Source organism: Mustela lutreola, chromosome 7, assembly GCF_030435805.1.
Source record: "Mustela lutreola isolate mMusLut2 chromosome 7, mMusLut2.pri, whole genome shotgun sequence".
Taxonomy (NCBI): Eukaryota; Metazoa; Chordata; class Mammalia; order Carnivora; family Mustelidae; genus Mustela; species Mustela lutreola.
In genome coordinates, this window is record NC_081296.1 from 140243037 (window position 1) to 141396469 (window position 1153433).

The 1153433-nt window shown below is 42.5% G+C and overlaps 2 protein-coding genes and 2 long non-coding RNA genes across 10 annotated transcripts; 2 read left to right on the forward strand and 2 right to left on the reverse strand.

Annotated features, from left to right (window-relative positions):
* The first annotated feature begins 22295 nt into the window (after positions 1–22295).
* Positions 22296–42088, forward strand: LOC131836911 (uncharacterized). Its single transcript, XR_009355846.1, has 3 exons — positions 22296–22388; positions 40620–40990; positions 41700–42088. It is a non-coding gene; the product is annotated as an uncharacterized LOC131836911 (long non-coding RNA).
* On the reverse strand, positions 40455–586959 carry RGS6 (regulator of G protein signaling 6). Of its 4 annotated transcripts, XM_059182922.1 has the most exons (19): positions 586537–586959; positions 561331–561434; positions 203845–203944; positions 132111–132161; positions 128434–128540; positions 127171–127222; positions 121585–121649; positions 118000–118076; positions 115536–115617; positions 113559–113633; positions 111784–111882; positions 110653–110714; positions 93541–93651; positions 87170–87295; positions 79493–79679; positions 65589–65678; positions 61809–61862; positions 49183–49249; positions 40455–40766 (listed from the first exon to the last, which is right to left on the reverse strand). In XM_059182922.1, exons 2-19 carry the CDS (start codon positions 561415–561417, stop codon positions 40600–40602), a joined length of 1659 nt encoding a protein of 552 aa, XP_059038905.1. In that variant the 5' UTR covers positions 561418–561434; positions 586537–586959; the 3' UTR covers positions 40455–40599. The 4 variants fall into 4 exon arrangements, with proteins under 4 accessions (XP_059038905.1, XP_059038906.1, XP_059038908.1 ...); XM_059182923.1 differs by lacking the exon at positions 61809–61862 and having other exon boundaries at positions 586537–586958; XM_059182925.1 differs by lacking the exon at positions 49183–49249 and having other exon boundaries at positions 40633–40766; positions 586537–586953.
* On the forward strand, positions 57312–59967 carry LOC131836912 (uncharacterized). Its single transcript, XR_009355847.1, has 3 exons — positions 57312–57390; positions 57542–57660; positions 59740–59967. It is a non-coding gene; the product is annotated as an uncharacterized LOC131836912 (long non-coding RNA).
* A 177543-nt stretch (positions 586960–764502) lies between the features above and the next one.
* Positions 764503–1126673, reverse strand: SIPA1L1 (signal induced proliferation associated 1 like 1). Of its 4 annotated transcripts, none has more exons than XM_059182928.1 (24): positions 1126348–1126673; positions 1093290–1093372; positions 947656–947717; positions 897206–899006; positions 877195–877325; positions 872137–872325; positions 859227–859401; positions 849908–850011; positions 846671–846828; positions 836673–837246; positions 835766–836040; positions 827936–828205; positions 812423–812572; positions 808121–808245; positions 805769–805831; positions 805213–805331; positions 802054–802496; positions 787833–788072; positions 786963–787128; positions 782323–782569; positions 769376–769522; positions 767850–767964; positions 765503–765584; positions 764503–764906 (listed from the first exon to the last, which is right to left on the reverse strand). In XM_059182928.1, the coding sequence occupies exons 4-24, from the start codon at positions 898701–898703 to the stop codon at positions 764763–764765; spliced, it is 5415 nt and encodes a 1804-aa protein (XP_059038911.1). In that variant the 5' UTR covers positions 898704–899006; positions 947656–947717; positions 1093290–1093372; positions 1126348–1126673; the 3' UTR covers positions 764503–764762. The 4 variants fall into 4 exon arrangements, with proteins under 4 accessions (XP_059038911.1, XP_059038910.1, XP_059038913.1 ...); XM_059182927.1 differs by lacking the exon at positions 947656–947717 and adding an exon at positions 1049077–1049143 and having other exon boundaries at positions 765503–765587; XM_059182930.1 differs by lacking the exons at positions 805769–805831; positions 947656–947717; positions 1093290–1093372; positions 1126348–1126673 and having other exon boundaries at positions 897206–898980.
* Positions 1126674–1153433: the final 26760 nt, after the last annotated feature.

Consider the following 1153433-nt stretch of genomic DNA (forward strand, 5'->3'; position numbering starts at 1 on the left):
GACACACAGGCAGGGCCAAGGTCAGATGCCAAGTGGGGGCAGGTGCGCTGTGGACTGTAGTTCCCAGGCCAGGGTTCTGGGGTCTGAGAAGGAGGGACCAGAGGCTGTGCTCCCTCTGCTCTCTGCCCTGTCTGCTGAGTGGCCCACTCCCCTCTCCGCCTGTTTCCCAGGGGTCTGGAGGAGTGTTAAAGACAGCAGGGGCAAGCTGCTGTCCCTGGATGGGGGCCCTACCCCCCTGTGAGTCCCTCTGGCATTTCCAGTCCAGGGCACCAGGAGGTTCAGCTAGCATGGTGTGGAGGGGCTGGGCCCAGGGTCCGAGACTCAGAACTCGAGCACGGACAAGACCCCTGGATAGTCTTTCTCTAGTTCGTGGATGGACTTCCAACCTGTCTGTAAAATTTTATGCGGGGTGTATGTGTATGTGATGTGTATGGATGCATGGTTTTCCTCGGATTCTCAAAGGGATCTATGACATCCCCCAAGTTGAAGCACGCCTTGTCAGCGTGATGCCTACTTTCTCCAAATGAAGAAACTAAGGCCTAGAGAGGGAGACTGACTCCGGATGGCTAGGGAACCGCCATCGGCAAACTATGTCTGTCAGGAGAGTAGGGGTACCGGGAGCTGGACCAGGAGTGGAAACAGAGGGGAGAGAGGGGCTGGGGTGGGGGGAGGAAAGGAAAGCCCAGAACCGCCCAGGGATTAACCATCTGGGTGTTTTGTAGGGGCCAGTCCCCCCCGGGATACCTGATCCCCTTCTCCAGCTATTGTTCAAATGCTTTCCCAGGGATGGACTGGGCCGGGCTGGCAGGTGGGGGGGGGAGGGGGAGGGGAGCGATTGAAGGCCGAGGCAAGCTGGGGGTGGAAAGAGAGAGAGAGAGAGAGAGAGAGGAAGTGAGCGCGCATGCTTGAGGACTTACAAGGTCGGCAAGCCCTCCTCAGCTGCCCTCAGAGGGGAGTTCACTAGACTCAGGCCATCCAGGACCAGGATGGATGTGGAGGGAGGCTGAGAGCCTCCCGCAGGATTTTCCAGAAGGCAGTTCCGCAAATACAAACTTAAGGGCTGAGTGTGTTTCACAGGTTTGCTGGCTGCACTTGAGTCTTGCCATCAGTTTAAAATCCTTTTTCAGGGGCGCCTGGGTGGCTCAGTGGGTTGGGCCTCTGCCTTCGGCTCAGGTCGTGGTCTTGAGGTTCTGGGATCGAGCCCCGCATCGGGAATCTCTGCTCAGTGGGGAGTCTGCTTCCCCCAACCCCCTGCCTGCCTCTCTGCCTACTTGTGATCTCTGTCTGTCAAATAAATAAATCAAATCTTAAAAAAAAATTCTTTTTCATTCCCCCTTAGCCTCACTTACCCACTTCTCAGGCTGCCATTACTGGCCTTGAAACCACAGACTCTGGCAGCAGGAAGTGATCTTAGGGACCATTGAGCCCAGTGGTTTTCACACTGTGCTCTGATGGGCCTCAGGGGCCCCATGAGGTCAGCAGGTGGGGGAGAGCCTGACTGATCTTTTCTTCCCAGAGCTGTGGCAACCAGGCAGCACAGCTCTACGGAATCGGAGGTCCCTCTAAGATTTCATTGGGGGAAGGAGTTCCTTGGCTAAAAACACGATTCTAAGCTCCCTGCCCCACCCTCAGATTTAGAGAAGGGGAAACTGAGGCTGAGACTTGTTAGGGGTGATAGGGAATCTAGGGGCTGAGCTGGGTTTCAGGTCAGGCCTCTCCTTTCCCAGGCCAATTGCCTGGTCTCTTTTTTCTCCCCGGGCTCAGCAAGGGAGGGGAAGGCCTTGCAGAGAGGGACGGGCCTGGGGGACGGGCCTGGGTGGTGTTGAGGCCAGGGAAAGGGGATGTGGGAACCCCAGAAAAGTGCAGCTCTTCTTATGCTAAGGCATGGGGAAATCCTCCCCCCAGCGCCTTGGCTAGAATCCTGGACCTTGGACCTGGCCTTCTGTTCCTGCCCAGCAGGGGAAGAGGAGCAGAGTGGAGGTGAGGAGTGGGCCGTGGGACGGCGAGAGAGACCCCAATTTCATACTCCAGAGATTTAAGCTCTTTACGCCTCCAGTGCAGGGGTGTTGGGATGACTCTGTGTCCCTGTCAGCTTGGTGGGAGGCTCTGGCAAGTGCCTCTCTCTCTTTCTTCCAAGGCTCAGTAGACAGATGAAAGCAGGCCCCAGCCGCTGAGCGCTGAGCGGGGGTGCTCCAGCAGAGGTGGCTTCTGGACAGCTGTGGAAGGCCTCGTTTGCATATATGCAAATGAGTGCCTGGTTCCTTTCTTTCCCAGCATCATCTAGGCAGACCCAGGTGCTGTTGGAAGAGTCCCAGATCCTGCATCAAAATTAGCCTCTTGAATGGGTTTTTGGTCTGCCAATGTGAGATTTCCTTTGAACTCCTTCCCAAACTCTGGGAACCTTCCCAGTCCCCAGCTCTGCCTCCCTTCCAGTCACGGTAGCTCCTCAAACCCTAAGAATGAGAGCTGAAGAAAAGGATTTGGAGACAGCCAGGGGCAGAGGGCAGGGCAATCAAGAGGTCCTAGACGCTGGTCCTGGCTCTGCCACGGGTTCCGTGTTGCCTGGGGTCAACCGCCTAACCTCTTGGCACCGCAGTGTCCCCAGTGGGTAAACAGAGAGAGGGGCTGGAGGTCCCTTCCAGCTCCAAGAGTCTGCAAATGTTAGTGAACACCTGTGCCTTAGAGCTCCGTGGGGGTCACTAACAGAATTCAAGGCCACCAAACTGAAGCAGAAGGAGGAGGACACAAGGCTGTCTCAGGAGGGGCGACACGACATGGCTGGTTCAGAAGGGAGAGCTGTCCGGCCCTGCCCTGCCTCTCTTCCCTCAGTTCTTTCTTGGCAACTACTGTAATCCCCTTTCTCTCTCTCTCTCTCTCTCTCTCTCTCTCTCTTTCTCTCTCCCTTTTTAGAGAGAGAGAGAGGACAGCAGAGGGGCAGTGGGAGAGGGAGAGAGAGAATGCTAAGCAGGCTTCACGCCAGCACAGAGCCCCACGGGGCCTCAGTCTCACAACCCTGAGATCATGACCTGAGCTGAAATCAAGGGTCCACACCCAACCAACTGAGCCACCAGGCGCGCCTACCCCCCTTCTGCTCTTAAGACCGACCTTTCTCTCTTCTTCAGTGCATGTGGTGAAAAATGAATGCCCTCCAAAGCCAGGTCCAGGGAAAGTGACCCCCAGAGACGGAGTCAGGTGTCTGGCGGGGGTCTGATTCCAGATTCCCTGTAGAGAACGCCTGTTGGCTTGGCTCAGGGGAGCACCAGGGGACCCATCAGCTGGGGCCAGGAGGTCAGGGACAACAGAAGAGAAACAGGACCGCCTGAGGCCCAGAGCCGGATGCTGGGAGAAGGTATCTGGGTGTTGAGCAGACACCGAAGGACTGTCTACTACATCCTGTGTGGTGTGAGGTCCCGAGACTTACACTGGGTTAACTGTATTTTATACAAGATTGAACAGACCAGTGAACGAGATGCTACTCTTATCACATTTAATCCTCACACCTTATCGCTATCCCTTGAGGTGGGTCACTCTACCCACTTTACGGATGGGGAGTCTGAGTCTCTCACAGCACCAGATTTCTCTTCTCTAAAATAGTAACTTCTATTTAGTAGGACTCTTGTAAGGAATAAGTGATGAGAAGTCAGGCAAGTGGTTAGTAGAGTGCTTGGCACATAGGAACCGCTTCTTTAGGATGAAGTGGCCCTTTGGCCTTTACCTGAAGCCCTGTAGGAATGGGGAATTTGATGGAAGGCAGTTCTACTTCCAGGCACCTCTGACTATTGAAAAGATCTTTGTTTCCTGAACTTTTAGACTGGACTGAAAGCGGACACTCAGTAACTTCTATCTGCTGATCTTAACCATCCCAGTTAGGGGCTGCGGCAGACAAAAGCGTGGCGCCTCAAAGATGTCCACGTCCTTGTCCTCAGAATATGTTACGTTGCACGACAAGGGGGCATTAAGGTTGCAGATGGAATCAAGGTTGTTCATCAGCTGATCTTAAAATAGGGAGAGTCATCTGGATTACACAGATGGGTCCAACATAAAAGGGTCTTTAATTTTATATATATACATATACATATACATATACATACGTATATATATACATATATATGTATGGCATATATGTATATATACATATATGTATATATATATATACACATATATATATATTTTTTAAAGATTGTATTTATTTATTTGACAGAGAGAGATCACAAATAGGCAGAGAGACAGGACGCAGAGAGTGAGAGGAGGAAGCAAGCTCCCTGCTGAGTAGAGAGCCTGATGTGGGGCTCGATTCCAGGATCCTGGGATCATGACCTGAGCCGAAGGCAAAGGCTTCAAACCCCTGAGCCACCCAGGTATCCCTAAAAGGGTCTTTAAACATAGAGGAAGGAGACAGAAGAGTCCGCTTCAGGTCAGGTGATGTGAGGATTAGAGCCGCCACTGCTGGCTTCTAGGACAGAGGAAGGGCCCTTGAGTCAAGGCATGTGGGCGGCCTCTAGAAACTGGAAAAGGTGAGACAGCAGATTCTCCCCTAGGGCGTCCAGAAAGAATCCAGCCTTGCTGGCACCTTGATTTTAGGACCTCTGAACCAAAAGATAATGAATTTGTGTTATTTTAAGGCACTGGCTTCTGATAGCAATGATAAAACAAAGACAAAAACAAAAAATAAAACCAATAGAGGGGCATTCCAAGCAAACCAGATCCTTGAAACCAGTACCTTCTTCATCTGAGTGTCTTCTCCAGGCTGTAAACCCTGGTCCTTCGAGTGCTCCTCACATGCATGTTTCAAAGAGGGCGAACCATGTCAGAACCAAATGGAGAGATATACGGTTAGCAATTACCGGGTTGCTGGTGACTTTCCATGGAGGCGAGCCCCCCGGGCGGCATAGACTGGGCGGAGTGTAGACCGCCTGGGTTCACGGTGATGGCCTTGGTGATGGAGAAGAGTAAATGCAGGCATAATTTATCACGTCTCGGCCCCTCTCAACCCCCTGCTAAATATCAGAGTAACCTTTAAAGAAGGCAGAGACCATCAATTAAATAAACAGATGCCTTGATGGAGAATAGAAGTGTAAACACAGGCACCCTTTCATAATTTACTGATGGTAAATCAGCCTTGTTCTCTCAGTGGGCTGTTCTCCATCTGCACGAAAGAAAAAGAAGGCAATCCATCAGGACAGGGCGAGGACCTTCGTGAGACCCGCTAACCAACAGAACAGATTACCGAGAAAGCTTTGATATCTTCCTGGGGTTGAGATTTTTTTTTTTAAACAAGACTTTGCATATGAGTTTGTTTGGAATGATTGAGGAGGTGCCTTTGGCAGTGTGGGAGGGTGGTTGAGATGACTTTTGGATGGTTCATACCGTCTTTTAATTCTAGTATCCAAAGGTTGGGATTTGCTCTTGCACGTTCACGCTCATGATTAAACCACATACACAGGTTGCTTAATACCGCTAGAAAAACGCACCGAACCATAGTTCTGGTGGCTTGAGGATGCGTATGACATATTCAGCAAAAACTGGGCCGGGAATTAATATTGCTAAGGTCAGTTGGTCATTTGGGGCACACGAGGGGAAATCTTTCATGAGGGTTCACCACTCCTCGGTATCTTAGTTCATCTGTAATGGACTGGCAGAGAGAGATGGTTATTAGAAAATCAAATGCACTTAGAGTCCCCCCATGAATCATTTATGGAAGATACCATGTTTCCAGAGACCATGAAAACATGGCTGTTAAGGGCAACTCAGTCACTATTTCTGGATGGCTTTCAAGCATGACTGCAGACTTGAGAAATGGGCCTGCAAGAAACTGGGAAGATCTAAACTTTCAGGTGGAAGAACAGAAGCATAGACAGAGGGGAGCTCAGGGGGGCAGCCTTCACCAGCCACCACTTGGTGATACCCATCCTGGGAGGGGTCCCTCGCAGGAGAAAGTGCCCGTGGCCTTCCTCTCCTTCCCGGTCCCACTATAGTCCAGAGGAAGAGAGGTCAGCCGAAGCGGCAATTAATTCAACAGAACAGAGGTTTGGGCAATTAACTTCTAAACATGCAAGCAGTCCAGGAGGGGGAGGAAGTGGTTTCCTCCTAGCATGGCTGGTGAAAGATGGTGCGATGTTATCAAGACTCTTGGGTAACCAGCAGAAGTGTTTTAATCCCCACTCTGCCCACACTCAGAATATCGGAGCCACGAAAGCCGAATGATGGGGGCCTCAGGAGCCGAAGAAGGAAAGAATCGGCGCTCTGTGGGTCAACTATAAATAGAGCTTAAGATCTTTCTAGAAGGCTGGGGGAAGCAATCAGCTAACCAAAGAACTGTGCAGGAGTTTGCCCAAGGGTGCTGTTTGACCTCGGCTTTTTGTTTCCTTTACAGTCGGTAGGTGAGGGGAAATGTCTTTGCTTCTTGCAGGTGTGTCTGATCACAGCGGACCTCCTGCTGGAGAGGGAGTGGAGGCTGCACCTTCCTTTGAATACTGGCTCCACCGTGTTTGAGTTGTGGGATCCTCAATAAGTCACTGAACCTGCTCTGGGCCCCCCTGTAAAGCAGGGGTCAGAATACTCATAAAATCTCACCCTGTTATGAGGATTAACAGATGGTTAATAAACATGCACTACTTTCTAGGGCAAGAGGGAGGCAAACTACTGGCCCAGGCGGTTAGATTTTGGTTCTTCTAACTTCCACCACCTGCCCACTCCCTTATCATAGAACAGGGGGGCACACCGGGTGCCTCCACAGTCTCTGGGTGACTCAGCTGCCCCGGCCCCTCTCCTGGAGGTTCTGGTTCAGAAGAGGTAGGTTGGGCCTAGCAATTTGTTTCTTAGCCCTGGAGATGTTTGAGAAACCTGGATGAGATTATTTTCTTCTTCGAATATCTCAGATCGTAAGGGTTATAGCGTACAGAGAAAGATGCAGAATTCCAGCACCTCTAGCAAGGAGGGCTAGAAAGTTGCATTTTAATTTTTTTAAACATTTCATTTGTTTGTTTGTTTTAGGGAGATTGAGAGAGAAAGAGCGTGCAAGAGTGAGCTCGAGGAGGGGAGGAGGAGCAGAGCGGGAGGGAGGGGAGAAGAACCTCTTGGAGACTCCCCTGTGGAGCATGGAGCCGGACATGGGGCTCGATCTCCTGACCCAAAGATCATGACCAGAGCTGAAACCCAGAGTCAGACACCCAACGGACTGAGCTACACAGGCACCCCTGGAAAGTTGTATTTCTTTTTTTTAAAGATTTATTTTCTTATTTTAGAGAGAGAGAATGCATGAGTTGGGGCAGAAGGAGAGAGAGAATCCCGAAGCAGACTTTGCATTAAGCATGGAGCCCAATGCAGGGCTCGATTCCAGGACCCTAAGATCATGACCTGAGCAGAAACTAAGAGCTGGCCCCTTAACTGACTGCGCTGCCCAGGCACCCCAGAAAGTTGCATTTTTAGCCAGCATATCAGGTGACTCATGCGAACAGGAATATTTGGCAAAGCTAATCGAAATGATCTTTAGGGTAGACGTCTATGGTCAGCTAAGGCGCATGGATCTGGCCATATCGTGTGTCAAAACAGGAGCTCTTCCTTCCAGTTGGTAAGTGGCTGCTGGCCCCATTTCTCTGTAGTGTCTGGACGTAGGACCCTCTTCTCTGAGGACCTTCTTCCACCTCTGCACAACCCAGTCACTAAAGGGTAAACACCGACATGGCGTGGACCAGCATCTCTTCTGACGGATGGGTACCTGGGCTACAACACTGTTAACCATCTCAGCATCATTCCTGCTTACCCTCCTTAAAGCAGTCATCAATCCCGGGCTGATAAACATTTTGGGAGGAGGCAGAAACCAAGAACAACTCACGGATTTCCTAACTTTTCCCAGCTTTGATAAAGCTTTTGTAGCTAACTCTTTTTCTTTCTTTCTTTCTTTCTTTCTTTTTTTTGATGCTGGTGCCTCTTCTCCCTTCCAGGAAGGTCTGTGCTAGACTCTTGATTGCAAGGAGTGGCCCTCCTCAGCTCATCTCAACATGGCAAAAGATTACTTACTGGCATTGATGTTCCTACCAGTGATCACAGCCTCTGAGAAGTCCCCAGGACTGTTGAGTGCCCTCGGTTCAGCTCTGCCCACATCTTGGGGACTGGAGTGTCAGCAAGTCACCCACTGCGGTCACAGCCAGGAGGTCCAGCCCATCGCATGCATGCCACCCCATTGCAAACGCTTCTTGGATGTTATTTTGGGTAAAAATGTGAAAAAAAAATCCTTTAGGACTACCTTAAAAAAAAAAAAAAAAGGTCTCGGGCATACAAATGCTTGTGCTCTAACCAGGTGTTGATGGTGAAGGGACATGGAGTACATGGTGGTGGGATGACTGCAGAGCTTCGGAAGTTAAAAACAGACTCCAAAGTCAGGCTGCTGGGTTTGAATTCTCCTTTAGCACTCATGACCTGGAGCAAATTGTTCCTTATCCTTTCTAAGCATCTGTTTCCTCATCTGTAAAATTTGAGTAATGAGAGGACTGGATTCATCTCACAGGGGCTTTGTGAGGGCTAAGTGAGATCTTGCAAGCAAAGCATTAAGAACAGTGTCTGGCATACAGAAGGAGCTCAATAATAAATGTTACCTGAAGGCAATCTTGTCCTGTAAAGAACCAGACAATAAATATTCCAGGCTTTATGAGTTATAAGGCCTCTGTCTGACTACTCAGCATTCTGTGATATGAAAGCAGCCCTAGATAATATTGTAAGGAATAGGCATGGCTGGGTTGCAATAAAGCTTTATTTACAATAACAAATGGCAGGCCAGATGGACCCACGGGCCATACTTTGTTGATGCCTGTGTTAAAGGAAGGTGGGTATACTACAGGAAAGCAAGAACCACTAAATCACCAGACCACCTGGACATTAGAACAGAGCTTGGGTACAGGGAGGCTCTCCAGTTCCCGTGAGTCCCTCCATAATTGTGTGAGCCAATTTCTTAAGTAAATCTCTCCCTCTCTCCATACGTACATATGAAATCTCCTGCTGGTTCTTTCTGTGGGAACTCTGACTGAGACAAAATGCCTTCCTGAATCTGTGGTCATAGACAGGCTGGAGCCTTGGGTCAGTCAGCACAGTGGGTGGGGATGAGGTGTGGGGTGTTGAGGATCTGCTTCTCTTAGCGAAGGGCCATGGGAGGGGAGTCCCCTTGGAAGGGCCTGGATTCTGGGGCATGGCCCACCTAGCACACTGGCTTCCTGTACTGGTTTTGTGCTGTCACTCACAGAGCTGTCCACAAGCCTCCCATAGCTCTTGGTATTACATTGCCCCTTCGAGTCCCAATCTAAGTATGTGTCGTGTAGAGAGGCAGCCTGGTACAGTGGAAGGTGGATGGGCTCTACAGACAACGACTAAGAGCAATTCACTTAACTTCTGTAAGTCCTCGTGTCCCTTCTGCAAAATGGGGATAATGATGTGTCCTTGCAGGACAGTCACAAAAATTAAATGAGATGACCTGTGTAAAAGTGAAGAGTGTGTCACTTCTATCCTTCTCCTCCCCATACCTCTGCCCCGAGTCATAATTCTATCCATGGTTATTTCCTTTTGGTGCTGCTGGTAGAGCTGGTAGAACCTTCTAGACTTCCTACCTTGATACAGCAGAATATCCAGGTCTGGAGAACAGTAATGGTGGTTTGAGCAGCCTTATCCCTTCCTTTGCAGGGTTTCCTGCATTCACGATGCTCCTCACTTTCCTTAGGATCGCCTCTCCCATCCTTTTGAACATTTTCATGAGCCAAGCTATAGTTCCATCTGAAGGACTGGAACTGAGTTCAGCTGTGCGGAGAGAGCACTCTTTGGTTGCAGACTGCAGTGGATTCCACAGCAGAGGGAATGATATGTACTTTAAACAATCAGAACCCTTGAGAGGTAAGTATAAAGCAATGCTATTTTCTTTCTTTCTTTTTTAAAGATTTATTTATTTATTTTAGAGAGAGAGAGAGACAGAGAGAAAGAGAAAGAGCATGCACACGTGAGTAGTGGGGAGATGCAGAGGAAGAGAATCTTTAAGCAGACTCCGCTTGGAGCCTTCAGCCCACTGTGGGGCTCATCTCATGATCCATGAGATCATGAGCTGAGCCAAAACCAAGACTGAGCCACCCAGGTGTCCTAGTAATGCTATTTTCATTTCTATTGTTTTGTCAATATATTCATGAAGGAAAGTTCTTCCTTCCCATTGGAAGGAAACTCATGCCGTTTTATGTCTTTTCAGCTTCCTCCTAGAGAATAAAAGTCCTGCAGTCTTGCTAAGTCACCAGACACTGTCTCAGCCCAGAAATCAGAATCCTCAGGCCCATGTAACACCAGCACTACAACTCATCGATATGGCTATTTGCTGGCAGGAAGCCTGTGGTTGGTGAAGGGGTGGGGACAGTAGGTTTCTTTTTCCTCTCAGTTCCACCTCCTGGGCAGTCATTATCCTCTAGCTCATCACAACACTTCCCACACTCAAAGGAACTGGAGACCATTTCAGCTTCTCCTTACAGGAGTGTTAACCCCTCAAGAAGGCCCTTCTTGAACAGTGCCCAGCCTGACCACATCTGCTCTCTCTTGCATCATTGGCTTTCATCCCATTCAGGGAAACACCCAGTTATCCCTGCCCGGTCATACATCAGGATTTATAGGTCCTTCTTCTAAGCTGCAGAAATAGCTCCTTCCATCCATGTTGGGGGAAGCCAACCAGCCCATCTCTTCCTGCTCTTTAGATGTCCAGCCTGGAATCCATCATGGGTCCACTGTGTCCCTCCAGTCCCATGAGACATGTACCAAGCTTTCTGAAGTCCCTTTCATGAGATTTGAGATGGGATATAGGCACCTCCCACTCTCCCTCTTGGAAGGGTTGAAGCTTACAGCACATCAATATGTTTTTTTTCCAAAGAAATCTCTACAGACCCTCTCCCTTAATCTCTAAAAGCCAGACCATTTCAGGCCCTCAGTGTGAGTGTCAATGAGAAGCTTGAGTTTGGTAACAAATTTTTGGATCTTACCTTGAAAATGTGCATCTTCTCTAGCACCACGTTAGAATGTTACGGCTATCATGATGCCTTAGACAAAACTTAACATCTTGCTATATTTACTTTGGTCTTGATGCAGTTGCAGGTGAAGATGGTGTAGCCAAGGGAGTTCTGATGCTTGAAACAGAGATCACTGCGCATCCATGCTCATGCCACGTGTTTCTTGTTGTCTTGTTGTTGACAGTCTCTTGGGAATCAGCAAATTTGGCAGAGAGTCTTGTGGATGCCCTTGGCCAGGAAACACACTGGGTACTTCTTAGCCTTCCCTTGGAGAGCATTTTTAGAGAGAGTTCAGTGAACTTTAGAGAGAGTTCAGTGAATTTTTGCTTCTTTTAGACTTCTTTGCTTCTCCATACGAAGACTGATTAAGCCTAGCTCCCCTGGAGTCAAGTGTGGTTGGGTGGTAAAGAATCCCAGGTGTTTGTTGCTTTCCATTCTTGTCTCAGACATTTGGAGGACTCTTGCCTCTGGGGCTGGGGAGGAGGAGGGAGAAGGGGTCCCAGAGCCTCTCTTGGTTTAGGTGGCAGAAGGGGAAGTGGGCATTGGGAGGAGAAGAAGGAGGGGAGAGGAGAGCCTGCCTTTGAGGATTCTACCACCAAGGATTTCCAACTGGGGACTGGCCTAGAAAGGATACCCACCCCTTCAGCCTAGATGTACCCATTCACTGTAGCTACGGGCAAATTTTGCATCTGCTTTACATGTGGGTGTTTCTTCTCTTCTGCAGACTAGTCTGCTCCTTGGCAAGATGAGAGTTGGCCGGCACCTCCGGCCAGCACCCACACAGCCTCTCCCCTGCAGGTCATTGGACACAGTAGGCACCAGGTAAATGTGGAGGTGCTGAGGCCCACTGGCTAAGATAGAAGTAGAAACCAGAGAACCTCCTTTCCACTTAGTTCCGTTAATGCCACAAGTGCTCATTCAGGGCCATCTAGGTGTCAGCACCACACAGAGGCATTGCATAATTGTTTTGGTCTGAAGCCAACGGAAAGATGAAATTTACTTGTCCAGCCAAACCTGGCTTAATATGCTTATTATGAAAAATATATATTGGGGAAAAAAAGGAACGTTAGGATGACAAATTTTACCCATAACGCTACCACCATGATAATTACAGTCAATATTTTCTTAAATCTTTCTATTTCGTGCCTATTGTTTTAAATAACTGAATTCACTTTTATATTCAATTTTGTTTCCTTCATTTCCAGTATCATGTAAAACTGGTTTCTAAATTTGGGAAAATGGAAAAGTAGGGAGAAGAAGCTAAATAGCATAGCACAACTTAGCTCAGATATAGCTACTATATTTCCTCCAAGTCTTTTTTTCTATGAATTTATTTGTGCATATTGTGGAATATAATATAAAACTGTATGCTGTTTATGGTTCTTTTAAGTGTTTTTTAAAAATCAGGGAAGTAATATGTACACATGTAAGAGTGGCAAGTGTAGGAGAGTTTAGGCTGAAGAGCAGTTCTGCTTTTGACCTCCTCCATCCCCAGTCCTGATCCTCAGAGGCAGCTGCTTTGAGCCCTTCTGGTATTTCTGTCTGGTGGTTATGTCAGCCTGTGTCTCCAGTTGACATGGGTCTACCACGATTTCCTGCTTATCAGTGTTAGACATTATCCCCTAGACTTCCTGCTCTCATGATGTGGCTTCACCGGCCCCATCTCCTCGACGGTGATAATTCCCCCACTGGTTCCTTTTCACTACAAGCAACAAACTCACATCTTCTTAACCTTGTTCTGTCAACTCTACAGTTATTTTGACTCTCCGTGTTCTACAGGGAGGAAAGCAACTCTCCCCAGGTGCCTGCCCTTTCTCAGGTCCCCTTCCCAGATTCCATGGACCAATGGCACAGTGGGCAATAGGTTAGCTTTTCCATAGTGTTCCACATGCCACCATTAAGTTTTCCGTCTTTCCTAAAGGTTCTTCTGGAAAGCTGAGAATCGGTAAACAGTGTTTATGACATGGTGGCTGTGTCATCATGGTTCCTACAGAGCCGAGCAGTAACCCAACCCTGCATTTGCCCTTTCAATGGCTCTGGTTTTGCCTAGGTTTTCCTTGTCTATTTACTTTCTCTTCAACAAATTTTCTCTCTTACCCCAACTTTTTCATCCATCCAGGTATGTATGTTACTTTCCACAGGCTCTTCTCATGGCTTTTCTGTCTTGCTCTGACCTATACTGACTGTAGATAAATATCTTCTAGGTTTCTGTTCAGTTACAGTCCATTAAGTAACTTCCAGAAATTTGGTGTGAAGAAGGTAAATTTTTGGAGTCTTCAAATATTCCCTATAACACCTGATTTGTGCTTTTGTCAGGTGTGGAATTCTAAATTCTAAATTGCTCTCAGAACATCGAAATCATCACCCCCTCACCACTTATGAGAAACCTAAGGCCAGCCTAATTCTGATTCCCTTGCAGATGACTTCTTTTTACGCCCTGGAAACTTTCAATATTTTAACTTCATCCCTAGGATTCTTAAATTTTCAACCATGTACCAAGGACACGTAGTTTTCCAGTCATTGTGTTAGGCATTTGAGAGTCCCTTTTATTCCGGAGACTCACGTCCTTCAGTTCTGGAAAGTTTTGTTGTATTATTATTATTTTTTATAATTTCTTCTTTGTATTTTCTCTATTGTCCCTTGGAGCCCTGCTATTAGAATACGGAGTTTTTGGATTGAGTCTTGGTTTCCTTATCTTTTCTGTCCTCTATAATTTTGATTTACTTTCTTGAAGGGTTCCTATAATCTGGGACTTCTATATCAATACATCTGTGTGTATATGTGTGTGCGTGTGTGGGTACGTGTTTAAGAGTAGAACACACTGATGTCTTATTGCAGATGAGGGGGCGGGGCACTTGACTGCACCGTGTGCCCAGCACAGCAGAGTACGGGAACAGACTGTCCCATCTACAGATATTCAATGAGTCCTTCTGCAGTCACTCTGTGGTCTCACTCCTGCCCTGATTCACACTGACATTTCTGAGGGCCCAGCCTTCTTCCTTTGGCCGAATCAACCAGAAATGTGTTCTACCCTGAGGGACTCATCACCCCACTGGGTCAGTTAACCCCCTGTCCATCCAATTTCCAACCTGGTCACGTCTTTTGAAGTTGAGCCCCTCTACTTGCTCTTTTTCCCCTTCACTGTCATTTAGTGGGGTCTCAAAGACAGATGCATGCAGTTAACCTGCTATTTTTTTTTTTAAACTGGAAATCTCTATAACATATTTTTTAACAAAAAAACTTTATTGAGAGAAAATAAAATAAAATGCACCCCTTTTAGGTGTATAGTTAGTGGAGTTTGAACAAGCACATCGCAGTCAAGATGTAGTACATTTCCATCTCCAAGACATTCCTTTGTTCCCCTCCTGTCAATCCTTCCATCTCCTTCCTCACCCAGCCCCAAGGAACTCCTGGTGTTGCCTGCCCTAGGATTTTACCCACATGGAACATACAGTATGTCCACTTTGTGTCTGGCTTCTTTTTCCTGGAATAATGTTTTTGAGATTCTTTTAGAACGTTGTATAAATCACCAGTTCTTTTTATGGCCAAGTAATATTCTGTTATTTATAGGATCCACAGTTTGCTTATTCATTCATTCACCTGTTGGTGAGCATTTGGGTTGCTGCCCATTCTGATGAAAGTGATGATGAGTGTTCATACCCAAATATTTTTTGTGGACACACACTTTTGTTTTTCTTGGTTAAATACCTAGGAGTAGGCCTGCTGGATTGTGTGGTGACAGTATGTTTAACTTTATGAGAACCTGCCAAACCATTCTCTAAAGTTGTTGAACTATTTTCAACCCTCACCAGCAGTTCCATTTGCTCTGAATCTTTGCAATACTTAGTCTTTATTTCCCCTTTCTGACTGTAGACATTCTGGTAAGTGTGTAGTGCTAGCTAATTGGTTTCCTTCGGATTTCTCTGATGGCTACTGATGTGGACCATCTTTTCATGGGGTTTGGTGACTGGCATGCTACTTTGGGTGAAGTGTCTTTAAATCTTTAGCTCACTTTTTAACCCCTGGTTATCATCTTATTTTGTTGGAGAGTTGTTTTACATTTTAGAGTCAGGTCTTTTGGTCAGATAGTCCCTATGTGTCTTTAAGCCTTGTGCTTCCCCCACTATTACTGTATTATAAGAAGTGCTTCATGTAATTACTTTATTTGAAAACAAGATATTTAACAATTCTTAATATCCTGCCATACGCATGTGCCATTATTTATTTACTAGGTTTTGCCATTGAACACTTATGTTTCCACTTTTGTTTTGTGGTTGCTCTAATAACAGTACAGTGCACATCCTCTTGCAGAAATCTCATTTGTTCCTTCAGGTAGATTCCTAGAAGCAGAGTAACAAAGTCAAAGGGTAGAACATATGAAGGGCTTTTTGATATGTGCCACCAGGTGGCTTCGCAAAAAGTGTGTACCAATTTAAAGCATCACCAGTAGAAGATAACCTCCCCACCCCACCTTTATACACTGTTGCCAGCTTTGGGTACCCTTATTTGAAAATTTCTTTTTGCTAATTTAATGGGTGGACATGGTAGCTGGTTTTAAGCAGCATTACTTAAATTATTAGTGTGGTTGGACGCCTTTCCAAGTGTTCAGTCATCATTTGCTTTTCTTCCTCTGTGAACGGTTTATTCATATCTTTTGTTCTCAGATGACTTTCTGAGGCACGTTTCCCAACTCTGCAAAGAAGTTTCAGTGGGCGGAAGTGTTCAGCGTTGGAGGTAGGGGAGTGAAGAATCGGGCTGGCAGCTGACTAAGGAAGCAGGGGGCTGGCTTGAAGAGGCACCCCAGGCATTCGGGCACCCTGCACACTCCTTTCTCCTGTTCCTTTCTGTGACTAGCAAGAGGGTAACACGGAGGGGGTCCTGAAGAAGGAGGGGCAAAACTTGCCTTCGGGGAATTGAATGGTAACTTTCTTGCCTCCTGGAGTAGTTGATAAGCAAGGTCACCAGACAGGGGCAGAATGGCTCCCAGGCCTACAAGTTTTGGTAGTGACCTCGACAAAAGAATTGTCAGACCTAAATAATCAGTTTGTCTCTCAGGAGTGGGAAAGGTTGCAATGCTCAGTAACCAAAATGAATGTGAAGTTGCCCCCAGGCCTGTGGGGAAAAGAAGGTCACATGAGTTGTAATCCTTAAATTTCCCTGGATTTTGACTCAATCTGGTCATGCAGAATGCTCCTGGAATATTTTGAGCCCAGGAGTGCCTCATTCATTCTTCCAGTAAGTGCTCCAGTATAGAGGTGAGAGATATTCATTAACCATGTGTCTCTCAGATATTCATCAACCATGGTCTTTGCCTGGTCCTTCTAGGAGTCCTAAGGACGTGTCTCCCATGTGTTCTTGATAACATTTATGGGGATGCCTGAGAAACACTACACATAAGCCCACCAACAAGTCTTCCCCACATATCTCTGGGAACTCCCAGGGGCTCCCAGATGAGGGTTCCCCCAGTATTGCTGGGGTCCCCAAATAGTGTCTCACACCTGTACTTCCACATGCTCCCCTGCCCAGATATCCTGGGAGAACCCAGGGAGAGATCACAAACAAGACCTCCCCTTTCTAGTGTAACCAGTGTTCCAGCTGGGGGCTCCCCAGGTTCTAGTGCCTCCCACTGGTCATCTAAACAGGCACTGCTAGCTCTTGGGGGTGATGATGTCTTCCTCTCATGGAAGCCTTTGGGATGCCATAGCTGCGGAATAATTTGAAGCCAAGTGGGACAGAATCTATCTTTTTACTCTGTTGGAGAGGGAGTGGCCAAGCAGGGGTGGCCATGACTCAATGTTTTACATAGTGTTAGTTGACAGGTCTTTCTATTTTTACTGACAGTTCTCCTGTTCTTAATGGGATTCTGATTGGAGCCTCTGTGGGCTGGGCCAGGAGATGCATGTGAATGACAGAATTATCCTTCTGATGATGACAGAGGCTCTGCTGCTGGGTTAAGTTCACCACAGATGGCTGCTTGTTCCCCCCAGAACATACCCTTTCCAATCCATAAGCCTTCTTATAAATGGGCATACTGTTCAAATTCTAGTTTAAGGATGAGATAAAGGGATTTATTATAAGATATTGGGTTGATGTGACCAAAGGTCAGGAGACCAGCCAGGAGATACGCCTGACTGTTGGAGCAGAAGCTCACTGCTGGGCCCACCTGCATCTATGTCATGATTTCTGAGGCAAGGCCTGAGCAGTAGAATTTCTACCACAATTCCTACCAAGAACCAAACACCTCTGTCCCCAATTCTGATCTGGTGGCACATGACTGCCAACTCACATTACTCATTTCCACTTTCTATCTGATGGGTGTGTCTGCTTGGTAGAAAGTAGGTCACAGGAGGTCTGGAAATGGATGTGGTTTTCTGTTCTCTGTCTCTATAGGGCAGGGAGGCCTATGAGAAGGGGTTTAGCATGAATATCAGGTGAGTCATAGTGGGCTTCTTGTGGACACGTTTACCAGCTTACCAGAAATACACCGACATGGCGGACCCTCAGCTTACGTTAGAACCATGATCGGGGATACAGTGTTGTCATGGCTGCACAGTCCTTACATTCTGTGGAGGCTGTTGCTCTGGTATGAGGATTCACTCTCTCTATTCCTTGTGGCTATTGCTCCCTATTGGGTAAATGAGCTACTTAGAGTACCTCATTTTGGTATTAAATAGTCAGACATGGGTGCCTGAGTGGCTTAGCTGGATAAGCATCTGCCTTTGGCTCAGGTCATGATCCCAGGGTCCTGGGATGGAGTCCCATGTTGGGCTCAGTGGGGAGCCTGCTTTTCCCTCTCTTCCCTGCTTATGCTCTCTCTCACTATGTCTGTCTCTGTCTCTGTCTCTCTCAATTAAATAAATAAATAAAATCTTTTAAAAAAACAATGTTACTAACTTCTCTTATTCTCATTGGTTGACTAAATTGATTAATTCATCAAATATTTACTGAGTGCCTATTATGTGTCATGCACTGTGATAGTATTTGGGATATTATAAAGAATATGATATAGTCTCTTTTTTTAGGGATCTTGCTGAATCACAGGCAAGAGGGACAAGGCACCAGGTTATTATGAGAGAGCTGTGAATGCTGGGATAGAGGCCAGGCCAAGATGACATGGTGGGGCTGGTGTAGTGGGATGGATGTTTATATTGTTTTAGGATTGAACACTGCCGTAAGTCCCAAAAGTCAGAGAGGATGGAGATTGGAAAGGCTTTCCTGGCCAAAGAGCCACATGTGCAAAGGAGAACTTAGGGAACACAGGACTCACGCAGGAGGCCAAAGCACAGAGTCTGGGGTGGGAGTAGGGACAGACAAGGACAAAGGCATCGACAGGGTCAGGTCATGAAGGATCTGAAATTCTGGGATCTGAAATTTAGATTTCATCCTGAAGAGAATTCAGATTTTATTCTGGAGATAGCTTCCAAAGAGTTTTAAGGAGTAGAGCAGTGGACTTAGATTTATGTCTTAGAAAAATAAGACAGCTATGTGGCAACCATGTGGAGTATGGACTGGAGGGGCCCAGGGAGAGCAGGTTGAAGAGCTAGTACGATGAGCAGTGTTGAGACTTGAACGAGTGCAGGGTGGAAGGGGAGGTCAGGAGAGGTGGAAGAGATGTATAAAAGTTAGACTCCCCGCCACCCCAAAACCCAGGACAGGTCTCATCTCCATAGGATGGTGGGAATGAAGCAAAGGGACAAGTAGATGTTTTCAGAAGTAGATGTTGGAGGTGTTACCTGGAATCCCTCAAGACTAAAGGACTTAAACCTCCAGCCCCAGGGAGAATTGTCCTCAGCTAAAGACTGTTATCGTGTCCAAGGCCACACCACCCTCATGGATAGCTTACATTCAGTGTTGGGTTGACATCAGAGTACAAAATCTACATCCCAGGCCCCCTGTCCTGCCTTGATACAACTCTGAGGCTGCTTGGGGTAGCTGAAGCCTTGGTTGGCTCTTCACCGCAGCTCAACATCTTCTTTTTCCAATCCTGCTTTCCTCCTTTTCTTTCCACAGGTGGGCATCCCAAGAACCTTTTCTAGCACCTTACGCTACACTTCATCTAAAAGGCTGCTTCATGGGAAACCCAAACCTGGGTGACGTCCAACCTCTTGGTTTGTGAGCAGCATGGATAGTGACATCATTCACAGATCCGTAGACTACAGAAAGAGGAGGTGGCTTGGGAGGGACACCAGGAGTTCACCTGTGGAAAAGTTGAGCTTGAACTTCCTGAGACTTCAGGGATGAGACTACATTTCAAGGTCAGTGTGTAGGCTGCAGGTATAAATCTGGAAGTGTTCTGAGCATCAGTCTGTCTCACCTCGGGCTTTTGCATTTGTTATTCCCTTGATGCCTGTGTGGTTAGTTGGTTCTTCCTTGTCATTCAGACTGTAGCTTCAGATGTCAGCTTTTCCAAAAGGACCTCGTAGTCACCCAATCTAAAGTGCCACCCACTTCTTTGTTATCACGTCACTCTACTTTACCTTTCTGCATAGCACTTTGTGCTATCTGATGTATTCTTATTTGTATCTCTGTCCTCCCCCAAATGGAATGTAAGTCTCTAAAACAGAGGGTCCTTATGGAAATTGCTCACCCTTCTGTCCCTAGCATCCAGAAGAGTGCTGGCTCATGATAGGTGTGCAATAAACATTGAACAATCCGCTGAATGAATCAGTTCTTTGTCTGCTGTGGGCACTTATTAGATGGTTTGTTAGACTGAGCACCCCCTACATAATACATCAACTGAAATTACATATGAGGTTCCCAAACCCTTTGTCTCCAAGTTTCTGGCATTCTCTGAAACAAAGCCTTCCTGAAATATGGCCATTTATGCTATGTGAGCCCAGACCATCCCTTCCTTGGTCACCAGTCATTTCACCTCTTGGGTGATGATTATTTCTCATTTTGTTTCCTCCTGCACCACTGGCTTGATTGGTGGTGATTAGCAGAGGGTAGTCCATTTATGTGAAACACCTGCTTCCCACCTGTGTCCTCATGAGCCGTCAGCTTTGGACCTAGTGCAGGAAGCTGGTGGGTGTCCTTCATAGCTGAGTGGGCTTCCAGAATTTTCTCCAGGAGTCAGATCCAAACTGGCACCATATGGGTAACCATCTGTATGTCATTGTGCCAGCATTGCATCAAACACATCTGCCGGCTTGTGAAAGAGACCAGGGGAGGGCTGGGGCACCAAGGAGGATTGACAGAAAACCTGGCCCAAGAAGAAGGCTGAGCCAGACAGAGCAGTTTCCACTTTGTGAATCGGGATGTCATTCAATTAGACCCCCTTCACTTGTTCATGAAACCAGCAAACATCGGCCCAGAAGGGTGTGTTCTTTCATTGCTCTTTTTATCAACCCACTCTGAAGAGAGCAGATAAGTGTGTCAAAAGTTACTTTATCTAACCCAGGATGAAAAAGCACCTCCTGGGGCATCAGGGTTTGCAGGGTAGGGGAACTAGACAAGATGGCGGCTGTGCTTATGCCTAGTCCCTGCATTATAGCCCAGTCATTCGTCCAGCATCTAGACAGGCTACGCGATGGGCCAATTACAAACGTTGTTCCTTGGGTCACTGATAAGACGTACAGAACCAAAAGTCAGCACATCTGATTGGATGGGACTGGGCGGATCACACCAGTCCAAAGTGCAGGGAAATCTCTGAGGGGAAGCTGAGGGTACTCTGCTTGAAAACACTCTGTAGTTCTGCGTGTGTGATTTGCACACATGGTTCTGCTATCTCCACCAGTCACTCAACAAGCTATTGTCCCGTGGGGTCATTGGGTGCTTTGTGACCTCCTCCCTTATGTTATTTGTTCTTTCGTGAATCCAACCATGTGATCCTTTTGAAACTCTTTTTGAACTGTTCCGTGCTGTAGTAGGCACAGAGGATCCAGGGTTGACTGCAACAGCATCCCTGCCTGGAAGGAGCCCAGATGGCCAGAGAAGATAGATGTGCAGATAATATACTGTACCAAGCCCCTAAGAAGGGCATCCTTACCGCAGACTTGGGGGCAAGAGGGATCCGAGGAGGCTTCTGGAGAGAGGGAGGACTTGAGCCAAGCTCCGAAGGAGGAATGGGGTTCAGTGAGGAGGGAGGAGAAGGGGAAGCATTCCAGGCAGAGGCAGCCGCCTGTGTGAAGCCGCCGGTGAGAGAAAGCAGAGCTCCCAGACGCCGTGAGCTGGCTCAGTCTGGCCGCGACGCTGGCGCCAAGAAGCCGAGGGGCAGATGTGGCGTTGGGACACCGCCCGGAGCGCAAGGAGAGCTCTGAAAGGATGGATGGGAGGCGGCGGACGGTCAGACCTGAACTCTGTGGGCCGTGATTCCTGCTGACTTGCACACGGAGGGCCCTGCTAGGCTGTGGCTGTGGGAAACCGGAATGGAGTGGGAGGGAGGAGGGTGGCCCAAGAGATCCGAAGGCAGAATTTGTCACCGATTGGTTGTGGAGGGGCTGAAGGAAAGGGCAAGGGTCCTGCTTTAGGCTTGGATGGCTTTGGATGGCCGAAGGGATGCCACGAACAAGCATGAGGCACCTCAGGGAGGAGCAGGTGGGAACACCCTTTCCTCTTCTTCAGCCTCGGAAGGAGGCGTGGGTCCGCTCCATGGCTAAGAAGGAGCTGGGCAAGAGGCTTCATCTACAGGGACTCCGAGGGCCCTTCTGTCAGCAAGAAGCTGCTCTTAGAAAGGAGACTGCTGTTGAATCCCCTTGGGAAGCCCGAAGGGGCGGGGATGGCCACACGTAGCACTGGCCAGTAGACACTGCCCGCACTAGGGAGCAGAAGGAGGCCACTGCCTGTGAACTAAAGGAAGTATTTATGCTCTGGACGCGGACTGCGAGTGTGAGAAGGGGGCGCACGGCCCACACCTGCTCACACGGCGGGGCAGGTGGAGCAGGTAGAGGGCAGGGCTCTGGCTGGCATGCTCTGGAACACCCTGATCCCTTTGGAGGCCAAAGGGGTGGCCAGTTCTGACCGTGGTTAGCCGGAGACCCGAGTCCTAGCTCCTGGGTCATGTAGGCAGCGGAAGAGCCACTTGAAAGAGATCACGTGCATAGATTATACCAACACGGACCCCGCTTTCTCTGGAAAGCAATTTCAAAACCACTTCATCTCCACCTGCATTTGGCTAATGGCCTGATTATAGCCACACTAATAACCTTCAAACACTCTCAGGAGCGGCTTTGGCTCTGAAAGTTCCGCCTCCCTTCCTCCTTGCCCTATTTCATGCTTCTCTAGGACTGCAGTGACAACAGCTGTTTATTTCTCCCAGGGCCCGAGTTCCTTGGAGGAGAGGCAGATGGCTGTGCGCTAATTCCTGAAGTATCCTTCTGGGGACCATTCGCCCCCGCTCCCCCGCCGACATCCCACACAGGACCACAGGTCAGAACGCGAATGGTTGCCATGAATATGCATGCCGTGGATGGAGACTGATTGCTTCTGTCCTGTAGGGCAAAACTGTCGCCCTGGGTGGGGATGACATTTTTGCTGAGATACAGGGTCTGGCTGGGGGAGGAGTGTTGTCTCCTGAGTCCCAGGGCAAACTGTTTTAAGATTTAGGAGACCGGCCTCTCCGAGAAAGGTGTTACAGTTCGGAGAGGGAACGCGGAGAGGGGATCGTGTCTGCCGGACCGTCTTTCCATTCAGTTCTTTTCTCTTACCTTGACAGCACCCAACTGGTGACGGGCCTGGATGGTTGGGGCTGCAAGAGGGTTTTTAGGACGGGTGAGAGTCTGGATGGGTGAGCAGCAAGTTGTTGTTTTCTGGTGATAAGGACCCAGGTGTCCTGGTTCCAGGAGTTGGCAGACAGTGCTCCCTCAGCTCGATCCTTGCCCCCTCTCTTAGAGTCCGGATCCCACCCAAGCTCCATGGTTCAGCTCATGCCCTACCTGCCTGCTCTTTGGATCCATCTCTGATGAGTCCAGTCCCCATGGAGCTGACTTTTACTCTCTGCTACTGACCATGGCTGGCCACGTCATTGCAGGCTGCTTGCTGGCTCTGCATGGGTCTCACCTGGGCCCTGAGACCGTGAGCACTGTGTGGTCAGAGACAGTGGCCTTGACTGTAGTTGGTCTCAGGTCACCCTCGGTTAGTGCTGAGCAACCAGCATTCTAAGGGACGAGTCTCTAGGACCTCAGTGGGGCTGGTCACTATCACTGGATATTGTTATCCTGGGGCTGTCGGACAGCTTCCCCAGGAGAGACGCCACTGAAGACGAATCCATCTGCTTCCCTGGGCAGTGTCTCTGGGCATGGGGGCTGGACATTTCCTCCTCCTCCTGCCCTTCTGTAGCTGCTTAGTGGGTCTGTAGGATGCATTCTGAATTGGGTTTGTTACTAGGATGACTGACTTCCCACCTGGTGCGGCAGCCAGCCAGAGTGCTGCCCTCTGGCCTAATTTCGATGGTCTGCTAGAGATGGTGCATGTAGCACATGACAGTGATGGCCAGGGACAGTGATTACCTGTTCAAGGGCCCTGTCCACTCAGAGACCTCTATAGTCCTGTGCTTTTGCCCATGTCATTCCTTTCCTGAAAGATCCCTCCAGCATCTCTTTCATTAGTGTCCCGCTTGACAAATGCCTACGTACCCCGTAAGCCTCCGTCCAAATATCACCAATCCTCTGTAGTTTCTCCCAACCTCTGGCCTCCAGAATTCCAAAATAGTTTATACTTCCTTTCACTTTAGCGCTTTTCACATGAAGCCGTATTCATCCATGCGCCTATGCCCCCCGGCAGACTCCTGGGAACTATTCAAGGGCACAGACTGCACCTTGGACGCCTTTCCATCCTTGACACTAGCCTGATATATCATGAGTGCGTAATACACACCGTGCGATGGGCCGGAGTGAATTCTGATGCAGCAGGGAGACCCTGGGATGTTTTAAGCAGGAAATGAGTGTATGTTGATGGCGCTTTTTGACCGAAGACAGGGATGTTACTGCAAACAGCCAAGGTCAAGCTCTTATCTCAGCTAAGGCAGAGGCAGTACAGATGGAGTGAAGCAGAACTGACAGGATTCGATGTGCAGTGGGACTGAAGGCTGAAGGAGAGGCAGTCAAGGTCGGCTGCAGGCTGTTGGACAGTGGGGCTGTGGAGTATCACCAAGGGAGGCAGTCATTTGGGAAGATGAAGAGAAGGACATGGCTGTGTCCCAGAAGCTCATGAAGGACTTCCCAAACCAAAGAAAAACTCAGAGCATTTTTTTTTTCCCCCAAACAAGTAAAACGAGGATCTCTCCAATGAGCAGAATCAAGTTGTAATGGTCAGCGCAGGTAGATTGGCTATTTGTGTCCTGGGTGGAAGGGAGAAGTATGCAAACCCCAAGTCTGTGTCCAGGCACAAGTTGTAGCTAATTTCAACTGCTCGGTGTGAGGGCCAAGGCAGTGAGGAGGGCAAGAGCTCCAGCCCCTGGAGGGACAGGACAGGTGTACATAAAGCCTCTGTGTGCACCTTGAAGGTGACACACTCGAACTTCTTCCTCTATAGAAAGTGAAATGTGATTTGGGTTTTGAAAGCAATGTCTATCTGTTACCAGGGATGATGGCCTGGGTTAGATAGACACTAAACTGAGCTGTTTGCTTGTCCCTCAGATCTGGAAATAGCAGCTGAGTGACACGAGGAAGCAGCTTTCTGTGGTGGGGGCTGTGCTGGGCTTCTTCCAAGGACACTGGGAAACGTAAGTCACCTTTCAGACTTGAGTGGGAGGTGGTATTTCAAGTTGGTATGTATACCCGGGACTCTAGCATCACGGTTCAGACAGGTGTGTGGCATGGAAACGCATCTCCTTGGGTATGTTTTTATTACATTCATGGCCAAATGAACCCAGTTTTCTTCAAAGTGTAATGTTTCCTGGTAACATTTCAATAATTGCTTTGACATGAGGAGAAACGGGGCTGTGCTAAATGTGTGTGCTTTTCAGAGGCAGGGTTGAAAGGGGTCCACGATGGAGGTAAGAGAAGTGAGAGAGAGAGGCGAGAGGTGAGTGCTGAGAGCTGGTGAATGCTACAGGAATGTAGAACCCGGGCCATGTTTCCTCATAGGGAACTCTGTTTCTTCTCTAGGAGATTGTGCTCAGATGCCCAGCATCTAGGCACCCTGGACCTCCCTTAACAGATGACGTTGTAAATTTTCAATGAATTTGTTCTGTTCATAGAGGGATGAATTTCATATGGATATGAATTTAGAATTCTGGGCAAGAAAAATTTCTTCATCGCTTAGGTACCACCCCTGAGTTAGAGACAGTGTAGGGGTCTGTCATTGGTATCAATAATATCCTTGTCTGTTACAGCCCCCCTTTGGGAACATCAGTGCAGGTATGCCTGACGGTAACTTTAATAAACAAAATGAGGGGTTCAGCCTTGTGAGCTTGGGGACCCTCTGCCAGCAGCCTGACTCTTCTGATGGCACCAACAGTTCCAGAAAGAAGAGGGAAGTGATCTCTGCAACAGAGGTCAATACTGTCACAAAGCCCTTGTATTTATTTCACCTGGAAGACCTGCAGAAGGCACCTCAGTCGTGGGCTCTCACCGGACCTCAGATGTAGAATTTGGTATAAATTAATATTACTAATGAAACCTGCATGATTTTAGAGCTCCTCTGAAGATCATTTATCCTTCCCAAGGGATAGTGGAGCAGGTTAGGAGCACTGAGGACCTGGAAGAGGGCAGCCTTGGGTCCATCGTGCTGAGAACCCCCAACTGACAGATTCCTACATTCCAAGGCTGCACGTGTCCTGGGACCACCGCATGGCTTTCGCGACCTCCCTGTATCACATATCACAAAGCTGTGTCATTAAGAATACTCGTGTTGATGACATTTCTGCAAATAATTCCGTTGCACCTGTTTAAAACCAACAAAAGCATTTATGCTTCAAGGTGCAGGAAACATTCTATGAAATTATGGATCGGTCCTAACCCGTCTGCTTCTTTAATGGTACACTAAAGGAATGACCTCACTGTATTGGGGACCTGGGTCCGTCTGCTATAAATCGTCATCTTTTATTTTATTTCTATTGTAGATTCCAGGATGATCCTGTTTGATGAAGGCTCAGTATGCACTTTTTGGGGAAGAGAACAACAGGATCTCTCTTTGTTCTTGGGAACTCCATAGGTGGCAGGCCAGTGTGTATATAGGTGCCCACCGTTCTGCGGCCAAACGGGGACTATCTAAATGGGTTTTATGGGACTTGGAGGATATGTCCTAAATAGAAAAACAGGGAGAATAAAATCTGTATTGCTTTTGTGAAAAGGAAAGCAAAAAGGTGACAGGAAAGCCACAGACAAAGGCAAGCTGTCCTTAGCTGTGTTCAGTGGAGACTGGAATTTGGTAAGAGCCCCGTTCACCTTGAGCCCCACAGAGGGGGGTCTGATGACTAAAAAATTAAAGGCATATGTGCACAGACTGCTTCCCAGTGAGGCGGTCCCACCAGATGGCCCTTGAAGACCAGGAGGGGGCGCTTCCAGCCATCTTGGACCCCTTCCCACCGTGGAACAGGGCAGATGAGAAGGAGATGTGAGCAGAAGTCATCCAGCCTAGGGTTCAGGTCTGTGCAGAGCACCACACACACGTCGGCTTCCAAATGGGACTGGCTTTTATTTCTAGAGGTGGTGGAGGTGGTGGAGGATGTTTCATTCCAGCCGCACTTCTGAGGACAATCTGGATGAAGCTGGAGACTGGCATGCCCACTCCCTCTCACTGTTGTCTTTAGGCCACTGAAGAGTGAACTCTGCTCAGGAGCCCTTCTCCATCCCGAGGAATGTTGGCTGGTGGTCTGTCCTCTCCTCATCCTCAGTCCCTCATCTGTGGACCTCCAGGTCACCTCTCCAGAGTCCCCTGGGATAAGGACTTTAGTCCCCACCTCCTATGCTCTTCCTCCATTCTGACACCCCCCCCAGTCATCCTAAGTGGCCTCAATATCCACTGGGACGACCCTTCCCTCCTCCACTCTGGCCTGCCTCCTCCTCTCCAGTTCCACTACTCCCATGGCCAGATCCCAAACTGCTCCACCTCTGAAACAATAGTCTGAAATGCCCTCTCAAACATCACCTCCTATCGTTCCCCCTCCCACTGCCTTTATTCTCAGGAAGCCTGCTCCTCGCCTGCCAGCTCTGTTCTCATGCCCCTTGGACCAGGTCTTAGGTGTTCTGACCCCACAGCCTTCTTCGATCCTGATCTGATCCCTCTGAAACATCCTTATCTCTTCTCTCCCTGTCCAACCCCCATGTTCGTTGAGTTACGGTGGCGCTTTATCATCTCCCCCAGCATGTTGTGAGTCTGTCCCGTCTCTCGCTCTTTACTGCCAGGCCCTGCCCTGGTTTGAGACATCATGATACCTCTTTGGTCTGTAGCTCTGACCTTTCTTCTTCCTTCACCCACATTGCAGGCCTCCATATATGGCATGCTCCAGTCTGGGGTCCACTCACGGCTTCCTAAATAGGCCAGAAAATTTCATGCCACCTTCTTCCTCTCTTCCTCCTACATTGAATGAGTTGCATTTTATGTGTAGCTGTGCCCCTCTGCCCTGTGTCCCAGTTGGTTGGTGACATGTCTGTATCTTCTACTGGAAGGTGTGGTCTTTGAAGACAAGGACCATTTTTACTCAACTGGATAAGCTTAGCAGCTAGCTCAATGCCTGTCACATGGCCAATGTCAATAAATATTTATAGACTTAAATGTCCCAGGATGTGCCTTCCATTAGAACTGCCCCCTGGGTTATTTATCAGGTCAGCTACCAAATCCTGCCTCATTCCCATCTATCTTCTTTGGGAGGGGGGAATGCTCTCCTGCTGTCTGCCAATTCCTCCTTCCTCTGTGGGGCCAATTGCTGGGTGGTCCTTCCCATTCTGCCATAACATGAGGCTGGGTTGTGGACAGGGTGGGAGGGGCAGCAGGGAACAGGGGAGTGGCCTGGAACACTGCGTGAGTGAACTGGCAGAAGTTCTGTGGGCTTTGCCAGATGGTACCATGTGGGAGAGCCCAAAGGAAAGTTGGTTTTCTCCAGCCCAAGGCTCAGACTCCTGAGTGCAGTCACAAGCCTTAGTGCTACAGGCTTAGGAGGGAGAAGTATCAAGGTCCCCTCTGCCTTATGCCTGACCAGGAAGGGGCCTGGTGGATGTTGTGTGTGTTCATATATGTGGATGTTGCCAACCACTGAGCATGTCCAAAGAGCTCATGACATGATCTACAGTGGGACAAGAGGAGCAGCCATTGATTCAATTTGTAATTTATTGTTTGGTTTGATCTCAGTGTTTTCCCTTTGTTTCTGACCTGATAGATTTGTCTGCGGGCTCTTTGGGTTCAAGCTGGCAACGTTTTGCATACACAGCATTTAATTACTCAATAGATTGGCCCATGGTCATGCGCATGATTGTTTGCAGGCATACATGGAGTCTCCTCGACCCCCAGGTGAGGGGCCTTTCTTCCAGAAGACGAACCCAGGATTGGTTGCTTTGTGAGAGTGACAAGCAGAGAACCAGTGGAGGGGGATGAAATTGGTTTAAAGAAATTCTGGGTGTAGCCAGGCTGCAACACATAGGCCTTTACCCTCCATCTTTGGTTGGAGAAGGAGACAGGAATTACATGTCTTTTCTGAACTTCAATCAAACCCTCTTCCCATACAGTTCTCAGGATGAAAGACCCATAGGAAGCATCTAGTCCAATGGCTCACATCTGACTGTGTTATCAGGATCACCTAAGATGACATTTTCTCCAGTTTTACTGAGATTTAATTAACATATCACATTGTATTATCTTTAGGTGTACAACATAATGATTTGATATATGTATATATTGTGAAGTGACTATTACAATAAGTATAGTTCTTTCTTAGCAAATTCCAAATATATAGTATAGTATTGTTAACTGTAGTAGATTCCCCAGAATTTATTTTTCTTATAACTGGAACTTTGTACCTTTTGATCACCTTCATCCATTTCTCCCATCTCCCATTCCTGCCTCTGGCAATCACCCATCTGTTCTCTGTTTTTGTGAGTTTCTTTGTTTTTTTTTTTTAGATTCCACATATAAGTGAGATAATATAGTCTTTGTCCTTTCTGTTGAATTATTCCACTTAGCATAGTATCCTCAAGGTCCATCCGTGTTGTCTCATATGGCAAGATTTTCTTCTTTTTTATGGCCTAATAATATTTTATATGTGTTTTCTTTTTATATTATTACTTATTATATATATTTCCTTTCTTTCCACATTTTCTTTATCTGTTCATCCACTTAATGGCCACATAGGTTGTTTCCTTGTCCTGGGTATTGTCAATAATGCTGTACTGAACATGGTAGTGCAGATGGCTCTTCCAGACAATGATTTCATTTCTTTTGGATATATACTCTGAAGTGGGTATATATTGCTGGATCATATAGGAGTTCTGTTTTCAATTTCTTGAGGTAGATCTATCCTGTTTTCATAGTGACTGCACCAGTTTACATTCCCACCAACAGTGCTCAAGGGTTCCTTTTTCTCCACACCCTCACTAACTTCCGTTATCTCTTATCTTTTTGATAATAGCAATCCCCTGCTGTGAGTAGCGATCTTGAGCCGGTTTTTCATGTGTTTGTTGCCCATTTGTACATCTTCCTTGGAAAAATGCCTATTGAGTTTCTCTGTCCATTTTTAAATTGGATTTTGTTGTTGTTGTTGATACTAAGTTGTTTGAGTTCTTTATATATTTTGGATACTAACCACTTATGGTTGGCAAATATTTTCTCCCATTCACTACGTTGCCTTTTCATTTTGTTGATGACTTCCTTTGCAGTGCAGATAGGATACTCACTAAAAATGGAAATTCCTGGGGTTTTGCTCAAACCTCCTGATTTGGAACCTCTGGAGGTGGGGCTTGGCATTCTTTATTTTCAACGTTTGCCTCAGGTGGCCTGAGGTACCATGAGCTGCCTAAGGCCACACAGCTATTGGTGGCAAGATCCAAGACCAGAACCAGAGTCTTGTGACTCCATCAAGGGCATTTCTCTTACAGTTTGAATGTCCTTAGGGCTTAACGCTTTGGGAAACAAGGCTTATATTGGATGCAGGAGAGTGGGTTGAGTGGATTTCTTATCCAACAGACTAGTAATTCACCTAATTTAATTAGTTCCTTACAAGGCAGAGCTCAAGGGCTTGAATTATTGACATAGACATAGACCACTTGCTCTGACATAGTTGACGTAGACCACTTGCTCTGGGATGACCTGTTACCTGCTGACCCTGTCCTTGCAACTACGTAGGATTTCAAAGTCCTCTGCGCCTACCTCCACCCACGCTCTCTGGGGACCAGCCCTGCTCTCTTGGTGACTTAGAAAAGCAGGCTTGGATTTCTTTCTGATCTAGAGCTGTCTCATCTCCCAGCCTTCCTCCCTCCCTCCTCTCCCCTCCTCCTCTCCCATTCTCTTTCTCTCTCTTCTTTACTGGAATGTGATCCAGATATCATACAGTTTACTCATTTATTTTATTATTTTTTAAAGATTTTATTTATTTATTTGACAGAGAGAAAGATCATAAGTTGGCAGAAAGATAGGCAGAGAGAGGAGGGGAAGCAGGCTCCCCGCTGAGTGGAGAGCCCGATGCAGGTCTCGATCCCAGGACCCTGAGACCAGGGCCTGAGAAATTTACTCATTTAAAGTGTACAAGTCAATGTTTTTTAATATATTCATAGAGTGGTGCAACATCACCACAATCAATTTTAAAATATTTTCATCACCCCTGAAAGAAATCTTGTAGCTATTAGCAATGACTTTTCTGCCCCTCTTCTGGCCTACCCTACCTAGCTCTAGGCAATCACTAATCCACTTCCTGTATCTATAGATTGGTTTCTTCTGCACATTGCAAATAAATGGAATCATGTAATATATGGTCCTTTGTGACTAGCTTCTTTCACTTAGTATGTTTTCAAGGCTCATCTATGTTATACTATGTATCAGTACTTCATTCCTCTTTATGGCCAAATAATATTCCATTACATGGATATATCACATTTTGCTTATGCATTTATTAGTTGACAGACATTTGGATATTTCCATTTTTGGTTATTATGAATAATGCTATAAATATTAGTGTCTAATTTTTGTATGGTCAGATGTTTTCATTTTTTCTGGGTGTATACTGAGGAGTGGAATAGCTGGGTCATACAGCAATTCCATGTTTAGCCTTTTGAAGAAATGCCAAAATGTTTTCCCAAGGGGCTGCATGACTTTACATCCCCACCAGCAGTGTATGAGAACTCCAGTTTCTCCACGTCCTCACCAACACTTGTTATTATCTGTCTCTTTCATTATAGCCTACCCAGTGGGTGTGAAGTGGTATCACACTGTGTTTTTGATTTTCATTTCCCTGACGATTTATGGTGTTGAACATCTTTTCATGGGTTTGTTGAACATATTTTCTTTGAAGAACATCTATATCAATCCTTTGTCCACCTTTTAATTGTGTTGTCTTTTTATTACTGAGTTTTAAGAGATATATACTATAGATATAAGCATCTGTCCGTTGTATAATTCTCAAGTATTTTCTCCCAATCTAGGGATTGTCTTTTCTCTTACTTGATGGCATCCTTTGAAGTACAAATGTTTTTAATTTTGATGAAGCTCAATTTCCTAATTGTTGTTGTTATTTGCATTTCTGGTGTTACATAAGAAACGATTGCTTATTCCAAGGTCATGAAGATTTGTCTCCATATTTTCTTCTAAGAATTTTACAGTATTAATGTCTTTGATTGATGTTGAATTCATTTTTATATGGTGTGACGCACGGGTCCAACTTCATTCTTCAACTTTATTTAGTTGTTCCAGCACCAGTTTTTGAAAAGTTCTTTCCCCCACTGAATTGTTTTGGTACTCCATATATGGACCTATTTTTAGACTCTTGACTCTATCCCATTGACCTACATGTCTATCTTTACACCAGTACCACACTGTATTGATTACTGTAGCTTTATAGTTAAGTTTTGAAATTGGGTACATTGACTTTCTGCATCTCCTTTTCAGCGCACACAGTAAAGGCTGGGATGTGGTCCAAGTGGAAGGGCCTGAGTAGGTCAGTTGAGGGTGTGTAAGGAGAGGTAGGTCTCTGGGAAGCAGAAGGGATCGAGATTCTGGAGGCCTAGTTTTTTAATCCATAGGTCTGTGTAACCTTATATAAGTTGGTTCATATTTCTGGGCCTCTGTTTCCTGTTCTGTAGAATGAAGACTCCAGGCTAGTTGATTGTTAAGGGAATTTTAAATTCTAATAGTCAGGAGGCACGGGAGACTCAGTTTCCATAGGCAAAGTCTACCACAAGACCCCCTGATGTTATGGCCAAGCATTTGTTAGACATTCACTCACATGGAACTTAGGTATGAGTCAGGAATTGTACAAGATGATTCTGGGTTATTTTGCCATATCATATAGTAACAAAGCTATCAAAGACCTTCCAGGTTATATGTAAAGGACTCAGGAGCCAACATGAAGAGGCTCTTACCCCACATGGGACACTTTGGATATCGATATTGATATCAATAAAGAAAATAAATGAGATTGAAATAATTAAATATGTTTAAATTCATGAATTCATAATGATATTTATAAACCTTCAATTATTTGGAACTTTTGGATTTTGAGGTCTCTAACCAAGAGAACCCCAGGTCATCTCTTCCTCATGGCTTGGGTTTCACGGCTGTACCGTTCTACCCTAGATCCCTATGTCCCTGGGGTCTGTCCCACACTTTGCTTCAGGTATAGTTTATCACTTCATTATTCTGTGTTAATCTATTTGCAAAAAGACTGGGAAATCTCCAGAGGTATTGGTAGTGGTCTACAAAGCACTACTTGTTAACTGAATAAATAAAGATTCACTCTGATATGCACCATTGCTTCCCTTGGCTTCCGAGTGAGTAGCTTCTGGTAGATGAATAATTGTGCATTCTCTTCAGTGTACATGTTTTCTCATCATGTGCTCTCTCAGACGAGCCCGGGGATTTGGGGGACTTAAGAATGACTGTTTACTGAAGAAGTTGTGGTCAACAAGCCTGTGGCCTGGCTGGGAATAGGGACCTGGACTCTAGGCCCTTTTCCTAAACCTCCTCTCTGCCTTCTGCCTCAGGACCCATTTCTTTATGCTTAAAAACAAAACATCAGGAACGTCCTACTGATATATGCAACAGTGTGCTTTGTGCTAAGTGAGGGAAGCTGGACTCAGAAGGGCACATACTGTATGATTCCCATTCTGTGACTCTCAGAAAAAGGCACAGCTTTGGGGTCAGAAAACAGATACATAGTTGTCAGAAGCAGGTGAATGAAGAGAGGGGATTAGCTACAAAGAATCATAGGGAACTTTTGCGGGTGAGAGAATTACTCCTTATCTTGGTTTTTGATGGTGGTTACATCACTGTGTCAGTTCGCCAAAATTTATAATGCTGTATCTAAAAAGAGTGAATTTTACTGTATGTAAATTATACTTTAATAAACACAAAAATGCAGGGCACCTGGGTGGCTCAGTCAGTTAAACGCCTGCTTTTGGCTCAGGTCTTGATCCCAGAGTCTGGGGATCAAGCCTGAGTGGGGAGCCTGCTTCTCCTTCTCCCTCAGTCTCTTTCCTGTTCCCCACATGCACTCTCTCGTGCATACTCTCTTTCTCTCTCAAATAAATCATCTTTAAAAAAAAAAAAACCCACAGGGGCGCTTGGGTGGCTCAGTGGGTTCAGCCTCTGCCTTCAGCTCAGGTCATGATCTCAGGGTCCTGGGATCCAGCCGCACATCGGGCTCTCTGCTCAGCAGGGAGCTTGCTTCCCCCTCTCTCTCTGCCTGCCTCTCTGCCTACTTGTGATCTCTCTCTGTCAAATAAATAAATAAAATATTTTTTAAAAATTCATGAAAATGTAAGCCATGTGCACACACACCTTCACTATGTGATTTGAAAATCTCTAAGGTCCCCCTCAGGGTCAGGATTCACTGGTTCTCCACTGAAGGTCCACTCACGGACAGGGCCACAGGAAGAGATGCCCAGGCCTCATCTCATTTTAAAACTTCCTTCTTCCCCAACTCAAAAAGATCTTCCTGAGAGGTAATGGGCAAAGGAGGAAAAACAGGCTTCTTTCGTTCGGTTGGACATTTTAGGAACAAGGCCGGTCCCTCCACGGACATACATGCTGACCGTTCTCAGAGGACAGGCCTCACCCAGCCGTGTGTCCTAGACCTGAGCTCTGAATCACCGGCCTGAAATGGCATATTTCTGAGCAAGAGCTCAGAATCCCCAAACCCTAATGAAACAGCCATGGAGCCCTGTCCGGTGGGTAAGGATCTAGATGGAGAAAGAGGGCTTCTGCTTCCATTTTCCATCCAGGGTCTGAGGGAGGAGCTCCTAGAAGTCTGGGATCACTGAAGCCATCCAAGCAACACATGGCAAGGGAACCGGTTCTGGCAGGAAAAGGAGAGCCAGGGGCTGGACCCCGGCAGAGTTACACTGCTACCTGCACGGGCTGAGAAACCACAGCCACCCTGCCGGCAAGAAGAGCCAACTGTCTGTCTGTCCGGGACCTGTCTTCAGGGAAAGCTGCCTCGGAGGGATCTACAAATGTGTTCGCCCGCCTCTCAGTGCCTTTCTCAGATGCAGCGATAGCTAACGCCAGCTTCTGTTTCATGGGCACCTACTACGTGCAGGGCACATCTCATTCACGACAGTCGTAAGATTTTAAAATTCCCTTTTTTATTTTTTTTAAGATTTTATTTATGTATTTGTCAGAGGGAGAGCGCATCCGCATAAGCAGGGAGAGTGGCAGGTAGAGGGAGAAGCAGGCTCCCTGCTGAGCAGGGCATCCGATCTGGGCTCGATCCTGGGACCCTGGGATCATGGCCTAAGCTAAAGGCAGATGCTTAACTGATGGAGCCACCCAGTTGTCCCAGGACTTTAAAGTTCTTATCCCTGTTTTACAAATGAGGGAACGGACCCTCAAGCCGAGGATGTGTGGCTCAGCCTTGGCAATCAGGGGCTGTCTCTCTCTTTCGTCTGTTGAAATAATCCAGACCTGACCAGGCTAGCTCAAGGGCCCTGGGGGGATAGAAGCCACGCTTGAAGGGAGCAGGAGCGTAACAGAGAGCTCTGGTCCTGATGGAGCTCATGTCAAGCTACATCCCCCACTCTGAGCCCCTTTAGAACAAGTCACCCCCTGTAGCTTCTCCTTGGCCAGGGAGCCCTGCCCCTCGGTGTATGGGGTCAGGGACAGGCCCGGTAACCCCATGGTGGGTGCCGAAGGGCTGGGTACAGTGATAGGGGTCCAGCTTCATGCACAGGAAGTCCAAGTATGGGAAGCCAGGAGATCAGGTCACGTGGACGCTTCTGCTCAGGAAGGCAGACTGAGGGGAAAGCACGCCACGAGAACTCTGAGGCCCAGTGGCAGACATGCCCCTCAGAGGGCCTCCTGGTTGCTTCTCTAAGCCACAGAGTTTGGAGGCTGCCACATCCCAGAAAAGGTCCTAAGAGATGGGTGTTGACCCCCTGGAAGCTGGGACCAATGAGCAAGTGGAGGCTGGCACCAAGGGAAGGGATAGCCTCATGGCCTTTGCATCCGGGTCCCCAAGAGGGAGTGGGGGCAAGAGGATTGCAGGGTGGAGCACAGACATCGCTGGTGGGCACAGCTTTTCGTGTTCTAACTGGTAGCCCCAATCTCCCCGCCGCCCTGTCCCTGAGCAGACCTCTGTTCTTGGTGGCCCGAAGGATACCTAGACGGTGGTCGCTTGTTAAAGGAAGGTTCTGTAAATAAGCCAGATTGCTTTGCTGGGTAGGAGGAGTTCTGGGTTCCCTGGAGGTGGTGGCCTTGATCCAGGAGGACAGGGAAGCAAGGTTTTCTTGTGGTGGGCCAAGACCTGACAGCGGGATACCCTATAGACTTGACGATTCAGGCGCTGTGGCTGGGTGGACGTGGTCTTGACTGTGTGAGGCAGGAAGTCCCACTCTGGGAGGTGGCCCAGGGGTTTGGAGACGAGTTGGTTCCCTTGCAGGTGTGACTGAGGACCCATTCCTATGCCTTCAGAAGCAAGGTTTCTGCCACTGAAGCAAGCTGCTAGGTACCAGCCTTGTTGTTAATGGAGAGACTGCAGGCGTGTGTGGCTCCTTCTCCCCCTCACTCTCGTCCTCTTCTTGTCAACCTGACTTCCAGGCTCTCAGAACCCTGCTGCTTCAATATCAGGGGGAGAAGGGATTGTCTGTCGCTTAGGAAACCAAGGCTCCCTGTAAGCAGCGCCATCTGTATGCAGCAGACCTCAATCTTGGGACTTTATTTGAGGGCATCAGAGTGTTCGTCAGGCCACTGAGTTTTGTGGCTGAGTACAAACCAGGGGGCACAGAGGCCATGCAGCCAAGGAGAACTTGGCAGAGGGGGAGGCCCCAGCCTCCCGGGAACACCATTGTCCCAACCTGCCAGGATGAGTCCCATACCCCAGAGATCTGGCTTTCCTGAGCTTTCTGCTAGGGAGTGAGGCGGCGGGGGTTGGGGGGGGGGTGGGACAGATGGTGTGTGTGTGTGTGTGTGTGTGTGTGTGTGTGTGTGTGATTAATGGGGCTGGGTGGGGAGTGGGGAAGGAAGAGAGGTTGTACATTTTTGTTTTCCTAGCAGCAAATCCTGACCAATAAACCTCACACCAAGGAGCCACACAGACTTAGCTGGATTAGAGTGGGTTCAAGTCATTTATTTTTAGACTGTACCAGCATGTTGGGTTCTGGGGTCCAATCCCCAAATTCCAGAAAAATAAACTAATGAGAACCACATGCACTATGAGAAGGCCATTCCAACGTGTCCGTGATCATGCTGTGAGTGGGCATAGTATACAGACCAGGAGCCCTCCCTAGACAGCTGACAGCAGCTGGCTCTGAGCCCTCCTTGGGACTGGGGAGAGGGCCAAGACCGGATCATTTGAACCCTGTCCCTTTAAGGCCCCGAGCCCCTTATTGCTACATTTGCTACTTTGCTACTTGATGGCCCCTGGGTCGTGCCCAGGGGAGGCCTTATCACTGGGTGGTACTAATGAGGAGGCTGCTGGCCTTTGTCCTTGCCATTGTGACCACAGCATAGAACTCTTTTCCGAGGGTCCTGGGCTGAGTGGTTATGGGGGATTCATTTGACTACTATTTAACTGTGCCACATAGGGTCTTTGCTACATACTCAGCTTGGCCATCCCTGCTGGAGGCCAGTGGCCCATTATCTACCCCCAACGCCAGGACTTTTCAGCCCAGCAGCCCCGCAGCCCAACGAGGAATACCTCCCTCCAACATATTCTGCAAGGTCCAAACACCAACAGCCTGCTATTCTTTCCAGCGTGGGGTAAGGCTTCTTAGTGGTGGCTTTTGAAGCCCATGCATTTGGAGCACAAGGGCAAGGGTACATTTTAGGAGAAACATCAACTTCCACCAAGAGCCAAAAGGCCGGCTGGGTGGCAGGCTCCTGGTTCAGTGTCCTGTTGGTGAGGTAGTTTGAACACACCAGCCATCCTGCCAGGAAGAGCACGCCTGGAGCATGTCCCCATACGTTCACCGGTCTCAGCAACAACTCGGAGTGGTGAGCGGGGCCCCGGGGGGGCTGGCCTGGACCTGACTCCTCGGCCCTCGTGGGCCAGGGGCACCACCCAGATGACTGCCCTGGTGGGCTGGGCCCCACCGTGCTCCTGGGGGATAGCCACACCTGACAGCAGAACGAAGCATCACTTTTTGAAAGAGAAGGAGCCCTCTCCCCAGCGAGAGCATTCCTGCTGCTTGGGCTGAGCCCTCTGGCTGCTGCTGGGAACTTTGCATATGCCATCCTCCAAGTTTTCTTCTTTCCACGAGGCAAAGGTGATTTCAGTCCGATGTCCGGTGCCTGGCATCCTTACGTCTGACTTGCTGGCTGGGTGGTCGCTTCTGCGGCTGCCCTGTGGGGCTGCTAACATGATTTGTATCCTGGGAGCTGTCAATGGGAAGAGTCCCAGGTCCGGAGACAGTGCCCAGTCGGGGGGGGCTAAGGAAGCTTCCGGAGGAAGGGGAACCTACTTTGCTCTGGAACTGCCTTCAAAAGTCTACTCTGGTTTGACGTTTTGGCTGTGTAGACCAGGCCAATGGGAAACTGGCCAAGAACATATTTTTTGAAGTGTGTTTGCATTCTAAGGTCTGCACAGTAGACGGACCTTGGACTGGCCAACTGGGCAGAGCAATGGCACCCCCACCCCCTGCATTGCTTGGCTTGATCTACTGGGGAGAACGTGGTGGTCACAGGACTGAGCATGCCTGGTTGGGAGACGAGGTGACGATGGGGTTTATTGCTCTGGATCTGAATGCGTCTGGAGCACCCTTACTTCTATTGAGCCTACAGGCCCGTCCTTTCCTCCGGATGTCCCCAGGGGTGTTTGGAAACCTTCAGCTTTCGCCATCTCAGAGGTACAGTCCACCTGGCTCTGGGTGGGCCCTCTGGGGGCCTCCAGGGCTGGTCAAGTCAGCCAGCGCTGCTCAGGAGTAGAGGCCAGGAGGATTGGGGAAGCCAACCCTGTCCTGTCCACAGCCCGTGGGGAAGGACAGGAGGCAGCAAGGAATTTGCCCTGGTAACTGAGGGCACAGAGGCACTGGCTGTTCTAGAACATGCTCTGTCCACACACCCTGTGCCTCAATGTCAACACAGCTCGGGGACCCTTAACAGGGAGGGGCTTCTTTGGGGCAATGTTGGGTGCAGAAAAGCTTAGGTGGCATTTTGGTTCTGAGAAAGAAGCCCTGTGTGAAAAGCAAGGAGATAAAAATGGGTGGAGCCAGGAGAGGAGGTCCAAAGACCCCATTACAACAGGGTTTCCTTTCACTCACTTACTCATCAAGTAGTTACTAAGGATCTACAAGGGCCAGGACCCATGCTGAGGTGGTGTGGAACCAGGGTGTGGGAGTGCCTGACGGGAATCTACGTCTGTACTGCCACCACTGGAGACAACCTCAGGACCCAACCCGTGTCATCTCTCTACTGTCTACTGGCAGAGACAGCAACTACAGCCAGTGGGGGAAACTGAGGCATGGTGGTCAAGAACTCACAAGGGCACAACTGTAGCCAAGACTCCTAATGCCCATAGCAGTCCTGCTGTGAGGGATGGAAGCCCTGGGGACAGGGCCCTGCGGACAGGGCCCCATGGAATCAGACATACGATGGCACGGACTTGGGGGCTACAAAGATGGTCACGGAAGCACTCAGGAGGCAAGGTCTGCAAATAAGCTTATAAACCTTTGGTCACCAGCTGGTGAATTTGCCTACATGAGTAAAGAAATACCAGTGATCACTTTTTTTTTTGCTTCTGTGTTTGCTGTTTTTTATACTCCCCAGGGAAAATTTTCACCTATGGCCAAAAATAGATTGAGGGAGGCTAGTTCTAGCAGGTGGAGTGAGTGTCTGAATTAAAAAGCATGTTGCTTAATAGCGCTCCATCTGAGGGCTTGCGGGTGTCACAATGGTGACAGTGAAAACGAAGACAGTAATAGCTACCGTTTGCTGAGCACCTACTTTGTGCCAAGCACCTGACTCAGTGCTTTCCATATATTGCCTCCCAGCCCATTGGCAGATAGTCATCTTGACACACACGAAGGGAGTACAAGTGGGTTTTTTGCAGGTTTCTGCAGGTCTGCTTTGTGTCAGCTTTTTCCCTTGAGGACCTACTCTGTTTAGCAGGTGACCCTGCTGGGCTGTCAGAGGAGTGTCTGGCCCTGGCCTAGGCCCTCCGTCACAGGCTCAGCCCCAGCTTCAGCCCCAGCTGAGACCTGGCCCAGCAGGGGCCCAGCCATGCCCATTAGGATGCCACAGTGTCGGGCCTGCCAGCTGTGTGACCCAGCCACCTCCCCCCTACCCAGGGCCGGGAACACTCCCAGCTTCCACAGGGGCTGCCGGAGGGGAGGAGCCCAGTGGCCCCTGAGTTCACGGCTATGTTTATTTTGAGTCAAACAGGAGGGAACAAGCCAAGGAGAAGGGGCAACACCAGAATAAGTTAGGAAATAATAAATGTTTTAAAAGATGGCCAGAACCTCCACAGCTGTCAAACCACGAGCTCTTTTGTGGACACCGGTGCTTCCTCTGGTGAGGGACCCTTGAGGCGTGTGACAGGACCCGAGGGCAGCCCCACGCCCGTGGGGGCCTCTTGCAGAGCGGGCCTGGGGGGGCCGAAAGAACTGGTGGTGGGGCAAGCCGTGAGTTTGCTCACCATTGTAGCCACGGCGGGGACGTGTCGCACTGGGGAGCCTTACACAGACATGGGGTGAGGCAGGGGGCCATCAGGACACAGTGGCTGTCACTACAGGGGGTGCGGGGCGTAATACTGGATGTGCTCAGGGCCAGCCGGTCCCCCTTGCAGGTGCCGGAAGGCGCGCTCCCCCAGACAGAGGGAAGAGTGACGGTAATAAGAATATAATCTCAAGTGATATGTCATGGCAGGAGCCCCACGAGGTGACGCGCCCCGAACGAGTTAGGGCCCGGGACCTCCTCGAGAACGGGGCGTCGGCGCACAACTGTACAAGGAAGAGAGGGTTGTAAACGGGGGTCTCTGCAGGGCCGAGCCCAGGCTCTGTGGACTCGTTCTCTACGGTGTCCCCAGTCACCCACCGAGTCTCCCCTCTGCTGCCCGTCCTCGCCCTCACTCCTTCTCTTTCACAGTGACCAGGTCCCCTCGGAGGGAGACTCTGTCCGCGGAGGTGGAGCGCCGCCGCCTGCCCGCGGGGTCGTCGGGCCCGGGCCCCGCGGTGGGCACCGTCAGGAGGACTGCATCAGGCCGGTGAGCCGCTTGCCCGCCAGCGACTTTCCCTGCAGAGACAGGCGACAGAGTTGGCACGCACAGGCGCGCAGGTGCACACACACACACACACAGACGGGGACAGAGACAGAGAGCCAGACAGGTGAATTAATTGCTGCAAGAGCCACAGAGGCCAAAGGACTTCGCTACCTGACCCTGTTGATCTCTGGGTTTGGGAGCCCTGACTGCAGACAGCCGGAACCACAGGCCTCTGGGAGGCAGGTGAGGTGTGAAGGTGTGTTGCTGGTACTCTTTTTGGGGTGTGGGAATTTTACGTACCCCAAGAGAAGGCACTTTCACTCATAAGTAAAGTGTCTCCTACTGCTTGTGGGCTGACCCTGCCCTTAATTTGATTCAAGGGAGGAAGGAGCGTGGACTGGGCAGTGAGCTCGGGGAGGGGTTGGTTGGGTCTGGGTGACTAGAAGCTATGAGAGACCCAGTCTTAAGGATGCAGGAGATGTGTGAACGCAGAAGAATACAGACAATCTGGGACCCTGTCTGAAAGGCAGGATGGAGACCTTTTTGGGAGAGACACACAGGCTTGCCCCCTCTTAACGACCGGTTCTGGGACTAAGGAAATACAGGGGCCTGCGCCAAGGCTGGGAGTCGGGGCTGGGGATCGGGGGTTCCCACAGGCCCCAGGGCAACACACTCCTGCTGTGGCCTGTGTTCCTGGCTCCCTGTGCAAGGAAGGAGTTTGATGACTTCCCACAGAGACCTCTATCAGCCCTTCACTTGCCAACCGCACAGAAGGTCTTGAAAAGGAAAAAAACTAAATGGGACCATATCCTGGCGCCTGAGGCACTGAGATCCTGGCAGGGGCCAGTGACTTGTGTGCGTGGGAGAAAGTGGCCGAGGAGCCTCTGAAGTGGGATTGGGCACCACAAGGATGGATGAGGAGGATGACCGAGTCTCCATCGTTCTGCTTGTTCCCTTTGACGCAGCCTGTGCCGGTTCCCTGCTCACCCTCTAAAGGAAGCCAGAACATCGGACAGGGGTCTAGAGGAGAGCCTGGCTAGATCCGAGCAGACGGATCACTATGCCTGAGAAAATACTCAAAACCCATGCTGTTACTGACAGCCGGTCGGCGACACTGTCGCCATCTGTGAAGGGGAGCACGTGTCCTCATCGGCATGGGCTGCGGTGTTTGGTACTGAGAGGCCGCAAGGGCCAGCGGTCCCTCGTGTTCATTTCCAAGTGGGGTGTGAGGGCTCATCTTGTTTACTGGGCTTGGCTGCGTGCAAGCTGGATGTAATTAAAAGAAATTGATCAGGTTTGAGAAGCCTGGTAGAGTACTCAATAAACTGGCTGATTGATGAATTGATGGATAATGGGTAGATCTAGTAAATGAACAAGGGTTGTGAGTTTGCTGGATGCAAGACAACGTGTCATCTGGCTTAGCTCTCCACAGAGGGACACGCCAGCTTGACTTTGAGAATTCCAGTGGCATGCGCGGGAGCTTGTCCAGAAATGGAACTGCCCCCGGGAGCTGTCGGAAGGTCTGTGTCGACGTCCTCTTGCTCTATTTCCCCTAGTATTTCACTCCTCATTTTCACAAATAAGACCAAACTTCCTTTTTTCTCCCCTATTTTAAACACACACACACACACACACACACACCCATCACACACACATCTCCCCAATAGCAACCTTATCTGCATCTTCAAATACACTAAACTTAGCCAGCAGCAGGGTACATGTATATCAGGCTAAGGATTTTTTAATCAGATTTTTTTAATCCTAGAGGGTTACAGTGCCAGTCTTTGCAAGTCACTAAAAGCTAGGTGGCTATTCCTCTGTGGAGAGTGGGTTAGATAGGACAAGAGCTTGCAGCTGGCAGAGGCTGACCTTCAAGGACTTTGTCCAGCCCTGGATGCTAAGGCACAGACATGGCTGGTGCTCTCCTTGACTGCCCTTTCTTAGATGGAGCTCGAGGCATTTGTCATCCTGTTGGTTCACCTGCCTCCTTGGTGCAGCCCCGAAGGCAGGAAGCGCCGGGATGTGTGTGTGAGGTCCTCTCGGGGGAAATGTGGAGCTGATTAGTCTAGGGGCCTCCTGGTCCAAGAGTTCTAACAAACCTCCCCCGACCCCCTTCACCCATGTCCATCCCTGCTCATGTGAAAGGCACTGCGGGATTCCGCTCGCCTCTCGGTGCCCCGTATTTCTGCAGTTACCGCGCACCAAATACTGGCCCCTCCCCTTCTCCTTCTGTCTGTTTTCCATCAGGGCAACAAATGACATCTTGTGTCACTAAATGTATATCTTTTGGCTTGACCACCCATGGTATTCGGGTTTGACTGAGCTGGCGGATGTGGAAAAAAAAAAAAAATCACTCCAGCCCCCAGATAGCAGTCTATTGTGAGTGTGTATGTGAAGAGCCCAGAAACAAAGCAGGTGACGTTTACCAGGCATCCAAACCCTCATTGCGGCTTCTTCCTCATTAGTGAGATCATTTTGGCTGGAGAGGGGGCTGTAGGGTGAGCAAGGCTGCAGTTTCTATATCTGGATTATTATGGGACTGCCTATCTGTTTTAGTGCCTTTGGTCCTGAGGTGCCCCACCTTCCACCCCTCCCTGTTCTGTAGAAGGAGCTGTGTTGGGCTTGGGGGCGCTAATTAATGTCCTCCCGCTTGAGTCCTGGAGCTCAGCCTCCCAGCTCTGCGGCCGCTGTCAATGCCTTCCCCTCCCCTCCCCCCCAGCTGCTTCCATCTCTCAGGACTTCAGAGGCCAGCCTAGATCACTTGCCCTGAGATTGTTCCCAGCCTCTCAGCAATCCAGGTGGTGTTCCTTGGCATTTCTGTCTCCCTCCCCCCACCCCTGCACACACACATTTTTCAAATGCCAGTTCTGCTGCTGAAGGAGGTCGTGAGGTTTCAGGTCCGCTCAGGGGGCAGCTCAGTCCAACTGCAATCTGTCTGCTACTCAGTGACCTCCCGCGTGGGGCTGGAAGGTGGTTATTCATGCAGGACGCAGGCATGGCTAGATGCCTGGCCTCGGGCTTTGGGGAAGAAATCCTGCAATCACACTGGCTCAGCAGCTGCTTCTCTTCTGAAGAGCTGAGGCTCTTGGAATGTTCAGGGATCAAAGAGAAATCTGACAGCAGAGGCTACCTGTGTTCGGAGATGAGCTACCCCAGGGTCTGTGCTGCTAGGTCTTGCTGGGGGCCCCTGAGCTCCCTGCTCTGTCCAGAGAGGAGAGCTCCTGCCCTGCACCCTCTTGGGCTCTTTCCTCCCTCTCCTTAACCCCCTCCCCTGCCTCATTGGATGATCCTGTAGGAAACAGGAAGGGCAGGGGAAATTCTACTTCCACCAGGCATCTTGCACAGTTACAGGGGAAGCCATTGTCTCAGGGTCTGAATGTGTGATGTTCCCCAGTGCCAGTCAGTTGGGAACGGATCATGGTACCAGGGAGCTGCAGCCAGCTCCGCCTGAGGCCTTGGCGTAGCTGAGTGAGGCGGCTGAAGGTGGCTGAAAATGCTATTAGCAGGCAGCCTTTGTCCCAGTGAAAAAATACACAGTGATTAAGAACTGAGCTGCAGAAGGTACATTCCAGAGACACCAAAGCTTTGCATACAGACAAAGTGCTTTTCACCTTTGAGACGTTTGGGAAAGTTGATCCAAGAGAATCAGGATCCTTCAATTTCATGGCCTGGGTTCACACACACCCACCCTCCACCCTGACTAATCACTTCAGCTCTGTGGCCATCTTGATGGCTAGAAGCCTGGAAAGAAGGTGGTCATGGAATCCTTTGTTTCTAAAAGGAAATGCACAAAAGGAATGGCTCCCTTTTGTGCAGTGCTTTAAGAGAAATCGACATGCTGCTTGACATGCTGTGGCTCTGTGCGTCGCACTTCCAGATATTAATCAACAAAGCATGCACGACCCGGGGTACCAAGAGCTTTCGCCACTTACTTACCTGGGTCACTGATGCTACACTCTTTGGCTGGGAGGAGGGCTGTGGCTCAGAGAGTAACCTTGGGGGTTAGGTGGCATTTTGGGGGCAGCAGAGCCAAGCGCTAGGGACTCAGGCAGGACTCTTTCCAATTCTAAGGGAGTAAAGATATCTGAGCTGCTGATGGGACTCTCAGGCTGATTTGCCCAGGTGATCTAAGACCAAAGGTACAGATCTCAGGTCCACCCAGTCTAAGTCCAAGTTACTATGGGGATAGAGATCAACTGTGGTTGCCTCTGGAGGAGAAGGAGGGAACTGATCAGAAAGCGGCATGAGGCTACTTTCCAGAGTCATGGGGATTAGGTGACACTGGTGCATAGATTTGTTAAATTCACTGAACCACACACTTCAGATCTGTTCCTTCTGCTATCTGGAATTACCATCAGAAGAAAAAGAAAAGATTAGGGGAAAAAAATCCATCATATCTCTCCTTTGAAGTTTCCCACTCCTTACTCTCTGTCAGTGGCCGGTCCCATGAATTTGCCTTTTGGCTCAATCGGATGCTTCCTCCTCCAGCGTAGGGGAAATCTGACTCCTCTGCGAGAGGAACTGGAACTTGCAATAGGACCAGTTTGGAACCCTGTGCCTAGTGCGTTGATCCAAACGGATCACCTTGTCGTGATACGGGCATTTTTCATCCTTATTAATGAAAATCGGGTTTTGCTGAATGGGGCTCGCCAAATGACCTCAGTGGGCAAGAAGTGGAGGCTCCAGAGATGAGCCTTCCTCTCAAGGAGACGGAAGGACACCCATGAGGAGATGATGCTCGGGTTCATAAATGATGGGTGAGCTTGTGATCACAAGCCCGGGTGACCTTGCTGAGGAGAGCAGCCAGGAGCCTAAGAGCCAGGGGGGGAAGGTAAGGGTCCTGGCTTGGGAAAAGTCAAGAACCTGAGTTCATCGGGGGACTTCTCTGGAGGTTGTTGACCCCTGGCACTCCTTCTCCACAGAGCAAAACAAAAGGAATGATTTCAAAAGGGCCTATAAGGAATTCTGTGACATCCTCTTTCTCAGTGGTGTTTTAAGCTGGGGAGAGGGTGCCTACTTGCTTGGGGTGTAGAGCTTTTCAAAGTTGGCAGAGGATTGGCAGGAAAATCCATCCTGAATACAGAAGAGTTTCAAAAATCTTCTCAACTCTCCGTCTCTCATCCACTCGCCCTCTGTTGAGCTTCAGGCAAGGTGGGGCCGATGAGAGGGGGAAAACCTGGTCTTGGGACTAGCCAAAGCTCACACACTGCTAATCCACAGCAGAGCTAGGCCAGAGCTGCACAGGGAGGAGGGGAGGGTGCTTCTGGCTTCCTCACTCCTCAGTAGTGTGGGGGCTGGGGCCGGTGGCAAAATCCATTCCTGGGGTCTGTATGACTCCTGGGTCCTTGCAAAGCTTTCTGATCTCTCTCAGGAGCTGAAGGGCATTTTATCTGGCTTTAAAATATTCTATTTGACTTTCAAAAATAAGATGCCACAAACATAAAACAAACACTCAAAAAAAGTCAAGGAACAGGTGAAAATTGAATAATAAAAAAAAAATCCACTGGCTGAAGAATTAATATTCATCCCTGTACATGTAAACCTGTTAAAAAATAATGAAAATCATCATAATAAAAATAACGGATTCTTTTCACACAGGTCGCTACCTTAGGTCCAGTGGTATAAACCACTGAATTTTGCCAAGGAAACGGCGGGCCTATGGAATCTACCAGTAGTCGTATCTTCTGAAAACAATTCCCATAAACGGTCACTGGGACTGTTAGCAGAAAACTTACTCTAGCCTATATTGGCAGCTACCAGTGATTTTAATTTTTCCTTAAAAAATGTTTATTTTTTAATTTAGAAATGTGAGTTTCTAGCACTCCTAACTATACTAAATGTGAAAGGACCAACCTATCCTATATCTATCTCCTAGGGACCTTCTCTGTGAATTTCTTATCCCTGCTTGGTGGGCTGGCGTCAGGATCCCAGGTGCACTCCTTTCTCTTCAATTAGCGCAGACCTTGATGGTGACAGGGTAGGGATAGGCCCATTATCAGGGGTGCAGGTTAGCTACTGAGGACTGTTATTAACAGCCACCTGTTGACTGAACATTGAACAACTATTGGATCAAACACACTAGGCATTGCCTAAACACTTGTGTTAATGTCCCCACTCTTCTTGCCAATCTAAAGTCTTGAGACACCTTAGGTTAAAGTCTTAGGATATATTATGTCAGGACAGATGAAGAAACAGGCTCAAACAGAGTTTGAGTCCCTTGCCTGAGAGCATACAGCTAGCTAGTGGCAGAGCGTAGTGGGTCGGCCTTCATGAGCCACACACTTTCTACTTTGTATGCGGCCCTCACTCTCAAGGAAGGAGGCACATGGAAACGCTCAGAGACTAGCGACTCCTCCATGCCCATCTCCACTAGGCAATCTCTTTGGGCAGCCCAGGGAGATTTTCTCAACCTCACTGCGAAAGAAGCTTCCACCCCAGGGCATGCCTGAGACCATCTCAAGCATTTCTGCTCTGCCTGACTTTCTTCCCTTCCTCACATTTGGGACTCCTGAGAGAGAAGGCGCCACCTTCTGGCCTGCAAGCCTGGCAAAGCGAGCCTGGCCGCTGCACCGAGCTGGGGCACCCAACACCACTGCCTGGGGAACGGAGGAGAGAAGCAGGTGTAATGTTTACCTTTCTAAGGAGGGGCAGCCAGAGCTGCCTTTCTCCATTTAGAACCAATTCCATTCGAACCAAGTGCCTAAATCAGGGGGCTGGAGAAGTCCTCTGTGGGTGGTGTTCCTAGCCCTCTGACTCCTGCCCTCCATCCGGCTCATCACTTCTGGGGCTCTTTGCAATGGCCAACCTCTGCCTGTTAGTTTTGGTGGGTGGTGGGACAGCTTCCTCCACGTCCCCCAGCTATGCAGGGACAAATCTAGAACCAGGCAGGCATGCCAGAAATGACAAGGGAAGAGCAGCGGTGCCCTATGCTGGTGGCCCACTGCCCAGGCCATGTTCCCCCAGCTTCCTTCCCAAGCCGTGCATTTCCACCTTGCCTGTGTTCTTCCTGTGCTGGGGAAATGCCTCCCACTTTTCATATCAGACCTCCATCCGTCCTTCCTCTGGTTCTGACTGAAAACCACAGTGCTCTCTGTATACTCAGCCTGCAGGGAAGCTTTTTGGGGGTTCAGGAGTGGAGTGGAGGTGGGCATTTCACATGTGAGATCCCTCAGTAGTATGTCTCCCTTTAGCCCATGCAGTGCCTTCCTCTTCCCTGTTCCTCCATCTCCTCCCGGATGCACTTTAGGATCTTAGTTCTGGTTCACTCCAAATTAGGCAATGGTCAAAAAGACTGGAGGAAACAGGGACATGGCTGTGTTGCTACTAGCAACGACATGATGCTTTTTTCCAAGTAGGACATTCAAGTGACCCTTGGCCATGGCTCCAGGGGAGAGTGCCACTGAAGTTTAGTGGAAGAGACAGCAGGAAGAATCATTTGCTTGGCAGCATGTGACTCTCCTGCAGAACCATGGGACTCTAACTCCGCCTCCCAAGGGCACCTCTTCTCTCCTACACACACGGTTACCCAAAACTCATCCATAGGTTGGGGTCCATGGTTAAGCCAGCTGCCAAAGCAGAGCCTAGAAGGCACAGGCAGTCAACTTGATGACCGCCTCCCTCCACCCCAAAGCATAATCTTTCCATGAATGTCCATGTCCATTTGGACACAAAGGCAGGGGAGAACTACTTAGTTCTTTTTCTTCCCTACCACCAGGAACACGCCACAACAGGCATTTATCACACATGTATTTCTGACCTGAAAAAGTGCATCAGGGGATTGGTAAAGCAGCATTTTCAGAGATCTCTTGATAGAAACTTGGATCAATGGATGGGAACCTTCTTCCCCAAGGACCCTTTTTATCGGTTGTTGTAAAACTTTTTGCACCTGTGGAACAGAGGATAGGTGCTCGCCCAGCTTCCTTCTCCCCTGATGGTCTAGTATGTAGAAATGTGAGATTTGCAAGTTTCCTGCAGGACTTGGCCCTGGGCCACAGAGGAAGGGTTATGGGACCACAGAGGAAGGGTTATGGGAACCGTAAGCCTAAGGATGCTGCTGTTGGATTTAAAAGCATCGTGGAAGGTAGTGAGCATTTCTCTCCCGTTTTGCTAGGGGCCCAGGAGAAGCGATCAGTACCTAAAGACATTATTTGCACATTGCCTCTGGGACAAGGGACTTAACATCTTAGCATCATTTTGGAACCCCTGGCTCCTTGCCTCTTATGAAGAAAAAACTATGGATGCAAAAAAAAAAAAAAAAAAAGGCAGAAAATATGGGGACACCAAAAACTAGGTGCTGCTGACTGTCCGTGGAATGAGGGTACGGGAACGGGAGTGATGGGCAGACACAAGGCCACGGACGAACAGATCATCTCTTCCGGATTTTGGAGCACCTTCTGTGCAGAAGGATCCCCAAAAAGGTTAGAGAGTGCGGACGCCGGGATCACTCACCCACTGCTGGAAGGAAGCCACCTCGGGGGTGAAATGCAGCGGCCATTCTGACTCTGCGCCAGCAGCACTAGGCAATTGTGTTTTTAGGAAGGGAAGTGAAGAATAACTTATCCAGCTGAAACCATGAATACCTGCGGCTTTCGGGGTGGCCCCTGCCCAGACATGCGCACGGCTGCAGCGGGCATGCAACGCATGCGCAGAGGCACATGCAAGGCGGCAGCGTATGTTACTCACGTCCCATACACTGAATGCAGAGGCCCGGGCCAGGCAGGCCGCGCAGGCACCTGTGCGGACAGCGGGGGGGGGGGGGGGGGGGCAGGCTCGTGTGCGTGTTTGCGGCACAGGCGCTCACAGAAGCATCTCGTGCAAGCTGCACAAGCAACCATGTGATTGGCTGCAGAGCTTTCCATCAGGCTCCTAAAATGCCAATCTTTGACAAACACTGCAAACTTCGAGCAGTTACTTAAAGATACATATGTAAAACCCGGATTCTCCCCCGAAAGAAGCCATTCGTGTCCGTGGAAATGGCCTCGCTTCGGTGTCTGTCGATACTACAAGCAGGAGAAGCATATACCCCGGGGATCTGGTTTAGGAGGGATTTCAAAGCATCCCCTGCCACTTGCTTCTGACTCCTCCGACAACCCCACTTTGTAGTGTGTGGCTGAAAAAAATCCAAGCCTTTGTTTATCTGGCAGACGGAGCGGCCAGACTCGGTGAGGTTGGGCCGCTCAGGGCGGCTGCAGACGGGCAGACAGCGGAGAGGTGAGGGTTTCTGGGAACGAGGCTTCTGTTGAGTGGAATGCTACATCTGGAGGGCTGCATTTCACGCTCTTATGGGAAGGACCACTCCTGATCCGTTTCTGGAAGCAGGAGGTGTCTCAGGGGTTGTACGCTTCGGTGGCGGGGTGGGGGTGGGGGGTGGTAAATGCCAGGTCCTGACAATGGATGCAACAATTTCTAGGTTGTACCCCGTACCACACAGCTCCCATGGCCTCCTGGGAAGTGCTGAGGGGGCCCCCAAGAAACTGACTACAGGGCAGAAGCTGGTTTGCCAGTCACCTCGGTCCCTCTGTTCTCAGGGAAAGCAGAGAAACTGGCTCTGGACTTTAAAAACAAGCCAATAATAAGAGCTACCAAATATCAAGTCATTCTATGAGCTGGTCACTGTGGCAACTGGATGCATCTAGCATACACTGTCATATATGAGATACATACGTAGCCGCCCTTGACTGTAAAAGAAATAGAACGATACCTACTCAGAGAATACTCTGGGAAATTAAGTAAAGTAGTAGGAGCTAAGCAGGGGGTGGGGGTGGTGGGGACAAACAAAAATGTAACAATGAAAATAGTAATGGGAAGAGCTCCACTTGAGCACATATGCTGCCAACACTCTGCTAAGCACCCAGTGTATTTTTCCCCCACTTAATTATTTACTCTTATCTCCCCTCTACAGATGAGGAAACCGAGCCTTAGAGAAGCTGCCAAGCAGTAGAGCTGACATAGAACCAAAGTCCTTGCTGGCCAAGCTCAGCATGGTGCAGATACCCACAGTAGAGCCCTGTGAGCCCCCGAGAAATGTCAGGGACTACTCTTACGCCCTCATTCAGTGCCAGCATCCACTGTGTGCAGTAGGCTGGGGCTGTGTTACACCCGCCGGCCAAGTGAGCGGCTTCCCTGGGGTCTTACGCCAATCTCAGGCAGACAGACAAGGGGCAGCCGGGACTGTCCATCTCTAACCCAGCCTGCCTTTCTGCATTCCGAGCGGCACCGAAGGGACATTGTTCTCGGGACAAGGTGAACAGGTGGTCGCAGTTGGAAATGTTGCTGCCAAGTTTTAACAGCATTTGGCTCTGGATGGCTGGCACTGCTCAGGCACAGCCCAGATGTGACTATCTGCTACAGCCAGGGTCAGGAGTGGTCTGGACAGCTCTGGGCAGTAGCCATGAGGAGCCTCTCAGAGCAGGCAGGGACAAGGGACACCTTGCTGTGCTTCCTCATACGGTCCTGGGGAAGGTGGAGAGGAAGAGGGCCCTGACACGAAACCTGAGCAAAGCTGCCGAAGGGCAGGCTGGGAGTTCCAGTGGCCACCAACCCACCTGCACTTCTTCCTGGTGATCCTTCCCATAACGTCCTACAAATCTAGAAACAATTTGGGAAAAGCTACCTTTGAGAGCTACCAAATGATGGGCTCTGGAGCTGTGTCATTATCAAGGAAACCACCATCAAGTATAGGATCCCTGAGTGGCTATCACTCACAAATGCCAATGGTTGACTCCTCTACATATTTAGAAAAATGGATGCCCCAGAACCTTCCAGTATCATCCAGGAGAGAAAACCCATCAGGACTTCCTCTCTACTTTTTGCTGCAGATGACAAGTTTGGGTTGGGTTTTGTACTGATTGCTCTAGCTCTATGTTCCAACTTAATCTGTTATGATCTAAAGGCCAGGCCTTCTACCCTTGTTTGACGGTCCCATTGGGCATGAGGGTTCAGTTGCATCCTGCTCTTGGTGCAAATGAGAAAGGCCAGGGGTGTGGCATGGAATGTTCTCCAACCCCATGAAAAAGCATGGGTACCTTCCGGATCCCCCTACCTTTCCCTCTCCACCTATTCTATTTGGGTCCCAATGGTGTCTGACAGAGTTTTAAAGGACTGTCTGAGGGAACCTAGTACCAATCAACCCTAAGTGGGTTTTCTTTAGCTTTAAAAGATGTCTTATTAAAACTTTGCTGACTTTACGGGGATCGCCATGTTTAATGAGAGACCTCAAAGAATCTGAAAGCGAGAGATGAAGAGAGGAAAAAAGCCATAAGCTGTAATCACCATAATTATACAATCCCATGATGAGTTGAAAGCAGCCCCGATAAAGCCTGGGAGAAGAGGGAGTGTCATCTGCAATCGTGCTGGTCTTTAGGACAGCTGGAAAGAATGTGACATGAGAGCCCTTCCTTCCCCGGAGTTGGGCTGAAGAGAAGTCCTCCAGGCAGAGCCCAGGAGGAGGGGCCCCAGAAGGGGAGTTTCTCCCTGGTCTGAGGCCTTGGGGAGCGCGTTCTGCTCACGGCCACGTGGAGAGGGGGCTGGAACCAGCTCGCCCACCTGAAATCTACTATTAGCATTGGGTGAAAGGCACCTGGCTTTCTCATCTTTGCTGTTTTCAGAAAAGCACCCTTTCTGGGTGGGAAGGAGGACAGGCCAAGCTCTCTCCAACTCAGAGCCAGGGTCCCTCATGCGCAAGCCCACCCCGGCTGTGCTCGGCCTGACTGTACCATTGTCGCTCAGCTGCCCTGGGCCAGCAGGTGCCTGTGTCCTCTGCTCGCTGACCTCCTTTTAGGCATTTAGGGAGAGAGCCCTCTTGCCAGAGCTCAGCTGCAGCAGCCTTGATTGACTTAAAAAAACAAAACAAAACAAAACAAAAAACCACCCAACAAAACAAAACGCAAGGAGGACATGTGAAAGGCAGTAATTCTACTCCTTGACAGTTTCCCTTGCTTGGCCTGGGCCATCATCTGGCTTTTTCTCCCTCAAGGCCTCCAGAGGCGAATCTGACTCTTGGATCCTTCTCCTCCAATCTCAGCAAACTCCCTCCGTATGATCCACTTTCCTTTTCTAAGGCTTATTTAGAAACTATAGAATAATAGTAGTAGGATCCTTTTAACAAATACTCAAGGCACCAGAGGATTCCAGCTAAAATAGAGGCTCAAGGGGCACCTGGGTGGCTCCGTCAGCTGAGAAGCCGACTCTTGATTTCTGCTTAGGTCTTGATCTCGGGGTTGTGAGCTCTAGCCCAGCACCGGGCTTTGACACTCTGGGCATGGAGGCTGCATAAGATTCTCTCCTTCCAGGCACCTGGGTGGCTCAGTGGGTTAAGCCGCTGCCTTCGGCTCAGGTCATGATCTTGGGGTCCCGGGATTGAGTCCCGCATCGGGCTCTCTGCTTGGCAGGGAGCCTGCTTCCTCCTCCTCTCTCTCTCTGCCTGCCTCTCTGCCTACTTGTGATTTCTCTCTGTCAAATAAATAAATAAAATCTTAAAAAAAAAAACAAAACTCACAACCCTCTTCATAGGGAGCTAGCTCACTACTTAAAAAAAAAAAAAAAATTCTCTCCTTCCCTCTCCTTCTGCTCCTCCCCCACATTTCTTGAAGAAGCCCGCTTTACGATACCTTTGGCTTCTCCATTTTTCCAGGGAGCTTGGTGATCCTCCTGGTGACATACCCCTCTGCTGGGAAGTTGCTACTCTTCTTCTCCAGCAGGGTGGCCCTCCCTGTATCTTCTACTCATTTCTCCTAGCTTTGCCTGAAACTGCCCAGAAAGGCCCACTTACCGTGGAAGACAGACACAAATAGATCTCCTGTTGGGCAGCTAGTCTCCTGAGGGGCTAGGCATCTCTATCCCACCTGACATGGCTTCCCCAGCTACTCTCTTCCCAATTTTCCCTGGATTGTCCAAGTTCCTTGGGGGAGGGGAGCTTAGAACCAAGATTCAACACAGTCCAGAACAACACAAAAGCAGTGCGACACTTTTCTCTTTTGGTCATGCCACTTTGGTTATTATAACTTAAAGCAGCAGCAGCTGCTTCTTCTTCTTCTTTTAAGGCAATTGCATCTTGCTTTTGCTTCTATGAAACTCGTAGGCAACTATAACCCCAGAATTTCTTTTACTTGAATTACAGCAAAGGCTATGAATGCCATACTATAGTTATGAGGCTGACTTTTTTTAAACATAAATTTTATCTTATGAAATTTTATGTGGTTGTTTTGGACCCACCATCCCACCTGAAGGAGATACTCTTCCAATAGAATTCCACTGTCTACCAAATGAACAACACCTTGCAGGTGCAGATCTGTGAACAGGACCGATATGTTTTCTCTTCATCTGAGTCCTCCAAAGTGATGTTGATAGGGTAGAGCTACGTGATCTACCACCAGAAACTGCCTTTCTGGTTGACACAGATCTATGAATTCACCCTCTTACTTGCTTTACTCAATTCTGGGCAAACACAGAGAGTAGAGGTGGGGGCGGGGAGGGACAGGAATGGCTATTGGTTTCAACCTTAGGGCAGCTCCCGAATAAATATTCTCGACAGCAGGGGGCTGTAGTGATGACTTCTATCCTTCCACCATCCTCCACGCTGACAAGGGGGTTGTGGAAAGTTCCTGCCAAATAGAATCCCAATAAGAACCCTTCCTGTTGGGACTGAGGTGCTCAGGTGGAAAGGATTCAGCGGTGATAATGGAGAGTGGAAGGATCCCTCATTTCGGGGCCCTGCCACTGCTGGGGAGGGTCTCCGCTCCCAGCCCTGCCTCACCTTCCTATCTGCTGGGGAGCCACCGAAGGGTCCTTCTCTCATGGGCCTTCAGGTAACATCAAACTGACAGCCCCCTCCTTTCAGGGGTTGAGCCTTTCTCAACCCCCTCCCCCGCAGCAGTGTCCAGTGAGAATTTGGCTACATGGCCACATTTCACAGATTGTTCCTATGGAAGATTTTATATCCTGCTCTCCTTCCAGAATGCTGAGATTCCCAAACTGGACTCGAACCGAAGACATTCACTTGCTGCTGTACAAAAGGGGAGACCCCTGAGTCATTTTTCACTAGGAGCTCATTTGGGGGGAACTCCAAGGTGGTTTTACTTCTTAGCCTTTAAGGTCCTTAGACCTTGAACTCTCTGACTTTTAACTTTCCCGTCTGGACACAGGCAGACTTGGGTCTCTTCTCCTTGACTCTGCCATTGGCAGCTTTGTCCCCTTCTTAGGTTCCTGCTATTCCAAAGCCTGACTAACCCCTGGGGGTTTCTCTCTCCAGCCCCTTTGTCCTCGGCGCAGGATAGAACTGGATTCCCTCCTTTGCAGAAGTGGGTATCCTGCCCTACTGAGCCATCTGTATTTCCCACTCTGCCTCCCACTGAGGGCCCCACGGTCACCTTCACCCTCTACCTTCTCACTGGACAGATGGGAGCCCGCGGCTGTTCCGATGTGGCTGCCTGGGGACAGGTGCCAAGCGTCTGACTATGTAAGTGACAAGGAACAGGATGAAATCCCACAAACCCACCAGCCGCTATTAAAGTGAGAGCTCCTTCTAGAAGGACGTCTTTCCTGAGTTGGGGGGTGAGGAAGGCTCTGATGTGGCAAAGGGCTGCAGGTCACTTCCCAAAATAGACTCCCGCCTGGCACAGTTTGCCCCCAGCCTGCCTTGCGGGAGACTGGCAGGGTCTGCGATTTGGATCTGAATCAGTGGCTGTAAACACACAGCTGTGCCTTTCTGCCTCAGAGGAGTTCCATTTGCACTTGACTGCTCCTCACACTGGGGTCTAGGGAAGGCGAAAGAGGGCCTGGGTGGTGGGGAGGGAGGGCTGGCGAGAGGAAGCGGGGGCGGCTTTGCAGAGCCTGGCTCCGTGTGCCCCACATGCCCCCTGTGTGGGGACACCGAGTCACCGCTAGGTTTTCTCTCTGGTGGGTGGGGGTGGGGGGACTCCGTGCGGGAGACGGGGTTTGGCTGCTTTGGGTTGACAGGTTGAGTCCTCAGCTGCAACAGCTGGGGGTTCCTCCTTCTGAAAGGAGCAGCAGGACGTAGGGCTGAGCTTCTCCAAACTGACAACATCTGACCCTTTGTGATACACAAAAATCACACTCCTGCCCAAAGTTTCGGAAGACCCATGCCCGTCCCCTGCCATCAGGAATCCCCGGACCATGTTTCCTTTTCTGCCTCCCAGCAGCCCTGCTGATTTGGTTGTCCGACACGATATAGCATGTGCATAAAAAATAGACTTTTACATTTGCCTTTTCCAGCTACAACCCTCTACTATTAAGTAAGCTTTGGGGAGCTTTACTTGGAGCCAAGATGGAGAGAGACGGAGAGAGGAGGCTTCGCTGACCACCAGCTATGACCAGGATAGCACACACTTGGGTAACCTCCTTTTGCCCATCTCTGAGAGAGGACAGTGGCCAGCTGGCCCAGAGTTCTCCAGGGACCCAGAAAGTGTGGGAGCAGGTGAGCCACAGAGTGATGCTGAGGTCCCCAGATGCTCACCTTGTGTTCCTTCCCAAGCCCTACAAGGCACGGGGTGGGTGGGGCGCCGCGGCACCCACTCTGGAGCCTGCCCTTCTGCCCAGTGGACCTCACCCCTTACCCCCCTACACACCCAGCTGGGCGTCCCTCTGGAAGGGCGGGGACTGCAGAACTGGCAGGCATGTTGCTGACTGCGTTTCTGGGGACCTCTCCTCCCTGCCCTTCAAGGGTCACAGGGTGTGTGAGCCTGGGGATCTGAGCAGGCCTATGGCTTAGGGAGCCCGTGGCCCTCTTAGTTCTGTTGCTGCTTTATCCTTACAGCCTTGCCCAGGGCTTTTAAATACAGATCCAACTCAGTGCTATCCATGGTTTCAGTCCTGCCATCCAAGGCTGGCAGCTGCCTTCCCATCAGGAAGGCAGCTAGCTCTTTGTTCATTCTGAGAGATGATTCACACATTTCAGGAATCTTAGCCTAGAAAGAAGCACAGACCTATGGGCACTCCCAGCTGGAAAAGTCTGTAGAGATTATTTAGTCCAAGCCATTGTATTTAGGAAGAAACCAGGGCTCAGAGAGGGCTAGCGGTTTGCCTGAGGTTGCCCACCTAGCAAGCTGCGGCTAGAAGCAGGAGCCATTCTGCGTGGTCCCAGAAGTCCTCACTGCTTGAGAGAGGCAGGAGTCTACGCTCCCCCTCCCGGATACTACCACGGAAGTCCTCCTCCATCCCTAGGCCACCACAGTTTCACTACTGCTGGGCCTCCGGGCTCTGATGCTCTGACGTGGGAGAGCCTAGAATGACAGTCCGACCCAGTGGCTCCAGAGGGGACCAAAAATTGTCTGCAATCAAGACCAACCCTATATAAAGATTTTTAGCCAAGAGTTCTTTGCTGGAGGCCCAAAAGGATTTTTTTTTTTTTTTTTTTGGCTGAGGTCAAAGCCCTTTGGGGGCTCTGCTGAGTCTAGGTATTTGAGAACTCATTGCATCCGAGTGGGTGGCTGTCTGCCAGGATGCTGCGGGGGAGGGGAAACCGCCTCCTGGGGGAAGGAGCTGTTACTGCTGGGCTGGTGGGCCGCCCTGCCTGTCTGCCCGCTGCCCCCCCCCCCCCCCCCCCCCGCCTGCCTGCAGCCTCAGACTTCTTCTTCCTGTTCAGCGTCTGGGCCTGGAGCTGGGGTTTCTTCCTGCAGAGCTGACTGGAAAGGAGAGGAGGTGAGCTGCTGACTTCTCCTCTCTCATTAGCTTCCCTTTTGGCCGGGGAGGGAGGAGGGTAGAGGGAGGAGCGAGGGCGGGCGGGTGACAGCTGGCTCCCAGAGCTTCCTGGTCTCTGCCTGGCTTTCCCTCCGCATTCCTTGGCTGGCAGGATGGAAACGCCTGTGGTGGAGAAGCTCCTGGGAACAGGCCAGGCCCCCTCAGCTTCCGGGCCTGTGGTTTCAGTTCCAAGGAGCACCTGGATGAAGCTCCATTGCCGAGTTCTCTCAGGTGGGTGAACCTGGTCCTCAACTCAGCTCCCCTCTGGGGGCCTCTTGTGCTTGCTCAGGCACCTCAGTCCCATTTCCCATCTTTGGAGCCTGAGGCTCTGGCTGATGAAGCTCTCAAGGGGGCCGCTGGGGCTTTAGCCAAACCCCTAGGCCCAGGTGTCAAGGGAGGCTGCTGCCCGCCGCCACCTGCCTCAAGAGCATCACCCCCAAGGCTGTTCGCACCTACAGAACTGTTCGCAAGGAGAAGAGGACGTTCCCTGCTTCTCCTCCCTAGGGAGCTTCAGCCACTGCTCGGAAAGGGACAGCCAAATGGCCGCTGCTGAGCCTTGGCAGCAGGAGCTTTGCTTCCTGTCCCCTCCTCCTATGCCTCCTGGGTCCTCTGTGTCAGAGTCAGCCCATGGCGAGTAGGTGGTGGCTCGCAGGAGACCCTGAGGGAAGGAGCATGCATAAGAGAAGGCAAGGTGGCCACAAGCCTTTCTGCTCTGGCCACCCTCACACCTGCCTCGTCGCCAGGAGAGTGGCAGAGAACGAACAGCAGACTGCTGGGCGCTGATGGGCAGGGAGCAGTCTGGAGTTTGAGAAGTCCCCTGCTCCACCAGGTGGTCACAACAGGACCCCCACCAAGCAGTCAGAGGAGGGGGACAGGGAGGCAAAGATGAGCCACAGTGGTGGCCCTCACACTCCCTGCGGTGGCTCTCCCGTTTCACAGCCATGGTGGGAGGAAGCCTCCCAGTGCACAGGACTCAGGGGGCATAGGCTGGGTTCTTATAATCCGAAACCACGTGGGGGTCCATCCTCCCCCTTGTGAGGCTGCTGTAGGTTAGAGTTCTTGGACTGGGCCTCCTTGGAGCAGACCCCCACCATGTGCAGTGGTGTGGGTCATTCACTGCCCAAGGGCAGCTGAAGGTCAAGTAGGGGCTGAAATCCAGCCTGCACCATGCTTGGTCAACTGGCCCTCTCTGGGACTGGGGCCCATCGGGGGTGTCCTGTCTCCTGTTCTGAATGAAGGTTGCACCTTCATTCAAGGTGCATGGTTGAACCATGCCATAGACTTTTAGTTACCTTTGGTCTTAGACATGAGCCTTCCTACCAAATTAGCAGGGCTTTGTGCATCCCCTGGGGCTTGAGCGCCCCGCAACTGCAGTTGTTTGGCATAGCATATCCCCCTAAAAAATGCATTGTATACTCAAGTTCTGGGTGACTCAGAGTGAAGTTTCCACTGGAAGGAGAATTTCACAGAGCTGCCTCTACTGGGCATTGCAAGGCTTGTTCTGCACCCAAACTACCATGGCCCCAGTAGCTTCCATGAAGCACATGGAATGACTCCTTAGCATCTCCTAGGAAAGAGGCCATTGCTGGTCTTTAACAGATAAGCCCTCCATGTCATAAGACCTCTTAAGACTTGGAAACAACAATTTGCTACCTCCAAAGTTTTCTCTTTTACCAAGAAAAGAAAGGACACTGGCATAGGAGGACAGCTGAGGGAGCTCTCTGACCACCTGGAGCCAGGCCTCTTGCCATCATTTAGTCCTAGCTGGCAGCTGGCCACATCCTCGGTGCACAAACTTTGTAGCTTCACTCCTTCGTTTTTTCATTGTTAGTCCATGACATGGGTGGTCTTCATATCCACCTTTCCCAGTGACATGGGAATGCTATTCAACTAGTCTCCATTGAGTTTTATAGTTTGCAGGAGAGAGCAGATGACTTAGTCATACAGATCTCCCTTTAGAGAGATCTAGCACGTTATGGACAGTATATCCGGAAAATGGCTACCAGATTGCAAAGCATATTGGTTGGTGGGTTAATTCCATTTGGTTAGAACACTGGGATGTTTTAGACCAAGTTCTGGGGTCCCAGCCTCAAATCCTCTGAGAGTTGCCACTGTCCTACAGTCACAGACCATTTCCTCAGACACAGCCACATCTTGTGGGGATGTGGTGTTGCCCCCAGGGCACAGGAAGTGTGGCGGCATCAATGCAAATCCATTTCCACCACCAGAACTGTAAACTTGGAATGCACCGCCCATCAGGGTCATCACAAAAAGAACAGCAGGGAATTTATAACCTTTTTTTTTTTTCAGTTTGGACCTTTTATCATATAGATGCCAAAATTCTCAGAAGCTTGGAAGATTTTTCTCCTCCAGCTAGCCCTGAAAACATCTCTGTAATTTGTCCCACATGCACACTTGAGACGCCTGGAAGGTGTCTGCTATTTTCTCGTTCCAAATGCTTTGTTAACGGACTTCACAAAATCACTGACCCAACACTACTTCTGGGAGGAAGGGACATGATTAAAAGCTCTTCACAGAGCTTCACCGAGATCCTTCTTGCCTTTCCTGATACCCACTTCTTGTGAAAAGCAGCCTGGAGATGTTTGAACCTCTTGTCTGGGGACCAGCCTTTCTCTCTCACACCCTCAGCCCACATGGTCAAGCTGAAGGGTTTCCACGGGGCTCTGGGAGCTCTCCTCTCTTGAAGTTTGCACCCAGTGGTCCAGCTGGGCCTCACAGGACACTCTGGGTTTGTCGACAGAATCCTTAAATTTCCTCTACCCACAGTGTGCACCTCAAAAGCAAGAGGGAAGCCTGGGTTCCCACCACTCTGCATAGGGCCGCAGGGGTGGGGAAACTCCATAGGCCTTGCCTCTGACAGCCTCTGGCAGCTTCTATGTGTGGGAAGCCACACAGCCATGGCAAACCAGCCACGAAGACACACCAGGGACTGCAGGCCTTCTATTCAGCAAATTCTGATTTCTCATGAGGAAAGGCCACAGAGAGAGAGAGAGAGAGGACCAAAGAAGCAAAGGGGTAAACACTCATATCTTAAATCGTCTCCTACCACAGCTATTGTGATGTTTACATCTATAACAAATTCAAAATCATGTTTAAATTCCGTAAAAATGCATCCAGCTATGCTAAAAAGATGAACGAGATATACGGATCACACAAGGGTCAGGTTTATAAGGACTCTCACCTTCAACAGAGGGGGAAGAAAAGGGCAAGTCAGCATCAGTGGGTTGCTGTCTTTTGGGAAGGGAAATGGGACATGGGCGTCCCGTTCTCTGGCTGCCATTTTGCTTCCCCCTAGTCTGACATTAACAGTGCTGGTTGGGCTCCATGGACTCAGCAGCTTGTTTTTGATTGAGTGAGGGGCTCGGTGAGCCCAAATCCTTCCTAAACACTGAGGCCTATGCTCGAATCTTGGAGAGAATGTCATAAAGAGGAGAGATGGGTCTGTGGTGTTCTACAGGCCTCAGGACAGAAGAACCTGCACCGTGCGCCATGGGGAAGGTCCACGAATTCAGAGGTCTCGCCTCTTAACCATGGGGTCTCCTATCTGCCACCGTGTTGCTCTCCAGCCCCCTCGAAGCTGGATGTGCATGAGAAACAGGCCACTTCCCTACAAGAAGAGTCAACCCGGAGCCCACCTTCACTCCCTTGGTCACAGTCAAGGCCCCAGGGAACTTGATCAGGTCTTGACCCTGGGAGCACAGGGGAGAGCACAGGGACTTCCTCCGCTTCACGCCTGCTGCCCCTCCTCTCCCTGTCCCGCTACATGGATGAGGCTGACAGGGACCGTAAGGGACGTCGGAACTCATGCAGAGGCCACTAACACACGGCAGCTAGACGGCATCGCCAGGACCCATGCAGCACGGCACCTTCTGCCCCCGCAAAAGCCGCTACGTGGCAGCATCAGCTCGCGACCTGCACCTGTGTGATGGCTAGAGCTCACGGATGGAAATTTGGATTTTTTTTTTTTTTTTTTTTTAGATGAGCTATGGTTCTGAGCCAATCTAGTTCATGGTACAGTTCGATGGCCTTCTCCCTGGGCTGCCGCAGAAGATGCATTCGCCGTGCAGCCCCAAGGGCAGCAGGATCCTTCCAATTCAAAGCCCTGAACAGAAGATCAAACGCACGGCCCGAGGCTGGGCGGCGGTGTGCACCTTCTGCAGAGGGAGGTGCTCAGGGTCTGCACCCCCACCCCTAGAAGAGCAGCGGCAGACGCTCGCAAAAGAAAAAGGGTGTATCGAGTCGGGGAAAGCCTTGGACTCCCTCCCGCCCCGAAGGAAACGACAACCAACAACAAAAAAATTGAAGAAACAAAGAAAAACCAGAAGAAACGTTGAGGGAAGAAAACCAGCTGAACTTACCACACTGCGAGTGAACTTTTCTAAGGAAGTTCTACGACCTTGCTCACTTTCTGGCTTTAGGGGGGGGAAAAAAAAGGTAGGGAGAAAAATACAGAAAAAAAAACCTCTTCAGCTTACATGTGGTTTCCAAACAGCAGCAGCGGCAGCTAATGAACAAAAACAACAGCAAAACGGGGGGGGGGGGGGGAACGGGAGAAGAGAAGCAGCCAGCACCGTAGGTGAGAGGCAGCGGGAGAGACAGCAAACAGAAGCCTGCCGGAGATGGTGCTGCCTCATTAGGAAAGGGGGTGTTTGCTTTTAAGGGCACCGCCCGTGGCGCTGTGGGGCTCGGAGTCCAAGCCTCTGTGCCTTTGCACGAGATTCCGCCTGCTCCCTGCGTCCCACGGTCTGTGCTCCTGGGCTGGCGCCCCCCATTTGTCCCCATTTGCAGGCAGATGCCTGGGGGCCTCACATGGGGACCCAGAACAGACTACCCCTGAAGGCTGGGGATCCTGATGGGACGTCAGGACGTGGCTGTAGGCAAGGTGAGGTCACCAACGCCTCTGGAAGTCGGGCTTAGGACTCTGGGATTTTTTTTCCCCACCCAGATGCAGCCAGAAATTTCACTCACTTCAGGGACTTCCTACTGGTCTCCTGTTGAATTTCATTCTGTGTCTTTAGAGCAAGGAGGGTCTGCCCACGCCTACTCTGTTGACAAAATGTTTTGGGCCTCAGAAAAAGTGTTTTGAACAGAAAGTGCCCTCTTGGTGTGTAGACAGGTGACCCCTTCTGAGGTTTACGCGGGGCAGGTGACAGGAGGCTCAGGGACCTCTGTGGAGAACTCTTAGCTAAGGAGCCCCTGCCAGGGGCACGAAGAGGCAAAGCCCTTGACACCTCCTCCCAGGCCTAGTCACTCACTACCACACAGTACCACAAGAAGAGAGGAGGGTGTGGCATGCTCCTGGCCCTCTCCCTAAGTTTCCTGCTTTCCAAGAGGTTTGGGAGAGAATGACATGAATTATATTCCAAATACTGGCTAGTTGATCCTAGAGCCATCCTAGAGCCCTGTTCTAAGCTCTTGAGCCCGAGACTGGGAAATCTGGAGAGTATAGTCACTCACATGGAAACACACACACACTCTCTCTCTCTCTCAGCAAAAATGGAAAGTGGAGAGCTGAAGGAGCAGCCAGGTGCCTGTGGGTCTGCAGGGTGCCGGAAGCAGGGGGTGGGGTGCGTGTGGGGGGCAAGGGCAGCCATCTGACTGTGCGGTCAAGGTCAGAGGGCTTCTTTGGTGGTGGTCATGCCCCTATCCCCTCTGCTGGCTGCCAGGAGACAGGACGTCGCAGAAGGAAAACAACACAACACACACATACACACACGACACACCATGGCAGAGCCAGGCTGGTCCTTTTCCTCCCACAAGAAGCCAAAGGTTACCGTACCAAGTCTTGGCTCTGGGGACGGCAGAACTCAGCTTCCATCCTGTGCGCGGCATAGGCGGCACACACTCGGCTGGGGTCAGGCTGGTCCTGGGCCCTGCAGCTAGCACGATGTGCCTGTCATTCTTGTCCTCTGGCTACTGTGTTGCTGTTCACAGATGGGCACCATTGTCTGACTCATTCGGGTTCCTGCCTTGCGTATCCTGGAGGAGCCCTAGATACCCAGCTCACCTGCTCCTTGAGAACCTGCTTTGCTAGAGCAGCTAACCTTATCTTTGACAATATTGGGAAACAGGATGACCTAGGGAGGAAGGCTTGGGAGGCTGTGGCTCCAGACTCCATCACAAGATGGAAAGGCAATAAAGTGAGGTCGGATGAGATTCCCTCTTGCAGCTGGAGCGTGGGACCTCTCACGTACCTTTACGACCTGGACATTGATATCACACGGCAAGCCCATCTCTGACATCAGGGTACTTCTAGGCCTACCTGAAAATGCCGAGTTACAACTCCAGTCCATACCTGGAAACTCTCAGGGAGAAATGGAAGAAAAAGTAGGTTTTGTCACTGTTTTTGGAAACGATTAACCCCTGGATACTGCAAGGGCATTGGCATCTGCAAGAGCTTTTCTGCCAGAGAACATCCCTTCATTTGGGGGCTGGGACGATAACTCTAATCAGTTTCACATGTAACATTTCACAGGCAAGCTGTGGTGGGTCCCTTCCTCACGTGAGGGATCTCCTCTGAGAAGTTCTCCTCTTACGGGAGGACCTGTGGGCACAGGTGTATCGGCTCCACCTCCTGAGCTGGAGTGTGTTACCCCTTTGTGTTCAGACCTCTAAGAGGACTGCATGGACTCTGGCTTCTCCTGGGTATGTGGCTGGGCCCAGATGAGCCAGACGGCTAGAAACTCAGAATTTCTCCAAACTGGGATCAGTTCAGGGTCTTGAGACAGGAGAAACTGGAACATTCATTTTGGCCTTCCCCCATGAGATCTGGGCTAGAGATACCAGAAGTGTCTGTAGCTTTTCTTGAGAAAATGGGCATCTGGTGTTCCCCTCTATCTCCACCCTCCTGTAAGGCCAACAGCATGAGGCCAGGCTTCCCGTTTTCCATTGAAGAGTGACACTTGTTGGAAGGGGTGCAGGCAACCAATAAAGCTGGGTTTCTGACAGCTTGGGCATTCTAGAATTCCCTTTCCCTTCCTCAGACTATCAGGAATGTTTTCAGGGCTCCCTAATGTCAGAAGAACGGGAAACAAAGGCTGTTCTAGACCCTGGAGTTCAATGGTACCAACCAGATACGCAGACAGGATCCCGGCACACGAGGGAGACAGACAGTACACAGAGAGGAGGACTGTGTGGCCTGGAGAGGCAGCCTGCCAGAGGACGCATGGGTGGACAGCCGTAAGCTCAGGGACTGGGGTTGGCTGCGAGGGGAGCCGAGGGGATACCCATGGTCCTGAGTGGCGTGGCACGGAAGCTGTGGATTTGGGTGCAAGGAGAGCCACACGTAACCACACGTGGGCCTCGGAGCAGAGCTGCAAAGCGCAGAGGGTTTGCAGGCATACCGGAGTCCCCAACCATCTCTCCTGCCTCCCCTTTTCCAGACCCCAGGCCCCTCCCGGCTCTGCCTGCCTTCCTCCCAGAAACCCAGCAGAGTTCTTCTTGTTTCAGCTGCCCCTTGTCACCTACATGCTGTGGGTCCCTGGGCCCCCCCCAGTCCAGATGCCAAGGGCTACAGGGAACCATGACTTGATTCCAAGGAGAGGAGAATTACAAAGCTAGCGAGCAGTTATTTCGTGGCTGAAAGAAAGGGCAAGCACTGTGGGGCATCGGGGAAGGGACAATTCCAGGAGTTACTTCTGGGGCCAGAGTGGTGTCTGGGGGGAGGACTTGAAATCTGTAAGGTTTCCTACTCAGTGAGGGGGTCGCCCGATCCTTGCCTCGTCCTCAGCTCTGAGCAGGTCAGATTTTACCTAAAGTCTGTGGTAAGGGTGTCGGACGTTGCAGTGGAGGGGCTCTTTCCGGTTTCCTAAGTGATTTGCGGATGTCACCGCCAGTCCTGAAATCTTATGTTGAGCCACCGTGGCCTTGATATTTAGTCACCTGCTGTGGGCAGAACGCCCAAGGCCAAGGTAATGGGGCCATGGAGACAGGATGCTACACCCTGGACCTGGGGGGTGGGCTGAGGTGGTGACTATTCTACTTGTCTTCCCTTAGAGGGGGAGCGGATAGAGAGGGGAAAGAGGAAAAGAGAAAATAAATAAAACCCAAGGGATGATAATCTCTTTTGACGCCAGCAGCAAGCAGCAGGCAAGGGTTAACAGTGCTAAGAAAGGCAGGCCTGCCCTTCCCAAAGATACCTTCTTCTTGGCCAGCAGCAAGTCCTGGTAAGCGTTCGACCGGAGGAAGCGGGCATAGCTGTCACTCTTCATCAGCTTGTAGATGTGTTCCTGGGAAGGAAGGAGGAGGGAAAACACAAGAGAGAGCTGTCAACCACTGCTAAGGAAAGGGGACCATTTGGGTTCCTGTTTGAAGAAAGAGACCAACCGGGGTACGCTGTGCGCATCTAGAAACACTTGCGGTATGTTTGTTTTGTTCTTTTCCCACTCAGAAACACCAAACAACACAAATCTTCTCCCTTAGAATGATATCTCCTTGAGGATCAGGTCCCAAAGGCTTTGTAATTGGGCCTTGGTGCCACGTGGAGATGCAATATTGCTTAATGATTAAAACCACAAGCACAGCCGTGAGCAGGAACCAACTAGTGGTACACCCAGCCACTTGGATGAATCTCCAGGGATTTATGGAGGGAAAAAGCCAATCCCCAGAAGGTTACACACTGTATGATTCCATTTGTGTAACATTCTCAAAATGACAAATTACAGACACGGACAACAGATGAGTGGTAGCCAAGGGGTAAGGATGCGAGGGGGTAGGGAAAGGTGTGGTTATAAAAGACAGTATGAAGGATTCTTGGGGTGACGGAGTTGTACAGAACCACACACACACACACACACGCACCAGTACAGGTAAAATTGGGAAACTGGATACACTTGGTGGACATAGCAATGTCAACATCATGGTTGTGATATCATGCTACGGTTTGTAGATGTTACCATTATGGGAAACTGGTCGCTGGTACATTTCTGTATTAGGTCTTGCAGCTGCATGTGAACTGAGAAGTATCTCAAATTAAAAAAAAAAAAAAAAGAAAGAAAACAAAACAAAACCAGGGCGCCTGGGTGGCTCAGTGGGTTAAGCCTCTGCCTTCAGCTCAGGTCATGATCTCAGGGTCCTGGAATCGAGTTCTGTATCGGGCTCTCTGTTCAGCAGGGACCCTGATTCCTCCTCTTTCTCTCTCTCTGCCTGCCTCTCTGCCTACTTGTGATGTCTCTCTGTCAAATAAGTAGATAAAATCTTAAAACCCCAAAAAACCCAACTCCATAGGCAACGGTGCAAGTAGGTCAGTTGTGCCTGTTAGAGCCACTCTCCGGTCCTGGAAGGGTGCCCTTGGAAACCATCTACGGGGCATGTGAGCAAATACGCCAGGCCTAAGGCTTACATCCAGGAGGGGCAGATGCTGTGGCGTGGTGCCCTCTCCTCGCCCGGGCTTCTAGAGGCATTTGCATTCTGGCCTTGTTGCTGAATTTCACCCTTGACTTCCAGCTAATTCCTATAGTCTGTGGGCCCTTCCTCACAGATCTGTCCTCACCAAGGGCAGGGTAAGCTGGGAGTCTTAAAAGAGGGCATTTGTTGATTGGAAAAAGATTATTTATCAGTTGTGATGGAATAGATGTGGCTCAGCTGTCCAGGAAAACCTGGCTGTCCCAAGAGAGGACCTGTTAAGAGGAGTGGTGGGCTTTCCCTAGGGAGGATGGGCTTGCTGGCAGAGGCTGGCTTGGTAGAGGAAGCATCTTCTCTTACATACACGCACTGTTCATCCCATGAATGTGGACGAGGGCTTCGGGGCTCGGGGCAATGAAGAGCCCGTCCGTGAGGAGATGGTGCTCAGCTGAGAGGAGGGATTGGTCATGAAGGGCCTTCTCCCTTGGGACTTGCCTTCCAGGGGAGGGTAGAGGAAGGGAAGTCTCCCCTCAGCAGGGGGGGCACATTTTAGAGATGCCTGGCCAGGAGCCAAGCAAAATTCATGGAGGCAAGCAAAATTCAACAGTGGCTTGGATCTAAACCGACTTTGATAATCTAGATGTGGTGCATTTCGTAAACTCAGTGAGAACACGCTTCCCCTAGTGTTTTCCTGCAATTTTCAGACAGAAATCCAGCCCACTTTAGTGTAAGTTCCGTAAAGGTAGAAACAATATGTCTTTATCTCTTACATGTACAACGTGAAGCACAGGATTCAGTATTAGTGACCTTGTTTCCAGGTTCACGGCTGGGCTGGCCTGAGTAACATTCTGTGAGTTTATAGGCGCCATACTTGTGATTTCTGCTCCCCTCAGCTCCTGCCTTCTGCTTGGAAGGGGAGTGGGGCTCACACGCAGCTTGAAGGAATCCCATATGTGAACATCTTGGATCATCTCTAATGGCCTCAGAGCCTAGGCTGAGGCGCTCTATGTGTGGTCTCTTTAAATTGTTCTACCATTTAAATCATAGGTCATGTTAATGACTCACTGTCTCTTTCTTCCTGTCTCCGGCATTGCTTGTGTCTGGCTGACAGAGCCAGGTGGCTCCTGATTTCATCTGGAGAGACCTTCCATTCATACCTGGACCCTCTCCAAACCTTCTCCAAGGTAACAGGCTCCTGCTTCTCATCCCGGCTTCTCGGAGGAATCCAAATCCCAGGTCTAGCTCACACCTCTCACCCCGCACCGTACTGCCCCAAGAGAAGTAAGGAGATCCCTCCTAGTCCAGCACTTCCGGCCGTGGCAACAAACTTCGCCCCCGATCTAGCTAATTCCTCCAGCCTCAGTGTAGGACGGAAAAGCCTGGTCCATTAGAAGGATGAACTTGTCAGTTAAAAAAGAACAGGATAAAGCACATGTCTAAACATTTCGTCACAGAAACAGTCAGCAAATATTTAATGAGCATCTACTACGGACGAGCACCCTGTCAAGCACTGAGGTGACAAAGTCCCTGCTGTCATAAAGCTTAGAGACTATGAAGCACGATCGAAACACAAAGTCATAGACTACAACTCCCAGAGCAGTTTCAGGTCCCAGCCACTCGTGAATTTTACGTGGCCCCTTGTGGTGGGCTCACTCCCGTCAGCAACTTCTGTAGACCTTGGGGCGTATTGGAGCTAAGGGCTCCAAGGTAGCCATGTAAGCACAGGGTGTTGAGAATGGGTGTGTATGGGATGACCCACTCTGTCAGAGTAGGGTACGGCCTCTCCCCCTCCGGGCCTGTACACAGTGCAGTGTACACAGTGCAGTGGTCCATGGCTGCCTCCTACTCTCCTCTGCTCCCCCAAGCCAAGAAATGGGGCCTTTGATAGACCCAGTTACAGAACTCTGTTCTTTCCTCCTTGCCAGCTTTGTCTAAGAAGCACAAAGACAGTAAACAGGGGGTGGGTGAACGGAGCGCCGAGGTTTTTCTGGGAATGAGAATTAAGATGGGACTCAGGGTCTTTGGCCAATTCCCAAATGCAATGAGTTGATCACTGGCAGGGACAGCAAGTGTACAAAGCTCTTGGCAGTGACCTCTACTGATTTATGGGAGGTTCTGGTTTGTTTCCCCTGCTCTGAAGGCAACCAGTCTTAAGGGAAATGTACATCCAGAATCTGCAAAGAGCCGCTGGCAAAACCAGGAAGCCTCACTGACAGAGTTCCTCTGGGGCAAGAGAAAAAGTAGTTTGGTCTTCTCTTTTCTCCTTCTTCATTTCTATCCTCCCTTCCTCCCTCTCTCTCTCTCTTCCTCCTCCTCCTTATTCCTTCGCCCCCTCAAGGAGAGATAGCTGAGTTGACTATGAACAAGTAGAACGAGCAGAGTCCCCCTCTGGCTTCCTGACCCATGGGGGAGTGAGGGCGGTCCTCCACAGCCTGAGCAACGGGCTCTCTAGGGCCCTAAATCCTCCCGAACATCTTCGCCGCAGTGGTCAGCGTGGGGAGGGCATCACACCCCTGTGGGAGCTGACAGCCATAGCACAGGGATGTCATCCGGACGAGACACTCCACCTGCCTGTCCCTCTTTGGGCCCGGGCCTTGGATGGGAGGTTCTGCTCGCCTGGGATGCTAAGGTGAAAGCAACGACGGGAGCCCGGAGGGCGCGCGATCCATGCGGGCGCTGGAAGGAGCAGGAAGTGCAAGCTGTCTCACAACCACACCTGCTTCAAATCAATGCTTTGCCATGATGGTCCTCATTTGGGAATCTCCTGTATTTTTAGGCAAAACACAGGGATCCTCACAAGCCCTGGGGAGGGTCATCAGACAAATACCTGGAGCCTTGGGCCCCAAGCAGGCTGGAGCGGCTGACTTGCTTAAGAGCACCCTCATGGCCTCCTCTTTGCGGTGGGTCCCTAAGACAGCGACCATCTCATTTCCCAGCGTTCGCACATCCTCCTGGAGTGGGACACCACTCAGCTGGAGCATTGCGCAGCTGCCGAGAGCCCTTCTTGTGAGTTTTGAGTGCACTGTTTTTCTTTTCGCAGAGACATGGGCCTCATCGCTACTCTCCACCAGACTTTGGGGACTGCTGGGTCCATCGTAAAAGGTGAGGCTGTAGGGTAGAAGGGGGTGTTGCTGAGCAGAGAGGTGGAAGCGAGCCTGGGCTGGGCGCCAAAGGCTTGGATTCAGGTCCTGACTCTTGCCCCTCTCCGGCCCTGCCTATCACACAATTCAATGAGGACACTGAAGTGAGGGCACGATAGAAACTATATACATGTAATGTAGTAATAACAATCAGCCTTCATGCTGTGGCCGTCCTTGCTAGGGAGGGCGTGGGGGTGAGCCCAAAGATGGCAGGATCCCTGGGGCGGGAGGTAGGTCGAAGCAGAGCCATAATTTAGTTGCTGTTGTGTGCTCTGAATCAGTGCTTCAAGTTAAACAACCCCATTTTATAGATGAGGATTCTGAAACTCTGAAAGGTTAAGGGATTGGTCCACATACAGAGCTAGATTTGAACCCAGAACTGTGTGACCCTCCCCCCAATGCTTGTACTCTTCCCTAGCATGTTGGTTTTCACCGTCCTTGAACTGGAGTTTTGGGGGGAGTCAGTGTTGCGTGACTGGGACAAGAGGTTCTCAGTGTGTCCTTGGCAGAAACATTAGGGGTTTCTGCTTGAGTCCTAAACCGAGTCATCCTGGTGGTAGATGAGCTGCCTTTTGGGACCCATTTACTACCTCTGCCATCAGTGATGGGGATGCCTGGGTCACTCAGGGCAACAGGTGCAGGCTTCTTACCTCACAGACCGTGTACAACTTGCCTCCCATGCCAGAAGAGAGGTCCTGACCTGGCAAAACTCTGGGGTCTGACTGGACCCTTGGGAAGCCGTAAGCAGCTGGTCTGTATCAAAGCAAGTCACCCAGGAGATCCCTTTCAAGAGACTCTCAAATATCGTAAACCAGAGGTCTTTAGACCCTAGGCACGGTTAGCTGAGGGTTAGGGGAAATTAGCACTTGTTTCAACCTGGGTCCTGCAGGAGGACGCAAGATGGGACTGCACAGTGTTGAGAACATGATGTGAGGCCTAAATCAGCACCTGCTGAGTAGACGTAGGCGAGGCAACAGAAGCGATGTCATGGCAGTGTGGACACCCACTTGTTGTCCTCATGGAGCAGCTTTGGATGACCTCCTAGGATCATGCGGATCTTAAATGAGAAGCCCCCATTTGGATTTCTTCGTCCTTCCAAGCAGAGCTCGGGGACACTTGTTTCCATGTCATGCAGCATTCCAATCATAAGAGAGCGTAAGAATATGTCCTCAGATGCCTTTACCCTGCAAAGCCTCTGTATCAACACGTTCAATGTAACTGACCAAAGGGTGCAGTCCCTTGAGGCTCTTCAATCCCTATTCTGTGCACAAGAGTAGCTTTCAAGACAGCTCTGTGTATTACCTTTTACCTACCCAAATGCCATGGGCATTAACTCAGACTGGTGTTTTCCTTTTCCTCTTCAAGGTCATGGGGTTTCGTGCAGGCAAGATATTCTCTGAAGCATCAACAAAGAAATTTTGGAATTTAGCTCTCTGGCGCCTTCTCTCTAGGAACTACTAGTCTGCGTGGTAATAAACAGAACCAGATCACAAACAACAGGTCTGTTCTTTTGGAGAACGCATCCCTCCCTCTGCTGTTCATCTCCCTAAAATAAAACCACCCACAGAATAAAATGAGTAACTCCTGGAGCTAGCAATGCTATGGCATTCTTTATTACACTATGTTGGGCATGGGAAGTCTACCAGGAAACGCCCTCCAATAGAGGATTAATATCAGGAAACTTGGGGGCAGTCTTGTGATAAAGACACACAATGCCAGCATGGCCACCACCAGAGCAAAGGTGACCAGCCTTCAGCAGGCTGTGAAGGCTTCTACTTCTGAGTAATCTGGGACAAACATAGATGTGTACTCCATATAAAAGCTTTGCCTTTTAAACAAAGCACATGTTTGACGCCTTGCGTTCCTTAATCAAGTTGCTTTTAAACATCTTAGTTGAGATAATAATAGAAATCCTTGACTAGAGGCTTCTTGTGTATTTAAAGGAGGTGGAGACTTGCTGATATCTTTCTCATCTCTTTCATCACCCATCCCCACTTTGTTGAACTTTGATCATGCCATGCATGGACCATGGCCAAGTAGAGTTTCAGGAACTTAGATGGAGGTCTACTCCTATATATCTGTATATTCCCAGAGTCTAGAACACCTGGCTGTTAGTGGGTATTCCAAGTTTTGCTGAATTGGTATGTTGTAGAAATTTAATCTAACTGGCATTTATTGATCACCTACTATATGTGTTCCCCAAGGTTGCTTGGCAAGATTTTTCAAAGTGGAAAGCCAAGGGACAGATTGTCCTATTTTCTAATGACAGGTGCAGCTGAGAGTGTTAGTGATTTCCGACTGAGTTGTCAAAGAAATTTTTCAAAAAATTTGAACCACAGGCAGAGCATTACTTTAGTGTTGTGGGGACTTATGGAAGGTAAAGAAGACCAAATTCTCATCAAAGAACTTTTAAGTCCAGAGGTGCTAAAAGGCCCAAAGGAGTCTCAATGGGGCATTTTAGCAGCTCAGGTAGGAAAGGAGTCAGGGGTTGGGGGGGAATGGGGGGTTGGGACTCAGACTTCTGGGAAGCCAACATAAGATCCTACAGGAACTGGAGCCAAAGGCTGGGTTGGTCTGCCTAGTTCAAGTGTCAGTCCATTTGATGGACATATTTCCAATCCAATCCAATCCCAATGAAGTGTTTTCTCAGGCCTGCTTTGTTTTGTTTGTGAAGAAGGGTATGCTCTTAGACAAGCTCTGCCTGATGGCCAAGAGTCACGGAGGCCTCCCACTTCCTTTGCAATTTCCCGCACTATAGAATGTCACAGCTCACAGGTCAAGGTCTCCCAACTGGAATGGGAGAACGAGCGTCCATGAAATGGATGGATGGGGAGGTGGCTGAATGACTGAATGGGCCCAGCGATACAATCCTGGCAACACCCGGGACTTTTCAAATTGAAGCCAGGCAGCCACTGTGCATCCAGCTGACTTCCATCTCCCTCCCGCAGACTGCAGAGGCTCTGGGCAGAGGGGACGGTCCTAAGAGGAAGCCTTAGGTTCTCAATAATTCCTGTGGTTTCATTTTCTCCTCCAAAAACCACCAGCAAAGCTTTAGATTACATGCTCTGAGATGCAGATCTCTCTTGCTCCAGCTCACCCTGCCCACCACCCTCTGATACCCTCTCTTAGCTCAAAGCCTTCCATGCCTTGTTACCATCTTCACAGTGAGAAAGTTTGAATTCCTCAGGATGACATGTGAGGCTCCCAGCATTTGGCTCCTACATACTTTTCCTGCATTTTTCTCCTAAGAAAACTCCTTAGAGGAGCAGACAATTGGGAGAATTATTTTTTGGTCTAGCTTGGAATTATAAGACCTTGGGAATACTAGAGCCATTCACTTTTGTGAATTCACACACATAAATATGTAGCACTTTTTACTCAAAAAAACTGTCAGGCCATTAGCTCATCTGGTTTCTCAAAAACCCTTAGAGGGCTCTATGGAAGCCATCACCCTCATTTTCTAGATAAGAAAACCAAGGCATGAAAGGTCAAGGTGCTTTCCCGGGACCACATAACAGGTGAGTGGCAATGCAGGTCGTCCGATGCCCCATGGTTGAGAAATAGAGAATTTAATCCATAGCATAAAGAACTGAGTCCTTAAAACAACAACAACAAAAAAATTCATGGCCCATTTTCTTTTTTTCTCCCCTTACAAAGCTAAATCTGTGAAATTGGAACAACACAGCAAACAGCTGAGGGCTATGGTCACAGCCCACAGACCTTTATGGAAGATTTGGTCTTGGCCCAAATTTTCAAAAAAGCCAAATGGATCAGCAAAACACAAGTTGCAAATGCAGGGTCCGTGCTGACGGGGTGTCTCGTGAAATATTTCCACAGGAAGCAAACATTGGTAATTAACTTTGTAACAATGCATGCGGTCAGATAAAAAACAAAATGCTGGGAGAGAGCGGCCACCGCACCCCAGTCCTCATTTCAAAGGAACCCATAAATCTAGCTGACCTTTCTGGCTACTGACCCTAATAGTAGGGCACACAGTCACGGGTCTATGGCACTCTGAGCCCGCCAGTGGGGGCTTCTGAGAAACACTTATGACCATCTGAAGAAGCCACTCACACCTCCTGATCCCATAAAGGAGGATTTCCAAGGGTTTGGGAGTTGTTATTCCCACTTTGCAGATGGGCAGAATGAGGAAAGCAAACTTAAGGCTTAAATGTGCTATCCTAGACAGAGCAGGTAGCAGAAGCAGTTTCAGAGCCTGCTTCCTGGCTGGACCCTTCTGTAGAGAAGGGAGGTTCCCCAGCTCTCAGCACAAAAACCCAGCCCTCAACAGCTAGCTATCCAGGGACAGTGTGATCTGAGGAGCTGACCCTTGGCCCAGGGTCAGGAGATCAGTGCAAGTCTAGACTGGTCTTGGGCTGCTAAGGAATTGAAGCAGTTTTCCTTACCTGGAAGCTTTGGAATCACACCTGTGTGTCTGGGGCGGGCGGCTGTGTGGACCAGAAAGGGAAAGTAGTGGGAGCATTGTGGCACCAGCTGACTTCTCAATCTGTTCTGTGAACTCCAGTCCTTACTCAGACTGATTCGCTACCACACCAAGAGAGAGCCCCTCTGACCTTCTCTCCCAAAGAAATGGAAGATTAACCCCTCCCAACCTGCTAACGTCTACCTTTCTGGTATCCTGAAGCATTTCAGTGATTTTTATGGTTTAGCACAAGGGTCTCAAGCAACAGGCCTCAAACTCACATCTGGCCCCTTATTTCTTTATGGGTTGTGAGCTAAGAATGGTTTTTACATTTTTAAATGGCTGAAAAAATTTAAAAAAGAATATTTCATGAAAAAGTATATGAAATTGAGCTTTCAGTAACTATAAATAAAGATTTTTTTTGGAACACAGCCATATCCCCTCCTTTATGCTGTTTATATTGTAATGTTGTTACAGTGTAGCTGTTCTTACATCACAGAACTGAGTAGTGGTGACACAGACCATATGACCCACAAAGCCTAAAATTTATACTGTCTTGCCCTTTACAGAAAAAGTTTCGTTTTTAAAAATTGAACCCTGGCTTGGTGTAAAAGGCAGGCTACAGAATCACCCTATTTGCATGATCACCCTGTACACATAAATTGAGGAGGAAAATACACTAAAATGGGCATTGTCTCTGGGTGCTAACATTACATGAAATTATTTGAATTTTTTCACCAAACATGTTAAACATAAAGGTATAAAAATATTAATCACATTAGGAAAATACAATAGTAAGCATTTATTCTATTTTAGTATAGGCCCAATCATTTTAGTTGTTGATGTGCTTCATTTCACCTGGTCCCCTTTCCATCCCCATGTGTGGGGACCCTGGTACCTTTGTTACACAAATGAGGAAAGGAAGACCCAGGGAATTCAAGTAACTTGTCCAAGGTTACACTGCTAGTTAGAAACACATTGTATGTGGGCCTTCTTTTCACTACATATGTATCGTGCACCCCAATGTTCATAGCAGCAATGTCCACGATAGCCATATTGTGGGAGGAGCTGAGATGCCCTTCCACAGATGAATGGATAAAGATGTGGTCCATATATACAATGGAGTATTATGCAGCCATCAGAAAGGATGAATACCCAACATTTGCATCAACAGGGATGGAACTGGAGGAGATTATGCTAAGTGAAATAAGTCAAGCAGAGAAAGATAATTATCAGATGGTTTCACTTATTTGTGGAACATAAGGAATAGCATAGAGGACATTAAGAGAAGGAAGGGAAAAATGAAGGGATGGGGAAATCAGAGGGGGAGATGAACCATGAGAGACCATGGACTCCAGGAAACAATCCGAGGGTTTTAGAGGGGAGAGGGATGGGGGATGGGTTAGTCTGATGATGGGTATTAAGGAGGGCACGCATTGCATGGAGCACTGGTTGTTATACACAAACAATGAATAATAGAACACTACCTCAAAAACTAATGATGTGGGGCACCTGGGTGGCTCAGTCAGTTAAGAGTCTGCCTTGGGCTCAGGACATGATCCCAGGATCTTGGTATCAAGCCCTGCATTGGACTCTTTGCTCAGTGGGGAGTCTGCTTCTCCCTCTCCCTCTGCCACTCCTCCTTCTTGTGCTCTCTCTTGCTCTCGCTCAAATAAATAAATAAAATCTTTTTTAAAAAAACAAAATAAAACAGAAAAATCCCCAAAACACCAATGATGTACCATATGGTGACTGACATAACATAATAATAATAAAAAAAGAATCACATTGTATGTTTACAGTGGAAACACACTTAAGAACAAAAGGGAACAGGTTGAAACAAGTTTGCTTAGAAAGTGTTTTATTTGAAATCCAGGATATTGACCCTAACATAATGAGGAACTTAGAGAGGCTCTGAGTAGCCTCTCTGAGTCTACTCTGCCTCAACAATGAGGTATCCTTTTTGTGGAAGTACCTGAAAAACCACAGAGCACTGTACTAATGTTTATTTAGAAACTTGTCAAGGCACAATCTGCTGACTTCCTAAGATTTCCTATCCCACCTTTCTCAAATGAAAAACAATATAAATGTCAAGAAGCGAGGACTGGTTTACTAAACCATGGCAGTTCCACACAATGGAATACTATGCAACAATTAAAGAACCAGGCGACAATCATCTTGTTACTGCTAGTGTGGGCGCTGTAGCTCCAAAGCTGCTCTGTGATCAGGCAGGAGAAAGTGAATGAGTAATGACGTGAGGTACTAGGGCCATCATCTGTGGCATCCTTGAGAACCGAGATTCTCAGTATAGGGAAAGGGGGTACAATATAGAAAGAAGAGGTTAAATAAAATCCCCTGTAATTTTCAATTTGAATAGAAAGTATAAGTAAGAACTTATGACATATTTTTAATCACCACCAAAACCCACTAATTTCCTAACTCTGTCCATTGAAAAGGTCTAGAGAGGATGACCAACCCAGGAACAATGAGCACCTCCAAGTGCCTAGATTATTGTCTCTAAGAACCATTTCCCACCAAGAGAAACCAGGTCTGGGACAAGGTCTGGAAGATCTTAGCTTCCTTGTTATGTGGATGACATCAAAGGTTACCAGGACCATGTAAAAAAGAGCCAATGACTGAGATGGCACAATCCAAGCACCAATAAAAATAATAAGCAAAATGGACTAAAACACACCAAATGTGTTTAAACCTATGAGTTTACAAAGATACTAAAAACATAACAGGAAACCCTGATTGGTCATTGGAAGATGATAGTAAACTACTCATTATTTTGAAAACTAAAAAATAAAGGGAAAAAGCCAAACACTTATCCTATCTTTCCTATATAAATTGTATTATTGGATGCTCTAATAGGAGCTATATTTGATTATTTGTATTTTGGCTATTAAATGAAGTAATTAACTAATGGATCTAAGCAATAAACATCAACAGCTGCTAAAATCACTAAAAGAGAAAACTATACCTTATGTGCCTTCTGACAAGAGAGTACAACATGGTTTATGAAGCAGTTTTGCCCACAGACATCAAATGTAAATCCAACTAAATATCTAAATCAAACTAATTTGTAGGAAATACGGAGGATAGAAGGACATGTTAAACAGCACCACAGGGCTGCCATAAAAGAAATAAAAATCCAGGCTGTGGGACTCTCTACAGGGACTCTCTTGTTATGAGAGAGAAAGAGAGAGAGAGAGACCGACCAAACAAGCAGGGCAAGTGGCAGGCAGAGGGAGAAGCAGACTCTTGTTGAGCAGGGAACCCAACATAGAGCTCAACCCCAGGACCCTGGGATCATGACCTGAGCTAAACACCTACGCTTAACTGACTGAGCCACCCAGGCACCCCTGGATTCTGATTTTAAATTAAAGGTTAAAAAATGGCATTTATACCACCGCCATAAATTTGAACATTTGCATATAACATATATATGTTATAAAGAAAATGTTGCTAATTTTTAAGGTGTGACGGTGGTGTTAGTAATGCTACATACTAGGTATTCACAGGGAAATGATGTAATGTCACAGAGTTGCTTTAAAATAACCTAATGGAAGCTGAAAAAGTAGGTGGGGACACAGATAAAATGAGATCGGTCCTGTACTGGTGATTGCTCAGGTTGGATGTTGTTCTGCTCTTTCTACTTTATCACATGTTTACAGGTTCCCATAATAAAAGATTCAAATAAATCCTTCCTTCCAACATCTGGCTCGTCGGCTGGTTCTGACGAGTATCTCAGGTCTTGTATTTCATGAACGATGGAGAACTGAGCTGTGTGTTCAGATCATTCATCTGAGGGGCCTCTCTATGACCCAGGGAGCTCCTACATCACTTTCCTCTCCAGAATACATCAGTATGCGCTTGGGAGCACATACACAGACACATACAAAAAAAGATTTCTCATGATTTAAATATTTTGCTTTGAAGCTGCAAAGAGTTATGAGAGGGTTGAGTTTTCATCAAGTAACAACATGGAACTCTGTAGAACCAAATTTGCCTGGCACCAGCATTCAGTGGAGCTCACGGCCAGAGGAAAGGAAAGACAGTTATGGGGTTGAGCTTGGGCGGTGCTTTCGTTTAGAAGTTCTGAGAAAATAACCAGGCAGATCCGGATGACAAGGGACATTGGTTCTGTTCCCATGCTATTATTTGCATCAGTGCCACTGAGTTTCCTAAATTGGATAATAATGTCTGTAGGAAAGCGATGGAGGCCAATTCTCTATTTGGGGACCCCACAGGTGAGAGAAATGAAGAGGGTTGAAGAGACAAGCCTGAAGCTTGAAGCCCCATCACTCCAGGTGTAGGATGGGTGAGAGGGAATCCCAGTTAGGGCCTGGAAAGTGGACAACAGACTGGATGGTTATCTTTAGAAATGTACTTCTCAGCCCTCAAGGTAAAGCATGTTTAGAGTGGCTTATGTGGCTTCTGCTTCTTTTGCCAGCCTCCCCAGCATCTGCGCCCAGTTGTAGCATCCAGGCTTAGGAGTCCCTCCCGTGGCCTTTCTTAAACCTTAAACCTTAAACCTGAGACTGACCCCAGCTCTCCAACTGGTAAAATTCCCCGTTCTTTTGTCTTTCTCCCCAGTGAGCCCATAACCTCCTTGAGGGCAGGGGTTCCGTCCTTCTTAGTGGTATCTCATCACATAGCACAAAGCCTGGGATAGAGAGGTGCCCCCCAAAGAGTAACTGCAGAGTTGAACGTCACGATGGAAGTAGAGTAAGGAGTGGTTATGAGCTGGGCTTCACGGTGAGGTGAGACTCACGGCCCTGCCCGCTCCCTATACCCACTTTGCTGATGTGGTGTTAGGGTTTCTGGATTCTACTACTGACTTATTACAGGACCTCAGATTTTGTAAAACACTTTGAGATTCTCCTGGAAAGGATAACACCTATAACTAAATGTCTATCTCTCTGCAACAATGTAACTGATCCAGGAAGACAATACTAGGAAGAATTTCACTTTCCACTTACCTGGAATGGTTTCCCCTGATGGCTTTACAATAATAAAACCTGAAATTCTAGCTACACACAATGACTTGGACCTATATGAAAGGGTGAGGTGGTGAAGTGGACAAATGAACACTTTTTGAGTAGATAAGAACTAATCGAGTAGATAAGCAAACCTGGGCATCTTCGAATGTGTATCTCCCTCCATCTTTGACGTTTTGACTGGTTATCTCGTAGCTGTGAGAATCCAGGTTGATTGCGCTTGGGGCCCCTGGAGCCAGGAACTCTTGCCAGATTTCTTCTACCCTCTTGGCCACATCCTGGAGGGGTTGTTTCTTGAGGTCTTGGACAGCCAACCAGAACCTGGGAAGCATAAAGAAAGTCATTTCCACGGCTCTCAGCCTCTGGACTCTGCTGGATGTGGTCCCAGAACACACAGCCCATAAAACTCGTTCTGCTGCATCTCCAGACTCCCCTGCTGCCGCTACCTAAGAGCAAAGATGGTAGGGACTGCTGGAAATTCACAGGGTGCTACATTATTGTGGAGAATTGAAAGGAAGCGCCCATTAGAGAAATCATTGTACTTCTGGTTACCAAGAGATTTCTTTCCTTTACATCAAGGTTTCTCAAGCTCTGCACTATTTCCATGTTGGGCTCAACGATTCTCTTTTGTGAGGCTGCCCTGTGCATTGTAAGATGTTGAACAGCATGCCTGGCCTCTACCCACCAGATGCCAGTGGGGACCCCTCCCCAAGTTGTGTGATAACCAAAAATGTTTCTAGGTACTACTGAATGACCCCTAGGAGGTGAAATCCCCTCTTGGTTGAGAGCCAGTGCTCTCCACAGGTGCCCTGACACAGAGAGTATGAATTCGTTTGTCATATCTGGTTGGGATCAGTTTGCAGCATCAAAATGAAGGAAATCACAGAGGCGGAGAGAAGCTTGGAATCGTAATGAATATCTGAGCTGGAAGGACCCAGCTATTCATGTTGCTGATGGAAAAGCAGTCAATTTGCAAGGTCGGTGTCCAGCATGATGCTTAGCATATAGTAGGTGCTCAATAAATGGCTGCTGGCTTGAAGATGGGCTCCTGAGGAATAAAGCTAGAGAGGCACTCATGGGCAACCTCTATGCCAAAAGATTCTCCAGAGAGCACTGGAGAGAAAACCTCTAGCTCACATCCATATGTGCTTTTCATGAATTCCTCAGCATCAGCATGGCAGCGGCTGTTGGAAGAGCTGGGTGTGAGCTCTTTTCTGCTGAGGGCAGCAGCAAACAGGGCTAAGCTTGGACAACAGTTCCCTGGTCGTGAGGATGATTCCTGAGGCAGCCCTGGGGAGGGCTTGCAGCAAGACCCAGATCTGGGTAGCACACTTTGTGCCTTGTGAACAAGACAGGCCAGTGTCCCCATCAATGAGACATGAGGACAGGCCCCAGGCTATGTGGTTGCCACAGCCATAGCATTCACACGTACGCCAGTCAATGAAAGGGCAGGGACAAGAGAAGCTGGACCACAACACGGTGGAAAGTGCGTTCAATCTGTCATCGAATTGCACCCAAAGTAAGACGTACTTGTTTTTTCCTTTTCCTTTTCTTTCTTTCTTTTTTTTTTTTTTTTAAAAGGTTAAGCATGTTTTTCTGTTGCTGTTCTTAGAACTGTCTTTGGAGTCAAGTGCATGGCCCAAAGGCGCCACTCAGTGGCCAACTGTGGTAATACAGCTCCATTTCCACCAGGAGAGAGGTGTGTGTGCCGGGGCTTCTGGAATCCCAACTCTTGTCATGCTTTGCCATTTGGGATTCTAATAATCCCTTTAAAGAAAATCCTCATGGTTCCCTTGTTGGTCCTGATCAGCCAGAGTCCAGGAAGGAGATTTAATGACCTCACTTGACCAGAAGACCCGGAAACACAGTTCAGTCCTCATCTTGACTATGCTGCTGTCTTGGAATTGTACCTTTCTGGGCATTCCTTCCCCCATTGGTAAAATGGGTATGAAGTGGGTGGCGGGATATGTGACGTGGGTCTCCAGAAGTTCCCATCCAGGTGTAACAGAAATGCTTTCAGTTCCCGTGGGTGAGAGCTGTGGGGAGGTCAAAGGGGACAGCCACATGGTCAGTACCGGGCTTCCTCCTTGGGTGGCTGGGCGTTCTCTCTGTGGGGAGTGGGGTTCTTCCACCTCCCAACCCCATGTCTCAGGGTCCTTAGGCCTCTCCGTCCCACCCTCGACGTCTGCTGTGGAATGAAGGAGGTGACCAGGACACAAAGATGAACATGGTCATCTGGTGATGTCTTTGTCAGAAAGGCAGGGTGTGATGGGCAGGTGAGAATTAGGAAACCCAGCTCTGAAGAAGCAAGCTGCTGTGGGTTTTTCAAAGGACCGGAAGGAGTGCTTGTGGGCAACTCACCGAAGATGGAGTCAGTGAGTCTTTGGCAGCCACGTGCTGGGGCTGACATGAGAAGGGCCCTCCCTCAGGGAGTTGTCTCTGGGGTGAGTCCCCTGGGGCTGGAAGCAGCTCCTCTGGGCCAGCATCCTTCCCGAGCCTACCCAACCCTGCAGTTTCTCACACACAGGGATGGTTCCTGGGCAATTTCCTGCTCCCTCAATCAATGTCATATGGGGGTCACCTTCTGTCACTTTCTGTCCCTTGTTTCGGGCTGCTCTGAGGAGAAGCTCTCAAGCTCCGGGAAGGCCCAGCAGCTTCTGAGCTCTGCAGACTCCTGCGGTTCCCAAGGCCTCAGAGTCCCTTTGGCAGAATGTCTGGGAGCCGCAGTCATGCCCATCACCTCAGCGGGGTATAAAGAAGGTCTGAAGTGGATGTCCACGGAGATTCCAGAATCCCATGTAACAAACTTGTACATAAAAATTAAAAGGTTCCTTTTGCCACAAACCAAGAATTTTTCAAAATAAAAGTACAAGAAGAAACCACGGGCCTGTTCGAAGACGAGGAGGAGACGACATTCCTCAGACAGCCATCTTTCCTCCCTGCCCTCACAGGGACCCTCTCAGCCTTCTGTCAGCCTTGCAGATGACCTGCCTTATCCTTCTCAGGTGACAGCAAAAATGCTGTCACAACAGCATCCTGACATCCTGTATGTGTTTACCGTCCCCGGCTTCGGTGAACCTCTGTGTCAATTTGAAATTCAGAGCAGGCTCCAGTCTGCATTTGCCATCTGTGAGCCCACTGGCCTGAGGCAGGAGCGTGGCGCTCGGAGCCCCTGGGCCCCAGTGGCCCAGCCACACGCCCCTCTCTGGGGCCACGGAGCTCCCCGCCACACACCCCGGGCGGGCTTGAGGCCCGTGGAGGCTGGGGCAGCTTCTGCCTTCTTGAAGCCTGCAGGTACAGGTACCGCTCCTCCCTGAGGACGCCAGCCAGAGCAGGGGGACGATGCCAGCAGCGGCATCAAACCTGCCCGTCCTGCACTAAGCCTCTGTGGCTTGCAGCAGAAGGGCTGTCATGACTGGCAGCCCACAAGGACTCGCGGTATCAGGGAGACCATCTGTCCCGCTCCGCTGGAGTCGTCAGAGCGTGGGGAGGCAGCCCGCGCCGGCATGGGGTGTGTGGCGATGGCTCAGGAATGCAGGCCTGGCTCCGGCCTGGGTAGGGAGCCCATGGGGGCTCTGGCGCCCCCGGGCCCAGCAGCAGCCGTAGTGGGAGGGCGGTTCCAGGGGTGGGTGGTCCCCGGACTGCCCCGGGTAGCCCCCTCTGTCCCCAGGACCTCAGTGCTGGCAGGGAGTGGGATTTTCTCCTGGAGGCTGGCTGGAAGCAGGAACAGCAACACAGCCACTGTCCCTCTCTTGCCAGGGCTTCTGGGAAGCCCCTCAGTTCTTATTTTCCCTATTTTTTTTTTTTTTTTTTCCACAAACTAGGATTTTCATGGCTTGGAAAAATCTAGCTTTTAGTTCATTCCCAAAGAAAAAGCAAACTCGATGCTGAAGGAAGGCTTTCTGTGCCCTCTGCTGGTCAGCAGAGACTCAGGAAGGACAGAGGCAACTTGACGGGGTCCCTGGTGGGGCGGAAATCCTCCAGGGGGGCTACCGCAGCCGCCAGCCCCAGCCCCGCGGCCGCTGAGTTCTGTGTCTTCCAGGGGCAGTGGCTGAGCTACCACAGATTGTCACGGCAGCGCGTGAGCCACCTCTGCTCCGATTAATCATGTGTTTGGTTAGTGGTGAGTCCTGCTGGGCCTCATGAACCTTCGCAGGTCCTCCCAGGACCCGGGGCAACTCTCGGAGCCGGGAGCTTTCCAAGCAAACCCGGCAGCTCCCCTGTGCTCTCTTTAATTGCTTCTCCCTTCAGCTGACACTGTGTGGAACTGGGATAATCAATCTGCAGGTTAGAAGAACAACCACGTTCTCTCAGGAGACGTTACAGCTCATAAAAAATGTACGGGCAACGCTCTTTGCTGTGGGTTTTGAGTTTTAACTCGTGCCCTGCCGTGCAGAAGGGGGTGTCGCGCCAGGGAGGGAGCAAGATGGGCATAGGGGTGATGGGGAGGGGACAAAGGTGGACAAGGGACTCCTGTCACCATTCTGGGAAAGCACACAGGGAAGGGAGGACGAAGTCAGATAATGCACTCGACGTCCCTGCTTCTCGCCTTCTGGGTGACAGTCCGTGGGCATTGTACAGGCCCCCAGCAAACGGTTACCTTGGGGCCCCAGGCCATCAGAATGGAGCCCTGGGCTCAGGTTGGGGTGCCACAGAGAGCGCGGGTTCTCACGCCCTGCAAGGCGCTGGGCCCCCAAAGATGAGGCCCCTCCCTTCTCAGCTCACCATGAAGGGGGACTTGAACTTATGTCTTATTATCACAGACACCTTCCCTTAAAGGATCCAGGGTGATGCTTTGCTGTTGTGAGAGTGACTTCTACGTCTCTTTGGGGCTCCTCTGGGCTGCCCTCTCAAGCTCTGGTACATGTTCAACCACGTGGCTACTTCACCAGGGCCGTGCAAAAATGTTACCATCTAAGTACCCCTTTTGCTCTTCAAGTGATGCAAAGGCATCTGGGGGACGAGATGGAGATGCCCTTTGAAATGGATGCGGCTGAGTTCTGGTTGGTCTCTTTTTTCCATCCCCGAATGCCAGTTGCCTGGGCTGCTGATCCGTCCTGGGGAGAAGGGAAAACTCCCAGCGTGCCCAAAGCCAACACGAGCAGGACCCCTGGGTTATGCCACGTTCTTCAGCTCCAGGGGGCACCATTCACAGGGAGCTTGCTGAAGGCCCATCTGCGGGGCGCCCATGGCCGCCCTGCTCAGGGGAGTCCTTGGGCCCTGGGTCACGGTGGCTGCTAAGCCACTCTCTGTGGCTGGAGGACTGACTGCAAAGGGGAGGAGAGAAACCACCTGGTTAGGGATGACCGAAGAGTCCTAAGTAGTTGTGTGATTTCAAACTGAACTTTCCCCCACGTATCCAATTATGCTGAATATCATAAAAGTGGAACTTGGGTCCCCAGAGAGGATTTTATAAGTTCGTGGGCTGTACTTTTTAATCTCTGGCTGTTCTATTTTCTTTATCCTCTCTCCCGTCATGGATCAGAGGGGTCCCTCTCTAAGTGTGGATTTATGCATTCATGCTGGGGGTATAGATGAGTCACTGACACACTCCCGAGTGCCCCTCCCCCACGCCTCTTCCACTCAAGATTGAGTGTAGCCTCCTGCCACAGGAGGAAGGAGCTGGTGGAGGCATGGGGGGTTGGGGAGTGGGTAGCGAGCAGGGGATGGCAGGATGAGGTGCCCAACACCTGCCAGGGACAGACTCCTCCCTGCCCTCTTAGCCTTACAAGTAATGCATTTTCGCTGAACACGTGTGGCTCTGGCTGCACTCAGACTGGGCGCGGAGAAGGGGCTGAGCCCGCAGATGTTCCGGCTAGAATGACCCTCAAAATGACCAGGACCCGGTCTCTGTAATGGTGCAGGTGGCAGGAGGGTCATAAGGCCACGCATAGTCTGAGAAATAACCAGGTGAAGTCGCTTCTAGACGGCTCTCTTAGACCGCTTTCTTTGTGTGTGTGTGGGGGGGGGGTCCCGCAGGGAACAGAGATAAAAAGGAGAATTTGGAAAGACTCCTCACGGGGGTCTTTGGGCTCCGTGTGGGTCCCAGGGCTGAGCCTGTGCACAGAGAGGCCCCGGAATGCAGCACTTGGGACCAGGAGGGCGTGGCTTCCGAAACCCCACCCACCTCCTCTAAGAGCAGCCTGGGGAAGGAGGCTGGTCTGACCACCACCCTGAGGGAGAGTCTGAGAGCCCAGGCCTTCGGTTACAAATGCCTGCCTAGGAATTGAAGCAGAGCTCTCAGGTGTGTTCAGGACAGTGCCGCTGCGTCAGGAAGGAACTCCTGTGTCCCGACTGGGCCTCAGGTGTGCAGCCTTATCTGCTGTACCGTGGCCTCCAGGTTGCCTAGAAAGGCATCGGGTGCATAGGGTTAACCGGGACCCACACATCCTGCTGGAGTCGTGTGATGTGGGAGAGCCCGCGGCCACGCTGTGGCTGGTAGGGTCTTCTCGCTGAGAACATTCTCCCTCCTTCCAGTTTGTCTATCGGTATCCTGTGTATTCTTCCAAGTCCGGCTTAGGACTGGCTACTCCGGCTCACATTCATCCCTCCCTTTTATTCAACGTTTCCAAAACAGTTCCTAAGTTTATACTCATTGATAGTCATTTAACGATGCAATTGTTTCTTGTGTTTTTTTCCTCAAGCGCCTACAAGATCACTGGAGACAAGGATCATGCAGTTTGCCTTTCTTGCATCCCTCAGCCGACTTCTGCGAAACTTGATGCAGCATATGTGTGGGAAAAACGGCGCCTGACCGATGAATGGGACCGATGTGGTTCCTGCTGCCAAAGAAACAACACGGTCTTTGCATGGTAACATCGGAGTGGACAGTCCTTTGCCCACAGTATATGCTCTGACTTTTTAAAGTTAAAAAACGTTTAAAAAAATGGAATAAAACCACCCTTTCTGAGAAAGACACCACTGGATGATGGGAATTAACTTTGCATGCAAAAAAAGAACCTGATGCCAAGAAAAAGGTCCTGAGCTTTCCATCTGAGAAGTCACCAGTTAGCTTGGATCACTCGGGAGCTCAGACCCATAGGTCTCTGTTGATTCGAATACAATGGAAGCCTGAATAACCCACAAGTTCCCTAGCCTTTCCTGACAAGGACCCCTCCCTCTGAATGCTTTCCTTTTCCTCGCTCTCTCCCAATGGGCCTCCTGTTTTGAAGGTTTTGTTTTTTTCTTCAACTGAACAGTAATTATTAATACATCAATGCATTTCCCCCATCTTGATTAGCTGGAGACCAAGAGCGATGATCGGGTGTTCTCATTGGCAGCAGGTGACCAGAGCAACTGTGACACGGTGTTGATTGAATCCCCCCCAAAAAGGAAAAGCATGTTTTTGTTAGCTTTTACGGATATGTCTCCAGACATTGAACCATATCTACTCTGGCTTTTTGAAATTCTGAAATGAGCTCAGGGATCCCTCTTTTTTCTAGTTAGCTTGTCAAGTGTTGGGGACCCCTGCCCGAGACGTTTTGAAGGAGAGGGTATCTGAGCTACCTTCCCACTCCACAGCTCCCTGGTTCTCTGTCATCAGACCCACTGGATCATTTGCTTATCACCGGAGACATGTTCCCAACAACTTGAACAACTGTCATCTGGACTTACGGGACAGAAAATGCTGGTCTGGGGAAGTGGTGATGCGGGGATACCGGAACTGGGCATCAAGTTCATCCTCCACTTCTGTCTTGGCCAGATTAGCGGGGGTGTGAGTTTTATTGAGAAAGGGAGGTGGAAGGGGAGACTGAAGGTGCACATCTCCTCATACACACTCTGCACACGGAGGCAGCCTTGGAGAAGGTTACCTGAGGTTTTCTGAGCTGAACTCGGACTCCAGGAATCTCCGGAACTGGTCCTGCCCCACCTGGTCCTTTAATACCTCGTCGAAAGAGAAGCCCCACCTCTTGACTCGCTGCTGGCTGGGCTCTTTGCTTTTGGGGAGAACAAAGGTTATAAAAAATGATCAGTGCTAAGCAAAAAACACTGTGTCTTATTCCCTCTGCCAACTCGAATCTATTTTGCTGCCGCATGCCGAAGGGCAAGGTCTCAGATCTAAGTGATGGATTCGATAAAACCTGCACAAACTCCAGTTGCCGACTCGGCACAACCTCAGCCAATGGTAAAGTGTCTCTTTAGACAAGGCATTTTGAAGGGTCCACATTTAGGCGAGGGTTCCCCCGGAGACCTGCCAAGTGGCTGCTGTCTACAGGGAGGGAAACAACCCTGTTCACTTGGCTTCGCTGGACCCTGCCTGTCCACTACCGCCCAACTCTCGACTCTACAGCTTCTCATCTTGCTTAGATCCAAGTGGCATCTGAGCAGTCAGAAACGCATCAGCTCCTCCAGGATGAACCCTACCAATTGCGTAGAGGCAGACTGTTGTGTCCATGGAACAACCGTCTGGTCAGCCTCTCTGATGTTCTGGGTGTTGTTCTGAGCATCTTATCTCTGCTAACTCACTGGGTCCTCACAACTGCTCTGTAAAACAATGTACTAGTATTGGCCTCATTTTACAGATAGGGAAGCTGAGGGCTGTGATCGCCTGCCCAGAGACACACTGGGAAGTGTTGAGTCAAGACGAGTCCAGACAAATGTGGCTCCAGAGTGCAGCCCTTAGCCTGATAGTGCTGTCCCACACCCATGTGACCCTCCTCAGACCAAAGCAGGGGTCGGTCTTATTCTTTTGCTCTGGGAGGATGAGACTAGTTCCTTCAGCTCTGCCTTTCCGTTTGCAGTTCACTCATGTACTTAATCCCCTGACCCTTCAGGTAGCTTTGGGTCTAGGTCACAAACCGCACTCTATAACTGCCATATGCAAAGAGTGGTCTGGGGACCAGCAGTGGACTCTTAAGCTTGGTCTCAGACATGGGGAATCAGAATTCACAGCCATTGAGATCCCTGGGTGAGTTAAATGCTCACTAAACTTTGAGGAGCATGGGTCTGGCAATACTTATTTTCCTTCTTTTTAAAAAACTGACACATAGTTCTTATTATCTCTAACAGGCATTAAGTGAATAAAATCATGGAGTTGATATATTCTCGTGTTTGTCTTAGACAATGACACTTAGTGAGGAGGGGGAAGAGGGCGTATGTGTTCAAAGGTTTGGAAAAACAAATAGGCCCAGCCAAGTGTGGCCCAATGGAAGTTTCTGCTACGATAAGAGTATTCTGTATCTCTTCCTTCTGTCTGGAAGCCCCTAGACCCATGTGGCTCTTGAGCACTTGAAATATGGCTAGTGTGACCGAGGAACTGATTTTTATTCTTATATTTATTTATTTATTATGTTATGTTAGTCACCATACAGTACATCATTAGTTTTTGATGTAGTGTTCCATGATTAATTGTTTGGGTATAACACCCAGTGCTCTGTGCAATCCATGCCCTCCTTAATACCCATCACTGGACTAACCTATCTTCACTTCCCTCCCCTCTGAAACCCTCAGTTTGTTTCTCCAAGTCATAGTCTCTCAAGTTTCTTCCCCCCCCCCCGATTCCCCCCTTCATTTTTCCCTTCCTTCTCCCAATGTCCTCCGTGTTATTCCTTGTGCTCCACAAGTAAGTGAAACCATATAGTAATTGACTCTCTCTGCTTGACTTATTTCTCTCAGCATAATCTCCTCCAGTCCCATCCATGTTGATGGAAAAGCTGGGTATTCATCCTTTCTGATGGCTGAGTAATATTCCATTGTATATATGGACCATATCTTCTTTATCCATTCGTCTGTTGAAGGACATCTTGGCTCCTTCCACAGTCTGGTTATCATGGACATTCACTTACACCATACATGATGATTTTTAAATTTTATTTCATTTTAAATCATGGAAGTTTATCCGTTTGTTTGTCTGACAAACCAAACCCTCACTGCCAGAACTTCTGATTTAATCATCCTAGGGAGGGGACTGGGAATTGTTTTTCTTGTTGTTTGTTTTTTATTTTATTTTTTAAAGATTTTATTTATTTATTTGACAGATGGAGATCACAAGTAGGCAGAGAAGCGGGCAGAGAGAGAGGAGGAAGAAGGCTCCCTGCTGAGCAGAGAGCCCTATATAGGGCTCAATCCCAGGACTCTGGGATCGTGACCTGAGCCGAAGGCAGAGGCTTGAACCCACTGAGCCAGCCTGTTGTTTTTTTTTTTTTTTTTTTTTTTTTTAAAGATTTTTTTTTTTTTTTAAAGATTATTTATTTATTTGCCAGTGATAGAGGGAGAGAAAGCAAGCAAGCACAGGCAGACAGAGAGGCAGGCAGAGGCAGAGGGAGAAGCAGGCTCCCTGCCGAGCAAGGAGCCCGATGTGGGACTCGATCCCAGGATGCTGGGATCATGACCTGAGCCGAAGGCAGCCGCTTAACCAACTGAGCCACCCAGGCGTCCCCTGTTGTTTGTTTTTTAATAAACTCTCCAGGTGCTACTAATGTATGGCCAGAGTTGTTGGCCAAGAACTTCACTTATGAAAACCAACAGTCCCTCAAATTGCTGGGTATATGAGAAGATGGACGTATCTGCTCTGAACGGTGATTAGTCACAGTGACAGATTATGTGATAAATGGCCCCCAATGAAACCCACTATGTCAGAAATAGAGGGGAAGTACGAAACCCAAACCAAACCAAACCTGTATCACACCCTCAGAGGAATTTAAGAGGGTAAATATCAAAAGAACAGGGCAGGCTGCTAAGAAGAAGGGGTCCAAGAAATATTAAGAATTCCTGGAAGTGAAAAGCATGACTGTCACCCAGCCCTCCCAAAACTCAGTAGGAAAAAGAAAAACTCATAAAGTATAAAATCACAGAATGGACATTACTGAACACCAAGCTGAAGGCTCTGAAGAGGAAGTCAAGGAATTCTATCCTTGAATATAGAATAAAAAGACGAAGAGAAAAGATAAAGAGAGATGGCTGTTCGATCCCAGAGGCTCAGAGTTTCTACAAAAGGATTTCCTGAAAAGAGAGGATAAAACAGAAAAAAGAATATTACTGATTAAAAAAAGGGGTGGGGGGAGAGAGCAAGAGAGAGAAAATACCTTGAGTTAAGGAAAGATTTAAATTCTTGGATCAGATTAGAAGGGATGACATAGGGCCCATCTAAACTATTAGAAAGCACTGGGTGTGATGCATAAACAATGAATCTTGGAACACTAAAAAAATAAAATAAAGTTAAAAAAAAGAAAAAAAGAACTCCTAGAAATAAGATACTCTTCTACCAACTATTTTTCTTTTAACGTTGATGGAGAAACGTAAGTCCCAAAATGTTGGTTTAAAATGTATCAGTCTTGGGGTGCCTGGGTGGCTAAAAGGGTTAAGCCTCTGCCTTCAGCTCAGGTCATGACCTCAGTGTCCTGGGATCGAGCCCTGCATCAGGCTCTCTGCTCAGCAGGGAACCCGCTCCCCCTACCCCTCCCCGCCCCGCGCGCCTCCCTCTCTGCCTATTTGGGATCGCTCTGTCAAAGCGATAAGTATGATATCAGGCTAACATACCTATCAAGAAGAATGGGACTTGGAGGAAGCAAAGGGAAATTCCTATTTTTTATTTTACATACTTTATTATTATTTGTATGGTTGATGCCATTAATTAAAAATGAAAACATTTATAGCAAATATAAATAGAATAGAAACTAGAGTAAGGAAAGCTAATACAAAACTTGATAAATAAAGCAAAAATCAGGGAAGAGGAAAAAAAACAAAAAGAATGAGATTTGGAAACCATGAAATATCAGGAAAAAGATAAAATACATAATCCAAGTAAATATAACTGTTTTTTATCTCAATGTCTAAGGCAAAACACGCCGCTAGAAAAGTGGGTGAAGAACACAAAACAATCTAGTTCACGAGAGAAAAATGAATATCAACCATGAGAAAAGATTCTCAAGTCTTTTAGCAAAGTGAAAAACAAGAGATTTTTATTTTAACTTATCACATATGTGAAAATGACAAAGACTGATAATGCTTGAAGATAATACTTGAGTCGGTGAGGAATGTGGAGAAATGGACACTTTTAAACTGTGGGCAGGAAATAAAATGATATTATTTCGCTTAAGAGAATCTAGTCATATGAGCTAAAATAAAAATAAACATGTCAGTCTTATCAATTCCACTCTTGGAAGTTTATCCTATCCTATGTGTTTATATGTGTTTACAGAGAGAGATTCCCATGATAAATTAATTAAAAAATTACGGGACAATGTATATATAATGAATCCCTTTATGCAAAAGAATATGATACTGCATATACATGAGAACCTAAAAGGAGAGACTCTGAATCAAAGTTTCCCAAACTTCCTGAGTTCATGGCACCCTTAGAGTCTCAGTTACTTTTTCATGGGACCCCTGGGCAAAAAAACCCACGTAATAGCTTTGTTTTTTCAATAGGTCCAAAGGACTTAATATGTATTTATGTCCTAAAACTTAGTAGCTATAAAGTATATATAAATGGAAAGAAAAAACAATGTCTACTTCATTCTTAAATAACCACAACGTGTCCCTGCTGAGCACTGTACCTCTTCTCAAACTTTGGAATCAGGCTCGACCCCAACACGCTCGTTTTCTGTTCCATTTTGACTTTTGTACAATACTTGCCTTTTATCAGCAACTGCGCTGAAAACCCAGATTTGCAAAAAAGGAATATAATGTGAAATGTTGAAAATGGTGAAGTACTTCAAGCTAGTACTTTACACTGTATCAGATGCACGGCAGCCATCGCCATGCTTCCCTCGAGGATACAGAATATGCCGGGGTGACCCTGTGAATTCCCTGCAGGGGCCCAGGGTGCACTGGCTCCGTTTGGGAACCATGACATTAGACTGTAAGCAAAGATTCTTTCTGGAAAGTAAGATTAGATGGGAGGGAGAGAAACTTTTCTCTATTATGCACATCTGAATAGTTTGAACTTTTATTATAATAAGCAAAATATAAAAATAGTAAAAGACTTTCATTATTTTCTTAAACGATTTTTAATTGTTTTTAAGACTCAATTTATTTATTTGAAGGAGAGAGAGAAAGCACGCAAAGAAACGAGTAGGGGAGAGGAGCAGAAGGAGAGGGAGCAGCAGGCTCCCCAACGAGCAGGGAGCCCAATGTGGGGCTCAACCCCAGGGTCCTGGGATCATGACCTGAGCCAAAGGCAGACGGTTAACTGAGCCATGTAGATGCCCCAGACTTTTATGACTTTTTACAAGTTTTTTTTTTTTTTCATTTCCAGAAAAGAAACCAGAAAAAGAGCAAGAGTGAAGGGGAATGAGGGAGATACAGAGAAATGAAAAATGAAATAAAAAGGCTTCTAGCCGAGGGGCAGAGGGTGCCGAGGCACACCACACCAGGTGTGTCTGTGCACTTCCCTTGGTGACTGTGAGTCTGATCCCAGACCTTCTGGGCTTTGGCTCCTGGGCTGGTAAATGAACGCCCTACCTTCCCTCATAGGCGAAGAGCTACTTTTAGTCACTCCCCAAGAGCGGAGTGATGAAAACCACAGCTCTGGAACCTGTTGTCGGGGTTCCGACCCTAACTCTGCTACCCACTCGCTGAGGGACCTCGAGCAAGCTCATTAACTCCTCTGTACCTCAGTTTTCCCATCTGTTCAGTGATGAGAACTCTGTTTACCTATTGCAAACACTCTTATTGTTGCTGCTGATGCTATATACAAGCAAATTGGTCAACAGATTTTTTTTTGTCCCTCCAGCAATCAGAGCTAGGATGTGTGGGGGGTGCCTGGGTGGCTATCAGTTGAGAGCCCGACTCTTGGTTCCAGCTGGGGTTCTGACCTCAGGGTCATGGGATCGAGCCCTGCATCTGTCGAGCTCTGCGCTCAGCAGGAAATCTGATTCTCTCTCTCTGCCTCTGCCCACCGTCCACTCTCTCTCTCTCTTCTCAAAATAAATAAAATATTAGAAAAAAAAATTAAGACTGTCCCTGTTCTCACGATAGCCAGTGGTCAGAGAGAGGTCAGAGGAAGGCACTGGGGATCCATGTACACACCAAAGCTACGGAGAGGTAGAACCCTATGTGAGCAGAACTTACTTAGGAGGTAACTAGAGGGGTTTCTGTTCTAGTGATAAAAACAGTCAAACTGAGATAGGAAATAATGTAATCTCACTATCATGTGATTTTTTTCCCCACATCTCTTTCCTTCTCAAACATTAAAACTTTTTTTTTTTTTTTTTTTTTTTTTTTTTTTTTTTTTTTTTACCTCATCTCTATGTCCCATAAAGTGATATCATCACTGATCCAGGGATTGGATGGCTCGGCCGGCGTGATCAAAGGATCATATTCCACATACTGTTCTGTGTAAGCAATTAAGCTGCAGGAAGAAAGCAAAGAATGCTGCTGAATTCCTGTAAAAATGTTTTCTTTTTTACACAAACATTCTAATGGTCTTTATAGAATTCTAAGTTAAAGGGAATCACCTTTACTCCCACTTCTGATGAATCCAATTGTTTCCACTTGTGCTTATTCCCTTTTCATGACGAATGTATCATTTTTGCATTATGCAGTCATAGTACCTGTAGGCATTTTTTATCTTTTCCCCACTTTACTCTGGACCTGGACCCTGGCTGCACTAGCCTGACTGATACACAGGTCCAAACCTGCTTGCGTATCACCTCTCCCAGAGACCACGGCTCTCAGGGCATCTGGGTCATAACGAGGACACTAGAGTCCCTCCAGGCTGTCAGGCAAGTGTTCCCAGCTGGGAGATTTCCTTATTACAAAGACTAAAATCCTGATAGACCAAAAGGAGGTAATGCATTATAAGCATTATTCCACAAAACAACTTAGTTTTTCCAGTTATAATTCAAGCAGCTGCATTATCTTTCTAAAACAATAAAATAGTACTAAATTATTTCACACACACACACACACACAAATAGCAATTTTAGCAAAACAAAAAAAAAAAGGGATTTTTTTCTCCTATCCCTTTACACAGACTTATACTTTCTACCCTTCTGTTTCCTTTAGCAGTTAGCTGTATATTTCTAAATTTGGTTGTTATAGTTGTTCTTGATTATCAATTTTAGATGAGGATTTAACTTTCCCTTCAGGAGTCCCCAACTCCCCCACCACCTCCCCCCACGATCCTCCTAAGAGACATATAATACTTTGGTAAATCAATATTTATTATTGTCCACATTATTAAACTAGATACAAATTGTATTTTGCTACGCTGAGACTCTTCAAGGGTTCTAACAAATCTGTAAAACATCTCTAGCAATAGTTTTTCCACATCTTAAACACATCACAGGATCGTGGTTAGTTCTGTCTCCCCCGCCTCCTAGAGGATTTCTCTTCGAAGTCTCGAGTCCTTTCTCTCCAGTCTGGACCGTTGGCTCTACACGCCTGATGCAAAGTCACCGTCCTGGGAAGTCCTTTACTTTCTCGTGGAACCCTTGCTTTTCCAGACTTCACGTCTGTTTACTGGCTTTCCTTCCTGTTGTGTTGAAATCCTCCTCGAGTAGTTTCCTAAGAAAGGATGCACAAAGGCTAACTATTTCAAGTCCTTGCGGGTCTAAACATATTTTTGTTTTATCTTTACACTTGGCGGATGGTCCTGGGCGCAGAACCCTAGGTTAAAAATCATCTTCCTTCAGGGTTCTGAGGGCGGCGCTCTACTGTGCTTTCTGGCGTCCAGTGCTACTGCTGAGAAGTCTGGATCCAGCTGCTTTTGCTACTGTCTTTCCTCGCTGGAAACAGAGCCTTCTCTTCTTGTTGCACTGCCCTGAGATTTCACCCCGGCCCTTGCTGGTTGTTTTTATTTACTGTGCTGGGTATAAGGTGCAAGAGATTAAAAAAAAATTTCCCAGAAGTAATATTTCTTGACTAATTTCATTCCATTCATTTCCTTGGTCTTCTCTTGCTGCAATTCTTTCTAGGAGAACATTGGACCTTCTGGATTGGTAATCTAATTTTCTTAAATTTGCCTTACCGTTTTTCATCTTTTTGTCTTTTTGCTTGAGAGTCCTTTCCATCTTGTTATTTATTTATTTGCTTTGAATCTGGGCTATCACTTGAACTTTCCAGAGTTCACTCTTGTCTATCATAGATCTAGTTCTTGATGTATGGATGAAATATCTTCTGATATCTGATATTAATATTTCTTCTTTTTTTTAAAAAAAATATCTGTTTATTTTAGAGACAGAGAGAAAATGTGAGTGGAGGGGGAGGGGCAGAAGGAGAGGGAGAGAGAGAATTTCAAGCAGACTCCTTGTTGAACACAGAGCCCGTGGTAGGGCTCAATCCCACAACCCTGAGATCATGACCTGAGTCGAAATCAAGAGTTGGACCCTCAACCGACTAAGCCACCCAGGTGCCCCGATATTAATATTTCTGAGGATCTGAATTCTATATTTTTATTTTCTGGGTTTTTAAAAATAGTTTTTGGTCCCTCCAAGTCCCATTTGCTCTTTGTTTTTATCATACACTATCACACTGGGGTTTCCCTTGAGTGTCGGGAAAATCTCTGGACATCCACTTGTGTGTAAGAGTAAGATACAAAAACCTGCTTGGAGATTCAGTGTGTATGGTGTGTATGTGGACAAGGGTTCATTGTCAGATCATGGGTAACTCACTAGACTTTTCACTAGAGCTCCAATGAGGGATGTGGGGACTTTCCCTGGAGGACATTGATTTTTCTCTAGAGCAAGTATAAGTAAACATTGTCAGCAAGACTCCGTAAATATTTCAGATTTTACAGGCCAGATGGTATCTGTTGCAACTACTCAGCTCTTCTATTGCAGCAAAACTCAGTCATAGATAATTCATGAATCAATGTGTGTGATTGGGTTCCAATAAAACTTTATTTGCAAAAACAGTAGGGTGGAGAAGACTTGGCCCATGGTTTGTAGTTTCCTAGTCTCTTGCCTGTGGGCATATACATTGAGTTCCTGGAGGGCTAAGAGCCAGGCAGAGACAGGAGGGAGGGTCCCACTGTTCACTAAGTTGATTCTCAATTAATTTTCTGTTTTCACCTGGCTATTTATGATGTGAGGCGCCTGAATTCTGAACTGATGTTGACTCAATTTCTCTGGAGAATAAACTGTTCATCTTCTATGATGGTAGAAACTAAGGAGAGATAGTTTCCTGGTGGGGCAGTTACCTAGGGATCCAAAGATCCAGAGACAGACTTTGCCCATTCCTCTGGGTTAGCCCCAGGTTTTATTCTTGCTCTCCATGGTACCTTCAAAAGCCAAGACCAAATTTTGTTGGGCAATCTGGCTCACTTTGTTACAATACTGACACTTAACACACAGGTTATAATGTTCTTCGCTCTGTCCTCAACCATCTTGTTTTCCTTTTTTTTTTTTTTTAATTAAATTTTGAAATATTTCAGGAATACAGAAAGGCGTAAGAATTGTAAGGACATCATCCTTGTTCTCGCCACCCTATTAAAAAAATAATACAATAGAGACAGGGGCCCATGGTTATGCCCTAATTCCATAGACTCTCAAACTTGGAAAAATTTGTTGAATTTGTTAATCCATTAATTTGTGGACCATGTCACTCGTATCATTTTTATTCCTTTACTGACACATTGCTTTTGAGGAGGGAGAGAAGAGAAACATATGTCCACAATATTGTCTTGAGTGAACTTGTTATAATTAATATGATCATTTCCTTTATTGCAGACACAGATTAAAAATTTTTTTTTTTTTTAGTATACATAATACTGTAGTAGAACACCGTTGTTCACATAGGTTTTTCCATCTTCTGGGTTATTTATTTAGAATTAATACCCGCAGGTGCAATTATTGGGCCAAAAGGTATGAATATTTTTATGGTTATCGATCCACCATAAAACTTTTCTCCAAGCACTGCCAACTTGAGTGTCATCAATCTCTCCTGAAATGATAAATTCAGAACCACAGTTCTTACTACTGAATTGCAGAGGGTAAGCATGGTCAATTACTGCAGAAAGTGTGAAGAAATTAGCCAACAGCTGTAACTCACTGCCAATCAGAAAGTGTGGTCCACAAACCAGCAGCATAGTGATCACCTGAGAGCTTGTAAGAAATGGAGAATCTCAAGTCCTACCCCAGACCTACAGAGTCAGAAACTGCATTTAAACCAGATTCCCCAGGTGATTCATATGCACAGCAAAGGCTGAGAAGCACCACATCTTATTTGATATTCTGAGGGGTTCCGGTCATTTTATTCATCCAATCAAAATGGAGGAGCCTGGGATACTTTCAGTTTTAAACAGGGCTCCAGATTTTCCCATCATCTCACAGCCTCCTCACTTTTCCAGGTGTGGTCTGTTGCCCAGCAGGGGTGTAGGAGGAGCATTGGTCCAAGCTGGAAAACCTTGGTTCTCATTCTCGGGTGAACCATTTGAGTGATCTTTGTCAAGTTCGCCATGTTACATAATGGCCTTGTGGAGCACTCAGGACCATTTGAGGAAAAAAATGGAAAGGTATTTCAAAAGAATCTTCCAAATCTTCTATACACGTAAAATATGTGATTGCAACCACCATGTGCAGTGGAGGCATGCTATCCTCATAAGAGCATAAGGTAGGCAGTGTGCCCAGATGAAACTTCATCCCTAAGAACTCTGTGGCCTCTCAAGGCTCTGGGGCAGCACTGTGGCAGGAAGGGTGCTGTGACATCTCCATAGGGAGCCATCCCTTTGCCACTTGGGAGAATTCCATTCTTTTTGAAAGAAATGGATTGTACATTAAGGTACATAATAGTTTCCTAGGGCTGCTCTAACAAATGACCACTTACTTGGTGGCTTAAAATGACAGAAATCTACTCTCTCTTACTTCTGGAGGCTAGAATTTCTGAAATCAAGGTGTCAGGAGGCCTGCGCTCCCTCTGGGACTTGAGGGGAAGAATCTGTCCATCCTCGCCTCTTCCAGCTTCTGGTGGCTCCAGGAAGTTCTTGGCTTGTGGATGTGTAACTCCAATCTCTGCCTTTGTCTTCACATGACTTCTCCTCTGGGCCTTGTCTTCTTCCCTTCTCTCTCTTACTTGTTATTGGATTTGGGGTGCCCCAGAATAATCCAGGATGATTTCATCTCAACATCCTTAATTCACATTCACAGAGAGTCTTCCCAGATAAGGTCACATTCATAGGTCCCAGGGATTAGGACTTGCACATACCCTTTTGGGGGCCACTATTCCACCCATTGTAGGGAACATGAAAGAATCCAGGCATGAAGCTGGAGAGGACGCACTTGACCACCTGACTCCTTCCCTCAGATCGGCACAAAAAACTAACCAGCAGATGGTAACCTCAACCCTTTTCCAGGGACAATGGGTCATGTGAGATGTGTCTGAGTCATGATGAGGTGTTGGGGCTTTCCTGATTATTATGTACTTGGGCATCCACAGAATTCTCAGAATTTGAGATAGTGGGTGTAGTCCATGGGGCTCTCCTTAGCCGTGACACTTTTATCACTCAGAATGTCTGCCCCTAGCCATTCCAATGACCTCAGCCTCCGGTGGCCCCAATCTCCAATCAAAGATGTCTACCCGAGCAGATGTCTACCAAGACAAATGGTGTGTGTGCACGTGTGTGCGCATGTGTGTGCGTGCGTGTGTGTGTGTGTGTGTGTGTGTGTGTAGGCGGGTGTCTGTCTTATAACTAATTAATTTCAAGTTATGTTTTTTTTTAAAAACCAGAAATTTATATCCCTCAAGTAATACATAGGGATGGAAAGACACAATTTCCTCCCCTGCCGTCCTTACCTCTCCTCAGATTTCCATGAGACGGGCTGGAGTTTGTACCAGCTGCCTCTCCAGGTTGTTGCATGAGCTCTTCCACGTGGCCACACCCGCACCCAGTGAAGGCAGGTCTGACCGGCCATGCCAAACCTAGGTTCCTGGATGGAACCCAGCAGGAGTGCTTGGGATGAGAGGGGGCAGGGGAGGCTCAGGAGAGGCTGGGTAAGAATACTGAGTACTTGGGTACTTGGGGGACCCTGCCTATTTGTGGCCTGGTTGCTTGCCAGTGAAGATAGCTGTCGTGTTGACCAGCCCAAGGCACCTGAAACTTAGAGGGCCAAAGAGCAGCGAGGAGGATGTAAGCTGTAATGAAACATGGGCTTACAGCCAGGTCTCCTTTAGAGAAATCTGGGGATACCTCCAAAGGGTGGAGGAGAGGTGGTGAGATGAATGGGGATGTTGGTTCAAGAGAAGTAGTTGAGAAGTAGTTGAGAAGTAGTTGAGAACCTAAGGAAGATTTTGTAACCACTGAAGTTAAGGGTGCAGGATTGGACTATGTAACCTGCTTTAAGTGTTGGAGCTGCTCCTATGGCCTCACCCCACATCGTGCCTTCTTAGACTAGGGTTTAGATGGGATCCTAGATATGCAGGGAAGAACATGTGAAGAGAGGGGTAAGAACTTCCCACAGAAATGCCCAGCAAGCTATACCAAAGCAACAGAGCTCCAATTAGGATGATCACTATCTGTCCCCCAAAGCCAATGATGGGCAGCATTGGTCAGCAGGGAAGTTTGTTGTATTGGAAGAGGTAAAGCTATTTTGTTAGAGTTTAGGTACATGAATAAAGTTGGTTAGAGGCTTTGTAAAGGAAACAGTAAAAATTTTATGGACAGGTGCACTTTGAATGTAATATTTTATTGATAGGAGTGGGATGTACTGACTAATCACTGAATTAGACTGAGCTATACCAGGACCTTCTAATCAAGCAAGAGACTTGATTTTTTTTTTTTTTTTAAGACAGGAAGGGAGGGGGGGTGGGCAGAAGGGAGGGGAGAGAGAGAATCACAAGCAGACTCCCCGCTGAGCGAAGAGTCCAGTGTAGGGCTTGAGCTCATGACCCTGAGATCATGACCTGAGCTGAAATCAAGAGTTGGATGCTTAGCCAACTGAGCCACCCAGGTGCCCTGAGATCTGGAAATTTTTAAAGGTATTTTAGAAAGGAAGATCTTGAGATTCTAAGAGGATGAGAGAGATTAGATGGTATATTAGTCTCTTACAGCTGCTATACTTAGTGACTTAAAAACACAAATGTATTATCTTATAGTTCTAAGGGTCAAAAGTCTGAAATGAACACTGTGGGACTAAAATCAAGGTATCAGCGGGACTGAGTTCCTTCTGGAGGCTCAAGGGGAGAATCCATTTCATTGCCTTTTCTTCCTGATAGTGGTGTCCCACATTCCTTGGGTCCTGACTCCCTTCCCTCTTCAAATCCAGCAATGCCTGCCCAAGGCTGGATCACATTGTGTCATTCTGACATTGACCCTTCTGCCTCCCTTATCTACAACAAGAACTCTCCTGGTTACACAGGGCCCACCTGGATAATCCAGGTAAACCCCTATGTTAGACTAACTGACTAGTAATCTTAATTCCATCTGCAAATGTAACTCCCCTTTGCCATATTTTACAGATTCTGGGGATTAGGTCCTGGGCATTGCTGAGGGACAATTATTCTGTCTTCCACAGGTGTCATTTGAGAGGCATTTGTGCAGAAGGTAGAGAATGAAGTCACTTAACAGAGGGTGTGGTGGTTGGCAAAAGGTGTACACCAGGCCTGCAGGGACTTTTTGGGAATGGCACCAACATGTTTTATTTCATTGTCGTGGTTACGACCTCTGCAAATAAGCTCAGCGTTCATGAATCTATGCCCACCCGTGTCCTCTTTGCCATCACTGCATGCGAAACACAGGAGACAGCAAAGTGCCTTCTCTTGGAGGTTCCTGTGAGTGGCTTTGGCTGTCTGGAGTCTGTTGTCTTAACCCCTCTCCTAGCTTTTGCGGGGTTGGTTCTTAGAGAGAGGGGCCGAGAAGGTTAACTCCATAGTCAAGGTGGCAGAGGGCTGAGAGAAGGTGAAAGAATGCCCCACCCCAGAAAGAGATGGAGGAGGATCTCCTCTTCCCTCATCTTCTCAACTCCATGAGACTGGCCAGTAACAGCATGAAGGGTGGAGTGCAAGCAAGCACTGCTCGCCTTGTCCCCGCTCATCTGGGCCAGAGGTGTCTTACTTACGAGCTAACACTTTCAAAGTGGGTTACGGAGGCAAGGAACAAAGGGTTGGTTGCCTAGGATAAGACCTAAGCTTCATGCAGAGAGTACAAGGCTTTCGTGTCTGCATTTGGGCTGTGCAATGCCATTTCTTAGGTGTCAAAAGAGGTACAAATGGAGACAGAAATGTCATCTAGGGATATAGTGAGTGTACTTGGTTGGGTTGACCCTTGTGCTGCATCTCTTGGGGTCCAAGTGAAGCAGTTAGGGATCCTGGGAAGTGAGAAGCCCTCCAGAATGGGTAAACAAGGCAAGAAAATGGGGGTTCCTGCTCAGTCTTCACCATCTCCTGGGAATTGCACCCAACATGTACCTAGGGCTACTTTAGGTGCTGCCAAGTGTTTATAAGCCCTGCTCCCAGCCACAGTAGATCTGTCCAGGAATGGATACCTTACTGACCCAAGCAGGGTTGCTACCCTCTTTCTCTAGCTTCAGGTATAGAAACTGCAGTTACAATGTTCAGGGGTTGGAGGCAGTCCTGTTTCTTAACACCTGTCTGTGATTAAAGAGGCTGAGGCCAACAAGGAAAGTGGAGCAGGACAAGAGGTGAAGAAGGAGCCTTGGGAGTGTTTGGGGCCCTGGCTCCAGATTTTTTTTTTCTTTTAAAGTGTGGAGCCCAGCATGGGGCTCAAACTCATGACCCTGAGATCAAGACCCAAAGCTGAGATCAAGAGTCGCTCACTCAACCAATGGAGCCACCCAGGCATCCCCTGGCTCCAGCTATACCAATACTTAGGGGTGTGGCTGGCCTTCCCCAAGCTCAACTCTGCAACTCCTCCTTGTAGGGTATGGCCAGCACATGCTCCTTTCATTGGAACTGGGTTCAAGCTGGGGTTCTATTTCCTGGCAACAAAGCAATAGTATTGAAAGAAGGATGAAGGCGATGGGAATGTGATGGCAAGTTCATGGAGTCACCCTTTGTAGCCAGAGAGGCTTCCTCTCCCCCAGAACATGCACTTCCTTGCAGTGCACAGACAAGTTATCAGAGTCTCCTGGAGACACACTAAGACAATGAAACGGGCCAGCAGGCAATGTGGGAGGCAGCAGCACTGTTGGAGTCCAGAGTCAACATCAATGGCTGCAGGAAGACTTGAGAAAGGACAGGAAAAACGCAGAGAGAGAACAGAGAGGCATGGAAAGAGCTTTGCAGACAGCAGGCACATAACAGCATACAAACAAAAATGTCCACAGACCATTTGGGTGGCACCAAAGCAGAATTGAGAGGTGTTACAGACTGAATTGTGTCCCCCCAAATTTCATATGTTAAAGCTCTAACCCTGCAATGTGACTGTTCTTGAAGATAGGGCCTTTAAGGAGGTCACTAAGGTTAAGTGAGGTATGGGTTGGGGCTCAGATTTGATAAGACTTTGGTCATAAAGAGAGGAAGAGACACCAGATCTCTCTCTCTCTCTCTCTCTCTCTCTCTCTGTACAGAGGAAAGGACATGTGATGACACAGAAGCAGGAGGTCATCTGCAAGCCAGGAAGAGAGGTCCCACCAGAAACCAGCCTGGCAGGCACCTCAATTGTAGACTTCCAACCTTCGGAACTGTGAGAAAAATAAATATTTGTTGTTTATGTCTCCCAGTCTTGGTATTTTGCTATGGCCACCTGAGCTGACTATTATAGGAGGAAATGGAAAAGATAGACTAAATACAGGAAATCCAGAGGAGGTACATTAAGAGCTCGATTTCTCATTGAGAAGTTTTAACATCCTTGTCTCCTTATCTCTGCCTCCTTCTCATTAGCATATGGCGTTGTTATTATCAAAGGTGAAATTCTCACACCATTAGAAGGTGCGGACACAGCAACCATCCACCAAATGTGCCGCCAGCATCAGGGGTTTGAACTGGTTCTTGGGGGAGTCTGCAGCCGGCTGAATTATCCCCATAGTCCCTTCCATTTCATTGTAGAAAGGGGTAGAAGCTCATCTCCTGGCTGCCAGGGGTAGGGCCCATGGTCAGTCATTCAGTCAACATTATTCAGTACCTACTAGTGCCATGAAATAATGAACAGCCTTCTGGACCGCAGGGTGATGCTCACACCGAGCTAATAGCAAGGTCATGGCTTCTAACAACTTTGACCAGTAGTCATGGGTTATTACACACACACACACACACACATACACACACACACTTTATATGTGGGGCCTCATATACGATATATATAGGTTATATATATTATAGTTGACCCTTGAACAACATGAACAACATGGGGATGGAGCACTGAATCCCGGTGCAGTCAGAAATCCATACAACTTCACTGCCCCAAACTTCACTGCCAATAGCCTGCTGTTGATCAAAGCCTTACTGATAATATGCACAATGCATATTTTGTATGTCGTATATATGATGTGTTGTATTCTTACAATAAAGTAGACAGAGAAAAGAAAATGTTATTAAGAAAATCATGATTATGATTAAGAAATTAAGAAATTATGATTAAGAAAATCATAAGAGAAAATACATTTATAGTACTGTACTATTTTATTGAAAAAAATCTGTGTATAAGTGGCATTCAAACTCATGTTGTTCAAGGCCCAACTAACCCCTGTATATATATATATATATATATATATATATATATATATATATATATATAATGGGGGGGTCTATATATGTATATATACATACATATTAATGGATTATATATACATGTATATATACATATGTATATATACATACTACATAGTACATATGTATATATACATGTATATATAATCCATTAATATGGATTGTTAAATCTAATGAGGAGAGAAATAACAAAAGTGAATTTAGAAAACTTTTAGGCCAATCACTTAAAAAATTCTGAGAGAAAAGTTTTAGAATTCATCCTCTTTCCCTTAACAAAAAATTGAGACACAGTTTTATTACAAATTGTAGAGAATATGACAAGAAACGTAAAACAGGTGAGTTGGAGGAAGAAGCGATGGGTTGAGGAGTGTCTGGAGGGACCCCTAGAGCTTTGCACACATAAGTAAGGAGTGTGGTCCACAGAGCATGTGTGGGTGAAGATGGAGACACAGAGTCTGGGGAGATGGACAGAGAGGAATGGTTCACAGCCGTGGGATGTGGGACGGCGAGGCATGGAGTGCAAAGTATTATGGGACAGTGACGATCATTTCTACTTTAGAAATGAAATACAAATATGCTACAGCACTCATTAGAAATCGGGGCCTCTAAACGGGGAGGAAACCTGGGAACTCTATGTGGGAAAGGTGAGTAGGAGAGTGTGTTTGCAGTCCCTTGCACTGTATGTGTGGTTTTCTAGACCTGATGCACTAAAGAGAAACAAGACATGAGGAGGTTCTGGCTAGAGAGGGAAAAGACTACAGTACTACAAAGAGGGAAGAGGAACTTCTGGTTCCCATTCATTCATTCACTCATTCATCCAGCTTTTTCATGTTGGGGAAAGGTGAGGAAAAGAGAGACTATAGTCTCTTATAAAGAACTCCTGAATTGTGGGTCACCAAGAGAAAATACTTTCCATGGAGACATGTGAGATGAGCGAAGGGACATGAGGGTGAATTTAGCCTCTCAGAAGGAAGACTACATGCCAGGCCAGGTACCTCAGCCCTTCCAGGTTTTGGTTTGGACACAGTGGCCCTGGCTATCACGTTACCTCTGAGCTTTCCTTCCCTGTCACCTGAGGTGGGCTGGGAAAAAGAAGACACAAAGATCCCACGGTGTCTGGAATCACATAAAAGCAACGTTGTAATGACCTCTTCGGCCCCATTTCTTCCTTCCCCCAAACTTTCATTAAACATTAAGTTCATGGACTTCCATCACCCTAGCTGGTTTTTTAATAACCCTCAGGGTATTCAGGCCCTTGCTGTCTTATCTCATTTCGTTAATTACATTTCAGGATCATGGAGGGTTGGGAGGCAGAGGAGGAACCAGCATCCAATTTCAGAGAGCAGCGCGATCCCGAGATGGGCAAGCAAGATGATGTAAAAAATCAATTCAGCAGTCGGCTGTGATGCACAAATGGCTCCCAGGGATAGGGTAAGGACAGCCAAGTGCACAGGCAGATAGGGAATGAGACAACTCGATCTCTCTGTGCGGGGCAGTGTGATGTGACTTCTGCAGGGGCGAGGCATGGCTCAGTGCCTAGTGAGTGGGGAGAGATCTCTGCAGATACCCTGCAAAATGCAGGGGCTTTTTGGACCCCTTGGAACTGAAATGTATACTGTTTTGCATTCCCAGATTGGTTTGTTAAGTGCTGTAGGGCTTGGGTGAATAAAAACGGGGCTCTGATGAGGACCCTGGCAAAGGACGGTAAGACCTCCATTGTTTGGCGATCTCACACAGGTGAGCTATACAACCGAAACGGCCTCTGAGCAGAGTCTACAATGACACAAACCCTAGGCCTCAAGGCTCATCGCCTGAATTCAGAAGAGCACGCCCCTCGGAAAAGACTCTTTACTCTTGCTTCAGGACCAAGGCTAAGGGACTTGGTCGTTTGATTTCCTGGTATGGTAGATTGATTTAAAAATGAGTCTATTTCTCCAGCCCTTGAATCTGGTCTGGGCTTGTGACATGCGTTGACCGATAAAAGACAACAGAAGTGCCAGAGTGTCAGTTCCAAGCCTCAAGAGGCTTCGCCTGCTTGTACCCTCTCTCCTGGAATTCTACTATTCCCACGTGAACAAGGTCAAACTTGCCGGAGGATGAGAGACTATGTGAGGGAGAGCTCAGCATCCCAGCTGAGGTCATGCTAAACCACCTGGAGCCAAGCACATGAGAGAGCCTAGCCAAGAGCACAGAGCTGTCCGTGGCTGCACATGTATACCAGCCTGCGCCCCTGGGAGCCAGCTGGCACATAATCACGCGAACCGTAGCAAATGCCTACTGTTGGAAGCCACTAGGGTTTGAGGTCGCTTATTACTCAGCGATATCTAACAGAAACACCTGGTCTGCCTGCAGACTGTTGACCAGGAACAAGAAAACAAACCAACAATCAAACAGCTAAAAAGCAGAAACACAGACTCGAAGGTTGTAATGGTCTGAGGCTCTTTAGGGAAAGGGAAGAAGTTTGTGGCACTTCATAAGACGCTGATCATTGGCAGTTGCAAAGCACAGTATAAAAGTCACCCAGGAAAATTAACTGAAATATAGTCTCCTTTCTTTAAGAAGGCAAGTGCATAAACCATGCCTAAGAAAGATTCTCATTTGGGGGCATCTGGGTGGTGCAGTCAGTTGGCCATGCAACCCTTGGTTTGTTTGGTTCAGGTAGTGATCTCAGGGTGGTGAGATGGAGGCCTGTGTCGGGCTCCGTGCTCAGCGCAGAGTCTGCTTGGAGCTTCTGTCTCCCTTCCTCTCTGCCCCTCCCCCTTTCTCTCTCTCTCTCTCTACTAAATAAATCAATCTCAAAAAAAAAAAAAAAAAGAAAGTAAAGGAAAATATTTTCATTTAAAATACTTAAGGGGCGCCTGGGTGGCTCAGTGGGTTAGGCCTCTGCCTTCGGCTCGGGTCGTGGTCCCAGGGTCCTGGGATCGAGCCCCACATTGGGCTCTCTGCTGAGCGGTAGCCTGCTTCCCCCTTTCTCTCTGCCTGCCTCTCCGCCTACTTGTGATCTCTGTCTGTTAAATAAATAAATAATTAAAAAAAAAAAAAAAAACTTAAGATAACAGGCTTAAGGTGTTAAACACTGTTTATCTGGGAGATTCATTTATGTGTGCAGGGACCATACTACCTGAAGCAAAAATCGGGGGTGCCTGGGTGGCTCAGTTGGTTAGGTGAATGCCTTCGGCTGAGGTCATGATCCCAGAGTCCCAGGATTGAGTCCTGCATTGGGCTCCCTGCTCAGCAGGAAATCTGCTTCTGCCTCTGACCCTCCCCCCATCATGCTCTCTCTTTCTCTCTCAAATAAATAAATAAATAAATAAAATCTTAAAAAAAATCAGGTAGCATCTTAGATAGAACTTTTTGTTGCTTCCAGGTGCAAAAGGCAGCGTATGCTGGGAAGTGGAGTTTGGTTGTCATGATGTTGGCCCTTAGCCACGCATGGTGACAATGGGACAGTGCGGTTGAAACCAAGATGACCCCAGAAGATCTGCACAGAAGAACCAAGCTCTTCCCATATGGCCTTTCCTTCCTCACAGGTGCCAGAATAGCGGTGCCATAGGAGGCTGCCGGGGCAGAAAAACAGATGTGGGCTGCAGGGCCAGCCTTCCTGGGCAGCCTGTGGGCAGCAGATAGGAAAGAGACAGGGAGGAAGAACTGCATTTGCAGAAAGCCGCTGTCTGCAAGACCAGCTTCACTTCGTGGCTTGCCCTTTATGGCTTCCTCTGAACACCAAACGCCCAGTTCTTTCTGTTCCACGTACCTGAATTCTGCTCCTTTCCAAGACACCATTCAGCACCATAGGGTGCTTAATGATAAATAAATCATTAAAAATGATAAAAATAATGGTTCATATTTATTGCCTGTGTAATACATGCCAAGGACTGGATGAACTCATTAACCCTGTAAGTTAGTGCTACTGTTCTCTCTCCTTTAAAGAAACAGAACGGAGGCACAGAAAGATAAAGCAGCCTACCTAAGGTTGCACAGTTAGAAAATGGGCAGAGGCAGGACCCCAGCCCTGACGCCTGGCTCCACACCCATCCCCTGATTCGTCCTGCTGGGCTCCTTCAGTAGGCAAGTGTCCCTATTCCCTTCCCGGCTGGGTGTGCTCACAACCTTTGACCACAGCCCTGACCCAACCCATCACCAGCCCCAGAGCCTCTCCCCAGCATCAGTTCCCAGGGAACTGCATGGCATGCACCTGTTCTCTGGGGGACGAGGTCCTTTGCTTGGCGGCTGATTACCACCCATCACCTGCCGGAGGCCCAGGGAGAGCAGCGCCGGCTCGGGGATGTGTGCGCCCACCTGAGACAACTCAGCTTTCAGCTTCGGTGAGCAGAGCAGTCGCACCCAGGGCCAGCTGCCAGCGCCTCCTCCCCGTCCCCGCCCCCGCCGCTGCAGACGGGCCCGAGGCTCTGGACTGCTTTATCTCCTGCTCACACCCGTCTCCTCTCCCTCCTCCTCTCTATCTGGGAGTTTCCTCGTGGTTCTAATGAAAAACCCGTGTGTCACATTGAAAAGTTGCCAGTTATTGCTGCTGGGAATAAAATCTGGTCTCTGCTGGGCGGAGACTCCGGAAGCTTCGAGCTGGGAGTGAGGACAGGCTGGTTGGAATCATCTCTCCGGTGCCAGTTGAGCAGCCTCAAGCATAATGAGATGCTGCCAGGTGGGGCCCTCCCTGACAGCGCTAAACAAACACACACCAGGCCCTGCCAGGCTCCCCGCCCCACCCAGACCGTCTCCGGGCCCCGCCTCAGCCCCGCACACCTGCCAGGAGTCAGTGGGCTTCCCTCAGGCTGACTGGTTCAGGCTCTTTCCCCACATCCCCCAGAAATCAAAGCAGGGTGCCCCTTCTTCTGTGAGCTCTCAGGTCACACAGCTCCAGGCTGAGCACAGAGCCTCAGGGCTACACAGTGGCTTCCCCAAGGAGACCTGGTCAGTGCACCTGCAGATTATTCAAAATGCAGGCTCCTCTGGATCTACCTGGAGTCACTGAATCCAAATCCCCACAGCTAGGGTTTGGGAAACCCCATTCTGAACCCCTCCCTGCCTGGACAGTCCTGCTCAAAACCACTGGACCCGAATGAACTGACCCAAGGGAAGATGCTTCACCCCATCCCCCGAAACCGCCGCCACACACACACATGCTCTCCTAGGACTGCAAAGTCTCATGTGCCCTTTAAAGGCCAGGTGTGACTCGCGCTGATCCTCCCAGCACATGGGGACAGTCATTCCTGCCCCTCTTTCACAGAGATGGAAGCCCAGAGCCCCTTACAGGCTACGGCACCAACGCACGCAATGTCACCCCACCACCTCCCTCATGGCCACTCTCTGGGACAAAGGCAACCACAGTGAGATCAGAAAGCAATTTTAGAAGCTGGTACTTGGGGAGACCCCCAACATGACAGCTGGGGGTGGGCAGTGGCTCTGTGGCTAGCAGAGGCAGCAGCAGACCTGACTCCACAGAAATCCACGTCCAAGTGCAAGCTGAGCTCCAGCCTCCGGCCACCTTGCGGAATGCTTTCTTTGGAGAAAACGGGAATCTCAGTGATTCTCACAAGGGGCGATTCTGCCTCCCTCCTGGCTCTGCCCTGGGAACGTTGGATGATGCCTGAAGAGATTTTTGGTTCTCATGATTGTGAGGTGGGTTTTGGCATCTAGTAAGTAGGCAGAAGTCGGGAAGGCTGCTAATTATCCTAAAATGCAGAGGACCGCCCAGGATGTCAATAGCGACATGATCAGTGAGTCCCGGGATAGACGGAGATGCTGGCTCCAAGCCAGGGATGTTCTTGGTCCCCTGAACACAGGGTGCTCACTTAGCGTTTTGGATTTGGGAGAGGAATTTTTCTTAGCCTCAATTTCTTGTTTTTCATCTAGAAAGGGGAGGGAGATCAACCTGGGGGCCAGCAGAGACAGGCTCATAGGTTGAACACACAGCCAGCCCTCTGTGTGAGCTGGATTTAAAGGATCCACTTTATGCCAATATCCAGTAAATGCTAAGACCCAGCTTAAAACCTTGTTCCCTCAGATACTGGTCATCGCTTAAACAGTAGCATATGGAGGGACAATCGTTCGGTGTGAGAATGTCTGATCAGATTTATTCCATCACGGATTCCCCAGGGGGTCTCTCCTCTTCACCGAGGATTCGAAAAACAGACCATTTAGTTGACAAAATTGAGTTTCCCCTGCGTTAACAGAGTGGGAGTGGAACCAGCTCCGGGTGCAGACTGTAGCACGAACGTTCCTGAGGAAGCCGGGCTGGAGGTGCCAAATATTTTCTTTACGGTTGATTTGATGCGGTTCTGGGATTGATGGTGTGTGGAGGTGGAACGCCTCCTGATGGCTTGGCCCCCTCCGACGAGCGCGGCCAACACCTCAAAGGGCACACATCATTTTCCTCCCCCGTAAAGGAATCTGGGCATTTTATAGCTGAAAAGGGACCAATTCTATTTGAATTAATCAAGAGGCTGAAGGTTAAAGTGCATTACGTAGCTTTTAAGGACATTCTTCCTGGATTGACAAGGTCCCGTGGCCACCCCCTGGAAAGCTTCAACAATGGAATGTTTCTTGACATCACTCAAGGGAGGTCTGCTGTCTTAGCGGTACTTGTGTGGGGTCTGTGTTTTTTCACTCATCAGTTTAAGAGATGACTATGGTCTGCCTCTTGGTGTGGTACATACTTGTTAGCTGTGACCCCGTAACATTTTTCTTTTGTTAAATTAGAGGAAAACAGTAATATTATTGAGGGGAAACATACCTTTCAGCCACTTTGGACATTTTTAAACAATGTCTGTCAATCTGTGCATTCAAAAATGTTATCTGGGGAAAGATAGAACAAAGGTATTAAGATCAAACTTGATTTTTTCCCCCTTCTCCCTATGAACCCAAACCTTGTATTTCCATCCATAACCAAACAGCTCTTCTGGCCAGCCTTTGCCAATGCACCAGCTTTGCATTCCAACAATCATTGGCCCATCTGGAAGTTCCCACCATATTCGGGAATCACACTCCACAATTTAGCCTATGCTAATATTCTGTACTGTGTTGTAGCCTAAGTCTTGACTCCCAAAAGTGATTGCAAGCTTAAAGGCAGTGGTAGACATCCTAGGAAGCTTAGCAGCACTTAGACGCACTGTAAATATCTGGTTGGACTGATTTCCAGTGATTTCCCTCTGCACACCTTTCACAACTACATTACACCCACCATATGCTTGGTGTACTTGACTAGATCATCAAATAGCGACTTCACATATGTTTCCTCTTGCCCACCCCAAATAAACTTGTCAGGAGTGGGCACCTTTGGGTTTCCCCCTCAGAAGCTAGTAAAACATAACATAAAGATCTTTAAGTCACTTCATTGTCAGTGAACCCTAGAAAGGAGTCATGTAATTAGCCATTGTCTGCTGTCCCTGGTTGACCAGTTAGCTTCTCATCATGAAGGAAGGCAACATTGAACCAAATAAAGCTGAAGTGGCACAGAGAGTGGGGCTTTCTTTATTTGTAAACTTGCCTTTTGAATCACAGCAATAAAGTCTGGTGGTTCTGAGCTGCCTTACTCTGCAAGTTCATTACAATCTTAAGGACTATGTGACATCTGTCCCCCCCACCCCCATCAGTCTCCACGGCATTCTGTGGGAACCCCAAGAGACTGGGATCACTCCTCTACGTCTGTCTCTAATAACTGCTGGGGGAACTCGGTAGAGATTTTGTCCTCTCGAGCTTCGGTGGGTTGTTCGCACACAGCACTCAGAGGTTCAGGTCATCCACAGCTGGGTTCCACTGTGGTTTCCAGGAACTCAAAGCTCACTCAGCCTTCAGAGGTGAACATTCAAAGGGTTTTCAACCTGGCCACGTCTCCTCCTGGGAGTGCAGTAGTCAATTCATTCACCTGTTTCCGGATGTCCTCTTTTGTAGTTTTCCTGATTGGCTGACTGGGTATGTGTACGGGGCTTTGCGACTGGGACTCTTCTGTCACGCCATACACTGACTAGAGAAGAAGCAAGAAGATAGAATCATGCATCCTCAGAGGAGCAGGGCGCCTTAGGGGTGGGCACTGCAAGAGCTCTTTTGATGCTTCCAATCCCCTCTGTAATGTCCTGACAATAAGTGACCAGCCCCTGCCAATTTCTACAGTGAGGGGACCTCTTCCTCTTCAGGCAGCTTGTCCCATCTTTGGGCTACCACTGTTAGATGATCTTTCCTTTCACTAAGCAGCAACCATCTCTTGACTATCAGCGTGTCTCCAAATATGGCCCTAGACCATCTGCAAAGAATCATCTGGGGGTTCTTGGTAAAGGTGCACATTGCTGAGCTCCAACCCCAGACCTACTGAGTCTTTGTGGGCAGGGTGTGGGAGCCTACACTTTTATCAACTGGCCCAGGTGATTTTGAGGCACAAGAAAGTTCAAGAACAACTGTTGAAAGTTATGCATGGAGGAGCTTCTCTAGACTTTCTGTTCCCTGGTAGATGACATGCTCCTCTGGTAGAAACTGGTGAGTGTCGGGTTTCAGACTCTTTCCTTTTCAGCCAAACAGCTTATGGCCTCAGTTTCTCCCTATGCTATGGCTGCTTATTAAGCAGTTTCCTTGTGCTGGAGACAGAGGAAAGATAATCTTTGCTCTGGGTATGAAATGAAACCCCAAAGGCTATGCAATGTATAGCTGAAATTTATAAAATCAAGAAGGGGTCAGATAGAGAGGATGTGAGGTCCATGAAATTCTGGAAGATTAAAACTAGGGGGCCCTTAATGATTAAATGAGGATGTTTTAAGACTAATATCATAAGGTCTAAAACCTACAAGGGCATAACTCATCTCAGTAAAGAATAAAATATGTAAGTGGATTCAAGAAGTTGAAATATATGTCATGTCTTATGTGAGTGTGTGTGTGTGTGTGTGTCTGAGAAAATGAGAGGATTGGCCATCACAAGAAACAGCAATGCCTTGGGGTACAACTCTAGCTTCTTGAAATTAACATCATGAGGGACAGATATGTCCTCCAACAATATGGCCCTTGGTGCCATGGTGAAGTTGGGGTATACCAGTTGTGGGGCAGGTTGAGGGGGGCAGCCTCGAGTATGTCATGGCCACTGCCACTTCCAGGAGAGTGAAACACGGATAAATGATGGTTGGCCCATTCACAGCTGGGCACAATGGTGATTTGAATTTGGACGATCTAGCTACATAAAAGACTTTCAAAGTACTAAGCTCACCTTCACCTGTGGGACTTGGATAATTTTTGTTCCTTTAGTTTCTTTTCCTTCCCAGAGCCAATTGCTACTCACCTTCCACACCTCAGCACACTTGAGCCTACTTTGGAAGCCCTCAGGGAGCCCCGGGTCTGGTGTCCCCTCCCGGCTCCCTGGCACCATCCAGCATGTCCCTGCCACAGCTCTCTGGACTGCCTGGGGGTTCACCCCCTGCCCCCGCACCCTCTCTCCCAGGCTGTGGGTTTTGTGACAACTTGTGTCACCGTATTTCAGCAGCAAGAAGGACGCCAAGTACACACCAGCCACTCCACAAATATTTGTAGAATGAATGAATGAAATGGTTTCAAAGGACAAAATGGGGTAGAATTAACAAATAGAAAACGACTGTTTGAACAGTACTAGAAACAGAAGGGCTATTTGCATCAAGAATTTTTAATTTAGCTAAACTAGCGAACCTTTTTAACCTTTTGTGGGTTCTTCAGACGTCGGCATTTCCTGATATCCATTTCTGTTGTGTTCACACAGCCTGGCTGAGAAAAAAAAATCATATAAATTACCAAATGAAAATCACATCTTCCATTGTGACCCTAGCAACACCATGAGACCCAGTCTCTGTCTTTCCCATTACAGGTATTACATGATTAACTCCACTTGGCTGTTCACCGTTCCTTTTACAAAGACGTTTCGTCTTCAGCATGTGTTCCTGCACAGAGCCTACCCCTCACTATCTAGGGGTAACAATGCAGAGGGTAGAATGAAGAGTTTATAAGCAGAAAAGTCCTTTTTTTTTTTTTTTTTTTAAAGATTTTTATTTTTTTGCCAGAGAGACAGAGAGTGAGAGAGGGAGTACAAGTCGGGGGAAGAGGAGAAAGAGAAGCAGGCTCCCCGATGAGCAAAGAGCCCGATGCAGGACTTGATCCCAGGACTCTGGGATCATGACCTGAGCTGAAGGCAGATGCTTAACCCACTGAGTCACTCAGGTGTCCCCAGAGTAAACTTCTTATTCAGAGTGGCCAGATCGTTTCAACCACAGCCTTTGTTACTAAACATTATCTGACCATCTACAACAATCCAATATCATGATGGGGAAATAGTTTGTGGTTTGCTTTTAACCAGCTTTTAGACATAGTTTGAGGACATAGTTTCCTCATTCCAGTTCCATTTCATGAGGAAAATGCAAGATTTGTCTTAATCATGGGAAATTAGAAATCCAATCGCACCTCATTATGCATGGAATTTGTCTTTGTGAATTCACCTACGAGCTAAACTTTATTCATAACCCCCGAGTCCCTCTTTGTGCTGCTTCGTGATCACTTGTGGATACAGACAGAGCAGCAAAGGCTGTGCGGAGCCCAATGTGTGTGTTCCCGGTGAGGCAAAGGTGAGGCTCTGCCTTTCTGTTTCATCTCTTACTATGAACAAATGTTCTTTTGACGATCTATTTAGGACCACCTTTTCCACATTTCTGTGCTTTTTGTTGGTGATTTTGCTGTTTAACACAGCCCCGGAGCACAGTGTGATGTGACCTCTTGTGTTCCTACTCGCAAGAGGGCCATGGGGTGTGTGACAGGGAACACAGGTGTGTCAGTTAGAGAACACTGGTGGTCCCGAATTCAGTATTCATGAATCAACAACATACATTAAATAAGACGTCTTTAAACAGAAGCAGGCTGTGGACATGGTTACCTACCGATCAACTGAAGAAAAGATTGGGACCAGAGGAACCAAGCCCTGCATGTCTCCTGGGATAGTGGCTCAGCCCTGACTAATTCAGCGTGCACAGTTACTTTGCAGAATGTAACTACCGTGAATACTGACAATGGACCACATTTGAGGAAGATTATTCTAAGATATAGAGTTGAATGACAGCAGAAATGGAAACTGCTTGTTCAAAGCGAGGGGAGGGAGAAACATCTATCATGCAAATGGATGTCAAAAGAAAGCTGGAGCTAGCTGTGCTTATATCAGACTTAAAAACCAAAGACAAACGAGAGGAGAAGGGCACTGTATCATAATAAGGGGACAATCCAACAAGAAGTTCTAACAACTGTAACTACTGATGCACCCAATTTGGGAGCACCCAAATATACTAAAAAAACCCTCCAAAAACAAAAAAACAAAAAAACTCAGAAACTGCTTATTTTGGGGCTGTAAACTTCTGGGGCCCAGAGGTCCCAGGGGAGCCCCTACAGTTCTCCTGTTCCAAGTCTGTATTTCATGGATGAATAACTCTTAAAAGCTGAAACTGTCATACATTCCAGACAACCCACCCACATTATATTGACGGAATGGCAAAACCAGTTTCACAAAGTTCAGCAATGCTCTTTAATTTTAAGAATGAGACACGTGGTGGCTAAAGAGAGTCTTTTCTTTCAAGTGAAGGAAGAGGGAGACAAAACAAAAACACAGAGAAGCAAGGGGAGCTTTCTCACCACTGGCCGGTGCACATCCCAAAAGGCCCGTTCTTGACTATCCAAAATTTTCCTTTCCGTCTTGTCCTTTTTCCGATCTATCCTGGAAGAGCGAAGGAAGGAAATCAGAGGCTCCTGTTTCTAGGGGCTTAGTGCACACGGGGCTCTTGGCATCTGTGCGGTCCCTGCTCTCTGCAGGGCTGTGACATAGGGGCGGACCCTTCCCTCAAAGGAACCTACAGAAGTCCACACGTGGGATGAGTATTTTTCTTAGGCTGGACTGCAAGTCATCACAGATGTGGACTGAATGTGGTGGGCCTAAGGAGAGAACCAGAATCCAACTGTCCAAGTGAATGATTAAGATTGAGATTATTCAGTATTGAATTATCCCTGGACACACCCCCACCCCCCATCAAAGTGGATACTGCGTATTCAAATTATAGGAAAGAATGTAACAATAGGCCTGCCGTGTTTCATCCTCAAGTTTGAGAATTTGCTTTAGATTCAGAGTCAATAGAAATGTCTTCAAAATACTGCAATTGCATGTTTTAAAAGTCACTTAAAGCCTCTAGCTTTCTAAAAGCAGAGTAATAGCCCTAGAACAAGAACAAGAACGTGACAAGAACCAGAAGGCAAATATGGCTGGCTTCAGCTGGGGGAGGCACAAATTGCAGAAGGGAAATTACAGGTGACAAAGACAGATTCATTATGTTCTGATCAGTAAATAGATAAGAGTTTTTTTTTTTTCTTTTAAGCCTGTATTACATCATATTACCTCTCTAAGTAAAAAGTAACAGAATAATTGTGTAACTTCTGGTTCTTGGCTCTCTTGGGAGCACTTTAGTTTACAGCCCTGAAATAAACCATAATCACCCTGAGATTTCTGTGATAATTACTGTGTACTTCAACGGCCCACAATTATAATATAATCACAGACTTAATCAAAAAAGTTAATTGAGAAATACTGTGTATGTACAAAGTAACAATTTCCCCGCCTTTTTCAACATACGATGCTGGGTGATCCTTAATGTGAAAATTAGCTCTCCTCTTTGCTTCGCAGCGGCTTCTGAGTACACAGGTTGGATTCTGCCTCCTCCTCCCCTCTCAACCCTGCTCCCACTTTCTCTTTCCTCGGGGCCCACAGCTCCTCCAGCTCAGCTCAGCTTCCAGTGCCCACCTCACTCCTGGCTACTGGCAACACCAGGTAGGCTCTGCATGTGGAATTGTGGGCTGAGGGGAAAGTAGAGACTGCAGAGGGAGGGGGAGGGCCATTGTACTACATCAGCCACTGGACCCGAAGTCCTTGGGTCATTTCCATCAATGACCACACACCTGTGAGAGATGCCCAACCGTATGGCCTGAGACCCAGCCCTGGGTGACAGGCTGCAAAGCTGCCCAAAGAGTGCAGAGGGGCCCTGCTCCGGGACAAGTGGCATCCAGAGAAAAGATGCTTGCCTTTGCCTAGCTCAGCGTCCTTTTCTGACGCCCTCCTCTGCCCCATTTCTTCTGTGAACACTTCTGGTTAAATCAGAGATCGTTGCTGGGGAGGGCGAAAGAGACCCCAACCCGAGCTAGTTCTTTTCCTAGAACTGAAAGGACCTGGTTGACAACTGTGCTTGTGGACAGGGGGCCACAAGCCTCCTGTCCACAGGGAGGTAGGAATTTCCAGTATACCCCCCTGGGGAGGGAAAATTATGGGGGAAACATTCCAGCTAGTCTTTTATCTCTTAGACTCCGGGGGAGAAAAAGGGCCTTTACTTGGTTGGTGGCTCTGAAAGAAGGAATTGAGAAAGCTCAGGTCCATCCTTTCTGGGTCCCGTGCATGGGCCAGCCTATTCTTGGGACACCTGCCCTCTACATGCAGTGAACTTACAGGGCTCACATCTGCCCTGGGCTATGAGCTTCTCAGATATTTAGGTCTGCTCAGCATGGGCAAGTTGAATTCCAGGGTAAAGATCTGTGGTCACAGATCCAAAGTAATGCCCTAGAACCTGGATTTTTTCAGCAATAATCATAACACACTGGACTCCAACGTCCGACTTCTGTGCCTTATTTCTGATGTTCTCAGCCCCTCCTCTGGGGGCAAAGGGAGAGGGACTGGCCTCCCTAAAGCTCCAGCATGTTTTTCTATGCAGAGAGAATCTCCAGAAAAGTGGGTCTGATGTTTTTTTCAGCCCCTGAGCCCAGAAGAATACTTGGAAATCTCTTTAGGAAATAGAAACTTCTTCTAACCAGATTTCTACGTTGGGGAGCAAGCCCATTGCCTGCTAAGACACATGCTTTTGAAGTTATTTCAGAGTGCCATTGATTACAAAGATGAAACTTCTCCATCTTGACCTTGATTTCTACTCTGCTGCTCTCGTGCAAGACGACAGCATTTGACCAGCCGTGGCCGGCCGGCCGTGGAAGGAAACCACTCTCACACCACCTCCACTTTCCCGACAGTCTTTCTCTCTTTTCCAGGGTCTCTGTCAAGTTCACCTACTTCACTTGAGCTTCTGCTTGCATAAAGATGAATTCCCACTTCCTTGCAAAGGCCCTCTGGAGTCTTGCTAAGTTTTCCTAATGAGAAATCAAAATCAACGAGAAGGCATTAATCCTTGTAAGTCTGCACATTGACACCTATGCTTATTACAAAGCGGTCATCTATTTTGGTTACTCCCAGCGGAATAGCGGCGCCCCACTTTAAATCCACTGGATATGAACCCAGTGTGATTCGGCCCCAGACCCTGCTGTACAGAGCAGAACTATTAATATTCATTTACACGCCCATTAAATCTGAAATCTCTGTGGTTCACCTGATTCCTCTTTTCTCGTGTGTTTTACACGAATGCAACTCACATGGCACTTTCCATCACTACCACGCAAAAAAGGAAGAAGGGTTTGTGGCTATTCATGTGGGATTTGGGGAAGGGACGGGGGCTGGGGCGCTTTTTGCCACCTATTGGACATCCCCGAGAGCAAAAGCAAGAAGGGATTTCTCAAGATGCATCTTCCAGCAAGCTGGGGCCCGGGAGGGCGGCAGGAAAGAGAAACACAGATGACCTAGCATTCGTGCCTTTGAAAGTTTGGATTCAAAAGCAGGAGAAAAGGGAAAGTCTATATTTGTGATGTTCATGAAAGGAAAACCCAAAAACAGAAAGAAAGAAAGGGCATCCAGGGTTGCCTTTAGAGAAAGAGGGCAGAAGCTTTTCTCTAAGTCTGTAGTCTTACCTGATGGCGCAAGGGGACAGCGAAGGGGGTGTTTGACAGGTCCCCTAATGATCCACCTAATTCTGATGGAATGCAAGGACAGAGCCCACATTATGCTATGTATTTTCATAGAGCTCATGCCAGCACTAATTGATTACCCTCATTAGGGGATTATTAATATAAAAGGAGCTTCAGTTGAAGATCAACCCACATAAACTCAGTTATTATCAAGGCTCAGTGTATGAGTACCTCAAAAAAAAAAAAAACAAAAAAAAAAACCCAAAACCTATTCCTTTCATTCTTCTACTGTTCATGGGAAGCAGAGTTGGTGATGCTTACGTATCAGTCAATTAGGGAGCAGTTACATAAATTATGAACAGACATGCCATGGAATACTAGGCAGCCATCAAAACCAATAATGTGGATTATTATTACTGACAAGGAAAGATTCTCAATATGCTTACAGCATATGATCAGGGAAAGAATCAGCTTACAAAGTAATGTTCAGGCTATGATTCAAGGTTTTTTTGTTTTGTTTTTGTAAAGGAAAAAAATGTATGTACAGAAGAAATGTTAGGGGAGAAGGACTGCAGGCTTTCTCCTTTCTTTGCTGTTTGAATTTTAAAAAATTTATTTTTATTTTTTTATAAACATATAATGTATTATTAGCCCCAGGGGTACAGGTCTGTCAATTGCCAGGTTGAATTTTTTTTTTTTTTACAAAGAGATTATGTCATCAGAAAAAAATTAATAAAATCACTGAATTTTGAAAACAAAATACTTTTTAAATTTTCTAACCTACTTTTAGGCAGAGGTCAACTTCAAAGAACATCTTGAAGCTGTATTCTTTACAAATACCAAAGCAGAACAGTATAGGGCAAGAGAGAAGAAAATGGAATAAAATCTATCTGGAGTTGATGCTATCTTTTCTAAAAGACAGGACCTTTTCTAAAACATGGAAAATGTGGGGAAGAGAGACACAGTGGGGACAGGCCACCTGCTTCTGCAGGCTGGGTCTTTCGGATGGGTCACACTAGGGGAGGGATGCAGCACCTTGTACGGGGTACACAGAGGTAGGAGAATGGATTCTGAATGAGGGGCGATGGCTGGTAAGTGAGGGCTGATGGGGACAGGAACTAGGTGTCCAGATACTCAAATTCACAGAACAGCCATGCTAGGGTTTGCTTGGGAAGATCATAGTATTCCAATATATTTATGTGTAATGGCTCCCATTGATAAGCACACTTTGGCCAGGTCCTGAGGCCCTGGGTCAAAGGTACCATGTCCTCCAGAACTGTTTCCCCACTGGCTTGTGCCCAGGTTCCCAAGAGCAAAGAAGTCTGATGCAATGGGCCTCACACTTATTGTGGGAAACTGGGGCAGCATGAGAGGGAGATTTGGAAGGAAGGAGCCGGAAGTCCTGTTAATGTTGTTGGTTGACCGGGGAAGGACTCCTCGCTGCCCCCAGGGCTGCCCCTCCCCCTCGCTGCCAGCCTTTCAGTCGTTTCTTGGCTCAGCAGCTTCTGTGCCTTCTGGAGGGTGTGTGACAATTTGGTCAGTTTCCCAGATTCTCTTTGACCCATATAAAGTTTGGTTTAGGGGAAAGAATCTGCAACCATAAATCTGAAATATTTCAAAAATTATCTGAGCTTCAAGTCCTCTGTGCCATGGCTCTGTTAAACGGGAATAGGTCTGAGTGTGGTGGGACCTCCAAGTTTTGCAGGAACCCCCTTTTTGAAAGAAGGTGGTGCAGGGGGAGAAGTGGGCATGTCTGTTCATCGGACACATATCTTCTGGATTGAATTTGGTCCTTAGATTCGACTGCCAAGAATGGGGGAGTTGGGTTAAAAAATGCAATTAAAAACTATCATAGAATAAGTTTAAAAAATTCTCATATTGTCTCCGTTTTCTCCTTTTGGTGCAGCCGTATGCACTGAAACACAGGTATCAATTAGATTCCTGGAACGACCACCACAATCAGGATACAGAATAGTTCCATCATTCCCAAAAAACTCCCTGTGCTGTCTCTTTACAGCCAAATCATGCTCTGACCTGTAACTCCCAGCAACCAGTGATCTGTTCTCCCTCATGACGGTTTTGTATTTACGAGAGTGTCATGGAAATGGAATCACACAGCGTGTCATCTTTGGAGACTGGCTTCTTTCATTTCATGTAACCTCTGGAGTATTCATCTAAGTGCTTGTGTGGAACAACAGTTTACTCCTTCTCAACCACAGAGGAGAGTTTATTTCCCTGAATGGACATACCAATGTTTATTTCACCCTTCACCTCCTAAAGCACATCAGGGTCGTTTCAGCTTTTGCTTATCACAAGCAGAGCTGTTATACCCAGGTTTTTGTGTGAACAGGAGTTCTGATTTCTTGGGGGTGTGTACACAGGAGCGGGACTGCTCAGTTAGATGGGAAGTATATGCTTAACTTTGTAAGAAACTGCCCGTCCATTTTCCAGAGTGGTTCTGCCATTTCGCATTCCCACTAGGCATTCCCAGGACTCTTTACTTTGGCCACTCTGATAGGTCTGCGGTGGCATCTCACCCTGGATTTAATCTTAATTTCCCTAACGGCTGCTGTTGTTGAACATCTCTTAATGGGTTTATTTGTCATCCATAATGTCCTCTCCGGTGAAGAGTCTGTTCAAGTCCTTTGCCCATTTTTGAGCGATTTGTTTTTTTACTGCTGAGTTTGGAGCGCTCTTGTATAAAGATGCAATTTTATTGGGTGTTAAGAAGACTTGAGAACAAAGGAGCCCAGATAAAAGGGACTAGGGAGAGAAAAAAGGAAAAACCGAAGAAGAACCAGAGCCAAAGATACGGTTTTACTCTCCTCCCACACTTAAGCCGAGAAAGAACCGCACTTACCGCTTCATAATCTGCCAGTTCCAGTCTTGCTTTGTTCTGCATTGTCCTCTTACAGAGATAGATGGCTGAGGGAAGAAGAGGAATTACATGTGCAAAACCGGCCGTGCGGTGGCGTCACAAATCTGTCCACCCGTCTGTCCGTCTGCTCATCCAGCCAGCCCTCCCTGTGTCCAGGGCTGCGCGGTGCAGAAGATGCTTCCGTGATTCCTAACCTCCAGGAATCGTCCTGATGCTCAGGATCGGAAGAGGACTCCATTGCCCACGTCTTGACTGCTCCCTTTAGTTCTCCTCACTCTGTTTCACCACAAGCATCCCCGGCCAGGATCATCTTTGACATACATGATCATGTTCCCTTCCTGCCTCCACTCCCTGCCCTGCTTCCTCAGTGACCTCAGAGCACGGTGGGGCTCCTTAGGGTGGCATGCTTGGTTCTTTAAGACCCAGTCTGCTTAGCTTGTCAACCTCTTCCTTCCCTGCCTCACTGGCATGAGAGGTTCCCAAACCCCTTTCAGCTCCACGCTTCTGCCTATGTGTCTCTGCACAGGTCTTTCCACTTCCCTCTTCTTTTCCTCTCTCTGGCAACCTCCTCCTAACCTTGAAAGACCCAGCTCTGTGTTCCAGATAGCATCTCCCTACCCTCACCCATGAAACTTGATTCCAGTGCACCATAATTATGGGTTTATTAGACTGTCCCCAGCTCTAGGCTGAGGGCTCTTCAGGGGCAGAGGTTGTGTCCTACAAATCTTGAATCCCTACACCTAGCACCAGCACCGGCCACCGATGGAGTGGATGAACAGTGGAAAGGGTGGACAGCTTGGGTCTCTCTTCCCAGGGTAAGGAAGGGTTACTGGCCCTCAGTTCCAGAGGATTCTTTCCAAAGCCTGCTTTTATCACTTCTTCTCCCTGCCTCTGCTTCTTCAGTATCTCCCTCCTTCTCCAGGGTCAAGTCAAATGATCCAAGGATGATAGATGAGCGGTACAAATGACCTATAGGATGAACAGGAGAGAAGGTCGGAGAGGACCTGTGGCTGACCTGTAGTTTGGCAACTTAGTTAAACTAGGAGATCTAGTCAGCTCCTTGCTGGATCAACCAGCCTCCTCCATGCGATCTGAGAAACGTGCTCATGGCAGCTTACGATACGCTGGGAGATCATGACTGGCAGCCTACTCTGGTGTGCTCATGCCCGTTGAGCTGTATGTGAGAGTGAGTCAGTGCGTGTGCTCTCAGATCTGTTGATGTCAGGCATACCTGTTATTTTCATAATGCAAGTTCCCTCAATATGACATTTCACTGATGAAATTAATGTGAAAAGAGAGAGTTGTGGTTTCCAGGAAGACCCAGGTGAATGGTTCAGGACAACTTGGGGAAGAAGAGTTGGCCGACACAATTGTTCATGAGTTTGGTAGAAGTGAAATAACTGAGAAAATGGGGAGAAACAATAAAAATCTGAGAGAAGTCAACATGCAGGTTGTTTCAAAAGTATGTTTGAATTCTTGATGCACTTTAAAGATGCCCACACTGGATGGTTTATCTTCAGCGTTTAGTTAAGAAAGAAACTCCAATGATTGGGGCTTTTAATCTAAGAGAGTCTTTGGTCCTATCTCAAAATGCTGTCAAATGATTGTTCCTTTGTATAGCTTATGTTGGTACAAAGTGATTACGGTACGAATGTATCTCTTCTGCATAATCCTCCACTTACCAGCTTTTCCAGAGAACCAGGTAGCCATAGCTCTCCATAATGTATGCCAAAGAGGCATCTGCTTTATTACAAGGTACCTTCTTCACTCTTTTGGACCACCATTTAGGCAGCCTATGGAATTGGGGGCCACTAAAGAGAAGCCTGTCACCAGCTCTGCTATGCTGTTCTCATTGACCCAGGGGCAGAGCTGCTCAGTGGAGGTGGAAGCTACTTGGCCAATGCTGTCCCAAGCAGTACTTTGTACTGGATAAATGGAAAATGCAGGAAAGTCCAACCCAAGTTGGGCTCTGGACTTTACTTAAGCAGAATCATCCTGAGAAATTTTTAACCCATCTGGGTCAGAATGGGCTAGCTGGATTAGAAAGTAAAATACCATGTCCAGAATGCAAAGTGGGCACCATTCCTGGTGGCCATGAGCTACTTGGTCACATGCTTTCAGCTTGCTTTCCCTGTGGCTAATGTTACATGTGAGGGAGCCTGCTCACTACAACCAGGGAGGTAGGGTGTGGCTGTTGAATCGACCTTTTCTTGATATAGATTTTGGGGCTTGTCTCTGCCACTGTAGTACTTTCAATGGTGGTTGCTCTAATACCTAACCAATCAAATGGCCATTGGCAATGGCAGCCAGCCCTATTACAAGGCATCTGGGGGATGTGCTATAAGCTCAGAGGTTGGTTTTTCTTCGATATTTAAGTTCTTATTGTTAAATCTTTGTCTCCTTGCCCTCACACCTTCCCTCTTACCTCCTGGCATCTCACTGGGATGAATCACTACCATCTCAAGCTTACCACATCTCACCACGATAAAATAAGAAAACATTAAAAACCTTATGAAGTGAACTGACTCATATGCTACACGTGCGATTAAAAGATAAGAAACTATTGCCCTCGTCCTATTTCGATATACTTGAAGAACAGATTCCCTTCCCCAACTTTGTCTTCATGAGTGACATATTTACCTCAATCTCTTAAATCAGGAACCCTGTATAACATGTATTTCTCTGTGTTCCTCATACCCTCAGATCACTTTGTAGTACAATGGGCTTTTAGCATTGGAAGTAACCTTGGTGACCATCAAACACAGGCCCCTCGTTGCCAGATGGGAAAACCAAAGGCCCAGAGAGGTGACGGAATTTACCCACAAGTCAATTGGTGCTGGAGGGGGAATTAGAACTGATGGCTGCTTTGGAGTTTTTTTCATAATGACATTCGCCGCTCATTCATTTATTCATTCATCCACCCATTTAAATATTTAGCAAGGGCCTCTTGTGTGCCAAGCACTGTTGTTATGGTCTTGAGGCATCACCATAATAACCTCTACCGCCTGTACGAAGCTCACTGATATCAGATGCTGTTCTAGAGACTTTCCAAATGTTCACTTATGTCCCCATAATAACCTATGAAGTGGGTTCTGTGATTATCTTCATTTTACAGCCGAGGGATGTTTTTCAGGTCATTCCCCATTGTTGACAGTCACTAGAGCTGCTACCTCCATTCTAAATGTCTCTCCTTGACGCTGATGGCTTTTTGATAAACGTGCCCCTCCCAAATGATTTGACCTTCTCAGTCATTCTTCATGGACATGAAACCTCTGAATACTCAGGTTGGCCTCCTCACCACCCTCTTCCTCCCCATCAGGCTGCCTCCCCCAGCCTGGAATGTTTGGATGGTAAGGCTGTGATTTATTCAAATCTGTGCCCTAGCAACTGACACAGAGTAGGTGATCAGTAAAGGTTTGTTGAATGAGCGAAAGTTTTTGGGTTCTTCATCAGTCCGAATCACACCTATTCTGATTTCTCACTTTGCTTTCACCTCCTCTCTGCAAGAGGGCCACCACGGGACGCACACTGTCGAACACGACCTTAGTCATAAGAATACTAACAACCACCAGGGTTTCCACTGAATCCTTGCTATAGGTCACACACCAAACCTTACAAGCACTGCATTTCATCGTAACAAAACAACACTAGAAAACAAGGGAAATTATTATTATTCTGATCTGCACATGAAGTTTTTGAGGCACAGAGAAGTTAAGTAACTTGCCAAGATCACACAGCCAGTGGAGTCAGTTGATCTTGGAGCCGCTGCCCTAACTTCTCTTTTGGTAAATACTTTGATTTTTGGACTGAACTGCTTTGGAAGTGCTGGTGAGTACTTTGGATCCGTACCTTGACTTCTCCACCTGATTTGCCCAAGTCAAGGCATAGGAAGTCAAAATAATTTTGTTTTAATGAGAGCCTGATATAAATTGTTATTTCTAGCCTTGTTCATGCTGTGCATAAAATCATGTTGTGGAGAAGCTCTGTAGGGACGGGGGACTAATGGCCTGGTGTATGCAGTACCCAACAGCTGAAGCTTGTGGGTCCATATTTAGGTGGGTATTCTCATCTCACTAGGGTCTAGTTATCTGGTCCTGCCATGTTCTCCCCCGCCCCTTCACTGCCTGTAAGGATATTGGTTTTTAGATTCACCAGGGCACATGGCTGCTGCATGAATCTGAGCTACAATGACTCAAATTTCCAATTGGGCTTTCACGAGCAGTATTCCAGCCCTGGAAGGACTTGTTTTTTGATGAGCCAAATGTAGCTCTGATTTTCAGTTGGAAGCCTTGCCTCTCCACTTATCACATCACTTAGAGCACAGCCCAGTTCCAGAGGGACCCAGAGTGGTGCCTGCAGACAGCTGTGAGGTCCATCAGAAGGCCTCCCCCACCGCCCCATGTAAGGACCATCCTTCAGACCTGAAAACAAAAGAACTGTGCGATTGGTGGGCAATGACTTGTCCGCACCCCACCCTCAAATTTGCTCCCACCTGCTGGCTGGGGTTGGGAGGGAGCCAGTCTAGTGCACTGCCAGGTCTCCTGGACAGGCTTCCCTGAACACTGCCCAGCTGCACAGCTCCCCCTAGTCTCTGCAGCTGCCTCTGCCTTCCTGAGCAAGCCATCCTGCAAAGAACCTAGAGAGAAGCTTTGGGTCTCACCAAGTACTCCAGTCCCAAGGAGAGTCACTGCAGCCAAGTCAGTGACAAGGACGCTGTATAAAGGGACAGACCATGAAAGAAGCATTGGCCTGGAAGGCTTTTGGATCTGAGTTCCAATTTTGATGCTTGTACTGAGTGTCTGTGAATCACCTTTAATAAAGAATCAGGACTATCTGCAACTATTTACTGAGTTCCAACCATGCCTCAACCCTGCACGGGGCACTGGGGAACATGAGAGTGAACAGGTAGGACCAGCCCCTGAGCTTATGACTGAGCATCTAGATAAAGAGAATGCAAGGTGAAAAGTGTGAGGGTGTGTCCTCTCTGAGGCTCAGGTTTTTCATCTGGAGTATGGGGATAATATAGCTTCTTCAGAGGAAGTCTCATAGAGAGGATATGGCCAGAGTCTAACAGATCCCTGCCTACTCCCTTATGGCCAAGCTCCCAAGTTCATCCACTCTTATTTTCCTCGACCAGGGTACCTTCGGTACATTCCTCCCTGGTCTGTCTCCCTTTCCCACTAACGTCTAACTATCAAAACCACCAATGAATTATTAATAAGTCTTGACAAGATGGTGAGAATGGAAAGAACTAGGGGGAGGTGGCCCCTGGAACCAGCCCTCCCTGAAACCCTGCTCCAGAAAGGACTGGTCAGCAGCTGTTGTCTTGGCTCTGCATGACTCCACAGCTTGATAGAACTTTTCTTCCCTTCCCCCATTCTCTTCCAAAGGCTGCACCTTTCAGTGTGCTCTGCCTTTCTTCATTATGTGGAACAGGGAGCTTATTACATGTCAATGGTATGAAAAAGATTAAGCAGGAAAACGACCCCTCCTCCCTGCGTGGCTGTCACCCAGACACCAGGCATTTGTCTTCCACACTCCCAAGAGTGACACTTCTTTACTGCTCACCGTAGTCGGTGTTTTCAGGCTCCCAGCAGTTGGAAGGCCAAAAGTACGGGGCCTGCAAAAGAGCACAGGTGTCAGGACTCAGAGGAATGCTGGCACCTGCTCTCCTCTGCCCGGAGGCAGGGTCCACCTTCTCTAGCACCCAGTGACGACCCTCCCGGGGACATGCTCTGCCCTGTGTCTTTTGTGCCGATACCACATCCCCAACTTTCTCCTGTTCTTAATTCAGTTGAGGCTGTCAACATTTTAACCCAGGTATTGAGAAATGAAAGCAAAGGTGAGTAAAATAAATGCAAAAATGAGAAACTTAGTTTAGAGGACAAACATATCTTCTCCCAAGACAAGAGAAGTCAGACCCGCACAGTTTACTGGGCAAGCAAGCTCCAAGTTCCTTTTATCCCTTTGAATTGTGTGCCCCTAAAACTGATATGTGGAAGCCCTAGCCTGGAGGGTGGCTGTATTTGGAGTAAGGAAGTAATTAAAGTTAAAAGAGGTCACAAGGGTGGGGCCCTGATCCCATAGGATTAGTGTCCTTATTGGAGGAACTGCCAGGGAGCTTGCTTTCTCTCTGTCTCTGCTATATGAGGAGGATAGTGAGAAGCGGCTGTCGGAAAGCCTGAATGACAGCTCTCACCACAGACTTCACCTGCTGGAAATTTGACCCTGGGCATCTGGCCTGCAGAACGGCAGGAAATAAATTTCTGTTGTTTAAGCCCCCCAGTCTGTGCTATTTTGCTATAGTAGCCAGAGCAGACTGAGATACCCTTTGACTCTGAAAAACTCCACTCCAAACCCCTTGGTGTTGACCTTGAAACAGCCCCTTATCATCTGCCCCGTTTCCCTCTAGGACAGGATCTGAGAAAAGGAGAGGAAAATGGATGGGAGGGGTTAGGCTGTGGATAGAAACTTCACACCAGGAAGGCAGCATGACAGAGCAGAAAGATCAAGGACTTTGCCCTGAGGCTGACCCATGCTCAAATCAAGGCCACCTCCCAGATCTACTAAACCTCAGAGCGCCTCAGTATTCTCATCTGTCAAATGAGTAATATTTACCTCCCCAAGTTTGTTCTTCAGAATGAATGGGGAAATATGTGGAAACCCCACTCCCTCAACAACAAATGGCCCAAATAAAAGCTTGTTTGGCCTTCCCAGTGCTAGGGGGAGGTCAGGGTTACTCCCTTAAATGACCTTGGTTTTGCAGGTCATTCTAAACTGAGATCGGATGATAGGAGACAGTTCTTCAGAGCAAGGGGCTGGCAGGCCTACCTGGAAACGGTAAAAGGTGCCATCATCCTTCATGGTGAGAACGTGGTCTGAGATCGGAAAGACGTAGCCCTGGGCAGCTATAAGGCTTCCCAAGTGTATTGCTTCAACTGCTTGGACAGGACGGGAGAGAGAGAGAGAGAGAGGAGTATTTAGCAAGCCGTCAGAGTGCAGGACTCCTTACGTGGAATGTAAGTCAGGAGGGTAGAAGGGCAACTGGAAGTCAACTGCCCTCACCCTCAGATAACTGCATGATTCATTGATTGATAACTTTTGATATCAATGCACTGGTCTGGATGGGGTGGGTGTCAGGGTTGGAAAAGGCCAACATGGGTCTGGGTCTCATCTGGATGCCAGCTCTGAGACACTGACATTGCTTGACTTCCCCCAAGACCTCCAGAAGAAAGTAGCTTCATGGTGAAGAGCAGGGCTCCGGCACATAGACACCTGTCCTCCATCAAGGGGGATGTTTCAGGTAAGTGCTTAGCAGGGCCTGGAGCTCAGTAGGTGCGGGGAGCCCAGATTCATGCTGCTACTTTCATCATTTTTATCATCCCCAGCAGTGAGCATGCAGCCTCACTGCCCAGAGAGACTCTGGACTCCCGTGGCATTCCCCGATATGACAGTCCCACTGGAGAACAGGAGAGCATTTCCGTTCTCTTGTGGACGCAGAGTAAAACCTCACTTTCTTAAGGGCACTGCAGTGGGGAGTGGCAAAGGGAGGCCGACCTGACAGAAATATGCCCATTTTTGCCACAATCAACCCATTGTTTTGTGACTTAGTGCCAGCCCTAAGTAGATCCACGTAGTTAAGAATTTATATTTATTCTGAGGAGAGCTAAGGAAAAAAATAACAAATCTAAATGGTTCTGATGAGGGAACAGGAGGCTGGCTGAGGACAAAGCAAAAGCTGGCGCCTTGCACCCCCCCCCTTCATCCGCTCCCCTCCATAGGTGTAGCATTCCTTAGGCACCCCTGACTGCCATAAAATGATAAATAGTTAACTTGCTAAGATCACAATCCTACAAGACAGGAGTCTCCCCTGGTTTGCAAATATCCTTGAGATTTACAAACAAAGAAGTTACCTTATCAATAGCCCAAATTCCAAAGACACAGAACTCAGTTTCTCAAGCCTAATGTCATCCTCCCCTCCATAAAAACGGAAGGAGGCGGAGGTAGAAGGAAAAGCAAATAAAGTTAAATTTATTCTAAACCTAAATCTCATTAACAAGGATGTTTGATGGCAGGAATGTAACATTCCACCAGGAGACTCTCAATTGTCTTTACTTAATAGTAACTAAGCCTTCAATATCCTGATAGTATTCTTTGCCCCAATAACCCTTTGTCCTCACCTACCCAACTCCTGCGTATATAACCAACCACCCCTCACAACCTGGGGCAGCCGCATCTCCGCCTGCCCACGGGTCCTGTCCCCGTGCTTTAATAAACCACCATTTTGCACCAATGACGTCTTAAGAATTCTTTCTTTAGTCGTCGGCTCCGAACCTCCTCACCCCACCGAACCTGACTTAGGTTCTGGGACTTCATCATTTTTACCATGCATGATAATCTTCCACAAATATAAAAGCACGCTTACTGGTAGAAACTTAATTTTTGGATGTGGAAATTACGGCTATGCCTAAGGACGCTAAGGAATTATTAATTTTGTAAGCGCTGAATTTTTTAAAGCAACTTGTTTTGTCTTTACTCACAAACTTCTCAAGAGGTTGGATATAATCCAAGTGTTTTGCTTATTTAGAATCAACTATCCTTTGGAAATAACTGGTGGAGTCAGAACAAAGTTGTATCTTATTTGCTTAGTGATGCCCAGTGTGCTTTTTAAAGTCTGCATGCTTCAAGAATCATGGGTCCAGCAAAAAAAGAAGGATTTCGTCCCTGGCAGCTGCTCCTTCCCCAGGGAAGAGAGAACAACATCCAGTAAGAAGGTGATTTCCATGTTGCCAATGTAGGAGCAAGAACTCACCATCCTCTGTGGTTTTGCTTAGATATATGGCCGATGGGGAGTAAGACGGGAGGGAGGGGCAGATATTGGATGAACCTGGCTTCCCAGGGCCTTGATTTGCCTCATTTCCACTCTTCTATTCCCAGCTGGTGAATTATTAACTCCTCCTTATCTGTTTCTCAGAAGCCCAAACAGTTCCCAATACCTTGACGTCCTCCCAAGGCCATTCAAGTATAAGAGACCTTCACAGATATGAGCCTTATTATTCACGACCTTTCAGGGAAGCTTCTCAGAAGAGGGCGGGAGGCCTCCTGAAGCCTATTCCCCTGCCCCTAGCTGGCTCCGGGCTCTCGCAATACTGCCATTGATACTAATAATCATAATAAAGTATGTGTCAGAAATAACAAGGGTTATTGTGGAAAGGGGAAAGAGACTGTTGCTGGAAGAGAAGCACCGTGAAGAAAGGTGGTCCTTGGGCTTAGCATTATAAATGCTAAATGCAAAGAAACATTGACTTTAAATACATGGAACTAAACTGGTAGAAATGTATTGCATCCAGTGGACAATGGCAAAGCCAGGCTGCATGAGGGAAACATGGGTCATAGTTAATTTGAGTTCTTTCCTGAAAAGGATTTGAATTCAGTTTCCCCCTATGGATTAAGAGCTTGACTAGAATTAAGAATTTTCACTAGTCATGGAAGTGGCCATTAATCCTGGTGGTGAAAAAGGCTAGTGTCACTTCCATCAGTGATCTGCTTTTGTGGCATTCAGATTTCTGGCAACTATATTTCATTGAACTCCATGTAAATTGTATTGTTTCATAACCAATAGTATATTAAGGGTATCAGATTAAAATAGAGGAATTCCGAAGGTAACGCTGTGACTGCTGGCAAGGAATCACAGACATCTAGAAGGGGCATTAAAAAAAAAAAATCTTTAGAAAGCTCAGCCATTGGAAGCCATTTAATTTGGGACAAAGAGGTCTAATCCCCAAGAACACAAGAATACATTAATGGATATTTATAAATATGACCTTTGGGCATTGAGGATACTCAGTTAAAACAGGAAGTAGATAATAAATTCTGAAAAGTATTAACTGACACATGGATAGTAAGTTTCACTTATCTGCAATTTTTATTTTTCTGAAACTCCTCATTTTCTAATTATGCTGTGAAAATAAATTTTGCTACTTATTTTCTGGTGGGAGGACAGATTTGGAAACTGTTTTATTGGCCAGAGTTTTGTTGTTTTTCTAGTAAGATTTTCTTAACTGAAATGCACAATTAAGGTTGAAAAAAAGAATCATTCTTTCACTTCTTGAGGAAGCAGAAAACAGAAGGAGTCTCAGCAAATAATTAAACATCTTAATTGTGGATCAGGCAATCTAATTTTAAGAGCTGGTTCTAGAAGGCTGTTTCATGATAGCTCTACAACTTATCTTTAATTGCTGTGGCTAACGAGAATTCATCTCATTTCACACGTTATTGTATTGGGCTCTTTGGCACTCTAAATAATTGCTCATTTCCTCAAAGGGTGATTTAGATTTAAAGATAGATATTCAGTTGAGAAAAGAAATTAATTTTATTTGCAAACAGAGTGATTCCAACTTGGGATTCACATTTATAAACCCAGCTCTCTGGAGGCTAGCAAATCTGGTCTGGAACTTGTTTATGGGATGTTTCTCAGTGCCATGGAGGATAAAGTCAGGGTCAAGTACCTGGGTCCTCGATGGAAAGGTTCTTCATAAGCCACTGTACAATGTCAGTACCTGAAACGATAAAGAAATTTGAACTGAAGACATCATGGATGCTTGCCCTGTGGTGGAGAAACATGTTTATCTAAGGAAGTCCTAATTCCAACTAGCACACACCCAGAGAGCTGGGTAATATTGACAATTTTCCATCCTAACTAAACACTTCTATCCATTAGGACACTTGCATAGTTATAGTCCTATTTGTTTCCAAAAAAAAAAAAAAAAAAAAAAAAATCCTCTTCCAATGACTCAGGATGATCTTGCGTCCACACTTCTGGGTAATATCTACAGGAGACTTCCCCGAGACAGGCTTGGTGAAGTTTTACCACACCTGGCTCCCAGGACATTTCCTGAGGGAGGAGGCCTCTTCAGCTCCCTACCCTGACAAGGCCTGACCAACACAGCTGCTCTTACATGTTCCTAAAACAACAACAACAACAACAACAACAACAAACAAAACTCTTTTTTTTTTTTTTTCCCCTGGCATGGACCCATTTTAAAAGAAAATGCCCCTGTTTCTGGGGAGAAACTTCTTTGTGTTCACCCAAACCTATTTCCCCTATTTTTTGGATCACTAGATTACATTTCGAGACTCGTCTGCCATTGGGTATAGATTGAGTTCTTACAATGGAAAATGGCTAGAAGTGATGTATACCACTTCGAGGCTTGGACCATAAAAACTCCCATGTGACCCTACACAGCCTTCATTCCCTATCTGCTGGCTGAATGGAGAGAACCCCAAGAACCCAAAGGAGGGCAGAGCTGCAAGGCGGAAGGAGCCTGGGATCCTGAACAACCATGAAAATTGATGCCCATTTTGGGCTCTGATTTGATTGAAAAATAAACTCTGTTGTGTTACGCCCCAGAAGTTGGGATTTATCTGTTTTGATATTGAGTACTACCTTAACTAATATAAAATTATAAGAGTTGGAAAGGACTTTTAAAGCTTATCTACTCCAACCCTAGCCCATACTGGAACCACATCTCTAATCCCTGGATAGGAAGTACCATAATCCTACTGGGAAAAACCCTAGTACTTGGGAATCACAGATTCTCCCCTAGGCAGCGTGGCCTAGTTAAATCATCTTTGATTTCTCTGAACAGAAATTTGACCCTTTCTGAATTCCTCTCTTTGGACTAAGTTTTGCCCTCTGATGACAGAAAAACAAATCCAGACCTTCTTGCTCTGGAGAAAGTCCATCCTATATACTATCAACATTCTTCCTGAGTTTTCCTCCCTTGAGATGAAACACGCCTGGGTCCCTCAGCTATTTCCTCCCATGACATGACTTAGAGCCCCTCCCATTTTGGTCATAGGTCTCTGAATATGTTTCCTTTTGTTTGCCTCCCTTTGAAGATGTCACACCTGGAGCCAATGGAGGAGTAGAGGAGTTCAAACTTCTGGAAAGTTCTGTACTTCCGGTTAATTCACCTTTGTCTCTCAACAATTGCACTTGGAACTAGTGCAGATCTTCAAATGCGGCTTTGTCACCTCAGGATGGAATGTCTGATGGAAAGCAGCCTGAAAAGGGCAACCTTTCTAGATGTCTGAATCCTGTCATGTGTGGGTCTGAGGGTTGGTGTGAGAGACTAGGTCTCCCCATAGCTTTCCCAGAACAGAGTCCTAACTGAAAACCTTTAGTGAGCTTGCCCTTTTTCCCAGAAATAAAGTTTCCCAGACACTTGAATGGTTTCCAGAGGTGAGAGCAGCACAGGCCTGTTTCTCTCCAGCTCTCTGGAGGGGGAATGAGCTTTGTGCAGTAGACAACCAGGGCCCCATCCTGTGTGACCAGCCGCCATTGACACAGCCCTGCAAGATCCCCCATTTCAACCTCTGAAGCAGAACCTGTAAGCTTTTCCCCACTCTTGCTCCCAGATACCATCTATGAGCTAAACTTTGGATCAAAACCCCTCCTAGTCATTCACATTCTTTGAGCGAAAGGAGAGTATGTCTGTGTGTGCTGGTGTGTGTGTGTGTGTGTGTGTGTGTGTGTCCATCTCCTCCGAATTATACAAGTTCAACATTTGTCCTAGGAAATGAAGAACAAAGCAGAAATCAAATAAGAACTGTAATCCCAAGTTGGGGGTGGGGGAGAGACTCTAACCTGTTTTTTCCTCAAAAGAAAAATAGTTCTTTTTTGTGGGTTGCCTGGAAACGGATAGGTTTCCAGCATCAGCAACAGCTCTCCCCCGGGCAGGCGGATTATCTTTCTGCTGAGCTTGCTGAACCATTATTTATCACCTGCCAAGATTGATTACTCACCCTGGGACAATGACAGCCCTTCCTTTCCCCTGTTAATTACTGTCATCATTAATATCCATGTCACTAATTAGTATTCATTCACATTGAAACTCCTTCCTTGCTATCATATCCGTTCCCCCCTCCACTCCACCCGAGACTTCAGCACCATTGTCTAGATTTCTACCCCCTTTTGGTTTTTTTTGCACTCCGTGTTTGGCCTAATTGCTCTCCCCAGTCCACTAGGCCCTGGTTTGCATTCACAGAGCTGAAGCATCACATTTAAGACCTCCTCCTGCTACCTCTTTTTTTTTTTTTTGGTCAAGAAGGGAAAGTCACAAAAGCCTCTTGCCTTTTTACCTAGTGACGTGGGGACCACAGACCTGGATTTCTTGTCCCTGATGCGACCACTGCAACACTCAGCGTTTTTGTCTGGGGACAGGTGTGAGTGTCCTCGAGCCCCAGTGAGGGCCGAGCCAGATGCCCTGGCCGTCCTGGGTCACGGCCCTCAGTCTGCAGCCGTCACCACCTCGCCGCTGTTCCTCACCCACCGTGGCCCTGCAGGGTGGGTGTCAGCAAACACAACAACGCCTCTCGTGGCGGACATTCTTGTTCTCCTGGGTGTGGGGTATTTCAGGCTTAACCCAGGAGCCTCCAGCCTCGTGGCAGGAAGTCAATGTTGCATGTTCAACCCCGGGAACAAGTAAGGGAGGGAAATCTGTCATAATATTATGTCCTTTAAAAGACCTACAATTATTACTGCCAAATCAGGAGAGAATAGTGCAGCCGACGGCCGGCAGAAAGCATGTTTCTTCTTTTTTTCTCTTTCCTTTCTTCCTTTTCCCCCTCTGGCCCCCAGTCATTCCTTCCCGCCTATTCTAAAAAGAATTTGAAGCAGATTATTTTTCTGTTCTCTCTCAAATGAACTGTTGTTGCCCTTTGTTACCACTGTTGGATTCCGTTCTTATCGGAGTCAAGCTGCCCTGCTCAGGACTTAAAATCAGTATAGAAGCATTGGGGGCATTATGGACATTGCGGAGAATATGTGCTATGGTGAGCACTGTGAATTGTGCAAAACTGACGATTCACAGACCTGTACCCATATCATATAATATGATACATTATACATTACTAAAAAATGAAAAGAAAAGAAAAGAAAAGAAAAGAAAGAAACACGAGGGACAAATGCAGAATAGCTACCCTTTATCCCCAGAGGTTCTAAAGACACTTGGCTGAAAGTTTTCTTTTTGAGGCTAACACATCCACATCTACTCCAGGGATATCCATGAACTATACCAGAGGGCGCCTGAAACTCCTCCCAAGAACACATGGTTTGTTATACATTAAAGGTGCACTTTCTGTTTCCGTATGTGTTGTATGTACGTATTCCCATTGTGTCTCTTACATGTAACTGTGTCTCTGGGCAGGTTGTTCAGACACAACTCAGAAGTTCTCAAGTAGGGGACTGAATAATTAATTATGGCTCATCGATACAATATGTGTAAATATTTAAATATATATATATATATATATATATACACATATATATAATGCCTACTGTATTAAATGAAAAAGTAGATCAAGCACAGCGTGTATTGTAAAATGACATTTAAAAAATTTTAAGTGACCTTTTTACAGTAGGAAACACGTATTTACTTTTGTATCGCATTAAATACGTATGTGTAGGTATGTACAGGTACTGGGAAGAAAAGTTTTGGAAGAATATTTAAACTGTTGAAGTGATCTTGGAGAGGTAGGAGGGTCAAAATATGGGAAGTTTCTATTCTTTCCATGCCCTTATTATTTGGAGCTCAAGAACATTAATATGTTGTTCTTGAGAACACATGCTGTATTTGAGAAAAACACTTTTCACTTTTAAGAACAGAGAGGGGTGCCCAGGCCTCTGAGACTGCTGTGGACAGGCTGTGGGGAGCCAGGTTGCAGACACACAGTGGAGAGAGTGAGGGGAACCCTTGGCTGCTGGTCCTAGGCCCTGGGCATGTCCTGCTCCCCAGGGAAAGAGCAGAGAAGAATGAAGTCATGACTCCCAAAGCTGCCTTTTCCCTGAGGAGTAAAGAGTGGGAGACTCACTCCTAAGCCTCAAGTTGTCACTCTCTCTGGCCATTGGGCCAGCTCTAGAGCCTTGTGTAGACATTAACGGGGCAGCTCACCGTAGTCCTGGACTAAGGGTGACTATCTGCATCCCTTGGTATAAACTGGATTTGAGTAAGCTGGTAAGATCTTCTCATACTTTAGGGAGTTCTCTTTCTGGTTTGGGGGAGACCCTTACTATCTTGTCCTCGGGTGTTTTAAGTACCCCCCCCCCTCAAAGATTAAGGGATACCTGGAACTTCCAGGTACAAATAAGTTACAACCTAAGGGCCTCCTCCCCTGAAATACTTTCCCCATTGTCTCCAAAGTATTATATCAACCTGAGCCAAAATCTGATTATGTAAACTTGAGAAAAGACCGGTTGGAGGCCCCTATAAATTTCAAGTCATGTGCAACTTGGTAGCTTATAAATCAGAGTTCTGGTAATTGAAGCAATGGAGAATTTACTTGTCAATCCTCACCACTGGGGAAAGACACCTTCACTTGAGTGAACTCTTTCTGGAGCCCAACAAAACTCAAGATTGTTCCTGCCATGAGTGACTTTCTGGTACTCCTCAGTCAAGGTTATGATCCAGGCCACCCTGGGCTTCTCACATATCTGCCAAGGTCTCTGCTATACCTGTGGGTGAAGAGGGCAGCTCTGTGTCACTTATCGCATGGGTGCCTGTGCAGGCCAGTACTCGTGAAGGAGGGAGTCATTCCCATATGCCCACTGGGTACTAGGCCAGAGTCAGGCACCTGACACCGAAATCGCATATCGTCTCGACAATAATTGTGCGAAATATAATAACTAGCATAGTCATTTTACAGATGGTGCCCAGAAAGGCCTGAGGCCACATACCTGTAAGAGCCAAGTCTGGAATCCAGGAAAAACTCATACCAGATAGCATGTCCACTACATGTTTTACCTCTCTTATTCTCAGTAACTTCCAAACAGTACTCAGAACAATAATTAGAAAAGGGATGCTCTGTACTCATTTTCTTTCCTGAAGCAGAGACATTCATTTAGTGGTAATAATAATTACTACTAATATTAGCTATTGAGCTAATGATTCATTAAGCACTTTCTGTATTCCGGGCTTTGAAATGACCCTACTATAGTAATCTCATGATGTAAATACATTATTACCATCTCCACTTTGCAGGTGAAGGGAAGGACATGTTAGAGTTTTAAACCTTTACTTTTATGCCTTAGTTAAAGCGCACACACACACACACACACACACACACACAGAGGTGCCTGGGTGGCTCAGTCAGTTAAGTGTCCAACTCTTGATTTCAGCTCAGGTCATGATCTCAGGGTCCTGAAATCGAGCCCTGTGTCAGGTTTCATGCTCAGGTTTCATGTCAGGTCTGCTTGAGGTTCTCTCTTTCCCTCTCCTTCTGTCCCTCCCCCTTCAAATAAATAAATAAATACATAAATAAATACGTAAATCTTTAAAACACACACACATACACACAACGCAACAGCCAGCCAGCAGGGAAAGCTGAACTTACATCAGAGATGTTAAACTGTAGGACTGCGGGCATGGTGTATGGCCGGCACAAAGACAGGAGAGTCACGAGGCAGAACCCTGTGCCATGACAAGTCTAGTGGCATTCTGAAGAGTAGCGTTTGGTCAAGGCGCTTGAGTTTCTCCAAGGGAAAGCGTGATAAACGTCACAGACATGCTTGTTTCCCGAGCATATGAAGCAATAAAGCACGGTATTTATAAAGTCAGACTTGAGTTCAATGCATGCTGCGTCGCTTACGGACTGTGTGACTCTGGGCTGGTCCCTGAACCACGTCCCACCCCAACCTCCATTTCTTCATGGGTTGATTGGGGGGGGGGGGTTCTGCCTCCTTCAAGGGCACAGTGAGATCATGAATTCAAGGAAGTGCTGTATGGGCCATGCGGGGTAAGCATTAGTACACATCGGCTATAGACAGGGTCTGTGTCTTCAGGATCTTGTCTTGGAGCCAAGTGTCCAATCAAGTCATTGCATGCCCCTGGGAAAGCAGCAGCCGCTGGGAACTTGAGAGGGTGAAGGCAGAGCGCGTGCCCTTACCCCATGGCAATTCAGTCCAAAATAATGAACTGAGCTCATTCTTGTTCTGGGTGCACTGGTCCCGCACACATCCCCCCACTGGCACCCTCTGCCTTCTCTCCTCTTCTGCCGCACCGACCGCCTTTCCATTCCCAGAATGCGCCATGACCTGCGGCAGGGCCTTTGCCTCAGCGGTTCCCTGGGCCGGTCACGTGCTCCCCTTTCTCCACCTCTGCCCTTAGCTGACTCCTGCCCTGACTGGCTCAGGAAGCCTTCACCGCTCTTCACACCAGGCCAAGCCCTTAGGCTTTCACTTGCAGACAATGGGATTCCTTCTCCATCTGGAAGTAGACATCCGCGCTGTGATTACGTGATCCACACCTGCCTTCCCCTCCCCATGAGCTTTCTGGGGCTTCTGTAAGACAGTACCAGCAACCAAGCGGCCCAAACAGCAGAAATGGGTTGGTTCACCGTTCTGGAGGCCAGACCCTGCAATCGGGGTGTTGACTGGGTTGGCTCCTTTGAGGGTGGAGAGGGAGAATCTGCTCTGTTCCAGGCCTTTCTCCTTGCTTCTCTGGGTTTGCTGGCAGTCCTGGTGTCGGCTGGCTGGCCCGCACATCACCCTGATCTCTGTCTTCCTCTTCTCATGGGCCTCTCCCTGCGGTGTGCCTCGGGTCCAACTTTTCCTTTTAGGGGGGCATCAGTCTCAAGGGACCAGGGCCCACCCTCACTAGCTCATGTTAACTCATTTCATCTGAAATAACCCTCTGGCCAAATGAGGTCACGCTCTGAGATAATGGAGGTTAGGACTTCATGTGAACTTTTGGGACGACACCATTCAACTCCAGCCCTCGCTGAAACTCTCACTCTGAGACAGCAGGACTCGGTCATACTGTCCTCTCTTTGGCGTGGAGCTGGGGTTTCCTCTATGCTCACTGAGCAACAGTTATCTTCCAATAGACATCACACAACCTGTGTTCATTACAAATCAATGCACATATTCATTACATTTAAAAAATTTCTCTCAATTTTCATGACCCCTGAAAACCTCCTCCCAAACCAGTACCAACTGCGGATTGGTGTTTTGTGACCGCTGCTTTCAAGGACAGTTTCGGGGGTTTTCTGTTAAAATTCACCTCTTTCCTCGTATAAAGAAAGCTTCACAAATGAACGCTTGAAAAAATACGAAGCAGCAAGCCCAAGCCTCCTTCTTTTCTTTGTGCAACCCTGGCTGTCACCTGAAGAGGACGGTGAGCACAGGAAAGGCGGTCTTCGACTCTCTCCTTTGGGGCTGACAGCCACCGTCGCCCTCCTGCCTCTTCGCCTGTCCCTCTGCTCACTCCGCCGGCTTCTAGACTGCAGAGTTCAAACTGCCTTTGACTGGCTTTGATCCACTGTGTGATTTTCTCTTCTTCACAGGCTTCCGCAGAGTCTGACTTGGTTTTGAACAGGTTGGAGGAATGAAATCCAGACACGCCAAATATAATTTTGAACCCAGTGGGACCCATGCATCACCACTGCATCCACTCCTAAACCGGGGCCTGGCAGGGCCGCTTCCCTGGGGTTTTCTTCCAGGCCCCGCAAACGGGCTTGCCGGCCTCCATGGGCATGTGGCCACTGCGCCCCTCAGCGACCCAGGGCCCACACCCCGGGAAGGAGGGCTGGCTGCCAGGGACCCCCTAGTGGGCCTCTCCCCAAGTCCAGCCTCCCCGGCTCAGATCCTGCGTTTCCCCATTCTCTGAAATTTAAAGCTTCCCTGTGCATTATGAAAAATAATAGGGGGCAGGAGACCAGGCGAGGTTATTACCAACTCATAAATCAACCAGGAGGCTCTGAGGGTTGCAGCGAGGTGTCTGAGACGGGCCCCCCGGTTTGTTATCTCACCCAAGCCCCCACGATTGATTCATAACCTCATAACCCTCCTGCGTCCCAATCCCAGGCCTTCTATCTAATTGTCAGCAGCCGAGTACATGATTTGCAAGAGGATGGGGTGGCGGCAGGCGTGGGGGCAGAGGAGAGATTAGTTTTGTCAATCATTAGCTTCTGGGGAGGCTGGGGAGCACTCAGGATTTAGCTTCGCAATCAGCTTATTAAAGAGAAGGCTGAGCACCGTTATGCTGATTGGGCCTTGGTGCAGGGGGACGGGGGGCGTGGCCTCTGTTCCCAGAGGGTGGTGGCCACGAAGGCCCGCCTTCGGCTCAATCCAAAGGCAGGAATGATGGGCTAGCAGACTGGGGGCTCCTGGGGAGAAGGGAGCTAATGCCAGGTCTCCAGCAGCACCCATCAGAGAGCATTAATAATGTTCTGAGGGCGGCTAAGCGATCTGGGGAGGTTCCGGGGAGGCCCGGAGGGGACTCTGTCAGGGGCGGGCATCAGGGCTACATTGCCTCCCAGTATTGTCTAATGGCCATCTCCTTTGTGAAAATTCTGCATCTGAAACGTGGTTCATGAGCAGAGGCATGTACACTGAAGTTAATCTGTCGGGCTAAGGCTTTCTTGAGGGGAGCAGGAGGGAAGAGCCTTTATGATACCCAGGTCTGTGGGCTGTGGTCCCTTCTCTGGAACGTGACGCATCCGTCTGCACTAGCACGCGGTTATACTCATCCAGTTCCACCGCACGCTTTAATGCTTCAAGACTGCCAAGTGCGCCGGACATCTGCCACCAGCGTGGGATGGGCGAGGCTTGCCCAGCAGGACGTGTGAGCAAGCCAGGGTTCAAGCAGAGTCTGGCACACCCAGGTTCGTGAGCAAAGATTTGATTGGTTTTGCACTGATTCCAGCTCCAGTCCCCGGGAGCCTGCCTCTGGGCTTTGTCAGGAACAGCTCCAGCGTGATGCCGCGAATTTTGGCCATCAGACGGACTAGGGTTCAAGGCCTGGCTCTGCTCCTTGCCAGAGCATCCCCTTGGATGAGTTCCTCTGCCACACAGAGCCCCAGCTGACCTACCTGCGAAGTGGGGTCCATCACAGAAGCTCCCTCGCATTCTGTTATGATTGCTAGAAATGAGGTTAGAGACATGACCTAAGTCTACTTTCCACCTACACCCCGTGTGGACCCCTGCTTCTGTCCGAACTGGAATCTGGAGCTGCTCTCCCAGGGAAAGGCCCCCCACCTGGAATCCAGCTTCTCTCTCCACTCCTGTCCAGGCCCATGCCACAGGCCTTCCGGGGAGCTCACTGCCATTCTGATGCGGCTCTTCCCAGCTTCTCTGTTTCCTTCTGTTCCGATGGATAAGTTCATCATTTTTTTTTAAAGAATATTTATTTATTTATAAATAGACATATTAGCAACTTCATAAATGTCTGCATGGTCATCTGGACACCGTGTCAGTGAGGTCCTGGAGGGGAGCAGGGAGCCCCCCATAAACACCACAGTTGGGGACCACAGACAGAGCTGTGGTCTGGTTAAGGGATGATGAAGCCATCTAGAGCTGGAGCATCAGCGAGAGACGTTTCTAGCACTAGGTCCAACAGGATCAGATGCTGTGACCTCTCCTTTACACTGACGTCCTGCTGGTGTCATTCGGGCCTGGATCTGCTACAAGTAGCCAGGGAGCAAGGGGATCTGTTAGGGCAGCCCACAGTGGGAACCTCTGAGCATGCAGAGCGGGGTGGGAATGATGGAGGGGGCTCTGGAGGGACACAGGGAGAGGATCCAGCTCAGAAGGGGAGGGGAGAAAGCATTTATTATAAGGCCTATCCTTAAATCGTGGTTCAGGCGTCCTAATTCTGTAGCACGCTTTACTTCAACAGAACGCAGGGCTGGAGGATTTTGCTCTGATGTCCTGGTTCTCTTGAGAAAGAAACTTTACAGTTCTAAGGGGTTGTAGGGCTTAAAGGGGCTGCACACATGCCAGCGCTAAGTCATCGTCCTAATACCCCTGAGCCTTTACCAGGTGCTCCCACTTTACAGCTGGGGAAACGGAGGCTCAGAGCCTAATGGCGTCTTCATTCGTTCATTTGGTTGAGCTCCTGCTCTGCCCCCTGCTGTTCCTCATCTGGAGGTGTGATGGCCTCTCCAAGCTCACGACTTCATGGACAAGTCTGGCAATTAGGGAGCAAGCCACACAAAGACAACAACAGCAGCCAGCCAGCGCAACAGTGAGAATGGGGTGACAGGAGAGAGGGAGACTGCGGACTGCAGAGGCTGGGAGGTGAGCGGATGGCATTTCCCCGCGGGCCTGAGCAGTAGGAAGGACGGGTTGTGTGATATTTGGAGGAAGAGCAGGGGATGCAAAGATCCCCAGTGGGACTGGGGATGCAGGCCAGGCTGGCTGAGACTGAAGAGGGAGGGGCCACAGCACCCAGGGAAGCGTCTGGAGGGCTCTGAGAAGGGGAGGGGTCTGGGGTGGGCTTTCATTCCTTTTATGGATTTATTTTAAAGTTTTTATCTGAGTGTAGTTGATACACAATGCAAGGTTAGTTTCAGGCATACAACACAGTGATCGCACAAGTCCATATGTGACACTGGGCTCATCCCAAGTGTAGCCATTACTGCCACCATCCAATACCATCGACTGTATTCCTTACGCTGTGCCTTACGACCCTGTGTCCTCTTCCTCCCATAACTGTAAGCTGGACCTCCCACAAACCGTATAGCGCTTCTTCAAAACATTACAAATAGAAATACCCTGTGATCCGATAATTCTACTGTTGAGTACTTACCCAACGAAAATGAAAACACTAATTTGGAAAGATACACACACGCTATATATTTATCGCAGTGTTATTTACAACAGCCAAGACATGGGAGTGTCTGTCCATAAACAGATAAGGAAGCTGTAGTATGTACACAAAATGGACTCTTATGCAGCTGAAAAAAGGAATGAGCTCTTGCCATGGGGCACGGTTTTCAAAGATGGCTTTGGCTACGAGGAGAACAGATTGTAAAAGAATGGGAGCAGAAGACGGGAGACCATGCAGCTGTTATTTTCAGTGGGTTGGGGGAATCTGATGCTGGTTGGGGTCCATGGTGGTGGTGGATTGAGAGAAGCAGGTGGGGTCCAGGCTACCTTGGAGTCAGGGCTCCTGGTCCTATCTAATGGACGCAACATGGTCTCAGAACAAGAGAAGTCAGGATTAACTCCCAGGTTTCTAGCTTAACTAATCACATGCCTGGGGGAACTTCAACTAACTGAGCAACAGAAGCAGGTTGGAGGGGAAGCCTGGGTTCCTTTGTTGGCCACGCCTTCTCTGAGATTTATACATAGTAGTCATCGGAGTGGAGGTGTCAAGTTGGCCATTGGACAAATGAGTGTGGGGTTTTTGGGGGAGAGCAGGTTGGCGATGCTATTTGGGAGTGACTAATGTGTAGGAATGAACACAAGCAGGGGCACTGGTTGAGGTCAGCCATGGAGAAAATGTAGATGAGAAGACAACCGTTATGGAAGGAAGGTTTGGCATGGGGACACAAGGTTGTCCTTCCTCAGTCTGAAATGCCTTCCATTATTCTGAATGCCTGGGCTTCTCTCTTCTGTGATTTCTCCTGTGATCGTGGCAATCCAGCATGAGAAATGAAGCTTCCACACTGGATCTTCTCTGCCAGACTCCACCAGAACCAGACATTAGAGCTGTTAGAGCTCTTGCTCAGGTCTCCACTGGGGGGAGAAATCCATACTACCACCATTTATGGCCCCTGACAGCGCCGCCCAGTGACCCAGCCAAAGAGACAGTTAGGATTTTGGTATTTTCTTCTGATTTATGATAAGTTAAAACATGTTTGCTGGCCTTCCTAACGCTAAAAGATAGCCGACTCCCTGAAAGCATCTTGTGTGACTCTGGAGCCGTCCTGTCACCTGGCACGGCTGTGTGAACGCTGGACACAGTCACGCAGCCTGGGAGGTGACTTCAAGTTCCAGATCCCACCCGTGTTAGAAGACTTTGGGGTGGAAAGGTGTCAGGAGACAGGCATCATTCTGATGTGCGAGCCTCATTTCATACCAATCAAGACAGAGAGAAGCTGGCTTTTGTCTAGGGAAGATGCTGAGAATATTCTCAAATGAAGAAACCTTTGATAACTAGGAAAGAGTAAGTATAAAACCCAACATGAGTTTATTCTTTCCTGCCTCATTGTCTCATCACCACTCCTGTCCCAAGTGCTAGATACTTCCAAAATGGAATAGGGTTATGGTGGTGAATAATTAAGGATATTGTTAGAATTAATAAAGAGAATACAATAGGATCCAAATGACAAATGAGAAGAGCTATGTGAGGAACCCCAAGTCAAGGCGAGCTGCTGTAAGTGATCACATAATTTAGTTTAAGATCCATGGAAATAATAAAATAATAAAGTCAATTGCACTCATTTCTTGGTCTGTCTTCTCCACTGGGTCCCTAAGGGGAGTGACCCCCACCTTCCAAGCTCTACCTCCCTGACTCATTGCGCAGAGAGCATCACGGATTTTCAATAAACATCTGATGAATATATTACAGAGTGTGGGCCAAAATCAATGATTTGCATTTTGGAGTAGCTAAGAACTATGCCGTCTTTTTCTTCCAGATGCTGGTTTCGATAGGATTGGTTACTCCTTAGGGCCACTACTGAATCTCGATAGAAAGACAGCCCAGGTCTTTGGTATGGAAAGTTACCTTGCTATTAGCCAATGCAGTTTATTTGTGTGTATGTTAAAGGGTAGGGGGCAGCCCAAGGTCTTATTTTAAGTTATTTAGGACTAGCCCATGCTTGCCCACCCTGATTCTCCTGGTGCTATTATAGTAAAATATGGTTGAAGCTCTGAAAGAATTGTTAAAGCCAAAATTAATTTTGAGGTTGCACAGCTCAGCCTACAGGCAGAACTAAAGGCTGGTGTCTGATCAATACGTGATTAAAAACCCTGCCCATTTTTCTAAAGCTTTTTCTCAGTAGTCGTCAGACCCATGCTGGTAGAGGGCAGTGGATCAAGAGAGCCAGGCTTGGAGTTTATTAAGTAGGGACTTGTGTATCGTTTTGAGGGATTGAGGTGAGGTTCCGCTGAGACATTCCACAAAAACAAAACAAACCAAAACACACTAACAAAAACCAAGAAAAAACCCAAACAAAATGACAGTGACTTAACCAAGACAGAACTATATTTGGTAAAGGAAGTCTAGAGGTGGTGGTTCCATAGGTCCTCAGGAATCCATGCCTTGATGTTTCTCTTCCACCCTCCTGGTGCTTGGCTTCTACCCCCAAGGTCACTTGTTGGCTCGAAAAGTCTGCCAAAGCATCAGGCACCACCTCCCAGCTTCAGGGAGGAGGAAGAAGGAAAGGCACAAGAGCTAAATGCCTTTCCCCGTTGACATACTTTCCTTCAGGTACATTTTCCTGGAGTTCCTGACTCCATTTACACACCGTGAAACACAGAATAATGCTTCCCCAAAGATGCCCATGTTCTAATTCCTGGAACTGTGATGTCTACCCTACATGGCAAGAAGGATTTTGTAGATACGATTAAGGCATTGAAGATGGAGAGATTCCTGGACTATCCAGGTGGATCCAATGTAATGGCAAGGATCTTTATAAGAGAGGTAAGGTGTGTCAGAGAGAAGAGATATGATGACAGAGCAGAAGAGTGTGTGTGGGTGAGAGAGAAAGAGAGAGAAGGAGAGAACGAGAGGGCATAAGAGTAAGTGAGGAGAGAGATGAGGGAGGGAAGGAGAGGCAGAGAGAGAGGGAGCAATGGAAGCTAGCTGCCGACTTTGAGGACAGAGGAAGCTTATGGACAAAGGAATGCAGGCAGCCCCTGGAAACTGGGAAAGACAAGGAAACACACTTTCCCTCAGAGCTTCCAGAAGGGATGCAGTTTTGCCAATAGCTGGGTTTTAGCTCTCGAAGACCCATGTCAGACTCCTACCCTCCAGAACGGCAAGATAACACATCTGTATTGTATTAAACCACTGAATTTGCAGTGATTTGTTACAGCTGCAATAGGAATCCATACATGTCTTTGGCCAGAACTCAGTCACTGACCACATCTCCCTGCAAGGCAAGCCGGAAAATAGTCTTCTACCATGGGCAACACTGTGCTCAGCCAAAAATGAGGCTTTCTTACTAAAGAGGGAAGGAGAAAGAGGTGCTGGGGTCAGTCCCATCAGACTTCCAGGTGGGGCTTTCACGCAAACAAAAAGGTTTCTATATTTATGAGGGAAGAAAAGCATTTTTCTCGAAATAGAACTGTCAGCACTTTGAATCTACATTGAGGAAATATACCTAAGAAGGCAGCATAAAAACTTGAGAAGTATTGTGGCAACTGATTAAAAAAGGGGGTTTGGGGAGGGTATGTGCTTTGGTGAGTGCTGTGAAGTGTGTAAACCTGGTGATTCACAGACCTGTACCCCTGGGGATAAAAATATATGTTTATAAAAAATAAAAAATTTAAAAAAAGGGGGGGTTTGAGTAGTTCTTTTGGCAGAATATTTTCTATTATGCCTGTTTATTTTTATTTTTTTACTTTTACTTTAATTTTATTTTTTCAGTGTTCCAAGATTCATTGTTTATGTACAACACCCAGTGCTCCATGCAATACGTGCCCTCCTTAATACCCACCCCCAGGCTCACCCATCCACCACCCTCCACCGCCCTCCCCTCCAAAACCCTCAGTTTGTTTCTCGGGGTCCACAGTCTCTCAAGCTTTGTCTCCCCCTCCAATTTACCCCAATTCACTTTTCCTTTCCTTCTGCTAATGTCCTCCATGTTATTCCTTATGCTTCACAGGTAAGTTAAACCATATGATCATTGACTTGCTCTGCCTGACTTATTTCACTCAGCATAATCTCCTCCAGTCCCATCCATGTTGATACAAAAGTTGGATATTCACCCTTTCTGATGACTGTGTAATATTCCATTGTATATATGGACCATATCTTTCTTATCCATTCACCTGTTGAAGGGCATCTTGGTTCTTTCCATAGTTTGGCAATTGTGGCCATTGCTGCTATGAACATTATGGTACAGATGGACCTTCCTTTCACTACATCTGTATCTCTGGGGTAAATACCCAGTAGTGCAATTGCAGGGTCATTGAGAAGTTTTATTTTTAATTTCTTAAGGAATCTCCACACTGTTTTCCAAAGTTGCTGCACCAACTTGCATTCCCATCAACAATGCAAGAGGGTTCCCCTTTCTCCACATCCTTTCTAACACTTGTTTCTTGTCTTGTTAATTTTGGCCATTCTAACTGGTGTAAGGTGGTGTCTCAGTGTGGTTTTGATTTGAATCTCCCTGATGGCTAGTGATGATGAACATTTTTTCATGTGTCTGATAGCCATTTGTATGTTTTCTTTGGAGAAGTGTCTGTTCATGTCTTCTGCCCTTTTTTGACATGATTATCTGTTTTGGGGGTATTGAGTTTGAGGAGTTCTTTATAGATCTTGGATATCAGCCCTTTGTCTGTAGTGTCATTGGTGAATATCTTCTCACATTCCTTGGGTTGCCTCTCTGTTCCATTGAGTGTTTTAGCTGAAATAATCCAATACACTGTGTCCTGCAGCCTTGTCTGAGCCCAGCTGGGAAGTCTGGAGCTTACAACAGGGCTTTGAATTTGAGAGAAATAACTCACTCAGTTATCTGTAAGACTTCTGGTCTCCAAAATTTCTCTTTTTAAAGTCAGGCTATGAGTAACTATAGCTCAAAATCTACTTCCTCTCTTGTCCCAGCTAGCTGCAAGGGCTGACACAGAAATTATAGGTAGATCATCCAAAAGTACATGGAAAATATAGTTGGTACATCACAGATGCTCAGTAATTTCTTCTTTGAATAGATGAAGGAGTAAGTGAGCAGGTGAACAAACGTATTAACTTAATGGATTTCAGGATGGTTTCATCCTCTCCGTCAACAGGAGAATCTCTTATGTCTTAGGATTGCATTAACTGCTGTGTTCAAAGCCTGCTAAGATGCTGTTCCTATGCTCAAGGGGTCACAATCCCAGAGCGATGATGGGCAAGTAAACAAATGATGTTCTTCAACACATTGAGTGCAGTGACAGCTATATTTGCAGGATGCTAAGAACACAAAAAGGACATTTACAGCAGCCCTGGCTACCAGGAGTACTTTGCTGGAGGAGGTGATGCTTGAGTTGAATCTTAAAGAATGAATTGGAATTAACTAATAGGGGGATGACATCCCAGCACGAGAAAGCAACATGTGCAAAGCCACAGAATCAGCAAACATTGATAAAGTGCTCACCATATGTCAGGCCCTGTTCCAAACACTTCACACAAATTAACTCATTTACATGCACAGAAACCCAATGAAGCAGGTACTGTCATTATCCCCATTTTACAGGTGGAGAAAGAGAGGCAGAGCAAGGTTAGGTACCTTACCTGAGGTCACATGGTCTGTGAAGCTGGGATTTGAACCTAGGCATGTTGGCTCCAGGATCCAGGCTCGGAGTCATTCATTTTCATGGCTCCAGGGAAGGGTGGCAGGGTAGTGGAGGGTGTGAGTAAGGAAGCAAGCAAAGCCAGAGCTCAGAAAGCTATAGACACCATTAAGGATGAGTTCCTTCTAAATCCTACCGCAGAAGCAGGGGTCCTTTAACTGGGGTGAGATCAATTATTCTGTTCTGCCCAGGTGGAGAAGGGGGGGGGAAGGGGCAGGAGCAAGGACCAGGTGGGATCCTCAGGGATGTGTGCTAAAGCTATGGCACTGAGGGGGGAATAGTGATTTCTGATATAGACTGAAGAATATAAGTAGATTTGGTTAAGACAATGATGCCAGGTCTCTCCCAGGACCTTTATTCTTGGATGTCTTATCTTCTCCATGAACTTTTCTCTTATGTGTTGCAGTCAGGAAGCTAGCTCACAGGGCCCATTGCTTGTGACATGTCTTTACCCCCCAAAGGGGAGAGACAAAGGCAGAGGCTTCCCCTCTCTCTTTAAACAACACCTCTCACTCCCTCGGACCATATAGTTGCCAGAAGAGAACCTGCCATTGATGAACTAGGAAACCAAACTTGAGACAGGAACAGTGGATAATGTCTACCAGGATTACTAAGGCCAAGTTCAAAGGCAAACCCGAGGCAGGCAGAACAGATAATCCCAAACCACAGATGATCCACGGTCCACTCTGAGGATTCTGGCTGCTGAAAACTCAGGCACCTTCTCTACGTAAAAGATCCTTGTTTCCATGCTTTCCAACTAGACTGCAAAATCTTAACACATATGGACTTTCCCCTCTAATTCCTATCTATAGTACCCTGGTAGCAATGTATCACATGAGTACTTAAAAATGTTGGCCACATGCATGATCCAACACTTGCATATACATCATTCAGACTGTCATAGAGCTTCTGAACCCCTTGCCTCTGATCAGATGAAAGAGGACAACCAGCAGGGCAAGAATTAAGTGGAGCAGAACAAAGGAATGTGTCTCTTGATTAAATACTATCTTCTGGGACCTGCAGACCACCGACAGTAGGTGTTGTAGGGGTTTAAAGTGTTGGTTCCAACACTCAGAAGGCATAACCATGAGGAACCAGCATGTGAGAGACAAAACAAAGGACATAGAAGACCACAAAGGAAGTTACTGTATATGACATGCCAAACTGTACACTGAGCCCTGGTCAGGGGAGAAGAAGATTCTAGCCTTCAGAGTAATTTGAGAAATTACTCTATAATTTGAGAAATAGTGAGGGAGGTTTTGGAGGTGCCAGATGCAGGCTGGGGCTCTTGGAGGGGACCAGGTGGTTCAGAGAAGATGGCAGTAAGGTTGAAAGCATCTCAGCTGGAGACCTGGTTTGGGGGGGAAAAGCCAAGATCTGTGCAGAAAACCCAAGTGAGAGCATGCCTTTCCCAAACTTCTGCCTCGCCTGCTTGCCCAAAACGATTCTAGTTTGACCCCTCTGTCTCCCTGCCCAACCCCACCCTCTGCCTTGATCCTCAAAGGAGGGTCCTTGTAAACCTGGGTTTTAGCCACTACGCGGGGGAAGGAAGTGGGAGGGAGACACAAGGAGGCCAAGTTCAGTAATACTGGAAGGCTTTCCTGTTTGGCTCTGTTTAGGGTGGAGGTGATGGAGAAGAAACAGCATGGAAAGGCTCCAGTGGGTGAGAGAAACAGAAAGGAGAAAAGAGAGGGCTCTTTGAAAGAGATGTTATCTGGGTCCATGGAGCCCCTTCCTGAAGTTTGGGAATGACACATACTTTGCATTTCCTTTAGGTTATGTGGACGATTGCCTTTTAACACTGCCCTAATCTGTTTTATTTCGTATTATGTGCTGTGTTATCTGAATATGACAGGCCCTCCCCAGGCTACCTCGGCCTTGTGTTGCAGTACAAGCCTGGAGGTCTGGAGCCCCCTGTCCTACCTTCCCTAAAAACACGTATCCAAGTGCTGCATGATAGGCGATGTTTCCCCTCCGAGTCCCATGCCTCCCCATCCCGAATTTCTCTCTTTCAGGGCCAGCTTCAGCCTGTCTTTCTTTCTTTCTTTGACAGGCAGAGATCACAAGGAGGCAGAGAAGCAGGCAGAGAGAGAGGAGGAAGCAGGTTCCCTGCTGAGCAGAGAGCCTGATGGGGGGCTTGATCCCAGGACCCTGGGATCATGACCTGAGCCGAAGGCAGAGGCCTCAACCCACTGAGCCACCCAGGTGTCCCTCAGCCTGTCATTCTGTCTTTCTAGTACTCTCCTTCACAGACTTCTCCAAATCCCCCAGCTGGCAATTGGCACCACTCTCAAAAGCCAGACAGCAACCTCAACAGAAGGCAGGAATTGGTTAACCCATCACTGCCTCCCTTTTATTTCTCAAGGACACACCTGGTGCCTTCCACATCTACTTACCTGTCCCACTCAGTGTCATCCTGCACACGTAAGAATCCCCACCTTCAACTAACCACGCAGGAGGTGTTTCTCAACGTGTGGTCCCAGCATGAGTCTCACCTGGGAGCTTGTTAGAAATGCACATTCTCGGGACCATGGCTATCTTCTGGAATCATAATCTCCAGCTATTGGTGTTTAAATAAGCCCTCATCAAGCTGACAACCCCTGATCTTGGAAAAAGTTGGACAAGAGTGGACTCCTTTTTACAAATACCTTTACTATCCTATTTCTAAAGGGTTGAAAGTGGTAGATGTCATGCCCACTGGGTTTTCTGCTTCTGAGTCAGAGACGAGGTCTTGCTGCAGCAAGAGGGGGGCCCTTCAATGGTCACATGCTGTTTAATGAGAGGGTCCAGGACCCATCACAGGTGGGCAATGAGAGGTACCTGGCCAGAGAGAGAGAGAAGACCTGCAGGCCTCAGTAAGAGACTGGTCCTGAGAGAGCCAAGAATGCTCAGGGGGCCTCCCCTTCACCATCCATTGCTTCCAATATGAGGGGAGGGCTGGGAGCTAACGAATCCTCCTAGGGTTCTCTCAGAAAGAGCATCATTTCAAGTGAGGCTGACTCTTCCAGAGAGAAATAAAACTTCCTATCTGTCTGTCTGTCTGTCCATCCATCCATCGCAACCACCCACCCATCCATCTACCTATCAATTCATCCATCCATCCATCCATCCACCTATCCATCCATCCACCCATTTACCCTTTTATCCAGATAACCCACAAATATGTATATGATGAGACCTTAACTTGAGCTAGAAATGTTGGGAGCAGGTACTTCTCCTCCATCCTTAGTGAATAAAACCCAAATGCCTCTGATTCCCCATTACTTATGTCCCATTTTTTGTTGCTTTGAGCTTCTTCCCTTGGTCAGCCTCTTTGCCCTTCGCCATGCACACATCTGGAACCCCTGTTCTCCAGCTCCATTGGTGTAAAAGCCCTCAGCTAAGCACAGAAGGACCCCCAACCTCCTGGTCTTCACTGCTCACTCCCCTAGAGTTGTTTCCAGGGCCTTTTTTGTTTGTTTGTTTGTTTGTTTGTTTTTTAGAGGGAGGGAGGGAGAAGGAGAGAGAGGACAATGGGGAGGCACAGGGAGAGAAGGAGAGACTCTTAAGCAGATTCCTGGATGAGCTCAGAGCCTGATGTGGGTCTTGATCTCACCACCCTGAGATCATGACTTGAGCCGAAACCAGGAGTCAGAGGCTTACTTCTTCACTGACTGACTGAGCCCCTAGGCACCCCTCCCCGACCCCACCACCTCAACTGGGGTGAGGAGGGGAAAGTAGGCATCTTCCTTGCCCTCTGATGCCCTTCAGGACATTTCTTCTTTTTCTTGTGTAAAAATTCCTGAGGACTTGAGGCTTCTCTCAACTCCTCCTGTGGCCTCTCATCTCTACTTTTTTTCATCCTTCCTCATACGTGAAAGACTTGACACGATTTTATTCTCCACCCCAAATCCTGCTGTTGTCCTTGGTGATCACGCTGTCCATGTTGAGGACCCATTGAATACATTGGCTTGACAGTTCTCTGCTCTTCACTCCAGGGACTGTCAACGGCAAACTGTATCCCTCTTCCTGACTGTAGATCCCGTGGAGATTCTGGAGTCGGAAGGGAGTAAGAGTGACCAGGGTTCTGGTCCAGAGCACCAGAATTTAGAAAGCACCACAGAATGATTTTCAAAGGTTATGCAAACACTTAAACATTCTGGATCTCCAAACACATTGCAGCTCTCCAGCCGTGTCCTGTTTTGAATGGTAAAGTTCAGGTCTCTCAGCAGGTTGTTGAAAGTAGAAAGGCAGGTTGTAGAAAGTCCATCCCCCAGCCTCTCCCTGCTTACTCCCTGGGTCTTTTGTATGTGCTATTCCTTCGCTCATCACACCTGGCCTATCACCAAGTCTCCTTCAGGGGCCCTTTCCCGTCTCCAGACTCCACGTGCTCCCACAGCCCACACCCCTGCATCTCCATCCAGCTGCTGACTGGACACCATCTCCTCCTGGGTTCCTCACTGCTCTCCCTGCGGTCACCCTTCCTTCCTGTGGCTGCGTCCCCACGTGGCAGAAAGAGCCGCCACACGTGCCTGTCAGGTCAGATCTGCTCAGAACCCTGAAGTGGCCAACGTCCTTACAAGGCCCCATGAGACTCTCCGTCTTCGAAGCACACTCCCTACTCAGCTGCTTCCCCAGAACCCACGGGCCAAACCCTCCGTCACCCTCTCACCGAGGCTTCTCTGACCACACAAGGAGCGCAGTGTACGTCCCCATGCTGTGCTCCCGACTCCTTCCCCGTTCTACTTGTTAACCTTTTAGAAGCATTTATCCCCTTTCACCTACTAGATGCCTTTTTTTTTTTTTAAGATTATTTATTTGTCAGAAAGAGAGAGAGAGAGAGAGAGAGAGTTCGCACAAGCAGGGGGAGCGAGTGGCAGGCAGAAGGAGAGGGTGAAGCAGGCTCCCCGCTAAGCAGGGGCTGATGAGCGATGCGGGGCACCATCCCAGGACCCTGGGATCATGACGTGAGCTGAAAGCAGACACTTAACTGACTGAGCCACCCGGGCTTCCCAACTAGATGGTTTACTTACTACCTAGCGTCTGTGCCCCTGGCTGAACTACAAGCTTCTTCACGGCAAGGACCTTATCGATTCTGTTTGCGGACACATCCCAAGCCCCTGGGAACATGTCTGGCCCATAGTAGGTACTTAGCCAAATGAATATGATTTTCATGCAGACTTATTTTTAAAAGAATGATGAGATTCCCAGATGTGTCAGCTACGGTTGCTGCAGAAACAAAACAAAACAAAACAAGAAGCCCCCCCCCAGCTCCACCCCCCCAGAAAAAACCTGCCCCCAAACAACATTGTTTATCTTGCTCAGCAATCTGCCATCCAGGCAGAGCCAGATGGGCTCACCTCACTTGGACCTGTACAGTCTCAGCTGAGGTGGGTCCCCTGGGGACAGGAGGCTTTCCTTTCCAGATGCTCCCCAGGGCTCGCAAGTTAGCTATGGCTGGTGGTCGGGAGCTCAGCTGGGGTAGGGGCCAGGGCCTCTCTGTGGGCTGCCTGGGCTTCAGCTTGGAGGTGGGATTCCGAGAGCAAGCATCCCAAGAGAGCAAGGCAGAAGGGCACGGAATATTTATGACTTCGCCTCGGCTACCATGAAGTAACCTAAGTTATAAAGCCTTCCTTGGGCAGTACTGCATTGGCACCACCTCTGGGGCGGGAAGAGTGACAGACTTCTAGAAGAGCACGCAGGACAGGAGATAGCATTCCACATGTCTCCTGAAATACAATTTGCCATGCAGGGTTAGCGCCCAAGTCTTGTGAACGGGGTCAGCCATGTTGAAAGGGCACTTAGGAAGGACTTCTGCAAATGATAAACCTCTGACAGGGAAAATTAGGAGGTATTGATCAAGTGACTATCATGTCATACTGAAGTAGACCAAGCAGGGAATTCGGACTAAAAGTGTGTTTAAACAAACCCCAATTTTACTTACTGTGCAACCTTGAAAAAGTCACTTAAGGTCTCTGAGCCTTAGCGTCCCTGCTTATAAAATGGGAATAACAAATTTATCTTGACTGCTTGACCCTAATAATCTAATAGGACCCTGCCTGGATAAGTGTTCCCCAAACCATGGAACAGTTTGCTCTGTACCCTTGCAGGCCAATCATGGTCTAATGGTTGTCTGGATTTTTATTCTGAAGCCACAGGCCACAGGGAAAGGAACACCTACTGAGCTGTGGGGCTGATGCCCCCAGACTTTACGAGCAGGCTTGCTACTGATTAACTGTGAGATGCTGACATGTCATCACCTTTCCTGAGCTTCAGTTTTTGTCACAACGTGGAGGGATAATGCCACCTCCCTGCTTAACTCAGAATTACGGTAAGGACTTGATATAGATGAACTCAGGGGCATATAGTAAAGACTTAAGACTATGAGAGAGGCCACTTAGTAATAATTATCTTATTACCTAAGCACCCATGATTTTCTATTCCTGAAGAATGAATTTTTCGTTAATACCGAAGTAAGAGATTTTATTTTAATAAAAATAAAATAAAATTCAGAAAAATACATGAAGCAAAAAGGAGACATTCAAAATCACACCTGGTGCAGCCACTCTGGAAAACAGTATGGGAGTTCCTCAAGAAGCTAAAAAGGGAACTATCCTATGACCCAGCAATTGCACTACTAGGTATTTGTCCAAAGGTTATAAAAATAGTGATCTAAAGGGCACGTGCACTCCAATGTTTACTGTCTAGCAATGTCCACAATAGCCAAACTATGGAAGAAGCCCAAACCTTCATCAACAGATGCATGGATAAAGAAGACGTGGTGTGTACATGTACGTAAGTACACACACGTATATATATACTTACACGTAACCACATACATGATGCGACAGTACTCAGCCATCAAAGGAACGAAATCTCGCCATTTTCAACGCCATGGATGGAACTAAAGGTATTATGCTTTCCGTCAAAGAAAGCCAAATATCATATGATTTCACTCATATGTGGAACTTAAGAAACAAAACAGAGGAACGTAAGGGAAGGAAAAATAAAATAAGATGAAAACAGAGGGAGGCAAACTATAAGAGATTCTTAAGTCCAGCAAAGAAACCGAGGGTTGCTGGAAGGAAGGCGGGTGGGGGATGGGGTAACCGGTGACGGGCAGTAAGGAGGGTCCTTGATCTTATGAGCACTGGGTGTGACATGCGACAGATGAATCACTGACCTCTACCTCTGAAACTAATGAGACACTCTATGTTAACTAATTTGAATTTAGATTTTTTTTTAAAATCACATAATTTCCCCCCTGAGATTCTCCCTCTTTCTCCTCTTTTTTTTTTTTAAAGATTTTATTTATTTGACAGACTGAGATCACAAGTAGGCAGAGGCAGGCAGAGAGATAGGAGGAAGCAGGCTCCCCACTGAGCAGAGAGCCCCATGCGGGGCTTGATCCCAGGACCCTGGGATCATGACCTGAGCCGAAGGCAGAGGCTTTAACCCACTGAGCCACCCAGGCGCCCCTCTTTCTCCTCTTTTTATGAAAATAAATACTTATATTTTTATATGTAGCTCCCTGCAGTTAAAAAACAGTTTTCCACTTTGTTTTTGCAACGATACTACAGCAATCAACAGGTTTTTTTTTTTTTTTTCTATCTTCTATAATTTCCTTCAGATAAAACTCTGTCAGTGCAATTTCTGGCTTACTTCCAAGGCTTCTGAACCTGCTACACCAACTTCTCCTTCATTTGCTCATGCTTGTCTCCTCGTGTCCAACACAGCACTAGAAATCGGCATTCTTGGTTATCATTGTCAATCTGATGGGGAGAAAATGGTCCCCCATTTCAGAAAATAACTCTGTTTTTATTTATTTATTTATTTATTTTTAAAGATTTTATTTATTTATCAGAGGGAGAGAGGAGGAGAGAGCAAGCACAGGCAGACAGAATGGCAGGCAGAGGCAGAGGGAGAAGCAGGCTCCCTGCTGAGCAAGGAGCCCAATGTGGGACTCGATCCCAGGACGCTGGGATCACGACCTGAGCCGAAGGCATCTGCTTAAACAACTGAGCCACCCAGGCATCCCTAACTCTGTTTTTATCAGTGAGATGCCAGTATTTCTGATACACTTCTTGGCTATTTGTATTTCTACTACTGGGGTACCTATCTTTGTATATTGATTAATAGGGACTAATGAAGTATTAAGGGTAAAGTACTTTATCTGAAATTTGTGCTAATGCTCCCCTTCAATTTGTTATTTATAAGATGCCTTTGGAGATAGGGTTTTTAAATATTTTATGTTCCAATCCATCAACTCTTTCTTCTATGGCTTCCACCTTTGTTGCTGGGCCTACGATATTGTCAAGGCTTTTTAAGGGACAAGCCCTTATGAGTTTTTGTTGAATTCATGTATTCATTCATTCAACAAATACTTCCTGCATGCCTGGTCCTATTCTTAGCACCGGAGTATTATCTAAAGCCCAGAACTGAGCTCAGAATGAGAACGTTTATTCCCGAAGGGTTTAGAAACTGAACTGAGCACAGACCCCAAGCACATTCCAGTCTGTTGAAGGACCAGCGGCACAGAAGACTTCAGCCCCTGGCGGGCATTCTAGCGATGCCGTTCAGAACTCAGATTCTGGGATCTTGGGGCATTTGACAATGACTCAGATCTATACGGGCATGACAATACTCCAGAAGGGGCAACAGGAACCACCATGAACGGGAAGGCTTGAAATGATGCTGAAGAAAGTAGTTAATATTCATTCCATGTTAGCCCAAAGGGAGTCGCCATCAATGACATAACGTTTCATTTCGCTAGTCAGTTAAAGGCAGATATTATCGAACCCTTACGACTCCTTCTAGAATCCTTCTGAATCACAGAATTTCAGCAAGGGAAGAACGACCTCTCCTTTAAGGGTTTTACACTGAGAAAAGCCAATGTGCGAGGAAAGAGCGTCTTGGGGTTATTGTCCCTTGGCTGGACCTCATCGACTCTAGGGAAATTGCAGTGTCTTCTGGTTTCCAACCCCAACCTAGACAAACCTCTGCTTATTTCTCTGTTATACTTTTTAATCCCACATTTTTCTTTTGAAGTGAAACAATAAATCCCCAGAAAACTCCCCCGCAAATGAAGTGTTCCACGAGAGGCACAAAAGCCCAGCCCATAACACAGAGGACATTCTAGCAAAGACTGGAACAGGGCAGGATATGTGGCCTGCTCTCCTTACCTTGGAAGAGGAGACATGGGTCCATGCGGAGCACCAGGCCTTACCAAGAAAAGCCCCAAGCAGGTGGCCGCCCCAGGAAACCCTCCCTTCTCCGTTTACTGGAACCAACTTGAGCCTGAAATACCACCTGTATGACTTCACCACCCGAGTAAATGTCCCCAGGAGACTGGAAGCCACACGAGGAGAGGAATACATCTGCTTTTGTTGATCATAACCGTAGCCTAGCACTGAAGGCATGCGTGGGACGGTGGGCGGGCTCCCTGACTTAGGACTTGTATGTGATACATGAGTTTATGATGGGTACCTTGCTAGTAGTTAGTTCCATCTCATCTTACATCTTAGAATTAGGTGCCCGCTGTTTGATTTTTGACGGGAACAAGCCAGCCTGAGGCTGTCCAGGGTGTGAAGGAGGGACAGATAGAGATACATGGAGGAAATACGGGTGGAAAAAAAAAAAAAGGCCCCATCCGTGGGACCCATTTCTGATTATTTCATGATCTTGACTACAGCCAGCTCTGACACAGATGGTTCCTAAATGAATCTGTCCAAAGTTGTGTTCCTGATTCAACACCTTATTAATGGACCATCTTCTGAAGGCCAGAAGTTCAAAATCAACATGTCAGCAGAGCTGGTCAGCAAAGCTGAGGCTCTGAGAAGCTGCCTGGTGCCTCTCTCCTGGCTTCTGGTGACTCCTGCCTCTCCGTGGCTGGGAGACCCATCATTCCAATATTCCAATATCCACCTATTGAATGTTAATTTCCTCCACATGTGACACAACCTTATTTGTTCATTTCTCTCTCTGACTCAGCTCCAGCCAGGGTCACCTCTCCATCTCAGACTTCCCATTTCTCTTGATTTGGTTTCCGCAAGGACGTAGACACTAATAAGAATGACTAAGCTACCTCAGCCCTTTATTATAATAAATAAGGATGCTGTGCATACCCACAAAGATGATTCTAGATTGATTTATGTTCTCTTGCAGAGATAAAGCTGCATGTTATAGTCACGGTGATTCAAGAATTCCATCCGCACATCCAGTGTAACCCCCAGACAGGTCCGTGAGGTCGGCAGGTGGCATTACTGCCACTGGTCAGATGAGGACCCTGGCGTCCCTGCCGCATGCCGCAGGTCAAGGGTGCAGCGGCCGCCAGGAAAGGAGGTGGTGGGAGCTGCAGGCGGGGTGGGGGCACCAGGGGTGTGCCGTCCATAGAGAACTGAAAAACCACCAAAGGCATCGGTGATGAAAACACTCCCCCACTCAACACCCCACGGACAGAGGTCAGGGCCTGGTGGTTCCCGAGGCATCCTAGACACTGGGCTCACAGTTAGGAGAAACTAGGTCCTTCTTTCTCAAGAGAGCACGGAGGGTCAGGGAGGCAGCCACTGAAGGCATGATGTCATAGCTAGGAATTCTGAATTTGGGTGATACCAATTTACATCTCTGTTCCGTGTGCAAGACACGTCTATGCAGCATTTGGTTTTGTTGAAAATACAAGCTATTCCATTTCCCATCATTTTTATTTTTATTTTTTTTAAACATTTAATTTATTTATTTGACCGAGAGAGACAGCCAGAGAGGGAACACAAACAGGGGGAGTGGGAGAGGGAGAAGCAGGCTTCCTGCCGAGCAGGGAGCCCGATGTGGGGCTCGATCCCAAGACCCCGGGATCATGACTTGAGCTGAAGGCAGACGCTTAGCGACTGAGCTACCCAGGCACCGCCCCGCCCCGCATCATTTTTATTAACTGACAAATCTTAGCCTACCTCCCTCGACTCCCTGGCTCGCAGCCCTTCCGGCCACTCTTCCTCCCTCCTGATCTTCACTCCGTCTCTCCAGTCCCACGCTTTCCCTTTCCCCTCCGCACACTTTCAAACCCTGGAAATGCTTCAACAAACCCATGCTGCGGGCTCTCCTTTTCCTTGTTTCACAGAGAACAAGAGATCCTTGGTAAATTTTAGGACAGAAACCAGTACAATAAAACTGAACTGTGCTCATCTTTTTGGCAGAAACAGCCTGTTAGTTTCAAGCGGAAATTATTTTGGGGTGAATGGATGTCCCCGCCTGAGGCCGGGATTCCTTCCAGGCAATGCACAGGATCACCACACGGGGGCGCTGTTGCACCTGAAAGCCACAACGCTTTCCGCGAGCAGCGTCTCCAGTTAGGAAAAGAATGCCAGGATGCAGGATTGTGATATCGATTGATTTCTTCTAAATGTATAAGCATGGGTACTCTGAAATGATTGCTTAGTTTCTTAGTTCTAGAGGTGGTATCTGAAGTCTGTCTGATGCCATGGCATTTTCCAGAGACAGATAATAAAGGCTAAGGGAACGGTGCTTTCTGCTGAAGTTACTTATGAAAGTTGTTCCCGAGTTTAATAAAAGTGTTCTGGGCTCCCAGGTTATACGGATCAGATGAATGTGTGAACTGCAGCGGTCCAGGAGATAGAAGGGGAGCAAATGAGTAGGCGGTCAAGAAGAGGTTTAGATTTCTCTAAGGATGGTCGAGCAGAGCGGGGTCGAGTTAGCCTTGTAAATTGCACAGTGGCGTTGGCTGCTTGTGGCTGCTTGTGACACGACTGTCCTTAAGACCTGCGTCCAGAATTTAGGAGACTATGGATTGGAGCCCTCGCTTCTCCCAGGTGTCTGCAGCCACCTTGGTTCCTCAAATCCCGAGTTTCTCCTGGCTTAGAGAGCGTGCTGAGCCTTGCCTACAGACAGGGGCAGTCTTGAGCTGATGCTCACTCCAAAGCAGGCTCTGTATTTGGAGAACCTCACAGAGAACAGGGGATTAAAAAGTGAAGGTTTTCTGGCACTGTGAACCCTTGACACGCACCCGTTTGCACCTGGGGAGGAGTAGAAAGGAAGCTGGGACAAGCCCTAGGTCTGAGACATGGTTCTGTCATGAATTAACGATTGCACGGTGCCGGTTACTTAATCCAAAGATCTTGGGTCTGTAATCTGTAAAGTGAGGGGCTTGGCCAAGCTGCCTTGTAAGTCCTTGTGTCCTTGTAAGACACATACTTTTCCTCCCCCTACCCTGCTCACTGGTAACAGCTTTCCTGGTCCTTCAGGACATCTCACTCTCTCACACCCTCTGGCAAATTGAATTATTTACCGCACCCTAAACCAACCTCTTTTTCCTATTTGTCCTTCCTACCTTCTGCTCCATTCTCACGTTTTACTATTTCAAGCCCTAGCACAAAGGCCGTCTCCTCTGAGAAGCCTTCCATGACTCCACAGGTGCAGAGAGTATCCCTGTCCTTTATGAATTTGCTATGCTTTGTCTATACTTCCCTTCTAGCATCTACCATTTTCCTCTTGTGTTATAGTGATTTTTGGAAACTTTTTGTACCCACTGGGTCTTGAGGGCCAGAGTTTGCATCGGATTTGTTGACCCCACAGGATCCAGCCCAGGGTCTGGCACACACAAGGACCTGGGAGTTGTCCGAAGGAATTACTAATCACGTGCCCACACACATTGTACTTTGTGTAATGGACCCGAGTTTGACTTAAATACTCTGATGTTCACTGGACAGGATGTGGCCGCTGGTGCCCTCACACCATCTCTCTCCTGCAGCATAGGCAGGCTTGCTGGTGGTCAGGGCTGGGACCCTGGGGCCAGACTGCCCAAGTTCCTAGCCCAACTCTGCCACTGGCAAGATGCGTGAACGCAGGCAAGCTATAAGGTTTCTCTGGGCATCTGTTGCCCCACCTATATGGTGAAGGTCATGAGAGCAGCCACTTCCCACGGGGGCTAGGAGGATAAAAATGCCTTGTGACTTAAACTCAGGTCAGGGAAAATCCACGGCACCACTTCTGGGTTCTAATGCGAGAAGGCATTTCCCTGTGGGAGCCTTATTTCCAGCTTCCCAAACCCACCAGATAACGGAGCCCCTAGTAAGCTCTCATGGGCTGCCCTTCATAACATAACACTGTAATGACTCCCAGCCCTGGCCTCCTGCCCTATCCCTCCCCAGTAACCCAAACTGATGGATCCCCTGATCCCCACCTGGGTCACCCAACTTCTTGTGTTGATCTCTATGCCTGTTCACGTCTCTGGTTAGTTTCCCTGGCATCCTTTGCGGCGAGCTGGGAAAAGCCACCTAAGACAGCCTGCTCCCTGGGTGGGTTCCAGCCTTGCATCTTCAGAGTGCAGCAAAACAGAGTAACTGGCTCTCACCCCAGCCTGCCACTGGCCACTTGCTAAATTGCACAATTTGATAATGGTGAGTATCCCGTGTCCCCCTCCTAAGCCCGCCCAGGCGCCAGTCTCGCTTCTTATCTCTGGGGTGTTATGGCTGTAATTCACCTGACCACTCGGGACTTGCAGCCTCTCAGCGTATTTGAGCTTTTATCTGCTGGGCTTCGAGGGGAGAGGAAGACAGGACAGGGGATAAAGAGAGCTGAGAAAGGACAGTGCAGCAGAATAAATGTGCTTCGAGTCACCTTCGTGAGGGGAGGTCTGGAACATTTTCTTGGGCCTAGAGCTCAGCCCTGGGTGTGCCTCCCTATCTGCAGGTCCACTCTGGCGGCTTTCAAAAAAAGACAAAAGCAAAATGCAAAAACCAAAAACCCTACAAAAAACAAAAACCCAAACACCTTTTCCTATCTTCATGATCCTGTTCTAATTTTTTTCTACCTACTTCCAATTCCATCGCCTGGCATGGAATTGCCATGGTTATTTGGGACATAGACCCCGGCAATCGATGAGGAGGTCTGGTTGCCACTTTGACTTCTCGCACACTGCCTGGATTCAGTGACCGGGCGCCGTGGCTCCTGCGTGGACGTGCAGGCTGTGGTGGGGTGTGGAGGCAGGGAGGAAGAGTAGTGGAAACAGGCATAGCCTAACCCGTGCTCCTGCCTCCAAGGTCCCGCACATCCCCTGAGCTTCACTATAAACCACTGCCCCGTGAAGCCAAAAGCACAGTCTTGGATCTGCCCATCAAAACCCCGAGTACGGAAGGATGTGATATCACACGGTCCAATTTCTTCTCGTCTCAGATGCAGAAACTACAGCCCAAAGAGGCAGGCAGCAAGGCTGACCATCCACATAGACCTGAGAAGGTGCCGGGTGCTGTTCCAAGTGTCTTACTTCTGTGCTGTTCTGTTTTATGTCTATTTCTTGTCTATTTTGTGGGTGAGCCAATGAGACACAGATCTGCTAAGTAATTTATCTGAGATCATCCAGCCAGGGGATGGCAGCAGCAGGATCACCCCCAGAACCAGCCCCGGCGTCTGTGTTGTATCTCCCCTGCACGATCACTGTTATTTATAGCCGCACTGTTAATCTCAAGTGCCACAGGGTCTAGAAGTGCTTCTTGTCTCCAAACACAGGTTCCCCGTTGTCTGGGGCGAACACACACACAGACACACACCCAAGATCTTAAGCCTGGGTTTCTCCCTCTTGCCAGCTTACTGCCAAAACACCTTTTCCACTTAGCGGCCACCTTTTCCCCAATGCACTGGCTCCTGTCAACTGCTGGCCACAGGAAGGCATAGATGCGCGAGAAGACATGAAGCACCGAACCCTCCCTGGATGGCATCACCAATGTCTCAGTAGATCTCTCCAGGTCTTCCCGGGCCTGGTGCTGATCACGCCACTTCACTGGCGGGGAGCATTCCTGAGACCAGAACCCTGGCTGCCCACAATCCACGTCTTGTCTGTATGCAGATGTCACGGTCAGGGCGCCACACTGCCATCCCTGAAGGATCAGGTCCCTGGGCCTTCCCTGGAGGCAGCAGTAGTAACAACAGTATCTGCAGAAGAAAGAACGCTGGCGGCTGACATTTCTTGGATGCCTAGCAAGGGCCAGGCACGGTTCTGGGCATTTCCTCTGTCCCCTTTAAGCTGTCTGACCCTCACACCGCCACCACGTGGGTCCTTACACTAGTATCAGACCCATTTTGTGGTGGAAGGACTGAGAAATTAAACATCCACATAGCTGATGTCAGGGGTGGGATTTGAACCTAGGTGGTCTGCTATCAAAGTTCCTACTTACCAGCACACTCTAGCCGGCTCAGAAAGCTCAACGAGAGAAATGCTTGTTTCCTCCTGAGCCTGGGCTGGAGGATCAGCTTCCTGTGAGCGGCAGGGAGCTACTGACTTGGGTTATGCTGGTGTGGAGCCGAAGGTCAGGTGTCAAATGCTACCTACTTCCAGCATGCACGGAGCTCCACCAAAAGGCCTGAACAGAATGACTCCGCTTGAATTTCTTTTTTGGGGGGAGGGATGGGAGTGTCCCTTTATATATTAGGACTAACTTGAGCTGGAAACACTTTGGGGAATTTAAGTTAAGAGAACTCAGTTACAAATCTTTATGAGTTTAAGGCTTAATATGCAGTTTGGGACTATTTGCAAAATATTCTTATTCAGAGCTGAGAGCAGGTACTCAGAAGAGATGAAAACCAGCCTGCATGTCTGTGGCCAGGGTTTAGGGTTTGCCAGGGATAGGGACATTCACACCAACGTTTCTTGAAAGTGAGGAATGATACAGACCTCTGCTAAAAAACATGTTTTCGTAGTGTTCCAGTGTTTACATTCTTTCTATTTCAATGTTATAAACATCAAGTGAGGAATAAACTCTTCATGCTTTTAGTTCTTACGTAAGTCATACAGCCAATGAATGTACAATAAATACAGAGATACAGCAGAGTAAGACTCAAATTCAGAAGCATTAATCCTTGTGATGGGTGTCGCTTTGCTGACCCAGAATTGCCACTCTTCGGTCAAACAATACGCACTCACCATTTTTGTAGGTCAGGAATACCAGTGGCAAAAAAAAAAAAAAAATTTACATGTTGCGTTTTTTGTTAACTTCAGTCTTTGGATGATGAAGAAGGCGGACCCCCTCACTGGAGTCTCTGTTTTTATTCTTGTCATCATTACTATTTTTAAAATAATGTACTTTCTTTTACAGAATCAGCCCAAGTGTACCCTGAGATACATGACTTTAAAACTTGAAAAAAACCGCAAAACTTAGTGCCATCGAAATCAGAGTTATTTTATATTTTCCACTGAGTTGTTTGAACCAAGAAAGGAACCAAGGAAAAGTCTGCGACCACAGTACACCAGGGGCGATGCGACAGGGTGGGACCCCGTGATGACTCTATGCGACCACAGTACACCAGGGGCGATGCGACAGGGCGGGACCCCGTGATGACTCTATTCTACCATCATTTTTTATCTTTCCAAATTACTGTGAAACCTCTGTTTGTACAGACTGCCACAACTTTATTTAGCAGAAATGTATCAATTACCTAATACGCCCTCTCTGTCCTTTATCATTAGACTGTGGCACTTCAAGTAATGTGTGACTCTGATGTACTATGCCACTTCTGTGATGCCAAATCGATTTATTAACAACCCCAAGAAACTAAAATCCCGGTCTAGAAAAATGTTATTCCACTGTGAACCCTCATGACAAAAGAGAAGTTTTGCTTTTGGATCTGATGATAGATTTCAACACAGCACAAAATGAGTACAACAGACATTGTCGACCAAATGACAGCCCGTTATGCCTTGCAAACATTTAAAAATTAAATGATGGTATTTACAGGTACTGGTAACAGGCACTGCTATCTCGAGGCAGTTGTTAATCAAATGGTGATCGTTTAACATGATATATACGTATAACTATCATCAGCATTGAAAAGGTGACCACAAACATTGAAAGCAGTGCTCATTTAAAAAATCAAATGACAAAATCAGAAACAGTGGGAGAATCTGCAAATTCTCAGGTCATCTGAGAACCATTAGGAGTCTACAGATCTTGGTGCAAAGCCAGTCTTGTGTTGGCACAAAGAAAAAGACCCTCAGCCTTTCCTTTAAGGAGTAAGAGTTATTCATGCAGTAATAAACATGAGTCCGCTTGTTACAACTTGATTAAAATCCAGCTTTTTGGGGAGCATGTCTTCTGCAGAAAGCAAGAGCAAAGTATTCCAATACTCTACTTGGCGTGGAGTAGAGAGGAAGACTGCCTGAGAGCAGAAGGCAAGGCAAACCCTGAGATTTAATCTCTGGCTGGGCTTTCGAGAGGGTAGGGCTCCTTCTCTTATTACACCGGTCACTTTCCCCATGCCATGCAGATCACAACAAACATGATAAAAGTAGAGCACAGGGGCACCTGGGTGGCTCAGTCGGTGAAGCACCCGACTCTTGGTTTCGGCTCAGGTCCTGCTCTCAGGGTCCTGGGACCCAGCCCTCTGTCATGCTTCTGTGCTCAGTGGGGAGTCCACCTAAGATTCCCCCTCTCCCTCTAGCCCTCTCCCTACTTGCTCACTTGTTCACTCTCTAAATAAATAAATAAATGAAATCTTTACAAAAAAAAAAAAAAGAATAAAGGACGACTTAAGAAAACAAGATGGTCATGGTGTTCTTGATCAGTTAGGAGGCCAAGGGATGGTCCCTCCATCGCAGCAATGAGCCTTTTCCCCAGAGCCTCGACAACAGGACGACGGCGGGATTTTACTATCATTGCATCAGAAAGGTCATGGGATCTGGGTTTCACCCAAGGTCAGATTCTAAAAGGAAGAAATGTTTCCTGAACAAAGGGACTGTAAAAAGGGGCTGTTCCCAGCTCACTGCCTGGGCTAGCACTGACCTTGCTGGGGTGAAAGTGTCAGCGAAGGAAGACAGCATGTATCTGAGGGACAGGGAACAGCAGTACCAGAGAGTCCTGGAGGGAAGCAATGCTTTCCGTAGAATCAGCCAATACAGACTCATTACTGCAAGATGGGGCTCTGAACAAGTACACAAGCAAAGGCTCAGGGTTTTGGAGGGGAAAAAACATTGGCACCCTAACACAGGCATCTTGGGGTGATGCTGCATGGGATGTACAGGAGAGAACCCAGAGCCTTCTGGAATGATCTAGGCTCTGCCACAGGAGTTATAGGTGGTTACGGTTTTGTTTTTGATTTTTTTTTTTTAAGATTTTATTTTTAAGTAATCTTTACACCCAAGGTGGGGCTTGAACTCACAATCCAGAGATTGAAAGTCACATGCTCTACTAACTGAGTCAACCAGGTGCCCCATAAGGGTTATCAGTTTTCAAGAGAGGAGGACCTTGGGGCTTGGCATTAGATTGCACAATATAATATCACATGATACAGGGATGCCTGGGTGGCTTAGTCAGTTAAGTGGCTGCCTTTGCTCAAGTCATTATCCTAGGGTCCTGGGTTTGAGCCCCGCAAGGGGATCCTTGCCCAGCAGGAAGTCTGCTTCTCCCTCTCCCTCTGACACTCTGCCTGCTTGTGCTCTCTCTCTCTGACAAATAAATAAAATCTTTTAAAAAAATGACATGATACAATACAAATCAATATAATTAATTATGAACAGTAGGTAAAATGTCAAGGTAACTAAAGAAAATTGTGCTGTTGGACCTTGAACAACATAGGTTTGTACTTCTCTGGTCCACTTACATGTAGATTTCTTTCAATAAATACAATTCTGTACTGTAAATATATTTTCTCAACATTTTCTTTTCTCTAGCTTACTTTATTCTAAAATACAGTATGTAATACATATGATGTACAAAATAGGCATTGACTCTTAAGATTCTTATTTATTTATTTGTGTGTGTGTGAGAGAGAGAGAGCACGTAAGCACAAGCGTGGGGAGCAGCCGGGAGAAGGAGAAAACAGCTTTCTCCTGAGCAAGAAGCCTGATGTGGGACTCGATCCCAAGACCCTGGGATCATGACCTGAGCTGAAGGCAGAGGCTTAAACATCTGAGCCACCCAGGCGTCCGTAGGTGTTGACTCTATATTCTCAGTAAGGCTTCCAGTCAACAGTAGGCTATTAAGTTTTGGGGGATTCAAGGGTATATGCAGATTTTCAAGTGCGCAGGGATGAAGGGTAGGGGGGTTGGTGCCCCCACCCCTGCATGGTTCAAGGGTCAAGTATATGTCATTTTCATCACCAAATGTGGCCTTAGGCATTCTCATGAGTTACATTCATAAAGTCTGAGTTAACGCTACATGCAATACTTTAACAGCGTGTACCAACTCAACTATAAAATCAAGCCTGGATGCCCACAGTGAGCAAAACCAAAAGCCCACAGCAGGCTGAGGCCCTCCCTCCACCCTTCTTACCAAACACAGCCTTCAGGAGGCCGGGTTCCCTGCGTCTATTACCTGTAACCATCCTTGACGGAATGGTTGCCTCATCAGTCTGGGCTCTGAACTCCCCAGACGGACACACCTGCCTAGGTGCACCGTAACTGCAGACATTGCCAAGCACAAAGACGATACCAGACCAGAGCTTGTCACTACGGATGGGCTTCTCTCATCTCTGGGATAAGTCTGAGAGCCCATGATGGAAATTAGCACTCCCTTCTGCCGCCCAGCCTGTACTCCCCTCCCGCACACTTGACAGGCTCTGTGACTTCCCCAGGGCCGTCACCTCTACCCGCACACGGCTGCCTCTACCTTCCATTCACAGCATTCCTCATGCAGATGGCACGAGTGCTTGGGGGATGTTTTGCTAAGTAGCATTTTCCTTTATAGTTGAGAACCACCTGGCCAGGCTCTTGGGTGACATTTAAACACCCTCTTACATTCCCTCCCATTTATTGTCTACAGTAACGTCAACGTCTGGATTCGGACATCCCCAGCAGCCCGAGGACGCCTTGCAAAGGAGAGGGCCACGTTCCATACAGAAAACAGCAGCCCCGAGAAGCTGAAGCGGCATTCTGATTTTCCAAAGAAGGCAGGGACCACAGTTGCTGATTACCGTTCAGGAAGCGGAAGATGACATCCCGGTCACCAGAGGAAGTCCCCGGCAGTGGCTCCTTCAGCTGAGAGGGGGCAAGCCCAGGGAGGGATCCTGGGGCAGGGGTGACCCACGGAGACCCAGTCCTAGACTCTGACTTCCGGGCACCACATGACAGATGTGGTGATGGGAGGCTGCGGGGGTGACAGGTGGCAGCCGCTCGCACACATACACACATTTGTGCGCGTGCCAGTATAAACACCATCTACGCCATCACGTCTAAGCTTCCCACAAGAAGCTTGGGTGGGCAGCAGAGCTTTACTGGGAAGGTAGTTGAGGCTCAGGGGACTACTCAGCCGTCTCCTCACCTTCTTGCTTGAGGGTCCCCGTCTCAAAATGTGGCTGATTCCGTTTGAAACACCTCTGACTGTCAAGGAATTTCCCCCCAGTTACACCGATCTTTAAATCAGTTTCCTGCAACTTCCTCTCACCCAGTTCTGCCTTCTGTAACTTCTTTGGCATCCCTTTGAGTTTTTTCTCTTCTCCGGGGTCCCTACTCCCTTGCGCGGTCCTTCCTGCTGATGGATTTTCCAGCCTCATCACCCTGCGGGTCACCGTCCGAGTGAGAAACTGAGATTTGTCATCGCTCCCTTAAAATGGGTGCTGCACCATGTAGCTGGCACTTCTGGGGTTGTCGTGCTATGCCACGCCTCTTAATGCAGACACTCTAATTCCACCGGTGGCAGCAACGGCAGTAGTGGGCCTGTCACTCAGCCTTTGTTTTGGCCCGTCTTCAGTATATGACAAATCCCATTATAGAACATTTCATTTCATTTGTTCCATCAGTTGAGATCCTTTAAAATACTGTCCTTCAGCCTATTCGTCACGCTGGCTCTGTGGGGTCACACACAAGGCATGCAGATTCTCTGCGTTCCTGGGGACAGCTCACACAGCGTGCTGGTTGGCCGTGGAAGGGCTGGTGACAGGAATTCCCCTGAGGGGCGAGGGAGAAGAGAAAGACAGTGGGGTCAGCTCACCCCTGCGTGATTCCCTGGGTTGGCTGGCGGCATCCAGGGCTGGGAGCCTTCTGTCCTGTGAGCCTTCCCGAAGAATCACTCTCCTCGTGTCCTGACTGGCTTCATCTCTTGTTACTTTCTGTTCTCTTCCCCCACGTGTCAAAGTCTTATTAGAATATCTGCAAATGCTATTGGAGAGTCATCTGCTTCCTCTGAGACCTTCCCTCATCCTACTTGTGACTCCAAACCTCTCTTTCTGTTGTTGTGGTTGACCTCTGAAAGTTTCACAAGACTGCAACCTTTCTCAGTGTTAGCCTATTTGAATAGGATTCGTTCAGCTTGGGATAATTTATGTTTTTCTCCTCCGCTTTCTTGCTTTGGTACATGTATCCTTTTATAACCTAAGCCCTACAGAAAGCCTCCTATGTTGCTTTTAAAATTTTATTTAGATCCTTCCTTTTCCTCACTCATTCAGAGTCACTGGGAAATCCCAAACTGCCACAGAATTGCAAAGTTGGAAGGGACCCCGGAGGTCCCGCCGTCCGAGCCTCCCCATCGAACATCCCTCACTTGAGCAACATCTCACAGATCTGAAACCATTTGTGAATTCTGCTCTTTATTTCTAGTAACAAAGCAGTTGTGATGCCTCACAAGTCATGGAATGTGTTGCAACAGTGAATCTTGTGAGCCCAGCCAATTGTCGGAGATTCTCCCATCTGCTTTGAAGCCCTTCAGGGGAATAAGCCAGGGCTGGGAAGGCTTAAAAGAGACAGAGTAGAAATTATTCTTTAGGAACTGATCCAACCTGAGGAGGCAGACGAGGATAATCCAGTTAACATACCTCTCTACCCCTACTCCAGGAAACACATGGTGGTTTGATTTCCTATCAGGGATTCGTGTTCATAATGGTACTTTCAAGTAAAGAAGATAAGATGGCAAATTCTGATCGTGACCTTTTTCTAACTTAGGGATACTCAATAAAACGAACGATTATAGCATCGAAATAGTGAAAAACAAATAAAAATGTTATCAGCGGCGACCAAAAAAGGGAAAGAGACCTAATAACCTAATACCACTCACAAGCAAAAACTGTAGTCAAGGAAATTCTGGAGAGAATCAGGGGAGGAAGGCTCAGCGTGTCACTACCGCTCTTCCCTGGGTCCAGGCTCCCCAAAATCAAACCCAGGAGGAAGCAGAATGGGGAGACTTTGCCTGGGAATCTGGCCAGGAGAGGACTCTTCCTTCTCTTAAAGAGGCAGAGTGGTTAGGGATGTGGGGTCAAATGAAGGTAAGAAGGTAAGTCGAGGCTGGGCTGACTTTCAGTGATGGAGGGCAAGTTCAAACATCCTCCCGTTTTCAATAAGTGTGTCTGGCTCTCTCTCTAGTCTGCCAGACCTCTACTTAGACATATGCATGGAACAAATTCCATTAAAGAAACAACACTGAAGAGTGGTGAGGCTTAGTCAACAGAACCAGCACAATGGTTATTTATTTATTTATGTATGTATTTATTTATTTTTCTGTTAAAATGTGAGAACCCTGACAGGTGAGAATTTCATATGTTCTGCCTACAGCCTTGTAGCATTGGGCCCAGCGTGTTGGAAGTGCCTTGCACAAACTTGACCTTCGGTTGACATTTGTTGAGTGAAAGAAGCAGAATGAACTGCTAAAATGGGGAGGTGGAGGAAAGAGAAATGGGAAGAAGTTTTAATATATATTTTTCACAGCAGGGAGTGGATTGATCTAAAACTGAACCATGTGGTCGATACAAATATTATGACTCCAATCCCTTTTATAGCCTTTTTTTTTTTTCAGACATCTTTAAGGAAACAATGTAGTTGCATAGTAAACATTTACATGGGGTTCAGAATTCCTCTAGTGTTTCTTCAGTATCTTTTACTTCTGTATATAAGTAAAATTCACTGAAATATATGTTTTTAAGTAAAAAAAAAAAAAAGGCCTAGGGTATGATCTTCATTTTACAGTTTATCTAGTCAGACTTTGAAAGAATCTAAAGTGATGTCTACCTGATACTCAACATTGTTATTTTAGGATGGTGCAATCTGGAAGATTATTTTACTTTTTTCCCTTGTATTTGCCCACAACTCTTCAATTCTTTGAAATGAGAGTGTATGATTTTCATAGAAACAATATTGCAATTTTTCCTTCAAGATTTTATAAAAATAGTCACCATCTGTCACCATGCAACATATCGTGGTGAGCACTGAATAACGTATAGACTTGTCAAATCACTGTGTTTTTACACCTGAAACTGATGAAATGATGGCGTGTCAATTATACTTGAACTGAAAAAGAAACTGCAGATGTTTACATCATACATGTGAATGGCATAAATATTCCCCACCATTGGATATTCGGCTATAACATTAACATGTAATTGATATTTAAAATTTTTTAAATAAAGTAAGAAGATAGTAACAGTAGATATTGGTATATTACGTGATCGCCACAGATTGAAAATGTCTGATCATTCGATTTCGTTTCTATTAAGAAATAATTCATGATATGGTTTGTCTCCCTGGGGGGAGGGGGGTTGGGAGAAGGGGGTGGGATTATGGACATTGGGGAGGGTATGTGCTTTGGTGAGTGCTGTGAAGTGTGTAAACCTGGTGATTCACAGACCCGTACCCCTGGGGATAAAAATATATGTTTATAAAAAATAAAAAATTTTAAAAAAAGAAATAATTCATGATAATTATGAGTAGAGACTGTAGGTTGGTGTTGCCTTGCTCATTTACAAAAGTCTTCTTAATCCAGCTCACCAGTTCCTTCTCTCTATTGTTTTTCTTTATAAAGCCGACTATCTCAGGGGCTCCTGGCTCTATGACTGAGCATATGACCATAAGCTAGTTAAGAAGGTTCCATTTGTAGGAAGCCTAATTATTGCCTATTAAGCTCTCCAGTCATTTCTAGAATCATTCTAAAGTGCCTTCCATGGAACGATACATTCTTAGACTCACCTACTTTCTTTTCTCTTTCTCGTGCTATGGACAAGATAACCCAAGGCAGACTGCTGGGAAGCATGGAAACTGCAGGGTGGCATGTGTTTGTCTACATGCTTCAGGAGTTTGAGTGAATGACTGAGTTGTCAGCCATGAGGCTGTCTTCTATAAATAACATTTTTCTACTCAGAACACATGAGCTCTAATTTATGTTTCTTCATTTCAGCAGGAGATGTTGTAGGATACACAATGGGAAGTGCCCCAGTTTAAGAGTGAGGACACTGGGATCCCATTCCTTGTAGGCACTGCTGGGCAACACAGTAGTGTTGCTTCATTATGGCTTTGCTTCATCCCCTAGAAACAAGAGGGTTAGACTGGATTTCTGGTTCTCAACCATGGTTCCACATCAGAGTTAATCTTGGGACCTTTATGAACTAGTGATGTCTTATCCTCACCCCAAGCTGTGGGGGGACTTGGAATTGGACAGACTATAAAGCTCTGCAGGTGATTCTAAGGTATAGCCAATTTGAAGGACCACTGAGCTACTTGATCACCCAACTACCCTTTTTCTCAAATCCTATCTTACATCACAGACTGTCTCATGACAGGCATGGTTCTGGTCCCCCAGCACTGAGAAAAGTGGTGGTCAAACTGGGTCGGACCCTGTTGTGTAAGGCTCAGAGATCCTCAGGTAGGAGGAGACAGAAAAGCACCTTATCTATCTAAGCAGACATACCAAAGATGTGATGACCTCAGACTCTTTGTTCCACGGACATGTCATACTGGGTTCAGCATTATCTTCAGAAGCTTGCCACTCTTTATTTCATTTGGCCATTAAGAGAGCTTCTTTTTCCTCCAATTGTCCGACTCGTGATGGTCGACATTTGTATCACTGCCAAATGGACTTATAATGTTATTAGCTGCTGCTTCTCTACCTTTGTCTGTTGGTAGCTTATCTGGGAATTCCAAATCTTTCCCCAGAACAACTTCTTGTTCAGTGGAGTGACTATGTCCTTGAAAGGGCACATTGACCCAGGAGACTAATGTGGGAGCATCCAGAGAGGCATATGTACACCCACTGTGTCCAGACTGCCTGGGTATCTTTGTAAAGCACCAGGCTAGGCTGAACCACCTTCTCCAGGTTCCCTTTCCCCAGTGTTTCCAGTTACGGTGGGCCACGAGAGACATTCCTGTGGGAATGGAGAGCAGAAGTGAACACAACTCACACCCTGTCCCTTATCAGGTGGGCTCACCTCCTTGGGGAGGGACAGCACCAGCCTTGCAACTGCCCCACCTTCCCCTGGATTTTCCTTTAGCTTCCTTTAGCATGTGCTGCAGGACAATGACATCATCAAGGGAGGCAATGAGAACTGACGTGGCTTTCAGTCAGTCTTTAGGGGTTCCAATGTGAGCCCCAGCTTGTCCTTGTGCTCCCTGCTTTACATCCATCTTCCCTGGCTGACTGCCTGTCCTCTGGACTCTGAGCTCCAACATCAGAGGACCCAAGGTGAAGATAGCAGCCTTACAGAGACTGTACAACAACCACAACTGCATAACATCCAATCCCTGTAACAAATACATACACTCATATCTATACTTGTAATGACATTCAACGCTACCTCTCAGTGGTTCTGCTTCTCTGACTGGACTGAACGACCTTTTCAATCTTCATATCCAGTGCTACCTCTATTTGATAGCTTTAGAGGCTCCCACTCCTCTGGAGACCAAAGTCCCTGTCTGCCCTTCCAGCCTCACAACACTCCATGCTCCTCAGCCTTCTCTCTGCTCCTGCCACCATGATCATTTTCCTGTACTTGATGTGCTCTGACCCATGACAGGGATTTTGCACATGGCTGTTCCCTCTGCCCACTTGTCTCTTTTTAGCCATCTCTACCTGGCTCCCACCAACCTGTCTGTCATACTTGATGTCAGCCTACTCAGATTCTGTGTTCATTTCCTACATCACGCTGTACCTCTCCTCTGAGTGTTCTCACTCACGCTTGTTCATTTATTTGTGGCATGTCTTGCTTAACATTTAAGTCCCCCCTTGAATTCTAAGCTCTGGGAGGGCAAAGAGGACTGTCTATTTTTGCTTTCCATTGTATTTTCCCTATATACCTAGTACCTTGCTTGGCACACAATGAACTTTTCTTCCTGGCACAAAAAATATCAGTGGAATAAATGAATAAATAAAAGATGCTGGACAAGTGAAGGAGACGGAGGAGGAGCAGCATGAAAACACCAAGGGGATGAGGTGTGGGGGCAGCCATGGCTTGGAGCCCCGCCAGGCTTGGGGGTCCGTCGGGACCAGCCACTGGGGCGTGGTGGGGGATGCTGATTCTGGCGGCACACAGTTAGGTGTTGTGTTTCTCTCCAACAAGAGATTAGGAATTACTTAATTGCATAAGATGAATGCTTGTTGCGAACTAGACAGATTTCCCTTTTCCATGGCCAATTTTTGCTAACAATTCTTCAAAGTCATGACAGCTGATATTCTTATCTATTGAAGCAATCACAATACAGTGTTTAACGTTTTTTTTCCCCTTGAAGTTTGAATTTCTTTAAAGTAAAAGTACAATTTGGAAAAGTATCATTCCCTTCAGAATAAATTAGTGAGTGTCTGCAGAAGAAAGAAAACAATTAATACATTCATGGGTTATGGGTAAGCTTTTACCGTTCTTTCCAACAGTAATTTATAGAAGAAAAGCTTTCTGCCCTGATTTTCATTGATTTATCCCTGTGCTTGCATTTGCCAATGAGTGTGAATTTCATAATTTCTGCTTCCAGCCTAGCACAACACCCTCCTTAACTCTGGACACAACGTTGGAACATGAAGTCTGAATGGAAGGTTCTAGAAGATCAGTACTTATCTGTGGCCCAAAAGAGGAAGTAGCCAGGAACCTGGATGGTCATGTCTCTAGATTTCAGACCCTGAATAAGAGCCAGGAAACGTGATTTTCGTTTTGGATTCCACCACTAACTAGCCATGAGAGAGCTCACTTAACCGGCATCTCTCTCTACCTCCTTGCCTGTAAAATGAGTCAGTTGGACCAGCAAATCACAAAGGACCTTTAAACTCTGGGATATTAGGATTCTAAGGTTTACCCTTTCTGACAGAAATTGTGGTAAATGGCTCTTATGAGACAGATACAATGATACAATAACTTTTGGGGAGATTGCATAATAGCAAAATTTATGAAATAGCTTAATTGTGAGCTTTGTTCTGTTTTCCCCTTAAAACATTTTACCTCTGAACGTTTCTCACATAAACATTTAAAATCTAAGTACAGCGTATTTTTGCATGAAACGTACCCCATTATTTTATTTCACGTGAAAATATTGGTTTATGATTAAAATTTTTCACAACTGTCCCAATGTTTTCCTGTTTCTTCCTCTATTAGACCTTCTCTAGCATTAGTTAGGAATTTTCCAGGCTACCACAATAGCTGATGTGAAAGGTTTCACTTTTAACTAAAACTATGACTCTTTAACACTCTTCTCTTTTATTTGGCTTTCAGCTATTTTAAGGACCCATTTATTTTTTTGAATATTTTTTTTTTGCAGTTTTCCTACATTTTGCTGTTCCTACCATCTGTTGTTGAGTCTTTAACTACACGAGTCTGTTTATTTAGCATGTGCTCTCCTTGGACTTTAACTTTAAATTCTAGTTTGACTTTTATTGTTAACTTGAGGATGTGCAATGGAATCAGAAAAATCTATGAAAATTAATTCAATAGTCTCATTTAATTAGTGTGATCCCAAGACTTTTATTCACATGGGATAGACTTCAACTTTACTAATTTACACTAAGTATTCAAACTTGAATATAAGCTATCCAAACAGTTTTATTGTGGGATTCTTTTTCTTCCTCTGAGTCTTCAAAAACAGCTTGTGTCTGAATGATGTGAAAACAAACTAACCAGCCATAGTTATTGGTGGCTCTTGGGAAGTAAACAATTATACCACTGGGGATGTTCTTGCTTATGACAATTAGTTTCCAAATATTTCCCAGGCCATGCATCAGGCCCTGGGGACTGTGATGGGACAGGTGGGTGACACAATCTCATTCTCAGATGTTGGAGGGGCCTTTCTAAAGTTTCTCTGGCATTGTTGGGGGATACTTCGGTAAGTTAATTTAAGTGATTTCCCTCCACCACACTTCCATCACCCACTTGTGTCCTGTTTTTTGCCCCAGGCAGCAACCAGGGGGATCTCCCTGTCTTGGGAGGGAGTGATCAGGCAGACCAGGAGTTAGTCCTCTGCATGTGAGTCCAAAAAGCCCATTTAAGCTTTTAGGGCCTTCCAGGAAAAGCAGTGTATGGGATGAATAGTGTTAAAGGAGAAAAGGAAAGGAAGCTGAGGGTCCAGGCACCCCTGAGAGGCATGGGTACTCGGTTGCACAGTTGATACAGCAAAGATTTGGGCATCTGGGATACAGATGATCTGCACCCCTCCACGTCCCAAGGGAAACTGAGGGAGTCTGCAAGGTCCTACACCTTTGCACCTCAGCCCCACAGCTGGTATCTGATATTCCCAGCATGATGCAGGAGCAGAAATAATGTGTCTAGCAGGTGGGCCTGAGATGCCCAGCAGAATTTCCCACAGCTAAGAGGGGTAAATTGAGTATTTTATGTGTTTCCCAAAAAAGCACTGATGAAGCACATGAAAGACAAGGACACTACAACTAATACTACTGCTAAGAAACATACCAGCCCTTTCTCTGTAATGTCCTTTGCAAATATCTTCTCCCATTCTGCGGGTTGCCTCTTAGTTTTGTGGACTGTTTCTTTTGCTGTGCAGAAGCTTTTTTATCTTGATGAAGTCCCAAAAGTTCATTTTTGCTTTTGTTTCCCTTGTCTTTGGAGACGTGTCTTGAAATAAGTTGCTGTGGCCAATATCAAAGAGGTTACTGCCTTTCTTCTAGGTTACTGCCTTTCTTCTAGGATTTTGATGATTCCTGTCTCACATTTAGGTCTTTCATACATTTTGAATTTATTTTTGTGTATGGTGTAAGAGAATGGTTCAGTTTCATTCTTCTGCATGTAGCTGTCCACTATTCCCAGAACCATTTACTCAAGAGATTGTCTCTTTTCCATTGGGTATTTTTTCCTGATTTGTTGAAGATTAGTTGACCATACAGTTGAGGGTCCATTTCTGGGATCTCTATTCTGTTCCATTGATCTATGTGTCTGTTTTGTGCCAGTACCATGCTGTCTTAATTATCACAGCTTTGTAATAGAGCTTGAAATCAGGCAATGTGATGCTCCTAGCTTTGGTTTTCTTTTTTGACATTCCAATCGTGATTCAAGGTCTTTCTGGTTCCATACAGATTTACGATTGTTTGTTCCAGCTCTGTGAAAAATGCCAGTGGTATTTGGGTAGGGATAGCATTGAAAATGTAGATTGTTCTGGGCAGCATAGAGATTTTAACAATGTTTATTCTTCCAGTCTATGAGCATGGAATATTTTTCCACCTCTTTGTGTCTTCCTCAATTTTTTTCATAAGTGTTCTGTAGTTTTTAGAGTATAGATCCTTTACCTCTTTTATTTGGTTTATTACCAAGTACCTTATGGTCTTTGGTGCTATTATAAATGGGATTGACTCTTTAATTTTTCTTTCTTCAGTTACACTGTTAGTGTACAGAAATATAGCAGATTACTGTGCATTGGTTTTGTATCCTGCCATGTTGCTGAATTGCTGTATGAGTTCTAATAATTTGGGGGTGGAGTCTTTTGGACTTTTGAATCAGTGTTTCACTTCATTGTTTGGAGTATTAAATAAGAAAACATGTATGAAGTACTTGATTAACCAGGAGCAAACAAACTTACAAAAGCACAGCTCCTTACTATGTGACTTAAGGAATGCATCCCCAATTGCCTGAACCTTTCCTTTTAAGAATTCTGAGGAAGCAACAGAGGACTCTTGCTGCTGCCTGCTGAAACCCCCCCGTGCACCCTGCCTGCTAATACTATTGCACAGCATAGTCTTCAGACACTTTTCTTCTTCATGTTATCCCCAAAAGAATACTGAAAACCTAGGAACCCTCTTACATATTTTAACATAACATCTAAACATTTAAGAGGATGTTAAAATGGCTGCAAGGATGTAATTTCAAGTGCAATGTCTATGATACTCATGCTTTAAATATATTTTTTACAAAACCTCAGAGACTCGAATCATACAGTTTATGAAAAAGGACTGCCACAGTACCAAAATGGCAGGCAAGGCCCGTTCTCCAACAGACCAAGTTTATGGAAGTATGTGGAAGTCGTCCAAAGCATGTCCTCTCCAGTGAAAAGACTCCTTTTCTGCTTGCCCTTAGCTCAGGATTTCCCACTGACCCCCTGGAGGAACTGACAGGAAAAGAGGATTCCAGGGTGCACCTATGTATCTGACACCTGGGACACCCTCTCCTTACTGACAATAACCAACAAGTGAACTTGAATAAAACAGAAATATCTGCAAAAAGCACAATTTAGGTAACTACTAAATCATACTGCTGAGTAACATATCACTTTCTTGATTTTTTCTTACTTTTAAATTCCCAAAATGACCAAAAGAATAAATTTCACTTTTAAAGCAATTTATAAAATTCAGTCAATATTTCATGCTCAGACCAAAACTTATGCTTACCACACAAAAATATTACCCCTTGCATTTTCACTGCTTTCAATTTCAAATACAAAATTTAAATTCAAGTATAAACTCCAAGTGGTTACATAGAATGACAGAATTGAAATAGCTTATGTTTCATTGTGCTATCAATGTTTATTTTAATCTATTGAGACTATTTAAATAGTGCCATAGAGATTTGAGACATGAACTGTACCTAATTCAAACTGTTATGCACTTGGTCTCAAAATGAGTGCATGTCCTGTTAATTGTATTGGGAGTCCTTGGTAACTATTGGTTCTCTGAGTTAGCTTCCATGTAGAATAGGAGGTTATTAAGGCTAGGTAATTACAATGTGCTAAGTTGAAACATACATATATAACATTATATCTCAATAGTAACTGTAGCAATTAAGAACCCTTAGGCCAACAAAATAATTTTAGGGGGAGGAATAATTTTTAAAAAGATTTCATTCATTCATTCATTAATATATTCATTCATTTTAGAGATAGAGTGCAAGTGGGGGAGGGGAAGCAGAGAGAGAGGGAGAATCTGAAGCAGACTCCACACTCAATGCAGAGCCCGACATGAGGCTTGATCTCACAACCCTGAGATCACCACCTGAGCAGAAACCAAGAGTTAGATGCTCAACCAACTGAGCTACCCAGGCACCCCAGGGAGTGGAATATGTTAATACCGATATTATTTAGACTTGTATGGTGGTAACATGAAGAATGGCTTTCATTTCCTTTTATTATTATGCTAAAATTTTCTATAGATAATGTCTCCCCTTAAGGTCTGCATTTGGAGTGGAGGCTCCCATAGCCTTGCTCTGGGGTCTCCCCTGGAGGACAGGTGAGCATCTTCAGGAAAGAGTAAACAGAAGGAATTAGGGTAGAGAACACTGCGCTGAAGATGAAGTTCTCTGCTTTTTCCCTTCACAATTTTGAAAAGAACTGGGCATGTGATCCATCAAGGGAGGGTGTCAGCTCCATGTAGGAATATAGCCTGCTTGGGGCTGTTACTAAGCAGAATGGTGATAACTGGATAATAACTGGGGAGCAGTCAGATGGATCATGTTGCAGATTTGTTTATAGAAACTTGACAGTGTGGGTTAAACACACAACACCCAAAGTAACACAGCCTGTTTGAAAATACCCAAGCTGAATTGTTTTCAATGGTCTTCTGTCTGCTAAAAGCCTGAAGTCAATTTATGAGGATGGGTATAATCCAAAAGCACAGCAATGTCAAGTTCATCTTCTAAAAGTAAATGTGTTTGTTTATTTCCACCCTATGATATTGTTTTATTCTATGTTCCTTTAAAATCTCAGCCTCAATCTTTCTTACCCATCCACACATACCAGTATATATGTAGATATGATTTTTGCATGGTATAATTGTAGTGTATATACATATACAGTTGTAAACTCCTAAAAAGTACATCAACAATATATACATAAAATAAACATCAACTGATGGATGAATGAATAAAGATATGGTAGATATACACAATGGAATATTATTTGGCCATAAAAAAGGAGGAAATAATTTCATTTGCAACAACATGAGTGGACCTAGAGGACATTATATTAAGTCAAATAAGTAAAACAGAGAATGACGAATACCATATGATCTCTCTTACAGGTGGATTCTGAAAAGCAAGAAAGTAAGCAAACAAACAAAATTGAACTCATAGATACAGACAACAGATTGGTTGTTGCCAGAGGTGGTGGGTAGGGGGTTGGTAGGGGGTCAAAAGGTATAAATTTCCAGTTATATATATGTAAGTCATGGGGTATCATGTACAGCAAGGTGACTCTAATTATAATATTGTATTATATATTTGAAAAGTTGTTGAGAGAGTAGATCTTCAAAGTTCTCATCACAAGAAAAAAAGGTTGATAATTTTGTGTGGTAATTGACATTAACTAGACTTATTGTGGTCATCATCATTTCACAATATGTGCAAAAATCAAATCATTATGTTGTCCACCTGAAACTAATATAATGTAAATAATTACATCTCAAAAATACACACACACACACACACACACACACACACGGTATAAAGTATAGATAGAGTTATAGATTTTACCCTTCTGGAGAAGATATTCACAAATGACACTACAGACAAAAGGCTGATATACAAGATCTATAAAGAACTCCTCAAACTCAACACCCCCCAAATAGATAATCATATCAAAAAATGGGCAGAAGACATGAACAAAGAAGACATACAAATGGCTAACAGACACATGAAAAAATATTCATCATCAATAGCCATCAGGGAGATTCAAATCAAAACCACATGGTGATACCACCTTACACCAGTTAGAATGGCCAAAATTAATAAGACAAGAAACAAGTGTTGGAAAGGATGTGGAGAAAGGGGAACCCTTTTGCACTGTTGGTGGAAATGCAAATTTGTGCAGCCACTTTGGAAAACAGTGTGGAGATTCCTTAAGAAATTAAAAATAGAGCTTACCTATGACCCTATAGTTGCACTACTGGGTATTTACCCCAAAGATAAGATGTGGTGAAAAGAAGGGCCATCTGTACCACAATGTTCATAGCAGCAATGGCCAAAATTGCCAAACTGTGGAAAGAGCTGAGATGCTCTTCAACTGACGAATGGATGAAGAAGATATGGTCCATATATACAATGGAATATTACATAGTCATCAGAAAGGATGAATACCCAACTTTTGTATTAACATGGATGGGACTGGAGGAGATTCTGTTGAGTGAATTAAGTCAAGCAGAGAAAGTCAATGATCATATGGTTTAACTTACCTGTGAAGCATAAGGAATAACATGGAGGACATTAGCAGAAGGAAAGGAAAAGTGAATTGGGATAAATTGGAGGGGGTGATGAAGCATGAGAGACTGTGGACTCCGAGTAACAAACTGAGAGTTTTGGAGGGGTGGGGAGTGGGGGGGGGGTGAGCCTGGTGGTACGTATTAAGGAGAGCATGTATTGCATGGAGCACTGGGTGTTATACGTAAACAATGACTCTTGGAACACTGAAAAAATAAAATAAAAATAAATGTAAGTAAGTAAGTAAATAAATAAATAAATATTTTAGAAATGCATAATGGGGGGGGGAAGTATTGAAATGGAGAAACTTTATATTTTTTGCCTGGCGTTTGTTGGTCACATGGAGTTTGGTGAAACACACTAGCAAAAGGAGACTTAGAACCTGGAATTAAGAATTATCTAGGAAGATATTTTTCTCCTTTTTTTCACTCTAACAATAACCCAGGCTAAAATGATTATTCTCATCATGTCCCTTTTTGAGGCTCTTTTTCTCTTCAAGAATCTGTGAAGAGCTTGTCTCCCTATTCAATTTTGCTCCTTGACATCTACATGCATAGCTCTTAAAATCCAGATTCTGGAATACCCAGTATTAACAGATGTCTTCTAAAAAAAAAAAAAAAGGCTAACTAAAAACTCATTAACTTGTCTGGATTCCCACTTTCCAGTTTATGTACTCTAAAGATCTCCAGTTCTGTGTTCTGCACCAAAGAGTATTCTTCTGACATAGGTTGAGTGTATGACCAGAGACAGAAGTTTTAGCTTCCTTCTGTTACTCAGTATTACATACAGTTTATTGAACAATATGAACTAAATGAGGTACAAACATCAAATGATTTTGCTTTTCCCTGATTACTGTCCTGAAATATGAAAAGTCAGATTTCCACTTCTTTTGTTCAATAACTTCTTTGTCAGAGTCTTTAGCTTTCTGGTTACTACAATCAATTCTATTTAAAATTTAAATCCCAATTGACTCTCTTCTTTCTTTTCTATGAGCCTTGTCTGGAGGATCTTCTGGAACAGGGTAAGTTCTGCTTCCCTGTTTCTTCTTTGTTATCTCTTCTTCAGTCTCCATGGAGAGCCTTCCTTGAGTCTCCAAGGGTCACAGGAATCCTGAGGGTGAGAATTCCATATTTTTCTCCTTGGCCACCATACCACATTATGATTCCTCTTTGCTTATTGGTGTGATGGGCTGACCCATACAGTGTCCCATATAGCTTCTTAGCTTCAAGAAGCAGACATTCTTGGTTCACATATAGCCACAAACTCAACAAGGTACCTGCCATGCTTCCCATGAACTTTTTCATATTTTTCTTCTTGGTGGCAGAAGCAGGAAAGAACTAGGGGTTCAACAGCTCAGGAAGAATCTAGCCAGAGAGGGAATCCAATGTGTCCCTTCTTGTGGCACCCCTTATCACTACCAGTGATTTTCTTCCTGCCCTCCTCCCTTGGTTTAGAGGAAGGAAATACTTGGATTTAGGAAGTGTTTTTTAGGAAAATCTATAAACAGTGACTCTGTAGAGTCCCCTCTTGGAACTTCCCAACTCATCCTCCACCCCAGCAGTTTGCTCATATGTATCAGGATAAAGGTGGGAGTGTTTTAGACAATACTGATAGTCAACAATGTTAGTTAGCTATGGTGAGCTCAATAAATGTTGCTGTCATTATTAATTCCCAGGAAAATAATGCTCTAGCAGCATATTACCTGAAGAATATATAAGGTAGAACTCTGTAGAAGATCCTGAGCGAATGATATTTTTCTTAGATCTAGAAAATAATGTCTTAGAACCATAAATTAGGTAAAGTATTATAATCTAATTTTATGTAAAAACAACTTCAAATTTCCTTTGGCTGTCACTTAGGGAAGAATTAGGCTTTATTTGTGCAGAACATATTAAATGACCATTAAAAAACATTAAAAAACATATTATAATGTTTATATAAAATTATATAAAATTTTTATATAAAATTTATATAATTTATATAAAATTATATAAAATATATAAAAACATATTAAATGACCATTAAATTAATGGTCTCCATGTTCACCATCTTTGCATAGACTTCTTACAAGTAACATGATTTTGCTACTCTTCCTACCAGCAACACATATGGACATCTCAGTGCCTAGAATTCTGTGCTATGACAGTCGATTCAATGAAATCAACAGTACTGTTGCTAACCCAACACCCTTCACTACACGACACAGTGTCCATGATTCTTTCTTTGGAAAAGAAACTAGTGACCCTGGATCAGTTACAATAAATCTGGACTTATTCTTTTTTTAAGTTCTATCTCACTCTGATATAGAATTTTTAATAGAAGTGTTTAAAACAATTTTTTTTAGTGAACAAATTAAAGGGTTGTGTGGTATAGTTTCACTTTTAATAAATGAGCTGTCTTTTTCTGCTTTCATTTCACTTAGCATTTCTTCTCAAAGGAAAAAAAATCAAACAAGGAAAAATGTGAAAAAGATGAATTAATGTGACATTTAGAGTAAGATTTTAATGGCACAAAAGCCAAGAATACCAGAGTTATGCCTTTTGCTTTCACAATTATAACTTGACAGGATTTCAGGATGTTGTTACTAAAATGAACTTCATCAGAAGAAAGTTAAAATGCATACATTTAAAGAAAATGTGTTAGTAGAGTTATATTTGTTAAGGCAAACACAGTATAGTCAATATTTAATTAAGCATTGTCCTTTTCCGAGTTGGCCTCTCAGAGGCTACCCTCTTATTTCAATCAGTGTTGGCTGCCCTACAGATGTTTTTTGAAATCCTCTTTGGGAAAAACCTCATGAACAAATTTGTAAGGACAACAAGAAAACCAGCTTCATTTATTCAGAGTCATACCTTATTTAAACAAAAATTACATTGGTAATTAGCATTTCCCAGACCTTCCTCACCAAAGTGACTCCAAATTACTTTTTATAATAAAAAAAGGAAAAAAGAAACTATTTTGTATTGTGAAACACTACGCACACAAAACAGTTTACATTTAAAGAAAACATTTATGTTAACATAACTGAGGCTTAAAAATTTTTTTTAGCACTCCAGATGTATTGTCTCAATCACAATACATTTCCTGCCCCTTAGAGATAAATGGTGGTCACTTCCATACTTTTCTTGTCACTTTTACTACCTATTTTATATCCCTCAATACTATCATTCGATAGTTTGTTTCTTTACATTTTATTTAAGTAAAATTGTATAGCATATATCCTTTGGCATCTGCCTTCTTTTGTTCAGTATCTTGTTCATGAGATAAAACTAAGGAAAGCATAGGCAAACTATAGCCTGACATCTATTTTTGTAAACGTAGTTACATAGGAATACAGGCATGCCTACTCATTTGCATATTATCTATGGCTGCTTTTGCATTACAATGGCAGAATGGAATAATTTCAACAGACTGTAGCTCACTAAGCCTAAAGTATTTGCCACCTGCTGTTTACAGGAAAAGTTTGCCAACCCTGACTTAGATATTTTGCTTGATTTAAATTTGCTAATATTTTGTTTTAAGATCTTGCATTTATTTTCATGAGAAACAATGGGCTGTAGTTTTCTTGTAATGTTGTGGTCTATTTTTGGTACCAGAGTAATCTTGGCTTCAGAAAATGATCTGGGACGTGTTCTCATCTTCTCAATGTAGAACTAGCATACCTTCCTTTAAATCTTTAATTCAATTTCCCTAGGAAGTCAAGCGGCCTGAAGTATTACTTGTGGGACATTTTTAACTATGAATTCAATTCTTTCAAACAGGTAATGGCTGTATAATTTTAAGATTCTCCATTTGTCAGTTTTGGTAATTTGTTTGTTAAGGAATTTTTACCTTTTATCTAAGCTGTTAAATTTGTTGGCATAAGGGTAATTTTGCTATATACAGCATTTTATATTGACAATTATTTGCTTTCAGTTTATTGTTTTCCAGCATCAACTATTTCTCAAGAAAAACTAGCTGTTGTTCTAATTATTGTTTTTGAAGTTTTTTCCTCTTGCGTCTTCAGTTTGTATCGTTGTCTTTGGTTTTCTGTAAAATTTTCCTTAATTTATCTAGGTGTATTTTTTTTTTTTTAATGGTTTATTTGGCTTTCTGAATTTGTGGGCTGGTTTTGATTTTTTTTTTTTTTTTTGCAGTTTTGGAAAGATTCTCAATTTCTCTTCAAATATTGCTTCTGCCTCATTCTCTCTTCTATATACGAGACTCCATTAAACATGTTTCATTTTCTCACATATTGTATACCTTTTACTCTTTCCTCTCAATTTCTTTTTTAAAGATTTTATTTATTTATTTGAAAGAAGGCAGAGAGGCAGCAGAGAGGAGGAAGCAGTCTCCCCGCTGAGCAGAGAGCCCAATGCCTGGCTGCATCCCAGGACCCTGAGATCATGACCTAAGCTGAAGGCAGAGGCTTTCACCCACTGAGCTACCCAGGTGCCCCTTCCTCTCAATTTTTAATCCTGTTAATTTTCTGTCATCATCCTCCTCTTCTTCCTGAACGACTTTCTAGTCCAATGATTCTCTTTACAGCCATATTTAATAGGCTATTAAACCCACACAACATTCTTAATCCTCGTTATGAAGTTTATCTAGTTCTAGAATTACCATTAACAATGTACTATGAATTTTTTTGTTTGTTTCTCATGGTTTGCAGTTTTTTGCTAAAATTTCCCTTTTTGCTCTCCGTCTCCTTGAACACAGTCATGACAATTATTTTAAAGTTAGTGTCTGATAATTTCAGTCTGGAGCTCCTTTGAGTTTATTTCTGTCATCTGCTGTTTCTACTAGCTCTCATTCATGTTAACTTGCCTCCTTATGTGCCTGGTTATCTTTGATTGCATACCAACTTTATATTTGGAAAGTCACTGGTAGAAATAATTGGAGGACTAGAATAAAGTTATCTGCTTCTTCTAAGTGCCAAGGGCCACAACCTGGAACCACTTTTCATCAAGAAGTTTAGATTTTTGTGGTCTGTGTCAATTACTGAGAGCTGGCCTTCAGTCCGTGTGGAGACGGCATATTTTTACTTCACTTTTAACCTTTCAGAGTTTCGATTCAAAGCGATGAATTTACCAGGATGCCCATCTTCCGTGGTCTTTTGACTCCAATTTTAGTTATCTTCATCCCATTACTCTCTTAAAAGCACTATGCAGCTTTGCCATTGCCTCTTTGGATTGTCAAATTTCCCCATGAAAAAAATAGTACCCCAAGACAGGATTCCATCTATAGATTTTCATATTATCTTGAATCTTGGCTCAGTAATTCTTCATTCTCTCATTAACTCTCCAGTAACATCAAGTTTATTTTTTTCCCTCAGATTTAAGAGTTGCTCTCAGACAGTTGGTCTGAATAGACCAGTTCCCTATTCCCCAAAGCAGAAAAATGAAACTCTATTTTGAAAATATATATGTACATGTCTTCATATGTATGTGGATATGGATTTATGGCTTTGCTTCTGTTGAGGATATTTCAACAAATTCTAGAAGTTTTAAAACCTCTTATAAGAAAGAAATTCTGGAAATAATGCAATGACAGCATTCTTAAAATAAATATGCCACTTCTCAAGGTGACTATATGAAGGAAATAATACATGCATACATATAAATTCTGGCATGCTAATTGAAAATAAGTTATATGTATATACCATTCACTGATTTAATATAATTAATCACAAATGCAGGAATAATAGGACTATTTAGGATATATAAAAGTTATTTACATTGAGACTTGGACAAACAAAATTTGTATTATAGCACTATGAAGTATTTAAGCTAACTACACGTTGAGTAATCATACAATATAGGTTTATGTCAGTGCAATTTGCTTTCAGGATTAATATTATAATGTGTATTTTCTAATACACTTTGAAAGAAAATTATTTATAAACTTGTGACCTTTTTTCCAATTAATAATATCTCTGTCTTCTAAGACATCCTTACTCTGTCATTTTCTTCATACTACAATGTGTTTAGTACAATTTTGGCACTGTGTTAGTTCTTTATGGCTGCTATAGCAAACCACCACAAACTTTGTAGACTAAAACAACAGAGATTTATTCTATTATATATGGAGGCCAAAGGTGTGAAACCAGTTTCACTGGGCCAAAACCAAGGGAGTCACACCACCTCTGGAGGTTCTAGGGAACTTTTGGTGGCTGGCCCATGCCTTCACTTTTGGTCACATCACTCCAACCTCTGATTCTGTGGTCATGTGGTCTCCTCTTTTGTCTGTGTCAAATCTTTCTCTGACTCTCTTCTACAAGGATACCTGTGAATGCATTCAGGGCTCAGCCAAATAAGTTGAGATAATCTCCCCATCTCAAGACCCTTAACTTAATCACTTACTAAGACCCTTTATCATCATAAGATAAAATTTACAGGATTCAATAAGTAGGGCCTGATATTCTTCTTCCTCTCAGTGATATAGGAACAGAAGGAGAGTAAAAAGATCAAGAATGTTGATGAATTTGGGAGGAACTCTCAGTTTTCCTAATCATATTCTCTTACTTTCTCATCTGGAAGTATCACGGTCTAAGAGAAAACTGGAGGTCTAGATTAACCCAGGGGTAGATTCAGTCAGAACATCAAAAGCACTAAGTGGAGGGCGCCTGGGTGGCTCAGTGGGTTAAGCCGCTGCCTTCGGCTCAGGTCATGATCTCAGGGTCCTGGGATCGAGTCCCGCATCAGGCTCTCTGCTCAGCAGGGAGCCTGCTTCCTCCTCTCTCTCTCTCTCTCTGCCTGCCTCTCTGCCTACTTGTGATCTCTCTCTCTGTCAAATAAATAAATAAAATCTTTAAAAAAAAAAAAAAAGAAGCCTAATTTCTAAAAAAAAAAAAAAAGCACTAAGTGGAAAGCAGTAACTTCAGACAGACCTTCATACACATCCAGTGAAGAATCCCAGAAGGGTAGAGCCAACATGGACCACAGATGTTGTTTAATCCAAGCTTATCAATTAACAGGTGAGGAAAATGAGGTCCAAGGAGGGTCAAAGTTCATACATTTAGCAGCTCAAGTCACTGAAGCAGTTTATAGCCCTGGACTCTTACAGCTTCCATGCAAACTGTACCACCAAGAAGTCATCAGGAAAACATTTTAAAACGTTTATGTCAACATAAAGCCGTTAAAAATAAATTTGTGGACTACAAAAAGAGACAGAAATGTATACATGAAGAAATGTGTTGAGATAAGCAGAATAAAATTACGTGTATATACCTAGCATATAATCTGAAAATTATTTATAATAAAAATTCATAAGGAAGAGCTAGCATTCCTCCATTCTTTGATTGTGATAAAGAGGTAAAAATTGGGACTAATGGATTAAAGCTATAGGGAGGTAAGTTTCCATCCATTATAAGGAAGAAGTTTCTAAAGGTTGAAGTTGTCCAAAGATGGAATGAGAGATGATGACATTCATCATTGACAGTTATTAAAGCAGAGACTGGAGAGCATTGGGTAGGAGTGTGGTGGTTGTACTGATTCCCAAATCCAGACAGGTTGTATTAGATAATCTGGGAAGATGATAAAAACGGACCCCAGGCCCCTGGGGACCTTGAGATCTGCATTTTTAATAAGTTACCAAAGTGATTCTCATATTCGGGGAGAATGCATCAGTCATCTAACTATTCCAATTCAAGAGTCTATAATTTTTTTGCAGGAAGTAATGGAAACAATATTGCAAAGGTAACATGAAATCCCGGTCCTATCTTGGTTCAGTCCCTAACAAGCTGTGCTATTTCTGGGCACATTATATCATGTCTCTGGGACTAAATTTTCCTATCTGCAAGAATAGGTGAGACTAGATGAATCTTACGGCTCTTAGATGCTAGGAAATTGTGTTTCTGAGGGTGGACTAGAAGAAACTAACAAAGTCCCTGGAAAATTCCTCATGACATTTAGGTGACAGAGAATTATCCTGGAATGACTGCCTAACGACAGCTGGGGAAGGCCCTGCAATCTGGCTGGTTTCCTGGAGTTGGCTGGCATTCGGTTCAGGATGTGTCTGTCACATGCAGGGCAAGTGAGGAGTAGATAGGACTGGCAGGCTGGAAGTTGGAAACTCAGAAGCCTTACCATATTCGCTCCAACCAGCTTTATTACCTACTTATTATTCAAAAAGGACCCAAGGAGGAGGATCTGCTGTCCTGAAAAGGAAGTGTTTAAGCTCACCATGAGGTGCCCCTTCTGTGTACACCTTGCTCAGAAATACCAAGCCTCTGGAAGGTGAGATGGGTTGGCATTTATTTTCATTTCTTATGAATAAACCTAGTCCCCCCCAAACCAAGAGCCTTGGCTTTTGATCTTGGGTTCTCTTTTCTCCTTTCTTCAATATTTTTCTCTCCTATTCTCTATCTGTGTTCCCTGAGGGTCATTTATTTCTAAGCTTCATCTCTTACAGCTCTTAATTTTTCACTTCTTAGTGGGAGGGGATTGTATTCTAATAGCTATACCCTATGTTTACTCTTTTTCTTCTAAACATATTCATTTCTTTTCTCAGGACATTTACCCTCTGGGTTGATCTTCCCAAACTGAAGATTTCTAACCCACAGAGGGGCCTGGTGACTCAGTTGGCTAGGTGTCCAACTTCTGATTTTGGCTCAGGTCATGATCTTGGGGTTGTGAAATCAAACCCTACATTGGGCATTGTGCACTAAGCATGGAACCTGCTTAAGATTCTCTCTCTCCCTCTGCCCTTCCATTCTCATGCTCTCTTTCTCTTTAAAAAAAAAAAAAAAAAGATGTATAACCCACAGGTGAACCAATGGTCATCCCTTCACTCTCTTCATCCTAGTAACATCTATGAATGTGCCCATGAGTTTTTATCTGAAAGGTAAAGATAATTTTCTCACATCAGCAGGAAAGTTTCAAACTCAAAATCATAGAATGTGATGGTGTGTTATCTCAGGCTAGAGAGGAGATAGACCGGTATATAGCTTATACAAATTTTAGGACCTCATCATGTCCCTGAAATCCCCTGTCACTTAGGATCTGATGATTCTTAAATCCATATCTCTTATAGAAAACATTCCCCAGAACTTTATTTCCTCATTTCCAACTGTCTCCTGGATAACACCACCTAAATATTTTTTCAAAACTTCTAACACAACATGACTAAGACTGATCCTGTGTCTTCTCTTTCAAACCTGAAACTTCCTCAAGTCTTTATACTGGGTAAAGTCTAATAGGGTTAGATCAATAAAAGTCTTTTATTTTTGTTAAGTCTATTTATTTTAGAAAGAGAACATCTCAATGTAATAAAGGTCATAAATGGAAAACCCACAGCTAACATCATACCCAACAGTGAAAAAATGAGATATTTTCCCCTAAGAACAGGAACAAAACAAGGATGTCCACTCTCAATATTTTTATTCAACATAGTACTGGAAGTCCTGGCTATACCAAATGGGCAAGAAAAAGTCATAATAGGCATCCAAATTGATAAGGAAGAAGTAAAGCTTCCACTATTTGCAGATGACATGATACTACAAATAGAGAACACCAAAGACTCCACTGAAGAACTATTAGAACTGATAAATGAACTTCTATATATTAATAATGAAGCCACAGAAAGAGAACTCAAAAAAAAAAAAATACCACCTACAATTGCACAAAACATAATAAAATACCTAGAAATAAAGTTAATCAAGGAGTTGAAATACCTGTACTCTGAAAACTATAAAACATTGATGAAAAAAGTGAGAACAACACAAACAAATGGAAAGACATTCCATGCCCATGGATTGGAAGAACAAGTATTGTCAAAATGTCCACACTACCCAAAGCAATTTACAGATTTAATGCAATCCCTATCAAAATACCAATAACATGTTTCATAGAACTAGGACAAACAATCTTAAAATGGGTATGGAAACACAAGAGACCCCACAAAGTCAAAGCAATCTTGAAAAAGAAAAAGCTGGAGGTAGAACAATTCCAGATTTCAAGTTATACTACAAAGCTGTAGTAATCAAAACAGTAGGGTACTAGCCTAACAATAGACACATAGATAAATAGAACAGAAGAGAGAACCCAGAAATAAATCCACAATTAGATGGTTAATCTTTGACAAAGGAGGCAGGAATATACAATGGGAAAAAGGCAGTCCCTTCAACAAATGGCATTGGAAAAACTGTGGACAGCTACATGCAAAAGAATGAAACTGGACCAATTTTTTTTTTAAAGATTTTATTTATTTATTTATTTGACAGAGAGAGAGATCACAAGTAGACAGAGAGGCAGGCAGAGAGAGAGAGAGGGAAGCAGGCTCCCTGCTGAGCAGAGAGCCCGATGTGGGACTCGATCCCAGGACCCTGGGATCATGACCTGAGCTGAAGGCAGCGGCTTAACCCACTGAGCCACCCAGGCGCCCCTGGACCAATTTTTTTACATCATGCATAAAAATAAACTCAAAATGGATTAAGGATCTAAATGTGAACACAAAACTACAAAAATCCTAGAAGAGAGCACAGGCAGTATTGTCTCTAACATCAGCCATAGCAACATTTTTCTAGGTAGGTCTCCTGAGGTGAGGGAAACAAAAGCAAAAATAAATTATTGGGACTACATCAAAATAAAAATTTCTTCACAGAAGAAAACCCAACAAAACCAAAAGACAACCTACTGAATGGTAGAAGATATTTGCCAATGACATATCCAATAAAGGGTTAATATCAAAAAATATATAAAGAACGGATACAACAAATAATCTAATTAAAACTAGGCAGAGGGGCACCTGGGTGGCTCAGTGGGTTAAAGTCTGTGCCTTCGGGTCTGGCCATGATCCCAGGGTCCTCTCTGCTTGGCAGGGAGCCTGCTTCCCCCTTTCTCTCTGCCTGCCTCTCTGCTTTCTTGTGATCTCTGTCTGTCAAATAAATAAATTAAAAAATTCTTTAAAAAAATGTAGGCAGAAAACATGAACAGACATTACTCCAAAGAAGACATGACACATGAAAAGATGCTCAACATCATGAATCATCACGGAGATGCAAATTAAAACCACAATGAGATAGAACATCACTCTTGTCAGAATGGTTAAAATAATAAACACAGGAAACAACAAGTGTTGCAAGGATATAGAGAAAAAAGAACCCTCTTGCACTCTTGATGGGAATGAAAACTAGTGCAGTCACTGTGGAAAACAGTCTGGAGGTTGCTCAAAAAATTAAGAATAGAATTAAGATATGATTCAGTAATCACACTCCTAGGTATTTACCCAACGAATAAAAAAACACTATTTTTTTTTATTATGTTCAGTTGTCCAGCATATAGTACATCGTAAGTTTTTGTTGTAGTGCTCAATGACTCAATAGTTGCATATAGCACCCAATGCTCATCCCAACATGGGCCCTCTTTGACCCATTCCTAGTCCCCCCATCCTGCCTTTCTGTAACCCTCAGTTTGTTTCCCAGAATCCAGAGTCTCTCATGATTTGTCTCCTCTGATTTCTTCCCATTCAGTTTTCCCTCCATTCCCCTATGGTCCTCCACTCTATTCCTTATGTCCTATATATGAATGAAACCATGACAGTTGTGTTTCTCTGACTTATTTCACTTAGCGTAACCTCCTCCAGTTCCACCATGTAGATGCAAATCGTGAGTATTCATCCTTTCTGATGGCTACGTAGTATTCCATTGTATATATATACACCACATCTTCTTTACCCATTCATCTGTTGAGGGGCATCTAGGTTCCCTCCACAGCAAAAACACTAATTTAAAAGGATATATGCACTCCCATGTTTATTGCAGCATTATTTACAGTAGCCAAATTGAGGAAGTAGCTCATTGATAGATAAATGAATAAAGAAGATGTGATACACACACACACACACATATGAGAATATTACTCAGCCATAAGAAGAGAATGAAATCTTACCACTGGCAAAGATGTGGATGGAAATCTAGAGAGTATAATGTTAAGCAAAATAAGTCAGAGTAAGACAAATACCATATGATTTCACTCATATGTGGAATTTAAGAAACAATACAAAAGAACAACTTAAAAAAAGAGATAGACAAACCCCTAAACAGACTCTTAACTATACAGAACAAATAGATGATAACCGGGGGAGGAGGGAGGGGTGAGTGAAATAGGTGAACGGGATTAAAATTACATTTATCTTAATGCATAGAGTTGCTGAATTACTATATTGTACACCTGAAATTAATATAATACTTCATGTTAGTGGTATTGGAATTAAAATTTTATTATTATTATATTTATTTTTATTAAATAATTATTATTAATAAAGATTTGACCAATAAAGTTAGATCAGCTATTTAAAGGACTGATATTTTAAGGAAAAAGGACAGTGTAACATGATAGGAAAGGTTTTATTTTCAGCATGAATGATCCAAATGGTACTTTCTGTTGAGGTTCTCTATGGGTCCTGCATGAATTACAAGAGAATTTTAATTTGTAGGATGAGAGGTCAAGAAATGTCTACCACCTCTTGTGTCACTAATTCCAACTGACAGGCACCAAATATGTAAAGTTGTAAACAAATGCACCATAAAGCCTGCTTCAAAGGGACTCATCTGAAAGAAATAATATCCACTCAACTCTGATCTTTTTGTGTCACTGGGCATCATCGATCCTGTTAGTGTCACCTGTGAATTCTAGAAAGCTTTCTTTATTTCAGTGTTCAGCTCTTATATCTTCCTATCACCTATACCCTTATTCCCCACAAATTCTTTTTTTCAGTCTATTTACTAGGTCTGTGTATTTTCCTTAATTTAAGTGTTCTGATATCTTAATTTTTTTTCTTTTTTTTTTTGCCAATACATTCTTTCTATGGAACCTTTTCCTCATACCATAGAACTTTCAGTTTGGAGTCTCTCACCCAGACTCACTCATCTGATCTATTACAGACACACACATCTGCATATTCCCACGTATTAGTTTATTTATTTGGTGTAGGTCACTAACAGTTGTTTCTTCTTTATCTTTGGGGTGATTTGGATAAGTTGGTAAGATTCTCAACTCATGGCCATTGCTCAGGGATAGCACAGAGATGGGCCTTCCAGCAGGGATACATTCAGATTAATGTTATTCCCATCTCTGGATTTTACTCGGCTTCTGAGGAAGTGGTGGTAGCTTTCTAGAGCTTCTCTTAGTGATGGTGTCTTGAATGCTCTGGGACACACCTTCCATGTCCCTCATCAATACAGTTTTTGGGAGGAATCTCATACTTCTCAGCTTTCGCCACAGGACAGTCATTGTGGTCTTTGTCTCCATTGTCTTGCCTTCTCCATGGAAGTCACTTTCTGTGTTATTCAGGTGGTCGGTGACATGTAGGTATGGGCAGTTTGTTGTCCACCCATAGAAGCAACAGAAACACTGTGTTGGTTACACCAGCCTGGTTTCATCCATAACTTTAAACCTTTACCTTTCAACCTTTATTGAGGAAATGGGGTCCTGACACAGAAGAGAGAAAGCTACTCCTGGCTGTTACCCATAGTGGGGAAACTCCAATGTCGGTGACAAAACTCCCAAAACGTATGAGGGGGTATCTGCTGGTTTGCAATGGGTGATTGGCTATTTCCCTAAAGGTTAGAAGGAAGGATGGAAGTGCTGAGTGGGAGAAAAGGCTGCAATGTGGACTGATTGCCATTTTGTCCACACAGTCTCCATTGGCACAGTAACAGAACGGCTGTAGATTCATGGATTTCCACCTTGGGTTTAGTACCTGAAGGTCTCTATCCAGATTTTCCCTAGATGTAGCTCTCTAGTCTGGTACCAGCAACTTGAGGACATTGAAGAGGTGTAATGTTTTCCTAAAATATCATCCCAGATTTTTCTCTAGAGGAGGTTGGTGGAGGTAAAAGCTTGGGCTTGCTGTGGTGGTGCTAGCACTCTGGCTATGGGTTTAAACATAATGCTCATGGGATTGGCTACAACTGTGACTCCATCCATCCAACAACTTTACAGCTAGATTCTGTTTCAGTCTGTGGCTGCTGAGTACCCACGGGTGCAGACTTAAGTTCTTCTGTGCTTGTTGGCATTGCCAGATGAGGTTCCTGTATTCCAACTGCTAACTGTTCCCTGTGTCACAGTAGGTGATGGCTGAATGTCATGGTTGCTACCGTGAACAGGTTGAACACGAGATTTATCTTTTGTCCTGGAGTTTGAGAGGTATTAGAGGCAATTTCAACTCCAGCCTGAGCTATGCTGCTGTGCAGGACCTGCTAGCGCTCAACAGTAGACACTGACTTAGTGACCAGCTCAGGCAATGGTGGTTAAGCAGAAGGTGAGTATGTTAGCAAAATGCATTCTAACAAGATAGAGTATCTGAGCCTTTTGAGGACTCTATCATATAAATAGAGTTGTTTTTTTAGCTTTCTGCACTGACTAGTGATGGTTACGTTGTCTCAGAGCTGTGCCAGTTACCATGAATCCATTTGCTTTTTAGACCCCTAAGTTTTGTTGTTGCTGTCTGCTGTGTTGCGACATGTGTTAGGACATATTTCTTCATGAGTATCTCACATACCTGCACATCTTTCTTTTTTTTTTTAATTTTATTTATTTATTTGACACACACAGAGAGAAATCACCAGTAGGCAGAGAGGCAGGCAGAGAGAGAGAGGGGGAAGCAGGCCCTGCTGAGCAGACAGCCCAATGCAGGACTCGATCATGACCTGAGCTGAAGGCAGAGGTTTAACCCACTGAGCCACCCAGGCACCCCACATACCTGCACATCTTGAGAGTGAGCATTGGTTGTTTTTTGTATGGACTACCTTTAAAGGATATTTCATCCAAGGCTGTTTACTTATCACATTGTATTTTTACATAATGGCATCCAACTCTGGGATTACATCTTTAAAGAATCCTTTATTATCATTTTTGTGGGGTGTCAAAAGAGAAAAAGATGAATGTATCCAATCCATCCTGTTAACTGGGATCCCATTTTGAATGAGTGCCCCTTTGCACGACATCTAGTCACCAAGTCCTATCAATCTTTTATTCCATCCTTCCCTCAGAATCTTATAGTCACTATTCTTTCACAGGGGGCACTGGAAGGGGGGGGGTGGTCCTGGGATTAAAAAGCTGTGTGACCTTGGAAAAGTAACTTATGCTCTTGAACTAGTGGGTCCCTCACCTGTACAATGGAGATAACACTTCTTACAGGACTTTTGTGAAGATTACATGAGGAGCAGCTCTAAAGCTGTGATTCCAGTTGACACTCTGGCCCCTGATTTCCTGCTTAGATTCCCTCATCTAAAAAGACTCACTAACTAGTTTTCATGTTTTCTGTCTCTTCCTGCTTCTTTAAAAATTATTTTTAAATTCAATTAGCCAACATATGGTACATCGTGAGATTCAGAGGTAGTGTTCAACAATTCATCATTTGTGTATAATACCCAGTGCTCATCATGTCACGTGCCCTCCTTAATGCCCATTGCCCAGTTGTCCCATTCCCCATCCACCTCCCCTTCCACAACCCTCAGCTTGTTTTCCAGAGTCAGGTTTGTCTCCTTTTCTGATTTCTTCCCATTCAGTTTTCCCTCCCTTCTCCTATGATCCTCTGCACTATTTCTTATATTCTACATGTGAGTGAAACCATAGGACAACTCTCTTTCTCTGACTGACTTCACTTAGCATAATACCCTACAGTTCCATCCATATCAATGTAAATAGTAGGTATTCATCCTTTCTGATGGCTGAGTAATATTCCACTGCATATTATTCATTCATCTGCTGAAGGATATCTCAGCTTCTTCCACATGTTTGGCTATTGCAGACAGTGTTGCTATGAACATTGGGATGCTTCTAACACAAGGATGTGATGTCCTTCCTATTTAAAACCATTACCTTTGGGATAAAGTCTATAAGTCAACTTCCTTTACTTTATCTGTTATCTTTTTAAAGATATTATTTATTTTATTTTTTTGACAGAGAGAAAGAGAGAGAGAGAGCACAAGCAGAGGGAGTGGCAAAAGGTGAGGGAGAAGTGGGCTCCCCACTGAGCAGGGAGCCTGATCAGGGCCTTGATCCAAGGACGCTAAGATCATGACCTGAGGCAAAGGCAGACACTTAACCAACTGAGCCACTCAGCCCCCCCCTCCCCATAGTCTGTTATTAAGGTTATTCTTCTGGATGTTCTGTCAATGTGCTCCTCTCTTCAAATACAGACACACACACATGTTTTAAAATATAACCACATAAATGTGAATGATAGGCTGAAGTCTGCATCAGTAGCATTTTGATTCTTGATGTAAAAATATAACTGGGCTTCTTGAAAAAAAATAAAATAAACGAGCTCATTTCTGCTGCAAACTGTCATACTTTTCATGCATTTGAGTCCATGAAAATTCTATTTTCTCTGCCTGGAATGACCTTCCCCGGTTTTAAACTGAGTTTAAGACCCAGTTCTAAAATTATTTCAGGTGGTAGATCATTATAATAATGGCCTCTAAAGAATCATGTCTCCCTAGGTCAGCGTGACATTCTATTCCTATACCAGAAGGTAGAGTTGGTTTCTCTATCCTCTTCAATCTAGGCTGGTTTTGTGATTAGCTTTGAAGAATAGATTGCATGCACTTAACATTGCATGAGTTCTGGAACTTAGGCCTTAAGAAAACTTGTAGTTTTTCCCTTTCCCCCTTAGAACTCTGAGAGAATCAGGCTGTGAAGAAGCCCAGTCTAACTTGCTGGGTGACACAAGGTGACACAGAGGAGAAGTGAAACCATCTGAGAGTAAGCACCACTGCTAAACAAACGAGTAAGGCCATCATAGATCTCTAGTCTCCACTGAACCATCAGATGACAAGGGCCTCAGGGGTAAGACCATCAGAAGAACTACCAGGATCACTAATTCGTGGAATCACGATCACGAGAACTAAAAAAACCATTATGATTTGTGGTGGCTGGTTATGCAGTCCAAATAGAAGACAGATATACAACCTCAGAGAACTGTTCTAGAGCTCCTCAAGAAAAACTCATGATTCTTTCTTTTGAGCTTTGTTCATTTTTTCTACCACAACACATAGCTCATATAATTTTTGGTCTACCTGTGTCTGTTTCTTTCATTAGATTAATAGCTTTCGAAAAGCAGAGACTAGGTTTTTACTTGCCTTTTCATCCCTGTGACTACTCTAGTGCCTGGTATATAGCAACCGTGGACATTTATTACCCAGGTTATATGTATACCATTTCCTCAATGGCTTTCACTTGCCTTCTGAAACTCATGGTCAGTCATACATAAAATTGTTCATATCCTCATCATTTTCAGTTAATATTCCCTTCATCTTCTTGTTCTTCCTCAACGGCCCTGGTTTCCTGCAGCCCTCTAAGGTGGTGGCTATTTTCCCTCCCATGCCTTACACATCATAGGTTTGAAGGCAGGTAAGTGACACCCTAGCTTCTCATGTCTTCTTTTAGAATATATTCATTCCCTGTCTCTTCTCCCCAAAACAATAAGTTTGACTCTCATGACATCAGATTAAACCACCCATACCTCTTGTTGTGAAAGTCACCTACTGATGCCTAGGCCTCTGTCTCTCATTCCACAAAGATTTTATCTTTATTTATTTATTTTATAAGATTTTACTTATTTATCTGACAGACAAAGATACAGCAAGAGAGGGAACAGAAGCAGAAGGAGTGGGAGAGGGAAAAGCAGGCTCCCCACTGAGCAGGAAGCCTGATATGGGACCCTGGAATCATGATCTGAGCCAAAAGGAGATGCTTAACAACTGAGCCACCCTGGCACCCTTCCATGAAGATTTTAACCACAGACTCACAATCACCCTCTTTAACTAACCCCCGATAGTGATTTCAATATCCACATAGCTCAGTCTTCCCAAATCATGGCCTCTTAGTTCCTGGACCTCCTCTCTTCTACCTCCATCCTATCTCAGCCACTTATTTTTTTTTTTTTTTTAGCCTATCTCAGTCATTTATTTTTTTGTTTTTATTTTTTAGCTTCAAAGTATTTCTCCATGAAATATTTATTAATTACAAATTAGTTACAAAGTCAGGAAGATAGAGGCCCCCAAGGGCTGGAGGAGGCCAAGCATGCTCACCAAACCCTCATTGTCCAAACTGGCGTATAGGAAGGTGGAAGCTGGAAGCTAGAGCTGGTGTGGGAACACGGAGATTCTGCCCGAGTTTTACTCCCCAGTAAACTGTCACTCTACTTATTTCACTCTAACCTATTTATCAATAAAAGCTTTTTATCTCAGTCATTTATTGCCATGGTCATACCTCATATCTGTGACCACCAATACATTGCAATTCCTCCATAATTCCAGTTTCAAATATTCCACTATCCAATCACCAGTCCCTACATTTCTAGCTCTTACTTTGGCCTCCAATTCCAAAACTCCCTTTTCACCAGACTACAAAGTTTATGGTCATCACTATGCCTCACTGTTCCTCACCCATCTCATGTTTCACTTCCATCCTACTCAGTTAAAATTTAATGGTCAATCATTTCAGTTATTCTCTTGCCTCTCTCTTGATTTATTATACTCTCATACTTGCTATAGCCTTAATTAAGTCTAGCTTTCTACCTGATACATGTCCAAATCCAGAGGGCTAAATGTGCCTGGAGAAAGAATTGCTCCTCTTTAAATTCATAAATATTAATAATCTCAAGAGGGTCCTTAATGCTACCTCACAGTCAAACTCTTTTTCCTTAGACCAGACAATCTCTTTACATCCCTAGATGACTATTCCCCAGCTTCTAATCTCTTCTTAAACCTAACATTTCCACCTTCTCTCCTTTCCATATTACTAAGAAAATAGAAACAATTAGAAGGAGACTTCTACAAGCTCCTACCACTCCAACTTGGTTATTTGCAACTCTGTGCATCTACTGTGCCTCCATTCCTCTTTCTATGAATAAATTGTACATATTTCTAACTAGAACCACCCAACTAACATGCACGAGATTCAATCTCTGACCTACTCAATGAGATCACTTCTTAAATTTTTCCTGTATCTCCTGCAGCATTTCCCCCTCTTTAGTGAGTCATTGCCATCATCATACAAGCATGTCACCTTCATATTACTTAAAAATCTACATGTCCTGACTCCATTTACCCCTCTAGATTCTACTGCATTTCTTCCTTTTAAGGAAAACTTCAAAGATTAATTAGTCTCACTACCTCCCATTCTGGCTTGAAACCACTCCAGTAAGGCTTTTTGTGGTCCCTTTCCCCAGACGCTTCATGGAATGTGCATTTATCAAGGTCAGTAGTTGAATTCAATTGTTGCTAAGTTCAAGGTTGATTCTCAGCGCTTCTTTTACTTGATTATCAGAAGCTTTTTACACAGTGGATCACTCCATTCTTCCTTGAAACACTAGAGAGTCTGGCTTCCAAGAAACCATGTCCTCCTGATTTTCCTCTCTGTCACCAGCTGCTCCTTCTGTTTCTTTTGTGGATTTTTATACGCCAGAACATGCCTGCCTTGGAGACTGAGCACTTGCTTTCTGGAATGCGCTCTCCCTCAATATCCACATAATTCAATCTTTCATCTCCCTTCCATCTTTACTCAAATATTACCTCTTCAGAGAACTTTTTGCCTCCCATTCCAAAGTTGCAACACTACTATCTCCCTTTCACATTTTATTTTTCTCTTTGGCTTTTATCTCTACCTCAAGTTCTAAAAATCTTTCTTATTTATTTTGTTGTGTCCTCCATTAGAATCTAAAATTTCATGAACAGAAATTTTGATTTTTTTTCATTTATTTCCAAATCCCCACTGCCCAGCAATATTTAGAAAATAGTAAGCACCCAATAAATATGTGTTGAATGAATGACCAAGTATACTGGGAAAAAAAAAAAAAAACAGATGAAACTTCTAAAGATAAAAAAAAAAAAAAAAACAATTGAAATGAAACACCTAAAATCTAGATTAAAGAGAAAAACATTTTTCAGAGAACAACATATTATCAACAAAAGTAATACTCCATGGTTCATCTTAGGAGTCTAGCAGAAATTTGATACCCAAACCAGCAAGAAGAGTAATAAGAAGAACAAACTAATCTTCCAAGGGAAATAGATTTAAAGATCCTAAACAACATTTTATCAAACAAAATCCAGAAATGTATGAAAAAATATATCATAGCCAATATTAAAATTCCATTTAAATAAATTTCAAGATTAGAGCAAGCTAACAATACAATTATCCTTCATTATCCAGACCTATTTGGTACCTACCTGAGTTCAAACAGTGACAGTCTGAATAATGAGTTAGGATATTTATAGGTACCTCAGTTGAATTTACTTATTTTTTAAGGTGACATATAATATTGATTCTTTTTTTTTTTTCTGCTGTTCTATGAATTTTAACCTACGTGTAAATTAATGTCACCATCACCACCACAATCAGGATACAGAATAGTTTCACTGTAACCTTATAAAATTCCTTCATGTAATCCCTTTATAGTCATATGCTCCCTCAGCTCTCAATCTTTGGCAACCACTGATCTGTCTCCCTCACTAGAGTTTTGGGCTTGTTTAGAATGTCACAAAATGGAATCATATAGAATACAATCTTTTGAGACTGGCTTCTTTCACTCAGAAAAATAACTTTGAGGTTCATATAAGTTGGTGTCTGTATCAATAGTTGACTCCTTTTTATTGATGAATATGGGTCTACCACAGTTTTTTTTATTCATTCACACATTGAAGGGAATTTAGGTTGTGTCCAGGCTTTGGAGATTATAAATAATGTTGTTCTAAAGACTCATGAGTTTTCGTCTACATGCACATTTTCATTTCTCTCAGATAAATACCATGGAATGGGATTTCTTGGTCATATGGTAAGCATTTGTCTAACATTTTCCAGAGTAGCTGCATTTTTACCTTCTACCAGCAGTGTGTGAGAGTTTCAGTTGCTCCATAACCTCAGTAGCACTTGATATTTTCAGTATTTTTTATTTTAATTATTCTATAATTTGGAAAGCGAATAACTATATTTTGATAATGAGGGAAATACCTAAAATTTTATCTTAACTTATTTGGTTATTTGTTTAGGTATAAGGGACGCATGCCTATGTGGTTAAAATTATGAAGATAAGCAACAAACTGATAAGGATAAGAGTAGATAGTGGTACTTGTGGTGGAAAGGGAGGCAGATGTCTCCATTAGGCTCACGAGGGGCTCTAAGGTACTGATGAAACATTATTTAGGAGGCAGGGTGGTGGACATGAGTGGCTTGTTTTAGTATTATATCTGAAACTATATCCATGCATTTGATATACTTCATAATTAATTAAAAAATGTCTGAGCATACAAAACACACAAAATCCTCAAAGTAATGCAGAAAAATATACTAAAACCATTTCTTTTCAGAGTTCAAGTACAGTGAGTTAGAAACCTAAAAGCATTTTGTAGAATTTGAACGTAAGACTTTCTTAAAGGTTGTTTATAACTAAAATACTTTATTTAATATATCTATGCTTGTGTACATCTCATAGGTCAAATTGCTGATGGGCTATCCAGTTCATTAATGAGCTTGTTTCTTTCCAGAAGCCTCAACCTGTACACAAAAGGGTTGGGCATGGCAAAGAGTAGCTTCTGAAAACCATGACCAGAACTTGACTTTGTTTAAGAAGCACATTGAATGTATCATCTTTACTAGTCACAAATTCTTAGACGTACCTCAGGGCACAATAAAGACTATACAACCCTTCAGCAGACTTTTCCTATTGCCACCAACATTTGTAAGGAGAATGTTTACCTGTGACAACACTGGGAATTTTGGAGAGAAAGCTCTTGACTGTTCTGATGGGCACACCACCTGTTTTGTCATCTTGCATCTTTGTAATGATGTCTTCGATCTGAAAGAGGATAAAGAAGTGTCATTTCCTCCCATAAAGTAATAGTTTATTAATAGCCAAATGAACATGTATGAACAATAGCGATAAAAAAAGGCCTCCACCTAGACAGACAATAAACAGAGTAGCAGGATCTGTAATAAACCAAGCACTGCGGGTAGGAGGGAGGACATGAGGTTATATATAACAGCATAAAGCGCAGTCTCTAGAAGAACAGACACCTAGATAAAGAAGGTAAGGAGGGAGAAATATTAGGATTCCTAATGAAATCCAACTTGTAATTCAATATGCAATGAAACTCCTCCTTCTCCTAGATTTGGTTTATACATAGGCTGAACAGTATGAAGCACCTGGCCTGTGGGACCACTGCAGGATCCAGGCAGAGTCACACAGGAGAAAAAGAAATACTATAAATTAAGACATGAAAAGTTCTAATCCAGAGAAATTAGAGGACAGGTTACAGTGGCTGATTGCGGTAGTGTGAGGGTGATCACTTTACACCAAGATTAAAGTGGGACAAGGAGAGAATCTTCCCCTTTTGGACCAAAGAAGACCACCACAGCCATGGTGGGCTGTGGCTTCAACCCAGTGAGATTTTGCTAATAAAACAAGATATTATGTATGTATGTTGAACACAGAACTGAGAGAGAAGATAGACTACTAAGGATGTAGGTGCATAAATTGGGAAACCAATTTGTAGTGAAGAATTTATAAGCCAGATGTAATTTCCCGTGCAGAAAGATTTAGAATAGGACACAGAACAATTTATGACAAGAACATAGATCTTATTGTTTGGGGAGTTGGGGGGTAGGGGGCATCGGGAAAGGGGCAAAGATGATGCTTGATTTTACCACAGATCTCACTCCCCTAAGCAACAGAATATCTGTGAAACACAAAGGTGATCCTCTGAGCACTGCCATAAAAGTTGCACATAACTTTAAGTCCAGAAAGCTAAAACTCTAGCCCATCTAGTCTAATAACATACTTGTATTGCAATTTGAGGTTGAATTTCTCAAAGTTACATGGCAACTTGTTTGATAGATATGAATAAGTCATTAGAGACTAGGTTAGGATATAGAATAACTTAATAATAAGATATAATAGCTAAAATATATTAAGAATTTACTGTGTGCTAGGTGTTATTCTAAGTACATGCACATATTATCCTATTTAATCTTCATGATTACTTCACAAGCTAGATTCCACTTGTTATCCTCATTTTTCAGATATCAAACCAGGGTGGATCGGGTCAAGTTCTTCTAAAAAATAACCTTCAAAATCACAATGGCTGAGTATAACCAATTTCTTTCTTTCTCTTGCTTCAAGTCTATCACAGGTCACCAGGGGGACTCTGCTCATTGTAATTACTCTGGGACCCAGGCTGATGGAACAGCCACCATCTTGAATGCTGCTCATCATTGTTCTAGAGGGACAAGAGAGAATTCTGGAGAATCTTGCATTGATTATTACATGTTATAGCCAAGAAGTTAGATATAACACCTTTGCTCACAATTCTTTAACGAGAACTAGTTACATGGCACCACCCAACCACAAAGGAGCCAGGGGGTCCAGTTTTCTGGGTGCTGGGAGGAAAGGGGAACTAACAATCTGTGAGTAGCACCAATGACCACCACAGAAGTTAAACGACCTTCTTAAAGTCACACAGCTACCCAGCTGAGTTTAAACACAGCCACAGACCTCAGAGCTCAGGTTTCTAACCCCTGGGCTGGGCTGCCCAGGTAAGATACCCAGAAAACCAGCCAAGCAGAAAGACTGCTTTCCTCTGGTTATTTCTAGGTTTTCCTGAGAAAGCACTGATAATGAGAAATAATCTTGAGCTCCTGGCCCTTTAAGGGGTGGATGGATATATCAGGCTGAGAAGAAAGGTTATTCTCTAAAGACCTGCATTCTGTTAAAGGACAGGATAAGAAGACTTTTCATCCACATTCATGTTAATCATCTCAGCTTGTGCCCCTACCTTACTGCCCCTAACCTTAACCCAATGATTTAGAGTAGTCTGAGTATTCCTTACTGATAGTCAAGGAGAATTATTCCTAGAAAAAAAAAATGGTCATATTTTCAAAGTAATCTACGCTTTTGATCTGGTGGGCTATCTGATACCACATATATCAGTTACATTGATGCTTTTTATAGAATGGACTCAAAATCATTGGGAATTGGAGGGAAGCCAATATTTCAATTCACTTAGACTCCTGACTTGCCATTCGATGATAATAATTTTGAGTCTCTGCTGATATGGGCTGGCTCTAAGGACTGGCTGTGCAGAGGAATGTTCCACAATTCTTTTCTTCCATGCTCTGTGTAGTCATTTCATCACACCACCGAATCTTAAAAGGGACTATTTATTAAAGAAGATCTATCTTCTCATGGGGGCTCACAATGTGTCAAGAGGTATATTATTTATCAGAGGTTACAGTCAGATCAAAAGGACAACCCCCTTAAGTGACCAGAAAGGCAATTACATTGTAGCAATAGTTTACAACAGCAGAGGTGTTGAAGAATGTTCATTGGTCCCCAATTTTTGACTCTTCCATAGTATTAATATTTACCCAATTCCATGCCCTGGCCTCAGAGTGGGCAGAAAGTCTGCCCTTGGACTTTTGGGCTAGGCCACGTGACTTGCTTGGCTAACGGGAAGACACTGAACATGATATGAGCAGAGGCTTTCAGTGTGCCTGCATGGTCATGCACACCTTCTTCTCTTGCCTTCCTGTCTCAGACAGTTGTTCCAAGGTTGGGGGGTGGGTGGTGAGAGACATCTGGAGCAGAAGGGACCCTACCTGCAGCTAGGTAGGTCAAGCCTCAGTTGACCTGCCCACTCAGGAGCTTATGGCTATATACCCCTGAGTTTGGGTGGTTCACTAGAAAAAATGTGTCTCTAGTTTGCTGATGCAATGGAGCTTTAAAATAAAGGCACCTATCAAAAATTGCTGAAGCCACACAAACCCTTAGCAGTAAGAATCAATGAGTCCTAGAGGTGGGGCGTGCTAAAATCCAATGCTATTTAAGGATGCAGAAATTCCAATTATACCATCCACCATTTACTTAAAAATTCTCAGGGCCTCTACTCTTCTGTAGTCCATTCTGTTGTTGTGTTAGGAAAATTTGTGATAGCTGAGTTTGATTCTGGAACATGGTCTTGTGCAACATCAGTTCATAATACTACCTCTGAATTATTATTATTATTATTATTATTATTATTATTGGTCCTGGTTTCTGATGAAATGCCAAGAGTACAGACCTACCTACCAAAAAATCCAAAGTGGTCTCCAAGGGGATTATATAAATTACAATGGCAAACATTTCAGAACATGTACATATGATCAACGCTGCCCTTGGTATTGTTTTAAATAAATGATCTAATGTATTTCTCAGTCTTAAAAGTTACTTAGTAAAGATGTTGAAATTAGGCTGAGAAAGGTTAGATTTCTCCATGAACAAAATGGCTAGTAAGTGGCAAAGCCCAAACTCTTGTCCAAGTCTTCCTGACTCTAAGCCCCAAGCTCCAGCAACTCCAAGATTCATCTTATTTTCAACCAGTGTCTGCTGACATGCTCTTCAGATACAAGGAACTTAATACTGTTTGCACTGAAGGGGAAGTTCAGCTCAGTCATAAGGGGGTGGAGAAGGAAACAGAGAAATCAATCCAGATAATCAGATTATCAACCATCTCAGGATTTATTTTGGTCCAACAACGGCTGATGCCTAGCAGCTCTGTGTTTTTCCCTTTTCCTGGAGACTTAATGAGATTTATCTTCTACTGGTAGATCACAGCTCCTGGGACCAGGGAGATGGGAAGGTATCTACTTATATTTTCTTGGCTACTCAGTCGCATCTAACTTTTGACACCTTTTGTTTCTGGAGAAGAACAACAGTAATTCCTGACACCCTTTAATACAGAGCTGTGTGTCATGAGGGAGAATGTTGGACCTAAGTTTCCCTGGGCCAGTCAATATGAGGTGGCCCTGATTTAGCAGCGAGTGATGCAGAAAACCTCGTTGGCCAGCTCATCAGGTTCTGCCAGGATGAGTCCCAAGAACCAGGACAACCTCCTAAAAAGGAGCTCAAAACTCAGCACTGACAGGCAGATAGAACTTTCTTCCAAACAGCAGGACAGATGGAAACCATTGCACCACAGGGTGGGTTTCCTTGGAACTGAGGAATGTCATGAGACAGTAGACGGAATTCTCTGATGGAGCTGTGGAGTGTAAGAGAGGGGTGAGGAGCAGCGACCACCTCTCCACAAAGTGAGGCCACAGTAGGGGCACAGGAAGAACACTGGTCAGAGGCCCAGGAGAAATGATAGCCTTAGCTTCACCGATTTTCTGGAGAAGTAAACTCTCTGGACTTAACTGCCTCATCTCTACAGTGAGGAGCTTGGTCACTAAAATGAGATCTCTAGTTCTAAGACATGAGAGGCTTCTCTGGCTTGACAAATGCAAAGCTGTCTGCGAGGAAAGGAAAGGACAGGACAGGCAGTCGGGCCTCTGGGTCCCCATTCTCCACGCTGCTCACCTGCCAGGTGGTTCCGTGCAGAACCCTCTCTTGGGCTGAGGCACAAGGTGGTGTGCTGAGCAGGACTAGGGAGTTTTGATGCTTTCAGAAATCATTTTGGACAAATGACATTAGAAGCCAGACAGAGACATGATCCAAAGAGGCCCTGACACTGCTCTTTATTGATCGGTCCGCGCTCGCTCATCTCTGCTGATACAGATGGCCCTCCTAACAGAAATGACTAAGGGCCAATATTAGTTTTGTGTGTGTAAATTAATTATCTGGTGAACTGATTTATTTAGCTTGTCCAATTTTTCCTCAGTGGAAGATTAAAAAACTAAGAATAGCGAAACTATATTGCCATTATTAAACCATAAGAGACTCTTAATCTCACAAAACAAACTGAGGGTTTCTGGCGGGGGAGGTGGGTAGGGAGAAGGTGGTTGGGTGATGGTCACTGGGGAGGGTATGTGCTATGATGAGTGTGCTGTGAAGTGTGTGAGCTCGATGATTCACACACCTGTATCCCTGGGGCTAATAATACATTATATGTTAATAAAAAAAATAAAATAAAAAATAAATTAAAAAAATAAAGATGCAGGAACACTTAAAAATATATATAAATATTATATATGTATGTGTATATATGTGTGTATATATATAAATTAAAAATATATATAGAATACAAAATTAAAAAGATATAAATATTATATATAAGTATGTGTATGTATTGTATGTGTATATATATCTATACATATAGATATCTATATGTATAGACATATATAAGTATATATACATAGATATAGATATATATGTATCTATAGGTATATATATCTATAAGTATATATAGGTATCTATATACATATATATATATATCTCTCTCCACTACAACATTAGCAAAAAAAGTATGCCTTAGGCATGAAGGTCTTTTTCATTGAAGCATTTCATTTTGACTTTGCAATCAATTGCCTATTTCTCACCACTAATGCCCGTCACTCCAGCTCCTGCATTTCATTCAAGACCCCCTCTGTTTTGGTGTCTGTGAATGAGTGAAAAGGACTCCTTGGACACGTCTTTTCAGCCCAGAGGCAGGACTCAGAGTTGGCAGATGATAATCATATTTCTTAACCCGGAATGTGTATGCTTCACTGAATGCTCTGTCCCATATGTGCTCCATGAGATCGGGCTATTTTTCATTTCTATTTTTAAAAACATAGCACACGGCTACTCTCACCTTATAAATGTAGTCAGCTTCCCTTACTGGGTTAGTGGACATTTACTGAGCGCCTACAAAGTGGCAGGCAGAGTTTCAATTTCTCCTGTTACAGAAGTGAGTAGGACAGTCTGTTCCCTTTCACCATGGACTAATACATTTCAGAAAGATTCAGGGTTTGAGGCTCAAAGTTCTCAAAGTTAAGGATGTGGCAGCAGAGCCAAGTATGGGCTCCAAAGATGCTTGACAGTGAAACACAAAGTAGTAAGAAATAGCACTCTCAGAGGTCATCACAAGGGGAACCCCCTCCCTTTTTCATCATCCTGTTCAAAAGACGATGATTTCAAAGGCAGGAGGGGAATTCTGAGAGTCCTTGTGGTGGCCATGACAGTTATTGAAATACTTGTTAATTTGTTTTCCCTTAAACATGCTTTTGAATCATTGTTTCAGTTTGAAATGCTTTTGATAGAAAGTAAAGAAAGAAAGAAAAAGAAAGAAAGAAAGAAAAAAGAAAAAGAAAAGAAAAAACAAAAAGAAAAGAAATTCAACCTCTAAACATGGGGGATAATTTTTCGTACGTCACAAGCAGTGTGTATGAGAGCATTACTGCAGTTAACACGAGTCTACGGTGGCCTTCCCCTCATGCTTCCCAGACAGCTGCCCTAGCTCTAGGCATCACACCCATTTAACAATAAGAAGAAAAACGGGAAGAAGGGTGGAGGGTTGGTACAGCCATACTGTTCTTTTATCCAGAAAGCATATACCCTTCCAGAAAATGCCAACAGATCTGTGCTCTAGTCTCATTGGCCAGAGCAGGGTCACATGGCAAAAGGAGCTGAGCAAAGGTTATTCAGGTTATCCAGCCTTCACATCACATGGAAGCAGGGGAAGGGGGGAATGGAAATGGGGTATATTTGGTTAATCAAATAACATTGTCTGGCAAAGATCCTGTGTGAAAGAACATTCAGAAAGGATGGTTGGGCGGGCCTGATATTTCTCTACTCTGCAACCTGTGTGATACCCTTGAAGGAAAAAATTCATCATTCAACAATCCTGCTGAAAAATCTGTCCGTGGTTCTCAGTGCTTATTCTGTTATAAGCTCTAATATGACCCTCTATCTTTTCTCTATATCAATTACCACTCTAACTTGTACTTGCATTTCCCATTAGACTGTTTTTCTCATCATTTAATTCTAATAGTAGGTGACCAATAAGTATTTATTGAAGAGTAATTGAATGAATGAGTGCTATATTCTTTTTCAATTGAAGGATAAGCCACACACAATATTACACTAGTTTCAGGTGTACAACATAGTGATTCAATATTTATGTACATTACAAAATGGTCACCACGGCAAGCCTAGTGGTTATATTCCCTGTGCTGTACACTATATCCTCTTGCTTTATTTATTTTATAACTGGAAGATTGTACCTCTTAATTCCCTTTACCTATTTTGCCCCCGCCTCTCCCTCCTCCCCTCTGGTAACCACCAGTTTGTTCTCTGTATCAATGAGCTTGTTCCTCTTTGTCTTGTTCATTCATTTGCTTTGTTTTCCACATATAAGTGAAGTCATGTGTCTTTCTCTATCTTATCTCACTTAGCATGATAGCCTCAAGGTCCATCCATGTTGTTGCAGATGGTAAAATTTTTGGTTTTTATGGGTGAGTAATATTCCACTCTGATGTATATATAGGTATATCTCATATATATAGATATATCTCATCTTTATCCATTCCTCTATTGATGGACATTGAAACTGCTTCCACGTCAGGAGTGCTGTCTTTTTTTGAGAGAGAGAAAGAGGTGGGGGAGAGGCAGGAGGAGAGGGAGAGATAGAATCTTAAGCAGGCTTCATTGCCCATGCAGAGCCCAGCATGGGGCTTGATCTCAGGACCCTGAGATTATGACTTGAGCTGAAATCAAGAGTTGGATGTTTAACAACTGAGCGACCCAGGCGCCCCCATGAGGGTTTTATTCTTAAAGGACTTTATCTTGGATTCCAGCATTAAATGGGATGCTTAATATATTAGGGTCTTCGGGATGGTAATATCTGCGCTTTAAAGTGAACTTGGTATTTGCATTTTTAAAGATCATTCTGCTTTGGAAATGGATTATATAAACAGAAATCTCAAGATTCCACGAACCTCAGCAGCAATGTTCAAAGGATTGCTCCACAGGCACTCAAGGATCAGTTGAGTTTAGCAGCTGCCCAGTGTACCCTGACATTATGCAGGGACAACGTCAGGGTAGAAGGATAAAGGAGTGTTACTTGTTTTGTCTCCTGGAGACTTATGTTTATGGCTTTAATATTACTATATGTAGTGCTACATAAATTGCTTTTATGGAAAATATTTTCCCCCATTAATTGAAGAGAAAAACAGACAAGAATGACGCTCTAGGTCAGTGAAAAATGGCTTGTTGATGATATTGTAAGGCAAATGACTTTCTCTTCCGCTTGGCTGGAACAGCAAAGCTTGAAGGCAGAGTGTCTCCTATATAAGAATCTATTTTTTCCTTGGAAATAGGAGTGGAGCAGGTCCTTTGGGTGAGCCATCGAATAAGGAATCTCTGACTGCAGAAGGCCAGCTACAATGCAAATGAGGGAAAATGGACACTGATCCATAAAACATTCTAGCAATGTGGGAGGATCTAAAATCTCTGTTATAATCTTCTCAAATTGCCCTAATTCGCATGCCATCTGCTTCTTATTCTCCTCCCTTTATAGAGAAACACACTGATACTTAGGGCAAGCAAATTGTCCAAGGCCAAATGAAGCTGTTAAATAATGGGAATACTGGTAGGAAACCTAGGCAGTCTTGCCCCAGAGCTGGCTCTCTGGACCCCTATACCAGCTGCCAGGACCGTCCCAAGCAGACCTCGGTTCACCTAAGTCTTTAGCAGAATGGAAGAAAAGGCAGAAGATGGGGTCACATCCTGTGCTTAAAAGTTTAGTACACAATGTGGAAGGCAGAAGAAATGATCCCCTTAAAAGTTGTCCACATCCTACTTGCTGGCGCCTGTGAAGTAGGTTACCTTTACCTTATGGCAAAAGAGACTTTGCAAGGTGTGATTCAGGTTAAGATCCTTGAGGTGGGTGCATGATTACCCTGGGTTATGCAAGGTGGGCTCAGTCTAATCACATGTGTCTTTGAAAGATGAAGACTCTTCCCAGCTATAGTCACTTGAAGAGAGATGTGATCATAGAAAAAAATGTCAGAGAGATGAGCCCCTGTAGGCTTTAAAGATGAAGGGAGGGACTACAAGGTAAGGAAAATGACCTCTAGAAGCTGGAAAAAGCCAGGAAACAGATTGTCCCTAGAGCCATCAAAAGATATACCGTCTGGCCCAAATCTCGATTTTAGCCCAAGGACAACTGCTTCAGACTTGTGACAACCAGTATGTGCAATAGTAAATTTATCTTGTGTTAAACCATTAAACTTGAGGCAATTTGTTACAGTAGTAATAGAAAATTAATACATACAGTGACCCCTACTCATGAATAAATGTTTGGAATATCAGTATTCTATGTTAGAATGTTGTCCTCCTGGAGAGGAAGTAGGTGGCTTTCCCCACCTTCCACTGCCCTCTGTTCCTTCTGAACGGCTTAATAGCCAAACCAAGGAACCGTAGTAGTCTGCTTGGGGGAAGGTGTCAGGGTTGAGGACAGTGAAAACATCTGTCTATAACCTGAAGTAATTGCTTCTGTGACATTTTAAATGCTTCAGTTTCTGGTCTACCTGGGACCAATTAGATGGGTGGCTCAGAGGTTACTTCCAAGGACTCCTTAAGTGGGTCGCAGTAGCCCATTAATTAATGCCAACACCACATTCTATATGTGGAAAAACAAATATCCTTTTTAAATTCCATCTCACATTTTATCTTGCCACATTCTTCAACCTGGCCCATGAAGGGAGATCTGGCCCACAGGGAACACCACAAGACAACACAGCCCAAATAATTAGGGAAGCAGGATAAAATGCTCCAAATTTGAATATCATATTTTCAAACTAAGTTTCTATAGAAAGATTCTAGTTTTAACATGTATATCACCTTTCCCTTACTGCTGGAGAGAGCCTGTCGATAGCTTTGTTTCCAAAGACAAACCGGTCCACCCAGTGTCCTGGAATATGACTACCATTGTTTTCCTCCCAGAGAGGAGCAAGGAATGTAAAACCCATCCCTCTGACCCGTCCCTCTGAAATCACCCATTCTTTCTGGCTCACTTGCTTTCTGACTCTACCTCGCCACCTTGCCCTACTCCGAACTCAACAGTTGAAATGGCAGCTGGAGCGAATTTTAAGGCTTGAAATAATTTACGTAAATTATCCCCTCCTCAAAAACCTGCTGTGATTCCCTCTTGCTGCAGAATAAACCGCCCGGTTTCCTACCAGGGAAATGAGGGTCCCCTATGATTTGATGCCGAATGACCTTTCCAGCATCAGCTCCCAGAATGCTTTGCGTCTGTGGACACACCCCTCTGCCCACAACTCCCAGCACTCTCTCCGGGCTCACGCTGTGCTTCACCTACCCACGGTCAGCCCACCTGGGTTTTAGTCATGCTTCCAGGGCCTGCTCTAGGAAATGGCCCTTGATATCGCAGTCCATGCGCACATATGCATTATAAATTGTCTATATTTTTCCAGTCCTAGGATCTGAGGCAAGAACCAGAGCTTGGCTCAGGACTGCCTGTTGCTCATGCTCGGAAGAACCCAAAGTGGTGCCATTTCTTGTGCTAACCATCTCATTGAAGTTGGCCATTGCACCACCACCATTGCCCACCTCGGGGGCCCGTCCTGCCCACCTCTCCTCAGCTCAGTGACTGTGATTTTGTATAGTGTTGTTTCATCTGACCCTCTCCCTGGTCCGTCCCGAGGGGCCCACTCTGTTTCCTCAGATCCCAGCCTCATTGTCCCCAATTGTGTCATTTTGTCTTTCCTGGGCATTTTCTTTGATTGCACCATTCTTCATGTCTGATGCCCTGAACTGCTCCAGTGAACACGAGAGTCACTCCTGAGGGAGCAGATGGAGACAAATCACAGTGTGGGGGCCCTCCCTTCCATAGGGGCAAAATCAGGCAAAGCAACCCTAAAGGAGAATCAGAAGGGGAATCATCCCTTATTCCAAATATATTTGAACACTCACGATGTGCCAGGCGCAGGAAACCAGACAGGCACGTCCTTCCCTTGGTGCTCACCTTCTAGGGTGGAGGCCCCTCTGGGATGTTTCACGAGCCTAAGGAAGAAGGGGTACACTCCCCCAGTGGGCTGTGCAGTGACACCACTGACTTCAGGCGACTCTGGCTTCTTCTCCTGAGGAAACCCCTGAGCCACTGTGCATTGCATCCTGGAGTCTTGCTGGACCCCGTGGGGCAGGACCCTGGACAAGCCTGACTAGAGCTGCCGGTGGGACCTTGGCAAGCCTGCCATCTGGCGTTTCACATCTCAAGCCTCTCTTGATGCTAATGAATGCTCTGAACATGCAGCCCCGAAGGCTGTTTTCTGGAACACATGCCTAAGCGATGCCGGACTCCCCTTCCTGGGCTGTATCTCACCGTGCAGTGGTTGTTGTCCCCTGCCAGCAGGGTGTGGGTCCTTCCCCTCACCATGTTCCCCTGCGTCTTCTCACTCCTCACATGAAGGCAGAATGTGGCAGCCCCTGGTCTTTGTGAGCTGGCTGGTCTCTCCCTTTCATTCCAGCCACCAAAGGATTAAACAGACTAGATGAAGGAACGATGGGTCATTTTATCCCCTTCTTAGGCTGGATAGTTCCCCAGATTTCTTTAAAGGAATTACTTTATTTCAAGGAGCAACAATTTCTTTCTAAAATGTAATGAGTATGGAAGCAACAGCTCTGTGCCCAGCCGATAGATAGCTGCTTCCAAGAAATGTTTATCTCTCTTCCTTCCTAATAGATTTTCTTTTCTTCTTCCATCTGAGGCAAGGGAGTAACCACAGAAGAGCTTGCTGTTCCCTTTGGAGGGCAAGGGATGGGCCCTTCTTTCGTGGTGTTGCCTCTGAGGCCAGCAGCTGCGACCAGGGAGATATGCTCCCCAAACAAGCGTCTCTAAAGTCACTTCTCGTTGGGTGGGACCCACTGTGCCTCAGTTTCCATCTGCAGAGAAAATGATGATTTCATCACCCAACTCTCCATTAGCCCAAACTCCCCAGAGCAGGGCTTATTTTGGCCTTGGATCCCAAGTCCCACCACAAGGCAGGGTAAGCAGCAGGACTTGCCGAAGGGAGGCCCAAGCCTGCCTAAAGGAAGGGCAAGCATTGCCGACCGAAGAGAAGGTGTGCTTTTTAATTTCCAATCCCTTTGCCTATTGCTCCTGAAAGCACAGACTGAATGAAAAACTTTTTCCAACTCCAAGAAAATGAGATTGAAGGCAGTATGTATCTCTCCGATTTCATTCTGATTTTACTCTCAGGAGCCGGAGCAACTCTGGGAAGCAGCTGATGGACCATCAGCTGCCCATTGAAAACCTGGGGATAAATACTGGTAACTGAAAATAAACCGGGCAAGAGAAAGGAGAAAGGCAGGGTCATTTGCCAGTGATTTCTGTTCATCACCCAGATGGTGATTTCTGTTCATCACCCAGATGGGGTGTCCTTTGCAGTTACATTTTTGTTTTGTTTTGTAGTCTCCCTGCATCCCTTCTGCAACAGGAGGGCACGTACGTGTCGGGTGGAGGCCGCGGGCAGAGCAGTGGGTTGGGCCTTGGGAGCCGTGGGTGCCCAGCCTCCACCTATGAGGGAGATAGGTGGGCTGGGGTACCCGTGGCCCTGCTGCCTGCCAGTCATGAAGTCACCCCATCTTCCCCTCACAGTCATCAGGAGGGATCATAGGTAGAACTACCTGGTGACTCTTCTCCAAGGAAAAGGAACTTCTTCCTCTACTCATGGGTTACAGAGTGATGAGGATCCAGGAGATGGAGAGGAGGGACACCTATCAAGAAGCTACTGGATTTGACACACTGACCACAACAATTTGGGGGGAATAAAACACTGTTTTATAAATAAAAACAGTGTGTTTTATTCCCCCTCCCCCAGGAGGAGCACTTTCATGGGGACTAAAACACCTGCGGAGGGGCATCGACAAGATAAATGGCTGGTGGGGGAGGGGCCAATGTCAGCGCTGACAGCAGAAAGACCAAGTCTGGGGTGTAATTTCCACAGGATGGCTCTTACTTCTCAGGAGCCCCCTGCTGCGTCCACGATATTCCTAGTATGCCTCGTTGTGAATCCCCTGGTTATAGCTGAGTGGTGTCTGCCCCAAATTCATAGAGTCTCCCAGGGCCTCAGAAGGGGACCTTGGTTGGAGAAAGGGTCTTTGTAGAGCTAATCACATTAGAATGAGGTCATTTAGCTGGGTCCTAATGCAATACGACTTCTAAAAAGGGATATTTGGACCCAGAGGTGTATAAAGGCAAGATGTGAAGACCCAGTGAGAAGACAGCATCCGCAAGCCAAGGACACAGGCCTGGGACACATCTGTCCCTCACAGCCCTTGGAAGGAACCAGCCCTATCAGGATACCTTATTCCCCAACTCGAAGACTCCAGAATTTTGAGACAAAACCTTTATGTAGCTTAGGCCACTCGCTCTGTAATATTTAGCTACAGCAGTAAACTGATACACTCTCCTAACTACAGACCACAGACCTTAGTTTTTTCCAGCTATTTCTGTTCAGCGTGCAATGAAAAAGATTTCTGACATGTTCTCTTCCTCTCCCCTCCCAGGTCCCTCTCCCCAAATGGCTCTCCACGCGTGCGCGCGCACACACACACACACACACACACACACATTCTCCCAGGAGATGATGACTAATTATTTTCAGATTAGACAGTGCTCCATGTGTGAAATGAACTAATTTGCTATCTTGTGTATTGTCTGGTCCTCAGGAAGCCACACCGCATACTACTTTGAAGCTCTGGTTTTCTTTCTTTCTTTCTTTCTTTCTTTCTTTATTTTTTAATTTTTTATTTTTTATAAACATATATTTTTATCCCCAGGGGTACAGGTCTGTGAATCACCAGGTTTACACACTTCACAGCACTCACCAAAGCACATACCCTCCCCAATGTCCATAATCCCACCCCCTTCTCCCAACCCCCCTCCCCCCAGCAACCCTCAGTTTGTTTTGTGAGATTAAGAGTCACTTATGGTTTGTCTCCCTCCCAATCCCGAAGCTCTGGTTTTCTAAAAGCTAGATTATGTCTAACATTAGGGTTGGGAATGAATGACAGATTGAGAGACCAGATTCACAACTTGGAGGGTCAAGAAAACACTATTTCCCAGAATCAGGAGTGAGGAATATCATGAGTAGAGTTGGCCTTTTATTTGTTCTAAAATGATCCATCATAAGGTATCTATAGGAACTCGTACACTTAGGGCACAGATACATAGATAAAACACCACACACAGTCTGAGAGATAAATGACTTAGCAGCCAAATGTAAGATATTCTGCTAGTGAATCAACTGAAAACTTAAAATAAAATTTGGCAGCAAACAAACAAACAAAAGCTAAAGGTTGATTGGATCTTAGGATGGATGTATTAACAGAAACATACTGCCCTTAATGAAGGAGGTAATAAGATCCTCATCTGCACTGAAGAGTCTGCACTTAAAAACGCCAGGTTCTCTTCTGGCACCAGACTTAAGAGGACAGCCATGAACCGTAGTGAACATAAAAGCCAGTGACCTAGATATTACTGAAAACATCAAATGACAGGAGTAGAAGTTGGCAGGGCAGTGATTGCTCCCTTATTTCAAGTATCTATCAACTTGAATCCACTGTCCAAGTAAAAAAGCATGCTTGCTCTCAAATGCAGCTTCCACGCAAGAACTAAAGCCCTTTCTACGATCCTTTCTATGTAAATATCCTGGAGCTGCCCCTGCCCAGCTCATGAAACATTTCCCAAGCCAAGGCATGGCCCCTAGGAGTCACTTTTGCAACTTAAAATGCACCTAGTCAGCTCGGAAGAGAAACCTGTTAGCCCATTAGCTTAGTCCTCCCCGGGGTGAGTCATTACATCCAGGGAACTCAGAGAAGAGGACCACATAGAGGACTGGGAACAGCGGGAGGTAGGGAGGCAGGAGGAGGGGGGAGTCTGAGACTAGAATTCTAAGAAGAGAAGGCCCTGGTGAGGGGCTGCAGGCAGAAGGGGTGTGGGTGGAGGTGGGACCTGATGGGTGGGGGAGGGGAGGGCAGAGTGTCCTGGAGGGAGGGGAGAATGGGGTGAAGTGTCATCTCCATAAACCCTCAGAATGGCTTTTCTGCCTGTGGGTCTCACCCTTTGTCAACAGGGAATCTCTTCCCCTCTGAGGGTCTCCGTCTGCTCAGGAATGAACCGGACTGGCGGCAACATGGAACACATTTTTGTAGAAAATGTTTAAGACAGGTAAGTCCCTTCGTTTCCCTGAAACCCCAGTGCCGCTGTGGGTGCTCTTTGGGCGTCCGTGTTTCCAGGCCCGTCCAGATCCGCCTGCATTATCCCTCCTGCCGTCATGACGGCTCCACAGGGAGGGGCGGAGAAGTGGGAAAGCAGCAGCTCTCCCTGACTTGTCTTCTCTGTGGCCTCAACCTCTGAGCCACCTGCTCTGCTTCTTCCCCAGGTCAATGTAGGGTTCAGTGAGATACACATGGAAACTCTTCCAAGAGCTGTGGGAGGGGGCACACTCAGCCCACCCCCAGGTCCCACTGTCCCCAGAGGGAGGTAGGGCTTGGCCATCAGCCTCTGGGGGTGGGTCCTGGCATGGTGGGGGCCTTTCCAGCACTGAGCCCCAGGGGGAAGGACAGCACCATCCAAAATACAAGGGGGTTCCCTCAAAACGTCCTTTTCGTGTCGAAGGGACCTCCTTTCGAACCACGGACTTGCTGGTTCAGACATTCTCCTTGGTGTCCAGGAGCCTGGGGAGTTGGGAGGCAAAGGTTCAGGAGGGGGACTGGTGAGTTGGAGGGAAGCGGTGCAACTTGCATTTGCCGTAATGGGTGTGTCATGGAGAGAAGAAACTTCCATTGGATAATAACTTCTGACGGATATAAAGCCTTTCCCAACATGTAGGTCATTTTGGGATGCAGATGAGATTTGATGGGAAGTGAAATTTGATGTGTGTGCATTTGTGTGCGCGTGTGTGTGTGTATCCATGTGTGCGTGCACGTGAGTGTGTGTGTGTTAACTTGGGACCTTGCCATGCTGGAAATAAAACTCAGCCAGTAGGCATCTAGGTTTCAGGGGCTCGGCAGGCAGTGAGGGAAGGAGAGCCCTTGGGGAGTGCAGCGGACATCACTGCAAGCTTTAGAAAGGGCCCTTTCCCAGGATTGGTGCTCCACTGGGGCCCCGGCCAAAGCACTTGGGGTTTGAGCCCCAAACACCAGCTGAGGGAAATACAGCACAAATTTAGCCCCCCAGGGAGTTGCTGGGAGAAGCAGGATTTTGACAGTATAAATGGTTGATGGGGTAAAATACAGCAGTGGGGACTGTGTCCAAAGGACAGAAAGAAGCCAAGGAGTTTTCTAGAGTTCTGAGCCTTTGCAGAAGCAGGCGTTCACTGTGACCGCCGTCTGACTGGGAGGCAACAGCCTTCTCCCAGGGACATCCCAGTTAGGACCCCTCTTCTCCCTCGTTGCTCCCCAAGCTGGCTGGACTGCCCCATGGCTGCCCCATGGCTGCCCCATGGCTCAGGCAAGAGCCGACCGCATTCCCAAGTGCGTGCTCAGAGTTGACAAACTTTGACAAAGCATCAACAAAGAACTTGACTTGACCTGATTTCATAATAGTAGTTTTTTGTCTGAATTACCATTTGCTGCAAATAGCAGCTAGATTACTGTGCATCCTCTAAGCTTGTCCCATTCCCAGGGGAACAGAGGAGGTGGGAGTGGGGCTGCGGCCTGAGACCCCCAGTGGGAGGTGCCCTCCATGGACCAAGAGGCACACAGAACTCGGCCTTGCCTCTAACAAGCCACGTTTCTATGGGTGATTCTCCAACCTCTGTGCCTCAGTTTCCTTTTGCAAATGAAAGGGTTTCAATGGTCCCTAAAATCTGTGCCAGCTCTTCCGAGTTCTATGATTTTGTCCACCAGAGATACAACTCCTCGTAGCTGCTCAGGACAGGCAGGAAATGCTGCTTTCCCTGAGGAAGGCCCCCAACCCTCTCTCCCTACCCTAACCAACGCCCCCCACCCCCCGCCGCCCCTCTCCCCTGTCTCTTGCAGCAGCTTCTCCACTTCCTCCACAGGAGAGACTGGTTTCCAGCACTGGGCAAGGAATCATGCCCCATTCCGGGGTCCCAAATCAGGACATCCCCCCACATTCTCTGTTAAGTCAATCAGTAATAAAGGTGACATTTTGATCTTCTTATGCCTCATTCTTTCCACACTCTCATTGCATCCAAACTCCGATGGGGACGGGACTCCGATGGGGGTGGGGGCTGTTATTAAATGGACTCTCTAAACCCCAGCAATAACCCCCAAGTCCACAGTGTGAGGGCAAACCTACAGCCTGGGTGCAAACACTGCCAACTCTCTCTTTTTTGGCAAAGCTTTTAAGGGTTCTGCAAAACTCTGCTCTAGTTTGGGAGCCATCTGGAGCCTGTAGGAGCTAAGTTCAAGTTGTTCTCAAGGAGACCTGGTGTTGGCAACGGCCCACAGTGTCTGGCAGACGGTTTCCGCAGCCAAGGGGAAGCTCGGGGGCTGCAAACAGCACCTCCAAAGTAACTCGGGGCTGAACCGTGTCTACCCGGACACAGAGCCAAGAGTCCTTTTGGTTAAATAATTCACGAGCCACCCCTGGGTCTGTAAACACAGCCCTGTCTAATGTGGGCCGACAGGTGATTTCATGCATCATTTAACTCTTTGCTTTGCAGAGGAATGCAACAGATTTGATCATCGGAATAATTTTCACCTTCGTAAACAGCTTTTTTCTCCAAGGGACAGAATAATGCAAACATGAACCATAAAAGAAGAGCCCATGGGGAAAAATAAAATTGAGTATTTGTTACAAAAATAAATTGGTCAAACCCCTTTCCTCTGTAGGGAGTGGTCTTAATGAGAGGTGTTCAAAGGCAGAGGGAGATACTGCTTGTGCTTGGCTCCAAAGAAATTTCAGTGAAAGAAAAGAGAATGGAAAAGAGAGAAGGAGAGGGTGTGGGAGGGAGGAGGAGAGAGACAGAGAGACAGAGAAAGGATGGAAACAAAAGAAAAAGGCAGTACACCCTTGACCTTGGAGCATCAGTCTGAAAGGAACATTGAAGCCCCAGGACAGGCAGCCCTTGCCTGACACCAAGAGGAAATGCAGCTCTGTAAGCTGTCCTCCCTGGACCATCATCTCGAGCAATATTCCATCCTAGTCAACCCTCTATAATGACAAGTTAACCGGGCAGCCCCATCTTGCAGAGCAGAGGGCGTGAACAAACTCGGCAGGAACACACAGCCTCCTATCGATGTCCAGATTGCAAACGAAGCCTGAATGCCCGGCCCCTTCTCTGACAAACTGCTACCCTTGGGCAGGAAAGTTTTCAGACTCCGTGGGCAAACAGCTCCATCTTCCTGAACAACAGGGCAGGTTTAGGTGTGGGAGTGCTTTACTGCAGCAAGCCAGTGCCGGTGCAACGCCAAAAGCTTCCGGAATCTTCCTGACCACGGTTTCCAGCCCAGGAGCCTCCTGTGCCTCGCGCAATCCCAGGCCTGTCACTTGCCTCAGTCACGTCCCTCTGCAGACCGACCCCTCCAGATGGGCTCTGCTGAAAGCCCTTGCTCGCCTGGGCTGGCAGCCCTGTCTGCATCTTCTCAGATAAATCGATTAATTGGGGGCAGAGGAAGCTGTACTCTGAGGCACCCTGCAGACCGCTGGGCTTTGGAAAGAGGGCGGACTGACAGAAACTCACATCTTGTCTGGGAAGATGGGACACACCAAAAAGTTTTCAGATGTCACCTCCATCTGGCCAGGAGTCCCTGGGTCCCATGCAAGGCTGCTGTGAGAGGGTTTGGAATTCGTTCTGACGAGCGTGCGATATTAAGCTTAGATGTGGGCCCAGTGGATCGGAAAGGAAATAAACATACACTAGCACAGACTTTAAAATCCTGCTTAGGGATGCCTGGGTGGCTCCACCGGTTAAGTGTCTGCCTTCAGCTCAGGTTATGATCTTGGGGTTCTGGGATCGAGTCCCTCCTCTGGCTCTTTGCTCAGCGGGAAGCCAGCCTCTCCCTCTGCCTGCCGCTCCCCCTGCTTATATGCTCACTCACTCTCTCTCTGATAAACAAATAAAATCTTAAAAGTCCTGCTTAGTGGAGATATAGGAGACATTAATGCCCTTGCAGACAGATCAAATTCAGGGAGAGAAGCGGCAAAAGCCTTGATTTTTCAACCTGCCGACGGGCACCCTGGCATGGGTGGGGGAGAACAGGCTCCCCGAGTGCCCTGATTCGCCCATCCGTGGGTGCTCAGGGTGCTGCTGCCCTGCGGCCCTCACGCAGGTTCTCGAGCACTTCTCCCTTGTTTACCGTCTACCCTTCAGAGTGGAGGGGTGCAGCGGGGAGCACCGGATCTCAGACACACCAATGAAAGACAGCAAGAGCTTGCAAAATGCCCTCTGCAGAAGCACTGCTCCTTCCCTGGGGCCTCCCTAACACCCACTGGCTGTGCGTCTCACACACACACACACAGGGCGGGCGTTCAGTACATGCACTTAACGTATTCGTTGTCATGGACAAAGCCCTCTAAGTGGGGGGAGAAGTGGACTGGGAAGTTTAAAGCCACCATCCTGGGCTGGAGTCCCAATGATCCTAACAGGGCTCCCGATGTCAAGGAAGCATTTTTACCTACAATGTCAGTCCCTCCCTGGCATTGTGCATCTGCTGTGTCTGGCACGGTGGAGAACAAAAAAATGTGCATGTTCCCTCAAGGGGTTCATAGCTCATCACGTGGGAGGCTTTTTTTTTTTTTAATTTTATTTATTTATTTATTTATTTGAGAGAGAGAGAGAGGAAAAAAAAAAAAGAATGAGCGGGGGAGGGGCAGAGGGAGAAGGAGATTTTCTCCTGAGACTCCTGGGGAGCCGGGCGGACTTGGGGCTGGATACCAGGAGCCTGAGCGGAAGGCGGTCGCTTAACGGACTGAGCCACCCAGGCGCCCCTATGTGGGAGTCTTTACTCCACTTAGAAGTTTGATGTGGTGGCATCTGCCCTCAAAATTTGAAGGTTTCTGAGGGGGAGGCGGTGGGGAGATGGGGTAATGGGGTGATGGGTATTAATGAGCCTGGGTGTTAAACGCAATTAACGTTTAACTACATCCCAAACTAACGATATACTATGTGTTGGCTAACTGAACATAATAAAAGAAATAAAATGATAAAATAAAATAAAATAAAATAAAATAGAATAAGATATTCTACCCAGTTAAAAGAAATTCATTACAAGGACAAGGGCAGTCAGTTGTGGTCAGAAGTGGTGAGGAGAATGGCTGCCCCGGGATGTCCTCCCCCAAACAGGCCTTAAGAGTGCATTTTGAGGAGAGCCCTGCATGCCCCTTCCTTCTCAGTCTGGCAAGTTCCCTCCTCCTTTGTACTACAGGTGCTCCTCCCCCCCGATGGTGGCCCCTACCTGCCCCACAAGATTCCTCATTTAGACGCCCTACTTGGCCTCCATTTCCCTAAAAAGCACTCGCCACACCCCAGATCTCCCAAACTGCTAGTGACATTTAAGCGAACCCATTCTGGCTCCCTAATTCCAGGACCTCAAATGGAAAAAATTGCGTGTCGTTGATTAATTGATACTTGCCTTCTTTATAAGAGGATTCCGACATGGGTTTTGTGGACACGTAACACTCGTGGAAGCCTCGTCAGGGGGGCATCTGCTTGGGGGTTGCTTCTGTGTGTCCACAAACACTTCCTCAGAGCAGGCAGTGCTGTGTCCCCAGGCATGTGGCCTTGAGTATTTGCAGGCCCGTGGGCTCAAGACACAGGGTGTGGGGGAGGGGCTGGAGGGCCCTTTAGCACTCCTCACCAAATCACCACGAGGGGTAGGAAGCACCTTGGAGCGTGTGTGTGTGTGTGTGTGTACAGGTGCACACACAACTGTAAGTGTGCATGCGTGCCTGTGCCTGTGTGTGTGCATGTAAGAGAGTGGGTGAGAGAATTTCACTGAAGCTTTCCAACACCTAAAATGACAAAGACGTGTTTGTGTGTGAGGGGAGTGCATAGCTCACATTTCCCTCAGTCGAGTCAGATTTTCATGCGTTGTGTGCAAGTCGAAAAGTTTCAAGTGTCTCTGCTTCTTGTGACTTCTCACGTCTCACCCATGTTCTTGTTCCCAGCAGCCTTGTGACCCTCCTGAACACTCTCCTGCCTTGAAGTATGGAGGACTGGCCCTCCCAAGGCTGCTGCTTCTTGTCCTTGGTACTCCGTCTACCATTAGTCAGCGGGGCTACCTGTTCACTGGTGATTCGTCTGTAGTAGTCACGCTTAGCTTCCTCTCTTCCCTTTCTGCCATGAAGTGGCTTTTGCTCGAATTACCAGAGTCATTATTTCATCTTCCAGTCTGCAAGGACTTTGAAGGTAGAAACCATCTCTTGCTCCCTGCACGAGTAAATGTTGAATACTCTTCCAGACATACTTGTCGAGCGCCTCTCACGGATTGCATGCTCGTCTAGACTGACTCCATTTCACCCAGACAGCAGCCCTGCAGGGTGTTCTATTTTAAAGCGAATCTCTGGAAGGGCAGAGAAGTACAACAGAGGACGGCCCCGTGGCAGTCAGGAAGGACGGAGGCCGGGTTTGAACACAGGTATCTGAGATCCAAGGCCAGTACCTAACAGCCCTTTGGCAGCTTTAGTCCTTTTGGTCTTAATCTAGTTGCACCAAGGACTAGTTAACACCTAGGCTTGGCTCTTGAAAGAAAAAGTGTTATTTTCTACCTAGAAAGGAGGTATGCCTGACTGGTGATGTCTACTATTTCCCCTCTTGCTTAATTATGCCTAAGGAAGCCAGATGTTTAAGTCATTCGTGTATTACAAAGAAAATTAAAAACACAGCAAAGTACAATTATGCATCTTACTAAGTGGTGATAGTTGGATAAAACTTACTTTAATTCTTGGCTAAAAGAGGTGGATGGCATTCACCAAGCAATTACATGCCACTGCTGGGCGCTGGGCAGGGTGATTTTTCACGATTGGTTCATCTAGCCCTAATGCCAGCCTGCAAGGGGCCCTAAGGACTTCCCTGCGTCACAGGGAGGGGGACTGGGGTGCAGTTTGCTCCAGGTCACCAAGATGGAAAGAGCAGATGTAGGATTTGAACAGGGATCTAAATTAATGTAAGACTGATTAATTTTTTGCTTAGGTAACACATACACGTGATAGAAAATTTAACAGATGGTAAAAGGGCTCATTAAAAAGTAAGTCTACTCTCAGTGCCCATCCCAGACTCGAGTCCCCTCTCAAGACGCATCCACTGTTATGAGTTCATGAGTATCCTGTCAGTGATATTCTGTTCATAGAAAACATGCCCTTTATATGTAATAGCCATGATTACTATCAGCATTATTTTATAGTGCTCTCAGTGCTCTGTTTTAGTAGGGGTCATATACTTAAAGGACACAGTACTCCTTCAGAAAAATTGACCAGGTCTTTGCAATGATGAGTCTATATGGACCACCATTCAGTTTGTGACCTTTTGTTCTTACAAACAATGTAGCAGTGAATATTCCTGTGCCTACATTATTTCATACAATTGCACATACCCACAATTGCACCAAAATATAATGTAGCATAAATTTCTACAGTATCTCTGAGTCCGAAGACTCAGCAAATTATATTTGGATAAATATTGGCAATTTGTTCTGAATAAATATTGTAATAATGCATAGTCCCACTTAAAATTGATGAGAATACTTGATTTCTCTACAGTGTTGCCAACAGTAAGTCACTAAACATTTTGATCCTCATCCACGTGAAGTCTGGGAACTTTTTAAAAAATCAGTAACTCTCAGTAGTCTTAATGTACAATTCTCATTTTGAGTGAGAATAGGTCTTTTATTTTCATTGTGTGCATCAAGATTATTTCTTTCAGGAACAGCCTACTTATATTCATTGTCCTTTTAAATTTCCATCATTTTATTTATTTATTTATTTTTAAAGATTTTATTTATTTATTTGACAGACAGAGATCACAAGTAGGCAGAGAGGCAGGCAGAGAGAGAGGAGGGAAAGCAGGCTCCCCGCTGGGCAGAGACCCCCGCAATGTGGGGCTCGATCCCAGGACCGTGGGATCATGACAGGGGTCGAAGGCAGAGGCTTTAACCCACTGAGCCAGCCAGGTGTCACTCCATTATTTTTAAAAAGCAGTTTTATTGAGGTATAACTGACATACAAAAAGCTAGACATATTTCATGTATATAGTCTGACAGATTTGGAGATAGGCATATATCTGTGAAATCATCCTCATTATCGTAATCAAGGTAAAACACATCCCAAACTTTCCTCCTGCTCCATTTTGTCTTTTAAGTGTGCGTGGTAAGAACACTTTCATGTGAGATCTCATTTAAAAAAAAATATTTATCTATTTAAGTAATCTCTGCACCCAGTGTGCGGCTCAAACTCATAAGCCAGAGATCCAGAGTGAAATGCTCTACGGACTGAGCCATCAGGAGCCCCTAATGTGGGGTCTCCACACAAGTGTTTAAGTGTGTAACACTGAGCAGTTAACTATCATTTTCAATATGTTAAGAAGTCCTTTGTCTGCAAATTATTTTAATCAGCATGTTATTTTTCTTTTTACTGTGTTTATGGTGCTTTTTGCAATGCAAATGTGTTATTTATAGTAAATAGGATTTATTAATATTTTAATTTATAGTTTTTGCATTTTGAGTCAAAAATAGAAAGGTCTTCCTCACATCTGACTGGTAAAAAATTTCCATTCCCCCATCCCCAGTGCCATTGTAGCTTTATTTTTTGCATTTAAATCTTTGAATCATCTGGCAAATTAATTTTGGTGTAAGTTTTGAGGATGAAATACAGGGCTCTTTGGAGTATGGAATCCTTTTTCTCCCCAAAGAGGTGTCCAATTATTTTAATAGCATTTTGAATAGACTTTTTTTCCATTGATATAGAACACTGGATTTATCGTATGTAGTCTAGTCTACTTCTAAACACTTTTCCATTGAGCTTCCTGGCTATTCAGTTAGGGTACTGTGTATCTCTTTATCTATCTATCAATCTGTTATTTGCATATCTATGTCTGTATATCTATCTATTCCCACTGAATTTGTATTTTACAAAGTGTATTAATATAATCTGCATATCACAAGTTAAACTGATTACTGGTTCTAATATCTGTGCTTATTTCTTTTTCTCTTCTATTTGGGCTGGTTAGGATCTCTGGAGTAATGTTAACATATACGGTTGATTAAGGTGTACTTTCTTGTAGCTGACATTAATGGAATTGTTTCTACTCTTTCTCCAGTAAGTATATTAGTAGCTCTGGGGAACAGATGTAATTAAGTATGTGTATGAGTCTGTGTGTGTGTGTGTGTGTGTGATATGAAGTATTTTATTATGACTTTTTCATCAAGAATGAACCATAAATTTTATCAAATGCCTGTTCAGTTACTGTAGAGATGATAAAAAATGATTCCTAATTTTGACACATTATATGAATTAAATTAACATGGTTCTGGATTTTGAAACATTCTTACACTTTAAAAGAATAAATCCAATTGGTTGTAGTGAATTCTGTCTTTGTGAGTGCTTGGGTTTTCTTCATAATATTTTAATTAGGATTTATTGCATTCATATTAATAAGCAATATTGGTTTTTATTTTGCTTTTTTGTACTCTTTTAATCAGGATGTGGCTTATGTATGCTAGCTTTAGAAAAAGGAATTTGGAAGTCTTCTTTTTAATATGTGTTCCAAAAGAGTTTTAATTTTGGGCCTACTTTTTCCTTAGAGGTTTGGTAGAAGTAATCTGTGAAACATTGTGGGTTTCTTTGGAGAGCTTTTTTGCTTTGTTTTATTTTGTTTTGTTTTGGTCTGTTTGGTCTGGTTTTTTTCTGTGTTAATTACTTTCTTTCTTTTTTTTTTCCCTGTTGGGGCCATGGTTGGTATTTACATTTTCCTAGTAGATGATTTACTTGCATCCATCTTGGTCAGTTTCAAATGATTTTTTTTCCCCCCACTAAAGAACCCATTTATTTGTTGGTTAATAAACCAACCAGTTTATTCTTTTTTTTTTTTTTTTTTTTTTACTATGTTACTGTTTTCTGACTTTATTAACATTACTATCTTTCTTATATTCTTCTTAGTTTAATTTTTTATTTTTAGCTTCATGGATGTAAGACAATGCATTCATTTCCCATCCTTTTGTTCCTTAATTTAAGTACTTCTGTCTATAAATTTTTTTTTGCGGAGCTGCTTTAGCTAATCCCAGAGGATATGCAATGCGGTTATAACCACTATCTAGTCCTTTTTCTTCAAATAGAGTATGGCTGACACACAATATTACATTAATTTCAGGTATACAGCATTGTGATTTTTTAAAAAAGATTTTATTTATTCATCAGAGAGCGATAGAGAGGGCATGCAGGCAGGGGCAGCTGTAGGCAGAGGGAGAAGCAGGCTCCCCGCTGAGCAAGGGGCCCCCTGTGGGACTCGATGGCAGGTTCCTGGGATCATGACCTGAGTGGAAGGCAGACACTTAACTGACTGAGCCACCCGGGCATCCCCAGCATTGGGATTTGATAAGCCTATCCACTATGCTATGCTTGCTAGAATTGTAGCTACCATCTGTCACCCTACAACGCTATTACAATACCACTATGTTCCCTGTGTGTAACTTTCATCCATGTGAATTATTCATTCCATAACTGGGAGCCTGTACCTCCCACTCACCATTACTTATTTTATGCATCCCCCCACCCTCTCATCAGTTTGTTCTTTGTATTTATGAGTCTGTTCCTGCTTTTTTTTTTAAGTTTTTTTCCTTTGTTTTGTTTTTTTAGATTTCACATATAAGTACATTCATATGGTATATTTCTTTCTTTTTGACTTATTTCACATAACATAGTCCATCTATCATCCATGCTGTTGCACATAGCAAAAATCTCATTCTTTTTTAATGGCCGAGTAATATTCCACTGAAGCTATATACCATATCTTTACACGTTCATCTATCAATAGACACTTAGGCTGCTTTCATACCGTGGCTACTATAAATAATGTTGCTGTAAATATAGGGCTACATATATATTTTCAAATTAGTGTTTTTATTGTCTTTGGGTAAATACACAATCTACTATTAGTCATTTTAAATATTACGTAATTTCAGAGAGCAGGGGAGGTAGGCTCCCTACTGAGCAGAGAGCCCAATGTGGGGCTTGATCCCAGGACCCTGAATCATGACCTGAGTCAAAGGCAGAAGCTTAACCCACTGAGTCACCCAGTTGCCCCTAAATATCATGTAATTTCAGATTGATTCTTTTTGACTCATAGTGATTAAAGGATAATATCTGTACCACTTTTTTTTTTTTTTTTAAAGATTTCCTTTATTTATTTGACAGAGAGAGAGAGAGATCACAAGCAGGCAGAGAGGCAGGCAGACAGAGAGGTAGAAGCAGGCTCCCCACCGAGCAGAGAGCCGGACATGGGGCTCGATCCCAGGACCAGAGACCAAGACCCTGGCTGAAGGCAGGTGCCCAACCCACTGAGCCACTCGGGTGCCCCTCTGTACCACTTCTTATTTGAAAAGCTTATTTAGGTTTTCTGTGTGGTCCAAAGTACAGTCAGTTTTGGAAATGTGTTAGGGACACCTAAAAAAAAAAAAAAAAAAAGATCTACTCTTGGTTTTTAGGGAAAGAGTTTGATATATATAACTTCACTAACTATGTTATTTAGGCCATCTATATCATTATATTCTCTGATCCACTTTATCTGTTAATTCTCCTATAACTAAAGTGTTTCTATTTTTCCTTGTATTTTCTGTAGTTCTTGCTTAATGGCTTTTCATACTATATTAGTTCGTATAGTACAGAAACACCTATAACTGTTAGATCAGTATCAGGGATCCTGGGTGGCTCAGATGGTTAAGCATCTGCCTTCAGCTCAAGTCATGCTCTCCAGGTCCTGGGATGGAGCCCATGTTGGACTCCCTGCTCAGCAGGGAGGCTGTTTCTCCTCTCGCTCTGCCTTTTTTCCTCTTATGCGCGCTCTCTCAAATGAATAAATAAAATCTTTAAAAGAAATCTATTAGATCATTGTGGAAGCCATCCTTCATCATGAAAAGGATCTTTATTTTCCTTGCTCAATGCTTTTTGCTCTAAATTTGATCTTGTTTTATACTTAAGATAATGGCCTCTGCTTTTCTTTTTGTTGGCATTTGATATTCCTTTGTTAATCCTTCTATTTTCAAGTTTCTGAGTCACTTGGCTTTAGATATATATCTGGCATATAGCATATGGTTAAGTTTTACTTTATTACTCAATTTTAGAATCATTTCCTTCTAATATGTGAGTTTAGAGCACTTATATTTATTTCTATGACAGACATATTCTTAATTCACAATATTTTGTCATGTTTTAAGTTTCTATTGCTTTATTTTTTAAAAATATAATACTCTACAATCTATATTTTCTTTATTTGTTTTTGTGAGTATTCCTCATACTGTTTGGGTAGGTTTGGATTATGAGTAATTCTTTCACTGATCTTTTATTACTAAACTTTAATTATTTAAATCCTCTATTTCTTGAAACACTGACAGCATTCACTATGAAAAATAAAAATTGTTCTGCATTTTCTGTTCTTTCCATCACCTGAATTTCATTTAAACTATATATGTAATACATGAGTAATTATATATACACACCTATATATACATACACACACATATATATACAACTATATATACATATAAAACTAACATACACATATACTCTTACAATTTTTACTTTTGTATATTTAACCAATAAATCAAGTCCTTGCTTTATCACATTTAAACGAGAGCCTTTGATCTTCAGCTAAAAGTGATGAAAAAATAAATATATACCATCTTCTGCTCTCTCTACTCTTAATATTATATTAGTTCTAATATTTATATATATTCAGAGCTTATATTTTTTTCTGTAAATAAAATTTCCATATTTATTTTAGATTGAGTCTAAATGTTAAATGGGCTCAGTGTTCACCAGTTCTTTTGCCAGGAATTTTCCATTCATCTTTTAGTTAAAGTCTTTCCTTTAAGAGTTTCCTTTTCAGAGTTTTTTAAGGGATGACTCAATGGGAGCTATCTACACTGGGTTCTTAAATGTTGAACAAGTTTTATCTATTGCCTTTATTTTTATTATTTATTTACTTGTTTATTTAAAGATTTTACTTATTTATTTGACAGACAGAGATCACAAGTAGGCAGAGAGGCAGGAAAAGAGAGAGGGGGAAGCAGGCTCCTCGCTGAGCAGAGAGCCCGATGTGGGACTCAATCCCAGGACCCTGGTATCATGACCTGAGCCGAAGGCAGAGGCTTCCCACTGAGCCACCTAGGCACCCTGATTGCCTTTATTTTTAATGACAGTTTGGCTGTACATAAAATTCTTATTAGGCCACACACTATTTTTCCCCTTTCATTGAGGGCTCCAGAGGCATTATCTCTGTTATCTTTTGATGTTTCTGTAAGTAACTCTTGGACTAAACATACTTTTAAAAATCTGTGATTTTATATAGGTTACTTGATATTTCTGCTGGGTTGACTAAATGATTATTTCTTATCTCTAAAGTTTTTAAATACTCCTAAATCTAAAATATAGCAGTGCAGATGGCTCTTTAGCAAATTTCTCTGGAACATGGTAGATCCTTTCAATTTACAAATTCAAGTCATCTTTTATTTTTTGAAAGATGTGTCATATTATAATCTTTAGCTGTTTGTGTTCTATTTGTTTCATTCTTTTCCTCAGAGATATTTCACTATGTATCTATGGAGGCTTCTGTGTCACCCAAATCTACCATTTCATCTCTAATCCCCTTTTAATCTGTTATTTCCATTTTCTTTCTTTCTTTCTTTCTTTCTTTCTTTCTTTCTTTCTTTCTTTCAAAATCCCATTCTTCAGATCCTCTATCCTATTTTCAGCAGTGTCTATTTTACTTTCTGTTGCTTTAAATCCATCTTCACTTCTTGGGTGAGCTGAAGCATTTATGTTTCTTTTCCTCTCATTTCACTGTATCATCCCGGATCACTTCATCTCTGTTTTGAGCTCTTTGGTGGTTTTTTTAAATTTTTATGGTTACCTTATTTTTTCATCTAGCTGTTAGAATCACTACAGAGTGTTCTGTTTCTATTATTTGTTTTCCCCTTCTTTTTCTCTTTTTCTACTGCAGTGTCTTTGTATTAGCATGTAGGGTGTTACAGCATCTTTGTTGGCTTATTTTTTTTATTGTCACTTTTCATTGAATGTAGAGAATTCTTTTTGATCCATATATTTGGAAAAAGTATATGTGGGCTAGGAGGCAGGATGTTGTGAGTTGGTAAAAATTTGCCTTGGTTCACTATTAAATCTTATTACAGATGCTTGTGTTGTTTATGAGTTATTTTTGTCATTGCTTCTTCTTAGCCAACAGGGTGCAGCAATGCCTTACCAACAGGCAGTTTGCTCTATACAGAGCATAACTGTGCATTTCCCTTTTCAGCATCATTGGCTACCACATGGTGTCAGGTAGAGTCCAAAAATGCTTGTGCTTCCAGGTTTGTTAATACTCTTGCCATTTGCCACAGAGTTGCTCATTTTAATTATTTAGGGTATGTCTACTTTGGACTGCCAATTTTGGGGATGTATTTTCTGCTCAGTTTGTCAAAAGCCACAACCTGGTCTCAATCATCTCTTAGCTTTTCCTGAATTTCTGTTCCACTGCATTTGGCCAGCCCTATGTCATATATTGTGTTTCATGGATACAGAACCTCCCAGTTTTTTTGAAAAGCAATTTAAGCTTTTCACTTTTGTCTGTCTTCTTTTTATCTTTTTTTCTTTCAAAGATTTTATTTAAGAGGGAGACACACACAGAGAGAGAGAGAGAGAGAGAGAGAGAACATAAATCAGGTGGAGGGGCTGAGGGAGAGGGAGAAGCAGACTCCTTGCTGAGTAGGGAGCCCTTATGGGATTTGATTCCAGGACCCTGAGACATGACCTGAGCTAAAGGCAGATGCTTAATCAACTGAGCCAGCCACCCAGGTGCCCCATCTTGTTTTTCTGTTTTATGATTTTGAATAAGAATATGGGAAGAGCTTTCTTTCTAATAACATCTTAAAATTTAAAGTATTACTATGCTGTTTTGTTACTGCAAAGTTTACAGTAGAAGCATATAGGTCTTCTTTCCAGGTTAGCATTTAGAATAGTTGTTTTACAAATCAACACAGCACCTGTCACTGGAGTCAAAAGAAACCAAATCAAGTATTGAACCTTGAGGCTCTAGATCTGTTGGAAAGCAGTTGGCTGGGATAATTAGGTAAAGTAGCTATGGCCTTTGACAATGGGAATAGAGAGAAGGGGCAAGCATACACATTATCACCATTCGGAAGGTCTCAAAGAAGCTTCTCTAGGATGAGAAATCATTGACCTTTTAGAAATAATTGATTTAATTCTGGAAGGATGGAAGTAATGTTAGATTAATTTAAAAAGGAACCATAACATGAATCTGGATAGAGAGATGGAGAGAATTAGAACAGTTTTACTTTCTTTTTTTTTTTTTTTAAACAAATGTTCCCTCAATCTGCAAGACTTGAGTAATTGTAGTAGTACTAAAATAGTAGTAGTAGTAGTAACAGTAATACCACCTACTGTGTGCTTAATTATGTGCCTAACCCAGTGTCAAATGTCCCCCATATCTCTATGAGGTAGAGCTATTTTTAGCCCCAATCATTCATGAGGCAACTGAAATGGAGCAAGCCCAACTAACTAGCTCAAGATCACACAATCAATAAGTGCTTTTACATCTTTTGCTCTAATCAACATCAGTCATCAGTCATCTAACTAATACTATCATTTTAATGGGATTGCATTCTAATTCTTAGAGCAACGTTTTGTGTGTGTGTGTTCTCAATTATCAAGGCCTAGGAAACAACTTGCCTATGCAGAGCTACCAAGTGGCCACTTGGAGGAAGCCAGGTGTACTGATCTTGCTGTGGGGATGAAGAGGCAAGCAGGGGGACAGAACACCAATAAATGGCCTCTCGAATACAGTAAGAGATTATTCTTCTTCTTAACAAGGAACCTTGCATCAGGCAGCGTAGGACTAGTGCAGCTGCTCAATATCATCAAGGAACTGGACGTCCTGCTACATCAACCTTAACTGTGCAACTTTCCTTCTCATAGTCAGGAGTGGCTGAAAGAATCTTTACCTATTCAGGAGAAGAACTGCTTTCTCCCAGGGCACTCTGCTTAGATGGTGTAGGAATTATGTCTACTGCTACCCCAAGCCAAGCCACAGAAAGGCTGAGAGTTTGAGGCTTCTGATCTTGGTAGCAGAAGCAGACAGGAGAGAAGGAGTTGTGCATAAACAATGAATTTTGGAACACTGAAAAAATAAAATTAAATTAAAAAAATATATAGAAGGAGTTGTAACAAAGGTTAAATGAGCCAATTTTTTTTTTTTTTAATAGAAAACTACTACCCATAGTGTCTTCATTTTAAATGAGCCTATCTGTTGGGTCTGCCATACTACCTGGGAAAAACTTACTTTGGTGAATAAGTAGTGGAAGCACTTGACTCCTTCCTAGCTGCTGTCTTGGATTATAAACATGGCCTCTCAGAGTCTTCATTGTTCATCTGGAAAAACGTGGCTAAGAACTGTACAGGGCTGGGTGAGAATGTAATGATCTAATGCTTGTAAAACTACCTGACCTGGTACCTAGCACATAGATGGTAGTCCTTAAACATTACCCCTAGGTTTAAAACATTCCAATCTGTCAAAACTCTTAATTAACGTAGGAGTTATCAAACACTCTTGCTAAAAGAAAAAGATTCTCTGGAAAATGCAAGGTGATTTATTTTGTCAACATTGAATTACAGTTCTCTCCAGGGCAGCTATTACTCAGTTCACCCTACACAGATTTCATGATTTATTCAATGCTTCAACTACAGCTAAACATTTAGCAGGTGCTGTATTTCCAATTTACTGCTGGGGGCATTTAAAGAAAACACAACAAAAATCCCTCAAACAACATTCCCCAGCTAAAAGGGAAGAAGCTAATGATAATGCTATTCCAAATATCTCCAACAGAAACATATTTACATCTCCAGATTCTGTTATTTCTCTACCTTGGACTGAATCACTCAGCTCAGCTTTTCTGCTGTGGGAACTGCATGTGGTGATGTCAGTGGAGAAATTCCATCTTGGCTCTTGTTTCTCATCTTTCAAGCTGATATTTATGTTTATGACTCTGGTCTTGTTTAGGAAAGTGAGTTTAACAATTTACTAAGGGCATCTAAATATCATCTTCATATGTAAATAGTTCCTACCAAAAAACAAGTTAGTTGTGATTTGAAGCATGGTGAGAGGAAGGGCAGCTGAAGCCTGGAAATTCCAGGGCATAGAGCCTAAAGTAATGTTTCGCACAATTTCTGTTATGTCTTCCAAATATACTACAACTAGTTTTCATGAAACTTCGAATGCACAGAATTTCTCACGTAAGGAAAAAATTCTCTATACACCATCTATCTCTCACTTTTACATAATTTGGAAGAGGTTCTCTGAGGAGCCCTAAGGCAAGGCATAGTAAATGTATTCCTTGTTTCCAATTTCCATAATGTGGAGGGAGTGACTTCTGTCTGCTTATCTCAGCAGGAAGTGGCCAAGCTGGATGGTGCTGAATACATTTTCAAAGGAAGAGCAATGTGGCAGTGGTAAAATCACAAAACTCAGGAATGGAGGATTTGAGTTCAGTCCCTGTTGGTGACACTTGTTATCTGTGTCACTATGGCCTACGCTGTTGTGTGCCTCACCCAAGAGGTGTCTCAACACCCTTCTCTCTCACCATCAGTGTAAAGGCTGGAAAAGCTAAACACTCTCTCAGTCTTTTTATGCAGCCAAGACTTCCACGGGACATGGTTCTGGCCAATGAGAGGTGAGCAAAGTCTGCAAGCCAGGGGATGCCCAAGAAACTTTAATGTTTCATGAGAAAAGACACCAGTATGGCTGATATTGCTCCTTCTCACATATCTTCCTTTGACCATGTCTGTGTCGTGACGCCAGGCGCCAAAGCAGCCATCTTGTGACCTTGAAGGAAAGGTCAAGAGAACAGCAGAGAGGAACCATGATGTCTGTGTGCTGCCCAACACTTGAGTCAATGGTTTGCCTCCCCGCCTCTTTTTAGGAGGACCTCTCCTCCCCAGATACAGACACAGTAATTCAGGTTTTCTGCTACTTGGAGACAAACATTCCCAACAGACACAGTAGCTACGGAAAGTAACTTTATCTCCTCCTCTATAACGTGAAGATGTAAGTAGCATACCCAAACTCATAGGTATGGTGAATTTTGTAAAGTAATGCATAAGAAAATACTCTGTTAATTACAAAGTTCAGAGACAAGAGAGCCAAGATCTCTGAAAATGTTTTGTTGTTTTGACTTCATGGGAATGGCTGAGAGTTGAGGAAGAAAGTATCAAAGGCAATTGTATAACCAGCCTGACTTGTGATTAGATGTAGCCAAATGATATCCCTTGGAAAGTGCAGGCTTTTAGCTCCTTCTAATACCATCATTTTTCTGTGTTCTTTTTTCCTTGCCTTAGTTTCCCTTCTCCATCCTTCCTCCCTTCCCCCATCCCAGATACATATAGTTTAGCTCCTTCTTTGTTTTTTGTTGTTGTCATCTGTTTCATTTTTATTTTAATTTTAGTTAACATACAGTGCAATGTATGTTATAGGGCTTGTCACAACAAGAGCGCCCCCCACTTAGTGCCCATCACCCATCTAGCTCCTCCCCCACCCACTGCCCCTCCAGCAACCCACAGTGTGTTCTCTAGAGTTAAGAGCCCCATGTTCTGCATCATGATGCTGTTAGTTCCTTGCTTGCTTGGACTGTCTTTGAAGGAGCTGGGGAAATACAGATACAGAGATGGGAGGGTTCTAGAAATAAACTTTCCTCTCTTGATCTTACCACCTGGCTCCCTGATTTCAGGGCAAAAGGGAAGAAGCAGTTTAATTGTCAGAGGGAAAACTCCTCCTAAGAGACTTGTAAGGGAAACTGCAGTAGATATAAACTAGGGATAGAGGGATATAAACTAAACTGTAAAGGAAAGAAGAGAGAAAAAGAAAGAGTTAAAGCAAGAAAAGCAACCAGTCTTTACTGAGTACCTACAAGGTGGCAGGCTGCCACTGTGCCAGGAGCTGTGGTCACCGCTGGCTTCATGGTGTGCCCTGCACATTGGCCCAAGACCTTGACCTTGGAAGGGGCTCATGCTGGTTTTAAGGCTCTGCTGTTGCCATCTTGATATTCTTAATAATGTTTGAATAAGGAACACTGCATTTTCATTTTGTACTTCACCCTGCAAGAAAAATGGTTTCTCCTGACTGGGACGTCGTGCCATTTTAACGTGTAACTTCCCTGGGAGGGAGACAGTATAATGCCATCCGCCAGATTAAGAAAGAGAAGCACAAATCACACCCAGCAAGCCAGAAGCATAGGTAGAATTCTAACTCAAGTTGCTGCAGCTCCAAGGTCATTCTGGCTCCAAGATCATTCCTTGTTGATGCCTCATCCCCTTCCAAAGAGCAGCTAAACTCTGCAAGTACCTGGGAAGCAGGAATGTGAGCCTCCAGAAGAGCAGAGTCTCCAAAGCCAGATAACAGTAGCACAGAAGAGACCTTTGAGGCTAGTTAGGTTCCTTTGCTTCATATGGGAGAAGGGTTATCAAAGTGATATGGGGGTAACACCCCCGCTGCTTGGTCCTCTAGCTGTCATCTATAGGGTGCTATTTATGTGCCATGGTCTCTGCTAAGCCCTTGACATTCGATCCTAACTGCCTTTTTGCAGCAGAGGTGTAATTCATTACTCCCTTGACATATGAGGAAACACTATCTAAACATTTTAGAATTTTGCAAACATTTTCCCATCTGCGATTTCACTTTACTCTAACTGCCATAGGATGGCTGAGGCAAGTATTATTAGCAACATTTGACAAATAAAGAAACCAATTCCTGGGAAGACTCAGACCTTTGCATGAAAAAACACATTGTTGGTGGACAGAGGGAATACTGGAACCTGCCCCTCTCATCTCCGATGGATTCTTTTCCCACTAAAACACAGTAAGATGAAAAGGCAGGAATAAAAGATGTCAAACAAAACCCACAAAAACTTCACTGGCCTCTTCGTAGCTTTCTTCCCTAATGGTTCTTGGCAAAATGATAAGTGATAGCAGAACCATATAGAAACTTATTCCCGAGTTTTCGATGGGTGCCTTGCATCTCAAAGCTATCGAACAATTTGCCAGGGAAAATTGAGGCTGGGTACCAAAACAAACAAATAAACAACAACAACAAAAAAAACCCAAAGCTCCCACCAGGCAACTAAACAACTCTACAAGCTTATGCAGAAGCTTAATAATGAACACTAGTGTGGACAACCTCTTCAGAAACTCCTCAGTGGCCATCCTTGAACAGCACAAGTTAACTGAACCCGAAACTTCAGACTACCCCCCCTACCCTTTGTGGGCATCACTCGGTATCCAAGAACTGTTCCTTCTTTTTTCAATTACCAGAAATCCTAGGGCTGGAGATTTCTGCTGGGGCCTCTTCAGAATACTGCCTAAAGAAAATGAAGAAATTGATCTTGACCCTTATAATCTTTTGATTTAGCAAGGGAACTGGGAGCACAACTCTTTGCAATTTTCTACTGCATTGCTGAAGGTCATTCTTCCTTTTCTATCAGAAGTGAAACTTCTATGACAATGGCTCTGAAACCAAACCACAATTCTGTATGCAAATGGGCTGTGTGTATCAACGATTATTATAAAACCCAACAGTGGTCTTTTGGAGGGACAATGACAGAGCACTTGGAAGAACTGGTATATCCCAGAGATGCTTTTCATCATCATCATTAGAAATGAAGAGGAAGAGGAAAGAGACAGACCACATGAACCATACAAGGGGAATTGCCAGATCACCAGGAAATGTCTATGCCAGGTTTGGCTGTAATAAGTTTATGCTAGATTCATTTGGGTGGAAGAAAAAAAAAAAAAAAGAACATCTACAATGTTTTCTCTCCTATTTATTTTTTTTAAAAAAGCTTTCTTGACCTTCAGTAGCAGGATTATCCCACTTTGATGTGAGTACATTAAACATTAATGATCTTACCATACTAGTCTTCCAGACCAAATCTTATTAGCATTTAGTTCTGACACTGGTTCTTGGTGGTGAATTATTTAAAAATTGTAAGAGTCTGAGGTTGTGTGATAAAAATCACATAGGCACATAATGGAGATTATTAAAGGCATTTGAAGATGTGAACTAGGCAGGACCAGCAGTACATGAGGCTCTTAATCTCTGTTTGGTTTTCATTAAAATATTTTGTGGAGCAAAGGACCATTCGTTTTGTGACACAATTCTGAGGCAAGGCTCAAAAAGCTTTATTTAGGTGCCTTGTCCCTTGTAGGAGTTTAGGACTCAAAAGATGATCTCCCCTTCTCTCCTCACGCCTTAGCTAGAGTGATCACATGAATCACTCCCTTACTTTCTAGAATAATTCTAAGACAGGGTTGCCCAGTGCCTAGGGCATAGCAGAATCCCTTTTTTTTTTTTTTTTCCTTAACTCTCTCAAGAAGAATACTTGGTTTAACTTTCTGGAACTGGCAAATAGACATCTGATTGTCCTTGACATTCCCCTGGTCCCTGTGAATTCTGAAGGCTCAAATACGAAATCTGACCATCATGGAAGAAGGCAAAGTCATATGAGTCCCCAGAAAGGCCTGGCTTGCTAATATTCTCTGAAGCAGTACAGCCTGTGTCATGGGAAGCCTCAGGAGAGGCTGGCTATGGATGTGTGGATGGATGCAATGTGTGTAAATTATGCATACAAATATGAAGACAGAGAGGTCCCAGTGGGGTGGCTCCAGGCTCCCCTGCAGAAGCCTCAGGCAGAGTATCTTCAGAAAGGGCACTCTGTGGAAATTAGTTACCCAGGTGTATCTTGTCAAATCTTGGTTGAATAAGATGGAGGGGGTTGGGCATGACAGAGAGAATGTTTCCTTTCCTGCAGTGCTTGTCCCTGATAACTAAGCTAATGACCCACACTAGCCTCCTCATTCCTGACCAAATGGGAAGCAAAAGGAAACCACTGTACGGAAGGGGCAGTTGATGTGTTGGAGTAAAGGTCAAGAACCTAGGAATCAGTCCATTCCAGAAGGACAAAGGTCAGTACTTTAAACCCAGGGGGTCTTTTAAAATGAAAGGCTTAACCTTTTACTTCCTTGAGAACAGGGGAGAGAAACAAACCCTCCCTGATACTGGCCGGATCCTGGCCTCTGTCCTACCTTGGGTGCCAGGGCTCCGCTCCGGCGGCCAGGAAGAGAAAGGAGCCCCAGCAGCCTTGGAGCAGCCGTCCTGGCCCCCCATAAGGCCTTGCACCTGTCTCCACTCAGCAGTGCACAAGGGCTTTGGGAACACTGGGGTGGAGAAGGGGCCGAAGGTCATCAATAATGCATGGAAGAGCCGCACCAGGAAGAGCTGGCGGAGGGGGAAGGGTGGGAGGCAGAGGCAGGAGAGAAGCTGTCTGCTGGAAGAGCCCACACAGGCAGCGTGCACCCATAATACTCAGTTCCTACCAATGGTGGGAGGGAGAGACAGAACTGATGATAGTCCTTAGAAGAAAGGTTGGGACCAACTACTGGTCACAGGACCCAGAATATGTCTCCAATCACAGAGCCATTCTTTGAATGAAATCCCGGTAATACAGTTTGGTCAATTGCAGTAGCGATGATGCAGGTGGCCCGGAGCTGCGGGCGCTCTCCTCCACAGCCTGTGACTGGAGACTTGGCAGACCAGGCATGTCGTCTCTATGACCCGTGCTTTTCCCAGAGCTTGAAAGAAATAGCCTCTTCAACAGAGCACAGAGCTTCAGAGGATTTGCTGTTGCTTTCCAGGCATGTGTTCTTTCAAATGCATGAATTAATCATAAAATTGCCTTTATCAAGTAAGCAACCTAAGCTTCACAATACCGCATGAGGACCAGTATACAGGAACTTCTCTAAACCAAGTACGAACATACCCGCTGCCGGCTTCAACCATATGAAGAATCGGAAAAGCGTCTAGTGAGTGTCAGTCCACCATCTAACTCCTCATTCACGGAACAGTCATTCACAGTCATTCACGGAACAGACATCGATGAACTAGATGTGTGCCAGCCGTACATGGGGTTTTAGGGCCTACTCCCAGGTTCTTAGACAAGATACACTTCCTTCCTCTTATGGGTTATAACCTGAGAAGTCAGGAAATTTGGGCTCCCACAGACATTTTCCTGGGCTCACCCTCACTCAGGCCTCTGAGGACGTGGTAGGGAGGTGCCAGGGGTTGATGACAGGTCCCCCCAAAACAGCTTCAGCTCTGCATTAAAGGTTTTTATGTAGACTTTCAAAGGGTGTGTGGGCAAATCACTGGTATGAGGGAAATAGAGACATGAACACAATATATGGAGAAACTAAAAATAGGAATTTAAAATCCAGAGAACGTTCCATACCAGATAAAACCAACTGCATACAGAGTAACCAAGCACTGATGCCATGGTCACTCACTCTGTTATCCTATCGAGAGAGGCCTGTAGAGGAACAGATTCTGAGGATATAAACCTAAAAAACATTAAATGACTTGGTGATTTGTACCATTCTGTTTAGATTTAAAACTGACCCACATCCAAATGTTCCAAGAGCTCTGGCTGCAAGTGGCTAGCTCCCTTCTGTTCTGTTCCCTCTGTAACAATTGCAAGGGAAATGTTGTACCCCCTGTAGCTTGTGCTGAATATGAAGGTGTGTATGTGTATGTCAGCTGGATGTATATGTCTTACTCATGGTTAAGTGCTCTGGATGAGAATCTCGCATTTGAGCAGATGTCTACCTAAAGTGTATTGGATTAGATCTTCGTACTAATGAGTAACAGCAATGTCCACAATAGCCGAACTATTGAAAGAGCCTAGATGTCCATCAACAGATGAAAGGATAAAGAAGATGTGATATATATATATATATATATATATATATATATATATATACACACACATACTTATATACACACACAATGGAATATTACGTAGCCATCAAAAATCCTGGAATCTTGCCATTTGCAATGACATGGATGGAACTAGAGGCTGTTATGCTAAGTGAAATAAGTTTATCAGAGAAAGAGAATTATCATTTGATGTCACTAATATAAGGAATTTGAGAAACAAGACAGAGGATCATAGGGGTAGGGAGGAAAGAATTAAACGAGAGGAAACCAGAGAGGGAGACAAACCATAAGAGACTCTTAATCTCAGGAAACGAACTAAGGGTTGCTGGAGTGGAGGGGGGGTGGAGGGATGGGGCGGCTGGGTGATGGACATTGGGCAGGGTATATGCTATGGTGAGTGTTGTGAAGTGTGTTAAGACTGATGAATCACAGACCTGTACCCCTGAAGCAAATAATATGTTATATGTAATTAAAATTAAAAAAAAAGAACTAAGCAGCACAGTATTGAGCGTCTACTGTTTGCAAGACAGAACTCTAAGCATGACTCAATGATTCGTCAAAGACCCTGCCTTCCCTGAGTGTATGGAATTTTAGGGGACTAAAATAACAAAGACAAGTAAGTCTAAAGTAGGATAAAAAGTAGGAATGGACATAGGGGAGGAAAACAGGAAGTTTAGAGGAGACAAAGATAATTTCTGCTTGAGTTGATTAAAAAGGGCTTTGGAAGAAGGTGGATTTGAGTTGAGTCTTGAATGACAGCTGGATTTCCTACATCCTGGTGTTGGAATATAGAGGATGCTTGGTTAATATTTGGTGTGGGAAGATGGCAGAATTTAAAGATAAAAATAGGATAAAGACACCCTTAGCTTTTATGCAGGGTTGTTCTGAAGGCCAAACCAAAACAGATGGGAAAAAGAAATAAGAACTATAAAAATAGCATTAAGAACTAAAATCATTATTATTTAGAGATATGACTATATATCTGGAAAACTATTATAAATATTAAAAAATTCAATTAGACGGCTGGGGGAGGCTCATGTCTAGAAGTCAGTGGCTTTAATATTTATAAATTATAACTAGTTAGAAATTTTCAAAGGAAGTAAAGACTACTTTACAAATACTTAGAAATAAATGTACGAGAAATGTGCAAGATCTGTATAAATTAAACTTTTAAAACACTGTTCAGGGATGTGCAGACCACTAAGGAAATAAAAGGCATACCCCATCTTTTGGCTGGAAAACTCAACATCTTAAAGATTCAATTCTCTTTAATTTAGTATAAAAAAATTTTCAAATAACCCCAACAAAAATAACAACAGAATTTTTCTATGGAGTCATACAAAAGATGATTCTAAAGTTCGTATGGAAAACAGAATTAAGAATAAGAAAAAGAAGGAAAATGCAAATTATAACAGACATTAAAACATATTTTAGATATATAAACACTCTTGTTTTATTATAGGAAGAAATAGAGCCATGGAACAGATCACATACCAAAAGCAATCTCTTATTATCTAATAAAGGTGATATTGCATGTTAGTAGAGAAAAGAAGTTATTCTCAAATAGGTAGTCAACTAAAAGAAGACAAGTTTTGGATCTTTATCTTATGCCTTACATCAGTATAGATTCTAGATGAATCAAAGATTTATTTCATTTTTTTAAAGAATTTATGTATTTGACAGAAAGATCACAAGTAGGCAGAGAGGCAGGCAGAGAGATAGGGGGAAGCAGACTCCCTGCTGAGCAAAAAGCCTGATGGGGGGCTCAATCCCAGGACCCTGAGATCATGACCCAAGCCGAAGGCAGAGGCTTTAACCCACTGAGTCACCCTGGCACCCCTGAATCAAAGATTTAAATGTAACCACTAAACCATTACAATCCAGACAAAAATACCCAGAGAATTTCTTTATACAACTACAGAGTCAGAAGAGTTTTATGTGTGTGACCCCAAAACCAGAATCCACAAAAGAAGATAATTTTGACAATGTAAAATGAAATAAAAATCTGGATAGCAAAACCTACTGTAAATTAAGTCAAATGATAAATGACAAGTTTTCACTCCTATTTACTTAAATAGGAAAACTTCCTCAAGACAATAAGAAAAAGACCAGAAATACAAATGATTCTTTAATACATGAAAAGACCCCCTCACTTCTAATACGGAGAAAGTAACTAGAGCACAGAGACTTGACATTTTTCACCCATGATCTTGGTCAAGATCAGCAAGTTTAACCTCCTCAGTTGACAAAGTTGTGTGGACTAGATTCTCAGACATGGCCTATGGGAGTCTAAATCAGTAATATTCTATAGACAGCAGTTTGGCAATGTTTATCAGAAATTTAGATTTCTGCTAAATCAAATAGTCTTTGATCCATACTTCAACTTCTTAGAATTTACTCCTTTAGATGTGAGATGACCTTTGGTCAAGAAAATTCACTATAGTATTGCTGTGAGACCAGAGTGGAAACTTAAGGTCCACCCGTAGAGAACAGCATCAGTAAATTGGTTTTTATCTGTACTGTGAAATTCTTTGCAGCTATCTAAAAGAATAAGTTATTGCTATGCATGCTAATGTAAAACTGTTGTGTAAAACTGTCCTATTCAGCCAGTCAGTGAGGGAGGGATCCCCTGCCCTAAATGGTAGAAGGGCTGAAAGATACAATGCCTGACACCAGACAAATGAGATAGGTGACAATTTATTAGTCATATATACTCACGGCCTGGGGTAGGAGGACACTGCATGTCATGCTGGGCCATGTAAGGGGTTACATTCCAAAGTGGAGTGAACCAGTAGGGGCTATAGGACACAGACTATACAGTAACCAAAGGATGCGGTATCCCCTTCTTTCTAGGGGAAACATGTGATTGGCTTGATGTGATTGGCTTGATAAACTTATTCTAAAATTTATATAGAAAAGGACCCAGAATAGACAAAACATTCTAGAAATGGAGGACTTACTACTTACTACACTTGATTCCAAAATTTACTATGAAAAGTACAGAAATCAAGGGTATGAAACTGGTGTAAGGAGGGACACCTGCGTGGCTCAGCAGGGTAAGTGCCTGCCTTCTGCTCAGGTCATGATCCCGGGATCCTGGGATAGAGTCCCACTTTAGGCTCCGTGATTGGCAGGGAGTCTGTTCCTCTCTCTCCCTCTGCCCCTCCCCCCACTTGTGCACACACATGCATGCTCTCTCCGCTCTCTTTCTAACAAAGAAATAAAATCTTAAGAAAAAAGAAAAAGAAACAGGTGGAAGGAAAGCAAAATGGAACAAGAGAATAAAATTGAAAAGCCCAAATATATACCCACGCATATTGGTCAAAGCAATTTCAGCAAAGGCAACAAAGATTTTTCAATGGAAAAAAGAAAGTCTTTTTTAACAGGTGGTGCTGGAATGACTGGATATCCAAATGGAAAAAGACTTATACCTCATATCATACATAAAAATTAATTCGAGTTGGATTATAGACATAAATGTATAAGTTAAAATGACAAATCTTCTAGAAGAAAATATAAGAGAGAATATCTTTGTGAGTTTGGGAGAGGCAAGATTTCTTAAAACCCAGAAATCAATGACCATAAAAGCAAAAAAAAAAAATTGTAAACTGAACTTAAAAATTTAAAACTGCTCATCAAAAGACACCCTCAATAAAACAGCACACCACAGATTGGGAGAAAATATTTGCAGATATTTATCTGACAAAGAACTTGTATCCCCACAGTTTAACAATAAAAAGACAACACAATTTTTTTAAAGACCAAGAAATTGGACAGGAATTTCACAAAAGACAGATACATGGCCAATAAATAAACTTGAAAAGGCAATCAACAGCCTTAGATACAGGGAAATATAAATTAAAACTATAATGAGCTACTACTATCCTCATTAAAATGGCTAAAATTGAAAAGGCTGATAGTATCAAACATTGACAAGGACATGCAGCAACCCAAGAACCCACACATTGCCACTGAGTGTGTAACACAGACCACCATTTCAGAAAACTTTTAGGGTTTTATTTTTATTTTTTAACTAATTTTTTGAGTATGGTTGATGCATTAGTTGATGCATTATTAGTTTCAGGGGTACCGCACAGCAATTCAAATTCTCCACACATTTGCTCTGCTCACCGCAAGCAGAGCTACCATCTTCTTGGACAGTTTTTTTTAAAAAGAGAACATACATTTCTTTTGTGACTCAGCAATTCTACTCCTAGGTATTATCCAACAGAAATGAAAACATATGCCTGCAAAAGGCCATGAACGAGTTTTACAGTAGCTTTTTCAGACTAACCAAATACCAGAAACATTCCAGGTGTCCATCAACAGAATGGATAAACTCTCGTAGAATCAACCACAAGCTGGAACACTACTCAGACATAAAAAGGAATGAATATTGACATACTCTGCAACATGGATGAATCTCAAAAATGTTTTTTTGATTTTTTTTGTTTTTTTAAGATTTTATCTGTAAATAATCTCTACGCCCAGTGTGGGGCTTGAACTCATGACCCCAAGATCAAGAGTCGTATGCTCTATTGACTGAGCCAGCCAGGTACCCCAGATCTCAAAACTGTTATGCTAAGAGAAAGCTGCCAGACACAAAAGAGGATGTACAGTGTGATTGCATTTATATGAAGTTCTGGAGTAGAAAAGTGGATTATGGTGATAAGAATCACATTTGTGGTTGCTTCGAAGGTGGAGGGAGGATTTGGAGAGGGGGGAAACCCACGAGAGAACTCTCTTGGGTGATAGACATCTTGTAGCTTTTTTTTTTTTTTTAAAGATTTTAACATCTTGTAGCTTTTGACAGAGCCGTGACAAAGTACATGCCTTTGTCAGCACAGATTGAACCGTGCACTTAAGAGCTATGCATTTCACTATATGTAAATATACCTCAATAGAAATAACTGAAAAAAGTTCTCTCCCGATGTTTGTAGGCACATCTGATGCGCGGTTCCATTCACATGTGAACTAACACTAACAGCAGTTTCTTTCACGTGATTATTTTTATTAATTCCGTCCTCAGTGGCCACTAAGATCCAACAGTGTGTCAAGTGCCAATATTAAGCCTTACAATGATATATTAATCTCCATAAAATATTCTAAATATATTTTATTATATATTTATATAGAAGTTTATATATAGAAGTATAAATGTATATACTTCTATATCTATATATTTATTCACATATATTTAATATATATTATATATTTATATACATTATATATATTTACATATATTATTTATATTTATATTTTATATATTTATATACATATGTATGTATTTATATATATAGAAGTATGTATTTATATAAAAGTAAAAAGAAGTTTACAGATGGGGAGTTTGAAAGGAAAAGGAGCTTACTACAACTAGAAGCTGGGAGAACATGTTACTGACCCAAATTATTTCATTTCTTTGTGCAGAGTGACATCAGCAGCTTCCACACTGGTTTCCTGGAGGAGGGTTAGCAGCCGCTCTGGGGTGGACAAGAGGCCCGGGAGGGAAATGAACAGAGAGGGGCTGTTAGTCTTCCTTTTCCGATTGTATCAGAGCTCTCGCTCTCTCCCTTCTCAGTTGCGTGTACTGGAGTTCTGTACGAGATAGCTTATTTGAGAAAAGAATTCTGGCATTAAAATTTAAAAAATCCTGCCTTCTTTTCTCCTACTTTAAAAATCTACTATTCTAAGGTAGAGATTGGTGGCCTGGAACACAATTTTTGAATGAGAACAAACTTTTTAAGTGGACTCTGGTTTTGCCATCACCCCCAAATGAGATCCCTGTCTCAGTCTGTTCAGGCTGCTATAACAAAATACCACAAACTGGGCAGCTTATAAACAACAGACATTTCTTTTGCACAATTCTGGAAGCTGGGAAGTCCAGGATTGAGGTGCTGGCAGATTTGGTGTCAGGTAAGAGCTCAGTTCCTGGTTCACTGGTGGCCATCTTTTCACTATGACTTGATGTGGCAGAAGGGGCAAGAGAGCTAGGCTAGTCCTATTGATGAGGGATCCACTCTCCTGACCTAATCATCTCCCAAAGGTCCAACTTCATATGGAGTCAACATATGAATTTGGGGAGCAGGGGGAGAGACAAATATTCAGATCATAGCATTCCCTAACCAAATGAATCACCTTCTTCAGAGTTCCCCTTGTCTGGGGTACCTGCCCAGTCTCCAGCTCCTCCATCATCTCCTTCCAGGCCTGAAGTGGGGGCCACGGAAGCCATGTTTGAGCCATGTGACTCTGTTCATTTCAGTAAGTCCACTGGATCAAAGGTTGACCCTAATCCCAATCCAGGAGAATGAGGTCCCTCTCTCTCCAATCTGGGGTTGGGACAATAGGCAGTAGATCAGTTGGATGGTTGGAGGTGAGATGCAAATGCCTAAAATGAAAGGAACTATGGAGCCAGGGCTGGGGCACAGAAATGGGCGAGAAGAGGCACCTGGGTGGCTCAGTCGGTTAAGCGTCTGCCTTTGGTTCAGGCCATGATCTTAGGATCCAGGGATGGAACCTCCAATCATGCTCCCTGTGCTCAGCGAGGGGCCTACTTCTTCCTCTGACCCTCCGCCCTGGTCGTTCTGTCTCCCTCACTCTGTTCTCTTTCAAATAAACGGATTAAAAGAAAGAAAGAAAGAAAGAAATGGGTGAGAAAATGAAGGAATAGAGAGAGGCAAGGAAAGGGGGACCATGTGTGGTTCTACGAGAGGGACTAATCCCTTCCTCCAATGTGCAGAGCCTGCTGTGCAGAATCTTCTGTTGCTCCATTCTCTGAAGACCTTCCATCAAGGTGAGGGAATGAATGGGTTTCCACTCTTTGCAGTCAAATGATTCTAAAAATGGCACCTACTCATTTACTGTTTGGCCAGTATTTGTGTCTAAGAAGAGCGATAGGGATACTAAAACAGATGTAGTAAGCTCCTACTTTTGAAAATAAAGCCACTGAAGAATGCAAAGTATTCAGCACCACGGTTAGCACCTTTGGCATCTTTTTTGCTAATTAGGTATGAGGGTTAATTTTATGGGTCAACTTGACTAGGCCATGAAGGGCCTAGAAATGTGGGGAAACATTATCCTGCGAGGGCTTGGGAGGGTGTTTCTGGTTGAGATTAACACTTGACTCAGTAAACTGAGCAAAGCAGCTTGCCTTCCCCAAGGTAGGTGGGCCTTACCCAATCAGCTGAAGGAAGGCCTGATAAACAGAAAGACTGACACCCCTGTGAGCCAGAGGGAATTTTTCCTCCATTCAAACTCAAAACAAAATATTGGCTCCTCCTAGGTCTCAGGCCTTAGACTGGAATGGAAACATCAGCTTTCCTGGCTTTTGTACTTGAATGGGAACTATACACCAGCCATCCTGGTGCACATCCTGCCCTCACATTGCAGATCCTGGGATTTGCCCACCTCTATAATCGTGTGGGCCAATTCCTTCTAATACATCTCTTTCTGCTTATAGACATTCTATCAGTTCTGTTTCTCCGTAGAGTCCTAGCTAACACATGTGGGAAGGTACTCCTCTGGACGCAGCCTAGAAGCAGATGGTTCCATTGTGTGAATTACAAGTTCCCCTTGTGGAAAGGGGAGGTGGAGAGAAGCAAAGCCTGGGCTGGATTTCAGGTCCTACTGGTTCCCTTGGGCAACGTCCTGAGGAAGCCCAGCCTGCCTATCTGCCAGTGGTGGCCCTGCTGAACAGGAGGTTGGCAAAGGAGGGTTTCTGGGTCAAATCCAGGCCACCACCTGTTTTCATCAGGAAGTTTACTGGTGCACAGCCAGGCCCATGTGTTCCCTATTGCCTGTAGCTGCAGCAGAGACTGTGGATGGCTCATAAGCTGGAAGTAGTTCCTTACCTGGCCCTTTACAGAAGAAGTTCACAGACCCTTGGCTAATTAGCCCATGTCTGACCTTCATTTTCTTTAGGTCTGCACTCCTAAATAATGAAATGTACCCCTGGGTACAGAATATACATCTCAACTGTTGAGAATATACATCTCAAATGTTGGGCCACTTGGCTGACATTGACTTATACACACAGTGCAATGCGGGATCCCAGAGGAGTTCATTTACACCCGGTAGGGTGAGCAGAGTGTGCTCTGGCAGGGTAAATCAGGTCTGTTGGTTTTAAGAATCTGTGTGATTCTGTTTCCATGTAAGGGGTGGAGGAAGAGAACAAAAGCCAGACTCTAGCCCATCAGAAGAAACGTACAAAGCCTTCCCCCAATCCCAATGTGAGGAACGCGTGCACCAGTTCCAGAGTTTCTGTAAATAGGCCTCATCTGTCGCTTGACTGCTTTTCTATGCTGCCTCAGGAATCTTCAACGTGCAGAGGGGTCGGGAATCACAAGAGGCGGTAAAAATCCAATTTTCTCAAACTTGTTTTATGATCGTGGCTTAAAATAAACCAAAATAGGTGAATGGGAGGATGGGGGTTCTGATGAAAATATCGAGTAAGGAAACACCTGTTTAGTGTAACTATATGCAGGTTTCTGTTTAGGGTCTCTTTAAGAGGAATAAAAGAAACTCACACAAGCCCAGAAGATTTTTTTTTTTTTTTTTTTTTTTTTTTTGCAAAAGATGAGTTTAAATGGGATGAAATTTTGACAGATGCAGAATAACCACAATAAAAATATCTCCAGAGAAAAACCAGTATGCTCTAAGGATATGAGGGAGCATTTCATAGAAGACTGAAAGCTGTCAGCACAGTAATGTGTTCAGAAAATGCTACACTGTTCTCAGTTCAACAGCCCATGTCAAGGTTCCTGGATCATGTCTTCTAGGACAGGTCTGGGCCTCTCTTCCCAGGTCAGGGTTTGAAGTGAGATCTTTACAAAAATATCTCCTAAGGGGGACAGTCTCTTTGTCCAGTGCAACAAGAGGGTTTGCTTATAAGCTTTTAAGAAGGTACAAATCTGTAATATATTGCTTATGGTCAAGAAAGCTTTGTCTCCTGCCCATCCTGTGGAAGAAAGCCTGAACAAGGGATGGTGGACAGAAGGCAGGCCAGCAGGGCACTGTAGTTTTAAAGATAGCCTGTAGAGGGCACTGTTAAAACGGTCTAATGGGAAAGTGTAAGTAAACCCAACATAGACAGGAAAAGAAAGGTTTGTTTCATGACAGGACCAGATCCTTCCCGTCTGGTCCATAGTTATGGATAACTCTAAGTATATAGGATTCCTCAGTCATTTTTAATTCCACTGTCCTACTTGCCCTGAGTCAGCCTTCATTCTGTGGGCCCAGACTCTCAATGTCCCCCCTTTCCCTGGCCACGAAAGATGTGGCTGTCACTCCTCTTCTGTGCCAGTGGTCAGGTAAAATGAGGTGTTGTGACATCTCAGAAGCAGCTTGCAGCCACTGTGCCAGAAGAGGGATAAGCAGAACTGATGACAGTCGGAGGCGGCTGTCCAGAGGTCAAATCTGTGCTTCTGACTCGAATGCAGATTTATTAACTACAATGCTCGAGGCCCTGGTAAGGATTAACTTCATCCCACACCGTCAGGGAAAATCAATAAACTGGGGAAAGCAGGCTCCACATCTGGTGGGAGGATCTCCACCCATAGCTTCTTTTGCCCAAGACAGTCTGACCCCTGCTGCTCAGAAGCGGGGTGGGTTTAAGCAAGTTCCTGTGCTCACGTCTCTTAGACCCAGCATCTTCTGGAATGTGCTACTTAACACTGGATTTAAAAAAACACTTTGGCCTATATATACATATATATGTATACATACATATATATATATATATATACATATAACACATACACACATGCATATATGCACATGTACCAACGTGCATGTGTGGGTGTTACACAGCTGGACATTCACGGCAACTAGTTCAGACTTAACAATAGAAGGCCCTTTGGGGCCTTAGATGAAAATCATTGAAAAGCGACCAGCTCCTAGAGTAAAAACAAAACACAAATATCTACTCTTCAGCTTTCTTTCGCGTGTGTGGTCGGCCCCGAACGCGTGGGTACTCCTCAGTACTGCTGCAATGACTCAGCAATGACTCCCCTCGGCCCCACACCTGCCACGGCGAAGGGATGAGTCCCCAAAGGGAATCTTGCTTGCAGCAAGATTTGTGTGTCTTGCCCTTCCCATCTGTGGGCCAGCTGCTCTGCTCCACCTTTCTAGCTCTTTCTAGCTCATCGGGAAGGTTGCTTGGCTGTTCTCCATTCCACAAACACGTTCCTTGGTGTATACCGGGAACTCTGTCAGTACCATGAGGTTCCAGAGATGAAGTAAGACACGAAGCAGATCTTAAGAACTTTAAATTGGGTGGGAAGAGAAGCCAGACAGTCCACTGTCACACAAAGGCGACCAAATACATGTGTGCTGGTGTTTGAGGAGTGCTGCGGCAGCGTTAGAAGAGGAACAACGAACTCTTACCCAGCAGTGTTGGAGGTGGATGTGGGCCATGAAGAATTCACGGGAGGAAGGGAGAAGGAAGAGACGGGCTGGACATGACAGGACATCACCGGCCTGTCGACAGAGTACGTGAGAGACAAGCATCTGGCTGTGGTGGCTTGCCTACCAGCCTTGAGGAAGGACACAGGGCAGAGAGCGAAACGGATGGGTCATGAGAGTGCCGTGCAAAGGGCGTGGATTTAGGAACGCAGGGAATGAGGAGTTGAAAATTGGAGCCTGGGAGATCAATGAGAAGGATCTGGCCACAGCCTGGCCCGGGCAGACCAGGACAGGGAGAGTGAGAGTTGGGGCACCCACAGGAGAGCAGAAGGCTAGAGCCAACAGGCAGGGTGGGGGTCATATGGAGAGAGGCACAAATAGGGAGCACAATGCACCCCGACTGCTTTTCTGTGTCTTCTGCTTGGAGGATGCCTGCTCCCCAGAGTCTGCAAATATGAAAGAAACTTCTGCATTTGAAAGAACCCAGATTTATACATTCCTCCCCTTTGCCAGCTGCCAACAGTTCGACCCAGCCCTGAAGGTTTCCCTGGTGGGACTAGCTGCTTTCATTAACTAGTGGGAGGATCTGCTGAGATAGGGGCCAACGGAACATTCCCCTGAGACCCCTAGGAGGACCGTTTCTAATAGGCGAATTTTCTCCCATGACCCACCCAGCATCCCCCTCGCCTCTGCAGCTACGGAAGCGACAATGATGTAGCAATCAGCAAGTCAAACCCCCCCCCCCCCACCCCCAAGCTGCCAGTTAGAAATGGGGAGCCTGGATCCTGTCAGAACAAGAAGGTTTTGAAGTCTGAGATTCGATAAAGGATCAGTTTAAAGGGGCTTCCCAAACACCTTCCACGGAAGCTGTAGAAAGGAACGGAGCTGGGCAGAGCCAGTCCTTGGAGGGTGGGAAGGAAGCCTGACCACCAGCCACCCTGGCAGGGAAGGAAGGCGCCGGGAGGCACTGGAAGGCGGCCTGAGAGTGGCCTGAACAGCTTGTGGGTACAGCAGGAGGGGGTGTGGGGATGTCTTTGTGAGAACGAACTCAAAAGCAGACCAGGGTCCCGGAGGCATACTGGGTAGAACTCTCAACTCCAAGGTCGGTCCAAGCAGCCTTCACACAGTGGCCGAATTCTTAGCCAGGAGTCACTGCTCCTTTGTCCTTTTGTTTTACGAGACATTGACCTTTCCCACATTTTCCTATCCCCACTTTCTTATCTGTGGTTCCCACAACAAAATGAAGAGTTCATTCTTTTTTGAATGAAAAGTTCTATCGGGCTGAATGGTGACGGATGAGCACACTTTAAACGCCAATTTTCTTCATGCTTATTTTTCTCATTTTGTCTCCAAACTGAGGAGTGACAGGCAAAACAACAGTCTGACAAGGAGTAACCAAAAACTTTCAGCAGCTCCATTAATGAGGGTCATGTTTATACTTCTTGTCATCGACTAAACATCTGCCTAAATAGGTTTGCTTAGTATAAAAAGTCGTAACCATCTGTCCGCACCGGATGATGCACTCTCCTTCAGTTGTGTACGTCTGTGACAACTGCAGGCTTAGCTTTTCTGTCAGAAGGGGGCCCTGGCTCTATAAAGGGTGCTGGCCGTGAAGTGGGACCACCTGGGCTGAGTCTCACTTTTGACCATTGGTGACCTCTGCTTCAGCAAGTGACCTCTGCTTCAGCATTAGTAGAAGGGAAGCACTAAGTACTTCCCAAGGAGCAAGGAAGGGTATCACTTCTATGATATTGGGCACTGAGCGATTAAACCATAATGTCCTGTGGAGTTTTTGCTATGGGGTGGGCCGTAGGGGTGGGGACTGCTACTTAGCTGGGCTGTCCAGGAAGGAGCATAACATTCATGCTTCTGTGAAAATGGCAGTTCATCGACAGGCTGGGTCCTAGGCAGGAAAGCACTCCTCCTGACAACAGGCTTTCAATACCACGGAGACAAAAGAGAAAATACTAAGGCCACAGGGAGGACATGGGAGCCAAAGCAAATACAGAGGGAGAGCATATAAGTGAAGAGATCTGGAATCAGGCATCACTTTCCAGAGCACGCTGGTGGAAAGCAATCACCAGACAGGGAAGGAGGTACAAACGTGGAGATTCACACTTGACTAAAAGCGATTCCCAGAGCTGCTGATTGAGGGTTAACACCAATTCGCTGGTAGGGAGAGTTTAAAGACTTTTATCAGAAAACTCTGTATAATCCTTCCTAATTTGTTATGTATACATTGGTTATAATCCTCGTGTCAAAACGTGGGTTTAGTGGCTCATCCGAGCCCTTTGCCATCTTCATAGTAATTGCCATTTCAAGGGCTCCCCTAGATACTGGCATTTATAAACACCTAGGCCAAGTGGATCTTGGCTTAGTCTTACAATCAAGACTCAGGTGCCCAGAGTAAGAAAAAACAGGGAAACTGTCTCCATTTAAAATGCTGACTTTACCAGACGTTGTTGTCAGAGTAAGACATCAATGACAGAAACACACTGACGTAGCCCCTTGAAGGAGCTGTCCTCCTGCCAAGCCCTCTTGTCCACATTTCTTCAACCCCCAGGCTTCTAGAGTGCCTGGTCTTCTTTCCCCCAAGCCTCACTCCATTCTCGAAATCTCCTTGGCTAGCAACCCTACCGCCATCCACCATTAAATACTAGATTTGTGCCTTCAGCTCAGCACACAAGCCAGTTTCCCTGGATTATGACCCTGGCATCTCCCACCCCACCCACCAGGCTGCAATTCCCTCTTTGTGCGTTGACTTGGCAACTCTGGCGGGTCCCTGGGGTGATTCCACTTCCACGCCAACCAGACCACTATGACCTTCTTCCCTGCTTATCACCCCCAGGGGGCAGCCCCCTCGCCAACCTCTCACTGCTACTCCTGGGCGAATATAAAGTCTATTTTTAGCAGTGGGTTCCTTTCATTTCATAGTATTATAGAATGATTCTCAGCATTATGACATTACTTAAGAAGCCAGGACATGAGAACAATGGAAGAGTATTACAAGAATAGAGTTTTCTAGTGTCTTCGGAAGGACAGTTTTTGACTTATGAAATTATACATATATAATATATCTGTTATCCTACAACCTAATGGAGAATTTTGGCTCATGTCTTCAACCGAGGGGAGCAGAGGCACATGCAGAGCAAGGGGCCTTCATGGCCCATGTTTATCGTCCTGTCTTCCAGCTCTTCTCCTAGAAACAAGCTACAGACTTAGAAATCTGACATATTAAGGGCTTTTTGAAAATTTGGGCATTTCCAATGGTTTAAGGAACCCTGTTACCTGAAAAGGGTAACACATTGACGATCTGTCACAGTGATCTGAAAAGTAATCAGTGCTAATCTACTGGTACCACATCATCAAGCCATGGAAAAGGTCATATGAAGGTCAAATACAGTTGGCAGACAGAAGTGACAATCAGGGCACTGTACTGTCCTTATAAACTCCTCTGATGTTCCCTTCCTTGTCCATCTCAAGTCTGGAATTACGTGAATGAACGAGAGCACGATAATCTTTGAAAAGAGTTCAAGGTCTAGAAGTGCCCTTAAGTCACGATACCTTTGTAGCAGTCACAGTGATTAAAAACAACAACTAACAACAACAACAACAACAAAACCCCACACAAGCAAGATCATTTCAGTCCTGCTAAAAATTTTCCAATGGTCTCCCCCACACTATGTATAAAATTCAAATCCTTCAGTGTGGGCTGTGAGGCCCTGCAGGATGAGGCTCTTCCCTACCTTTCTAGATGCATAGGTTACCATGTCCCACTTGCTCATCAACCTCCCCGCATTCTTCATCCTGTTCCTCATGTCCTGCCTCAGGGCCTTTGCATTCTCTGAATGCCCCTTGCATTCTCTGTCTTACAATGGGCTTCCTCCAGATTTTTGCATATCTACCTCTTCACAGAAGCCCTGCCTGACTGACCTGTATGAAGAGGCCTCCTCCCCCAGTCACTGGATCCTACCTCTCCCTCTTCTTTATTGCATTGATCACTCTAGCAGTGGAAACTCAATCTCTTCCAGAATTCATAAAATAAATGTGACTAGGTCCCAGTGGTTTCTCTTGTCCTAAGAATCCTGTTTAATTTCTCACTTTGAGCTAGCTATGTATGACTTGCTCTCTGCATTAATACACCACTAAACATCTTTGTACTAATAGTAACCAATAACTTCCAGCAAATCCACTAAGGTCATGGTCAAACTTATTGTCATCAACTAAACATCTGCCTAAGTAGATATTCTTAGTGTATAAAGCCATAACCATGTGTCCACATGAGGTAAGGTACCCTGCTTTTGTTTCACAAGTATGTTGAGAACTGCAGGCTTAGGTTTTCTGTTAGAGGAGAGATTTGATTACAGGAGGAGCCCAGGTCGTGGAGGCAGAATACCTGGGCTGAGTCTCGCCTTTATTAGCTGGTCCTAGGGAGGTCTCAGGCAAGTGACTTCTGTTAACATCTGTAAGAGGAAAGTAGGAACTACTTCCCAGGATGCAAGTGAATGTTTAACCTGATAATGGGCATTGAGTGATTAAATCAATTATTATTGATTTGCTTTCATCTCTCTCTTGTCACTATGCTGTGAGCTCCATGAGCACAAGGCCAGGGTCTCTCTCTTCATTACTATGTCTGCAGTGTGGGGAATGGTACTTGACCTAAACCTGGAGCTGGCTACATCTGTTGGGTAACTACATTAGCAGCTGGCTTTCACAATGGTCCTGGGAGATAAATACATCATCTTCCCTTCACATGTGGGAAATCTGAGGTTATAAATGGCTGGTCTATATGGCAAAGCTAAGACTTGAATCCCATGTGAGCATTCTTTGAACCATAACATGACAGTTCATTTTATGGATCAAGTTGACACAGGATACCCAGATGTTTGGTCAAACATTACTTGGGTATTTCTGTGAGGGTATTTTTGGGTGAGATTAATATTAAAATTGACAGATCTAGTAGAGCCCTTCACTCTCTCTAATGTGGGTGGGCCTTGTTTAACCAGTTGAAGGCCTGGATAGAACAAAAAAGCTGACGGTCTCCTAAATAAGAAGTAGTTCCTCCTGCCTGACTGCCTTTGAGATAGGACATTGTTTTTTGTTTCTTTTCTTTTTTTCTTTCTTTCTTTCTTTTTTTATTTTTTTTTTCCTGCCTTCAGACTTGAACTGAAACATTGGTTCTTCCAATGTCCTGAGCTTGGCAGTCATTGACCTGGAACTATACCATTGGCTCTCCTGAGTCTTCTGCTTGCTGACTCATACTGCAGATACAGAGACTTGTCAGATTCCAAAACTGCATATGAGCCAATCCCTTATAACCTCTCTCTCTGTCTCTGTCTCTCATTCTCACTCACTCTCTCTCTCTCTCTCTACAGACACACACACACACACACACACACACACACACACACACGAGATCTTCATGTGTGGAATTTAGAGGGAAGAATTGAAGCAGGACTTCACGAATATATTCTATATATCCCTCAATGGCAGTAAAATTCCTCCCCATGCTTCAAGGCTGATTTCCTCTTTTGCTATTTGCCAGAGAAAACTTTCCACCTTTAAAGGCTCCATGTGGTTAGATCAGGCCCACCAAAGTAACCTCCTGGTCATAAAGTCGTGCCATAGTACATACTTAATCAAAGAAGTAAAATCCGTCATATTCATCAACCCAGAGATTATGCAGGGCAGTGCAGGTGCACCCTTGGGGGCCTCTTAGGATTCTGCCTACCACAGCACCCTTATTAAACTCACAAGAGTCTGGACATCTACAGGCTACACTCATTCTTGTGCATTGGGCCTGGTCTCTGAGGTAATTGACTGTTCTCACTTACAGGATTGATCCCCCATCCCTCTTCTACCTTCTGTTTGTGCAAATGACACTGACATTCTCATTCGTGATGAGGTAATGGAGATGAAGGCACTCTAGAAATGATGGATTTCTCTTTTCCTTTAGCATTTTTTAAAATTATTTTAAAAAAATTTTTTAATAAACATATAATGTATTCTTAGCCCCAGGGGTACAGGTCTGTGAATCGCAAGGTTTACAGACTTCTCCTTTAGCATTTCTTAATAACTACATCATTTAATCACAAAATTAATGTATGTTCACTAAAGATACACTTAGAAAATTAGTATAGGGGGCACCTGGGTGGTTCAGTGAGTTAGGCCTCTGCCTTCGGCTCGGGTCGTGATCCCAGGGTCCTGGGATCGAGCCCCGCGTCGGGCTCTCTGCTCAGCGGGGAGCCTGCTTCCCTTCCTCTCTCTCTGCCTGTCTCTCTGCCTACTTGTGATCTCTGTCTGTCGAATGAATGAATGAAATTTAAAAAAGAAAGAAAGAAAGAAAGAAAATTAGTATAGCAGTAGTAATCTGACTTTCCAAACTTAACCATCACACAAGAGAAACATTTTGTTAATTGTAATAGAAAGCAAAATCCTAGAGCAGACAAGCTAACTAGTCCATGTGCTACAGTGCCCTGTTTGCTGGAACCTGGTGGTGGGTGAGGGTAAGTCTTCTGCTGAAGGAAGTGAATGTGCACCCCTAATTAACCCATAAGATGGTTAATTTGGAGGCAGAGAACAAGGCAAACTGCAGTTCCCTCTTGCTGCCATAACAAACCATCACAAACTCAGTGGCTTCAAGTTACTTAGGTTTATTCTCCTACAGGACTGGAGGTCAGAAGTCTAGCATGGGCGGCAAGGCTGTGTCCATTCTGGAGGTTCTAGACAAAAGTTCATTTCCTTCCTTCTCTCAGCTTTTAAAGGCTTTCTGCATTCCTTGGCTTGCAACTCCTTACTTTCTTCTTCAAAGCTAGCGGTAGCATCACTCTGACCTCTGACCCCCTGTCATCCCCTTATTTTTGACGTGAGGCCCAGACAGATAATCTGGGGTAATGTTCCTAATGAAATAGCTTAACTTACATATGTAAGAGCCTTTTTGCCATGTAAGGCAATACACACACAGGTTCTGGGCATTCAGACATGGACATAGTTGAAGACCATTACTCTGCCTGTCATGTAAGCCTTGGGTCTGAAGAGACCAGATGCTTGTCAGTCCTGAAGGCAGTGGAAGGTCTGGAGTGGTTCCAGCGGTGGGGGCTGAGCTGTCTTAATCACACATGGTCACCAGTGCAGGGAGAAGAACCCCCAAGCTTTGGATGCAGCTCTGAGGAGGTCTTGGTTTGAGGGTTCACAGACACGCACCTGAAATCCTTTTAAGGTTCTCCTTAAGCTGAATCAACGGTAGCTTTCCCAAATAGATGCAGCTCCATGCCCTTGTCCTACGTCATGTTGTCAGGTCTGTCTGCAGCCACCCAAAGCTGCTCAAAGATGGAGCAACCACAAAGGTGACACCCTAGGTGTTCTTTAGGGCAGGTCTCGGGGATAAAGTTCACCACGAGGGATTACTTGAAGCCAGTAAGTGAAGCAGACACCCTTGTAAGGCAGGAATGTGGATCCATTGCTGGTAACCATACTTCCTCTCATCTCTTATTACTTTAAAGCCTAATAGGGCCCTCGCGCTCTCTGACAGCTTCTCCGTGCTGGCTGTGCAGTGTCCTTTCCTCCCGGTGTCCCCACCCCTTGCTGTCCCTGCTGTCTCTCCTCATGCTGTGTTAGCTGTTGGCCTAATTTAATGCCAGGCTGGAAACTTTCCTCTCTGTTGTGATTAAAGGGAAAAAAAGGAGAGAAGAAGAGGTGATCTGATAACTTGCATATGTATGGTTCTTTGATTAAAGAAGAAAGGTAGCGGGAAGGAGGCTGTCCGCGGGAGGAGGCTATCTAATGACCCACATACATATTATTTCTTCAGGCTCAGGTTTCTTGCCCATAATACAAGCTTTGAAAGGCTGACTCAACCTTCTCAAGTCACTCTAGAATGCTCACTTTCAATTATAGGTGACCTCATACATCTCCGAGTCGATTTTCTTAATGCCGTGTCTCCATTGGAGAGCCATGATTTTATCTCTAATTCACCTAATTTGCTGGCATTGCTCTTTTGGCATAATTTCCAGTTTAGGGAAAAAAAGACTATGGATGGCTACCATGCATTCCAAGTCATCAGGGGCAGGAGGATGGGGCTGGGCCCAGGAGGGATACAGACCCCGAGTTCTATATAGACAACCGTGGCACATGTTCCAGCATTTTGATGCTGGCATGAAGGCAGTGCATTTCCAGAAGGCCAGCCTTTCTCGTGTTCAGTACCTTTCCTAGGGAAGAGCCATGGAGAGTGAGAAACTGAAGGAGGACTTGAGACTATCTGATCTATGACCTTCATTTCATAGAGGACAAAATGGAAGCCCAGAGAAGTCCAGTATCTTGCCTACAGTAAGTAGGCAGTTTGTCTTCAGAAGAGAAACCAAGGTCCAAGTCTTTTGATGATAAGGCAACAGCTGCTCCCTTCTAACATGCTGTCCATCCTTTTCGCCTTGAGGAATAACCTCGGATGTATTGGCTATGGCGAGGCCACTCTTGGCAAATGCCAAGTAACTTTCCTCTCTCCTGAGCCAGAGCATATGCCTAGCTTTTATCCCATTGACCACGATTGTTGGTTCTGGAAACTGGATGAGTTTTTTTGTTTTATGTTGGACAGAACAATGCCCCGCCCCTGCCAAACAGGTCCACATCCTAATCTCTAGAACCTGTGGATATGTTAACTCCCATAGCAAAAGGGAATAAAGGTTGCAGATGGAATTAAGATCGCTAACCAGCTGTCTTTAAAAGTTTCTTTTTTTTTTTTTTTTAAAGATTTTATCTATTTATTTGACAGGGATCACAAGTAGGCAGAGAGGCAGGCAGAGAGAGACAGAGGGTAAAGCAGGCTCCCTGCTGAGCAGAGAGCCTGATGTGGGGCTCTCAATCCCAGGACCCTGGGATCATGACCTGAGCTGAGGGAAGAGGCTTTAGTCCACTGAGCCACCCAGGTGCCCCAAATCAGCTGCCTTTAAATTAGGAAGACAATCCTGGATTATCCAGGTGAGCCCAGGGCAATTACAAGAGTATTTAAAGAGGAAAAAAAAAAAAAAAGTCAGAGTGATACCATGTGATGAGAACTCAACTCACTGCTCCTGGCTTTGAAGAGAGAAGGGGGACATGAACCAAGAAATGTGGGAAGCCTCTAGAATCTGGAAAATGCAAGAAAACAGATTCCCCTCTAAAGCCTCCAGAAAGAACAAACTTTGTCAACAACACCTGGCTCTTAACCCAGTGAGGCCCAGGCCAGACTTCTGACCTACAGAGCCGTAAGATAATACACCTGTGTTGTGTTAAGCCATAAAGCTTGTGGCAACTGGTTATAGCTTCTCTAAAAACCCAGGACAAAGTTGGAAGGACCTCACACAAATCTGTCACCTGTTAAAATGCTGTGCTCTTATGTGGAAGGTGTGACATGTGTCTCCAACCAGCTCCTTGATGTGGACCAGGTGTGAGCCTGGTGGCGTCTACAACGGAAACAAGGGCACACGCACACTAGTTTCTCACTCTCAAAAGCACCACCCCTTCGTTCCCTGACCTTCTGAACGCATCGCTGATGCTCCTTCTCCTGTACCCTTAACAACCCAAATGAAAGTCACAGGCTTCCTGGTCACAACTTTTTCATCCTTCTGCTGGCATAATGTGCGGCATACAGGAGAGGGTCTGTAAACACTTGTAGGACTGAAATATACACTTAATGGGGATGCCCTGTGTCTTTTTGCCGTTCTCAAAATATATATATATATATACACACACACACACACACACACACACGCACAGAGCACATGAATAAAAGGATTCTACTTCACCTTAGGTATCCTAATAGTTGCTTGTGGCTGATGAGGGCTGGGGGTCAGGTATGCCTGCAGGCAAGGTGAGCATCATGGCCTTGGCTGTACCCTAAAGTTCTTGAATGTCTCATCTTCCCCAACCACCTGGCAACAAATGAAGATGTATTTTGAGGCCTGGGTGACAGGCAGTGTTGGAAGTCCAAACTATTGTCGCTGCAGTGGAACAGCTTGTCACAGCCGCCTAATTTATTCTCTTTCTCTGAAATCCTGGCACAAGATCTGCCACTGAAACTGCTTTTGTTTAAGACTCAACGGTTGCCGCCAACCCAGCCAAAATGTGTAGTCACTGTGCGCGTCTGGTTGCATGCTAATTGTGGCGGTGTCCTCTGGGGACATCTGAAAGGCTGGCTGGTTGACAACGAGCACCGCGTCATCGTCTTTGCCAGTTGTCCTCTCCCACCCTTTCCCATTGGCAGTTCCTGGGATTTTGCTATTTCATTTCCTCTCTCTGTTTTTGCTTCCTGCCCGAAAGGATTCCATTTGTTCTGGCTGTCACCCAGTCTCATTCTTTTCCACGGACCAACATTGTGGGCACGAACCTGGTTACAGCTGATGGCTGAGTGCAGAAAAGTTGCGCATGAGCTGACAGCTGGCACATATGTGCATTTTGGATGCAAAGATGAGCATGTAGCAGAAGGGGACCTGATTGATCTAAACCCTCTGTGTTCTCAGTTTCCCCCTTCAAGTCCCTCCTCCAGGAAATCTCTCCCGAATGTTCCCCTTACACAGCACCTCCCTTGCAACACTTTTGGCGTGTGTATCATGCTGCTATAAATTCTAGTTTTTTGTTTTCTCCTTCCTCCAAAATGTAAACTTCCCGAGGGGAGGACATATATATGTTTTACTTTCTGCCCTCTGGTATCCCTACAGAACTGTTTACTCAGTAGAGACTAAGCCCATATTGATGCATAAAATGAAAGGTATGTAGCACTTCACAGAGATAAAATATTGGAGGAGGTGTGGAGACAGAAAGAGAAAGTTGGCGCTTGAGCAGGAGCTCTTCTCAATAGTCTATCATATAATGCCATCTATAAAATCACATTAATATAACATACATTGATTTCACATCTCATACGTAAAGGGCGATCAACCAATTCTTACTAAAATGGGCTGACTGTGACATTAAAACACACCTGAGTTTCTTATCATTAAAAATCTTAAGCAGCACAATCACAGTCATCAGAGGTCCATCAGGATTTAAAACACTTTTCAGCATTTCAAATACTTTAATCTCTCTGAGGCTGCAGACCCAAGACCCTGAGAACTGCTTCCTTTCCCATACACACTTTCCTCTGATCTTCTACAATAAACAGTAGCCCACCAATGTTGATCAAGCCATGCTGGTATCTCAGTTGTCACCCCTTCACTTCAGGGGGCTTTTGAACACAACCCACAGATCCTAAGATTTCTGGCATGAAGATTCCCAGTAGATTTCTGATATTTCTTGATGGCCTGTAATGTTGATCTCCATGTGAAATCAACTCCAAACAGGAGTGTCTATCGGTTATGGTGACTGTGGATGCAGCCATATGTGCACAGAAGGATAGTGACCTCCATTATTGGCAACAGGGACTAAGCTCTTAGAACTGATTTATTGAACAGAATTAGCTTAGCACTCAATGCAATTTTGTCTTCAGTTGTGTCAATAAAGGATACTGAATGCAACTGAGTACAGAACACGACATCTAGGAATGTGAGGAAATAAAAAATCGAGAGAAAGAAAATTTAGTTCTGGTTACCAGAGAGCTTGAGCCTTTGGTACACAATCAGAAACAGGCAACACAAACTAAGCATTGGGCTGTTTTATTTAACTCAACAGATCAAAGGATATTGCTTTTGATGTGAAAGAAGAATAATGATTGTCTGTCCAGCTTGCACATTTTGTAGACAGAAAAGCTGAGGACCAAAGAGATGACATCCATAGCCCAAGGACACCCATGTCTGGGAAACCCATCTTCTAGAACTCAGATAAGATTTTGTATCATAAGATCAGCCTTTGTAATCCTAGAATATCCAAATCTAAAAGTATTTCCAAAATCAGGGCCAATTTCCTCTCTTGTACATGCATTCTTCAGCTATTCCCTGAAATGAGGTGTTTTCTATAAACATAATCATATACGAATTAACCAGCAGCATGGTAGACTTCAAGACATGCTTGAATTTCAAGTCCCAAGACTGAATAATCCCTTTATTCACTCACTGAGGCTTATTGGGCATCTACTATGTGGCAGGCAATGGGAAAGGTACTAGGGATCCAGTAGTGAATGACACAGACAGAACTCATACCCTCATGCAGTTTACCTTCTAGTAGGAGATAGACAATAAACAAATTCAAAAGTAAAACATGCAGTATGTCAGATTATGAATAGTGCTATGAAGAAAACTCAAGCAGGTGCCAGAAACCAGGCATCCTGTGTGGAGAGGGTATAGGAAAAGTTTTCACATGGGGTAGGCTTTGAAATGGTATCGTTTCAGCAAGGACATAAAGAAGGTTAGAGAGTCAATCATGCAGTTACCTTGGATAAGAGTGTCCAGGCAGAGGGCATAGGAAGCGCAAAGACCCTGACCATTCAAGAGACAGCAAGGAAACCAGCTTAACGGCAGCAGAGTGAGCAAGTGGGAGCAACAATGGCAGATAAGGCCAAAGGGACAGTGGGGGCTAGGAGCCAGCTTGTGCACACTTCTGCTTTTATTAGGAATGCAATGGGATTTCCAGGCAAGAGTTCAGTCTGGTTCATCTGCCTCTGTGTTGGGAACTGACTCTAGGGGAGCATGGGCAGATGTGGGGAGACCTGGTAGAAGGGTAGTGAATTGGTCTTGGTGGCTTAGAAGAGGGCAGGACTGGCAGAGATGGTAGAGGCAGGGTCCACGGGGATTCAGTACTGTACTAAAGAAGGATGCAAGAGAAACACAGCAAGGTGTTTAACATGAGCAGCTGGAAAAACAGCGCTGCCATTTGCCGAAACAGCCTCGTTTGGCAGGAAGACCAGTCTCCTTACCTGCTGAATATTGCTGGGCAAGTCACTTAATCTCTCTGACCCTCAGTTTCCCTCGCTGTATTCGGTAATGTCCACTTACTTTACAGAAATGGAGAGTCCACCAAGAAACATGCAAAGCGCCATCTTTCTTGGCATAAAGCATGTAACGCCAAAGGTGGTTCCAGTCTGTGGGGAGGGATTTTGCCATAGCTGTTCTGCCTACCTGTCTTCCTTCTCCCTACCAGCCTTCCTCACCCTAAATCTTTCTCTTTCTCAGCCAACGGTACATGAATAAGTGCTGCAAAGTCTATTAGAAGTTGCAAGCAACTTAAAGGAACTGGTGAATGAAATCCTATTTCAGGTGAGGATGATTGAAAAATCATATGTTCCAGAGCCCGTGCTAATAAGCACACGAATGCAGCCTCATTCTCCCTGATTTGTAATGGAGAGTGGGAGGAGGTGAGAACAATATCACGGGGGATGCTATCCCATTTCCCTCAGGTGGAAACCACCCATGAGAGAAAGTTCATTGCCTATCAAGCTGGCGGGGAGGTTGTTAAAAATTGCTATGGAATTTAAAAGAAATAAAATAGCATGTAAGAGGAAAGAGAAGCACAGAAAACTCCCCATTCCATACCTTTGGAAAAAAACCTCACTTTTAGGTACCAGCTTGTCATTCTTAGGTTAGCAAGAGAAGGCCTCCAGAGGGACTGGTAGGGTTCCAGAAAGGTGAGCTCGCCAGGAACTGGGGGTGGGCAATTTCGACTGAGTGTCTCCTGTGATGTCTTGGGTGCAACAATAGCAGTCTACAAGGCAAGCCTAAATGCTAGCAGATCTTAGTATATAAAACGTAAATGGTTTAATAACCATTTGTAAAATAATTAGGGGGAAATTATCACTCTTGTACGTTAAGTCAGATCCTTCTGATAAATGGTTGCATGTGTGTATGTGAATGTGTGGATACGTATGTCACTGAGTCATCAGTAGTTCTGGAAACTAACATAATGACAGAAATAATCATATTCTATGCTTCAGGGTAGAAATTAATTGGCTATGGGGAGAAAAACACTTTTTTTTTTTTTTTTTTTTTTTTTGCTTATATTAAGAATCACTAATTTAAGTGGACTGAAAGAAGAGATTCAAGTGTTAGGAATAGTCTAACAACAGAAAGAAGGCTTTCATTTTTCTCCCAGTCCAGATAATTAGTTTCTTCTCTGACTTTCAGTTTGTCATTTGTACCAGGGAGTTAGAATGACAAAAAATAAATTTGTCACCATGGTTTGCATCTTTCTCCCTTGCCACATCATCACCCAGTCAGCTCATGGGTGAGCTATTTCTATTCCTAAAAATAGGAAGCACACTAGATCTGGCCTGTGGGCCAGAGTTTGCTGGCCTCTGATCTAAAGTACTCTGACAAGGGGAGGTGGAGGTCGTGGTGAAGGTGGTGGTAAATGAGCCTTCATGAGCCAGAAAGTGAGAGCTGCTCTCTGGCTCAGCCTGGATGTGGTTAAGTCTTGGGTAGAAAGAGAGATGCCTCCTATCCCCAGTGCACTATACCTGGGAAGAAATCCAGAAATGACTGTCCTCAGCTTTGTTCTGAGCCCTAAGCTTTGAGATTAAAAGAAGTATCCCCAATTGCCTCCCAAAGCCCTGACTTCTCCTTGTGAAAGTGGTTAGAGGCAGAAGTTTTCTCTCCTCTAACTCTTTTCGTTTCAATTAATATTTCTTGAATCCTGCCCTACATACCAAAAAGCTTATGAGTAAATCTGATTTGGAGAAAGCAGCACAGTACTGAAGAAGGTTGGATAATATGGAAGGCAAGTGTGGTAGATTAAAGATGGTGGCCAATTCTGCTATACCACCCAATAAGAGGTGGTTCTAGGTTCTCTTCTCTGAAAAATGGGAGGACATTGTAACTGCTTGACCCTTAGAATATGGCAGTAGCGAATCTGGGCCCAGGTTTAGGAGATGTGTAGCGTCCACTTCCTTTCTCTTGAAATGGTATCTCTTGGGAAAGCCAGTTGCCATGCAAATAGTCAGAGACAATCAAGGGTAGGTGTAGTTGTTCAAATGGATACTCCCCCTGAGCACACCTTCCAGCCATCCCCACCAAGACACCAGGCGTGTGCGTGAAGTTGTTTAGAATCCTTCAAATCACCCATCTGCCAACTGAAACAACTGACTGATCTCAATTATTGTCACAAGGTATAAAACAATCTCCTAAAGGGGCTCTGCAAGAATTCCTGATCCTCAAGACCATAAGATATGATACGATGAAATGGAAGCTGTTTTAAGCCACTGAATTTGGAGCTAGTTTGTTGCATAGCAGAGAAAAGCAGAAGGTAAGTATGACGAGATGTACTCCTCCTAGCCACCCCACCCCCCAAAAAAGGCAGTGTGACTAAAAATTCAGATAAGCAAAAAGGTCAATGTGGGCTTGACTCATTAAGGAAAGCTATAGGAAGGAAAGAGACCGGAGGCTGGATCAAACAGAGGGGAGGGAGGCTTTGTATAGGCAGGTAATTCCTAAGAGGTCTTCTCTGCCCACTAGTACCTGACCAACAGCCAGCTGGCAATGCTCCATTTGAGCCATCTGGCCTGTGGCTGAACCAGGGGGCATGTTCCCCATTAAGTGGGGACAGACACAGGGTCAGGGTGCTTGGACCAGAGAAACTGCTCTGCTGAGAGTTCCTTGGCTTGCCAGGTTTCTGATGATGCTTTCATATATGCAAAGATGCCAATTCTTATGCCGCCATCCTAACCAAGCAACACCACCAATTTTACCAGTCCCAGTGTTTTCCAGATGAGGATATCTCACATGCGTTTGGCCAGCCGCGAAGTCCTCACATAGAATATTTGAAAAGTAAATCCCCACAATTCTGCTAAGACAGCTACCCCTAATTCCAACCTCCCACATTGACGGCAGCATGTATGTGATCATTACGCGGGTTTATGAGAAGATTCTCTAAGCCCTTCCTCCAGCTCCCTCCTGGCAGGCATCGGGGAGAGGTGTGTCAAATCCATCCATGACAGTTGCCAAGAACCAGAATGCAGTGTTGAGAAGTTCTTAAAAACATGATATGTTGAAATACATCAAAGCCTCTTTGAGCGGACAGATGGGACAACTGAGATACCGTGATGGTAAATGGTTGACACAAGCTGGCAGGAACACCAGTAAAAGTGGAATTGAATCTGCCCTTTGCATCTCCCTGGTAAAGACCAAAGGTTGTAAACTTGAAAATTCTCTTGAACTTCATGGTTCCAAGTGGTAAACTCATTTATTTTGGGATGCTTGAATTGCTTTCACTCCTGATAAGAGGGCTTTCTAATTTCTCTGCTCAAAGACAAAAGGTTTGGAAAATCTTTTTGTGAAAACCCCAGAAGGGTTGAAATAGAGAGTCGGGAACTCATTTCCTGTTGACCGCATTTCACTTGGTAATAACATTTTTGGTGAGAGTGCTTTCCTTTTCCCTGGACAGTAGGATGAACTTTAAAGAAATGAATAAGCAAAAACCTTTAATTTCAGGTTTGGTGGCTTTCTAAAGCTTTGCCCACCAGGAACCTCTCAAAGTGAAGATATTGGCATAAAGTCCGTCCTTCTTTATAGTTATCTACCCACGCGGATAAACTTACATACATTAAACATTGGAAAATGCTGCCTTGAGTGCTTTAAGATAAAATGTTTCATAAGTTTTAAATTTCACAGATACCAGTCGGAGTGAGTGAGACTCCAACAAAGCTTCATGAGCACCTACTATGTACAAGCAAATGTAGGCCCAGGATCCCTTGTTTACAAATCTGAAATACAAAGATCCCTGAAAACAAGTCTCTCATAACTTCTTTGGTGGCCACGCCTGACCTGAACTTCTTGATGGAAGGCTACGATAGCTTTCCTCTATTTTCACTTACTGTAAACATTCCCATATTGCCCTACAGAAGTGTTAATGAGCTGGGTTTCTGCTGTTGCCCCAGACCCTACTAGAAGTGTCAGTATACAGTACATGTACAGTGTGACCTTTCTAAAATTAGAAATATATCTCAGCCCAAGAATTTTGGGCAAGGCATCAGACACCTGAACCCACATGAGACAGGTTACTGGGTGTGCGGAAGGGAGCAGAGGCAGAGATGAAGGCCATCTGCAGACAGCCCACAGGTAGCAGAGAAGCCACAGCCAAATCTGCCAGCACTGACAAAGCTAGGCAGCCTGAAGGGTCTGCAGAGAGCGACACCTGCAAAGGTCAACGTGATGCCAATTGGCTTTCCAAAAGAGTCTAGTGACCTTAAAATGGAATCTCTTAGAGTATGATCAGGATGAACGTGAACCTTCTCTGAACTATTAATTATGAAATTACAGAAGTTACAATGTACAAATAAATCTCAGGAACTTAGAAGGGTAAGATTTTAGCATAGCTTACAGTTTAGTCTGCCCAGAAGCTTCTCAGGTGAGAGCTGGTCCTCTCCCACCTGCTGAGTCTGGCCAGCTCATAGCTGCAGGGGTCCAGGCTGCCAGCAAGTATCCCCACCCCACACAGGGGCAATGAGAGTTGACCCTTGGGAAAAAGTGTTAAGACTTGTAAGTCTTTACAAGTCCTGTTAAGACTTGTAAACACTAAGGACTGGGCCATCCCAGAGCCGCATATCATCAAAGCCACTAAGGGAGAGGACCCTCCTGAGGAAGCCAGCACTGTGGAAAATAGGGATGGGGGAGTGGATAGAGACCTGATGATGTGAACCCCTGGATCCAGCTGTGGCTAACATATTTGACCCTCTGCCATCTGCTCTGTGAGCCAAAAAATGTCCAGCTTTGCTTCGGCTCATTTGAGCTGGGTTTCAGTCACTTGTGAAGAAAATTCCACAAGCAATTGGCTCCAAAAGTCTTCCAAATTTGGAGATTAAATGTGTTTTTTTTTTCCCCCCGAAATGTCAAGTTTAAGAAAACTTTAAAAGAATTTCTTCCTTCCTCCCTGTTAGGGACTGAATTATGTCTTCCCCCAAATTCATATGTTGAAGTCCTAATCCTCAATGTGACTGTATTTGGTAACAGGTCCTTTAGGGAGGTATTGAAGGTTAATTGAGATCATGGGGCAGAGTCTTGATCCAGTGGTACTGGTGTCCTTATAAGAAGAGGAACCCTGGAAGACCAGGGTTCTCGTGCATTCTTACCCTCCTTTCTCCTTGCACAGACAAGAGGTCATGAGGACACAGTGAGAAGGTGGCCATATACAAGCCAAGAAGTGATACTTCACCAGACACCAACCCTAATGGCACCTTGATCTTGGACCTGCAGCCTGCAGAACTGAAGGGAAACAAATGTCTGTTGTTTAAGCCATCTGGTCTGTGGTATCTTGTTATGGCTGCCAGAGTAGGCTCCCTACTTCACATTCTCTGTGAAGTTCCTGAGGGAGGCAACTGACAGCTTCTCCCACTGTGAGGGTCACCCTTCGTCCTGCATTCTCCAACACTAACACCCCTCCAAAGGAAAAGCCATGATGAGGATAAGCAGGAAACTAGAGCCTGCCTTCCAAAATTTGGAAATACTAGAAGGTACTAGTGACTCTAACATAATAGAGGAAGAAATCCAAGAGGCTTTAGGTTAATATTTTCATATGTTCTTCAAAAGTCACAGTAATTTAATAACCTCACTTGAAATCACCATGACTGGAGATCAGAATCAAAATATTGTTTTACATTTATTATGTATCATGACTCAAAAAAAATCTCTGGAATAAATTCACCTTTGACACTAATTAATAAAGACAATTGGCTCTAATTCAACTATTTTCAAGTAAAGATTATTTTCAAGTGAAGCTGAGAAGAGGATGGTTTTGATTTTTGGGCTAGAAGACTTCAGTTTTAGACAAGAAAACTCCCAAAAGAACTTGTTACAGGATACATGAGATGGTAAGAGAAGAAGTCTCCTTATTTGGAAAGATTCATATTAGAATCTCATCAAGTTTTCTATAGGGTATTCTCGTCAGGATTCCAGGGGGTTGGTAACTGGTTTACTGAATGGTAGGGAGTTAGGGATATGGTTTCGTTTTTCTCTCGTCACTTTCTGTGGCTAATTTTCTTGAATCTCCCTTCCCTATGGCCAGGCATATCTCAGAAACATGTCACAGATTTTCAATCACTTTGACTTGTAAGAAGAGTCTTATTTGTGGAAACTAAGATTCTTTCATTTTATTAAAGGTCTAGTGGTCTCATATCCAAACTTCAATCTGAGCCAACTCAAAGCTTCTCCCCTTCCACCCCATCTTCTGTGACCTGGCAGTGACCTTTCCTTTTGCTCACTGCTCCCCATCATCACCTGGCTGCTTGTAGCTCCTCGAGGGTCAACCCAAGGAGAGAATCATCAGTGGAGTAGGGTCTGACTGTCTTGGTGCATCATCAGTTTGTGCTGTTGGAGTAGGCTCTTGGCTCTCAAAGTCAGCTGTGTGAAGCAAGTGGTCACATGTTGGAACTTTCCTGGGAAAGTTTCATTTGTAGGTTCTTCAGGGTCCCATATGGAACTGCCTGTGCCTAGTTCCTTCTTGTGGTTGAGCAACCATTTAACTGGTCTTTTATGACCCACCTCCCCCATCCCTGTTTGTGCACAAGCATACGTGCCCTCGAGTGCATGCATGCAGACATACACACAAACACACACAATCTCCTGCCTCAGCATGCACATCACGGTTCGGGTCCACTGCCTGGGTTAACTCACCCCAAAAGTTCTACCTCCCAGGCAGGGAACTAGCAGTAATTGCTCGAACTCCCTACCTTTCCAGTGTTGTACATTTTTCTGCGCCAAATAGCAGAAGCGGAGTTTGCCAATATGAACACCTGCCTCTTTATTTTTAAGCCCCCCATGTCCTCACTGTGCTCCACTCTGATGGCTGGAGGCACCTCAGCAGGCAGCTGCTTGGGGAGCAAAGGGATTGTTGTCCTAGTGTTCAGATTAGAGAACTTCCCCTAAGCACTCCACATTTCTCTCCATGGCGTGTGGAAGGAAATGTCCCAGCCCTCTTTATGAAGCCCACAGCTCCTTACAGAGATGACTATCCAATATCCTTATGAGTCATTAGTCATCTATGATGCAGGCTAGAGGTGTGATGGGCTGGTAGTCACTAGACTGGTTTTGACATCTTTTATTCAACACTCTACAGCCATGTCTAGCACCCTACTTTAGAACATTCGATAATTATCATTCATTTTCAACTTTGTGGTATTAATTCCTTCTGATAATAAACTATGTCCCATTCAACATCCTCACTTCAAATTATGTTGCTGGAAAATTAGCAACTCAGTCCTGAAAACATCTTACCAAACTTAGTGAGCCAGAAGTGCACCTTGACTGAAACATCAGCCTTCCAGGGATTCTGCTCTAATAGTGATGACCATTATGACGATATAATAGAGCACAGTAATTATACTTTATACAGGTAGAGGCCCACATAAAACATGCCTTTGCCATAATACTGTTTTCTGATTAAAATATACAGCTATGTAAATATTTAAATGAAATATTCTTAAATTTTTATTTGTTTGAAAACAAATGGAGCAGATGCCCTGGGTAAGCTATTTGCTATTTGCCCAAAGTACTTTGGGGGATTTATGACTTTGTTGAAGTTCTTTTAACTAGGTATTTCAAATTCTTGTTCATTAAGTGTTTTTCTTTAACCTTCAGTGACCTGATTTCAGAGGACTAACGATGATATTGCACACTTCTATTGTAGTTAGTGTTAGTGTCAGTGTTATATGGTATGCTGATGTCTTCCCATATCTTTTCTTAATCTCAATTTCTTAACTCTCTGGGATAAAACATATTGCTGGGCCTTTAATAAGTTTGTTATAAAATAAGAGTACTAAATCAGATCTAGGTCACCAAACAGGTAATACAAAGCAGAAAGCAGGAGTACGGAAGAGCAGAGAGTGTGACAAACTTGAAATCATATGTTACATAAAAAGAAATAGCTTCCAGGGGCATTTGGGTGCTCAGTTGACTAAGCATCTAATTCTTGATTTCGGCTCAGGTCATGATCTCAGGTTGTGAGATCAAGCCCCACAGAGGGCTCCATGCTCAGTGTGGAGTCTTTTTGAGATTCTGTCTCTCACTCTGCCTCTGCATCTCACGCTGCTCAATCTCTCTCTCAAAACAAACAAGCAAGCAAGCAAGCAAACAAAATTTTTATAAAAAGAAGTAGCTGCTATTCAGAGCCAGCTAACTTGGATGCAGAGTTCAGATGGTATCTGATTGTTTGATTTTTTTTTTTTTTTTTTTTTTTTTTTAAGAAAATTGAAAGGGCACCTGGGTGGCTCTGTTGTTAATCGTCTGCCTTTGGCTCAGGTCGTGATCCTGGGTTCCTGGGATCTAGCCCCACAAGGGACTCCCTGCTTGGTAGGAAGCCTGTTTCTCTCTCTGCCTGCCTCTCCCCCTGCTTGTGTACCCTCTCTCTCTGTCAAATAAATAAATAAAATCTTTAAAAAACAATGAAGAAAATCGACAATTTTGGCTGAGAAAACTACTGATATTTTAAATTTTATTTTATATTTTCAGTGTTCCAAGATTCATTGTTTATGTACCACACCCAGTGCTCCATGCAGTATGTGTCCTCCTGAATATCCATCCCCCTCCCCTCCAAAGCCCTCAATTTGTCCCTCAGAGTCCATAGTCGCTCATGATTCATCTCCCCCTCCAATTTCCTCCAATTCACTTCTCCTTTCCTCAAAAAATAAAAAATAGAGCTACCCTATGACTCTTCAGTTGCACTACTGGACATTTATCCCAAAGATACAGATGTAGTGAAAAGAAGGGGCACATGCACCCCAATGTTCATAACAGCAACGTCCACAATAGCCAAACTGTAGAAAGATTGAGATGCCCTTCAACAGATGAATGGGTAAAGAAGATATGGCCCATATATACAATGGAATATTATTCAGCCATCAGAAAGGATGAATACCCAACTTTTTGAAATCTACTGATATCTTATTGAATCAAATTGATACTGAATCAAAACTTTTAAACATCAAGCCAAAACAAAATCCCACAAATGCGGACATTTGCAGGCTGCTAGTTTGTGACCTCTCTTTGCAGCCAATATTGTTGGTTCCAGTAAAGAGGATCTTCTCAATGCAAACCCTTTGGAGCAGTCTCCTTCAATTAAGGTATTTGGAGGGGGAATATTTTTTCTAAGTTCCTAGTTTGTTGTTGAACTTGTGGACCCTGTGATGAAAGAAAATGACTAAGCTCCTACGTTCTCCTTGACGCCTAGAGAGCACAGAAGCAAATTTGTGGCCCAATCCTACCAAGTATATAGATCTGGACAGAAGGTCCAACCTTTGGCCCTATTTTACACATTTTCCTCCCCATTTCTTTCTCATTTACTTTTAATTAGTCATCTGGCTGTATTTCATAAAAAACGCATAGGTCCATTTTAAATTATTCTTGGAACAAAGCAGGGTATAAGTGAACTTCACAACATTAAAAGAGACATTCAATGAAATAGACGTTATTTGTGTGACATAGACATTATGGGTCCTATCGGACAAGTGAAAAAACTGAGCCGGCCCAAGGGTAACTGACTTGATGATCACTGACGCTTGAGTCAGGAAGTGGGAAGTGTGAAAAGTGTGAAGACCCAAACCCATCCATTCTGGCTCCATGCCAAATGACTATTCAAAACAATGCAGTCCCATGGCAGAAGCCACAGACTCAGACATAACCCACACTTGGATTCTGTGGGATCTGGAGAAGGCCTCACCTGAGCCACTACACGTGAAGGGGAACAGTTCCCTAGAAATACAATGTGATCACAATAAAATGGCGCCCTCTGAAGTTGTTCAGTGTATGGAGCATGCCCCTATGAAAGGCATTAAAATCCACTGTGCTAACAACCACATCCAATTAATGAGCTGATCAGGAACCCCAGTTTGAGAACCAGGCTACAGAATCTGGCCAACTACAATATGTAGCTACCTCATATTGTATGAGGTAGCTACATATTGTATGAGGTAGCTACATATTGTACCTATGTGAGCCTGTGGACATAAAGTGGCCTGTCCACCAAGAGCCCTCAGGGCAAGGCAGCTTCTAAAATTGGGGCCCTGGGGCAGCTTGACCAGTGAGAGCACGCAAAGAAGTCCTTTGCACTTCTCTGTAACTGAATCCCCAGAGTGTGTTCCAAAATGAATCAGCTGTGTACCAAACTCTGTTCTTTGCCTAGAATTGAATTATAGTGTGGTTCCAATGTATTTCGATTAAATTATAACTGTATAAGAGCACAGGATGTTCCCAGGTCTTAAGGCATTTGTTGTTCAAATTCAGTATTGTTCTTGCTCTTGTTTCTTTCCTCATAAACAATGCTGAAGCGGTGGTTTTTAAACCTTTTAAGCAGCAAACCTCTTTTTCCCAAATAACACAAGCTCCTCCCGTACTTCGTGGCTGTGTGATTACTGGGAGCGAGTCTTGTGGGCTGGCCCTGGGTGGGCTGTCCTTTATGGACCAGAGCTGCTGTAAAGACAGCCTGACCCCTCCAGTCCCTCCTCCAGGGTGGCCCGCCCTCAGGGCTCCTCAGCTATTGTCTTACTAACGAGACTGCTTTAATGTGATCCAGATGCTTAGAGGAACCTCTCAAGTAATTTCAAAGAATCCTAGGGCTCTGCAGAACATAGTTCAGAAACTACCCGTTTTCAGGACAAGTTGTCGATCTAGCAATTGCCTGGATGATAACTCATGAGGGGCATGACGACATCACCAGAACAAATCCAAAATATAGTGCCAGCTAATTCTGGTTTCCACAGCAACGTCTGACAACACTGGCAAAACTCCCACTGAAGTAGAAAGAATCATGTGAATATTTTTTAAAAAGTCCTCCTCATCGCTGGTGTCAACTCATCTCTATGACATGTTTTTGGGGGTCCGTGTTTCTATTACAGGGTAGTATTAGAGTCCTTGCCCCAATCCCAGGGCCAGTAAGTTGGCAGCTGCCTGGAGTTGTTAGGGATGTTCAAATGAAATTCTAAACCTGAACAAAATGTAGTATAACATTGTTTACAAAGAACAAGCGGTTTACTATTTAAATTTAAGAATATTTAATATGGATTAAAAGATGCATGTTTTCGAAATCACAAAGAAATGCCACCCAAAGGGGGGGAAATATTTTACTGACATAAAAAACAGGAAGAAATATACATGTTTGAGTCAGATGTTCCTTGTAAAGGGTTACTTATGTCTATCCCTAGTAAATGGGAGAAACTAATTCTACTTAGTAAGGAATGGTAGAAAAGGTGAAATGGGAATGAAAGTTTTACAAATAAGCAAAGATTCTCTTATATACAGCAGATATGGTAAATAGTTATTTTGGACATAAAGAAAGAAGAACGGAATTTTTAGTGATAGAGTATCAGCTTCTCCAAGGCTTCCTAAAAACCTGTCAGCTGGCTAAGTGAGTGCGCCCTTCCTCGCCTGTCTAAGGTATCCACATGTCTCCGTCCTTCTCTGGCAACCAGTGAGGAAATAAATTCAGAACCCCCATTTAAACACAGACTTTAGTCAAATAGCCATGAAGGGCACTCCTACTAGACACAACAAAACACAGTTTATGCAGTAACTGTGGCAGGTCCCAGGACCCCAGCATGACGGTGTCTCTCCTACTTTTTTATAGTTTTTGTGGGTGCTGTCTTGACCCAGTTTTGAGGCCCCAGCTAACAACCAGTCAGTCAAAGACCACTGGCTTCTTGAGCAGCCAATGAAATCCATGTCCCCAGTCACCTCTTGTATGGGGCGTTCACACCGTGGGCCATTGTGCACCCACCCTAATCACCCTGGACCAGGTACCAGACAACCAGGATTAGCCTCTTTGCCCCGGGGTCTGCTGAAATTATTTAACTGGCGTATCTTAAACCTGTTTGCTCTGCTTCATCCTTTCCTTCCTGTGGCAACAACAACAAACACACTTGCCCACTCTTCCCCACCCCACTCTGCTTGGCAATAGACCCCCAGAGCTTCCCCCGAGTGGCCCTGTGTGGCATGCTGTGTTCTGCCCAGGGAGATAACAAAACTGTCAATCTCCACTTTCTCTCTCTTGATCTGCACCTGGCCTCACCATACCTCAGCCAAGGTAACGTGATGGAAACACTATTACCCTTCATGAAAAACTCTGAGGCTAATGGTAGGTAATGCTATCAGGAATGTCTAAAAAGCATGAGCCGCTTCGTGGTACCCACAAGCCCACACCCACTGTGAGTGATTGCTGTACAGGGACTGAGTGTTCTCTGGGCAACAAAGGGAGTCTACCTTTCATTCTATTCCTCCATCCAGGGCTTGTAGTTTGAGACACAGAGAGATTGGCTGCTTCTGTCTGATGTGTTCTCCCTTGGGCATAATGAAGGGCAGTAAAGAGCCCTTTGTGAATTGGGAATTTTCCAGAAATAACCCTGGAGATCACAGAGTAGGCGCAAAGGGGTTTCTGGCAAGCTCAAATTGGATAGCAATTTAAGGCTGCTGGTTGACACGTTGCACAGAGAAGCAATGAACCAGACCTGGGAGTGGGGCGAGGACTGTGGAAAGGACAGTTCTCCTCTATGCATGGCCAAGTTAGCAGACACAGCTCTACATGGGAAGGCATAACACAGAAGTCCAGGTCTGAGCAGACCATCACACAACTGGCCCAGACTTGACAGTGTTGAAGGAAGGTGCTTCTGGTTATATAATGTGATGACTTCTGCGAAATCACGTTTTTGTCACCAAGCACCAAGTTTGATAATTAACCTTTTCACACCAGAGAAAATATGGCTAATAGGACAGTCTCTACGTTGTGCTTTTCCAAAGACCAGCCTTGTGAATCAAACTGCTAGCAGAATTTATCTACCCCAAATTTGACTTAAAAATTATTTCAGATGAATTCATACTTTAAAAAAAAAATTCAAGAGTTCATTAAGGCCACTGGACTATTTGTAAAACATTTGTGGTTGTGTTGGTTCAATAGAAAAATCCTTCCCATATAGTGCTACCATGATCAAAATATCATCTAAGTAAATTCTGTCATTAGGATCAACAACCCAAATACTATAAATGTCAGTAATGCAGAGCATCACTTAGGATCCACTGGGATGGTAGTGAGCAGAGAGTCTCTAAAACACAACGTCAGAGAGACCTTTATCTATAAATATAGGCTACGTTATGCTGTAGTAACAAACAACCCACAAATTTTAGTGGTTTAAAACAATGAGGCTTGTTTCTTAGTCATGCTACAAATCTATCATGGGTTGGCTGGCACTCAGCTTTCTAATATTCTTTCTCAAGATTCAGCATGACAGGGAAGCTACCACTTGCACTAGTTCTTAAAATGGCTTATATTCTGCTAACCAAAGCAAGTGTCACACCCAACTTCACTGGTCATATTCAACTTCAAGGAGGTAGGGAAATTATAGCCTCCCATGTTTGTAAATAAAGTTTTATTAGAACACAGCCACACCCATTTGTTTACATATGTCTGTGGCTACTTTTGCCATAGAGTTGAGTAGCTGTGACAGAAACCATATGTGGTCCACAGCCTAGAACAGTTATTATCTGGTCTTTTAAGAAGAAAGTTGTGGATCTGTAGTCTACTGTAGTAGTTGGCTTTCACTAGGTGATGTTAGAGTAATAAATAACCTCCAAATCGCAGGGGCTTACCAAAACAAAGATTTATCTGTCGTTCACGTTACATGGCAGTTAAGGGCAGGCTGGGGCTCTGATTTGGGTCTTCCTCACAGGCTGGTAGAGCATTCCCCATTACAATGTCATTTTCATGCAGAGATAAAATAGCATGGCTTAATTCCACGATCACTCTCAAAGCTTAAGCACAGATGTGCTTAGTTCTATCAGTCTGGTTCATATTTTATTGGCTAAAGAAAGTCACATGGCACAGCGTGATGTCACTGGATGGAGAAATGTACTCCTCATCACAAGGAGGCACTGTCAGTTACCTGACTTCTTACAGGGGTATGTAACACTCCTACAAAGACACAATACATAGGAGTACTAACACAATTGACCATCCCTACATGAGCAAGTTTGGGGAGAAAGCAGCAATGGCTGTCACAAGACAGTAAGAAGTCACCCATGTGTCTTGGTACTGTGGAAAACCCAGGACCAAGAGTTAATCTGCTGTTTATCTAGAATAAGTCATTGTCTTTCTCTGAACCTCAGAGTCCTCCTCTGTAAAAGGAGGTGATTGGAGGGCATTGGTGTTTTCAAACATTTTCATGTCAATGCATTTTGAGGATCAACCCTGTGTGTGACCCCTCCCCATACCCTGCATGACTATTGCTCTACTTTGAGTAACTACAGACTGAGAAAATGAATTTGGCCAAAACCATCCTCGTCATCAATTGCAAACCATTCTTACCATATCTAAAGGTGACGTTGAGACAATTGTGAATGACAGCACTTCTCTCCTGGCATGGCAAATTCCATTTGAGCAGATTTCTATAGGCTAACAGGGAGATGAGAGCAAACATGCTGGCTTTAAAGGCAATTATTCTAGAATTACAGATAGAATCTAGAATGCAGACAGAATCTAGAATATTCTAGCATTACAGACACTTAAATTTATGCCACAGAGAGATACAGTGACACTGGTACTCAGTTCACTAGATGACACTCTGGGTCTCTGTGGCTTGGGCTATCTTATTCAATACTCAGAAGTTAGTACATAGTTGTACTCATTAAATATTTTTTAACTAATTGATAAAAAGAATCATGTGATCCCTATGCTTTTCTAATAACTTTTATCCTTTCTGTCACTCAAGCCCAAGAAGACATTTGTAAAAGAATTCTGATGTATGTGTGAATGAATCATAGGCATGTTTGCTTTAGAGATAATGCTTGACATTTATGTAGGTTTGCACGGCTTGCAACACTTCCTTAGCCTTCCAGGGATCTTTGTCCCATGAGTTGGGATCCTTGGACCAAAGAAACAGGTAAATTCATCTTGTAGTATAAAAACTAGCCTCACATCTTCCTTCTATTGTAATTCAGAGTCTTCATTCCAATGACACTGCTTATCCAGAGGGTAAACTACAACTGAGTGATTGAGTAAAATTCTCTCTACCTTCAACAAGTTTCCCATTGGTGCTAACAGATGGCCTATGTGGTCGGAGAATACTTATCTGTTAAAAAGGACTTCAGTTCAAATTTCCAGGCATGTTCTAGCCCTGAATAAAAGCTAAACGGGTAAATGATTAAATCCATACACTTGAAAATTATGATCTTTGTTTGACATCTGCTCACATATTGGGCTGTGTTATTAGTTTAAAAAAATTTTTTTTAAGATTTTATTTATTTTACAGAGAGAGATCACAAGCAGGCAGAGAGAGAGAGAGGGAAGCAGGCTCCCCACGGAGCAGGAAGCCTGATACTGGGCCCGATCCCAGGACCCTGAGATCATGACCTGAGTCGAAGGCAGAGGCTTAACCCACTGAGTCACCCAGGTGCCCCTGTGTTATTAGTTTTTAATCCTCATTATATATGAGAAACACCTCATCAAAATTTTAAAAAATATAGGAGAGGTACAAGACCCCTATGAGATTCTTTTTTTTTTTAATTTTATTTATTTATTTGACAGAGAGAGATCACAAGTCACAAGACACGTCAGTCCCTCATCGGATTTCATTAGGAGCTAAGTTTTATCAGGATACAATTTCCAAGTTAGAGCTGAAAACCCGGCTAAGGAGGGAAAGAAAGAGAGAGATGATCAGCATGATGGGTAGAAGGTAGAGGAAGGGCCTTCCAAGTTCAGGAAGGCATAGTTGAGCAGAGCTGGCCTAAGACAGCAATTCTCAAACTTTTTGGTCTTCATATTCTTATTGAGGACCCCAAAGAGCTTTTGTTTGTGTGGGTTACCTTTAGTGCTACTTGCTAGATTTAATTCAAAGAATTACAAGTATATGTACTTAAAAGTATACTTAAAAATTAACAACAGGGACGCCTGGGTGGCTCAGTTGGTTAAGCAGCTGCCTTCGGCTCAGGTCATGATCCCAGCGTCCTGGGATCGAGTCCCACATCGGGCTCCTTGCTCCGCAGGGAGCCTGCTTCTCCCTCTGACTCTGCCTTCCACTGTGTCTGCCTGTGCTCGCTCTCGCTCGCTCTCTCTCTGACAAATAAATAAATCTTAAAAAAATATATATATTAAAAAAAAATTAACAACAAACTATTACATGTTAACAAATGGAATACTTTCATGAATAATATTTCCCCCCCAAAAATAGTGAGGAGGTTAACATTGTTTTATATTCTTTGTAAATCTCTTTACTATCTGCCTAAATGGACCACACTAGATTTTCATATCTGCTTCCCCACTGAACCTGTTAAGCTACTGCATGTCATGTGGCATCCAGAAAACTCCAGTATGTACTTGTGAGCAGGGAATGAAAGAAGCAAATGATGTTCAGGTGATGTTCTGTAAAGCATTTGGCCTCGTGGAAACCCTGAAAAGGTATCTGGGACTCCTGGGGATCCCTGGGTCATACTTTGAGAACTGCTGGCCCAAGACAGGGGAAGCAAATAAGATGGTTTTCATTGACCTAGCTGAGAGTTTGCTAGGATTTCTTCAATCAGTCCTTCTTCAGTGCTGTAAAAGTACCTGCTGGGGGTGGGGGGGATAAAGCCAGAAATTAACCCCCACTATTGATTCTCTTTTTTTCGCTGTACATGCCTTTAGAATGAATGTCTGAAGGAAGCTCTGTTTCCTTGAAGATAAGCAATTGCATTTGGTCACCCAGATCAAAGTTTCAGAAAAAGATAGCAGACGATGATCATATGAAGTTGTAAGAGCTCTTACAATGATATTCTCAAGGGTGGGAGAGTTACCCTGAAAGGATCTGTTGGGGCTACAGAGCCCATAGCTCCATCAATCAGATACTTCTTGTTAGTGTGCTTAGGGCTCACAAAAGGGTAGACCTGAGGCATAACCCAGGTTTTCAGGCAGCTCACATTCTATTTCAGAAAAGAAAAATTTAGAAAGAAATCTAAACTAGCATACAGCCACATGTGACATCTTATGGAATACTATAACATGTTAGAGAAATTCAGAGAAGAAAGAAAGTAGGTAGACGAATCAGGACAAGTTCTCATGGTAGTTAAGTACTTTTAGGTGTTTACAGAGGCATGGGAATGGGGGAACAAAGAGTGGGGAGGGCGAGGGGTAGGGCTGTACCCAGAGTGGGTCACTGAAGACCTCGCTCCTCTGTACAATGAAATTGTCTTCAGAAATTATTCCAAATAAAACAAATAATAATAAAGGCCAGAAAAGAAAATATAAAAAATTGTCTTCTATTAAATTTTGTGTATCTATAATTAAGCCAGTAATTAATGATTATAATACCAAAAAAGAGAAAAACAGTAGACTAATAATTTTTAATTATAATAAAGTATTTTTTAAAGGCACATAAAAGAAGCACTTCCAAAGGAGTCTGCTCCATCAGGTTCAGAGAAAGATCTATATGTAACACTGCAGTCAGCCAATCTTCCTTTTTTATCCTTACAATTCTTGTGCTGTCATTGTTTACTTTGAATTTACTTTTAAATGCAGGAATATGTAGCATCCCAGGGCTTAGAGACACAAAGTATGTTGGAAGCAACTTCAAATGATTCCAGTCCTTATGAATTTATACTATGTATCATTCAGGGTTCTCCAGAGAAACAGAGCCAACTGGAGACATGATAGATGGATGGATGATGGACGGTAGACAGATAGATGGATAATGAGAAATTACAGAGGTGAAGAAGTCCTATGATCTGCCATCTATAAGCTGGAGGCCCAGAAAAACCAGAGATGTAATTCAGTCCAAGTCTGAAGGCCTGAGAAACAGGAGAGCTAGTGACATAAATGCCAGTCGGAGGGCACGGGATGAGATGAGATGTCCCAGCTAGGGCAGCAAGGCAGGAAGAAAGAGGGAGTTCCTTCTTCCTCTGTCTCTTTTTCTACTCGGTCAATAGATTGGATGATGCCTACCCACATTTTAGAATGGTGAACTCCTTCATTGAGTCTACTGATTCAGATGCTAATCTGATCTGGCAATATACACAGGCATACTCAGAAATAATACTTATTTTATTTTTTTGCAAATAGTGTTTAAACTGGTCAGCCCATGGCCGGTCAAGTTGACTCATAAAGTTAACCATCACATATTCGATTGTATATAACTAAGTCCATGTGTATAGAAATCAAAATGTACATCTGAGAGTTCTCCAAATTAACTTCCAAAAGGAATGCAATATTTCTTAAAGAATAAGTCATTAAGATGCTATTTGATTATTTTTTCTTTTTCTTTTAACCTTTTATTTAAATTCTAGTTAGTTAGTATATAGTGATACATTATTATTAAGACTAAATAATCATTGTACCAATTATTTAGACCTTAGACCCACAAAAGAATTTTCTGGGGAAAATTCTATATCACTGACATAATTTAGAATTGCTAGAACCTAATAATAATAAAAAGCAGATCTACTTTTAGTCCAATTTATTATTGTTTCAGCATTTTCCACAACAATGCATTCCTGATTGCCTGCACCTGGGGCTGATGGCACTCATGGCTTCACGCTGGTTCACCCTGGACATGAGAGGGCAGTGTATCAGTGTGGGATGAAGATATGGGGGGAGGTTGCTTTAAACCCCACACTAACTCTCCCTCCATCTGATAGAGGACTTTATCTACCTCCATATTGACCTCAGCCTGTTCTTCCATACTGATTAAGTTCTTCCCAACTTACCTTTTTTACTAAGGCAAAATATCTGGTGGGCAAAGCATCCCATAATGGGAATCAAAACGACTCCCTCGAGCTATAAGGACTGCCCTGACGCCAGCAAGATCCTGCATACCTGACCCCAATGCAATGACTGACCTGATCTTTACTGCCCATCTGCACTTACCCATCACTCTTTGTCCCCCATTTTCCTTATATGAACCCGGAAGAATTTCCAGCTATTTGGGGACCATCTTTGAGAAGCTAGTCCACTGACTTCCTTGTGTTGACCTCACTGGAAAAAATCCCTGTCTCGTTTCACCACCAATCATCTCTCTGCCTTTGGATTTTGTCAAGGGCAAGTGGCCAATCCTGGTGTGTTAGGGATCTCAGAGCCATGTGCTCTGGCACCCATGAGCCCAGGGTAGACATCATTTTTTCCCTTCAGAAAGAGTCAATGGCTGGTGGAGGGAGTTTGACTATTCTTGGAGCAACTTCCTAGTGGAGGTCCAAGGGATGATACTATGAGATCACGAAGAGGCAGTCGGCTTCTCCTTGAGAGAAAGGGAAAAGTGGGAGCACAGGCTAGGGAATAGATAGGATCACAAAGCAGTGGGAGCTTTTATCCCCCTGGTAGCAGTTTTCTCAGTGAAGTAGTAGGTATGGCTTGTTTGCTTGGAAAGAGGTAGGTAGGATTGACACTTGAGGACAGTAAGGAAAGTCTAAAAAAAGAAAATCTCCAAAACTAAGAAAAAAGAAATTAGACAAATAGTAAACAGAAGCATGGAATGGGGACGGAGAATTCTCCTGGAGGTCTTATTGATGACCTTCCCTGCCCAGCATTCTAGCTCTGCTATGCTCCCTGGGCTGTGGCTGTTAATTCAATATCTCTTAGGAAATACACAGGGTCTTCAGAGTCTCAGGTTGGCTCCATATGTTTCACTGCTCCTAGGGTAGGCTGCAGGGATTTTTCCAACTTGCTAAATATATCTGCTATTTCTATCTTCTATATATAATTAGAGTCCCTGATTCAGGCCAACAAAAATATTGAGGAATAAAATTCAAAGTAAAGCTCTAACAAACCTTTGGAGAGCAACATTTCTAGTCCCTGAGCTCCCAGCCTGTTATTTCTCTAACAGAGTGAATTGCATTCCCTTTATAGCTTCCTCATAGCTCTAGAAACTTAAAAGTCTCTTTGTCCCAGACTGGAGAGCTGAATCAGTCACACCAGATGCCAGGGTTATGAAGGTAAAGAGAAAAATGTACATTTCCTAGAAGAAATGTTTGAATGCGCCCTCCCCAGATAAAACCAAAGGAAGCAAGGTGGTTCACTGCAAACAACACATTTAACTTTCATATTAAATCTAAAAGAAGGGGAAGGGGGCCTGTCTAGTTGGAATAGAAACATTCTCCAACTCATGTGATTTATGCCTTGTAGGATGTGCCAAAGGATCTGGGAAGAATCGGAAGGCAATGAATATATATGGCAAATATGCAATGGAGAACCCAAAATGAATCACATTATCATGTGTAATGAGCCTTTGTTTTGAGGTATATGACCCATTTTGTGACTTGTCATGCCATTCAATTTTGTCCCTCACACCGCATTATCCACAAAGCTACTAGGGGATATTCAAGTCAAGGGTGGCTGCAGAAGTCAAGATTCAAAGAACTGAGATTTGCTTGAATAATATCTGTAGAACCAACTATTTCCTAAGGATGAGCAACACAAGGAGAAATTACTCTAGTTTTCCATCTCTGATATTTGTGACTATCCCAAAGAGTATAGCTCCGAAGTTTTAAACATATCCCATGACTATAACCTAAAATAAATGAACTCCAGGTAATACCGTATCAAAGGGTATGTTAAAAATTCTTTGAAAGCCACGACTAGTATCTCTTCCCCTCTCCCAACACATGAGAGTCAATTTCTGCCTAATTTTCTTCTGAAAGTAATGGTCAGTTCCAAGCAAGTATCATCATATCTGTGATAAAAATTATCCTTAGATAATTTCTCTCTCTCTTTTTAGATTTTATTTATTTATTTGAGAGAGAGAGCATGAGAAGACAGAAGGTCAGAGGGAGAAGCAGACCTGTCAAGCTGGGAGCCTGATACAGGACTTGATCCCAGGACACTAGGATCATGACCTGAGCCAAAGGCAGTAGCTTAACCAACTGAGCCACCCAGGGGCCCTTGGAACTTGTTTCTTTTCCACTTTTATTCTCCTGTATCATCCCTCCAGGGCATTTTTTACCAGTTAAAAATGGCAGAAAACACCATTACTACTATTATGCTTAGAATAATTCATGATAGAAAATGTACTTATCACTCAGGAAGGAAGTGTAGGGACTCACTCAGACGCCTAGTGCTGGTCTAAAGATTATTTGGAAGTGAAAATGATACAGAAAGAAATCTTATCTGAACTTACCTTTATCTAACTAAAGCAGAGCCTCCCAAACATATAACTGCCCTTGACCTTCCTCCAAGGTTTGCTGCAAATTCAACTCTCACAGAGACTGACTGCCCACTGCCATTAGCATCAAAACACCAATAGAGTCTTTCATATTTTCCCACTGAAGCCCTCACACTCCCCTCCCCTGCCTTTTGTTAAATTGATATATGCAACTTTACCTCTGGCTAAGGTAACTAATTACTGAGCAATTCTCACATGCTTGTGGAAACAACCTTTGTGTTTTCTCCTGTCAATCTGTGTATTGTTAATTTGCCGGAGGCCAAGGATTGGATCCAATTTGAAAATGGAGAGATTTTCTCTTTTCCCAACAAAAACAAGATGAAGCTTTGAAAAAAAAAAAGTCACTATTTGATATTCCAGCATATTTCCTCCATCAAGTTTCTAAATAAAAGAGGTTCTGGGTCAATATTACCCAGCTAAGTTGCTCCTGGATACCTGAACCTCAAAAAGCGTGTGAATAATAAGTGTTTGTTGTTTTAAGTTGCTAAGCTTTGGAGTAATTTGTTATGCAGCAATAGATAACAAATAAAGATAGCCAATAGAGAACAAAAAAAAAAAATTATTAAATATAGCAAGTGAATATTATTATTAGTTTTTTAGATAGAGTAAGTGGTATAGCTACAGTGGGCCAGGCACTCTGAGATGCTTCGAGTGGGCTTGAAATTGGTATAGTTCCTTGGAAAGGAATTTTTAAATATGTATCATTAGGGGTGCCTGGGTGGCTCAGTCGGTTAAGTGTCTGCCTTCAGCTCAGGTCATGATCCTGGAGTCCCAGTATCAAGCCCTATGTCTGCATCAGGCTCCCTGCTCAGCATGGAGGTGGCTTCCTTACGCTCTCTTTCACTCACTCACTCTGTTTCTCAAAAAAATAAATAAAACCTTAAAAAAAACATCTGTATCATTAATGCTCCTATCTTTAGAAAAAAATTTCATTTCTAGGCATTGAAGGAGATAATTAGAGATTCTCTCATATAGCTATTTAAAGGGCTGCTCAATATAATATATATATTTATTTTCATAAGAACAAAAATTAGAGGGGTGCCTGGGTGGCTCAGTGGGTTAAGCCTCTGCCTTCAGCTCAGGTCATGGTCTCAAGTTCCTGGGATCATGCCCCACATCGGGCTCTCTGCTCAGCAGGGGCCTGCTTCCCCCCTCCCCCTCTGCCTGCCTCTCTGCTTACTTCTGATCTCTCTCTGCCTCTGTCAAATAAATAAATAAAATCTTAAAAAAAAAAAAAGAACAAAAATTAGAAACAACTTAAATGCACAGTTAAATAAACTGAACAGTTAAATTAAAAAGAACAGTTAAATAAAAAGGGGGTAAGATAAAGTCATAGAACTGTATGATCTGAATGTATATGCTGAGAAAGGGTATCTTAGAAGGAAATACATCAAAATGCCAATAGTTTTCTACAATCTGGAGAATAACGGGTGATTTTTTTCTTGAGATAAGGGTCAAAAACAAAAACCCAAACCAAGCTGTAGGTAGAAGAACCAATGTGTACCATGATTACCAAGGGGCCTGGTTAGCAAACATCATCTGGAGAGTTGGATCAAGGAATAGGGATGGGTTTAAAGCTTTAAAAAATAAAACAAGAAAGCACACAGTACTGTTAACTAAAGGGAGGAGGGTGGTCCTTGTTAACATATACACAGACTTGTTTCCATCTGCATGTGTCCAACCTGATTTGAATTCCTACAGTCCACAAAATCCCCTGCTAGGCCTTTCCTTTTCCTTCCCTTATAAAGGCATGATTTTAATTGTTGGAATTAGCTATGAGTTATCACTGAATGGGTGAACACTGAAATACTAAACCACACAGTTAAATGTTGTAGAAATATGTTACAAACCACAAAGATAACATTCATAACAACAAGCCATCCCCCAATCTCTCAAATGTAGAAAGTTCTGGAAATAACAATCCCCACACTCTTAGTATCTTGATAAGGAAATGTACATATTCATTTTTAATTTTAACATACAACTTAAATCCCCTGAGGAAATGCCTTCCACTATAAATTGAGAGTGACATAATTAATAACAATAGCAGAGGCAGCAACTAATAATGAGGCTGTAAACTTAAGTAACAGCAATAGTCACCAAATGTGGGGACTGTAACAGTCTGAAGAGTGACTTGAAAGCAGAACACTGCTGCTCGGTTTCTGTGCCATTTGCCCTGCGTGGAACAGCTCTCTATCCAACTGAAAGTCACTTCTGATAGCCAAGAGCCTTCATCAGAGCTGCATTTAAACATTAGACTTGCATCAAAAAATTCCCCAGGAATGAATTTCAGTAAATCCTTAACTCACACGGGTTTGCCGTCAAGGAGGTGGGAGGGAAGGAGGGAGACAGCATCAGGGCTGGAGCTCTAAAATCATAATAAAGCTAGAGGCAGAACCTCATGCTAATATAAAGGATTCCCTCTGTTTACAAAGAGACAACAGGGCCTAAATGGAGTCACTGGGGCTAAGCCCGTGTCCCCGAATCTGAGACTTACTACCTAACCTAATTGCAGTTTCAGCCTCGTCCAGGGACGTAATCTTAACTAGTCAGTCTGGAATCACCTGGTCAGCACTAGTAAGGTTATTTGCCTGATAGACCCCCTGCCTTCCCCTTGTCTGAGCAATCCACTGTTTACTAATAACTTCCTTGCCCTGTTTCCTTCTGTCCATAAATATCTTCCGTTTTGTATAGCTCCTTGCTATCTGCTAGAGAGAGTGCTGTCCAATTCATGAATCACTGAATAAAGCCAGGAAGATTTTTTTGAATTGACACAGTTGAATTTTACTTTTCAACACCTCAAATGGAAAAAAAAGATCAAGATCTTACAGAAATACCAGTATCACAAGGACACTCTGGTGGGGTTGGAGAGAGGGAGGCTGAGGTTTGGGGGCTAGGCATGGACTCTTGTATCTCCCAGCATGATTTGTATTTTACATTGAAATGCTTTAACATCAATGTTGAGTTTTGCGTATGTGCATTCATGTTTAAGCCACCCCTGAGAGTAATTAGTTAACATGTGAAGTATCCTAAGAAATATAGAGACAGTGGTGTTAACAAGTGTTGGAAAGATCCCAGTTGGAGTTCATGCTCCTCGAGGTAGCTTTCCCAAAAGCTTCAAACACCCCTTTGAATCTCCACCAGAAAGTTCATTGATTGGCATAAAGGGATATTAGAAATCATTTTCCAGTTGTGAAAGGAGAGATATGAGTGATGTGTGAACTGGCTAGAAACGCCAAGCTTTACCCGAAGCTGGTGTCAAGCCTGGCTTCTCACCACATCCCACTTTCAGAGAAGGGCCAACTAGAACATCTGGTTCTCTGCCTGAATAAGTGATCTTCAGTCAGACCACTGCCTGAGAGAGGTGCTCACAGGGGTGCCTAAAAAGACAGATGGAGGAATCCTTGATGTTACAGAACAGGTTGTATGAGTGCTTTTGAATTTGCTTGTTAATAAATATGTGTGTGTTTTGTTGAATCGGGTCTGAGGCTGGTTTTCATTTTCACGAACTCATTTGTCGAGAGATGGTAGGGAGAGACTTTGGGTGTTCCTGGTTGAATTCTCTCACTGGTTGTAACTGACAGCCCCCAGCAAGAGCTACCAGATTGGCTTAGGTCACTTCTACACACCCCTCTCCACAGCAGCCCCCCACCCTCCTCACACAATGAAGGCCTTGCAGTGGGTAAACAAGATGGTGAAGAAGAGAAAAAAGTCCCTAAATTCTGGTAAGCTAGAGCTTACATGACAACAGCCATTAGTTTTCTGTTTTGTCAAAGTATAAACCAGAACTATGTAAGACCATAACCATGGAGCAGCAAGTGCTTCTGAGAAGGAAGGGTAAGATGTGAGGTTTGGTCCCATGATAGTCATCAAAAGAGCACTGGATTAGGAGTCAGGAAATCTTGGTTCTAGGTTATTTTGACAGTTAGCAAGTACCTTAACTTCCCAGCTGCCTTTTTGTGGACCTCCCTTCCCTCTTTACCAGGTAGTTGTGAAGCTTATATAAGAACAGAGGAGGAAGAAAGTTTTGGCTACACTGTAAAACCCAATACATCAGGTAAGTTTTGTGCCAGGTCAAAAAATATTAATTAACTATCAACTGTGTATAGACTCTGTGCCACGTTGACATAGTCCAAGGTTTCAGAAGTAAACAAAAGCTTATACTTAACAAAAAGACTTGGATGAGAATGTTCATAGCAACTTTATTCATAATAACTCCCAAACTAGAAACAACCTAGGGGAACTTCAATCTCGAAATGGGTAAACAAATTGTGGCACGTCCATGCAAAGAAATAGCAGTCAGCACTCAACAAGGCACTAATTACTGACATATTGAAAAAAAGATGAATTTCGAAAATGCCACATGAAAGGCTCATGCAAAATAGTATAGACTGTATCTATTTACCCCAAACAGTATATATATTATGGAATTCTAGGACTGTATGGAGTTACAGAAGAGGCTAACCTCATTTAGAGGAGAAATACCAAAACAGTGGTTACCTCTGTGCAGCGGGCATCACATAGGTATATGCACTTGCCAAAACTCATTGAATAGAAATTTAAACTTTGTGAATGTCACCAAATAAACTTTAGAAATGTATGAAATAAAATCTTTAAAAGTTTATCTTTTTAAAAATGTTTTAATTTTTTTGATTATGTTATGTTAGTCACTATACAGTACTTCATTAGTTTTTGGTGTAGTGTTCCATGATTCATTGTTTGGATATAATACCTAGTGTTCCATGCAGTATGTGTCCTCCTTAATACCTATCAGCAGGCCCACCCATCCTCCCATCCCCCTCCCCTCTAAAACTCTCCGTTTCTCAGAGTCCATAGTCTCTCATGGTTCGTCTCCCACTCCGATTTCCCCTCCTTCATTTTTCCCTTTCTTCTCCTAATGTCCTCCATGTTATTCCTTATGTTCCACAAATAAGTGAAACCATATGATAATTGACTTTCTCTGACTTATTTCCCTCAGCATAATCTCCTCCAGTCCTGTCCATGTTGATGCAAAAGTTGTGTATTCATCCTTTCTGATGGCTGAGTAATATTCCATTGTATATATGGACCACATCTTCTTTATCCATTTGTCTCTTGAAGGCCATCCCAGCTTTTCCCACAGTTTGGTTACTGTGGACATTGCTGCTATAAACATTGGGTTGCATGTGGCCCTTCTTTTCACTACAAATGTATCTTTAGGGTAAATACCCAGTTGCACAATTGCTGGGTCATAGGGTAGCTCTGATTTTAACTTTTTGAGGAACCTCCACACTGTTTTCCAAAGTGGTTGCATCAACTTGCATTCCCACCAACAGTGTAAAAGGGTTCCCCTTTCTCCACAACCTCTCCAATGTTTGTTGATTCTTGCCTTGTTAATTTTTGCCATTCTAACTGGTATAAGGTGATATCTCAATGTGGTTTTGATTTGAATTTTCCTAATGGCTAATGAATATCATTCTCAATGGTGAAAAACTGGGAGCCTTTCCCTTAAGATCAGGAACACGATGAGGATGCCCACTCGCCACTATTGTTCAACTAGCAACAGCAAAAACAACTCAAGACAACAAAAAGAAATAAAAGGCATTCAAGTTGTCAAGGAAGAAGTCAAATTTTCTCTTAGCAGATGGCAAGATACTTTATGTGGAAAATCCAAAAGACTCCACCCCTAAATTACTAGAACTCATACAGCAGTTCAGTAATGTGGCAGTATACAAAATCAGTGCAAAGAAATCAGTTCCTTTCCTACACACTAACAATGTAACTGTAGAAAGAGAAATTAGGGAATCGATTCCATTTACAATAGCACCAAAATCCATAAGATAACTTGGAATAAACCTAACCGAAGAGGTGAAAGATCTATACTCTAGAAACTACAGAACACTTATGAAAAAAATGGAAGAAGACACAAAAAAAATTGAAAAACATTCCATGCTCATGGATTGGAAGAATAAGTATTGTTAAAATGTCTATGGTGCCCAGAGCAACTTATACTTTCAAAGCCGTCCCCATCAAAATACCAATGGTATTTTTCAAAGTGCTGGAACAAACAATCCTAAAATTTGTATAGAACCAGAAAAGAGCCCAAATCACCAAGGAAATGCTGAAAAAGAAAACCAAAGCTGGGGGCATCACCTTGTCTGATTTCAAGTTATATTACAAAACTGTGCTCACCAAGACAGCATGGTACTGGCACAAAAACAGACACACAGATCAATGGAACAGAATAGAGACCCCAGAAATGGACCCTCAACTTTATGGTCAACTAACCTTTGACAAAGCAGGAAAAATGATCCAATGGAAAAAAGATAGTCTCTTCAATAAATGGTGCTGGGAAAAGTGGACAGCTATACACTGAAGAATGAAACTCAACCATTCTCTTATACCATACACAAAGATAAACTCTAAATGGATGAAAAACCTCAATATGAGATAGGAACCCACCAAAATCCTAGAGGAAAACACAGGCAGTAACCTCTTCGACATTGGTCACAGCAACTTCTTTCAAGATACCTTTCCAAAGGCAAGGGCAACAAAAGTGAAAATGAACTTTTGGGACTTCGTCAAGATAAAAAGCTTCTGCACAGCAAAGGAAACAGTCAACAAAACAAAGAGGTAATCCATGGAATGGGAGGAGATATTTGCAAATGACACTACAGACAAAGGACTAGTATCCAAGATCTATAAAGAACTTCTCAAACTTGACACCCAAAACACAAATAATCAAGTTAGAGGATGGGCAGAAGACATGAACAGACACTTCTCCAAAGAAGACACACAAATGGCTAACAGACACATGAAACAATGTTCAGCATCATTAGCCACCAGGGAAATTCAAATTAAAAAATTTTATCTTGAAAACCCATATGCAGTATTGTATTTAGTATTTAGTGGCATTTATTATTTAGTGGTAAAGTGTACTGATTTCTGCAACTTACTTTTAAAAGCATCAAAAATAGGGGCCCTAGGTTAAGTGTCTGACTCATGGTTTCGTCTCAGGTCACGATCTCAGGAGTGTGCGATCGAGCCCTGCCTCAGGCTCCGTGCTCAGTGTGGAGTTTGCTTGAGATTCTTTCCCCTTACTCTCTACTCTCTCTGTTCCTCCCCTTGCTTGCACTCTCTCTAAAAAATAAATAAATAACTTCCTTGTTAAAAAAAAAAAAGGCATCAAAAGTAAGATGGAGAGAGGGATAGACATATAGACAGTCATAAAGTAAATCAGCAAAATGCTAATTGTAAGATACAGGTGGCAGGTTTATGGGAACTCCCTGTATAATTCCTTCAGATTTTCTATTTGTTTGAAAATTATACTAATCAAATGTTAGAAAGGCCTCTGGCCACTCTCCCCTCCCTTTCATTTTTCCATGTAATTTTAAGATATTAAGAAAATGAAAGTGTGTGATAAACACAGTTGTTGTGAGAACACATTTTTCAAAGCATCAGGTAAATTCCATTGTCTATAAATTGTGCTTGCTTTCTTGAATTATTGAAGAAGGTACAGAACTCTCTCACAGTAAGTAGCTCCATTTGATTTGGAACAAGATATTTTTTTAATGGCCTTTCAGAAGACTCCAAGAAAATAACTCCACTTTCTCACACAATAAATATAGGATAATTTCTAGAATTCATGTGTCTCTGTACCAAAAGTGCATCTGATATGCAATACCAGACACAGAAATTAAAATTTGTTGGTTATTCACAGATTAAAATATGCCATATAATATGCATGTCCACCAACCATCTATTAACAACAAGTAAATTAGCAGAAGAATGGGGCCATGTAACCACATTTTGGGTTTGGGATTGCAAAAAGGCAACCCTGAGCCAATTCTTTGGTCTTAGATATTAATGTCTGATAGGTGGGGGGCTGCTACCAGGTAAATGGTGTCTCCTTTGGCTGTGACACTCTAGATAAAAATATGTGAAATAAAATTGATAAAGGAAAGATTATAAATGATCCTTCTGGATCCAGATATCATTTACAAAAATATTTAAAGCAAGATAAATTGCTTCCTTCTTTTTTTTAATTATTATGTTCAGTTAGCCAGCATATAGGACATCATTAGTTTTTGATGTAGAGTTCAATGATTCATTAGTTGTGTATAACACTCCGTGCTCCACACAACACGTGCCCTCCTTAATACCCATCAAAGGTTATTTCAATTGTCTGGAGAAAGGCCTTCAAATTCTTGTATCACTATGTCACCAGCTCTGGGCCCCGCAAGGCCAGGCAAGTTCTTTAAGAAGAGGGAGGGACACGAGTCCTCCCCAGAACATGCCCTGAATCTTCACCTGATTTTCCTTTGGGCTCAGGTAGTGTTAGATTTCTCTTCCTTCGTTTGCCTCACCAAACCGAGTCTGGGGTCTTTAGAGCCAGACAGACCTACAGTCTGATCACGCATCCATCCAACCTATATATCTTCTGCCTACCTGAACCCACATTATGCCAAGTACTGTTCCAGGGACTGGGGATATGGTAGTGAGTAGAGACCCTGCTCTCCCAAAGCTGACATCCTAATGAGAGAAGTCAACAATAAACAAACATTTAAGTGAATACTATGTTGGATGGCAATGGGAGCTGGGAAAAAACAAACAAAACAAAACAAAACAAAAAACAGCAGTGTAAACTTGTCTATCAACTATAAAATGGGGACAGTAATATCATCTCTCAGTGGGAGATGGGGTTGACAATACAGTGTCTCCCCACTTTTCCCACCTTTTCTTACCCTTCTCCCCAAATTTGGAAATGGAATGATAAGATTTCCCTGAAGAACTTACAGAAATAATGGATTATATTATTATTATGCACAATAATATTAATTATTTATAATAGTTATAATATTTATAAATGTAATATTTTAACATTACTATTATAATATAAATAATATAATATAATTACAATAATATAATATAAGATAATATATAATATTATAATATAATTATCATGCTATAAGATAATAATATAATTATCATAAAATAATAATGTAATATAATATAGTATAATAATAGTATAATAATATAATATAATAATTATAATAATATAATTATAATAATATATGTTATATGTAATATGTATTATACAGAAATATTATATATTATATATTATATATTATACTACAAAGAGGAACTTACTCTCAAAGTAAGTCTACAACTTGACCGAAGGCCTAGCATTAAAATATCTAAAGAAGTAACACAGAGAACACTGGGAGATGGGGAGGAGAGTGAGTTGGGGGAAATCGGAGGAGGAGACAAACCATGAGAGACTGTGAACTCTGGGAAACAAACTGAGGGTTTTGGAGGGAGGCAGGGGGTGTTACGTGAGCCTGGTGGTGGGTATTAAGGAGGGCACGTATTGTGTGGAGCACTGGGTATGGTGCATAAACAATGAATTTTGGAACACAGACAAAAAATTTAATTTAATTTAATTTAATTTAAAAAAAGGGGGGGGGGACATACCAGCCCAGTCAGAAGACAGTCACTTCAAGCAGAGATGGAGAAAGACTGGGATTGATGGTGTCTCTCTGTCCCTGCGGCATCCAGCCTCACAGCAGACAGGAAAATTGGAGCTTAGACGAGCCTGTGACCCGGCCAGTAAGATCTGCTACCACATCCAGCCTGCTCTGTTTCAATGCCTAAGCGACCTGATGACCCTAAATTATGTACTCATATGAACATGCCCTCAAAGAGAGTGCCCTGATCAAAGAACACACGGATCTGGTACACAGGATAGTAACTGCACAATCACGGGCTGGCATTCCTGTTTTTATATGTCAGTTCCTTCTGAGTCAGGATAGGTATGTCTCCTAAGCACACATTCATCCTGATTATACAAATCAGAATGTGAACCTACACGAGGGAGCTCCAGATCTTGGAAAATGGTTACCCCTCTGAGATCCAGTCATTGTTGGGGTCTTGCCAGGGATTAGCCTGTCTTAACTGCTTGCCTTCCTTTAATTGGTAGGACTATAATGGAATGACTGGAAAAATTAAAGGCAATGGGTGCTAATATGGAGCCTAGCAGGTACTCACTCACTCAAAGACCTAAGCCCTATAGCGTTATAAGGATTCAGCCCCACCCCTTGGATATATATGCCCTTAGCTTTTGGTCTGTCTCAAGCAAGCCTTCTACCTTGTCCCTTCAGCTAACTGTGAAACCACAGAGGTAGGCATCATGCTGGTCCTCCACTCCCACTGAAGGTTTACATATAACCAGCTCTTCCAAACACACACTGGAAAAAAAAAAAAAAGCAACTTACTGAAAATGGTGTTATAAGCATTGTGTTAATTGCAAGTACACACGAATCAACCGGGATCCTTTGATGTGGATTTAGATTTAAGTGATGTGTCACAGGCAGAAGTTGTGAAAGTTGCTGATCTCAGTTTATTTTAAATAGTTTCCACATTTATAAACAGGTTTTAAAGGCCTACAAGCCCTGTACTCCATAAACAATGTACCCACCTGTGAAATGATTCTACTCTATCCCACTGGAAGAAAATACCAAGGTGGCATTTGAGAGCCAGAAAATCCCATATGCTCAAGGTCAAATGGAAAATGAAGGTTATCCCCCAGGAAAGGCTGGAACCTCCATTCTTTACATTTCTTCTGAGTAGTTGTCCAATGCTTAGACATCATCAATGAGAGGGAATGCAACACCTCTAAAAAACCAGGGCAAAGATGCCTAGATTGAAAACGGAGCAGTCTGGCTCCTAAAGAGTGACAATCTGAAGAATTTGACTGTTGTGAACAGAGATCTCTTTGAGACGATCTCTCTCTGTCAGTTCTACCTGGTTTGGATTCAGACATTCACACCCTTCCAGGCTACAGCCCATCTGAGAATTAAGCATCCTGAGAGCTACCCAGTTCTTCCTCACACCACCACAGACAATACCCACTCGTGCCTCGTAGACACCTACACTCTGTTCGGTGCCCCAGGAAGTGTCTGACTTTAGGCTTGTCAGGACCTCTAACTTCAACTACCACTGTCTGGTCTCCTCAGCTCTCATTCCAGCACTTGTTCCTTCCAGGTCTCTGAGTACTCCCTCCCCATTGGGTTCTTTGCTCCTCTACTAACCTCCCTCAGACATGATTAATCCCACTGTTGGTGGAACTGGGTTCATGGTCAGTTAAGTCCCTGGCATTCTTACCCACACACAGGATAGTCCCTCCACCTTCAGGGTTCAGCCCAGACCTGCCTCCTTCCTGTGGACACAACTTCCATGTCAGACCTGTCAGGTGGAGCTGCCCATTCTCTCGCATTCTGGGTGATGTAGGGGTAGAGGCAGGAGAGTTATCTTAGTTCTTACTCTCCTACTTCCTGACCAGCAGTCTTCTGTCTGTTTAGACTGAAACATGAATGGTGAAAGGAAGAGAATGTTCCTTTCCCAGAGAAAGATAGCAGTGAGTACTAAGGACCTGAGGAAGGAGACTGACTTCAATCTAAATCCTTTTTATGCCCTTTTACAGCTGTCTCCTACCACCTTCTTAGTCATGCCCCCTCACTCATGAGGGACATCAGAGCCTAGGTCACTGTGCATCTTTCTATCCCTAACCCTACTTATCCTGCCCCATATTGAATCATTTCTATGTCAATGTAGACGATGCCTTCAGAAATACTGTTCTAAGGTCCTGGACCACCAAAAACATCTCAAATAAGGCCTGGCTCATAAATGGTTCATCCAACAATTGTTGGAGGAGTAAATAAATAAACTCTAATATACCACATCATACTCTTATTTCCACTAAACCTACTCTTTGACTTTATGGACAGTGTCCATTCCTTGGCAGTTAAATGAAACCCCAACAATGGTAACAAGTGAAAATTAATGTGGTTCTTAGTTCAGTGCCCAAGATAGGTCTTCTTCATGCATTATTTGTTTTAACCTATATGGCTGATATTCTCATTACTTCCACCATACAGTTTGGGAACTAGCTTCTAGTCCGGCCTCCATTCGAGGGACACTTACTCATTCTTTTTTTTTTTTTTTTCAAGATTTATTTATTTACTTGTGAGAGAGTACATATGGGAGAGAAAGTGAGGGGAGTGGATGGACAGGGAGAGAGAGTCTTTAGGCAGACTCTGAACACAGAACCTGATGTGGGGCTCAATCCCACTACCTTGAGATCACGACCTGAGCCAAAACCAAGAGTCCAATGTTCAACCAACTACACCACCCAGGCGCCCCTACACTTACCCATTCTTTAGCAACAACTTCCTATCGTCTCCCCTCAGCCTCCATTGTCCCCACCCTGAAAATCCCCTCAGTCTTTTATCAGTTTAATAGCTCATTTCTCTACTCCTACTGGTTCAAGGCTTAGCTCTGCTGAACTGAAGAGGGAAAAAAAATGCAGATTGGTTCCCAGGATTTATGGTCTCTGTGTGACACAAAATTTTACATGTCAGCTTGGTTAGGCTACAGGTACCTAGGTATATAATTGAATACTAACCTAGGTGTGGCTGTAAAGGTATTTTGCAGATGTGACTAATATCTGTAATCAGTTGACTTTAGGTAAAGATGGTTTTTATCAGTAATGTTGGTAAGTTTCATTCAATCAGTGGGAATGCTTTAAAAGCAAAGCTGAGGTTTCCCTGAAGAAGAAGAAATTCTGCCTCAGGATAACATCTATTCCTGTCTGAGAGTTTTCCTTCTTATAGGCATGCCCTACAGATTTCAGACGTGCCAATTTCCACAGCTGCATAAATCAACTCATTGAAATAAATCCGTATGTGTACACACACACATCCATGTCTATCCTACTGGTTCTAGTTCTCTGGAGAACCCTGACAGAGTTTCCAGCCTCAGTTGGGCCTCCAATATCTTTTAACAGTTCTTTTTATCATCCCTGGTCACCTACGCCTCTCATTCCTCAAACCCTCAATTAGTTAATTCTTTAAGCTCCTCACTCTGCCCTACTCTCTTTCACCAGGCCACTTTATTTTTTTACTTCATGAAGACAATGAAGGCTGATAGGTCTGAACTTCAAATTCCATCCTCACACGTATAAAAGTCTCTCTGCTTGCAGTCAGCCTGGCCCTTTTCTCTCAGCACTGACCATAATTCCCAGAAGGGACATCCACAGGTACTGTGTGACATTATTTCTCTCCTCACCACAAGAGGGGATGCCCAATCCTTGTGAAACTAAACTAGACATTAGTTATTTTTCCCAGCACAGTGTTTTTCCCTCCTTTGGAAGAATCATTTCTCCCTTTCCATTCGGATCACTCAAGGTTGCTACCTTGCTACCTCAATCCCAGGACCATGAGATGAAAAGTAGCTCAGGTTGAGTCCTTCATCATACACTGCATGTCCCTTAACAAGTGACTGGTCTACAAGATTGGCATAGGATACAAACTGGGCCAAACAGGGCCATTTTCAGTAGTGTTTTTATACTGAACGATGGACAGGAAGTCTTATTCCTCAGGCCCCACTCTGAGCTGGAAGGATGTGAGTTTAGATCTACCAGTGGCCCTATAAACCAAACCATGATGAACATAAGTTTAACAGATGGGCAAAGGGGAGGAAGGAAAGAGATTCTTGATCATATTGTTTGAGTCTCGGAAATCCCTTTGGGGAGCTCTATCCTTGGACTTCCCAGTTCAGTGAGCCAATACACATGATTCCTAATTTAATCTGTGCATCTGTCACTTGCATACCAAAGTCTTGAATACTATAGGAATAGATTTTCAAGAAATTTGGAACAAGAACTCTAAAAGACTCTACCAGTCATCTGGGGAGACCTGGGGCCAGAATCAATGACATGTCACATGTTTTAACAATATGGTAAAGAGCACTGCTGAGTCTGCAGTCCCCACAAGCAGACACCAGAGCCTAGCTCTGTAGGACCACCAGCCTGCAGTAAACAACTCTAGTCCTGAGGGGGTCAGATGGACACCAGGCATCTACTAACCACCAGGGCTGTGATTTTCCACACCAAAATCAAGACCTGTTCTACCAGAGGTGAAAGGGAACAGGGGCTGGTACTTAGAGCCATTGGAGGGGATAGGGATGGGAGCGATGGATCGGGGAATTAATTATTTAAAAATCAGCCTTTTGGGGTACCTGGACAGCTCAGTCAGTTAAGCATCTCACTCTTGATTTTAGCTCAGGTCATGATCTCAGGGTAATGGGATCGAGCCCTGAGTCAGGCTCTGTGCTCAGTGTGGAGTCTACTTGAGCCTGTCTCTCTCCTCCCTCTCCCTCTGCCCTTTCCCCAACTCATGTGGGCACGTGTGTGCGAGCACTCTCGAAATAAATAAAATCTTTTCAAAAATAAAAAATAAAAGCCAGCATTAAAACTTGTGGATATTTTATCTCAAAAATTTTCATAGATCATATAATTGTTATTTTTTTTTAAGATTTACTTATTTATTTGAGAGAGAGAGAGAGAGAGAGAGACCGACCAGTGAGATCAGGACCTGAGCTGAAATGAAAAATCAGATGCCTAATGGAATGAGTCACCCAGGTGCCCCCAGATCATAACACTTTTAGAAGAGCTTGTTTTACTATAGTTTTCTAAGATGTTACCACTGGGGGAAATCAGATTAGGGGTATAGGGATCTCTGTATTATTTCCTACGAATGTATCTACAACGATCTCCCATAGAAGGGGACATACAAACAAGAACCAGTTGTAATAGAACAAAAGTGGAAAAAGCAGGAAAACATCTTGTATTTCTATTTCATTTAATGGCACCAACTGCTATCACATGAGCCTACTTAGAATCTTCAGTCTGTCTTGTGCTCTTACTCTCCCTATCCTCTTTGCTCTGTCCCTAACCCTGTCAATTTCACTTCTAACATCTCTCTGAGCTGTCCTCCCACTACTATGGCCATATTCACTCCCTTCCTTCAAGCTCATCTTCTACCGCTCACACGGTTGTGACAATGCATTTGTGGATCCCTCCTCCCCCACCCACCCTCTCTTTCCTCTAAATACCAGAATTATCTTTCCCAAACACAATCTTATCAGGTCACACTGATTAAAGTCCCCCAGCAGCTCCCTACTGCCAAGATCACAAACACAGTTACTAATGTGTCCATCTATCTTTGTATATTTATCTACATTCTTACCAGTATTTGATGTGTTCTTTCCTCCTGGGAAAGATTATCCAGCAAGATCCAGTTCGAATGCCCATTCTACTGTTAAGCCTTCCTGGCACCCTCAGGCAAAATTAGATGCTGTCTCTAATCTCTGGACAGTTATGTTTTTATGATTATTGGTGCAGAGATTGCTTTTCCTCCATTCCCAGTGAAGTGCCTGGAATACAGTAGGTGCCATGAATAGTTTGTTGAATGGCTGGTGTCAGGAAGAAGCTCTAAAACATTTAAGAACACCATTGACCAAAATACCAAGGGTTTGCTGAGTACCCTCACTTGCTCTTTCTCGCTCGCTCGCAAAAAAATGAAAAGTGTCACTCTTTGTAAATTTCCCTTTATGTCAATTTGATTGAACACGTGCATTTTAACATTAAGGCACATGCAACAACTTCGTATTTTAAGTTCCTTTACAAACACTACTGTAAGAATCAATTCCTTTAAAAGAAATACTGCTTATCCTGTGGGGAGCCATAGAGGGAGGGTGTGTATATATTTGGTTGGCCTGATTTATTGGGTGTTTTGTCTAGCAGTGCTTCTCAAACTAATTAAACTGTATACAAATTAACTGGGGAATCTTGCTAATAGGATGATGTTGATTCAGGAGATGTGGGGTGATTTCATGGTTCTACTCATCTAACAAGCTCCTAGGTGAGGCTGATACCAGGGACCCCTGGGCCATGCTGTGAGTAGTGAGGCTCTACAGGGCCTCCATGATAGAAGTGGCAGCTCCAGGGCCCCCAAACATGAAAGCAAGGCATAGCTAGTAGGACAGTTTCTCTTTTCATCCAGAGACCCACACAGATATCTCCAGTTACATGCCATCATTTAGCTAGTTAGAAGACAGAAGAAATCATATTCTTAGCCTGGTACACTTTGATATGATCTAAATTCTAAAATTTTACCATCTGATATAAAATGCTACACAAGAATATGCCAATTAAAATGGCCCTTTCTTTAAAAATACTGGTGCTGAAGGCCAACTTATAACTTGCTTTCGGAACTGCTAAATGCCTAATTAACAATGATTTAAGTGGCATTTTCAGCTGTTTCCCTTTGAAATTTCAGAGACTGAGGTTGATTGCTTTCTTGAGGTGGGTGGGCATTGGTTATAGATTTGGATTTTTATTTATTCTTAGTTTTCCAGAATGAAGTGAAAATTACATCGAAACACCCTTGGCTCTGAGGAAATTTTCTTTTAAGCTAGAAAACTGAACACTACAAAGCCCATGTTTTTTCAGAGACTTCAAATTAGTCTTAACAGGAACAGGAGTCCCAAATGTTAACAGCTGTAAGCACAGAAAGATAATAGAAATCAAACTTACAGAATGAGCTGAAGTATCCATTCATGACACTTAGTTCAATAAAATACACACATACCAGACACCAGTAAATACGGCAACGTAGATATATTTACTGGTATAGATATTTAAGTTGTATTAAGTGAAGAAATCAGATTTGATTACATTTAGTATGATCCTATTTCTGGGAAAAAGTATAAAATGTATGCTAGAGTAACACTCTAACTTATGAACATTAGGATTTTTGGTAATGGTATTATAGAATAGGTTATACTGTATATTACATATATAATAGAATAGGTTATATTATATAATATATATTATAAAATAGGTTATATTATGTATTGTGTATCTATATAATAATAGGCTTCTTTTTTCCAAAGTCAGCATTTTTAAAAATCTTATCTATAATGGGCCTCAGTTCACATATACCTAGACTAAACAAGAATGCAAAGTTCAAATGCTAGAAAACAGCATCTTTGTTTATTGTAGAAAAATATAAATATAGGAATATATATATGTATATCTTTGCATTCTTTGAACTTTGCATATACAAATACATAGAGAGAGAACATGAGAGGACAAGATAGATTGACTATAAATATAAATATAGGTCCTAAAGCTGACCAGGGGTTTAATGTATTAGTGGAGAGTAGTAAATGCTCAACACCACTTGACATCAGGGAAATACAAATCAGAACCACAATGAAATAACACTTCACACTGGTCAGAATGGCTGAAATTAACAAGTCAGGAAACTGCAGGCATTGGCGAGGGTGTGGAGAAAGGGGAGTCCTCTTGCACTGTACAAAGCTGCTACAGCCACTCTGGAAAACAGTATGGGGTTTCCTCAAAAAATTAAAAATACAAACCACTCTACAACCTAGTGACTACACTATTAATCATTTACCCAAAGGATACAAAACTACAAAAGGATACAAATCACAAAAGTGATTCAGAGGGGCACTTCACGCCAATGTTTATAGCAGCAATGTCCCCAACAGCCCAAATATGGAAAGAGCCCCAAATGTCTGTTAACAAATGATGAATGGATCATGAAAATGTATATATCTACACATCTATATGTGTACATATAGATGTGTAGATATATGTACAGTGAAATATTACTCGGTGATCAAAAAATTGAAATCTTACCATTTGCAACAACATGATGGAACTAGAACGTATTATACTAAGTGAAATAAGTCAATCAGAGAAAGACATCATATTATCTCACTCATATGTGGAATTTAAGAAACAAAACAGAGGATCATAGGGGAAGGGAGGGAAAAAGAAAATAAGATGATATCAGGGAGGGAGACAAACCATAAGAGACTATTAATATAGGAATCAAACTGAGGGTTGCCGGAGGGGAGGTGATGGGGGAATGATTACTGGGTGATGGGCATTAAGGAGGGCATGTGATGTAATGAGCTCTGGGCGTTATATAAAACTGATGATTCACTGAAATCTACCTCTGAAATTAAGAATACACTGTATGTTAATTAATGGAATTTTAATAAAAATTTTAAAAGATTTTATTTATTGGGTGGGGCAGGGCAGAGGGAGTGGGAGAGAGAGAATCCTCAAGCAGACTCCCCAGTGAGCAGGGAGCCAGATGCAGGGCTCAATCCCAGGAACCTGAAATCATGACCTGAGCTGAAATCAAGAGTTGGCTGCTTAACCGACTGAACCACCCAGGAACCCAACATTGAACCTGTCTTTCCTTATGATCCCTGTCAGGTCCTAATGAACAAATAGAAGTTCTGAGACTTGCCACCCAAACTAGGTAAATTTTTAATGTTACAGAAAAGTAAATACTTTTGTGGCAATTCTGACAGATTTGAAGCTCTGGATCAAGGCCTTGAGGGATGTTGAATTCCTCAGGCTTGCTATCATCCATTTGTTCCACACAAACTATGGTCTTTCCCTCCTTACTTGAGTTGTGTGTTAGGTGTGGCAACTGGAGTTCATAGAGGAGCTGGTGGGTGATTTACAGGCCAGAGGCTCTTAATCTGGGCTCCATGGATCGGGTACAGAGGAGAGGTCTATGAATTGCACCAGAAATTAAATGTAAAATACTATACATCTATGTATACTTATGATTTGTAGAAATCAGAATCCACATTCTTCATCAGATTCCTGAAGTTTAAAGTGCCTTAAAAAGTATCACGAATCACTGATGTGCCACTTTTCACAAGCAGGAAAAAATTTCAGCATATCTATGTTTCTTATTTGTATAATAAGAAATATAAAATTATTTTATGTAGCCAAGTCAAACACACAAAACTAAACAAGACCTCACAGAATAGGAAAGGAAAAAACAAAACCTCTAAAGGACAAAAAATCCATTCTCTTGTTACTTGTTGCAAATCGGACCCCTGCCTTCTCAGTAACTTGCCTTAGTTGTTTAGGGAAAAAAAATCTCAATAATAAATATAAGTCGAATGGCTCCCCCAAATTTTGTTACAAAGTGCTCTGATGTATTTGCCACATCTAATTTTCTTTTCTCTCTTTTCTTGCAGGCATCTTCTGGGGTGTTTCTCAAACTTCAAGCTTGCCCGGAATAATCCACAAGGCATATTAACCACACAGATTCCTGGGTCCTACCCCCAGAGGTCTGGAGTGTGTCCCAATGAGTGACATTTTTTTTTTTTTACAAGCGTCCTAAATGATTCTGAGGCAGGTGGTCTTCCCACTATATGTGGCATAGAACAGGCTTAATATAAACCTTGCTTCCATTGCAAAAAGTCCCTTCTGGATGGACTGCAATTACCTTTCCCTCAAGTATAAGCCACCTTCCCTTCTGACTCTGGGAGGTCTGGTCTTCTAAACTGTCCTTTTCCATTACTAGATTGGGTAGTGTCACCTGTCCCAGCCAGTCCAAGCTTCCCAGGCTGTGTCTGCATGAATGGCCTTTACATGGGCTACACCAAAGTGAATCAGAAACAATATGCATCCTCATCAGAGACAGTACTTAACACATTGATTAGACATTGAACATAGACTTCTTCTTACCAGGGACAGGGACTAATGACTCTAATGAATGAGCACTTTAATTCAGTCTAATAAAGGTGACAATCAGAGGTGTGATCAAGTCCCAACTAATGAGTCTTCTAATTGAGCGTCACAGCTACATTTGGTTTGGTTTTAAATCATTACCCAGAATCTTCTTAAGAGAGTAAGTTATGTGCAGATGCTAAAATCAGAAGCCCAGGTTTCTATGTTATTCTATTACTGCCTTCCCTAGTAAAAACTGGGAAGAATAGCCCAGAATTTTTATTTCTATGGTTGATAGTCCGATCATTTGTTTCCCAAGCTCACAGTGAAGACTAATGAGAAAATTTCACCAACAAATTTGAACTCTTGAGGGGAGAGTCTGTATAGAATTCTAAGGAGTTTTAATTAGCATGCAGTTAAACCTCATTAATTTGGATTCCACAAACATAAAATTTGTTATAATTTGTTCAAAAAAAAAAAAAGACCCGCAGTAAAGTTGGTCTTTGTGGTACAAAGAGAGGCCTTTTTAAGTAAATTAATGAGATAAATAAAACTACTCAGGAAACATTTAATCATCATCATTACTGTTTTGGAGCTGAAAAGAAGCTTGGAGATCATTCAGCTGAGGTGACTGATTCTCAGTTGCATGCACAGTAAACAAAAACCAGCCCTTAAGTCTCCTCTCTTCCAGTCCAACTCTCTCATTATCCTAGTGATTATGATTGATAATATTTCTATTAGATGTATATCTTATTATACTCAATAAATATTAGCTAGCTACCAAGAACCCAGATTTTCTTCTGGAGTACTTAGTGGCATAAGGGTTACCGAATCCATTTGAGTTTTCTTTTTGCAAATTCACCCTCCCTTTCTACAATACAGGTAATAACCCTGGTTATACTAGTCACATAACCCTTAAACTTAACTGCAGCTCATCAAAGTGGTTCCATTTTATAGTAGGGAAGGTTCTTGAATCATGTTGACTCTATGAAGGTATGAACTGGATGTGTTTCACCCTGCATGGTATCTTAGGTTCTTCTGGAGATGTGGAAAACATTACTGTTGAAATCTTTCATAAGGAAAATATAACACTCTTGGCACTCATGGCATAACACTCATGGCACTCACAACAGTTTCAAGGGTTCAAGTAGATGCTAAGAAGTGTAGAAGAAGGCATTCCCCAGAAGGCAAGTGGCCTGGATACCAGGATGGCCCATAAGGTGCATTGGTCTGGAGTATTCCCTGGTCTGAGATGTGGTCCTCAGCCTTCCAGACTCAAAACCCGGGTTATTGCAGGCAGACCAGATCCCTATCTTGAAGGTGGGGATAAAGAACTCCCATCAGCTAAGTTCAGAGATGCTGAGTCATGAAATCTTGTATGTAAATATATTAACTAAAATGGCAATCAGACTCCAAGGCTCATACTGGTAGAGCCTATCACTCTATTCTAAATTATATGGGAGTCAAAACTAACCAGCAGATTGCTCAGTGATATGAAACCAGAGTAAGAGTAATTCGTAATACATTTCAATGGCATGTCCACAACAGAGATGGAGTGGATATATTACCCGCCTACTTCACATCCAACCTCTCCTCCTCCTTCTTGTCAGCACTTCTACCCTGTGGAGCTGCAAACAAATATGTTTAATGGAATTCACCCCAGTTAAAAGGCAGGGTTCTTACTGGCTTAAGCCAATTAGCACACAGCACTCCTCTTGCTCACATAATTGGACATGAGGTTGGTATGGAATCAAAACTTGCCCAATCCGTGGATCTCAAGAATTTTTACTTTTTTATGGAGAAAATACATGCTTTCCGTCTACCACATCACCTGTTCATGATGGTGTGTGGCTGAACATAAAAGTAAATTCAACTATACAATAAATTAGGTGTCTTCCTCCTATCTTTGCCCCTCCAATAAGTAATAAAAAGAAAAGTCGTTGTAGGTAACCACTGTCCTTTGTTCAGTCTTAAAAAAGTCAGAACTAATGTTTTATCAGTTGTCCTGGCCTTTCCCTCATGAGCATAAGATGACTTCTACAGATTCAGAAATGATGACCATTCTCAGACAGTAGGATGGAAGAAGGTACAAGGAAGAAGAGCACTTGGAAAGCCAGAAAACTTTTAAAGAAAGAATCAGTAGACTTACACTTGTGTCTCATTGGCTATGTCACATGGTCATCCCTAGATGCTAGGAAGTTTAGAAAATGTAGTATTTTAGCTGAGTCATTGCAAGAACAGATGTTCATGTTAGTTAGGAAGTAAATTAAAGTGTGTGATGGATAACATCATGTAGATCTTTGTGAATAAAGATTGAGAATTCTTGTAAATTCTTTTGACATGTAAATAATTACAATAGCAATAGTAATAGAAGAAACATTTTTCTTCCAAGATATGATGCTGTGATTAGCTTTGTGTGATCTACTGGGCTCTGATTTCAGATAGAAGAATGGAAGCAGTGTGTGGGGGGGAGGGGGTCATAGGAGTGGGTAATGAAGAATCAGCATCCTCTTATAAGGTCTTCAGGTATGAGTGAGCTATGAGTCATCTGAATCTTCCCAAGTGTCTCCATTTCAATTCTCAGGGATCCATTTTCCCTTCACCATGCCCTAGCTTTCACTTAAAGGACTTAGCAAGTCTGTGAATTCAGCCTATATTGTAATTCAATAAGGCATAGTACCAGAACACATGTTTGATGCCCAGTTTCATCAACTCTGTGTCCTGATACTATGGCTTGGGGTGACATTCTTTTAGGACAGCATAGAAAATTCCCTTGTCAGGCACCTGGGTGGCTCAGAGGATTAAGTCTGCCTTTGGCTCAGGACATGATCCCAGGGTCGTGGGATCAAGCCTCTGCATTGGGTTCCCTGCTGAGAGGGGAGTCTGCTGCTCCTTCTTTCTCTGCCCCTCCCCTCTATTCGTGTACATTCTCTCTCTCCAATAAATATATAAAATCTTTTTTAAAAAAAGAAAGAAAATTCCCCTGTCTTCTGAACCAAGAATTGAAATCCTTGAGCCTATTTTCTTTTTATTTAAGTTCTCTAGCATGAGTTCACATAGCCAGTGCCACCACATTTCTTTGAAATATTATATAGCAGCAGCCACTTGAGCCCACCAGTTAACCATAGCCAATATTTAAGAAAATATTTCACTGCATATTTAAATCCAACTAGATTAAATAACTAATCCCAGATTCCTATTTTCTTGACAGTCTGTTATATGAAAACATTTCAGGCACCAATTATAGACTTGGTTGCAAAAACAGAATCTACTTTAACCAGGCTAAGTAGAAAGAAATTAACAAAAGATATTAGGTAGCTCACAGAATTGCTAGAGGGCCTGGAAACCAGCGTGGATGCTGCAGATCCAGAAACATCTCAGCTAGGAAAAAAACACTCAACCACATCACACACTGACAATGGTCCTCATTACGTGACACTAACAATACTTGGTTCTAGATCCTAGAAACTCTGTCAACCACCTCAGAAGAACCACACCCATGTAGAAATATTTCTACCATGTAGAAACATGCATGTGAAAGAACATAGAGCCTCCAATATTGCTGTTGGTAAATACCTTATGAACAAACAGAAAGAAACTGAGTCTTTGAAATAACAGTGAGCTAGTAGATCAAAGCCACTGGAAAACCCATTCTACCTTAGATTTTCCAGGGAGGTGAGTGAATGGATTTGTTATTAGTTATGTCATTTTACATTGGCTGTTTAACATGGGGTCCTAATCCATTTAAGAGAAACACTTACCATGCAAACACAAAGATCATGTCTTTGAGCTAGGGCACTCTTTTCCCTGCATAGTGCTTGAATGGACACTTCTAACTTGTAGCTTACCAGGTTTCTATCTTCTCTTCCATAGGCGGGCTGATCTCAATGATACAATGTTAAATATGAAATGAAAATTTGAAGTCTAGATAATCTTGAAAATATGAGAAGATAAAAGACCTTAAGTCACAAAAGGGACATACTTGGTTATTAAAGAATATGACAAAGAGGGGCACCTGGGTGGCTCAGTGGGTTAAAGCCTCTGCCTTCGGCTCAGGTCATGATCTCGGGGTCCTGGGATCAAGCCCCGAATTGGGCTCCCTGCTCAGCGGGGTGCCTGCTTCCTCCTCTCTCTCTCTGCCTGCCTCTCTGCCTACTTGTGATCTCTGTCAGTCAAATAAATAAATAAAATCTTTAAAAAAAATGAATATGACAAAGATACTCAAACCAAAAATGAAACAAACAATAGTGAAAAACTATCTGCATAACATACGACAAAGGGTTGACATCCCTAAGATGCAATGTTTCTACAAGTTAATTAAAATAAAATAAATGAATAAATAACTTACTTAATAGTAAAAAAGGCAAAGTACATGAATAGGTAAGCAGTCAAAGACTGCACTCAAATGTACATTAAATGTCAGAGAACACTCCCAAACTCACTAGTAGTTAGCAACAAGAAGTCAGTTCTCACCAAAATTTCACGATATTTAAAAAATGAGCACATTCGGGGAAGATGAACAATCATGAACATGACCAACACATTACCGGTAGGAACACAGTCAGTCCTTTTGATTTGTGGATTTTCGTATTTACAAATTCACCTACTCCCTGAAATTTATTTGTAACCTCAAAAATCAATACTTGCAGTGATTTTTTTCAGTCACTTGTGGTCATTCATGGATATGTGCAGAATGGTGAAAGATTTGAGTCATTCACTGGGCACATTTCCAGCTGAGGTTAAATAAGGAAATCTTCCTCTTTCTCATTTCAGCCCTCACACCATAAACAAGTGTCCTTTTTGCCATCTATTTAGTGCGTGTTTTCTGCATTTTTTTAAATTGATTTTGTTGTTTTAAATGGCCTCCAAGCATGGTGCTGAAGTGCCGTCCAATGTTGCTTAGCACAAGAAGGATGTGATGTGCTTTTTTGCTAGATCAGCTTCAACGACGCTTGAATTATAGTGCTGTTGGTTGTGAGTTGAACGTCAATGAATCAATAACATAGAAAAAATATGCTGTCTTTAAACAGAAACACACATAAAATAAGCCTATGCCTTGATTGGTTGATGAAAATGTTGGAACCAGAGGCTCACAGGAACCTAACCTTGCATTTCCTCTAATGATTTAGCATTCACTACTGCAGTGTTCACGATGACTTTATAGGATATAATTAAGTGGAAAGCTAATCAACTCTAATTTGCCTCAAGCTTTTAAGAAATTAATGTTATAATACTCATAATAGTAACAGTGAATATAGTTTTGGACCCAAAAATACCGATTCCACAAATCTATTACCCCAAAATAAAGACAATGTTTAAAATGGCAATAGAACACGTAACAACATTAGGAAGTTCCCTGAATATTCACTGATGGAGAAATGCTTGAATATCTGAACATATCCATACCATGAGAAATTATACAACAAGTCTAAGGAAAAAATGAATAAAATTTTAAAAATATCTATCAATCTGTGTCTATATCTATATCTATCTTCAGAGGTTTTTTTTTTCAACTTTCCCTTATGGTATTGATTAACTATGATTAGGTGGAGTTTATCATCCATTGACCTGGATTTCTAAGCAAACTGACACATATATATTTGTGTGTGTGTGTGTGTATGTGTGTGTGTGTACTTTTTTTAAACCTGGAGAGTCTTCTATTATGACTTGAGAAATATAAATTTCAAAACGATATGTGTAATAGGACCCAGCTGATAAAAATAAACAACAGAAGCAAAAATAAAAACCCTCCAATGACTGTATATACCTTTGAACAGGTAACGCAGAGAATGAAGTGGAAGGGAGCTCACCCAGCTACTAACATTGTTACCTCAGGGTAGAAGAAACAGAAGAGTCAGGTAAGATTTGCTTTTTTCAATCATATATGCATTCTCAGTTACAATGAACACATTTTTAAAAAATATTTATTTATTTACCTGAGAGAGAGAGCACACATGTGTGTGAGTTGGGGCAGGGGAGGGAAGAGGGGGAGAGAGAATTTCCAAGCAGACTCCCCACTGAGTGCAGAACCTGATGTGAGACTTGATCCCATGACCCTGAGATCATGACCTGAGCTGAAACCAAGAGTCGGATGCTTAACTGAATAAGCCACCCAGGTGTCCCACACATTTTTTTTTTTAATTTAAGGAGAAAATATAAAAAAAGAATATTCATTGGATGTGACTAAACAATTTGCCATTTCTTTGACCCTTCCCCCAAATTTCCAGTGTTTGTGTGATATAGCTCCAGAATCTGTGTTTTCACAGGCACTTCAGGAGATTTCTAGAGGGGCTGGTGATCTTCTCACCACACCGAGAAACCCAGCTCTGGGCTAAATTTGCTCTCCTGTCCAGTATTCCCCAGGAAAGACCACTGATGAGGCCGTTTCAACTAAATGCGACCATCACCCAGTCCCATGAGGTAGCTCCCACACCACCTCACCTTGATGGGAGCTTTGGTTGCTCTCATAGTCTTCAGCCATGCATTGCTGGAAACTCTGTTTCTTTCCCGCCACAGATAGCTAAAGGCATCTGTTGTGTGTCCACTTCCCTCATTTAACCCTCCGAGAGCACCTTGATTTTCCTATCTTCAAGATGTTAGAGGGAGGGGCCTGCTACCAGCCCTTGAACCAGTAACTTTTTCATTTTTTTCACAAGATCCATAGTAGGAGAAGCCATTGCTATACAATGAAACCCGTGTCTCCCAGGTGCCCATTTTCCTATGCTGAAGGAAGGACTTGGCCATCTTTACCACAAAATCAAAGTTCTTTCTTTCTTTTCTACATTTGCAAACTGCACGTTTCTTCCCTCCAAAAACAAATATATTCTCATTTTTTATAATTACTGAAGGGAATTGTGACCTTGTTGCCCACTGTAAAAATTCAGTGTTTCATGAAAGGCACAGAAAGAGGGAAGCAAAAAGAGGAACGCATGAGATGAGGCATAACCAGAGAGGGAGAGAGAGGTGGGGGCCATGGGGGGTGTTGAAGCCTGATTAGCTCTTCAATATTATTTTTACAAATTCACTATTTCAATTCAACTGTTGCCAGTTAGCAAGTATCATGTTGAACTTACTTTAATTACTGTTTCCTTAGTATAGAATTGTGAGACCTGCAATTTAATGTGTACTTTCCTTTATGTGTTAGTGAAATGATCTTTAAATATCTTATTACATTTCATAGTTAAAGAGCCTGCAAAGAAATTTACCCTATATGGAAGAATTCTGCTCTCCCCCACAATGACCAGATTGATAACTCCTTGCGTTGGAGCCAGGTCTTACATTTGTTTTCTTGTCCCGGCAGTAGCTATTAGGAGGACTTAGGATAAATGGCAGAGCCTGCTTGCTTTGAATACATCTGTGTTCTCTTCGTAATATACATGACATCTTTGCATTTATAGAGAGCATGATCTGACAACCAAAATATTGGACAGGACCCAGTGAGGTTAGCTCAACTAAAGGCTGGCTCTATTCTGTTCGGAGTCAGGTATGTGCCTTACCTAGTGAGGCTCTGAGGTTATCACTCCATCTCTCTGAAATGAAAATGCCACCTCCATGGAACAAACTAGAATTGTAGTTCATGTGATTCTCTAAAGAGAATTTGGCTACAATGCACAAGGTAAAATGTATGCTCATCTGCACTGTTTATCCTGAGATCTTTTGATGGTAGAATGGATATTGAGGGGAATACAGTACTATTACAATACCTAAGATGCTTTCTGTCCTTCAGAAGCTAAGGAAGAGCTGGGAAGAGCTCCAGAAGATCTGGGAAGTTGACAGGATCACAGCATTCCCTTTCTATCTTAAGAAGTCTGCCTAGAGAAGGAAGAAATGATTAGCCGCCTCTGATGCTGAAAGCAGCAATGGCGGCGACAAGTTGCAGAGTCTGACAGTGAAATGAGTAACAAAGATTAAAACTGGAACTTCCCCTGGTCATTGTAATCCGGAACTCATTTGAGGGAGGGCTTAATGGTGTACTGGTGAGAGCCCTAGACTAGATGATAAAATAACTCTGCTCAGTTGGGGCTCTACCTCTTGTAAGTCAGGTGACACCATGCAAATCATTTCTCAAATCTCATTTTTTCTATCTATAAAATGGGAATAATTTTGATATATGTTCTTCATGCCTCAAGGCAGGATGGTTTTCTTCTACCCTTAACTGTTTCCTTCCCTACCTGCTTTCTGAAAAAGGACTGTACCTACATGTTCTTCTGGATACTATAGGTATAATTAAATTATTACACTATCAGTTGCTACTTAATTTCTTATTTTCTGCTAACATTTGCAAGTGTCAGAGGTAATAACAAGATGGCAGCCAGATGCTTGTGTTATTTCTCAGTAGCCTTTCAGAAAGTTAGCTCACGGGGCTCCTGGGTGTCTCAGTGGGTTAAAGCCTCTACCTTTGGCTCAGGTCATGATCCCAGGGTCCTCCTGCTTCCTCCTCTCTCTCTGCCTGCTTCTCTGCCTACTTGTGATCTCCATCTGTCAAATAAATAAATAAAATCTTAAAAAAAAAAAGAAAGCTCACATATGATCCTTATGGCTAACTTCTAAATGTAATAGTTATATTATATATGTATATAACTATTATATTACATATATAACTATTATATATTATATATAATAGAATATTAAATATATAAATATATATTAAATATAAATATAAATATAAAATATATGTAATAATATATTTATACATAAATGTTTATATATTTCTAAAATATATTTATATATTACTATTTATATATATTTTGATACTAATATGTATAAAATATATATTTCATACACATGTATAAAATATATTTTATATATAAATATAATATATATCTATAACATATAAATATATAATATATATTTATTTATATGTGTGTATATATAAAATACAAACATATTTAGGAAGTAGCCACAAGATACATAGATATAAATGTATGTATATGTGAACTTTTAAACGTGTTTTGTTTTGTTTCCAGCTAAGTGAAAGTCTCCATTATACCTTACCCAAAGGAACTCGATGTTAACTCAAAAATACATGAAAGAAAAGTAGCTGCTCCATTCTCCTAAATAAATCAGCTCCAGTGGTAGTGCCAGATGAGTCAATATTCCACCCAGAATTAGCTTTACCTTTAAGAACCACCTCCTGAGCACCATGACTTACAGTCTCAAGGAGGAAGTCAGGTCACCAGGAAAAAGTCATACATAATATACTCAGTGTTAAATAATAAAATAGTGTCAAATTAAAACAAAGCCACACTTAGACAAGGAAAGACTATTTATTTATTTTTTATAGTTTGTTTCCATTTTTATTTTGATCTGTCTTATCCCTCTTGAGACTCTTGATGCAACAAAAAGATTAAATTAAAAGATGACAGCACTTTGATCTTCTCCCTTTGAAAGCTTAACTGTACTTGGTAGTTTAATATACAGATATGTTAGGGTAGAGTTTTATAGATGCATTGTTGGAGGTATTTTCTGCCTCCCATAACTGCATTTCCATGTGTGCCTAGCTGTGTTTTGGGTGTGTCTTTTGAATAATGAAGAAAGTTGTGGAGGTAGTGCCTACAGTGCACAGTGCAAAGCCAGCCCAACTCCTGGGCAGAAGCCCCCTGCAGAGCCCAGAGCCCCTGTGGTCAGGAAGGTGCCTCTCCCCGCCCCCACCGTAATACTGCTCCAGGGGCCGGTGACCAGGATCCCTACCCAGGTGGCACCTGACCAGTGTTCTGCCCAAGATGAGCCCCGCTGCTGCCTGGGGGAGACTGTGCCATTGTGACAAGGGTTAGGCATGTGGTTCCCTCACTGCTGGCTGTGAGTCCAGAAGGACTTCCCGGTTGGCCAAGCTCGATCTTGCTTCTCCAGGGTCTTCCCAGCACTCAGCTAGCTTCTGAACCAGAGGCAGCAGGTGTGATGCAATATTGCTCACACGCCCGCTCAGTAAGTCATTCCAGTCTGAGACTTTATTTTTAAAAGGGTTCAGAAGGGGAGGGGCATTAGTGCAATAGAGGCAATGCTCGGACCGTAAGATCTCTAAGCCTCTGCCTCATCAAAAGTCAGGCAGAAAAGGCTTCCTTTTTAATCGGGAGGAATAAACAGGGCTGGGAGGAGTGGGCGTAGGGAGGTAAGCAGGTGGCATGATCTGACAGTTGGACAGGAAAGGTTTTCTTGGCAGCCAGCAGATTCTCAGGAAACATCATTAAGGAGGGATTATTCCTTATTCCAAAATTTGCAGACCTCAGGGGTGAGCAGAGGCCTCTGGGCTTAACTAAAGTTTGGTCAAGTCAAATTAGCAGGCATTTTATCCAGGCTGATCAGTGGGGCACCTTCACTAATCATTTATGAGACAAAGAATGGGAGTTTGGAGTGTCTGCATCTGGCCTTGTCACAGGTAAACACATAGGTCATTTATGAGTCTTACATGAGTCACATGGGGGAGGTGAGTCTGCAGTAAGCTGTTTCCTAGTACACAAACGGATGGAGGACATTTCTTAATCATCAGGATGAGTATATTTCTTAATCATCACTGCTTTCCAGAAGCATAGGGCTCAGGTGAAATTCGACATTGTCAATAGTCAAAGAGAAATTTCCATTTAACTCCCTACTTGCTGATGTTTATGAATAAGCCCTCACCTACCTGGAACCATTTGCCCTCTATATTCAAGACAATGGCAGCTGCCAATGTATTATGGTTTTGATATTAATCTCAGAGTCTGTCCTCACACACCATTACTCAAGATGTCGTGACAATTTGATGATGATGCAAATGTCTTTGGGAAGAAGAGCCTACTTTCCCATTAGATAGTGTTGTTTCCTGGGGTGTCTCACAGGACTCTCTGGCCAGCTTGGGTGGACAACATAACAGAGTGCAATCTGAGATGGGAAAGAGAAGTGTATGTGACTCAACCTTTAAGGGCACCTTTCTTGACCCACTCCAGAAGCTCCTGGGAGTAACATCAAAGATGCACTCATATGAAGTCTTGAGTAGCCATCCTGCCTATTTCATAGCTTCCAAGGGAACATCTACAGGAATAGTGGTAAGAATCGGGAAAGCAGCCCAAAGATGCTAAGACTATTTCTCTCCCAGGAAGAAGCCTACTTAACTACAGAGCTCACAAGTAAGCCCTTAGGGTTAACTCAAGAAATTAGAGAATAATCCAGGGGAATGCTGGTCTCACTAGCTCTGGCTTCCCGTCCACACCTACCCACTTCAGTCCTTCATCCAGGTAATGGAGTATAATGAGGCTTTACACCTGATAGTAGGGGATTTAAAAAGGAATATATGGTCAAGTACCTATGCACAAGTACTTTTGCACAAGACAAAAAAGGGGTTATATTGTGGGTTTGTGTCTGAGGAAAGGACTAGAGAATCACTCCTAGATGCCCTGTCCTAATTTGGAGGTCTTCTTGTATTTTCCAAAATTAAGAACAGCGACAAACCCATACTGAGAAATAAACATTGATAAAGCATAGAGGGAGAGATATCACAGAAAGGAAGAACACAGAACTGTAATAATTTATTAAATCTCTGATGTTTCCCTGGAGAATTTCCAAATGTAACATGCCTGCCAATTTTTTAAAAAATCTCCACCGCATAGAGCTACCCACAGCATCTATTCACAGCTCCCACTGACAAAAACACTACCTTCATGGCTCCATATAAATCACAACACAATCTGCTTCCAGTTTCCCCCTTTCCCTCCTCCCTGATGAAATTGTTGGCAGCCAACACAGGCAATCAGTGAGGTCAGCTTGGCTGAACTGAGTCTTTGATTAAGTTATTGATATGAATATAAGACCAGACAGCTAATCATGGGTACTCAGCATAATTACCATCATCATCTCCCCAAAGCAATTGCCCAGTGATTCATGTCTTAGGAGTCTTGGTGGAGAGCCCTCAAAATGGACATAAAAGGAGTGGTGTGCAGTTGAATTGTCTGGGGGTTGCTGTTCATTGGTCCCAGCTATTTTTATTTTATTTTTAAAATTCTGGCCTTTTCCAGGCACAGCAAGATTTATGGCTCTAGGTATTCTTCCCCAGCTAATGTGTTGGTTCCACATTAATTTCTTTGGAGACAGCTTCCAGTATTTCCCAGTCCAACTTGAGGTCAAACCTAGCTGTCTGACCACTCATCCCTCTCAACTTATGGCAAAGCTAGCTAGATTCATCTTTAACAAATTTAATGGCCAGGTCTAGTTTTTCATTTTAATATTAGACGTCCTTACCACCTGCCCCTTTCCTTATTTTTCAAGGCTTGATGAAACGTTTACTATAACTTTGAATTCCTCATAGTCAAGAAGAAGCAAATGTAAACTCACCCCTCCCTTCCCTTCCTTCCAAACTTCAGGCTAATTTGGTGAACCTTGGGTTTACTAAATCCAGACGCTGTCTTTAAATAGGGTCTTTTCCAGGTGAACCTGGCATATCAGGTCTATTCCAAGATGATTCTTGGGTTTGGGGTCCTTGTGGATCTCAGGAACTTAACACCATCTATTATATATTATATACTATGAATCATCTCTCTTGGCTATTCAGGCTCTCCCTTCTAGCTGAATTCTTCCCATCAGCTTTTATTCTTTCAAAGAGCTCCCTTCTAAAATAAATACTTTCTTGTTCTCAAAGCCCCATATTCCTCTAGCTACTGTTTTATTTCACCCTTCACACAGCTCCTTTGAAGGATGTGTCTATAGTTACATCTCAATTTCCTTCCCCCTCCACTCACCTTCTGATTTGACCTCAAGACCCAGAACTCCTCTAAAACAATGCTTATAAAGGTCACTGATAACTTTCAGGGCTCTCAATCCGAACTATACTTTTCAGTCCTTTTTATTCTTGGTAATTTAGTAGCACTTGACACTTCTGACCACTTCTTCCTCCTTGAAACACTATCCTTAGCTTCTGTGACACCTCAATCCCAGGGTTTCCTCTTATCTTTCTGGCCCCTGAAAACTTGCAAAATTTGTCTCTTGACATCCTATCCGAATAACTCCAGGCTGTGGCCAAGATTAGCATCAGTGGCCTCCTTGGTTCATGTATATTGGTTTTAATTTCTTGGCTGTGTTAGGCCTTTTCTTAGGAATCTAGGCTCTCCCATGTTCAAAGCCAAAAAATAGAAGAGAGAGCTCTGATCTTGAGCAGGGATGAAAAATGTGACTTTGGTCTTTTTTAATTGGTATTTTGTTATTAAGTATATGGCTTGGTAATATAAATACATACCCATAAATGTTTATTATTCTTTATCCTTATCACTCACTTAAAGACTTGTTTGGAAGCTATCCCTTTATAAGATGGTGAAAATTATAAAACAAAGTGACAAGGAAAGGAAAGTCAATAGCTTTAGGAGAGTTCTAAGATGGGATACTTGGAGAGGATTCAAGATAGGATGGGGAAAGGAAAAAGACCAAGTAGATCAATCCTAAACATCAGTTGCATTTTCTACACTATAGGATGCAGTGACTTGAAGGTACATTTCCCCTCAAGATCAATCTCACTGAGGAAGAGTTTAAATAATATTAAATCAATATCAAATATTGGCAAGGACTCAAAACTCAAATTCTTCTTTTTTTCTTAATGACATAAAAATTATTTTCCTCAAAGATTTTCCACCTCAAAGTACACATAATATGGTCTAATGTTCTTCTGTGATAAGGCAAAAATAGGTATTAAACTTAGGACAAATTTGAGGATAAAATGAAGATTTGTGAGATCTAAAACTATGCAAGAAAGGTACAGCAACCTGATCTAGAAGATTCTAGAAACTCACCTTTCTGACAATGAGCAAAAAGGAAGTAGGTGCAGTTTGTCTTTTCCCATTCTTTTCTGAATAACTTGCTTCTTTTGGTCTAAGAACAGTGTGCTTGGTCTGACCATGGTTCTCACTAATATAGAAATCTTTTAACTCACATGCAGGCCAACCACATTCTTCAACAGTTTCTTAGATGAATTTCTCCATCCACAAAATTCCCATCACAAAGGAAATGAAGCGATTCAAGGACGACTCAGCCTGATTATCAGCTCCTTGTAGATAAGAGACCCACCGTATCCTAGGTATCTTTGTATTCTATGGAATCTGGTCCACAGAAGGATGCTCTGTTTGGTCATTTGCTGAATAAATACAGCAATAATCAGTTTGAATAATTCTTAAGTAGCATTTTGCAAATAACCAGATGATTAATAACTGTATTAACTTCATCAATATACTTCTACAGATTGCTTTATAAAGAGTAATTACACAAGAAAGAGCTGGACCACACTACAGTCTTCATTCTTATACTCTGAAAAATTAACCCAAAACAATATGTAATGTACAGCCCAAGGAATAGTTAATAATGTTGTAATAACTTGGATATAACTAGATTTATCATGGGGATCATTTCATAATGTATAAAAATATCGAATCACTGTGAGGTACACCTGAAACCAATAGCATATTTTATACCAACACACACCCATGGCCTAGAGATGGAGGATGCCATTATGATTTATGTGTTCTTAATACTGCATGCTCCTTGAGCAGAAGACATCAGGGAGAAAGTCAACACAAAAAAGCTTCTGGAGTAAATGCTGTTCAGTATTTCTCTCCTGGTCACCTGTCCCCAAACTGAATGCCATCAAGTAGGGGACAAAAACTAGAAGCCTGGAGAGGGGAGAGGGTTTCCTGTGACTTGCAAATTAGTCACCTGTACATAGGCAATCACATCATGTCCCTCAGCTAATTAAGGAGTTGAGTACAAGCCCCTCATTTTCTGTATCTTTTTAAATTTTATTTTTTTAATTTATTTTTAATTAACATATAATATATTATTTGTTTTAGGGGGATGAATCTGTGATTCATCAGTCTTACACAATTCACAGCACTCACCATAGCACATACTCTCCCCAATGTCCATCACCCAGCTACCCCATCCCTCCCAACCCCCTCCCCTCCAGCAACCCTCAGTTTGTTTCCTGAGATTAAGAGTTATGGTTTGACTCCCTCTCTGGTTTCATCTTGTTTCATTTTCCCATCCCTTCCCCTATGATCCTCTGTCATTTTCTGCATCTTAAGGGAATTCTGAATTCAAATGTTTCATAATTGAAATGGCATACTTTAATGAAATTACTCCTTTCAAAAACAATGGTAATCATTTACAAAACCTAGGATCTTGAACTCAAAAGACTCAAATGATTGCTTCCTTTTAAAGTACCGAACTTGGGTATTTTTTTAATCTGCTTTTCATTTTTCTTATTAGATGCCTGAAGATAGCTCATATTTTGTTCTTAGAGCATCACTCACTTGCATAGTGATTATTTCATTATTTCATATTATTTCATTGATAGATAAAATTACTCTCCTTTCATGGGAGAGCAGGTAGGAAAGAAGAGCAATTAGGCTCCCCGATTAAGTGATATAATGTAATATAAAGTATTATACAGTATTCTCCCCTTACGTCCAGTTCGACTTGCTGTGGTATCAGTGGTCAATCTGTGATAATCCAGGACCAGTTACCTGTGGTCAGCTGTGATCCAGGAGCAGACAATCCTCCTTTTGATGTACTGTCAGAAGGGACAAGTAGCCTAATGCTGTGTCACAAAGCCTATGTCATTCCCCTCACTTCACCTCAGCATGTAGTTACTTTACCTTCTCTCATCATCACAAGAAGAGGAAAGGTACATAAAGTACAGTAAGATATTTTGAGAGAGAGAGAGAGAGACTATATCATGTAACTTGTTTACAGCATTTTGTTACAAATCTTCTATTTTATTAGTTATTGTTGCTAATCTCTTACTGTGTCTGATTTATACATTAAACTTTATCGTAAGTATGTATGTATAAGAAAAATCATAGTCTGTGTAGGGTTCAAGGATGTCTGTGGTTTCAGCATCTACTAAGGGTCTTAGAATGTATCCCCCATGGATAAGAGGGTGCCATTTACCTAGTTCCTAATGGCATTCAACAGGATTAATTCCTTCCCCCATCCTATTATGGGTTCCTAATGAATCAGTGGAATTTTAGGCTTAGATAAGTCAGCAGCACTGAACAGGCTATGTGGAAACACTCAAATGATATGTTGAAACAGCCTCTGGTGTATTTTATTCACTCAGGAAATAGCATCTAATATGCTCCAGTACTGTCTCAGGAACTGGAGGTACAAAGGTAAATAAACCCAATGAGGAGGAAAGGTCAACAGACAGAGTATTGCACTAAGGGCCAGTGTTGGTTAGACATGGGATAAATGTCTTAAAACTCTGGGTCACAGATAATAGAAAACCCAACCCTAAGTGATCTAGCCAAAAAAAGGAACATTCTGGCCCAAATGAATGGAGAGTGGAGGGAAGAGCTGGTCAAGCATGGCTTCATGAAAGGGCCCCACACAGGGTCACCAGGACATTCTTTCCTTCTCCTTGGTCTGCTCCATATTCCTTTGTGTTGGCTCCAAACTCTGAGGCCTCCTGCCTGTAACCTCTTGGCTGTAGCAGCAGTGAGCCTGGCATACATCATGCTCAATCAAGCCTAGAGAAAGAAGAGAGGTTCTCGCCCATGAAATTTAAAGTTCTCATTGTGACTCTCAAACGGTCTCAAGTTGGCTTGCACATCCTTTCCTGGACCAATCACACAATGTAAAAGGAGATTAATTTATCACTTCCATTAATCCATAATCTATCTCTAGAGCAGAAGGCAAAATCAATCTCAACCAAACCAAATGAGTAAATTAGCACCGGCAGCCACAAACACAGAGAACACTTAACCCTGCACCAGGCACTTCAAAGCCACTGAGATGCATTCATTCACTTGGTCCAATTAGCAATCTTCCAAGGTAGATACTATTATTATCCTATTCATAGAGGAGCTTGAAGTAGACACTGCTTAATAACCTTACTCTGGGTGAGGCAGAGGGCCTGATGAGTGTGGAAAACAAGAGCGGCCCAGGACTCCGGATAAGCTCAGGACACAATGGGAATCAGAGAAGTGGTTGAATCTGAAACGGCGGAATGGAAGCAGAAGCATGAAGGAGGAGTGAGAGGGAGCCAGGGTGAGGTGGGCGCTGGACAGGAACTGGATGTAAATGTGCTGACCAAAGACATGCTGGAGGATAAACGTGAGCCAGAAGATGATAGACCTTGTAATCCATATGAGGAACATAGAATTTGACCTTGAGGGTGGTCGGTGGCCATGGAGGACTTTAGTTAAGACACTGACAGAGCTTACATTGGATAATGTGGACGTAGGGATGGACCAGACTGAAGGCAAGGAACCAGGTAACAGGTTTTTACAATAAAAGTTTACCTTGACCCATTTCTAATTCCTAGTTTCCAGCAATCTCATGTACCTAAAAACTACAGTATTATAACCGTTAGACATAACTGAATACCTACTGTATTTTTATGTAACTCTTTAGGGAGTAATTATATTTATCATATTTTACATCACATATTTTTAAACTAAAAATAAGTAGCTTAAAAATAGTCTATATGAAATAATTACATTTTTAAAACAAGGCACATGTTGTTTCATTTATTCTTCTCCTACCCACTTAAGCCCCCATGTTGCATCACCACTTCCTCATATCAGGGAGATCATATGATAGTTGTCTTTCTCTGCTTGACTTATTTCGCTAAGCATGATGCGCTCTAGTTCCATCCATGTTGTTGCAAATGGCAAGATTTCATTTCTTTTGATGGCTGCATAGGGGAGGGTATGTGCTTTGGTGAGTGCTGTGAAGTGTGTAAACCTGGTGATTCACAGACCTGTACCCCTGGGGATAAAAATATATGTTTATAAAAAATAAAAAATTAATTAAAAAAAATTTAAAAAAAATTGGACCTAAAAAAAAAAAAAAAAAAAAACAAGGCACATGTAGAAAAAGATACATATAATTAATTAATGGTAATTACATATGAGTGAAGGATTGTAGGGTTTTTTTGCTTTCATTGCTTAAAAGTAAACAGAAATTACTTCCATAGTAAGTTTAAAAAGCACTGCATGCAATTATAAAAAATTCAAATGATATGCAAGTATCATACAGTAAAGTGGAAAGCAGCACTCCCATCCCTGAGAAAATTCTATTCTTTTCCCAAGAAGAAGAGTAACCACTATTAACAGTTTGGTGTTATTCTTCCAAATATATCTATGTGAGTGTACACATAATATTATACATATATATATATAATATATATGAGATATATATGATTCATATTATATAGATTTCATGTAAATTATATTTTTGTATAAAATGTCTTACAGAAGGGGTCATACTGAAATAATATTCAATAACTTGCCTTCATCCAGGTAACAAAATACCATGTCCGTCTTTCCATATCTATCTTTCCATGTTTCATATCAAAGATGGATATGTTATGTTATGCTTCACTATCTTAACTGATTCATGGTGACCCAAAACAGAGGCACACTGTGACTGATTTACGTAGTCTATTATTGACGAATACCTGATTTGTTTCTAATGTTTTCTTACTACAAACAACACTGCTGTGAAACTCCTAGTGCATGTACCTTCTTGTAGGTGAGCAAGGATGATTTAAGTTAATTTCTAAAAGTAGAATTTCTGGGTCTCAGAGTACATATATTTTAATTTCTGATAGAAACCACAAATTGCCTCCCCAGAGATGAATCCAATTTATACCCCCAGCAGCGAATAGTCAATGACAGTCTCACCATATTCTCATCAACCCTAGAGATGATCTATTTCATTTTGATCAGTGGGCAAACAAATAGCATTTCATTCCACAGAAACACTTTGGGAAACTGTTCAGTAATTACTTTTGGTTTTTGAGCATTAGCCAGGAAACTGTTTTTATTTCAAATGTCTTCAATAACCTCTCCAAAATACTCATCACCGAAACCGTTGTACAGAATATTAATTCACTTCTTTGAGTTAAAATCTGAATTAATTTTCAGCTAATTTCAGTTATGGAACAAAATTGATAGTCTCATAAAAGACTATGGAAGGAGAAGTATAACGATATGGCTAGAATCAATGGAGACCCTAGAACACATCTGTATGCTTGGGTTCAGAAAGCAACCCTGACCTGGGTAGCACTGACCTACGAAATGGGACAAGAACAGACACATATATTGTCACTTCGGAAATTTTCAAAGAACAGTTTTAAAAGCAACCTGCTTGTTTATTACATAATCCCATATGCAGAGCTCCAGGGGAACTGCTTCTTATTCACTCCAGAGGGTAGCTCATCAGGGCAGAGAGGAGATGCATTAAAGAGACATTTGGATATTTACAAGGAAGAACGAGAGTAAGCTATTGTAGAACAAGGATGGCATCTTGGTGGTGAATATGAGCAACTGAGGGAGGGGGTGGACCAATCCTTAGAGGTGGTAATGATGAGACCACAGGAGCTAAGCATCATCTAATATGGGCTTCTTCATTGGGGGAAGCTCTGCTTCCTATAAAGATTACACCGTGACTATTTAGGGATTGTATTCTGGACCTGCATGATTCTGCCTCTTCTTGTGTCCTCTCTGTTCATGCTCTCAGGGGATCCAGAGATGGGACAGTTACTAAACCATCATGTAGGATCCAAGAGGCTATGCAGGAAGATATGGCCTGGGGTCCAAGGTGCCTGAATCTCACTGCTCAGGGCCACGGACTTTATCTCATGCTGGTGAGCAGAAAGTTGGGTGGTGCTCCCTTTGGATATTAGCATAGCTCTACAGGCAGATACTATCCCTGTTTTACAAAGGGTGTAATTGAGGCTCAGTGAGGCAAGTCCCCCACCTGAGATCACCTAGCTTCTGCGGTAGTCCACTTCTAGCATTGCCCCAAGGATGCCCACCCTCCTGGTAATCTCACCTTGCGCAATCCTTTTCCCATGAGTGTAGGCTGGGCTTAGTGCCTTGCTGCCAAGAAACAGAACAGAATTACCAGAGTGTCACTTTAGACATTAGGTTGTAAAACCACTGCAGCTTCAAGTTCCGCTTGCGGTGACAAAAAAAAGGTTTGGAACCAGTGGTGGTGACAACACAGCACTGTGAATGTACTAAATGCTGCTGAATTGTATGCTTAAAATGACTAAAATAGGAAACTTTATGTCATACATATGTGTATATGTGTGTGTAGCCATAATAAACAATTAAAACAAAACAAAACAGCAAGAGGTAGCTTCTGTCTCGGGACTCCCTCTGAGATTCCTCTCTCTGGGGGGAACTGGCTGCCATGTTGTGAGTAGCCCTTTGGAGAGGCCCAGGTGGTAAGGAAGGCCAGGTCTCTGGTCAACAACCACTAAGGATCTGAGGCCGACAGTCATGTAATTCAAGTTGGTCCTCCTTTGGTCAGCCTTGAGATGACTGTGGCCTTGGGAATGACTCTGAAGCAGAGGGACCCAGAGAAGCCATAATCAGCTTGCTTGTCCACAGAAACTGAGGGAGGAGCTGAAGCTGCTCAGTTTGAGGTCATTTGTTATGTGGCCACAGAGAACCAATAGCTATGAACTGACAAAGCTGCATTTCCACCCAGTTCCACCTGCTTCAGCAGTCTGAGGTCTCAATTAATTCATTAATGTATGCCTTCACTCCCATGTATTTTTGTGCCTGTGTACCTGGTATCTACCATGCTAGAGACAACACCTGGACGGAGGTACTAAGAGTCTACTTTTTCTAAACAAACAGGATCCATTCTACATAAGCTCTGACTTTACATCATGGGACCAACTTGCCAGTTAAGTAGAGCTGGGCATTGCAATCATGAGTGTTTCCATCTACCTCCCCTGTTACCTCATGTCAGCTCCCCTTCCTTCCCCCTGTCCTTCCTTCCTTGGTTCCTTCCCTCTCTCCCTCACTTCCTCTGTCCCTCCCTCTTCCCTACTCTCCTTCCTTTTTTTCTTCCTTTCTTCCTTCCTTCCCTCCCTCCCTCCCAGAGACAGCTTCTACAGTTCCTGTGGAGAAAGGGCATCTCCAGTCCATAATAAAGCTAGAGGCAAATTCACTGCACAGGGCCACCTGGGCACTGGTCTTGCTTCAGCTCCCAGGGCAGGAGCCTTGTTCATCCAGAGTTTGGCTACAGAATCAGAAGAGTCAGTTGTTTTAAAATGTTCTGTGATTTTGGACACTAGCCCTTTATCTGATATGTCGTTTGCAAACATCTTCTCCCTTTCTGTCAGTTGTCTTTTGGTTTTATTAACTGTTTTCTTTGCTGTGCAAAAGCTTTTGATCTTGATAAAGTCCCAATAGTTCATTTTTGTTCTTGCTTCCCACGTTCCTAGGAAGAAGTTGCTGTGGCTGAGGTCAAAGATGTTGCTGTCTGTGTTCTCCTCAAGGATTTTGATGGATTCCTTTCTCACATTGAGGTCCTTCATCCATTTTGAATCTATTTTCATGTGTGGTGTAAGGAAATGGTCCAATTTCATTTTTCTGAATGTGGCTGTCCAATTTTCCCAACACCATTTGTTGAAGAGGCTGTCTTTATTCCATTGAACATTCCTTCCTGCTTTGTTGAAGATTAGTTGACCATAGAGTTGAGGGTCTATTACATATAAATGTTATGATTATTTCTTCCATTTCTTTGAAAAAAAATGGATGGGATTTTGATAGGGATTGCATTAAATGTGTAGATTGCTTTAGGTAGCATAGACATTTTAACAATATTTGTTTATCTAATCCATGAGCATGGAACATTTTTCCATTTCTTTGTGTCTTCCTCAGTTTCTTTCATGAGTACTTTATAGTTTTCTGAGTACAGATTCTTCGCCTCTTTGGTTAGGTTTATTCCTAGGTATCTTATGGTTTTGGGTGCAACTGTAAATGGGACGGACTCCTTAATTTCTCTTTCTTCTGTCTTGTTGTTGGTGTACAGAAATGCAACTGATATCTGTGCATTGATTTTATATTCTGACACTTTACTGAATTCCTGTACAAGTTCTAGCAGACTTGGAGTGGAGTCTTTTGGGTTTTCCACATATAGTATCATATCATCTGTGAAGAGTGATAGTTTGACTTCTTCTTTGCCAATTTGAATGCCTTTAATTTCCTTTTGTTGTCTGATTGATGAGGCTAGGACTTCTAATGCTATGTTGAATAGCAGTGGTGATAATGGACATCCCTGCAGTGTTCTTTTCCACTGACCTTAGCAGAAAAGCTCTTAGTTTTTCTCCATTGAGAACGATATTTGTGGTAGGTTTTTCATAGATGGCTTTGATAATATTGAGGTATGTGCCCTCTATCCCTATACTTTGGAGAGTTTTGATCAGGAAGGGATGCTGTACTTTGTCAAATGCTTTTTCAGCATCTATTGAGAGTATCATATGGTTCTTGTTCTTTCTTTTATTAATGTATTGTATCACATCGATTGATTTGCGGACGTTGAACCAACCTTGCAGCCTAGGAATAAATCCCACTTCGTTGTGGCAAACTCAACACCCAAAGAACAAATAATCCAATCAAGAAATGGGCAGAGGACATGAACAGACATTTCTGCAAAGAAGGCATCCAGATGGCCAATAGACACATGAAAAAGTGCTCCACATCACTCGGCATCAGGGAAATATAAATCAAAACCACAATGAGATACCACCTCACACCCGTCAGAATGGCTAAAATTAACAAGTCAGGAAATGACAGATGCCGGAGAGGATGTGGAGAAAGGGGAACCCTTCTACACTGTTGGTGGGAATGCAAGCTGGTGCAACCACTCTGGAAAACATCATGGAGTTTCCTCAAAAAGTTGAAAATAGATCTACCTTAATGACTCAGCAATTGCACTACTGGGTATTTACCCAAAAGATACAAACGTAGTGATCCGAAGGGTCATGTGCACCCGAATGTTTATAGCAGCAATGTCTACAATATCCAAACTATGGAAAGAGCCTAGATGTCTATCAACAGATGAATGGACAAAGAAGAAGTGGTATATATACACAATGGAATACTATGCAGCCATCAAAAGAAATGAAATCTTGCCATTTCCAACAATGTGGATGGAACTAGAGGGTATTATGCTTAGCGAAATAAGTCAATCAGAGAAAGACAACTATCATATGATCTCCCTGATATGAGGAAGTAGAGATGCAACCTGGGGGGTTTGGAGAGTAGGAAAAGAATAAATGAAACAAGATGGGATCAGGAGGCAGACAAACCGTAAGAGACTCTTAAGGTCACAAAACAAAGTGGTGGTGGTGGGGAGGGGGTTAGGGAGAGGGTGGTGAGGTTATGGACATTGGGGAGGGTATGTGATATGGTTAGTGCTGTGAAGTGTGTAAACCTGGTGATTCACAGACCTGTATCCCTGGGGTTAATGATACATTATATGTTTATTTAAAAAATTAAAAAATTAATTAAAAAAATGTTCTGTGAAACACAGGCACAGACTGATTGTGTGAGTTCTTCCCAAAGTCCTTGAGATAAAGGCCCATAGAATGGGTAAGAACTAAACTTCTCTGACCCAGAGAGAGGGCGTTTTGCAGGATGGACTATGTGCAGGCCTGCTGGAAAATCTGAAGGGCAAGGGAAATGTTACTGAAAAATACCACATGGGCTCTTACTCTGTTTAACACCTCTTTCCCAAAGAGATTTTATACCCACAACTGAGTGATTTGGCTTTTCCTTTAATTGTGTCATGGGGGTGCAGCCTGGTCTCTCTCCTCCCTACCTCAGCACTAGATTTGGTTATTATCCTTCTCCTGCTGGTGAAGATGGCTTGTTTCATAAAGTAGAGAGTAGGCTCTAATTTGTTAAAAGAGACATGCACATGAAAACAACAGAGACCTGAAGTGAGTATGTGCTGAACAGTCCTTGGAGCTATACATGCTACTGCTTGCCATAGAAGAGATAGATGCTTGATTTTGATTTAAACCCAAATCTACCTAAATTTGCAACCAATGTTAAAATATTCCATTGTGCCAGTTACTAAGATGTTTACCAGTTAGGGGTGCTCACTAGAGCTCATCTAACACTCAGAAGACAAGCAAAGCCGGTGTGATGGGGAACGACCCAATTTGGTTACGATATCTCCGGTGTCTTACATCACTTTGGTTACTCCCACAAAAATTAAATTTTTTCAGCAATGTAAACTTAACAGTAAATATCTCCTTTTAGGAACCATCCCTATCTCGCACCATACTCCCCTAATCCTTCGATGATTTCCCTAGCCGTGTCCAAGTGGGATGTCATCCCCAGCCAAGCGTCCCAAACAGCATTCGAGGCTTCTGTTTTTTGTGTTAGCCTTAGGTGGTTCTATAAAAAAGCCAACCTCACTGAGAGAATTCTTTTTGAGTCTGCTATCCTCCTGAAGATCTGGGGCTTTTGAGCTAAGAGAGGCACAGACTGTGATCTTCACAGCAAACTCTGGATTAGGTGCACTAAAACATATGGCCACAGAGGGAGACGCATGCTACTTCCAGGGACATCCCTGTCCCGCTCTTTCTCCTTGGGCCACTCCCATCCTGTCAATCTCCCCCAACACCTCTAAGTTGGTCAAATCATTAGGGGAGGCCAATGCTGCTTACTCCCTTGTAGGGGTAAAAGTTTCAGGTGCAAATACCCTAAGGGGACATGAGAGGTGGACAAAATGAATTTGAATGGAGACGAATTTGGATGGGGTACATGAATGAATTTGAATGAGGCAGCAGAGACTTCAGAGATGTGGCTGAAAGACAAGAAGGGGTCAGAGCACTGTGTCCCAGAGGTAATGAGAGTCAGGGTACAGCTGAGGGATGAAAACACAAGCATCTCCTCCCAGCTCAGCTGAGGCCAGCTCTACCAGGTAGGGGTCAAGGATTACAGCAGCATCATGCCAGCCTCCAACTTCCTATTTTAAGATGACAGACCAGATTCACTCATACAGAAATAAAAGAATATTACACAAAGCAATAATCATCTAGAATTTCCTAATTACAAAAACATAACAGATTAGATCACTTTAGATAATCAAATAACTGAAATGTCCCTAATTGGAAAGCACTGTGCCAAAATGACTATTTAGAATGCATACGCCTGGGGTCTCCCAGATAGAAAAGATTTTAGGACTTGGGGGCCACGAGTCTCTACCACAGCTAAGCGACTACGCTATTATAGTGGGAAAGCAGCCACAGGCAATCTGTAAACAAATGGCTGTGGCTAGGTTTCAATAAAATTTTATTGACAGAAATAGTCTGTGAGCCAAATTTCATCCACAGACTGTACTGTATGCTGACCTCATGTTAAATTCATTATATCATGTTAAATGGAAGATACACCTTTCCACCACTCATACTTTGTACATCATAACATCTTACAATGGATTAGGTTCTAAAACTAGCAAGACAATAGACAGAATTATCTTGTGGATTTTAGAATTGCCAGCGGGAACAGCTACCTACTGAGGGAAGAGTGCATCGTGGCTTGCATATCGAGTTCCTTCTCGGTAATTCACTCTGACAGCAGAAGAGTTCATGCCACTGGAATTATCACTCATGCCAACGGTTTCTCCTGACTTAAATGCAAATGTGACAGGAAATCAGTGTATGCAACAACCTTGAATAATGTATAGGCTCCGTTTAAAGGAAAGGTAGAAACTCCTGCACCTTGAGCATTGTTTTATACTACTTTTAGTGTACCCTTGCTTAAATATGTATAAAACTAAGCCAACCCGATGCAAAAGTGCTTTTGCTTATTGTTCTCATGTAATTCTGAAATGAAAACACATACAAAAATTAAATACAAAGTTAGTAATGGTCAATCATGTGAAAATAATGTAATGGATGAGGGTGTCCTGCAGCCGTGAAATCTTTGCTTGTAGAACGAAGTGTCCCCCAACTGCCACCACCCTGAACCACAGTGAAGCAGCACCACGCCATTGCTGGGCCTTCACTTCACGCAGGACAGTATTTGCAAATCCGTTTCCCTTCTTTCTGCTCCGTCAAGGCCAGGACGGTGTCATACCCTCCTGGAAAAACAAAGTCCCGAAGTTCAGCAGGTGATCCAAAAATACACATACACACTGTTTCCCAAGGGGACCCCAAGTGCCCCAGGAATGCACCTGAACACCCCAGTTTGGAGCCGATGCCATGGACGCTGGATAACTGACGCCTCGTTATGTGTCTGAAGGGAGTTCCACCCTCCTATAAACCTCTCTAGTGTTTCCTATTTTCACCATTTAGGAGACACTAGGCATTTACGATGTTTTTCCTTCTATATCAATGACGGGCTGCTTCAGACGACAGCCCAGGCCGGTGGACTGTTCCTTGGAGGCTCAGGTTCTAACCCACCCGAGTTATGACTGCATGACTTCAAGAAAGCTACTTCATCTTCCACATGCCTCAGTTTCCCATCTGTGGAGTAGGGGCTACCCCCAGTGGTCTTCTCCATCCCTCACTTCCTCTACTGCTAAAAGAGCTAAAAGGAGGGAACTAAGTCCAAGAAGAGCATCTGACTAAGGTGTATGTAGAGACAAACAACATTTTCCTTGTGGAAGGAATCTCATGAATGCCTATGCTTTGGAAGAAAAACATCACAATTAGGGAATATTACAACTAAGATAGACCATAGAATGGAAACTGGGGACCTGATGTGCTATATCTTCTGATTTTTTTTTAAGAGAAACAGGATTATTTGGATTTGTTAAATAAAAAATTACCAATTTTAAAAAATTTGGCACTTTAGGACACGTGGGTGGCTCAGTCAGTTGGCTTGGGTCACAATCCTGGGACCTTGGGATGGAGCCCCACGTGGGGCTCCCTGCTCAGCGGGAAGCCTGTTTCTTCCTCTCCCACACCCCCTGCTTGTGTTCCCTCTCTCACTGTGTCTCTGTCAAATAAATAAATAGAATCTTAAAAAAAAATTGGCACTTAATTTTAAAAAATATTATTAAAGAAAGCACTCACCCAGCCCTTCCATTGTCCCCTTATAGTTTCTGCTCTTTGCCCACCATTCTGCTGGGTTCTTTTTGCATTTGAAGTGCTCTGCACATGTGTCCACTGCAGGACGGGGCACCTTGGAGAGGCAGGACTCTTGCCTGGGTTTCGTATCTTTAATGAGGTCGGAGGTAGGCACTCTAGCCTGGGCTTGCACTCAGTAATCGCAGAATGTTTGGAATTTAGGGGACTAGAGAGCGGCATCTGGAACATTCCTTCCAACTCAACCACCCTTTCCTTGGTTCTCACGTGGCTCCCACAGGAGGTCAGGAGGCACTTAACTTCATAAATTAAAGCAATTTATGGCTCTGGGGGAATTTATGAATTTCAAAAGCATTTACTGAATTCAGCCTCAGGTTTCTCCCCAATACTCGGTGTTGAGCTGCTGCATCAGCCTTAGGGGATTTTCATTTTGTATGAGAATAGGCAGTTTTGAGGAGGACACCATCCAGGGCAAGGGAAGAGGGACCCAGGTGGTAGTACCAAAGTGGAAAAATCAACTTTGATGTGCACTTGACAAAGACATGAAGGTCAGACCCCAACTATTTGGAAAGGAAAGTTGCTGTGGTGTTTTTGTGAAACACTGCTACTGAGAACAATAATTTTGTGGCATATATATTGTCCCTTTCCCTGTTTTTTCCCTCCTCATTAGGCAAAGAACAACCGAAGAATTATGGGGAGACAGAATCTGACGTCCAGGATGCCCCTTCAGAGCTGGGTTTCCGGGGAAAGAGGAAGAACTGTCATGCAATGGCGGAGACTCTGGGTCCCCCTCCTCAGCACCACAGCAGCTCTGGGGGTGGCTCAGAGCCTCTCCTCCCACCCCACAGGGGGGCAGGCGATAGCATTGATCAGCCACTGTCTAATTACCAGCTAACTAATTTGTTAGGAGGGGAGCTCCCAGGTCCCTGCTGTGTCTTAATAATTAATCCATAACCTGGGTAATCTGGCAGCCCTTGATCTCCTGATAGAAATCCACAGTGGGCCCTATCCCTGAGTCACAGAAGAGAGAAACCCAAGAGAAGCCAAGAGTTGTCTTTAGTCTTCCCTCTCTCAATACCCATCTTCATCACCTACCAAATGCTGTCAAATCTGCCTTCTCGATGTCTCTTGCCTCTCTGCCACTGCGTTCTCTCTGCTTCTCCTCTGGCACAGGACCTCGCATCTCTTGCCTCCATCACTGAAAACAAGTCTCCCTGCCTATCCCCCACTTCTCCCCACCCCACCCCATCCTCCTTTCCGTTCCCAGAAAGGTCCATATGACACAGGTTAAGACACGTTACTTCCCTACCTATAAACCTTACCTAAATTCCCCCACTGCCTATAAAATTAAGTCCATGATCTTGTGCGTGGCATTCAGTCTCCCATGATCTGAACCAGGGGCACTGCCTCGGAGAACAAGCACTTATTCTTAAGTCAACCACATTGACGCTGGCTGACATGAAGGGCTCAGCCCTGTTGGGCGCACAGGGAGAGCACACCCTTCTGTGACTCTGCACACTGCAATAAAATGGTGACCCCGGGGTAACACAATGACTCGCCCTCCAAGAAGGAGCCTGTAAGAAATATCTTGTTCATTTCCCCAGCCCATCACCATCTTACTGGATGCTTTGGACGCAGTTGATTGCTCTCTCCCTCTTTAATCCAGCTTCCACTTCTCTTCTTGCAGGCTCCTTATCTTTCCCCTGCTTTTCCGACTGCTCCTTCTGGGTTTCCTTTCCTAATTCCTCTTTTCCTTCCTCCTATTGGAGGATCCAGGAGCCCTTGGACCTCTTTTCAGTCTTTATATTCATGCTCTTGGAGATCTTATCTGGTATTGTGGCTTTTTCTTCCTTTTAAAGATTTATTTATTTATTTCAGAGAGAGAGAGAGAGAGAGAGAATGAGGACACGGGGGGGGGGGGGCGCGAGGTTAGGGGGAGAGAGAACTTCAAGCAGAGTTTGCATTGAGTATGGAGACGAATGCAGGGCTTGATTTCACAACCCTGAGGTCATGACCTGAGCTGAAACCCAGTCAGATTCTCAACCAAGTCAGATGTGCCACCCAGGCACCCCTGGTGATGTAGCCCTTTAAAAGAACTTTTAGACTCTGATGACCAAAACTCTGTAGTTCTGAATTCTCCTTAAGCCCAGACTTGAATATCCAATGACCTACTTGATATCATCACTAGGAGGAAGCTCAAGGTCACTATTGAAACTAATAAGTTTATTCACTACCCTTTCAATCTGTTCCTTCCTCCAGTTTTATCTTATTCTTTCTAGACATCTCATTAAATAGCAACATTATCCATTTAACTACTCAGACCAAAAATTTGGGTGACTTCTTAAGCAGATCTGCTCAGACCACCCTAACTAAAACCCTAACTGTCCTTCTCCCAAGGGTCCCTCCTCTGCTCTATTTTCTTTCTGTCTGCCACAACACGTACCATCTTCTGAATATGCACTACAGTTGACTGTTTTTTACTTGTTTACTGTTTCTGGCTTTGCCCTGCTAGAACATAAGCTCTACAAGGGCAGAAATCTTTGACCATTTTGCTCACAGGTATATCCAAACACACAGAACAATGGCTGGTCCATAATAAGTGTTCAATAAATATTCATAAATGAACTCTGATGTTTGACTCATCTCTTTCCTTCATAGCTCACATATGACCCAACATCAATGGTGAATGAGCACCTTCAAAACACACAAGCACCTGACTTCTTCTCACCACCTCCACTAATACTCCATTCCAAGTCCCTTTCTTCTTTTACTTGGAATGTTCCAGTAGGCTCTCACTGTACCTCCCTGCTCAACTAGAATCCATTCTTTAGTGCCCAAAGCATCCAGAATGTCTTTTTAAAGCCTAAATTAGATATGTGCCTTCCATTACAGATAGTGGTCTACATAAAGTTCCTCCTACTTTGGCCCTGCCCATATCTCTGGTCTCATTTCCTGCCACGCTGCTCCTCACTCCACACTTTCCAGCTGCAGTGGCCTCTTGCTCATTGTTGGATAATCAACCTTACTCTGAACTCAGCTTTCCATGTGTTCTGTGCCTCACCTGGTAAACATCTGCCAGACCTTCATGGGGCTCCTTCTTCTGATGACTCAGGCTTCTGCTCAAATGTCCCCTCTGTGGGGAGGCCTTTCTTGACCACCCCATATGCTACCTTCCACCATCATCAAACATTATCCCTAATCAAAATTTCTCCATAGCACTTGTACAGGAAATAAGACTTATTTGGTTACTTGTCTATTGCCTGTTTCCTTCATGAGAATGTAAACTTTAAGGGGACAGGGGCTTTATGTTGTTCATTGCATATACCCAGAGTCTAGAAATGCCTCACACATAGTGGATGCTCAGTAAATATTTGCTGAATATATGAATAGAAAACCACTGAGGTAGCACCCAGTCCTCTCCAGAGCGTGTACTCTTCATGCGGGAGAGGTCTCACATTAGAGGAGGCAATTCTACTGGTGGAGTATTTCCCAGGCCTGACCTTGCACCTCACTGGGGTTCAGGCCAAAGTGCAAACAGCAGGCAAGGGCTTCCACCATGACCACAAGGGCCATTCAGAACTAGTGTTCTGTCCTTACACTGATAAACAGTTCAGTCTGTGCTTGGCTTCTGTGAAGGTCTGTCAAGGGAACAAGTCTAATAGGAGACAGCATCTCTCTGGAAGCCAGTTTAACCTGAGGGCTAATAAGAGAGACAGATCCAATTAAGTCCCTGGAGTCCAACCTGAGAGAGTGGAAAAGAGAAAGAAAATTATCTACTACCAACCAGGAAATGCCTTTCATTACTTTTTATTTATTTGTCTTGTTGCCTTTTATTTACTGTGGAGCTTATACCAAACACTCAGCCTCTAGGCACAGAGATGTGCAAATTAGATGTTTTAAGGGATTAACAGGAAAAGGAAGTCTAGAAGTTGCTAAAGCAATGACGCTAAGAAAAGGTTCCTAATCTCCTTTGTCCTTTTGCTGGAAAGTGAAAGGAGATTCTCCTTCAGTACCTCCTCTTGACAGAGCCAGCAGAGGACAAGGATGTGCACTCAGAGGCGTTACAGTAAGGTGTGAATTCTGGCCTGGGCTACAGACTCTGGGCAACTCACTTTCGCTCTCTGAGATTTCCCTCTCCTCACATGTGGAGTGATGGTTTCATTTTTCTTCTTACCATTGTACTCCCTTCTCTTGAGGATCTGTCTGAGACAGAGATAAGCAGAGATAATGGTGCAGCCTAACCTACTTGCCATCTGCTGTCAAGATGAGAAAGAACTCCACAGATGGTGGCCAACGTGTGCTGTTACTCCCACCATCAAGAAAACAACCCTTTGAAGTTCCCAGATCCAATATCATGGGGGTATGCCAGATGCACGTTAGACAAACACCCATTCATTGATTATTAATTGTCAGATGGGAGCTGCTGTGCTAAGAGAGGTCCTCTACATTCAGGGAACTTCTGGTCAGCAGGAGGAGTTAGATGTCAATAAGCAAAATGCCCCAGTGCATGTCTACCTGCTCAATGATCTCAAGGAAGGCCATTCATCTCCTTGAAGACACACAGTAGAGGCTCCTGACCCTGAAAAGGGACACTGAGTGAGTTCTAATGGGTGAGCAGAGGCTTCCCAGGCAGCGATACAGAAAGGGAACAACCCATGCAAGGGCTTAGAGGGGAGGAACCATCGTGGGTTGCAGAAAGGAAAGTGACCACAGAGGTCAGTGTGGATGGAGTTGGACACAAGAGGTAGAGAGGTGCGATGAGGCCTCTGGTGGCCTCCTGGGGACAGGGAGAGCATGCGTCAAGACCTCATTCATAAATACAGATGTGAGCCACAGTTTGCTTATTAGGTTTTTAGGAAATAGTGCATTGAACATTTTTTTATCTTGATTACTGACTTTTGGCACTGCCTTTTGTTTGCATCCTATCTCCATCCCTTAACCCTAGCATCCTTGGAGAGCCATGATAGGTTTTAAGAAAAGGAGTCAGATGATCAGTTTCCCCTCTTTAAAAGATAATGCAGAATTCACTTAGAATAATAACAATGAGATCATTTCTTAAATAGAGTAGAAGGGGCACCTGCGTGGCTCAGTTGGTTAAGCACTGGGGTAATGGTTTCAGTTCAGGTCATGATCTCAGGGTTGTGGGACTGAGCCTGTGTTGGGCTCCATGCTCAGCAGGGAGTCTGCTCGAGGATTCTCTCCTTCTCTCTCTCTGTCCCTCCCTCTACTCTCATGTTCACGCACATGCACTCTCTCTGTCCAATAAATAAATCTTTAAAAAAAATAAAAAATATAATATAATAAAATAAAGTAGCCAGGGTATGCCTGGGTAGCGCAGTTGGTTAGGTGTCCAACTTGGTCTCATCTCAGTCTTGATCTCAGGGTCATGAGTTCAAACCCTGTTTAGGCTCCTGGGTGGGTGTGGAGCCTATTAAAAAGAAAAAAAAAAGTAGAGTAGCAAGGAAGCATTCCCATGGAAAATGAACTAAGGTTATCAAACCCATTATGAAAATAAACATATTGCTAAGGAGGAGAGAGAAATCTCTTTCTTCCTGATACCTAGTAGTGGTTTGTCAAGTTCATTCAATGAGACAACCTACACTTCTTCTTTTTTTTTTTTTTTTAAGATTTTATTTGTTTATTTGACAGATAGATCATAGGTAGGCAGAGAGGCAGGCAGAGAGAGAGCGGGGGAAACAGGCTCCCTGCTGAGCAGAGAGCCCGATGTGGGGCTCAATCCCAGGACCCTGGGATCATGACCTGAGCTGAAGGCAGAGGTTTTAACCCACTGAGCCACCCAGGCACCCCACAACCTACACTTCTAATCTCAAGGATTTACAGAGATTTCAAAAGGACTAAGGTAAAGATTGAATGGCTAAAAAAGAGGCACCATCAGGAATTTCTGCTCATTAACAATGCCGTCCAGGCTTTGAAATGCTGCACAGCTTGGTGGAAAGCTGGGATCCCATTAACAGTAATAAACTATAACAAAAACTTTAAGGAGTAAAACTATATAACTCAAATTCTCAGCTGACCACACTTCATCCCCTAGAATCTGCTCCTCATACTTCTAGAAGTCTCTGGGCTTTTCCCATGTATGTGCTCCAACACTTCTCATCCCAGGAAGCTCCTTTTGGGTGCCCACCCTGCCCCAGTGCAACCAATGGAGAACTGGGGTGTGGAGCATGAACCCCAAGACTCTCCACTGGCCCTGAGGGATGAGTTGCTGGGAAGCTGTCAGGAAGCTGCTCTGGGGACCTCCTCCCCTGCCACTGTCACCCTGGGTAAAACCACAAGTGGCCATCACACGCAAGCAACAGCTGTCTCCAACTCCCTACCACGCATATGAGATCCAAGATGTCTCTCTCCTTATTCCCCACTTGCTTCACAGAATCCAACGATGGAAAGATAGTCCTTTCCTATACAGAAATAAGAGTGACTGAACACTGAAATTGCCAGTAGGGAGTAATGAAGTCGACAATTTTATTTACCAGAGTGAGAAAATAGCTGCTGCTCTTCCCAGAGAGTTCTGTGTACTGCTCTCCCCTGGGAAAGATAATCACTGAGGAGGCACAAGGCTGCTAGGCTCAGGCAGCCTCGATAGACTCCAGGTGATGGGGGGGGGGGCATGGCCAGGTGCAGGTGCAGGGACCCAGGCGTGTCCCTCCACCAGGGAAGGGAGACACAGGTTGGTTGGGTAAGGGGGACAGAGATTTGACTTAACAGAAAGTTGCCCAAGACTAAAGGTAATCTGGAATCTTGTGCATTTCTCAACCATACACTATTTGTTTCTTCCTAAATAAAACAATACACGCCCTCATACACACACATGATACTAAGGGTGTGGTCAACACTAATAAATCCAGCCCCAGGTCAGCCAATGAGGAGCTGGCAAGTAAAACCATAAGAAAAAAAGGATGTTATATAAAATAGGCAAAAAAAAAAAAAAATCCGAGTTTTAGCATAAGAATTCAGATGGCATGGTTGTTATAACCATGGGTGATCGTTAAGGGGTCATCTGAGGGCTCATTAGTTCAAGGCAGAAAGTTCCTATTTTGCCGTGGTTCAGTGACCGGCTGCACACTGCAAACTGACGGAGAGCTAGTGTCTCCTTCCCGCAAGAGCCTGCTCCTAACATTAGGTAATGAAAATCACTTATTCCACAAGGATCAAGGCCCTACCTTTTCAGTGAGCTTCTAGAGGCAGCTCAAAGTGTAGCTCCCCTTAACTTCATGCCTGAATCTCTTATAGAGTGTCTTGCTGCCCATAGCCTCTCCTTCACAGCAATTATCAGCCTAGGTAATTAAACATGAATTTGTATGATTATTCATTAAGGTCTCTCTCTTCCCCTCTAGACTGCAAACTTCACAAGACACGGAAAATCACGTCTCGTTACTCTGGCTGGTGTTCCTGGCAGCCAGTGCAACCCCTGACACACACTGGAAGTGCAGGGAACAGAGGAACAGAAAGCACTACCCACTTAGGCCTTCAGATGTACGGTTCCACCTTAATTGTAAATGAAGTTTTATTGGAATGTAGTGACACTGTTCTTTAGGTATCATCCACAGCTATGATGTGGAGTTGACTCGTTTTGACGGAGACCATATGGCCCACAACACCTAACGTGGTTACTATCTGGCCATTTATAGAAAAAGTCTGTCAATCCCTGTATTAGACCACGGCTTTCACTAAGCTTAGAATGACTCCTCCTTCGTCCTCCCAGCACCGTTTTCCTACTGAATACTGCCCCAGGCCCTCGAGCTTAAGAAAACTTTTCACTAGAGATACAAATATCCCTTGGTTGGGACGCCTGGATGGCTCAGACTGTTAAACATACAACTCCTGGTGTCAGCTCAGGTCATGATCTCAGGGTTGTGGGATTGAGTCCCGGATTGGGCTCCATGCTTGGTGGGGAGTCTGCTGAAGAGTGTCTCCCTCTGCCCCTCCCCCTACGTATGCTTGTTCTCGCTCTCTAAAATAAATAAATAAATAAATAAATAATCTTTAAAAACAAGATTGCCTAGTAAATTTCTCTGCTCAATATGAGTCTTCTCTCTATTACTGAATTCTTTTCTTTCTTTCTTTCTTTCTTATTTTTTTTTTTACAACTAATTACAATTAATTTTAAGGCTTGTTGGGATTATGAGGGATTAATCAGGCTCAAACTAGAACAAGACTGCTCCCAGGCACCACATTTCCAGCAAGACCAGGGAAATCGAGGCTGTGCTATGACACAGGAAGAAGCACATGACAGGACAGTAAGTTAAAAGAATTACTTGAAATTGTGTGCATTGTAACAAGTGGTGTAAAAATGGGAATACAGAGAAACAAAGACTGAAAGGAAGATTCAAAATGAAGCCAATTGTTGGGATAAAATAGTGGAATTATCATTAATTTTTTTTTTCTCTTCCCATGTGTTAACCTCCACGGACCATGACGCCAATGGCGGCCGTGCAGGTACCCTCCAGCAGACAGGCCTTGCATCATGTGTTCCTCATGGCAAGCCCAGAGCAAGGCACAGTCTACTCTGTTCCTTGTGATAATTATGTTCTACAAAGCATTGGTTCATACTGAACCACTGCTCCTAGAAGAAACACAAGGTTGGTTTCCTGGGAGCCTTTGCTCACATTTTTATCAATGGATCAACACTAAAAGTTGGCTTGCGTGTTTCTATTTCAGGACACCTTATTTAATATATTTTGATTTGCTAACATCGAACTCATAGGCAGAAGCCCTATAACTCATGCCTTGACAAAGTTTACCAACCACACACGTCTTTTCCCTGAGTCATGTCACAGCCTCCTTGCACTTAGGAACACAAGAGAGAGCACAGCAGCTCTGCTGATGGGGAGCCAACTTGAACAGGGACATCACTGACAAAAAGCACAAAGAATGCAAAAAATGCGGCAACAAATAGAAGGAAAAGAGGACACTTGTATGTAGCCTAAGGGGTAAAGCAAGGAGTCTGAGGATTTGGTTCAAATGTGTTATTAGTTTTCCCATTTTACTGATGGGAAATCTCAGAAGAAAAGGTTGCAGGAGGAGATGGTGGGGGAGAGAAGCAGAGGACAAGCTTCTAAGATCCCCATGTTTTTTTAAGGGAACATTAATGGGCGTTTAAAATCAGGAAGGCCGGGCGCCTGGGTGGCTCAGTGGGTTAAGCCGCTGCCTTTGGCTCAGGTCATGATCTCAGGGTCCTGGGATCGAGGCCCACGTCAGGCTCTCTGCTCAGCAGGGAGCCTGCTTCCTCCTCTCTCTCAGCCTGCCTCTCTGCCTGCTTGGGATCTCTCTCTCTCTCTCTGTCAAATAAATAAATAAAATCTTTAAAAAAAAACCAAAAAACAAAAAACAACCAGGAAGGCCTTCCTAATGTTGAACTTGTCTTTGAAATTTCAAACTTGTTCTTTGTTTTGCCTACTGCCAAGACAGCAAAAGGCTGCCAATCTGCATATTCAGGCACACGAGTCCATTGCCAAGTTGGAAAGGGTCTGATCTAAGGAACCAAGCTAGATTTTTACGGCAGAATTAATAATCAACTGGTACTAACAGACCACCCACGTGCCCTAAGCTTTTTAAGGTGGCAGACTCAGCACAACACTCTTGTAGCCACGATGACACGGACATCTCTGAAAAATGTCATCATTCTGTCAACCAAGTTTTGTGTTTTTAGGGGTGTACTGCAGTGGCGTTTCCCAAAGTATTCAAGACAAGTTCAGCAGTATTCTGCCAGGCAAAGTTCATTTATTTAGGACCAAGTTTCTTAATGTCAATCACATAGTTAAAAAAAAAAAAATTCAATACACATATTTGAATAAGGCAGGACATTTGCTTAGATGCATTAACACCATCAACCAATCATGATGGCTTTACATTTCCCAGCCCTTTTTAGAGCTTTTTGAGGGCTTTTCTATTCATTCTCTTTTTTTTATTTGAAGCATTTGCTATGTTTACGAAGCAGAAAATCCACACGGCCATTTCTTGACATTTTCCATTCAGGTAGAAACTGACCCTTCCACCTGAATGTGTTTGATCATTACATCAGCTTTTCTGCATCTGAACACAGTCCTCTCAAGGGCTCCAAAGGAGTTCTGTTGCCCTAGAGACAAACATTATTCCCATGCATTTATGCAATCAGATCCCACAACTGCTTCTACTGACTCACTGAAGCTGGGACACATGTATTCAGCGTCTATTTAAATATCACTTATTGCCATAGTAGCTAAGCACTTGGATAAGTCTGCTATTTTTGCAAGAAAATAGAAAAACAGTAGAGAAAAATAAAAAGATGTTGGCGCTAAGGCCTAGCTGCGATCATTTGCCTTGGCAAATAAAGCAAGAAGGTGAGAATCAGGTCAACCTGTCCCCAATAAAAGGCATCGGTCATCTGGAATGTTTTCGTTATCCTGGACAGAAATAGGTCACCTTAGCACACACAAAGTTGCCCAACTGAAGTTCTTGGGAAGTTAGAAATAAAGGGAGTAGACGTTTAGCAGAAGACTTGTCCCCCTCCCAAAGGAGTCCGAAGTGCTGGAGAAGATGAACAAGTCAACACCTGTTCCAGGAAATCTACCTCCTTCTACCCAGGTGACTTGCAGTCTCCCATTAGGATGCTGGTGACATGCCGCATGGTAGTCACGCAAACTCTGGTTGTGTTTCATCAGCACTGGTGCCCAATGAAATGCACTCTGGAGGAACGCGGGGCAGGATGGAGGACAGATTTTGTCTACTTTCAGGATTCTTGGGTTTCATGTGGCTCAGCGAGTTAGAAATGGGATCAGACAGTGGCATCTGCTTTGGTCCACGAAAGAGCAAGGCCAGTGGGCTTGGCCACCACCTCCAGCCACAGGCTCTGAAGGCAAAAGCACCAGACTCAGACCACCAGACGAGGCCCCACCCAATGAGCTGCCTAAAGGCCAATCCCTTCTTAGAGACTCATTTTTTGCCATCGAGAGAAGAGATTAACAACGACACTGACAGGATTATTTTGAAGATCAACCACGTAATATTTGGAGAGTAGTCAATACATCAGAACACTGGGAACAGATGCTAATTTTCACAACTTTTAATTACTACAATCTCTTTCATATAGAGCATTTATATCGAGTCGATAATCCCATCCAAATAATTCACCCTGTATGCCAGTTAGCTACACCCCGTTCCTCATATGAAGTATTGTCATCTTGTGGTGTCAAATACTGACTGAAATAAATGTGTGATGGAGAGGACTTGGGTGTAATCATGATGGTTATGAAGAGTTTTCTCTGAGGGGATTTGAATAAGATTGGACCCGGCACAAAATGAAACATGTCATTTACAGAAACGCTCAGAAAGGAATAGATAAGTACATACATTTAACAAAATATATATTTGTGCAAATAATACTTTGTGCCAGTAGGAGAAAAGTATGTATCTTCTTGTGCTTAGGCAAATGATAAGCTTTGCCAAATGACAGAAAAACAAATTTGACATTTTCATGTTGACTCCAAGATGAACCGTGTAAAGGAATGTATGCAAGTTCTCCTCTCCTGCCTGTTGTTTCAAACTAAGCATTTCTGGGCCTGGAGTTTGTGTGAATAGCCATGGAAATGGCCATAGTTTATTTGTAGCTATTACATAATGTGTACAAAATATATTCAGGGAAAGCATAACTGAACTATGACCTCAGTAACTAACAACAATATCATTTTTTTATTATAAAGCATTTTGTTTTCTTTTAAATTTAATTTTTCCAGTGTTTCAGGATTCATTGTTTATGCACCACACCCAGTGCTCCACACAATCCGTGCCCTTCTTAATACCCACCACCAGGCTCACCCAACCCCCCACCCCGCTCCCCTCCAAAACCCTCAGTTTGTTTCCCAGAGTCCACAGTCTCTCATGGTTCATCTCCCACTCCGATTTCCCCCAACTCAGTTCTCTTCTCCTCCCAGTGTCCTCCGTGTTATTCCTTAGGCTCCACAAGTAAGTGAAATCATTCTAATGGTTTCCCTTAAGAGGTTGATTGGATTGGGTTTTTTAATTTGTATGTATATAAAATAACTTTGTTGTATGAACAGGTCATGGCTAAATGCCCGTATTTTTTATTGTTTTTATTAAGTATCTTAAAGAAGTTGTTTATAGGCCTCACAGACTCTTTCTGTAAATTATATAATTTATTTAGTCAGTAAATACTTGTGGAGAGCATTGTAAAAAAAAAAAAAAAATCAATGAGGTCCAATTCCTGCCCACAAGAAACTTTTTTTCTTTTTTTTTTTTTAATTTATTTTCAGCATAACAGTATTCATTGTTTTTGCACCACACCCAGTGCTCCATGCAATCCGTGCCCTCTCTAATACCCACCACCTGGTTCCCCCAACCTCCCACCCCCCTGCCACTTCAAACCCCTCAGATTGTTTTCAGAGTCCATAGTCTCTCATGATTCACCTCCCCTTCCAATTTCCCCCAACTCCCTTCTCCTCTCTAACTCCCCTTGTCCTCCATGCTATTTGTTATGCTCCACAAATAAGTGAAACCATATGATAATTGCCTCTCTCTGCTTGACTTATTTCACTCAGCATAATCTCTTCCAGTCCCGTCCATGTTGCTACAAAAGTTGGGTATTCGTCCTTTCTGATGGAGGCATAATACTCCATAGTGATATGGACCACATTTTCTTATCCATTCTTCTGTTGAAGGGCATCTTGGTTCTTTCCACAGTTTGGCGATCGTGGCCATTGCTGCTATAAACATTGGGCCATACAGATGGCCCTTCTTTTCACTACATCTGTATCTTTGGGGTAAATACCCAGGAGTGCGATTGCAGGGTCATAGGGAAGCTCTATTTTTAATTTCTTGAGGAATCTCCACACTGTTCTCCAAAGAGGCTGCACCAACTTGCATTCCCACCAACAGTGTAAGAGGGTTCCTTTTTCTCCACATCCCCTCCAACACAGAAGAAACTTTTTGAGAGAGAAACAACATCTGACCAGTGACTCAAAGAATGTGTGAGTTGGGGATACATAGAGACAAGATACAGGGACAACAAAGTTCCTTCTAATTAGAAAATTCCTATCAAAAGCAAACCTCTGACTCAAATGTTACAGAAACGGCAGAGGCTATCAACTGGCAGGAAATTCTTTAACTGTGTAGACTGCTAGAGAACAATGCCCTAAATGGCACATTATTGGGTTTGATATATTGATCACCTAGAATATTTACCCTGAGTTGAGCCAACACAAGTAAATAGACCTTCCAAGACAAAGAGATTTGACTCCCAGCACGCACCAGACCCCTCGATCCCCGAGGCAGACCCAGTCACACAGAGGCAGCTCAGATCCACAGAGGAAGGAAAAGCATTCTCCACATTTAATTTGAAGTGTGAGCACATCTGCTGTGGTGTTTCTTTTCTTCTTTGTTTTCAAACTCCTCTGCAATCTCTTTTCCCACTTGCTGCAGGACCTCTCCCTGTTTCCAGGTTTAGTGTGTTATTTATGTCCTCTAAACTACGTTGTCCCCCCAACCCTCACCCTATTGTAAATTGCTGTACTATTTACGTACCAAATTGGAACTGTGTGTCTGGCCTTAGGGGTTGAAGGTTAATAATTGTTCTTAGTGAATGAATGGTAAAACCACTGTAGAACCAGCCAGATACAAAAATGTACCTGCAATTATGCCTATATTGTTATGGTAATTTATAGACCTAGAATATAAGGAATTGGCTGGACCCAATGTCCATTAATCACACAAATTATACCAGAGGCTACACTGGATTTTGGGTGCACACACAGCAGAGATGTATTATTACGAATGTGAAAGGTACAGAGACCTTTGTGGGCACAAGAAGCCATTCAGCTGGGTTTGAACATTACAGCACAATTACCTAAGCTGGGCTTGCTTTGTCCCAGCAGAAATGGAGCACTGCCATTGAATACTTGATATCCTGTAGTACTTAGCTTCTCATTTTAAAGTGACACAAAGTAAGGCTATCATCAGATTGAGTAGAAGAGGACTTTTAAACCTGCAATTAATAGCCCATCTGAAGGCTAGGAAGAATGCGTGTTCAAAACCACAGCCACAGAAGCATACACCTTTGCCCTCCGTGGTCTCCATCAAACGTTGCAGGGACTCTACTGTGTGGTCCAAAAAAGTACTAGCTTAGGGTGGGCCACGGGAAGTGAACTGACCTGACATTATTCTTTCTTCTCACATGTATATCATGTATAAGAGACGGTATGAAAAGCAAGTCATCAATGACAACCACACTAGATGTCTTTCTAAGAGCTTCAGAATGCATTTTGTTAAGTACTGCTAAACTTTGTCCATTCCAACATTTAACAAAAAATAGTCATTGGCAGATTTCCCAGGATGGATGGTCCTTCTTCCACACCACAGAATTGCTGCTGACCTTATCTAAAATAGTGTATGCACTCCTGCAATTTATTCTCTGCTTCTTTGAAAACATCATCCATATTTTAATTTGCTCTCATCTGGACCAGGTTTCCACTCGACTTTCAATGTGGATGGATGTTCCCGTCAGCATTTTTCCCGAATAGCCCACCCACCGTCTCTTGCTCGCTGAATTAAAAAGCCCACAGTGTTGCTGGTTTGCACCCCCAGCATCGACCTTGCATTTTAAAACTTGGGGAGTTTTCTTTTGGAGTTAATAAGCTGTACATGTTCAAAAGAAAAAAAATTAGGAAAAAAACTCAACCCTGATATCATTATGGAAAGAACAATTTTCATTTCTGAATTGTTGCAAAAATCCAAACTGAACCATAATGCAAAACAAGAAGCAGAAAGCAACAAATCTCAGTAATTTTCCTTCCCCTTTCTGTAGTAAATTGGTCACTTAGTAATCCCTGAGTATACACACATTCATCACTAACAATCACTCCTATTGCTGCCACTGTATATTTGCATAATAAAGACAAATTGTTGGTAACTCAAATTAATTGTAATGTGAGCTACCCTTACACATTGTATTAGGCACGTAAAAGGCACTCAAATGCTGTTTAGAACAAAAGAGCCTCATGCTGTTGGTGGGAATCAGCTCTCTTGCATTCAAAGTTAGCAAGAACCTGATGATTTTATCACATTGCTGAGCTATTTCCAAGAAAATACCTATCTTCCAGATCTGGTTGAAGAGTTCTCCATTCCACACAATGCAGACTGTAGACAGTATATCATGCTGAAGGAATCTGCTCGGTCCTGGTCCTGCTAAGCCCTGTTCTATGGCATACAGAGGTTTTCTGAATCCTTACACCTGGAGGCTCAAATCCCAGTGATGTCAATTCAGCCTTTCATTCTTCAAAGGCAGACGCATTTAAGTAACAAGCAATTTGCTCTCTTGCAAAGCTCTGAATGATGGCAAAAATGAGTGTCCTGTCAGCGCCTTGTGGTCAGAAAAGACCTGGCTTTGAACACTGACTGCACAGCAGTTACAAGGGCCCAGATCAAAACATCCGGTAACATCTGGTACTGATCCAGATGGCATAGTAACTACCCAGCAAAGCAAGTTATTTCATCTGCTACACAGCTAGTCACAAAGATCAAGGATGGGAAATCCCTTTCCCAATTTTCTGAACTAACAATGACTTTCTAATATGTGAATTATTATTAAATGGAGACAAATAAAGGGGGGTATTTTTAATATCAACACTGTAGAGATACCAAAGACATGCATTACAATGTCAAGTTTCCATTCTCTGACCAGGATTTTCCAGGACTAAGAGAGCACCTGAACACAGATACAGGTAGAGAATTATAGGACAGGAGGTTTCTACACTCTGGCTGTCAAGACGTGTGGGGTGAATTTTCAATTCTTAACACTGTTGATGAACCTAAATATGCCTCAGAAGAATAGGCTTTGGGGCATTTCTGAGACAGTCTTCCATGATAGCCAACTGAGTCCCTAATGACCTAAGGTTGAGACTGTCTTAAGAGAAGAAAGGTTGTGTATCATATAGACCAAGATCAAATTGCTGCTGTCTTTTATGAAGGTTGGAGAAAGCCATTCAACAACTGCATCCACTCTGTGCAATTAAACATTCAGCATCTTTCATATTCCATGGTAAGAACAGCTACTATACGGGAAGTCCCTTTGTCTAGGCCAACTCAAGAGTTTTGGTGCTAAGATGCTGGGGACACCTGTGTCACTTAAGTGCTACAACCAAGGTGGCAGCTCAAATATAAGCATAGGTGTAATGCACTGAGGTTTCAATAGACTCTAGCAGTTCTTGCCACTATAAGTTATCACATAAATAATGGAGAAGAAATGAACTTGCTTTATAATTCTCCCACCAGTAAAAGCTCAAACTTCCTTCTCAACCTCCCATTCATTTCCCACCTTTGAAAATCCAAGTAATTATCAAGAGATGATCTGCTATACCAATATAGAGAACACCTGACCCATCAGAACAAACAGGTAAAAAGTTGTGTTCTTCTGACCGTGATGTTGGATTGGTATCAACCCTTAGATAGCAGTGGTTCATGAACTTTAATGATGGTGGGCCTCTTAAAACACTGATTGCTGCCTCCCTCTACTTTTGATTCAGTAGGTCGGGGGTGGAGCCTGAGATTTTGCATTTCTAACAAATTCCCAGGTGATGTTGTCCTCCAGGCTCAGGAACCAAACTTTGAGAATCACTCTTATACCAGAGGATTCCATTCACAAAAAAAAACCTAAAAGAGCAGCCTCTTCAGGTATGCAGTTAACAGAACAGTGCAGGAAGGGGACACCTAGGTCATGCAGAATTGGTGCTGGCAGAAGCCAGTGCAAATAACTTGGCTGAATTATCCCTGCTCCTTCTATGACCAGAGACATACTTTGTGTACAGCAGGGGCTAACACAAAGGCTTGCCCTTCCTTACCAGGGGGCTATGTTACAGTAATCATCAGTGCTGTTGCCTATACTTGTAGGGAATATCTGTTAGTTCTATCAACACGGGACCCACCACGTGGCGGGCACTATTATAAACCGGGCAGGGCTTGCTAGCTCAGGGCGGCTGCGCAGAAGTTGTTGAAACATGAAAAGCTATCCTGATAGCCGTCCTTAACCAAGTCAGATGGATTTGAGGGATCCCTGCAGGCTCTCCACACCTGGGGCCAACACTCAGATGCTGGTTAAGCATACATTTTAGCCTTTGGAGAATTGCAAACAGATAACTTGCATAGCAGGAGAAAAAGATTTTTGCTTACAATTTTTGGAAAATTCTGTTCCAATGCTAGGGCTCATTTGTCCTTTTTTTTTTTTTTTTTTTTTTTTCATTTCTCAAAGCAGTACCTTATTTTTCCAAGAAAGGGTTTGGGCCAGATTTCTATTTTATAATTTTCTGATGATTTTTATGACTGAGCTTCTCTTAGTTTTCATTGGAACTCTGTGCTAGATTCCACAGGACAAAATGGGGTATATGAATGTTTAGAGACTACGCTTACTGATACTTACACTTAAGGGAGGGGCATTTGCCCAGATCAGATGATAACAATTCTTTCTTGATCTATCAGAGCACTGTTATAAGTGCAGGACTATTCTAAGTCTTAAATGCTGAACTCTTGATACTAATTATGAAGACCTTTCCCCTTTAAAATATTCTGTGGTATTACCTGAGATGTTCACTATCAATATCCTGTCTTATTGTGTATTCCTACAATTTATGTACTATGTCACTGGGTAGCAGTAATATATCAGCACTTCTCAGCCTTGAGTAGGGCTCTTGCCAAAACTTTATTCATTATGAAGAGTTTGTATATACTGGACATCAAACTAGGAACCAACAATAGGAAAGATGGATTTGTAGGGCCATTACATTACTAAAAATATAATAATGTTTTAAAAAGATAGTTAAACTTCAAGAAACAATAAACACGAATTATAAAGATATTTTGATGCAGCTCTTAACAGAAAGAAGAAACTAGAACTGGGAGAGGTCTAGAACTTCTCAGGCAGGAGGGGAATGTATTGTATCTGGTGATACGTCCATTCCAAGGACCAGGGTAGTTTAGGAGAAAAGGGGTTTCCCTCCTCAGGAGGTTAGGCTCTTTGGATGGAAGCCTCCTGAGATAGCATAAGTGTGGGCTCCATCCAGTAGGCTTGGAATTAGCAGCCCCCCAGAGCCCCATCTTATTTCTTCAGGGCCCCCTCCCGTCTTGAAAGAAGGGTCACTTCACAGCCCCTGATAAACACCAGAAAGGCTGGGGCTTCACTGTTTTTTCCAGTCTCTGAGCTGAAAGGCTGTGGAGAAGCAATAGAAATCAGGAGTGTCCTCTGGGGACTGCTGATTTGGTGGGGGGAGGGTGATTTGGTCCAAGTCACAAAAGGAGATTGAGGTCCAGGCCATGTCTGTGGGGAGGCCAGGGCTGGGCAGCCACAGCCACAGACAAACATCAAGAAAGGTGTCAGAACTCGGTGTGGCTCAGAAGCGGCTGCAGTGGCCCTAAGTGGAGTTACGTTGTGAATGACAAATGAGGGAAAAGAAAATGGTCTGCCGACCTGTCCACCCTCACACGCGGTTTTCAGTGAGTGCATCAGAACAGCCAGCAGGCCAGCCAGGAGCAGTGGCTGAATCTGTGAGACATGGGGAGGAAATGGACTGGCCCCGTGGTACAGAGCTCCCTGGTGAGATGCAAGGCAGGGCGTTGGGGTGGGGGGCCGGGGGGTGTGGCCCATAAAGGACCAAGGGCACATAGCCAGACTGACCTAACCCTAGGAAGGACAGATTCTCATGTTCTTTTAACATCCAGTGGTGGATGTTAAGACAACAGAAGGATGTGGCTTCAGGCTTTTCTCAGTAATCTCCAGGTGATTTTTCTCCTATAGTTGAGTGGATAATTTGTAACAAAGCTGCTATTCATAGAATGAGATGATGAGGGGCACTTACGTGGTTCACTCGGTTAAACGGTTAAATGTCTACCTTGGGCTCAGGTCATGATCTCGGGGTCCTGGGATCAATCCCCACATCAGGCTCCTTGCTCAGCAGAGAGCATGGTTCTCCCTCTCCTCTGCTCCCCCTGCTTGGGCACACTCTCTCCCATTTCTCTCTCAAATAAGTAAATAAATTCTTTTAAAAAATAATGAGATGAGGAGACCTCAAAGATCATTTAGGAATCACCCTGAACAGACTTTTGATTTTATAAATAAGAAAGTAGAGCCGAAAGCTCCTGCGATGGGCCCCAGGTCAATTACTTTATGTTGTGCTCGTAGACAAAACCAGAAAGACTAAAAATCTTCCAGTTTCTTAAATCTACCCCTCTGGCCCTTTACTCAGATTTCCCGGAACCCAGACGTAGTAAAAAGTGATTCCTAATGAATCTTCCTGAGTCTAAGGGCTGGACTGGCCTCAGTCTTCCTTTGAGGTTTTCCTAGTACCTGCTCCCCTGCCTGCATAAGTCATCTGCGTACCCTGCTCCCAAGAACCTTTTCATTCTCCCGTTCAGACACCCTCTTTGCTACCTTGGTCCTGGGCAGGAGAATTGAACAAACAGGTGCAAAGCTAAACCTAGACCTACCCGGCAACACATAATTCCAATCTTAAACATGTATCTAAGGGAAATGAGAGCTTTGTCCACCAAAAGGCATGCACACAGGGAGGTTCAAGGCAGTTTCATTCAAAAGTACCCCAAATTTAGAAACAACTCAAATTTTCATCAACAGGTGTATGAATAAACAAACTGTGGTTTGTTTATACTATGGAATGATACACAGGATTTAAAAATGAGGGGAAAAAACTTACTGATAGGTACAACATAGAAAAGTCAGGGCACCTGGCTCTGCACTGGGCAGTCTAGCCATCCTGCATAGGGCGGCCTCCAACAGGGGCATGTGGGGCTGAAGATGTCCCCGGGGAGAAGCCACCATGCAGGCCTCTCTCCTGCATAACCGGGGTGGGAAAGGCACCTGCGGGTCTGCTCCACCCAGAGCCAGAGACTGTGGTCCTAGAAATCTGGAATTGTATTTCCTTGCACAGGTGGCCCGAACATCCTCTCAAACTACTTTGTGGGTGAGGAATCCCAGCAGCTTTGGGCCACTTATCAAGAGGACACAAAAGGCAGCAGTCTGACATGTTTTTGCAAAGGGGACGGCTCTCTTATCTTCCTTTGGAGCCTCAGCCATAGCAAAGCGGAGGTTTCTGTGTAACTTTTCTATGGAGGGGAAGGGGCAGGAGCGGGCCATTTGGTTGTTTTAATCCCAAGAATCTGGGGGCATGGAGTATTTCTAAATAAAATCCATGAGACAGACCCGAAGCCCAGATGGCCAGCTCCTGTTGGAACCTCCAGCACCCGGTCAAGGTGGGAGGTTTCTGGAGAAGAGAGAAAGGCGTCACGTCGCGATGGCTCTCTTCTGCATGCGCATGTGCTGGGTGAGACTCTTGGCATGCGTCAGCATGAAGGCAGCATCCTGGTACCAATCTCTCTGGGGCTCCACAGAAATCAATTCTGTCCCGAGAGAGGTTATGGGTAGGCTCTCCTGGGCTAGGAAAAGGGATCCCAGACAAAAGGAGTTCAGCTTTCCATGTCCACTTCAGGAAAACGACTGGACCCCTGAGCATGGCTCTTGAGCAAGATTTCTCGGCTTTGGCACTACTGACATCCTGAGGTCAATAACTCTTCATTGGGGCAGAGGTTGTCCCACCCATAGTAGGACCTCAACGGCATGTTCAGTCTCCACCTGCTAGACATCAGCTGCACTGCCTCCCCCAGATGTGACAACGGAAATTGCCAAATGCCCCTTGGAAGCCTGCATTGCCTCTGGTTTGGAGCCACTGGCTGAGAGCAAGAAAAGCCTCAGATAAGGTGGGGTCTGGGAAAAGCTGGGGAAGTAGCCCTCTGCTGAAATGTCACTGTGGTTTAACTGGCTTCATCGTTCTTCAGAAGCACTTCCTGCCCCTGACAGAGGACCGGTTTATTTTCTCTCTGGCTCCCCCTACGAGATGGTCAGGTCCTCAGGTGGACTGACTCTGTGTGAGTCACCGCTGTCATGCTCAGGCCTCACCCGCAGCTGGCCCTTGTCAATGTCCACCAAGCACTTGGAAGGCATCCTGAGACATGGTGCTGGATCAAATGCCAAACCCATAACTTCTCATGTACTTAAAAAAACTCGTGTTTTATAGTCACAGTCGGTGGTCATTGCAAAATATCAGAAGGGGGTCGGCAGGGCACTGCCGGAATTATGTCCATAAATGCTGCCGAGTCCTGTTTTTCGGAGTGTAGGTTAGACCCCACTTGTAGGTAATACAGTCAGCTTGTGGGTTACAAGCAGCATTCTTAGTGGAGAAGAAAGGAACAGAAGGCAACACATCAGGACACATCACATATACTCAAAGTGTTTCATGAAACATTTATATCTATGTGTTTATAATATATAATATACGATACATGATATACAATATTATATACACAGCATATACATAGAAGTGTATGAGTTCTCAGTTGTATGAAAATAAACTTTAAAAACCACAACCTAATTTTTGTAGTCCCCTGAACAGTAACTAATACCACTCTCTGAGCCTCAGGGGTGCTGTAAGGATAAGATAACATTCATGAAATACATTGGCTTCCTCCCCTGGAAGGCAATACTAGCTTACACAGGAGAACTATGACATCATCTCAAAAGGACTGCTGAGTGAGGTTCTATGGAAATCTGAAAGAGTTCAAACACGTCTTAAATCATCACAGTTCTTGATTTTTGCAAACTACCAGAGCCCATCAAGAAGAGAACAAAATGGATTTCCTTGGAAGCCCCACCCTGCCCATGAGCCATTTTCACATCCCTGAGCAAATCTGAATCTTTGTGAAACTCCCAGATTTAAGTGAGTTAGCCAGAATCACGAAGTCTCAGGGAAGGACCATGAGGTATGGGCAAGCATGTCAACTCAGCAGAGGAAGGTTAATTAAGAGGCCAGCTCCCAGAGCCAGATGACCTGAGTTGAAATCCTAGGAGACACTGGGCAGGTAACTTAACTCCCTTGTTTCTGTTTCCTCCTCTGCAGCAGATACAACAGTAGTACCCAACTCATAGGGTTGTTGTAAGGATTAAATGAAAAAAAGGACCCAAAGCACTTGTTGATAATTCAGATTTCAGTATGAAAGGTCAGGCTAATTGAGCTGCCTTTTTGTGATTCTGTTTTCCTCTCCTTCTGCCAATCAGGACAGTAACAATCGGGCTATGAAGAATAGTAACGATCAGGCTGTGAGGTTTTACAATATAAACCAGAGGACATGCGTGTGTCTCCTCTTCTGCTTCAGAAAAACAAAAGCAAAAGCAAAAAATCCAGCTTCTTCTTTTAAAAAAAGAGTGGCGGGGTGGAGTAGGGGGCCACCTGGGTGGTTTGGTCCCTTGGGCAGCCGACACTTGATTTGGGCTCAGCTCATGATCTCAGGGTCCTGGGATCAGTCCCCGTGTCTGGCTCGGGGCTCAGTGGGGGACTCTGAGATTCTCTCTTCCTCCTCCTTGCCCTTCCCCCTGCTCACACTCTCTTTCTCTGTGTCTTAAATAAATAAATAAATCTTTAAGGAAAACAAAACCAAAACCACCTCAGCACATGTAACCCCCATGATACTTTAGGTAAGAAGTGATGGAAAACGAAGATTTGGTAAAACCTCTCATCATCCGGCACCTCATCTCTCCGACCCCTTTGATGGATCCCTGTGTTGGGAAACATTTGTCCGTTGCTAGTAGAGCCCGGCTGCAAAAAGCTTCAAGGAATCTCCTTTTCTCTACCACTAGGCTGGTGGTTCTTGTGTATGACACATTCCTGCTTGAATTTTTGCAATAAATGGAAGTTGTCATTCCTCCCTACAATGACGGGTGGAAGAGAAAGGAGACGTTGAAGGGATTTGTGCACATACGTGAGCACATGCATGCTTGTGCCTATGTGCCTACGTGTGTGCACACATCCTTTCAGCTTCTCTTTTTTCTTTCCTTTTTAGTGTGTGTGTGTGTGTGTGTGTGTGCACACAAGAGAGTGTATACACGCATACATGCATCTACAGGTTTAAGGAAAATGGTGAGATTTAGACATGCTGGTGCTTTCATGATTTGGTTGTATGTATAACATAAGCCAAGAAGGAAAAATTACCTGGGGCTCTTAATTTAAAATGCATAAATATAGGGAATTCTAATAAAGGCTTTAACATGTTGTTTCTGCATAATCCAACACAGACAGCTCCTTGGATATACTCAGAAACACACACGCACATCGAATAAATGAATCCATCTTGTGCATCCCTTGCATCTCCAAATCTATGGGGGTGGGGAATTGGTAAACCTCTTATTAACACCCTTGAGGCTGATTTTTGAGGGCTGCCCTATACCTGTCAGAGGTATAACAGATTATTTTTGATTGGATTATTCTCTATACCTAGAATGAATGAATAGATGAACATACAAATAATTGTGTCCCTTGTGATAATAAAGATTGAACTTATTTCAACTTGTATAATTAAGGTATAGAAATCAATGTGGCCTAAGGAAATTAAAGATAGTCAACTGAAAATAAGAGAGATGAGAATTTTTTGCTTTTTTTTTTTTTTTTTTTTTAGACCTGGCGCTAAAGGTGATTTTTTTTTTTAAGATTTTATTTATTCATTTGACAGACAGAGACCACGAGCAGGCGGAGAGGCAGGCAGAGAGAAAGAAAGGGAAGCAGGCTCCCTGCTGAGCAGAGAGCCCAATGTGGGGCTCTATCCCAGGACCCTGAGATCATGACCTGAGCCGAAGGCAGAGGCTTTAACCCACTGAGCCACCCAGGCGCCCCGAGATGAGAATTTGTATGCTTGCCTTTCCCTTTTCCTATACTTCAGCTTCCATGGGGATTTCATAAATGAGTGATCTCCTCACCGACCATGGAAGCAAAGACAATTTTCACCCCTTTGGTGCTACTGTGAAGTAAAGGAGGCAGCTGAAAAAATAAAAGTATGGAAAGATGAGGGAGAGAGGGAAATTTATGAAATATATATAGGATAAATGCAGATTTGCCAATGTTTGGTGATTTTGGTGGTTCCGAAAAATTAACTACCAGGCTTCACAAATATCACTTATAAGACCTACTTTAGTCTTTATGAAATAATTTAGATAATGAAGGTATTGAATAAGATCATCTTGGTGGGCAGAGCATATTCGTAAGAAGGGAATACATTACAGGTGCACCATTCTTCAAATACGTTGTGACTATATTAGCCAGGGAAGGCTAACTGTTGTAACAAACTAGCTTCAAATCTCAGTGACTGTGAGTAAACTTTGATTTCCATGTGGAGGGGCAGCTCTCCTGGGTGGCTCTCTTCTGCCCCAAGGAAGGGACCCGTGCTCCCTCCATGTAGGTGGTTCTGCTATCTCCTAGCCAGTGTTTTTCAAATGTTCATGTGTGTAGGTACTGGCCTGGAACTCGTTAAAATGCAGATTCTGGATCTCTCCCCTTGGTACTCTGCATCTGCCAGGCAGAGGAAGAAAAGGATAAAGAGTAAGTGACAATGTAGGCAGGAACCCATCACCGGAGCCAACATCTCAGAGCTGGTCTCAGTCATATGGCCACACCTCATTGCAAGGGAGGCTGGGTAATGTACTCTAGCTTTGTGTTCAGGAGGAAAAAACAGTTTAATTAAGAGTTAGTCACCCTACGCCACAATAAGAAAAGAAGCAATGAACTAAAGAGATTTCGAACATCTAAATTATTAATCCTTCCTCCTTGTAAACTTGAATCGGATTTATTCAGGAGCAGAAGGCACAACCCTCCTAACTAAGCCATTGTTTCTGCTAAAACCCTAAAGCCGTAGTCTAGAGCATTCATTGAAATTCCTAAAGCTGTCATAAAGCAATATACCATAAACATGAATTTCTTAAGCAAGTCCTAAGGGACTAGCTACAGTTTTCTCTAGAGATTAGATAAGTAAATTTTCTTCTTAGACAGTGTCTGTATTGTAATTTAACAGTGTATGTTAACCCCTAAGATACAGTAAAATGTTTGTCTCTTGAGTCCAAAAAGATATACCTGATCCTTATGTCATCAATCTACTAGAAGAGTCAACTCAGAATGATCAATGTGTTCTCCAGACGAAAGAGAGGGAGGGAGGGAGGAGGCTCTGCGCCTGCAGAGAACTTGTTCAGGGATTGGATTTGGTGTTATCCAAATAACAAAATGACGGCTTCTCAAACGATCTTTGTCAAAACACAATTTGATTTCCAGTGCCTGGTACATATTGATTCACGAGTAGTTGTGATGGGGTGGAGGGGGTGTGAAGGTGATCTTTTTGCCTCAGGTAGAACCACCTGTGAGCAAAGGGGAACAAGATTTGGAGGTCATTTGGCTAGGAGAGGGTGGAAAAGAGAATTAATTTTCAGCATCACCTTAAAGCAAAGCCACAAGAGACCCCAAACTTTAGAGGTCTCTCCTGTGGCTCTTTCTCCTCACAAGGCAAGAAGTCCAAGGTTCCAAGGAGATGTACACTAGCAGACCTCTGTTGCCTCCTCCTAGACCAGCAAAGCCCAATAGAAATGTTAGGGGAGCCACAAATGCAAGCTCTATACATAATTGTTAAAACGTTAGTAGTCCCGTTAAAGAGTAAAAAAGATATCAGTGAAAAAAATTTAATACTGTATTTTATTGAACCCATCATATCCAAAATATTACTATTTCAATATGTAATCATTAATATAAAATATTTACTTCCCTTTTCAATTAAGTCTTCAAAATCCAGTGCATGCTTTACATCTACAGTGCATCTCAACCAGTGTACGGTGGCCACAAAGTGGCTGCTGTGTCTCAGAGTACAGGTCTAGATAATGCTCTGTGTTTCTGATCCAGGAATGTTCTGCCAGCAGGACCCTGTGTACACTCCCAGGGCCTGTGAAAGCCTCTGCTGAGCCCCAGGCTCCAAGGTATGAGGGGAACCCAAGAGCAGGGGTTTGAGGGGCGTATGGATGGAACCTCACCAGCCCGGCTGGTGTGCACCTGCATGTGCACCAGGCACCGCACAATGAAGGACGTGGCAGGGATGGACAATGGAAGGAAGCAGGGCGCAGGACGCAGGCCAGAAGCTGGCTGTCTCCCGAGCCTACCCCCGGGGGCATAGGCCCTGAAAGTGTCTAATCCCTAATTCAAACCTGGCCTGTGGATCCATATAAAAGCACATTTGTCAAGATTGTCAGATGGAAAACATTTATTTTTTTTTTAAAGATTTTTTCTTTATTTATCTGACAGAGATGACAAGTAGGCAGAGAGGCAGGCAGAGAGAGAGGAGGAAGCAGGCTACCTGCAGAGCAGAAAGCCCGATGCGGGGCTCGATCCCAGGACCCCGGGATCATGACCCGAGCCGAAGGCAGCGGCTCAACCCACTGAGCCACCCAGGCGCCCCGGAAAACATTTATTTTGTTGACTTGATTTATGTCTTTTAAATATTTAGTCATTTGGGAATTGCTCATCTCTTTGTATTTTGGTCCAGCCTCCTAACATTAAGGGAGCAGGAGTTGCTTTAAAAATTTGATTAAACTCAAGGCACCTGGGTGGCTCAGTTGGCTAAGCATCTGCCTTTGGCTCAGGTCATGATCCCGGGTCCTGGGACACAGCACCACATTGGGCTCCCTGCTCAGAGCGGAGTCTGCTTCTCCTTCCCGCTAACGCTCTATCTCTGTCTGTCTCTCCCTCTCTCAAATAAATAAATAAAATCTTTTTAAAAATCTGATAAAACAGTAGTAGTAGCAGCCTGGATTACTAACAAAATCGGCAGTCACCCAGGACAGAGGAAAAGAGCCTCATACTTTCATTTCAGAACACGGTGGGTATAACCTGAGAGCGAGCCCCTGTATGATGATGGACAGCTCCCCGCTGACCTGCTCTTCCCTGGGTCAGAGCCGGGCTTCTGGGCTTTAGCGTCTGTAACATGTCCCAATGGGTAAATGCCAGGAGGTTTCAGATGAGTCTGTGTCCTCAAAAGTTTAGGGCTAAAGATATTGCTGGACATATTTATACTACGGAAGTAAAGCACTGCAGCTCAAACTAAGCCTCTGTTCCCTTGTTTTGTTTGCTCCTATATCCCCAGAAACTCAAACAGGACCTGGCACGTAGCAGGTGCTCAGTAACCTTTTTTTTGAATACATTGTCCTTTCTACTTTGGCTCTTTATACAAAAAGCTAGAAATCAAATCTCATGGACTGCTAGTCCCTCTGATAGAGCTTAGACCAGTGGCATGGGCAATATCGGCGGCATTCTTTTTCTGTGTATTATGAATACTCTCTATTAGCTATGAGTAAGAGCTGATAGTCAGACAGCATTGCTGGCAGGTGTATTGTTATTAAAATATGTCTCTAATGGTTAGTAAACATAATTACCCTGAGTGCCCCCAAATTCCTCTATCTCTTCCACTCAGACTCCTTCCCCAGAATGCCCACCAGATATCTGCCCATTCTTCAGCAACTGATGGCTTAATACCAGGCACAGCCAGGTCTTCCAGGCAGGGCTGCAACAGGGCCAGGGTCATCGATCAACACCCTCCCCGTGCAGGCTGTTCATTACTCTACCACCCCTAGCTGGTTCATATCAGCTACTGTGTTTTAGATGTTCTGACCCATTACTCCCAGTGATAATGTGTTAGTTTACCTACAATACACAAATGGCCCTGTCTCATGTTGGTTATTAATGGACTTTCTAGAACAAGGATTCTGTCTTACCACCAATATGCCCTAAAGTTCCATTAGTTATAATCACGGATGGGGTAAGGAATTAAAGCAAGAAGATCAAAGTTATTATCTGGCCTACAGCGGCTTTTCCCCTGGAGAGTACCGTGATGCAGCGGTACAAACGATATTAATATTCAGTGTTCAAATAGTGTGACAGACAGATGTAGCAGACAGACACTAGGATGGCCCCCAGTGATCCCCACATCTTAATATTCATGTGCTTGTGTGATTCCCTCCCCTGGGGTGTAGGTAGGACCTGTGATTTGCTTCTAACCAATGGAATATGACCCACGTGATGGGAATGTCACTCCATGATTACGTTCTGCAGAACTGTAACTTCCACCTTGCTGGCAGACTCTTTTCCTTGCTGACTTTAACAAAGTGAGCTGCCAGGATGGGGAGACCCATTTAGCAAGGAACTGAGGGGTTTTCTGGCCCGCAGCCAGTTAGAACCTGAGGGACCTCAGTCCTACAGCCCTATGGGAACTGATTCTTGCTATCAACTACATACACGAGTTTCAATATGAACCCTTCCTTAGCTGAACTTGCAGATAGGACGCAGGCCAGCACAGACCTCATGAGAGCCCCTGAAGCTGCAGATTTAGTGAAGCTGGGCCCAGATTCCTGACCTACAGACACTATCAGATAAATAATAAGCATTGCGGTAAGCCTCTACGTTTGTGGTAATTTACTACACAGAAGTAGAGAGCTAACACAGTTGGCCAGTGCTTGGGTTGAAATGTACAAATACGCATGTAGGCACATACACACATGTATAAATCTGTGTATAAATACCAGAGTTTTCAACTAATAAACGCTTACCAGATATGATCTGCTCAACTACACTCAGATCCAGCTACACTCAGCTACACTCAATTCAGGGAGAGAAGGAAGATTTTACTTTGCTTGTATCACCTTTTGCATTACCTTGCTTTGGTCGCTCTCTTCACATTTTTATAAATTGAAAAAAAATCTAGCTTAAATGTACAATAGATTTGAAACCCTTTTGTTTCAAATAGTAGAATCTATCCAAGAAAATATATTTATTTTTAGAACTTCAATCTTGTATTTCTACCTAGAATAAGATTATGAAGCCAATAAAACACGAGTACACTAGTTCTGATGCACTAGTTTGCAAGAAAGGGACCTTCAAAGGGCTTGCCTTGCTGACCTCACAGGTGGGACCTCAGGCATGCAAGGCAGGGGTGTACCTTACAGAAGATCTCAAACTGTGTTGGGGAGGGGGTGCTGTGGTTCACCTCTTGCTTTTTCAGGTGATGCTTTTAAACCCACTGTGACCCCTCGTTTTGAACTTCTTCTTTAAGAGCAAGGAGCAGAAACTGGGGGTCCACAGATCAAGGCTTAGGCCACGAGGCAGCTCCCACAGGGCATTCGTTACCAGCCCACTGGGCTGGATGCGGAACGCTGAGGACTGGGAACTCAGGGTGGGGCAGGTGGGTCCCTTTGCTCTCCTTTCCTTTTAAAAACATTTTCCTTTTAAAAAATAAAAAGGGCGTGGGAGGCACGTGGCTGACTCAGCCTATACAGCACGTGACTCTTGATCTTGAGTTCAAGGCCCACATTGGGCATAGATAGAGCTCACCAAAAACAAAACAAACAAACAAAAAACAACAAACCTCTCTCAAAAATATTCTCCCTTTAAAAGTGATTTATTCATGTGAAATGTGTTAGCGAATTGGGAAGGAATTGAAATAAATTACTGCATCTAAAGCAGCGCCCAGCAGTTAAAACAGAATCTAGCAACAACACACGCAAAATGATCCGGTGAACAAATGAATGAGCAAGGATTAAATGAGTCCAGCCGCCAGCCCTCAAAACTCTTCACCAAACACCAGGAAAGAAAACATTCAGGATAAAGTGAGAATGTCTGAGAAGGAAGAAAACAGAAGAGTGGAGTCTGGAGCCGTCCCCCCCACCCCCCGCTGTGTTCTGTCTGCCGAAATCAAGGGGTCCAAAGAGAAGCGCATTCTTTCCTTACAGCTTCTCCAGTCATGAGACGGAACCCCTCTTTTTTTTTTTTTTTTTTTAAAGATTTTATTTATTTGTCAGAGAGAGCGAGCGAGAGCGAGCACAGGCAGACAGAGTGGAAGGCAGAGTCAGACGGAGAAGCAGGCTCCCTGCGGAGCAAGGAGCCCGATATGGGACTCGATCCCAAGACGCTGGGATCATGACCTGAGCCGAAGGCAGCTGCCTAACCAACTGAGCCACCCAGGCGTCCCGAGACGGAACCCCTCTTACTGAACATTTTTTTACCTCGAGGCTTAAGAATGGCTCCCATGCTTCTTTTCTTCGGCTTTTCAAACTTCCCTCCATCTTTGGTCTGTTTCTGAGACCTATCACAGGCTCCAAAGAGACACGTGGCTAGCTGAGTGTGTGAAGCAGCTTAACCCCCTGTTCCCTCTTGCACTAAAAATCTGCTGGTCTGTATTCAGGATTACCAGTGGGAAAATAAGTACACAGAGAAAGAAGTTTGCATATACAAGGAGTGCCCTTGAATTTCTACTTTCCTGCATGTCTTTGAAAGTAAGAAACATGGCAAAAGAAACACAGAATGACAGCAGAAGGGCTGAGCTTGAGGGCAGGAAGATAATGGAAGTGGCAGAGAAGAGGAACTTTCCTAACCAATCAGTTAAAAACCAGTAAGGTATGGTGGGGTCTGTCCCTGTCTATCTGCCTCTGTCTGTCCCGCTCTGTCTCCAAAATGGGGATAGAAGGAGGGGCGGTTTGAAGGAACTTGCAGAGGGAAGGCAAATTTTCAAACATTCAGATTAGTTGCTGCAAAGCCACTCTAGGATCTCTTAGCATATGTTCCCTGTGGAGTTTCGATACACCCAGTAATACAGGGAGTTTATAGAAAGGGGTTTTCTAGAATGTGTGACAAATTTACGTCAGTGCATTATTACACGAAGCATAGCAGGGATTTCCTGAGAGGGTTCTGCCTTCCAAAATAACAGCATGTCCACGGAGAACAGGCCCTTTTTGGATCGGAGCTGGGGAACCACACGAGGCACGGGCACCGTGAAGACCGAGTGTGAGCACAGCCTTCGCCAGGCGGAGCCCGGACTGGCGGCTGGCTGCCTGGTCTCTTCACGCTCACGGCACATCCCAACACAGTTGCTCTTTTCAGCGGTATTTTCAGAAAACGGAGGGCTGGCATTGGTAAACATGTTGCTTGGGTGGAAAGATGCCCATGCGTAAAGCAAGCTGTAAAAATCCGTGCGGCACATTTTGCCAGACCACAACAAATAAAAGCAGGGCCCCCAAGGAAGCCCAGCAATACTCTAGAGCTCTCAGATGCGCAGCCAAGTACCTGCAGCTGCGGGGCGGGGGGAGAGGTCCACAGTGCTCGTGCTAGGTAAGGCGGGATCAACCCACTGCGGCCTCCCGCCACCTTTCCTCCTGTGATGCAACCCCTGGACGGTTTAGGCCTCCTTCTCAGGCTGTTTCCTACGAGTGAGTCCACCTGCGGGGTGCATGTCCCCCAGAAAGTCTTCCTTGCCTCGCCAGGCTGACGCACACGCACGCTGTGTTTCCTGGCCTGGATCTGACTCATGTTCTAGGCTTGGCGAACATCCCAAGGGGAGCCCTGGCTTCTTGGCTTTTCTCTCCCTGGCACAGCTCCTTACTGGAACTCACAGAGAAGTAGTCAAGCGGCCGCCAAAGCGGTCCCCTTAGTCAGAAGATACGGACCTATGATGCAGCCCCACGTCCCGGTCCCACCCCAGCTCTGGATGGTTGCTGGAGCCACGTCCTCTTTAGACGTTTGCAAAACTGACTCTGAACTTCGGAGCAGAAAATAAATGACAGCAGTCATAGTCAAACACCACCTTGTCAGGCCTGTTGAAAAACAGCCTGAAACATGTTACCTTTGTTAAAATGGTAGAATAAAATACGGTTACAAATTTAAGTGTCAGGGGGAGCCTGGGTGGTTCAGTCGTGAAGCCTCTGCCTTTGGCTTGGGTTATGATCCCAGGGTCCTGGGATCGAGTCCCACATCGGGCTCCCTGCTCAGCGGGGAGTCCGTTTCTCCCACTCCCTCTGCCTGCTGTTCCCCCTGCTTGTGTTGTCTTATGCACTTTCTCTCTCTCTCTCTCAAATAAATAAATAAATAAATCTTTAAAAAAATTTAATTGTGGGAGACAAACCATAAGTGACTCTTAATCTCACAAAACAAACTGAGGGTTGCTGGGGGGAGGGGGTTAGGAGAAGGGGGTGGGGTTATGGACATTGGGGAGGAGGGTATGTGCTTTGGTGAGTGCTGTGAAGTGTGTAAACCCGGTGATTCACAGACCTGTACCTCTGGGGATTAAAATATATGTTTATAAAAAATACAAAAATTAAAAAAAATATAATTGTCATTATTTATTCAGAATGTACCTATACTCCTCAAGCATGGTCACCCTGCGTGTCAAGACAGACTAAAAGGAAGGAATGAAGGTGGGGGGGTGGGAGGGGCGGAAGGGAGCAGGAAGGGAGGGCTCCACCACGAAATGTCCCACCTCTGACAGAAGGATGCTTGGCTTGTCATTGCCCTAAACCATGCCCCTGCATAGCTATGAGCTACTTGCTCAGGCTTTCTGAGGCTCAGTCTCCTCGTCTCTACACGGGAAAATCATCCCTGTATCAGGCTTGTGTTGAGGACTGGGTAAGACGATCCACTTGGGGTAGCCTGCACAGAGATGGTCTCCAACCCTGCGCTCTGGGTCCCCCCACCCCCCACAGCAGGTCAGGCAGGGGATGCAGTGCCCTCATTGAGCGGCCGGACAAAAGAGTCCCTCTGACTTCACTGGACACAGAGAGCAAAACTAACCACGTGCCGATCCAACCAGGTTTCTCTTTACTTCTGCAGAACAACATAGCTCCAAGACCCTGTGCCCAGAAGACAGATCACTGGATACCGCATTTCCCCTGCCCCACTCCTGGGCTCTTTTACTCTCCTTAGAAAATCTGCTTAAAGAAGTACAAAACATTACAAACTAAAAGACAGGCTTAGACAGGAAGGACAGGTGGACCCTGGAAGAGTAGGAGTCCAACAATCAACATGCTGCCTAGAATAGGTCATTTTTTTCTTTCCTAAAACCTTCTTAGGTGAGGAACCATCACCATATGGGACGTTCCCATCTGATTTGCCTCCCCCGTTACCCACCTTCCTCCTGCCACCCCCCTTGGGAAAGGTGAAGAGTCCCTCTTTCAATGGCATTTGAACAGGAACATTCTCTCTGTCCTCAGATAGAGATCACAAAGCTTCCACAACTGCAGAAACCAAGCTTTTGGAGCCTGGCTTTCTCCCAAGATCCCAGCTTTCTAGGTGTCACTATGAAGGTACTTAGTTATAATGGCTCAAAGCAAACCCTCACTAACTGCATTCTTGTGGGAGCCCAGTGCCCTCCTCGAAATTCCTGTGTACTCCTGGAGGGCTTCCAGTCTCTTTGTCACCTGTTGACTTCGATCGGCTGGTCCCAATGAGTGTCATTTACCTTTTACCTCCTGTTGTGACGCTCTTTTGCCCCTCATACTAACTCTAATAAGGAAACCATGAGAGTCTTCATCTCCCAGAGACGAATCTCTAGTCACATGGCAGTCTTTTGTGACGATTTTGGGGAGTGTGGGGGGCAGAGATCACACCCTTGCCAAGTCCCACAGTCCCTCTGTTGCCGCCCCCACCTTGACGAACATCTCCCAGTTGGGAGGGTCTCCTCAGTAAACCCCGCTCCACACTCTCATTCCCATCACACTTCACCTCTCCTCTCTCCACTCCCCACAACTCAGAAAATTCTCCTGATTCCACCTTGCAGAGTAATTCTGCATCATCTCTATTGAGAAGTGTTCCCTCCAAAAAATTCGGTGGGAAACAGAGGCAGGGTGGGCTCCACTGCTCTCCCAGTCTGAAAAGACCATCAAAGGTATTTTCCTCCATAAAGAGTTGAGGATAAATCCAACCCTTCCCTTGAATGGGAAACAAAAGAGCAATCATTTATTTTTTTCCATGTAGCGGTTTCCCCCTCTTTCTACTACACCCATTAGGCATTTTGTGCTAGTTAATGTAAATTAACAATGTCAAGTATGTGCCAGTGCCAAGTACGGACTATATCCCAAAGTTTTGATTCTTGAAATCTTAATAAAGAATTCACATCACTCAAATTTTCATAGCAGCATTCTGCTCTGCTATTCATCTTGCCCTTGAGTATATTATAAAAACACAGCGGGATAGATGAGAGGAAGAACAAAGGAGATGAAGGGATTTGAAGTCAAACAACCCAGCTACGTCTCTCCCTTCCCATGGGTTTCCCACAGAACTGAAAGAACAGGAAGAAAGCAAAGACACAGAAGTACCGTCATACAGTGTAAGGAAGGATTCACATTTTGCTTTTCTTATTTATTATCCAACACTTGAGTTGGTAAAGTCAAATAGTTTAATTCAAGCAAGGCTGGCCATAAACAAGATTCTACATCAAAGGCATCATTACTGGTACTCCTATAGTTCTGCTAATTGCTGAGGTTGAAGGAGAAGGATCCAGAATGATGCTCAGAAACATTATGGACATGGACTATTTCACTAATGACTTCACCACAGTGTCCGTGTTGAGCCCCCTAAGTCATGGCACTTGTGTGGAAGATCCCACTTGGTCTCCTGCAAGACTGGCTCTGGCATCAGAATTGAGAGACACAAGCATATGTGGGCACACAGCACAATACCAGGGATCTGTGTGCACAAAGGTAAGGCCACATGAGGACACAGGGAGAAGGGAGCCCTGTGGAAGCCAAGGAGAGAGGCTGTAACACTCATGGATTCTTTCATAGTCCACTGTGATACAATTCCATGAAACAAGAAAAGGTGTGTGTCCATTCACAACATCTCCCTTTTTATTTTTGACATTCTCTAATCTTTGGATCCTTCAGATGCTGAAAAGGATGTTAATATGGTCCTATTAGTTAACTACAGCTGCTATGACAAAAGACCACAGACTGGCTGGCTTAAACAATAAACATTTATTTCTCACAGTTCTGGAGGCTGGATATCCAAGACCAAATCATTGGCAGGTTTGGTTTCTTTGGAAGCTAAGGCCTCTCCTTGGCTTAAAGATGACTCCCTTCTCCCTGTGTCTTCACACAGCCTCACCTTTGTGGGCACACATCTTCTGTGTCATTCCATGTGCCTAAATCTCTTCTTAGAGGGATACCAGTCAGATTGGATTAGGGCCCAACTTAATTTAATCACTTCTCTAAGGGCCCTATCTCCAAATACTGGCACATTCTAAGGTATTGGGAGGGGAGGGGTTTACGGTTTCAACATATGAATTTGGAAGGGGAACACGAATCACCTGGTAGCAGTCATCCAGGTAAATCATTTATCAATGGAACGGAGTCTCTCTCTATTAACACCACCTCTGTCCATTTCCTGCCACATGCAACCCAACAAGAGGAATCATTTGTAAACCAGATAGTAGTTCACTTCTGTGGCATTTGATCACTCTTTAGTATGTTTATTAGCTTCCAATTTTATATGCTGCTTTGGTGGTGAGGGGAAAAATTCTGCCTCTATCCAAGCACAGTGGGTTTGTTAAAATGACTTATACTTTTGCACCTGAATTCAGTGCACGTCAATGCACTATATAGGCATTGTCCAATGCCTAGGGAGGTGGTTTAGATTCTATCTAAGCTTTGGACAACACTTACCATTTACTGAACACCTACTATTTCCCAGGCATTCCTGAGCTCTCTGGTACAAAGTTCATTAGTTCCTAGAGCTTACCCATGAGTTGGCTCATCACCTAAAGGGTAAAAGATGTATGGATAAAGAGCTACAGTGTGATAAAAAATACTTCCATAGAACAATTTATATTAATTGAAACTTTTTAAAATTAGCCAGATTGGTCAACTTTGCAAATATCTGCAAAGTTCCAAGTTGGCCATACCCAGGCATGTTAATGGTGTCCTCCTCAAACCCTGCCTCATCCCTGAGAAAATAGTGACTCCCCATTAATTTATGGTGCCCATGCCTGAGGATGCAAGGTACCCTGGTGAGGACCACACTTGAGAGAAGAGGGAGGAGCTTGTTTCGGCTCAGTACACTGAGTATACCACTGGGATTCCTGAGGGGGAAAAGGTCATAGGCTGTATGGCTAAGCACAGGAAGCATCATAAAACTCACATAGGGTAGTTGCCTAGCAGAGTAAGCGCAGGACGAGGAAATCTGAGGCAACTGAATCCAACAAATCTAATAATGGACACCATCACATCCAAAGATTGCTTTTAGCATCAAACAGCCAAGAAGGGTTCAAAGTACAACCACCTGGACAGCATCACAGATGGTGATGCTCAGATCAAGAGGCGAGGTTCTTGGGGAATGAGTTCTTTCTCATTTGCCATTTGCTCCTTCCATCACTTTTCTCCAGATGACTCTTCCCAAGGAGCATACTTCCTTGCTCTGCTCCAGAGCTGTCCTGCAGGAGCCCACACTCTGGCCTCACCTTCCTGGGAAAAAGCTTATCATTTTGGAGTACTACTTCCTTTCCAAAAGGCATCATGAATGGTGAGACAGGATTTGGGAACACTGTCATATGCCCTGGGATGGCTCACTTGATGACCTACAGCTTCAGTCTTTTCACCTGTAAAGTGGGACTAATTACTCTTACACCACAGAGTTGTTTCATGAGCAAAGAAAACAGAGGGCTGTGCTTCATAATTTATCGAACATCATAACATCAACAATCATACTAGCAGCTAACTTGAACAGAGAGCTGACTAGAGACAAGGCACTTTATACACATTAGTTCATTTGTCTTCTAAACAACCCTACAAGGCTGGTGCTACTATTATGCCCATTGTTCAGATGAAGACAAAAATCACAGAGAAAATCATTGGCTGAAGGTCGCACAGAGAAAAGGACAGAGATGGGATTCAAACTCAGCATCCAGAGTCCGCGCTATGTCCCACAATGCTACAGGGATAAACTACATATTCTATACTGTGGGCTCTTAGGCTTCCTAACTAGCATTTGTTCATTAGTATTTGTTAGCATTAGCTTGTAGCATTAGCATTTGTTCATAATTTGGTAAACAAATTCATCCAGTAAATTGGCTGCTGTTATTACTCTCATACAAAAGGAGTGTATCAGTACTGAAATTACCTTAGCAAATGTCTTTATTCAACCAAGTAATTCTAGCGATGGGCTACAAAGCACCAAGAAATGAACACAATTTTGGGCAGATGGTAGGTTGAGGAGGGGAGTTGTTGGGTCTTTAAATACCCCTTAAAATTAGCCTATAATCACCTAAGTGTAAGACCCTAAAAGAGAAAGCCTCCAAGGAGACTGGCTGTTATAGACTGAATTGTGTACCTCCAAAATAAATATGTTGAAGTCGTATCCTTCAGAGCCTCGAGATGTGACCATATTTAGAGATAAGAGCTTTATCGAAGCAATTAAATTAAAATGAGGTTAGTAGGGTGGACCTTAGTCCAATAGGACTGATATCCTTATAGGAAGAAGAAATTTGGACACAGAAACACACCGAGGGAAGGCAACGAAAAGATGGGCCGTCTGTATGCTAAGGAGAAAGACCCAAAATAGATCCTGCCCTCATGGCCCTTAGAAGAAACCAACACTGCCACCAGCTCCTTGATCTTGGGCTTCTAGCCTCCAGAACTGTGAGAAGATAAATTCCTGTTGTTGAAGACATCCTGTCACTAACGCACCCATCAAGAAAAACATTGTGTCCTTGGGGGCATAAGGCATCCGAGGAAGCACCAGAATGGACGAAAGCATAGTGGGCCTCCCTCTTCCCATTCACTTAATGTTTCATTTACTCTTCTCGACAAGCCAGCCGGTAAATAGCCTTATCCCCCACCTTCATACAACAGCCAATTGTACCTTCCTAAAGCTTTTTCAGCATGTTTGCCACCTGTCCACACACATCCAGTAGCCCCCCATTGTCTCAAGGGGAAAGTTCCAAGCCTTCCCCAGCAGTCCTAGAAATATCTTTCCTGTATAGCCACAGGATAGAAAATATAGCCTTGCAGAAGCTCGCATCCACAGCACAGTGGTTAAAAAAAACAAAAACAAAAACAAAAACAATGGAAAAAAAAAATGAAACGAAAAACACTGGGACTCTCCTCCCAGCATGAGGAAGACACTCTGCACCTACACATACCACCTGGGCTGTGAAGGGACGAGAAGCCAGATTTCCTACAGCGAGTAACAGACATATGCACCTGGGAATCCAAACATTCTCCAACTCCTAGGGCTGCCAATCCTGGGCTGCATCCCTATTTCTAGTGGCCAGCTTTCCCACATCAACTTCTTCCCTCCAGCTGCTCAGAGCCCACTTGGAGGTGAACCCTGAATGTCCTAGTGCCATGCTTAGCCCACCTGTCGCTTCTGCCCTACCTGTGCATGGTGTTCAAATGATCTTTTATCTTAAGGAACCCAGAGAAATCTTTAGCGCCAGGTGTTATCTGCATGGTTTGGGAGATGAAGTTACTTTCATAAAAAGACACAGCAAAGAGGATCTTTACCCTTCTGGTCAGTCCTAATGACTGCCCTGATAATTACAACAGACTTAGAGCAGCGATCTACACAGACCTCCTGTTCCAATTCCATCAGTTCCTGGCTGCCAATGTCTTGGTTGACTTAAGAACCTCAGCTTTTGTCTTCCTGCAGGCTCCTCTTTGAGCCTAGAGATAAATGAGGAGCCCCATCACCCAGGCAGCAGGCAGGCTCTGGAGTCAGCCTGCTGTCCTGCTATCCTGCTGTCCTGTTGTCCCTGCGAGTCACAAGCCCAGTGTGAGCATAACAATGGGGCTGCTGCCTTTTCTTTGAATCACAGCTTAGGGACAGAGCCCAGACCAGTGGCCCTTTGTCCAATTCCTTATGTGACTTCCTCCTGCTAGAACTATAGATCCCATCTGATTTCTAGGGAACTGTCGACCTGCGTGGTCCTTGCCACCTGTCTCATTCATGCAGCCACATTCTGTCCCTGCACACTCATCGACCTAATGAATAAGCATTCCCGCTACTGTCAAGTTCAATCTTGACAATTAAGGCACCATCACGCATCACAGCTCCATTTCTAAGCCCTCGTGGCTGCCACCATTTGGATGGCCCTTCTTGATGCTCTGTCCTTCCAGTCACTGGTTCACAAACCCTGCCTGCATCCTGGGATTAATCGTGGGGATTATAAAACTCCTGACACCAGGGTACATCCTAGACCAATTCCATCAGAACTTCCAGGAGTGGGATCCAAGCGTCAGAATTTTTTTTTAAAGGTCCCAGGTGATTCTTATGTGCAGTCAAGTCTGAGAACAACTACCCTCAGCCCTTCCCTGGTTGAACCTCACTTCCTCACTGGCGCAGAGCTGAGGTCCCTGCACAGCACGGGGCTGAACCTAGATAGGTAACAGCAGTCTCACACTATAATGCCAAACTGAGAAAGTGAAGATAAAGGAGTCCCCAGCCAGCTCAGTAGGTGGGATGATATCAGAAGGGGACATGGCCAATTGTTTGACTTGCTACTGGGCTATAGAAACTGGGTCAGAGCTTTATGTTACAATAAAAAAAAATGGCATGTAGTGAATCATAATTGGTAAGCAAAGAGCCCATCATAAATTTCAAGGCGTCAGGGGCACCTGGGTGGTTCTGCCAGTTAAGCATCTGCCTTTGGCTCAGGTCATGATCTTAGGATCCTAAGATCAAGCCCCCAGTCGGGCTCCCTGCTCAGCAGGAAGCCTGCTTCTCCCTCTCCCTCTGCCCCTTCCCCTGCTCTCTCTGTCACTCATTTTCACTCTCAAATAAATAAACAAAATCTTTAAAAAAATACATTTAAGGATACCAAACCACTAATAATTCAGGTTGGTAAGCAGAGCCCAGCTTACTCCATGGGTTTCTTGTGGATGGGCCCTTTCTCCTGAAATGACACAACTGCACTGAGTAACCACACAGAATATTATTAATCAGCACCATGGGTGGTTTGTTCTGGAAGGCATATCCCGGGTGGGAGGCTGAATTAGCTGACCTTTAAGATCTTCTTTAGCATTGGCAGGTCTTTGATTCCAGGTGACAAGCCCTGAGGGTTCTAGAGAAGGGTAGGGAGGAAGTGACCTGTTGCTTGCCGGGACTGAGGATCTGCACCGCAGAGCTAACCCAAGCCAGGAGGAAAAGAATGTCCTGCTGTTCAGACAATGTCAGAGGTTGGGTTTGTCACTGCTGCAAGACCTGAGCGAAAGAAAAGACAATCCTTCCAGTTCCAGAAAGCAGGGGGGTGTGACTCAACGTGACAGGCAGGACGACTGTGTGAGTAAGAGCGGCCCTGCACTCTGGAGGGAATGATCCATTTCTCTGCCTTGTTGACTGGCTTCCCAGAAAGCCAGGAATGAAACCTGTAGAGTGAAGCGTGTAGCCCTAGAGATATTTACATCGATCCAGATCACGTTCATGGATGGGGCCAAGTTCTCAGAGGTTTTGTTCCTTCCCTCTCCCTTGCAGTGCATTGCTCCTCCTAGGCTTACAGAGACGCAATAAGTGCTTTTCTTTGCATGCTGTTTTGTGACATGGTCCTGCCCTTGTAACTCATCAAGGTGTCCTGTGACAGCCAGCCTCCCTGGGGAATAGCCACAAAGAAGCGATGAGGGATCTTCCCACTCACTAGGAAATCAGAACAAACAACCTAACAGTTGGAGAGAGGCACTTACAAATAAATACATAAATAGACAGACAGACAGACAGACAGAGTAGTCAGAAAGAACAGTTAGTCTCATTTCTCTATTTAGAAAAGGAAAGTCTGGAAACTTGAATTAGCTGGGACTAACAATAAATTAAATAAAAATCACTTTTGTGTCAGTTGGCTGGAGCCTGATGCCAAGGCCAAAGTCAGACATCTCACCCCATACAGCCCGGTTAGCACCATGCACGGGGATCAAACTCAACGTAAACTATCCCCATCCCTCCATCAAGAGGTCCTTCAAAGTCCCATTAATAGCCACAGGGATAGACCAGGAAAACGGTGAACTGTGCTTCTCAAAGGTGAGTCAGCATTCAGCCCAATGTGACCCCCTTGAAAACAAGGTAAACCTCCTTCCCTCCCACCACTGTCTTTAGGCTCTGCTTTCTGCAACTGGCTCAGTCCACCTACCTCCTGAGGCTCTGCTTTGAATTCATGGTCACCAGAGAGTGCCAGGAGAGAAGGCTTAGCACCCCCATACCTGAGGTTTCCAAACTAGGCTACAAAAAGAACCCTCAGGGGCTGACTCAGGGGAACCACCTGAGTTCAACAAGATGCAAGGTTTCTCAACAGAGCACTCTTGGCAGTAGGGTGGGACAATTTCTCACTATCTGGGACTGTCTTGATCATGTCAGCACACTTTACAGCTCTAACCTCCTCCCCTAACTTCCTCCCCAATTAGAGTAGAAAGACCTAACTATGCCCCATTCTTTTATGAAAGGCCTGGGGAAGGGGTGACAACAAGTCCTTCATAGAGAACCCCTAAAAGGACATCCCTGCTCTTATAGGTCTTATTTGTATATGCTTCTGCTAAACAAGTGGTGGTGGTGGTGGTGGTTTATAAAATGACTGTATGCTGGCCATCGCTCCACAGGAAGCCAGAAAGCCCACCAGAGAGCTGACTCTGGGTGGTGGTCTCCAGCCGCTGCTCCAATATGGCAGCCGCCATCGTTGTTCTGGTGATGGGGAATGTACTGCCCTCAGGAATGAGCCGAGGTCATCCCTGGATCATTCATAAGAAAGTTCCACTTAGTATTGCATTGAAATTCATCTCCCTGTGACTTCTGACTGCTGGACCTGAGTCTGACCTCGAAGGGCCACAAAATGTGAATTTTCTACCTCTCCCCCACAGCTGCCCTTTAAATATTTGAAGAAAGCTGCCTTATCTCTCCCGATTTAGCAGGCAGCCCCATTTGACTCTTCTTATACTGTTTTATCATTTTTAGATCGCTTACTGTGTCTCAGTCCCTTTCCTGATGTGATCCTTGATCATCACAAAACCCCATCAGGTAAGCTTATTATCTCAATGTGATGGAAGCCGCTGAGCGATGGGCTTGAGTCCACACAACAGTAAAAGGCAGAGCCCATATTGACTTGTTTTCAAGGCCACACTCCTTTTACTACCAGCCTGTACTTCCCACGCCTGACCCCTAGAGCACCCTGGGAAGGCTTTTTTTTTTAAATAGAAACACACATTCTAAAAGATATAATGAACCAGAACTAGATGATTCTGATAGAATGAATTCAGAGATCGGCATTTAAAAACTGCTGCCTTGCGTAATATTTAACCTCCTCAACTTTTGGTTTCCCTTTTTGGGGGAAGAAACTTGCTTTTTTACAAATCAACTTGTAATTACAATATGTTATCCGAGTGTGTCCAAAATAGATACACTGCCTTTCTTACTCTGGGCTGCTGTGCCCAACAATAAAAATGGAGTTCAAATCTGTCACCCATGAGAATGGGAATCGCCCCCCGCAACACGCACCCCCCACCATCCTGCCAATGATGGAGATTCAACATGGCCACTCACCTCTGATTTTGTCCCTGTGGCTTCTTTCCCCATGTTAGTCTCCGTAGAATGCATCTCTTGAAGGCAATTAAAATTACACAGTGCCCTGATTTCAATCCTCCTGTAACCATGCTGAATATTTTCCACTTAAAAAAAAATTAAATTTTAATTAAGTTTTTTTCATCAAAACACCAGTCCTGCTGATAATGTCAGGAAGGTCTGAGAAAGTAATTACGTGCACAATCTGTTTTTGACACACTTCATTCTCCATTGGGACATTTCTTCTGTCTCCTTTACTTCATTAAAAATCCCCTATTGCCATAGGAAGGCTTCCTTTCTTCCCTATTTACCATAATAGAGATTAAGAAGCGGGGGGGGGGGGGGGGGGGGCTCCTTTGGTACACAGCAGGAACACTCCAGCATTGAATGAGCCCTGTTAGCCATCAGGTTACACAAGGGAGTGTTCATTCTCCATTCCCACCCCCGCTACCCCCGCACCCCCGCCCTTGAGAATCCCATGCCAGCCCAGTTACAGGAGCACACTTTGGTGGAGCCCATTACTTACTCCTCTTACCCCTTTCCCAGTCTGAAAGGTTACCCATTACATTAAGAAAAGAAATATGCTAAACTGTCTGATTTCCTGAGGAGAGACATGATAAAAATAATCCCCAATTATCAACAGCCTCAAAATTGTTTCTGTTGGGCATCTAGCAAACCAGCACCTATATTTTCTATGCCTGGCTCAATCTCCTTGTATTGGTTTCCTAGTGCTGCCATTACAAATTGCCACAAACTGAGTGGCTGAAGAAAAAGAGAAAGTAAAATGAAAATTAAAAAAAAAAAAAAAAAAAAACCCAAACAACCCCCCACCCCCCACACACAAGCTCCACCAAAAAAAAAAAAAGGAATTGATTCTCTCAGTTCTGGAGGTCAGAAGTCTGAAATTAAGATGGTCATAGGCCCGAGGGGAGGATCCTTCCTTGTCTCTTCAAGTTTCTAGTGGCTCCTGGCAACATTTGGTTAACAGAAGCCTTGGCCACCTTGGCCTCTCTGTCTCCCCTTGGCCTTCTTCCCTCTGCCTCTGTGTTCTCTTTTCCATATCCGGACAGCAGTCACTGGATTTAGGGCCCACTTTAAACCTATGATAATTCCACATTGAGATCCTTAACTAATTACAATCCACAAAGATCCTATTTCCAAATAAAAGGTAACATCCCTCGGTTCTGTGTGGAAATGAATTTGGGGGGACATTATTCAACCTATTATACTCATCCTGACCCAGGCCTTATGGGGCTATCCAATAGTGATATGGAAAAATTTGAAGCCACAACCAAGAACAGAAAGACCAAGATTCCTGAAGTGAATCCACTGAAGGATAAAGGAGAAAATGCCTACTAAAGGAACCCCCAGGCATGCTTTTGTTTGACTCACATTTCCAGCTGGAAGAAGGCAAACCACAAGGCCCAAATAAAAAGATTTGAAGATGTAAGCAGTTTAAATTTGGAGACAAGGGATCCAAAATTTGTAGACCAGAACTAATTGGCATGAATCATTTTATCAAGTATAATTATTCCTAACCTATGCCAGTCAGCCACAGAACTGTTACCTCTACTTTTGATCTTTATTTAATAAACATGAACTTGTATTCTTCTCTGACAATTTGTTCCAGGGTTCAACACAACAGAGTTCCAGAAATTGAGGCTTTCCTGTAATTTGGTCCCAAACTTTCTTTTAACCCGTATTTCCCACTATTTGCGACTTTCCATGTACTCTCTAAGTCAGTCAGCAGCACTTTCATTGAATACAATCTCTACTTTTTGCTTCAACCTCTTCCCTCCTTCTGGAATGTTCCTGGCTTTCTTTTCTCAACTTCTAACCCCATGGGGTGGTTTTAAAATGTGTTTGCAAATTATTTAATACTCCTCCTATCAAAAGGTAGACTAAATCCTCTTCTCTGGAGTATGGTCTGGTCTAGTGAGACGCCTCTAATGAACAGAATGCAGTGGAAAGTGGAAATGATACACCATGACTTCTGAGGCTAGGTCATGGAAGATGATGGAACCTCTGCCTGGCTCTCTACCCATGTGACAATCATCTTAGAACCCAGATAACCAACCTCAGCCAAGAAGCCCAACAGCCACATGGAAAGGTCATGTGTAAGTGTTCTGGCCCCAGCCCCAGCTAAGGCTCTAGCCAATAGCCAATGTCAACTGCCATAAACAGAAGTGAGCCAGCTCTCTGATGGTTCCAGTCTCCTGCATTCAGTCTACCCCAGTCGACACCAAGTGGAGCAGGGACCAGCTATTTACACCAAGACTCACCAAAATTGCAGATTCATGAGCAAAGTAAAAGTTGTTTTAAGCCATAACTGTTGGGTGTTTGCTATGCAATATTAAATAATGGGAACATTCTACCTCTAGCCATCTTGAATTTTTAAAAATCCATTCATGGGGTGCCTGTGTGGCTCAGGCAGTTAAGGGTTCAACTCTTGGTTTGGGCTCAAGTCATGTTCTCAGGGTTGAGACACCAGAGTCCCCCAGGTCAGGCTCTATGCAGGTTATGGAGCCTGCTTAAGATTCTCTCTCTCTCTCTCTTCCTCTGACCGTCCCCCACCTCTAAAAAATCCATTTTTTTAGACAATGTGACAAGAACTTACTTTACAACACCATATAACAGTTCAAACTCCATGTATCCAAAGTAAAACTCAGCTTGTCCTTCAAATCTTATTTTATCCTAGTTTTCTACCTAAGTTAATGTTAATGTTACCATCATTCATCCTACTAAGCAAGCTAGAAACATAGGGATCATGACAACACTACCAAGCTCTATTTCTTCTGCCTCTTTCACATCTCTAGAATCCATTCATGGCTCCCTTCTCCATTATGTCCACCTGAGTTACCTTCACCTTTCACCTGGACCCAATAGTACTCTCATGGATCTTGCTACAAGTCCACTCTAATGGCACCAGAGTGATCTTAGCAAACCACAAATATGTTCCCTCCATTTTTCATGTTTAAAACCCTTCAATAATTTCTCACTGTTTTTAGGATAAAACCCCCAATTCTTATGGCTATCAGGTTCTGCATGATCTGGCCCCCACCTCCCACTCCAGACTCATCTCACTCTGAGTTCTCCCTTGTTCTTTGGGTTTCACTGCCATGATGCTTACACACTCTTTCAACTGTGCTGTGCTCTCCCTCATCACCGACCCTCAGCAGTGGCTGCTGCCTCAACCTGCAATATGATTCTGCATCCCGCCACTTGCTAATTTAATCTTGCCCTGTCCTTCAGTCTTCTCTTAAAAAGTACTTCTTCACAGAAGCCCTTTGCTCCCAGATGATGTGATTCTTCCATCTTATATTTCATATTACACACCGTATTGTATATGTATACACATGTGTGATTTTTGATTTACAGGTGTCTCCTCTACTAAACTCAACTCCAAAAGGGCAGGAACAATGTCTTCTTCTGTTCTCCACTGCTCCTGGTTCTTACTCACATAGTGCGTATACAACAGTTATTTGCTGAGTGAAGGAGCCATTTCTTCTCTATCTTTAAATCTAGCACAATATCTTGCTCCAAATAGATTTTCAATAAATTATGAATGAATGAAGAGTGCTATTTCAAGTCATTGCAAAGGGTTCTTGAATCATAAAAGCCTTAGAAGAGCTTTGAGGCTCAAAAATACAACCATCTTTTGACTGTTCCTCTGTGAGTTCAAGAAAGAGAATGTTCCATGGGTATGACAAAGTCCATTGGAAGAAAGGGGATTAAAAAGAGAAGATGGGACTCTGTGAACGTTTCCTTAAGGGCCTAATAGCTTTAGTTTTTTGTCAGTTATGACTCTCAAGCTTTGTTGAGAGGGCAGTAATTGAAAATAACACTACAGAGAAAGAAATGGGAAGAAAGTAGTCTCATGATCCATGTAATTGAGACCAATTTTTTTATAGTTGTAACTTTTCTCTCATTATTTTTATTTGAGTGTAGATGACACACAATGTTACATTAGTTTTAGGTTTATGACATAGTGATTGGACAAGTTTATATACTATGCTTTGTTCCTGCAAGTATAGTTACCATCTGTCACCATACAGCACTATTACAATATTACAATATCACTGACTATATTCCTTATGCTGTGGCTTTTAAATTTTAATTTTTTTTAAAGATTTTTATTTATTTATTTGACAGAGAGAGATCACAGGAGACAGAGAGGCAGGCAGAGAGAGAGAGAGGGAAGCAGGTCCCTGCTGAGCAGAGAGCCTGATGCGGGACTCTATCCCAGGACCCCGAGATCATGACCTGAGCCGAAGGCAGAGGCTTAACCCACTGAGCCACCCAGGCGCCCTGCTGTGGCTTTTATATTAATGACTTCTTCATTCCATAACTGAAAGCTTAAATCTCACCCTCCCCTTCATCCATTTTGCTTAACCACACGCCCCCCCACCCCAAACTGGGAATCATCAGTAATTTTTCTCTAACTTTTGTGGGTAAGGGTTTTCTAGACTAAATACACAAAGAAGATTGATGGCTTTCTAAACACATAATGGCCAAGTGATCTGGTCATGGGGCATCACTGGCTCAAGATTCAGAAACAATTTCTCAGTTTTTGGCAGTGTCTTACTGATGATTTTGAGAGTCTTCAAAGATGACTGTTTCTTCCATTTCTTTTGTCTTCTCTACCTCACATCCCTAAAAGTCCTGCAATTAAGGGGCACTCTGGGTGGCTCAGTTGGTTAAGTGTTCAACTCTTGATTTTAGTTCACGTCTTGATCTCAGGGTTGTGAGTTCAAGTCCCACATGGGGCTCCAAAAGTCCTGGGACTTATATGCCATTTATTAATCTGAAATTTACTGGGTTCTAATCTAATGGCAATAAATGTTACTGACATTATACAAATATTTTATTAAGCATTATCTTTCCTGTGTTACTTTTTGTTATATATATATTATTGAGAGAAAAAGTGTGACTTAACAATCTAAATAAACCATCAAAATAAATAAGTTAGATATTTGAGATACAAAGCCAAAAATATCAGACATTGGACCTTAAAGACACGTTTTGACAGGAGAAAAGTCTATGAAAAGCTGAATTATCTCTTAGCTCAGAAACCACTTCCATTTTACTGTAGGGTTCATTGCTTTCACCTTATCATTAATTGCTCCCCCAAAGTCATTAATTGTTGGCAAATGGGTCATTTCAGAACTGATGACCTGCAATGCTCATAACCTTTCATTTCCAACTTGAACAGCAAAAGGCCAGTAGTCTCTTATGCACAATTCTGCAATAGACATGAATGTTATTTAATCAACAATCAACCAAAATAAAAGGCAAATGGAGGGCAGGGAGGAATAAACAGACCCAGAAGAAAGTTATCTTCTTTATCCAGGCTTCTCCCTCTTTTACTTCCTGGACCTCATTATGGTCTTTAAGAGCTGTTTCCCTACTACCTGCTTCTTGCCCAATGGCCACTGATGACAAGAGGAGCTTTGCTCTGAGAGGTGGGAAAGAAGGATTCCTGCAAATGCTATTAATATATATTGATTAGTATCCATCTGAGATTGTGTTTGGCTTTTATTTTAGAGTGACCATCTTCAAGGTTCCTCAATTTATGAGCCTCTCTTACTCATAAGTTAAAGGACCCCTTAGATCATTTGACCCAGCACCTGCTCTCAACTACCACTACTAAATAAAGCCTCCCCTGTTTGAAAAAAGGGAATGGAACCATCCTTGAACATTAATGGAAATTGATTCTTGAGGGAACAAAATGTGGACCAGGTTATATTATGAGACTATACTACAAAGACTAGTCTATGAAGAGCTGGACCATAGGGCCCTACCTGGCCATCAGCAACTGGCTGATAATGGCCCTGGAAGGAAGAGCATCTCTCGTCAAACTACCCAAAATGCCATTGTCCTTAATTCCCTCTGATTTACATCAGAGAAATGCATGAAACAGATGGAGGTGATCTCAGAGACCCTTGGGACTTCCTCTGAGTGATTTTCACACCAGCCTCGTGAAGCAATGACGCAGAAAAGGGGACTACATCAGTATATTTATTTTAATCACTGGAAAGGTTTCATTTATAATTCATAGGTATTCAGCCTGCTTGGGATGCCTTATTAAAAAGGATGTCTTTTTTTTTTTTTTATACTTCTTTGTGACCACAGGAAACAGAAACCTCTCAAGTATGTTTTAAGAATAAATTGTTACCAAAATAGAAGCTGGTGCCCACTAATTACAGAGCTATCCAACCGGCATTTATAAAATCATCATCATCACCGTATGAAGAGAAGAACATGCAATTTAGGTTTAAGCTAGTACAATTAACAGGTTCTTAAAAACTCAACACCATAACAGTAACTCTTTGATGACTGCTAAATATACCAATTCTTCTCTCTCAGAAAGCCCTGGCTGAGTGGTTCCTCAAAGGTGGGAAACTAATAGTAGGGATCATGAGAGGAACACTGGAGGAGAAAAAGTTACTTCAACATATACTTAATGGAGGCCACACTGCTAATAAGCATTTATTTAAGATCCAGTGTGGTCCTGAATACTTGCAGGGGGGGGGGGTGTCTTTTGGTGTAAAAAAACATAATCTAAGAGTGCAATTTGATAAGGAATCATATGGAACATGGTACTGGAACTTATTTCTGGAACTAAAGTTTACCCTGAGCCCCAAGGTCCTATGCAGGGCATGCAAAGATGTGTTCAGGGTTGGATCCACATGCTGGAGGAACCCAAGTGAGGACATAGCCCAGAAAAAATGATGGGTTTCTAGAAGTACACCTTTAGGGCATCTTTGGAGAGTACGGGATGTCACCCAGAGTTGAGAACTTTGGCCTGTGCAGTGGAGGACTGTCCTCACTGTCCAGTGGAGGACGAGCTTGAGGAGACTCACGAGGATGACAACTGAGGCTCAGCAGAGGTGCAGCTTTTGAGAGTCAACCCCTGCAAAGAGGGGTGGGGACCCAGACTTGTCCCTACAGACCCACTGGGGCGCTGTGACTGACCACTCAGAGAGAGGGTGGAGAACCATCAAAGGCCGGTGGACACAGCAGTTCCAGGGCTGCATGATGAAGACAGAGATAACCTTGGGAGGCTGAGGCACCATATTCTTAAAACCAATCCTCTGGGTGATGGAATCTTCATGAAGACTGGAGTTCCTGGATCATATATGAGTCATCAAAATGGTGATCAGAGCACCAATGACCTGTGTTAACGTTCTTTAGCTAGGTGTCGTTCCCTTCCTCTGCCATATCATGGTCTACTGAGTGCGTGAATGGCTACAGAAACTCCAGGTGAGGGCTGTGATCAATCATACAGACTCAGAGTACACCGGGTGCTTGCTTATGACGAGGATGGAGAAGGATGGGTTTTTACCTCACAGTTCTTACCATCTGCACATGACAGTAGATGGTAAAGCAATGTTCAAATAGAGTTTGTTGTCTTGACAGGAACAGCTGCACATTTTATACAATGAGAGTTAGAATGGTCAAATAACCTCTCTCAAATCAAAGGAAAGGCAGCTGGGGTTGAGTCCATGCCTATGAATGAAAGATTAAGGTGGGTCTGCCAGCAGTCCACTGCAAAGAGCCTCAAAAATCCCATGCCTGGCTCACCCCTCTCCCCAGGCTCAAGGTCCAGCCTGCTCAGAAGCCCAGCTGAAAAATCCCAGGTGAAGACAAGAAGCCGGTACAAACAGCCATTCTGGAAAGGGTCAAATCCCACTGTGATCTCAGATGCTGGTGATATGCTGGTTAATGTATCAAGGATGGTTTACTGCAGGAGTGGGTTTTGAGAAATGCTGCTTTAATTCTGAAACAGATTTCTGTTGACATTTCTAATGATGCTTCTGGAAATCATGTCTGCCCTTTTTACTAATAACAATCCCATAGTCATGAGTTCCTTCCCTCCCCCTCCTTAAACAGCCTGGCTTACCAGGCTATAGAAGAAACCCTCTGCCATCGCTCTGATGCTATCACCAGCTCACTACCAATTAGCATGTGGTGTCAATTCCATGTCATTAACTATACTTTTCTTGGAAAAGGTGCCAGTCACGTCACACCCAGAGCTTTGGTGAGAAAGCACTAATTAAAATGATTATAAAGCCCTTTTCAACTATAAAGATTTGCCGTAGAAAAGCTGAAATGGTAATAGGGGTATAGTTCCCTTTCTGTGTACAAAAGATCTTACCCAGCACTCAAGCTAAATGTGAATCTGATTTGCTTTTCAAGAAGCTGTTATGGCTGTTGGTACCCATGAAGTGTCCCTCGGTCTTGTGCAAAGGCCATGCCTATTCCAGGGGGAGCAGCTTAGCATGGAGGTCAGATGGTCACTGGTAAATGATCACATGAGTCAAATCCATCGAAAAATGTCAGGACTTTTTTAACTAGCAATCAATGAGAGAATTTCTAATCTTCCCTTTGGAATGTCTTGGTTGCATTTACAACTCTAATTGGTTTCCTTAACAAGTCTCATCCAAGTGAAATAACTGAGAGTCAAATGGGGGGAAAAAGTCTGTCCTTTTTTTTGGTATGTTTTTTAATTTATTATGTAAATATGCACGTATAAGCACAGAATATCAAGTGGAAGGAAAAAAATCTGCCCAAGAAATGTGAAATACTCTCATAATGAGTGTTAAAGATGTGTTTGGGTTTCTGATACTTTATTCAATATTTTTATCTTCTGTGATGCTTTATTTTTTTTTCCTTGCCATGAATTTTCCCACTTCCTTTTGTTGAATGGATAGGCAGAAAACTTAATAAATCTTTGGAGTTTTGCTAAAACTCTACCTATCAAGAGCTTTATTTCCTTGTATTTTAATACTCAGAGCTAAACCAGCATTTCTTTTTCTTTGTTTTCTGCTTATTAAACTCAAACCAAAATAATCATGCTTTCCCACATGAAACCAGCTTTCACCGTAAAAGTTAAATTAACAGTGATTCATATGAACCATGGATGTCTCTAACCTGGGTGTGCAGAAGGTAGTTAATGCCAGGTGACTAAGTGAAATCACAGTGTATTATGTGACTAAATTACACAGGGTCACTGGTTGTAAGCAACAGCAGTTCTGTCCAGCTACGTGAAGCAGAAAAGGAATGGACTGCCTGTCAGCACTGCTGCCTTCAAGTGTTTCTCAAGGATCCTTTGATCTCTACTACATGCCCCTCAACGCCAAAGTTCAGAAGAAGAGTACCAATGGGCCAGACCTAAGTCACTCCATACCCCTGCTCTAGCTGGCCAGGAGCAGGGAGATGGAACATATGGCCCTTCCAGGACATGAAATATAAGGACTCTTCCTTAGAAACAGAAACACAGGTAAAGACCCACTGCAGTGAAATATGTTTCCATCAGGGAGAATGTAAATGTAATTCTGCCATAGGAAGAGTGATGAGGACGCTATCCCTTCCCCTCAGTGTACTCATGAGGTCCATTTTTGTGATGCTGCTGGAAAGGCATCGAAGTTCTCCACCCCCATGGAGGTCCTTACCCATTTTGCACTTACATCCTGGTCCTCCATAACAGGTGACAGAACTCAGCTTCTCATTCAGAGCATCTATCAGGCCCCTGAATCTGAGGATTCCTTATATGTGCCTTTTTTAAAAAAGATCTCATTAATTTATTTATGGGGGGTAGAGAGAGGCAGTGAGCAAGCAGGGGGAGGGGCAGAGGGAGAGAATCTCAAGCAGACTCCACACCGTGCATGGAGCCCGACACGGGCCTCCATCTCACAACCCTGAGACCATGACGTGAGCCAAACACTTAAATGGACTGGTCAACCAGGTGCCCCCATATCTGGGTCTTCTGTTCTTAGAGTATAAATTTCGCAAAAGTGTTAATACCTACCATATTGGTTTCGCTCATATGTGGAACATAAGGAAGAGCATGGAGGACCACAGGGGAAGGGGGAGAAAACTTAGTGGGAAGAAATCAGGGAGGGAGACAAGCCATGAAAGACTCTAGACTCTGGGAACCAAACTGAGGGTTTCAGAAGGCAGGGGGAGGGTGGGCGGATGGGCTAAGTGGGTGATGAGGATTAAGGAGCGCATGTGTGGTGATGGGTACTGGGTGTTATACACAGCTAATGCATCGTTGAACACCACGTCAAAAACCAGTGATGTCCCATATGTTGGCTAATGGAACATAATAATAATAATAATAATAATAATAAAAGAAAACAGTAACAACAAAAAACCTACCATGTAGGGCTGTAGAAAGGATTAAACAAAACAAATACGTAAGGTCCCTGGCACGGATGGGCATAAAACCACCGAGGACATCCAGCTTGACACCCAGGGGTTGCAACCTAGTTTGTAGTACTTGAGAATCTGGGGGTCCTCTCAAGTTTCAGACTGCCCCTCATGAATGCCCACGAGCTCTGGCAATCCAAAGGATTCAATTTTATTGAAGAGCATTCAGGGGGTGGATATAAAAAGGGCAGTAGCGCGAGTTGGAACGTAAAAATGAGAGAAGTAAACAGCCTGAGGCATCCTCTTTCTATTTCCCTTAGAAACTGCATGGGATAATATCTTTCAAGGAACTCGGTTCTCAAGGCAGCATCTAAGGAAAGCAATTACATTACTGTAACTGAATGTTGGTAGGATAATCCACTAAAATGAGAACTTCATGGACAGCCTATTCCAATGAACCGAGCAAAAAAAAACAAAAACAAAAACAAAAAACTGTTCAAAGACTGTTATCCTAAAGAAGCCTGGCAGATCTCTTTACTTCTCAGTTCTCTTAGAGTTAATAAATATTTTATTGAACACCTGACATAAACCATATGCTTGCTTTAATTTGCGAATACAAGGTCGTTCAGTTCCTTCTTTGTAGTTATCAATACAGAGACTGCCTCTCCTTTTGGAGATAGTGGGTGCGTGAATTACATCTGCCTAGAGTACAATATAATTCCTCAGGAGAAAGACTTTGTCAATCCACCGCAGCTGTGATATGGGCAGACAGGCCGCTCGGGCAGGGAAGGAGGCAGCACCAGCAAAGCAGGATTTAGAGAAGCGGAATACATGCCAGAAAAATGGTGCAATGAATTTCCTTGCCTTCAATCTCAAACACACACCACTGTCCAAATTAAGACACTAGGGAAGAATAAGAAAGTTGAGATCATGCAAAAATGTTCTAGCTAGGTGTTTCCTTGATTCCTCCTCCTCCTCTTTCTATTTCAACAGTAGGGTGAAGCCTAAACACTCAAGACATCCTACTATTCAGGAAAGTAGATGTGTTATTTTAATAACCCTCCTAAAATGGCACCATATAACCATCTGTTATGAACCCCTGCAGTCCTGCATTCTCCACTCTTCTCTGAATATCAATATCGCAAAAGCCACCCACCCGTCCACCCACCCCCCAAAAAAAATATCGGGGGAAGAGGAAGAAAGAGAAGTTTGGCAGAAAAAAAAAGTATTAGGCTGCTCAGAATGCATTTATGTTAACTATTTCCCACCTCTTTCTCATTTCATAAACAGCTATGAAAGTGGGGACAAATTTATTATATTAAATACAAAGACATTTCAGAAAGTGGTAGATGCAGGTCAAGGGAAAAGGAGGACTCAGATAAGTTTAGAGCTGGAAGGGAGCTTGCTGATAATCCCATCCTCACACTTCACAGCTGAGAAAACTGAGGCCCACGTCCTTAGGTGAACCTCACAGTAGCATCAAATGGGAGTCTGTGCCAGGTCTAGAACCAAGCGAATTTCCTGCCCCACAGGCCAGGAAGCTCTTAAAAACACCAAAATCCCATGAAGTTTACCATAAGAAGAAATACTGAAGGCCAAAGTTTTTGTGACATTGTGCAAATGCCATAAAGAGAATTACAAGACATTGATCCCACCCTAGAGGTTGGCAAAGTCAAGGGACAAGATGGTAAGTAACTCAACTCCTGCACATGTACAAGAAACACAGGCAAGAAATTTAGACTATTTTAAAAACATCTGGAAAGCATATTAAGCGGCACATTCCTGCTTCAGTTTCTGGCCCCAGAGATCTAATTAATGACTAAGTTTATGCACACAGAACCAGGGAAAATTGAAATGTCTCTGTTGGGTTAACTCTGAGGCTCCAACAGTGAAGTATTAGCATATCATTCCAGGCAATCCCAGAACAACTATGTGGGGCTTTATGGAAAGGCAGTAATACCATTCCAAATGGATGAGGCATTGGCCATCACCTATGAAGAGACTTATGGACTAAATAGAGACAAAAACCTGAGTGGGTATGGGAGGGAGGGTCTAGAGACAGGTGATACCTATCCCTTTAGAGATGGCCAACACATTCAGAGATAACTGGGTGCAACAGGAAATCACCAGAGAGCTTCATTAAATAAGCAATCTGGGGCATCTGGATGGCTCAACCCATTAAGCATCTGCCTTTGGCTCAGGTCATGATCTCAGGGTCCTGAGTTCAAGCCCCACATTGGGCTCTCTGCTCAGTGGGGAGTCTGCTTCTCCCTCTCATTCTCCCTCTGTGATTTCTCTTTCTCTCTCTAATAAATAAATAGAATCTTTGAAAAAATAAGTAATCTAGTCAAAGCTGATAATGGAAGAAAAAGTACAGCAGCAGTATATATAAGGGGGTTGATGCAAGTTGTTAGGAAACCAGTGTAGAAGAATATCTAGGCAAGAGAAGACTAGAACCCCAAATGGGTTTCATTTTGAATTACAACTCCAATCAATTGAAAGCGATTGCTTAGAGTTCTGTTAAGAAATTGCTAAGTCTCTGCCAAGAAAGAGCATTATGATCTGCCATGGGGAAACCCACTTCCATGAAGTCTATACCATAGCTTACTGGTAAGTATAGGAAGAAAGACTGAATATAAATGATGGTCTCTATAAAGCAGAAAATGATGTGTCCAACAATCATGTAAGAGTATGTCCTTTGCTTTAAGAGATGAGTAGACTGCTTACCATAATAGGCAAGCTTGGGTCATGGCAGAAGGTGATCAGTAGGTGATCAGAAGGTGAAAGTAGAGGAGCCACACAAATTTAGGTATTTACCTGGTGGAAGAACAAGCAATAACAGTTATGTCTATCAATTCACACACTTGGGAACCCTCATATATAGTATTTTCCCATTCTCTGATTGGAGGAAACATTGGAAAAGGAACATGTATAAGGCATGGGATTTTAAAGAGTAAGGGTTATTGCAAGCCTGGGAGAGGGAAAGCCTAGCAAATTCTCTGAAGGAGAGAAGCATGAAGTATTAACAGACTTCATTGTTCAGCCTGGTCAGCATTTTCTGATCTTCCTGCTGAATTCTTAGGGTCCCATTTCCATACATACAGCAGAGGGTACCTAGTGGGAAATTCTGGACTCCCTCAGCAATTCAGTTCTAGGACTGGAGCTGAGTAGAGTACAACCTATAAATCCATAAAAGGTAAAACAGCAGATGAGAGAGGACAAAAATTGCAAGTATTGGAAGTACTGAAAGGCTAAGGTAAGTAAAGCATATGGAGGTGAAACACCATGAGAGATCTTGAAATTCAGATGAAAGAAATGCAGCCAATGTTGGAGCCATAAAGGGATTTTCAAGGTGATGTAGGAACAGATAAATGGGTACAATCATGATTCCATAAGAAAAGAACACCTTGTTTCTCCTTATGCCATATATCCTTGGTCTTCCAGGTTCCTTCTAAGAAGAAGCCATCCTGGTGCATTGAAAGTCAGTCTCATTTTAAATAAAACATGGCTTTAAAAATAAAACACAGGTATAAAAATGCCGAGTAGAGCACCTTTCCTTTAGTTCGATGCCAAACACCTTTTGACTGAATATGAGCAAAACATTGCCAAAGATACCAAGATCAGTGAAGCCAAGTCCCCGACCTAAAAGAGTGTATCAGAAGCTGATGATACATATTACATCTGGCAGAGGAAAGACTACAAACAAAATATGTCCAGCTTCTACACCTCTGACTGATGTGTTAACTAAGCTAGAGAACATTTAACCACAGTCATTGTCAAATAATTCTTCACAATGGCTGAATTTCTTAATTGTCCATAGGAAAAGTGCGTGTGAAGCATTTCTGATGCTTCATGCTTGAATGATGTACATAATAAACATACAGAATATACACAAAATGAGGACTGTCTTCATTCTCTGAAACACCAGGACCAAATAAAGTGACTAATACATATCCAATGCCTAATTAAAATAACTGAATAAACAGGGTTGCCAGAGTGGCTCAGTCAGTTAAGTGTCTGCCTTTGGCTCAGGTCATGATCCCCAGGGTCCTAAGATTGAGTCCTGCATTGGGCTCCCCACTGAGCCTGCTTCTCCCTCTTTCACTCCCCCTGCTTGTGCGTGCACGCGCGCTCTCTCTCTGTTAATAAAGAAATAATAATCTTTAAAAAAAATAACTGAATAAACAAATGAAGCCAACAGTTCCCACCACCCAGTTGCTCCACTATGGAGATGAACTGTACAAATGGTTGTAAGACAGTATCTGGAGAGCTCTAATATAGCTCTGTAGAGAGTTATGTGGGGTACGGGTGAAGGAGTGACCAAACCAAAGAAGAGTTTGGTCAGACTTCCGGAAGATGGTAGCCTCTGGGATGGATCTTGTAGGCCACCCAGGATTTTATTGCACAATTTTAAAACTTGCTTTATAATCACAACTCAAACTTCCACGGAGTCCCATTCAATGGTGAGCCCATAGTAAGCCCCCAAATTAATTAATGTTATCAAATCTATAAAACAGGTTTACTTTCTTTAATGCTCATTAAAAAAGTAGAGAGGTAAGAGCTGAAACAATGAAAAAGGGGATGCGTCAACCCTTGACACCCAAAATGCTCTTCTCTATTTTGCTCACTGAAATTGCCCCTTAAATTATTCAATCTGTCCTAATTAACTCCCCAGAGAATTATCTTCAAGGCACTGCTTGTTGCCTGAGGCCAAACTCCAAGCTAGCTCTGGGATGTGGGAGGGATACAAAAGTTTCTTTGCACTTGAGGATTGCAGTTACACAGCAAGAGAGAAGGGGATAAAATTATCTCATAAAGATTACAGTTGAACCCAAAGGGGCATATGGAACTTCATCTTATAGGCTGTCATTGGCAGCTTACCAGAAAATGTCCTTTACAAAATAAAACTGTAGATGTGGAACATAAAGATTTTTAAATATCTGAATGGAGAAAGTAAAGTTCTCCTCAGGACAAAGTGATGGTTTCTTTATGTTTCTTATGTAGACGAGGAAACCCTGAAAAGAAAAGACTCCAGCAAGAGATCCCATTAGAACCTTCAAACTAGACCCAGTGAGTTAATGATGCCCAAAAGCCAGAGTCAAACCCTAAAATAGCTTTTAGCAAGATAGGCTTGTAAAAAACATTTGAGGAGCCAGAATAAGATGACTGGGGGGGGGGGGGGGTGCGGCAGAAGGACGACTCTGGCCCAAGAGAATAGCTTGGGAGCAAAAGAAAACAAACAGACAAAAACGAAGTCTGAGTTAGGCTTGGGAGAAAGGAACACAAGGGTGAGAAGGGAAATAAATGATGGAGACAGTCCCGTTTAGGGGAACCAGCAGAGTCTGAGCTCTCCTCAAGTCAGAGCCTGCCAGGCATGAGAGCTGAGGGGTTTGGGAGCACCCAGGAAGCCATGACTGAGGACCAGAGTCCAACACGGAGGCCTGCTGGCGGGGATCTCCCACCACTGTCCTCTTCTCCGACACGTATCAATTCAGTAGCTCTTTCTGATACGTCCATGGACGTGTCCGGCATGCGCCATAAGGCGTGGCATCCGCTGTCCGGGAGCTTGCTCTAGTGGCAATGGGGATAAGACACAGGGTCGTTTTCCAAGCTGTGAAAAAGAAAACCACAGACCCAAAATGGTGTCACATAGTCCAAGTCACCAGACTGAGACTCAATACTCAACCTAACTACAGCTCCAGCCTACCCTAGAAATGTAATCTTAACTGAACAGTCAGGAATTTTCTCATCAGCATTAGGGATGCTGGTCGCAAGGGTCCTCTCCACCCCCATCCCCCAACTGAAGATAAGGTAATCCACTTGGTAAGACATCTGCCTGTTCTAAGGGAAGGAGAAAAATCCTTTCTTTTCTTTGCAAACAACTTACCCTCCCCCCCCTCCTTCCTATAAAAACCTTCGTTGGAGCTCCCCTCTACTTGCTGGATGGGATGCTGCCTGCTTCATGAACTGATTCATAAAGCCAATTAGATCTCTAAAATATGCTTAATTGAATTTTTATTATTTAACAGATTTGGTGGCAGTGCTGGGATCTAAAGTGAACATTCAGTGACATCTGGGAAACGAGAAACACAATCGTGATTCCCCATGAACTCTGCATCTCCTGTCTCTTCTGCACTTTCTGAGGGCTGAGTGAGCCCCTTTCAGCTCTGAGCTCTGCCGGTTTTGTGTTCAAGGCCTCCATCAAATTGGCTTTCCTTTACAGGGCAAGTCAGCTTGAACCAGCAGACAGTTGTGCTTGGAGCCCAACTCAGCTGGCAGAAGGATCTTCCGGAGCTCAAGCCTCTAGCCTTTCAGATCACAATTCCCCAGGGTGAAAACCCCAGCCCTTGGTTCTATCCTGGAGTCCACACTGGGAACTGTTGGCGACTGCTAGAGTTCTCCAATTTGTTTGGAACGAGTCCTCAGTCCCCGTTCCTGGGGATTTGCTGCTTTAATCCCTTCCCCAGTGCAAGGTTCCACAGGACTTGGGGGTACACACAGGGCCTTCTTGTGGCCCGCCCTCAGGAACATCTCCTGACTACTGTTGATACATTAAGGTGCACATGTTAGTCTGCCTTGTTTTTGAAGATAAAAGTTATCACTGGGACTCCTGGGGTGGGGTGGTTAAGCAATGGGCTCTTGGTTTCTACTCAGGTCATGATCTCAGAGCTGTGAAGTGGAGCCCAGCCTTGGGCTCTATGCTCAGCAGGAAGACTGCTTGAGATTCTCTCTCTCCTTCTCCCTCTGTCCTTCTGTCCCTCCCGCACTGTTCTCTCTCTCCTCTCTCTCTCTAATAAATAACTAAATCTTTTTTTAAGTTAAAAAAAAAAAATAAAAGTTATTGCTAAGGGACTCTCAGAAGCCGGGAAAGCTGCAAATATTGCTGGGCACAAGCCGAGTGTTTATAGGCTGTTAGTGCACGAAGCACCTCAAAAAGATTCTCGTGATGGGATAAATGGGTCATGGAACTTGTTAGATTGATCCTACGTCATTCACCAACCTCAAGAAAGCTTCCATGCGATGAGGTACACTGCAGAACATGAACAGCAGCACATCCCCTCCAAGTATGTTTGGCTCAGAGAAATCTGAAGCTTAGCTACTGGGATCCTTAAATTCTAAAGAGTCAAGTGTATTACCTTCAGTCACACCTGCTTATTTTATGTCTGAGAAGTTAGAACTGGAAATGGCAGTTTTCTCAAAAAAAAAAAAAATCTTAGAAAGCTTGTTTTGTGTCCTGAAGAATCTGGCTTGGTAACTGTCAGATGGGGGGCCCCAAAATAAGGCTAGACAGAAAAGTCAGTTGCACCCCGATGGCTGGAAAGAAATACGGTTTAATTCCATTTGCAGCTAGGGTCCTAGCAAACTGCTGCCAGCCCTCAGGGGAATTTCAACTCAGAAGGACTCAGAAGGACAATGGCCAGTATGGGGAATGTTCCAAATAGACAAGATTGTTCATTTAGGAAGCACACTTAAAAGTGAGGGTCCCCAAATTAAACAGTTTTAATGGGCAAGCAGCAGCCTCCAAGAGGTTTCAAAATTCCAAAGTAGTTTCATTGAAAGATTCAAGGCTGATGAAACATGAAAGATGTGAGAGTTACCTAGAATGCCAGACTGTAAGAGTGATGTAACTCCCACTGTTCCCCTCTATCCTCCTCTGAGACCCCACTCTAGGTTGGATCGGTTTTTCCACTCTGAAAAGACAACATAACCAAAAAGAAAAAAAAAAAGGTTTGCTGAATTAATGGCCTTACAGATACCCCTACACCTACCTTGAGAGGAGGGGTCCCTTCTGGACCCCTCCAAGAGTTGACAAAACTAAGGAAGGTTCTGGTAAACTGCTAGGCTAGTCCTTTCAACAGCCCAGGGGGAACTCAGATAGATAGCCCAGGGGGAACCCAGAGCCTATAGAGAAGATCCTAGAAAAACTAGCAGAAGCCACTGAAGGAGAAGATTTAGTTCTCCTATATCTGTCTGTTGAGCCCAGTCAAGAAAGGAAAATGAAATTTCACGTTGCTCCTTTCTTTCCAAATCTAGGCCCATAGGTCACTGATCCTCTCTCTCCCAGGGATACCCATGGGCTTCTTGCTTGTCTCAATGTGCATAACTAGGCTTGGCTTTCTGTCTGTCTGGGACAAGTGTGTTGTTGGTTCTTTATTTTGGCTATCTTCAGGAATGACTCTGAGTCTTGGGAAAGGAGTATCATTTATAACCCCTTTAGGATCTCTGTTACACCCAAGGCAGGCTGTTCAATACTGTCAGAAATATTTAAAATTAGAACTATGTACTCAGAGGGAAAGAAACAAATTGAGGATAATAATGTAGTTGGATGGGTGGACCAACATATGATATCATTTAAGTTACAACTCAATTCTTTGAGGAATTAAAATAACTGTTCTTATCTTACAAATCTTTGCAAAACTAGAAATGGGGCTCTAGAGGCAATTCAAAATTCACCTACTCCTTTACCAAACCCAAAACTTCTTATCTCAAACAAATTATAAACTATTGGCTCTGGGAAACCAAAGTCCTTTTTGGGCAGAACTTGCATTCTTTCTTTGCCCTTAGAGTTATAAATCTTATCTCTTTGAAATGTTGTAGGCATAGCCCAGAATCACTTGAGACTAAAGGAGAAAGAAAAAAAAAAAGGAGATCTTTTTAAAATACAAACTGCTAGGGGCTCCTGGCTGATTCAGTCAGTGGGGTGTGTAGTTCTTGATCTCAAGGTTGTGAATCTGAGCCTTACGTTGGCTATGGATATCACTTAAAAATAAAAAATCTTACAAACAAAATAAAATACAAACTTCTAGAAGAGCTCAGCCTCCTTAAGATTAATTCCAGGGACAAATACAAATCTTAAAAATCTTCTCTGCAAACATTGTTAACTACAGGGTCTTTGCATCTGTCTCTGTATATGTGCCCATATTTATATATATATATGTAGTAGGAGTGAGATATTTTTCTACCTCTGGATGGTACTGCTAAAATTAATTTGCAAAAAAGCTCTATCTAGTTAGTTTGAAGGCAAGCACTTGTAAAGCACTAGGCACTCTAGAACTCTCAGAAAGATAGAACCTAACACAATGTTTTTTTCAAGTTCTTGTGATCTGGAAAAATATTCGGTTGTTGGCTTAATTAAAATAGACATGTCTTTAGAGTTATCAGCATTAAAATTGAAACTTTTATCCTGCCTGGGTTTATTTAAGGTCAAATACATTGATGTTATCCATTACAAAATGTTTTTTTAAAATAGCTTGGGATAATGACTGACTTTGATGTCTCATTAAGTTTTTATGGGCAATTCAGGCATAATTTTTAAGAACAAGTAAACTGAATAGATGTAAACAAAACTAAAAATTTGAGGCAGACTTTTAAATAATCTCCCAAATCTTTCTGGTAACCTAAAACCTTAAGGTTTTGCCAACTTAGGTGAAATGATAAATTAAATTCATTTAATACCCAAATCAGTTCCAAATAAGATAAAATACTAAAACATTAGTTACCGAACATAGGTTTATTTACTTTGGGCTTCTTATTAGAGAGAAAGTAAAAGCTATTTGGATGTGTTTGTGCTACACTGGAAAAATTAAAAAGGAATATGCCTCTAAAAATTTTGAAATGTATTCATAAATTTGCAAATTGACAGAATGCTGGTATAACAGCTCACAATTGCTTACTCTTGGTTTTCACTAGAAAGTTAATATTTCTAAGGGTTTTAAAAAATTCTAATGCATGTAATTAAAGCCTCTAAGGATGGTGGAAAAGGAATCTCCGGGGGGGGGGGGAACAATGTGATATGTGATTAGCTGACTGATGCAAAGGGCAACAGCAACAGAATCTGTAAAGGTCAAGGCACTTATGGATGAAGTTCATTCTGCTTCTACAAAAATGACCTCTTTTTAAATTTTTGTTCTTAAATTTATCTACTTGATAGAGAGATAAGAGAGAGCCCAAGGAGCAGAGTGGCAGGCAGAGGGAGAGCGAGAGCAGGCCTCCCACGGAGCAGGGATCCTGATGCCCAGCTTTCCCAGGATCATGATCCGAGCAGAAGGCAGATGCTTAACCTACTGAGTCACCCAGGTGCCCCTACAAGAATGACCTCTTCTTGCCAGACTTCTGCTATCCCGATATCCTTCCAACATGGCAATAGTCTGCTCTCAGATTAGAAGAATCAAGATGGGTGGATAATGGTGATAAATTCAGTGAACACTCATAGTTACAGGGAACCCAAGAAGGCCCCTTGGTTCTTCCCATCTCCCCAGCAAACAAATCCCGTGTTTTGGTTTTTACATTCCTTCACCCACCACGTGGCATTTGAGAGGACTCAAATTATGAACAGACATGGGTGGAGAGATTTGTATAAAATTGCAGAAATAGTCTACTATTGCAGTGTCCGATTGGTCAAGTCCATAATCCCGGAAAAATTACTTTTGTCCCCAGAGGCCTCCAACCTTCTCCCCCTGGAGCCTTGGCATACCTGCAATTGACTGCATTTAGCTATTACTTAGGATGTGTTATCACTGTATTCTCGTTATCAGTATTATGTTTTCTGGAAGGTCTGAGACCTTCCACTGTCACAAAGCCAATGCCTCTTAGTGGCAAAGACACCATCAGAGAATGTGTTTCCCACTGGGAACCTTCCACAATTTCCGGTCACTGAGGAAACCACCTCACTGAACAAGTCATATAAGCCTTAATGAAAACCTTGCAAACTTCTTGGGATTATCACCGCCCTTATCACTTAAATCATCAGACAAGGTTGAGAGAATAAATAGGATCCTCCAACGTGAAACTTCTAAGTGTGTTGGGACTACCAGACTTCCCTGGGCTAAGGTCATAACGGCCTTTGGTCTTGCTGATTGTTCGTAGTTCCTGCTTTGAGCAACAAACTCAGTCTCTATGAGATAGTAACCAGCAGACTAATGCCAATTAGTTATACAACCTTCTGCTTGTCCTTTGTTATCTCCCGCCACTATGTCCAGCTACTTTAAGTCTTTAAGGTCTTCTACTCAAGCCTGTTATCAACAGGTTAAAGAAGGCTTTCTAGATCCTAATTCAGAAGTTTCTATTGGTCATAATCTAGAGCCTGATGACTGGGTATATGGGAAATATTACCAGAGGAAGACAGTGTTTGAGGCCTGTTGGAAGGACCTTATCAAGTGTTCCTAACCACTGACACTGCTGTAAAACAAGCAGACACCAGACCTTTGAATCCAATTGATGAGGAAGGGAAGAAGCTGACAGCAGGTTGATTGCTTCTCCCCAAGAAGACAGGTAAAAACTTCTAACTGAATATGAAACCCTTTCTCCTTCTTTTCCTTTCCTTCATCCTGGCATTAGCCTGGAAAGACAACACCCTCAATTGTATCCCCCACACCACTGCTAAGGAGTTGGTGGGTAAACTCTGGAATTTAGAACAACTTTTTATTTCATGCTAGAAGAAAACCTAATTGTGACCTAACTTTTCACAAGGAAAACAAGACATCTCATTGGTCGACTCCCCTGAATTTATATTGTTGTATTAGAAAACACCTACCAGGAGGCTTTCACGATTCAGGATTCACTCCTTTTGGTACAACTCTATCCCTTTGTTTAGGGATAAATGTAAATGAAGTATGATTAGGAATTAGGAACCTCTCCGTAATTCTCAAAATTGTTGCAGAAACCACTGCTAAAGCAAAAGCAGCTCAACAAAGATCCTTAAACTCTCCAACCAAAATTGTTCTTGATAAGAGAATAGCCATTTGTGTATCTTTTAGCCGATGAAGGGGGGTGTCTATACTGTGGTTACCACTACCTGCTGTACCGGGATCAACACATGAGGGCAAGATAAGACTCAGTTAAAATCATGGAGGAAGCCATGTATTGTAAGGGTGTCTCCTTCAACAGGGTCTTTCTTTGGTTTGGGTCATGTATCCAAAGTGTACTCCAAACACTGGGAATTATCCTGTTTATAAGAATCTTAATCATCTCCCTGGGGCACTGTATTCTCTCAAAAGCTTTCAGTGCATCTTTGTAGCCACTAACCACCAAGCAAATGATCTCCCTAAGATCAGAATGCCAAGAACGGAACAAGGAAAATGACCAACTTAATGTGAACCCAAAGTCATGACCTATGAAGACTCCAAAGGTTAAGCAAAAATATCATGACCTTTGGATACCAAAGAAAGAAAAAAACTATGAGAGCTACAGAGCAGTAACCAAGAGTGGCCCTAATGCCTTAAATTCTGATCACATCTCTCAACTAAGCTGAGAGTCTGATCAAAAAGAAGGAAAACCAGGGCCCTAAGTGGCGCCATTTAGGCCAGTTCACTGAACTAGGACTCAGTATCTAACCCTAACTGCAGCCCAAGCTCCCTCAGAAATGTAGTCTTAACTGGTCAGTCAGGAATTTTCTAATCAGCACCAGTGAGGAATCTGTCACGTGGGCCCTCTCCATCCCCTCCCCACCCAATAAGACCCCTGCCCTTCCCCCCTAAGAGAAGGTGACTCTGCCTATAACAATCTTTCTTCTTTTGTTAATAACTTCTCATCCCACCCTTGTCCTTAGAAATTTTGTACAACTCCTTGGAGCTCTCCTCTCCTTGATAGATGGGATGCTGCCCAATTGGTGAATCATGCTTAATAAAGTGACTTAGATCTTTAAAATGTATGGGTTGAATTTTTGTTATTTAACAAAGTAAATGATAGGGAAATAGTCACTCTTAAAATGCCTTTTGTTTTGTGTAAGGGAACAGGCCGGCTTGAATGTGTGGAGGACCATTATGGTGGACCTAAGGTAGCCACAAATTCTTTGTCATTATCCCTTTCATATAACAAAAAATACATTATACCTTTGTCCACATTTCTAGTTCCTGCCACAGAGCTTCCGAGACTCTTGAAATTTCCTGAGCAATAGGAGTGACTTTTGTTATTCATAATGAACCCCTTGGACTATATCTGAGTTTACACTATCATGATCACTCAAGGTAGGCCATTAGATAGTTTAAAGAGAGGCTGACCACACATGGGATTACAGGATTAGAACTTTCAACCCCATTCCCCTACCACTGGGGAGGGGAGAGGGAATGGAGATGGAGTTCAACCACCAATGACCAAATGACTTAATCAATCATTCCTAGTCAACAAAACCTCCATAAACACTCTTGAACCATGAGGTTTGCAGAGCTTCCTGATCAGTGACTATATGGACGTACCAGGAGGGTGGGACACCCTGACTCCAAGGGGACAGAGGCTCCTACACTCAGGATCCTTCTGGCCCTCTCCATGCCCCTCTTCATCCAGCTGTTTGTTTATAATCTTTATAATAGACTGTAATCCTAAATAGAGCACTTTCCTGAGTTCTTTGAGTCATCCTAGTGACTTACTAAACCCAAGGTGGGGTTGGGAGAACCCCTTAGGTGCAGTTGACTGGGCAGAAATGTGGACATCTTGGGAATACCCTCAGTTCTGGCTGGGACTGAAGTGGAGGGCACTTTCGTGGAAATGAACCCTGAACCTATGGGGTCTGTGCAAACTCTGGGTAGTTAGTGTCAGAACTGAATGGAATTATAAAATACCCAGTCAGTGTAGGGAATTGTTGGAAAACCACACTGGAGTCCCACCGAAAGGTGGGATTTCTTACCCCTCTCTTTAAATCTGAGCTGCCCCCATGACCACTTAACTAAAAGAAGGTAGAGGAAATAGCATACTGACCATTTCAGGCCTGACACTTTGAAAAACTTGGAAGCTTCCACCTTGTTTTTTATTGGTTTGTTCATTTATTTGTTTGTTTTAAGATTTTATTTATTTATTTGACAGAGAGAAAGGGAGAGGGAGAGAGGGAGCACAAGCAGGGAGAGCAACAGAAGGAGAGGGAGAAGCAAGCTCCGAGCTGAGCAAGAAGCTTGATGAGGGACTCGATCCCAGGACCCTGGGATCATGACCTGAGCAGAAGACAGATGCTTAACCGACTGAGCCACCCAGGCATTCCAAAAGCTTCCACCTTGAGAGCCCTAAGTCATCAAGTTAAAGTTCAGCTACTTTGCTGGAAAGGCCATATGAAGAGGAAAGTCTCTGAGACCACCTGGAGAGAAAGGAGGCCTAAAATCCCCATAGTCAAATGGAGGTTCCAGAAATTCCATCCCAGCTGCTATCCAATTGCAAGAGATGTGTCAAGGACAACCAGAAGAACTGTCCAGAAGCACCCAGTGAACCTCCAGAAATGAACTAAACAAATATTTCTTGAACATGTCCATTGGGTAAGACTTGAACTAGGCACGGGGAGCACAGGTGAAAGAGGATCCTTGCCTTCAGGGAGTGTCCTGCCTAATCGTCTCATTCCCTTTTGTCTTTCTTTAACAAAGCTGTCAACATGTATCCTCCCTCTTTAGAATCCCCATTTTCTAGGGTGATCTAGGGTTAGAGTCAACTCATTTCCTTATCTCCATAAAGTTTTCCCAGACCAACCCTGTCTTTATATTTCAGTGTCTCTAAGTAAAATAAGGCCCCAAATGGGCCTAACAACATTTCCAAAAGATTGTTAGGAGATCAAAGCAGAACTCGTTTTAAAAACCTTAAGCCTTTTAGGAAAAACTTACTAGGCAGATGACATTTTATTGTTAGTGCTATCATGTTTTGCCTAGAGAAATTCTGCGAATTACGTTAGAAGCAACATCAACCAATGATCATTGCCAGTAGCACCTGCCAGACAGGTAAGATGTCAGTTACTGAGTTTCTCCGCTTTGCCAGGGCTGACATGGAGCAGGAACAGATGCATGTGTATGCTTTGTGGGATCCAAGGGGGAAGGAGACAGGCTCTTTCTACATCCTACCAATATAACCACATGTTTCTGAGTGTCACTCAACTGACAGCCTACTGTCTGTCAATAAGCTGGACACTGCAGACCGTGCCTGTGCTGGCGCTTCTGCTCATAATGGAATGTTTATTTAACTAAGGCTCTTCATCAGAGACCTCCAAGTGCATAAGAGTACTCAATGTTTTTTAAACATCCAAAAGTTGGGGTTGGCAGCCAAAAAGAAACACAATCATGGACTATCACGGTGCCAGAAGCACAATGAGACATACAAGCAACAATTAATAAACGCCAATTGTTCATAGCATATGTGGAACAATCCCTCAGGTCGAAAACATGGCACAGCACAACTATTTGTAAATCCTATTGATGGACACGTGCCAAGGGTAAACTTAGGTTTGACGGAACATCAGAAATAAAATAGATTAATGAAACCAAGCGACTCTGAGCTAGACTGTCATAGTTTATAACATTTGTTTTAGTCCTACAGGACTCTCAGTCCAATAAATCTGACTCTCAGTCCAATAAATCCTCTGTAATAAGACGGGGTCGTAAGCATCTCCATAACTATGTCTTTAAAAAGTTGTCCTTGCTTTTTTATAATAGGCAAAAAGCTGGAAATAGCCCAGATGTCCTTCAGGGGATGAATGGTCCATCCGCCCCATGGAATACTGCTCAGCAGTAAACAAGGAATGGATTATCGATCCATACAACTTGGATGAATCGTGAGGGCGTTGTGCTCAGGGAAAAAAGATGACCTTACAAGGTGATACACTGTATGATTTCATTCTTGAAATGACCACTTCTAGAAACAGAAAACAGATTAGTCATTGCCAGAGGTCAGGAGAAAGGAGTGTAGCTATGTGATACAGTGATTTATAAGAAATATATATTTAGTCAGTCAGATGACTATTTAGTCTGAATGACTAAAATATATATATGGTCTTTGCCCACAGTGGCTGAAAATATTCAGGGCCATAAAGGTGGAATGATGTCCTGTTATTTATGAAGGTGACTTTTGGACCCCACCCAAGGACAGGGGCTGCTTGCCAGGAAAGCCAACCATGTGGTTCAAGGGCTAGAACTTCTAGTCCCAGCCCCACCTCCAGGGAGGGGAAACCGTCTATAAGTTGAATCAGCCAATGACCAGTGATTTAGTTAATCAAGACTCTCTCGAGAAGTCTCCAAAAAACCCCAGAGGAAGACTTTCCAGCTTTTTCTAGAGAGGTTCCATACTTGGGGACCCAGAATACTTCCCTGTGCCACAGAACCTGGCTTCAGGCTCCTTGAGGACAGAAGCTCCTTTGTTCAGGAGCTCACCCTTTGTATCCCTTATTGTATCCTTTAATAAACTGGTGAAGGCAAAGTAAGTGTTTCCCTGAGTTCTGTGAGCCACCCTAGCAAATTAATCGAACCTGAGGAGGTCACTAGAGCCTCCAGTCTGTGGCCGGACGATCAGAAGCACAAGAAACAGCCTGGGGCTTCTAAGGTGGAGGGTAGGAAACAGTCTTGTGGAATTAAACTCTTAACCTGTGCAATCTGATGCTGTTTCCAGGTAGATGGTGCCCGAACTGAGTTTTAGCACAGGGATCTGGTGTCACAGAGAATTGCCCAGTGTAGGGGGAACTTCCACAATATTTGGTGACCAAAAGTGTCGGAAGTGAAGTATTCTGTGGGAGTGGTGATGAAGACTCACAGGTTACAAACAGACAGTAGGGGAGAACTAGATTTTTCCCAATACACATAGAGAACTGAAGTCTTCCCTATTTAAGCTACAAAAGAGGGGCTCATAGGAGCCTCGGGTTAATGAAATTAACTGTATCTTGGCTGTGTCAATGTCAATAACCTGGCTGTGGTATTGTGGAAGATAAATAGATAAAATCTTTTTTAAAAATTATGACTTGTTTTTAAATCATAGTTTAAGAAAAAATTTAACAATTAAATATTAAAATGTATTCAGGCTATACTTAGATGTGATAAATCTCATAATTCTAAAAACTGAAGAAGTGTTAGGGTAATAAACAAAATGTCCTTTATATACTGATTTCAAAGTGAAGGTAACAATTCCAAACTTTTTTTTAGCAGTACTATTATTTTCACCCACCATTCTTAAGGGGGCTTAATAGGTTGACTATATATCCAAAGTAATTTTTTTTTTTCAGTTTTTATAATCACTTAATCTTTAATCACATTCTCAAGACCCTCATTTAGAAGGCCCCAAAGTTCATGCATGGCAGTCTACTTAAGTAGGAAAATGCAAAAGCATGGGACGTTCTGATAAGACAGCTGTTTAACACTGATCTTTTGACTTGGAACCTTTTTAATCACCTCCCCCTCCCAAAAAAAAGAAAAATGAAGCATCAGCTTTTTCTCTCCTGAGTAATGCATAATCCATATATGTATCCCCACTTCATGGCTCCCCTCTACCCACTGGGGGTTGGACTGAAGCTGAGAGACAAGATGAGGAAAAATGGGGTGTGGAGTCAGGGGTGGGGGCTTAAATGGGGTGATGGGTGAAATCAACACGTGCATTACTCAGTCATTCAAAAGACAAACAAGCAGAAACTGCGTTTTCCTTACCCATTCAGCCCCCTCAGTCCCGCCAAGTCAAATGTCCTCCTGACCAAAACAGCTTCATGGAATTGGCTCCCTAGAGTCAGCCCCTTCCAACAACCCTGATTAAAAGATCTCCACGTGCAAAACAGAGAATTCGGGTGTTTCTGTTTTCTGTAAGAATCACCTAAAAAACACCCACCCAAAAGGCCTGGAGGGATTCAGAGTTGTCTGCTGACCAAACGCACAATGGGATAAAAAAGCTGCCCAGGCCCAAGCACTACCCAGCAGGACGCACAGCCGTCCTCATGCCTCCTTTGTAGAAACCGAGTACCACCCCTTTATCTAAGACACTGTGTAAGGAGGGCACTGCTGAAGAAGGCACGGGATGGCTCTGACTGGACACAGCACATCTGCAAGGATTTTGCAAGGATTGCAAACTTTCCGCGCCCTGGAGACAGGAGCTGTCCTGTGTCGACCAGCCACACACCCTCTCAGGGGCCTTCTCCCTCACTTGACCAGCTGCCGGAGAGTGACCCCTTCACTGCACGGTGGTCCTCGCTGGGTCAGCCAACCCCACCAGGTAGCCCTTCTGTGGCACCCCGGCCAGGAATCTGTACTAACCGTAGATGAATGAACATGCTAGAAAAATGAGTCCTTCCTCTCTGAAGGGGCAAGTGAAAGAGAGATTCTCACCCAGAGAGATTCTCTTCCCAGAGAAGTTGATAAGAAGTAGCTGTATCCTGTTTATTGTACTTTACTGGGCAAGAGTTTACCTTGAAAGGAGGGTGAAGGGGACCCAAGGAGCTGGGAGAGGGGAGGAAGCCACTCGCCAGCGCAGCCTCCGCACGTCTCCCTGCCTTTCAGCCAACCCCAACCTCATACATGATACTGGTGACTTAGCATTTTTACCGCACAACTGAGGAGTCGTAAGGTGCCCAATTATGGCCCTGCGGTCTGGAAGAGCTCCGTTCAGCCCTGGGTGGGTGATACCATCCCCTCTGATGCCTCCCTTTGAAGCCAGGCAGCACTGGCCTTCCGCGGGAGTTACGAGTGACTCAGCATCAGGCTGCCAGCAAGGACTGTCCCCGCCGGCTATCTGGAAGGAAAAGCTGGAACTCTTTCTAACTCTGTTACAAGCTTTTGGAAATCTGAAGGAAGTTGACGTATTTTGTATTTGTTGACTAGTAAAAGAGAACCATGGAGAATGATTAACATTAAAAGTCTTTGCAAAATGTCAACAGCCTCGTTCTCGTCCCCAGGGCTCTCACCTTCCCTTGTCACATCATTTCGTCTGACTTTTGGCCTTTACATTAATTAGTATTGGATAAAAGCATTGGGGGAAAGGGTTGGGGATAAAAAGCTTCAGTCGAATTCAGTCCTTCATTTCCAACATCTGTGTCACTGAACCGTTCCAGACACTTTTATATAAACTGAACAAAAAAAAGAGCTCTTTCTATAGTGAAAGTTATTAAGGAAAGATAAACAATATATAATTCAAAAAAATTACACAAAAGAAAATCATCTTTGGATTTCTGTAGCTATAATAATGCCCAGTTACTGCAAATGCTTTTCTATTTCTATTCTAAAGAATCCAGATTTGTTTTTTTTTCACCAGCAATGAACTGCTCAGAACCTAGGGTAAGCTGTTTATAGATTAACTTCTATTCAAATGCCGAGGACAACACTTGCTGTGTGGAGGCGCCCTATGGTGATTTTTTTCTTGTACATGGAAGAATCCGATTGCAAAGCTCTTAATTTAAATATAGATTTTCATATAATAAGTCTTTACCTACAATCACAGGCTCATTTGTTGCTGTGATTTTTCTGTGGGCCACGTTCATTATGAAGAAGAAACTTTGATTAAGCCTATCCTTGCCTGTAGTGCTTTGCTGCGAACCTTACAAAGCAGGTTGAATTGATGAGATCCCTGGGAGTTGATAAGACGAAAAATGCAGCTGCAGACACAGAGACATTTTTATCACTCGTTCTGAGAGCTCACATGGAATAAACAACATAATAAAGCAAAGGCGACTGTATCAGCAGAGACATTAAATGTTTGTTTGATTACGATACAGTGGTAGGTAAAAGAACCCAGTTCTGTGCTCAGGCTCGAGGACACCACAAAGCATGTGTCACTTAACTTCCACACCCTGCCCTCATTAGTGCCTCAGCCAGCATGCAAGGAAGTTTTAAGGGTTCGCTCTATTACTGTGACTCTGTAGATTCGACTTATTGATATTTTGGGGTCATTTCAGTCATTCCCCAGAATAGTCAGGCTCTGGCCAGCTGGGGATGAAGTCAGTCCTTGAGTAGACGAGGGACAGGGGGCTTCTGTTACAGAGTCAAGAAGCGGGCATTTCCATGTTTTTCGTCTGCCACAGGCTGCAAATGTTTTTTCAAAGTTTAGAGGAATATTTATTTCTCAGTAAAGACATACCGTTCTTGCTTTACAAAGGATTTTGTGTGAAAGGTTTGCGGCAGGTCAAATTTTTGAAAATCGCATTGCTAAAAATTCAAATTTGGGTCTGTTACTTTAAGGAACCCTCTTATTAGTTTTCCAGCATTATGAATACCTTTTCATCACAGGGACAAAAGGTGGCTCCTAATTTACCTGATTCTAAGTTTGATTTTGGCCACAGGTTTCCAAAAGACTGGTCAAACCTTGCATTAGGATCATGTCATGTAGAACTATACTCTGTGTTTAGTCCACTCATTAAAGCCTGTGGAAACCGAGGCAGAGACTACCTGAGATATGGAGTCCTCTTTGAGAAATAAGAAAGAGCTTCCCAAATGTATTCACAATTTCTACCAATTACACCAAACCTTGCCTCTTCTATGTTAGAAGAGCTCTTTCTTGGGGCACCTGGGTGGCTCAGTTGTTAAGCGTCTGCCTTTGGCTCAGGTTATAATATCAGGGTCCTGGGATCGAGCCCTGCATTGGGCTTCCTTCTCAGCAGGAAGCCTGTTTCTCCCTCTCCTACTCCCCCTGCTTGTGTTCCCTCTCTTGCTGTGTCTCTCCCTGTCAAATAAATAAAATCTTAAAAAAAAAAAAAAGAACAGTTCTTTCTCAATCCCTACATGTTAAACTGTTGAATACTGCATATTTAAACTAAGAAAAAATGGATATATTATAATAAAAAAGAACCCTAACCCTATGATCATAAATTTTGAGATTTAGAATGAAGTCTTATTTGTCATAAGATGAGAAGCTTACAAGTTGCTTGCCCTCAGTCACATAGTGAATAGTAACCTAACTAGAAAATGTTTAATCTTCCATTCCATTCCATTTTTTTTTCTACATGTCAATTTCTACCATAAACAAAAGAAAGATTCTTATGAACTATACAAGTTGAACAAAAAGGTAAAATAGAACCCAAAATACTGGCCTGCTTCAACTTGGGGACAGAGAAAGTGAAACTATGGTTCATAATAAACACAGATATCTCTGTACTGACTGCAGAGCCTCAGCCCTAGACCGAGTTTCCTAGAGAACTGGTACCAAGGGGAAATCAAGTTCACCAGGGGAAGGTGGGTACATTTATTGAAACCCAAGAAAGCTAGAAAGGACGCATCCTGGATTTGAATGTGGCTCCAAAAGATACTTGTCATGTGCTCTTGGACAAGTAAATTAAATCTGAGCTCATTTCCCACCACCCCCACAGACCTCTTCCAAGCAGAGCAGGCAGATCTCCATGATCTGTGCCAAGGGCCCCTGTTGTTTTGGCTACGGATTAAGGGATGAGACATCTAAAGCTAAATTAAGGCAACATTGACTAAAAGATGGACTGGTTCAAACTCTGTCAAAGGTTATTCCCATTTGGCTAGGGACAGCCTGACTCAGTCAGATGCCTACCCTGAGCACTCAAGCAGCTCAACCTTAATGCCTAGAGAATCAGGAGGCTAACAGAATAAGCTGAGAGACCCATCATAATATTGGAAAGCACTGGTCCCAGCCCTGAGCAAGCAATGATTTTGTGATGCTGTTGATGACCACTTATCTTCCATACAATGAAGTATATTCTAGATTAGGGTTTCTCAGTCTTGGCACTATTGATATTTTGGGCTGGGTACTTTTTTTTTTTTTTAATTGTGGAGGGTTACCCTGTGCATTAGAAGATAATTAGCAGCATCCTTGGCTTCTACCCACTAAATGACAGTAACACGCTGACCCCAGGTTTTGACATTGAAAAACAGGTCCGGACATTGCAAAATGTCTGCTCGGGCCGTGGGGGCAAAAATAGCCCCCAGTTAAGATCCATCTTCCCAGAGGAAGGCACTGTTGTGGGTACTGGGAACACAAAGAGAAAGATGCAGTCTCAGTCCTTGGAAAGCTCCGGTCGTGTGAGAATTACATGTGACCCTACGATGGGCAATGCCCCCAGGGCACTCCAGGCAGAGAGATGGCGAGCAGAGCCTCAGGAGGATAAAAGAGCTCGGTTCTGCCGAAGATCAGTCAGCGACTCAAGGGGCTGCCCTGCTGCCCAGTGCTTCCATGAGGAAGAAGGTAGTAATAAACTCCTACCACTTCCCACCTTCTCCCAGAATGATACTCTTAAAGGGGCGGTGTGTGGCACGCTACAGGTGACCACTATGAACTGCACATCCATGTAGGTGAGGCTCTAGGCTATCCAACAATGGGTGTGCCTTGAAAGCTGACATTCTACCAGGGTGGACATGTTTATAATGGAAGCCACCAGAGCCTTCTCCACCCTCCTTCTGCCTAGCATTAAAGTGCCCAAGTGACCCAAGCCCCCCACGGCTACGGAGTGGAGCACCACGTATCAGTTGGTTGGCAATGCAAACAGGTGAAGCATGGTATGTGAAACGTGTCTGCAGGTTTGGTCTCACTGCAGGGAAATTTACAAAGCTGAGTCAGAGTCTCTACCGTGCTGTCATCAACTGCGACTGAAGTTTCTGAGCTAGTGAGGGGAAAAAGCTGGGGGTGGTGGTGAGTCAGCGCTGATGTTCTGTTGGTCCAGAGCATACATGGGTCTGGGGGAGGGGAATATGGTGAAACGTAGTGGACCAGGGATTCACGACACCCAACCTCCAGACCCTAGTCCTTCTCATAACTGGCTACGGGGACTGGGCAACTTGCCCTCTAAGGACTTTGGTAACTCAACGCCTGTCAGCGAAGCTATAATATATGCAGCAAAAAGCAGCAGCCATATTTGGTGTTCTGTTTGACGAGCTTTCACAGCCGAACACACACCATCACACAAAACAAGCTGCAGAACTTTTCCAACCCCCGCCCCCCCACCAAAAGTTCCCCTGTGCTCCTTGTGACTCCACCCTTTTCCCTGCCGCCCAGGTAAACATTTCCTAATTTCTTTTTCCACAGGTTAGTTTTACAAGGTCTTGGATGGCACATAAACAGAAATAGAGGATGTGTATTCTTTGATGTCACGGTTCTTTTATTTAATATTTTGAAAATTCATGCATGCTGTCTTGTGTATCCGGAGATGACTCCTTTCACTGTTGCGTTTCATTCCCCCTTGCAAGAGGATGCCACCATTCAGCCAGCTGTTATTCTCCTGTTGATAGACATCTGGGCTGGGTCCAGTTTTCAGCTATTACAAATCAGGCTGCTAGTAACACTGTCATTCATGTCTTTTCATAAACATGTTTCCATTTCTTTCAGGTAACTTTGCCTTTAAAACAGCAGGTTGTCCCACAAGAGTAGGATGGATTTCTCTGCAGGCACCTGGGGAATTGCTACAAGGGTAAAGGGAGGAGAACAGAGCAAATGCAAGACTCTTCCCATCGTGTTTCCACCAGAATTGCTCTTCCATCAAAGATGAGACGGCATTTCTCAAGATGTCATGCGAAGGGAGGGGTTCACACACAACCTTAAAGCCATCTCAGTAGGTCCTTGCTAATATCCCTTCTCGCTCTAAGAATCTATGATTCTTTAGTGGTTGCAAGGAAAATATTTCACAGCTTATACTTAAATTATGTCCTCTAAATTTTTCGTGACTATCTACTATTCAGATTCCTGCAGCGGACCTTGCACTGCATGGAAAATACAATACAAATTCACCAGCGAGTCCTTTATCATCCCTCTCCCAGTCAGTCTGGATATTTTTCAAGGATTATGTCCAATGCTTCGCTTTCCTCCTGCTCCAATCACAGAACCCCGCTGTCCTCACAAAACAGAGTGGGTAACACCAGCTGTACCTTCATCCTAGCTATTTCTGCGACCAGAATATTCTTCTCACCTGCCTCACCTGCCAAGGTCCCAACCAGATTGAAATCTACACCCTTCTATAAACTTGAGATATTTTTCTACATATGTTATGTGTGCCTATAGTGTCATAGTGACGTGTGCACGTACCCAGATCCTCGCTTCTAAATCCAAGAGCCAGGGAGCGTCTCCTTCCCTCCCTCTCTCCTTTGATTCATGTATAACACCAAGAATAGTCCTTTCTCATCCAAGGCTAAAATCAATACTGGTTGAATGTGATTTGTGAGTATGTATGACTGTTATTTTCCAAAAGCTTTAAGCCTAGTGAAAATGCAGGCTGTTCACAGAAAGAGCAAAACCTAAAGGACATCCATGGGACCTTCACTTGCAAGCTTACCTTGCTCAGTGACCTTTCAAATGCATGACCAATTTTGTAAATCTTGCCTCCCACAAAAATACTACTGACACAAATGGCCCATTGAAAACTACTGCTGATTTTCTTTCAGGACAACCGGGGTGTGATTTCCTGTCAAAGCCCAGTAATATCTCAAAAATAAAAAAATTTAAAAAAATGCTTCCCAAGCGCTTACGGTGCTCATTTCTGCCCCATGGTCTAAGGCAATGGCTATCTGGCACCGTGTTAAAAAGCTCACTTCACTCCTATTCACTCATCCTTCACCTCAAATATTTCCTCCTTAGCTTCAGATGCTGTTCCTTCGCTTCCTTTTTACATCGACTCAGGAAAACTGAAAGAAAGGCATTTGTATTCCTTAAACTATGCCGGAAAATCAATCTCATTACTCTTTGGAATTAGTTTGCATCAACCGTAAATCCTCCAACTTTTATGTGTCCTGGAAACCTTACAACATAACAGAAAAATAGATAATATCCATCAAGAAAACATGCATCAAAGCAAAAGAATGGATTAATGTCTTTTGGAAGATTCCACCAAACCCTATGCCAAATAATAAAATTTGGAAAAAGACGAAGCTGTAGAGAAGCATTTTGGAGATCGATTTTTTTCCCCCCCAAGTAACCCTTTAAGCACCAAAACCACTCCATTTTTTCCTCTATCCTTTTAAATTAAAAAGTAATAAAAAGTATAACCGTTTCTTGCATTCTAAGTAGGCTGTTTTAAAAAGAAATTCATTTTATCTCGAGGTCTCGTGATCGTCATCAGGCAATCCACTGACCTGCCGGCGGGTCCCAGGAAGAACGGCTGAGGAGGACTTGGGTAGGGCAGGGTCTGGAGCTGTTAACGCTCTGTTGACCACAGGCAGGTGTTTGGGAATCCTGGCTCGGCCGTCCTGACCGCGGGCTGGCAGACGCCACCTCTCACCTCGGCCAGTAGCCGGGCTCCTCTTGCTCTCTACTTTCCTGCTTGCACTCAGACAACCAGGTGTATTCAAAGGGTGTCCAAAAGGAAAGTAAATCATTTTTCCAGGAAAAACAGGATGTCTCTTTGATGAGTAAGGAGCATGAATATTCATGCTTGTGTAATTCAAATATAAATGGGGGCATAAAACCTGTGAAGAGTAAAACCTCGTGAGGGTATGCGGTGTGTGGGGGGTGGAAGGGAGTGAAGGGGAGGACTGACCCAGAGAGTAACGGCTTTCTGATCAAAATGAAACGATCATTGGCAGCCATCAAGCTGGAGTCTTTCCTATTTCCCCCAAACTTGTAATCTATGGAGGTCCCTCCGCTATAGCCTTAGTCAGAAGCTGATGTTCACCAAAGGCTGCAGAAAGCATGTTTTTATTTTATTTATTTTTTATTATGTTATAGGGGTTACCACACAGTAGTACTTCATTAGTCTTTGATGTAGGCATGTTTTTAAAAGGGGGGGGGTGAGGATGGGGCCTGGGACTTGTAGCAAGGACCAGAAACAGAAGTAACCACCACTGAAGAAATGCTGATGATCAAAGTGGCCATTTTCAAGTCCCTTTTCCATTGCTGGCAGGCACAGAGACTCAAAACTCTCTATCGGCAGCTGACCAGTCTGTTGGATGGAAACAGCCAGCTGTGGAGGTTATCACAGGTCCCTACAGGTCACTGGGCAGAGAAAGCAGGGTGCCCAGCCCTGCAGGACAACAGACATCTGTCCACCCACCATACAGCCACCAGCGTAGTCCTTCTAAGGAATAATTCTTACCTCTCCCCTGATCAAATCTCTGCCACGACTTCCCAGCATAACCAGAGTTAAATGCAGACTCTGCACCACGACCCCTATAACAAAGCCCCCCCCCGCCCAGGTCAAGGCCCCATGTACTCCACTGACGTTTCTGCTCTCCGTCATCCCAAGACTGCCCTCACCCATGGCCTGGGTGCTGGTTCTTCCCCCTGCTACAAGTGTTTTGACCCCAGATCTCTGAAGCATTATCTGCATCTCAAACCTCAATCCTCCATAAGGCTTTTCTTAACGACCCTGAACATGACCATGTAATACTCTCAGTGACACCCGTTAGCGCCTGAAAGGATCTCAGTGGGACTTATTATCTGTCTTTTGCTCTAAAACGGTAGTTCTCAACTGGGGGTATTTTGCCCTCCAGAGGGCATTTGGCAATGTCTAAAGACATTTTGGGTTATCTCCCCTGCGAGAGGAGGAAGGAAAGATTCCTGGCATCTAGTGGGTAGAGGCCAGCAATGCTTTCAGACCTTCTACGATGCATAGAACAATCCCACAGCCAAGAAGTGTCCAGCCAGGAACATCAACGGTGCTGTGGCTGAGTGACCCTGGAAGGGAACAGAAGCTCCTTGGGGCTGATACCAAGGACAGTCCCCTGTGACTTTAATACTACCTGACACACAGTAGGTGCTCAATCAACATTTGTAAGCCTACTAAGCTACTCTTGTTTCTGGGGTTCCCTGATAAGGACTGCGTGTGTCATTGCCAGACCATATGATATCAATAGCTGTGTTACTTGTAGCACATATATGTGTGTAGTATTCATATCCATTTATGTTTACACATCTCCGCGGCAGCTAAGCACAGCACGCTACGCTCTGCTACTGGTTATTCTCAAATCATCTTTTTGATGTCATTACAAATTTGAGAGTTGAAAGATTTCTATCAGGCGAACATCTCAACAGGAAGTGCAGACCTGATGTTTGCATCTGAGCACCTAGCACCAAAACCGGGCAAACAAGGTAAAGAGTGGCCCCTATAAAACGGCGAGCCAACAAGGATTATTGGCTTGGGCCATGGATTATGGGGTGGGCCATGTGTGAAAAATGGGCTTCATCGGTGAGAATGAACGAGATCAGTGAGATCAACGGTGGTAGGTATACGTCGTGTTAACGCAGCTAGGCAGGAACTGATTACCGTACTTGCCTCCCCTGCGATGCTCTGGGTTAGCAGGGACCCCGGGAGGTGTTCTGAGTGAGACAGGAAGAAGAGCCACAGCTGTTGTACTTCTGCATTGGGTAGGTCAGGGCTGGTGCCACGGGCCACGGCAGCACTGTTTGTCATTGTCTAAGGCTGGCCACCTCATGGTCAAGAGTCAACAAATGGGCCTTCCCACCCTCTCTGCAATGCCTCCTTCACTTGTTCTGACTCCCGGCCAGGTGCATGCTCAGTTCTGTGATGAAGGTCAGGCAGTTGCTCCTGGAGGTCAGCCCCATCATGGACATTGCTTGACGGCAGCAAGAGACCAACGTGGCTTCTAGTCCACACATGTGGATGCCAGCTCACCCTCATGGGTTCTGCTTCACCTTTGCCTCCTCTAGTTCACATCCAGCGTCCCTCCCCACTGCCTGTGCACCAACTGCAGACCCCAGGATCAGTCACAGAGGCAACAACCCTCCACTGACTGTTTAACCGGATCCCACAACTGCATAGGGAAATCCAGACAATAATCCCAGCGGCTCTGCTTTTCTGATCAAATCCTGACTGAGACACTTGAGATGATGCTTTGGTGGCCTTTCCACATCTTCCGAATTCTGAGACATGCTCCATGTCAGCAAGGTTGCGACATAGCTGGGGCCAGGTCGATGGGATCTTATTAGAGGGATGGATTTTAGCATGTGGATACACTCAGCTTTGATTCCAGATAATTAGAAAAAGACTTAATAAATCAGATAAAGTGGTCATGCTGATGCCTATGCTTAGGGTTCTCTCCATCTTTTTAAATATCATTGGAATTGATTTTGATGAAACAGACCTGATGCATGGCTTTTTGGAGCATCTGATGATTTCGTCTCCCTTTATCAAAATCCCTTGTGCCACATCATCGCCCTCCCACTCAGTGTTGGGTGAGGAGACCTCGATCAACGGGCACAGATGGCTTGCAATGTTTAATGACCGTACCCTGAGTGATTAAACTCACTGGGAACAGGAGCGGGGGGTAAGGTGGAGGCTCTGTGTGCTCCGATCCTCCACAACCGATCTTTATTCTGTGCCTGTAACTCTGTGCATTTAAATCTTTTGCCTTTGTCTTGATGACCTGCTCATGGAGTCCATTTTAATAAACATTTTGCTCAGTAACTCCTGCACCATTTTCCTGCTGATAAAATAGAACATGGCTGGCACGCTGTGTTCCAGGGCAGATCGCTCCTCATTTGGCCTCTTATCCATTTTTCTTGAACTGCATTACAAAGATGACAGAATTAAATGACCTTAGCAGAATCTGACAGTTTATGAAGGCAAATTAGCCAGCATAGGGTCAGGAAGGACAAACCACCTAGGAATGGCTTTCAGCAGGTAAAGGCTTAGAGCTCAGACAAGTGGCTGACCCTGGCAGCCCAGGACTGGTGGCAGACGAGAGCCAGATCTAGAGACCAGTCTAGTACAAATGCTGGGGACAGCAGGGATCGGCAGGTGGCAGGGAGAAGGACAGAAGGAAACCTTCAGCTACAGGAAGACGGAAACCGACGATGCTGGTAGGCAGGGGCACGTCTCTATCTTGTAGCTCTCTTACACACACACCCTCATGTACACACACTTCAACACCAGCCTACCTGAGCAAGCAACGAAAAGATGAGGACATCGGTCACCTGCCAAACTGGCCACTGCTCATAAGCAACACTCCTCGGGCCTGATTCTCTCTGTGAACCAAGCTCCCATCTTTTACTGTCCTGCCACATCTACAGGGCTTAGGGGTACCTGGGGCTTGAAGAACTTCAATAGCCTCCCAATTCAGATGGTGCAGTGATATTACACCTTTTAAAAGTAGCTGGGACAGACTTTATTACTGGCCCCAATTTTTCACCCTCTGCTTCCGTGCCTGGCCCCAGCCCCATAAATGAACAGGGAACCACCCCAGCCCATGACTCTGAGCTTGGCTCTGGGACTGGCTCTGGAAGTGACAGCATGCCAGTTCTGAGTCGAAGCCTAGGAGATGTGAAGAGCTTGCCCTGGCTGGTCCATGGGTCTAAGGAGGAGAAGAGGCCAATGGAAGAGAGCCGCACCCCACCCCCCACCCGCTGAACCACACACCTGCGATGAGACACAGGGGGCCAGCTGCTGCCACCGGAAGTACGGCAGCCTGGTACCTCCACCAACCTGCCCCCGCACAGTAATAACCAAGTCAGGGGGTGGTCACACAGGGAGAGCAAACTGTTGGAACACCAAAACCCTTTTACGAACAAAACCTACAAATCAGTCAGGTAGAGTGGATCTGTTCTATCTGAGGCAGGACGTAGGTCCTTGAGCCCCCCTGTCCCCCCTCATTATGACAGCTTCTGAGGCACCTCCACAAATCACAGTCCGAAAGCAGTTACTGTAACGGAATGTGCCCTGGATTGGGAAATAGAAGTCCTGAGTTTGAATCCACTTTGTGTCACTCAACCCCCTTTGAGATTCAGTTCCTACCTGCGTGAGGAAAGAGGGAACAATGATGTTTGACACTAGTCAACCAGTCTCTGAGGTTGATTAGATAAGGATAAGCACACACATCCAGGAACACGGATAGAAAGTATCATGGTCATCATCACCACCCCCTCCCACCGTAATCACCCACGTGGTGGGGAGACTTGCCAGAGCCATGCCTTCACCGTGACTGAAGCAAGAAGTGCATGTGTTTGGGGGGTTGACAGAGAACAGGGCTAGTAGCTTTCAATAGTCCCTCCCAAGACCCCCAATGAACTTCAGATGAAAAGTGGGAAAACACATAATTTTTTTCTACAATTTGTTTTAAGTGTATGACAAATTACAGATACGGTGTTCTTATTGCTTTGTGTGTTTTCTTATGCTCAAGGCAACAAGAAAGATCTATAGGGTTTAGGCTTTGGTAGAGCAAGAGAGGCACACACAGATGAGGGACTCTCGGGAGTTGTTCTCTGATGTCAAGGGCCCATTTGTGGCAACAGGCACTATAGCATAACACATGAGACCAGGGCTTGGGAAACACACCAGTCTGGGTGAGGCCTGGAGCTACTCACTAGCTGTACATCCCGGCTGGCAAGTCTTTTAATTTCTGTTCACCTCAGTTTCCTTATCTGAAACTGGTGGTTATATTACCTATGCATTGGATTATTGGAAGGATTAACTGACATTATATCTATAAGATGATTAGTGCAGTTTCTAAGAATCCAACACACAATTACCGTTGTAATTATCAATGGCTAAGGGACTGTTTTATGCCCATTATTCTGCCCTCAGAGGACCATTATGATTTCGGTGACATGACAGGCCTTCTAATTAAGAGCCTGGGCTTTGGCGATTGATGAATATATCTTAGCATCCTGCCAGCTGCTTGGTCACCTGGCACATAGTGCAGAACCTCTTAGCCCCTGGAGTAGAAGCCAGGTCTTTGCCCTGGAGGACTTGACAGCCGGCCTTGCAGGGAGGATGCAGATGACCAAAACCACCACTAATGGGCAACATGAAAGCAATGCAAGCACAAGAGCTCCAGGAACAAAAAAGAGGGGGCAGCTAACGAGCAGCCAGGACATGTGTTGGAGAGGGTGGACGTGAGACCGATGGACTGGCCTCCTGGCCCTTCTGTTGCTGGGAGCACAAACACTCCTCACCAATCAACATGGGAAATGCCACCATTTGCCCAGCGTGACAAACACCATCAGAATAAACCTCATGCATTTTACAGCCATATTTCTCCAAGGCCCAGAGCCCTGCCAGTGGACTCTGGCCCCTCCAGAGTGATGAGACCAAAGAGACCAACAGCATCATAGCTAAGGAGGAGGGCCACACTGAGCAATAGCCCATAGGCAGGGACCCATCCTGTTCTTTTGATGCTTGTAGTTAAGAAACATCCTGGACATGAATTAAAATCTACCAAATCATCAGCCAAAATCTGCCAGTGTTTATGGGCACACAGTGATTTAGGCAAGTGGTCTGTCTGCTCCTTTGAGGCTTCCCTTTTGAGTCTACGCTGAATGGCTATTTGAAGCTACCTTGAGCTCTACACCCTCCCTGGACACTGCTGGCCACACACATACAAAGGGGGTCCTCCTCAGGCCTCTTGATCTGCAGAGGCAGTACCCTCTGGCAGGAAAAGGCATTTTATCAAAACCCTGTTGGGGGTGCCATGCATAATACATAATAGCGATGCTCTAGAAATTTTAAAATGTTCATGTGGCTGTTACTCAAGCTCTATTTTAAAGAGATAAATGTGGACAGAGTAGATGACCCAGGCTGTCTTCCCAATTGAGATTCTATTTGATTTGTAATGTATAAGTGGAAAATTACATAGAAACACTGTGAATTCTACTGGGAGGTCTACTAATTTAGCATTAATTACCACTTCCCTTCCACATGGCATGGCCATTCACCAGTTAAATTTGTTTCCGGTCATCCTGGAAGGATAACCACAAGAATATCCCTCTACATCCGAGATGGTATCGGTCAGCACTTCTGCACCTTTTTGCCACATAAGGAAAGTTGGATGTAATTTACTTTAGCTAAAAAGGATTGATTTCTTTTTACAGTAACTGTGGAAAATAAAATGTTATTCAGTAAAAGCAAAGGGGGAGGCAGGATGGAAGGGAGACAAGAGTCACCAACCATGACAAACCGAGGCCCTCCTCGCAAAGAGTTTAGTGAGGCAAGAGTAGAGTGTCTTCAAAGTCAGGCATGAGTTTGGGCGTGACTTGGGGAGCTATGACAAGCACCAGTGGTGCCAGGTAAGAACGTGACCTAGTGAAAGAAGATTCTTCGGGCCTGGGTTGGTTAGTGTGTTCAATAGATTTGAGAAAGACAAAGGAGACAAGTGAGGAAGCTAGTGGACCTGACGAGATCCTGAAAGGATGAAGGCCTGGCAAAGAGTGGCCCTGCTTCCTGTCCCAGCAGCCTCACACAGTCCTTGTGGCGATGATCTGAGCCGACGGAGATAAAGAATCAGGGAAAAGCTCTTTTGCCTTCAGCCTTTCTGGTTTTACTTAACTGCTTATTCTACAATAGATATCCAATGCAACACGTTATGAAGAATTCAGGTAGAAATTTTACATAGAAGATGGCACAAGAATGTATAGGTTGGCGTGAGTGAGGAAGATGTGCTGGGTCTACACTCTGGTTGCCAATGAGCTGACGGCGGAGGAGGGTGGGAGATGGAAATGGGAGAGGCAGGAAAACACGCGGGGGCTCCGACAAGGCCGATTGGACAGAACAGACTCGCTCCAAAACAGTCTGTCAGGAGACCCTCTCACTTCCTGTTTGCGTGCATCTGCATGCAATGGGTCAGAGAGGGGAGGGCACTGGGACACGCAGACCATGGTGGCCACCGTGACAGAAGAGAAGGTGTTCTCTGCTGCCCAGAGTACCAAGAAGAAGAGAGGGTCTCTTCCCACAGATCCACACTTTATTAGCAGGGTAATTTGGGGCAATATACTCTTAGTTGTTTTAAGGTTTCTCATGTGTGAACTAGGGATGATGATAATACTTGGCCAAGTAGTGAGCATTAAATAAGAACATACTTGCCGGGCAGCCAACAAGGTCTGCAATATAGCAAGGCAGGTGAGTGTGTGAGCCTGAACAAAAGAATGCCACAGGGATAGCTGTAGCACTGACTTTTAAGGAAGGAGGATTCACAGTCTTCTTCAAAAAACAACACACATTCCACATCAGCAAGTCTTATTTTTGGCTAACAAATCCATCTTCTTACTCGTTGGTGACAAGGTAAAATGTGGTGGCAGAAGGAATCTCGGGTTGGAGTCAAGCAAACACAGGCTTGTAATCACTCATCTGCTCAATTCCACATTATACACACACTATTCTTAATACTGTCACCAATTATGATCACTAAAAAGACTTTAAAAATTTTTGTGCACACGTTAGTTCAATTTTCCCTATACTTTATGGTTATGTCAAATCTGTATTATCAGCTAATAGTTATTTACATGCTACATGCTATACGTTCTCTTTACCCCTCATTTAATGTGAACTCTTAGTTTTATATATTTAAAGTCTATCACCATCACTGTCAGTGGTTCTTGAGTCTCTTGGTTGCCTGAAACTCATTCTCTAGTAGATTCTCTAGGAAGAAAGGAGATATGGATTCCATAGGGAAGAAGTAAAACTCTGTAGTCCTGAATTGTAGACATTAGGTTAAATTTGTGAAGTCTTTTAACATAATTTATATTTATATTTAAATACATATTTAATTATAATGTATGTAAAGTCACGATATATGTAGGTGTAGAAAAAGACATGTAGATAGAAATATTTCCTAGCTCCACCGTGGAAAAGATGCAGGAAAAAAGGGAAGCTTCTTGGAGAAATGGCTGCTTACTGGTCGAGAATAAGCAATGTATGAGATGAACATGGAACAAAGAAGGAAGAAGTCAGGGAACTAGAGTGAGAGCCAGAAGAATCAGGAAACAAGCCAAGGAGGCTCCTATTGGCCAAAGGATAGGACAGTTTGAGCTTTAATAAGGGTAAGGTTTGCAAATGTTCGCTAGCCTTCCGGTATGTTTCAGTCTAGTAGCACATAAGGACATTAAAAAAAATAATAATAATTGGTCATTTTCTGAACATGACAAGAAAATAATTCACTGTCTTGAAAACTAGGTAAATAAAAGGAAAGCTGAGTATTTGAGTTGCTTTTCAAGTACGACTCTCACTGGGGAGCTATATGCTGACAGTCATTTACTCTACATAAACTATTCCAGCTAATAGTAAAAGCAAAGATGAAATGACAGAATATTGCCAATATATGCCTCCCAACAGGTCCAGTATTGAATAACTGTACTTGAGAACATCAAAAAACTGTAAGACTAGATATCCTATTCCCCCTAATGAAAGAACCCAATACCAGCTATAGTCTTGGCAAAAGGATCAAACTTGGGTTTGGTAAAGCCTGTATATCCGGCTGCCAATAAGCAGGAACAGCACCATGAGTAGACAATTGCAAAATCTACACTCTGGGAAGGTAAGTCAAGCAATCTAGGTTCTTTAACAGATACATTGCATGACAAAGAAAGCAACAGCAAAGAGGGGTCTGTAGAGGGAGAGACAGAAAATTACCAACAGGAAAGACTAAACTATTATATCTGGGGTTGTGTGATTCAGTAATAAAACTATAAAGAGACAATGAAGGGATTACTGTGAAACTCAAGATAGTGGCATCTTCAGAAGGAGGAAGGAACTCTGGTTGGGATGAGGGACACAGGTAGGGTTTCTGACTTGATTGTCAAAGTTCAAGTTCTTGACCTAGGTGGTAAGTTACAAAAATGTCCACCTTCCCATAGTTCACTAAGCTGAGTTCTTAAACTCTAGCATGCCTGGGAATCCTTTGAAGTGTCTATTAAAACAGAGGCCCCACCTCCACAGTTTATGATTTAAAAGTCTACACAGAAGCTCAAACATGTGTATCTTTAGCAAGTTCTAAGACAATGCTAGTGTTACTAATCTGGAGACCACACTTCAGGAATCTTTGCAGTAAGCTACCCTTGTTTTGTCTATTTCGGTTTTTGTTTTTGTTTTTGTTTTTGTTTTTGTTTTTAGCCTGTGTCTTATTTTTCAATAAAAAGGTGAAATGGATGGATAGACGGACAGATGGACAGGCAGGTGGGCTCCGGGAGTGGGTGGAAAGAGAGGCAGACTGACAAACAGAACTAGGAAAAAAAAATCATGCCCGGCCATGGGAAGATTGCCTTACCACTCATATGTTATACACCTGGTCCCTCTTTGCTCAATGATGTGCTATCCAGCGAATTCATAGGTTTGCTAGGTATCCCTCTGTAACCTCAGAAGCTTTCCTCTCCCAGTCATTATCTGAGAGTTTCTCGATCCAAAAGAGACACCAGAATATAGTTGGAGCCCAGGTCAAAGACAACTTATAATGGTTTATTGATAAGGTTGGGCACTGTTTTGTTTTTTCCCCTAGGAAAGATATTTTATGCACAAGGCTATCACCTCAGTATCTCTCTACAATCTGGAACTTTCTTATTAAAGACAAATTCGTTCTACTGGATCTTCTTTGAGAATTCCCTTCAGAAGACTGCTGTGGGACTATTTAGAAAAGATTAAACTTGGTTGCACAAATTACCAACTAAATATCTATAAGCTATTTCTTATCTTCTCAACACTTACCCTCAGACCAAAACAAAAACCAAAGTGCACTTCAGAACCAAGAACAAAAATGTGGTATGTGTTCAAATTTCAGAGGCTGAGCTTCAGACATTTAAGTTGGGGGAATGTTTCCTAGAAAGAAACAAAGTAAAAGCAGAAGTAGTAAATAAAGTAATAAGTGTCTTGAAATATAAAAGAGAGTGAAATTCCTAGAATTTTAAGAAAATCAAACCATAGTTATGCAAATAGCAAAGGGCATTCACAGGAGTTATCCTGCCAATAAATTCAATTCCGCAAGTGTTTATGTGCCTGCTGCATGAAAGTACAAACATGAATAGAACATAATCCTTGTCCTCAGGACATTAAAATTGAAAAAGGAAGCTCTATCACATTTTTAACTCTAAGGTCGGGAAAAATGTGAGTGGTGATATGAGATACAAGAAGGTTTTGCTTGGGTAAAAAGAGAGAGATTTGATTTATTAGAGGCAAAACCACAGCTGGCCTGCCCCACTGATAAAAGAGTCATCTATGAGTTCTATCCAGAATGTCCAGAGAAGGCTTCCTACAATTCACGTTCCTCATAGACTGCTGACTGACATTCAATGCATGTAGCTTCATACCTAGTGTCGCGAAGTGATTCCTACAGGGCCCATACACACTCTAATAACCTAGCTGCCTTCTAGGGTTTAGCACAGTCCTTCTTAGACTGGGGACCATGCACATATCCATAGACATGTGAATTTTCTACCAAACCACTGTTTATGTATTTCGTTTAAATAATAATCTAAAAGATATTCCTGGAGGCATAATCAGACCCTTGTACTCACAGTGGTCCCTGGGCCAACAGCGTGAGTATCAACCCGAAATTTGTTGGAAATGCCAAATCTTGGGCCCCAGCCCAGTCCGTGTTTTACCAAAATCCTCAGGTGATTCATCTGCACATTAAAATGTAGAAGGCACTAAGTTATATAACCATCGTAGAACTGAGCAATGCCAGGGGCTTCCGTGTTCCTGTTTGTGTTTATAATTAAGTCAACACCATGTAGTGCCACGTTAATTACTGTTGGCTGCAGAGAGGTGGCCAGAGGTGGAACTGATGTCTAAACGGTGCTTTCATACCAAACAAAGGATGAATAATGTCTCAGCACACTGTGAAATGGAAGGGTTCGTCGTCATCGTAACAGAGAGAACTGTGGGAAAATGAAGGCGTCAAAGGCCACGGCGGTTTTGAGTCAGGATGTCATTTCAGTAAAAATAACATCATCTGTCATGTCAGGTTCATGCTGTTACTTTGAAATTCTGAAGTTTTTCTTGCCTTTAATTTTTAAGTCTGTTCGGTTAAAACTTCATTTTCAAATTTTCGCTTTCTAGATGCATTTAGGCTATAAGCAAGTATATAATCAGTTTATACATGGCTTTATGGTTGCACATACTTAAGTAACATTATAATAAAAATGGAACAGCACACCTACATTCACAAGACTGTTTTCCTTTAAAGGGAAATAGCTCTCATATTTAGTAAACATTGTAACGGTAAAAATAAATGATAGGCAACAGTTTTGACAGAAGAAAGGAAAAAGCATGAAAACACAGGATACCTGGGAATCGCCAACAGCACCATCTAGAGAAGACTCTGAGAGGCCAAAGAAACATCTCTCCCATCTCACATATCTTTGTTTTGGATGGCGGAGGATATCGGCCTAGAAATAGCATTTTCAGGGCCCAAGAAGTCAACGCCGTTCCTCCCACATCATTTTAAAACACTAAACAAATGTAAGATTAAAGGACATTCAATAGCTCCTAGAGAAACATCTAGATATAATAATAACAACAACAAAAATAGCAACTGCTACTAGGCATTCTTCTGAGCATTTTACTTATATTAACTCATCTATCTCTATTAATAATCTATGACAAAGTCATTCCTTTGGTAGATTATAAAAAATACCATACTTTTCATTCATAGACTCTATTTCTACACTTTTGAACTGACTGGTGTTAATGACTTGCTTTCACCAACGGAAGGTGGTAGAAGTGGTGATGTGCCATTTCTGAGCCCAGGCTTCATGTGGCCTTGGATGCTTCCAGCACGTTCTTAACTCTGTGTCTGCTATGCAAATAAATCCAGGCCTACTCATTCAATCTAAGAAAAAAAATAAATGCACAATTTGATTTTCTTTCCTAGGTGGGCACAGTGCAATTATGATCTTCTGTAATTTTTTTCTTAAGGGAAAAGTTGTTTGCTACTATGATAACTTTCCCTAAATTGTTGTAAATATAGAAATATATAAGTTTGAGAAAGCAAGAAGGAGCTAGAAGTGAGCTTAATGACAGCTGCTGCTGGGAAAAAAGGAGATACGATGAAAAGGGATTGCTTTCCTCCTGTGCTTTCAAGAACTTGACTAAAATTGCATAAAAGGTATTTAGTTGCATAGATAAGCCAGGAAAACCATCAGTTTAAAAATCATGTCAAAGTGTTAAGGTTTTTGCTTTCCTTCCCAAGTCCTACTTAAATACAGCGCATGCCACATTTGACACTCACATATCCTCATACTGCAATCAGGAGATGTATTTAAAGATGATTCCTAGCGGTCAAGGACAGCGCTGGGACAGCTGGGACGCAGCTATGAGGGAGCCTCACTTATGGAGACACAAGTAGGACCACACAGGTGCCAAGAATGAACTATTTTCTAGGTCTTAAATAGTGGCACTATCAAATTCTAAAGATATTTTGTACATAGTGTGCCACCCTGAACAGCAAGCCAAATCTTTGGTTCTTCTTCTGAAACTTATAGCAATCTTGTAGTCTGGATTTTCTAGAACATGTCCAATGTCTAGAAACTAGACTGTTCTGTTCCACTGTCAAATCTCCACTGCAATTTTGGCTGAGGGCTTCCTAGACTTTGTGACTTCATGAACAAGTAAACTTTTAGGGGAAGAAAATAGTGACTGAGGGACTGACACGAGATTGCCAACTTTCAGCCAATAAAGTTACTTTTAAAACAACAAAAAAGTTTTTAAAAGTTCACAGTATTTCTGCCACTGACATGGCTGCATCATCTTGAGTAAATTATTTAACCTCTCTAAGCCTCCATGCATTCAATTGTAAAATGGGGAGAGTAATAGACGTCTCCTCCTCCAGCTCGAGAGTATTTACACTAACATCTGACACTCTATGTGCTCAACAAAGATATCCAGGACTATTACAATGATTATCACTGCCATCATTTTGAGAAAAAGTAATGGGGCCAATGACAATTAATGCTAGCCAGAGTCAAAGGCAAGAGAGCGTCCTCCCAAGACCAGTGGCAGAGCTGTCTTAATACATCTGGCCCAGTCTTTTACTAGGGCATCAACAGCTCCCAAGGAGAGCAACCCCAAACCTATTAAACCTTAGTCAACTGAAAGAAAGGGCCTCCAAAGAAAGAAAAATATCAGTATTTCCCTCAGCACCCCAGATGTGATAGGGTGGGATCCGGATGGGCAGGTCAAATAACCAAGTCCAAGCCCAACTCCCAACCCAGTGGGGCCATCACTCTCTGTCCTTTGCCCATGTCTGCAGCCTTTTTGTGTCCACCTCCTGGGCCCTTGGTCCAAGTTGCGCACCTCACTGACTCAACTATGACATTATATTCCAGATAAAACCTCCATTAACTCTGCTCACATAAACCGCTGAAGCTCCTGTGTCTGCATCCATCATGCACTCAACCATGGCGCTATTGTTAAATGTTTGAATTTATGCCATTTTCTTAGTTAAGGAGATTACAAATCCATCATACAAGCAGGCTGAGCATCATAACCGTCATGTGGAGTCCACACCCTCACATCCAACACACCACAAACAGTCACCTGGATTTCCTGCCCATCTTTTTTTCTCCCCTAGGCATGTTTACATAGTTTTGGTTCATGAAAAAAACTTGGTTTCAAGTGTGCCATTGTTGCTGCCCTTTTCAATTACCTGAGCTTTTTTCAAGTTACTTCACAGTCTTCAAAGATCATCATTGAATTGCTGTGTAACACTCTACCAAGGGAATGTTTTTAATTTACTTAAGCATGCCTCTCCTAAGGGACATGCCAAGCTTCCCCATTTTTGGCTATTATAAATAGAACTAAAATGAATAGCTTCCATGCATATGGATTTTTCCATATTCTGAAATATTTCCTAAAATGAGATGCCCGGAAATTACATTACTGGCTCAAAAGAAATGGGCCCTGAGATGGCTTTAGAGATATACTGTCAGATTGGTTTTGACAAAAATATGGATGTTTCTTGTGCCAAAGTACCTATTTGCATCTTAGCCATTTCCCAAGCAACTCATTCTGTCCACTCTTGCTGACACATCTCTTCACTCCCTCTTCCCTCTCTTCAACTCCCTGCTGTCTACACCACCTCCGCCTGTGGACAGTCTATCCTGGACATCTATCCTTGACAACCCTGATTGTCCACAGACACCCTGAACATCTTGCCTTGGTCCAGGGCTCTCTGAGTCATTCCTAACGTGTTCCTTGGGGGTCCCTTTTGCTCTTCAGGGAACTTTCCATGGATGGGATATTAAAATACGCCTAGAACTCAACAGACCAATGTGTTTTAAGTGCAAACATATTTGAAGTTCACAACAGTTTGATCTGTCCACCAGATAATGTGACAATCATAGACTTCCTTAATGCGAAAATATTTTTTAAGACTAATAACGTACAAGAGGACCCATTTCATTACAGTTCTGATCTCATTAAGAATCATTTGTTCTGTGTGTATTTTGGAACATATGATTGACGAATATTGATGTGGTCTGTAATGTGAAGTTATTCTTAAAAAGTGATTTTTTTTTTAACATGCCTCCACTAAACTTAGTCTTCTGAGAGAAGAAACTACCATATTTTTCTCTGTAGGATTCACGCTCAAAGATCTTGATAGAGATACAAAAGGGAAAAGATACAAAAGGGAAAAAGAAAAGAAGAGGGAGGAGGAGAAGGACACGAGGAAGAAGCAAGGGAAGTAGGCGAAGCTGCAGGAGGACAATCAAGAACTAGGGTTGTGAGCCTTTGGGAACTCTGCACAATCAGTAGGTGACTTCAGAGACCAGATTCAAGGTCATGATCAGGACTAAAGATATAACTAAATCTGCTCTTCTGCATGTATTTCACCACGAACTCTTCCTTTATAGTCATGCAAGAGAGAGAGAGAAAAAATGGCTTCTGAGAGCCAATTATACTGAATACTTTATCAGGACCTCCCCCTCACACCCCCCTACTAGGGGAACTTTCTTCTGAGCAGACTATTGTTAACAAGACAGCAGAAGCATCTACACGTTCTTCTACTGATGTCATGAACTAGCCCGGCAGATAGGCAACAGGAACAATCCTTCCCCCAAACCCGGTATCTATATCTGAGAGCGCATTTAAATGTCTACAAACCAGCCATGTAAAGAAGACGCTATTACTGTCCTGGAAATAAGTCTTAACGGTGTGTGACTCCCTTCGCCCATGCCTAAGTTGAAAGCCTGGCGATGGAGGCCACCTCCTTGCTGTGTGACCCTGGTCCTTGAGCTTTCAGCTTCTCGTCTGAAAAACAGGAGGTTGGCAAGAAGATCTGTGAGATGGGGATAATAACAGCCCTGATCTCATAGGCAGGGTTGCTGTGGGCTTAATGAGTTAATACATGCTCAAAACAATCACTAGTATATACTAAGTGCTCAGTAAACAGGGAAGGGTTATGGTCATTGTTACTAAGCCAACTGATGAAAAAAAACGGGCCATTCTGAGGGATGCACAGAGGTCCTGTATCTTTTCAAGTGTGTGCACTGAGAAAGAAGTCCACATACACACTGCTCGGATATGAGGTTTCTTTGGCAGCCCCGCGAGTACCAGGCCTCTATGCATTATAGAAGTATGATAGCACAGGAAATAGGCATTTTCTGGAATAATTTACCTAAGAAGCAAGAAGGTAACACAAATGAAAGGAGAGTGTGGGGGTGTGATTTTATAGGGGACAAGGAAAGGGAAGCTCATCTTCTGTCTGAACGGCACAGTCACCAATTAGTTCAAAGCAAATTACTGCTAATTAAGAATCGAGGCCCAATTTTACCGAATCTTCCAAATTTTCAAGATGAACTATAGAACTCTGTATTCTTAAGTAGTTTCTGGATCATTAAATGTTGCGAACTATTTCAGTTGTTTCTAAAAACTCTGTGCAGGTCAATCAAAATGTATTTGTGAGACAAATCTGGCCTGAACTGTGACAGTGTGTCTTCTTTAAGCTTGGAGAAAAACCACGTCCTTCAGCCAGTGTCCCCAGCCCCATACCGTCCCAAGAATCGGTTCCCACTACGTTCCCACCACATGGAGGTGTGAAGAGCATCAGCGCTCTGCAAATCCCCACACACTGCCCTGGTGCGAGGCAGTCAACAGCAACTCCAGCAAGGGCCTGTTGTATACACGACTGTTTTTAACCCATCCTCAGGGGACAGAGAAGAAGTAGGAGCGGGAGCTTCCGTCTCAGTCAAGAGGATAGACACGTGCAGGTGAAGCAACAGCCAGCGTTACCTCGTACATAACTGTTCAGTTGCGTGATGCCCATTTGAGGCACCAGAGGGCTTTGGGACAGGACAAGGGTCCTGAACCAGACCATGAGGCTAGGGGAGCCTGCAGAGAAGACCGAGGGGGACGTTCCAGGTAAAGAGTTGAAATGAGCGGCAGCCCAGCTGTCTCAGATAAATGCTGGAGAAGTTGATATGTTCTGGTTCGTTTTTAGAGTATGTTTTGTTTTGATTTGGTCAAGGAAGCATATAAGCCATCCCAACACACTACTGCTGAGGGTCATAACAAACACTTGTGTTGGGGTCATTGACTGTAACCCCAAACATTCCTGAGCCTCTGAACATGATGTGCTGCTTGGCTGGTGGCACCGGGCCACCAGCCCATAAGAAGCCACCATCCGGTGAGGGAGGAGGCTGTACGGAGACACGGGGGCAGGCTTGGGGGTCATGGCCATGGAGGGCTGTGTCCAGGGAGAGGAGGTGCCTTCGTGCAGAAGCTGCCAGCTGGGCTGCATCTGGGGTGAGTAGGAGTCTGCCAGGCAGACGAGGGGGAGAAGGCGTGTTCCAGGTAGTAGCAGCAACACATGCCAAGGCGGAGAATGGTGAAAGCTAGTAGTTTATAGCAACGAAGACGCCCGCCCTCATTTCCACCTCTTCATTCTTGGTCTGTTTCCTAATTACGGCCTTCCTGTGTCTCGGCAAGACAGGAATCTCTGAAGATCCTTAAAAATTCTTAGAACTTGCCCTAGTGTGCTGTTCATTCACGTGAAAAAGCAGCGAGGATGGAAACCCACCAAAGACCAACGTAAAGAGCATGTCTGACGGTGCCCGTGTCCCGTGCTGATGTATTGAACTGTGTCTGTGCAGTCTGGGCAAAAAGATAGGGCTGTCAATAAAATCAGCTCTGACCTTACTTATTTGGGAATAGGGTATTCTCTGCTTGGCCTTCCAATACGTGGGGATAGGTTCATATATAAAGAATAGCAATTGAACAACAAAGCTCAGAGTTGGTTTTGATATGAGCTCAAGGTCATTGTATGTTTTTTTTGTTTACATCTCTAAGTGTTAAAAAGAATTTTTTTTTTAAAGTTAGTACTTATGTTTGCTCAGAAAGGAAAAGTTATACTGGATATTTACCTTAAAGATATAGATGTAGTGAAAAGAAGGGTCATCTGTACCCCAGTATTCATTGCAGCAATGGCCATGGTCGCCGAACTATAGAAAGAGCCAAGATGTCCTTCAATAGATGAATAGATACAGAAGATTAGTCCATATATACAATGGAATATTACGCAGCCATCAGAAAGGATGAATACCCAACTTTTGTGTCAACAAGGATGGGACTGGAGATTATGCTGAGTGAAATAAGTCAAGCAGAGAAAGTCAATTATCATATGGTTTCGTTTACTTGTGGAGCACAAGGAATAACACAGAGGACATTGGGAGAAGGAGAAGAGAAGGGATTTGGGGAAAAGTGGAGGGAGATATGAACCATGAGAGACTGTGGACTCTGAGAAACAAAACTGAGCATTTTGGAGGGGAGGAAGGTGGTGGGATGGGTGAGTTTCATGTTGGATATTAAGGAGGGCATGTATTGCATGGAGCACTGGGTGTGATGCATAAAAAATGAATCATGGAAAACTGAAAAAATAAAATAACGTTTAAAGATCAAAAAAAAAAAGAAAGAAAGAAAGGGAAAATTAAAAAGGTATAAAGCTAAAGAGTTCAGCTTAGGATCACCATTGTCATGTTGCAAAAGGCCACGGCAAGGATATTCTAAGGGGATTAGGGGAGTAATTTTTAACATCCTGGCTCCATTACCCGCTGCATGGAGCAGTATTTTCACCCTTTCCTTCTCTTTCTGACTGGCTTCTGATGGCCCTCGAATCCCCAAGGGGAGAAAAGGAAGGAGACTGTAACAGCTTGCTCCAAAGATGGTCCCCAGTGGACCATGCCACCTGCCCCACTTTGTCTGGGTTCTCCTGCATAACCAGTGGAAGGTTAATGCTGCAGCACTTCTAAGGCTAAATCAGAAGAACGTTTGTAGTGTCTGCCTTGATCTCCTGAGACTTTCAGCTTCAGAACCCAACCACCAGACCAGGAGAAGAAGCCCATGCCACATGGAGAGGACACATGCCAGCCCAGTGATGAGCCATCGTGGACATGTTCAGCTCAGTGAGTGTTTAGATGACTGCAGCCCTAGTTTCCATTTGAGAGCAAGAACATGAGACATCCCCCCACCCCAGCAAGGACAACTGAGTTAAATGCAGCCAACCCCTGTAAGAGCAACTTAATACACAGCAAGATAGAACCAGAAGACAGATATTAACAGAAGAGGAAGGAAAATCTGAAATTAAACCAGACTTTTCTACCTGTAGCAACATGGCAAATAAGACTGAAATTTGTGGCCCAATTGAGCTTTTTAAATTTGAGTTTAGTTATTTATTATCCCCTCCCCCACTCCCTAGTGATCACTTAAGGAAAATCAAAGCATATGAGTGTGCATTTTCTGGGAAGAGATACAGAATTAACAAGCCTCATTTCATATGTCTATGTATTTTTCTTAATTGTCTTCAAAGTTTACTTTTTAGCCTAGAAAAACAAAAGCAAAATCTTTAGAAACAAAGCAAGATTAGTCTCCACCAACATCCTTCATGTATTAAAGTCAACAATCAAATACATTGATAGAGGCAGCGTACCAGCCTTTCCTATCTTTCCATTTTTAACTCTGAAATGGGCATGACATTGAAAATGTAACAGTTTTTTCCATTTTCATGGCGATGGCATTTGTTTTTACATTAGGTCCTTAGTAGCAAACTCTGGTGTGCCTTCTATGATAGGCTGGTGATTGGCAATTGCCTGCCCCATCGGCACTCATTCCCTATGTGTTCCTTGTTAGTGCCCACCACTTTGTCTGAAACCTTACAGGTCAGCTAAATACAGAGTGTTATCCTTGAAACTGAACACTAGTCTAGCCATTTAGAATTAAGAGCAAGACTGCAGGGGAGTTCTCACAAAACTTCTGCTGTCCTGATAAAGGGAGAGAGCTATGGCCAACACCACTGCTTCACATCTCCCTTCTAAAGTATGGACATGATAAGGGCACCTGGGTGGTTCAGCGTGTTAAGATTTGACTCTTGATTTCGGCTCAGGTCATGATTTCAGGGTCATGTGATCAAGCCCTACATTGAGTTCCACGCTCAATGGAGAGTCTGCTAGAGATTCTGTCTTTTCCTCTCCCTCTGCCTCTTGCCCTGCTCATGCCTTCTCTCTCCCTCTCTCTAATAAATAAATAAATAAATCATTAAAATGTGGACATGATGACGGCAGTCACAGAAACAGCCATTTTGCAACCATGAGGCAAAAAGTGTAAGGATGAAGGCTAACATAGTAGGAAGAGCAAGGAAGAAAACACAAAAAAATCAGGATTGCTGGTAGAACTGCCAAAGAGCTGAACAAAGCCTAACACTGCCTATCTGTAGATTTGTCACATGAGAAAAAAAAAATACCCCAGTTACTAAAACCACCAGCGAGTGCTTGTATTACCTGCTAACAAATGCATTTCTGCTTGATAGAGCTAGGTTACTCATTAAAACCTGACAAGTAATATTGAGTTCAATTATACCTGCCCAAATATAATCTTTCTTCAGACTCTACTGTGGTCCCAACGGTCAATAAGGTACATTTTGCCCACTTCATGAACACTCATTTAGATAAATGACATTTCAGCACTGAGAACTTGTCCTTTATGAAGAGCCTGCCATGAAGAGCCAACGACTCAGACTGACGATCAAAATAACATCAGATAAAAGAGCATTAGACTTTCAAAGGCACAATGTAATGAGTGGAGTGACTTGTGGGAGGCCTTTTCTTTTCTTTTTTGTTTTCTTTTTTTTTGGCGTGATTGTTGTGTAATAGCAATAATATTCCTGCCTTTGGAAAATACTTGCAGAAACAACTGTTGTGGTTATCAAACATCTCAGCTTTGCTTTAGCATTTAATCACCCACAAAACCCTATTTATTGTCTCTCTACTCCTCCATGGTTATCAGAATCCCATAATTAAGACATAATGAAAGTAAACAGTGTCACAGAAAACTAGATGTCTTCAAAAGGAGAGTAGTTAAGACAAGACAAATGTTCCTAAAGATAGCATCTGAGCCAAGGAGAATTGCTAAGACTCTGTTTGTGTGTGTGTTGGTGGCAATTAAAAAGAACCATCATCCAAGTGAAGTATTTAGGGAACAAATTGCCTCTTGATGGATAATAAATTAATCTGAGGAATTCATATTGAAATCAAATAAGCATGTCGGCACAGCAAGACCCCTACACCAACACACAAACTCCAGGAAAAGGAAGGCCGCTCATCGCTGAAAAGCTCAACTGAAGATGACTAATGGCTTATTAAGAGCTTGTCTTGTCTCCATGATTTATACCTAAGTTATTTCTGAAGTGCTTTGTTGTGCAAAAGATGGCAAGTAAAAATAGATGAAAGTCCATTCATAAAGCTGGAATGTAAATCCAGTACATGTATCGGGTAGGAACCAGACCCTGCAGCACTCACACTTAGATGTGAGATTCCTGGTAGCTAAGACAAAAAGAGAAAGCGTTTGTTTTCTGTTGCTTCCATAGATAAAAGGAAGCATAGCTATTCAATTGGAGAGAAGCTTTGTCCTGGTCGGGAATTCAGTTGGTAATTTAGGGTACAAGAAATATTAAGGTTCATCACATCTCAATCACCTTTATCTTTCTTCATGGCAAACAATTCATTGTTCCATAGGTTTAGAATACAACTGTGTAGCACATACACACCTTTAGTGACTTCTTTGACATCTGTCATCCCAAATAGACTGTAAACCCCGTGAGGAGGGAGGGATTTTTTTATTTCTTCCAGAGCCTGGCTCTGTCTCTGACCCATTTTTGATTTTTCAATCAATATTTATTGAATAAATGAATAAACGGTTTTGTCAAAGACAAAATTTGAAACCTGGAAATCCCCTTTCCCGAACCGCCACGTACAACACTTGTACCCGTGCATCAGGTGACACGTAAAGCCTGTCGCCTCAGCACTGTCTGCAGTGACCTCGGCAACAGTCAGAATGAGCCAGCCTAAATGTCCACCCGCAAGACAGTGGATTCATGTAATAGAATCTGATTTAAAAATTTAAATAAATAACCTGGAGCAATGTAGATGAAAAGAGGTTATGTGTAAAATAGGCTTACAGAGAATAAGGCTTAAAGAGGAACATGCACATGGGGCGCCTGAGTGGCTCAGTGGGTTGAGGCCTCTGCCTTCAGCTTGGGTCATGATGCCAGGGTCCTGGGATCCAGCCCCGCATCGGGCTCTCTGCTGAGCAGGGAGCCTGCTTCCCCCCTCTCTCTGCCTGTCTCTCTGTCTACTTGTGATCTCTGTCAAATAAATAAATAAAATCTTAAAAAAAAAAAAAAAGAGTAACCTGCACATCACTTTAAAATAGGCAACAGAATACTATGTATAGTTGTTCTGAAGTAGACATGGGACAAATACACCAGATTTAAGAGGTTGGTTGGTTTCTAGAAAGAGAAGGAGAATGGGACCGAGAAGGATACACACTGGGCGTCGGTCACACCTCTGCCGTTCTGCTTCTGAGGCTGACTGGTGGTTACACGGCTCTTCCCTCCCTCTCGACCCACCCATGCATGTGTACACACATGTGCCGTGCATGTGTACACACATGTGCCATGCATGTGTACACGTGCTCACACAGACATGCACACACGTACGGACACTTTCTTGCATGCCTGGAGTATTTTAAAATAAAAAACAAGAGCATTCTGAGAAGCTGTCACAGACAAGAGGACTCCAAGGAGCCTGGGAGTCATCCGGCTAAGTGTGACGTGGTCATCTGGGTGGGGTCCTGGGATAGGAAAAGGATGTTCGGTAAAAACTGACCAACTGTGAAAAAGGTCCAGACTTCAGTTGATACTAATACATCAATATGGATTCATTAACTGTAACAAATTCTTTATCCGAATGTAAGATATTAATAAGAGGAAAAACTAGATACGCCAGTATTATGAGACCTCTCTGAACTACCTTCACCATTTTTCTGTAAATCTAAAGCTGTTTCAAAATAAGTTCATTTTTTTAAAAAGTAAACACCACAAAAATATTCTTCAGGTGGACCTTTCTCATAGCAATCCTTCAAAAAAAAAGAAAAAAAAAAAAAAAAAAACATGGGCTAGAACAAACCACTCTGCTTAGGAATGGCCTTCCCGTAGTCCCAGGGCATTGGGTTTTGATCACCAGACTTGAAGAAGAGAATGCAGAGAACAGGAGGTAATACATTCCCTGTTACTTCCCTCAAAGATGAGAAGGCTCAAGCCTGCCTTTTGTAAGAGCCGGCTGACCGTCAGACGCGTACTTGCTCCCAGGAAGCCGGTTCCATCTGAGAACAGGGGCCCCGGCGAAACAGCCTCCTGCCTGGTGCGGCCACTTTCCACTCTCAACGTCTCTCCCGGCAGCATCTCTGTCCTGCTTGTGAAGGCCATTCTCATAGTCAAGTGAAGCCAAACTATTTATATCCTCTTTAGAGGAAAAAGGAGTAAAAACGATTGCATGGTGGATACGGTCATGCCATCTGGATTCTAATACATTTTAAAAGGAAATGCATTATCAAAGCCAGGTTCAGATGAGATGAAAACCACGGAAGTGTAGACCCACAAAGGAGCTTGGAGCTTAGCTCCTGGAGCCTCTTGGTTTAAGGACGAGTTAAGCAGGGTCTTGGGAGTTGAAGTGAGTTGGTCAACGGCCCCTCGCTCCGCTGGGTCCCTTCAGAAGCTAAGTGCATCTAATGCTGCCCTCCTGTGAGCAAGGGAAAATGGGACCTCGACAGTGACCAGGGCTTCTCTCAGGGAGGCAATGGGCTAAGCTCCTCCGCTTGCAGTAGAGAACAGGCCAGGGGAAGACCAGTACACCCGGGGAGAGAGGCCCACGGGCTCTGAGTGAGAGCAGGCAGGGAGAACAGGACGCGGCCCGAGAGACAGTAAGGGCAGGTGGAGATGGTCTCTGGGGAGCGGCCGTGCAAAGTTCCCTTCTTGTGCAGAGAGGCTGGAGAGCCCGTTCACACTGCTCATGAGGCTTCTGCCCTATTACATGTAAACTCCGACGTCACTCCTCTCCCGTGAACTCAGTGAAGGACACCACACTCACAAATGCTCATTTAGAGAGGTCTGCTTCGTGTAAATCACTGAAGCAGGACTTCATGATGAGGAGGAAGTAAGGCCCCTGGAAATGAGAGGTACTGGGAAGGATGGAGGACTCTCATGGAGTGTGGCAGCAGAGGTGTGAGCCAATCCTACATAGATTTCAAGGGAAATGGACTTCAGCAAGGCCAAGCTGGGTCTGCCCAATGCTCCATTCCAAGTACACGAGCCTGGAAGTCTCCAAAAAGAGAACTTCATGGAAACTGCCCTACCTTCGCGCTAACCTTCTCCAGGCAAGTCTTCACTGGTCCGTGTGTAGATTTGATTATTGAAAGGAGAGCTGCCTATAAAAATCATTTAACTTTGCCAACAAGGGAACTGTGGAGGCACCATAAATCTAAAGGGATTCAGGTTTTATGTCAAGCAACTACTGAAAGCATTTTTTAAAGATTTTATTTATTTGAGAGAGAGAGCCCAAGCAGGGGAGATGGGGAGGCGGGTAGATGGAGAGGAAAAAACAGGCTCCCTGCTGAGCAGGGACTCCCCCACGCCCCCCACCCAAGCAGGGCTCGATCCCAGGATCATGGTTTGAGCCAAAGGAAGACGCATAACAGACTGAGCCACTCTGGTGCCTTATTACTGAAGGCTTTTAAATAATTCTTATTGTGTGGTGGTAATGTAAGCAAAGGAGGACTCAAGACAGAACCAAGAGCAGTTGGAGGAAAAAAAGGCTATAAAGGAGACTAAGTGAAACTTTTAGGTTTTTAAGGGGAGAATCACGAGACATTAGTATCAGCTTCACTGAGGAAAGGAGGTTGGTCCTAGAAGGGAATTCTTAACCATTTTGAATGTCCTAAGAACTTAAGATGAAGTATGGTAAGCGTCTATTAGATTTTTTTCCAGTACGAAGGCATTGACGACCTTGCCAAAGCAGTGTTCCCTGGCCAAATATAGTTGCACAAGTTGTTGACTGAACAAGAATATCAGCCTGCCTTGTACTCATCCCCTCCTGGAAAGGGATGCATTCTTCCCTAATTGGGGGCACAGATACCTCATGTGCTTGTAAAATAACTGCCATTTCAGCAGAGTGGAGGAGGCAAAACCCTAACATAATGAGTTGAAGACTGAACAGAATAAGAGAAAGAGGGTACATTTTAGGGTCAAAGCTCAGTCCTCCTCTTGGACAGCTTCAACCCAACAGAAAGAAGGATTGTCACTAGGCAGGAAAGAGATGGATTCAAGGAGACGGGTTAGAAGACCAAAGGGAAAGAGTAGAAGGGGAAAAGGAACTATGGTGCAATATGGGTTCCGGCTTCAGTTGCTAATGAAGCTTAGCTATTTATTCTGTTAATTCTTGTAGAGCTCCACATAGTTTTCACAGGGCTGTTTTTACATAGCATTGGCCTCTTAAATCACCTTGGGAGATAGGTAATGCAGGCTTCTTATTTCCCTTCCACACATGAGAAAGCTGATATCCCAGATGTTCCATTTTAAGTGATGGAGCCAGGAGTGATGCTGTAATGGACCAAGGAGGGGTCTTGCCTGCAAATTCGGGTGCCGGCCCCAGCACGGTCACGTAGGGGACGAGTTACATCAAACAACAGAGCCTCTGTTTGCACAACTGTTCAATGGAACATGTGAGATCTGTCTCACACAGACATGGGAATGGACTGAGATGCACAAACACCGCCCAGAGAGCCTAATAGGTGAACTCTCCTTCCTTCTCTTCTCCACCTGGAACTCATTTTCAGATGATCGGACCCCAGCTCAATAGTTAGAAACGAGAACACTGTTACAGGCATTACTCAGTCACTTATTTCTAAATCTATGCCCGGTCTGGTTTAATGGGAATCCAAGAGTTATGGTGTAGAAATTAAATTCCTTGAAGTATTTTTGCTGTTAATACCATTTGATGTGTTCCCTTTACCTAACATCTTACAGCATGCCTCCCAAAAGTACCAGTTAGCTCTAAGGCTATTTCCATTCTCATCAGCCCCTCTAGGGATTCGGAGCTCAGCTGTGTGAGGGGAGATGGAAGGACAGAACCCGAGGGAGTTCACGTCATATTGAACTGTGAGTTGGTTAAACAAAGAAAAAAATGTGGTTCCTGACCTGACCAGGGAGGAGGCTGGGAGAAAAGATGAGAATCACCCTCTTCACTGCTGCCGTATGCCGTGGAGTATTCCTTAAAGGATTGAAGATGCATTAACATAAAAAAAAAAAAAAGACTTGAAATGATTTGGTTCTAGTAAATATTTTTTTCCCACTAGAACATTTCTATCAAAAGATTAGGAAGGGGCACCTGGGTGGGTGGCTCAGTGGGTTAAAGCCTCTGCCTTCGGCTCAGGTCTTAATCCTGGGGTCCTGAGATGGAGCCCCGCATCGGGCTCTCTGCTCAGCACAGAGCCTGCTTCCTCCTCTCTCTCTCTGCCTACTTGTGATCTCTGCCTGTCAAATAAATAAATGAAATCTTAAAAAAAAAAAAAAAAAAGTAGGAGAAGAATAAATGAAACAAGATGGGATTGGGAGGGAGACAAACCATAAGTGACTCTTAATCTCACAAAACAAACTGAGGGTTGCCGGGGGGAGGGGGTTTGGGAGAAGGGGGTGGGATTATGGACATTGGGGAGGGTATGTGCTTTGGTGAGTGCTGTGAAGTGTGTAAACCTGGTGATTCACAGACCTGTACCCCTGGGGATAAAAATATATGTTTATAAAATATAAAAAATTTTAAAAAAAAAGGCCAATATGTCATCGTATGTAAAAAAAAAAAAAAAAAAAAAAAAAAAAAAGATTAGGAAACAGGGCAGGGAAGTTGCTTTTCAAATCCAATAGTGATTCCTCTTCTTAGAAAACCAAATTGGATAGAGCAGATAATCTTCATATCCCTAACAGAAAAGACACAGCGTAGACTCATTAACCCAGTTTTGATCATCAGGAAACTAATGCACGATGTGTAGAATATAAACTCGGGTCATGTGATCCTGGCCTAATTCTTTTGGCAATAGTTAAATGTCTGTCGGCGGGTCACAGCATGATTTCGTGTCGTTCCAGCTGTGTGAACTTATTTTTCATCATTTGTAGTATTATTCCAGAGAAACAGGAAGGCTTCTCTCAAGCTCACATTGGGAGCAATCTGATTTGGTTCCCTATGTGGTAGACACACAGGGCAGTGGGGAAGTCTCCATTTTCAGTCCTGCTTTCATTTCCTGAATGCTTTCCATGCCCCAGGTCGTGCTCGAGGCTACAGGAACCTGTCAAAATTCCAGTTCTCCTCGTGGAAATTCATTCTCCCTGGGGCCAACAGGAGCAGAGTGAGACCAGAGAGCAACGAATGAAAGGAAGAGAACCCAAAGTCACAAGGAGACAGTATCCTTCCGGGCGGGGCTGGGGCTGCTTCAAGCCCGGTGGCCGGGGAAGGCCCACCTAGAAATGATGAGAATCTCAGAGTTGCGCGAAGATCTAGAGCAGGAACATTTCAGCAGAGGGAACGGCATGTGTGAAGGCCCTGAGCAGAGAGGGAGCTGGGGGCAACTGCAGAACGAAAGGGAGAGCAGGGCGTCGAGAACACAGAACAAGAGGAAAGCGGCAGCAGATGAGGTGAGGGACACAGGCAGTCGCTCGCTGACTGCAGTGAGTGCAAAGGCATGAGATGAAAACGCAGATGTTATTCTAAGGAAAATGTGAAGCCGCTGGAGAGGTTTTTTTTTTTTTTTTTTTTAAGCAAGAAAATGACCTGGTCTAATCTAAGTCTTCAACAGCTCACTCAGGAGGAGGACAGAATGGGCTAGGAAGGCACAGGGACGCAGGGTGGGAGCGGTGGGGAGGGGGGCAGTGCCTGAAGGGAGCAGAGACACAGAGACCCACCGGTTGTCCAGACAAAAGACAATGGTGACAGTGTCAGTAAATGTACGTGAAATTATTTTAATGAATCCTTTCAAATGAAATTCCACTTGTTTCACCAAAGAGAGCAGAAGGCTTAATGGGCATGTGGGGTTGGGTAAGGAATGCGGGGCTGACATCTGCCAGCCTCTGGAGCAGGCCAAGGAGCCCGTCACCCAGTAACACGCTTCTGTGATAACGGGCAGCAGGAATGCGTCACAGCTGGCCGCTGCCTCCCTAATTCGGGTGACTGGCACCCACACTGTGAACACATTGTGTCCCAGAGATCACCAATGAGCAGGGGAGGCCACAGATCAAAACCCCGTCACCAGCACCTGGCAACACAGAGGCATGGGGCAAGCGCCTTTATTTTTAAAAACAAGGTTTTATCTTCAATGCACAGAAAGAGATTTTTTAAAATATTTATTTATTTATTTATTTGACCGAGATTGAGAACACAAGCAGGGGGAGCTACAAGCAGAGGAGAGGGGGAAGTAGAGGAGAAGCTGGTTCTCTGCTAGGCAGGGAGCCCCATGCGGGGCTCAATCCCAGGATCCCAGGATTGTGAACTGAGCCAAAGGCAGATGCTTAACTGAATGAGGCACCCAGGTGCCCAAGAAAGAGATGTTTCAAAAAGACTCTGGAGTTCTCTTTGCTTAGCCCCCAGCACAGACTCTTGCTTGCCGGTCTTTATCTCATGGATTGCCCATTCCCACCTGGCCGCCTGGTTCTAAGATTTCTCTGACCTTTATTTCTGCCACTAGTAGCTAGAGGCCTGCTGATTCGGACAAAGACTCTCTCCCCACCAAACCTTAGTCAGATTCCTCTGAGTCCTCTTTCAGACCTGGCCTTGCCCTTGGCCTGTGTCCTTGTCCTGCTTATTCCAATCTTAGCAAGAATCTCGCTGAGACCATTTAGGGAAAATCCCCAGCCTGGCATCTGATCACCCCTGATATCTGACCCAATTCTTCATCTCCCACCTTCAAGATCCTACCAGCCAGCCTTCAGCAAGCACCCCCCTTACCCCCTGATGTTTCCCCTTACTCATTTTGTGTCCACTGACCCTCACGCTGCTCTTTGGCTCTAAGTCCCCACGTGGCCTTGCCGTGTTCAGAGCTGGGCCTGGTCTCTCTCCCCTATAGCAGAATGACCCTGTAGCAGCCCCATGAATGAAGTTCTCCTTACCATCTTTAACAAGTGACTCAGTAATCTTTTCTTTAACAGCTCCCTGAGGACTAGAGTCATAAATATAAATAGGGAAGAGAAGAAGCTTTTAAAATCCGAAATCTCAAAGGGATGAGCTCGTCCACTTGACTTGCTTGGAAAGATCTTTCATGATCAGAACTGGTTGTTTATAATCAGGAGAAAGGATTCCCCTTGGCCCACATGGAGCCTTCGAAAGAAGTTAGTTTTAATAACTTAATGAAGAGCCATGAACCTATAATTTTATCCCAAACCTAGAACAAACCCAGAGTTACTCCTGCGTTCCCCCAATCCCTGCTGTTACCCACTTTCCTGACCTGTGCGTTTCTGTTCTTCTTTAAAAAGGGGAGGAGGGTTATTATTGAAGTTCTCCTATTTCAGAATTTTATGGAAAAGTTATCGCACACATCGTGTTCTTCTGGAACGTCCTTTTCCACCCAGTCATAACTAAGATTTACCTGCGTGGGGTGTACTTATACTTGATTTGAGTTGTACTACATAATATTCTGTTGAGTTCCATTTTTTTAAAAATGCATTTCATCTGAACTGTTGAAGGAGACAAACATACAGTAAAATATTCCAAGTCTTCCTAAATTGGTATTTTATAAGCATGGTCGTAAGAGCCATAGGTATTTCCCGGTCAGGACCACTACCTGTTTGGGGGGCCTTGCTCATCAGCTGCACATTTCCAGGCACTACTGAGCTGACTGATTAGAAACTGAATCAAGAGGAAAACTTTTATTTTTAACTTCCAGTTACTAAACTTATATTTATTGTTGCATGCTTTTAGGGAGCAGTTGTTTAAGAGTTTATTCTGTCATTTAACTGCAGAGGAACAGGTCGACTTCATATACGTCAGAGCATGCCTGAAACAAGCCCCATAACTCTTCTGGTCAGTGTTCAGGTATGCATTTTTTTGAAAAGAAGAAGAATTAAATGTGTTAATCCTGATAAAGTGCAGTAGGGTGAAGATAGAAGTTGTAGGAGAACCGAAGAAAGGGAGAAGTCCTTAAGAGAAAGCAGAATAGGGGCGCCTGTGTGGCTCAGAGGGCTCAGGTCATGATCTCAAGGTCTTGGGATCAAGCCCCACATCAGGCTCTCTGCTCAGCATGGAGCCTGCTTTCCTCTCTCTCTGCCTGATTCTGCCTACTTGTGATCTCTGTCTCTCTGTCAAATAAATAAATAATATTTTAAAAAAAAAAAAAGCAAGCAGAATATTGCTGTCAGAGATGCTAAGGGGACATATGCAGTCTCAAGTAAAGTGTCCGTCCAGCTTCCTTTGGAGGTAAGGGGTTAGGCATGAATGCAAAGAGAACACCACCAACTAGCTTGTCATCAAGTAGACATAAGAGACCCAAACACTGGGAGAGAAAAACTCTGATGCCTTGAGGCCAAAGGAGGGCCCAGGTATCCACCTGCAAGCATCTCTGAGGTCTGGAGCATTCTGGGAAAACTGCTTTATCCTCCACAGTATCCTAGCCATACAGCACAGGAGGCAGAAACTGGTCAGCTCTGCTTCTCTTCTGGAGGGGCACACAGCTACAGCTTACTCAATTGGAGTCTTTTCTAAGAGAGTAATCATTTATTATGTTTTACTTCAGAGATTTAAAAAAAATGACTTTAGTATGCCTCTAAGAGGAAAGAACAGAAATCAACACCACAGTCTTGTCATTCTATGCAAGAAAAGGAGAGACAAACACAACTATAAGAGAGCCCAAGGGAGATAAACTTTTCTCATTTATTGTGCCATGAAGCAAAGATAACAGGCTTTGAGTCAGGAAAGTTCCTTCTCACAAGGATCATTTGAACCCTTCTGCTGCTTGTTCTCTTCCTAGTAAGCATAGCCCCAGTGTCCACACTCTTGGAAATAACCTGTTTGCTCAAATAAGGATGGATCAGAAGAGCCCTGGGCAGGATTCCTATCTCACAGGTGGGCCCGGTGCTCAGGGCTTCCAAACAGAGGCCAAGTTGTTCGAACCAAACAGCCCTGGGTTGGAATAGCTGCTTTACCAACTAATCCTGGAGCTGCTGGGCCAGTTAGTTACTCCATCTCTCTGGGCAACAATTTCCTCACACACAAGTTAAGGCAATGCTAATGACCTCATGGGCTTAAAATAAGATAGCATTAACTCCTTTCCCTTCTGCCTTCTTGATTCCCGCCCCTCACGCCCTACTCTTGGAACAGGAATTACTCTTACGTCTTTCTACATATCTGGAGTCTCTACCATGATCTGTGAGGAAGAAGGTTACTCCCAATAAGGCACATTACAGGTAATTAGCACAGCTCCATGCTGACAGTGAAGCTAGTGCTGCCCATGGCGGGAGGGGGGGGGATAGGCTCCTTGCATGTCAAATTAGGCCTGGAAACAGATCAGGGCTGTGACCAGGGAATCTGGAGTTAAACATCATGTGCACACATGTATGACCCCTCTGGAAAGGTTGTCCACCTGATCAAATATTTAAGTATTTTTCCATTCTGCTTATTATTTGAGAACAACTTGGACTTCAGGGAGTCGAGCAGCCACAATATCATACGCTGAGCTGGGGAAAATTAACATTGGTCTCTGTATTTTATATACGTGCAAGTTATAGCAGAAAAATCAATAAATGAGGCATGCCTGGGTGGCTCAGTGGGTTGAAGCCTCTGCCTTTGGCTCAGGTCATGATCCCAGGGCCCTGGAATCAAGCCCCACATTGGGCTCTCTGCTCAGTGGGGAGCCTGCCTCCTCTTCTCTCTTTCTCTCTGCCTGCCTCTCTGCTTACTTGTGATCTCTGTCTGTGAAATAAATAAATAAATTCTTTAAAAAAAATCAATAAATGAGCTTTGATCAGGTCTATGCAGGCTTGAGAGGTTTCAGCTGACACACTTCTCACTGACTGCTACAGACAAGAGAAGCCCAAGCAGATGCTCACCGCGGCTTCCATCACAATTGCACATTCTCTCGAATTGAGAAAAGGATCTTTTTTTTTAATTTTTTATTTTTATTTATTTATTTTTATCTGAGGCAAGGGGAATTATAGGATCTGTGTGTTTTTATAATTCAACCTTTTAATTTTACCGATGAGGGACCCACAGCTGAAAGCAGCCAAAGAACTTCTCAAAGTGGTCAAGCTAGGACTTGCAGAAGAGCCTTCACTGCTTAATCCGGAAAGTCCTGATATGTCCCCAACTCCAAAACCACTGTTTTGGGAAGGAACGAAACCACAAAGGCCCCTGCCTCATGAGACTTCGTCACATGACTATGGCTACTTTTGGCAATGAGAATTTCTGCTAATTCTCCACCCCGAGGCTTGGAGGTACAGCTACAAGCGAAAGTCTCTGCTCCCTGGGGTGACGACCTCCCCTCCGTCTCCAAGACTACCTCAGCCCCTGAGGAGACTTCCTCACTCTGAAATAAGGGATGCAAAAGGCAGATGGCGTTTCTCATTCTTGAGGACACTGTAACGCCTGGAGCTGAGGACCCAGGCGTGAGCACACCTGGAATTGTTGTTCCCTCAATGTGACTGCATGACGGCCTGGTCTGGGGACAGCTGAGCGGGCCTTGAATCCACTTGTCATTCTGAGCACTGAGTAATGCAGAGAACTGTCGAATCACTACAGTATACCCTTGAAACTAAAATAACACTGTAGGGGCACCTGCGTGGCTCAGACAGTTAAGCACCTGAGTCGATTTCAGCTCAGGTCATGATCTTAGGGCTATGAGATCAAGCCCCACATTGATCTGGAATTATATATATATATATATATATATATATATATATATATACATACATATGCACTGTGTGTTAGATATACATAACAAAAAATATAATATACATAATAATATATATTATATACATTTATATATATAAAATATAATATAACACATACACACTGTATGTTAGCTAAACATATACAAAAAAAAAAAAAAAAGCTAAGGAACCTTCTTATTGGAGTGGAACTATTTCAATTCTCTTTATGCCAACTGGAGTTGGGGTTCTCTGTAAGCTGCAGCCCAAGCTCCTGATGCAATATCCCTATTGTGTTGTGTACTAGAAGTATTGAGAAAACAATACTGAGATCCAGGACTCATTCCACTGTAACCGTAAAATATGCTCCCCCCCCCCCCACAAGACTTCTTTCTGCTGTTTCTGGCATTCCTTCTATCTCATCTCCTCCCATTCATGGGCAACAGTCTAAGTACTATGAATAGATGATTGAATAACTCCAACTCTAGTCTCCTAGATAGTATTCTAATATATACTGTACTCTAAAAAATACTTTAAAAAATATTTGAAACACATATGACAAAAGGCAAGCAGTTAACTCTTGCCTGGGCTAAATAAAAACTTACCACATTATTCTCTGTACTGTTGTCGGTTGATTTGGTGGTTGGGGGGGATTGTTTTTTGTTGTTGCTTTGGAAAAACATGTAAATAAATATAAGGGAAAAAAGCAGTCATGGTAGTAAGTTTTTAAATTAGAAGAAAGCTTCCCTGATTTTATTTTTTTTAAAGCTATTTTTTTTTTAGGTTTTATTTATTTGAGAGAGAGAGAGAGACCACGAGGAGTGAAGGAGGGACAGAGGTAGAAGCAATCTCCCCACTGAGCAGGGAGCCCAAAGTTGGGCTGGATCCCAGGACCCTGGGATCATGATCTGAGCTGAAGGCAGATGCTTAACCAACTGAGCCACCCAGGCACTCCTAAAAGCTTCCCTGATTTTAAAACTTCATCTTTCAGATTGAAAAATTTTACTGAGTCAAAGAGAGACTTGTTTTATCAGAATAATAATAATAATAGGCTTAGAAATCCTAGTAAGGCTTAATAAAAAAGGTATCGGGACATATTCCAGAGAAATTTCTTCAGAGGTAGAGGAGAAGATTCTGCAGTCTTCCTGACGACAGAGCAAGTAACTTGAAAAAGAAGATAATTCATCAAACATCAGACTTCTCGTCTCAGCAACACCAAGTGGCAGACAGCAATGAAGCAGTGTTCACATCCTACGGAGGAAAAGGGCAATCCAGGACCACACAGCGGGGGGGGGGGGAGATACTTTTAGAAACAAACGCAAAAAAGTATACCAAAGGTGGGCTTTAAGAAAGCACCCCAATCAAATAAAAATTACATGGAAGCAAAGATCTCAAGATTTAGATAGAGAAGAACGAGTGCAAAAACAGGTTAAATACATGATAATGTAGGTAAGTAGAGAATATAAATGTGTGATGTGTTTTAAAAGCTTTGATACTTTAAACAACAAGGACATGCTGTAAAACTTAGAAGTTAACAGTATCTTTTTGTTTTTCCCCCTCCAGGTAGGCTCCACACCCAATGGGGGGCTTAAACTCACAGCCCCTAGATCAAGAGTCACACACTCCACTGACTGAGCCAGCCAGGTGCCCCAAAAGTTAACAGTATCTTAAAACTAAAATTCTAGATTAATTCAATTAGCCTCAGAATTTTCAAGGAAGAAGAAAGGAGGAAAAATAAGGACACAGAAGTCTTCTAAACGCTCTACTTCAACGGCAGAAGAATGTGTGGGCTTGGAGCACAGTAATGAACACTTGAGTTGAGGGAGGACATCGAAGGGGCTCTTTCAGTTTCATATATTGGTGGAGAAATGCAGTTCGATATCCGGCTGTCAAAAACAGAAAGAGGAGAGCATTGACAAAAAAGATCCATTGAGTTAATAAATTATTAGGGGCAAAGGAGGTTTACAAATTCTGATAAATACAGTAAAAGTATAAAAGGAGAAGAGAGAAAACAGAATTTAAAATAAGAAGTAGAAGATGGAAGAAATAAAATCTAAGACATAAGCTACAACCATGATGGTGGGCAGATGAAATGGACAGTGTGGATCTAGTAGCCTGGGCACTGGGGGCCGGGGGGCCATCATTCCTTCTGGGGGAAAGGAATCCCAGTGTAGAGGGATTTGCTAATTTTGATACCATTACTGAAAATGTGAAAAAGCTTAAAGAGATAAAGACAGAAAATGCCTACGTGCTGGCTTGGATATGCTGGGAGACAGTACTACCAAGATACATGAATTAGCTAAAATTTTGATATAACCTAAACACAAGCACCAAGGGAATCCTTCTTGGAACATTACAAAATGTTTAACACTCATTTAAGAGAATACATGCTCAAGAATAGACTAGAAAAAAATTTGAAGAAGAGTAACAGGTGTGTTTGCTTTATATAGAGTGATATGGCTTTCTATGTAGATATAAATATGGATTCTGCTGTAACCACAATAGTTAGGAACAGATAGAGGAACAGATGAGCAGATAAAGCAAGGATTAAAGAGCTTCCAGGTAGACCAAATTATGCAGGAGCACTTAGTAAATATTAAACATGGCATTTCAACATCATTTCCCAATAGTCTGATAACTTTGGGGTGGGAGGGGGCTTTCTGTGCAAGCCATCAAAGCCAGAAACCATAAAGGAAAAGACTGAAAGATACGATTACATAAGATTTAACATTTCAGAAGGAAGAAAAACACTCAACTAAGGTTAAACAACTAATAGGAAACTGGGGAAACTATTTGTACTACATTAATAGGTAAAGACTAAGATTCTTACTCTATGCAGAGCCATTACATATCAATAAGAAAAACAATCCGACAGAAAAGTAAGCAAAAATATAAAGAGGAAACTCATATACAAAAGTCTAAGAACGATATGGAAAGATCCTCAATTTTACCAATCAATAATTCTAAATCGATATATTTTTATCTTAATTACAAAGCTTAAAAGGATTGTGAATAACCAGTGTTGGCAAGGCTCTGGATAATTGTAATGCCTTGTTTGCAAGAATGTAAATTAGTATGATTCTTCTGTAGGATAATTTGGATACATCTATGAATACACACATACACACACACACACACACACACACACAGAGGTATCTGTTACATTAGACATCTTTTAATCGAGCAATCCCGCACCTAGAAACAAGTCCCAAGTAAAAAGATGTTCATTGTAGTGTTAATCAGAATATTAAAAACAGTGAAAACAACTCCAATGCCACACAGTTGATTATATAAGAAATGGGATGTCCATACAATGGAATGTTACGTAACTATTAAAAACTATTTTGATGTAGCTACAATGATGTAGGGGAAAAAAAAGATGTCCATTAAGGGAGAAAAGGTAAACAGACCAAATCATCAAATATAACTTGTCCCATGGTTGATTGGTCAGTACCAATCAGTGGAAAAATTCAGACTAAAACTATACTGAAGAGGAGAAATGAAAAGAACTTAAATTACAAAATGGAAGGAAAAACTAGCAATAAGGCTGGAGTGAGGACAATAAAACAAGAACACAAGAAAAGTATGGCTACAGAATATTTAATCCTTTTTACCCTGTGGACTGAGGAACCGAACGGGAAGAGAGCCATGCAGGGTTAGGATGCCCCTGGTTGGTTGCACAGTGAACCGTCACCCCCACCCCCAAAGCTTGCTCAGGCACTGGCCATTCTCCTTCTAGTAATGGCATTGCAAAAGGAAGGAGCAAAATGCAAATGCTGGTAAGAGAGAAGTAAATTCACAAGTGATCTGGCCAAATCTCTTGAAGAGAAGGTCTAGGTTGGAGTCTGGGAGAGTGTTTTCCTTCAAAAGGGAAAAAGTCTTACAATTTGAAGAATGCACAAAATTAACCTCAGCCCTGTGTTGAGAAGAACTCCTGAGTATTCCTGACTTCTGTTCCTTCCATTGACTTTGGTTGGACTGATAAAGTCAGTTGATGAGGATTCAGCCTACATGCTCTGCTATCGGGGGACCTACATCAACTGGTGTGGGATTGTAACAATTGTAGCCACCTAGGAATGCACAGAGTAAATGCCCGGTAAGAAGAAAGTTCAGCCTGTGAATACACAGAAAAATTTATAAGCGTAAATAACAAAATGTTAACAATAGCTATTACTTCTAGGTGGGGGGGGGTCACAGGTAATTTTCTCTTTCTTTTAAATACCTTTCTCTCTCATTATGTTTATAATAAAAAGCAATCTATTCTACTTTGTGGGAAAGAAACAACCAACTAGACCATGGGAGAAACAAAATGTAAAAGAGCTTTATTTGGATTCCATCTTCGTCCTGTGTCTGTTCATAACTTCAGACATAGTATGTGTGCATATATATTTCTTTTTCCTAGACTATAAAATCCTTAAGTGCAAGATCGTATCATTATTCTGTTGAGCACACAAATAATGAATAAATACATGAATTTATGAATTAGTGAAAATGACTCTTTACAATGAGAACAAAGAAATTAAATAATATTTCATAAATGCTCTGACTAGTATGATGTCCCAAGTCCCGGTCTGCTTTTAAATTTGGTAGGAAAAGCAGCTGATTTTCTTAATGATAAGGATACCTAATTGGAGAGGTCAGACAGCGATAAATAATCAGAAATTATATTTGCACGTGCCTTTACCCAAAAAAATAAATGAAAGAGATAAAGACTTAAAGGAACATGGCAGGTTTTTCCAGAAAACCCTGAACAAAACATGAATTACATGACAAAAGATCCTTTACTAAAATATTTCTTTAAAAAGGTAGTTCACTTAAAAGTTTGTTTCCAGGGGTACCTGGGTGGGGAGTCAGTTGTGGGCTCAGGTCTGATCTCAGGGTCCTGAGATCAAGCACCTGGCTCTGTGTTCAGTGTGGCATCTGTCTGAGATTCTCTCTCTCCCTCTGCCCCTTCCCTTGCATGTGTCCTCCCTCCCCACCTCCCACTGAGATAAATAAATCTTTAAAAAATAAATGTTTGTTTCGACATTAGTTAAGAAGAGAAGCTAACTAAAGGACCTGAAAATAGGGACATTGCCAGTTGAAAACAGGAATAAAGTTTCTCGGAAATTATCCAGTAATTTAATGGGAAAATAATATGACTTTTAAATGCAGTATCTGCTGATGACTGTCTTACTATTCACTTGAGGGAGAGTAAAAATCTAAAACCTAGAACGCCAAACATTTAAACCACCTTCTATATGACAGAGACTCCACGGAGATGACACTGGAAAATAAGAAAAGGCATAGGGTATGTAGATCCTCAGGAAAACAGGCTTACACCAGTGCAACTTCAGAAAAATCAGATATTTATGTTAAGCTTTCCTCTAAAATTCTTGTATTTTTTCACCAATAATGGCATATGTTAAATCATTGTGAAGGCAAAAATCTCCAGTTTGAGGAAAAGCTCCCTACTGTACATTCTTCTCTGTTAGAGAGGGAAGGCACTTTCTTTAGGCTACCAACAAGCTGCCCATCTTTTCTCTGCAAGTACCTTGATTTAATTTTTGCAGACTTTTGGGGAAAAACATCTTAAATGATTTCCAGCAGATACTGCCTAAATTTAGAGGGTGATTACGACTAACTTTTATTTTATTTTTTATTTTTATTTTTTTTTTAGATTTTATTTATTTATTTGACAGAGAGAGATCACAAGTAGGCAGAGATTTAGGCAGAGAGAGAAGGGGAAGCAGGCTCCCTGCTGAGCAGAGAGCCCGATACGGGGCTCAATCCCAGGACACTGGGATCATGACCTGAGCCGAAGGCAGCGGCTTAATCCACTGAGCCACCCAGGCGCCCCACGACTAACTTTTAAATAAAACTATGGAATAGAAAATTAAGCAAAACCTGTTAGGTTGGTACTATTCAAAACAAGATTTGAATTTTAACACCCCAAAATGCTTTTGAGACAGAAGTGTCCAATTACAGTGATAATTTTGTATCAATAATATCTATAAAGTAGCAAGAATAACTGTTTACTTTGTGGCAGCCCCTAGTCCATACGTTTTGCACGTATGGACTAGTTTTATCTACAACAACATTTTGAGACATAGGTCCTACAATCATCATCTCCATTTTATAGATGAAGAAATTGAGCCACATTATGAAATTTGCCTAAGGTCATACACCTATCAGTGGCAGGGCCAGGATTTGAACTCAGTCAGTCTGAATGTGGCACCAGCGTAAATTAACTACTACCAAGTAATCCTCCACCTCATCTACACAGGAGAAGCACTTGGGGAGTTGTTAGAACTCTTGATGCCCCACACTGCATCCGGACCAGAGGCATCAGTTTCTGGGGGTGACTTCCAGGCTGCTTCGTTTGTAAATTTCCCCAGGTGGGGCTGATGTACAGCCTGATAAGACCTGAGGTCCGCAGCAGGACGATCGCCTGGTTACAAGGCTAACTTTACCTCTAAGGGGATGCTGCTTCATCTCTTTGACGTGAAAGTTAACATCCATTAACCTCATCAGTAAAACCCAGATTAAGTTGTTAATTGAGTGGAGGACTAGTTACTACCTAAAAGGTCTACAAACCACTGCTTTCTCAGACACAGGAAGTTTCTGCCTCCTCATTTAAAACACATCAAGCTATGGTGAGCACTGTGAGTTGTGTAAGACTGATGAATCACAGACCTGTATCTCTGAAACAAATATTACACTATATGTTAACAAAAATGAAATAATAAAATAAGATAAATAAAACACATCTAGCTTCCACCTACGTTTACCACCTCCCCCTACCCCGAAAAGGGGCTAGGGATTAAAGGAGCAGATGTGTGAGTATGGGCTAACGGGTTACAACTGCACTGGAAGGAGCCAGTTACACTGCCCAACACCCTGACACCATGATCTCTTTAAAATGCTTTTTACATCTGTTCTTTACATATATGTACCTATATATGTAAACATGTGCACACATGGTTCCATATATACCTACATACACATGTAGTCTCACATATAAACCTATAGGCACATATAGTCAGATATAGAGGTCAGACTGAATGTGATTCCTATAAAGTAAGCCAACCCCTGAAGCTGACTTTTGCCTCTTGATCACTTGTTTAACTCAAGTACCTGTGCTCTGGTTTTAAGGCCCTATAGGAATGACCACAGCAAACAGGGAAATAAATAGGCTGCCCAAGTTCAGCCTATGTGCTCTTTACAAGCAGTGGGACTACACACAGAGGAGATCCTGCCCCTCAGAACCACCCCAAACAACCTATTAAACTGTATTCCTGGAGGAGTACAAGGAAAGTTGCCTGTCCCTAATCTTGGATGGGGGGGGAGGGGTATCGACCCTAAGGATTCATTGCAACCAACCAAAAGTCATGCAAGTTTGCAGCACAATCCACACAACAAGCAGGGTCCCCAAACACCCTGAAACAGAACATGTCATGTTAAGGGTCATAGCTAGTAATACCTCAGGCACATAGCTAAATTCATCTGCAACCTAGACCTGGAAAAATCCTCCCCAAGTTATGAGAAAAATGAGCAGCTCACACTTGAAAATTAATCAACTAATTGGTTAATTAATTCACCACACACACATAGGTATACGAAGCTAGGAAACAAGACACAATCAGTATCAGCCAACAGAATCAGACTCAAAGATTTCAAATACTGGAATTATGCAATTGAGAACAAAGTACTCTTTCATACGGTTAAGCAGTAAGAAAGGAAATTTGAAAATATGGCCAGAAAAAATACTATTATAAAAAAAAAGAACAAATATTAACAAGTAAACATGAAATAGTTTCTAGAAATAGAAACATTAAAATCAAAATAAGAAACTAGATACATTTAACAACAGATCAGACTAAGGGCAAAATAAAGACATTTTCAAGCTAAAATAGAGAGCTTGTCACCAAGAGATCCTCATTGGAAGAAAGCCCACAGAATTCAGGTGGAAAAAGTGATCCCAGTTAGAAGATCTAAAATGCCAAAAAAAAGTTGGCAAAGAATGTGGTAAATACGTGGGTAAATGTAAATAAACATCTTCCTTTAAAAAGTAACAAACTCTTATGTGATTAATAATGTTTCAAACAGACTAAATACACAATACTGATAGCATGCAGCACAAGACTAATAGGAACTAAATGTTCTAAGGTATTATCTGGGAGGAGGAAAGAGACTGGCTAAATTTAGGCTTTTTACAGTCTATATTTATACTTAGTTTATAGTTAGACTTTTATAAATTTTATAGCTTATAATTAGACTTTTATCAGTACATATGTCAAATTCCTAGGGTTACTGTTACAATATACAAATGTAATATGTAACAAGCTAGGAATTGAGATGAGAAAAAAAAATTATCAATCCAGAAAAAGACAAGGAAGAGGAAACAAGGCAGAGCAAAGAGAAAGTACAAAATGTGAGAAATAAATTCCAATGCATCAAGAATTACAATAAATGTAAGTAGATGAACCAGATGATCCCGTTAAAAGTCAAATGTTGTCCGGCTGATTAAAAAATAATAATAAAAGACAGAGGAAATAGTGAGTAGAGAAGCCGGTCCTGTTAGAGTCTTTCGGAAGGGGATGCCGTGGGACAGGGAACGGATGGGGCTAGCAGAGGAAGGGGATGCCGTGGGACAGGGAAGGGAGACAGAGAAAACTTTAATTGTCCAAGGGTTTGAAAAGCTGAACTATTCCCACATGAGACTTTGGCCTGCCAAACTGAACTCTAAATTAAATCAATACAATACCAGATCAGTGCTCCTTGATCTCTAATGTACACTCAAGTCACCCGAGGGCATATTAAAATGCAGCTTCTGATGCAGCCGTTCTGGGGCGAGGCCTGCATCTCTGCATTTCCAGCAAGCTCCTCTTGGTCATGTGGAAGCTGCTGGCTCTGGACCCCACTTCGAGTAGCAAAATATTCGAGTATATGGTAAACACGGGCTTCATTTCTTTATAAATAAACTACTATAAGGTAGATATCATGCAGAGGAAAGCAAGAATAGGCCCACAATCAAACTACAAGACCAAATCTCAAAAATTTGAAAACCAAAGTTTTGTTTGTTTCTTCGGCTGATGGCCGAGACTCCACAGGAGGAAAACCTGAGGGGAGGTTAGTCTCTATTCCACTGCGTGTGAATATCCACATTCGGCTGGGGAAGTCCCCAGTGTGTTTGATTAATGAGTGACACATTGGACCCTGTTTAAAATCCAAAAAAAAAAAAAAAAAAAAAAAAACCCTTGAATTCCAAAATAAATCTGTCCTGGAGGTTCTGGATAAGCCACTGTGGGTCCACAGTGCATTTCTCTCATTCTCAAGCTAACTAGAGATTTTACAATCTTTTAAAAAACATTTGTCTCTAAAGTCTAAGAACACTGGGAGAGAAAAAGGATATAATTATTCAGCAAAACGATAATTACTCAGTCTCCAAAACTGTTTTTTTTTTTTCCAGGAAGTTCAATACTTTAGTAAAATCCCAAGCCAATACTCACATGGAGTTTTATTTTTGCTACCTGAAGACGAAATAACACTGACCTAATTTCAGCTCTGAGTGGATAGCCTCTGAGTATTTCAGAGGCAGAGCTATCTCCTTGGATATGTCACTCTGTGAGATAGAGGCCAAATTAGCTTAAAGCCAGAAAAAAATCTATTGATGAGACTAAATAAAAAATATCTCTCTAAAATGTGATTCCTATGAAAGTGTTCTTATCTTGTAAAACACAATCTCAATGAAATCCAACCTGCCAAGTTAATAGCTTGGAAGTAGTAACATATGGGTCTATCTATAGACCGAGAAACCTTTGAGAACAGGATTTTGCCCAACTGTTATCGACCTTTGATTCTCAAAGCACGAAAGCTGGAAAGGCAGCAAAGGTAAAATCTCCAGTGTCTTGTTCCCTCCTATAGTCAAGCCACACACCTTTGGAGGTTAAAAGTACTTCGAAGGCAGTAATGATAAAGTAGTCACATCAGGCATGGCTGCATTTGTGCCTTTTGAGATCCTTCTGCATGTAATGGAGGACTTTTCAACTTCACCGGCACAGAAAGAGCATACTCCCAATCATTTACCGTAGCTGCTGACCTCAGTCCACAAAGTAACCAGCTACCATATCCATCAACAGGCAGGGGCAGGATTTAATGACAGGGCTATTTTCTTTTCCTTTCTTTCTTTCTTTTTTTTTTTTTTTTTTTTTAAGATTTTATTTATTTTTTTGACAGAGAGATCACAAAGAGGCAGAGAGGCAGGCAGAGAGAGGGGATGGGGGAAGCAGGCTCCCCGCTGAGCAAGGAGCCCGATGATATGGGACTCGATCCCAGGATCATGACCTGAGCTGAAGGCAGAGGCTTTAACCCACTGAGCTACCGAGGCGCCCGGGGCTATTTTCAAAGCACAAGTGCCTTGCACTCTCTGCTCTTTTTCAAAGAGTCATTTGCTAACCTCAGTGTATTATAGAGGCTCTGTCAAAGGTTTGAAAATAAATGTCCTGATGATCCCAGTGGCCTTTGATGGTTTGTTGTCTTAGGGACAAGGAGAATATGACCATAAGAAGATCACTTTCAAAGGGAAAACCTGTATTGGGAAGTCAAGGAAGGGTAAATAATGAGTGAGCTCACTTGAGCTCTCCCGAATTTACCAACACTCCCATGAAGACTTCAGACCTTGGGCATCATCAGTTCACCCCAAACACATATTACCATCAATATCAATCTAAAATTACTTCAAAAAATAGTCATTTCCAGGGCACCTGTGTGGCTCAGTCAATAAGTGTCTGCCTTTAGCTCAGGTCATGATCCCAGGGTCCTGGGATCGAGCCCCACAGGGAAAAAATAAAAGCTGTGACTCTAACCACGCCCTGCAAAAGAAGAATAAAATAAATAGGAAGTCAGAAGCCAAAATAAAACCAATGCTAGATGCTGAGATAACATTTTCAAAGTGTTCCAGCTGGATATTTAATAAAAGTGGCAATTATCCTATTTCAGTTTCAATTCAGAAGGCTCTCCTTCTAGACAACATATGTTAAGCTCTGGTAAAACTTCTCCTTAAAACACAATGTATGTGAGAATGCTTACAGTAGATTTTTGGTAAATATAAAATAATTCTGACTATTGCAATATTACAGCCGATAATGCCCAGGATATGGTAAAAAGACATGACAAGATTCACCTATGGAATTTAGTGTATTTACAGAGATAATATACTTTACAATTGCCATATCGTTGATGGGGACATTATTATATTTCCAGAGCAAGTTTTTTATTCTCTGATGCTTCACAAGATAAGTACACATGGCAAATCTATAGAAGGGAGATCTCTTTGTGTGCTATTCTTTGACAACTAAATACAGCATCCCAATGATCTCTCATTTGTGATGCACCGAAGCTTCCACTGTTGTGCCATCAAGACCTTATCTTCTAGTTCTATCTCCTTAGGTGAGGCTCAGTAGCCCAACTGAACTGACATTTCTGCAATTCTAGCCTGTCAGTTAAACTGCAACAAAGCAGTGAAATCCCGTGGAACCGAATAATCACGAAGTATTCAGTTCTGCTTTCACACTCATCTCCTTTTATGGCTGAAGACACAGAAATAGTTGCCTAATTTTAATGATTTGCCCAAGAATATCAGGGTGAACATCCTGGTACAGTTGAAGGCATATTTGAAAAATACTTTTTCCCCTCCCAGCCATGCAGCAATGTAAGTCATTTTTTTAACTGTCTCTTTTTGAGATTAACCTTGAGGAAAGCTGCCAACTCTTATTTTCAGAGGTATTTCCAGTTCATTCTCTCCAGTGCCCCAACGTCGACCATCTGACATCTGTGGCGTGTGAATCCATGGAGAGGACCACCTCTTCGTGGTCAACAACCCGCCTCATCGTCCACCATCCTGGTCACCCAGCCTGACCCACTGAGCTCCGCAGTAATCACTCCTTTGCATTTGTCCCCAGGCCATCTCTGTCTCTCTCTGTTCCACATTATTCAGTTGGCAAAGCTATCACCCTGGTTAAATACAATTGTCCTTGGATTCTCTCCCTACGCCAGAGAAACTGACCCAATCTAGAGAAAATAAACAACTGTCCTGGCTGGCTTTGCTTTAAAAATAGGACTCTAATCTGAAAGGCTTTCAGCTCTGCTCAACAATCTTACCACACACTTCCCTGGCCAACTTATATTAAGACTGCTAGATAACTATTTTATACTTCTTCACACTCATCTGATGATCTTGATTGTTATTTATTCTTAGAAAATAGGAGCAGGCAAAAGACGACAGAGCCCCTTCCAATAATATGTATAGTCACCTACACATGTCCATAACTATCTAGAACCTGCACTGCCTTAACTCCAGATAAAGTGGCCAAGTCACCACTTGATACTCTAGATCTCACACCCTCTTACCAATGTACAGAGACTCTCTGTCCGTTCTCATATCTAATAAGTTCCATCACTTCTCAAACATATTATAATCATTCCCACTTAAAAAAAATAAGGTAAATATTTCTGACCTCACATCATATATTGTTCTTCTCCCTCACACTCCCCCATAGCAAAAATATCTCAAGAACTATGTATCTATCTCCATTCCCTCATTACCCAATCTCACCTGAACCAATTCCAATCCAACACTGCTTCCATCCAACTAGTGACACTGATATTGGCAATAGCAACAAGAGCTCATGCTGCTACATCCAACATTCACATCCATGCATAAGGTCTTCAATCTGTCAACAGCATTCCCATGGTTCTTCATTCCTCCTTCGTTCTTGGCACTCTCTTCTTGAAACTCTGAAACACTTCACTTACCTGAGTGTCCTTCTACCCTCAATGGCTATTGCTTCTTGGTCTCCTTTACAGGTCCTCAATCTCTAAACATTGAGAGAATCCCAGGATTCAATCCTCAGGCAACTTCTCTTGGCCCGCTATACTAACTCCCTTAGGGATCTTATCCAATCTTATAAAACTAAGCCCACCTGCCAACTGAACACCCAATCTCACCCTCTAAGCATAACCTCTCTCCAAACTCCAGGCTCATACATGCAATTGCCCACCTGCTCTTGAATAGCCTTTCAAATGTTTTTCTCATCTAAAAAAAAAATGGCATCATCATTCAATCAGATGGCCAGGCCAAAGTCCACATCCAATTAACAAATTCTAGAAACAATACTTTCAAAATATATTCCGAATCCAATCACTTCTCAAAATCATCACTTACCAAATACATACAAACTCCATCATCTCTCACCTGGACTCCTGCATAAAACTCCTAGCCCATCTTCTTGTCTGTTCTTGGACCCTCTACAGACAACTCTGAGGTCATCATCCATTTAAAACAAAGCAGATCATGGCTCTCCCACATTCAAAACCCTGATGGCTTCCCATCAGAAGGCTCTGTGGTCTGACTTTCTCTCCTCCCAGTTTCTCCTGTGCTCACTCCTCTCCAGCAACACCAGCTTCCTACTTATTCTCCAAACACCCTACGATGTTCCCGCCTTGGGGCCTTCACAATTGCTATTCCTGTTGCCTGAAGTATTCTTCTCCAGGGTATTCACATGGGTTTATTTTCTCTCACTTCCTTTAATTTCTTGTTCAAATGTGCCCTTCTCAGAAAGACTTTTATCAACCACCCTATCTAAAGCCACGCACCTTGTCATTTTCTACACCCCATCTCCCTGCTTTGTCCTCAGAGCACTCATTCACGATGTCATGTTGCATCTTTGATTACTTGCTTATTACCCAACTCCCTCACTAAAATGTAAGATTCGTGAAGTTAGAGACTCTGTCTCGTTCTTCATTGCACCCACAGCATCTAGAGCTGAACCTGGTTTATACCAGATGCCCAATAAATGTTTGCTGAGTGAATTATCAATTTAAGCAATGAATGAATTACCAATTTAACCAATATTAGCTAGGAGTATGTGTAGTCAGGCAGGCTGTCCCCACATACCAAAAAGATAAAGTAAAATTTTGATTAATATATACCATCGAAGCAAATCTGTATTGTTTTAAAGAATTTCATTCCATTCCCTAAGTAGATAATAAGGTAGAAAGAATAATGGAGAGTTAACTCACAATTGGTCTTCTTACCCCCAGTTTCAGGTTAAAGATATCATGGATCCATTGGGTAATTAACGACAAATTTTAATTCCCTGCATAGGTGTTTTGATCAATTGTGACCTGAAAGTCTCACGAAAAGAAAAAAAAAAATCATTTTCCCAGCTGAAATTAGGATCTCAGAAATATGCTCAAAGGCTCAATCTTATATTATAATCAGCCTCTCTATTGTTCAGTAATTAATATGGCTACATAAGGGATACAGTCAAGTGCCCAGTTCTTTCTTCATTATGCAAATGCGTGTTCTCTGTCCAATTAGATCCCAAGCTCCCTGAGTATAAGGAACTTCCTGTAATAACCAGAATACGTTAGATCACATCAGGTAATCCAAATCATGTTTCATTATCTTCCCCAAAAATAGCAATAAAAGAATATTGCTTAAGATACATATCTAATACCAGTTGGCCACAATTCAGTTTATCATAGATGATTAAGGATCCAGAAAGACAGAGTCTCTATCTCAGTGCTTGCTTTTATAACCCCTAGGATCATAACCAATGGGATAGAATGTGGTGGGTCATGTACCAGTTCATAAAGCCTCCAACACTTTATTCACATTTCAGTGGCCAAAGCAAGTCACATGACTCCTCCCTATCTTCAGAGGAAGAGAGGAGGTGAGATCCTACAATTCTGCCAGAACCTTTGCAGCCTTCTTGACTGCCACATAGCCCCTACAAAGCCCTGAGTAATGACTTCTATAATGGCAGGTGAAAACATTCCTGTTGACCTCATACATTTTCCCCAGTCACATGTGTGAGCACACAAAAATGGCCATTAATGGACAGCCCCAACCCCTGGTGGCAAAACCCCTGGAAAAAAGAAAGGAAGGAAAGAACTCATGTTTCCAAAATAAAAAAGCAAAATTAAACAATACTGAACATGTGTAATTAAATTAAATTAAATTAACTTTAAACAAAAGCAAAATTAAATACTTCCTAGGCATTTCACAATAGCAACCAAAAGTTTCCATCACCAACACATAAACTGTATTTGAGAATAAGACACCAGTAAACAAAACTCTGCTGATGCTTCCCTGGTGATGTTTCTAATTTTGTAGGCACTTGATGGAAGATCTTTCTTGGCTATAATCCAGGTTTAGCTGCACCCTATCTTTTTGGATAAAAATGAGCTCTGACCTCAGATGATTTCAAATTCAGCTCTTAAAGATGATCCAGAAGCCAAAGAAACAGGATAAGATTAATGAATAGCTAAAAAGCATTGGTGTCTATGCTGACATTTGTATGGACAGTCTATATATGCTTTGTAAGACAATGACAGATACGCCAGATGGATGAAAGGGGAGACATAGTTTTCTATAGTTCACATTACATCAAAGCATATACCATAGTGAAAAGGTTGGGTGGGGGGAGGCATAAATGCTAAATATAAAGATGATAAGCAATTAAGGAAATAAAGAGTAAATGAATGAATGCTCGCAGGGAAATTATTTATATACCAAAAAACTATTACAAAGCTTTCATACTCTACACAGATCTAATGACATTAATACCTGCCCAACTTCATGATTCACAGAAGAGGACATTTTAAATCATCAAAAACCTAGTGAAAAGGGATTTGCTGCCTGATGCCCCTTTGTGTGACTGGCCCCGTACTATCTCACAACATAGGATGTTGGTGGACAGAGAAAAGAAAATTCTAAATTCTCAATGCATCTGAACCCCTTGACTCTTCCGTCACAGAGACCTGCTCAAAGCATGTAATTTAAGCAAACAAGGAAATATGCAGCTAAACAAGACACATTCCAGCAGAGGTATCTTAATCTGCTTTGGCTGCCATAACAAAATCCCACAGACCGGGCAACTTAACAACAGGAATTTATTTCCTAGCAGTTCTGGAGGTTGGAAAGATCAAGGTCTGACATGGTTCAGTTTCTGGGGAGAGCCTTCTTCCTGGCTTGCAGATGGCTACCCTCTTGCTGAGTCCTCACATGGCCTTTCCTCTGGACACAAGCTGAGCTCAATCTCTCTCTCTTCCTTTATCGAGGCCACTACTTCCACTAGTAGGGCTCTACCCTCATGACCTGATCTAACCCTAATCACTTCCCAAAGACCTTATTCCCAAATATCATCACACTGAGGATTAGAGTTGCAATATATCAACTGGGGTGGGGGTGCCCGCAAATATTTGGGCCATCACAAGAAGTAACACACGCTATGACTGGTTGATCACAGAACATGGGTTCTTTCCAGAAGGATAGGTTCAAAACACAGTTCCAGGCACCAAACGATATGGCACTTTTAAGTTAAATGAGAAAGCACAAGTAAGAGAAAAAGACTTCATTCAGTTTTTAGTGAACATACGATGTGTTCTGTCAGACCCTCCCAAACCACATTACTGCTCTTCTTCTAGGATAAGCCCTTCTAATTGCATTACAAGAATTTGAAATGATGGAACAGATGCATACATATAAAACTTCCAAACAAAATCATTATAAAAGTTGAAAAATCACCATCCTGCTCTGGTTCTCACAGTCCCTGAGAAAAGAATACTGAAAATAAATCCAGTGGCAAACTGCTGACGTAATTAACTGCTTACTTGATGCTAGGCCCTGGGTTAAGTGCTTTTTGAGAGGCAGTCTAATGTAATAGGGACAATTACCCATTTTACAGATAAAGAAACTAACGCCCCAAAATGTTAGATAACTGGTAAAACATCACCCAGTCAAAATCATGAAAATCAAGTCTTAAACAATGTGCTTTCATCCATGAAATCATCTTTGGACTGAGAAATAATTTGTTGGACCACTAACTAGTTACGGGACCACAAACAAGTGACTTAACCTCTTTGGAATTCGTTTTTTCCATCTGTCAAGTCAAGGAGACTATGTGATCACTAATTAGGTTTTCCTTTCTCAGATGTTATGTTTATTTTTCAGTAACACTTGACTAAAATCAACAACAAAAAAAGTTTTTACAAAAACCTGCCTCACAGAGGTTGTTAAAATGAATGAGTTGCTGGATTTAAAAAAATTGCTTTTGATAATAACCATGTTGTAATTTTAGAGTTTCTTCATCATTGTTTCATGACCAAATAAGCACTCCCCAATTCTAACCAGCCCTCTTGAGAGATTTTAACACCAACAACACTGGAAAGAGAATGAGGATGTGCATATGCTCCCGTGGAAAGAAAACTGCCACGAAATGTATGCTCTGCTGGCAGCTGTGTCATTGCAACAACTTCAGAGGAAATTTTCTGATGACGGGTATTCTAACATGAGTGTTTGAGACCCTTGTTGAAGCCTCAGCACATCTCAGAAAACTGGATTGATTACAGCCACGCCTTCGGCAAGTCAATGTCTGCGCTCTGGAAATACTTCCGTGGAAGATCACAAGCAAAAATACAAGTCATAAACTGACAATATGATAACCAGCAGCATATCCCAGGATAAACAAACACATTCTTCATGGCGGATTTAATGGCAGATACTCATTAATACCATTCTCGCCTCACGGCATCCAGAGAATTCAATGAAGAGGTCAGCAGACCCTTCAAGAGACTTGGTGAGAGTGTGCCTTCAGGGCCGATCCAGATGGAAATTCTGTAAGGAATAAAATTCAAATGCTCTGAACATCCTGAGAACCTGGAGAGATCATGGGGGACAGGGCTCATTTGTGAATAGTGGACCTTGGACCTTCTGTGAGCATTAAGGAGAAGTACAAGATGACCCTCAAAAGGTCCTTGAAAGGAAGCATTTGGAAGTCATTCAAGAAGTCACTGCAATACAAGTTTGCTAGTTTGATAATGAGTTAAAAATGAGAACACAAAAGGGAGGAGGGGATGATAGTGAAGCAGAACTTCCTAAAGTAGCTCAGCAGTAACTATTGTGACAGGCAACGACGATGTGGACAGACCAACTCACTTGGCACATTGCCAAAAGATCCAGTGGCTCTTCAAATGCGCTGGGAGCAAATGCGCTGGGAGATATCCAGATAGTGAGAAACTAGCAAGAACATCACCACAGACGCTCCACACCCTTCTTGGAGCAGCTGTGGCTGCAAACTGCAGTGCATCTTGGACCTGTCGCACGGTGCAGACAGAAACGAGTCTATGGCAGCAGACGGTCTTAAGAGGACCGTCTTCCTATACGGAAGAGATCTATCACGACACCAGCACGCATGCTGGCACTGTGTTCATTGCAGGTAACATGAGAAGGATATGTAATTCTTGAGAGTGACGATGAGGTTTTCATGCCAAAATACGGACACCAGCATCCTCACGATGTTTCTTTGACGAGCTACCATCTGCTCACAAATGGGAGAGAAACTTAAAAGCATATTGTGTTTCCTGCAGACATACACAGCTGTATTATAGATGGTTGCAGATGTAGTACAATACAAATGTAATTTTAAAATACACAGGCCAGAGGCCCAGATTTCATGGTAAAAGTCTTAATGGGGGGAGGGTGTGAATACATTTTTAAAATGCATGCAGAAATAGTTCCATCCATTCGTACATGAGTTTAGAAATAATTCTAGAAGTTGTATAGAAGTCCTCAACAAAAACCATTGTTTTAAGGCCAATTAAGAACAAAAATATAGCATATTTGATTTATTTGCAAGGTCGGTTTTTAGTAAAGAAAAAAATTCTCTATGGAGAGTTTTCTCAGAAAAAGTAATCACCTCAATATCAAGAGTTCTGAGTCGATGGCAGGCGAGTAAACATCTTAATCTCATCTTTGGTTATCTGTGGGGATGGCTGTACTAGAGAAAGTTATTTATACACCAATAAAGCTCAACACTTTTACTATACAAAGAGTCAAATATATAAAATTAGACACAGACACACCAAATTAGATATGGATTGTTTTGACTGCCCAGCAACCGCCTTGCCCTTTATCTGGAACACATTCCCTCCTTCTTCTTCTTTTTATTTTTTTTAAGATTTTATTTATTTATTTGACAGAGAGAGAGGTCACAAGTAGGCAGAGGGGCAGGCAGAGAGAGGGGGAAGCTGGCTCCCTGCTGAGCAGAGAGCCCAAAGTGGGGCTCGATCCCAGGACCCTGAGATCGTGACCTGAGCTGAAGGCAGAGGCTTTAACCCACTGAGCCACCCAGGTGCCCCCACATTCCCTCCTTCTACAGGAAAACTTCTCCCTTCTCCCTTCCCACCACCCATCATTTCTGCCACCTTCTATGTACAGATAACTGATCTCGGTCTGGTATGTAACCAAAATCCAGCCAGAGCCTTCCCAGGGTGTACATTCTGGAGCACTCCCTTCCGAGGGTATCTGTGAAGCACAAGGCAGAACTCTTACCCAAATCCACAGCTGCCGCTAAGTGGGAGAAGCTGGGCACAGAAAGAGACCATCACAGGGAGGGTTAGGGGCTCAGGATCCTGAGTGCCAAGAGGTCCCTGCACCTGCCCTGCTCTTTGTTACATAAGTTGCTCGGCTTGGTATTCTCCTCACTGGAACTCAAAGTGTCCCAGGTAATCAACACCAGGAGCCAATAAAACATACACGTGCAAGTCTAATGGAAAACGTCTGTTCTTGGTTATAAACCTCTGGAGTGAGTCACACAGGCAGCCCAGGACCATGTACGGAATGCAGCACCCCCTCCCCCTCGAAGGTCCACAGGAATGAGGTGGATTTGGGTGGGGCATTAACGGTTTTTGTGCTGTGTTTGTTGTTTTGGTGGAGAGAGCCATCCCCAGGTGAGGAAAGAACAGAAAGGTGGAGAAGACAGCACGCATTCCAGACTCCGGCAGACTTCCCCCGCATTCCGAGGGCTTTGCTGGAAGCTCGCCTCGCAGAGGGCTTAGAAGACAGAGCAAAGGCTCGACCACTAGGTAGCTGGGTGACCTGAGTTTTCTTAACTTCTCTGAGCTTCACACTCCCTCGGGTGTTGAAGGAGAATACCGTCTCTGCTGCAGGCCTCCGAGGAGGCGGCTTCTCTCCAAGTATGTCCCTCGACCCACCTGCTTCCTGATCGCCTGACATGCCTGGTTAGAATATCGACTCCTGGACTTTTGAATCAAAGTCTGCATTGTCAAATAAATAAATAAATAATAAATAAATAAAACCATTCCCAGGTGATTATTATGTACACTAAACTTTGAGATCCACAGTTGTAGGCATAAATTAAGGGCCAAGTTTCATGTGAACCCATAACAATGTTCACTGGATGCCTCCTATTTACTTCTACCAACCACACACACACACATAGACACACAGATGCACACACACGATCCCTCAAAGGTTAATTAGAGGCAGGAGAATTCTGCAAAACATCACAAAATCTATACTTTAGAAAAGAAAAAAAAAGTAATTAACAGTATCAGGCTGCCCCAAGCGAGTACTTGCTTATCAAGATCTCTGGGAGGTGAAGCAGTGAGTCTCAACCTTGATTGCACAGTAGAATCACCTGGGAAGCTTTCAAAAACTCCCCACGTTCAAAGCTGTACCCCAGACGAATCAATCAGTCTCTGGAGGTGAGGGTCTAGGCATTAGCAATTTTAAAAATTTCCCAAGTGATTTCATTGTACAAGCAAGGTTTTAGTATTTTTAGCAAGTATGGAGAAGAATGTCAACGGCATACAGTGAGATAATGGGGAGAAAAACTTGGGTGCTGTTAAATGAAGCAGGCATAATAATTTAATTGTTTTCTCTCTCATATACATGAAGCAAGCCAAATCTCACTCCCCATCCTTTTTTTGTAAAGTGATAGACAAAATACTTAAAAGTGTATCAGTAAATATATACCCACGAATTGGCAAAAACAAGTGAGTCTGAAAATACAAAGGGTTCGTGAAGCTGTAGATTAACAGATTATTTCCCGGCACTGCTGGTGGGAGTATATGCTGATACAACCACTTTGGAAAGCACGCTCACATTATTTTGTCAAGCTGAATAGTCTCACAGCCTGCAAGCTAGCAGTGGCCAGTGCTCTACCTATAAACACACACACAAGAGAAACCTTGGCACAAGTTACCAGGGAGCAGCGCTGGTGATAGAAGCCATAACTGGAGACATCTTAAATGACCCATGACAGAAGCATGGGTAAATCACATATAAATAAATATAAATTAAATACAAATATTATACTATAAATATATATACTATATTATAAATACAAAAAATTATACTATAACTTACAGAGGAATTGCATTATAATCATAAAACAAAATATTACACAGCGGTTATAGCGTGGCTGAATCTCAGTAACACAAGGTTGAGTGAAAGAGCAAGGTGTAGGAGATTGTATAAACCAGGAAGGATGCCTCTTCCAAAGTTCAAAGACAGGCAAAATGAAACAATGTATCACTTATACATGTGGCTAAATATGGCTACAGCAAGAGAAGGACAGATAATGTTCAGAATAGTTGTTACCTATGGTGGCAGAGAGATGGAGAGGCTAAGGCATAAAAGAATTAGAGACTGATGTAACAAAGAAATCATGTTTGGATTCTTGGGTTAGGCAATGTATTCACAGGTCTTCACTTTAAAAAATAAGTAAAATAGGGGTGCCTGGGTGGCTCAGTCTGCTAAACGTCTGTCTGCCTTGGGCGCAGGTCATGATCTCAGGGTCCTGGGATGGAGTCCCACATCGGGCTCCCTGCTCAATGGGGCACCTGCTTCTCCTTCTTCCGCCCCCCCCCCCACCCTGCTATGCTCTCTCCCTAATAAATAAGTAAAATCTTAAAAAAAATTAAAAATAAGTAAAAGAGAAGAAGGCCATGCACGGACAGTTGGTGGTATGTCATGGATGAATAATTATTATTCTGATTCTGGGCACTAGAGTTCCAAAGAATAGAAGGAAAAGAAAAAATCTATAAGACAATAGAACTCAGTACCAGTAAGAGGGAAATTCAAGGGATTTAGGATGGTTTTAATTAAAGTCAAGTATTAATAAGCTAGAATTATCCCATCCCCTGGGGTCTGTGTCCTTTTAGAAGCGAAACTCTCAAAGTTGTCCAGCCGAAGTATGGAATTGTCATCTCAGAGGAGCCCCTGCGCGTGGCCAGGCAGACGCAGCTCTGATGAAGCTAACTGAAAACTGTTAGGAATCACGACAAAGGAAAAAAGTCTCCCAAGTAGCAAAAAAAGAAAAAAATGAAAAACAAAAATCCAATTTCTAACGTAATAATTCACAGTTTTTAAGGGTTATAGTCCTCATAATTCAATATGAAGTTCATTATAATTTTATCTCTGACACAGGAATCATTAGAGGTGATGTCTAATATCTATTATTTATCATTATTCAGGGAGGGAGGAGTTAGTTATTTCATGATACCCTCACCCAAAAGATAAATGACCACGGCTACGAACATTTTTGTTCTTTTCTTCCCCCACTCTTGTATTGTAAAATCTATCTGAACCATTTGTCTTATCTCAATTTCTCCTTTTATTTATTTTTTAAAAAGATTTTATGGGCACCTGGGTGGCTCAGTTGGTTGAGCAGCTGCCTTCGGCTCAGGTCATGATCCTGGACCTCCAGGATTGAGTCCCGCATCGGGCTCCCAGCTCCTTGGGGAGTCTGCTTCTCCCTCTGACCTTCTCCTCTCTCATGCTCTCTCTCACTCATTCTCCCTCAAATAAATAAATAAAATCCGAAATAAATAAATAGAATATTTATTTATTATATTTATTATATTTATATATTATATTATATTTATTATATATATTATTTATTTATTATAAATAAATATTTATTTATTTAACAGAGAGAGAGATCACAAGTAGGCAGAGAGGCAGGCAGAGAGAAAGGGGGAAGCAGGCTCCCCACTGAGCAGAGAGCCCCATACAGGGCTTGATCCCAGGACCCTGAGATCATGACCTGAGCTGAAGGCAGAGGCTTAACCCACTGAGGAGTCCCTCAATTTCTCCTTTTAAAACCAAATGACAGGCTCAGTTCTTTTCCATTAGAAACTACAGAAAACATGTTTTAACTTTCAGCATGCACTTGAATACATAAGCGTAAGGTCAGCAATTCTGACAGGCGACAGTCGGAGACAGGACAGATTGGCTCAGCATTTGAGTCAGTAGGTCTTAAGATCAATTTCATAGAGGAATTTTGCAGAGGATATTTCTCCTACACCACAAGGGTCTTATTAATCTGAAGACAGTGTTCCCGTTTTGCCAAAAATAAATTCTTAAACTCCTACTTTGTATGACATAAAATGAAAACAGAAAACTTAAGTCTGTTTGCAGAATCGTTAACGGCCCTTAGCCGTGGTTCTCAAGTTTGGGGATGTCTACAGAATTCCTGGAGTTTGTGGTAAAAGCAGGTTCCTAAACATTCTCCCAGAGCTACTGAATCAGAAACTGAGGGATAAGACCAGGAAGTCACATTATTTTTTTTTTTTAAGATTATATTTATTTACTTGACAGAAATCACAAGTAGGCAGAGAGAAAGGGGGAAGCAGGCTCCCCGCTGAGCAGAGAGCCCAACGTAGGGCTCGATCCCAGGACCCTGAGACCATGACCTGAGCCAAGGCAGAGGCCTTAACCCACTGAGCCACCCAGGCGCCCTGGAACCGGCATTCTTAACAAGCCCTCTAGGTGTTCTGATGCAAGAGACCACTGGATCACACTTTGTAGAAAATGCTGTTTTATAACGATAATAAAAATCTGAGCAAGCACCTGCTCTGTCCTGGACGTCAGGCACACTGCAAGAACCTCTGGCATCTGAAACTATCCATTCAACTTTCATAGTAAGTTTTAAAAGATACGCTGTTGCCTTCGAGAAATTTTTTTTAAAGATTTTACTTATTTGAGAGAGAAAGAGAGAGCATGTGGCAGAGGGAGAGGGTGAAGTAGGCTCCCTGCTCAGACCCTGGGATCATGACCCAAGCCGAAGGCAGACACTTAACCGACTGAGCCACCTGGGCGCCCTGTGGGCTTTGAGAATTAATGTACTTTCAAAAAAACTCTCCCATCTCTTACCTATAAAGCCAGATAACAATTTTTAAAGCAATAAACAAAAGCAACAATGTTGAAGTGGCTTTAATCACTTGAAAATGCTACTTTCCTTGGCTTCCTGAGGTGTTCATTCAAATAAATAATTGCCAAATAATGGCATGAAAAGCTCTGTAAGAAAAATTCCTCATGTGAGGGACTCTAACTCCTAGAGAACCAAGTAGATGAAGACTGCTCAGAACGCCGATATGCCGTGTATACCCTCTGACACCCAGTCCGTCCAGAAGGAGCCTCCTCATCACCATGGACAGACATTGGGGAGTAGTCATTCACTAAATTAATTCATCTGTATAGATTTCACGAGCATTTCAATTTAATACCTTATGAAAGGGGTAGGGATTGAAGGTAAGGAAATGTTACTATCTATGTTCATTCTGGTCATCCATTAATAAATCCCTTTAAAGATTTTTGAGGGGCACCTGGGTGGCTCAGTTGTTAAGAATCTGCTTCGACTCAGGTCCTGATCTCAGGGTCCTAGGATCGAGCCCTGCATCAGGCTCCCTCCTCAGAGGGAAGCCTGCCTCTCCCTCTCCCACTCTCCCTGCCTATATTCCCTTCCGTGCTGTCTCTCGCTCTGTCAAATAAATAAACAAAATCTTTTAAAAAAGATTTTTGATAAAATAGCACATGAACATGTTCCATGTTAAGCACCAAATGTACTAAAAATATCCGTTGTCCAAATATTATAATAAGATTACAATGCTGTTTGATTAAAAGGTATACACCAGGAAGCTTTTTTTTTTTTTTTAAACAAAATGTGCTCTTCTGATCTAGAGGTAGATTTCTTTTCCAAGTCTCTGATGCTAGAAAAGCTCTTCCTGATGCTCAAAGGACATCTTTCTCAGTCCCCTGGCTGTCCCCTCCTTCCCCTCCCCCTGACATTTGCACAGGTATCTAGAAGACCTCCTTCTGCTTTCAACCTTAGCTTCCACATGAGAGGAAACAAGCCATGCCACTAAAATTTCTGTATTGACTAGAATCTATATAAGCAGGAAGGTCATTAGGGTTGGATGCAGAAGAATGGAGGTCAATAGAATCGTTTTTGATCCGGTCACTGTTTTACTGAGTTGGGAAAATCAGCAGTCTTCTCAGTGACTTAGTGATAAGGACAGAATTTACAGCTCACATACTAAAAATCATGACCATATCTCCTGATAATACCTTTATCTCTAGGTTTTCAATTTTATGAAATTTTACCATGAGGAAATGTCACAAAAATAAAACTTTTCATTCCTTCTACTACAAAGTTCCTGAAACCTATGATCAGAATAAACTGTCTGTGCCTTTCTCCAAGAGGCCCGCCTTTCAAGACTTCTTTGGAAATGCAAACTTTTTCTTTAGTATATTCTGTTTTTGTGTATTAAATTAAGCCATTTAAGTGTTATTCTAATTTCCTATGTGCTAACATTCTCTTACCTTTTTTTTTCCTTAAAAAAATTAATTATTTATTTGAGAGAGAGAGAGAGAGAGTGGCAGGAAGAGAGGGAGACGCAGGCTCCCTGTTAAGCAAGGATCCTGACGCGGGACTCTATCCTAGGACCTTGGGATCATGACCTGAGCCGAAGGTAGATGGTTAACCAACTGAGCCACCGAGGTGCCCCTTACCTCATTCTTTAATTCTTTTCTCTCTTAATAGTTTCTGCTTTACCACTTGTGGTGCTGGTTTTCCATGTGTAAAGAGTCACGACAGTCATTTAATGGTGGGCTATAACTTTCACCATTACGAAATATCCCCTCTCGTCCACTTAATGCTTTGTCCTCGAAACTGTTGCAGGTTTTATTACCAGCTGTGCTTTCTTTTTGCTTGCACTTGCCTAGAATCAATCTGTGCCTGTCTATTCATTGTCAAACCCAGTGCCATTCTGTTTAGGTACTTCTCTTGTAAACAACGTGGAGGCAAACTGCTTTTTTTGTTGCATTTGAGACTCTGTCTTCTAGGAGAGAAATATAAGGAAGTTTTGCAGCGTAATGATTTATCACAATTTCTTATAGATCATGTGTTCACCTTTTTTAATTTCCAAAGATACACATGGGTATGTCAAAAATAAAAAACCACAGAAATTAAACAAAGACACAAAGTAAAAAGTATGAGCTTGCCTTGTTCCCATATGCCTCTAAAACTTTAAGCAGTTTATATTGATTCTCGATTTTGAGAGAGAGAGATTTTAGGATACACTGTCTCCTTTCCTTTTTGTCTCCATCTATAAAAACTTTGATTGCTTAATCACATAATTATATACCGAAATCTCTGTTTCTCTTTTTATCAGAACTAAAGAGTACTATTCAACCACCATCGTGAAGTAGGAGAAAATGGATGCCTTACTTCTCCACTCCACCTTCCCGCCCCTTCTAATTTGTTACTTTTTCACCCATTTCATTTGACGATGTCAAGCTTTATAGCATTTCTGTTTTGTTCAGTAAATGTAACTTATCTTTTATGCATTCCCTAAGGTTAATTCTGAAAACTGAAAACTAAAAAAAATAGTTCTAATATTATGATGAAATATTTTTATTCAGTGCAGATTCAGATAGTGAGACCAGAGCAGTTAAAGGAGATGTCATCTTTTGTCACGACCTCAGTTCCAAGTATCAAGTTCAAATGTATTCTTTATTCTTGTACATCAATTATTCAGAATTCTGTCACATTCCAGTTGATGTCATAGTTGAATTACATGTAGTTTAGCAAATTTTTGATTTTCTAAGAATTTCTAATCTTTCTTTCCTCTTGTTGACAGAATAAACCTGCCTTTACTCCAAGTCAGTTGACAGTCAGTCTTACACAGGTCTACTGTTCAGGTTTTTCTCTCTCAACATCTGTGTGTGTGTGTGTGTGTGTGTGTGACTCTTCTGTGTGCTTATTTTTGATTATTCCATTTCTTAAATTGTTTTTTTAATTGCTAATTTGATACAGAAAATATTCATAAAATAATTGGAGAGATGACATGGCAGATAAAATCGGTAGCCCTTTCCCATCTGAACAGTAGGGATGGGTCAACAGAAGGTTTCCCTCTCAAGGTTTCAAGAACAGGAACCCATCCGCAAATGGGGCAGGTGACTGCAAGAGGACAAAGCTAAGAGGCAAAGCTCCAATTAGGTTTAGGTTGATCACCAAGGGGATCCTAAGGGCCGGTGCCGCAGCCAATCTCTCTGTGTGAGCTACGGGGGTGTGGAGTCCAATCCCATCTGTTTGCTTCTGGCTCACTGCTCCTGACTCATCCACTCCTTTGCTTCCTACTGGTGGGATCTTAGGGCATTTTTCAAAAGATTAGCTCTGTTTTTACTGTTATAGAGAAGCTGTAAGCACCTCTGAGCTTCCCCAATATCCTTTGCCCACTTAGCTGAGCTTTCCCCATATCCTGACCTGTGGCTAGAAGCCCCACCTTCATTTTGAACCTAATGCCCTTATTAAGGAAGAGTAAAGCAGGGCCAATGTCACAGGCAACTCTTCTGGGTTCCAAAAAGTGGCAGTTTCCAAATTGAAATCCTTCCCCTTGCTGTGTCCCATTTCCACATTCTTTCTGCTATTCTGCTGCCTCTTTCCTTGGGGGTTTCCAAGGTTTTGCTGGGATTCGACTTATTTCTAAGAATGAATCAGGAAGGCAGGAGTTAAAACATTTTCTCTGTCTTGAAATTAGAATCACCGCCACCAAAAACACACTGAGAAAAACATTTCTCACTCTTAATCTCATTCTCTCTCTCTCTTTTTTTTTTTTTTTTTTTTTTTTTTTTTTTTTTTTTTTTTATAAACATATATTTTTTATATACATATATTTTTATCCCCAGGTCTGTGAATCACCAGGTTTACACACTTCACAGCACTCACCGAATCACATACCCTCCCCAATGTCCATAATCCCACCCCCTTCTCCCCAACCCCCTCCCCCCGGCAACCCTCAGTTTGTTTTGTGAGATTAAGAGTCACTTATGGTTTGTCTCCCTCCCAATCCCATCTTGTTTCATTTATTCTTCTACCCACTTAAGCCTCCATGTTGCATCACCACTTCCTCATATCAGGGAGATCATATGATAGTTGTCTTTCTCTGCTTGACTTATTTCGCTAAGCATGATACGCTCTAGTTCCATCCATGTTGTTGCAAATGGCAAGATTTCATTTCTTTTGATGGCTGCATAGTATTCCATTGTGTATATATACCACATCTTCTTGATCCATTCATCTGTTGATGGACATCTAGGTTCTTTCCATAGTTTGGCTATTGTGGACATTGCTGCTATAAACATTCGGGTGCATGTGCCCCTTTGGATCACTACGTTTGTATCTTTAGGGTAAATACCCAATAGTGCAATTGCTGGGTCATAGGGCAGTTCTATTTTCAACATTTTGAGGAACCTCCATGCTGTTTTCCAGAGTGGCTGCACCAGCTTGCATTCCCACCAACAGTGTAGGAGGGTTCCCCTTTCTCCGCATCCTCGCCAGCATCTGTCATTTCCTGACTTGTTGATTTTAGCCATTCTGACTGGTGTGAGGTGATATCTCATTGTGGTTTTGATTTGTATTTCCCTGATGCCAAGTGATATGGAGCACTTTTTCATGTGTCTGTTGGCCATCTGGATGTCTTCTTTGCAGAAATGTCTGTTCATGTCTTCTGCCCATTTCTTGATTGGATTATTTGTTCTTTGGGTGTTGAGTTTGCTAAGTTCTTTATAGATTCTGGACACTAGTCCTTTATCTGATATGTCGTTTGCAAATATCTTCTCCCATTCTGTCAGTTGTCTTTTGATTTTGTTAACTGTTTCCTTTGCTGTGCAAAAGCTTTTGATCTTGATGAAATCCCAGTAGTTCATTTTTTCCCTTGCTTCCCTTGCCTTTTGCGTTGTTCCTAGGAAGATGTTGCTGCGGCAGAGGTCGAAGAGGTTGCTGCCCGTGTTCTCCTCAAGGATTTTGATGGATTCCTTTCGTACATTGAGGTCCTTCATCCATTTTGAGTCTATTTTTGTGTGTGGTGTAAGGAAATGGTCCAATTTCATTTTTCTGCATGTGGCTGTCCAATTTTCCCAGCACCATTTATTGAAAAGGCTGTCTTTTTTCCATTGGACATTCTTTCCTGCTTTGTCGAAGATTAGTTGACCATAGAGTTGAGGGTCTATTTCTGGGCTCTCTATTCTGTTCCATTGATCTATGTGTCTGTTTTTGTGCCAGTACCATGCTGTCTTGATGATGACAGCTTTGTAATAGAGCTTGAAGTCCGGAATTGTGATGCCACCAACGTTGGCTTTCTTTTTCAATATCCCTTTGGCTATTCGAGGTCTTTTCTGGTTCCATATAAATTTTAGAATTATTTGTTCCATTTCTTTGAAAAAGATGGATGGTACTTTGATAGGAATTGCATTAAATGTGTAGATTGCTTTAGGTAGCATAGACATTTTCACAATATTTATTCTTCCAATCCAGGAGCATGGAACATTTTTCCATTTCTTTGTGTCTTCCTCAATTTCTTTCATGAGTACTTTATAGTTTTCTGAGTATAGATTCTGTGTCTCTTTGGTTAGGTTTATTCCTAGGTATCTTATGGTTTTGGATGCAATTGTAAATGGGATTGACTCCTTAATATCTCTTTCTTCTGTCTTGCTGTTGGTGTAGAGAAATGCAACTGATTTCTGTGCATTGATTTTATATCCTGACACTTTACTGAATTCCTGTATAAGTTCTAGCAGTTTTGGAGTGGAGTCTTTTGGGTTTTCCACATATAGTATCATATCATCTGCGAAGAGTGATAATTTGACTTCTTCTTTGCCGATTTGGATGCCTTTAATTTCCTTTTGTTGTCTGATTGCTGAGGCTAGGACCTCTAGTACGATGTTGAATAGCAGTGGTGATAATGGACATCCCTGCCGTGTTCCTGACCTTAGCGGAAAAGCTTTCAGTTTTTCTCCATTGAGAATGATATTTGCGGTGGGTTTTTCATAGATGGCTTTGATGATATTGAGGTATGTGCCCTCTATCCCTACACTTTGAAGAGTTTTGATCAGGAAGGGATGTTGTACTTTGTCAAATGCTTTTTCAGCATCTATTGAGAGTATCATATGGTTCTTGTTCTTACTTTTATTGATGTGTTGTATCACATTGACTGATTTGCGGATGTTGAACCAACCTTGCAGCCCTGGAATAAATCCCACTTGGTCGTGGTGAATAATCTTTTTAATGTACTGTTGAATCCGATTGGCTAGTATTTTGTTGAGTATTTTCGCATCTGTGTTCATCAAGGATATCGGTCTATAGCTCTCTTTTTTGGTGGGATCCTTGTCTGGTTTTGGGATCAAGGTGATGCTGGCCTCATAAAATGAGTTTGGAAGTTTTCCTTCCATTTCTATTTTTTGGAACAGTTTCAGGAGAATAGGAATTAGTTCTTCTTTAAATGTTTGGTAGAATTCCCCCGGGAAGCCGTCTGGCCCTGGGCTTTTGTTTGTTTGGAGATTTTTAATGACTGTTTCAATCTCCTTACTGGTTATGGGTCTGTTCAGGCTTTCTATTTCTTCCTGGTTCAGTTGTGGTAGTTTATATGTTTCTAGGAATGCATCCATTTCTTCCAGATTGTCAAATTTATTGCCGTAGAGTTGCTCATAGTATGTTCTTATAATAGTTTGTATTTCCTTGGTGTTAGTTGTGATCTCTCCTCTTTCATTCATGATTTTATTTATTTGGGTCCTTTCTCTTTTCTTTTTGATAAGTCGGGCCAGGGGTTTATCAATTTTATTAATTCTTTCAAAGAACCAGCTCCTAGTTTCGTTGATTTGTTCTATTGTTTTTTTGGTTTCTATTTCATTGATTTCTGCTCTGATCTTTATGATTTCTCTTCTCCTGCTGGGCTTAGGGTTTCTTTCTTGTTCCTTCTCCAGCTCCTTTAGGTGTAGGGTTAGGTTGTGTACCTGAGACCTTTCTTGTTTCTTGAGAAAGGCTTGTACCGCTATATATTTTCCTCTCAGGACTGCCTTTGTTGTGTCCCACAGATTTTGAACCGTTGTATTTTCATTATCATTTGTTTCCATGATTTTTTTCAATTCTTCTTTAATTTCCCGGTTGACCCATTCATTCTTTAGAAGGATACTGTTTAGTCTCCATGTATTTGGGTTCTTTCCAAACTTCCTTTTGTGGTTGAGTTCTAGCTTTAGAGCATTGTGGTCTGAAAATATGCAGGGAATGATCCCAATCTTTTGATACCGGTTGAGTCCTGATTTAGGACCGAGGATGTGATCTATTCTGGAGAATGTACCATGTGCACTAGAGAAGAATGTGTATTCTGTTGCTTTGGGATGAAATATTCTGAATATATCTGTGATGTCCATCTGGTCCAGTGTGTCATTTAAGGCCTTTATTTCCTTGCTGATCTTTTGCTTGGATGACCTGTCCATTTCAGTGAGGGGAATATTAAAGTCCCCTACTATTATTGTATTGTTGTTTATGTGTTTCTTTGATTTTGTTATTAATTGGTTTATATAGTTGGCTGCTCCCACGTTGGGGGCATAGATATTTAAAATTGTTAAATCTTCTTGTTGGACAGACCCTTTGAGTATGATATAGTGTCCTTCCTCATCTCTTATTACAGTCTTTGGCTTAAAATCTAATTGATCTGATATAAGGATTGCCACTCCTGCTTTCTTCTGATGTCCATTAGCATGGTAAATTCTTTTCCACCCCCTCACTTTAAATCTGGAGGTGTCTTCGGGTTTAAAATGTGTTTCTTGGAGGCAACATATAGATGGGTTTTGTTTTTTTATCCATTCTGATACCCTGTGTCTTTTGACAGGGGCATTTAGCCCATTCACATTCAGGGTAACTATTGAGAGATATGAATTTAGTGCCATTGTATTGCCTGTAAGGTGACTGTTACTGTATATGGTCTCTGTTCCTTTCTGATCTACCACTTGTAGGCTCTCTCTTTGCTTAGAGGACCCCTTTCAATATTTCCTGTAGAGCTGGTTTGGTATTTGCAAATTCTTTCAGTTGTTGTTTGTCCTGGAAGCTTTTAATCTCTCCTTCTATTTTCAATGATAGCCTAGCTGGATATAGTATTCTTGGCTGCATGTTTTTCTCGTTTAGTGCTCTGAAAATATCATGCCAGCTCTTTCTGGCCTGCCAGGTCTCTGTGGATAAGTCAGCTGCCAATCTAATATTTTTACCATTGTATGTTACAGACTTCTTTTCCCGGGCTGCTTTCAGGATTTTCTCTTTGTCATTGAGACTTGTAAATTTTACTATTATGTGACGGGGTGTGGGCCTATTCTTATTTATTTTGAGGGGCATTCTCTGAACCTCCTGAATTTTGATGCTTGTTCCCTTTGCCATATTGGGGAAATTCTCCCCAATAATTCTCTCCAGTATACCTTCTGCTCCCCTCTCACTTTCTTCTTCTTCTGGAATCCCAATTATTCTAATGTTGTTTCGTCTTATGGTGTCACTTATTTCTCGAATTCTCCCCTCGTGGTCCAGTAGCTGTTTGTCCCTCTTTTGATCAGCTTCTTTATTCTCTGTCATTTGGTCTTCTATATCACTAATTCTTTCTTCTGCCTCATTTATCCTAGCAGTGAGAGCCTCCATTTTTGATTGCACCTCATTAATAGCTTTTTTGATTTCAACTTGGTTAGATTTTAGTTCTTTTATTTCTCCAGAAAGGGCTTTTATATCTCTCGAGAGGGTTTCTCTAATATCTTCCATGCCTTTTTCGAGCCCGGCTAGAACCTTGAGAATTGTCATTCTGAACTCTAGATCTGACATATTACCGATGTCTGTATTGATTAGGTCCCTAGCCTTCGGTACTGCCTCTTGTTCTTTTTTTTGTGGTGAATTTTTACGTCTTGTCATTTTGTCCAGATAAGAGTAAATGAAGGGGCAAGTAAAATACTAAAAGGGTGGCAACAACCCCAGGAAAATATGCTTTAGCCAAATTAGAAGAGATCCAAAATCGTGAGTGGGGAGAAAGGGGATAAAAAGAGGTTCAAAAAGGAAGAAAGAAAAAAGAAAAAAAAAAAAAAAAAAAGAAAAGAATTTTTTTTTAAAAAAGAAAACACCTAAGAAAAATGTAAAAAAATATATATATATATTAGATAAACTAGTAAAAAATCGTTAAAAAAGAAAAAGGTAACAGTTAAAAAAAAAAAAAATTTTACCCGAAGGCGAGAAAAAAAAAAAAAAATGAAAAAGAAAAAATTAAATTAACTGCAAGACTAAAAAAAATCACAGGAAAAAAGCCATGAGTTCCGTGCTTGGCTTTCTCCTCCTCTGGAATTCTGCTGCTCTCCTTGGTATTGAAACCGCACTCCTTGGTAGGTGAGCTTGGTCTCGGCTGGATTTCTTGTTGATCTTCTGGGGGAGGGGCCTGTTGTAGTGATTTTCAAGTGTCTTTGCCCCAGGCGGAATTACACCGCCCTTACCCGGGGCCGGGGTGAGTAATCCGCTCGGGTTTGCTTTCAGGAGCTTTTGTTCCCTGAGCGCTTTCCGTAGAGTTCCAGAGGACGGGAATACAAATGGCGGCCTCCTGGTCTCCGGCCCGGAGGAGCCGAGAGCCCAGGGCCCCACTCCTCAGTGCGCCCTCAGAGAACAGCGCCCAGTTACTCCCGTCTGCCTGACCTCCGGCCGCGCTCCGAGCTCACCGAGCCTGCGACCGGTTCAAGGTAACACGGAGCTGCGAGCTTACTGTCGGCTCTGTCTCTGTAGCCGGCTTTCCCGTTCCAATACCCGCAAGCTCTGCGACACTCAGACACCCCCGATCCTTCTGTGACCCTGCGGGACCTGAGGCCACGCTGACCCCGCGTGGGCTTCGCTCCGGTTTAGCCTCTGGAGCGATGTCCCTCCGCGGAACAGACTTTTAAAAGTCCTGATTTTGTGCGCGGTTGCTCCGCCGCTTGCCGGGAGCCGGCCCCTCCCCCCGGGGTCTATCTTCCCGTCGCTTTGGATTCACTTCTCCGCCGGTCCTACCTTTCAGAAAGTGGTTGTTTTTCTGTTTCCAGAATTGCTGTTCTTCTTCTCTTCGATCTGCCGATGGATTTTCAGGTGTTTGCAATCTTTAGATAAGCTATCTAGCTGATCTCCGGCTAGCTGAAGCAGTCTCAGCTTGCTACTTCTCCGCCATCTTGACTCCTCCCCTTTTTTTTTTTTTTTTTTTTTTTTTTTTTTTTTTTTAACTCTCTACTTGCCAGCTGAGAAAATAAAATCCTGGCTTTCTATTATGGCCCATAATTTCAAATCTCTAGAATTAACTCTGGGCAACTATTTACAAATCACCATCACAATAAAAGTAATATTAGTCTCTCAGTATTCAATGAATCAGCAACATAGAACACAGTCATTGCATAGAACTTGTGAGGCCGAGGGTGTTGGACCTTATCTCTGGCTGGTGGGATTATAGGTTTTTAATTGGGTTTGGTTTGGTTTGGTTTGGTTTTGCTCTTCTCTGTTTTTCTTTTAAAAATTCTACAATTCCCATGTATGATTGGTGAAATTAAAAAGATTAAGAAAATAGGAATGTTGATGGTTTTGTCTGTTACTTTAGAGATGGCATAAACAATTTTATAGCTCCACTTTTCTCTTTCGGTGGCAAAAACAAAGTCTGCTAAAAGGAAGAGTGTAACAAAGGGCGGTCTATATTAAGAGCAGGCTGACCTAGCCCTACCTGTGAGAGCCACTCAGAAGAGCACTGATTGCCTAAAAACTTGCAAATACTTGATGAAGAGTGGTATGTCCATAAATCTCCATTCTGATTCAAAAGGAAAATCAGCCCCGAAAAGGCCCCCATTTTCTCCTGCTGTGTGATTTTTCTGGCTGTTGCACTGTAAAGGAAGACAGGCCTCAGGCTGCCCAATCCATTAAAATGGAAGGAGAAGAAGTCCTGTGCCTTCACCTTTGGCAACACTGTGACACTTGACGCAGTGGATAAGGGCCTCACTGATAGATAAAATCCTAGGATGGACTAAAAAAAATTCTGTAGTTCTGAAGCCTGATGGAAAATCAGGATTAAAGTGGCCTTTGGCAACTCTGTTAAAGTGAAAACATGTAAAGATAGGTACTGTTAATTTAGCTGTTATTCACCCTAGGACACAGGTACGATCTGTTCCCAGAATCCCGAGTCAACAGTCTCTTCGGCTCAGTTTGCTTTGTCTGGAGGAGAGCCTCATGCAGGCGCCGTGCGTCAGCCTGACTCAACAGCGGGCTTCCTCTCTGGGAGCGAATGCGCCTATCTGAAGTCTGCAGACCCGGGCTGTGATGGAGAGGCAAAGGAGAGCAACATTGTTGCTGCCACACGTATTTGGCAGGATCTCCAATAACCCCTGACTCACACCCTATAGCGAGCCAATCTTTCTCAGCTCTGAGCCTCCGTCGGGGCCGACCTCTCCTCTGCCTGGTTCCCACAGCAGTCACGTGCCCGGCTAGCTGACCTGGTGAAGTATGTCTGTGTGATGCAGTCAACAGATGCTCGTGGCCAGAACAGGACTTCTCCCTGGCTCCACTTGTTAACTGCCTGAACTTCAGTGACTTCCTGGGCCAAAGGGGGATAATACCTCCCAAGTTTGTTGTATTAAACAAAATAAGGTACATAAAGCCCCTGGCCCAGGGCCTGACCTGCAGTAAATACTCCCTACACAATAACCATTTCTGTTGATTCCGTGACTCCTCCAGAAACAACACAGTTTCATCGTGGACTTCCATGGCTTAACAATCAAAAGCGGCCAGGAAGAAATCCTCGATACCACATTTGCCAGAGCAGCGTATTATCTGGAGCAGCCACAGCTCTTGGTGTACATTGTATTGTGCACGTGTGAACCACTGCCTACTTGGATTACTGCTGGAGATGGCATTTTGTGTGGAAAGCATCTGCTGGAAAGAAAATGGGGATTGACTATTTGAGCATTAGTCCTTGTGCATATTCAGCCTCTGGATCATCTAACAAAACCAGAGGACCATAAGACAGGCAAATATAGGTGTTATTATGTAAAGTTTTTAAAAAATTATTTGTTAATATTAGAAGACCAGGAGTTGCTCAGTATGGCTGAAGATGAGTATGACTTCAACTGAGGGATATAAATTTTTTTGCCATGTCCAAACTCAAAGAGCTCTTTCTTATGTGGTATTTGTCCCACATGTCCCTATAATTGGCCAGCAAATTCTGAAATGATGATAATAGCTAACAAGTATAGTAAGGGATATTTCTAATGGCGTCATAACTCCTTTGAGTGGGGGATGAGATGAGAAAAAGAGGTTGGGAGAAGAGAGGGATGAAGGAGAAAGGAGTAACTGTTTACACACACACACACACACACACACACACACACACACTGGAGCCTTTCAATCTCCTCTTCTACATTGATGAAAATAAGTTAGTTACTCTTTAAAATGAAACACTAAGCATTAGAACCCGGACTACCTAATTGATATCCTCATCACAAGTCACTTAAATGCTATATAATTACATAACTATTTTTAGAAGTAAATGTTTCAGATTGCCAAATATAAGGTTAAAAATAGGTATTAAACATGGGAATTTTAAATGCAATTAAAATAAAATAAAATGAGAGATGTGGATATGTGCCATGTCCAAAATCCAAAACCAAAATTTCAACATTACAGCCATGCTCAGATATGAAAAACAAAATTCAAGGAGTGAATCTGTTCCCAACACTAGTCTGGCAATTTGAAAAGGAAAAATAAAAAAAATATATATATATATACCCGGGGAAAAATACTGACTGTAACTTTCTGACCTCTCTAATCAAGAATGGATAATCTTGATGAGACTCCAGAGCACAAAAGGAAAGATCTCCAAGAGCTTCATGACTACCAAATTCTTGGAGGAAGAGTTTGAATTCCCCAATACTCCTCTAACACACAAATAGACACACACACATCACATGTTGTAGGATATGCCCTAGAACCACAGTCACCATAGATTAAGACTGTAGCATATGCTGTAGTTCTTAGAGCATCAAGACCTCTGAGAACACATCAACGTACTACTCAATTCTGATGTGACCTTCCTCTGCCAACATGCCTCTAACTTGGTTTCTACTCATCTACTCTACTCAAGCTATATGACCCTGATAAAATATAAATATGGATGATGCCAAGAAACTATGGCTATATACTAGCCCTCAGCCCTGTGACAGTGCAAAGCTATCAAAAGTCAACCAAAAATAGTAGAGAAGAAACGATTAAATCGTGGAAGAGGAAGGCAAAGATCCCAAAAATAAGCACAACATAAAACATAAAATAAGAGGAAAAAAGAATCTAAAGCAGGGAGGGGTTCCGTATTTGAGAGACGAATTAATAGAAGTGAATCACAACTACCATGAGTAGTGCCCCTTAGAGTTAGGCAAGATGGCAGCCTTAAATGGAATCTATAAGAGTGACAGAAGAACAGAATCTCAGTTTAAGAGAAAATCGAGAGGCTAAAATATACACATTCAGGCGGATAATATCTGATGAGACCAAATTTCCTAGAATCAGATGACAGATTATACCATCTTGGTTGTGCATACCAATTCCATTCTGAGAAACTTAATCTCTGGTCTTCTTGCTCATTCCCTTGTTCCCTCGACTTGCAGTTTCCCACAGGTAGTGCCACACTTTCTTATCTTTGTGCAGGTAGCACTCCCCATCTAGACTGAATTTTCTTCCCTGAGATCTTGGATTTCTTTCCATTCAGTCACTAAGTTTTCTCCTATAGTAAGACCATCCTTATCTTTTTCACCCATACCAAACTAATATGCCATTCTTTAGGTGCCTATGCTATACACTTTCACTACAGGATCTACTGCACATGTCTGTCTGTCTCTCTACACAAAATCATGAACTATCTGACCATCTAATTCATCTCTATGTCCCATGGGCCCAGTACAATGGATATCAAATAATAGGCATTTGACAACTTACTGAAACCTACAGTTTTGTGGCACTATTCTAGACTCTAGAGAGGCAGTGTGAATAAGACAAAATTCATGCATTTTCAGACAATAAACACACCCATAAAACAGCATCAAGTAGTGACAAACAGCAAAATAAAGCCAGGTAAGGAGACTGACAGTGATGGGGCAAAGGTGGTTAATGGGGAGGAAGACAGATTTTGGATAGGATGATCAGAAAAGTTCTCTCTTAGGAGATGATATTTGAGCAGTCACTCAAGAAATAGGAGAGACAAATTTAAAAAAAATATGGAGAAAAGTGTTAATCACAGGATTTCTTTTTTAGGGAGATTTGATCTACTTGTTGAAAAGAAATGTCTTGGTAGGCCAGTTTGAAGTAGCAGATGGGGCTTCCAAAGAACTGACTCAGATGGAAAGGAACTGATTTGCTTCTAAAGCATGGGGGGAAGAGCAGAGACAAGGGGAAAGGAGGGAAACCCAGCAGCAGGGATTACGGCCCTCTGGGTTCCCTTCACTGCCAGCTTCTGCTGAAGTCTCAGAACCCATGAAACACTTGGTGGACACATGAAGAATCTCAAACAGCCCACATGGTTGTAAGAGCCCCAGAGTAAGGCAGCCCCTACCTGAGACTCAGTGCCAGCTGGTGGGCTGTAGGCTGGAGAAAGCAGGCAGGTATAACACTGACCATCCAGAAGCAGGTCTAGAGACTAAATGGAAGACCACAAAGGAGCAGTGGAAGCTGGGTGGAAGCTGGGAGGACAGTTCATGGAAAGCCACCATCGCCTAGCAGCTTCTTCAAGGATAATTCTTAAATTTAACCCAAATCGCTCGATCTGCTTAACAGTCTATAAGAGTGTGTAACTCTGAGTTAGTCTTCATTATAATTCAACTGTCCAGTTTGTACCAGAGACTTCTCATGGTGTAAATTAACAAATAATAAACCACAAAAAATGACAAATAATAAGCCACACCCATTGAGCACCTCCAAGGTACTTTATATCTATCACTTCCAATCCACATAAGATTCCCACAAGGCTCTAACAAAGATGAGGTTGTGAGAAGTTAAGCAAGATAGCACAGAATTAAAATTCAGAAATTTCTGATTCCAGAACCATAATCTTTCTTCAACACTGAGCCACTTCCCAAAGCAAGCCTTCTGGTTCAGGACTGAAGTAAAAATCAAGGACCAAAATTCCCCCAGTGAACCTGTAGGTTCATTGTTATTCAAAGTCATTATAATCAGGGTTTGGGGGAGAGAGGCAAAATCTAGAGAGAATTAAGGTGGACAGAATCCCAGGTATGCTTTCCCATGATATATAGCTCTACCCATTTCCTAGTCCAAAGATGACAATGAGCCCATACTGACATAAATAAGTGATTAGGTAAATAAATAAATAAATAAATGGAGGAGAAGAGACAGATCTTCTATGCAGAAGAATTCCAATTAACTTATGTAGCTACTTTGCCCTCAAGGAAAGGAAAGAAAACTCCCCACTTAAGTGTGGGCTGCACATAGTGACTTCTGTCCAAACAAGATCGCATGGAAAAGATGGATAAAGAGTAACTTTGTAGCTGAGAACACAGTGAGTACTCCCTCAGCCTGGTCATCAAGGTCAACATCAACAGTGCTAACTCATGTTAGGTGAATGTACATTTGATATCACACGATGAAAATGACATTCAGCCTCTGTGGTCTTCTTTCCAAAAACCCACAGCCCATTCTACTCATGAAAAAAACATCAGTCATCATCATCCCCAAGTGAAGGACATTCCACAAAGTATCTGAGAGGATTCCTCAGAGACCAACTCCGAGAAGATGTTATGGCCAAGAGGAGCCTAAGGAGATGTAACTTACTAAATACAACGTGTTATCCTGGATGGGATCCTAGAACTTAAAAAGGCATTATGTAAAAACTAAGAAAATCTGAATAAAGTGTGAACCTCGGTTAATAACAATATTTATTGATATTGGTTCATTAGTTGGGACAAATGTACCATACTAATGTATCAATTAATAATAAAGAAAATTGGGTGTTGGGTATGTGAAAATTCTTTGTACTATCTTTAAAATCTTTCTGTATATCTAAAAATGTTCCAAAATAAAGTTTATTTTTTAAAAACACATTAAGGATTTTTATAAATTGACGTGTTAGTGTCATGATAGTTTTTCCTGTACTAATTTGTAGGCTTAGTTAGTAGAGCTCTGACCAAAATCCCACTGGGATTGTTCTGGGGAGGGATGGGTTTAGGGAGATGACAAAAATAACCACATTTACCCGGACTAATATTTAGTGGGGAATGGAAGATTTAAAAGAAAGTTAACAAAAGAATTTGCCTTGTGACATAATAAAATGTATCATAAAGAATAAAGAATTAAAATAGTATGGCTTGATTAAAAATAAAAAAGCTACACTACACAAGTTGGATAGTACTGAAAACGTCCTCAAGCAAGTGGAGGAAAATGTATGTGTATTTAACATAATAAAGAAAGCATCATAAATCACTGAGAAAGAGATGGGTTACTTAATTTGTGGGAAAACTGAAAGTACTCTTTACTTCACATACCGACTATTTATGAAATTCAAAGGAAAAAATTAAAACTCTAAAATACAAAGACTTTCAGTTTCTTCTCTGATATATAAGGATCCTGGAAGTCGTCACTCAACCTTTACAACAATAAGTGTTGGACGACACTTTGGCCTGCCAAAGAACTGAGTCTGTGGGGCGAACTGCCAACCCCCAATCTGGAGAGACAAGCAAATTCGGCGCATCACATCCAAGATGAGCTCACCTGAAGCAGAAGCTGAGAGAGTCATAAACTGGTAAGAGTGCTTAAATGGTAGTTCTCGAAAGTTGCTGGAAGCTGAATGTGGACAAATGTGGCAATGAGAAATTCCTAAAAACTGCAGTACTGAGGGGTCCCCCACACTTTCATGGTTTTTAACCTACCTGTAAGAACTCCAAAGATACCCTCATGGCTCTAGCAGAGAAAGAAGAGGAACTGTAGTATAGCCTGGGTGGCTTAAACAACAGAAATTTATTTTCTCACAGTTCTGGAGGCTGGAATTCCAAGATCAGATGCTAGCATGGCCAGGTCCTAATAAGGCCCTCTTCCTGGCTTGCAGATGACTGCCATCTTACTGTGTGTTTACATGGACGTCCTCGGTATGTACACATGGAAAGAGAGACAGACAGAGAAACAGAGCGGGAATTAACTCCCTGGTGTCTGTTCCTGGAAGGGCACTAATCCTATCCAAGCAGAGCCCAGTCTCATAACCTTATATACATTAATCATGTTCCTAAGGCCCCAGCTCCAAACATGACACAGGGGTGTAGGGCTTCAACACATGAATTTTAAAATTTTAATTCCACTGTAGGGTTCTTTTTTTTTTTTAAGATTTTATTTATTTATTTGAAAGAGAGAGAGATCAAAAGAGGCAGAGAGGCAGACAGAGTTGAGGGGTGGGGTGAAGCAGGCTCCCCGCTGAGCAGAGAACTCAATGCAGGGCTCAGATCCCAGGACCCTGAGATCATGACCTGAGCCAAAGGCAGAGGCTTAACTCATTGAGCCACCCAGGCACCCCCAGGATTTTGTTTTTGTTTTTGTTTTGCATTTATTCTGTGCAGAATTTACTCCTGGGCCATAAGTTTTTGTTTTCTTCAGTTTCTTGTGGGATACCTTTTTCTTCTGTGCAACCTCCTCTTCTGGTTTAGGGACAATTTGCTCTTTTTCAGGAAGGATCACCTCAATGTGGCAGGGAGAGCTCATGCATGGGTTCATCTGAGCAGGAGCCCTATAAGTTCTGTGCTGCGTCTTGGGGGCTTTGCTCACCTGGCTGGGCTCAAAGACAGAGAATCGACATCTAAACCCTTACGTGCAGCATTACTCCCTGCACTGTTAAGCATGTTTAGTAAAAATGCACCACTCTTCTTGGGCCACCGACCATGTGCCCAGCCCCACTCTGTAGCCTGAACATACCTACCAGCTCCACCCCTGTAGCGACAGAATGGTACATGCAGCTTCGGCAAAGTGACATCTTTGGGATACTTGGAGGCTTTTCAGATATGCATACACTTGATGACCTGGGTGATTTCGCATGTGTTCTTAAAGTAAACATGGAGATTTGAACATCCTGATTTGCAGGATTTTGTAGGGTTTTCTGTGTCAAGTGAATAGAGAACCATTTTCAGAGATCACCTCAGGCCGCTTGGTTGAAGAGTAATCCCACTGTAGTTAACATACAGTGTCACAATGCTAAGCCAAGTAAGCCAGTCAGAGAAAGACAAATACCATGTGATTTCACTCGTATTTGGAATTTAAGAAACAAATAACCAAAGGGGGGGGGAGACAAACCAAAAAACATGAATTTTGAGAGACACAAATGCAGTAACCATTGAGAAATAAGTCCAAAGCATTCTCAATAACAAAGGCGTATTCTCCAAGGGAAAAGACTATATCAGAGCCTTATTGTACCTGGGGAAAGGAACATTTCTCCTACTCCAGCACCTTTTAGCCTTCTGGTCTCAGCTAATGAAGTTTAAAAAAAAAAAAGAAGAAAGCTAAGACATACTTGAGAAGGTCACAGAATGCTTCCCTTTCCCCACAAACTTCAAGTTAGTACCAAACTTTACCAGTATAGTAACAGTAGATTATGGCTGAAAAGGCTGCCAAATACAGACTCTATCTAAGGCCTTTTTATTGAATCCTAAAGACAAAAGGAGAGACAAGAACAAGGACCGTAGACGGATTTAAAGCCCCGGTTCCTACAACTATAGCAAACATTTAAACACAGTCCAACTCCTAACGAGATTAACATAAAACATCACACTAAAGGCTTATTACCACTCAATGCATTATGTTCAGTTTTCAATAAAAATTTCAAGGCAGCTAAAAAGCAAGGAAAAAAACAGTCTGAAAAAAAATGAAGCAATCATCAGAACCAGACTGAGATATAACACAGATGTTGCAATATTCAGAAGGGGAATTTAAAAATAACTATGATTAACTTGCTAAGGGCACTAATGGGAAAAGTAGACAATATATGAGGACAAGCAGGTAATATCAGTGGAGAGATGGAAACTAAGAAAGAATCAAAAGGAAACGAGAAAATCAAACACACTACAACAGAAATGAAGAATGCCATTGATGGGCTTGTAAGGAGACTAGCCACAGCTGAGGAAGAAATCAGGGAGTTTCAAAATAGGTCAATAGCTATTTCCCAAAGGGAAATGCAGAGATGGAAAGAGAGAGAAAAAGGGATGAAGACAATGGGAAGAACAGAGAAGAAAGGAGAGGAAACCATACAAGAGCTGTGGAGAAATTTCGAAGGTATAATACATGTTTAACTGGAAAACCAGAAAGGGAAGAAAGAGAGGATAAAGAAATACTTGAAATATTATTGACTGAGAATTTCCCAAAATTAATCACAGACATTAAAAGCATTTATCTAGGAAGCTTAGGAAACACTGACCAGGATAAATACCATAAAAATCTATATCTAGGCTATCATTTTCAAACTATCAAAAACCAAAATTAAACAGAAAATCTTGAAAGAAACCATGGTTGGGGGAAGGAACCCCCTACCTATAGAAAAACAAGAGGAAGAGTTATAATGGACTTCTTATCAGAAACCATGCAAGAAGTGAGTGGAGTAAAATATTTAAAGTGTTGGGGGAGGGGAAAAAAAACAAACCCTACCAGCTTAGAATTCATTATCCAACAAAATTTTCCTTCAAAGTGAAGGAAAAATAAAGACTTTCTCAAAAAGAAATTAAGGGAACTCATTCTTAGCAGACCTGACCTGCAAAAAATGTCAAAAGAAGTTCTTCAAAAAGAAGATCAGAAACATATTTACATACTTAAAAATTAAAAGAAAATCTACTTGGAGATTTATCTAATATCTGGTTGGGACATACTGCCGGCACAATCACAAAGGAAGAAAACCACTAAAGAAAAGTTGTATAGGGTGTCTGGGTGGCTCAGTTGTTAAGCATCTGCCTTCGGCTCGGGTCATAATCCCAGAGTCCTGGAATCAAGCACCATGTCAGGCTCCCTGCTCAGAGGGAAACCTGCTTCTCCCTCTCCCATTCCCCCTGCTTGTGTTCCCTCTCCTGCTGTGTCTCTCTTTGTCAAATAAATAAATAAGACCTTTTAAAAAAATGTTGTATAAATTTGACTAAATAAAAGGATCAACATGCCAGAACATGAGATAAAATTAAAAGCTATATATATGCCGAAAATCAAGGAAAAAATTTACCAAAAAGCTAAGAAAATATTAATGCCCTAATATATAAAGAGCAAAAGCTAATTGAAAGAAAAATTTCTAATATTTCAATTAAAAAAACAGGGGCAAAAGGGGCTAAGAAATAAATCAGTCACAAAAGCATAACAATTAAGAAATAATCAAAGCTTGGTAATAATCAAAGAATATAAATAAAATGCAATATAAGTTCATTATCAAATTAGCCTAATAATGTTTAAATACTCATGAGGAAAAAGAGCAATATAACAGATACTGCTTACTTGTTAAACAAAAGTTGGCAAATGGTGTAAAACCACTCATGTCTACAACCTTCCTTGACCTAGGAATCTTATTTCTAACAACTGAAGGAAATAACATATTTTAAAAAAACATTCACTCAGATGTCCATCAATAGAGGAATGGATAAAGAAGATATGGTACATGTACACACACACAGGAATATTACTTAGCCATCAAAAATGAAATCTTACCATTTGTGGTGATGTGGATGGAACTAGAGAGCATTATGCTAAGTGGACATAAGTCAATCAGAGAAAGACAAGTATCATGATTTGATTCATTACATGTAATTTAGGAAACAAAAAAGAGAAGGGGAAAGGGAGGGGAAAATAAAATAAGATGAAATCAGAGAGGGAGACAAACCATAAGAGACTCTTAATTACAGGAAACAAGCAGCATTGCTGGAGGGGAGGTGGGTGGAAAGATGGGGTAACTTGGTGATGGGCCTTGAGGAGCATGTGTGATGCAATGAGCACTGGGTATTATACACAACGGATGAATCACTGACCTCGACCTCTGAAACTAATAATACAATACATGTTAATTGAATTTAAATAAAATAAAATTAAAAAATAACAGCAAATAAAATATTTCTACAAGGATGTTCATATTTATAATAAACTCCCAAAACAGATATGAGATATCATTATATGGTTAAATAAGGTACAATACAGCCATATTTTAGAATATGCAGATAGTGAAAAATCACCAAAGGCTTAACATGGAAAAAAAGGTCATTAAATAAAGCCTGGTGATCAGACAGTGAACAAAACTGTGTATGGAAACCATTTAAATATATGTAATTTTGAATACATTATGCAGGTACATACAAAATATAAAAGAAATGTCCCAAAATGTTAACAGCCATTACTCAAGCTGAATGTGTTACAGATGATTTTAAGACTATTTTTAAAATTATGAACTTAATGAATGCTTATACTGATATTATATTACATTAATGAATGCACATATATGCAAACATTCATTAGGTTTATAATTTTTAAAATACCAAATTTACCAAAGGAAAATTATTCACTACTGAAACTCTGAGAGGAAATAAGTAATAAATAAGTAAGGAAGTAAGTAATGAAGTCAGGAAATAAGTAATAAAGTCCTTCAGATTTTATAGTTTCAACAATATGCTGTTATAATCTCTATTATAGCACCACTTAATTTTTCATAAGATAGCAGTAGTTCTACTATTAGTTACAGAAACAGACATGGAACCTTATCTCCTGACTCCCGATACAATGGTTGTTTCACTCCCCTACAATGATAGGTATAAAATTTGACCTTCCTGAGAGATGACATCAGCAAGGCAACAGAATAAGAAGTCCAGATATTGTTTCCCTTCAGAGACACTGATTTATCAATGATCCAAAAAGCCTTTATAATAACCTCCCAGAAATCAGTTAAGAAGTCACTGTATCCCAGGCAAGCACAAAGCAAAGAATAATCTCATTGAAACTGATAAGACAAAGCCATTGCATTTCACCCTTCATAGGCTTTCCCTGGCGCAGCTTAGTGTCATCAGGGAAAAAAAAAAACACCCAACTTGCAGCTTCCCCTTTAGGAAGGATAGAAAAGAGTGAAATGTCTGTCCAACATTCTGACTTTTCAGGGGGCTGCCTGACACAGAGGGCTTGAGTAAGGGCACTGGTGGGGGACTGGCCTAATTGCGATGTCTGAGGGCCACTGAGAATAATAGAGAGTTTGGGAGCTTGTTGTTGCATCAAAGAACCTACAGTATGCAGAGTTAGCAGACAGAGAAAATGATAATTAAAAAGAAATCAGCAAACCTCTGTTTGGGAAATTATACACACAAGTCCAGAGAAGATGATCTGGAGAGGTCTCCAGATTGTCTCATGGGGCTAACCAGTGGTCTTCCTTTATATGAAGCCGGTCCATAAAGACTAAGAGAGGTGGCTCTTTTCTTAATTGGACAAATTCCAGCAAAAATAACAAGCATAAAAAGAAAAAGGAAAACCTGGCCCAATCAAAGGAACAAAATATATCTCTAGAACTGAACGTAAAAAAAGGGAAATCTATTAATCACCTGGAAAGAATTCAAAATTATCTTATTGAAGGTGTTCAATAAGCTAAAGGAACACAGATAGCCAGAGAAAATAAAGAAAATTGATGAGTGAACATATTGAGAATATCAACAAAGAGACAAAAACTATACAAAAGAACCAAATTCTGGAGCTGAACAATAAAACTGAATTGAAAATTTCATGAGAAAAGTTCAACAACAGACTTGATAAAGCATTAAAAAGTCAGTGAACTTGAAGACAGGTCATTTGTAACTATCCAGTCAGGCCAGTAAAAAGAACAAAATGAAGAAAAGCAAAGAGAGCTTAAGAGACTTATGAAACACCAACAGAGAAACAAGATACAACATTACAGGAGTCTCAGAAGGAGATGAGAAAATAACTTATTTGAAGAAATAATGGCCATTAACTTCCTAAACTGGAAAGAAAGCAGACAACCAAATTCAAGAAGCTCAAAGAACTCCAACTAAGATGGGTCTAAAAAATCCATGCTGAAACACTAGAGTCAAAGAGAGAATCTTGAAAATCATGAGAGTAACTTATCACATACACAGAAACTCCTAGGAGATTGTCAGTGAATTTCTCAGCAGAAACATTAAGGACAGAAGAGAGTATGATTATCAAAGTGATGAAAAAAGAAATAAAATGCCAACCAATAACAGTGTATATGGTTGAACTGTTGTTCAAAAATGGAGAAATAGGGGCAACTGGGTGGCTCAGTTGGTTGGGCAGCCAACTCTTAATTTCAGCTCAGGCTATGATCTCAGGGTCCTGGGAACAAGACCCATATCAGACTCCACACTCTGCAGGGAGTCTGCTTGAGGGTTCTTTCTCTCCCTCTCTCCCTACCTCTCCCCACCAAAAAATAAATAAATAAATCTTTTTTTTTTTTTTTTAATGAAGGAGAAATAAAGACTTTTCCCAGATAACAAAAGCTGAAGAATTTCATCATCACCAGACCTACCTTACAAGAAATGCTAAAGGAAGTCCTTTAGCATTTCTTTAGCAACTCCTAAAAGGAGTTCCTAATGTGGTTTAATGGATTAGAAAACAAGATCCAGCTATATGCTCTCTATAAGAGATTCACCATTTCTAGAAACATAAAGCTTGCCAAGACTGAATCATGAAGAAATAAAAATATGAACAAACCTATGTAACTAGTAAGGAGGTTGAATCTGTAATCAAAAATCTCCCAACAAAGAAAAGCCCAAGTCCAGATGGTTTCGCTTACAGAGTCTACCAAAAGCTTAAAGAATTTATGCCAATCCTTCCCAAATTCCTCCAAAAACTTGAAGAGGGAAGACTCTTAAACTCATTTTATGAGGCCCATTATCCTAAACCAGATAAGGACACTACAAGAGAAAAGAATTATAGACCAATATCTCTGATGAATACTGATGAAAAATCCTCAACAAAATACTAGCAAATGGAATTCAACAGCATGTTAAAAGGATTATACACCCTGACAGTGTATATTCCTAGAAGGTAAGGATGGTTCAACATTTAAAAATCAGTCAATGTGATATACTACATTAACAGAATAAAAGATAAAAACCACATAATAACATAATAATCTCAGCTGATGCAGAGAAAGCTTTTGACAAAATTCAAGACTTTCAAGGTAAATACACATAACAAACTAGTAATAGATGGAAACTACCTCAACATAATAAAATCATATATTAAAAGCTCACAGTAAACATCATCAGTTGTGAAAAAGTAAAAGCTTTTCCCTTAAGTACAAGAACAAGTCAAAGATGTCTACTCTCACAACTTCTATTTAACACATTATTGGAGGTCTTAGGCAGAGCAATTAGGCAAGAAAAAGAAATAAATGACACCAAATTGTAAGGAAAAAGTAAAATGATCTCTCTTTACAGATGTTATAATACAGAAAACTAAAAATTCCATGGGAAAAAAAAAAAAACCTGTTCCAATTAACAAATTAAGAAAAGTTGCAGAATGCAAACTACCATGCAAAAATTAGCTGTGTTTCTATATACAAACAATCTGAAAACAAAATTAAGAAAACAATCCCATTTATGATAGCATACAAAACAATAAAATCCTTAGGAATAAACTTAACAAAGGAGACAGAAAACTTATACATTGAAATCTATAAAGCATTGCTGAAACAAATTAAAGACAATGTAAATTAGAAGACATCTCATGTTCATGGGTTGGAAGACTTAATATTACTGAAATGTCTATATTACCCAAAGTGATCTCTAGATTCATGGGGATCCTTATCAAAATCCCAATGGCAATGTTTGAAGATAAAAAAAAATTTTAATTCATATGGAATTGCAAAGGAGCTGAAATAGCCAAAAAATCTTGAGAAAGAACTGCACAAAGCTAGAGACCTCACACATCCTGATTTCAAAACATATTACAAAGCTACAACAATCAAAATAAATGGTACTGCAAAAGACAGACATATAGACCAATACAACAGAATTGAGAGGCCAAAAACAAAGCCTAGGGTATGTGGTCAAATGATTTTAAATGAGGGTTCCATGACTACACAAAGCAGAAAGAATTGCTCTTCAACACATGGTACTGGGAAAAACTGTATATCCACATACAGAAGAATGAAGATGGACCCTTATCTTACACTATAAATGATAGTTAACTCAGAGTGGATTAAAGGTCTAAATGTAAAGCCTGAAATGATAAAAATCCAAAAAGAAAATATATGGGAAAGCGGCATGGAATTGGATTTGGCAATGCTTTTTTGGATATAACCCCAAACTTACATCAAACTTATAAGTGTATAGCAAAGAAAACAATCAATGGAGTCAAAAGGCAACCTACCAAATGGGAGAAAATACTAGCAAACTATGTATCTGATAATAGGTTAATATCCACAATACATAAAGAACTCCTAAAACTCAACAATAAAGAAACAAATAAACTTAATTAGAAATGGGCAAGGAACTTGAACAGACATTTCTCCGAAGAAAATATACAAATGGTCAACAAACATGCAAAGACCCTTAGCATCACTATTATCAGGGAAATACAAATCAAAATCACAATGAGATATTATCTCATGCCCCCTAGGATGGCAGCTATCAGAGAGAGAGAGAGAGAGAGAGGAAAGAAGGAAGAGAGAGAAAAAAAAAAATAGAGGGAGACAGAAGAACGGAAGAAGCATTGACAAAGATATTGAGAAATGTAAACCCTCGTTCACTGTTAGTGGGAATGTAAAATGGGAGCTGCTTTGGAAAAGAGTATGAAGTTTCCTCACAAACTTAAAAATAGAATTACCATATGATCTAGCAATCATATTTCCATATATTTTGGATATATATCCAAAAGAATTGAAAACAGGCTCTTGATGATAATCTACACACCCATATTCATTACAAATCATTCACAATAGATGAGAGGTAAAAGCAAAAAAAAAAAAAATGTCTATCAGTGGATAAGAGAAATAAAATGTGATCTACATAGGCAATAGAATAGAATTCAGCCTTAAGGAAGAAAAAACTGGGCGCCTGGGTGGCTCAGTGGGTTAAGCCTCTGCCTTCAGCTCAGGTCATGGTCTCAGGGTCCTGGGATTGAGCCCTCCATCGGGCTCTCTGTGCAACAGGGAGTCTGCTTCCCCCTCTCTCTGCCTGCCTCTCTGCCTACTTGTGATCTCTCTCTCTCTCTGTGTGTGTGTGTGTCAAATAAAGAAATAAAATCTTAAAAAATAAAAGGAAGAAAAAACTTTTCTATGCTACAATATAGATAAGCCTCTAGGACATTATGCTAAGTGAAATACGCCAGTCACAAAAAGATGAATAATTCTACTTTTATGAGGTATCAAAAGTGGTCAAACTCTTAGAAACAAAATAGAATGGGAGTTTTCAGGGGCTTGGGGGAGTGGAATAAGGGCTCAATGAGTACAGAGTTCCAATTTTTTGAAATGAAAAAGTTCTAGAGATCTGTTACATAATAGTGCACATATAGTTAACCCCTCTATACGGTATCTGTATAGGGGCAGGGTGGGGGCATGGTGATTATAACCAAAATGTTCATTTCAGCATTATTAATAAAGTATTAGAATTGGAAACACAAACAGAAGAGCTAACTCTGTAAGCTAGAGCCTAGACATTCATTGGGAAATCATCCCAACTGTCTTAAAAAATATATTCCATGGCCACCTGGGGTGGTCATTAGAACTCTTCCTAAATATTCCAATTTTCTTCCTTCTGTACACATAGTAGGACTGCACTTGCCTACCTTCTCTGAAGTTAGCTTGGCCATGTGATTTGCTTTGATCGAAGAAATGTAAGCAAATGATGTTTCCCTTCTAGGAAGACTTTAAAAGCCAGTGCAGTGTGGTCGTATTTTCTTCTGCTTCGATGACTGTGAATGTTTTTGTGTAAATGGAGCCTCCATCAGTGTCAGCATGGATCCCTGAATTAGAATGAGCAGCTTCTCTGTCAATCTACATTAGACATGTAACATGAGCAAAAGAATAAACCTTTGTTGTGTGAAGTCGCTAAGATTTGAGGAGTTATGTTAACAGAGTATCTAGACTGATATAGTGTCTACTCCATGGGAAAAATGCTAATTACATTAAATAGTATAAAGAAATACTATAAAAATTGTATACTCTATGAGTGTACCTCTAGACATCCTATTTTATAGACATCCTCTTCCTAGAAAAATACTAAAAGTACACATACCCAAATATTGATAATGACTATCTTTTGAGGGATATGTGGGGGAATTTTTCCTACCTCTTTATCACATACATTCATATATTATATTTAATGGGTAAAATAACAATTCTTATCAAACATAGAGGTCAAAATAAAAAAGCTCAGAAGGGAACTCTATTATTTAATATTCGCAAACTAAAAGTTTTCCAGAAAGAAGGGATTATTCTTTCATATAAACATGCTCCCCTCAAAAATGGGAGCTATGCAGCCAATGTGGATTTATATATTTATGATTATCCACAAACTTGCGACCTAACATAGTGTGTCTGATATGCAGTATTAAATAAACTCAAACACTAGAAAGTTTTTTATTGCTTAAGTTCTAATTTCTTCTCCTTTCCAGATTCTCAGTTCAATACCTCATTCTATTCAGGCCTCAGAATCCATATCAGGTACAAATCAATCCAATTAAATATTGCTTTATTTAAAGAACACCATTGACCTGTTTTACTCAGAAATAAGTTAAGTCACTGATCAGGAAAAAAATGACTTCACTTTTAGCTGTAGAGCGTATTCCCCAGGGAACTTGATTTCTACCACAATCCCTCTACCATTTTTACCATGAAGATAATGATATTGCTAACAAAAGATATTTTTAATTAACTTACAATGATTTAAACAAAGTATTTATGGTCCACTTATCTTACATAATGATATATAGTAGTTTATATCATGATTCAAAGTCCTCTTCAGATGCAACAAAAAGTCTACATTTTTATAGAAAGAAAGAGAGAGAGAGAGAGAGAAAGGAAGGAAGGAAGGAAGGAATAAGCTACAATTATGAAATATTTTCTAGTAATCATAAAACTTGAAGACTTTTTCCTAACTATAAGAAACACTGATTATGAAAACATGTGGCACAAAGTACAAACCTATACTATAGTCAACCACATCCTTGAGGTGGTCAACAATATCAAGTGACACCTGCTTTTCTTTGATATTTCCATGACATATTTCACCATCTTTTATTTTTTAAACTTTTGTTTCCTTATCTGTTGAATATGTGCCCTGAAAGTTTTTAAAATCCATCTGATAGTCTTTGTTTTCTCATTTCAGCATTTAGTCCATTTATATATAATGTAATGACTGAAGTATTTGTATTTACATCTACCATTATATACAGTACTTTTGTCCCAATGTTCAAGTTTCCCTCTTCTTTCATTGGCATTGGCTTATTTTTGATTATTCTATTTTTAACCTGGTAGCATGAAAATTATACACTCTTTTACTATTCTTTTAGGGATCATTCTAGCAGTTATAACATGTGTCATTAGCTTATCAGAGACTAATACTGACTGATACTTCTACTTTGTCCCAGAAAATGCAAAGACCTAAGGACTTCGTATCTTTCAACCTCCCTTAGAATAATGAGAAAGCAACAGACGGGATGAAGAATTAAAGAAAGAGAAAAGGCTGAATATGTTGCGTGGCACTCAGACTCCCATTTAACCTTTGAGAGCGGGTTGCTGGCCCCCTCAAGGGGAAAAAAAAAAATCCATCACTACTTAGACTTCAACACAAGCCCCTAGTTTAAATATGATACCCAGCATTCACTTTGAGTTCTATAGTGAGCTGGTTCTCATCACAGAATAAAACAGATGACCTGAGACCCAAGAATGTTCTTTCTCATGCAATGGCCCTCCTTCTACCTAAGGGAAGGGAGAGAAATGCTTGTTATGATGTAAAGTTAGGGGACACTTCCATGAGGCATTGCACTGGAGCTTATCACATCATACCACAAGACAGCAGGAACCAGGAAACACAGTTCCCACCACATCTGCTGTTGGGTTCAGTTCCTGCTCCTGCAGCAAATATAAGAGCACTTCTGGGTGCTAGATGCAGACTGTGCCAGTGAAGAGACTCTTCGTAAGGATATAACATTAGAACCCAGAATAAGCATTGGGAACTTTCACAGTAGCCCTTATCAGTGAGCATCAGTGGTCAATACCTCCATGACCAAGAAACCCAGGACTTGAAACACATTCCGAGGATGCACAGCCTGAACATTAAAATACAGCGATGGTTCTGATTTTCTTACATGGCCAAGGGCCAAGATAAATGTATGTCAGGAATCAACAAGGCTACTGTTAGACAACTTTCAGCAAGACCTGCAGTCTTTGGCTGTCAGGGATTATACAGTGGCTGCTGCATTTGAGGCCAGAGGCCCCCACAACAGAGACCCAAGAGTGGTCACTGCAAGGGGGATCACGAGATACCGCAGCCTGCTTCAGGTAGCACTTTGACTTACAGTCAACGTCCACATCCAGTACATGTTACCCATCCACTGTCGACTATCCCCAATGATCAGATTCTTAATAAAATATAATCCTGCCTAACTCATCGATGGAACCCAAATAACGAGAGTCCATATTATGCTAGAAATCAGCTAATGGGTCACAGGGATTCTGTGTTTCATGATTCCAACCATTTAGGTCATATTTCAATTACAACTGAACCTATAGATGAGGAACAGTCAGAAAGACGTCAAGAAGACTCCACAGTTCTTTGACTCACTAGACAACCAAAGGCAACAAAGAGTCAGCCCATGCTTATTTTTCAACTTTATCTTCTGTGGATTTTACCAGAGCCACAAAACCAAGCAAGCCCTAAGCCTTCTCTTGATACGTCAGCTACCTGCATGAATCCCCTAAGACTTCTGTAGCCATTACAGACACATTGCAATGGAGCACAGACACAACCTCAGAATGGGATCTCTCTGTGCTAATTAAAACAGTAACAGGAGTGCCTGGGTGGCTCAATGGGTTAAAGCCTCTGCCTTCGGCTCAGGTCATGATTCCAGGGTGCTGGGCTCGAGCCCCGCAACAGGCTCTCTGCTCAGCAGGGAGCCTGCTTCTCTTCCTCTTTCTCTCTCTGCCTGCCTCTCTGCCTATTTGTGATCTCTGTCTGTGAAATAAATAAATAAAATCTTTAAAAAAAAAAAAAAAACAACAATACTACATTAGCAACATGTACAGAAGGATACATGTCCTTTAGAACTAGATTACGAAGATATTTCTTTAGAGATTTATTCATTGCCTTTGGAAGGGAAGCAATAGCAGTGATATTTTTATGACAAACATAAAAGTCACTATCCACACAGTTTAATGTGTTTAAAGAAATTCTCCTTTCAGAAATAGCAAGCTATATTAGCTAAGAAGGGGGAATGACACAGGGCTACCCTCTGAGCATCTACTAGTTCCTCACTTGTCTTTTTATTTCCTGCGACTCAGTGTCATCGGGACTCAAGAATTCAGCAAACAGCTGCCAATCTGAGGAGGGAGTATCTACACACAAGGTTGCAATGCAAACATGAACAAGCCAAACACATACTCAAGTGTCCAAGGTAGTCTGGGGGTGTGGCTGAAGGCCTGGGTTCAGCAGTTGTGACTGATGAAAAGCACGATTTCCAGCCAAATCTGAGCTAATGCTTTTGGAAGAGAAAAGAGCTGGGAGTCAGAGAATAGCCTACCAGCCCACACAAAGCTGCGAGGCCGGCCTTGTCACTGCACCGTGTACACCCAATGCAGTGTCAGTGAGGGCCAGCAGCACAAACAGGCAGTCGCCCAGCGTGCTTCAGTTCCTGAACTAGAACAACCACCACCTATGGGATTCAGATCCTAAAGCAGTTTCAATCATGTTTCGTGAATTAGCCAACAAACACGTTCCCAGCAGAAGATGGTCAGATGAACCTGCTGGAGAAACAACTGTGTAAAAAGAATAAAACTGGAGCCTGTTTCAGGCTTTGATTGGCCTCTATCCCCTTTATAAGAACAATGATCAGGATAAATCATTATGGCAAAACACAGACTTGAGCGTCACATGCAATGACTAAGGAAAACAATGGGCTAACCTATTTTGGAGTGGATCAACCTATATTCCTGGGCAGGTTTCACGGTATTTTGGAACCCTAGGTCACCCCAGTATCTGACACTATACAGCAGCTTTATAATGAAGTAAACAACCTCTCAGATCCACAATTTTTAACATCACTGATTGCCTGTCACTGGGCAACAACTATGGTGGTAAAAGCACCCTGTTCATGGGACTCCCGACTGGAGAGAGCCAGCAGGTTCAGCGGCGCGCTGTGGAAGGCATTCACACTCACATGATCAGCGGCATAATAAACACTGCTATAGACCAAAAGGATCTTTGGACCTGACCTCAAAATGTGTTTGCCCATATGCTTGTGTACACACACACCCATATAAGGCATGTGCACATCATTTTCAAAGCAGAGAACATGGTCCATTCCTGGGTAGTTTCTGGCCTTCTCGGTACACGTCATCCAAACCCCCCACCTCCCCCCTGGCCTGAAGAATCAGCTGCCACCCATTTTCTCTCCAGCCTCGTCTTCTCCTCCTTCCCCACACGCACAGGCATTCTCTCCTACCCTGATGCCTCTTCTCACTTTCTGGAAGCTCTGGATCTAGATCTGAGCATGTCTGGACACTTCTCCAGTCATTCCAGTCTCTCTACAAATATTCTGCCACCGAACAGGCTCTTCCAAGTTCCCATCTCAAACAGCCCCCTCCCTGTCATGCTACAACCCCTTGAATGCGCTGTTTTCTCTGTAGCAGACACTACCTGATGTGGGGCTCTTGTTTGTTTTATCAAAGGACCATAAGAACGCCTCTCAGTATCTGAAATCAAACCACTAGATGGAATTTATTGTTCAATATAATACAGATAAGCAATGCTGGCCAAAAGATCCCTCCAAGCAAAGCAGATGGCTGATCTCATGGAAGATTCTGGAAAGCGTGGAATTCTGTGATTGGCAGATGTTCCGAGGCAAATGCGGGCCAACATCAGTTGGGTGCTCAGGTAAGGCTACTGTGGACTGGCTCGTGCTCAGAGGCAGGTTTTCTGGAGAGGATCCATCCCCGTTTGGGTGACTTTCAGATGGGAGGAGCTTGACACTGGTTGGTTTTAAAACCAGCTCTCACCAAAATAAGTTGGTATTGACCCAATGAACAGATTTAAAATGGGTCTTGATGGTTACCTGTCACCGTAGCTACAGAACAATCAGGCTTCTCCTCAGTCTGTGGGAAATCCTGTTTTATTATTCTATGAGGTAAATACCCTCCACACAATCAGGTTTGTGGGCATGACCCATCCTATAGCCCCAGTACCTACTACAGCACCTGCCACATTCACCACTGAATGAATAAATTAATGGTTTTTGGCAAAATGACTGATACTTTACTTTTAAGGTTTGCCTCTTTATTTTCAGAGCATACTACATAAGTGAAGACAATGGCTTTGTAATCATACAGTCCTGGCTTTGAACTTGGAATGCAACTGGCCTTATGGCCATATAGTCCTTGCTTTGAACTTTGACTACTGTTGGCCTATCTTATGGTCTTCCTGAATCTCCATATCATTATTTGAAAGAAGGTTGAGAAGAAAGAACCTCTGTATCTATCCCCCAAGGTCTCTGAGGATTATGGAAATAATGCCCAGTTTTTTAGCATGTTCAGTTTTCAAAAATATGAATAGGTATATTACTACTTGGAAGGTCTCTGAAATGTTCAAAGAAAACATTTCAGATCATAAAACCTAGGACACTCTGGCCTGGCCCTATGGAAAGGGACAAAGCCAGGTTTGAAATAAACACTCCAAGAGGTCCTCCTGACCCCAAATCCTCTCATCTCCTCTCCCCCAACCTCAACAACTACAGTCCCCATCACCCCCTGGAGTTGCACCTGCCTTTGTGCTCCCCACACAGGCCAACGCTCCTGGTGTTCCCAGCATTACATCTCCCAAGCCTGCACATACGTTAACGGAGTTAAATCATTTTCTCCAAAAACAAAGTGAAACAAAACAAACAAACAAAAAAACACTATTTAGCAAGTGCACTATGTTGATCTACTTATCTGACAACCCTGTCCAACTCATTGCAGCTTGTCATATAGCAGAAACCCGACACAGCAAGACAAACGATACGTTTTAAAGGGACACTCAGACACTGAACTGGACCTGTTGGGGCAGAGGACTCTACAGGCCTTGAAGTCAAGGTGAAGTCAATCTATGCTGTTGCTTTGCCCAAGTCCAGTCCCAGAAAAAATGATAGTTTTCTACGTCTTCATAAGATTTAACATTCTCTCTCTCTCTCTCTCTCTCTCTCTCACACACACACACACACACACACATAGCGTTTCACTCAGCAGTATTGTCCCCAGCTCTTACCAGTCAGTATCTCTAATACCTTTAATTAGGTTTATGGGCACAAAGGAGCCTCAGGCTGAGTATTTATTCCTTTGTAACTGTCTGAAAACTGACAAGAGCCAACTGTAACTGCTCACGCTGATAGTGAACTCTACTTCCTCTACAAGACATTGTTTCACATTATCTGAATTTTATTATGGCATTATTGTCCCTAGATCTCATTAATACAGATACATTAAACCGTGCTCTGTGTGAAATGTAATAAAGACCACTGTAAGGCCTGTGGGGAGATGGCCCTGGGTTTGAATCTTCTCTCTCCCATTTACTAGCTGTGTCACTCTGGGAAAGCCGCCAAAGCCTGCTGAGCTGATTTACCCCCATCTTATGAAACTGTTCTGAGAATTTCAACATATAAGCCATAGGCACAGAGCAGGTACTTATCAGGTGGCAGTTTAAAATATGCAGGGGTGCCTAACACTTCAGTCCGCAGCCTGCCGAAGTTGGGTATAAGGCTATCGGTGACTTTGGCAAAGGGTTTCAAAGAAAATACAGGATCGATAGGAGTGTATGCTCTCTTGGAGAACAGGGGACAATCAGAAACAATGGGAACCCACTTGACTCAGTACAGGCCTGGGGTAGAACTGGTTTCACAACCCAAAGTTGAGCCACAAATTAAAACCTTTCCAAGAATTCTTATGAGTCACCCCTGAAATTGACCCGAATAAAGAAAGCCAGTGTTAGCCACATATCTGAATTCTGTATGCACATTCAACATCAGGAATAAGAAAGTGTGGTGAATTGCTAGAGGGCATGCATTCCATTGAGGGTTCTGAGAAAGACCACGTCTTCTCTCAGGTTATCCACAGAAAGTCGCCTTCATTTACCCCTGCTCTTAGGAAGGCACCACCTAGTGGCTGCTACCAGAAGTAACAGTGCAAAATTTGCCTCTGGAGCTCTTGGAGTGATCTATTCATTTTTTTAAAAATTTACTCATTCAGAAAATATTTACTGAGTCCTTATTATACACCAGACAAGTGCTAAGTGCTGGATGTACAAAGCAGAATAAGATTCAGTGGCGGCTTTCCGGGCTTCAAGCTCTATTACAAAGCTGTCATCATCAAGACAGTATGGCACTGGCACAAACACAGACACATAGATCAGGGGAACAGAATAGAAAGCCCAGAAATGGATTCTTGACTCCATGGTCACTAATCTTTGACGAAGCAGTAAAGAATATCTATTGGAAAAAAGATAGTCTCTTCAATAAATGGTGTTGGGAAAATTAGACAGCCACGTGCAGGAGAATGAAACTGGACCATTTCCTTACACCACACATGAAAATAGACTCAAAATGGATGAAATACCTCAATGTGAGGTAGGAATCCATCAAAATCCTAGAAGAAAACACAGTCAACAACTCTGTGACCTCAGACGCAGCAACTTCTTGAGAGACTTGTTTCCAAAGACAATGGAAACAAAGGCAAAAATAAACTATAGAGACATCATCAAGATAAAAAGCTTCTGCACAGCAAAGGAAACAGTGAACAAAATGAAAAGGCAACCCACGGAATGGGAGAAGATATTTGCAAATGACATATCAGATAAAAGGCTAGTATCCAAGATCTACAAAAAACTTACCAAACTCAACCCCCAAAAAGAAATAATCTATTCAAGAAATGGGCAAAAGACAAGAACAGACACCCAAAGAAGACATGCAAATGGCCAACAGACACATGGGAAAATGCTCAACATTACTAGGCATCAGGGAAATACAAATCAAAACCGCAGTGAGATACCACCTCACATCAGTCAGAATGACTAAAATTAACAAGGCAGGTAACAACAAATGTTGGCGAGGATGCAGAGAAAGAGGGACCCTCTTTTACTGTTGGTGGGAATGCAAGCTGGTGCAGCCACTCTGGAAAACAGTATGGAGGTTCCTCAAGAAGTTAAAAATAAGCTACCCTACAACCCAGAAACTTCACTACTGGCTATTTACTCCAAAGCTATAAATGTAGTGATCTGAAGGGGCACCTGCACCCCAATGTTCATACCAGCAATGTCCACAATAGCCAAACTGTGGGAAGAGCTGAGATTTCCATTGACAGATAAATGGATAAAGATGGGGCGTATATACATATACAATGGAATATTACTCAGTCATCAGAAAGAATGAATACGTATATTTACATCAGCATGAATGGACTTGAAAGGTATTATGCTGAGCAAAATAAGTCAATCAGAGAAAGACTATTGTCATATGGTTTCACTCATATGTGGAATATAAGAAACAGTACAGAGAATCATGGGGGGGGGTCTTAATGGGAAGTAATCAGAAAGGGGGAATAACCACGAAAGACTCTTAATTATAGGAAACAAACTGAGGGTTGCTGGAGGGGTGGTGGGTGGGAGGATGGGGTAACTGGGTGAAGGGCATTAAGAAGGGCATGTGATGGGGGCGCCTGGGTGGCTCAGTCAGTTAAGCTGCTGCTTTTGGCTCAGATCATGATCCCAGGGTCCTGGGATCGAGTCCCGTATCAGGCTCCTTGCTCAGCAAGGAGACTGCTTCTCTCTTTGCCTCTGCCTGCCACTTTGCCTGCTTGTGCATGTGCTCTCTCTCTCTCTCTCTCTCTCTCTCTCTGACAAATAAATAAATAAATAAAACCTTCAAAAAAAAAAAAAGAAGAAGAAGAAGAGCACGTGATGTGATGAGCCCTGGATGTTACAAGCAACTGACAAATTGTTGAAACCTACATCTGAAATTAATGATGTATTATATATGTCTAATTAAATTTGAATTTTAAAAAAAAGCTTCTGTGGCAGCTCTCAATGAGCACATGATCAAGACCTCTGTTGGGTAATGCAGCTACATGTAGCCAGAGCAGTAGAGATCACAATCCTGCTCTAACTTGGACCAAGCTCTGACCCTTCTCCTCCCCTGATCTCCCTCACCTCAGAAGAATTATTTGCAAATAGATGGCTCTCCTTTGCTTGAGTGCACCACGGCCTTTCCACCGCATCCCTTCTGCCTCCATTAACCATCCTTTCAACTGCACCAGGGACAGTCTCATTCCATGCTCAAAATGAAATTTCTTGCCCAATCCTCCCCTGAGGAAGGCTTGGATTTGGGGGGGAATGTTGTTCATTTTCTTTTTTGTACAGTTTAACTGCTTCCCATGACTCAACCTGCCTGGGAATGTTTCCCTTTTCATCCCCACGCTTCCCTTTCTCCCTCTCCTTCGGCTAAGAAACAGACAAGTGAAAGACAATGGATTGAGAAATAAAAAGAACATTCTAGTCCTGCCTTTCTCCTAGTTTCATTCCCTGACATTTTAAGCATACATTTTCAGAACTCTTATTTCAGAATTTCCTGTGGCACGTTCTAGTGAATATCTAGTTTTAATTCCTTGAGGGTAAATTTGATTTAGGGAAATAGTCAAATTTCAAATGGAGTCCCTACTGATGACTCAGATAGGTGACTGAACTGGGTTCATGTCATCATGAGTCCAAAAATGAGTCGTAGCTATTAAAGAAGGAAATTGACTTTCTTGGGTAGCTAGAAGGCAATTTAGAAAGGGAGCTCCTCCAAATATATTTTGAGCCCTGAGAAGCTTCAGTGAAATAAGTATATATCTCCCGAGGCCCTTACTTAGAAAAGTTATACTCATTTTGGATGCATAAGTTTTCTCAGTATTTTAGGATCACATATGAAAAAGTACTAAGAAAATCAGTGGGGATGGCAGGTTGGTGATCAGGACTGGGAGAGTTACAGGTGCTCAGGGAATGGCCCAGACCATTTTCTGAAGCTATGATTGGCCTAGAACAGGCAGGACATCCCTTCGAACTGAGTGAAGGCTGGAGGTAAAGATGGATACAGGTTCAGAGGAGGTAAGTCTGAGCTGGGGCATGAAGAGAGAGTGAGTTTACACAGAGGGAATGAAAAAGTGCCCACCTTGTGAGCCCAGATATATTTACCTAAGTGACACATTTATGTATGCCCAGCAAAGGTTATTATTGAAGGAAAATCAGACATAAAACTGGAAGACAGGTGGAGTACAGCCCAGTTAGGAAAGTCAGTGAATACTACTCTGAAACCTTTGGACATTTTGCCATGGATGCTGAGAAGCATGAAAGAATTCTGAGCAAAGGACGTAAGAGATCAAAGTGGGGTCTTGATCACACGTAAGGACAGGGCAGAGGTAGCCGGGCTCAAAATTGGGAAAGGCCTGTGGATTTAGTCAGATGGAAGTTCAAATTCTAGTTTTACCACTTACTGGATCAGTGTGCAACTATGAGAAAGTCAGTTTCCTCATCTGCAGAATGGGAATAATGGCAGCAGCATCAAGTCCTTGTGAAGGTCCCACATCTGGCACCAAGTCAGCACTCAAACGATGACCTCTATATTCCAGCACATTAGTGATTGTAGATCAGAAGACAGAGCCAACCAGCCAAGAGGGATCACTTAGGAGGACACTGTTACCATAATTCTGAAATGGCATGGTAACATGTTCAACCAAGCAACGGTGTCCTTCCCCCAAGGCAGTGGAAATGAAGGGTTTGTGGCCACACATATATCAAAGAAAGTCAAAGAAGCTTGGTGATTTAGATAAGGAAACAGGAGGGAAGGGTCAGGTTCAGGCTTAGAGCCTAGGTTCTGGGAGAAAATGGTGCCACCAGGAGAGTCAGGGAGGGGAGAGTGGGGCTCCACATGGGACAGGACCTACATCGGCAAGACGTGGGAAGGAAGAGGTCTGAACAAACTGGGTTTGCTCCTTCAGTCCCTTGGAAACTTTGCTCTTCCCAAATACCCTGTCATCCTAGAAACTTTCCCTAACCAGCCCCTATACACATTGTCAGTGTCCATCCCCAGTTCTTCAGATCAGACGGAACTACCTGATATGGTATGTGTTTGTTTACTGGTGGGTTTTATGGTCTGGCTGTCGGCCCAAGAAAACATATGCTCCACGGGACACCGCCTTTGTTTCCTTTTGCTCCGTATCCCCGTGGCTAAAGCAGTGCCTGAGACACAGTAGGCGCTCAATATAGATTAGTTGTTGTAATTAATATGTTTTCAAGAGTGCCTGCCATATAAAACACATTCAATAAATTAGCATGTCTTGGTGAATATCTCAAAAAAATTATAAAAAGAGAAAGACAGATGGGAAGTACTATACCTTGAAGAAGTCACACTTACTCACCAGGAAGAGGAAGAAGAATTAATGAGCTGCTGGGGTTATAGATTAGCAAAGCTGGGCCTTTTTTAGAGTAGGAAAGAGTGATGAGATGTGCCCCAGGGAGGCCACACCACAGACCATGTAGCCAGAGGCTCTTCCACATGCTACTGCTGAAAATAGAAAAGGGAGGCAAGACTAGTCTTCCTTGGGACAGCGTAACGGCTATGAAGGGGAAAGAAAGGGTATATCCTGGCAACAAAGAAGCAAAGAGCTTGGGCTGAACAAATTTCTGACGATACGAAACTGACCTGCGATGGCCTCTTTGGCCCAATCTTTCCCTTTTCTCTTGTCAAATCATTTGGAAATCCAGATTCTGGCAGAGTTCACAAGAGCTCACTTAGCTGGGAGACCAAACATCAGGCTAATTAGCAGATTCATAATTGACTGCCCCAGATAGACAGGACTGCAACATCAGCTCACCCAGTAAATATGCCTATTATGCATTGAGAACATTTTTGGCAAAGTCATTAACACAACTTCACAGCTAAACAGGTCTACACTGTGGGTGGAAGAGAAGTTCCACCACTTCTCAAGTTTTCCTTGGGCTCAGAGAGGCCACAACCGCTCAAGACCTCCTCTCAGGAAGCACCCGGTAACATGCAATATTCCAGAAGGCTCTTACAGGCACTAAGCAAAAATTTCCAAGGCCATCTTTCGATTCAAGTTAAGATGCTGCTAAATTCGACAGCAAACAAGGGTGAGTGGCGGCAGAGTGCTCTGGAGTCCATCCTCAAGCCATTGAGTGAGATGACAGTGTTAGCCGTCTGCAGTCCCCTAATCACAAAATACAACGGCCACAGTCTCCATCTGTATCAAGGCCTTGATTTCAGAATGTGAATAAACAAACCAAGAGGGGACATAAAAACCCAACTCTCTGTGGCCTTCCAGAAACCCCAGGCATGACAACACATCCTTAAAACATGTCTTAGCAGACCTGGGAGAAAGACACATTCCTCGAAAATCTTATCAACACAGGAAACAAAGGGTCCCCATTAATTCCCTGAGGCTCTGTCATGCTGAAAAGGAATGTACCCACGTTCCTTCCTCAACTGTTGAAGACCTCTAAAAAAAAACCCTGCTTTTCAGATTAATTTAAATCTACCAAAATTCCAAAATCTCACAAATGCAATCATGATTCTGTTCTAGAATTACCAGGTGAGACAACTGTGTCAATATATTAGGAACATTAGATAGAAAAGAGTGCTGGCCTTCGTGGTAGTTACTCTGAGAAGGGGCACACTTAATACCCAGTGCTCCCACTGTTCAGGCCATTTAAGAGGAAAGAATGCCTGGCAAATCTGAGTTCCTTGCTTTACTCTGTCTCTGACCAACTGCTGGGCCAGTTACTTAACTTTTCTATTTAAAAGGAGTTATGAGGATTTTGTAAGAATTTTATGAGCTGATAACAAAGGACTTTGCATGCTGTCTGGCTCACAGTTAGTTCCTTTAGGGATCCAATTTCTGAGTTTTGGGTTTGTTTTTTTTGTTTTTTTTGGGTTTTTTTTTTTTTGGATTTTGCTTTGCTTTTGTTATTTGAATGCTGTGGTTGCATTTAGAGGGCAGCCTCTCATTTCAGCAAGATGGTAAGCTAAGGTGACACATTCACATATTCTAGCCACAAGCACCTGGAAATACCAGTTTCTTCTCCAATGCATAATTGAGCCTGCAGTAATGAAGGAGAAATTAGCCGGGGCCAGAAATGAAGCAGCAACGGAAAAGCAGAACTAAGCAAAGGAATCACCTGGGCAGCTTCCCCCAGAGGTAAGGGAGGTCATGGAGAAGAGGATGGAATAGAACAAGTGTCGATCCAGGAAAAATAATGGTTTAGATGTCAACTAGCACAGAGGGACCAGAAGCAAAGCCCAAAGGGCCTACCCAAGGTGGAATTGTGGCTACCACAGAGAAAATGGGTTGAAAAGCATTCTCCCCCCAACTCAGATGCCTTATAGACCTCTGTTTGACTTCAAGAAGGGAAGACAAAAGGTCCCTGAAAAATTTAAACCCCAGACTTCTGCTTCTGGGGTACAATTTTAGGCTACCTGCATGGTCCAGAAATACCCAACCTGAGAAATTCACATATAACCATTGGTTGTGGGCCAAAAGAGGCTGAAAATCTAGAGCAAAAACCCATGCCCCAGACAATTACCACAGAAAAATCAGCCCCACTAAGCTCATATGTTACAACAGCACATTAAACAAGAGAATTCCAGCTCCAAGAACTAGAAATAGAAAAATCTAAAAGAGAATATAACTAAGTATGTTGAAGAGGAGAGAAAAACAAATCTTCTCAGATGCTAAAAGCACATTTGATAAAATTCAACATTCATTCATGATTTTTTAAAATAACAAAACAAGCAAGAAAACACTTCTTAACAAATCTAAGACCAGCAGGACATTTTCTTAACCCAATAAAAAGTACCCATCAAGCAATCTACAGGAACATCGTTCTGGCACAGCATTACGAGCTCTCATTTTAAAGTCATGAACGAGTAAGACAAGAAGGTTCTAGCTCTCCTCAGAAAACGTTATATAAAGGGTCTGATAGCAAATACTTTAGGCCTTGCAAACTAGAAATCTGCTGCCCAAACTAGTGGATTCCGCTATGTCATGCAAAATGAGCTATAGACAATATGAGTGTGGCTGTGTCTCAGTAAAACTATGTATAAAGGCAGTATATTAAAAATCCAAGCCAGCACCTTAATACAAGAAAAATAAGTGAAAGTCACTGTGATATTGTGATGTAATAAAAAATTTATATTTGACTTCGCTTTTGGTTCATGGCACAGAGCTCCTAAAATCCTTGGAATTTATAAGAAGAGTACCTTTTGTTATTCATAACCAGCCTCTTTGAACCATATCTAAGTTTATGCTAATGAAATGACTCCAGAGGAATGATCCTGGTTACCACTGGGGAGGGGAGAGGAGCTGGAGATTGAGTTCCATCAGCAATTGCCAATGATTTAACCAATCATGCCTATGCAATGGAAGTCCCAAAAAAACCCCAAATGATGGAGTTTGGGTTGGCAAATACATGGAGGTGCCAGGAGAGTGGTGCTTCTAGACAGGCCATGGAAGCTCCATTTACCCCCACTCCCGTACCATGCTCTATGCATCTCTTCCATTTGGCTGTTCCTGAGTTGTATCCTTTATAATAAGCCAGTAGTAGCAAGTAAAGCACTTCCCTGAGTTCTGTGAGCCATTCTAGCAAGTTACCAAACCTGAGGAAGGATCATAGGCAAATGAAGTCATGTGGCAAAGAAAGGCAAAAGAAAAAAATTACATTTCCTTAGTACTTACAGCCCATTAACAAGTCCTTGAAACAGGCAGAGTGACATTCCTCTAGGAACACAGCTGTCTCAATGTTAATACTTTGCTAAGGGCAAAAGGCAATTTTAGCCTGACCCTCAGGAGCCTGTGGCCTACTTTAACATATAAAAATTCCTTTGGAAACTTCCTTTATCTCCACTTCCCAAGATATATGTTGGCAATCATCCCCCAAGGATATGGCCCACTGATATACATCGGAAGGGTCTCATGACTAAGGGTTTACTAGACAGTAATAAATGACCTTTTCCTAACAACATCTAGCCCCCTCAAGCTCCTGGAAACCTTCCTTCCAAAATTCCTTAGAGACTTACACTCTCCTAACCACCCATCCCCCACTTGAAAGTATATAATCAGCCACTCCTCACAACCCCAGTGCAGCATTTTCTGGCCACTGGTCCTGTCCTTGTCCTTTAAGAAAACCATGTTTTTGCACCAAAGATGTCTCAGGAATTCTTTCTTGGACATCAGCTCCAAACCCCAACATCTTTCCTCCATCAATAGGTGCTCCATTTTTTGGCCAAGTCAGCTAAAAGCACGGGAGACCCAAAGTTGTGATTGGTGGCTGATGCGGGGAGTGGTCTTGTGGGACTGAGTTCTTTAATGTGTGGCAATATTAATGCCAGAATTGAACTAAATTGTAGGACACCCAATTTGTGTCTGAAAAAAAAAAAAAAAATTAGAGATTGTAATGTGGGGAAAACCCACACATTTGGTGTCAGAAATGTTCCAAGTAGAGAGATAGTTTTCCTTTACTCATGCAACTTGGGTGAGGGGAAGGTCTGTCATTATCAAAAGATAGTCAAGGGCGCCTGGGTGGCTCAGTGGATTAAGCCGCTGCCTTCAGCTCAGGTCATGATCTCAGGGTTCTGGGATCGAGTCCCGCATCGGGCTCTCTGCTCAGCAGGGATCCTGCTTCCCTCTCTCTCTCTCTCTCTCTCTGTCTACTTGTGATTTCTCTCTGTCAAATAAATAAATCTTTAAAAAAAAAAAAAAAGATAGTCAAGATATCAAAAGTAAACCCTCAGTCATGAGACCCTTCCGATGTATATCAGTGGGCTATATCCTTGGGGGATGATTGCCAACATATATATTGGGGAGTAGAGATAAAGGAAGTTTCCAAAGGAATTTTTATATGTTAAAGTAGGCCACAGGATCCTGAGGGTCAGGCTAAAATTGCCTTTTGCCCTTAGCAAAGTATTATAGTATTAGGAAATGTATATCTACACACACACATATATATACATATATCTATATATATATATATATATATATATATATCATATATATCTACATAGGAAATGTAAGAGTGTCTACAGTAAAACATGAAAATTCAGGAGAATTCAGCAAGGTATACAAAAACAAATAATGTTCCTATGCACCAGTAACAACAGGAAGGGATAAAAAGCAATGCCATGAACAAAAGCATTACAGACTATGGGATACTTAAGAATACATTAACAAAGATATGTAAGAAGTATGGTAACAATTATGAAATGTTATTGAAAGACATTAAAAAAAGAACTAAATAAGTTGGTCCATATTTGTGGATGAGAAGGCTCAGTATCACAAGAGGATAAATTCTCATCATATATCTGTAAAACAACTGAGTAATTCCAAAAAAAGCAAAATGAGTCCTCTACAATCCCAAGATACAAAGAGTCTGGTGTAGTCAAGAGCGATTCCGAAGGTGGAACTGAAGTCCAAAAGACGTAGAAGAGCGGCTGGGGCACAGTGAGCAAACACACACTTCACCAAGAACACAGAGCCACAGAGCACATCCACGTACATACAGGAATGTGGTATCTGACAGCCCCGAAAAGATTCAGTATATGGAAGTGAGGCAACTGGTCACCCATACGGAAAAAGAGTAGCGTCCGTTGTCATACAAATACATAAAAATTAATTCTAAGTCACTATTACACACTGCATTTCAAAACTTTAAAAAGCAGGTATTAGAAATTTTTTTATATGATTAGGGAAGAGGAGGATTTCATAAAGAAGACACAAAAAAGCATACACCATAACAAAGAAATTAATACACTCTATTAACATTTAGCACTGCTGTTGAATAAAGGACATCATTGAAAAGCGAAAACGTAAACCACAGACTAGGCAAAGACATTTGTCGCCCATCAAACTGACAAAGAATTAGTATCTAGAATATAAATGATCCCTGTAAATCATTAATAAAAAGGCCAAAGGCAGTACGAATGGGCAATTCACCAAAGAAGAAACTTGGGGGAGCCACCAAACAGATGACAAAATGCTCTCCACCACACTAGTGAGCAGAGAAATGCAAGCTAAAATGAGGAGATACAGTCGCATGACAATCAAACAGGCAAAATTTGAAATGTGATCCATCCAGAGAATGCATGGAAACAGTACCTGCTAGTGGGAACATAATTACAATTGCCTTGAAGTGAAGGGAAGACATGCATATTCTAGAACGAGGGATTCCTCCTCCAGGGTTTTGCTTTAGACAATCCCTAGCGCACACGCCTAGGCAGACAAGCACACATGTTCGCCGCAGCACGTTGTGCAACAGCAAATAGGTGGCATCATCTAACCCTCTCTCGGGTAAGCGGACAAATACACGGATTGATTCGTATAAAGCAATTAAAACAAATTGGCATGGATAACTCTCAAAAATGATGTCAGAGGGAGACACCCGGTAAGATAGAATTCGTGTGAATTTTAAAGTGCTCCCCGCAAAAGGCATAAGCCTACATGGGAATGAAGCGCCACGACTCGGGCGGAGGGCTGGCTGCAGCGGCAAGGAGTGTGGGCACCGGGCGTGGGGAAGGACAACGCTTCAGGGGTGTCTGCAGTGTCTCCTGTCAAAGGAAGAACCGGGGACGAGAGAAAGACAAAGGAACAGGGCCCAACAAACATGGCAGTGCGTCAACCTCTGTTGAACATCAGGACTGGCCTGCCACCCTGCCAAAAAGCGTCCTGTCATACAGTTCCTGCCATCTAGTGTCCCCGAGTGCTCTTCAGGCTTGACGCATTTTATAATTTGAAGTATTATTTTACAAAAGAAGTCATGTTCGGAACACACCTGAGTCTCCGGACATCATTACGAGACATCTACACCCCCGCTTTGCCTTAGCAAAGCCCTCAGCACTCACTTCTGAAGCTGGACCTGATGCTACTGGCGCTTTCCTTCCTCAAAAAAAAAAAAATAATAATAATAAGATAAAATAAAAAATAAAATCAAAGCTTCCTACAAAGCATGAATATTTGTCAAACTCAGAAATATTCACAAGAACGTGAATATTTCATATTCATAGCTCTGAAGACAACTTGAAAAGGATTCCAGAAATGTTTGCAGCAATAGCAACATGAACGGAAGCATTAAAGGATTACACCTGTCCCAAGGTCACTACTTTGAAGAGAGTAAAATCCATTTGTACTGTAAGTCTGATTTTTTCTTTTTTAATTCAGCAGGAACTAAGTCATTCCTCTGATGACTGTCGTTCTCCTGTGTGGGAGTCCACACACTGCACCAAGAATGCCCTCTGAGGGTTACAAATGACACCACATCCTTACAAAGAGCCCACGATTCGACCCAAGGCTCGCACAGGGGTTGCGAAGGACTGCAGGACCTCACCTCCTCCCAGAGGGATTTCCCTAGGTATTTGGCTCAGAAAATGGGAAACACACTAGTCAAACATGGAACACCATGGGTCAGCAGAAACCAAACGGTGTTTGCACGGTGAGATCAGATCCAGCAGCTGCGGAAAGGACAGAGCACCCACGCGGGGACAGCGGCGGACTCAGAGAACCTGACCCGCACAGCGTGAGGCACTCACCAGCCACGACAGCGGCCGGCATCATTTCTGAATCTGCTCACTCTCGAATCCTAGAACATCATTACGAGAAATGCCTGCAAGCCTGCAGCCCACTCTGCAGCCAGGGGTTCTGTCCGTGCATCACCCAGAGCCTTCATCATGTTGACAACATACGTGGCAATACGTTCAGTGAAGCATGGACATGTTTATTTATAAGTATTATTTATTTCACAAATATTTATTAAGTGCCTACTATGGCCAAATGCTGGAGTACCATACAAATACTGAAAAAAGCCACATCCCTGCCCTCATCAAGTGTCTAGAAATGAAGCACATTGTTCCCCCTAAAAATGACAAATTTCTTCTAACAAGATTTTAATTTCCCCTTCATTTGTCTCCATATAAATCTACCTTCAGAAGGGCTCCTATTAAGCTTTCAAATCTACAAGATTACACTCTGTCCCTACAAACTACGACACATTAAGATTGCTATGTTCACGGTCCCTACTTAGTAGAACAGATAAAATGAAGTCATTAAATATGTAATTCATCTTACAGAGGAACAGAACCATGTTTTATTTTACAGGAGCTACTGGATGATTAACTTGGCTTACTTGACGAGGGACATGCACTAGAAAAAACTGCCAAAATGTATTGTTTGCTTACTGTATGCCAAGCAATGTTAAATACTTCCCACTTATTAACTCATTTAACCCTTATTGCATCCTGGAAACACAGTATTCCTTTTATCCCCAATTTATAGATGAGAAAAAACGAGGCCTCCAAAGATAACTTGCCCAGTCACACAGCTAGTAAGTGGTTGAGGTACAATTAAAATTCTCATCCAAGCTCTTCACCACCGCACAAAACTGCCTCAGACACAGACAGAAAAGATGGCAATAAAACCTCACTCCTAAAGAAACATGGAAAGAAACCATCGCAGAGAAAGCAGGAAAGCCTTCTTGGAAAAACTTGCAAGTCTGAGATGAAGCTTAAAGGTGAAGATAACTTCAACAGGCAAAAATGACATTCATGTCTATGACATATACATGTACATGACATGTATATGTAAAGAAATGTCACAGGTATTTAAGTCATGGCTAATAGCATCTGCTTTACAGAAACTGTTTAAATAGCAAAAAGAGGAGTAAAAAAACAGCAGAGCCTAAAAATCCAACAGCACAGGCATTAAAGTATTTAAATCAATTACTTTTATACTTTCATAAGATAAACCATTAAAATAAATGGGAAAAGAATGTTCAGTATCAAAAGAAACAGTCATGACAATCTTCAAAATACAACAGGCAGTGTACAAAATTTACAAAAATATAGAACCTGACCCTTCCTTTTTTTTTTTTAGATTTTATTTATTTATTTGACAGAGAGATAAATCACAAGTAAGCAGAGAGGCAGGCAGAGAAAGAGGGAGAAACAGGCCTCCCGCTGAACAGAGAGCCCGATGTGGGGCTCAATCCTAGTACCCTGAGATCATGACCTGAGCCGAAGGCAGAGGCTTAACCCACCGAGCCACCCAGGCAACCCCTGACCCTTCCTATGCATACATCGTATCTGTATGCATAGAAAACTAGCTGAAAGGAATATACGACCGGATTTTAATAGTTATAGGAGTGGTCTTATTATAGGTGATTTTAATTTATTAACTTTTGCTTTTCTGTTTAAAATTTTTTCTCTACAAAGCAGAAACCCATCTAATAATTAAATGACAGGTGTCAGTAACTTACAGCCCAGATTAATATCAAAGAGTATTTATAAAATGCCTAGTGGCACATAATTGTTATTGACCTCTAAATCTTTTGTGCTCCCCAGTCACTTAAAAAATGGAACACGTACTTCCAGTACATCAACATTTCTTCATTATGAAAATACATAAAAACAGAAATCTTAAAAGGTAGTATTTAATGGGTAATAGCTTCAGTCAGAGAAGATGAAAAAGTTCTGGAGATGGATGGTGGCGACAGTCACGCAGCATTGGGAATAGGGATGTAATGCTACAGAACTGTAGCATTTAAAGACAGCTAAAGTGGTAAATTTTATGTGTATTTTACCACAAACAAAAAATCAGTAGTAAAAAATTAAAAATAAATAGGAATTCTACTATCATTTTTTTCATGTTCTAATGAATTATCTTTCATAAACCCTGAGCGCCAACAGAGCATAAACACTCTGTGGCATTGGAGGAATGGAAATACAGCACAACATCAGCACAAGAAGGTGGGAACCATCGCAGAGAAAGCAGGAAAGCCTTCTTGGAAAAAATTGCAAGTCTGAGATGAAGCTTAAAGGTGAAGATAACTTCAACAGGCAAAAATGACATTCATGTACATGACATATACATGTACATGACATTCCTTGTTTCTTAACAAATGGACACTTCCTCCAAACTCCTGGTTTTTCATCTGATCTTCAAAACTGCTTGTCAAGCTAGATTCTACTCACATAACCTAACTCAAGGGAAAGTCATGGGCAAAACAGAAGCAGGAAAGCCAGGGTGGCTATGAGGGTACAGTGAGCATAGGAGAAGAAGAGAAGAGAGGCATTTACCCTTTATTTGTCAAAAACAGATGCTTTCCAGATGGTGCCATGATGGAGAGAGGATTTCACTTTCAAAAGAGCCATCAGTCCCAAGTATGTGGCTGTCTCCTTTGACTGGAGAGAAAGGCAGGAGCTAGGAGACAGCCATAGTGGGACTAGGACTAGAAAGACAGCCAACAGAGGAAATATTATATAAGTAGTTCTGATAGGACTTGAGGATTGTTAGGACACAAGGGTCAAAGAGAAGGATAAAACGTGACTCCTATCACAGAATCAGATAAAAATAGAGAGGTTGTAAGGAGCTATTTGGAGAGGAAGAAAAAATGAAAACTTCAGTTTCAGTTAGAATTTGATGAGCTCATGGTACAGTTAAGTTAATATGTTCACCTTCTGGTTGAAATACGAGGCTTGAAATGTAGAATTTTGGAGTCATCTCCAAATGGAATAAACAAGACTGCCAAAAACAGTACCTAGATGGCAAATTCAGATGTAACAGTCTTACGTGAGCAACTGAAGCCCTGGAAATTAAAAATTCTGGGGAAGGAACAGGACTTTTGCAAATGGACTATTCGCTCCAGAAACCAGTTTCTTCCAGCTTGGATAAGTTTGATTGATTGGTCCATTAGTCAATAATCAGAAATATACCTATAAAAGATAGGATGAGAAGCAAGGCAAAAATGCCATACATCAAATAAAGAAGAAAAAGTAGTTTCAAAGAAGGTCACAACAGCAGAAATAAATGCTTCAGTAAGGTAAACAATCAGCTTGCAGGATGTGGGGGGCAGAGGGTTAATAGACACAGTCATAAAAATACCTTGGAGGGGAACTGCAGAATGGAAAGGGTAACACAGTGGGTTTTAAGTGTTAAGCAGTGAGTGAATGATGAGGAAGTGAGGTAGCCAGCAGAAATGACTAATCTTGAGAAGCTTGGCAACAAAGTAAAGGAAGTACATAGAATTACAGTTCCAAGAGAAAGCAAGGCAAAGAAAAGGGTGGTGGTTCTATTTAGAGTTAAAGAAACCTGAGCATCCTTATTGAAATTGGTAAGAAGATGAAAGAAGAAAATGCAAAAATACAAGGCAAAATCAGAGACAAAATAATGCTTAAGAAGAGGGAGGGAGGACTAGAGAGAACCCTTTAAAGGATAGATTTTTTTTGATAAAAGAGGGAAAATATTTTTTTAATTAAGGAAAAGGAGATCAAATCAGAGAACGCCTATTAGATCACCTTGAGATTACCAGGAAAACTGGAATCACGGTCATCTGCTATGACTGGAATACACTTGAAGGAAGGGAAAATACTCAGTTAACTACCAAAAAGTAGGTGCTAGAAGTCAACTAGGGATGAGTATGTGTGTGTGTGGGTGAATCTGTGTGCTCATGCACACATCTATACACAAACACAGACACACACCTTTTGAAAAATACTTCTTTCAGAAACTGTGGATAAATCTGGAAGTCTACTTCTAGTTTATATTTTGGGTTTTTCTCCCACTTTAAAGTTATCTTAGCCTGAATGGTTGCTATCTTTGTATATAAGTCTATTTCAAGACAGTGTGCGGAGGAGGGGACAATGTAAAACAAAAACGTTCATTTGTCAAGGCAATCATATGACAGAAAAAGAGGCAAGATTCAAGAAAGAAATATTAATATCTTATAAGGCCCTGAAACATTCAGGAATTAATTTTTCAGCAGGAAGGTTTTATTCCAATGTAAGAATAGCAGTCATCACCAAGGCATAGAGGAGAAAAACAAACAAACAAACAAACAAGGAAACGAAGAAGTAACAGAGAAGCATGGCCATACACTAATTCCTATACACATGAACCTCATCCAAAAAATAAGATGGCAGAATCTGATAATGCCAATGGGACTGGTTCTTCCAGACAAAAGAAAGAGAAGGTAAGCCAGTTTTGTAACATTAGGCAAGGATTTAGATTTCTCCTGCAAAGGCACCAGATGGACTGTAAAATTCTTCAAAGGCAGAAATGTCATTTCACTCAACAAATATTTAACACCTATGTTCTAGACACGAAGCTAAATGCTGGGGCGAGAGAAGTAATTGGCTTCATGTATTAGTTATCTGTTGCTCTAAAACTCAGTGCCTTAAAAAAATAAACAATTATTATCTCAGTTTGTGAGTAGGTTGCTCTTGCTCTGGGTCTTTGTGTTGAGCATCCCCAAGAACCCCTCCAGGTTCAACGATCACTAGGAGGGTTCACATACATATGGTATTACTCGTGGCTTTGATGACAACGAAAATATATAAATCAAAAACCAACAAAGGGAAAAGGTGCATGCAGTCAAGTCCATAGGAACCAGGCACAAGCTTCCAAGAGTCCTTTTCCCATGGAATCCCACAGGACAAACATAATTCCTCTAGCATCATATTGTGACAATAATTTGTAAAATGTTATCTACCAGGGAAACTCATTAGAGACTCCATGTCCAAGGGTTCTGTTGGGGGCTGCTCATCCATGCACCCTCTGCCTAGCACATACCAAAATTCCAGACTCACAGATAAAAGCAGGTGTTCACCATAAGTAATATTGTTTGCACACTTTGGGTAATGTCAACCACTCATCATTAGGGAATGGTGGGAACCTTCCCTAAACCCAAGTCCCCAGATGCTAGCCAAGAGCTGGTCTTACAAGTAGGCCTTTCTAAGGATAGCAATCTTGGGTCTGCTATGTTAATTCCTTTCCACAGTGTCTCATGAAGTTGCAGTCAAGCTGTTGGCTGGGTCTCCAACATTGGAAGCCCTGACTAGAGCCTTGACTATGCTTAAAAGAAAGTTCACTTACATGGCTATAGGCTGGAAGATCTTCACTAGGTTATTCTCTCCACAAGGATGCCTGAATGTCCTCAACATACAGTGTATCCCACAGTGAGCAATCCAAGAGCATTCCCCAAATGGAAGCTACCATCTCAAAACTTATCTCAAAGTGACATACCATAGCTTCTGCTATTGGTCACAAAGACCAACCCTAGCACAATATGGGTTTGGGAGGGAACTAATGATGCTGAATGCTGAGAGTTATGGATTAATTGGGGCTATCTTAGAGGCTGGCTACCATAGTCACCTTCAGAACCAATGATTCCCATCTATCCTACATGCAATATACACTAACCTCTCCCACAGTACCTAAAAGTCTTATCGCACCCCAGCATCAGGTCCCAGTCCAGATTCTTATCTAGATCTAGTCTAGATCAGGTCTAGGCATGGATGGGATTCATTGGGAGCAGTCCCTGACATGGAGCTCACTGACTACAGCTCCTCTCAATGTCTAAGATATGTGCAACCAAAGCAACTGGCTATCTGTCCCCATACACTCAACACACAACAGTGGGACAAGAAGAGGATAGCCAGTAAAAACACTCCTGCCCACAAACAGGGAAATGGGAAGCATGTAGAACCAGCAATTCTGAAATCCTACCAAGCACATGGGAGTCCTTTGCTGAGGTCTGAGAATAATTTTCTATGGCTCTTAACACCACCCTCTGGACTCCTGGTTTGGGCTTCCTGGTGGTCCTTCCATTTCATGGAAGTTAGCAAGTGTTTGCAGCTGAGTAGTTTTCTCTGCCTGCTTCCTACTTGTGATACTGGGGGTCCAAAACCCACTTTTCATTTTGTACTATGTCCCTTTCTTTTCAAGTGTAACTCTTAAAAACATTGAAGATCTTTTGTGATTCCTCTTAGGCTTCATTCCATTAGACAGAAGCCCTACCCACAAATCATTTTGCAATGGATCCTTCCTCACCTTGGGCTTTTGCGGAGGCACAATGTCCTTGAGCTTCCAAGAAGCCCTATCATTGACCAAGAAGGTCGAGGAGGCAAACCCTTATCTCCTGAAGGGCTTCTTGGCTGACTGCTCAGTTCTCTGAGACACCATCTTTGATTTTTGAGATTTTGAGAAGATTTTCCAGTCACACTCTTGGCATCATGTGTGTTTTCCTAAAAGTGCCCCCAAATTTGATCTTTGCTCAAAAGCCATTGCTTAATTTTAGTATCATGTGCCATCTGGAGAGGCTGTGAATCTTCAAAAACAGCAAGTCCTGGCTCTTTTTGTTTATTGGTTCTGCCTTCAGTTTCTCTGTCCTTGCAGTTTTGCCATAACCAACAGGGAAAAAATGGAAGACACAACACTGTTTCCAAATCTCCTTAACCGCATCACCCAGCTCATTAGGTATGTTTGCTACTTTCCACATTCCTGCAGATGACGGTATTGCTAAGTTTTTGCCACTACATAGCAAAGACTCTGCTCTTCCAGTTTCCAATATGATTCTCCTCATTTTCCTTTAAATCTTCCCTGGTAGCTTCCTCGGAGTCCAAACTTCTGTGAACAGTGTACTCATGGCACTTTAAGCTTTTGCTAACATGTTCCTCACAATCATTACAGCTTTTCTACCACACACTGCTTAGTTTCAAACCCCTACCATACTTTTATTGCTTGTCCTATCAGTACCCCACTTCTAGCATTAAATTCTTACTAGTTATCTACTGCTTCATAAGTTATCTCAAAGTTAGCACTTAAAGCAATATGTATTGTCTCACATACTTTCTGAGGGTTAGAAGTTGGGAGGCATTTAGATGGTTTTGGTGCAGGTTCTCTCGTGAGGTTGCAATCGAGCTGACAGTAGGGCACGCAGCATCTGAAGACTCAACAAGGGGAAGACGTGCTTCTAAGCTCAATCACACGGTTGTTGGCCAGCCTGTTTCCTACTAACTGTGCTACATGAGCTTCTCCCCACACAGTGCCTGTCTTTACAATATGGTGGCTGGTTTTTCATAGAGTAAGAGAAAGAACCCAAGGCAGAAATCTCAGTCCTTTTTATTTTTTTAAAGATTTATTTTATTTATTTGTGAGAGAGAGAGTCCGAGAGCATTAGTGGGGAGAGGAGCAAGGGAGAGAGAGAGAACCAAACTCCGAGCTGGGGAGGGAGCCCAGCAAGGGGCTTTATCTCCTGCCTCTGAGATTATGACCTGAGCTGAAATCAAGAGTCAGGCACTTAACTGACTGAGCCACCCAGGCATCCTGAAACCTCAGTCTTTTATAATTCAATCTGGGAAATGACATTTCATCACTTCCATTATAATTTATTTGCCAAGGACATGAGTACCAAGAGGTAAAGGATCACTGGGGACCATCTTGGTGGGTGGCTACCACATTTCCTTCTGGAGGTCTTAATGGGATGACAGCCATCAACAACTACTTACAGCAAAATTTAATGAGGATCATAAAAAACATATGGAGAAGTCAGCACCAGTTTACCCTGGGGGAGCCAAGAAAATAGGACAGGGGAAGTGATGTTTAATTTAGAGCCTAGAGGGATGAATGAGATTTGTCAGACACATGGCAGAGCCCTGGCCTGCTGGACGCTTTCCTTGCATTTCTCTTTTTGCATATCCTACCTGCCTGGTAAATTTGATAACCTCAAAGCTCTTCCTAAGAGCAAACACGGAATGACTTAATTTAATATCAATATTTTTAGAGGACACATTACCATTTAACAGATGAAGCAGAAGTATAATGGTAGGTGATGGATGCTAGGTTTGGAAATGCCTCCTCTAAAGGTCAAATTTACTTTAGGGAAAAAAAAAAAAAAAAAGAAATGATGAATAGAGTGAAAACGTACTGCTTGATAACAAATGTGCAGGTCAGAATAAATGTTCCTAATTTTGTAAGGCACGCAACTATGCAACACATAATAGTGATTATTTAAATAAGAAGACAGGGAGAAAGAAATGTGAACCAAAGGACACTTCACAAGAACTAGATGTAAGCACTATCTAAAGGGGGGGGTGGTAAAAGTAGGCCAGGCAAGCACGCTGAAATATTAAAACCTCCCTCTTTTAATTTCTCATTAAAGGAGTGTTACAATCATATAAAAATTTGTGAAATATAAATAAGTGTAAGGAAGAAAACAAAAATCACACATTTCTAGGGATCGCTACTAATTAGGTTATAGACTGTTCCCTTTCAGACCACTGGGGAGAAGTGGGGCTGGACACACAGACACAAGCATGGAAGAATGGAGGTATGTGTACATATTTTTGGAACCATGTCATTTTTAGAAATGGCTCTGTTTTTCCTGAATACAAAATTAATACCAAAATTAATATATGGGTAATGATTTCTTTTAAGTCTGAAGCATTATGGAGAGATACAGGAAAAACACTGTTTACTCTTAACATCTGGTATTTTTCTTACAGGCATTTTCAATGCAAATGGGATTTTAGTTCAAAAATAGGCTTGTGCTGTTTTGTTTATCCCTTCTCTCATTTAAAAATACACGGTGGTTATCTTCCTCTGTGAATACATGCACACATTATTTTTTTCAATGACTGCATAATTCCAGAAGAGCTCTCTACCAGAAGTTATTTAACCAATACCCTACTAGGGGCACCTGGGTGGCTCAGTCAGTTAAATACCTTCCTTCCACTCAGGTCATGACCCCAGGGTCCTGGGGTGGAGCCTTGTATGGACCTCCTGCTCAGCAGGGAGCCTGCTTTTCCCTCTCCCCCTACTTGTGTGCTCTCTCTGTCAAGTAAATAAATAAAATCTAAAAAAAAAGAAAAAAGAACCTATTGATGGGCATTTGTCCTGTTCCCAATTTCCCACCATTGCCAGCAAGGCTCCGTAATTACACCTTTATGCACACATCCTGACACACCGACACATTATTTCCGCAAGATAAACTTCTGGAATCGGATGTGATTCCCCTTTTTAGAATGTGTATGCATATTCCACCACAAATGCTACACCAGTGCACACATACCAAGCGTGTAAAAATGTCTCCAGTCGCCACCTTCATCATTACTAAGTGCTATAAGCAAATAGTTTTAACTTTCATTTCTTCAGACATGAAAGGCAATTAATACATTAAGACAATGTATCTTCAGATGTTTAAGTTATTTGAACTTCACTGTAAATTATGCATTGATTTTTGCCAAATTTTCTTGAAAGTGTTTGCTGGTTTTGGATTGATTTGTAAGTCCTCTCCCAACCACCCAAATACACCTCCATTCATACTTTTGCAAGCCCTGCAGGACGTAAATGAGAACTCACAGAGCTAGTCCACGGCTGAACCACATGCAGATCGTCCTGACTCTGAAACACAGGCTCTTCTCACCAACCTGCCGCCTCTTCAGCATGGAAAGCAGGTGCTCCCAAACTGTTGCCCTTTAGAGTCACCTGGAAAGCTCTTAAAACTCCTGCCGCCCGCTTCTCACCCCATATCAATTAAGCCAGCCAGAGTATTTTTGAGGCAGCCCAGGTGATTCCAAAGGGCAGCCACATTTGGGAAGCAGTAGCTGAAGATTTCATCCCCCAGCTGCCAAGCATGTTGCTGGCTCCTGGCCCTCAGCTGTCAACCCATTCCCCAGTTGCCCCTGGTTGAAGGAGTAACTTACGTAGCCGGGACTCACGTATCCCCCCAGGGCCTGCTGGCGTCTGATGCCCAGAAGAAGAAAGATATGCAGACCCATCCTCGTTGCCCAGCTTCAGAGTCCTGAGCCCCAGTGGGTAGGCGGGGACCTTCTGACTGCAGAGCGGCACACCTTTTTCTTCTGCTAAGCCTGCCCCCTTATCTTCCCCACCACCACTCCCTGCCCAACCCCCCACCCCCCACCGAGTGTGGACCCTGAGCGACACTCCCATAATATCCTGCATACTCATCTCTAAGGCTGCTGACCTGAGGGCACCCGACCTATGTCATGTACCATATGGAGCTTCCCCTAAAAGAATAAACAAAATCTTCCTCGATGGCCTTCCTTACACCCTAAGGTAACAATCAAAGCACACTCAAAAATCCTCTCAGGGGGACATATCGTTAAATGAGTACAGGGTTTCCACTTGAGGTGATTAAAAAAAAAAAAAAAAAAAAAACTTTGTGGGAATAGTCGTGATGGTCGCATAAAACTATGAGCATAGCTAATGATACTGAATCGTATGCTCAATGTGGTTAAAACAGCAACTTTTATGTTTTAGGTCTTTGACCATGACTAAAAAGTTAATAATGTAACATACCAAAAACCACTGAATGGTATACCTTAAATGTGTGAATCGTTGGTTTGTGAATTATATTTCAAAAAGCTACTAGAAACATCCTTTCATTGCAGTGTAATGACATAGCGGTCAACGAATGAGTAAATTAATCGTCTCGGCTCTGTTAATCCATAGAACAATGACAATAATTTGAAGCCTTCGTCAAAGGGTTTTCTCTCACTCAACGTCTCATTCCCTAAAACACAGAAACAAAATGCTTATTGATTTGTACTTTACGTATCTTTGGTCAGCAGTAATTCAGGATTTATATGCTAAGTGGTATGGGGAAGAGAATAAGCAATTTCTTGGGCCAGCTCCCAGAGCTGAGAATATTTAAAGACTACTTGAGGGCTAAGATATTGGCAATATCACCAAATTCAGTTTCGCAGCAGTACAAATGTTCCATTTTACTGGAGCCACCAGCTCACACGTCCAGAAAGCCACCAAGAGGCTAGATAACAGACCCGTTTCTAAAGAGAAGGAAAAGCAGGCGTGTTTACAAAAACAGGAATATCCCAAAGGCAGCCGTGTCCAGAAGATAACAAATGCAAATACCCATCTCCCCAGAAACGCCATCTACGGCCACTCCTCCAGGATTTATAAAGTACTGCCCATCTGCAAACTCCTCCATAATCACTATCATTAGCTATCCCCAAGAAGCCCAGAAATTTCCATCTTTTGAGAGATTGGCAGGCCTCTTCTCTCAATGCATAGCTTTCCTTAACAAGAGCCCTCCATTCAATAAAGGCCAAACCTCCGATAAGGGGAACCGTCACTTATAGTCTGTGGCTTCTGCTCCTGGCCCTTCACAATCAATGTACTCTCAGAAACCAGCCTGAGGGGGTATGAAGCTTATTTACTGAAGTGTTTAAGAATGAAAGAAAAAAAGAAGAAGAAGAAGAATGAAAGAAAACATTCATGTCAAAAATGCTGCTCAGAGCAGACTAGGGGAAAAAATGAGATCTGTTTGGAGCTGGGGACTTGAGCTTCAGCCTTGAATCTGGGGCTGGCATCCTCTGTGACCCTGACCTAATTAATGAACCACTCTGAATCTCAGTTCCTTTATCTGTCAAATGGGCTTAATGATCATACTGCCTATCTGACAGATTATTGTGTGGTCCAATGAAATTAATGGATGTCTAAATATTCCAAAAACTGAAGTTCTATACAAATGTGAAGGAGTCCTAGAACACTTCCACTTCCTAAATAGCTCCAGGGCAACTCAGCTGAGGGCCTTGGAGAATAACACAGCAGCTTAAACGGGAGAGTACGGGAAAAGATAGGAATCCAGGTTACCTCTTCATGCATCCATTTCATAACCCACTTGAGACCCAGCTGGTTATGTGGTAGAAGCTCCTGGCCAAGGTATGAAAGAAAATAAGGCTTAGAATAAATCAAGAGCCTTAATTTAGACTGATAGAATCATTTCCATTGGAAACTCCAAAGTTTGTGTGCTTTATTGTTGTTATTGTTGGGTATGTTTCGCTTTTCTTTATTACGGTTGAAGCACTGGTTTAAGATACTCCATTCCTTCTGGAACTTGGGCATTCCTACTTTCTTTCTAGAAAAGGCCCTGCAGAGAATGAAATTTTCACAGCATTCTTCACTGCACAGCCAATTCTCTAGTGGATTTTAAAGGAATCCTGTGAGGTAAGACCAAAACCGTCAGTGCACTGATTTTATATTCCGCAAATGTACAACCTCTGAAATTTCAAAGTCAGGGACTTATTTCTTTGCCGCTGAATGAAGACTTAGATCGGGACTCATGTGCATTCCAAATTTAGCAGAGCCTCCGTGGCTGGGAGCAGTTGCTTAACAACGGCACACATTTGTGTATTACCTCACAGGTTGCCAGGAGAGGCCACCGGCAGAGCCAAAAAGCAAAGTCAAGTCAGTCACAAACAACTGACCAAGAAAATGGATCCTGAAATCAAGAGAGAATCAATGATGCTCTTCCTTCAACCACATTTTCTTTAGGAAGTCCTGGCAGGGGAGGTGGAGACATCAGGATAGTTCTGACCAGTGAAGTCACTAATGGTCTTTGGGCACTGAGGAAGTAATCAACTCGTAAACAAATTTCCATCTCCCATCTTCTCTCCTCTTTCCCTTCCATATCAAATTGGTCAAGTGAACAGTACACAACTTCTGCCTCCATTTCCTCTCCACACACTAAGGGCTCTCTCAGGGTTCACCCTGGCTGTCTCATCACCAAGTCATGAATACTTACTGTCCCATGAATACTTACTGTCCTCCTGGTGGCATGTAACACTACTGGCCATTCCTTTTTCTGGACATAGCTCTTCCCCAACTCCTCTGATAACACTCACCCTGGCCCTGTACCCTCCCTACACCATTTTCCCAACCGTGTGCCTCTCCTGGTTCTTGATGACCTAAGTCCCCTGGCTTCTACTTTAGGAATCCTCTACTACTCACAACCATCAGAGACACGAGCTTTTCTGTGGCTCTGTCCAGCCACAGAACAACTCCCAGCATCTCTCTCTCTTGAAAATCAAACTCATATTTCCAATGGCCTGCCGCGTATATCCACTTCTCCCACCCACCATCTTTCCTACAAAAACAACCTCCTGTTTGTGGCTTTGCAAGTTATGTTATTCTCATTTCTCACTATTGAAAGGAAAGCATCCTTCTATCCCACCTGTCTTAATAAGTTTCCAAGTGCCATGAATGGCTCAAGACATCCTTCATATCCATGGCTTCCTTTGCATGAAAAGATGTTGCAAACACTTCCTGTGTGAATTCTTGTTGACTGTAGCTTCTGAGTCAAAAAATTTTGTACCACAATACTAGATAATTCTCCCTGTGGCAACAGATACATCACAGCCTGGTTCAAAAATTGCCAGGGCTTATGCTTTTTAAATCCAGATTTTGCATCATAACATCCAAGGTTCTCCATAATCCAGCTGTCTTCTTGCAAAACCTTAGAAGGTCACAACGCTCAGATGAGTTTGGATTCCTAGCCATTTCTGCAAACTTGCTTTGAACTTTCCCACTTGAAATGCTCTTTTGTGCCCTACCTACTCCCCTACCATCTCAACCTATTAAAGTTATACCTTTCTCTAACACCTAGCTTAAACAACTTCCATAGTGAAAGTTATTCTGATTCCTTCTGTCAAACATGCCTTGTATACAAAAGCACTTTGCACCATTCATGGGGCTTTTATCAGGGTCTGTAATAGTGAGGGGCACATTTTCTTTCCTCTGAAGATCACAAGGGTCTCAAAGGGATGGACTCAGGATCAAGGTTTATTGAAAAGAGCATGAACTTTGAAACCAAAATAATGAGAGTATGTTTTCACTTACACTGGTTAAATGGTCCTAAATCTCTGGTTTAATTCCCTCATCCCTAAAATGAACCCATGATAATGATTGTGAATTGACTTTCTTACCCAAGGGGTGGGCAAACTATTGCCCACAGACCAAATCCAGCCCACTGTCCATTTTTTTAAAATTTCTTTTCAGAATTCATTGTTTATACACCATACCCAGTACTCCATGCAATACGTGCCCTCCATAATACCCACCACCTGGCTCCCCCAACCTCTCACCCCCCACCCCTTCAAAACCCTCAGATTGTTTTTCAGAGTCCATAGTCTCTCATGGTTCATCTCCCCTTCCAATTTCCCTCAACTCCCTTCTCCTCTCCATCTCCCTATGTCCTCCATGTTACTTGTTATGCTCCAGAAGTAAGTGGAACCATGTGATAATTGGCCCTCTCTGCTTGACTTATTTTACTCAGCATAATCTCTTCCAGTTCCATCCATGTTGATATAAAAGTTGGATATTCATCCTTTCTGATGGAGGCATAATACTCCATAGTGTATATGGACCACATCTTCCTTAACCATTCATCCGTTGAAGGGCATCTTGGTTCTTTCCACAGTTTGGCGACCGTGGCCATTGCTGCTATAAACATTGGGGTACAGATGGCCCTTCTTTTCACTACATCTGTATCTTTGGGGTAAATACCCAGTAGTACAATTGCAGGGTCATAGGGAAGCTCTATTTTTAATTTCTTAAGGAATCTCCACACTGTTCTCCAAAGTGGCTGCACCAACTTACGTTCCCACCAACAGTGCAAGAGGGTTCCCCTTTCTCCACATCCTCTCCAACACATGTTGTTTCCTGTTTTGCTAATTTGGGCCATTCTAACTGGTGTAAGGTGGTATCTCAATGTGGTTTTAATTTGAATCGTTGATGGCTAGTGATGATGAACATTTTTACATGTGTCTGATAGCCATTTGTATGCCTTCATTGGAGAAGTGTCTGTTCATGTCTTCTGCCTATTTTTTGACATGATTATCTGTTTTGTGTGTGTTGAGTTTGAGAAGTTCTTTATATATATATATGGACCACTGTCCATTTTTATAGATAAAGTTTTATTAGAACACAACCATGCTCATTCTTTTTTTTTAATGATTTATTTATTTATTTGACAGAGAGAGAGAGATCACAAGTAGACAGAGAGGGAGGCAGAGAGAGATAGAGAGGGAAGCAGGCTCTCTGCTGAGCAGAGAGCCCGATGTGGGACTCGATCCCAGAAACGTGAGATCATGACCTGAGCCGAAGGCAGCGGCTTAACCCACTGAGCCACCCAGGCGCCCCAACCATGCTCATTCTTTTATGTACTTTCTGTGGCAGCTTTTGCACCGCAATAGTAAAGCTGAGTAGGTATGCTAGAGACTACATGGACCACTAAGTCTAAAATATTTGCTCTCTGCTCCCTTGCATGGGGAGACCTCCTTTTACCTTCATTTCACTCTTTTAGGTGGAGACGTAGGATAAAGATATTTTCTAGCCTTCCTGAATCTAGAGGTGTAGGGTTTAATTAGATGCAACTGGAAACTAAGGTTGCCAAGGAGTTGTAGAAGGCAGGTAAGATGGTGGCCATCTTCTGGGTCCCTGACTGTTCACATCAGTCAAGGGATGTCATGGAAACATAAGACTTTTGAACCCCAGCAATATCCCAGTGCCCTTCTCCAGCTTTCTGAGGGTCGAGAATCAACTGCAGCAATGACAGCAACCACAGAGATTTCTGATTCCAGCATCTCAATGCCCAAAGGGCAACTGTAGGGGTGCATTTTGACCTTGGCTCCACATTGTTCTGGAAATCTTGTCCCACAGGCTCACCTGTCCAGTGATTTTCGTAAGCACCCAATTCTCTGTATTAAATCTCTCCTTGTTTAAAATTTATAGCCAAGTTTCTGTGTCTTATACTGAATTCTGACACAAAGCCAAATGATAAACATCTAGCTGAGTTACTGAGACATGAAATGACAGTGTCTGTGAAAGAACTTTATAAACAGTAAAGCTAATGTTTTCTGTAAATCCTCATCTCATCCCCCATAGACTGATCCCCACCACTAATTTAGCACAGTGCCCTCATCCCCAGAATGCTGATGCTCCCACAGCTTTCTTCCTCTTCCCTCTACTTGAGCAATGCCATCTCTCCTTCTCCAGCAGACCCAAGGATCAATGGTTAACTTATTTTGAAAGGTTGACACAAAGCCAGCTCTCCAGAACAATGCACATACATTAACATGTCAATATAATTTCAGAGGTCCATGGGCCTTCTGAATTTTATCTATGGATCTCTAGGTTATAAAACCTGGATCTTCTATGCAAATGAGCATCTAAACCTGTATATTGAGAACCTGATTGTTCTTCTGAGGGAAAGCCTGATGTATGCACCTGCCCACTGAACCTCCAATAGGCAACTCAAGCTCAGTATGTCCACATGTGCTTTTATCTCCCCACTGCCTTTCTTCTTCTGTTGTTTATCAAGTAAGTGAATGACACTAGCATCCCTTACAAGATGTGGTGCCATTCTTCCCTTCCTTTTCTAGAGACAGTTGCCAGGTCTTAGTCAGTCTACTTCCTTAGCTGCTTTTGAATCTATCCACATCTCCATCTCCTCTGTCAGTAATTTGCCCAGCCATCCCCATCTCTAATCAAGATTGCTACTGAAGCCCTCAGATTGACCTCTCTGCTTCCCCTTAGTCCTCTCCAATCTAATCCTTTTCCTATACTTTAAACATGCATGTCAAATCCAATCAGCCTTTCTTGTTTAAAATCTTCAATAATTCCATGTTATTCTCACCATCGGCCTTCACCATGCCTCCCGAATTGCCTCCATACCACCCTACTGTATAAACAGTTTCCAGAACCAGTCTTTGTCCTTCCCAAGGAGTACATGCCACTCCTTCCCTGTGATGTCCTTCCTCACCGTTTTATATCCTGCTGCCACTCTCCCACCCCCTCCACACACATACTTTCCTCCTTACTGACACCCATCCTTCCGTTCACAGCTTACCATTTAATTCCTTACTGACCAAATGTTTGTTGAGCCTCTACCATATGCCAACTGCTGAGACAGCGCGGGAGATAGAACAATAAAAGGACAGTCACAATCTTTATCCTGTCCAAAGTCAATCTCATAGAGGCATTAAATCAAAAATGACAAGTACGATGGTTCCCTAGTTTCCCTCAGCCTGGGTCAAAATTCCCCACTCTGGGACACCATCACCCACATCTGTGATGCCCCAACCCCAGCACCACTATTGGCTCATCAGTCTGTCCCAACAACCGGACTATAAACTAGTTACAGCCAGGACTGTGTCTAGCTTATCATTTCATTTACCATCAATACCTAGTACTATATCTGGCACTCAGGAATTGTTTAATAAATCCCTATTGATCATGAAAGTTCAGTCATAAATACCAGCTGAATGAATCTGCTCAGCTTAGGAATGGCCCTATAAAGGGAATATGATGCAAACAACTGGCTTTGGGGGTCCTCGTTTTTTGGTTGTCTGGTCGTGACCAATGCTTCAGACCATTGGTAACATGCTTCTAACTAACACCGGACTTGCTGCCTGCATTTCACGCTAAGCAGCTATTCCCAGCAGCCCTTCTTGCCTCCAGAATAAAGAGCTGCATGCTCAACAGTGTACCTAATTAGAGGCACCCCCTGGCGACTCTGGAGGCCTCGGAAGGCCATTCACCAAGCTGTGCCCTGGGCCACTGGAACCTAAGCAACGTCGTAGACCAGTAAGCACAGGGGATTCGGCAGCCAGGAGAGGCCCAGGAGCTGGGCTAAGTTAGATCTCAGAAGCTTTGCTCCAAGTTCCTTGCTAAGCCAGCCCTGAATCTATGTGTATAAACTACCACTGCATTTCTTAATGTGTAAGAAACCGGTGGGGGAACAGGGAAGGCAAAGAAAAGGATTAACTATGTCCTTCTTTATGAAAAATAATAAAGTTATTTGAATAAATGTCAATGAGGTTTTCTTGCATATATAACAATGCAAGTGAACATTAATGAAGCACCTGCCATGTGCCACATTCTCCCCTCTTGAGGTGCATTGAATCATTTCAATCTCTCAATGCCCCTATGATGTGAGCTCCATCATTATCTCATTTACAGATTAGTAAACAGAGGCCCAGAGGGATTAAGGAGTCTCTCCAAGGCTGCTCCCCAGCCAGTAAGTGACACAGCAGGATGCAAACCTTCAGCATGACTCAGCCCAGGATCAGAAAGTCTATACTTACATCCCTATGTGGGAGGGGCAGTATTCTCCCCTCATCCTGCCAGAGTCCCAGGCTCCAGTGCCAGCAAAGCATGTGCAACAGGTAGGACTGAGAACACATCCTCTGTGTTAGGGGCCTGCTTTTTCCTTTCTTTTTTTTTTTTTTTTTTTCCTTTCTTTCATTCTTTTTTTTTTTTTTTAAAGAGAGAGCTTACATTTATGCCAGAGGCAGGGAGGTATAGGAAGAAGGAGAAGGAGAGAGAGAATCCTAAACAGGCTCCATGTCCAGCATGAAGCCTGACCTGGAGCTCAATCTCATGACTCTAAGATCATGACCTGAGCCAAAACCAAGAATCAGATGTTTAACTGACTAAGCCACCCAGGTGCCCCCAAATCTAGATTTTTTCCTAAAATTTGGGATAAGAAAAGGACTACAGAGGTTTTAACCAGAAGGACATGTGGTAATACTAACTGAGAGAGGCTTATGAGGGAGGAAGAGGGTTAAAGTTAAAACGTCCAATTCTGACATGTTGAGCTCCCAGTGCTAAGGATGCTCTGAGGGCCATAAGAACTGGGACTAGAGCAGAGGACCAGGGATACAAATAATAGAGAAGGTTCTGACTATTTGTTATCAGGATATCCTACCTCAGTCCTCAGTTCTACCAAGAAAAGGATCATTTTAAATACCCTACCCGGAATTGGTCGTGACAGAATGACTGCTCCTGGACACACACACACACACACACACACACCCAATCCAGCTCTGGGCCGAGAGATAACAACCATCTGGCGCCCCGCCCCAGGAAGAGCCCGGTCAATCCCTGGCGGCGCCAACTCAGCAGTTTGAAGAACGACAGCCCTTTGACCTAACCAATAATCTGTTCCCAGGCTTTTCCCACTCTGTAGCACGCCAGTCATTTTATAGAGTTCTTTTTTGATTTTCCCGCGGTATGCGGCAATTTGTTACAAGATACTATGATGTATGCTAAGTCCCTGCCTCCCCAAAAATAGTGTATAAAAGGAAAATAAATAAATAAATAAATAAATACCCCATTTTTGTTTTTCGGGGGATGGTGAAAATATAGGCTGGTATGAGTTTCCTGGGGCTGCTGTAACAAAGCATCACAAACTGAGTGACATAAAACAACAGAAATATGGTGTCTCAGAGTTCTGGAAGCTAGAAGTGTGAGGTGAAGGTGCCAGCAGGAAGCTCCTCTCTCTTAATGCTCCAGGAAAAAAGTCTATTGCAGTCTATCCTATCTAGTTTTTTTTTTTATAAACATATATTTTTATCCCCAGGGGTACAGGTCTGTGAATTGCCAGGTTTACACACTTCACAGCACTCACCAAAGCACATACCCTCCCCAATGTCCATAATCCCACCCCCTTCTCCCAAACCCCCTCCCCCCAGCAACCCTCAGTTTGTTTTGTGAGATTAAGAGTCACTTATGGTTTGTCTCCCTCCCAATCCCATCTTCTTTCATTTATTCTTCTCGTACCCACTTAAGCCCCCATGTTGCATCACCACTTCCTCATATCAGGGAGATCATATGATAGTTGTCTTTCTCTGCTTGACTTATTTCGCTAAGCATGATACGCTCTAGTTCCATCCATGTTGTCGCAAATGGCAAGATTTCATTTCTTTTGATGGCTGCATAGTATTCCATTGTGTATATATACCACATCTTCTTGATCCATTCATCTGTTGATGGACATCTAGGTTCTTTCCATAGTTTGGCTATTGTGGACATTGCTGCTATAAACATTCGGGTACACGTGCCCCTTTGGATCACTACGTTTGTATCTTTAGGGTAAATACCCAATAGTGCAATCGCTGGGTCATAGGGCAGTTCTATTTTCAAGATTTTGAGGAACCTCCATGCTGTTTTCCAGAGAGGTTGCACCAGCTTGCATTCCCACCAACAGTGTAGGAGGGTTCCCCTTTCTCCGCATCCTCGCCAGCATCTGTCATTTCCTGACTTGTTGATTTTAGCCATTCTGACTGGTGTGAGGTGATATCGCATTGTGGTTTTTATTTGTATTTCCCTGATGCCGAGTGATATGGAGCACTTTTTCATGTGTCTGTTGGCCATTTGGATGTCTTCTTTGCAGAAATGTCTGTTCATGTCCTCTGCCCATTTCTTGATTGGATTATTTGTTCTTTGGGTGTTGAGTTTGCTAAGTTCTTTATAGATTCTGGACACTAGTCCTTTATCTGATATGTCATTTGCAAATATCTTCTCCCATTCTGTCAGTTGTCTTTTGATTTTGTTAAATGTTTCCTTTGCTGTGCAAAAGCTTTTGATCTTGATGAAATCCCAATAGTTCATTTTTGCCCTTGCTTCCCTTGCCTTTGGCGTTGTTCCTAGGAAAATGTTGCTGCGGCTGAGGTCGAAGAGGTTGCTGCCTGTGTTCTCCTCAAGGATTTTGATGGATCCCTTTCACACATTGAGGTCCTTCATCCATTTTGAGTCTATTTTTGTGTGTGGTGTACCATCCATCTTTTTCAAAGAAATGGAACAAATAATTCTAAAATTTATATGGAAACAGAAAAGACCTCGAATAGCCAAAGGGATATTGAAAAAGAAAGCCAACGTTGGTGGCATCACAATTCCGGACTTCAAGCTCTATTACAAAGCTGTCATCATCAAGATAGCATGGTACTGGCACAAAAACAGACCCATAGATCAATGGAACAGAATAGAGAGCCCAGAAATAGGCCCTCAACTCTATAGTCAACTAATCTTCGACAAAGCAGGAAAGAATGTCCAATGGAAAAAAGACAGCCTCTTCAATAAATGGTGCTGGGAAAATTGGACAGCCACAGCAGAAAAATGAAATTGGACCATTTCCTTATCCTATCTTGTTTTTGATAGATCCTTGGTTTGTGGCTACGGAACTCCATCCAGTCTTCACATGGTGTTCTGTGTGTCTGTGTGTGTGTATGTGTGTGTGTGTGTGTCTGTATCTGTGTGTCTATGTGTCCAAATTTCCCTTTTTATAAGAAATCAGTCATACTGGATTAGGGGTCTACCTTACTCCAGTATGACCTCATCTTAACTAATTACATCTGCAATGACTCAATTTCCAAACTAGGTCACAATTTGAGGTAAAGGCAGTTAGGACTTCAAGACAGTTGGGGCGGAGGCCACAATCAATCTATATCAAAGCTCTAAATGGAGGTTTCCTTTCTTACGGAATCAGGATCCATAAGAACAGTTCTCTTAGAAAATCACTATGAGGGGTGTCTAGTTGGCTCAGTGGGTTAAAGCCTCTGCCTTCAGCTCAGGTCATGATCCCAGGGTCCTGGGATTGAGCCCCTCATCGGGCTGTCTGCTCCGTGGGGAGCCTGCTTCCTCCTCTCTCTCTGCCTGCCTCTCTGCCTACTTGTGATCTCTGTCAAATAAATAAAATAAAATAAATAAATAAAATCTTAAAAAAGAAAATCACTGTGTTCAAGGAATCATGCAAGTCCTAGAGGGAAAACAAAAGATGAATTAGATCCTAATTCTCAAGGGCCTTCCAATGAAGCTAGAGGGAGAAGACATACACAAAAGCTATCTTACAAATAAGTAGGTTATAGCTGACTTGAAAGTACACTTGAAAGGACACCTATTGCTGAAAGTGAAGACATGGAAAAAGATATCCCACACCAGTGGAAACCAAAGGGGAGCAAGGATAGTTGCATTTATATCAGACAAAATAGATTTTAAGTAAAAAACTATAATAAGAGAAAGTTATTGTATAATAATGAAGGAACCAATTCATCAAAAGGACATTAACAATTGTAAATACATATGCACCCAACATTGAGCACATGAATATATTAAGCAAATACTAACAGATCTGAATTGAGTAACAGACAACAATACCAAAATAGCAAGGGACTTCATACTCCATTTTGAACAATAGATAGCTTACCCAAACAGAAAATCCATAAGGAAATATTGAACTTAAACTACGCTTGAGACCAAACAGACCTAACAGATACACAGGACATTTCATTGAAGAGCAGTAGAATACACACTTTTCTGAAGTGTACACAGAACTTTTTCTAGGACAGATAATATTGTGAACCTACAAACAAGTCTTTTAAAAATGTAATAAGATTAAAATCATATCAACTGTCTATTCCAACCACAATGGTATGAAACTAGAAATCAATAACAGTAGGAAAGCTGGAAAATTCATAAATGTAAAATTAACAACACACTCCTGAGTGGTCAATGGATCACTAAACAAATAATAGGAAAACCAAAAATTATCTTGAAACACACAAAATTGGAAACACCACATATAAAAACCTAAGGGATATAGCAAAAGCAGTTCTAAGAGGAAAGTTTTAGCAGTAAAAACCTACATTAAAAGAAACAAGAAAAATTTCAAACAACATAAATTTACACCTCAAGGAAATAGGAAAAGAAGAAATAAGCCCAAAATGGGAAGATGGAAGGAAAGAAAGGTTAGGGTGGAGATGAAGGAAACAGAGATGAGAAAAAATAATAGAAAACAAATAAAATTAAAAGTTGATTTATTGAAAGACAAACAAAATTGACAAAGCTTTAGCCAAAAAGCTTTAGCTTTTCAACAAAGCTAAGAAAAAAAGAGAGAACTCAAGCAAGTAATGTGGGAAATGAAAGAGGTGACAGAGCAACTGATATAACAGAAATATAAAGATCTGTATTTCCCTGATGCCGAGTGATATGGAGCACTTTTTCATGTGTCTGTTGGCCATCTGGATGTCTTCTTTGCAGAAATGTCTGTTCATGTCCTCTGCCCATTTCTTTTTTTTTTTTTTTTTAAATATTTTATTTATTCGACAGAGAAAGATCACAAGTAGGCAGAGAGGCAGGCAGAGAGAGAGGAGGAAGCAGGCTCCCAGCTGAGCAGAGAGCCCGATGCGGGGCTCGATCCCAGGACCCTAGGATCATGACCTGAGCCGAAAGCAGAGGCCTTAACCCACTGAGCCACCCAGGCGCCCCTGCCCATTTCTTGATTGGATTATTTGTTCTTTGGGTGTTGAGTTTGCTAAGTTCTTCTCACAAAACAAACTGAGGGTTGCTGGGGGGAGGGGGGTTGGGAGAAGGGGGTGGGATTATGGACATTGGGGAGGGTATGTGCTTTGGTGAGTGCTGTGAAGTGTGTAAATCTGGTGATTCACAGACCTGTACCCCTGGGGATAAAAATATATGTTTATAAAAAATAAAAAATTATATATAAAAAAAAAGAAATATAAAGATCATAAAAGATTACTATGAACAATTATACATCAACAAACTGGATAACCTAGAAGCAATGGATAAATTCACATACACATACAACCGACCAAGACTAAATCATAAAGAAACAGAAAATCTGAACAGACCAACAATGAGTCAAGAAATCAAATCAGTAATCAAAAAGGCTCAAAACAAAGAAAATCACAGGACCACATGGTTTCACTGCTGAATTCAACCAAACATTTAAAGAATTAACACCAATTCTTCTAAAACTCTTTCAAAAGATTGAAGAAGAGGGGGCACTCCCAAACTCATTTTAGAGGCCAGCATTATCCTGATATCAAGGTAGACAAAGATACTGTAAGAAAAGAAACATCACAAGCCAATAACCCTGTTGAATATAGATGTAAAAATCCTTAGCAAAATACTAGTAAACCAAATTTAACAGCACATTATAAGTATCATATGCCATGATGAAAAGCAATTTATCCCTGGGAAGCAAGGAGGTTCAACATATGCAAATCAATAAATATGTTATAACATATTAACAAAGTGAAGGATAAAACTCATATGATCATTTCTATGGCAGAAAAAAAAAACAAAATTCAGCATCTCTTCATGATAAAAACTCACAACAAATTAAATATAAAAGGAATGTATCTCAATATAAGAAAAGCTATATATGACAAGCCCATAGCTAACATACTCAACAGTGAAAAGCTGAAAGCATTTCTTCTAAGATTAAGAACAAGACAAGAATTGCCCCTCTTACCACTTCTATTCAACACAATACTGGTGGTCCTCGCCAGAACAATTAGGCAAGAAAAAGAAACAAAGGCATTCATATTAGAAAGAAAGAAATAAAATTGTCTCCATTTGCAAATAATATGATCCTAATATATAGAAAACTCTAGACTCCACCAAAAAAAAGAAAAACTTAAGATGAACTCAATAAAGTTGCAGAATACAAAATCAACATACAAAAAGAAGTTGCACTTCTATACACTATAAATGAACTATTTGAAAGAGAAATTAAGAAAAAAACCCACTTACAATAGAATGAAAAACATAAAATACTTGGGAATAAATTTAACCAAGGACATGAAAGACCTATACACTGAATATTATAAGACACTGATGAAAGAAACTGAAGAAGACACAAATAAATGAAAAAATATCCCATGTTCATGGATTGGGAGAATTAATATTATTAAAATATCCATACTATACAAAAAATATACAGATTCAATTCAATCCCTATCAAAAGTCTAATGGCATTTTTTCATAGAAATAGGAAAAACAATCCTACAATCATATGGAACCACAAAAGATATAGAATATTCAAAGTAATTTGTGAGAAAGAAGAATAAAGGTTGGGCAACAGAACTCCTGATTTCAAACTATATTATATATCTATAGTAATCAAAACATTATAGCACTGTCCTAAAAACAGATACAGAGACCAATAGAACAGAATAGAGAGCCTGGAAATAAACCCACACATATATGATTAAGTAATCTTTGAGAAGGGAAACAAGAACACACAATGGAGAAAGGATGATCTCTTCAGTAAGCAGCATTAGAAAAACTGTAATCTATATCCAAAGAATGAGACTGGACCCCCATCTTACACATCTCACAGAAATTAACTGGAAATGGATTGAAGATTTAAATATAAAACATGAAGCTGTAAAACCCCTAAAAGAAAACATAGGGGAAAAGTTCTTCGACATTGGTCTGGACAGTGGTTTTTTGACGTGACACCAAAAGCACAGTCAACAACAACAAAAAAAAAACCAAAGGGGACTACAACAAGCCAAAAACTTGCACAGCAAAGGAAACAATCAACAAAATGGAAAGGCAACTTACAGAATAGGAGAACTCATTCATAAACTATATCTCATAAGGAGTTATATCTAAAATATATAAGGGGGAGTGCCTGGGTGGCTCAGTGGGTTGAAGCCTCTGCCTTCGGCTCAGGTCATGATCCTGGGGTCCTGGGATCGAGCCCCACATCAGGCTCTCTGCTCAATGGGGAGCCTGTTTCCTCCTCTCTCTCTGCCTGCCTCTCTGCCTACTTGTGCGCGCTCTCGCTCTCTCTCTGTAAAATAAATAAATAAAATCTTTACAAAAAAGTTCTTTAAAATATATAAGGAACTTATACAACTCAATAGCAAAGATAATAATCCAACCTAAAAATAGGCAATGGACCTAAGTAAACATTTTTCCCAAGAAGACATCCAAATGGCCAACTGGTACATAAAAAGATTCTCAACATCACTGATCATCAGGGAAATGCAAATCAAAACCACAATGAGATGTCACCTCATACCTGTTAGAATGGCTATTACAAAAGATAAAAAATAACAAGGGTTGGGGAGGATGTCGAAAAAAAAGAACACTTGTATACTGTTAGTGAGAATGTAAATTTATATAGCCTTTATAGAAAACATTACGGAGGTTCCTCGAAAAAATTAAAATAGAACTACCATATGAGTCAGCAATCCCACTTCTGGGAATATATCTGAAGGAAATGAAATCAGTATCTTGAAGAGAGATTTGCACTTCAATGTTCACTACAACACTATTCACAATAGCCAAGAATGGAAACAACCTAAGTGTCCATCAATGGAAGAAGGGATAAAGAAAATGTGATACATACACACACACACACACACACACACACACCCCTGAATATTATTCAGCCATAAAAAGAAAAAAATCCTGCCATTAGTGACAACATGAATGAATCTATAGGACATTATGTTACATGAAATAAGCCAGAGAAAGATAAATACAGTATGATATCCCTAACACGTGAATTTTTTTTTAAGTTGAACTCAGAACCAAAGTGGTTGCCAGGGTTTGAGAAGTGGGGAAAATGAGGAGATATTGGTTAAAAGGTATAAACATTCGGTTAAAAGATGAGTAAGTTCTGGTGATCTACTGTATAGCATGATGACTATAGTTAATGATACTGTGTTTTTGTATATAAACACTGCTAAAAGAGTGATCTTAAACATTCTTATCACACACAAAAAAAGTAACTATGTGAGGTGACAGATGGGTTCATTAACTTCATCATGGCTAATATTTCATAATATATGCATTCTCAAATGATTAGGTCCCTATGAGTATGTGTACACACACACACACACACACACACACACACACACACTTTTGTCAATAAAGCTGGAAGGAAAAAAAAAAAAGGGTTCTTCTGTCGTACTGCCTAGGATTTCTTATAACTCTACCTTTCCCTATCAGATGTCCTCTTCCAATTTGATGGTCCTCAAGAGAAACCCAAGATAGAATATATTGGGTCAGCTACCTTTGGGTTCTTTGAATCTCATACCTCTGATCTTTGTAAGAGCATGGGTTCTGAATCCTGGGCCAGATTCATGGCCCATTGATCCTACCATTATTAGAGTCTAGTAATGCTGACTCCACATTTGACCATCAAGACATCTGTTATGCATGTACATACAAGCAAGCATATACTCTAACAGCTATCTGTAAATGAACCTTTTAGTCTCAGACAGTAAAGCATCAGGGTCAAAGCCAAGCTCCACTCCTACTTAGAAGGTGTAGAGTCTAGACAAATCACCTAGGTTTTTGGTCTATTTCTTCATGTATAAAACAGGGATAATAACAATATCTATGACCTAGAATTAAAAGAAGATAAAATTAAATAATATAAAGCATTTAGCATTGTGTCTGGAATGTGGTAAGTGATCAGTAGATAGTAACTGTTAATTTCACTATTTTTATTACTGTTATTATTATACAATTATTGGTCTATCACCCTTTAATTCATCTAGACTCTCCATGAATACACTGGATAATGAATTTCATCTAAAACCCACTCACTAAAAAATATTTTGTCAAGGTGTATGCGGTTCATGGCAGCTATGATATGTTGCCATGGCCACAGCCAAGCAGTAGTTCCAATTAAAGAACCCAATCCTAAAAAAAAAAAAAAAGAAAAGAAAAGAAAAATTAAAATAAAATAAAATAAAAATAAAAAAGAACCCAATCCTAGTGACTTAAGAGATGAGTACTAAAGGGACAAGTTCCCTTTAGCAGTAATTTCTCTCTTACCTTACAAGGTTTTTGTTTGTTTGTTTGTTTGTTTAATTCCAGAAGTCTAATTAGTGCTATTATGCTAAAACCAAACACTTTTCTGTTTAATTCTCTTTAACTATAAAGACAATAGCTTTTTAAAGTAAACAGACCCTTTTCAAAACAAGCCATGTAACATCAACTAAAACACCAAAGGAGGTCTGTATACAAGGCTCCAAAAAATCAGTAGAAAAGACACTGCTTTTATAAAATAATGAGGACCTTTCCTTCACAAATGAGAAATTCACCTAAGAAGAAACAGATGAGAAATACACCTAAAATAAATATTCATTTACATTTACGTTTTCGCATTTATAATTTTTAATGTGACTTAAAATGATGAAGTATTACTGCTAAGGTTTATACCACCCAAGACATAGGATTTGGCCACACATATCAACCTGTAAAACACAGATCAAAAGCTGTAAGATGCACTTTGTTACTCTAATTCTAGGGATTTAGCCCAAGGAAATAACTATTAAGGTGCACAAAAATCTAATGAGTAGTTAAAAATGTGGCTTCTAGATATAAAACAAATTAAATTTTGTCTTCTCTACTTAATAGCCAAGTAGGCAAATTGCCTACTTGTTCTTTATCTAAATTTCCTCATCTGTTCAACAGAAAGAATGATACCTATATTTCACAGAGTTATAGGCAAAAAGAGTGAAAAAGGAACTAAAACAAACCCTTCAATACACAAAACACAATGTAAGGCCTCAAAGAACATTAGCTATTATTTGGATTGGTTGGGTAAATCATGATAGACTGATCAAATGCAATACTGTTCAGCCATTAAAAATGGTATACTATCCCCAGGTCTGTGAATCACCAGGTTTACACACTTCACAGCACTCACCAAATCACATACCCTCCCCAATGTCCATTAAAAATATATGTATATAAAAAATATATGTTTATAAAAAATAAAAAATAAAAAAATAAAAAAAAAAAAAAAAAAAAAAATGGTATACTAGAACAAACATAAGCAAACCATGGCCCGACCATGAGCCAAACTTGGTCAACTGCCTGTTTTTGAAAATAAAGTTTTATTGGAACATAGCCACACTCATTCATTTTCATATCTCACTACAAGAGCAGAGTTAAGTAGCTGAAACAGAAACTGGATGTTCCACATAGCCTCAAATATTTACTATGTGACCCTTTACAGAGAAAGTTTGTTGACATCAGATCTAGAGGAGTATTTGCTATTGTGGGAACATGTTCTCAACCTATTAAGTGACAAGAAGTTTTCCAATGGCAAGTATGATACATTTACATTTTTTTTAAGATTTTATTTATTTATTTGATGGACAGAGATCACAAGCAGGCAGAGAGGCAGGCAGAGAGAGAGAGGTAGGGAAGCGGCTCCCCACTGAGCAGAGAGCCTGATGTGGGGCTCTATTCAGGGATCCTGAGATCATGACCTGAGCTGAAGGCAGAGGCTTGACCCACTGAGCCACCCAAGTGCCCCAATACATTTATATTTTTGCTGAAATGTGTATAGGAAAGAAAAAGTGTGAAGTAGGTATTATATTAAAAATTGACTATAGTTCTCTGAGCAAGGGGTCTATACATTTTATTTCCTTCTTTGTGTTTACCTATAATTTGTAATTTTGTATAGTAAACATGAATCATTTCTGCAATAAAAAATGTTAAAGACACTAAGAAGGAAAGAAGCTATTTTAATTGTGACATAGAAGGAGAACAAGGAACTCATTTAATAGTAAAGCAAGATGGAAAGATATTTTTAATTAGTGAGAGAAATATGGGTTTGTAATCTTCATTTCTTCTCCTTCTCTCTTACAGATAGGAATGTGAAAAGTGGGGAGAGAGCAAAGAAAGAAAGCAAGGAGGGAAATGTGACAGCAGAGTTGTTACACGATGTGGACAGCCGCCACGCTCAATAATTCCTAAGATAAATAAGTTTGCAAAGCTCGGAGAGATGCTACCCATCTTTGCAGCAAAGACTGAGTTACACAATCCAGCCAGTACAAGAAGTCATGTGGTAGCAAATCTCATCTGGGAAAGATAAGAGGATGTTTCAGGAATGCTTATCAACAGGCCTGCCCACTGAACATTTGTTTATTGCCTACCTGGTGGCCAGCATTTACAATATCATAGGGTGGCAAACACAAAAGGCGGCACATACAAAAATAAACATGTTTATGTGGAAAGGAGGGTGAGTGTTGTGTCCTGTCGAGAAGAATCATGTGCCGGTTTTTACTCAGACACTAACTGGATGAAGGACGGAACACCAACCGCCGAGTTCCAGAGGGAGAACACTCTGTGAGCTTCTACCTGTTGAATCTGCAGTCAGTAAGGAGGGTTCAAACCGAGATGTCCTTTGGCAGCTGGACACAGGCATTTGGAGTTTGGAAAGGAGATAGTATTTTGAGGACTCTATAAATCAGTGTATGCAGAGCATGACGTTGCCCCTGGACTGCGTGCAGAAGAGAAGGGGCCAAGGACTCACAGGGTGGGCAGAGATGGAGACTGAGAAAGAATGTGTAGGGACTGGAGCAAAACCAGGACAGAGTGCTTGTTAAATGCACGCAAGAACCATCTCCACTATTTAAAACTTGCTGGAAAATGAGCTCTTTTAATAACTTGTGCAGCTGTAGCAGCAGTTGTGATTAATGCTATATTCCTAAGTCCCAAAGAACACAAACCTGCTCTGAAAGTGTGTTTTCCCACAATTTTTCAGCCTTTTTCTGAGCAGAATACATGCATTATACCTTTCTTCATGTGGCGCCATGTGGTAAGAGGACCATGAACGGCCATCCATTACTGGTTTGCTTTGGTTTGGTTTGGGGCTGATATGGTGATGAGGAAGAGGAAGAGATTGAGCACTACACTGTACCCAGCAGAGTCCTAATTTTAGGGTAATGACCCAAAATACCTAGGATGTAAAATTTGTCTTTTAAGATCTGTTGGTGACCACCAAGAGGATGAACCCAAGTACCATATGCCTAGACTGTAGCACTGCCCTCTGCTAAAATTGATTTGAGTGGCATGGCTCTATGGCTGAAGGCCTGGGAAATACTATTTCCCAGGACACCAGACCACAGGGTCAGAAGGTCTGGCTCTGCCACTAAAGGGTGGGTGACCCCACACAAGCCTCAGTTTCCTCATTTACAAAGTTCAGATAAATAGCATCTCAGGACTTCCACATACATTATATGAAGGGTATAGAGAGCTGGAAGAAACTATAAAATGGAAGGTAACATTTTTTTCCAAATTTATTGAGGTATAGCTGACAAATAAAACTGTACATACATAAAATACCTAAAAATCATGATTTGATATACATTTTGAAATATTTGCCACAACAAAGTTAATTAACATGTACATTTATCACGTCACATAGCTACCTCTGTGTGCGTGTGTGGTGAGAATCTTAAGATGTACTCTACTAGCAAATTTCAAGTACACAATATAGTATTATTAACTATAGTCACCATGTTGTACCCTTGATCCTCAGAACTTACTCAACTTATAACAGAAAGTTTGTACCCTTTGACCCATATCTCCCCTACCCCTAGCTCCTGGCAACCACATTTTCTCTCTGGTCCTAGGAGCTCATTTTTACTTTTTTTGGATTCCATGTGTAAATGAAATAATACAGTACTTGTCTTTCTCTGTCAGGCTTATTTCACTCAAAATAATGTCCTGTACGTTCTTCGGTGTCATTCCTAAAATGACAAGAGTTTTCATCTTTTTTATGCCTGAGTCAAATTCTACTGTATATACATCCCAATTTTCTTCATCTATTCATCTACTGACAAACATGTGGGCTGTTTCCATATCTTGGCTACTGTGAATGTAAATCAAGACCACAGTGAGATGTCACATCATACCTGTCAGAATGGCCTCTATCAAAAAGACAAGACATAACAAGTGTTGGTGAGGATGAGAAGAAAAGGGAATCCTTATTCACAGCTGGTGGCAATGTAGGTTGGGGCAGCCCCTGTGGAAAATAGCATGGAGGTTCAGAAAATGAAAACAGAATTAGCATATGATCCAGCAATCCCAATTCTGGGTGTCTAGCCGAAAGCAACAAAGTCAGTATCCCTAAAGGATCTGTGTGCCATGTTGTGCACTATTCCCAGGAGTCAAGATCCCACAACAACCAAAGTGATGGAAGTTACTATTATCACTGAGTACCATAACTCAGTGATTCAAACATTTTGTCCATGAGATTGTGATACTCCTGCTCTCACAGAGAAAAGACCAGAACGAAGCAGCTTCCCAAGTGGCTGGCCTGCTCCTTGAGGGCTTGTGAAGAGAGCACAGGCAGTAAAGAAGTGGCCTCACACTTAGAGCGGCACCGCAGGCACAGGCTTTCCCACCGCGAGCCCCTTTCCACCCAGGCAGAGTGGGAATAGCACCCGGGCTCCTGCAGAGGTGCTGTCAGTGTGAGCCACCATGTGCCAAAGCACTGGCCCGATGCCTGGACAAAGTGGGTCCTGGAGAAGCGAGAGCCATTTGGACACTGCATCTGAAACGTAGGTAGCTGGCACTTATCCTACTGGGATATTTCAGAACACACAGCCCAACACTTCCAGCAGCTCAATATGCTCTTCTTCATTTAAAAAAAAAAAAAAAAAGAAAGAAAGAAAGAAAGAAACAACAAACAATCAACCAAATAAATCTCTTCATAAAGTACTGGAATAAACTCTGTGACCCCTCCGTAAAGGAGACACACTATTCAAGGAGTGAATGGCAGGATCTGTGTATTATTTATAGCATCCTGTGAATATAACTGCTTTCCGGGTTAACTTATATATATATACCCATTCTCCAGCTAGACTCCTGTGGGTTCCTAGAAATGAGTTCCCACTGGGCAGAATCACTGGGTCTTGGTTCCTATGGAAATATTATCCCAACAAGGAAATTTGCGGAGGCTTTTTCATTCTCCCCCCACCCCACAAGTCCTCATGAGCTGAGGCTACAAAATTCTCTGTAAGAGGCCAGTTAGTAAATATTTCAGGCTTGGTCAGTCACATGGTCAACGTCTGCCACAACCACTCAACTCCTCCGTGGTCGCTACGGACAACTAATACACGAGCGGTGTGGTTGTGTTTCTGTAAATCATGATTTATGAACACTGAAATTTGAATTTTACGTAATTTTCACACATCATGGAATAGTGCTTCTTTTTTTAATTTGTTTCAACCATTTCAAAATGTGAAAACCACCCTTGGCTCAAGCACTATACAAGAACTGATATGGGGATGTGTTAGGTCCAAGGGCAAGTAGTTGACTGAACTCTGCCCTAAAATCTTAACATGTCATCGGCTACAGTAGATTTTGTTTTCAACTACTGACCTCTCCTTCCCCAGAAGGCAGTGAAAGTAGTCATATTAACCAATCCTTTCAGAAAGAAAAAGCTCACTCCCAACCCTTGCTAACAATTAGGCTTTATTGTCTGTTTCCTTGACTAGCTCTTTGGAGGGGCTCATCTGCCTTGAGTCATTTTAACACCAGGCTCCTGTGGCTTTGTGCCTATATAGCCAACACCATCACCTGTGCACCTTTGGTCTGCCCTTATGTGTTGTGACTTACCAGAACGTGAAAAATGGTGAAAAGAGAGGCCTCAGGAGAGCTGGCAAGCAGACTGGCACATTCCTAAGCTAAGAAGACTGAATTTTCCCATGCTCTCTTATTGCTTAAAAAAGAACATAAGATCATGGTATTCTATCATACTCTCTGGCCAGCCATGAGTAAAGTGTTTACTCACTGTATTGTTCAGTACCACAGTTTGTATATATTCTAAAATATAAAATAACTAGAGATGAACATTCCCATAGGAAAGCCACCATTAGGAGTCTAGAATAAAGGAGCTTTCCCTTCATTTATTTAGAATGCCTCTGCTTGGGGGGCACCTGGGTGACTCAGTCTGTTGAGTATCTGACTCGTGATCTCAGCTCCAGTCTTGATCTCACAATCATGAGTTCAAGCTCCATGCTGGGTGTGAAGCCTACTTAAAAAAAAAAAAAAAAAAATGCATCTGCTTGGTCACTTCCCCTCAATGCCCTATGAAGAGCCTAAGATAAGCACCCAGTAAGGAAGCAAGGAAGGTCTTTAACTAAGACACCCACCCCTGTCCTTGCTGCCAGTCACTGAAAGGCTCTTCTTTCCTGTCTTCATAGGGATATTAGCAAGTACAAACGGATATCCTAGACTTAATTTGGGTTGCCATACATCTACCACCCCAAACACTGAAAGAAAAAACCAAGCCTTCAGCACACCCTCTCTGTAGCTATGAAAAACAGATAAAATTCCAGAAATTATTTTTCCTTCCCTTTTCTAAGATAGCGTAGTAGCCAGAATAAAGCCCTCCTCCCTGTCAAGATGTCCACATCCTAACTCCCCAAACCTGTGAATATGCTGCCTCACACAGCAAAAAGGACTTTGCAAGTGTGAGTAAGTTAAGGATTTCGAGATGCGGAGGTTACCCTGGATTTTCTGGGAGGGCTCCATGTGATCACAGGTTCCTATAAGAGGGATGTAAAATGGGCAGAGTCAGAGAAGAAGACACGATAGCCGAAGGAGGTCAGAGAGACGCAGGGTCATGAGTTGAAAAATGTAGGCAGCTTCTAGAAAAACAAAGGAAATGGGTTTTCCCCTGGAGCCTCCAGAAGGAATACAGCCCTGCCAAATCATTGGAGAATTCTGACCTCCGGGACCGTAAGAGAATAAATCTGTTTTGCTTTAAACCCCTAATTTTATGGTACTTTGTTACAGCAGCCATAGGAAACTAATACTAGCAGCTGCTAAAAATGTCCCAGATAAAATGTAGTTCCTTACAAGCCAGCCACTTTCTCTCACTCCACTTAACCCTGAAGAATGACAAGAAACTTCTACCCCTCACTCACGCAGGGCCCCTAAACTCCAGAACTACCGAATGCTTAGATAAAACGCGATATTAAAGGGAGGGTTGAAGGGTGAGTGGGCAGCAAGAGAACACCGCAGTCATATACAAAAAGCATTATCCGGGAGAGCTGCAAAGGATGAGATAGAAATGGAATGTGCCTTATTTATAGCAAAGCCTGCCTCCCCTCGCAAGTGTGTGACAGAAGAGCTGTTTTAAAGTTTTATTCTTCAAACTTGGCTGTGGAACTTGGCTGCATCTCAGAACTGTGCTTTTGTATTTAGCTTTAAAATATAAGAAGCAACCCCATGGCTAAACTGGAGGCAGAGGTGGTGCGGGCAGGAAAAATGCAGGGGGTGGGGAGTGGAGAGAGGTTGAAACATTATTCTTATTGAGTTAGTCGCTTAAGAAAAACAAATAGAGAATAAAATAGCAAGCGGCTTGGAAAAATGCCAAGTTGGAAATTTCTCAATACCCAGGCGTTGAGGCTCTCCAGAGAAGGGTGGGGCTGCAAAGCCAGTCGGACATTAGGGTAGGGATCTGGTTTCGAGGTAGAGAGCAGAGAATACTCTAGCCCTAATTATTAGAGATCCCCTGCCTGGCTTGCTTGCTGGCTTGCTTGCTGGCTTGCTTGCTTTTTTAATTTATGTTTTAGAGAGAGAGAGAGAGCATGAGTTGGGGGGAAGGGCTGAGGGAGAGAAAGAAGCCAGCTCTGCACTGAGCAGGGAGCCTGATGCGGGACTAGATCCCAGGACTCCGGGAGTGTGACCTGAGGTGAAGGTAGATGCTTAACTGACTGAGCCATCCAGGTGCCCCTCTCACCCTCTTTCTTTCTTTCTTTTCTTTTTTTTTTTTTTAATTTCTTTTCAGCGTAACAGTATTCATTGTTTTTGCACCACACCCAATGCTCCATGCAATCCGTGCCCTCCCTAATACCCACCACCCGGTTCCCCCAACCTCCCACCCCCTGCCCCTTCAAGACCTTCAGGTTGTTTTTCAGAGTCCATAGTCTCTCATGGTTCACCTCCCCTTCCAATTTCCCTCAACTCCCTTCTCCTCTCCATCTCCCCATGTCCTCCATGCTATTTATTATGCTCCACAAATAAGTGAAATCATATGATAATTGACTCTCTCTGCTTGACTTATTTCACTCAGCATAATCTCTCCCAATCCCATCCATGTTGCTACAAAAGTTGGGTATTTATCCTTACTGATGGAGGCATACTACTCCATAGTGTATATGGACTACATCTTCCTTATCCATTTCTTTCTTTCTTTTTAATTTATTTTTTATTTGACAGACAGAGATCACAAATAGGCAGAGAAGCTGGCAGAGAGAGAAGAGGAAGCAGGCTCCCTGCTGAGCAGAGAGCCGGATGTGGGGCTCGATCCCAGGACCCTGAGATCATGACTGAGCCAAAGGCAGAGGCTTAACCCACTGAGCCATCCAAGCACCCCTCTCATCCCCTTTCTTAAGTTCAATGAACACTGACAGCAATCCGGGGAAGGCCAGCCTATCTTTCCTCCTGGAAAACAAGATATCAGGAGTCATGATGCAGGTCATGCCCTCTGACCTAGAAATTCTAAATTTTGCTATTAATAACAAGGAACTGAATAAATTACAGTATGTTATCTACTTGTAATACAATATAATCTTTAAAACTTAAGATCATGATGACATATTGTGGCACAGATTAATGCTTAGGATATGGTAGAAACACATAAAATAGTATATATGCCATGATTACCCACTAGGCTAATAATATATGTTAATTTTTAAGTTTTTAATTGAAATATAATTAACCTGTATCACATTACTTTCAGACATACAATATAGCTATTCAACAGTTCTAGACATTGCTCAATAAGATAATTTTTTTTAAGATTTTATTTATTTATTTGACAGAGAGAGATCACAAGTAAACAGAGAGGCAGGCAGAGAGAGAGAGAGGGAAGCAGACTCCCTGCTGAGCAGAGAGCCTGATGCGGGACTCGACCCTGACCCAAGCCGAAGGCAGTGGCTTAACCCACTGAGCCACCCAGGCACCCAAGGTAAGTGTACTTTTAGTCCCCTCTATCTATTTTATCCATTTACTTGCCTCCCCTCTGGTAAATACCAGTTTGTTCTCTATATTAGAGTCCATTTTGTCTGTCTCTCTTTTTCTTTAAATATTTTATTTATTTATTTGATGGAGAGATAGAAAGCACAATTAGGCAGAGAAGCAGGCAGAGGGAAAGGGAGAAGCAGACTCCCTGCTGATCAGGGAGCCCAACGTGGGGCTCGATCCCAGGACCCTGGGATCATGACCTGAGCTGAAGACAGACGCATAACTGACAGAGCCCCCAAGGCGCCCTCTTTTCTGTTAACAAGTTTTGTTTCTTAAATTCCACATATGAGTGAAATCATATATTTGTGTGACTTATTTCCTTAGCATTATACTCTGTAGGTCCATCCATATTGTTGCAAATAGCAAGATTTTATTCTATTTTATGGCTTAGTAATATTCTGTCATATTCCTATATATATAAATACCGCATCTTCTTTAGCCAAATAATGGATGGACATTTGGGTTGCTTCCATATCTTGGCTATTGCAATAATGCTGCAATAAACATGGGGGTGCACATATCTTTTCAAACTAGTGTTCTCCTTTTCTTTGGGTAAATATCCAGTAGAGGAATTACTAGATCATATAGTAATTCTATTTTTAATTTTCTGAGGAACCTCCATACCTTTTTCCACAGTGGCTGTACTAGTTTGTATTCCTATCAGGAGCACACAGGGTTCCTTTTTATCCACATCCTTGTCGACACTTGTTACTTCTTGGTTATGAGTCTAGCTATTCTGTTAGGTGTAAAGTGATACCTCATTGTGGTTTTAATTTGTATTTTCCTGATGATGAGTGACATTAATCATCTTTTCATGTGTCTGTTGGCCATCTGTATGTCTTTGGAAAATGTCTATTCAGGCCCTCGGCCCATAAAGGATTTTTGTTATGTTGTATGACTTCTACATACATTTTGGATAACAACCCCTTATCGAATATATCATTTGTAAATATCTTCTTCCATTCAGTCAGCTGTCTTTTTTGTTTTGTTGATGGTTTCCTTCATTGTGCGAAAACTCTTTATTTGGGTATAGTCCCAATAGTTTAATTTTACTTTTGTTTCCCTTGCCTGAGGAGACATATCTAGAAAAATGTTTCTAGAACTCTCAATGAAACTATTGCCTATATTTTCTTCCAGGAGTTTTATGGTTTCAGTTCTCACACTTAAGTCTTCAATCCACTTTGAGTTTATTTTTGAATATGGTGGAAGAAAGTGGTCCAGTTTCATCCTTTTGCATGCAGCTGTCCATTTTCCCAGCATCATTTACTGAAGAGACCAACTTTCCCATTGTACATTCTTGCCTCTTTTGTCATAGATTAATTGGCCACATCATTGTGGGTTTATTTCTGGTTTCTATATTCTGTTCTATCGATCTATGTGTTTGTTTTTGTTCCAGTACCATACTGTTTTGATTACTACAGCTTTATAATACCCTGAAGTTTGGAACTTTGATACCTCCAGCTTTATTCTTCTTTTTCAAGATTGCTTTGGCTATTCAGGGTAGCCCTGAATATTATATATTATATATGTGTTAATATATACTTATATAAAATAAAAGCCTGGAAGGAAATAGACCAAAATGTTAGCTGTAGCCATATTTGCATGGTAGGAATATGTGAGGTTTTTTTTCTATAGTTCATATGTTCTTTTGAAAATGAATTATTACTTTTAAAATGGAAAACAATGAATTTTTAAAAGGAAAGAAAGAAAATCAGTCAGCAGAAAGCTCATTACCAATATTTTACCAGGTGAGCTTCAGAACTAAAAATGTTTAGTATTTTCTTATTTCAGGTTCTCCATACGAAGAATAAGGCTATTATTACGCCAGGCACAGCTCCTAGATTTAGTGTAATAAAATACATTGCCTCCTACGTACATCTATGTTTTCTTATCACCAACCTTTGCTTTCAACAACTCCCATCACCTAGAATCATTTCTTGGCTTTTCCTCCAGAACAAAATCCTCCCCTTTCTTAAAGATGCAATTCAAGTCATTTCTCTTGAAATTCCTTCCTCCTCTGTAAGCTCACCAAACTTCCTATAATCAATTGCAAACAACTTTGAGATCTCCTTTGTTTTTTTCTACATAATTTAATTTCTTTAAAAAAAATTACAAACTTTAGGATAATGTAAACCCAGATTCAAATCTCAATACCAGTCATTTACTCCTTCTGATCCTGTTTCCTTGCATGTAATATAGGAGGACCACTGCTTGCCTAACAAGCCATTTTGGTGGTTACATGATTCAGTGTGTGTGCAGTACTCAGCACAGTAGCCAGTATACAGTGGATAGTCAATAAATCCCTACTATCTTCCTTAATCTTACATCAGCAGATCTACATTAAAGAAAATACAGAAGGTAATTCTCCAGACAAAAAAAATAATAATAATCCCAGAGCTAAGCACAGAGATGTAGAAAATAATAAAGCAAAGAAAACAATAATTTTTTAGTAAATTTACACAACCATTATATTTAGCAAAGAAAAAAAAAATTTTACAAAAGTGGCCAAGTCCAGTAGGGTTTTTAAAGTAAGGAATATTCAATCAGACCATATTCCAGGATGTCAAGAAGCATCTTCTTTTCAAGGCAATTAACAGGGCCCCCAGTAACCTAACTGGGGGGTTCATTCCAAATATAAGTCCTATTTCCTATGATTATTTAATTCATTTTCAACAAATATTTGATTGATTGATATCTTTTGATGTTATTTACCACAGAGGTATGAATATTCTTTTGGTGTGAATGTGTGTCTTTATCTATATGTCTACCTCATATATTTTTTTCCATTCCCTTACTGTAATACATTTTTAGAAGTAAGAATGCAGATCAAAAGACTTGTCCATTTTCAGTTTTGATTTCTATTGGCAATAATGTTTTTTAAAAATAATGATCCTATCCCACAATGGCTGAAACACTTATTTTCCCTTCACAGATATCTGTAGACTTGTAGTTTTTCTTGCTCAAAATCCTGAGAATGAGGACTTCACTCTATGGCCATTCAAGTTCTCCATAGTGTAGGAATACCACAAAGGAGTGTCAATAGTGAGAATAATAAATTGCCAAAATGTAAAATCTTAGACTCTTTGAAATGAAATGAGGGGGGAATGATGGGGAAAAAATGAAATGAAGCCTTGAGCACACCAAAGGCTTTCCAAATTAGAAAGCTATACTCATGGAAACACATCATATTAACCCACACTGAGCTATTCTCGACACTAAAAATACCCTCCCTTTCATCTGCAGACACTGATAGCACTGGTCGGGGACTTGCCCACACTCCCGTCTCTTGCCAACCAAGATAATGTGATGGGGAGCTTTTCCTCTGACAATTCTAATCCTAGGGGAAAAGAAAAACAGAACAGTTTTTCCTAAGGCAATAAAAAACCTTCAAAATACTTAATGAAAGGAATCTTAAAATTCGGATTGAATGGTTAAATTAGTTACCCAGAATACTCTCTGAAGTTAGTCCTTGGGAAAAGAGAAAAGAAGCCCTAAATGTTCAAGACTAAAAAAGCATTTTGTTTGAAACACACTGACTTGTCTGACTTTCCAAAGTTTTACTTGGGTTAACTTTTTTTTTTTTTATAATTTTTTATTTTTTATAAACATATATTTTTATAAATGAAAGAAAATGGGACTTGGGTTAACTTTTTAAAGAAAATTTAAAAGAAAACAGAGAAGGCTAATTAAAAGAATATATAGGTAAGGAAATGTGGATGTCTTTATTTTAGATTACGAAAGCCCTGGCATGTTGGAGCTGAAAATACTTTCAAAGTCCCCCAGCCTATAGAACCCTTCACTTTGCAAATGGCGGAACTAGACTTGAAACCGAAACGACTTGTGTGCAGCCCAAAGTCAGCTAGTGGTGCAACCAGAATCGATCCAGAGACACCCTGGCCCAGTTACACACTCCTTCCATGACACTTGACTTCTCTGCACACAAGGAGGAGAAGGGCAGGCAACTCAGCTCTACAGTTACTTGGTTCAAAATTTTGTTGCTTCCAGGAGATCTTCTGATATTTCCCAGGTGTAACCTGGTGAAAAGATACCTCCTTATTCCCCTCAGATTCGCCCTACATCTCACTGGTCACCCAACCCAGTCGGTTGTACCTCCAAAACATCTCTCAAGCCCATCCCTTCATCTACATTACCACTGCCATTGACAGGGATGTCATTTTGTCCTCACCCAAATTTCAGTAAAATCACCAAACTATTCTTCCCACTAATCTTACCATCTCTCTCATATGCTCTCTGTACAAGTGTGTTCTCCATACTGATCGCATGACTTCCTGGCTTCAAGTTCTCTCATGCTCACTTTCTTTATGAAGAAAAACAAGGTTTTAGTGGCTTTCCTTTGCTTTAGGGTTAATACCTGCATGAGTCAGAGACTCATCAGGAAACAGAGGGCACACATAAGACAATCCAAGAAAGGTTTATTTCCAAAAGGACCAAGTATAAGGAAGTGGCAGAGAATGGGAGAACCACAAGGGAACACTCAGAAGCCTCTGACTTGTGTGTAAACCCGTCACTTTGCAGTTGACCTCGTCACCTGCTCCTAACAGAAAGGATATAGAAAGTTATGTCCAAGATTGGGTTTTAAAAGATTGAAACTCCCACTACCACCCCCTCCCTTCTGCCTCTTCTTCCTTGCTCACTCTGATGAAACAAGCTGCCTTGTTGTAAGCTACCCTGTGGAGAAACACATGTGCTAAGAAGCCAAGAGTGGCTCTAATCAACAGTTAGTGAGGAACGGAGGCCATCACTCCCACAGCATTTGGGGAAGTGAATCCAGCCAACAACCCCATGAGTAAGGTTGGAGTGGGCCTTTCCTCAGGTGAGCCTTCAGAGAAAAGTGCAATTCTAGCCAACATCTTGACTGTGGGCCTTGTGAGAGGCACTGCCCCAGAGGACCCACCTAAGATTAATGACCCATGGAAACTACGACATAGTAAAGGTTGTGCTTAAGCCAATTAACCCCATTACATATTTGGGGTATTAATTATACAGCAATAGAGACTATACAAATGGCAGTCACCCAGATCCCCAAAAAAGATGAGGAGAAGAAAAGAGTACTTGAACCCAGAGGAGAACAGTCTGACCTGGAAGAAACCATGACTTTCAGTCAAGGGGCACAGGCAGTGCAAGACTCTACAGAGAGGGAGCCATGGGAAGGAACACCCTGGCTTTGCTCTTTTCCCTCTCTCCCATCTCTCCCCAGGCTTCTACTGACCAAACTTCATTCAAAGCCAGAGATTCCAAGAGCCCTGCAGATGAGTCTACCTAAGAGTTGTTCTAAGGGAACAACCTTAGAAGGTGGGGGCCGCGAGAGGGGGCAGAATGTGGATGTGCAGGTGCAAAAGGAAGATACCTGCATAATGTCCTAAATCTTTGGAAATATATGTAAGGTCTTTTGTGAACCAGCCGTAATCTCCCCAGGCAACTTTATTTCTAACCTCCATCACATATACGTAGCTCCAAGAAAACAGCCACTTGAAGTTCCCAGAACTCAGTTTATAACATCACAGCTTTGTGCCTTTCCATGTGGTAGTAGTCTTTCTGCCTCCCACGCTGCTTTTTCCCCTTCTCTGCCAGGTTAATTCCTATTCATCTTTCACAGATTAAGGCAGGTGCCAAATCCTCTGGATGTCTGCTATGACATCATCATTCTCTCTTGATATGGACTTCGTGACCCTTCTGCCTCCTTCCACATTCCTCAGCTCACCTCTACCAAGGGCCTCTTGTAATTGCCTAGTTACCCATCACTGACCCGTTAGCCTACGGGTTTTGTCAGGGCACAGACTTCATCTTGCATTCCTAGCATCTGGCATGCAAATGACACTCAATGCATATTTGCTGATTAAATTATTGCTAATCCCCCACTATGCCTTGGTCATCAGGATCTAGAGGTTCCCTGTCTCTCAGTTGTGCTGGCCACTACCACTGCCTTCTGTGAATCCCAAAACAATGTCCTAGTCTCGGCTTGCTCATCAGGCCTGCTTCTTCCAGGGTAGATTCCCCACCCCCCCCCGCCTTCTTGCTGCATACCACTGCCTGTGTAACTAAAATAGTACTACATTTACTTTTTGGAAATATGCCTAAAGCAACTTTTGCCCAGGACTGCAAGGGTCCTAGAACATTAGGGAAAGTGACCTTGGAGTATCAGGGCAACACAAAGGCAAGACCCAAATTCCAGCAGAGAAGGAATAAATAACTGGAAACTAACAAGGGAAGAAAGCCAGCAATGACACACAAGAACACTGGACTTGTCTTCTTTCTCTAAGACGTCCAATTCATCCTTAACACTCTGTGTTACTGACAGCATCCAGTGCTACTATTTAAACACTGTTCCTGCTATCTGTCTAATGCACAATCAGTACCACCAAGTAGACATGTACGAACGTCTTAAATGTTACTCATGAGCCAAAGAAACAGGTCACCACCAAGAAAATACTTTAACTGTTGAATATTAAATCATTACAAGCACAGTTTTTCTTTTGATGCCTAACTACATTAGGTCTTATCTCAATCCAGCGTAAGTTATGCAAGACTGTTTAAAATATTTCCAGAAAAGTTCAAAGACCCTTAAAGCACATCGGCAGGCTCACAACATTGTTTTGACATCCGGGAAGTTTATTAACTTCTAATGACGGAAAACTTACAGAATGACACTTGTAAATCATTGCAGAAATGCGTGTTTACAGTATTCAGTCCAGTTGCCTCATTTAACAGAAAAAGAAATGAAGCCAAAGTAATATTTAATTTATTACGTTGATGGGTTGCTGGGTACACAGGGTTCACTTTATCATGCTTATTTCTACTTTATGTGGACACTGAATATATTCTTTTTGTGTCAGAAGTATTTTGTGTAGGGAAGGAAAGAGGAAAAGAAAGGAGAGAGGGGGAAGTCAAAACAAGAAACAGAGCTAGGAAAATGAAGTTGCCCATCCAGAGTACCAAAGCAGTGAGTGTGGGGGCTGGGGCCAGACATCCAGAGCTCTCTGCTCCCTGTCTGGCATATTCCATCACACTGTACTGCCTCCTGACCCAAGTCTGGGTCAAGTTAAGCTACAATTTTCTCCGTCCAACTACCATCTAATTGCCCAGAGTTCTACGAAATCAAATTACCAGTCCAGTTGGCAATTTCTCAAGAGACATTATTAACACCACTCAGAGAACTAAACAAAATCAGAACGCAACCTACTTGTACTCAAAAGAATTCTGAGTTTATTAAAGAAAGTAAACATTTTAGAGAATTTTTACCCAAAATACAAGAGTACCAGCAAGCAGAAGGATGCTTTAGCATTACAAATGTTCAAAGTTCACCCAAGTCAAGTCTCTGAGAATAAGGGTGAGAAAAGCAAAGATCTGCTGCATAGTATTTTCATTTATTTAATTCATCCCATGTCTGTTGAGCCCCAACTATGTGGCAGTGGTAATCTGCTGTTGATAACGTGGTGGTGGAAAAGACAGTAACGGGGTAGTCAGGCTACCTGGACACAATCATGGCTTCACTGGGAAACTGCTGAGTAACCTTATGCAAGTTACACACTCTCTCCATCCTTCAGTTTGCTCATCTGAATGAGGGTGTTACAAGTAAATCCTTCACTTGTAAGTCTATGTGACAGGAGACTGGTTCTTCTACATTTGAGAGATCTATAAATAATTATAAGCTCAAAACCCCACTTCAAAACACCAACTTTCCCATTACTTTGCCATGCATACGCTACCTGAATATTGTAAAATATATCAATAAGTGTGTTTCAAACTCAGATTCTCCTGAGAAGTGTTTAAAACTAGATTCCCAGGGTGTGTCTGAACGGCTGAGTTGGTTAAGTGTCTGCCTTTGGCTCAGGTCCTGCTCTCAGGGTCCTGGGATTGGCCAGTGTCAAGTTCGGTGGGCTGTCTTCTCCCTCTCCCTCTGCCCTGCCCCCCTCCCTGCTCATTCATTCTCTCTTTCTCTCTCTCTCTCTCTCAAATAAATAAAATCTTTTTAAAAATTAAAAAATAAAAAATAAAATAAGACTCAGATTCCCAGGACCTAGTTCAGTCCTATGAAACAAATATATCTTGGTTATATTTGGGGATCCTTTGGGGATCAATATTTTTATAAAACACCCCTAAATGATCTGATATTCAGCCAAGTTCAAATATCATCCCTACATTGGACAATTCAATGACCCAGGATCTTTTGGATGTGAGAATATAAAAAAGGTTATCAGGGTCTGGGTGACTTAATGAATAATTAAATTTTTCTCTTAAATAGATTTTTAATGTGACCAATACATTTTTCATACATACCTCCAACCCCAGATGTGAATGTGAAGGATGAAAAACTAAATTAGAAAGTCTGTTCAACTCAATAAATAAATCATGCCTTGGGAAAGTACAACTTCTCACAGCTAATGACACAGAAAACATGAAAAGAAAATGAAGAAGATCCTGAGAGTGTAGGCTTAAGAAACCCACCCATCATTACTCATATGTCAGAAGGTTACCATCCTAAATGGCATTTAAAAGTCACAACAACATCATGGACACAATCATCCCACTTATTACTTGGAAGTTTACCCGAAAGCTCCTTTTCTCTAGATTTAGCTTTTTAAATGTCAGTGTTTGAATCAACACAACACAGTCCAAGCAAAAACTTCACACTAAAAACATCTGACATGAGTAAGAAACAACAAACAAGAGAATGAAAACAACAAGAGCAACACTATTTGCACAATTTTTAATGCAAGTTTCTGTTGTAGACCTCTAAAAAAGTTTGGTTTTAAGAGCTTACAACCTTGAAAAAACCATTACAGAAGAGGACTTCCACAACATTTGTTTTGGATTCACCCTGATTTCAAGGTTTAATCTTTACTGACATCTTGAAGATAGTGTCCTGCAATATTGGTTGTATTGGTTGTAGCCAATGGCTGGTCTACAGCACTGCTTTGAGTAGAGAACTAGGTAAATAACCCATAGTTGAAACAGAACCGTGATTTAGTGGAATTAACTAGGTTTAAATTACTCCAGGTCCTAGACCCATACTAAACGATGCCTCTTTCTCATAGATCAAACAGATGCAATATCCCTTTTACAGCAATTAACTAACATAGCAAATAACATGAACACAAGCACACCACACACGTTTGTCGTAAGTAAGCTAGATCTATTTCCAATATAGAAAGCAAATGGCCAGTAGTCATATCTCTGAAGAACTACAGCAATCGACAACTTTGTATCTAAATTAAACCAAAAAAAAGTCCCCCTCCTACCATCCAAAAATTAAAAATCAAGTTCCCACAAACGAGAAGGAAGTTTTCCTTTCAATATAATATCAAACATCTATAATACCCAAAAGGTGTTTGGTGGCCCACCATGACCTTGACCTTTCCTACCAACCTTTAACAACCCATTGGTTTACGATCTCCTGAATAATATAAAAATTACTGAATTTAAATTAAAAAAATTATATTGCTCTCCTGTGTCTTCAAAAAGCAATTCTCGGGGCACCTGGGTGGCTCAGTGTGTTAAAGGCTCTGCCTTCAGCTCAGGTCATGATCCCAGGGTCCTGGGATCGGGCCCCGCATCGGCTTCTCTGCTCAGCAGGGATCCTGCTTCCCTTCCTCTCTCTCTGCCTGCCTCTCTGCCTACTAGTGATCTCTGTCTGTCAAATAAATAAATAATATCTTAAAAATAAAAAACAATTCACTGTATAAACATACTTTAATCAACTTATTAATAGTATCAACATGTATACATTTTATAATTTAGTTCCTCTCCAAATGACACTGTCTTTATAAGACCTCAAGATAAAAGAAAAGCATTCATTATGGGCTACCTCCATGCAAAGTAAGATGTGAAATACCTCATTTACTTATTTACTCTTCATAATGACCTTACGAGGCAGTATCCTTCCTCCCACCTTTTATTTTTCTTTTTAAAAATGAAGAAACTGAAGCTCACAGAAGTTAAATAACATAAGGTCACACCACTAGGAAGTAGTAGAGTTGCAATAATTTTAACCTAGGTCTGATTCCAAAGCTCATATTTCTATGAACTTGGCATAGGGTTTCCCAGCATGGGTGGGTTAAGAAGGTAATGATGAATAAACATCTTTCTATTCTGTATGTTTCACTAATTGGTTAGCCCTGTTAATCTCTTTTGTCTTTACTACAACTTAACAGGCATCTCTGTTAGAGAAGGGTTATCTAAACCTTCTCTTACAAAGCAAAGGATTAAGGAATTTGAGACTCAAAGCAAGATTAGTTTGAGTTCTATCTTTATAAGGAAAGAGAAAAACTCACCATATTGATCATCCAGAAATATCTATTTCAATCTTGCCCATGTGATTAACAGAGATCAAACATACAGTCTTAGAGAATACACGGAACCCAGCAGACAACTCAAATATTTAGTGAAATGAATGAACATTAACTCATTTTTCTTATTAATATGTAACACAGTTAGGTTAAATTTTCACACATATGCAAGCCTTAAAAAGATGTGTTAATAGGAAGCAGTCATTCCCTCAGATTCAACATGTGCACACTTCCTGTGTCATAGTTCCTTCCTTTAAGACGTTCTTCCAAATATCCCTATTTGAATTAATAGCGTCAATGTCTTTCTATAACCCAAGGTCAAAGCACAGTCTTCTTTTCTGTTCCCCTCTTAATTCTATATTCATTCAGTTTCCAAGTCATTTTTAAATTCAGACTCTTTAATCCTTTTGCTCATTCTCAATCAATTCTGAGGGGTATTTTCCCTGCTAGATTAATGTCCTCTTTACCATTCTCACAGGGACAGAAATACCAATACCCTACCTCCAGAGCCTCAAATCTGCCATCATAATAATGCATCTGGCACACTAGGGCAAGACTCATAATCCCAAAGAGATATTAATTTTACAACTCCTAGCACAAAAGTTTTTCATGATTAAATTGTCTATGATTCACCGTTCTCGAATCTGGCTCCATCCAGACTCTTCCCAAAAACTTACCTCCATTACTCCATGGAAGTCACCTCTGCGCCCAAACTCACTGATTCTGGTTCCTGCTCACTTCCCTCAGCAACTTCCCTTTGATGAATGCATCTCACTACCTGGAATGTTGTTCCTCCTTTCTGCTTTCCACATAAAGCGGTCTTACCCATCCTTTACAATGGAGTTCAGAGGCCACTCCTTTGCCAGTACACACCTGGCCTCTAAGCCTGGAAGTGATCACCTTTCCTCTGCTTTCATATAACACTCTATTTGCACTTCTCTTTTGGAAATTAACAGTTAGATTATTACATTTATTTGCATACATCTTCTGTCTTCTACCAATGGCAAACAGCTAATACATGCATACCTCTTTATCTCCCACACAGCATCTAGACCAGATCTTATACATACTATGGGCTCAAAAACAATCAACTGATAAATGTTACACAAAGGCTTTTACCTCAAAGGTGAATATATTTCCTCTGCATTGCTTAGGCAGTCTTTGCATTTAAAGAAAACCAAATCGAGGGCACCTGGCTGGCTCAGTCTGTAGAGAATGCCATTCTTGATCTCCAGGTTGTAAGTTCAAGTCCCACATTGGGTGTAGAGTTTACTTAAAAATAAAATCTTTAAAGAATACCAAATCATATGTTTCAAGTATGACAAACCTAAGTTCCTTAAATTTTAGAATTGGAAAATCAGAGGATGTGAGAAGAAAACTACATTCATTTATCAGTCAAGGCAGTTTAGGCAGAAAACATTTGTCAAGCTGTCAACCGTCACTCAACCCTACAAGCACACACACACAGAGACATCCCAAGCATGTCACGAGAGGCCTTACTTTGCGGTAGACTATCATATTTGGAGAACTCTCCTCTGGGTCAGCAATTCCCACTGCTTTTTGATCCCCAGATCCCTGAGCCATCATGGATGTCTTCACTCACGCTGCAAAAGTAAACAAATAGACCATTAGGACATGACAAAATCATATAAAGAAAGCTCTACAATGCAAAGAAGTAAGTATCTTTTGGCATGTGATACAAAAATTAATTATGATGAATTTATTTTTCCTCATTAATTTAAGCAGTATTTAAAAAAATGTTCAAGGGATATTTGGGGTCTTGTTATCCAATATCCAATATATTATTTTGTTTTGTTTTGTTTTGTTTTTAAAGATTTTATTTATTTATTTGACAGAGAGAAATCACAAGTAGACGGAGAGGCAGGCAGAGAGAGAGAGAGGGAAGCAGGCTCCCTGCTGAGCAGAGAGCCCCATGCGAGACTCGATCCCAGGACCCTGAGATCATGACCTGAGCCAAAGTCAGTGGCTTAACCCACTGAGCCACCCAGGCGCCCCCCAATATATTATTCTACTCCCAAAGCAACATGTTCTCTATTTTCAGCCCAGAATCATGCACCCTAGGGGAAGGCTTATGCCAGTCCCACATAATCTCCTGAAGATAGATGAAGCCAACCATTTTGATGTTGATTTTGTCTTACCAAACCTCACTTTCTGATTAATTCTATACAATAAGATCTGAATATTTTATCAGTTAAATGTACATCAAAACCACAAGGAAATACCACTTTATATCCCCTAGGATGGCAAAAAGAGTAAAAAAGACAAACCTCAAATAACAAGTGTTGACAATGATTTGGAGAAATATGAACACTGTACCTTGCTGGTAAGAATGTAAAATGGTCCAGTCTCTATGAAAAATAGTTTAGTGATGCCTCAAAAGTTGACACATAGAATTACCATATAACCTGAAAATGCAACTGTACCCCCAAAGAACTGAAAACAAGCATTCAAACAAATACTCAAGCACAAACATTCACGGTAGCGCTATTCGCAATCAACAAGACATGGAAACTCAATGTCCATCAACTGACCAATAGATAAACCAAATATGGCCTGTCCCTACAATGGAATAAAATTCAGCCATGAAAAATCATAAAGTATTGATACACCCTACAACATAGATTTATCTTGAAAACATTACGCTTTATTAAAGAAGCCAGACACAAAGATCACTGCAATGGACTGAATGTTTATATCCCCACCAAAATTCCCATGTTGAAATTCTAATCCCCTAGTGTGATGGTGTCAGGAGGTACAGACTTTGGGAAGTGATTAGTGCCCTTATAAAAGAGACCTCGGGGAGCTCCCATGTGAGAACACAGTGAGAATACAGACATCCAAGAACCAGACACCACATCTGCTCGAGCCTTGATCTTGGACTTCCCAGTCTCCAGAAATATGAGAAATTTCTGTTATTTATAACCCAGCCAATCTATGATATTCTGTTATAGCAGCACGAACAGACTCGGATAGTCACATATTGTATGATTCCATTTACATGAAATATCTAGAAGAGGTAAAGCTAGAGAGATGGGAAGCAAATCAGTAACTAACAGCAGCTGGGCCGAGGGCAGAATGGGGTTATTGCTTAATGGATATGGGGTCTCCTCTGGGATAACGAAAACATGTTTGAACTAGATAGGGGCGATGGATGCAGAACGTTCTGGATGTGTTGAATGTCACTGAAATGTATACTTTCAAGTAATTAATTTCACATTATGTGAATTTTACCTGATTAAGTAAAATGAATATTTTTAATTTGACCTTTTTAAAAAGCCTGAAAAGATATCAGTGAAATAATGACAGCATATGGAATTTTTGAGAAAAGAAGTTCAGTTCTTGGTCTCACACTATATTTGCTGTGCTACTTCACACAAGTTAAACAACCTATTGGGTTCTCTTTGTTAACTTCCTTTTAAAACAAAACGTACCTGCTGGGTACCCAGAACCATGCTAAGGTACCTCCCTCTACATTGTTCTCATCAGTTAAATTTGAATTCCATGAAGTACTTACAAGTAAGAGTCCAATAAACTGAGTGTAAATGTATCATATAAAGCCATAAAAGTCCTATACAAATGTTATCACTAAGCTAAGAGCCTGCCTGGGTTATTTTCACAAAATTCATAGGCTTTTCATTAAAAAAAAAAACAAAAAAACAAAAAAAAACTTTTATAAATACCACACTTGACAGAAAAGGCCATTTCAATTCAAAAGAAAAACTCAGGAAATATTTTATTGTAAAATAAGTTGGTACCAAAGGTCATTACATAAAACAAATTTGGGTGGAAGATGGACAAGAGACAGGAATTTGTCATTTGTGCTAAGAATTTAAATGCCCTTAGTAAGTATCCCATTTGAATGTTGCTTGCTTTCTTTATCATTTGTGAATTAAGAAGCATTATAAAAGTTAGATTACATAAAGAGATAACGTCATTCTCTTATCTCCACGCACTGTAATGTCAGTGTTTCCATGAATATAGTACTACATGGAAATGCTGATTATTAATTCCAATCAGCGGCTTTTAAATAAAAGAACACCGTGCTAGTATATTTTTAAACAGCTACTTATTTGCCTATTCCTTTGCCTGAATACAGAATATGACAGAGCATGAAAAACAAAAAATTGAGTCCATTTATGTCTGCTCATTTATCTATGTAATAGAGCCATTTTGGGTTTCTGGCTTTGTTTGTAAATGAACACTCAGACTTTAATGAGCATATTATCTCCCACCTGGAAAACTGTGCTGTAACAGCAAGGTTGGGAATGACCTAGAAACAATCATGTCAGCCCTGCCTTTGCCTTTCCCTGGCTGCCCCCCCCCCGCCCCCTACAGAAACATTTCTGGTGTTACAACAGGGCTGAGGTTCCAGGAAGGGGTCTTGAGACCACCAACTGATGGCAGACCGTCTCCATGGCAGGAATTTCAGTGAGTCTCGTATGTAGTAGAAAAGTTTCTATTTTTGGTTCCTCTAGCAGCTCATTTTGAAACTCAATGTCATTTAACTTTTCTGTGTCTAGAAAGAATCATTTCTAAAATAGTGATCTAACCACTTTCCAGTGTTAACAGATGTTAGAGAAATGGGATGTAAAACCCGTACAGGTAAGGAGGTTATAATTATATTCATTGACTATGAAGATAGGGTTCATGACAGTAAAGGGCTAGATTCTCATTCTTTCCAATACAGGATGAAATCTTTATTTTTTAAGTTAAGTATGACAGAAATGAAACAGGAATATTTTAAATTTTACGATAGCGAAAACCCAAAAACTTTTTCACGATATCTCTACGTACTTCATGTGTTTGCACACAGTAAGTAATTCAGGGCCTTTTATTTTAATATTTGAAAAACATCAATGTTTTTCTGAAAACACACAACTACACTTCAACAGAAAGAACATGTTAATGATATTCTTTTCCTATCGTTAGATTACAGCTAACAAAGGGGAGAATTGAAAACGTATGAAGAGCCTGAGTTTTAAAGTCCCCAAGAAGAGACAGGTAGCTCAGTGTTTACAAGCTGCTGTGTGTCACCATCATACATCCAGATTTTGGCTCCCCCACTTATAAGCAGTGTGATCTGGGGCAGTTTACTTCACCTCTCTGTGCCTTTGCTTCCCTGTCACCAGTGTCCCAGTACAGTGGAAAGCCTTGTGAACTGGGTGGTCTCGTTCCCCGACCTGATCTGTAATTAAGTAGCTGTCACAACCAGGTCAAGTCACAGCCTCTCTGGACCCCAGCTGGACAACAGCTGTAAAAGCCTGCATCTTCACTATTCCTTCCAGTTCTGCCCTAGAGCCTCAGAACTTCTCATTTCTAACTCCCCTACGAACGCTCCTCAGAATGTTCCATACCACCTCACTTCAATCATCACAGCCTATATCCTAGCCCATGTCCTCCGGCCATGGCAGGGCTCATGCTGGACTTGTCCGAGAATCACAGAACTGCTGGAGCGAAGCATCCCCTCGCAGACTCCGCATCCCTCCCCTTAAAGCAATTTCTGTAATGCCACCCCCCACCCCCAGCTGCAGTGGGACTCTCCATTTCTTGGAGCAAACACATTGAGCATCCGTGCACAAGGCTGCATGCTAGGCCCTGGAGATCCAAAGATAAATCAGACACAGATGCTCTCATTAAAGTGTTCAGAGTCCAGGAGGAGAGGGACAGACACGTCCACAGAAGCAGGACATTGTGCCGTGTGGGTGTTTAGTTATGCTGGCACAGGGCAGAACCTGCTAACTGAGATCAGAAGGATCAATAGGAGTCTGGGGGAGGCAGAAGAGGCCATGCCAGCCAAGGGGAAAATACAAGCATGGCCCTCTGGAGCCCCCAGAAGCAGGAGGCACCCAAAAGAAAAAGGAAAAAAAAAAAGACAATCTGATCTCAAAATTGAGCAGAACAGTCAAATGTGGGGTGCGAAATAATAGAGCTTTGCACCTCTCTTTGTTTACTCATTTATCATGGATCTCTACTCAAGACAGTTCTGCTTGGGTGGTCTTTGTTGGTGGGGTTCATCCCTCTCTCCCCAGCACCTTGGACAGGACATGGTATATTGTAGACACTCAAATATTTTTGAGTGAATGATGAAACTGATGAGATTCTACCAAGATGCAGTGTACTCCTTCTGGAACATTCATCTGGACAACAAGCCTTTAAAACTGCCCCCACAAAGAAGGCTTTTTATTTTCAAAGAGCTATGTGCAGAATCACACTTGCCCACAGGGTTTATTGGTCTGGGTCAGCCCTGAACTCAGGAATCCACGAGGTATTATTTACTTATTTATTGGAGAGAGAGAGAGAGCACACAGGCACAAGCAGGGGGTGGGGAGGGGCAGGGGGAGAGAGAATTTTAAGCAGGCTGCACACACAGCATAGAGCTTGACATGGAGCTGGATCTCACGACCCTGAGATCATGACCCGAGCCGAAATCGAGAGCTGGACCCTTAGCTGACTGAGCCACCCAGGCACTCCATCCATGAACAATTTAGGTAAGAAGGAACATGTGGGAGGATGGAAAGTACAGTGAGGAGAGACCCTGTGAATAACAGAACAATGGAGTGTCTATGACTCAAACTCTGATTAGTAAATCTTCCGCAAATCAGGACTGCAATTTACTCCAAACTTCTGTTGTGTTTGTAGCTTGCACTTACAACCAATGCCAGCTGTTTTCCTCTGTAATGCCAGCCTCTCCAGAGCAAGCGAAGCCTAGGGTCCAGCAGATAACAACACTGAGCCTAGCAGGGAGAAGGACCTCCAGAATGTAGAAAAGGAAGAGGCTCTGAAGTCAGATCAGAAATAGCATCTCGGCTCTGCTACACCAAGACTGCTGGGTAGTCTTTGGCAATTGACTACCTCCCCACACCCCCAACTTCCAGCTCTTCACCTGAAAGATGCGAGCCCCCTACTTTGCAGAGTTGCTTTTGAAGAGGAAATAAAATAAGGCATGCAAATTCCCCAGTGCAGAATGAATGTAGCCACTGACCAGCAGTCTGGTTTCATGAAATCTTAGGCCACCAGTGTCAAAACTGTTGGAGAAACACTTCACCCACCTCGGGGATTCAGAGATGAAGCCATCAGCTGTTTAACAAGCTTCTCTGGTGATACTGACTCACAACTGAGAGACGGACCACTCAGTGACCCTCCAATGCCACTGAGATCATTGTCACATGCAGCTAAAAGCCTTACATGTCATGCCTGCCCCTCTTTGTGTCTAGCTCTCAAAATCCCATTCAGGGAAATATCTTGCAGGAGAGGTAATCAAAGCCTGACTGTAATGTAGTCTGAATATTTGTGCTGCCAAATAAGAATTTCTGTTGATGTTATTTCCTCTCCTCCATATTGTATCAACTTCACATTGTTTGCCTCAGCCCATTAAGACCCAATGGATTTTTTTTTTCTGACATCAGCAATGTTAAGCACTTCAGGAAAAAAGATTTACAAGATGTGTGCTAGCTCAGTAGTACAAGCTTGTTTATATAGCTCTAATCTGACTGAGTGGGCAGGAACCTCCAGGGGAAGAAGACAGAACAACAGCTCTGAAGAACAAATAACTCTTTCTGGTTAGAGGTCTGCCAGTGTGACATTTCCTACATAGATGAACTCAAAGTCCAGATGCTCAGTGGAAGAGGAAGAATCAGCTTCAGGTCCTACACCAAAAATCCTAAAGCAAGGTGCTGGAGCTCAGGTGCTAGGGGCCAATTTTGGTGGCCATGCCAACCACCCAGGATTCTACTGGGATATAATCACTTGGTCATTTCAGGACATCAGTTAGCATTCGGTGGGACCCAAAAGCTGGTCCAGGACTTGAACCAGACTAGTAGCCACAGAATCACCTGGGCTTGACTCTAAAGATACATGCCCCTGGGTCCCCTGATCCAGAAATTCCAATCTGGTAGGCCTAGAGTTGCCTCTGGGGATTTATAAGTTGAACAGTCCCCAGGTGATGTGGAAGCCCATTCGGGTCTGGGAACCACTGATCTAGATTCCACAGGCCTGCCTTCCCTTCACCTAACCCCTCCACCCCAGCCATGCCGCCTACTGTCTGGGAAACCATGCGAGGTGAAGCTCCTTCAGCTTCCCTTGTATTTGGGCAAAGACTCTCTGTGCTGAAAAAAGCAAGGGTCCTGGAGTCAAAGAACAAGCTCTCAATCCTGGCCACACCATGTGATCATGAACAACTTAGCGCTATACTTACTTAGTCTCTCTGAACCTTGGTTTCCTCATCTATAAAATGGAACAAATACCAATCACCAGTATCAGGCATTCGGAGCCTTGTCTGCTTCTCAGAATTGCCCTGGGAAGGTGTCACAGCGACTTCAACAGGAGGCTGTTACTATTTCCAGTCTACCGATGAAAAAACTGAGGCCCAAGAACATAGGCAACTTGCCAAATTAAAGTAGCTTGTCAACCAAGAAACTAAAATCCAAACCCAGGACTAACTCCAATACCTGTATACTTTCCAACTTCTCAGTCTTGGTCTCCAGTGACATCCCCTATATAAAGTATTCAAAACAAAACAAAACAAAATTTTGGAAATATATAATATATAATATATATATATATATAAAATATACAAAATTTAAATATATATACACATATAAAATATAAAATTCAAGTATATACTTAAATATAAAGTAGTTAGCACCTCTATACTACATATAAAGTACTTAGCAGTAGGTACTTTTGGTACATTGTACGATTGGCACATAGTAGGTCCTCAACAGATGTGTGGTTCCTGCCTTCCATTTCCTAGCGGATCGGTGAAGTTGACTTCCCCATGCCAACTCCACCTTAAGACATACATAAATACAAGACTCTTCAAGTTGCCACAGTTGCCTTACAGCCTAACCAAACTAATTTTATTAAATTTTGCTTACAAAGATAAACACTTTTGCATTCTTCATATTAAACAAAAGTCCTAAAGAAATTAAACTGGGAGAAACAGGATGTTTTTCACATAACGGGATGGGTTGGCCATATGATGTGGCTCACTGTTCTATTACTGCTGAAAGTTCAGGTCCTCCCAGGCATCCTTTCTCACCAGTGTTCTTAGCCCCACACTGCTCTGGACACCCCCAGACCCTGCCACCTCCCCATCTATTCTCCCTGCCTTTTGAACTCTTCTTCTATTAACAGTTTGTTTCCTATGGCCTTACAGTTTTTCTCCGAATTTTAACCTTCAGTAACCTTCATGGAAACCTGGCTTCCCCCCAAAATACTCCCCTCTCTGGGAGCCCAGCTGTTCTCACCCCACATATCTCAAACCAGAAAGTAAGATGAGCATCCTCCTGGTTCCCCATTGCTGCTTCAAACAATTTCTCTCCCGTCTTCCTACACAAATTCCTGCTCCTGCAATGCTCAGATTATCTAGCTATGCCACTTTCCATCCATCCTCACTACTGTTTCCTGCCTCTCTTCCATGAAGCCTTTCCATTTCCTGAGGACTCCCACTTTCAGTTCTTTGAGGTTTCCTTCATCCTTCACTGCTTCATCAACCTCAATGACTTGAACATCAAAGACCTCTCTTGAAGGCTGGTTCTTTCATCCTTTTATTTTCCCACCCAAACCCTTTTCCTCCACCCCTTTGCCTCGCCACTGACTCACATGGCCACATACTGAACCCCATCATCAAAGGTGGCCATGCCACCTCAGATACCAGTTCACTTACCAGTTATTTCCAGTTCACTTACTATACATACACTGCACGCATTTTTCAAATTTATTTAGACATTTCAGTCCATGAAACTCACGAATTTTTACCCTCTATTACTACTCCTCCTCACTCTGCCTTTACATCCTTCCCTCAGTAAGCCCATCATCTTAACCACTCAATCATTCCCTTGCAAATATCCTAAACTGCCTCAATATGTCCTTTCCACACAGATTTCCAGGCAAAACTCTGACACCAATGGAACCAGAACATCCACCACACAATATCTACATAATATCTCAATATCCAAGCTCACACCCAAGCAGGTGTACTCTTCGTGGTGGGAATGAGGAAGAAATCACATAACCAGACTGACCTGGCTCATTTTAAACGCATAAGCCCAAACCTTAAATTAGTCAACACTGCCTGCCAAATCTAAGATGTTTTCCCACCAAAGTTGCTGTCTCCTTATCTGATTGGCTATCTCATATCTTCTTTTTGTTCCATCTTCACACACAATCTCAGTGTGTGAGAGGCTCACTCCAAAATTCACTGAAGAAACAGAAGTCAGCAAAAGGCAAATCTCTCATCTTGAGGCACCCTCACCTAAACCACCATGTTCTTTAACTTTCCTCCTCTTACAGTAGAGGAAGTATTGTCATACTAAAGGGAAGTCACTCCACTCTTGCTCTTCATCATAACATGATAGAATTTCCTGGGGCTTCATTATGATGATAGTGGATTATAGCTCAAACATCTGTAAGACACAAACTCTCTGAGGACTTCTCAGAGAAACCTAAAGTCAATAGAGGAGACACAAACAAGAACACAAGTGGAATTTGAAGTTTCTAGCACCTACAACTAAAGGAAATATTAAACACAGCTCAACTCTTGGCCAAGATAAATAAAACCTCACACTAAATGTCGTTACCTTAGATCTCATTACTGGATACACCATGTTTGGCTTTTGACAAAAAATTACAAGGCATATATAAGACAAGAAAAAACACAGTCTGAAAGGACAAGCAATCATCAGAACCAGACTCAGGACAGAGATGCTGAAATTAGACAAGAAATTTTAAATAACTATGATTAAATATGTAATAGGCTCTAATAGAAAAAGTAGACAGTAAAGAAAGTGGAGGAATAGAAACTCTTAAAAACCCTCAAAAAAGTAAATGTTAAAACTCAAAAACATGTTAACAAATGAAGAATGCCTTCCAAGAGCTCACTGATAGACGCAAAATGGTCAAGGAGTGAATCAGTGAGCCTGAAGGTCAACAGAACCTTCTCAACCTGAAAAAAAAGAGAGAGAAAGAAATTTCTAAGAACAGAGACAGAACATCCAAGAATTATGGCACAATCCAAAGGTATAACATAGGTGTAATTGGAATACCAGGATTAGAAAGAGAAAGGAGTAGAAATATCTGAGGGAATAATAACTGAAAATATTCCAAAGTTAATGATATACACCAAACCACAAATCAAGAAAGATCAGATAACACCAATCACTATAAATTTTTTTTCATTTATTTATTTTCAGCATAACAGTATCATTATTTTTTCACCACACCCAGTGCTCCATGCAATCCATGCCCTCTATAATACCCACCACCTGGTACCCCGACCTCCCACCCCCTCGCCACTTCAAGCCCCTCAGATTGTTTTTCAGAGTCCATAGTCTCTCATGATTCACCTCCCCTTCCAATTTACCCCAACCCCCTTCTCTCTAACTCCCCTCTTTCAAGATATGTCTCCAAAGGCAAAAGAAACAAAAGCAAAGATGAACTTTAGGGACTTCATCAAAATCAAAAGCTTCTGCACAGCAAAGGAAACAGTCAAGAAAACAAAGAGGCAACCCACGGAATGGGAGAAGATATCTGCAAATGACAGTACAGACAAAAGGTTGATATCCAGGATCTATAATGAACTCCTCAAACTCAACACAAACAAAACAGACAATCATATCAAAAAATGGGCAGAAGATATGGACAGACACTTCTCCAATAAAGACATACAAATGGCTATCAGACACATGAAAAAATGTTCATCATCACTAGCCATCGGGGAGATTCAAATTAAAACTACATTGAAATATCACCTTACACCAGTTAGAATGGCCAAAATTAGCAAGACAGGAAACAACATGTGTTGGAGAGGATGTGGAGAAAGGGGAACCCTCTTCCACTGTTGGTGGGAATGCAAGTTGGTGCAGCCTCTTTGGAGAACAGTGTGGAGATTCCTCAAGAAATTAAAAATAGAACTTCCCTATGACCCTGCCATTGCACTCCTGGGTATTTACCCCAAAGATACAGATGTAGTGAAAAGAAGGGCCATCTGTATCCCAATGTTTATAGCAGCAATGGCCACGGTCGCCAAAGTGTGGAAAGAACCAAGATGCCCTTCAACGGATGAATGGGTAAAGAAGATGTGGTCCATACACACTATGGAGTATTACGCCTCCATCAGAAAGGACGAATACCCAACTTTTGTAGCAACATGGACGGGACTGGAGGAGATTATGCTGAGTGAAATAAGTCAAGCAGAGAGAATCAATTATCATTATAAATTTTTTAAAAATACAACCCGCAAAACATGATATTATATATATATATATATATATACACATATATATACACACACATACACACACACACACATACACACAAAATGTAATATTACTAAACCATAAAAAATAAAAATTTGCCATTTTGCAAGAACATGGATGGATCTAAAAAGTCTAATGCCAAGTGAAATAAAAGACAAATACCATATGATTTCACTCATATGTGGAATTTATCAAACAAACTTAAAATAAGACAAAAAAAAACCCTCTTAAATATTGGAAACAAACTGGTGGTTGCTGGGGGGGGGTTGGGGGGAGGATGGGTAAAATAGATGAAGGGAATGAAAAGTACACTTATGGTGAGCACAGTGTAATGTATAGAATTGTTGAATCATTATACTGTATACCTGAAACTAATATAACACTGTGTATTAAAAAATTAAAAAGTAGCAGACCTTAGGCCCAGCTAAAAAAAATAAAAATTTAAAAATTTTTTTAAAAGCCTAGGTGTATCATATTTAAATTGCAGAAAATCAAAGACAGAGAGAAGATCTTGAAAGACACCACAAGGCAAAACCCTTACCTTAAAGGAAAAAAGCATAAGAATCACAGGTGGCTTCTGATCAGAAACTATGCAATAGCAAGACAGTGGAGTGAAATAGTTAAATAGTGAAAGAAAAAAACACCAAATTAAAATTCTGCATCTAGTGAGATTCTTCTTCAAAATGAAGGAAAAGATAAATCTTCTCAGACAAATAAATAATGACTAAGTTTATCTCTAGTAGATCTACCCTTCAGGAAATGCTAGAAGTTCTTCAGGTGGAGGGAATTACATAGGTCAGAAACTTGGGTCTACACAAATAAAGAGCAAGCATCAGAGAAGAAATAAAGGGAAAATAAAATCCTTTAATTTTTAATTGACTTAAGAGAAAGGAATAGACTCTCTTGAACAATATTCATGGGACAGAAAAAAAATTTTTTTAAAGATCAGCATATCAGGAGTGACTGAGTAGTACAGTCAGTGTCTGGCTCTTGATTTCGGCTCCAAGTCATGATGTCAGGGTGGTAAGATCAAGCCCCTCATTGGGCTCCTCGCTCAGCAGTAAGTCTGCTTAAGTTTCTCTCTCCCTCTGCCCCTCCTCCCACCTCTTTCTCAAAATAAATTAAAAATCTTTAAAAAAGAGAGATTAGCATATCCAGGCATAACACAGATCTCTGGAATAGCTCTTTGTAACCAACTAGTTCAAAGGTTGGCAAACTGAGTCTGAGAGAACAAATCTAGCTTGCTGCCTATTTTTGTACGGTCTGTGGGCTAAGGCTAATTTTTACATTTTTAGAAGGTTGCAAAAACTTACAAGAAGAATACTTTGTGACACATGAAAATTGTACAAAAATCAAATTCCTGTGTCCATAAATAAAGTTTTATAAATAAACACTTGTGTTTACTTATCGTCTGTGCTGCTTTTGCACTACAACAGCAGAGTCAAGGCGCTGCAAGAGAGACCATATGGCCCACAAAGCTCAAAGTATTTACTATCTGATCCTTTTCATAAAAAATCTTCTATTCCCTGAACAAGCCCAACCATCTAATTTTTCAGAGGATGAACCCAAAGTCTGAGAGATCAAATTATATTCTAATGTCATCTGGCTGGTTAGTAATAGAGCCAGCATGAAAATGTAGGTCTTCAGGTTCCAAATGTCTTTCCTCCCACGTGAAAGGACTTATATTTTATTAGTATGAGATCTAAAATCATAGTGTCTAATACTACTGACTGTAGGGACTGCAGAAGCAACTCTTGTTATTCTCTGATTTCACATGATAACGATTGTATCCCTGCCAGGGAAGAAGTAGGAGTGACAGAGAAGCTTTGCCAATTTTTATACACAAGAAGGGGATGACTAAGAAATAAAGAGGAGGGCGTGTTCCCAGGGGACCTAAGAAGAAAGGCACTCCTATTGGCTTTTTTTTAAAGAATGTCAGTTATATTCCTTGAGATTTTGTTCGTTTTTCTTCTTCTTCTTCTTCTTCCTCTTCCTCTTCTTCTTCCTCTTCCTCTTCTTCTTTTTTAGAACTGGTAAAGTCATTACCTTTTACCCTCAAACTAGGCATTTAAATATCTTTTTTTTTTAAAGATTTATTTATTTGACAGAGACAGAGATCACAAGTCGGCAGAGAGGCAGGCAGAGAGGTGGGGGAAGTAGGCTCCCCACTGAGCAGAGAGCCTGATTCGGGGCTCAATCCCAGGACCCTGAGATCATAACCCCAGCTGAAGGCAGAGGCTTAACACACTGAGCCACCCAGGTGCCCTAAATATCTCTTTTAATCCACATAGAAAGTACTTCTTTTCTATGACTCCCTACTATGCCTGCGTTTGGAGCAGCAGTAATAAGCTTTTCATCTTCTGGAGATAGCAAGATTTAACAAATAAACAACAAAATCTATTCAGGAAGCTCATCAGGCAGAAGCAAAATAGGTCAAAAAAAATAACAATTGAATAGGTTTCTGAAGGTTTCTTATACTTTTACTTGTATTTGATGAAAGACAAAAAAATGGTTCGATTAGTGTGTACTAGTTCCTACAAGGAGAGTCTACTTTATTATAGAATGACCCTCAAGAACTAGGAAAGCCAGATAAAATTTGAAAAGAGAAAGCTCCCAAGGCAATGAGGACATGTAAGACCAAGATCAAAAAAAAAAAAAAAAAGAGGGGAAGTGGGGGAGTGTCGAGATGGGCCAGACATTCCACGCAACTATTCTATAAGCATCTAGTCAAATTCAGCATCTATTCAGGAAAATACTCTTAGCCAATTTTGAACATCAAGGAAATGGCTTAACCTAATAAAGGATATTTATGAAACATAGCAACCATAATATTTAATAACCACACTTTGAAAACTTTCCCACTGAGATTAGGAATGAGACAAGGCTGCCTGCTATGACCACTTCTATTCTCTGTTATAGTAGAAGTCTAAGCCAGCACGACAGGCAAGAGAAAGAAATGAAAGGAAGCAAAGGAAGATTGCAAATGAAGAAGTTAGCTTGATTGTGCACATGGAAATTCCATAGTAATCTACACAGAACTCTTTGAATTAATAAGGGAATAAGGAAAGTCACTGGATTCAATGTCAATAAACAAAAATCAACTGTATTTTTATACAAAAATAGACTAATAATCAGAAAACACGTTGAAAAAGGCTATCATTTATAATATCATCAACTGATGTCAAATACTAGGAATATATCTGAAGAAAGATGTGCCATACCTTTACCACATGGAAAGAAACAAAACAATAACAGAGATGAAAGATTTAAATAAATGAAGGGATAAATAAGGGATAAATAAATGAAATGGATTGAAAGAGTCAACATTTTAAGGACATTAGTTTACTCCTAAATTAGGCTAGAGATTTAATGTTGTCTCAATCAAAATATCATCAAAGGAGGATTTTAAAATTTATACTGTAATGCAAAGGTGTAAGAATAACCAAGCTGTTCTTAAATAAGAGCAAAACTGGACATGTGCTATCAGATATAGACCTCTTATTAAGCTATATTAAGACAGTGTGGTATCAGAATAAGAATGCCAAATAGAACAGAAGGGGCTAGAAAGTAGATAGAGACCTACGTATAAATGATCACCTGATTTATACAGAAAGTGACATGTCAGAGCTGTGGAAGAGACTTTTCAATAAGTAGCATAGGAAGCTAACTAGATATACATATGGAAAACAAAATAAATATGGGTCTCTTTTTCATGTCATAGGCAAAAAATCAACCTCAGGTAGATCTTTTACCTACAGATAAAAGTCAAAACAACAGGGTTTCTACAAATCAAAATGGGAAAATAACTTCATGGTCTGACGGTAGGCAAACATTTCTTCAGCAGTCACAAAAACAACCATAAAGGAAGAGATTAACAACTTGGATTACAATTAAAGCAAGATCTCTTATTCATCAAATAGAGTCACATGGCAAGCCACAGAATAGTAAATGGTATTTTGAATACATGTAAGTGGGGAAAATATTTGGATTCAGATTTGTTTTAAGAAAAAGACAAATCAGTTTTAAAATAGGCAATAAACTAGAACAGAAACTACAAAGATTAAAAAAAAAAGAGTGACCCCTAAAATATTAGAAAGACACAACACCATTAGTCACCAGAGAAAACTGAAACCACAATAAGACCCCACAATGCACCCACCATAATGTCTAAAATTAAAAAGTCTGACAATCGCAAGTGTTGACAAGTATGTAGAGAAACTGAAACACTCATAAACCGATGGCAAGAATAGAAGCTGGTAAAACCACCTAGGAAAACTCCTTGTAAGAACTTACTAAGTTGGATGTATGTACCCCACATCCCAGCAATGCAGTCTTAGGCATATACCAAAAAGAAATGCTTTCATATGTACACCAAACACACACACAAAACAGTTAAGAGCAGCATTATTCATCATTCATTATTCAGTAGCCCCAAACTGGAAATGTCCCAAATGCCCATCAACAAACAGCAGATAAACAATCTATAAAATATCACAAAGTGGGTTTTGCTATATAGCAACAAAAACTAGTTCCGCTAGTAACATGGAGGACCCTCTCAAACAATATTGTGCACAAGAAGCCACAAAAAGGGAGGGGGACATACATATATTATAATTCCATATACATCTGGAATACTCCCAATAAGTTGGAACACCATGGTATTAGAAATGAGGTTAATAGTTACCACTAAGGAAGGAGAGGGTGTAGTTACTAGGAGGGAGCATCGTGGGGCATCTTCCAAAGGAATGGTAATATTCTCTCTCTTGATCCAGGAGTGATAATATGGATATATTTACTGTTTGAAAATTTATTAAGCAATGATTTATGTACTTTTCTTGATGTCTTATTCTCTAAAATTGTATGTTTAAAAAAGAATAGTGCAAATATTCTGAGAGAAGAAGAATATAGCATCTCTTGTTCTCAAGGTGACACCTGAGTTGTCTCGGAGTTAGCAGTGCAAAAAGTGAGAGAACTGTAGGGTTGTAGGGATGATGGGAGCCAGAGGTCGTGTCTGTCACCACTATATCCACTCTCTCTGGCATTTGCGCGTGGCAGCTGTAGATCAGAAGCAGTAATCCTTGAATAAGAAAGATGGTACAGAAGTGAAGCGAGATTAGAAATGCACAATTGAGGGAATGTTTCACATTATCCGAAAGCTTTATTTTGGATAATGACATTTTCTGACTCTTATATAAAGGGCCTCAGGATTCTCAAACAGTGCCTGAAACACTCTGTATTCATTCCACTGTTCAGCACATAAAACCGGAAGTCCTTCAGCCAGGTGAGAAGACTGGGGCAGTTACTGTTTCTCACTGCCCAGTGTATTTTTTGTTCTCATATTTGCTTGTTCAGATAGGGAAAGGTGGGCCCAGGGAACTATCCTGGCCAGAGTATGCTGTATCACTGGACATACTGATTGGATCAAATTAGATCAATCAGGGTCCTTCCCTGAGACTGAGATAAGGACACTGGAAGAAAGAAGACCCCTTCTGTGTGAGGGACAGTGTGAAAAGAATATAAGGACAGGGATATTAGTGATCATCTTCTTTTTCTCTAGTGTCACCAAAGAAAGAAATCAAGATAATGGGGTATCAAGTTAAGAATGCTGATAGCACCTCTGAAGTTCCTGGATCCAGCCATGCCTGAATTCCCAAATGTATGAGTCACATAAATACCTTTCCTTGAGTTGGTTTAAATTTTGCTTTAATTCAGTTCTTTTAGTTTGTTTTTTTCTCTATGCCAGAAAACCCTGAATATCCGTTATCACCCTGACCACTAGGTATATATGTGACATTCAAGTCCCAATAGACTGGACCCAATTTGAATTTCTAGTCTTGTCAATTACTGTCCATCTTCCTATGACCAACAACATATCTAATCTCAGCCCCAGGGAAATTTACCCCAACCAAGAATTTCCAATAAGCAAAGTTCTACTTCCAAATACACATTTGAGAGCCAACAGGTCATTCCTGGTACAGATAATTAGAGAATACAAGAAACTGGGGCTTAGACACAGATTTTGTAAAGTGGGGGAGGGAAGTTGTAAGGCAGATGGCAGGCAGGGGAAGCGGTTTTCGCAGAGAAGCTTTTGAAAGCTACAGGAAGCCAAAGAAATGAAAACCTGGAATTGACAACATATGCTTTGGCAAGAAGCTGAATACGCTACACGTTGGGGTGAGACATCTGAGAACTTCCTAATCAGTTCTGCCACGCAAGTTAAGTAAGGTTTATCCCAGATTCATCCACTTTACCCTTGAGCCACAGGAAGATCCGGGAGTCAGCGGTCAAGCTCGCAGTCAAAACGTCAGAACGGCATTGAACCTTTGGACAGACAGCCTGACACCGGGCAAGGAAATACCCATTTATTTGTAGGGGAATTGTGCATTGACTCTAAGAAGCAAAACCACTTATGAGCATTTCAGCAGAGGCGTGATCTCCTAGAATATAGCAAGAACTAGAAGTTCACTGTGGCACACCCTCTATTACCAACAGAAGGTGGGGGAAATGTCACTCACAATGCCCTGTTTTCTCTTTTCACTTTTTTTTTTTTTTTTTTTTGATAAGCATAAATATTCATTAAACAGTTTGCTTACCACCTAGATTTTCCCTGTCCCTGTCTCCCCTTAAATTTTCAGCTCATCAACATGGACTTCTCCTGCCTGATAGGTTTTTAAGGACCTGATTCTCAAGAGGGGGATGTTCCTTGCACACTTTGTCACCTCTATCCTTTTACCTACGTTGAAATGCCTCAAGAACACCCTTGCCAACTCTGTCCTCTGCCCCCATCTCTGCAGGCCCCAAAACCATTGGTTATCAAACGTCCAATTCATCCACCAATGTCTTCAATGAAATCTCCCAGTAATCCCTCCCCCATCCTTATATGTGCCTGTCTTACCACATTCTGTTTCTCTTTTCTCCCCCCACAGAATTTTAAACTTCTTGAAAGCAGGAGCCATCATACCTGATTAATCATGATCTAGAAAAGGGTGTAGGGCAGTAGGACCTACTGCCAAAGAGGACAAACCGGGCAAAAAGCAGAGAATAGCAGCAGAGACCGTAGAAATGCCCTGGGGTAAGAACCCCACCCACCCCAACTAAGAGCTGCCTAACCATAGATTTCCAGGAACAATCTCTCTTTCATTAATGCCCTCAGAGCTCTCACAATTTCTCAACCCTATTCTGTATTCGGGGAGAATGTGGATCAATAGTGTTGAGCTACTTTGTCCAATGTCACAGACCCCGGGGTTCTGGTGGAACCCAGCCAGCAGCCAAGCCCCTAAACTATCTGCCATTCTAAAAGGTAAAGTGCCTTCCCCTAAAAAAGAAAAAAAAATTCTAAAATATAATCAATAAATTTATTCTTTGTGAAGGCATCCTTTCTATTTTGACCAGCTGCTGAATCAGTCTTTGTTTTAGGAAGTATGGTCAGCAAAATGATATAATGGCATCTTCCTGCTTGGTTTGGAATCTGAACACAGTAGCACTTACACAGCAGCTTAAGGAAAAAATACTTTGGACATATTTTCAAGTTGTTGTCTTTCTTCCAGAGAGGCCACAAACATGAAAAACAAAGCCATTGTGTTCAGGTTGGACCGGGCAATGTACATCTATACAATATTTTTCCAGTTGAAATTAGTTGCTAATGATTAAAAATGTATGGCAATACGGGCTTTCTGAGCAGCACATACCCTTTGCTTTAACACAGTCCTCACCTGATCCTAATGCCTTCCGAACCCGGGAGTTCAGTGTCACACACCATTCCTCATCACACATGGGTGGGTTGTTTTGCTTTTAGAAAAAAAAGGGAAGTGTTGTCTGGTACCCATGTTTCTATCAAAAATGAGTCAGAGGTCCCCAGGTTTCCCAAGAAATGGGCTCTTAACTCTGAAAGCAAACAATAATTGCTTTACTCACCAATTATCAACTCCTCCACCTGCAAAGCTTGCTGTTATCCTTCTCTTCACCTATGAAATTTCTACCTCGTTCCCAAAGCCTGTCTCTACCAGCTCCGATTATACGGTATTGTCTCTCTACACTGAAATGCTTACTGTTTTTGTAATCTATTTGCTACCGAATCTGCTTATGAAATCCCATGCATTTTCCCCTAAACTGCCCTTTATCATCCTTCACTGTTAATTTTCTATTTATCTCTATTATTTTTCCAAGATAACTGATGTGATCTCAAGGGTAGGGACTCAGTCTACCCTTTGTTTGTGATACATCAGAGAGACCTGGAACTTTGTGGTCAGATGAGATTGGAGTTTAAATCTCTCAGTTTCTCTCTAGTCAATACCTCTCTGACATAGGGCATGTGGCCGAACCTCTTTTTCAGCCTCAGTCTTCTTACTCATAAAATGGGAGTAATAACACCTAATTCTTGTTAAGAGGCTGTGATCTACAAAAAGCTTTACAAGTGCTGAGTATTATCAGTCTATTTCTTTGTTATAGATCCATAGCTTTGTAGGCCTGGCAACTTTTTATTTAGGAAACCAACAAGTGCCTTCCCAAGCACTGACTACGTGTGTGGCCCTGTGCTGGGTGCAGGAAAAAATCATGGTTAAAAAAAAAAGCAGACCACAGACAGGGGGAGAGACAAATGTTAGTGTATAATTACAAATTACAAATTACAAACCAGGATGAGAGCCTCAGTGTATCATCAACCCCAGGTTATCTAGCCAGGCAAAATCAAGGAAACAATAGGAACGGAATAATAACTACGTGCACCCTGCACCTACACCTGCTCCAGCCCATGCCCCCCTACCCTGGCCAGTCCGTGCATCTCTACCCAGACTCGTTCATCCTCCCTCCCACATTCACCCACCCAGAGCTGCCACCCTACAATAACTCTGCAAACATTCACCAAACTCCTACCGTACTGAACACTGTAAGAGACACTAAGGACAGAGAGGAAAAATACCACACAGCCTTGCCTCGAGGGTGGCTCACATTCTGACACAAGAGACAGCCGGGCAGCAGCAGTCCCTCATTTTCACATCTCTTCCTGCTGGGGATTAATGGTCTTCAGGCTCAAGGAAACAGACATATCCTTGGCTACTGCAAAGGCAGATCTTTCCCATTCCACCCTCTCCACCTAGTGTCTGGCCTGCTTGTTTCCTACGAACCTTCTCAAATCAATGGAGCAGGGTTCTCCAAGGGACTTGGGAGTGCCTCCGATGTTAGGCTGATATAAGCAAGTCCTCAGGAACAGAACAACCATTATACCGAAATATTTACCTCCCAAAAGACTCACTTTGGAAGAGGTCATCAAGAGGACATGACCACCTGGTGACTCAGGAGCTGGACCTGGGCCCTCAGAGGCACCTCAGCCCCTCTCCTGCCCTCGGAATGTTTGCGGGACCACCGTTCCCATGGTGGGAGCCATCTGCAAGGACACAGCCCTTGGAGAAGAAGGGGTTGTTGAGCTCCCTCTGGACTGAATACATATGTGAACCCCTTCAAGGCTGCTATAAAAACCTAAAGATTCTGGCAGGCAACACATTATGAAGATCTATTTAGCTTGCAGCTGCTGGAGACAAAGCTCATATGTAAATTTCCTTGCCAATTAAACCTGCAACTACCAATCCGGTGTGACCTGTTTTCCCAGACTCCTTGCCCTCCTGTACCCAGATAGGTTTCCAATTAATCTCAGGAAACTCCAAGGGCTGCAGACCAACAATAAGTAATCAAAATTATTACAAAATGGGCAATCGGTGTGACAGGGTCCAGCCCCTGGCGTCACGGTGCCTCCTTCATGAAGCACGCTATGTGAGTTCTCTTTTCCTCCTAACCAAGCACACTCCAGGAGCACTTTGTTATCTCTGTTCTACAGATGAGGAAACTGAGGTTCAGAAACCCAATCAACAGGGTTCTTAATTTCCTGTTCTATTAGTTCAAGAGCCACCAGTGTCAGGTCTCTGTCTGGGCTCAGAGCTGGCCAGGTGTCGGGGAGCACAGTACAGGGGCCCTGGGTCCTCCAGAGGGCAGCCACGCTAATTCCCCTTCATGCAGGTTCAAGCAGCCATCATCGGAGAGGGCTCTGCTTGTGGTGCAAAGCCCTCCTGGCAAGAAAATATCTTCCTGGGTAGAGCAGACACTAGGGAATAATAAAGGGATAAGGGAACTTACTCCCTAAAAACTTAAAGGTGGCTTTTTCCTTTTACGGTTTTCCTAAGCATTTACAGAGACCAAGACAGCGGGTCTCCACAACTTATTTGGATGGGCTGGTTATGTGAACATCAACTTTGTTCATATTCAAATATTTACATATTTTTAAGTCTCCATCCATAAAAAGGGGGTTGTCTGCACCCTCTGTTTCTAACACCTAGGTAGAAGGATTAATTGTCTAATCACAAGGCAGTTATGCAAGGATGATCAAACATTGTAACTGGGGTATTTTGGCCAACTGGACTCTCCTGGCCTTCAGATGCATTCATTCAGTATCCGTAGAGGGAAGTAATGAAGAACAGCCTTGGGTGTCAGGCAGAACTCAGGCCTGGGTCTGATTTCTGGCGTGGCCACTGATCAGTTTCATGGACTGACGCAGGTGAATGTTTTCTCCAAGTCTTAGGTCCGCATTTTGTGATGTTCTAATGATTATTGTTCTACCTTCTGGATGCAGTTGGGGAGAGGAGTCTAGGCCACTGCTTCTCTGACCTTCTGCTTTTGTAGTTAAGATAATTAATAGTGAATTTACACACATATACCCTTTTGGAAATGTACATGTGATAGAAAATGAATTGCTTCTTTCAGATGTCAGGAAGGCAGCAGTGAAGCATACATAAGCTTTGCAGTTTGTAACATTTCAAGCAGGTACTCTGAGTTATTTAAGATAACTCATTAAATGTTCATTTTAATGGCCTACTCGTAAGCACTTTTGCTTTCCTTGCTGTCTGAAGAACTGGGTTTCATGACTGAATATTACTCTTACTATAGACTTAACGGTTCCAAATTTTGGATGGTTACCTTTTTTATCTTGACCAAATTTAAGAAAGTTTTTACCCACAGATAAAACTAATATTGATTCAACCGATGCTTACTGAGGTCCTACTGGCAGGTGCATTGCCGGGCACTAGGCAGATAGATGCCAAGAAAAGTGAAAAAGGGGGGGGGGGCGCCTGGGTGGCTCAGTGGGTTAAGCTGCTGCTCAGGTCATGATCTCAGGGTCCTGGGATCGAGCCCCGCATCGGGCTCTCTGCTCAGCAGGGGGCCTGCTTCCTCCTCTCTCTCTCTGCCTGCCTCTCTGCCTACTTGTGATCTCTCTCTGTCAAATAAATAAATAAAATCTTTAAAAAAAAAAAAAGTGAAAAAGGGATTCTTCCCCCAAAGAGCTCGTCATCTAGTTCTGGATATCATTCCCAGACCATCAGAGTCAGCATCATCTGGGGACTTGCCAGAAATGTAAATTCTCAGGTGTCACCCCAGACCCAATTACATCAGAGACTCTGGGGTTGACCCCCAACCATCTGTGTTTGCAAAAGTACCCTTTGAACAACTAGCATCATCGTCAAATATCGTAACAACAAATAGGTTAGTTTATTAACTAAATCTCAAAATTTCATTTATCTTTTGAGGAAACAGGCAGGGGGCAAAGACCACATGAGGTGGAGAAATTAAAACCAGAATTCGGGTATCCCCCCTCCAAACACACACTCAAACCTACACATGGCCAAGGTTATTTTTCTTTTCTGACACTTTAATCCCTAAATCTGATGGGGAGCCCTAAGTATTTCCAACCCAAAGTAAAAACCTTCATTTTTCAAAGAAAACAGAAAAACAGAGAAACTCCTCTCTTGGAAAATAAGGACCACCAACAAAATTCAAATCTGATCTAGCAAAACCATACAGTAAACTAGCAGTAATTTCCCAAACCTTTAACAGTCCAAGTTCCATTTTCAACATTTGAAAACTAGGAAGGCTGAGGGAGAGAAGTATAAAAATACAATGAATAATGTGATCAGAATAAAATCTGGGAAAATATACAATATGCAGAAATATCAACTGTGGTTCACCTCCCATGGGAGAATTACAATCCCTTTTCTTTGTATTTTTCCGAATTTTTCCCAATGGTTACATATTACTTTGGTAATTGAGAAAAAAAGTAAAACTGTTTTTTGAAATGTTACCTCCAAATCACTCGACATGAAGGTTTATTTTGTAATTCCATTTCTCTCCATACAGCAGGATACTGTGTGTGTGTAGTAATTATTTATATCATGCCATATGTTACAATGAAGATGAAATTCAGTAAATATATTCCTTCCAGCTGGCACTAACATGAAGAGGTTAAATGCTTTCCTGGGTTCAAAGCACTATGAATTAAGATAAGCTAACTGCGAAGTAAAGGAAACATTTATTGAAATCTCTGAGAGCATCCCTTTTGAAAAACGTTGATGTGATACATAGCTCCTTACTCATACCGCCCTGATGTTTAACCTCTGGCACAAAACAGAATGTTCAGCAATTCCTGGCAAAATCTTAGGAGTTCAGGGGATAAAATGCATGGGGGATATTAGAGAAATAAGAAACAGAATGATCCTACTTTCACATAAAATTCTGTCCCTGTGGATAAAAAGACGTCCAAAATTACTGGCAAATTTCATTGTCCTCAATACCCTTTAGAAAATGTTTTTTCTTTATCAAGAAATGTTTGCTCATTAAAAAATATCTGTATCAGTTACTTCATTCGAGAAGTCATAAATAAACAAATAAATAAGGACCGTCTCATTTAAAGAGACAATTCTGCTGTAAAAACACTGCTGTAATATTTCACTTTATAAGACAAATTCATCACATGAAGAAAAACTAGCATTGCTTTACTGAAACTCTGAGCAAAAGAAATGCAGTGAGTGTTAATTCAAGTCTCTTAAATGAAGCAGAGAAGTAAAGTTAACCAAGGTGACGACTACAGAAAAGGAAATCCTAGTGGCTACCTGTTTTACCAAAATATCTCACAACAGTTGATATTTCTAGAATTTACAGACGCTTTCAGAAAAGAATGAGTTATGAGGTGTATATATTATACCCCAACATTTATAGTATCTAAGATCACCAGACTTATGCAACAATTTGGCTTGACAGTAGTATCAGAGAACTCAGAAAGAACTTATTATCTCAGGTTTGGCTGTTTAGCACGCAAGCTTTCACTTACAGAGGGGCATTGCCAAAAAGCCTCAAATTTCCCTCAGTTCTCTGCTTACTTTCTTTCACAGAGCAGTCTCACCCATTGCAAAATTAATAAATAATAATAAATAATATGAATGTACAACTTACAGAAAGTTTCTCCAACCCCTAGCTCCCATTCCATATAATTACCCATCTGCCTATGGAAGTTGGTCTATAGAAGCCTTGCTGTGAATGTAGCAAGCTAAAACCTACAAGAATCCCCTTTCAACCACTTTTTGACAGAACCCACACAAACTTGTGGCTCAGTCTGTAACTCCCTCCAGCCCCTTAGAAGCCTGGTTCGCATTCTTCCATCTCTCAACCCCCTCTGGTGAGAAAAGGGTCCGATGTTGGGTTTTGCCTAATAAACACTGCCTGTTTCTGCCGTTTTACTTTGGGGCTGCTCAAAGGTATTGATTAGAAATTACAAATCCAGCTTCTAACCATTGATAAATGCTGAGGAAACAATCCCAAACCAACGAGCCCCAAATATCTTCAACCTGTAACACAGAAATATCACTCTTCTCAAGAAATAATGTTCCTACTCCATCAAACTTAAAAAAATAATAGTAATAAGATAAGATAGAACAGCTTTCATTCTGAACAACATTAAATTTTCTGGGTCACTTTTTTCTGTCTCATCGGGCCACGTTTACAACCTGACGGGGACGGCAGAGACGGTCTCTTCACGCTGCCAGGTCGGTTGTCGCCGTCTGAGAGCGAACACCTTACCGTCCCCTTCCCTGCAGCCGTTCCCCAAGAACAGACCTCCCACCCGCCCTGCCCTCCACACCTCACCACTCGCTTTTCTTTTCCTCCAAGCCCCCAAAGGGCGAGCTTCTTCAGAAAAAAAAGTTAATGAACCTCTGCTTCTGGGATAAAGGTGCCCCACCTGCGATCACAAAATCGGAAGACTGGAAATTCCTCAGAGCGCGTCCCCTCTGCGCGCTGGACCCACTCAGTGAGCGCTTCACACCCAGAAACCCGGGAACATGATTTATATGCAGACCTGCACCCATCCCACACAAGTCCGCACGCCAGCTTGCCTAACCACTTATGTAAGCTCGTGCCTCTACAGTCCCAAACTGCACACACACACACACACACGCACTCACCGACACCTGTCACGCATCTGAAATGGACAGCATCCACACCCAGGAGATGAAATGAAATCAACACATATGAATGGGGGGGAGGGGTCTACCGTTTTAAAACATCTTTTTCCCCCCATTTGTTTCTTGCCCGTTTTTGTCACAACTACAATTACCTTAGCAACCAAAGAATTGCACTGACTCCCCCTCCGGCTTCTGAATTTCTCCTAAAGCCAAGCTTGCGCCAGGTTCATGGAAAAGCTAGAGAAGCCCAGAGAACGAGGGACCTGCAGCCTCTGTGGGGCGGAGGGGACGTCCGAGGCGGTGTCCCCGCTGCTCTCCAGAGACCCGCCTCGTCTTTGCGACTTGCCGCGGTGGCCAGCGCGGGGCTCAGCGAGCGGAGAGCGAAGCCCGGGGCCGGCGAGGAGGCGCGGCGGGTCGCATGGTGCCTGGGGCGCGGGGCGCTCGGGGTCTCCGGCGCTCGGCCCTCGCCCGCCTCGGCCGCCCCAGGACGCCGGGGTCCGCGGAGATCGGTCCGCCCCCTCGGCGCCCGCGGGTTTCCGCAGCTGGGGGAAGCCGGAGCCGGGCGGAGCTCTCGCCGCGAGCAGGGCCGGGCGCAGGAGCTGCCCCAACTCTCGAAGTCGCTCGGCTCCGCCGCTCGCGAACCGCCGCAGCGGCGCCCACTGTCGGGTGTCTAGCAGAGCTGCAACCCCGCGCCGCGCGCACCTGGGCGCCGGCACCTGGGCCCCGAGTCGCACGGCGCGGGGCGGGGCCGGGGCGGGGTGGGGGTGGGGTCTGGGCACGGGCCGGGGCGGGGGCCGGGAGGGGCCGAGGCACCTGCGCGCGTCCGCCGGGCTCACCTGCTCCCAGCGCCGCGGATGCTGCCGACTGTGATTGTGATGTGCACGAGCCAGGGAAAGCCTAGAAATTCCTGCACTTTAGCTGCGTCCGAGAAAACTGGCAGACTGGCTCAGCGACGCGGAGTCTCCTTTGGTCAGTCCCGAGAGCTGGCCGCGTCTGGAAACTTCAGTGGCGTCAAGGTTGTCTAAGGGATTCCAGGTCCGAAGTGATCTTGCCCGGTAGCTTGGAATCGCCGACGTGTGCTTGGCGCCCCCTAAATTAAAATGGGCCACCGCGATCGTCAGGGATATTGTTACTAACCTCGTTATTTTTATCGATTCAACATTGACACAACGTGCTGCATTTGGAATATTTTATGATCATTCGTATCTGGAACACCACAAAAGAATTTTTAAGAAAAATTAACTCTGCAAATATTCTTGGGGAAAAAAAGAAAAAAGTTGAAGACAGAAAATGAGGAAGGGTAATTTGAACAGAAGACATCCTTTAATGTGGGATCTTTGAAATCGGATATTTACCTAAAACCTCAGGAAGATGCATGTGAAAACAATAAGATTGTGGGTGCTGGATGGTAACCATGGGAATGGTATGCAATATCGATGTAACCAATATCAAGAGTAAATTGAAGATTTATTCTTGAATTGTATTGTGTAATCAGGAAAACAAAAACTTGAAATAAAAGGTTTCTAAGGACGGACGACCTGGGCTGTCCATCCACGTGGGTCCAGAGGTTGAAATTTAAAGTCTCCTTCCCAATATAACAGCTCCCTTCCCACGGTCCTAAACTGAGTAATGGATATATTCACTCTTTAATCCAGTAAGCAGCAATTAGCATCTGCCCTGTGTCAGACCCTCTGCTAAGCACTAGAAATTGATGAAATAAGTCTCTGGCCTCAGACCCTTTTGCCTAATGGGGACAGTGACACAAGCAGATATATGTATTACCTTGGGCTAAGTCAGGAAAGTGGTGCCACCAAAACCTGGAAGAAAACCTGCTACCTAAGGAAACCACACTTAAACTTAATGAGTAAAATATAATTTCAATTGATGTCCCAGTTATTTGGTTTATTAAAATTGAAATATAAAATGTTTCCTTCCCCAGGTTTAGCATTTGGCTTAAGCATCTTTGTGGAGCTGGCTACAGTTGTGTAACACTTGGAGAATAGGCTGCTTACCAACAGATGGTTGGTGATTGGGGCTCTTCCTCCTCGTGGAGCTCTGCATTTCTGAGACCAGCAGAGGGTCAGTCATGAGGGAACATTTGAAGAAAGACCTCACTGTATTTCCCTTGATACAGTAGCATCGAAAATAAAATACTTCGAAATAAACCAAGGAGATGAAAGATTCATATACTGACAATTGCAAGGCACTGGTGAAAGAAATTGAAGAAGACACAAATGAATGGAAAGATGTCCCATGTTCATGGATTGAAAGAGTTAATATTATAAAAAATATTCATACTACCCAAAGCCATTTACAGATTCAGCATAGTTTCTGCCAAAATTCCAATACCATTTTACACTAAAGAAAAGAATCCTAAAATGTATATGGTATCATAAAAGACCCCAAATAGCCAAAGCAGTAAAGAGCAAGAAGAGTAAAGCTAAAGGCATCACACTACCTGGTTTCACAAAGCTATAGTAATCAAAACAGCATAGTATTAGCGTAAAAACAGAGAGTAGACCAATGTAGAGCCCAGACATAAGCCCACTCATATACAGTCAATTAATGTTTGACGAGGGAGCCAAGAATATTCAGTGGGGAAAACATAGTCTCTTCAATAATGTATATTAGGAAAGCTGAATAGTCACTTGCAGAAGAATGAAAAGGGACCCCTATCTTATCCAACTCACAAAAAATCAACTCCAACTGGATTTAAGACTTAAATGTAAGATACAAAATGGAAAAACTACTAGAAGAAAACAGAGGAAAATCTCTTTACTGTTGGTATTGGCAATAATTTTTTGGATATGACTCCAGAAAACACAAGTAACAAAAGTAAAAATAAACAAGTGCGACTACATCAAACTAAATAGCTTCTATATGGCAAAGGAAACAGCAAATGAAAAGGCAACTTATAGAATGGAGAGAAAATATTTTCAAATCATCTAGCTGATAAGGAGTTAATATCCAAAATGTATAAGAACTCAAATAACTCAATAGAAACCAGTTTAGAAAATGGGCAAAGGACTTAACAGACATTTTTCCAAAGAAGACATACAGATGGCCAACAGGTACATGAAAAAATCTTCAACGTCACTAATCACTAATTTTAAGGAAATGCAAATTAAAACCACAATAAGATATCACTTCACACCTGTTAGGATGGTATTTTCAAAAAGACAAATGACAAGTATTATCGAGGAAGTAGAGAAAGGGGAACACTTGAACACTGTTGATGAGAATGTGAATTGGTGTAGCCACTATGGAAAACAGTACAGAGTTTCCTCAAAAAATTAAAAATAGAACTACCACATGATCCAGCAATTTCACTTCTGGATATATATCCAAAAAAAAAAAGATACGTGCAACCCCATGTTCATTGCATCATTACCTATAATAGCCAAGACATGAAAACAACCTGAGTGTCCATGGACACATGAATGGGTCACACACACTCACACACACACACACACACACACACACTTACTGTTATTATCAAAATTATTATGAAATTCCAATGGAATTTTTCACAGAAATAACCAGTATTAGCTATACCAAAAAGAAGGAAATCCTGTTACTTGCAACAATATGGATGGACCTTGAGGGAACTAAACTAAGTAAGATAAATCAGAGAAACACATATACTGTATGAATTCACTGTGGAATCTAAAAAAGCTGAACTTCACAGGAATACATAGTAGAATGGCAGTTGCCAGGGGATGGGAGAAATGAGAAGGCGTTGATCAAAGGGTACAAACCTAGTTATTAGACACATAAGTTCTAGGGATCTAATGCACAGCATGATGACTACAATTAACAATACTGTATTATACTTAAAAGTTGTTAACAGAGTAAATTTTCATTGTTACGCACACAGAAAGTGGTAATTCTGTGAGGGGATGGAAGTGTTAACTAACCTTATTATGGTACTCATTTTGTAATATATACATGAATCAAATAATCACAGAGTACACCTTGAACTTCATGTTATATATATCAGTAATATCTCAATAAAGCTAGGGACAAATATTTATATAAAATCATATATAATATATGTACTTATATTGATATATTTTATGTATTATATGGGCGTTCTAATACATGATATATAATTTCTTATATAAATATGGAAAATATTTTATTTCATTGTGTTCAATTTCATATGAAACATTTAATTACACACATATACATATACTTATATCTATAACACACACATAGACATATATACTATATAATTTTATAATGTATATAATTTATATATAATTTAATATAACACATTTATACTATAAATATAATTTATATATATGTATATAATAAAAATAACTAACTTCATAGAGACAGGCCATATTTTTTGCTGCCATGTTCAGCACATTGGTTTACATACCAAGAATTGAGCAAACAAATATATATATTAAGGATATAGGAGGCAGTTTTCTCAGTGTTGAAGAAGGGAATTATAGGTATAAAAAGAAGGAAGATTAAAGGAAACCCAGTGATGTGACTTGAAATTAGAGAAAATGGTACGAAATTATTTTTAATTTACATAGATAAAAAGATAGAAAAATATATGTAGAGGTATATGTGTGTATATATGTTGATATATTTCCTAGTTCTGTCCACTGAGAAAGTCGGAATCCAACAGTACCCCAGTAGCTATGAAAACACCTAACACTCAGACTCTGATTTTTTTAATTTAATTTTATTTTTTCAATGTTCCAAGATTCATTATGTACCACACCCAGTGCTCCATGCAATACATGCCCTCCTTAATACCCTCCACCAGGCTCACCCTACCCACCACCCTCCTCCACTCTAAAACCCTCAGTTTGTTTCTCAGAGTCCACAGTCTCTCACGGTTCCTCTCCCCTCCAATTTCCCCCCACTCACTTCTCCTCTCCTTCACCCAATGTCCACTGTGTTACTCCTTATGCTCCACAAGTAAGTGAAACCATATGATAATTGACTTTTTCTGTGTGACTTATTTCACTCAGCATAATCTCCTCCAGTCCCATCCATGTTGATACAAAAGTTGGGTATTCATCCTTTCTGATGGAGGTATAATACTCCATTGTATATATGGACCACAGCTTCTTTACCCATTCATCTGTTGAAGGGCATTTTGGCTCTTTCCACATTTTGGTGACTATGGCCATTGCTACTATGAACATTGGAGTATATATAGCCCTTCTGTCAGACTCTGATTTTTAAATACCATTCTCCACCAAAAGGAATCATAGCTCCATGACATAGTGGGTGAAACTGGAATAATTTGTTGTGCAAGAAAATAAGAAGGTACTTAAAGAATTATGGAGCTATGTCAAAAGAATGTAGGAGCCTGAAGAGGTCTCCACTGGCCAAATCTAGGACAATTTAAGCATCAAAATAAATAATGACAGTGACAAGTTATAACTTTCGAGTAAAATAGAAATCAATGAGTCCATTCTGGTAGAAAGAAAAAAAAAAAGGAGAAAGGAAAGCTCTACTGGTAGAATACCACTAATAGGTGAAGAAAGAAGGAATTAGAAAATCACCATTTTGCTGCTACTGTTATAAATGATTCAAGCCAGAATCATGAATGGATGTTAAAATTTGTGAGTAAAATTTGATAAGGAACAAGATATTTACAGAGTCTCAATGTATGCCCCCCAAAATACTCACTAATCCTCATCAATATATCATTAATTATTAATTAATAAGCACTGCATATTTACCAGTTAACATGACTGCTATAATACTTGGGAGATAGCATCTTAATCAACCAGCAAAAGCTCACATAAATAAAAACTGGTAATGGAAAAAACCAACCTCAGTACTTCTACATAAATATATAAGTCATGATGAAGCATCAGACAAATGCAAACTGAGAGAAATTCAAGTGACTGGCATGGACTCTTCAAAAAAATGCCAAGGCTATGAAGGTAAAGATTGTTCCAGATTAAAAGTCACTAAATGCAACAGATGATCTTTAATGGGATCCAAGACAATATTGACAAAAATGACAATAATAGCATAACTGGTAAAATTTTAGTGGACTTAATTAGATTAAATTGGGTCAAGTTATTTTCCTGTTGTAAGATTATACTGTAGTTATTTAGGAGTTTGTTTTTGTTTTGATTTTAGAAGATACACACTGACGTACAATGGGGTAAAGTAGTGAGCAAGGGAGCAAGCAAGCAGAGTGAGGGGTGGGGGTTGAGTTGTAACTTACTCTCAGTTGATTCAGAAATGTTAACAACTCCAGAGTATGAGGGAGGTCTTTGAACTATTTTTTCCAAAAAAAAAAAAAAAGTTTATAAAATATTTTATAATATTTTATGACTTACATAATATTTTATGTATTTATGTAAAATATAATATTTTATGACTTACTTTATAATATTTTATGACTTACAAAAAATATTTTATAATTTAAAATGATTTCAAAATAAAAGTTAAAAAAATCAAGGTGTAATTATCCTCTTTACAACAAAAACAAAGAAACAAAATGACAACAAAAACCGCCTTTGCTTTCAAAAGTGTTTGCCATGGGTTTTCTTTAAGAATCAGGTCACTGTTAGCTGTACTGCAAATATGATCTGATCTACTATTCTGTGAATATACAAGATAATGTGATTCAGCCTAACATGTCATTCATTCACTCAGAAATTATTTAATAAGGAAGGGCATGCTGTGTATGGGATCTTTCCCAAAACTCCTCCACAGTATAAAATGAAATACATTTATAGGTAAACTCCTAAACCTTTTGATCACTTCATTACCAAGTGAGAAGTTGCAGGGAAGTATGTAATAGAACTGATCATGGTGTAGCTCTCAAACGGGGTGACAAATTGAACAGAATGAAAACAAGTTGGCAATTTAGTTGCAATGACTGAATTGGCAGGCGAAGGTGGGAAAATATGGTTAGTGTCAGTGCATTTGGTGCATGTGTGCATGGCAATGAATTTGGAGAGCATAAGGGCTTTGGCACTATGTGGTCTATTTCCCAGGACGGTGAATTTGTGACAGTTGACAGCTGATGCTGCTTTTCTTAAGATCCCCACATTTTCTTTCCCTCACTCTGTAGTGTAGTCTTTTTCTTTTCCTCAGAGTTAAGGGCTATTTTCTTTACACTCTGACAACAAAAGGAAAAAAGATTCTAAGTAAATGTTCCCTCCTGTTTAGTCCTGAGAGGAAACACATTTCCTGGTTAGGTACTTTAGAAAAGGGTCTTCCTCAAGGGATGGCTTGAAGGCCAGAGCATCCATATCACCTGAGTCATTTATGAAACTTAGCAATAAAGATTCTAGAAGGCCATGGGACCAAGGAATCTGCTTTTGATCAACAATTTGCATTAGTCTGCAAACTGGCTTCTGTAAATGGAGGGCAAGGAGACTGAGAAAAGGGGCAGGACACTCCAGATTGATAGGTAAGAATTTTAATAAGCAAGGGAACTTACATATGAGTCTTGTCTTGAGCAGCCACAAGATAAGTAAATCTCTGCATCCACCTGCCAGAATCTTAAAGTTTCTGTAGAGACCTCAGCAGGGTCCAGCCCACATATCCAGTCCAGATAGTCTCAACAACACATTATTCTCACAAGGCTGCATCCTTGAAATGGCCCCAAGTGTAGGAAAAGAGGACAAAACATACATTCTGAGGATGGGGAGGGGTGAGAAGCCTCTAGTTGCCTACATCCAGCTTGAGGGTGAACCAGTGGTCATGTCTTCTTGATTACCTCCCTCTGACAGTCTGTGAGTGACCCACAATCTGTGGGATGCTTCCTTCTTAGAATGCCCAGCATTTCTGTTACTCCTAATTGCATAATCTCTTTCTCAGGAGAGGACTGTGGCAAGCAAGCTCATTACAGCATGAGGCGGATTTCACGATGATAGCTGAGCACTGAATCTGCGGTTTTGAAAGTCATGTGTCAGGAGATGGATGTGTTTATGTCATGGTGCTGGAATGGTAATGTCTGCAACTCAGGAGGAGTGTTAGATCAGGACGGAATTCATATTTACAAAGGCCCAGTGCTTCATAATCGAGATGCAGGGATCTGTCCATATATAACCAATACACATAGGAGAAAGTTTACATCAACAACATTTTTAAAAACCTACACCATGGGGTGCCTTGGTGGCTCAGTCATTAGCTAAGCATCTGCTTTCAGCTCAGGTCATGATCCCAGGGTCCTGGATGGAGTCCCACATCGAGCTCCCTGTTCAGTGGGAAGCCTGCTTCTCCTTCTCCCACACCCCCTGCTTGTGTTCCCTCCCTCCCTCTCTCTCTCTCTCATTATGTCAAATAAATAAATAAATAAATAAATAAATAAATAAATAATCTTAAAAAAAGAAAAAAAGGAAAGAAACCTACCTCAGCCCCAAAATAACCATGAAACCAGTCGTTTGGGCCAAACGTCTTCATCAGATCATCTCAGAGACTCTCTTTCTGTAGGATACCACCATCCAGATGTTGTGGTCAGAACTGTCACAGACTAGGCGGCTGCTTGTGTGATGTGACTTGAAATGCTTGACAGGTCCCCTCAACCAAAAATATCTTTTCTTCACCCTTCCCTCAACACCCTCCTGCGGGGTGCTGGGATTCCCACAGTTTATCAAATTCAGTTATAAACATGTTTGTTTGGGACCACGGTAAAACGGTCAGGGAGGTCGTTCAAGAAAGATCCTTCGTTGAGGCAAAAATCTGTCAGTTACAAGCTCCATCAAAAGCCGCCTAAGACCGCAGGTAGCACCCCAAAATAAGAACACTGAAGTTGGACATGTAACATCCTCTGTAAAACACAGCAAAGCTTTCTTCTTAAGGAGAACCATATTTTAAACCAGAAGAGGCCATTTGCAGGTGTGGGAGAACCAGAGCTCCGCTCCCTGGGTATTCTCGACCTTCTTCAGAATCTTGTGTTTGCCAGTTCCTCATCGATATTCTGAAAAGCATAGAAATGAAACCTGTGCTATTTTCCAGACCAAAGCCTAGGTGGATAACCCTGTTTCTCGGGACAATAGAACTGTATGCTCTGCTCAAAACAAACTTTCCTGTAGTGTCTTTTGTCCCTTTCACACCATCACCCAAGACCCAGTAGCAGTTTTCTCTTTAGTCTGTAGCAGTTTTCTCTTTAGTCTGTAGAACATTTTATGAACCAGAAAAGTTCCTTCTTTTTCCTTTGTATCCAGCCACCTCCCTCCAGCCCCACTAGGCAGCCACGAATCTGTTTTCTGTCCCTATGGCTTTGCCTTCCCCATAATGTCATACAAAAAAAATTGTACAGTGCACAGTTGTTTGTGTTATGCTTCTTGGCATAATGCCTTTGAGATCCATCCGCGATGGCGCATGCCACCTCAGTCCGTTCACTTTTACTGCCGACTAGTGTGTTCATTATACGGGTATACCGCCACTTGTTTATCCATACCGGCTGCCTTTTGATTGATAAGTATCATGCTTCTGGTATGTTCTTCTCCCAGGAGGCCGTCACCCATTTGAAATTTACTGATCTATAGAACATGCAAATAAACTCTGCAATCAGACACTGTTTATTATCTACTAAACCCATTCCCCCTATTGTCCCCATCCTTGGACCTTGAGTACTCACTCCTTCTTTACTGGTTTCCTCCACTTCTGGCAGCCATAACTAAGAGGACCTATTCCCTCTTCCGCCAGAGTGGATCTTCATTAAGACTAAACTACTCATGGTAGATCCATTTCTGTGGCCATGTTGTAGTTATGACCAATGAGACTTGATGGAAAATCTGGGGGCGGGGGGTACGTCTGCAATAATCTAAGGAATCAGTACTAGAGATGTGAAACAGGTGGAAGTTAAAGCCATGGAACTTAGAAAATTTTCTGTAGCAGTGACAGTGTCTGCAGACAGCAAAACAGGTTCAAAATCGGGAGACTCCTTCAACCATATAATTTGTGTTAATTATACATACTCAAACACACACACATATCCTGCTACAAGCCCATGGACCTTCCCCTCCCACTGAAAATCAGTATTCTAGTCCTTCTTATGAGGCTTCCAGCTGGAACCTCAGGAACTAATGGATTTTAACCTGCATCTCAGCAAGATATAAGTGTGTCCATTAGACTTAATGTACACACAAGTAAGTAGTTGACATCTAAAATACTCTGACCAGAAGAAATGCTATTTTAAGGGGGGAAGGAGTGGTACCCCAAGTTGATCTTCTCTCCATTCGCAAGAAAGAATTATATGAGAGATCTTTGAGTTCTTTTCCAGTAGCTCAGAATGTCTTCTTACTCCTCTTTCTCTCCATTCTGACCTCCTTTCCTGAGGAAGTGGTTATTTCCTCTCTCGTTCTCCACAGTAGACCTCCGCTCCATCATGCACACTCAGCCATCAGCCCTCCTCACCAGCGCCCCCTCTCGGTGCTTCAGTGTGGGGGTTTTCCTTCCATCTCCTTCCCTACGTGGTTGACATCACAACTCTCATCATTTGTAAGGAACATGATTATTCTACAGCAAACTGGGAACATAACAGCAACCAAAGGTAATTCCTAAATCTTATGGTCTGGGTAATCATACTGCTCAGCTGTCTTGTGTATGTTAACCACTGAGAAGCAACAATTAGTACTCAGTCTCCTCTTCTCCTCAGCCCTAGGGGCAACAGATGGCAAAGACCTGGGTCTGAATTAACAGGTGTTATGGGTTTTCCTAAACCTAATGCAATTAGTTTACCTTGTTCATGTGAGGGTGGGCTGCCTGTGTAATATTTCTAGCCTTTCTACATATTTTGAGTTCCGCTAATTTCTCCAATGAAAAATATTTCTAATGTACATTGTGCTAATTAACAAATCCTCTGGTGTTGATGGGATATAAAGATAATTGAGCTGTGTTTATTAAGCCCACTCCCTCACACACACAAACCTGGGGTTCATGTGAGAGTCTCTAGGAAATCTCTAACTACTCCTGGAATAGGCACTCCTAACTAGGATATTTCAAATATTAAGTAACTGCCTGCTTCTCTGTTCGTTAAACTTCTCTAACACATGGACATCTTGTTGACACTCAGGTTAAAAACACAGGTGCCTCATCCCCAAAAATCTGTTAAATCAGAAACTTATAATAAGGACTAAAGAAATCATTGAGGTACCATGCTCTCAAGGTAATTCAAGTGGGTCAAATACAGCTTAGAGTTTGAGGACTCCCACTGTAGAGAGGAAGAGGAGGGGGCCCTGTTCTGGTCCTTGCACGCACTCACTCTGGAAAAATCTAAACAAGTCAAGGGATGAACCAGCCCCCATGCTCCTTCTTTCTGAGGCTCAGACTATCCTAGAAGCCGCGCGGAAGTTGGAAGCAACTCTGGAGGATTTATGAGCCAGAGATGACAGAATCCACTCCTGTCCTTATCTGGAGTTCCCCAAGTTTCTCTTGGTACATGACCACAAAGGAAATGGGCCCTTGTCTCTTTCCTATTTGCCCCAGCACTGCAGCAGGTCATAGTTTGGTTTCGAACATCCTTTTTTGGAAAAAAGAAAAATTCTTCTCTAACCAAGAAGAGGAGAAGAATTTGAATACATGTAACTGCTCAGAATCCATACTGTCTTCTACCTCAGGTGGGGTTCAAACATGCCTTTATCATAGTAACTCAAGCCCCTTCAGACTTATTATATTTGCCTTTCATTTAAATATACATGTTAAAATGCAGTAAAATTGTATTATCCCTAAGAAATAGAACAATTGACTAAAATGAAGATTAAAAACTAATCCCCAGGGGAAATTATTAGAATGCTTAGTTTTGAAATGATAGGTTGTTTAATAGAATTGCATACCAGGAATGAAAACTATTTCACGTAATGGAAAAAGATCGAGGTTTAAGAAAATATACACACATAAATATTTATACTGAGAGAGTATTTTTAAGTAGGAGATTTTTTTTTCTAACTACTATATCAACTCAAATGGGAACGCAAAATTATTCTAGGGTAAACCAGCTCTCTGTTTGCATCTTTTTCCTCACAATTAAAAAGTAAAAGATTTCAGCAATAAAATCCCATCCCAATAAACTATGCATTTTCTTTCTCTTGGGAGGCCTCTAAAATTGGGCAAAATTAAGAGAAGAAACCTATTAACTCATCCTTTCATGGGATCAAGGTTCAGCATGTGATTTAGTGCAGCAAGGGGAAAAAGCCCGTCGATGGTGAGTAGTCTCATCTTTTAATTGCCCTGTGTTGGTAAACATAAGTGTTCTCCAAATGGGATAAACCCAAGCTGAAAAATCTAAGAACCACAGTATAAAATGTCCAATTAAAGCATTTTTTCCAAGTTGGCCTAAGAGGAGAGAAACTGGAATTGACAAGAAAGTACCTGACATTGGATGTCCTACGTGAGAGCATTTGCAGTGAGCCTGAAGAATGTATTTTGCTGATGAGGAAATAGGCCCATAGAGAACCATGAAATGCTAAAGGATTACAGCTGGAACAGACTCCACTCTCTAATTCCTGCCCTGCTTTCTCCCTAATGGTGCCGTTCAAAGGTTTTGCTGTTGTTTGTGTTGCTTTTTTAGCGGAATAACACTCAGGACTCACATAATAGAAGGAACAGCTGGGCCCTATGGCAGGGGTGGAGGGCTGCTGCCCAGGTCATGACTTCTACTGACCTTGAGGGCTCCCAGAGTCACCGATTGAAGGCACTGTGCTTCCCATCTCTTCCAACTCCCTGTTGCTTGACCTTGGAGAAGTCTAATAATTCAGTACTTCTGCCCGTGTTTGTAAACAGTGGTGGTAAAAATCTTTTGCCTGCCAAGCTGCTATGATGTATACTTTTTAAAAAGCAGTGGCAAGAGAAGGGGGTGTGTGACAGCAGCCTGGAACCCTCTCTGTGATGAGGTCTGTCACTGGGACTATGAGACCCCAACATAGGCAAGGGGCGCTTTGCCAACATGAGGGCCTATTTCCCATCACCTCACATCTCCACACATCAAAACTGGCAGGAAAATCCTGTAAGTTAAGTGTCTAAGGCCATTGGCTACACTGAAGATAGTTTCAATACCAGAAGCTTTGGTAATTAGCTCTGAACTCCTTGCAGATTGACCTTGGCTCAGGATGTTAAGCCTGACCCAGGGGTCTGTCACCCAAAATGATGACCTATGGCATCCTATTTCTGCATCTGCTGGAAACTGACCGGGGCTTTCTTACCACCTGTTTTCACCATTCTCCTGCCTGGAGGGGAAGGCTGAACTGAGTTTCCTCACCTTAATCTTCTGGATGCTCTTAAGGCATGGGTTCTCAAATGGAACCCCCCCTCCCAAATAAGCTGGGATGCTCCTTGAAATGCCTGTCCCCAGGCTGTGCACCAGGAGGTTCTGATTCTGTGACTTTTGTGGGTGTCCCAGGAATGTGGATTTTAACAAAAAACATGTCCATGGATCACTGGCCCTCCATTCTTCACACTGCAAGCTGACCCAAGACGCGAATCTGCCAGGCCTCTGATGGCTTCATTGTCCAGTTCCTTCAGGTGCCTGCTCTGCCAGGTCCCTCAGAGACCCACACCACAGAGCACTGCATCTGAATGCATGTGGGCTTTTTACCAGAGAACCGGTTCCAAACTCAGGTTTGGCTGCCCGCCGCTCAAAAATCAATACTCGAGACTAGTGATGGTGGGAAAAGAAAGTTTGCTTTATTCGGGAAGCTGGGAAAATGGTGGACTGCTGTCTCAAGGGCCTTCTTCTTTGTCTGGAGGAAAGCCAGAGGGTTTTAAAGAAAAAGAAATGGGTGGAGGGAGGGGGCTGAGTGCAGGAATCCCAGGCGTCCAGGTGGATAGTCATACCTCGGCATGACCCTCAACAGAAGCGCTGGCATCGGTGGCCGCTGTTTTTGAATGGAGTCCGGCCTTATCTTCTGGGACAGCTGTGTCCTTTATGCCTGAAGACCAGGGGTCTGCAAATCTCAAAGAAAGTAAGTTAGCTCTGCTACAGATCAGGGACTCTGTCAGCACGGAAGGAGTGCATAAACTTGAAGCAAGTTCCCCTTAATCCCTGCTGGATCCTAAAACATCATCATCTCCCAGGCTAATTTTCTTCCCAGTTACTCAAAACCCAGAGGATTCCTGTCCCCACCCCCACCTCTTTCTCTAGCAAGACAACTTATTTGCTTTGAGGAGCCTAGACTTACAAAACACACGGGCCTATTTACTCACCTTCCTTGAGGACAGCTTCTTCCCCGGCCATTCCATCCTCAGGGCCCTTTAGGCAGCTGCTGATGGGAAACCTCAGTCAACAAGAAAGAGACATTTTGGGGCACCTGGGTGGCTCAGTGGGTTAAGCCTCTGCCTTCGGCTCAGGTCATGATCTCAGGGTCCTGGGATCGAGCCCCGCATCGGGCTCTCTGCTCAGCGGGGAGCCTGCTTCCTCCTCTCTCTCTCTCTCTGCCTCTCTGCCTACTTGTGATCTCTGTCTGTCAAATAAATAAATAAATAAATAAAATCTTTAAAAAAAAGAAAGAAAGAGACATCTTGACCCAGGCCACAGGAAGCTCCAGAGCCATGTCAAGCCTGAAGCGTAGCTTGATTCTCTTTCTTTCCATCTGCTTTTGTTTTGTTTTTGGTGCTACTTGAACTTCCATACTGTGAACGTCCCTCATCTCACGCCGGTGCAGCAAGGAGGGCGAGAGCACGTGTCCGCTGTTGCAGTCAACCAAATCTTAGGAGTCATCCTGATTGGACTATGCCCATCACGTGCCTGCCTCTCAACCAATGATAGCAGACGTGCGGACTGACCCATCCCACCCTGATGCAGGGGCGTGGCCTCAGATTCTCCCAATAGCACAGGCTCTTCCGGGGAGGAGGTGGGGGAGGGGGGACGCTGGCTCCTTCTAGGGTGGAGGAGGGGAGGAATCAGGTGCGCGTAGCCTCATGACAATGGCCGAACCGGCACTGCTGGCTCGGGGCTCACCCAGGGGATTCGCAGGCATCTCTCCGACTGGGAGCTGCAGAAACCAGGTACGGAACAAGCGCGGCGGTGAATCCGCTACACGTGAATACAGGTGAAGGCGCGATGAGGGGGAATAGAAGGGCAGGGCTTCCATCGCATGAGAAGGGTTTACCTGACACACACATTTCTCTTCTCCACTGGCTCCTCCAAGTTGAATCTCCAGGTTTTCCCCCAGAAAAAAAGTCGCTTCACATTTAATGGCTCTTATTCCTTAAGTAACTTTGTATTGATTTAGAAATCTGACAGGTATCTACTCTTAAAGGCCTGGTGCCTATTTGTGAGCATAAAAATATGCTCCAGCAGAAGAACTAATGAGAATGAAACATTTCTAACCATGAGAACAGTAGCACATATGTCTAAATTCTTTTTTTTTTTTTTTTTCTCCTGTGAGGACATCGATAGCACATTGTTTTTGGGATTTTGTTGTTTGTTGTTGTTGTTTTTTAAGAACATCTGTTTTATGATTACGGCATTTAGGACCCAGAGACAAAAAGTATTGATTCTTTTAAGAAAAACCAACTAGCAAAATGAAAGAAGCACTTGTAAGTTAGGAGGAATCTGACTGAAGGTGCAAAGCCAAGATATATATATATATGTATATAATCAGTGAGGGTTCCCGCGTGGAAAACAACTCACCAGAGTCCACCAAAGATCTCCAAGAAGGGACAAGAAAAGTGACACCTGGAGTTGGTCCTTGGTGTAGGTTTCCCTAAATCCATCCCACCCCAGCCCAGGTAGGAGGTAGCCAGTGAGGACTGCCCTACCCTTGCTCCCAAGGTAATCTGGGGACTGACTTAGAAAAGGATGCATATGGACTAGCTGACAAAGAACCTCTCCTCACCTATCTGAAGAGACAGGGTAATGGACAATTCCTCTTCTTCCACTGGGCGTTGTCTCTTTGGGATGTGGTGCCTAGAACTTGGCAGTCACCTGGCCTGAGGACCAAACCCACCTACCAGGGAAAGCAGGATGGAAGAGTCTCAGAGAAGCAAACAGGGCATGAGTGTCCCCAAAGCCTGCCCTGACTCTGTTCTTCCTCTTACACAATGTAATAAACTTCCCTATATTGAGCCAGCAGGAGTCAGGACTTTGAATTACTTGCAGCAGAAAGCTTTCTTGCACAGTGGGGTTTTGGTGACCATAAGTTCTAAGAGTTAAATTTAAGCATAAGGTAAACTTGAAAGTTCATTTGATTGATAGGTCAAGGATGTTTGGGGCTGCAAATGACAGAATGCACGATGAACAGGCTTTACCCAATGAGGATATTTCTTGATGTTACCTAACAAGAAGTACCTAGGTACTTCCAGGCTATCCACCTAATTAGACTCCAGATCTGTCATCCTCAGAGAGCAGTGTCAAAAAGCAACTAGGGAGACATGGAATTATTTTTTTCATGCCTCTGCTTCATTCAACAAAGAAAACTTCTGAAGCCCATTCGGACGCTTTCTCTTAAGTCCCATTGACCAGAACTGGGCCTAGATTACATGGCCACCCTCCCTTTACCTCCTCCCTGGTGGTAGCTTCCAGCATCTCTCTCATGGAAATGGCTCTGCCAGACAGGAGCATATGGGAGAATGATGTAGGAGCGCCCTGTCTACTTAGCTGAGTCCCACCGCCCAACTTCCTCCAACCCAAGTTCTCTGAAAGGAGAATTTCATACTCTCTAACAGAAAATGAAAATGTATAATAAAGTATCAGTTTGGTTCCAAATATTATATACTTAATGAATAGCTGGATGTCAAATTCTTAGAAACACCTGCAAGCTGTGCATTGTGTAATATGTCAACAGCAGAGAGAGCAGGCGAGGAAGAAGCTCTCCTTTGCCAGTGAATCATTACAGAGCTCTCTTTCTGGGCAGAAAGTTAGTGAAGGTAGCGTGGGTCCCCCATAGGAGAATCACGTGTGTTCAAGTCCTTGGCTTGTTAAAAGGATCATTAGACAACAATTTGATCCTTGAAGTATTTAAAACTATGCCTGGATTTTACTGTGTCTTTACAGTTTCCTACTTTGTTCTTTTTTTCCTGCCCCAACACTAAGACCTTTGTCTGGGATCTGGTCCAAGACATTTTCTACCGATATATATTTTATAGAAACAGTAAAGAGGGAAAGGAAAGTAATATGATTTCAGGATCTAATGTATGCTGGACACAGTATGTGGACTTGCCTGTTTTGATTCCATTCAAGACCGTCTAGTAAAATGAATACAGGCTAGCTGTGTGTCCACACACAAATCCCTTCCCCTCACCAAAATCCTAAAATAGGGATAATAATAGTGACTACCTCAGAGCATTGCTACAAGAACTAAAAAAAGATCACCCAGGCATAGGGCTTAGCAGGTTTTAAGTGCTCCAAGTACAGTCAACAACCCTCTGAGCTTGATATCACTGCCTCCAGTGATGAGCTGTATCCGGGGGCTTATGAGAACTGATTTTTAGATTTGCAGAAATTTTGCAAGGAGCTGTAAACCAGTTGTTAACTTGAATGTGAATATTTACACCACAGAAATCAGCAAGTGCTGCAAAGCAGAGCTTTTCTTCTTCCAGGAGAGCCAGTTGTAAACATGTATGCCACTGATCAGCTCCATTTGATAAACGAGATTCAGAGAAGTTAAGTAACTTGGCCAAGATTACACAGCAAGTAAAGGGCAGAAATGGAATGCGACCTTAGTTCTCTATCATTTCAAACCTAGCCTCTTTCTCCTCTTTTGCAAGCATCATTGTAAAATATTGTGTAATTTTCCCAGCCCATCATTCTTTCGTTCAGGAATTCCTTACTGAGCACATACCTATGTGAGGACTCTATTCTAGGAACTGCATACACTACCCTCAGAGGGTCCTCATCATCACATTACAAATAAACCTTCAGATCATTTTCATACAGTCCCATTCAGACCACTGCACTAGGTAAGGGTTACTACCCAAGGACTCTCTCCACTGGAGAGTTGGATGGAATTGTGAGCCTGGTGATGAGTCATGGGGCGGGCTTCTCCTCACCCCCGCTGCAGCCCCACTGCAGGGGGACTTTCCTTCCAGACAGGTCCAGATTGGAGTGTAGACAGATCATTTAAAAACCTGCTTACCATATGTTTAGATACGACCCTGTCCTTGGATTTTTTCTGCTTTCAAAGAGCAATCTTCATGAGAAAAAAAAGCCTGTTTCATCATCTTTCCTCCATTCACAAGAAAGAATTATAAGAAAGGTCTTTGAGTTCTTTTCCACTAACTCAGAATATCTCCTTATTCCTATTTCTCTCTATTCTGACCTCCTTTCCTAAGGAAGGCATTATTTCCTCCCTTGTTCTCTGCGTTAGACCTTGGCTTCGTGATGCACACTCAGCCATCAGCCCTCCTCACCAGCGCCCTCTCTCGTACGTCCGTATGGGGCTTTCCTTCCATCTTCACCTTCCCTATGTTGTTGACATCACAACTCTCATCATTAGTAAGGGACATGATTATTCTACAGCAAACTGGGAACATAACAGCAACCAAAGGTAATTCCTAACGGTCTGGATAACAATGCTGCTGAGCTACCTTGGGTATGTCTTGGTATTTCTTGGGTATGGGTACCTGAGTCCCCCCTCCTCCACAGCACTAGGGCCAACAGATTGTAAAGACCTGGTCTGAATTAACAGATATTATATGCTTCTTTTTTTTTAATTTAGTTTTTATTTTCAGCATAACAGTATTCATTATTTTTGCACCCCACCCAGTGCTCTGTGCAATCCGTGCCCTCTCTAATACCCACCACCTGGTACCCCGACCTCCCACCCCCAGCCCCTTCAAAACCCTCAGATTGTTTTTCAGAGTCCACTTCTTTACCCAATTAGTTTATCCTGTCCATGAAAGGATGGGCCACTTGTGTGTTGGGAACATCATCCAAAAAAAAAAAAAAAAAAAAAAAAAAACAGAAAAAAACAAGACAATCAATTGACTCATGAGCTAGACCCAGACCCTAGGAGGCCTCTCCCTCCTTCCCCTATCCTGAGAATATGCATTTTGCTTGCCTTTCCCACTCCCAGAGGCTACTTCAAGGACATAAACTTGAGGTAGTAATACGGTGTTGAGAACACCTGTACAGTATATGTGATTGAACCCAGTGATGGCCTCTTTATAAACTTTTAAGCTTTGGCATTCAACTTGCTGCCACCCAAGACAAGCCTCATAGGTGAGTTCCCTTTGCTATTATTAAAATTGCCACCCCCAACCTAGAGTGGCCCTCCTCTGTCTTTGTCTCTCCCTGCCTTCTGGGTACAGAGGTCAGTTTCAGATTATACCAGGAAAGCTCGTGAGAGGGTTGCAAGCCAACACTGTGTAATAGTTCTAGCCTACATATATGTCTCACGTCTCACTCATATTACCAGTGAAAAACGGGATTTTTCCATAATCTGAAAAGAATCTTAATTTTGGCTGAAGATGGATGTTTTGCCCACCTGGGCAAGTGGGAATAGAAAAGGGATTTTATAAGATTTAGAAAAAATACCGAGACATAAGGTCTGGTGAGTTGGTGTGTTGCAGAGCAAAGTAATACCTTTTGTCTCCTAGAAATGAAGCCATCTTAGCTAAAGGACAAGCAATGATATTGGCAATTCTGTGAAGAAATGTCTGCTCTGCACTCTGCCTCAGTGCGAAGGAGCAGCATTCTCTGCCTATTTACTAGCTAAATGTGCTGATGACTCTGCTTTTTTGCACCTTGCACTTCCCTGAAGGCGTAAATATTTACATTTGTGAAGACATTTACAAAGTGCTTTCACATATTTCTTTTCCTCAAGACTTCAAATCAAGCCAGAGCAGGCAATTTTTCTTAGGGGCAAAGAGCTCAGAAATGATGGGAAGTCAAACAAGGTCATAGCAACAGAGTTAGTAAAAGAACTCAGGTGTCATTGCTCCATAGCCTGTCACTTTGCCAGTCAGGCCCCAAGGGATACAATTCCAAAGGAAATCCATGTTTCCCCAGATTGCCTCTTCCGCCTGGGTTCCCACTCTGAGAAGGGCACCACTGCCCAGTCACCAAGCTGGTGATTGACATCTTCCTAGACACCCTCACTCTCATCAGCCCATCCTTCATACTAATTCTCAAAGCTGTTCCCTCCTCTCTTTTCACCGCTGCCCTCACCACCTTTCTTCTGGACCCTTGGAATAGTGTTTTAATAGGTCTCTGTCTGTGGTTTGGGAACTCTTCCTTACCCAATTGTCTACCACCCAGCTGCCGAGGTGAGCTTTCAGTATGAGCTCTGCACATATCACTCACCTGCATAAAGTCTTTAACAGTTCCTCCTTGAACAGAGAAATCCAGCCCCTAGAGTCTAACCCTCTGTGTCTTTCTCTTTCTCTCTTTCTTATACACAGAGAGGAAACTATATGCTCCACCCCTATTGAATAGTATTCAGCTTTCTGAATATGCTGTTTATTGTCCCTGGGCAGGCATTCCATCCGTAACTGCCTATTCACCTGGCTTATGAGTTAAGACGTAGCTTATATATTAAGTTACATCCCCTAAGAAGTTTACCTGATCCAATAGAAATGACACTGCCCATCTTGTGGCACATTATATGCTGGACATACTTTAAGGGTCTGTAGTGCCTTATCATGCTTACCTATTTAACTCTCTGTCTCCTGCAAAACCTGAGCTCCTAGAGGGTAGAGAAATATCTTAATGATCTTTGTGTGTCCAGTGCCTAGCATGGAAGAAACACATCATGCATTATAAATAAATGAATTAACAGATTTCTATATCAAATAATGATTACTCCCAAGTGTTTGAATCAGGTCTTCTTTTCTCTACTAGAAAAGTTTGAAGAAGTCCAGGGGATACTCAAAACTTTGTCTAGTAAATTTGTCCTATGAATGGATTACTCTCTTTTTCAAGGAAAAGAAATAGTCCATAAATGACCAATCCCTCAAGTCTTTACACTTGACCTTGACCCAGCAACTGCCACCCTAAGGATTTTCTTGGCCTTCTATTGACCCAGTCATGTACTTTTCCAATTTGTTCTTTTTAACTTGGGTCATAGTTTCTCTTTCCTTTGTAGATTATTGATTTTAGATGAAGGGACTAGCTTGTACATACTGTTTGTAAGGAATAACATGGACACTGAATTGGCCAGACCTGAGGTTTTATTTTAGGAAGCTATGGGAAATCAGTCTGGGTGATAGGGGCAGATGTGAATGATGGTACGTTGGTACTGCTAGAGTCGGCATGTCCAGAGTTTCCTAGAGTGGGGTCTATGTATCGTTGTGGTGGAGTGTAGTTTGATTTTATATAGATATATGCAAAAAAAAGTATACGTTTATTTATGTGCACTAGAAGGAAGGTCATTATTACTTTAGTTCCACAGTTTCACATATGTCATTGCCAAGAATTTTTTTTAAGGACTTAAGTAAACAAATGAATCAATTTAGAGAATAAAGTGTTAAAAAGTAAGTGAAAAGCCAACATGGCGAGTATTACAAAGGTGATACCCAAATGACTGAAGCTGGAGAAATGCTGAGTCAGTCTAACCCCTCTTCATGTCTCAGGTGGGGACATCTAGACCCAAAGAAGATAAATGACATGTGTCAGTCAAGCAGGTGGAAGGCCTGAAATGCTAACATAAACAACAGCTCAGCAATAATTCAGACACTGACTATACAGCTTGAACTTATTGAGTAAAAAATGTTTTTTGTTCATATCAAATGAAAATATTAAAAAAAAAAATCTTAACTCCGGGAATGCTTGAGGGCAGGGAGGATGAGTTGAAAGAGGAGTAAAGCCTACCTTCATTATCATGGCATCTCCCCAGAGTTGCCATTCCCTACCACTCCTAAACCATGGAAAATGCCAACACTGGAAACTTTCTAGAAGATACGCTGAAATGATCAGTCACTCCGTGCTGTCTTCTCTGTTCCACTTCATCCCACTTGAAGTTCTGCCGGCCGGAAGTTTTGCTGTCTTGGCAAACGTGATGATGGTGTCAAACCTAATGTTTGTTAAATTTTTGCAGACATGCTGAGGAGACTTCTGTGGGGGCCTATTGTCAATTATCTGGAAAAAGAGAAGTTTGCAGACATTAGAAACAAGAACTGTGTGGGGTTAGGCTCTGGGTTTTAATGAGAAGAATTCAAATTAGAGTGTTGGCTCTTTCCTATAGCTTGCTCAAAATAACCGGGGTGCCTGCTTCCTTCCCTTGCACTTCATTTTCTGTGCCTGCTCACACTGAAGATGCAATAGGGATGAAAAATGCTCCTTGGGATCTTGCAGCAATGCTGTTTGTTCAGAGAAACATAATTTAGCTTTGACCTGCCCTCTTATACAGCATTGGGCATGCTATCTTCAGGCTCCCATCAGATTTACACTTGAGGAAGCTTGAAGGTGATAATAGGAACACACACACCATGCACTGTTGATTTTACCTCTTGGATGTCTCTTTCCATCACTGCCACCAACTTTGCCCAAGCTACCATCATTCCTTGCTTGGGCTGCTACAAGACCATCCTGTCTGCTCTTTCTACTTGAATCTACCCTATCCTCACCCAGTCACACTATAACCAGAAAAATCTTTTCCAACACAAGGCTGAATATATCCCCCGCTACTTCCATGACCACCACCACCAGTTAAAATCATTCAGTGGCTTCCCATTGCTTGTATGATAAAGACTGGAATCCTTGACATGGTCCACAAGCACGGTCCTCCCTGATCTGTGCCCTAGAAACTCTCCAGGCTCACTCCCTCTCCCCTTTGCTCTCTCTGCTCCAATACACAGTCCTCACTCCAGTGCCTTCTGCCCACCAGGTCCCCACAGGGCCCCAGCTCATGCCCTGTCCTTTCTTCTTTATCTGCCTAATTTTTGCTCATCATTCAGATCCCAATCCAGTTGTCACTTTTTTTTTTTTTTTAATTAAGGAAAGCATTTCCCGACCCTTTAGCCCCCTTTCTCGTATTGCCTCTCTGAGCCCAATAGAGACCTCTCCTTCTCAGCAGTCATCACTGCTTCATTTGCACATTTACTTAATGATTAATTGATTACTAGTGTTACCCCTCCTGATGGTGGATCCTTGAAGGGAGGGATCACATCTGTTTGCTCATCCTTGTATCTTCCATATCTAATACTGTTCCTAGCACACAAAAGAGACTCCACGCTTCTTGAAGGATGTAAACATTAATCCCCTGGAGGACCCAACCCTCTCTTTCTTGCAGAAATCCTTCCCAAGGGAAAGGAAAGTATTACCACATTCATCTATAGCCCTTTCTCTTCCTCAGTTTGGACCCATAAACTTTCTTGTTTTCCATCCTTACCTTAACGCTCCTGATGGGATACCCTCTGTAGACAATAGGTCGGTTGAGGTGAGGGGTATCCCTGAATTTTCCTGACGTGCCAGGATTACATTAATACTATGCTTTTCATCATAACCCATCTGGTTTCAGCCTGGATCTTCTGAAGGAATGGCCCCTGAATAAATCACAGTGCCTCTCTCAATTCTTGATTCAAAGGGAAGATCTCATATATCATTTTACCCATTAAGTTAAAAATACATATTTTCTAACCTCTCAGTGCTCACTTGTATTGTGGAGCAGGTTTAGGGAAGGAGGGAAGAGAGGAAAAAATAATGGTGTCAAGAAAGGTGACTCAAAGCTTTCCACATGAAGCTTTAAAGAATCAGTCTTCCTGGGGAAAGGGGGTGACAGAGACGGCAAGACAAGCAACAGGACCTTCAAGGCAAAATAAGGTTAAGAAAAGCTGAGATTTCCTTTCTTGTCCACTCTGCCCCACCCACATCTCTGTGCTTTGCAGTGGACCAGTCCCATGCTCTGCAGTAAGGTGGGGGGGGGGGGTGGTGCAGGTGAGATCAGTGCCCCCTGTAGGGTCCCCATGGTCACCCTGCTCACGTCTTGCCTGGTGCTTTGGAAATCTAGTTCAGCATGTGAAGAGGGAGCTGTTATTGGCACATTCTTGAATTTTATCAGTGTGTTTAAACAGTGATTACTATGAGGACAGGCAGAAGACCAAGAAAAGGCTATAAGCGCTGGGAAACTAATCTGCTTGTTCTGTGACAACTGGGCCAGCTTCCACATGCCAAATGTTTGGGGCAGGGTCAGATCAAGGCTGCAGATGGTCACTGGTAGAGAGCTACTATTTTGGGGGCACAGGTCATGGGAAAGGCTTACAGTTCAAAGTTGGCTTCTATGTCTGTCCCATGACTTTTCCTTCAGCCTCATGTATCACAATCATCAACAATCCATCAAATTTGAGGAAATATTTGGATATTTTGCTTAAAGGCCTTGATATTATGCTACCATAGAAGCTCAGAGGATAAATGGATTCACTGGACTGAAGGGGAAAGAAAAGGAAAACATTTAAATTTTGTGTTATGTTCTATCTAAGTATGTATTTTTCAGTCTCTGATTTGAGCTGAGTTTGGGGAATTCTGCTTTCCTTTCAAAAACTACAGCTGTAGTGGCTTAGTCGGTTAAGTTCCCAGCTCTTGGTTCCAGCTCAGTTTGTGATCTCAAGGTTGTGAGATCAAGACCTGTGTCTGGTTCTGTGCTTAGCAGGGAGTGTGCTTGAGACTCTCTCCCTCTCCCTCTGTTCCTCCCCCAACTCTCTCTCTCTCTCTCTCTCTCTCTCAAAAAAAAAAAAAAAAAGATAAAATCTTAAGAAAAAAAACTAAAACTACATCTGCAAAGAATATAGAAGACTACATCAATTTATCTTTTTTAAAAAATAAATATTTATTTTTAAAATTTCTTTTCATTGTACCAGAATTCATTGTTTATGCACCATACCCAGTGCTCCATGCAAAATGTGCCCATCATAATAGTCACCACTAGGCTCACCCAATATCCACCCCCTTCAAAACCCTCATATTGTTTTTCAGAGTCCATAGTCTCTCATGGTTCATCTCCCCCTCCAATTTCCCTCAACTCCCCTCTCCTCTCCATGCCCTCTTGTCCTCCATGTTATTTCTTATGCTCCACAAATAAGTGAAACCATATGATATTGACTCTCTCTGCTTGACTTATTTCACTCAGCATAATCTCTTCCAGTTCCGTCCATGTTGATACAAAAGGTATTCATCCTATTTGGGTATTCATCCTTTCTGATGCAGGCATAATACTCCATAGTGTATATGGACCACATCTTCCTTATCCATTCATCCGTTGAAGGACATCTTGGTTCTTTCCACAGTTTGGCAACCGTGGTCCTTGCTGCTATGAATATCGGGGTACAGATGGCTCTTCTTTTCACTACATCTGTATCTTCGGGGTAAATATCCAGTAGTACAATTGCAGGATCATAGGGAAGCTCTATTTTTAATTTCTTAAGTAATCTCCACACTGTTCTCCAAAGTGGCTGCACCAACTTGCATTCCCACCAACAGTGCAAGAAGGTTCCCCTTTCTCCACATCCTCTCCAACACACGTTGTTTCCTGTCTTGTTAATTTTGGCCATTCTAACTGGTCTAAGGTGGTATCTCAATGTGGTTTTTTTTTTAATATAATTTTTTATTTTTTATAAACATATATTTTTATCCCCAGGGGTACAGGTCTGTGAATCACCAGGTTTACACACTTCACAGCACTCACCAAAACACATACCCTCCCCAATGTCCATAATACCACCCCCTTCTCCCAAACCCCCTCCCCCCAGCAACCCTCAGTTTGTTTTGTGAGATTAAGAGTCACTTATGGTTTGTCTCCCTCCCAATCCCATCTTCTTTCATTTATTCTTCTCGTACCCACTTAAGCCCCCATGTTGCATCACCACTTCCTCATATCAGGGAGATCATATGATAGTTGTCTTTCTCTGCTTGACTTATTTCGCTAAGCATGATACGCTCTAGTTCCATCCATGTTGTCGCAAATGGCAAGATTTCATTTCTTTTGATGGCTGCATAGTATTCCATTGTGTATATATACCACATCTTCTTGATCCATTCATCTGTTGATGGAAATCTAGGTTCTTTCCATAGTTTGGCTATTGTGGACATTGCTGCTATAAACATTCGAGTACACGTGCCCCTTTGGATCACTACGTTTGTATCTTTAGGGTAAATACCCAATAGTGCAATTGCTGGGTCATAGGGCAGTTCTATTTTCAACATTTTGAGGAACCTCCATGCTGTTTTCCAGAGAAGTTGCACCAGCTTGCATTCCCACCAACAGTGTAGGAGGGTTCCCCTTTCTCCGCATCCTCGCCAGCATCTGTCATTTCCTGACTTGTTGATTTTAGCCATTCTGACTGGTGTGAGGTGATATCGCATTGTGGTTTTGATTTGTATTTCCCTGATGCCGAGTGATATGGAGCACTTTTTCATGTGTCTGTTGGCCATCTGGATGTCTTCTTTGCAGAAATGTCTGTTCATGTCCTCTGCCCATTTCTTGATGGGATTATTTGTTCTTTGGGTGTTGAGTTTGCTAAGTTCTTTATAGATTCTGGACACGAGTCCTTTATCTGATATGTCGTTTGCAAATATCTTCTCCCATTCTGTCAGTTGTCTTTTGATTTTGTTAACTGTTTCCTTTGCTGTGCAAAAGCTTTTGATCTTGATGAAATCCCAATAGTTCATTTTTGCCCTTGCTTCCCTTGCCTTTTGCGTTGTTCCTAGGAAGATGTTGCTGCAGCTGAGGTCGAAGAGGTTGCTGCCTGTGTTCTCCTCAAGGATTTTGATGGATTCCTTTCGCACATTGAGGTCCTTCATCCATTTTGAGTCTATTTTCGTGTGTGGTGTAAGGAAATGGTCCAATTTCATTTTTCTGCATGTGGCTGTCCAATTTTCCCAGCACCATTTATTGAAGAGGCTGTCTTTTTTTCAATGTGGTTTTGATTCGAATCTCCCTGATGGCTAGTGATGATAAACATTTTTTCATGTATCTGATAGCCATTTGTATGCCTTCATTGGAGAAGTGTCTGTTCATGTTTTCTGCCCATTTTTTGACATGATTATCTGTTCTGTGTGTGTTGAGTTTGAGAAGTTCTTTATAGATCCTGGATATCAGCCTTTTGTCTGTACTGTCATTTGCAAATATTTTCTCCCATTCCGTGGGTTGCCTCTTTGATTTGTTGACTGTTTCCTTTGCTGTGCAGAAGCTTTTGATCTTGATGAAGTCCCCAAAATTCATTTTTGCTCTTGTTTCCTTTGCCCTTGGAGTCGTACCTTGAAAGAAGTTGCTGTCGCTGATATTAAAGAGGTTACTGCCTATGTTCTCCCCTATGATCCTGATGGATTCCTGTCTAACATTGAGGTCTTTTATCCATTTCGAGTTTATCTTAGTGTACGGTGTAAGAGAATGGTCGTGTTTCATTCTTCTACACATAGCTGTCCAATTTTCCCAGTACCATTTATTGAAGAGACTGTCTTTTTTCCACTGTATATTTTTTCCTGCTTTGTCGAAGATTATTTGACCATAGAGTTGAGGGTCCATATCTGGGCTCTCTACTCTGTACCACTGGTCTATGTGTCTGTTTTTATTGCCAGTATCATGCTGTCTTGGTGATCACAGCTTTGTAGTAAAGCTTGAAATCAGGCAACGTGATGCAGCCAGTTTTTTCTTTTTCAATGTTTCCTTAACAATTCGGGGTCTTTTCTGATTCCATACAAATTTTAGGATTGTTTGCTCCAGCAACTTGAAAAATACTGGTGGAACTTTGATCGGAATGGCATTAAAAGTATAGATTTGCTCTAGTCAATACAGACATCTTAGCACCATTTATTCTTCGATCTATGAGCATGGAATGGTCTTCTGTCTTTTTGTGTATTCTTCTATTTTATTCATGAGTGTTCTGTAGTTCCTCAAGTACAGATTCTTTACCTCTTTGGTTAGGTTTATTCCCAGGTATCTTAGGGTTCTTGGTGCTATAGTAAATGGAAGTGATTCTCTAATTTCCCTTTCTGTGTTTTCATTGTTAGTGTATAAGAAAGCAACTGATTTCTGTACATTGACTTTGTATCCTGCCACATTACTGAATTGCTATATGGGGGTGAAGTCTTTTGGGTTTTCCATATAAAGTATCATGTCATCTGCAAAGAGAGAGAGTTTGACTTCTTCATTGCCAATTTGGATACCTTTTATTTCTCTTTGTTGTCTGATTGCTGTTGCTAGGACTTCTAAAACTATGTTGAACTAGAGTGGTGAGAGTGAGCATCCTTATTGTGTCCCTGATCTCAACGGGAAGGCTGTGAACTTTTTCTCATTGAGGATGATATTTGCTGTGGGTTTTTTATAGATAGATTTTATGAAGTTCAGGAATGTTCCCTCTATCCCTATACTTTGAAGTGTTTTAATCAGGAACGGATGCTGGATTTTGCCAACTGATTTTTCTGCATCAATTGAGAGGACCATGTGGTTCTTCTCTCTTCTCTTATTGATTTGTTCTATCACATTGATTGATTGGCTGGGGTAGAGATTCTCATATCAGATAAATTAGATTTTAAACTAAAGACTATAGTCAGAGATACAGAAGGACACTACATGATTCTTAAAGGGACTATCCACCAAGAAGATCTAACAATTATATATTTATGCCCCCAATATGGGAGCAGCCAATTACATAAGAAAACTGTTAATCAAGATAAAGAGTCATATTGATATGATTACACTAATCATGCTTAGCGAAATAAGTCAAGCAGAGAAAGACAACTATCATATGATCTCCCTGATATGAGGAAGTGGTGATGCAACATGGGGGCTTAAGTGGGTAGGAGAAGACTAAATGAAACAAGATGGAATTGGGAGGGAGACAAACCATAAGTGACTCTTAATCTCACAAAACAAACTGAGGGTTGCTGGGGGGAGGGGGGTTGGGAGAAGGGGGTGGGATTATGGACATTGGGGAGGGTATGTGCTTTGGTGAGTGCTGTGAAGTGTGTAAACCTGGTGATTCACAGACCTGTACCCCTGGGGATAAAAATATATGTTTATAAAAAATAAAACATTAAAAAATAATAATAATAATAATAAAAGCCCAGCCTTTCAAAATGTAGTTTGGAGACCTCAACAGTCAGCCAACTAGGATTTATCAAACGCCTACTCTGCCAGGAAGAGTTAGATAAAGGGATTCATAAGGGAAAGGGCTTTCCCTCAAGGAGGTCAGCTAGTTAGGAAAAGAAGTCATGTAATTATAAAGGTGGCTGACATGTAGAGAGGGGAAGATGGCTATAGCATGTGCTTTCTTCAAAAGGCATCATTTTCCTAATGCAGTTTTAAAGGGAGCATTGCTTTTTACAGGACAAAGACTTCCTGCATCCCAGATTCTTGGAGTTCTTTTCACTATAGGGTTGGAACCCTGCCATGCCTAGACCAATATTAGTATGTCTTTTGTAGTTAGAAACAAAGGAGACTAGATACATACCTGGCTGATCCAGTGAGTCAAGAAATCAGCCTGTCAACAAAATCCAAGGAGTAAAGACTAGACTCTCAGACTAGGAATCAGGCACATCACCTTTCAGGGCTCATTTCAGTAAGGTAAACAAGCTGGCTGCATAATCTGTCAGTTTACAATGGTTGCAGGCAATATCGCCAATGCCCAATTTTATGTTTCATTAAGATTTCAATTAATCTCTTCCTCATTTAGCCTGGGAGAGGGATTGATCTGCCTTTAAATAAATACCACACAATTTTTTACTTTCCAAAGGCAAATAAGCTTATATATTTGATTTATGTCCTTTGTCATGTCCAGAAACAGCATCTATTCGATTTCTCTAACTATAACGACTTTGCCAGAAGTTGCATTTGTAAGAGTTTTCCTCTCTACCCCTAAGAAGAGAATTTTTCTGTACCTGAATCTTATATTTCCCAACGTTCCACACCTCCCTGTGAGCATACAGACTTTTAAAAACTGTACTAAATAAAATGCGCCAAAGATACCCAAAGTTCCCTTGGAGGTACCCAAGTCTCCACATCTAACATGAACAAAAGGTTTTGATTTTCTTTATGCCAGTAAGATATGATATCACTCAAGTGGCTATGAAAAGAGTGAGTTACCAAAAGAACCTTTGGTAGTATTTTTTGTCTACAAAATGAGTGGGGCAATTCATGTTTTTCCAAGCTTGCTTCTCTCTGAATAAAAAGAACAATATCTAAGAGGAGAAAATAGGTCGTTCATGTCCCATAGTTGAACCATGTAGATGTTTTTTTCTGAAGCAAGTAACAAAAAACTCCACTCTCAATGGCTTAAACAATAAAAGGCTTTAATCCGTCATGCAACAAGAAGTCCCGAAGCACTTTAGTTTTCCATTGTTCAACAATGTCTTTAAGAACCAGCATATTCTCTCCTCAGAATGTGGATTCTGGTCTCAAGCTTGACCCATTATGATAGAAAGATGGCTGCAGCGACCTCAAGCATCACTTCCTCGCATATCAACATCGGAAGACAGGATGTTCCATTTCTGTTTGCCTTTTAAGATAAAGTATTTTTGGGACACCTGTGTGGCTCAGTGGGTTAAAGCCTCTGCCTTTGGCTCAGGTCATGATCCCAGAGGGATCGAGCCCCGAGTTGGGCTCTCTGCTCAGTGGGGAGCCTGCCTCCCTCTCTCTCTCTGCTTGCCTCTCTGCCTACTTGTGATCTCTGTCAAATAAAATCTTAAAAAAAAAAAAAAGATAAAGTTTTCCTTTCCAGAAGCCCTGTGAAAAGGCTTTCCTCACACTTCATTGACTAAAATTGTATCACACATTCATTTTTTTTTTAAGATTTTATTTATTTATGTGACAGAAAGAGAAACAGCGGGAGAGAGAACACAAGCAGGGGGAGCGTGAGAGGGAGAAGCAGGCTTCCCGCGGAGCTGGGAGCCCGATGCAGGGCTCGATCCCAGGACCCTGGAATCATGACCTGAGCCCAAGATAGAAGCTTGATGATTGAGTCGCCCAGGCGCTCCCCCATTCATTTCTAAACCAATCACTGACCTTATCAAGATTTAATCCCCAAGTCAGCCGTATGACCAGTTATGTACAGATTAGCTTTGTATCAGCCAGAAGGAATGACTGTTAGGTAGGCGATCAGCAACTTCCTTGCACAAGATCAGCTGAAAAAAACAAGGAGATGCAGATGGGATGAGGATTGACCCAAGCAGCTTTTTTTTTTTTTTTTTTTTTTTTTTTATTTTTTATAAACATATATTTTTTATATACATATATTTTTATCCCCAGGTCTGTGAATCACCAGGTTTACACACTTCACAGCACTCACCAAATCACATACCCTCCCCAATGTCCATAATCCCACCCCCTTCTCCCCAACCCCCTCCCCCCGGCAACCCTCAGTTTGTTTTGTGAGATTAAGAGTCACTTATGGTTTGTCTCCCTCCCAATCCCATCTTGTTTCATTTAATCTTCTACCCACTTAAGCCTCCATGTTGCATCACCACTTCCTCATATCAGGGAGATCATATGATAGTTGTCTTTCTCTGCTTGACTTATTTCGCTAAGCATGATACGCTCTAGTTCCATCCATGTTGTTGCAAATGGCAAGATTTCATTTCTTTTGATGGCTGCATAGTATTCCATTGTGTATATATACCACATCTTCTTGATCCATTCATCTGTTGATGGACATCTAGGTTCTTTCCATAGTTTGGCTATTGTGGACATTGCTGCTATAAACATTCGGGTGCATGTGTCCCTTTGGATCACTACATTTGTATCTTTAGGGTAAATACCCAATAGTGCAATTGCTGGGTCATAGGGCAGTTCTATTTTCAACATTTTGAGGAACCTCCATGCTGTTTTCCAGAGTGGCTGCACCAGCTTGCATTCCCACCAACAGTGTAGGAGGGTTCCCCTTTCTCCGCATCCTCGCCAGCATCTGTCATTTCCTGACTTGTTGATTTTAGCCATTCTGACTGGTGTGAGGTGATATCTCATTGTGGTTTTGATTTGTATTTCCCTGATGCCAAGTGATATGGAGCACTTTTTCATGTGTCTGTTGGCCATCTGGATGTCTTCTTTGCAGAAATGTCTGTTCATGTCTTCTGCCCATTTCTTGATTGGATTATTTGTTCTTTGGGTGTTGAGTTTGCTAAGTTCTTTATAGATTCTGGACACTAGTCCTTTATCTGATATGTCGTTTGCAAATATCTTCTCCCATTCTGTCAGTTGTCTTTTGATTTTGTTAACTGTTTCCTTTGCTGTGCAAAAGCTTTTGATCTTGATGAAATCCCAGTAGTTCATTTTTTCCCTTGCTTCCCTTGCCTTTTGCGTTGTTCCTAGGAAGATGTTGCTGCGGCAGAGGTCGAAGAGGTTGCTGCCCGTGTTCTCCTCAAGGATTTTGATGGATTCCTTTCGTACATTGAGGTCCTTCATCCATTTTGAGTCTATTTTTGTGTGTGGTGTAAGGAAATGGTCCAATTTCATTTTTCTGCATGTGGCTGTCCAATTTTCCCAGCACCATTTATTGAAAAGGCTGTCTTTTTTCCATTGGACATTCTTTCCTGCTTTGTCGAAGATTAGTTGACCATAGAGTTGAGGGTCTATTTCTGGGCTCTCTATTCTGTTCCATTGATCTATGTGTCTGTTTTTGTGCCAGTACCATGCTGTCTTGATGATGACAGCTTTGTAATAGAGCTTGAAGTCCGGAATTGTGATGCCACCAACGTTGGCTTTCTTTTTCAATATCCCTTTGGCTATTCGAGGTCTTTTCTGGTTCCATATAAATTTTAGAATTATTTGTTCCATTTCTTTGAAAAAGATGGATGGTACTTTGATAGGAATTGCATTAAATGTGTAGATTGCTTTAGGTAGCATAGACATTTTCACAATATTTATTCTTCCAATCCAGGAGCATGGAACATTTTTCCATTTCTTTGTGTCTTCCTCAATTTCTTTCATGAGTACTTTATAGTTTTCTGGGTATAGATTCTGTGTCTCTTTGGTTAGGTTTATTCCTAGGTATCTTATGGTTTTGGATGCAATTGTAAATGGGATTGACTCCTTAATATCTCTTTCTTCTGTCTTGCTGTTGGTGTAGAGAAATGCAACTGATTTCTGTGCATTGATTTTATATCCTGACACTTTACTGAATTCCTGTATAAGTTCTAGCAGTTTTGGAGTGGAGTCTTTTGGGTTTTCCACATATAGTATCATATCATCTGCGAAGAGTGATAATTTGACTTCTTCTTTGCCGATTTGGATGCCTTTAATTTCCTTTTGTTGTCTGATTGCTGAGGCTAGGACCTCTAGTACGATGTTGAATAGCAGTGGTGATAATGGACATCCCTGCCGTGTTCCTGACCTTAGCGGAAAAGCTTTCAGTTTTTCTCCATTGAGAATGATATTTGCGGTGGGTTTTTCATAGATGGCTTTGATGATATTGAGGTATGTGCCCTCTATCCCTACACTTTGAAGAGTTTTGATCAGGAAGGGATGTTGTACTTTGTCAAATGCTTTTTCAGCATCTATTGAGAGTATCATATGGTTCTTGTTCTTACTTTTATTGATGTGTTGTATCACATTGACTGATTTGCGGATGTTGAACCAACCTTGCAGCCCTGGAATAAATCCCACTTGGTCGTGGTGAATAATCTTTTTAATGTACTGTTGAATCCGATTGGCTAGTATTTTGTTGAGTATTTTCGCATCTGTGTTCATCAAGGATATCGGTCTATAGCTCTCTTTTTTGGTGGGATCCTTGTCTGGTTTTGGGATCAAGGTGATGCTGGCCTCATAAAATGAGTTTGGAAGTTTTCCTTCCATTTCTATTTTTTGGAACAGTTTCAGGAGAGTAGGAATTAGTTCTTCTTTAAATGTTTGGTAGAATTCCCCCGGGAAGCCGTCTGGCCCTGGGCTTTTGTTTGTTTGGAGATTTTTAATGACTGTTTCAATCTCCTTACTGGTTATGGGTCTGTTCAGGCTTTCTATTTCTTCATGGTTCAGTTGTGGTAGTTTATATGTTTCTAGGAATGCATCCATTTCTTCCAGATTGTCAAATTTATTGCCGTAGAGTTGCTCATAGTATGTTCTTATAATAGTTTGTATTTCCTTGGTGTTAGTTGTGATCTCTCCTCTTTCATTCATGATTTTATTTATTTGGGTCCTTTCTCTTTTCTTTTTGATAAGTCGGGCCAGGGGTTTATCAATTTTATTAATTCTTTCAAAGAACCAGCTCCTAGTTTCGTTGATTTGTTCTATTGTTTTTTTGGTTTCTATTTCATTGATTTCTGCTCTGATCTTTATGATTTCTCTTCTCCTGCTGGGCTTAGGGTTTCTTTCTTGTTCCTTCTCCAGCTCCTTTAGGTGTAGGGTTAGGTTGTGTACCTGAGACCTTTCTTGTTTCTTGAGAAAGGCTTGTACCGCTATATATTTTCCTCTCAGGACTGCCTTTGTTGTGTCCCACAGATTTTGAACCGTTGTATTTTCATTATCATTTGTTTCCATGATTTTTTTCAATTCTTCTTTAATTTCCCGGTTGACCCATTCATTCTTTAGAAGGATACTGTTTAGTCTCCATGTATTTGGGTTCTTTCCAAACTTCCTTTTGTGGTTGAGTTCTAGCTTTAGAGCATTGTGGTCTGAAAATATGCAGGGAATGATCCCAATCTTTTGATACCGGTTGAGTCCTGATTTAGGACCGAGGATGTGATCTATTCTGGAGAATGTACCATGTGCACTAGAGAAGAATGTGTATTCTGTTGCTTTGGGATGAAATATTCTGAATATATCTGTGATGTCCATCTGGTCCAGTGTGTCATTTAAGGCCTTTATTTCCTTGCTGATCTTTTGCTTGGATGACCTGTCCATTTCAGTGAGGGGAATATTAAAGTCCCCTACTATTATTGTATTGTTGTTTATGTGTTTCTTTGATTTTGTTATTAATTGGTTTATATAGTTGGCTGCTCCCACGTTGGGGGCATAGATATTTAAAATTGTTAAATCTTCTTGTTGGACAGACCCTTTGAGTATGATATAGTGTCCTTCCTCATCTCTTATTACAGTCTTTGGCTTAAAATCTAATTGATCTGATATAAGGATTGCCACTCCTGCTTTCTTCTGATGTCCATTAGCATGGTAAATTCTTTTCCACCCCCTCACTTTAAATCTGGAGGTGTCTTCGGGCTTAAAATGTGTTTCTTGGAGGCAACATATAGATGGGTTTTGTTTTTTTATCCATTCTGATACCCTGTGTCTTTTGACAGGGGCATTTAGCCCATTCACATTCAGGGTAACTATTGAGAGATATGAATTTAGTGCCATTGTATTGCCTGTAAGGTGACTGTTACTGTATATGGTCTCTGTTCCTTTCTGATCTACCACTTGTAGGCTCTCTCTTTGCTTAGAGGACCCCTTTCAATATTTCCTGTAGAGCTGGTTTGGTATTTGCAAATTCTTTCAGTTGTTGTTTGTCCTGGAAGCTTTTAATCTCTCCTTCTATTTTCAATGATAGCCTAGCTGGATATAGTATTCTTGGCTGCATGTTTTTCTCGTTTAGTGCTCTGAAAATATCATGCCAGCTCTTTCTGGCCTGCCAGGTCTCTGTGGATAAGTCAGCTGCCAATCTAATATTTTTACCATTGTATGTTACAGACTTCTTTTCCCGGGCTGCTTTCAGGATTTTCTCTTTGTCATTGAGACTTGTAAATTTTACTATTATGTGACGGGGTGTGGGCCTATTCTTATTTATTTTGAGGGGCATTCTCTGAACCTCCTGAATTTTGATGCTTGTTCCCTTTGCCATATTGGGGAAATTCTCCCCAATAATTCTCTCCAGTATACCTTCTGCTCCCCTCTCACTTTCTTCTTCTTCTGGAATCCCAATTATTCTAATGTTGTTTCGTCTTATGGTGTCACTTATTTCTCGAATTCTCCCCTCGTGGTCCAGTAGCTGTTTGTCCCTCTTTTGCTCAGCTTCTTTATTCTCTGTCATTTGGTCTTCTATATCACTAATTCTTTCTTCTGCCTCATTTATCCTAGCAGTGAGAGCCTCCATTTTTGATTGCACCTCATTAATAGCTTTTTTGATTTCAACTTGGTTAGATTTTAGTTCTTTTATTTCTCCAGAAAGGGCTTTTATATCTCTCGAGAGGGTTTCTCTAATATCTTCCATGCCTTTTTCGAGCCCGGCTAGAACCTTGAGAATTGTCATTCTGAACTCTAGATCTGACATATTACCGATGTCTGTATTGATTAGGTCCCTAGCCTTCGGTACTGCCTCTTGTTCTTTTTTTTGTGGTGAATTTTTACGTCTTGTCATTTTGTCCAGATAAGAGTAAATGAAGGGGCAAGTAAAATACTAAAAGGGTGGCAACAACCCCAGGAAAATATGCTTTAGCCAAATTAGAAGAGATCCAAAATCGTGAGTGGGGAGAAAGGGGATAAAAAGAGGTTCAAAAAGGAAGAAAGATAAAAGAAAAAAAAAAAAAAGAAAAGAATTTTTTTTTTTAAAAAAGAAAACACCTAAGAAAAATGTAAAAAAATATATATATATATTAGATAAACTAGTAAAAAATCGTTAAAAAAGAAAAAGGTAACAGTTAAAAAAAAAAAAAAATTTTACCCGAAGGCGAGAAAAAAAAAAAAAAATGAAAAAGAAAAAATTAAATTAACTGCAAGACTAAAAAAAATCACAGGAAAAAAGCCATGAGTTCCGTGCTTGGCTTTCTCCTCCTCTGGAATTCTGCTGCTCTCCTTGGTATTGAAACCGCACTCCTTGGTAGGTGAGCTTGGTCTCGGCTGGATTTCTTGTTGATCTTCTGGGGGAGGGGCCTGTTGTAGTGATTTTCAAGTGTCTTTGCCCCAGGCGGAATTACACCGCCCTTACCCGGGGCCGGGGTGAGTAATCCGCTCGGGTTTGCTTTCAGGAGCTTTTGTTCCCTGAGCGCTTTCCGTAGAGTTCCAGAGGACGGGAATACAAATGGCGGCCTCCTGGTCTCCGGCCCGGAGGAGCCGAGAGCCCAGGGCCCCACTCCTCAGTGCGCCCTCAGAGAACAGCGCCCAGTTACTCCCGTCTGCCTGACCTCCGGCTGCGCTCCGAGCTCACCGAGCCTGCGACCGGTTCAAGGTAACACGGAGCTGCGAGCTTACTGTCGGCTCTGTCTCTGTAGCCGGCTTTCCCGTTCCAATACCCGCAAGCTCTGCGACACTCAGACACCCCCGATCCTTCTGTGACCCTGCGGGACCTGAGGCCACGCTGACCCCGCGTGGGCTTCGCTCCGGTTTAGCCTCTGGAGCGATGTCCCTCCGCGGAACAGACTTTTAAAAGTCCTGATTTTGTGCGCGGTTGCTCCGCCGCTTGCCGGGAGCCGGCCCCTCCCCCCGGGGTCTATCTTCCCGTCGCTTTGGATTCACTTCTCCGCCGGTCCTACCTTTCAGAAAGTGGTTGTTTTTCTGTTTCCAGAATTGCTGTTCTTCTTCTCTTCGATCTGCCGATGGATTTTCAGGTGTTTGCAATCTTTAGATAAGCTATCTAGCTGATCTCCGGCTAGCTGAAGCAGTCTCAGCTTGCTACTTCTCCGCCATCTTGACTCCTCCCCGACCCAAGCAGCTTTGAAGAAGTCATCCAAACTCTCACTTTGGGGTTGGCCTGAGCTTTCAACCACTGGCCATCCCATTAGCATCTGAACTGAGTATATGGTCTCTAAGACATCTTTGTTAAAATGTATACGAACTAATTGTCAAGAAGAAAGACCAATAGGTAACCCATTCCTCCTGGCATGTAGACAAGAATTTATCAATCAGATTAACTGTAAGATAGGAAATATATTAATGATTGGTTACACATCATCATCCTTACCACGCGCTTGCAATGTATGCGGTGCTTTACAAGGTTTATACGTTATACAGATAAAAACTGAAGCCAAGAGAAACCAAGTAATTGCCAAAATTCATGCAAATGGTTTGAGGTAGTCTGGACTTGAAATCAAGGCAGTCTGATTCTAAAGTCCATATTCTTGATATAGTTGGTTAATTCTTGAATCGCTTGGGGGGAAGCCATGAATTTAGAAATGTATGGACTGCAGGATCTAAGTTGCTTGTACCGATCACATCAGCAAAGGAAAACGAGATTACCTAGATTGGCTCAAACCACATAGTGCCCACCCCTAAAACTGAGGGGTTGGGCCAATTCCACCCAAACAACATAGTTGTTACTTACTGGGGAGGAGTTAAAGTCAGTGTTGGAGGAATAATCACAAGTTCTTAACAGCGGGAAAGCAGGGGACATTTGAGAAAGGGATGCAGTTTACAAAAACACTTACTCAAATTGGTGAAACCCTCCTGATATTCCAGGGAGGGAAAAAAAGTAACTCTGATGGAGAATTTTCTTACTAAAGCCTATTTTAAAAAAGCCAAATACAAACTCACATTTGAAAAGTTTGATTCTGGGTCAGTTTCACATTTTTTAATTGTTTTTGCTCATCAGTATTTCTTACTTTTTCTATAGGCAACTTGCATGATTAAAAAAAATTTAAAAGCCACTTAAAAAAAAAAACAAAAAACAAAAAATGGAAAGCATGCTTTACGGACACATACTTGGAAAGGCAGCCCAGAGGACTTCACCAGCATATGGGTTTTCCCCACATCAACACCACTTAAAGGAAATTGGATTTAAAACAATAATATTGGGGTCATTCTTCGCTTAAGAGGAAAATTCATCATTGGATGAATGCTCCTAATGCTTTTAAAATGTGTTATAATCAATAAAAGTGTTCCTGCATATTTTAGGAACATTTCTATTGCATATACCATGCCAATTTTATAGAATATCCTATTTCACAGATGTTATAGGCTTCAGACTCAGCTGAGTATATTTCTACCAGATTGTACCAAACACTGGTGACCAGTGATCATTTAAAGGAGAAGTTTCTATAAGCTTCAAAAAGATGAAGCCTTTATTTTAATGCCATGCCCTTGGTTATTCCTTTGAGAAAATTATTTTTTTAATGATCATTGCTCTTTGGAAAGGCATCCTCCCTTATTGTAAACATGCTTTTATGAAAACTAACAATGGTGATGGGAACAGCAGCAGGTGTCCCTCTAATTCCTGACTGCCTTCTTTCGTGTTCCCAGCCCTACTAGACAACAGTCTGTCTGATTCAAACGTAAGTGAGTAAATTTAGGTGGGCAAATTTTATAACCACCATATTAGAGAGGACGAAATTGCAGCTTTGAGAGATTAAGTTTTGCTAAGTCTTTTTTTTTTTTTTAAAGATTTTATTTATTTATTTGACAGACAGAGATCACAAGCAGGTAGAGAGGCAGGCAGAGAGAGAGAGAGGAGGAAGCAGGCTCCCCGCTGAGCAGAGAGCCCGACGTGGGACACGATCCCAGGACCCTGAGATCATGACCTGAGCCGAAGGCAGAGGCTTAACCCTCTGAGCCACCCAGGCGCCCAAGTTTTGCTAAGTCTTCTCAACCCCTAATTACAGCCGAGATTCAACACCTAATTCTTCCTTACTCTAGCGCCCATACTCTCCCCACTTCACTAAGCTGCCTTGTGGACAGTCATTCCTTCATTCAGTAAATAATAATTACTGAGCATCGATGATGTGCCTAGCACCATGGTAGGCAGTGTGTAGAGAGATTAAACTCTTGGTCTTCATGGATTGTGGTCACTGAATGGAATGACAGGCAAACACATCAACAAACTAATGAATACCTAATTGTGAATGGCAACAAGTAGGATGAGGGAAAAAACCCAGAATGTTTTCTGTCTGAAGATGGGCAAAGTTTACCTAATCCAATCTAAGTATGAGGTATTAAGAAGAAAATCTCTTCCTCCTAGCCACCTCTACTTATAGGTAGATGAAGCAGTAAGCCTCCTACCGGGTGGTGAGTTATAATAAAAGCCAGGTCAGACCAATTTCTGCTGCACACACTGAGAAAGAAAATTGTCCCTGAACTGAAGCCGAACTTTGTGGTCTGAAGTGATTAGTTGCTCCTTTGGAGAGGTAATTACTTGCTCCTGATAAATCACACAAGCTATTTTCTGAAAGACTTCAATGAGCTCAAGAGTCCTTTCTAGAAAATTTACTGTGCTGGATCTTCTGTTTGCTCCTCCATCTGTACTCCATACCTTTGCCCAGCCTCCTGGGTCCTGGAAGCTAGCCTGCATGGACTGCATTTTGTGCTTCCTGGCATTCCAGTTTGGGTTGATTCTGGCTCAGTGAGGAGCACCAGCAGGAGACTGGAAGGTGAAAGACAGTAGAATGGGGTTGGGGTCTCCACACGCGGGTTCTCTCCCTGCAGAGATGCCATGGGTGGGCTGTCCCCTCGACTGAAGGCCCTTGCTCCTGGCAGACAGCAACTTCTGTGTAACTCCCATCTTCGAGTTTACCCTTTCGTTGCCCCATCAGGCCCAGGAGTAGAAGTGGCTACCGCTGTTGCTAGGCCTGAGCACCACACCATCCCTTGTTGGTATCCGCAAACTCTACACACACTGTAACAGTCTCCCTTCCAGTGTCTTCACATTACCCATTTTGAGTGAGCCATTTGCTTCCTACCAGGACTTCAACTAACATGTCCACTGTCAACTTTAGCAACTGTTCAGCTACCTATGACCAATCTCCCAGGTGTCTCATGAGCTTTATTGAGATATTCTTTAAAAAAATTAAAAAACCAGAAACATTGGGGAGGGTATGTGCTATAGTGAGCACTGTGAATTGTGTAAGACTGATGAACCACAGATCAGTATCCCTGAAACAAATAATACGTTGTATGTTAATAAAAAATAATTATAAAATGATAATAATACAAAAGTGATTATCTAAGCCAAATTTTTTTCCTACAAAATATGTATCAAGTAAGAAATACTTAAATTAATGTGCTCATAGGACTCCTCCCTGGCAGCAAGTTTGAAAAATACCTTTGCTATATATGCTTGCAATTTATTTGTCTGAGATGTTACTGTAATAATATAAGCCCAAAGAGAGTCACACATCCTATTCTGGACACTCGATAAAGTTCCAAATTTCTGCCCTTTTGGGTACTGAGATGGCATCTTTCATGAAAAGTTTATTGAAATTACATGTGAATATTCTAGCAGCAGACTCAGCTGCCAAGCCAAAACAGGACCACAGAAATTTGCCCCTCAGTATCTTAGCACAAGACAAGTTTGGAATCAGAATCCTAGAGCGAGGTATTGGCCCTGTTACCTACACTCTATACTCTATTTAAAGGTGGAACTACCCAAACAACACTTCTAGCAAGGCCACACATTTGAAGACCACTCATTTCAATGATGACAAAATTCTGACATCCACTCAATTAATCAAAGCCTTTAGTGAAAATCAGACATAAGGAATGTTTAAGTCCCTCTCCTACCAGCTGTCTCTAGAGTATAGACTTCATTTAGAACCTTCAGATGCCAATTAACTATCCCTTTGGTGGATAATTTGTGATTAGAGTACTTCATATATTAACTAACTGCTTCTGAAGTACAGATAAAAACCAACTAACACAGATTTTTCAGTGTAGAAATGTTTTAAAGGAAATTACAAACAATATAGCAAATAAATACCGCTGGGCAGAGCACGGCCTCCTAGGACACTGGCTCAGGTCACCTCTTCATCTGCACGTGGAGCACATTATATTGTCCTGCTACACTATTTCTGTAAGACCAACCTGCATACAAAACAAAACATTAATTCAAAATCATCATAAACAAACCATAAAATGCCATCGTATCATAGAAACCATATTGTATTTGTAGATCTCTGATTACCCATTGTCTTATAAAACCTACATTTAATTTCTAAGAAAGCATCCAGTTTATCGAATAACCCTATTGGCAGCTCAGCGACATGCTATTCTTTCTAAATTTACCATTTCCTTTTGCTTCCGAGAGCAGTTTAAAGGATTGGCAAATCGAACTCCATGCCCTTGGAAGCACTCAGTGCAAAGCACTCTGTGTCATTATACTGTGACATTTGCTCTTCCCTGACACCGTCCACCTTCAGAACGTCTTTCTGTAGGTAGAGAAACCTTTCTACAGGAAGAGAAACCACTCTCACACCCTTACTCAAGAAGGGATCCAGCCTGTCAATCTCAGTCCATTCATTATGAGGCAATGAATGCGAACATGACTTTCAGGCTGCCCTGAAAGAAGACTTGAGAAGAAAAATCTAGGGTGACTATAGGAAGGCTGTACCCATCTGGCTGAAGATTATTGGCAATTATCCAGTTTTTAAAGCGGGGAAGAATCTATTTTTATGAGGCTTATTGGTGGCTAATTGCTTGAAATGTTTGACAGAACACAATTTCTCAGGCATTCAATCAGCTCTCAGTATCTTTCCTTTTCTAATGTGGGCACAACCCATTACAATTGTTTCCAAAGGACTGTCCATAATATTTTATCGGGAAGGAATTTCATTGTATTGTTTGAAATAGAAGGGCAATTAGATGCCGTTAAGATGAAAAACATAGGCACTTCACTGAAATGATTATTTCAGTGTATTATAATAAGATTCATGTGTAATGCAGTCATTTGAAAGATCGTTTAAAAACTAAGCTCTTCTATTAAAATCTCTGCTTTGTAATAAATACAAAAATAAAATTTTATGACTGACATCTTACACTTAAGTTAGGAATCCATTAACTGATTAAATCAGCTAGAAAGTGCTTTAAAAAAAAAAAAAAAAAGATGAGATACTTCAAGTGATTTATCCAAGTAGAAAGAAATGGAAAAACATGACAAGGAGGTTCTGGGAAGAAGCTGGAGAAGACAACCTAAGACTAAACAAGTTAGACAGAAACTAGCTAGAATTCCTGGAACGGTGCTCAGAGAGACTGAAAGCTGTCTGTATAGGACTACAGCAGTTTGCTGGGGTTTGCTTTTGTTTAAACGCCTGCAACTGATCTGATACTCCTCTCATCAAGAGGAGTGTCTCTGCCTCCTCTCCTTGGGTGCAGGTGGGCCTGACTGCTTCAACCAATACGGCACTAGGTGACTTCTGAGGTGGGCTGGAAACAGCCGGATAGCTTCCATCTGGTTTTGTTGGGATGTTTGCTCTGAGGGAGGCCAACTCCCTATAAAGAACTCTGATGACTCTGGGACTGTCCCACTGGAGAGGCCATGTGTAGACGCTCTTGTCAGCCAATTAGGGAGCATTAGTGGCCATCCATGTGACAAGCCATCTTGGACATCTTGTCCAGTTGAACTTGCAAACAACTGTGACTCCAGTAGACATCTGACCAATTACCTGAGAAATGCCAAATGAGATCCATCCAGCCAAGCACTCAGAATTTCTGTCCCTAGGATAATTTGTCTTACAGCAAAGTTAACAAGAACAATGATGATTCATGGACCTACAAGAGATCTGGGTACAAATATTATAAACTAGAATATTCTGTGAGCTGCGTTAGGCAAACTTAAAAAAAAAAAAAAAAGTGGACTTGCCTGGTCCACTCCTGGCAAACTCCTAACAACCGTAGAACCTTCTCTTCTTTCCCAATCCAGAAAAGTGTTTCTGTCCTCCAGACATCAAATAAAACTGAAGCAAATTACCCCTTAATTCTGGAATCATTTTTTTCACATTTCATTTTACTAAAAGTCTTTCTGAGGACTAACATATTTTCTCAAAACATAGAGATTTGAGATGGGAAGAAAATTTTTATTTGAAAGGAATTTACTGTTTTCAAGCCCAAACTGAATCAAATCCTCCTCAGTTCCTCCTGAACTAAACCTTTTTCACTAATAACAGCTTTATTCTTAAAGGTTTCACTAGCTCTGAATCAGGTTCTATTGTGACTCATGTGGTGCGTGGGCAGGAACTAAAGACTTTCTAGAAGGGTAAGTTACTACAGGGAAAACATCCCAAATGCTTTTGAAAAGGAAGTTGTAACAGTTATAAAATATCCATGGCACAATCTGCAGGCAGGCCTAGGAGTAATGTACGAAGGATTAGCAGCAGGTACATGATTAGAAAAGGAATAAACTGGAAAATAACATTTCATAAAGGCGTTTGAACAAAGATCTTAGGCTCACCAAAAAACATCTGACAGTTGGCCTAAGAGGAAGACAGTTGCCGTAGAATTGCCAGGGGTTGAAAGGAAAGCTGAAGTACAGAGCCATAAAATCAGACTAATACTGCGTCCTATAGTGCTTTAAGGCAGTCCTCTCCTGTGTGATTATGCTGCCCACAGAGCATTAGAAGGACTCCAGATGAATCAGGCTGACCAAGCCTTTGGTCTGTGCAGAGCAGAAATGTGGCAAAACGGCAACAATGAAAAATTATCTTTGTTGTCTTCCCTGCTTTTCCTTTCTGCAATTGACCACCCCACCCCGCCGAAATACACGACCCCATGGGCCCATTCTACTTAACCATCCCCTCTGACCAAGTGGGTATGACCTATTTGGTTAAGAGTCCTTTTTAAGGGATGATTTCCATAATGGAATTTCTTTCCAACTCTGCCCGGTCCCCACTAATCACAAGCTGTTCTCCAATATCCCCTTCTCTGACTGCTAAAATCCCTTTGCAACTCTGTTAGGGAAGCGATCCAAACTCTTTATCTAAGAATATCCCTAACTTAACCCATCTTACAGCTGCTTCTCAATCTTTCCTTTAGACAAAGCAAATATTCTTTGTTTCTTCTGCTGTCGTTCACTGTGTTTTTGTCTGTGCCTTGCCCCCAACATGAAATGCCCCCTTCTACTCCACATATACCTAAGTCCACCTTTCCCTCAAGGCCCACATCAAGTATGACCACCTCCATGAAGCATTCTCCTCTCCCGGCAAACGGTAGTGGTTGTGTCCTCCTCTGAATTCTAGATCGCTCACCTAGCACTTAGCCTGTACTGTGTTTTAATGTTATTTCCGTATTTATATTTTTCTTTCTCCATACGAGCCAGTGACAATAGTATTCATCTCCGACATCTCTGATGCACCATGCTTTGTACTTAACCTCTATCAAACAACAGTAGTGCTTCGATCAAGAGATCGCCCATACCAAAAGTTCGTAGGTACTCTTCCTAGGGAGGTAATACATTTAAGTCCTATTGTTCTTACTGTTTTCAACAATACAGTAACTCTTAGGAGTGTGTCTAAGGAAGTTTGTTTGTTTGTTTGTTTGTTTTAGCCCCTTAGCAGCCAAATGGAGAAGATAGATTGGTGCCGCTCAACTGACCCTTTAGACCAGAGTGCATCTTCTTGAACAATTTATGGTCCCATCATGGCCTGTATGTCCTCATGATTAGGACAGAAACCTGTGCATTTTTGAAAATCCCCTTGACCACCTCCTCCTTTTTCTCATTTGATTGGCATCCTACCTATATCAGGTCACCCTTCCACTTATGGACTTAAGAACATTGTAGTGTAGAGTATGAAATCTGGCCAATCTGAGTGGCTGTTGGGGGGCGGGGAGCAGATGCTTCCTGTAGAGTGAACCTTGATCAATGAGAAATAGATCTGAATGGGATGAAGACAGATAAATTCTCCCTCCTCTTTTTTGCCTCTTAGCTACTCCAAGGTGTGATTTCTCTTTATAACTCTCCCAAGAGAAGTCCTGGATGCTGAATGGACACACCTGCTGAACAGCCAGCTTTGTCCCTTGTCTCTTTGTCTTTCAGTAAAGTGGTGACTGGTGTGGTGATACATTGTATCACTTCCCGTCATCCTTGCTTATTTCTTTTTACTCTTCCTGCTTTGGGTTTGCATCTCCCTTAAAAAAGGGTTAGCACTTTAATCCTTGTCTCAGGCTCTATTTTCTGGAGCACCCAGGCTAAGATAGTTCCTTTTATTAATCATCACTTTTTACTATCGAGACTTGGAGTTTCACTTCACAGAATGGGGTAAAAATAAAAGCCTTCCTATACTATCCAGTAGTTAAATATTTACCCAGCAGTTTATTATTTATCCACTAGTTCAATACTTGAGCTCCCATCTGCCCATTTAATTAAAAGTCGGCCTTTTTTTCTGGACTCTTCATTCTCTTAGGGACTCCAGATCTTGCTAGTGCACAGAGAGCCAGACCTGGACATTCCTGAATCACTAATGGAATCAGGATAATCCCTTGAAGCTAGGAGACCTCATAAGTGTGAGAGGTTGTTGTCTGCTAAGATCCATTCTCCTCTTCTTACTTAGTTATGTAGTTTTAGGGGAGTACATAACTGTCTTAAGACTGCCTTTCCCAGGAGCACCCAGGTGGCTCAGTTGGTTAAGCATCTGCCTTTGGCTCAATCATGATCCCAGAATCCCAGGATCAGCCCATATTGGGCTTCCTGCTCAGTGGGGAGTCTGCTTCTCCCTCTGCTCCTCTCCCTGCTCATGCTCTCTCACTCGCTCATTTACTGTCTCTCTCTCTCAAATAAAGGAATAAATTCTTTTTTTTCCCCAAAAGACTACATTTCCCAGCATCTCTTGCATCTGGGATCTGGATAATCACATGACTGTTCTGGCCAATGGGATATGAGCAGAAGTAATGTGTGTGCCATTTCCAGCCCTTGCTTTTGAAACTTTTTTTTTTTTAAGATTTTTTATTTATTTATTTGAGAGAGAGAGACAGTGAGAGAGAGCATGAGCGAGGAGAAGGTCAGAGGGAGAAGCAGACTCCCCGTGGAGCTGGGAGCCTGATGTGGAACTCGATCCCGGGACTCCAGGATCATGACCTGAGCCGAAGGCATTTGTCCAACCAACTGAGCCACCCATCCAGCCCTTGCTTTTAAAACAATTGGCATATATATCTCCGGCCATTTTCTCTTACTTTCTGGCCAAGACATAAGGAAAATTGGAGTAGCTTTCTTGTCCTGAGATGGCAGCCATATGTTGAGAATGACAGCTGTTCAAATAGCCTTGGATAGCTTACCTGTGGAATGTTACATATGAGGGAAATAAATTTCCACCTTGCTCAAGATACTGTATTTTGGGGTCTCTCTTATGACAGCAGTCTAACCTATCCCCTGTTTAATATAATACATACCAGATCCTGGTTGCTGCTATCACCAAACTTAGAGGTGCATTTTTGTGCCATGTTCCTGCGCTTGTTGCTGGTATTTTAGTCTGTTGTCAGCATCTGCTGAAACCCAGCATCCTGAAGATGTGTTCCCCTGTGCGACTCACTAAGTTCTTGTTTCTGGTCCCGCAACCACAGTCAGGCCAGCTCAGTCCTTTTAAACAAGCTTGAGAAGAAATGAGTCCTCTGTGGAAGACTCTGCTGATGGCTAGTTGTTGACCCGTTATGTATTCTCTCCCTTTCCCTTAGAAATAGAAGCCATTTTGTAATAGAGTGGAATTTGCCATTCTCCCTCAACCCAACACAGATTTTGCCCAAAGTAAAGAAGCTCCTTGCACCTGAGGATGAGCATCTGATACAGTTTTGGAAGAAGTCTTTGGAGACTTCAAGGAGATTTTAATTTCCCAATATAGGCACCTCCTTTCCACCTTGTCACTTCCTTTTTCTTCTTGGAATGGAAACCGGATATGAGGCCTGAGCTGGAGGAATCAAGTCTGATGCTTGGGATGGCAGAGCAGGAGGATAGAAAGATCCTGAAACACTAATGGCATCAGGAAGCCACTTCACCAGTCTTAGACTGTCTGGCCAGCCTGTTTCCATATGAGGAAAAGTAAATCCCAATTTCGTTTTGCTTCCAGAGTCAGGATTCCATTATATGCAAGAAGAAGCAACCTCTAATGGGTAATGGCCTGCCAGAAGCCCTGGGTTTCTTTCAAGGATTTGTCAAGTTGTACCCAGCAGCCTTCAACTTATACTGCAATTATTTTCCCCAGAACAAAACAGGCAAACAAAGTTCTACCTTATGAAAAATGCAGTACACTGAAATTACTTGTTTAATGCTTGTATTTCCTCCCAGACTCTAAATCCCATGAGGCAGGAACCATGTTGGTCTTGTTCACTCCCTTATCCTCAGTGCCGAGCACTCTGCCTGGCATATGCCCCCAATGATATTTTAGATGGAACAAGGGCTAAATGAAAGAATTTCAACACACTAAATGTATTAAATTCACATTTGGAATTCATGAAGGACTGAATGAAAGAATTTCAACACACTAAATGAAAGAATTTACTTTCTTTCACTATTACTGACTTACTTAAATTACTCATTATTGAAAGGCAACTCATTCATACATTTATTCATTCATTCATTTATCCAGCATAATTGATGTGATATAGGCACCATACTGTTGAGGGCAAAGTCACTGCCCCCAATGAGCTTAACTTCTCGTGGCAGGAACAGACCAGTAACTCTTACACCGAAAAAGAAGAGTTTCAGAGAGTGATAAGGAGAGTAGGCAGTGGAACGACTGCTAGTAGTAGTAGTAGTAATACTACTACTTCCTGGAATATTCCAGGAAGGCCATATTTCAGCACAATTCATGGTCCTCCACATGGCTTATACCTTGGTCCATTCAACCTCAGCAGTTCAAGTCCTGAGAGTGAGTTGTTTTCTAAGGGATGAAGTGGTCCATTTTCCTCCTGAAATTTAGGATCATATGCATTTCTGAAGAAAGTAAAAGGCAGAGAAGGAGAAAGAGAGGAGAGAGAAGGAGGGAAGAAGGAAGGAAGGAGAGGAGTGTGGGAGGGAAAGGAGGAGCTCCGTCCTCCTGGTAAGCACACCCCCTTCTCTGTAGCCACAGAGAGATGCTCTAGGGGTGGGAAACAAGGCCAAAGGGGAGGGTCTTTGAAAGGAGCTGGTACTGAAAACAATAGCTACTACCCCACAAGAACAGCTTTTGAACTCTCCCCTGTTCTAAAGAAGGTACTACATTATGAATGCTGCAGCCCCTGTTTATTTTTCAAACCTTTCAAAAGCCTCAATCCTCGTTCCTCCTCAAATCCGCTCGGAGCCCTGCTGACCCCCCCAGGGGAGCCTTCAAATGAAATATGAGGAGAACCACCAGGATTTTCTCCATGGGCTCTGCCCTCTTTCCACCACTTGATCTCCCCAAACGGTAAGCTGCCTCCCTTAGAACTAGCTCTTGCAAGAACTGCAGGGAAGAATATTTTTAATTTCTAACATCCAGAGATGGCTGTCCCATGGCCTTGCTCAGGCTTTCTAGAAATCAATGTCATGTGTCTTTAGTATATTCCAAGTTAGTTCAGCAAATTTATGAAGGAAAGAAAAATGGACTTGGTCATGTTAGTGAAGTAGAAATATTTGTTTTCTTTGGTGTTGGCGAAACCATGATTTGTTTACGATGTCAGTAGCATTTCTTCCCATGGGTGAGTTAGAATGGCCAGGGTTAAGGGGAATGGATGAAACTGTCCGAGCTCAGCTGAGGGTCATACAGGGGGAGGGAGATGGCCCTGGAGAGAAAGTTGCGGCTGGCCGTGTGCCCACTTCCACAGGTCCTTACTCTAGCAGGACCAGAGTAAGGCAAGTGAGGCAGCTAGGACATGCCGGGGAAGGAGGCATCTCACTCCTGGGCGCTGGCCCTGCTCTTGTACACCCTGGCACGGTGTGTCCAGGCACCCCTGCCTCTAGCTCCTAGTTCTGGCTCCAGGGAACTGAGTTCTGTCGGGGCTACAGGAGAGTGAGGAGAGCCAGACACAGCTTGTCTTAGTCCTGACAAATGGGTATGAAGAGGTGGAAAACAGGGTTGGTGAACAGCTGCTCAACAGCTTTACTATGAAAACAGAATAGACCTCATTCTCTGGCTGAGAAGAACAAAGTACGTCTTGGCTTCGAAGGGACAGGCCCACTTTCCCGAGAGAAGAGGAGGGCTGGTTATAAAAACGCAGCCTTTCAGTTTGGCGCCATGCCTCTCACTCGTGGTCTTCTCTCTTTTCCACACCGCGCCTATCACCAGAATAAAATCATACGAAAACTTAAGTCATAAAATGAAGTAGGGGAAGGAAATATGTCTGAACTGTTGAGAGAGGGAGCAGATTCTCCATAAGAGATTAAGACTCCACAGGCGCCCAGGTGGCTCAGCCCTTGGGCATCTGCCTTCAGCTCAGGTCACGATCCCAGGATCCTGGGATTGAACCCTGCATCCGGCTCCCTGCTCAGTGAGGAGTCTGCTTTTCCCTCTCCTGCTGCCTCTCCCCCTGCTTGTTCATGTTCTCTTTCTCTCTGTCAAATAAATAAATAATCAAAAAAGGGGGGGGGGTGATTGAAGAATCCAATCAAGAATCAGGATTCTTAACCAAAAAACCTCCAATCCCCAACCAACCACCCTCAGGCAGAGTGCTCACGCCCTCTTGAGAACCCCGCCCTCATGCTCTTGACCTTGAAGACGCTATGTTTTCTTCTTTACCTCTTCATGTAAGGATTTGTGTTTCTCCTGCTGGATTGCAAACTCCTGCAGGGTGGAGACCATCTCCCCTTCGCCCACATTCCCTTGAGATACAGCAGAGACCCTGACACAGTGTGTGCTGTGGGACTTACTTTCAATGGTGGGACGCAGCACAGTGACACGAGGGACAAGAGAAAGCAGACCTCTGTGTTACAGGCTGGCCATACAGAGGCTTGTACCCAGGGACAGGGGACAGGGTAACATGGAGCTGGAGCTATAAGGGGCGCTTATATATGATAAGTGGGATAGGCTTAGCTAGTTTTCTCGGGCTCCCTGTGGATTGGTCAACTTGAGTAATTTCATGGGCTCTGGGGCACAGTGGCTGTCCTTAGCTGCCTGGTACTTGTCCTTAAGGCAACGAGGCCAATACCCAGCACCATGGAGTCTGAGGGCCCCTAAGGGAAGTGGTTGTCAGGGTGGATTTAATGAGCTGCTCAGAAGGGGGAACTGACAGCCTCTAGCTAGAGCCCCAATACAATCTGAAGACAGCATTCAGAATAAAATAAAAATTATATTACAGGTACTTAATATTACTTTAATATCTGCTGAAATCTTGCATTGATTTATAAAGCCTGAAATCCCTTTTTCTGAGCTATGTCTGAGCTGACGTAGGACACAGTTCAGAAGCTTAAATCATAAATGCCCCCGAAAGAAAGAAACTGTGTCGAACTCAGCCCATCAGAAAAGCAAAAGCTCAGACAAGGGCCTGCACAGGAAGAAACATCAAATGTATCTTCTACACACAGACAAGGGCTTCTTCACTGTTTTGCCCAAGACCAAGGCCGGCCTAAAGAAGGACAATTTAGGGGCAGCGTCTGGTAGAATGAAGGGACAAGCAAATCCACCAAACACTGCTGGGGATTCTTTGGGAAGAAGAACAAGAGAGACCAAGGAGCAAAAAACATCCTTATTCAAATTATACAGATTTTCTATTTCCTTCACTGCTTCCATTAAACCTGCCAAAAGATCCTACCAGGCATTAACTATAACCTTTGGGTTAACTTTTTTTTCTCCTGGGCAGAAAGCATTTGCACTGCAACAGCGTGAGATTCATTTGTAATGCTCCTGGTTTTCTACACCACAGCCTCCACCTTAATAGAGTTGTAAAATCACGGAATCAATCAAAATAGGAAAATCAAACAAAGGCAAACATCCCTAGCAAATCGGATCATCCTGACACAGGATAGACTTGTTCAGCCACACCCAGCACAGCATGGAAAGTGCATCCAGTAATCCCATTTGCCAATTTCTAAATTTGGAAAAATTTTTCATGACAAACTATGTCTTTTAAAAGTGCTGCTCAGAAAGCAGAAACTCAAATAGACATTTGTTCACCATTGTTTGTAGCAGCCTTATTCATCATGGCCAAAAGGAGGAAACAACCCAATGCCCATCAGTAAATGAATGGATAAACAAAATATGATACATTCACACAATGGAACATTATTCAGCTATAAAAAGGAAGGACACAGGCTACGCATGGATGAACCTCGGGGACATCATGCTCAGTGAAATAAGCCAGACACAAAAGGACAAATACTGCATGATCCCCCTTATATGAGGCACCTAGAATAGTCAAGTTCATAGAGACAGAAAGTGGAATCATGGTTCCCGGATGCTAGGCAGAGGAAGGAATGCGGAATTAATGTTTAATGAGACAGCGTTTGAGGTGCTGAAAATGTTCTGGAGACGGGCCCTAGTGATGGTTGTGCGACCACGTGAATGTATTTAATGCCCCTGAATTCTACACTTAAAAATGGTTAAAATGGTAAATTTTATGTTGTGAATATTTTACCATACTAAGAAGGAAGGAGGAATGAAAGAACGCAGGACGGATGACGAGAAGGTGGAAGGAAGGAGAGGAAAAGCTCCTGTCTGGCTGCGCAGCTCCCGCTCAGTTTCGGGAGATGGTTACTTGGTTGGCTACTGTGTGTCGGGTTGCGGGCCAAACACCTGTCATTTTACCTTCACAGCGCTGTGAGGACTTGCTCTGCTTGTTTTCTGGATGAGAACACAGCGATCAGAGAGGTTAAGTCCGTTCCCTTTCCCCACACAGCGGAGCTGGCTTTGTCTCCATTCAAAGCCTCTGCTCTTCCCGGGTCCCCTTTCCTGCCCCCTGCTCCTCTTTTCAGTCAGATCTTTCACTTCTGAATAAGGCAGATTTCCAAATTAGCTATTGTATTTCCGAGTTCTTTCATTCTGTGCTTTCCGAGAGGGGGAATGAAAATAACTTTCTCCCCTGAATCCACAGTGAGTTTTTCCCCCACGAGGTCTTCCAGCCTCGAGGCTCTAGTCTTGGGTTTTTTTCTCCCTTTTCATAAGTTTCAGGCTCAGCATCCTTCCTAGTTGAGAACCAAGACAAGGGGTGTGTGGAGGGCAGGAAAGAGAATGAATCAAGAAGTGGATGACACCCAGAAAAACCGATATTCCAAGTATGTTTGGTAAAAAGATACAGCACCAGACACAGAAGCAGAATTTTGGTGGGACTCTAAAAAATAGAAGTTTAAGTCAACAGCCCCAAAGAAAGGAAGTTATGGCAAGGATAAAACTGCTGAATTTAAAAAAGAAGAAGAAGAAGAAAGAAAGAAAAAAAAAAAAAGAAAGAAAGAAAAGGAAAAAAAAAAACCTCATTTCTGTAAGGGTTTGGAATAGATTTCATCCATTTATGCATAATACCAGTTCAATTTTGCTAGATTCTGCCCAATTGTACTATTTGATTGAAAAACTCCCTCTAAGATCTAGAATGCCCTGGGGATTTCAGAAAAAGGAAATGAATGGTTTGAGACCCCTCACACCAGGTGAGCCCCCCACCTCCGGGGAGATAAAACATTTGATTGAGCTGGAGGGAAAAGGCATGGCTCCCCAGTTCGTCCTGATTCGAGAATCACGCCCAGCGGCTGCCACCGGGATCAGGCAGGCACAATCCCGGGAACCTGGGTGCCCCTCAGGCGGGAGGGTGGGATTGTCCGTGGGAGAAGGAAGCCTTGAGTCACCGAATCGATTCTTCTTTTATCCGATCCCGTGGGAGGAAGTGTGGAAAACTGCTCATTTTTCAGCTCCTCTTAGTGAGAGTAACAGGAGCTAGTGGCTAAGGAGAGGGGGCGGCATTGTGTTCACTTGTAATTAGAACCAAAGAAACCTCCGTGTAAACCAGAGCCAGAGCCCTGCTGGGCGGCTGCCCACGGCTGCTCCCAGCACAGCTGTCAAGGAGGGACGCCTGCCCTGTCGCTCCACTCTCCCCCCCCACCTCCTGTGCCACCCCCTGCGTCCCCACGCAGGTCGGGCTCAACTATGGTGCATCCGGAAAGAGTTGTTTGAGGTTCAGCTGTAAGTGGGTGGCAGGACATGATGAAAGATGCCCGAGGACGCTTCATCCAAGGATGAGAAGTAGAGTGAGCAGGAGACCGGAGGCTGCCGGCGAGGTCCCCTGGCACAGTAATTCAGGTCAGGAGGACAGGCAAGGGAACAGCAAAAAAGGGAAGGGACAAAGGCAATCACCCAACCTGATGGCCCTTGAATGCGTGGGAGGAATGAGACACACCCCGGTTTGGAGTTTGTGGGTGGACACCTGGGTCACAGGAGCGTTCACATGTACAGGTTCACAGGGAGGCAGGAGTAAAAATGGATTTTGAAAGGTGTCCAAAGAGGTGATATTTGGGGAGTGGGCTTCTTGAGAATTAGCTCTCAGAAGAGAAAACAATTCAAAATGAAGAGCTATAAAGACCAAACCTTGGGATCCCCAGGGCATGGTCGGAAGGGAGAAGAGTCCCCAAACACACCAAACACAGAGACAAATGAACGCAAAAGCTGTTCAGGGACCAACAAGAAAGGGATTTGGGGGTCTTTGGGAGGCAGTTTGGCTTCGATCAACTATACAGCTATGGTCTCTGTTGGCCTCCATTTTCGTGAGTGGAAGATTCTGGGGGAAATGTTCTGCTTTGGGGTTTTTCCCTTCCAGTCACTGGTTTGAGACTGTGGGTCTGGTTCAACCATTCTTACTACCCTGAACTCACCAAATAGCTCCTCACCCCTAAAAAGCACAGACACTGAGAACAGTGTCTTGGTGGAGAAAGATTTATACCTAGGCTGCTGTTCTGCCCTGATGGGACCAGCAGGAAGCCCTGGGTGGGGAAAGCCTCAGCAGAGCTGGGAAGCCCCTGAATCGTCTTCTCCTGCGCTCCTGCCTCCTCCCAGGGGGACTCCTCCCGGGAGGCAGTGCAGCCCTTAGCTGGGCTCTCTCAGTGGCTGCCTGAGCACACCCGGCAGTGGGCTGGACCCGGGCAGCTGCTCCTCGAATCGCTGCTTGTAAGGTCTCTCCCTCCAGATTTTTTATGCCAGGGCTCCAGGGGGCCTGCAGGCCCTGGACAGTGACAGCAACCAAGACCTGCAGCCTCCGAATCCTTTCCTCTGGGGACTCTTGGCACTTTTGATGTGCTTCCTGGATCCCGAGCGGGTATCACGTGTGAAGGCGCAAACCCAGCATGCTGGCTCTGGTGAATCTCAGACCCTCCAGACTTATTAGCAACAACTCCTTAAGCTCTTGCGTTGGTTACCCTGGTAGTGCTCAGGGGCCATCTGCAAACATCACCCCCTACCCTTGCCTCTGAAGAGCCTAGGGTACCTCCCAGGGAGGTGACAATGTCAGTTCGTTTTATTAACACTGAAGACTCTTCCATTTGGTTTTTCTCCCACACTGGAGGTGAATGAGACACATGTCATTATTATCCTGACTCTACTCCGCTTTCTTCAGCCTTCTTGCAAAGGGACTAAGAATTGAATGGGAAGAAGAAGAAGGAAAAAAGCTAAAGATTAGTAGAGATGGTTTTGCCTTCTGTTGTATGGGATCGGGCACTGTGTCCTTGTAAAAGAAATCAACTGTATGGGCTCAAAGACATGGGTGTGGGCTTTATTCTTTGGTAAACTGTACTGCGTTAAGTTTTGATATGCTAAAATGGTTTGAGGGGCTTTATCTAAGGGTTTTGCCCAGTTTATTAGCAGGCATTCTATAACTCTCTTTCAAAATGGATATTTTACTTTTAACTTAGTACATTGTGACATTTTCCTTTTGTTGGGAAAGCTGGTCAGGTTGGGTTTTGGTCTCAGCAGTGACTCTAGCAACAATGTCAAAGGCATCCTCTGCCCTACTTCTCACAACACCAAGCTGATTTTCAAGGCTGATTGGCACAGGAGCCCAGGAAGCAATACTTCGAAAATCAAGGCAGGTTTGCACACCTGTCCCAGCCTGAGTTCCCTAGAAGTGCAGCCCAAGGCAAAAAGCTTCTGTGCTGCTCCTTAGTAAAGACTACAATCCCAGGGAAGTCAGAGTGAGGAAGATAAGGGCGAGCAGGAAAGGAGGAAGTGCTGGAGTCAGGCACCACCAACTGCTGGGTCTCAAACACTTGCCTTCTGAGGGGTGCAGGAAACCGCAGCTCAAGGCAGCCTGTCCCTGGAGGGAAGGAGGGTATATCCACAGATCCCATCTCCTGTGGGTCGGAGGGCTGTCCCACAGACATGAATCCCCATGGTTTTTTGGTCTTGGCATCCCAGGAGATCTCACAGCAGAGCTCCTGCTCCCACTAACCAGGATGCTGCAGGGCAGGAGTTAGAAGGAGCACAGTAGAGCAGAAGGCTAAGGGACTGTGGAATTATGCCCTCCTGAAAGGAACTGGTGTCCTTGAGATGTTTGCTGGAGCTGTCGGGCCGTCAAAGGTCTCACGGACAGGAGAGATCAAGAGGACCAGAAATGATTCATGAAATGTATCTAACATAACATACCACAAGGTGCCTTTCTAGAACATCCTTCCATACCTGCATTGTGTGATCACTTCTTTACAAGGTCGAGATTTCAGGATGGCATTCCATCTGGTTTAAAACAGTACAGTCAGCTGCATAATTTTTCTGAAAAGGATTACAACTGGTTTAATAAGGGGGAATCCCACATTGAAGTGTAAACACAAAATGAACCTGCTTTCCCTACCCGCTCCTACGAGGCTCTAGGGACTACCCCTTCCCATGGAAGAGTGAGCTGCTTTCATGTTATTTCAACTTAGCCCATACCTCTTCAATATTTTCCAGTTATCAAAGTCATCTTATTCTAGTCCTTTAGTTCAGTCCTGTGTATTTGAGTCTTTCCATTTCAAATTCAGTTCAAAGCCCTCCATCCATGCACCCCACCTCCACCAAACCCAGGTTGGATAAGAGTGTGATGGGGTCATTGTAGACTCTCCTGGACACCTCGGCTCCTTTCCTGTGCTCCTCCCCAACCCCTCCAGTGTCAGGGTGGGAGGAGAAAAGAGCAGGGAAATGGCATTGTCTCCATGAAGGCCTAGTAGACATATGACCCTTCCCATGATTTATTACAATTAGTGTTCTAGCTGTTGTTTTCTGTGTTCTGAATGGGGATGGTTGATGATCTCAACAGGCTTCATTGATGTGAGACACAGTTTCCCAAGGTGTGGGGGGTCCCTTAAGAGGAGTGATCCCATCTTCAGGATGACCTCCCAGGAGCAGTCCAAGCTATACTTCTGGGAGGCCTGGGCTCTTTGCTTCTTGCTATGATGGACCCCAGTGAGCCCTTTGCCCACTTCATCAATTTGAGAAGGCCCATACTCCTGGAATCTGCCACCATAAGTGGAATCTATTTCCTGTACCTCCAGCAATGGAAAATTTAAAAGACAGTCCTTGTTCCTGCCTTGCTGAGTCTTCTGTCTTCCTCATCTCATCCATGGTGCTTTCTCTGGTCCCAGCCAGAAAATGAGATGTTGGCCCACCCTCCTTGAAGATACTCACAAATTGTTCAAATGAGCTTCAGGTCTGGGTTCTTCTCCTTGTCTTGGAACTTACTTCCCATCCCCATGAGGGGTGAAAGAAAGGTGAGATATGGCTGCTCTTCATCATGTCCTACTAAGAAGATCATTTCTCTCCTTTAAAGTCCTCTATTAGGAGATGGTAGGGAAGTTTAGGATGGGGTTGGAGGGACCGTGGGAGGTTGGAGTTCGTGGTGGTATGGGATCTGCTGTAAGCGTTGCCTCTCAGCAAATCATTTTGGAACACTGCCATCCCCAACAGCTGGCCATTCTCTGCACTTACAATGTGGGGAAACTTGAGATTTTTGTTTCCAGCAGTAAAGTTACTTATCAGTTCCAGCCAATATGAGAAAAAACTCCCACTTGTTACCTATCTTCACCTTGTTACATAAATATCCCCAGTAGCTAAATTTTTTTAAAAATAGCAATTCTAGTGCCTTTTGGGGTGATGTTACAACCTCTATAAATTCATATCTGTTTTTCTAAATATCTTCATGTTCTGGCCAGGGAGGTTTGCTGCTTTTTCCTCTATTATTTAGTTCATTTTCAGTCAATTATTTCTGGTCTTAACTTTTGAAATATCAGCCATCACATCCCAGCTTTGGCAGCAGGACAGAAGAAGGGAAGGCCAAGGGCCTGTCCACCCCGTTCCAGAAGACATTCTGGAAGGATAAAATAGTCCTTTGGCTAAGTTCAGAACTCAGTCCCATGATCTATACAGTCACAGAAGAAAGGCAGCCTTCTGGCTAAGTCCCTTACTGCCTCCGATGCCACAATGGTGACATAAGGCAGTGGTCTCTACCACATCCTCAAAGCAAGAAAATTACAGATCATTCTCTTTCATAGTTTATTTTATTAAGAACATTCTTGGGGCATGTGGGTGGCTCAGTCAGGTAAGCATCTGACTCTTAGTTTCAGCTCAGGTCATGATCTAAGGTCATGGTATCAAGTCCCACATTGGGCTCTGCATCAGCATGGAATCTTGTTTGAAAGACTCTCTCTCCCTTTCCCCATTCGCCCAAATAAATAAATAAATAAATACTTTTTCTTCAAAAAACACTTCTCAAATTATTTTTTTTTAAAGATTTTATTTATTTATTTGACAGAGATCACAAGCAGGCAGAGAGGCAGGCAGAGAGAGAGAGAGAGGAGGAAGCAGGACCCCACTGAGCAGAGAGCCCGATGCGGGGCTCGATCCCAGGACTCTGAGATCATGACCTGAGCCGAAGGCAGCGGCTTAACCCACTGAGCCACCCAGGCGCCCCCACTTCTCAAATTATTTTATTAAAAAAGTAATCAGTGTTTATTTTTTATTTATTTATTTTTTAAAGATTTTATTTATGTATTTGACAGACAGAGATCACAAGTAGGCAGAGAGGCAAGCAGAGAGAGAGAGGAGAAAGCAGGCTCCCCGCTGAGCAGAGAGCCCAATGCGGGGCTCGATCCCAGGACCCTGAGATCATGACCTGAGCCGAAGACAGAGGCTCAACCCACTGAGCCACCCAGGTGCCCCACAATGAGTGTTTATTAAAAAGAAAAAAAATTAGGTTACACGTCTATAGATCTTGGTAAATAGGTTATCAAGACTAAATCTTAATCAATAGCTAATTTGGGAGGAATAGCTGAGGATTTTCATATTTCTTTGAAATACAACACAATTTATTTGAGCAGCCACCTGTTGTTGGACAGGGAGGTTATTTCAACTAAAATTCTTTTGCTGCACATTTAGGAGGTTTTCAACTTTTTAATATCATACACAGTGGAAAGCTGGAATAACTATTTGAAAATTAATTCCAAATTTTAAATATCCAAAGAATAAGGGGGTATCTCTCTATATTTGAAAAGGAAGGGGAAGGGCACCTGGGTGGTTCGGTTGGTTGGGCGGCTGCCTTCTGCTCAGGTCATGATCCCGGAGTTCTGAGATCGGGTCTCAAGAATCAGGCTCCCAGCTCCATGGGGACTCTGCTTCTCCTTCTGACCTTCTGCCCTGTCATGCTCTCTTTTACACACTCTCAGGTAAATAAATAAAATCTTAAAAAAAAAAAAAAAAAAAGGGAAGGGGTGGAGAGACCCCCCAAATGCTTAAAAAATGTATTATGAGTTTCAAAACCTTCTTCACAATCTGCCAGAATGACTAATACATGAAAAGTCAATGACTGAGAAGAATTCATTTTAACCAAAATTATCGTATCAGCCAGCTTATGTTTGACCAAATTGCTTTGCTTAAACTGCTTTCAGCTAAATCACCTGGAGCTGAGTTAAATAATTAAACTCTCTCGGAAAGGATTAAGGGTGACCCACTTAACCTACATGCTCTTCTTTATAGCAAGTGCGGGTAAAGTTGCTAGAATACACTAGTGCCCTTTCAGGCAGAAAAGAGAAGCAGACTTTTAAGATCCAACTTTTTATTTCCCCATCCCTGGAGTTTTGCTCAAACAAAATTCCAAAAAGTTTAGAGCACTCTTCAGAATATTTAATTAGAGATGTTCTGACATTCATCAGACATAAAAGAGAGGCTGCCCAGACGCCCCACCCAGCCCCGATTTATTAGAAACAAGGAGGCCTTTCGCATCCACTTCTTTTGATTCCTGTGCCAGAGAGAGAACAGGAATCATTCCCTTCCTTCAGCTTTTCTTAGGATTTCTCTGAAGCGAAGTTGAATGTACGTCACAAGCTTGTGCACATGGATTCCTCTCTCCAAGGGGCTCTTCCCCCTTGAGGCACTAAAATAATGTCTTATGGCAATGAAGGACTGGTTCCTTTGTCCTTTTCTGACTTTAACCCATTAACTCCAGCAACAGGACCCTCCGCAAGGATAACCAGAGGTCAGTGTCGGGAAGCAAATGGGCAGCTCTGAGACCATCACAGTCCGCCTATCCAGGATCCCTTAAAAAATGGGCTCTGCAGGAGGCCCATTGCTTGGGGCACCTGGGTGGCTCAGTGGGTTAAGCCTCTGCCTTCGGCTCAGGTCATGGTCTCAGGGTCCTGGGATGGAGCCCCGCATCGGGCTCTCCGCTCAGCAGGGAGCCTGCTTCCCTCTCTTCCTCTCCTCCTCCTTTTGATTTCTCTCTCTCTGTCAAATAAATAAATAAAATCTTTAAAAAAAAAAAAAAAAAAAAGGAAACTCATTTCCATGAACATCCAAATCCGAGAGGGCACCCTTTTAAGTGTCAACATCTTTGTTTCTGTTTTAGTCATTTGCAACAGCAGTCTTCTCCAAAATACATTTTATAGTTTCTGGCTTTTGAAGCAGAATATGTAGAATATAATTAAGCCTTTTCTTGATGGGGTCACGTTATGGTGCCATCATTTAAAACTTTTATTGGGAGCCAATTTCTGTTCTAGGCGCTATGCCAAAAGGATACAAGCATTAATAAGACACAAGCCCCACAGCAAAGACTCCACAGCCTCATGGGAGAGACAGAGGACTAATTAACTCCTTACAAAACTTCCTGATAATTAAACAGATTGTGACAAGGGTGGTTTGAGAACACAGAACTTAACATCTAACTCTCCCTGACTGTTAGAAAGGGAAATGTTTAGAGAGAAATTGATGTCAAAGATTAAGTAAAGAATGCTTCTGTTCCCAAATGGTCACAAATGATAGAACAACATTCCAGGCAAAAAGAAGCACGTGCAAAAACCCAGAGTCTGAGGACATGTCTAGGGAAACTTCTCTTAGTTTGGGAAGGCAGTGTGCATTGCCGAAGGGCAGGAATGTGGACCAAGCCTCAGAGAGGCCAGTGTTTAACAGTGAAGGATCAAAATAGGACTCTGGAATGCCCTTTACCGAGTTCTGCTAGGCTTGTGACATTCTTTTTTTTGTTTTTTTAAGATTTTATTTATTTATTTGACAGAGATCACAAGTAGGCAGAGAGGCAGGCAGAGAGAGAGGAAGGGAAGCAGACTCCCTGCTGAGCAGAGAGCCTGGTGTGGGGCTCAAACCCAGAACCCCAGGATCATGACCTGAGCAGAAGGCAGAGGCTTTAACACCACTGAGCCACCCAGGTGCCCCAGGCTTGTGACATTGTTGGAGGGTTTTTAAAATCTAAGGTCATTGATATGTTGTATATGCTAAAGAAATATTTTTGAGTTAAAAAACATTTTCAGATTATCATATTACAGATTAGAAGGTCCACTTTTTTTTAAGATTTTATTTATTTATTTGACAGAGAGAGAAACTGCGGGTGAGGGAACACAAGCAGGGGGAGTGGGAGAGGGAGAAGCAGGCTTTCCACCGAGCAGGGAGCCCGATGGGGGCTCATTCCCAGAACCCCGGGTTCATGACCTGAGCCGAAGGCAGATGCCTAATGACTAAGCCACCCAGGTGCCCCTACAAGTGTCACTTTTTAATAAGTCTTTGTAACATTTTTTTAAAAAGAGATACTTCTTGTTCCATTAATAAGCAACACATGCTCCTTTATTTACCTTATTAATTATGCATGGAGGGCATGGTCTCTTGATGAATACATTTAATATGAACATCTTGCCTTGTGTGTTTTGAGATTGAACACACCTAATATAGAATGATTTTGAGGACATTTTCCAGTAGCAAAAATAGACAAAAACTCCTTTCATGACCTAATGTTGGAATGCTTGCCTTTGGTAGGAAAAAAAAAAAAAAATGCCAGTGGGTTTATTTTTAAAACATTCATGTTTGTTTCTGAATGATGGAATTAGAAAAGGCCTTCAGGCTGCTCTTGTCCACCCTTCCTAGCAAAGAACATTTGACAGGTATTGGCTACTGGACACTCAACTGTGTATAAGAGTCATGAGGATGAGTAATATCTTGATACACTATATAAGACGTTTTATTATATAACTGCAATCTCTAGATCTGGTGAAATCATCTTGAAAAGACTTAGAACATTTCTTTCTCATGTTTTCTCTTCGTTTATTGCATTTCACAGAAGTACCTACATGTATCCCATCTTTCACCTTTAATCCATTATGGGCATACTTTTTAAAACGTAGGACCTAAAATACAAATAACTTAGAATAGAATAATAGCTTAGAGCCCCACCATGCACCCCAGTGGTCACTGGATATCCCAGCTGAGTAACTGTTTTGAGAGAGCTTCCTTTCTTCCCAGCTTCTAACCACCGTGCACACCCACACTGAACGGACCAAATGCTTCAGCTTTAACAGGTGGGAATAATTATGTCATTCTAAAATTTGTATTTCATATTCAGAAAACTAGAAACTGAAGCAGGAAATTTAAAAAAAAATATTTTAGAGGCATAAACCCCTTAGGACATCTGAGACATTCCCTGGTTGAGAACTCCTGAAGGGTTTGAAGCATAACTTCGTGGGCACTTTTTTTTTAAGACTTAATTTATTTGACAGAGAGAGACACAGTGAGTGAGGGAACACAAGCAGGGGGAGTGAGAGAAGGAGAAGCAGGCTTCCAGCCAAGCAGAGAGCCCAATGCGGGGCTGGGTCCCAGGACCCTGGGATCATGACCTGAGCTGAAAGCATAGGCTTACCGGCTGAGTTACCCAGGCGCCGCTAGTTCACATTTTTAAATGATTTTTCTGGCAACACCGTTGGGGATGAGTTAAGGAGCGGTGAGGCTGAGCCAGAGAGAGCAGCTAAGTGGCTGTTACAATAGTCCAAGTAAGAAATAAGAAGTTTCTGGGCACCTGGGCAACAGCAGTGGGCAGTGGATTACTATTACAGGTGAAGAGCAAGGAGTTAGAAGTTAAAACCATTTTATCTGTAATTCTGTGAACACTGACCTATCAGGGCCGCACTTGAACTGTGTAGAGCTGCTTGTCCTGAACTAAATGGGTAGCCACCAAGTGCTGTGACTACCAATAATCATTTTCTTTTCTTAAAGATTTTATTTATTTATTTGACAGAGAGAGATCACATGTAGGCAGAGAGAGAGGGGGAAGCAGGCTCCCCACTGAGCGGAGAGCCTGATGTGGGGCTCGATCCCAGGACCCTGAAACCATGACCTGAGCTGAAGGTAGAGGCTTTAACCCACTGAGCCACCCAGGTGCACCATGACTGCTCATTTTCAATCACATTTTTGCCCTTCCCTTGTATTCATCTTTTGGTTCTTTCTATGCCTTCTGGACCATAAAACTCCTCCCTTCTAATTGTTGTTGTTGTTTTTTACTTCTAATCTGTTCTGAGTTTAGAAAGAGATATCTAAGATTCTAGAATTGATATGCAGTAATGATAGCTAAGTTATTAGTGTGAGACTCAGCGGGGGGTCCCTCAAAAAAGAAAAATGCACAAAATTAGTGACGTCTCTTTTGTCTGCTTCTATGTGCTATTTGTCACAGTACTCTCGCGGGGACCTGTCTTAGTTTGGGTTCCCTCAGAAGGAGACCCTAAGGCAAGGTCTCTAGGGCAAGCCATTTCTGGGAGAAGTGAAGGCAACACCTGGGGGAGCTAAGGGTATGTTATTGAGGTAACGGGCACGTGGACGCTTGTTGCTTATCCTCGCTGGGAGGACTCCGGCAGACCACACGAAGTGTGTGCTTCTGAGTTAGCCCACACACCAATTTACATAAGCTGTTGGTTGAGGGCTGCTTCTGGGGAGCATTTACTCCCCAGTATTCTGGCCTGCTATGTAAGCAGCAAAGCGGGCTCCAGTAGAAAGAGAAGGTTCTCAGGCAGAGAAATGCAGTGCAACCAATGAGAAACCTGGTGGGTGGAGGGGCCACAGGGGCCAGAAATTGGCAACGTCTGCCCCAGGGTCTAGGGGGTTACCTTTAGAGAGTGCTGGAAGTCTGTATGTTTCCTTATTGTCATTGTCATTGCCACCACATTTGACCACTTAGAGCTCCCCAAATTCACTCAGAGCTCTGTGGCTTCTCAGTGTCTTCCGTGGCTGTGCTCAGATACCGAATAAACGAAAGTCGTGATGGCCAATTGTATATGTCAACTTGACCGGCTCAGAGATGCCCAGAGAGATGGAAAAACCTTTCTGTGTGGGTCTCCGAGGGGGGTTCTGGAACCAATTAGCGTTTGAATTGGTAGGCTGGGCAAAGGAGAGTCTTCACTCAAGCAGGTGGACATGATCAAGTCAACTGAGGGCTGGAAGAGAAGAAAACAGGGGTGAGGGGTGAACTTGCCCCTGCCTGAGCCAGGACGATGGCTCAAACCAGTTCCTGACTGAAACACAAATGTGTTCTAATTAAGTTAGAATGATTCTTCCTCTATTCCCACCTATCTTCTTGCTTCACACATTAACAAAAATGACTATTTCTGTGATAAATAAAATACCTACTTTTAAAAGTCTCTGTTATTCTGTAATTAAAGATTGAGTATTTAATCTTTAGTATTCAAAATTGAGTTTTGACTCGGAACTATGGTATTGGAAATAATTAAATTAAATAAAGGTGAATCTCTCCCTTGGACTTTTCCAAAAGAACTGCTCTATAAAATTCAGAGCTAGAAGAATCTTGATGGGCCATTTAGTTGAACTCCTGATTCTTAGAGGTTTGCAGAACTTATTTCAGAAAACGAAATGTCTGTTATTATTAAAACTCAAATGTTATTTTTTAAGTTAACATATGATGTAAAGTTCTGTGACTTTTGACACATGTATTGATTTCTGTAACTACCACCACAGTCAGGAAACAATACAGTTCCATCATCCAAAAGGGTGTCCCAGGGAAATCTCACTTTCACACTGCCCCAATCTCTTGTCTTTTATTATACATCAGTCTTTTCAAGAATGTCATATAAGTGGAATAATACCGTGTATCACGCTTTAGCATAATGCTTTGAAGAATATTCAGACTGTTGCGTGCATGAGTGGTTCAGTCTTTCTTACTGCTGCATACAGTATACAATTACTGTATACAATTTCATTGCATACATGTACCAAGTTTGTTACTTATTCCCTTTTTAAATATTTTATTTTTATTTATTTATTTATTAGGGAGGAGGAGGGGCAGAGAGAGAAGTAAAGAGAGAAGCTTAAGCAGGCTCCACTCCTGGTGCAGAGCTGAACGCGGGGCTCCATCTCATGACCTGAGATCATGAGCTGAGCTGAAATCAAGACTCAAGCACCTAACTGACTGAGGCACCCAGGTGCCCCTACTCATTCCCTTTTGAGGGACATTAAGGTTGTTTCAGGTTTGGGTAGATTTTTGATAGAGCTGTATGGACCAGTTTTCATTTTCCTAAGGTAAATCGAGAGGACTAGGATGGGTGATCAATTCTGCTCTTCCTGTTACATTTTGAGAGCTAAGCTTTTTATATACTCTGCATGCAAGAACTTTGTGTGATTTATAAACATTTCCCACTAGTATGCCATATGTATTTTTATTCTCTTAACAATATTTTTATCAGAGAAAAAATTTTTTTATTTTGTTGGAATCTAATTTAGCAATATTTTCTATTGTGGATCATGCTTTTGATTTCCTGTTTAAGAATTCTTTGCCTAATCCTGATCATGAAGATTTTCTCCTCCATTTTCCTGTAAAAGTTTTATAGTTCTGTGTCTTACGTCTATATCTATGATCTGTTTATGTTCATTTTTGTATCACTGTGAAGCTTAGGTTTTCTTTTTTTTTTTTTTTAACATATGAATGTCTACTTGTTCCAACAGTGTTTGTTGAAAAGATAACCCTTTTTTCACTGAGCTGCCTTTGAACCGCTGTCAAAAATCAATTGGCCATATTTATGTAGGTCAATTTCTGGTGTCTCTATTCTGCTCATTTTTCTATTGTTGGTCCCATCACCAATACCACGCTGTCTTGATTTCTGTAGCTTTTTATAGGAAGTCTTAAAATTGTATAGTGAGATTCCTTAAACTTTTTTTTTTATTTTTTTGCAAAGTTGTTTTGGTTATTCTAGTTCCTTTGCCATTCCAAATAAGTTTTAAAGTAAACTTATCCACATCGGCAAAAAGTTCTTTTGGAATTTGTATTAGAATTATGTTAAATGTGTAGATAGGTTTAGGAAGAACTGATGTTTTTACTATGTTGAGACTTCCAACTCATGAACAAGATGTATATCTGCATTGTTTTGTTGGAGATGTCTCTAGCTTCTTTCATGACTTTGTAGTTTTCAGCTTACAGAACCTATGCATGTTTGGTCGGATTTAGACCTCAGTATTTTTTTTATTTTTTTCTTCTTTTCTGTTGGGGAGGGGGGTGACTTTTGTATTTGTATTAAGTTGGGGGCTCCAATTTCTCATTGCTAGTATATAAAAATAAAACTGATTTGGGAATTGACCTAGGACCTGTCACTGAGCTCACTTATTAGTTCTAGGAGGGGTCTTGTCTTTGCTTTTTGTAGATTCCTTGGGATTTTCTTAATCATTTAATCTATGAATAGAGACAGTTTCATTTCTTTCTTTCCAATATGTATACTTTTCCTCCCTGTCCTATTTCACTAGCTGGGACTCAGTACTGTGTTGAAGAGGAGCAAAGAGAGTGGACATCCCAATCTTACTTCTGACCTTAGAAGAAAAACATTGCACCATTAGGTATGATGTTAGATGTAGATTTTTTTATAAATGCTTTTTATCAGGTTGAGACTGTTACCATCTACTTCTAGTCCACCAAAAGTTTTTATCATGATTGAATGTTGTATTTTGCCAAAAGGTTTTTTTTTTTCTTTACCAATTAGTATGAGTAAACGGTTTTTCTTCTTTAGATTGTTAATATGATATAACATTTCTTGTTGTTTAAAAATTGATCCAGTCTCTTGCATTTCCAGGATAAAACCCACTTGGTCATGGTGAGATAGATATATAGGTATGTAAGTAGGTAGGTAGGTGGATGGATGGATGGATGGATGGACGGATGGATGGACGGACGGACAGGATGTGCTGGATTTAACTTGCTAATGTATCTTTGGGAATTTTGGTGCCTTTGTTCATGAGGGATATTGGTCTGTAGATTTCTTTCCTTGTAATCTCTTTCCTGGTTTTGCTATCAGAGTAATTAAGTAATCATCTGAGTTGGGAAGTGTTCCTTCCTATTTGATTTGCTGGAAGAGATTGCATAGGGTTGGTGCTATTTCTTCCTCAAATGATTGGTAGAATTTATTAGTGATGTCATCTAGGACTGGAAATTTCTGTCACAGAAGGTTGTTAACTATGAGTTAAATTTCTTTAGTACTTATAAGGCTATTCAGGTTGTTTGTTTTATATGGGTGAGTTTCACATTGGGTGAGTTTTGGTAACTTAAGGCTTTCAAGGAACTAGTTCATTTCATCTGCATTAGTTGAGTTTATATATGTAATATTGTTTTTAGTATTTCCTTCTTATCCTTTGCAGGGTCTATAGTGAAATTTCCTTTTTCATACCTGGTTAATTTGTTGTAGGGTGACTAGCCATCCCAGATAGCTCAGGACCAGGGCATTTCCTAGGATGCGATACTTAAAGTGCTAAAACTGGAACATCTCAGGCAAATCAGGATGAGGTGGTTACTCTTACTTCCTTTTTAGCAGTCCTTCTAGAAGTGTATCGATATTATTGGTCTTTTCCAAGAATCAACTTTTTGTTTTAGTGATTTTTCTCTATTACATTTTTCCTGTTTTCAATTCCATGAATTTCTCCTTTTATCTTTATTTCCTTCTTTATGCTTGCTTTGGATTTATTTTCTTTTTCTTTTTTGGTTCCTTAAAGTGGAAGTTGGGATTATTAATTTGAAACAAGTATTTAATGCTACAAATTTCCCTCTAACTACTGCTTTAGTGGCATTCTAAAATCTTAACATATTATATTTGCATTTAAATTTAATTCACAATATTTATACTTTTTTGAGACTTATTCTTTGGTGCATGGATATTTAGACATGTGTTGTTTGATTTTTCAAGTGTTTGGTAGTTTTCCTATTATCTTTTTTCTTGATGGATTGTAGTTTAACTCTATAATAATTATAAAACATACTTATATGGTTTCAATTCTGTTTAATATCTTAAGGTTTCTTTTATAACCCCAGATATGACCTATCCTGGCAAATAGTCCAAGTGCACTTAAAAATATATGTAAGCTCCAGCACCTGCCTACCACTGACCTAGCAGTGGGACATCTGGTAAATCACCCCATCTCACATGGCCCTCTGTTCCCATGTCTATAAAATTAGAATGAATTAGATAATCTCTAGAGGTTCCCCCTCTGTCTTTAATATACACCCCTCTTCCATGAGTAAATAGGAATGAGACAGCTTCCTTCTTGTCCATCCACCGACAATAATAAACCAATTTTATCTTCTCCTGATGACTGGACATGGGAGATACAATCTGTTTCCAAAGACTTGTCTTCAGTTGCCCAGAAACCACAAGGAATTTGAAGAACTATATACAACAATTTCATTCTTAAAAGATATTTTCTTAATAATATTAAGAAAGGTGGATGTGACTGTTCATTTTTTCTGAGCTTGAAAAGATATTGCAAGTTCTTTTGTCTCTTGCCAGTAAGCCTAGTGATAAGATTTCTATTTAGATCTGGGGTCAGAGAAGTGACTCCATAACCTCTTTGGTGAAGAGAGCTGCACACGCAGTCCCTTCTTTTTTCCTGGTCCATCTCAAATGTTTCACAAGCATCACACCCATAAAATCTAAGATCAAATAAAAACAGGAAAGATGGGTTTTCAGAAACCTATCCCAGAACACGTCCTCAAGTAGAGAACTGAAGAAATCAAAGGAATAAGAATAAAAAGGAAGGCATCAGCTCCAGGGAGAACTTTCTGAATCTTCATCCTCACAACATGAACAGGGCTTAATGTCTCTTATATTTCCACACGGGCCATTTTTGAGGGGCCATGGTACTTTATAAAAAGCAGACATTAAGAATTTTGAAATAGAAGAGATATTCACTTATTAAATATCACCTAAAATCAAGAGACCGCTCTCTCCCTGAACACCTTCAGTAGAGAGAGCTTACAACCAGGACTCTCTGACATGATTGGAAGGACAACATGGCAGGTGCCAGCGGGGGGCAGCAGCTTGGCAGGAACATAGAGGCAGGCCCTGGGTATATGGAGAGGCCTGTGAAACTCTACCAACAGGAAACCAATGTGTTCTGCTCTTGGAAGAGGTTGATTATGAGCTGGTGCATCATATGATACTCAAGATGGGAAATATTTTGAAGTCTGAAAAACTTTTAACTTTTTATTATGAAAAAAAATTTTTTAAGCTTTTATTTATTTGAGAGAGAGAGAGTGTGTGTGCTAGAACACAAGCAGGGGGTGGGACAGAGAAAGAGAGGGACAAGGAGACTCCCTGCTGAGCAGAGAGCCTGAAGCAGGGCTTGATCTTAGGACCTGGAGATTACCACCTGAACCAAATCAGACACTTGCTTAATCAACTGAGCCACTGAGGCACCCCAATTATAAAAATTTACATAGACATGTGCACATGTGTGTGCACAAACACACAGACATGCGTGTGTGGACACACACACACCCAGAAGTAGAAAAATAGAGTAAACCCATATATACAGTCTTTAAATCATCATTTATCAGTGTTCTGCAATACTTTCTTAAGTACAACATCCATTTTCTTTCTTATTTTAGAGATACTTGGAGTTTTAAAATCTAGAATGTATGTTCTTCAAAGGTGAGGTTCAGTGAGTAGTCCGACCCTAGTACAGTCCAACACTACCATTAAGGGCCTAAGGTTCCTTCACTCTTTTTGCCTTGATACCCCTAGGTTACAGTTTAATTGGCACAATGGCAAGATGGCTACTCTACCTCCACCATCACATCAACATTGCAGATGGGAAGAAAATCCAGGTTAAGAGGCACATGCTAGAGATCACATTTTGCATTGGAAATGAGGACGGGGTCCCAGGGAGAGCAATGAAATTTGAGAGCCAAAAACAAGCTTTCCAAGCCTCCTAAGAAATAGGGGAGAATACTAGGAAGTCCACCTGAGGAAAAAAATGTAACATTATTGATCACTTTTTACAATGATCACACTGTATTGATACACTTTTTCCAATGAGACCCAGTTTTTAGACAAATTATCTCATTAAATCTTCATAGTCACCCAACCGAGCAGGTGAAATCATTTTGCAGGTGATGAAATGAAGTCTTAAGAGACCTAGTAGCTTTCTCAAGGCTACAGAGCTGATAAATGGTAGCTCCAGAGCCATCCCCTTTACTCTGTCCTCATCTTTCTTTTATTGATCCTCCCAGAGATGTGGTAAATGTCCCTATAGACTGAAAAAATCCATAATCCCCCTCATCAAAAGCCACTATTGTATATACATTATTTCAAACTCCGTAACATAAAAATGCAAATTCTTCTCATGTCCAGTATGCAACGCTGCCCACCCAGCTGCAAGTCTGGCTGTGCCTGCCCCACAGGGGGCCCTCTGGGTGCTGGTCTGTGCTGCCTCGGACAGAGGCCCCCCAGCTCTAGGCCCAGATGCATCTGCTTAAAGAAATGGAGCAAAACCTCCACAAAGTCATGTTTTTCTTTTTCCAATAAAAGAAAATGCACGTAGATGCACTGGGCTCAAAGTGACCTTCTGTCAAGGGCTTCTGAATTGTCTTCAAAGAAAGAAAATATCATTTTGTGCCGAGCTCTTGGGACAGATTAATCATGAATGAAACTTCGCATAAAAGCAAAGAGAAGAGATTTGATGAAGTCCAAAAATTTTTTTAATTTTTTATTATGAAAGTTGTCAGAAGTACACAAGAGAGGGGAGAACAATATAATGAACCTCATGTGCTCATCCCCGTGATTGAACAGGCACTCACTTTTGGCTCTATTATCTTCTTTCCTTTTTATCTGCCTTCATTTCCCCCCCCCCATGGATTTTTTTTAAGCCAGTTCCTGTCATCAGGTCATGTTGCCCCTAACTCTTTTCGTACATATCTCTAACAAATACAGACTTTTTTCTATGTAACCCTAGAGCCATCATCACAGCCAATGGTATTAACATCTACTCTGTATTCAAATGTTCAAAAACAAGTTTCTTCAAACCAGGATCTAAACAAAATCAAGTCATTGCGTGTTTGACTATGACCTTCGTTAACTCTCTTTTACCCTGGGTTAACATGTTACCAGTGTTGGTGAGGTCCTCAACTCCTTCAGGTCTTCAAGCACACTCTCTCCTACCTCCAGGCCTTTGTACTTGCTGTTCTTTCTGTGTGAGACATGTCCTCGGGTCCAGACACATCACCTCAAAGCAAGCTACTTGTCCTTCAGCTTTCAGATCAGATGTTCCTCCTCTGAAGTGTGTCCCACCAGACCTTCTGTTACTCAATGCAGACTCTGATTCAATAGTTCTGGGTAGGGTGTGAGATTCTGCATTTCTAACAGGATTCATGATGATGAGTGTGCTGCTGGTCCACAGATTGGACTTTGAGTAGCAAGGAATTCAATTATTCCACACTTGATCATAGCTCTTATCATATTATATTGTCATGGGCTCCTTGAATCTCTGTCTGGCCCCAGACCAGGTGGTGGCATACTCCTGGAGCTTTTACAACGCAGCTAGATCCTTTCTTTTGTCTTGTACATGGCTATATTTGGGCTATAGCAGCAAAGTTGAATAACTGTGAGACTGTATACCCCACAAAACCTAAAATATTCACCCTCTGACCCTCATGGAAAAAGTCTACTGGTTTTGCTCTAGGTTGTAGTGCAAAGATGATAGCTTTTTCACCAGCATGTCTCAGAACCCAGTGCAGGACTTTGTATGTAGTAGTTACCCAATAAGTACTTCTGAGATGATGAATGATTACAGTAGTTGGCAATAACTGAGAGCTTACTATATGTCAGGCACTGGAGTAAACACTTTACATTTACTCAGCATCTCTAATTCCCGCATTAACCATCTGTGGAAAGTAGATTGTCCTGTTTCAGATGAAGAAACAGAAGCTTAGAGGTGCTGTCCAAGTTTAGCGTACCACAAGCCCCTGTAATCTAACTCCACTACACTTTCAAGAATGAAACGATAGCTATGGAAAGCCAGGCAGAAGCTGAGTTTTCTGGTTCCACTTAGGGTAGCCTGAGCCATTGTCTCTGTGAGCATGGCTACCAATGGGACCCGGGCAAAAATTCAAAACATTTTTAATGTTTATATCCAGGTAAGCTAGGTCGGTTGAACATATATACAAACATACAAAAGCACCTTTTAATATTGGGTAATTCTATCCATTTATAATGGGTCGCAGCATCTCTTCTGAGACCAGAGAAAGAGTTGCATCTAAGAGAACAGCACTTCAAGACCATATACTACCTGAGAGCTCCTTTCCCTACAATTGCCCTCTCTTACTATCCTGAGAGTTTCCAAGCTGTGGTGTGGGGAGGGGAAACACACACAGAGCCCAGGAGACTCCTGATTTGAAGAGATAGAACAGAGCCTGGTGGAGACCAAAGCAGAGCTGGCAGGACAGAGTACAAATAGAAGAGCACTGTACAGAGTGAGAATCCTAGAGATGAGCAGGGGGGTCTGCTTTGAGTACTTAGCAACATAGTGACCATCACAGTCATGTGAGGAAATTACTCAAGGCCATGGAAAGAACCCCTCTAAAAGATGAGATAGAAGAGTGTAAAACCTCAGAATTGGCAAGGAAATGGATTGACTACTCAGAAGAGTCTCTATGTCTTACCGTTAGAGAATCTTAAAAGCAAAACTGTAAGGACCAAACTATTTCCAAGTAGTTTAATTGTATCTCAAAACTAAATTTAGGAATATATTTTAGGAAGATGAAATATCCCACACTCAATGTAAAATTCACAATTTGTAGCATCCAATTAAAAATGACCAGCTATCTAGGGGAAGCTGAGTGGCTCAGTCAATTAAATGTCTGACTCTTGATCTCAGATCAGGTCTTGGTCTTACAGTCATGAGTTTGAGCCCCACACTGGGCTCCACAATATAGAGCCTACTTAAAAAAAATTACCACGTATCTAGAGAAGTAGGAAAATACAGCCCATAATAATAAGGATAATCAATTTTTTAAAAACTGACACAGATGTAAGACTTAGCCAACAAAAGCATTAAAAACAGTCACTATAACTACATTCTCTATGTTAAAACAGGTAGACATGGAGGAAATAAAATGACCCATATTGACCTATATATAAAAACTATAATATCTGAGGTTTAAAAAAAAATAGGAGAAAAGGAAATTGGATGGAATTAATGGCAGATTACTCATTTCAGAAGAAAAGATCAGTGAACTTGAAGATGTAACAGTAGAAACTACCAAATAAAATAGAGAAAAAATAACTCTTTTTTTAAATGAGCTGAGACAACTTTAAGTGTCCTAATAAAAATTTAAAGTTGGGGGCACCTGAGTGGCTCAGTCAGTTAAGTGTCTGCCTTCAGCTTAGGTCATGATCCCAGGGTCTTGGGATCCAGTCCCACATCAGGGTCCCTGCTCAGCAGGGAGTCTGCTTCTCCCTCTCCCCTTGCCCTCCCCCAACTCGTGTGCTCTCTCTCTTTCTTTCTCCCTCTCTCTCTCTTAGAAGTAAATAAAAATCTTCAAAAAAATTAAAATCAAAAGATAAAGATTGTCAGATTGATGGGGAGAAATAAGATGTATCTAACTATATGTTCTATATAGTGAATGCTCATTCACTATAAAGACATAAATTAGACACAAGCTAATTGTAAAAGAATGGAAAAATGTATATCATGCTAATAAAAAGAAAACTGGAATAACTAAATTAATATCAGAAATATTCAGAGCAGAGCATATTACCAGTGGTAAAGAGGTAATTTCATAATAATGATGGACCAATTCATGAAGAGAACATAACAATAATAAGCGTTTATGCACCTAATAATAGAGCTTCAAAGTCCATGAAGTAAAATGTGTTAAAATTTCAAAGAAAAACAGACAAGTAACAATAGTCAGAGATTTAATTGCCTTCTCAATAACTAATAAAATAGACATAAAAATCAGTAAAAAGAGAAAAGGCTTGAACAACATCCATCAACCAACATGACCTAATCAACACCCAACAGTAGCAGAATTCACATCCATTTCAAGTACACAGGAAAAATTTACCCTGTTAGGTTAAATTCTGGGTCATAAAATATGTCTTAGTAAAGTTAGAAGGATTCAGTTCATCTAAAGAATGTTCTCTGACAGCAGTAGAATTAAATTGCCAAGGCCTCTGGAGAATTTCCAATTATTTGAAAGTTAAATAACACACTTCCAAATAATCCATGAATCAGAGAAGAAATCAAAAGGAAAATTAGAAAGTATTTTCCTCTGAACAAAAATGAAAATACAGCAATTCACATTTAAGGAATGCTACAAAACCATCACTTTTGAGAAATTTATAGCTGTTTTCTTTTTTAGGAGAATTGACACAAATGCTGCATGAATTTCAGGTATATTCAACTTCTCTATAGTTTATGCTATGATCACCACAAGTATAGCTGTTATCTGTCATCATAAAGTGCTATTACATTATCACTGACTATATTCCCTATGCCCTGCCTTTTATTTCCACGATTAATTTATTCCATAACTGGAAGTTTAAATCTCTTACTCCGCTTCAACCCTTTTGCCCGTCCCCTACCCCTTATCTTTAAATTCTTGTATTGGGAAAGAAATAGAGGTATCCTAGCAATGACCTCAGTTTTCACCTTAAGAAACTAGAAAACAGCAGAAAAAAATGAAACAAATATTAAAACAAAAAATCAGTAAACTAGATAACAGAAACACAGTAGAGAAACTTGGTAAAATTAAAAGCTAAGTCTGTAAGATGATCAATAAAACTGATAAATTTCTAGCCAGACTGAGCAGGAAAAGAAAAAAAAGCCACACACAAATTTCCAAAATCGAGAATGAGAATGGCTATCCATTCTAAGATATTAAACAATAAGGAGAAATGGTGAACACCTTTATAATAATTTGATAATTTAGATGAAATGGATCAAATCTCAAAATGAAAGAGACAAATTGAATAACTTTATATCAAAAAGAACTTGACTTTGTAGTTAAAACCATTCGCACAAAGAAAACCCAAGGCCCGGATGGCTTCATTGATGATTTCTACTGAATAGTTAAGGAAGAAATAATGTTAATTCTACACAAATTCTTACATAAAATTGAAGGGGAAGGAATACTTCCCAACTCATTCTATGGGGTCAGCTTTACTCTGATACCAAAACCCAGACAGATTATAATAAAAGAAAACTAAAGATCAAAATCCCCAAAGATCAAAATGCAAACTTTTTTTAAAGAGGGAGAGAGAGACTCTTAAGCAGGCTTCATGCCCAGTGCAGAACCTAATGTGGGACTTAATCTCACAACCCTAAGATCATGACCTGAGCTGGAATCAGGATTCAGATGTTTAACTGACTGAGTCACCCAGGCACCCCATATATACAAATCTTCTAAATAAAATTTTATCGAACTGGATCAAACAATATACAAAAAGCACAATATATCATGCCCAAATATAATTCATCCCATGAATGCAGTATTGTTTTGATGCTGGAATATCAATGAGATTCACCTGTTAACACACTTTTTTAAAAAGTTATTTAAAAAGAAAGGTCATATCATCATTTCAATAGATGTAGAAAATGCATTGATAAAGTCCAACTTCCATTCCTGTCAAAAGAAAAATAAACTCTCTGAAAAGTCCAACTTCCATTCCTGTCAAAAGAAAAATAAACTCTCTGAAAACTGAGAACAGAGGGAACTTTTTCTTTTTTTTTTTTTTAAGATTTTATTTGTTTATTTGACAGACAGAGATCACAAGTAGGCAGAGAGGCAGGCAGAGAGAGAGAGAGGAGGAAGCAGGCTCTCTGCTGAGCAGAGAGCCCGATGCGGGGCTCGATCCCAGGACCCTGGGATCATGACCTGAGCCAAAGGCAGAGGCTTTAACCCACTGAGCCACCCAGGCACCCCCCAGAGGGAACTTTTTCAACTAGATATTAGTAACTTAGAAAAACTTAACCACTACCGTAATACTTAGGGGGAAAACATTCAGTCTTTCACCATTAATAACCCAAATAAGACAAGGATGTCCACTCTCCCCAGTTCTACTCAACATTGTACTGGAGATTCTAGTCAGTACAGCAAGAGAAAACTAAGAAATAAAAGCACCCAGATTGGAAAGAAATAAAGTTGTTTTTATTTGTAGCCAATATTTGGTGTGGTTATTAAGAAAATTTGTTGGAATCTATTTTTTAAAGCTACTAGAATTAAATGAATTTGGCAGTTTTATAGTATATAAAATCAATATTAAAAACCAGTACTATTTCTATTTACTAGCAATCAAAAATTGAAATTTTAAAAAATTATGACTTATAATAGTGCGAAATACATAGGAATAAATCTGACAAAGAATGTTTAAACCATGGGAATTGAAAGCTGCAAAAGTAGCTAAGGGAAATTAAAGAACTCTTGAATGAATAGAGATATATGCTTTGTTCATCAATGAAAGACTTAAAATTGTTAAGATGTCAGATTTCCTCTAAACTGCTCTATAGATTCAGTGCAATCTCTGTCCAAATTCCAGCAGGTTTTTTTTTTTTTTTTTTTTTGTAGAAATTCACAAGCTGATTTTAAACTTGGTAAATGTAAACGATCTAGGATAACCAAAAATAACTTGGAGAAAGTCACATTTGGAAGGCTAACGCTATCTGATTTAGAGCCATGTTATAAAACTACAATAATCAAGACAATATGGCATTGACATAAAGATTAAATAAATGAGTGGCACAGAACAGAGTCCAGAAATAGGCCCACACGTATATGGACAACTGTGTTTTGACAAAGTTGCAAAGACAACTTGGTGGGGAATGGACAGTCTTTTCAACAAATGGGGCAGGAGCACTTGGAAATCCATAGCTAAAATTTAGAACTTTTATACAGTCCTCCAGCACGTGTAAAAATTAACTCAGAATGGATCACAGACCCAAAGACAAGAACTAAAATTATAAAATTTCTAGGAGAAAATGCAGAAGAAAAATCTTTGTGACCTTGGGTTACACGGTTTCTTAGACGTGATGCCAAAAGCATAGTCCATACAAGCAAAAATTGGTAAATTGTACTTCACCAAAATTAAAAACTTCTCTCTGAAAACATTGATAAGAACAGAACAAACCGGGGCACCTGTGTGGCTCAGTGGGTTAAGCCTCTGCCTTTGGCTCAGGTCATTGATCTCAGGGTCCTAGGATCGAGCCCCAAATTGGGCTCTCTACTGGGCTGGGACCCTGCTTCCGCCACTCTCTCTGCCTGCCTCTCTGCCTATTTGTGATATTTCTCTCTGTCAAATAAATAAATAAAATCTTAAAAAAAAAAAAAAAAAAAGAACAGAATAAACCAAACCAAACCAAAAAACAAACAACTGGAAGAGTGAGGAAAGTATTTGCAAAGCATATATGTGGTAAAAACCTTATATCCAGGAAGTATAGAGAACTTCCAAAACTCGAAAATTTGAAAACTATGCAATTTTTTTTTAATGGGCAAAGGATTGGAAGAGACATGTCACCAAAGAAGGGATGTAGATGGCAAATAAACATATGAAAAGATGCTCAACATCATCAGCCATGAGGGAAATACAAATTAAAACTACAAGGAAATAGCACTCCACCCTTATTAGAATGGCTAAAATTAAAAGGTGTGGCCATGCCAAATGCTGGCAAGGATACCAGAAAACAAGCAGTCTCACAGCCTGCTGGTGGGAATGCAGAATGGTACAGTCATTTCAGAAAGCAGTTCAGCAGTTTCCTAAAAAGTTGAAATACTCCTGCCACGCGACCCAGCCATTCCAGTCCGTGGTATTTACCCAAAAGTACTAAAGGCGCATGTCCACACACAGAGACACACACAGACTTACACCTGAAGGTTTGTAGCAGCTTTGTTGGTAATAGCCCAAAGCTGGAGACAATCCAAATGGGCAACAGGCAAATGAGTAAGCAAATTGTGAAATATCTGTGCAATGGAGTGAAAAAGTAACAAACTATTCATACAGTCAATATGGACGAATCTCAAAATAATTACGCCAAATGAAAGAGATACACACAATGTGATTCCATTTGTATAACATTCAAGAAAATACAAAGTAATCTATAGTAATAGATCAGTAGTTGCCTAAGAGAGGGTGGCAAGGGGGAGGAGGAAGAACTTAGAGAAGGGACAGAGGGACTTGTGAGGCTGGGGGATGTGTTCATCATCTAGTTTGTGGTAAGAGTTCACAGGTGTATTCGTGTAACAAATTGTGTAATTGTCTGCATGAAATATGCGCAGGGTATTGTATGCCGGTTATCCTTCGGTAAAACTGTCTTTTAAAAAAGATCCCTTCTTTCAGACTAATAGGGGTAGGATAGTGGTCATTAAGCAAAGCTGAATGAAAAAAGAAACACTTGACCCTTGAAATGTTGTGAGCAAATGCAGCTTCTTTATGAAGCTTCCCTTCATGGGAAGGTCCCTACATGGGACCCGTGTCCTCCCTTCCTGGCATTCTATGGAACTCCTGCAGAGCGGGCGTCCAGGGTTTGCCATCCCGCTTCCAAGAAGGATCACCCTAGCAGCCACTCCTTCCCTTGCTTTCTCTCTCCCTTTTCTTCTTCATGGAACTTATTTTCAACTTCCCTGTCAGCTGGGGAAGGAGACGACTTACTAATTCACACAAAATTGCAGGGGAAAGAAGGAAAGACGCAGACATGAAAAGCAGCTCATTCTGCTACCTCCTTTAGCTCTGCACCTCAACCCCTGGTGATATTTGCATTGTTTTAAACGATATTTATTTATTTACTTATTTATTTAAGAGACAGAGAGGGAGAGAGAGCACACATGCACGCAAGCAGGAGATGGAGGACAGGAAGACTCCCCGCTGAGCAGGGGTGGGTGGGGCTCTATCCCAAGACCCTGAGATCCTGACCTGAGCCAAAGGCAGCTGCTTAACTGATTGAGCCACTCAGGTGCCCCGATATTTGCATCTTAAAAGAGGCAGTAGAGGGGCACCTGGTAGGCTCAGTAGGGTAAGGGATCAACTCTTGGTTTTGGCTCAGCTCTTGATCTCCAGGAGTCATGAGATGAAGCCCCACCTGAAGTCTGCTGCACATTCTTTCATCCTGCCTCCCCCTCTGCCCTGTTCACACTCTTGTGTGCATTCTCTCTCTTTCTCAAATAAATAAGTAAATAAAATCTTTTTTTTTTTAAAAGAAGGGCAGTTGCTTTTATCCAAAATAAACAAGTGTTGCAAGAACTAAAGGCAGCATCAGGGAAATACTTTGGGATATGGGGGATTTGCTGACATCTATTTCATACGTTAATTCAATCCCTCTATACACAAATTCCCTATGCCCTCTATTCATTGGTTATAACAAATTTATCTGACATCTGAAAAACATGAATTATTTCACAGCTGTAGCCATGTGCTTCCTCATAAGTATACATAACTTTGCATTTGTAGTTTCCAAATGGGACTGGAATGTATGAGGTCAAAATACCAGAAGAAATGCTTCTCGAAAGGAAGCATTTTGTAAGGCAAAATTCCCAAACATCTCATTTCCTGAGGGTTGGTCCCAGGAGAATACTAAACTGATTTTCAGATAATGAATTATGTCCTGGATATAAGCCCTATAAAGTGCCTGAAATGTTTATAAGATACACGAATTCTCAGAGACCGTGAGCCCAGAAAGAGGACATTTTTTTTTTTTAAGAGATGTCAGTTTTACTTTGGGACTTAAAAAATATTTACTGTAGAGCTCTTCTATGTCAAGCCCTTTGTTAAGCAATAGGGACCCAATCATGAATAAGAGAGTTACCCTCCCTGGCTTTATTGAGTTTAAAGCCTGGAAGAGAGGACATATACCCAACAAGCAGTTCCACGCATGATGAGTGTTGGAGATTGCTGTGCGCATGCAAAGCTGGAGAATCTAACCAAGGAGGGAAGGCTTCCTGGAAGAGATAATATTTGCGACTTAGAGGATGATGAGACAAAGATAGAGGGAAAGAGAATTTCAAGCCAGGGGTCCAGTATATGTCAGACTCTTAGAGGAGAAAGCATATTATACTGGAAAATCTTAGAGGTGATTTGATTAAGTGGTATGAGTGAAGTAGACCAAGGGAGAAAGTAACTCAAAATGAAGCTAGGGAGGTGGACAGGAGATAAGTCTTCCTTGAACAGGTAAAGAATCTTGGTCTTCAGCCTAAGAACCATGATAAGCCATTAAAAGAATTTAAGCAGTCAAGCATCCTGATCACTTGAGCATATCAAATTCAGAATCTAACAGTTTCTCTGACATCATTCTATCACTGTATGTCCATAGTGGTTGAGTTGGGTCCCTAAGCATCACTGCCTGGGCTCACATTCTGCCTCTGCCCTGTTCTAGCTCTACAAGGAATCTAGCTGCTCTGAGCTTCAATTTCCCATTTATAAAAAAGAGTATTTTACAAAGTTGGGGAGAAGGACACCTGGCTGGCTTAGTTAGTAGGGCAACCAGTTCTTAATCTCAGGATCATAATTTCAAGCCCCACATTAGCTATAATGAAAAGAAAAGAAAAAGAGAATAATAATGTTATTGTCAGAGAGCTGTTACAAATATTAAATCTTGGGGTGCCTGGGTGACTCAGTTGGTTAAGCAACTGCCTTCAGCTCAGATCATGATCCTGGAGTCCCAGGATCAAGTCTCATATTGGGCTCCCTGCTCAGCAAGGAGTCTGCATCTCCCTCTGACCCTCCCTCCTCTCATGCTTTCTCTTTCTCTCAAATAAATAAATGGAAATCTAAAAAAAAAAAAAATTAACTCCGTTAATACATGTAAAGTATTTGGAATTGTACTTATCATATAGAGAAGGCTCAAGAAATTTTTTCCACTTATATTTGTATAGCCCTTAGGAATCTCAACTATAATATGTCTGCAAATTTTGGTTTATCTCCCTAGATGTTACTTCTCTTTTAGCTTTCTCCATCCCAAAAAAAAAAAAAAAAAAAAATGGCATCCACTATTTATAGAACCCCAAACAACATCATTAGTATAAGGGTAGCCATGTCTGCCCACACACAATCATGAGACTATAAGGAAAATTAATTGTCTTGAACCTTGGTACTAAGTAGAGGGAGGAAAAAATCATAAGGACTGTAACTAGAGATAAAGAGGAATATTTTATAAAGATAAAAAGGATAAAGGATAAAAGTTCATCAGGAAGACATAATGATTTTAAATCATTATGTATTTCTTTTTTTTAATTAATTATTTTTTATTTTTTATAAACATATATTTTTATCCCCGGGGTTATAGGTCTGTGAATCACCAGGTTTATACACTTCACAGCACTCACCAAAGCACATACCCTCCCCAATGTCCATAACCCCACCCCCTCTCCCAACCCCCCTCCCCCAGCAACCCTCAGTTTGTTTTGTGAGATTAAGAGTTACTTATGGTTTGTCTCCCTCCCAATCCCATCTTGTTTCATTTATTCTTCTCCTACCCCCTTAACCCCCCATGTTGCATCTCCACTTCCTCATATCAGGGAGATCATATGATAGTTGTCTTTCTCTGACTGACTTACTCCGCTAAGCATAATACCCTCTAGTTCCATCCACGTCATCACAAATGGCAAGATTTCATTTCTTTTGATGACTGCATAGTATTCCATTGTGTATATATACCACATCTTTATCCATTCATCTGTTGATGGACATCTAAGTTCTTTCCATAGTTTGGCTATTGTAGACATTGCTGCTATAAATATTCGGGTGCACATGCCCCTTCAGATCACTCTGTTTGTATCTTTAGGGTCATTATGTATTTCCTTTTTTTTAATTTATTATTTATTTTCAGCATAACAGTATTCATTATTTTTGCACCACACCCAGTGCTCCATGCAATCTGTGCCCTCTATAATACCCACCACCTGGTACCCCAACCTCCCACCCCCCTGCCACTTCACACCTCTCTGATTGTTTTTTTTTTTTTTAAGATTTTATTTATTTATTTGACAGAGTACACAAGTAGGCAGAGAGGCAGGCAGGGAGAGAGAGAGAGAAGCAGGCTCTGCACTGAGCAGAGAGCCCGATGCGGGGCTCGATCCCAGGGTCCTGGGATCATGACCTGGGCTGAAGGCAGAGGCTTTAACCCGCTGAGCCACCCAAGCGCCCCTCTCAGATTGTTTTTCAGAGTCCATAGTCTCTCATGGTTCACCTCCCCTTTTAATTTCCCCCAACTCTCTTCTCCTCTCTAACTCCACTTGTCCTCCATGCTATTTGTTATGCTCCACAAATAAGTGAAACCATATGATAATTGACTCTCTCTGCTTGATTTATTTCATTCAGCATAATCTCTTCCAGTATTTCTTATTAGAGTTTCAAATGCAGGAAATAAACTTGCTAGAACTAAAAGGAGAAATAGACTAATTTGGAAATTTTGACACTTCTCTTTTAATGATAGATAGACCAAGTAGATATTTTTTTAATCAGTAAGAATACAGAAAAAATGAACAGTATTGTGGCTCAACCTAATTGACATTTCTAGGACACAATGACCAAAAATGGTAGAATATACTCATTAAATGCACATTAAACATCCTCCACAATAGACCACCTGCTGGGCCATAACACAATCTCAAAAATATGCAAAATATTGAAGTCATTCAGGGTATATGTCCTGAGCACAATAAAGATAAATTAGAAATCATAACTAAGATATTTATAAAAGCTCCACATTTTAAAAATTATACGACATACTTCTTAATGACCCATATGTCAAAGAAGAAGTCATAAAAGAAAATATAAAATACTTTAAATTGAAAAATTTTGAAAATACAACAAATGTATAAGATGCAAAACTGCTTGGAGGAAAATTTATAATCATAAATGCTGCTTAATAAAAAGGAAGGCTTAAAACAATGATCTGAACATTGTTTTAATGTCTAGATGTTAGTTAGACATGTCCCTAGATGTTGTGCTAGACGAAGAATAATAAACCCAAAATAAGTTAACAGGAAGGAAAGGATAATAGTAAGAACAGTAATTTTAAAAAGGAAAATAGAAAAACAGCAATAAAGTGTTTAAAAGTCAAAATTGCTTCTTTGAAAGATCAATAAAATTGGCAAACATTGACAAGACTGAATTTTTAAAGAGAGAGAAAAAACTCTAAATACCAGTATCAGAAGGTAACTACAATATTACATACAGTAAAAGGATAAGTGAATACTACAGGCATCTTTATGCCAATAATACAAGTTACCAAAGACACAAGAAGAGATAGAATATCTGTTGAACTGAATTTGTAATTAACCTTTCCACAAAGAAAACTTCAGACCTAGATGGATTTAGGGATGAACACTTAAGGAAAGAAACAGCAAGAATTTAAGGAAGAAATAATTCTACCCTCACAAAAATTTTTAAATAATAGAAGAAACATTTCCCAATTTGTTTTTATGAGACCAGCTTAGCTAAAGCAAAACTGCAAAGATATTAAAAGAAAGAGAAATTACAGAGCCATCCTACTCATGAACATAAACTTTAAAATCCTTAACAAAGTGTAAAATGAATCCATCGATATATTAAAATAGTATTCCACCATGAGCAAGTAGGTTTTAATCCAAAATATTTTGACAGAATATTCTAAAAACAAAGTCTAATATGATTTATGAAATTAGCAGTATAAAAGAAAAAAACATAATTATCTCACTCAGAGTAAAAACATTTGACAAAATTTAATACACATTTATGACAACTTTCTGAAAACCAGGAAAAATGGAAACTGCCTTGGTCTTAGGGCAGCTACAAAAAAATCTATAGCAATGATGGTTACACAACAATATGAATGTACTTAATGCTAAGGAACTGTATGCTTAAAAATTGGTAAAATGGTAAAGTTTGCATCAGAATCCCTGTCTCTGTTCTGTTCTTAGGGACCCCTAAGACTTAGAACAAACTACCATATCACAGTAATGGACTTTAAGACAAAAATGTTTAGTAGAGATAAAGAGGGTCACTTTGTAATTGGTAAAAGACAAAAAAAAAAAAAAAAAAAAAAAAAAAAGGTTCAATTTACCAGGAAGCTCTAAAAACATTAAATTTGTATGCATCCAAGTAATTAAGGAAAAAATGGACAGAACTCTAAGAAATACATCAATATATTATCTCAATAATTGATAAAACAAACAGAACAAAGAAATCAGCAAAGGTATAGAAAATCTGAACACATTTAAGTTGGTTAGTAACATTTTAAGCCTTTGCTTTGTCTTAAAAGAGGCTTAAATCCCACAAAGTGTGTTTCCAGATTCCTTTGTCAGTTGGTTTCAGTTTATAGTCTATCCATGGGAGGTACTGGTCAGAAATCAGAAGGCAGAGGGAACGGGAAACCCTTTTTCTTTTCTGTTTTTGGTGGCAACTCCACCAGCAGCGATCCATGTAACTGCTGGTTCCTGGGGTCCTACATCATCTGTCCCTGTGCAGGCTCCTATTTGCACAAAGCAACAGTGATGGTTCTAATGGCAAGAGTGGGTGCTCAAGCATCCTCCAATGTGCAGGGACACTAGGCTCTTGGATAAAGCCATGTTAACTTTTTCTCCTGGGAGAATGAAGAATGCTAATGGCTTTCTACAGTTGCTAAGCATTCCCCACCCCCTCCTTTCTTTTTTTTTTTTTTTCTTTTTTAGCTCTATAACAAATTTGTAACCAAATTCCTGTATTAAATTCCCTTTGAAATACCTGGAATGGTTTATACTTCGTTTGGAGGAGACTGACTGATACACCAATACAGCATAACATTGCACCCAACACTGCAGATTACATTGTCTTTTCAAACACATGTGAAATATTTCCAGCTATTTGTTTTGTTTTGTTGTTTGTTGTTTGTTTTGTTTTGTTTTGTTTTGAGACCAAGAGAGAAGAGTGAGTGAGTGAAAGGAAGAAGGGCAGAGGGAAGGGAAGAGAAAAAGTTAAGCCGGTTCCACGCCAGTACAGAGCCTGACACTGGGCTCAATCTTGTGACCCTGAGATCATGACCTGAGCCCAACTCAAGAGTCTAGTGCTTGAGTCTGAGCCACCCAGGTGCCCAGAATATTTCTAGCACTTTGATGATTCACTGGATCACCAGCAACTGAAATCATACAGAAAATATTCTCTGATTACAATGTATTGAATCTAGAAATAAATTGTAAAATACAACTAGAAAAAATGTTTGGAAATTAAAGAATGACAATAAGTGAATCAAAGAAGAAATAGCAGCTACTGTGTAACAGCGAACATGTACCTTGCTCTTACTGGGAGCCAGACTCCATTTAATCTGTACAGAAATCCACGCAAAGTAAACATCATTATTATTTTCTCCCATTTCCGCAAACAAAGGAGTCAGTTGCCCCAAGGAGTGATTTACCAGAGTGCACACAGCTGGCAGTGCTACATTCAGTCAGTAAAGCCCTAGATTCCACAGTTGTAATCAAAATGCTGGACTGTCTCTAATCTTAAAGGAAATTGGAATTATTTCAACATAAATGATCATAAAAATAACACTACCTATTACAACTTAAGAGATAAGATAAAACAGAACTGACACAGATATTTATAACCTTACATGCTTATGTGTACATATGAAAAGATAAAAGGGTAGAAATTATTGAGCTATAGTTAGAAAATGAGATGAAGATTTAGAAAAAGGCTAGCAAGATAATTTCAAAGGCAATGGGAGGAGGAAAATAATAAAGATAAATATAGAAAATGATGAAATAGCAAATGGAGAAAAATCAAAACCCAAAGATGATTGGCAAATTCACTTTAGATGATGCAGTCATTAAAAAAATGAGATCTACAACTTTGTGCGTATACATTTGGAAATTTAGATGAGATGAGTAAACACTTGGAAAAATTTAACTTACCAGAACTGGCTCAAGATAAATTAGAAAATTCGAATGCCTGGAAACCCTAAAGGAAATTCAATTGACTTTTTAAAATCCCACAAAGAAAATTTGAACCATAGATGGCTTCCTAACTAGTTCTACCAAAAAAATTTACATACAAATAAAATAGTCTTATGCAAGCTATTACCAAGTATAGAAAAAGAGAGGCCTCCCCCCATTTGTATTAAAAGTCAACATAATCTTGAACCCCAAATCTGACAAAACGTAAGAAAGGAAAAATTATAAGGCAATCTTTCTCATGAGCAAAGATGGAGGAAAAATTAAGCAAAATATTAGCAAACCAAATCAGTGAAGTTATAAACATAGTCCCTTGAATTATTTCCCACTGTAAGCAATGTGTGGCTTTTCCTCTCACTGCTTTTAAGATTTTTTTTTCACTTGTCTTTAGTGTTCAGCTGTTTCATTATGATGTGGCTAGATGTAGATTTCTTTGGTTTATCTTGTTTGAGGTTTGCTGATCTTCTTGAATTTGTAGATTTATGTCTTCAGAGAAATTGGGTAAGCTTTCAGCCCTATTTCTTCAGATATTTTTTTTCTGTAACATATTCTTTCTCTTCATGTTGTAGGATTCTGTTAGACCTTTTGATGTTGTCCCATAAGTCCCTGAGGCTCTTAATTCTTTTCTCCCAATCTTTTTCTCTCTGCAATTCACATTGGATAACTTCTATTGCTCTATCTGCAAGCTCACTAACTCCTACCTTTTTCATGTCCATTTTGCTGTTGAATCCATCCAGTGAAATTTTTATTTCCCTTACTGTATTCTTAGTTCTGAAATTTCTTTTTTTTCCCTCATATCTTCTGTTTCTTTGCTGAGTCTTTCTATCTTTCCATTCATTAGAAAAAAAAAAATCTCTCTTATTTTTTACAACAGTTTGTAACTGCTACTTTAAAGTCCTTGTCCAATAATCTCAACATCTATGTCATTTGAGGAATAGTGCCTGTTGATTTTTGGTTTCCATAGAAATTGAGACTTTTCTGGTTGTTAATATACCAAATAATTTCATCTCATATACTGGACATTTTGAATATTATGGCTTTAGATCTGCTTGGGTTCAGGCATTAAGTTCTGACCAGTCTTCTGTGGAATGTAATGCCAGAGTCAAATCTGTTTTTAATGTCTTTTCTGTGCTATTCATGTATGTCAGTCCTGTGTGCCTCTCTATGGCCAGTCTGCGACTTAGGCAGTGGCCTAACCAGGAGCTCATTCCCCATGTCTGGGGTGTGCTATAGGGTCAGGTCCGACTACACACAATTCGAGAATGAACCCAGGAGCTTTTGGGGATCTTTTCCCCCAATTTCCCCCATTTCTGTCATATTTCTAGTACTTTCTGATTTCCTGGGGCTCCTCTTTGTGGTCCAATGGCCAAAAAAGTAGGCTTTTTTTTTTTTTTTTTTTTTTTTGCTTTGCTGTATATTTCCCACAACTGCACGTATTAACAGAAGCCAAGTGGCAGAAAGTCAGAGGGACAAAACATAATAGAAGCTTAGACTTGTGGGACCATAGCCCCTTTGATCAGAGAGGAAACTTTCCCTGTTTCAGCTTCAGGTGCTTGCAGGTTCTACTCCAGCTACTGTCTCTCCGCTCATACCACTGTCATAGGATTGCTTCAGGGTTAAGGTGCAAGAGAATGAAGAAAGCAAACAGGATATCTCAATATGTTAAGAATCCCCTTTCCTACTCGTGAAGTCAGAACTAAACCCTTCTTCTCACATCCATGTCTTGGCGCCTCCGTTCTGGTATCAGGATGCTTTGAATCCTGGCTGGGGGATTGCAGAAGAAAAAAGGGGGGAAATGAATAACTGATTTGGTGATTCTTGGAATTCTGGTCTTCTTCCCCAATCTTCCTACTATCACTTATTTTTTAGAGTCCTCACATATCAGTTCCAAGTATTCCATCCAGGCTTTATAGCTATGGTCAGTGGGAACGACAAGGTGCAATGTCTACTCCACCTTACCAGCAACTAGAACTCTGGCTCCTTCTATCTTACTCTTCATCATCCCCAATGGTCCAAGACAGCTGGCAACATTCCAGCTTTTATGTCTTCATTCCAGTCAGTAAGAAGGAGGAAGATACAAAGAATGCATCTCTCCCTGTAAGAGAATCTCACATAACCTTGTCTTATTTTCAGAACTTTTAACACATTGCCAAGTGGGGTTTATTCTAGATAATCTTTTGCCTAGTTATGAAATGGTAGCTGTATTCATAAGAAAGAAGACAATTAAGATGTGGGAGATAAGTAGCAGCCTGCCACAAGGACTTCATTTTAGTTCTTTCCAAGTTCTTGTTCTAATCCTTATCTCTTAGAAATACCTGAAATGTGTACATCACTGAAATCAGTCCTAATGTATTATAGAATATGGAGTTATTGTAGAACAATCCAGGCTGCTCTGCATTTTCCACTAGTCTCCCTGCAGTACCCTGGAAGGGGCATGTGGACAGCTGAGATGTGTGAGTCGGAGCAGAGGACGATGTTTGCCCCCTCTCCCACCTTACCCCCTATAGGCTTCACTTTAGCTGGTCTTTTTGAATTTTACCCGATTGTGATTGGAAGAAGAAGTAAGAATGGGCTGACCTTTTAAGAGTTCTCTTCCTTTCATTTCCTTGCAAGCTCTAGCCCTGGTTTCCTACCCTCCTGAGAGCCTCATCCTGGGCTAATTGGCCAGCCTCTTGGCAGTCTGCTGGATCTCAGGAGGCTTGGAAAGAACATGGAGTTATTCTGATTCTTTTCAATAAGAATGAGTAAGATGTATTTATTACAAGATCAAAGAAAGGAATTGATAGGAAGACATAGTATAAAGAATAACTGAAAAACCAAAGGGGAAAAAAATAAGAAACTATGGATTTAGGCAGACATTCTTCCTAAAAGATCTGTATTTCAGCCTCTGGCGTGTGTGTGTGTGTGTGTGTGTGTGTGTGTGTGTGCACGCGCGCGCGCGTGTGTGTGTGTGTGTGTGTTTTAACATGTCTTATTCATTAGAGGCATAACCTCTTTAAGTTTGTCCCTGGGCTACTTCTGGTCTCCTTCAAAAAGATCTCTGATGGTATACTATTGCCAACCTGTACATACCTAGTTGCCTGTGACAAATCAATCTTCACACTTTCTTCCTCTTCCCATATCTGGAGCTTAGATTTGTAAGCCCTGCATTATCCATCATATTTCATTTAGACCAAGCTTCCTTCCCTGCCTTAGCTGGGATCTTTCTGACAGCTGGGAGCTTGCATGTCGTTGCTTGAGACAGGCTGGCTGCATTTCAGAGGGGAAAGCTGCTCTGTAGTCACCTGAGCCAGGGAGGGGGTCCACATCTTCTGGGAAGCTAGTCCTGGCCCAATGGCCCAACCTAAACTTTCTAGAATTCGATTTTGGAAACTTCTGTGGCACTAATTCCCAGCCTGAGGCTGATATAATTGTTAAGTCAGAAACTGGTACATGGAAACTTGGTGAATGGAATCCAAGTATGAGCCATTTTCCTGCAGCTTTAGTGAAGTCTGATCGACAAATAAAAATGATATATTTAAGGTGTCTGAGATGTTTTGTTATACGTATCCATCGTGACATGGTTATCACAAAAGTTAAATAACACATCCGTCCCCTCACATAGATAAATTTTGTCTTCCTTTTACTGGGAACACTTGAGAGCTACTCTAAATCAAGTATATAATACATTAACTGTAGCCATTAGGCTGCACATTAGGTATCCCGAATTTAACCCACCTTACAACTGCAAGTTTGTACTCTTTGCCAAGTAGCTCCCCTTTCCCCCATCCCTCAGCCCCTGGTCATAGCATTCTACTCTCCGTTACTATGAGTTTGACTTATTCTTTAGATTCAACATGTAAGTGGAATAATGCAGTATTTGTCTTTCTCTGTTTGGCTTATTTGACTTAGCAAAATGTCCTCCTGGTTCATCCATTTTGTTGTACACGGCAGAATTTCCTCTTTTCTAGGACTAAATAATATTCCACTGTACGTAGATAGATAGACACAGATCACATTTTCCTTATCCATTTGTCCGTTAACAAACACTTAGCTTGCTTCCATATTACCATGGCTACTGTGAATTTAATGCTGCAACCCACAGGGGAGTTTAGATATGTCTTTGAGATAGTGACTTTATCTCCTCTGGATATATACCCAGAAGTGGGATTGTTGGATCATATGGTTGTTCTATTTTTAATTTTTTGAGGACCCTTCATTCCATTTTCTCTCGTGGCTGTACTGATTTATATCTCCACCAACAGTGGGCAAGGGCTCCCTTCTCTCCACATCCTCACTAACACTTGTATTTGACTTTTCGTAATAGCCATCCTACCAAGTGTGAGGTCATACCTCTTTGTGGTTTTGATTTGCATTCTCCCTGATGATTATTGATGCTGAGCAGGTTTCCATGTACCTGCCCTCCGTCTTTTTTTGGAAAAACATCTATTCAGCTCCTTAATGCAAATTTTAATTGAGTTATTTAGAGTTTTTTATTTGTTTGTTTGGTTTTTGCTACTGAGTTATAGGAGTTCCTTATACATTATAGGCTTTTTTAGGTTGTTTTGTTATTTTATTTTATTTTTATTATGTTTTGTTAGTCACCATACAGTACTTCATTAGTTTCTGATGTAGTGTTCCATAACTCATTGTCTGTGTATAACACCCAGGGCTCCTGCAGTCCGTGTCTCTCATGGTTCTTCTCCCACTCAGGTTCCCCCCCGCCCCCACTTTATTTTTCCCTTCCTTCCCCTAATGTCCTCCATGCTATTCCTTATATATTTTGGATATTATATCCTTATCAAATATATGACTTGTGAATATTTTCTCCCATTCCATAAGTTGCCTTTTGTTGGTTGTTTCCTTTACCAGCAGGATTTCTTCATTCTTTTTCATTCTTTGGTCTTTTTGTTCCTCTAACTGGGTAATTTCAAATGACTTCTTAGTTTTCAGATTCTTTTTTTGGTGCCATCAGGTCTGCTACTGATGCCCTCTATTGTACTTTTTATTTCATTCATTGTACCCATCAGATCTAGAATCTCTTGTTCTTTTTTATGAATTCTATTTCTTTGTTGAACTTACCATTTGTTTATATTATCATTTTCCTGATTTCACTGAGTCGCCTGTCTATGTTATAGCTCGTTGAGTTTTCTTTTGCATCATTTGTTTCATTTTGCATCATTTGTCAAGCAATTTATTTCTTCGTGGTCAGTTCCTAGAAAACTATTGTGTTCCTTTGGCAGTATCATGTTTCCTTGATTTTTCACATTTCTGTAGCCTTGTGTGGGCGTCTATGAATTTGATGTTGCAGTCGTGTCTTCCAGACTTTATGGACTGGTTTTAGTGGGGAAAGATATTTACCTATGGGTGTAAGGGCATTGGCCGGGTGGAGTGTGGCAGTTCCTGCTCCAACAAGGGCACAGTGGTGTAGTCTGGTGCTTCTGCATCAGCCAAGACCAATGTTTGCAAGGATTGCAGGGGTCCTCAGCCGCCAACACCACGGGTGACCACAGAGTGAGAGCTGTTGGATCTTTAGTGGCAAAGGTTCTGGGCTCTTCCTGATCTCCTTTTCTCCCACAAGGGAAGCTGTGGCCAAGGGACTCACTCTGGTACTAGTTCTGGCTTTTGAGTGTGCTCCCAGTGGTGATGGCACCAGTGTCTGATATACAGGCACCCAGAGGGCCATGGAGCCAGTGATCTAGAGCACAGACCTGCGCAGAGTTATAATTGGTTCAGATCCTACTACAGATGGCTCCAGTGCCCTTGGATGGGCACTTCCAGAGTAGCTGCAGAGTCATGTCCTGAGCACAGGTGTGTGCATGGTAACCATGGCTCTGGGGATCAGGATGTAGATGTGCCCATTGAGGTGGTGGCCCAGTGCCCTTGACACAGGTCCTCACAGAATGGCTGTGGAGCCAGGGTCCTTGAGCTGGAGTATGAGCAGAGGGACTGTGGCTCCAGGGTTCAAGGGATAGGCACACCTGCTGCAGTGGTGTTTCTAGGTTCCCCAGTGTGGGCACTCACAGAGGAGCCACAGAGCTGGGGTCCAGCTAACTCAAGGCACAGGCTTGCTCATAGTGACAGTGGGTCTGGTAACTAAGGACAGGTGCACACAGAGAATCCATGGCCCTTGGGTCCAGTGCCAATGTGGGACTGGGGGGGGGGGGTGTCAGGCCTAAGCCCAGGATAACACAACAGCAGTTCATTCTTGGGGCCAGGCCACAGTAGCATCTCCCTCTCCAAGGGGTCTACAGCAGTGATAATTGTTGGCTAGCTAGTAATATGTAGGTGTCCTCTTGAGAGCAGGCCCCTGGGATCCATGCCAACAAACACTATGGGGTCCTCAGCTCTGACAGCTGCAGGGAGTCTGTGGCTGTTGAGGTCCTCAGTCATGAATACCTTCAGGGTCCATCAATGAGCAGGCCACTAGGAAATGCAATAGCACCCTTTGATGCTGATGGCCCGATTCTATTCTTCTATGTTCTAGCCATCTCCAGACATTTCAGCTACGCACCCTCCCAGCAACCCTTCTCTGTAGTTATGCTCCATTTTTTGTTATTCTTGATACTCCACTGTATTGCTACAGGTTCACTGTTGTACTCAAGTCCTCCAAGGGCTACTTTGGCTTATGGATCACTGTCTAATTGTTTTTTACTGGAAACAAAGGGTGGAAAATCTGGTACTAATGTTTAATAAGCAGCTCTCCAAAAGAAAAAAAATCTGTATGCATATACCTACATAAGTGTATTACAAGTGTTAGTAACATAAAGGACATGTAGTACACAATTTATATATAAAAATAAAACACAGTACCCTCTGTTGTAAATTTCATTTAGCCAATTAAATCTCACAGAATGCTTCCGTTGACTCTCAGCGAACTCTTGCATTTCTGGTTGGCACACAGTTGCAGTTGACAAAGGAATGTACTTCAGATATGAATGTTGGTATTTTTATTTATGTTGATAAGGAAAATGAAAATGAACCATGTAAAAAATATGTCAGAATTTGACTTGTCAATAGCTTGAGTAACTTAGTTTAATCAGATAACTTTGAAAGCTGAAAGAGTATTTCCTCAAACTTCTTGTGTTATTGACAGTGTGATGGTTACAAACGGACATACTTTTAACTTGAGATTTTTCTTGCTTCTTGAAGTGGGCCAGTAATGCTATAAAATTCCCTATTAGGACTGCTTTTGCTGCATTCCAAAAGTTTTGGACTGCTATGTTATCATTTTCATTGGTTTCCATGTATTTTTCTGTTTCTTTTTTTTTAAGAGTTTATTTATTTATTTGACAGACAGAGATCACAAGTAGGCAGAGAGGCAAGTGGAGAGAGAGGGGGAAGCAGGCTTCCTGCTGAGCAGAGAGCCCCATGCGGGGCTAGATTCCAGGACCCTGAGATCATGACCAGAGCCAAAGGCAGAGGCTTAACCCACTGAGCCACCCAGGTGCCCATTTTTGTTTCTTTTTTGACATGCTGGTTGACCCATTCATTGTTTAGTAGCATGTGGTTTAATCTCCAAGTATTTTTGCTCTTTCAAATTTTTTCTTGTGGTTGATGTCTAGTATCAGCTTTGTGGTCAGGAAAGATATAAGGTGTGATCTCAAGTTTTGGTATTTGTTGAGACCTGTTTTGTGGCCCACTAGGTGATTATTCTGGAGAATGTTCCATGTGCACTGGAAAAGAATGTATATTCTGCTGTTTTAGGATGGAACATTCTGAATATATCTGTTAAGTCCATCTGGTCTAGTGCGTCCTTCAAGGCCATTGTTTCCTTGTTCATTTTCTTTTTAGATGATGTGTCCATTGATGTCAGTGAGGTGTTGAAGTACCCTACTATGATTGTATTATTATCAATTAGCTCCTTTGTGCTTTATGTATTTGGGTACTCCCAGGTTGAGTGCATAAATATTTACAATTGTTTTATCTTCTAGCTGGATTTTCCCCTTTATGATTATATAATGCCCTTCTTCGTCTCTTTTTAAAGTCTTTGCTTTAAAGTCTTGTCCCATGTAAGTATTGGTACTCTGGTGTTCTTTTGACATCCATTTGTGTGATAAATGTGTCCCCACCCTGCCACTTTCAATCTGCGGGTGTCTTTAGGTTTAAAATGAGTCTCTTGTAGGCAGTATATAGATAGGTCTTGTTTTTTTATCCATCGCATCACCGAATATCTTTTGATTAGAACATTTAGTTCATACATAGTTAAGGTAATTATTGATAGATATGTATCTATTGCCATTTTGTTCCTTGTTTTAGGACATACTTTTAAGTTTAATCTGCATTATTGACATGTCTTCTGTCATTTTCTTAACTCTAGATAATCAATAGATCAAGCCCTAATTATAGTATTTGTCAGCTACAATGGTGTAAATACTCCCATCATGGTCAATTTTTTCTTTAAGATTTTATTTATTTGACAGAGAGAGATCTCAAGCAGGCAGAGCAGCAGGGAGAGGGAGAAGCAGACTCCCCACTGGGCAGGGAGCCTGATACAGGACTCAATCCCAGGACTCTGGGATCATGACCTGAGCTGAAGGCAGACACTTAACCAACTGAGCCACCCAGGGGCCCCATCATGGTCAACTTTTAGCCAGCAATGTGCCATCACGGAGCAAGGAACTGGGAAGAGATGAACAGGAGCATTACGTTATATAGTATTTCCATGCAAATACAACACATGAAAATAACCTCGAGAGTACAGAGAAGAGTAAAATAATTAAGGAGTGATAAATATTGTTAATATAATTTAGCTAATTATACCTTTATATAATTACTTTTTTAAAATTTTTTTTATTATTTTTTTAATATAATTTTTATAAACATATATTTTTATCCCCAGGGGTACAGGTCTGTGAATCACCAGGTTTACACACTTCACAGCACTCACCAAAGCACATACCCTCCCCAATGTCCATAACCCCACCCCCTTCTCCCAAACCCCCTCCCCCCAGCAACCCTCAGTTTGTTTTGTGAGATTAAGAGTCACTTATGGTTTGTCTCCCTCCCAATCCCATCTTCTTTCATTTATTCTTCTCGTACCCACTTAAGCCCCCATGTTGCAACACCACTTCCTCATATCAGGGAGATCATATGATAGTTGTCTTTCTCCGCCTGACTTATTTTGCTAAGCATGATACGCTCTAGTTCCATCCATGTTGTCGCAAATGGCAAACTATAAAGTACTCATGAAAGAAATTGAGGAAGACACAAAGAAATGGAAAAATGTTCCATGCTCCTGGATTGGAAGAATAAATATTGTGAAAATGTCTATGCTACCTAAAGCAATCTACACATTTAATGCAATTCCTATCAAAGCACCATCCATCTTTTTCAAAGAAATATATAATTACTTTTTAATAATAGGTTTATTCCACCACTCCTTCCCAAACTTTCTGAAAATTTCCAACCCGGTTTTTATGAGCTAGTATGCACCATCTCCAAGACATACTTCCCCTAGATGGGTCCAGTGAGTAGTCAGGATTGGAAACCCTACTATAGAGGAAAAGCAGACCTAATTCTGTTGCCATAGAGTGGTCAGAGTGCTTCCTCAGTGGCAGGGTTGGTTCACATCAGAGGATATGTATCAAAAAGAATTGCCTTTAATTTTGGACAGTACCAACGGTGAAAGTGTCCAGAGCTGTGTGTTCCCCTGCATGTGAGAGGAGGGCATGTGCTACCAGGCACTGGAGAAACCACCTTGCCAGCAGAACAAGCTGTGACTCCATCCCAAACAACCCTCTCCAGATCAACTTAAAAAATGACTCCTTGATCTTGTCCCTTTTGCCAGAGGAAGGTGTCACCCCCACCACAGGTGTCTATTTTTCTAAATACCTAGTATCACAAAGCACACAGGGGACGGGTCCACGAAGCTGTGTTCTGGGCCACAGTCCTTTCTCCCCATTAGATTGGATAGCTCAACCTCCCAGCATCCCTGGTTCCTTGTCCATCTACGGAGTAGAACAACACCTGCTCTGTCTGCTTCTCTGTGCTGATGAAAGACCCAAAATAAGGCCGATTTGCAAGTGATCTTGAAATAGTACAAAACTCAACATCTCTCCCTACAGTGTACCATGACTAGAGTCTCCTTACTGCTATTGAGAAACAGAATCCCCTAGTGGTCCCCATAGTGTGGGTTTTGTAAATGGTTGTTTGTTTGGGTTTTTTTTTCCCCCATTTTGTGTTTTACCATGATTTCTTTACTAAGTCTCCAACTGAAGTCATTGGGGTTGCTTCTCTGGCCTTTTGTTAGAACAAAAAACACTGAAGTGTCTTCAGGTATCTCTTTGCTTGTATGTGTATATATACATATATACTTATGTATATAGGCAGACTCCTTGCTGAGCAGGGAACCTGATGTGGGGCTCAATCCAGGACCCTGAGATCCTCATGTGAGCCAAAATCAGAAGTCAGATACTTAACTGACTAAGCTACCCAGGTGCCCCAAAAGGAATGTGCATTTGAAATCTTCCATGGATACTACCTGCCAACTTGCCCTCCAAAGAAGTTACACTAATTTACATATTCTCCAACAAATATGCCATTGCGTATTCCCTGCTTTCCTTTTATTGTGATGTCCTTAAATTTTTATACCCCACTCATGCCCTTTAAACTCACTTGTATTAACTTTTTTGGAAGCCTGTTTATTCATATCTTTCGCCAATTTTTCTTTTGGATTCTTGGAATTTCTCTTACAGGTTTGTGATAGCATTTTCTTTATTATTATAATGGATTAAAAAAAAAAGAAGAAGAAGTGTGGGCTCTGGAGTGAGATATGAGTTCAAATGTGGCCTCTCTTTCACTTACTAGTCCCTAGAAAATACTCGATAGGCTTTTGTTCAGGGAATAGCAATGTTCCTTTGGGCAATATAAGTACCCTCTCAGAACCTTAGTCTCCTTGTTGGGAAATGGGGTAATACAGTCCGTCACTCAGGGCTTTTATGAGAATGGAATCATGGGTAATATTTGTGACTTAGTACATGTTAATGGTGATGATGCTGAGCCCTGCCTTTGTGAGGTTTCCTCAGGCCAATCTAGAATGAGTTTCTAGAACCAGCCTTTGTTTCTGCTGCAGCCTCATGATCCAGAAACAAACCAGACCTTTTGTGTTTGACTCGTGGCCCCTGGAAGTCAGAATGGCCATAGCCTTCTCTTCCCCCTGGGACTGCCTGGGGAATTACCCGCCACAGAGAAACAATTTCTGGCAAGTTCCTTGTCCTGTGGCTCTGTAGTTCATTTCCTCACGTTTCCTCATAATTTTCTATTTGCAAATGCAGAACAGTTGTGCAAGTTCATTGCTGAGATCCTTGCACTTTAAGATAGTCTAGTTACTAAATGGGATGGCAGCTTACTTCATCACGCTTGTCATTTGTCCTGGGACTCTGCCTGTGCAGAAAGTACCAGGTGTCCTGTGCTCTTCCAGGCCTCTGAGGGCTCCCTTACATCCCCAGTAGTGCTTCCAGCCCGCTTTGGTTTTGTGTCTGTGGTTTTCTTCCTTGTTCTTGTTTGTTACTGTCTTGTCTCCTGTCTCTCCCCACTGGCACCATAACAGCAAGCCCCAAGCATTTAAAACTGCATTTCCTTGAATCCAAGATTTCAGCCTCATTACCAGGGCTCTCATTCACTCCCTGCCCTGGAGGTTGACAGACTCTATGGGCACCCCTCCAGGGAGGTGGCCTCAGCCACTCTGGTGCCCTTCTAGCCTGAAACAGCTTCCCTTTGTCCAAAGTTGTCTTTCTAGGACTTCAATCCATGCAGTCCACTTTCTCCCACGGTAACAACACTGTCTCTTACAAGACAGCATTCTCGATACTTTCTGATAGAAAGGACTAGCTGGGGTTAAAAAGCCAAACACACAAACCAGCAAACAAATCCCAATTCTCTAGTCCTACTCCATACCCAGTGAATCAAAGATCATGGTACAGCCTGGATTCCATATTTTTAAACAGCCCTCCAGCTGATTCTGAGGATAAAAACCACTTTTCTGAAAGATTAAACTTCCTGTATTTGAAGGTTATTAATTTCTATTTCCAAACTTCTCTTTTTTCCAAAATGAAATATCCCTTATTCCTGTAACCATCTCTTCTAAGAAACGGTCTCCAAACCACCATCCAACTTGCTTGTTCTCTAACACAAACAACAGACTCCATCAATTTCCCTACTGAAATACGACATTCACATGTGAAAACAATCTTCATGTTTTAATGTATTTATTCTTTTAACAAATGACTACCAAGCACACATTGATGACAGACATTGTTAGGAGCTGAAGATAAACAGAGAACAAGATAATCATCATTCTTTCACTGTCCTCCTAAAGCTTAGAGAGAGAAAGGGAGGGAAGGGTGGAAGCAGAGAAATATGAAAAAGAAAAGAGGGAAGAAAGGAAGGAGAAAGAGAAGGGAAAGAGACAAATAATCACAAAATGTATGAAATACCATGAAAGAAGCAAGTGTGGAGAGCAACTAATTTCCCTTTGCTGATGTCCTAGCTGAGACCCCTACAATAAAAGATCAATAAGAGAAAAACGAACAGAAGCTTATTAACATGGATACCATACATACACATGGGAGATACTAGGAAAACTGAGTGACTCCCCAAGACCCTTAGAATTCAGGATTACATGCCATCCATTACATAGGGAAAGGGGAGTGGGAGGTAGGCCTCTTAGGGGAGAGTAAATGTTTTTTAGGAAAGATGAGTGGGCCCTTAGGAGAACAGGTGGGAGGTATGATGGTTTGTGGTGAAGTTTGGCTGGGTGTGGTATCGCCTTCTGGTCTCCTCTCCTGTGATGGGTCCACCTTTCCTGGTTAATGAAACTCCAGGGAAGGAGATGTATGACAAGTGAGTTCCTCTTGGAGGATCTATCTTTAGGCATATAAGGGAGTTCAGAGAAAGCCTCTCCTTGCATTTGCTGGTTCTCAGGCTCCTACAGTGCAGAAAAATCAATATGCCAAACACATATTTTGGGGTGCTGTTTTCTGCTGTCATCACAAGCAAGGGGCTGGAATGGAATGGTCAGAGAAGGCACTGCTCTAAATGGGTTGTTTAAGCTGAGACCTGTAAAACGAGAAGGAGCTAATGTAAAGAATGCAGAGACCAAAGGAGGGGGGAAAAGATGAGTTTAATGGACAAAGACCCTTAGTGAGCAAGAACCTGGTATGTTTGAAGGGCCCCACGATAATCCACGTGCCTGGAGCATGATGTGTGTGAGGGAGGTTTAAGGTCAAGTTGGACAGGTGAACAGAGGCTAGGCCACCACACCGGACGGATTAGTACAACAGAATTTGGATTTTATTCTAGGCAAAGTGTGAAGCCACAGAGAACTTCAAGGTGGGAATAACAGGATTTGGCTTTTCTTTCAAGAAGGTTATTTTTCAGAACTTCTGATATAAACAAAGTACCCAAATCAGTATCTTTTCCCTTCTCCTGGAAATTATACAGAAGCAATAAAAAAGAAATGAAAAGGAAAAACCCACAAATTCAATTTCAGCAATACTAGGAGACTATTATAATTCATAGCCTTCAAAATATGCTAAAAGATGCCCAAAGCAGCTAAAATAGGGTAAAATGTAAAGGCAAGAAACAGAGAGAATTGCAAGAAGGTTCAGTGGTCTGATATCTACAAAGGTGCCATAAAATACTCTTGCTGCAAGTGACGAGGCTCACCCAAAGTGCAAATGTCTCTTATTTACATCGCAAGTATGGGAACTGAAATGAGCAGGGCTGGTGACCTCCTGGGTCTGGTTGGCATCAGAGAAACAGTGGGAACTAACTGCTCAAAGACTCACCAGATGAGCCGTATATGCAGAAGGCAGCCTCTGCAGCCGCAGATAGTAGAGAGCCTTTGAATTACAAAGCCTTAAAAGTTACTGGCTGCCCTACCCCAAGAAAATTCGTGCATATAGCTTCCACAAAAATATAGCTCACTCAAAGTTGAGTAATCGTAAGGAGACTGACACAATGTAGATACAAAGATATCATAAGGGAAAAAAAGGTGGAGAAGAACAATGAAACTTACCAACAGATCAAATTGCTATCAGAAAACTGTTCCAATGAAATGGATAGAAATGGCTGGCAGATACTTAGCTAAGAATTAAAATGAACCTAATGTAAAAATTATACAATAAAAAGTGGGAGAGAGGGAAGAGAAGCTTGTTAGGGATAGTAGAGTAAGTTCACAGATGACCTCATCTGTAAAAATGGGAGCCAAAGATCATTTAAAACTTAACAAGTAATTAAGGGCATGTGGGTGGGTCAGTCATTCAGTGCTTGACTCTGGGTTTCTGCTCAGGTCATGATCTCAGGGTTGAGAGATCAAGCATCGGGCCCCATACTCAGTGAATTTGCTTGAGATCTCTCTTCCTCTACCTCTCTGTCCATCCCAACTCCCTCTGCGTGCGTCCTCTCTCTCTTAAAGAAAAAAAAATTAAAATTTAACAAGTAATCAAAGTGAAAGTTCATGTAACAGTTCCAAAGAAATGCTAAGAAAGAGAACATTGACAAGAATCAGGTGAAGGAGGAAAAAAAATGGGGAGTGTAAGTTAAAAGACATAGTAACTTTATAACATCTCTTAGTATGGAATGAATCGATATTTTCTAAAGAAACAGAGAACTAAGGGCATTAAACACAATTGCATTACAAGTTATTGTTTGTTAAAAAAACAAAAATAGATCCCTTTCTAAATAGCAAAGGACTGCCCAGAGACCCATTGCAAAGAAAAAAAAACCCACATGGTTAAAACACAAAACGAAAAAACAAAAGGGGCGCCTAGATGGCTCAGTCAGTTGAACATCCAACACTTGATTTTGGCTCAGGTCATGATCTCAGGGTCGTGAGATCAAGTCCTGTGTGGGGTTCTGCACTCAGCAGAGTCTGCTTGAGATTTGCTCCCTCCCTTAGCCCCTACCACCCTTACTCTCTCTCACAGATATATAAATAAAATCTTTCTAAAAAACCCACAAAATAAGAACTCCTCTACATTCAGAAAACAAATCAAAATGATAGAACTGAAACCAAATATATCTGTCACATCAACTAATATAAATGGCTTAACTACCTATTAAAATAAAAAGATTTTCCAGGGGGTGCCTGGCTGGCTTAGTCAACAGAGCACATGACTCTCACTGTTAGGGTCATGAGTTTGAGCCCCACCTCAGGCATGGAGGCTACTTTAAAAAAAATTATAAAAAAGTAAAAGGATTATCAGATTGGATTGCAAAACAGAAATTACCTCTATGCAACATATAAAATATACATCTGAAAAAAAATTAGTGTATACAGCAAGGTTGGAAACAGAAATCTGTGCTAAGACATAGTAGACCAAAGCAAGCAAACAAACAAAAAAGCAGAGGTCACAGTCTTAAATATAATCTAAGCTAGAATTTAGGCCAAAAAGCATTTAGTGGAACAAAGAACAAATAAGATATAGAATACCTAAATAATTAATAAGGTCTGTCTAAATTGATAAACATCAAACTGTGTATCCTAAAAATTAAAAATACATTCTCTTCAAGTGCCTGTGGGACTTTTGTAAAAACTGACCACATATTAAATCTGCAAAGAAAACCTCAGTAAATTTCAAGGAGTAGGAATAGCACAGACAACATATTCTAATGAAAGGCAATAAAATTAGAAATTAATAACAACCAGAAAACAAAGTTTCTTCCATCAGCAAATTTTGAACACTCTTAAACAACTTTGAGGGCCAAAGGAAATACAAACAGAAATTTTTAACTTAATAGAAAGAAGAAGAAAGACTTTTCGGATATATCAGAACCTACAGAATACAGCTAGTTACACTCAGAAGAAATGGTGGAACCTTAAAAAAATATTTATAAAAATAAACATGGAAGAAAACCAAACATGTGAATAAGGCATCTGACTCAAAAAGTCAGGAAATAAACAAGAAAAGAAATGAAAAGATAGGAGATATCAAGACAGATAAAAGCAAAAACTGATATGTTAGGGGAAAAACAGCAGATAAATAACAATAATAACAATAAATAATAACAATAAATAAAAATATATATATAACATATATATAAAACATAATATAACATAATATATAAAATAACAAAATAACAAAATAAATAGCAACAATAATAACAATGAAACAATAATAACAACAATAAATAAGTAAAAAAGTACAATCTTCAAGAAGTAAAACAACGATAACCCATGTAGGGCACACGGAGATGGGCCACCCCACTTCTCTCTCCTTGAAAGACTTGTGGCCTCAGCCTTCAGCAGCTCTGGGGATTGCCTCAGCTGAAAAGAGAGAGCCACCTCACTCAGGTGGACACATTTTCTGGAGTCACTCAGATCCACTATTTGTTGGGGGCAGAAACAGAGAGGCCTGGCTTCCCAGCCCACTAGGGAATAGCTCTGAAAGAATGTTCAGGCTCCAGAGCTGCCCAAGAAGTTGCCAGAAGTTGTCGGTGGCTCTGCCTCACTTCTCCTCTGCCGCTACTACCCTGCCCCACACCATCCACAGGTCTTGATTCTACTTGCATTCCCTGATAAACATCTGTGCCCTCAACTCTTCTCGTAGTTCTCTACCCTGGGTATCCATCTCCCAACAAGCCACTAGCTCTGGTCAGCAGAGGGAGGCTGAAAGCACACAGACACAGAATGCGAAATGGTAAGAGGATGATAACCATAGATACAGAGGAAATTAGAGACTTACAACATGTCCATAGGAATGAAATGGACAATATTCTAGGAAAATAGAACTTAATAAACCAACTAGAAGGAAGAGAAAATCACAACAGGTCTATTCCATAGGAAAAGGAGAGAACGTTGTCAAAGAATTGACTCCCAGGAGGGCATCAGGAAATTCCATAGAGGAATTCTGCCAAACCCTCAGAGACTAGGTCATTCTAACACACACCATCTCAGAGCATGGAAAAAGAAGGAAAATGTTCAAATTCCTTTTATGAGGTCAGCATAATAATGATAAAATCTGTCCAAGCTTGTACAAAACAAACCGACTATAGGACAATCTCAGGTATGGATAACATTTGTGAATTTAACAGCTCATCTAAAACTAATACCTCATGACCAAGTGGGGTTTATTCCTGGAATTCCCGTAGGACTCAAAATTAAAGCAACAATATTCAAGAAATATTAATATAATTTATCAGATTAATGACTCTAAGAGAAAATCATGTAATCATGTGCATAGACCTGAAGCAACATCGGACAAAATGAGTAAACCACCTTGATCAAAATGCACAATACAGAAGGAATGTATGGATACATCTCAGCATGATTTATCTCCTTCATGCTTGATATCAGGTGAATCAGGAGCTAGGAGAGGCCGTCTCACTAAAGTCAACAAGTCATATGCTCTTTCATCACTGTTATTAACATTGTCCTGGAGGTACTAGCCAACACAGGCAGGAAAGAATAGGAAATTAAACATATAAAAAATTTAAAAGGAGAGGTTAAAATTCTCATTATTTGAAGATATTACTCTTTACCTGTACAACCCAAGAAAACCAGCTGAAAATTCACTGCTAATAGTAAGAGTTCAGTGTCGTAGTGGGATACAAAGTAAATATACAAAATCAGTAGTTTCCAAAGACATATAAATGGCAACTCTTCAGTAAAGTGGGAATTTTTTTTGAAATTTAAGGAACAATCCAAAAACATAAAATACCTAGGAAGAAGCTTAACAAAATATGTACAAAGATAACTGAAGGAAAATATTGAAACACTGAGAAGACCCACCCAGGTGATATGCTCAAAGCAGTACCAAGAACCGTGAGGCCTTCTCTTCCTGTACTTGGAACTTCCGCAGTCACACTTTGTCTAGTAAACTCATGGGGGATGGACTGTTTGGAGTGCTTCAGAGGTCAAACAGAGAAGTGGGGTTCACCTAATGTAGGCCAGGCTCTGACTGAGGACCCCACCACAGAGGGTTGAGCTGGTGGTCCAACCGTCCTCCAGGGCTATAAGGAGAATAAGCAGGCCCTGAGCACTACACAGAAAGCCCATCACCTTCGCCAGGCTTCAGCCAGGAAGGTGAAGGGAGCTAGAGTGAGCAGCAGGTCCAAGGAAGGGGGACCTCATGGCGACCAGCAGGACAGAGGGCAGGTCAGCCTGTTGGCCACATGTTCTGTACCCTCTCTGTGCCTCAGTGCGCTGTCTGTGAAATGGGGATAATAAGAGAGCCTTCCACATGGTATTGTGAGGGTTAATGGGGTGATACATTCAGGTGCTTGGAACCATGCCTGACTCCTGCAAGCATTACAAAGTATTTACTGGTATTCTTACACCACAGATGTAGGAAGGAGGAGTGGAGGTAAAGAAGTGATCTAGCACCTTGTCAGTTGATAAAACCTCTTCCAGCTGGCCATTGGGCTCCCTCTTCCAGAGCCCTGGGAGCCATGTCCTCCGTCTAGAAAATTTCTTCTGTGGAAATATGAGGAGCTCAGAGGGGTCAGGTGCCCATCAGGAGGGCACACCACAGAAACCATGTATGCCTCCCCATGTCCCTACATGGTGAGGCCAGTCAATGCCAAGTCAGGTGGGGCAGTTCAGAGGCAGGGAGCACCTGACTTTTCCCCTGGGCTCTGGACCATGCATCCTCGACCACCCTGACGTGGTGCTTATAAGTGCAAGTCGTCAAAACAGAAGTCCTTTCCCAGCCTGCTACCCACCAGGGCTGCCTGCACAGGAAGCAGCATTTCCATTTCGCCAGCTGCCCACCCCCCAACTGGGAGCCATCTTTCACTTTCTCCCTCCTTCACCACGGCGCATCTGTAGGCAGTCCCTTTGGTTGTGACTTCAGATGCATCCTGACCTCAGCCTTTGAACCCTAGCACCTTGATCATTCAGGCTGCCGTAACTTCTCATGCAGACCCCTGCAAAATCCCTCTACCTAGCCTACCTTCCTCTGCTCTTGACCTCTGGCAGCCTGAATAATCCTTTGATTTTATTTTGGTGTTTTGTTTTTTTTGTTTTTTTTTTTAAGATTTTATGTATTTACTTGAGAGAGAGAGCACACAAGAGCAGGGGGAGGGGCAGAGGGAGACGGACAAGCAGACTCCCCACTGAGTGTGGAGCCCAACTTGGGCAGGGCTTGATCTCACAACCTGAGCTGAAGTCAAGAGTTGGATGCTTAACTGACTGAGCTACCCAGGCGCCCCAAAGTGATCTTTCTAAAACATACACAAGAATAATCCACAAACCCCTGCTTAAACCTTTCAGTGGCTCCTGTCACCCTTAGACTACAATCCAGGGGACTTACTGCTCTTGGTTCCATTTATAACCATGTTACCTACCACAGTGTCTGGTAGACATTGGTAGAACTTAATAAATATATTTGTTGAATGAACCAGTGAGGGAAAGAATGAACACATGAATGAATTGGAGTCATTCATGAGCTCAATTTCTGTGTTGCACCAATGTGGTTAACAGGAAACCAATAGGGTTCCAATGGGAACATAGTTGAGTTCATACAGGGCTGGTAAATCTTTTGCATCCTGGACAGAAAGAGCCTCTCAATGTCATTTAACTTATTGCAAACTATTCAAAATTCAGTATAAATTTTCAGATCATCGATCTCTCATTTATGACCACATTTGTTCAACCATATTATGGCTATGCCGTTAGAGGCAAGGTAGGGATATTACCTTTCCAGCATGGGCCAGGAACTGCAAAACAATTAGATTGCACGCAGTTGAGTCTAATAACACACGGTGGCAAGGGAGGCAGGGACACTATCATGAAAGAACGTGGCCGTTGCCACCAGGCCTGCCTGGCTGTGAAACCTGCCTAGAGCAGCTAGTAGCAGGATGTCCAAGTGCATCACTGCTGAAGCCCTGGATGGAGTGTCATTTCCTAGATGTGAGACCTTGGGCAGGTCACTTGGCCTCTCTGACCCTCAGCTCCTTACCTTTAAAATGGTGGGAACGCTATATTCTACCCCATCTGGGAATCGAATGAGATAATACGCATCACTTAGCAAAAGCTGGGTCTTTCCTGAGGTCGTAAATGCTCCGTAAATACTGCCTCTTTATTATAATAATCTTGGGCATAACCATTTGTGAGAATTAAATAAAAATTACACGTAAAATCTATACTGTTTAGAATGAATGTTCCCTCCTTTCAACACCAACTGTACCTCTCCCCCGCTGCCCACAGGGAGACAGAAAACCAAGGATAGCCATTCAATGCTAGAAAAGGGAAATTTGACACCATGTGGACACTCATGAGGGGGGTAGATGGAGAGGAAGAGTTACAAGACACGATTTTTTAAAAACCAGGCAAACAAACCCACAGGAAGGGTAGACACTATTTAAAGGGCCTCTTATTGGAAACCCAGGAAGAGTGTGCCAAAGACCAAAAATACCAGGCACTTGAAACCAGTGAAGTCAAAGAGAATACCACAATGAAAAGAACACTTCAAAAACTGTGACGGGAGCCCAAGTACCCCGGATGGGAAAGCCCAGAAAACACAGCAGCTGAACACCGCTCAGCTGCACACGTTTATGAAGTACCTACCCCATAACCTGGGAACTGGGCCAGAAGAGCACTTTGCAAAAAACTCCTGGGTCTATAAGAGCTCTTTTCACTACATCACAGGGAGGAAGTGATCATGGCTTCCCCAAGTCTGACAAAGAGGAAGCCACAGGGGAATGGAGCTGAGTCCTGACTACCACAGCTGCCTCAGTGGGATAGAGGACTAGGGTGTGTAAGGGGACGCATGGCACTTCCACCACTGAGGCAATGTCTCTTCTCTGTCTTGGCCATAATATTTATAGACCCAGATATACATAAACATAAGGGCTACACCTTTTTTTATATAGCTTAAAAGATGTCACAGTAATTACTGAGCAGAGATGCCAGAAGTATACCTAAGAGGTCTGTAGCACCACCAGGCTTTCAGGCTACTAATCCTCAGTTCATGCAAAGTCAACAAATGTGTATTTGGCTTTTAGGGTTTTTAAAAAATATTTATATATTTATTTTAGAGAGAGCACGCACAGTGGGAGGTGGGAGCACAGAGGGAGAAGAGAGAGAGAATCTCAAACAGATGCCCTGATGAGTGCGGGGCTCAACATGGAGCTCCTTCTCATGACCCATGAGATCATGACCCTGACACTATGACCTGAGTGAAAATCAAGAGTTGGACACAACCAACCAAGCCACTCAGGTGCCCCAATAAATGCATATTTGTTAAGAGGTCGAGTTGCTCATGTCACACGATGTCTTGAAGGAGCCCCTGTCTGGCCCTTTAACTCTCTCAGGAAATATTCATTAAATGGCTTTTTCCACGATAAAAGATGACTACCAATGTTGTTCTTTATTTTACCAATTTGGGATACAGGTAGAGTCTGGAATGACTCATTGTCCTCACAATCCACCGCCTTCACCAAGCTCTCAAACTTCAGTCGAGTGCAATTAAAAATGTTATGTTTGCCTTTGTGTTGAATGAGAATGCTCAATCTTGAAAGGAATATCTGTGGGGAAAAGGCAACTTTGTGAATCACTTTTTATCATCAAGGTCAACAATAAAATCATATTCCCCTTCATGTATTTACCTTTGCCACAAGTTCTAACGTTTTCTCCACAAAGACAAACAACAGTTTAATTCTTTGCTTGAAAATTTTAATGAGGACTTTGTCCCAGCTGAGAGAGCATACACATAGATACTGGCACAAGCTGTCAACATTCTCGAAAAAAGCCAGTGTTCAAATCACTGGTCTTTACATGGTTTATATACTATTTTTAAGAGTGAACAAAGTGAGAGCACTGATGCCCACTGAGAAGGTTAAGACTCAGACCCTAAGATGGTTAACTGTATATGTCAACTTGTCTGGGCTAAGGGATGCTGAGGTAGCTGACAAAACATGATTTTCGGGTGGGTCTATGAGGATATTTCCAGAAGACACTAGCATTTCGATCAGTAGACTGAGTAAAGAAAACATCCTCACCCCCCAACCCCATGCAGGTGGACGTCATTCAGTCCATAGAGGACCTGAACAGCACAGAAAAGCATCGGAAAGATGAATTTGCTCATCTTGGATATTGGTGCTGTTGGCTCTCAGGCCTTTGGACTCAGGCTAGGCTATCTGTTCCCCCACATTCTCAAGCCTTTAGGTTGGGACTGGACCCATACCATAGGCTTTCCTAGACCTTCAGCTGGCAGAGAGGAGGTTGTGGGACTTCTCAGCCTTCATGATCACCTGAACCAGTTACAAATAATAAATCTTCCCATATAACTATCTATAACCTATTGGTTCTACCCTGAATGATACAGACCCTTTGAGGTAAGGTGATCTGAATAAGTGTGGCGTGACTGTTGGTACCTGGCCATGGCTTTGGTGTGGGCTGCTTTCTCCTGAGCATTGCCCATATGTCTACATGAGCCGTCTTCTTATGAATACATGCTCATTACTTTTTACACACCATTGTATACAAAAGATGGTGGTATTTCCAAAACCATGACAAGTAATCTGTGGGCAATTTTAAAGTATGTCTAAAGTCCAAAGACTTATATGAACTCTGACTGAGAGACTAAAGTCAACCCCATTTTTATTTCTGATTTAGAATGTACATAGATTTTTATTTTCAACTTGGGCTTTGTCATTGTGGTGATGCAAATGAACTTAAACTCTGATATGACAAAACTTTGTGTGATAAAACTGATCAATAAAGAACCATTATTGCAGTGACATTTTGAAAGTCAATCATGCAATTTTGAATGAGTTCCAGAAGTTCTGTGGCTTGACAAGAAAGATGTCAGGGCTAGAAATAATACAATTGAAATCAAATAAAAATTGCTTAAAGCTTCTTTCAAAATTTCAGAATCACTTTATATGAGACAACTTGGTCAAGATTTATCTTACAGATCTGACTGAATGTGTTTCAGCTCAAGAAGAGACAGCCAAGAGGAATGCCTGGGTGGTGCAGTCTGTTAAGCATCTAACTCTTGATTTCAACTCAGGTCATGATCTCAGGGTGATGAGATGAAGCCCATGCTCCATGCAGGATGTGGTGTCTGCTTGGTATTCTCTCTCTGCCCCTCCCCTGCTCGTTCGAGCATGCTCTCTTTCTCTCCTTTGCTAGGATTAAAAAAAAAAAAAAAAAAAGAAGAAAGAAAGAAGAAGAAGAAAAGAAAAAGAAGAAGAGACAGCCAAGCTGAGATGATGCATTTTTACATGTTCCAAAGACATATCTGATCTCTGACTGAGAGACTAAAGTCAACCCCATTTTAATTTCTGATTGGACTAAAATTATTAATGAATTTGACACTTCACTGTGCTTGGTTTGCTCCATTTTAGATGATGTGTGTGTGAAAATGTGTTCTTTTGGTCAAGTTAAAGAAGTTTTCAGTGAGATAGGTGATGGATTTCAGTAGTGCTGTCTCTGCTATTCATTAAGGAGATTTATGACGAAGCCTCAAGACCACATCGAATCTGCTGAGTTATCATTTACTTCAGTTTGTTCTGAACATCCTTCATTACCATATGGACAGTAAAGCTTATACTCTAAATGATGTTTAACCATCTATCCATGCTCCCAGTTAAAATTTTTTAAATTAAGTTCTAAAACGATCCTGCTGCGGGGCGCCTGGGTGGCTCAGTGGTTAAAATGATCCCACTGAAAAAGAGAATGGTATTAAGATCCCTCTTCCTCCAGCCCTACCAGACACACACACACACACACACACACACACACACACACACACTTTTCCATACTTTTGTCTAGAAACACAAGGTGTATTTTCATGTAAGTTAATTTAGGAGAAAATTCAACCCATCTTGGGCAGGTGGCTCACCTCACCTCATCTCTCCTAGATTAGAAAACCATACTGTAACCCACAATGAGATCTTCCTTCCATAACCAGGCTGTCCCTCTGCGGCTCCTACCTACCGCACACTAAAGTCATCAAAGGAAACCCTCCACTACTGTCCTGTTGAAACCCAAGTGGCTGGAGTTTGCCGGACACAGAATACAGAGTCAGGGCTTCTTGACTACGTAGAAAGGAATGAGTATCTCTAGGAGGGTTGGAAGACTACCAGGGAGGGAAGGTTGGAACATATCAATGGGGTGTGTGTGTGTGTGTGTAAAGGCAAGAGAAGGACTCAAGGGGATAAAGGGCAATGAAGCTGGCAGGGTAAGGCACTCTGGAAGCCTAAAGAACAAGACCATGAGATAGGAGAAGAAAATGAGTTACTAAAACAGATGACAGCCGCTAGTCTGTGATCCTGGGGCTCTTTGGCTTGCTTATTTGAATGCTTCAGAGAAAGAAAGCTTAACCATCCGGCTAAGTTCAGCACCATTCTAGCTAGGAGGGAGAGGTGCGCTGACCCTTAGCAGGTGACTACGGTCCTTCTCAGAGCCTCTGTGGCAAGCTAGCCCTTTCTTTGGAGCATCCCCAGGTCCTCAAGTATCTCACCTGCCTGAGTCCTCAAGGCTGGTTCCAGTTCCCCCGACCTCCCTCTGGCAATTGCCTGTGAGGCCCCTGCCTCACTGGTTACAAATCTGTTTCTGCAGGAAGGGATACATGTGGTAAGAATGGGGTACACGTCCCCAAAGCCCTTGCCATCCTCAAATACGGCCCCACCCAGCAATGCCTGCTCTGCGTAGAATGCGTCTCTGTTTCCAAGGAGCATGGCCACTTTGCGACAAAAGCCCATGGGAGTTGGGGTTTTCAGAGCACTTTAACGCATCTTTTCTTGGTCGTCACGATAGTCACGTGAGGCAGGAACCAGCCAGTGACTCCCACTCCAGGGCCCCTCTCACCTCCACTGTACGTCATCCCTGAGCCACGTCCGACTCGAGGCCTTCTCTGGACTAAACCATGGCCAGACCCATCCCAGACATCTCTGTTCTTTCCCCTTGTGCACCTGCTATGAAGTGTTTTCAGCAGAAAAGATATTTCAGTGGGTTTTGATGTCGGGTTTTTTTTTTTGTTTTTTTTTTTAGTACTGTTTGTTGTTGGGGTCCAGAGCCAACGGCCAAGAAAGAATTCTTAAGACGTCTTTGGTGGGGAAAAGGTGGTTTTATTAAGGCATGAGGACAGGACCCATGGGCAGAAAGTGCCCCAGGATTGTGAGCGACAACTGATTATATACTTCGGGGCTGGGGAGAGCACACTCCCAAGATAAGGAACATTCCAGAAGGGTTTTCCTACGGTAAGAAGACTCACAGGATACGGAGGCCTTGCTGTTGTCAAACCAAGGTTGTTTCTCCCTCCAGCAAGGCACTACCTTTAAGACGGTTCAGCGGCTTCCTGGAGGAACACTCTGCTCTGCCTGCTGCAAGTATTCATCAGTGGGCTGCAGGGTAGGACGACAGTGAGTCGTACCTACGTTTCCTTCTGCCTTTGTTTCCCACGTCAGGTCTCAGGAGGTACAACACAAATGGAAAGTTCAGAGCTTTTGCCAAACAAGGCTTTTGCAGCCTAGTCCTATTTGAGCCCTTCCCCCGACCTTTTGCGTGTTGGAAAAGAACTGGAGTGTGCTGTTGACCCGCTGAATCACAACACAGCTCTTTGCTGTTTTTTTTTCTTTTTTTTGTTTTTTGTTTTTTACCATTGCTTCCAGAATTAGGTATCACCCTGTGATGAGAATGCAAAGGGGCACAAATGGACTCTCTTTGCTCCCACTTTATTGTTAACTATCTTTGGTAGCGGAAAATGCCCTGATGAAACCATTGTTGGGGCATGCCCTAGAGAACTAGGTTTCTTTTGTTGGGCTTCCAGAGGCCTTCCCTCCCTAATTAAAGATTTTATTTATTTATTTGACAGAGAGAGATCACAGGTAGGTACAGAGGCAGGCAGAGGTGGGGGGGGGGGGAAGCAGGCTCCCCGCTGGGGGGATCGATCTCAGGACCCTGAGACCATGACCTGAGCTGAAGGCAGAGGCTTAACCCATGGAGCCACCCAGGTGTCCCTTCCCTCCCTAATTAAAACAGCCATCCTACCCTCCTGTTACATAGATGTATGGGAAGTCGCATGTCTTTTCCAGTTCCGTCCCAGTTTAAAAGTTAAGGGAGATTTGGGTTTTTCAGGAGACATAAGGAAGAATAGCATGGGCAGTGGTGAGGGGGGGGGGTGGGAAGAACAGAAAGAAGGGGAAGACCAGACGAGTACTCTTTGTTCCTCATGGGGTCCTTTTATAAGGGTCAAGGAGCTAAACCCAGACAGGAAATCCTACAGACGTTTAGAGCTGGAAGGGCATCTAGAAGTCATGTCCTCGGTCCCTTTCCTTCTCACTTTTTAGATAAGGACAGGGAGTGTCAGGTGAATGGAAGCAGCTTGCAGGAGGCCACACAGACAGTTATGGAGGAGCTGGGGCTGACGGGTTAGTATCCCAGCCCTGGGAAGCCTCAAATCTTCCCCAGTAGAGAGCTGTCCCCAGGAGATGCCGGCTTCCCCGGGAGTCAGTCCTGGGATGTCAGCATTCCCAGAGCCAAAGGTCAACTTCAGTTTATTTCAGAGCCAAGAAATGAGGATGTGGGCCTGAATGATGCTATTTCAAATAAGTTACTTCATTGGTTTTGTGCCAACAAGAATTTTCAAACTACCCTGAAGTCACTGTGACTCCCCAAGAACTTCACCCTTGGTTGTTGTCTGAGCTCCCTTCTGGGGGACGAGCCAAACTCAACTGTCGCAAATATTTACTATTTCCGTGCTCCCTCCCCTTCCTCTGTACTTCCACATCTAAACACATGCACTTGTCTAAGTTAACCAGATAATTCAGGAGAGATCGGTCTGTTCACTCTGCTCACCTCACAACTGCAGCTCTGAAACTGGCCCCAGGATAGACCTAAACTAAACTAAAAGCAGCCACAGCGAGCATTAGAAATTGTGCTTCCTGTTCTGGCAATCCCCAACTGCGGGACGCCTCCTGCCTTGGAACTTTGCTTTCTATCACAGAACTGTGAAGTTTAAGTGCAAATCTATTGTGATTTCATAATAAAGGAGTTTGTTGGAGAGGAGCCAGAGAATCTTGTTGTGAGTGTCCTGAGATGCTAAAATGGCACTCAGTCTTAACTTTTGGCTCAGCCCCACGGTGTAACTGGCAAACAGTGGCTCTAAAGGACTCGCTCAGGAATTGGTTAAAAACCCGTTTTGTACTTACGGAATGCAGCTAAGTGGTGCTTCAGAGGAATTTCATAGCTATAAACAGCTACCTTGAAAAAGAAGGAAGAATAAAATAAATGTACATGAGACCTACTGATACAAATAAGTTATTGAATACATTAATAAATGACAAATGTCCTACAGAGAAAAATTACAAATAACTTGTATGGACACCCCACTCTAAAAGGGGGAGGGTGTATGGAGAGACGTCTGTGGGTTAAGCCTCCATCTCTTGGTTTCCTAAGGTCATGGTTTGCTTGAGATCATGATCTCAGGGTTGTGAGATTGAACCCCATGTGGAGCTCTGAGCCCAGTAGTGATTCTGTCTCCTTCTTTGCCCCTCCTCCCTCTTGCACATGCTCTCTCTCTCTCTCTCTCTCAAATAAATAAAATCTTTTAAAAAAATAAAAAAGAGGGGAACATGGAAATCAGTATGGGAACAATATGGAGCATCCTCAAAAAGTTAAAAAATAGAACTACCCTATGATCCAACAATTGCACTACAAAGTATTTACCCAAAGGATACAAAAAATACTAATTTGAAGGGATACATGCATCTGAATGTTTATAGCAGTATTGTCAACAATAGCCAAATTATGGAAAGACCCCAGATATCCATTGACTGATGAACAAATAAAGAAGTGGTGTTGGTATGTATGTATATGTGTGTGTGTGTGTGTATGTATGTGTATATATATTAGAATATTCCTCAGCCATAGAAAAGAATGACATCTTGCCACTTGCCACAAGGTGGATAGAGCTAGATAGTATTATGCTAAGTGAAATAAGTCAGTCCGAGAAAGACCAATACCATACGATAGCACTTCTATGTGGAATTTAAGAAACAAAACAAATGAACCTGGGCAGGGGGGTTGGGGAGGAGATGCAAACCAAGAAACAAATTCTTAAGTGTAGAGCACAAACTGATGGTTACTGGAGAGGAGGCAGCCAGGGGATAGGTTAAATAGGTGGTGAGGATTAAAGAGGACATTTGTCAATCAGGGAGACAAAGCACGAGAAACTCCGGAATCCAGGAAACAAACTGAGGGTTGCAGAACAGAGTCGGGTGGGGACATGTGGCAACCAGGTGATGGATATTAGAGAGGGCACATGTTGTGATGAGTGGTATGGAACAAATGAGTCACCGAATGCTACAAAAAGATACTTCTGATGAACATGGTGATGAATCACTAAATTCTACACTTGAAACTAATATTACATGGTATGTTAACTAACTCTTATGTAAATAAAAACTTGGAGAAAATAAATAAATGAAAGAGGGGGAGCATCATTCCCATTCTTGAAATGTGAGCGGCCTTCCAAAGAGTATGGAAAGGAGTTAAACAAGTGTAATTTCATAGAGGAGAGATCTAAAAACACGCCTCATCTAGGTGACCAGCATCAACATCTGAAGGGCTATGTACCATATGATTCCAACTATCCACCATTCTGGAAAAGGCAGAACTATGAAGACAGTAAAAAGTTTGGTGGTTTCTGGGGTTAGGAATGGGGTAGGAAGGATGAACAGGCAGAACACAGGATTTTTAGAATAGTGCAGTTATTCTGTATGATACCATAATGATGGATATGTGTCATTATACATTTGTCTAAAACCATGTAATGTACAACACAACATTGGACCCTAATGTAAACAACAGAAGTTAGATGATTATGTTGTATTGCAGGTTTGTCAGTTGTGACAAAGGTACCACTCTAGGGGAGGATGCCAGTAACGCAGGAGTCTATCCATGTGTGTGGGGGAGGAGGTATATAGGAAATGTCTATATTTTCCTCTTAATTTTGCTGTGAAACCAAAACTGCTCTAAAAAATTAAGACTTCTTTATAAAATTTTAAATAAAAATAAATTTAAATTCTAAAAGGACATTAAGTTAAAACTAAGAAAATATAAACAAAGGACATTAGTTATTTTTTTTAAGATTTTATTGACTTATTTGACACACACAGAGAGAGAGAAAGTATGCACAAGCAGGGGTAGTGGCAGGCAGAGAGAGAGGGGAAGAAAACTCTCTGCTGAGCAGGGATCCCCAGGTGGGACTTGATCCCAGGACCCTGGGATCATGATCTGAGCCTAAGGCAGATGCTTAACCAACTGAGCCACCCAGGTGCCCCAGGACATTAGTTATTAATAATGTATCAGTACTGGGTGATTGTCCTAAATGTCCTTTACTCATGTAAGATGTTAATAATAAGGAAAACTAGGGTGGGGATATTTTAGAAACTTCTGTACTATCTGCTCAGTTTTTCTGTAAATATAAAACAGTTTTACAAACAAGCTTTATTTTATAACAAAGAAAAGTCTCAAATCAATAACCTAGTGTTCCTCCTTAAGACAATGGAAAAAGAAGAGCAGCTAAAAGCAAGCAGAAGGAAGAATATAATAAAGATCAGAGAATAAATAAGAGAGAGAATCGGAAAACAATAGGGAACGCTCGGGTCTTTGAAACAGATCAACACAAATTACCAAAACCGACTCAAGAAGAAATAAAATATGAATAGACTTGTAACAAGAGATTGAATTGGGGGTGGGGAGGAAACCCTACCCACAAAGAAATCTCAGGCCCAAATGGCTTCACTGGTGAATTTTACCAAACATTTAAGAAAAAATTAATACCAATTCTTCTCAAACCCTTCCAAAATATAGAAAAGGAGAAACTACTTCCACATTCACACTTTGAAGCCAGTATTACCCAATGTCAAAAGCAGATAAACACATCACAAGAAATGACAGACTAATATCTGTTATAAATATGGGCACAAAAACCCTCGAGAAAATATTACCAAACCAATCCAGCAACATAGAAGAGATTATATACATCATGATCAACTGTGATTTATCCCAGGAATGCAAGGTTGGTTTAATATCCAAAAATCAGTTTATATACTACAACATATCAAAAGAATAAGGATAAATACTACATGATCATCTCAATATAAGCAGAATAAAAATTTGGATAAATTGAAAAATCTTTCATGATAAACACACTTAACAAAGTAGTACTAGAAGGGAACTTCCTTCATCTTAAATTTGGTATATATGAAAAAACAATTGCTCACATCTTACTAAAGGCTTTTCTCCTAAAATAAGGAACAAAACAAAGATGATGTCTTATTTTGTCACTTCTATTCAACATATTTTTCAAATTAGATACCTGATAAGGCACTTTTATCCAGATTATAGAATGAATGTTTACAATAGTAAATCAATAACTTATTATGGGCAAAGAATATGAATAGATACCTCTCTGTACCAGAGGTTCTAGCCAAAGCAATTATTCAAGGAAAATAAATAAAATGTATCCATTTGGAAAGAAAGAGGTAAAACTATCTCTGTATGCAGATGACATGGTTTTATAAATAAAAAACCTTGAAGAATCCACTAAAAAACTATTAGAATTAATAAATGAGTTCAGCAAATTTTCAGGCCATAAGACCAATATATAAAAAGCAATTATATTTCTATATATTTGCCTTCAACAATTCAAAAATAAAATTAAGGACATAATTCCATTTATAGTAGCATCAAAAAGAATTAAAATACCTAGGAATAAATTTCATAAAAAGGCTGCAAAATTTATAATCTCAAAACTATAAAATATTGTTGAAAGAAATTCAAAGAGACCTAAATAAATGGAAATACCATGTTCAAGGTTCAGAAGTTTTAATATCATTCAGATGACAATACTCCCCAGATTGATCTACAAACTCAATGTAATCCCTATCAAAATCCCAGCTGGCATCTTTGCATAAATTGGCAAGCTGATCCTAAAATTGGTGTGGAAATTTGAGAGACCCAGAATAGCCAAGACAATCTTGGAAAAGAAGAATAAAGATGGAAGTTTCCTGATTTGGAAAATTTACTATGAAGCTATAGTAAGCAAGACAGTCAAGTACTGGCATGAAATAGACATGTAAGTCAACAGAACAGAAATGAAAAATAAACTAAAGCATTCTCAGTCAATGGATTTTAAACAAAGGTACCAAGACAATTCACTGAGTAAAGAGCACTCTTTTCCATAAGTGGTACTGGGACAGCTGGGTATTCACATACAAAATAAATAACTTGAAACCCTACCTCACACCATTTACAAAAATTAACTCCAAATTCAACAAAGACCTCAACCAGATAGCTAAAACTATAAAATTCTTAGAAGAAAACATGGGTATAAATCTTAATGACCTTTTATTAGGCAATGACTTCTTAGCTACAACACCAAAAGCACAGGTAACAAAGGAAAAAATAAATATGCTGGACATCATCAAAATTCAAAACTTCTTTGCACCAAAGGACACTTTCAAGAAGTGAAAAAATAATCCACAGAATGGGAGAGTCCTTTTTTCAAATAAGATACCTGATAAGACACTTTTATCCAGATTATAGAATGAACACTTACAATGGCAAATAAATAACTTAATATGGGCAAAGAATATGAATAGATACCTCTCTGTGCAATGGGATATTATTTGGCAATAAAAAGGAACTAAATACTGATTCATATGACAACATAGATGAACCTTAAAAACATTATGCTAATTATACACAGTCAGTCACAAAAGACCTCACATCGCATGAGTCCATGTATATGAAAAGTCCAGAATAGGCAAATCCATAGAAAGAGAAGTAGATTCGTATGGAATAAGAGCTAGGGGTGGGTTTTATGGGGAGGTATGGGGAGTGAGTGGTGATGGGGATAGAAAGTCTTGTGGGGCTGATAAAAATCCCCTAAATTTGATTATGGCGATGGTTACCCAACTCTATAAATACATTAAAAATTAATAAATTTTATACTTCAAATGGGTGAAGTATATTGTATGCAAATTAAATTTCAATAAAGCTGTTCTAAAAAAAAAAAAAAGTTTTTCAAGCCTAAGCTGACAATGGTCTTCCAGTCCAAGAATTTGTAGAGGTAGAGACAGTGATTGGAGACTGAAGAGAAGATCAGAGGAATTTTCCCCATGATGGGTAAAGAAGAACTACTTTTCCTTCATTTTATGATGAGTGAGAGGGACATCAAGGTGACCACAATAGAAACTTGATCGGACTCCCCGGGGCATGCAGTGACGTACACATAAAAAATCTAAAAGGTAGGAGGTGGCGGCAGCAACAGAGGGCTATAGTTGGGATATAACTATGCTCCACCAACAGAAGGCCTAAGGCATCTGCTTTTTGGGAAAGGTATGGGCATTTGACAGTCACTTATGTGTGCTTAGTGATCATGGCCAAGAGCTACAAGGATGGCTGGAAGTGTCCTGTGGGATGTCCAAAGCCTGAGGGAGAAATCATGAGTCTATAGAGACCAAGTATATCCACCTCCAGCAAGGGAGTCACCCCGGTGAAAGTCATCTTTAAATACCTTTTTAGTCTACATTCAAACACAGTGTCACCCAGGGCTGGAATTCGAATAAGGGAACTGAGGAATTTCAGGTGGGCACAAAATTTAAGGGAACACCAAAAAACTCAGTAATCAAGATGAATAATATACTGATTTTTTTTGAAAAATTAAAATTAAGGTTAAAACATCCATGATGAACGAAGAAATATAATTTTTTAAAAAGGAGTGATTAGTAACAGTGCCACGCCAAGTCATATCGGAGCCTGAGGTGAAAGGAAACATGTATGTGCTCTATATACACTTTTTAAAAAAAAGATTTTATTTATTTGCTTAAGAGAGAGCATGAAAGGGGAGAAGGTCAGAGGGAGAAGCAGACTCCCCACCGAGCAGGGAGCCCAACACCAGACTTGATCCCGGGACTCCAAGACCATGACCCAAGCCTAAGGCATTCGCCCAACCAACAGAGCCATGCAGGCGCCCTCTCTATGTACAGTTTTAATGTTTCTTTTTCATGGTAACTTTTTTCCAGAACATTAACATAGTTGAAAAAACATTGAAAAGTTGAAGTGTATTGAAACCACCTTACTTTACATTTACATATTTTATTTATATCCCAAATACATTTACTATCATTTTAATTTCCTGGCATTTATGGACATAAACTTATCAGTATTTTCAAAATCATTATATTTGCTTATGTCATTTTCAAATGAGAGAATTGCTGTGTTTGGCAATTTCTCTTGTCTAAGTGACTATTTGAAATCATTTTTTAATTAATTTCAACTTATCCTGTCTTTATTTAAAATTTTGACATTTTATTCATCAGATTTTTGTATTAGTTCTTTAGAATTGTACCTTAAAATATTATTTTTTTAAAATATTTTATTTGTCAGAGAGAGATGGAGAAAGAGCGAGCACAGGCAGACAGAATGGCAGGCAGAGGCAGAGGGCGAAGCAGGTTCCCTGCTGAGCAAGGAGCCCAAAGTGGGACTCGACCCCAGGATGCTGGGATCATGACCTGAGCCGAAGGCAGCTGCTTAACCAACTGAGCCACCCAGGCGTCCCATACTTTAAAATATTATTTATATTGTTTAGCTATTTGGGGCGCCCTTAAACTTTATGTCTTAATCTCAGCCCTGATGACAGTCATATCCATCTCTGATAGGGAAAACTATTCCTGACATCTCCCCTCTTTTCCCTCCTCCTCCATTGCTCTTGAATGATCAGAAATGGTGGTTAGCAAACTGAGGAAGGAGGGCAGAGAGAGTGGGAAATCTTGAAGAATTCAGTCAGGCCCCCTTTACACAGGGCAAAGCTAAGTTAAATGAAGAAAGACCTGCAATTCTTTTTTTTTTTTTCTTTTCAGCGTAACAGTATTCATTGTTTTTGCACCACACCCAGTGCTCCATGCAATCCGTGCCCTCCATAATACCCACCACCTGGTACGCCAACCTCCCACCCCCCCACCCCTTCAAAACCCTCAGATTGTTTTTCAGGTCCATAGTCTCTCATGATTCACCTCCCCTTCCAATTTCCCTCAACTCCCTTCTCCTCTCCATCTCCCCATATCCTCCATGCTATTTGTTATGCTCCACAAATAAGTGAAACCATATGATAATTGACTCTCTCTGCTTGACTTATTTCACTCAGCATAATCTCTTCCAGTCCCATCCATGTTGCTACAAAAGTTGGGTATTCATCCTTTCTGATGGAGGCATAATACTCCATAGTGTATATGGACCACATCTTCCTTATCCATTCGCCAGTTGAAGGGCATCTTGGTTCTTTCCACAGTTTGGCAACTGTGGCCATTGCTACTATAAACATTGGGGTACAGATGGCCCTTCTGTTCACTACATCTGTATCTTTGGGGTAAATACCCTGTAGTGCAATGGCAGGGTCATAGGGAAGTTCTATTTTTAATTTCTTGAGGAATCTCCACACTGTTCTCCAAAGAGGCTGCACCAACTTGCATTCCCACCGACAGTGGAAGAGGGTTCCCCTTTCTCCACATCCCCTCCAACACATGTTGTTTCCTATCTTGCTAATTTTGGCCATTCTAGCTGGTATAAGGTGATATCTCAATGTGGTTTTAATTTGAATCTCCCTGATGGCTAGTGATGATGAACATTTTTTCATGTGTCTGATAGCCATTTGTATGTCTTCATTGGAGAAGTGTCTGTTCATATCTTCTGCCCATTTTTTGATATGATTGTCTGTTTTGTGTGTGTTGAGTTTGAAGAGTTCTTTATAGATCCTGGATATCAGCCTTTTGTCTGTACTGTCATTTGCAAATATTTTCTCCCATTCCGTGGGTTGCCTCTTTGTTTTCTTGACTGTTTCCTTTGCTGTGCAGAAGCTTTTGATTTTGATGAAGTCCCAAAAGTTTATTTTTGCTTTTGTTTCCTTTGCCTTTGGAGACATATCTTGAAAGAAGTTGCTGTGGCTGAAATCAAAGAGATTACTGCCTATGTTCTCCTCTAGGATTCTGATGGATTCCTGCCTCACGTTGAGGTCTTTTATCCATTTTGAGTTTATCTTTGTGTGTGGTGTAAGAGAATGGTTGAGTTTCATTCTTCTACATATAGCTGCCCAGTTTTCCCAGCACCATTTGTTGAAGAGACTGTCTTTTTTCCACTGTATATTTTTTCCTGTTTTGTCGAAGATTATTTACCCATAGAGTTAAGGGTCCATATCTGGGCTCTCTACTCTGTTCCACTGGTCTGTGCGTCTGTTTTTATGCCAGTACCATGCTGTTTTAGTGATCATAGCTTTGTAGTAAAGTTTGAAATCAGGTAGCGTGTGATGTCCCCAGTTTTATTTTTGTTTTTCAACATTTCCTTAGCGATTCAGGGTCTCTTCTGATTCTGTACAAATTTTTGGATTATTTGCTCCAGCTCTTTGAAGAATACCAGTGGAATTTTGATCAGAATGACATTAAAAGTATCGATTGCTCCAGGCAGTATAGACATTTTAACAATGTTTATTCTTCCAATCCAAGAGCATGGAATGGTCTTCCATCTTTTGTGTCTTCTTCAATTTCTTTCATGAGTGTTCTGTAGTTCTTGAGTACAGATCCATTACCTCTTTGGTTAGGTTTATTCCCAGTTATCTTATGGTTCTTGGTGCTATAGTAAATGGAATCGATTCTCTAATTTCCCTTTCTGTATTTTCATTGTTAGTGTATAAGAAAGCCACTGATTTCTGTACATTGACTTTGTATCCTGCCATGTTGCTGAATTGCTGTATGAATTCTAATAGTTTGAGGGTGGAGTCTTTTGGGTTTTCTATATAAAGAATCATAAGACCTGCAATTCTAAATGTAGTTGAAGTTGAGATGATTTTGTGGAACCAAATATTTTAATTACTGAGATGAGACTGATTTTGTGACTTGAGGGGATCGGAAGATTTTTTTCCTCTCTGCAAGTGACTGAGATAATCTGGAACCTGCCTTAGATCTCAGAAGAATCAGGAAAAGGAGCTCTACAGAGCAAATCTGAGCCAGGATCGGGGGTAGAAGTACCAGTAAGGTTGTTCGAGCCAGTACCTGAACACTCAGTCCTTTCTGTTCATTGCATTGGTTGTGGTTTTCCATAAAAGTCTCATACAGAAAAGATAGGACCTGATCACAGTGACTCCTTAGCGCTTCAGTGTTTCCATGTTTCTCCGGACCCTGAATTTAAGTAGATCAGATTCATTGTCTGAAAGATATGCCTCTTCTTCAGCACTATTTCCAAACTGCAAGAAGACATTTTCTTTTCTTTCCCCTTTGAAATGAGTGATTCACAAGTCTACTCTGCCCAGATGGAAGTTTGAAATATTTATTTCTTCTTCCAATTTTTTAATAAAAGCTAAGACTGGGGCCTATTCTAAACCACAAATTTCCTTTTAATAGAATGATTTTTTTCTTTTTGAGAGAGAGAGAGAGAGAATAGGAGGAGGGATAGAGGGAGAAAAACTCAAGCAAGCTTCACGCCTAACATGGAGCATGCTTGCGGGGCTTGATCTCACAACCCTGAGATCATGACCTGAGCCAAAATCAAGAGTGAGACACTCAACCTGCTATGCCACCCAGGAACCCCAATAGAATGAATTTTAAAATCAAGAAATCCCTCTAACAACTTTCTTTTCCTCCTCTCAGTTACAGTGTTTCCTTTTCAATCTCACTCAACATTGTCTTGGTTTTAATATCTTCCCTTTTCAACTCTCTTCCACTATAATTTCCTAAGGGAGTATGAGTCTTCTGTGTTACATAGTTCTATTCGCTTCTATCATCCAGAACCCTTCTACTGCAATAACCCCGTTATTTCAAGGGAGATTGGAAAAGCAAAGGTACCAGTGAAGGCAATTTTGTTTGTGTAAATTAGAGTTAGTGCAACTGGCTTGGAGTTTCATGAGATAAGTGGGCTCATTCTGAGATTTTAGGGAGCATAAGAAGTAGAAACTATGCCCTTCCATGCCAAGAGTGAGGTTCACCGCCCCTTCCATGCCATGAGTGTGTCAGAAGGTTACAGTGTGCTAACACTCATTACTGTCCGGAAGCTGAGTATAAGCACCTATTCCCAAACACAGTCTACCCAGGGCGGTGCGTGTTCAAGTGCCTACAAGAAAACCCAAGTCAATGCATAATGCTGGGTCCAGGCAAACTTTGCATCTTAAAAAACAGGTCTAGTTTTTATTTCTGCACAAAAATATACTCTTTAATGCCTTGAAACACACGACTCCCTTTGTCTTACTTTTTTCATTTTGGATAGGATTATGCTGCTGGTTCTTCACACTACTATAAGAGAAAGAACAGGGTGAGAGTGATGACAGACAGCAACTGGCATGCATGTCAGGTAGACATGGGGACCGATGGGGACTGTGAAGGACCAGAGAGTACAAGCCCCATCTAGTAGGGACAGCACGGTCACCCTGGGGGGACACTGGATGTATGGCCAGGTGTTCCTACTGTTAAGAAGTTCAAACATTTATGTGCTACCTTCTTACTCTTAAATGTTGGGTTTTTTTTTTTTTTTTTCTTCTAATACCCTAAGACCCAATGCCGAGGGACTGAACTACGCCATCTACAGGCTGGGCTTTACCAAAGGAGCAGAGACTTAAGGACATGCTACACACGTTCAGGAATTTTGTCAAGCTCAGCTAAACACTTCTGTAAATAAACTAGCTAAAGGAACTTCTGTTTCCTTTCTTAATTTGGAAGAGTATACATATATGGGAACACACAATCACTGAGCCTTTTTTAACCATTCATGCCCAGCTGCCCTGTACCTAGGAATAAGCTCATGAAAGGAGCAGCCCAATTGCAAATCAACACCTGTAATTCAAGGTGAGTTTTGATTAGGAACTTATATCTGAAACCATTGATTGTTTTCTCTGCTTACAGCATCTTAATACATGGGATAGATTACTCTTGACTAAAAGCCATTGGGACTCCCCATTATATCTGAGCTTCTATTTCTCTAAAATGTAATTCCTAAAGCCATTTGGACTCCCCATTATATCTGGGCTTCTATTTCTCTGAAGTATAATTCCCAATCACTTTGGAGCTCCCAGGACTCTTCTAAGTATAATTAGGGCACACCACATAACTATTTTATTTTGTTTTATTTTACTACCTAAACATACCCTCCAAATTTTGTATTCATACAGTGTTAAGAGACACCAGAAACCTCATTATCTTAAAAAGCTTTTTATTGAAATGTCTCCCATGTAAGAACACTGCTTTCATAAAAGAAGAAAGAAAGAAAGAGAGAGAGAAAGAACACTGCATAATAAAGCTGTTGTATGTACCTGGGGAACTAGTTCCCTGGGGAATATTGGGCCCTGGCTCAGTTCCATAAGGCAATCAGGTCTTAAGAGTATTTTTTTCTGGGAGGGAGGAAGGAGAGGGCTGCAGTCACCAGACACTGTGCAGAGACTGACCAGCATGTCCACAGAGAAAGATGTGTGAAAGACCTCTGGGGTGTCATTGGATTATGTGACCCCAGAAATGGACAAAACTCTGAAATATCCAAACAGAATCCAGGTAGATGTCATTTAAATATCGTAAGAGTTGTGGTCTGGGCAACAGGAACAAGGGAAAATCTCAGAACACACCCAGGCAGTAGAGAGATTATTTGAATCCACTCAAGTTGCAAAGCACACTTAGGAGTGGGAAGGGAATGGACAAGTAAGTCAAAAGAAACAATGTGTCAGGGCACCTGCTGGCTTAGTTGGTTAATTTCTGACTCTTGATTTTAGCTCAGGTCATGATCTCAGGGTCATGACATTGAACCTCCCACCACCCTTCAGGTAGTGCAGGGTGTGGAGCATACTGAAGATTCTCTCTCTCCCTTTCCCTCTCCCTCTGTCCCTCCCTGCCACCTGCAAGCAGGCACATTCTCTGTCTCCTCCCCCGCCACAAAAAAAAAAAAAACAAACAAAACAAAAAACCATTCATTTCAAAACAGAGGAACTGGGCTAGAAGACAGTGTCATCAAAGTAACAATTTTTAAATAGTTCAAGATGTAGTAGGCCTCCTGGGATGACTCCCCTTCTTGCAAAAGCTTTTGACCTCTCCTTGGCAGTGGAGTTCTTCGTGGCTCCGTCAGCAACTTCAGTTCCTGAGGTGACAGCCTCAGCCCGGGGATGGAGTAAGGGCTGCTTTTTCCTCAGATGAAGATTTACACTCAAAATGATTGATACTTTCAATTGATACTTTCTTATTAAAGAACAGATTTTGTGAACATTGGGACAATCTGTGTATATTTGATGCTTAAGATGTCTAAAATGTTTTTTTTTTTTTTTTTTTTTGACAGAGATCACAAGTAGATGGAGAGGCAGGCAGAGAGAGAGAGAGAGAGAGAGAGAGAGAGAGAAGCAGGCTCCCTGCCGAGCAGAGAGCCCCATGCGGGACTCGATCCGGGGACCCTGAAATCACGACCTGAGCCGAAGTCAGCGGCTTAACCCACTGAGCCACCCAGGCGCCCAAGATGTCTAAAATGTTTAAAGGAATTTGGTGTATTACAGAATAAAACATTGCCTTGTGATTACAATTTAAAAAGTAAGATCGACTTCAGCTTGTGATTTTTAGTTCGTCGTGTTAGGAGAATCTTACAACTTTACGGAAGCGGTTAAGATTGATGGTCACTAAAATTTCTACTAGATTTATTCGATCTGTTAGGGTTAGGTACTTGGGAAAGTTGTTTATTAGTTCAGACATTTAAAACCTTTAAAAACGAAAATGGAATATAAGACCTTTATAAATAATGTTTAAGGGATTTTAAAAGAATTTTATTAACTGGGCTCAATAAAGCTGCTTGATAAATAAAATATAAGATACAAGTGAAGGGTTAAAGTTTAGAGAAAAACTATGTTTTTGAATTTATAACATTAATAAATTAACTATTTATTTTAGAACCCCCAAACAGCCCCCCAGGTAGCCCTCAAGGACAGCAGAGATGTGCTCTGGCCCAGTGTAAGAACTTCTTGGATCTTAGGGTTGATTGTGCCACCTTGTCCATGTCAAGAGACCTGGCCAAGAGAGTCAATTCTGTTCTCAGATCAGTCATATCAAAGATATTGAACAAATCCAACAATTTAACAAGATTCTATCTCATGCTTGCGTGTAGGACCGGTTATGAGCTGAACAAACCCGTCCCAATGAATGGGATTGGCCATAAACAAAATTAGGATATTGAAGAGGTTGCTTCCATATGATGATGGCATTTCCCACATCCTTTGGTGGGGGTGGGGGGGGTCTCTCTCAAATCCCTCCTTGGCATTCTCTTTCCTCTCCACCTTCCCCTATGTTCCAATCTCATTGCATCTGCTCTGGGTCATTTCTCAGCATGATCCTGTGTTAACTCTGTGAATGACTAGATTGTGTATCCCCTAACTCCATGGTCTGTAATGTCACTGCCTTTTGAGATATACAGTGACCCCTGTGAAACCTTGGACGAATTATCGACTTCTCTGAGCTCCAGTTTCTCCTTTTGGCAGAAGGGGCAATAATGCCTACTTCATACGATAGCTTTGAAGATATAATGGAATATTTGTAAATTATGTAGCATGGGCCTAGAGCAATGTAAGCACTCAGAAAATGGTATCTCTTTTTAATAATCATTATTAATAAATTTTGGAGCAGCTGGGTGGCTCAGTCGGTTAAGCATCTGATTCTTGATTTCTGCTCAGGTCATGATCTCAGAGTTCTGGGATCAAACCCTGTATCCAGCTTCCCACTCAGCAGGGAGTCTTCCTGTCTCTCTCCCCCCACCACTTTTTTTTTTAAGATTTTTATTTATTCATTTGAGAGAGAAAATGAGAGAGAGCATGAGAGAGGGGAGGGTCAGAGGGAGAAGCAGACTCCCCACCGAGCAGGGAGTGTGATGCGGGACTGGATCCTGGGACTCCAGGATCATGACCTGAGCCAAAGGCAGCTGCTCAACCAACTGAGCCACCCAGGCACCCTTCTCTCTCTCTCTCTCTGTCCTTTCTCCTGCTCAGGCTCGCTCTCTCTCAAATAAATAAATCTTTTAAAAATTGTATTATTAATAACTCTTGAATTGGAAAGACGTCAAACACATATGTGGAATTTCTGTAAGAAAAAGAGTTGCTAGGGCGCCTGGGTGGCTCAGTGGGTTAAGCCGATGCCTTCGGCTCAGGTCATGATCTCAGGGTCCTGGGATCGAGTCCCACATCGGGCTCTCTGCTCATCAGGGAGCCTGCTTCCTCCTCTCTCTCTCTCTGCCTGCCTCTCTGCCTACTTGTGATGTCTCTCTGTCAAATTAAAAAAAAAAAAAAAATCTTTAAAAAAAAAAGAAAAAGAGTTGCTACCTTCCACCAAGTCCCTTCCTAAAACAACATTGTGTGAGCTGGAGCTGAGTCATGAGAACCTAGTTAGACACAGAAGTTGATAGATGGGGATACATAGCGCCTCTCTGGAGGGTGGAGGTAGCATCATTTTTGATGCAGCCTGGCTGGGTCCACTGGACCAGCTGAGAGTATCCTTGGCTTCACACGGCTTAGAAATCAAATGTGAGTGGGCAGGAAATAAGAGCAGAGTTTATTGAAGACATAGAGCACCGATGCAGACAGAGTGTCTGGGAGACTGAGAAAGGAAAGAAGAAGAAGTCTCATCCCTGCTTGGGGTCCAGAGTTTTTACTGAGGACGGTAGTCTGGTGTCCGAGTCCTCTCTGGCATCCAGGGACTGGTCAAAACAACGGTGAGGCTCAGGTGTCCTCCATAAGTCTCTCATGTCCTGGAGCCAGGGGTCTTGGCATTAGGAGTCAGTGGTGTCTTGAGTCTGTGATCTTGAAAAAGCGAACATAACCACCCCATCTAGTCACTTCTCAGATGCTATCGATTGTGCTGGGAGACTCCAAAGAAATCATTAATTCCTTGACCTTCACAAGGAAGACAGGCATTGTTTGTACTATCAGCCATGATGCAGGGTGGAGTGCAGGTCCTAGTGAGAAGAAAAGCAGGAAAAGGAGCAAAAAAAAAAACACACACACACACGGGTTTTCATGGGATCCCTTTGGTTTTCTTATCTCAATTTGATCTTGATTACCTACAGCTTTCTTAACCATAAAATAGAAATAATTACAATATTGGCTTTGTAGAGTTGGCCTAAAGATTAAGTGAGGTAAGTACATAAAATGTCCCCCACAGAGCCTAATACATAGAAAGCTGGAAGTGCTTAGAATGTCCGCTCCAGGAGTTCCGTCTTGTTTGCAAACGCGTGCTTGATGTCCGGCTCAGTGCCTCGTTCCATGGAGGAACCCAATAAACACGTAATGAATTAATGAATATCATCAGTACTGGCATTGAAAAATCAATTCCTGGGGCGCCTGGGTGGCTCAGATGATTAAGCGTCTGCCTTCAGCTCAGGTCATGACCCCCAGGTCCTGGGATCAAGCCCCCATGTTGGACTCCCAGCTCAGTGGGGAGTCTGCTTCTCCCTCTCCCTCTGCCTCTCCCCCTCCTTGTGCTCTCTCTGTCTGTCTCTCTCTTTCTCTCTCAAATGAATAAATAAAATCTTAAAAAAATTAAGAAAAATCAACTCTTAATGGATAAGCGTATGTATCCACATGGACAGAGTACTCCTGAATCCTTGGGTAAAAGCAGAAGATTGGTAAAGTCCAACTTGGGAGTGAGAATGCAGTTCCAGAAGATGTAGAGAAAGATGGAGCCTTAATTAGCAAACACCAAACATAGCACTGTAAATGAAGAGAGTGTTGTTAGCCTGGGTGGGGGTTGGGGGGAGTGGTCTTCCTGAGACCTGTAAAGTTGAGGCAAATTGACTATGTATCTGAACTAGAGAAGATTTCCACACTTCCTGGCAGATGCATGCGGGCAGGATGGAATCAGACACATCAACTTTGACAGTTTGATGACCCTAACCATTGAGGTCAATCCACTAACTCCTTTATCCTAAAACTGGCTCTCAAGGCAGCATTCTGGTTATAATGTAGTTAGTGGTTACAAATGAGAAGTGTGTGAGCATGTTTGGCTTGCACAGTGATTTTTAACATTAGTTGTTAATATTTATACATCAGGAAGTTTCTCATATAAATCTAGATCTTTAGCTTCTGAAAAATCAGAAACTCTGGACACACCAAGCTCTGAACAGCAAAAACTGGGTAGAGATCACTTTGGCTGTGTATTTTACAAGGGGACTAGGGTTCCCTGTTGGGCACAATCTCCATGATTCCCCTTCACCTTACCTTTGGTCAGTTCATTTCTTTATCTGCTTGGCCTGATCAGCACTTAGATTTGCCATCCCTCTGGGGAGCCAACATGCTCACCAGCTGACACAGTATGCTACTATTAACTTTTTTTGCTGCAAATTAATGAGTTGTCACTTGGGTTCTTTCCTCTGCCTCCTATGAGTTTGGCTAGTGTGAGTCAGTTCCTCGGGTACTGACTTGCAACACCTAAACCAAAATCAAATGTATGGACTTGCTCAGGGTGAGGCTCAGTTTCCCCCAAAAGGTTCTGCCTCAGCCGATATCAACTATGCTCTGAACATAACTCCAGCTTACTACTTATCTTCGTGAATTCCTCAATGCCCAAAGAACACCTGCCACATGACGTCTGAAGGGCAGAGGCATCATTCACCAGCTGAGTTGCAAATGAGGCACTGACCCAGTTAATTTGTGAACCTACTGCAAATGCTGGAGAAAGCTTTGTTTATGACTGCCCTTGAAGGACTTGGCCTTGAATGTCGCCTAATTGTCTTGTGCATAACAAAAGTCAATGGAAAATTGCTCTTGGCAGACTCATTCCTCCTTGGTTTCCCTGCCATCTCTTTGTGGCTTCCTTCATTAGTTCCTTTCCTCTCAGAGAAAGCCCATGACCTTGGAGGCTGTTGTGCTTCCTTTCTGAATCTGCATCACCCCTATAATGGAATGAAGGTGTCTTCCTGCTACCCTGGGGTCTCCAGACAAGCAGAGACCACAGATGCCCTCTCAGCTTGCAGCCTATCCTTCTCAGCTTCATCGCAGCAGGAAAGGGGTCTTTGCAATCCACACTCTTTTTTTTCCTTTCTCACATCAGAGCAAAAGCAAACAATAATTTAAATAGCATCTTTTTATAATAAGAAAAACCTTCATCTTTCAACACAACCAGAAAGGAAGCCATTTGTCGCCTGGAATAAGCTGTCAGCATGCATTTGGCGTTACTTCCCCACTGGGATGACGGATATGCACTGAGCCATCTGTACTTCTCCATCAGTTTTCATGACCAGTGCTGGGCATTTGCAAGTCACATTAGGAAGGTAGTTGTGGTCAGACATTGAAGCTAACGAGTTTGAGGATGGGCTGAACCCTTAGCCTCACTACTGTTGCTCTAATTCCTACACTGATCAGCCTACATAGCCACACACTTTAACATGCGACAAAGCCTCAGTCACTTCTCTTGTTCTTTACAGAAAGGAAATAGGTGCTGAAAAATACATAGTCCCCTTTGTGAGTGCATAGAAAACAACCTTGTATTGAATTCTGTACACAGGAGGCAGGAAGTCCTCAGTGTCTACCGCTATGTGAATGGATTCTTCTAGAAATGTTGAAATTGATCATCCACTCTATGTGTGGTCCATAAACCCACTTACCACCCTTCCTTCCCCTAGGAAAACCCAAGAATAAAAGAAGCTTGAGGAGGGGCGCCTGGGTGGTTCAGTGAGTTAAAGCCTCTGCCTTTGGCTCAGGTCATGATCCCAGGGTCCTGGGATCAAGCCCCGCATCAGACTCTCTGCTCAGCGGGGAGCCTGCTTCCTCCTCTCTCTCTGCCTTCCTCTCTGCCTTCTTGTGATCTCTGCCTGTCAAGTAAATAAATAAAATCTTTAAAAAAAAAAAAAAAGAAGAAGAAGAAGCAGCTTGAGGAAAGCCACCCTTTACTGCCTCCAGGAGCCATTACACTTTTGTTCCTAAGTCACATAAATTTCTACGGCTCACTTACTGAGTTTCCAATGTTTGTGAAGTCTATTCCTCAGAAATGTTTGGAACATTGCCACTGCCTTATTTGCTCAAGAAGAAAAATAATAAGTCAAGGGGCCGGAACTTAAAGGGAGGCTGAAACTTCTCTCCAAGCCCTCTGATCTTGACATCCACAAAGAAGTTATATGTTCACCATCCTGAAGAGGAAGAGCTTAAATGCCTCTGATTTCTGAAAATTAAGTATTCTCTCATATCTTTTCATAAGGGCAGTAATTGCTGAGCTGCAGAATGGATAGCACTCTACAGAGAGTTGATATGTGTTTCCTCGCTCTGCAAAATGACCACACACTGTTTGATGGCTTCGAATTTCTAAAAGCTTTACCTTTCCAGCTGAAAGTGACTACAATCACAGAACCCAGAACAATGAAAGTCTGGGCAGAGCAACTCCTTTCTAAGCACCACTCCCCAGGATGGAACATGGAACCATTCCTTAGAGCTTGAAAGAGCTGGTTTGGTAGGTCCTTTAAGATTTAAACTCTAGAAATAGAGTAGGTGCTGAAAACAATGGAAACAAATGATCAAAATAATAGCCAAGCAGACTCACAATCAAAACAGATGAACTTGTGGAATTCCTGATCCCAGGAGGGAGAGGTGGGCTGAAAGCTGTAAATCCCAATAAGGTTTTCATTCTTATCCAACCCCACTCAGACTCTTGCACAGACTAACAATCTTGGGCATCTTACCATCCCCACTTCTCTTGCTAGCTGTGAGTCTACCCTCTTCCAGTGCTCTTGACCCTTGATCAAGTTTAGGGCAGGACAGCTGGTTATGACAACATTGCCTCCCTTTCCAGGCCTATCGTATATGGCGCACACTATGGCTTTGGTATTCAACATGTGGGGTTTTGCCCAGTTAGCGATGTAAATGTCCATTGGAAAGCCAAGGCCCAAACAATGGTTGGGGTTTACTTTGTCTGTAGCATTTCACTCTGATAACTCCCCCCTGAGAACACAGTCTGATGAATGCTCATGGAAGGGTAGGGTCCCAGGGGTTTGTGGAAATGAAGACTATCACCCCATTGTGCTGGCTTGTCCCAGAAGCCTCTGGAGATCCAAGAATACAACTACACTACCCATATAAAAGGCTTCTCTCCCCACTACTTCATTACAACTAGAATGTTTCTCCCTGATGCTAGCATTCACTCTGCCTCCTTTTTGTACCCATGTGCAAGACACCCCATCGAGGGCACCTTCAGTGTGCTCTCTGGGCTCAGGCTGCTGTGTTCAAGGCTGGACCCACACACATTGTCTTTCCTGCCTCAGCTGCTGTTCCAAGGCACGTGCTAGACCCCTCACGTGTCCTGCTTCTCCACCTCTGCACCTGAGCCACAGGTCTGCAGTAAGTCTCCAGACAGATGGCGAGCTGTTGACATAGCCACCTTGCCTTCGCCCCAGCCGTGTGAACGCTTTTGATTTTCCCTCTTCCATCTTCCCTACTCACCATAGAACCTCCTCCCTGGCAGCTCACTTTGGATGACCTTCACACTCCAACTTCCTTTCCGTAGGAATATATGAATTTCCTTTTGCTTCCCAGGATAAGGATAAGTCAGGAGATTTAGGACATGAAGAGGAAGAAACTCAAAGATGTTGCATTTGGCTGCTATGCATTTGGCTGCTATGTGGTCCCCAGTTTTCCCTGATGGAGAGAGAGAGAGAGAGAGAGAGAGAGAGAGCATGCCTTCAGCCTGGGCTTGGCCCTTGTATCTCCACCATCTGTGTGTCAGATTTAGCTGAAAGAGGTGATTGTGAAAAGGGAGAGGTATAATGTCTGTTGTTGGTTTGTAAAGAATCCTTTATGGTCTGATTACATTGTGATTATTTGCATGTACATTCTTTTGCCCTAAAATAAGATAAGAACACACAAGGTGAAAGCGGATAAACATGGGTAATGCTATAACCACATGTCCAGCTTAGTGGGCTCAAGACATCGCATAATATTACTTGAAATGAAAGCTATTATTTTCAGTGTCAAATAAACACATGAGTTGAAGGAACTCCTTTTATCCATATCTTTAATGTTATGACACTTTTTTCATCTGCATGAAATTTAAAGGATGCTGGCCTATTCAGACAGAAATTTTCCTACTCAGGGGGACACCTAAAATAGGGGTTACTTAGCAAGATAATCACTGCCTCTCAAAATTTCCTTAAAGAGATTTTAATTAGAGTTCTCCAGGGCCTCAGGTTATGAGTTGTTGAGGTTTGGTTTGGCTTGGCTCTTGTGTCTGGATGGTATTGAACTACTCCCTCCTGTCACCCAGGAGAATCGTTCCCGATGGGCAAAAGTGAAGTCAGCTCCAAGGGAGGATCTGGGCTTTCCCAGATTCATTACTGCTGTGATGAATAACCCACTGATTCTGCGGGGTAAAATACATGTATCTGTGTTTAGGTGCAGGTAAGAACAAACCCATATAAATAGGAAGGCTGTGTGTGACTGTAAGGTGTATATGTGGAGGGGGGTGGTTTCCTGCAAGTGCAGATCGCCAATAAGTAAGAAGCTTACTGGGGGTGACTAAACCATACAGGAAAGTTTGAGTGCTTGGAGTGCTTGGTGGGCAGAGCAGATGCAACCCAATCAGACAGGGTTGGGCCCAGGGCCAGATTCTTCCTTGCGACTATCCACGACAGCAATGGTTAATTATGAGGCAGAAGGCATTTGGAATTAAACCAAAGGTGGATCTGGCCTCAGCTTAGGAATCCAAGGGAAAGACAATTTAAGAGAGTCTAGATTGGTAAAGAAGCAGCTGAGAGAGAAATCAGTTCCAGGGGTGAGGAGTTTAGGGAAGTTTCCAAATTGAATTCAAAGAGGAAGGAAAACCAGAAAGAACTTTGTTTTTGTCTGGAGGGGGGACATTAAGAAGGAAGTGAAGCTGGTGAAGCCTCAGAAGTGAAATGAAAGACCTCAGATGAGAAGTCAAGCTTTTCTCTGAAGTTATCACTGCGTGAAAATCTGCACAGTGCCTGCCTGTGAGCCATGTTCAACCCTCACGGTGCAGAATAAAGGATTTAGCCTCTGGCAAGAGGGGTTGGATGGGCTGGAATGCGTTCAGATGGAGGACAGAAGGACATTGTGGCATTGTGGCCTAGGAGACAGAGAGCAATAAACTGACAGGACCTCACCCCAGTCCTACCAGCTAGGTCCTAGCTGAGGGCCTAGACACGTGCTTCAAAGGCCAGACCTCCGTTTCCTCATCTGGAGCAGAATCAGGCAGGCGACCTATATAATTGAGTCGATACCCCAGGAGATGCCCACCTGCATTTTGCCACCTAGGGGGCAACTAGGTAATCTCTAAATGCCCTTCCAGCTCTAAAATTTAACATGCCGTGGAGGGAAAAAAGGTCAGGCTTAGGATTCATTGCAGCAGAACAAACCCAGTTTGATTCTCAGGGCTGACCATGACTAATTGTAAGCTTGAAAGAGTTCTTAACCTCCCTAAAGATGAGGGAGGTCTCTAAAATAGGCACGATGGTAAGCCTCCTATCAGTCCTTAGAAGAAATACATCAGGCAATGGGTTCCCTTCCATAGTCACAGTGTGGCTACTGGGAGGCCGCCATGTTCCCAGCCCCACTCCCTCCAGCAGCCAGGTCTGGGCCATGTCTCGGTCTCACGGATTGAATGAAGAACAGGCCAGGCTTCACCAGAACATTTGTTTGGTTTTTGCTTTCTTCCATTTTCACTGGGGACCTGGGATGGAGATAGCCTGGCTCTGTGACCCATTTATTTCTCCATATGAACTTCATCACTAGCTTGCCCAATTCTCATAACATGCAGTTAATATTCCTTTTTAAATCAGGATCATGACATAAACCATCTTGGGTAAAATTGACATCCCTAATATTTGAGTTTTTTTATTAAAAATATCTTAGCTTTCCATTTATTTCAAATCTTACATATCCCCCTGCAAGGGAATTTTTAAGTTTTTTAAGTTTATTTGCATGCATTCTGTCCTTGTCTACTTGGACAGTTAAAACAAAATCCCATCAACTGGGTGGCTTAAATGACAGATATTTAGAAATTTTTCACAGCTGGAGAGGCGGCCAGTGGCTTAAACACCTAAGTGGTTTTTTGTTTTGTTTTGTTTTCTCATATAAGAAGTCTAGATACATGGTTGCCAGTGTGAGTTGAGAGGGTTTGGGATAGTAAAACTAATGTCTCCTCCATACTGGGTCTTTGCCTTTGGGCTCAATGTGGTGCATCAGACCTAACTATCACCTCCACGTTCTAGGCAGGGAGAAGGAGGGAAAATGGTGGAAAGCACTTCTCTCTAGGGAGCGAAGGGTTTCCCAGATACTGAGAAAGATGATGGTTTATGCCTTATAGTAGCTCCAAAGTGGGTCCCACTGCTCCACTTCACATAAGGGGAATATTTTTTAAAAAGGGGGGGGGCAAAAAACCGACATTCTTCCAAAATTGCAATCCCCCCCATAATGGGGATTCTGCTGGAAATGGAGATAGAGGGAATACGTGTTGATTGAGTAAGCCACAACATGATTCTGCTCCAATGGTAAAACCAAATGCATCATCCATCTCCATGATTAATTTGAAATTCTGAAAACCTCACATCTGGAGGCGTGTGGCGAAGCATGGGTCTCATTGCCCATTATCCCCTCCTCCTTAGAATCAGAACCTGGATTCACGACCACCATGTACTTCACAGTCTCCTTTGTGCCTAGAGTGGCCATGTGGCTAAGCTCTGGCCTCTGAGATGCAAGCTGGAATGCTGTGCTGGGCTTCAGAAGGGCTCCTTCAAACAGAGAGGGTATATATACCTGTTGGTCCTTTCCACCTTCCTTTGCCCACTGCCCGGGTATATGAGTGCATGGATCTCATAGAGCCCTACAATGTGCGAGTTGCACCTCCAGGTGTATGAACAATGACAGTGACCACCATTTGTGGAGGGCATCCTACACACCCAGCCCTGTGTCTAGAATTACCATGTTGTCTCCTTTAATACTGATAATGTCCCATGAGGGAGGTATTAACATCAGCATCTCCTTTTTAAGGATGAGGAAGCAGAAACATACGAAGAGAGTTTAAGTAACTTGCAGTGGACCGAGTGGTAGAGTCAGGACTTGAACACAAGTCATCTGACTCCATAGTTCACTTTCTTTCACACCACACCACATCACTCACTGTCCCAGCCTTTCTGAGAACTAGCAGAGGGGAGGTGGGAAAGCAGTGCAGGTATGCAGTCCGTAGTCTGAGAGGCAGTCCTTCCATGTCTGTGGCTTCTCCTGAACACCTACATCCTCTCTCTGGCTGAGTTACCCTGGACTAGTTACTTAACTTCTCTGTGCCTCTGTTTTCTCATCTGTAAAGCAGAGGTAATCTACCTGATGGAATCCTCGAGAGGATCTGTGAGTCAATATGCACCAAGTCCTCACTGGAGAGTACTCAGCCTGGATTGGCTATTACTGTGGCTGCCACTGTTGTCACTTCCCAGGGAAACAAAGCCCATCGGAGCATCACACTTTTTCCAGTGTGAACCAGGACTTGTCCATCATGAAGATCACTCTGGCTATGACAGGTGCCCTGGGAACAGGAGGAGAAAAAAGCAAAAAAAAAAAAAGCAGAATCCCATAGATGACCCCTAGACCCAAGACTGTATCTCCCAGAAACACTGCCTGCCACGTGTCTGGGTGGGATGTCTACCAACCACCTCCTCCACCCCTACAAACTGTTCCTGTGGCCTGTGTCTTCTCTGTCCCGCTGGGCAGGGCCCAAGATTGGCCAGGAGAGGGCTCTAGACCAGAGAGTCACTTGTTCAAGGGTCAGTACTGAGACTGATACAGCCCCTCAGGACCCTCCTAGGCCCCTGACCAAGGAAGGAAGGGGAAATCCAGAGCCCGCAGAAGCCCAGATTTCAGAAGTCTGCTTTTTCCCCCCCTCCCACATATTAGCATTGGGTAGCCCATCATTCTGCTTCCTCAGTAACAAGCCCTTTGGACAACAGCCCGATTGTCTTGCATGAGTTTGACCCTTAGGTCTTCTCTCTCTTTGCTCATCCCCACTTCTACCCCTTTCTTTCCATTGCAGTCAGACATGTGGACCCCTATTTGGCCCCGTATCTCCATCTTCTCCCTTGAGGCATGGTATACATCAGCTAAAATCACTATCCTACATCTCATAATGTTTCCCCACCCCACCCCACACCTTCACTCATGGAACAAGGTTAGGCATGTCTTCTATTCGGAAGTCTCTGCCTGTGTTCAATCATCCGGCCAACTGGGAGTCAGAGGTATATGGTTGAGAGCTCCTTACAATGCCACAAGCTATCTCAAATGGCTGTGATGACATCAGTAGAATCCCATGTTACATTCAAGGTCTCAGAGCCATCTCATATGTTATGTGGACCCGAATCCCCAGGCACCCAGTGCTAAATTGGACAGGTTCTATACTACAGAGCAGTAATCATTAAAACAGTATGGTACTGGCACAAAAACAGACACATAGATAAGTGGGACAGAATAGAAAACCCAGAAATAAACCCACAATTATATGGCCAATTAGTCTCTCCTCAAAAGAGGAATAACTATCTAATGAGGAAAAGATAGTTTCTTCAACCAATGGTGTTGGGAAATCTGGACAGCTACATGCAAAAGATTGAAACTGGACCACTTTCTTACACCATACCAAAAAAATGAACTCAAAGTGGGTTAAAGACCGAAGTGTGAGACCTGAAATCATAAAATCCTTGAGGAGAGCATAGGCAATAATCTCTCTGACATTGGCCATAGCTACATTTTTCTAGATATATTTCCTGAGACAAGGGAAATAAAAGCAAAAATAAACTATTGGGACTTTATCAAAATAAAAAGCTTCTGCCCAGCAAAGGAAACAATCGACAAAATGAAAAGGCAACTGGGAGAAGATGCAAATGGGAAAAGATACCTGAGAACAATGTATCGTATGTGGCTCTTTCATGGCCTTTAAGTGAACACACGTCCCAGGGGTCCTCTGGCCAGTGGAGGCAATGATGGAGAGAGCCCGATTCACACTTCTGTTGTGGATTCTCCACAAAATGACCCTGTTTCCTGCATATTAATGCATTTCAGATTTAACTGGTTAGGATGACCCAGCCATTCTGTTGGTAGCCTAGGAAAGGGCTCTTTTGTTTCTTCTTGTCCTTAAAGCTCAAAATATTTTCCAGAAAGGCAAAGTAATGGGTAGGCTTGTCTTCCATTATATAGCTCTCTTTAAAATCTGAACCAGTACTCGATGGTTCCTGTAGTCGATGGGCATCAATCAGACCCCGTGGTCACTGACAGTCTGGCTCAACTAGTGGCCTGCCATTGTCCCTTGACGCCATGTCTCACATACCAAGGATGATCTAACTGACTCCTTCAACTTTTTTTAGAAGGACTATAAAAGAACAAGCTGTATGTGCTCCACGTGGAAACTTTCCTTCTATCGCTCTGCATTTTTACAGGACAACTCAGAAAGCAGCCTCGCGAAAGGCGAAAAGAGTCTGAGCATAAACTCAAGCTGTCCGGGGGATTGCAGACCAGTGCCGATAACACATGGAGACCCTGTGGAAAGTCAAAACTGTGTGCAGTCTCTTGTACCGGAAGAGGGGAAGCCACTGATCCCAGAAAGTTTGTTGCCAAGCAACCTGCCAAGAGCAAGAGAGGTCATCCAGTGGACAATCTGGTTTGCCCACCTGAGGAGATGCTGAGCACTGGCAACACTGTGTTTTGGGGAACACAGACATGTGAGGTTATGATACAGATTTTCAAAATGTACCTCTTTAAATGGTAGTTGAGTAAATACCTCAAATGCTGTTTGACTTTATTAGTTAGAGATGTGTACAATTAATTTCAATGTGCAATTTTTTTCTGAATAATCTTACCATTAAGTAGACTTTTCCTGTCCCATGGTTTTTTGGTTATAATTTTCTTAGAATACTATTGGTTTATTCTTTAACTTTGTATCATGAAAATTTTAAAATATATACAAAAATAGAAGGAATAGTATAATGGACCCTCCTTGCAAATCATGAAGCTTCAACAGTGTTTAACTTACTGCCATTTTTTTAAAAGATTTTCTTTCTTTCTTTCTTTCTTTCTTTCTTTCTTTATTTATTTATTTACTTTGAGGGAGGGGGAGAGAGATAGTGAGCAGGGGGAGGGGCAGAGGGAGAGAGAGAATTTCAAACAGACTTGCACTGAGCAGGAGCCCCATGTGGAGCTTGATTCCATGACCTGAGATCATGACCTGAGCCAAAATCAAGAGTCGATGCTTAACTGAGCCACCCAGGCACCCCAGCACATTGCCAATCTTGGGTTTATCCATACCACCATTCCTGCTAACTCTTACTGGTTATATTTTTGAACAGTTTTTCTGAAGTATAATTTTCAAATATAAAATTCACCCATTGTAAGAGTGTAAGTCAATGCTATTAATTTGTAACCTGTGTAACCATTATTAATTTGTAATCTATGTAACCATCACAAAACCCGATTTTAAAATGTCTCCAACACCACAAAACTTCACTCGTTCCTCTTATAGTCAGTACCTGCTCCCATTTGCAACCAGGCCATCCCTGATGTTCTCTGTCTCTGCACATTTGCCGTACAAGTCTTTGTGTGACACCCTGCTTTCATTTCTCTTGAGTAAATACCTAGGGATAAAATTGAAGGACTATATCGAGAGTTTATTTAACTTCTTAAGAAATTGCCAAAATGGGGTGCCTGGGTGGCTCAGTGGGTTAAGCTGCTGCCTTCAGCTCAGGTCATGATCTCAGGGTCCTGGAATCGAGTCCCGCATCAGGATCTCTGCTCGGCGGGGAGCCTGCTTCCCCCCCCCCCCTCTCTCTCTGCCTGCCTCTCTGTCTACTGTGATCTCTTCTGTCAAATAAAATCTTAAAAAAAAAAAAAGAAAAAAGAAAAGAAAAGAAATTGCCAAAATGCTCTTCAAAATGGCAATACCATTTTAAATTCTTGCTAGCTGTGTAACAAGGTTCCAATATCTCCACATTCTCACCAGTACTTGTAATTGACTATTTCATTGTGGTTTTGCTTTGCATTGCTCTAATGACCAATCACATGAAGCATCTTTTCATGTGCTTACTGGACATTTGTATACTTTCTTTGGAGAAATATTCAGATCCTTTGCCCATTTTTTAAATGGGTTATTATTGAATTATAAGGGTTCTTTCCATATCTATCTTTCCATATATTTATTCTGTATCTTTCTATATATCCATATTCTGGATACCACTCCCTTAATAGACATACAATTTCCAAAAGTTTTCTCTCATTCTGTGGGTTCTCTTTTGACTTCCTTACTGGTGTCCTTTGATGCACAGAAGTTTTTACTCTTAGTGATGGCCAGTATTTTTTTCTTTTCTTTTCTTGTGCCTCTGGTGTCATATCTAAGAAGGCATTGCCTAATGGGAGGTGATGAAGGTTTATGCCTATGTTTTTGTCTAAAAATATTATAGTTTCAATGCTTTTCCATTTGGAGTTAACTTTTGCATATGTGTAGAGTCCAAAGTACATATTTACATGTAGATATTCAGTTGTCCCAATACCGTTTATTCTTTACTCATTGAATTGTTTTGGCATCCTCGTTAAAAATCATTTGATTAAAAATGTGACAGTTTATCTCTAATTTTCATTCTGTTGACACCTAAGTCTGTGTTTATCAGTACTTTACTATCTTGATTACTATCGTTTTTAGTAAGTTCTGAAATCGGGAACTGCCAAACTTTGTTCTTTTTCAGGATTGTTTGATGATTCTGGGTCCCTTGAATTTCCACACAAATTTTAGAATCAGCTTGTGAGTTTCTACAGAGAAGCCAGCTGTGATTTCGATAGGGACTGCATTGAAATTGCAGATCAGTTTGGGGAGTATTGCCTTCTAAATAGAAAATCTGCCAATCCGTGAACATGGAATGGCTTTCCATGTCTTAGATCTTCTTTTAATTCCTTTTAACAATGTTTTATAGTTTTCAGAGTGGATGTTTTGCACCCCTTTTTGAAATGTATTCTTAAAGGTTTTTTTTTTTTTTTTTTTAAGATTTTATTTATTTGAGAGAGAGTGAGTGAGACAGAGAGAGAGAATGAGTGGGGCAGGGAGAGGGCCGAGGGAGAAGCAGACTCTGTGGACCAGGGAGCCTGACACAGAACTCCATCCCAGGACCCCAGGATCATGCCCTGAGGCGAAGGCTGAGCCCCCCAGGCGCCCCTATATTCCTAAGTTTCTTATTCTTTTTGATGCTATTATAAATGGAACTGTATTATTAATTTTATTTTTTAACTGATCAGTTCAAGTTGAAAGAAATATAACTGACTTTTGTGTATTGATTTTGTAGCCTTCAACTTTGCTGAACTCATTAATTCTAGTATTATTTTAAGTGAATTCTCTCAGGTTTTCTCTAGATAAGACCATGTCATCTGCAAGTAGAGATAGTTTTACTTCTTTCTTACAATCTAGATACCTTTTACTTATTTTTCTTGACTAACTCCTCTGGCGAAAACTCTGTCAGAATGTTGGATAGATGTGGCAAGATAGGACATAATTGTTTTGTTCCTCATCTTAGGGGAAAAGCTTTTAGTCTTTTACCTCTGAGTAAGATTGGTTGGATTTGCCAAACTCCTCACTCAACCTTGCCAAAAGTCCCATGTAGCTATTCCTTCTTAAAAAAAAAAAAAAAAAAAAAAAAGTATTTATTTATTTGAGAGAGAGAAAGAGGGGGTGGGGGAGAGGGATAGAGGGAAGAGAGAATCTCAAGCAGACTCCCTACGGAGCACCAAGCCCAACTCGGGACTGGATCCCATGACCCCAAGACCATGACCTCAGCAGAAGTCAGATGCTCAACCAACTGAACCACGTAGGCACCCTTCCCCTTGTAGCTATTCTGTGTCCCTTGTATTATTGTATGAATTTTAAGATCAGCTTGTCAACACCCACAGAAAAAGTAGCTTGGATTTTAATAGAGGTTATGCTGAATCTGTCTATCCATTAGGGGAGTATTGTCATCTTAACAACATTCAGTTTCCCGATCCATTAACATGGTACGTGTTCTAAGGTGGACATCTGTCTACTCTCTCAAGAATTGATTTCCAGGGGCACCTGGGTGGCTCAGTGGGTTAAAGCCTCTGCCTTCGGTTCAGGTCGTGATCCCAGGGTCCCAGGGTCGTGATCCCCACGACGGGCTCTCTGCTCAGCGGGAACCTGCTTCCCCCTCTCTCTCTCTGCCTGCCTCTCTGTCTACTTGTGATTTCTGTCTGTCAAATAAATAAATAAAATCTTAAAAAAAAAAAAACTGATTTCCAGAGAACCTCCAACTCTTAGCACCATAAATAATGATCTAATAAACATCCTTATAAGTAAACATGTCTTTTTATGAGCCTTTGTGAGAATATTTTGGGGGAAAATGTAACCAGGAGTAGAATGCCTATACATCTGGTAGGAATATATTCAAATTTATCAAATAGGGACTGCTCAGAAAAATGGCCATGCCTGTCTACCCTCCCACCAGCAGTGCATGAGTGCTTCCATATTCCCCGAATCTGTGCCAATAATTGGCATTTTCAATCTTCCTACTTTTGACACCCTGATATATGTAAAATAATATCTTGCTATTGTTTGAATTTGCAATTATCTGATAATTTTTGTATTAGAGACTCTTCATATGTATGATCACCTTTGGGGTTTTCTATCTACAAATCATGTGCTCATGACTTCTGTCCATTTTCCTATTGGGATTTCTCCTATTTGGGGAGTTTGTTATATCCTCTAGATCCTTGCTTTTCAAAAGCATTGGCATCAGCCGGAAGCCTGTTAGAAATGCGGAATTCAGAGCCCCACCCCAGACCTACTGAATCAGAAACTGAAGTTTAACAAGGTCTCTGAGGAATTAGTATCCCTAGGAAAGTTTCAGAAGCAGCCTTTTAGATATTAATATAATTTCCAGTTTTAGACATTACAAACATCTTCTTTCATTCTATCAACAGAGAGCCATGGTTTACTTTTTTGAAAAGCAAGACTTAATTTTTATTTAAACAAATGTAATTTTGTCAGGTTTTATACGGTTCGTTCAGAACAATATTGTTGACATTTTTCCTATGAACCAAATAGTTTAATCTTCTATATTTAGCTCTTTTATCCATCTTGAGTCCCTCTTTTTACAAGGTGTGAGGTAGGCATGCATTGTGTCTTTCACCATACAGTGGCTACTGTCCCAGTACCAATGGTCAGACAAGCCAACCAGTCCCCATCAATTTATGCATCATGTTTATCTTAAGTTCTGATATAAATTTCTACCTCTCTTAATGAGCTTTCTCCTCTGTTCCAACAGACTATTTGACTGTTCTTGTGCTGGTACCACACTGTTCGGGGCTTGGTGTGGTTTTTATTATAACTCTCCCATATGTTTAATATATGATAGAGCAAGTGCCCTTCTTTCTTTTTTAAAGATGGTATTTATTATTTATTTATTTATTTATTTTTAGCTTAAACAACATAAATTTATTTCTTCATAATTCTAAAGTTATTTATTTGAGATAGAGTGAGAGAGAGTCCTAGCAGTAGGAGGTGCAGGGGGACGGAGGGAGACAGACAAGCAGACTCCTCATTAAGCAAGGAGCCTGACTGGGGGCTTGATTCCAGGCCCCTGAGATCATGACCTGAGCTGAAGTCAGACGATTAACTAAATCTTTTTGCTTCTTTGTTAACGTTAAAATTATCTCACTTATTTGTAGACTGACTTTTTTCCATCTAGATTTTGGCATAAGCTTAGAAAAGTCTCAAACAGTTAAAAATGAATCTTCATTTTGATAATAGTAAATTTTTAAATTTTAGATAACTGCAGGAGGAGATTGACATGTTTATATTGGTATGAGGTCTCATGGTAAAACACGGAATATCTTCCCATTTGTCAGATCTTCTTCTATATACTTTATCGGGAACTCAGATTTCTTAGTTAATTCTTAAATCCATTTTATCTGATACTGTGGTAAATGGTGTGTTTTGTTTTCGTTACATTAACTAGTTAATTATTGCTGGTATAAAGAAATAGCATTGATTATTTTCAATATTTCTTTAATTTAGAGAGAGAGTGTGTGCATGCGAGCAGAGGGAGGGGTCGAGAGAATCTCAGGCAGACTCACCGCTGAGTGCAAAGCTTGATGCAGGGCTCAGTCCCGTGACCCTGATATCATAACCAGAGCTGAGACCAGGAATTGGACACTCAACCCACTGAGCCACTCAGGTGCCCCAGAAATGGTACTGGTTTTTAACTGATCTTTAACCCAGCAGTATTTCTGCGGTGATTTAAAAATATGTCCACATATTATTTGATTCTCCTTCCTTCAAGAGGTGGATCCTATTCCTATCCCCTGAGTATAGGTTTGGTGACGGGTGTTAACAAATGGAATGTGGTGAACGTGATGATGTGTGGCTTCTGAGGTGAGGTCATAAAATGCTTCACTGAAGGTCATTTGCTCTAGGAGGAGCCGCATTGTGAGGACACTGAAGCAGCCTCATGGAGAGGTCCATATCATGAGGAACTGAAGTCTTCTGTCTATGTAGGCTCCAGCCAACATCTTGACTCCAACTTCATAAGAGAGACTTATCCACACCACTCATCTAACTCACCAATGGCTGCGTGTTCTAGGAAATATACCAGCTGTGGCAAGTCTATAGTGACAGAAAGTCGATTAGTGATTGCTTGGATTTGGATACTAGGAGGAGAATGGGATAATAGCTAAAGAGTATGGGATTTCTTTTTGAGGTGATTAAAAATGTTCTAAAGTAGACTATGGTGATGGTATTAACCCCTGAGTTAATACTAAAATTCATTGAACTGTACACTTTAGATGGGTGAATGTAGGATGTTTTGGGCTGAATGTGTCTCCCCAAAATTCAGATGTCTAAGCCCTAATCCCCATCATAATAGTATTTAAAGGTGGGGTTTGGGGGCACCTGGGTGGCTCAGTGAGTTAAAGCTTCTGCCTTTGGCTCAGGTCATGATCTTAGGATCCTGGGATCAAGCCCTGGGCTCTATGTCTACTTGTGATCTCTCGCTCTCTCTCTCTCTGTCAAATAAATAAATAAAATCTTTTTTTTTTTTTAAAGTGAGGTTTGGGGGAGATAATTAGGCTTAGATTAGGTCATGAGGGTGGACCCTCAGGATGGGATTCATGCCCTTATAAGGAAGACAGGAAGTTTCTCTCTCCAGGTGCATGCATCAAGCAAAGGTTCTGTGAACACACAGCAAGAAGGTGCTATGTATAGGCCAAGAGGAGGCCCTCACTAAGAACAGGACCTGCCAGCACCTCGATTCTGGACTTCCCAGCCTCAAGAACTGGGAGAAAGAAGCATCTGTTGTTTAAACCCCCAGTCTATTTAGTTACAGGCCCCAGGAAGACTGAGACATGGCATACATGTGAGTCATATCTCACTAAAACTATTGAAAGAAAGAAAGGAAAAGAAAAAAGAGAAGAAAAGAAAGAAGGCCACCACAGAGATCTTTGCACCAAATCATGCCCTCCTTGGACATCAGTTCTGCATACCATGGGATAAGGTAGCTTTTTCCAGGAAGCTCAAAAAACTCTAGAACCTTTTCATCCCTAATTCTAGACTAATGGGGCCAACTCTCTTTGTATTTACGTAACTAAGAGGAATTCACGAGAGACCTTTTATAGGACACAGACAATTTCTCTCATTTCAATAAAAACGCATGGGGTGCCTAGGTGGCTCAGGTGAGCAATTAAGCAGCTGCCTTTGGCTCAGGTCATGATCCCAGGGTCCTGGGATCGAACCCCATGTCAAGCTCTCTGCTCAGCAGAGAGCCTGTTTCTCCCTCGCCCTCTGCCTGCCTCTCTGCCTACTTGTGTTCCATCTGTCTGTCAAACAAATAAATAAATACACACAAAACTACACTTGTTCATAAATTGTGGGGGGGAAATAGCCAAAGGAAACTATAGTAAATTTTATATGAAACAAAAAATGTGTTTGTTTGTTTGTTTGTTAAAGATTTTATTTATTTATTTGACAGACAGAGATCACAAGTAGGCAGAGAGGCAGGCAGAGAGAGAGAGAGAGAGAGAGAGAGGAGGAAGCAGGTTCCACGCTGAGCAGAGAGCCCGATGCGGGGCTCAATCCCAGAACCCTGGGATCATGACCTGAGCTGAAGGCAGAGGCTTAACCCACTGAGCCACCCAGGCGCCCCGAAACAAAAAATGTTTTTAAAATGAATACGAGGGAGAAATAAAGTCTTATACATCAGTTCCTTGATTTTCTTGCTTTGTGTATAAGACTGTTGACAAGAACCACCGGCACAGGCCTTTCCCAAAATATATACAATTTGGGAGTGCAGGCAGCATCTGGATATATTTGATGTTGGCTAAAACCTCCTAAGTGGTTCCAAAGCTGATATTTCAGTTACCTAGTAATTAGTAAGATGTGCCATTAGAAATTGTTTTGCTCTACAAAATAAACTAAATTCCTTCTGTGTTAAATTCCCTAGAGAACTCTTTTCGCTCCTAAGCCAGCTCAGTCTGGGAAGGCTGATTGCTCAGCTCATGGAGCCAAACTATATTGTTGTGCTGCATTTAACATGTTTAAAGTAAATTAATTCAGAGTCACTGCTAAGTGTGAGCTCATCAATAAATGAAGCACAACAAATCCAATCTTTCTCCCATAAGTGGTTCCAACAGCTGTCTTTTCACCCTCGCTGCTCCCCCTCCCCATGCTTGTTATCTCTTGAAGAACCGGGGTCTCCTTAGAGCTGGGATTTTCACTTTCCATGTATCTCCTACCGCGACACCCACATTTTCCTCAGCACCTGATCCAAGAATGGAGGTGACAGATACAGAAATTGCCCAGCAGGGTAGACCATCGCTGTGGCTCTTGTGACATTCATGCACTAAATCAGGCTCTTGACCCTTTAAAAGAACGTCTCAGAATCTTTCCCTCTTTTTGAACATGTAGTTAAGACAGTCCTCCTCATCTGGTTTCCTAACCACCACCAGATTGGAAATGGCTAACTGGTTATTAGAGTTAAGCCCCTGTCAGAGGCGACAAGTGTCAGTTAACAGACAAAGGGAAGTCCTGAACTTGAAAAATCATTTCAGTCGCTTGACATGAACACAGAGAAACTTAGATCTCCATAACCTTTTGGGAGCTCTGGTCCTGAGACTTTGGAAGATTGTGCTATGCTCAAGAGAGTCTATCTCAGAGAGCAAAAAAAATATATAATAAAGTGATATGTTTACAAATGTATGGAAACCTTTTATTTTTCAAAAAGGTTAAGAAAATTTAGACTTGGTGCTTAAAGAAGAAATTTTTGTCATCTAAGAATTAACCTTTTTAAATAGCCCATTCCTGGTTATGAGGTAGGCAGGACAGGTCCAGGACCCAGAGGGATTCTCACAGGACCAGCTAAGAGGATCCTTGGCTTCAAGGAGAAGAGAAATCAAACGTGAGCAGGAAGGAAGTGAGAGCAGGGGTTCTCGAAGACAGAGAGTGCAGATACAGACACCGTATCTAGAAAAGGAAAGGAGAGAGTCTGGTCTTTGCTCGGGGCCCAGAGTTTTTAATGTTATTTTGTACGAGCCGTCTCAGGCTTCCAGGAACTGGTCAAAACGAGGATGAGTGCTCAGGTGTCCTCCATAAGTCACTCATGCCGGGGACTCAGGGGTCTTGGCTGGAGTCGTGTCTGGAGCCCACGATCTTGAAAAGTGAACATAACCACCCCACTCGGTCACTCCTTAGACCCTCTCTGTTGTGCTGAGAGACACCAAAGAAATCAACTCCTTGACCTTTGCAAGTGGGATGTGCATACTTTGTAATATAAGGCTCGTGTGGGGTGGGGGTGCAGGTGCTTACAAGAACAAAAGCAGGAAAGGAGCCAAAAAAGCAGCTCTTCGTGGGGTCCCTTCAGTTTCCCTGTCTCAAGGACTCTGAACCTGACATTGGAAACCACTGCAGAGCCAAGAACTAGGTGCTAGTGTTAGTGATGCTCGCGTAGAGATACTTGGTGAATTCCAGAGTCCCTTCCTTAAACAGTTCCTGAACACGTAGAATGTGCCAGGTACTGTCAGATGACATGAGGAAACAAAGACAAATCGGCCGGCCCCCGAGAACCTGCCGGGCCTTAGTGCAGAAGACTTCTAGATTAAGAAATAATTCCCACCCAGTATGTTGCCGTAATAGAGGGCTTCAGAGCCAGAAAGGGAGTTCATTCTGCTTTGAAGGGATGAGAAAGGCTATAGAGAAGATGTAACTTTTGAGGTGTGTTTTATTGGGGTTTTAAGGGTTGTAACAAAGCTCTCTCTATCCTCTTGGAGTTTGAACCAATTAAGAAATATAATAGGGAGTAAAATATTGCATATAAAACTGGATTACACAATGAGGTTTGGACCCACAGGCAAAAAAAAAAAAAAAAAAAATCATCCTTACCTTTCTCTCAAAGTCTAGACCTCAGGAACTGCGCACAGACTGAGTTCAGGAGGAAACTGGGCGAGCGGGGTGGACTCGGCCAGCAGGCAGGGTTGTGGACTGCCACGTGCAGGCTGAACGCAGAAGAGAGGAGCGCCCTGTGTGGGAGACATTTTTAACACATCAGCCTCACCATAGGTGGCAGACAACTGTCAGACCCCTCCGACTCTCCAGTCCAAAAAATTATGCCTCCTTCCCTAAAGAGATACAGCCAAGCAGAAGAGAGGGAATGGACGTCTTTCTGCAGCCTCTTCCCTCCTCGTGCCCTCCTCTCTCCTCAGACGTGAGGAGCAGTAGGAAGCATCCATGCCAACAGGTCTGGAGGAATAAAGGATATTTAGCAATAGAGTCGTCTCAGGAAAAGCAAGAGCAAAGCAGAGAGATTTCTCTGTGTATGCAGTGCTTTGAGAAATGGGGCAAAATCACAGTTCCTTGAATATGTGAGTTTTCTAACCAAAGTGTTAGATGCTCCTGAGTAAATTCTTGTATTACTCTAAGTCAAAGCCTTTATTTTTAATGATGGAAACCCTCCATCCAGGATCTAAAAACAGCATGGAAGGGCTCCACAGTCCTTCCACCATGGAAGGGCTCCACAGCGTGGGGTTCACTGAGCCTTCTGAATCTGTGGGATGATGTCTTTCATCAGTTTGAGAAAATTTCCAGTCATAATTCCCTAAATATGGCTTCCATCACCTCTCCCTGTTCCTTCTGAGACTCAAAACTCTCCCACCTGTCATACTAAAGTTCTTAACTGCTGCTGTCTGGACCACCTGTCATTTCTTTCTATTGCCTGATTTTTTTTTTTTTTTTTTTTTTTTACTTAGTTATCTGTGACCTGACCTTAGCTCCTTGGTAGATTTTTACTGTATGCCAGACATTTTCATAAAGACCTGTAAAGGCTCCAGGTCCTCATCAGGCATCAGGCAGGAGACAGTTCCTCAAAGACTGAGCTGAATCAAGACGTGGATACGGTATAGGTAAGAGTTATGGGAAAACCCCATTCACCCTCAGCTTACGTACCCTTTCCTAGGGTGTGACTCCCCAGAGATTTCAATTAGAGCCTGGCCAGCCTCTGTCCCTGTAGGACTGTAGGAGATTCATCCCTACCTTTTAGAGGTTTGTGCTTAGTTTTTTAGCATCTCATCTTACACAGATTCTGAATTCGGAGTATATCAAGAGGGAGCCCAGCCATCTGCTTGAGGTCTCTCTGATCTTCTGTTGGGTCATCTCTGTCTCTCACAACTGTCATAAACTCTTTGTCCTTCTGCAGCTGGCTTAGGGGCAAGCCTAGATTCCTAGGCTCTAGCAGCTTCCAGAATCTTCAGGTGAAAGGGGCCCGTGGGGCCTCAAGACAGTACCCCCACTCCCTACAGCCTCCATCTGTCACCTCTTTGCATTCAGTTCAGCTACCCCTACCCCACAGCCATTTTCCTTTCTTCAGCACCTCCAAAACGTAGACTATTTCACTCTGCCATTTACAACTTCTTACCTAACTCTTTGGTCACCCATCCAGCCTCAGATTCAGAAAATGTTATGGGATAAGAGCTGGGAGGCTGGGTGGGGGGGTGCACCAGCCACATGTTTGAGGCTCCTCAAACCCCTGCTTTGGGCAGCACAGCCCCACAGGACCACTGGGAGAGTTGCCACATTCTCTGCCCTCCCGGTGGGCAGCCTCAGTCCAGACCACAATCAGACAATGACCCAGGGAAGTAAAAGGCAACCAAAGGTCGACCACCTTCAACAGTTCTCCTCTTTCTGAAATACTAGTCCATTGGCTCTTGCAGCTTCCTCAACTCTCAGATGCCATTAAAAGTAGCACTGTGTCGCCTGGGTGGTTCAGTTGGTTAAGCGTCTGCCTTCCGCTCAGGTCAGCATCCCAGGTCCTTGGACTGAGCCCCGCATCTGTTGAGTCTGCTTCTCCCTCTCCCTCTGTCCCTCTTCCCCACTTGTGCTCTTTCTCGTGTGTGCTCTCTCTCTCTCAAATAAAATCTTCTTTAAAAATTAAAAGGGATGCCTGGGTGGCTCAGTGGGTTAAGCCACTGCCTTCGGCTCGGGTCATGATCCCAGAGTCCTGGGATCGAGGCCCACATGGGCTCCTTGCTCGGCAGGGAGCCTGCTTCTCTCTCTGCCTCTGCCAGCCTGTCTGCCTGCTTGTGCTCTCTCTCTCTCCCTCTCTCTGACAAATAAATAAATGAAATATTAAAAAAAATTAAACAAAAAAATAAGACTTTCATAATTTAGCAAGCTTTTTCCTTGCTTTTGCCAGTAGGTGACTTGGTCTGCCATGGTCTAATGTAACCCACCCACAAGTAGAACTTGGCTTCACAGGTCTTCCCTTGGCTAAACTGCTGCCCACCCTGCACCCGCCCCCCAAAATATACACTCTCCATTCCCTTACTCTGAGGTATTTTTACTTATTGGACTTTTCACTCCTATAATGGCAAGGAGTGGTCATCACTGATGGCAAGACCTGGTCATCACGTTTCTGACTCCCCAACGACCAGGGTCTCCCCTGTCTGCTAAGGATCTGTACCAATGGGGAACAGGGGTAGGAGACCCTCAACCCCCTGTGTCTGGGGGACAGGGCTCACAGGCTGAGCTGTGGACCTGGAAAGTCTCCGATGCTTCTCACACTCCCAGATCATCACCCTGCTCGAAGGGGAGATGCATGGCTTTTAGAAATGGGATGGAGAAGATTTTTTAACAGCAAGGACTGCTTAGAGAAAGATTTAAGCAGAGGGATGTTCTTCAAATTGTGGCCCTTATAGGTCTCAAGTGAATGGAAAAAGTTCGAAGGAAACATTTTTTAAAAAAATATTTTATTTGTTTATTTGACAGAGATCACATGCAGGCAGAGAGAGAGGGGTGGTTCTAGAAGCAGGCTGCCTGCTGAGCAGAGAGCCCGATGCAGGGCTCGATCCCAGGACCCTGAGACCATGACCGGAGCCGAAGGCAGAGGCTTAACCCACTGAGCCACCCAGGTGTCCCAGAGGAAAACATTTTTAAATTGGGAGATTTTAGTGTATGCTCACACACAGACAAATCTAGATTCCTGTTGTTTCTTTAAAAACTAAGTGATCTGAAAACAAAACAAAACAAAAAACAAAGTGATCTGGTAAGTGAGCTCAGAGTCTCAGCGCAAATGCTGTCTTGAGGCGAGACGTGGCCCCTTCTGCAGGTGACCTGGGTGAGACCCCCTGCCAGTGGGGTCTGAAGTGAGGTAAGTGGGTTGCTTCATGTGAGCAGGATTCCCTCTCAGCGTCCGGCTGGAAGAGACCTTGCCTCAGTCTGAGAGTGAGAGCCAAGTCCTCCTCACCAGGCTCTGCCCCCCCCCCCACCCCGCCCAGAGCCTCCCCTCAGTCAGGCAGCCCCCCGGCCCCCTGTGGGCCCCTCCATCAGCCCTCGCCTCGCACACCTGCCTCTCTCGTCACAGCAGCGGGCACGGCCACTCAGGAAAGCTCACTCTGAAAATTCTCCTTCTTTCCTTCACTGTGGCTTACATGGAGTGTTTATATTAATTACAAACAACTTCGTCATCCAGTGGGAAAGCAAATCCGTGCCCCTTCCCCGCGTCCTGGGTCCCCACACAGTTCGACGGTGCCTCAGACAGGAAGCCAGTTGCTAGGAGACCAGCAGGCAAACTTCAAGAGATTTTCTACCTTTTCTCTCTGAAATTCTGGGTCTAACCCCAGCCCAGGGTAGCCTGTCAGGACATTCAGAAAAAAGAAAACAGAAAACTCCCTCTTTTCCTCCCTTCTCCCCCCACACTCCTCCCCTTTCATAACTTCAAAGGAGACTTTGCATGTATTATCAGAGAAATAACAAAACTGTTTACAAACACACAGTAAACTATAGTCTCAACTTCTTAGGTTTCACGTTTAACTCTGGGGTCTGCTTTCCTTAGGATGGTGACATGATATGCTGGTATCGAAACCCCTCTGAACTTGTGAGGGCTTTTATTTTTTTCTTTTCATGTTCCCTCTTCTATGAAGGTGATGGGTTGGACCCCAGCAAGAAACCTAAAACATATAAAAGAATTGAGGAACTTCTTCTGCATTGAGTTTTCAATATCAAGACTCAACTTGCTTGGTCAAATAGTGTGGTTCCCTTAGAAGGTGCTGGAATCCCATTAAAGGAGAAAGTCCTAAACATTCACAAAGAACGTATGCGGCATTGGTAGGACATTGTTAAACATGCTGTGCCACAGGCATGCCTAATTTTATTCTTCCAGTGGCAGACGATAAACAGGATGTTGAAAAATGGAGATTGGGGTCTCTAACTGTACAAGCCCCTTCGTGCGGGCACATTTGTAAACAGGAACCCTGCCAAGCATCCGGAGCTGGGGATCCCATGCTGGTTTGCAGCATTTCCTAGATCGTTCCAGCTGGGATAGGCTGACCCCAGTACTATTCCAGAACCTATCCTTCGTGCCTGAAAGATCTATAGGAATTGGCTGTGCAGTCAGCTTACAAAGACCAAAATGTTTACAATTTAGCCCTTTACATGGAAAGTTTTTAGACCTCCCCTTTAGATCGATGCCTAAAATTTTAATTTTTTTAGTCCTTCCCTTAGAACAAGAATATTATCTTTCATAATATTTGTTAAACCAACTCAAATATTGGATTCAGCTTCCTTGTTTTCTTCTTTAGTTCAGTGCCTAATGAATGGTAGCTGCGCGACATGACTTTTGTCCCTCCCTACGGCCATCTCGTTCGATTGGCTATAGAATGTGGATGATTTCTTTTCTCACTTTATTACTCATACATTAATCATCTCATTTGGAATTTTCTATCCTAGAGAGGGGTTACTTCTGTAGTTTTTATCCAAACGGCGCCTTTCAACCATTCCAGCATCCGGTCTCAAAATCATTTCTATTAAAGTTACAAATGATCCATTATTTTCTGTAAATATCACACTGTTACCTGTCATCAAAAGCATCACTCTATTTGGCTAAATATTGATATATAATATTACTTCAGGCTTTGACACTTGTTTTTTTGTTGTTGAATACCTTGACTCATGGCTATTTATTCAGGTTTCTTCTGTCGTTTTAATAAGTGCATTTGATATGGAAACCTGCTCACATTTAGGGTTTTCAGGTTTTAAAAACTTCAGCGTTCATTTCTCAGAAGATTTTTTTTTTCTCTTCAGCCTTTTTACTTTACTGAGCTCTGCTGTCTTATTTTCTGTTTTTGTCATTATCTGACTTGTTCTCATACTTTCAAGGATCTGGAAAAATAGACTTGTATCTATTTATCAAAAAAAGTCAATGACCATAAATGTAAGAATAAAAACCAATCAGCATCGCCCTTTCAGACGTGCTACCTCTAGACCTTCACAAACATACATTTAAGAGCCATTTGAATTGTTTAATGTTACAGAATGTTCCTATGTGCCACCATAGGCACCTGTTGTGAATACCACAGAATTGCAACCGTGAATCAGAACACAAAGAGAAGCAAGAAAACGGACACCTGGCACCGTAAGAAGCAACCCTTTGCTGTGCCAAAACTATTTCTTTGATGCTAAGAGGAAGTATTTGACAAGTTAATCTGTCTTTTTTTCACCCGAGGCACTGCCAGGGCACAAATCCGTCCTACATTACACGGCAGCATCCGGTTCCCATAAAACTTGGGGCGGTCTGCCATGCCCCCCCCCCCTGCCTTTTGTTTTAAAGCCCCAGAGCAAGAGACAAAGACAGGCATTTCTCTGATTCCTGATGGTGTCAGGGGAGGGTTTTGGGTGACAAGTGACCCTGTACTAGCGCGGGGGGCCGCATCGTGAGTGACCAGGTGTTCTCTTGCACATTGTGTATGCTGCGTGGGTGCATGGTTTGTGGGTCCCGTATAGCATGGCACCCCTCTTCCTTAGGTTTAAGGGTGGTGCTGCCACTGAGGGGCCATTCTCTTTGGGATCCACCTGCCTCAGGCTTCACTGGGCGCAGAAAATCAGGAAGTCTAGGATGACATCTTGAGAGCATCCCCCAAGCCCAGGAAGGGGGAAGGAATCCCTGGGATGTGAGGGGACCTCAGAGGAACATCTGCTAGAGGCAGGGACCCCGGTTTGGGCAGTGACCTCCAGGCTGCAGCTCAACAGGTGCAGAACAAAGAGGATATTAAAGAGAGATGTGGTGACCAGAAAACAGGAGCCCTCTCTGCTAGGAGCCCCAGGACATTTATATGAGCCCTGAAGGGCAGGTGAAAGCCTCAGTAGTTACCAAACTAGAAAGCCCGGTGAACAGAGCCAGATCAGAAACGATTAGCCAGATCTCGAGTGGGAAGAAAGAAATGTGACATTTCTTACACACCATTTTGTTCCACAAAATCAGTCTACCACATATCCTTTCTCTGCCCCACAGTGCTGAAGGGAGCGGGGAGCTCACGGTCTGGAGAAGAGTGGGTGTTGGGGCCTTCCGTCCCAGACAGCCCATGGTGTTTCTGGAACTTACTGTAGCGGGGAAACGGGCTGTGTTTCTGCGTCTGGACGCTTGCAGACCGTGCTATGGAGAATCATGCTGGTCAGAGGAGCCAGAGCCTGGCAGCCCTCTCCGAGTTCAAGCACTTCATCCCCATCCCTGATCGCTGATTCTTCCCACGCTGGCTCAGCTTCTAGAGGAGGGAGGTTATCGGTATCAGCCCGAGGAGGGGAAAATGGAGCCATCAATGCGACGTCTTCTTTCCTCTGAAGGCCTTCTGGGTTGAGGAATAACGTCTTTATCATTTGCGCGGTGCCCCGAGGACACCTTTGCTTTCAGGGGCCTCCCTCTGCTCCCCTGTTTCAAGAAACGTCCTTGAGAGTAACGCTCGGGGGCTCACCTGGCCCATGAGGGGGTCACTCCCGCTGTTAGCTCAGACACTGACAGGACTGTGGGTCCAGCCCAGGGGATCTCCGGGTCGAGCTCCTGTCCTGAGCCTCGTCGTCTTGCCTTCAGATGGTCTCCCGGCACAGCATCCTTCACTGGAAGGCAAAGCACTGAAGCAGACAGCAGAGGGCGCCAGCGGCCTGCCGTTGGCGCTCAGAGGGGCCTGGCGGTCGCGGTTCTGAGGGCGTGCGGGCTCATCCCCCAAGGCACTGGGGCGCACAGAACCTACACGGTCGCTTACGTGAATGCCTCCCAAGGGCCCACTGTGGCTTCCGTCCAAAATCAGGACCCGCAGGTAAACCCGGCCTTCCACGGCAGCCCTGCTCCTAGTAAGCAGCCACAAGGACAGCTCGGTTCTGTTAAACCCCTTTTTGCCCAGAGACTTGCAGGGGGGATGCACCTTCATTTCCAGCTCCTTTGCAGGAGACAATCTTTCGCCTCTCCTGGATCTGACCTGTCTGCCCCTTCCCTCTGTCCCTCTTCACACGATTAGTCTGTGGACACCTGGGAAGGCAGTAGAGGGACTCCTGGATTCTGGGGGCCTTGAATGAACGAATCATCTACAAGAAGCACCTTTTGGCCATGAAACTAATCCACTCGGCCAGCTCTGCGGTGCCTGGTTTTTGAGGCGGCGTTCTTAAAGTGAGACCCCTGCCCTTGGTGCTGTAGGGGTCTCCTTTCCAAAGAGGGGCTGAGCCCGTCACAGCACACCTGGGGCTTAACCCCTGTTGAGCAAGATGTGAAGAGAAAAAGGAGCAGAGGCAACGCCTGTCCATTCCCCACGTCCATGGGCTCGGCCAGGCCAGGGCTGCTTCCTTCCTTCCCTCAGCTAAGGCCTCGAGCGCTCCCCGGGGCCGCGGGCTGCGCGCAGGTTCCCGGGGCAGGTGCCGGAGGGTTATTTCCCTCAGCCCCGACTGACTGCTTTTAACAGCCCTCCTACCCTCACGCTCCGGGAGGGTGTCTTCCTCGTCCTACTCCCTGCCCACCACTGAGCTCCCTGGCTGCTTCCCAAGGTCCTCCTTCTGTCCCCTGCACCCTGATCCCCCCACAGCACCACCGAGGCCTCAGCCACCCAACTGCCAGCTTTGTCCAGAGACACCACAGAGAACACTGATGGGGGCACCCACCGACCACGCTTCCTCACCGAAGGAGGCACAGTCAGCCTCCATCTGCGCGACACAACAAGCCCAGAGCCTGACGGGCCAGGAGAAGGCAGTGGGGACCAGGAGTGAGCCTAGAAGGGTGAGTAGGGGTTTGGATTAAGTGGAGGGTTCATAAAGGGCTCCCCAGTGCTTCCCGAAGAATCTTGTTTAAAAGCGAGGGGTCCCAGTCTGGAGGCTGGTGGGTGGTGGCCACCGGCCATGTCCTCGGCCATTCAGCACCATCCTCAAGGACAGCCATTGCATGAGGCGTGTGACTCACACTTACTGTGATCCGCTTGGAGGGACAGCTGCTGTCCTCCGTGACAGGGCCAGCATTGTTAAATGTATTCAACAGACTGAAATAGTCAGATTGAACAGGATGAAATTTAACTGAGATAAGCGTGAAGTTTTGAAGGCAGAAGGGAGAATTTCAAATACCGCATGTGAGAACGTCTCAGGTGTTGGAGTTGCTTTGGAGGGCACGGCCGGGAAAACATGCCCGGGACTCAGAGGCGGCGTCGTGAGGGATATTGAATCCAGAATTGGAGGGGTGGTTACCAGCGCTGGGAGGCTGTGTCCGTTCCTGCCCATCACCTTTAGACGGGACCCCAGGCACGCGGTGACCAGGATGGGGAGGGGACTGAGGCCAAAGCCAGGGAGTGGCCAAGGACGCTTGGTCCAGGACAAAAGACGGGGATATGGAAAGGCCTTGGGAAAGGGGGGGCACACTTTGGGGTTTCAGGGGACAGAACCAGGCCCAGAAGTCTAGAGGAAGCATTGGCCAGGCATTAGGATCTCACAGACCCGTGTCCAAACCCAGCTGAGTGACTCAGTGAGCTCCCTAGCCCTCTGGGTCTTGGCTTTCTCGGCTGTAATGCAAGGGTCCCAGTACCACTGAGCTCCAGAACCCTCCTCAGGACAGGACAACAGCCACGAAGTGACTAAGAGAGGGCCAGAAACAGGGTACATTCTTGATCGCGTGGACCTCTGGTTACTGCTACGCAGCAGTTAGAGGGAGGCAATTTTTGGTTTAAGTGTGAAAAGACTCTTCTAGGCCTTGGAGCTCGCCCGGCACAGAAGGCAGCTTCGGCAGGTATGGGCACCCAGGTGGTGATCATACAGGAGGCGGCACGCTTTCTTGGGCCTCGAGAGACTGATTCCAAGTGTTTCCTCTCACCTCGGGAGAATTTCGTGATCAGGCTCTTCCTGCCTTTGCAATAAGAGCTGTGCTCGGTGGGCCTTGGGTGGCTCAGTGGGTTAAAGCCTCTGCCTTCGGCTCAGGTCATGATCCCAGGGTCCTGGGATCGAGCCCCACATCAGGCTCTCTGCCTGGCGGGGAGCCTGCTTCCCCCTCTCCCTCTCTGCCTGCCTCTCTGCCTACGTGTGATCTCTGTCTGTCAAATAAATAAATAAAATATTTTTTAAAAAAAGAAAAAAAAGCTGTGCTCGGCTTCTCTCTGACTACCCCACGCAGACTCCCTTCCACCCGTCGAAGGGGAGGTGAGGAGAGGTTTCCCCGCTAGACCTGGGGAAGCTGTCCCTAACCAGGGGCGGTGGTCCCCATCCCGGCCATGAAGCCGGGCGCGGAGGCTGTGAAGGCAGAGACCGGCTGGAGGCAGCTGGACATGAAGAGGCCTGTGGGTGTCGGGGGAGGGGGTGTCCCTGCCCCATCTGACAGCATCGTTCTTAAAGGGTCGCGGTGATACCTGGAGATGCTCCCTGCACCCCAGGCGGGGGCTTTCTTTGATTTCTGTCCTCCCCTCCCGCTGCCTCCACTGCTCTGTGTGGCCATTGGTCTGGCAAGCTAAGGCTGTGGGCCAGCTGGCTGGACACGCGGCTGAGCACAAGGTTCACAGAAGGAAGATGTTCAGGGGGTTAAGCGGACAGATCTCCCATATTAAGCTCCCCCAGCCTCGAGGCTCAGAAGGCAGGGCTGCCGCGCTGCCTCCCATACCTCTGGACGGCAGGCAGGGGGTGTCATGGCCCCACGAAATGCAGCTCTGGGCACCTCGTTTCCCTGGCAGCGGAAGCTCTGTCCCTGGGGCTCCCCAAGCAGCTGGGAAATGTTCCTAGAGCTTCGGCCACCGGACCTGCTGCCGGCTAGGGCTCCCCTTACCACTACCTTCCGACTGCCCTGCTTACCCTATCCTTCTGGAGGCAGGAAGGCTGCCCCAGATAGCAAACCCCATATTCTCTGGAAGGCGGGGAAAGCCCAGAAAGATTGCTCTTTCCCAGCCCTGAAGGTGTGGGGGCCCTTTCAGGACCCGCAATCACTGTCAACCTTCACCAGGGTTTTAGGGCAGAGTTCTTGGTCTTCGTGGGAAGGGGCCGGGGTGAAAACTGATACCCTCTCCCTCTGCCAGCCTGTTCTGATGGCAAACCAGGGCCCTCAGACCCAGCTGTTGATAAAGTGCACTTTCCTGGTAACTGAGGATGCCGATCGTGAGTTTATTGGTCTTTCAGATAACCTCGGTTGCGAAATGCCTTTTCAGATCTTTGCTCATTTTGTCTGTATGGTGGTCTGTCTTACTGATTTTTAGGAGTTCTGTATTCTGGATTGGATTGTCGGGTATACGTTTTACGTATGTTCTCCTCTCCTTCTTTGAGGACTAGAAGTCCTTACTTTCAGCGGGGTTCGATCCTTTCCTTGAGGATCCTATGAAAGAAACCTCTGCCTCTGTCGCAAAGATGTTCTTCACAGTGTGGTCCAGAATCTTTAGATCCACACTTAACTATGCGAGCCAGTGGGAATGGATTTTTAGGTGAGGTTGCAGGTGGGGGCTCAACACTGACTTTCATCTGTGCGTGTTCCCTCAGCACCACTGAGATTGGATGGTTTTGATTTTTTGTTGTTGTTCTTCCCTTCGTTTTTTAAAATAAAAAACGTTTTTATTTTAGACTAGTTTCTGATTGGCAGAAACATTACAAAGACAGTGCAGAGAGTTCCCGTGTACCCTCCCACCCATGGTCTGGGGTACACGCGTCATAGCTAATGCGTCATTATGAAGTCCGGGCTTTATTCAGATCAGGATCATTGGTTTCTGACAAAGCGCTGCTGGCAGATGCTGTGAGACCACGTCCTTGTGACTAAACCTTCCATGACAAGTGTGCTGTGGTAGGAGCCCACGTCTCTGGTCTCCGCTGACACTGGAGAACTCAGCAGGGCTCGCGGGGTGTGGACACAGGTCCTGGGAGACCCTGGGGAGGGACGTGTGGAAATTCTGCCATCGAAGAGCCTCCAGCATTATAGACCCCCTGAACTCTCAGGCCCGGCCTTAGAAATCCTGAGTTTTAGTATGTGATGAGTAGCCTTCTCCTGAAGTCCTATAGACTTTAGTTTTGTTAATCTTGAACCAAAGTTTAAAATATACAGATGATGACTTGTTTTCTGTTTTTATATTTAGTCAACACGCTGTACATCACATTCCCAGGACTCCCACATGGACATTTGTACCTTTTGACCCTCTTCCCTCAGTTTCCCACATCCTCTTACCCCCAACTGTGGCCATCACCAGTCTGTTGTCTGTAAGTTTGGAGTTTGGGGGTATGTGGGGGGGGGTGGTTAGCTTTTGAGTTTTTTTAGGTTCCACATATAATGGATATTATGCAGTGTTTGTCTTTAACATTTTACTCAGCATAATGTCTTCAGTGTCCATCCATGTTATCACGAATGGCAAAATTTCCTCCTTTGTTATGGCTGCATAATATTCCTCCATGCTTCTGTGTGTGTGTGTGCGCACACACACGTGTATACACCTTATTTTCCTGACCCTTTTGTTCATTGATGGACACTTGAGTTGCCTCCATGTCCTATCTGTTGTAAGTCTTGCTACAGCGAATGTGGAGGTATAGTTACATTTTGAATTACTGTTTTCATTGCTCTCAGATAAAAACCCAGATGTAGAATTTCTGTATCATATGGTAGTTCTAGTCTTACTTTTTGAGGACCTCTATCCTATTTTCGTGGCATCAACTTCTATTCCCACCAACAGTGTCCCAAATGTTCCCTTTTCTCTGCATCTTCACCAACACTATTACTTCCTGCCTTTTCCGTAATAGCCGTTCTAACAGGTGCAAGACAGTATCTCACTCTGCGTTTGATTTGCATTTCCCTGGTGATGGGTGATGCTGAGCATCTTTTTTTGTATCTGTTGGCCATCTGGATGTTGTCTTTGAAAAAATGTCTATTCAGACCCTCTGCCCATTTTTTAATCAGATTGGGGATTTGTTGTTGTTTTTGTTTTTGTTTTTTGCTATTGAGTTGTATGAGTTCTATATATTTTTGGGATATTAGCCCTTTATCAGATATGGTTTCCAAATATTTTCTCCAATTTGGTGAGTTGTCCAGAAGCTTTTTAGTTTGATGTAGTCCCATTTGTTTACTTTTGCTCCTGTTACCTTTGCTTTTGGTGTCAAATCTGAAAAATCATTGCCACAACCAATGTGAAGGGGCTTAATGCCTATGTTTTCTTCCAGGAGTTTATCAAGTTTTTACATTTTGGTCTTTAATCCATTTTGAGTTAATTTCTATGTACGGTGCACAAGAGGGAGTCCTGTTTCATTTTTACATATGGCTCTCCAGTTTTCCCAGCATCAGTTATTGAAGATACTGTTCCTCTCCCATTGTATATTCTTGGCTCCTTTATCATCAATTAACTGACCATATATGTATGGATTTCTGGGCTTTCTATTCTGTTCCATTTCTTTATGGGTCTGTCTTTATGCCAATACTATACTGTTTTGATTAATATAGCTTTGCAATATAGTTTGAAAGAGGGAGTGTAATGCCTCCAGCTTTGTTCTTTCTCAAGATTCCTTTAACTAGGGGTGCCTGGGTAGCTCGGTCATTAAGCATCTGCCTTCAGCTCAGGTCATGATCCCAGGGTCCTGGGATCAAGCCCCACATCAGGCTCCCCACTCAGCGGGAAGCCTGCTTCTCCTTCTCCCACTCCCCCTCTTGTGTTCCCTTTTTTGCTGTGTCTCTCTCTGTCAAATAAATCTTAAAAAAAAAAAAAAGGCTAAACAAAAAATTGCTTTGGCTATTTAGTTTTTTGTGGTTCTATACAAATGTTAGGATTGTTCTATTTCTCTGAAAAGTCCCATTGGAATTTTGATAGATTGTTTGAGTCTGTAGATTGCTTTAGGTGTTATGGATATTTTAACAATATTCAGCAACCATATTTGATAAAATTTTATCAATAATTATTTTATAATTTTAACAATTGTCTTCCATTCCTTGAGGATGGTATACTTTTCTATTTATTTGTGTCTTAAATCTTTTTCATTAATATCTTACAGTTTTCAGTGTACAAGTTTTTCACTTCCTTGGTTAAATTTATTCCTATGTATTTTATTCCTTTTGGTACAATTGTGAGTGGGATTGTTAATTTTCTTTTCTGATAGTTCATAATTAGTGTAGAGAAATGTAATAGATTTCTGTATATTGATTTTGTATCTTGCAACTTTACTGAATTCATTTATTAGTCTTAACAGTTTTTTGGTATAATATTTAGAGTTTTCTATAAATGGTATCCGGCTATTTGCAAAGTTACAGTTTTACTTTTCCTTTCTTATTTGGATGACTTTTATTTCTTTTTCTTGCCTAATTGCTCTGGTCTTCTAATACTTTTTTAGATAGAAGGGGTGAGAGCGGGCATCCTTATTGTTTCTAATTTTAGAAGAAAATTTTAGAAGAAATGTTTTTAAGGTTTTCACTATTGAGTATAATGTTAGCTATTCACTTGTCATATAAGGCCCTTATTAAGTTGAGGTATATTCCCTTTTTATATTCACTTTGTTGAGAGTTTTTATCATAAATTGATGTTAAATATTTGCAAATGCTTTTTTCTGTATTTATTGAGATGATATATTTTTTTTTATCCTTCCTTTGTTAATCTTGTGTATGATCTTGATTGGTTTTTGGAGGTTGAACCATCCTTGTATCACTGAAATTCTACTTGATCATAAGTCATAGAATTGGTGTTAAGTGAAGTCTTCTAGTTCTGGAATTTCCTTTTAATTCAGTCTTAGTAGGTGATATGATTAGGAATTTTCCATTTCTTCTAGATTGTTCCATTTGCTGGCATATAATTGTTTATATGTAGTCTTTTATGATCATTTGTATTTCTGTGGTATCAGTTATAACATCTCCTCTTTCATTTCTGATTTTTATTTGAGGCCTTCTCTTTTTCTTGGTTAATCAACCCAATTGGTTTTGACAATTTTATTTATCTTTTTGAAGAACTAGCTCTTAGTTTCATTGATATTTTTTGTTGTCTTTTTAGTCTTTATTTCTGCTCTGATCTTTATTTATTTTCTTCTACTATCTTTGGGCTTTGTTTCTTTTCCAGTTTCTTCTGGTGTAAACTTAAGCTGTTTATTTGAGATCTGTTTCTTGATGTGTAGGCTTTTATAACTATAAATTTCCCCTTTTAGAACTACTTTTGGTGTATCAAATAAATTTGGATGTATTTCCATTTTTGTCTAAAGTATTTTTACTTCTTCAGTGACTCTTTGGTTTTCATTTAATCTCATATTTCTAACTTTTCCAGTTTTCTTCTTGTAACTAATTTCTAGTTCTTACCACTGTGGTCACAAAGTATACGTAATATGATTTCAATCCTCTTAAACTTATTAAGACTTGTTTTGTCGCCAAACTGTGGAAAGAACCAAGATGCCCTTCAACGGATGAATGGATAAGGAAAATGTGGTCCATATACACTATGGAGTATTATGCCTCCATCAGAAAGGATGAATACCCAACTTTTGTAGCAACATGGACGGGACTCGAAGAGATTATGTTGAGTGAAATAAGTCAAGCAGAGAGAGTCAATTATCATATGGTTTCACTTATTTGTGGAGCATAACAAATAGCATGGAGGACAAGGGGAGTTAGAGAGGAGGAGGGAGTTGAGGAAAATTGGAAGGGGAGGTGAACCATGAGAGTCTATGGACTCTGAAAAACAATCTGAGGGTTTTGAAGGGGTGGGGGGGTGGGAGGTTGGGGGAACCAGGTGGTGGGTATTAGAGAGGGCATGGATTGCACGGAGCACTGGGTGTGGTGCAAAAACAATGAATACTTTTATGCTGAAAATAAATTTAGAAAAAAAAAGACTTGTTTTGGCCTACCATATGATTTATCTTGGAGAATGTTCCATGTGCACTTGAAAAGCATGAGTATTATGCTTTTGGATGGAATGTTCCATTTATTTCATCCATTAAATTAACCAGATCTAACATGTTTAAGGCTGATATTTCTGTCTGGATGATCCATCCTTTGATTTAAGTGGGATATTAAATTTCCCTGCTATTATTATATTTCTCTCAATATACTGATTATATTCTCCTTTAGGTATATTTATATTTGCTTTAGATATTTAGCTGCTCTTATGTTAGGTGCATAAATTTTTACACCTGTTATGTCCTTATAGGCTTGATCCCTTTATCATTATGTAATGGCCGTCTTTGTCACTTATTACAGTCTCTGTCTTAAAGTCTATTTTGTCTGATATAAGTACAGCTACCCTGGCTTTCCTTTGGTTTCGATTTACAGAGAATGTCTTTTCCCATCTCTTCGCTTTCAGTCTTCATGTGTCCTTATATCTGAAATGAATTGTAGGCAGTGTAGAGATGGATTATATTCTTTCTTTTAATCCATTCAGCCACTATATCTTTGGATTGGAAAATGTAGTACATTTACATTTACTGTGATGTGTAATAGGTATGTCCTTATTGCCATTTTGTTCATTGTTTTCTGGCTGTTTAGTACTTTCTGTTCCTTCTTCTCTTGCTCTCTTCCTCTGTGAACTACTTTACTTTAGTGGTGGTCTTAGAGTCGTTTCTCTTTTTTATTCTCTGTATAGGTTCTATTGACTTGTCTTTATTTCTTCTGCTTCATTAAGTCTGATGTTGAACCCATCTAGTGTATTTTTCAATACAGTACTTGTATTCCTCGGCTCTGTGACTTCCATTTGGTGCTTTAAATATTTCCTCTTCATTGAAATTTTCACTTTAATTCATTCTTCTCCCAAGCTTCGTGAGCATTTTTATGACTAATATTTTGAAATATTTATCAGGTGAATTAAAATCTTCATTTCATTAGGGCCTTATTCTGAGGTTTTGTTTTGCTCTTCCCGTTTGAAATATTTTCCTCTATTTCTTTATTTTTCTTTATTCTTTGTTGGTTGTGTGTGTGTGTGTGTGTGTGTGTGTGTGTGTGTGTTGGATTTTATGTATTAAATAAAACAGCCACCTCTCCCAATCTTAAAGGAATGGCCTCATGTTGGTGATGAAATTATTGTTCAACCCTGACTTAGCTCTTAATTTTCTCCCAAACCTTTGTGATTGTCCAAGCAGCCAATTTTATTTTTAGTGGCTCCCAGTAGCTGAGGGTGTGCCAACACTTCTCAGTGTCTCAAAGGGGAGGATCTAAGTCAGCATCTAAATTGAGGCTGATTAGAAGCCAGACCCTTAGGCTGCAGGTTTTTAAATATGCAAATATACCTCTCTCAGGGGAAGACTGGGAATTGGCAGTTCTCTCCGATCCCTCTGTCCTGAGCTCAGGGACGATAGTCAGTAAAGAACCATTTCTTTCTTGGCTACCATCACATTGAAATGAACACAAGTCCTGCCTGCCACCACACTCAGGTGACCAACGGATGTCTCCAGGGTGACATCCACAAAAACTGGGGCACTGGTCTAAAAACTGGGACACCAGACATGTGTACAGGCTCCCCTCTGGGAAACCTGTGCTTTGGAGTGTGTGGAGGGAGAGTGGGAGGATATGCCCAGAGAAGATTACAGTTGGCTTTTAGAAGTGTGTTTAATTAGAAGCCTGGCCCTTAGGGCAGAGCTATGGAGATAGGCTAATAGGCCTCTTTCACAGAAAGACTGGGAGTCTCTGTTTCCTAAATGCTGTGCTCTAGAGATGGTAGCCTGTTAAACACTCTTTCTCCATATGTTACAGTTCTGTGAAGCCCATGAGCACAAACCCTACTGGCAAGCAGATCCAAGCAATTTAGAGGTGTCCCTCAGGGGGCAGCCACAAAAACCACGGTAGGTGAAAGTATAAGCTCCTTTCTGGGAGATACTGGCAAACTGGAAGAGCAGAAGGAGAAGGCAAAGATGGTGCTCACTGGCCTCTGCCTTTGGAGAGTGTTTCTTTCAGTAGCTCTTTAGATGTATGTTAAATTAGATACCTGCTCCTCAGGCTGATACTTTAAGATAAGCAAATAAGACTCTGCCTTTGTTCTGTGTCCTGGAGTGGAGAGTTTGCCTCTCTGAACCTTTTAAAGAACTGTTTCTCTGTGGGTCTCAGGGATGCAAGCCCATTGGCTTCAAAGCTAGATGTTTTGGGGTCTTATCTCTCATATACAGGTCTTTAAAGTTCAGATGCCACATGTGGGGTTCAAAACCTTTGCTCCTTAGCAAATTCTGGTTTGTAGGTTCTCTCCTGATTGTGGGTCACACACCAGGGGTGGGGCTTATGATGAGATTGTGTCTCAGCTTCTCTTTCCCACTTTGATGTGGTTTTCTTCCTCATTTGCCCAATGTGTAAAGTCACTCAGCTAGTTTTAGGCTCTTTTTTCAGAGGAAATTGTTCCATATATAACTGTAGATTCAGTATCTGGAGGAGGAGGTGAATTCAGTATCTTCCTACATCGCCGTCTTGAACTAGAACCTCATATTCTAGCCTTGGTGAGGCTCTAGGAGCCTGAGAGAGAATAACTGATCACATGCAGACCAGGGGAGAGGAGGCCAGCTGTGGGAGATTAAAGATGGTGCATATCCTTTGACAAGCCTCTCCTTGAGAGGGGGAGTCTGTTTCCCCTAGACTTGAAAAAACATGGGAAAGTGATATTCTGCCATTTCTGGACCTAGCTTTATTTTTTTTATTTTTATTTTTTTATATTTATTTATTTGACAGAGGGAGAGAGCACTAGTGTGCTTGAGATAACATAAGAAGGGGGAGCAGCAGAGGGAGAGGGAGAAACAGGTCTCCCCCTGAACAGGAAGCCAACATGGGGCTTGATCCAAGGACCCTGACATCATGACCTGAGCAGAAGGCAGACACTCAACCAACTGAGCCACCCAGGTGCTTCATAGACCTAGCTGTAAAGCAGAACAGCCACTTCCACCTTGGTCTCTTGGAACCTTGAATATCCTGTTAGAAGCCCAAGTAGCCTGTTAGGAAGAGCACATGGAAAGGCTCTGAGACTGTACAGGGAGGGAGGAGAAGGGGCCCTGCTGAGGGAATAAGAATGTGAGTGGAGCCATCTCGCACTCTGTAAACCAGCCCAGTTGAATACCACTAAGTCACTCCAGTTAATAGCACATGGAGTGGAAGAATCACTCAAGTGAGTGATTCCTGACCTGTGGAATTGTATATAAGCTTACCTTGGTGAGATTGCAGGTTTGGTTCCAGAACACTGCAGTAAAGCAAGTCGTGTGATTTTTTTGGTTTCCCAGGGCGGGTAAAATTATGTTTGCCAAAAAAAGTTATGTTTACATTATACAATAGTCTGTTAAGTGTGCAATAGCATTAGGTCTTATAAAATAATTCTATACCTTAAATAAAAAATACTTTGGTGTAAGGGCACCTATGTGGCTTAGTAGGTTAGGGATCTTCCCTGGGCTCAGGTCATGATCTTAGGGTTCTGAGATTGGGTCCTACATCTGGCTCCATGCTTAGCAGGAGGCCTGCTTCTCCCTTTTCTCCCTGCTTATGCTCTCTCTCTCTCTCTCTCTCTCTCTCTCTCCTATCTCTGTCTCTGTCTCTCTCAAATCTAAAAAATAAAATAAATTAAATCAAATTAAAAATAAATTAAAAAAACACTTTCTTACTGAAAAATGCTAACCATCATCTGAGCTTTCAGTGAGTTGTAGTGTTTTTGCTGGCAGAAGGTCTTGTCTCCAGGTTGATGACTGCTAACTGATCAGGGTGGTGGCTGCTTGGTGAGGTGAGTTGGAAATTTAAGACAACAAAAAGTTTGCCATCTAGGTTGATTCTTCCTTTCATGAGCAATTTCTCTGTAGCGTGTGATATTGTTTGATAACATTTTTACCCACAGTAGAACTTCTTTCAAATTTGAAGTCATTCTCTCAGACTCTGCTGTGGCTTTATCAACTAAGTTTTTGTAATATTCTAAATCATTTGTTATCATTTCAACAACTTTCATATTAGTAGTAGATCCCATCTCATGAAGCCACTTTCTTTGCTCATCCATAAGAAGCAACTGCTCATCTATTAAAGTTTCATCAAGAAATCACAACAATTCAGTCCCATATTCAGACTCTACTTCCAATTCTAATTCTGTTGCTATTTCTACCACATCTGCAGTTACTTCCTCCATTGAGGACTTGAACCCTTCAGTGTCATCCATGAGGGCTGGAATCAGTTTCTTCCAAATTTCTGTTATTGTTGATGTTTTGACTTCCTCCCGTGAATCATGATTTTTTTTTTTAAGATTCCAGTATAGTTAACATATCATGTTATATTAGTTTCAGGTATACAACATAGTCATTCAACAATTCTATACATTACGTAGGGCTCATCATGATTGTTTTATTTTTTAATCCCCTTCACCTAGTTCCCCCATCCCTCTGCCTCCCTCCCCTCTGGTAAACACCACTTTGTTCTCTATATTGAAGTGTCTTATTTTTCATCTTTTTTTCTTTGTTCATTTGTTTCTTAAATTCCACATATGAGAGAAATCATATGGTATTTGTCTTTTTCTGACTGACATTTCACATATTATACCCTCTAGATCTGCCCATGTTGCAAATGGCAATATTTCATTCCTTTTTATGGCTGAATAATATTCAGTGTGTATATATGTTACATCTTTATCCATTCATCTATGAATGAACACTTGGGTTGCTTCATTATCTTGGTTACTGTAAATAATGCTACAATAAACATGTGAGTGCATACATCTTTTTGAATTAGTGTTTTTGTTTTCTTTGGGTAAATACCCCATTTTGGAATACTGGATCATATGGTAATTCTATCTTTAATTTTTTGAGGAACCTCCATACTAGTTTACATAAGAATCATGAATGTTCTTAATGCCATCTAGAATTGTGAATCCTTCCCAGAAGTTTTTCAGTTTGCTTTGCCCAGATCCATCAGAGGAATCACTATGGTAACTATAGCCTTATGAAATGTATTTCTTTAATAATAAAAACTTGAAAGTCAAAATTACTCCTTGATTCATGGGTTGCAGAATAGATGTTGTGTTAGCAGACTTGAAAACATTAATCTCATTGTACATCTCCAGCAGAACTCTTGGGTGGTCCGATGTATTGTCAATGAAGAAGCTGTTAATGAATATTTTGGAAGGATTCTTTTCTGAGCAGTTATCTCAACAGTGGGCTTAAAATACTCAGTAAACCATGTTGTAAACAGATGTGCTGTCATCTAGGCTTTCTTAACCCATTCAGAGAGCACAGGCAGAATAGAATTAGTATCATTCTAAAGGGCTCTAGGATTTTCAGAATGGCCAGTGAGCACTGGCTTCCACTGAAAGTCACCAGCTACCTTAGCCCCTAACAAGAGAGTCAACCTGCCCTTTGAGGCTTTGAAGCCAGGTGTTGACTTCTCCTCCCTAGCTAGGAAAGTCCCGCATGGCATCTCCTTCCAATGGAAGGCTGTTTCATTCACACTGAAAGCCTCCTGCTTAGTGCCGCCACCTTCATGAATGATCTTCGCTGGACCTTCTGCAGAACCTGCTGCAGCTTCTCCGTCAGCACCTGCTGCTTCACCTGGCACTCTGATGTTACGGAGACGGCTTCTTTCCTTAAACCTCATGGCCCAGCCTCTGCGAGCTTCAGACTTCTCTCCTGCAGCTTCCCCACCTGTCTCAGCCTTCACAGCATTTGAAGAGCGTTAGGGCCTCGCTCTGGATTCAGCTTTGGCTGGTTTCTCCCCAGACCACTAAAACTCTCCATGTCCACAAGGCTGATTCACTTTCTTACCATTCATGTGTTCACTGGAATCCCACTTTTCATTTCCTTCAAGAATGTTTTCTTTGCGTTCACAGCTTGGCTCACTGTTGAGTGCAGGAGGCCTAGCTTTTGGCCTCTCGTGGCTTTCCACATGTCTTCCTCACTAAGCTTAATCATTTCTAGCTTTTGATTTAGAATGAGAGACACTTCACTCTTCTTTCACTTGAACACTTAGAGGCCATTGTAGGGTTATGAATGGCCTAATTTCAATATTTCTGTGTCTCAAGGAACAGGGAGGCCCGAGGAGAGGAGCAAAGATGGGGGAGTGGTTTCTTGGTGGGGCAGGCAGAACACACAGCATATATTAAGTTTGCTGTCTTATATGGGTACAGTTTCTGGCACTACAAAACAATGACAATAGTGACATCTATGATCACTGATCACAGATCAGCTTAACAAGTGTAATAATAAAGAAAGTTTGACGTGTTGTGATAATTACCAAAATGTGACACAGAGTACCTGAAGTGAGCAAATGCGGTGGGAAAAATGGCACCGATAGACTTGCTCAATGCACGGTTGCCACACACCTTCTGCTGGTACAAAATGCAATGTCTGTGCCGTGGAGTGGAGTGAAACACAATAAAGTGAAGTATGCCTGCTTAGTAAAGTGGTAGTTGTTTTAAGTAACTAAGTATGAAGTGGCTTCCATGGCCATTGATAACCAGAACACTGGCAAAAGGAAGAGAAGCTGACCAGGGACCCTGGCCCCCAGGAACACTGTGGCAGGCAGTTGGAATAGGTTTGGGCTGTTGCCAAGATTTACCCTGGGAGGCTGGGCTGGTTCTGTTCCTGTCTGTTGCTTTGGCAAGCAGACTGCAAGGACTTTGGGCAGTTTCTGACAGATGGGCTTAGTGGTAGAAACAAGAAGTCTTTTTTGTCTTTTGATGGCTGAAAACAGGGACAAACTTTGAAATCTCTGACTCCTACCTGCTCCCTGATAAGGATACAGAACTGGTAGCAGGCTATTACAGGAACATCAGCAAAGAGATCTAATTAGACGGAGTGTAAAATTAATGTTGTGGCAGTTTATCCTAAGGAGAGGTGAGTGTTCTATACAATATTTAAGAAGTTGGTTTTAAAACAAAGATTTTAATTGACCTCCACTAAGCAAATGCCTCTTGGTTAAGAAAAAAAAGAAATAAGAAAATCTGGATGTAGGGTGGGGTGAAGCTGAGAATTATCAGCCACTAAGTAAATGGCTTTTCAAAAGGGTCACTCTACACTTCCCTCATAGAGAATCCTGCCCAGCCAGCTGGCTTCAGCTAGCCATTCCCACATGTTGAGAAGCAGCCAAGTATCCAGGTATTTCAAGCAGACAGTATGCTCACCTGTAACACCTTGCCTGTTCCCTTGCTCAGGAGAGTTGCCCAGGGGTTTTTGAAAGCTAGGGTGGAGTTTCTCAAATAAATGGGTCCAGGAATCATCCATATCCTAAACCCTTGGTATGCTTATTAAAATGAAGATTGCCGGCTCTACCAGACCTATTCATACCGAACCTCTAAGCCTAGAGCCAAGGAACAGAAACTAATCAACTTGTCCAGGTGGTGCTGATGTCTAAGAACCAGTGACTCAAGCTTTCAAAGATTCTTTTACCTCTAGATTTGGCCTGGGATTGGACATAGATGCTTTCTTGCATTGTCATTTGCAGGGAGAACATCTATATTGTATCAGAAAGAATGTTGGAGCACTTCAGAGCCCCCTCTCTGTTCAGGGCCCCCCAAAGAGGTGGTTTCCTCGTAGTCTTCTGGCCTTTAGGTGTCCTTCTAGTCTTCTGCTGTGGCCCCCCCTACCCATCCCATTTACCATCTAGTGTCCATGATAGTGTCTAGGTCCCTGCAGCAAGGATCCATGCAACTGCTCAATGCAGGGGACCATGGGTTGGAGCAAAAGAATTGATAAAGTACAGATTAAATAAGTATTGGCTCTGGAATCTGGAGGTGTGGGTCTGAGTCCCAGCTCTACCTCTACCATTTACCAGCTATTTTACTGCGAACACATTATTTGACCTCTCTAGTCCTTAGTTTCTCCTTTTGTAAAGTGGGGACAACAATAGCCCCACCTCACAGGGCGGCTGTGAGGACTCAAGGGGCTAATGCACATAGAGCATTTGTGTCCTTAAGGCGTATCATAGATGATTATATTATTGTGGGGCTGGGGCTGGAGTCCATGACCCAGGAGGAAAAGTTGAGACAATGGGGGTTTTTGTCCAGGGAATAAATAAATAACACTGGGAAGACTTTGTATTTTCCAACGTATCGATGGTTATTACTTGGGGAGAGAAATTTATATTTGTGTAATTCAAAGTGGTAGGGTTGGGAGTAGTCACAAAAACTAAAGGGAAATTGACTTTCCCTAAATGAAAGGAATGACTTAAAAGAGACATTGAAAGACCAGTGTGCTGCCCCAGTCAGTAGTGAGCTCCCCCTCACCGGAGATGCTTACGCTCAGGTGGCTGGATGACGAAGAGGAAATTCAGTCCTGTCTGGGCTGGGGGGTAGAACTGCCCATCTCTAAAGGTCCCCTTCCTTCCTGAGTCTGTGACTCATGACTCCAAGTTTATTTACGATGAGCAAGAGTCCACTAGAAAAGATGAAAGGATAATGGAATCTTTGCAAAGTGGTTCCTAGTTTGACTCTTAATTCTTGGCTTCAAGCCCAGGAAACCACCCAGTCTCTATTTATTTATCATCAATCTCAGAGACAAAAACCTGTTTCCTGCAACAAACATCCACTGGTTTCATTTTTGCCTCTAGAACCACAGACATCAAAACTGGTTTCTGCTTTATACCACAGTGTGTCAAATACTTAAAGATGGTGGTCAGTAACTCCATACCCCCAGGTCTTTACTTTTTGGAGGTAGAATTGCTGGTTCTCAGGGCCTATGAAAGAAGCATTGGCTTTGACTCCAGCTGGAATCATTAGTATAAAGCTAGACTGAATTAAGATGCTTGTTTTAATAGGCATAGTCTCATTGATTTGATATGAATCTACACTGAGCCAAGTTTCTCTTTGTACCAACTAAGACAAAAGTTTGTTACGCACATTCATTGCTTTAAGATGGCAGAACATGTAAGTAGTTTAAAAGAGTTACTGTGTTCATGGACTCTTAGCTCTTTAGAAGAATTACTAGGTCAGTTACAAACCCATCCTACCTCTTCATTAGGAAATGTGACAGAAGGACCACCTCCAGGCAACTTTGTTGGTCACTTCTGGTTTGCTATTTGAACTTGAATAAAACTCCTTCCTTGGTGTATTTTCTAAGAGCGTTCACTTCCAGGAATACCAGTGGGTGAGGGTAGGGGGTGTGAGGAGTGTGTGGGAGTGTGATGTGTGTGTGTGTGTGTGTGTGTGTGTGTGAGGGGCACTGGGGCTGGGAAGGTAATGGCTCTCTTGGGTTCGCCAATGGGATCCTGGGGAAGCAACTTGAATGCTGGTTAAATCAGGCCAGTTATGTAAATGTGTGCGGTGAGCTGGGGGTGTGGAAGGCAATGCGGATGGAGGCATCTGTTACCCCAGAGAGCCCATACCCTCCCAGGGCATTGAAACTCTTGCAAAGGAGGCTGGATTTTATTGGTAGATACCATTTTATGATGCTTCCATGCTGGATTACAGAAATGCATAGAAGTGTGGCTGGATGGACTCATTAGCCCTATGGACGTGTGCTAACAAATATGTAAGCAAAACAACGTGTAGGGAGATTGGCCCATTTAAAGGAACACAGAGCACTTTGGTTAAGGAAAAAGAATGACAGATGCACCCCCAGAATGGGGTGAAATCCCTCCAGAAAGCATCTGTCTAACGATACAGAGGAAGGTACACAAAACTCGGGTTATTTTGTCTGGGAGATCATTCAGGTTGAAGATGGGTCATGAGGGGTCCAAATGGAAGGATAAAAACGGGCTGCATATATTTAAAGGTGGGCGGTGCCTGGAGGATGAGCCATGTAGGCTGCGCGAGGGCATGTGCTCAGGCAGGGCAAGTGATGGAAGGAGCTGTGCAGTCGACGGCAAGCATGACTGAAGGGGTGTAACGAGAGGCAGAGAAGAGAAGAGGAGGGGAAAGCTCTCGGGTCTCATAGGTGATGACTCGGGCAAAGGCAAGTCAGAGGGAGATGCTAGATGCTAGGTTTACGTGGATGGAGGGCCAGAAGGCTAGTCTGAAGGTGCATGGAGGGAACACAAGGCTGGCAGACCTGGGGAAAGGCAGGAGATCTGTGGAAAGGAGAGCAAGGAGGGGCCAGAGCAGGGGCCAATCAAACAAGGTTCTAATGATCGTCTCGGGAGAGACTGCTAGTGTCTCCAAGTCTCTGAGCTGCAACTTATCCAAAGGATATGAAGATGAGCAGCAACCCTTCCTTCCTTTCTGGACAGAAGTGGAGAAAAGGAGCTGGTCTACAGCATGAGGATTTAGGCAAAGGTTCCTTAACAGCTTCGGCAGGTATGAAGGCAGTCCAAACTTTGCTTGTCTGGGAACTTTGAGGTTTGACAGGCACTCGGAGATTGGGGTGAGCAGGCTGGACTGAATCTGGATGTTGGTGAGTGGAATTCAGCACTCCCAGCCTTGATGCAAGTCTCCCAGTTTTTGTGTTCCTGAGTAGCCACTCACTGTAGGCCCGGCCAAGGGCCTTGCTTTCCTCGGCAGCACTGCCATCTAAACTGTCTGCCACCACCCCCAAGGTGGCCCAAGGTGACCTAGGCCATTTCTCGCTGACCTGGTAACTAGTCTCATCCTATTAATGGTCATGAGGACACTACAGAACCATCCAGGTAACAAAGGAATTTAAAATAATCGAGTGGCATGGCATCAGGGAAATACAAATCAAAACCACAATGAGATATCACCTCACACCAGTCAGAATGGCTAAAATTTACAAGTCAGGAAATGACAGATGCTGGCGAGGATGCGGAGAAAGGGGAACCCTCTTACACTGTTGGTGGGAATGCAAGCCAGTGCAACCACTCTGGAAAACAGCATGGAGGTTCCTCAAAATGCTGAAAATAGAACTGCCCTATGACCCAGCAATTGCACTACTGGGTATTTACCCTAAAGATACAAACGTAGTGATCCGAAGGGGCACGTGCACCCGAATGTTTATAGCATTCATGTCCACAATAGCCAAACTATGGAAAGAACCTAGATGTCCATCAACAGATGAATGGATCAAGAAGATGTGGTATATATACACAATGGAATACTATGCAGCCATCAAAAGAAATGAAATCTTGCCATTTGCGACGACGTGGATGGAACTAGAGGGTATCATGCTTAGCGAAATAAGTCAAGCGGAGAAAGACAACTATCATATGATCTCCCTGATATGAGGAAGTGGCGATGCAACATGGGGGGGTTAAGGGGGTAGGAGAAGAATAAATGAAACAAGATGGGATTGGGAGTGAGACAAACCATAAGTGACTCTTAATCTCACAAAACAAACTGAGGGTTGCTGGGGGGAGGCGGGTAGGGAGAGGGTGGTGGGGTTATGGACATCGGGGAGGGTATGTGCTTTGGTGAGAGCTGTGAAGTGTGTAAACCTGGCAATTCACAGACCTGTACCCCTGGGGATAAAAATATATGTTTATAAAAAATAAAAAATTAAAAAAAAATAAAACAAAAAATAGTCGAGTGGCAGAAAGATTCATGTAAAGGGGGCTCTAAATTATTACCTCTTTAGTAAAAAAGGAAAAAAAAAAGCCTTTTACCTAATCTCTCTTTAGCTATACTTTAAGCCTGTTTCTCCTACAAGGTGCTCTGTGGTTGGCTGACCCATGAAAATGATACTCAGGCATGTGGACACACTATGTGCCTCTCCCTGTAGCATCTGTTTCTTTTAACTGTCCATGGGTTTGGATGTCCACATGCTGAGGCTACTCTTTGAAAGCCCTGCTCCTAAGCCATCACCTGGGAGCTTCTAGAAGATATAAACGCTAAGTCCCCACCCCAGCCCTGCTAAATCATAGATCCTGGGGATGTAGCCCTATGACCTATTCTGGTGAAGGCTCAAGTCTGAGAGTCAGTGTTGTAAAAAGCATAGCAGGGGATGGAAAGCTCCTGACTGACAGGAAGGTGGACGGAGGAGCTCATTCTGACCCTTCCATCCCATTCTGCTATTAACACGCCAGGACACCCTCCCAGAAAAACAACAGAAAAGCCTTAACCTGTTGGAGATGGAAGACAAGGAAGACGTGTTATTGTATCTTCGGTTTGCCCATCACTGTCTTTACACGTCTGATCCCATTTAATCCTTCAAACTCTATGAAACTGTGACGATTTTACCATGAAAAAGCCATGCTCAGAGATTTAGGTAATGTATCCTAGGACAGAGTTGCTGTGCAGTCGATGGGATTTGAGTCTCTGAACACCTTAAAAGTTTTTCAGATGGACCCAATGCTTATTCCTTATGAATAGGCCATCAGGGGCCTAATTTCTACCGAGAAGAGCCATTATTGTGGAATCATTCTTTAAAAAATAACAGCGTTTTTGTTGAACCATGCCCTGGGCTGCACTGGCCCCAGGTTTGTGGCCCAGCTGCACCATCTTGCACTTTCCTCTCCGGTTTGGTTGAGAGAGGGAAGCAGCAGCAGGTTGCTGAAATGGTTCAGGTTATTGTTCTGTATTTAACTAGAGACAAGTGGGTTAAGCTCACTGGTCTATTTCCTTTGCCCCTGGATTATCAATTTTATCCCCATCTGAGGAGTTGGTAACCCAATCCGACCCCATCTCTTTATCACAGGCAGCAGAGATGAAGCACAACCAAATGGCCCTTCCATCAATGTAGGCTAATGGCCCCTTCTCCGGGACTCCCAACCCCCCTCCAAGCCCTTCGACAACAATGGAAAAGCCCTTCAAACCAGGTAAGAATCATGGTGTAGACAGACCACGATTTTAGCTTGCTCATCAGATTTATCTCATGGCATCCAGTCTTGCCCTGTCTTGAAATTCTAGAATTTGTAGGGTTATTGAACCAAATAGAAGGAAGGAACTCTGTCAGTTCTCAATTAGCTGCACCAGTGGAGAGGAACATTGATGTGGTAGATTTTAAAAATTTGGTTCCATTTGGCTTTGGAATGCATTATGATTTTTTCAGTAGATTAACTTTTCTAATTATATTTTACACAGCCTGATATTAACAGGCATTTGTATTCTCTGAGCACAGAACATCTAACTCAGATTTGGGTGATGCAGTAGAGGCAGTCCAAAAATGTGCTGGTCTCAGGGAATGACAGTGTTGTTATGGAAAATCCACACATGGATAATGAAGAGGGAACTAATTAGAAAGTGCTCTGCAAATATTAAATTTTAAGTAGAGAAGCCAAATTAGGAATTCTCGAAGGACATATGAACGGAGTAAAAAAAGGTTATTAACATTCTGAGAGGCACAGAAACTTTGAAGAATCATTTAGTGTTAATGGAGCCCTGTGAGAATAGTTGGTTGCAAGGAGGGTCAATGAGCTACTGGGTGGTCTTTCAAATCTAAAAACCTCAAGCAATAATACCAAAGCATTTTAAAAGAGCGTTTAAAATGAATTTTATTGTTTGAATTTTACAAGTAGTCTTTAAAGGCTTCAAACAAGATTCTGTTGCAAAACTCTAATAAATAGCTTGCCCCAAGTCCCCAAACAAATGAAAGACAAAATAAAAACTGAACTCAGAAGGATAAGCAAGACTTCAGAATGCTTGGAGGTCAGCGATCTTTCTCATTTACAAAGAGATATCAGGCAATGTAACAATCTCCTTCATACAAGTCAAAGAGAGAAAGAGACAGACAGTTGAGATCTTTACAGAGCACTCCGAAATCTTCCTATTTCCAGGATGGAAATGTCACCCCCCCCCCCCAAAAAAAAAGAATAATAATTCTCTGGAAAAATCACAATCATGAATGAAACTGTAAAAATCTGGAGGAGGGGGCAAGGGGAGGAGAGAGAAAATCCATCCTGTGTCTTTCAGGGATGGAGGAAGGAGTTGAGATCACTTGGGGCAGGAAGCTTCCGAGCAGATGACATCGCAGAATGTTCCCTACATCAGAGTTGCCACTGAATGGACACAGGTGGCAGCTTCATGACATTTTTATGAAGGCAAGAAACAAGGCCCCCAGGGCTCCCTGGGTCCCTCAACACTGGTGGGCCTGGTGTGTCCGTCTGCAGGCCTGCGGGCCTTGGGACGATGGCCAGAGGCCCAGGGCAGCTGCATCACTAGACAGGAAAAATAGCACATCAGTCATTTCTGCAGCAGAATCCTCTGGCTGGCCACAAAAGGATTCAGAAAACGCCGTGCTGGAATTGCACACTGGGACATGCAGGTTTCCAGAGCCCATTCTATGATCACAGTCGTTGCTCCTAACAAGCGAGAATTAAAACAATTTAACATTCACTTTTCCCTAGACTGGTCAAGTCTTGCTTTGGAGAGAATTGATTAATATGGTAATTTTTGAGTAAGCTAAAAATACAGTTTTGCCACATTTTCATCTTTACACATCTCAAACAAAAGATATACTTTTGACCAAAATGCATACAAGTGAGATTTTAGTCTGGAGGAATTCTGAAAGCCAGTAATGTTTGGAGCCAGGAAGCTGTAGAGGCAGATTCCAGTCGAACCAGACAGAAAGGGTTCTAGCTCTGAGCAGCGCACACGGGGGACCATCTCTAGGGGAGAGTAACTGAGGGGTGGAGTGACGTCACAATGCAGGACAGGAAAGGGGCTTCGCCCGAGGCACTGGCTCTGTCTCCCGCACGGACTTTCGGGTAACCCTGAGCCCGCTGTCCTCCAGAAGGTAGGGACAAAGGGCACTAGCTCATGCACAGGTCATTCAAGGGAGGGAGGCATCTTCTCCAAGCACCTCCCTCCCCAGGCATTTTAGGACAAAGGTAAGGAAATCCCCCTCCCCCAAGAAACCATGTGCAAAAACTTTATTTTCCTAGGAGCAATGACATGGGTCAGGATAACGAGGGAAAGCTTGGGTTACCTGAAATCAGTAAGAGCTCATGGAAATAGAGGCAGATGGGCCCCAGGCGGCCTAGGCCCACTTGCTTTTTAAAATACGTAACAGATAAAGATATTGTGCAAAAAAATAAAGACATTCACATTTTAGCAGTTAAACTTTTATTTTACTTTTTAAAATTTTTATTTACTTTTTTGTTTTTCTTTTCTACAAAAGGCAGATAATGATTGTTGATCTGCAATTGTTGTGTTGTGCGCTCCCCGCAAGGGGCCAGAGTAGGAAGCTAGGGCGGGCGGGCTGAGCAGGCTCTTGGCGGCGTGGCCGAAGCAGCGCCAAACCTCACCACAGAGCCCCCTCCTCCCGGGCCCCCTCCCCCAGCCCGGGCCGGCCCCCCGCAGCCTGCCCTAGCTCATGTCTATGGTGTTGAAGACCCATTCCGTGAACTTCTTCAGCTTGTCCGAGGCGTTCTGGGACTCCTCCTGCAGCCTCAGGTTGTCCTCCCGGAGGTGCTGGACTTCCGCCTGCAGGTGGGCTTTGTCTTCCTTTTCCTGGGAGGCAGGGCAGAGGAGGAGAGGGCTGGGACCCAGCGGCTGGAGGGGTGGCCGGGGACCCGCGTGTCCCCTTCACCCACTTCTGTTCTTCATCCTAACACTGTATCCCCGGCCTGGCCCTGGGGATCCCGATACTCAAAGCCAGGGATCGGGTCCCCTGGGGGCTCACTACGGTTTATTTTGGAACGTGAAGACATTACCGTGTACCTTAATGTCTTCTGCGAGGGCAGTCTAAAATTCTGGACTGTTGTTTGGTTTTAGGCTCTTAATACAGTCAAACTACATTCCATGTTCTTGGTGTGAGAGCCCGACTGACAGTGAAGATGGGTGGGTCTGGGCTACCGACCCATTAGACGGGGGGTGAGGAGGCCGAGAGAGGGCTCCGCGGGGCTGGCCGGGGTCAACAACTTTTCTGCACACGTGACAACGAAGGCCTGCTTGCACGGGGTGTGCTGGTGGGAACCGAGCACCAAGAAGCTCGTGGACCGTGTGTCCCGAGAAAACAGACAATACCCACGTGTTCTTCCACTAATAGGGATTTGTTCAAGGGCAGTTGGCACTGACCGGGCTCTGCTTTGAGAGTATGTGTTTACCTTCTTCAGATCTTCCCGGAGCATCTTCAGCATACCTTCCAGCTGGTCCACTTTAGAAGCCAGAGTGGGGGAGGAATCTTTACTGCTGGGGATGAGAAACAAAAGACAGTGTTGGCCGGGTTTGCTGGGCAGTTGTTAATGAGGCTGCTGTCTCTGTAAAACGGTTTTTTAATGTCAAATTTCTCAGTACAGTGACCCAATGTGCATTTTCACTTTAAAAAAAGAAAATGGTCATTTTTAACAAAAGGTAATGCAAGGGTGAATGGCAGCCCATCAGTAGCTTCCACTGTCACGACAAAAGAATACAGGACAGTAAGTGAAAATGGTCTGTTTGGCAACAGGAGCGGTACTTTCTGGAAGGTACAAATGTCTGTGTTTCCACCGCACAGCTGTGCAGTGTTTCCTATTCTCTTTAGTGGCTGAAGGAAAGAGAGAGCCACTCCTCTGGGGGCAGAAGGACTGAGGTCAGCCCTACCTTGGGGCGACCAGGAGAAGGTAGGTCTCTGTCCCCAGAAAACAGTCTGTGGTTACTCATCCACGTGCAGCTAACTTATCATGCTCCTGTCTTGAAAGCTTGTCTAAGTATCCTTTAAAATATTTTAAAAAATAAGAATGTTTCAAAAGCTCATCCGTCCAACCTTAATGTCTCCTTTGTAGATCATAATAGCAAACTAGGCCCGCCAGTTTCTTTCTCCCAATTAACAGAAGTGCTGGTAATGCCACGCTTATGGAATACCAAAAAACCCCCAGGGAGCTAGTGGATGACAAGGCCACCCAACTGGCTGGGCAGACAGCCCTCGTCAGCCCTTCTTCTTCCAGCTCCTGTGACCTGAAGTCAGGTCTGAGTGAGCTCGAGCCGGATCCACCACCTCAGAGTCCACAACCCACAAGCTAAAGCCTTCCGCTAGGAGAATGTGCAGCTGCCTCTCCCCAGAGGCCAAAAGAAAAGACACAGATAGACCGAGGTTTTCGAGTCCTGGACTCAAAGGCAATATGTACTGGAGCTGTGTTGCTGTCTTCTGCTGGTTCTAGATCTACAAGCCCCAAAGGCCAAATTCACAGTGGCACGAGTGTCTCAAGGCTGTAAATAAATGAAACGATAAGAAGCTCCAAACCCCTAAGAGGGGGCGCCCCAGGAAAACGCGTAGCAGCCTGTCTTGACTTCTGAAGGTTTTCAGAGTGAATTACGTGCCTGCAGAGGCTCTGATTTTTAGAAACACAACTCCATCTGTTCACTGAACACACGTGCCTGGCACCACCACCCTCTTCGGGTTCTGCGAAGACTGAAGAACTCACTGCTCGATAATCCTTCCGCAGGAAGACAGACTTGTTCACTCAGACTTCTCCTGCTCGGAGGGACCATCCTAAGGTACATTCTGGGTTCACTGTGCCCTTGATGCTCTATTTTGTTTTTTCTTTTTAAAGTTCTCAACAGCCAAAGTAACTGCCATTCTCGGTCCCAAGATGCCTCAGTGATCAGAGCGAACGCAGCACCTGTCCCTTACACCCCAGACAAGCCACCCCGACTCTTCCGCTTTCCCTGTGCAGAGCATTTCCTTATACACTCGATCAGCGAAGTCTTTAGCAACAGTCCACGGCTATTTGAACAACCTGTGCTAACCTCACTTTCCCTGTTGTCGCCTGTCTCCTGGATACCTGGATTCTTAACCATCCTCAAAAGGTTTTAAAAGGAGCGATTTCAAGCCGCTGACCTCCTCCTGCATCAGGGAGCACCCACAGCGTGTACCACGGCGGCCTGTCAGATGCTTTCCCACAGAGTCCGAGCACGCAACTCCCCAGCAGCCTCACCACTTGAAATCAGATAGTGGGATCCACCTCGGTACAGTTCAGCAAAAGTCAAAATCCCTGCTCTTAACTACTCAGGAAACCATCTGGGTCTCAGTTTGCACTTGCCTTTCGAGTCCTCTCGAATCTTCCCTCTCCTGGTGACCCGGATCTAACGTCGATCTGACGCGGCACGGGGGGAGCTGCTAAGATGGGGGCACCAACTGACCAAGTACGACCAACTGGGGGGAGGCACTCCAAAACCAGGCTCAAGGATGCCAGGTACATACTTTTCCTCACCTGAGGTGATCAGTCCTGAGGGCATACGTGTATTAAGGCCTCGTGAATTATAAATATTCATGATTAAGACTAAGTCATCAAGAACAGTTTCATTATGTGTACAGCTTTAGTTACAGAGCGTTCTAAGATGTGAAGAGTCTGGCCTTGTGGTGGTGAGCTCCGGTCAGCGAATGCCTGTGGCCTCCACCTCTTCCCCCACCTGCTGTCACGACAGCTGGGGACACACGGTGCAGAGTGCCGACCTCGCTACAGGGTGACTAACCTGCTGTAGGACTTCATCTGGGCCAGAGCCTGCTCCTCGAGCTGGTCACTGTTGGATGCAGCACTCAAGGGCCGGTGGCCTTCGTCAGTAGCAGCAAAGAAGGAAGCTCTTTGGACTGGAGGGAGAGGAGGAGAGGAGGAGACGATCAGTATTTCGGAGCCACGTTCCAGGCTGGGTCTGTCAAAGGTCAACAACTAGCCTACACTGACGGTCACATCTAATCCCCATATGGGGATACATCAGGAGCTTCTCTGCTGACCCTGGAGGAGAAAACCACTGTTTCAGCTATAGGACAGGAGCGGTAGAAGATCCCTTCTGAAAACCCGGGCTGTGAATCCATTTGTAGTCTTCTTTTTCTTACTCATCAAGTAGCATTCTATGACATGTTTCCCTGGAAACAGGCATTGTGCCAGATTTCCAGACCAGGGCTTTTTCCACTCAGTGATGATATAAAACGCACTTCTAGAAGTAGGTTTTCCACTAGCCAAGATTCCTGGCTACCTTGGTGGGTTTTAGCCAAAGTCCAACCATACGTGTTTTAAAATATACCCAACCTAAAACTTGAGCCAAGAAAACACCATAAAATTTTCAAAACCTCTCATTAAAAACACAAAACTATTACCATCTCCTAGAAGGGAGAGTAACCAATAAATTGAAATTTACAGTCATGTCAGTACTGGGGAACTGCCAGCGGCCAGCACGGGGCTGCCTGTGGCCTAATTCACTGTCACCTCAGCAAGTTCTGAAAATTACAGCTTGATGCACTAGCTACTTTCAATTCTTCAAACATAAGCCACCCCCCCCCCCACAAACAACAAAACAAAAAACCCCTAACCCTAAACCACTCATCTGTTGTCTTTGTTTTCTAAAGAACATTTTAGCACTGAAGAATCTGGAATGATGACCACAGAGTGGAGTCAGTCAGTTCAAAAAGGGCATCTGCCAACCTCACGTCCACATACACGGACAGCTTGACACTCTGCGTTCCTTCTGTGCTGGCACACCAGCGCCCGTGGGAGGGCTTGCGTCCGAGAAGCGTGCAGACAGCAGGTTGGCACAGGGCAGTGTGGACTGAGAACATGCTGCCAGAGTCAGGAGAGGTGAATGGGAAACGCAAAGGGAATACCCAACATCTGTCAAGGCTGGGGCAGGGCCAAGTGGGACAAGCATCCCTAACAGATCCAATGGTGCAATTCGCAATGACGAACTCGCCACTTGGTCAAAGACTCTCTCTGGACAGGTGTTCTTTTCAGCCAAGTGACAGCTGGGATTCCCCCACTCCCTGCCCTTCCCACGTGTGGGGAGGGGAGACAGCCATGCTACAAAATCCTGCGTAGAGGAAATGTCAGGCTACATCAGATTAAATCATACAGTGAGTGCCCAAGCTGGAAGCGCCCCCCCCCCCCCCGTGCGGTCTGTGTGTGCAAAACAGCAGAGTGGACAGACTAACCAGAGCCTCACACCCCCCAAAACTCGGCATGGCCTTGTAGCCCTGCGTGTCCTGCCCGGATGGTTGGCGGACTCACCCTCGTAGGCCTTGGCCGCATCCACCAGGTTGGACCAATCTAAATCGGCAGCCGCGTCGGGCAGGGGCATCAGGCCAGGGTCGGGCATGGGAGGCCTTCGGGTCTCCTGGACGTCCGTGAGGGAGCTGTCTGAGGCCGAGAACTCTCCTGTGACGGAGAAGAGAGAGGAGATCCTTCTCACGCCTGTTGGAGAACTGCTCGAGATCTTACCCAGGCAGTGTGACCTAGAACCTGTTTCTCGACCTGCAGATGGTCAGGGGCTCTTCTAAAGCAGCCGTGAACTAGGAACTAGCTTCTTCCAGTCTTACCTCATTGCCTAATCGTCTCTCACTGTCTCAGCTCTAGTAGTGTGAGGCCCAGAAAAGTTAATTTTGCCCTGAGACAGCATGTCTGCTTCCATAGGAGCTGTCTGTCTATGGGGAGTGGGGAGACACGTCCTCCTGTTTTTGTTTTTTCCCCAGAGTCAAGGATTCAGACTAGGACAACGAGGCCTGTTTCAAAAGCCAGACCGGAGAAGCTTGTTGATCCCTGTTCTGGGGCAGAATACTGGACTCGGCCCTGGGGCCTGACCACCTGCCTGTGGACTCCCTGTCCCCGGGGACTGGCCCGCTGGTTTCCACAGCTGATGTGTCTGCAGGCTGATGTGGGGAGCAAATCAGATTGCACGAGAGTGCTCGATTACCCGAACGCAGTTACTACAGGCAGGTGATTTTAGGATTGGTGTGGGCATGCTCTCCTTCCCAAGGACAGAAGCAGCAACTCTTGGGATCGGTTTTGGATCATAGCAGTCCAGTAGCCTGAGCTTCCTTAAGGTAACAATTTTAAAAACACAAACATGAAGTCATCGTGACGACGAGCCTTTGCTCAGCCTGGGGCACGGAAGAGTGGGTGCAGGGAGCCCCCCGCTGTCCAAGCGCAAGCTGCTACAGCTCAAATTCACGGAGGCAGGTAACAGTGCACACGACACACAGATGCTCTCAGCAGGGCAGAGGCTGAGGCAGAAGCAAGGGCAGAGTGTGCGACCTCTGGATAAGGGACACCGGGACTGTAACAGTAAAAATCCATGCCACCGCAAGCTCAAATCTCAGTTAAAATTGCTGAGTGACTCCAGAAACACCTGTTTACAAGGAGTTAAAAAGTTTCCCCAGTGATGATAGCCTGGTAAACCAAAGTATATTTAGTGCTTGTTTTCCCTTTCAAATGACAAAAAGAACTGCTCTGAAGTACAGCTGCTAGTTATTAATGTGCTTAAATTAGCAAAATGATGAGTAAATGGAAATCAACAAATACTGCCAGATATTAAATGCTCTGATCTATTTAAACATGCTCCCACCAAGGGGAAGTAGGTGGAACAGACAATTCTGCGTGTCACTCACAACCCTTCTCCCCTTTTATCTCTGGCACCCACATTTCCATATGTACAAAAGAAGCCACTCCTCCCCACTGCCCAGTGACAGTCGCTGAAAAGGCCAGGGCTGAGGCATCGGCCCAACAAGGGCTGCTCTGTCTAGGAGATGGGTCACCGTGCTGCCTGACTTACAGGAAAGCAAGAAGCTCACAGAGGGCAGCCTGTTCCCTGCCTTCCGCGGCTGGATAGTGTCTGCATGTGCGATTTCCAGGTTGCTCTCTTAGAACGAAAACCTCTAGAAGACCGGGTCTGCTCTGACGGGACACATGCAGACATGCCTTCACAAAGGGTTTATTGCTGCAGGAGCAATGGAACTCAGGGGGGAGTGGCCCCAATGTAGAGACCCAAGGGGGAGAAAAGGTTAGGGCCTATTTGGTCACTACCAGGAAGTTTTTTCTAGAGTCTAGATGGTAAAAAGCAGTCATTTCATGTGTCAACTTTGGAGGGTGATCTTGTGAAGAAAAGAGAAGCCAGATTCCAGCTGTCATCAGATGAGGGAGAGGGAGCAGGGGGAAGCTGGCATGCTCCCCAAGGGATGCCTACCATCGGGGTGAAGGGGAGCAGTGAGCAGGACAGAAGTGTAGAGGGACACGCACAAGTGTGGGTTGAGAGCTTGTGGGATGTGGGGAGAGAGCAAATGAGGCAAGCAGGAGATTCAAAGAAAATATTGCTCCAGAGAAGCAGCAGAAAGGAAAAGTAACATGGGTCTGAATGGACGCAGAACACCCGGAAGGAGAAAGGCCAGATGGGAGACCGGGTACAGCATATCTAATGAACAAGCAGGACCCCAGGTTTCATAGCCAGAGTCTGCTGAGCTAGGTCACAGTAGGGGAGGGTGGGTGCAGAACTTTGGAATGGAGGTGGACCGAGGAGGAAGAAAAAGAACAAATGTAAACCACAGTCTCAGAATATGGACTTTCATAAAAGAAAGCAGTCACAGAGAAGGCATTTATAAACTAAAGGCAAGAACATGGAGGTACCTGGCATCAATACGTCTTTCCCTAGACAAATACTTGGCTGTTCACTGAATGAATGAGTCAACCAACAACTGGCTGACACCACAGGCAATACCCTCAGAGTCTAGTGAAGACAGAGCAATGGCAAGTCTGGGCTCTTATGGTGGCTGGAGGGGTCCAATGGATACAAGTCTCCAAAAAATAATGTAATTTTACCCAAATGTGCCCAATCACAATAGCAGATGGGATGTTTGGTAAGAATATAATCTCCAAACTACACCTTTGTATTAAATTTCAGCAGGCTTTGGGTAAGGTCTGGAAATCATGCTTGTTTTTAGCAAGCATGCTCGGAGAGGATTGGTACGTGCACCTGGTGTCCTAGTACTTATTAGGGCTGCCACCCAAGGGATGCCCCTTGATTGCCTGGCTCTGGGAGCCATGGGGGGACCTGCAATCCTGGGTCCCATGGAACTTTAACAATTGAAGGGACAGTTCTTGACAGCCTACCACTTATAGGGCACTGCACAGAACGCAGACCGAAACAAGCTCCTGTCTTTCTGCTTATTCCATAGCTTTGGCCTAGGGCAGGCATCAGGTCTGGCACATGGCAGTGCTCGTGGGGCACAGAGGCCAGCCAGTGCCTGCTATCCTTGTGCCTGCCCTCTGCCTTCCTCAGGCTCACTGTTCTCTCTCAGAAAGGAACTTATACACTCACTTAGTACCCCAATTTTTAGGAATGCCACCTAGGAGACACTCTGAAATCACCAGACTCTGATGGCCAGTGGGGCTTATAGTTATCGTCCAATAAGACTGTATATTTTCATACTTTAAGAGCTGCTGCCAGAGGGTCTGGCTTTTTTTTTTTTTTTAAAAGATTTTTATTTATTTATTGGACAGACAGAGATCACAAGTAGGCAGAGAGGCAGGCAGAGAGAGAGAGGAGGAAGCAGGCTCCCCACTGAGCAGGGAGCCCGACGTGGGACTCGATCCCAGGACCCTGGGATCATGACCCAAGCCGAAGGCAGAGGCTTTAACCCACTGAGCCACCCAGGTGCCCAGGATCTGGTTTTAATCACCTACAAATCTAGGTGCTGACTGAGATCTTCCCCTTTAGGACACTGGTCTTGGCAGACCCCCAACTACTAGGGTCTATTAAAAATGAAACAGGCTGTTTGGACCATCACAAAGGTTTGAGAGACCAGAAAGAGCTAGGTCTGAGTTGAAGGATTAGGTTCATCTCCCAAACGAGGCTACTCCTTCAAGACTGGGAGAGGCGGCTGTCTTATCTAACACAGAGACTGACACAAGGAGCCCAGCAACACGAGGAGACAGAGAAGTAGGTAATGAACAAAACAAGATAAAACCATGGAAAAAAAAATCCTTAATTTAAGGAAGATAAGTAATCTGCCTGAAGAGTTCAAGGTAGTGGACATAAAGATGCTCACTGAACTTGGGAGAAGAGTGAACATAGTGAGAGCTTCGACAAAAAGAGAACATAAGGAAATATCAAGTAGAAGTCACAGAGCCAAAGAATACAATAACTGAACTAAAAAAATATACTAGAGGGGTTCAACAGCAGATTAGATGAAGCAGAAGAAAGGATCAGTGAATTCAAAGATAAGGCAATGAAGCTCATCCAATCAGAGCAGCAAAAAGAAAAAAAGAATGAAAAGGAGTGAAACAGCTCAAGAGACCTATAAGACAATATTAAGCAGACCAACATTTGCATTAGAGGGGTCCCAGAAGAGGAGAGAGAAAACTTCCCTAACCTATGGATCCAAGAAGACCAGAGTTCCAGACAAGATGAATATAAAAAGACTCACACCAAGACCCATTATAATTAAAGTCTCCAAAGTTAGACAAGAACATCTTAAACACAGCAAGAGAAAAACAAGTTGGTAGGTACAAATGAACCCCCACAAGACTTTTCAACAGGAACTTTCCAAGCCAGAAGGGAGTGGCTGAAAGAAAAAGAAACTGCCAACCAAGAATCCTCTACCCAAGAAGGTGGTCCTTCAGAATTGAAAGTGAGATAAAGTTTTCCAGACAAACAAAGTTGAAGGAGGGGGTGCCTGGGTGGCTTGGTTAGCTAAGCATCCAACTCTTGATTTCAGCTCAGATCTCCCCACTCAGGACTCCCCACTCAGCCGGGAGTCTGCTTGTCACCTCTCTCTGCCTCTCCCCCTGTTTGTACTCTCTCTTACTCTAAAATAAATAAATCTTTAAGAAAAAAAAAAAAAATCTAAGAGTCCAACACAACTAGAATGGCTTTACTGGAAATGTCAAAGGGATGTCTTTAAGCTGAAAAGAAGGTGTGCTAATTAGTAAAAAGGAAATATAAAATATAAATCTTACTGGAAAAGGTAAGCATATAGTGCAGGCAGTAGTAAATTAATTACAAGGCTAGCAAGAAAGAAGACAAATATAATAAAAATAATTATTTTACAGTTGGCTTCTGAGCAACACAGATTTGAAGTGCATGGGTCCACTTCTGTGTGGATTTTTTTCTACAAATATTTCAGAAAAATTTTTGAAGATCTGCAACAATTTCAAAAATTTGCAGACAAACTACACAGCTTAGAAATATATCTATAAAGAGAATATCTTGAATGCCAAATACATATATAAATCTATTATAAAAAGTTAAAACTTTCCAAAACACAGACATACTGTACAGGGCACCACTCACAGTTGAGAGAAATGTGTACAACGATGCAGTATTACATCATAATTGCACAAAATTCACTATGGCACATACTGTGGACTATTATAATAATTCTGGAGCCACCTCCTGTTGCTACTGCAGTGAGGCCTGGTGTTCAAAGTAGCTACTTAAAATGCATGTGAGGCTGATCATCTCTGCATGAGCAGTTCCTCTCTCCAGTGAACTGGGTATCACAGCAAAAACTGGTCTCCGTTCTCACGTACTTTTCATATAAAAAGTGCAACACCATAAACCCTGCATAATGCCAGGGGACCCATCCAAAGTGCTACTAGCGATGCTGGAAGTGTTCCCAAAAAGCAGAAAAGACATGAAATAACACAAAAACGTTGAACTGCTTGACGTGTATCCCAGATTGAGGTCTGCAGCTGTGGTTGCCTGCCATTTCAAGGTAAATGAATCTAGCATAAGGACCATTGTGAAAAAAAGAAGAGGAAATTCATGAAACTGTCACCAGAGCAGTGCCACAAGACACAAAAATGTGGTACTTTTTGTCAAATACCCTTTTATCTCCTATTGAAAATGCAGCTTTCAGGGGGGTGTAGGATGGCTAATAAGAAAGGCATTCCTGCAGACTCTAATATGATTCAAGAAAAAGCAAAGTCATTATATGACGACTCAAAGCAAACGGAAGGTGAAAGATCGAAAGCTACAGAATTTAATGCCAACAAAGAATGGTTTGATAATTTTAGAAAGAGGTTTGGTTTTAAAAATGTCAAGATAACAGGAGAAGCAGCTTCTGCCAACCAAGAGGCAGCAGATGAGTTCCCAGACACCATTAAGAAAATCACTGAGGAGAAAGGATATCTGCCTGAACAGGTTTTTAATGCAGACAAAAGTGCCCTATTCTAGAATTAAATGTCACAAAAGGCATTTATTATTTAATCCATATGAAGAGACGTGAGCAGCAGGATTTAAGGCAGAAAGGGACAGACTACTGTTCTGTGCAAATGCAGTTTAGTTTAGGATCAGAGCTGCCCTCTTCTATAAACCTACCAACCCCGAGTCTTGAAACAATACCAGCTGTCAGACTTTTTGGTTGTACAAGAAGGCCTGGAAAGTGAAGACCCTTTTTCTGGATTGGTTCCATTGCTGCTTTGTCCCTGAAGTCAGGAAGTACCTTGCCAGCAAGAGATTGCCTTCTAATGTACTTTAGATATTGGACAATGCCCTCGCCACCTAGAACCCCATGAGTTGGTGTTGAAGTAGTCTACTTGCCCCCAAACATGACATCTCCAATTCAGCCCCCAGATCAAGGAAGGGGTCATCAGAACCTTTAAGGATGATTACACACAATATTCTTCTTCTTCTTCTTCTTAAAAAGATTTGTCAGAGAGTGGTGCACAAGCAGGGGGAGGAGCAGGCAGAAGCAGACTCCCCACTGGGCAAGGAGCCTGATCCAGGATTTGATCCCAGGAATCTGGGATCATGACCTGAGCTGAAGGCAAATGCTTACGTGACAGAGTCACCGAGGCCTCCCTACACACAGCAGTCTGTGAAAAGGACTGTCAACACCACTATGGAAGGGAATTGTGATAGAACATCATGAAATTCTGGAAGGTCTGTACCATCAAAGATGCCACTAAGATTATAGAAAAAGCTGTGAAAACCATCAAGCCTGAAATAATGGATTCCTGCTGGAGAAAACTGTCCAGATGTTGTATATAACTTCATAGGATTTACAATAGAACCAATCAAGAAAATCATGAAAGAGGCTGTGGATTTGGCAAAAAGACTAGGGAGGTGAAGGGTTTTAAGATGCAGATCCTGGAGAAGTCCAAGAGGTAACAGACAACACACCAGAGGAATTAACAGAAGGCCACTGGATGGAGATGAGTGCTTCCAAACTAGTGCCAGATGAGGAAGAACAAGACAGAGAAGAAGTGCCAGAAAACAAATTGACACTGGACAATCTGGCAGAAGAGTTCTGATTCTCTAAGACTGCTTTTGACTCCTTTTATGACATGAACCGTTATAGGATGTGGGTTCTGAACTAATGCTCACAGTGGAAGGATCGGTACTGTATAGAAACATATTTAGAGAGATGAAAAAGCAAAACAGAAATTACAATGTATTTCCAAAGAATTACACTGAGTGTGTTGCCTCTCCGACCTCTCCTTCCAACTCGGCCACCCCTGAGACAGCATGGCCAACCCCTCATCCTCCCTCTCCTCAGCCTACTCAACGTGAAGACAGGGGTGAAGACCATTATGATGATCCACTTCCACTTAATGAATAATAACTAATCATCAGGCCATACAGTTAATAAACTGATCTGTTGTATATGTAAACATTTTGTGTAAAAATCTAACCATATAGCAGTAACTGTACAAGATGCTTTTCTGCCAATATCACCATCACCCAAATACTCATCATGTAGAACACTGAGTGTAAGTCTTGTATGGAAGTGGATGACCTGTCCTTACATAGGCACGTGTGCCTGATGTTTAATACATAATTAATAATGCCTTAGTTTTTCTACTGTTTTAAAATTTTGCTTTCAAGGAATTACATTACTGTAAATTATGTCTCTTGCTCTTGTATCAGCCTATCATCATAGGAAAAAATGTAACAATGTTTCTAGAACTGTACTACGAATATGACTGTAGTACTTTATGCCATAAAAATTTTAGAGGGCTTCATTCATTAGTGTACAGACAAGGCCACTGTGAAGAAGTGTATCAGTTCCGCTAGGCTATCAGAGAGCAATCATACTGCTCTTGCTTCATCATCTGTGCACAAACTGTTATACCTATAAATAAGTACGCATTCCTTTTCACTTTTGACATCTAGTGTTAGCAATACATATAACATCTACCGTGTTTTGAATCCTATAAGACAAAAATTGTATAGGTACTGACAGATGGTTAATCAAACAGACAAGGTAAATTTATGATATTGGTAAATGCAGTACAGTACTATAAATGTATCTTCTCTTACGATTTTTAATATTTTCTTTTCTCTAGTTTATTGTAAGATTCTAGTGTATTAGACCTATACCATACAAAATATTTGAAATGGCTGTTTATGTTAATGGTAAGCCTTCTAGTCAACATTAGGCTACAGTAGTTAATGTTTCTGGGAAGTCAACAGTTATACATGGATTTTTGAGTATATAGATGGTTGATATCCCACACTCCTTCGTTGCTCAAAGGTCAACTGTAATTAATTAAGGGATACACATGATAAAAAGATGTAAATTGTGACATCTAAAACATAAAATGTTGGGGGAGAGTAAAAATGTGGAACTTTAGAATGCATTTACACTTAAGTTATTATGAACTGAAAATAAATGGTTATAAATCTAAGTTATACATAAGCCTCATGGTAACCACAAAGCAAAAACCTATGATAGATACACAGAGGATAAACAGAAAGGAACCTAAGCCTACCACAACAGAAATTTATTAAACTATGAAGGAAGAGAGCAGGAGAGGAAAAGAATACAGAGGAACTATTAAAAAAAAAAAAACAACAAAAGTTTATGCCTATCATTGATTATTTTAAATGTAAATGTACTGTATTCTCCAATTAAAAGACACAGAGTGGCTGAATGAGTAAAGAAAACCCATGACCCACCTATATGCTGCCTGTAAGAGAGTCACTTGAGAAGTAAGGACATAAACTGAAAAAAGATATTCTATGCAAACCGGAAACCAAAGAAAGGTAATGTATTAGATGAAAAACACTTTAAAACAAACACTATAATAAAAGACAAATAAAAAGGTATTACATAATGATAAAGGGAACAATCCAATAAGAGGATATAATGTTTGTAAATATTTATGTACCCAACACTGGAGCACCTAAGTATGTGAAGCAAATATTAACAGACCTAAAGGGAGAAACAGCAATATGGTGATAGTAGGGGACTCTGATAACCCACTTTCATCAATGGAGAGATCATCTAGACAGGTCAATTAAGAAACATCCACCTTAAATGACACACTAGACCAAATGGACTTTACAGCTTATACTGAATAGTCCATCCAAAAACAAAAGAATAGACATTCTTTTCAGTCACACATAGAACATTCTCCAGGATGGATCATATGTTAGGTCACAAGTCTTACTAAATTTTTAGATGACTGAAATCAAACATTTTCCCCACAATAATGCTATGGAACTAGGGATCAATTATATGAAGAAAACAGGAAAATTCACAAATGTGTGAAGACTAAATAACTAAATACTACTAAATAACTATGACAAAAGTCTAAATAATTACTAATTGCTACTGAACAAGCAATTGGTCAAAGAAGACATGACAAGAGAAATCAAGAAATACTTTTAGAAGAATGAAAAAGAAAATACAACATACCAAAGCTTATGGGATGCAGGAAAAGCAGTTCCAAGAGGGAAGTTCATAGTGACAATGCCTACATATCAAGAAACATCTCAAATAACCTAACTTTACACCTGAAGGACCTAGGAAAAGAACAACAAATAAAGCCCAAAGTTAGTAAAAGGAAGGAAATAACAGATCAGAGTGGAAATAAATAAACAAAACACATAAAATAGAGATCAATGAAACTAAGAACTGGTTCTTGGAAAAGGTCAACAAAATTGACAAAGCTTTAGCTAGATTCACCAAGAAAGAAAAAGACTCAAAATCAGAAATCAAAGAGCAGACACTATAACTGATACCAAAGAAATAGAGAGGATCTTAAGAGACTACTATGAAGAATTTTATGCCAACAAAGTGTGCATAAGAAATGCATAAACCCCATAAACATACAACTTGCCAAGACTGAATCATGATTATGAGACTGATGTGCCACCTGCTGTGCTAAGTCACTAAGACTGAATCATGAAGGAACTGAAAATCTGAACAGACTGATTACTAGTAAGGAGATGGTCGGAAGGTCTGTTGAGTACTGATTCAAACAAAAATCCAGAAACAGAGGACTTTACTGGCGAATTCTTCTGAACATTTAAAGAAGAATTAACTCTTTTAAAACTCTTCCCCCAAAAAAGCAGTAGCAAAAGGAACACTGCCAAACTCATTTTATGAGGCTGGCATTACCCACCCAGATACGAAAACTAGACAGGGACACCATAAGAAAAAAAAAAAATGACAGGCCAATACCCTTGATGAACACAGATGCAAAAATCCTCAACAAAATATTAGCAGACTGAATTTACAATATATTAAGAGGACCTCCTTATACTATGCTCAAGTGGAATCTGTCTCAGGGATGGAAGGATGGTTCAACATCCACAAATCAATGTGATACGTACCACACTGATGAAATGAAGGATAAAAATCATATAATCATCTCTGTGGATGCAGAAAAAGCATTTGACAAAACTCAACATCCATTTATGATTTTAAAAAAATCACAAAAAGTAGGTATAGAGGGGATGTACTTTAACATAATAAAGGCCATGGCTGACATACTCCACGATGGAAGCCGAAAGCCTTCCCTCTAAGGCCAGGAACAAGACAAGGATGCACACTCTTACCACATGTACGCAACAAAATATCAGGAGTCCTAGTCGGGGCATTAGACAAGAAATAAAAGGCATCCAAATATGATGTAAAACTCACTATTTGCAATGTGGTATGATACTAGACAACCCTAAAGACTCTACCAGAAACTCTAAGAATTAACAAAGGAGTTCAGTAAAGTTGTAGGATACCAAATCAATTCACATAAGTCTGCTGCATTTCTATACACTAATAACAAAATTATCAGAGAAATTAACAATCCCACTCACAACAGTAAACAAAAGGAATAAAATACCTAGGAATAACTTTAACCAGGGAGGTAAAAGACCTGCACACTGTAAACTTACTTTAGATACTGATAAAAGAAAACTGAAGAAGCAAAGCAGTGGAGAGATACTCCATGCTCATAAAAGAATATAATTAAAATGTCCATGCTACTACCCAAAGTAATCTACAGATTCAGGGCAATCCCTACCAAAATTTTAACGACATTCTTCTCAGAAGTAGAACAAGCAATCCTAAAATTATGTAATTACAAAAGACTCTGAATAGCCAAAGCTATCTTGGAAAAAAATAAAGCTGGAGGCATTCATGTTCCTGATTTCAAACTATATTACAAAGCTATAGTAATCAAAACAGTATGGTGTCAGCATCAAAACAAACACATCAATGAAACAGAACAGAGCCCAGAAATAAACATATGCATATGTGGTCAATTAATTTATGACAAAGGAGCCAAGAATATACAATTGGGAAAGGATGGTCTTTAATAAACAGTGTGGGGAAAATGGGATAGCCACATGCAAAAGAATGAAACCAGAGCACTATCTTACACCAAACCGCAAAAGTTAACTCATTATGGATAAAAGACTTAACTGTAAGACCTAAAGCCAAACTTCCAGAAGAAATACAGCCAGTAAGCTCCCTGACATCAGTTTTGATGATGACGACTTTTTGGATTTGACACCAAAAGCAAAGGTTTGTTACCTTTGTTAGGTAAAAATAAACAAATAGACCACATGCACACTAAAAAATTTCTGCACAGCAAAGAAAACCATTAACAAAATGAAAAGGCAACCTATGGACTGGGAGAAAATATTCGCAAATCAGATCTGATAAGGGGGTAACATTCATAATGTATAAAGAATTCCTATAATTCAATAACCAAAAAACAAACCAATTAGAAAATAGAATCTGAATAGGTATCTTTCTGAAGACAAAATAGAGATAGCCAACAGGTAAGTGAATAGATGCTCAACATCATTAATGATAAGGGAAATGTAAATCCAAAACCACAATGAGATACCACTTCACGCTTTTTTAAAAAAAATTTCTTTTCAGCATAACAGAATTCATTGTTTATGCACCACGCCCAGTGCTCCGTGTAATACGTGTCCTCCCTAATACCCACCACCTGGCTCCCCCAACCTCCCACCCCCCCCGTCCCTTCAAAACCCTCAGGTTGTTTTTCAGAGTCCATAGACTCTCATGGTTCACCTCCCCTTCCAATTTCCCTCAACTCCCTTCTCCTCTCCATCTCCCTATGTCCTCCATGATATTTGTTATGCTCCACAAATAAGTGAAACCATATGATAATTGACTCTCTCTGCTTGACTTATTTCACTCAGCATAATCTCTTCCAGTCCTGACCATGTTGATACAAAAGTTGGGGATTCATCCTTTCTGATGGAGGCATAACACTCCACACCACTTCACACTTGTTAAGGGAAGATACAAGTGTTGGCAAGGCTGTGGAGAAAAGGGAGCCCTTGTGCACTGTTAATGGGAATGTAAAGTGGTGCAGCCACTGCGCAGAACAGTACGGAGGTTCTTCAAAAATAGAGCTACCATATGATCTAGAAATTCCTCTCTGGGTATTTATACGAAGAAAATGAAAACACAAGCTTGAAAAATATATGTATATAGCCCCAAGTTCACTACACCATTATTTATAATAGCCAAGATAAAGAGACAACCTAAGTGTCCACTGACGGATGAAACACACACACACACACACACACACACACACACACACACACACACGAATATTACTTGGCCTTAAATAGCCCCTGAGGGCACTATGCTGATTGAAATAAATTAGAGAAAGACAAGTCACGGGGACTACTGTGTGGAATTATTATTATTATTATGTGGAGTTTGCTAAGAATGCATCTTAGAAGTTCCCATCACAAGAAAACACTCTGCAACTATGCAAGGTGACGGATATTAACTAGACTCACCATGGTGGCCATTTCACAATATAGACAACCATCGAATCAAACAGACCCCAAACGGGCATCCCAGATGACTCTGGGGAGGCGGAGCGTGCGTACCCTGAGGTCTGGGATTACAGGCGCGCAGCTGACCGAGGTTGGCAAGCCGGGAATCTGAGCACCCAAAACCACTCACCATGCAGCGACTTCATCCCCAAGGTGTAAGAAGGCCTCCGCAGCGGGAGAGACTTGGGCAGGGAAGGGTACGTGCTGCTGAAGAGGACATCATTGGGCAGGGCTTGGTCCAGAAGTGATGCCCTGGAGGCAAAGAAGTGCTCCCTCTGGCCGCTGTAGATGCTCTCATCGGACAGCGTGCGGTGCAGGGCCCGTCTCGCCGTGGGCGTGGCAGGAAAAGGCGACTGTGGCGAGGAGAGCGCCTGGAACTGAGAGCGGCGGGCGGACAAGGAGTTACATGGTGGCCTATGTCCTCAGGACAGAGAGCAGCTCTAGTAGGAGGTGCCTCTTGATAAACAGCAGCTGCTAAGAGTCTACTGAAGCAGTCTGACAGAATGCTTTTGAGGATGGATTTCTACCCACTAAAATAGAGAAGCCATCTACATATTGATACAGTTCTATATAAATGGCAGAAGTTCTAGATAGCTGTTCTCTCTTATCCTTTGCTTTTGTCACCAGATTTGACATTTAGTTGAGGTCCTTTTGCAAAAAGCAAGCTTCTGAGAATCCATTACTTGAGAAACAAGAGACACATTAACAGTATTTTAAATATCCAGCCTCAGAGCCAGCAGAGTATCTGGTCGGTTAGCAATAAAGTTGCACTTCTTCAGTCCTTCCTAGACAAGTATTCTCCTTGGCAGGGAGAACGATGTAGAGGATGGGCAAAGATGTGAGTAGGAGGGCGGAGTCTCAGCCGGCAGAAGGCCTCTGCGGGACGTTCTGGGACAATGGGAAGGGGCAGAGAGAGGATGACACAACTGTGTCTCCGCTGAGGACGCCGGGAAGAGAGCTGACACTCAGGGTCTAACATGCTTCTGTTCATCAAACCAAGGGTTAATCAAGTCAAAGCTCCCTAGGAAGTGGTGTGCACAGCTGCCACATAAATATGAACAAATAATTAATCAAACGCATTGCCAATGAGCCCCAGGTGTAGCCGATGGTGTAAAAGTTATGCTCACTTCTAAAAATTCATGATGAGTTAAGCACAAGGTACATATAGGCTTGCCTAGAAAGCGAAGCTGCTGAGATCAGGGCTCTGTGAGTCCGTCAGTGCAGGGAACTGGGTATGGAAATGGTGCTTTTCCTTTACCCTCACCGAGAAGAGGGGGCATGGCAGAGGTGAAATGGCCCGCTGATTATGATTTTAAAAAATATAGCCAGATCCTCTCTCTCTCCCATCGGCAAGCTTCTAGGACTATCACGTACGACTCCTGCCTACCAGGCCAGGCCCCAGATCTCTCCATTCAAACACTGCTCCCAACCTGTTTTAGCACCTCTGGGGTCAGCAAAGGGATTTCCTTTTCTAGTGAGTATCCCTGCCCTGATGGTCATACAGGAAGGTGGTTTTCCACTAATTCTAGTTTCAGCCTCTTTGGGAATATTAACAAACTTCAGGGCTGTGAGCTGCCACCTTGAGGATATCCTTGGAGCGGCAATGCTTTCTTAGAAGTTCTAACATCTTGCACTGAAAGGAGGCAGGGCAGGAGATGGAAGTAGGCAATCCGCCTTGATGCTTCGCGCCCATTAAAAGGACATGATATTTGTTAGAGTGTTAGAGAGGAGAAGGGAGTTGGGGTAAATTGGAAGGGGAGGTGAATCATGAGAGACTATGGACTCTGAAAAACAATCTGAGGGGTTTGAAGTGGCGGGGGGGGGTGGGAGGTTGGGGTACCAGGTGGTGGGTATTATAGAGGGCACGGATTGCATGGAGCACTGGGTGTGGTGAAAAAATAATGAATACTGTTTTTCTGAAAATAAATAAATTGAGAAAAAAAAAAGTTGTCTTGTCCCAACATGTCGGGGTGGCCCGTCACCCCATCCCTGTTCCCCTCTAGTCTTGAAGGCACGTGCACACCGATCTGGTGTGGGTGGCGCCCATGACAGCCACCCCTCCCGTCAGAGGACTCCACTTTCTGACTTCTCCGTATTAGACTTCCATGTTTTATTTTCTTTAAAAAGGGGGGGTTCCCAAACTTTAAAACCATCCGGCACCACCAATCTATTTCAAAGCCGAGGAACACGGCCTAGAGGAGGGGCCTCTTGCTCCAGGTCAGCTCCTGTTCCCGCCCTCTTCCCAGGCCTCCTGGCTTCATGAGCTGGTCACCAGCACCCGCCGTAAGCAAGCACCAGCACTTCCCGAGACCTGGAGCTGCCCGCAGCCACCACCTCTGGCCTGTGCCTCACAGCTCTGGCTGCAAAGCGGGACCATGGGTTTGCGCTGTGTCTGTTCACCTGCCGCTGGGTGCAGCCGTTGGGGGAGGTAAGGTGATCCCTCTCTGCCTGCCAGTGAGGTTTCTTAGAAGGTCAGCAGACTGCCTGAGACAGGAGCTCTGTGGCAGGTGCTTAGGCCCTGTGGCCACCTACTGCTGAGCCACAGCTCACCACGTCCCACAGCAGATATCACACATTGCTGGCAAATCACCCTGGATTAACCCTCTCATTTGATATTGACACTCACTCACAGGTAGCACGGGCTCTCCAAGAAAGCCAGTGTGGTCCGAGTGGGTTCCAAGTCTCATAGCCCAAAGCTGGCCACTGCCAGGACCCTGACACCTGATGCAGTGGCCTGGGGCCTCAAGCCAGGCTTGGCCTGGAAGACCTCTCAAAGGCCTCACAAGGGCCTTTCTGACACAGCAGAGCCAGGGACATCCCAACGGAGAATTTCGGAAGACACACAGAGATACTTAGCTAAAGTCATCTGAAACCAAACCAAAAAGGAGGACACTGGAGAAAGACGAGCCTTACTTCCAGCCCTTCCCAGTAAGGGAGTAGCCTGCAGAGAGCCTTCTTTACAGAGGGTCTCTCGATAATGCAATCGGGACACAAAGAAGGTACACCCCTGTTTCAGGAATGTTAAAATAATTCATTTTGGAAATAAAAGCCAAGAACAGGAATGAGGGCAAAAGAGACATTTGCTTTCAATTATTTCTACTGCATGAGTAAATCAAAAGAATCAAAGCTCTAAGTTTGCCCCTTTCCAAAAATGGGAAACTGAGAATTGGAGGAAAGATTCCTTTCAGGGCAAGTTTTATTTTCCTCTAACCTCAAAGGAAAAAAATCTGAAAAAAATTTTATTTTGAAACTGGTACTTAAACATTTTAATACACCTCTTTGGGTTCTGACGGATAAAGAAGTTTCAAGTACTGTCTTTTGCGAGGTTGCTAAGGAAACAATTTGTACCCTGCGTGATGAGTCAGAGCTGTGAAGTGCTGGCTTATAAAACAGAAATTATAGAAATCAAGAATGACCAATTCTTTAAAATGATTTATGATGTTAATGTTTATGTTAATAAATCTTTATTTCGCAGCACAATGCCAGAATGGCCTTTGGAGTACACTTAATTTCTATAAATGCTGATTTTCAGTTTAGGGGGTATGTCTGGCCTATCTTGAGAAAGGTGCACGCACACACACACTCTTGTGACGAGAAGCTGGAGAGAGAATGGACAAGGCCACATAGCTCATCCTGCTGGGCATGGCCCCTGCACTCTGCTCCTGGTTTGAGGACAGCAAGTGGTTAAGGAAATACTTCAGCTTATCTTTCCAATCAACTATCAGAGTTCCTCTTAAACTATACTCTCTAGTCACTTCAAACAGACTACCAGTCACTCAGCTAAGCAGCTGGACAACAGAACATGTCCAAGTGTGCTGTGCTGCCCTTCCTGGGGGTAGATCCCCTCCTTCTGGGGCTACACAACACACCGCACACAGAAATGCCTTGTGCTCAGAGCTCTGGGCCCCACTCAACAAAGGCCAGCTCCAAGCCCTGGGAGGAGGAGATGATACACTTCTGAGGACAAGAAAGACCCTCAAGTAGGCTTCAGGACTCCTCCAAGCTAAGGCGGGCAGAACAAACTCTTCCACGTGGTTGCGCCAAGGTCTGGCCACTGACCCACAAACATAAACCCTGAGCAGGCACTCAGGACATGATGGGGAAGGAGGCTGGCTTTAGAGAATTTCTAGCCTAGAATTCTGCAAGGGAAGTGGAGAGGTTTTTGCAAAGTAAAGACAGTTTAGAAAGTTCTGAAGGTAAGTATGTAGACCTAGTTTGCTGGGCTGCAGAGGTGGCCTCTGGAGGATGAGGAGGTGAAGAGAGTGGGTGTAAATCAGGCCATCTCTCCGAGTGACTGAATGCTACGTGGTGCACAGACAGTAGACCCACCTGTCAGGGGGCAGAGGTGAGGCACACAGGACAGGACGTGAACTGGGAGCTACTTGTGGGAGGAGGGACCCTTTGGACAGAAGGCTCTAAGGCATTTACAGAAAACTTTTGTGTGATGAGGGAGCCACAGGTGCTCTGCCAACTTCTCAGAAGCAGTGCCATCTGGGTTAACGTCTGTGGAAGAGCGTGGCTTGTGCACGGGCAGTGGAGTACACTAAGGAAGATAAAGGGTGGTAGGGACAGGTAAATATAAAACCCAGACTGAAAGCTGTGGCAGTGGGGACAAAACGCTTGGAGAACGTCATAAGCTCATTTTAGGGCAGAGTGCATGAGGGCAGGAGCTGGGAGCCAACACCTCCTGGAGGGGCCACCGTGGTGAGCAGCCCCGGCCCTTCCGGCCACCCACCCTAACAGCCACACGCCCCGAGCTCTGTCCTATACCTTAAAGTTCTTCTGGGATTCAGGAGTTGGGCTTTCCAGGTCGATGAGTTTCTTGAGGTCCTCCTCGATGGTGGACTTGGAGGCTGGCTTGGGGGACGCCCGGAGGTCCCTGGTTGAGGCGCGCAGCCTGGTGTGGGCCATCTCGTTGCCATCACTCTGATGGCGCCTTGAAAGGAAGAGATGGGAGAAACCAAGCAGGGTGACGTAAGGCCATGATGGACCCTGAGGCGGTGAGTCAGGAGGTACGTATTCAAGGAGACACAAGGACAAGCTGCTCAGGTAAGTGCTTGTGAAAGAAACACAACCAACTGGAAGCACCACAAACTGCTCTTCTACAGGAACCCATTAGTCCCACTAAGCCAGAGTTAGCACGACTTACTAGTAAGACCACAGGCTACAAATCCCAAATGTTACTTCTGTACAAACTCAAACAATATGATCGAATGACTCATTTAGAACTTTTTTTTACTCCTATACTACTTTGTCAAAAAGTTCTTTATATTCAGGGCAGTCCCTCTCTAACACTCCCTTCTGCTGGGCCCTGAGTTAAAAACCCCATGGGAAGGCTGTGATTAACATCACCAAAGGGAGAATGTCACCTTCGTGCCAGAAGGTCAATTATTCTGCAGTTTGTTCTCTAGACAGACTCCTTCCTACAACATCTAAGATTCTCAAATCAATGATTTGCCACATAACTTATTTAAGGAATGAAGGAGAGAAATAATTTAAGTTTTACTTAGGAGGGAAAAATAAAAATCTCTTGACCACCCCCAGCCGGCCGCCTCTGTGGTAGGAAATTGCCTCAACCTTTTCTGTTCTCTGTCCTGTTAAAAGCAAACCACCCAGTAAGAGAAGCGAAAGAATTCTTACTTTCTCGTGTCCATAAATCCCACAGAGTTTATGGTTCCTTCGGGTTTCTTCCACCCAATCAGGTACTTGCTGGTCGCGCCCTGGCGAGGGTAGAAGGTCCTAGGGCCAGACGAAGAGGAGGAGGAGGAGGAGGGGAAGGAAGGTGCAAGCTGCGAGGTGGCAGGATGGAGCTCTTCTTTGGGGGAACTTCTGGCACTGGTGAAGACCACTGGGCTGGCAGAGTGTCGAGAGCTCATGGTACTGAGGAGAAGCGTGACAAAGACAAAAGGACCCCAGTGTGCATGTGTGCATTCCGGGGTCCACACGGCGGCTATCAAAGTGTCATCCAGGACAGGGGTTATGGCCATGTTAAAGAACAATGACTGTATCATCAAATATTAATGGGATTGGCTGGCTAGTCTTTCTTTTTTTCTTGCTACAATTTAAATGTCTGCTGTAAAAATGAAACACAGTCACTGGGGCTTAGTCTGCACTCTAAGTTAAAAGGTAAAAACAGTTGAGGAAATCAGGGATGCTTTGAAACATGCTGGCACACCGGAGTTTGTTAGGGGCTCTAGGACAGGCAAGGAACAGGAGAAATGGCAATAAAAGGTCTGGCCATCTCAGTGGCTGTCTGCCTGCCTTCCTCAGAAATAGGGGTCATGGTGATGCTCCCCAGGTCCAAGCTAGATCAGCATACAGTTCTCCAAACACCCACATCCAAGGCCAAAGAGGGACACTGATGTCTCCTTCCCCATGGCATCCGGCAGTAAGAGGGACTCTTAAAAGGCTGATCAGTGGAGTGAAAATGGGCCACTCTCCTACACCATGTACAAAAATCAACTCAAAATGGATTAAAGACTTGACTGTAAGTCCTGAAACCACAAAACTCCTAGAGGAAATCATAGGGTAATATCCTTGACATCGATCTTGGCCATGATGTCTCTGAATTTGACACCAAAAACAAAGGTAACAAATGCAAAAATAAACATGTGGGACTATGTCAAATTAAAAAGCTGCACGGCAAAGGTAACCATCAATAAAATGAAAAGGCAACCTAGTGAAGGAGAAAATACTTGTAAATCATACATCTGATAAGGGCACAATACCCAGAATATATAAATAACTCATATAACTCCAGAGAAAAAAAATCTGGTTAAAAAAGGATGTCTATCAACAGATGAATAGATAAAGATGTGGTGTTTGTGTGTATACACACACACACACACACACACACACACACACAAACATATACACATACACAATGGAATACTATGCAGCTATCAAAAGAAATGAAATCTTGCCATTTGTGATCACGTGGATGGAATGAGAGGGTATTATGCTGAGCAGAATAAGACAATTATCATATGATCTCCCTGACATGAGGAAGTTGAGAGGCAACGTTGGGGGGTTTGGGGGGTAGGAAAGGAGTAAATGGAGGGTATGTGCTATGATGAGTGCTGTGAGTGTGTAAGCCTGACAATTCACAGACCTGTACCCCTGGGGCAAATAATACATTATATGTTAATAAAAAATAATTTTTTTTTTAAATGGGCAAAGGAATCTCAATAAACATTTTTCCAAAGAAGACATACAGATGGCTAACAGTTACATGAAAAGATGCTCAACCTCACTAATTATCTGGGAAATGCAAATCTGAACCACAATTAAATATCACTCACACCTGTTAGAATGGCTGTTATCAAAAAGATAAGAAATAACAGGTGTTGACAAGAATGTGGAGAAAAGGGACCCCTTGTGCACTGTTGGTGGGGATGTAATTTGGTGCAGCCACTACGGAAAACAGCAAAATGTTCCTCAAAAAATTAAAAATAGAACTACCATATGATCTAGAAATTCCACTTCTGAGTTTTACCTAGAGAAAGTGAAAATACTAACTTGAAAGCATCTACAATCCCATGTCTATTGCAGTATTATTTACAAGACCCAAGCTATGGAAATAACCTAAGTGTCCACTGATGGACGAATGGATAAAAAAAGAGTGGTATAAATACATAATGAAATACTATACAGCCATAAAAAGAAGGAAATTCTGCCATTTGTAACAATATAAATGGACTTTGAGGGCATTACGCTAATTGAAATAAGCTGGACAAATACTATGTCATCTACTTATGCGTGCCATCTAAAAAAACCCAAGTTCACAGACACAGAGAACAGACTGGTGGCCACAGGTGGGGGTGGAGGATGGGGGAAACTGAGGGAAGAGGGTCAAAAGGTACAAATGTCCATGTGGGAGTCCTGGGGATGTGATGTATAGCATGTTGACTAAATAGAAAACACAAAGCAGGTCATGATTTGTGGATTTTAAACTTTGGTTCAAGATTAACAAAACTAAAGTCTTCAGGACCCAAGGAAAGGCTACTCATCACATACTAAAGCTCAGGATTTCCAAGGCCGGGCCTGAGAGTTCAGGATTTCTGAACGCTGGAGGCTCTTCGATGGCAGAATTTCCACACGTCCCTCCCCAGGGTCTCCCAGGACCTGTGTCCACACCACGCGAGCCCTGCTGAGTTCTCCAGTGTCAGCGGAGACCAAAGATGTGGGCTCCTACCACAGCACACTTGTCATGGAAGATTTAGTCACGAGGACGTGGTCTCACAGCATCTGCCAGCAGCGCTTTGTCAGAAACCAATGATCCTGATCTGAATAAAGCCCGGACTTAATAATAACGCATTAGCTACGACGTGTGTACCCCAGACCATGGGTGGGAGGGTACACGGGAACTCTCTGCACTGTCTTTGTAATGTTTCTGCCAATCAAAAACTAGTCTAAAATAAAAACATTTTTTATTAAAAAAAAAAAACTAAGGGCATGAACAACAACAACAAAAAATCAAAACCACCCAATCTCAGTGGTGCCGAGGGAGCACGCACAGATGAAAGTCAGTGTTGAGCCCCCACCTGCAACCTCACCTAAAAATCCATTCCCACTGGCTCGCATAGTTAAGTGTGTATCTAAAGATTCTGGACCACACTGCGAAGAACATCTTTGCGACAGAGGCAGAGGTTTCTTTTATAGGATCATAAAGGAAAGGATTGAACCCCGCTGAAAGTAAGGACTTCTAGTCCTCAAAAGAAAGATAAGCAGAATATGTGTAAAACATATACACCCAACGGTGGGCTCCAATCCAGAATACAGAACTTCTGAAACTCAACATGACAGACATTCCAATAGGAAAAATGAGCAAAGATTTGAAAAGGAATTCCACAAACAAGGATATCTAAAAGATTAATAAGTAAACATTAATGCTTAACATTGTCAGTTATCAGGAAACTACAAACTGAAGCCAAAAGAAAAACCAGTTACACACCCAAATGAAAGGCTAAAATTAAGAAGACTTCCAACATGAAGTGCTACAACGATGTGAAGTGGCCTGAACTCTCCTACACTACGGATATGCTGTCACCGTCTTGAGATGAAGCAGCTCACGTTCTCTGCTGAAGTTGAACGTGTGTGTATCGAAGGACACAGCAGCTCCACTCCTAGGCCTGTGCCTGCCATATGCACACGCAGGTGTACCAAAGGACATGTGCAAGAATCTGTAATGTCCCCAAATTGGAAACACTCCAAATGCTCCACAGAAGGGATACATGAGTTGTTCCATGTTCTCACGAGGTAAATTTGACACAGCCACGCAGCTAAACTGATGCTACCTAAGACACATGGTGACGCTCACTGAGGTACTGTTGACTTAAAGACACCAGACATGGAGTAAAACATATGGCACGATTCCACTCACATAAAGCCCAAAATAGGCAAAATGTGTGTGTGTGATTTTAGCATTCGAGACTGTGTTTACCCGGGCGAGGAGGTGGGAATGACCGGGGAAGACAAGTGAGAGGAGGTCGTGTCTGGATGTTGGCTCTGTTCCAGCGCTTGATTTGGGTAGAGATTACACGAGATATGTTCGTTTCGTGAAAATTCACGCCAATGGACAGTATGACCTGAACCTCTTTCTCTACATGTGTCATACTTCAATGAGAACACACTCACAAAAATAAATCAGAAGTAGATGACCTGAAAGGAGAAGGCCTTATCAGTCCACGAGGCTTTGCCACAGACTAGAGGGAGCGGCACGGAACAGAGGGGATCTGCAAAGTTCGCTACACTAAATGGGCCTTATTGCCACAGAACAAACATAAACATCTTTATTTTTGTAATTAAAGAGGAGGGACCAGGCTCAAACTTCACAAAAAATACGATAAAAAGAAACGACTAGCTATATTCTGATTGCTCTAACAGTTTTCTTTTTCCCAGAGACTTGTAGCTAGAGCGGAAAGGAAAGAAAAAAAATGTCTCCCAAGACCTCAAAGGGCAGCATAAATGTAAAGGCCATGTAATCTCATTTAGTTTTCACCTCTCGATAAAAAATATCCCATTTGTTTGCCTTTAAAAGGAAGAAAAGGGAAAAAGGGATACAGAACTCTTCCATAAATGCCACGCGTTAAATCAATAAGAACAAAATAATAGTAGGACTCTGTTGTGGAAAACAGACTAAAAGTGGAAAGATGAACCAGAAGGAAAAAGGAATGAGGAAGGACATAAAGACAGAGGCAGACAAGCTCAGACTGTGTCTCCAGAGACAGAGCAACACACAGTAACTCCGGAACACCAGCAGGAGCTTCCTAGGCGCTAAGAGTGGGCGTAGCCTTTGCAGTCATTTGCCACAATATGACAGGGTTGTGGCTGTTTATTGCGTTTTTAGGGACAAGAGCTTATCTCTGGCTTGTAGACTTGCCCCCCCCCCCATGATACCTCTCTCATACGCACTTATAACACAGATGTGGGGGTGTCTCCACTCATCCATGGTTACGGTGAAGCATGGGAAGCATGCTTTCTTGATGGGAAGCAGATTCCCATAAGTCAAAAATAGTACATCAGAGTCTGACCTGTACACCTTCGTCTTGGATAATCATGGGCTGGTTTTACCTGCTTCGATTAGCACCCAGAGGTGAAAGCAAGTGTTTGTGAATTACTAGTGCCGGAGCATGTCGGGGCATGTTTTACGTTGAAGGACAGACCCCAGAGATTCTGATTGGGTGCCTTGGCAGACACACGGGAATCTGCGCTCTGACTCGTTCCCAGCCAATGCCATGGTCCTTAACTCAAAACCTGAAAACCACTGCACCAGACAAGCCTTCGAAACTCCGGTAGTTTCCATTTCTCAGCAAGTATCTTGATATGATAGCACGAAGATTCAGAACCCTGGGGCTTTGAAAGACTAAGCGTGTGGTCAAAATAGAAATAATTTGCCATTAAATGTAGAATGTAGAATGAGAATAAAATGTAAATTGCATAGTCCATTAATTTTTAAATCATTTCTCCCATGTTTTAAAAAATAGCTATGCTGGTTTCAGCCATGTCTGGCCTCTGTGAAAAGGGAAATTATAGGAAAGGCTTAGAGACATCAAAGAGAGAACAATATATACAGCATATACAGTTTTTGGAGCTCTTTGCTTCCTGTATGAATTTAATTAGTACCATTTTCCTGGGAGGCGTTCAGTAAGTTTTTGAACCAGATTATAAACTCTTTGAAGGCAGACATTCTTGGGTGAGTAACAATGCCAGAATATAGTGGACTCCCGATGAAAGAGTTGTTGGACAAAGGGTTTCTCTTCAGTACGTACGGAGCTCACTATCTACTTAACTTGCTTATCTTGTTGATAGTCTGTCTCCCCCACTTAAATGGAAGCCCCACAAGGGCTGATCTTTTTCTCCTTCACTGCTGTACTCTCCATGCCTACCAGAGTCGCCGGCCATAGTAGGCATTCAATATGTGATGAGAGAAACGGTCAAATAAATCAGCTATTCATTTTAAATGTAAGAGAGAGTTAGGTGTGAAGACAATGTGTTTTACTCAGGCTGTATTTAAAACTAGGTGTTGCTTTATTTTTATTGCAGGAAATAATTAAATCTACAGATTATGCTTCTAAGCATATTCTTAAAAGGATGATTGCTTAAGTAGGACCATAGACCCCGATTATCAGTTTTATTTGTGAACGTGATGGCTGGCACTAGCTCTCAGGTGTGAAATTACAGCGCACTTTTATTCACTAATGGTTATAATCAAGACAGCCCTACTTAACAACTGATTAGATTTGGGAACAAAAGTAATAGTAAAAACAAATGAATAATTCATCAGCAGTGCTTCCTTCTTTAATGTATACCACTCACAGCATGAAGCAAGGTGAGACTCTGGCACATTTGGCCTCTAATTCCAAGCAGGCACATGAAGATCACCTGGGAGCTTTCAAAACACACATTCTTGGGCTCCAATGCCAGATATTTTAATTTGATAAGAGCTGGGCTGGTACCTAGAGTATGGATTCTTGTGGAATCTCCCTCTAAGTGTGCACACTGATCGAGAACTGCTCCAATCACTTGACTTATTCAGACTGTTAAGACATCATCAAACATCAAGAAAGTGAAGATCACCATCAAGAAAGTGAAGCCACGGGGCACCTGGGTGGCTCAGTTGGTTAAGTGTCTGCCGTCTGCTCAGGTCATGATCCCAGGGTCCGGGATCGAGTCCCGCATCGGGCTCCTTGCTCACTGGAGAGACTGCTTCTCCCTCTGCCCCCACCCGCCCCCACCCTGCACATACTTTCTCTCCCTCTCTCTCTCAAATAAATAAAACTCTCAAAAAGGAAAAAAAAAATAAAAAGGTGAAATGGTGAAGCCCCTGGAGCAGTGTTCCTCCAGCTATGACTGTGGCCACCTGCAGGGATTGATGTAAATGAAGTTTCCTTGGCTTATGTCAGATCTTCGAGAGCCCCAGAAATCTGGAGGAGTCCCCAAAGATGTCCCTAGAGTTTTACGAACTACTGTGTCAGCCTCTCACCCCCCCCCATTCTAAAATGGGTGGGCTCCTCCTTGCTTCGCAGCCCCGCTCCTGGCCCCTGCCGGTGGTGGGGCTCCTTGAAGCTGCCCACCCCGCTGGCCCTGAGCATCTCTGAGGCGGCTTTAATTACAAAACAACTACAATGAAGCCATCAGCTCCCTTGTACAGGGGGACGGTGTGGCTGCGTTGTTTCACCATCCCGCAGATTTCATGTTAATTCAATACGCTGCAATCCGGTGGTAGCCTGGGCAAATTAGATCTCTCCACGGGAGCTGTGGAGGAAGGTAATGAGTGAGCAAGACGGAACAGAAAGAGAACAGCAATCGGTATGTTAGGACATGACAGATACAACATTCGTGACTTTTCTCACTGTATCAGAAGTGAGTTTAACTGTGAGTACGGCCAAACTGAGCCGTCCGGTCGGGGGCTCCTGGATGCCACAAGAAGGGGCCACCAGCTTTACTTCTCATACCAACTACAGTGTGTTTCCCTTTCCTCAAAATGGACCAGGTTTTATTTGTCTGGTCATTCCAGGACATGAATTTTGGAAAAGGAAGAGAGCTGCATGGACATATGTACTACCTCACACAAAAAGAACGGAGGCCACGGGGTAATTGGACACTTGGGGCAGTCTGTCCCAACTTCTTGTCTCAGCCCAGTGAAACCATGAACCCAATGCTCCACGAGCTGGTGATTTCACCTTCCCAGCCGTGGTCAAACCTCCTAGGAGAAGATGCTGGACGACCTATCTGCGAGTCACAACATGTACCGCGTCATGGAGGAGGGGCTACCTCTGCTTGTGGACCTTGCAAAGGGATAACCCAAGGAGGATGGAGCAGCCTGAGTGTCAGGAGACAAAAGCCCAAATACCAGAGCTCTGAGGGCCTGGGGAGCCGTCCTGCATGTCTGCACTGTCACTAAGGCCACCACCTCCTGTGGGACACACTGGCTATGCTTGTTCTTGCGCTGCCAAAAGCTGCCGAAGGAAACACTTGGAGTCATCTGCCCTCCAGGGATGACACGGAGGGACAGAGTTTAGACAGGCTGGGTGTACTAAGTATATTTTCAGGACGGGGAGACCAGCAATTAGTCACCAGTGTAATGGCTATGACAAAATCTGCATGAAGTCTGAATGCTGGCCAGACACCAAGGGGAGGGATCAGGTTTCCTGTGATTACTTGTACAAATAACAAATACTTAAGCCTCTGGGTGACAGATAACGTGGAGGATGTATTTAAGGAGGACTCCTGTTTCCGCTGTGTTCAACACTAGCTGATTCTGTCCAATACTGGGCTCCACAATGTAGGAGGGCTTGAGAAGCCTCAATCTAAAGGATCGGGGAAAAGAAACAGGAATGATTAAGCTGGCAAAGGAGATGTGCAAATAATTATGGTAAAGAAAACTATTCATTTAGAACATGAGATACTTATTTGATGAGCACTGAATGCTGTGAAGCCAATATTGCCCTGTAGGTTAACTAACTAGAATTCAAATTAAAAAACAAACAACACAAGATATTTAGTAAGTCCAAGGGCACACTGATATATAAAGCATAGAGAAGTGGGTGGCAAGGCATACACAGTAGAAGGGGCTTCAGGGGTCACAGTGGACCACAAGCTGAACAAGTCTGCTGAGCTAGATAGGAGGGAGCTAATAAGAGAACTACGAATATTATCATATTTTTAAGCACAGCTGAGAAGAATGTCATGTTCAGGTTTGGCATCTAAAAAGGAAAAAGAAAAAGCAGGGAGCTTGAGAAGCAAAAATGTAATTATAGAATGAGACACATAAAAGACAATTATAGGACCTGTGGGAGATCCATGTTTGTTGAAGGAAAAGGAGCAAGATAAACCTCATTAAGGCAGGTGATGGAGAGCTTAAAAAAAAATGCCAAAAGCCTTTCACCTCAAAAGAAAATTTACAGTTTGCAATACACTTGATAACCTTTTCTTATTCTCACAGACATAGAAAAACAACCATTTTGTTAAGTAGGCCAGGTGTTATTCGCTCCCAGATAAGGGACCCACATGGTGAAATGCCCTGACCAGCCAGAGGGCTGTTGAGTGGCAGAATGAGACCTGTACCACCATCTCAGGATGCAAACCTACTTTCCCTCCGTTCCCCTCTCAACTTGCCTGGGGGTGGAGAACTGTTATAAAATTTCTTTAAAAATATTTCTTAAAAAAAAAAAAAAAAGAGATTGTGTGTGTGTGTGTGTGTGTACACACACACATACATATATATACGTATGTATATTTTGTATATTTTGCACATGGTTTCTTATTGATATCTACAATTTTTTATAATCTTAGCGTTCAAAAATCTTAATGTTTAGGAAAAACTCAGCTCAGAGAAACTATTTAGTCTCTCTTAATTGTTCATTTAAGCTGCAGTGAGAAGAATTTCAGGTAGGTAGACATAGGATGAAGTTTTGAAGAAGGAGAGAACATGAGCACAGGAATTGCTCAGAGAGGACATGGCCTCTCTCTGTTTGGGATCATCTTCCCTCTCCCCGCATTTGAGGCAGCTGGGCAAGTTCTGATCCTGGTAAGATGGTTTCAATAGGACAAGGGATGGACTCAGTTCTTTCCGAATTCCTTTTGGCCTGATGATATAATGGCATTGGGAGAATTGGGGCTGTCCATATTGACTGGATGAACTAATTAGCTGCATCACAGATCAGAGAGGTAATAAACCTTATGGCAGTGAGTGCCCCATCCAGCCGTCTGATGTCTATGGCTTGAGAGATGTCTCATTTTCTCAGTGTTCTCTTGAAATTTCAACCACAGTGGTTCTGTTTCTTAGTCTTTCAGGTTAACTAGACAGCACTGTATTCTAGATAAAATAATCACCCTCTCCCATAAACTGAAAGAAATGGGGCACAACAGCTTAGCACAAATCTGTGCAAGTTTCTGCTAGGTAAAAGCAAAATACAATAATCCTGAATGCCCACTGTGTGTCAGACCAAAGAAGAAATGACCAATGAAAATGACCCAACCAACATAAGACAAGCAGAGCCAACCACATGTTGAGGATAAGTTCTGGGTTTATCATTTCAGAGGCTTCACATTCAAATTCTGAATTAGCTCATAACACTTAGAAAAATAATATTCTCATCTTAAGAAAAAAGCACAGATGAGAGGCAATTCATTGTTAGCAAAAAAAAAAAAAAAATTCCAGGCAGGAGAGATCTGAGAGAGAAATGTTAGCAGAATAAAGATAACAGAGTAACTTCTAAACAAAGAAGGCATATTTCTCTCATACACAAGATGCCAAAAAGGGCAGAGAATGAAAGGCAAACACGCCGGCTCTAACGCAGACTCAGCGGCACACGGACAGTCCAGGGAGCTCCAGGAGGCCGAGGCACATCCTGCTGTTCTATGTGAACTCAATTGAAGAAGTCCTTCTATACCTCTACTCTCAAGAAACCTACAGCTTTCCTGGCATGACTAGTGAACTCATTAAGTCAGCCAGAAAAAGCACAGTCATGAAATTGAACTGTACTGGTGACCAGGGGCAGGCATTTTTCCTGGACTGAAATCAGCCCTTTTAGTGAATGTCAGACACTGACCAACTGACATCCAGATAGTGACTGATACTTGCATGGACGCTATTAAAAAGTTCTCCCCAGCTGTATTTTGCAGATGAAACAAACCTTACGTAGAGATGACTTCACTCAACGTTCACGCTGTCCCGGGACTTTTGTATACTCTTCTCCATATACCTATTCATAAAAGCAGCACACCTCTGTGAGAATACGGGCACTTCTCTACAACAAGCTTTGAGATACAGTCGTAGTCAGGAGTGGAGGATTTATGTTAGTTTTGAACTGGATTATTGGTGGAAGGCCTGAGGAGTCATCAGGCAAAAGGTGGGATCTTTTTTTTTATTAACATATAATGTATTATTTGGCCTAGGGGTACAGGTCTGTGAATTGTCAGGCTTACACGTTTCACAGCACTCAAAAAGGTGGGAACTTTAAGGAACAAGTTGTTCCTATCTGAGGTCTGTGACGTCCCGAGCGCTCCAAACTACGCTCGTGGTGGCACACAGTACGGAGAGGTGCTCAGGATGGACAGTGGGTGGGAAACAGTCTAGTGCTGGCCATCAGGGGGAAAGGATGTCACTGCATGTGTGGGAACGCCTTGACCGCCGAGCTCCGAGGGGCTATAGGCATCAGGAGGATAGGGCAGAATGGCTGGCACATGAGGGGGGTTGTGGAAGCCTGAACCCCTGAACAGAACAGGTCAGGACGTTACAGAAGAAATGTGGATTTGTACCTATGAAGGGAGTTCTCAGCTTTATAACATGTGCTCCTGAGTCTGGTCTGATGGCAGTAATATCACTGGCTATGCGGGACGAGAGTGCCATACACTAACAGAGGGGTCTTTGGTCACCACACAAACCAGCACTGTCTACCACCCAGGCCAGAACTCTAAGAAAAAGAAGAGCCCAGCTGGTAAGAGTCTTTTACTTTTATTTATTTTTATTTTTTTTAAAGCAGGTTCCATGCTGGTTGTGGAGCCCCAACATGGGGCTTGAACCCATGATGCTGAGATCAAGACCTGAGCTGAGATCAACAGTTGGATGCTTAACCAACTGAGCCACCCCCAGGTCCCCTGGTAAGAGCGTTTTAAAACTGGAAAGGTCTTCATCTCTCTTATGGTCACCATAAACCATTTTATTTTATTTTTGGAATGGTTTAAGACCTCAAAGTGAAACAGCCATTGCAAAAAACCAAAAATCTCTCCCTAAACTTCCAAACTTCATAGAAAACACATGTATATTCTAGGGAGCAACACTTCAGAGCCATGAATAGACTGAACTGTTATCAGTGTGTGTGGCTTCTCTTAATGATATGCAAATAGAACAAGCCTATGTAATTATCAACTTACATTAATGCAGTTCTCCTGGGGGGGGGGGCACAAAAAACCTGCACAATCATCCGCAGTGAGACTGGAGGACAGAGGGGTAGGAACACAGCCCAGCCAGAAACACGCGGTGGAACTTAATCACTGTAATTTAGATTTTGTCACCACGTCCCAGGTACGAGCTCTTTTCTGCACTGTCAAGAGATCTCCACATTAATTGCTATTCCCGTCTTCTGAGGACATGCACACTCTAATTTGCAGTGATTCTGGTTTCTCCAGCACCGTGCATTTGGTGGCTAAGTCCCTCTTTCCTTCAGAGAAGGAAGTTTGCAGAAGCTCTGATTATCCAGCTCAGTCTGCCAAGATCAACAGACAGAAGGCACAAAGCATCCCTGCTTACCAGAGTCTAACAATGACTGTGACTCAACCTGTCAGCGGGTGGGAAGCCCTCCACCTTGCCTGAAAGGCCACATTCTTCTCTACAAAGTCTGACTTTCAACCAAAGAGTTATTTCCAAATGATGATTTCAATGATTTCTGCATGGTCAGTTTGAAGCAGAAAATTTAGATAATCCTTTGAGGCCTTTAGGCAGCCCCCATCAGCACATTCAGATAATGCCAGCCCAGATTATACAAACCCTACTTTTCACAGGGGGAATCTCTGTAGCCTCAGCATGTGTTAGATGGCACAGCTAACATCTTGGGCTTTGGCTTCAGAGGCCCAGCCTGTCAACCTTACTCCACAGGGATGCTATTCCAGATAAGACCTCCATAACTTGACTTTCTTCTGCCATCAAATCAGACCAGACATATACATCCCCAAATGGAATATAATTTTTCAAAGATTTTATTTGAGAAAGTGAGAGAGAAAGAGCGCATGTGTGCACATGCACACAAGTCAGGAAGAGGCAGAGGAAGAGGAAGAAGCAGACTCCACACTGAGCAGGGACCCCGATGTGGGGCTTGCTCCTAGGACCATGACCCAAGCCAAAAGCACACACTTAACTGACTTAGCCACCTAGGTGTCCCCGGAATATCATTCTTAAAAAGATAACCTCCTTTCAAAATAACTGAACACCAAAAAGACAAGAGTCGAGCTAAACCTAGAAGACACACAGAAACTATTCGGAACTGAAAAACAGTCTGAGTTAGGGCACAGGATTAGTCGAGGAGATGGTGCGGCCTCAAATTGCCATAGTTCTCTGTCACGTGACCCTAGGTCTACGTTACAGCAGGATGGCATTTGATGCTCAGCTTTCTGTTCTGCTTTCCCAACAATGTCCTTAACCTATCTGAACCAAACATTCTATTTTCTGAATTATGGAAAAGTAACTGGATGCCTGGTACTCAAGAATACAGAGATGACTTTCCCAATCACCTTCCTGCTTGGGAGTCACGTGGTTTCTAGACAGGTGATATGGTAGTAGTAAACAGAAGTAAAGCTTCTGAAATGCTTGATGGGAAGCTCAAGAACCTCATCAGTAACAGTGCAGACACAATGAGAGAACTGAGTATTTACCCGACCACGTTAAACAAATCCACATTACACAGAGGGCATCCTCTGTTATTTAGGTTATCTGGGGTTTACTGACAATTTATGTGCCTAGATTCCCATCAAAAAAGAAAAACTAAATTCAGTTTCTCTGCTACTTTTCTTCAGGGCGTAATGATAAAGGAAGCCCAGCGGGCAGCAAGGTTAGGTGCTGTCAAGCAAACTGATCAATGACTGACAACAACAAAAGGCAAAAGGAGAAACCACAACAGACATTAATAGGCCCCAAAACATCGTAGTAGAATACTTCCTCCTTGAAACGGAAGAATCCTGCCATACTTTGGATTTTAGGCTCAAATCCAAAAGAGGAAATGGAAAATGGCATTTATTTTGCCTATCAGAGATTGGAGAATGTGTACTTCTTTTATTCAGAAAGGGAGATTCGAGGTCTAATTTTAGCCACACTTTTCTACTGGACACCCCCCTGCCCCCAATCAACACATCACTGTCAGGAGGCACTTCCTGAAAAAGAATTATCATGTGAACACAGGCTGAGTGATGTTCGGTGACGGAGAAGCAGTGTGGAGGATGTGTTCGGCGTCATAAATAAAGCCACATGAGTCTAGAAGGACCCCTTTCTTTTAAAAATATGCTCAAGATTCTCTTTTAGCATCTTTAAAGACTGTTTCATTCTCTATCACTACCTGACAGCCAGAATTCTAAAATTCTTCTCTGATTCTGGTACAGAAGAAAGTCTTTTATAACATCAAACACAACTTCATGAAGACTAAATCTGCGAACTTTTCTATTTTCTATTTGCAGTGAAAGATAATGTGTGGGGACGGGAGGAATCCAGTGTCGGGTGGCAGATCCAAGGCAAATGTAAAACGGGCAGTCACTGCCTCGGAACCCCCTTCTTTGGACACTGGTGGGTGCAGGAAGGCGGGATGAGGCTGGCCGCCGGACCCAGGACGGGGCTGGGCGCGGCGGCCGAGGCAGCGGGGAACAGCATTACCTTGTATGGGAAGCGGCATCGTTGATGCTGAAAGTGCTGTTCTCCCTGGTCAGCGGGTTTGAGCCAGCCTGGCTCTTGCTGTGGATATCCAGGCTCAGGGAGGACTCTGCCTTCCGCTCCATGCCGAGGCTCTCTGTCTCTAAAGTCCGATCTGCCAGGGAGATCACTTCGCTGGAACTGTGCCACAGGGGGGCCACCTTCTCCTTGCCTGGCCCCGAGCGAGGGGACGACGTGGCGGCCCCCAGGGAGGCCGTGCTGCCATGGCTGGGGCCATAGGAGGTGGTGTCAATGCCACTGTCGGCAGAGGTGCCCTGCAGATAGTTGTAGCTGTTGAGTTCGGATTCGGTGCGGTCCCCGTCATACCACTTCTCGTCACTGTGGGCACTCGATGCGTTGCTGGAGAGAGTATTGCTGCTGGAGTGGCTTGAGTAGTGGCTATCGGACTGCAAGGGAAGCAAGACTGACTTCAGCGCTAGAACGCGAGGGAGAAGCACCTCCTGGCCCGTGCCTGGTTATGGGGTTCTCAAGGCACAAAAATTCAAATGACAACAAGTCGAAGAAAGACAGGAGGTGCCTGGACAAACCCACTTGCAGCATTTGTGGCAAAGAACGCTAGAGACAGGCTGTTTTTTAAGAATCCATTTTTCATTCACTTGGGCTAAAATATCAATAGTATTGAGATCACCTTAATCAGAAAGTGTGCTGGATTCCAAAAGTCCTACCACTCGGAGTGGAAACAAGGCAGAATATAAGACCTATTCCTAAAGAGATCTCCTTTTCCTTCCCCAACTGGCAGCTCTTTAGAACACCACTTTCTTTCTAAGGAGTGCTTAGAGGGAAAATTTATGCAGAGATGCCAAGACAATTCAATGGGGGGAAATCATGGTGCGAGGACAACCGGAGATCTGCATGCAAAAGAAAAGAATGAAGCTGGATCCTTACCACGCAGAAAAATAAACTCAGAAAGATCAAAGGCCTAAAGGTAGGAACCAAAACCATCAGACTCTTAGAAGGAAATGTACATATACATTTTCATGACCTATTTATGCAGTGGTTTCTTGGATATGACACCAAAAGCACAAAAGATAAAAAGAAACAATAAACTGGATTTCATCAAAACTAAAAACTTTTGTGCTTCAAGAAATCCAATTTAAAAATGGGCAAAGGATTTGAATAGACATTTCTCCAAAGATAGTATCACATAGCCAACAAACACAAAAAGATGCTCACGATCCCCAGTCTCTAGAGAGGTGTAAAACCCCACAGTGAGACAACACTTCACACACTAGGATGGTTCTAACCAAAAAGGCAGAGAGGAATGATGGTTGGCGGGAATGTAAAATGGGACAGATGCTGTGGGAAAACAATTACAATCCCATTCTCAGTATCTACTGAAAAGAGATGAAAACGTGTTCATGAAAAACCTAAATGAGTATTTACAACTGCATTATTCATCACAGCCAAAATGCAGAAACAACCCCAATGTCCGTCACCTGATTTAAAAATGTGGTATATCCATTCAATGGTATATTATTCAGAAAGAAATGAAGTACAAATACATGCCGTAACACAGAAGAGCCTTAAGAGTGTTGTGCTGAGTGCAGGAAGCCACTCACAAAAGGCCACATGTTGTTTGATTCCACTCATGGGAAATGTCCAGAACAGGCAAGTCCACAGAGACAGAAAGTGGATGAATGGTGGTCAAGGGCTCGGAGGGAAGAGGACCGCAGTGATGGGCGCACAACTCTGTGAGTTGCACACTTCAGATGGGTGAATATTATGGTATGGGAATTATCTCAATCAAAATGTGTACAGAATCCTTTCCACACGGAGGCTTGCTTGGTTGCCTAGAACATTCTACAGTTTACCCAAGAAATAAAACTTCAAAAGGTATTTGAATAAAGTATCATTTTAAATTAGGAAGGAGACAGCAAGTCCAGATACGTGGTAGAGATTGAGTGAAAAGGGGACAGAAGGAACTACACGCACGTGTGTGCATGTACTGCCTGAGGAAGGGACACGTTCTTCACAGGCGAGGGGAAGGAGCAGGAGAAGGATGCAAAAATTTCACTTCAAATGAACAATCCCTTCTAAAACAAGAACCAATCAACCCGCTACTTCACCGGTGCACTCTAGTTTGTTTGCCACACCACCACATGTGTTACGAGGTCTTCCTTTACTCTTAATGTTTGTGGGGCAGAACTTCCTTAGCTCTGGATCTGTGCTGTGGGATTTGGGGGCTCCTTGCCATGTATGGCTACTGAGCACTTTGAATGTGGTTAGTCCAAAACAAGATGTGCTGAGGGTATAAACTACATAACAGATTTCTATAGGAACATAATAGGAAGCACATTTGTAATTTTAAACTTTATAGTAGCCACATTTAAAAAAGTAAATGAAACAGGTGAACTTAATTTTAAGAATATATTTAATCTAACTCAATCTATTCAAAATATTATTTCACTGTGTCACCAATATAAAGGTGTTAATGAGGGAAGGGAAACTGACGGATGGGGTAATTTATCACTTATAAGTAGAACTACGACCACCATCACATTTCTGCAGTGAAGCCTCTCACCACACAGCCTAGCGTAGGGTGCTTGGCCACGGGCATGTGCTCTGTTTCTGTAGCTTCATATTCATTTTACTAGAGCACAGCTTATATGAGCAAAACCTCTGATCCTTCATTCTACCCGTTCATGATCAGAAATTATGTAGAAGTATGGCAAAACAAAAATGTGTGTAGCTACACAAGACAAGAGAAGCAGGAATGGCAGTTGTCAGAAGCTCTCTGTCCCTGGATGGATGCTTCCACCATATTCCCATCCTTGCCATTGTGTAAGCAAATAAGACCCATGTGTAGCACTTTCTGTTCCCAATACTTTAGGACTCCTTGTGAATGCATCATGTGGCCTTCCATCCAGATCTGTGGGGGTGGCGGGTGCATACCACAGAGGAATCTGAGTTTATCTCAAAGCAACCATAGGGCCACCGGCAATAGAAATTTCAGGGCCAGAGCAGTAAATGCCCACCTCCCGCCAGAATGGCTTCTTTGACCACATGGAAGAAACAGCGAAGCGCGCCTGTGCCATTTTCACATTGCACGGAAGGTACGCTGCTAGGAATCTTATCGTTTTCATTATTTTACAGTTAACTTACATGCCCTTGTTTGTTTGGAGACAAATGGACCACCGGATCCTGCCGCATTAATCTCCCACTGGGGCTCTCTCGGAAAGCAGGCAGTACCTTTGATACTGCGGGGAGATGGCACGTCGGCTCTGGAATACAGCACAGGACGTTATGGGGCAGGCGCTACACAGGCACGAGCACATGTTGACAAATGAAGACGGCTTGCCATTGCATCTCTCAGGTCACTGACCAGCAAACTCTGAATTTCAGCGATAAGCTTGTTGAGAGTTTACACAATAGACAGCATGTCAGAAACTAAGTGGCTGATGGGTGAAGCTTGCAGCTGGTGACAGTGTGTCACGTCATACACAGTAGCAGAGCCAAGTACCACCAAACCAAAGGCCATGGACAACGCGGCAAAGTTAGGAATCAACTTTTGGTTTTGGGGGAAAGTAGAGACTATATGGATTCAATTTATGAAATTTGTTCATTGCCAAGTGTGGCTAACCTAGCTCGGTCTACATTACCTAGACAGGCACGGATGCAATCACGTGTTACTTACCAGGACACTTTGGAAATATTTTACCTGTATATTCATGCTGCTCGAGGACAAAAGAATTGAAATCCTGAGGTCCTCTATAACTGTAAGCTAAGCACAACAGAAAAGACACACAGCAACTAGTTTACTTAAGACAATTGCTTCCTTTTGGACTCCAAGCCGGCGTTCAAGGTGGGGTTCCAAAGGTAAAAGGTGAGCGATTTAGCTTCTTTAACACACTGAGAGCTAAGAGCAACAGGTCTGGACTTCTGCGACACCATTCCTGAATGTAAAGGACAGGGCAACATCCTCTTTTACTCTGACTCTTGACCACCTCCGGAAGCAGAGGCAGAAAAACGAAATCCACCGAGATGGGTGAGCCAATCACGCTCAAGCCCTCACTTCCACCAGGGCACCAGTGTGTCACACGTGAGGTACAGAGACAGGTGGGTCTGGCTACCAGATAAAAGTCCCCTCAGCATTTTCACTCAGTGACCTGAGAGTCATTAGAGAATTGCTCTTACAAATTGAGTGTATCAAGGTCGGCCCCTGATACATGCAATGTACAGTGCTCTGGGTAATGAGAACAGGGCAATTATTTTTCTTGGTTTCTCCCTAGCATGGCTTAGACCAACCAAGCCCCAGATTCCGTCTGATGTTCCAGTTAGAGAAAGCAAGGTTATTCCTCTGGAAAGGTAGAATTTAAAAAATCAGAAAAAAAAATTATTTTAACATTTTATTTGAAGCCATCGATTTTGGATGGAAAGGCCACCAGTTGGTGAAAAGGCTTCTCTGGCAGGTTCTGGGGTATCTTACTTTAAAAAAAAAAAAAAAAAAAAAAAAAAAAGCAAGCAAGCAGGCAAGCAAAAAGGCATATCTTACTAAAAGGATGAACAATTATATTAAAAAGACTCATTGATATTAATTTCCGAGCCTCATCTATGAAGAGTGGGATGCCACCAAATGAGAGTAGATGCAAAGCAAAAAAGACTGGAGGGAGGTTTATGTGAAACAATGAATGTGGGTCTAGGACGAACCTTGTAATTACCCTTTCCAGTCCCAAGATACCTTTGTGACTTCACATGAGTGGGAAGTGGGGCTCTGAACGCTGCACAAAGACCTTGCTCGCAGCTCTGCTTGAAGGCCGCACTAGGAGCCAAAAAAAGCTGCTAAAAGTCATGTTGAAGAAGGGATCCTTTTCACATGTGGCGTTACCATCTCAACAGTATCAAAACATATGGAATTAAAAACATTCCGTCAAGAGCAGAACAGCAGATCGGAAAATGCTCAGGTTTTCTGCGTTGGGGGTAGGTGCCGTGAGAGTGGGTAATGACAGATGGCTCCGGTAACAAGGCATGTCTCACTGATGTGAGTGGAACAAAGCAGATCTTCCGAACCTGAGAATTACATTTCTTTTCCTCACTTCCTGGCTTAGCTAAATACGTCTCCACTGCTTTCTACATTTGTGCTTATTGGTACATTTACAGGGGAAGAGTCATTAGAACAGAGCAAAACAATATATTTGCAAAAAAGAAAAAAAAATAAAGATGGGTCTTTGCCTTAAAAGTTATCTTTTTTGGCCCTGAAGTTTCCCTCTTTTTACCCCCACTGGTGGTAATGCTGCTAGAGCTAGGATAAAGGGGAAAAAAATAAAAGCCCACCCCACGGGCCAGACTCGAGTCCCAGATGGATGAACAAGTTGACACTAAATCCCTGAGGCTACTGTTTTGAGACTTGGTCTTGCTTCATGGCAAAGTTTTATGGTATCAACGAGGGTTACGGTGTCACTGTGGAACAGCTCCACGTAGCGAGAGAAAGGCTGTGCCAGAAATCCCAGTGGAGGCTCACCAGTGGGAATCCTCCCCATCCAGCTGTTTTTTACTGCTAGGACCTGTCCACAGCTGACAGCTTAATAGCAGAGCCAGGGGGGAACAGCCCAGGCGGGAGGAGCGAGATGTTAAGCACGCTACAGATGGGACCCAACAGCAACTGCATCTCCTTCCCACTTTGTACTTCTGTTTTGTTTTTTTAAACTTGACATTAAGAATACCAACAAATCTCCAGGGCACTGAGAGTAGGCAGCCACTACCCAACAAGCAAGGGCTGAGGGAGATACTCAGGACACAAGGGGCTTGGCAGTGTGGCATTTTAATCTCGGTGACAAAACTAATTCCTATGACCTTTCTATGTCTAAATGGGGCGGGGGGGGGGGTCACTTAGAATTCTTTGACTTTTCTCTCAGGTCTTATTTGCTGCCCTCACTCATACATAATTGAACTTAATCCTTAATCCTCCACATGTATTAACCACATGTATTAACCGAGGCTGTATTCTATCATAGAATGTGGTCATGAGGTCAAGAGGTGGCCAACTTGCTGCTTGTAGGAATTAGTTACTTACCCATTTGGTCAGCAATGCTGTCCTCGCTTCTTTGCCAGCTGGGTGTGGATTTCCCGCTGCCGCCAATATCTGACTGGGTGTTCTGCCTGTCGATGGAGGCGGGTGACCTGCGGCTGACTCCAAACCTGTGGCGATTGCCCCCAAACAAAGGCAAAGACGACATCAGGGACCTCCAGCCAGAAGGGGAAGATGGGCCTCAGGAAAATGAGCAACACTCTAATGAAGGCCCTCGCCTACCCACGCTTGCGCTCGTGTGCTCGGATGCCGAAACTGTGAGAGTCATGGTGAACACACGTCTGTTCAAGAACAGGGTATATGTTCAGTACATACTCTGTAGACAAGGGCCAGGGACATTAGCTTTGAGCTAACCCAATAAATATAGAATAAGAAAACCCAAATGTTCCAGCCCACATGTAGCTAAGCTCAGATTCTCATTCGTGGGCAAAGGAAAGATTTCACCATCTTCATGTTCCATGTCTGTCTTCTGACTGGAACACATTAGGGGTTTCTCTTAACTCAGTAATCTGCTAAGTCACTAAGTCACTCAGGTTCGGGGCCAATATTTTCCAAATGTGTGCTCCAAGGTCTGAAAGACAAAGATTGCTAACATTTACGTTACAGAGTGACCACTTTCAAGATGTCTAAATTTTAAATTGCCTTTGGGAATGGCAATTTGGAAGTAGGAAGCTGGCATACATAAAGGCAAGTGGCTATTTCTGGAAAGAACTGTTAGTTATTTAATGAGCCAGTTTTATTTTACCCTGGGTAGAATAATAATATATGCCTAATTATAAAGCACATGCCTTGATTAGCAATATCAGCTGGTAAATATTGAGTGATCCCAGGAGAAAGGGCCAGAGTGAAAAATTCAAAGACTCATGTGGACACTTACACGTTTGTGTGTGGTTACTAACGAACTTATGAGTAATCAATGTGATAAAAGATCAACAGATCCCAACTGATTCAGGCTTATGACAGGTGTCCTATTTGCTAGGGACTGATAAATGCATGGGGAGGCCCAGCAAGTGGTGCACTGGAAAGAGCGGGAGATGAGGAGGCCTGGAGTCAAGTTCCAGCCACCCCCCCCAAGTCACTTGAATTTTATCTCCATGCCTTTATTTGTAAAATGGCAATTCTATCTTATGGATGGGGAGAAAAATCTATACAAAAGCATTTGCAAAGGAGAGAAGGCTGTTAACATGAACCTTGTACTCTAACATTTCCCTAAATTACTTCTGCACAATGACAATTGCTTACAAATTCAATCACAAACCTTCCTAAAGGAAGTTACCTCTCTTATGTTAAACAAGAAAACTGACTTGTGAAAATTTCAATGAAAGGTGCTGTTTAAGAAACAAAACAGTGGTTCCTGCAGACTGTGTGTGGATTTCAGTTCTGCCTTTCCTGTAAGTTGATCCAAACATCTGGAAGAAAATGACTAAAACTGTTTGCATCTTTGTACGTATTTATTAATTGATGCAATGATGCTGATTTTCATTAACAATGACAACAAAAACGGTTGGTGGGGTGAGTCTCTAATTATGAAATTTGCCATTTCCTCCCTAGGTAGGGTCCTTGTTTAGCTCAAGAACAGTCAATATCCTCCAACTGGCCCTATGATTTTATGATTTTATTTCAAATTTGCAATAAATGAAGACTTTTTAAAAAGGCACAGATATAAAAGTTAGACATGGGTTCAGTCTTGCTTCTCCTTTTTGGTAGCAATGGAAACCAAAGACAACTTTTAAAACCTCTGGATTTAAAGCTGAGTGCTTTTCTGGCTGTCTGGTTTTAAATAAGCGATAAAGCAAGGCTGTCCTTCAATCCTACCTTGAGAAGCAGGTACCATTTGGCTGACACGAGGCATGTTCAGGGACCAGGGACTCTCTAACTCATGAGCCAGTCCACGGCTGCAGAGCAGGCTCATGGCCTTTCCTCATCACAGGCTGGAAACTTCTCTACAACTTTCCTTTCTTGATCTCAGTGGTCCTCAGGGACAAGCTTCGACCCTCATGGCAGAGTGCTAGAAGGAAGCTACAGTGGCCTGTCTCTGTCTCACCTTTGGGCTGTGGGCCCTCCACTATGCTTCTGGACTCGATCTCCAAGCTTCTCATTCACTCAGCCCATCCCTGCCTCTGGCCATTGACTCCACAGCCCTCAAGCATGTAGTCTGAAGACAAATCTCCAAGGAGAGTAGAACAAACCCTTTGTCTTTTTCACAGTGTTGCTTTCTACTTATCTCTTGTTGCCATCCTAAACTTGCGCAGGTACCTTCCCCCAACCTGTGTGGAACGGGCATTATCAGTCACCCTGCTAAATTTCATCTCTCAACCCATCTGGGTAGTCTCAGAATTCTGCACTGGGGGCACAAAGGCAGATACTGGGCCCCTTAAAGCAGAGGGAGGACTAGGAATGAGCAGATTACACATGTGGATGACAACCATGTCCTGCTCTGATCTACTGGTATTACCCCACGCTACTGAGCTTCTTACAGCTGAGCAGGACTGAGTCTGCCGTGGACCCCATACAGTCCTGCCCCACCATCAATGGTACATACCTACATGTACGGGGCTATGCTGTAGAGTAGAGGAGATCATCTTTCTCTTGATAAGGGTAACTTTAGAATCCAGCCTGGCCCATGGGACAAGCACGTGAGTCAGACTGTGCACCGTCTCCTCTATCACTGGTACAGGCAAAAATGCCCAGGCTCTAGAGAACACTGGATCATTACCTTCTTATCAAAGAGCAGTCCAGGTGAAAAAAGATGTTACACATCTTTGGTCAACATCTATGTTGATATAGATACACATCTATGGTCAACAATTACCGGGTAACCTCACAAATAATGGAAAAACCCTCAATATCACCTACGGTAGGGCTGGCATTACAGATCAGGTTGAATAATTAAAAACATTGCAGGATGGGCACAGGAACTGTGTTGCTAACATTCACCAAGATATTCAGATTTCGGCTTACATTTCTGGTACACGTTTCGAGGGTACACGTATCAGGTCACAAGAAAACAGTGCTCTTGCTGCTGTTAGCTTATGTCTTATTGCTGTACCAACACTGAAGAGGCAGTGAATTCTTATTTTTGAAGTCAAACCAGGCCCATTTAAAATCTACTAATTAAAACAACAAATAATTAGTTGGGCCCATGGTAGGGTATGATAGTAATACTTAAAATCATATAACCTTTTAACTCATGATAAGAGCTAACTTTTTTTTCTCATTGTCACTAAAGTAATTAAAAGAGACATGTGCATTTTAGATATGCTACTAGGGGAGTCCTGGGGGGACACGGAGATGGCAGAGGGAGTGGTGGTTTATTACCTACTTCCTGTTAACATAAATATTTAGCAACAACAACACTAAATGGTTGTAAAAACCAACAAAATGCTATAACAAAATATCCATTATGAAGGTATTCTTAGTAAATATGACTATTTTATAACATGATAAAATCTCAAGAAAGTAACCAAATCATTGTGCATTTGTTAAAAATATATATATAGGGAAAACTCAATAGAAACATGTTTTTATAAATGCCTCACATTTGATTTTCAAATAGTTCCAAGTTCTCTACCACCTTTCCCAGAGAGATGGCCCAGCAGGATGTCTTCGATGGTTCCTTTACTCTTCCTCTGGGCAAAGGGGGCATGTGTGTGTCATGTAACGTTTTGCTGCTAATTATGTCCCAGCTTCAGACATTCTGGCGGTCGTGGTGGTGTTTTTCTCTTTAGTAGCCTCTAAAATCATGTATGCTCAGCCTTTTATTTTTAAGTCTTGTCAGAAGCAAAGAGTTAACCTTTGGGTGTTTGGTGTTTTCCAAAAAGGAATTAAAGAAAGAAAGAAAGAAAGAAAGAAAGAAAGAAAGCCAGCCAGAAAAACTCTCAAGCTAAAGTCACAGGAGACTTTGAAAGTGTGAGAAAAGTAATTTTAAGCTTTGGCTAGGATGATTATTTCCCCTGCTTTAACGGCAACACCAACACAAACTCTAGCCAGTACTATGGAGTTTGCTTTGGAGGAAGAAACAAAACCTGAACTATGCAACTACTATACCATGAAACTAGGCAATGCATACAATTGGAGACATGAAAGTAACCTGATTTCTCTGCCATGGAGCCCTTGGAGGCCAGAGAATGATGAACTTCCTGAGAAATGGTTTAACCAGACATTAAAACATGTATAGAGTTCTATCTGCGGTATTAACCACATTTTCCCTCTTGCTCCTTTGAGAGTGATCAAGGCTTGTCTGAATTACAGAAGAAAGACAGCGCTGTCAATGGGCGCCACACCTACCCTTCGGGCATGGACTTCTGCCTGTAAGTGCCTCCACCAGAGCCAGTCTCGCTGGATGAAGACAGGTTGCTAGGGGAGTTACGGCAGGGCTGGGACCTTGCCAGAGCCATGGAGGAGACCGTCACGTAGATGTCTGAACCGGGAGACAGCCTGTGAGCGCAAACCAAAAATATGAAGTCAATCCAAGGGAAAGCCCCAAGGCAGTGCATGATGGATAATATCATATAAACACGACAAAGAAAGCCACTTCGCGGAGGTAGTGAAAATGAAGCCAGCTGGAAGCCTACAAAAGAAACTTCCCTATAAAATGACTCCCTCAGGGAACAGCTGGAGAATGGCCTTGAAGGGGATGTGGTTGGGGGACGTCAAAAAATAATGGGGGGGGGGGGACATGTATGCTTCCCAAAGCTGCCAAAATTCAGTGGAGTGAATTCCTAGTATGGCAGTGCAAAGGATAATGGAACCCCAGTGACACTGACACAGCAATTAATTCCAATTTCTCACACTGGTTCTTCCAGAGTGTGACCACAGTGAGACTAGTGCACTCTTCGTATATGTCTTTGTTTTCCAATTTTCTTACTCAAAGTGGGGAATGAATATTCAGATTATGCTATTTAGTATTTATAAATGGGGTTGATTATAGAGCATCACCATCTAAAAACCCCCATAAAAAAAATGCCTGGCGTGTCAGTTACTGAATTTAATTGGCACTAGTGAATTTATGTAAGAGTGTGGTAGAGGTGTGCCCCAGATTCCTCACTCTGCTGACAGGCGCTGGGGACAGACACCGGAGCTCTGTCATTGGGACAGATTGTGTCCTTTACCTCCTCTCCTCTAGTGGATGACAGCGTAGCCCCGGGGACATCAGTAGGTGACATGGCCATGTGAATGGACGTGAAGTCCATCTCACTATGGAGATTCTAGTTCGGAGGTGAAAGCTGGCTGCACCACCAGCTCTGTAGCACCTGACTCTGTAGCAGGCAAGCCATTTCCACGGGACAGCTGAGGCAGCGGGATCAAAGTCACTGGTTCGGTAAGCTGGGACCCTTGACTGTGAATCCACTGCTCTTTGCTAAGCCACTGCTGTCCCCCAGAGAAGGACAACTCTTCTCCGCTTCCAGGGATAGCTTGCAGCAGGTCTGCACAGGTGTTTTCGCAGGAAAAGATATCTTTTACTCAAACCAAAGTTCAGCAGCCTGGGACAGACCCTGATTCGCTGATCTAGAGCATTTTCTAACAGCACGACTATGTGCCTTCTGAAGCAGGACAGGATGCGGTTCGGGTGCCAGAAGGTGACACAAGGGATAACAGAATCACAAGAGGCTTTTCTAACAGAACAACAACAGGGGTGGATGCTGAGAGCATGACTCCCGAACCCATCTGTTCCAAAGACTTGAGAATCCAGATTCTCAATCTGTTCCAGGACAAGCCCAGCCTCTCCCACTGTCTCCTGGAGGTCCCTACCCAACACCCTGACCCGCAGCTCGAATTAAACCTCATCCAACCCAAGGTTTTGCCATTCCCCCAAACCTGTCCCTCCTGCCTTTGGTATCTTGAGCTAAACCCCTTGGAACTGTCCGCTTCTCCCCCCCCCCCCCCCCCTTTCTTCACCTTCCACATCAACTGCTCTAAGTTCAACTTTTAATGAGTGAGTGTGTCAGGCAGCCTGGGGGCTGGTCCTGACAACGCGAAGACTAAGGCGGTGGCTGGTCTTCAGCCTGCTGACTGTCCTCCCTGTGGCCTGGAGCAGCACGGCTCTGTTCTAACTGGTCTTCTGACTTCTAGGCTCTGTGCAGCCCACTCCTCCCACCCCCACCAGGCCGAGCCATGGGACTCGCACTATGCTCTGCACGCCTTCCCATTGCCTTCAGAGAAGAGGACCGGATCCCCAGCCCCTTCTTCCAGGCCTTGGACCATCCTGTCTAAGCCCTTCCTTCTCTCTGTGCTCTTTGCCGCCTCCGCGCACCCTCCATCCTGGACACGTTCGGGGTGCCCCTGTTCTCAGACACAGCTACCACGTGCATACTTTTACTCATCTCGTCCTCGCTGCCTCTTGTCTCCCTTTCTGACATAAAATCCTTTTTCTCTGAGACCTAATTCCAACATCAGGTCCACGAATGCCTAATCAGAACTTCCTGGGGGGCCCCCACCGCCTGCTTTCTGTGTCGCTGTCACACATCCATCCGAAAGGTTAGTCTTATGTGTGTCTATCTTCCCAGCCAGACATGCTCCTTAAGGGGCAGCTCTGAGCTTTATTTCCCTTTACATTTCTGGTGGCTTCAAACACGTCTGCTGACAGAAGGAGGCCCCTATCGGCAGGGCAGAAAATGACGAACAGAAGGCGGGTTCAGGATCAGGGCCCTTAGTGACCTCAGAAGCCCAGCCAGGGGTTCACAGCCATGGTGGGTCTACATCAGCTGGAAAACAGTCAGTCACTAATAATAAAATGCCCAAACTGGCGACTATTATTACTAATTACTAAAAAGCAATTAGAACAGCTTCAAAGTTAACGTTCCTCCTTAAATGTGAGAAAAAGGGACGGTGGAATGACCCCAGACACTCTTGAGCATATCCTCGCTCTGACGTGCAGTGGCAAGAGAACTTCCTGACCACGGCTCCTCTAGGCATTGCCCCGTGCGACGAATAAGGACACCGAGGATGCCAGGTCTTGAGGGAATGGGATGAGAAGCTGGGACAAGAGGCCGAGTTCCTAAGCTCCCCTGGTCATCATCAGCGATCTTGTTCTTGCTACGCAGACTCACAGAAAGACTAGTTCCACGGCTGGCGGATACCGGCTCGGCAGAGGGTAGGTGTGGGGCAGCCTCAGTGGGGTCAGGGACTAGCTGCGTTTGTGGAGACTTTGTGTGTCTGCCGCATAGAGGAGGAGGCATTAAAGAAAGATGAAAACAAAGGAGACACAGTGTGAGCATGGTCGCCAGGTCAGGGCCGCTGCAACATCTGGGGGACCTGTGACCCTCCAACTCTCTTCAGCTGAACCAGTCATGCCAGTGAATTAAACTACAGTAAATATTCAGATGTTTGTGTTTCCGAAAGGAAGTGACAACGGACTCCGTAGGAAAAGTCAGATGTAACTTTTACATTTGTATTTAGAGCTTGCTCTGCTTACTCTGCTCTCCAAAACGTACATTAATTTAACATATCTCATGCTAGTTCTCAACCTCAGCTCTTTTATTTGGCATATGTATCAGAAAATTCTACTTGGTTACTGGAGTTATCCCAAAGTGAAAAAATAGCATTTCCAGAAGGCCAGCATTCACTCCCATCCCTCTTCTGCATTTATATAACTCAATAGTGGCTTTGTTTTCTGTCTGTTCACACACATAGAACACACAAACAGAAACCGATGGAATGCCATCCAAATGTTTTTACGACGCTAGATGCGTATGTATGGTGGGCAAAGGAATTTTCAGAATTAGCTCTTATTCTGATGACTTACTATTTTTTTCTAACAGTCCGAAATGAATACCATCACAATTACTGTTTGAGAACAGCCCTCGTTCAGTGACTGGGGTGGGGTGCTGCCTGCTGGGCAGTCCACTTCTGCCAGAGAGAGCCTGGGGTTGGCTGTGACTCAAGCTGGGCCAGCCACGTGCTGTCCCACCACTTGGAAAAGGGGGACCCCCAAACTGGCTCACAGAGGAAGCCAGCACGCTGACCTTTTGGCTGTCTCCACCCCACCATCCCCTGTATTTGAAAGCACCACTGAAAAGTCAGTGTAAGATTAGGGCTTCTCTTCTCTTTTGAGAGAAACTGAGATCTTTCTACTATCTTAGTCTCAACAAGCCTCTGACTTCTGGACATTAATGCCAAATAGGTTTAGAGGACTCACACTAAAACATCTTTCAGCGGCTGTGAGACTTTTCAATTCTGTGGAATGTAAGAATTTCCAGGAATGTTCCGGTCACTGTGAGGAAATGTCTAAACCTTTTAGTGTTAATTTTGGTAGATTCTTTTCCCAACTTTTTTTTTTTTTTTAATTTAGCCAAGAAATAACTAAATGTTTTTAAAGCAACTGAAATTAAATGTTCTCTGGAGGTCCCTATGACTTCCCTCTGCAGAAACAAAACACCAGGGCTTTCTGATCCCATGAAAAATGCAGCAACTGAAAAAGTCATAATCGTCAGCCAGCTAGACAATACCTCCAGAGTCCACAAGATTCTGCTTAAGACCAGCTTTTCATTTATATGCAATGCATTTCACTGCAATGGAAACAGAATTGAATGGAATGGACATTAAGGAAGAGATGGTCCAAGATCAGAATCAGTCCCTCATTTTCCAGAAGCATTCTTACACCAGGGCAAAGGGAGAAGAGACTTACCCACAAAACTCAGATTTCTAATAAAGTAAAACTCTTGCACTCCATCATGCCCTTCCCATAAATCAACTCACAGGTCTATACACACAGTATTAACATTAATAGAGTCTCATTAAATTGATCTCTTCAGATCATGACTGATTATAATTTATCAACTTGTGGATAAAGAATTCTTAGTATCTGAGTGGCTAATGATAAAACATTTTCCTGAGTAGTTACATATAGATTTAATTATGCCTCTCTGTCCTGCTTTATACTCCAAAGTGACAGCACTGCCTAGATGTGTCCAAGGAGACGAGGCCCTCCGTAACCCAAGTGCAAACAGTGGAATGATGGTAAAAACAAGAGAGAGGGTTTCAAATAGCACCAATGACTGACAAATTAGATACTTGAGTCCATAATTAAGCACAGCACTTTACCACAACTTAGCAATTAAAATGCTATTCACCCAGAGAGCAGGACCAAGTTAAAATCTGTCTTCAGAAATGTAGATCAACCAGGATTCTTCCAGAATTTTGTAAAAAAAAAAAAAAAAAAAAAAAAACAAAAAATTCTCACAAATGATTCACTGTAATATAATTTGGGTGCTATCTCCAGACCAAAGTTTGAACAAGCTATTCTAATTCAAGCCACTTGTCCCTCTGTCATTTCATCTCTTTCTACCGTGTTCTTTGTGAACCAGAGCTAGCCCCCTGGCTTTCTGAACAAGCAGTTCATATCAGCTGTTCAGAATGGATCATGAAAATCCTGTTCTGATGAGCCTCCTGCGACAAGGTCACTCTACAACAAGGGATAACTTCTTTACACAATTAGGAAAATACAGCAATCCATCACACTGAGATAAATGAATCATCACGTCGCAGCTGCTGGCACGCTGTTAGAAGTTCCCAGCCTGGCGTCCATCATGGGGGCCTCTTGACAAGAGTCAATTTTCTATCTAAGGGTGACTCGAAAGAACAGAAAATAAAAATGGATTGCTTGCAGGATCAGCCACATAATTCATGGGACTCAGTTGCAAAATGAAAACAAAGAATCCCCTTTGTCAAGACAGGGACAGCAGAGCACAGAACCCAGCACAGAGCCTCACGAGCGTGGGGCTCTGCGCACCTGCAGAGGCTGCTCTGCGAAGCCGGCCCAGACTGCAGTGCATGCAATGGGGCCCCCAACACACGAACACGCATGTATTCATCTGACAAGCTCATCTGTCTTGAGCTCTGGTCTATGTATGGTGCTAGATTTCACTCCTGTAGCATGGCGCTGGAGGCTATGGAGGCCAATGGCTTTGATGCTAACCCCAGCTCCACCACCAGCCTGCTAGCACTCTATGCTAATTATCTCATCTCTTAATCCCTGGGCATCCGTGTTTGAAGAAAGAGGGGAAGGGCAACCAAGGTCCTGGGCTGTTGGGTGAACTGAGAAAACTCACACAGGGGACTGTGAATAGAGCCTGGCACAGAGGATGAACTCAATACTACCGACTTAGAGTTTTTACATAAAACACAAATAAAATGTAAATGGCATGAGAGCGGAACACATAGGGTGTCAGGGGGCTCAGGCAGGTTAGAAGTCAACTCCTACTGCGAAAACTAGGAGAAAGGAAGCTTTATGAAGAAATGTATCTGGAATAGGTCTTGTAGGAAGCCACGGATTTCCACAGAAGTCAGGAACTGGGACACAGGGGAGTGTGGGTGTGTGTGGCCGCCATGAGTTAGGTGAGAGCTCTATCCTTGCAGAAGATGGGAAGGGGCTGTGACTGGGAGGATGCGTGGGTCTTGCAGGGTGAGCCCCCTGTGGTGGGCCAAGGAAGCACAACCCTTCTCTGTCAGATAACAGGGATGCACAGAAGCTTCTGGAGGAAAGCACTGGTATGGCCGGAGCTGACCTTAAACAGTCAAATCTGAGGGAGATACAGACAGCTGAGGATCCATTAGCCCACCACAAACACTAGCTTCTTCGATTAGTCTTACCCTCCGCCAATACCCACAATCCTTCATGAAAAGAATTCACAATTTTGTTTGGATTTGACATGCTAGAATTTTAAAGACTAAAAAACTAGACGAAATAAGTTCCTTCCCTGTCCCAGTTTACAAACAAGAATAAGGGAAGCAGAAGCGGAATGACGGCACGCCATGCTGGCCTCCGCTCAGAGCGGCTGCGCACTGGCAGCCCCCTCTGGGGGGTCTCCGAGACCCCCAGTCCTCTCCTCACAGCTGCCCTAAGCTGGGAGAAAAAACCTCCACCCCACAACCCACTTTCCTTTCCCACCAGACCCTACTAGTACCCAAGTCTGAACCACTTGCTGCTGGCCACGGTTCCAGGCTGCACTCCATCTTCATCTCTATACCCCTACTTTTATTTTGGCGTATTTCATACACTATGATCATCTGTCCTTTTAAAAAATATAATGGGAAGCTGAGAGAGTCAAACAAAAAGTGGCAGATTGGGACACTCCAGGCTGTTTCACTTGGCTGGGCTCAGAGTCTCTCCAGAGTGGGGACTGTAGGGGCCAGTGAACTCCAGCACATACCTGTAAGCAGGCCACAGGTACAGGAGTGAGCCCCTTCCCTATCAACCCTCCTTATGTGTTTGCACTGCGCTCCTTAAAATGAGCCTGCAGCTCCAGAGCCAGTGGCTCAGGGCCGTCTTTACATGGCCTGAAGCAGGGTCTCATGAGCCCTCTTACGGTACGGCCACCGCCAAGCACCCAGCACTCAGCCCAAATACACCCAACACGCAGAAACACACTCTCGAGTGAGAGAGCACCTCAGCTCTTAAGACCAGCCCTAAGGACCCTCTCCCCATCTAATGATACATAGCAATTGGTCCTGCAAATAAAAAGGAAATTAAATCCACTTTTCTCAGCAAGTACTTTAACGACAGGCAGATCCCAAACGGCCACTCTATAACCATACTGGGTGATTCTCACAAGCGGAAGCTGACCTTGGCCCGTTCATTATCCAGGACCCTGAACAAAAAGGCTTAGGGGAAAATTTCACACAGATGATTGTGGCAGTGGGTTTGGTGGCTCATATGTCTTCATTATAACTAATTTCTACAAGTATATACATATATATATATATATATATATATATATATATATGTATATACTGTGCAATCAACAGATCTTAAAGAAAAATGTCAGTCGTTTCAAATATAAGGCAGCAGAATGTACTTTTTTCCCCCGTGAGTTATTTAAATTCTTGAGAAATGTATTCATGTAGCTGATGTGCCTTCATCAGGCAAAGGACTAACTTCTCCACGGGGAGGAGAGTGACAGCAAGACATATGTTAGCTATGACTTCTAGAAAGGCCTCCCCATGTTTTGTGTGTGTGTGTGTGTGTGTGTGTGTGTGTGCGCACGCGCGTGCGTGCACACACATAGGGGCTGAGGTAGCCTCAGGGCCATTGTGGGCCTCTGTAGAGCCTCCCATAGGGCATGGCCAGGCCAGGACTCCTCAGGCAGTCCTATGGTAGCAGCCTCCCAGCGTTGGGTCGGAGGGTAAGACCCTGCTGCTGGGCACTCACAGGAGTACAGTTCCTTTGTGACACACAGAGCAGCATGGTCATAAGCCCCCTTATGGCTCTTCCCAGAACACAACTGCTTCATCAGATCCTCTTGAAGGTCATTCTAATTTGCATGGATGGGTTTGCCAGAATTTCCTATACTTCCTGCAAATGCACAGCTCATCAGTACTGCTCTCAGCACAGCAGGCCTCCTGAACTCATCCTCTGTCTCACCGAAGTCACCCGTGACACTGTCACTGAAGACAATACAATGTGCCTGTGAAAACACACTGACCTACCACACGCCTAGCCTGGATTAGGCTGCAGACGGATTCACCGGCCCAGGCTGGCCGAGCCACCACAGCCCAAAAATGCTCCAGTGGAACATGATCTGCCCCACCCTCGCTCAACATCACCCACCCACAAGGAAGCTCTGTCTGGAAAAGCAGCGAAAAAAGGACAACAGTGACAAACAGCAACCACCATTTTCTGAGCCTCCCTATGTGGCAGGCCTGTTCTAAACCATACCTGTTCGTAACCATACCGCCTTGGTCAATCTTTGTATCAGCTCTGGGGCGTGGGGCTAGTGCCCATTTGATGCGTGGTGCCCTGAAGTACAGGGGGGAGCAGGGAACCTCCCACTGTCTATCACTCCCAGCACTCACATGTGAACCAAGGCCTCTGCGCTCCTGGCACATGTGGGAGTTTTCCAGTGGCTCACGCTGCAACACTGGTGGACATGTTGGGGGAAGCCCGGTGGGGACATGTGTCTGGGCTGAGCGCATGACAGCTACTTCGAAGCACTTGGAGAGCCTGGGCTGGGGGCCATGCTGGAGCACTCTGGTCTCATTCCCTGGGTCTGTCTGGAGTACATAAAGGAAAGGGAACAGGGGGTATGTGGAACTCCAGCACTGTGCCCGTTTCCTGAACACTTAAACAGGAAACATCACTGTACTATAATCTGAACGTGGGAGCCTGCATCCCACCTGACCCTAATCCTAGTGTGGATGCCACAGGATGCCAGCTCCTGCGCAGAGTTGGGGGAAAAGGAGCATTAAGAGCCTAGTGAGGGGCGCGGGTGGCTCAGTAGGTTAAAGCCTCTGCCTTCGGCTCAGGTCATGATCTCAGGGTCCTGGGATCGAGTCCCACATCAGGCTCTCTGCTCAGCGGGGAGCCTGCTTCCCTTCCTCTCTCTGCCTACTTGTGATCTCTCTGTCGAATAAATAAATAAAATCTTAAAAAAAAAAAAAAAAAGAGCCCAGTGAATTTACATCAAATATGGTCCTCTGCTTTTCCTCCTCTTGGCCATAAATAAATACAATACTGTAATTCGGTTTCCACTAAATGGAAAGCTTCATACGAAATTCAATCAAGAACAACTCACACTTCACTCTGAGTCAGTCTGAGACAGCTTTACTCGCAATATACTTTTAAAATAGGAGTATTTAAAATTAAGCCAACAAAAATCAAGGAATTCTATCTAAATCTAGCTTTAATTCTATAGCTTTGTCAGACTACTGAATGCTTCAGTTCTACTGATCTTTTAAATTTTATAAAAATGAACTGATTTGCCAAGTGCCCACTGAAGGATGAATGGATAAACAGAATGTGGTATCTACACGGAAAGGAAAATTATTCAGGTTCAGAAGGAAGTGTCATGGACTGAATATGTGTCTCCCGCCCGCCAACCCCTACCAAATGCATGGGCTGAAGCCCTAACCCCCATTGTAATGATATTAGGAAGGGAGCCTTTGGGGGAGGTGCTGACTGGTCATAGACAAGGTCATGAAAGCGTAGCCCCCGCAATGGTATCAGTACCCTTGTAAGGAGAAAAAGAGAAACCAAAGCTTCCTTCTCTGCCGTGTGAGGGTATGGTAGGAAGGCTGCTGTCCACAGCTGGGGAGAGGGTCCTCATCAAAAACTGCAGCTGCGGGCACCTGACCTTGGCATTCCCAGCCCCCAGAGCCTCGAGAAATCAGTGTCTGCTATTTAAGCCACCTGGCCAGTGGAGTTTTGCTACAGCAGCCTGCATTAACACAGGTCAGAATCCCCACACAGGTGAACCTCGAAGACACTATGTTACAGTGAAACAACCAGTCCTGAAAGGATGAGTATTTTATAATTTCATTTATATAAGAAACAGAAGTCACAGAGACAGAAAATAGAATGGTGGTCACTAAGGGTGGGGAGGGGGACAGGGAGGGATGGGAAAGGACTGTTTAACGGGGACAGTCTCCGTTCTGCCAGGCTGAAGAGGTTCTGGAGATGGGACAGTGGGAGGCTGCCACAACAGTGAATGCTCCCAGAGCCACAGGACTCTACACGTAAACTGCCAGCGTGGTACATTTCAGGTCATATATATTACACCACAATAAAGAAGGGCAAAAAAATGACAAAAAATGTAAAAGTAAAAAAAATGTACTTTCTCCTGAATTGATTTACCTCTGTTCCTACTATTTAAGTAAGTTCTTTTGTTCATTGGTTTAATTACTAAATAAAGTTTTAAAAAATTGATTGCGGGCCCATGACAATGTCAGAATTTATAATTAATCCTTGGGATATAATGATGAATAAGACAGGCTAAAACTGGCAATATCCCCAAGTAAGACTACAATGAAATTTACAGCTGACCCTTCAACAATGTGAGCATTAGAGGTGCCGACCCCTAAAGCACGTGAAAATCCATGTATAACTTTAGGCACCCCCAAAACTTTACTAAGAGCTGCCTCGTGACCCAGAGCCTTACTGGTAACAGCTGATTAACACATGTGTTCTATGTTGTATATATTATACACGATATTCTTGCAGTAAAGTAAGCAGAGAAAGGAAAATATTAGTAAAGAAAATACATTCACAGCACTGCGCTGTGAAAAAAACCCACACACAAGTGGACACATGCAGTCCGAACCCATGTTGTTCAAGGGTCCGCTGGAACCGGTTCTGGGAAGGACCAGTTGTAAGAAACAGGGAGCGGAAGGGCAGTCCGAGCAGGGCCACTCACATCAAGGCATCAAGGACAGAAAACCCAGCCACGGAGTCCTTCACAGTCCAGAGCCTGGGGTGGCGGGTGGAAGGTGCAAGCCAGCTGAGCCAGGGCTCCCAGGCCGACGGACTCGCGCTGACGGCTGGCAGCAGGCGGCGATGAGGGGCGCCTCCACTTCTATCAGCCTGCGCGTCCCCCAAGTCTGCAACGTGGTCTGGGCCAGAACAGTCCTAGTGTGACCTGACACGCCTGTGATGATGACTGGGGAAGCTTGAAAACCAAGAGCTCAGAGAAGTTTGGGACTCCTACCTGGATGGGCGTGGGATGGGGCACAGGGTGGAGAGGAAGGCGATTAGGAATCCTAGCCCTGCCCTGGATACCTGTGGCCCTGGCACAGCCATTCACTGTGCCTGGTGACATGTGAGAAAGAGGACGGAATGGACGAGCAGGGGCGTGGCTACAGGCCTTGGCTGCAGGCCTCCCGGGCTTGTGAGGAGACACGGGCGTGACCTTCAAGGGCAGATTCAGCTCGTCCTCAGGCAAATGGATATGAACAGTGAAAAGGAGGTCAAGGCACAGCTACACCACTGAGGAACTGCCCGCACGCTGGGGATGTGGTGGAGGTCAATGAGCCCGCCGTGAGGCACTGCACGCCACGGGAGGAAAGAGTCTTGGAGGACACACAGTTTGGGGGAGCAATGAGACAGGTGCAAAGAGCTGACCAAAAAAAAAGGAGAAACAAACAAAAAAGAAACAAAATAAACAAACAAAAAACCAGGGGCAAAGTTTTGGAAGACAGAGAAAAGGAGTCTGAAAGCGGGAGCAGCGAATGGTGCCGGATGAACTGAAGACTGCCGCATCCGGGGGCCAGAGCTCTAGAAACACAGAGGGCAGGGATGTAGATGGAGCGACAGCGACACTCTCAAGTTCTAGGGTTTCAAGGTCCTCAACTCAAGACAAACAACTACGAGCCAGGGAGACGGCACTTAGGACATGCAAGTCCTAAACCGTCTAACCACCACTGGGGGATCAAATGGGCGCTTGCCTTATGATAAAGCAGAAAGTAACAGTGAAGACTGGCGTGGGACTGCTGAAATAAATTCAGCATCTCCTTAAGGACACCGACTGAGCAGGCACATGACCATCATGCCCTTTGTGGGGGGCTGGTGTCTGCTGAAGGGGCACGGAGGCTCCACGCAGCCAGCCTTAACCTCCCAAGTGGGGAAGGACTCCCCCCAGCTGCTCAGAGCTAAAAGCAGGGCATGCAGGGAACAGTGGCATCCAGGCACGACTTAAAAGTACCAAAGCTGGTTAAGTTCCAACACCAAATATTTGCATAAAGGCTGGTGATGCTTCAACTAAAAAAAAAAGGAAAGGAAAATTCCTTATGCTAAGATGCCTGTTGTTTGGCAAAGCTCCTGAAATACATTAACACGCATCAGGGCTTTATGACTGGTCCCACACTAGGTTTAAGCACAGTAATGCAGTAAGTTCAATGCGCTACGGTAGATATTTCAGTTCCAATTCTACCCTTATACTCTAGATAAATCTGAGGCCAAAATAGTGATATTTTTGAGTCATATTACCTATTTTTGTTGAGTAAATATTAATTCTGTTAATAAATACTACTCCCACAAATACTATAAAATCCTGTACTCAAAAGGCCACCTGGAGCGCATAAAGCTCACATATTTAAGCCAAACAGAATTAGACTTGAGTCTATTTGGATGGCAAATGAACCCTCTGCTTGTACTGCATCAGCTTCTCTCAACAATGTATTCAGAACACAATTCAGTGAAATAATTCTTATTAGGAACGTTAAACACCAACACATTTTGGTATGTTATAAAAATCATGCCCTTGGTATTAAAGGAAAAAGGAAAAATCTGTTCCACAAGTATTAAAAAAAAATTCTTCCTAATGACCTTGAAGTCTGGGATCTTACATAAAAATGCAATGAAAACTAGACTTCTACAGGCAGTAATTGGTGTTTTCATCGAAAGCAAAGCAGGCTGGAACCCGCCACGGTGAATGAAGCAGGCAGATCTGAGTAGCGAATGTGGGCAGGGCACACATGAGAGGGCTATTGGCTTCAGCTTAAAAACAGCTGGTTTCTCACCAGTTCAGTATGACTTGCCTCATGTTGGGGAGGAAAATAAATGGAATGAAAATTACGTAAAGGCAGTACTCTGTTCTCAGTATTAGGCTCACGATGTGATCAATACGGCAAGATTCAAGGTATGGCAGAGAATGGCATTTATTTTGACCACTTGCAACTCATCTGAAAGGAGTCATACTTTAGACTGCCCAGGTACAAATGCAAATGATGCCCAGGGCAGGACCGGCAGGAAGGGGAAGGCTGAACAGATGAGGAAAATCCGGCAGCCAGGAGCCCGCCTTCCCCATTTCAGGAAGGTGTTCCGTTCTCAGTAACACCACGAGGGGATGCCTTCCGGTAACATTTTACTACATTTCAAGAAGAAAATGATACTTCCAGGTAAATTTACAAATCTGGGGATTCATGGAGGACTCAGAAAATATTCCTGATGAATGTCATGTCTGTTCTCTATCGGATTATCCTTGAAACAGTAGCAAAACAAAGGTTCTTAGAGAGCACCTTCTATTTGTGACTCCAAGTTAAAACTTACAAAAAGAAATAATGTATTACTGAAAATGAGCGATGACGGGATAGGAAAGTGAACTCTTAAGACTCCACAGAAGATGACTATCAAACCACCACATATTTCAAAAGGAAGGGGAGTCAGATAATCCGAATATCCTGCATATGTACACCTGAGACTTCACAGGTCACATAAACCCTCCTTGTTAAGATACAAGATACCAGTCCAGTGTTCTGAAGATACCTGAAACTAAGAAGTTTTAATTGAGTGGAGGTTAAAGTTCTCTGAAAACCACTGGCAACCTCGCTCCTGCCACTTTCATCTCTAAAGCGTGGAGGGCCCCAGGGCTACTCTGATGGTCTTCAGGGACAGCGCTCAGATTCCCCTTCCCCCAGGGGTGGGGGACAGGGAGTGGTCAAGATGAAGGGCAGACACAAGTGCCCTCAGGAATCAGAGAGCTCCCTCTGGAAATAAGGGAGCTGATGCATTCTCTAGCACTGAAATCTGCTTGCATCATAAGGTGACAATTAGCTACAAAAAATATTTCCACTTCTGAAGTCAGGATGTTCAGCAACAGGCTTCAGTTTCTGTTGCAGAAACTAAATTCAGCATGGAATCAAAATATATCCTGCTCTGTTATTATATGAAATACTGTATAAAGAAAACCACACAAAACAATTTAACTTATAAAAGTCTCATGATTGTCTTGAAAGAGAAAGAAAATAGCACTGAGAAGGTCCTTCTCCAAACAATCAGTTCCTGCAGTTCATCTTTCAAAATGTGGGCCAAATCATGAATTGCAGCTCACACACACCTCAGGGAGAGCCAAGTCTGGAATGTGGAGAACAAAGAGTTTATTCAGAGATCTCTCGGATATTTTCCTCCTCGAAAATGATGAAAACAAGAGGAGTCCAGATGGGAAAGTAGCCACTTTGGGAGGCATCTTTTATTGTGGTGACTGGTGAAGCTCTGTAAGCAGATCTCCAGGATTAAGTGAGGAAGTTTAGAAAGACAGCTAGTTTTTTGTCGTTGTTGTCTATAAATTATTTCTACACGATACTCAAATATTTCTGAGCTAGTTAAGTGACAATGTTTTATGCAATAGCACACAAAACGCATAAAGGTACAATAGTTAGACTAAGAAAAGAAATGTCACAGTGTGGTTTTTAAAGCCTCCAGCTTTCTGCTCCCAGTCTGAACCAATCAATGGCTACTTAAGCAAAGCTGGGGGCACCCTGCCCCGCACAGCTCTTGAAACAGAGAACTCTCCCCAGCTCCGGGGATTCCTGACCCCTCTCCAGCATGGGGGCCACAAAAACATTCTGAGACGTGATCAAGACAAGCAGAAGTGATGCAGAAAGGAAAGTGTACAGAGAGAAGTTGGCTTCTAGCGGGTGACTACCAGCTTACTAAATTCAACTGTCTCCCTTGTTGGCATAGGTCATTTACAGTGCTATTGTTTAAAATTTTTACAATCTTTATTAACAAAGTGACACACAGACAATCAAAAACCTGCAGTCTTTTGCTACTATCATATCACTTCTCCCCAAAAGACGAAGACTATGAAAGATGATAATATGGCCAATGTCCCCTCAAGGAGTCTGCCAACTTCTAACCCCTGTTGCCACTAAGTGTGCAGTGACCATTTCTGCTGCTGCCACATGGAAGTGAGAGCACAAAGCACAGATTCACTGCTCAGAGCTGAATGCTTTGCTGGACACTCATCCTTACGGCTTTAGAACGCCACCATGCTTTGAAAGCCACCAGGGCACACACCTGTTTCTATTTTAATTCCTGATTTCTTTTTTCCTCCTTCTTTTTAGAGAGGAGGAAGGGGAGAGAGGGAGAGGGAGAATCTTAAGCAGGCTCCATGCCCAGTGTGAAACCAACGTGGGGCTCGATCTCACAGCCAAAATCAAGAGCTGGATGTTTAACTGACTGAGCCACAGGTGCCCCACAAGTCTGGATTTCTAGTACAATATGAGAAGACCTATAGTTAGTGCTTGTGGGTCTGGTGCTCTGCATCTCTGGGGCCGAGATGCAGAGCAAGCATTTGGAGGCACACTCACCGCCGCTCCAGTGGGCGCCCATCACTGGAGATGCTTCGAGGGATGTTGGCAGCTCTTTCCGGAGGAGGCATCTTTCCATCTCCTTTCCCAGCGCTCAGCCTCGAGGTCATGGGACTCTGCACCTGAGAGGGGACTTGCGGTGAATGAGTCCCCTTGTTGGCATTCCTCTGCCATTTGTTATTATTTCGAAAGGGAAACTTGAATTCATAGGAAACCCCTTCATTCATCTTGTATTCCATCACGGGCATACGGTAGGTTTCTGAGCAGCTCCTAGTGAGGGCACAGAAAGAAGAAAAATTAATATTGTTGTTCTTGTGAGTGGAACCACACTGCTTCTCATTAACAGTGAAAGTGGATCAAATACTTCATCCTTTTTTTCAAACTGTCTTAATCATTACTATCCTTTCAAAAACCAGAACCACAGGAGTATATTATACTGTGTATTTCCCTTGCTCAGCCTCACCTATGGAGTCTTGAAAAAACAGTGAGACCCAGAGTCATCCCAGTGAGCGGAGGGAGCCAGTAGGAGCAGGGTCAGGCCTGAGGCCTGAGCAGGGAAGGCTGCCAGGCCGGCAGGGCAAGGCAGCAGAACCCCAAGACCAGGCCTCAGAAGAAGCAAGCAGTAAGCTCTACACACCCTTCACTCAGTAGCATGACTGTGGATCTAAAAAGATACTGAGTTTGTCTGGGATCTTAACAGTCAAAAAATGAAGGGGGGGATAGATTTCAAAATCCAAAATGAGAGCCACATTTAGCTCAGAAGGAGAAAACAAAAACCCAATTATAGAAATTTTGCAATTATCAAATCACCAGGGAACAAAGCATAATCTGAAATCAGACTCCCCTCACTGCCCCCACCCCCGACTACCCCAAGCCAAAAATCTCCCACAGCAGGGAAAGCAGGGCTGGCCCCTGGGAGCAGCCTGAGTGAAACTGATGTCAGGCCCAAATGTCTTTCTGTTGCTTTAGCCCCTTTTCTGGTGCTACTGTCCCGGCCCCCGAAACCTTAGGAAATGTGGAACCCACTCTCCATTCTCTTTACTGGAACAACCAAGGAATGTTCAGTCTATTATTAACTTCACTGAACTACAAATTACTGAGAAAACCCTATGCCCACTAAGGCATTAACTCAAACTGCGTACTAAGCAAAAAAAAAAAAAAAAAAAAAAAGACTTCCTTGCGTAAAGGAATTTCAAAGCTTGAGCAGCAGGTGGGAAAGGAAGGGTTGCTACATTTCAAGGATGGGTTAAAGCTGATTATGAAACACTTCAGAGACAGAGGAAGGAGAGTCCTAACAGTGAGGTCCACTAGAGACAATGCGAGCTAGCAGCCACATGAAAAAAGTCAAAGGGAACGGTGAAATTAATTTACTCTTTTATTTAGTCTAATATATCTAAGATGCTGTCATGTGAACATGTAAGCAAGAAAATCAATATAAAAACTCAACAAGGAGATGATGTACATGCATCTAAATTTGGTGCGTACTGTACACGTACAGCACTTCTCACTGCGGACTAGTCCCCTTAGCCACGGACGACTTGTGGCTCCGCTCTGCACAGCACAGGGCCAGAGGCTGGGTCTTGGTTTGGGAAACGGGCTTGTGTTGGTGGGAGAATAAGCCCAGTGGAGGGTATCACTGTCTCGGGACCTTGTCTGTGTGTCTCAGGTAGGACTCCTGGCGTTTCCAACGTCTACACCACCGTGCGCCCTCTCGCACACCTCCGTGAGACGCGGGTTTGAGAAGGGCTGCTTCTGAGGTGCATGTACTTGCTGGGGTCCTTGCCTGCTCAGTCTCAGCCCCAGTCTCCAACAGGAACCTCTTCTCAGAGTTTTCTTACCACTCTTCCTGATTCCCTAAAAGCCTAAATCAACCTTAATCTGACTCTCTGCCCAAGGCTCCTCTGTACTCCTTAGAAGCATTAAGGACCGTGGTGGTTTTCAAACCTTTGGGACCATGAGCCCAGTAAGAAATACATTTTACAATGTGATGCAGCCCAACCACACACACACTCACACACACCCTTCCACTCGGCTGTATATACACACACACACACACACACACACACTCACTCACTAACACACATACCCTTCCACTCAGCTGTATGCACATATATACACACTCACACTCTTCCACTCGGCTGTATTCTGTGTTAATCCCCTTCATTAAAGAAGCACACTGAATGCAGCTCCCTAAGTGGATTTCACGATCTCCTTTGGAGTTACAACCTGTGGTGTGCAGAACACTGCTTTGTGGCACATCTGACATGACTTTCAGCAGCTCGTGACTTCTTATGTAATAAACTTTTCCTCTGATAGAAGGGACTGTCACCTGAGACTTGGACGTAATTTCTAGCTTTGATCCTGATCGTTCTGACAAAAAAGGTGTGATACCTTTTTGGTTCTTAATAGAGCTATCACTGTAGTACAGTTTGAAGTCTTCCATTTCTGACCAAATATGGCATATGACACAGTAACTTGTGCTCCGGGTCTATAAATATAAGGCAAGAATGTTGCAGCTTGCAGAAGGGGCAGTAATAAAAACTTGCAGTGATCCCTGGGAAAATTTCCCTCCACGCCAAAATCAAGACTAGCTTCTGCTTCCCCCCCATAGTGGTCTGTCTTAACTTGTAAATCCAATGTGTCGTATCACTTACATGGCAAAGACGTATATGTATCTTCCATCTTTCTGTTGGGTGCTGGCAACCAGCACATGTACAGAACATTGCTGTCACATATTTTGGGCACCAACTTTTCAAAAATGTTCCCGTGGGCCATGTCTTCCCTTCAGCACACCCCACCCTCTGACAGATTCTCTTGCTGGGTTTTAACTCCCCAGCACCCTACATGCACCTTCCAGGCACAGGCTGCCTCCTGTAACAGAAACAAATGTAACCTATTCCGAAACAGACGAGCTGCTTTCATCCCTGGGGCCTTAGCTTCTTTGGGAAATGAAAGATTGGGAATTGGTGATTGCTGGACTCTCTTCTAGTTCAAAAACTCTTTGAAATAGACTTCTAAGCTATATAACATTTCATACTAAAACCGGTTAAAAGACCCCGGTACCCCAAGACTTGGTCGTCTTCGTCTGTTTCTTGTTTCCACCACCTCTAACGTGTAGCAAGAAACCTCCTGCACAGTCAATGATAACAGGATGCAGTATGAGAAAGCCTAAGCAGGGAGAGAAGGCTCATTCGCAGAGAACGAGAAACAGCGGGTCTGCAATCTTAAACTTCAGCTAACTCGCCACGGCTCACTGCCGTCCGGGATGGGACAGCCCACCCACCTGCTTCCCATCACTGACTTAGCTCTGAAAATATAAGAACGATACATAGAGTCAGGAAGTGGGCTGTACGCTGAAGAACAAAGATAAGAGTTGGTTTGTAGTGACACATGAAAATTCATAGAAGGATTTTTATTATGTCATTTAAGAAAACGCAGTGTTGAATGGCAGTGAACCCTGACGGGCCAGGCGCAGATCTCGCGGCGCCCCCACGGCTCTGAAGTAGGTGCTATCGTTATCCCCACCTTCTTAGATGAGGAAACGGAGGCCTGGAGAGATGAATCTGCCCGAGGTGGCCCAGCCGGGATCTGAACTCGCATAATTAATCTACACGGACACTGGCCTTCATCACTAACTAAAGGCTACATCCATGCCAAGTCCCCAGCCGTCTTCATTTCCAGGGCTACTTGCTTCATTTGGCATAGCTGACGATAAAATGGAAAACTCAATAGTCTCTGAGGAGCGATGGGCACTGGAATTATGATTTCAGGATTTCAGGCCCAAGAGACACATGGCTACACACTGAAGCCCTGCTGGTTGAAAAGCCACTCCTTGTCCCCAGTCTCTTTTCTCAGCCTTCTTAGTCTTCCTCCTTTAGGTTCTGATGGTTCATCGCTTTCTCCTTTTCCCTCTCAACGCTAGGAATGCAGGTAAGAGGAACCAGTGTACAGCACACCCAATAGATCATCTCAACACTGGACTCCGGAAGCAGCCAACTCAGATGTCTGAGGACGGCTGGGACCCTAACAGGCCATGTGATTTGGGTTTGGAAAAAACACCTAACTTCTTTGCACCAAAGCTCTCTGCCTGAAAGGATGAGCGATCTGAACCAATGAACTCTCACAGCCCTTCTGGTTCCCAAGCAGTATGCTTTTGCATTTTGAATACTTGTGTTTTAAAATGAAGACAAAACTCTGTGATCTGTTCTACTTACAAAGTAATTTGGTCCTTTTATGTAACTGTTTGTTTTTAGCTCTTCCTCTGAATGGTCCCTGATTGCGTTCTTCAGAGGCTGTAGGTTTGTGGCCCTCAACAGAAGAAAGGTCCACCACTCCGGCGCACCACTACTCAGAACCTCATGATTTCATGTCGGTGTAATTGCTAGCGGGGTGTTTTTCATCTTGCCAAGGGCTCAGTTCCTGAGGATTCAGAGGTCGCAGGCACCAACAGATACATGCGGGTCATGCACTCCAGCACTCTGGAGTCAGGATTGGGCAGGGGGTGAGGGGCCCCTCCTGATGCTGGACATCTTCCTCCCCAGGAAACTTCCTGACAGAGGCTGCAGGAGGGCCTCCAGCAGGTGCACATTCTCACTCGTCCTGCTGGCCCACTGCGCAGTGACGGAATCTCTTCACACCTCCTCCTTCTCGTTTTAATGGAAATGGATGACTTGACTTTATTTATTTATTTTTAATGCCCCATACTTAGCAGGGGCTCGGGAATTTTACTTCCCTTGTCCTTCTGTCTCTTAAAAACGATGTTAGCATGAAAGCAGTAGGTCAGAGGATCTGCTTATGTCCTAAAAACAGGGAAAAGAGCCCTACTTCACTTTTATGATTGAAGCCCCATGTTGCTGTTAAACTGTTCTTTTCATTAAAACAAAAAACCTGCCTTTTCAAAACCAAGGACTCTCCCATGTGAACACACATGGTGTCTGCATGTATGTCCAGTCAGCACACTGGGTGCCTGTGACCCCTCAGGACCCTGGCCCCCCGGGAAGCAGGTCGCAGAGGGACTATGGGGCAGGGGGCCTGGAGGAGGGCCATTCCCTCGTGCTGGAGCTGCAGGAACAGCTGACAAAGAGAGTCACTCGTCAAAGAACAGAGTAATCAGCTATTAGGAAAACAGCAGTGGGAGTTTGAAGTGTGGAGGAGAGAAAAATGACAGAAGAGCATTATCTTATTTCGTTGAAAACTACAGCAAGGTGTTCATGCTTCCAATGTTCCTTTGAAATTGTTTTTAAAGGAGGAAAGGGAGAGAGGAGAGTTTCCAGTCCCCCAAAAGGCATCCAAGGCACCATTTCACACCTGCCCAGAAGGTGTGGAAACCGTTGTGGGAAAGGCAGAGTGTGCCTCCCAGGCATGGGGCTGTGCATGGCACCCATCCTGCATCCCAGCCTCTCAGTCCCCGCCCTAAGGGGGCAGGTTCCTAACGCCTTTCTGTTGCGTCACTGCCAGGCTCCACTGGCCCCCGAGGCAGCAACGGGTGTCTCGGCAGCAGTGCTGGAAAATGAAGATAAACATAGCTCACTCATTCGGAGGTGTGCGGGAGCCTGTCCCGGCTTGCAAGAGCAGGCTGGGAGCATCTATCCCAACTGAGTCCAGCACTGTCATGTCGGGAGCTTGAAATCGACCCCAGAAGCAGTATTGGCACATGGGCATCAGCAAAGGCTACAAATCGAGGTTCTGTTCTTCAGCATAAAGCCAACGTACCAGCAGATCCCTGCTTATGCTGGTATATTTAAAAAAAAAAAAAAAAAAAGGATTTGTGCCCCAAGCCCACTAAGTAGTAGTTAAGAGCTTGGATTCTGAAGTGAGACCTAACTAAATTTGCCAGATGAGCTTGGAAAGTGACTAACCTGAGTCTTGGTTTCCTTTAAATAGGAATCCTATTAATATTATTACCTCATAAGGTTGTTACAAGGATTAAAAGTGCTAATCCACGTAAAAGTGTTTTTTCTAACCTGGAAAATTAAATCCTCAGCAAACGTTAGTTGTTTTTACCAGCATTCCACAGAAGACATATCTGGCTTAGTATATCACTGTAGATAAACCACCTTCTGCCGCAGGCCTATCTATCCAGAGTCAGGCCTTCTAAACCACCTTTCCGGTAGTAACTGCGCACAGTTCAACGTCAGTCATGCTGCCTGTCCATTCACACATATTCATACTCACGTGTGCCTATCCCCTCCCCTCTTCCCACACAAACTGGGGAGCCTATGAAGCCAGAGGAAAGGCCTCTGAGCAGACAAGATGGCACCACACCATCCACAGACTCATTCTTAGACCATTAGTCCATACACCAGCGTCTTTAATTCTGTACTGTGTGTAATTAAGGTTGACAAGTTACAAAGCTTGGTTCTCTTCTCCAGTTTATAGCTGCCTACTTAGAAACAACCAAGTAAACAATGTGAAGGAAAGACCAAGGGACAGAAGACAGAAGGACAAGAGAAGGAGCACAGAGCAGCCAGAGAGTGCTATAAGGACCTAACCACCTCTCTGATCCGTCACCAGAGTCATTCCTGAATCCCGGTTCAGCAAAATTTTAACATTAATGATGATGTGCTTCAGGAAACCAGGAAACACTTGGCTAACTGAGGCAGGGTCGTGTGTAAGACAATTTCAGGATATACCCCCCATTCCCCCCAAATAGCTGAAATAATAAAAAGCTCTAGATACATATTTTGGTTTCCAGAAAAATCCAGTCATCCAAAAGGGAACATGTCTTGAAGCCATCAGACACGGGAGTTCACCATATTGTGACACGGGACCGCCTAGTCTCTGGGCTATCTAGGCCGTAAGCACTGCTCAGAAACACTACCTTGAGCACAGTCTGTTTCACAGCATTGGTCCGAAGGACTGACATGCACGTAAACTGTCCTTGTTGCTGACTTTTTAAAGATCACAGATAACCCACATAACGGTTTGCACATTCTGCCATCCACCATTCATGAATCTGCAAGAGCTCAGGTGTAGGACAGGTCACATTTTGAGGAAAAAACAAACAGGTGAAGGATGTTTTGGCTTTAGAAGGCCTAAGAATTAATTGCCAAAGCTTAAGAGAAACTCAGGAAATAATGGGCTGAAAGTGAATGAACAGATTGGAAAAAATTAGTAAAAATAGCATGGACATGCCCAAAGGAGAAAAGAAAAAGTTGACTAAATTTGTTCCCCCAAGAAATCTCCCCAGAGACCAAGAAATTAAGTTTCCAAGCATGTTGCTGGCTTGGCAGGAGCTGGGAGGGCCAGGGAGCTCCCAGGCTTCTTTCTGCCAAAGGGCTGGGGACCCAACTGCCAAGCAGCATGAGCAGGACCAGCCAGCTCATTTGAAGCCAATTCCCGACACACACACAGATGCAGTTAAGAGAATGCTTGCTAAGTCACGTCCAGGGCTCCAGGATGACAGAGCAGGCAGGGGTCAGAACGGCACTCTGAATTTCGGACAGGAAGATGAATAGGAGCGTCATGAAGCCTGACAGTCTGTGCTGAGTGTCTTCTAATATTAAGCACTCCATGCTAAGATAGCTACCGGCGCAAGATCCTTAAGCCCATGTTACCAGACTTCTCTATCTGTAGTACTGGCAAGTTTATAAACCCACAGACGTAAAATCTGGGGAAGGGTCCAGCCCAGTCACTCTTTCCAGCTGCTCTTGCCACAGACCGAAAGGGAGCTAGGTCCTGAGTCAGGCTTTCCGTGGATGGAACTCTGAGCACTGTGTGTGACCCAGGACACCGCACAGCACCCTTCTCCCCGCCCAGCAGGAGATGTTCTCTATGGCACACAAACCTGGCCTTGGATGGCCCGGTTCCCAGCTGCCAACTCAGACCTACCTCCGCGGGGTGCAGTCATCGTGCGGGGGGATGATGACGACCTTCACCGTGACAGATGTTCTCAGGAGATCGATCATCTGCTCGTGGCTCAGGGTGGCCACGGCCACCTTGCAGATCTCCACCAACCGGCTGCCCTGCCTCAGCCCCGCCTGCCAGGCGTAGCCGTAGGGCTCCACGTCTGCCACGATGCCCTCGTAGTTGACGTGGAAGCCAAGCTGCCCCAGCCCGTTCCTCCGCAGAGTCATCTCCACCGATTCGCAACCTTTGGATACAAACTGAACAAGGAAACAAAAGGGAGCACAGTTTAACGCCATGGGGTGTTGAGTGTTGGGCAGGATGCTGGAGAAACACCGCCTGTGGGGTCATTGCGAATACTGTAACGCCAGCTGACGAGCGACCAGTTACTTCCCCTTCACTGACCTCCATTCATCAGGCCAAAAAGAACATACTTTTTGTGTCCAAAGACTCAATGGCTTTGCTGAGCTTACAAGGAAACCTCTAACAGAGAACCCACGGGGAGCTGGCAGCCAACAGAGACCGTATTCTGCTACTCACTTCGCCCTTAGAAAATTCAGGGCAGCAGATGCTCAACTGAACAGCGTCCCTCGACAGCCAAGGCAGACCTGCTGGGCCACCCCATCAGCCATCAGGGTAGTAGGATCAGGTCACGTGCAAGTGGTTTCCAGCACACACGCACAGCCGGCGTGTCTTCTCCCACTTGCTCTACTTTTCCTTTCGGAAAAGGATGGAAAACGAGTGACAGAAACTCTGGGTTGCTTCACATCATCAAGGGAGTTTCCAGAAGAGCTAATAAAATTGCACCAGCTTCAGGAACTTGCTTCTGGTCTGTACTGAAAGCTTCAGGAAAGTGAAATGGAATGTGGGTAAGTGGAAAGAAAATACTCACCTGCAACCTTTTGACGATCTCTTTAATGTCCTCGTTATTAATTAAACTCTCCACTGAAACGCATTCTCCTCGCTCGTAGAAGATTTTGAGGCTGGTGTCAGTTGAGGTCCACCCTATCACATCTCTGCAGGAACAGTTGAAAACCACACTCTTGGTTTCCTGCTCGATGAGAACGATGAACTCATTGGACACCCCTAACAGGCAGTCCATTTCCATGGCCTTGTTGTAGTCCTTGGCCCGGACGGCCCACACGATGGCCCCCATGCTACTGAGCTCAGCTCCTGGATATGGTTTAGACTTCTCCTTCTTCTTGGAGGCCAGAGAGATGAATGGGAACTTGCCAGATGGGTCAATAGGGGTGTTGGTGACATTCTTCTCTGCCAGATCTTTCAGGTATTCCTGGCGGGTCCGAGTGGCCATGGCCCGAAACTTTTCTGATTTATGAGCAGCATTTTCTGCGTTAATCACTTTGGCCAAAAGAAAGTCCCTGAACACATTTGACTTAGGGAAAGTGACCCCTTTGGGGATGGGAGGTCCAAAGGAAGGCACGTCTCTGGACCTGGTGACAGCCACACTACGAGACAGAGCAAAGGTGAAAAAGTGGAGCGTCAGGAGTTCTCAGTCTCATAGCATGAGAATAAAATACACATTCTCAAAGAAGAAGACCTGTCTCACAAGAAATAATAGAAATTTCTATTTATAGATTTTTTTTTTTTTTTTTAGTCCAAGAAACCCCAAAAAGCATCCTTACATTAATGGATAGTAAACCAACCATAACTCCATGAGGGAAAAATGTGTACTGTAATATTTTACCTTTAAATACCTACTGATTATTTCAAAGCATGGGTTACTATAATCAGCATAACCTTTTAGAATAAGCATAGATTTCTTAAGAATACAAATGTGGTCTCCATTTTAGATTATGATGCCTATGCGCAGACAGTCTATAATGAAAATATCCCAAGATGCATGTCATGAAAGATATGGATTAAATTTAAAAAAAAAATTTTTTTTTAATTTAAAATATTATTTGTTGGCCTATGCAACCAGACCAAAAAGCATAATTTTAAAATGAAAATTGAAATTGCAGTATTAAAATGATTATGGTTTTTATAGTAATAGCAATCGTGCTTTACAATCATAGTATTACTCCCTGATATGAGGAAGTGGTGACGCAACATGGGGGGTTAAGGGGGTAGAAGAATAAATGAAACAAGATGGGATTGGGAGGGAGACAAACCATAAGTGACTCAATCTCACAAAAGAAACTGAGGGTTGCTGGGAGGAGGGAGGTTGGGAGAAGGGGGGTGGGGTTATGGACACTGGGGAGGGTATGTGCTTTGGTGAGTGCTGTAAAGTGTGTAAACCTGGTGATTCACAGACCTGTACCCCTGGGGATAAAAATATATTATATGTTTATAAAAAATAAAAAATTAAAAAAAAATCATAGTATTAAACTGAGCTATTCTTTGATCCACATTCTCTACATCTGGTATTTGATTCTGACAACTTGTTTGTGAGGAAATATTTCCCTTTTCCTTTTCCTCCAAGCACGATTAATTTGAGAAAGCCTGACCCAGTCATTTTTCTGCATAATACTGTTAAAACTGGGACTAAGATAAGGACCATATGAGCATCTGTAATAGCCTATTATTTTTCATCTCAACAAAGAAATAAAGTTTTTCCTAAAACAGTAACAACAAAAGTTAAATAGAAACAGAAAGGTTGTGTGTTTTCTGTCATGTTCTAAGACCTCATTCTAGGACCTCAGTGGACTTTGAGAGGGCTGGAAATGATGAGTCTAACAGACTGAATGTCCCTCTTTTCAAATTACCTAATTATTTAAAAGTGAGTCTATTATGCAATTGTACTAAGTATTAGAGAAGATATACAAAAATATTTTTCTGAATTTCCAGAAGGGAAAAGTGAATCAGAGAGTGTGTATCTTTCGAAATAAATTGAAGACCTTGACTTCATTACTATTTTTGCTCTGCTTAAAAAGGGCTTAAGATATTTAGCTTTGCTTTTCAAAAAAGGATTATTTGTCATGAAAATAGGATAAATAAATAAAAATCAGGAAACCCAGGTCTTAAGTTACCTATTTTGTCTGAAGATGCCATGGAATGGCCTATTTGTTGGTTTTCAAAACTTTATTAAAAAAAAAAAAATTATCTAGTTGGCTTCATGGTGAAAAAAGGTGGCAAGCGACACTCCATTTTCTAACTGGAGATAAGAATTCACAGAAACCTCCATATGCATTACAGCCTAATTACACCAGTATTAGAAAGGCAATTTTTCTTGTCTGTTGTGAGCTGTCTGGCTTGAATGCTGACAGCTGTATAATTTTAATTTGATCCTTTTTTTTTTTTTTCCTTAAAAAGTCAAGCAAAAGATGCTAAAATCCAGATATGCTAGCTTTTCTAAAGAGGAATCCTATAAGGATCCAGAAACACTCATTTTTAAATAGGCAATTCCTTTTCTTGTTAATTTCACTTCAAATTGTTATTCTTTCTCAAGAAGCAGCTGCGGTTTTCTTTTAAATACAAGAGGAAAATGCTTACCAGAGGTGCCAAGATGAGCATCATCTACCCGCTTGCCCCTTAACTCACTGGCTCTCTACAGATCTATTTATTAACTGTTAGAACTTTAGACAAACATATATTGAAAACCCAACAATAATTAGAAGCCTCTAGAATGAACTATGAGGGGAAAAAAACGAAGCCTCAACATATAATTATCAATGATTCATCATGGTAGGGAGGTAAACGATACAGATGCTAAAATCAGTTTCGCATCATTAGAAATAGAACCCTTGCAGAAGAGGAGGAGGAAGCAGCCCAGGGATGCTTTTTTTCAAACAAAAGGTCTTGTTCTGGGTTAATATAACTTCAAGGTTAAAAGCACATTGATTTAGATGCCACACATTCTGAACTCCTGCTAATAATGCCTGCTTTAAGTTCAGAAGAGTGAATATTTTTGCCTTATAAGAAGGCTTTCTAGAACTTCAGTTTGCTATATATAGATCCTTAAAGATGTAGTAATTATAAATGGTTCTTGCTATTTCTAAAAGCAGATTCCAAAGGGCTTCTGCTTAGACACACTTCTGTTAGCCTCATATGCAATACTGTATCTCCTAAGAAATTATACATTCTTTATAATCCTAGCCACTCTGGATGTACTCGGCAGGGCTGAGGATTGGATGTTCTACCAGGAGAGTTATCCAGCAGACCGACGCTCAGAGGCTGAAGCAATTATGGAAAGTTAGCACCAGAAAAGAACATGGAGAATTCAGTGTTCCTCAAATTCTGCCAATAAAATCTTGAGTTTCTTCTTAAGTCATCTTGATTTTGCATTCTACTGAGGAATATTTGTGCTCGTTTTAACACAAAAACATCTTCTGTCCCCCCAAGTCTTGGGAGTACAACTCAAGGACTAGGAAAGTATCCTGCTTTACTGACATGTGGCATAGCCCTGAACCTCCATTTGAATGGCTGGTACGAATTTTTCCACTTATCCAGGAAACAGACTCTGAGAAGTAAAATGATGTGCCCAGAGCCTGTTACAGAGATCCAGGATTGGAATCTGAGCTTCTGGATGGACAGCAGTGTGCTCTATGACAAGACCACGCTGTTCCTTCTGAAGGAACATTTTTGAACACCCCACTCTTGAGATGCTTACACAAGGCAGCATCCACAAGAGTCACAGAGCTGAAGAGACCACCATTAGGCTGGGCTTTGTAGCATTTGATGGCATCAGTGACCTTGGATAAAGTAGCAGATTTTGATACCCAAAGCCAGTTTCAAGTTGATACATGGGAATGTTCCAGAGATATCCGAACAGATGTCCCAATGGGAAAAAAAAAAGTGAGAAGACGACAATGCTTGAATTTCTGAAGTACCACGGAAATGGTAATAAACAATTCCAACCCCAAATTTAGAAGGACGGGGACTCGGCGTCAGAACGGTAGGGGAGGCTTCCCCTTCTTGGGGGCTGGATCAGATTGTCAGCTTGGGGAGCTTTCTGAGAAAGCAGATCCGGGGCAAGGACAAGAAGGATCAGCAGCAAAACAAATGTGTACCCATTGCTCTCTCCCTGGGGGGCTCTTGGCCTCTACTAGTACTCATTCACTGATGCACACGGAGCACCTGCTATAACAAGGCAGGCACCGCTGCCTTGGGCCTCCAGAAGCTCCAGGTCTCACGGGGCTGCATCCAGAGGTTTGGGTGCTCTTGTGGGAGGTATGGGATTCTACTGGAAACACTTAGGAAGAGCAATTTACCTAGTCCTGGGAGGTCAGGAGAGCCCTCCCCAAGAAAAGAAAAGCAGGAATTCATCCTCTAAAGGAGGGGTGGGGTGTGTAAGAAGAGGCCTTTCTGCCTGGAAAGCAGCATATGCAGAGAAGAGGGCCAGGGCACGGTATGTTCTGGGAGCTATAAGGAGCTCCATGCGGCTCTGGGAGTAGGGGTGCGGAGGAGAATCGGCAGAAGCCCCAGTGGAGGCTGAGAGTGGAAAGGCTGGGCCCGAAGGACCTCATGCAGGAGGCTGTACACTAGGGAGGCTGACCTTTTCCCAAATGGTCTGAAGCACCGAGAGGGACATATTTCGCTTTTTGTCTTAAAAAAGGTTGGCAACACTGGACAACAGGGATGCCGACGAGGCTTTGAACACTTTCTGAAAGAAATGTCTACCACTTGACCCACTTTGAATTGTTCCTCTGAGCTAAAGCCTGCATATTTATTTGCTTTTATTCCAGAAAAGAAGGGCGTGCACATTTACTATGCATACAGCACACTGCCTGCCTACAAGTAGATACTTTACTTATGGGCTTTTAAGTAGATGTCAAGCAACCTTCCACTGCATAGAAAGGGAAATTTAGGATCTGAGAGGTTTAACAGTCTGGTCTGATTCCCAGTGGTTTTTGGACTATATCCTACTACCTCCTTTCAACACTTATTGTATTTTAACCTCTGAATATGGAAATCTTTCTCAGAGAAGAAACATACATTTCTACCTCTCTAAACATGGTTACTGAACACAATTTAACACTTGTTTTGAAGACTCAGGTTATTATTATAACCACTTATTACCACACTAGTTTTAAAACTGTAATAATTATTTAATTTCACAGTGAGTCAATCTTCCAATTTTCAGTTGTTGAAGGTGTTTTAACATTTTAAAAAAAGATTTATCTATTTGACAGACAGAGATCACATGTAGGCAGAGAGGCAGGCAGAGAGAGATGGAGAAGCAGGCTCCCCACCAAGCAGAGAGCCCGATGTGGGGCTTGATCCCAGGATCCTGGGATCATGACCTGAGCTGAAGGCAAAGGCTTTCACCCACTGAGCCACCAGGCGCTCCAGAAGATGCTTTAAAATTTTATGGAGGGCACGTATTGCATGGAGCACTGGGTATGGTGCATGAACAATGAATTCTGGAACACTGAAAAAAAAATTAAATTAAAAAAAAATTTTTAAATCTTTTTATCTAAAATGAATTCAAGTTAGACCCACATGTTTTAATTAATTTTATATTAATTTTTTTTATCTGTTCATTGCTCTCTACTTCTTATGTTCTGTTTTATTTCTTATATTTATGTGTTAGGAAATTGGGCTACTTATCACATAGAGTTGCATGATGCCTGAATTTTGCTGAATATGGGCATGTTCTTCTGTCTTTTGTATTTCCTGTACATTGGCTTCTCTAGAAGTTTGATCAGATTCAGGTTCAATGTTGGGGGCATAGGGAACAAGACCAATTCATAAGTGGGGTTGTGCCCTTCCTTTATGACACACATGTTTGTCTCTTTTTGTGCTATCTGCAACCTCTGAAGATCAATGCCTGGATCTCCTAATTCACTGGTTGCTAAAAATATGTTGAAAATCATTTTACACTGAGTTTTTACAAAGTGAGGCCCCAGGGGTGAATGAAGTATAATTGGTCCTTTGTTCTCAAACCAAATGACCCCAGACTGCTATGCTTATTAGCTTTGTATCACTGATCTGAATAATTTTCCTGCATCTCTCTTATTAGTAATCACTTATTGATGTTTTCAGTGCATTCTTGCCACTGAACAGTTCCTCATCTTTTTGATTTATTGCTTCTAACCTGCTCTATCAAGCAGGACCAGACAATTAAGCTCAGTACGATGATACCAAACAAAATAAAGAGACCAGAGGACTCTCTTAACAGGTATGGGCATAGTACAGACTTAGCGATTCATTTCTGAGTTCTTGGCTATGTCTACTGTTCAAAGTTAACTGGCCTCTGAAATTAGTTTGAAATAGTCAGTTTTTCCTATTATAAACTTTTCAATCCCTGGGGAAATAACAGGACCTCTTCTCCATATCCACCACAGGGATTTTTCTCTCTTGGCTTACCTGAGGCAGCCCAAGGCCTAGAATAGTGTCTAGCACACATACTATGCGATAAGGACTGTAAAGAACAGGCAAAAAATCAATGAACAACAGCAATGAGCTCCAAATTTGCCTTTTTGTATACAAATTACCTTGCATGGTGACACTGGGTGAATTTCCCTAGAACTCCATTTATATTGTGCTACTAGACAGCCTAGCATTCCAAGGGCCTCCACCGCCCAACCCCAACTACTAGAGCAGCCTTCTTACTGTACCTTCTATACCCCCTCCTGTGTCTATGCTTCTGTATGTAATGCTGGCCACTCCTAGAACTGTTTCTCTTTTCCCCACTGAATTTCATCCATTGGTGCTTTAAAACACACGCCAAACCCCATTTTCTCAGTTAAATGTTCCTTATAATTTCAGCCTGTACTGACCCCACACTTTCCTACCTGAATACAGCAAGAAGCTCTTTTGAGAAAACAACTTTTGCACTTTCCTCATTACAGGCACCAAGTAGATGTCAATAAATAAATGTGAATGTTCATAGGGTGGAAAGTTCGGAACAAGAGATTTTCAATGATAAAAAGCATCTGAATCACTCTATCACCCAGAAATAGAGTTAAATTAGATTTAAATCTAATTTAGTATGATTAATGCAGCACTAAACTTTTCTACCAAAGTACCTCTAATAAAAGAGGCCCATAAATTCGTATCCCTAGTAGTCTGGGGAGTGGATGGAGTATGAGACAAACTCATATGTACAGAAATTCTTTGGAAGACCCATGTTTTATCTTAAAATTTATACAAATTTTCTATTGTGCTTCATAATACATTTCTTTTCTTTCTGAGTTTTCTTTTTTCTTTTTTTTTCCTAAAGATTACTTATTTTAGAGAAGGAGAGAGCAAGGACTTGGATGCACTTTAACTAGGGGAGGAGCAGAGGGAGAGGGAGGGAGAAAATCCCAAGCAAACTCCCCACTGAGTGTGAGCCCAACACAGGGCTCGATCCCAGGATTCTGAGATCATGCCCTGAGCTGAATCAAGAGTCAGCTGCTTTACCAACTGAGCCACCCAGGCACCTCATGACCATTTATTTTCATGAGAACATGAATCCCTTCACACGCTTTCTCCCAAGCATTAACTATAAAAAACTGCCCTCTTCTGAGACTTTAAACATCTGATGTCACCACACACCCCAAGAAACATGCCAACCCCTGTTTGAGAGGGACTGAGAACAATTAATACATGTAAAGTTTACAACAGAAGAGCACTACTTTAGTTTCTTGTGATTTCTTTTAGTGATGTTCCAAACTGGTATGTTCTCTTGGGTTTACAGAGGACCCACATTCCCAGTTTACAAAGCAGTGTGCTGGGTCCCCAAACAAGCTTGACAACTAGGAAATCCCAGACTAGCTCATGTGGCATGACCCAGGGAGGCCAGTGTCCTCCCACAAAGGGTCCAGCATCACATGGCATGGTGGGGTTAAGAAGACTGGCTCTCCAGGCAACAGATTAAAAATAAGAAAGGCAGCAAAAAAGCATGATTTTCAAGGTGAGGTTGTAGGAGGGACATAAAAGAGTAAGACAGACCTCACTTCGTCATCTAGCAAAGTGTGAACAGGGCTGGGAGACACTTTCTTCCCGATCCGTCTGTTTAGACTTGCACTGGCCACGTGCAGGCTACTGAGCACTTGAAATGTGGCTACTGTGACCAAGGAGTAGGAAGTTACATTATATTTTTAAAAGTGACATTCAACTCAGTTATTCGAAAGCTTTGAAAAAGGATGTCTGGAAAATCTGGGTATACGAATCTACTTTTCCAGTTACAAATTTTATGAAATCTCAACACAGATTACTTCCAATGAAAATCAAGCATCCTTACTGAGACGAGCTGTAAGTCTAAAACAGACTCCAGATTCCAGAGTCTTAGTCCAAAAATAAGTAAAATAGGCCAATAATTTTTAAAACTTCAAAATCACCTGTTGAAATAATAACATTTGGATATAGCAGGTAAATAAAATATATTCCTGGGTCAAAACATATTGCTAAAATTAATTTTACCCATTTCTTGTTACCTTAAAAAATATGGCCATTAAAAAATATAAATTAACATATGGCTTGCATTTCTATGCTATACATTTCTATGTAACAGCACTTCATTTAGACAATGGCTTTTAAAGAAGAATCTCTCTCTAAAACAAACTGCACAGCCTTCTACTCCCAAACATGGTAGTGACCAATCAAAAAGGGATTTGATTTCTACCAAAGCTGTATGAAATCCCCAGCACGAATCAGCACGAGGAGTGTTTCAGTTGTTTGGGGGTATTTTCTAAATGGGAAGAGATATCCCTCCCAGTTAGAGTCAAATGTTCTGCACACCTAAACACGCAGCCTTCAGGGACCATTTTCCCAGGAAAAGGCTGCAGATCTAGGCCTCTTTTGTTGGAGTTTCCACCCCTTCGCCTAGAGTTCTGGAAAAGCCTTTGTGTTAGCAGCCAGGGCAGCAAGGACCCATGCTTCACAGGGCCTGGGAGCGAGTCCGCACACAGAACAGTGAAGGGCCCCGCTGTGGAATCAGACTTAGTGCATTACAATCTAATTACCTAGTCCCACTGCTTAAACTCCCTCATCTGAAAATGGGGATTTTTAAAAAACAGTACCTAAGGCATGGGTTTTCAAACTTAAATGAGGTACCCCACATCAAGCGCCGAGCATTGTGCTGGGCTTATCACCAGAGGCCAACACGTACATGGGACGGGTGCACGGAAGGTGGCGGCCTGCAGGAGTCCGCAGGAACCTTTATTTGTTTCATGCCCAGAAACTTGCTCAACTTCTGCAATTAACCCGCCTGACACCTAGAATTAGACGGGTGTGGAGCTCACAACAAACCAGTTATCAGTCTGCGTGGGCCAGCTTCTGGGTAGGTGGCTGTATTAATTCAAAAACAAATACCCCAAATTAACAAAGCCTAATCTTCCAAATTTTAGGGATAGGAAGACAGGATAAAAATCCATACTTTAAAAGGACAGATTAATATTAGAAACATCTTGTTAATGCCAGAACAGCCTTCCATATCTTCTTGGTACTCTGCCCACATCAACCCAGTAATTCAAAGGCCTCTTGCAGAGACGCCTGAATTCTGATACTCATTAGACCAAGTCAACAAGGAGCACGGGAACAACTCCATCACGGGCTTACTAAGGCTGAGAAATGCCTCCAAGATGGCAGTCAGAAATGTCAGCATGAATCAAATCGGTCCTGAGCAACGGTCTGAGCTTTTTAAATAATAATAATTAAAACTTTTCTACTTATTATGATCATCATTCTCTGCTCTTGCCACACCAAAAGCAAAGTATAATTAGCAGTATGAGTAATTAGTTGGTGACCAGATGGTATGGATGAAGGACACCACCTAAGGAACAGGTACAAATGGAAACAGCAGGTGTCTAGCCAACGTGTCTGGGCAATGTCAACACCGTCAGGTGACATCTTCATGTGATTTCAGCCATCTACACGCACAGTTTAAAGACAAAAGTAAGTATTAATGGACTTCCCACTGCCACTTGAGAAAGCGGAGCTGGAGGGGGCCCTCGGTGCAAGCGCCACCCAACACCCATGCAGCCACAGCCGTGGTGCCAGTACCTGTAACAGACCCCGTCAGTGCAGGGGTTGTGGACACGCACGATGACGAACACGTGCTGGAAGTGAGAGCGGATGTTTTTGGGGCTGAATGGCTGTGCTCCCGGCTCTTGGAAAACAATTGTGACAATATCATTTCCAATGTGCCGCTTCCGTAGGAGCTAAAAGAAAAAATAAGCAAACAACACAAATGACGACACTCTGCATTTTCCTCCCAACTCCCTTCTGTGACTGTATTTAAAACATTTATTATTAATCAGGACATATTAAGGGAGGTAATCGACACAGTTGCTGGCAATATTTTAGTCTGTCTTAATCCCTCCCAGGAAGAATACAGAAATGAATATTCTGAAATTTGCATAAAATATAGAGCCCATTCAGGACCAAACCAATATCTGGCATATTATGCCAAGTTCCAGCCTCTCCAAATTCTGTTTCCATAACAACAGTTTTGTTCCATTTTCACATAAGAAAGAAACTTGCCATAGGGAAGATGTGTTAGAGAAGAGAATGGCTGAAGTAATTACAATGCAATTTATGTTCTGGTTGAATTCACTCCATTTAAAGAAATGTGGCTAAGGTGTTTTCGAAGATGCTTTCTGTATTACCTACCAGCTGGGAATGCAGACATTCCTAATATTTCTAAAGTGGGTTAAATTTCAAGTTGAAGCAGCTTTTTTAATTACAGTGGAAGCTGCTTAAGGCCACCTTCTGTTTCACATTCAACAGCATTCTGGAAAGGTGGCTTTCAAATTCAGGCACCCCAAGTCAGGTTAGGTCAGCGGTTCTGTCAGAGGGGTTTATTAGATAGTTTAATTAAGCAGTATGAAAAAAAAGTTGAACAAAATTTGCATTTCTCATTCATTATATAGAGGTTCTGTCAAGGAGAAAAATAACAAAATATACAATTTATATCAACTATCTATAAGGTATAGGCTTACATTTGTAAAACTTTTTTTTTTTTTTTTTAATTCTCCAGTGACTTTAACCTACACAAATTACATACCAGTAAAATCAATGATTTAGTATTGGCTGCCAGCTGGGAGAAACAGTAGCCTTTTAGATTAGGGATGAGAATTGGGAGTTAGAATGTTCCAGAAATGTACTTTTTTTTTATTATTAACACATAATGTATTATTTTCCCCAGGGGTACAGGTCTGTGATTCATCAGTCTTACACAATTCACAGCATTCACCTTAGCACATACCCTCCGCAATGGTCCATCACCCAGCCGCCCTCTCTTCCCCCTCACCCTCAAGCAACCCTCAGGTTGTTTCCTGAGATTAAGAGTCTCTTATGGTTTATCTCCCGTTTCAAAGCATCCCAAAATTATCTTCTAATGAGGCCATTTATTTTCATTTCTAAACATGATACATTATTGAATGTTACAGAAATAAAGGCTGGTCTGTACTGATTGCTATAAAGAACTTACCCATTATTAAACATTATTAATCTACTCAGGATCTTGGGCATGCCAAAAAAAAGAAAATGCAATTTGTCTATGTATTACATCATTGATGTATACATACAATGATGTCATTGTCTTTTTGATGCAATGTCATTCTTTCTTCTTGCTTGATATGTAACACTAAAGTCTTAGTAAAGGACCCAAACAGAAATAAATCCACTTATCCATCTCACATTATATATAATGAAAGACATTATTTATAAATAAATTCCTGCCACAAGATTTTAAAAGCTATGTTCTGTTTGTTTTTTCTAAGCCTAAAGTGATCTACATAAAAGAAATAAATTCTCTAGGTAGAGAATTAAAATTTCTTAAGATGTAGCAGTACCAACTATTCTTTCACTCTGATTTAGGACCATAATAACACTTTTGCCTTGACTGCGCCTCCAAATTAAATAATTTGGATAGATGTCTATTTAAATACCAACTAATGCTGCTCAACACACTTCAACTCATTTAGGAGAAATAAACAAGTAACTGAATCTTGTTAACTAATTTTTTATCCTTTCATATATCTTACTTTCTCTGCTGAGTAATCAGGTAGAAAGAATAATCCTTTAAACATCACTTGTGAACATCCTGAAATTTTTTGTCTACTTACTGGTCAGAATAAGAAAAGTACATTTTCCTTACCATCATGTTTTCCTCTTTGGGTAATCTGGAACTTGGACTTTGCATTAAAAAACTGCTATCAAATTCAAGATCATAGAATTTATTCTAAATAGATTTATTTCAGATTTATAGGTGATTCACTGCTTTGCCTCCTCTCTTTGATTCCTTTGGTAATTATAAGAAGCAAAATTTCATTACCTCGATTTGTGATTTAATCAAACCTGCAGTGATGAAGTGTTCGATTAGATCTCTGGTTAAATTCTGGAAGAGAGGATGTGATTCATTCTGCAGCTGGCCTGTGTTCTGTTAGCACAACAGTTGACAATAACAAAATCTAGATCCATTTTAAGGTCAGAAGTAATTCTGGACGGCTTGTGTTTATAACTGCTATCGAAAGGAGAAGGTGTTTGCTCTCCAGCTCTTTTAAATGTCAGTTTGGTATCATTTATTTTGACATATTTTTTAAAAACAGCAATAACCACATACTTTCTAAAACAATACTGCCCGTTTCCCTTTTGCTCTGTGACAATCTGCCACTTCTAGGTTTCTTCATTTCCTATGTCAACCACCACATTTTAGTAATAGACATTGTGCTTTTAGATCTTTTTAAAAAGAAACTGCGTATAATGTATACAAAGGTAATTGTTTTTTATCTTCTTTGTGGTCTCCTGATTAAGGTTAAGAAAATACCTTTTTCTGAGATCTCACTGACATTTATTTTGGTTTTGCTCCCAGTTAGGGTACCAAACCTCCTCTGAAATCTGCAATGACACATCAGTACTTTCCTACTTTGTACCTTGGCCTCTTGAGATGGAATTCCACCCACTCATACATGGTCTCTGCAACCCTGCAGGGTCACCTAATCACCATGATTTCAAGTTGTTCTCTTCAGATTCCATGAAAACCTCCGTCCCCGCGGGTGAAAAGCAAGTGATTAATTCACAAAGCCATCCAGCTGGCTGTTAACCTAGAATTTGTGTCTCTTCATTTGTTTTCAGCTCATTTGCTATTCGTTATTTCCGCAAAGTACAAAGCTTCCTGCTGTGGTGACAGGTGCAACATTAAATTCTGGTTTAAGATTTTACAAACTTGCCACTCGGGCTTCTGGGGGAGATGAACGAGGGTGAGGAAACACAGACAACGCCGGGTCGGTCTCTTACCTGCTGCTTGTTGTTCGGCGTGTACGGCAGCATGGTGGAAACATGGAACATGATTTCATAGTCTTTGTATGTTGTGTACAGAGAATGGGTTCCAGTGGAGTCAGCTACAGTAAAAAAATATATATATAATGACGAGATAACTGTAATAGGAAAAACAGTTCACTTACGGAAAATATCTTAGAAAAAAAAAGGAAATGGTTTAGAATGAAAAGGTGTTAGAATAAGATCTAGTATCAGTGTTTTCTTTTTAAATTTAATTTTATTTATTTATTTGTCAAAGAGAGAGAGAGAGCAAGCACAAGCAAGGGGGAGCGGCAGGTAGAGGGTGAAGCAGACTCCCTGTGGAGCAGGCAGCCTGATGCGGGGCTGGATCCTAGGGTCTGGGATCATGACCTGAGCTGAAGGCAGCCACTAAACTGACTGAGCCACCCAAGGGCCTGAGCATTGGTGTACTTAACCCATTTTTTGTATCTGATTCCCTTTGGTAGTCACGTGAAGCCTATGGGTCCCTTGTCAGAATAGTATTTGTAAATGTATAAAATATATATGATTACAACATAAATCTATTATACAGCAAAATAGTTATCAAAAATACTTTTAAAATGATACTAGATTTCTCTAAAAAGTTTTAGCAATTATCTAGTAACTACTCTGTTTCTGAAGTAGTGATGTACATAAGTAATATTTTAAAGAGTCTCCAAAAAAATACAGTATAAAAATACCTATGCTTTCTACTTGCAATAAAATTATAGGTAGAACTTAAACAATTAGAGTTTGTTACCTTCAATTATTAAGAAAGTGCTAAGTTTTAGGGGATCAGTGAAAATAAAGGTAAAATTATTTCCCATCCAAGTTTACACACCCCTGAATTCTACCCAAACATCAGTCGAAGAACATCTTTTCCAATACTTCTCATTTAAGCAAGAGAAATGTTCTGTTCTTAAGAAACAGATGGAGATTTACCAAGACTGTAAAACTGAACAACAAAGGTATTCTAGCAATGTCCAACAATGTTTTAAGACCATTCTGCTCTCACCTTCCTTAAGTCAACAGCAACCCCTTCCCACTTAATCATTAACAACTCAATTGCCCACAAATAACTGGAAACCAGAGAAATAAGTCCAATCAAAAGGGAGCATCTTTAGTCTTAAAGGCCCTGGACGCATTGACTGCAAAATGACAGAACTGTGTTCATCCTGGGTAAACTCAAGCCTCCATCAACCATACTGCTGAGGACCAAAATGCTCAACTGCATTTTAGAGAAGCTGCAAGACAGAGCCCCTGGCATATACCAGGAGGCAGTAGTTCTCAAATTTAGCATGTACAGTAACATCTGGGGAGTGAGTTTAAAAGGCAGATTCCCATGCACCACCCCCAGAAATCCTGCTCCGTGGGTATGGGGCTGGGTGAAGGAATCTATTTTAATAAACACCCACAGGGCAACTGTAACCCAGGAGCTCCACTGCCCTTAGGCGCTGCTCCAAGAATAGACTACCACCGTGGTGCCTCGAAGACAGACTTGTAAGAATGTTGTAGAGCCTGGAATTTCAACCTCAAGCTTCTCAGAGGACCTTAATTTTTGAAGCTAACGTTAAATGCAAAGGGCTAGAATTAGAAGTAAGATAAAAGTGAAATAAAGCACAGACTACTCTTCTAACATTGTAAAAATAGGGACCAACATATAACTTTCCAAGAAAAAATATCTTCTAAGTCCTAATGACCACCAACACAAAAAACTACAAATCACTATAATAAATAATTGAACTAGCTAAGATGGATCTTGAGTATGAAGAACCTATCTACTGTTAAGGACTCCTGCTATAAATAACTCTTGAACTGATTAGTACATTTTAAAACCTTAAAGTGAATGTGTCAGCTTTGACATGTACTTACATGTGTTTCAAGTCAATTTTGAGCAAAATTAATGAACTAGAAAAGAGACTGTCGTCTAGTATTCATGAATTACATTCCGCTTTTTATGTCTGTCTAATTCTAAAAGGATTACTGCCAGAGAAGATAGCTGATGTGGAAGACAATGCGGAAGGTCATCTGCTTTTCTACTTCTGGCCCATTTTTGCTATCTTTTCTGCATGCCTCATTTATGTCATGAATGCTGCTTGACCAGCCTTTTTCTGGAGACTTCTGGAAATCCCCAAGTTTTGCTGATAATTTTAGACAGTTTAAATAGTTTCAAAAGTTTCAGAGGTGAAATGAGGGCCAAAAAAATGACATTTTCCTTTCTGAGAAGGAAGGAATTCCAAAATCCTGAAAATACTATATACATACCAGAATTGCTAAACTTTATCAGAGAGCATGGAAAATGAATGTTTGTTATATTTTCTTAAAAATAAAGCATCCAATGTTGCTATTGTGGCATTTTTAGCGACCTTGAAACCCTGAAACCATGAAAAATTTAATAGCATGACAATCAGGAAAATGAAAGTGACAAAAATCCTTTTTTCTCTGGCTGAAGAGAATATATATTAAAAAATTTCTAAAGGGAAATATGCTTTGAGAAGAGGGGTGAAAGGAAGATAATGCTCCTTCATACTTGTCAAGGGGCTTTAAAAGTTAAAAAGTAAATTCAGGCATCTTATGGGTCATCTTGATAATCACATGATCTGTCTCCAAATCATACTACCCGCAAGTGACGGATACCCACTAATAAAGTCAGAGAAAGTAAAATTTCTAATATTCAATGAAGATGACAGGCAGTACTGAATAATTGAGGAATGGTAACAGTATTTTTCTCAGCTGCTTTGAAAAAGTGTAAAACACACGATCACATCCTACATTAAAGCATTTTGATTGAGGATGGTATGAACTGGTTAATGAGTTTGTAGAGCAGTTTCAGAGACAGTCAGTGTCATAATCACCCTTGACTGCTCGTGTAGACTCAACGCCTTGACTTCTCTGTAGTCTAAAGCTTGGTTAAAAAGGTGTCTGTGTACAAATCTGAATGAGGGCAAGTAATCAGACTGTTATAACAACCATTTCTCAATCACTGAAGATGTATCAGAGTTAAGAAAAGCTCGATGAAGGCAAACAAACCTATGCAATTTAATTTCAAGAAAGTTCCTGGTTTTAAATATTTATGAACACAAGAGAAAAGTAATCTCATTAACTAAATGCATGTAGGCTAAATAAAGTCAACAGAATGAAGAAAGCTTAAGCTCCCTTAATTAAACATACTCACCACTACAGAACACATCAAATGCAAGATGAAATCAGATAGCTTATAAGTCTCGTTTTTATCCCTTTATTTAATTTGAAATACAATAATCGTCAGTTGGCTTCTGGGGACTATCCCTTGATGTCCCATCCCCAGATGTCCCATCCATGCAACCTTGTCTTGGGATATGGGGAACGCAGAACCCTGTGCCCACAAGCACAGCCAGGGCCAAGTACTGACATCTGGAACAGCAGCACATATTCGAAAGGACACGCACTTCTGCCTTTGTGGTATGATTTCACTCATTCACTAATGAAGTATTTGGGGAAATCAAGAGTTCTAACCGCTCTGGCATCTATCATGTTTACTAATAATTTTTCAAGGTATGTTTAGTGGTGGCCTTTACTTCAGGGACAGGATCAAGAAAAGTTTGTTGTCCTGCCCTTTGCCATGACAGGTGAGCCCATACTGTATCAGCTCGAGGCTGGTGCCAGTGGATATACCTGGGACTCGAGGCTTCTCAGAACCTCTAACACTTGGAGATGTGAGGAAGGAGGAGACAGTGGGGGCTGGCACTAAGGAGTCAGCCACTACAGTTTTCTGTCAACAACTCACTTGGCAAGACACCTGCAGTTACCTGGCTTCTCATTTCGGAAGTAAGATCTGAATTTGAATGACAGTAGCATCATTTGCTAAATGACCACAAACAAATCACTCCACTTCTCTGTCCATCGATATTCTCGCCGCTGTGAGGATTACATGAAATAATGTATATGAAAGTCCTTGCCCACAAAAGATGCTCAGGATGGGCGGAGTAGAATTTAGAATGTTGTACAGTGGAAGTAAAAGAGGGTAGTTTTCTTAAAGAGGGACCTTTACATACTTTAAATTCTTTGCCAGGTGCATTCCAGGAATGCTCAAAGGAAAAACCTTACAGTGTAACACAGAGTTAAGGAGGTGAAAACAGAATCCTTTACTTCACTCATCCATGTCTGCAACTCCAAACGGACTTTTGCATATGCAAAAGCATTTGAGGTGAGCAGTGTTAGTTTCATCCAGTTCCCTATCAAAGTTTAAATATTTATTCCAAATAAAAGACTTATTTCTTTTGGAAAAAATTTGTTACTCTTCCAAGACCCTGAATCTCAGCAGCTCTTGTAACACTACGGAAAAATGGGGGAAGTGACAGGCACTCACAAACACTGCAGCAAATGAAGGAAGGTGAAAGCTTCGGGGAGTAATGCTTTACAAAGGGCTTCTAAAGTCGCCCATGTCCTGCCTTGTCAAACAAGACTCGCCCAGGAAATGATTTCCCTCACCCATATACACAGCTAAAAATGAAGGTGGCCTCCCGCTTCCAAACAACAAATTGCTTGGTGAGAAGTTTATTTTTGCATTTACTATAGTGTGAGAGGATGGTAATTATCTAGAGGTTATGTCATCCAAATGAGGAGACAAAGTAAGGAAGAAAAAAAAATCCACCACCGAAAATGTCTTCATTGTAGAACCGTTCCAACCCCTGACACATCTGTAGCTTGTTTGTGAATAAGACCTTATTTTTGAACCAGGAAAATGGACTTTGTATGAAAAACTGGGAAAAACAAGAAATGGTTCAAAAACTCCATCAATTCTTCCTAAAACCTGAATAGAATCGTAATACATAACAAGCAGAACCATTTCTTGAGATGGCTTGGGTAATGTGAGCCCAAGGGCTTGAGAAAGGGGGACACAGCCACAAGGCAGAGCTCTGGGGTTTGTTGTACTTAATTCCACATTAATGCTTTCTCTGAACACGTTGTTAACCTCAGCATTAGGATCTGTTCTACCTCCCTCATGCTTCCCAGCCATCTAAACTTGGGCACGTTAAAGTAAAGAAGCCAATTCTGTGTACCTGGCAAGGCCTGTGAGAGTTGCATGAGATGGCAAACATGAAAATATCTGGAACTTCCGCTTCCACCCGTAAGAGTATTTGGTACAGGACTTGTTCTCCTGTTATAAGTAACTAGGAAAACTGACAAAATATCTGAAACAAATTTTTTCAGGCATTTTATAATAGGCAGGGATGGATAGTGATCTCAGAGGAAAAAAGAGCCAAAGAAGAGGAACCCTCTGATTCCCACCAGGTTTTCCACTTGGAGGTGCTTTTGGAACAAGAGCACAGAGTATGGCTTTGAAGGGGGAAACCAAAACACACTGGAGTTCAAGAAGCCCGAGGTAGCTGATGCTTGCTGGGCAGAGTACCAAAGAGGAGGAAACTCCACAGTGAGAGAGGTTCAGAATTCTGCATAAGGGTCCTTCAGTCTTGGACTGCACACACAGAGAGTAAGATTCCAAAAGCCAGGCAAAGAAAAACTATCAGGGGAGTGTGCAGCATAGTGACTATAGTTAATAATACTATATTGCGTATCTTAAAGTGTCTACGAGTAGATCTTAAAAGTTCTCATCCCAAGAAAAAAAATTTTGTAACCTTGTTTGCCAACACGTGTTGACTAGACTTACTGTGAGGTAATTTACAATATACACAAGTATTGAATCATTACATTCTACACCGGAAACTAACAGAATGCTATATGTCAATTATACCTCAATAAAAGAAAGACAGAAAAACTATGAGGGAAAGAAAAACCAGCAGAGAATTATGAAGAAAACAATTCTCACAGTTCACATAGGCTGGAAGACACTCAAGTCCTAACGAGCCACAGGAAAGAGACCTCACTGCATCTGTGGGTATTCAGACACAAGAAAAGTCATGCCTTAGAATAGAGCTAAATTAGAGGGCAAAGAACAGCTCTAGGTACGCTTTAATAAAGCTTAAGAACAAGATTCACAAAGATCAAGCTGTTTTGTAAGTAATGTATCTGTCCACCAAAACAAAACTCAACAGTCCTTTTACAGAAGACAACAAAATCTGGACAACCATAAAACCTTTGCAATATACACTCTCTAATCAAAAGTAACCAGAGACATGAAGCAGTAAAATATAACTCAAAAGCTGGAGAAAATCTGTTAAATGGAGACCTCAAATGACAAGGATGAGAGAACTGGCACACAAAAACTTTTAAACAGCAATCATAGATATCTTCAAGTATTTAAAGGAAAACGTGAACCTACAGAGGAGAAAGTGAGAAATATAAGAAAAGAGGACCAAATGCAATTTCGGCCCTGAAGATGACAATATCTGAAATGAAAATTTCATTGGACTGCATTAACAGCAGATTAAGACACTATGGAAGAAAAGAAAAACAGTGAATCTGGAAGATATATTAAGAGGAATTATCCATATGGAAGCATAGGGAGACAAAAAAGTTAAAAAAATTAAATTAATAGAGCCTCATTTACCCATAGTATGCTGGTGAGTGATCTAATGTATGTGTAACCGGATGATTCAGAAGATGGGCACAGTAAAAATTAAGAAATCAAGATTGACAATTACTATTTTTATTTGATGAAAAGCAAATCCACAGATCCAATCACATCCAATCACTGCTGAATGTAAAGGAAACAATCCTTTAGGAACAGGGAACTGGACAGCTTTCTCTCTCTCTCTCTCTCAGAGGAGGGAGGTGCAGAGGAAGAGGGAGAGAACGATTCTAAGCAGGCTCCATGCCCAGCGCAGAGCCTGACTTGGGCTCGATCTCACAACCCTGAGGTCAAGACCTGAGCTGAAATCCAGAGTTGGACACTTACCCAACTTAGCCACCCGGGTGTCCCAGCATTTTCTCATTTTAATGATTATATTGAAAGAAAGGGTTTCCTGACCCAAAATAAAATTGGACAAAATGTGGTGAGATGACCTCCTAGCACACACAGCAAACTCTCATCCCTGGGTGCACCATGGCCAGGGAGAGGCTGCTGAGGTATGCAGAGGCTGGTTTTAATCCTGTCAGCTTGAAGTAAGAGAGATAAATATGTAAACTGCCTCTTTCGGGGCTGTAGAATAGACATACTTTTGTTGGACTTCTGTTCCCTGGAGGAAATCTGACATTCTGAAAGGGCAGAAAAAGAAATTATGGACTCTTCCGCTCCTCAGTTTTGCCCTGAAAGGTTACATGGGCCTTAAAGGAGGGCACACAGCTAAGAGGAGCCTTTTCCTGCTGAACATTCCAGAACTGTGAAAGAGTTTACTAATCGAGGCTTGTCCCCCTCAGCCTTCACCCTTACTAGGATTTGGAGGCAAAATATGCACAATGCTTATCTAGTGTCTTACTTAATGCCACACTGCTTATGCATGGTCTTGCTATCCTCACTCTTGCTATTCTCATATTGCCTTTCATCACCCAGAGGCAGCAGGGAGTGTGTGAATGCATAAATCGCAGTCCAATTTCCAATCTGGCCACTCATGCAGAGAATCAGGGTGTTAATAGTATCCACAATAGCTGAACTATGGAAAGAACCCAAATATCCATTGACAGATGAGTGGATAAAGATGTGGTGTATATATAGTATATATATACAATGGAATGCTAATACACATACATACGAAATATGGAATATATATATATGAATATATATGTATACAATGGAATATTAGTCAGCCATCAAAAAGAATGAACTCTTGCCATCTGCAGTGACATGGATGGAACTAGAGGGTATTACGGTAAGTGAAATCAGTCAGAGAGAGACAAATACTGTACGATCGCAATCATATGTGGAACTTAAGAAACAAAACAGATGAATCTAGGGGAAAGGAAGGAAAAATAAAATAAGATAAAAACAGAGAGAGAGGCAAACCACAAAAGACTTTTAACTCAGAAAACAAATTGAGGGTTGCTGGAGGGTACGGGAGGGGGGGATGGGGTAAATTGGGTGATGGGCATTAAGGAGGGCACTCGATGTAATGGGCACTGGGTGTTATATGCAACTGATGAATCACTGAAGTCTACTCCTGAAACTATGAATATACTATATGATAAAAAAAAAAAAAAAAAGAACAAGGGTGCTTATTATATTCTCTTCCCAGACCCTTTCATATAGCTCTTTGCAGTGAGAATAATTTATATAACACAACAAATTGGGACAATAGGACTGAAGCGTATAGAGCAAATGTCAGAGTCTCTGGAAAAGCAGAGTCTCAGGGCATACTGAGATTCCACATTTCATGCAGTTGCAAGCAGAGTATGGAACGTTAAAATAATATTTAAGAGTTGAGGCTATTTATGGGCTTTAATGGTCTCTCTTGCATGTCGTTTCCAAGTTGGCAACAGCAAAACCATGGCAACAGGAAATTCTTCCCTGCAGTGGAGTTTATGAATGCTTTTCTGTTTTCATGACTCAACTCCTTATTTAATTTCCTGTACAGAAAACCGGAGAGATTACTACAGACTACAGTACAGATATGCTCACCCAAAGACCCTCTCTAAGCAAAACAGGTCACAGGTGTCCATGGATGGATTTTGAGATAAAATTTAAAACTGCCTCCTCACAGACACATAGCAGATGTCAACCTACTCTAACCTAAATAGATACTTGAGAACTTAACTACTTTATTAATGACTAGGGGAACAGGAGTGTACATGTATGTTCATATACTTTGTATGTTCGTGAGCCATAACTAAAAATCCCTGCTCCATCATTGTGCTTTCAATCACCGAATTTCAGGAGCCAAATTGATACCAAAGTTAAGAAGCCTATTTTCTCAGGGATTCAATTAGACTCTGAACAATAAAAATAGAAAATAAGCAAACAAAAGCCCTCACTATTAACAGAATACAAAAATGAGTAAGAAAACCGTATGAAGACTGACTGTGTAGATAAGCACGAGGATCATGAAAATAAAAAATTCTAGAGCTTACGACCAGATGGTTTGAAGATTCTGGAATTTTCAATCCCTCTTAACATTCAGCTAAATATAGGGAAATCTGTGCAACACTATCCAGAAGCCATCCTGCATGACTTGCACCACGGCTCTACTACTCCGTCAACACTTCCGATAACATGATTTTCTTTTTTTTACCAGTCCGATCCTAGCTACTTTGATTACAGTCTTCAATTGTTTTGGTGCCACATCCTCCCTCTCTGGCTTCTCTCCCCTCTCAGCAGCAGTGTTCTGCAGTAAATGGCCATGTTGTTTTATGGGCAATTTAGCAGATGAACATCAACGCAGCAGGAGGGAAATAAGCCTAGCAGGAGAGTATAAGTATTTCTTACTTTTGGTGTCAAGCTGTGCACGATACTTCTCAAATCCTTTGAGCCGAACACGTTCTCCCAAGAGCTGAAGGAATTCCTCAAACGCCGGGCCGGCAGATTCATTGTTGTACATCTCTTCTTCAGTGCTCTGCCCAGCTCTGCAGTACATGACGCCCACCTTCTGCTGATAGTTCAGCTGGGAAGAGAGGCAGTACAGGGCACGTAAATGTAGGCAGGTCCACCATGCCCCATTTTGATGCTCCTAACACCTGTAGGGCACAGGCCCATCAGAAAGCTAATGTTTCTCTTCTCTTGAAATCCTTCTGTTTTAATTCTTCTGTCTCTAATCCAAAAAATACAGCAGAACAAGCATTTATACCTGTCATCTTCACAAGTTAAGAGAAAGGGCCAGGAAAATGAATTAACACTTTCTGTACGACAAGATCATGCACCCTTAGAAGGGAGGTTGGTACTTCAGGGAATTTCTCTGAATGGATTACAGGGTACAAAATGAGACTCTAAAAAACAGCTTGACAACAAAAGGTAGTGCTTTTTTAATCATCCCCCCCTTTAGAAAAGGGGAAGTCTTTATAAATTTAAAAGCAGAGGTTCACTTTACAAAAGATACTTCAAAATAAATATTGTTTCACACTAAAAAGCCCATAAATGTACTGGCGAATTTTTAGGTTTTTTTGTCATTGTTGTTGTTGTTGTTGTTTTGGTTTGGTGTTTTGTTTTTTTTTTTTTTTGTAAAACTGGAAAAGATTTCAATCTCAATGCCACTTTTCCAATATACTAAAGTATAAACCTTAGTTATAGCTTTGTCAGAGCATTAACATCATCAACAATACACTTTTCAAATATTTTTTCTAAACGATGAGTGTTTGAATAGAAACTTGAAAAGGGGTTTCATAATGGCAAATCAGCTAGTGGCAAATATTCCCTCCTCAAAGACAGTTAAAAAAAATCATTCAGGAGATTTAAATATGATGTAACATTAACCAAAATATTTACTCATCATTGAAAAGTCTAGTCATTCTGCAAACAAATTCTATGGTGATATTAGCCATTTAAGAAGACATTAGGGTTTTTTTTTCTTTTAAGATTTATTTAATTGAGAGAGAGAGAGAGCCCGCGCACACACATGAAGGGGGGAGGGGCAGAGGGAGAGGGACCCAGAGACGCTCAGACTCCCGTTGAGCGCGGGAGACCAACCTGGATTCCAAGACCCCGAGATCACGACCTGAGCAGAAACCAGGACCCCGACACCCAACCGAAGGAGCCACCCAGGCGTCCCAAGACATTTAGTTTTCAGTATAAAAACTCAGACTTTTAATTCCCCAGTGAAATCGAGACACTCTATTACTGCTTTGGCTTCTTTCCAGGGTGACACTGCGGCCAGCGCATCCGTCAATTTTCACCTCCCAAAGCAAAAGGGGAAAGGGAAGAGGAAAGATTGTAACAGCTAACATTTACCAAGTACACACTCTACACCAGTCCCTGTTTGATGTTTAAGAGTTGATCCTCACAACAGCCCATAGAGCAAATATTATCCCTTTGTGACAGATCAGTGGAGCCGGAGAGTGGAAGAGGAAGTGACCAGGGAGCAGGAAGAGGCACAAGACCACAGACTGGGTGCTGGCTCTCCTAAGTACCACCAACAGTCAGCCAGGCTTGAATCCACAGCCCCTGACTTGCAATTTTGGAGATGAAAGGGAAAAACCAAATTTAGGCAAACACATGTGGCAGTATCACTTGATGGGGCTGACATAAATATTTTTAATTTATTCCATGTTATATGAATATTTACATTTTTCCCCTGTGGAAATATTAAAATGTGATTGTGGGTGCTGTCTCAGTCCCAGTGGGCATATTACCATATGGTATATATATTCTTTTGTCCTTCTAAAATAAGGACATTTCTGAATTCTGAAACCCACCCAGCCCCTACCATTTTACATAAGGGACTGTGAACCTGAACTGCTCTTCCAACTTTCGAAACCAAGTGATTCAGAACAGTCATGAGGAAATGTCACAGGGGCGACACTCTCACTTGCTTTCCTCCCTCCACAGCACACTATCTCATTGACGAGGAAGCACCGCAGCCTTAGTAGGACGCCCAGAGTCAGGAGAGCTCCTAGCAGTGACTCTCCCTCGCTCCAGCGACCCCAGCAGGCAGAAGGTCAAGTGCCAAGTCAGAAACTTGCCAACAACCAGATAGAGTAATCATGGCATATCTTCCAAACAGCACTCGACGTCACATTATTTCTACTTCACTTAAATCATTGACAGAAACATATTCAACCTAGTTCCTTTTTTATATACCAAATGTAGGTAAAACGGAACAGAAGATGTCAGAATAAAGCCTCCTGCACACCGCTGACATGTCTCCCCTCTCTCAGCCAGCCTGCTTCAAGTGTCTGGATGTGGCTAATGTCCGCAGGGTGACTCCCACAGGTAGGGATCTCACCTGGGCCTTAGAATTAATCTGAGTATCTACCCTATTAAGTCTCAACAAATAAGAAGTTGTGGTAGGCTCTGTGTCAACTACAAAAGAAGTCCTTCATGTGGCCAGATCTCTACTGTCTCCCTGCAGGAAGGGCTATCAAAGAGAGGAAGGCATGTGGAGAAAGGAAGGGGTTTTGAGTTATTTGCTGTTTGGCTCTGTGCCTCCCAGATCAGCCTTTTCAGGCCACAATGTAAAACAAAAGTCATCCTGTTCAAGAGAAAGCATCAGAGTGACACTGGATTTGTGGATGGCTTTGTAAAACTTCTCAGATAAAGGCCTAAGATTTCACTGTGCAAAATTCAAAAGGATTCATTTCTATAAAGAAAGGAGTTCACTACAGAGAGAAGTAAGGAAACTTCCCCCGAAACCACTGGAGGAGCTGAATCCGAGGACAATGAGACAGTGTGCCGCCTCCTTCTGATGGATTTCTCATCCTCTGGTGAACTCCACCGGCAGCTCGGAGAACAAACTGGCATCTGCTGCTTGTGAAAAGAAGGAGCCTTTAAGAGGATTATGAAATTTGTTCGAATGTCAGGTTTCCTCCAATCTGAAACTGTGCCAAATGTCACTGCTCTATCCTCTAATGTGACAATCTGACTGTATTCGTGGTTTCTACTGCAATTAAATCAAGGTAGGTGGTATTCTCCGAAAGCAGGCCCCTCCAATCCTTCGTTAGCAGCCCTGCCCCCTGCCAGAAGAGAGGAGCTGGGGAAGAGGAGTGAGGTAAATAGAACACAGACCATTTCAAGAGAAAGAGCACATGTACACGGAGGCAGAGCTATGGTTTGGGGTTGTGAGTCGTTAGGAGGTTATATAAAACAGCACTCTTCTTTTTTTTTGAGACAAACACAAACACATCTGTATGGGTTTACATACATGAATATATAATCCTTCTGTGTCCTTCTCAGAATAGAGTTATGAGGACACTGGAAGCCATCCTGGGAACAGGCCTGTGTTTACCCACAGTTTGGGATCCTCATTTTGGTTAATCTCAGGGCCATGCTATACGATCCCATGCTTGCACATCAACGGCTGACAGGGAGCCTTCTGGAAGCATTTAGACCCCCACCAATGTTTCTACTATAACAAGGAATGATGGTCAATCGAACAGGGCAAAGGTTATATTTGACATGAAGGTCAATAAATCAGAGTGTCCTTAAAATCCACCAAAGTGATATGGGCTCTCAGAGCTAGGAACCAGCAGTAGATAAAATTGCTCTTCCTTTAATTAAGTGGAAACTTCAACACAGAATTAAAGAAACAAATACAAACACTCAGAGCCCTGAGTGTCTGCAAGGATGGATGATAAAGTCAGAACCCTCCACCAACAAAAACATAACTGAGTAAGCAACTTCTCAGTTCTGCATTTCCACCTCTTCTTGCCTGGTGTCCCGGCCTCAGTGAGGCTACTGGGGCGGCAAAGACCACAAGACAATCCAGTTTTGAAATTCTTATACAATCTTTACATTATTTGACTTAATCCGGAAATTTCAAACCATCGGTATGAGTCATGGTATTTCACTGTGAGGTGGTTCTCAGACTGTGGGCCATGAAGCTGTGAGGGGGCCTGAGCTTTGCTCTGGGACACAGATATTTGGAAGTAGTCTGATCCTTTCAGTTCTTGCTTTTAAACTCCGTTAGGCCGTACAACAGTAATGTCTAACTTAAGGATAATTTTGCCCCACTACTGAGGCAAAACCATGCTGAGAGGATTCTCTGCCATGGGAACTAGGAGGTTCTCCAGTTGACTTGGTAGAGGCAGAAGCTATTCCTGGCCTTGTGGGAGGACTAAGGATTTGCCCCCGTAAACCTGGAAGGTGGTTCTCACCCCGGACTCAAGTTGTTTCCTCAAATGCACGCACTTACTAGTACTCATTTCTGCAAACGCTGCCCCCTCCTTGGTTTCCTGGACTAAGCTGTACGTCTGACTTGGGAGACCGCTGGGCTTCCACAGACACCCCCCAACCCCTCACACTCCAGCCCTGTACCGCAGTCTGCAAACCCTTCAGGCAGGAAGCTGGTGTGATCTCTCTATCCATTTAACTTGCTTTCTACCTCCCAGAGATCACTGTCCTTTGCTGCCTAATGCCCCAAATCCTAAAAACCATTGTTTCATTGTTTTGCCTAGTTTTTTTTAAAGTTGTTTCAGATGAAAAGGTAAATCCAGGGGCGCCTGGGTGGCTCAGTTGGTTAAGCAACTACTTTCGGCTTAGGTCATGATCCTGGAGTCCCGGGATCGAGTCCCACATCAGGCTTCCTGCTCAACAAGGAATCTGCTTCTCCCTCTGACCTCTCCCTTCTCATGCTCTCTCTCTCTTTCTCAAATAAATAAATAAAATCTTAAAAAAAAAAAAAAAGGTAAATCCAGCCCCTCTTTCTTAATCTTGGCTAGAAGCAGAAATCTGCCTTGAATTTTTAGATCAACTTTATTGGCATATATTTCTGAACAGCAAACTGCATCTGTTGGATTTAATAAGTTCTAATACACCTGGTACCACTATCAAAATACAGAAAATTTCCATCATTTCCGAGTTTCCTGGTTCCCATTTGTAGCCCATCCCTGTATCAACTCAGATGATCACTGTCCCCCACCCCCAACTATAAATTACTTTTCCCTACATTTTTAAAGAATATTTTTGTTGAGTAAAACCCACTGTGAGAGTTACTCTTTGGCACTCTAGAAACCTGTGCTGGCTTCTACCTTTTCTTTAGGCTGCAGAGCCCAACAAATGGTTGATTTTAACAGGGGAGAACCCGAATAGATAGATTTCTAAAGAAGACAAACAGGTGACCAAGAGACACATGCAAAGATGCTCAATGTCACTAATCATCAGGAAAATCCAAGTCAAAACCACAATGAGATATTACCTCAGAATGACAAAAATCACAACCACAAGAAATAGCAAGTGTTGAGGAGGATGTGGAGAAAAGGGAACCCTTGCGCATTATTAGTGGGAATGCAAATTGGGGCAGCCCCTGTGGAAAACAGAATGGAGGTTCCTTAAAAAAATTAAAACAGGACATATCATATGATCTACTAATTCCACTACTGTGCATTTAACCAAAGAAAATGAAAACACTAATTAAAAATGATAAATGAACCCCTATTATTATTGCAGCATTATTTCCAATAGCCAAGACACAGAAGCAACCTAAGTGTCCATTAATAGATGAATGGATAAAGAAGATGTGGTACATATATACAATGGGATATTACTCAGTCATAAAAAGGAATGTGATCTTGTCATTTTCAACAACACAGATGGACCTAAAGGGTATTGTGCTAAGTGAAATAAGTCAGAGAAAGACAAATACCATAGGATTTTGTTTATATGTGAAATCTGAAACAGACCAACACACGAAGCAGAAACAGACCCATAAATATAGAGAACAAACCAGTGGTTGCTCAGAGTGGGGTGGGAAAGTGGGAAAGACAAAATGGGTGAAGGGGAGTGGGAGGTACAGGTTTCTAGTTATGCAAAGAGTAAGTCGGGGGGAGGAGAGGTATGGCACAGGGAATACAGTCCCTGGTACTGTCACAGCATTGCAGTGATAGATGGCAGGACCCTTGTGAGCACAGAATAACGCAGAGACTCGCTGAACCACTGAGTTGCACACCTGAAACTAACATAACATTGTGTGTCAGCTCTACTTCAATTAAAAGAACCAACAAAGATATCAAACTGATCACTGTGAGCTGATGCTCAATCCTATAACCTTGCTGAACACACTTCCATAGTCCTAGGAAGTTTCTGTAGATTCTTTGGGGTTTTGTACATAGACTACCATGTCACTGAAATAGGGACAGTTTTTTTTTCTCTCCTTTATCTGTCCTTTTTTTCTTTCCTTTATCCATTTTTTTTCTTTTCCTTTTCTTGCCTTATTGCGCTGACTAGAACTTCCAGTATCATGTTAAACAGCAATGGTGACAGTGTTCTCGCCTTCTGAACACTAAGTCTTTCACAGTAAGGAGGATATAAGCTATAGATGTTTTCTGTTAAGTTGAGCAAGTTCCTCCCTCCTTCTCTTTTTATAATGAATAAACCACTGTTGTTCCTCAAATCCCTCGATCCTTAGCCAATGTGCCTCCTTCGCTCCACTTTGCAAATTCATTTTCTGTTTGCTTTATATACAGTGCATAAGGCTTTTAGCTTTACTTAGCAGGAAGAATGGGCAAATAATAGATCTACTCTGTATTTCCAGAAGCAAAAGTACGAACTTACTTTTAAAAACTATTTTGTCCAGTGTTCCTGGTTATTCTAACTGGGTAAGCTGGTCTGGGCAAACCATTCTGTCATTACTGGACGTGAAGACCTTGTTCATTTTTCAAAATCCTCATCATTCACACTTACAGCATTTAACATGATGAATTTCTTAACCACTTCTTAAAAGACTCATCGCTACACTATCCCCTAAAAAGAATGTCAAAGAGACTGGAAAAATTCAGTGTTGTGGGCAAAAAATGCCATTTAGAAAATTAATCCTCACTGGAAATTACTAACAAAAATAAAATCACTTTTAAAATGACATGGATACTGGACGGAAAGTTATTTTAAAAAGCTGACTGAGATGCTGTCAAAATTATTTTTATTTGTGCACAGACATATTCTAAGCTATTTTTACCTTGGCGTAACATAAAAAAATTTTTATACAAACATGCAATAATCTTCCCTAATGTGCAAAATTTCTCACAAAAATAAAAAGCTTCATATTGTATATTAAATTGATAATAAATGTACCTGGTTTTGATTTGGCATTAAGACAAATTTCTATTATACAGAAAAAGGCTCTTCATTGCATCATTGTTTGTAATAGGAAAAGACTGGAATCAATCCAAATGTCCATCAATAAGGGAAACTGATAAATTATGGTACAGCAACACAAGAGTATTATGTAGCCATAAAAACAATGGGAAAGCTTTCTTAGATATTGATATAGAAAGATCTCCAAAATTCATTACTCAGTGAAAAAAGAAAGTGTCCACAGCATGCTATATTCTGTATCAGGAAAAAATAAGACTCTATATGCATATATGATGGTATCTGTATAAAGAAAGACAGACTATATAAGAAACTAGCAAAAGGGTAACAACTATGTAGGAAGAGAGGGGAGGAAATAGAACAAAGTAGTAATGGGATCCCTCAAAGTAAACATAATTAGTTTGATTTCTGCACCATTTGAAGATATTAGCTAGTTAAGGTAAGTCCTGTAGGAAAGAAACCAGTTTAGATTTTTGTTCTAAAGCTGAAATTAAAACACAATCCACAATTTAAAGCCAAGACTGAGATATTTGCACTCCATTACTCTTTCTGGACTGTGAACCAAAGAATCCCCACTGCATGACTTTACCATGCTCAAATCCATCCTGCAAACTGTGGTCCCACCACAGCCAACTGCTGTGCTAATCAGAGAAGCTTCGCACTGGACAGGACTCCAGCCAGACATCCAGCCCAGCCTCAGCCCAGCACAAGAGCATGGATGAGCCAGGGCAGAATCCTTGTGAAGAGATGAAATAAAGCTACAAATGCCAGTGCCTTCTTCCCCTGGCCTGATGATGGTCATGTGTATTTCCCTCCTGATAACAGACATATAAGTCCATGAGCAGTTTAGAACCAAAGTGGTGGCCATCTGAATTTAATTGGGTACTAGCTGTTATCATAATCTAAAAGAAGAAGAAAATCTCAGGAATGGTAATTGTTCTGCCAAAGCTTCATTCATATGAAAGGGGTTTTGGGAAAGATGTTTTCCTTATGGTTTATTCTTCAAATCTGGTTGCCTGAATCAAAGAAGAAAGTGGCTGGTCAAACTCATTTATCCTCAATAAAATAATGCAACGTGGCAATGAATATCCTCTGTCAGCACAGAATTTCATCCATATCTTTAATCAAAGAATCAGTGGTATTCATTACCAAATAACACTTGCTTCTTTTCTTAACATTTCTTCTTGAAATAAATCTTGCAGACCTAATTAGATATGATCATTTTCCCCTTTAACTTCAATAACTTAGGCATAAGTTTTTAAGGAATAGAAAGCCCAATAAATATTTTCATTTTTTTGCATTTTTAATAATTATCTAGAAAAATAGTGGAGATACTCATTTAGGTAAAACCACTACCACGTACATGAAACTTGACATTTCCTAATGAAACAGGATTACCAATTCTCTCTACTGCAAACTGGCAACTATAATCTAATATGTTCTACTTAATATTAAACGCCGAAGTCAGTAGCAGTACTGCTTGGAGCCGTCTTTCCAGTTTCTTCTCCCACTCAAGGGAGGTAAAGGAGGACAGGGTGTTCAGTGCACTGCGAAAGAGTGAAGGCTCTGGAATTAGAATGCCTGCACTCAGGACCGCTGCCACCAGACCCTAACTGTGAATGGTGGGGGTCTTTCGGCCTCTTTGTGCCTCAGTGCTCTTGTCTGTAGATCAAGAACAATAACAGCACAGACACAAAGGATTCTGAGAACTAATTAAAATAATTCATGTAAATTGCTTCAAAGGATGCCTGGCTTGGTCACTGCTCAATAAAAAAAAACAAAAACAACAAAAAAAACCACAACCTATTTTTACTACTCTTAAATGTGCCTCCCATTCCTGTGCAGCTACGCTGTCCACTGCCATCTGGACACTCTGCTTCCATCCCTCCATGCTTTGTTCTTACTGTTCTGGGTCTCGACCACCGCCCTGAGGAAATCCTCCTCCCTTCCGTGGCCCATCTTGGGAACAGGCCTCATCAGTCATGGCTTGGCCCTGTTGGCCTGCACCTCGTTGCTCTTTGTTTGCGATTCTCTTTATTATACTCATTATATTAAACCTGACTTTCATTATAGTAATTTATGACCTTGTCTCCTTCATGGGTAAACACTGTGTCTTACTAGCCTATTTATTCTCCGTAGTATTTAACAATCCGTAGAGAGTGGTTCTCAATAAGCATTTATTAGATTTGAAACAGTTGTGCTTACCTATGACCGTGAACATAACATATTATTCGGCCTGTACTAGCAGTGCTCTCATGGGATGCTCACAAAGGTTAAATGAGATAGTGCATGTAACAGGCCACTAATAAACTAATATTTTATCATTATCAACCACAGCTAATAGTTCTTTGGAGCACATCATGTGCCCAGCACAGTGGCTTTCCATTCCCTTTGCACAGAATAGATGCGATAAAGATGTTTTTAAGAGACTGATGAAGAAAATGGCTCTGACATGGCAAATTTAAAAGTAACTATTAGCTATATTATTAAAAAGTTGGCCTGAAGAGATCATGAAATTCCTGATATTTTACAACATAGTTTTGAATATCTAAATAATTCAAGACATGCAGAAGTATAAAAACTTGCAAATCGTAAAAACAAAGGGCAGTATTCTGCAAATGTGTATACCCAGTGGTCAGGACTATTAAGGGAAAACAGCACTGAGAACTTCTGAAAGTCTCAATCTTCTCAAGCATAAAATGGGCCAATGATTAGAAGTCCTGTGCAGGGCACTGTAAAAAGTAAGTCAGGACATGTGCTAATGTGCTTACGGCAGTGCACTAAGTAAACATACATGCTGATCTAATTTATTTTGATCATAAATGATGTTCTCAATTATCTAATAAGTGAAGGTCTAGGACCAAGATGGATAAACCAAATCCAGAGCTGATCCAAATTTTCTGAGTCACAGTCTGTTCTAAATTATTGACAGTGTGAAATCACTGGTAGGGTATTGCCTTGTCTAGGACAATGGAAATGAACATCAATAAATAGTGAGAGCCCAAAAAGGCATCAGGAAGGAGAATGTGAAAGCTCAGAGAAGCCACATATAAAATGTGGATAAGCATATATTTATTTTCTAAAACTTCAGAAATTAAAACACCCACCTTCAGTTCCCACAAACATATCAGTCTAATCAAATGAAAAATACAGTTTTTATATTTTTGTGAAATGCTTTCTTTCATATATTACAGATAAAATTTTAATTTGCTCTTCTATTCATTTCAACTTTTTAGAAGTGGTAAAATGAAAAAATAAAGTACCAGAGATCTGGAAGGCAAAATGTCGCAATGAAGCAAGCAAACAGTGTTTTCTTTTTCCAAGCATAATCATGTATTCTGTTTAAAGGAAAAAAGATACTAAAGGAATTGCTTAAATAAAACTTAAGGGGACATCTAGAAGGTCTTTTCAGTAAGTCTAGTTTCCTGATAACATTCTATGAATCTTTTTAAATGTAAGGATGTACAAAGCATGAAATTTTTAAAAATGATGACATGGACGGAAACAGAAAATGCTTTGCAATGATTCAAATGTGTGATCCACTGCACTTAGATGCATTTCTTTTAAAAAATCTGTATATATAAACGCATGAAAATAATCATTTTCTCAAAATGATTCCAAGGCCTTAATAAGATTTCCTACCAAAAAAAAAAAATTGACTCCCCAGACTAAACGCTCAAGTATGCATGTCATCTGCTTTTTATCAGCACAATCCTGGCTTTGAATACTATGGAGATATAAATGAAAAGACAGAGGCCAAGGGAGTTGGGGGTTGGGAGGGATGGGGTGCGGGGAGGTGCTCCTTAGTCCAGATTTAGAGCTGCAGATTAGAATAGCAGGCTTTAAACTTCTGGGTTTTACTGCCTAGTAAAATGTCCAAAATAAAACTGGGGAGATTACCCTAGGTTGCCAAATTTTAATTTCTCAGATGAAAGGCATTAAAGAAACTAACACATATTATCATCAATAATTTATGAAGGAAAGGATATTTTAATAACCCCTAAGAATAAGCAGCCCATAATTGTAGCATAGGCAGTTTTGTGAATTAAATAAATTTAGCTTTAAGTTAAACTCACTATCTAGTGTTCTTATCTTTTCTTTGTTGATGGGACCAGAAAGTGTTCATCACTAAGAGAGGGCATAAGATGAACCAGAGAACACAAAAGATGTCTATAATTAGGGCACCCACTTTTTCCTGAATATGGGTACAAAAACAGAAAAATGGCAAAAAATACCTCCCTTCTATAAAATAACCTGCTCTAATGTAGGATTTAGAATGTTCAATTTGTGATTACATTATCAGTGTCTAAATATAATTCTCCTTGAAAAGCACAGTAACTGGAAAGACTGAATCCATAAAGTAGAACCTAATCCTCATTTTTCTATTCCTCCTCTGTTAGACTAAATTTCAGAACATTTACTAGAAAACAGCCCCCAAACAGTTGAGCTTACTGGTACATCGGTGGTCTTCTGAAACATTCCAAGTGTGCCTGATTTGAAAGTTATTAACGTGGACACGCAGAGCCTACTTGAAATCTACGTACAGAACAGACATCGGCTGGGCTCTCTGACAAGTAAAGTGAATGGACAGAGAGCAATGGTTTGAAAAGTTGTGTCCAGCCACTGGCTCCTAACACTGGCTGACTTAAAAGGGTACACCTTAAAATGGATTTTTTTTTTTAAACTCCTAGTCATTTTAATAATGTTGGAATTTTGGGTTAATTAAGGAGATGCCATCAAAATTTGCTCATAAAATGGCATTAAATAAGTGGACCAATTTTATATTTGGAGAATTTTTTTAATTGCAATAGTAAAGCTATAATTAGTCATAGTGCCAGGATGTAATATGGCTGAAATGTTCAAAGATGTTCAAAGAGAGAATCAGAGTATATAAATACAGCATCTAACACAACTAGCCCAGATGCTCAAACTATTCCAAGCAGAATCCTTGGTTAGTGAATTTTCCAGAGCATAACTTTCTGTTCTCTACCCTTTTGCTGTCTCTGTGTAGATTATCCTATCAACCATCTGCATCTTGACCAAATGGCCAAACATTAAGGTACAGTAAGTTTGGAAGTGAGAAAATCTTGATCATTTGTGACTAATTAGGACACAGATTTTTAAAATCTTGGCTAGCATACATCTTCGATGGCATAAATAGACTTTTGAAAATTGAAGCGTTTAAGGGTACAGCGGCTAACAGCACAGGCTTCGAACTTACTGTGTGAACCTGGGCTTATACTCCGTTTCCTGAACCTCAGGGTCCTCATCTCTAAAATGGGGATAATAATGGTGCAGTCTCATAGGGTTGGGAGAATAAAATGGGTAACATATTTAAAGCACTTAAAACAGAGCCTCTCACTACTACTACTACTTATTCCTAGAGTATCTGAAAAATTCACTGCATTTATGGAAGATTTTATAGTGAAAGTTTATACTGAACACAGTTTAAGAACTGTATCTATCAATTCAGACAGAACATTTTATCGGATGAGAAATGTTCAGAGAGTTAAGGAGAAAATGAGTAATTGCAAAGAGACCATCCTTTGTCATATATGGTATCAGTTTTTCCTGACAAAAAAGAAGTATCGAGGTCTATATTCTGGAAACCTAGCAGTTAATCTGAGCAGCAAGAATGCCCTCCCCCAGAAGTCAAACTCACCCCTTGTTCATCCAGTTTCATGAGTTGCTCCGTGACCTTGGGAGTGTTGAAGGCCAACCTCAGGCATTGGACATTGAGCTCAGGAATCACATGCTCCAGCACTTCCTTCAGGGGCAGTCCTCTGGCTGTCGAGTGCTTGGCTGTTGAGGGAATGGCGTCCTCCAGGACTGAGCCTCTCAGTGTCATGAGCTGAAAGACAGATGCGTGCTCCGTTGAGGACTCTGGGTGCAGGAGAGATGTAAGTACATCGAATGCTACCGCCTAGGGGAAGGGGCTGCTGAGGAGCAGGGAAGGGCTTCTGTAGGGGAAGCTGGTGAGGGAGAAAGAATGAAGGAGGGGTAGAAGAAGTCTGTATGAAAAGAGGCCAACACTTCCAAGACCCAGCCAAGTCCAAAGGCACTCATCATCAAGCCTTTCAGGGACACCTACTTAAAAACCAAATAGAGCATTTCCTTAGAGAGCTCAATAAGATCAAGTCTTTCTATGGCTGTAAAACACCACTAACCAAATTAGGAAGGACATATCCCGGAGAAATATCTGAAGAATAAAGGCTCAGGACTTAGATGTTACACCTTCCTTTTATTTTATATTACATTATTTTACTATGCAATTATTTTACATTACAAAATTCTATTATATTATTTTATTACAAAAGATAAAGGGAAGGATAAAGTTTTAAATTTTGTAACATATTGCTCACAAGCATATACTATTTATATTTATAATGCTACGATAGTGTGATCATGACTGCAGGTAGTACAGCAGCCTAGACAACAGCACTGAAAATCACTTTAGATTTCCCCTTTTTTTTTTTTTTTTAAAGATTTTATTTATTTATTTGACAGACGGAGATCACAAGTAGGCAGAGAGGCAGGCAGAGAGAGAGAGAGGAGGAAGCAGGCTCCATGCTGAGCAGAGAGCCCAATGCAGGGCTCAATCCCGCATCTCAGGGATCATGACCTGAGCCAAAGGCAGAGGCTTTAACCCACTGATCCACCCAGGCACCCCAAGATTTCCCCTTATTTCTTAAACCACTTTCCATTATTATGAAATATAAACATCACCAAAGAAATTTCTCCATGTAATGATGATTTGTTGGAGTAAACATGAAGCCTAGAGGAATCTCAATTCCCAGAAAGTGTCACACAGCAAAACTGTTACTATAATGTAAACATTGTATGGTGACTTAAGAAAAAACCCCATCACACTGAACACCTTCCCATGAAGCCAGCAGGTCAGCAGGCACCGACCCGCAGCAGGTGTGGCCAGAGACAGAGGAAGGCGTGCCTGCAGACGGCCAGGTGCGCTGTGTGCGAGGGGACGAGGGAAGCAGCCCTCAGTGGCAATTCGGAAGGCTGAATTTGCTAAGAAGAGTGTAACAAGCTCAGGTTCTAAGAGAGTCCAAAGGCAGAGTACAGGATGTTGTGGCTCAGTGCGTAAGAAAAGGCCCTCACGGAAGGCTTGGCACTAAAAAGGGGCCACGAGATTGGGGGTGTGTGTGTAAGTTCTGTAAAAGAGCATGTGGGAGAGCAAAGAAGAACAAGATACGGGGTGGAAAGAGCCACCACGGTGGCGGAGCAGGATCTGAGGGGAGCGCCCAGGAGGGCGGACAGGGAAGCCGGGGGCCCAGGAGTGCGTGCATGAGGGAGCTGTGCCCCGTCAGGCTCCCCCACGGAGCCTCAGACCTCCTTTGAGTGGGGAAGAGGACGTGTACCTTCAGATGAACTGCAGGAGGAAGAAGCCGCAGGCAGACAGTCCAGCTGGAAGGAAGCTGTTAGGAGGCTCAGAAACCAGGCAAAGGGGGCATGAAACACGGTTAGCAGGGAAATGGAAACCAAAGGAACAGGCACCAGAGAAGGCAAATCTCTAACATTTCCCAGCTGATGGGGAAGAGAGAGAAGGGCAGGAAAAGCAAAATTTACCAGCATCTTGCTCTCAATACAAGAACAAGGTACTATCCATTTAATTAATATCTTTTCTTTCATTTACAAATAATTTGTTTTCAAATAACACTTGTGTAATAAAAACATTTTTCCTATGATTTAATATGGAATTTGACAGAAATGTTTTCTGAAGCTTTCTTCTGTTTGTGTTTTAAATCATGGTAAACTGCGGAACAACCCAGTTACTGTGCCCCTGCTTCCATGGGACCACCTGTGCCTGGGGACAGGAAGCTACACAGGCTGAAGTCTGTTCAGTGGAGAAACCAAGACCAGGGAGGCTAATCCTGCACCACAGAAAGACAGCAGCTCACCTCACGGAAGCCAAAGCAGAGAAAAAAGACAGACTCATTTTTTTCCATCTGGATCACTAGCATTGCTGCCATTTTTCTTAACGATTTCCAGAAATAAGACAAGGATCTTAAGAAGTCTTGGTGCACCTTTGCTTAAAAACATTCACATGCTGTAAGGTTTTGTTCATAAACTGTCAGGCTTATAAACATGTTTAGGTTGTGCACTGATGATTTCTATTGAAATGCAAGAGGAAACAGCGAAGTGTCTGTGGGACAGGGACTGGCATCTAGAGATATTTCTCTCAAAGGACTTTCGTTAGTTAATTTTTGTGAAAAGCCTAACTAGGATATTATAGTTACACCACATTTAAGGATGACTTTGATCGGAAAGGAAAAAGTTAACAAGAAAGCTAGGGACACTTCATTACATACACATTAGAAAGGACAGGAAGGAGACAGAGAGGAAGGGAGAGCACGACCTAGGATTCCACGCATTAGACGTGTAGTCAGGAACCACTGAAGCAACAGTCCCACCTTCATGGGGCTTAAATTCTCGTGGGGGAGACAGAAAACAAACAAAATAAAAAGTACTGCATGTGAGACAGTAATAAATGTTTGTGAAAAAAATAAAGCCTAGCATGAGACATGAAATGGGCTGTGTGGGAGTAGAAATTTTAGATCCAGCGGCCAAAGAAGGCCGCTGTGATTTATGCGTAAAGGTCAGGAGGCAATGAGAGAGCTGCAGCTGAGGAAGCCAGGGGAAGGGCTCTGCAGGACAGAGGAGTAAGGAATAGCTGAGCCCTGAGGCAGAGGCACTGAGGCGGCCTGGAGGGGAAGGAAGCCTAAATTAGCAAGGACACTGACCAGCTGTTACTCAGGAGATGAGAAACCTTTAAAGGATTTTGCACTGAGGAATGACAGATCTGGATTACATTTCTAAAAAATCCCTGCAGGGCTTAAAGGCAGAGCCGGAAGAGAGGCTCTCAGAGAAAGAGGATGGTGGCCTGGCCCAAACCAAGGTGGTGGGATGAAAGAAGAGGCTGAATTCTGGGCATATTGTGAAGACGGAGTCAACAAGCTTTGCTGACAGACCAGACTGGGGGTTAGGAGGCCAGGAGGAGACAGGAGTTCAGTGTGACTTTAAGTTTCTGGCCTGAACAACTTTAGTAACAGAGCTGTCAGTTAAACATTAATTTGAACATAAAAATAAGTGATGATGGTGTCTTAAAGCAGGAACAACGTTTGACTTGGATGTTCCAGTCAAGGGCTAAGGCAATGGACCCAAGGGACCATGGGACGGGCTAGCAGGAAGGGGACGGAACTGTCAGACCAGAGCAGTGGGGGTGGGGAGGGTTGTGTGTGCAGCCTGAACCCGGCGTAGGCGGCAGGGGATGAAAGGCCAGCAGTTCAGACCAGAGGGAGAGGAGAGGCCGGGGCCAGACAGGGAGAGCTGGGAAGCAAGCTGCAGGGGACAATCATGGAGACCAGTGACAGGAGCCAGGGAGGGAGGAATCCCTCTTAAGAGTCTCATGCTCTACCGACTGAGCTAGCCGGGCAATCCCTCTTAGAAAACTCTGCCCTCGGACGTCATGGATGGTAGCAACTGGAGTGGCCCTGGGAGGGGAAACAGGTAGGAACAGGAGGACAAAAACCCCAGAAGTAAAGAAACAGGCTGACAGGAATCTAAGAAGGCAGAAAGAGGCAACTACCTACGTCCAGATTAAAAAACAGTGTGTTCTCTGTGCTTTTTATGTTCACCCAAATCTGCTTAACATATAGCTCTGGTTAAGAGAGAAAGTACAGTGGGGCGTGTGAGCTCTTCAGTTCTCTGTGGCCACTACATACAACCCGTTAGATACTGAAGGCATGCCTTTAAAAATCCTATTTTTAATTTCCCCAGAGTTCAAGCTGAGGAACAATTACTAAGTGAAGCCAACCCCTGAAACCTGCCTTGTATCCAATGGGGAAAATGAAGTAAATGTCCTATTTAATCTGGTTTCAAAACCATTATTTTCTAGCTACCTCAGCGGGGTATTGGGCATCAATGCACAAGAGCAATCCTACGGTGAATGTGGTGCACAGAGGCAGTAACAAATTCGTAACTGGCACAACTGTGTGTTTAGAAAGAAAACAAAGGCGAAACTTCAGGGTCCCAAACTTGTTCATGAGTTTACAACAACAGCACCACCAACAAAAACTGCTTTAGTGCTATTTCATTTTTCCTTTCCTTTTCTTTTTCTTTAAAAAAAAAAATTCACACGTGATGTGTACTCCGAGTCCTAGAGAGCCCCAAGAGCCGGTCTCCCATGCTGTGAAGTAGCCTCGGGTTCGCCGGGTCCCTTGGAGTCTCCTGACAGCTGGGGAACAGGCCCAGGGGGTGGCCAAGCAGAAGTGGAAGAAGAAAAGTCTCTTTCCCTCCTCTTGGGTCAAAAATGGTTCTAAGCAACAGTGTGGAAGAGCGAGTTAACTCTTGGGTGACCCGCTCTCACCTGTCAGGCCACTGGCTCAGTGCCACCCAGCTGCCGGCGCACGGTACACAACATCTACTTTGGAATCTTGAGGACTCCAGCTTCCTGGGGCCACACTTATCTGAGTATCTTTCTCCCAATCAAAACCCCTCATTCAATTATCGCATCTACCCAGGGTCGATGGAGAGGAAGGATTCAAATCCAATGGTGATGTGCACCCCCGTCCCCAGCAGAACAGATGAGCGTGGCCTCGGCAGATTCTGAGACCCAGGCAGCTCTGCGCTGGTACCTTCCACGGCTGTGTTGTTGCGACTCCTCACTCCGGTCAAGCCTCGGTCTTTCTGGTTTGCGACTTACCTCACTGGTTCTAAAAATTATTCGGTAGTTGTATGGAGATCCATTTTCCTTTGTTTCTTCTGGTTTTTCTCTTCGAATGCTCACAGCCACTGGACCAAGATTCTCATCGGCCCCAAAGTAGTTCCAGTGTTCTTGGGTAAAGTAAGACAAAGCAAAATTAGAAAATTGACACGTCACTTTAAAAATGTTACATTCTGCCTGATATTTAGATCGCTCAGAAGTTATGTCAATAAAATATAAACACATTTAGCAAATATTCCTCAGTGAGTTATAAAAACAGAGACTTAGCTATACAAGTTTGGTCTCAGGGGAGGTAACACTGAAGAGCACTGGCTTGTTAAGTGTCTTTTTTTTTTCTTTAAACTAGTGTGCAACTTACTACTTTATTATTTAATATTATTTTAAGAGATTTGTGTTCTGTCCCCTCTATTCTACCATTTAAATAGGCTACACTGTGTGGGCTTCCTTGCCTAAGGGAAGGTTTGTGCCAGTGCCAGTGTTTGTGCAAAAAAACAGAAAAAAGCCCTTCATCTCTTGAGAACAGAGACTGAGGATTGAGGGTTTTCCCCCAGATTAAAAAAGACTTCCCAAGGGACATCTGGTTGGTTCAGTCAGTTAAGCATCAGGTCATGATCTCAAGGGTCTGGGATCAAGTCCTGCATCCCACCCCCAAACCCCCACTGCTCAGCAGGGAGTCTGCTTCTCCCTCTCCCTCTGCTCTGCCCCCAACTTACGTTCTCTCTCTCAAATAAATAAGTAAAAATCTTTAAAGAAAAAAGAAAAAAAAAAAGAAAAGACCTCCTAGAACAGGAGAGAGGAGAAAGGACTGGGAGTCACTGAGCCACACTGTCTCCTAGCAAGAGTAGGGTCTACGGAGGAAAGAGCTTCTAGGAGAAGAAGCTGAGAGAGCCAGAAGCTGAGGCCCAGGGCTCTGGGCCTCACCAGTGGTTCCCACACAGGGAGCACCAGAGCCATCCTGCAAAGCCATGAACCCGAAGGGCACAGTTGGGGTGGGTAAGAGCTCTCTCCTGGGTAAGCAGTGTAGCCAGATGACTGACGATTCAGGGCCCTTTCCTCAACATGCTGGCCCTGCACATGACCCCAAACCCTGGCACAGCCTGGGGGGTTAGAGGGAAGCCACCAAATGACTGATGCTGAATTCCTTCCTCTTGACCAGAGGGGAGGTCAGGATGAAACTTAATTAACAGAAAAAAACTTTGAAAATGATATTCACTATACACTAAGTATATAATTCTCTAAAAAAGTTGAAATTGTTGATACACACATGACATTTTCACAGATGAGGAATCCCGTAAAACAGAAATATATGAAAAGCTAAAAAACAAAAGTAGCTAATTTGTTTTTTGAACCTCCACAATACTTTACATTGTCCTAGCTCATTGACATGTGACATGGCTAGATGACGGAGCCATGACATGGTAAGTCACCCTCATACAAAATGCATAAATTTGAAAATACACATCATTTCCATGTGAGATATAAAAGCATTTAAAAGCCCATGAGAAGAAGAAGAAATAATGGCATTAAATGTCTAATCATGTAGTCTTAAAATTCAGGTAACATAGATGAAGACACTTTGCCGGTACTGAAGAGGGATTATATAAGGATACAGGAGGGCTCTCCAAGAATACTGTCATAATCCATGGAAATTCAAAATGAGAAAACTCAGTGGGAATAGAGGCACCGAACATCTCATAAGTGGGCAACTGAGAAGCAACCTGATAGGCGTCACGAAATCTGTGTACAAACACTCATGTACACTCTCAAACCACATCCCGTGAGAATCGTCACACTCCGCGGCTGTCTACTCTTACTCTGCATCTCAGTTTAGTAAGCCTGGTGGTCTGGTCTTCAAGCTTGCGGCTTTATTTCAGAGGAGTGATCCTTCCAGATGTTGACAATGTCCAGAGCGTAGGGCTGACACAGGCTTGCATGCAGCAAGTGATGTAACAGATCAACAGACAAGGAGGAAGAAAACCAAGACAGGAGACAGAAATCGTATGAAAATGTGGACAAGAACTTAAAGGAAACAAGACAGCGGTCTGGGGCCATTGAGAGAAGGAACGCTTGAATCACCACCCGGAGCATTTTACTGCTGCAGCACAGGACTGCACCGCGCCGGTGTCCGAGAGGAGCAGGAGCCACATGCGTTACAGTCTGCTCCTTGCACTTTGGGGGTCGGACTGCAGTCCAACTCTCTACAAAGTCCTCCAACACACCCCACAGTCCTCAGGAAGGCGGGTGGGTTCACCGTTCTCTGTGGCTGGGGACAGCTGTTCGGGGCTGCTCTCAGTTCCCTGCTGGTAACCTCAGCGGCCCTCAGGCAGCTCTCGCTCCCCCCTCCCCGGAGCAGACACTGCAGAGGTCCTCTGTTCTCCTTCCACTTCCCCCACCTACCTTCTCCTTGGTCTCAGCAAATGACAACAACTGTCTAACCACAAGGAAAAAAAAGCCACATCAGAAGCAAGCAGCCTCACTGTCCGCCATTATACACAAAAACTGACCTGGATCCAGACTTGTGTTCCTTTTCTTTACAGTCCCAAACCCGACCTCCCCTGCAATGCTGGCCTCCATTCATTGCACCTTCCCTGAGACCTTGAACCCCCCTCTTCAACTTCAGTGTCTCTCTCTTTTTCCTCATTCCCATCATCACTGAATCAGGCTCATGTCTCCATCTTTAAATATAAAACTTGTCCTCAAGTCCTTATCACCCTTTGGGTTCTCTCCTTTGTCTTTGCTTCCACTGGCAACCTCCTGAAAGGGCTGCCTAGTTCCTCACCTCACAACTGCTACAGTCCGACTCTCATCGCACAGCCACCACTGACAGCTTTCAAGCTAAAGCAAATGCATCATTTTGGTCCTTATCGTGCTTCAATTCTCCAAAACATCTGGCACAGATAATCATTTTCTCTAGAAACACACTCACCTCCCGGCTTCTGTGATACCACCTCTGCCCATTGTTCTTCTGGCCACTCTGGCGGGTCTTACTCTGGTGCCCTTCCTCTTCCCATCATGAATATTCCACCCACGCCCAGAAAGAACTTCTACTGTCACCTCAAAAGAGTCTAGGTGCCCACTAAAGACACCTCGAATCCCCCCACCCATATCTTCACATCTTCCCGATGGAACTCTGTCTGTCCGTGAACATCTGCAAACAGGAACTCGTTACCATCCTCACCAACCCGCAGAGCTCTCTCTGCAGTCCCAATTGCAACAAGTGCCACATCCACCCAGCTGTCCAGCCCAGACCCCCTGGGAATTCCAGCTCCTGCACAGCTCTCAAATCTACCTACCTTCCTTCCCATCCCTCAGCCATCTAGACATTTGTGGGTCTTCTAATTAGTTTCGCACCACCAGCCAGATGATCTTTCTCAAAATGCAGACCTGACCATCACTATTAAGTTTTAAATGCTCTGGTTTCCCAAGGGTTCTTGGATACTTTCCATGCCTTTCCAAAGGCCCTCTCAGCCTATTGTGAGCCTGTCACTCCAGTTCCAAGTCAGATCGCTCCATCATCCTTCCAAACCCACTATACGGAATTTTTCTCGGTTGCTCAAATTTCACTATGCCCCTTCTCACCTAAAAGACTGTCTAGAACATTCCTTCCAACAGCTCTACTTTATTTGACTAAGTCCTCTCACCCTGCAGGTCTCAAATGAAATGCTGTCTAGACATCCTCTAAAATGTGACAACACTGGAGCAAAATCAAAGTGTTTATTCTGTGTATTAATTCCAAAATGTCATTTTATTTTATTTTTTTTTAAAGATTTTATTTATTTATTTGACAGACAGAGATCACAAGTAGGCAGAGAGGCAGACAGAGAGAGAGGGAAGCAGACTCCCTGCAGAGCAGAAAGCCAGATGCAGGACTCCATCCCAGGACCCTGAGATCATGATCTGAGCCAAAGGCAGCAGCTTAAACCACTGAGCCACCCAGGTGCCCCCAAAATGTCATTTTCAAGGAAGAATGCATAAAACGACAAATCACTGAAGTGAAATATTTCATATATTTCAAACACAAAAATATAGAAATATTATTAGGACCCCCAAAATACAAATTCATCATAATGTCAATATTAAACCCTATCACTCTAGTATAAATTGGCAGAAAAAATTAAAATAGTATTTTTTTTTTTTTGACAGAGATCACAAGTAGGCAGAGAGGCAGGCAGAGAGGAAGAAGCAGGCTCCCCGCTGAGCAGAGAGACCAATGTGGGGCTCGATCCCAGGACCCTGGGAGCATGACCTGAACCGAAGGCAGAGGCTTTAACCCACTGAGCCTCCCAGGTGCCCCAAAATAGTATTATTCTGAAAAAAACCCTAAACCTTACATAAAAATGAAGAATATTTATAAAACAGAAAAGTCTAGGTGTTTTAATCGGTTAAAGATTATTTAAAGATTATTTAGAAGTTTTATGTGTGTCATCATTAAGTCCTGACCGTTTTTTTTGTTTTGTTTTGTTTTTTTGCAGTTTTTCACAGCTGCTGAGTTGGGGGAATGTTCATGAGATAATTAGAACTAATTTCTAATACTTTCTTCAGACTCTATCTTCAAACCCATTTAAAAAGCTCTAGCAGAACATTCTGTTTTGTTTTGTTTTCCTTGAAAGAGAGCTCTAGCTATTATTTCCAAGAAGGCATTTCCCTTTGTTGAACTATTTCAGTTTCACTGGGGTAGATGGAAATCTTGGTCTGGTTTCTGGTGTTAAATTCACTACTATCATGATCAGACACTGCTTGTTCAAAATGTCTTTCCATTTGAGTGAGAATTATTCACACAATAAAAGCCTTGTTTTTTTGTGTGCACTGTCCCTGTTTCCTGCTCCCGAGGATTACAGAGTTCTAGAAACATTCCCTCTCTACACGAACATAACTTTATTCAGTTCAAAATCCTAATGCACTGTGTAACTCTCCGACAGCAGAATTCAGTACGTCACCTTAAATCAAATTTCTGAATCCTTACACTTTGATTTCAAGACAAATGACTGATTTTTTCTTTTAAAACCAAAATACCAGCCTTTGGAGGCTATCTTATCTGGTCCTTCTGGCCAGTCTGGGCTCTTCCTGTCCTTCAAGCTCAGTGGACTCGAACCTTCCTCCCAGCAGCCATCTACCTGCACGTTTTGCTAGTAGAGTTATTCAACTGCAGAGAGCTCTCCCAGCCAGATCCACAAATCAACTCTGTCTTTTGCGGGAATGGAAGGGGGGTGAAAGGGGAACAAGAACGGGGGAGTTACAGAAGAGGAGGGTTACAGAGAAGCCGAAAGCCTGTGAGGAGAGAAATCAGGATAATGAAGTCTGAGGGAGGAGGGGGGACGGGAGAAGGAACTGGATATTCAAGTATGGTGGGTAAATGGACTGATGCAGGAGTTGAAACACAGGTGTTGGGCCACCAAAGCTAATGACATTTTAGTGCCAGCACACTGGAATGCCAAAAATCAATATTGCAAACACTCTGTCAGAACGATATAATGCAGGGAAGTGAGGCACTGTGCCAAGCATTCTATCTAATATTCATGTCCACCATGGAAATATAGGTATTTCCTTCTTTTCTATAGATGTGGCAGCAATGATTTAGAGAGAATAAGTCACCACCTAGCCATGAGCAACTAGCAGTACCAGATTTCAAATACATGATTTTAACTACTGATTTCAAAGCTCATTTTTTTTAGCCATTTTATATTAACATTATCTTCCCCAAAGTTTCAGAAATTATATTATGAATACAAAAAAGTCTAATAAAATTTGATGCCTAAAGGGATTAACTAGCCAGATCATGCCTAAAGAAAGCTTAATTGAGCTCCAATTGCTTAAGTGGCTAGAAGGGCAATTCTGGTATTTTGCACAAAAAAGGTGAATTTTGGATTGGTTTAATATTCCCAAAAAACATTTAGATTATTTAAAACACCTTAATCACAAATCTGAGAATATCTAAAATCAGATTTTTAAAAAATAAAGAGCTTGTATCAAAACAAAAATGTTATTCCTTGATGTGCCATAAGTCAAGGCTTTGCTATGTTCAAAGGGAGAGATACTAATGTTTTATCCATTGATGGTTGATTCCCCTGTCCCCGCCTGCATTTTCTATATTTAACACCTAAACAAACCTTTAGCCTGAAGTTTAGTTCTGGTTCCTGAGTTTTAACAAAGATGTGGCAATGAGCAGTTCTGTCATCACTAGAACAATCTGCATAAAAAACTATATATTTTGGTTGACATTCACAATAATAAGTAATTTCACATTCAGAGAAAAGGGAAGTACTAAGTAGTTCAAAGCACCAAGTAATTAGATCAAGTACAGTCACATCACCTGGTAATGAGCTGTGTACAAGGCAAAAAAATTAAAAAATTAAAAAAAAATAAGCCTGGTATTTTATCTGTAAAGGGGGAAGGGAAAATACAATCACAGGAGTTACAGGGTTCAACAGGCAATCTTTGTGTTGGTCTTCACAGTATTTGCAGACTCTGTATTAGTACTTCATTTGTACATTTTTCTAGGGAGACCAGTAGAATCTGCACTGTGCAGAATTATGAACAAAACTAAGTTTTTTATAAATAATTTGTAAAGTTAAAGTATTTCTTTAAAATTGAGAAATTTATATAGGGAGAACAGACATGATAAACACAAGAGAAAGCAAATGAAACACAGCTACTATTTCACACCTAACAAGCTGGCATCTACATTTGTCAAGTACAACCAGTGTTTCGCCAAGTGGCCCATTCATACTCTGTGGCTGGCACTGTGAACGGACAGCAGCCACTTCAGAAAGCATCGAGAAATATATGCTAACATCACAAAAACGTTCATATTCTCATCTTAGCTACCCTAATTGCCTGTGCAGAAGGAAAAATGAAGAGCCTTCCATGGTCTCCAGAAAAGGCATCTTAAGTCACTGTGGAAGGGGACACTGAAGGTACTAGCACTGAGCACTCAGACCTGGTTCCCCCTATATGGTAGCAGGTCAAAGAATGGACCTGCCAGTGACAATTATGTCACCATTTTCAGTATTTTAAGCTATTTTTCCCTAGAACAGTCTCTTGCTGGACTACAAGTGTGCCAGTGGTAGTGCCGTGGACCTGAATGTGGACCCTCTGTATTTTCATCAGGCAGAGACTCCAGGTGGAAGGGGGAAGGCCCCGCAATGTAGCATGCCCCTCTATGCCTGCTGGGTTCAAGTTGTTCAGATGTTCTGTTTTTGTACAACTTGTTACATCTTAATAAGACTGACAACTAGGTTAGAAAGAGAGGACAGACCTAAAGCCAGGAGAAAAGCAAGCAAGCAAGCAACAGCAGCATATTCTGCTTTTTAAAAAATGAAACCCAGGTTTGGCAAAGTAGAAGTATTAAGACGCCAGCTTTTTAAAGAATGGCTCTTTCCGAGAAGTGCACCACTCAGATATTCTCAGTCTCCAGTCCCCAAAGGGCTCATCCTAATTATAAGGGTGGAGGTTCCATGAGAACTAAATAGCCCAGGACTTTGCATCATAATCAAAAGCAGGTCAGAGTAATGCATGGGGACATTTACACAGGACTGGCCACCTGCCAGAATTCTGTCCCATAGCACTCCACTAAGCTTATAATTATTGTTGCATAAGAGTAATTGTGCACATTTACAAAGTACAGAGTGCTCTGAAGTTCCAATTCTTTTTCCCATAGATAATTCTTAAAAAGTAAGGTGGTTTACTTGCCAAAACTGCATGAAGTGGTGGGGCTTAGGAGAGCACGTGACTAAGCAGCCCACAACACCTCCATAACTTGCCAATAAAGGGTAGGCTTTAATAGTGTTACATTGACATTAATAAATTGCATCAAAAAGATTTAAAAAAAAACACAAAAAACTCTTTTTGAAACAAAAGGATAATAAAGAGTAATACAATCAAACCGAGGAAATTTTATTGGTCATTATCTATGACAAATAGCCAACAACTATATTTTTAAAAAATTCAAGCTCATGAATGATTAAAAGAAAATGTTTTGAGCCTATAGTAAGTAATCAAAAATACAAACTATAAATATTCCTAGTAGGCAAGAAAATGTTCAACTATACAATCTTAAGCATACCAGGTAGACTTTTCTGGTCTGTGCTTTCTTAAGAGAAGCAACCTGGCAGTAAAAAAATCAAGGTTCCTATAAAGTTCACACCATTAGATTTACAGGACTCTACCTTACAGAAGTAACAGGGTATGTGGGGGGAAAGTTACATAACAAGATTCATGTATGTCCAGAGGTTTTTCGTCTTGTCTATGGATAGAAATTAGGGTGCCCATGTACTTGAATGAAAAAAATATAGATCTTTATTTTCATCAATTTCTAAACAAACACCCCCATTTCGGTCAATGATAAACATAGGCAACAAACTACAGTACTATTAGCTGTACATGTGACTTTGACACCAAAAGAAACTATAGATATTTTCATGTCACTTGATAGTTATCGCAGACATGTCAAAATGTCAACTATGTTCATCACTACTTTGATCATTTTGTTAACACAGAAGAAACAAAATTTTAAATGCTTTTGCAATTGTATTTTAATATGCTTGAATTGCTTTGTATTTTTACTTTAATCTGGGTGAAAAAAAAATTATCCTAAGGTGAATCCATAGGTTTTGCCCAACTGCCAAAGAGGGCAATGGTGGGGCAGGCGGGGGTGGGGTGGGGTGGGGGGAACCCTTAGGACTATCTGATATAAACGTTATATGTAATAATGAAAAACGGGAAAACCTTAATTTGCGACAGCTGGAAAACTTTAACAGAGCCAATAACGGAAGCATGAAAAAATTTATACACTGTATCTAATGATCCTATCTTATTGAAAACATGAATAGGCATGTATTAAGAAACAAATAAAATCACTAGTAATCCCAAGATTAATTTTCTATAGTTACTATTTTTCCGTAATGAATATATATAACTTCTATAATGGGAAGATTTTTTAAAATATTAAAAAATGTATTTGGTTTGCAAATGGCCAGTCAGTATTAAAAAACTGTAAAAGGCTGCACATTAGTGTAACTCTTTACTTTTAATGTTAACCCTGATTCAAATGCCAGTTCAGAGGGAAAAAAAATGTATTTAACAACCACATATGAGAAATTACAATGAAACAACCATCACTAAGTCAACTATTTTATACTTAAACACCCTTTGTCCCTCCTTACCAGGGACATTGCAGCAAGAGGTCTTCCTACCTAAAAATGCTTTTGAAAGGCCTTTGGAATAACGTCCCTCCAAGACAGCCAGAAATGCGGTTGAGGGCAAAACCACTGCTGCTCAGCAGGACAGGGACGATGCAGAGAGTCTCACAAACAGTACAGCCATAGACTTGCTGGCTGCCTGCACCAGCTGCAGACATTGCTTCTGCTGAGGCTCCTCTGCCATCAAATGCTTCTGCTGGACGTGAACGCAGTTAGAAAGAGGTCTCCCAGGGGGCTCAGTTGCTTAAGCATCTGACTCCTGACTTCAACTCAGGTCATGATCTCAAGGTGGTGGGATTGAGCCCCATGTCAGGCTCCTTGCTCAACAGGGAGTCTGCTTAAGGATCCTTTCTCCCCTCTGTCCCTCCGCTGCCACTCATGTGTTCTGTCTCTCTCTCTCTCTCTCTCTCAATAAATAAATAAATAAGATCTTGTGGGGGGGGGGGGCTGTGTGTGTGTGTGGGAAGAGGTCCCCTGCTGTCCCAAAGATCAGATGGGGATGGCCTCCATGTATAGAGGAGGGACTCCATGAGAAAAGCCAGGAAAGGAACTGATTCAATAAAGCAAATATTTCTTGAGCACCTGATTTAGGAGCTCAGGACGGAAGGGTTCACTGGGTGTCTAAAGTCGTAATGAGGTACATGCTTGGAAGACAGGTGAGAAGAGCATATGGGAATCCGTGAACATGGTAGTCATGTTGGTAGACTTCGCAGGAAGTTGGGGAAGCACTCCCACTTCCCAAGTGGATGGTTCCTAAGTTAACCACGGTAACTGGTGGTTGTTTTTCACTTTTCATCTTCTCTACTTTGCAGAAAAAAGCTGCAAAAATGGTATAAGGAATTTCCACAGATCATGACGCAGCTTCCTCCAATCCTAGCATCTTCTGTGACCCCAGACAATACAATTATCATGGTCAGAACCAGGAAATTCTGACGGGTACAATGATCCCAGTAACTGATGATTCTATTCAGAGTCCATCACGGTTTCCATCTGCCTTTTTCGTCCCGAAATCCCGCGCAGCATCCCATGGTGTACTCAGTTACTCCCCCTCAGTCCCCTGCAGTCTCTGACAGCTGCTGGCTCTCGGCTCACCGTCTCTCACGACCATGGCACCCTCACAGAGTACTTCCCAACCCACTGGGGTCTCCCCGGTGGTCTCACGCGATCGGACCGAGGGTGCGTACTCTAGAGCCAAGGAAATGATGTCCCCTTCCCAGTGCATCAATTCCCGGGTTCAGGGTACGGACCCTGATTCAACTCCATGCAGGGGCACCTGCCAGTTCTTAGGGTTGCAAATACCTTCCGGGAGAGGCTTTGCGATGGCGCACACCCTGCTTCTCGTCGCCGGTCACTCACGGATGCCAGCATCTAGCCGCCGCGTCCAGCACAGTTCACCACAGAAAAACGCGGTCTCCATACGGGTGTTCTGGGCCTGTGGGGATCAGCTTGGTGGTCCGGGTTAATTCCCACTAAACCACCACGACCACACACAGACTTGTTTGTGGTCTCATTTCCTGAAAAGGGAGGAAAAGGAACTGCCACACATTATTCAGGGCCTGCCGTGGAACACGCGGTTGTGCGCGCAGGGGGCCCTCACGGCCTCTCCCGGGCGCCGTAGGCAAAGACACGCTCCACTCCGTGAACTCACAGACTTCGCACCCGCACCGAACATTCCCTCAGCTGCGGCACGGTCACGGAGCCTGCCGAGGCATAGGTGCGGGCCTCCAAGGGCTGCTCAGGCCCGCTGTGAGCCCGTGCGTCGCAGGAAGTGCTGAGGGCACAGGACGACTCGGGGTGGCGGCGGGGGCAGACCCACCACAGGCAGGAGCCAGTCAGGCGGTCGGGAGAGACGAGAACACAACACGCATGCGTGGAGGCGGAGAGGCAGCACCGCGCAGGAACCACGCGGGACACAGTCACCCCTGGCGAGCGCCCATGTGGCTCCCATCCTGCACCGCGGTCGCCGCCCCCTCACGCTCCGCGCAGCTCTCTGTGCCGCAGGCGGCGCTACCCTTCCGCTTCCTGTCCACGGCCTGCAAAGCCTGCTGGGGTCGGGGGCGCACGGTGCGGAGGGGGAGCCCGCCGTCCACGCCAATGCTCTCCGGCCCTGGTTCATAAACAAGACCACCAGTATTAGCATGAGACAGAAAAAGGAGAAAACAGAAAATACAACCCAGAAGATACAGATCATTCCAAGAACTTAGGAGGAGAAATGTCTAATGACAGCAATGGAGGAATGTGGGTTAGAAAAAGGGAGGATAAGTTATTGTCCAACGGAACTACAGGGAAACGAAAATAATGGGATCCTTGGGATTAAATACACAATTGTTGACAAAAATGAAAGGCCTAGATAACTGCATGCAGAGAGCTGCACACCAATCCCTCGCCCGGGAGATAAAACTGATAAATACAGAACAGAAACAGAGAAATGAAAATTACAAAGCCAAAAGCACGGAGGATAAATTCAGAAGTTCCACCATCCATCTAAATGGACTCCAGAAAAAGAGAAAAAATAAATTGTAGGTTTTTAAAACTATTCAGAAAAAAGTATAATGGTTGAATTATTTCTCATAATTCTTAATTATTTCTCATAATGCTCAAATGTTTCTCATTTGTCTCAAGATCAGATCACCAATGGCAGACTTTATACACCATGAAGACAGGAGCGTGTGCTTCTGTTCTCTGCCAGGCACAGCAGCTGGCACAGAGTATATGCTTCATCAATACTATTTAATAAATGAAGATATAAATATGTACCTTTTTTCCTAGTAAGCTCTATGCCCCCCATATGGGGCTTGAACTCTTAACCTCTAGAACAAGGGGTACATGCTCTACTGGCTGAGCTAGCCAGGTGCCCCATGGGTACTCGTTTTTTTATATTTGTTTTTAGAGAAAGAATAGGCCCATATGAGCAAGGGAAAGGGCAGAGGGAGAGAGAGAACCTCGCAGACTCCCTACTGACCACAGAGCCCGACTCCAAGCTCTACCTCGGGACCCTGAGATTACAACCTGGGCAGAAACCAAGAGTCAGACACTCAACTGACTGAGCCATGCGGGTGCCTCTACTTGTTGATTTTTAAAACTACTTTAAAAACATAAAGAACACTTGCTGATACTAAATAGGATAATGAATTTATGTGTAAGATGAAGATTATAAGCCAAATTCTTGGAATTAGGAGAGGGATTACTTTCTCCACTTCTGTATTATTAATTTTTATGAAGAGTATTATACTTTTATGTGACTTATTGTCAGTGTCCTTTGCCCTCTACGAGGGTGTTCTGTTTTGCTTACCATTCCAGTCCCCCACACCTTGCCAAACATGACATAGGCACACGTGCCTATGTGGCAGTCATAGAGGACATGTAACACTTGGGTCTCCCTTCCAGAGAGGGCTTACAACTGATTGACTGAGCCATGAGAAATGCAATTAGTGGGACGCCTGGGTGGCTCAGTTGGTTGGACGACTGCCTTCGGCTCAGGTCATGATCCCGGAGTCCCGGGATCAAGTCCCGCATCGGACTCCCAGCTCTATGGGGAGTCTGCTTCTCTCTCTGACCTTCTCCTCGTTCATGCTCTCTCTTGCTGTCTCTCTCTCTCAAGTAAATAAATAAAATCTTTAAAAAAAAAAAAAAAAAGAAATGCAATTAGTTCAAAGTCTCTGGCTGTAGCTTCTTTGGATCTGCTACAGTTTCTCAACCCAGCCACTCTCTTCCCAGATAGCCCCATCCATGAATTGAGCGTGTTGGGGCCAAAAGTGCCTGCACTCCTCTAAAGCTTACTCTTCACTCCACTGTATTGCCTACAACTTTGTTAGCTCTATATCATGATCTGAGGTTCCCCTTGTCCAATTGTGCTCTTTTCCTGTCAGGGGTCACATCTGCATCATGGACTGAAGGCTTTCCCTGTTCAATTCCACTTCTTTTTTCTGTCCCAGGCATCATCCCCGAGTCCCAAACAAACCACTTGAAAGCCTATACGGTCTCAACATCTGCTTCTCAGAGGATTCAACTTTATATAACTTTTATAATTTAATTATTATAATTTTATATAATTTAAATTTATATAATTTATATAAATATAAATTTATACTGTTGCAAGGTTGGATTATATTTGGGAAAGGCAGGAGATTGGATTTTGAGTAAGGGATATTAGAGATGGAGAGACAAAGACACCTATGCTAGAACTTGGACAAGAGGCAATGAGGGCCTAGAGCTATCGCCCTGGGACCAGGACAGAACAGGAAGTTAGCAGCAATCTGAAGATAGACCCAAGGGACCCTCCCAACTGATCGGAGGAGGAGAATGAGGGGAGAGAGGCATCAAAGAGGCTTCAGTGCTTCAAAGCCTAGTGACGGATGATATCAATGGCATTTACAGCAAGTGAGCAGTGATGAGGAAGACTTGTTTAGGGAGGAAAAACTAAGAAGTCAACAATTGTATGCATGGCTTTGAGTTGTCAACTCATCAGCCTTCCAGGTGGAAGCTGGTGACAGATGGTGAGAAACATAACTAGGGGGAGCCAGGGTGGCTCAGTCAGTTAAGCTTCCAACTCTTGATCTCAGCCCAGTCTTATCTCAGGGTAGCAAGTTCAAGCCCCGTTTTGGACTCCAAAAGAAAGAAAAGAAAGGTAGCTAGAATGGAGGAGAAAGCCTTGGAAGACAGAGATGCATTTGGTTAGAAGTACATGTATGCTAATTGTCTTTTCCAAAGATAATTTTTAGGTCATCAATTATAAAGGAAATATGCAAATTATGCTGATGAACCAGAAATAAACTATGCAAGTGGAAACAAGGTGTTACTAATGAAGGCTGTACAGTTGAGAATCAAATGGGGTTGTGGGAGCTGAAATAAAACAGGAGACACAGTCAACAAGAAAAGCAAACCAATAAAGTACTCCTATCACCAGAAAGCAGACATAGTAGCTACCAGAAAACAAGTCCTGACATCACATTCTAAAATAAATTTCTCGCATGGAACTTTCCAAAGGGGCTAAAGAATGACATAATGGGCAATGCTTCATCACCAGTTTTATTGCAACAACAAATTCTGTTTTTATATGACTGGATCTTAAAAAGATGACCTTGAATAAAGTCAAGTGTTTGTGCACATGCGGCCTCTGATGGTTTATCTTGATTTAAAAATAAAAGCAGAGGGAGGAAGAGCTGAGGCACATACCCTTTTAACCAACTTCCACAAACCACTGAGTGGAGATGGCTCAGGTAGTACTGCATTCTATTCAGAATATAGTTCTTATAGTGCAGAGTCCAGATCATCATCAGTGTTAAAATTTAAGGGATCACAGCTGAGAAAGAAAAAGAGGACCATTTTCAAAGGAGAAACATGCAAACTTTCATACCCAATGGCCTCCTTGCTTCTGGAAGCCCTGAGCAGATAAAAATATGGTGGCAGGGGCACCTGGGTGGCTCAGTGGTTTAAAGCCTCTGCCTTCGGCTCGGGTCATGATCCCAGGGTCCTGGGATTGAGCTCCACATCGGGCTCTCTGCTCGGCAGGGAACCTGCTTCTCCCTCTCTCTCTGCCTGCCTCTCTGCTACTTGTGATCTCTGTCAAATAAACAAATAAAATCTTTAAAAGAAGAAAAAAAAAAGATGGTGGCAAATCACACTCCCAGGTTAGCTCTAGAAGGCATTTAGTGCCCAAAATCTCCCTGAAAGGGCTACCTAAGTAGAGAGCCACCTTCAAACCTATCATATACAGTTTATGTGAGTTCAGTGAAAAATAAAAAACAAGGGTATTAAAACAATGCATTATTATACATGTATAAAACCTTTCCCTATAAATGTTGGTCAAATTAACAGTTAAGTTCAAGAACCCAGAGGGCCAGCGATGCAGACTTGTTGGCTTACCACCTCCCTGAAAAATAAAACTGTCCCATCGACATAATTATCCTTAAAGAACTCAATATAAGACAATCCAACTGGGGCGCCTGGGTGGCTCAGTGGATTAAGCCTCTGCCTTCGGGTCGGGTCATGATCCCGGGGTCCTGGGATCGAGCCCTGCATCGGGCTCTCTGCTCAGCAGGAAGCCTGCTTCCCTTCCTCTCTCTCTGCCTGCCTCTCAGCCTACTTGTGATCTCTCTCTGTCAAATAAATAAATAAAATTTAAAAAAAAACACACAACCCAGCTTTTCTCAAGTTTGATATTGCAATACTTACAGAAGGATTAAAAAACAAACTAAACACAGATTTTTCAAATAAGCTTATTAGCTGGATGGTGTTTCCTGATGATCTACACATACCACAGTATAGTCCACTGGCTTCACAACAGCTGCTTGGCCTCATCTAACACACTTGCGCTTTAAGACCAGCTCTTGATAGCAAAATTGCAACAAGATCAGACTGCTAAAACTGTCGCTTCCGAGTACACATGACGGTAAGGTATATATTCTAGAGAAACGTGATGCTGAAGATGGTGATTATTTATCTCTCACCTTCTTATCAAGAAAACTGGATGTTATAAAAGCAATGGAAATCCAACAATCAACTGATAGTTCTGGGGTCCCGCATACCGCTGAAGAGACAGGTGTGTGCATGTGTGCGTGTGTGTATGCACCTGTGGGAGCAAGCACAGACACATGTGTGGTGGGGTGAGGAGAAGCAGAGGTGGAAGACAAGGGGAGAACAACAGAGACAATCAAACCTGATGGTTTAACGTTGTTGGAAGAATAATTAGACAAGCAGTAGGAGTCGGAAGCTATCAGATGAGCTGAGACCAGAGAGTGGCAGTTTCTCCTGGCTACCGTGTAGTAGGGAGAGGCCTGCCACTACCACAGCATCCCCAGTAACTTTGAGAGCGACACTCCACATGGCACAGAGACTAGCCTATCAACACTCTTGACCAATGGAGCAACAAACACCACTGCCAAGACCGCGGGCCCCTCTTTTCCACATATGCTCAGTCTGAATGGGATTTGGGGAAGACCTGCCCCACAGACAGGCACACTCATTGCAAAACTGGAGAAGTCCTGTATGGCCGCAGAAAGTGAGGTGAGCGAAGGCTGGCGAAGTGCCCTCCCCAACAAGCCATGCTGACTCTAGGCAACATTGTAACTTTAACAGTTTTCTCTACTTAACAAACCTCTGGGGTACTTCGATCTCGGTGACTATCTAAATAAAAACTAGACACAAAATACACATAGGGACTCAAAGGGAGCTGACCCTATTGATATTAATGCTATCCTACTGCCTGGGTTGGGTCTCTCCAGGAAGGCTGCGGTTGCATCACTTGCAATCATCACAATGACAGCTTCGTCTCAGGGTCCTGAGAGCAGGAAGTGAAGAAATCCACATAAAACACCAAGTAAAGACACAATAAATGTTACCTATGTTATTCCTGTCATTTAACTTTGGGTGAGGGACCAGCATGCTAGCAAACCAGCAAAGAGGCGCAGTCCGGAGAAAGGGATGGGGCACAGAACCTTGAGGGTGCCGTGCTTATTTTAATAGCAAGTGCCAACAGTGGGCTTCCTGCATTGGCCCAGCCTCCACCAAGCAACACACAGGGCTTACACAGCGGAGTCAGATAACCTCTGGAGCCTACATTCACAAAACAATGACATGCATAGAAACAGTGTGATATCAGAGAGTGACTGCAGTTTCACAAGCCCAATAAGATTATATTTTATATATAATGTTGACTGTTCCACGAAAGGGAAACCCCTTCCCGCTCCCACGTCCAGAGACTTAGCCACAGTGCAATCAGGAATGCATTAAACAGCAGAAGGGCAAGGGTCTGGTCATGACGAGGCTGGACTGGACTGCCAGCCAGGCCAGTGGCGCTGCCCCGGCTGCACCCAACACTGACGTCCTCCTCCAGCAAGAGGACTGGCTTGCAGATCCCGATCAGGATCAGTAAAGGCGTTAGCCCACCAATCTCAGGGAATCAAGTTGTAGCATAAAAATTATAAGAGGATACTTTATTTAATCATATCCTATTAGTGACTAAGTACAACTATATAATATCTTAAGTATATAGTTACACCTTACTGGGCTTCACTTTAGCTTCAAATGAGGCTACCTGGAGCCATAATTTGTTGTTCATTATCCTACAGTGACAAATGACCTGCCTGATTTGAAAATTCTAAGTTGTTCAGCCCAAGAAAATGCAGCAGGCACTGTGACAGTGCCTCCCACCGGACCGACTTCCTGGATTAACTGCTGCTCTGAGTCCCCCCGTCCAGCACAATGATGAACGCCCAAGGACAGGAGCAGACCATCTCCAGGGCCACACGCACTTTGTTCCCACCTGCTGGACTTCATGCTGACAGAGTCAGGCGGCGTCTTCCCAAACCTGTTTATGCCAGTCGACTTGTTATTGTAATTATGAAATTTAATTAAATATTATGAAAGCTGATGGAATAGGAGTATAAGAGATAAATCTTGTTTCTATTAAAAACTAAGTTGAAGGCCTTAGAAAGACTTAATGAAAGCAAGTCACTAAAAAGAAAGCTATTGGATTAGACATGGGCAAGATGACTATAAAAGATGAGAGAAAAATGAAACTTCAGAGTCCATAAAACTGGATTGCATTGCTATTGTCTGTTGTACCTCTGACGGTTTTATACTGTTAATACAACATAAAATTCAAAATAGTAGCATCACTGTTGAAGAAAAACCCTTGGCCTCACAAGAGCTTGGCAAGTACATTCTACATATTTTAGTGAAAACAAAATATATTGGGCATGTATAACTTTTAAAGATTCCCTACTTTTAACTGGTATTTTCAATTAACCCAGTTCCAATTATGCTCGGTAAGAGGGTTATTTTCCATGCTTCAAATTAGAAATGACTTTGGATTAGTGGCTTTTAAATTTATGAAGTGCTGTGATCTAAGCTGGATACCTCTGGAATATAGATGTCCAAATTTTTATGCCATACAAATCTCTACCAGATTTAAACACAAAAACATACTCTTTCCCTTCAGTCTAACATAGCAGAGAGAAGAGCCCGGCAGTTAAGAACACGCCAGTGAGACAGCAGGAGTGGAATCCGGGCTCCCACACGACTAGTTCCCTGTCAGCTGAACCACTTATGTCCACTGAACCACGTGAGTCCTGTCTTCTCAACTGGGAGATGCCATCATTAATGCTACCTATATCTCACTGGGCATTTTGAGGATGAAAGGAGAAAAATGCAGGGCATATCAAATACTTACTAAAACTTCCTCATACATAATATGTGCTTCAAAATGTTCATTAATATTAATATACTGCTTAATAGAAACAGTGCCTGCTACTGCATAAGTAAAATTATAACTAACATGTTCTTAATGTGTCTTTTTTTAGTGAGATGGCCCCCAACAACAGACAGCTCAGAAACACCTGTGAAAAATTTCCCAGGTACAATAAAGCAGGGTTTCTCAGCTAGAAGCAACTTTACCTCCCAAGACCTATCTGGAGACATTTCAGGTTATTACAGCTGGGGAGGGGCAACTACTGGCATTTAGGGTATAGAGGGCAGAGCTGCTGCTAATCTTATCTTACAAGGCTCATAGGATAGCCCCCTCCAGCAAAGAATTATCTGGGCCCAAATGCCAAGTTGGCAACACTGAGAAACCTTGTCAAGTTATATAGGACAGTGTATAAGGAAAAGGTGATTTCTAAAATCTGAACACCATAAAATCATTGAAAAACACTGGTTGTTTAAAAATGAAAATGGGATTTTTGTTATCATATTGTCAAGTATCTATGACTGAAGACATGGATACCTGGCAGCAAGACAAGATTCTTATGGTCAATAAACCCTCGTGAACACGGTCTACCATGTAATAACCTTAGAGAAAGTTTTATTCTACTGTGAATAATGTAATACAGCTACCATGGGCACTAGAAGTGGAACTTCATTTGGAAGGAGACGTCTAAGTCAGATTCAGAAACCCTGGAGCAGTAAGTGGAAAGTCAAACTGCTCTAGTACTTTGCATCTGAGGGGCCCCTTGGCTGGACTGCGGGGACTCCTGAGCTGGCTAATGCTCCACAGGGTAGGTCCTTCCTTGGCGAGCAGCCTGTTTTCTCAGCGTGGGTACTTGCTGGACTTAAGCTCACTCTTGAGTGAATAATGTGGCTCAAAAACACTATTAGATTGCTCCTAAGACTTCATTTAAACTACTGACGGTTCAATAAATCACAGGGCCTTTCTTTAAAACAGGAGGTAAGACTATACATAAAGTACAATCCAAAAACAGATGCATATATATCCCTCCCCCCACACAAACATAAAGTAGAAAAGATTAGAAAGGAAGTCACCAACATACTAAGGATACTTATCTCTTCAGTCCCTTTTTTACCCCATTCTGTAAGATCTAGATTTGACTCCTGCCTGAGACTTCCTGGCTCTACGACTTTTGTCAAAGAGCAAAAATCCTATCAAAAGGATAAGAATGTGTAAGTCCCATTTACTGATGAGAACACTGAGGCAGAAAAGAAATGGTTCCATACTAACTATAAACCTTTTTGTAGTTATAAAACTATAACTACAAAACTATATAAACTATATAAAACTATAACTACAAAAAGGCAGCATTCTGATTGTTTTTGTAGTAAAAAAAAAAACCTATCTTTAAAATATTTTCAACTTTATGGCATCTCTCTCTCAAGGGAACAGAGCAAGTCTCTTAGACAAAGACTATAATTTCATCCACTACATTTAAAAAACCCTTCCTAGTAAATATACATTTCTATGCCTGAAAGGAGGAACTCACTCAAAAATGCAAAAAGACAAAAATGGTAGCAGATACATTTAACTACTTTATCCACAAGGCTGCAGGATCTCCACTCACCCTTCTGGTAGAAGAACTTCCTGTAATAGTACGCGCCCAGGTCCACGTGCTCCACGATGTACCTCTTCACCCTGTCCAGATGCAGCACGAGGCCGTCCTTGGGCACCTCGAGGACAGCCACCCCCGCGTTTGTGCAATGGGAACTAAGCGTAGACTCAAAGGAGGCACTTTCACACCCACTAAAGGAGCCAGAATTTGATTTTGACAGGCTGATCTTCCTCTCACCTTCTCCCCCAATTTCGTTCCGAAAATATGGACAGCTCATGACCAGCTCGTTGCTCTTATCATCTCCCTGGTCCATGCTGAGGCTCCCCTTGGAATTGAGGTCCTCGGTGCTGCCCATCGGGGAGCTAAAACTGGCTGAGTGGGACAAAGGTCCCGAGACCAGGGAGGCCACAGCAGCGGCTGATGCCCCCGTGGTGGTGTTTCTCCTCTTGATAACATTGTGCCTGTTCATAATCGCCTCATTCAAGTCAAATAATATACTCTGGACATCATAGTGGGCAAAGCACTTTGGGCACGTCCAGGGCCTGACAGAGTCTTCCGACCGGTTATCCTCCAGATCCGACGACTTTCCAAGTTCCTCACCTTTGGCATTGCGTAATTTCCGAAAAATGGATGAGTCTCCGGTTTCGGACTTGGACCGGCGCTTGAGTGGTTTTTCCCTTTCCTTAAAGAGCCTGAGGTTGTCTCTCTGGGAGATGGGCCCGTCAATAACATCCAGAGAGAAACCAGAGCCCTTGCCCCCGCCGGCGATGAGAAAGTCACTGAGCTTCGTTGGAGTTGGACCGCGATCGGACTTGTCGTCTTTGTAGCCCTTTAACAGATCGAAGAAGCTTTCCCCGGACGTTCCCTGCTTGTCAATGGAAGAGGTGCTACCATATTCCCTGTGCAGTGACGGCCCAGTCTTGTAGGTGGGCGAGACACATTCATCAAAGCTATCCACGTCAAGTTCACTTATGGTGATGTCGCTGTTGCTCCGCTGCCGGATCCTGCGCAGCGCCTTCCTGGGGGAGCTGGGGTAGGCTTCGGGCATGAGAAATCTGGAGTCCATGCTCTCCGCCGGTCTCGTCTTGTTTTTCAGCGTGTTCTGGATGCTCTTCAGCATGGCTGAGTCACTGGAATTGAGGCTCACAGAACTCCCCTGACTCACAGGACTGCTTTTGGAGGACAGGCTCTCAAGGCAACTTGAGGTTTCTATTTCCTGGCTTGAACGGCTAGATTCTTTGACGTTTTCCTTTCGTGGGGGCCAATCCGCAATCCTAGCCCTAACCCCCATCTTGGGGACTCCGGGGGTGGAGGTTATATGGTGAGAACCTTCACTTCGGGGAGGCCCGACCGGAGCCATGACCGAGGACCCTAAGCTGCCATTCTGGGACCTGAAGCGCCGCATGTAGAAGTCGTCGGTGTGGACTTTGGGAGCGCCATCCGTGGCCACCACCGAGGCCCTTTCGGGAGCAGCGGGCCGCTCTGTCTGCGACCGTTTCAAGCTGGTCATGATGGAGAAGCAATCAGACTCAAATCCCTGCACAAAGGACCATCATAGCTAAGTTTTAAATGTGCACTTCCCTTTTGGAGAACGGTTTCCAGAGAATACAGCAGTTGCATGAGATCTTAATCTTTTTCATTTAAAAGGTGAAATGATGCCTTGTTTCCAAACCTCTGAAAATCCAGATCTTCAATACATTATAATCCACAATGGTTCCCTTTGCTTTGCTTTCACAGACAGCTTTCTTTCAGAAGAAACTGAACGGAACTTGTATTACTGGGACTCTGTGATTGCCACAATCCCATGCTTTCTCTAAAAGAGAGAAGGACAATTAGAATTAGCATTTGATAAATACCTCTAAAAATAAATATGCAATTGCTAAAACCAGACACATGAAAATAAAAGACTCAATAATGGACTGCAGGTCACAGTTCACAGTCCATCTTTGTAGTAAAGCATGTTTAAAAGAAAGTGAAGGCATTTAATAAAATCCAACATTTAAGTAATATATGTTTTGAAAGACTATTAATACTTTAGCTTCATTGAACTGTTACATGTAATGGGGGTGGGGTGGGGTAGGGAATCTTGTTCCAAGACATCAAGGCTCCTACCCCAAGTGCAGACCAAGTACAGGCTCCAGTGATCTCCCATAAGGGAGAACATCATGAACCACTGTGCCGAGCAGAAGTTCGAAACACGAGCAACAGAGTTCAATAATCAGAACAATGTAGAGTCAGTTTTTAAACCAGACTAAAAATCATGTTATCAAGTACACTGCAACACTCACTTTTTAACATCCTTCATATTTCAAAACCCCACTTGCTTTTTCAGTTTCTTTACAAACGCTTAACATAGTTGGCAAGAGCAGATACAATAGAGAGAAAATAAACAGGTTCTCCCGGAGCCATTACCTCCATTAGCACTCCCCTGTATTTCCCTCACTTTATTACTTACCCCTTGAGGAGCAGTCCCGCATTCACCACCACCTCTTCCCCAGCTCTCTTTAGTCTACTCTTGAAGCTAGAAATATTCCGCTAATTAACAAAACACCTGCATTTCCTTACGCATTGCTTCCTCCTCCACCCTCCGGTGCTGATGTACTAAGACAGCAGAAACAAAAATGCTGTTCTGGACAGACCTCTCCGCACTCCCCGACAGACGACAGAGAAGTGTTAGCATCCTTGCAGGTGACGCGTGAAGAACACCAACTTCCTTGTGAGCCCATCAGGCAGGAGGGAAGAGGCACACATTCTGAGTACAAAACCCCGCATGGTTGCGTACATCCTGAAAATAAAGGCAGAGGACCCCTTTCCAAGGCTCCACAAATTACACAAGAGGTGGCCTTTAAATTCTTGCCAAATACATGTTTGGAAGGATGCTGCTGAACCAGCACTGCGCTGACAGGGCCGCATTGTCTACAAATCACGGCTGACACCCCGAGGACGACCCGCGCTTGCTGCACTCGGCTCCTCGGTAACAAGCACTTACTTCCACGATAATTAAGCATCTCACTCGTCGGCCTCCTGCCTCCGAGGCAGCCGCTTTAATTTCTCTTGGAGCACGCGGCATCCTTTTAGAAGACTCGCTGCTATTTAAAGGCTGGAACATTTAGGGGAGTTTCAGAAACTGCACGCTGCCTGCAGAATGCAGGGCCGGCTCAGCTCCAGCTGGGCTCAGGGGCCGGCCAGGCAGCCGGGCAGAGAAACGCAGATTGTTTTCACTCTGGCTCCTCTCCCCCCACCCACCCCTGCTTCTGTGCAGGGGATAAAGGCTTTGCAGGGCTACCTAATTAAACCTGGCTTTTGAGCTCTCCAGCCACTTCTGCCCTCCCCGGATTGCTCTGGATTCCTTTACAATTCACGAGGCTGCATGCTCCTCTCGAACTGTAAGCCTTCAAGCGGAATAACGTGCTAACTGTTGCTTCCAGCGGCAGAGGGACAGCACATGTGGCCGCAGCTGAGGTTCGAGAAGTGCTCCACATAAAATGGGAGGAAAACCAGGCAACTGAGCCAAAATACAAAGTAACCTCCAGCCCATCTCCAAAGGAAAAAATCTTTAGGCAACCAAAGCTAGAATTTATGAGCTATTTTGTAACTGGGGGTGGGGGGTGGGAGGTGGGGTGTTGATTTCAAAGAAACAAGCTTTCAGACAAAGAACACACTGGCATAAAGAACAATTCTAAGTAGCTTCTTATAAAAATCAGATGCTTTCAACATTTCTCACAAGCTCACAGAAATCCAAATAAATCTATTCTCAGAGCTTTCAGTCTCTAAAAGGCCAACACACTAATGCCACCAGGATAAAGACATTCTTGTCACGTTTCATTTCCCTCAGAAAATAGTTTGTTGCAGAACAGTCTTTTTTAGGATATGTGAAGTTGTATCCATTGTAGGAGGAAACTGAAAGCCAGCCCTAAAAGACAATAAATAGAACTGACTTGGAAATGCCCAGGCTTGGCTGTCTCTATACAGACCTCCTCTTCAGAATCCTCTCAAAGCCTTCCTGGATTTTTTAATGAGCTTTTAAAAATCTTATATTTCATAAAAATTTCTTTGCAATTTGAAAGAAATGCCAAGACTCCTGCTACATCTTGCAAAACAATGCAATGTTTTCTTTTAATTTCAAAATATGGATGGGCACAGGGGGAGAGAGCATGCCCACAGTTTAATGACCTGTAAAAACCAAGGAGTTGAAGACAGACAAGTAACAGGTATTTTTTGTCTCTGTCATGGGACCTTCTTTACTATTCTCATTCCCTGCCTGCCCCGTCTCCCTCACTTTCTCACTATCCTTGTGTACAGCATAGCTCAAATCCCTTTCAGTGCAATATGAACTTTGGACAGAGACTAATAAATGTAGAAATATATGTATGTTTTGCATTTGTTAAACTAGTCAAAAATAAAGATGTCAACCATCTGTGTAATATTATGACAGATCAGTTACACCTAAAACCCATTCCTTAAGGTCGACAGAAAAGCAAACATATGCTGACAATTATTAGCAATTCCCTTTACTATCAGCAAACCTGCCTAAACATCAATAAATACAGTAAAAAGCAATAGATTTAAATAGAAGAACAATACTCACTGACAGCACATCACTTCCACCTGTTGAAGGAGTAAGCTATATAAAAATTTCCTTGGTACACATTTAATTTTCCACCTCTAGGTACCACTACTTGTGTCTACGTTATACCCATTTAGTAAGAATACCAACCCACGGTTTAGTTCAGTGACTTGCTGCGGATTCTATCAGAAAATAATACAGTCTTTTCATCACAGCGTAACCCACCATTCTTTCCTGATAATATCAACCTTCCAGAAGTGCTTCCTCCTCACTTCTGCATCATCCCCAGCATTTCTGAATTTCCTTCTGAGTGTTGACCACACATTTGGCGCTAGGGCCATTAGAGAAAACAGTCCCCATCATTCTGACTCTTTGAGACATTTACACTCTTGACCCCTCCCCTCCTTTCTACAACGTTCTTCTCTAGATTTCCATGCTGATCATGTTCTTCATTTTCCCCTGCCTTTCTCTTTTTGCACACTCTTCAGTATCACCAGTGGGCTCCACTGAAAACTGGTGATTCATACTTTAAAGGGGCTATAAAAGGTATTGGTCCTGGGATGCATGGGGGCACTGAGGGCATTAGGATGAGACAGCAGGCACGGCTACACCCAAGTAAACATACTCCTCTGGAAAGCAGGATGCTCACTTGGTTGGATCACACAGTTGCCTGTGCCACTGACCACAGACAGAATAATGGAGTTGCACGGGGCGGTGGCTGCACGGTAGCCAGTACCTTCTCGTAATGTCAGAAGTACCCGAACCTTCACATATAATCTCTGTGCGGTAGCCTCCACGTCTCCACTCACAACCCTCGTTCCCTAAACCCCAGATGAAGCGCATGCGAGTACTCATGTGATACCTTCCTTATTCACCCATTTTGTCCGGTGAATTAACTACCAAAAAAAGGGAAAAATAATTTTTTCCCCAAGAAATGAATGAGGGATAAGGAAGTGAGAACGATAAAGAATTGAAGGAACCCAATAAAAGGAACATGAGAAACTTTCTTTATGCCAAGGGCATAAAAAATGGTTTAAAGGCTACACAAGAAGATGTGGGAAGGGAAAAAATAAAAACAAAACCAAAAACTGAAAAACCAACAACTACACTTCCTCTGCCCTAAAATAATTTACAACACAATACAGTATATTCACCAAAAAGATGCAGTCCTTCTCATCAAACATGTCCATATTCCAAAATGGGATGTTGTTAACTTCATCCACTGGTATTTATTTAATATTAGTTATGAAATTTGACTATTTATGAAAGTATCAATGTAAATACTTTACAAAGTTGTATATACAGATTTAGAATGCCCATAAATATTCTTTAGAATGGAATAAGCAGCTTTATTTTAAAATAGAAATACAAGCTTACAGTGCTTGAACATTAGGTTAGCAAAGATGACCAAATAAGGTAAACTCTTTCCTTTACATCCCTTCCTGGCTTTCTGAATTTCATTCTCTTTACATAAAAACAACATCTCCATTGGAAGGGCTGTCTCACTCTTTCAAGAGAGTCTGAAACACACACAAACATCTCAGTGCAATGTCATGCATAATTTAAGATCTTTGAATCAAAATGTAACTTTTTAGACAGGAATTTCCCGCTTTTTTCATTTCCATTCTGTCCCTTCAACAAAAAGCAGGAAGGAATGGGAAAAACAGGGTTGATAAATCTAGTTCCTGTTCTCAAAATATTCACTATCGGAAAAAGACACCACTGATGGAGACAAAGGAGATTCAAAACACTTACTCTGAAATTAACGGAGTATAAAAGTTATGGGATTACAACACTATGTGACAGGATCAAGTCACATTTGAATTTGGAGATAAGCAAGCAATTTAAAATGTGTCCATTAAGCCAGAGCAAGAACCAAAAGTGGGAGTAACATCTGGATCCTACCCACCTGCCCAACTAAAAAAGTTTAATGAAAAAAGTTACATTTCAAAGGCCTGGTGAAGGACACAACAAACTTTGGCCGAAAGCTTGATGGCAAAAAAAAAGAGCTGATGAATAAAGTAGGTATGGAGCAGGTTACGTGGTGCAGTTACTAATGAGCAGTGAACGTTTCAACAGCTGGCCAAAGAAAAAGAGAAATAAATGGGAATGTTTATCTTTTATACTTAAGTACGACTAAACTTACGTAATTACTCTAACGCCAAAGAGCTAGGTTTGAGGCGCTCCAGGGGGAATGGTAAAGGTAGAAGTAAAGTAAAAGGGAATGAGCAGGAGGGTCACAGTGAATCCGATTTATTAAAGGGAAAATAATGGGTTTTGACGCTCGGTAAACTAATACTTTCAAGAAAAAGAAATCGGAGCTCACCCTCTTATCAGGGGCCCTGCGTATTTCCATATCTGACAGCAAGATATTACAAGACCAGATTAGATCAGGAAAACAAGTGTGTGTTTTTGATGTAATAATTTGTATATTAATATTCATTTAAAATTCATAAAAATTGTATTCAACAATACTGTACACTGTGATCTACTACTACACAGCTGACTATCAAACAGGACTTGGTACTAAACCACTTAATACCAAATATGATCTAGAGAAAGAGGAACGTGATAAATGGATGCCAGGGAAGAACCAACAAATGTCTCATATGCAGGGGGAAATCCTTACCAGCTTTTCCCAAATTCTGCCTCAAATTCTGCAAGTTATAAATCCACATAAAAGGGTCCCATAATTAAATAAGGCAGGAACACAGTATATATCACCTCCCTTAGGACATGATAGTAACTTTTAGTAGATTAAAGACTCCATGAGAAAAACAAAACAAAACAAAACCTAGTTTATTTAAACTAAGGTTTCTTAATGGATATGACTTTTTAAAAAACTTTTATCACTTTTTAAAAAAACAGAACATTTTTATACTGTGCATCCTGTTGAACACAACTGGGGACAAGAATGCCCAATTTTAGAATAATCTAGGATAGAAACAAAATTGTATATACACTATAAATATAGCTGTTCTTTTAAAAAGCTACATATAGATATATAAACATGCCAAAGGGAGTTCCCCAAAGGATTTTAAAATGCTTGTCTTTAGATAATTGGATTAAGAATAACTTCTGGGCTTTTTTCTTTTCTTTATATCTCCCCCCCTTTTTTTGTAGTCATTCTATTTTCTAAAATGAGCATGTGTAACTTTAATAATCAGAAGAAAAAACTTAAGAGAAAAATAATCATTTTATAATTTTTCAGAAGTGATTCTTAGAAACAGAAAGAAATAATCATTCTGTTACAAAAAAAGAAAAAAACAAAACCCTGGGAATATAGTACAATGAACACACATCTGAATACTAATTATAAGATACTGTACTGTGTTAAAACTCCAACCATTCAAATCACCAAACAACTCAAAATTCAAAAGATCTGATGTCCTTCATAGGAGATGATACTGCACTAAACTGTCAGATTTAAATTAAATCAAAGAGGGCTACGTGACGTGTAGAGTATTCAAGACTGAGATCAGCAGTATTGACAGATCTGATTAATTACTTAATACAGATGATGAACACAACTGCCTATACTTCCTCATTTACAGATGACATCTTTAAATTTAATACTGATATAAAAGCTCCCTCCTGCCCAGCTGGCCTACCTTTCAGCCCCTCACCAGGTGGTGGTGACATGGAAAACCAGGTGAGGCTGTCTGACCAGAGTGAGGCTGGGCCGCCATCACTCACCCCCTTCCCGGGGGGGCGCATCTCCTTTCCCCACATCTGCAGGCATCTCCCCTTCCGTCCTCACAGGCTTCCTTCCCCAGAGATTCAGCCTCGGTGTAAAGACTGTCACCATGTGACTCTGCTATGAGATATCGATGGCTCAAGAAACTGAAACTGTTTGCAACCTGGAGAGAAGAGCCCAATAATATTGACCTTCTTTCTCCTCTGGGGACAGAAGGAAAAGACGTCCGAACTGTATTAAGTCAGATTTAAATTAGATACGCTGTGAAATCCGCCTTTGACCTACACACGAGGAACCGCAGCAGAGAATCCGCATCACGAAGACAGCTTGTCAGGCTGCAAGCACGGACTCGGGGGCACCAGATGGTGCTCTGCCCTATGCTAGTCACCCTCCCAGGAGGAGACACAGAGGGAACATTTCCATCCTCAGGTCGAATGTACTTGGAACAGACGAGAGGAGTAGGGGAATCCAGAGGGTTCAGTCAGAGAGAGTATCACCAGTGGCTTTAATAAACATAACGTGGTTCTCAACTGAGTATTTATAGTCCAAAAGAATCTAAGAAAGTGCACTCGAAAAAGCACATGTAAATTCAGCTTAGAAAAAGAGCAGAAAGTAGCATCAGTGAGAATAATGAATAAACATAGTTATTTCTACTCTAATATCCTAATATCCAAATAATAACTCTAATATCCAAATAATTGTTAATCATGATTAATATCAACAGTAACCACATTTCACTTCGCAGATTTTAAAATACCACCCAAGGACCAAGACTTAAAAGAAAAATTTAAAGTGGGCGTCTAGGCGACTCACTCGGTTGAGAGGCCAACTCCTGGTTTGGGCTCAGGTCATGATCTCAGGGTCATGAGATCGAGCCCTGCATCAGGCTCTGCTCTCACCTGGAGTCCGCTTCAGACTCTCTCTCTCCCTCTGCCCCTGCCCCTGCTCATGCACCCTCTCTCTAAAATAAATAAATAAATAAATAAATAAAAGCTTAAAAAGAAAGAAAGAAAGAAAAATTAAAATCACCCCACCCTGTTTTAACATTTCCGTAGATTGCAGATGGTTCATTTGTCTGTTTCATCCTGCCCTTATTTCTGACCAGAAGCTCTCCCTGCAGGGCTTCACAGTGTCCGGATTCCCATCCACTTCACTCTCCAACAGGTGTTTATGCCTTCACTCCTCATGAGCACCATGTGAGGTTATCTCCATTTTCAGGGAGGTAAGTAGATTGTGTATGACACAAAGTACTCACACCCGGCGGGCTTGCTCTCCATAATTATTGGACTGGCAGAAAACTGATGGCAGAAAACTACTTCGAAAATATATTGTAAAAGAAAAAAGGTCTCCCTTTACAGCCTCAGTTATTACTTCTGAAGTCTAACTCCGATATGAATCTCTATATCTAGCAGAAATACATTTAGTGGGAGAAAACTATTGATAATTAACTTCCTTAAAATGCGAGGTGGTCAACTCACTTGTCTGTTGGGAACCTTCCTCCTCAATCACTACCCTGTTATTGTGTGATTTAGGCCTAGAATTCAGGAAAAATTGTGGCATAAAGATCTAGGAGATGACTGATTCAGATCCAGGATATCCCTCTCTGACCTTATGTTCAGCATTTAAAACTGAGTTATAAGAAAGAAGACCTTGTCCGAACCCTTCATCTTCTACATGTGGTCTCTCGGGGTCAGAAACTGTAAATTCACCGAAGGCAAACAGGGGGCAAGCCCATGAACAAAGCCAGATTTCCTCAAGCCCAGACTCCTATCCCATCAGTTATGCCCTGATGTTCTTCCAGAACACGCTCCTCTACAATCTGTCGCCATCAGTTTGAACCACAGTTTAAGCATCCTTTCTGCACAACCTTGTTTACTCCACATAGCCACTGCTCGGCGGTGTGATCCACAAAGTTCATGCGTGAAGACCCTGCCTCCCAAACCGGGTCACGGCTCTAGGGGTCTGACTCCACACCCAAGCTGCTGGCCCTAGAGCACCCTCCCTCCTAAAAATGTCTCTCCTTGATGAGATGTTTAGGTTTCTGAGGGCTTTTTTTTTTTTTTAATCCCCAAAGCATCTAAGCTCAATATCCTTGAAATCATATGATTAAGAAACAAAAATCACTTGATCTCAGTTAAAATGGACTAGAAATTAACAGATAAGTTAACAGAATTTATCATGTAATCTAAAATGTACTTATGGTTATCTCATAAATATCCGTGTTGAGGAGGACAGGTCAAGGAAAAAAAAAAGCCCACTTAACTAAAATTTAATATCGATTTTGGCTTCATTTTTCTCTCTTTAGGAACCTTCACAACAAAAGTAAATGAAAAATAACAGCGATTTGACCTTCTTCCTTTCTATCCAGTTACCATAAAAGGGCTTGAAAAACAGCCACATAAATGAGCAAATCTTTTAAAAGAGAGACCAGAAGTGCATCTGTTAGAACTGGACAAGGCACCGTCACAGTGAAATCACCAAAAGGCAAACTAATGCACAATAGAATCAGCTCTTTAAAATCCTAGCAAAGTAAATAAACACATTCACAGGAAAAGGAGGGCTGGTTAGTACAGCACAGGTGAGGAGGACAATAGAAACGAGAAATTACAAACAACCACCATCAAATTCATGACGGTCAGGATAATCATCTTTTATGCTTATGTGATTTTTCTCCCATACAAGTCTTCCCATTGCTGCCCCCTTTTGCAATGCTGTTTTTTAAGTGAACAAATTATATGCTTTTTGTTTCCCAAAAAAACCCCAACAAAATGGAAATAGTGCAGAAAAAGTGAAAAATACATCTTCTCCTTCAGGACACCCCAATACCAACTTCAAGGGTAGCCACTCATGATAGTTTGGGTACTCCCCCAGACATGGTGTGGTTGGGCACCCACAGTAAGATAGGCATCAAAAGATAAGGGCAGAAGAGAGGAAGGATCCAGGACATGGGACAGCTCACTTCCGAGGAGACTCAATTGAGTACGGAACCAGAAAACCACAGCAGAGGGGCAGAAGGTGAACAACAAAAGAATCTACCTGCTTCCAGGAGAGGCAGCAGACCTCCCCTTGCCAAGCTGACCTAAAATCCATGTATATCCTGGTGCTGACAATAGGAGCCCTCTACAAATGTTTCTGACAACTTGTCAACAGCAATTAAAGAAAGAGCGAATGAAATAACTTTTTTAAACCAATTCACACCACATTCCCCCAGGTTTTTTTTTCTTTACTAAATATGCACATACACAAATATTCATGCACATTTCTATATAACCCTCAAATAAAAATTATGTTTATTGATTCCTCCAAACTTAAAGACCCCTGAATTCTAAATGAGATTTACTGACAAATTTGGTATTTTTTAAAAATTGAGGTATTATAGAGGGCACGGATTGCATGGAGCACTGGGTGTGGTGAAAAAATAATGAATACTGTTATACAGAAAATAAATAAATTTAAAAAATTTTTTAAAAATAAATAAATAAATAATTGAGGTATAACTGATATAACATTATGTTAGTTTCAGGTGTACAACTCAATGATTCAGTATTCGTATATATTACAAAATGGTAACTGCATGTTATCTGTAAGTTCAGTTAACATCCATCAGCATACATGGTTACAAAGTTTTTTCTTCTGATGAGAACTTCCAAGTTCTGCTCTCCTAGCTCCTTTCAAATACGCAATACCATATTATTAACTACAGTCACCATGCTGTACCTTAGACTACCATGACTTACTCATTTTATAACTGGAACTTGGTACCTGTTGATCACCTTGACCCATTTCATCCCATTCTCCCCAACCTCAGGCAACCACCAATCTGTCCTCTGTATCCATGAGCTTGGCTTTTGTTTTTTGGGTTTATTTTTAGATTCCACATTGCCCACTAATTTATTAACTTTATCATTTAAACTTCCATTTACAAACTAGAAAAAAAAATACTAACTAAAATGCAAACTAACCAAGTGTTCAAAGACAAGACCTTGAGGCAGGAAGTCTTCTGTTTCCTGGCCATGCTTTTCATATTTGTGACAAAGTGAAATGAATCCCCTTAGCTGCAATGGAAAGCTGGATCTTCAGACGTCATCTTGTGTGCCTGCATTAGCACTCATGCTTTAAAATTTCAGCACTCTGCCTGTTCAGTACTGAGTGTTTACAAATTGCATGCAAGCACAACACTTACACTCTCCTGCTTAAAATCTCACAATAACTTCCCACCACTTTCAAGGCAAAACAACAATCTCCCAAATGCACGACAGATCCCTCTAATAGGCAGCCTTGGCTCTCTACTCTCCGAATCTTCAGCTCAGCCAAGGGGAAAGAGATCCAGCTACAATTTCTTGAATGTACCATGAATGAGCCTTCAGGAGAAACCAAGTGGCAACCTGTGCTGGGATACAAGCTCACACAATTCTCTTCCCTCATTCTCACGGCTTGTTCCTACCTACCCCTCTTTCTCCTGTCCAACTCTTACTCCTCAGGACTGCATCTGGGGGTGCCTGGGTGGCTCAGTGGGTTGGGCCTCTGCCTTCGGCTCAGGTCATGATCTCAGGGTCCTGGGATCGAGCCCCACATCGGGCTCTCTGCTTGGCGGAGAACCTGCTTCCCCCTCTATTTCTGACTGCCTTTCTGCCTACTTGTGATCTCTCTGTCAAATAAATAAATAAAATATTTAAAAAAAAAAAAAAAAAAGACTGCATCTGGCTGTAGTCCCTCCTAGGAAGTTGGCCACACCAGACCCCAGCCCCTGCCATGCTGCCATGTTACCTTTTACACAACATCCCTTGAGAGTACTGAATGTAACATATGATGATTCAGAATCAAGACAGGGATTCTCTAGTTTAAAGAAATTATCACTCTACTATGCATCACTCTACTAACACCAGCTCTGCTGGCAATAAAAATGAGGAATTCTCAGTTTGAAGTTTTCTGACAAAACAATTGATTCTGAATTTTTTTTTTTTTTTTACAAAATTGCAGTTAAAAGAAGTTGGAAAAAAAAATTTTAATAGAACACAAGTGGAAGAAAAGGGCTAACTAGTATTATAAAAATCATGGGTATAATAAGCATCAAAGACATTCAAATCAAAATAATGTTACATTATTTTATACCCATTAGGAAAAAATCCTAAGAATGCCAGGACTCACGGTTAATGGTGCACAGTTAAAACAGACATCCTTATGTTGACAGAGGTCATAAAAACTGGTAAAACCCTTTCAGGGGAAACCAAAAATTAAAAAACAAACAACAACAACAACAAAAAAAAAACAAACCCCAGTAAACCAGAAAATATTCACATTGTTGGGCTCTGTAATCTCTCTTTCAACATTTGGAAATGTATAGTTGTCCAAGGGCAGAGGGATTTTCCTTCACTGAGCCCCAAGACTCCTCCTCACACTCTGGCCAGCTCTTTCTGATCTTTATTTCTCCGGCAGGACCTGGAATCTGTGTTAGACTTTCCGTTCCTTGTGAGCTCTAAGCATCCACTCTTTCTATTCAACACTCACACCACATCCTTGGTTCTCAAAGGACAATCATACAAAATATTCCAATATTTCAAGGTCTTCTGATACACCACCAACTAAGCCACAAGTGGGCCATGAGGTGAGAGATTATGCCTTATTTAGCTTTGGATACTTTGTTCCTACAGAAGTTTAATGATAAATGTCATCCACATTTAAACACAAGTGGGACAATACACACTGAGAAGTGATTTTACAATCTCTAGAAGGAAAACTTTGTACAAAGATACTCACTGCTATGCTATTTAGTTTTGCATTTACTTTTTTAACAAAGTACTGCATAGAGTAGTTAAAGGCAAATAGTATTACAACATATAAAAAAACAGAACAAAACCGGAGTGCTTTACCCCATCTTCTCCACTGGCAGGAGCTACCCCTTTCATTCACACCACTGTTCTCTCCAGTATTTTCATATTCCTCACTAACATGTTCATACTGCTATTTCTTGACTTATCTTAGATATTATCTTTTGAAGTTTTATTGTGGAAAATGAGAAATAAGCATACATCAATAAGTATCTCCTTTCTTCCCTTGCCCTATGCTATGTGCATATATTATAGCTACACATATAGCAGGATTTGTATTATTATGGCTATATTTGCTTAATTGCTTCCATTATTTTTCCTGGAGTTAATAATTGTTTCATTTTTCCCCATTTTCCCCATGTTCCTCTAGTTTCTATACACATACCCTTAATTTTCCCTGAACTCAAGAAGAGGAGAAAAAAAGAAGTTTTTATTACTATTTCCCAGATGGTTAAAAACAACATGTGCCCTATCAATTCCATTTCTGTCTCCTGGAATCCTCTCTCCTAGAGCTTTCCATCCTTACACTCCCATTTGACCTGGCTGATCACTAGGTCTATTGTAATGGCATTCTCAGAAGCATCCCATCATTATCATCTTGACAGTTCCTTCTCCTCTCTCCTCTGATGGGTCCCATGCTTTGAAGACCTCACATCTTCCTCATTCTTAACTCCCTCAGTTTGATAACCATTACTTTCATTCAGCAAACGCCTAAGAAGAAGTACATATGTACAAGCTTTGAGACTTGGCAGGTCTGGCCTTAAACTGACAATTCAGTTGGGTATAGAACTCTGGGTTGGAAAACATTTACCATTGGAATTTTAAAGGTATTATTTCATTATCCTCTAGCATCCACTGTTGGACTGAAAAGTCCAGTGATAGTCTGATTCCTATTCTTTTATACATTACATGTTCATTTGTTTGTTTTTCAGGATGTTTTTAAGGTCTTTTAAAATACTGGAGTAGCCTTTCTGTGAGTCTTTTTATAATCCTTGTATTGGACACCCAGTAAGCCTTTTAAAAACATATCTCTTTCACTTAAGTGAAATTTTCTTTTTTACTTCATTTTTTTTTTTTATAATTTTCTTCCTTCCTTTTCTCTTTCATTTTGAAAGTATTGGATCTCCTGAATAAGGAGATAAGCTTATCTCTTCTCTCCCACCACCCATTTCTTTTTCTTTCCAGTACCAGGGAGAAATTTTTTACCTTCATTTCCCAACCATACTATTAAATGTTTCAGTTGACTCTTGGATTCAATTCTGGAAAAACTTTTGTTTTCCATGATTGTTTTAATTTCAATGATTGTTTAAAAAAATGTATTTTTATTTCATAATTGCAATACTCTTTCTCATCCCCTCTAATGTTAAACTAATTTTTAAAGCTCCTTCTTCATATTCAGTATCTGTATTTTCCCCACATATACTTTTCTTCTGTTTGTTGTGATCTCTGTCTTTCTCATTTGGAAGGCTTTTGGTCATATGTCTGCTGTCATTAGCTATCCTTTTATATTTAACATTCAGGCATTAAAAAGATAGAAGCTCTATGTAGAAGCAGGGCTTGTTGACTACTACACAAACTTTCCTACAGGGGACTGGTTAGGTTCCCAGTTGTTTTAGTTGTGGAAACTGAACACAGGGAAAAATATAATTATAACTGTCTAGTACCTGTTTAGTCTTGGAGCTCTCTTCCTATATCCAGGGCAATTCCTTGCCTTATACAGAGAATCTACCTTCCACAATAGAAGTTACAAATGTCACAGTGTCACTCAAGCAGACATTCTTACAGATAAGATGTAGACATATAACCTGCCCCTTGGCCAATGACATATGCACATCTTTAACTCTGAACTGAAAAGTAGTATCTGGAGAGAGCAAGGGGTTAGTGAATCAATTTACATGGGAAGTGGTGGGAGCAGTAGTGCCTCCAGCGCATGGTGGTGCCCTCAGTAAAATGCCCATGCTGGCAACACAAGGCTGGACATCAGTGTTCAGGGGTAACACCACGGTGGCTTTCTGTGTGACTGAGTATCCTCTTAGCCCCTTGGCCTCCCTTGCTCTCTCACCCATTTTCCAAACCCAGTTCTACAGTCTTCCTAGTGATTCTGCAAGTCATTAAATATTATTTCCATAAACTCCTCCAGTTTAACTCAAACAGAGGGTTTTCTCTTTATATTGGGGAAATCCACACATGCCAGGTGTATATAGGTCACTTTAGTCATTCACAGGTTCTCTAGAGAAGAATGGTTACATTTCCCACCTAGTGTTCATCATTTCAAGAACCAAGCTCAGCGAAAAATATTTGAAATAATTCCTCCTGCTTTCTGGAGGCTTTATGATTATACCAGGTTAGGGAAGGGACCCCAGTATCTATCTACAACTGGTCCCAACTCTCCAATCTTCCAAGCAACCTGGGTCCTCCAATTCTGGGGTTGTACAATTATTAATATTAATTAATTAATATTAATAATTCCCTAGAACCTCTCTATAAAGGCATTCACTCTCAGCTCTGTCCACATCATTAAATTAGGTATAAACATTTATCCCTCTAATTCTAATTTGCTCCTATTTTTCTCTTATTTGTCTTTGAATATTTATGCTTTTTATAGCTCTTTAATAAGTCATAGGGTTTAAGGATGGGAAGTAAATAACTGTGGCGTATGTTCAATGTGACATGTTTAACTGGGAACTGTGATGCTATTTATTCTAAACTAAAAACTTTCAATGATGAAATATTTGAAACATGCAAAAACATAGAGATACCTATTATCCATCATGTGGATTTAATAAATGTCAGTATTCTGCCAAATTTGCTTCAGATTACAAAGAAATAAAACATTACAAGTACAGCTAAAATATCAGTTCCATTCCAATCTTAGCTTCTCTGAAGAAACTTTTCTCCCAAAGATGCTCTGCACTTCTCCCATAAGTATTTTGTGTATTTATGAAATCTATAGAGATGGTATTATTTGGAATCCATCCTTTTACAACTTTTTTTTCACACAAAGATTGTTTTTAAAGATGTATTTGGGGGTGCCTGGGTGGCTCAGTGGGTTGAGCCTCTGCTTTCAGCTCAGGTCATGATCCCAGGGTCCTGGTATTGAGCCCTGCATCAGGCTCTCTGCTCAGCAGGGAGCCTGCTCCCCTCCCCCTCCCCCTGCCTCTCTGCCTACTTGTGATCTCTGTTAAATAAATAAAATCTTTAAAAAAAAAAAAGATTTATTCATGTTGATACAGGAAGATATAGAGCCTTTATAATAACTTGTATGTTTTCCATTCTTTGTATATGCTAGATTTTACTGAGTGAAATCTATCTTGTTTCCAATTTTTTGCTATAACAAACAATGAAAGACTGGCCACTGCTTTTCTAACTGCCAATGCCAAACCAATTCAAATACGATAAAATAATAATAAACACTGCTGACCCCATCAGTTCTCCCCTTCAATTAATTTAAGTATCATTCTTGTCAAGTTTCATGGCAAACTCTCAGTTTGTTTTGTTTTCAAACTGCACTGAATTTGTAAGTTAACTTAGAAAATATTAAATTATTTGTAATATTGAGTCTTCCCTTTCAATAACATATATAGCTCCTATTTATTTAGATCGTCTTTAAGATCTTTTCATCCAATGGTCATTGCTTATCATTTTTTTTTAAGATTTTATTTATTTATTTCTCAGAGAGAGTGAGCAAGTACAAGCAGGGGGAAAGGCAGGTAGGGAAACAGGCTTCCCACTGAGCAAGGAGCCTGACACGGGGCTCGATCCCAAGACCCTGGGATCATGACCTGAGCCAAAGGCAGGTGCTTAACTGACTGAGCCACCCAGGAGTCCCCGCTTATCATTTGTTATATTTACTATCAGGTACATTATAGTATTTTCTTATTCAGACTGGGATCATTCATATAATTATATTTTTAATACAGTGTTGCTGTACACTGAAAAGCTGCTTACTTTCAATTTATTTCACCCAGGAATCTTATTAAACTTTTATTATTATTAAAAATTTAATGGTTCTCTTTAATTTTTTATAAATTGAAATTTTTTTCCTTTTTGTTGTCTTATAGAGTTGGCTAGTAGTTAAAATGGCTTAGGGCGCCTGGGTGGCTCAGTGGTTAAGCCGCTGCCTTCGGCTCAGGTCATGATCTCAGGGTCCTGGGATCGAGTCCCGCGTCGGGCTCTCTGCTCAGCAGGGAGCCTGCTTCCTCCTCTCTCTCTCTCTGCCTGCCTCTCTGCCTACTTGTGATTTCTCTCTGTCAAATAAATAAATAAATAAATCTTTAAGAAAAAAAATGGCTTAAATTCAAGATACAACATTGAGTAAAAAAGATATGCTATATTCTACTTTGTTGCTTTTTTTAAAAAAATATTTTATTTATTTATTTATTTGACAGACAGAGATCAAAAGCAGGCAGAGAGGCAGGCAGGGGTGGGGTGGGGGGGAAGCAGGCTCCCTGCCGAGCAGAGAGCCCAATGTAGGGCTCAATCCCAGGACCCTGAGATCATGACCTGAACCAAATGAAGAAGTTTAACCCATTGAGCCACCCAGGTGCCCCCATATCCTACTTTGTAAACATATATTTATATATGCAAAAACACAAGGACTTTAAATACAAGGGAAATGCAAGAGATGGTGCAGTTGAATAGTTGAAATAGTTGGCTTTTTGGAAGGAAGGATGTTCTTCTTTATAAATATTTGCTATAAAGCAGTTTTTTAAAAAAACACAATTACTTTGGAATATTTAAGAAAATAACATAGACCCCATAATTTTACTAAAACTAATGAGTAATCAGCAAGAAAGTCATGAAAATATGCCGGAATATTTAAAGAAGGAATAAATCTTACCACACGTGGGTATTTGTGCAATGGTAAAGGATTTGCCAGCTAACAAATGGCCACTACTCCATTAGGCCTATTATTTTCACTAAAGTATATGGCAAGGAGTACACTTTAGATTGCCTTCTTACATTACTTTTGGTATGATTTTGGCAGAGAAAAAAAATGGATTATACTTTCAAAGGCATTTTTGAAATACTAGTAGTTTGGACTTGATTATAAAATCAACGGAAGATCTAACCTTCAATGAAACCACAAGTCAGGGCTACCCACCTCCTTCCCAAAATCAAATTCAGGATCTTACTGAGAGCACATACAGGAAATGAATTCAAAAAAGTCTCCTTTGGGGCGCCTGGGTGGCTCAGTAGGTTAAAGCCTCTGCCTTCGGCTCTGGTCATGATCCTGGGGTCCTGGGATCGAGCCCCATATCAGGCTCTCTGCTCAGCGGAGAGCCTGCTTCCCTTCCTCTCTCTCTCCCTGCCTCTCTGCCTACTTGTGATCTCTGTCAAATAAATAAATAAAATTTAAAAAAAAAAAAAGTATCCTTTAAGACTAGGTATTCAAGACCTAGTGACTTAATTAGAAAACTGACAAAAATGAAACCCTGACCCAACTGAAAAAGTTGTGTGGTACAAGTAAAACAAAAATTGGACAATAACATGAAGGGAAAATTGTCAGATAAATAAAGTGAATGAGAGACATTAGGGTATATATGAAAATGAAATACACTAGAATGAAAGTGATAATTTCCAAATAGAAACTTCAAAGGAGAAAATATAAACAAATTGAAAATCACTAATGTTCTTAAACAGAGGGCCCATTTCTCCACATTCTCTCCAACAGCTTTTAATTTTTACCAATCTGATAATGTGAAATCTAAGTACTTTCTCTAAAGAAAGAAATGGAAGGGCATGATTCAGAGGATGAAAGGAAATGACAGAAAGGTACTTTTAAGTCAGGAACCAGGGTATGGAAAAGTACTGGTAAAAAGCTCTTGGGCTCTTGGCTGTCTCAGTTGGTAGAGCACGTGACTCTGGTAGAGGACTTGACTCTTGATCTCAGGGTCGTGAGTTCAAGCCCAACATTGGGTGTAGAGATTTCTTTAAAAAAAAATTTTTTTTTAAACCGAGAACAACAAGGAAGGGAAAGAAATATTGCTCATATTTCTAAGTGAAGTACATGTTGGAACAGAGCAGACCTCCATATATTTGGGGAAAAAAAAAGAAAAACAGCTCATAAAAGTATATCATTTATTCACATGAAGCCAAAGAAAAGTGGGTCTGGAGAAGAAAACAGAAAGGCACAACTACCTTGTAAGTTACAGAACAAAAGAGCATCAAGGAGGAAAAAGAAAAAAAATACAGGGAGCCCAGCCATCCTGCTCCCTTACATCCTGTTTGGGAACAGGATACAGTATAAATAATAAACAAATAATACTATAAAAAATACAGAGAGTATTTATTCAGCACTGAGTGCACATCAGGGACCATGGAAGGCATGCTGCATTAGAAGACACAGAGTGCCGTATGAAGGCACAGGAGAAGTCTGTAAGAGGGAAGGCTTCATGGAGAGAAGAATGAGCTTCTCCTGAAGATAAAACAGGAGGGAGCTGGGAGGCAAAGCCTGGACACAGTAGTTCAGTACAAAAGGAACAGGCGCCGCTTGAGCAGTGAGAAATCGATCAAACCATACTGCACTGTGAGGTATACACAGTGATCATGATGGATTAAGAACATGGATATAATACATAAATAGATCATGAGAAATGGTTTGGTCCAGAGATTATGCTCCAAGTCACATGAAGGTATAAAATGAAAAAAATCATGGTCCAAATATCAAAAGGAATTGATTATAGTTCCGGAAGGGTCAAAGCTTTTAAACTACCATACAGGTTCTCAGATTTTAAATAACTGAGTAATATAAATAGGAAAATGAAAACAAATTACTTCAACTTATAGAAAAGAGCCCAATTTGTAATAAAAGAAAATTAAAAAAAACTTCCCAACATGTTTTCAAAATGCGTAAGCCTGAAGAGGACAGAAAATTTTAAAGGTGATTTTTTACAAAACTGAATTAAAAAAAACAACAAAGGAAGCCAAATTATTGGATATCAAGTTTAAAATAAAAACATCAAGCTGGTGCTATGATAAAAGAAAGATCTGTAATAAAATATGACATTTTATGTCAAGTCAAAAACAGAAATCAAGGAAAAAACTGAAACATAAAAGGAGAAATCAAGTGAAAATAATCACATTCAGTTATTAATTAGACAAATATTTACTGTGTGTCTACTCTATAGCAGGTTATTATTCTTGGCACCCAGGTTACAGCACTGAATGAAAGTGACAAAATTCTTTGCCTTCTTTGGAGTCACAGTCTAGGGAGAGAGACAGACAAAAAATAAATAATAATTTTTTTTTTTTTTTTACATGCTGCAAAGCAGTATGAAGAACAAAGCAGGAGAAGAGAGAATGAATGCCAGGAATCTTAGTTCTAAAGAAGGTCAGGAAGACACAAAGCGAGGCATGGACATTTCTGCCAAGAGCATGAGGAAAGGGAGCGAGGCAGTCAGTGTCACACAGATCCAGCGTGCACAGTAATGACAAGAGACAAGGAAGGACAAAATTCATGAAACAAAGTTGTCCTCCCTTCTATGTTCTAAAAATAGAATTACCTTTCTAGTCAGTTCACTGTCTATGGTATGTATATATAAACTGAGCTAATAGTAAGTATTTAAAAAACCTAAAATTGTGATTATTTTTAAAAATGGAGTCTATATACTTGGATTAAAGTTTAATTTTTAGGCATGCCCAATAAAAACAAAGTAATAACTATATATAAGAACAAACTGAAACATAAGAAGACATTGTTTAGAATTCCTGAAAATTAAGGGGTACCTGGGAGGCCCAGTCAGCTAAGTATCTCTTGACTTTAGCTCAGGTCATGATCTCCAGCGTAGAGATGAAACCGACCTCACTGGGTTCTGCACTGGAAGTGGAGTCTCCTTAAGATTCCCTCTCCCTCTCCCTCTGCCCCTCCCTCTGCTTGCACTCTCATACACTGCCCCCACTTCTAAAAATTTTTTTAAAAAATAAAAAAACTCTTAAAAATTCCTAAAACTTGAAAAGTGAAATTTCTAACCTATTGGATTAAGTCAAAATCATAGAGATAAATTTATAACTTTTAATACAAATGATAAACTGAGAATTCAACATAACCTTCCCCCAAAATACAGGAAAATGTAAAGAAAAACAAGAAAAAAAGGTAAAATTAAATAAGCTATAAACATAAACACACAAGGATAAAATAAATTATGTCTCAAACAAGATTCTTTGATAAAAATAATAAAATCTTTATATCCCCTTAGAAATCATGTAAGTAAAAATAAAGGAGAAGCAAATTGAGATTAGAATATATATACATAAACCAGTGGATATTTTTAAACATCTGAAAATGAATAAGCAAGGACACAGGTGTTTTCCTTTTAAAACGTAACAGTATAAAGCAATTAGAATACCAAAAAAAGACCATTAGAACAGTATAAAGAATTAGAATAGCAAAAGAAAGCCAAAAAAGAAGAAACAAAAAATTATCAATAAAATGCTTCCTAAATATGAGATACAGAAATAATGGGAAATTCTTTCCAACTTGAAGAAATTTTAACTTCTTAACTAGGAGATCATGCATTATATATTCTATATGCATAGGAAAAAATACATGTAAAATACAAAACATAGAGTAAAATAAAAGCTGGCAGGTTGTCTAATCAATTCTAAGTTAAACAGCGTTCCAATTTCAACACTCAAGGTATTAGAGAAAACTAAACTCTTGCATTTTATTTATTGAAAAATTACTATTCACCAAGCACTGTAGTGAAAACTTTACATACACTATCAACACAAATGAAATTTAAGGCAATATTATTATATCTGTTGGCATGTCACATAAATTACTAAGACAAGAACAAAAGTATAAGATCACTTAGTAGATACAAAATGATTTAATAAAATTCTATATAAGAATTCTGTAGGAATGGCTTCTGTTTTTGGAAAAGGTATTTATTTTAAATAGCAAAAAGACCCATGAGTTACTATTGGAAATTGGATGATTTATTATGACCTAAAACGAAATGACACAAATAGTGGGAAAAAATGAGACAAATGTACCATTTTTTATATCATGGATGTGATAATTGTTATAATGACCATAGTATTCCTGGGGCCTCACACTATCAGGCACACAGATCAAAACAAATGACTAGTATATATACTATGAATAAAATTCATAATCACTCACATAAACAGCTTTACACAAATTGTTCAGAAAGTATTAGTGTTGTTTGCGAGATGATAGCACTTGGGTAACACATATTCTGAAGTGAAAATATGTAATTTTACAATGTAAAAAATGTTATTTTGTTATTTAGAAAAATAAATTGAAAAAGAAGAAGAGTCTATTCACAAGAAAAGAAAATAGTTTGAAAGATAATGTTTCACTTTACTACTGTAACAAACAAAAATAAACAAAATTCAAACTAATTCCTTAGTTACAATGCTATCAGGATGCAATTAGCCAAATGCTTCAAAGGGCAGGAATTCTTAAAGAAAATAATCCATAACATTAAAAATCAACCTATACAAATAAAGATGTAAATGAAAGCATTACTAATAGCAAAAAATGAAAGTAAATTTAACATATAATTGGAATATAGTTACATAAATTAAGACACCAAAAGATTTTTTAAATGACATAATACTACAAGTGAAACATGATATAATGTTAAACTTAAAAAGCAGAATGTGAATTAGTATGTGTATGTGTGTGTGTGTATATATATATGGACTGTTGTCTATATATTTTGAAAATGAATCACCTTCAGGTTTTAATCACAAATATGACAAAATTAATCCTGTAGGCATACTAAAGAGAACTTTTAAAAAGTACAAATTCCTCAAACAGATTTCAAAATCCAATTTTAGAGTATTACCCTAAAGTCCCATTTTTTTCATCATAATATTAGGGAAGAGTCTAAAACACAGTATTTGCTGCCCTAATACCTGAGTCATCCATGAAAATGACAGGCTGTGACTAGATAAGAATATCTAAATTGAAATTCTGAAAAAATATCTATAAATATCTATAATTTATTCCCAGAAATCAGGGGGTTCAGGGAATTGAAAATGCAGACCCTGTCCATCACCGACCTCAAATTTATCCCTCCCCATTCTTCCCTAATGATAAATTCTCAGTTTGTTCAGGCAGCCTTGGTGCACATCATCTATCCCAGCCCCAAGGGAAAAAGCAGGAATTCTTTAAATCACTCATGGACTCTGGGGCCCCCTGACCAATGACCGCTCTAGGGGTAAACTACCTAATCCAGTTTGTCCAATGAGAAGTAAGCAGATGTCTGCAGCCATGTAACAGATTTGGCTAGCATGCCCTTTGCCAACACACCTTCTTCTTCCTGGAAGTACAAGGAGCCAAGAAGAGCAATGGGCATCTTACATTAACCAAGGCCAGCCTGAGAAAGGACATGAATGGAATGGAGGACAAAATCCAGGGTCCTTCGGGGCACCTGGGTGGCTCAGAGGGTTAAGACTCTGCCTTCAGCTCAGGTCATGATCTCAGGGTCCTGGGATCGAGTCCCACATCGGGCTCTCTGCTGAGCAGGGAGCCTGCTTCCTCTTCTCTCTCTCTCTCTGCCTGCCTCTCTGCCTACTCGTGATCTCTCTCTGTCAAATAAATAAATAAAATCTTAAAAAAAAAAAAAAAAATCCGGGGTCCTTCATGGCATCCCTGAGCATGTACCCCAGACCTGAAGTGTTGGCATTATTGAGAAATTAACTTGCCTTTGCTTAAACCACTACAGTCATTTCTAATACTTGAAGCAAATCACACTCCTGATACAAGAAATTAATCTGCATAAAGGTGATTTCTATTTATAAATACTTGCCATTTAATTTTTACCAAGAGCTATTTTGATCAAAGGTATTTAAACCAGAGGTAGTAGGTAGAATAAAGAAATGAAGAAACAAATGAATAAATAGAAGATAATAATAGGATCTTTAAGACAGTTCTTTAAATTTAGCTCCTACCGTAGAGACCACTAGAAAATATATGAAAAATCATACACATGAAGTATAAAATTGGGTTGTTAATAAGGAAGTCCCTTTCTTTCAGCCTGTATTTTAATGATTAGCCAAGAAAAGTACTCCACATCAAAGCTTGCTCCAGAAATTGGTATGAATCTTCACACAAAAAATAAATTTACATAATTCTTTCCTACTTTAAATGGGAGTTGGCTTCTTATTTTTCAAGTTAGAAAACCTGCTTTTGGAAATCCCCAAAATTAAATTTTACATATGGTATGAAAAAAATGTGGAAAACTTCATATTGTCTATAAAGGTAAATCAGGCTCAAAGTATTCTAGTGAGAGTCAGGAATGAGGTCCAAATTCTTTGATTAAAAAAAAAAAATCAAGTTGATTGTAATCAAATGATTACAGTTACCAAATGATTGCTCTACATTAATCTGTCAGATAAATTAAAAGGTTATGACATTTCATGCGGCTATCTCTTTAAGATTATTACTGTCCTAGACAATGGCACCATAATCTTCCATAATGTTCTAACACAATCCTGGTTTCCTGGTATATAATTATTCACGGGGGAGTCCAATGTCACTGGAAACAAAAGTCCATGAACAGTGCACATTAACGAAAACTATTAATACTTTTTTATCTTGCTTTGCTTTCCTCTACAAAAAGTGAAGTTACAGTTAGGTTTGAGCAGAAAATGAAAATGTTGGCATCTGCTGCTAGCTTGCATACATTTAAAATGCTTCAGAAAATAAAGCAGGTGACTTAGATTACTGAGGTTCATAAACTAAAGCGTCACGAGCAAATCACCGATATGTGTGGATGCCAGTTCCACAGCACGCACCAGCTCTGCCCAGCCTTCCACACCACCACTGACCATGGTCAGTTAAATGGAAGCCCGGGAAGTGGTTCTCTGAGGCTGCTGACATGCCTTCTCTCAGAATGGAAGTCTACCTTCAAACCGGCGGGCACTCTCTTCACGTCCAGTTCCCTGCTGTCTCCTAACAACCTAATGCTCCTAATGTATCCAGAAAATCAGAGAAGGTAAAAACCAGATTCATCCTTAGAAAAGCAAGGCTCTCTCTACAGTCATAAGAACAGTGAGTATCTAGTGCAAGGCTTGGTACATTCTGGACACGCAAGCAAAAGTATGCTTTCCCCCTATTTTTTCGGTCTGTGCCCTTGCAAAGATGAGTTACTTATTTCTTAAAAACTGAACTTATACAAATCTAAAAATCAGTAGTTTTCATCATAAAACAGCCAGAAATAATATTTACATTCTATCTGGCAGTCAACTCACGCCTAATGTTACAGTATTCCCACATGGAAAAGTAAGGTAGGTTTCTTTCTATCAGTTACACCTGACAGGAGCCAAGTTTCATTGCTGGGCCTCTTAAAACAAGTACGAACTCAAGTAGGAGTCGATCAAGGCTTTAGTTTCATTTTACTTTACTTTGTTCATTTTCATTCTTTGTATTCTATAAAGTACATCCACGAGGGCCCAAGTTTAACAGAACCATAGTCATATGAATTAAACAGGCACTCCTGGATTGAGAGCCCAAGCCAGAAGGTAACAAGTAGCTTCAGTGGTCCCACTAAGCAGAGAAGCACAGAGACACAACCCACAGTAGCCTTCATTGGCAGCAAGGTCCTGCTGATTCACGAACAGCAGACCTCCTTGCTTATGAAATCAGTGACTGTAAAGAACTTAAGTAAAACTATAATAAAATGGCAGGGGGAAGTGATATATAATGGAGAAAGATATCCTATGTATAAAAGTAATGAAGAAAATCAGAAAAAAAAAAAAAAGGCCGATATATTTGGTTACACAAAACTTGAAGATATCTGTGTATTAAAAGGCAAACCAAAAACTAGCAAGTTCAATACAGGTTTAGATACTGAACATCTATGAAGAGTCCCTATAAATCAAGATGAGGTACTAAGACTCCAAAAGAAAACTGGGAAAAGTTGTAACAGGCAATTAACAAAGGAGAAGAAAATAAATAACTGGCTAATAAGCATTTAAAAATACTTCTCTTCAGGAATAAATACAAATAAAGAGGCTGAGGCAGGGATTGCCCCTCCCACCAATAAAATGTGCTCCCTAGCTACAGGGAGGAGTGAAAACTAGTTTAAGAAAAAAAAAAAAAAACAAAACTTTGAAATATGTACCAAGAGCCTTTATAAAATGTTTACATAATTTTTATATACCCAGCTATTTATTCCTGAAAATTTCTTAAGGAAATAATCCAAAAGACACAATCTTATGGAGAATAGGTTCATGACCGCATTATTTACAATAGAAAAGAATTATATGGAACCCCAAAAGCTCTCAAACAGCCAAAGCAATCTTAAAAAAGAAAAACTGGGAGTATCACAATATCAGATTTCAAGTTAAATTTAGTATTTTAAACAGTACGGTACTAGCATAAAAACAGACACACATATCAATAGAATACAACAGAAAATCCACAAATAAACTCACAATTATATATGTTCAATTAATCTTTGACAAAGGAGAAATGACTATCAAATGGGAAAAGTCTCTTCCACAAATGGTGTTGGGAAAACTGTCTGGACAGCAACATGCAAAAGAATGAAACTAGACCACTTTTTTATACTATACATAAAAGCAAACTCAAAATGGATTAAAGACCTAAATGTGAGACCTGAAACCATAAAGTCCTTGAAGAAAGGACAGGCAGTAATCTCCGACATGGGGCACAGCAACCTTTTTCTAGAAAAGTCTCTGGAGGCAGGGAAATAAAAGCAAAAATAAACTACTGAGACTACCTTAAAATAAAATAGGAAACAATCAATAAAACTAAAAGGCAACCTACTAAATGGGAAAGGATATTTTCAAATGACATATCCAATAAAAGGTTAGTATCCAAAATATATAAAGAACTGATACAACTCAATACCCAAAAAACAAATAATCCAATTTTAAAATGAATACTGGGTGCACCTGGGTGGCTCATTCAGTTGAACCTTTGATTCTTGATTGTGGCTCAGGTCACGACCTCGGGGTCATGAGACTGAGCCCTGCATTGGGTTTCATGCTCCGTAGGGAGTCTGCTTAAGATTCTCTCTCTCCCTCTCCTGACATGTGCTCTCTCTCTCTCAAATTTAAAAAAAAAAAAAAAAATCTTTTTAAAAAAGTTGGCAGAAGACATACAGATGACCAAAAGACGCACAAAAAGATGCCCAACATCACTAATCATCAGGGAAATGCAGATCAAAACCACAATGAGATATAACCTCCTACCTGTCAGAATGCCCAACATCAAAAACACAAGAAACAAGTGTGGGCAAGGATGTGGAGAAAAAGGAACCTTCGTGCACCACTGGCGGACAAGCAAACTGGTGCAGCCACAATGGAAAGCAGTATGGAGCGTCCTCAAAAAATTAAAAATGGAGCTACCTTACAATCTGTAATCACAATACTGAATGCTTCGCCAAAAAATAAAAAAAAACACTAATTGAAAGGCTTACATGCACCTCTATGTTTATTACAGCATTATTTACAATAGCCAAACTATGGAAGCAGCCCAAATGTCCAACACACACACACACACACACACTCATACTCACAATGGAATATCCGCCATTAAAAAAAAAAGAATGAATTCTTACCATTGGCAACAACATGGACGAAGCTAGAGAGGAAAATCCTGAATGAAATAAGTCAGTCAGAAAAAGACAAACATCATATAATCTCACTCATGTGGAATTTAAGAAATAAAACAAGCAAAGGAAAAAAAAGAGAGAGAGAGAGAGAGAGAGACAAACCAAGAAACAGACTCTTAACTATAGAGAACAAACTGGTGGTTACCAGAGGGGAGGTGGGTGAGGGGGAGGGAGAAATAGGGAATGGGAACTAAAGAGTACACTTAGCATGATGAAAATACAATATAATAAAATGCAATAATAAATTTAAAAAATGAAAGAACTCTAAGCATCCTAAATGTCCCCAAACTAAAGAAATCATGTTATGTCCACAAACACAATACTGTTTACTCATTACAATTATGTTTAAGTGTTTAACTACATGAAAGAACACAACAGAATGTTACGTTTAAATTTAAGTAATATCTCAACAATGGAAAAAGGGAAAACGCCTGATTAACAGCACGGGTGCAGATGGGGAGACTACAACAACAAGCAGGATTTCAGGGTTGGTAATGTTAATAGTGATTATTAACCTTCCGTACGCATGTTACATTGTATCGAGGTTTTCTACAGTCTCTAAAGAAGACAGGGTCTCTACCAGCTCGTTACACTTCCAGCACTGGGCACCACACTGGGCACATAGTAGGTATCTGCTGCTTAAACTGAAAGCCAAAGGAAAAACATTCACATAGATGAAGAAACACACATAACACATATACATACATGTGTAAATCTACATGTATGTGGGTGGGTGTGTCTATATATACTTGCAAACAGAGTAGCAACACTATAAAGGTAAGAAGAGAGTAACTTTTCTGCATGCATGTTTATACTCAATCTGTAAAAAGCAGGGTTGTCTGGATACTGCTGGCAAGTTAACAAGAAAGAAAACATCCAAAAACTTGCCAAAAATATTTTTTAAAAATAAAATCAGAGGATGTTGTAATTTGTGAATTGTTATCTTTGTTCTGATCAATATACAAATGAACAAAGAGCAGCTCATACCAGCAATTCATACAGAAGGGAGGGGGGTGGAGTTTTACTCAAGAATGCGAGGAATGTCTCCTTGGGTTTCATCCTGGGGTAACTGATAAGAAGCAAAGGACTTCAGAATATAGAAAAAGACCTTCTTCTCTCACTAGCCCATAGCACAAAACCAGATACAAGTTTTTCAACTTCCTATTTTTTTAATCTTTGCAGTTATTTTTAAGTCTGATGTTTAAATTCCATAGTTTAAGAGTCATCCACTCTTAAATTCAATACCATGTCTTCATTCATGCAAAAGGAAGCACTAATGTTGTTTAGAAAGAAATGAGGCACCGCCGCATCCTGAAATTAACGTTGGAAGGTTTCAGCACAGTTAGACCACCACTGGATTACTAATTGATATTAAAAGACATTAATCTGTTTAGAAAAAGAAAAATGCAGTGTTTAAACAGAAACACTCTCCAAATCACCTTTGATGAACAGAAACAATGTATCAGTGCATGTTCCTAGAAACTCACAGAAGATACCACTGTCTGTAAATACTAGGGAAAAAGAATTTTTCCCCATTTGCTATTAATCCTTGGTACATGTGAAAGTACTGAGCAGAATGTTCCACTCAGATAGGTCAAGGCTCAAAGTATATAACTGGTTGAGGGCATGACTTCAAATAAAAACCCTAACCTGAAAAACACAAATGCGGATGGGTGCCACCTTTTGCTCTCTATGGACCAGAAATGACTGATTACAGCATGCAACACCCAGCAAGCTGCAACATCTCCACTCCAAAGGAAGGAGACTAGAAACTCAAACTCTTCAACTAATAGAGAATCTCGGAGTACTGAAATGCTTCATAGGCAATCCTGGGCTAAGTTCTCAATTTAAGAACGCTGATAAGAACAGCATTCATTCAGAGAATCAATCAGCTCTGCACTAAAGACAAGCATACACACATTTTGATATTTGCTTTCCATATGTTAAAAAAATTCTGGATGATGAAGAGTCCTAGCAATTCAATGTGTCCTGTGTCATACATAAATCTCTAAAATGGGTGCAGGCCAAGGAAAAAGGCTCCTTCCCTACATGGTTCTGGTACACTTTGTCTTGTCTTAGAATATCATCAATTCATAGATCTGCTCAAATTCTGATGTGAGCATTTTCCAAGGGGGAGAGAAACACACTCTGAAAAAAAAAACCTACCTTTCCTACCTTGATGCCCAATTTAGCAAAATTCACATTAAAGACCCCATTCGGTTGACTGAGGGGAAAAGAAGAACTGGAGAGAAGGAAAAATGAAGCAGAAGAAATACATTTTTTTCCTCTTCTGTCATTACTGTTTTTAACCTAACATGTCTCTCAAAGCGTTTAGCTCCATGGTGATGGGAGCAGGCGAAAAATATAGAAACACTGAAAGAACAAATTCCCTCAGAATATTTTAGGGTTTTTAACGCAAAGCTTACCGTGGAACTACAGAGGCATACTAAGTTGAAAATAGAGTCTTATAACTTAGTAATGATGTAAGATGAAGAATCTGTCTTTATAATAGCTTTTTAAAAATCTGCTACATTCCTCACTGCCCCCCCCCAAATCAGCCATCAACTTGATTTTTTTGCATAGTAATTTCCCAAGGTAAAGAATATAAAAGAAAAAGAGAGGGCGGTTTCAAACAGTAGGCTTCAATTTTGTCCCCAAGGGGCCATTTGGCGGTATCTGGAGACATGTACGGTTTCAGCTGGGGAGTAATGCTACGAACACCCACCGAGCAGAGGCCAAGGGAGACTGCGGACGTCCTCACCAGAGACAGACTCCATAACAGAAGCATCTGGCCCCAAGTGCCAAGGGTCCAGAGGTTCCCACCCTGGTTCAGAAGTATCTTTAGCATTGAAATGCATCGATTATAATCACCCAAATTCCAAACTTAGTCCCTTGGTTTAAACAAGGGAGGAAGGCTCCCAGGCTCTCTGCAGCGCCCACACACCAATGTATATGATGGTTCTACTTTTACCCTCGGGGGTACAGACCTGAAAACCACTGTCAGAGGGGAGTTTGCCACTGAAAGATTTATACGAACTGAAAAGAAATATATGACATAGGGAAATATATTTGCAAATAATCCTGAAAAGGTTATAAAAGAATTTTAACTAACATAAAGCAAAAGATGATGTTATTAAATGAAATTGTATCAACGATATACTATACATTTTGTAGCAGCGATGACAGATACCCCACAATTTCCATTTACTGATCCTCGCTTGCTAAAAACCTTCTAAAATCTTCTTTCCCTCAAAGTTTTAATTAGATGTCTAGAGGTAATTAAGTTCATTCTTTATTTTAATTAATGATATTTCCTGAATACCTACCTATCTATGAACTGTTCTAAGATGTGAGGATAGGCTGGTGAACACAGGGGCAAAGCTGTCATTCTAAGAGCTTACATTCTAGTAGGGGAAGATCAAGAACAAGCCCATCAATAAATAATACAAAGGTCAGAGAGTGAGAAGTGCCATCCAGAAAAATAAAATTAAAAAAATAATGTGGTCAACGTGGCTGGTTGGCAGCTCTCATCAGTTGGCTAGTCAAGGAAGGCCTCTCTGTGAAGAAGTCGTTTAAGATAAGAACACCTAAACGTCAAGAAGGAATCTGCTACCCAAAGGAAAGACATTCCTGGGGCACCCGGGGGTACAGTCAGTTTGGGGTTTGACTCTTAGGTTGTGATCTCAGGGTGGAGGGACTGAAACCCCCCCCACCTTACTCCCTCTGTAAAATAAATAAACAAATCTTTAAAGAACAACAATAAAGGAAGGGCATTCCAGGCAGAAGGAAGAGCAAATAGAAAGACCCTAAAATAGGAAGAGACTCAGCATGCCCAAAGGGAAGAGAGCCAGTACGGCTGGAAGGGAGGGGGGTGACTTGAGGTAGGAGAGACAGATGGTGTCAGTTTACAAGGAAGGTTGGAGGCCTTCTTAAGTAGCTGCAAGGCAGCATGGCCTTGTCTCGTGACATGACCGGGCGTGAGATGCACATGGCATGCATTAGGGTAGGATCAGCAGAAATGGAGAGCAGTGGACAAGGTGGGTGTTTTGAAGGTACAGACAGTAGGCATGCTGAGAGATTAGAGATTAGATGCTGGTAATCTACATGGCACTCTGCTGGATGTAGAACACAATGAATCAAGGGTAACTCTTCAATGTCAAGAAGGGTGGATGGTTCTGGGTGGTGAGTCTCCCAAGAAATTTGGAATGTTCGGGAAGGTTTAAGGACTGTACGTAGGATGGCCATCGACACTGGTCTGCCTAGGACTGAGAGGCTTCCCCAGAAGGTGTTAAAACCAAGAGAGTCCTGAGAAACCACGTTGAGTTGTGCGCTTGACACAGAAATCAAGTTTTGTGCTGACCACTGGAGATGTATGTGGAGATATCAGGGAAGCCACCAAAAACACAAATCTGAAATAAGTCTGAGCTGGAGATAGAGAAGCAGGTATCATGGAGGTATGTGGTTGGCAGTGAAAGTCGCAGAACGAGATTACCTCTCCTTGGTAGAGAAGAGGCCCCAGGATGGAGCTGGTATTTCTCTTTTTCACAGGTAACGTGTTTACGGTCCAGTTCTCTGCCTCATGGCCACGGCTCTCCAGACTTCACACTCCATGTTTTTGACTCTTACTTTCCAGATCTCCCCAGAAAATCAGAAACACAAAGTAAAATGCATATTTCAGATGCTTCGGGCAAGCCAGTTCCACTCACACCCTCCATTCTATCTTCCTTCATCCCACCCTTCTGAGCTCCTCTCCTGAGTCACAGAAAAGCCCAAATGTGCAGACCAGGTTTCTCATCCGCCCTCTCCTGTGCCTTTCCCAAAGCTTCCCAGCAAAGAAATCCACTATTGCTACTGACAAATGTTTTCATTTTCTTACTCCCAATCCCACATCTCCCTTTTTCTAATTATCCTCAACAAGCTTGACCTTCAACTTTTACAATCCAAAACTCTCACAAAAAAAAAAAAAAAAAAAACTCAAAATTGAGGAAAAAGAATACAGAAGCAAGTAAGTAAACAAGAGAAACCCTCCAAGGACAAGTTTCAGTTGAGAGGGGCCCACAGTTCAGGGCATTAGTCTCTTTGAAAAGACTCCTAACACCCTCGGCTGTAGCTTAACTTGGGTACAGTGGCATTCAGAAAGAGAACAATTACCAGGGTGACTCAACAGATGGCCCATTTAAACTATGGGATTAACACAATGTGTCTGGTGACCTAGTTCAAGTAACTAAATAGAAACCTCCCGATTGGCCAATTTGTGATTGAAAATATCACATGTTTGCAGCTGACTTTTGTCAGATCTGACTCTATCTGGACAATCTGGGCAGAGAGAATAAGAGGATAAATAAAACATCAGAAATAATCAAAAGAGGTCCTATGGCTTGCAAGGGCTATAGCACAATTACCTGGGCTTCCCTGTGGGACGGTCCCTTCCCTGTAAGGGCAAGCAAGCATCCTGCCTAGGGAGAACGAGACTCAGGGCATAACAGGGGAGGGGGAAAAATGTTCTCCCACAAAGAAGGCTCTGCCTAAAGGATGTAACATAATTGAAATAGTAGGATTCAGAGAGAGTAATCGATGAAAATAAATTATGCCCACAAAATCCCAATCTACTGATAAATGAACCCTGCATTGTGAGGTCCTCTTTAAGGCCAAGGGAGCCACTGTGACTGCCCTTCAGAAGGACTTCTCAAATCTTTCTCCAGCACTGAAAACCACTCAAACTGAATCACTATGAACTCTTATTAGGCATAATAAAGGCGAAGTTCTTTTTTTTAAGATTTTATTTATTTGAGAGAGAGAAAGAAAGAGCAGGGAAAGGGGCAAAAGCAGAGGGAGAAGCAGACTCCCCACTGAGCACAGGGCTCCATCCCAGGACCCTGAGATCATGTCCTGAGCTGAAGGCAGATGCTCAGGTACCCCAAAGTGAAGAATTTTTAATCTTATATTAAGAAAAAGAACAGAAAACACAGACTTGAGTTTAAAAACAAGAAAAGGAATAATACAACCTCTGAGAGGAAGACCCAATAATTGCTCCCGGTCAAATAGTTTAAGAAATATTTCATTGTCCACTCATGTCTTTTCATTTCACTTTAATACTGAATATAAAATTTATTTTATTTTTAATTAAGAATATAAGAATTGTTTACATCCTAGTGTAAATTCTATTTAAAACACTGATTCTCCTGTTGACTATATGTTGATAACTGCATTTTTAGGGCTCTTAAAAAAATCACAATAAAACATACATCCATATACACGGATTTTATCTGATACATAAATACCTTCTATCATCAGTACATTCTTCTCTGTAAGGATATTTAAAAAATCCATTGGTAATAAAAGATAAGTTCTTTATCTTTCAAAGTAATTTAAATTTTGTAAATGATGGAAACTCAGTGAATAAAATGCTAGTAACAGACTTTTCATTACATGATTGGGTTTACAGACTTCTGACATGATGCTCAAACACAATAAAGCTATGCAGACACGTTTAATGGATACTAAGTAGCATACATTTGCCTGAAAGAAATACATAATTCAATTTGTATATATTTAATGTATTTAATTGCTTCACCTTTGTGCCAGTGAAATCACTGAACAATGCTTCATGTATCTATTCCATTAGCATTAATACACTATTCATGGCTTTATAATTTAATGATCTGAAAATACATTAATCCTTAGTTGGTACCTCCTTTAAGAAATGTATTCTGTGGCATCATTATGGCTCTACAAGGAGAAGCAGAGCTCTTTATTAAGAGAAGCATTCTGACAAACAAAGGAAAAGAAACAGACATTGTTTGGATAAAGTAACAGAATGAAAACCCTAGGTAGGAATCTTGAAAAAGTGTAGCTCATGAATGTTTACTTATCAAGGAAAGAAAGAGTCTGCTCTGCCAGCAGTAACAAGCCTGGGAACCATCCTACTGTCCCGTAGCTCAGAGGTAAAGGAGCCCTGCATTGGAACATTCCAGCAAAACACAAGAACAAGAAAAAATTGTCCTGGTAAATTAATACATTCCCAAATCACTTTCATAATTCAGTTGATTAAAGTATCTATCTAGTCATAAAATACAGGATAAAAATAAACAAAGAACAAGGTCTTCTATGAGTTCATTTATTTGAAAACACTGTTTCTGATGCATATAAAACTCTACAGAGTCCCTGAAGATACAAAGCAAGGTACTACCATCAGGTGCTGAAGCACTGTTGGGCTAGCTCCTTCCATGAACCAGAGAACAGAAAGCAGTAAGCAGCGCCGTTATTCCAACACCCGTGCTTCTGGCTGGACGCGGAAACGGCCTGGGACGGACACAACTGAGAACAGGCACGTGACCACATGCAGAGGACTAGAGAAACACCCCTCATCTTGGGTGAGCCATTCATTCGTTGGAACCACTTCGCATGGTTTTAGGGTGAGCTCTTTGGGGGCAGAGACCAGGACGTCATCAACCTGGACAGCCCCAGATACCAGCACAGCGAGCCACACTGTACCTGCTCAATAACTAGCTGATAGAAGAATAAATGAATGAGAAGAAGAAAAGCTAGTGAAAGATAAGAAGCGATTTTCATGGAGGTAGGAGAATAAAGAAGAAAAAGAAGGACAAGGGGCAGGAGGGAAGTTACTTTGGGGGAAATGAGGCAGAAAACAAAGAGAAGAATGAGGGTAATTCAGCACAAATGTCAGAAACAAAGGGAAGCCTGGGAACATGTAGATTGAGAGCTCCACACCTGGAACTAAGGAGATCAAAGAATTATTGGGTTTAGCCACTGTAAAAAAAAAAAAAAATTAGGTATAAACCGAGCAGGAAAACACTGAATATGTTTTCCCTGAGATCACAAATAAGGCAAATATTCCATTCTTAGCACTTCTAGTCAGCCTTATACTGAAAGTTCTAGCTAGTTCAATAAGGCCATTTAAAGCAAATCTTTGCAAAAGGTATAAATCTTTAAAAAGATATACAGATGGGAAAGGAAAAAATAAGTGTTGGGATTCACAGATACCTAGAATCATATATGTCAATAATCCTAGAAAACACACATGCACACAATATTAGAACCAACAAGAGAATTTAGGAGTTTTTCAGGTCAGTATGCAAACAGCAAGTGAACAACTGGATATGAAATCTTAAAACATCATTCGCAGAAGCATTAAAAAACTCATTTACCAAATGGAAGATGTGAGAAACCTCTATATTGAACACTACAAAATGCTCAGAGAAATTAAGTGGAGAGGTTTATGGATGAAGAGACTTAGTATCACCAAAATGTCTATTCTCCACAAACTGAAAATGAGGTTCAATGAAATCCCAATCAAAATCTAAAAAGCTTTAGGGGCACCTGGTTGGCTCAATCAGTATGGCATAGACCTCTTGATCTTCGGGTTGTGAGTTCCAGTCCCATTTTAGACACAGATAGATAACTGTATCACACAGATACAGTTAGATCTCTGTATCTTTCCCAAGCTTTATGGGAAAAAAAAAAAAACACAGCTGATTCTAAAATTTACATGAAAATGTAAAGAACCTATAATAGTCAAAACAATTATAAAAACAAGAACAAAGTTGGAAGACTTCACTATTTCACTTCAAAACTTATTATAAAGCTGCAATATTCAAGACAGCAGGTAACTGCCCTAAGAACAGACAACAGAGCAGAGAAACAGAAGAGAGTCCAGGAATAGACGCACACGTAGATGGGCAACGGACTTTCAACCAAAACACCAGCTCAGTTAATAGAAATATCTTTTAATAAATGGTACTAGGTGTGTGTGTGTGTGTGTGTGTGTGTATGAAAAAAGTCACCTCAACAGCTGCCCTATTTCATATCCCTAAAAGATTAAAGTTAGGTTATCAAGCTAAATGTAGAAGATAAAACCCTAAAGCATCTTTTAGTAAATATAGGAAAAGTATACTCCCAATATTGTATAGGCAAGGATTTCTCAAATAACACACAGTAAAGCACTGACCATGAAAAATGGTAAATTAAATTTAAAATAAAACCTTCCTCTCACTAGAAACATTGTATGTGTCTGTGTTTATGTGTATCTTTATTACTTAAATATATATAGTATTTTAATATATATTTAAAATCTTCCAGCTAAATAACTAAAAGATAATTCAATAATAATTTAGAAAAACACTCAATACTTGAAAAAAGATACTCTGCAAAAAAAAAAAAAAAAAAAAGAGTGGGGGGGGGGGATAAATAGCCAAGAAGCACATGAAAAGATCCCCAAAATCATTAGACTTCAGGGAAAAAAGCAAACTAAAACCACAATGAGATAGTGTTTCACACTCAGCCCACCAGAAACAGCTAAAATGAAAACCAAAACAAAACCTGACAATACCAAATGCTGATAAGAACGGGGAGCAATTAGAACCTCACACATTGTTGGTATAAAATGGCACAACCACTTTGGAGAACAGTTTGATGGGTTCTTAGACAGCAAAACATCCATCTACTCCATGATCTAACAATTCTACTCCCAGATATCTACCCAAGAAAAATGAAAATACATGCCCAGAAAATGATTTCATAAGGATGCTTATAGCAGCCTTATTCCTAAGAGCCAATGACTAGACATAGCCCAAATCTTAATATGCATTTTATTGCATGCATATGACAGCTCAAAAAAATAAAAAACAAAAATCTTGAAGACAAAGGGTAGAAAAGTGATGATGTCAAGCTCCTCGTCCCCCAGTGCAGGGAACGAGAGAGGATGACAGATCTGTGACAGGCGGGAAGATCTGTGCTGGACAGAAAAAGAGCTGGAGGGTGCTGACAGGCAAAGTAGCGATGAGCTGGGAGAAATGCAATGACACAGCTAAAGGTCAATACCTGGAAGGTGGGAGGACCACGAGACAGATGGGATGAAGGGGTCACCTGTGGACAGGAGCAGGGCCTCACAGAGCAGGTGTGAAGCGAGTACAGAGCGACCAAGGAGACGGGAGCTGGGAAGTAGGCTGGCCCCAAAGCTACCTTTGTCTCCTCCATCTGTCCTAGTCCCCAGGTATGTGGAAGTCCTCTGCTCCATCGATGGAAAAGGTATGACGGGAGAACGTTGAGGTAGTGCTGCACAGCGGCCATAGGCTGGCCTAACAGAACGAGGGCGTGCGGGCAGAACTGGACTCTCTCTCGTTAGAGCGAAGCCTGCATTGTGCCCACACGAATTATCTTTCTGAGAACGAAGTATGCAAGGACCCATCTGCTCCCTGCCCTTCAAGTGACTTGTTTTGCTGCTTTTAACAGAGAACTATGTCGTTGGGCCTGTATTTACTTTCCTTAAAATGGACATATCACAGACTAATAAACACACGAATCCTTAGGTTAGCCAAACATTCTCAATATGGAACATGTTCTCTAGGCTGATTTACTCACCAATAGATGGAACTTAACATTTAATAAATGGCCCAATAAAAGAGTGAATTCACCTCATATGGGGTCATGAATTATATACACGGACTAGAGGTGGAGACAAGAAATTGCTTCTTTGTAGCTTAAACAAGTCTGGTTGCTGTGGAAGTTACAACTTGGACTTTCTTTTCTCTGCATGTTTGAGTCCTCTTGCTTTCACCCCAATTCCAGTTTAAAAGGCCTCCATAATTAAGTTTAAATATCCCCCTCTCTTTTGAAGGAGGAGACTTCTATGCTAACAAGAGTTTAAAACATTTTCATCAAGGTCCATCAAGTGTTTCCACTGCCACTTTCTTCTTTTTCTTACTCAGCCAAGACATCACTTCCAAGACAACTGTTAGCTTCGTTATAATTCTCTGCTTAAAAAACAAACAAACAAACAAACAAAACCCAAATACCTAAAAACAAATTCCATGAATCAACTTTATCACAGCCTTTCGCTGAATTTGATTTCAATATACAGACAGTCCCCAGGGTATGATGGTTCAATTTAATGATTTTTTTGCTTTACAATGGTGCAAAAGCAGGAGAATGCCTATTTGGAATTTTGAATTTTGATCTTTTCCCAGGCTAGTGATACATGTTAAGATCCTGTCGCTGGATGCTGGGCAGTGACCACCAGCCAGAGGGCCCAGTCAGCCACGTGATCTTGAGGGTAAACCACCGGTACACCGACCGCCATCCTGTACCCATAGCACTGTTCTGCTTTTCACGCTCAGAGCAGCACTCAACAAATTACATGGTATCTTAAACACTTTCTTGTAAAACAGGCTTTATGAACGACGATGTTGCCCACCTTCAGACTCATGCAAATGTTCTGAGCACGTCAAGGCAGGCTAGGTAGGTCAAGCCTCATGTTCAGCAGGATCGGTGTATTCAATGCATTTTTGACTTCTGCGATTTTCAACATAGGATGGGTTTATTGGCACAGAATCCCTCTAAGTCGAGGAAGATCTGTATATTGGAAAGGAAGAACCTACAACGTCCCTCGAATAAGACAGCCTTAGAAAACATGCCACCATCAGCCCATCTCCGCCCCTGAGTGAAACGAGCCACAGAGACCAAGCCATTAGTGTTTGGAAACAATTCCAAGAGGCCTGGGGATGTAAACGAAGACAGTATTTTCAGAGCCCCCCGAGAGTCGGCCCGGGTCCACTACTGAGAGCCGGGGAAGCGTTTCTGATGAGGCGGTCGCAGCCAATGCAGAAGCACCTATCATCCTGCCTGCGGACTGACGTGGCCACGTCCCATTGCAGGCACCTGATGAGACAGTACCTGCAGAAACGGGGTCGCTTCACCCACAGAGGCTTGAGGACTTAGACGAGAACAGTTCTGCTTTGTAGATCCTCTGGGAGAGAGAGGAAACAAAGTCTTTTCCCCCCCTCTTAATTGTCCTCGCAAGTTCTACTTTCTATAGACCAGGTCACATCTCTAAGTCAGAACGGTCTTTGCCCTGGATTTGTACCAACTGAAAAGCCTGAGGGCAAAGAGTTAATCCAAAACAAAAAGCAATATTCTATACGAAAGCTCAACCAAGGCAACAAAGTCCATCTGCCAGAGAAGCAGGCCCCTGGCTGAACGAGGAGACTGAGACTCTGAAGTAATTTTTCACATGGCCAAGAACTTCACGGTCATTGCCAACAGACAATTACTGCCGTATATGAAGGGCAGTGACTCCTGTGTTTGTAAATATTGTGAAATGTCAGGAACTCATTTTAATGCAATATACATTACAACATTTGTTCAATATGCAAATCATTTTTCTGCCATAAAAGGTCCAGGCAGATTAAAAAAAAAAAAAAATGAAAAAAAAAAAACAAACAAACACAAAAAACCCGGCATCATCAAGAACTAGCTAGTCCCCAGAAACAGGATTATCAGAAGTAGCCGGTTCTTAGATGCTTAGATGAAAGGTCACGAACTAAGCAGAATATCTGTAGTCACCCACTCTAGCCCAGAATAATAGTGAGAACAATTTATGATACTTCTCCTTTTTATGATATTTTATAGTTTACTAGAGCATTTTTGTATTCATTATCTCATTTGGGAAAATGGGCCAAGTCCATGCGGGACTACATGGAACATCCCAGCGTCAAACAGACCACTTGGCCTTAGGAAGCTCACAGAAAAACAATGTTCTCCTCTGCCCTTAGAGGAAAACAACTAGCAAAACTGAAATAATTGCATCTTCTCTTGTGCTAAAGAACAGCTGAGAAACCATAACCGAGAAACTATTTTATAGACCATGGTGTTCTCCCAGATTGGAAACACCCTGTGCCTGCAGTCAGTGGTACATGACATTCAATAATCATGACCAAAATAGGATCTGCAAAACAAAGACAAACTACTTAAGAAACCAGACTCTTTTCCTTTTGTTCTCTCCTTTCTTTCTTTCTCCTTCAATTTTGTTGTTTTTTAAGCATTGAAACCCAGAAGAATGGTCCTGGCTTTGCCTTTTGTACCCAGAAATAGCAGAAAACAGACACAAACTCCTCCAAAAAGCACCATGCCTCTATTTTGTAACATCAGGAAGAGAGTGAACTTGACAATGAAGTTTAAAGACCTGGTGATAAGGACAGAGATCTGAGGTAGCAAACCAGAAGAGGCAGAAGAGAAACACTAAAGCATCCAGACGGTATTCCTCCAGACTAACTCCAGATTAACTGCCTTTCTGGCCAAGGGATGATCCCTAATGCAATGATTCTGAGCTGTGGTTTCACGCCACCTCTAGGGGACCCCACGAACTCAATGTGACAAGATTTCAGAACAAAATTTTAATTGAACCAATATACGGAGAACAATGAAATATAAGAATGGCTAGAAATCATCTCTGTGGGAACTAGACAACAATGTACCTTCTTAACTTGAAACCTGAATGATTTCTCACACTTTTCATTCCTCTAGAGAAAGAAAAGAAAAATCCTGGTATAACAGTAGGGATGATTCAATTTTTTTAAAAAGCACCCCCACTTACCTCCTAGCCTCTTCACAGAAATAATGAAGGAGGAACTCATCTAATAGCAAATTAGAAGGGCAGTTTTAAGGACTATTTTTCTTTCTGCTAACTCTGCAAGTCAAACTTTCTATTAACTGAGCATCTACTATGGGGGAAGAGGAAAAAAAAAAAAAAAACCCACTGACAAGTTAACTATTGCTCAAAAGCTGTCCTCAGACGCTGGTGAGGAAATAGTGGCTACCTGGTGCGAGGAAGTCCACAGAAGAAACAGTGATGGGGGAAGGGCAGAGCTAGCAACTTCCCTTTGGTGTTTCACTTTTTAGACTATAAATTCCTCGCCCGAATTCTTTACCCTCTAATTTTTTTCCCAGATCAGGTCCACCACTTCATTCTTTACTTGAACTTGATTTTATTCTCATCCTCCACTTTGAAAAAGTCAAATCTAGGGGCGCCTAGGTGGCTCAGTGCATTGAGCCTCTCTGCCTTTGGCTCAGGTCATGATCTCAGGGTCCTGGGATCGAGCCCTGCATCAGGCTCTTTGCTCGGCGGGGAGCCTGCTTCCCCCTCTCTCTGCCTGCTGCTCTGCCTACTTGTGATCTCTCTCTCTGTCAAATAAATAAATAAATAAATAAAATCTTAAAAAAAAAAAAAAAAAAGGTCAAATCTAACTACCCTAACTACCCTTCTGCCCCAACCCCACTCCAGCTCCAACTCTCCATCTCCAAAAAGGAGGAAGAAGTGGAGGTGGAGAAGGAAAGAGGTAGCCCACTCTAAGGAACAAGATGGGGAGACGGACTGAAAATGACTTATCCACAGCCCTTCCAAAAAGAGATCATATTGGAATCATACCTAAAAGCAAAAAAACTCATCAAGCTGCCTTTGTGCAGAGTAATAAACTTAATAAAATCAGGAACCCGCTGATAGTCTTGTAACCTGTTAGGAGTATAAGTAGCGAATAAATAAACGGGGAGAGTTCTTTATTTATTTACTTACAGCAACGGGGCTGAGAAGAGTTGCCTGAAATAAATCTAATGCGTGTTATCCAAAAGAATCAACTGAAAAACAATCCCAACATTGTGGATAAAAAAACAATGGTTCGGGGGTGCCTGGGTGGCTCAGTCCATTTTTAAGCGTGTGGTTTTGGCTCAGGTCATGATCCCAGGGACCTGGGATCCAGCCCTGCGTCAGGCTCCTTGCCCAATGGGAAGCCTACTTCTCCCTCTGCCTGCCATTCCCCGGCTTGTGCTTTCTGACAAATAAATAAAATCATAAAAAAAAAAAAAGACAACTGTTCAGAACTACTAAATATCATTGTGCAGTATTTAAATGTCCCACAGGTAAAACTGGTAGAAAAGATAGGATTATTATTTAATAATGACTTTTAAAAATGAATTAAAATTTGCTTTCTTCAACCACTGAAATACAAAGACCTCAATTTGATATTTAAAACTAAAAACACTCCCTGCTCGGCAGGAAACCTATTTCCCCCTCTCTCTCCGCCTGCCTCTCTGCCTACTTGTGATCTTTCTCTCTCTGTCAAATAAATAAAATCTTAAAAAAAAAAAAAAGTACTTAAAACGAAAAACACATTGTGACATCAATGAACCTAAGTTTGAGTGTTTTCCAATACTATAAACTTACCAAGTAATGTAAAACCTGGCCCTATTTGCCTGACAGAATTCCGGGGTCTCTCAGTGGAAGACACTGCAATGGCAAAAGTGAAGTCAGCAAGCTGCTGCTGTGTAACAAACGTTCTTTAACATTAACAGCTTCGGATTAACACTCTTCCAAAAATCCTCAGTGCCTTCCAGGGGCGGAGCCTCCCAAAGAACTCCAGGCTGACATTTAAGCAGACGCAGTGCCAAAACTGAACGACACCACACAAAATGCAGACTTCCTCTAAAACAACTTTTACACTCTCTACTTGGAAGAGAGTGTAAAGCTCTCTTCATTTGTTCTGTTTACACCACAATGGCTTCAGGACAAGAAACGGGGGGGGGGGGGGGGGGGGAGGTACTCATTACCCACTAACGGGCTGCAGCGCATCACTGCTCATGGAGAATGGCTTGGTGAGGGACACTTGAAAGTGGCCCACTGGAAGCCTAGAGGGCTGTGGCATGCCACGTTATTTGGGGCCTCTGAGAAGGAGGCCAACAAACAAATGCTCAGAAACTATCACAACACCACAAAGGACAAATACTTTTAGATCCAGGGAGATGTCTGTGGCTTGAGTTTTTGTGGTGCGATGATTTGCAAACCACACAGTCGCCCAAGTTATTGCAAACCGAAGCCTGAAGCGGGAACATCAGAGCGCGAGTCAGTGCAGAATTCCGCAGGTTTGCCATGTTGCGTTGCTCGGTTGTGGGAAGCTGTCACAGGGCAGGAGAGGGAGAGGAGAGATGAGGAGGAGCATGGGAGAGGAGGTCGCAGGGGACAGATATGCCGTACTGAAAGAAAGAAAGAGAGCAAGAGAGAGAGAGAGCCAGCCCGCCCAGGAGAGACTCTGACATTCAGTCATCCCTGGAGAATTACCACATGAGCCTTCGGTTCCTTGACTCTCCTCTCCTTTCTCTCCATCAAGGGAGCGGAATGTCTTTCTTTCAAAAGCACACTATTCTACTCTTTCTAGAAAGCAGCTTTTTCACAATACACCTTCACTTAAAAAAGAAAAACAAGAACTATGCCATACTCATGAAAATCTCTCCCTCAAAGTGGATGGTAACAAAAGGTAGCCAGTATGGGCCCCAGTCCAGCTTCTCTCTCAAGAGGCTATCTCCTTACCCTGTGACGACATGATGACAACCTGTGGAACTAAACACAGGTAGCAGTTGAGATGATACTAGGTTTAACACGTACCATATAGAGGTATTTCAGGGTTTCTGGGTGCCACCACCATCCATCTTTATTCAGAACTGGGGTGAGGGACGTATCCATGTTTTAATGGCATGCTCTGTGTTCTGTGAGAACACATTATTAGCCAATGTTAATAACAGCTACTTCTAGATGGCATAATTCTACATGGTTCTCATTTTGGTTTTCATCTTTATGGTTATCTGTTTTTACATTTTCATAAAAATATATTATTTTTATTAAAGATTGTTTTTAAATATGCTGGGAGACAGTATTTTTTTTAAGATTTTATTTATTTATTTGACAGACAGAAATCACAAGTAGGCAGAGAAGCAGGCAGAGAGAGAGGGGGAAGCATAGTCCCTGCTGAGCAGAGAGCCCAATGCGGGACTCGATCCCAGGACCCTGGGATCATGACATGAGCTGAAGGCAGAGGCTTTAACCCACTGAGCCATCCAGGCGCCCCAATGCTGGGAGACAGTATTAAATGAGATTTTCTCCATGCATTGAATAAATACAACTGAATGGATATTCCAAATGATCATCAAAATACAAGTCAAGGATCAAATTAGAACAGTGATTAATGCTGGGCCTTGGCCTAAATCTTTAAAAGCAGTAAGTTCTATACCCTTGCAGAGCATCGAAATCCACTGACCTCCATCTTTAAATGAAGTCTTTATGTAGTACAGGGAGTACATTATCAAATTTTAGGGATGGGGTCAAATATCCAGACAGAAATGGAGACAGCTGGTCTATCTTCACACACAGTTTAGAAGAGTTCTCCAGATTACAGAAGGGGCACTTAACCCTACAGGCCAGACTAATTCTATTTAATTAGTCTGAGAATTAAAAAAAAAAAAGAGAGAGAGAGATGGGACGTGTTGGTCAGGGATTAGCATTCACTCAGAACACTGAGATTTCCTTGGCACAAAGTTAGAAGGCATTTGCTCCTCGGGGATAGGACAGAATCAAACATAAAACTCCTTTAGGTATTTTTATATTCATTAAGAACTTTAGAATTCTTGACTGAGGTTTTATGATTCACTGTACCCATCAAACAAGAGGTACTGACTGGCATGGAAGAAATAATTTACAGAAAGTAACTTGGAAACCATCAAGTGATGTTAAATTCCCACTAGAGATACAGCTTTCACACACCTCTGTTTATGTATTGGCTAATGACCCAATTGTTTACACAATATGTAAACTAAAGGGAAAAAGGTTGGGTGATTTGTATTTGGTACCAAGACATGGTCTCGTGGTCCCTAGTTGTAGAAAGAAATTAAGCGGAAGGCTAACTGTGTACTAAGCAAGTCCTCGTGACAAACAGGATCCCAGTTCTCCATGAACACACCCTAAACTGCAAATAGGAAGGTCTCTGTGATTTGTTTTTAGGGAAAAAAGTTTAACTAACCACATTAATACAGAATTTTGTCAAGAGTATTCATAAAATACTTCACCTCTTTCTTAGAAATTCACTCTAACATCTACCAACTCAAATCAGCATGTGCTAATAATAATTTTATGATTTGAATGCCTGATCTCCAACAACTCTAAAGTGAATGTGGCCATGTCTAACAGGGAGCCAATGCCCTAGATGAAGACAAACAACATAACTCACATGTTTATGCACAGATACCCACAGACACAAAACAGTAGACAGACCCGCGAGATATGCAATTACACGGTAAGCGGTGGCTTTCTTCTGCTTCCTGTCAACAGATGCATTCCTAGGAGATGCTCATTCGCATATATTCCAAAATGAAAATAAAGATTTATCCATGCACCAAAAGGTCAACTCATGTTACAAGTTGAAAATCTGGTCTTTTTGCTATGGATTAGTCTGCTTGTCTTTTTCTCTTTAGAGCAGACACAGTAAGATAGTAAGCCCTTAGCAAGACCCCTAATGTACCATCAGAGAAAACCCAAAGGGGAAAAAAAAAAAATTAAAAGACTGAATTTCTATATATAGTCTTATCTTTAACCTAAATGATTTATAAATGTCCGCCACTTCAGAATGAATATGAATATTTTCAAGATTTTGCTACAAAGTTAAGTTGAAACGAAGTAAACTTTTTATTTAGTAAAGATAGAAACTTTCACCAACTTCATTGCCAAGTACCTAACAGGTCTCAACAGGTCTGTTGACCCTTTATTTTGAGAAAGGGAAGAAAAGGGTAACAAAATTATATCCTAAATATGAGAGATATTGATGAGTGGGCCAAGTTAGAAGGAAGCAAAATAAGCACAATAGAACCTTCTAGGATTCTCCCGTAACTCCCGTTGTGGTGTGGAGGTTAAGCTGAGGCTCCAGAGAACAAGAGTGTCCCTGGATTCCCCTTCCTGAAAGATGGACAAGCAACAGTTCACCAAAGGGAAGGATACAGAGCTTAGAGGAATATTCTAAAGCAAATCCACAAAATCAAACTGTTTTACAAATGTCGAATATTCAACTGCTTTCCATTCTATTTAGAGAAGAAATCCAGTTCCCCAAATCTGTAAGTAACCTCTTGAGTATTTTCACAAAGAACAAGTCTCCCTTTCTCAGTCCCTCAATCAGAATAAAGAATAGAAAACATTTAGTAGCATTCCAGATAATTTGTGCCAATTTAGATGATTCATGTATTGCTTTCCCAGACTAAATGGTCTATGGCCAGTGCTTTCAAGTCAACAAGGGTGCGGAGAGCAAGACCTAATTACAGGTCTGAGTCACTGTCTAGAAGTTCTCTCAGCCCTATGGACCATCCCCCACAAAGGCACCATTTCATTTTGAGGTATAAAATCAAGCCAAGCCTACCAATCCCTTTATATAAAAAAATAAATAAGAAGATACCATTACACACACACACACACACACACACACACACACACACACAAATACAACAAACACATCAGTTCACAATATCAATTTCTCAAAAAAAATTTTTCAATAGGCTTCGTCCATTAAAAAGCAACTATAACATTAAATTTTTTAAATGAGAAAATGCATATAAAATATACTATGGGATTAAAATGTAAATATCTTGTATTTCTTCTATTTGGCCTGATGTATAACACAGCATGTGCTATCTTGAATTCTAGTCATCTTTCAATGGGAGAGTAGCTTTTTTCACAAGGGCCTCATTGGGCATTTCCACTGATGGCTATAATCATCTCACACTGGCAACATCTTAACTTAAAATCCTGGGTCCACACTGAAGGAAAAAAAGCTAAAGATAGTTACATCTAAATAAAATTTAAAGGAGGACCCATTCTTTTAACAACAGAAAAATGCATGTACACAGCACAAAAACCCCCATTTGATTCCAACAAAAGATGTTATTGTTTTCCTTCCTGTAACATGTACACAGTATATATGAACTAAGGAGAAAATATCTTTTGAGCTTACTTTTTTTTTCCCTATACATCAAACATTTAAACAAAAATAACATCCTAGGAAAAAAGAAAAGTTCTCTTCTGACTGTCATAAATCTTTCTCTGACACTCTATCAGCAATTATGTCCCCAAGTGAAGGAATTAATGATCCCTGAATGGAAATGACTGTTGAGTTCTGTGTAGGCCACATTCCAAACAAGAACAAGGGGTAACATGAATCCTCCAAGAGCAACAGAAGGAGTTATTTGATCCCAGAAGTTAAATGACTTGAGGTCTATTTCCAACAAGAACGATACAAAATGATCTCCAAGATTCCAGCTCAGACACAAAAGGAAATAATGACACAGTGCCAGTGACTGAGGTCCTGTGTTTCAAAGCACCATGCTTCCCAACCTGTTCACAGGAGTGGATGCCTCTTCTGGAACTGCTGCCACCAATACAAGGAACAAACTGACGTTTCAGAATGCATGAGAGTAAATTCTGTAAGTGTGATGGCAGGAAAATGCAGATTTACCTAAGTCTGCCAAAAGCAAGCCTTCTGAGCATAGGTTATTCAAACAGAAGTCGAGCCTGCATGGGAGTACAGAAGCAGGTGAGGAAAGGGAACTCACTAGCAGACCAGACACCGATTCAGAGAATAAGATAAAAAGCTGTCCACATGTTGATTAAACTCAACAATTTATAGTCTAACACATTTAGCATAGGTCACTGGGATGTCTAGTGTCTCAGAACAAATTTAGGGCCTCTTTCGATGATCCTGAATTTATTCTCAACTCCTCTGTGATTTTAAAGAACAAATGTACATAGTATCGACATTTACCTGAAGTTAAAGAGCATACAGAAAAATCGTACCGCACAAATGCGATAAAAGCACAGGCAAATGCATCGGGAAAAATACAGAGTAAGAGCAGGATAAGGAACGGTTCCTCGGAGCCAGAGAAGGGCGCTGCCATTAGGGGCATTATCCTAGATTTTTAACTGTTCCATAGAAGTGGTAATCATTCAATTTCGCTAGTGTATTACACGGAGAGTACATATGGGTATGTGTGTTATTCCTTATACCACTGTTTTAAAATCTGAAAACACAAAGAACAGGTCCATACTGCCAAATCTACACCGGGATGGGGGCTGGTTTTCAGGTGGGAAGGCCAAGACGCTTTTCAGAGTTCACAGGCCAAGTGGGTTGTTTAAAACGCAGAACCTTCTGGAGGGAAAGAGAGAGTGAAAGCAATCTATTTTACTCTCCTGTCTCTGAATCCTAAATCACTCCATCAGTTAACTGTTCAGAGTGAAGAGGGTGCCAGTCAACACCAGCAGCACACCCTGCCAGTTTAATTTAACGGAATTATTTTGCCTTGCTTTGCAATTACTCCCACATTCCCCAGGGAGAAACTAATGGATTACTAAAAATAAAATGGAGATTAAGTGAATCACTTCGGATGTTTTGGCTCCCAGTGTAAATTGGCTTAAACTAAAAGGAAACGCATTGGCTCAAAAGCTGGGCCTTCGGGAGGCCTCTGGGCTGGCTTCTCTGTCCTCCGCCCTGGGTGGCTTCTTGCTCGGGCTGCAGCCACAGCAGATCCCCTGCCAGCATGGAACAGCACCCAGAGGAAGAGAAAGGGGGGCGGACTCTTCCTGCAGGCTCGTTTCAGGTATGAGACAGCCTCGGCCCGGAGCTCCTGGCCAACATGCCTTCCAATGTCACTGGCTGCGATAGGATCACGCGACCTTCCTGAAACCATCCTTCTGTCCAGGTAGCGCCCAACCCTGGGCATTTGTCCATGAGGACTCAAGCACAGACAAAGCAGGGATGGCTTGCCCCTGAACAGGGCCGACCCTGGAGCTCCCAAATGGGAGATGGATGGGCTACGAGATACGGATCCAACCTTGATGCCCGCTCTGCTAGTCCTGACCGGAAGCAGGCTGAGCACGACTGTGTTTATCTAAAGATGCAATTAATCAATGCCATGATGAATTTCTGTATAAAGCTACCAACTCAAGAAGTAGATGACCAAATGAACTGATCTCTTTGAGAAAAGCAGAGTGTTAAAAACTTTTGTTTCTGTACTTCCTCTGCTCCAATGAAAAACCTGAAGACATAATGTCAACACATTTTAAAGCATGGAGGTCATAGGAAGTAGAGGATAGTACTTACTATATTCTTGTGCCATGGCTGCAGAAATTTAGACAATAGCATCCATATTAATAGTGAATAACCTGAAAAGAAAAGAAAAATATACAGTAGTTTAAAAAAGCAGTTTAAAAAACCAGAAAAAAAAAAATAGCTAAGTGCACAAGAAATCTCATTAAAAGAAAAGAGTTGGAAAAAAAAAAAGTTTTATCTTTTTTCTGAAAGAGGCAAACCAACCTAGGCAGTTGCATTTAAATTAGAAGTTAGAGAAAACAGGGGTGCCTGGGTGGCTCAGTGGGCTGAGTGTCTGACTTGGGTTCAGGTCACATCTCAGTCAGGGTCCTGGGATCAGGATCCAGCGCCACATCGAGCTCTGTGCTCGGTGGGGAGTTTGAGTGTCCTTCTGCTCCTCTCCCCACCCTCTCTCTCTCTCAAATAAATAAATAAAATCTTTTAAAAATCTTAAAAATCTTAAAAAAAAAAAAAAAAAGAAGAAGAAGAAGAAAACATTTACAGTGTTAGAGTATCTCTAAATACCTTCAAATCATCTGTATCTACTATCAAACAAATTAAATATATTTTAATCAACTAACATTGTCCTGAACTGCTATTTGTAAAACTGAAACAAAAACACAATTATTAAATGGACCTCAAAAACCATGCAGTCCATCCCCTAGAAAACCTACCTACCCTCTTCAAATCACTACGAACTGAAGTCAGATAAGTCAGCTTCAATTTCTACATTTCTAAACTCAGGGATATGAGGGAATAGGTCTCAGAATACATACATATATTAGATCAAATTTCTGACAGCATGTTTATTAAAACTTTGAATATTCAGAATACCATGGAACACTAAAGAAACACACCCACAGAACTAGGAACCCCATTTGAAAGTGAAAGGTGAGAACTTTGTCCCTATTTGGACTTCAGGACAAATAACAATATAGCGAATCACACTGTTAATTAAAAAGGACTTAAAAACATAAAAATCACTCTCTGCTATGATATTTCCTGGGGATGGTGTGCCCTTCTGAGAAGGCAGGGAGTAGGTATTGTCCACATATCTACGCATACCACGTCTAATTTCACCTTCCTCGGTGTGTGGAAGGCTCACCAATGTTGTGGGCATTCGTTAGCTTGTAGGGAAGAAAAGACCTTTTTCTCTACCGTCTCACGTTCAGTTTCTAGGGGACTGCTAATTAAACTGACAAGGACAAATTAACAGAAGAAAAGGTATATGTTTCTTTATTGATGTTAATATTTTTACACCCATGGGGATGTCACAGAGAACAAGTAAAAAAACAAGAGAAGCAGTTTGACCCAGAGGCTTAAATACCATCTTAATAAGGGGCAACAAATTGTGCAGAAGTGACTACAGACAGGACAAGGAGATCGGAGTGCCTACGGATGATAAACTGTGGAAAGAGGACCAGGAACGAAGTGGCAGATAGAACCACTTAGTAAGATTCTGTGGACCCAAGTTTCTCCAGTGAGAAGAATGGTTCTTCTCTTCCTGGTATAGAGATGGGATGTGACCTGACAAATGGAAATTTATGCCCCAATTTTCAGGAAGGAAGGAAGGGAGGAAAGAGAACTCTCCCTGCATCTGCCATTTCTCAGTTTCCTTCACTCAAAATAATCCTCGTGCCAAGTGGCATATTTTGGGTGGCCTATTCTGATCACCTTCAGGTTCACAGAAATAAAAACACCACTAAAAGAATAATGCTGCAAGTCTCAGAATGGAAGAAGATATTTGCAGTACATACATCCATCAAAGGATTCACTCAGAATATATGAAGAACTCTGATAAAACAATAAAAAGACCACTTAAACAAGATACCCCAATGGTCAATAAGCATACAACAAGGTACTCACCCTCATTCCTTACCATTTACTACAAAATAAAGCTACAATGAAATAAAAGTACATACTGATTAAGATGGCTAAAACTGAAAATCTGACAATACTAGGTCTTAGGACGAACAACAATTCAGCTCTCACACACCGCTGGTGGGGGTGTGAACTAGAAAACAGTTGAGCAGAACGAGATAAAACAGAACATAAACTTACAATGTAGCCCAGCAATTCCACTCCCAGCAGGATACCTACCAGGAATGCACATTCGTAGCCCCAAAGACACACACAGAAATAGTCAAGCATTAACCTTAGTAGCCAAAACTCAGTGACAAACAAATTGTCAAGTATTCATACAATGAAATATTATACAACAAGGGTCAGTGAGCTTTTTCTGCAAAGGCCAAACAGTAAATATTTTTTGTTTTTCAGACCATATAGCTACTGAGCCCTATTGCAACTACACAGTTCTGCTTTTGGGGTACATTTACATAGATGAATACGTAATTGAATGGGTTTGGCTGTGTGCCAATAAGACTTAATTTACCCAAAAAAGCAGCCAGCCCAAACACTGTAATTTGTCTGCTATATGGTAATAAATATAAATGAATCATAATTAATACAAGATCACAGATGAATTTCACAGACATAATGTTGAGACAAAGAAGCCAGACACAGAGAGAATACACTGCATGATCCATTTTAGGAAGTTCAAAAATAGGTAAACCTATATAAGTCAGGATAATAGTTACCTTTGAGGTGGGAAGAGGGGTAAGAAGATACCAGAAAGGGGTGGAACAGGGAATTTTGGTGCGTTAGTAATACTGCACTCCTTGATTTGAGTGGTGGTTTCATGATCATGCTCAATTTGGGAAGATTCATCAAAGGGCTCCCTTACGATCTACTTATCTGCATATGTGTTACACTTAAATAAAAAAGTAAAATATTTTAGTTTTTGATTTTTGTTTTATAAATAAAAAATACAGGTCAGTAGTACAAGTGGATGCTTTCTCAAAGTCCAGGCTCCCTGGACATCAACTGCTCTGAGCAGCAGCAAATCTTGAACCCCCACAAGGCAGGATCCTGAAGCCCTCCCTTATCTAGCATGGTGTCTGCCCAGCAACCAAACCTTTGCTCGGAGTTCCAGCTGTGATGAGACAGAACCCAGAGGAGTGGCGGGAAGGGAATGCAATCCAGAGGGAGGAAGGAAAGTAACAGATGGTGGATGAGGAAACTGGTGGAAATAAGCCCCACATTTCCATATTATCTGCTGGATAATCTATACACAGAATAAAACTCACAGGAGCAGCTTAGAAACACAGTTTGGAAGGTCACTGAATGTGCCCTTTGGACAAAAATAATGACATTTTAAAAGCTAACTAGGGTTCTTAAAACACTGTTGAACAGATTTGTTTCCAGTACAATTTCTTCCAGCTTTTCAAGTTGAGGAAGCAAACCTGACAGACAAAATAGTCTTGACTTTCTACATTTGCATACTTCAGTTTCTATATCTTGACCTCATCTTAAACATCCGTACCATGTCTAAAATTTAATTAGATATGCAACATCCCAGGGATCAGAGGAAGACATTGAACTACCAGGGCTATGCCCAAATATACTGGGAGAGGCAGAGAATACAACAATGCCATGAACAAAAAGATCAAAGGCATAACCCAAGGATTCACATTCTCTATAGCTGCTTATACCATGAATGAAATAAAGAGCAAAGGAACTTAAAAAAAAAAAAAAAAGAAAAGAAAAAAGTTAAATCCACTCACTATACTGCATTTACTGCATAACTGAAATGTGTAAGAAACTGACCTGGATGCTGAAAACACAAAGATAAAGTTCCTGTCTTTAAGGAGCTCACAGTTATAAAGAAGCTGACAAGTCTAGGCATCGATAATTTAAGTTAAATGTCTTAACAGTATACAATATTCACAAGCGCTATGGAGCTAGAAATTAACGAGAGAGAATTATTATGGAGAAGGAGTGGGGAGAAGGGGTAGGTAAAGAAAGTCTTCCTATACATAACAGGCAAGAGCTAAAATGGATTTTGAATGACTAAAGATGAGCAAGGTAAGAAGAGGAGAAGAGCATCTTTGCAGGCAGAGAGAGAGAATGTGCAAGGGCAGGAATGAACCAGTCCTATCTGAGGAGTACCAAGAAATCGGCAGCAGCCAGAACATGGGGGGCAAGGACAAGCCAAGACTGAGATGGCAGAAGAACCTGTCAGTTATACTAAACTGGAATTTTTTTTTAAAGATTTTATTTTTTTATTTGTCAGAGAGAGAGGAGCAAGAGCGAGCAAAGGCAGATAGAGTGGCAGCAGAGGCAGAGGGAGAAGCAGGCTCCCTGCCAAGCAAGGAGCCTGATGTGGGACTCGATCCCAGGATGCTGGGATCATGACCTGAGCTGAAGGTAGATGCTTAACCAACTGAGCCACCCAGGTGTTCCCTAAGTTGGAATTCTATTCTACAGATATTACAAAGCCATTAGGCTAGGAAATGGGGGTTGGAAATGGAATACAAGGAATAGAGAGAAGACGGATCTCCGAATATAACTCCTTGTCTAGTTTTGACATACATAAACATGGTAATTCTTCACAAAATCAAAAAAAGTAAATAACTAAAATCAACCAGTATGTGGGGCAATTCAAAATGAAAACACAATCAGTGACAAATGGACTGCATTATAAATGCACAATATAACACCACTCAAGAGAACATGGGGGAGAAGAAACCTAGCCTCTTCAGAGACCACTGTCTTGGCTATAAACTCTGAGGCTACAAACAAAACAAAGGAAGAAAAAAAGAAAGGCTGGAATGAATTCTGTGGTGTTGAACTCAAATCAAAGATATCATGCTTTTGAATATATATATTCAATAGGTGATGACAGACACAGGCACACCTTGGAGAAACTGTGGGCTCAGTTCCAGTTGACCCCAAGAAAGTGAGTATTCCAATAAACTCACTGGTTTTACTGGTTTCCCAGCAAAAAAAAATCGTGTTTACAGTACAATAGTCCACTAAGTGGGCAATAGCATTATGTCTAAAAAACAATATACATAAGTTTAAAAGTACTTGATTGAAAAATGTTAACCATCATTTGAGTTTTCTGTGAGTTGTAACCTTTTTGCTGATGAAGGTCTTGTCTGGATGTTGATGGCAGCTGATTGAGCAGGGTGGGGGCGGCTGAAGCTTAGAATGGCTGTGGCAGTTTCGTAAAATAAGACAACAATGAGGTTTGCTGCATCGATGGACTCATCCTCTCATCAATAACTCCTCAGTAGCACGTGAAGCTGTTCGACAGCATCTCCCCTGTGGCAGAACGTCTTCCAAAACTGGAGTCAAATCTTCTCAGATCCTGCACGACTTTATCAACAAAATTGATGTAATACTCTAAATGGTTTGCTGCCATTTCAACAGTCTGCCCAGAATCTACATCGGAAGGAGATTTCTTCTCAAGAAACTACTTTCTTTGCTCGTCCACAAGCAGCAGCTCCTCATCAGTCAAAGTTTCATCAGGAGATCACAGCAAGTCAGTCCTGTCTTCAGACTCCACTTCCTAGTTCTCTCGCTATTTCCGTCATATTTGCAATTACGTCCTTGACTCAAGTCTCGAACCCCTCAAAGTCATACCTGACGGCTGGAAAGAACTTCTTCAAAACTCCTGCTAATTAATGTTGGTAATTTTACCTCTTCCCATGAATTATGAATGTTCTTAATGGCATCTAGAATCGTAAACCCTTTCTAGAAGGTTTTCAATTTACTCTAACCATTGCATCAGAGGACTCACTATCTGAGCTCTTCTGAATACATATCTTAAATAGTAAGACTTGAAAGTTCAAATGACTCCTTGATCCATGGGCTGCACAGTAGATGTTGTGTTAGCAGGCATGAAAACATTAACCTTGTCCATCTCCGTGGAGCTCTTGGGTGACCAGGAGCACTGTCAATGAGTAGTTGTATTTTGAAAGGAAACATTTTTCTGAGCAGTTTTCAATAGTGGGCTTAAAATACTCTATAAACCATGTTGTAAACAGATGTGCTGTCATCTAGGCTTTCTTAACCCATTCAGAGAGCACAGGCAGAATAGAATTAGAATTAGTATCATTCTAAAGGGCTCTAGGATTTTCAGAATGGCCAGTGAGCACTGGCTTCCACTGAAAGTCACCAGCTAAACAAGAGAGTCAACCTGCCCTTTGAGGCTTTGAAGCCAGCCGTTGACTTCTCTCTAGCTATGAAAGTCCCGCATGGCATCTCCTTCCAATGGAAGGTTGTTTCATTCACACTGAAAGCCTCTTGCTTAGTGCAGCCACCTTCATGAATGATCTTCGCTGGACTTTCTGCAGAACCTGCTGCAGCTTCTCCGTCAGCACCTGCTGCCTCACCTGGCACTCTGATGTTACGGAGACGACGTCTTTCCTTAAACCTCATGGCCCAGGCTCTGCGAGCTTCAGACTTCTCTCCCGCAGCTTCCCCACCTGTCTCAGTCTTCACAGCACTGAAGACAGTTAGGGCCTCACTCTGGATTATTTTGGCTTAAGGGAATGTGGCTTGTTTGATCTTCTCTGCAGACCACCAGAAGTTTCTCCATGTCAGCAATAAGGCTGTTTCATTTTCTTATCATTCATGTGTCCCCTGGAGCAGCACTTTTAATTTCCTTCAAGAACTTTTCCTTTGCAGTCACAACTTGGCTTTTTGGCACAAAAGGCCTAGCTTTTGGCATATCTTGGCTTTCAACATGCCTTCCTCTCTAAACATAATCATTTCCAGCTTTTTATTTAAAGTGAGAGACATGCCACTCTTCCTTTCACTCAAACACTTAGACACCATTGCAAGGAAATTAATTAATCTAACGTCAAAGTATTGTGTCTGCAGGAATAGGGAGGGCTGGTCAGTGGAGCAGTCAGAACACATACAGCGTTTGTCAGTTAAGTTAACCATCTTATATGGCATGATTTTTGAGGCCCAAAACAACTACACCAGTTATAATTATCACTGATCACAGATCACCATACAAATATAATAATAATAATAATAAAAAGCTTGGGGCGCCTGGGTGGCTCAGTGGGTTACGCCGCTGCCTTCGGCTCAGGTCATGATCCCAGGGTCCTGAGATCGAGCGTCGGGCTCTCTGCTCAGCCAGGAGTCTGCTTCCTCCTCTCTCTCTGCCTGCCTCTCTGCCTGCTTGCCATCTCTCTCTGTCAAATAAATAAATGAAATCTTTAAAAAAAAAAAAAGCTTGAAATATTGTGAAAATTTCCAATATGTGACAGAGAAACATGAAATGAGCCAATGCAGTTGGAAAAATGGCGCCAAAACCTTGCTCAAACAGGGCTGCCACAAACCTTCAATTTATTAAAAAACACAGGATCTGTGAACAGCAATAGAATAAAGCACAAGGAAACGAGGTATGCCCGCACTGTTATTCTTTCTTATTATACACTACTACGATTATCCATTTTGTAACCCAACCTGTCCCAGATCTGGCCAGTGGAAATCCCTTCAAGATGGCTTCTAGGTCATTTTCATATGACCCTATCATTCTCTGAGCATTTCTTACTTTTTGAAAATAGATGTTTCAGTCTCATTTTGTACCTTCTTTCCCTGAAATGAGCCAAGGAGTCCTGAGTCCTTTGATTAGAAAGTGGTATTTAGAAATCAAAATCCAAGTGCAAGATGTGTTCATTGCCAGTGGGGACTACTCTGAGACACACCCACAGTGACAGAGGTGGGGGATACACATGTGTATGTGCTTATACATACACACATGCACACACATTTACATTTACAACCACAGGGCTTTTCAAGACACAAGACAAGGTGATTATATATAAAGTTTACATGAAAACTCAATGGCTCAAGAAAAATCAAGATATTGCACAAGAAGAAGATGGTAGGGAGGCACCTGCCCTACCAACTATCAATTCCAACACAGCAGGAATTGTAGATTAATACAGAAAGGTAGAATTATTTAATAATGGTGCTTGCACATGTGTTTATTCACGTGGGGGGGAAATTAAATTGAATCTATATTCCACTCTTTATTGAAAAATCAATTCTAATTTAACTAAAGACTTGCATATAAAAGGCAGGATTAAAAACCTTTTTTTTTTTTTAAAGATTTATTTATTTATTTGATAGACAGAAATCACAAGGAGGCAGAGAGGCAGGCAGAGAGAGGAGGAAGCAGGCTCCCTGCCGAGCAGAGAGCCCGATGCGGGACTCGATCCCAGGACCCTGGGATCACGACCTGAGCTGAAGGCAGAGGCTTTAACCCACTGAGCCACCCAGGCGTCCCTAAAAACCTTTTTTTTAATAAAAGAATATCTTATGGCTTCAGAATAGGTTAGCAACATAAAAAAGAAAAAACCATAAAGAAAAATAAATTCATTCTACACTAAAATAAAAAAATTTTCTGTTCATTAAAAATCATCATAAAAAAGGCAAAACCACAAACAAGAAAACATATAACCAACAAAACAGTAAGTATCTGGAATATATCTTTTATGAATTTCTAAGAAAGATGATCCAAGAGAAAAATGGACGGAAGTTATAAAAGAAAATATAGAAGGTCCTTATGTACATAAAACAATGGTTTCTTTAGTAATTAGGGAAACAAATAAAAAGCACATTTACACACCCATCAACTCAACTGCTTTTAACAAGTGAGACAATGTCAAGTGTGCAGCACAGATGTGGAACAGGGCAAACATTCAGACTCTCAGGTGGGAGCTGCACTTTGGTACAGTCACTTTGGAAAACAGTCAAGCATGGGTATATCTCACTGGCCAACAATCCATTCCTGAGTTCATGGTCACCAGGAGAACTGTCACCCAGAGACAAACACAATTGTTCCTAACCTCAGAAAAGTGCAAACAATCCAAATTCCAATGGAACAGGAAAATAAAATGTGGTTTTGTTTGCAGCAGAATCAGTGAACTCTGATGCTAAATGCACGAATGTGGAAAAATTCAAGGGGACAATCTCCCTAAATACTTGTACAACAAGATTTTAAAATATAAAATTTTAACAAATTAGATTACAAGCTCACTATAGGCTGGGTCAAAACCACTTAATAGTCATTAGGAGCCTCCTACAGGGTTTGGGTTTTGGGGGAGGGGGTTGAGATTTTTTTTTTTATTTATTTAACAGAGAGAAAGATCACAAGTAGGCAGAGAGGCAGGCAGAGAGGCAGGGGAGAAGCAGGCTCACGCTGAGCAGAGAGCCCGATGGGGGGCTCGATCCCAGGACCCTGAGATCATGACCTGAGCTGAAGGCAGAGGCTTAACCCACTGAGCCACCCAAGCACCCCATCCTTCTACGGTTTTATGCTCAGTACTGTGGATGTTTCCAAGGCATAGACTATTAAGTCCTCCAACAGATAATAATATAATTCTCTATAGCTTTGAACACAATAATTGAGCCCATGGCAAACATTAAAATAAAAAGTTGTACATCTCATCGTTACCTAAAGAAGAGGATACTTATTTCCCAAAGTAATTAAAACATTTGAGAAGGCATCATCCACTCTGTGGTTTAAAAAAAAAAAAAAAAAAAAAAAAAAAAAAAAAAAAAACCTATACAATTAAAGAAAAGACCAAAAACACTGTTATTCTGTCAGTCAGCTACCAGCGTGGAGGAGATCACTTCTCTTAGACTCAGACCCATTATACTACTGATTCATTTAAAAATATGTATTATGACAGTGTAACTTTCTACAAAAAACTTTCTACAAAAAAAACTTTCTACAAAAGTTTTCTACAAAAGTTTCTACAAAAAACTTTTCTACAAAAAAAACTTTCTACAAAAAAACTTTTCAAGTCAACACTATGAGATTAGAAACGAAACATTTATATGAACACAACTGCTCAGAGCTGTAGCATTAAACCTCTAATAGTGATAAACACTGGTGTCACTCACCTTTTGCTAAGCTGACCTGGCCAGGAGGTTCCCTAAGTTAACTTTATTTACACTGTAAGGTTAACATGCTTTAACAATGTGGAAAAAATCAGAGGCTACATATTTAAATTTGTCATCAAAGACATAATGTATTTTTTTTTTTCAAATGTCATGAATAGTGTTCAGAACTCAGACTCTTATGGTCCATACTTCATATGGGTAGGAATATGCACAAAATCTTCAAAACGAATCCTTACGTAGCAGAGAGACAGAGAGTGACAGTTCTACCTGATTCACCTCTAATTCATTTTGTTTGCTTCCTAATGGCGTTATTTTAAAAAGAGCAATTCCACAGCCCATAGAGGAGATTTCTATTTTAAGCAGAGGTAACAATCTTTCCTTATGTAAGAGGCAATTATGCAGGGTAAGAGACAAAACGAACTGCCAGGGCGCACACAAGCAGTAGGCCAGGGAAAGCATTTGCTTTCATCCTCAAGGGTATGCCCTAAGTATACCAGTCTACAAGGCACTGAATTTATTAAGCCATAATTTTGCTACATGAATTTGTCATTCTTTCCTTTAGAGAACACTGAATAATCAGAAGGCAATGTTTGCTTTCCCCTCTACAGTAACAACTGTGCATTTGGCCTGAATTCTAAACAACCAGGTTCTTTTGAAATTCAGCCAATATACAGATCTTTTCACTAAAAATAAGCATGAAGGAAACAGGCTCAAATCATAAATGTCATATTTGTAGCTGCTCAAAATGGGAGAGAACAGCCTTCTCCGATAATTTGGATAAACATGCACAGACCTCACCATCACCATACATGCTCCACCACCACTAAACACAGAATTGCTAAGAACTTGAAGCATAAATATTCAGTTGGATATTTGATGACATCAGCACAGGTGGCCTCAACTCTACTGATAGAATGCTTAACCAATCATGCAGTGTTTTTCGGTACTGGTTAAGCTTACATCAGGTGTGAGTTTCATATATTAACTTGGCTAGATAGTGCTCAGTTAATCAAACACTAATTTAGGGGTTGCTGTGAAGGTATTTTGTAGATCGATTAACAGCTACAATCAGCTGACTTTATGAAAAGAGATTACCCTTGATAATGTGGGAAGGCCTCATCTAATTAGCTGAAGGTGTTAATCCCAAAGACTGAAGTTCCCTAAAGAAGAAGGAATTCCTCAAACTGTCAGCATTAACTTCTGCCCGAGTGTTCGGCCTACTGGTCTGCCCTACAGATTTTAGACCTGTAGGCCCACAAATCCATGAGCTACTTCTGTGTGTATACACAACGGATTACTAGCCATAAAAAAGAAGAAATCCTATCCTATGCGATCACATGGATAGACCTTGAAGGCATTATGCTAAGCGAAGGAAGTCAGAGAAAGACAAAGACAAATACTATATGATCTCGCTTATAGGGGAGATCTACACCAAAACAAAACAAAATTCACAGAAAAAGAAATCAGACTTATAGTTATCAGAGGTAGAGGGTGGGAGGAGGGGGAATTCGAAGAAAGTGCTCAAAAGGCACAATCTTGCAGCCTTCCAGTTTTAAGATACATCAAGTACTAGGGATGAAACGTACAACATAACTACAGGTAACACCTCTGTATGCTATACGGGGAAGTTGTTCAAAGAGTAAACCCTAAGAGTTCTCATCATGAGGAAAATATTTATTTTTCTTTTCATCTTTCTCTTCTTTTTACTGCTACCTACATGTGAAAATGGGCACTAGCTAACCTGTTATGGCAATCATTTTACAAGACATGTGAATAAATCACCATGCTGTGTGCCTTAAGCTTATACAGTGATGTATATCAATTATTTTCCAATCGAACTGGGGGGGAAATATATTTATGTATATGTATAAGACGCATACGTGTGTATTCCCACTGATTTTGTTTCTCTAGAGAGTCTTGACGGATACGCTGGGCAAAATGAGAATCCTGCCATGAGTTTTAAAGGTTGTGGTCATACAAAGAAAGAAATACCTTCACTTAACTCAATTTACCTAGGAAAACAAGGGTATCACTGGTGTACTAGAAGACCACTCGCTGCTGACTATAACAAAATGCTGTGGCAAGAACAGGGGAACAGGAGTTCTAACTTGGGGTCTGGGGAGGGAGCAGGAGAACAGAAAGGAAACTGTGCAAAACAGAGAAGGCCAAACCACAACAGAATTTATTCAGCCAACCTTTTAAATTCAGCTAAGTATTTCAGAACTTACCATGTCGCAGGTGTTGGAACATGTCTATCCCATCTAACTATTCACAGCACCATTAAGGGGCAGATGCTAGTATAGTCCACAATTCTCAGGAGGTCAGGGAAGCGAAAGATGTAATTCTACAAGGTGATATGGCCACTAAATGGTACTGGATCCCAGTTATGCACCTACACTTGAGGTCAAGCTACTGAGCTCTAAGTTTCCCTAACATTACTTCCCAGGCAGAACAATGGGGAAAAAATCTTCCAAGCCCAAGAATCTTAGGAGCAATGCCATACACATATCACAAGTCTGTCTGTCCACAGAAAGGGGACTGAGGGGAAATAGCATAAGCAGAAACAGAAAGGTAAAACTGTATAAAAAGAGAACAATTCTGGTTCAAAACTGCTAATAACTCACAAATTTATCTTTTGACCTACAAAATCTCCAATTTTGTAAGAAATATTAAAAAAACAAATAAATAAATGCACAGCAATTACAGGAAATCCCAGTACAGGTGGCACTAGCAGATCATTGTGACAAACTCTAACAAATAAAAAGCATACTGAAGCGGAATGAAAATGGAATTCAACAGAACTGAAAGATCCCTTAGAAACTAGAAGATGGACCTCCAAATAAAAGTTCCCAGCAGACTCTAGGAAAACCTAACACGTGTCAGCAGAAATACACCATGGATAGTGAGGCAGGTCATTAATGAATGTGACACCTGCGTCAGTCCCTTCTCTGTGAGACCATACTCCGTGGTATTAGCCCCTGGATTAAAACCACTGAGAAACACCCACAGAGTGATCCTTTGGGCCTTTGGAAAATAAATGTAACGAAGGGTAGATCACACAGCTAGAGTCTAAACCCCAGAGAAGCTAGACAATGTCTCACATAACTAATAACGAAGCTTACCTGCACTGAGAAGACAAGTAACCCACACATCTTCTGGAAAATTCACCCTACCAACATGGCTGGCCCACCCATCATGGCTCCTGTAAATCAGAGCCCACATGCACAACCAGGTCAGCAGAACCTCCATGACAAATGCTGAATTCAATCTTTTGGCTCTATCATATACTACAAATAAATCTATGATAAACAGCCAAAGGAGATTAGAATATGACACCCCAAAACATGCCAATTTGGTATACTGAGTTTACTTTAAAAAAAAAAAAAAAACACAAGTACAAGAAAGATGCACTGATCTCCCCTTTACTTCCTGAGAACAGGAGATAAAACTCCCCTATGAAAACTCCCATTCCTGTACCTGGAGGAAAAGGACATTCTGATCACCAGAGACAGGTAGTCAAGGCTGAGAAGAACATATACAAACAAATCTTTTTAAAATAAAATCTATTATCTTACTTTAGCCTCCCCATATATTTTAGCTTCTTTTCCACGATCATTACTCTTTGTTCAACCTAATATAGAAACACTTGGGCCTCAATGGTTTTTTCAGGTCTTCATTTTCCTGCTAAAACTCCCATGTACATGTTCAAAAAAATGCTTTTCTAATGTGTCGCATGTCAACTTAATTCTCAGACCCAGTCAGAGACCCTAAGAAGGTGAAGTTTTACCTCCCTTACACAATCGCTATCCACCCCAGAAAAATCAGCAACATGGAAAGAAACATTGAATTCAAGAATGTCAAAGAAAAAAAGTTAAAATGAAAAAACAAAGAACCTGTTTCTAAAAGGATAATAAATTTCCTCAAGAAATTTCAAGGAGAGACGCCTGGGTGGCTCAGTTGGTTAAGCAGCTACCTTTGGCTCAGGTCATGATCCCAGCATCCTGGGATCCAGTCCCACATCGGGCTCCTTGCTCCACAGGGAGACTGCTTCTCCCTCTGACTCTGCCTGCCACTCTGTCTGCCTGTGCTCCCTCTAGCTCTCTCTCTCAAATAAATAAATAAAATCTTAAAGAAAAAAAAAAAAAAGAAATTTCAAGGAAATATGGTATCCGCACATCAAATAAAGAGAAAATACTTGGTTTTGGGTAAAATAAAATCATTGGGAAATATAAGTAATGAAGGGTAGATCAGTAGATCAAGAAGGTCCTGCAGCTGGATCCACCCTCAAGTGGACGTCCCAAGCTCTGTCCGTTACCCTCTCTGTTTGGCTTTGTCCCTTTTGCCTATTAACAAGTCCAAATCTCCCTTTATTCATAAAAAGCTTTTCCCTTGACCCAGACCTCTTCTCTCCAAAATAAAGAAGCAATGAGGTAAGAAGGTGTCAGTGACGATTTGGAAGTTCCTCACTTAAATAACTGGGGGACGGTTCTCTCATTAAATGAACAGAAACAGAAGGGAAGAATGGGAGATGGGCAGGGGAGTGCTTGACAATAACCCAGAACACAAACTGCCTTTACACGAAGAGCCTATAAACTAGGAGCCTATATACTGAACTTGGTCCATAGACATATTTTTTTAAATATGTGTTTTAAAAAATTCAACCCATCCTTTAATATTCAGACTGTTTAATGAGCAAATCCTCATTTATAGCTGTTCTTAAAAATAATAATAAAAATTAAAAAATTTTAAAAACCTGGGAGATCTGGTAACCTTGGGCTCACATTCCCATATAACATCAAATGGCCAGAGCTAAATGGCCTGCATGGGGTCTACTGTCCCCAGCTCTGTCTTCCTGACCTTGAGCCTATGTCAACGGCCATTTATCACTCCACTTACTCTGTTGCTTTTCTTAGTATAGAAAAATATTTTTTCTTACCCTGAGGCCTGCTTTTACTCATTGACATTGCTGGCCAGGCACTTAAGCTTGCAAATCTGCCGCAGAAGCACAGAGTCAAGAAGGGAGTGGAAAATATGGGTCTCTGGCTATTCATGGGAGACAGGGCTTGAGGTGTGGTTTAAGATGGGTCTGAAATAGGTTAAATGGAAGAGGGCTGAACTCACAAAAGAGAATGGATGGAACTCTAGGAAATGCCCACAATTCAAGAGAGTAAAAGAAAGGTAACAGTAATTGAAAGTTAGGTTCAAGGAGTGAGATACTCAAGAATGATTTAAGTACATGGATGGTGTACAGATTACAGCAAAAATTCACGCAGTTGTGACACCAGCATTGCAGGGAGAGATCAGAGTCCCCCACAACGTAACTTATTTAGTGACAAAATCAACAAACAACATCAATCAAAATCTACAACAAAATCCACTTAAACTACCTGGAAAACTAGACTACTTAGCAATTGATTAAGGTATAAACAGAAGGATGTGTCTCTGAATTACCATCTATGTCAATACTATCACCGAGTTCTCAAAAGCCATTTTTCATTGGCCAGAATTGTCATAGGGTATCTAAATTATTAAGTCTTATCTGACATGTTAAAAACTTTCCTTAGCTCCTAAGAAACAGAATATAAGCCCCAACTCCCTAAATGCCAGGGAATCTCTTACTTATTTAGGGCTCTTAAACATACAAAATTCAATTTGTTTTTATCTGCCTTATGTGAATTTAATTATTAGACCAGCCAAAGAACCTAGAAGGGAAAAAGGAAAAAATTTCCTCCCCTGCAGTTTTGGCACCCAAAGTGGGGCTTTCCACTGGCTGGACATTACAAATATTCGGGGGCTGCTGGAGCTGACAGAATACCACAGAATGTAAGGATTCTTACCACACCAGTCCCCTGGGTTTCTGCCTGCAGGGTCATGTGGAAGTGAGAGGGGTAATAGTCTTTTTTTCCCACTAAATTCATATCAGCGGGAGAAAATATTAACTCTGTGTGAATCTGTTTCTTCAGTATAACAACTCCAGTAATGATTTGTTATGAGTGCTCTTATTTTCTTTTGATCATCACCCTTCCTCTTAGAGATGATCACTGGCTTCTTTTCTCTCTGTCTTTTGCATTGTTTGTTATAAGAAGAAAAACCACAGGGCAGAATGTAGGCATGGGGCCTATAAGCCTGTTGTTCAAGCCAGCCTCACAGACTGGTGAGTGGATAGTTCTCACCAGACCAGGGTCTGTCTAGATAAACTTTGCTATGGGTGCCCTATGTAAAAACTAGTTGAAGTTTTCCTTTCTTCTAAGCCCTGAGACATTGGCTTTGTGACCAGTGAGAATGTTCTCTCTGGTCTCCACCACCCAATACGTGAAAGTACTGATCTGCAACTGGTGATCAGTCAAATGGACCAGGATTCCAAGACACAAAGTCACAAGCAGCACCCTCTTTGTCTGGCCATGCCAGGTTGTAGGGGTTTGTCATGCGGGGGGCTGCTGCTAAGGAGGCCTTTGTACCCTCAACCTTCACTGTCCTGTTATGGTTGAGAAGTCCCATTCTGATGGTGCCTGCCCCATATCACGGATTCCCAGGTCTTGCTTCTTCCACTACCATTCTTACTGCCTGTGACAAAGAAGGTCTTCCCTTTCCCAGGCCAAGCCTGGGAAAGAACTCTCTGGATATGGTAAGGGCTGTATTTTACACCCTCTTTTGGGAGGCTTTCCATGGTTATGCCATAAAAAGTCTTGTTGCTTTATGTCACTGCTGAGATTACTGTAAGATCCGACCTATCGAGGACCAGATGATGGCCATATTGAACTGTCTATATGTGAAAGAAAAAAAAAAAAAATTTGAGCGCTCTCATTCTACAAAAGACAAAATTAATAAGAGAACACAATGGAATATAATGGCTAATGTTGAAATCTGCCTTAATAAGACGAAGGAACAGAAATTAGACTAAGTACAAAAATTGGCATCATAAATCCTCTTTCTTAAAATCCAGCCCCATCTCCCCAGCCAATTCCTTTACCTCCCAAACCCTTCCACCCTCCTCAGAAAAATCGCTTAAATACCCCGTTGCCTATTTTAGCTTTCCTTTCCCTACAAGATTTACAAACAGCACTCCAGCCTAATCTCTAGGTCCACAGTACACAGGTTACTCATGGGAATGCTGGAAGCCAGGAAGTGAATTTAGCAGAAGCACCCACACTACACTAAGGCTTGCTCTGCTTGGCTCTAAAAATCAGGCTCTGCCAGCTTCAGGACTTCCTATGTAATAGCCTTTGTGGATATATCCTAGATCCTCCCAAGCACAAAAAAATTCATGCCCCATTAATAGGAACATCTTTTAAATCATAAAGCCCATCTAACTCCTCTTTCAGGATATCCAACCAAATTTAAAGAGCAATTAAAAAGGTGAATGGCCACTCACATGGACCTTGTTCTGTTGCTAAGAAGTGTTCTTCCCACCCACAATTGTATGTAGTTACCAGACAAGCCAGGGCAACCTGGGGTGGGAGTGGGAGGGCAGGAAGGGAATTCAGAAAAAAACAGATAGCCCAAATTCTCTCCAGCCTCCTGCAAATGGCCAAGAAATGTCTCAGCGGGGGGCTGATATTCAGGGGCTAACAGAAACATTAGTAGAGGCTTTCCTCTCTAAGGTGAATTGGTTTAAGGTTAAATCATGCACCCAGAAAGAAGGAGAGCATCTGAAGGTCTCTGTTGAACACTTTATAGACTTCTCAAAGGCATAATTCACTATACCCTGAAGTTCCAGAACACAAAAATCTTTTAGTTTCCACCTTAGTAAGGCGCTTTCTCCCTAGTTTAAAAAGACAAATTCAAAATAACATGCTTAGCAAGGCTAGTCAACCTTGAATTACTACAATGGAAGCAGCTACCCAATGATTTGGAGATGGCATGCATGAGTGTAAAAGAAAAGGGGTTAACAGCAATAATTCTTGATTTACAACTTGGATCTTAAGAGAAACAAAAGCTTAACTCTAAAACTCAAAACCCACTCAGTTCCTTTCCCATTTGCCTTCAGACATTAGCAGATGGTGCAAAAAATGAAGACACTGGGAATACAATTGTCCTACATGTGAGAAAAAGTAAAAACTTAAATAGTAATTATTCTAAGCTTCTGATAAAAGATAAAGATATCCCAAACTCGGCCATAATGTATATTCTTTCTCCATCCCTTGAAATCTTGTAAATCTTACCATTGTCCTTAAAAATGTATACACCACAGCAGGTAACTAAAACACAGCCCACAGTCTCCTAAAATGAAGGGGAAAAACGGGTGTGGGGCATGCTTTTTACAATATAAATTTCTAGAAAGGCTCCCTTGCCCAATCTATTTCACAGCCTCCATAACGTTACTTCTTATGGACAAATATAAATTGTAAAAGCTTTCTCCAAGTGAGGCACCTGGGTGGCTCGGGCAATTGGATATTTGACTCTTGATTTTGGCTTGGGTTATGATCACAGGGTTGTGGGATCGAGTCCCACAATGGGCTCCACACTTACCAGGGAACCTACTAGAGATTCTCCCTCTGCTCTCTGCCTCTACCATCCGCACTCATGTGCGTGCACGGGGTCTCTCTCTCTCTCTCTCTCTAATATAAATAAATAAATCTTTAAAAACAAACTGAAAAAGTCTTCTCCACAAATATTACTAGAAGGCCTTAACCATTTAAGTGGGTAACCTTAACTTGCTCCTTTGCCAGAGACACGGTTATTTATAAACTAGTGAGTTTTGTGTTATACCTGATGCATAGCTAAAATTTTAGAACAGAAGCCTCAGTATTTCTCGGTTTGCGTCTGTGTGTTTACTTATGTCTATGAATGTATATAGATGTGGTATTTTTCTACCACCAGATGGTATTGACAAAGTTAATTTGTAAAGAGCTCTATTTTAGCTTTTCTCCTAAGGTAAGGAACACAGCAGGGATGTCCACTATCACCACTGCTATTCAAAATAGTACTAGAAGTCCTAGCCTCAGCAATCAGACAACAAAAAGAAATTAAACATATCTGAATTGGCAAAGAAGAAGACAAACTATCACTCTTTACAGATGATACGATACTTTATGTGGAACACCCAAAAGATTCCACTCCAAAACTACTAGAAGTCATACAGGAATTCAGTAACCATGTCAGGATATAAATTCAATGCACAGAAATCAGTTGCATTTCTATACACCAACAACAAGACAGAAGAAAGAGAAATGAAGGAGTCGATCTCATTTACAACTGTACCCAAAACCATAAGATACCTAGGAATAAACCTAACCAAAGAGGCAAAGAATCTGTACTCAGAAAACTATAAAGTACTCACGAAAGAAACTGAGGAAGACACAAAGAAATGGAAAAATGGTCTATGCTCATGAGTTGGAAAAACAAATACTGTGAAAATGTCTATGCTACCTAAAGCAATTTACACATTTAATGCAATCCCTATCAAAATACCATCAATTTTTTCAAAGACATGGAACAAATAATCCTAAAAATCAAATGGAACCAGAAAAGACCCCAAATAGCCAGAGATATATTGAAAAAGAAAGCCAAAGTTGGTGGCATCACAATTCCAGACTTCAAGCTCTATAACAAAGCTGTCAACATCAAGACAGCATGGTACTGGCACAAAAACAGACAGATAGATCAATGGAACAGAATAGAGAGCCCAGAAATAGACCCTCAACTCTATGGTCAACTAATCTTCAACAACGCAGCAAAAAATGTCCAATGGAAAAAAGAAAATCTCTTCAACAAATAGTGTTGGGAAAACTGCATAGCCACATGCAGAAAAAATGAAACTGGACCATTTCCTTACACCACACACAAAAATAGACTCAAAATGGATGAAAGACCTCAATGTGAGACAGGAAGCCATCAAAATCCTTGAGGAAAACACAGGCAGCAACCTCTTCGACCTCAACTGCAGCAACTTCTTCCTAGAAACATAGCCAAAGGCAAGGGAAGAAAGGGCAAAAATGAGCTATTGGGACTTCATCAAGATCAAAAGCTTTTGCACAGCAAAGGAAACAGTCAATAAAACCAAAGACAACTGACAGAATGGGAGAAGATATTTGCAAATGACAATATCAGATGAAGGCCTAGTATCCAAAATCTATAAAGAACTTATCAAACTCAACACCCAAAGAACAATCCAATCAAGAAATGGGCAGAGGATGTGAACAGACATTTCTGCAAAGAAGACATCCACATGACCAACAGACATGTGAAAAAGTGCTCCACATCACTTGGCATCAGAGAAATACAAATCAAAACCACAACGAGATACCACCTCACACCAGTCAGAATGGCTAAAATTAACAAGTCAAGAAACGACAGTTGCTAGCGAGGCTCTGGAGTAAGGGGAACCCTCCTACTCTGTTGGTGGGAATGCAAGCTGGTGCAGCCATTCTGGAAAGCTGGAAAGCAGCATGGAGGTTCCTCAAAAAGTTGAAAATAGAGCTACCCTATGACCCAGCAATCACACTACTGGGTATTTAACCTAAAGATACAAATGGAGTGATCCGAAGGGGCACGTGCACCCGAATGTTTATAGCAGTGATGTCCACAATAGCCAAACTATGGAAAGAACCTAGATGTCCATCAACAGATAAATGGATAAAAAAGTTGTGGTATATATATACAATGGAATACTATGCAGCCATCCAAAGAAATGAAATCTTGCCATTTGCAACCTATGGATGGAACTAGAGGGTATTATGCTGAGCGAAATAAGTCAATCAGAGAAAGACAATTATCATGTGATCTCTCTGTTATGAGGAACTTGAAAGGCAGGGCAGGAGGAGGGGTTTGGGGCATAGGGAAGGAAAACATGAAACAAGATGGGATTGGGAGGGAGACAAACCATAAGAGACTCTTAATCTCACAAAACAAACTGAGGGTTGCTGGGGGTAGGGGAGGTTGGGAGAGGGGGGTAGGGTTATGGACATTGGGGAGGGTATGTGCTATGGTGAGTGCTGTGAAGTGTGTAAACCTGACGATTCACAGACCTGTACCCCTGGGGCAAATAATACATTACATGTTAGTAAAAATAATCAAAAAGAGCTCTATTTAACTAGCCTAAAGACACATAACTTATCACATTAAGCATTTCTAAAACTCAGAAATATAATAGAAACTAACCCAAATGTTTTTTACATCACATGATCTAGGGTAATTTTTGGTAAATAAGAGCTAGTTTGTGAGTTTAGTTAATACAGACATGTCTTTAAAGTTATCAGCATTAAGTATAATACTTTTATTCTACCTAGCGTGACTAAAAGTCAAAAAGCTCACGTTACATCTGTTGAAAGTTGCCATCAAGAAAAAAAAACAGAAAACGATGGCTTACTGATATAATAGTTCATGAAATTTTCATAAGTAATCTAAATACAGTTGTTCAAAACAAGTGAATTAAATAGATATAAGTGGGTCAAGAGTTTTTAGGTGAACTTTTCCGCAATAATTATGTTTTATGGCATATCTACTTAAAAATAGTTTCCCAAATTTTTGGTAACTTCCACCAATAGCTTTGCTAAGTTAGCTTAAATGATGGAAATTCACTGAATATCTGATCACTTCCAAATAAGATAGAATACTGAATTATCATTACTGACCACAGGTTTAATTTTTTTTGGCTTATTACAGAGACACTAAAGATAAATGTGGGTGTTGTTAACATGTCTTCTGCCACACTGAAAGATTGTATTATGAGGCAGCTTATAATTCTAGAAATTATAAGTTGTACTCAAATTTGCCAGTAACACACAACTATATGCTTAATTTTCACTGGAAATTAACTTTTTAAGGGTCTGACATTCTAATATAGATAACTAAAGCTACTTGAAATAACTAGGGAATATCTCTATATACAAGCAAAGTAAGACGTGTGTTTTTAGCAAGCAAAGGTACAAGGGGTGGAGATATATTTTGTTGAGGGAAAAGAAGGTAATTTTGTCCTAAAGTAAAGCTGGTTATATTTCAGAAAGAAAAGAGGAAAAATTAAAGTCAAAATCTGAATGGAGATAAAAAAAATAAAAGTTGTAGAAAGTTTATGGAAAAGGAATCTTGGGAAATAAATTTTATGTGTGGTCAAGTGGGCTAAGGCTGGAATGGATTTAATTAAAAATGAATTTTAATATCAAAAGTACTGATGCAAGATCAGAATGTAGCTATCTCTTTGTTAAAAGGACAAAATTTTCTTTTTTTCTTTTCTTTTTTTTTTAAGTATTTTATTTATTTAATAGAGAGAGAGCATGCACACAAGAGAGCACAAGCAGGGGGAGAACAGAGGGAGAAGCAGGCTCCTTGCTGAGCAGGGAACCTGATCCAGGACTCAATATCAGGACCCTGGGATCATGACCTAAGCTGAAGGCAGACACCTAACTGACTGAGCCACGCAGGAGCCCCAAAAGGACAAGGTTTTCTTAAACTTTTGGTCTGCTGTTGGTGATAAAGATTCTTAGGTTAGATTGTGTAAGTAAGCATTATTGATGTAAGTGTTCTAGAAACTGTATGAAATTTCTTAAAATATCTCATACGTCCATATAATGTTACCACTTGTAGTTCTAGTTATTACCTTAAAATGTTGTATGTCACAGACATAACCAAATTTCCTTGTCAGTATCATTATGATGAACTCTCGTTAGACCTTTAGCCATAGCTTTTTAAGTCTTTGTCATTTCCAGAGAGCTAGTGTCTTACTCTGATGCTTTCGCAAATACATTTCACCTTCAGAGAGATTCATGGGAAGGACTGGCAAGTAGTCTAGTGTACAAGTTTCTGATCATTTTAAGATCATACTAGTAAACTGGTTAAGAATTTATAGAACTCTAATGAAGAAATCAGTGGTTTCATAAAACTGCTAATAAAAAGATCAAGGTCAACATCATGAATGAATTTCATGATAATGAATGAATGGGTGAGGATGATTCTAATTTTTATTACTTTTTGCTTGAAATATTCTTCATTCTCTTATGGTTTGTTTTTCCAGGTTTAAGGAAACTGTTTTTCTCTTAAGCTATCAATTTGTAAAAATGTATTTTTGCAAAGATAAAAACACTTATCTTTTGCTCCTTACTTGATCCCTCCAGAGTTCAAAAACTCTTAGAGAGTATTCTTATTTTCATGGCAATAGAGTTACTTCCATAAGTTCAGTAAGAATCGGTTCTCCTTATAACAGTTCACACTTGGAAACTGGTCATGTTACTAAGGCTTTGACTGGAATGTCATATTTCAAAGAGACACAAATAGACTCAGATATGACCAGACAATTTAAGAAAATAAGGTTGAATTTATGAAGGTTTAAATAAAGCCCACTGGAAAAATCCAACTGATACTTGCTTACAGAGTTCCTGGCAGCCTTACCAGGTAAGTAAAGAATGTCACACTTTCTGGCAGGCACAAAAACCTGAGGATATTTTGGGGGAACTCAAGAGAAAAAGGAATTAACCCAAATCTATAGGTATTATAATATAAATCTGAAGGTAAATCATTGGCCTGGCTTCCTAGCCTTGAGAGGCTTTTACAAGTCTAATCTGAGATTCCTTATAAAAAGATACAGCAAAGCAGATTAAGAGAAGAGTCAATTCCTGTTCTTGCTGCACTTATGTAAATAACCAGGCCAAGTTTAATGCAAAAAAAAAACTAGATTTACTGTAATAAATAGTATAATAGTATAATAAATAAATAATTACAGAGAGAAAAGTTGTCTGTCACTAATGCACTTTGTGGGTATCAAATTCTAGCACTGTTCACTGTTTTTAAGGTTCTGTTTGCTACCTATAAAATGGACTAGATCCTGAATTCTCCTCATTTCCTCCAATATTTGGCTACAGTAACTCTCCAAACTAACAATTTTAATTTTTCTCTCACACTTCTGACTTGGAATCACTGAAAACTAACACTGCTCTTTTCCTGAAGCCTGCAAGCGGAAGTGGGTCAGCTTGGTATAAGCTACAGAGAAACCACAACAACCTTTCACGTGCAGAACATCTCCATGCCTCTGGCTGTGCAGGACACTGAGCCAGACCACTGGAGACATTCAGCTGCAGACCAGGAAAGTCAGTCAGACTGCCCCTCCCTCCGTGTGCTCTACCTGAAGATGATTCAAGCCTGACATCTAGGGATCCCAACTGGCTCCTCCCAGAACTCTGACCCTGGGACTATAGTCTCCTTCAATTAACCACGGTGGGTTTTTTTTATTTGTTTCCACAAAACTGCTTCTTACTAAATACTTGTCTTCCTGACAGGAGTGTAAGTGCAGTGGCCTACGGTCAGGACCAACAGACAGGTCCAGTGAGATGGAGCAACCAACCAGCTCAGCCTCTGGACTGTGAGAGCTCTCGGGGAGGGTCAGCCGTGAGACTCAAGTGCAGCGGGATCCACCTGGGCTCCACTAACGTGCACTATTTTGAGCTGGAGGCAATCGAGGCCTATAGACCCGGAAAGAGGGGCTTTGTTTTGTTTTGTTTTGCTTTGCTTTTACGTCTCCCTTAACTGCCTAGAAGAATTTAGATAGAGCGGCCTGTACCGGGAAGACAACTGATATCAAAGATAACTTTTTTATATGAAAAGTCGTATCTACATGGCCTGGCAAACATTTCTGGACCAAGCATTCGCTCTTTTCATCTTCTTGGGATTTGTTTTCCCTCCCTCCCAGACCTGTGTCCCTTTCCCCTCACCTCATAAGAATGGACTGAGCTTCAACTGCCTGACGGCTGAGGAGCTCTTCACATCTTTGGGACTTCCACACACGGGAAATAAAATTTGTTTTTCTCCTGTTAATCTGTCTTAGGATATAATTAAATTGTTAGAAAGGCAGAATGGAAGCCAGGAAAGACAAGCTAGAATGGAAGAAGGGAAAAGCTTTCCTTCCCTACATCGGGAAAATGATTCTTCCACCTTTGACACTAGTAAGCCTGAATTAAAACTGCTTGCAGGGTCATAAACTGAGATAACACCTTTAAAAATAGGTAATATTGGGGCGCCTGGGTGGCTCAGTGGGTTAAAGCCTCTGCCTTCGGCTCAGGCCATGATCCCAGGGTCCTGGATCAAGCCCCACATCGGGCTCTCTGCTCAGCAGGGAGTCTGCTTCCCTCCCCACCCCCCACAGTCTGCCTCTCTGCCTACTTATAATCTCTGTCTGTCAAATAAACAAATAAAATCTTTAAAAAAAAAATAGGTAATGTTTAGCAGCATCACCCCTGTAACCAATGGCACTCCTGGAAATGGATCTCATGTCAATAATATAACAGAAGTAAAAGGTTATATGAGTGAATATATGCTCTACTATAATATTTTTTTTAAATAAAGCACAAAGAATCTAGAGATGAGTCAACTGTCCAACAGAAATACTATATAAAAAAATTACAGTGCATCAACATTATATTCTCTAATTTACTGTCCTGTAATATAACAATACGGAAGACCGCAAGAAGATAGCTGATATCACATGAAGGCAGACAATAAAACAATATGGTTACCAAAAAAACTCCTCCAAAACCCAGTATGCCTACCAAGATTACGATGAGGGAAAAAAATAAAATAAAAAAGGGTTGGCATGTGGTCAAGCCATGGATGGAAATATTCAAATGAGGAAATAATTAATAATACACTAGAGTGATAGATTTATGGAGATTTTTTTCATGTTTCAGTATCCTTTTAATAATACAGTAAATGCAATAGGAAGAAAATCTGGCACCATGGGATTATAGAATTGGCACAGAGATGGAAGCAGCAGCCAGCGTGTGAAGGAAAGAGCCGGAGAGAGCCAAACACAAGAGAGCCAGAGAGAGGAAACTGAACAAATGCATTCAAAAGAAGCTACCAGCTTTAGAAAATCAGAAGGCTACTAGGGACCTCGAGAAAGCAGTTTCAGCAAAACAGCAGGGACATAAATCTTCTGCAGAGCACCGATGTATAAATGACAGAGGCAGGAAAGTGCCTGTGACCCAGGCAATGCTGGGAAAGAAGCAGGTGCTGGTCTGGGGGAAAAAGGGGATAGTAATTTGGGGAAGGATCAGGGTTGAGCCAAGTGTTTTCAGGTTATAACCTAGAAAAGTGAATAATCAGTAAAGAGAAAAATTAAAATTTCAGGAGAGAAGGAACATCATGGAACGTATTCTGGAGGCCATGCAGGCAAGGACTCGAGTTACATGAAGCGGCATGTGGCTTTTCCTTCTCAGCCCCAGGAAAGCACTCTGTTTGTTTCCAGAGGTAAAACTCCAGTGAAAATTTTCCTGTCCTCTTAGAATAAGAGACACATTAGAACATGTCTCCAACAGGATCTGCACATAAAAGCCACACAATTCAAATAAATGATTCTCACATTGACAGTGACGATGAGTGCCTTGCACAGATCTAAAATTCACATCTGACTTCATTGTAACACCACTGAAATCATGACCAATCTTACAATTGGTGGCATCTTTGCACTATATTACAGTTTTAAAAGGCTGTGGGGTTTTTCCTTAATGACAGATAAAATAAGACAACATAATGAGACATAAAAAAATGATGTGTCTTACACATTGAAAGTACCTTCCATTCAATAAAACGTGGTATCCCTCTGTCTTCGCAAATCCCTCTCAGGGTACCATACAATTACCATAGAAGCGAGGAAAGGGAAATAAAATCTTGGCAGACGCAATTTTAAACTACTTTATTTTATAAAAATATAAAACTGTGAACATTTGGCCAGGCAGATTTCTGATCATATCTATAATTAAATGATCCCCATGGTCCTGATTCAATAAAGTTTATTCATGCTCATAAATATAGCACATAAATCACACATGCACACATTTATGTTTCACAGCTCTCCATGTAAGTGATAGCCACTTCATAGCAGAGGGAGAGTGGCATTTAAGAAAAAAAGGACTAAATCAGCCTACTTTCATGTAAACATATACTTTTAAACCAAATAGGCGTCTATGGGACAAAAATTAGAGGCACGTGCCATCTTTATTAAAAATATTAAACTTTCATAGAAATACTAATTAAGGAACTATCACTGAAGACAATTTAAAATACATATTCACATCTCTGCAAGTTTTCTATAAATCCAAGTTTCCTCCAAAATAAAGGGTTTACTAAAATAAATAAGTATATATAGTTGACCTCATATATATAGTTGACCTCCAAACAACATGGGTTTGAACTGTGCATGTCCACTTACACATGGATTTTTTTTTTTTTTTTCAGTAAACCCGGTACAGTACTGTAAATGTTTTCTCTTCCTGATGATTTAATAACATTTTTTTTTTTTTCGGTAGCTTACTCTGTGGTAAAAATACAGATTTTATACATATACAAACTATGTGTTGACTGTTTTTGTTCTCAGAAGGCTTCCAATCAACAGTTGGCTATCAGTAGTTACACTCTGGGGGAGTCAAAAATTATATGTGGATTTTTAGCTGTGAGAGGGGTTGGTACCCCTAACAGCTGTTCAAGGATCAAGTGAATGTGTGTGTGTGTGTGTGTATACATACATACATAAACAAATTTTAATGGCAATTTCACTGGTTTTTTAACCTCAACAAATAGGTTGTCTGGAAAAAAAAAATTGTAAAGAAAAATACTTAATGAAATATTGACATTAAACACCTCTGGAAATTACCATAATTACAACAATTAACCCCTCCAAACTGGCATGCACCACAAATTCCTTAATGTTTTATACAAATGAGGAAACCAATCTTGCCAGCCAATACATTTATTATACCCCTGCCTATACAACTGAAAACATACAAAATAATCAAGTCAATGAAATGAGCATCTTAAAATGTCTCTTCAGCACAATCAATTTATGTTACGCCAGTGATTGTCTCATAAAATATTTTAAAGTGATTCTGAACATAAACATGGGTTCAGCATCAATGCCAAAATACATACCATGATAGAAAACTCCTTCATGACCCTCTAGTTAGAGAACTATTACTAACTATGATTAACTGTATTAATTTACAAAGCACTTTCCTACACTATCAAATGTAATAAGTCCAGATCTTCCAATCTTTAAATAATATTACTTACACCATATGAGGATAAATTTAAACTAAGTTCATCGTGCTAACATATATTAAGCACATTTCTTCAATGGAGAAGACTACAAAATTTCAAGACCATCAGCTGGAACAGATGTTACATGATCATCACATCATCAAGCAAAAATTACAGCTAATTTTGTCTCATGTATGGGGAATACGCAGTAGAATTCCATACTTCCAGGATTTTATAAACTATCTTCTATAAAATGTAGACAACCAGCATTTTCTTCCTTTTTTTTTACTTGCTAATTTGTTTTTATTCTTTTTTTAAAAAAACATTTTCTGATTATTTAATATAAGCAATGCATTATGTTAGAAGAAATAAAGAAACAGTTCCTGCCCTCAAGAAAATTAGAATATACAGTAGAAAGAAATATAAATAACTTTAACATATGGCAGAATATGGTAAGTGCTAGGAGGATTTTATGAGAACACAACGATGATAAAATTATATTAACCAAGAAGTGTATTAGACCATAACTAGATCTGCATTATTGTAAGTGAAAAATATTCTCTCTGGACTAACAGGACCACCATTAAGAAGACCTTATTGGGACGCCTGGGTGGCTCAGTTGGTTAAGTGGCTGCCTTCGGCTCAGGTTACAATTCCAGGGTCCTGAGCTCAAGTCCCGCATCAGGCTCCTTTCTCAGTGGGGAGCCTGCTTCTCTCTCTCTGCCTGCCTCTCTGCCTACTTGTAATCTCTCTCTCTCTGACAAATAAATAGATAAATATTAAAAAAAAAAAAAAGACCTTATCAACACCTCATTTTAGTTTTCGGTAGCATTTTTTAAACATTGACAGGTTTTCATATTTAATAAACCCACTATAGTTTATTCCTAAACCAAAAGCCCAGAAATTTTCTTTCTGACCTTTTAAAATATTCCAACTTCAAAATAATCCTTATAATATTGTGATTTGTAAGAAATAAGAAATATATATTTGGTCATTCAGATAACCAAATATATATTTCTGATACATTTTTGGTCTTTTTCCAAGGTTTTTGGTTCATAGCTTCCCAAATCCTTGGAGTATCCTATGCAATGAGAGCTTGAAGAGATCTCTAACATTATGTTAATGAGGTGTCTTTTGTAATGCAATGAAAGATGGGGGTGGTAGCCAATGGAGACAACCAAGCAGAGGAATAGAACTTTTAGTCCACCATCCCCCACCACCTCCAGGGAGGGGAGATGGGCAAGAGAATGGCCAAGGACAGTCAATCATGCCTGTAATGAAACCTTAAAAATCCAGAAGGATGGGATTTAGGAAGCTTCTGGGTTGGTGAACACATGGAAGCTTTGCAGACAGTAGCATGAGTGGAGGTCGGGAAACTCCATGCCCTGTCCCCATTCCTCCCCCTAGGGATCTCTTCATCTGGCTGTTGATTAGTATCCTTTAATGTTCTTTGTAATAAATGGGTACTCTAGTTAGTAAACAGGTTTCCTAACAGGTTAGTAAACAGGTTTCCCAGTTCCGTGTGCCCCTATAGCAAGTTATTCAAACCTGATCTACCTAATCTGGGTATATGGTATCAGAATGAGGCTCAACTGTAAAACACCCAGCTGATGTCTGTAGAATTGCTTGGCAGTGTGGGGAACTACTCCAGTCCCAGTGGAATTAGGTCTAAAAACCCAAAGAAAGAGTAAAACCAAAATAGCCAAATAAGAGCATCAGTCCTGGGATGTCTGGGTGCCTAGTCAGTTGGGCATCAGCCTTTGGCTCAGGTCATGATCCCAGGGTCTTGAGTCCTGCATTGGGTTCCCTGCTCCGTGGGGAACCTGCTTCTCCTCTGCCTGCTCTGCCTGCCACTCTCCCTGCTTATGTTTTTTCTCTAATATATAAAATCTTAAAACAAAATTAAAAAAAAAAATGAGTCCTTGAAGGAAAGGAGGTTTTTAAGAACAATTATGGCTAACATGAAAGAATTCTAATTATCATTTCCATGTCAGAATGCAATATGCAGATTAAAAAAGGGAGGGGTAAATGAATTTTTTAAAGCAAAACTTTATAAAAATTGAAATATACATATATGCATACAAGCACACACCTTTCAGAATTTTCAAAGTGAACCCACTAATGCAACCACTATTCAATCAAGAAAGAGCACTACTAACACTTTAGAAGTCACTCTTGTAGGTCATCAGTAACATCCAAAACCATGATGACTTCCAACACCTCAGACTGGTTCTACCTACTTATGAACTGGTCACTTTATGGTTCAAGGAAAGTACAAGGTTGGCAAGCAATTTATATAAATAAGGTCACAGAATATGCTGTCTTTCTTCTCACAACCCTGGGAAGCTCATCTGTGTTGTAATAGGAAGCATTAGTACCCCACTGATGAACATACCACAGGTTATTTCCCCATTTACTACTGAGAACATTTTCATTCTTCCTTATTTGGCATACAAATAATGCTATGAATATTTTTAAACATATTCTTTGGAGCACACAGGCGTGAGTTTCTGTTGGTTCTGCTGGACCACAGACTGTACCCACTGACACGGCCCCTAGACGTGTGTGTGTGTGCATCCCAGCTGCTCTACACTTGGAATTATCAGACCTTTCCATTTGTCATCCTTGTGAGAATATAATATTATACCATTATGGTTTAATTTTCATTTCTCCCTGATTTTGAGACCCTTTCACACTTTCACACCTATTGCCAAACTAGTATCTTCTTTTGTAAACTATCTATTCAAGTGTTCTGTCTCTGGCTGGCAGAAGGTAAGACAGAATGGAGGGCTAACTTTGACTGGTTTATAGTTTTTTATATATTTTCTAGGAGTCTTCTGTTGGATATATATTCTGTTGGAGATAGATAGATAGATAGATAGATATAGCAAATATCTTCCCCCACCATGTTGCTTGCTTTTTCATTCTTATGAGAATGTTTTTTCATGAAGAGAATTTTTTAATTTTAATGTAGTTCAATTTATCAATTTCTTTTATGTTTAATTTCAATGAAACTAAAATGTGACAAGAGGAACATTTAGACTTTCAATTAATACATTGGCATGTTTCATAACATAAAGTTCATCACCTTAAACAAGCTTATACAAAGATTTTAATTTCTAACAAACTAAGTGTTAATTGTTCAGTAAAACAACAACAACAACAACAACAAACACTTTTCTTGGTCATTCCAGTGGGAAGTGATTAGGAATGCCTCCCTGCTGTCTGGTGGAGCACATCCCATGTTAACTGATCCCCACCTGAGTCAGGAACATTTATTTTCATTTTGAACTCTCATTCAAACAATTCTGAACAATGGTTCTTAAAGATAAGTGTTACTTGAATATCATAAAGGAATTTGGGAATCACAGTGAATGTGATAAAAAGAGCCCCCTCGATAAATAACACAGCTGAAAATCTCATAACTGAAATCAGGGTGCTGAGCATCAACAACCTTTTTCTTGTACTTCTGCCCAGATAATTTCTGTTAACATAAAGAAATTACTATCTTACTTCACATCTGAGAACCAAAAATAACTAAGGAAAATAAAGCTGGTAGTAGATTGATAATTTAAGACATGATATCTGCATAACAAATTACCATATTATGATCTAATTACACATCCCTTGAACAAGAACTTGCTTGACAGTATGAGGCATGCAAAGCAGCAAAGTACTTCAGAGACTTAGGTAAGAATCTGATCAAGAACACACAGGCAGACATTGTGCTTATAAAAAGTACATATACAGGAACTGTTTCCTTGTCTAATTTTAAAATTTATGTATTAAACCACCAAGCTACTCATCAAGTTTATTTATAACAAATGCATCAAAGTGACAGGATGAATATGAGAAAAGATTCAGAATCAGCGCCACAGCCCATGATTTAAAAATGTCACTTATGCAACAGTGACTTGAAGAATATACTTTTTCTTGTCACTCTTTAGTTTAGTTTACATTGTTGTTAGTAATAATTCATAGAGACTCTCTCATTTGAAGAAGTCAAAGAGCTTACAAGTATCCTAACTAAAACAAAACTAAACTGAACTCAACTAAAAGAAAGACTTCACCATGTCCTGGTTAATCAGGAACACCAATATTTAAACCAGGAAGGCCCCAGATGACATATTCTACTTGCCCCACAACAGGCAAGAAAAAGGAAAGAAGCAAAAGAGGTGGTAGAGAAATGACACCAAAAAAGAAAGAACTATTAGAATGAATTCAAGGTTACTCAGAATACTTTGCAGAATACTTACTTGGCAAGTGAGACTGTTCATTTAATCCTGAGTGCATATGGAGTCACATCCACAGATCTGTCCTATCAATTTCATAGCCCCCGTTTCAGAAGCTCTAAAACCAGATGTCACTGAGGTTAGGTATTTTACTTGGAAAAGAGCTCCTGTGGCATTCAGAGAGGCACTTTACTACTCTTTCTCAAACACAATTCTAACAGGTTTATTCATGATAATTTCACAAAAGCTGTAAACCAAAAAGAGAACGGGAGATGGGAGTTCTGCCAGAATCCAGCACACTGAAGGCAGAAAAGTAAAGCCTAAAAGACACAGAAGCAGCCTTAACACCACATAGTAGTCCCTGAAAGTGTCCCAGTAATTCCAAACCCATATAATAATTATAGGTCATAATAATAGCTTCTGTTATCAAAAAGAGATTATATTTAGAGTACTTAGAAAAATTTTTCTCAGAAATGGTTAATATAGAAAATTTAAAGCATCATTCACCACCATGAAAATGCAAGTTGAAACTATGATGAAGGACTGCTACACACCTAATAGAGTGGCTAAAATAAAAAAATACTTGTACACCCCATGGTAGCAAGTCTTCAAGAGTGGTTGTATCATTTTGCATTTCCACCAGCAATGTTTGAGAGTTCCATTTGCTTCCGATTCTTGCTACCAAATGGCAGTTTCTTACGAAACTAAATATACAGTTAGCCTACAACCCAGAAATTACACACCTGGGAATCTACCTAATAGAAATAAAAACTTACATTTACAGAAAAACCTGAACATAAATGTTCAATTGCCCAAAATGGAATATATAATGGGTGGTGGGTGAATATATAGTGGGTGAATGTACAAGCAAACTGGGTCTTCCCCACAATGGAGTACTGAGCAATAAACAGGTACAAACTACAGAAATAGGCAGTGCCTCAGATGAATCTCCAAGGCATGCTAAATGAAGCAAGCCAGTCTCAAAGGGATAAATAATCTATGACTCTATTTATATGATGATCTGATTCACTAGGTGAAATGCCGTCCTCAAAAAGACTGAACCAGAAGATGGCGGAGGAGTAGCAGACTGAGATGACATCAGGTCACAGGAGTTCAGCTAGATAGTTATCAAACCATTCCGAGCACCTACAAACCCAACAGGAGATCAAAGAGAAGAAGAGCAGCAATTATATCTGTCTGTCCAACAAGAAGATCTAACAATTTTAAATATCTGTGCCCCTAACATGGGAGCAGCTAACTATATAAACCAATTAATAACAAAATCAAAGAAACACATCGACAATAATACAATAATAGTAGGGGACTTTAACACTCCCCCTCACTGAAATGGACAGATCATTCAAACAAAAGTCCAACAAGGAAATAAAGGCCTTAAATGATTCAGTGGACCAGATGGACATCACAGATATATTCACAACATTCCATCCCAAAACAACAGAATACACATTCTTCTCTAGTACACATGGAACATTCTCTAGAATAGATCATATTCTGGGTCACAAATCAGGTCTCAATTGGTACCAAAAGACTGGGATCATTCTCTGCATATTTTCATACTACAATGCTCTGAAGCTAGAACTCAATCACAAGAGGAAAGTTGGAAAGAACTCTAATACATGGAGGCTAAAGAGCATCCTACTAAAGAAAGAATGTGTCAACAAGGAAATTAAAGAAGAACTGAAAAAATTCACGGAAAAACGATAATGAAAATGCAACTGTTCAAGATCTGTGGACACAGCAAAGGCAGTCCTGAGAAGGAAGTATATAGCAATACAAGCCTTTCTCAAGAAACAAGAAAGGTCTCAAATATATAACCTAACCCTACACCTAAAGGAGCTGGAGAGAGAACAGCAAAGAAAGCCTAAACCCAGCAAGAAAGAAGAAATAATAAAGATCAGAGCAGAAATAAATGAAACAGAAACAAACAAACAACAACAACAACCAAAAAAAGTAGAAAAAATCAACGAAACTAGGAGCTGGTTCATTGAAAGAATTAATAAGATTGATAAACCACTAGCCAGACTTATCAAAAAGAAAAGAGAAAGGAACCAAATAAATAGAATCATGAATGAAAGAGGAGAGATCACAACCAACACCAAAGAAATACAAACAATTGTAAGAACATATTATGAGCAACTATATGCCAGCAAATTTGACAATCTGGAAGAAATGGATGCATTCCTAGAGACATATAAACTACCAAATCTAAGCCAGGAAGAAATAGAAAACCTGAACAGACCGATAACCAGTAAGAAGATTGAAGCAGTCCTCAAAAATCTCCCAAAAAACAAGAGCCTTCTCAGGTGAATTCTATCAAACATTTAAAGAAGAATTAATACCTATTCTTCTGAAACTGTTCCAAAAAATAGAAATGGAAGGAAAACTTCCAAACTCATGAGGCCAGCATTACCTTGGTCCCAAAACCAGACAAAGACCCCATCAAAAAAGAGAATTACAGACCAATATCCTTGATGAAAACAGATGCAAAAATTCTCACCAAAATACTAGCCAATATGATCCAACAGTACATTAAAAGGAAAAGTCACTACGGCCAAGGGGGATTTATTCCAGGACTGCAAGGTGGGTTCAACAACTGCAAATCAATCAAAGCGATATAATACATGAATAAAAGAACAAGAACCGTATGATACTCTCAATAGATGCTGAAAAAGCATTTGACAAAGTACAGCATCCTTTATTGACCAAAACTCTTCAAAGTGTAGGGATAGAGGGTACATACCTCGATATCATCAAAGCCATCTATGAAAAAACCACAGCGAATATCATTCTCAATGGAAAAAAAAACTGAGAGCTTTTCCACTAAGGTCAGGAACACAGCAGGGATGTCCACTATCACCACTGCTACTCAACATAGTACCAGAAGTCCTAGCCTCAGCAATCAGACAACAAAAAGAAATTAAAGGCACCCAAATCAGCAAAGAAGAAGTCAAACGATCAATCTTTGCAGATGATATGATACTTTATGTGGAACACCCAAAAGACTCCACTCCAAAACTGCTAAAACTCATACAGGAATTCAGTAATATGTCAAGATATAAAATCATGCACAGAAATCAATTACATTTCTATACACCAACAACAAGACAGAAGAAAGAGAAATGAAGGAGTCGATCTTATTTACAACTGTACCCAAAACCGTAAGATACCAAGGAATAAACCTAACCAAAGAGGCAAAGAATCTGTACTCAGAAAACTATAAAGTACTCATGAAAGAAACTGAGGAAGACACAAAGAAATGGAAAAGTGGTCTATGCTCATGAGTTGGAAAAACAAATACTGTGAAAATGTCTATGCTACCTAACGCAATCTACACATTTAATGCAATCCCTATCAAAATACCATCAATTTTTTCAAAGACATGGAACAAATAATCCTAAAAATCAAATGGAACCAGAAAAGACCCCAAATAGCCAGAGATATATTGAAAAAGAAAGCCAAAGTTGGTGGCATCACAATTCCAGACTTCAAGCTCTATAACAAAGCTGTCAACATCAAGACAGCATGGTACTGGCACAAAAACAGACAGATAGATCAATGGAACAGAATAGAGAGCCCAGAAATAGACCCTCAACTCTATGGTCAACTAATCTTCAACAACGCAGCAAAAAATGTCCAATGGAAAAAAGAAAATCTCTTCAACAAATAGTGTTGGGAAAACTGCATAGCCACATGCAGAAAAAATGAAACTGGACCATTTCCTTACACCACACACAAAAATAGACTCAAAATGGATGAAAGACCTCAATGTGAGACAGGAAGCCATCAAAATCCTTGAGGAAAACACAGGCAGCAACCTCTTCGACCTCAACTGCAGCAACTTCTTCCTAGAAACATAGCCAAAGGCAAGGGAAGAAAGGGCAAAAATGAGCTATTGGGACTTCATCAAGATCAAAAGCTTTTGCACAGCAAAGGAAACAGTCAATAAAACCAAAGACAACTGACAGAATGGGAGAAGATATTTGCAAATGACAATATCAGATGAAGGCCTAGTATCCAAAATCTATAAAGAACTTATCAAACTCAACACCCAAAGAACAAACAATCCAATCAAGAAATGGGCAGAGGATGTGAACAGACATTTCTGCAAAGAAGACATCCACATGACCAACAGACATGTGAAAAAGTGCTCCACATCACTCGGCATCAGAGAAATACAAATCAAAACCACAATGAGATACCACCTCACACCAGTCAGAATGGCTAAAATTAACAAGTCAAGAAACGACAGTTGCTAGCGAGGCTCTGGAGTAAGGGGAACCTTCCTACTCTGTTGGTGGGAATGCAAGCTGGTGCAGCCATTCTGGAAAGCTGGAAAGCAGCATGGAGGTTCCTCAAAAAGTTGAAAATAGAGCTACCCTATGACCCAGCAATCACACTACTGGGTATTTAACCTAAAGATACAAATGGAGTGATCCGAAGGGGCATGTGCACCCAAATGTTATGGACATTGGGAAGGCTATGTGCTATGGTGAGTACTGTGAAGTGTGTAAGCCTGACAATTCAGGCTGAATTATTTGCCCCTGAACCCCTGGGGCAAATAAAACATTTTATGTTAATAAAACAAACATTTTTTAAATTACAATTGAAAACAAAAAAACTAACACTGTAGCTCCTTAACTACCACAGGAAGTTGTCTCTAATGAAAAAAGGTTAATCATGCTGTAGTTTTTGTTTGTTGTTTGTTTTTGAGTTTTCAGCAATTATACAAAGTCACAGGAGGGATAAAGTCAGCTATTTGCAGACCCCAAATGGTAATTTTTCATGGGAAAAAAAAAAAAGACTGAACCAATAGGAATGGAGCACAGATCAGTAGTTGCTAGGGGATGGTGGTGGAGGGGAAGTAACTATGAAGGGCTAGCATGAGAGGGTAGGGGAAGGTTAGGAAACTGGCATTCTGACTGTGACAGAAGTTATAGGACTCTATATGGGTGTTAACTTTTACAGAACTGTACACAGGTATGATAGTTTACAACTGTTTGCTACTTTTAAAAGGGTTCTCCTTTTACTTTCAGGTGGTATCACTATCATGGATATAAACAAAATGCAGCAGGTTTGAAAAAGGTATAATAGGATCACACATAACATTCTCATATTGATTGACACATGACTCATTCTGATCACCTTCAAATACTGAAAAACATATAACAGAAATAGTAACCATAAGATAGCAGGAGTAGCCATACTATTATTAAACAAAGTGGACTTTAAGACAAAAAAAAATATTAGGGGGGATAGTTTAAAACAATAAAAGGATTGATTAATCAGGGAAATACAATAATTATAAAAGTTTGTGTAATCTAACAACAGAGCCCCCCAAAAAATGAAATGAAAATGAGCAGAACTGAAAGGAGAAAGACAATTCAACAGTTAAGCGGAGACCTCAACACTCCACTCAAAATGACTGCACATAGACAAAAAAATAAGCAAGGATTGGGACATCTAAATAACTCTAATAACCATACTGACCTAACTGACATCTCTAATGCACTCCGTCTGACAACAGATTACACATTCTTTCCAAGGCTCAAGAAGAGACCATTTGTTATGCCATAAAATACATTTAAGTACTGAAATAATACAAAATATGGGACTCCAAAGAATTAAAGCAACAACCGAAAGAAGTTTAGGAAATCTCCAAGTACTCGGAAATTAAACAATAATTTCTAAACAACGATGGGTCAAAAAAAAAAAAAAAAAAACTGTAAGCAAAATTAAGACATGTTCTGAACTGAATGAAAACCAACCAACCCAACAAACAAACAAAAGCCCAACATGTTAAAATTTATAGGATGTAGCTAAAACAGTTCTTAGAATTTTATAGCTGTTAGGAAACAAGAAAGATCTCAATTTATTTCCACTTTAAGAAACTAGATATAGAGTAAACCAAATACAAACCAAGCAAATGGAAGAGAATTAAAGTTTAGAGCAAAATTCAATTAAACTGAAAACAGAAAAACAACAGAAAAAAAACAATGAAGTCAACTGTGGTTCTTTTAATTTACAAAGGTCAATGAAGTTGACAAAACTTTTAGACTGACCAAGAAATAAAGAAAAAGACACCAATTACCAAAATCAGGAATGGAAGAGGAGCCATCACTATTGACCCTACAGAATAATTATGAAAAAGTATGTATCACCCAATTAGATAATTTAGATGAAATGGACAAATTCCTAGAAAGACATAAATTAGCAAAACTGATTCATGAAGGAACAGGAAATCTGAATAGACTTATAATAAGAAATTAAACTGGCAAATTAAAAATCTTGTCACAAAGAAAATCCCAGGCCCAGATGGCTTCCCTGCTGAATTCTATCATGCATTTATAAAGAATAATGTCAATTCTTCATAAACTCTTCCAGGAAATAGAAGAACAGAGAACATTTCTCAACTCATTCTCTGAATTCAATACTATCCTGATACTAAAGCAATGCAAAGACATTACAAAAAAGGAAAACAAATCAATATCCTTCATAAATATCGTACGCAACAATAAAGAAAGACTAGATATTGTTACCAAATATTGTTACCAAATAGGATTCACCCCAGGGACATAAACTAGTTTTAACATTTGAAAATCAATAACGGAACATCTGAAAATTAATTTAATACAGTATATTAATACAGTATAAGACAAAAAAGGATGATCAACATATAGAAAAAATTCAACACCCATTCATGATTGAGGGGAAAAAAAAAGCCCTCAGCAGACTAGAAATAGAAAGGGAACATCTTCAATCTGACAAAGGGTATTTGCACAAATGGTAAAGGACTGAAAGCTTTCCCCCAATATCAGGAACAAGATAAGGAGGTCATGGTCCGTTTTTCATTCTTCTCAACATTCAACTGGAGGTTCTGGCTAACACAGTAAGCAAAAAAGCAGGCAAGCAAAAACATTAAAGGTATACAAATTAGAAAGGAAGACCTGAAACTGATAGCTTCCACAGCTTCAGTTTTCTAGATTGCTAATACTACCACCTCACACACACCGCCCAACGAGACAACTCATATTTAAAAATGAGAGCCAATGTGCCATTTGTGTGGTAAGTATTAAGCCATGTCTTGTCAACATTATCAGTGATCAGGAGTACCAAAGTTCTTCAGTGAAATTAACAAACGCAAACAACACACTGAATACATCAACTTAAAGAACAACAAAGGAATATATGTGCTGAACCAAACTTATTCATCTTAAACTGTCTGACATATTTTCCAAGTGTAGACAGATTTTATCTTAATCCATTTGAATAAAATTCTGTAGGCTTTATAACATCTGCTTCACTTCTGACATAACAGGCATAACTCTTGTTCCAATGTTTGTAACAAAGGAAGCAATAATTCCAGTTTCCAATATGAATTCAAGTCATATATTTTGATGAGGGTTCCTTTCACAGTGACGCTTAAAACAAAATGCTCCCCTTCGTTTGTCAATACGATGTCCTTGGAGAGAAATAATGGTGGTCTCCTCAGTCATACTGGTCAATCAATTTAATTACTTCAATAGTCTCTAGTCCCATGCACAAAAAAATGCCAACTGTATTGTTCCAAAACAGTATCTGACACGTACGCATGTGGCCGTTCACGGACTATTTTTGAAGGGAGGGCTGGAGGGGCAGCCCGTCTTCCGTGAGCTTCTCTAATGAGAACTGAGCTGGAAACTGGGGACTAGTACAGAAGGAAAACAGATCCCAGACCCTGTCTTCTGGAGCAACAAAAAGGGAGATAACTGCATGAAAATGCCATTCACTTCCCTCAAGGAGAAAAGGAAGAAATTTATCCCAAACTTTACAACTGAAGTCACTTACAAACCCATTTACAGCACAGATAACCACCTCGGTGAAGCTTAGTAGTAATAAAGGGAGAGGAAAAGCGCACTTGCACATTCCCCCACAATTCCTGACCACGAGAGCAAAGACAGAATTGGTGCCTCAAATGCTTCTTTCACACTTGAACTTTCACATCATTAAAGAGTGAATGCACAAGTCTGGTCCGGTCACCCAGTCTACAAGTCTCAACCTGAGAACGAAAATCATTTATACTCAGAGTTTATATAAACATGATCTGTATCCGAGAATAAAACTGCTCTCGGCCCACTGGATATTCACACTACTGAACGGTTTTATCTGCCAAGCTGTTTCAAAGTCAAAGATCTCGGTTTAAAAAAGGGGGGGGGGGGTAGAACCTTGATCACATACTGACAATGCAGCCTCAAATCCCACCTCTTGTTTCTTCCTCTTTTTTTCTTAATAAAGCATCAAGCTGATCTGTTAATATAGTTGGAAAAAACATGGTTATACTGAAACTTAAAATTTCTGAACTAATAAAACCACTACCACATTCCAATATGCTGGCATGTCTCACCTCCCCCTAACTCCAAGCAACCCACACTGGCTCCTTCCAGCCAAATCCTTCTTGTAGCTATGCCATTAGGCAGCTAGCACCAAAAATTAAGCTAATAGACCTTCTTTGCACTTTAGCCCTGGTACCTGCCAATATTTCCCCAAGTACGCAGACAGAGACCTTGTTGTCAAGGACGAGAGTCTATGCCGACCTGACTGTCGTGACCCTCACCATTAGATGGGTCTCCATATTGTCAGACCACCAGGCAGACAGCAGAGGAGAAGATGCTGATGGACTCAGATGAGCTAGAAACAGAAGCACATTCTTCTCGGGCCATCAGGTGGTCAGTTCAGAAATCTTTACTAAGCACTTTCTCTCTGTCAAACTCTGCTCAAAGTTATGGGCACACAGCAGGGAAAAAGACCAAACCAACCACAGGACCTCAAGGAACCTATGCTCTATTGGGAGAACTAAATAAAGCTCATCCATAATGCAAAAACTAAAAATTCCAGCTCTAAAAAAAAATGCAGTCAACCCTTTATGTCCCAGAGACAGACTGCAAGACTGCAACCTGACTTCCCTGCCTCTACTCCCACTACCTTCGAATACCTTCTACACACTGCAACCCTTTAGAGAGACACAGTACACCCTTGCCTAAAGCCATCCAGTGGCTTCTAATTACACTAGGCATAAAATTAAAAAATGCTTTATGCAGTCTAAAAGCCCCTACATGATAACCCAGCAAGTCTTTCCAACTTGAAGGCGAGCCCCATCTCCCCCGTTACTATGGTCCGACCACACTAACTCTAAACTTGTCAAACGCACTCAGCTTTCTTGTCGGGGTGAGGGTTCGTCTGAACATTTTCCTACTTCCCAAGTCCCAGTTTGGACACTCCCACTCATCTTTGTCAGTTCTGTCTCCCTCCATTTCCCTTTCTGCTTCCCCACCTTTAACCTATACACACCTGAACTAAATCAGAGGATCAAGTACATCCTCATATTTCCAAATAATTGGCTTTTGTGTACAATCTGCTAAAAATGCAGCCTGCATACCAAAAGGGTATTAATTACTTAAGCACTCAGAAAGCTACAGAGCAGTATGAAAATTAAGACATTATAAAGAGTATTTTTAATTTAAAGGAACAAACTTTCCAGTATCAGGAACAGAAATCTTCATTCCCATTAAAACACTAACTTCAAAAACGTTCTTTATGATACAGCTGCTTAATACCTCAGGCTGCCTCTTTGAAGGAAATTCTACTTTATATAGTTTCAGCTTTAATATTATGATGAAAAATGACTATTGCAAGTACTTCGCCTTTATCCAAATAGGTGTACAACAAAGAAAAAATGTGTATACATGTCCACAAATGTTTCAAACCATGTCAGTGTATGACATTTCTATCCTAGGAGTATGGCAGGGTAATCACGGGAGATTTCCAAACATCACCTGTGCAATGCACTGTAGACTCTCTCGGAAACTCATCAACTATTATAACGTGAACCACAAACACACACACCCACAGGGTATATTCGATATACTCTGACCTCTTTAAAAAAAAAAAAAAAAAAAAGCAAGCAAAAACCCATATTGCCTCTTTAAAAACATTCTTTTTTTTTTTTTTTAATTAACACATAATATATTATTTGCCCCAGGGACACAGGTCTGTGAATCATCAGGCTTATACATTTCACAACATTCACCATAGCACTTGTGCTCCCCAATGTCCATAACCCAGCCATCCTCTCCCTACCCCCCCAAACTCCAAGCAACCCTCAGTTTGTTTCCTGGGATTAAGAGTCTCTTATGGTTTGTCTCCCTCCCCAGTCCCATCTTGTTTCATTTTAATTCCTCGTATCAGAGAGATCATATGGTCATCGGAAAGACATTCCCTTTACTGTAAAAAATTATGTTACAAAGGAGGATCACAATATGTAACTTCGTGTTGCTAAATGTACCAAAGAGACTGAATGTCAAACACTAACTCTGTTTAAAAGTGTAAGAGCCTCCACGAAGCTTATATAAAAGGTGTTAGTAAGTTGATACCATGAAGACTATAAGAAAAGTGGTGTCCAGAAATGAAGACAGATTTTACTGGGTAAAAAGAAGTATCCAGGGCGCCTGGGTGGCTCAGTGGGTTAAGCCGCTGCCTTCGGCTCAGGTCATGATCTCAGAGTCCTGGGATCGAGTCCCGCATCGGGCTCTCTGCTCAGCAGGGAGCCTGCTTCCTCCTCTCTCTCTGCCTGCCTCTCCATCTACTTGTGATTTCTCTCTGTCAAATAAATAAATAAAATCTTAAAAAAAAAAAAAAAAAAAGAAGTATCCATTTTACCTTTTTAAATGACGAAGGAAAAAAAAACTGTCCTCGAGGGTTACTTCTTTAACGAAGTCTAAATAATTCAAGTATCTGGAACTCTAAACTTACCATTTCGTTTCAGTCTGGGACAAACTTTTCGGCAGTAATTCATACAGCCGTGCAAGCTCGATACATGCTCGCATCTCTGAGCATTCAAAGGCCAAGTATAAAATTCTTCACAACCTCAACCTTACCCCATTAACTTTTCTGCTGAACACACCTTACATAAACCTGAGACTTGGGTGTGCTAAATGAGACATGAGAAAATTACTCCATATTTTGATGACTGATTATTCACTTGCGTGTGATGAATGTTAACCTACATCATTTGATAAACTTTGAGCTCCAAACGAAAGAACCTATCATATAAATACCTTAAAATTCATCTGCTAGATTTCCTATGTTCTCCAGCCTGGCCTAGCCAATAAAACGTCCGATAAAATGTAACAGAAGGCAGATTCCATTCCATGATGCAAAATCTCTCATCTTGCCACGAATGCACTGGAAGGAAAGGAGGCACGGCATGAAGACAGGGGTCCCACGTTACAAGGATACTGGATTCATCGAGCCTAACTGCGTACTGCCTCTCAGAGTCAAAAACAGAGCTGTGGGAATTACAAGAAATACCCTATCAGATCCTCAAGCCCCAAATGGACCAGAGGTCAGCTTTCTAAAGGCAGTGCCTATTTTTAAACTAATGTAAGTTGGGTTCTAAATTTGACCTGCATTTAAATGATCATCTGCTGAGGAATGTCCAGCTGGACTCATATGCAGTTCAAGTTGCTCGAGGGAGGTCCAAACAAAGTGCATTTTATACACAACAGACAAAGCCTTCTCTTAGCAACTGGCACCATCCACAAAGGAAGAGCGGCAGCTGTGAAGAGAGAGCCATCCTGCAGCTGAGGGTCTCTGCAGTTTACTTCTTCACATAACTAATAAAAGCAGGCCATTCTTATGTTTAGAGAGTTTGGGGAAACCAATTTCCGATTGGTCAGCCCCACAGAATGAAGTATTAGAGCATATTTTCAATGGCATACAGAGTACATGAATATCATCCCAAAGAAGCAGCCAACAAAAACCTATTTTTAAGGTTCCTCACAGAACATTTCTTTTTAGAAAGTACAAGTTCACGGGGCCATCATGACCAAAATAGTCTCACGGACAATGAAGACAGTTTCCTGTTGCATTTATGTTCACAAACTAGAAGAGAAAAGATATCCTCTCATAATAACTGTTAAATCATTACAACATCGAATGATGATAATTTTGGAGGTTGTTATTCTCAATTCTGAGGAAGTCTCAAAGCACTTAGAACTTCCACTATGTGTTTTAAAAGCTCTATTTCAAGATATCACAGTAGTGTAAGACTGGCACGAGCACATTCTATCACTTAGGAAACTACGCCCTATCAACCTTAGTATCCGCATGAGGAAAAGTGCCCCAGGACAGAAATGAAAAAAGAAGACATAAAAATCTCTGAAACATCAGGAACAGACTGCAAGCTGTCCACCAATGTAATAATGTCTATAAATACAAAACTATATAAATTATCTATTTCTGTAAATGAAACTAACCGTAACTTAGTAAAATCCATAAAGAAACTATTACAAATCAAGAATAAAAGTAAAATGCCAGACATGGCCATTATGTCACACACAAAATCTGCCTCTTCCAGCAAGCCTACAATTCCGGCCCGGGGCCCCCACGCCCAAAGATAAACCAACTCCGGGATTCAGAGGACAGGGCTAATCTAAATATTTCATTTTCTAGATATCTGAAAAGCTAGTCTGATTTTAAGATTCAAAACCTGTAGACCATGAAAACTAAATGCTTAGTGTCTAAACCAAAGGGCTTGATTTGGTCAGGCCTGACTCATTCGCACAAAGAACATTTCTTGAGCCACCACATAGCTGACAAGGGCTTGTTACGACCCAATACCCACCCTCCTCTTGTTCCTAACAGAGCCCACACTGATCAGAGAAGCCAGACATCCACCTAAAGACCACCTTCAGAGCCCACTCTGCAGCCAGGTGAGTGTCCATGACTCACTTCTGGCCAATGAGAAACAGTCGTAGGTGTTTGGAGAAAATTAAGCAAAGAAAGGTTGCTTAGAGGGAGCGGACTCTGTTCAGAATTCCGCCCTTTTTTCTCTCTTCTTCCACCTCCTAGAGTGTGAATGTGATGCTCCCGGGAGCTATCTCCTAGCAAGCGATCACCTTAAGGATGACCGCCAGGAACTTGAAGACAATGTCTAAGCAGCATGTTTTTCAGTGTTTGTCGCATGCGGCAGGAGCGGTCAAAGAGCCGAGCCCTGTAGAGGCGATCTAGTCTCCTCTGGTGCTGCTTTTGCCTCATGATGCCAGCAACAGCCTGGTGTCTCATGTGTGTGAACATAAACAGGCTTATAAAGTCTCGGAAAGAACAGGGCTTAAGGAACAGTAGAGTACTTATCTGCCACAGGAGAACTTAATGTTCTTAAGGAAAAAGGAAAAAAACATAAGACTCACATGTCCCTCCCCTGTTCATACCTTCAGTCTTTCACTTAAGCACTTACACACTAAAGATGGTGTGTGTGTATGTCCCCACTATCCTAAAAGAAATTAAAAGCAAGGACCACCCTTAATCACTTCTGCAGCTCTAGAGCCCAGCACAGGGCAGGCACTCAGTAAGTGAAGCCAATGAATCCAGATCCGCTAAACTCAAGAGGCTTCCAATGACAGAGAATTCTAGGTTTCAGAAGGATGCCATGGTGTCTACAAGAGGGCCAGCTCATTCACGGAGACAAAAGATCGGTAGGGAAGCTGGCTGCCTGCTCAGCTCTGGTGCACCCCCAGCCAGATGCAGGGACCCCCCTCCCGAACGTCTCTGTGTCTGAGTGCGACAAAAGCAGACGCTGGAGAGCTCCAGTCTTCCTCTCCCCTGTGCCTCACGCACACTCGCTCACTCACGACCTTCACTGAGCAGCCACTATCCACTGCACCCTGCACAGGGTGCCAGGAATAACTAGAGCGACTAGGCAACTCTCCTGAAGGAAACTATGATCCAGAAAAGCAAGAGGAAAGTGCAGAAGCGATTATAAGACAGTGTGAAAAAGGGATCTGCCCCATGTGTGCTTCCTGAGGCGGGCAGGGAGCATCGGAGCGCCCTACAGACTACCTCACGGGCTCCACACCATCACTGTTGGAGGTCCCCGCTGTGACGCAGGCAGCAGGAGCACTGAAGCAGCCGCACCCAGTCAGGAGGTCATGGGACACAGAGGGCAGGGGGCAGCTAGGAGGAAAAGCTAAGTAGTCAAGTATAGCCTGGAGGATGAGAATTTTCCCAGGTTGAAAAGTAAAAGCCGAACTTTTCATGCAGAGACCACAGGACCTCAGAGGAGCATGACTGACTCTGGATCATGACGACAGACACCCGAAGCAGTTTTCACCACCCGATGGACAGAGCTGTTTCCCATTACATGTAAAGGAGGGGCTCAGTGAGAAAGACCTCGTGATTTTTCGCAGCGATTTCTAAAACATGTGCCTTTAGTTGAAGCATGAAAGAGTATTTTATTCTGAAGCATGTAATAATATCAATCCTACTCTATTTTTAAGCCCAGATTATTAATATTTATAATATTACGAGATTATTTATTCAAGAGAAATAAAAGAACATTTTACAAAAAGCACAGTCGTAGACTGGGGAAAAAAAAAAACTTTCCTAAAACTGAAATATTTCCTTAAAATATCCTTACATAGGGCGCCTGGGTGGCTCAGTGGGTTGAGCTGCTGCCTTCGGCTCAGGTCATGATCTCAGAGTCCTGGGATCGAGTCCCGCATCGGGCTCTCTGCTCAGCAGAGAGTCTGCTTCTCTCTCTCTCTGTCTGCCTGCCTCTCCATCTACTTGTGATTTCTCTCTGTCAAATAAATAAATAAAATCTTTAAAAAAAAAAAAAAAATATCCTTACATAATACGGCTGCCTTTAAACTCTGAAAAGATAGTTAAGCAGATTCATGACTTAAAAAATAAACTTCATACTTGGTGGCAGAGTCAACCCTTTCAAACCTAATGTCCACTGCCCTCCTGTTGCTCTTTAGTCACAGAAATCTGACTTTATTTAGGCTGGCAACGTGCCCACTTAAACACCACAGTTGAGCCTCCTTTGAAGACAGTGGTCGCCAAAGAGTTTCAAGAAGTCAGTGGGTGGAGATTCCAGAAAGTTCCTTTTGCCACTTTTCTTTTCCCCTCCTCCTGCAGACAGCTTGGCTCGAGCTCTGACAGTGTCCCATGATTTCGTGGATGATGGCCTTATGCTGCTTAGGATGCTAAAAGCCAGAGCAGCCTAAGTCCCTCCCTGATGATTTGGTGGAACAACAACTCCTAAGAGGTTTCCCTACAGACATTTCACATGAGAGATCAACCATGCTGAATCAGATCCATGTTCCTACTAGTCAAACACAACTTTCACTGCAGATGCTAGAAAATACTTAAAGCATACATGGTAAGTAAGATTTGGCAAAAAAGCAGTTTCAAAAAGTTTTGTAGGGGGCACCTGGGAGGCTCAGTGGGTTAAAGCCTCTGCCTTCAGCTCAGGTCATGATCCCAGTGTCCTGGGATGGAGCCCCACAGCCATCTCTCTGCTCAGCAGGGAGCCTGCCTCCCCCTCTCTCTTTGCCTGCCTCTCTGCCTACTTACGATCTCTGTCAAATAAATAAAATCTTTAAAAAAAAAAAGTTTTGTAGTATTAAAACATATTATTTTATGATTCACTGTTTGTCATCTAAATCACACACCCATGTCATTACTAAACAGCCTTTTAAATCAGAATACATATTTTCCAATATTTTCCTTTGGGCAAAGAAGACATTTCATTCTTGAAACATCTGATCCACTCAGGGAGCTGAACTGAGGAGTGAGTGGGGCCAGGAGTACAAACCCAGGGAAGCAGGCAAGGGGGACCCTGTGGAGGGGGAGTGGGAGAAGTAAGCACCAGGAGCACTGCACATCTCAAGCTGCTCGCGGAGAGCTTCTCGGTGCTGTACAAGCCAGGTGAATTGCTGGTGAGTGTCATTTGGAGATCTAGGATCTGAACTCACCCTGGTTGTCACTGTCACTTGAACCACATTGCAATTTCTATGCCACAGCATTTTTATTCTCCTCAATATCATCATTTTATTTTGAAAAAGCAGAGTTGCTTTACAACAACTTGTCTGATAGAGGGGAGAGTCATTATTTTCTTACATCTTTGTGGAAATGCTACTGGACACCTTCCTCCACCTCCTACTGTCAAAATAACTAAGGTATTATGTGCAAAAAATGATGTCTAACATAAAGAGAATAATTCCACAAAGCTGGTGGGGCGGGGGTAGGGGGACACTGCTATCTTTGGGGAGAACCAGAAACTTACAGGGTGTAGAAAAGAAAGGTCATGTCCACCTTCTTCATTTTAACTCGATGGACAGATTTTGTTTAAAGCTAGAAACAAAACCCAAATGGAGAAACAAAACAGAAAATAATTCTACTTCTATGTTGATTTCTGTCCACCTTTTTAAAAAGATTATTCCTTTCTACTTCAAAGAGGGTCACCAAACAGCAAGCCTTCTATCATTTCAGCACTGCCTGATAGCGGAGGGCTTCCTGCTGGGTGTTAAATTAGTACACAAACACCAGCTTTCTTTGAGAGCAAAATGGGACAATGAAATGTACTAATGTCCAGATTCAAACCCAGATTTAAATCCTGGTTCTAATGACTACGAACTATAGGTAAAACCTTGGGCAGACTAATTTACCTCTCTCCGGCCTCAGTTCCTACAACCACAACATGTAAACAGTGCTCACTCCCATTGTTGGAAAAATTAGTGTTAATGTATGTATTAGGATTTTGTAGCTATTAATATGATGTTAATTATTTGGCTGTCAAAGATGAAAGATAAAAACTTTTTTAAAACAGGCTAACTAGGGGCGTCTGCATGGCTCAGTGGGTTAAAGCCTCTGCTTTTGACTCGGGTCATGATCCCAGGGTCCTGGGATTGAGCCCCGCATCTGGCTCTCTGCTCAGCAGGAAGCCTGCTTCCTTCTCTCTCTGTTTCTGCCTGCCTCTCTGCCCACTTATGATCTGTCTGTCAAATAAACAAATAAAATCTTTTTTAAAAAATAAATAAATGAAAATAAAAAAAATTAAAGGCTAACTAAAAGCATCAAGTAAAATAAAAATAAAATGAGAGCTAGAATAAATTCTGAGTAACAGAGTCCTCTCAGCTCCTCCCCGAAACATTTTTGGGGCTGGGAACTCGGGAGCTGGAAGGTCACTCTACCACTCAGGCATTAACATGCACTGAGCACAATATCTACAATGTGTCAGTTACCGTGTCAGGCTTGAGGGAGCTGGTAGTTAAGACATGGGGCCCTGCTCTCAAGGAAGACACAGCACCCTCACATCAACAGACAAATACAATCCAGTGACAGGGAACAAAGACAGGGAGATACAGAGTGGCACAGGAGTTCAGGAGCTGGGCACACCACCCAATCTAGTGGGCGTCAGAAGAAGGCACCCCCCTGAGTATAATCTTCCAGAACCAGAAGGTGTTAAGGGAAGCACTGAAAGGGAACAGTGCAAGCACTGGGAGGTGAGAGACTGCCAGGTGTGCCAAAAGGACCAAGTTCAAAGCAGGTCTGGCAGAGAATGTGGATGCCCAGGTTCCCATCAGAGGTCTGGAAAGCCACAGAAATTACCCTGGACTTTCTCCCACAGGCCGTAAGGACCCTGGCAAATGTTTCAAGCAGGAGGAGGACATGGATAAATATGCTTTGCAGCACAGAAATTATGGTGGCAAAGGGGAAACTGAACTGGTTGCAGGGGCAGAATGGGACGGTCAACTAGTATCCAAGTGAGCAGGAATAAGGCTACAGTCAGAATTCACATTTTAAGCTTGATCTGTTATAAGATTTTCCTAAGGCATTACAATGAAGCTGGGTCTTCCTTGGTTTCTGTAGACATTTTATATCCATGTAATGTTCCAAGAATACCAATGGCTCCAGAAGAACAGAATAAAGTGGTCTGGTTTTAAGTGGTCACTAAGTCTGGTGCCATGCAAATGAAAGGTCAATCTGGAGACATCTTCAGAGAGAGGACTGTGCAACTTCGCCACCAGATACCGCTGAGTCCATTTCTCACTACCAGTTCCACTCTTAGTTCCCTCTATTTAGGATCCACTGTTAGGAACAGAAATAAAAACTTTTATCTCAAACATTTGTCAAATGTCTATGCAATGAGGATAAACTACTGGCAACCAAGTATTTGGAGTTAGAAAAATGATACAATTTTGATAGCCCTCAAATTTTGGCTTTTTAAGACTTTTTCCCACAATGATTTTAGTATGTGCTTGGTCTAGAATTATGAAGTCACTTATCAAAAAGAGGAAAACATCTCTGTAGGCATCAAGAAAAGATCTTATCTATGCTTAGCTATCAGCCAAAATTGTTCATAGGAAGGAAGGATACCACACAAGTTGTCTGGCTGACTCCGAGTTGGCTGCTGTCTGTAGATTCACAAAGAAAAATGTGATAAACACGAACATCCAGGCACAAATATCCATCTGGACAGGATGTTAACACCATTCCTCAATTCCTTAAGGGTCTTAATCTCTCTTAGAAGTATAAAATCAACCAATTGGTTTAAGAGCAATTTAATTCATTGCAGTAACAAGAAGGAAACTCATAGAGGAGTCATCTCTTTTGAACACTCATAAAGACTCATTTCCTACTATCACTTGGGAAGCTTAAAATACTAAGTGTATTAGGACCCTGAATTACCCATATGAAAAAAAGTGCCAAGTTCCTACTTCCACGAACCTCAACCCATCTGAGTCTTCCTTTAGATGTACTCCCCCGGCACCAGGTTACCGAAGCTCACTATGGCACAGTTCTACCAAGCGAGCTATACTTAGGAAGGGGGTGGTGACAGACAGCGGTTACTTACACCAAGCTGACATGGGGAAAACTGGCAGAAGAGACGTTCTGATAACAGAATGAATCATAAAACAGAGACTGTTCCCGTTCCCTCTTCGGTTTAAGTTGGATAATCACTAAACCCAGCATATGATTTTTGAAGCTCCTACATACCTAGTCAAAATATTCTTTATTTTCATAAAATTAATTTAATTTTTAGTATTTAATTTGGACTTCTCAATCCTTCTGAGAATCTTCCCCCATGCAACTCAGCAATCTTATAGCTAAAAGGTTAAAAGTAAAGCAAAGCTCCAGAGCCAGACCACATGAATTCATTCCTCAGTGCTTACCCACCCCATGCCCAATCCCTCTCCTGTCAAACAGGACCAGTCTCACGAGGCTCTGGTGAGGAAGACATGGGATAACAACAGAGGGTGCTCAGGACAGGGTCTGCTACAGAGGTCCATAAACGATCACAACCATTAATAGTCTTAAATAGGAAAAGCATGGGAACGCTAGGAGAGCCAATGAAAGAGTCCTCAAAGACTCAATCATCTTGTGTAAAATAGATGCCAAAATCATAACACCAATAACAACGACCACTGTGATGTATCTATAAAGGGATACCACAGGATTATGCAACTATCTTCCCTCTTCATATATTACTGTCACTTTCTATATTTTTAATGCCAAAGGAGTTATTCTTAATTACCTTAAACTCGGCCTTTCTAATTTTCTGCTCCTATAACCTGCTGTGCTCCCATTAACAGGGCCTCCTGAGGTTGATTTCAAGAGATTTACGATCACCGACAGTTGATTCCTCCCTCACTAATTTTTAATGGGTTTCTACTGATAAATAATTACCTAAATTAGCTAATTTCTAGACCATGTAGTTGTTTCCACTAGGAGGCCACGGCGCTATATTTGCTTTTTACCAGCTGTCTGGAAAATTATATTTAGTCCATATTTTTTTTAAGTCAGAAGAGAATGAATATGTTAATAATTTGCCACTCTTTTTAGGACTTCCCTAAGTCTTCTAATTCCTCTCAAAGCTTAAGCAAGGGGTTCAGAATATAGATATGTCAACTCACATCTCAGAGGGAACTCAATACTGGATGTTGAGGGTATAAAGTCAGACAATTCTTGCTATCACAAAAGATAAGAATTACAATGTAAACAGCATATTAAATGGTTCTGGCCTCCCAAGTGCATCCAGGTGCAGTAGTGAGACTAAAAACACACAGTACTAAGTGTAAATCTGCACACAGTACTAAAATGTTTGCCTTCAACATTTGCTCATTTTTTAGTAGGAAGAAAATCTCACTATAAACTCAACACACAATTTCCACAAACCACAAGGTTTCCACTCTGTTCTCATATTTACAAATGTAAATAAATCAATTCAGCCAAGATACTATGACTTAAAAAAAAGAAAGCCTGTGAGAAACAACTGTCCACAGAATACCTATTATTTTAAGGTTTATGTAATCCACCCAAAACAGTACCCCAAGTTTTGTATTTCAAAACAACATAAGGGAGTCTGGTCTCAGGCAAGACGAAGGAGGCACACTCCATCCAGCCTCCTCACTGCAAGCAGCTGTAACACCTGGGCAGAGTATCTGAAACAGCTGTTTGAGAGCTGGCTCTGGAAAGTAAATGACCACAGCAGGCTCAAGGGGGGGAGGAGAGTAAAACTCAAAGTATTACCCAACCAGTGACGAATTTCCCCATGTTTTCCTCTAAAATTTTCCAGCCTGGAATTGAGGTAGCCCCACTTCTGAACATGAGCAAGCACCAGAATACAGAGAGAGTGGGAAAATCCATAAATACTCCAAGTTCTAGCTTAGGAAGCAGGAAAAGTGATTCCTAGAATGGGGGGAAATTCCTCATTGTTCTTTTTCATTTCTCTGCGTCTAGGTTCCCAGCCCTAGGGAATCGATCACAAGGTGGTAGTAAGCAGAGGGAAACAGTCACCTAAACCTTAAGGGAAAGGAACCTTTCTTCCTCACTAATCAGAGGAGCTACACTCTCACCATGTGAGTCTGCTGCTCTCTGTCTTCCTGCCCCTGGCCCAGAATGGAGACAGTCACAGGAAGCGCACTGCCCCATTCTAAAGCCCCATCTTTGTGTCTGGAGGACTAAGAAAGGGAACCTCAGAGAAATAGGAAGAGCTGGAGAAACTGACCCACACAAATACCAAACCAACTGATTTGGGGCCAAGGTGGAAAGGCAATTCAACGGACAAAAGACTGTCTTTTCAATAGTACTGAAACAATCAGATATCCAACCTTGACCTACACCTCAGATCTTATAAACTATAAATTCAAAATAGATCATACAGATCTAAGCATAAAATGTAAAACTATAAACTTTTTAGAAGAAAGCAAAGGAAAATTGGTATGATGTGGAGTCAAACAAAGAGTACCTAGACATTACCCCCAAAGCATGAGCCATTAAAAAGACAATAAAGATAAACCACACTTCCAAATTTAAAAATTCTTGCTCTAAGAAAAACACTGCTAAGAGAATTAAAAAGTAAGGTACAGGTTAGAGAAAATATTTGCAAATCACATAGGCAACAAAGAATTTTTTTTTTTTTTTAATTTGACAGAGAGAGATCACAGGGAGTAAGAGAGGCAGGCAGAGAGAGAGGAGGAGGAGGAAGCAGGCTCCCTGCTGAGCAGAGAGCCCTATGCGGGACTCGATCCCAGGACCCTGAGATCATGACCTGAGCTGAAGGCAGAGGCTTAACCCACTGAGCCACCCAGGCGCCTGCAACAAAGAATTTTTATCCAAAACACATTTTTTTTAAAAATGAAAGCTAAACCAAGGAAAGAAACAACTCAAGTAAAAATAGACAAAAGACTTGAAAACAAATAAAACAGAGATTTAAGAAACAGTAGAAAAGATCAATGAAACTAAAATCTGGTTCTTTGAAAAGATAAATTAAAAACTGATAAACCTTTCACCAGACTCATAAAAAGAGAGCAAGAGAGAAAGGACTCATTCAAATAAAATCAGAAATGAAAAGAAGTTACAATAAATGCCACAGAAATACAAAGGATTATAAATAGAGGCTACTATAAAAAGTTACATACCAACAAATTAGACAACCTAAAAAAAAAATGAATAAATTTCTAAAAAAGCAAAAACAACCAACAAAACTTCCATGATTGAAACAAGAAATAAAAAATCCAAATAGACTGATTACTAGTAATGAAATTGAATCAGTAATCAAAAAACTCCCAACAAGCAAAAGTTCAGGAACAGATGGATTCACAGATGAATTCTACCGAAGTTTTAAAGAACAGTAATACCCATTCTTCTCAAACTATTCCCAAAAATAGAAGAGGAAAGAACACATCCACATTTATTCTAAAAGGCCAGCATTACCCTGACACCAAAACCAGACAAAGACACTACAAAAAAATAAAACTACAGACCAATATCTCTGATGAACGCAGATGCAAAAATCCTCAACCCATATTAGCAAAACCAAACTCAACAACACATTAAAAGGATCAGTCATCATGATCAAGTTAAGACAGATCTCAGGGACACCTGGGTGGCTCAGTTGGTTAAGCACTGCCTTTGGCTCAAGTCATGATCCCAGCATCCTGGGATCGAGTCCCACATCCGGCTCCTTGCTCGGCAGGGAGCTTGCTTCTCCCTCTGTCTCTGCCTACCACTCTGTCTGCTTGTGCTCACTCTCGCTCCTCTCTCTCTCTGACAAATAAATAAAATCTTAAAAAAAAAAAAAAAAGACTGATCTCAGCAGGGCACGGATGGTTCAATATCCATAAATCAAAATGACACACCACAATAACTAAATGAAGGATAGAAATCACATAATCATCTCAATAGATAGAATAAAAGCATTTAACAAAATTCAACATCACTCATGATAAAGGTCTCAACAAAGTAGATTTAGAGGGAACATACTTCAACATAATAAAGGCTATATATGACAAGCCTACACCTAATATCATACGCAATGATGAAAAGCTGAAACCTTTTCATCTAAGATCAGGAATAAGAAAGGGTGTCCACTTCTGTTACTTTTATTCAACACAATACTAAAAGTAAGAGCTCCAGCAATCAGATAAGAAAAAGAAATAAAAGCATTCAAACTGGTAAGGAAAAAGTAAAACTTTACTATTTGCAGATGACAAGACGTTTTAAACAGAAAACCGAAAAGACTCTACCAAAAAACTATTACACTAAATGAATCTAGTAAAATTGAAGGATACAAAATTAATATACAGAAATGTATCATTTTTATACAGTAATAAGAGACTAGCAGGAAGAGAAATTAAGAAAACAATCCCCTTTATAACTTCACCAAAAAATAAAATACAATAAAATACTTGGAATAAATGTAACCAAGGAAGTGAAAGAACTATAACTCTGAAAACTTTAAGACACTGATGAAAGAAACTGAAGGCAACACAAGTAAATGAAAAGATATACCATGCTCATGGATTGGAAAAATACTGTTAAAATTTCAAAACTACCCACAGTAATCTAAAAGATTCAATGCAATCCTTATCAAAATACCAATAGTAATTTTTCACAGAACTAGAATGAATAACCCTAAAATTTATATGGAACCATAAAAGACCCCAAATAGCCAAAGCAATCTTGAGGAATAACAAAGCTGGAGGTATTACAATTCTAAATTTCAAATTATACTACAGAGCTATAATCAAAACAGTGTAGTACTGGCACAAAAACAGACACATGGATCAATGACACAAAATGGACAGTCCAGAAATAAACCTACACATATATGGTCAATTAATCTACACAAAGGAGGCAAGAATATACCATGGGAAAAAGACCGTCTCTTCAATAAATGGTGTTGAGAACACTGCAGAACTACATGCAAAACAATGAAACTGGACTACTTTCTTACACCACACACAAAAATAAATTTAATGTTGAAAGAACTAAATGTGAAATCCTAAAAGAAAATATAGGCAGTAAACTCTTGAACATCAGCCTTAGCAATATTTCCTGAAACTATTTCCTCCATTAACAGAAACAAAAGCAAAAATGAACAATTGGGACTACATCAAAAGGCTTTTGCACAGCAAAGGAAACCATCAACAAAATGAAAAATCAACCTACTGTCCAGGAGATCTGTGCAAATGTTAATAGCTGACAAAAGTTAATATCCAAAATATATATATATATATATATATATATATATATATATATATATATTTTTTTTTTTTTTTTAAATCCTATAACTCGACACCAAAAAGCAGGCAATCCAGTTGAAAAATGGCAGAGGACCTGAACAGACACTTTCCCAAAGAAGACCTATAGATGGCCAAAAGACACATGAAAAGTTGCTCAACATCATTATTCTTTAGGAAAATGGTAATCAAAATCACAATGAGCGAGCACATCACAGCAGTCAGAATGGCTATTAACAAGAAGAGAAGAAGTAACAAAAGTTGGGGTGGATGTGGAGAAAAGGGAACTCTCATGCATGGCTGGTGGGATGTAAATTGGTGCAGCCACTATAGAGACTAGTACAGAAGTTCCTCAAAAAAATAAAAACAGAAAATAAAAAATAAAATAAAATAAAATAAAAACAGAAATACCATATGATCCAGTAATTCTGGGCATTTACCCAAAGAAAATAAAAACACTAATTCAAAAAGATAAATGCACCACTATGTTTATTGCAGCCTTATTTATAATAGCTAAGGTACAAAAAAGCCCAAAGCATCCACTGATAATGAATGGATAAAGATGTGGTATACATACACAATGGATTATTACTTGGCCACAAAAAAAAAAGAATGGAATCTTGCCATTTGAGACAAGATAGATGGCCCTATGGTATTACGCCAAATAAAAAAAGTCAGAGAAAGATACCATATGATCTCACTCATATGTGGAATCTAAAAAAAAAATATGGCAACAACAACAAAAACAGAAACAGACTCATGAATACAGAGGGAAAAAAACTGGTGGTGGAGGGGGTCACAACAGGTGAAGAGAATTAAGAGGTACAAACATCCAGTTACAAAATAAAGAAGTCATAGGGAGGAAAAGTATAGCAGAGGGTGTAGAGTCAATAATATTATAATAACTTTGTATAATGACAGATAGTAACTATACTTATCTAGCATTTTGTGAAGTGCCATGAAATGCACTTTCATTTGAAAGTGCACTGAACTGTTGAATCACTATGCTGTATACCTAAACTAACAATATCGTATGTCAACTATACTTCAATCATAAATTTTTTAGAAATTAAAAAAAAAAGACTTGAACAGACACTTCACCAAAAAGAATAAACTAATGGCTGCAGATAAGAACACAAAAAAATGTTCATTAGCCATTAGGGAAATGCAGATTAAAACCACAATGCGATACATTTCACATCTATTAGGATGGCTAAAACAAAAAGTACTGATAATATCAAATGCTGACAAGGATGTCAAGCACCTGAAACTCCTACACGGCTTTCTGGGAATGCACAATGTTAACTCTAGAAAATGATTTGTCATTTCCTTAGAAGGTTAAATGTACACCTACCACATAATCCAGCCATTCTGCTCCCAAGTATTTACCCCAGAGAAATGAAAGCACGTGTTCACGTAAAGACCTGTACACAAAGGTTCACAGTTAGCTTTATTTGTAACACCCACAAATTAGGACAAGACAGATATTCTTCAGTAGGTTAATGGACAAACACACTGTAATATTTCCACACAACAGATTCCTATTCAGGGATTCAAAGGAACATGCTATTGATACCCACAACTAAAATGATGCTGAATGAAAAGGCATTACATTGAATGAAAGAAATCCACTTCAAAGATTAAACACTACATCCTTCCATTTAAACAACACTTTTACAAAGACCGAGCTATAGAACTGGAGAACAGATCAGTGGTTGTCAGGATTCAGGGAGTAGGAGAGAATGCAGCACGAGGACACTCTCTGAGGGGATGAAACAGTTGTGGGATGGTTACAAAAATCCACATGTGTTAAAATTCACAGAACTGTACAGCAAAGAAAAAAAAATTAATCCATGTTAATCTTTTAACCAACATAAAAATACCTCAAATTTACAATAACATCTTACATAGCTAAATTGTGTAACTAATTGTGCTAAATATTGCCACAGAAATGGGTTTTAAAGACAATGGAACATGTAGTATCAAGCATTATTTAAACCAGGTTTATTTATAAAGCATTTTAAAATACACCACAAAACTGTTTCTTCCCAAAGTTAAGCACTCAATCACAAAAAAATAGGACTCTTCCACAGTAGGAAAACCAATATTCAACAGAGCCAACAATTCTAGCCATATAAGCATCTGGCTTTTGAGATGTTGATGTTATAAAGCAGGTGAGTCATCCGAGAACCAAACACATGGTCTCGAAGCTCTCCAAAGTGTGTCCACTACCACCCAGGGTCCCATCTCTAGCCCCACAGAGCTTCACTAACCCCCTCCGTTTCTTCAACAGGAAGCACTTAATGAACATTCAGTTTGTTTTAAAGCTCAAGGAGTAGGAATACAGAAGGAAAAGGTCAAGGAAACCAGTTTCACTGAGAATGCCTGCACGTCATCATTCCCACCATAGAAGGCGGGTGCCTCCACAGTGCGCCCACGCCTGCCCCTAACTTCCATACACCTCACGTCAGAAATGCTGCTCTACCCAGTGGAGTGAGCAAAGGGGAGGAACAGCTCTCAACCACCAACGTTAAACTGAAATGATCCAACCCAGGGCTAAAATACTATGACAAAATCATATTCTTAGACACATCTCTGCACTATTTCTGTTAAAATAGGTTAGTCTTCCATTTCCTCAAAGCATTTCTTATTGGAGTCGTTTTCGCCTATTTCAAAGAAAAACAATTAACTCTTCAAAGAGTAATGCAGAGGCGCCTGGTTGGCTCAGTGGGTTAAGCCTCTGCCTTCGGCTCAGGTCATGATCTCAGGGTCCTGGGATAGAGCCCCACATGGGGCTCTCTGCTTGGCAGGGAGCCTGCTTCCCCCCTCTCTTTGTCCCCCTCTCTGTCTACTTATGATCTCTCTCTCTCTCTGTCAAATAAATAAATAAAATCTTTAAAAAAAAAAAAGATTAATGCAGATGTCGTCCACCCCACTTTCAGCGATGCCTTTCCTTCACGAGTACCCACTGGCCAAGCAATAGTGCAAGGTAATCAGAACCGTGTTACTTTAAAAAGTACTCTTGAAATAGAACTTTTATTTCAATGATGAAGCTATAGATAGTTTCTTTGCCTTTCTATTTTTCTTACTTTTCAAAGGTTCCCTCTACTGAAACATTAAAATAGTTGAGTTTCCTTTTGTCTACTCTTAATGTAATTTGCAATAAACTACAGCTGAAGACCATTAATAATACTCTTGAGGAAAGCCTACTTTTTAATCTAATATCCCACCATCACCACCAAAGGGGGCGGGGATAACACACACTAAACTTTCAGATAACGCTGCTCTCACCAATCATTACAAAAATAATTTGAACACAAACATGAGGAGAGTCTGGATATTTTTTTTTTCTTTTTTTTTATTTTTTTTTTAAAGATTTTTATTTATTTATTTGACAGAGAGAAATCACAAGTAGGCAGAGAGAGAGAGAGGAGGAAGCAGGCTCCCTGCTGAGCAGAGAGCCCGATGCGGGACTCGATCCCAGGACCCTGAGATCATGACCTGAGCCGAAGGCAGCGGCTTAACCCACTGAGCCACCCAGGCGCCCGAGTCTGGATATTTTTAAATGGGAGAGACTCCTCCTTGATCTGTTTAACTTGCTTAAGAACAGTGCAGAGGAACATATGAACATTTAATAAGCCAACTCTGTTTATAATATTCCAAGCCTGAAGTACTTATTACATTATTTTTCAGAAAGTGAGAACTTCTTGGGGTTCCTTACGTAACTGAAAAACAATCCACTGACCATAAATGATGAACCTTGATGTACCCACAGGGAACGCTGCCTTCTGTTCAATGTCAGGAGTGGGAAGTGATGTCAAGTGACCCAGCAAGGCCATGCTCTTTCTGCTGCCTTGGATGCTATAATTTCTATTAGTCTATGCAGACAAAGATACTCTGCATTCAAAAAATAAGTCAATACACAGAACTTCACACATGCAATTTTTTTTTTAAAGAAAACTCATTCATTTTACATGATTTAGAGCCTGAAGTTGGGGGATTTTATTTTTTCCAGGCTGGAATAGATTAGCAATGCCTCCTGGGAAAAAATGCAAGTTAGAAAATCAGGACTGAGAACTCAACTGTAAACAGCAAGGAAGAAAGGAAAAACTGGATACGATTTTGCAATGCTACCAAGTCAGGGGAGCAATTTCGATGGCTCCTAGGTACCGACAACACGCCATCAGTGTGCTGTGCGTGGCAGAGAAGTCCTGACCTAAACAGTAACAGGGTTGGCTGAGATACTCCACAAATCCCCTAAAACTAAAAAATTTTTAGTCTATAATTTTAGCATAAGAATGAGACCCTTTTAGACTGTAAGCTCCTGAAAGGCTTTGTCTTCACCACACTAGCCTGGGGCCTGGTACCTGAGGGATACTCAGTAAATGCAGGTTAGAAAGAATCTAAACTGGAAACTCGACTAGTGACATGGCCATACCCCCGGGCAGGTGTCACCCACTGTTGCCCAGAAGGGCTCGCGGCACCCCTGGGAATGGCCGTCAGCAACAACACCTCCTCCACTTGGGAGGGGTTTTGTAACTCCAACAGCAGCCCACAGAGGAGAACAATTTTCTTAGACAAAATTCACTTTTTGGCTAATTTCATAGTTGATAATAGCTGGTACTGAGGGAAGTCTCAGCTCTGCCAATTTTTCACAGCTCATTTGTGTTAGCATCATCATTACCCTCAACCTATGGTTCTTCGTAGGAATCTTTTTAAGCCAGGTGTCAATTTTGTAGCTGCTGCTTTAATTAACACTGATTAGCATAACCTGTAAGTCTATTCAACAAACACGGGAAGCGGTAACAGGCCGACAGCAAATGAGAGGAAGGCTGCCTGCCCCCCTGCACCGTGGAGTCCCACACAAGCCAGCCCCCGGATAGCTGAGCCCCAGACAAGACACTTTCCATCAGCCACAGGACCCACGCAAGGGTCCCAGCTTCAAGCCGCATGTTGAATGTCGGAAAATTTTAGTGTATTTCTTAGAATGGTTTAATAACGGCGCTACGGTCCTGCTCTCCAACAGACGCACTCATTCTGGAAACCATAAACCGAGGCTCCTTCTGATAGCATTTCTGCTCTCAAGTTGTTTTTTCTTTAAGTAAACTCTATACCCCAACATGGAGCTCGAACTCACGACCCTGGGATCAAGAGTCACACGTTCCACTGACTGAGCCAGCTGTGTGCCCTTCAGGTTCCTGTTTCAAAGACAGACTCCTACCCCACCCAGGTTATTTAACCCTCTTCTATTTACAAGCAGTTCCTCAGTTCAGGACTTTTAAGCCAGATTCCCATTACTCCTTCCTTCCATACCTGACTTTGCTGGAGAAAAGACTGGAATGCAGTGCAGTGCCAGGAGCAGTAAGACCAGTAGATTCAGAATCACAGAATCTTGCTTCAAAAGCTGCCATTACTAACCATGTGACTTGGGGCAGGGGAAATGACCCTTTCTGAGACTCTATTTCTTTATTTTCAAAAGGAGGAACATTCTATTTTGCTCACCTGTTCTTGGTCATTATAAAGATTAATAACTATTATAAATGATTAATAATAAGTAAGAAGATTAAAAACAATTTTACTTCTAGATTTATAAATACCAACATGTTAATTATATATTATAGTCAACCTCATATAACAGATGAATAGTAAATTTACTTATATATGTATGTACTTAATATAACAATAAAGGTAAATCTTTTATATTTTTAATTACAAATAATTATTTTATTTTTTAAAATATTTTATTTATTTATTTGAGAAAGAGAGAGCATGAGAGGGGAGATGGTCAGAGGGAGAAGCAGACTCCCCATGGACTTGGGAGCCTGATGCGGACTCGATCCCGGAACTCTAGGATCATTACCTGAACCGAAGGCTCAGTTGGCTCAACCACTGAGCTATCCAGGCATTCCACAAATAATTATTTTAAAGACTAAAAGTAATCTTATTATTTTTATTCATGTTCTCTCTTACTAAGTCCTGCTATGACGTACCACCTCTCAAAAGCAACCAAGTTCAAAAGTCTTCTTTGTGAAGTTTCAAACCATCCACTGCTATAATAAAGTTACTATGTAATTACAGAAATAACCCAAGTGGAAAATTACAAAATTTAAACAAAGTATAAAATACAAACTCAAAAGTCACCCACAATCCTACCACCCAGGGGTAAACTCTTAATACTGTAAGTTTTTAAGAGGTTATGTAAAATGGTCTGTATCTTTTATAATTTCACATTATCCTGTGAAAACTTTTCCCTATGGTTAGTGTTTCTCAAAAATCTGATGCTTGGGGCGCCTGGGTGGTTCAATGGTTTAAAGCCTCTGCCTGCGGTTCAGGTCATGATCCCAGGGTGCTGGGATCGAGTCCCACATCCGGCTCTCTGTTCAGGAAGGAACCTGCTTCTTCCTCTCTCTGCCTGCCTCTCTGCCCACTTGTGATCTCTGTATGTCAAATAAATAAATAAAATATTAAGAAAAAAAAATCAGATGCTTGATTGTAACAGTCTTCTCTATACACACGGGTCACAACTGAACCATTCTGCACTATGTGACAGAAGGCTGCACTTAATTTTTATGTTACAAATATTACAATGATCAACATCCCTGAACATAAATTTTTATGAATTGAAAAAAAAAAGTGTTTTGCCACAAAATAAAGTCCTAGAGTGGTAAGGCAGGACATAATCACCGTGAAGGCTTTGGACACATAACTGTCAAAAAGCTTTTCACAAAGGCCACATGGTAAAATCCCAATGAATGAAGGTAATAGGACGATAATCAATTTAGAAACTGAAAAAGCTGCTGTAGGCAGAGAACCATAAACACACACACAGAGCTGGGCCATCTAATTTGAAATATACATTCTTTTACCAATTTCCTGATGAAGAGCGAACATCTCTGCCATGAATAATCGGTCTCCGACTGCAGGCTAGTCATTTTTACACAAACCATGACCAAAACGCATCATTCACATCTCCCACTCTCCCTATCTTATTAGAATGGAATATGAACTCAAAGGCTCTCAGGAAACAAGCTGAGAATCCTTGTGGAAGTTTAACTACTCCCCCAATCCTTTGCAGTTGCCACGATCATACCTCACTTAACAGCATCTTTTTGGAGGACTGCTTTCAGATGCTTTCAAAAATATTTAGCATATTTTTGTAAAAAACTAACATTTAATCATATTACATAAAATCTCAACTATGTAATTATACAATAACAAGCACTACTGACAAAAACCAGCTTTTGTTATCAAGGAAACCAACCCTTGATCAACATTCAAGTCAATCAGCCGACCTAGAAAGAAGTGGCTGCCGCACACAGTGTAGACTTATCACCACTGTCCATGAGCTTGGCAGAAGGAAGAGGCGAGGCAGAAGGAAGAGGCGAGGGAGATGGAAGACACCAAAGAGAGCTCTCGCATCTCAGCACTTTGCAAGGACTCAGCACTGTGTTAAAAGTCATTTGTTAAACGTTATGTGTATACGTAGGTGCCGTGTTAACTTCTACAGACACAGGTAGTGCCTGAACTCAGAGGGAGGGCCAGAACCCGTGTTAGTATTTAACAGATTTGCCGAATGGAAGCCAAGAGCAGCCAACCAAGTTCCCTCTCTCCTACCCCCCTCTTCCAACGAACCTCCCAACAGAGCCCAGGCTTGGTCCACATCTCTTGCCCCTTTCTTTCTAAATCCAGTCATCAGTTGAGCTCATCCAGCCTCAAAGCTTCAAATACCATGTCGAAAGTGAAGACTCTCAAATGTAAAACTCTGGATGCATGTCAAAGAGCGGAGTGTGGATTTCTCACCCCGTAGACCTGCTCCACTCTCCAGACCAGTAACCACCAGCCATGAGGCTGCTGTCCACGACTTTTCCCATTTGTAATTCCACATCCAATGTAACAGCAATTCCTAGCATATCTTCGTGTTTGTGGATTTATTCCTTCTCCTTAAAATGTAAGTGTCTACGGGGCAGGAACCCTGCCTTATTTCACGGATCTATCTCCACCCCCCAAAGTAGTAGACTCAGGTACACAGTAAGTCCTTAATAAACATTGTTGAGTGAAAAGAGGTCCTAAAAACTTGCAGACTCCTCTGGGAAATTTCCATGTATAATTAGAATATCAGGAGAAACATTTCCAGGTCCTTTGAAATACACAATATTCGCAGCACGGGCATGACAATGGACCTCTACTCCAACACCCTCATTTTACAGATGTGAACTTTAAGGTCCAAAAAACTTTACAAAATTTATGAGATTATGAGAGCACAAGCAGCTCCACCAAACCATCACCCCTGGCCTCCCTTCTCCCTGTGTTTATACACAACACATTTCTTGCCAGTATTTGGAGAACAGAAGTGGTTAAATCGAAGATGTTTATTGTTTCATTCTGGTGTACGTAAGAGGCTTCTTGCAGTGTCCCCAGCTGCACAGACACTTGAAAGCCCATGACTAACGTGGAGACTCTTGAAGAGCCAGAGAACAATACACAGCAACAGAAGCTAAAAGTCCAGTTACCCGGATTCAAAATCCCACAGTCACTGCAGGAAGCTGTTGTTGCTAACTTCTCTCTCTTCTTTTACTAACCCTTCTCTATGAAAATCTACTGTGAATTTCTAGGAGAGAGAGAGAAAGGGAGAGAGAGAGAAGCTGAGTGTCTGCAATTTGGTACTTATCATTTGGCTTCATAATTTTTTGTCCCAAGGTTCTTCATAAATTGCAGTAACATAAGCCCCACCCCACCCCCCCCCCACACTAGAAAGCTCCCTAAGGTAAACTTCCCACAGATCTGAAGTAATGTTAGCTCCTCACACACTCTATCTCTGTCCCAATCTGAAAACCCTAGTGTTTACAAAGCTTGAGGTATCACTTCGTTGGGTTCCCCTGACACCCCGTAAGGGGTCTGCCAGTCACCCCCAGCTGCTGTTACCAGCTCAGGACCAACCACTGAGGCAGTCAAGGTCAGGAAGCCCCATGCTGCCTCCCCAGCCCTCCAGATTCTACTCACCCAACCACATCAACCTCCTGGTTAGGACTGAGCATGACGTGTGAACTTTTCCAGCGCGCAGCGCAGCGATGAACAATTCTGCCTAACGTTGTGTTTTTATGAGAAACAACTAATAGGCACTTTAACATTAACAAATGGTTTTCCACAAACATCTCATCTCATCAACACCACCCCACAGGGTAAACATCACGTCCTCATTTGTCACGTGACAATGTGAGTGTCAAAGGGGTCAAAAGGGGGGAAAACATCACACTGAAGTGAAGTCGTACCTGCATCCGTCCTTCAACATGGAAGCCCTTGCTCTTCTGCCCACACTAAGTACACGGCCTCTTGTGAGAGCTGCACCCGAGTCCACGGTCGCCAGCTAGTGGAGGTGCTACTCCAGGCACAACACCCTTCAGCTCACTCGCTCACTCATCACGGCTCCCTGCTGTCTTGACATGGGCTGGGGGCGGGGGCGCAGGCAGCAAACTAGGATGCATTAACATAGAACTTCTGACTTAGGAGCTCTCAGTGAACGTGGCAGAGGCCAGTGGTTGGGGGAAGCGGGGCGGGGGGGGGGGGGGGTCCCGTGGAGGAATGACAGGATAAATATATATTAGGTCAAAAAATCGTGCAAAAAAGACATGGCAATGTTGCCCCTTACATCTGTGCTGTCTGCACTTCATAATATGCAAGGAGGCTTCACGTACATTTAGCCCCCCCAAAACAAGCCAGAAAAACAACTACATCTAAGTCAAAGCTGGAGAAGCTGGGGCTCAGTTTGGGAGGTTGGAGGAGGCATCTCGGAATTGAGACTGGGGAAAGGTCTCAGAGAGGCTGAGGTGAGAAAGATGGGCATTTCCGAGCACTCCAGAATCAAGGCAAACCACAACGGCCCGGAAATGTTAAAAGACCTGAGAGCCGGGACGCTCTGGGCTGGAGCACTCGGCAGTAACGAGAGCTATAGATGAAGTCAAGGGAGATGTTTAAACAAAAACAGGGGACTTAGAACACATCTAAGATTAATGACTCGCTCTGCTAGAGAACAATGAACATGATGAGCTTTCTTCCATGAAGTCATATGGTTCTCATAGGCACAAAGCTGAGATTTTTTTTTTTATGGGATTTTTACATTTCCTGTCCTCCATGGTCAAAAGTCACCTTTTATACTTCTTCATCCCCTGTGTTTTAACTGAAGATTATACCTTTTCCCTTACCTAACACTCATTTGTACTTATCACCTTGTGGGGACCTACTTCAACACGGTGCAAGCTTCCAATGTAGCAACCATGCCTTACATTCCTTTTGTATCCCCGATAAAGCCTAGAATAATACTTAGCATAATGGTCATCCTATAAACATCTGTGACCCATCAGGACATCATAGACTTACTTTAAAAAAACTGGAGGAGTGCCTGGGTAGCTCAGTCAGTTAAGCGTGACACTCTGATTTTACCTCAGGTCTCACTCTCGGGGTCATGGGATCAAGCCCCAAGTCAGGCTCCACACTCAGAGGGAGTCTGCTTGAGTCTCTCTCTCTCTCTCTCTCTCTCTCTCTCTCTCTCTCCCCCGACCCGTGCTCCGTCTCTCAAACAAATGAATAAATCATTAGAAAAAAAGGAACTGGAACTGACTGCAGGAGAAGCCCCAGTAACACACACATCTACCTATTTCACCATTTGTGGTCTTGCTCGTTTGTCCTTACAATGTGCCAGGCACTGTCCTAAACACTTTATTGATATTACCGTGTATCAGTCTCCTAACAACCCTATGGGGTACACACTGTTATCGCTATTATTACTACTTTACAAAGGAGGAAACTGAAGCACAGAGAGATTATGTAACCTGCCCAGCATCACAAAGCTGGGCAAGTGGTACAGGTAAGACTTGAATCCAGGCGGTCTGTTTCCAGTTAGTCAATGCACTAACCCTCCAGGAATGACACAGTCTCCAAGAATAACACATTATATTGAAAGCATATGGGCCAGATTTCGCTTCTTCAGTTTTTAAGCTGTGGCAGCAATCACATTTTTTTTTTTAATTTGACACAATGCAATCCACAATTACTTCTTTAAATCACCAAAAAAAAAAAAAAAAAAAAAACCACCCAAAGATTTTAATATGCTCCTAAATACTGCATTGAGATTTGGGGCTTTGCGTGCTCTTTATACTAGGAAGTGCATCTGCTCGTGGCATTAAACATGACAAGCTAGTTTATGATTACACAATAGAATGTCGGCATCACCATCTGATCAAACAAACAGTGAATGATTAATGCCTCTTCGTAGAGAAATTTCTTTTTAAACATATTAACATATAAATAGCTAGGCAAGTATTACTTGATTCAGATAACCTAATATCTACAAAGACGAGAGAGTTCTTTACCCATAAATAATAGTCAACACTCACTTAGACACAGCAGCACAAAACATTGCATTTGTAAATGCCCACACATAGTGTGGACTCCAAGAACCCCTGCTGACTGTAATTAGTATGGACATAAATCTGGACACAGGGATGGCAAAGAAATCAATGGCTGGTTTCACATGACAATTCAGAGTGTTGTTCCAAGCAGTCAGAAAATTTTTCTGTAGAAATATTCTAAAACCTTGTCTGTAAGTTATAAGACAAAGCCAGTTTTACTTATAGCCTTAAAATCATTAACTACCACATACATCCGTAACTGATTCGTAGATCAAAAGCACTCAGTAAAACTTCATTCGATCAAAATGGAGAGAACAAACATGAAAGAGAAAACTGTTCTCAAAATACACCGAAAGAACAAATAACTAAGTCCATTAAGTTTGGTTCCTCTGCACAATATAGAGTAGCTCGTAAAAACTAATTGGTCAGCATGCTTGAGACTATAAACATCCATTTTAATCAGAGAGAATAGCAAACATTAAGCAAAACCAATATTATTCAGGAAAATGTTTTTAATTTGGTTCATAATGCATACAAATTTCTACTTCAGTCATAATTTTTAGATTAAAAAATTAACATAACCGTGCTAAGAGGATACAATTAAAACATAGTGACTTTTTTTTTTTAAACTGTTGCTTTCGGCATGGCTGCATTAATGCCTGTTGTTTATCTATACAAATAAAGAGCAGCCTGAGAACTGTCCTAGTTTCTGAGAGTTATCAACTGAAGCTAATGTTTCCTTAGTGAGAAGGCCACTCGGAGAGTGCCGTGAGCCCGGCCGGCTGCCCTTGCTAATTACACAGATGCAGGCCCGATCTGTAGCATGGGCACCTCCAGCGTTGCCGTGGAATCGGAGTGTCCTTAAGCGATGGGCCTGAACTCTCTCCGTTAGGCTCAACTGCGCAGCTCAAAATGAAGGGCAGCTTTTCTCCCCGATAAACAGCAAGCTTCAAATGAGCTTAATCATACATTCTAATGGACGGCAGCCCGAGGACAAAGCAAAGCTCCCTTTAAGAATACGTTAGCTTCCTCCTGTCCTGCTCACCTTCACATCCCCCTACAGTACAGCATCTGGGACCTACAGATGTCTAATACAGGGAACCCCTTGTCCTCCCTCCAAATACTCCACACATATCTCTGAATTGACTCAATTGCCAGCATATTGTAGTCTTATCTCAACCCAGACACATGAAAGGACTTACGAGAAATCACCACTCTGAAGCTTTCCTAGAGAACTAGATTAAGTTCCCCCACATGCCACCCCCAAGAGTGTGCTGGGAAAATCTTCCTTTCCTTCTGCTTTAGAAGGAAACTGTTGGGAGGAATATAATGTTTGCAGGACGGCTAACACCTAGGAAACACCCAAAACATATACCCTCCATGACACATCAATTGCTGGGCTTCTCTTGAGCCCTAGAGGCGGGGACCAGTGATGGTTCTACAGTGTCAGAGGAGAGAGCCTAAAGGGTCGGAATAAGGGATAACCCTGAGACAACCACAGCCTGACATCAGAGCAGGCCTCCATACTACAGCTAGTAAAAACACTTAATCAGACCAGGTTAAAGAGCTCAATCGTGCTGATTGTTTCACTTCAGTATCTTTTTTAAAAATATTTATTTATTTATTTTGGAGAGAGAGACAGAGCACATGAGAGTGGGGGAAGAGGAAAGAGAGAGAGAGAGAGAGAGAGAGAATCTCAAGCAGACTCCCCACTCAGCACTCTCATGACCTTGGGATCATGACCTGAGCTGAAACCAGGAGTTGGACACTCAACCCACTGAGCCAGCCAGGCGCCCCTGTTTCACTTCAATTTCTTATCACAAGATGATTGTCTTAACAGGCAAGTCACACCAGGCAGCTTCAAAAGACACTTGTACATAAACACAATATCTCTCCTGATAAAATACACGCACACCAAGGTTGCAGTCTTATTCCTCACTTAACACGGCTGGTTTCATCATGGGGATGAACCCCGACAAAAGAACATTCGTTTGTCAGCAACAATGTTTTTGTGACCATGAAGATATGCCTCAAAAATGTCCTGAGCAAAATGGTTTATACGATACGACCTACAATAGAGCTTCATCATGATCATCCACGAAAAGTTCTAAAATGATAAATCGAATTTACCATTACATACCACGGCTAGAGCGCCAAATTCTCAGATTGCCAAAATCCTCACTTATAAAACGGAGGCAGTAAGAGAGCATGTCAAAAAAAAAGTGAACTCAAGATGGATCACAGACCTCAACATACATAAGCTAAAACCAGGAAGCGTTCAGAAGAAATGTCAGGATGGAGGGGGAGGGGAGAAGGGAAAGGCCTCCTGAGACACAGTAAGTAAGAACCAGTTTTTTTTTAATGGACACATTAGATCTAATCCTGTTTAAGACTTTTGATTATCTAAAGTTTGTTATAAAAAAATGGGGGGAAAATCATGGCAAAATATAAATCTAAAAAAAAAAAGGACTGGTATGTAGTCTCTATAAGGAACTCCTACATTCAATAATAAAATGTTCACCGGAGCTTGTTTAGTTATAACAGCCTGTTCTGGAGGGGACAGCTCGACAGGGGAAGTGGAGATGCTGGAAATTTTCCCTCTTGTGAAGAATAAACGGTTAGTAGCTAGATTCCCTAGAAGACTACTTGAGGGAGAAGACAGGAGATAAAAACTAGACAGATGCCAGGACAGTCTGAACTTCTAAAAAACACACTGTACACAGCACCAGTTAATGCACATTCAAAAAAATTCTGGATTTAAAGTGGCAGTTTTGTTGTCCTATTATGCTGGTTTCGAAGAGCTTCTACCCAAATTTAATGCTGGAAGCAATAATTCTTATTGAGATTTATTCAATTCTCCAAGTCAAGAAACATATATTTGCATGGAAAATACATTTAACTTAAAAAACTAGATTTATATCATATCACACTTTAGACACTTTCTGTTCTGCCTAAAAATAAACTTTAACTCCTTTACAGCAATAGGCCAAGAAAATAAGGATGCAAAGTAAGACAAAATGGCACACAGTTGCCAATAATTATTAAAGTTTTTCAACCATAATCCCCAAGCTGTGATTTTATATAATTATACATCTGGTTCTGTCTAGACATGTTAGACTGGAAAAGCATACCACCCTACCCCACAAGCACTGGCAGACCAGTATATAATAAAGTTATCCACTGTAGCATTACAGGCCATGAAATAGATAGTTATGTTTTTATGTTTCTAAAATGTAGATGTTAACTTCTTGTAACAATAAGAATTTTTGACACTTACTGAAAGGGTTTTGCTTTGTTTATGTTTCAGGTTTTTATTTACATTCCAGTTAACATACAGTGTCATGTTAGTTTCAGAAGCAGAGTTCAGTGACTCATCAGTCACATACAACACCCAGCACGCATCACAAGTGCCCTGCTCCCTGCCCATCACCCACCGAGCCCCTCTGCCACCCACCTACCCACAGCAGCCTGTAGTTTGTAGGAGTCTCCCTTATGGTTTTATTGCACATTTTTCTAATGCAAATCTAAACATGTTATGAATGTGTACCAGAACTTTCTCAATGGATTTAGCTTTCTCTCTGCGATGTGACCTCCAGCACACGAGGGCTGCCCTGTTACTATCCACACACTGTGTTTCTGAGCAGTTACAACACAGGATGACCTGAGATGCTGTTTTGCACAAATTAGCACAAGAAGAAGTATCTAGGCTCCAGGGTTTTGTCTCAGATGACTGTTAGAAGCTATTTAGACTAAACTGCCAGTTAAAAAAAAGGATACTAACATGTGAAAACTAAATAATTCACTTTTTGGCTGGTAAGTGGAAAAACCACACGATATCTAAGTACAGTTAACACCACAGTAAATGAAAGAGTTTTCATGAGAGTAGCAAAGATGGGAAATCAACAAATATTGCTATATAAAGGATTAGTGACAACTAAAAGTGTGTTATTTTAAGCTAAAACAGGGATACATCCTATCACCATAATATGGGAAGAGAAAACATAAATATACAGAAAAAAAAAAAAAAAACAGGGAAGAACAATTCGGCACAGTAGCTCACACACTAGAGCAGACAGATGTGGGTTCAAATCCCAGCTCAGCCACTCATGAGTGATGAGACCTTGACAAAAAATCATTTATAGCGTTGCATGTAACATGAAGACGTCCGTCAACATCTCACAGGATGATACAGAGATTATATGTGGTCAAGGAGGCAAAAGTCTAGCAAATTTCTGAGTACAAGTTTTTCAATAATGGTTAACTATTATTGTTATAATTAACTTAACATTTCCTCAATAAGGATTTGGAAGTATTAAAGGCTATAATGTGAAAGAACCAAATTTCATCACACAAAAAAAGGCCAAATAATGATTTCCAGGTTAGGGATTTTTTCTCATGGTCCCAACAACATTGTGGGAAACCAAAAGAATTTTAAACTTTAAGTTAGCAGTAGAGGCAGTAGGTGTAAGTTCTTATCCTTTCCTTCTGGTCCAAATAATTTAAGAAAAGGAATGAGGAAAAAAACAAAAACGATCATTCAGAATCAACCACTCTAGGCAATCATTCCCGTGACCAAACAATGGCACACATACAATCAGAGCTAATGGTAAAACCGTTTCCACACAAAGTCACAAACCTGCACACTCGGTCCCTCCTGCTTGGGAGCCAGCTTGATGCAGTTACACTACAATGATTTTCTGGGACAGCTTGTAACTAACTGAGCAAGTACTTGTGCACGATAAAAATAGGAACTCAGTAAAAAGGCACAACATTTTATTTCATTTAGTTCTTCATTCGTGCTCCACTCACAAAGGACCTATCAAATGCTTACTCTCCCAGGCTCTCCCAAATATTTACATGATACAAGGACAATCCCTAACAGGGAGAAGAGCATTCATGAAAAGTGGAAAGAGGCATGGCCCCGGATGTCCTGTCTCACACAGCACACGTTTCTGAGCCTCCAGAGCGAAAGGGCAGAAAAAGGTAGTGACTGGGGCTGACATTAAGCAGAAGAGACCAGAGCCAAAAGTAAAAGGCGCTTTGCCTAATCTTCATCAGAAACATTACGGTTTTACAACACATACCATTTGTTTGTTGATAGGGTAAATTTCTTAAAATTTATTTACAGTACTCATTTTATTAGCGTATTTATTCAGAATTATAAAAAGATAAACTCTGCAGTGGCTTTGCCCCCAACCAGATGCCAATTTCTAGGTCCCCATATCCCCTCCACCCGTCAAGGGTAGTTCCAAAATTACCTTCTCCAGAGCTGATTTTTTGATAGGTTTCAGCAGAAAGTTGTCTTTTGTATGGAATCCTACAGTACTTTGCCTGCAACGAACTACTTCCTATCAGCTTCCCTTTCTATGTTGTATTGAGGCTGCTTTCCTATACATCCATAAGAACTCAGGTTCCTTGGGAGCAGATTCGTGTATGATTTGCCTAGGACAGAGAGGCCTGCTGGGGCTGTAGCGTTCAAAACAAACGTTAACAAATGCATGCTTTTGTTGCATTAAGCTTGAAGCTCAACCATAAATTTCTCTAACTTTACCACCACCACTGGTGGTGTTATATTTACTGAAAAATGTGTCTTTAATCAGGATGATTGCTTGAAACCCTTGACAGATTATGAGAAAGAATGAAGCTAGAAGAAAAACTTTCTCCATAAAATACCCTAGCTGGCCTTCAACTGAGATTCAAACGCTACTACTCTGTTTTCATACATTACTGGTGTCCCCAGGACATCTAAAGAATTGACAGAGTTGTTCAATTAAAACCAAAGGCCCTACATACTATAATTTTCCATCACACGGTCATAAAATCAGAGTGAGAAAATTTCCACTCACCCTCAGTCATGATGTGGCATCCACTAGCCTTTTCCGACCACAACGTCCTCATGTATGAAACAGTATAACATTCCCTGTCTCCCACTATTGGTGGGCCTTAAATGAGGTGAGGATGACAAGGCCTGGCGTCCAGCCTGGTTACCCAGGACATGTTCAGTATCAGTGTTATGTCAAGATGGCAGGCCCAAGGGGCGCCTGGGTGGCTCAGTGGGTTAAAGCCTCTGCCTTCGGCTCAGGTCATGACCCCAGGGTCCTGGGATCGAGTCCCACATCGGATTCTCTGCTTAGTGGGGAGCCTGCTTCCCTTCCTCTCTCTCTGCCTGTCTCTCTGCCTACTCATGATCTCTGTCTGTCAAATAAATAAATAAAATCTTTTTTTTTTTTTTTTAAAGATTTTATTTGAGAAAGAGAGAGAGTGAGCATGAAAGGGGCAAGGGGCAGAGGGAGAAGCCGGCTCCCCGCTGAGCAGAGGGCCTGATGTGGGACTTGATCCCAGGACTCCACGATCATGACCTGAGCCGAAGGCAGTTGCTTAACCAACTGAGCCACCCAGGTGCCCTAAATAAATAAAATCTTTAAAAAAAAAAAAAAAAGGCAGGCTCAAGTTCTATCTACCCTGAAGTCTCTCTATTCTAAGACCCATAATTTGATAACTCCAGGATCTCTTAGTTCATTAATCAAAAAAAAGGTTAATACTAAAAGCTAGGAACTGGATGTAAGGATTATCATTCTCCTCCAATATTCCATGTAGCAATTAGACCCAGCCTTAAGCCTCAGATGCATTTCTACCTACATCAAATTTACTTGCAATTTTCTACTGTGGAGTGATATTCTTTTAAAAGTTACTCTGAATAAAATAGGATGAGTCATTCTTAATATACTGACCTAAAGAAAATCAGTGACTAAAGCCAAAAAGTTTTTCTTTTTGGGATTTCTTAAACTGAATTCTTTGGCCAACATTTTAATCAGTCATGATGTGAAATGAATAGGTAACTTGAAATATTTCATAATTTCAAACATTCTCTCAATACAGAATAGAAAGTCACACAAATTGGAGCATCAAGCAGGAAAATTTGGATGCGTGACAAGTTGTATCTATTAGGGACTGCCCCACTTAACTGATGCAGAAGAATCCATGCTGGGTCTGGCAATTAAAGAAACTGAGAGCACAACACACCCTCAATGCCAGAGGAAGGTAACAGGTTTTGTTACTGTTGAAATGAAGTTGATTAGCACAAGATTTAGTAACAGAAGATTTCCTCAGAAGGGAATTGACTCAAATCAAACTGCGATTACTCACTAGTCCTCAGGAAAATGCAATCTGAACAACAAGAGCTACCACTCCATACCCTCTGGAATGGCTAAAAGACAAAACTAAGTGTTGGTGAAGATGTGGAGCCAGTGGAACTCGCCGACACTGTGAGCAACAGTGAACAGGGCACCTCCATTAAAGTTCTGTGTCATCTACTAAAAATGAACACACACAGATCCAATCTCAGGAGCCCACTCCTAGGTACAGATGCCCAACAGAAGGGTACACACAGCCGTCCCAAAATCAAATACAGGCAGGCTCGTAACAGCATTCGCTGTAACGGCAAAAACTGACAGGGAAAACAACAACAAAACAAAACAATCAGAAACGAACAAACAAGCCAGATGTTCAGTAGTAAGTAAATTAATTGCAGTATAGTTAACATGTCAAAATAATACAGGGGGAGAGGGGAGCTGTTCTACCCACAAATATAATATTGGGCAAAAGAAGCCAGACTAAGGAGTATATTGTCATATTATTCCATTTTTATGAAGTTCAAAATAAGATACATCTGGCCCACAGTTACCTTTCCTTATATTAGGGTGGGGAAAGGTAATGAAATGGAAGAAAACACAAGTAAGCTTCTGGAATTTGATAATATTCTAATTCTCTAACATTCTAATTTTTAATTTAGGTAATGGTTATACATGTGTGTTGAGTTCACAAAAGTTTATCAATGGTAAAATGCTCAGAGTCTGTGCATTTTTCTATATGCATGTTACACTTAATTTTAATTTATAAGAAAAAAATCAAGGTATTCATGAGTGCATGTATCTATGTATTATATGTAAATATAAAAATATGCAATGTGTATAATTCCTAGCGTGCATTTTTCTATTATACCATAACTATTTTCCCTTCTGTCAAATATTCTAGAATGCAAACTTTTATGGATGCACTACTAGATACAGTAGTGAATATAGCCATAAAGTACTGCATATCATTTCCAAATGTCTGCCTTCATATTCAATGCTGCAGTGAATGTCACTGGACAGACATGTTTGTATATGTTCTCTGCTTCATGAAGACAAACTCATAGAAATAAACCCCCAGGGCCAAAGTATACATTTAAACATGCTAAAAGTGTACAAGAACTCTGGAAAATTTTTCATCCATATTATTTTAAGAAGTCTTAGAAATCATCAGCTTACACTTCACTACATGAAAAACTTGGCTACCCAGAATAATTTGTCTGACATTTTGCTTAATTAATGGCCTCCCCTTCTTACAAAGATTTTAGAGCATTTCATTATAAATGGTAGAGAGTCTTGGAGAAAACACCCTCTGGCTATAAGTGGATACCTGAGAAATAAATATTGACATCAGTACAGGACTGACCAAAAAATCCATAAAGCCCCCAAACAGAAATGGAACAATATAAAACCAAATAAAAAGTGGTATGAACATATTTTACATTACATGTGTACAAAAAAATTATATAAGGGTATTTAACAAAATGTTAAAATATATTGCTAGGTTTAGGACTTAGGGGTGGTTTTATTTTTTTATTTTTATTTTATTTTATTTTATTTTTTATTTTTTAATTTTTCCTTTATTTTTTAAGTTTTCTTTCATTGCTTATGTATTTACAGTGAACACATCATTGTTATGATTAAAAAATAAGCTTAAGACCTGAGAGAAATACAGTCTCCTGATAAAAATAAGACAACAGACATCATCTTCCCTTTCCACAAAAAAATTAAATCGGCAAAAGAAAATTTTCTCAGTTTTAAGATTTTTCTCTCATATACTTTTTACTTATTTATTTATTTGACAGAGAGAGAGCGAGAGAGTAGGAACACAAGCAGAGGAAGTGGAAGAGGGAGAAGCAGGCTTCCCATCAAGCAGAGAGCCCGATGTGGGGCTCGATCCCAGGACTCTGGGATCATGACCGGAGCCGAAGGCAGATACTTAATGACTGAGCCACCCAGGTGTCCTTCATCAATCTTCTGGCATCTGACACAGGGTTTTCCAACAAAGCACATACAGCAGAACAAGGGAGGAAAAGAGAGCAGCAGGAAACTGACACCCCCATAAAGACATGAAAAGGTCATGCCCAGGGGTGCCTGGGTGGCTCAGTGGGTTAAGCCTCTGCCTTCGGCTCAGGTCATGATCTCAGGGTCGTGGGATCGAGCCCCGCATGGGGCTCTCTGCTCAGCAGGGAGCCTGCTTCCCCCCTCTCTCTCTGCCTGGCTCTCTACTTGTGATCTCTCTTTCTCTCTGTCAAATAAATAAATAAAATATTAAAAAAAAAAAAAAAGTCATGCCCAGCTGAGTCAGCTCTCCACTTCACCTTCAAAGCTGAGCCAGCCAGAGCTTCTGACTTTACTTCACATATGTGGTCATTTTCTGCTAATGAAGTCATTCACAGTTCCTAATGTATTATGTATGTACGTATGTATATAATTGTGTATTAATGTATCGGTATTTCCTAGTTTGCTATTAAAATCACTATGGCTTCCAGGTACTCTGTATCTGAACAAAAAAAAAAAGAACCTAGAAACTTCCCTGTTCCCAGAAGTGTAGCCCCAGGTCTAATGTTCATTATATCCTAGAGACCAACAAAGGTTAATCCCACTCCCTAGGAACACAGTAGTAAGTCATGCACCAGGTAGAATTTTGGCCATTACCTTCATTACCCTTCCTTAAGAGAACTAAGGTCACTTCATTTACTCAGACAAAAAAAAAAAGCCAAGTGGAGTTTTCTCTTCCCGCCACTCAAATCATCCACACTGAGTTAGAAAACTGAAACCAGAATTAGAATCTAAATTTCCTGATTCCCTTCAAGGCAGTGGCTTGTTTATTCATGGTAATTTAAAACAGGGCTTTAGCAAAACAAAGAATATCAAAACAGCAGCAGCTTCCTTGGTCCCATCGGCTTCTACCTGTGAGAAAGTCATGACTCAGTCTTGACTCCACCACAAACACTCCTGCTTTGGAACAGGCTGACTCAAAGAGTTAACGCCACACTGATAGTACTAGCCTATTCTCCCATCCTAACATCAAACAAGACAAAAATAAGAGGGTACACAGCCACAATGTGTCATTTTTTTTACAATTGGACTTTAAATGCAGGCTGTTATGAAGAATCTCTTGGCTACACTTCAAAAGAAACAGAACATCCTAATGCAAAACCATTTTCAACTTCCCCAATTTCCACTTCTTTCAGCCAATTGTGGAAAGTTCTCTTTATCTCAGCTAGAAAATTCATGTTATACTTGTTTGAAATGTCCTGTCGTTCTTCAAAATACAGGATTCTAGTGGTTAGAGTCAGCACAAAGGCCATCTGAAGTGTGTCCAATGCCTCAGAACACAACCAGTCCCCCTGGGACAACGGGGGACAAGGAAGCAGATGGTCCGAGTCCTCTGGGATCAACAGATTACCAATCTATGCAGATTTAGCATGATGTCTTGATTAACCAGGTGATCAACGAGATGATGGAGAGCAAAACTGGTATCAAATCCTACACCCCAGGATACAGTCACGCCATACATTTGAAGGATCATTCAGTAGGAGTATCAGCAAGGTGCCAAGTCCGGACCAAGCCCTGGGGCCAGAGCAGCAAGCAAGACATATCCACTGCCCTCGATGAACTCAAGGGCTAATGAAGACGAAGACACATAAGTAGAAATTTTAACTGGATACATGCTACTGTCATCGTAACTACTATCATTTACGGAGAGCTTAGAACCTGCAGAGAATTTCACATATGTTCCTTTGAGATTCGCAATAATTATCAACAGACCTCAGGCAAGTTCCTTATCCTCTCTGTACCCTGGTCTCCTGGTCTGTAAAAAGGTAACACCTCCTCCCTGGGAGTGAGGTGAAAGTCAATACATGTAAAAACACACAGAATTATTAAAAACAAGCAAACAAACAAACAAAAAAAGCCACACACAGAACGCTGCCAGGCACATGGGAACTGATCGATAAAAGTCAGCTCTGATTCTTATAATCATCGGTGCAGCTTCTGTTATGATCAGTGGAAAAGCAACCAAGAAGAAAAGGACAGCGCACTAAGAGAAAGAAGAATCATAGTTGCCATCCATAATCAAAGGGCATTAGACAAGCCCCTTGAGCTTCCTCGCGTGTAAAAGGGATGAGGGAACCTGCACAGTCTTCCTGCTCCCAGGGCTGTCCTGGGGCCTCAAGAAAGCACCTGCAGCCACAGGACGCAAAGCTAGCGTCCTGCTCTGTCACTGACCAGGGGGCCTCCACACCTTGGAGAACAAGGACCTTTCAAAATAAGCCGCAAGTCAAATAACTATGGGCCTAAAATGAATGTTCTGGACATCACTCTAATGAAAAAAAAAAATCAAAAGCAGGTAAACTCTCCACCACCTGGTGACACCTAAGAGCATCCCTGGAACCCTGCACTGGCCGCATATTCAGAACTCAGAGGGAAGTACTGGACATCACTTTTTTTTCCATCGAAACGAAGGGCGATCCCGAAGCGCTGAGACCCCGGATTGCGTCACGGCACTGCAGGCTCGTGGGGTCAATACAAGACACCGGGGTGCGGAAGATCGGAGCTGCACTATTTCAGCTGTGAACTTCTGAATAAAGTGATTTTCAGGCTTTATTCTTCCTTTTAGTATGTCTTACAAAGTTTCCTTTCACTACAGTACCAGTTGTAAAAGTTAATTTAAGGGGAAGTTTCCAAATTTGGCTTCTACAACTTCAAACACATGGACACAAAAGCTTCTGGCACCCTTGTCGTCGTGTGCACAGTTTCCTAAGCTCTGAGACCCCAAACAGACGACCCTGGTCCTGCGGAATCTTCCAAACACGTCCGTCTCTATCTGCAGGACCTACTTGGCTCATTAACTGGCAAATGTGCTTCCAGGTATGGTTTGAATATTTTCATAATTTTAATAAAGAAAATACTCATGTAAGAATACATGAGGATTTCTTTTCTTGTCCCATTCTGTTTCCCAAATTATCTAAAATTAGCACCTACTACTTACCTAGTCAACAAAGCTTCAGAAGTCTTTAAAACAGATAAAAAGACACAGGAAACCATTTGACTTCAACTGGAAAATCTGGTAAGTTACGTGATACCTGTTTTACTTACTTTGTTTGGCACAACAACTACAATAACTGGGAGGGAAAATGTATGTTGCAATAGAAATTCAGATAAGAAATATCTGTCAGCAACAGATGTCAGACATTTTTACACTCATCAGTGTTTTACACTGAAGTAAGAGATAATTACACTAATATTAGTATCCAGTGCATATCTCCATATAGCACATATGCATTTAGTTGATTAGCCATCAGCACAACCAATCAGAGAGAGGCTGTCCAGTCTCTCCCATTCACAGCTGAGTATGGACAGATTTCGTTTTTAATACATATTTCCCAAGAAAGAAACAGTAATCAGTGTAGATAAACAGGACTGGCTTCAGCTTCAGGCTGATAACTTCTCTCTGCTCATCTCAAGAAAACAAGAGATAGGGGAAAACTGCTTATCTTCCTTAATACAATGATCAACAAATATTTTCTTCCAAAGTGGGGGAAGACTATGCCTTGATTCTAATTCTAGACTCTCATCAAAGCACCAGGCAACTGAGAATCCTCTGTTTATCAGGGAACATGAAGGAGGTCACACTTTTTAAAGACAGAGTTTCTCTAGCCTTCGCCTACCTCCCCCGCCCCCGCATTCGGCCCTCGCATTCAAACATCAGAAGTCAAAGTTCCTATTCATACTTTAAGCTTGGTACGTGGATTTTTTTCCTAACCTTGGGATAAATAAAAGCTGTCAATGAAGCAGTGACATCGTATGTTGCCCTCCACTAACTCTAAGTAGCTCACATGAACAAGTTTTCTCTCCCCAATCAGAATATGAACCCATTTTCTAAAAAGTTCCCATCACAAATATTTTGTACTTAAATTTGGCATCCGCTAGCTTTCGCTAAGACTTCTAACTCTGGGCACCAGTAGGCCCTGGGGTAGAGGTGCCTCCATGTTTAGGAACTGGCTCTTGCGGGCACAGAACAAGTGTGGGCAGCACCCCATTGAGTCTTGTGTGGCAAGGACCACTCCTCACCTCCTTCAAAATCTCCCGAAGCTACAGGGATCATTCACAATCGCTTCACATTATACAAAATCTGTAACTCAACAGCATGTGGGGGTGAAGTCTAGAGTCACGGACAAGGAGTGGGTGGCACACACCTCCTGGGCTCCACAATGCCTAATGTCAACACCCTTCTCTAGGAAACAGAGAAAAAGGAGTCAGCCTTGTTTCTCACAGTCTGGCACAGTACATGGACGAAGTTCTAGAAAAAAAAATCACATCTCCCAATTTCCCAGGATAAGCCAAAGAAATACCAACCTGGGAACACTGGATGGGAAACAGCCTTGGGCACTGAGAAGCTTGGGGTGTATTCTTTCCCTATTCTAAGAACTACAAATCAGGAGAACCTGGGAATTTTTTTAGACTTATGTCTTCCGAGGCTGCTCTGATTTCAAAACATTCTCCTATAACCCCAAGAAAAAGTACTAAATGGCACACTTCAGAATGAATTCTAATTTGATTGAGAATTTTATACTAGTCCCATTGAAGTAAATGAAGTCATTCTTTGTGTCTACAAAGGGCTGGGAAGGGCTACAGCTCCCCACTATTTGTAAAGGCTCTGGGCAAATAACAGGAGCCCATGGGTATTACTTTCAGAAACATGAATTCCCTGGCTCTGTCCATAATGAACCTGGATAAGTACACCCAGAAACTAGAGCCCCAATTCAGATATCTGAACACTCACACACACACACAACCAGAGCTCTGTAACACCACTGACATCTAACCTTCAAAAATGTCTTGTTCTGTTTTGCTTTAATGACTATAATAGGATTGCCTGGACAGGAACTGATAACCAAAGAAAAACATGTCCAAGACTGTCTGGATTTCATATGTTATTTATCTCCCACGGGTCCAAGAGATAGAAAGTGTAACTCTAGGCTCTTCTTCTCCCTCCCACCTAGCCAGGTGCCAAGAGATGGACTCCTGAGCTCAAGGGCTGGGGGAGGGGGTCCTGGTGCAAGTTATTGTCTGCAGCCAGAGGATGAAAGTGAGCCATTCTTGGGACAGTGTGGCACCACTGCAAGGAAATGGTCCCTCTTGACCCTCTTCCTTTCTAAGACAAGGGTTGCTGCAACTCTAACTACAGATATGTGTATGTACCATTTAACATTGCTCAGTTTGGTCTTAAAAACCTAAATTCTACATAGAAATTATTCTACTTAACCTGCTTAGCATAACAAGATTGTAACTGTCAAGAAAAATCACTGAGTCTTAACAGAGAGTGCCAAGGAAGGGCTTCTTCAAGTGTATCTGTGGGTCTCCCAACAAATATAATCATCTGAAGTATATTAAATATCAGCAACAACCTCTGCGTCAATTTAACATGTGGCTTCTGTTTGAAAATCAATTTCATCGTTACTCATTCAAAAGCCCATCAGAAGGATTACCAGGAACTACAACAAGTATAAAAAGGTAAAATTCTTTATCAATGATTAAATTTGACCAATTTTCAAAACTGATATACTAATTAGCCTAAAAGATAATGACCTTACAAGAAATATTAAAAACAGGGTTGCCTGGGTAGCTCAGCTGGTTAAGTTCCAACTCTTGATTCCAACTCAGGTCATGACCTCATGGGTCGTGAGATGCAGTCCCGTGCCCAGCTCCACACTCAGGAAGGAGTCTACTTAAAGATCCTCTCCCTCTGCCCCTCAACCACTCTTTCCCTGGCTCTCTCAAATAAATAAATCTTAAAAAAAAAAAAAAAAAAAAAAGGGTATTAAAAACAGCAGACAGTACCCAGAATACCACTAAGACCTTATGTATAATGCATTAATTACTTACTTCACACTAGGTATTGGGCTACAAAAATTATAAAACAGAATTATGAAAGTCTAAATATTTTCAGAGACAGAATGACCACTGTGAAATTTCTTTTAGTCTAAAAATCGAATCTCGGGATTTTATTTTAAACTCAAAAGCTATAAACATAAAATTTATCTCCCTGCATACTATTATAAACTGGCTCCCAGATGAATTGATGTCCCCAGGATATTCCAACACTCCCTCTTCAGGGTGCAACATGCAATATTATGCTATGTTATCTAGAGAAGAATGTTAGAAGTCACAGAAACACAGGCTCTACTAGGATGACTGAATCTTCAAATAATCACCTCTTCCTCATGTTTTGCTATCACTCTATCAGAAAACAAGTCACATTTAATATTTATACACATTTATTTCAACTTTCCATAAATGTTAACAAAATAACATTTTTTCATAATTAATTACTAGAATTATAAAAATAAATTCCAAGTTGCCAGGGAGAAAAAAATCTTACTACTGTTCCATGCTTTGGCAAACCTTGTAGTCCCATCTATACTGTGGGCTTTGAATCAAGTAGAATGAAATCTTGGCTAGAAAGGAGATATATCAATTTAGTAATGACCCCTTCTAAAGAGAATGAGACAGCATGCCAATAACACACGTTCTGTAGTTTTTAAATTAGCCCACAAGATTTTACATCTTTATGTCTTTAAATAATTTTATTTATTTATTTGACAAACAGGGATCACAAGTGGGGGGAGGGGAAGAAGAGCAGGCCCCCCGCTGAGCAGGGAGCCCTCTGTGGGCCTCATCCCAGGACCCTGAGCCAAGGCAGAGGCTTAACCCACTGAGCCACGAAAGCACCCCAGATTTTATATTTTTGGTTACTCCTGCTCTATTTGGCTATTTTATCTTAAAAGAATTTGCAAGGGTTGGGGTGCCTGGGTAGCTCAGTGGGTTAAAGCTTCTCCCTTAGACTCAGGTCATAATCTCAGGGTCCTGGGATCGAGCCCCACATCGGGCTCCCTGCTCAGCAGGGAGACTACTTCTCCCTCCCCTTCTGCCTGCCTCTCTGCCTATTTGTGACGCCTCTCTCTCTCTCTCTCTCTCTCTCTCTCTCTCTTCTCTCTGTCAAATAAATAAATAAATCTTTTAAAAGGGACGCCTGGGTGTCTCAGTCAGTTAAGCAGCTGCCTTCAGCTCAGTTCATGATCCTAGGGTCCTGGGATCGAGTCCCACATCAGGCTCCTTTCTCAGCAGGGAGCCTGCTTCTCTCTCTGCCTCTGCCTGCCACTCTGCCTGCTTGTGCCCGCTTGCTCACTCTCTCTGACAAATAAATAAATAAATCTTTAAAAAAAAAAAATCTTAAAAAAAAATAATTTAAAAAAAAAAAAAAAAAGGCTTCCCAGTCTATAGCCCATGGGAAAAAGTCCCTTTACAAGACCCTGGATCTGAAAGGGACCCATAAATAGCCTCCGTCTGTCAAACTTAGTAGCTGTATATATAAAATAAGTCACAGACATTCCACTAGTCACATAGATTTACACCAACACCATGTTTCCACGCATCTCACAGCCATGAACTCACCAAGCTGACAAGATTCTGAAAATTCATGTCATCCGAATTATAGTCCATGAAGCAACTAGGTTTCATGACCTTTCCTAAAGAGTAAACCTTCTATTTTTTTCCTACTGAATCTTAACTTTCCTTACCCCATCTTTTAAAAATTTTAGCAACAATTTATATAGAGATATGATATAAATAAAAGTTATAAAATTCCAAGTCAATATGAAGAAGAAATCCTATCAGCCTTCACCTGCCCAAAACCATCAAGGGTTTCTCAGTAACTAAATGAAAAGAGTCCAAATTCTTCAACCAGGCACTCCAAGTTCCACACAAATGAGTTTCACGCTGATTCTTCAAGTCATTTCCCCATCCCCCTCCGCCTGCCATCACTCCGGGCAAACTGTGAACTACCCTCTCCTGCCTCAACACCCTCATCACTTTACTTCTTTCGCTCATATATTCCGTCTGCATTCAGTGCCCACCGATAAAGTGCCTCTCCGTTAATTAGAAATTACATGCACCCCATTGTCCCAACTGAAGGGCCACCTCTTCCCCAAGCCTCTGTTAGTGCCCCTTCCACTGAATTTCCATAGGGTGGGCTCTCTCCCTGGAAAGGTATGCGCCTTGGCAAAAACATCATTGAAATCTCGACTCTGGCCCATACAGGTTGGGCTGCGAGCAGGGACTGGCCTCGCTAGACTCAATGTGAACAACACGGGTTACAGTAACAACTCTGCAAGGCTTAGCAGTTTCTGGACAACACTGCTGCCACAGCAGATGGAACAAGCCTCAGCCTTCTTCCTGGTTAACCAGGAGGAGTTCCAACTACTTCACGGCGGAATGACAAGTGTCAGGAAGCCACTGCACAGCTCGGACTCCCATGCCCAGGGCCCTGGCGTCCCTGGACCCTGTCCTCGGGGTTAGCGGCCCTCCTCTCCCAGGGCTCCCACCACACCCGGCGCTCCCCTCTGTCACAGTATCACACAGGAGACACCAGTCTCCTCCAACCAGGGGCACGTATTTTGAGGTGTGAAGCACTTCATAGGTATAAAGCAAAGCACATCCATAAAAATCGGGCCACTTTGAAATTCTGAGGCTAAGAAACAAAGGAAACACCTGTTGAGATGCTGCTTATTCTTTAGATCCAATTTAAATAGTAACACTTGTGACTTATTAGACAGTGGCCACCTCCAGGAAGGCCTCTGGGGCTTCCCAAACAAGGACACTTAACTTTGGAGCCACCACCACAGTCCATCAATTCATCTCTAACACGATGCACCACACCCTCCCCTGTACCCTTTTTTTTTTTTTTAATCATCTTATTTCCCTGATCTGAAGCTCAAGGAGAACTGGCCTTCCTTCCCAGCCCCTCCCCCTACCACAGAAAGGGGAATGAAATGAATTAAAAAGGAGTGCTAAGGCTTCTAGAACTACATCATCCAAATCACGAGGTAATTTAACATTGCATGATCGCTCTGCAAGTGACTCATCACCTCTTAAGACCCTGAAGTCAAGGTCTGAACAGATCTAGACAGCACTCTTACACCTACAGGAGGAATTCAACAAAATCTCTCAAAATCAAAAGAAAAGCTTTTCCCTGAGTAAGGTTTTCACTCATGGTGAAAGAATCAAAAACAACAGAAAACAGCGAACCGAAACAAAAATGTCAGGCAGGAAAACCCTGCCCTCTTGAACTTTATAATGTTCACTATACTTTAATATTCTTCTCTCCTCAAGTCCATTATTTTTCTTAGAAAAACAAATCAATGCTTTACATTCCATGTTCATGAGTAGTGATAAAAATAAACTAGCACATACAATGGTAGAACTTTTTAAATTACTGATTAATCAAATTAATGAAAGTTGACTTATAAAATGTATTTTGAACTCCCTATTTTCCACTGTGGGTATCACTTCATTAAAACATCTATTTTCTCTCTATTTCAGAACCAGCAAACTGGTAACAAACCCTGAAGGCGCCCCCCCACCACCACCCTTTTAGGGAGAGGTAATGGTAGTGAAGACACGGGGAAGGTCATGATTCCGGAATTAAATATTGACTTCCCATCTCCTTGTCTGTGGCGCATTCCCTGACAGTGTAAAAAGAAACAGAAGCTTGAATTTCATTCTGAGCTCACTGAAGTGTGCGGAGCCAACTGTGAAAACAAAAATTCGTCGTTGGGCATATTAGCGATCCTTCGTGTTGCCCGGTGTTCTGTGAAGCCTACCTGGGAGAGGAACCCCCCAACCTCTTCTTAGGATGGCAGAGGTGAGCTTTTGGAAATGCTTTCCCCAAGCTAACATCAAGTGTGTTCATCCAACGCAAGAACAGTGAGCAGGGAAGCCAGAGGGGGTGAAACCCTGCTCTCCTAGATTTTTGTAACAATTCCAAGAACTTTCCTTCCCTCACTGCCAGCAGCACCCATCAATTCCCATAGTAACCAGCCCACGGCTTTCCAACTGGTCCAAAAGGGAGGCAGGCATGCTGCAGACAGAAGCACGTGGGAGTGTGACCCAAGCCCCGGGCACCCGTCCAGCGTGCCTTAAACACTCCCATTCTATCTCCCTGCTGCCCTTAATTCCCAGGCTACCAGATGGTTCTCTCCTTTCTTCCTTCAACATGCTGCTGAGACAATGAAGGGGCTATTTGACTAGGACTTTGCACGAAACAATTTCCTGTTTTCTGATGCAATCTTGGTTCAGGTCTACTGGGTACCAAAGCAGTCACGTTCCCCACACCCCACTGTGCATAAATGTTTGCGGAATGAAGGAATCCTCTGGTACAGAAATAAAGATTTCAAAGCTGGTGTAGATCTGAGGTCAAGCATGTGGACAAAGAGGGTGTGCTCCCAAAAGGACTGAAGGGGAGTTAAAGCGGTCCTGAAGCGGGTGCAGACCACCCTGTCTTTGAGAACAAGATTCCTTATGCTGAAGGAGCGGGAGTGGGAACAGGAGAGCCACACCCAGGGAACTGAGAGTATTTCTGTCCCTAGCACACTCACACTGCAATCAGGAACCGTGGCTCATGATGGTGATCGGGTTTATATGGTATGAAAATCATACATAGTGATTTCCAACAAGGAAAGGGGAAATGATCAAAATTGAGGGAAGATATTAGGTGATAAACTAAGCAGTTTGGGAGGAAAGAAATAGCTGATTCTGACATGTTTCTCTAAAGGATGACTATGTTGAAGGGTTTTGTTTTTTGTTTTGTTTTTTTTTTAACTAAAAAGGAAGGTAGAGAATCACATTAAAAGTGCTCAGCATGGGCTATGACCCCGTTCTGCAGGATTTCATTTCTTCAACAGAACGTAACGGCTGAAAGAAGAAGAGACCATGAGGATGCTGGGGGGGCGGGGGGGGCTCCAGAAAGGGGCACCTGCCTCTGCCCTTGGAGTGCATGCCTCAGCGCGGGGACGCACGTGCTGTCATTAGGGCGGATGCTGGGTAGTGCACCTGCGCGCCCACAGCACGTGCCCATAGGCACACCAGCTCAATCTCAGCGGACGCTCCCACGCCACTCTCCAGTGAGGGTCCCACGGCAGTATGCCTGAGTTTTTTAAACATTCACCTACTGGATGCAAGGCACTGTGCCAGTAACAGAATATAAAGTAATAAAAACCCAAAAACATGACTCGGCATCACCAAAAGCAGAGGGGAAATGGAAGGTGAGCTATGGAAACAATAAACTGTCCTGGGAGAGAAGGTAAGATTATGAATGACTGCCCTTTATATTATCAGTGATAAATCTCTTTAAAATTAAATGTTTTAAAAAAAAAAAAAAAAACAGAAGATGAGAAACATTTGAGTCATGTAAAAAAAAAGTCCCAGAAGGTCAATACTTAAGCAAAAAAATCAAAATTAATATGGCAATGTATCACAATCCCACTAAGATTTACAGGATATTCTTTTGGAAATTCAGTACCAAAATGTCAAGTTCATACGGAAAAATGAATGAACAAAAATAATGAGAGTAATTATAAAAAAGGAGAGTAATAAAGGAGACCAAGGCCTAATACTTGCCTAAATGTGTTATAAACTCGTAATAATTTAGAAGCATGAAACTGGTAGATGAATAGACCATCAAATCAGAAGATAAAATAAAAATTCTAAAAATACTTCAGAGAGTTTGCTATAAGATAAAATGTGACATTTAAAATCCTAGCAAAAGCAAAAAAATTACTCTATAATGGTTTTGGCACAACTATACAGCCACATGGAAAAAGAATGGGATACTAACTCACCAAAAAAACACAAAAAACAAAAAAACAAAAACAAACCTCAAATTGGTCAAAAAATTTATTTTTTTAAAGATTTTATTTATTTACTTGACAGAGAGACAGCAAGAGAGGGAACACAAGCAGGCAGAGGGGGAGGGAGAGGGGGAGAATCAGGCTCCCAGCCAGCCACCCAGCCAGATGCATCTTGATGCCTGGGGCTTAATCCCAGGACCCTGGGGCTATGACCTGAGCCTAAGGCAGACACTTAACAACTGAGCCACCCAGGCGCCCCTGGTCAAAAAATTTAAACATTAAAAAAATAAAAGAAACAAAAATATTAAAAGAAAGTAGGAGATACTTTTCATACTTCTGGAGAGCCTAAGACCTTTCTTTCTTTTTTTTTTTTTTTTTTTAAAGATTTTATTTATTTATCAGAGAGGGGGGGTGGAGAGAGAGCACAGGCAGAGGCAGAGGGAGAAGCAGGCTCCCTGCCAAGCAAGGAGCCCGACGTGGGACTCGATCCCAGGACGCTGGGATCATGACCTGAGCCGAAGGCAGCTGCTTAACCAACTGAGCCACCCAGGCGTCCCAACCTAAGACCTTTCTAAGGAGGACATGAAACCCAAATCCCATAAAGGAAAATATAACTAAATCTGATTATCCAATCATAACAAATTTATACATCGCAAGTTATCATAAATGACAAAATATATACCCAGTGAAATAACTTCTCTTTTTAATTAAAGAGCTTATCTCAGATAAATGAACGAAGAATCATAAAAGTCAATTAATTCACAGAAAGAAAAACTGTTCTTGAACACGTTGACAGTACCTACAACCTCATTAAAATGAGAAATGCAAAGGAAAATGACAAAAAGATTCCCTTTTTCAGCTATCAAACTGGCAAGGTTTAAAAGGTTTAATCACAGGAAGAAGGCGAAAGGCATACGTTGCTTATGGGAGCGCAAACTTGAACAAGGCCTATGAAGGGCAGTTTGGCAATACTTATCACAGCTATGAAGATACATATTCTTTAACCCGGAAATCCCTCTATATAAACCTGTACACTCTGAAGTTCAAGGACAGCCGCAGAGGCACTGTTAATAATATTGAAAGATCAGAAACAACTTAAACTCCATCATTAAGAGACTCGATAACAAAGTACAGCCATAAACTGGAATGGAACAGAATAAAACCATAGTGCGGTCTGCCACAATTTGTGTAAAAATAAACTTTCGAAAACATATATACTAAATGCAAAATGACATTTCTAAATTGAATCCTGGGAAAGAAAAAGGACACTGGTAGAAAAACTCATGAAATCTGAATAAAATCTATACTGTTCAGGTTCACTGTATAACCTTTTGGATTTTACTCTATGGGCATATATTGGCTATTTAAAACATAAAGTTTAATTTAAAAAAAAACAATAATTCTATGATTAAGTTTATTATCTTCCATGATATTCATATCCTTCTACACACTGCTGAAGAGACACATCAAGGGGAGATGCATGACTTCAACACTTCTAATACTTCAGCTGTCGCCCCTAAATATCCACCTGCCTACCTCACCTACCAGACTTTGATCCTTAAAGGTAGGGGCCATGTCAACTCATCTCTGTACTTGAGGAATCTGGAGAATCTCTGTCACATGGTAAGGGTTCAAAAAATGAGAATCAAAATTCATATGTTCTGGTCCAATGATCCAATTTTTTATTAGTAAGAAGTTATGTATTTCAAATATCCAACAATCCTTCTTGGGATTTCCTTTGGTCCTTAGTTCACAACGACACCGAAGAGAAAAGAAAAGTAAGTAATTCTCACTGAGGATTCGGCTAGGGAAACAGAGAGGCAAATACAGCTCTGTGCTGAGAGCTGTAGGGAACAGAATAAAGAAGACACAGCCCTTAACAATAGAAGTTAGGCATAACTGAAGTCAACACTTGAGAAGGTGAAAGTGTGCTGCTGCCTTGCATTTTTTGAAATGTTTTATGCAAAGGCTATTAAAACACTTTTCAAGGAAAAATTACTTACTTCATAATTTAAGACAAATTATAAACTCCAATTCAGACAAAGTTATAGTTTTCTCTGATGTCTTTTCAGGAAAAACCTTGGAGATAGCATGCTTAAGAATGTCCACAGAAAAAATTCTAGCCTCATGCCCCATCAATACCTAATTTTCTAACTATTCAAAATGCAAAAGATAAATACCATAGCGAGTACTGAGGTCCCTGAATGGACAAAGAAATACTACTGAGTTTCTCCCCCAAAGCACCAGTCATGCTGCCTGCCCTATGCCTTCTCCACAAACTCAGCTCTGAGCCTAGGACCAGCACCATAAAGTAATACAACTTGGGCAACACTTCTGATCTCTGTGAACACCCATTTTCCATCTACAAAGCACAGAGATGGCAGTTAAGGCTCCTTCCGCATCTAAGAGTCAATGATCTCTCTTTTCCTTCACATCCCGGTGTAAACAAAGACCCTGGAGTCCTCTGATATAAACAGAAACCAACATAGGCATTTGTCCGCCTGTACTGGGGGAAGGAGCCACGCGTAACACTTCCTTCCTATTTCTGGTGTGGCCCAACACAACAAAAACAAAATAACACTGATTACAAACTGAAAGCATACATAAGTGTCTGCAAATGAATGGGGAAAGGATTTACTGAATTCAGAGTTGAAGTTAAACTGTGTATGCTGTACAGTGAAACATCCAAACAATTGTGCATTCCCTCATTTAGGATTACATAGGCTTCGAACTTGGCTTTCATAGACCTTTTATGTACTAGTTAGTCTACATATACCTTCTGTGAGTTACGGGTTTTTTTTTAAGATTTTATTTATTTATTTGAGAGAGAGTGAGAGCTATCAGAGGGAGAGGGAGAAGCAGATTCCCTGCTGAGTGGAAAGCCCCATCCAGGGCTGGATCCCAGGACCCTGAAATAATGACCTCTGAACTGAAGGTAGCCGATTAAGAGCTTGACTGACTGAATCACCTAAACACCCCTCTGTAAGTTATCTTTTTTTTTTTCCCTCACCATAGCACATACCCTCCCCAATGTCCATGACCCAGCTACCCCATCCCTCCCAACCCCCTCCCCTCCAGTTTGTTTCTTGAGATTAAGAGTCTCTTAAGGTTTATCTTCCTCTCTGGTCAGGTCTTGTTTCATTTTCTCCTCCCTTCCCCTAGGATCCTCTGTCTTATTTCTCAAATTCCTCATATCACTGGGATCATATGGTAATTCTCTTTCTCTGATTGACTTATTTTGCTTAGGATAATACCCTCTAGTTCCATCCATGTCATTGCAAATGGCAAGATTTCGTTCCTTTTGATGGCTGCATAGTATTCCAGTGTGTGTGTGTGTGTGTGTGTGTGTGTGTGTGTGTGTACCACATCTTCTTTATCCAATCATCTGTGGGTGGACATCTAGGTTCTTTCCATAGTTTGGCTATTGTGGACATTGCTGCTATAAACATTTGGGTGCACGTGCCCCTTCGGATCACTCCATTTGTATCTTTAGGGTAAATACCCAGTACAGCGATTACTGGGTCATAGGGTAGCTTTATTTTCAACTTTGAGGAAACTCCATGCTATTTTCCAGAGTGGCTGCACCAGCTTGCATTCCCAGCAACAAACAGTGTAGAAGGATTCCCCTTTCTCCGTATTCTCGCCAACATCTATCGTTTCCTGACTTGTTAATTTTAGCTATTCTGACTGGTGTGAGGTGGTATCTCTTTGTGGTTTTGATCTGTATTCCATGATGCTGAGTGATATTAAGCACTTTTTCACGTGTCTGTTGGCCGTGTGGATGTCTTCAGACATCAGACAGCAGAAATGTCTGGTCATGTCTTCTGCCCATTTCTTGATTGGACTGTTTGTTCTTTTGGTGTTGAGTTTGGTAAGTTCTTTAGAGATTTTGGATACTAGCCCTTTATCTGATATGTCATTTGCAAATATCTTCTTTGTGAATTATCTTTAAGAGCATATACTGCTACTTGGTATTTTTATTTTGTTCACCACTTTTCACAGCATGGAAACAAAAGAACACTGGGGAAAGTTACAGGCATATAGGAATATGCAAAGATAACATGAATCATCAGTGGAGAGTTTTTATTCTAATTTATTTAACATAAGCCTCAACCTGGACCTACTGGTTTAAGGTGATCAGGAGCTAACCTCTGAGAGTTAGTTAGAGAGTTTACCTCTGTCAGTTGAAATTTTCCCTTTCAATACATAGAAATAACATTGTGCCACTAATAAATAATGGTTTTCTTCTAAAGTTCCTTTAGTTCCTTTCCCCTAAATAACCAGCATTTTATGGTGTAAGGTCTTCTATAAATAACATAGATATAGAGAAGAGTTTTCCAAGAAACCACTTCCAAGTTTTCCAAGAAAATCTACTTCAGTGGATGAGGATACGAAATAACAGCCAGCTATAGGATGAGCCCCCAATGCCTTCCCGAGGAAAGGAACTCCAATGTGTTTCAAAGGAGGGAAAGGCGACGGACAAGCAGCAAGGAGAAAAAGAAACTCCAGGCGAAAAAAAAAAAAAAAAAGACGGGCATAAAAGTTCACCCTGTGGTTGCTGGAGAGGCAGAGCCACACAGTGACCTGATGCATGGCACAGGGTATGTCAGTCATAAAAGCAGCCTCTGTCTCCTCATCTGTTACAGAAGATGGGGCCACAGGGCTTCCCTAGCCCGGGCAGCTGGGAGCCCGCCAACCACGAGGCACACCGTGCAGGCACCTGGAACCCAGCAGGCCTGGCTGACAGATGCAAATCAAAGGGCAAGGCTCAGAATCCCCTCGAGGCCTCGGTTAAAGCATTTTGGAAATTAAAAGGAATATTGTGTAATAACCATTGTGCAGAAAGAAGTCGCAGTTTAAGACTGACAACTTCAAAACCCAGAGTCTCTGAATATCATCAACAGATAAAACAATGATTACACTCTTTCCTTAAGAGACTGAAGGAGTGAGACGCTGTGCCTGTCTTCCTTGACATGCCAGACAACCACACAAGGGCAAGGAAAAAGGCAAGTCCCACTCTTTACCACGAGGAGCGTTCTTTACGGGAAACCAAAGGGCATGGCGGTATGCCTCTCCCTGCCTCTGCGGAGGCCCTCATTTCATCATGTGTTCCCTCTGCCTGCGGTGGCCGTCATGTGGTGGGTGATGCTGAAGACACAACACATTCCTCAGCCATTACAACAGGGCTTAGCGGTCCGAGGAGGAGGCCTTCCAGACCTCGGAGACACTTAATACGATCCCCACACCTGGCTCTGCCCCAGGGCACAGATTCTATAACTAGGTGTTATTTTTACACAAGAACACGGTGGCCGTTATAATAATTTACTTGTTAATCATTTAATTGCAAAATTCTCTACATATAAATAAATGCATATCTGGTAGAAAAATACAGCCCAATAAATAAAACTAGTTCTTTAAAGAGAAAACTTCACGGCACCTGCTGCCTCAGTTGGTTAAGTGTCCAACTCCTGACCTCAGCTCAGGTCTTGATCTCAGAGTCGTGAGTTCAAGCCCCACATTAGGCTCCATGACCAGCACCAAAAATAATGATAATTATTAATAATAATAATAATGAATTTCAAAGGCAAATGTTAGAAGTTAATAAGGTCTACTTATTTGTAAATCACAAGTCAGCTCTTAGATTTAGCTCCTGTCCTGTCCCATTTCTCTAGATCAACTCCCTCTGCTAATGGGAGTCACTCTGGTAAAACAGTTTGGGAGTAACTGTTACAACATCCCCTGGCCTGACAGCCACCTAGAGAAACACGTGCCCACGTGCACAGTGCCAAGGATGAGAATACCCTTCGCAGCCGTACTCATAACCAGGGACTATGGAAAACCTAGGAATTCAGCAACAGGAGAATGGCAGAAAAACCATGCTTTATTCCCATGATGAGCCTACAGAATGACAGACAGTTGTTGAAAAGGACAAACCAGGTTTCTCATGAAGTAACACGGACCTCCAAAGCACATACGTACCTGAATGACAAAGAGTTATTGATACTCGATACAATACCAATTATATGAAGTTTTAAAACACAAAAATACCAAGCCTTCATATTAGAAGTGAAAGGCTTTATGTCTGGAGAGCTAGGAGGCAAACAGGAAGGGGCAGGCGTGGAGAAAATCTTACAAGCAGATTCATTTATTACTCTTATAAAAATTAATCTTAAAAACATCTCAGAAGGACTTTACAGGGTTATTAGGTGATTTTGGATTGAAGAAAAAAGGGTGGAAAAGGGGGTGCCTGGGTACCTCCGTTGGTTAAGTGCCTGACTCTTGATTTCGGCTCAGGTCATGCTCTCAGAGTGTTGAGACAGAGCCCCACGTTGGGCTAAGCATGGAGTCGGCTTGAGATTCTCTCCCTCTCCTCCCCTGTCACTCTCCCTCACTCTAAAATAAATAAATGTTTAAAAACAAAAAGATTACGTGAACATCTCAACTAAATCAGGCATGCTCCCTTTTAAGTACTAAGAGTCCTTTCCCACCAGTGGCCTACACTTTATGAGAAAGCCAACTTAACTTTTTAATAAAGGTCAACTTACGATACCAATGATCAGGGTCCCCTTCTTGAAGTGGGCTCCTCCGAAAATCAAGGCCTGGAGGGGCACCACTGAACTCCACGGCCAACGCTGTCAGCGTCCCACCAGCCTGGCTTTCACACAACCCTCTATCCACATGGCTCACCATAAATGAAACGCGCTCTCGAGTCCGAGAACCCCATCTCCAGTGTTCTAGCTCCCCACAACAGCTAGTTGCTGGAGTGGAAAAGAAAAGAAGAGAGGGAGGTGGGAAGAAATGAAGAAAGGAGGAAGGATGGAGGGAAGGGAGAAGGAAGGGAGGGAAGAAGCAATTTTGTGCTGAAATACCGATCATTGATTTAAAATATACTTTAAATATAACCAAATGCATCTTTCTCATTTTTAGTAACTATAATGCCACGATTTAACAGAAAATAAATTGTAGAAAAGTAAATCACAGGAAAACATCCTCCTTATAGCATTAAATACAAAAAGAGCTTCTAGAACAGCATGCACAGGATCCCAATTTTGCTTTGAAACAAGTACATGGTCACAAAGAAGAACAAAAAATGAAAGAAAACTATTAAGATGTTAGCAGGCCTGAAAACTACAGTAAATTACATGAAGAGAGAGGGGGAAGGGGAAATGTTACAGATTAAGAAAAACTTAAAAGAGACAAATGCAATGTGTTATCCTGCTTGGATCCTGAGTCTAACAAATTATTTGTAAAATCACAATGACGAGACAATGGAAGATATTGGACAGGAACTGGGGATTACAGGACTGGCTAGTAAGTCATATGAAAGAGTAATTGTTGGTTTTGTTAAAGGTAATGATATTGTAACGTTATAAAAGTCACTATCTGTTAAAAAAACATTTACTGAAATATTTACAGGTAAAATGATATAATATCTAGGTCATGTTTTAAAATAAACAAACAAAAAACCCCACAAAAGCAAGAATAAGATCAATGTAACAAAAACAGCAAAATGAAATTGTTAAAGCTAAATGATGGGTACCGGGGGGGATCATTGTGCTCTTCTCTCCACTTTTGTATATGCTTAAAATTTTTCACAAATAAAAGCAAAAATGCTAACAGGGATAGTTACCTCTGATTAGTGGGGACTGAGTGACCTGCTTTGAACAGGGTGATTTTTATTTTGATCTGTGTACCTTTTAGGAATATCCAGATTTTATACAATAAACATGATACTTTGGTTACCTGAAGAAATAAATGTTGCCCTTTCAGCGGATGGTTGGGTAGGTAGACAATGGACAGATGCATGGATGGATCTTTCATTGTCCAGTTCCAATGATTCCGTCTCCATAGATTTAATTATCCCTCTACAGACACCTCATTGCATTTTACTTTTATTTCCACAAAAGGTATTCGGTCATTTGTTACAGTAATTTTTAATTGTGTCTCATCTCCTCCTCTAGAAAAACAACTTGATTACAAGAGGCATTTGGGTTTTTCTTTTATTTCCATCCTGGTCAACATCAACCAGGTATTAAATAGTTATTTACTGAATTAACTTCTCCACTAATAAATCCAGAGGGGAGACAAATGGCTACAGAAGTTGAATATCTTGTTTCTTGTAACTACAAGGGCTTTAAGGCTAAGACATACCCAGAGGTGGAGTGCCTGGGTGGCTCAGTGGGTTAAAGCCTCTGCCTTCGTTCAGCTCAGGTCATGATCCCAGGGTCCTGAGATCGAGCCCCGCATTGGGCTCTCTGCTTAGTGGAGAGCCTGCTTCCTCCTCTCTCTCCCTCTGCCTGCCTCTCTGCCTACTTGTGATCTCTCTCCGTGTCAAATAAATAAATAAAATCTTTAAAAAAAAAAAAAAAAAAAAGACTTACCTAGAGGTCCCTATATAAAGATCAATACCCAGCAAATGTTATCTCATCAATTTCTCAAACCATTTGTTTTCCAGCTGACTGGGGGGAAAACATCAGCCAATAGCAGAAAAAGCCTAGCTACTGAATTAAATTACAGACTTAAAAAAAAAAAAAAAATCACTCTCGGGAGGTGGGGGAAGGGAATCAAAGTTCATTAGGTCTTCAGCAACCATTTCATTACTTGACCTACTGAAGACTCATCTAGAGTAGTAGCGCGTCAGCGCATTTTTATTAAGGATACCATCATGGCGAGAACACAGAGCCAGCCATGTGCTGGGACAAACAGTAGTTCAGGAAGCATCCCTAGCTCTGAAGAGGCTGGTGCCATGGAGAAAGGCCACGTGTCCACACCCCTCTCGTGTCTTCTTCATCATCCACTCACGGGGGGGCCTGGCATGTTTGCTGCGGGGAGGGGCAGTAGCTTTTTTCAAGCCTAGGGCATTCATTTCTATAATGTCTTGCTTAAAAATTGTTTACAAAAAGATACAATAAAGGCGTCCTCCCGGGTGCAGAAAAGCCCCCAAAACAGGGCATACTGCACTTCCCTAAATGGAGGATTTCACACACCATGGCCTTAAGTTCGCAAACAGGGTTTTGATGAAAGCCCCTCAAATACTTGTGATGATATTTACAACTTCCTTTTATATACAAAATAAGCTTAGATACTGACAAACATTAAAATAAAGGCTAAGCTGCAAGATAAATCCCCCACCACGAAGAGTTTCCCAAACCCTTTGGGAAAGGTATACTGGGAAGAACCGGCGGACGCAGGCTCCCCACAAGTTTCATGTCTACTTCCACAGTGCTAGCAGATCCCAGAAGTCACGTCTTCAGAATTCCTTCACCGACCCGACCTTTGAAGGCAGGTAGTGGCCGAGGTCTGCACCATTCCCACCCTGACTTCCACATCCATTCAGTGTTCACACTCTCGCTTCTCTCTTTTCTGATTTTTTTACTTTAGATACTTGCTCAAATCCACTCCTATTAGCAAATTTTAAATTTGTTAGACAGTCAACATGAAAACAAATAGTTTAAGAAATTGACTAGGTAACACAGTATCCACTCCAAAAAAAAAAAAAAATCATATCCATACAAACTCGGGGCCCAACATAAGGACCGGGTACTAAAAAATACGGCACTCTTCAAAGACAACTTAGTTCAACTCCTATTAGCATTTGTTCTATTTGTCACTAGAACGAATTTCAAATTTTATTTAATGTGGACAGCTGTGCTCTTATGTTCTGAAGAATGTAAGGGTAACACTTCAGTGATAAGTTGTTCCTACCCCAGAGAGAAGGAGCATGATATTATTAGTAAATGTGATGGGGTCGTACCACAGTTCTATAGGCTGGTAAAAATGTTTCCTAGGCCAAAGGATTTCACATGATTTTCTTTTTCTTTTTTTTAAGATTTTATTTATTTATTTATTGGACAGAGAGAGAGATCACAAGTAGGCAGAGGGGCAGGCAGTGGGGGGGCAGTGGGCGGGAAGCAAGTTCCCCACTGAGCAGAGAACCTGATGCGGGGCTCGATCCCAGGACCCTGAGATCATGACCTGAGCCGAAGGTAGAGGCTTAACCCACTGAGCCACGCAGGCACCCCAATCTCCTTTTTCAAGAACAAAGAAGGCGGCTCTGTATAATAAGTAAGCACAGTGAGATAACTCTGAAGGGCCCACAGGCATGCTCAACTCCATTCCCATTAGTCATGGCCAAAGAGAAAGGAAAACTCTGCAATCATTCCTCTGCTACTATAAAATTTTAATATTTTCCTATTATATTATAGTCAGCATTTGTTAATAAATTTCATCTAGTATTTATTCTAAAAAGTTGTCTCCCTTTTGTACTTTCGGTGCTACAGGGAAACTTCAAGGTAGGCTGACCCAAAGACTGTCACAAGTGTGCCCGACAGAAGCATCTGAGTTCTTCTCTTCTTAGAGTTCGTATATTCAAAGACCTTTATTAATTAATCTGTTGTCTGCTGCTGGACTACCTTTAACGAGGAAACTGCTGGCTTCGGTTATAAGGAAGACACAGTTCGTTAGGATGGTGGGCAGGGAAAGGAGAGCCGGTGTGTCAGGGGACAGGCTGGGCAGCCACGGAGGAGGTTCCGTTTTTCAACCAACTTCTGACTCTGACTCAGTCATTCTACCAACCGGAGGGCCAATGAAACACGTTAATGGTTATTAGGTTATAACACCAAGAGAAGTCTAGGAGAATGCACCAATATGCATTTTTTTCCTTTTTTTTTTTTTTGTTTACACTTACTAAATGTTTGGGATTTCCATGAAACAGTAAGCAGCACATCTTTCTGAAGCACATCATATCTGCAAACTAGTAGTCTATGCAAATGTGACCATTTTTATTTATTTATCTTTTTATTTTATTTTCAAGAAAAGAAAGAAGTGCGGAGCTTTTTAAGATTTTCTCAGCTACTCTCCCACTAAAAGCAGAAGCCTGGGATGCAGTAACTAAAACGAAATGAGAGAAAAATTTAAACCGCATCGCACTTACCTGTGAGCACATAACTGTCTATACGAGAATGGGAAAATTCAAAGCAAAAATACAATACTTGAGAAAACTATTCAAATGTTTCAATGTGTAAAAGCAAATAATTTAGTCAGAGATTAACATCAATTAATAGCGCTCTATGTTTCTCGCTGGGGATTTAGAGACACTAGAGTCATACAATTCTTTTTAAGGGAAGAAAAAGAAGTATACTTTCTCAACTCAACTTTGTACTCTAGAACATTGTTACTCAAAAAATAGATAAATAAAAATGTTAAGAATGATGGATTTAATAAGATCCACATAGGACTGTCTAGAAAATAAAAGGTTTTGTGAGTTTATCTGGTTTGGTTTTCTGGATTTTTGTTTTCCTCTGATGAAAGGAATTGATTCAGAGTTCCCTGAAGTAGAGAGTCTTTAGAAGGCAAGTGTACATTTAGAAGGCCAAGAAAGAGTCATGCCACTAACAGGTCTGGAAAACTGCTCAGTGACGCCTCCCTCGTCTGAGCAGACACGAGCCAGTAGGAATGCAAAAGAGAAGAACCTCCCAGCCGACCTGACAGAGAGCACCCTAGCACCATCACATAGTATTGCCATTAAAAGAAGTGTTTTAAGTGCCCCAGGGTTCGGATTGTGAAGCTGAACAAAACTCAAAAGACAAGGGATAGCTGCTACAAGACAAAAGCCAAACAAGCTTGGCCTCACAGTAACCCTAGAACTTAATTAAGGCTTCTGCTAACAACTGTCCTACTCAAGTTCAATCAGGAGCTGATGCTTACTTAAGAGTGTTTAAAATACCATAGGACACACAGGGGTGGCACAGAAGGTGCGTGTCTCTATTGTATACAGGCACTCTAGAGGGGAAAAAAGTGAATCTTGAAAAACAACTTCCAAGCTGAGGTGAAGACCTCAGAGGAGAGGGCACTCCTACCAGGCCCAATTTCTCTTCCTTCAGAAAGGACAGGAGCTCCGGTCATGGGACGTGCCTGCAGAATGCTCGTTGTGCCACTAAGCAATTCTTGATGCTTCCAAATATGCTACACTCTCAAACACGGTTTTTCCATTGTGTTGCTAATAGAAGACTTGGGCTTTTCAAGTGGCTACAAATTACAGAGACCTAAAAATCCTCCTGGATTTCACTTTATTAAAGAACAATACTGGGTTTGACCAAATAAATGCTACCAGGGAAGTGTCCTAATGCACTTTAAAAACATGGTCAGAGATAATAATTCCTCGATTCCTCTTACGGAAATTCAAGGAAGGTCAAAGACAGTCAGCCACTTTGAAAGCACTGGACCAATTACCCAGTGAGCTTTGGAAAAGAAGCCCTCAGCTCTGCACAAAGGTTTACTATGGGGGAGATACTCAGATAACCTTGACCGTCCTTTGGAGGTTGCAGTGCTCTGGAAGAGTGAACTCCTTAGGCAGTTTGCTTCTGTTTCTGACAAAGCAGCAGGTTAAGAAAAACCCCCAGATTTTTACTGCAGCAAAACCGAAGAAACCCACACATCCCCAAACCATTTGTTTTATCTGAATTTAAGAGTTTAACATATTCTGGGCACCGGTGGCTCAGTGGGTTAAGCCTCTGCCTTCAGCACACGTCAGGATCCCAGAGTCCTGGGATCGAGCACCACAGCACCACATCGGGCTCTCTGCTCAGCAGGGAGCCTGCTTCCCCTTCTCTCTCTGCCTCCCTCTCTGCCTACTGTGATCTCTCTCTGTCAAATAAATAAATAAAATCTTAAAAAAAAAAAAAAGAATTTAACATATTCTAACACTTGAAGCTTGTGGAGATGTCTCTCTCAATCTGAATGAAGTTGTTATTTTTCTCAATAGGAGTATACCCTTTCATAGCTGATGAAAATGTCTGAGAAGTGTCCACTGAAACATTAGAGCAGACCCAAGGTGGGCCTGGGGTTCCTACCTGGGGCTAGTAACCAAGGGGAACCACTCTGAGACCATGATAATACCCGTATCAGGAAGTACATCACCCAACCATCTCCGTTTTTCAGAAGTCTGCTATTCCCAGTGACACACTAACGCACCCCAGTTAACACAAGTTGAGGTATAAACACCCATCAGATTTTAAGAAAGATGTAGAAGAATTTTTGAAACATATTTACTATGGAATGAGAACATAAGTAGGTGACAAAAAACCTTATTATTATTAATTTAAGTAGCCAGGGGAAAAAACCTGAACTATTTTAACTATAAAGACAACAATGCTGAACTCAGAAATCACAGAGTAAAAGCTGCCAGTTTCCCTTCCTCTCCAATGCCCGTTTCTGCCTCCCTGCAGTAAAACAATGGAGAAAAAACCAGGGAGGAAAAAACACAGGGTCTAATTGTGGTAAATCCAAATATCCCTACAAAGAGCAGGTCTTCTAGGCACACGCATCTGAGCGGCGCTCCCTCCCCCCACAGGACTCTGACTCACCCACCAACTCACCTTCTTCCACTTCGAAGTTAGTAGTAAATCTTGCTTTTGAGTCCGACTTGAGGTATTCTCTCAGAACCTAGATTAAAGTAATTATGAACTTTAGTATACTAAGGCTGTTTTCGAATTCTGAATCACATACAATTATACCTCATAATATTAAGGGGGGGAAATCACTGTTATAAATCACAGTTATGATTGTAACCATGAAAGGATAAACTCTACCTCTAAAACCCTCTTTAATTGGTCATCTCTTCATGCGCAGTGCAACGCACACTTAAAAGAAAGCCAACCAATAGCCACTCCCACTTCAACAAATTCTTCAACCCAGTTATTCAAGCTCCAGGCAAATTGCTGATCTAGGGCCTCAGCCCTATCCTCTGTTCAGGAAGTCTGAGGAGAAACTCAGGAACCTGAGTGTGTATGAAGGCTTCCAACAAAGTGATTTTTGATGTGATCAGCCTGTCCCATGCCTACGGGAACCACTGCTCCAAACCAGTGGTTCTCAAAAGGGGGTGACTTTATACCCCAGGGGATATCTTGCAATGTCTGGAAATATTTTTAGTTGTCACAACAGGGGGAGGAGGTACGCTACCAGCCTTTAATGGGTAGAAGCCAGGGATGCTGCTAACCCATCCTACACAGCACAGGACAGCCCTCCACTGCAAAGAATGGTCCAGCCCCAAAAGTCAACAGTGGTGAGGTTGAGAGACCCTGTTCCAAAGCAAACAACTATTGTGATCACTTAGAAATTTTACAGTTCTCACAGTGGTCATTTCAGATAGGCTATAAGCTCCCACTACAGATACGAACATTTCCTGTGACTCTTAAAGCTTATTGTTACTTAAAGGAGTATATACGTTTGCCTCATATTAATCATATGCAGTATATGTACTCATTCTAAAAATACTAAAGTAATCAGAGTATACATCCTTAAGAGCCTTCCAAGAAACTAATTTTTTGAAGTTCACTGAGGTGAAACACTATGTCAAACTATGTTAACCCCTCAAAACTTTGTTCCCAACCATATAAAATGGGAGCTAAGACCAATGAATTGAAAAGAACCAGAACTTAGTTTCCCTCACAGATATTCCCCTTTCCTAATAAGGACAAGAGGATGACGTTCCTCTTCCCAGCCTGTCATCCTAGATAGTAGGAGTCCCATCACTTATGCAGCCAAATATACAGGCACTTCAAAATCCACTTTCGCTGCACTCAAAATGAGACTTCTGAGGGCCAGCCATGTCCCCACACAGAGCAGAACAGAGCTTGGTCAGACCCTGCCGCAGGTCATTTCTACCCTACTGCAGTCACACGGTATAGATATCAGGAAGAAACCATGGGGGAAAGAAACCTACGAAGTCAAGAACCCCAGATACTAACCCTTGCAGATTTCACATGATTGGTCTACCCACTGCACCCACAGAATAAGGACATAAGTACAGAAACCTATAACACCCAAAACATATGTTTTGTTTGGTCAAGCTTAATTAACAAGCTATAACTGCCTAATTACATAATGAAGACATACCCGACAGCTGATGTGCTCCAGGAATCTAGCCGGGTACGTGAACAAACATGCAATGTTTAAGCTCAAATGAAAGGCTAGGCTACACGAACACACTTAGAAGATTCCATCAGAATGAATCCTTTCTGACTGGCTATTTCCCTGATGTGGCATATGAGTTTATATTCTAATTATAGACTGATTTCTCCCTCTTCTGAAGGCTCAGTGTGCAAAGCAACTAGTTAAACTGAACTCAAGCAGAGCCCCCCAGGCAGTGAGCACCGGGGTGGGTGGCAGGCGCTGGTGGGCAGACTGGCATTCATGTCCCGGAGCACTGCTGGGGGCGCTGGCGGGGGAGGCCGGATCTGGGTCAGAGGCGGTGTTCCCATCTGGAGCCCCTACCCCTGCTCCAGGAACTTCTGCAACCAGCCAAATCATTAGGAAGCTTTACTGAGCCCTGTGCTCATCCAAGGGTAGGGCTAACATACGTTCTAGATTTAGGATGCCTGTGAAACCAGGTAGAGCCCATCACTCCTCCACGACAGAAAGAAGACCACTGGGGAAGGCAGCCTCAAACACAAACCAAAACACTGCGGACCTGGTCAAAGAGGACTTCTTAATACCCATTAGGGGCTAGGAGAACAAAGGAGAGTCTTTTTGTTTTGTGAAGCAAAATAATTTCCAGGCCTTCCTTGTCTTTTGACAAGAAAGGAACAAAGAAGAGAAGGCCTAAAAATTACTAGGGAGGCTCAAAAATATTAACACACAATATGACATCTACTTAACCCAACCTCCATTTTTCTAGATTTAAATCAGTCTTCAAATAAAAATTCATAATTAAATTTCAAAACATAAACACTTTATTTTTTTTCCTCTCGCCAGTAAAATATATTCTGTTCCAAAAAGGAAAGGTTGCTCAATTTCCTGTCAAAAGCAATCCAGAGGCCACCTACACTGTAAAAGCAGCAAGGAAGAAAAAAAAAAAAAAAAAATGCTGAAGAAAAGCCTGTGTGTGTGGGTGTGTACTAAGTGCAATGTAACTACCACTCTGGTTTTTTAAAAGCTTTTTTTTCCTTGATCATTCGGAGAAATATGAAAATTAGTGTAGCTGCTAAAGAGAAGTTTGTCCTCCAACCTACCTAAGGAAAACAAGCCCTCTATGATGGATTTCGGTTCCACAAGAGAGAGAGGAATGGGTGGACATTCAATGCCTGACCCATGAGTCTTTGTTCTCACAAGAAAGGGCAGATTCTACCAGACAACTTACATGTCATGTTTTCAGAGAGGGAAGGCTGCTCTGAAAATTAACCTTCTCCCCCTGGCTACCCCTTCTTGCCCCAAACCTCTGGGGGCTAACCACTCACATAACCTGCCTAGATTATGGTTTAGTATAGCATCGAATTCACCACTCTGCAATTCCCCTAACTCTATTTATTCTTTCTGAAACTCTAAATTCTAAGATAGCAATCAACCAGCCCAACACTTTTTATTAAAAGCCTACTGAAATATATTCAATGCAAAGGTAGATGCAGTGTAGTGGAAAAAAAGAGAGAGAAAGAGAAGGAAAGGTTGAATAGCTCACCAGCAAACTGAAGATAAAAGAACAGAACATACAAAGTCAAAGTTAAATACAGTATTATCACTGAATTGTAAGAGTAAAGGCCCTATTTCTAGAAATCATACTTTCCATGAGAAGAAGTTTGTCATAATAAATAATGAGCAGGGAAAAAAACATCGTAATGATGGTAAATACTTTTTTTAATTTTTACTTTATTTTATTTTATTTTACTTTACTATTTTAGTTTAGTTTAGTTTAGTTTAGTAGGCTCCGCACCCAACATGGAGCCCAATGTGGGTCCTGAACTCACAGCCCTAACATCAAAACTTGAGCTGAGATCAAGAGCCAGATGCTTAATAGACTGAACCACCCAAGTGCCCCATGAAATGAAGGCAAATACTCTAAAATCAGCATACCATAAGACAAATCGAGATGTGACAGAAAGCCTACTCTATGGGGCAGCAGCACAACAAGACAGCATGAGAAAGCAAACTTCTTGAAGCATACAAATGATCTGCCCGATAAGCTAACATTTAACTACTACGTCAACTAACAAGAGGGGCTTCTTGTATGGGCCAACCAAAAAAAAAAAAAAAAAAAAAAAAAAAGCAAGATTAGTTAGTACAAGTAACATTATTTCTCAGAACCACTTGAGAGTAAGTAGCCAACAGGAGAGCCTCCAGAGTTTAGACAGTAGTTCCTATAATTAAGGACATTCTACAAAACTGTCATTGTGGCCATGAAAATCATCAGAATTACACGGAACCATCATCTAATCCACAGACCGGATCTTACACTCTCCAATTACCCCAGGAATGTCCATATTAGTAGAAGGACCCAATCCATCCAGGATCTCACACTGCACTTAGTTTTCACATCTCATTAGTGTATTTCAATCCAGAATTCCTCGCTTTCCAAGACTTTCATGACCTTGAAAACTGTGAAGATTCCAGGCAAGTTCAGTAGCATGTTCCTTAACCTGGGTTTGTCTGATACTTTCTTATGATGCGCCTCCAGTTGTGAATTTTCAGCAGAAATGCCTACTAGGAGGTGCTACTTTCCCCTTCTTCCCTTACTGGTAACGTCAATTTCTATGCCTTGATATTAGGGGGGACTCTGTCAGATTTCCACTACAAAGTTACTCTTTCTACTTTGTAGTTTGTAAGTACTTTGTGATACGATACTTTCAGACTATATAAATATGCTACCAACCAACATTTGTGTCCAGTGATAATTCTTAGCCAAATTAATTATTTTATAATGGCTGCCAAAAAAAAAAAAAAGCGATTTCTAGTCTAATAACTCCTACCATCCTAGAAGGGGGAAAAATGGCATTTACAAACCAAGATCTGGGCATGCTTATTGCAACTGGGTTACTGCTGCTCCTAGCCAGGAGAGAGGAGCACACACAGACGGACAAACACGTCCTTCTTTATTTCTTTCAATATCTATGTATATTGCAGACCAGGAGTTCATAGAGATGCCCTGAACTCCTGCCCAGCTATGGGGTCTTTCTAGCTCTCCTCTTTCCCTTCTCTGTAACAGCAGTAAACGTGGCTCTCTTAACCCCACTTTTCTTTCTTGGACTCAGCCCTCATGTTACCTAATGCTACCCCAACCTCTGATCTAGTATCAGAAAAAGCCCACTCTCTCTAACTAGAGGACCAGAGTAAGGGAAAAACCCAAAGTGACAAAAATGTTATTAGAGACTGTACAGGATGCCATTTTTGCAGAGCCCAAATAGGCAGAGCTAAAAACACACTGTTTACAGATACACTCATTTTTAAAAGCAAAGGAATGCTGAACGTAAAATTCAGGACAGTAGTTACCTCCAGAGAAAGACAGAAGAATAGAATTATAGGGAAACACACAACTTCTAAATACTTGATTGTGTTCTAGTTCTTAGTGAGACTCTACAGTAAGCCCTAAAAACAAGTTCCCTGGCATACACAACTATGCCTCACTAAACCACCAGGAGATCATCAGCAGTCGCAAATTTACATTTAAGATCTGAGGTCTAGAAAGGTTACGTGTGTTGCCTGGGGTCACACAACTAACAAGCAGGAGCTCAGACACAAACCAGGTGGACCTCTGTCTACTGTGCCCTTAGCTATTCCTCAGGTGGAAGAAAGATGGGCAGGAGAGAGAAGCTGTGGTTCTAAGGCTAAGATTCCTGTGCCTCTGAACCATTTCCAGACTGGTTTTAGGGTACAGGCAAGTCTAAGCCCAAAACTGGTGGGGGGCGCGAAGGGGGGGTAAAAATCTTCCTAAGGGCAGGGAGGGGGGAAAGGCACAACTCTGGGTCATAATGAGTCTGAAAGAACAATAAAAACAATCCTTTAGAGAGCATTTCTAGCACATTCCATAGGCTACAAATTCTGGCTCAAGTAAGCCTCTCAGAAGACTCTGGCAAAATCTTATTACTTATAGTTTTGTTCTGTTTTGAAATCGAGAAATTGGGGAGAGAAGACCAGCAACCCATTCATGAAGTTCCAGGGCTCACCTGGGCAAAGACTAAATAGGGAGAAATTACTCATCACCTAGCACACTTTATGAAACATGAAATGAGTGACAAAATGGTGAGCCCTTTCAAAGAATTTGTATAATGGGGTACTGAGGCAAAGCAACAATACTTCTCTGAAGGAAAGACGGAACATCCTGGGAAGCTTAAACCCCACTCTGCTACCTGGCTGTGGTTTAAAATTACTAAAACCCCAAAAAGATGGATCTCCATAAGAAGGAAAGAAAAAAACATATTAATCTTCTCAAAAAATCAGATGTAACAGCATTCTAACTGCACTTCTGGTAGAATTATCTCCAGAGACTATTAGTGATTAATACCAACTCATACAGCCCAGAAAAGTCCCATGATCAGCACTAACGACTCTGTGATCTCAGTTCAAGCTTTCTCTTTCGTTACGTGGAATATGTTTTCCCACTGTTGACTTGCAAGCAGTGGAGTATACATTGAAATCAGCAGAATTTTTGGCCTAGTCTCCTTCCCAACTCCCTCAAAAACCTGCTAATAAATTCTACGTCCCCTTTCCTTTTCTTTCCAAAGAGCAAAAATCTAGACCTAGCCCAAAGACTAAAGAAAATACCACAGAACAAAAGAAAACAAAGGACGTGTGCAAGATGGTACAAAAATAATTCAAAACTCATGCAAACTTTGTGCTGGAGCCCAAAACTGTCTATAATACATAAAGTTTAAGAAATGCAAAATGGTCCTGTAAAGACAATAATCGAATGAGAAGCACACAAAAGGATAAACCCTATTAGATTAAAAAAAGAAAGCCATTTAACAGGACTCTCCAGGGCGGGGCTTCCCCCCCACCCCCACCTCAGCTTTTTAGTTACTTTCTTTATGAAAAGCAATCAGGTGCTGTTGAAATCAGCCTCTGGTATTAAAAAGACAGGAAGTTATTCTGAAGTGTTTCTATTTATTTATTTGACAGGGAGAGAGATCACAATTAGGCAGAGAGGCAGGCAGAGAGGGGGCGGGGAAGCAGGCTCCCTGCTGAGCAGATAGCCTGATGCAGGGCTAGATCCCAGGATCATAACCTGAGCCATCATGACCTGAGCCAGCCAAAGGCAGAGGCTTTAACTCGCTGAGCCACCCAGGCGCCCCTCTGAGGTGTTTCTAAATGAAAATGACAAAAAGAATAAATTAATCCATAGGTACCCTTTTCTTATACCTTACTTCATTCAGCTTACATCATTGCAAGGTGAGCAGTAATTAACCTTGAGAATTTAGGGACAACAGCCCAACTTTAAAAGAAATTTAGAATTTAGAGGCGCCTGGGTGGCTCAGCCAGTTGAGCATCTGACTTGATTTCAGGCTCAGGTCATGATCTCGGTGTCTTGAGTTGGAGCCCGATGGCAGGCTCTGCGCTCAGGGGGGAGTCTGTCTCTCTCCCTCTGCCTAGCCCCGCTCATGCACGCTCTCTCTTTCTCTAAAGTAAATAAATCTTTTTTAAAAATTTAAAGAAATTTAGATTCTAAAAAATATGAAAAAAATGTATTACTCCTTTAACGTTGGAAAGGGGAAAACCCTGAAACATATTAAAGCGTTTACTTATAAACTCCCAGATAATGAATTTGGGGCAAAAATCAATATGGCTATTTAATAAATAAATCCTCCCCAGTTCACCTAATTTAGTGATACTGAGATAACCCCCTTAACAAGGGACAGCAGGACTTGAATTTCTAAACATTAATGGATCTGACAGCTCATGAAGACACAAGAAAAATGTTCTTCCCCTGGAAAGTACATACAATGGTCCTTTGATCCCAACTCGTACAAACTACTACTTACTCTTCCTTTCCCTGAAATTCTAAACACAAAAGTGAGAAATAAGTCCTTTTACAAACTAATTACCTTCATCTTGAGGCTTCTCCAACTCAAAGTCACTTCTATCTACCCATTTGCTTGAGCCAAAAACCTAAGAGTGATTAGGTTATGGATATAACCTAATCCTAAAGGAATGGATATTCCTTTCTTCCACAGCCTGCATCCATTCTGCCAAGACCTATAAATTCCGCCTCCTGAAGAGCACCCTGAATCCTCTCCTCTCCACTGGCGACACACTGGTCCAAACCACTATTATCTCTCAACTAGACAACTGCCCCAGATTCCTCATTAATTTCTACCCATGATCATTTTCCACATAGTCAGAAATGACTTTTTTAAAGGTTAAACTACGTATCTTTATTCCCCTGCTGAAAACCTATCAGTGGCTTTCCATATCCTGAAATGTCAAGGAGTGTGAAAGGTATAAGATTTTACTCTAAATTCCAAGCTAATAAGTTAGGCTGTCAGAGGTGTATAGATACCGCAGAGGACACGAGACACGTGGCTCAGAGACAAAGGATTTCATTACTCACAGCAGAAGCCGTAGCCCAAGTACCGGCTTTTTTCGTGCCAGTTCCTTACGTCCCAATTCTTACGAGTTAACACCTGCACAGCAGTGGGTTGTGTTACAGAAGAGTAACCCTGAACTTAATGAACCCAATGGGCAGTATGCCTGCCTGAACTTTACTCCAGAAGGAGACGTTGTCCTTATTATATAGACAGTAGTGTGACTGACTTTGCTCTGGAGGGAGTCTTCTAAGGCTGCTGACTATACAAATCATCCTTAAAAAGACAGTCTAGAACAAAAGTTGTCAGTCGGAAACACAGGACACATGGAAAATTGTCTCCCAACATTAGAATAAAAGCCAAATTTCTTATCATAGTCTACGAAACCTATATAATTGGTCTCCTTCTCTTCAATTTCATGTTGAACTCCTGTCTCTTCAGCTTACTATGCTCTAGCTCCACCGCCATCTTTGGTGTCCTCAAATAAGTCAAGTTCTTTCCTGACTCAGGATCTCTGCATATGCTGTCCTTTTGTCTGAAATGCTCTTTCTCTGGCTCAGATGTCACTTCCTCAGAAAAACCTTCTGGAGCACCTGGGTGGCTCAGTGGGTTAAGCCGCTGCCTTCGGCTCAGGTCATGATCTCAGGGTCCTGGGATCGAGTCCCGCATCGGGCTCTCTGCTCGGCGGGGAGCCTGCTTCCCTCTCTCTCTCTCTCTCTCTGGCTGCCTCTCCATCTACTTGTGATTTCTCTCTGTCAAATTAATAAATAAAATCTTTAAAAAAAAAAAAAAAAGAAAAGAAAAACCTTCTGTAGTCAATCTACCTATGTGAGACCCTATTCCCTTTTTATCACATTGCCCACTTACTCATTCTGTCAGCAAACATTTACTGGGCACCTACTATGTACCAATCATTATTACTGTAGGCAAATCATTACCTTATCCCTTTGTTTATTTATTAACAGTCTATCTTGAGGGTAAAAATCTTGTCTTTACGTTCATCCACAAAAACCTAGAACTTAAAATTGTGCCCTCAAATAAACTGTTCGACACGAAGTACTAAAACGCTTCCACATCAATATGGGAAAAAGCATAGCACTGAGCAAAAAGCATGAAATTAGAAGGTAGAGGTGCCTAAATTCAAACCCTGGGATCATCATTTAGTTGACACCTGAGCAATTCTACTAAGTTCCCAGCAAAATGGAGAAAATTCCTCTCCTGCCTAACTCACAAGATTATTATGAGGATCAAAGGACAGAATCTATTAGAAACCCCTGCAAATGCTAAACATTTAAAACTGGTAGCAAATCAACAGTTAATAGTCATGAGACAGTCGTTCAATCAGTAAGAATATCCTAGGGCCCTACTATGAGGGTAAGTATTAATGAAAATTAAAATGTAGATCAAAATGTAAATTAAAAATGTATAACATAAAATGAGATTAGAATATAGTTAGTTCTTTAATAAACTGAAGGAGAATACTTTTTCCCCTATAAGTACCATTTGGACATGCTTTACAAACTTTCAGACAAAAAGTCAGTCACTTTTACCAGCTCCTGATCCCAGGATATTAAAAGAATGTCTACTGGTTACTTTTTTAAAACAAGCCTTTCAAATGCCAATTTAGAAAAAATTTAGACCATCTTTACACCCCTGAATGCCAATCCCCAACACAGAAATGTTGAGTTTTCTGGTAAAATTTATGAAGTTATTAATTCCGACCCCTTTTACTGACTTCATCTAAACCCAAATGCAGTCTCGTTACTTTGAGGCGGACTGTGTGTGTGTGTATGTGTGTGTGTGTGTGTGTCTGTGTGTTTGCACACACACATGTGCAATGAAAAAAAAGTAAGATCCAATTTACATTTTTTATAAGGGCAGCTTCAGAGTCAATGCACAGGGCTGCCAACAGGAGGAAACAGAGTAATCATACTGAGGTCCTACGCACAGGGCTGGCAGCCTGAGCACACACCAGGACAGTCGACTCAAACAAGCCACATACCTGGCAGGAGTTTACCAAGCAACCCATCATCTCCCATAACCCTACCATGCAATCACAGAGAAACTGACTAAAAGGGGTACTGCTGGGGCACCCGGGTGGCTCAGTGGGTTAAGCATCTGCCTTCAACTTGGGTGAGGATCCCAGAATCCTGGGATTGAGCCCCGCATGGGATTCTCTGCTCAGTGGGGAGCCTGCTTCTCCCTCTCTCTCTCTGCCTGCTGCTCCGCCTACTTGTGATCTCTCTGTCAAATAAATAAATTAAATCTTTGAAAAAAGAAAAAAAGGAGGAGGAATAATAATGTGAACTGTGCTCCTAAAATAATAAAGTCAGGAAGAAAATATAAAAATGAGGAAAAGTACATGGGAAAAGCTCCTGGGAGCTAAGAAAGAGATGCAGGTTGAGAGGGATGAAGGCAGACGATCGATACCCTACACATAAGAAGCACTCACAGAGGTACAGATCTCAGGACACATACGCACACACACACACACATACACATATACATAATTATATTTGGTAATTTTTATTATACATTGAAAGTGTCTCAAAACTGCTTCCTTACAAGTTATCTTAATGATGGCCACCTACTCCCAGTTTGGGGACAGGGAGCAGCAGCAGTCATATTCACACTATTCACAAAGTCCTCAATAACCACCAGTACTTGTATGAGAATAAGTACAAATAAAATCAAGGACATCTAGAAGCTTCTACCTTGACTTAATTTAAATAGACAATGTCTAAACCTATCTTTCAATTAAGTAATACCCCTTATGAACAGAGGCTCCTGGGAGGCTCAGTCTGTTAAGCATCTGCCTTCAGCTCGGGCTGTGATCCCGGCATCCTGGGAACAGGAAGCCTGCTTCTCCCTCTCCCTCTCCCTCTGCCTGCTGCTCCGCCTGCTTTGCTCTCTCTGTCAAATAAATAAATAAAATATTTTAAAATTATACATATGTTTATCAATGATAGTTACTACTTAGTAACTTAGTAAATCAGCTTACTGTTTATTAATATTAAATTTAAATGCACGTGATAAACCAAGAACTATGTTAAAATGTTATAAATATTTTTCAGAAAAAAACGGGAAAGATAGATGTCAAAAAAAATTTACATGAGTGATAGGATCACTGGCAAATCTTTTTCTAATTTGTTTTCCTCGTTTCTCCTTAATTATGATATATACCTTATATAAAGGTAAAACACATGTACACACAAAAACCTACACTTTAGTAGATTTTTTCCCCCTCTTTTCGCTGGAACCTATCAAAACTAAATTTCAACTAGAAAATGTGACGTAAGTTTAACATACCTCCAGAACCGAACAAATAGTGAACAACAACGTAAGCTACGCCACAGAATGAAATCATAAGGACCTTGGTAGCACTAAGTAAAAATAAATAGCTGTTCAATTTTTCTATCATACTTACCCCAAAAAAGAAAGTAAGTAAAAGAGACAGGTACTCAGAATTCCGTAAGTTGGATGAAATGCTTGGAGGAAAATTATCAAAACCAACCAAGTTCATGCAACTCAAGAAAAAAAGACTTGAAACTACAGTACAAAATCTTCACAGAAAAAAAGTCCGTTTTAGTGACCATCCAGGCATTTGAGATAAAGAGTTAATCTGAAGAAATGACGGTGACTCTGAAATGTCATTTAAACTAAATAACCAGAATGTGAATGCCCGCATTTAACCAAATTTACTTTTCAAAATATGTGCGCTTCTCATCTTGTTCACTGACCTCACATCACCTCCATAAAACCTCTTCAGAAGCAGTTTAACCATATCCTGCAAGTGGGAGGTGTATAAATTTCATTTCCCTAATGGAAACCATCGCTCACCTACTCACTGGGTAAACGGATAGAAATCCAGTATTAATTTTCGAAGTCATCAAATACTGTGCATTCTAAAAGAAGAAAACCGTGTGGTATTAGGAGGCAGAAAAGGGGAGCTTCAACTTCTTCCAAAATGTTTTATAATCTCAAACAAATATGGCAGAAGGTTAAGATTTGATGATGCTAGAAGGTATTATATAATTCTCTATCCTTTCTCGTCTACTCAAAATATTTTTAAAGTAAACAGAGTAATAAGGTTTAATATCTATAAGTCAACACAACACTCTTCCTCTTAGTATACTTATATTGATTAAAACACACACACACCCCATCTCAATATCCTACCAGCCCAACCTGTGACATTTTACCACCCAAAGAAGCCACTGTTGAAATGAACACCAAACAACCCCTAATATTTAGTTTGCTCCCTTGCAAAGCATGAATTCAGAAAAATTACCATACGATGGAATGAAAAAAATTCAAAATTATTTATGCAATGATGCCAAAGTAGTCATAAGTCCCGAGATGTTGCATCCATTTCAAAAATGAAAATAATAGGTTTACGTCTCAAAATAGCATACTTCCAGAACAGACAGTCCTAATCTCCCACAGGAAAACATGGGCTCAAGACACCTTACAAAGTGTGCCACCTACTCTTCACACCAGAAAAGTCATTTTTGGTATTAAAGAAAATACATTAATGACACGCTTGAGGCCTTTAAAAAAGCAAACAAATCTGAGGAAAGTTGAGTAGTTAACTTTCCTCTCACTGAAAGAACCAGAATCACATTCGTATGTTCCTGACCCCATGGGCAAAGGCACGGAGTGGAAATGGCTGTCATACACAGGAAACAGATGGGGGGCGGATAATGCAACTAGATCATCAACTGCCCCCCCTTCCCGTCACTAGAATGTAAGATGCATTCCGTTAATAACGAAACAAACTAGAAAAGCGGAAGTTCACCGCTGACGCAGGACTTGAACGCCTGAAGGAACATGCTACAAGCTCCACATGTTGGTTAGAGCTAAATGACAAATAAAGTTTCAGCTACGTGTTTCCTGACTCTCAAAAATGACTGTGACACTTGCCACAGCCTCCACGACAGCCAAGACCCAGCTTCTCTACACTTCACCAACCAAGTCCCCTGACCTGAGGTGCAATTATTTGCTCTCTTCGAAGAACAAGTATTTAAGTACACACACCTTCTTTTAAAGTTAATCCCAGTGTAGTTAACATACTGTGATACTAGCTTCAAGTGTAGCGTACAGGATTCACCAGCATACACCGGCTCATCAAGGTAAGAGCAGCCCTGATCCCCATCACCGGTCTCACCCGTCCCTCCACACACCTGCCTCCGGAAGCCAGCAGGTTGCTCTCTATAGCTAAGAGTCTGTTTCTTAGTTTGCCTCTTTTTTTCCCTTTGCTTGTATGTTTTGCTTATTAAATTCCACATGTGAGTAAGATCCTATGGTATTTGTCTCCTCTGATTTTTTTTTAATATTTTATTTATTTATTTGTCAGAGAGAGAGATGATGAGAGAGGGAACACAAGCAGGGGGAGTGGCAGAGGGAGAAGCAGGCCTCCTGCTGAGTAAGGAAGCCCAATGCGGGGCTCGATCCCAGAACCCCAGAATCATGACCTGAGCTGAAGGTAGACGACTGAGCCCACCCAGGCACCCCATCTCTCACTTAGCACTATACTCTCTAAATCCATCCACGTCATGGCAGATGGCAGGATTTCATTCTTTTATACGACTGAGGAATATTTCATTGTGTACATATACTTCTTTATCCATTCATCAGTCGATGACTTCTGCCTCCTATCTTGGCTACTGTAAATAACGCTGCAGTAAATGTAGGTGCATGTATCTTTTCAAATTTGTGTTTTCATATTCTCCAGGTAATACCCAGCAATGGAATCGATGGATCATATGCTAATTCTATTTTTAATTTATGAGGAAGCTCCATACTGTTTTCTAGAGTGGCTTGAAAACAGGTTGCCAGTTTGCATTCCCACAAACAGTGCATGAGGGTTCCTGTTCCCCATATCCTTGCCAACACTTGTTTGTGGTTTTGATTTCAGTCATTCTGACAAGTGTGAGGTGAGACCTCATTGTGGTTTTGATTTGAAATTCCCTGATGCTGAGTGCTGTTGAGCATCTTTTCATGTGTCTGTTGGCCATCTGGATGTCTTCTTTGGAGAAATGTCTATGTCTTCTACCCATTTTTAATTGGATTATTTGGGGGGTTTTTGGTGTTAAGTTGTGTAAATTTTTTTATATATTTTGGATACTAACCTTTTATCAGGTATGTCATTTACAAACATCTTCTCCCATTCGGTAGGCGTCTTTTAGTTTTATTGACTATTTCCTCTGCTGTATAATTCAAACATTCTTAAATAGCAACTGGGTAGAAGGCTCTGAGTTTCAAAAAGTTGCAGAGCTCCAAAGATCCCAATGGCATACTTTCCCCTCAACAAGCTTACAACCCAATTCATGGTAAAGGACATGTAAATACAGCAATAATAAGAGCCAAAGTGTTGGCCTGTACAACCTCAAGAAATGGCAAAAGGACATAAAGCTTCTAAGATCAACTCAGTGGGATCAAAGAAGCGTAACAAATAAGTTTCCAATGGGCAAAAAAGACAGAGGCAAAGCAACTGGGCGGGGGGGTGGACAGAGAATAAAGACAGAAAAGGCTGTAATGCACATAGTGTGGGAGTAAACAAAGACTATAAACCACGGAGACACATTTTAAATATTAAACATACGAAGAAACACTTAAGCTCTAAAGATTGCGTGGAAATTTTCCCTAAGAGCCACCGGAGACAGACTGGCTTTCCTACTGATTCAGTGTCTCATCTAGCTTTGGCCTCAGAGCCAGGGAGCCAGATGCCTCCCTCAACACCATCGCTGGCACCCACGGACTTGTGTGGGATCTATCACCACGAGATGACAATCTCGTCATCCTCACAGTGTCAGCTATGGGTCCTGGGCATGTCACTTGGAATTGCTGTCCTGTGAATGCTCACCTTCAAGTACAGAGAAGCACTTAGATGAACTCAGAATGACTTGCAATTCTATCAGGTCGCCGAAGTAGCAGTATTTTTTTTTTTTTAATCTATGTTGCTGCTAATGCCTTATGAAATTTTTGTTATGTTCATTGTACAAGACTGTACTGTAGCAGAGTGAGCGAGTGTGTTTGGTTTCCCCTCCCAGCTTTACTGAAATCTAATTGACATAAAATTGTATTAGCTTAAGGTGTACAATGTAATGATTTGATAGGTGTATATATTACAAAATGATCAGCACAATAATTTTAGTTAACACCCATCACCTCACACAGCTACAAAGAAATATTTATTATTGCAAAAGAAAATGCAACACATCTAATGATGAATCTGAAAATGTAATAGTACAAAAATAGATCAGAACTTTCGAATAGTGCCTACATTGGAAAACAATAATCTTCAACAAATTAGTCTAAAGAACGAAAATTACATTTCAGTTCTTTAATTCCATTTAAGCCATAAGCCTTTCAAGAAAAAAAAAAAAGTTAATCTATGTGAGAAATTTTCACATCTTCTAAAGCACAGAAAGCAAACTCTGCTAGCTCAGATGGTAGAAGTGCCTCATAGTGCCCCTAAGTGAGGTGTTCAAACAAGATGTAATAGTGGCTTCCAGATTTAAAAGCCTACCTGGACAAAAGAAAGGCTGAATACCGTACATGGCAAATATGCCAACCAAGCACCACTAACAACCAAATGCCAAGAAAGTAGTTCACTGGCTGGTACCAACTGGGAAGGCAAGGAGAAGGGACCGAGGGGTTGGTGGTGGAAAGCCGGAACCACTCCACAAAGTTTTCAAACAACCTGCAAAGGAGCTTCGACTGCACTGTAGGCAATGAGGAGCTAGGGAAGGTTTACGAGGACCCATCACAATCAGAAACAAACATGCCATGATGTACGTGTGCCACACCACACACATGCATACACATATTTTTTTTTTCCTTTCCCCCTCAAAATCATCAACAGTAATGTGGAAGAGAGCCCAAAAGAGGAAAGCACTGAATAAGGAAATCCTGGCAACAAGGTGTTGCAACTTCCTAGGTGAGAGATGACTGGGGCTGGAACCGGGGAGAAGGATTAGAGAAATGAAGGAATCTGAAAGAGATATGGACATAGAACTCACACCACCCGGAAAACAATTAGATGTGACAACTGGGAAAATGGAACTGAGGTCAAAATAAGAAATTGCACCACCACAAAAGGAACACCTACACTATTCTCAAAAAGTAGTATTTTTATCAAAGTTACATTAAGTGATCTTTGAAGTTATTAGTATTTATCTTCAACATGCTCTGAAATCATCCATTAGCCACACAGAGACCAGTTTAAGAAACACTCAGCTCTAGAAGGGCATTTCGAAATGTGTCGGTCTAGTTCCCCTTGAAAATCTATAAGTAGTTTAAATTTATCAAAAGATACAAGATAATCTATAAAAAAAAAATCCCAAAAATAGAACCAGCTCAAGATTCTCCACAATGTGTAACATTTGTTCAATGAATTTCATAATAGGATCTAAGCTTCATGCTCTTAATGAGTTTCAGCGCTAACTCATTACCTCACACTGTAAAATATAATAAACCTTTTAAAATGACAGGCAATATATGGTAAATTATTAATAAGACACTGACAACAATTTAGTATACATAAACAGGGGTGCCTGGGTAGCTCAGTGGGTTAAGCGTCTGCCTTTGTTTCAGGTCATGATCCCAGGGTCCTGGGATCGAGTCCTGCATCGGGCTCCCTGCTCAGCGGGGAGCCTGCTTCTCCCTCTGTCCCTCCCAACTTGTGCACCCACACTCGCTCGCTCACTCGCTCTCTCAAATAAATAAATAAACAAACATTTTAAATAAAGCATATATACAATGTAGTTAGGATTAAGGCCTATACAAGAACAAAAATGATTTAACATTTTAGAAAAAAATTACACCATTTTTATAATACCACCTTCTTTATTCAGCCTTGAGGGTATAATCAACAAATAAAATTGGGGCACCTGGGTGGCTCAGTCAGTTAAGCACCCGACCCTCGGTTTTGGTTCAAGATCTCATGGGTCAAGAAATGGAGCCCTGTGTCAGACTTCACACTCAGCAAGGAGTTTGCTCAAGATTGTCTCCCCCTCTCCTTTTGCACCTTTCCCCACCCACGCGCTCGCACTCTCTCCCTCTCTCTCTCAAATAAGTAAATAAATAACACTTTCAAAAACTGTAAGATATTTACAGTGTACAACAGATGATTTGATACATGTATACACTATGAAATGATTCCTTCCATCTAATTAACACAAACATCACTTCACATATTTACCTCTACAAAAAACCAAACTTTTCAATTGAACAATACACTGTTAATCAATTACAGCCACCTTGTTATATATTAACCGTCAGAACTTATTTGTCTCAAAACTGTAAGTTTATGTCCCATACCACCTTCCTAATACTCAAAATCCGAGTAACTGACCACTTAGATGAAATCTCTTTGTGGACCATGCTGGTCTCTAAAGATTAACAGACTGATCTTGAACTGATAAAAACACACAAACCGAGGTCAACAATTCAAAGTACAACCATAAATGAACAAACAAGAGACAATATTTGACCAGGCACATAAAAATTAGGTAAAAAGAAGCAGGATTAAAAAAAAAAAAAAAAAAAAAACATGTTTGTTGAGAGCCTCCTAGAAGTCTGACATGGCTCACCAGACACTCTCTCCCTCCACATACTTACTGTAAAATGAGTCTTTCGATAAGCGGGTATAAGCCACATGAAGGCAGAGAGAGCTTGATAACCAGCATTTCTGCAGGTTCTCAAACTGCACCTGGCACACAGTAAGTACTCAATAAATGTCTGTTAGATGCATGGACGAATGTATGCAGGGCTAGATGGCTAGTGGATGAAGGAACAGCTACTTTTAGCAATAATGGTGGTCTAGCTCATATATACCAAAAGAGACCCTGGCCACTTAGGAGAAAGGGAACAAGAAATGTGCTCCAAGTCACTGTGTTCCCTTCCCCAAATACAGGTTGTCACAGCAGAATGAATAAAGCATGGTCTCCACCATCAGAACTGGATGGGAAGCAAAGTTTCAGATTTACCTTTAGTGGACAAGTTACTACTCTATGACTGAAATGCACAGACTAAATCTCTAATCTTGGAGTTGTAAAAAGGCTTAACTGAAATAACAAATGTAGAGCACATAGCAAACACCAGGCACATAATTAGTACTTAATATATATAAATCTCTCCACACATTGGGCCCAGGGAAATGACCCCGGTGCTCATAAAGTCTGGGTCTTTGGGATAAAGTCCAAGGGAGGGGTCCCAGTGAAAGGAATTCTAGTGCAGTCCACAGCAGGACAGCTCTTGAGTCATTTTCAAATGTCAGTCAAAGGCCTGGCTCGTTATATCACGTTGGAGGGAATTAACAATCATAGCATGAGCCTACATAAAATTCGAAGAGGGTACTGGCCTCTGCCATTGCAAGGAAATACAAAACAAAACAACTAGCACATGTTCTGTGACAATTTCACACTTGCCAAAATTAGTATACTTTTCTTCACAATTACGTCAAATCTACTTTATCGACAATATCTGAAGCATACATTGATCCTTGAATAACATGGATTTAAACTGCGCGGATCCACTTATATGCAGATTTTCTTCAATAAATACAAGTACTGTACATGTATTTTCTCTTCCTTATGATTTTCTTATCAATATTCACTTTTCTCTAGTTTAGTTCATTGTAAAACAATATGTAATACACGTAACATACAATATGTGTTAATTAATTCTTTATGTTAATGGCAAGGACAACAGTAGGCTATTAGTAGTTAAGTTTTTGGGAAGTCGAATCTAATATTCAGATTTTCAACTGTGCAGGGGATCTGCACCCCTAACACCGACATTGTTCAAGAGCCAACTGTATTTTTTTGATTTGGTGAAATTACAGATCATCAAGGATTCATTTCAAGAAAAATTTCCCAAGGCCCTACCCAGCTCCATCTCTAAGAAACCAACATTAGTGCACATTTGGTTATAATTATGCCCTTGTGTATTCTCTCTTTCATACTTCCATTAACATCATATCATACGATACAGCCCAATTATAAAACATGACTAATATCCTCAAACTTTGTATCCATAATTGAAAATGTAAAGCATTTTTTAAAGTTCTAATAGTTTCCTCTTGAGTTAGTAGCAAAATAAATTACAAAATTTGTATATTATCTTTCTAATTATTGCTTATCCATCAGGTGAAGTCCTCTTAATGAGTCAATGAGAAAATTACTTTAACTTTGGAAGGTGCTTTGAGTATATTATTCAACTACAGCGTCAGGAATATGTAAGATGTCGGTTTTCTACAACATGAATCTGCATCATTTAAATCAAACCTGAATCCAAAATCATTAAATTTAAATATGCAGATGAATTGTTTGCTTTTGGACAAAGGTAATCTTAATCACTGCTGATTTTTTTTTAAGATTTGTTTATTTATTTGACAAACAGAGATCACAGGTAGGCAGAGAGGCAGGGAGTTGGGGGGGAAGCAGGCTCCCCGCTGAGCAGAGACCCCGATGTGGGGCTCCATCCCAGGACCCTGAGATCATGACCTGAGCCGAAGGCAGAGGCTTTAACCCACTGAGCCACCCAGGCACCCCAATCACTGCTGATTTTAAATGAACATTTTACAAAGGAGTAATAGCTGGGGAGGTGAGAATAACAGAACAAATTAGGATAGAGGGAGACATTCACACCAGAGAAAGCCTCTCAAGTAAGAAAGTTCTTTCTTATAAACAAAAATCAAGGTATCAGTCATCAAGTCCAGAAAGTATACCAATGGGAAAAGAGATTGATAGCACAATATTCTAAGAACTTAAACCAATTTACAAAATCTCTATCTACAAAGTAAGAAGGTTCCAGTGAATGAATCGACTTTTGGAAAGGAATATGATAGAATTCTGTGAACAGAGGAACTGAAGCTATTTAGAATAGCAGGGGAAGGCACACCCTGTTTTGATTAGAATCAGCCAGAAGCTATGAGAAAAAGGATCTGTGCCCAGTAGAACAAATCCCTGAAGAAATCTGGGACGGTATGTTGGCAGGAACAAAGCAAAAACTTGGGCAGCAAATTCTAGGCTTCACCCATAGGAGCACCAGCAGCTCCATCCACCCCTGCCAGCCTTGACGCCACTGACGTACCGGGAAGCTTTCCGGAGATCGTAATGCAGGCTTCCCTTGCTACTCAAAAGAAGAGTACTCCTAGGAAACGCTTTGTAAGCCGGAACAGCATAAAGCAAAAAAGGAATTACCATTTCATAAAAGCGAAAATCCTCTTTGGATCTCTATCGGTTAGCGAAAACAGGTACTAACACAGGTCTTTTGTGAGAGTGAAATGGCAGAAAGCGCACTTTGCCGTAGTGGAAGAAACCGATCCTGCAACAGTAATCTATCACCTGGGAACCGGATTCTCTTATCGCGGTATAAAATACCTGTCTCCTTGGAAATACAATTCTCATTGTTAACAAGTGGTTTTCCAGCAGACATCAACATTCAGGAATTTCTGTTTAAGCGCATCAGATTTCCCAGGGTCTGATCAGTCCCATAACCAGACCACCGGTGCTGATAAACTTCCAAGCTCCTTTGAAAGCAATTTCTACACACAAGAGCACAGTCAGTTATAAATCAGCTTTTGCAAACTATGTGCTCTACATCATTTTAGAACAGAACATGCTTCTGAGTTGCCCGTAGTATACATTCAATTTTACTGGTAACATATCTTAGTACAGACTTACTTCACTTCCAATGCTAATGTCATCTTTCTGCAAATGTCTTTCACTTCATCACAATTAACAAAAAAATGACAATTTTCAATTTTCTCTTAGCTTCGTTTTTTAGTACTAATGAAGCACGTCTGGTATGTTCACCATTGGTGTCTTTTGCCATAAACATCTTTGCAGCTGCAAACATTTTCACCACATCTTCACCTTGTAACTAAGTGACCTTAAGGCAATTTCCATAAAAGATAAAATAACTGGTTGACAGTTTGGTTTCATTTAAGATGAAACAGCTTGGGGTGCCTGGGTGGCTCAGTCGGTTAAGCGGCTGCCTTCAGTTCAGGTCATGATCTCAGGGTCTTGGGATCAAGCCCCACATCAGGCTCTCTGGTCAGTGGGAGTGTGTTTCTCCCTCTCCCAGCTGCCCCCCTCCCCACTTGTACTCCCTCTCTCTCTCTCAAATAAATAAATAAAATCTTTAAACAAACAGACAAATAAATAAATAAATAAATAAGATAAAACAACTTGTTGACAATTTGGTTTCACTTCTCCATTGAAGAATTAATCCCCTCTGACACAGTTACTGTATTGAAAGCTAGTTATCAGTTTGGTTTCATTTCTCCATTGACAAAGTTCCCATTTTTTATTATCTAAATATTACCCAGCCTTCCTAATGGTCTATACACCAGAAGCCATCGTGGTCTTAAAATAGTGGATGATGACTACATACAACAACATGACAGAAAATACAGTGACAGAGCTTACAAGAGTGGTCAAGTGAGAGCACCATGCTAGACTGAATACCGCACTATACTAGAAAATGACAACACACCATTTACAACAATAACAAAGCCCAGCTGATTACAATATTACATCAGCATTCCTTCCCTGTTTCCCGTACAACTCTGGGCTGTCTTACTGAGGGGCATATGACAATGTGCCAAGAATGAACAACCGTGTAGAAGGCTCTCAAAGTTGCAATACGAAACTCAGGTACAAATACGCATCTTAGTGTTTGGAAAACTGGTACCTCTTTTTTTTTTTTTTTTTTTTTAAAGATTTTATTTATTTTGACAGACAGAAATCACAGGTAGGCAGAGAGGCAGAGAGAGAGAGAAGGAAGCAGGCTCCCCGCTGAGCAGAGAGCCTGATGCAGGGCTCGATCCCAGAACCCTAGGATCATGACCTGAGCCGAAGGCAGAGGCTTTAACCCACTGAGCCACCCAGGTGCCCCGGAAAACTGATACCTCTTAATGGGGAAGAAATTAATAATGAATTTTATCAAGTTTTCGTGTTTCATTATGACCTTATTAACATCCCTCTTCTTTCATTATTTTATCTTTTATGACAAAACTACCTTATAACCAATGAGTGACACAGCAAAATTGTTTGTGGCAAAACTACCTAGAACCCTGATTAAGATGTGGTTCTTCTTTAAAAAAAGAGAAAATGTGATTCTTCTTGAAAATATGATTTAAAAATTTGACAACCTTCTTTGATCATTTTTTAATTTAAAAAGTTTTTTTTATTTGAGTATAGTTGACACATAATGCTACATTAGTTTCAGGTCAATTTGATAACTCTGAAGAAGTTTTAAAAGGTCACCCAAGATACAAAGTGGTCTTGTGTTAACTAGGAATGCCTCGCCATATAATGACGCCCTCTCTGTTGGCATCCTTAATAGAGGATCCAAGAAAACTGTACCCCTGACCATCTAAAGGTATTAATCGGCCAATCAAAAAGCTCAGCTATTTATCTCACAGAGGTTAAGTGCGAAAGCCACAGTAAGGTGTCAATACAGTAAAGCAAATGTGAATTAAATTCATTTCCTCAGGGGGCACCTGGGTGGCACAGTCATTTCAACTTAGTTTCAACTCAGGTTGTGAGACTGAGCCCAGTGCTGGGCTCTGTGCTCAGTGAAGGGTCTGGCTGTGATTCTCTCTTCCTCTCCTTCAACCCCCCCCATCCCCCATGCACACATGCTCTCTCTAATAAATAAACAAATAAATAATAAGATCCATTCATTCACACGTTATTGAATACTCTGGATATACCATTTATAGAGCGCCTTTCAGGCACTGAAAAGTCCAACAGAATACATAATCCCAATACTTTACACTCCAAAGGAGCAAGCTAAGCAACTAAATAAAACATTTCAGTAATACTATAATAGAGGTATGTGTTATAAAGTAACTAACTCTAGGAAGCCTGAAAAACTCTACAGATGGTAACTTTTAAGCGAGTCCTAAAAAAGAAATTTAAAAATTTTTATTTAGCAAGAGAGAGGAGTGTTTAAGAAAGAAAAAAGAAAGAAAGAAAGAAAGAAGCCTTAGTAAGGGCACCAAAGGACAAGAAGTCACCTTACGCAAGAAACTTCCCCATCACTGGGACAAATAAGGCTGGGTGACAGAGTAAGGGGAGAGGAGTGAGAGGAAGCAAGATGACCTTCTGCCCAGGTCGACGCCTTCAGACTTCCTCCTATGTGTTACAAGAATTCCTACAGTGTTTGCCTGCAAGAGCTTGTCCTCAGGAGATACCAGTCACTGCGGGTCACAGCTTTCCCTCACGTCCTTCTGAAAAGGACAGATGGGAGGGGTCGCCATGCAGGGACATGGCTAGACACTCTTCCTCTCCATCTAAATTTACACAGGCTGACAACAACCCTCAGGGTCCTCTTGGTACCCACCAGACACTGAATGGCTTCAGATAATCTTAAAAGTGTGGAGTCTTAGAACGGAAAGGGAACTAGCAGAACAGTCTCACTTCCCATCAACTACCAGAATCTCTTTTATACACCCTGATAAATGGCTCCGTATTGGACAACTCAAACATCCTCCCTGTATCCTCTCTTCCTCAGAAGCACTTACTACAGTTTTCCTAACTGGGCCTCATTTGAAATTCTTTCTAATATCTTCTCCAACATGGGCCCCTCCTTAAATGTACTCTTGTTGGTCAGAGCTGAGTCCAAAGAAGCCCAGGGCCCTCCAACCACAGCAGAGCCCTGAACCACATCAGGTTCTTTGTGTGGACAGAGTATCTCTTGGTTGCACAGACCTTTATAAAAGCCAAAACCTGGATCACATTAAATCTGTGGTCAAATAGAACACCTTGTCCTTCTTCATTTGAACTGTTCTCATAAGCACTGTTTACCTCTCTTTTAAATCACTTAGGATCACTGTGAGTTAACATTTATTTGTATGATTACCTAAATAATGCCTTTGTATCCCCAGGCCAGGTGTCAATATCCTGAACGCAGGCACAAAACTATCTTATGGTATTTTGCCTTTTATTTCCTTTGCATTACACTGTATTATGAGGTCTGTGCATAGTACCTCTTCCAAAGGAAGGGTTCAAGGGATGTCAGATGAAGAATCAGATGTGTACACAAAAAAATTACATGACGCAAAATATGGTAAGTGTTATAGGAGATCTCTGTGCTCCTTTCTGTGGAAACTCAGGGGAAAGTCTCCTGACTTCCTCCATGAAGGAAAGGCATCACGGAGGAATAAAAGCATCCAAGCCAAGTACTGAGTGGTGTTTCAACCAGAAACTCAAAGCAAAGAAAATATCTGGGCAACAAAACAACCAATGAAAACCATTATTTTTGAAGAACCATTATTTACATGGGAAATTACTCATAATATTAAGTTAATAAACAGGATACAAAACAGTATGCACCACAGGCGCACGTGCGCACACACACGCACACAAAAACCCTGAAAGGAAATAGTTTGAATATTAACAAGAGTTACTGCTGAGTTGTAGGATTACTGGCACTCTTTATTTTCTTCTTCATACTCTTTTGTAGTTTCCCAAATTTTCTATAATAAAGATCTTCATAATCAGTGGGGAAATATTTGGATTTTTAAACTCACTTAGGATGAAAATATAATAACATTTTAAGTCTTTAGGCTTTACCAGAAAAGGTTTCTGGACCATTTTGTTTTTTCTTTTTTTTTTCCCCATGGTCATACTTATGTGAATATTGTAAAGCAGAAGGAATGCTGGGGAACAGATTTCAGTCCTAAAGAAATATTATAATGCTCCCACCCACCCAAACAACTACATTTATTCTCTACTTTTTTGCATCTTGAGAACTGGTGTGAAGGGACTTGAATTTACAGGTTAATACAGGGAAATCAGAAGCCGGCAGCAGGGACAGCACTGCTCCCGGGAACATGGATTCCCTTCCATGCTCTCAGCGGGGTTATTCAAACTATGAAACACACACGGACACCACCACACAGCAGCCAGAATATCAAATGGGGGCACATTAGATCTCTGGGAACAGATCAACATTATTATCAACAAAGATCCACTTGAGGCACCTGGGAGGCGCAGTCAGATGAGCACCGGACTCTAGGTTTCAGCTCAGGAGGTCATGATCTCAGGGTGGGGAGATCAAGCCTCGGGGCAGGGTTCCCACTCAGCAGGGGGTCTGCTTGAAGTTCCCTCTCCCTCTGCCCCTCCTGCTGCTCAAAAGCCCATGGACTCTCTGTCTCTGTCAAATAAGTAAAATCTTTAAATAAAGGTCCACTCTTTGAATTAACAGATAACCTTAGTCTAAGTTAATAAGTTAAGACATATCCCACAAAATACTGTCATTACCAAATAAAAGAAGGAAACTATACCAAGTCTTCAGAAACAGGAGCATCTAACTTGTCCCCAGCAAACCCCTGGAAATGTGAGAGTCTAAAGTACCCTTCTATATCTAAGACTACATAAAATATAAAAACTGGTGGGAAAACTACCACTTGCAACAGATGGCGGACTCCCTACAAACAGCACTAACCTAAAAACAATCTAAATGGAAGGGAAAGGTTCTTGAGCAATGGTCAGCAATCATGTCTCTTGCTTACTCTGACAAAGAATGACAAAAGGGAAACATACAAATATGAAGAAATGCAGTTTGCAGAGAGTTAAAGCCACAGCCCCCTGAGCCATCTCAGAGAGACTCCCTGCATGACTCACCTCCTCCTCTCCCCTTAGAGACTCTCAGCTTCGGCCTGCTTACCCCCTTCTTTCCAGGAGCCACCACCTCCCTCACTCTAGGGCTCTGCTCCCCCCAGGGCTTCTTACAGAGGAGTCTGCCCTATTTCATCCTTTACCCAAGCTTCCCTGTCTCTGAAACCAACAAACCTTCCTGAACATTTTGGAGATTCAACAGAAGTCACTACTGATAGACAGGTATGGTGGTAGAAAAAAAATCATGGCACACCATGATTAGAGATTCAGTAAAGCTCTTCAATGGGAAATTAAGATCCTCCCTGAAATGTAGGTAATGCTGGGACACATTGGTGTGAAACCAGTGGGTCTGGACAGCTTTAGGGTCCTAAAGCACCTCAGTTGATTCTGTCATTGAGCCAAGGCTGGGAACTGCTGTCACAGACCTACGGTTTTCTGTCCCTTAGGCACCAAGTGTATTCAAGATTCCCCCACATTCTGCAGGGAGGATCTCGGTTCCCCGGATATTGAGATGCTGAGCTACAAGTTAGGAAAAATGAGCAGATGTGACTTTGCCAGCCTCCGGAGTCCAGAACCTGGCACAGAAAGGCTCAGCTACAGTCACGTTAAAAATTCAGTGAACTAAAAGAAAAAAAAAAAGAATTCAGTGAACTAATGGCATTCCCCAGGCTATGAAAAGAGAAGCTGAAGGCTATATAGAAGCTATCCACACGGAAATCCTCAGCACACCCAATAGATAGTGACAGTCATGTGGTTTTGCAGAAAATTCCTTATGAATGACCTCCCAAATATGCAAGACACATTAGAATTAACTTCCTTGCTTCTGGCTTGGATCAATTAAAATCTAAGTGGTGGCTTTTGCTACGACAAAGACCCACACAGACATTTATTGGTGAATAACTTCTGCATTACTGTTTCCAAATTCATGGTACATTATTTTAAATCGAAAACGAACGAACAAAATGTTTTGCAGTATCTTCTGACTATGGGAAAAGCTTAAAATCACACTGTCATTTTCTGTAAGCTAGAGGTGTTTCTCACAAACTCAAATATTTGAATGCGCTGTATAAAGTATCTACTGTGCCCTGATATCTCACTAACACACTATGCTCTGCGGAGTAGGATTTAGATAGAAAGGTGACCAATGTTGGCTTCCATCCAAAAAGATGCTTCCAGAATATCCTACTGATGCTCTAGAAATTAACCTCCACTCCTCTTTAGCCTTTCAGCCACAACAAACTGAATCATATCACAAGTATCTGCTTTAGGGCTTTTTTGTTGTTGTTGTTGTTGTTTTTAAAGATTTTTATTTATTTGACAGAGATCACAAGTAGGCAGAGAGGCAGGCAGAGAGAGAGGAAGGGAAGCAGGCTCCCTGCTGAGTGGAAAGCCCAACATGGGGCTCGATCCCAGGACCCTGAGACCATGACCCGAGCCAAAGGCAGAGGCTTTAACCCCCTGAGCCACCCAGGTGCCCCTCTGCTTTAGGGTTTTATTTAAACATTAAGCACAGGACACCTGGGTGGCTCAGTTGATTAAGCATCTGCCTTTGGCTCAGGTCATAGTCCAAGGGTCTTGGGATTAAGCCCAGCATCAGGCTCCTTGCTCAGCAGGGAGTCTGCTTCTCCCTCAGCTTCTGGCCCACCTCCCCACTTGTTCTCTCTCGTGCTCACACAAGCTCAAATATATACACACATACATACATATATTTTAAGAAAATGTTAAGCACAACAAAACCAACCATTTTAAGGCCTAAGAAACAAGAAAGGCACAAAAATCCAGTAACTTACACACTGGAGGGTTATTATGCTGGTCAAGTCACTTTCACTCTGTGAAAGAGACAAGACGTTTTTCCATGTGCTAGAACAGAAAATCCTGACACATGCCTACCAGAGGACAATCTGAGAGAGAAAATGGTTATACAGAGGGACAGGCTCAAACACATGTATGCATACCTTGTCATAAACAAACTTTTCACTCACATTTGTATGTGCCTTCCATAATTCAGAAGATGCTAACAGCTAGAGAAACCACACACATACATGTATACTGGCCATAGTATACACTCCCATCTTTGATTATTGAATTAAAAACAAACCTTAAGATATGACCTTTACTATTTTTTAAGTAGTACTATATTAAAAATATTTATTGTCTACCTTTTAGTATCTATCCATCCCACGTGTGTTCACAGGAAAGTAGGAGTACACCTAACTAACATAAGCCAAACGGAAGGCACACAGTGGCGAGCATAAAGCATGGCACTAGGACTCAAAAGACCTGAGTGTGAAACCTGGTTATACCAAACACACTGAACCTAGCCTAGCTAAGCCTCAGCTAGGCCACCCATAAATTAAAGACAGGACAACCTGACCTGTCGAAACAGTGTCGTTGAAGGTATATATCCATAAGATAACACACTTGCAAATGATCTTAAACTAAAAATGTGAAGCATCATTCAGCAGCTGTTCTAGTTAGAAACCACTAGGAGAGCCCAAGACAAGTCCAACAGCGGTCCTCTGTTCACTCCTCTTCTAGGTCTTGCCGTTTCCTCCTCCCCTCCGTCTCTCCCTTTCTTCCTTCACGTAACACACATTTGCCAGGTTTCCGCCACAGACCAGATACAGTTCCGGACTTGCTCTTTCCAATACCGTAAGTGGTAGAAACATGTAGCTATTAGGCATTTAGAATGGCACTAGTCCAAATTGAGATATGCTATAAAGGTAAAATACACACTGGATTTTGAAGACTTGGTATGAACAAAAGAAAGTAAAATATCTCAGTAATTTTTTATATAGATTACATGTTGAGAAGATAATATTTTGGATATTAGGTTAAACATATGTATTATTCAAGTTAATTTCTTTGTACTTTTTTTTTAACATGGCAGGCAAGTAGGAGTTAAAAAAAATTTTAAAGATTTTCTTTCTTTATTTTTGAGAGAGAAAGATCACAAGTAGACAGAGAAGCAGACAGAGGCAGAGGGAGAAGCAGGCTCCCCACTGAGCAGAGAACCTGATGCGGGGCTCGATCCCAGGACCCTGAGATCATGACCTGAGCTGAAGGTGAGGCTTTAACCCACTGCCACCCAGGCACCCCAGAAGTTCAAAATATTTTAAATACATGGAGGCTCACATTATATTTCTATTTGGCACTGCTATTCTAGACCCTGGGGATATTTCAGGGAACAAAACCATGAAGCTTCTATTCAACACCTATGGCCCCAAGATCTTCAGTAATCAATAGAAAAGAAAATTTAAAACCAGCAACTGTGTGTAGAGAGGAGTCTGGGATGGAGGCCACAAACACAAGAGACAGACCTTCCCTCTGGCCCTTCTTCTGCTCATAGAAGGGCCCACAGTCGCCACATCGATCAGGCAGTACCACGGTGAGCTATGACCTTGACCATCTTAGAGAAGACTGTCCGTTCCCTCTTCTCCTAAGAACATGCCCACTATCCCCCCAAACTTGGCGAGGAACAAAGCTCTTCATTGAGGGCTGTCACTAGTTCTCTGGCATCATCTGTGCTACTTTGGCTCGTGCCTCAAGAAGCACTTTGAAAAGGTTTCCAGTGGTAGGTAGGAAGAGGTTCTTAACAAAGACAACCTTGTCTGGATTCTAACACTCCCCTTCATTATGAGAGTTCCTCATCACCTTCCTCTCCATGGGTCCGAGGAGCCAGACGTGTCCTACATATCCTCAGCTCCTGCATCACACCCACCATGCTTCTAGAAAAAGGGCAAGAGGCTGCCTTCAACAGCACAGGTTGTAACCGGAATCTCAAGGTCCCTGCTGGTCCGAGGCAGTCAGGCTGACCACATGCCAGCTAAATGTGACGTTACTTGTTGTAAGATTTTAAAGAATTTCTGGAGGGTGAGCCGTTTAATTTAGTCCAAATGGGCCTGTTTTTTAACAGTACTTTTCCTACCAAGAAAGCATTGCGTTTGAATCTCATACTCCATGTGTTAGGAACTTACCTTAAATTCAAACCACAACATGGCCAATACTTTTCCTGGCCCATACAACTTTCTGGCAGAAGATAAAGAAAATTCAGGCTTTCAAGAGATTCTATATGTTATCAAATGCCCTAGTGGGTGTAGCAGAAAGCTGAGAGGCTCAGGTGTCAAAGCGGGTAGAGTTCCTTCATAACTGACCCAACCTGTGTCCTCTGCTCATGCTGTTCTCTCCACCGGCGGGCCTTGTTCCCCCTGCCAGCTTAAAGGTTACACGTCTATGAGGGCCCAGCCCAGAGCCTGGCCCTCCCAGCAACCTCAAACCAAATAATCTCTCTCCTTCTTTCTCAGAGGAACTCAGTCAACCAAAACATACTATCATCTATTTATCTCTTCTCTGGGTATTCAGACACCTGTAACTCAGAAGGAAAGCAATTTAAAAAGTCAATATGATGTCTGAAAATTTATTAGTCTCCCTTTCAATCAGTTGGGACTTATCTGAGCTTTATTCAGCAACAAAGATGAACCTGACGCCAGGGATACAAGCCAGGGATACAAAGAGGATACACAATGCCAACACTCACATAATTCATAGTCTAGCTGAGAAACAAAGTGAACAACGACCCCACCACCTAAGGAACATTGTGTTACAGTGCTGGCAAAGCACCATGGGAGCGCACAGGAGGGCTCTTCTTCCTGGGTGACTGAGGAAAACCTCTCACGGAAAGGTGATACATAAGCCAAAAATTGAGAACTGAGTAGAAATTGAAGAAGGTAACAGGGAAAAGGCCTTTCAAAGTAAAGCAACCTTAAAAGAAATGAGAGAATGTGTTTTAAACCCCTAGATAAAACCACAGGGGGAAAAAAATCTTCCAATATATTAAATTATTCATGTGGGCATCTGAAGCTCTACAGACAGACCCCAATTCACCTTTTCTACATTTTCTATAGTACAGCACAGCAAGTAAGGGTGGGCTCTCCAGAACCAGGCTGGGGTCAAATTCTACTAACTATATAGCCTTATCCAAGTTTCTTAACTTATCTGTACCTCAACTTCTTCCTCTGTAACACAGGGATGACAATCTGTCTACCTCATAGGGTTGTTACGTTACAAGAAAATGAACTAAAACCAACAATAATTATCACAAATTAGGCATTCAATAAATGCTTGTATTGGCATCATTATGACTGTTACTGATTACTTCTCCATGCTAGACTGAGCACCAACTCTGAAGTTCTTGCCCCCAGCACCTGCCCATGCCTCGGTATGAAGACCTCTGCCTACATCCACAACCCACCCAGCAAGACACTGCTTAAATCCCACCACGGCAGGAAGCTTCCCTGAGCCCGCTCGCCTCGTGCATTAGGAAAACGCGTGTCTCTCTCCCTCCTCTGAACTCCCGGAGCAGGCTGCAGGTCTCTCTCGGGGCACTCTTCACTCCAGTGCCGTTATGCCCACAGCTGATTTCCCTACAGGCCTACAGCTCTTGGCGAGCACAGGCTACCCCTGCCCAATCTCCGCTTCCCCAGAGAACCGACAGGCCTTTTCACCTATGGGCACTCAGGGTTTGCTGTTGAACAAATTAAAATACTCTCCCCTTTAATTAAGTCGAGAATGGACTAGACCTTTTAAAACTGCTGTAGCATCTACCAAGCTATTCTTCCTAATAAAAACCCTTCCCCAGAGAGAAAGTCAGTTCAATTTTACACACAGCTCCTTTGTAAAGGAATCCTAAGAGAAGTCAGTAAGATGTTCTTCAAGTGAATGATAACTAACAAAAGGGAGTAGAAACAGGAAGAACTGCTGGGGAAAACAACCTCTCTCCTTTCTCCATTCTCTGAACAGGTTCTAATGTAAATTTGTTTAGGCTATTGTTGCTTTTCTATCCCATGTTTACAAAAGGTGGGACAAAGTTTCAACAGTAATGCCATTTTCATTGCGTATCCGGATTCTGAAGCCTATTCTGTCTGGTTCTACCATCCATGAAAAGGAGGGTTAGCCTGGAACCACCCAGACCGCTTGGCTTACACAATTACCAAAGTACACAGGACCCTTGTGCCCCTGTCCTTAGTGAAAGTACACTGGAAAACCGAAATCACCACTCTTCTCCAAAACCTACCTAACTCAAAAGGTAATTATCGCTAAGTACAACTTGATTAAAATCCTAAACTTTAATTACAGAAAAGAGTTAACGAGGATCGGCTTTCTCTTACAATAAAAATATATTTTTTAAAGATTTTATTTATTTATTTGACAGAGAGAGATCACAAGTAGGCAGAGAGGCAGGCAGAGAGAGAGAGAGGAGGAAGCAGGCTCCCTGCCGAGCAGAGAGCCCGATGCGGGACTCGATCCCAGGACCCAGGGATCATGACCTGAGCCAAAGACAGTGGCTTAACCCACTGAGCCACCCAGGCACCCCTACAATAAAAATATTTTGACATTCGAGCAATTCAAAGATAGTATTCATTTACTATGCCATATTGGTGATTTTTCTAAAAGAAAAGTCTTTATTAAAAAAATATGGTCTAACAAAGAAAAAAAATAAAAGAAAGAAAAAGGAGAAAATAGAGTAAAACAGAGGTCAAGTGGTACTTCCCTGTCTTTTAAAAATATATATGCAACTGTTGGACATAGTATCCCACTGGATTCAAAATGAAGAAATTAGGCAAACAGAAGTGAGGTTATCAACCCAGAAAACACATTCAGTGACAAGGGTACCTAGAATGTACAGCCTGACCAGCACACAAAGTATATCAGAAACCCAAAAAATCATCATATTGCTGTTCCCCACAAGGTAACAAAGTAGGACTGTTCAACTCAATAATCATCCTACCTTATGATTAAGATTATTTTAAATACTTCTAGGACCAAAAAGATCATGAGCAAAGGCAATGCGGTACAGCAGCTTCTAAAACCAATATCCCATGAATTTTCAAGCACTTAAGTTATTTATACCTACGTCTACAAATGTAAAAGTTCATAGCTACATGACTACAATTTTTATTTTAAAAAACACCACTTCTAGTGCATTGATCACCATTATCCCAATTGACAAAACCACTACAAATCCACCATTTCCTCTACAATCTGGGCGCTTCTAAACACACTGAACAAGAGCAGAGGGGGGAGGGGAAGATCCCAAGCTCATTCAGCGAGTGACACGGCAGTAAATGCTTTAGACTTTGTCCAAGTATCAATTGTGTTATGGTAAGAGCTAGTTATTAATATCTTTTTTCCAGTTCTCCCCATTAAAAGTGGGAAAAGTTCCATTTTTCTCACATCTGGAACATGTTTTAAGAGGCTTATGTGAGCAGCATATAAATGCTGTTAAGCCACTAGTAGTTAGATTTTTGGTCTTCACGTGCCATGGACCTAATGTTCAAATATGACCATAACCATGGAAGTATTGTGGTGATTAAGAGATCAGACATGGCTGTATCTAAAAGTACTGTGAAACACCCATATTATCCATACTCTACTTGAGATCATTGCCTTGCTTCCTAAGGCTAACAGCTACGCCTCTCTATCAAGGCCTCCTGTCCCTGACATTGCTCTAAATTTCAGATTTGTTCTTCCTTCCCCTATAAAAAATTTAATGGACCTAGATCCTATTCCCTTACAGTCCCATTCTCCAGGTAAACCATATTCAGTTTGAATGCAGAGGCAGATGATATTTCAAAATGTAACTTCTTCAGTGATCATACACACAATTTCTAATGAAATAGCAGGGCCCAAGATCATCATCCAGAAACGCCAGACACTAGCCCCACCATGCACAACACTGAGTCTCTAAACAACTTTTAAGACAAAAAGCATGACCAGAGAAAAAAGAGCATTATATTATACAAGGAACAACTTACCATGAAGATACAACAACTACAAATGTATATGCATCTCAAAATAGAAGCAAAAATAGAGTCAAAGGAAGGAAAGAGCAATGACATGATTACAGTAAGAGATGTTCACACTCCGTCTCAGTAACTGATAAAATGGACCAAAAAAAACTCAGGAAAGACACAGAAGGTCTGAATAACATGACCAGCCACCTTGACCTGACAGACATTCGCAGACAATCTAAAACTGAAGAAGACACATCCCCTTCGAATGCACCTGGCACGTTATCAGGACAGATCATATGGTGCGCTGTAAATAAGTCTCCATAAATGCTAAAGGAATGTCATCACACAAAGTATATTTTCTGACAACACAGAATTAAATTAGAAATCAGTAACAATAAGGTATCTGGGAAATCCCAAATGTACAAAAACCAAACAGCATGCCTCTGAATAGCTCATGGATCAAAGACAAAATCACAAAGTTAATCAGGAAATATTCTGAACCAAATAGCAACAAAAATAAAACATATTAAAATTTGTGGGATGCAGCTAAAACAGTACTTAAAGGGAAACTTTAAACTTTAAAATGCTTAATATAAGAAAATAAAAAGGATCTGCCACCATGTCCTTAAGGTTCTCCCTTCAGAAATCATAAAGAACAGAGCAAATTAAACCCAAAATAGAAGAAAGAGAATAATAAAGAGTGGAAGTCAATAAAGTAGAAAACATACTGACACTGGAGAAAATTAATAAAACCCAAGAGGCAGATCTTTAAAAGGACTGTGAAAACTGACAGACTTTTAGTTAGATCAAAAATAGAGACAAAAGACAAATCACCGGTACCAGAAATGCCAAAAATACGTACCATTGTAAAAAGATAATAAGAGAATAGAACGTGTGATAATAAGATAATAAGAGAATAGAATGTGTGACCTTATGCCAACAAACTGAGCACAACTTACATAAAATGGACAAATTTCTTGAAAAATAGAATCTATTAAAATTGGCACATAATGAAACAGAAAAATCTAAGAAGCCCTTTATCTTTTAGAGATAATAAATCTGTTACCAAAAAACAAAAACAAAGAACAACTCCAGATTATTTCACTGGTAGATTCTATCAAACATTCAAGGAAATTTAATACTTTCAGAAAACAGAGGAGGAAGAAAGAGCTCCTAACTCATTTTATAAGGTTAGCTTAATGCTAATACTAAAACCTGACAAGAACATCACAAAAAATGAAAATGACAGAGCTGTATCCCTCACGCATGAAGACATGAATATCTTCAACACAATGTTAGCAAACCAAATCCAATAATATATTAAAAGGTACATTATGAGCAAGTACAATTTATTCCAAAAATTGGTTCACATCTGAAAATCAGTCAGCATACAGACTAAAGGAGAAAAATCTCAGGATCGGGTATTTAACAAAATTCCACGGCCATTCGTGCGAATGCTCCCAACATCCTGGGAAGAGTTAGAGAACTTCTTCAAAGAGACGAAGAACACGTGTGGGAAAATACCAAAGGCAACATCACACTCAAAGGTAGAAAACTGACTTGTTTTCCCCTGAGATGAAGAACAGGTAAGAACATCTCTCCTTACCACATTTTAAACAATACTAACCAGAAGTCCTACTTACTTTACTAAAAAAATAAGTTTAAAAAAAAAACAAATATTTCAAATAAAATCTATTATGTCAACCTTGAGGCCTCTGTCAAAGAAGTATTTTTAACTGGATTCAGTTTCTCTAAGCAAATTTCAGCCATGCAGGAAGGCAAGAAAAACAAAAGGAATAAAGATCTGAGACAAAAAAGTAAAACTTCTTATCTGCAAATCAAATGATCATTTAGGTACAAAATTCCAGGGAATGTACAAAACAACTACTAGAACTAATAGATGAGTTTAGTAAGACTGCAAGATACAAAGTTGATACAAAAATAAAGAGTCAAGTATTTTCTTACATATTAGCAGCAAACGATTAGGGGAAAAAAGGCTTTTTTTTTTTTTTTTAAAGATTTTATTTATTTATTTGACAGAGAGAAATCACAAGTAGATGGAGAGGCAGGCAGAGAGAGAGAGAGAGAGAGGGAAGCAGGCTCCCCGCTGAGCAGAGAGCCCGATGCGGGACTCGATCTCAGGACCCCGAGATCATGACCTGAGCTGAAGGCAGAGGCTTAACCCACTGAGCCACCCAGGCGCCCCAAAAAAAGGCTTTTTTAATCCCATTCTTGGGCGTATGAATATTGGAATGTGTGTGGGTGTGTGCGCAAGTGTGTATATAGCCCACCAAAATGAGAGAAACAACAGAGATGACAACACAAAACCCAGGAAACAGAAGAGTAATCAAAGAAAGAAAAAACAACCAAGCCTCACCAAGATGGTGGTAAAGAGGAGTCCCACAATGGCAGCCCTGTAGAGGCTGGATAGCAAGTCATTTACCAACATGACATGGAACTCTGGGATTGACAACACCGAGAAAATCTGGAACTGACAGACACCCTAATATGTTTTACCATGTGAGTCTTTATGGTTCTATCAGAATGTTTAGTGCAAAATTATTGATCAATAGAAAGTTAAGCCAATTAAAAACAAAGTAACCACTATGCCTAAGTTAAAGAGCGAGTGACCACTGAGTATTCTGTGGCCATAGTCCTCAAAATTCAAATGATAATACTGTAAATATTAAATGACACTTTGACCAAAAAGTAAATAAAATTATCATTGGAAGTGGGGTGCCCAGTTGGTTCAGTCGGTACAGCACGCGACTCTTGGCCTCAGGGTCGTGAGTTCAAGCCCACACTGGCTGTGAGCCTTAGACTTAAATTAAAAAAAAAATTTTTTTTAATTATCATTGGGAGGATGGGAAAAGAAAGGTCCAGGAAGTTAAACCCTCATCTTCTGTAGAAAACAGTCAAAAGGCAATGTTTAGAGTTGAAAAGCCGAGCCCTAAGAGTAAAAATTGGTTATTTAAAAATATATGGCAGTAAATGCCAGAAGAAACAGCTAAAAATGAAACCTGAAAATGCTTGCTTCTGAAGAACAACACGTGGAACACAGGATCCTTTCTTTTTAAGTCTGAATTACCATTTCAGTTACTATTTAAACCAGAGATGATATTACTTTGCTAAAAAAATAAAATAAGTTTTAAAAAAAAAAACAGTAAATATTTCAAATAAAAATCTATTATGTCAACCTTGAGGCCTCTGTCAAGAAGTATTTTTAACTGGATTTGATTTCTCTAAGCAAATTTCAGACAAAATCAATTTGAATAAAACACATGAAATGTATAAAAACAGTTACAAAAAAGTTAAAACACCTTTTTTAAAAAAAGTAGTTCCATAAAAACATTTAGCAAAAATTTAGGCTATGGAAACTCAAATATATCCAATTTCCTGATAAATACTGTAAATGGTAATTAAGTAAAACATTTTTTCAAAAATATTTACATCAGCCTCAGAACATATATAATACGCCCCAAAAGGCCTTCCTACCCACTATAATAGGCATTTTATTTCTGTTCTTCACTGCCCACAATAACATGGAGTATTTTTTTTTAAGATTTTATTTATTTATTTGGCAGACAGATCACAAGGAGGCAGAGAGGCAGGCAGAGAAAGAGGAAGGGAAGCAGGCTCCCCCTGAGCAGAGAGCCCGATGTGGGGCTCTATCCCAGGACCCTGAGATCAGGACCTGAGCCGAAGGCAGAGGCTTAACCCAATGAGCCACCCAGGGGCCCCAACACAGAGTATTTTCCAAAACTGCCTAAGAGCTCCAAAGACCAGTCCCTCACATTCACACAGAGATGCCCTCTCTGGGCACTTTACGCGTCCTTTCAAATAGAATGACTGTAACTTCCTTCCACCCCATCCAATCTCTAGAAGACGAATTATTTCTTAGGGGATGTTTTGCAAAATTGCTTGCAAGTCACAATACCGGGAAGAGAGGGAAGAAAGAAAGGCAAAAATACGACAAAATCCTGAGAAACATACACATTTTTAATACACTTATAACATTCTAACTCATCCCTTTAGATGTTAGGTGGGAGGCTTTCTGAAACGCTGGAATACTATTCATAGTTTCATCTAATCAGAAACATTCCAATTAAATGAATGATATTAATATAATTATCTAAGAAAACATTCAAGGGAGCTCTACAGACGGTTTCTACAGTAGACTCCAACCTGTGGGGCAATTTCTGACTGAGCATGGATGAGGCCTGTGGACTCGTTCCTGTGTTTGTCAGGTGTAATCTGTGATTATGCAACTGAACATTACAGCCACCTCAGGCCATTCCGTGTTTAGAGAGACGTGTTTACGGCCATATCCTGCCAAACAACCAGAATACCACTTAACCTCAGTTTAACCACTGCCTGAATGAACTTGTTAGGATTACACTGAGATACAGACGCAGAACAAATAATAGGCCAAGAAATGCATGTCCACACAGTGAAGGGGGGGGGGGGGGTCCTTACATAATACCCCTTAGTCACCAAGGCAAAATGCACTTGGGAATTTACATTCTAAAGGCTGAAAATTTAAATAGAGAACAGGGATAAAAATAACAAATGCCAAATTCCAAAAAGAAATGAATTCCTCTGAAGGGTGGGTGTGTCATCTCAGAAAGCAGCCCCAAATACAATGTGGTTTCTGCATCTACCCAAGCTAATCAGTAAATCTACAAATAAGAGGAAAAAAACGAACAAGAGAACACTTCCACAGCATGCTGTCTGGAGTAGATTGCACTAGATTATTGACTGGAATTGACTGCCTATCAATAGCAACTGAAAGTCACTGCCTCCCGACTGCTTCCTGTGTTGGAAGCCCACTCTGGCGCCACCCTACCTCGGAGTGAACAGATCCACACGGGAAGGTGAACCAGCACGCTCATTCTCCTCCGCCAGCCAATTATCAAATAGATATTGGCCAAAAATATTTCTTTTTAAACATGCTTTTAAGTTAAAAATCAGGAATGAGACAATACGATGGAGTCTGAAGTATGCTTTGCCATATGTTTTCTTTCTTCTTAATAGAGTTCCATCTGTCCATCAAAAAATCTATTTCAACTATCCAGCCACCATATTTTAAGGCTTAAAAAGGAGACATGTTTTAAGGAGACAGAAGAAAGGGTTAAGAAGCCGGCACCCAACATCGCATGTACCCCAGACTGTGTCACTCAGACCTCGACTTTATTTTACCATTCAAGTAAAAGATGACGGAAGAGTACACAAGGAATATGTGAAACCACCTTTGCTAAAACTCCATCTATAATGATCACTACTGAGAAATAACCACCACCCATTGCCACTCAAAATACTCAAAACGTTAACTATAACAAAATTGTAAGAATATATTATTTCAACGTGCTTAAAACGTTTGAGGCTGGAGCACCCAGGTGGCTCAGTCAGTTAAGCAGTGACTCGTGATTTCCACTCAGGTAATGATTTCCACTCAAGGACATGAAATGGAGCCCCCTGTTGGGGCTTAAGATTCTTAAGCTTAAGATTTTCTCTCTCTCTCTCTCTCTCTCTCTCACTGTCTCCCTCTGCCTGCCTCTCACCCTTAACCCTCTCGTTCTCTCCCTCTCGAAAAAAATAATTAATTAATTAATTAATTAAAAATAAAAACCTTTGAGGCTGCATTCCGGTACTTTCATTAACAGAGATAGAGCATTTTAATCTTTCATTTGTCATGAATGAACAAACCCTTCTGGCAGTATTCTCCTTATTACTCAAGGCAAGGGGAAGCATTACTAGAATTCCATTTCGCAATCCATCTACATTACCACTGACGAATGTTCTCCCAAGTATTTCTTACTCACACTACTATCATTTAGGGCTGGCGGCTGATGAAGTATAGAGTGATCAATTTAGTACATTATTATGTTACCATTGAGGAAACATTCATTTATGAAGGTTATTCTGTTAATTAATAAATAGAATTCAACATCAATTCCCCATTTAGTGGTCTCTTTCACTCCAACATACCACTTATTATATTCAATAAGTATTTGTTTTTATTATTTTACAATATTGCTTTTATTATAAATACTTTCTACAAAATGGATACTTGAAAGCATGGACTTCTGCAAAGGTTAAACTATTACTGGTACTAAAAAGTAAAATACCCAAATACAAGTAATTTACAAAGTAAACTGTGACATCATTAAGTAAAAGTACCATCTCTGATTCAGTGAATTCCTGGTAGACTGTTTGGCATCATAGGTGGAAGCAGCACCTTTGAATCCTAGACCCATTACCAGCCTTGGATAAGTGATCTGACTTCTCTGATCTTCCATTTTTGAATGTTTACCCTGGAAAACACTACCAATTTCACTGGGTTAGTGAAGGGGAAAAATGCGACCATGCTCCTAACACAGGGCTGGGCGTCAGGAAGCACTGGCCATCTCGCTGCACTGCAGTTGTTAGTCAAGGGAAACACCTTAACACTAAAGGAGTCAAGAAATATACATGCTGGTCTTCAAAAGTCTATCTAAATACCAAAATGATAATACCACAAAAATAAGACAAACTAAATTTACAAAGATCATATGAAAAAATTCTCCGAGATCTAGTATATTTTAGTACAATTTTTGACAAAGTCTAAGTTCTATCCTGACGAGTAGAACAGGTCTAAGATTTCGTTCATGAGACATTTATTACTTCATCTCCCAGTACCTGTAAAACAGAATATATGCTTTAACAAGAATTAACTAATGGTTTCCTAAGAGCCAAGAATGTTCACCAGCATTTTTTATAAAAGTAAAAGACTGGAAACAGGCTAAATGTCCACCGCTATGGAAATACATGAAAAAATTATGTAGCTATAAGAAGAATGAGAGGGGTTTATATATACTAATATGGAATGAAAGAAGACATGCTGTCAAATTTTAAAAATATATATATAATTTATAATATAAGACTTTATGTTAATACAACCAAAGGGGAAAAAAGTATGTCACATACATACATATTTATGCACTTAAATTCATATACAAAGGATCAAAATTATGCAACCAATGGTGACCTCTCGGTTTTACTCTCCATAAATCTGTTATTTCACTATTTCAGTGAGACCACACTTATATATCACTTGTGTAATTTATGAACCTCAAGGAAAGTTAGCCAATAAATACATGAAGCTAAAATCAAATAAAAACAAGTTTTAGAAAGCACATTTTAGTTTACAAAAGAATTTCGCAGGCCTTTAGTTTAAAATCGTTTAAAATCCTTTAACAGGGGCATCTGTTAAGCATCTAATTCTCGATTTCAGCTCAGGTCGTGATCTCAGGGGTCATGACTTCAACCCCAGGTTGGGCTCATGGAGCCTATTTAAAAAAAAAAAAAAAAAAAAAAGTCCGTTAACATAGTATCTAACTGAATCCCCGTAATAAGTTTCTAGAACTTCAGGTAGTATCCTTATTTTAAAAGTGAGATCAGACTCAAGTATTTGTTAATCCATGGGTAATAAATGCAGAGCCCAACAGACACATATTAACCCGACCCTCAGTTCAGTGTTCCAGCCTTCACACTACAGTACCTCCAGAATTAAAAATGCAGGTACAGGACTCTATAAATCTCTGCAGTGCCTCCATTCATGTGAGAGTCCAGAGCCTGGAGGAAAAGGCGTGCCAGCAGGAGCCAAGGATCAGCGTTCCAGTCTCAACAACATCACCACTAAGACTTCGTGGCAAATCACACTCTGGAGCAATGATTCTCCAGGGGCTGCACATCAGGCTCAACGGTGATGTTTTTAAATAATCCTAATATTCAGGCACCTGTGTGGCTCAGTTGGTTAAGCGACTGCCCTCAGCTCAGGTTATGATCCTAGAGGCCCAGGATCGAGTCCCACATCGGGCTCCCTGCTCAGCAGGGAGTCTGCTGCTCCCACTAACCTCTCTCCTCTCGTGATCTCTCTCATTCTCTCTCTCTCTCTCTCAAATAAATGAATAAAAACTTAAAAAAAAAAAAAAAAGAAAATCCTAGTACTCAAGGCTGACCTCCAGAGATTAGGGCTGAATCCGGGTCATTAGTATGTTTATTAACAGCTTCCCAGGTTATTCTAAGATACAGCTTGGTCAAGACCATAGATATCCTTATCTGATAAAATAAAAATAGAAGATATTAAAAATCGTTTGTGCTATATGACTTGCAGAGCTGAAACGAGAGATGCATGTTATATGGGAAAGTTTTCTAAAAACAAGAAAACACCTCACAAATGTAAAGGTACTATTATTCATTCAAACATGTACTAAATCTTCCATGTGCCGGGTGTGTACATGGGACAGAGAGAAAGCACGGCTCTCCAGATGCGGGGGAGCTACCACGTCCTCAGTAACAGCTGAGCTGTGGGACAAGGCACGGCAGAGGCACAAAGCTGGTGGTGACCGGCCCAGCCTTAAGGCCCAGCCTCGGGTGATGGTGGGGAGAGGGCTTGAAAGGCCTGCAGAGGGGCACCTGGGTGGCTCAGTCTGTCAAGCGTCCACCCCTTGATTTCAGATCATGATCTAAGGGTCATGAGATCAAGTCCCATGTGGGGCTCTGCTCAGTGCAGAGTCTGCTTGAGATTCTCTCTCTCTCAAATAATAAATACGTATTTAAAAAGAAAGAAGAAGAAGGAAAAAAAAGAAAGGCCTGAACAGAGAAGACCCTTGAGGTAGATCCTGGCGTTTTAAACAGAGTGCACGTCACACATAGGCAAGTAGTTCAAGACCGCCAGAGGTCCTCCAAGAGCCGGCTCAGGCTCCTGGGGGTCCTTGGGACCCTCTCAGGGGGTCTGTGAGGTTATAACTACTTTGATATTAATGCTAGGACACATCACCACCAAAACCGAGAACCACCCAAGTGTTCTCCAACTGGTAAACAGACAAACGCAGTACATTCATACATCAGAGTAAGACTCAGCAATAAAAAAATATTAGTGATAAAACAAGATGAATGAGTCGCAAATGCACTCTGTTAAATGAAGGAAGCCAGATTTCAAAAGGCCATGGCTGTGTAATTCCATTTAGATGACAGTAGGGAAAAAACACAATGAAAGGACACAGAAAAGGTCAGAGGGTGCTAAGGCTAAGGACAAGGGGACATTTTGGGGTGATGGGGACATTCTATATCTTCACTGTGTTCACAAAACCATTTGCACTTGTCAAAACCCAGAGATGAATCATACACCAAAATGGGTGGATTGCACTGGATGGAAGTTACACCTCAATAAATCTAACTTGTAAAAATAATAGTATGCTATTTGCCTTTTGCTTCTCTTTCTCTCCTAAATGTACACTGTTTGACAAAAGCTCATAACTAATGATGTCATCACTCTCCAACTAAGGGAATGCAAGCTTATATATTCTTACGTTCTAAATTTTTCTCCATTTCAACACAGTAAATAGTGATAGATATAATCAACATAAACACAAAGGTCTCTTGAGGCTTCAACAATTTTAACAGCAGGGCTCCTGAGACCCAGCAGTTTGACAACCACTGCCCTAGGCGATAGGGAGGCCCAGAAGAATTCTAAGCATAGGGTAACAGCACCTAATCCCACACGGAACAGCCTGCAGCAGATGAGCCAAGAGGTACTATCAAGGCGCCTGGGTGGCTCAGTCACTTAAGTGTCAGACTCTTATTTTCCGCTGAGGTCAGGATCTCAGGGCTGTGAGATCGAGCGCCGTGCCAGGCTCCCTGCTCAGTGTGGAGCCTGCTTGAAAGACTCTCCCTCTCGCTCTGCCCCTCCGTCCCCCACAAATAAATAAAGATAAATCTTAAAAAAAAAAAAAAAAGTTACTACACAGGTCTGACTAAGGCTGAGTACAGGAACAACTGGAAAGGAATGATCTCCACACACCATCTGCAGCTTATTACAAACACCCGAGCCAGGTTCTCTCCACAGAGTTCTCTTTGTCGGTGTGTTAACGTTTTGCAAACGAATTTCTGACAACTGGTAACATAGTCAGGAGATGAAGCCTGCTACAAGAGCCATCCTACAATGCATTACTGGTACGACTGTGGGATTACTCACTCTTCAAACGATGCCAATAATTTAAAACTGAGTTTTACATATTTTAAACTTGAAAAATAACCACCATGAAGGGGTACAAGAGGTAATATCGGGCGGAGGGGGGATGGTGTTACAGCTCAATACCTCAAAACCAATTAGGAAAACAAGGTAATTGACTAAAAACCAATATTTCACTTTTCTGAGAATACGCTTTCATTTGTATCCACAAAGACTGTGACAATTCTAACTCAGCACAACACTTTCTATGTAAATATGGTTTTTACTAGATGGAGAGAGAGTGGGTTGTTTCTTTTTGGTCTACAAAGTACCCTCTCCTCCTGAAGAAAACGCCTTTCTAAATACTGGCCCTATACATTCCAAATTATTTCAAGCTCAGAGCTTTTTCTATAATATTCTTATGCCTACAATTGTTTAGTACTGTGGGATGCCAGGGAGGTAGAGAAATTAATCTGATAACAATCTGTCTTTGAACTTTAAGTACTAGAAACCAGAAAGATGATAGCTCAATCGATCAACCATGGGAAGGAAATAGTAGTTATTAGAAAGATGATTTCCTCCACCCAAAAAAAAGAAACTTACACCACTTTATAAGCCATTTTAAATGAGTGTGCGTATGTGTGCGTGTGTTAACGGCCATCACATATTGCTTCTCTAATAATTTTAAGTAGCTGACCCCACTGATAACTCTTAGGTAATCCCAAACAGGTGGAAACCGGTCTAGAGCAATCAATTTGCTGCCTTTTAGAAAATTCACCTATCCTTCTATTCATAGGAAAGGGGGTAGGAGCCACGCCGGACTTTTGCCAAAGCAGCTGTGTATTATGAAAAGATAAAGTCAAATGAGATCCTTACCTGAAAGTGTAGCCCTTCTGATCTACTTCTTATACAGAAATCTTGGGTATTAGGTTTACTGCCATTCACATTCAAAACTGAACCTAAAGATTGAAAGAGGGAAAATAATTAATTTTAAATGCATGCACGATGAAGATAAAAACATCAATTTGATCAAAGATGAAATTTCCGTACACTTGTTGAAGCCAAATGGTTTCTGCAGGAAACCTGTTTTCTGTGACTCAAATCCAAAATGGAAAACGTGGGTGGTTCTTCCTGTCTCACCATTAAGAGTCAGCCAATTGGCTGATGAAGTTTTCACACAACTTAAGCTCAAACTCCAGCCTTCCATCTGCTCTAATACCGCCATACCTTCGGGAAATGAAAGAAAAATAAAGGCTTTCTTCAGCCTCAAAGTAAGTCTTTAACAGGTACCTTATTCCATCCAGACTCTGAGTACAAAACTTCAAATCTTCAAAACTTCAAATCCAGGAGATGTGAAAAATAATGAGAGCTGAATCACAAAATAATTGAGGGGCTTTACAGCTGTCTCTGACTCTGCAGCTGTGATTTCGAAGAAAATGACACAAGACTAGCGCTTGGATACTAGACTACGGTCGCCGTGTGACCATGGGCAGGGGCTTCCACCCCAGTCAGTTTTCGCGGAGCCGTGCTTCTCCCCACCCACAAGTCCCTCACCATGTGTCAAGACATGCCTGCCAACAGATACTGTATTTGGGCTCCTACACATCCAAGCCTGCCAGATTGGGAGAGGAATCCGGTAATTCTGCCGGCCATTTCCACATACCCACCTAGAGCTAGTCAACTAGCCGGTGTAACACAGACAACTGAGAACACACACACCACAGCACCCCTTCGAGGAGAAAGACTCTGCATACATGAGACTAGCGTGGGGAGACACTCATGCAGACCCTTCTGCCAAAGGCCTTCTCCATGTACACCTATGGTCTGTGGAAAATCGGCAAATATAAGACCATAAAAATTTAGATGGCTACTTCCACCACTAATACAAGGACTCCAAGAGGCAAACTGCTCAAGACGAGCAATAGTCTAGTTCCTAAAGATGCCAGGCCCAATCTGAACATTCCTCGTGCCCAACGAGTCTGTCTCAAAAATGCCAAGAGGCTCATGGAGCTCAGGCTACTTAGTGAAGAAAGGGCCTTTTGAGAGCCATCAGTGGATGCCCAGCAGGTCCTTCCAGAGAGACTCCCCTGCAGTCAAACAGGAGAACCCAATGGCCAGACTAAAGCAAGGGGCATTGGCTCCCAAAGTATTCATCTCGAAAGAGCTGCTTTGTGGGGAGACTGTGAGACTCGAAATACACACACGGTCTGTACTTTGACATTTTAGGGAGTATGGGTATGAGGCACTAAGCAGATTATGAGCAAATACGTATCATAAGTTTTCCGAGCTGGAAGAGGCTACTCTACCCCATTACCACTGTAAAACCATCATCCTATAGACAAGATGAAGTCAAAATCTTCTGACTGCCAGGCTGGTGCTCTTCCTATCACACCTTTGTCTTTAATCAGCTGGGGAAAAGATCTTTTGGAGTATATTAAAATCAAGCTACAACTCTGTGGCAGGATAAAAATCTCATTTAACCATGTGTTGCAAAAAAAAGATTAACATAAACGATTAAGAAGCAAAACCTTTAGAGTAACGTCCTACTGGGGAAGGGGGTAAGGCAGGGTTGGCTATCTTTCTCCATACAAATATGATCTAATCTTTAGGGAAAATGTACTTACAAAATTATATACAAAAACCAGCTCTTTTTTAAAAGAAACTCACCACTTCCAAACTTATACCTCCAGCAAAAAAAAAAAGAAAAAAGCCACAAAGCATAATGCCTTACTTCACTTAAACAGAATGTTGAATTGACAAAAATAGCAATCCTTTCTTCCCAAGTTGAGGTTGAAAATATTTTCTAAATAAGGTATTTTCACTGTGCAATAATTAATTTCCTCCATTATAATTAACTTCAGAGCAAATCAAGTAGATTTATTCCCCCATTGTAGTTTTCTTTAAAGCTCCAATATAACACAATAACTTCAGGTGATCTTTCATTCTGCTCATTTTCTCCAATTCCAGATGACAATTCTGCAGACTAGCACAAAAATACACATGTTTGGGGGGCCTGGGTCACTCAGACAGCTAACTTAAGATCCCAGAGTCCTGGGATCAAGTTCTGCATCAGGCTCCCTGTTCAGCGGGAAGCCTGCTTGTCCCTCTGCCTGCCGTCCCCATACTTGTGTGCGCGCGCTCTCTCTCTTGCTCTGACAAATAAAATATATTTTAAAATATGCATGGCTCTACACATAAAAAGAAGAACGCGACTTGCATAAAATGGAGTATCTGCATGCATTTTTGAAACTTTTAAGATAAAACATAAATCTTGGAACAAATTCCTAAGTGCCCCTAGGTAATCAGAGAGAGGCCTGTCTCTTATTAAGGATACTTCAGTTCTAATTTGGGACCAAAGTTAGTACCAATTCTGCCATGAATTAACTGTGCGGTGTTGGGCGAATCATTAAACCTTTGAGCTTAAGCTGACATGAAAAGCCAGCATCATCTATTTCTAAGATATTTTCTAGGTCTCTTAACATCTTCCTGAGACATTAAGGATCATCTTTATGTCCCTTGAATCCTAAAAATCAAATACATCTTTAAATAATAAAAATGAGTGTTTATAAGTTACATTATGCCCCCAGAACTTATTGGGAGGTTACCAGCAGATTAGATAAATGAAATTTCAGAACATTATGGACTTTATCTGAATTAAATGGATCTCAGTGTCTCGTGTTGTCGTTTCTCTGAGCAAGTGCAGAAATGTGCTTTCACATCTGGATAACTCTGCTGAAGGGTTTTCTCCAACTCTCCCCGGGCCTTAATTCCTTCCTCTTCCGACCCGCTGCCTTAGCACCTTGATTCTCTGAAACCTGACTCTATTTGCCATAATGCTGAAAATGAAAAGCTTTTCTATCAATTGGGTTTAAAACAGCTACCATCCAAATCTGTATCTGTACATTTTTATCACTGAGTAATCTAGATTTTAATGTCTAAAACATTTGTTCCACTGATAACTGAACATTTAGTGACTTTTTTCCATCTGAAGCCGAGTTCCTTCCTTATTGCCAAAGAAGCAAGGAAGTTGCTTGATAACACAACGCACAACCTTGGGATAATTGATACTTGATAACACAACGCACAATCTTGGGATAATTCCCTTCCTTTAGGTCCCAACTGGTGATTTTGCCATCCTCCGTGAGTTCGTGAATAAAATAAACATTAGGACTGAGAATCTGGCATTTTACCAGTAGAAATCATAAAGAACAGTTGCTTTTTGCCAAGTTCATTCATTCACACACTGACTATCTCCTACAAGGCAGGCACTATTTATTCTTCATGCTGGGAATACACAAACTGACAAAAGCTTCGCAGAGCTTGCAGTCTGACGGAGGAGACACGCGGCACAGAGACTATCTGGACATCATACAGACATAACACGCATCCTGTACTCATATGCAGTAAACGTCACATACAAATGACATGGGAGATACATATTGTATATGTACATATACATATACATCGTATGTGAGAGGAAGGAACAATGTGCTACTGAAGACAGGAGGCCAGGACGGTGCAGTACGGAGATGCCGGCATGAATGGAGGGAAGGTAAACTGTGGGTCAGGGAACAAGACTCAAACCAAAGACTTGAAGGAGCAGAGACATGTGTCAGACTCTAGTTTCCTAGTACTTGTTACCTTGTACTGACTGGGCATGCAACAGCAATACCAAAACAACAGTGTGCGAGCAAATGTATGCCCAGCCCAGAAGAGAGCTGTGCGTAAACCTCCTTCATTGTTGCAGCTCGGTCTACCAAGTGAAACCCACATCTTCAATTAGGCACAATCACTACGTGGTTTTTTTCCTTTCCCAAGTGTTCGATTGAACAAAATTCTTATCTCTGTGACCCATTTTCCTTAAAAGCCCAGAATAAATTTCCAAGTATTACTTAACGCAGGAAGGAACAACAGTATTACCCAACCACGAACCCACTGAGATGTCCCGACCAGGACTTAAGTCTCGTTATGAGACCCTCATGCCACTGGGGAGAAATCTGTGCTCTCCCAGAGGGGCTGGTGGGGAAAGACCGGGCAGGCTGTGAAATCAGGGCCCCTCGGCCCCCAACAAGCTGTCTAACCTTGAGCAAACCTCTTGACCCCCTGGCCTTCGATTTCCTCAACTACAGAATCAGGGCGCTGGACCATGTGATTTCCAAGCCCGTCCAGGGCTAGGTCCATTTCAGAGAAAAAGTTAGGTCAATAACCATAACTGAAAAATTGTAGCAATGCTAAGCAGCCATCACAGATCCATACACTTTAATTTGTTCTTCTGAGAACAGTAATGAATTCATCCCGACTCATGCATAAACCCTCAACTCTCTCAAAGCGAAAGATTCACAAGAATGGGTCTGAACTGGTTCACCAAGGACAAAAGAATTCGCCAAAAAGAGACAGTATTTTTGTCTCGGTTACATTACCAACACACTCTTACTGGGCTAGTAGGGAAATCCTAAACAAACAAGAGCATCCACCTGCTGGGGTTCCAAATATTCTTTATGCATCCCCCCCCAAATGTAAAACATGTGTTTTTAAACAGTAGGCTTCCTTCAAAATTCCTTGCAATCCATTAGTCTTCTTACCGAGGTATTATTTTTAAAAAGGTGCTGTGATGAACATTTTATTCAGAGAGGCCCAAAATCTACCCTCCCTCTCACCACCGTTAACAGCTCCTTCTGTGTAAAGCCCACTTTCTCAAAGCAGAATTAATAAAGAAAGCCAATAAACCAACTGCAGATGGAAGAATTCTGTTTCCTGCCTTCTCTGCCCTCTAGTACAGGCAAGGCTTGGGAATCGGTTCTGCCAACCTGGCACCACATGCGACTCCTTCGGAACAGAGTCCCAGCACGTGGGAAAAGCAGCAAGGTGGAAGGATGTGTGGCGTGCACTTTGCTGGCAACGTGGAGTGCTTCGAGCTCTGGCTTCCTGATTTGGAGCATCCTGACCCAGGGAGGGGCAGCAGCCCCTCGGAGGGCCAGTCCCCAGTACCGGCACCCACTTCCAGAAATTCGGCCTCAGGGCTCTTTCTTCAGCCCTCCTGGCGATTTGCTCAGCTGCCTATCACCCCTAAGAAACCCCTTTCTGTTTACACGAACTAGAATAGACCTTAGCATCTGTAACCAAAAACCCTGACCAATTCACGTAGCACATATTCCTTTCATTATTTCCACATACGAGAGGGGAGATTGAAAGACACAAGGAACACACAGAACATTCCACTATAAGTCAAGAGTTGTTTCCAGCCAGGGCTCAAATCCACAATCAACACTCCCAACCTTCCCTTATATGTACCTTCTCATAAATTTCATCACCTCTCCCATGCAAGGAGAAGAAAATGATTTTTGCCTAACTAATTTTCTATCAATAAAGAGTCTGATGACAGTAACTTGGCGAGATATTTGAGAACAGGATACAGTAAACATTGCTTTCCGTACTAGCCCAAGTTTATGGAGAAGCCTGCCGTGTCAGGCAGCACTTTGAGAACATTCCCAAACTGCAGACAAGGTGATCTAATGCTGTGTTGTAATGCCAAAACGATCAGCCCTCTGTGCCAAGGCATAACTTAATTCACAACGCAGCAATGAACTTTTCACTTATTTTCACCCATCCCTCAGGGCAAGATAATCATGTTAAAACCACAGACACATCAGGTAACTAAAATATTACCCTATGACCCAACACCAAAAGCAGACTGGAAATGCCGAGAAGTGATTATGTATGTCAAAAATTCTCTTCTCAGTAGACAGACATTAAGTCGCATAAAATCAGTAGACAAAGATGAGAAAAGTAATCAGTTGTTAGTAATACTGTTCTTTGAAATTGCAGGAGAATCTTACAAAGGACATTTGATATCTGTGAATAATCAAATTACTCTGTACTATCAAATTGCACACAAATATTTCTCAGGTAATACTCAAAGGCAAAACTTTTACATAAAAGATCACTTGCACACTTCTGAAACCAAGAATGACACCGATATTCACTCAGAAGACGACTCGATGGGCTGCCAAATGGAAGTGGGTACTTGATTCAAAGGAGAGCACAAGTATGCGTCAAGGGAGACTGCAGACAAGTCTACTAACGTTGGTGCCAAGCTCACCATGGCTCACGGGTACTCAGAGCGCTCCAGCTTCCCGACTGCGGCCCCAAACTGCTTTCGTCAAATCCTCTGTAGCACACTTAACTTTAACACTGGTGATGGGGAGAACGGGAATACACAAAAGTCAAAAATAGCTATATTTTTCCCTAAGGATGAGGCAAATCAGCTTGCTCAAGAAAACTCAGAGCTTGGCTCCTTCCAAACAAGATTTTAGAAACAATAATTTCATAGAGCCTCCGGGCAAGGAAGTTACTAAGATGAGTATGGAGCTTTACTATGAGAACACGTGCACCATATGTGTCCTTGAGATGCATCTGGCTCGCGCTCTCTCTCTTTTTTTAAGAAATGAAGTATTTCTGGGCTAGAAATGACACGTGGCCTACTTTGAAGGCTTTTTTTTCTGGTTTCTCATATTTAGACTCTAACCTCAATCTATTTATTGCAGGTTTAAGGAGGGATACGATGCACATTCATTAATAGTATCAAAGTCAAAAATACATACGTAATATATTGCAGATGAGTGATTCCCAAAGCTAGTGTGCGAAACGATACCTCGACTGTAGGTCCTCAGGGAAGGGGGGAAGGGAGGGACAAAACACCTTGTTCGTGAGGACTTAATAAAGCCAGCGAAACGGATCCAATTCAAAAGGCTCCTCTTTATTCTGAGACTATGTCCTTTCTATTCTTTTGGCATAAAATGCTGAAAAATATAATTTCTTCAATGTAAATTCAATTAGGTGACATATACTGTATTATTAATTTCAGAGGTAGAGTTTAGTGACTCACGGGTCTTACGTAACACCCAGCGTCCGTTCCATCACGTACCTACTCTGATGCCCATCCCCCCGCCGCCGCCCCTCCAGCAACCCTCAGTTTGTTCCCTATGGTTAAGGGTCTCTTATGGTTTGTCTTCCTCTCTGATTTCGTCTTATTGTATTTTTCCCTCCCTTTCCCTTTGAGCCTCTGTTTGTTTCTTAAATTCCACATATGAGTGAAGTCATATGATAATTGTCTCTCTGATTCACTTATTTCGAAATGCTGAAAATTTTTAAAAATTAGATCTGTAACCTGTACCTTCTCTATCTCCAACATCCTAACTCCCCTCCTTCCAGTGGATCAGGCAAAAAAAATAAATAAAACCTAAAGTCATCCCTGCCTCCTCTTTTCCCCTCCACATGTCCAGACCGTGAGCATATCCCTTCAGCCTTACTCTCAAAACACATCCATAACAAACCACTTCTCAGCACCACAGTGAAGATATAGGACATTTCCACTGCCCCAAAAAGTGATATCAAAATGGCCAGTAACATATGAAAAGGTCCTCAACTGCCTTGGTCTATGGGGAAATGCAAATTAAAACCACACGGAAGCTCTCTACCACCCACCAGGATAGCTACAGTTCAGCAGCAGGCAATGCCCCGTGTTGCCAAGAATGTGGAGCTCCCAGAGTGCGGTGCTGATGGAGAATCATCGGAAAGCGGTTTCTCAGTGTCGACTACAATGAATATACACAAACCCCATGACCCAGCAAGTCCACTTCTAATTACGTCCCCCAGAGACGTCTTCACCAAACACACACACAGAAAAGGTGGCGCTATGCACTCGCCAAGGGCAGGAAACCACTGCGGTGTCATCACACAATGGAATGCTCTACAGCAACAACAATGAACCAGCTACAACCGGAAGGACACGGACGGATCCCACAAACACCACGCTGAATGAAAGAAGCCAGTAACAGAAGAATTTATCATATTAATTAATAAAGCAGTCATATAAAGCTAACAGGCAAATAATAAGTTATGGAATTAGTAGTCAAGAGGTAATAATTTGGGAAGGGGTGACTGAGCCTCCTGAGGGGCCAATAACATTCTTTTAAAAAAAATTTCTTTATTGAGAAATTATTTTCTTTTCTTTATTTTCTTTATTTGAAAGAAAGAGTGAGAGAGAACAGGAGCGGAGGGAGAGGCAGAGGGAGCAGGAGAAGCAGACTTCCCACTGAGCAGGAAGCCCTCCCCTACCCAACATGGGACTCGATCCCAGGACCCTGAGATCATGACCTGAGCCCAAGGCAGAGTCTTAATCCACTGAGCCATCCAGGCGCCCCATGGGCTAGTAATATTCTGTTCTTAATCTGAATGCTGATTACACAAATGTATTCACTTTGTAAAAACTTACCCCACCACACCTACCCAGGGGGTACTTTCTGTACCCTTCTATATGTTTTTTATACTATTACATAAAGTTTTGTTTTAATTACCTTTTCAGTAAGGCCTTTTCTGGCCAGGCTTTATGAACATGTCCACCACTACCCAGGATTTTACAACCTTTCCGCTCCCCCCCACCCCGCCCTTCTTTTTCCTCTTTAGCACTTATCAGTATCTGAATGCTGTCTATTTTACATACTGGATATATTTTACAAACCAACGTGTTTTTTACACACCAGAAGTTCCATGAACATTCATATTTTTCCCATTTTGCTAAGTAAGTCTAAGTCTCCAGTGTCTAGAACCATGCTAGCTAGCGTCCATAGTAGGCACTTAATAAATACTGATTTAAACTTGTTTATTAAGTACACAGGCTTGCTCAATTCAATTATGCTTGTGGATCTGAGCTGTGAATTCTTCACCACCACCATGGTATTCTGAACAATAAGCCAGTTGTGTTCTGTTCTGGCTTCGTTCTTCTCCCCGGGGTTCTTGGGCCTCTTGTCTGCCTGATCATCTGCTGGATACTCCCACTTTTCCTATTCAACTATGAAGCTCTGTCAAGTTTGGGATACAACACTAACTCTCTAAACTCTAGAACATCTTTTTTATGTTTATAAAGGAAGCCTCAGGCTTCATTAACTTGTTTCTTAGCAAAACCCACCCTGTGGACTCATACTGAATTCAGGGCCAAATAAAAGTAACAAAGAAACTTAACTCTATTGAATTTTTTTTTCCTCCACATAAACGTATAAAGCGAGAAGTATTCACATCTTATAGTGGGGTCTTTGGTTTCTGGTCCTAAATGAAGGCATCTTGGGGGCTCTCCCCACCCATACCTAGGGCAAGTTTCTCCATTCCAAACCTTGAATTCTTTTTTTTCTTTAAAGTTTGTGTTATGTTTAAATATCTCTACACCCAATGTGGGCTTGAACCCGCAACCCTGACATCGAGAGTCACATGCTCCTCTGACTGAGCCAGCCAGGGGCCCCAACCCTTGAATACCTTCAAGGCAGCGTTTCTCAAACTTCTGTTGCTATGGCTCCCTGAGAAGACTTTTTAGAAATTTTCCTTAATCACAATCCCCCCCAAAATTTTAGTAACACACACACACTGTACCTCCACTCAGGTACTAACGTACATTGTACTTCAAATATTAAAGAAGAAAATTGCTGTCCTGCCCCAATTTTACTTCCTCCAACATGCGTCTTTTAAAACCTTGCTTCTGTCAACTACACTACCTTACCTTTCTGAGTTTGCTTCACATGGACATCTGTCAAGAATAAAATTCTTTCAGTAAAAGGTAAAAGTTGTAAGGCTGAGATCAAGAGTCCCAGGGTCGACTGACCGGCTTGGACATGCGACTTTTGATCTCAGGATTATGAGTTCAAGCCCCATGTTGGGTGTGGAGCCGACTTTTAAATAAACAAACAAACAAATAATAAGTAAATAAAATAAAAGTTGTAACCCAGAGGAGTACAGAGTCTAAAGGTTTCCCTCCCCGCTGAGGCAAATCCATTAAAACTACTATTTTTAAAGTACACTTCTCAACAAGCAACAAAAGCCACCAAATACACAGTTCGTATTTTCCATCTCGTTCTTAAGGACAGCATTTTGTCAAACTAGACATTTTGTTGAAATCAAAAGATAGCAGTCCCTTAACTAGTAGCCTATCTTACCTTCTTAAAATCTATTTTTAAGAAGAACACACGATTAGCACAAAATGACCTATTTTAGTCTCTCCGAAATCCCTCTAGAATCTGTTCCTTTTCTTGGTCTCCTGGCCTGCGTACTCCCTACCTCCACTCTCGTAAGAGGTGTTCCTTGCCCTAGGTTCAGATTAGGATTTTTTATTTTCCACATTATTACCGGACTTTTTAAATGCAAATCTGATCTGTCTGCTCCCCGGATATTTTAAATCTTTCCGGAGTTCTTCCCTGCCAATAAGATGAAAGTCCCAACTCCTCAGCATGATATGCAAAGATTTTCACTGTGAGGCCAATCAGTGGCCAGTCACATCTTCCCATTTCTAGAAAGCTTCATAATCACTTTACCCAGGAGAGCAGAAATGCTCTTATACCCACACCAGCTGGTACCCGCCCTCCCCACCTCATCCACTCGCCCCTGGTCTATTCCTATTTTAGAAGCAAGGTCACCTCTTCAAAGGCTTCCTCTTCTCCCCTTCTCCTTCCCAGGGCCACAAAGCACCTCATAACCAGCTTGGCAGGCACTCTGCATACATTTGGTAATTACTTGCTTCTCTGTATGGGTCTGTCCCACCCCCCTCCGTTGAGCCATTTAAAGGACGCATGCAAGGAAATGCACTAAGAATACTTGCTACAAGCTGATATCCTAAATTGGGAGCCTGACATTCATCTTTGTATTGTAGCACCTGGAGTACCAGGAACCTATGGGAACTGGAAGCCCAGTAAGTATTTTTGGCAAGCGAGAATTCTACCACTGAACCGCCAATGCCCAATAAATATTTCTGGAATGACAGAAACCGCTGGCTCCAGGTAACCACTACCTCTTTCTCTTAGTGTTACCGAATCACCTGTTTAAACCCAGACTCAATTTCTGCCAGAAATTCACATGCAACTTAATCCAGTTTCCTTTCTTTAGAAAACAGAAACACTGATTTCAGGAGCTTCTCTCACCTTCTCGTTTCTTGAAGTTTCCAACTGGGTTCCTCGAAAATAACTGCAGAGTTTTCAGTATCCTAGGAAACAACTCATTTCAGCCTGGAGATTTTTACCTACTTTAACTGAGTGAGAACACTCTCACTTTGCAGCATCTTTTGTATTCTACCCTTCTCGGTCTGAAAACCACTTTCTTCGCTGGAGAAGACAGCAGGAGAAGTGAAGGACTCTGCATTCCCTCCTTGAAGATTAAACAGTGAGTCTAGCTTCCTTCTTCCTCCTCATCTCGTTGTATAGACTGATCACTAATTTGCGTATACCTTATCTTTATTAAAGCTGAACCCAAATATATTTGATAGCACAGCAAACCCCCCCTTAGACGTATATCCAACAGAAATCCATGCCCATCTGCATCTCAAAGGACATAACAGCCAAAGATCAAAAATGGAAACCCAGATGCTCATCAAGAGTAGGACATATGAACAGTTGTATTTTCACACAATGGAAAACTACAGAGCAATGAAAAAAGAACTACACCTACAAGGAACACATGGATACATTTTACAAGTTAAATGAAAGAAACTAGGCACAAATGAAAACACCCTCTATGATCCCCGTTCTACAAATTTCAAAAATACGTAAAAACCAATCTATGGTGTTAGAAGTGAAGAGTCGTTACCTTTGGGGTAGAAGGAGGCTAGTGATGGCAAAGCTGCATGAGAAGGCTTCTGCGGGCGAGGCATGTTCTCTTTCCTGACCCTGCATGCTGACTACACATGGGTATTCATTTTCTGATGACTGAGCTCTATCTTTACGATGCACCTGCTGTGTGCATACATATAAAAAGTTTTCTTCAATCATTGTGGTCATTTCAAACCTTTTCCTACAAGTCACGGGTCATTCGAGATATAATCTTTGTAAATATCTGCTGCTCTTCAGTCTGTTCCTTTGTTTGCAGGCTTACGATGCACCCCTTTCTCTTTTCTGCACCACTTCATATGTGGCTTCCCAAGAAAGCAGAAACAAAACCCAGAGAATAGGAGAAAATTTTTTTCAAATCATATTTGGTAAAAACTTTGGATCTAGGATATATAAAAAATTCTTTTTTTTTTTTAAAGAATTTATTTATTTGACAGAGAGAGATCACAAGTAGGCAGAGAGGCAGGCAGAGAGAGAGAGGAGGAAGCAGGCTCCCCGCTGAGCAGAGAGCCCGATGCGGGACTCAATCCCAGGACTCTGGGATCATAACCTGAGCCGAAGGCAGTGGCTTAACCCACTGAACCACCCAGGCGCCCCAAGGATATATAAACAATTCTTAAGACTCAACACTAAAAAGACATAACTTAATTTTTAAATGGGCAGAGGAGGGGCGTCTGGGTCGCTCAATCAGTTAAGCATCTGCCTTCAGCTCAGGTCATGATCCCCGGGCAGGGTCTCTGCTCAGTGGGGGGCCTGCTTCTCCCTCGCCCCTCCCCCTGCTTGTGAGCTCTCTCTCTCCCTCAAATAAAATAAATAAAATCTTTAAAATAAATAAATAAACGAACAAACAAATAAATAATGGGAAGAAGATCTGAACAGACATTTTTCCAAGTAAGATATACAATGACCAATAAACACATGAATCATCGGGGCACCTGAGTAGCTCAGCTGGCTAAGCGTCTGTCTTCAGCTCTGGTCATGATCCAGTATCCAAATACTGGGCTTCCTGCTCAGCGGGGAGTGTAACTGTCCCTCTCCCCTTGCCCCTACCCCCCTGCTTTCCCCTGCTCCTGTTCTTGCTCTCATGGGCTCTCTCTCTCCCTCTCAAAAATAAATAAATAGAATTGTTTTTAAAAAGCACGTGAAGGATGATCAACATCATTAGTCACTAAGGAAATGCAAATCACATGCACACTGAGATCCCACTGCACACCCATCAGGACTGCTAAAATAAAATCACCGAACAGTAGAGCAACAAGCCCTGGCAAGGATGCGGACAAACAGGAACGTTCACACACTGCCGCTGGTGGGAATGTCGGACGGTACCGCTAATTTGGAAAACAGTCTGGCAGGTTAAACACAGAGTTACTACCGAAGTCAGCAACTCCACTGATAGGTGTACACCCAAGAGAAATGAAAACTCGTACACACAGAAACTTACACATGAACAGCAGCATTCTTTTTAACACAAAAAAAGTGGTAACAATCCAAATGTCCATTAAATGATGGAGAAACAAAATGGCATATAACCACACAATGGAACATTACTCGGTAATAAAAATAAAGTTTGGATGCATATGCTTCAATATGCACGATCCCTGAAGACATCGTGCCAAGCACAAGAAGCCAGGCACAAAGGACCACATGTTACAGGATTCCATTTATATGAAACACCCAGAACAGGCAACTCCATAGACAGCAAGGAGGTCAGGGCTTGCTTAGGTCTGAAGGGATGGAGTGGGGGATTCCCTCCAGAGCAAAGGGCATGGGGTTTCTTTCTGAGGTGATGAACGTGTTATGTTCTCAAATGAACTGTGGTGAGGGTTGCACAAAGCTGTGAATATCTTAAAAACTAGCGAATTGTGCATTTTCAATAGGCTAATTAGGGTATGTGAATTATGTATCAATAAAGCTGTTATTTTTTTTTTTTTTTAAATCTGGCTTCTTTTGCAATGGCCCCAAACAGCTGCACTGCCTTCTCAGAAGCCGGCCCCATGTTTGCTTATCAGTGTGATTTGGAATCTACAATCACAACTTTTGTTTCTTGGAGCCTCCCACTCATCTGGATGAAACCATACTCCTTTTTATAGTTCTGCTGGCCTTGGAGGTACCCTATCTTTTCCCTGAGCTTTGTGAAATCTCCTTCTAAAAATCTAGGCCGTGAGACTCTTCCATCATGAAGAAATGGAAGCCACCTTCACCCAAAGTTCTCAGCATGAATCAGTGAGTCACAATTTCTATCTTCTGCCTTCTAAAAACAGATCAAGGACTTATCAGACGTCTCCACTTATCGGGTTGAGATTTCCACAAATATATGGAGAGTTGAGATGCACCATTTATAAACTACCTTCTCCTTATGCCAGCTTTGAACTTTATACATATTTATTCAGGGATGCATGTAAGATTAGGCTCTGGGAATACAAAATTGAAAGGCACAGTCTTGGCCTTCAAGGTCTAACAGGAGAAGCAAACACAGAGAAATAACTTTAACATATTCTGACAAAGCTCCCCTAGCTTCTCTCTCTCCTGCCACTTAACAAGTGACTTGGTAATTTTCTATTTCCCGTCTGTCACCCTGGCTTACTTTCATGAGAACGGATGCGCTCTGTGAGTCCCAAAGACTGACAGTGCCTGAACCCAGGAGAGCTCCAACAAACTCTTGATTGAATATATGAATGAAAAAGCTATGACTATGCAAGGAGAACCAAAGATGTCCTACACAAGCAGCTGTCCTGCCGTCTTGACCTCTTCTCGGTTACAAATCTCCGCCACACTCGGCCTTAGCTGAGGCCGGCAGGGAGCAAATAAAGCTGGGAAGATACCCAAGCTGGTTCCTCCCTCTCTGCCCCCTGACCTCTCCTTCCCCCGAGCTCTTCGCTTTCCTACTCTTGCCTTCCTCCATCTGACGCCTGGGGGGAAATGCTCAGGGTAACCTTTCAAAGACAACTGTGACGAGACTGGATGTTCCTGTGTAACGTAGATGAAATTTATGTCTCTGAGACCACTATTAAAACCCAAATGAAATGTATCTTTCCACCCAGGTCTTTAAAAACCCAAGGGAAAGAGACCAGGGCGGCTGAAAAGCTGGGAGGGCTTGCAAGAAGGGAGGATGGGCAGTGACACGACTGGGCTGGGCGTGTGTTACGTGCCAGACCCTGTCCCTGCGGCCACACCACGCCATCATCATGAGAGTTCCCAAGGGTGCCCGGGTGGCCCAGTGGGTTGAGTGTCTGGCTCTTGATCTTGATCTCACAGTCATGAGTTCGACCTTGAGTTGGGCTCCATGCTGAGAATGGAGACTACTTAAAAAATTAACAATAATAATAATTAGAGCTCTGATCTATCGGTACGAAGCCCAAACCATGGAGAGAGCGTGACATACATTGTCTCATTTCTTCTTGACAACAACCTTGTGAATTAAAGCATCACTGTCCCCTTTCTTAAAAAGAGGGAGGAAGCTGAAGAACCACCTGAGGTCACGGTGGTAGGATGGAAACTAGCACTTGGGTCCTAAAGCCTGTATGTACCACTTCCACTTACCAAGAACCACTGTGTAACATGGGCACACAAATTAGCCCCTGCACCCATGTTCTAAATCTAAAGTGTAAGAATGAGGGAATTCCTTCCTCAAAAGTTGGCTTTGAAAATTAAATGAGACAATATACCCAAAAACGTACAAGTACATAACAGACCCTCAAAAATTACAACTGTTTCTTTCTGCTTCTCCTGCTGTGAACATCCCAGCTTTAAAGCATGAGCACACAGTGGACACACTGTGATTTGCAAATCAGCTCTCACACCCTGTCCTTGAGGGCAGGCTCCGGCCAACTCAGAGCCACCAGGTTAAAATAAAATTAACCTTTGAGAAAAGCATCTAGAATGTCAACTACCACCTTACAAAGTTTTAAAACACGAGTCGCTTGCAACTCAGAAACTATTCACGGGGAAATCAAAGGTCAAAGCTGCTCTTAGTTTTGTTCCCCAACATTTTCCTTCTGAGGAATCGCAGACACCCCACCCCCAAGGCCGTGGCGCCTGACGCCATATGCCCGTGGTGGAAAATGCTGGACGCCATATGCCCATGGTGGAAAATGCTGCCATCTTCCCGGGGCCTCTTCCTTCTCTCCATCAGATTCCACCTTCGTGCCCCTTTTGCTTGTTTTCAGAAGCCATTTTTGAAAGGTAGGAAACATGGACACTTTACTTGTGGTTAGTTATCACTGGGTGGTAGAATGATGGAGGGCTATCTTCTTCTTCACACTTCCTGCTATTTTCCAACTTTTCAAAAAAATAAAACCTTATGCAGTGCTTTCCTAACACACACAAAAAAAGGAAACGACAAGGAAGAGAAAAGGAAAGAAAAGCCAATGCATTATAAATGTTCTCCTTCGTCTCCTGCTGGACATCTCTCTTCTTCCCAACTCAGCTCCCCAGAGAGCTAGAAGCGTCTTGAGAACGGGTCTGCTACATCACCCGCACACCACTCAGCACAGCCCCTCGTCCACAGCAGTGGGCCCGACACAAAACAGCTCGGTGAGTGTCTGCTGAGTGAATGAGGAGTATTCAGGTAATACTTAGAAACGGACTTTTTTAATGGATGGTGGGTGGACCAAGGCATGAATGTGGCATGTCTTTAATGAACTGGGATTATCATAGTTAAATATCATTTTTAAAAAGGTAGCCTTCAGGGGCACCTGGTTCAGTGGGTTAAGCCTCTGCCTCGGGGTCCAGGTCATGGTCTCAGGGTCCTGGGATCGAGCCCTGCATCGGGCTCTCTGCTCAGCAGGAAGCCTGCTTCCTTCCCCTCTCTCTGCCTGCCTCTCTGCCTACTTGCGATCTCTCTCCTTGTATTAAATAAATAAATAAAATCTTTTAAAAAATAAAAAAAAGTAGCTTTCAAAAAACCAGAGCAGTTAAACATAACAAGTCTAACAACCCGAAGAAAAGGTAAACGACTCAAGGCGACTCCCTGTTGCAGAGGTAAACCAAGAACCCAATGGTGAACAGACCTGAGGTCTTCATGCGTCTTGCTCTAAATGAGTGCCCCAGAAATTGCATTCATTAAAGAACCCCAAGGCTCTATGCCCCATTTAGAGGGCACATCATGGCCCTGCTCAGCTACCAAAGTTTAAGAATACTCTTCCGAATTAATCTTTGTTCTTAAGATTAAAAAATAAGCCTAAATATAAAAGCAAACAGAGGATTAAGCTAAAACCACCCCAGCCGTGTTATCACTCCACCAAAATCCTTATCTAATAAACCAAAGCAGAAAATTTTAAGGACTGATTTAACATGAAAACGAACTCTCAAATATTTGGTTTGGAGAAATGACCTGAACATAAAATTTAAAGAAGGATGTATTAGAGTCAGTAAACATACAAAGCCCGTAAGTCAGTAGAGAAGTTAAGGTAGTAAAAATGTTTTCCTGTTTCACCATGACCTCAGTTAACTAAATTAACTTTTACTAGTGACTTCAGCTGTTTGATCAGTTGAATGTATGTTTCCTAGAAGCACACCTGATTGCCAGGACCAACCTTACACCTGTTTTTGTATTTTCAATGAACTTCAGTTCTATTAACCTCTCTTTAAAAATCTGTATATGGCTAATATACCTCCAGACTCCTAAACCACACTTATTTCAAAACAAAGCAGATGCTGACTTGATGACACTGTGATCATTTTAGGGCAACAGGAGGAAGTCAGTGAGAGGATGACAACCTCCGAGCAGAATCCATGCTGCAAGATGAGAAAGGCGGCATTTCACCCAGAAAACACAGCTCTCACGTTTCCTGTCTTGCCTGCAGTTGGGAAGGAAAGTGAAAGTGCTCTTATCAGAAAATAATTCTGTGGCTATTACAAACTCGGTGAAGATTTATATTTATTTTGCCACAACCATAAATATTTCTATTCCGTCGAGCTACTTGCGCTAGAAACATTTGCAACCCTGGGCCTTGAACTTCTGTAGCAGGTGTGAGCCTCCTATGAGGTCGCTTCCCACATCTCAGTAAGTTCAGCTGAGCAGAGAGAATATGCAACCGCAACCACCAGCCTGACTCAACCAGAAGGGAGAAAATTAAATACACTAACCATGAATTTTTCCTAGGAGTCAGAGATGCTTGCTTCTGTGCCTCTCCTAACGTTCACTCACCTACCACCTCATTTTTCTGAAACCAGCCATGGGAGGAGGTGAGAGAAATGAAAAGAAATGGCATAATGCCTGTGCAAACCAGGCCTGAGTCCCTGAAAGAAAATGCAAACAGGCACGGGTCTGCAAGCTGGGCCAAGCCACTTAGCCTTTCTCAGCTTTCTCATCTGTTGATAACACCTACAGCACAGGAATTCCACAGAGATAAAATCAGATGATCTAAGCAAAGAACCTATTCATTGGTAGAGCTCAGCGAAAGATATTCAGGACTATTATTAACTGAGCACTATGGAGGTCACCTTGACAGGCCGAAGTCCTACAGGAGATACAGGAAAAGAAACTGCCAAATGGTCACATGCTAGTTCTGAGAAATCCAGATCATCACTGCAGATACAAAAGACAGGCCCTGACTGTCCGCCGTGGCACAACACAGACAAATGAGAAACTACATACCATGTTTAAAAATTTACCAGCAAGACCAGCCTTTCACTGGAGAAGTGGGTGGAGAGCGTCTATCATCAGCATGGACAGTGTTTAAAAGGGTGATGGGCATAGCTACCCTATTATATGCAGACAGGCTTTCCGTCATTTTCAACAATAAAATATATTCTCGGCACACAGCCAAAACATGGGCGCAACTACTCTAGTCCCAACAGGTGACAATTTCCCAACTCAGTAGCTGCTGCACTGGAAGTTAGTGTAGGAAGGCTGGGAACAGGAACTCAGCAGCTTGGCTCCCACTCATGGAGTCCTAATGTCTATCTTGTAGGCTTCTTACCAAGATTAGCAATGGTGTGACATGAAGAGCCTAGCACACTGAGTACAATAAGTGCTAGTCTTTATAAACTGTGTAACGAGGAAGCAACAAAATCCAAAGGCTAAGCCTGCCATGAAACAGTCGAAAACAGAGGGGCTCCCTTTCAACTACGAAATGAAGTTGTATGAAAACAATGGGGTAAAGAACACAGTAATGAGCCTTTTGGCTCATTGGGGGAAAAATGGAAAAAAATCAATGGAATTGATGGAATGGCTCAGTGGAAAAAAATCAGTGACCAGCAGATCAATCAGTTTGCCACACAAAAAAGAATGCCAGTGTGCCCATTCCTCTGGGGCAAATAAACATAGAAAGTAAGAGATGGTCCCTGTCCTCCAAGGGTCTCCGTCTACCTGAGGAGAAATCACATGGCGGCACCTGTCTGTCTGCAATTCCCCCCTCCCCTTGTCCTATGAAGGCAAAACCCATAACTTGACACTGCTGTAGTGCAAGCTCTCAATAAAAATTTGTTAAACAAATCACACACTCATAGGATCTCGAAGACTAAAAGAGCTACCTGCCTCAGAAGCTTCCAAGCCTGGCTTACAGACTGCTCAACCTGAACACCCAAGGAGACACCCAAGCGTGGCCCCCTGCTGATTCTACCGCTCCACGGAGACTAAGAACCACTACCCTTGTGAGCCCCACCAAGAACTGTCTGAATGGCCTTTACAAGGGCCCCATCCAGAATGATCCAGCCCGGGCTTGCGACAGGGAATGCAGCCACTCACTCCTATAAGAGAGTCTACTAGCAAAGTCCTTTCTTTCAAATGTTTGTATTGACTCTATTCCCATTCTTCTCTGTGGGGCCTGGGAAGACAAAGGTTCTCTCCTCTCTCAGTATGATGGACCATCAACCCTTGTGACAGGGATGACATCCCTTCTGAGTCTTCTCCAGGCTAAATGTCCTTGATGAATTGCACATTCATTACTTAATGCTAAGTTCCTGAAGCATTCAACACAGTACACCAGCGTATCAGAGAAGGGAGAACTCAAGGTTACACTTAACAGAAAAATGGCAGTGAAGGAAGTAGGCACAGAAGGATGAGAAAGACACATAACTATAACTCGGGGGCTGGTACTGCATCAGAGGGGATAAAAAGAAAACTAAATAATGATAAGGGGCGTGATCTGCAGGGAAAGGGATAAGAGAGAGAAAGCTACGGGTGAGGAATAGAGTTTTAAACTGAACAGAACACGGAACATGAACAATAGCTCAAAGAAAGTTCGGAATCCTTGGGAAGAGGAGAAAGCAGAGGCCCATGTGAAGGCAGAGACACCATCGTGGAGAGGCCAAAGAAATCAGACAAGCAAGGAGGGAGAGACCTAAGAGAGAGGTCACAAAAGCAAGCAGAAGTGTGTGAGTTTGACAAGTTACTGAACCACCTTAGTCCCCTGAGGGGGCGCACACACCCTGGCGGTTCTGCATCAGACAGAATCATCAGACAGGATGGCCTAGACAGGGGGACAGCAGGAGAGGTGCTCACAAAGGAGCCTGCTAAGGCCACCCAGGTACAAAGGTCAAGGGTCTGTCCTACGATGGTGGCAATCAAAAGAGGAAAAGTTGAAAAGAATCTATTCAAAAGAAGGGGGGGGGGGGGGGGAGGCAGTGCTTGGTCTCAGACCAGCCCAAAAGAGAAAAAAGGGAAGACTCCGAGAAGACATCTGAGAGCTATCTGAGCATGGGGCGGTGGGGGGGGGGGGGGGCTTGTTTACAGAAGCTTCACAGTCCCTGCTCCACATGGCAGCTCCTGCCTTTGCTCTTCTCTGGTTTTGAGTCCAAAATCTGTAACATTACCACCAATGTTAAAGAGCTTGGAAAAAAGTTAAAGTTTCCGGTAGAGCCAGCTGAACAAGTCAGCCGCAAAAGACCACATATGGTGCAAGCCCATTCACAGGAAACATCCACAGGGGGCAAGTCTATAAACTGGATGGGGCTGGAGTTCCTTTTGGGAAGGACAAAGGCGTTCTAAAATTGTTTATGGAGATGGTAACACAATTCTGTGAATGCACACTTCAAATGGGAGAACCATATAATGAGTTAATTATAACTCAATAAAAGTGTTACATAAAGGAAAAAGAAAAAGAAGAGGGCATAACCAGGCACTGCGACTTCAGAAACTTACAGCCTATCTGCCCAATAAAAATGATTACTAGACTTGACTTCAAATAAAAAGCAATCAGGCAACCCGGAAAATTCTAAAGATATTTTAGAGAATCAAAGTAAGCTTCTAGGGGAAGAAAATGGTTAAGCCTGGAAAAGACAGAGATTTAAATATATAGATCCCTTTCAAATTTTTTCTTACAACTGACCTAAATTTCCTAATAGGTACTTTGAAAGTAAAGACAAAGGCTGGGGTTTTCTCCGACAATGACATCAGGTGATGGGACAACAGATAACGATTGCTCAGTTTCTTGCCAGCTGAAATCAGATAATGTATGGTTTAGTCCATTCAACGCAAAGCAAAAGGTTACATAATTTAACTACGACTGCACAGATGGGTGAACTTATTTGATAAATGTGAAGACCTGAAAGAAAAAGAGAGATCCTCTTGTCTGGAAGGTATATGAGAATATCCACGTCCTTCCCACCTGTGAGTATCCTCTGAAACACCTGGCTCCTGATGCCTCCCCACATATTAAAGCCGTTACCACTCTTGTGGCGCTCAACACCTAGCACACTTACTTAGGCACGTTCCCCACAATCGTCAGTCATTCATCAACAGTTATGCTCACTACAGGTGCCAGGCCCTCAAAGGCTCCCTGACCTCCTCTTCCTAAATCGCATAACCTGCAGTGGGCCCCCTACTGACGCACCACAGAAGCAGCAAACCAGGAGGGCAGTGGAGAGGTTGGCAGTGCCTCTGTGCAAATGGGCTGGGGTGGGGGGCACATCGGAAGAGCCGAGAACAGAGAGAATACACCCCTAGATGCTCCTAGAGCCACAGCAGACTACTGGCGAGGTATCAATCATCAGCAAAGGCTGCATCTCAAGGACACAACTTTCTACTACAGTCTCTAAGGCAGGACATTTAATAAGGTCCAAATGTCACTGACTGAACTATAAGACTGCTGCTCTCAACTTTATCGCTTGGATCTTAAATTTTAACTCAGTGGGGTCAAATATATATTGAACATACCTCATCAAATATATATTGAACATACCTCATTGAACATAGCAAAACTGGCAGCTATCCAAAAACCTCAGAATACATAAATAGGCATTCTGGGTTAAGAACCATAGAGAGTGGTCTCCCCAATAAATCTGACCTATGAGACCCTATTAACTGATGCAAGGCATGGGAAGCCTCAAAGAATAAAGACGTTGAGAAAGCAAAGAGCTGGGGTTTTCTACTGTAATATCCTTCCTCCTAAATAAAATCCCTTCGGCTCGCAGGGATGTTTATTAAGGCCAAATCTGGCACCACACGGTTCTCCAGCTCCCTACACAGAAGGAAGCCCTCTGACACCCTGAAGGAAACCAAAATACCGAGTTCTCCCAGAAGCTGCCCAGGAATCACAGAATGAATAAGAAAGAACTCAATCCCATCTACTGGGAAAGAAAACCAGCCTTTGAAAGGCCAGTGCCAACTTTCCACAACACATTCCGGCCGATGGCCTGTGACTTAAGCCCTGCGCAGGAGACCACACAGGGCCTAAGGTGGTAAGCAGTCGACTTTGCAGAAATAATGCCACCACCACAGACATGACTTCAGAAGTTTTCACTTTTTTTTCTTTTTTCATTTGATCTCAAGAATTCTGAGAAGGACAAATGCTTTCCCCATTTCACAGATGAGAAAACCGTAGCCCACGGAGGCCTGCACAGCAGCCAGCCGCCAAGCTGACTTCTCCTCTTGCATGTCACCTGCTACCTCATACCCAGCACATACAAACCAGCTCTTAATCCTCACCAAAACCTCTTCCCCTGCCTCCCATCTCAGCAAATGCACCATTATCCCACCTGCTCAGGCCAAACCGCTGCTGCCCTCCTTGAAGGCTCTCCTAGCTCTCTACACCATCACACCCTCGGGGAGTGCCATCAGCCCCACGTGGCGTACGTCCAGAACGCAGCCACTTCTCGTCACCTCCACTGATCATCCTATCTGCTCCCGATCATTGCTAGGACCCCCTGAAGTCTCCTTGCTTCCACCCCGCTCGTACATACTTTATTCTGTTCTCTGCACAACTGAGTGCTTTGCTTTCAAATTATAACAGATCGGACCCTTCGTGGAAAATCCTCTGGTGGCTTCCCACCTCACTCAGAGCTGTTCACTGCCGTAGATCCAGGATGAGAGCAGGTACCTGCCATCTAGAAGGTGCTCAGTGAATACTGCTGATTTGTAAACAAAAGAAAAATGGCCAAATTCACAGAGCCAGGATTACACAGATCTTCCGGCGCTCTCGGTAACCATGAGACCACATTTACCATAGCCAACAATCCATGCGGGAAGAAATTCTTCAATCTTACTTTGAATAACTGAACCCTATCACACATAATACTAGGGTGAATTTCTCATGACAAATTAATGTGAAAATACCATTTTCATTTGAAAAATCCATGAAAGCTCACACGAGGTTATCTGAATCTTCCCTATTGGGCAGCGTGGGCAACCGCCAGCTTGCTTCTCACAGCCCTGTCCTCAGCTCTGTGACTCTTCTGTATTCAGTGACATGATGGCATCAAATCTCAGGACTACCACCACATTCATGACAGAAGCACCCAGGAAAAGGGGTGGTAAGCATTTCTAAGTCCCCCACACTAGCACTACACCAATCTCAAACAGAATCAAGTTTCTACAGTATTGCAAGGTACAGCAGAAAGGTGAGATTGTCTCCTACCAAAATTACAACACTCAGGGTTGAGTTAAAATGCTGACTGTTTGCAGAGCAAAGTGAAACTAATGCTAAAACTATCCACCATTACAGAATTTCCTCACTAAAATGTTTTAGAGTTAAAAACAAATTCTCTGAATTTACTTCTTTAATTCTTTCAAAAACATTTCTACTATCTGCTAAAAGCCTTCAGTCTCACTAAATCACAATAATAAATTCACAGGATTTTAACAGTTGGTCTTAAAGGAAACTTAACTCAACCTCAACTTTCCTCCTCTTACAAAGGAAAAGATACTTCGTCTATAATAAAGTAAACAATAAAACTTGTTAAGTGAGTGAATGAGTGAAGACCCGAAAAGGGTATATGACTCTTCTAAGATGTGACAACTAATGGAAAAATCCATTAACCAAAACTAGGCTTCTAGATTCTTTTGGAACCACCATGGAAGTAAAGGAAACCACCAAGACTTGAAAACCTTATCTGGGTCCTCAGGAAAGAATTAGCCAAGATTCATTAAAGCCTGTTTCCTTTAGTTCTGTTACTTAGAAAAGCACTTGATAAAATAAATTTTGCCAAGACCTATCTCCTTGGAAACCAAAAAGGCAGAACTGTCTAGGGTTTCTTTTTTTCTCCTATACAAAGAATATTTAACACAGAACTATTTTCATAATAAACAACTACAACTGTTTTTGCATCAGCAGTAAAACAGGTGGCCTTTGACTAAAAGAAAATCAGATGAGAGGAACAGAACACTGAAAAGGACCATATCAATCACTAGAAGAGTATCAACCACATGAGACCAGGAACTAAGCATTCCCTTATCACTAATAGCAGCCATTGGCCACTGGCATTATAGTGGGAGTCAATAAATATTTAGGAAATAAATGAGTAAGCTACTCCTTAAAGATTCACCCACATAGACATAAATGCATTTAGTCACCACCAAACAACTCTTTACTTCAGGTGTACTAAATGCAAGCACACTACATTTTTCCTCCACAACAATTCTAACAATTTCCCTTCAAGTAATACACTCAACCAAAATTATCCCCATAATTTTATTAAGAAGGTAAGAAAGCATGTCTTATGTAGCCTAAAGTATGTACTAAAACAGCCACTTCATTGGCCCTTCTGGTTCCAATCTCTCTCATTCAGTCCATCCCACACAACTCAGGCAGGTTAGTTTTCTCTTCTTTGCACGTCCCAGAAAAGGAAACAGTGCTGCGGCTAACAATTCTATCTTTGTATGAGGCCTACAGCTCTTCAAGGAGCAGATGGGGAGAAGCAGAGTCTACCGGAATGGAGTAGGAAAGGCAATACAGTGTCAAGGAAAACAATACCACAAGTGACAGTTCGTGTAAAAACTGACACCGTTGAAAATCCTGAGATTACACTAGCGTCTTTCAGGAAAGACCTCCATTAACACTGCGACCCAACTGATACAGAGGGTTTGGGGTACTGATATCCAGTGGGGTCCACATCCAACCTTCAAGGTCCATCACCCTTTGGAAGCTTTCCCAAGCCATTGGCATAAGTATTTGCGAAAGTACTTTGCAAATCAGTAAGTGCTAGACACACAGCTCTTACTCTACTAGCTGTCAACGGATAGCCTTGCAAACATTCTGCCATCTACATCACTACCTCATTAAGTGATCCCTCAAAAAGATGAAAAACTCTGTGAACTGTTTTCTCAATTGTCGACTTCTCTATTCTCTATTATTTAACACCGAGAATAGCATCAATTAAAAGTGCCACTCACACTTCCCAATTTCAACATATTAGAAAGCTAGTGTAATCCAAATAGTTGTAGTACTGGCATAAAGACAAACAAACAGACCATCAGAATAGCCCAGAAATAAACCCTTGTGTATGTGGGCACCTGATCTTCAACAAGGGAGCCAAGACCACTCAATGGGGAAAGGCCAATCTCTTCAATGAACAGTGTTGAGAGAACTGGACATTCATATGCAAAAGAATGACGCTAAACCCTTATCTTATACTATATACAAAAATTAACTCAAAATGGATTAAAGACCTAAACACTAAGAACTAAAACTACAAAATTTCTAGAAGAAAAACATAGAGGAAAGCTTTAGTGACACTGGTATTGGCAGTAACTTCTTGGGTATGACATCAAAAGCACAGGCAACAAAAGCAAAAATAGACAAATTTTATAACTTTTTGTACATCAAAGGATACAACCCACACAGTGAACAGGAGAAAATATTTGTACATCATTCATCTGATAAGGGGTTAATATCCAAAATATATAAAGAACTCCTACAACTCAACAACAAGAAATCCAATAACTCGATTAAAAAATGGGCAAAGGTGCAGGGAGGGGAGCAGGGAGAGGGTGGCTGGGTGATGGACATTGGGGAGGGTGTGTGCTATGGTGAGTGCTGTGAGGTGTCTAAGCCTAACGATTCACAGACCTGTACCCCTGGGGCTAATAATACATCATATGTTAATAAAAAATTAAAAAAAAAATTTTTTTAAATGGGCAAAGGATGTGAACAGACATTTCTCCAAAGCTGATAGACAAATGGCCAACAAACATATGAAAGATGCTAAACACTTAACTGTTAGAGAAATGCAAATCAAAACCACAGTGAAATCTCACTTCACGTGCATTAGTACAGCTACTATGAAAAACACAGAAAATAACAAGTGTTGACGTGGATGTGGAGAAACTGGAACCCTTGGGTGCAGTTGGTGGGAATGTGAAACCACTGTGGTTTTAGAACTACTATGAAAAACTGTATAGAGATTACTCAAAAAATTAAAAATAGAGCTACCATATGACCCAGCAATCCCACTTCTGTGTGTATATTCGAATGAATTAAAAGCAGGGTCTTAAAGATATGCTGGTACACCTGTGTTCATACCAGTATTACAACAGAAGAGGTAGAAGCACCCTGAACGTCCATGAGTGGACAAGTAGACAAAATATGGTCTACACATATCATGGAATATTAACGAGCCTCAACATGCCAACATGGATGAAACTTGAGGCCACTATGCTGAGTGAAATATGCCAGCCACAAAAAGACAAAATTAACTCAAAATGGACAGATTCACAGAAACAGAAAGCCGAATGGCAGGAGCCACAGATAAGGGGAAAGTAGGATTTCAGAAGTGCCAGATGAGAAGGCTCAGGAGGTCTGTTTCACGATAACATGAATGTACTTAGCACTGCTGCACTATATACTTAAAAATGGTTAAGATGGTAAATTTTACGTTATGTGTTTTGTCACACAATAAAAACAAGTGCCCACATACAGTTACCAAGTTGGATTTACATGTCCCACCTCCACCACAGGGGTCTAAGTAGCCTGACCCTTTGAGCTGTCAGCAGGTATTTCCAGAGTTTTTTTCCAAGCTGTCTTTTTTTGTCAATGGGACAGCCTAGAAGATCAGAGGCTCCCCTTCTCCCCAGTTCAAAACGAAGCTTCTACAATCCCCAGCCAGCAACTGTTAGTTTAAGCCTACTACTTGTTTACCTTATTGTCAAGCAAAGGTTCAAAAATGATTAAAAAAAAAAAAAAAAAAAAAAAAGATGTGTTCTCAAGCTGGTGGAAGAGAGCGTAACAGAATCAACAGCTCAGTTTCTTCACGCCACCATCCACCTGATATGCTGCCCCAAAGCTCACGGGATCCCCTAACCCTCTCCACCCAAGCACTCAGTGCTCGCCATACGCACACCTTCCCCAAACCGCTGAAAGCCACTACTGTAAAACATTACCTGGGAAATGGCCTTCAGAACATCCCAAACAACAAACCAAACCAAACAATCAACAAACCAAAACCAATTATTCTGCTGACATTCTTGAACTCTGAATAGGCCTTTCCTATGAACACTGTAGTTCTCCATAACCTATCATTTACCTACTGAAACATTTTGTTATGCAATTATCGGACCTCACTTCCTATTACTCAGGATCATCGCTAAGATCCTCATTAAAAAAAATAAAGTAACATGGAGCTGCTTAGAAGAGCCACAGGCACCTCGCAAACTGATAAAGAGACCAGGGTTAGGAACCACAGTCAGACCCCCACCCCCACCCACACACACACACACAGCACACTCTCTTTACAGAGGAGATACCAGCAGCTCAGGAACACTCATACAAAGGATACTGGCAGAACCTTCTGAGGTTTCCCCCAAGCAGCCAGCACTAGGCTTAAGAAGACAGGGGAGGTCCAGCAACCACACAACGACCCACAGCGCACAGTAAGAACACGTGTTTGTACAGCCTTCTGAAGAAAAGTTTTTCCAACAAGTCATAAACTTACATTTCTTGCAAAACTCTGGGAAAATACTGCTTTCCCCTCTTTTCCTAGGGACACAAAGGTGGAGCAAGCAATAATAGTCAAACTGGGTGAAAATTTTAGGACACGCAACAATAATGATAATCTCATGGGCACCGTCTCTTCTTGAAACCATGACATACCACAATTTGGTTGTCAGCTGCTTCCCCAAAAGCATCAAGTACCAAAAAGAAACTTGTAAAGAACCACAGTCCATCAATTCTGGGGACCAAGACTGTTAAAGGGAACATAAAGAGCTTGCAATTTATCCAACTTGCCTAGGCAAACACTTTAGAATATGAAAAAATAAATAAAATAAATAACATAAGAGCCGAAGGAAAAGAGACAGGTCACATGCGATTCTGGATTACAGAAACGTAATCATTCACAGTGAAGCTCGCTGTTTTTTACTTCTTCTGAGGAGCTGAGAATTCATTCTAAAAGGAAGCAAGACCCTGAACCACAAAAACCAATTAATGATTATACCTATAGCTTCAGTAAAAGACTTCATGAAAAAAGTAGAAGAGAAAATAAGCAGAATTAACTACTGTATCTGCAAAAGGCATTTAACCCAGATCTGTTCTGGGGGAGGAGGGAGGAGAGAGGAAAAAGAATCCAGTGGTGGCCAAGGCTAGACGTCCTGTCCTATCCACTCAAGTCGCCTCCGAGTGACCCCTGTGCTTGTGCAAACCAGAAACCCTCCCTCTCCAAACCGGACACTCCAACAAGCCTCCATGCTCCTGCCTCTGCTGAGCTGAAAAGAGGGAAATGTAACATTATGTAATTGTCTGTTTCCCACAATTTAAAGCGAGGCATACTATAATCCTAATTAGAGAGAGAAGTTGGTGCAACATGACAAGTAACAAATTAGAAATATAAAGACTGAAAATTCTCATCCCAGACCTCCAGAGGCCGAGAGCTGGGGTTTCACCTGACTGGGCGGGAAGTCTACCAAGGCAATGCTATTTCCTAGGGTCCAACTAAAAAAGCTCCTGTTGTTCCTCCATGTCATTTCAGGGTCCTCCTTCTTGATCTTCAAGAAAACACTCATGTTCTCTTTATTCTCCCCAGGACAGAATAAAAGGAGAAAATGGATGTGCACTGGCCCCCACCCTCAAAAGGTATACCCCAGTGGATTTTCTCACCCTCATGATCACAAACCCAACCACATTCAAGTTACTCCGTCCCTCACTCAAACCGTCCGTGTTTGAGAGATCCAAAACAAAGGGAATCTCTCCCATGCTTCTGACTCGTTCCCCAGTTCATCAAAAGCCCGCCAACAGAATGAAAGAATAATTATCTAACTATCATTAACTTAGTTCTAACCTTTGCAAAATAAAATGCCATATAGGACGTGTGCACTTTACCTTCCCCACCCCCCCAATTAGCTAGATGTAGGAAAGGGAAAAGAAAACAAACAAACAAAAAAACAAACAAAAAACTAAAATCCAAGGAAGTCAATTTACTTATGCCAAAAAGTAAAAGTGCAGCGGACAGGTTAGATGGTCAACCGCCAGTGATCGTGGAACACCCATATTTTAAGCAGCACCAGATCTGGAACAAGACACAGATTTCTGGATAAGCACCAAGAGAGTAAGATAACGCTCAACCCTCCCAGGAGAAGGGAGAGAGCCCCTCATCTGAAGGGCAGTCACCTAGCCTGCAGGGATATTTCTTCTCTCCTGGCTCAGATTACCCTAGTGGAAGGGAGGGTGGTGGTGCTTTATAAATCAGTCAGATCTTCAACAGGAAACTCCTTCAACATGTTCCTTTTTTCTGTGCAATTATCCCTCCATCTGACCCATCCCCCCCACCTCCTGGTAACACTTACACGTAGCTGAAAGAGAAGGTCTATAAGTTGCCACTGTTCCAGAAATAAGGAAGGACAGACACTTCTTTCACAAATGAAAAATTATATAAAGGGAGGAAAATGGTAAGCTAGAAGAAATGAAGTTTGGCTTCTCTAAAGAGCATACAAGTATATTATGCTCTAAGTTAATAAAGTATATTCCCCCCCCCACAAAAAGAGGGGAGAGCCTACAAGCTCTACCATGTAGATATTTTAACTAACTCATAATTTCTTTTTCCATAACTTTGTAATTTGAGTTAACTCTAAAACTTACTTGCCAAACACTACATCAATACTGTTTTCAAAGCTCTTCGACCTTAATGTTGATTTTGTTTGTTTCCTTAAGTTTTGCTCATTTAGATACTTAATTAAACACTGAACAGTTTTGGGGGGAGGGGAGCAGTAAACAAATTTTAATCTACAGACTCAAAACAAAACAAAACAAAACAAAAACCAGGGAACAAAGGAGTCCAGTTAAATCTGGAAATCTGCCTTCCAATCACTGCCTGATCACTAACTAGTTCTTCTATAAACTGCAACAAATCACTTCAACTTTCTGGGCCTCAGTTTCATCATCTACAAATGGAGAAAAATGGGTCAAATGATTTAAATTCATAATTCCTTCTAGTTTCAACAATCTACGAATCTTCTCATCAGAAAGAAAATGCAACTGCAAATAAGACTTTGATTTACAAAGTACTTTCATACATATTTTCTCATTAATTCTTGCAGCAAAGCTACGAAGCAAGCATTATGTCCACCTTTGCCAAAAAAGACAGTTTTCCAGAAAGGAAGTTCAAAGAGGTTTGATTATTTTTTATGGCCAGAAAATCTGAGACCCAGAACTGAGGGCAAATACTGGGCTCCACTATTTCATAAAATAATAAAAATAACCGATTGCCTGCTATGCAAAACCTTTATGGAGGCATCAAGGTACCATACACCAAACCCAGAAAAAAGTTACTACAAATGGCCCCACTGGACTATAAGTTCCATGAAACACACAATTTTACTCACCACTGGAACCATGGAAACTGACAGCACACTTCCTGGACAGAGAAACTCAATAAATAATGCCTGCCTGACACCATAAACTACAAAAGTTAGGAATATAGTTGTATCATAAGGGGGGGGGGCACTTCTTTCTGAATTTCAGATATTAACTTCTGTCATTTGCATCATAAGGAAAAAAGCATTCTATATCAGAGATCTAGTTCTCCATTAGAGGAGTAAGACCAATTTCATCAGTGCACCAAAAATCTCAAATATGAGCTGTCACCTAGAAATCTTCTAGATATCCATACTTTACATGTGCCCTGATAGGGACCAGTATTTGCATGATAACACAACCATGTGGACTGACGGGAAGCACATAATTCTCATGAATCACTATGTACTTTCCCCTAAATTGGAAAGATTCAGGAAATCTATATTTTTATACTTTTCTGCCTCTCTTCATGCTTCTGTTTCATAGCTCAAAGAGATAGAAAACAGCCATTTATTGAAAAATTCAAACTGTAAACCAATAGAACATACACATATCTCAACTCAGTCAACCAAGACCCCCCAAAGTTTACAAAACCACTAAATTCAAGCAATGTTCAATCTACGACTTCAACAAAGCTACATGAAGATTTTTTTTTTTAAGTTGTTTAAAAAAAAAAAATGGGGGCAGAGGTTGGGGCTTCCCTAAAATTACTCATGTACTTCAGAGCAAAAGCTAAGTAAATAAATACAAAAGCCAGAAAATAAAGTTAATGGATAGAGTTAAATGAATCTCAGTAAAAAAAAAAAATCGAAGTAAGGTGCTTTGGATTTATTACCAAGAGTTCAAGTCAGCCTCACCACAGGATCCCAACGACTGCCTGACACTTCAGATCTAAAAAGTTCTCTGTATCAGAATTGCAATTACAAACCAGAGCAGTAGAACCAAGAACTACAGAGAAGCTAACAGCAACACCTACTGACTATCTTGAGCCACTTGCCCAACTTGTTCTCACAGTCAAACTACAGAAATCTAATGATACAGTCAACTTCAAGAGTCCTTTACTTAAGCATAATGAGATAAGAAAATAAGTTGTCACCCACATAAAGCCATTCATCCCCAAAATCTCTTGTTTTGCCCCTAACCATTTACGAGCAAATCATCACCCAAGTCATTTTAAATGCACTGTTAATTGCTGATGCCTCAGTACAAATAATTTATTCCATGGGAAAAATGTTTTACTATTAATATTCTTGTTAATAACTGGTATGTCATCTAATAGGTGGACACATCAGGGACCATAAACTGCTTTACGTAAACCTTTCATTTGAGACTACTGCTGTTACCACTGTTCTACATTATTCCCATCAGGTTTTGCTTTTTTTTTTCCCCACCCCGGTAAAGATGATTTAATTGCAGCCTTCACAAAATGAAAAAGAGAAAAGTGAAAGTCATTAAGTCAGGATTATATAGAAAATTAATGTTACTAGACTGGCTGCAGAGAATGATTCTACAGGACTTCAATCTTGTACTTTTCCAAAAGATTAAGTCAGAGAATCTTTGCCTTGGACAAATATTCCATATGAGAAAAGAAGAGAAAGTTGACACTTAACTCCCACAGAGTACCAGTATAAAAACAATGGGTTTAAGAGTCTGAGTCAGAGTTTCAACATGAAAGGCTTACTTTATAGAGGAAACACCAACCCCAGTTCATCCAGAGAGACCTGGAACCTGATGAAAGTCGACACCTCTACTCTGAAATTTGCATCGTATCACTGGCTCCCAGTTTAGAAATATAATCGTCCAGCAGGTAGTAAGAATTTCAGGGAATGCTACCTCTAAAATACCCGTCAGGAAAAATTAAATCTATTAAGGTAAACGCAGTCTCTAGGAGCCATCAGTCCCCAAACGCTTCCTTTCAAAAACGAACGCCAACAACTCAATTAAACATCCTCCCTGAAGTGAGCCATTTCCCTGGTCTCTAGATTCAACAAACGGCGGAACCAGGTGAAATTTCAACCTGCCCCAAATGAATACTTGTCCACCTAGAAATGCCCTGAAGCGACAGGAAGGCTCGCAAATTTCCTTTAGGGTCAGAAGTTGGAAACAGATGAGGCTAAAGAGGAAAAGTTCTTTTTGAAGCGCCCTCACGCCTCCCCAGCCTTCTCGAGGTTCACTCGCTCCGAGGAAAGCAGGTTAGAGCATCCCCGACTTTCACTGCCCCCCCCGCCCCCCTCCCCCGCCCAGACTCTCGGGAGAGAAATTAACCACCCGCGGGCAGCGAGCTCCCTACTCCCTTTCCCATGATTACACCCCTCGGCCTGTCCTTTCCAGCAAAGCCTGCACAGCGCTCACCCAGGTGACTGAAGGGGAAGGGAGCCAGATGACGACGGGAGCAGCCGGGTGGGCGCAGCCACCCCGACCCGGGCGCGGGTCTCCCGGCCTCTCGCAGAGGCGCTCCGCCGGTAGTTATGCAGATTCGGATTCCGTGGTGCGTGCGCGCGCGCCGTGCGCGGTGCAGCCCGGACTCGCCCCCGCCGGGCTGCGCTATCAGCACGCCACCGAATCGGAAATAAAACTTTGACCGGTCTCCGGGTGTCCTGCTCCCGGCCCTGGCCCCGAGTCCCAGCCCGAAATGCGCTGTGGGCGGGGGCTGTCGACAGTCCTGCACCCCAGCTCCCCTGCCCGGCCCCAGGGCGCGGGAGCCACTTACCGCTCGGCCCGGCCTCCCGGTGCCACCGCGCGTCCGGGGTGGGTCCGCCGCGCGCTCTCCCTGGGGAGAAAGAGAAACCGGTGGACGGTCGGCGCGCGCTCACTCGCCACCTCCTCTGCGGAGAACGGCGGGCGGCGAGGCCGGGCTGGGGCGGGCGCCGAGCGGAGGGGGGCCCGGGGGAGGTGGGGGCGGAATCTGCCCAACTCCCGAGCCCGGCTCCGAGGGGGACCCGGAAAGCAGGCTGGGGAGCAGCCGGCGGGGGCCGCGCTCCTGGAGTGGGGGAACGGAGGTGCCCCCTGTCCCCGGGCATCAACTATTGTCTGGGCGTCCTGGTCCCCGCTCGCGCCGCCTCCGAGGCTCAGCGCCCCCCATCCCGCCTGTCTGTCCCCAGGAGAAAAAACTGGGGGTGGGAGCCTGCGGGTAAAGCGGGTTTGGGGTGGCTGGGGATTCGGGGTCCGGAGGTCAGAGGTGGGAGCAGGGGAAGGGGAGGTGAGTACCGAGTGGGGGAGGGGCCAGGTAACTGCGGGCGGGGGTGGGAAGGCCCGAGAGGACCGGTGGGGGGGAAGGAAATGGGAAGGGAGCCCCCGGAGGCGGGAAAGGATGGAGTGGCTGGGGGGCGGCCTCTGAAGCCCAGACCTGGCCCTCCCCGGGGACCCTCCTCCCGGGAAGTCGGCGCCGCACTGACTTTTTCGCTCACTCGCTCACGCACGCACTGAACTCGCTCACAAAGTTGCCGGCGGTGGCGGCGCCGCACTCGCCCTTCCCTCCCCTCCACTCCCCTCTCCTCCCCGCCTCCCCGCCCCATTCCTTCCCCCTCCTTCTCTCCCTCCCTCGGCAAGTCTCGGGTGAGATCACCGCGGGGCTGCTCGGCACAGCGCGCAAATCTCGCGAGAGAAGCAGCCTCTCCGCCGGGCCTGCGGGGGAAGTAGGAGTTGGAGGAAGGTGGGGGACCGCGGAACTCCTAGTTGCTATGACGACGGCAAAGCCCTGGATTCCTGTCTCCTGCAGAGAGCCGAGGCAGCGAACGTGGGTGCAGTTTTCAACCTGCCTCCTCCCTTGCCCGACCCCCTCATGGTGGGGAAAGCGATGGCTGGAAGCGGGAGGAGGATTTTTAAACCTATTTGAGAGGACATCTGTAGACCCGCGTCATGGTATCCGGCCAGATTTGGCAGATTCTCCAGAGGTTCTGGGGGAGATTTCTGCCATAGAAGCCAGCACGAATCTGTACCCCCGGATTTCTACCATATAGTCACTCCTTCAACCCTCCCGTCTAATCTCATCCCCCAACCACCTCTGCACAGGCTCCCTCTCTCCTCCCTTCCCTCGCCCCCGCCTCCCCACCATCACCACCACCACCACCACCAGATTGGGCTCCTTAAGGATCTGCCTTATTCATCTTTGTGTTCTCAGCGCCTCCACAGGCTTGGTACATAGTAGATATTTACTTAATGTCTGCGCAGCCGTCTGCAAGTGTCCTCGGGAGTTTCCTTTCACCCTGCCTGTAGAGTATGTACCTACTTGGGCTTAGCATGGACGTTTCTGCTCCACGCCATGACTGCGCATTTTTGTTCACACAGAATGTGTCTTTTTCAATAGAGTCCTTCCTTTCTACAACTTCATCCCCTGAAGACCCTGGGGTGGGAGAAGTTTTGTTTTTAGTTTGTTGTTGTTTTTAAATCACCACCTTTCAAACGCCTTCAAACCTACTTTAAAATCCTGCATAGGACGGAGACAAAATCTTTTCACGTTCTCTTAATTGTAGGAACTTTACTTTGGGGGGTGTAAGTAGTCACTGCTGACATAAAATGGATACTGTGATTAGAAGTGAAGCTTGAACTTTAGATTTCAAAAGGGATATGTGAAAAATAGCTTCCATGGTATGTGAATTATATCTCAATAAAAAGCTAATAAATCACATTCCGACTTACATTAATATGAGAAAACTGTGATTTAATTCAAGCCCTCAAAACTAGAAAACCCATGAAAATACATTAAGACTAGGCAGTTAAGACTCTCTCAGGTCAAGTGCAAGCTTAAATCCTAGACTGATGAAAGTTTTTACATTAGAAACCTAAGTGAAGACAATGACTGAAAAGCACGGGACATCTTCAGAAAACTAGGTTTGAGTTTTTCTATGTCACTAATAATTGAGTCTCCTTGAGAAGTCATTTAACCTCTGATTCTTCATCTGTAAAATGAGGGGTAGCCCAGATGTGAGGTCAGCTTTAAAATTCTGTAGCTCTAGGCCTATAAAAATTTCTAATAAATAACATATTTTCTTTTTCCATAAAAAAATAAATAAAAGAGTGTTTCATTTTATAGGTCAGTTTCACAAAGCTTAGCTAAGTGTTGACAAGTTGATTTTAAAGTTTCTCTTGTCTCAACTGTAAAAACAACAAAAATACTGACCATGCTACAGTAATTTCACAGGGAATCCATTGTTCGTGATTTGTTTTTACACTAACTCAAAACAGATTCCTTGTTATTTAATAAATATGCTAATTCAAACCAACGACCTAAACTGAATATATCCACACCCCCACCAAAATAACTATACGGAAAAGGAGGGCAAGAAGACAAAAAAGGAAGGAGAGAAGGAAGGGCGGGAGGGGAGCAGGCCTTAAGTTCACACACGGGTGTTTTTAATATATTTTTTACAAAGAGGAAGGCCTTAGTGGCTCAGTCAGTTAAGCGCCTGCCTTTAGCTTAGGTTATGATCTCGGGGTCCTGGCATTGAGCCCTGTGTTGGACTCTCTGCTAAGCTGGGAGTCTGTTTCTCCCTCTCCCTCTGTACTCTCTCTCTCAAATAAATAAATAAAATCTTAAATACCATTTCTTTTACAAAGAAACTCAATAGAGCATCACTATTCATGCCACTGAGGTATATTAAGGAACCGGCGTTCACAGCGCAGTGCCCTATTGTAAATCAGTTGCCCATTTGCTCTGGCTCAACTTGGGTAACATAGGGTAACGTAGTTTTACCGGTAAAGGATAGCTACCAATCTGTATCCACCAGCACTGTACAATTTCAGGGCCACCTGTTTTATGACTCCCAGATAGCTATTTGATAACATTTGAAATAACTGCCCCAAGTGCTAGCCAAATCTATTAACTTTATTCAGTGCTTATGAGGCTCAAGAGTGGGTATTGGCCTCAGATTATGAAGGTAACCTCCCTAACCTTCAAATAGAGTAGAATAGAAGAAATTACCGCAGGGACCTAAAACTGTTCTTTCAAGGCCCTGGGCTACTATTTACCAGTCACTGGTGACAGAATTTTCACCTGTTTCTGAAGGAGATAAAAGGTGAAATCCACCAATTACATGCTTTTGGCTCAGGCACTCCCTCTGTATTCTCCTTGGCCTTCTGGGGGTTTCAAGATAGCAGAGAAGAGGCAGCAGAAGAGTAAAAAGAGGAACACAGAGTCTGCCAAACACCATTCCTGCCTACTCTCCCTCGGCTCTTCTACCCACCTCTGCCCAACCCCCTCCCACATGGAGGGATGAAGGACATGTGACCTTCCCTAGTGTTAAGAAGAACACCTAGTCCTTTCCTGTTCCCCCTTCCCTATTCACTCCTTAGTCTGTTAGAACACAGTTGACTTCATTTCCTTCTAGTTGTTTCTATACAACAAAACATCCTAACATATCTGATATGGAATGATTTTGACACAGTAGCCTACCAAGCAAGCAAAGTTGGTATTTTTTAATACTATCAATATCAATTCAAACTTCCATGTTTTTCAGTTTAGTCTGGTTTACCCAGCCTATCAATTCAGAACTTCCTATTAGTAACTATACATCTATAGGGAAGTAATAAAACATACGCAGAAAATTACTCTAAACTATTAAAACAAGATCAAAGTGCTCCTAAATCATCCAAAATTAAATTATATTTAATGTTGTTCCAATTTTAGGGTTTTATGGTTTTAGCCCTATGCGGTGTAACTTGATTTTTCTGAATACTAGATTTCTCAGAACAATTCGGTCTCCCATCTATGTGATAATATTTACCACATGTTTAAACACCAGGAACTTTATAATCAATTGACATTGCTTAGCAGAGCTACTACGCTTCCTTGTGCACTCCCCTTCTCTTCTAAAGGGTTACTTCACATCTTCTCCCCTTCACCAAACCTCTGGCTTATTACTCACAGCTAACGGCGTTGCTTCTTCTTTGTTGATAAAACAGAAGCAGTCAAAAGAGAAGCTAGCACATACTCCCTCCTTACCACTCGAGATACCAACCCACCTGCGCCTATCTGCACATGTTCTTCTGTGCTGCACTTGGGATGAACTCTCGGAGCTCTACGCTAAGACTAACCTCTCCCACCGTGCACTAGTCCCACCCCTCTGACCCAGGGATCGATTCAATAATTGTCCCTTCTCTCCTGCATCAGGAAATTTCCGTCTCTATTGAGTCATTTCTAAGAGCGTATATACACGCGGTAATATCTGCCATGGTGAAAAACAAGGCATTCCCTAGAGTCCAGATCTCCCTCTGCTTCACTTTACCCCTTGAATCTTCAGAAGGTTTGGCCATGCTTGCTGTCTTCAGTTCTTCTCCTCCATTCTCTTGAATTGCCCCCACCAGTCCAGGGAAACAGATCTTCTCAGGGTCCTTAGTGACTGCCTTGCTGCTAAACACATTGGTCAGTTCCCCTCCTCACCTCATTCAAGGTTGGGAACTCTCATCCTTGAAATATTTTCTTCATGTGGTTTCTGGGTGAAGAGTGTCTTGGTTCTTATTCTAGTTTTGTGGCCTTCTCAGTCTCCCATCTCTCAACTCAGAAGTCCCCAGGTCTCTATGGATATCTTCTTTTATGGTCTCTTATCATTCTGTGGTCATCTCACCAATCTGATGACTTTAAATGACATGTATATTCTGACTACACTCAAATTTACATCTCCAGTCCAGACGCCTCCCTGAAATCCAGACTCCTACATCTGTGAAAATTAATAAAGGGAAACCTCCCTAATGTGGAATCCAGAGGCTAGAAGAAGGAGTCCTACCATGCAACCTCAATTACAGGAATAATTCTCAATTATGGACTCCAACGGAAGTGTCAATTACACGCCTAGCAGAAGAATCGTCAGCAGGAAAGAATAATCAGTTATAGGCCCCAACAGGGAAAAGATGTGCATTACATCTCCTACAAGAAATTGGCTACGGCTGCAACTTGGCCAATGAGAAGCCATCATCACCTTGAACTCCTGCTTTTCTGCAATGGGTTTTCCTTCAAAGAAAGTCCCCCTAACTTCCTCCTCCTTCTCCATAAAATGCCATCCTTGGTTTGTTGGACTGACCTCTGATTTCGCCACAGCATGCTTGCCCTGAATGCACTCCTCCTAAAGTTTATTTCTGAATAAACCCATTTTGCTGGTAAAACAACTGACAGTTTTATTTTTGAGGGTAACATATTTCCTATTCAACATCTCCAGCTGGTTGTATATTAGGTGTCTCAGACTTTACATGTGTAAAGATGAAAAGCTCTAGAAAACCCCCAAAGAACAGTTCCCTCCTGCAATCTTCCCCACCTCAGTTAAGGGCACCTTTCCAGAGATTCAAAGGTTTTTCCTTCAGAGCAGAAGTCGTGCGGCATCCTTGACGTCTCTGTTTCTCTCAGATCATATAGCCAGACCATTAGTGAATTCCGTTGGCCCTTCCTTCAAAATACATGTACAATCCAATCATTTTCCACCCACTGCAAATCCACCCTGGCTCAAGCCTTTTCTCGCTTGGATTATCGCGATATTCCCCCGTTGGTCTCCCTTTCTGATCTCTCTGTTCCTGCCCTTCCCCCTCAATAATTTGTTCTATGTACTGGATCCAGAGTGTGGAGCATAAGTAAGTTAGATCACATCACAGCTCAAAAGCCTTCAGGGCTTCTCATGTCACTCAGAGGAAAAGCCAAATTTCCCATTTTGGACTGGAGACATGTATTCTCTGACTTGCATCTAAAGCTCCAACTTCATCTCCTCCCTCTCCACCCCACCCCACCCCCCCTCAACTGCGGTGGCTTCTCTCTGTTCCCTGAAGACACCAGACACTCTCCTGCCTCTAGGCCCTGCATTTGCTGTTCCTTCTGTCTGGAAAGCTCTTCCCCCAAATGTCTGTGTGACTCACTCCCTGTTCAAAGGTCATTGTGTCATTTGCCTGCTTGCTCTGGGTGCTTTTGCTTCTTAAATCCTGTGTTGCGTGCTCTCTCTCTCTCTCTCTCTCTATCTCTCTCTCTCTCTCCCTCTCCTCTTGGTCATAAGATAAGATCTCTGAAAGCAAGAGCTTTATTTCTGCGTTGTCACTTCTGTATTCCTGTATTCCCAGCACCTAGAACCCGGCCTATATACAGCAGGCACTCAACACGTGTTTGTTGAATAAACAAGCAATGCTATTTTAAAGACAAAGTAAAAGGGCTAGCAGAGAACAGTAGGCAGACTAATTCCCTGCTAAGATGTCCATGTCCTAGTACCGGAACCTGTGAATATGGAAAAGGGGACATTCAGCACAAGGGATTTTGCAGATGTGATTAAAATCTGGAGACAACAGGATATGAGCCTTACATTATCTGAGCGGACCCAATGTAATCACAAGTTTCTCATAAGAGGGAAGGAGGATCGGAGTTAGAGTCACGGGAGATAATAAGACCATGGAAACAGGGTCCAACAGAGATTTGAGGCCACCACACCAGTGGCTAAGATGACAGAGGAAAGGGCCCCGAGCCAAGGAATGTCAGCAGCCTCTTGAAGTTGGACAAGGCAAGGGAAAGAGACTCTCCCCTAGAGCCTTACAGAGGATTTACAGCCCTACTGACATCTTGAATTCCAGAACTGCAAGAGAACACATTTGCGTGGTTTTGAGCCACTAAATTTGTTACAACAGTTAAGAGGAAACTACTACTCAGAGTTTACTCAGTGTGTAAACTCATTGAAGGCAGGACACATGTCTTGTTCATCTTAAATCCCTACTGTCTGGCACAATTCCTAACACAGGCAAGACATTCAGTAAATGTTTGTAGAAGGAAAGAATGAAGTTTAACAGCAGAGAAGAATCAAAACTCCCTCCTGATGGAGTGGCATAATCATTTACCTGGCATCACTTGCCTCAGAAGGGAAAAGAACATCTTGCTATTAGGAAACCTCCTTGAACTTTTTGAGCCATAAAGATATAGGAGCAGGGAGTAGGGAGACAAGCCACCACTTAGGCACCAATATCAGCTACAAAGAATGAAGACAAATCACGAGGGGCCGTGTGGGAGGTGTTAAGGAGCTTGGCCTCTCTTCTGTAGGCATTGGGGAGACACTGAAGGATTTTCAGCAAGGCGGAGACACACATATTCCAATTTGCATTTAGGAGGTATAGCATAGTTAAAGCATGAAATTTAGAAATTCATGGGTCAGAGAAGAGGGCAGAACTAGAGTCATAATGTAGGAGGCAGTAGCTTATAGTTGCTGATATATTGCATTTAGATAACATTTTAATTAAAAGCACCCTCACAAGCTTTCTTTCCTTCTCACAGATATGTTTTTATGAAACAATATTCCATTAAGCTGTTCATGCCATTCCTGGTTTTCTGACAATTTTTTTGCTAACATGAGTTCAATAGAAAACCCAAAAGGACTGAAAATTCTGGCTCACCAACCCTTTTGACCTTTTCGACAAGGGATCAGCACATACTACTCCTGCTACAGTATTTTTAAAGAAGTCTATCTTCTCTGAACCATTTCAAAAATTTTTTATTCACCCCTCCAATGGTATTTCCCTTCAGGAAGCTCTTTGCACTGTTTAAAATAATGTGAGCATTTTCCTGGGAGCTGGAATCTTCCTTCCAACTAACCCCTGTCTTGTTATTCCTTTCATCAGATTTCATGGTTAAGAATGTGTCAGGAAGGAAGATGGGGGGGGGGAGGTCTCTCTCCACTCTCTTGTCTTTTTAAATCCCTAGAAATGAAAAGAGACTTGCTCATGACTTGGAAGTGGTGGGCTGAGGCCTCCCAGAACCATCTGCCTCCTGTCGTTGCCAGCCAGAGCCAAGGCGACATTGACAAGAACCCAGGAGCCGAGGGAGCGCCGGAGTTGCACCTGCCCGGTGGGAACCAGAGAGCACAGTGAGATTCTGCAAGGGTCACACTTTGCATATTCTTGGGTGCAGAAGACGTATCCAGTTAGGGTGTCTGCTTGTAGTCATGCCAAAGAGCATGACTGGTATGTTAAAGTGATCATAGCTTTCATGTGAGGGCACAGAGGAAAGAATGACTATGCTGATAGTTCAAATGTGATTATAGGATCTTAAAACAGCTTCTCTCTCACCCTGAACTCTACATATCACTTTTCAGAGATGAAGTTTTTAAATGAAGTTTTTAAAGTTTTCCATGTCATTTGTTCTTTACATTTGAGGGGTAGTGATGAATACCCTTACTCAGGTATAAGAAATAGCCAAGGCAACTACATGGAATCTTCTCTTATGCTACAGATATTCTCCTAGTGGTGTGGAAGAAAACCTACTAGACCTTGGATTCTCACTTAGATTTCCAGAGTCTAACTCATCCAGATAAACTACAACTTTAGTAAGTTGTTTAATTTTTTATTTCATTTTTCTGGACTTCTATTTCTTTACATGCACAAGGAGAGGGCTAAGAGCCCCTCCCTTTGGACTAAACATTTGTATGTTGCCATCTTAGCTTTTTTCAAGCATCTATATGCTGCTGATCAAAAATCTGAGGTCTGGACTTTTGTCCCTGAACAAGGAAAACGTTCCTGAACCTTCCTCCATTCTCACTGGTCTAGCCCTTCCAACTATGGTCTCCACCTGTCCCTAGGCTATCCTGCCTCCTACCCACACCCCCACTCCACAGACCCATCTCGGATATCAAGGGCCACCGCAACTCCCGCAGAAAGTTTGGAGAGGCGTGTAGACTCCCAAACAACCTTGCAGACACGTCCTGCTGCGCTCTTGTGGCTGGTGCCGCAAGAGTGGATTCTAGCTTGTGGCATGCCCAGCCCGTGCCAGCTGCTCTGGTTGGCAGTGGGCCTCTCAGGACTGCTTCTCCCAGCTGCTCCCGCCTCTCAGAATAGCCAGCTCCTGGGCTACGGGGCACTTACGCTTTCCTCATTCCACACTTCTGCCGAGAGCAGCCCAAAGCGCAGGGCCTGCCAAGGAACCGGGGACAACTTGAAGATGCAGGATTGGCCTTGAGAATCCGTTCAAATTCCTGCAGCTGGGACTGTGCCACAAAAATGAAAGCATCACACCGACTGGTCTTCACCTGAAGGCAGTTCCTTCCGCCTGGTGGAGTGAGAGGGCCCTGGCCTCACGCCGGACCTCCACCTCCACACTTCATGGCCCTAGTGGCTTTAGAAAAATTCCTTACCTCTCTAAGCCTTGGTTTTCTTGCTTTAAAAAGTGGTAATACTAATCATGACTTTTTTTTAAAGATTTATTTATTTATTAGAGAGAGCACATGCGCAGGGGAGGGGCAAGGGAAGAGGGAAAGAGAGAGGGAGAGAGAAGCAGACTCCCCACTTAGCCGGGAGCCTGACTTGGGGCTTGATGCCATGGCCCTGAGATTATGACCAGAGCTGAAACCAAGAGTCAGTCGCTGAGTTGACTGAACCACCCATGTGTCTCATGATTGTTTTTTTTAAACACATTACTGTTTAGAAGCTTACATAACATAATGTGAATTTTTTAAAAACATTTTATTTTTATTTATTTGACAGACAGAGATCACAAGCAGGCAGAGAGAGAGGAGGAAGCAGGCTCCCCGCTGAGCAGAGAGCCCAATGCAGGGCTCGATCCCAGGACCCTGGGATCATGACCTAAGCCAGAGGCAGAGGCTTTAACCCACTGAGCCACCCAGGTGCCCCTAACATGAATTTTTTTTAATATTTTATTTTTAAATAATTTCTATGCCCAACATGGGACTCGAACTTACAGCCCTGAGATCAAGAGTTCATATTTTTTTAACCAGCCAGGTGCCCTCAGATAAAACACATTTTGTTAGACTCGTGAGTTGGCTACCTAAAAGCCTAGCATTAACCCCCCTTTCCCACCTTGCCCTCCATGTCTTTCCAGATTTCTTGAAGCATTCAGAACAAGCTCACATAAAATAGGTACTCTTCTGAAAACTCTGAGTTCCAAAAGATATGCAGAAATACAGTGAAATACCGATGCAGAAATGTAGACATACAGTACACACCAGCCTCTCTACATCACTCACCTGCTCCTCTCCTAGCATCTGCTATGACATTCCCTCTGCACAATGCTTTCCCTGACTTTGTTTTGGTCCATGTAAGGCAAATACCTCCCAGATCTCCCAGATCCATTCCAAACTCAAACATGTCCCAAGTTTGCAAAAGATCTGGAGAGAGAAGGACCTGCCTGAGCCAGCTCTGGATCAGGTGCCTACCTTAGACCAATCAGCTGTGACCAGGAGTCTGGGGCCATGTTGCATAAAATGGCACGAAGGAGCCATGATGAGACCACGAGGGTGACCGTTCCCAGGAAGAGGGACAGCAGACCACTGTAAACATGCAGGGTAGAGAAGTTACATGAGAGGTATATGACCAGGTTTCATCCCTTAAGGAAATTATCATGTAGGGATAAAATAGAAATATTAAGTCTTTGATTAGGTTTAAATTGATGTTGACGCTAAAGGGGATGATGTAGAAAAAAAATCCCAAATGATCAAGAGTGGTGGAAGAAACCTTGTCCTTTCTGAGGTCCAATCTGCTTCTCGGGACTGTCTGCCCTTCAAGCTCTAGGCCTCATCCTTCTTCTGTCTTGGAAGACAAGACAGAAAAACACTTAACCAAAATAAAGGATGGCTAGGGGACAGGTTCTTGTCAAACAGGGGAACTATTTAAAGAGGGATTTTTCTGGAATTAATGGAATTAATCCATGAAGGTGGATTTACTATACCGTGCACAGTGAAAGAGGCTACGAAATAGGATAAGACAGGATGAAGTAGCATAATTAGTGTTTATGGAAAAGAGATCAAGAAGCTGGTGATGGCTCCAGGAAGCCAGTGGATCTTGGCACATGTAGTGAAGATGAAAGAAGGTGGGAGGCGGTGTTCCCGGAGGGATGAGCAGCGAGCAGAAGAACCTAGGTCAGAGTGAACGTGGCACGGTTGGGGACAGTCACATGCAAGGGTCACATGCTTTGGGGCCACCAAACTGTGGGATGCCCAGGGAAGCCCCTAGTGTGCCTGTTAAATGCAGATTCCTGGGCCCCTCGTGCATAACTTTGGGTGTAGCTGTTCTGAAGAGCGTCCCAATAGCTCAGGAGAACTACACCGAGTCAGTTCCCTGTGGCCACTTCCTGGGGCTACTTTGGTCCCCAATCTCTAAAGGGGCCACTTGGTCACCAGATGATCTGGCCTTTAGCTCCCAGCCTGTGCCCTGTGACATTCAGCCCAAAATGCAACAGAAACGGTCTAGATGTTGAATGCTTCTTAGACAATGTTGCAGTTCTTAGGTCTCACTGGTTCTTTCATCTGTCTTTTATTTTCTAGCCAAACTAATTTTTATATAAACTTAATAATCAGCATTTGCATAATAGTAAAGGATGATCTTTACTTAATTAAAAAAACTTAATTAAAAAAAGAGGTATGTTTGAAGAGTTTCTATTTCAAACTTCTCAGGAGTTGATATCGTTAATTAATCATACAATATTTCTTTCTTTCTAAGCTACTTTTTATCTCCTCTCTTGTAATTCAACCCACAGAATTTCCATTAAAGTATCATTTACAACAAGAAAACAGAGTTAGGGATAAGTCACATAATTTTCAAGGTGTTGAGACTAAAACAAGTTTCTTAATACCCTCTCCAAGGGTTTTCTTATGAAGCCATTACCTTGTCATTATTTTATTCTTGAGTTGTTCCCTTCAATTATTTTCAGAAAAATTTAAAGTGCTAGTAAGATGTTTTCCAGTCCCTTGACCCAGAAATTTCAAGTGTACACAGAATGAATGTGACTTTTCACTGCCCCTCCCTCTTCTCTGCTTGAATTTCTCTTCTTCTTCAGTCCATCCCCAGTCCAATTTTTGCAGCTGTATTTCTCTGGACATATCATGAGGACAAGACAGGAAAAGCATTTGCCTTGTGTCGTTATGTTCATTTTGTTGGGTGGTTCTCACTCCATCAACCCTATGAACAGACTTGGAGTCTCCTATCTAATTCCATTTTTTGGAATTAGCCCCACTTTTTAAAGTATTTTTTAAAAAGATTTTATTTATTCATTTGACAGAGAGAAACACAAGCAAGGGGGGAGGGAAAGAGGAAGAGGGAGAAGCAGACTCTGCCAAGCAGAGCCTGAGTCAGGGATTATTAGACACCAAGATCCTGACCTGAGCCTAAGACACCCGCTTAACAGACTGAGCCACCCAGGTGCCCCCATCTAGCCCCATCTATTGGAAATGTGATTACTATTCAGCAGTGAACTCTTCTAATGATCAGAAGAGACAACTATGATGACTCTGTCCTCTTGGGCTCCAAGTACTGGATACAATCCCACCTGAAATCTCTGTGTCCTGAGATCTGTGTCTGGATCTCTGGTCTGTGCTGCCTAGGAGCACACAAGATGAAAGACAACATTTATTGGGCCATCACTGGGGTAGTGAATCAGACCAATTCAGATGAACAACAGCTGTAAGTACACGAGTTGACCTCTGGAGTGCTAAATAATATACTCCAAGCCCCCATCTCAGGATTGTGTTCTGCTTTTTTATTTATTAATAAATTACCCTCAAATCTAGAGGTTTGAAACAACCACTGTTTTATTATATTTCACAATTCCCAGGTCAGAGAATTCTGGCAGAACCCAGCCAGGTGATTCTTCTGTTCCAACCCACAAGTCTGCACCTTGGTAGCCACCAGGCTTCTTCAGCAAAGCAGTCTCGGGGTAATCAGACTTAGTAGGCAGAGCTTCCAGAAAGGGTGTTCTGAGGAACAGGAAGTAGAAGTTGCCAATTTCTTTCTTTTCTTTTTTTTCTTTAAATTTATTTAGTTGAGAGGGAGAGAGAGCACAAGCAGGAGGAGCAGAGGAAAGGGAAAGAGAATCTTAAGCAGGCTCCGTGCTCAGCATGGAGCAGGACATGGGGCTCAATTCCATGTCCCCGGGATCAGGACCTGAGCCCAAACCAAGAGTCAGCCACTCAGCCAACACCCAGTCACCATGGAAGCTGTCAATTTCTTAAGACCTGGGCCTGGAAATGGTATGGTACCTCCGCCACATTCAATTAGTCAAGCAATTACATCTCCAGTCTATGTAATAACAGAGGGCAATAATGAAGAATATGGGGCCTGGTCATCTTTAACACATCGTGTTTTTTTCACCAAAGGTTTGTAGAACGTGCAGTAAAGCCCAGGCTGTGTGCAGCTCTGGGAACACACAGCAATGATAACACACTCCCTGCCAAGAACAAGCCCACAGCCTCGAGGAGAAGCTCATGTGTTATATCGTTCCTGTTCGTAAACGTTCAGTAATTCTCTGGGACAATCAATTGGTAAAACCAGGAGTAAATTTCAGGAGATAACTTAAAATGAAAAAGAGACAAATCCACTGTCTAATAATATCTAGTTTCTCATAATTCAAATATCTATTTATCTAACAACACCTGGCATACAAATAAATTGTGACATGGAACCAAAGCTTAAAGTGTTAGAGGGGAAAACAAATGGCAGAGATCACTTCCTTTGAGAAACAGACCTTGTGCATGCTAAGAAACTATAGGCAGAGCTCAGCGATCATGGGATAAATTCAAAAGACTTAAGTTCTCATCTGTAAGGCAAGGAGGCCAGGTATGACACTTGGCAAAACTGTCAATCACAAATCAGAGAAGGCTTACCCTGATAACAGAGCATTTGGATCACAAAGGAAAGGCAGAGCAATCAGGCCTCATCTTCTTGGAAAACAGGGAAAGAATGTTTCTAGTTTAGCAGCCTTCCAGCCAGGACACCGCATCCCCCTGAAGCAGGGCTGTTAGGCATGAAGTCACTTAGCTTAATAGACTGATACGTCACAATCGTTTAAGGCTTGAGATTTCTAGCAAGAGCTTGGGAGAATATGGTCACCCTGTAATAGGGTACTGTGTTCATGGAGCAAAACTATGGTAAAGATTTGGAGAAAGTGGTGTAGATGCTGCTTTTTAGAGATGTTTCCTGAGGGACATGCCATCAAAATCACTGACCACTCCCTGCCTGCCCTGCTCGTTTGGGCCTCGGGGCTTAGTCCATGTTGCTCTCTCACAGTGAACACCTGGGTCATCCTTGAAAGGAAAACACGAGAATGTGGTTGGGACCAGAGAAGTGGCCCAAGCAGTACAATATATGCTTTCTGTTGTTCAGATGACAAGTAGTGTTGTGTAGTGAAAAGACACTCATGTGGTGGGAAGAGGTCTCAGATAGGGTGCGAACTTGAGCCAAACAGAGACAGAGATGGCAAAGAAGATGGTTCTAGGCTGGCAAAACAGCACACGTGACACATGGATGTGGTTCCAGCCAGTAGTTTTGGACACCCACTCTATGACAGGCATTGGCTGCTGCTGGGCCCTGTATGGGATCAGGACACATTCGAGAGATCTCGAGGAGACCAGCCCAGTACCAGTATCTAAGACTGTTCAGGGATAAGGTTGGCAAAACAGGCGTGTCCAAGTTAGGAAGAGCCTGGAGTCCTCTGCTAACATATTTGAAGCCAGTGTTCCCCATTTTAGAAACAGAAATTCTTTTGTTTGCTTCAAAGAACTCTTAATAGATTCTTTTCCAAAAGTGTAATCCATATTTCAACGGGGGGGCGGGGAGAGCATGTGCAGTCTACATTTAGAATGGTCATGACTGTTAAACCAATTTATATATGGGATCAAGTGCCTAGTGGTTCTTGATACCAGTCCCCGTACTCTCTGACTTCTCCGTTTTTTTGTTTGTTTTTTTTTTTACTTCTCCTTCTTACATATTTCTTGGTTTACACATGACCTGAACTTTGCATTACTCAATGATTTTTAAATATAATTGGATTTTCTTGGATGAGCAATTATGAAATAAGGGGCAGGGGCGCCTGGGTGGCTCAGTGGGTTAAAGCCTCTGCCTTCAGCTCAGGTCATGATCTCAGGGTCCTGGGATCGAGCCCTGCATCGGGCTCTCTGCTCCGCGGGGAGCCTGCTTCCTCCTCTGTCTCTCTACTTGCCTCTCTGCCTACTTGTGATGTCTGTAAAATAAATAAATAAAATCTAAAATTAAAAAAAAAAAAAAGAAAGAAGGGGCAAACTATTTTACAGGTTGTATTTTCCTAAATCACAATATTGAAATACTCTGTTTGCTCCAGGAAGGTGAGGTCAGGAGAAAGAAGAGTAATAATATATACAAAGTCATCTCTTGAAAAATGCACGATATTGGTCACCCCTGGTGCTTGCCCCACTTCCTCAGTGTCCCCACTCTACCTATCACATGAGACCCACCTTAAGTCCAACTCCTTCCAAGATGTTACCTCTTACCTTTCCATCCTCTACTGATTATTTCCCTCCCTGATCTCCTCTTGCATTTATGTCATTATTTAACTTTCTCAATTTTTAGAAACTAAAATAATAAGCATTGTGAGAAAAGTAGGTTCTATACATTTTTATATTGTTCAAGGTCTAGCTAATAATAATAATAATAATAATAATAGCCAGCATTTATTGGACACCTAACTGTGCCAAATTACACAACTTGCACTATTTGATTTAATTCTTGCAATCACCCTTGGAGGTTGGTGCTATCATTATCCTCACTTTATAGATGAGGAAACTGAGACTTACTCAAGGTGATAAGGCCAGAAAATGATGAACTTGGGATTGGAAGGTATTCTGACTCCAGAGGCCATGTACTTAACTACCTCTTAAAGTAATACAAAAATCACTTACTGAACATTTACTGTATTCCAGGCACTGAGTTATGGATTGCTTCATTTACTTTTCACGTATCTAGGAGGTAGGTACTATTCTTGTCCCCATTTTAAGGATCAGGAAATTGAGAGGTAATAGAATTTTTTTGTTTTTGATTTTATGAGAGCATTTAAGACCTACTATCTTGCACTTTCAATTGTATAATACAGTGTTATCATTATAGCCACCAGGTCTTAATGAGAGAAGTCACGAGTTCAAACAGTTTTGTCAAGATCACATATATCCGATAGGGGCTGGAATCCAGACTGGGACCAGCCATGACTTCATCTAGAGACCACTGAAAAACACGGAATGGTTCACTTAATGTAGGAGTGCCTTCCATATGCCAACATCTGGGCTGCTACAACTCTCTTACTTCAGCCAATTCTTGCATCACATGTTTTCCAATGTCTTGACTCTCCTCGGCTAATCCTAGATAACACCTGTCTTAAAGCCTGGTCTTCTGAACTAGAGCAAGTATCTCAGATGGGATCTGATCAGACCACGTCACAAGTCTCAACCCACAAACAAAGTTACAGGATTCTGAAGACCCAATCACCACCATGCTCCTTCCCATGGTCCTTAGCCCCGAGCTCAGCATGCCATCTCAGTTCCAGTCTCCTGCCCCACCGACGCTCAGCGCCAGTTTCTGAATGTGATAGTGGTGAGGATTTCCATCTCCGTAGTGCGTTAGGAATGATTCTCACTGTTAATAACAGAACATCTATCAGTGGCTTAAACAAAAGTGTTTCTAATTCTTACATCATAGCTATCTGGACACAGTGGCCAGATTTTGGTCTTGGCTGACTTTAGCTCAAATCTTTCTCTTAGCTGAGAACTCCCAGCATTAGTATAGTGACTGAACAATGACAGGGCTGGCGTTGCTAGGATTCTCTTGGCCTTTTCGTCCCAGTGACAGGTTTCAGGTAAGTCAAGAAGGGTTGAAGGTGCTGGATGTGCCAGTTCTGTTCCCCTTTTTGGTGGGAGGAGAGGGTTTATTTATTTATTTATTTATTTTAGAAGGCGAGAGGGAGAGAGAGCGTGTGTGAGCTGGGGGAGAAGCAGCTTCCTCTCAAGAGGAATCTTAAGCAGACTCCGTGCTCAGCGCGGAACCTGATGCAGGGCTGGCTCTCTCCACCCTGAGATCACGGCCCGGGCTGAAATCACGAGTCAGATGCTTAACTGACTGAACCACCCAGGTGCCCCAGTTCTGTTCCCTTTAAAAGAAAAACAAAAGCTCTCCTGAAAGCATCCTCAGCAAACTCCCCATCTGGCTCACTGGTTACCACTGAGGATCACATGGCACTTCTGATGGTAAAGGAGTCTAGGAAGCTGGGCAACAGGACTGCTCTGACTGGCTCAGACCTTTCATAATCCACTGCTTGACTTTGGCACTTTGCTGTCCAGAACAAGAAAAAGAAAGAACAAGATCCTGGATATCAGAGAGGCATGTAGCAGGGTCTGCCATGGTGGAGCATGAAAGTCATCTGCAGCCTATATTCACTGTCTAACTTGTTTGGGGATGAAATTAGTCTTTGGGCAGCAATGTATACATCCAGTTATAGCCTCCCTACCCACACTATTGGAACCCACTCCAGTTTCCTCCTAGAACTGAAGTCCAGCTATGAATAGAAGCCATGGATGCAGCTAATTCCTGCCAATCTTTTTCTCTAAACCCTGCAAGCAGTTACAACTTCCAGCAATCTGAACAAATGCCCTTGATCTTGGGCTCAGACTTGACCCTTAAGAACAAGTACTGTTTGTTGCTCGCAAAGTTCTGTATCATGCCCCATTCTACATTTCTAGATCAGACTTGTTGATCTTGGACTTGGACCTGGGTTGGATTTTGGTCTTGGCTGACTTTAGCTCAAATCTTTCTCTTAGCTGAGAACTCCCAGCATGCCTTGAAGCCCAACCCACACCATTTATGACACATAACAGATTACTAAATAAATTCACGTTGAATTTCTTTGAATATTTAAATTCCCAAGATGTCAACTGCTGTCACTAACAGCAATAGCCATCTGTCAGAAATGCTATTAAGGAAGTGACCTCATTCAATGAAGACTGGTAGCAAGTTAGCTTCCATTTATTAGGCAATATGGTCAAAGATAAATGAAGTTCCGTTTTTGAAAAGGAAACTTTTGAGTTTTGTGCATTGAATAACGGGCCACAGCAATAATCAGACAGTGATAAAACAGGAGAAGTCTGAATATGGGTTGATCTTGTACTGTCTGGCCAAACAACACCAACCATCAACGACTAAGTTTTCAGATAAAATAAAAGGAGAAAGTCAGAAGAGTTATAGAAGAACAGAGTAGCAAATATATCCTGTATGAATCCTGATTTCTACATTCCAGGAAAGTCTTTCATTGAAAGAGCAAAAATACTTTTCATTTTACCCAGGTAATGATTTATCCTTCCATACTTCTCTAGAGCTCAAATCTAAGAATAATGCTCAACCAGAATAACCACATTTTCCTAGAGTCCCAGTAAGTATGCATCTCTGTAATTCTGCAAAGCTTTTGAATTTCTATTTTTCCCTTAATTGGTTTATCATACATATGTCTTATTAAAAGCCATCTCAAAATTTTTTTCAAGAGATAGTTTTGTTGTTGTTTTTGTTTTTGGCAGGGGAGAATGCAGCCCCAAGGGATTGAAGTTAATCGGGTCATGCTATACAAATTTTTTGTGATCTAACTTTTTACAAAACACAGCATAACAGAATAACTGGGAATAGATTGATAGAATATGACTTTCCTACGACATCAATTAGGCATTTAACATGGTTTGACAGGATTTGAATGGTAATTACATCCAGGTCCATTTCTCTGGCAAGAGTTTGGACTACAGACATTGTGACTGCGTTGGTAATTGGGGGAAATTCCATAAGCTGTTGTCACTGGGCATGCGTATGTCAAGGATGATATTTGATGATGAAAGTTTAGAAATTCAACTTATTTTCTTACTGTCCTGAGGTCTCCTGACCTCTTAAGGGAGAGCCACGATGTTCCTTCAGGGAAATTCAACTAAATGAATGTTTAATTAAAAACTCAGAGTACCGTCTCCTCACCAGCCATGCCAACTCGGATTGATTTGTAGTGACTGTGGGCACTGTGTTTAAAACAATTCTGAGGGGCGCCTGGGTGGCTCAGTGGATTAAAGCCTCTGCCTTCGGCTCTGGTCATGATCCCGGGGTTCTGCGATTGAGCAAATATATTGAAAATATATTTACAGTGGTCTGACTTATAGAAAAGTTTTGATAGAGCAGTTGAAGATTTTCTGATTTTAATTAACATACATCTCCATGGAATCACTTGGCAGAGTTAACTGCCCTTTATGCCCTGCAGAAATTGATGCACTTGGGGCACCTGTGTGGCTCAGTGGGTTAAAGCCTCTGCCTTCAGCTCAGGTCATGATTCCAGGGTCCTGGAATCTCTGCGCCCCAGGGAGCCGCTTCCTCCTCTCTCTCTCTCTCTCTCTCTCTCTGCCTGCCTCTCTGCCTACTTGTGATCTCTGTCTGTCAAATAAATAAATAAAATCTTAAAAAAGATTAATGCACTGGATGACTTGTTTAATACCGATCATTTGAACTTTAGGAATGTATTAGCTGCAGACAGCTGTTTGGAGTGTAGTGTAAGATAAACTTGCTCTCTCAGTGCTAATTAGACACCAGGAGAAGCTGCATATTGAGCCTTCTCTTGGTTCACGGATTGTGTAATCAGAACAGAACAGGAAAGACATCTGTCCACCTATTTGCAGAGCCTGAAGAATGGCATCTTGTTCATCTAACAGTTATTAATGGTAGTTAATAACTTAGTATGTGCCAGCCTGATTGGGTTTTACATGTAACCCCACATTAAAAAATATTATCACACTGAATCCTCATGTCAACCATTTTCCAGATGAGAAAACAGAAGCTCCAAGAGGTTAAATAATTTTCCCAAGGTCACAGAAACAGTGAGGGGCACAGCTGGGACTTAAGTCCAGGCTGTCAGCCCCCATGCCTTATACTCCACACGCCCATAGGAGTGCAACTGCTTGCCACATTGATTTACACAGGTTCGGCTGAAGGACAAGGGCAAGGACACAACCTGATTTCATAACATTTGAGTCAGACTTTGGATGTGCAAAAGACACTTTCTCTCCACTGTGATTCTAGAAATGCTAGAATCTGTGTGCAGCACTGGTCCACAGGCTTTCTGGCCTTACCTGGCAAGGCCACCCCCAGGACATCTATGGGATATGTTACCAAAATGCTCCATGTGCATCACACCATTGTCAGTCATAGCTTGTTTTAGATATGCCAAAGGAATTGGTTATTTATAGGAATCTATTGGCAAATGTTCATCTTGAAAAATGAAAAATCTTCTGGTAATGAAAATAATCGTTCTATGTTCTGTTTTACAACTCTGACTTAAAAAAAATAAAAAAATAAAAAAGCTGGATTCCCCACCCTGAATGGCAGGTAGGAGGTGTTTGGTTTGAGTAGGAAGAATTTACCCAAAGGAGCCATCAAGAGCCAAAGCCAGAAGCCCATTTGCTTTTTTAATCCCCCTCCTTCTTAAATCTAAGGGGCAAGAGGGGATTTAGACCAGGAGTAGACACGGTTGCACTAGACATGGATTTCCCTGCCTCGGTGTTTAGTTGCTGCCCCCATGTCAGGCGACAGGTGCCTTGCCCAGTGAGACTCCCCACCACGGACTCGGCCACAGGCTGGTGAGCATACAGTACCAGCCACCAGCGTCTGCGAGGCCAGCATCTTCAGTTTTTGGTCAAGATCAAGGAAATGAAAGAAAAACGTTAATCAGTAGTTCTCACACTGAAGGCCAAAGAGATCCTTTATACTCTTCCGCGTATTCATCCAAGGCTGAAGTATCAAAGATACTTCCGCACGTATCTCATGCAGCCCTCTCATGGGAATCTTAATGGGATTCTTCTCACGAATGTGAGTTTGCTGGAATTTGCCTCTGTGTACTTAACTGATTTACAGAGCCATTTTAAATGGTGCAAACTCCGGGGCCATGAATAGGGAAAGGGGAGGGAAGACAAAAAAACCCACTAAAACCTGTGCCCCCAGAATAACTGCTCCGCTGCCCCAGCCTCTCTATGTATCTTCATTCACTGTTATGTAAATGATGTTTTAAAAACCAGGAAAATTCCCCCTAACCCCTGAGCTATATATAGACCAATGCTTCTCAAACTTTCCATTAAAGAACAGCAGAAGTCCTGAGCCACACACTGCATCCTCTTGATGTCTGAGGGTCGAGGAAGGAGGCTGCTCGAGTGCACTGTGTCCTCAAGATCTTCTGTTTTCCATTAAAAAAAAAAAAATCACATCGATTTTACACCCCTACTTTGGGTCTAGGCGCGTGAGTGACCCCAGCCTGCCAGCATGGGTGCAGGTCATGGGTCTGCCTACTGAGCCATCCGATCAGCTCTGGCTTATCTAGTTTGGGCTTTGAAGTCACCTGTGTAACAGAACGTCGAGGACCTCTTACTTCTTACTTAGAGCAGTGTAAGTCACCAGACTGCGCTCAGTTAGATTTTAGATCGTTTCTCAAATACAAAAGGATACACTGAAGCCAGGTTAAATGTTACTGATTGCTGGGAGGGCAAAGGAGATACCAAAGGGAAGAGGTAACTTTAGCCGAGGAGGAGGACTGGTAGATACATAAAGGTCTTAAATGAAGGTTCAAAGCGGGGGAATACTGTATACAATGACCATATTCTGAATCACAAATATAGAACCACTTTTTTTTTTTTTTTTAACAAGGGGGGTTATGGAGAGAGCAAGTACAAAAATATTTGACCTCTTTTCTGTGATCGTATTTGTGGTGAGAGTATGGATATTGTTATCCTGAGTCTGTTGCGTATAATGCGGAATGAAGCCACGGCACCGATAAATATGTGCCGTTTTTTCATTTTTTCTGCATTTTTTTCCACCTTCTGGGAGCATAGTGGACACTCCCCCACCCCCTTTCTGCTGTATGGATCCCGTGCTGTGTTTGCACATTGGCCTGGAGGCCACGCCCCCAGGGCTGCTCCCAGCCAATGAATGAGCACAACGGAGGCCATTGGTCCCTGCTCCTTCCCGCTGGTCCTACCTCTGCAACTGACATTTTTGGCTCCGGGGCTCCCTAGCCACGTGGCTAAAACTCTCTTACTAATGTGCTGCAGTCTGAGGCTCTTCCTACCCATCCTCCCTCCTTCCCCAGTCCCTCTCATAGGTGTTAGACTTGCACACTCTAGCCTGCAGACCACCCCTGCCTCTCTTGCTGCTCTTCTTTCCTCTTTCCCGTTTTCCCCTCCCTAATCGCTTTCCTGTCTAATCCCAGGTTGTTTGCCTCCTGAAAGACCTGAGCTAACCTAAACACAAATGGGTAGTTATGAGATAATCAGTTACCTCTTATCCATGGTTTCTGTTTTCCGTGACTTTGATGACCTGCAGTCAAGTTCAGTCTGGAAGCTAAAGGTCCTCCTTCTGACATAGTGTCAGAAGGTCAGTGGCAGCCGACCGGAGCCGCAGTGCCTGCCATTCACCCCACTTCATCTCAACGTGTAGGCATTTAATTATCTCACATCATTACACAAAGAAAGGTAAATACAGTATAATGTTTTGAGAGTTGACCCTCACATAACTTTTATTACAGTGTATTATTATACTTGTTCTATTTTATTATTACTGCTAGTCTCTCTTACCGTGCCTAATTTACAAATTAAAATTTATTAAAATGTATCATTGGTATGTATGCATAGGAAAAAACACGGTTTATACATAGGGTTTGGTACTGAGTTTTCAGGTATCTATTGGGGGTTTTGGAACTCCGACAGATAAGGGGATACTACTGTATCCTAACTGCTAGGAATCTCCATGTGGACGAAAAGAGATATGATACAGAGTATATTAAAAAAGAACAAAAACAAAAACAAAAACAAACAAACAAACAAAAAAACCCCTCAAATCCTGCATGTGAAATGAAAGTATCCATATTAGTGTGTGAGGTATTCTATCTTTGATTACCAGCCATTCTCCAGGATGGTCCCTAATGATTCTGTCCTATAGATGTTCATGCCCTTGTGTTGTCCCCTCTCCTCCCTTATGTAACCAGTGCTATAGCTTGGGAATGATGGAGTGTGATTTTTCCAAGGCTATAGCATAAAAGACAGTGGTTTCTGCCTTTTTCTCTTGGATCACTCTTTCTGGGAAGGCTAGCTGGCATGGCTCACGGTCATTCAAAGAGGTCTTCAGAGAGGCCCTGGTGAGGAGAAACTGGAGCCCCCTGCCAAAATCCAGCACCAACTTGCCAGGTACAGAGTGAGCTACCTGGGAAGTAGATCTTCCACCCCTGTCAAGCCTTCAGATGATTGCCGTCCTGGCCAGCATCTTGACTACATCCTTATGGGAGACCCTAAGTCACAACCACCAGGTAAGCTCACCTCAGATGCCCAATCCACAGAAACTGAGATAACACATGTTTCTTGTTTTAAGCAACTATGTGTTGGAGTAGTTTGTTCCACAGTATGGAATAACTAACACACACCCATACACACGCATGCACACACATTTTATAACTTCTAGATCTAGATCTAGCTGTCAATTTGCAGGAAATACAGAAGACAGAAGACTATGTTGAACTACATCATGTAGCCAATCAGCAAGTTCATGGATGCAAACTCAGATTTGTGTATTAATCAGCAAAGTCCAAACTGTGAGAAAATTTACAGGTCTGGGAGAATTACAGCCTGCATTCTTTAAGAGATACATTGTAAGGAAAAGGAAGGACTGTAAAGGAAACCTTCACATTGTAAGAGTCCTAAAAGACACATTAAATCTTAAAAATGGTCACGACTAAACTAGAGTGTATAGAGATGTATACTTTGGTGATAAAAAGTAAAGAAACACAAGTAAGTGATTACTGTAAAACAATAGTTCTTAAACTTTAAACACACGTCAGAATCACCCAAAGGATTTCTCAACATACTGATCACTAGGCCCCACCCCCAGATTTCTGATTTAGCACATCTGTGATAGGGACCAAGGATTTGCGTTACTATCAGGTTCTCAGGTGGGGATGAATCCTCTGGTCCAGAGGACCACTGCCATAAAAGTCAGGAGCTTAGGATGCGAAGAATGAGAAAGAAGGGGGATGCCTATAATTAGGACAGGTGGCTGGCCAAGTTTTATTTTGTTGCTCTTGGTTGGAAGAATGTTAGCCTTATCATAATTCATTAAGCTATGCGTTTGTTGAATGTGGGTTTTTAAATCTGTTTTATTTTACAATAATGAGCTTACAAGTGAAAATTCTGCACAATAAAATAGTAGACTTTTGACTTTCACAGTCCCGTTGAGTGTTTTCCATATACTCCCAAGGCAGAAAGTGGGTGTGGCATATCTGTTACATACTCTGCTAGTTCTAGACTCATTATTTTAGTCTCTCAAGTACCCTATGCAGACATTTGATAAGTTAATTGTATCTAGATACTTCCCATTCATCCTTACTGAAAATATGTCTGAAGCACCAATGAAAATAGAGCTCTGTGCTCTGTATAAAATGTTAGAGTTAGATCAAAACAAAACATGGATTCAATCTCAAGATGATTTGGGTCTGGAGAAGATTTTTTAAAAATTATTTTTATTTATTTGTTAGGGAGAGAGATTATGAACAGGGGGAGCAGCAGGCAGAGGAAAAGCAGGTTCCTCACAGAGCAGGGAGCCTGATGTGGGACTCAATCCCAGGACCCTGGGATCGTGACCTAAGCCAAAGGCAAACGATTAACCGGTTGAGCCACCCAGGTGCCCCAAGAAGCAGATTTTTTTAAAGCAACAAATAAAGCTACATAAACTCAGAAACATTAACTGTACTTTTAGTTGCTCTCTCCAATACATTTGATTTTCTTAAAAAATTTAGAAGGATATACATTTAGAAGTCATATTTATAACTCAAGTCCAAAAATCTTAAAATATTTATGACAAAATTAAGTCCTAGCAAAATTTGCATGGTGATACCTTTATAGTACTGGCTTTTTCTTTCATCATGCTTCCTACTTGCCACCATCAAATATTTATTCAGTATATTGATTGTTATTAAATTAAAATAGATTACCTGGGCATATTGTCCTTTGGCCAGAGGAAGAGCATAGTATTAAGTGATCAGCTTCCTACCTCTTGCTACTTCAGTGTCCATGAGACGACCACGGTGTTCAGACTTTTCTCTTTCCTGCCCTTGAATCTGGTATTAAATGGACAGTGCAGCCATTGTGACATTGTGTAAGCTCCTCTAGACTCTCATACTTCTGAGGAATGACCAGAATTAGTAATTCGGTGTTGAGAAATAGTAGCAGCTGTACAGTTACCTGTAAGATAAGTAGATCTTAAGAAACTCCTTTATGGTTTTTATCTGGTTTTTGTTGGGGCGGGGGGAGGCTGACTCACACTGTTGAAAATCAGATGAGAGCCCTTGTACCTCGAAAGGTGCCCAGAGGCACCACAAAACATCATGAGACTTCCAGGCCACTTGTATACATGCGTGGATCTCCCATTGGGTCCAAGGACCAGACAGAGAGTACGTGGCCTCATTATACTGTGTGATGCTGAGTGTTGGGAACAGAAATATATAAACAAATGGTTCCTCCTTCAAAGTGCTTCCATCCCAGTGAAGAACAAAATAGACAAAAATATTTTTATTGCAATAAGATAATGTTTTAAGTGAGCTATGTACGGATAAAAAACCTTTTGGTAAACAACACAATTATTTTTGTATGATTTTACCTTTTTGGAAACAGAATGTCTTAGAGCTCTTTATAAACCATATTATCCAGATGGAAAAACAGGGAGAAAAGAGAGATCCTGAGCTTGCCAAATATGACTCAGCAAGTCAGTGACATACCTGGAAATAGAAAGGAGAAATGAAACAAGTTTTCAGCAATCTACCTCGAAACAAGCAATCTATTAGCTCGGAACAGCAGTCGGGGGAGAGGCAGCTCTGACACCACAGGAGAAGAAGCCCGTGAGTCAGCTCAATGTGGAGACCAGGTTTGAAGAAAGTCCTCTTAAGTGGAAGAGTGTACAACTCTGACTCCCAGCCTTAGTCACTTCCTCCCTGGTGGCTGCAGAGACCAATCAAGCTTTATGCAGATGTCCATCCTGCCCCTGTGTTTTCTTTGATCTATGACACAGATCCTGTCACTTCTGACTTAGAACAGCTCTGGCTTCCTACAGGTAGACCAGCTGGCTGGAGGGTGAACTCTGTCCTACAGACTTTCAGGGGAAATTTGTCTTGCTGGCTTGAAAAGCCCCAAGAGCCTTCTGGAGAGAAACTCTCTGTTTCAAATAATGTGTTTCTGTCCCCAGCACCCAGTCTGGGGCCTGGCTTATGTGTGGGTGCTTAATAAAGATGTGTTGTGAAATTGAGTCAATTCTTCATGACATATAAGGTCAGAAAATTATGTCATCATAATTATTCGAATGTGTTAGAGTTGTGTGCTTTGCATTCTCTACTAAATTGTGGTTTCCTAAAAGGCAAAAATGACATTTGCTCTTTTCTGTATCCTTGAATGTATGACCTGAAGCAGAGTAGATGCATAATAAATTAATGAATGAGTGAATGTTGAACTGTGGAGAGTCTCTAAGATGTTAGCTCTTTGACATAGAAATAAAGGGGTGGGGGGTAGCTGGATAGAGAAAGGATCCAAATGAAATTGTTAGGGACATTTTTATTAGACTACTGCTTATTTTTAAAAATCTAAGCAATAACTGGAAGTTTAAAGAATAAACTAATCACTTCACCCAAATTGCCTGAATCCAAAAGT

Coding starts and splice junctions, on each gene's coding strand:
- RGS6 (XM_059182922.1), bottom strand. CDS start 561,417: ATGATGGCTCAGGGATCTGGGGATCAAAAAGCAGTGGGAATTGCTGAC. Junction 128,541..132,110: donor CCTTTCCATCGAGGACCCAG/GTACTTGACCCT, acceptor CTGTCCAAGCAG/TTGAAGCAATACACTTGGGA. Junction 87,296..93,540: donor TTATGGGACATAGAGATGAG/GTAAAAAAAAAA, acceptor TCTCCCCAAAAG/CAAAGAGCCCAGCCAGCAGC.
- SIPA1L1 (XM_059182927.1), bottom strand. CDS start 898,703: ATGACCAGCTTGAAACGGTCGCAGACAGAGCGGCCCGCTGCTCCCGAA. Junction 812,573..827,935: donor GGGCGCCCACTGGAGCGGCG/GTGAGTGTGCCT, acceptor TTGCGCTCACAG/GCTGTCTCCCGGTTCAGACA. Junction 764,907..765,502: donor TCCGGGAAGATCTGAAGAAG/GTAAACACATAC, acceptor CCTGCCTCCCAG/GAAAAGGAAGACAAAGCCCA.